The sequence below is a fragment of the Lissotriton helveticus genome, chromosome 1_1 (assembly GCF_964261635.1).
Source record: "Lissotriton helveticus chromosome 1_1, aLisHel1.1, whole genome shotgun sequence".
NCBI lineage: Eukaryota > Metazoa > Chordata > Amphibia > Caudata > Salamandridae > Lissotriton > Lissotriton helveticus.
The window spans coordinates 427,545,615-428,699,047 of NC_136057.1; the positions used below are offsets into that span (position 1 = coordinate 427,545,615).

Genomic DNA, 1,153,433 nt, shown 5'->3' on the forward strand with positions numbered 1-1,153,433 from the left:
AGCTCTCACAGCCCACACAGCTCTCACAGCCCACACAGCCCTCACAGCTCACACAACCCTCACAGCCCACACAGCTCGCACAGCCCACACAGCTCTCACAGCCCACACAGCTCACATCCCACACAGCTTTCACAGCCCATACAGCCCTCACAGCCCACACAGCTCTCACAGCCCACGCAGCTTTCACAACCCACACAGCTCTCACAGGCCTCACAGCCCTCACAGCCCACACTCCCACAGCCCACACAGCTCTCACAGCTCTACCAGCCAACACAGCCCACACTCCCACAGCCCACACAGCTCTCACAGCCCACACAGCTCTCACAGCTCACACAGCCCTCACGGCCCACACAGCTCACATCCCACACAGCTCTCACAGCTCTCACAGCCCATACTGCTCTCACAGCTCTCACAGCCCATACAGCTCTCACAGCCCACACAGCTGTCACAGCCCACACATCTCTCACAGCCCACACAGCTCTCACAGCCCACACAGCTCTCACAGCCCACACAGCTCTCACAGCTCTCACAGCTCTCACAGCCCACACAGCCCACACTCTCACAGCCCACACAGCTCTCACAGCCTGCACAGCTCTCACAGCCCACACAGCTCTCACAGCTCTCACAGCCCACACAGCTCACACAGCTCTCACAGCTCACACAGCCCTCACAGCCCACACAGCTCACATGCCACACAGCTCTCACAGCCCACACATCTCTCACAGCTCTCACAGCTCTCACAGCCCACACAGCTCTCACAGCCCACACAGCCCTCACAGCTCACACAGCCCTCATAGCCCACACAGCTCGCACAGCCCACACAGCTCTCACCGCCCACACAGCCCTCACAGCCCTCACAGCCCACACAGCTCACATCCTACACAGCTCTCACAGCCCATACAGCTCTCACAGCCCACACAGCTCTCACAGCCCACGCAGCTCTCACAGCCCACGCAGCTCTCACAGCCTACACAACCCACACTCCCACAGCCCACACAGCTCTAACAGCCCACACAGCTCTCACAGCTCACACAGCCCTCACAGCCAACACAGCTGACATCCCACACAGCTCTCACAGCCCATACAGCTCTCACAGCCCACACAGCTCTCACAGCCCACACAGCTCTCACAGCCCACACAGCTCTCACAGCCCACACAGCTCTCACAGCCCTCACAGCCCTCACAGCCTACACAGCCCTCACAGCCCTCACAGCCCTCACAGCCCACCCAGCTCTCACAGTCCACACAGCTCTCACAGCTCACACAGCCCACACAGCTCTCACAGCCCACACAGATCTCACAGCCCACACAGCTCTCACAGCTCTCACAGCCCACACAGCCCACACTCTCACAGCCCACACAGCTCTCACAGCCCACACAGCTCTCACAGCCCACACAGCTCTCACAACCCACACAGCCCTCACAGCTCACACAGCCCTCACAGCCCATGCAGCTCTCACAGCCCACACAGCTCTCGCAGGCCTCATAGCCCACACTCTCACAGCCCACACAGCTCTCACAGCTCTCGCAGCCAACACAGCCCACACTCCCACAGCCCACACAGCTCTCACAGACCACACAGCTCTCACAGCTCACACAGCCCACACAGCTCTCACAGCTCTCACAGCCCATACAGCTCTCACAGCTCTCACAGCTCTCACAGCCCATACAGCTCTCACAGCCCACACAGCTGTCACAGCCCACACAGCTCTCACAGCCCACACAGCTCTCACAGCCCATGCAGCTCTCACAGCCCACACAGCTCTCGCAGGCCTCACAGCCCTCACAGCCCACACTCTCACAGCCCACACATCTCTCACAGCTCTCACAGCCCACACAGCCCACACTCCCACAGCCCACACAGCTCTCACAGCTCACACAGCCCATGCAGCTCACATCCCACACAGCTCTCACAGCTCTCACAGCCCATACAGCTCTCACAGCTCTCACAGCCCATACAGCTCTCACAGCCCACACAGCTGTCACAGCCCACACAGCTCTCACAGCCCACACAGCTCTCACAGCCCACACAGCTCTCACAGCTCTCACAGCCCACACAGCCCACACTCTCACAGCCCACAAAGCTCTCACAGCCCGCACAGCTCTCACAGCCCACACAGCTCTCACAGCTCTCACAGCCCACACAGCCCACACAGCTCTCACAGGCCACACAGCTCTCACAGCTCACACAGCCCTCACAGCCCACACAGCTCACGTCCCAAACAGCTCTCACAGCCCACACAGCTCTCACAGCTCTCACAGCTATCACAGCCCACACAGCCCTCACAGCCCACACAGCTCTCACAGCTCACACAGCCCTCACTGCCCACACAGCTCTCACAGCCCACACAGCTCTCACAGCCCACACAGACCTCACAGCCCACACAGCTCTCACAGCCCACACAGCTCTCACAGCCCACACAGCCCACACAGCTCTGGCAAAGATAAAACCAGCAGCGAACAAGCACTGGCAAAGACAATAACGGCAGTAAACAAACACTGGCAAAGACAATAACGGCAGCAAAGAAACACTGCAAAGACAATAACGGCAGCAAAGAAACACAGGCAAAGGCAATACCAGCAGCGAACAAACACTGGCAAAGATAATACAATCAGGGGGGCAGGGGCACGAAAAACAGCACATTCAGGGGACAGAAGGCCAGACAAACGGCACAATCAGGGGGCAGAAGGCAAGAAAAAAACCGCACAATTAGTGGGCAGAAGGCAACAAATACGGCACAATCAGTGAGCAGAGGGCAAGAAATACGGCACAATCAGCGTTCAGAAGGCAAGAAATATGGCACAATAAGGGTGCAGAAGGCAAGAAATACGGTACAACCAGGGGGGCAGAAGCCAAGAAATATGGCACAATCAGGGGGGCAGAAGCAAGAAATACGGCACAATCAGGGGGGCAGAAGGCAAGAAATACGGCATAATCAGAGAGCATCTTGCTCCGGTCCAAAAATCGGATCCCTAGGGCTGCTTAGGTGGTCCCACAAGGATATTAACATATCTAAATGTTATCCGCTAATAGAATTAGCATTTTAAAAATCTTGCAAATTCACTGAAAAAAACATAGGTTTCAGGCCTTATTTAGTTAGGAATTAGCATTTAAAAAACCTTTGAAATTCAGTGAAAAAACCATAGGTTTCAGGCCTTATATAGTTAGGTATTAGCATTTAAAAAACCTTGCAAATTCACTGAAAAAAACATAGGTTTCAGGCCTTATATAGTTAGGAATTAGCATTTAAAAAACCTTTGAAATTCACTGAAAAAACCATAGGTTTCAGGCCTTATATAGTTAGGTATTAGCATTTAAAAAACCTTGCAAATTCACTGAAAAAAACATAGGTTTCAGGCCTTATATAGTTAGGAATTAGCATTTAAAAAACCTTTGAAATTCACTGAAAAAACCATAGGTTTCAGTCCTTATATAGTTAGGAATTAGCATTTAAAAAACCTTGCAAATTCACTGAAAAAACCATAGGTTTCAGGTCATATATAGTTAGGAATTAGCATTTAAAAAACCATACATAAGAGCCACTGATTGTGCGAGTGGCTGTATGGATCATTGTGTACTTGTATCAGTAATTGTATAACAAAGTAAGTATGTGTTAGTATATGTTTGAATAAGTAAGGTGTTGTGTGTATAACTGTATAGTTAAGGAAATGAAAGTGTGATTGATGCTTTGCATGACTGACTAGATGTGTGAGTAACTCCATGGATGAGTGGCAGAGTGTGAGTGTCTGTATAGGTGTTTGAGTGCAGATGATGGTGTTGTATTGATGAGTGACTGTATGTATGAGTGATTCTATGGGTAAATGATTGGGTGTGTGTATAGACCTAGCAATCAGTGTGTGCGTATGTAGTAACTGGTATTGGTGTGTCAATGGTTTCAAGAATGGTAGTCTGTGTTTAACACTGGGTGTATCAAAGGTTATATTAGAATGTGAAGAAGTGCATCGTATTATCACATGAATGATATCATCAGTGATGTGATCAGTGATGTCAATTGAGATGTCATCAGTGATGTCATTTGAGATGTCATCAGTGATGTCATCAGTGATGTCACTGACCATGTCATGAATGATGTAATATGTGACATCATCAGCAGTGGATTGCGGGTGCGCGAAATATAGTTAGTACAACTAAATATATAGGAGCAATTTCAATGGTTTTTTAAATGCTAATTCCTAACTATATATGACCTGAAACCTATGGTTTTTTCAGTGAATATATATATATAAATATATATATATATATATATATATATATATATATATATATATATATATATAATATATATATATGTATATATATATATATATATACACACACACATATATGAAGAATCCTTGCCTTCAACAGTTCCTTTCCACAGGAATAAACAAGAGTGGACCCAGGTTCAGCGCTATTTTTAAGTTTTATTCACCCCCAAAACAGCTCCGCCATGACACGTTTCGGCAGTTGCCTGCCTTGATCACATGACAACGTTGCTTGCTATGGATGCATTTTTAAAGTGACCGTGCACATTGACCAACACATAGACTTAGAAGAAATCTGTATGTTGAAATACAAATGTACAAAATACTGAATAAATGCGCAATATAAAAGGTCCAAATACACATTTGTAAGAAAGCCACATTTCTATGTATATCTCTTTTTTATGTACAGTGTTGTAAATATTGCTATTTCATTCTAGATAAACCGGATCCAATGATCATAAAATTCTTGCTTAAAGGCATGCTACATCTATCCATTTTCCAATCTATGTCCTATTGGGCAATTAAAAACTTTCCTAAGTGCCGAAAAATACCTCCCCCTATGCTAAAAAAGTGCTATAAAGTGCAAGTCTAAAACCAACATATAAACTTGTTTATACTATATTGCCAGAAACCTCTAATTATGAACCAATATCTTATTCAATGATGTCATGACAATATAAAATAAAGTGCAAAAAAGCATGTGCAAAACGCGGCAAAAAACATTTTCTATATATACACAGTACAATGTTGACATTTCCAATCTATAAGCAGTTGATTCCCACAATTGTAATAATAGATATATACATATGCATATAAATAAATAAATACATATAAATATCAATAAATCCAATTCAATTGCCTAAAATTGGATTAAAAAATCTATCTAGAATACCAAGATTTTGGAATACTCCATTTTACCAACAGATGATGTGTTGTTTATTATTATTATTAAAGTGCATATTTGGTTTTAAAGACAGAATAAATGATCTAATAACCTATAATACACTAAAAATAATTAATGAAATTCAGATTTTCAGGTTAGAACTTAATTTATCATTGATTTTCTCAGAATGGATTATAAGAGAGAGTGCTTGAACCATAGGATTAAACTCAATAGCCAAATTATTTTCTAGTAAACCATTGTTCTTAAGTGGGATTTTTCACAAATGAATCACAAATAACTATGCAAATCCTCACTTGCATTGAGGCCCTGAGTGGGATTTGTATCGAGTTCGAGAATGTAGCGAGTCTCAAGGCGCCTCAATTTTGATTCCCGGTCACCCCCTCTCTTTTGCGGTGGGACAGCATCAATGACATAGTATTTCAAGTGTTTCGGACTGCTATCATGTTGCTCCTTAAAATGCCTTGCCACTGGGTAGCTAGGGTCATTGTTGTTAATTGCCCTTATGTGCTGTAAAATTCTTTTGTGAACTGCTAATTTGGTGCTACCTATGTATCCCAAATTGCAGCTACATTCCAGAACATAGATAGCATGGCCCGTTCGACATGTTAGATGTTGATTGATGGATTGTAACCTATCGCTGAAAGCAGTATGGTATGTAGTTCTATTTGAACCATGCTGACAAGCCTTACAACTAGAGCACTCGAAAAAGCCTTTTCTGGCTATGAACCATCCCCCTACATCTTGGTTATCTGGGCTACACTTCACTAATGAATTGGCCATTGATGCTCCTTTTCTGTATGTTATGGCCGGATGTTTAGGGAGTAAATCACCAATTATCGGGTCATCCAGAATAATGGGCCAATTGCGTCTTGTGATGCCTCGTATCTATTTTACCTGTCTGGAATATGTCATAATCAGTCTAGTAGGTTCCCTAGATGCATCCACACAGTTACTGAATGCACCCTGAGATCTTACGCTGTATTTCAAAAGTTCATCCCTATCTCGATTTCTAGATTTCATTATGGCAGTATCTACTGTTTGTGTTTTATAGCTACTCTCTAAAAATAGTTTTTTGCTTTCCATCTGTTTAATTTCCAAATCTTTTTCTTCACTGCAAATTCTTTGTATTCAAAGAATCTACCTATAGTGAATGCTTGGTATTAAATGAGGAGGATGCGCACTGGATGCATGTAACATTGGGCCCGATTCACAGAATGAACTTAAGACTCAATCCTAAACTTACTACTATTTTGGTATTCACAGAATGCACTTACTACTTTTGGCATTCACAGAATGAACTTACTACTTTTGGTATTCACAGAAGTTAGGATTTTGTCTTAAGTCTGTCTTAAGTAAGACAAACTTAAGACAAAATCCTAACTTCTGTGAATACCAAAAATCCATATTCCCAAGGATTTAATCTCCTTCTTGGGGGATGGTGGGTCACCAAGAGACCGGGGCCAACAGCTCGCAATGATGGAGGGACTGGAGTTACCCAGGAGCATCAGCTCGGTCTTACCTCCATTAAGCTTTAAAGCGGAGATGGACATCCAGCGATAAACATTGGCGAGGCAGTCATGTAATACCTCAGGGTGTGCCGCCAACTGCGTGAGGCCCACCACCAGCTGAGTATCATCAGCATAGCTGATGATCTTCACCCCTGAAGGGGCGACCACTCTTTCAAGTGGAGTCATATATGTATTCAATAAAGTAGGGCTCAGCGATGAGCCCTGCGGGACTCCACATTGAAGAGGGATTAGGGCCGATTGCTCTGACCCTTCCCAGACTTGGTAGAAACGGTCCGCAAGGAAAGAGCCCAGCCATTTCAAGGCCGTCCCCGAGACACCTGCCTCTGACAGCCGTTGGAGGAGCACCTGATGACTCACGGTGTCAAAGGCAGCACTCAAGTCCAGGAGGATCACTGCCACTGACCCCCCTGTATCTAGAGTGCTCCTTGCCTCCTCCACTACTGCCAGCAAGGCAGTGTCTGTTCCATGGCCGGGGCGGAAACCAGTCTGGGAATCTCCTAGCAGGTGGTTAGATTCAAGATGGTGAGAAAGCTGACGGTTGACCAGCTTCTCAGCAATTTTTGAAAAACCAGGAAGGAGTGAAATTGGCCTAAAGTTGGTCAAATCAGATGGATCCAATCCTGGTTTTTTCAATAAGGCTTTCACCACAGCCTTTTTCCATCTCTGTGGCACTATACCCTGAGCGACATCTACATGAGTTGGAGCAGGATGGCAGGGCCTCAGATGAAGTTCCAATTCGGGAAGCAAACAAAGGTGGCCCTTCTAGCGGAGGGCCGTCTGGATTAGAGGTGCGTGCGAAACCAGATACGCCCTTCAAAGAAAAATTTAAATGTACCCCTATCATGCCAAGGGATTCATTGGACATTTTCAATGAACAAGTGGTGGCACCGGTGAAAAAGTTAAATATCAACATTAACAAAAACAAAAGAAGAGTATCCAATCATGAAAGAAGAGTACATTTGGTCAACATGTCAATTAACATTTTGTTATGCTGTACAAACTTGAGTGGCCTGCTTGCCAAGAAATGCTCAACAGCCCTTAGCCCATCATGGTTTCTTATACAAGTGCACAATGAGGATACGTCGATAGGTTTTAAATAATCACCCTTTTGCCAATGTATATCCTTGATTTTCAAATGAAATCACTCGTATCCCGCACATAAGATTTAAGGTTGTGGACATGTTCTTGTAAAAAAAAGTCAATATATCTCGACATGTTCTCTAACAGTCCATCGCATGCCGCAATGGTGGGCCTTCCTGGTGGTCTGTTGATGTTTTTGTGCACCTTGGGAATAAAGTATATCGAGGGAATTGTTGGCTGTTGTTTCTTCAAATATTTGTATTCCTCAAGGCTTAAAAGATCCCTGCTTTTCCATGACAATAGTTTGGTAAAAATAGATCCTGTATGGCTTTGAATTTATGGAGGGAGCTTTTGCGGTAGCAATCAGTATTGTTCATTTGGGAATAAGCCTCATTCAAATAATCCTGTGAGGGCCACAGTACAATATTCCCCCCTATTCAGAATTCCTGATTACTACATTCTTCTCCTTTTTGAGTTTTGCAATTAATTGGCCATATTTTCTTTCATGATTGGATACTCTTCTTTTGTTTTTGTTAATGTTGATATTTAACTTTTTCACCGGTGCCACCACTTGTTCATTGAAAATGTCCAATGAATCCCTTCTTTGAAGGGCGTATCTGGTTTCGCACGCACCTCTAATCCAGACGGCCCTCCGCTAGAAGGGCCACCTTTGTTTGCTTCCCGAATTGGAACTTCATCTGAGGCCCTGCCATCCTGCTCCAACTCATGTAGATCCTTCAATAAACTATGGTCCGCTACTGTTAAATTTGAGGCGCCTGAGATGTCATTTACGGATATCTTGCTGCCCACTTGCCTCGGCTTGGACTGAAGCTGATGGAACTTCTTTAATTTAAGCTTTCTTATAAATTTGTAAATATCAGCCCTAGTCTGTGTGTAGGCAAAATTTGACTCTGGGCAATACGATAGTCCCAAAGAGAGCAGCTGCTGCTCTGCCGCGGTTTGATCAACTTTCGCCAAACTGATAATGGTATTTTCTTTAGTATGCACAATGGGGATCTGTGTTTGTGATGTTCCCACTACATGTTCTTCCAGGTCCCTGCCCTTGCCCGCAAGCAGGTTGCCTGTTGCTGGCGCTTTCTAGCAGCTTGTCTCCTTTGCCTTCTGATCTGGGTTCATAGTTTTTTTGCCGGTCGATATCTAGAGCATAATGTTTCCCTTCTACTGCCTCTCAGGTAATCCAGATCCTCACTCAAAGTTGGTTTGATGGCACTCTGTTTGGATCGATCTTTTTTACCCTCTGTATCCGATTCGCTTTCCATCGCAGAGCTGAGGTCTGACATTGACAGGACCTCCTCATTTTTGTCAGACTGATTGTGCCCCTGCATTCGTTTGTTTGCTGTTGCATTTCTAAATGTGTCAAATTTGCGGGCATAATCCTCTTTGTCCCTTCTGAATTTGTAGGTCTTTCTCTGTTTAATCTTGTCCTCCTCCTTGATCAATCTAGTCATCATCTCATTATGGAGTTTTGTTTTCTGTTGGAAATCACCTAGCGTCTTAATTTCTTCGTTTAGAGCATCTATTTTAATATGCAGGTCACCCGATCGTTCTCCGCATATTTGACTAGTATCAGGACTAGTCTACGTGAGGAATCCAAATTTACTTCAGCCCACTCAGCCATCTTCAGGCGATTCGGTGTATCGTAACTGGGGGCAATCATAATTCTTAAACCCCTTGGGAATTCTGTCCACATCGAGGTATCTCTGTAATGACTTTGATTCCCACCATTTAGATTGCTCTTGACGCATAAGTTTCTCTAGGATTCAGAATTTTTCTATTAGGCTTTGTGCCCCTTCACTTGCTTCCTCGCCGGCACCTTTACTAACGTCACGCTGCTCCAAAGGAGAGTCAGAAAACATCCCCTCCGCAGCTGACTCGCGATCCCGCAATGCTGCGGTGGACATTTTGGGCGTAGAAAGTGAAAACTAATATCTCTCACCGTGAGCCCACCAGGCTCTACTGATACCTATTGGTGGACTTCAAAGATGCACACCTCCCTACCTGCTGAAAAATTTCACAATGTCCTGCACCTTGTTTTTTGACGGTCGTTACGATGCAGCCCCCTCGCGTAGCTCAACTCCTCCGAGCAATTACCACCCAACGAGCTCTGCACCACATTCGCCGCCTTCCCTCAAATACGCATGCATTTGCAGCAGGTGGCTCTGTGTTTCCGTTGCAGGAGTGTTTCAAAATTGCTTCTGGGTTTTCCCAGCTGCCTCGAAGCCTCGAGAGCTGCCAGATCCGCCGGACGCTATGACTTTGCCAACCACTGAGCCAACTTCACGGGGAGGGGGGTCCACTGCATCGGAGAAAGTCGATCCGGTGAAAATATGAAGAATCCTTGCCTTCAACAGTTCCTTTCCATGGGAATTAAACAAGAGTGGACCCAGGTTCAGTGCTATTTTTGAATTTTATTCACGCCCAAAACAGCTCCGCCATGACGCGTTTCGGCAGTTGCCTGCCTTGATCACATGGCAACGTTGCATATTATGGATGCATTTTTATAGTGACCGTGCACATTGACCAATACATAGACATAGATGAAATCTGTGTTTTAAATTACAATCGTACAAAATACTTGCATAAATGCACAATTTAAAAGGGCCAAATACACATTTGTAAGAAACCCCCAGTTCTATGTATATACCTTTTTTATGTACAGTGTTGTAAATATTGCTATTTCATACTAGATAAACCGGATCCAATGATCATAAAATTCATATATATATGTATATATGTATGTATATATTTTGGAAAAACGACAGAATTTGAATTTATGTATGTATATATATATATATTAAAAAAACTCACATAACAGATTTATACTTGTCAAGTTTTTTTCTCTTTCTCTGACGTTTTGCCAATTCAAACTGTCAGGATAAACGTATTTAATTCCTACTTTCTTATAGGAAAAAACAGTCTGCCAAGTTTAACTAAATGCACATCTATTTCTCTGATGATTCCTAAACAAGGGTCTGTAAGGATCAACAAAACACATTTACTTGTCTCCTTCCTCTCGAAGAATCTAAACAAAGGTCTGCCAGGATTCACTAAATACACATCTACGTTTGTAACAGTTTTGGAACATTATACAAGGAATCGACAATCGCCCTTTTTCTTACCTTATCTGGCCACTGGAGACCTCACCCAAACCGGTACCCCTGCCGTCCAAAAAACAGATCTTTTGTCTCAACAGGCATCTGTCATCCTCCTCAAATTGTGCACAACTAAATTAGTTGTCCGAATGGGCCCCGGAATTGAACTTCCCCAGGGGCAAGTCCATTATTATAATACTATTTTTGGCAAACAGTCATTACTTAAATACAATATTAACAATAGAAAAAGCTCCCTGCTTTTCCCTTCTGTTCCAGCCAGACTGCACACATTTCCTCAAAGCGCAGCTTTCCAGTTTTCGTGACTCTAGCAGTCACACTACCTATACAAATCTAAGTTTGGAACATCCTCTGGTACTCTGAATTTCCTGCAAAATATTAAATTCACAAAAGTTCCCAGAAACATACAGTAGGAGAAAAAAACACTTACAAGTCAGACTGCATTTGGACTTTTTTTCAAAGCAGGCTGTAGATTAATACCAGATCAATGTGCAACTTATAAATGCATTTTAACCATTTAAACAGCCTCACACAAAATGTCCTTCTTTACACTATAACAATGCCTTGCAGTTTTTGGGTGAAATACAGGTAAAACAGAATAATGAACAGAATGATTAGTGCCTAATGCTAATTTGGGTTTTGATTCATTACATTTTTAAATGATGTACTCTTGATAATAAATGAATAGTGCAATTGTACCAAAGACTTTGATGCAAGGAATTTTCATTACTAAATATCAGAGTTACAGAGACATGGTCAAGTGCTCATTATGCAAAGCTTGATGCCCAATGCAGCAATGCGTTTTTTTAAGTATAATGGAAGGAGAATATTTCACAATCGTTATTTGATAAACCTGTGGGTCTAGAAACCTTGTGGCAATATCTGTTTATCCCTTACAGACCTGTTATATGTATGCCTTCCAAAGGAGAATATTCCACATTCATTGTTTGATAAGCCTGTGGGTCTACAAACCTAGTGGCAATATCTGTTTATCAATTACAGACCTGTTATACGCATGTCCACCAAATCAGAGCAGTAGCCATAACAGATCAGGGGCAGAGAACCATATACCTATCCATCAGCAGGCCAATCAGTGTAAGCGGTCTGTCCAGTCACCAAAGTCGCAGCCCAACACCTAAGTATAGATATTTCCTTCTATCACTTTCTCTTCCCAATCCCTCTTTCTCTTTTTTTTAAAAGAGTTTTATGTAGCACAAACGAGACCCGAGACATCGGGTATCAGAGCGCTGCATAGTAGCACCAGTTTCGTTACAGAAGGACACGTGGAGATTAAGTGATTTGCCCAGAATCACAAGATGTTGAGCGCCATTGCCGAGACTCAAACCCAGTTCCCCAGCTTCGAGGTTGACCGCTCTAGCCATAAGGCTACATCCTCTCCTCTACTGTTGGAGCAGATTACCCTATTACTGCTACCTGCTTTAAGACCTCAGAGTGTGTTGAGGGACTGTCATCGTCATCTCATCTGAATCACCAGGAGATTCAGGTGAGTGGCTGGCAACAGAAGGCTAAGCCTCAACACAGCGTTCCCTTTGGGCAACAACATGGACGACCTGATGACCTCAGATATCGAACAGCCAACCACTGTAACACAGACTCTCCACATGCAAATGCAGAAACTCAAGGAAGAACACTGAGACCTAAAGTGGGCATTAACACACGAAGCCACACTTCACACAGTGCAGAGACACCACACAAATCAGGCCTGTTCTTAGTACCCCAATGTTCAGGGGAAGTCACACTCAACCTGCCACACAGCCATCCACAACACAGTTTGATCAGAACCTGACCACTATAGTCATGACACCTAGCTACCGCTGGCTAATCCTGAATGGGGCACTAGGGACGGTGCACATTTTGCTCTCTTTATGAGCCAGTGGCAGTTACATTTTTTGTATAAACTGCAGATTTTCACATCAGACGTGCAAAAGTTGCTTTTGATATTTCTTATTTGGGAGGCTTGGAAGTAAATTGGTCCATTCCCCTTGTTAAGACTAACGATCCCATTTTGCATAATTTCCCAGCCTTTAAAGCAGCCATGACCTGCCGTTTTGCAAAACATGTCTTAATAGAAGCTAGTGTCAATGATATGTTAAATCTATTACAGGGTACTAAAGACCTTGTGACTTACATAACCATCTTTAATTGCCTTATAGCAGAAACCTACTGGCCAGAAGAAAAGTATACATCTGTATTATATAGGGCTTCAAAAGATGACCTCATGGATGCGTTATCACATAGAGTAGATTTACCTGAGGACTGTGCACAATTTATTGACATCATAGTTAAATTGGACCAACAGCTTGGTTAATGGAAAACAGAAAGAGCCCAGAGTTATACCAGGGTGGTTCTCAACGCCGAAAGGAAAGACACTGACAACAAGTCAGAACCAATGCAGATTGGAGGGATTAAGGGTCCCTTGTCTACTGAGGAGAAGGATAGGAGACGCAAGGTAAATTTATGTCTCTATTGCAGCACGTCAGGGCATTTTGCTCATTATTGTACAGTCAAGCACAAAAAGAAAAAGACCTTTGTGAATATGGAGGTTTCAGAGAACAAACAGCAAAACTGAAGCTCTCGGAGTGTAAGGAGATTGTTTCTTGGAGAGTACACAACTTTCAGATCGCCCAATATCTGACTAACATGCTAAATCACATTTCTAGGCACATGACCATTTGAGTGCCCATGATACTATCACCACAGAACTGACAACATCTTCCAGTGCTCATTGACTCAGGAGCCACGGGGAACATTTTTGATTTAACCCTAGTAAACAAATTAGGTGTCTCATGGGCGGCTAAGGCAGGACCCGGACTAGTGTGCACCGTTGATCGCTCTGCGCTGTCTTCTGGACTCATTCGATTTCATACTGACTCATTGACTCATCTGTGAAAACTGGGCACACAGAACAAGTAAACTTCAACCTAATCGATGTTCACACCTTTGGCATTATTCTGAGTTTTCCATGGCAGGAGTACCACAATCCCAAAATCAATTGGGGTTTGCAAACCATAAATTTGGACTCCCCAGTTTGTATGACCACTTGCTATCAAGAGACTCAACATCCTGTTACACCAGTACATTGTGCAGTAACACAACATTCACATTCTGAACCCCTACCTGAGGTATACCATGACTTTCAGGATGCATTTGACCCAGTTAAGGCAACCCAGCTACCCACCTTCCCACATAATCTATGACTGCCAAATTGATCTGATTCCTGGGGTAGCTCTACCCTGTAGCAGGATATACGCTCTAACAGAACCAGAGACACAGTTCCTACGTAAGTATCCTATTTGGGCTTTAATGGACATTCCAACTCACCACTATTGTCGCCCCTCTTCTTTGTCCAAAAGAAGAATGGGGACTTAAGAGCCAGCATCAACTACGGGGCAGCCAATAAGCCCACATTTAAAAATTGCCATCCTTTACCCCTAATTCTAGTTTTTCTAGTCCAGGTTTGAAGCTCCACCATTTACACCAAACTAGATTTACGCAGTGCTTAACACCTTATACGCGTAAAAGAAAGGGATGATTGGAGGATGGCATTTAGAATGCACGGTGAAGCCCTTTGGCCTCTGTAATGCTTTAGCGGCCTTTCAATACTTCATTAATGAAGTGCTTTATGATTTACTTGATGCCTGTGTTGTTGTCTACATAGATGATATCTTAGGTTATTCTAAAACTGAACAAGAGCACAAGCAACATGCACAAGCTTACTGCAGAGCTTACAGGAAAATGCATTATACAATGAATTGGAGAAATGTTACTTTCACACCAAGCCAGTGGAGTTTCTTGGCTACCACTTATCCCCTGAAGGAATTACCATGGACCTCAAAAAATGTGAAGCCATCCTAGATTGGCCTGCCCCAACTACAGTCAAGGAAGTTCAAAGAGCACTTCACTTCCCAAACTTTTATAGGCGATCTATACCACAAATCTCAGAAATACTTGTCTCCATTACTAATTTACTGAAGAAAGGACAGCCCTTTGTTTGGTCTGATGCAGCAGAACAGGTATTCCTCAGCTTGAAACTCAGGTTTTGAAATATCAGACCCAGCCTTTTTTTTTAGGGTTTTATATAGCGCGAACTAGACCGGAGAAATAGGAGCCTTGTATTATTATATGCTTGCACCTACACCTGCAAAGTAAAATGAATTAACAAACACTAACCTGATATACTCTGCTTCCTTTATTTCCAAACTGTCTATACAGGGTGGAAAGACACCTTAGACACAAAATCAGTCTCGGGAACAAAAGACTGGCAGATTCAGGGAACTGAGGCCTTATTTAGAGCATGCCTCATACCACATCATATAATTTCCCAGAAAAAAAACGGTGCATCACACTTCTTGTCTTGGGATAGCCAAAATGAAGGATTTAAATACACTGCATATTCCTGCATTCTCACGTTTTGAGAATTGGCAGCACTTACACACTTCAGTGAAAATACACGAAATACCATGACCCGTAATGGTTCTTTCAATTCATCAGACCCCCAACCGGGCATCGCTTATCTCGGACGGTTAATGCCATAGTGACTTGTTGCACAAAAGTCCTGTTTCCACCTGCCCACACAGTTAGGGAGACAGCACTATGGCCTTCGATAAATGTTTCCAACTTACACTTTGATTCTCTGAGCAAACTGAAAGCCATGCTTTTCCAGGAGGATGTGGCCTTAACTTCGGCCAAATACACGTTTGATCTCCAGGTTGCAAGTTCTTCGTCTGAATTACAGACTATACTCCACACTAACTTCCCTCTGCCATTTAGGGAGCTTGTCCACAGTATCTTTAACATGTCACATAGGAAGGGAATAGTGTACTTTTTTAAATGTATCAGCTCCTGTCTGATTAGCACCTTTTAGACAATTTTAGGAATTATACCATCTTTCATACAATCGGTGTTGGGAAGCTTTTTTGGAGGGCTCCGGCGTGTCCTACTGCTTGTGGCGGGAACCCAGATTCTAATTTTTCTGCTCCACAGAGGACATTCCTGTTCAAGCTGGAATGGAGACAGCACTGATTGTGCTGAATTGCCGTGAGTGCATGGTACACTACTTCAACACACCTCGGCTTCAAGAACTGAACGAGCACTGGTTGTTATCCTTCTGGCCTATCTGTCTTGACTGCATACAACCTGTCTTCAGTTGTCTGCTTTGCAGACATGAATACGTCCGGGATATATGTCTCAGTTCACAATTGGTTGCGCCACCAGACATTAAAGTACTGATGGACCCCTTAACGGCCCATGTCTATTGCTGTCCCCAGTGTATTCCATTGATCATGAATGCATTCTTAGAGCCATTCTGGGATGCTTCAGCTCCTAGTGATGTGAATAGCGGCTCTGCGGATCACTTATGGCTAACAACGCCTTAGCAGCTGCTGTGGGAATTGGATAGAATCACTTTTGCTCCATCAACCTGCCTCAAAATGCGCCTCTGGGAATATGGGCTGCAGTATGGTCCAAAGCAATGTTGCGTCTACCACTCAGAACACATAAACCATTGGCTTTTTCCGTGGGGAAACAATTTGGATGTTTTAAACAAATTAAACGAAAACAGCTTTTGATTTCTTTTTCTAGGCACCATGGCTTTCTGAGTGCTTAGTATTTCAAACAGTATATTAACTTTTTAAGGCTTTTATGAATTTTTTTGAAGGGAAGGTTGCTTTTAGATGAATTTTGAGGCTTTTTTTAGCTTTCATATTATCATAGCCTTCTGGCTTTTTTAGAATGGTTCTAGATAGCTTTTCATGTATCGACCCTTAGTATGAGAAATAGGTGTTATTTTTCCTGGTCAGGCTCAAGTAGCGAATCAACTTATTTCTAACATTGTCCTATTTTTTCACCAATGACCTAGTGCACGGATTTGAGTGCTCAACAATATTGGATTTGTTTCTCTGAAACAAAACTTGCTTACATGTCTGGCTTCGCACCTCATTATCACAATACCCTGAACATCATGAACAAGGTCTTTTCTCACACTTTGTTTGTTCAAATGCCATATCTATCTTCATCCTCGGGGCTACAGGGCTTTCTACATATACATAACATCACTTATCTATATGCACTTCGCAAGACTGTTTTTTATTATATAAGATGAGCATCCCGATAAATTAGGGGAGGCGGCATTTCAGCTGACACCCAAGGTCCTTGCATGCTGAGACTTTACCACGCCGTGGTCTGACATCTCATGAGGGGTGTCCAGTCCATTACCAAGATGGGGTCCTTCATTCTCTCTCGTCAGGTAATGAGGTTGGATCGTCCTTTGGGGGGGTTCTTGGCTACACATACTCTAGGTACACTGAGAGCAGGGTTCGCATAGTAGGAGTACACTCGATTACTGCCTTGTTTTATATGCCTGCATATATACCCTGTTTTAGCACCAAGGTAGAAATATATCTACTGTTCACGCTTTTGGTGCTTGTAATCACTTTTATCTGCTGCTGTCTATTAATCATTGCAGCACACATATTTTTTGAGAGAATGAAGTTGGTTCAATAAATATATTGAAAACGTCCCACTGTGTATTCTCTGTATACCTCTCTGAGAATAAGTGAGCACAAGTGGCTGAGCGGAAGGTTCTGTACTGTTTCCAAGATCCCTGAGGGGTCATGATTGTAATGGTCAATGGTTGTTAGAAATCATTTGCTCCCTTGTACCATTGGGGGGGCTGACGGTGGCACTGTGAGGTAGCTGGTCTCTAGGCCAACATATACTGAGGTAGCATCTGGAATCAGTCTAGACACCAAGCCATTAGTTTGTGTTATCCAACAAACGTGCATATCCTATGGATTAGTAGGAACTACACGACAAGGCGGCACTCCCACACTTCACAAGAAAGGAAGCAGAAGTCCTGAGTGGTCCGATCACACAATCTGAAATTAGGGGTGTTCTTAAGGAGCTGGCATATTTGTGAGGGGTGGGACATGGAAGATAAGGGTAGAGATGAGGAGAAATGATATGTGGCAACTTTGTGTCTGCTGGCTTGTTCTGGGGCATGACCAAATGCATGCCGATCAGTTATCCAGATTATGGGGTGATCAATTCCAGGGTGACGCTACGGCTGATTTGGAGGATGCAATCCCCTTCAAGAATCCCCGACCTCTGAACTGGTATTAAGGTTTTGAATGTTTTTCACGTTTGTTTTGCATGAGTTTGGCTGGCTGGCAATTGTCACTTTGGCCTGGGGAGCAGTAGTTGGGACTCAAAACTATTTTTATACAAAGCTTGCTAGACATGACTGGGGTTGATTCCTAGTCGGGGAGATGGGGAGTGGGAGCTCGGAATTAAAACTCCTAATCAGTGCAGGCGGGACCTGCATAGAATGGATGGGCGATGTTTGTAGGTCTTCATGACCACTCAGCATGATGTAGACCAGAAATACTAAGTACATCTTTCTCACCTGAAACATCAGCGTAATGGGCTCTATGGTTAAGCGTTACAAAATCTTTGACTACCTGAAACGCAGGTGCACTGACATCACACTCTCTCAAGAGACAACATGGCTCGGAATAACATAACAGCATTTTCCAGGGTAGCCAATCGTATGGGTGCACCCAGGGGTTCCATTTCTTGTCAACAATTCCAGGATTGGCAGAAAGGGATGAGACCTCCTTCTTGTCAGGGTGCTGGATGGGTTGCAGGTGGTGATCAGCAGCTCTGAATTCTGGCCAGCCGCACTTCCTCAAAATTCTGCCTCTGCTCACTCACAATGACTCAGCCCTATTGATTTTGAAAGGAAATGACAATTGTGTGGTGAAATACACCTCGACAGAACGGTGCCGCCCGACTGTCCGACTTACCATAGATTTCAGGACTTAGTTGGAAAATTGAAGGTTGAGTGACCCATGGAGGATACGGAACAAGGGACACCAGGTGTACTAATTTTACTTACCACTCCATGCCCAGCAGGTGAGGCTAAACACAATATTGTGCTCAAAAGAGGTAGTGGGCAAGTTGTACAGAAGGAATATCTGGGATGTAATTACACGGACCACAAATCTACTAAATTACTTAAACTTTGCTGTACGGGCTGTTTTTAACCTCATTGCCTAATTTTTATCTTGTTCTTATCTTTGAATACATAAAACTACATTTCATGTAATACATTTTAATCTGTCAAGTAATGAATCTGCCATGTAAATGAAATTGAAGTGGTTAGTGTAGGATTACATTGCTTAGCATTTTTAATTATATAAAGTTGATTGCTCACCTCTATCGCTCGCGCTACTTGTCTTTAGCCAGAACTCCGATCTCCTACCCCCCTCCTTCACTGAGAGGTTAGGCGCTTAGGGTGTTTTCTGGAAGTGCGGACATTTTTTCCTAAGTATCACGGTCTAGTTGCTGGCGAGGTACACTCTATTTAATGTGCCCATCACAGCGGAGGCGCAGTGGGCGCACCGCTGTTGCACCAAAGGCAAGCCTGTCTGCGCCCTTCCGCACCCAAATTGCGGCCAGCACCAAAAACGATGGCCAAATTGGCTCAGGTCTGTTTTATATAAGAGAAACTTTTCTTAAGCTGAATAACTTCCATCAAAAAAACTTTAATCATTTAGAGATGAATACATCGAGGGGCCCAGTCACTTGTAGAAGGGGGAAACATAAATGTATGTCCTCCCTTGATGAACTTAACAAAATTGACTACACTGTAAACCGACTATTAGGAGGGTTAATTAATGCTAGGTCCCTTTGTAAAAATGCGCAGAATATCTTTGATTTGATTAGCTACCGGAATCTGGATTGCGTCTTTGTTACTGAAACCTGGCTTAAAGAATGGTGCAATCCAGACATTGTCCAATCCCTTCTCCCAGGGTATCAAATATATAGAAAAGACAGACCCGCTCAAAGAGGTGGAGGTCTAGCTATAATATACAGTAACTACGTTCAAACAGGGTTTAAAGGTGCAGAAAGTCTTGGATTCTGCTTTCATATTGATAGCTCCATGACCATTTCTTTTTGTGGATCCTTGAGTTACAGCCCTCCAGGTATGGGTCTTAGCTTTCTAGACACCCTTGTTGCCATATTAAGTACCTTACTGATCAGATACTCTTATTTTACGCTACTTGGCGATTTTAATCTCCATTTAGATTCGCAGAATGTTCCAGGAGTCAACAACTTGTTAGAAATCCAAGAAACCCTTGGTCTTGACAAAAGAATAACTAGACACACTCATTTCACACTCTTTGCTCAAATCTTACCACCTTAAAAGTTGACTCCCCAGTTATGATAACTTGGTCTGACCACAAATTAATTCCTTTTGTTATTGGACGCCATTGCACTGATACCCATGAAGACCCCCTGCTGACCTATAAAAAATGTACTTAAATGGATTAACATGTTAGCTAATCCGAAATTCCATACAGAAGCAGCTGTCAGTAAACCCCTCCTGACAGGCGACCCTGTATTAGATACTCGACATTTCTATTCTTGGATGCCTTGCCTTTACAATATCTTCGCCCCGTCGGTCTCTTTAAAAAGTATTTCCCCCCACAAAGCTTCCGCCCCCTAGTGCTCTCAAAAGTTGAAAGAACAATGAAAACGTTGTAGGCAGCTTGAACGTAGACGGTTGAAAAGGTACGAACAAGAAGATTTTACCTCTTTTAAAACTGCTCTCAAATCTTATCACCAACAAATTAAATTGGAAAATAAATCTTACTTCACCGACTTACTTAGACTGGCGGACTCCGATGTAAAAACTGTTTTTAAAATTGTGAAATCTTTCACACATCCCAAAGTACTTAAACATTAGATTGTGCCTACACAAACTCTGTGTGACCAAATTGCAGATTATTTTTAAAAGAAAATTCAAATTATATAAGAAGACTTTATGACCACCTCCTCTGGATAAAGTGCAGCTCATAACCATACAGGAAACTTTGCAGTGGCGCATACCGAAGGGGTCAGAGTTGGGAAGCGTGTGGAGGAGCGGGGGCGGCCCACTACTCAAATAGGGACTCAACTTGGGAGCTGGCCCATGCACAACAGGATAAACATGCAGTGTTCGCACAGCATCACAAGACTCTTTATTGGGCACCCGCCACGACTTAGACAGAACTATAGAACCCATTCTTGTCCACGCTGCACTCCCACACCTCACAAGAAGTAACCAGAGGCCCTGGATAGTCCGATTACAAAACCTGAAAAAAGGGGTGTTCTTAAGGGGCTGGCGTGTGGCAAGACCCCGTGCACGAGTGGGCTGCCAGCTGAGTTCTACCAAATCGTATGCTTTCCTGCTGGTGCCTTGACTGGCGAAGATGTACACAGCGACGTTTGCCTGTGGGAGACTCACCACCAATTATGAAGGCCAGATAGTGTCCATTCCCAAGACTGCTGGCGATGCACTGGAGGTCACGTCGTATTGCTGTCTGTCCATGCTCAACTTGGATAATAAAATTTTTAGCAAGGTGTTGACTGCCCAACTACACCCTCATTTGCGCTCGCTGGGGCATGCTGACCAGAATGGGTTTATCCTGCATCTCAGCAATTCAGCTACCTGGGAGTGAGGATTCATCATATAGATATGTATCTCAGCAAAGGCAATCTAGGGACCCCACCTAGGGCCTGATGTATCAATATTGGATTTTGCCAATCCATAATAGTGAATTTTACCGATTCGCTATTATGGAATCGCAAAATGCAATGCATGTAGGTTTCACAATAATAATTGCGATTCCTACAAATTCCTCATTTGCGGCTCACAAATTGCAAGTCGCAAATAAGGAATGCCTTCCCATTCATTCCTATCGGCCTAACGGCCCATTGGAATGAATGGGACTTGCAGCGCAATTTGCGAGTACCCAATAGGTACTTGCAAATTGCGCATGCAATTTCAAGAGTGCAAGGGTGCCAAATGGACACCCTGTTGCACCCCTGGAATATGCATGCGTGTACATGTGGTGCACATACATGCCCTAAGGCACCTTGAAAAATGCAAAAAAGAGCATTTTTCATGGAATTCGCATCATACCACCAGTTGGTGGTAATGTGCGATTCCTTAAAGGCAGCTCGCAATTTTTTTGGGCTTCCTACATTTCATTTAAGGAATCTCAAATTGTGATTCCTTAAATGCATTCGCAAAATAGCGAATTACAATGTTTGCGATTCCCTATTTTGCAAATGCTTTTTGGGATGATAGATCCCAAAAGGCTATACCCATTCGCAAACGGGCCAGTTCTGCGAATCGGCACATTTGAGAATGGGAAAAACACTTGATACATCTGAGCCTGAGTGCCCTGAGAGGCAACATGATGTTTTGCCATTATTTGTAACTCCCCATAATGGCTAGGGTGGTGCTAATGGAAATGATCATTTTGCCCCAACTACTCCATTATTTTATTAACCTCCCAGTATGAGTTGCCTGGGTATGGCGCCACTCCCTCGATGCATTGCTACGCAATTGAATATGGGGCAGGAAATGCAAAAGCGTATCTCTGCAAAGCCTACAGAGTCCACCACTAGAGGGGGGATTGGGACTACCAGACTTTGAATTGTATTTTTTCTTTGCGCAGCTTTAGTGGATGTCCCGATGGCTTTCTGTGCTCAATGGGGTGGACTTGGGGGAATTCGGGAAAGAGCCCAGGGAGGGAGCCCTTATTGCATTGCTCCTAGGAGCAGAAGTATGCCTCAAGAGGAAACGGAGGCTGCTGGCTGTGGGATGTATGTCATGACAACGCGGGCGTTACCCCGCGCTGCCATTACGACACATCCATTACAACGCAAGTCATTACAACGACTTGCGCTGTAGGCGCTGGATTGTGGAATAGTTTAATTTTCTATTCCAACTCCAGCCCACGTAACAGTAGGGAATTTGTTGGAATAGAAAATAAAACTATTTCTTTACCAAGAGCGCCCTCCAGCGCAAGTCGTTGTAACGACTTGCATTGTGATGGCAGCGTCGTAATGGCAGCGCGGTGTAAAGCCCACATTGTCATGGCTGTCTTCCCCTGGCAGGGATGTATGTCATGACAACGCGAACTTTACACTGCACTGGCATTACGACGCTGCCATCACAACGCAAGTCGTTACAACGACTTGCGCTGGAGGGCGCTCTTGGTAAAGGAATAGTTTTATTTTCTATGACCCTCTGCATATGAAAGGGTGTTAATAAATGACTGCGAGCACTTCTGTTGTAAGCCCCGCGTTGTTATTGATGGGACTGCTTACTGTTAGAGCTGGTTTTCTCAGAGCACGCCAGATGGCAGGCTGGACAGAGGCTGAACTGACGACATTAGGGGATTGTTATGAAGTGGGTGCCCTGATCAGGTAGACGCCTTGGTGGAAGATTGCCATCTCTCTGGTGCATAGCTATTGGTGTATGGGATGCTTACCAAGACAATATGCTGGCTCTACAGGAACCCTGATCAGGCGTTCCCCGCATGAGTTTCTCCAGACAGTGCTGATTTTTGGCAGTCTCTGACACCTTGGTGCATATGTACAAGCCCCTATTGCCATGGGAATGTCACTTTTTGTGATCTTACAGTGGCGATAGGGGCCTTGCCTTATGTACAAGGCAGCGTTAAACCACTTAATGTGGCCTAATGCTGCCATGTACAAAAGGCACCCTTTCATGCTTTGGTTAGTGTGGAAGGGGCGTGCAGTGGGTGTTGTGGTGGGCGTTCCACAGCAACAGCTATTGCATTTGATGCTGCCCCCTATGTACAAGGGTGGCGTACATAGGAGTCAGCGCCAAAATTAAGACCAGGAAAAACTAGGAGAAATGCATTATTTCTCCTCGTTGTTGCTTTTTCCATGTGTGCTGCCTTGTACAGCACACATGGAAAAAGCAAAATGCCATGGTTTGTTTATGTACAGGAAGATGTCCCTTCCTGTACGTAAACAAACCTTTTAAAAAAATGCCATTTTTTTACTTTCATGTGTGCTGCATGAAGCACCACACATGAAAGTGACAGAATGGCATTTCTAGGATTGTTTATCTACAGGAAGGGACACCTTCCTACACATAACCAATCCTCCCCTGCACACAGACACCCTCGCGCTCTGGTGCAAGAGTGCCTGCGTTGGCGCTAAAATGTTACATTTAGCGCCATATTCTGGTAAATATGGTGCAGCTTTGCGTTTCCGAAGTGGCAGAGGGTGTCATTAAGCCCAGGAGGCTAACGACATGCTCCGCCACTTCATTGTGCATATCCCCCAAAGTGTCTTGGCTATACCGAAAGCTGATAGCAATGACGCTCGAGGGTTTCCCCGATGCATGGGCAGATGGGAGGCTATTGGAGGATGACAGTTGGTTGGTAAGGAGAAGGAGCATACTTTGGAGCTCACAATGATCACGAAAAGCACATGTTTTAAGTACACACAGTTTAAATATATCCTCACTACTTATCTTATGCCCCATTAACTGAATGTTATTATGTACCACATAAGCGATAGGGGATGCCCCAGGTGCGCCCATTAGGTCGCATATTTTGGTCAAATGGTTTGGAGCTGCTGGGCGATTGCACATTTCTGGAACCAGGTGGTGGTTGAGCTAGAGTGTTCGCTGGATCAGTAGTGCTTGAAAACCGCAGAGGTTTGCCTATTAGACCTCCAGGCTGGCAGACACCTGCAAAAATGAGACATAGATGCCTGGATTTAGCCCTTGGCAAAGCCCGCAGGCACACTGCCAGACATTGGAAATCCCCAGATGGCCCGCCGCATAGTCGATGGAAGACAGGTGCTGACCTGGGTGAGGGTGGAGGAAATGGTGCTGCGTTTAGAGGACTACAGCGGGCTCCGTAGGCACCCACTAGCAGACCTATGGCAGGAAGTGGTAGCCAGATTTGAGTGTAGATGGAGCAGTGTCATGAGTGCTCTGGGCCTTATGAGCCCGACAAGGTCACATGCCTGAGGCGGGACTGACACATGGTGGGTAGTGGTCTGGAGGTTCAGACATGGGTACCTTTGCCCCTCCCTCGCACAAAGCAGTCACTTCTACTCCCACTGCCCCATGCGAACCACTACCATGATTTGAATGACCTGTAATTTCAGTAACTCTGGAAAATCAGCTGTTACACTTGTTCCGTTTCAGTTGTAAGCAGAGAAGTTGCAAAAGTGGTCAACAGAGACGACTGTAATGTAATGATATATATAATGGCAGAACTCACTGCTGCCCAGAAATGTTGTTGAAATAAGAAAATTTATTAAAACCAATAATGAAAAGAAGCTTGTAGCTGTAACCTTGTATAGGAATATTGTTTTAGGAGGGGTATACTCCCAACCAAGGAATGTTACCCAAAACATGTATGATCAAAATATATGATCCTGTTCTGCCACCCTGGCTCTAACAACTAGACAGAAAAGATGTTGGACTCACTTCTCTTCCCATATAGCCTGCACCAGCAGAATAAGTGATCATTGTCATTCAGGCATGAGTTTCTGATTTATACTTTAACACAGCAGAGTAGCACTTTATTTCAATAACTGTAATTTAGCCAATGACCAATCCTGTGTGAATTGTTTTTACATGTAGGTTGTAGCACTGTGTATGGACAGACGTGTGTTAGTGTTAACTCTCAACTGACATTGACAACCTATCAGTCTGCTACTTGTCAGTCCTGTCCCATGTTAACACGTTTGAACCGCAGATAAAGGGTAAGCCATTTTAAAATGTACATAAAGGTTCCAGGATCTGTTCAGTAGGCATCTCTCCGTCGTAAAAGTCCTAATCCATGCACTCAAAAATAAATCTGAAGGTTCACCATAAATTGGTGAATTTCTTACAGCTATATTCTCAATTCTATTATTTAAATCAATGCATTATGGTTTGCGAATTATTCGTATTAATGGGACTCAAGCAAGGAACTGTATACTGAGGGTCCAATGCACCTAATTTCAGCTGAGGCACAGCGCAAATTTAGATATGCACTCCACAAAAAAGTGAATTTATATTCTTACATCAATTTACTCACACGTATTAAATCAGCATGGCATAATTTATGGGAGTAAATCTGCTGCCAGTGTTGGTGAGTGGGTATTGCATAGAGGGAAGGTCTTTCAAACTGAGGGTTCTGATTTAGATCTTGGAGATAAAGGTCCCACTGTCACTTTTTCAATGGACTCCCTGCTCGCCTACTTGGCGGTCCGCCCTCTCTATTTAGATGTTGGCACCTCCAAGGAGAAAGACCGCCAGAGTCCCGCCGACTCCGCCAGGAACTGTCACCTGCGTCAACGGCGTCATAGGCAGAAGTGGAGTCGGCAAAAGTCCAGCCAAGATGACCACTGAGCAAAGCACAATTTTCCTTTTCGTTGAGGCAACTGTGGCCGGAATACCTCCTATTTGGAGTTGGCGGGAATCAAAGGAAATAAGGTAACAACTTATCTATTTTTACTCTTTTCCACTTCCGTTTGTGTCTTGAACCCCATCTTCCAAGTCCTGTTCTTCACAGCTCCACCCCCACCATGACGCCAAATAGTTGCCAGGATCAAAGGTAAGTAACTTTTACAATTGTCTTATTATGAATCGTGTATTGACAATTGCTATAGCATGGTGTATTTTTCGATTGCTCTTACATACAAATTGTTTTTATGTGTAATGCAGTAGCTTTCATTTTCCAACTTGTCACAGTAAAATGAACCCAACTGTATTGATAGTTAAAGAAAATATTGTTTTTGTGGTGCTTGGTTGTGTGGTTGTGCTTGTGGGTGTGCATTCAATAGTGGGTGTATGTTTGTGTGGCATGCAATATATAACAAAAGGGGTCATAACACATTACCTACATATGTTTTTGAGGCAAACACAACATATATGTTAATTGACACGGAATTAAGTAGTACTTATCAGTCTCCCTTCCACCAGGGACTCACTCCATCAGCAAACCGCCACTAGGACAGCACCAGCACAATGGGGACATCAGAATAGGAAGGGTGCAATGGAGCTAACAGAGCCAGCACATATGTAAATACGGCAGGCAGGGCTCCATCAACTCAACAGAGTACCTGAAACCACCACGACTGAGGGACGGTGAAAGTATTGCCGAGATATAAAGCAGGCTCTATGTGAGCAAGCTTGTGAGCTTGTGGGTATTCACACATTTTTCCAGTGCCAATTCAGACCATAGATACAATCAGAAATTTACTCCAACAAGGGAATGGGGTAGAGCAGAGTGTTGTTATGTGGGGAGAAATGTTTCCACTGTGCAAAATTGTTTTCCCATGATATAAAAAAAGTCATCATGTGCAAATATTCTTGTTGAAAGCATTAGGAAAGGGGGGCCCGGCCCCCCATCACCGCCCTGATTGGTCCGTGGGTCCCGCCGTTGACCCGGAAGCGGTTTTACTCTTCCGGGTCAAGGGGGCGGGACCCGTAGCATAGGGGGGGTTTAAGAGCCTGGGAAGCGTCCTCTTTGTGCCCCGCGCTTCCCAGGCTCGCTCCTCGCCCTGCCGTGGGGCTTGTAATTTTCTCTCCATTTGTTTTTCAGATTCGTTGGGAGAGAGGTTTTCGTGAACAGGAGCGGCGGCCGGCGTGCGCAAATCAATCGACACAAACAGGATTGGCGATTGTCGACTGCAGCCGGCTTTTTCATTCTACGCGGTGCGGTGGTAACAGCGGGCACAGAGAGCGGGCCGCATCGGGTGATTCGGTTAGGATATCAGGTTGCAGCTTCAGAAGGTACGTTGCGGGTTTTGCGTCTACGGTCGCTGGAGGTTTGGCCCGACAGAGTGGCTGGGGGTCTGCGAGGCACACTCTCGAACGACACGACAGTGAGGGTGGATGCAAAGCAGGGTCGACCCAGGCAGCAAGCGGAGGGGAGACCGAAGCTGGTTTTGTTTAGGAACGAGGATCGTTTTTGCTGGGTATTTAGGCGGGACAGCCCGGATCATTGCTTAAAAAACTTTTAAAGGCGATTTTGAATCAAGAAAGGTGTGGGGAAAGTGTGAATCTGGGCAAATCACTTAAACTCACTGTGTTTAATAAATGCATGGTTTTCATTAGCATTGAAGTCAGATAGCTGACGCAAGTCGTGTGTACGTTATACACAACCCTTTATAAGGCTTGATTCCGGTCAAAAGACTAACAGCCTGATTCATGTACGATTCAGAAAAGGGGGTGGTGATGAACAGAGTGTCTGAATTAAGCAGACCACTCTTACCCAGTCCAAAGATCAGGGCTTGATCCATCACCGTTATTTATCTCACTGCCCCATCCCAGCTCAGAACCTGGCTATATGCAAATTAGTCTGTCCCTGGCCCAGTGCATCATGGGAACAGGGCAGACCAAACTACCAAGCCAATTCTTCACCAGAAAGGAGACAAGCTACCGGGGACCGGTTTCTGGCATTTCAGCCTCTTCGGCCCGGCTTGCTTGAATCCTGATGGAGCAGTGAGAAAGGGACTCATGTCTGAGTATACCCTGCCACACCTATAGTGGCCAAAAACGATTCAGAAAAGGGGGTGGTGATGAACAGAGTGTCTGAATTAAGCAGACCACTCTTACCCAGTCCAAAGATCAGGGCTTGATCCATCACCGTTATTTATCTCACTGCCCCATCCCAGCTCAGAACCTGGCTATATGCAAATTAGTCTGTCCCTGGCCCAGTGCATCATGGGAACAGGGCAGACCAAACTACCAAGCCAATTCTTCACCAGAAAGGAGACAAGCTACCGGGGACCGGTTTCTGGCATTTCAGCCTCTTCGGCCCGGCTTGCTTGAATCCTGATGGAGCAGTGAGAAAGGGACTCATGTCTGAGTATACCCTGCCACACCTATAGTGGCCAAAAACGATTCAGAAAAGGGGGTGGTGATGAACAGAGTGTCTGAATTAAGCAGACCACTCTTACCCAGTCCAAAGATCAGGGCTTGATCCATCACCGTTATTTATCTCACTGCCCCATCCCAGCTCAGAACCTGGCTATATGCAAATTAGTCTGTCCCTGGCCCAGTGCATCATGGGAACAGGGCAGACCAAACTACCAAGCCAATTCTTCACCAGAAAGGAGACAAGCTACCGGGGACCGGTTTCTGGCATTTCAGCCTCTTCGGCCCGGCTTGCTTGAATCCTGATGGAGCAGTGAGAAAGGGACTCATGTCTGAGTATACCCTGCCACACCTATAGTGGCCAAAAACGATTCAGAAAAGGGTGTGGTGATGAACAGAGTGTCTGAATTAAGCAGACCACTCTTACCCAGTCCAAAGATCAGGGCTTGATCCATCACCGTTATTTATCTCACTGCCCCATCCCAGCTCAGAACCTGGCTATATGCAAATTAGTCTGTCCCTGGCCCAGTGCATCATGGGAACAGGGCAGACCAAACTACCAAGCCAATTCTTCACCAGAAAGGAGACAAGCTACCGGGGACCGGTTTCTGGCATTTCAGCCTCTTCGGCCCGGCTTGCTTGAATCCTGATGGAGCAGTGAGAAAGGGACTCATGTCTGAGTATACCCTGCCACACCTATAGTGGCCAAAAACGATTCAGAAAAGGGGGTGGTGATGAACAGAGTGTCTGAATTAAGCAGACCACTCTTACCCAGTCCAAAGATCAGGGCTTGATCCATCACCGTTATTTATCTCACTGCCCCATCCCAGCTCAGAACCTGGCTATATGCAAATTAGTCAAATTTGTTGTAAATAATTTTGTCCACCCTAAGCGTGGAAGGGTATACTCAGATGTGAGTCCCTTGCTCATTGCACCATCAGGATTCAAGCAAGCCGGGCCGAAGACGCCTGAAATGGCAGAAACCGGTCCCCGGAAGCTTGTTTCCTTCCCAGTGTAAGAATTGGCTTTTGTAGTCTGGTCTGCCCTGTTCCCATGATGCACTGGGCCAGGGACAGACTAATTTGCATACAGCCAGGTTCTGAAACTGGGATGGTGCAATGAGCTAAAAAACGGTGTTGGATCTAGCCCTGATCTCTTGACTGGGTGAGAGTACTCTGCTTAATTCAGAGACTCTGTCCATCACCACCCCTTGTTGTAAATAATTTTGTCCACCCTAAGCGTGGAAGGGTATACTCAGATGTGAGTCCCTTGCTCATTGCACCATCAGGATTCAAGCAAGCCGGGCCGAAGACGCCTGAAATGGCAGAAACCGGTCCCCGGAAGCTTGTTTCCTTCCCAGTGTAAGAATTGGCTTTTGTAGTCTGGTCTGCCCTGTTCCCATGATGCACTGGGCCAGGGACAGACTAATTTGCATACAGCCAGGTTCTGAAACTGGGATGGTGCAATGAGCTAAAAAACGGTGTTGGATCTAGCCCTGATCTCTTGACTGGGTGAGAGTACTCTGCTTAATTCAGAGACTCTGTCCATCACCACCCCTTGTTGTAAATAATTTTGTCCACCCTAAGCGTGGAAGGGTATACTCAGATGTGAGTCCCTTGCTCATTGCACCATCAGGATTCAAGCAAGCCGGGCCGAAGACGCCTGAAATGGCAGAAACCGGTCCCCGGAAGCTTGTTTCCTTCCCAGTGTAAGAATTGGCTTTTGTAGTCTGGTCTGCCCTGTTCCCATGATGCACTGGGCCAGGGACAGACTAATTTGCATACAGCCAGGTTCTGAAACTGGGATGGTGCAATGAGCTAAAAAACGGTGTTGGATCTAGCCCTGATCTCTTGACTGGGTGAGAGTACTCTGCTTAATTCAGAGACTCTGTCCATCACCACCCCTTGTTGTAAATAATTTTGTCCACCCTAAGCGTGGAAGGGTATACTCAGATGTGAGTCCCTTGCTCATTGCACCATCAGGATTCAAGCAAGCCGGGCCGAAGACGCCTGAAATGGCAGAAACCGGTCCCCGGAAGCTTGTTTCCTTCCCAGTGTAAGAATTGGCTTTTGTAGTCTGGTCTGCCCTGTTCCCATGATGCACTGGGCCAGGGACAGACTAATTTGCATACAGCCAGGTTCTGAAACTGGGATGGTGCAATGAGCTAAAAAACGGTGTTGGATCTAGCCCTGATCTCTTGACTGGGTGAGAGTACTCTGCTTAATTCAGAGACTCTGTCCATCACCACCCCTTGTTGTAAATAATTTTGTCCACCCTAAGCGTGGAAGGGTATACTCAGATGTGAGTCCCTTGCTCATTGCACCATCAGGATTCAAGCAAGCCGGGCCGAAGACGCCTGAAATGGCAGAAACCGGTCCCCGGAAGCTTGTTTCCTTCCCAGTGTAAGAATTGGCTTTTGTAGTCTGGTCTGCCCTGTTCCCATGATGCACTGGGCCAGGGACAGACTAATTTGCATACAGCCAGGTTCTGAAACTGGGATGGTGCAATGAGCTAAAAAACGGTGTTGGATCTAGCCCTGATCTCTTGACTGGGTGAGAGTACTCTGCTTAATTCAGAGACTCTGTCCATCACCACCCCTTGTTGTAAATAATTTTGTCCACCCTAAGCGTGGAAGGGTATACTCAGATGTGAGTCCCTTGCTCATTGCACCATCAGGATTCAAGCAAGCCGGGCCGAAGACGCCTGAAATGGCAGAAACCGGTCCCCGGAAGCTTGTTTCCTTCCCAGTGTAAGAATTGGCTTTTGTAGTCTGGTCTGCCCTGTTCCCATGATGCACTGGGCCAGGGACAGACTAATTTGCATACAGCCAGGTTCTGAAACTGGGATGGTGCAATGAGCTAAAAAACGGTGTTGGATCTAGCCCTGATCTCTTGACTGGGTGAGAGTACTCTGCTTAATTCAGAGACTCTGTCCATCACCACCCCTTGTTGTAAATAATTTTGTCCACCCTAAGCGTGGAAGGGTATACTCAGATGTGAGTCCCTTGCTCATTGCACCATCAGGATTCAAGCAAGCCGGGCCGAAGACGCCTGAAATGGCAGAAACCGGTCCCCGGAAGCTTGTTTCCTTCCCAGTGTAAGAATTGGCTTTTGTAGTCTGGTCTGCCCTGTTCCCATGATGCACTGGGCCAGGGACAGACTAATTTGCATACAGCCAGGTTCTGAAACTGGGATGGTGCAATGAGCTAAAAAACGGTGTTGGATCTAGCCCTGATCTCTTGACTGGGTGAGAGTACTCTGCTTAATTCAGAGACTCTGTCCATCACCACCCCTTGTTGTAAATAATTTTGTCCACCCTAAGCGTGGAAGGGTATACTCAGATGTGAGTCCCTTGCTCATTGCACCATCAGGATTCAAGCAAGCCGGGCCGAAGACGCCTGAAATGGCAGAAACCGGTCCCCGGAAGCTTGTTTCCTTCCCAGTGTAAGAATTGGCTTTTGTAGTCTGGTCTGCCCTGTTCCCATGATGCACTGGGCCAGGGACAGACTAATTTGCATACAGCCAGGTTCTGAAACTGGGATGGTGCAATGAGCTAAAAAACGGTGTTGGATCTAGCCCTGATCTCTTGACTGGGTGAGAGTACTCTGCTTAATTCAGAGACTCTGTCCATCACCACCCCTTGTTGTAAATAATTTTGTCCACCCTAAGCGTGGAAGGGTATACTCAGATGTGAGTCCCTTGCTCATTGCACCATCAGGATTCAAGCAAGCCGGGCCGAAGACGCCTGAAATGGCAGAAACCGGTCACCGGAAGCTTGTTTCCTTCCCAGTGTAAGAATTGGCTTTTGTAGTCTGGTCTGCCCTGTTCCCATGATGCACTGGGCCAGGGACAGACTAATTTGCATACAGCCAGGTTCTGAAACTGGGATGGTGCAATGAGCTAAAAAACGGTGTTGGATCTAGCCCTGATCTCTTGACTGGGTGAGAGTACTCTGCTTAATTCAGAGACTCTGTCCATCACCACCCCTTGTTGTAAATAATTCATGTACGGGCTGTTTTGCGTGTCCCTAATAGCGATTCATAGCGACTCGCTATTGAGGAAACGCAAAACGGCATTCATGTACTTTTCGGGGAAAAAATAGCGACTCGCACGCGGGCGCTAAAACCGTTAGCGACCAACTAAAAACGCAGAAAAATCGCTATTCCCGGCTACCTGCGATCGGGATTGCGACTCGCAATCCCGTACGATCGGGATTGCGACTCGCAATCCCGTGCGATCAGGATTGCGACTCGCATTCTCGCGCGATCGGGAAAACGGGAAGACGCATTCCGAGCACCGTGATGACATCACATCCAGGAAGCAGGCAGTTCCCACCCCCAAACACCACAGTGACGCTATCCTACGAGTGAGCACGTCGGAAAGCAGACGCCTAACCAGCGATAGCGACTCCAGAAACGCCAGAAATAGCGACCGCCATGTCTGAGGAACCTGTCCCTGGCCCCAGCAACAGCGCAGGACGAAAGCGCAAGCTCAAGTTCTCCGAGCAGGAGCTCGAGAACCTAATTGAAGGGGTGGTGGCAAACCATGACCGGCTCTTTGGTACCAACTCCAGAAAGGTCCCAGAGCAGGACAAGCGGAGGATCTGGCTGGGTATAGCCGCCAGCGTCAACTCGGTGGGTGTGGCCGATAGGTCCTTGGAGGAGCTAAAGAAGCGCTGGTACGACCTCCGAGGTCGTGCCAAGGAGAGGGTGGCGGAGCGCCTTGGTGAGGCATCGGGCACTGGAGGTGGCGGACCGACAGTCCCACCCAACACACCCCTGGAGGACCAGGTTGAGGACACCTTGGAGAGGGAGGCGTGCGTTGGCGTGACCCCTCTGGACTCCTCCCGCCCCACCCAAGACACCCAAGGTAAGTGGCATGCGACTGCGACCCTGTCCCCTATGACCGTCCCTGACCAAATAGGCTCACTCATTGGCCCTTAGTCATGCCTATGTAGTGCATCAGGAAATGCCCTGAGGCATTGTGGGAGATGTAGTATGTCCACAATGTAGTAGTACCACAATGCAGCCAGAAAGGTTCCAAAGTACGCAAATCCACAGCCATCCAGGGAATGTCACCCAGCATGCATGTAACATCTGCACGTCTGACAGTCACATGCAACTAATGAGTATCCACTTACCCTCACAGGTGGCGCAGATAGCAGCGACAGCGAGAGGCTGCAGATTGATGAGGAGGCCCAGGAGGAGGACTCACAACCCGAAACACAGGCACCAGCCCCTGCCGCTGCACCAACACCAGCAGCCAGGCCCCCCACCATACCTGCTCCTGCATCTGCCGCTGCACCAACACCAGCAGCCAGGCCCCCCACCGTTGTGGCCCCTGCAACTAGCATCCCACCGGCAGCCAAGGCCAGGCCCCCCACCGTAGCTGCATCTGGATCTGCCGCACCACCCGCAGCCAAGTCCAGGCCCCCCACCGTACATGCTCCTGCATCTGCCGGCCCACCGGCAGCCAGAGCCAGGCACCCCACCAATGTGCCTCCAGTTCCTGCCGCACCAGCAACACCTGCTGCGACAACACCTGCAGCTCGTGCAACGAGAACTGGGCCTGCGACAGCGGCAACACAGCGGCCGAGCAGCAGGAGGGGCAATGGGCATCTCCATGCCTGTATGAGCGTCGAGCGGCGCATGCTCAGAATCCACCAGCGCCAGTCGCAGCAGCAAGGAGCCATCCAGCTCCAGCTGGACAAAATTGGCCGCAATGTGGCGGGAGTTGGAGACAAGATGGACCGCATGACGGCGGCCATGTGCCGCATGACTGCAGCCATGGAGGATAACACTGCGGCGCTCATCAAGCACCGCAGTGTAGCAAGCAGGCGCCACCACCAGCTAATGAGCCGGCTGTCGTCCTATAGTAGGTCGAATTATGTGGCAGCAAATGCCACCACCCAGTTGTCGCGGCGCTCTCTCACCCAGCAGCACCAACTGGTCCAGTGCTGCGAGGACATAACACGGGTCCTGGAGCACCTAACCACCGCCGTGACGGCACTTCACACACCTGTGCTACCGGCCACTGTAGGGGGAGATGATGCCAGTGAGGGTGCCTCCAGCGTGAGCAGCCAATCTGCCACGCAGGTCCCGCCACCTAGGCGCAGCACCAGGGCAACGCCTGGTACAGCTGCCCAGGATGAGGATGAGCCTCACAGGCGCCTGGGCATTACGCGCCGGAGGCGCCTTTGACACTGTCTGAGGGACACTGCCACAGGCTGACGCTAAGCCTGCCAAGAACCTTCTTCACACTGCAGTATGCAGGAATACTGTAATTTGTAAATAGTTGAAACCATAACCTTTTTCTTGTGAATGAAACAAATACATTTATTTTGCTGCACACATTAGCCTTGTGTAATCATTACATTTTGCATGCAATTGTGATATGTGGGTTGGGGGAAGAGGGTGGGCTAGAAATTGTTCGCTGTGATGTGGTTGCAACGTCTGTGGCCTTCAGCTGGGTTCTCCCCGCGTGCATGGTGCGCATGTGCTGGTGGCCGGTCGTCCCCCTCAGATTCACTGCCTGAGATGTCAACAGGTATCCGGCGCTTGGTTGCAATTTTATGAAGCATTGCACAGACAGCCACAATGCGGCAGCACGCTGCAGGACTGTAATACATCGCCCCACCTGTCTTGTGCAGAATACGGAACCTGCTCTTGAGCAGGCCGAATGTCCTTTCTATACAGTTCCTTGTCCGGATGTGCGCAACATTGTAGCGCCGTTGCTGAGGTGTGGCAGGGTTGAGGTAAGGGGTCAGGAGGTATTCCCGTAGGGCGTAGCCACTGTCACCTGAATGAGAGGAGCAGATGTTGATTGCCTGTGCAGCGCAGTTACTTCATAGCAATGTGACATTGTCGACAAAGTGTACTTACCAAGTAGGTGTCCTTCCCCAAACTCTCCCCTGAGCAGTCGTGTGTGGAGTCCGCTGTGCCTGAAGATAAAGGAGTCATGGGTACTCCCTGGGTACTGGGCCACAATGTCAGTGATGATGGTCTTGGCATTGCAGACCATCTGTATGTTGAGGGAGTGGTAGGACTTCCTGTTGCGGTACATATACTCCGTGGCAGCTGGTGGGCAGATGGCGACGTGGGTACAGTCTATGCAGCCGAGGACATGGGGAAAATGGGCGACATTGTAAAATTGTAGTTTTGTCAGGTCCAATTCCTGTTGGCTCGTGGGAAATGTGATGTGGCGGTGGAGCTGGCTGAGCATGGCGTCAACAAAAGTGTGGAGGCAGCGTGACATGGTGGGCTGGGATATCCCCCCAGCAGCGGCTACTATGCCCTGGAAACTGCCGGAGGCCAGGAGGTGCAGGCTGCACAATACCTGCACATGTGTGGGCACAGAATTGTTTCGCCTTGTTGGGTGCTGCATGATGGGGTCGAGTTCTTGTATCAGCCAGGTGATCATTTCCCCATTCAGCCTGTATTTAGCATAAATCTGTTCTCTGGTTTGGCCCAGCAAGGTGACCCGCTGCCGGTAAATCCTTTCCTGCCTCATGCGTCTCCTCCGTGCTGCTCGCTGTAGCCTTCGCCGCCTCACCACCATATACATCCCTGGCATTGTGGAACGCCTAATGCTGCTGCTGAATGTCCTTATGTGTGATTGGTCAGGCCTGGCGCTGTTGGTGATTGGCCAACAGTTTTTCAAATTTTACTTAATCATGGCTTTTATGGTTACCACCTGCTTTGAGTTGTCCTTAAATTGCGCCGCGCAAACGTGCGAATTAGCGCTTTTTCGCTATTGTATTTTTTTCATGAATGCCGATTGAGACAATATTGCGTTTCGCTATTCATTTCGCAGATTCCGTGGTTGGTCGCTATTTCCGTATCGCTAATGCTCGACTACCCGGAGTCTGCGACTATTATAGCGTAATCGCTATTTAAATCGCTATTCTGTGTTTGCGAATTCGCTATTTCGTACTTGAATGCCGATTCCGTGTTTTGCACCCGCAATTGCATTTTCGCAGCCATTGCGGGCGCTATTTCGCTTCATGAATCAGGCTGTTAATCTTACTGTATTTAACAAGGTGAACTGTGTTGGGGCCAAGGGTTAAGTGACTGAATAGCGGTTTTCAGGGCAATTTTGGTACTCTACAAAGCAGTTCAGAGGACAGTAGTAGTTTCTTTCTACAGCAGCTTGTTTTGCATTAATATACCCTCTGAGTCAACTCAAAGTTTGTACTATATTGTTTTCCAACAGCTTGCTGGGCATTAACATATTCCCATTTGTGAGTAGCCTGAATTCGGTTTTAACTATTTTTCTCATTTTAGGAGCAAAATACAAGGGCCGCTGCGGACTGGGTAGCTGAAGAGCTCACAGTGGACGGCGGTTTCAGAGGACACGGGCAGGCCTGCATTTCACTGCTTCTGGCGGGCCGCGGGGCTTGAGTTCGCTCGCCCAAACACTCCAGGCTAGCTGGTGTTTGCGGTCACAGTTGCGTGGTGCCTACGGCCAGCTCATGTGCCTCAGACTTGAACAGGTATAGGGCACAGTGTGCTGGAATCTCACAGAACGGATTGTGTAGTGTAGGTGTAAGACCAATATGTCTGCCAGACGGGGTCCAGGGAATTCGCGCATGGAATTAATGTTTCGGACAATGATGCGCAGAATGTCTGCAATGGACAAAAGATTGGGGAAGGTGGACAAGTTGGATAGGACTGTCGCTGAGCTGGATGCGAGGGTTGAGGCTCAGGCAGGATCAGCGGGAAGGCCTAAACGGACCATTGTACCGCCCAAACCAAGGGGTGAATTCCAGACACCGCCTAAACGTAGCAGAACTAGGAAGGGTAGTGGTCGCCCTCCCAAGCCCATTGTGGGTGGGGGGTCCCCGAGGCAGGTACCGAACAGAGCGCCCGTGGCACCCAGGTCACCCGCGCCCGCTCCGCCCATTCCAGCGAGTGGGCCAACAGCGCCAGTCATTCCACCCATCAACCCGGTCCCTGTCATTGTCCCGATGCCGGTCGCTCCACTGATTAACCCAGTTCCCGTTATTGCCCCGCCCGTACTTCCAACAAGCCCATCACCTGGGGCGGGTCAAGTGCCACCAGAATTAGCGGCACAGATAGCTGCAGTGCTACCATGGTTAGGGATTGGAGGAATGTTACCTACTGCAGCTGACCCTGGTGCAGAGGCACAGAGAATGGTTGCACAAATCATGTTGGCTAGGGGCGCCAGCAGCACACGGGGCGCACCGATTTCTCCCCAAACAGGTCCAGCAAACGGTGGGGGTGCAGTCAAGACCGTGGAAACAACGCAACCTGCTGAAAGTGGTAAGGAGGTTGCCCTGCCGGTACTGGGCGAAGGCGCAGTTCCCTCCAGGGGGGAGAGTTTGGCACAGCATGTATCTCAAAGTGTGAAGGAATTGATTTGGGCAGATAAATATATTAATATTTTCTCATTGCTAATTGACAACAGGGAATGGGAATATGCTAAATCACAGAAAGAGATGATGTTGCCTAGTGAATGGCGATCTCAGTTATACACATTTAGGGTAGAGGAGACGCTCATCAATTGGATCAGGGCTTTTTCTGTGTTTAGTGCAGTGACTGCTGAACGTTACCCCGGTATGCAAGCTGAGATGGCTTGCTATCAGAGCAGGTTCACAATGTTTAATGAGAATCATGGGGGGGATGCTTGGAAAGAGTATGACATAGCTTTCAGGAAATCGAAGGAATTTAATAGATCTTTAGCTTGGGACAAAGTTGACTCTATTTCCTGGCATTCTCAGTTTGAAAAGGGGCAATCTGCAGGTACTAGCACAAACTGGAACAAAGGCTACTCTCCCAAGCCCCACCAGCCCTTTCAACAGCCCTTTCGGGCAGCGCAAGGCGGGGAAATGGCCAATAAAGCAAAAGGTAATACGGGTGGGAAGGGAGTCTGCTGGGATTTCAATAGGCGAACCTGCAACAGGGCACCAGGCACTTGTAAATTCAGGCACGTGTGTTACATATGCGGCCACCCTTCCCACCCAGAAACGGCATGCCGGTCAAAAGGTAGTGCGGCAGGTAACAGAGGGAGGAGAAAACCTGAATAGTGAGGGACACCCCCTTTTTGCATATTCACCTATTATTGTGGCTGCTATGATACCGTGGCTGAATAGATACCCAAACCATACTGCTGCAAGGACGCTCCAAGAAGGTTTCACACACGGTTTCCGGATTCCAGCTGGGGATTATACCGGGACACCGCAGTGTAGGAACCAGTTGTCAGTTAAGAACAATCCAGGGGTGGTTGCAAACAAGATAGAGAAGGAACTGCGCTTAGGTAAAGTAGCGGGGCCTTTCCCCCACATACCTGTACAGGATTTTGTTTGCTCACCTTTAGGAGTGGTCCCGAAGAAAGAAAAGGGTGAGTATAGGCTCATACACAATCTGTCAGCACCTAAGGTCTTATCATTGAATGATGCGATTGATGAGTCCAATTGTAGTGTGAAGTATGCGTCTTTTGACCAGGCAGTTGAAATGTTGAGAGTTTTGCGCCCTGAGGCACTGATGGCGAAATCATATATTGAGTCAGCGTTTAGACTACTTCCTGTGCATCCAACAGACCAACACTTGCTAGGTTTTACATTTCAAGGCAAATACTACATGGATAGGTGTATGCCCAAGGGCTGCTCTATCTCATGTGCTTACTTTGAAACATTCAGCTCTTTCCTGGAGTGGGTCCTGAAACAATCTACGGGCCACCAGTATGTCATGCATTACCTAGATGATTTTCTTTTCCTGGGTCCGGCGGGCACACAGGAGTGCGCATGGGCATTGCAGGAATTTTGCGTGCTCATGCGTGCTTTTGGGGTCCCGCTCGCGCAGGGCAAAACTGTAGGGCCATTGACATGTCTGGAATTCTTGGGAATTGAATTGGATTCCAGGGAAGGCTGTTTTAGGTTACCCAAAGAAAAGATTGAGAGATTCAAGGCGACCCTTGAACTATGTTTGCTGAAAAAGAAAGTCACTTTACAGCAGTTGCAGTAGACAGTTGGCCAGTTAAATTTTGCCTTGAGGGTCATACCTACGGCACGCCCATTTTCCCGCTGCATTGTAAATGTAAATTGTAAATGTAAATGTAAATTGATACTTGTATAGCGCACTACTCACCCGCAAGGGTCTCAAGGCGCTTGTACGAATACCGCTGTGGAACCCATCCTGGCTTTCCCTGTGAGGTGTCCACTCCTGGGCACCCACAAGGTGGGGGCCAGGCATCCTTAGCGTTGTGGGGGCCGTTGTGGAGATTAAGCAAGCTATTGCCCAGAGTTGCAGAGTGGGACTCCATGATTGGAATAGGCACTGAGGTGAGAATTATCAGGTCCGAGGAATTTTTGAGCCCAAGACCCGCCGAGGCGGGGAATTGAACCCTGGTCCCGGGCTAGACCTCTGCATCAGGGTCTGCCGCTTTAACCATTGAGCCACACTTCTCCACTCCATTGCACAAGCCATGAAGGGCCTGCGGGACAAGCATCATCGCACACGACTGTCAGTCGACGTTCGCCAGGACATGCGGCTATGGATTGCATTCCTGGAGGATTTCAATGGCAGAGTACTGTGGGGTGCCCCCACGCTGACCTCAGCAGAGTTAGGACTATGGACTGACGCTGCCGGCAGTGTGGGGTTTGGCGCCATACTTGGCAATAAGTGGGTGGCCCAAAGATGGCCCAACTGGTGGGAAGAGAGCAGTTTGACAACAAACATTGGGTTCTTGGAACTATTCCCAATCTGGGTGGCGTTAAAGCTATGGCCCGAGCAATTGGCTAATCGATCGGTCATTTTCTGGTCAGATAACATGACCGTGGTGGAATGCATCAATCAGCAGGCAGCGCGGTGTAAGTTCATACTGCGCCTGGTAAAGGAGATTGTGCTGAGTTGCATGAAATTGAATGTACATTTCAGGGCCAAACATGTTCCAGGGGTCTTGAACAGTGCAGCTGACGCCCTTTCTCGCTTTAAGATGCAGGTATTCAGGGAACACCTACCGGCTGCAGAGGCCTCCCCAGCTCACTTCCCATCGACACTTTGGCAGATTGGTGCTCCCAGCTACATGACCTCGTGGCAGCCAGCCTAGCTCCCAGGACCAGGACAGCTTACGAAGGGGAGTTCAGGTCTTTCTGTGAATTTCTGGGACATGATTGGGAGGGCAGATGGGATCAGGAGGCTAGTTTTAATGGGTACATGGACACATTACACAAAGAGGAGCGCTCAGCGGCGACAGCCAGCAGACATAAGGCAGCAGTTTCCTTTTTCGTACATGCAAGGGGAGCCAGGGATCCTACGGACAGCTTCTTAATACAAAAGGCCTTGAAGGGATGGTGGCGCTTACAGGCAAACACCGCCGATAGCAGAAGACCGATTGGTCTAGAACGGTTGGCAGCAGTATTCCTCGCCCTGCCCAACACATGCAGTTCTTCGGGAGAGGTGATATTATTCAAGGCTGCCTTCTCTCTGGCCTTTTACGGGGCTTTCCGGGTAGGCGAACTAGTGGCTAGCAACAAACTCGACATGATAGGAGGCCTTCAGCTGAGAGATGCCAGTATACGGGGTGACACAATGCGGGTCACCATTCAGAAATCCAAGACTGATCAGGAGGGCAGGGGGGAGAGTTTAGTACTACATCGGGTACCAAATAACCCGTGCTGCCCGGTGTCACATGTAGAAGCATTAATCAAACACCGAGCAGGTGAGGCGAGAGGGGCATTGCTAATGCATGCGGATGGTACCCCGCTGACCAGGTTTCAGTTCCAGAGAGTCTTAACTATGTGTATTGCCAAGGCAGGTTTAAACCCAAAGGAGTTTGGGACACATTCTTTCCGGATAGGGGCAGCCACCGACGCCACTGCAAGGGGTTTGAATGTCAATAGTGTGAAAAGGATTGGGAGATGGTCCTCCAATGCCTATAAACGTTACGTGCGGCTGCATATGTTGTAAGGGTTAGTTGTCACCCCTGACGCCTGCTTTGTTTATGTTTATCTTCTAGTTTCTCGGGCCTGTGACGCAGGGCGGAAACTTCTTCAAGGCCATCTAAGCCAACCATCAACATCTCGGGACCAGCAAGAGGACAAAAGGAGGTCACATAAAGTATGGGTAGTCGGTCATTCCTATGTAAAACGTGCTAAACCAATTTTTCTTGCAGGAGAGGGTAGACGGAGGGCGGAGTGCGGGGGTCTCAATGTTTCCTTCCATGGCAGAGGGGGGCTCCGCCTCAATCAGTTTAGGGGTTACATGTCAGATTTACTCAGAAGACACACCTCACCACCCTCAGTGGTCATCCTGCACCTGGGGGGGAATGATTTAGTCGACTTGGGCAGAAGGGTCCTGTTGCAAGAAATTATCTCAGCAGCAGGTTGGCTGGCGAAACTGTTACCGGATTGTACTATAGTGTGGTCACAGTTAATCCCGAGGCTGCAATGGAGGGGGGGTGAATCAGTCAGGGCGTTGAATCACTCGGTAAAGAGGGTCAACAATAAGATAGACAAGCTTTTTCGAACTCCTCACCTATAGAGTATACCTCATGGGTGCATTTGGGGTGAACAGTTCTACTTGCGGGATGGGGTCCACTTGACAGAGTCAAGTAATGCCCTATTGATATGGAACATACTGGCATGGGTAGAAGGTTTTGCTAGGAGGGTATGACCTTTCAGTGTAGGCAGTTGGGGGGGGGGCCAGATAGTCGGTCAACTATGCTGGCCTGTGGCAGTAAGGTCATAATCGGTGAGCAGCAATTTAAGGTCCTTAGGGGGCGGCACCATTAACGCCCAGGGAGAGGGGCCAATGGTCTCTCCTAGAACTTCAGGGGCAGGATATCCGCTTGTTAGGAAGGGTGCGGGGGAGGGAGTCACGCTTTCCTCGGGCTGGTAGCCACCCCGCACATACACTATGACGTCAGCAAATGGCACGAGTGTAAGGGCCCTCCTTTTTGGTTAAATGGAGTTCACGGAGCGTACGAGGGCAACCAGGAGAGGGACGAACTCTCCCGGTAACCGGGCCCTTGTCGCGCATGCGCACTCAGACGTGAGGGCGTAGCTGGGTAAAGGATCTGACACCGGTTAACGACCTTGCCGTAGGACCAGAAATTATTAGAATGCAAAATTGATCTGTAGGATGTTAGATTCGGATAGAAAACACGCTGTATTAGACATTTGTTAAGGTTAGCCCATCATACCTGTCTAACTCGCTGTAAATCTAATGTCTGATTTTTGCATTTAATAATTATGTAAATAATGTTATTTTAATTTTGATTTGTTTTCATATTTTACTAAATATGGCCGGGGGGTCACGAGACCCCCTGCCTTCCAAAGAATTCTGTTGCTTGTCTGATAAGTGTTTACTATAGTTTGCATGACAGGGCGGGGGGTGGCCGGCAGTCCCAGACCATGAGGAACGGGAGGGCCGCTCGCCCCCACGCACACATGGCTGGGCCCGGCCCCCCATCATCGCCCTGATTGGTCCGTGGGTCCCGCCGTTGACCCAGAAGCGGTTTTACTCTTCCGGAACAAGGGGGCGGGACCAGTAGCATAAGGGTGGGTTTAAGAGCCTGGGGAGCGCGGGAAGCGTCCTCTTTGTGCCCCGCGCTTCCCAGACTCGCTCCTCGCCCCGCCGTGGGGCTTGTAATTTTCTCCACCCTTCATCCCTGTTAACAGAATTCAAGTTGAGGACATTGGTATGTATCCTCTAAAACGCTTTTCAACTCTGTAGGTATAGAATGTGTTTTCTCCTTAGACCTGTTTTCCCGTTTACAGGCGATGTTAATTAATCTGCTTAATTGGTTGTGTTGTTAATGATGCATTAATCGTTTTCTTTAGGCCTTTTTTTTCCATTTTAGAATTGTCGTATTTATTAAGTGGGTCAGGCGGTAAGGTCATAATCGGTGAGCAGCAATTTAAGGTCCTTAGGGGGCGGCACCATTAACGAATGGGGCTGCCCAGGGGGAGGGGCCAATGGTTTCTCCTAGAACTTCAGGGGCAGGATATCCACTTGCTTGTAAGGGTGCGGGGAGGGAGTCACGCTTTCCTCGGGCTGGTAGCCACCCCACACATACACTATGATGTCAGCAAATGGCGAGAGTGTAAGGGCCCTCCTTTTTGGTTAAATGGAGTTCACGGAGCGTACGAGGGCAGCCAGGAGAGGGACGAACTCTCCCAGTAACTGGGCCCTTGTCGCGCATGCGCACTCAGACGTGAGGGCGTAGCTGGGTAAAGGATCTGACACCGGTTAACGACCTTGCCGTAGGACCAGAAATTATTAGAATGCAAAATTGATATGTAGGATGTTAGATTCGGTTAGGAAACACACTGTATTAGACATTTGTTAAGGTTAGCCCATCATACCTGTCTAACTCGCTGCAAATCTAATGTCTGAATTTTGCATTTAATAATTATGTAAATAATGTTATTTTAATTTTGATTTGTTTTCGTATTTTAATAAATACGGCCGGGGGTAACGAGACCCCCTGCCTTCCAAAGAATTCTGTTGCTTGTCTGATAAGTGTTTACTATAGTTTGCATGACAGGGCGGGGGTGGCCGGCAGTCCCAGACCATGTATACATGCACTAATGTACATGATGAATGTGCAAATACTAGTAAATGCTTTCACAAGTAGCTCTCTTGGAAAGGTGGGTCTCTAACTTTCCCTGGGTTACTGCTGGAGTTTCTTCCTGATTCGAAAAATATTGTAAATCTACTGCAACTGTAGGTGTATAACTATGAAAGTATGTTAAAAGTTTTATGTGAGTCAGTCTGCCCATTCAACCATGAGCTGATAGATGTGTGTAGAGCATGACTCGATAGATGGACTAGAATCATGTGCTGCTAAGCGCCGGCATTGAGACTGCAGTGTACCACATGAAGCTCGACTTGGACTCCATCCATGCTCCTGACCCTGCATGTCTGCATAATCAAGTTCACACAGAGGCCAGGGCACCTGGCCAAAAAGGGTCAGCTTAATGGGCCAGTCCAATTCCACTTTCCACCCTGGCGTGTTACCACAGAGCAGCAGTTTAGAATCAGCCACGGCTAGCAACACAAGCGCGTTGTGTAACGGATCCTTCACACCTGTTGTATTGCAATGTTGAACCATCAACAGTCTGGATCATTGTGCAGTAGAGAAAATTGCAAACCTACAATGCGGCAATGTAGAGAGCCACAATGGTATTATCTGAATTCTACCTGAATTCTTGTAATTATACTGTGAAACCTCTTCACCATATTCGCAAAGTATCACTATACTCAGGAAGGTGCTGACAAATTAATGTGGTCAGAAGGGTTTTTTTCAAGATTTTTATGAAAGTTTGGAAGTGATACATTTTTTAGCTTTATAAGAAAGTATAATTTATCATACAAAACCTTCCCAAATACATCTCAAACTCTCCTTTTCAACACCAAGCTGGCGGTCGTTCTGCTACAAATGTGGCCTTCAACAGTCTCTGAACACTAGTCTTCAAAGTCGCACATAGATCAACGCCACGCTATCTTTCTGAGACTCAATCCAAAAAGTTCTCTACAGCAATTGAAGATCAACCAAGCAGCAGGAAAGCCTGCGCCTGCGCATTGTGCAGATCCCGGTCCTCATACCTTCTTGGACCCACTGCTGAGATGCCATCTCTCTGAACTTCATGTCCAGGCCAACTGCATAGGTTTTCAAAATCATACTAAAAAGCCATCTCTTTGACGCTTGACAGCAATGGAGGTGAATAAAAAAATATGAAATATTACTTCTGAGTGACAAAATATAAGATAATTTTCTGCCCACAATGCTGATGTGTTAGGGTTACTTTATGTTTTACAGACTGTTTATCTTTGCCCTTCACACAACAGCTTACATAACACATATAGCCGCAATGGCTTTTGTAATTTCACTCCATCTATCTATTAATTTGTAAAAGAGCAATTTCCATGGCCTAAAGTTTTGCTCAGATTCTCACTGCCTGAGCTATAGAAAGTCTGTGTGTCCAATACCAAGGATATGTAGTCCTGAATCCACCTCATGCCTCTTTAATCCAACACCAGACACTCCTTACCGCAGGGTTAGACCCCTGCTTCAGTTTCCTGGAGACACAGATCTGTCTCATCTCCTGAAAACTGAGAGCTGCATATCTTGAAGTGACCTGTGGAGGGTCAACACTGACCAGGGGAGTCTCAGTAGAATCTCCCTGGGTAGACATGCTTTTCTAGTGAGGTGTAAGTGGTGCACTTACCTACACTATATGTTTGCCTACTGATCCCTTGCTAGAGTTGTAGTTTAGGGTGTGCTAGGCCCTAGGAGCTACAACAGCTGGTTCAGTAGAACTCAGAGTATTCTAAGCTAAGTTATATGTACCTTTAGTACTCATGTGATCTTTCACAAGATATTCTTAGGGCATGTGTGGTAAAACAACAGCAAGCTCAAATCCCACCGCTGCCACCAATGTGAGAAGTTGGCCTGATGTGCAGTGTTCACTATTCTAGTGATCACTATATATCAGTCCAAACAAGCCTTATTGATGATTGGTTGTAAGTCAACCTTATAGACCAGCTATCCTAGTAGCATGGATACGAGCAGTCTAAGGCTAAGACTCTAGAGGGCGTGTTAAGCCAGCTGTTTTACCATCACATTACCCCTTGAACACCCAGTGAAAGGACACCACACAAGTGTTATGAAAATAAACAGTGTATTTATTAGAATCACAACAACCCTGTACTCTTTATGAGGACAGGGTGCTAGGCACACAACAAAACTCTTACGAAAATACTTAAGTTAGCACGTTATACACAAATGCCCGAGGGGCACGAAAAACCATATACTTTAAAAGTGGAATGCGAAATTACTAGCAGGTAAGTACAGTACTAATAGGCTTTGGAATCGCTAGGACTTGACTAGGGAATCGTTAGATTACTTCTAGGAGACCTAGGGGACTCGGGTGCAGAGTGTGCACTCTCACGCGGGATGCGGGACAAAGTCTATGGAAGCTAGTAAAGGCAAAGTTAGTGTTCACGGGCGAACCCGACCTGGTAGGAAGAAAACGACAGTGGATCCTGACCCTAGGATAGTGAGGCTATGCTGGGACACCGAAGTGCCGAAGTTACCTAGCCCAGGGGCTGCAGCTGCATAGGTCTGAAAAGACGTCGGGGATCTCTTTGCCGGACTAGGAGCCTGGAAGAAGGAAGTTGCTGGCAGGCGACCAGTGAAGGAAAGTTCGTCGGATCCAAGCCTGGATCAAGGAAGAAGAAACCTGAAAGCAGAGGGGACCAAGTTCTTGAATCACTAGCCAGTGATTAAGGGGGCACCAGGATGGCACCGGGCGAAGTCACCTCGACTAGGTGAGTGGGCGACGCTGGCTCTGCAGATCTCACGGACCAGGAGGCGTTGTCGGCGACCAGGATGGAGAGGCGAGCTGTCCCACGATGGATGAAGCTGTCGGCGTCGAAGTTACCCAGGATTGGGCAACAAGCCTTGGCTAATTCAAGCCCACGCGGTGGACTCAAAATGGGGTCTTGAGTGGACCAGGAGGGTCCGGGGGGGCTCCTCTTTTGGAAGGGAGCAAGGGCCAGCCTGGAGCAACCAGACCAGCAGCAGAAATGTCGTCGGGCGTCGTTCAGGAGGCCACAAGCCAGCGGGCTAGTAGCCAAACAACGCGGTGAGCAGCAAAAAGCAGAAGGGCCCCACGCAGATCGTGGAGATGCTGGGAGGCTGCACTTCGGTGCTGGAGCTGCTCAGGGTCGGGGCTTCTCGGACCCCAAAGCACTCACCAGGAAATTACTCGGCGGGCTTGCTGGAAAGAAGTCGTGCAGTCCTGAAGATGGCCGGTCCCTCGAGGTCTCGTCACACCCACGAATCTCAGCGTGACTGATGATGCAGGTAGAGGTCAGAGGTGCCAGGGAAGCCGGTTCTCGTCGAGCTGGGCAGTCTTGATCCGGAGGAGAGACTTGCAGCAGACCGCAGTGTTCTTAAGATGGTGCCTGCGGATGCAGGGTGACTACTCCTTAGTCACAAGGGAGAAATCTTAGGAAGAAGTCTTGAGTTCCTTTCGTGGAAAGTAGTTTCAGGATTCAAAGATGATCTGATCTGGAAGGGGGCCAGTTCCTACCTTTATCCTGTAAAAAGGGGCTGGCACGCGACTAAGTCCTGCCCTAGGGGTGGGACTAGGAGGGGGGTGGTTACACCCACTTCCTTGGCGGGCTTTTCCCCAGCACAGGGTCTGGAGTGACCCTGGAACTGGTTCCAGCCAGCCTATGCACAGTGAGCACCGGGGGGCCACGTGCAGTCACCTTCCTCTAAAGCCCTGCCTACCTACAATACACAAAACCCTGTCTGGGACGGTGCTGGCACCGCCCCTGGCAGGAAACCCTTTGTCCTTATCTCCTGCTCTGGGAGGACTCCCAGCAGCAGGAGGGCAGACTTGTGTCTCGGTGGCAGCATCCATTTTGTGGAGCTGAGGCTCTGTTTGACTTTAACCGGGGTTAGGGGTTACATACATGTCGTGTCCCTCTAGAAGGGTGGAATGCTAACCCCGTCGCCAGAATTGGCGAGGGGTTAGTATTCCAATTCGTATGACACCTTACTCGACATGTTTTGATAAAGCGATACCAGAGTTGGCATATAACCGCGAGGATTATAATGCACTTAAGAGTATATGGTATGCGATATCATGGAAACGGCTAAGGGATAGATCCCGAAAGCCGCAGACAGGCTCAGCTCATGCCAGAGCACCATCTCACACGATTCCAAGCACTCTGCCTTCAGGATTGTTAAGGCCTGCCATAGGAGTGACTGATAGGAGATCTGTGTGTCCATTTTAGGGTTAGATATAGGTATACTATATCTAAAGCAAAGGGTGAGTACACCACCTTGCCCCAGCTGTCGTGCAGCCAGTTGTGTCAGATTTGGATGGCCAGCCAGGGGTGGCATAATACATGCTGCAGCCCCTGGTAGGCCCTGGGTACACCTATGCCCTGGGTACCTAAGGTACACTGTACAGGGACTGATAAGGTGACTCAGTATCCAATTTAGATATGTACCTAAGGTACATGGAATCCATTTTACAGAGAGAGCAGTAGGCCTGGGGCCCTGAATAGCAGGGCCCCAGGTCAACTAAGTCAGAAAACCAGCAAAACACCAGGCAAAAAGTTGGGGGCAACCATAGTCAGGGATCTACCTTCCTACATAACCCCCCCCCCCCAAACGAAAGGAGATAAGGCTAGCCTTGCCAGGTAAGCCTATATTGCCTGAGTGGCCATATAAGGAAGTACCAGCACTGGCATGGTTACCCCCTATCTCATGGTCCACTAAGCAATCCCTCACCCTAAGGGTGTCTGAGGGTCTCCACCATAGGGAATCTCTACCTGTGGTGTGTTTTGTCAAAGAGAAAGGCTGGTGCTGAGATGGAGTACTGAAGTGAGGCTCCACTAATTTTGGGCTCAGCTTCCTCCAATCATCATCCACAAAAGAGGCCTTTCTTTCCAAGACTGAGTTGTTTTGGGCTCTCAGGGTCAACCTCTGGCTACCTACAGCTGGAGGTTGGGTCCCTCTGTTTGGCTTACTGGAGGGACAGGTCAGGTCTGGGGCCCTCAGGTCCCAAGTTTGGCTGTGCCCAGCAGTGTCCATCTGGGGGAGGTCCCTAACTAATTTTAAGGGGGATCCCTCAGGAGTGTGTTTTATTTTCACTTGGCTAGGATTACTAGCTTCAGTGACCTTAATCTGCTGATTGGGGAATTCTTTTGGACAGGGGGCCCTTTGGGGTCCAACACTGGCCTCCCTGACCTCTACAGCCCTGGGCTGACTGAGGTAGGGTAGAGAGGGGCAGGTTACCTGCTCCAGACTGGGTCCCACCTTGGAAGGGTCCACTGACATCAGGGGCTCTGCCAGGCTAGGCCTGACTACCTCTGTGGCAGTTTCTTCACAAGGGGTCAGATCAGTTCCCTGAGGAGGCTGATCCTTTCCTAAAGTCTGGTGGGAGGGAGATTTCTCTTCCTCCTCAATACTCTCTGTCTGAGTGGAGTGATCCATAGTTTCAGGCTTCACAACACTATCATCTGTCTGAGTTTGAGCTGTGGCCATCACAACTCTCCCAACCTTTTCAGGAGGGGGCTCAGTTTGGGTGTGGGCTGTGACCATCACAGCCTTGACAACCTGTTCTGGGAAGGAAGTTGTCTGAGATTGGGTTGTGACTGGCACAACCCTCCTGACCTGTTCAGGGAGGACATCTTGGACTGGGGCTGTGGCTACCACTGCCCCACTAACCTTACCATGGATGTTTACCATTCTAGAATGGGTTTCTTGCTCTACTTCAGCCCAGGCTGAGAGTTCTAAATCATTCCCCAGTAGGCAATCTACAGGCAAGTTTGGTGACACTGCCACTCTCTTGTGGCCAGTGACACCTCCCCAGCTGAGATTGACCACTGCCATGGGATGATCTCTCTGTACTCCATCAATATTGGTCACCTGGTATGTGGCACCAGGTAAAAGTTGCCTTGAGGGGACTAGACTCTCAGTCACCATAGTGATGCTAGCCCCTGTATCTCTATAGGCCTCAACTTTTATACCATTGATGAGGGGTTCCTGTCTGTACTTGCCCAAAGTGTTGGGACAAGTTGTGAAGTTGGCAAACCCCATGCCAGTCTCACAGACAAGAGTATCTAAGTTTGGGGACCTGGTTAGGCCAGAGTCCCCAGGAACTCCCAAAGTAAATGCACCCAAATTCTTGGGGGCACTCCCCCCACCTGGGGGATTACTACTAGTAGTAACAGGAGGTTTGGGAATGTTACTTGGGGGTATGTTTTCCTTATTGTTATTCTTTGGGCAACTGCTGTCAGTTTTTAAATGACCCACCTGTTTACAGGGATAACAATAAGGTTTCTTTTGGTTATTGGAAGGATTCTGGGACCCACCCCCCTCAGAGGATTTTTGGGGCCCTGATGTGGTTTGATCTGTAGATTTATTCCCACCCTTCTCTTGAGGCTTGGTTGATTCCTTTTTCTGGTCACCACCTTGGTTCTTGGGCCTAATCCTGGTTCTGACCCACTTGTCTGCCCTCTTACCCAATTCTTGTGGAGAGGTCAGATCAGAGTCTACCAGGTGCTGGTGTAATAACTGGTTCTGACAATTATTTAAGACTTGCTCTCTCATAATTAGATTATACAATCCCTTGAAATCAGTAACCTTACTACCCAGTAGCCAGCCTTCCAAAGCCTTAGTGGCACAATCAACAAAGTCTGACCAGTCCTGAGACTGAGTTTTCTGGGTGTCTCTGAACAGCAACCTGTACTGCTCAGTGGTTAAGCCAAACCCATCAACCAGTGCATTTTTCAGGACCTGGTAATTGTTAGCATCCTCCACTCTTGTAGTGAGGAGCTTATCTCTACCTTTACCATCAAAGGAGAGCCATAGTATAGCTGCCCACTGACTCTGGGGAATGCACTGCACAGTGCAGGCCCTCTCCAAAGCAGCCATCCATTTCTGGATGTCATCCCCTTGTTTAAAGGGGGGCACTATCTTAGTCAGGTGTTTAGTATCTAAACCCTTCTCTCTATCTCTGGGGAGATTGCTGCCACCAGTGGGAGCTAACCCACTCATCTTCTGCTCTCTAGCAAATGCAAGCTTTTCTTTGGCCAGGGCAAGTTCTTCCCTTTCAATCCTCAGTCTAGCTTGTCTCATCCTTGCTTCATGCTCTCTCCTCTGAGGGGAAGTCAATCTCCTCTGGGGAGAGTTCCTTCTCCCCTGAGAAGAGGCATTAGAGTGCAGAGATCTAATGGAGTCCCTAGAAAGAGATCTATCTCTCCTAACTCCAAGGTTAGGCCCACTTCGGGTTAGTACTGGGGGTCCCCCAGATCCTAGCCCAAGTAAGTCTAAGTTGGTCCTAGTTAGCCTTCTGACTACCTCAAGACCTTTGTCTACCTCATCCCCAGAGAGTTCCTCCTGATCCTCCTCCTCCTCAACTGCAGTAGCAGTGTTGGGGAGGTCTGGATCCCCAGAGGTTCCTTCCAAGGCTGGCATGTTCTCATGTAACTGAGAAAGCTTTCTGGCATCATATGTCTCTAAGAGACCTATCAGAAAGGGAATGGTGGGGTTAGACCCCTGCTTCAGTTTCCTGGAGACACAGATCTGTCTCATCTCCTGAAAACTGAGAGCTGCATATCTTGAAGTGACCTGTGGAGGGTCAACACTGACCAGGGGAGTCTCAGTAGAATCTCCCTGGGTAGACATGCTTTTCTAGTGAGGTGTAAGTGGTGCACTTACCTACACTATATGTTTGCCTACTGATCCCTTGCTAGAGTTGTAGTTTAGGGTGTGCTAGGCCCTAGGAGCTACAACAGCTGGTTCAGTAGAACTCAGAGTATTCTAAGCTAAGTTATATGTACCTTTAGTACTCATGTGATCTTTCACAAGATATTCTTAGGGCATGTGTGGTAAAACAACAGCAAGCTCAAATCCCACCGCTGCCACCAATGTGAGAAGTTGGCCTGATGTGCAGTGTTCACTATTCTAGTGATCACTATATATCAGTCCAAACAACCCTTATTGATGATTGGTTGTAAGTCAACCTTATAGACCAGCTATCCTAGTAGCATGGATACGAGCAGTCTAAGGCTAAGACTCTAGAGGGCGTGTTAAGCCAGCTGTTTTACCATCACATTACCCCTTGAACACCCAGTGAAAGGACACCACACAAGTGTTATGAAAATAAACAGTGTATTTATTAGAATCACAACAACCCTGTACTCTTTATGAGGACAGGGTGCTAGGCACACAACAAAACTCTTACGAAAATACTTAAGTTAGCACGTTATACACAAATGCCCGAGGGGCACGAAAAACCATATACTTTAAAAGTGGAATGCGAAATTACTAGCAGGTAAGTACAGTACTAATAGGCTTTGGAATCGCTAGGACTTGACTAGGGAATCGTTAGATTACTTCTAGGAGACCTAGGGGACTCGGGTGCAGAGTGTGCACTCTCACGCGGGATGCGGGACAAAGTCTATGGAAGCTAGTAAAGGCAAAGTTAGTGTTCACGGGCGAACCCGACCTGGTAGGAAGAAAACGACAGTGGATCCTGACCCTAGGATAGTGAGGCTATGCTGGGACACCGAAGTGCCGAAGTTACCTAGCCCAGGGCCTGGCAGGAAACCCTTTGTCCTTATCTCCTGCTCTGGGAGGACTCCCAGCAGCAGGAGGGCAGACTTGTGTCTCGGTGGCAGCATCCATTTTGTGGAGCTGAGGCTCTGTTTGACTTTAACCGGGGTTAGGGGTTACATACATGTCGTGTCCCTCTAGAAGGGTGGAATGCTAACCCCGTCGCCAGAATTGGCGAGGGGTTAGTATTCCAATTCGTATGACACCTTACTCGACATGTTTTGATAAAGCGATACCAGAGTTGGCATATAACCGCGAGGATTATAATGCACTTAAGAGTATATGGTATGCGATATCATGGAAACGGCTAAGGGATAGATCCCGAAAGCCGCAGACAGGCTCAGCTCATGCCAGAGCACCATCTCACACGATTCCAAGCACTCTGCCTTCAGGATTGTTAAGGCCTGCCATAGGAGTGACTGATAGGAGATCTGTGTGTCCATTTTAGGGTTAGATATAGGTATACTATATCTAAAGCAAAGGGTGAGTACACCACCTTGCCCCAGCTGTCGTGCAGCCAGTTGTGTCAGATTTGGATGGCCAGCCAGGGGTGGCATAATACATGCTGCAGCCCCTGGTAGGCCCTGGGTACACCTATGCCCTGGGTACCTAAGGTACACTGTACAGGGACTGATAAGGTGACTCAGTATCCAATTTAGATATGTACCTAAGGTACATGGAATCCATTTTACAGAGAGAGCAGTAGGCCTGGGGCCCTGAATAGCAGGGCCCCAGGTCAACTAAGTCAGAAAACCAGCAAAACACCAGGCAAAAAGTTGGGGGCAACCATAGTCAGGGATCTACCTTCCTACACATGCTGTCTCTTTTTGTCACAGTTTTTTCGTCTTTCTCTTATTTCCTCCTTTTGTGTTTTCTCTCTATTGCTCTGCATCAACGTTTGCTGAGTAAAAATAAGTGCTGATTCCCAAACATGAGTACCGCTGGGTCCCACCTGCAACCACCAGCTCAAATAAGGCACCTCCGACTATCAAAATCAGAAGTTGGCCAAATTTACAACACTTTTTTTAAACATGCAGCTGAATACTTGAAATAAATTAAGGAAGTAAAAAATATATCTTGATGGGATTAAAAACAAATGCCAAGGGAGGGTTTGTAGGTTCCCCACAAAGACATTCAGTAGTAAATGGAGCATTTTTAATTTCTGACGGGAATAACATTGGTCAAAACCATGTTGAAAACACTCTTGGTAGGGCTTGCCTACATCTTATGAGTAATGAGTAAGTTAACTTTCGGTCTGGAAACTCTCTCCACTCGCTGGAGTTACCTGTACAGTCTTCAACCGCAATTCTGAGGCCTGGGCAATTTGCCGTGGTTGCAACTCAGTGAGAAATAACACACAGGGATTAGTGTTTCCACGTGCATTTACCTATTTCCATACAGATATTCACCCAGACACTTTGCTCCCTTTGGGCATGGAAATTCTTGCATTGTTAAGCTCCTTGTGCCTGTACCAATGGTCAAAACCGTGCACAATTCAAAGAACAAATTGTAACACATTTTGGGGAGCTCCTGCAAGTAATTGCGTAATTATAGGTCTGCAAGTCAGTGACGTTACGAAGCCTTAGCCCCCCTTTGCAAACGTATGGTGAGGGGACCCCCAAATAATCACTCTGACACCTGCCATGTTTAAGTACCTTCAAAGCACACTTAAAGCACTTGTTAAAACCATTTGTTTTTGCATTGTTTATTTAGAAGCTCTGCCAGTAGGAAGGTGGCAAGCTGGTCACCAGCAGCAAAACCTGACCCCACAGCAGCCTGACCTGCCAGGACACCAAAATGCGCCATAGCCAATCCAGCCCTGGCTGCTAACAGATACAACCTACCTGTATTTAAACATCCCACACCCATTCAATTGTCCCATTTAAAAGAACATTTAATTTATCTTCACAGAGGTAAGAGACTTACATTTCTATGATTTTTTCAAACGCAAAGTAAAGCTGAACAGTATTTATTATATCTACCTTGTAGGGGCGGAACTCTTCTCAGCATTGTGGAGGGACTTGATGCACATGCTTAAAAGTGCTCATAAGGAGCAATCACTTGTGAAGGGGAGAGTCCCAGGACACAGACATGTTGAAAAATTGAATTGCAATGTACCAGTACATCCTATGACAAATTATCTATATTGCATTTATTTCTCGCTTCCATCTTTTCCATGCTTAGCTTTCATCTATACCTTTACCTCATATTATTTAACTACCATTTCCTCTCTCTCAATTAAACTAGTCTCTCATTCTTTCCCCTGCGCTACCTCTGTCCCCAACATCTGTGCTTAAGTCCCGGTCTCAACTTCATTGTGTGTCTCTTATTTCATTTGTTGCCTGTCTTTCTCTCACACAGATGTCTTTCTGTCATTCTCTTTCTATATTTACCATTGTTTATTCTTATTTTGTCCTTCTCTTCTCCCTCTCTGTTTCCCTCGAAATTTCATATATGTTCTCTTCCTAAATTTCGTCTCTTCTAGAAATCCATTCACGCTCAAATGTATGAATCTCGGTCAACTCTTTTAGCACATTCCCTCAAAAATCCACCTCTCCTTCTGCTGTGTAGTTCCTGTATATATCTATATTCAATTTGCGCATTTAGACAACATAAACTGTGGAATTTTATGGCAAGACCAGAGGCTCCTATTATGCATTCTTATCTTGCATTTATTATTACAGCAGCCAAGATAAGTGAAAACCACAGTTCCCAGAGGGCCAGGCGACAACTGGGCCATGGGAACGAGAAAAAACGATAATACAGTAGCCAATCACAACAATGAGCACAGATAAGAGACCACACTGACTGCGCAGCTTCCTCTTCTTTTGCTGCTCGCAGTCAGATAAGTGTTCTCTTATCTTTGCTCTCAGTTTGCACTATTGTATTTTAATATGTATTACTCGTGCTTGTTTTAACACAAATTGTACTTGCAGCGTTTTTCCCTGTATCGTGCTGTGGTGCGCTTTGCCGGTTTGCGCTTCACGCGCTGCTTTGTTTATTTGTCCTCGGCCGTGCACGGCCTCCCCTCTGCCCCCCCCCCTCTCTTCCCGGTCCGGTGGTTTCTCCCGGCGCTGCCTTCTCGCGCTGTGTTCGCCCCTCTTCCTACCTTCCTCTCAGGTTTCCTTTACGGTCTGCTTTTCACGGAGCTCCCGTCCCAGCCTGCCTTCGTGCTCCGCTCTTGCCTGCCTCTCGTCAGCATTCCTCTTGAGCTTGGCCCGCCCTGTACACGCCCCCAGTGCTCTCCTTGACTCTTCATTATCCCCTGCCTGCCAGTGTTCGTGTTTTCCCACTTCAAATATGGAACGTGATAGTTCCTCTGAGGAAGTCCCTTCAAAAGAGGACAATGGGTCATTTAAACAAGATTTGAACAGATTTATTGATAATTGTGTAGAGCATGCAGTAGAACTGTCATTGAAACGCATGTCTAAAACCATGGAAAATTCTATGCTCAGTCTGATGTCCAAGGCTCTGGCCCAATCTGCAGGGGATAGCAGAAAACGTAAGGTGGACCACTCTGCTTCTGTGCATGTTCCTAAAAAAGCGCACTTTTGATTGGCGAGTCTTTCTCGCATATGACTGAGGACTTGGTGCCTCCCAGGCCTCCTAATAAGGAGGGGTTTGTTGGTTCCGAGGGCAAGAAAAAGCAAAAAACAAAGCACGCAGAGTAACCAATTAAAAAATTGGTTATTTCCACCGTCTTGGGCACAGACGATGATATGGCTGACGCTGATGATTTGTTCGACATTTTTGATGTTGTTGACCCCCCTTCCCCCCCTCCCAAAATACCCAAGTCTGATTCCTTTACGTTTGAACCAGTTTATGATTCTGAGGGTCTCCCCATGTTCGACCCTTCCTCCATTCGTCACCCCAATTCCACCGAATGGATCCCCTCTCATCATGTTGGTGAGTATATTTCAGCCCGTTTGCGCCTTCCACTGGAGACCGCGGTGCGGTCTAGACTAAAATCTGAATGTCCTAAGCCCGCCTTGCCTGATAAAATCACCTAAGTCCCTTCCATTGATCAGCCCCTCCTCACTTTCTTTTCCAAATTTGGCAAGGACCCCCGTAGAGGGGTAGACAAGGCATGGTCCACGTGCCAGGACAAAGTGTTGGATATTGTGGGTCCGCTGGCCCGTATTTTTGACATGGCGGAATCCGCCCGCCTGGAAGGTTCCGAACTCTCTGCGGAGGAAATATCTATGTGGGCTCAACAGGCTTTCTGTCTCCTAGGTAACGCCAACTCGGCCATTACGCACGAAAGACGCAAGGGCCTCCTGATCAAGTTGGATCCCAAACTCGCTAATCTCGCTCCCATGGATCCCGTCTCCAAAGCTAATGGTCTCCTCTTTGGCGACAACCTGGTCCGTGACCTCAGCAGGTTCGTTTCTACCTTTGCCTCACTGGACAAGGCACAACAGTCCATCAAAAAGGTCTTTGCCCCTCGTGTTTTTGGACGGGCCGGACGAGGCAGGGGTCGCTCTTCCGGCCGTCCCTATAAGCAAGCCTCCAGTGGTTCCTACAATAACACACAGGACTACAAGCTCCAGTTCTACCCGCAACGAGGCCGTGGCTTCCGAGGTAGAGGACAGAAAAACTACCATAACTCTAACTCCAACCAGCAAGATAAGCCCTTCTTCTTCCCCTCCTGTAGGGGGCCGTCTAAAACTGTTTCTGGCAAAGTGGCACACCATAAGTTCAGACCCCTGGGTTCTAAACACTGTTCAGGGCTATCTTATAGAACTCTCTTCTCCGTCTCTCCAAACCTCTTTCCCTCCTCCTCTCGTCTTCTCCTCCCATATGGCCGCTCTAATCTCAAACGAGATCAATTCGTTACTTCTGAAACAGGCCATACGGATTTTTCCCTTCGACTCTTCCGGCTTTCTAAGCACCATTTTTCTGATCCAAAAGAAAAACAAGAAACTGCGTCCAGTTATCAACCTGAAGTGGTTCAACCAATTTGTGGTATACCATCACTTCAAAATGGAGACGATTCTTCATTTACGGGACACTCTTTGCCCAAAAGATTGGATGGTTCATTTGGACCTTCAGGACGCCTACCTTACAGTGCCTATTCACCAGTCCCATTGGAAGTTCCTTCAATTTCAGTGGTCAGGAGTGACCTACTGTTTCACCTCTCTTCCCTTTGGTCTCTCTTCCGCACCATAGTGCTTTACAAAACTTTTGAAGCCAGTGGTTGCCTTTCTTCGTTCTCTCGGGATCAGACTTATCATCTACTTGGACGACATTCTGATCCTGAATTCCGACAGACAATGTCTTCTGTCAGATTTACAGATGACTCAGTCTCTTCTCCTAGACCTGGGATTTCTCGTCAAAGTCGAGAAATTGTCTCTGACTCCGTCTCAGAACATGGAGTTCCTGGGTTTCCTTGTGGATTCAGTGGCCGCATCTCTCCGCCTGCCCCTTTCCAAAGTTTCCAGAATCAAAGCGGAGATTGCTTCAGTCCTTCAGCTGTCTCTTCTGTCCCTCAGGTCTCTGGTCAGGATCGTCGGCCTTCTTTCCTCCTCCATACAGGCCATATTCCCAGGTCCCCTCCACTATCGTGCTATTCAATGTCTAAAAATCAGGCACCTTCGCCAGGTCCTTGCCTACGCAGATCTCGTCGCCCTAGACCCCGAGTCCCGCACCGAGCTTCAATGATGGATAGACCATTTAGATGCGTGGAACGGACGCACTATCTTCGCCACAGCCCCATATCTTGTATTAGAATCCGATGCCAGCCTGTCGGGTTGGGGGCGCCTGTGGTTTAGATGTTTCTTCGCGTCAATTTTTCTCCTACAGGTGTGTTGTTCCAGATTCGCAGAAGAACAAAGACAAATTTAGTTTCTGTTTTTTATCCTTATTTTCCTGCCCAACCCCAACTGTGTGTGGGTCAGTGCTTGAAGGTGTATGAACAAAAGAACGCTGATCTCAGAGCGCCCTCTTGTTCCCAACTGCTTATCTCCTTCCGAAAACCCCACCTTCCTGTCTCTTCTCCTACCCTCGCCAGGTGGGTCCATTGGGTTATGTCTCTTGCCGGTATTGACGTCTCCGTTTTCGGAGCGCATTCGGCCAGGGGAGCCATGGCCTCTAAGGCCTTTTGGTCTGGCTCCCGCTTGGAGGACATCCTGAGATCAGCCGATTGGTCCAATAACAGTGTTTTCTGTATGTTCTATTGCAAGCCTATTCATACTGTTGCTTCTGATGTTATTGATATGCTTTGAACAAGCATAATAGGAGCCTCCGGTCTTGCCATAAAATGTAGATTTTCCTAGTTATTATGACGGAAAGTCTTAATTTTAATAAAGACACGGAGGCGAGTATTATCCCACCTCTACACTTCTAACATGTGTTCTCCCTCCCTGCAGCGAATCCAGCCTTGCCACCTGCTTCATCATAGGAGGTCATCTCTCCAGCGACTACGTTCTTCAACCTCATGGACTTCTCCTCCGGCTCTCCCGGCACCCTCTTCAGATGCTCACGTTGGACTTTCGCCTTGGCTCCCTGTGGTTCAAGATGTCTGCTCCTGGACTTTGGCGCTTTCTTTAGTTATGGCCATTTTTCCTTTGTTTTCAAATGTTATCTGACCAGCTCGTCAGCGAAAAGAGGAAGCTGCGCAGTCAGTGTGGTCTCTTATCTGTGTTCATTGTTGTGATTGGCTACTGTATTATCGTTTTTTCTCGTTCCCATGGCCCAGTTGTCGCCTGGCCCTCTGGGAACTGTGGTTTTCACTTATCTTGGCTGCTGTAATAATACATGCAAGATAAGAATGCATAATAGGAGCCTCCGTGTCTTTAATAAACTTAAGACTTTCCGTCATAATAACTAGAAAAATCTACATTGTTGTCCAGTCTGATTCCAGGTACACCCACTGATTTGTTTGCCTGTATACCAGATAGCTCACAGTGCCAAAGTAAACTCCTCTTACCAAGTAGAGAATAGTTCCTGGCAACTATCGAACATGACAACCCTGTCCCATCAGGGATAATAGAAACAGTACAGTACTTTTTACTCAGTCACTCGTGCTCACTTTGTCTCGGAGAGATAAACAGAATATACGCAGGGGACTTTTCAATAAGTATTTATTGAGCCTGTGTCATTCTAGTGCAAAATAGGTGTGCTGAAACAAACATAAGACAGAAACAGCTCAAAATGATTATAAGCACCAACAGAGTAAATGGATGGTAGATTTGTACCATATTGCAAAGACAATGAATACATGCAAGTATATACACACATGTAGGTAATAATGCGTACTCCTGCGATGCAACCCTAACTAGATGTACCTAAGTATACCTAGCATGTATGTATCCTAGGGTGTAGAATCCCCTCAGGATGAGGCCAACCCCATTACCTGGTGCGAGAGAATGAAGGACCCGTCTTGGTCCTGAAATGGACAACCCGCAAGGGATGTCAAACCACTGTGTGCTGGAGTGTCTGCATGCAAGCACCTAAGCGTCCCGAGTCAGTGTGTCAGCATAGAAGTTTTTCTCCTCTGCCTGCCCTGGCAAAGATATGGGGTATATACCCAAAAGGTACCCTCAGGTGATTCTGCCTGTGTCATGAAGGCCGAGGATGACAGAAGGGATAACCCTTACACATAGTTATTATGCAGAAGATGGTAATCCATCTGTGATTCTGAGAATCTCATGCATAATTAATGAGGCTAGTTTTCGGCTAAAGCCAAACGACATTTATGTAGCATTTAACTAGGTAAAAGGTGAATACCAAAACTCGTTATGTAGTGCAATGGTACGGTAAATGTAGGTGAAGGGTTAGGTGACTACTCAAGCCTATATCGGGGCACCTTACAAAACATAACACCCACTACTCATCCGACCTAACGACATACTAAGAAGGGAATGTCCTTCTAATCAAGCATTAAACATTGTTAAAAGGCGTTTCAAAAGTTCAAAATATTCATTAAAATCTCTGAAAAATAAACTCTAAAAGTCCTTTAAAATATGTTTATATATATATATATATATACATATATATATATATATATATATATATTTATGTTTTCATAAAACTTTATTCGACAGAATGTCATAAAAGCAACAAACATTACATCACAACACAAAACACGATAAATAGGACATGACAATACACATATTAAAAAGTTATTAAATTCCTTGGTTGCTGTCGTTACAAAGCAGGTTTTTTAACAAGCAATTAAAATCAGATAAAAAAATTCTTACAAAAAGTAGAACCATCTTTAGGAACATCATATATTTTGCTAGCTGGCATCATGTGGCTAGAAAAGTGCAAGTTTGAATAATCCAAGCCCACTTTAAAAATTTGGCTACGGCAACCGCTATACAGGGTGAACAATCTGACTCTATTATCCTTAAAGCTTCAATGTGCCTCCGGGTACCCAGATTAACACAGATGGGTTTTAGCCATTTACAGCGAGGGGCAACATAAAGGGGGCATACAAAAAATAAATGTGCTATTGTCTCGAACAAATTTGAACAATTACGGCATTTATCGTCCCTTGATGGTGCCCATTTATGGCTAAAAGCTTTTACCGGGATGGTCCCTATCCTGAATTGAAAATACAATTTGCGGTCTAGAGGACTCTCTATAGTATCCCAATACGCCTCGCAGAGAGGTCTTGATTTATGATCTAGAAAACGGCCAGTTAGGTTGGTATTAGTACTGCCTCTAAGAGATGTAACCCAGACCATTTCCCAAAATTTTTCTTTTAATTGTGTTTTAGATGGGAAAGTTAATGTGTCAGGTTCTTCCCATAGCTGGCTGAGTTCCATCTGTTTCAGAAGTATCCTTAGCTCTTTAAGCCACTTAATTACATGGAAGCGATCTGCCGTAATCACATCCTTCAATGCATGGGCGTAATGGGTTAATTCAGGAGTGGTCCAAATTTGTCTCCAGTACAACAATGGCCGTAGCCTCGCTATCCACCACATTTTTCCTACAAAGATCAAGTAGAAGCGGAGCTGTGGGTGTGCTTTGAGGAACGCCAACAAGACTACGTAAAAACTTTTTCTCCGATTTTGCTAGTTGGCTCAGGTTTGTAAATCCCCATAGCTCTGATCCATACAAGGTAGCACTTAATACTTTCATATTATAAATCTGCAAGGCAGGGGTTATTGACTTTGTGAGGGAGGATTTATGTTTAGAAGATAGGGCACCTGCAAGTTGGTGGAATTTTAAAATAGCCATGTCTGTGTGACCTTTCCAACCCATATTACTCTGGAGTAAGATTCCTAGATAGGTGAAGGCCTCCACTTGCTCTAAAGGTATCTCATTGAGGTAAATTTTACCTTTAAAAGTTTTTCGCTGATTTAAGGACATGAACTTGGTTTTTGAGGTGTTGATCTAAAGTCCACGCAGTTGGCAAAATTCCCCAAAGGCATTAACAGCCTTCTGCAGCCGACTTGGAGTCCGAGAGACAATCAGCGTGTCGTCCGCGAACATGAGTACGGGTACACGAGCCCCAGCCAGAACAGGAGCGTCTGTGGGGGAGTTACAAAGGTGGTCCACTATACCGTTTATATATAATGAGAAAAGCGTGGGGGCAAAGACACACCCCTGCAGAACACCTCGCTCGACGGGGAATGAATCGGTTACCTCACCCTGTGCCCTCCATCTAATTCTCGCAAAGTTGTTCTCATGTAAGCGGACGAGGAAGGTCAGTAGCTCTGGGGACATCCCCAATTCAGCAAGAACTTTCCAGAGCTTAGGACGGGGGACTAAATCGAAAGCCGATTTCAAGTCAACAAAGACTGCATAAAGTGTCCCTTTAGTTAAAACAACATTCCTCCAATAAAGTGCAATGAAATAAAAGACTTGATCAATCGAACTAGTGCAAGGACAAAAACCGGCTTGAAATGGGGATAAGATACTATGTTCCTCAACCCATGTTTGTATTTTATTTTGGACTAATCGACCTATAAGTTTTTGAGCTGAGTCTATAAGACTGATGGGTCTATAGTTACTTGGGAGGGATTTATCACCTTTTTAAAAAAACTGAATTATTTCATCTTCTTTCCATGAAGATGGAATCGGAGCACCCCTTGCCACCGAGTTAGCTAGTAATACAAAATATTGATACCAGGACGGTCTATCACTTAAAAAGACATCAGCAGGGATGCCATCCATCCCTGGAGCTCTGCCCCCTGTCACACAATCTAATGCTGTGCTAACATCTTTAATGGTGAAGAGCTCGCTTTGATAAAAAATGGTGGGGGGTAACGGGCACTCTTCATCTACCTGGCTACAAGCATATTGTGGTTTAAAAATATCCAGCCACTGTGATTTTGCAACATGATTTTGGGGTGGTTCTGCTAGTCCTCCCCTGCCCCATTTGATAACGCTCCAGAATTGCTTGGAGTCCTTTGCTTCACAAGCCAATTTCAAATCTCGCCACCTATCCTCGTCCCACTGTCTTTTGGCATCTCCCTGTGCGTGTCTATATAAATCCCTTACTTCTCTCACTCTAGACTGATTCTTTGATCTTAATTCCACACTCAGGTTCTGGCAGGCCAATTTACATGTATTATTATACCACCTAGTCATATGCAGCTTTTTACATCCTCTGTCCAAACTTATAGCCTTCGTAAAGAAGGATCTAAGTTTGGAAAAAAGATGGGCGTGTGACTCTAGCATGATTTGGGAGAAATCCGAACTACTGGTTTGCAAAATAAGGAGGGCCAATTCACTAACAACCTCAATTTTAAGCGCCTCCAATTTCTCAGGGTTCTTAATGAATTTACCCCATTTGACATGGCGCATATTATTGGTGGCGACAATGTCTAGTGTGTTCATCCCTCTTCCTGGGGTGTCATCCCTAACCCCCTCTTGTGCCTGAAATGTCAAACAAAGGGGATTATGGTCACTTTCCAGCCTAGGTTTGATGGCCATATCTACTAGACAGTGCCATAATCTTATATCCACCAACACGTAATCTATACGACTGCTATACCTGCCATTGTCGAATGTATTTTCTCCTTGCCGATTGGAGGAGGTTCTCCCGTTGGCTGCTCTAAGCCCTCTTTCTAGGCACATGGCCTTTAGTTGTATGGCTACAGCTGACCATCTCTTTACAGTGGGTACTTCAAGTTGGGGAATTCACCATCTATATTCCTGATCTGCAGTGAGTATCTGGTCCTCTTGGCCAAGTGGTTCAAAAGTTGCATTAAAATCACCACCCACTACAGAGGCTATCTGCTCAGGGAGAGCCTCTAACTGGGAGTCAAGAGCAGCTATAACCTCGGATGTGTTACCCCCTTGTGTCCCCCTGGCGTATACATTAAAAACAGCCACCCTATAGCCATTTGTCCATTCAAGTCTAACTGCCAAAATGTCATTCGTTGTGGAGCTAATTTGCTGCGCCTTGCATCGTAGGTTCTGGCGGACCCAGATTACCAGGCCATCTGTTGGCCGAACTTTTTTTTGATGCAGGGACATAAAAATTGAGAAACCCCAAACGAAAGACTGGAACTATTGACCAAGATTCCTGGAAAAGGTTAATATCTTACTGGTCGATGAACCTACACCATTCGGGAGATAATACCTTATTACCAATTCCCGCAAGATTCCATGTGAGGAGGGACAACCCTTCCTTATTTTGAGATGTAGTAGATGTATCCGAAGAATACTCTGCTCTTGGGGTGTTACACTCTATCTCTAGTGATTGCTCTATATTGGAGATCTTTGGTGATTGGATCTCTGTCACAGTACTACCTATTAAAGAAAAAACACTCTCCCTATTAGGGTTCATACCAAGTACTAGCGGGTAGTCATTGATATGGGCAGGCAGAACATTCACTTGCAATTTTTCCAATGGTTTTATCGGTGGTGTAGGATCTTGACTAGTAACTACCTTGCTCTGGTCCATAGGATCATACACTCTACTGTTCAATTGTATATTTCCCTGAGAGTTATTAATGATGCCCTGCAGTCAATCACATTCCTCCATGTCAGTCAGGGCCCCAAACCGATTCCTCAGGCTGATTCCACCCACCATAAGTGGGGTTGCCCTCACAAATGCTCTGGGTGTATACAGACGTTTTGGCCTAGATCTACTGGAATTCATTACACACCAACTCCTATCATAAAATAATTCTAGGGTTAGTGGGATTATTACAGAGTCCCTTAGTTGGGGAGGGAATAAATTGGCCAGGACATTCGTTAACACCTGAGGACTCAAAAAATTCATGGCTATGCAGTCGCCCTTACATTTTTTCTTGTGTTCACCAAGCCATGACACCCTTCTAGCCATTATAATTTCCCTGGCTAGTTGCTGTTTACCCCTGGGAGACATCCTCATATTATTGGTCAGCCAATACAAAGCTTTATCAATTAAGGAGGCCGTCGTTTCCACTTGGCCAGGACCCAAAAGGGGAACATTGGCCAAGACTAAAACCAGAGGTAAGGCCTCAGGTATGAATTGGAATGACTCTCTCTCTTGAGGGGATTCTATATGTATGTATGGGGAGACAGTCGGGCAAATGGGCACAGTGGTAGACGGGGTCCCTTTCTCCTGATTTATTGGTCCACTAAACAGTTTTACGGCAGCAGTTACAGGTTCTTCATCTTTATGGTTTAGCCCGGCTACAAGAGAAATACCCTGGGTTGAGGGAGGTAGGTGAACCCGTCCATTTGTAGTGGTTGATTGGTCATCAGGCACCTGGTGTATTATTATTCCTGCTTTAGGGGCATTTGGTTGGGGTATCAAACCACCATTTCGCTCTAAGACAATCATCCTATCTTCAATAGAGGATAACCTAGACATAATTGGGACAAAAGTAAGATCTAGTTTTTCTTTAAGGGTCATCCAAATAGTGTTTGTTAAGTCCTCTGCTGGAGGTTTGGAGGACGGAGGTGGTAATTTAGCTAATTTTGACTTTGCTTTTGTTTGCCTTGTCCCCTTCTGTTTTACCTTTCCAGGTAAGTTGGATGAAAAAGCCCCCAGTGGGCCCCGGCTTGAAATTATCATCATCATTAATTTTGGGCTTTTGTACTGCTGCGCTATCTCGCACTTTTGTAGAGCCATTGTTTGAACATTAAAATCACGACAGCTTTGTCGTGGAAGGCGCACCACCCAGCTAATTAGGAAGGAGCCGTCGGAGAAGGGGCCCACTGGGGGCTTTTTCATCGTAGTGAGGTCAAGATAAATCACTGCGACCTTTTCAAATCGGAAGCTACGCTGTGGAATCCACTGTGGGGAATCAATGAACACAAGTCCCACAATGCATGATACCGAGCAGGCATACGGAATGCCATAAAAACTTAGTGAGACTCGTGAATGGCTGCAGCAACTTTCAATCCCCTGAAGAAAAAGCATACAGCTTTGAAACGCATTGGGAAAGGGAAACAATTACGGACGAAATTTCACCATCATGCGAATGAATAAAGGTGTTGGAACCTACCTGCTGTGAGTGCCTCTTCAATTGTAGAGCCATTGTTTGAACATTAAAAGCACGACAGCTTTGTTGTAGAAGGCGCACCACCCAGCTAATTAGGAAGGAGCCGTCGGAGAAGGGGGCTGTCGGCACATGAGCTTTCAAGTGCGAGATAGCGCAGCAGTGCAAAAGCCCAAAATTAATGATGATGATAATTTCAAGCCGGGGTCCACTGGGGGCTTTTTCATCGTAGTGAGGTCAAGATAAATCACTTCGACCTTTTCAAATTGGAAGCTACGCTGTGGAATCCACTGTGGGAAATCAATGAACACAAGTCCCACAATGCATGATACCGAACAGGCATACGGAATGACATAAAAACTTAGTGAGACTCGTGAATGGCTTCAGCAACTTTCAATCCCCTGAAGAAAGAGCATACAGCTTTGAAACGCGTTGGGAAAGGGAAACAATTACGGACGAAATTTCACCATCAGGCGAATGAATAAAGGTGTTGGAACCTACCTGCTGTGAGTGCCTCTTCAATTGTAGAGCCATTGTTTGAACATCTATATATATATATATATATATATATTGACACACGCTTCCAAATCGTTCGGATGAGTAAAAAGGCGGCACTCCAAGTCAGCGTTTACACCATATATATATATACTAGCAGACCGTGCCGGCGTTGTCCGGGTATACACACGCCCACAACGGAGTCCTGTGAACGCTTGTTTTGCAGGATTTCCGCGCCCCCTTTTTGCCGAATGCCCGTTGAATGCTGTGCGGATTGCGGTATGGCCACGCCCCCACATGCCCACAACGGAGCCCTGTAAACGCTTGTTTTACCTGATTTTTGCCCCCAGACTTCCACCCCCAGCACAACGCACACGCTTGTTTTACCTGATTTCCGCCCCCAGCACAACGCACACGGCCACAAGGAAGTACTAACACGTAGCGTTGGCCACGCCCTCACATGCCCACAACGGATCCTTGCAAATGCTTGTTTTACCTGATTTCCGCCCCCAGCACAATGCACACGGCCACAAGGAAGTACTAACACATAGCGAATGCCGCGCCCATCGCTGTATGGCCACGCCCCCACCACAACGCACACGCACACGCCCCCAGCACAACGCCCCGAGCAGAACGCCCACGTCCACAAGGAACTGCTTTGCCCCTAAGGTTCTTTTACCCTTCGAATGTATTTGGTGGCCAGCTGTATAGCCTATGTCCATCTGCTGCAACTGTCCTTTCCAATGCTGTATTGGGTGTTGTGATTCGTGCTGTGGTTCCAGAGATTACCCGCCTCAAAGGTTTGGACTCTCTCTTTGTTATATTAGTATAGATACACACACACATTGTTAGAATTGGCTATTTCTGGTAGGCTAAGGCTGACGCCAAAGCCAGGCAGAAACCACCATTCTAGTCAGGGCAAGGGAGTCACACGCCAAGATAACCCCTGCTCACCCCCTTGGTAGCTTGGCACGAGCAGTGAGGCTAAACTCGGAGGCAATGTGTAAAGCATTTGCGACAGCACACAACAGCAACAACATCCTAGGCACACCACAAAAGGAACTCCACACAAGGTTATATAAAAATAACTTCTGTATTGTCAAAATCACATCAGATAGAAATCACACATGTACATTGTGCCAACTAGCACGGGCAATATTCACAAGGGATTATTTACAAGACAGGGCCACATGGGCCACTGTCCGAATCAACACTTTTAGAAATAGAAATACTGTCAGAAATGAGAATAAAAGGATGTAAAATCACTGTAGCACAAATTACCAAGTATAGCACACAACCAGTAACTACTGGTAACAGGTAAGTACCACCTACGCAACCCTAACCACCTTAGGAGAATGTCACGCAGGGGACCAGGACCTCACTAGGACCACCTGTACTGGAAAGAACAACCACCTAAGAATAAAATACATTTAGGGGTATCAGCAAGAACACATTACACATGATGCATCACAACATTCAGAGGTGTAGGGAAAAAGGTAAACACATGATGTATAAAAACACATTCAGCGGTGTAATAATAAGGCACATGATGCATCATAAACACATTCAGAGGTGCAGGGAAGGAAGACACATGATGCATAAAAACATTCAGAGGTGCCAGAACATAACTCAATAGCGCAAAAACACATGATGCTCAAAAACATTCAGAGGTGTAAGATCAAGGTGCGTAATCATATTAAAGCATTACATTTCCTAGCACCACATCACATTGCGCAAAACTCACATTAGGCAATTACCATCACATAGATAATCACATTGCGCCTAATTAAAATCACATACCAGCCCCCATCCAATAAAGGGACTAAAGAGCCCTGTGTCCAGAATGTCAGGGCGCGCTAGTCAGGGGTGCGCCACCGGCGCAAAACCTAAACGTTGCAGGTGCCCACTACTTGCTGGGCACCTGGGAACAATCCAAAACCTAAACGGTGCAGCTGCCCACTAATTGCTGGGCAGCTGGGAATCAAAAAAAGGCAGTTAATATTACTCACCTTTGTTGGACCACAACGACCAACATGCCTTCGGCATTCCTTGTGAGCCACGCCCACTGGGGGCGGTTCTTTCAATTAATAAAGAATGAAAAAATCACTGGGTAAGTTGTCAATGCCTTCGTGAGCAGCCCATGATTACGGGGCGTAGAAGCCTCGAAACGCGCCGGCCATGGCAGAATGAAATGGTGATCAGAACAGCGAGCATCCAGAGGCTTACAAACTGGATGGTGGGAATAGCTTGTGTGCCCTCTCGAAGCTCATGGGCATTTGTTGGACAATTACTATGCACGGCAGTCCTGGCCGTGGCAGAGGTGCACCATCTCCTGAAAGATGGGTAGGCTGGTTTTGGAGAGGCTTTGGAGGGAAACTGTTTCTCTCTGATAAGCATGATGTTTCGAAGGACAATATTGCTCGCAGCTCTGTTAACCTTTCCTACTAAAGGAATCAACTATGCATAAAATGGACACTGGGCTCTGAACCTACTTAAGGCAGTTAATATTACTCACCTTTGTTGGACCACAACGACCATCATGACATCACTTGAAAATTGGGTGAGTTTTAAAAATGTTGAAATGTTATATATAGATACACAAAGGTGTATTGAAGAATGAGTGGGTGTCTGTATGGATGATTTAGTAGGTGTGTGACTGACTCTATAAGTGAGTGATTAAATGTTTTTTATTGAATGCATGGGTGAGTGATTAATCTGTGTGAATGTCTGTATCAGTCTGTCAGTTGGTATGTAAGTGGCTGTATGGGTTGGTGAGTAACTACATGAGTGTCTATGTGGGTTAATAATTTGTTGTCTAAGTAGCTGTATGGGTGCCTGAGTATCTGTGTGGGTGGATGGGGGGCCGCAACTCCCTGCATGGATGTGTGAGTGAGTGATTCAGTAGATGTATGGGTTCATGTGTGCATCTGCGAGGGGCCGTATAGGTGAGTGAGTGTGAATATGGCTGTGTTGGAGAGTGAATGGATGTCTCAGTGATATATGTGTGAGTAACAACATATGTGAAAGGCAGTATATGTGAGTGTTGGAGTATATAACTGACTATATGTGAGTGTGAGTGATTGTGAGAGTGGCTGTATGTATGAGTGTATGCTTGTGTCAGTGATTGTATAAGAGAGTAAGTATGTGTTAGTGTCTGTTTGAATACTTGAGGTGGTGTGTGTATAACTGTGTTGGGGAGTAAATGGCACTGTGATTGAGTCTTTGGATGACTGACTAGGTGTGTGAGTATCTCTGTGAATGAGTCACAGTATGTGAGTGTCTGTATGGGTGTAGGAGTGCATATATCAGAGGCTGTATTGATAAGTGATTGCGTTTATGAGTGACTGTATCGGTTAGTATTTTAGACTGGGTGTATGAGACGTTATATTGGGGTGTGAGGAGGTGCATCAGATATTAAGTGGATGAAGTCATCAGTGATACCAATTGAGATGTCATCAGTGATGTCACTGACCATGTCATGAGTGATGTAATATGTGACACCATCAGCAGTACACTGCTGGTTCGCGAGTGATAGTTAGCTCAACTAACTATAACGGCTGAATTTCATTGCTTTTGTATGAGTGAAATGTCAGTCTAACTATAACGTCCCCAAAACCTGTGTTTTTTTCAGTGAATTATAACGACCCAGAAACCTAAAGTTTTTACAGTGAATTTCAAAGGTTTTTTAAATGCTAATTACTAACTATAACGACCCTAAAACCTATGTTTTTTTCTGTGAATTTCCAAGGTTTTTTAAATGCTAATTTATATCTATAATGTAGTAGTCGTGTTTGCAGAGTGGTGCAGAAAGGAGGCTGGGCCTCTGACCAGCGCTCAGGAATTCCACTGCGCAGGACTTATAGGAGGTACCAGGAGGGCATCTTAGCACCCAAAGTCCCTCAGGAGTAAAGTGGACGTCATCCCCCAACCCGTAGTGCGCCAGGAGGTGCGTTAGCAGAGTGGTGGAGAAAGGGGACGTGGCCTCTGAAGACCTATTCACAATACCACTATGTGGGACTTCCTGGAGTAAACAGGAGAGGTAGTTGGCCCCCAAGGACAACATTAGGGGCCACCTACCCCTGCTATTACCTCCAGTAAGTCCCACACAGCAAGGCCCGCCCTCTGTGCTCACCAGTCTGCAAACACGGTCACTGGCATGCTCTTAGATGGGGATTAAAGTCCCCTAGCCTCCTGAGGGTCCCTGGAGGCCAACTAGCCCTCCTGTTATCTCTGGTAACCTCACACAGCTGGATTGCTGACAGAGGTCCATGGCCATGCCCCCTTTTTACAACACTCTGCAAGCATGCCTCCTGGTGCACTGCTGCTGGGGGGATGAAGTCCACTTTAGTCCTGAGGTCCTCAGGACACAAAAGGACCTCATTGCCCCACCAGCAGTGCGCCAAGAGGCGCGTTTGCAGAATGGTGTAAAAAGGGGGGTGGCCTCGGATTACCTCTCAGCAATCCCACTGTGTTGGCTTACTGTAGGTAAGTGAGACGAAGGGGTCTGTGTGTATGTTACAGGCCGAGGTTCCCACAGACCCCAGATGCCTCCAACTCACCTCTGCTGCCTCGGATGCTCTACGATTGGTCCAGACCAGACTGTCTTTGTTTGGTTAACCCCACAACCCGTGCTGGAAAAAAGAACAAGCTAATTTCACATATCAGGATATGAATCTAGCCCTTGAGGCACCAAGTTTAAAGCCTCTGTTTATTTGTTCATCTTTCGGAGGCTGCAGCATCAGGAAGCAGGGGCTGCAGGGGACTCCGGGCTGGAGGTGGCCAGGCTGGTTGGGGGGCATCCTGTGTTTCCTGTAGATGCCAAGCTCACGAGGGGGGTGGTCAGTGTGTGAGGTCCACAGAGATGGACCCATGCAGCGACATTGTGCAAACCATACTTAACAGGTAACCGGAACCGAACATCCACAATCATGTAAACTACATATATCCCACCTCTGCATATTTAAAATGGATTATGTTGTTTTTTGTTGTTTCCCGTGACAAGTTTATATCTACAACATTTTCCCTCTTGAAATATCACCCACGTGTTTCAGTGCAAGGCACAAACTCCCACTCTGTTAAAAGTTAGGCTGAAAACCGTCAACATTATCGGCGCCCTCTTGCTCTCCTTAAACCTTTTGTGCGCGTAAAACAGCCGCCATTTTGGACACCATGGCTTCCCTGCTCTCGCCGAGAGCCAGCGCGTCTCTCTCTCTCTCTCCTAACTTCGCTGGCAACCCCCCCCTGCTTGCACCTGCCTTGAGTCATAAACCCCTCTTCGGCGCTGCTCTGCCCCAGGCCCTCATCCTGTTCCCAGCGCGACACCTCCCTGCTTCCCCGTCATGACCTCCGGCCCTTTTGATGCAAACCCCTTTTCCCCGTGTGCCCGTTTGTCTTCCCCGTTCCCAGGCCGACACCTAGCTCTGCCGATACCAATCTCTTGCCCCTCCCCATACAATAGGAAGCTTCCCTCCTCAAAGGACCCCCGAGATGATCAAAGCCCCCCCATCCCACGAGATCCGATCGAAACCCGCACACTCCGTGAATCGGCGGAATACCCAGCTGCGCGATGATCATCACCTGTTGTGAACGGGGCGGGGACTTCCACTGTAGCCTTGCATGGGAACGGGCTGGGAAGGGGGGATTCTGAGGATGTCTTTCCGTACATCAAAGTATCAACGAGAATGTGTTACATGTAATAAAGAGATAAACTTGTGTATAAGAGGCCAGGCCTCAGGGATGCAGTTAGAGCACCTCAGAACGATACCTTCTGTCCGTTTCGTTGTGTTCTCCTCCGGAGAGAATAAAAAACCTTGTTTCCTGCCTTCCAGTCTCCAGCGCCTGCCTCTCCAATAGTTTAACTTCTTTGTGGGTTCAAGAGGCGACATCGCCGGGCAATAATTAAGGATCTTATATTCTGGTTGGTAGTGCCCCCCAGTTTGTATTTTTCCACAATTGGCGTCCCAAGCGTGGGGCCCATCAGCGACCCATGGATCCAGTGGGAGAGGTCCTGACGACAAAGTGAACGACTGCAACGATCGGGAACGCGTCTGTCCGATAGACCCTCGTCTGACAGCCGATCATCCGAACTTCACTGGTTCCGAACAGACCTCTCTCGAGTGATCTACGGTCCTGACTGGGAACCATCAGGAGTGCCACGAGGATAACGAAGAAGAGAGGACGATCGGGCGCTGGATTCGGAAGTCAGGAAACTGTCCATGCGGTCCGGGTAAGGTCGTGTTACCACGACAAATTGCGAAAAAATTGCTTGATTGCTTGTTTGTTAAATACTAGTATTGCTCTTTTTGTTTATTTGGAGATTCACTGTCTGCAAACGGAGAAACAACAGGCTCTCTCTTTGCAAGCAGTGGAGGATAGGTAGGGCAGACAACCGTGCTTATTTTTCTCCCCCACTCAATAATCACCTGAAACTGAGCTGTTGTTCACAAACTATTGTTTCCTGGAGATTCCCTGTCTGCAAACAGGGAAGAGACCACCCTTTTTGCAGATAGTGAAAAGGGTAGGTAACGCAGATCTTTGCGGACCTACTCATTCTCCCCATTGTTATTTATCGGTCTTTTGTTATCTTGATCTATGAGGGATTCACTGTCTGCAAACGGAGAAACAAAGGTCTCTCTCTTTACAAGCAGTGGAGGATAGGTAGGGTAGCAGCCGTGCTTATTTTTTCTCCCCCACCCTATAATTGCTTGAAACTGAACTGTTGTTCGCAAAATTATTGTTTCCTGGAGATTCCCTGTCTGCAAACAGGGAAGAGACCACCCTTTTTGCAGATAGTGAAAAAGGTAGGTAACGCAGATCTTTGCGGACCTACTCATTCTCCCCATTGTTATTTATTGGTCTTTGGTTATTGTGATCCATGAGGTATTCACTGCCTGCAAACAACGTAGAATAGAAATATTCTGTCTAGTCTTTGCACCTAGTGATAAGATAGGCAGTGCTGACTTTTTAGTCCCTCGTTACGAGCCGTCATGTCTGTCTTCTCCCCACTGATTAGTAGCCTGTTTAGCCCGGACCGCTTATTAGAGATGGACCATCCAGCCCCACTGGAAGGCACCCCTAATAAGGACATGTTCATGAAGCATGGATTGACCGCTATTGCCTATAGTAAACTATGGCATAAATATACAAAACAGGGTCAAGAAAGTCAATGGCCCCTGATAGGATCCTTCGAGGATGATAAAATAAAAACGCTAGAAACTGCCCTAGGTAAAAACAAGACAACACCTACTATGCTTGATAGCTTCGGCATGTGGCGAAAAGAAACTGAACAGCGTAAAAAGAAAACTGAGAGTAGGTTGGAAAAAGAGCTGCAAAAAGCAGCCCACCTAGCTGCTCAGAAACTAAAAAAGGAGATAGAGGAAAGAGAGAAAGCTAAACAGAAACTAGAAAGGGAAACGCCAAGCCAGTGTCCGGTTAGAACCCCCTCCATGCTCTACCCTGAGTTACCCTCGAAACGACAAGCCAATGAGGACCTGCTGTTAGGTCCTCCTATCATCTACATGCCCCCTCCATACGCCCCTTCTCGACCCTTGGCGCAGCACGCGCCACCCCCAGGTACAAACGAAGGTACCGCCGCAGCGTCGGCCCCAATGGCCTCTGTGCCAGCCGAACCCCTTGTATTAAAACCCGCATCAACGACAACGTTAGACGAGCATGAGACTCGAGGGGCTGGCCTTGCAAGAACAAACAGGCTAGACAAAGATGAGCGAGCGGGGATCGACAAAATAGCAAGGACACTGGTAGAAAGGAAGGATGATGAAGAGTACATCGCAGATATGTTCAGCTCGTATACAGGGAGTCACAGACGACATTTTACCGTACGACTGTGTTATCATGTCTTGAATGCATACTAGGACCGATATCGAGACAAAGGTCCCGAGAGCCTAAGGACTCTGTACCGGAAGGTCGATATCGGGGATGAGGGCGAGTGTGATGTGTCGGACCTCCTTACGCGTACGCTTGAGGTTTTCCGCCACCTCACTGAACGAAAGCCGGGAGCTAAATCCGCGGCCCCCGTAGTGACCGAACCACCAACCGAGCAATCTAACACCATGATGCCGATACGTGAGGCTGCCCCTTACTGGGTTCCCCCTCGAGGTACAGGGACTCACGATGATGCAAACAACCAAGATGCAAAGGGAAGGGTAGTATACAACTGGGTCTACCAGCCATGGGACCGGCAAGAGATACTGACATTCCGGAAATCTCTACCCGACCTACGTAAAAACCCCACTGCCTTCTATACTGAATTGGGTACAGCCCTGGGTTCAACTATCATGACCCTGGCTGACATCGACTTGTTCTTCGGGTTATGTCTACCAGCTGATGTGTGGAAGCAAATCCGGAAAGTCGACCACCTTGAGCTGTTCGGACATACCTGGCCACAACTCGATGACTTGGACAAACAACGGGGACCAGGACAAAAGCCGTTGAAATCCATTCTAGACCTCCCAGATAAAATTGTAGAGAAATTAAAAACCCCAATCCCAGAAAAGAAAGTGGACTGGTCGATAGTAACAGCCTGTCGCCAAAAACCCCAGGAGGATGTATCGGAATACTTCTCCCGGTTTGAAACGGTGTTCTCCGATTACAGCGGCCAGGACATGACCACTGCAACCGGACACCATCTGTTTGTCCAGAATTATGTTAAGGGCCTATCATTGGACATCTCCCAGAAACTACAGGCCAGCGAGAGTAGTTGGGCAGCCTCCAAACCTACAGCGATTCTCCAAATGGCCCAATATTATGAGCATCAGAAAAATGAAAACGATAGGGCGACAGAGAAAAAGAAGAAAGACTTAAAAGAGAGGGTGATGATTGCCAAACTGCAAGGGGTGACTATAGGACGAGACCAATACCGGGGAAACTACCAGACAAACGTCCCTAAGACTGCATTTCCCCAGGACCGCACTCTGACTCCCTACAGTGGACGCACAGACCTTAGAGATGACCAGTGCGCTTTCTGCAAAGGGACTGGCCATTGGAAATCCCAGTGCCCAGTTCTCCTGGAAATGATCAGGAACAGAGACCCCAGGGATGTAGCAAACGGACCGAGACCTAAGGGACCACAACGAGGGCCCCCACATGACGCGACTAATGACAGATCAAGCAGACCGAATACGTTCGATCGACCCAGACAGAACCAATATCAACAATCTGACTACGACGACACTCACACCTTTGCATAGGACAGCCAAGGGCGAGGGAGGGATCCAGTCGAGCTCTATGTTGACCAGCAGGGCCCTTATGTCACTGCTAAGGTCCTGGGTACCAAGTCTCCATTTCTGGTAGACACTGGCGCAACACGTAGTGCGTTATCTAAACGACTGATTCCAAGGGCACCCTTGTCTGGCTCACTCATAACATCGACAGGTTTCGATGGAACGCCCTCCACCAACCCTTTGTCTGCCCCGATTCTCTTTGACGTAGAAAACAACACCGCCGCACCACGTTCTTGCTTTCCTCCAATAGCCCTGACGCCATTATGGGACTTGACTTACTGAAACACTTCCGAGCGACGATCAGGTGTTCTCAAGATGGAGTTCGAGTGTTTCTTTACGACAACCCCGTTCTGCTTAAACATTGTTCCCCCCGACACATGTTTTCCATCACCGACGTCGACGCGTCCCTGCTTGACACCCTACCTCCGTATCTGTGGGCCAAAGCGGATTCGGACGTAGGGCGTATGTTAATTGACCCAGTGCACATTACTGTCCGACCAGACGCAACGCTCCCAAAACTCCCACAATATCGGATATCGCCAGAGGGCGAGAAGGCATTGGTAATGATTATCCAGTCACTGATAGACGCAGGAGTGGTAGAGGAAGTGGTTAGCAACGTTTGCAACAGCCCTATCTTGCCCATTATCAAGAAGCAGGGAGAGGGAGATGAGAAAGCATACCGTTTCATCATCGACCTCCGAGAGATCAACAAAGTGGTGGTACCCCAGTACCCTGTGGTCTCAGACATCACCACCATCCTGACCTTGATTCCATCCACTGCCACCACCTTTTCCGTCATCGACCTCAAGAACGCATTCTTCTCCATCCCCATCCACCCAGACAGCCGATATCTCTTCGGCTTTACCCTAAAATCCCGCTCATATAGGTTTTGCCGAGCCCCTCAAGGCTACACGGAGAGCCCTAGCATCTACAGCCAGGCCCTCAAAAGGCAACTAGACCAAGTCCGGTTACCCGACGGGGTGGTGTTGGTACAATATGTCGATGACATCCTCTTGGCAGCCGACACCACCCCTCTAGCGGTTACCGCCACCATTCAACTCTTGCACTTCCTTGCGGAAAATGGCCACAAGGTCTCCAAGAAGAAGTTGCAATTCTGCCTACCCCAGGTCACTTACCTAGGCCACCTTCTGTCCAAAGATGGAAGGAAACTCACCCCTGATCGAATCCAGACCATTCTAGACACCCCTGTCCCTAAAACCCAGAAGCAGGTTCGCTCCCTATTAGGCCTCACCTCCTTCTGCCGACAATGGTTGCCAAACTTCAGCCTCGTTGTAAAACCACTGCTCTCTCTCCTAAACAAAGACGTCCCTTTCCCACTCCCTTGGACTCCTGAGTGTCAAACCTCCTTCACAGAACTACGAGATGCCCTTTGCTCCGCCCCTGTCCTGGGTACCCCTGATTACAGAAAGCCCTTCTCCCTTTACACTCACGAAAGGGAGGGGTGCGCTTTATCTGTCCTAACCCAGGCCATCGGTCCTAAGCAACGACCGTGCGCTTACTTCTCTGCCACTCTTGACCCTGTCGCCAGAGCCTTGCCTGCCTGCCTTCGAGCTGTAGCTGCTGCTGCAGTCTCTATCCGACAGAGTGAGGGGATTGTACTCTCGAATTCCCTCACGGTACTGGTACCCCATGCAGTCGACACCCTCCTGAACCAAACCAAGACGCAACATCTGACGAGTGCACGACTGACTGGATACGAACTAACCTTGCTTGCCCCCCATATCACTCTGAAAAGATGCACCACACTGAACCCAGCAACTCTGTTACCCTTGCCAGAGAACGATCCCAATGTGCACCCCGTACATGACTGCGTGACTCTCACGGACGAACAGACCAGGAGTAGGGTCGATCTCAGAGACACAGCTTTCCCTGACCCCGACGGGGAGTTGTGGGTGGACGGTTCTTGCATCAAACTCTCCGATGGTACCACTTCCGCTGCCTATGCAGTCACCACGGCTCGAACTGTAGTAGAAACAGCCCGCATCACCCAGCGATCTGCCCAGGCAGCGGAACTGATTGCTTTGACGAGAGCCTGCATCCTGGCAACAGGAACCACGACGAACATTTACACCGACAGCCAGTATGCCTTCGGGGTGGTTCACCATTTTGGGCTCCTCTGGAGGGAGAGAGGATACTTGACCTCACACGGCACACCCATTTTGCACGGGGATTTAGTCTCCGCCTTAATCGAAGCTGTCCTCCTCCCCAACAAACTTGCCGTTATCAAATGCCAGGCACACAAGAAGGTGACAGACATTATTGGACAGGGAAATGCACTAGCCGACATCACCGCCCGAACGACAGCTGAAAATAGAACGACAACACGTATGTACGTGACCAGGTCACAAGCAGAAAACTGGACTGACGCCAAGGACACAATTAGAGACATACAAACGGCTAGCACACAACACGAATTGACTGAATGGGCACGGGTGGGATTGAAAGACGATGAAGGCTGCTGGCGGACAAAAGACACGAACAGATGGTTGCTACCTGATTCATACTTGATTCCCATATTAACCATGGCACACTCCCCTGCCCACATAGGATCAGCCCCCATGATCGAACTTGTCTCCAGGGTTTGGCACAATGACAAGATCCCAGATTCCGCCAAACGCCTGGTCCAACAATGCCTAATATGCCTGCAACACAACCCCGGGAAGGGAACTGTAGTACCCCGGGGGGGATTTGGGGTCCCAAACCACCCATTTGAAGTCCTGCAGATGGACTACATCCAGCTAGACAGATGCCAAGGCCTGAAATATGTACTTGTCGTGGTGTGCGCATTTAGAAAATGGGTGGAAGCATATCCAACCCGTGACAACACCGCTATGGCCACTGCAAAGGTCCTGTTAAAGGAGTTTTTCCCCCGTTATGGCCTCTGTCGTGTTTTATGGAGTGATAATGGCCCCCACTTTGTAGCCAACGTTATCCAGCTCATCCTAAATGGGCTGGGTATCAAACAGAAATTCCACGCAGTCTTCCACCCTCAATCTGCTGGGCTTGTCGAACGACACAACGCCACACTAAAGCTTAAACTGGCCAAAATAGTGGCTACGACGGGCCTGAAATGGCCAGACGCCCTCCCATTGGCATTGCTATCGATGCGCTCTACCCCCACCCGACATCACTTAACCCCTTATGAAGTTGTCTTCGGTCGACCCATGAGCGTCTGGTCTGCCCCGAAACCAACGTCCATTCATGACGTTCCAGATGTCCTAATGTCTGATTATCTGTACAAATTGACTGAAACTTTGTCTGTCCTTCATCAGCAGGTGCAGCAGGCCATCCCCGATGCTTCCAGGGGTCCGGGTCACGCCATCCAGCCGAGGGACTTCGTGCTGATCCGAAACTTTCAGCGATCAAAGAGTTTGGAACCCCGGTGGACGGGCCCCTGGCAAGTGCTGATCACCACTCGGACCGCACTTCGAGTGGAGGGGAAGAAACACTGGCTGCACGCTCATCACTGCAAAAAGGTCTCTCCAGCCCTGGCCACGACAGACACCGTCAACACCCAAGAAGAGCTCCTGAACCAGGACCGACCATCGTTGAACTGCTACCCTGATACAGAGACACTTGAACTTTCAAAACATCCTGACCCCACTGTGCCATCTCGAGAAGGGTATTTCCTGCGTCGAAAGGAGGGAGCTTCGGCTAAGTAGGCCACGGACTAGGTTAAAGGATCTCAGAACGGTGACCCAAACTACCAAGGGTTACCTGGAGAGAGGCTGAAACTAAGTCTGTGGTCCTGCCCACTACCGAGCACCTTGAAGACGAAGATGATGGAAGCGCCAGATAAGAAGATGATGGAAGCGCCAAACAAGAAGCCGACTGAGACAACAGGAAATACCCACTACAGAAATCCGAGAACAGACAGACTCCATAGCTCAAAGACAATTGCACTCTTCATCGTAATCCTCCTCTGTTTTCTCCTCATGACTACGCTCTGGATTATGGAAGAACACGCACCTGCTCACGAAACATTCCTAACCACTGCTCAGCCTACCACCATGAAGGAACATTATCTAATTTCGCTCTCTCCTCAACTAAGAGAGAGGCGAAAGGAGTTTTGGAACAACTCTTTCGTGCAGCTACTTCACCAGCACAATCTTGCCACCAACGCCACCAACTGCTGGATCTGTGGGTTGCTACCCCATGCCACTGGACATTCAATACCATTCATCCCTTCACCCTTCTCCGTCCACGGCTCCTGCCTTGCCTGGCTGATCCTCCTGCAAGAGAGCTATACGGGAAATGCCACCTCCAGCAGAGCTGCAGCACATTCTTCTCATGGGGCCGGGCGAAACAAGACAAAGACACACTTCTGCCCGCTGACCCCCAGCGACTCAATCCAAATGGACATTCCGGCCAAAGAACGAATCGAAATGCAGGTGTTCAACAATCCAACCAGACCCACCTTCTCCTATCTGCGGAAACGAACGGCTGCCACTCTGACTGTGGCCCTGACGGTCATCAACGTCACAGGCCACATGTGTGTAGAAGGACTTGGGACACAGCTGGTGGGTCACAGCGCTTGCCGCTTTACCAGAACTTTGGACTCCACGGATCCACCTTCCTTTGTGTCATCCCCAAACATGTATTTCATCTGTGGCACGAAGGCCTACACCTGGCTCCCCAAAGGCTGGGGGGGTACTTGCTACATCTCCTTCGTCCTTCCTCCAACTTATGTGGCCCCAGCGAATCACCACAGACAAAAACGAGCCAAAGACGTTGAGCAAGCCGACTCAACAGGGGCACAGTTCCTCGATGCTATGAAAGGACTCGTCCCCCTCTGGGGCCCGATGGCAAACAGCCGTGCCATCCGACATTTGACTCAGGCAGTCGAGACAACCATGAACATCACAGCGGGCATCTTTGCCAACAACACTGCCGAGCTCCAAGCGGTCCGTTTGGTGGCTCTTCAGAACCGCCTCGTTCTAGATGTGGTTCTGGCGGACCGTGGAGGAGCATGCCGCATTATTGGGGCCAGCTGTTGTACATACATACCGGACAACTCACCCTCAGTGTACAAAGCCATCGAACATCTTCACAGACTCTCTTCGGAAGTTCACCAAGAGCAAGAAGAATGGTCGCTTGGTGGTTGGTTCTGGGACACCGTCAAAAGCTGGGGCTGGAGACTGCTCACCATTATCCTGATTCCCGTAGTTGTAATATGTGGCCTATGCTTAGGAATTCAATGTTTGCCACCTATGTGTTCTTTATGTGCGAGTTGTATTTTTCCCAAAACTGTGGACATTGGAAGCGAACATATGAGGGCATTATATGATACCGAAGTTAGGAATTTGATGAAAATTGACATTGAGTAAGCAAGTTGGCTAGATATGTTGAAAAGGGAGGACTGTTAAAAGTTAGGCTGAAAACCGTCAACATTATCGGCGCCCTCTTGCTCTCCTTAAACCTTTTGTGCGCGTAAAACAGCCGCCATTTTGGACACCATGGCTTCCCTGCTCTCGCCGAGAGCCAGCGCGTCTCTCTCTCTCTCTCCTAACTTCGCTGGCAACCCCCCCCTGCTTGCACCTGCCTTGAGTCATAAACCCCTCTTCGGCGCTGCTCTGCCCCAGGCCCTCATCCTGTTCCCAGCGCGACACCTCCCTGCTTCCCCGTCATGACCTCCGGCCCTTTTGATGCAAACCCCTTTTCCCCGTGTGCCCGTTTGTCTTCCCCGTTCCCAGGCCGACACCTAGCTCTGCCGATACCAATCTCTTGCCCCTCCCCATACAATAGGAAGCTTCCCTCCTCAAAGGACCCCCGAGATGATCAAAGCCCCCCCATCCCACGAGATCCGATCGAAACCCGCACACTCCGTGAATCGGCGGAATACCCAGCTGCGCGATGATCATCACCTGTTGTGAACGGGGCGGGGACTTCCACTGTAGCCTTGCATGGGAACGGGCTGGGAAGGGGGGATTCTGAGGATGTCTTTCCGTACATCAAAGTATCAACGAGAACGTGTTACATGTAATAAAGAGATAAACTTGTGTATAAGAGGCCAGGCCTCAGGGATGCAGTTAGAGCACCTCAGAACGATACCTTCTGTCCGTTTCGTTGTGTTCTCCTCCGGAGAGAATAAAAAACCTTGTTTCCTGCCTTCCAGTCTCCAGCGCCTGCCTCTCCAATAGTTTAACTTCTTTGTGGGTTCAAGAGGCGACATCGCCGGGCAATAATTAAGGATCTTATATTCTGGTTGGTAGTGCCCCCCAGTTTGTATTTTTCCACAACTCTCCCCACCTCTGTTCTGATAAATCTCCAGAGTGATATATCAAAAAGTTGGTATCGAGGGCCTGATGGAAAAGAATAGCCTTTTGGAAGTCAAATTTGGCATTTACAGTCCACTTATATCATTCATTGCTGCCCCATCAGGCGATGTATCCAGTGTGTTGATGTAGTACTACAGAGTGACTGTCAACTGAGCATGCGTCTAATTTCCAATAATGTGTCCATGAAAGGAGAAAACGCACTTTAAACACGGGCCTTAATCTCAAAATGCCAGTCGTGTTTCAAGGGGATGAACAAGATAACATGTATCAAAAAAAAAGAGACGCCTGTGCGACTCGAGGGGGCTTCAGGGAATAACAGATATTAAACACAAAAGTAGGTGGTTGATGGAAATTTCACGTAAACTGTGCAAATTAGTTGTTTTTTTTTTTATGTTTCAAACACCTTTATTTATGTTCGCAAATAGAGACACAGCCATGAACCTACAACCCTGGGGCCGGCAGCATACAACAGAAAATCGACTTATCTCTTCAGGGATAACACAGCCCTTTAGCCGACAACCCTGGGGTCCGGCGGCAAAGCAGGTATAGATTAATTCAAGTCAGTCAACAAATGCACAAGATGAATAATTAGCGTGCTTAAGCAAATATGCAAAATACATCAACGCATTTGTGAGTAGTCCTCATCCCACCCTGGCTGAACACCCCAACATTGAGGAAAAATGATTCCTAGAGATTATGAAACATGCGATTATTATGAACAACAACCCCCCTCCCAATTACACACACACAGTACCATAGGCGGGATACACAGTATCTAAGTCTCTTCTGGAGTCCAAGTTCAGCCAGTCATCTGACTACCCCGTGCAGGAAGGCGTCGAGCATCCAATACCTGTCTCTACAAGCTAGCTAACCGACCCACAAAGAACGTTTGGACCCTGTCATTCGAATGTCGTTATATTAGTAATCTGCCCACACTCCCCTCCAGACTCACTCCTATCCCCTCATCAACCCGTGGGGAACTTGGTTCGGATGCGTAATAGTCCCCCCAGAGCGCTACCCAACTTTCACCTTCATTGGCTCGTCAGTGTTTCCTTCTCTGTGACGTCTGAAGTGCCTAAGAGAGGCTCTCCGCCGTCGCACACCTCGCCAGAGTCACCCACCTGATTGGTGCCATTTAAGTGTGTTTGATACAGACCCCAGAAGTTTTGGGGCGTCTTGTAGGAGGCAGCAATTCGCTATAGTGTTCAGTTTGCGTGCAGCAGTAAAGCATATCATGCGCCCAGCGTTTAGTAGTAGGTTGAGGCCCTCTCATCCAGCACAGTGCCACCACCCGTCGAGCTAGAAACATCCCCATGTCTGTGAGCCTCCGAACCGCAACCGGGAGTCCCCTAGAATGGCCTATGAGCGCCAGCGCAGGATCAGGCATCAGCTCAATCTCCAGTATCTTGTTCATTTCGGTAAAGATACTGTCTCAATAGGCCTGTATACCCGGGCAACGCCACGCCAGGCGTAGAAAGTCAGCTACCGGCTAGTGGCATCTCTCACATGCCGCTGACTGACGAAGACCATATCTATGGAGCCTCTCAGGGGTATAATATACATCTTTGGAGAAACTTAAAATGTATCAGTCTATGCTTCCCGTTCAAGGATATCCTCCTAGTGTTCACACAGCAGTAGCGCCACATATCGTCATCTATTGTGATCTGTAAATCTCTTTGCCATGCCACTCTAGCCTTCATTAGCTGGTTATCCCTGTGGGACATGGCGAGTTTGTACAAATTAGTCAGTAATTTGCAGGGGGTCTCCGATTTTATAATATATGTAAGTTCCGGGACCCCCGGTGGTTCCGCCATGTCCGTCCCTAGCAGGTCTAGAAGGGCGCTGCACACTCTATGGAACTGGAAGCGGAGCAATAAGGATATATCCCTGCTATTACCTATCACCTGATCCCAGGTTTTAACTGTACCCTCCTAGCAAAGGTCTCCCGCCAGTAGGATGCCAAGCTTGTGTAAAGCTTGGACTAATCCTTTCTCTCCAATGGGGGACAGCCATAGTGCCCAGTCTACAGGCATATTAGGCGAGTAGAGTAACGCACCTCCCTGTGCCTGCAGCAGAGAGTGCCACGCATGGTATGTTGCTGTAATAGAGTGCAGGATCCCAGTCCTGTGGTCCATTGGCTTGAACACCGTGTCCGGGAGTTGAAGTGGCTCGAAGAACATCCTTTCCATGCGTACATGTGGGATGTGTGCGTCTCCGTGTATCCAAGTGTGTAGATGTGATGCCTGCGCTACCCTATAGTATAGTTATAGATCCAGAGCTCCGAGGCCTCACTTGCTGTATGGCAGTGTGAGGAGCATCCATTTAGCGCTAGGTTGCTTGCCAGCCCAAGCTAGTTTGATCATAAGCTGGGTTAGTCTCTGGAAAAAAGCCTTTGACAGCACAATCGGGATAGCGTTGAACAGAAACAGGCGTATAGGCAATACCACCATTTTCATTATGGCGATACGTCCCAAGAGGGAAAGCGGGAGCTTGCTCCAGATCTTTTCATCGTCCTCCAATCTACTGAACGCCACTCCGTAATTTTTGCTGAGCAGGAGTTCAGAGTCGGTGTGGAGACGTACCCCTTAATATCTAATCGGGTCTACGGACCATTGAAGCGGAAACTCCATGTCAAACCTCCGGGTAGCCGGGGTGAGGGGGAAGGCCAGCGATTTCCCCCAGTTTACTCTCAAACCCAAGAGGGCACTGAAACGGACAACCTCCCTGAGCATCGATGACAAATTATTTTCTGGGTCACGAACATACAACAGGGTGTCATTCACATACATTGAGACAACTATCTTATATGTTGGGAAGCATAGACCCTCGTTGCCGTGGTATTCCCGCAGTGGGCAAGCCAATGGCTCCGCTACCAAGGCGTATAGCAGTGGGGAGAGCGGGCAGCCCTGTCGGGTTCCTCTGCCAATAGGAAAAGAGTCCGTAACTAGGTTGCCGATTCGCAACCTGGCAGAGGGCTTGTTATAGAGAGCCCCTATCATTTGGAGAAAAGGTATGCCCAGTCCCATCCTCTGTAGCACCTGCCGCATGAACGGCCATTCCACCGAGTCAAAGGCCTTTTCCATGTCAAGGAACACCGCGATGGCCTTCGTGACCTGTTTGACATGTTGCATTGTACCAAGGACCGTGCGAATATTATAGGTTAAATTTCTACTGGAGATAAAGCCCGCCTGCTCCAGCGCTACCAGCTTGGGCGCTAGGAGAGCCAGACGGGTCGCTAGCACTTTAGCGTAGAGTTTGGTGTCAACATTCAGCAGGGAAAGCGGCCTGTACGAGCTGCACTCGTCATGCGCCTTTCCAGGTTTAAGAATTGTAACTAAAAGTGCTTCCCTCATGGATTGTGGCATGCTACCCTCCACACAAATGTCATCAAACAACGTGGATAGATGGGGGATCAGTTGATCTTGGAAGGCTTTATAGAATCCCACTGTGAGACCATCCGCTCCCGGTGCCCCACCCGAACGCATAGCCGCTAGAGCCTCAATTATTTCGTCCTTTCCTATGGGGAGCAAAAGGAATTCCCTCTGTGTATTGGTGAGCATGGGCAGATCTATGTGCTCCAAGTATTCCATTATCTCGTCAGAGAGATCTCCGCTCTTAGAGGAATACAAGTCAGAGTAAAAGCTTCTGAACGTTTTTGCTATGTCTGTTTCGTCTGTGAAAACCTGGCCCCTTGGAGTTTTTAACTCTGTAACCTGCGATTTCCCTCTACTGCCCTTCAGAATTCTAGCTAGGACTGAGCTAGGCCTCTCTCCCTCTCCGTAGCTCTGCGCTGTCATGTATTTTCCCAAGTGTTTAACCTCCCTGTCTGCCTCGTCATGGTATTCAGTTTGAAGGGACTTTATCTCCTCGGTTACTGTGATGTCTGGGTGACTCAGTTGTCATTCCTCCAAGCTCGCAAGCTGTCGCTCCAACTCGGACAGCCTCTGTCTGATGGATTTAAGAACGCTCGAGTGTTTGGACATAGCTATGCCCCGTATGTAGACCATAAAGGCCTCCCACACAGTTTGGAAGTTTTCCACCGAGCCTACATTGGTTTCTAAAAAGACATCTATCGCTTCTGCTAGCTCCTCTCTGAACAGTGGGTCAAGTAGCAAGTACGGGGGAAAACGCCATGTGAACGGGGAATCGCCTTTGCTGGGGTATCGAGCACTAGTAGGAGTGGTAAATGGTCCGACAAAGTGCGCGGTAGGATCTTGCAGTCTGTAATTTAACTTGTCATTGAAGAGGTTGCTAGCCAATAATCGATTCTGGTGTGAATGTCATAGTAGGCCGAGTAGTGGGTATACCCCCCCGGTGCTGCATGTCTGTATCTCCACACATCCTCCAAATCCAAACTGGTGAGCAAACTATTTAACATCTGCGCCGCAGCCGAAGGCTTACGCGGTGGACCAGCGGATCTGTCCAGTACCGGGTTAAGTACCAAATTGAAGTCCCCTCCCCACAGGACCTGCGCAGTGTTGTAATTACGGGCTATATTCGCTAGTGAGCGATAGAAATCAGGGGGGTCGTAATTTGGACCATAGACATTAACGACTACAAATTCAATCCCCAGGCCTTTACAGCTTGCTATCGTAAAACGGCCCTCGGGATCCACCCTTAGAGGTGTCAGAGTATGTTTCGATTTGTGATTCATCCAGGTCAGCACCCCCCTGGCATGAGTCGTAAAGCCTGCAGCTTAATATTACCTTCCAGACCCTTACTGTGTAAAATCCTGCTAGTGAGTGGCAGATGAGTCTCTTGGAGGAGCGCTACATCCACTTGTTGCCGCTGGAGGTAGCTAAGCACTTTCCTCAGCTTGCGGTAGTCGTTCAGCCCTCTAACATTCCATGTGAGGGCGCGAATCATGGCGGGAGAGCCACGGCCCTCCAAGTCAGTTATACTCGGCATTGCTCTTAAGACTGTGTCGTGTGTGTGCACGGGTTCTATATGAGCCAGTTCTGACCTGTGTGGGCAAACCGTAGAAATAACATCCCCCCTTCCCCTAACTGTCGACTCAAACAAAAGAACATTACCTCCCCCCACCCACAGCAGACCACCCCCAAATGGGCCTTGCAGAGTACATTACCATCCCTCCGCCCCGTCCCTTACCCCAAACTTGATGATCTCCGTAGAGTCAAATAGGTGCATTGCTTGCAGGGGCCGAGGTTGCCTAGCCACCAGCAAGGAGTGCGAACGCGCACTACTCTGGAGACCCTCTGGCCGCCACCCGCTGCAACTTGTAATGTGCATCAGTAAGTTATTGGGTACGTAAAAACATTTAACAATACTAGCGATCTGAAAAGCAATCTTCATATGTAGCTGTACCTCCCCTCCTTGGACCAACTTAACAACACACTCATCCCAATCATTATTTATATCCCCGAAGCTGTTGCATGAGTCTAGCGGCTGGGCGGCTCGGAGAACAGATCTATCTTGTGACTTAGTTCGAGATTTCCCGGCCGGGCAGCCTGGTACGCCCTATCCACCTCGCTCAATGTGCCCCAGCAGACAAAGAACATCTCGGTATTCCAGTGTATTAGTCCTCTCTGCTTACCGCAGCATCGCTACCTTACCGCCATATGCAGCTAACAGGAAGCAGTCGGTCACTCCTGCTCATCCATCTGACTGCTTCCCTACGCTCCGGACGTCGGCAGATTAGCCTCTCTGCGGTGTTCTCTCGACCAGTTTTTTAAGGCTTGCTGCAGGGCTCTAGGGTCCGTGAACAGGTGTGACTGTCCCTGCCGGTGAACTCGCAGTTTTGCAGGGTACAACATGGCGTAGTCTAGACCGAGATCCCTAAGTTGCCGTTTGAACGGGGCAAAGTGTTTGCGGGCTTCCTGCACTCTGGCGGTGAAATCTGGGTAGAGCGAGATCTCCGAGCCCTCGTATTGTAACAATTTCTTGTCTCTAGCCTGTTGCAGGGCTGCCTCTCTGTCCCTGTAATTGAGCAACCTTGGCTATGATAGGACGCAGAGGAGCCCCAGGGCGTGGGCATGGGCCCAGTGAGCGATGAGCACGCTCCACAACAAACATCGGGGAAAAAGTCTCTTCTCCGAGGAGGGTGGTTAACAGTTTTTTGATAAATTACTCCATGTTGCCCGTCTGGGTCGTTTCCCGAAGACCCGTTATTCAAAGGTTGCAGCGATGGGAACGGGCTTCAAGTCTTCTGTCTTGTCCTGCAGAGCTTGTATCAGTTTTTCCATCCTTTTATGGTCAGTGTCGAGTTCCGTCTGTGCCTCCTCAACCTCTGTTAGTCTCCTCTCGGACATGTCAAGCCGTTCTGCGTGTCTATCCGCTCCGCCATTCTGTCCATTCTGTAGGTTAGAGCGTCTAGCTTCGATCTCAATGATGTCATGCTGTTCTGGAGGCCCTTTACCATTGCTAGAAGCATGCTTTTAATGTCTGCGCCCCCTGCAGCATCGTCGTCATCCTGCAAGGCACCCTTGTCCGTGCCCGTAGCGTCCTGTGACTTTGAGCGCCTTTGTTCGAAGGAAAGTTTGCTCTGTGTCTTATCGCCCCTGCCCATCTTGTCGTGCCACGTTAGGTGTCTCAGGTGTCACAGCACACTGGGTATAATTATCTCCTGCAGACCCAGGACGGTTACATCCGCCAGAGCACGCTTCGGGGTTTAGGTGCACCCTTTACGATGCCCTAGTGATGGCAGTTCTGTTCCTAAGACTCAGGGCTAACCAGGCGCGTTGCCGTCTATCCAGAACCTCCCCGAGTCACACTCGTTATGTCCACTGCCGCACCCTAGTGCGTCCCCCGACACCTCGCAGGCCAGGGGGTTCGTCTGTGGTGGGTTTTTCAGGGTGTGTCTGAGCCTGCTCCGCTGATACAGGGAATCGGGCAGCTGGAGGCAATCTCAGGGCCAGGAGGTTGCTACGTCCCCAAAGATGACCACTCTCGCCCTTCTCATGTGAGCCTGTAAGTCGCAGGAGGTCAACCACGTGGGTGCCCCAGCGGGAGGTTTTGCTGCTCTGCCTTCTGTCCACTCTAAGGGTTTCACCCTATTTGTAGAGCGTGTAGGCCTCAAACACGCTTCCCGCTCCGGGGCTGCACACCAGCTTCCTCTGCCGACCCCCTGTCTCAGTTGTCGCCGTTTCTCCACCTGAGCCGCCGAGGTGGGTCTATCCGGCGCCTTGTAACTGACTGGGACGGCCATTCGCTAGTGTCTCCCTGGCTGTTTGCTCGCTGGGGCTGAGGGCGCAACTTTTCCGTGCCTTACTCGTGGTTCCTAGCGCAGGCACCGCTAATAACTCCCTTTGGTCACTTCTCCGCAAAGTAATCCCGTGCAGCGGCCCCCAGTGTGTTCCCCTGCTCCGAGTTCTTGGCGTCCCGAGTCCGTTCGCGAAAGCGTAGCGCCTTCGCGCCGCTCGCAGGGACAGTGGGCGCTGTGTGTAGGCCAAGTCACTCAGGCACGCTCTTCAATCTGCGATGGGAGCGTATCGCTCTGATCTCCGCCTTGCAGGGCGAGGGAGATGGAGGGGGCAGCGACGATCTCAACCCCCCCCCCCGAGCGGGGGGTCGGGGGGAGCTCATATCTGTCCAGGCCTTCCGGAGCGCCCCAGAGTGTACGCCGCACTCTAGCCGCACGCACTATGATGCAGCGTGGGCAGGCTCAGTACTGCAGGACGCGGCTGGAGGGCCTTCCGATCCGCTGTGTTGCCGCTTCTGGGATCTTACGATTTCCGGCACCAAATTTCAGCCGCGAAACCACCACAGGATGCTCCGGTCGTCTTCCGCTGCAGGGGGTACTACAATTAACGCCTTTTAACTCACTAATGCAGGATAATTCAGGATATTGTTAGCCACGGGATGGAGCTCCGGGTTTAAGCGGCCATCTTGGTCGCTGGCAAGCTCCGCCCCGTGCAAAATATTATTAGTATTTAGAATAGAGCAATGTGTATTACATTGTTTAACTAGGTTTAAAAGGATTCGCCAGGATTTAAAACATTATTGTTTAACTTATCACACACAAAATGTTCCATTTTTTTAACAACAAATACAGTTTGACAGGAATAGTCATTTTCTAAGATCTACATTTTTGATAAATTAGGGAAAGTAGGCAGTATGTAATTATGTTATTTGCTCAGGGTGTCACATGTTTAGCTAAATGAGGAACCGGGATCAGAAATTGGGGTCTCCTGCTCTGCAGCCACAATTTTAACGCATCCACTCTCTGTAACACACCAGGCTACCATAAAGAAGTTAATTGTCCGTTTCTTGTAAAAGCCCATTTTTACACGACACTTGGTGTAGTGTAGTGCGTGTGAGTAGTAATTTGAAAGTTCAGCAGTTTTCCGGATGAAGAAACAGGGGTACTGAGATTATGAAAGGGTGTCCATAGAACCACACTATTGATCAAATGAGAAGCTGGGTCTACTTGTTTGTGAACACCTCGCAGGCATGTGGAACTCCGATGCTAGTGGGTGCAAACAGGTCTGCTTTTCACCATGGGCAGAATCGAAGTTTTTAAAATAATTTAATATCCGTTTAAAATCAATACATACAAATGTACATGAGGGCAGGTCACACTGTAAAGAAACAATCTTTGCAGAGTACTGAACTTCGTCTAAATTTCCTATTTACAGCCGGATTTTTCCCCCGTGACCTGGCCCACCCGGGGGCCTGTTAAAACAAAGCGTGGGACACTGTGTTTTTTTTTTCTTTGGTGGAATTCGCGCACCGTACAAGAATCCTGCAGATTTGTTTTTTGTTAAATGCTTTTTTTGGGCCCTGGGGTTCTCTGGGGGACACCCTGAGCAGGCCTAGGGGATAAGGGTGTTTCTACCATGTCATCTTTTCGTAATTTCTAACCTTTTTTCTTGTGACTCAACCGAGTCACAAGTTGGCTGCCAACACTTTTTGGTTTGGAGTTTTGGCCGCCAATCAGAGACAAGGTTGTGATTGGGAAAGTTGACGGATCCACCTCAGTCACCAGATATATAATTTTCTTTATTTTTGAATTTCTACTACTTACACTATTTAAAGCAAAGAGTGCAAAAAGTGCACTCTGAACCAAGAGCTACCTCTCTGCCAAATGTGGAGTAATTCCGTTCAGCAGTTCGGGCTGTAGCTGCGACAAATGTTTCTTTTGGAAATGAGCATGGAGAAAACATGTTTTGGGATCCCCCTTTTTTCTCAGCCCCTGCTTGATGAATCACTCTAAAACTTTAAAGACAGAAGCTGACCGGACCGCCCCATTAGTTTTGAACATTTTGCAAAGACTCGTCAAACGGCGCCAAAGATATTGGCAAATCAAAAAACGCTTTTCCTATGGAAACTAGGTCCTAACTATAACTACCTCTTGGGGACCGCCAGTAGGTAATATATATATGACCATACTGGAGGGTAGTAGCTAATTTGCTAGGACAGCTCCAGGGCATTTAGCTCCCTTCCCACCCCCTTTTAACCAAGGCAATCTACCACAAGAATAAAATAGGTTGTGGACGATTAACCTTTTTTAACTTTACCATTCACTTCATGACCACACTCCCCCACCCTCTCACACGCATGCACCATATGGCCGGGACAAAAGATCTCCGATAAAGAGCCCCGGTTTCGGGAGCCCGTCGGACATTGCAGCGCCAGTCCGACGAGGAGCAGAACCCATATGATGAAGCATGACACCTAGCTTGCTGGGTGTGTGAGGGTTCTAGTCCCAACTAGGGGATTCCCCCCACTTCCTAGCACACACACCTCTACTCCTACACTCTTCCCGGGGAACCTTGTACTCTCTTTGCATTTTGAATATATATATGGTCTGAGCAACTGAGTACGTCTGAAAGCCATGGTGCTCAGTAAGAGTAAATAAGAGAGGAAAAAAATGTTGTTTTAAATTTTAATTTCGGTTATTTTAGAAAAAAGGCTGAATTCTTCCCAGTACACGGAGAGCCAAATGTTTATGTGCCCTGTGTGGGAGATGCAACATCACTGCTTCTTGCATTCGCAGATGACGGTCCCTGTAACAACTCACAGATCAGGTCCCCCAGCAGATGCTGAAGGAGCAGTTGAAATATCCAAAGCCTTTGTGGCTGTAGTAGAGCCGGTATCCATTCCAGCTGAAGCATCCCGTGGTGGCTACAAGAATGCTGACATCAATATGGGAATACGCTGAGGACACTACAGTACGTGGGCCGTTAACAGGTCCAGCAATGCATCCATGTCCGGTGGCGCAACCGATGGAAATGTTAGACCGAGGTCCAACATGCATTCGTATCCACAGAACAAGCAGCGGAGAATAGGTAAAACACAGTCAACCCAGACTGGTTAAAATGACAGGAACCAAGACTCGCTTGGCTCCCGGAGGCGAGATGTGCCAAGATGCGGTACCATGCAATCATGGAAATGTTGCTCCAAGAGCGTTTTTTTCCATTTCCTTGGTAACTGAGACGTCCATTGCGTAGCAGAAAAATAAAAATCACGATACCCACTATCAGTAGCAGGATCAGCAGAAGCCTTACAAAAATACTTCCAAATAGTATGAAGGCTGGATTTACTCCGAGGACGGTCTGAAAGACGAAATTTTCGAATTCGCGGTCTGCAAATTTGCGCGAAATCGAATTCGCGATCCGCATTATCCGCGAATTTGTGCGAATTTGCGGATTTTTATTGTGTGTTCACGGGGTTTTTCACGTATTCGCGGACCGTTTGCAGCACACCGACCGCGAAGTTGCCCATGCGGTCGTACATGGGCATGGCCATCTTGTGCGCGTTGCGTATTTCCGTTTCCGAGCGCTATTGGCAATCTCGCGTTGTGTGTGGCGCTCTATTACGAGTTCGCGCATGTTTTTGCATGCTCACGGGGGAAATATTGCGCGAACTTACCCACGTGGTCCTCAATGGGCACGACCATCTTGGTATTCATTCATTGCTATGGTTCTGGGCCTGGCTTTTCTATCCTCTTTTAATCTTTGTAATCCTTTGTTTCTTTGATCTTTTTTTTTGCTCTTTTTTGCTCATTATCTATCTCTCTATTTGTCTAGATCTATATTTTGTGTTTTTTTCAACTTTTTGTTACTTTAATAACTACTTTTTTTGTTTAGCTCTCTCTTTTATTTTATTTATTTTTTTCCCCCTATTCTTTTCTTCTTTCGGCCAAGGCAAAGGGAGCCGGCAAGTCAAAGGGGAAGGGTCCCGCACCCCATAGCCGGCTCCCTTGCGGCCGATTGAGGGGAGTGGATGTAGTGGCCAGGGAGGTTTTTACCACTGTGGAGGTGTCCACCCTGATATTTTTTGTTCAGTGCCACCTCCCTAAGACCGTGGCAGCAGGGGGCAGGCCCGGTCAAGAGTATGGCCTCCGGGAGCGTCAGCAGCAGTGGGATAAGGTATGCCGGGCCATGCGGAGGGAGTGGGGGTCCGGCGCACCTACGACCAAGCGACGCACCAGTGGGCCGACGTCCTCGACCGGGAGCAGGACCTGCTCCACCTGCTAGATGTGGAGATCCCTGGCCTTGGTGAGTAGATATTTAATAACTACTTTGTATTCTTCTGCTCTGTGTTATATTGCTAATGTATGTTTTTCCCGAAGAGTAAGAATGCTGCCTATTCGATTACATTGCAGGTAAAATAGTGTTTAAATTGTAACCGAGTATGGCCAGTGGCAGTGCCACCCCTATAGAAAAGTAAGAGCTTCCTATCCCCACCTGCATGTACTGCTTAAAGTACTGCGAGTCTGTGTCATCATGGCTTGTGTCTGTTTTTCTTGGGTGCAAGCTGAGTGAGCTGCCATGCCGGCTACCACAAGTTCATGTACCAGTAATTTCTTTTGCAAAACAAGAGAAAAAAGCAGAAGACTTTTTTTAGTACTCTCTGACTATGTATGTAGTAGTGAGTCCATCCATAGTCCTGCTAGTGGAATTCCTGAAACTCCCAGTAATGTCACAGGCCTACATAGACGGCGGAAAGATACATGCCAAAATGTTATAATGTGTTTGCCACTTGCTGGTGTTACTGAGAGTCAACTTTACGTTGAATTATTTTGAATTTATGTTAAAGACTATTGGCTACAGTACTTTTCTTTCTTTCTTCATATAGATGCTACTCCAAAAAAGTTCACCAGAAAGGAGATGGCTGTCCGGGCCAGGGCCCATAAGCTGGAGGCTATTTGTGCCGAGTATCGGCAGCTGTGGGCTCGGGAGCCGGAGAAGGAGACAGCAACCACTGCATCCTCCTCCAGTGCCCCCGGGTCCACCAGCCAGAAGCCTCCAGCCAAACGGTGCCGTGGTCCGACAGCCTCCCGCCGCTGCCGCACAGCAGCAACACAATCAGCTGCCTCCCCCAGATCCTGGATGGTACGTCAGCGCCGCCTCCGTAAAAGAGTGGACTACCTGGAGCGATTGGTCGAAAAACATCAGCAACAGCTCCGGGACCTCCGCAAAGAGCTGCCGGAGGTGCGGGACCAGCTGTCCACAGGAGGACACCACCGGAGGAAGTGACTGTCCCTTGCCCCTTTTTTAAAGACTTTTGGGGGGTGGGAATTGGGTATTTGGGAAAGGGGACTTTTGGACATTGGTTGGGGTTAGGCGGGGGGGTGAGTTGGGTTAATTTATTTTATTTTTTTGACTACATCAATATATTTATTAATAATTATTTTTCATACCAAAACATAGTATACGCGTTCATATTATTTTGTGTGGGGGTGGGCGGTGGTTACTGGACGTTTGGTTTCTTCCAACTTACCAGCATGAATGAAACATCTATTCCTGAAATGTACCAAAGTGCCAGTAACCGAGTTAGTTAATTCAGTAGCCCTACTAGTACTTTACTAGTAGTAATGGCAGTCTCTGCTCTCCTCCCAGTCCTAGCCCATTATTCTAAACCCTCAGCACACATGGGAAGCCAACAGCAGCCATGTACTCATCACTAATTGCCCAAATTGTAGTGAAAGCATCCCCACAAGACATTGAAGAGTAAGGAGGTTTAATGTAATGAGACATACATCCTCTACAGCAGAGGCTCAGAGTCAACTGTCAATTGTAGAATGTCAGGAGTAGCTTCATCAACATTCTGTTGAGATCATATCATTCCAAGCTCTGATATGGCATGCGACGTATTCAACACACACCAGTACCCCTTCAGGTCATCATACGTGCACCTGCATTTCTCATCTAGGGACTGAAGAAATATGATCATATCATCCCCATCCTGATGGAAATCCACTGTGAACCCTTTGCAACCTGCACTATATTCAATACTAGATGTATCATTCACAAACCCGTCATGACAAGCAGCCCCACATATCTGGCTGAGAAGCTTGCCATCTCTAATGTCTCTTAGGTCACCCACTACCAGGACACCATCAGGCAAGAATCAAAGAGTCCAACAAAAGAAAAGAAAAATCAAGGCAGCAGGCCTTTGCTGTCTATGCACCTAGGATCTGGAACAACAGATACGTTTGTTAGATCGGCTCCCCAACCCTGCTCAAATTTAGGAAAAAGTTGAAGGCAAACCTTTTTAAAGAACACTACAAATTGATGCAATAATAACACACTTCTTCTCTCAGATATCACCCACTTCTCCAATCATTTGTTGACAGTATCTTTGGTGTTGACCCTGCACAGCAGTCTCCAGCCTTTTGCTGGGGTTTGTGTTATACAAAGAACACATAAATGCACACTAAACACATACACATACACTAAAGCGCCTACTTGAAACTCACTGCCCTTATGATCAGATACTTTTATTTCCAATAAACAGTTTCAACAAGTCGAAACTTGACTCAACAACATGACCCTGGAGAGCTTCAACTACCAACTATCAACCAATGCAAAGTCTCTCAGAATCACCATAGATACCAACCACTGCCTCGAGGAACAACGTCGTCAAAAAGACTAAGAAGTGATGGCATCAACTCTTGAAAAAAGAAAACTGCTGTTCCTGAAAGTGATTTTAGAAACTACTATCCAAGCCCTAATACTATTGCAAGTCGATAGAGGTAACGTCCTGCTCCACTGATTCTCAGACACCACACTGGCCCCACCAAGAAAGGCATTCTACACACTATGGCCTTGGATTGAACACATTTTTAAACATCATCCCTGCCCTCAGGGTACACTAAGTCCAACATCTTTAAGATCAGCTGCATCACCTTCAAGGCCTCCTTGGTTGGCACCAATATTTTCCTGGCTGAAAAACTATTGATATTCAGCAAATCTCAACACACCCGCAGCTACAACATCACCAGACTGGAAAGTGAGAAAGCTAAGAAAGAAAAAACCTTTTCCAACATTGCCGCAAGATATGGAACAACATCCATTTAATGGGGGTGGGGTCGCACACTACTCACACACCGGCGGTGTCGCCCCTAAGGACTCTGGTCAATGTAGTAAAGTGTTCGCGATGCATCATCTTTCGATCTTCTGCTATCTTCGCTGTCTTCGCCACTCAGGCGCGTAGGTGCGGGATCCCAGGCTCGTCAGCCCGCTGCTCAAGGGAGCCATCGGCAACCCCAGTACACGGCCTATCCCTGCTGATGAGGGGTAATACCCCGAAACACGTGTCCAGAGTCCTTAGGGGCGACACCGCCGGTGTGTGAGTAGTGTGCGACCCCACCCCCATTTGTAACTTTAAAGCTCCCTTGAGCAGCGGGCTGACGAGCCTGGGATCCCGCACCTACGCGCCTGAGTGGTACTATACCTGGCAGATATTGGCAGCCATCGGCAACCCCAGTACACGGCCTATCCCTGCTGATGAGGGGTAACACCCCGAAACACGTGTCCAGGGATGGCGAAGACAGCGAAGATAGCAGAAGATCGAAAGATGATGCATCGCGAACACTTTACTACATTGACCAGAGTCCTTAGGGGCGACACCGCCGGTGTGTGAGTAGTGTGCGACCCCACCCCCATTTGTAACATCCATTTAATGATCAGCTCTGTCCTAGACCTTCTCTGATTCAGGCAAGAGCTGAAGACCCACTTTTTCAAAAATACCCTAGTATAATCAGTGGTCTGAGTGCATTAAAAACAGTAACGGAACTGTGATGCTATGCGCAAGAGGGATGGGGTAAGTAAGTGTTTGGGCATGGCTAAAAACGAATTAATTTTAACTTTTTTCAGTCTTTCACCTCCTGCTAAATACATATAAAATAACACAGCTTAAATGAAAATTAAATAAAATGTATGTTAGTTAATCAGTGGGAAATGCACTATCATCCATTATGAAACCTCTAGTTAATGCACTACACAGAGAGCCACAGAACTGAATCCTGGTTGGTGCAGTGGAGAATAGTTACTTGTGTATGTTTAGTGCTACAAGGTCCCAGTTTGTGATGTAAACCACTGTGAATATGTAAGTCATCATTTTAAACTTGTATTACACACAGTATATGATGGGCCACTTCAGAATGCGCAGAAAAGCTTTAAGATAAAAAGCATTTCCAAAATATGGATTTTTTTGCAGGCTATACATAGTGCAGTTTTTTTTATAGCTGTCTTTTAAAAGTACACGCTCCACAGCTTGGCTATTAGCTCCCTTACAATACCCTCAAAAAGAATAAATGTGTGTCATCGGGAAGCGTTTCTTTTTTTAACTATGTTTTAAAAGCACACACTTCACATCTTAGCTAGTAGGTCCCTTACAATACCTCTCAAAAAGAATAAATGTATGTCATCAGGAAGCTTCAAGTGATTCCATCAATTAAATCAATACCGCCCTCCCGGCACCGTAGAGATTTGCACATTACCCAGTTGCGCACATTTACATTTCTTTCAGGCAGGCAGACACCCTGGCAAGAAGGCTTGTTTACTTGTCTGCCCCTCCCTTGGTTTCACAGCACATGAGACTTCTTCCTCACACTTGAGTTGAAACATTTCAATCTTCGGAATTAACCGTCCTAGGACATTGTCTTTTGACAAAAAGTAAAGGAACTGTTTTTCTAGCATTAACCCCTTGGCCGCTGCGGTAATTCCGCCGCGGCGCTAGGGGGGCCCTCGGCGCCGCCATGCTCGTGACGGAACCACTCAGTCACGAGCCACGGTGGTGCTGTGCTTGTGACGGAACCATTCCGTCACCAGCACAGCATCACCGTGGATCGTGACGGAATGGTTCCGTCACGAGCATGCAAGGGGTTAAAAAAAGCATGGGCATGTTGTGCCCCTCAGGCCCCCCTCCCCACACACTTCGACCACTGACTACAATACCTTAGAAATTAGCTTTTTATTTCATGACTACAGTTGTCTCCCTGCTCTCCACTCTGTAAACGATAGTGCATCATCACTTTATCTACTGCCCTTGTACATCACTCTATTGTGCTTGACTTGGTTATCACCGGCATACTTGCACATATGGTCGCAAATCAATGACCATTTCATACTGGTTGGGCTGACAACAGCTAGGATGGAAAATTTGGCGTGGGGTGATCCATGAGAGATATATTGCATTTGGTGGATTACTTGTTTCTTGACATTGAAATGGTTGGTGTTAGGATGTATGCACATGTCTTCAGTAACTGTTGCCTTTATGTTTCATCTCATGATATGGCAAGTTATGTCACAAAATTGCTGTATAGAACCAAGCTTCCCAAACTTTTGAAAACCCCAACCTAATTTTAAGAATGACAATCTTTTTCAACCCACTTTGTTTTAATGGACATGACACGAGTGATTGTTTTTTTTAATGCAACTGAAGCATTGTGTTGTAGTACACTGTCATTTACAGACAGCATATTTGCATTGACATTTTCACTAAATGTGCACATAGTTTTATTGATAAAACTATACTGCACACAAATGATAATATGTGAAAATCCGGTTTCAGTGAACATTTATCATTTGTTCATCACTGTGTAAAGTGTGTTGATTTGTTTTGATCCTAGTAAAATCTTTGTGCCATCACAATTCACAGTTAGAATTACAAAATAAATGTGCTTTGTTTTTGCTTTTTTAACTGCTGAATGTGTACAGTTAATTTACAGATATTTAAATTTAGGTGTGTGTTACAAAAAAAGTACATCTCGCAGCCTTTCCTTTCACATTCCCTGTTCCCCAGCAAGATTGTCACACATATAACTTTATATTTCTCAGACTGCAAAGTGAGAGGAGTTTGTAAATACCAATTCCCATGTTAAAAAACATAAGCAAAAATGTGTCAGAGGACAGAGCAAGATGTGTGATCTCTGTCTTTAAAGTGCAGCAAAGGTGACAGGATAAATAGAAAATTTAAAGGCATCTATATTTATTGCTTGAACTTTCATGACCCACGGTTTGGGAAGCACTGATTAGAACACTACCCACTGTTTCAAAGAGTCCTTTGGTGCTTTTTGGATGTTAGTATGTGGAGAATTAGGTTGAGTGATCTTCAACATCAGCCTGTTTCTGTGTTTTTGTATCCATAATTAAGTGTGTGCTGATTCTGTGTAGGTCTTTCATTGTGAATTACATAATTATTGCACCTTTTCCCTGTTCATTTTAATGTTGGTCTCTCATATTGGGAGATCAACGTGGCAATCTCTCTTTGTTTACTTCAAAAGATTAAAGAACCCAATACATCATTTGCCCATGTCATTCAGAAATAATCCTCTGAATATTAGGATTATAGCATTTTAGGGAGTCACGCCTACAGTTTATCAGTTCAGATATGTCCATCCTTTTGTTTGGTTGTGAACCCACTTTAAAGCAGCCCTTTTCTAAATGTTTAACTCCAAAGCAATATTCGAAATGTGGCTCTGGCAGTGAGGTCTGTGCCATTCCTTGTCCATGTAAATTGTTATTCATTGTGTAAATTGTGGGTACAATAATACAGGAAGTCTGAATACAAATCACAAAGCATCGGTCTTGCCTAATATGGCAATCTCCAAATACCCTTATTGAACAGCAGTTTTGTGAACAGTTGTTCAGTCAACACCTTCTGTGGACAATTATTGAAGCTTTTTAACCCACGTCCCCAGCGGGTAGCCTTGAAACAAATCACCAGTTGGGGGGTTGGGATCCCATAGGCGCAATATGATAACCAATTGACGCAAAGTGAATACAGAGAACTACTTATTACAGCTTAATCATCAGGACTCGTGATAAACCTTGTAGAATTTCTCTTCTTAATTGCATCGCAACATCCTGGTCAGTCATCAGTTACTGGGCAGCTGGCCTTGTGGATGCTTGCAACACCATTAATTTCTGTATATGGGTAAGGGAATGACTTCTGGAGACCATGAGATTTTTTTTTATCTGTTTTCCCTTTGAGTTATTCCTGATTCTAGGCGACTTTTTTTGTTTGCACTTGGTTACTCTTCTCACTTGACTTTGGCAGCTATTCCCAAATCAGCACTGTGTTGATATTTCTGTGAAGTATTAGGGCAGGTAACTTAGCCTCTGAAAAAAACATTTAGATGTGTAAAATGATTAAAACTTCTTTTGTTCCTGCACCGTGCTTACATAGCGTCAGCTGGTGCTAGACTATTCTTTGAGACCTAGATGTGTGAATTTGTAGGTATATCCCATGCTGAGACGCAATCCTGTGTTAAACCTGTGGTATTCTCATACTGATTCTGATCATGGCTCATTAGGCCCTGATTTTCTGGTGTAAATAGACAATTGTATTTTTTATCCTCCCACCAAATGTTGGTCCTGACGCAGGCCGCAGTGACCGAAACAGGGTCTAAACAGGTGTGCACAAATCAGTGAGGATGAGAGACACAATGAGAACTAGGGTACCTAAACCTTGTTATGTTCTGGGCCCATGATCCGCCCCTGGCGTAAGGGGCGTGCAGTGTTGAAGTCATGTGACCGTCTATAATAAAGAAAGGCTCCGCACGCACGTACGCTATTCTGAGACGGGCGCACGGAGAGCCAGCAAGTTATTTCCCGTGTCTGATTCCTTTATTCCTAGGGCCACGTGTTAGGCCTAGTGCCGATTAGCTGAGTTGGTCCAACCCTTCTGAAGGACACAACAATTGGCGACGAGGGTGGCTGCTGAATCCTCGCTGGGTGAGGGTACTTGCCTCCTGCCCCGTGTGGCGGCCGCGAGCCTGTTCCTCGGCTCGTGGTGCTCGTGCCGTGCGGCGTACCCCACCCCCGCGCAGACCGCCGGGAGGAGCGGCCTGGTGCATGGACATCGAGTAGGTGACTCCGACCCTACTGCCGCACAGCTCACATCTGCACGGTGCTCCGGGCGGTGCCCCGTTTCAGCCCACGCATCAGGTGGTCGTGCGAAGTGCCTGATCCGGCGCGACTGGGAGGATGGCGACCATTCCGCCCATTGAACCCTTTGTGGTGGAGGGTGCGCCCTCAGCGCTCGCTCCCAAATGGAAGGAGTGGGTGGATAGACTCCTAGTATTCTTCGAAGCTACGAAGACGCACAAGGAACAGAAACGGGCCATGGTGTTACATCTCGGCGGCAAGGACATCCATTCCATTGCTCGGACCCTCCCGGAGGCGACCCCCAGAACTCATCACACGCTGATTAATGCCCTCAATGCCCATTTTGAGCCCATGGCCAATCAAGACTATGAACGATTTGTGTTCAGACAAGCGCGCCAGTTGCCCGAGGAGTCGCTGGACACATATCACACCAGGCTCAAAAGGTTGGCGCTCACGTGTGGGTTTCAAGATACCACCGAGGAAATTCGGGGACAAATTATACAGGGATGTGCGTCGGCCAAACTGAGGGAACGGATTCTAGAGGAGTCTGGCAAGCCGCTGATGGACATCCTAACTCTTGGCCGCACGAAAGAACTCTCCAAAGCTAGGGCTGCGCACATGGAAGCTGCTTTGCAGGCATCGGTCAAAGTGGAACCGGTTAACAAAATACAGACGCACACGCCCACTAAGTGGCCCAAGAGACCGCCCACTCAGGGTGGAGCGTCGGGACAGTCATGTGGTTATTGTGGAGGCCCGCGACACCAGATGGCAGAATGCCCAGCACGGGGCAAGCGGTGCTCGGGATGTGGCAGGCAGAATCACTTTGAGAAGGTGTGCCGGTCGAAGAAATTCCGTAAACCACGCCCCGCTGTGCAGGCCATAATGGAGGGGGAACAGAGTCACAGTGATATGGATGACGATGAGGAGGAGGAACGATCGGTGCACAAGGTACACATGATCGGTACCGCTGCCCGCCGTACCAGGCCACTGCCTCAATGCGCCATACAGGTAGCGGACCAAGATCTAATAGCAGTGGTGGATACGGGCGCGTCCATAAACCTCATGAGTGTTTCCCTCTACAGGACCATGACCACGCCTCCGGCGCTGCGTCCCACCCCCATCACCGTCTTCGCGTATGGGCAAGACACCCCTCTCGAGATTCGAGGGAAATTCAAAGCGGTGATCCGCCATGGGAACAAGACAATCAAAACTAACGTCTTTGTGTCAGAAGAAGGCCAAGGTATGCTGCTGAGTTGCAGAGCGGCTGAAGACCTGGGTGTGGTGACATTTGCCTTTGGGGTCCATGAGGAATCCGTTCAACATCTCCTCATGGAATACCCGGATCTCTTTGAGGGCATTGGCAAGTTCAAAGGCCGAGAAATTCATCTGCACATAGATCCAACGGTACAGCCGGTGGCTCTGCGACACCGCCGCATTGCGTTCCATCTACGGCCGCTGGTGGAAGAGGAACTCCACAAACTGGAAGCGGCGGGCATAATCGAGAAGGTTTCGGGTCCCACCCCATGGGTCTCGCCCATCGTGGTCACCCGGAAACCGAAGCAACCCGGAGCGGTCAGGATCTGCGTGGACATGCGCCTCCCGAATGCTGCCATAAGACGGGAGCGCCACATCACGCCCACTATAGATGACCTCATCGGAGAGATGGCAGGTGCCCGGTGGTTCTCCAAGCTGGACTTGCGATCAGGGTATCACCAGTTGGTGTTGGATATGGAGTCGCGCAACATCACTACTTTCTCCACCCACATCGGCCTTCGACGATACACTCGCCTCAGTTTCGGAATTTCCAGCGCCGCGGAGGTATTCCAGAATGTCATCCAGGAGCTGATCGCTGGTATACCGGGAGTGATCAATGTCAGTGATGACATAATGATACATGCCCGCACCATCCCGGAGCACAATCAAAGGCTGGCCCAAGTATTTCGAAGACTCAAAGACGCAGGACTGACGCTCCATCGAGAAAAGTGTGAATTCCTGCGGGACCGGATAGGGTTTTTTGGATACGTCTTCTCGGCTGAGGGTGTCAACCCGGATCCGGATAAAGTAAAAGACATTAAAGATGCGCCACCCCCGCAGACCGTCACTGAAGTCCGGAGCTTCCTGGGCATGGTCAACTATTGTGGCCGGTTCATCAGAGACTTGGCTAATCTCACGCTCCCCTTGCGGGACCTCACCAAAGACTCCACTCCCTGGCACTGGGGACCTGAGCAAGAAAAAGCTTTCCGAGACATCAAAGAGTCTCTGTCCAACAACACCACTCTCGCCTTCTTTGACCCACGCAACTTCACGCTCATTGCTGTGGATGCGGGGCCTGCTGGACTGGGAGCGGTTCTCATGCAAAGGAAGAGAGACAACATCGATTGGACGCCTGTTGCTTTTGCGAGCAGATCTCTCACGGACACGGAACAAAGGTACTCGCAGATTGAGAAAGAAGCAATTGCCATTCATTGGGGGTGCCGACACTTTCACCTCTACATCTATGGCAAACCATTCACTGTGGTGACTGATCACAAGCCTTTGCTGTCTTTGTTTGCGGGAACCTCATCTAAACCCCCGCCTCGCATAGAGAAGTGGCTGCTTCAACTGCAGGAGTACAACTGTACAATCGAGTATCAGCCCGGAGCTAAGAACCCGGCAGACTATCTGTCACGTCATCCCAGACCAGCCACGGCCGAGGAGATGGAGGAAGCTGAAGAAACGGAGGCCTATGTCAGGTGGGTGGTGGCGCGATCTTGCCCTCGTCCCATCTCTCTCAGTGACATTGTGAGTGCCACAGCACAGGACGCCTGCCTTCAGAGGGCCAAAGAACTTGTTCACACGACTAACTGGAATCGGGCCAAGGAGGGGTGGAAGGTGCTCACATCCGAAGCCCAGAAAATAATGGAAAGCCTGTATCATGTCCGGGAGGAGCTCAATGAAGATGAGGCCGGATGCCTGCTGCGGGGGCATCGCTTGGTAATACCTTCAGCCCTCACTGATCAAGTAATACAGTTAGCGCATGTAGGTCACCAAGGGATAGTCAAAACCAAGGCACGCTTACGGACAAAGGTGTGGTTTCCCCTGATGGATGACATGGTGGAGCAGGTGGTAAGGACATGTGCTGCGTGTCAGGTGACTGGGGAAGCTCCTCGTGAAGCCCCGATTGCCGTGGAACCTCGTCCCCAACAGCCATGGGAGAAGGTCAGCATGGACTTTGGCAGTCTTCCGGATGGAAAGTACACGCTGGTCATGATTGATGACCATTCCAAGTATCCGGAAGTAGAAATAATAGCCAGCACTAGTGCCGAGTGTGTAATCCCGAAAGTAGAGAAGATTATTGCCACACATGGGGCTATGTGTGAAATCCGCACAGACAATGGACCTCCATTTCAAGGACAGGAATTGGCCACCTATCTATCATCTCTGGGCATTCGGCATCGACGCATCACTCCCCGATGGCCACAAGCTAATGGAGAGGCGGAACGTTTCATGAGGACTCTCAATAAAGTGATTCGCATTGCTCATGACAAAGGGCAGTCCGTGGAAATGGCCATTTTCACTTTTCTCCGCAGCTACCGACAAACCCCACATTCAACCACAGGGATAGCTCCGGCGCATCTTTTGATGGGACGGATTATACCTGATTCCATTCCTCACCATCCCCAATGGGCCCCAGCACCCGCGAATGAAGAAACAATTGCCCGCAAAAGAAAGACTGCTTTTGCTAAAATTAGTCAAAAGAGAAGAGCCATGGTGACACCATTCAGCAGAGGAGATGTGGTACTTCTCCGTAACAGAGTGACCAGTGGAAAATTCCGTTTGAACTATGAAAGAAGACCTTGGCGAGTGGTTGGTGTGAAAGGAACCCGCATCACTGTGGTCCGAGGAAGAGAGACTGTAACCAGGAATGTGTCGCACTTTAAACATTTTCATGGGGGTTTGAGAGCATCGGATTCACCACCTCCGACAACAGAAACCGAAACTGCACAGGACTTGCCAGGAAGGGAGCCGACGCCTAGTCTCGAGGTCACCCAGAGTAACACTCCGAGGGCGGTGATCAAGGAGACGGAAGGCAGCGCGGAGGCCCAGGAGGGGGTGTCAGATCCGGAGGAGCCCGACATGGAGGCGCCTGAGACCAGCTCCGCCCCAGAGACAGACTGTTCAAGCCAGAGGGGCGTGGATCAAAGGCTGAGACGAAACCCGACGCCTTCCTGTCGACTACGCGATTACCTCACGTAAGACTGTTCTATGCATCAGTGTTGAATACAATGTCCAGTAATGTGTCATACTTGTTGTTAGTGATTTTGGAAAGTGAATTCGAAGTCTATGAAGATTAATACAATAGACTATCCATCGAGACTGCAGGGTTGCAGCTGTGTTTGAATTTAGTTTTGAGTTTTTCTTGTTTTAGGAGGAATGTTATGTTCTGGGCCCATGATCCGCCCCTGGCGTAAGGGGCGTGCGGTGTTGAAGTCATGTGACCGTCTATAATAAAGAAAGGCTCCGCACGCACGTACGCTATTCTGAGACGGGCGCACGGAGAGCCAGCAAGTTATTTCCCGTGTCTGATTCCTTTATTCCTAGGGCCACGTGTTAGGCCTAGTGCTGATTAGCTGAGTTGGTCCAACCCTTCTGAAGGACACAACAAACCTGTGTGTTAGTATGAGCAGTGGAAGAGTTTTCTCAAACATCCCACTCAGACCTTCATCTTTCTGAGATCAATAAGTTCGATACCATTGTAAAATGTGTTAGTGCTATCGAAAAAACTAATTACTCATCTATTTTTTTAAGTTGTTGTTTTTCTCGCTATCCACAGCTCCTCACAACAAGCATCCAATTTCAAAGCCTTTCTGATGATCAGCTGTGCCACAAGCCTGAAGATGCGTGCCTTTTTTTTTTTACAAGGAATACGTGCATCCCTAGGAGAGAAGACAGTGCTAGCCAAATATTCTTTTTTCGTCTGAATGTTTTTGATTATTGCATTCATGGTGCATTTTCTTAACTGTATCATCAGGACCAGATATCTCCTACTTTCTGGGAAGCAGTGTATTTTAGCGCGAGGGCTGGAGGATGCGCTAGTGAGCAGCGAGGGGCAGGGATGTGCCCCCCTGTGTTGCACTGCAGCATTATGAAACCCCCAGTGGTTTGTGTGTTTTAGTGTCCCCGCGAGGGCTGCCTCCGCCGCTCTCGGCCGCCAGCGTGGGGTTTGTTTGGGACCGGGGCTGAAGCATGCGCCTTCCTGACGGGAGGGATGTTGTGGTTGTCCGTCCTCTGGCAGACTGCAGCATCACCCGGGCTGCAGCAGGGGGAGAGAGAGCAGGTGGAGGCTGCACACACTGCAGTGACGCTGCCCTGGAGATGGCGAATTCCTCCTGCCTTTGAATGAGCCGGGGATGAAGGGGCCCTCCCAGCCCTGCCGAGTGATGCCCTGAGCCGACCAGCCGCGCAGGGAGACCGGGAGGCAATGGCAGCCTACCGGCCCCATCTTTAGCCCCACCCCAGCCCGTTTCCGCGCCGCGTCTGTCTGTGCCGGCATCTTCCGTTCGCTGCGAGGGGGCGCGGGGCAGCATCCAAGCTGGGAAGGCACCCGGCCGCCACCCACCCATCCTCTCATCTCTCCATCCACCCGAGGGGGGCCATGGCCGCCGACGAGGTCCCGCAGACGGCCGAGCACTACCAGGCGGAGATCGAGCGGCTGAGCCGGGAGCTGACGGAAACCACCCAGGAGAAGATCCAGGCGGCCGAGTACGGGCTGGTGGTGCTGGAGGAGAAGCTGGCCCTGAAGCAGCAGTATGACGAGCTGGAGGCCGAGTATGACGGCCTCAAGCACGAGCTGGAGCAGCTGAAGGAGGTGGGTGCGCTGCTGCCCGGGCCTGGCCTCTGCGGGGGCACTGCCCGCTGCCGCACAGCGCCTCGAAGCAGGGTCGGCTCAGCGCTAGGGAGCGCCCTGGCATTGCAGTGAAATACGTGGGGCATGTGCACAGTACCAGGAAGAGATGCGGCTAGCCGGGGAGGGGGCGCTGACAGGAAGTTCCCAAACCATCCTCCCATTGCCAGGACAATACCTGGGGGCCGGGGCGGAGGGCTTGGCCCTGCTCCCTTATTATCTTTGTCAGGTTCAAGCGGTTCTTTGCAGGGGGCGGCAGGTGTATTTATAATGGGCATCTGACATTCTTGTGCTGCGCTTTGCCACCAGGGTTGCTGTTTTAGGATGTCATGTGCTGTCAAAAATGAAAAAAAATAATCTTATTTAGCAGGCTCAGCGTTCAAGAAAATAATTGGACAGGAATATTTATTCTATAGGTTGGGTTGTGCTGAAACAATTGTGCTCACATTGTTCTTGAGAAGCAAATATCACGTTGACAATCGCAAAGTGTGTTTCTTTTATTTGTTAAGTCCAGATAGGGGAATATTTCTTTACTAATGTATGTTTTATAGTATATTTGCAGACGTGAGTACGTTTGTGACTTACGATATTGATTTTAAGGCTTAGCAATAAAGGAACCTGCAACACGATGTACATGCAACTGATTGCCCTCCTTGCCACGTCTGTACCGTAGCGAGCACCTGTGATGTAGGGTGTGATCTCTGGTGTCCAGGGATGCACCGTGGAGTGGACACTGGCGCGGCTGAGTGTGGCAAGCGAGAGCCCATTGTGGGGGGAGTCAGCCCGTAGCCAGCGTGACTAACACTTTCTAAATATAGAAACAGACATTCATGGTGGACAAGGCCTCACTCCGCCGGCCCATCACCCGGGCTGCACTCCACATCAGACCTTGTGGTCTCCACTTTTACACTCCTACACTTGGTACTGTTGCTTCAGTATGCCTGATCCATAACTTTTATTGTATTTTATTTTTCATTTCTGCCTGCACTCATTCTGCTGGCAGGATGCTCAGTCCATTCAGTGCACTGGATGGAGCCTTCCTAGTTAAGTTTCATGTAGGTTCCACAAACCCACAGAATACTCTCGCTTAAAGGATGTTTGTTTCTTAAACTGTCCATTCCCGTTGGGAATGTGAATATCTCCTTCAAATCCTGCGCCTTGACCCCCAGTCTGCACATATTTACATTTTCAGCCGCCTCATCCTCTACAGCATGCATCATCCTGCCACGCCTTCAATGGACCATTTCCAATCTCTCTGTATTTGTCTCGAGATGAGGCGCCCCAAGCCAGCTGTACACATAGAGAGGACTCACCAGGGTTTTGTTTAGTTTCTCATTCCTTATCAGGTTGGACGTTCTAAAATCACCATTAATTAAAAAAGATAGATGAAAGAACACATTTGAAAAAATGTGCAGGTACCAAGTGAATGTATGCATTCGGCGGGACCGCTGCAGGCCGACTGGGCGTGAACCACCTACGGGGCAGGTGTGTCCTCAATGGTTCACCTTGCACGCCGCTATTTCAAGCTCTTGACATCAGTAAACTCGTACATGTATGCTGTGTCAGGGGAATTACCTCCACACACCAGGATTGCTGTACGTATAAACCCTGGGTACTAACCAGAGTAGGGTAACAGGGTTGCTTGACTGGGACGGATAGGAGTCCTGAAGAAGACCGGCGTGACCAGTTAGTGTGGGCACATCAAACTCTGTCGAAACATGTTGACTTTGGCAGTCTTGGGAGGGTTGATGTGAGTTCCTAATATTCTCACAAATAAACCCATCCTTTCCAATTTTAATCCTGTCCGTGGGACTCTGGAATAAGAAAATCGATAGAGTACCCACGAGGCAGTTTTAGGTTCACTTTTCACTGCATTTATTTCTATCACTGTTCACAGTCAGGGTTGGTAGCACTTTATACTCACCCATTTATGTTTGTTGTTTATGTTGTTTGTTTACCCTTCCCTATGCTCCATCCTATGTGCGTGGCTACGCCAGGGTGTTTTGTAGGCAGACCCGATGCTGAAGCATGTCACACACAGACTTGTATGTGAGTGTGGGCAGTTTTACTAACACTGTTTGTGCCCCCGTATGCGTTGTTCAGTCTCTTTTTCCTCTTTACCCCCCTTGGTGTGTTTATAATGTATGCAAGAATGACATGGTAAGGAATGATGTAAGAGTATTCTTCACTCATTCTCAACTTCTGAGAATTGCTCATTGTAGCATTCTATTCCATTGCATTTTGCTAGTCTGTTTCTTTACAAAAAGGGGGTCAAACGTATTCAAATGAGTCTTGGCATCATCTAGAATAACTAATTGCAATATATGAGCCATGGCTCTTTTTCTAACAAATATATTTCGAGTTTTGTGTCCTTTCCAATGGACAGTTTTGCAAATGATTTTGCAATATAGTTACAGACTACATAACAAAGCAAGTAGATGGCAATTGTCATTTTGTAGGACATATTGAAACAGTGCTGTTGTGTCTGGAAATAATGTTTATGTATCTTCTACATACTGTGTTAGCTACTTGTTGTCAAAAGATCTATTGTGGAAAACATCAAAACTGACAGTGGGCTTTAGGTGAGACACTTCCTTATTTTTTTTGGTTTTCCTGTAAATTTAATTTGCTTGCTTCTTATTCAGTCGTTTTCATTCCTCTCATGTGCTCCCCTGTAGCATGGCTTATTTCCAGACCTTTTGACTGAATGGCATATATCCATACATTGTTCACATTCAAGGAACCATTTTCTCTTTTGCTTTTAGCACTCCCTGAAAGTGCATGTGTTTTATTTCCCCATGTGCTGCTTTCCCCCCTCACGTCCCTGCCCTTGATCCCTAAGGATTGTTCCAACCACCTCTTATGTTGTTGCTCTTCCCCGTCCCATTCAACTATCATCTTTTTTTAAAACATAAGCCCCAACACCTCCTTTGTTGCCCCCCCCCCCACCTAGTTCCCCGTTGCTCTAGGTGCTCGGCAGTGTTTACTTTTCCCTTCAGCCTTCACTCCTCCACAGTTGCTCCCTGTCGTCCCTTTTTCACATCTTTTTTATAGTTTGTTTTCTATTTTGGAGGGACTGGCAACCGCAATTTGCCACAGGGATGCTCCTTTCTGAAAAGGCTTTTTCGCACACAATTTTTTTCTTTCTTATTTACCACTCCAAGATTGGGGTCTGCCATCTTTGAAATATATATAAAAAATAAAACAACAACAGCAGTATTACAACATATGCTCAATCAAGCCTGTGTGACAATGCATGCATGAGAATACGTCATTATGCGAGGCTGCCGTAACTTCATGAAACTGATGTGCACATGCATGATGAGGCATTTGCTCTTACACATCATGTTTGTTTGTGCCAACACTGGTCAGTATTGTAACTATTTGTTCTTCTTTTTCGTGATGCTGAACTTTGTCAGCAAAAAGAATGACCAAGTCTGCAATGGCAAAGCCAAAAGGCGAGACGTATTGTATTTGTCAATGCTTGTTTGCAAAGGGTGTCTCCAGGAGTATTCTGAATAACATGATCATTGATGGAGTTCATGTTTTTTTCAATATGACTCTAGTCCTAGCCTTGGTACATTGATGGGGAGCAATGCAGAAAGATTGTCAAGCATCACATAATTTTGGTTATGCCACGTAACAATGATTAGAACCCATGGTCTTCGTCTCTACCTTTCCTGCAGCGCCAGATGCTGGTGTTCTCAAATATCCGGTTGTAGTGAGTAGGTCTAGTTCTCAGCTAGGTTTGGTTGAGTTTCACACTAAGGTCTTGATTGTGAGTGTTTTAGTAATCCCCATGGGAGCATTAACCATTGTCACTGAAGGGAACCCGAGAGTCCCACTTGTAATATTGTTAACTCTGCACTTGTAGTTCCTCTTGAGGGCCAGATTTCCACTGCTGCACAGGGCCACTGATGGTGCCTCTCATTGTTTTAAACCACATGAAGCAAGCACACCTTGAGCAGATTCCCACAGTTTATAAAATACAGGATGATGCACGTATTTGGACAACTCTGCACAACCCTACATCAGATCACTATATTTATTGCGACCAATGCCATGAAAAATAACCGCTGCGTCTCTAACCCATATCTGAACATTATTGTACTGTTTGCTGGTATACCTCATCAGATGGTGCCTTATTTTCACCATACAACCGTAGCATGCCCATCCCAGTTTTCACAATGCTCTTGTCCCCCCATATTAATCAGTTTCATTAGTGCCACCATCGTTACTGCACGTTACCCGTGTCTGCAATGCACAATATGCAGACATTGCACCTTTCTAGAGTGTTTCAATAGCCTTAGATACATGTTTTAAGGATATCTCAGGTTGTTCACATCGCAATCTTCCATAATGGTCAAGTTATGACGCTCTGAACTTGTCAGGAACACAGAGGGACCACATGCAAGTTTCAGTGCCATCCCCCATTAGCACATAAAATCACATTTCCATTATGTCTCATGGTAAACATATTGCAATATCCCATAATGTCCAGTGTGTATACCACATGTTACCATTCGTTGCGCGTTTCCATAATGTCCATGCTGGAATGCAGCATACATTTACAAAATACCCCACCTAGCTTAGTTTATAAGACTAGAAACACAGTTTACATACAATATATGACCGTCACCCTGCAAAAGAGGCCTCAGGAGGGCTTGCGACAGACTGCAGTGTGGGCACTGCCCGGATCCTGGTTTGCTCGTGCAGGCAGTCATCTTCGAGTGGAGTTTGCTGACCCTGCCCCTCTGGTGCTGCATGGCTGTGACCTTCCACTGGTGCCAGTCTGTCCTGCTGTCAGGAATCAGCTTGCTGGGCCCTTCGCCTACTGGGGCACCACCTGCTGTGAAACCAGGCCCTAGGGGTTTCAGGCACAGGAGATGAAAATACCCCGCTAAACCTGGTTGGGCAGCTAACTTTATGCCCCACAAACTTTCCACGAACGTCAACCAGTGATTGCAGGATGTGTCGCCCCACACGTAGGGGGCGACACATCCTGCAACCCTTTGCCAGTGCAGCCTCCTTCGTCTTTGCTACATGATTTCTCCTGCTTTCGAAGGCCAATGCAGCTGTGACAGAAATGCGAGCCAGGAATGTCTCAGTTCCTTAATTTAAGGGAATACTGAAGGGGGCAAGTTACTGCCAGTGGACATGATCTCTTGGTGCCCGGCAGCGACCTGTGCCACCCATCCCAAGCTTCTCAGCTTGTTTACCAGCCTTCTGCACTGGACACTATCAACAGATTTTTATTTTGTTGTGGGGATATTGATTTAAAACATAATTTTAAAGAAAATATCGCTTTTTATTGTCATTTCTCACGTTACCTACGCGGTGTGAATGAAACCTCAGCAGTGCCCATGCTTTAAAAGCTGTACCAGTTGCACTAAAGCCCTCGAACAAAAGCAGAGACTAACGCAGATGAGTGCCCCCCTGTGTGAGCGCCGAGCACCATGCCAGAGACACTGTGTGGTCATGATTACCTCATTCTCTCTCTGCATTGAAATAGAAGATGCACACGGGGTTTCAAGGACAGACTGTATCAGTGAGGTGATTCCATATATTAAACTTGTGCATTAACAGAAGTTGCAATCTTGCAAAAATCAATTGATCATCAACACAGTGTACCAGATTCTCAAAGGTTTTTCCAGTGACCAATCAGAGTTGCATGTGGAAGTTTTGTTTTTCCTGGGGTTAATATAGATAATCCACAAATATATAAATTCGTGCGTTGCTGTGCAAAGGAGTGAGTAGGGAAAGACGATGTTCAAGAGTTGAACACCCACAAAGTTGTAACCCCCTTGAAACGTTAAAATATTATGCAGTGTTGTTTGCACCCTTAACAGCACAGCACAGTCACTGATGCACTTTCCAAGTGTGAGCAGTGCAAAAAGTGTGGGAAAGGGCACGATCTTCTGCCATTTGAAGAGAATCTGTGCAGGCGAGGGAGACCTTATATAGAAACAAAGGATTATTGAAATAAAGTATTTGTGCTAAGATAATAGACCTCAATATACCAAACCCCAATTGTGGGTATTTTATGTTAGAAGTAGAGTATCCACACAGAAAGATAAGGAAACGTGTACACGTTATGTTATGTTATGTTATGTTATTGTAATTTTTATAGCGCACAGCTGCCCCAGCAAAGGGGCGTCCCGGCGCTTTAGCTGGCAACAGAAAATACCAAATACATAACTGAACAAAGCACATCTGCACTCCTTGTGCATACTATGCAGCAATACCTGTTCACTAGAGAATGCTGAATTGTCGCATGCATAACTCGCATGGTAAGCAAAGCATGAGTAAATTACAGCCCTGCATACCAGTGTTTGGTAAGGTGTGCTTTTGATTGAATTTGAGCAATATACCGGTTGTTCACCTTTTATTTACTTTAAAGTGATAATTAGTGTTTGATACATAAATGACTATTCACCAAACGCTACTTCCATTTCAGTACACAAGCGCACAACAAAGTTGTACACACACAACTATTTGCTAGTCCTAAATATGTAATAATATCCTTCCCAAACGAATGTGAGCATCTAACTTATGTAGGAAAGGGCCAGGAGTATATAGCGCCGAACGTGATTCATAAGTCTAGTTTTTTATAGGGTGCATGCAGGAAAAATATTTACAGTGCAGGGAAAAGAAAAGAAAGATGTTAGCAGAATTCTACAGTTTTCTTAAAGTTGACCATGTGTGATATTTGCATTATGGGCCTGATTTACAAACTTTTTTCTGCATCTGAATTATGCAAAAAAATAATCTAGTTGTAGATGAGCCCGAGATGCTAACGCAAAGAATAAGGCTTCTCCAGACAATTACTCTTGCAGATGGAACTTATTACAAATAACAGTCCTCCTTCAGAAGAAAGGAGAAAGTTACAGGGCGATGGGTGGCCATGCCAAATAGAGAAGGGTGGGGGTGCATTAACATATATTTTCCTGGTGCGGAAAAAAAGAATAAATATGATTTGGAGCTGACAGAAATAGCTGCACTTTCTAGATTTTAATGAATATTCTTTTGGATTTTTGTTAATATGAAAACTCTGAAATTAGGCCCGGGAATGCAATTCTGCTCTGCCCAAAGAATTTGTGGAGTTTTACCCACTCCACGCGCGACATAGCACATGGAGTTCTGAAAAACTTAGCTCCGTGTAGCGTTGCAGAGTTTTTTCCTTACTCGCCAACATTAAATTGGCGAGCGAGGAAAATCTTACTGCAGATCACCTCCCGGTGTGATTTCTCACATTGAGAAACCTTCCGTTCACGTTGAGGAAGATGCCGCTTGAGTAGAAAATCTACTTGAGTGGCAGAAAGAAGCAGTGCCCTCTTGCGCTGCGCATGGTGCCGTTCGTGCTGATTATCCAGTGTGGGGCAAACACCTGGGGCTAAAAATCAGTGTGAAGGGCACAACCCAACGCACTCCACTGCTTGTGTAACTCCTTATAGCGCGGCTGAGTTTTTCAGTCACTTCGTGGAGTCCCGCTATGAACTCCACCCAGGCCTATCAGAAATGAACACAGGGGGAGGAGCCAAGCTCGCGTCCGAGATGGCCGCGTTTTAGCTCGGCTCCGTTCACTCTCCTGTCTGCAACAACTATCCTGTACTTTATCCTGCCCCGGGAAGTATTCTACGATGTGCAGTGGAACGACGATACCTTATAGGCGCTTACCGTTTGCTCCGGTGGTTCCTGGGTGTCACGGATCCTGAGTTACGCCCCTGTCTGCTGCGGGGCCTCCGGAGCGGCCGGGCCTGGCACTCCCTGGCGGCGCCCGGGCTGGACGGGGTGCGGTGGCCGGCCCTTGGTGGTGGTGTGGAGTCGGTCGGAGAGGCCGATGTGCTAATAGACCGATTGCGGCCCCCCGGGCCTGGTCCGGCGGTCCTGCGGCCTGGTGTTGGGGCGCTGCCTTCCATGGACGGGGTTAACCGTACATCTGGCTCGTCTCCCCTTTGTTCTCCGTCCCGGCCATTTTGAGTTCCTCCGCCCGGGCTCGGAGAACGGTGCCGGCGGCGTGTGGGGTGCCGGCGCACCGCCTTCTTCTGGTGGCTCCTCTTCCTGCCCTGGTGGCACCTCCGCCGGTGGCTGCCGGTATCTTATTTGGCCCCGTTGGTATCCGGGCGGGGGTTGGTGTTTGCAGCGGCCCCGCCGGGCTTCTAAGATGGCGGCCGGCCCCATGACTCTCGGCCTTGCTGGGACCGGCGATGCGGATCCGCCGCACGGCACGTTTTCTGAATACTGCAAAGGTGAGCCTACACTTGGCGACATCCTCGCCGCCCTGCGCTCCTGGGGGGCGGCCATGACCGCACCTATCGCTATCCTGGAGAGAGGTCCCATGGCCGGGCCTGCCGGGCCCCCTTCGGTTTGTGCGGCTTCATCTCTGTTGTGTGCTGCTGGAACTTTCCTTGGGGTCGTGGACCTGGAGGCTGCTGTTGGTGTGGATATACGGAAGTCCGCTGCCCTTCTTCGTCCTGTGCCTCCTTCTGCTCCGGAGGTTCGCCAGCCGGATCCCGTCTGGACCGCCCTTGATGGGTCTCCTTTTCCTCTTTTGCCTCACATGACCGAACGAAGATCCTGTGACTGTGCCGCTGGACCGGCTTTCTCCGTGTTCTCTTCGGAACTGTGCCTGCTTTGCCTGAGGTGGTTATTGTACTTTCTGGATCATCCGTGTCGCGATCGCTATGACTTTAGTGTATTTGTGATTCGACTCCCTGTTATTCACCTCCGTTTCCATGTGATCTGGTTCCTGCTTCGTTGGACGGCTACAGTTTGCGAAAAACGAGGACAGGGTTGAGATGATCTTGCCTCTGTGGACTGTTAATTTTTGGTATGGTTGGGTGATCCGTTCAAAATTGTACGAATCTGTTTGATACTTCTTAACGTTCCTGGGGCTTATCCGTGTCTATACCAACTTCCCGTGGGCTCTGAATATTATCGGGCGGGGGGGTGGGAGCCAAAGGGGTTTTGATTCTGTGGCTCCTCTCCCGCTGTTTTTCCCTGTTTTCCCTTCCCCCCCCCTTTTTTTATCTACGTGATTCTTTCTTTCTATATTTCTTCTATATTTCGGGTTCTAATTAGGGCGACAGGCACGCTGCTGGGGGGTAGGCCATAGCCTTCTGCAGGGGTGCAGGGTGGGCTGTGCGGGGTGGTGGGGGGGTTTGTTTTATTGTATCTTCCTTTGTTCCTCGTTTGGTTCTATGGCTCTTATGTATCCCCTAATTTCGTGACGCGGTGTCGGCGCGTCGCCCCCCGGGGTGTTTGTGCTGGCATGGCCCTTTTGGTATGTCTGCTCTCACGGTTTATTATGCATCCGTTTCTCCTGTTGCCACTAGTTCCTTGTGCCGAAATTAGTATTGGGTGCTTTGTTAGCCGTGGGGGGAGTGCACTGACGCTGCGCCCTCACTTTCCCCCTCCTTTTTTCTGATGTCCTTTTCCTCCCTTATTTTCCCTTTCCCCCCCCCCTCATTTTTCTTTTCCTTTCCTGGGTTGCTGTAACGGAGGGCTTTTAGTTTTGTAAGCGTACTTTTCACTGTTTTACATTATGTGCCATGGTGGTGGTGGGAGGGCGTTGAGCAGCGGTTGTGATTGTTATTGATGTGGGACTCACGTTCTGCCTTTGCCAAAATGTGATTGTTCTTTTGGTCTTTGCCTGTATTCGAAGCTTCGGCTTGCTCACGGCCCACCGCGGCCCTCTGGACTCTACAGATTGTCATTATCCTGCGAAACCCCCTTTCTCTATAATAAAATTAACCTACTCTTATCCTGTCCGTGATGGCGGCTCGAAGACTTGTTACCTTTGCCTTCATATGAGCTATTTAGAAATCCTGTTGTTATTCCTGGATTGCCTAGTATGTCATTTTCTTGTGGTGGCCGGCCCGGTGGGTTGTAGGCCCGTATCTGTGAGCGCCTTCTGTACAATAAAGGTTTAAAAAAGAAAAAAAAAAGAAATGAACACAAATAGTGTACACAATTTTCGGATGCCGCAGCGCCTGACTTTTACATAACGTTTTGTGTACTGGTCCTAGGTAAGTCAGGAAAAATAGGTAAGACTTCTATGTACATGAATTCCATACACGTTCATTTACAGCAGAGATGTATGATTTCAATTGAAATCATGTGAATGCTCAAACAATAATAACTTACTCACAAGTGTATGTGTACATTATGCTGGAGTAGTTTATGCATTTAAGAACTTACCTTTGGAAATAAACCCCATGGTGTTCAACTAAATATTAGAGAAAGAAAATAAGAATTAATTTTTACTTCATGACCGAAGTATATCTGAAAAGTGCAAATTCAATAAACAATTGCCCAAAGCACATAGTGACTCAATCCTTGTCCGCACATTGTTTTGTACTAGAGCTCACAACTGATATAAACAGAGATTGCACTGGAATTTGCATAAGCACATACTTGAAAGCATTCATTGTGCCTTTGTTGCACAACACATTATTGTGCAGTCCCCTTTAGTTTGTTTGCCATCTTGTAGAGTCTTTGCTAATCAGTCCATTTGGAGTGTTAGCATGCACAATATAATTTGTGCAAGATGAATATGTACAGGCATTTTTCACCACCTTAAACAGGAACCAATTGTGAGAGCCCTGATAAATTCTGATATGTGTGGAATGCCTCAACCTCTCAAAGTACGCGTAAGCAGGTCATAGGGCAAATTCAGGACCAAATTGTGGGTGTTTTTCATTTTGTTCTGTGTGGACCATGTGCACCGGGAGATGTTGTTGCTGAATCCGTATTGGGTAAAGGAATGCAGTCTCATAACTGGTGCCCTCCAATCCACACTCAGGGCCGGACTGGGAACCAAAACCGGCCCTGGCAAAGTGCTCGGCCGGCCCCCTCACCTCCCCCCGGGGGAGGGGAGGGCGGCCGCGCTCTTTGCCAGGGCCGGTTTTCGGCCGATTTTGTTACAGGGCCGTTTATGCTGCAAAAACGTCCCTGTAACAAAAACGGCCCCCAGGAGCCCCAAACCGGCCCCCACCCATGCGGCCGACCGGGGGATTGCCCGGTGCCCACAACGGCCAGTCCGGGCCTGTCCACACTCACAAAACGTGCGCTCATTTATATGAGGCAGGTTCTAACAGTTCTCCTGTCCAGCTTGCTCGCAGTCCACTACCCTCTGCTGCCTGTCTAGCTGCTGCCCTCTGTTTATGCCTCATCTGCTCTGTTTTGCCTTTTCTGCTTTCTTTTTTCGCCCTCTGTTTGGTCTCTTCCTGCCTTTGCTGCTAGTTTTTCTGCCCAATGTTTTGCCTTTCTGCTCGTTTCTCTTCCCTCCGTTTTGCTTTTGCTGCTCGTTTTTCTGCCCTCTTTTGCCTTTTCTGCTGTTTTTTTGCCCTGTTTTGCTCTCTTGTGCTCTGTTTTGACTTTCAGCTCATTTTTCTGCCCTCTGTTTTGCCTTTCTGCTTGTTTTTCTGCCTTCTGCTTTACCCTTCTACTCGTTTTTCTGCCCTTCATTTTGTCTTTTCTGTCACGACGAAGACCTTGCACCCCAGCGCCCTGATACACCCATGGGTGACAGTGCAGCACTCTAAAAATTCTGATTGAGTCCGGCAGCACAATTTTCCTGTTTGAGCACATTCATTAGGACTTTTTGCCTAGCATAATATGCGCTGACACATTTTCATGGTACTGCACATATACATAATACTTTTAAAAATAGAGGCCAGACTTCTGGGACACAACCTAAAAATATTTTGTAACTTTTTTCCATTAAAAATAGGTTCAACTGCTTTCTTGGAAAGCCACGCCTAGCACAGGTTTCCAAGTACTATTGGACTTTTTATGTGACTTTTATTAGGCTGCCTTTTTGTACAATTCCTCACAGTGGGAAAGGCAGCTGATTTTGAAAAATCACATTTCTTTTTCTACTTTTTTCCCCTGTAGGAAAAACATTTTTTCTTACTGGAAATGTTTCCCCTACATCTACACCATATCTATCTAGGGGTGATCTGCTCCTCTTCCCATCCTGGAAGGATCCTGCACACATTCCAATCATTCCAGTGTGGGGGAGGATCAGATGTCAGTATGCGAATATCCACAAATATCACACACCTAAAGGTTGATGAATGGGAACTAAAAAAAAAATCCTACACTCTAAGGAATCCCTTATTGTGGGATAAGAATGCCCTCACCCACTATTCGTGGCATTCTTCATCATCGGGCTGTTACTGCACTCCCTGAATTGCCTTTAACAGTGATGGAGTAAAATCATTTTGGGGTTACAGATAGTATAGGGTGGGATACAATGTTTGTAGTAATGTATGGTTAAAACTCCCTAAGGGATAATCAATTGAAACCGACCCTTTTATTGTGGGTTTCCCAGACAGGTTTAAAAAACAATGTCGATGATCTCTGAGCTTTAGCACCCTACCATGTCTCAAATTGATATCATCTACATGTTTCAGCCAAACATCTTACACCAGTAAGTGTCGATGACCTTCATCAGGACTTTAGGATCCCTGTTCCCAAATCACGGTCAAGGTCAGTCTGTTAGCCTTTTCAGTAAAAAAAGCAAACGACGAAAGGTCTGGCGCAGTGAGTAGAGGTGCAGTGGGCTCTTGACGGATGTGTGACTACAGGGCAACGCTCCCGCTCACACCCGGGTTAGGGGTTACTAACCAGACGACTGAAGAAAAACTACTTTCACCAAAACACTCATGTGAAGAATAAGGTATTTGCATGGTGCAATATTTAACACTTTGCTTTTTTGGCATAAGATGTTTGACCAAAACATGAAGATGACTTCAATTTAAGATATAATGTGGTGATAAAGACCAGAGATCATCTACATAATTTCTTTAATGCTGTCTGGGGAGCACGCAATAAAAGGATCAGAGCTGATTGGGTACCACTAAGGCAGTTTTAACCATACATTGCTACAAACAATTGATCCTGCCAGATACTATCAGTATCCCAAAAAATGATTTTGCTCCACCCCTGTTCATGGCAACACAGGGAGTGCAATAGCAACCCCGTGATGAAGCATCCCACGAGTAGTGGGTGAGGACATTCATAGTCCACAATAAGGGATTCCTTAGGAGGTAGCTGTTTTTAGTTCCCCTTCATCAATATTTAGGTGTGGGATATTTAAAATTGCGAGAATGCTTGGTGAATGATTACCCCTCACTTTTTTGTGTTATTGGAGAAAATACCTACACATATACATGTTTATGGACGTTAAAAAATTACAAGACTGTACATATCTTGTTCCAGACACTTCTGACACTTTTGATGAGATTTACCACTGCAGATTTCTCTACTTTTGTGGCAGAGAAATACACAGAAATGCACAATAGTAAAAACATTTATGCCTGGCAGGAATCATTGTTGTGTATCCCTGGTGGGTGTAAATTACACTTGCCCATTGCAAAGAGGTTGGTCGTACAGATTTGCAGAAATCCAATTACATCAATATTTATGAGGCATACTTCCTTCGAGAATCTGACAACCAGCTGCAAATGCCGACCGAGGTGGAAGGGCTCAGAACACCTCCATGTCTTTATTCATATGTGCAGGTATAGCAGCCAGGCAACAATTTATGAACTAGGGTAGCATTGGTAAAATAGTAGCACATTGTAGGGATCATGCAGCTGGCCAGGGGATTACTGTCTGCCCTCTGCATGCCCACTGCTGTCATTCATATAGTGGCAGCTGCCTCCTGTGGGCAGCTTCTGCTGAGCGAATGCTAACCAACTGCCAAGTGCAAGCCATTTCCTTGCAAATCTCAAGGAAGGTGAAATGCACGGTCGGACTGGCCTATAGGGCAGTCAGGCAGTGCCCGAAGGCCTGGTCTTACAGATTGTGTGTGGGCCGGTTTTTTAGCAGTTAGTTGGCCTGTTCAATGGTCTTCTGGGTCGGTTTTTACTGTTCATTTCTCTGATATTACGACAGACATTGCCTGCAGCAAACACAAATGCATGCAATCTCCCATACCTTAGAAAATACTAATAAAGTGTGCCTTTAAGAGTTCAAATCTGGCCTGATTTGCAACGGTGGGCCACTTTTTTTTAGCTAATTGGCTTGCTTACTATCTTGCTAACTGGGGCAACTTTTATTTTGGTGCCCGTGCATATTTCTTGTCCCAGTCCGACCCCTGTGAAATGCCCTGTTGCTGCCCCATTTTTGTGCGATTCCAAAGCAACTGGCAATTGCGGTGTTGCTAATTTGAGTTAAAAAGATGTATGTGACATACAATGCCACTTTCATAAATATATTTTTTGTTTTTCACCTTTGCAAAGTCTGCCATTTTAGTTGCGGCAGGCTTTGCAAAGGTGAAAATCTGTTGATACAGAGTAGCAGATGACTGCACTTCCAGTGCAGAGTGAAAGCCTAATAAAACAGCTGTCTGTAATGCAGTTAAATATATGGGGCCCATTTTTGTAAAGAATTAAGCATGCTTTCGTAGATATTAACTTATTTAAGTTCAGCACAGATGTTTGATATTCCCAGAACCAGCTCATAAACCATTAATGTCTTAATGTTAATATATTGTACATGTTTGACACGTTTTACCTCGCCAGCAGTATTAGAACACATTTAACTGCTTGTTAGCTAGAAATAGAATTGTTGTGTTAATTATTTGCATCCTTGGGCTGGACTGCACCAGGTGTACATGATTAGTGGGATGAGAACGGAAAACCTGGGCTGGTGGTCAATTGCTTCAGATGACTTTCAAGTATGTGGAAGAAAGGTGACTTATTAGCTGAATTTTGCTATACTGGATTGATACAGAAATATTAATGATTTTTTTTTTACCTTTGGAACAACCTTGCTCTAGTACTCCTAATGAAGGGCAAGTAAAATGGGATTCAACCCCTAAGTGGCTGTTCCTAATAGATCCTTTGTTTGTTAAAAATGAACAATCATGGTTTATGTTTTATTTGATATATTGCATATCAATTTGCTTATGGCAAACTGTTGCATATCATATAACATATCACAAACTCATTTGTACTTTCTGTTACAAACACTTTTGGATATTTTGGGATCGGTTTCTACCGAATGCGCATTCACATGTTTGCAAGCAGGGTCCTTGCTTAAGTTCGGCTCCCCAGCCGCTAGTGACCATAATATCTAGACGACCGGCCTGACAGTTTCTAAATGGCCCTCAGCAGAATCCCTTTCATCTATTGTCATGGCCTGTCACATTTTTACAAATATTCAGGAGTATCAAGGGACCATTCTGGTCGAATTGGCACTCAGAGGTCCAAATCAGGGTGCGAGTGCTGAAATCTCCCTTAGTGGTTGACCTACCAGTCCGATGCCTCAAATCCCGTGGAAAGATCCGAGACCAGTTAAAGCAGTGGGGTTGGTTGTACTATGCTGCAGAGATGTGAGCGGGGGAGTTTTATATTTATGACTTTCAATGGCTACATTGATTAATGAGTCACATGTAATGCTAATAGTAGTTTTATAAAGTTAAACATAGAATCCAGGCTTTTCATTCGTTGTTTGTTATGTATGGAATTGTCTGTTTTGTAATTTACATTTTGTTGATCTTAAGGTTCTTTTTCAAAAGTTTTATTTAACTGCCTATGTCATTTGTTAATGCACTGGGAAACCAGTCTTGGAATGCTATCCCGAGCAAGGGGTTAGACTCATGGCAAGCATTCCTCCCATCACCTTTTGTGTGTTTGGTGGGATGTAATCTAACTGCTTTATGCTTAGTTCAGTACACACAGTGAAGTTTCTAAAATGAATTTGCTAAAACAAATGTAGTGATTTGAACTGGATTAATGTGGGTCTCGTACTGTACTGCATGATGCAGCTGGTGTTTTTCGGGTTATGGTTTACATTGTTTGATATTCAATGAAAACGAAAGAAAGTATGGTTAATCAAGAACCCCAAAACCATCTACTTTCCTGTGTGTGTTAGATAAAGCAACAGCCTAGATCGTATTGTGTCTGCTGTGCTTCCATTGCCCCAAGATGGAGAAAGTAATCCTCGAGCACTGAGCACTTACCTTCAAGAGGGAGTGACACAGAGGCAAGAGGAAGGAAGGGAACTCCCAAATATGTAACTCAACACCTAAGGTTTTAACCAGATCAGCCAAATGTAATCAACCAATCAGTGGGGAATTACTGATGTCGCAACCAGATTCACTCACATCCAGGGCGGCTCTAGGCTCATGGCAGCCCTGTGCAGGGAGCGTAGGTAGGAGACCCCGGAAGAGAGGGTCTGGGCGGAACGGAGCGCGGAGGCCAGTGAAGAGGAAGGGGGGTCAGAGTGTTTGGAAGTGGAACAGAGCCGGAGGCCGCCAAATCCCTGCCAGGGGCTGCCACGCAAATATGTATCCATTCTCAGAGGATTATTATATTAAGTGATATTTGTGTTCTAATTGCGAACGAGGGCGTGGAATTGAGGAGGCCGCACCCAGGTGACATTCTTCTTCAAGGGTTTATTTAAGTCAGCTATACATCCCAACCAGCTCGGCACAAACTACCTTCCCTCCATTCAGCTCTCCAACTGGCACCAGTTCAACTACTACATTCTGAGACACCCCACCCCACACGTGCCTAGCAACAAGCTAGGCACACGCATGCCCAAGGCTGAGGTTCCATGATGTCATCCCTAGATACCACAGAGGGCCTATGGGGAGCCTCGTTAAATAAAACAGTTACTCTGCATTCAGGGAGCTCATATCTCCACAGGTAGCACATTAATGCACTGTGTGAAAGAACAAAAGCTAGCGCTCGAGAACCCGAATGAGCGCTAGTCAAGCGACAGAATACAAAGAAAATGCTTAATTTGCGAGAATATCATAATTACTGTGCAGTAATTCAAATTTCAAATCATGGTATTAACGTGCCCTGTCCACCTTACCTTGAATGGGGGTTTGAGTGTATTGGCAGAGGAGATCATTGCTTAAGTACATTTTTAGGCCTCGAAGGGCCATATCATTGTGTGCGCTGCACGTTTGTCAGTTCCTGTCTCGTTGCCCAGTATGTCAATGGCACATAGTTTGAACATGGGATAGTCCTGCGGTTCCAGAGAGACAAACTACTGCTGTTGGTCCAAGAGGCATCGAAATATTTGGAGTAAGCAGATTGCAGCAAGAATCTGACAGCTCCTAGAAGACCTGCCCAACCGCAGGCGTCGGTGTTACACGTTTCCAATGAGTTGATGGAGTTGCTGCAGTTGGTTTGTAAAGACAGAGTCCTTGACACCGTTCCTCAGCCAGTAGACTCGTGCATAATTTATCTGCATTACAGGATACTGGAAGGAGAGCTAAGTCCCATGACAGTCCGCCAGGACTGAGGCTACTGTCTGTAATGCATTATGTTAAATATTTATGGTATGATTTGAAGCATGTCACCGCTCAAACGTATGGCAGCAGTAATGTGTGATGGTTTCTGTGCTCTCTACACATTCAGATTGCTGCAGGACACAAATCATTCATTGCACAGTAGCCTGGGTGACGCCTGCAGTTCTTGTGAGGGGGAGCAAATGGACTTCTAGATGTAAAGGAAACAATTGGAAATTCTTGGAGCTAGCTTTCTAAATTCAAATGTAAGGTTGTCACTTAGCGCCTTTCAATGATCGCTGTTGCTAAGATGACGTTTCATTTTCCCACGTAACTGTTTCTCAGATCATCTACTCTAATACCATTATCCTTGTTAATCACTACCATACAATTTTTACATTTCTCCTTACCCCACATTGTGGTATTGACTGCTTTATGGTGGAACATCAGGGACACATCGCGCCATTGACTGCCCCACAGGGAAGCACTGGGAAAACATAATGGGAGTGTCTTGCCCATGCGAGGACTTGCTATGAGGGTGCCTGGGTACACTGCAGCATTGACTAACTTGTGGGGGAACATCTGAGACACACCAGGCCATTGACCACCCGACAGGGAAGTGCTGAGAACGCTTGATGGCATTGACAGGCCTATATGAGGACCCCTAGGGCTCATCATGACAATGACTGGTTACAGACCGCACCAGAGACACATTGTGGCATTGACTGTCCTGTGGGGTGGATGCCTGAGGAACATATTAGCATTGCCCCTCCTATGGGGTGGTTGTGCAGGGCACAATAGGGCATTGTCCGCCTACGAGTGAGTGTGGAGCATATATCATGCCAGTGATTGGCCTATGGCGAGATGTCTGTGGATTATCAGGATACTGACCTCAGTATTAGGGGATGCTGACTACACGCCATGGCATGGACTGCCCTATGGGAGTTACACTGGGGCAGAGCCTGACAACATGCGGGGTACAGATAGCACCAGGGGCACACTGTTCAATTAATAACCATAGGGGGATGTCCCAGGCCCATCCTCAGTCACGTGCATTGGCCTATGATGGAACCCCTGCTACAATTCATGTTATGTTATGTTACAAGGTTCGTAGAGAGCATTGCTTCCCCAACAATGGGGCTTCACAGGTCTAAACAGAGGATGGCTATGAGTGTTTCTGATAGAGAGGGGAAGAGCATTCCAGAGAGAGGGGGTCACTGCACAAAAAAGAGCGTCCTCTCGGGGAATTAAAGCCAAGTTCTAGTTGACTGAATGCAGGGAGCACGTGGGATGGTAGGATGAAATAATCTGGCTCAGAACAGGGGGACAGGACATTAAACATTCTATGGAGGGCAAGTGGAGCTAATTCACTCTCCAAAATTGATCATGAAAATTCCCTCCATCCCACATCTATCCATCCATTGGCATCCAATGGGTAACCCTAGCGCAAAGGGTAAAAACAGATCGGGTTAGTTGAAGCATTGCCCTTAAAGAAGAAATCAGTATTTTTGTAAATAATTACCCTTTGAAGTACAGAAGGTCACAGCTTGTTCATAAGATCCAGTAAAAGCAAATGATGCCTTCATAAATGCATTTAACAGTAGTTTCAAACTGAATGCTCTGCATTAAAAAGCAGAGTCTACACCTTGTGTGCCAAACGTTTGTGATGTTTCACTCCCTGCATGAAATACATCTATTAGTGGACTTAATGCATTTTTCGTTATATTTTATTACTACACTACCTCCTGAAGCTGCACTACGGGTGTCACAGGGTCTCTGTCCAAATGAAGAATCCACTACAATAATGAGAGAATTCAACAAGATAGAAAAAAGGATGATAAAAAGGACCGGATGGTATTTGGGAAAGTTGCTCTACAAACGTTAAAGGGCAGAATCATCAAAGGAAGATTGCCATAAAAAGTATTCATTGCCACTACTTATGCATAATTTATACATGAGGAAAAGAAAACAGAAGTGTAATATATATTCCTCAGGCCCCAATCATCTGTCCTGATAAATTCTGATTTCTCTTGCTACCGCACATTTCAGAATTAAGATCGCACAGGTCGTGATCGCTCACCTGCTTTTTTCTTAAGGTACATTTTCAAGGATAAACACAGCAGGCAAAATGAAACTGGGTATATGGTTGAGGGGGGGTGAACGTGTTCTGAAGCAGCAACCGTAATCCTTGTCAACGTGACGTCACACGCAAACCCCAAATTGCCGTGCTTTCAACCCTCTGGTAGCTTAGCACAGGGCAGTCAAGGCATCAGTCAAGGCAATGTGTAAAGTATTTATATAGCACTTCAAACAGTAATAAAGTAAAAACACAACGCAAGAAAAATCCCACACCAATCCAGAAAAATAGAGTATATTTTAATAAATAAACCAAAAGGCAGAAATCAAATAATTAGAACTGGAGCTAGCTAGTGATAAAGATCTAGGTGAAAATAATGCCAAAAAGTGCAAAGCGCCAACCAAGGGTATCTGGTCTCTCTAGAACGGGAACAAAGTCACAAGTTCAGGCCGACCATGATGGAGTGTGGAGTAGCTACAGGGCCCCACTTAGGCCTGCAGAGCGAGAGGACCTTAAATCCTGGTTGCGAAGAGATGCGGAGTCCTGTGTCGAGGATTCGTCACACATCAGAGGCGAAGCAAGGTCCGGGCGGGGAGATGCGCTGTGCAGCGGTGGTTCCACTGAGCTTCAAAGTGCAAGACAATGTCCATGTGTGGAGATACATCACATAGTAGTGGTTCTGACGGGCTGCATTGGGCGAGATGATATCATGACGTGGAGATGTGTCATGCAGCGTTGGTTCCTATTGGCAGCTGTAGGCTATGCAAAGTCCGTGCGTCAGGTAATGTCCGTGCAGCAGATCCGATGTCTCAGTTTCAAATACAATCCCTCAAACAGCAGATGCGATGTACCTGTTCTGTGGGAGATGCACCCCGTAGCGGAGGAGGTGCATTGGTTCTGCTGGATCCACAGATGGGCAGTAGAGCACCTTCAGGCCCACTTCCAAGGATCCAGGACTGGGATAGCACCACTTGAGATGGCAGGACTCACAGATGGCAGAGTCCAGGTGCTGGGTTCAACGTCCTGATGAGAACCTTCAAGTAGCTTTGGGTTCGAAATGCATTGACCCTGTGCTGAAGCAAGAATATGGGCACTACAGGGACTGACTCATATGATTTATATCCCCCTGTTAATTTGACCCTCTTTGATTGATGGTCTTCAGCACAGTAAACAAGCAGGCTGTGTTTGAATGTTGGTGGACCTCTTGTTTATGTATATTTCACAAAAGGACTGGTGCCCTCTGAACTAAATAGTTGGAGGCATTTCATTTTGTATATGGTGTCTTAGTCTAAATGCAGATGTTGAGTCATTTATTGTAATATTATGTTTTTCCTGTTGAACTGTAAATATTTTTCTAATAATTGTGTCAAAATTGTTATAGCAGTGTTGTATTTTGGATATGATGAAATGTTATGAAATATGAAAAAGTAAAAATAATGAAATGAAAATTGTGCCCACTTAGAATTTGTTTGCTAGGTGTGCGGTTAGATTGTAGAAATAATCTATCTGGTCATTTGTTTGTTTTACAACTTTCTAAAAGTGGCATTTTCAGAATTGTGATTAAAAATCTTACTTTGCCATTAAAGTGGGATTTTAATTACAATTCTTTAGACACCAAACTTGACCTGCCTACCTGCTCCCAATTGAAAGTTACACTGTATTAAATGTAATAAGGTAACTCTTATGGGAGAGGTAGGCCTTGCAGTCGTGAAAAAACTAATGTAGGTGTTTTTCACTATCAGGACATTTAATACTTAAAAGTACATGTCCAAAAGTACACTGCACACTGCCCTCTGGGTTGTGTAGAGCCTACCATAGGAGCAACTTATATGTATTAAATAGGATGCTTTGGTAAGGCAAGAGGTTTCTCTTGCCAGGTTGAAATGGCAGTTTAAAAACTGCACCAACAGGCTGCAATGGCAGGACTGAGACATGTTTAAAGGGCTACTGAAGTGGGCGTCACAAACAGTGCCGCAGGCCCACCAGTAGCATTTAATTTTTAGGCCATGAACACAGGTAGTACCACTTTACTAGGGACTTACAAGTAAATTAACTAGGGCAATTGGGTGTACTTCTATGGTTATTTTTACCTGTATAATAACCAAATAAAGTTATTTGAATTGAATTGAATTGAATTGGGTGTAAGCCAGTTCTACCATGCTTAACAGAGAAAGCACAAGCACTTTAGCACCGGTTAGCAGTGGTAAAGAGTGCAAAGTGCTAAAGCCAGCTAAAAAAAAGGCAGTAAAACAGGGTTGTTAAATGCAAAAGGGTAGGGGAGAAACAAGCCAAGGGTGCCAAGGCTATCACCAATGCACGCAGAATTTGGTGCTAAAAGCACCATTTCTATGCGTAAATTCCAACTATTCTTGGTGAAATTTGAAATAGGAAGTGTTTGCTGGACACAGTAACTATTATGTCTGGTGATTACCTCAGCCCGATCTGGAGCACCTGTAAGTGGGATCTATGTGCGAGATTGTTAGTATATTTCAGAAGCTAGCAAATGAAGGGAAAGTGGGAATATCTGTAGGAGCAGCCAAAGATTGTCAAAGGGATGCATCGTAATAAATAGTTCCTGCATTGTACACCTGGGTCATTGTTGGCTTGTAGTACAGTCTGTACCCAAAAATGCCAACCAAAAATATTTGCAGAAACAATTTAGTGACTTGTAAATTATGCATACAGCTAAAAATAATTTATGCAAATTTGCCGAACTGAATAAATCACTCCTAAAAGTAGGTCTGTGTCTGACATGACAAATATCCAAAGTCCTTTGTGAATTGGCTCCAATGAGTACGATTCGTGTCGAGGGAACTTCACTGAAAGATGGAGTCAACACGTAAAGTAAGATGATGATGCTGTATGTTTATGGTAAGATGACCAGGTGACTTCTTGCCCTCGTGTCACCAAGGTCATGGTTCTTCCATCTGGCATATTCGTTTCACAGCCCAATGCACTCTTGGAGTTGCAGTCCTGGTTCACTCCAGTTTATCCCATTAAAGTAACACATCTGAAAATGAGTAATAAAATACGAAAAACAGGACTGCATTGTTGCACCCTTGGCGACAGGGATTCGTCTGGTAACCTTAATTTACGGAATGATTTGAAAGCGAGCAGATTAATTTCGGCATTCATGAAGTGTGTGTATCCCTTTAATAGATTTAGCACATTAACTTGTCTGACTTGTACTTTCGTGTATTCTTATCACAAGCTTTGAACACCACTATTAATATGTGCCAGTTGTTCAAGATTCTCTGAAGGGCCACATAGCAACAAGACCTCGTATGCCCTGCTTATTAATTCACATCAAACAATTCATAATAAAGTGAATAGTCCCCCCTCCTGCAGAAAAAAACCTATAATTACATCAATAAATAAGTAAATTGTGCCTGTGATTTACCTGGAGCTGCATTATCCAAAATGGAAATGATGATAATGAGGACAACTTCAAGGGAAGATGTGTAACCAAGGTCAAAAAGAGCAAATTGACTTTTGCACCATCTTTAGCTTACCTAAAATAATTTTTTTATACCCCGCTGTAAGAATTTGGGTTACAGGTTGAGGCTGGAGACACCCTACTCAAGTAGCCACAATCCTTGTCAGCGTGAAGTCACAAGCAAACCCTAAATTAACCTGTGCTCAACCCTCTGGTAGCTTTGCACAGAGTGGTCAGGCTTAACTTAGAGGCAACGTGTAAAGTACATGTGCAAAACTTCAAATAGTAATAAAGTTAAAGCACAACACCAGATTAGAGCCATAGAGTAGAGTTTAATAAATAAAACAAGACCAAAATGACTGACATCCAATCAGTAGCACCAGAGATATGCTACTTTAAATGTTTAAGCGAGAGTAACACCAAAAAGCACAAAGCACCAACTGTAGTTATCTTGTTGCTCTGGCAAGTAAGTTCAGGCCGATAGTGTTGGATTGCAGGTCAACTACAGGGACCCACTAAACCCTCTGAACAAGAGTACCTTACATCCTGGTTGCAGAGGGTTGTGAGGTCCCATGTCAAGGATGCATCGCACAACCGAGACCCAGGTCGGAGATGCATCGCACAGTGTCAGTTCCGGGAAGCTGCAAAACTGCGATGCGAGGTCCCGCGTCATCATCGAGGAGGCCGTCGATGAGGGGGATTATCATGTGAAGTCCTGGGTCAAGGCTACATCGTGCACCGGCTATTTTATTTTATTTTAAAGGTTTTATATAGCGCTGGCTAGACCTGAAGGTATCAGAGCACTTTACATGAGCATCAGATCATAGTAACAGGTTACATTGTTACAAAGGTTACACAGTTCTTAGAGCATGGCAACATAGTTACTTTTAAGGTCGAGATGGGAAATATCCATAACAACGCGGGCATTACCCCGCACTGCTATTACAACGCTGCTATTACAACGCAAGTCGTTACAACGACTTGCGCTTGAGGGCGCTGTAGGATAGGGAATAGTTTACTTTTCTATCTAACACCTTCCCTACTGTCAACGTGTGCTGGAGTTGGAATAGAAAATTAAACTATTCCACTATCCAGCGCACCCCAACACAAGTCGTTGTAACAACTTGCGTTGTAAAAACAGCGTTGTAATGGCATGCGGGGTAAAAGCCCACGTTGTAATGCCGCACAACCGTCGAGATAAACAATAAGCACAAATATGTAAGGGGAAAAGCAAGGTGAGAAATTCAGAGGAGGGGGTTGTAGTAGGGGAAGTAGACAGATAATGAAGGCGGGAAAGAGAAGGGGAGGGTGAGAGACATAGCATGGAAAGAGGAGGGGGAGGGTGACGGGGACACAAACCGGTAGACTAGTCAAAGCAACGTCCAAAGTCCAGTAAGCTGTGATCCCATGGGAAGTGGTATCACTTCCCTATCTCTGTTGCAAGAGGCTCCCTTTACGCAGTGTACTCTCTCATAGGGGTCTCTGAGACTCCAAGGCCTACATACTGGATCCTTCCCCAAAGAGGGGAGAGGGAGTGCTTTGGCAAGGGGTGCCGTACCATACCTCAAGTGTGAGTGGTTCCCTTGACGCAGTTGACTCTCTCAGCGGGTTTGCTGAGACTCCAGAGTATATATATTGGATTTTTCCCCAACAATGGGAGAAGGAGTGCTTAGTCAAAGGGCACAAAGGACAGGGGTCTAGGCAGAGTAGCAGGCAAGGGGAGACATTCAGGGGAGAGGGGATAGGGTGAAGGGGTAGGAGGAAGATAGTACGTAGAGACAAGGGGAAAATCTGCCCAAGGTCCGGCTGGGTAGATGATGGCAGGGGGGGAAGGTCCACAACTAATCTCCTCTTGTAGCTATATGGCAGCCCTACCGGGCATCAGCCAAATCGCTTAGTCTCCACAGTCTGGGGTAAGTTCCGCAGGTTCAAGTCCTGATATGTAAGCAGGTTAGGGGATAGGTTCAAGGTCTGGTCAATGTCCAATTAGTGTCCTAGGGAAGTAAAACAATGTGGAGGGGACCACTATGGCAGTCATCTTGGGGTCAGGCAGGGAACTGCCTTCTTGCACAGCTCAGGCCTTCGCCTCGCGCGTCTTTTTCACCTACAGTTTTCTCGGCGGCAGAGATATAACCTGCAGTTGTTATCTTTACCGAATGTAGCTGAGGGGTTCCGGTGCACTGGGCTGTGTTTACTTTACATCACAGCCTCCGCATGATGGCGTTGCAGTCGGATTTTGTCCCCGACCAGCGGAGCAGCTTTAGAAGAATTCTGAAAGGGTTAAGATTTGTTGTGATGATTCTTCTCAGTCCAACTAGAATATATTTGTGTGTTTTATTTATTATATACAGCCTTCTGTAGCACTTTGGTACCTGGAAGTATTATGGAAGTGTCCCTAGAGCTCAACATTTCACATTACTTTTAGGAGCTGCTTTAACATTTCCAAGAAGTACTGTTTCTGTGTGAGATATGTTTTGACTCTGGTGGGCTCAATTTCCAGAGTTTCAGTTTGGAAGCCTTTTAGTTCTGTGGACATGTGAGGCAGTCCAGAAAGAGAAAGAGGACTGATGCTCCCTAACTTTGTGCATGAATGTAAAAAGGTCCAGATAGCTGACAGGTTTATAGATACAGAAGCAGAATCCAGGATTTGAACCCAAAACATCTGAGAGCATGAACAGTGTGGGAGCCTTCGTAGGCATGAGTTACAACAGTCTAATCAACAAAGGTAGATGGTGAAATAGCTTTTTGTCTAAAGCAAGGCAGAACAGGGCAAAATAATTATGAAGTCCAGGAGTTCAATTCTTCAGATTACATAAGTGTGTGAATAGGCTCAGACATTATAGAAAACGAGAAATAGATGCTGAATGATTAAAAAATCATCTAGCGCCATATATTTCACATGGGGTATTATTGTAATAATATAGAGATATCCACAGTGCCTCTTATAAGTGTGTTTGAAGGCAAGTTTCCTCTTCCCTTTGTGCAGTGCAGCTGCTGAGGCGAGGAACTCAGTGAAGATGTGGAAATCTTGAAAGGAAAATACTTGCCCTCACTGATAGTCTGCCACTTAAAGACGTTGGTTGAAGAATTAAGATCTAATTTCAGTTGGATAGCCTGACTTTATCTGAAACTTTAATGCACTGTATGTTTAGGAAGGAGTCCGGCAAGTTCCACGCTGAAGTGGCTGCATTGCACTGAGTGACAGCTCTGGTTATCAACTTCTCAACGGCTAATCGTAATTTGTCATCCTCTCTTGATTTGACAAATTTATTTGAGCACAACTGCCACATTAAAAACTTCATCATGCAACAGTTTTAAATCTAATTAAATATTAGTGCTATTTGTACCATTGAGTACAACTAATTTACCAGTCTTATGCGTGGTATTGTTAGACGGGCACTTGAGAATAGTTAGCTGGCCAAATGGAAGGCACATATTTCCTTGCCTCTGATTTGGTCAAATTCAAGTATTCCAGGGAGTTGTGCTCAAAGCTTGCTGGAAGACAGAGGGTGTGGGTGTGGGTGTGGAAGGGACTGTATGAAGACAAAACCCCATATCTATACATTTTTTGCTGAAAAGACTGCAACACATGATACTTTTGTTGAAGTCTTAGTTATAGGCTAAACCTTTAAGTTATTACAATGTGTTTGTTTGGTTTTTTGATCATTTTAATGGAGGGATTCACCTTAAGACTGTATATTTTTTAAATACATTTGAGTCAGTAATAAATTTAAATTCAACTGCTAAAGAAATCAAATGTAATTAATCTGGTCTTAGGCTAGACCTGAATTTGAATAGAGTCTAATCTAATTCTGAATCATGGAAACACTGCAAAATCAGTCAAACTACTGCTACACTTAATGCACTTAATGACACAGGAGGTTATGATTAGTGATTGAAAGATGGTAATTCCTAACACAACCATTAATTAACACGTCATATTATTATGGGTAGTTTGCTTCAATACGCTGTTCATTTATCTATCTCTCAATGGTGCATTAGGAGGACTTTTAATTTGCTGAATGTGTTATTATGTGCTATACAAGTAAGATACATATTTCTCCTAAAATCCCTGGGATTTACTTCTCTGCTTACAGGTGCATTCTGATCTCAAAACTCACTTATTTATTACAAACAAGTAGTAACATCACTGCATCACCTACCCCACACCTGCTGTGTCTGAGGGTAACTCTCCTCCCCTTCCAAAACCTCTTGCGCTGAAGGAGGAAGCAGTTTTAGTTGACAGCTAAAGAGAGTGAAAGCTGTGTCCTTTCCGAGTGTTCCCTCTCCTGCTGCCTCTCCCTTTGAACGCGTCAATACTCAACCCATCTTCAAACTTACCTGCATAGATCTCTGTAGTAGTGGGGTTGTATTCTTGTAATATCCCTTAAGTTTTTTTCTTTAATTGAATTAAGATTGTAGAATTGTATGATGCAGCATGTATATATTTAGTGACGTCATGGAATGTAGAAGGGGACGCAGCAGGTTAATGTTGGGAGGCTGTGAATATCCTTGTATGTTCGGAGCAAGTACAATAAATATTATCCCCCATGGTGCCCCCGTGTGCTGAGATACTACAATCTTCATGGTGTGATCCTAGCACCTGCCTCCTACATGCCTCCTACATGCCTGACCCTGTCTGCAACTTCCGAGTCAGGCATGACCGGAAGGGGAAGGGAGGAGCGAGATGAATGGGCGCCAGTGGAAGAAAAGAGGTATGAGAATAAAGACACATAAATATACGATCGTGTCCGTGCATTATTTACAGCGTGAGACATGAAACCTGGCGACGAGGATGGAATTTATTTATTTATAGCATTTGTAAAGCGCTCTGTAACCCTACGGGCATCCTGGCGCTAAAGTACATATAGCTAAGAACTCTGTGGGGACAGGAGAGTGGACATGGTGCTGATCAGAATAGATTTATTTATTTAGGTGCATTTTTGGGGGATTTTTGGGGAAAAAGCCAAGTTTTCACCTTTTTACGAAAGGTCATAAATTCGTTGGTTTTTCTGATGTCGATAGGGAGGTTGTTCCATAGGTGGGCTGCAGCTATACTGAAGGCTCGTCCCCCACAGGTGGCTTTCTTGATCCTAGGAATACTAATGAAGTTTAAAGATGAGGATCGAAGAGACCGGGTGGGCTCATACCAATTGAATTTGTTCTGAAGTGGTCGGGGGCCTAGTCCATGAGCTGCCCTGAAGACAATACATAGGGATTTAAAGCAGATCCTCTGATGTATGGGCAGCCAGTGTAGGTCAGCCAGGGCAAGAGTGGTAGAAGATCTTCGCTCACGAGAGAGTGCCAATTTGGCTGCTGCCGCCTGGACACTTTGAAGTCTGGAAATAAGATAGGCAGGGGATTCCAGCAGAAGGGCATTGCAGTAGTCCAGGCGGCTGAGGATAGTACTCCTGACTATGTCAGCTCTGGTCTGTGGGGGCAGGAGAGGTAGCAGCCTTCGGAGTCCTCTCAGTAGAGCGAAACAGCAGCTGACCTGCTTGTTGACGTTGGTCTCTAGGCTCCGTTTGTTGTTAATAGTGACTCCAAGATTTTTTTACTGAGTTCACTGAGGTGGGCGAATCCCCTAACAGCTGAGGCCAAAAGTCTAATGGTAAACTTTTGGGGATTTTTCCTACTGTGCAGTGCAGTATTTCAGTTTTCTCACTATTAAATTGTAGTGAGTTCTGGTTGAGCCAGAGTGACATTTCCAGCATACAGGTGTGGAAAGTTTCCAGTGAGTTTGCTTGAGCTCCATCAAGCGAGATTATCAGCTGAGTATCATCTGCGTAATTTGTCACGCTGATACCATGGCTTTTGATGATCCGCATCAGGGGTTGCATATAAATGTTAAAAAGTATGGGGCTGATAGCAGACCCCTGTGGGACCCAATGCGGGACTTTGATGAACTCTGATTGGTATGGAGGGATAGCTACTGCCTGCCATCTGTCCGTCAAGTAAGAGCGGAACCAGTCGAGCGCGACACCTCCGACTCCGATGTTCTTTAATCTTTCTATCAGGATGCCGTGGTTCACCGTATCGAAAGCGGCGGACAGGTCAAGCAGAATCAGGATTGCTGATTCTCCCCTGTCCGCCCTCATTCGCAGGTCATCCATGACTGTCAGCAGAGCTGACTCCGTTCCATGAACTGGTCTGAATCCAAACTGCTCCTCTTCCAGAATGTTGTTGGTTTCTAGGAAGAGGGCTAGGGATCTGCTGACCCATCTCTCTATGATCTTTATTGGATATGGTAAAAGGGATATAGGTCGGTAGTTCTTTTGGCAGTTTGGGTCCAGATTTGGTTTTTTTAATAGCGGGGTGACAATCGCCAGTTTCCAGTTTTTTGGTACGGAGCCTGTGCAAAGAGACTGATTACATAGTTGATGCAGAGCTGGGAGAATGCCATCCTCGAATTTCTTGGCTATTCTATGGGGAAGAGGGTCTAGAGGGGAGCCTGATGACGTATCCAAAGACACTCCCCCTCGAGCAGCACTGGAAGGAAATGCTAATCGAATGCTGCCGTGACTGCCAAGCAGAGCGCGTCATCGTCGATGTGAACGCGGTGAGCGGTTCGGCTCATATCCTACTTGCAACGAGAGTGTCCTGGGAACTGAAAACCCCCAAGCTCCAACCGAGTGAACTTGCCAGGAATTTGGGGTAAGATCACCGATTCCACCACCATCATCAGAGCTGGCATGCAGAGGTCGCACTCGGCGGCTATTTTGAAGTCAGGCAAAGAGCAGAAGGCACCCCTGGTCCCGCCAAAAACACAATTTGAAACCTCATAGGCGCAGCTGCGGCTTGCCAGAGCAGGAAGTGAAGCCAACGGTGCCTCTTGATGACCACTTAACCTGATTCTTCACAAAATGCACCACCCGGCCCAACCCAAGCTATGCCACCCGGACCCATGATAATGGGGGTATCGTTCCTGCGTCCCCCAAACTACTGATGCTGACCTCCAGAAACAGCATGGATCCCAAGTGGAAGAGCTGTATTGAAGATTTTGAAGATTTCATGAAGAGTTCACAAGTCAGCGACCCTGAACATCAACTCATAGCGTTACCGAACCGGGTGGGTAAAGACATTGGACAGATTGTCAAAGAACTAACTCCAGCAAATGCTGCGCCGTACACAGACATGGGAGAAGCCTTGAACAGTAAATTCCTTCGCAAGCGCAACTTGGATTACAAACGCTACATATTCAACCTCGCATCTCAATAACGAGACGAATCCATGGGCGACTCTATTTCTTGACTAAAGCGTCTAGCACAATTCAGCAAATTTGATAATTTTAACACCGAAGATGCGCTTCGTCTACGAATCATTGAAGGGTGTCAATTCAGAGTCACTACGACGTCGACGACATCGAGGAGCTCACACGAATAAACGATCAAGCTGAAAAGCACGCAAAAAAGATGGAAGCCAGCAAGACAGAGAAATGAAAACAAGCTTTCCGAATACAATCACAAACAGAAGCAAGACGTTGGCCGGATCATCGGAGACCTGGAAAGTCCACAAGTTTGTCCTGTGGTGGGACCAGAAGCAACAACACCTAGAAACAACCGCCGTAATGCTATCGCTGTGGCCTGGTTTACCCTCACACAGACCCCTGCCCAGCAATGGGACAACAAGTCACTGATGCGGAAGGGACAATCATTTTGAAGCAATGTGCCATACCCGTCTTAAAGAAGCTGGACCGACCAAGCGAAGTACTGGACCACGTCACCATGTGAGAGCAGGGCAAGGAAGAAGGGACAGCTCGACGAGCTCGTCCAGATCCAGCACTCAGTCACAAACTTCATATCGATCCCGACGATCAACGTTAAGCAAATCGTCTGCCCTCACTTCTATATCACAAGACAGTGATGAATATGTGTGCATGGTGGCAGACCCAGACCGGTTAAAGAAATACTCCAGGTAACATATTCAAATGGGAAATCATTCCGCCAAATTTGTTCTAGACATGGGAGCATCGCTCAACTATATCTGCACAACTGAATACGAGAGGATTTGCCTGAAGCCGAAGATAGAACCGGCTGCAGTGCGCGTTTACACGTGGATGTCCAAAGAACCGCTGCCGTGTTTAGGACGATTCCCTACATCATTGACCTACAAAGACAGAACAATTCATGCTCAAATTCACATAATAGAAGGCCCTGCTTACCTACAGCAGAACTTCTGAAGCTTGTAGAGATTCTATTCAAATTTGATGACTCGCCCGACATAAATAAAAAAAATAAAAAAAAAAATAAACAAGTTCCCGAAACTATTCTCCGGCCTAGGAAAACTAGCCCATGTCAAAGTCAAACTACACATCAACTAACAAGTAACGCCCGTGGCAAGGCATCATAGGAAAGTACCATTCCATCTACAACAAGCAGTTGATGATGAACTCCAAGATCTGCTGAGAGCGGACATCATAGGAAGGTCATACTACTCTATGAGTGTCTCCAGTAGTAGTTGTACCCAAATGAGGACATAAGAATAAAGTGCACCTGTGTGTGGACATGCGAGCCCTGAACACAGCCCTCGAACGAGAGAGGCATCCAGGACCTCACATCAGTGACATGATCACTCGTCTGAATGGAGCGACAGTTTTCACGAAACTGGACCTCAATAAAGGGGATCACCAGCTCGAACTCCATGAAAAATCTAGGTACATATCACCACGTTTACCGCACACCAAGCGCTCTTCACGGAGATCTTCCAAGAGACAGTCCGGCGAGTGATCCATCACATCCCAAACTCATTCAACTATAGTGATGACATCCTTGTATTTGGCACAACACGCGAGGACCACAACAAAGCCCTGGACCGCGTGTGTCATGCCTTCTCAATGCCAACCTCACACTCAACCGAGATAAATGTGGATTCCTTAAGTCAACTCTCAAGTTCTATGGTCACATCTTCTCTGAAGACGGCATGAGACCTGATCCTGAAAAAGTCTCAGCATTGGCCGACACTCCGCAACCCCATGACGTCTGCAGCATTCAATCTTTCCTGGGCATGGGCAGTTATTGCGCCCTATATGTCAAGGACTATGCGACCATCAGCTACCGGCTGCGAGAACTCACCAGACAAGGCCAAAGCTTCCACTGGTCCAATGTTTGTGAGCAAGCTTTCAATAAAAACAAAAAGGCTGTGAGCTCTGCGGTCCACCTGGCATACTTTAACCCTAGGAGAAAGACCGAGATTACAGTCGACGCCAGTCGGGCTTGGCGCTATTCTAGATCAGTATGATGACCAGAGAAATTAGCGTTACATTGTGGCCTATGCAAGTCGCAGCCTCACTGACACAAAGAAAGCATACTCACAGCCTGAAAAGGAAAGCCTGGCGGTTGTGTGGGCATGTGAGCACTTCTATCTGTTCGTATATGGGAAACACTTCACGCTCATTACCGATCATCAGGCCCTAATCACAATATTCGGCAACCCTCGAGCTTAGATGCCTCTACAGATTGGGAGATGGGGGATCCACTTGCAAGACTATACGTACACCATCATTCACAAACCGGAGAAGGCTGAGAACCCGGCGGATAACATTTTGCGCCATCCCCAAGCGCTGACGCAGACACGCGACTCGCTAGCCGAAGAATACCTTCATTTTGTCATTGATCAAGCACGTCCACCTGCTGTCCCACTGTATGTCATCATAGAGGCCACTGCTAAGGATGCCACACTTCAAGAAGTCATGTAACGTATCCGCACAGATTCCTGGAGACATTTGGAGGATCCGCACATCAATGTTGCCATCAATATGCAAGAACTCTCATCTTTCAGACATGTTAAGGATGATCCCACAATCAGTGCAGACTGGTTACTGTTGAGAGACAGGAGGATTGTCATTCCTCACCAACTAAGACAAGGGACTGTCAATCTAGCACATGAAAGTCACAGAGGCGTAGTGGCCAGGAAGAAAGCACTGCGAGAGAGAGTCTAGTTCCCGTTCCTCGACCAGATGGTAGAAGCCACACTTTAAGACTGCACTCAATATCAACTAATAGGGCAAGAAGAACCGCACGCCCACGTCAGATGTCTGACCTCCCAGACAGTGTGTGGCAGCAAGTAGCTGTCGATTTTTTCGGCCCGCTGAAATCCGGAAAATATGTCATTGTCAACATGGATGAATATTCCCGATTTCCTATTGCACACCAAATTTCATCCACAAAAGCATCCGCCATCATACCTGTCATCGACGAAGCATTTGCAGCATGGGGAATCCCCAAGGTGGTGAAGACAGACAATGGGCCACCCTTCAACGGGCATGAGTTCACAGAATTTGGAAACCACCTGAATTTCAAACACCGAAAAATCACTCCCTTGTGGCCCCAAGGCAATGGGATGGTTGATCGTTTCATGGCCACCCTAAAGAAAATGATACAACAAGTTGAACTGACTCAATGTGACATCCAACCAGCACTTAATGAAGTTTTGCGAGCATACAGGACCACACCACACAGCACCATCAACAGATGTCCTGCCACCCTGATGCTCGGAAGAACCCCACGCACCAGGATACCTACTTCAGATGCAGTCACGCAATTCAAACTACCAACCTCGGACCACGAGACACTGGTGACTCTCGACAAGACCAAGAAAGCAAAAATGAAGAAATATGCTGACAACCATCGACATGCCAAGGTGTCTGACATCCGAGAAGGAGACAGGGTTCTGGTGAGGCAACAGCGGAAAACCAAAGTTGACAGTTACTATTATGCCCACCCGCTCCAAGTCATGAAGAAAAGAGGGACTATGATCACATCTGGAACCAGGAAGACCACAAGAAATGTGTTGCACTTCAAGAAGTGCAATCCAGGAGCATACGCTCGAGAAGATGAAGCTGACTGGGACACAGACATATCGAGCCCAGAAACGGATAATCAAGAAGAACATCGTTGTGTGACTGACATGAAAGAAGTGAGAGAGAGGCGTCTCTCTCGCCGGCCACAGAGAATCATCCAGAGACCAGCTCGACTCATTGAGGAACTATGAGAAGGACCATGGGACAGTTGACAAACCAAAAAAGGGGGAGATGTTGTGTCGCCATGCCTGACCCTGTCTGCAACTTCCGAGTCAGGCAGGGCCGGAAGGGGAAGGGAGGAGCAAGGTAAACGGGTCCCAGTTGAAGAAAAGAGGTATGAGAATAAAGACACGTAAATATACGCTTGTGTCTGTGCCTTATTTACAGCGCGAGACATAAAACTACTATTTCAACAGCAGATAGATCTGAACCAGCTAATGCAAAAACTGCTCTACCTCCACCAACACCTTGCCTTTCCTTGGGGAAAGGAAACATTGCAGAAGTTTTGACTACCATTTCCATCTCCCCCATTCCGCCCCGAAAGCTCTTGAAGCAGGTTAGGTAAGGCAGGTCTCCTTTAACTGCTGCAACCTGGACATCTCGGCCATACCTGGCAGAAAAACATTCTAGCAGCGCTCTCATTGTGTCCCAGGTCAGGCATGAACTGTGCACTCAAGAATGACCACATCGTCTTTCCCCTTGCTTACCTTCATTACAAAATGACGCCATCCTGCCTCACCAGACATCGATTACCACGTTAATTTAAAATAAAAGACCCTTCGTTCCCTCCTCCTATTTTTTTCTGCCTCATGCATTGCCCCCTCTCTTGTTTTTTCCTGTCTAACGGATTACCGCATTAACTGTGTGCGGTGCTGCAGCTGCTTCAATACTTTGGCTTATGCTATGCGATTGGGGGAATTGAGAGCTTTATTTTCAAAGCATCCTTTTGCTGAATATTTGGGGAAAGAGTTATTTAAAAATCCCTTCTTTGCTTTGTTGGCAAGTTAATACTCTTTTTAACACAGGGATCGGGGGTTAATTCTACCTTCAATTTTTAACTCACCTACTTTTGAGGAGGAGGAGGTTAAACTAAATCATCCGGATGTTAGGAGAGCACTTTTGGTTTATCTCGATAGGGTAGCTGCTTTTAGGCTTTCTGATTCATTTTTTGTTAATTTTGGACCAATTAGAAAGGGTTTAAAGCCATCTACGTCTTTTTTGAGTCGGCGGGTTCAGTCTTTTATCTCCCTGGCTTATGAGGCTGCAGGACAGGTTTTACCTTTTCGCATACAAGGCAGGTCTACTAGGTCTATGTCAACTTCATGTGCTGAGCTTCAAGGCTCTCACTATAGAATTGTGCAAGGAGTAGAACTCTTTGATGTTTCTGGTTATAGATTTTTGTCCACTATGAAGGAATAGTGGTGCTCTTTTTCTTTCGTTGTCTTTTGATTTAATAAATTGCAAAGGTAATTTTTTTGTATCAAATATCTGGTTGCCCTATATCTGATTTTGTAATGAAGGGAAGGACGATGAGGTAATGCCCAAATTATTTGCAGGTAATTGCATTACTCTGAGTCCTCTCTCTTCGCTTCTATTCATTACATCCCTTTCCGCCCTCCCAATTATTCCAGGCCAACCAACCAAAGTTAGGTTGAACGTAGTTTGTTAAACTATCAGGAGGAGGGAATAAAGGGAGGGTCTATTATTTCTAATTAGCATGGTAATCAATATGTGGTGTTGCAGAATGGCCTTATTTTCTAACAAATGGATGGAACAGCAGTGGCAGCTCCTCCGCTATGTCAGAGGAGCGTTGAGGAGCGTTGCGCCACTGCTTTTAGGCAGTGTAAATAAAGGAAACATAAAATGATAATAACTCAAAGTGCTGCTTTGTGGGCGGGCGGGCTGTTGTGCTCTCGGAGCAGGGCAGGGGAGGAGTGGTTTGCCCACTCCAAGTGTGCAATGACTTTTTGACCAGCCCTGTGGGGCAAGCCAAGCAGTCATGCATTGCAGTGTTGTGATTGGTCAGGGGAGACTGTGTGCTTCCTGGGTCCTGTTCGGTCAAGTCCTGATGTGGAGGGAAGACGCAGCGTCGATAAGGTAAATTATCATTATTTTTTATTTTTTTACATCCTAGCTCCGTCACCCCTGCTCCATTGCCCCTGCCCCCACCCTGCCACCCCCGATCGGTGCCGGTACCGTTAAGTATTTGGGGAGTTATTTTTCCTTTGCATTCTGGGACATGCACTTATGCTTTTGTACAGAAAAACAACACAACAACACCCAAAATGCAAATAAAAATATCATGGACACATTACCTATTAATCACTCACCTAGGATATCTTCAATGCTCTCTTCTTGCCTCAGGATAATTTCCGCAATACCCACCAGCAAGTCTATCTTAAAAAACTCACTTCATAAATCACGTTTGCACCCAATCCGTCGTAAATTGCATGACTCTAAAAATCCCCTCTCCAGTTCTAGACTAAGGCAATCGAATATTATTATACAAGTAAAATGTCTCTCTTCAGCGTTTCATTCTCCCATACAGTTGTTAGACTTCAAAAGCACACCAGACGCCTTGGGATTCTAGCGTCAGTGTTACTGCTGCACCTTTTCACAATTTTGAGGTTGCCACTGGTGTGCAGTCTCCTCGAACTCTCCAAAGATTGTTCTTTCCCTCCAAATAGTTTCCTTTGCATTCTAGAGAGTCCTGGTCCATGGTAATGCCCTTTCACCTCTTTTCTAAGCTCACTTAAACAAGTGTCCTCATGGCAGTGATAATGAGGGCATACCAGACCCTTGGCCACTACCACACTCAGTAAAAGGCGGCAGACATCTTGTACAGGAACGTTAGAATAACTCAAAACCACCCTGAATGACATGCAAAAGACTCTGGCAGCACTTTACAGCCCACCAAACAACAGATCCTGATAACCTATACAAAATTAATGTGCTTTTGTGGAATAAAATGCGTTTGACCCTTTAACAATATTCTTAATGTCAGTGCCCGTTGGATGACTTGTGATTTTTGAATGTTTGAATGCTCTAAGTCCCACGTCTCCTAATTTTTCATGACAGTTCCTAAGCGATGCGTCTACTATTATGTTATGAAAGATCTCAAACGATGGCTAAATGTTTATATATTCACAATTCTATTTTCAGTCTGGGCATGTTGCAAGTTCATGCTGATGGCATCATTGCTATAAAATTGCAGATAAAATGGTATTGTTATATAGGAATGGTTTATGTTAGAGTGAGCAAAATAAGGCGTTGAGACAACCATCTCTGCATGCTACATTATTTTGGTAAATTACTAACCTCCTCAAACATGGGACTGTAGGTGCATAACGAGTAATTCTTTGCTACAGATTGAAGTGGGGCCACAAGGCCCCTTCTGTAATATTAATTTCGCGGATGCTGTTTGAGCACCAGCACATTTTGCCTGAAACATATTCGTAGGTACATGGGGCATTATTAGTCACCTCTGAACATATTGCCAATGTCAAAGGGAGGAGTGGGCCACACTGCTGGCATACCAGCACATAATTAGCCCAGATGCATTGTGGTAAATGCAGTGCATGATAATACTCACTACAGTTGACAATATTTAATATTCACCATTCTTGGTGCAGCCAGTGCTGTGTATCTCTCTACACATTTTTCAAGATTGTTGTCCTACTTCAGTAGAGAGTAATATGTGAAATTTGGGGTTGCTGCTAGTGCTCCGAAATGTAGGATGTAATGAGAAGCAGCACCCACGATTCTCTGTGTGGTATTGCCCCTTTTTGTAGGGGAGTCTGAATACACCCATTAGTTCCCTTCAAAGCTGCAGTTGAGACCATTACTCTGTTATTTGTGTGTATGGTGTAACAGAGCTGCCTGGGCCACGGCGTACACAGCATGGCTTCTAGGAAAGCTGTACAGTGGGCGTAAAGGGACATTGATGTGCCTACTGCGCAATAGCAGCATATACATATGCACGGGAAAAAGAGACTATATTTTCAGATATAGGTGGTGGCAGTTATCTCACCCTTTGGACCAACTTCACTTAATGGGTATCATCCTTTCCCTTAGTCCACAATATTACTTTGCACTTGAGGAGTAGTGGTCCTTATTTACTCAAATAAACTATGATGGCTTGTGGGAAGGTTGCAAATGTGTGTGTGTATGCAATAAATCAAGCGATAAATCTGGATTTATAACACTTGGCTAATCACCCAATAGGCTATCCAGGCACATGCAGGCCCTGGAAGCTTATTCGAACCACCAGGTCTTGAGAGCCATTTGTAGAGGTAGGTGGGGAGGCTGTTCCAGGTCTTTGCTGCAATGTGGGAGAAGGAGTGTCCTCCACTTCTGCTTTAGTAGATGTGGGGAGTATGGGCAAGTGAAATGGAGGTGGAGCGTAGTCTTCTCTATGGTTGGTAGAAGTTCAGGCAGTTGTTAATGTAGGCAGGTCCTTGGTTTTGTAGAGCCTTGTGTGCATGGGTCAGCAATTTGAATAGGTATCTCTTCTGTACGGGGAGGCAGTGAAGTTTCCTGAGGTGGGGTTTGATATTTGTTCGTCTGGAAAGGCCCAGGATGAGACTGGCTGTAGTATTCTGTATGGTCAGAAGTCTCCATAGAAGGTGTGTGATGATTTCTACAAAGAAGGCATTGCCATAGTCAAGTCGGCTAGTGATGAGTGCCGTTGTCACGGTGCGTCTCATGAGTTGGGGTATCCACTTGAATATCCTACGTAGCATGTGCAGAGTGAAGAAGCAGGCAGAGGAGATGGTGTTTTTCTGTGATTTGATGGTCAGCTGGTTGTCATTGATGATTCCGAGTTTCTGGCATGGTCGAGGGAGTGGGTGTGGGTCCTAAGTCTGATGGACAGCAGGAGTCGTTCCATGTGTTGTTGCTGTTGCTCAAGATCAGACATTCCATCTTGTCTTTGTTCAGCTGCCGGTAGTTCTTCATCCAGTTGGTGACGTTTGTCATGCATCTGTGGAAGTTGGTTCTGGTAGTGGGGAGGTTGTTGTTGAATGAGAGGATTAGTTGGGTGTCATCTGCGTAGGAAATTATGTTGAGACTGTGGGATCTGACAGTATTGGCCAGCGGGTCATATATGCGTTGAAGAGCGTGAGGCTGAGTGATGAGCTCTGGTGTACACCACAGGTAATCTCCTTGGGTTCAAAGTAGAAAGGTGGGAGGTGGATCCTCTGGGTTCTTCTGGTGATCCGTCTGAGCATGTCCCCGTGCATGCCAAAAAGGCAGAGTCTTTCAATCAGTGTGTGGTGGGATACGGTGTCAAAGGCTGCAGAGAGGTCAAGGGGGATCTAAGCTGCTGTTTCTACTCAGACGAGGAGAGTTCGGATGTCATTGGTGGCTGCGAACAGGGAGAATTCAGTGCTGTGATTGCTGCACAGGCCGGATTGGGAGGCGTTGAGCAGCTGGTTCCGCAATCTCCTCTCCAACTGTTTGCTCTCTTGTTTTGCTGTTTTGAGTTCTTGAGTGTACCAGCTTGACTTTTTAGAGGATTTTCTCTGGATGTTGCTCCTGATGGGGACGATGCTTTAATGAAAGGTCCATGTGAGTTCTGTTACATGGCTATGACGCAGTTGCTAGAGGTGAAAATTGGGTCCAGCATGTGTCCTGCGGTGTCTGTAGGGTTGTGGATGATCTGGGTCAATCTGAGGCTGCTTATACTGTTGAGGAGGTGTGCAGTGTTTCAGGTTGCTGAGGAAGATGTGGTCTTTGTAGTCTTAGGCTAGCGGCGCAATCAAGTCTGCCTTGGTGTTGCAGAAGCTGGAGCCTGGGCCTAGAGGTCGATATGCGAGGACACTTCTGATGGTTGTCTTGTCATCCGCGTGGAGCTTGAAGTTGAGATGTTCCATGGGGGGGTGGCGTTGTCAGTGGTAGTGGTACACTGTATGGTCTATTTGTGGATGATGTTTGTTCCGCCTCCTGGCTTGTTGGTGCAGTCCTGGTGAGTTTTTTCTAACCGTAAGGGATCGCTGTGGCAATGTCTGGTGCGCATGTGGGGTTGAGCCAGGACTCAGTAAGGAAGACTATGTCTCGTGCGAGGGTGGCGATGAGGTCCCATAATTCAGTGGAATGCTTGCATAGCGAGCGTGTGTTGAGAAGAGCACATGCCAGTTGGTATTTTGTTCAGGTGGTGTCTGTGGTATGCTCGGGGTGAGGCTGGTCGGTGGATTGGTGTGTGTGCAGTGGCAGGTGAAGTGGCAGTGGGTGCAGGTGAAAGGTCCTACCATGGGGCGTGGGTCGGCAGGGTGGCAGTGTTTGTTGCCGCGTCTGGGGTTGAGGGAGTAATGCTCGGCGATGGTGTATCTTTGGGGGGGTGGGAGGGCCAGTGGTTTAGTCACTGGGTGAAGTCCAAGCGTGGATGGGCAGAGCCGTGCTTGTCTTTCCCAGGTTAGTGGTGCGCTTGCTGCTCGCGTCCACTGTGTGGTCGCGCTGCAGCCTGAATTAAGTAGGTTCTGGGGTGGGGCTTCTGTTGGCACGAAGAACAGTGAGTAGGAAAACCCATTCTGGAAAACCCCAACAGGAAACCCCAGGCAGCTGTGTTGTCAAAGGTTTAGTCTGGAACAAGCAGGAACTGGAGGCCACAGGCAAGTGGCAAGCTAGGTGCCCAGGTGTATGTGTCTTTACATCAACACTGTGAACATATAAAGGTGTGCTTTTTACATATTTGCTCATCATGTTGTACCAATACATCATTTCAAGCAAGGAAATTGGAAAGAGCGAATGCACAAAAAAATGGATTTTGAATGAACGTAATCATGGTACGATAGTACAGGGCGCTGCTATATGATCTTCCTTTGACTGGTGCATATAAGCTGTGAGTGCCAAGTGGCATCAAGCAAAATAGAAAAAATATAATGAAATTTAATCAACGTTAATTTTCCGAAAATGAGGAACTCCAGGAAGGCTAAGCAAGCTTTCAACACATTATAATTTATGCTAGCTATTCACATTTGAATTTACATTGTCTGAATTGAGGTTAAAATGATGCTAGCAGCGACTGAAGGCTTCCATCTAGCCACAAAATTGTAACTCTGAACAGATCAAGATTTCCTCACTCTTCCTAGATACGTTTTATATTTTTTGTTTCTGCAATCATTACCTGCAAGGGTCCAAAACATCACTTAGCAGGTTATTCAGTCTCACATGTACATTGCACAACTTAACCTGGCTTGCACATCATTTAGATCAATGCATTGTTGTGTTGTGCTGTGTTATGTGATATTATGTTATGTTACTGGGTATTTGTACAGTGCAGTGTTTGCTAATTTTTAGGCCTCTTGGTAAGTATACAGACTCTGATTTGTAGTTGTGATTCACTCAGATGAGGTTTCCTACTGGGGGAAGTCACTTTTGGCATTTGTCAGTGGCGTAACTAAACTAGAGCCCCCGCCCTGTAAAGTACATAGAGGGCCCACCCCTTCAAGCCCTGCACCGTGGTCACCTGGAGCTCTAGATCCCCACTTCACAGGGGCGGTGCGGCTAATGTTACACCACTGGCGTTCTTCTGTGTTTGGAGGGTGAGAGTTATCCCCATCGCAGTGTTCCATATGAGGAAGGGTGGATCTTGCAACCTTCCACCCTGACTCATGTGTGTGTGGTGTGTCATGTAGTGGTTCTGTCTTTCAGCCTTTCAGCCCTGAGTGGTGTCTGATTATGAGCGCCTGTGTATAGCTGAAGTTGGCAGTTGTACTGTGGTAGTTTAATTGGCTGATCTAGATAGGGAAGGAAGTGCTGACGAGAGATTAGCATCTAGCCTTTTTAGCTTGTGTCCATTATGCTAGGTTGAAAGATAGGTCTGCAGTGGTGGCCAGCAGCAATCGGGAGTGGCAGGGCGGGGGCAGGGGTGAGGGGGGATGTAAAAAAAGAAATAAGTAAATAACTTACCTTATCGCCGCAGTGCCTCTCCTCCACCTCAGGACACAGCCAAACAGGAACCAGAAAGCACCCAGGCTCCCCTGACCAATCACAGCGCTGTAATGCAGCCTGTATGAAGAACATGCAAAGTGTGCATGACTGTCGGACCAGCTCCAGAGGGCCAGCTAAACAGCCATTTCTCACTTGGAATGGGCAAACCACTCCTCCCCTGCCCTGCTCTGAGAGGAGAACAGCCCCACCAGCCCACCAGCCCGCCCGCCCACCTACAAATCAGCATGGAAACTTTATTTACACTGCTTAAAAGCAACGGGGCTATGCTTCTCCGCATTAGCGGAGGAGCCGCCACTGTAGGTCTAGGCTATCCCTTGATGACTGAGTGCCTGATGTTATTCATACAAGGATAAATCATACTATTCCTTGTCCCAGATTCCCAAAATTATATATTTACCATATGCCAGATTGCCATGTATCCCATGCAGTGCAACATGGTCACAGTGGCAACAACACACCGTACAAATCAAATCCAATACCATAGAGTGGAATGAACTACAATATAACAATTAATTAGGTTTGGTGGATTTGAAACCTATTTAGGTCTGTTTTCAGAGTACTACTGAGAGTAGGGCTATGGCTCCACCCAAATGTTGCTTCCCCTAAGTACAGGATTTGATTGGGCTGAAGTTGTGTGCTTCCACTGAAAAGAGTGCTTGTATTACACTTTTTGGCTTGTGGCAAAGCCCATACTCCATACAGCAGGACTAATTAGATTATAGTTGTGTGACAGTAATCATGACTGTCCGCTTGATCTGCCTATTATGAAATGTTATAATTAACGCAGTAGACCTGTTGTGTTTATTAAGAAATGCAAGAATTAACATAAATCAGTGTTAAGTCTTTTTATTACTCTGTATAAAAGCCTACAGAGAAGGACTTTTTAGCAGTTAGGGGTCTGGGTCTTGGTTATCCCCTTTGACAAACCATAGATATAGAGATTTGTTCTGAGAGAATCCTTGTTAGGCTCTATCAGGGGAGATAGTATTTTGCTTAGCCAACTGTATTTTGTATACCTTTGTAATGTTATGACTGTGTTCCTGATGACTGCATTGTGGGAAAGCTTACGCTCAAAACAGTAGGTTTGAGTTGCCTATGGTGATAAGCTATCGGCCTGATTGGTACACTGGGAAAAATTATGTTTGATGCAATAGTTCTGATATACTTAGTATGAATAGTTATAACACATGCAGCTAGCCTAGCTTAATTTATGTGAAAAGCAGTTATTAAAGCCAGTAGGCCTTAAACAGTTGTTGTTATCATGTTTTGTTACAGTCTAAAGACAGATGTTTTGTGACGTATTCTGACAGATTACTGTGGAAGGCAACAGTTTTGGTGCTGGTCACCCACTCCAACAAACTCTGGGATTTTTCAATGTAATGGTTCTTGTTAGGCTCCATTAAGGGGTGTGTATATAATTTTTCAAACTGTATTTTTCTTCATATCTGTAATTTTATAACCATATACATGATGGTGAACAGTTTATATGCGGTTGAATAAGCCTTTGCTGGTTATTTTGTCAACCCAAAGGTAAACGTTATAGGCCTTTTCATTTCATTAGGATAAGCAATGACAAATTCCATAGTTTTGCAATTATTATTATGATTATGAAGCATTATGGCACACCAGTAGGCCTGACTTATTGTGAAAATGATGTTTTTTTTTAATTAAGTTTGAAAAGCTTTATTGAATAAATAAAGACAATGTAAAACATCAGTACAACTGCAAAAAGATAAAATACAGTAGCAGGAGAAACAAAAGTAAACCTTGCGTGTATAAATAAAAAACCTCAGAGAGGTAAAGAATATACCAAGGGAAAATGCTTTTATAACTTTTAGAATTTTGGGGAGGGAAAAGAAAGAAGAAGAAGGAAAAGAGAGAGAGGGAAAGGATGAGAGGGGGGGAAAGAAACATCAATAACAGGGCAATAATAAAGCTAATACATAATATAATTATATTAATAATATGTAAAAAAAAAAGGAAAACATCAGATAGCAAACAAATGAATATGAAGCTAAATGGCACATCTGGATAGGTAATCTGTTAAAGGGGACCATAATAAATCACGTTTAATCAGAAGGGAGGTAGAAGAGGCACATGCACGATCTAATCTATGATGATGACAAATTAAATTCCACCATGCAGCATATTCGACATTCTTGGTATCTTTCCAATTGGTAGTAATGATTTGAAAAGCAATAGCAATACATAGGTCAATGAATTTGCGAGTAAAAGGTGGAACATCCCAGACAGGAGCCAACCCACCCAGAAAAACCAAAGAATATCAAAGGGTATATTTTTAGATAAAATTTTGTTCAGGGAAGACCAAATTCGTGACCATAACAGTTGTACCTTAGGGCATAAAAAAAACATATGTTTAAAATCACTTGTAATACAGGAGCAGGACCAACAGTTTTTGGAATTGATTAGTTTAAATTTAAAAAGATCACAAGGAGTGTAAAACAATCTATTGTAAAAATAGTATAGGGTCTGCGTGGTACTAGCAGAGCGGGAAGTTGAATGAAGTTTAGACCAAATTGAATCCCAGGTGGACACGAGGAAGGTTTGGCCAAGGTCAGATTCCCAAGAAAGTTCAAGTTTCGTTTTGGGCCTCACTAAAGGTGAAGGAGAAAGTAATTTATAAATGGCTGAGGCTTTGAAGGGAATGTGAAAATTAGGAGGAGGGGATAAGAGAGGAGGAGTGCAGGAGGTGGGTGCATCCTGTATGATAGTGGAGTGTAAAGAAGGAATAAGTGTAAGAAACTGTGAAGAGAATTTATTGGAGATACCAAAAGAATCACAAAGTACCTGAAAAGGCGTTAGAGAATTATTAAGAAGAAGATGACTATAAGTAAGGATTCCTTTATCAATCCATTCCTTCCAAAAAAGGGCACGGTTACGAAATTTAAGAGATTTATTGTACCACAATGGGGTATTCAAATGAAGAGTAGAGGACGAGGAAAAGGAGCGGAAAAGAGCAAGTACAAGGGCTTTCGAATGTTTGTAAATAGGCGAAGAAAATCTTGAAGGTGGCTGAGTAAGGTTAGAAGCGGTGAGAAGAGAGAAAGGGGAAATTTGTGCAGATTCTAAAGAGCTCCAGGACGTAATAAGCGGCGAAGAGGAGTCAGGTAAAAAAGACCAGATTTGCTTGAGGGAAAAAGCAGAATGAAAGCGTGAAATGTTCGGAAAGTTGACACCACCGAGATGTTTGGGCTGTTGAAGACGGGATAAAGCAACTCTGGCTTTACGATTGTTCCATAAAAATTTAGAGAAGAGACTGTTGATGGACTTAAAGAAGAAATGAGGAAGGGGAATAGGAAGCATAGAGAGATAGAAATTCACAATGGGGAGGAGCATCATTTTAATAGTAGAGAGACGACCCCACCAAGAGAGAAAAAGAGGAGACCAGCGATCAATAAGTGAAGAGAGTTTTTTAAGAATATCAGAATGATTGATTCTAACAGTCTCTCTAGTGGAGTTAGCATAAAGAACTCCAAGACACTTGATATGGCTAGAGGTCCATTGGAAACCAGAGCCATGAAACATATGCGGGAGACAAAATTTATTGAGAGGGAGAACTTCTGTTTTGTCGATGTTCAATTTATAACCAGAAACAGAGGAATATTCGTGTAGCAAAGAAAAAAAAGCGAGAAGGGAGACCGAAGGGTTAGAAATGTAAAGCAAAATGTCATCTGCATAGGCGGTGAACTTAATTTCCACATCCTTAAAAATGAAACCAGAATAAGAAGAGGATTGACGAATCTTCACGAGGAAGGGTTCCAACGCCAAAATGAAAAGAAGAGGGGAAAGAGGACAACCCTGTCTAGTACCTCTATAAAGGGGAAAGTATTTGGACTGCATACCATTGATCCAGATAGAGGTAGATGGAGCGGAATAGAGGAGTTGGATATATTTAAGGAAAGTGGGGCTAAAGCCATGCCAACGCAAAGCACCAAACATGAAGTCCCAATTAACCCGATCAAAAGCCTTCTCAGCATCAAGAGTAATTGCAGCAAGTGGAGTATTCATTTTAGCGGAGAGGTGAATAATGTTGAGAAAAGTTCTAGAATTATCGGTGATGGACCTACCTTTAACGAAACCGGATTGATGGATATTAACCAGATCAGGAATAATGGAATTTATGCGAAGAGCCAAGAGTTTCGCAAAGATCTTACAATCAGTATTGATTAATGAAATAGGCCGATAATTCTTGCAGAGGGAAGGATCTTTATCTTTTTTGGGTAAAAGGACAAGCATAGCCTGTGTGAAAGAACCTTTGGACTCACCGGTGATGAAAAAGTGATTGAGCAACTGGAGTAAATAGGGAAGTAAAACAGATTTGAAATGAAAAAAAAAATGAACTGTAAAACCATCGGGACCAGGAGTTTTATCTTTGGGTAAGAGGGAGAGGGCAGCAAGAATTTCCTTTTCTGAAAGTGGAGCGTCAAGAGAGGAAAAGTCAATCAGCGGAGTGGAGGGTTTGGGAATTGACTGAAAAAAAGCATCTAATTGATCAGTAGAGGGAGTGGATTCAGGGGTGTAAAGAGAGGAATAAAATTGTACAAAACAATCAAGGATGTTAGCATCAGAGGAATGAATAGAACCTTGCGGGTCTTTGATGGAAACTATTTTAGATTTTTGTTTTTTAATTTTAAGATAATTCGCAAGAGCTCTACCGGCTTTATTACGACCGCCATACATTTTTGCATTAAATTTGAGAAGTTGATTAGAAGCAGAGTCCCAGGTGTGTTTATTAAACTGCATTTTAGCGGAAATGAGAGAAGATAAAGAATCGGGGGAATTGGAGGTGTAATAGAGATGTTCAAGCTCTTTAATGCGTGCAAGAAAGGAAGAAGCTTGGGAAAGTGCTGTCTTCTTTTTGCGGGACACATAGTCGATAATGCAGCCACGAGCAGTGGCTTTAAAAGCATCCCAAAGGAAGTGAAAATCAGAGGAAGTGTGAGAATTATTAGTAAATAACTCATCCATAAATTGAGTGAAATGTGTTGTAAAGGCAGGATCCAATAAAAGGGAATTATTGAAACGCCATCGGGAAGACTGAGGTATAGGGGAAGGGTAGTCCATATCCAGAATAACGGGGGCATGGTCAGAAATGAGGATGGAGCCTATTTGGGAATTAGTCATGAATTGGAAAGCGTGGTGTGTTAGAAAAATATAATCAATACGGGAAAGGGAAGTATGCACAGGAGAAAAAAAAGAAAATTCCAAGGAATCAGGATGAGAGATTCTCCAAGAATCTATGAGACCTCTGGAGGAGATGGATTTATGGAAGGATTTCTGCATTTTATTAGGAACATAACGCGTTTGTGATTTACGATCCAAAAATGGGTCCATCAATTGATTGCAATCCCCCCCAACAATCATATCCTCACTAGCATTGGAGGAGAGGAGGGAGGAGAAATCGTGCCAAAAGGAGGGATCAATACCATTCGGACCATAAACATTACAGAGGGAGAGATGAACATTATTTACAGTACAGTCTAGGAACAACCATCTACCATCAGCATCAACAAGTTCTTTATGTATTTGAACAGATAAAGTCTTACGAAAGAGTATAACCACACCGTTTTTATGATTAACAGCAGGAGAACAGAAAACTTCGCCAACCCATTGTCGACGTAACATTGACAAATCTGATGTAGAGAGATGTGTCTCCTGAAGAAAGGCAATTTGACATTGCAACCGGGCAAGGTGTGATAAAACACGCTGTTTCTTAATAGGGTTCCGAAGACCCTTAACATTCCAAGAAATGAGTCGGAAACCTTTCATGAGGAGAGAGTAAAAGAGAAATAGGGAACGGAAACAAGACAAGTAAAAGAAGAAAATAGGCAAAGGAAGAATTGGAAGAAGTGAGTATCAGACAAAGTAGGAAGGAAGACTAAATAGGTAAGAGAGCAAGCAAAACGGAAATAGGAAGACCAAGGAAAACAAAGCAGGAGTATCAGACAAACGTGCAAAACGAGGAAATATATACGAACGAGAAAAAGAGTGGAGAATGTAATGCCATAGTCCCAGAGCGAAAAGAGGGAAGAAGACAAGAAAAATCCTAAAAGAGAAAAAATAGGCCAAAATGAAGAGCAGTGGAAACAAGAAAAGAAGAGAACAAGGGAAAGAGAGATAGAGGGAGGAGGGAAAGAAGAGAGGGAAAAAGAATGGAGGAAAAGGGAGGAGAAACCTCCCGAGAAAAAAGATAGAAAAGAGAAGATGGCCAAAAGGAGGAGAACTTTAGCCATAGATTGTGCACAACGAGAACAGAACGAACAATAGAGTGAGAGCGGGAGCAGCAAAGAGAGACAGCCGCATAAAATGAGTATAATGCGGGAATCTGGACTCAAAGAAAAGCTAGAAGTGAGAGAATAACAGAAAATAGGGAGAGAGACCAGGCCCGACAATTTATTACAAATGAAGGAGACTTTACCAAACAACCATGAAGGAGGACGGCATACTGGGGTAGAACAGAGACAGTCAAATAGCGACACAACAAAACGGAGGGAGGGAGAAGCCAAGAAACCAGGACCGGAACACCCAACCTAAAAAACAAGAAGGGAGCAAAACATCACGTTATAAGAAGAAAAGGAGACGGGCCACAACAAAAATAGAATCAACAAAACAAAAACAAGAGAAGCATTAAGAGCCACTGTGTTCCATGTTGTCCACCCTATGGGTATCGATGAACTTGCGAAGGTCTGCAGGATCATCGAAGCTGTAGGATCTTTCCTTGTATGTAACCTTAAAGAAGCAAGGGTGAATGAGTCCATATCTGGCATTCATAGCACGAAGTGTGGGTCTTAAGTCTAAAAATTCCTTGCGACGGTCAGCTGTCGGCTTTGAAACATCCTGGGTGAAAAAAAGTTTATTACCAGACCACACTAGCTGCTTATGTTGTTAAGCAGAATGAAGGACTTCCATGAGGTCAGAGTAAAGAAGAAAGTACGCAATTATGCCCCTGGGCTTCGAGGAAGCAGAAGAATGTTTAGGACCGAGGCGGTGTGCTCTCTGTTGTGATGTATTCCTATAGGTTCTGTATCGATCCCCCTATTCCTGACCCTATTCTGGTTAACAAGTTAACTAGCAGCCATCCCATGATGCAGAAACCGTTATCTGATTACGCCAGACCACGGCACAGGAGCGCGTTATCTGATTAGGTCATAACGCTTGCCATCTAATTAGGCAAAGCAATATTCCTCCAGCCCCTGATAAGGCATACGGAGTTCTCAAAACAAATCAAACCTATGACAACCTGGGAAAAACCCTGCGGCCATTGTTTTGATTTCACCGAGAACTTCAGTAAAAGAATGTGCTAACGACCAGCTCGAATGACATCCTTATTGACGTATCTATGTCCATCCTTACGTCAATCTCGGCACCTTACAGGTATAAATATTACCGATATCGCCTTAAGCAAACACACGCGGTGGTGACGAGATCGGAGCAGCGAGACTTGCCGAAGCCCACTGACGCTGCCCCGCCTTCCTGACGCGCTGAGAACGAGACGCTGCCTTTCTCCTGCCGAGAAATCCAGCTCCGGCGCTTCCGAGCAGCCCTTGCAGGCAGCCTGGAATATCGAGACCAAAGATGAGAGATACCATCCCTCAATCATCCTAGATTCAAGGTACGGAACTGAATAACCCCTTGCAGAGAATTCTTGAATCAGTCACTTGGCAAAACAAACTTAACTTAGACTGCTACTTTCTATCCCCGCCCACGTATTAGGCTTAGGTCAGGTACACTGGGGTAGGCGTAGTTAGAAGCACCAGTTGAGTACGATTAGTCAAATGTTTATATGTATGTATCTATTTTATCCATTTTAAACCACCATATGGCTTAGAAACCATATAAATGTTTTTACAGTATTATTTTATACTTCTGCTTTTATTGTATGCACTTTACTTAACCATAAGTATTGCAATAATATCGATTCATTTCTCTTGTACGAGAAAAGAGACTGATCAATAAATAACATATTTTATTGAACACGCCCGTCTCTTCCTTTTCTCTACAATCTGGTGAAACTAAGAATGCACGTACTGACTGAGTAAAATAAGTTGTCTTTTGTTTTCACACGACTCTAGAGATACACTCTTGATTAGGGGAGAGCAAAGTTGTCATGTTCTATGGTTGTCAGAAACTAAATCCCTTCTTGTCTATCCAGGGAGGTTCAACTCCTCCTTGCCTAATCGAGAAAGTTTCTAGTGAACTCTGAGCTAGCTGGCAAACCCAAAACTTTAAGTCTAATATCGACAGTAGAAGACCTAGTTAACGTCTGGTCTAGGTCTATACTATTGGAGGTATTATTCCAATGCGCAGAGCCTATTGGGATAATAGGAACTACACTACATGGCGCCCAACGTGTTTGGATAGGCGATAAAACTAACGCAAGACTTTAGAGTAACTCAGTCGTGCTCTTTCACTCAGACCCCTTTTTCCCCATAATACTCCAAAGACGTCTGGAGTGGGTGAGAGGTGAAATCCGCCAAACCTCGCAGGAGGGAACTCCTATGTATGGTTCTTGGTTCAATCAACGTTGAAGGATACACTGTTCCAAAATATTGTGCATCTAATCTTTGTTTCCATAAGAAACCTGATCTGCAAACAAACAGAATAACCTTCCTGACAGTAAAATGCCAGAAAGTGATGATGAAAGAGAGAGAGCTAGATTAGCAGCTGAAGTAATAGAAGCTGATAATACTATGCAAGAAGCGGACCCGGATATAAAACTCATCCCGGTCAACATAAGAAGATCTATAACGTTAAAACTTATAGACAATGGACTGACACCAAGAGGTGGTACAGTCATATTCGTAATTGAGGCACACGAATATCGGCAGACAGAGGTATTCTATTCATGGATAAACTTTCCAGCAGCAAATGCTGTAACAAAGGAGTTCCACTGTTATAAAATAGAGGAACCACCGGATACCTACACTCCTTTCGAGGAAGTGGAAGTACCACTTAAATTCCAAGAGCACCTGCTCTTGTTTAATGGCGCCCTAAAACATAATAATCACATCACCAGGCTCGGTCCACTAGGTAGACCAGGAGCAACATGGCCGGTCCTAGCCGGATACACACCACATCCAGACATCGAAAGAATGTCTGCAGCAGATGTTTTAGTACAACTAAAACAACTAATTAAAATATATAGACAACTAGTCCAATATGTAATGCGGACTTCAACCATCCAACCTGTAGTTAAAATTCCACAGCTGACCCCACATCAGGGGAACACAAATAAAATTACACCACAGAACATACAGTCCTGCCTAGGTAAAGTACCAGCTAAACGGGAACAAATACCATTCTGGTTAGCACAAAAAATCACCCAAATAGAGGCGGTGTTTCCAGACACCACCCCTGTGGATAAACACAGGATTCTGACTATCTGTCTTCCAATGGGAATCGCACCACACGTGGAGGACTGTGACACTTGGGGTACAGTCTTTGCTTCCATTTACACAAAAACACATGGAGTTCCATCCATGTCAGTAATACCAGATGTGCTAAAACAAATTCAAGACGAATACGGTCCAGAACCCGCTTTAACTCTTGGTATGAAATTACTAAAAGACTTCAAGCAGGTCTCGGCAATATTACTAGCCAACATAAAAGGAGAAGCAGCGAATGTGGCGATCCGCCAGAGGTTAAAAGAGACAGATATAGCAGACCAACCAGCTGAAATTGCCAGAATTATAGAAAAATCCTATGAAGAACTAGGTAGAGATAGTTTGGGTGGAATACCAGTAAAGCCCCATCTAATTGAAAGTCCTGAAAAAATATTTATTAAAAATAATCTAAACAGTCAAAAGAAGAACTGGGATGGAAACAAACAATCCAATCCAAAAGAAAAGAGATTCCAGTCCAGAGGAAGGTCTCCTCGGCGGAGAGAAAGATCTCCGGACCAAGGACCCAAGTCTCCCCAAAGGGAGCCCTCTGTGAAAAAATACAACCTTAGAAATAGGGATAACATAAAGAAACCGGATAGATATCAAGATTTTGATACACGTCCCTCTCAATCTTTTCAGACTTCCTCGCAGAAATCGGAAAGAAGAGGAAGATCGGAACCCAGGGAAGGGCACGTCAAGTCCAAAGACAAGGAACCTGCTCATCCAAATAAAAAATTACAGTTTCCAAAGAAGAAGGTAGCCAGCATTAAAGTATTCAACAATGCCGAGAATACTGAGGACACAGCTGAAAAACGGAGAGTGGGCTCAGACAATGCTAGACAGCGCAGCAGAAGTGAGCATAGCACGCAAAGTCCTTATGAATCATCTGGAGACAGTGGACACGAATGAATACATTCAGGTGGAAACTGCAGACACCAGAGTTAGCAAACCTCACAAAATATATGAAATAACTTTACGTATAGAAGGGGATAAGACTAGGAAAATAAGGGGCCTTTTTTGGGATAATCTCTCCAAGGGCTATGACATCCTTCTAGCTGAAAAAGATTGGCCACCAGAGTTCATCAGGGAGTGCCCACATGGCGAAGAAATAATTATGCCTGCCTTCTCAAATCATATTCCAATTCATAAAAAATATACACTTGCAAGAAAGTGGGCAGTATCTCAAGCTCCTGCTTTATATAATAATCATGTAGGATGGGATGAGGACTCTCCTCCTCACAAAATCCAGTTAAAATCACAACCTACTGCACAAAGGCAGTATCCAATCAAGCAAGAAGCTAAAAAACAGGTAAAAGAAATTCTAGATCAACTAGAATACCAGGGGGTGATTGAAACTTGCACCTCACAAATGAACAACCCTTTGTTTCCTGTCTCCAAACCAGACAATTCATATCGTCTAGTTTTGGATTACAGACACCTTTACTCATGTTGCAAAACTTTTGCAGTACAAAACTCGCATAGTGCTGCACTAATGAATAACATAGTGCGCAAAAAATATAAAACAACATTAGACATCTCTAATGGATTCTTTTGTCAAAATATAGCACCAGAGAGCAGATACTTGTCAGCGTTCTCAATAAATGGCGCTCAAAAAGAATTCTGTCGGTTACCCCAGGGGTACAAGAACAGCCCAGGATTATTCTCAGCGAGAGTAACAGAGTTACTACAAACATATGATGACGAAGCATTATCTTATGTCGACGACATATACCTAACAGACCATGACTTGGATACTCACTTGAAGAGAGTGAACACCATAATACTTGGGTTCGCGGCAGAGGGTTACAAATTCAACTTTAAAAAATCTAGAATTGCCCATCTAACAGTCCTGTTCTTAGGATATGAATTATCAAGTGAAGGCAAAAGCCTGGCTGACAATTTCCTAGAGAAATGTGCCATACTCCAAGCACCTAGAACACTAAAAAACCTACAGTCAATTCTAGGCTTCCTAAATTTCGGAAGAACATACATTGCAAATTACGCAGAAAGGGTCAAACCCCTTTATGATCTAATAAAACCAGATTTTAAAAAAAACAATTGGACTCAAAAACACACAGATATTCTGAGATCCTTACAAACAGATATGTTAATTAAAACAAAATTAGAAACACGTGATAACACACGCAATCTTGTGATTCGAGTCATCCCAGGAAGATGCGGATTCACATACCTGACCTCTAATGAGGGAGAAAAGGTACCAATTGCATTCAAATCACACTTGTACACGAAAGCTGAAATGAAATTTAGCCCAACGGAAAAAATTCTTACTGCAACACAGACAGCTATAGCAAAAGAACGAGCCCTTTCACAAGGTAAACGAATAATAATCGTTACACCGATACCAGCCCTAGAGGCTGTAACAAAAGCAAGCATACCGAATGCTAAAGCGCTCCATCCGAGATGGATACAATGGGCTAATTCTCTTGCTGCAACAGACGTGGCATACAAATTTGATCCTAACTTAAAAACACAAGAGTTTCTCCAATACGAATTCGAATGTCCGCCGCCGACCGAAATTCTGCCTCTAGAACGTTACGGCTGTATAATATATACAGACGGATCAGCACAACCCGCAGTAGGAGGTAAACAAGCTTACAGTGCTGCGTGTGTGATTGTAAAAGGTCGCTGGCACGATGGGAAATTCAAACCAGCGGTCACTAAAACACAATCTCTAGGAGATTGTACAGCTCAGCGAGCAGAACTACTAGCATTCAAGATGGCGCTTGAAAATACCGATCGAGAATTCCCCACACTCATAGTGTGTGATTCGTATTATTGCGTTCAGTCTTACAATGAATACTTACAGATCTGGCTTCAGAATGGTTTTAAGGATGCAAAAGGAGGCACAATCAAGCAAAAACTGCTTTGGGAACAAATAGTTCTGTTAAAAAAAGAACTACCAAAGACTCACGTGATACACTCACTGAGTCATCAGCGTGATGGCGTTCACGTTGCAGGGAATTCATTGGCTGAGAAAGCCACAGCGGTAGCAACTAAATCGGCTTCCGTAGCTAGAAAAAAGCGTGCAGTAAAATACATTGACGGTGAAACAATGCTGGCGGTGAAAACGTCATCAAAAAGCGACTGCTCAGCTTTACCGATCAGTTACCCACTCAAATATACATACATAATCGATGCGAACTCCGTTCCTTTTGCTCGAATCCCTGGAGTGGGGGATAGAGTAATTCCAAACAAGGACAGGAGAACTTTGTTAATAGCAGACGCACATATGGGCGAGGGTCTCAGACACCTCAAAATAAAAGATTCTCTGGAAGAACTACAATCAGTGTACTGGTGGCCAGGCATGAGCCTGCATCATCACATCTTTGTAAAAAAATGCCTGGGCTGCAACAGAGATCGCAGCGGCGAGAGGAACGGGGTAATACCATGGCGTTTCACTCAATAAGGGCTAAACAATATTCAGTGAAACAAGTGTAAATAATGCGTCCCATTAACAAATAAAGACTAGTTTCCACTTATAATGTAGACCCCAGCACTCGGCTGACGTCGGGACTGTTATACAAAGATTTGCGAGTCTAAATGGCATATACGCTAGGAGCATGCTACGTTTGACCAATGTTTTCACTTTAGCCCTCAAGCTTGTGGGGAAGCACGGCCAAATGAGCATAGCAAAGCGGGATTCTTCTCACTTCCTTCCTGAGGGATACGGGATGGTGTAAAGAAAAAACCAAGGCATAAAGCTGTCTATAACAGAAAGGATATTAGGTTCGGGAGCTGGGTGGGTCAAACATCTAATAAGTGTCCAACGTAGTCTAAACAACTTGCCAAGAAATTCTCTGAAGGGATTCAGTCCGTACGAATTGTTGTTTGGAACTAGGATGTTAGTCTTAGATCTTGACAGTCAGACTTCAGTGGTGAAAGAAAAAGGCTTTGATATCAAAGACCGTTTGGCTATTTTGCAGGACTTAAACGAAACAAGAAAAGACCTGAGCAACATAAAGTTGAAACAGCAGCCAACAACCACTGAAGAACCACCACCTGTCCCAGCAAGACCTGTCTGGATTCCAAAAGTCGGGGATGTAGTCAGAGAAAAGATTGCGGTAAAGAAGGAATTTGGGCCTTCTTACAGAAAAGCAGTTCCTGTCTTGTCCATCAACGGGACAAGATCAGTTGTACTACCGCCGCTTGCTGGTAAAAAGGAGAACCGAGTTGTATCCATCGACCTGGTAAAACCACAATCATGTGGCCGATAACAAACAGTAGGCCAAGTGGACTCCCGATAAGTAGTAGAACACCGAGGTTTGCTACAAGTACAGAGGTGCTAACTAAAAGGCTAATCACATTCGAAACGCCTACAGAACAACAACAAGGACTATGCAACAATGCAATGGAACTCACACCTCTGAAAACCCAAATAAAAACATTTAGTAGAGACACACCAACCTACAATGAAGTAACAAATGAATATGCTGAAGTTGCAAGAAACAGTAATCCTGAAGCAATTGGAACAATAGACAGAACGGCATCCGGCTACTTCATCAACTTTGAAGATTCTTCTGAAGATCTAAGTGAATCAAAGACACAGCCATCAACAAAAACTTTTAAAGATAAAGCTAAGGAACTTTTGAAACAGCTGAAAGAAACCTATCTGATTTCTCCATGGATTGAATTTTGGGTGTCCTTTGGTGTATTTATCCTGATACTTTGGCTCATCATGATACTATGTTTGGGACGCTTCATTGAGGGAAAATATGCAAAAATGGACACAGCAAGCCAGAAAATCAACTTGATCCTCAAGCCACACACGTCTTCACACGTCGAGAAAAGAGAACTTTCTTCAGTCAATTTCACAGCCAATCCTATACCGGGTGGGGTAGCATGGGACAATACTGACTATGAAATTTATGGTCCGGTTGAAATCCTCAAATATCCACACCAAATCAAGATCTCGTTGAGTGACTTTGTAAAACCAAACTCATTTGCTGATGATTGGGACTTTGAAAGTATTAATGATATGATGTCTGACCTAGTGATGTCTGCTAAATTTACCAAACATGATTATTTGCAGGGTTCGTCTAATTATGATAGTATGTACTGCTACAACCACTATGGTAACCATTTTTTACATAAATCAGCACAACCTAGAAATGTTTTAAATTATAATCAATGGGAACATTGTGCAACCCCTCCAAAAGGAAGCTCAAGAACCGTTTCTGACAAATATTCATACTTTTCAGGGTTCAACACAAGTAATGCTGAAACATTTTATTTTAAATTGTCGAATAAGACAGGAACAAAAACCATGCTTACAAACACGAAATTGATATATTCTGACTCATTTTTTGAACAAATGAATACATTTGGTTTTGATTATTGGGACAAAAATGTTGAAGTAAAAAGTGTTTGGGGTACAAAAGAATGGCAAGTACAAGGTATAGAATCATTGTTTAGAGCCTGCATGATCCCAGAACAAATTATATTCTTGAATGAAACTATTCAACAAACTACCTGTCTTGGATTAGCCAAAATCAAAGACTTAAATAAACCGTCTATTCCAAAACCAACAATGAACAGCAATAACTCTGCAGATGAAGAGATAGACGTAAACTATGTATTAAACCAAAACAGAACAAATCCTGATTGGAAACAATGGTTAATCTGGCCCACAGATACTAATAACTGTCAAGACAGATTCCTGAACAAAACACAGGGGTTCACATTGACCAGGCCAGACCCTAGATATTCCCAAAGACAACACCCAGGGATAATCACCACCTACAGTGTGGGCAAACTCTGCCTTCAATGGCTAAAAACTTCCACACTGACAGAAATTAAGCAACACCTAACTTTACTTACTGATGGTGCTGACTTGCGTGATTTCATTATGGGACCACGCAAACAGCGTCAAAAACGCTTCATAGCAGCCTCTATATATGCAGCTTACAACGAGGCCTGGAAGATAACTCAAATTGAGACAGCAGAAAGTATACGGGAAATTGACCGTATTAATTTGGAAAAATCGCTTTCTGTAGTGGACAATGGGTTAATGACTCTGTCCTCCAGAATCTTTTCATTGGACAGCATTGTGTCATCAGCAATCGACATAATATCGCAAGACTTACTGTTGTTACAACACGGTCAGTCTCAATTGCGTTCTATTGTACAGCTTGGCTGGACGTTACAAAACCTGCGTTCAGGCTATGTGCCTTGGCGTTTAATCAACACAACGTCACTATTCAATATCTTTAACCTTACTGATAAATCAGTATGGCACAAAAGGGTGCTGATTATACAATCCTGAGCATTGAGAAACTCGAGAGATTACCATTGACAATGTCAGAACGACCTGTCATTGAATGGATAATACATGGGATAATTAATATTCCGATATCTATTTTCAGGTTTCAATACTGCCAAAAATATATACAGGCTGGCATGTACGAAAAATTGGGAAAAGGGTACATTAAGACAACATGGAACTTGCCCTATTCACATGCATGTGTCAGTAATAAAGGACAGAAAGTGTTTCTTAGTGGCAATAATTGTGCGATGTCACTAAGCGGTACACTTCTGTGTAATGGAATTAGTTTGCATGGAGCCTGTGAAGGGAACTCAAATAACCTTTCATGTCACCAGCTAGGCACACCTGCAACAGAGATAGAACCATTCTTTAAAAGACTCTATAACGGGAGTTACATTCTAATTGTGGATCGCAGATGTTGTAGTCTACTGCCCGGGGTTCCTTATCTCGTTAGTACGACTGCGAAGGTCATGTGCTGTGGACGCTTATTGTTCCCCAGCTCCTTTCCAGACAGGGAGGCAAGGGCATGGCCTAACTTGAAAATTACTTCTATTCGAGTTGATACTTTAAGCAGAATGAAAACAGTGCTTCTTCAGACGCCGACCAGGCTCACGTCATCAAATGAAACGTATGATCTCCTAGTCGCAAGGACGACTGCAGAGATTCACTCATTGTTATCAACTAATTCCCCCATACATTTCGCAGAAATCCTGAATGAAATCTTAAATATTTCTGATACCAGTGGAGTCTCAAATGTATTTAAGACAGTATTTTCGATGGCATTAACACCATTCAAAGCCATACTGGGTATTTTGCCAGACTTCGTCCATTCGATTTTTGGAGGAGTTCCCCTCATTTTGGGACTAATTGCAGGAATCCTATTCTTAGTCCTTATATTTCGTTATGGCAAACCATGTCACAGACAAAACACCTGCGACAAGGGAAGAAACAATCCGAGCCATTGGATACCGGGACCGGATATCAAAAATCCTGGGACTAACCCGGCTTAGAGACCTAATCATGACTTGGTTTCTTTCATTTCGGCCGATATGGCAAAGATGTGTTTTACCTGTATTAAGGTGCATGCTGTACGGAGAAGAATGCGTGTTGGACACCTGTCTGACGCTACAATCGGATGCGCCAATGGATGCAGAAACATTGTTGGGTCCGGTAACGGCTCATGCATTGTGCTGCCCTCAACGGCTGCCAATCCTGATGACGGCATTCATGGAAACTTCACCACTACGATTAAGGGGTAGTGAAGATCAAGATGAAAGCAGCATCGATCAGGTACGACCTTCTGTCAGCAATACTACTCAAAACGTCAATGGAGACAATCATGCACATGAATGCATGGTTACATCTTTTTCCGAGTTAGTGGAACTCTCACAGGAAGCTGTTGACAGCTTTTTCAGCAGTCTCAATGATATGATGTTCTCACCAGAGCAGAAATAATGACTCTTGAACAAGCTAGCACACGGCGTTCCCGACACCTTGAATGTGGCCTTCAACTTTAATAATAAAGTAGCAAGATCAACTTTTCCTCCAGTCCACGGACAGCAATTTTTTTAGCAGCCCCAAAATATTTTTTTTAATTTTACGGGACACTTTTCTTCTGCTTAAAGTAGGAACTATTCTTAGAGAACTAATTTCTGTTTTTAGCAAATTCATAGACATTAGCTGCCCGCTGGTATGCTCATAAATATTTTTGAACTGTGATGAAGTGGTCTCGAACTTTTCTTCTGTATTAAGAGCCATTTCATGTGTAATTCTCATATTCAATTACTAATAATGTATACATGCGTGATTAATTTAGCATTAGTCTACTGCTTGAATGCATATAGTACATGTGACTATTTTTTTCCCGTATATTACATAATATCGAAATGCATTATGTGTATTTTGGGGTGGTAAGGTATACACGATACTCTACAGTATGGAGAAGTGTGGCTCAGGGGTTAGAGGCAGCAGACCTGGAAGCTGAGATCGGTCCTGGACCAGGGTTCAATTCCCCGCCTCGGCGGGTCTTGGGCTAAAAATTCCACGGACTCGATAATTCTCGCCCCGTGCCTCCTCGACTCACGGGTTCACACTCTGCAACTCTGGGCAATAGCTTGCTTAATCTCCACAACGGCCCCTCGCGGCGGGATGCCTGACTTTCACCTTGTGGATACCCTGCTATCTCACAGGGGAATACCAGGAAGGGTTCCCTAAGCAAGCGCCGGGAAACCCACTGCGGGTAGCTGTGCGCTATATAAGCTCAACTACATTTACATTTACATTTATGTTTTACTATGCCTAGATTCGTAAATATGGCCCTAGTTAGCGTGGAGTGGGTGTGATGTATTCTTATAGGTTCTGTATCGATCCCCCTATTCCTGACCCTATTCTGGTTAACAAGTTAACTAGCAGCCATCCCATGATGCAGAAACCGTTATCTGATTACGCCAGACCACGGCACAGGAGCGCGTTATCTGATTAGGTCATAACGCTTGCCATCTAATTAGGCAAAGCAATATTCCTCCAGCCCCTGATAAGGCATACGGAGTTCTCAAAACAAATCAAACCTATGACAACCTGGGAAAAACCCTGCGGCCATTGTTTTGATTTCACCGAGAACTTCAGTAAAAGAATGTGCTAACGACCAGCTCGTATGACATCCTTATTGACGTATCTATGTCCATCCTTACGTCAATCTCGGCACCTTACAGGTATAAATATTACCGATATTGCCTTAAGCAAACACACGCGGTGGTGACGAGATCGGAGCAGCGAGACTTGCCGAAGCCCACTGACGCTGCCCCGCCTTCCTGACGCGCTGAGAACGAGACGCTGCCTTTCTCCTGCCGAGAAATCCAGCTCCGGCGCTTCCGAGCAGCCCTTGCAGGCAGCCTGGAATATCGAGACCAAAGATGAGAGATACCATCCCTCAATCATCCTAGATTCAAGGTACGGAACTGAATAACCCCTTGCAGAGAATTCTTGAATCAGTCACTTGGCAAAACAAACTTAACTTAGACTGCTACTTTCTATCCCCGCCCACGTATTAGGCTTAGGTCAGGTACACTGGGGTAGGCGTAGTTAGAAGCACCAGTTGAGTACGATTAGTCAAATGTTTATATGTATGTATCTATTTTATCCATTTTAAACCACCATATGGCTTAGAAACCATATCAATGTTTTTACAGTATTATTTTATACTTCTGCTTTTATTGTATGCACTTTACTTAACCATAAGTATTGCAATAATATCGATTCATTTCTCTTGTACGAGAAAAGAGACTGATCAATAAATAACATCTTTTATTGAACACGCCCGTCTCTTCCTTTTCTCTACAATCTGGTGAAACTAAGAATGCACGTACTGACTGAGTAAAATAAGTTGTCTTTTGTTTTCACACGACTCTAGAGATACACTCTTGATTAGGGGAGAGCAAAGTTGTCATGTTCTATGGTTGTCAGAAACTAAATCCCTTCTTGTCTATCCAGGGAGGTTCAACTCCTCCTTGCCTATTCGAGAAAGTTTCTAGTGAACTCTGAGCTAGCTGGCAAACCCAAAACTTTAAGTCTAATATCGACAGTAGAAGACCTAGTTAACGTCTGGTCTAGGTCTATACTATTGGAGGTATTATTCCAATGCGCAGAGCCTATTGGGATAATAGGAACTACACTACACTGCATGTTAACGTCCAGATGTTTAGGGATACCTGTGATTGGCAAAACTTGAGATTTCAGAAAGGCGATGATGTCAGAGCCCTCTAAATTTTCTGGAACACCATAAACGCGTAGGTTGTTGCGCCTATTTCTATTTTCCAAATCCTCAGTGGCTTTTTTAAGTAGGACAACTTCCTTAGTAAGACTTTCGACCTTAGCAGCAACATCTTGGACATCACTAATCTGTTGTTCAACATCAGTCACTCTTTTGTCTAAGGAAGACCATTTTTCGTCGATTCTCTGTAATGTTGTGGTAGTGTCCGCCATAAAAGGCCTAATAAGGCGAAGTTCCTCCATAATATCCTCAAGCGTTATGGGGGGAGGAGACTTGGAAGGCGAAGGAGGATTGTTCTTAACACGTTTACTGGTATTAGCAGAGTCTTTGCGAGACACAGGAGTCCCAGATAAGGCCTTAGAACTCTGCGCGTGCTCCATTGTGAAAAAGGCAGATGGTTTTTTTTCTGTTTTTTGAAAAACGACACAGAAATGCGCTTTTGCTTAAAGCGACAAAAAAGCCACTGAAAGAAGAGTAAATTGAAAGCAGATAGAAATAGGCATGTAGGCAAAGAAGACAGGCAGCACCTAAATGAGGTCCAGTGACGGGATTGCTCTAATCCATAAGCTCAATAAACAAGAGCAGCAAAGTCAGCAGACGCAATACCCAAAACAGACGAAGGAGCAGATAAATATGGCATGCAGAGACCGTGGAACAATACTAAGTGAAGGAAATGAGAGCGTGGCCACATAAGTGAGAGAAAAGAAACTGCGATGGCATGCAGCAGCAAACAAAAATCAAGTTAATGTACAAAATGGCGGCCATTATACTGACTGGCAGATCCTCACAGGGAAAGCAGAGGTGAAGGTCCAAAAACTGAAGAGGCAAACATATCCAGGGGAAGTATGGTGCTCCACATGACAAGTCCACCAGTTGAAGAGTAGAAAAACGTGCCAGAATAAGCTAATTAGCTTAAAACCAAATTCGGGGCCAGAAAAAAACGATATGAAAAAAATATCAAAATGGCGGCCGGAATTCGATTAGGCACAGAAAAGCATTTTTACCACAGAAAAACGAAGCGTGGAAGTCAGCATGCATACCCTCATAGTCAGGGAGACTTCCGACGCTGGAATCGGCGTCCAAATTGCAGTTTCGCCGTTTCTGCGAGATCCTTCGTGCGCGAAGCGCCGCAGCTGTTGCGGAGCTCACGGAGGAGCGGCCATCTTGGCTGCCGCGTCGCGCGCTCTCTGTGAAAATGATGTTTTAAAGGAAACAATCTTTTAAGGATGGATTGTTCTTACAGTGTGCTAAGCCTGAGGTAGGCATTTTGTTGCATGGAATGTCACAGACTACCATAGTTGACAAGGGTTTTGGTGTTGGCTACTCCCCCAAACAAACCATGCGGACAGATAATGTGCATGCGATAATTCCTATTAGGATCTCTTTGGAGTGATTTTTTTTTTGTTTTGACAACTGTAAATTTGAACATATTTGTAGTTTTATTATTGTATACTTGATGGTTGCCTTGTGGAAAAGTTAACCCCTTGCGTGCTTCTGTCGGCTAACAGCCGTCGCGCGCACTACCTTCGTAGTGCCGCGCACGTCCATTGGCCGCCGCGGCGCCGCGCACTGCGCTAAACTGCTACAGCGCAGCGGAATTGCAGCCACGGTTAAGCGGTTAATGCCCAACACAGTAGGTTTGAGTAGGTTATCATGACAATCCAATGATGAAGGTTGTAGCATGATTGTTTATTATGAAAACATACTATAAAGGCAGAAGGACTGATGCATTGATGGTGAAAAGCATATTTAAAATTTGATAGTCATTCACGGGTGGATTGTTATTTCTCCATATCAAGGCCTACAGAAAGGTATTTTGTTACATGGAATCTCACAGATTACCACAGTGGGAAAGGGTTTTCATGTTGTTACTCCCAAGGACACACCATGATCATAGAAGATTTGCACTGTGAAAAGCCATATCCAATAATATTCCTCGCTGTAAACCAAAAACTACTCATGTATATATGTAAAGATATTTGCATTGCATAAACACACCTAGCTAGAAATGGAAGCTAATCTATAGCTGGAGCCAAAGGGAACAGTTCAAGGTCAATTACAGAGAGGCGGATAGCAGGTGCCTTCATATTGTGTGACGCCTGATAGTATTTGAATGAAGCATATCTTAGTAGGCTTTTCTGATTCTTTTTTTCATCTTCTGCATGACATTACAACCAACATATTACCGGAATCCGTATAAAGCTGTGTTTTACTGATACCCCTAGTTAGTTATAGTAGAAACTCTATCGTACAAGTAAAATAAATTTCAATAAATTACCGTTAATAATATTTTGTTTAAATATCGTATTAATGCAAACAGAGAGGATGGCTCTGTTTTCCTCAATGTATTCTCTAATATTCTTTGCAAAAGGACCAAAGTGCCTCCAGACCTTGCAGCTGGCCTAAAAAGATGTATTTCATTGTTGAGCTTTATCTCCTGTGGCAGCTTGCCAGTCTAGATAAAAATTGAGCAAGTTCTGTCAGATGATTGTTGTACTTAAACGAATTTCATCTGACATTAGTTGCAAGAAAACATGCCCTTATCAGACCTTGTTTTCTGGCTAAGACAACCCAATATCAATATTTTATATTGTATGCTGTGTTTCTTTTGCAAATATTCTACATACATTTTCTTTTGTGTGGTTGGCTGGATGAGAGAATATAGAATTATGAGATCATTCCTACATTATATATTAAGAACATGAACATTTGGACTTAAAATGCGCTAAAAAAAAGTTAAGAAACTAAATTCAATTTGGACTGAGTTATTCTGAGGGCTATTTTGTTAAAGCATAGTTAAATTGTTAGGTTTTTTTAAAAGGCTTTTTCAAACTCGATTCTAATAAAGATTTTCTGAGCTTGTGTTTTTTATCATTTTCTTGCCTATGAACTTAGAGACAGACTCCAAAAGTATTGTATACTATGTGAAAATGAAATCTTTAAAACATATTCAGCTAGAATCATCATTGTCCCGTTTTGCGAGTCCTTAATAGCGATTATTAAGGAATCGCTATTAAGCACTTGCAAAACGGTATTCATGTAGAAATCGCAATTTTAATTGCGATTTCTACAGCTTCCTTATAAGGAATGACTCCCCATTCATTCCTATGGGCCTTTGGGCCCATAGGAATGAATGGGGAGTCATTCCTTATTTGCGATTAGCAGTTTGCTAATCGCAAATAAGGATGCGATTTCAAGGGTGCCAGGGGTATCCAAAGGACACCGTGTAGCACCCCTGAAATGGAAATGTAGCCAGATGTTGCGCACGCACATGTCCAAAGGACATGTGTGTGTGTAACATACCACTTAGAAAAATGCACTAAAGTGCATTTTTCTAAGTTTTCGCTATTTACCACAAAGACAGACTTCGTGGTAAATAGCGGCCAGAAATAGCGAATTTGCAAATGAAAAATGGTTAATGAATTGCATTTAAGGAATCTCAAATAGAGATTCCTTAAATTCAATTCCTCACAATTATGCGATTTCGCAATTAGCGATTTTTGCATTTGGGACGATGAATCGCAAATGCAAAAATTGCACTCGCAAAGGGCCAGATTCTCAGAATCTGGCCCTTTGCGAGCCGATTTAACAATGGTGAATCTAGCTGATTGTGCGTAATAAATTGATGACCTGGTGAAAAGTTCTTAATGCTGTTACATATATGTTAAATCTTCCAAGTCCTTTAATGAGGTTCTCTCAGCCTTTGTTTTTTTCAGTCTTCCCATTCTCTGACGATTCTTTTTCATCTTTAATAATAACAGCTAGCTATTTCCACATCAAATGTTGAGGCATATCCTTCACTTTAGGAGTTGAGCACCTAAGTAAAAAGCAGGAAGAAACCGGTTTTAAGGTAAGTCAATGAAAATCACAGTTAGTAAAGGGTATATATATTTGCAGTGGTTTATATTGACTCACAGCTACTTCTATCGAAAGAGAATGATGTCCTCTCACTGAATGATGTCTTCTCACTGACTCACTGTTTGCTGACAAACTGCTTCCCTTTCATTGTCTTCTCATGTGCCTTAACTTATGTTTTCATTACATATGGACATGATCAGCAGCGGCTCCGCCGTTAAGGCAGAAGTGCATCACCCTACTGCTCTCTGAGCAGTGCAGAAAGGAAAAATGAAATGATATTAACACAATGTTATTATAATAAAAATTTTCAGTACTAAGTTTCTATTTGACTTAAGGAGAGCGTCTTCCTTTGTGGTATGGGCCGGTCTAGGGAGGGGCAGGGCTGAGCTGTCAAGATGTGATGAGCAGAGAGGAGGGGTGGTGTGCGGCCAAACCATCATGCACACTTAGCTTTTCTCCACCCGGCTACAGCTGGGTGGAGAACAGTCTCAGGCTCTCAGTCACTATCTGAGCAGCGAACCAGGTCGCTCAGACTAATCACGACGTTGCTGTTATGCTGGTAATACTATTGTCAGCATGACAGCAACATTGTCATTGGCTTAGGGGAGTCTGGGAGCATGTGTGCTGCCGGGAGGCAGAAGAGGACGCAATAGAGGCGGCAGCTGGCAGGTAAGTAATTTTTTCTTTTTGAATTTCTTCCCGCTCAACCTCCCCCTCCCCTGCTGCCCCACCACCTCTGTATCGCAGCAGCCTCCCTGGACATGATGGGTGATTCCCTTCGGACTTACCTTGCTAATTTTGTATACTGTTTGAGGATCTCGCAGGCTATTCTATTTGGCAAGTTCAATCTGTGGCTGGAGAATTTATGGCTTTCTATCTTCCACCACTTTACTAACTTTATTCAAGGTTATTATTCCAGGAATAGCATCAGCAGTCGCAGTTTCTATACATTAGTCTAGCCTCAATAGTATTCACACCTGCCCATTTCACTGTAACTCACTTCTACTCATTTGGTCTGATCATTTTGTTTTTCCTTTGATTATCTAGCACCTTTCTGGCTGACTCTTCACTGGGTTGCCCTGCCCACTAGAAACTCTGGCAAAACTAGCTCCTTTGTCTTAATTGTAAACTGCACACTTGCTCTTTTGTTGTCCCCCACCAATTTTAATCTAATGTTCAATCACTTTTCCTGTTGGATAGTTACCGCTCTTGTCTCGGTGTCCCAATTCAGTGGTGTTTAAACAATATTCACAGTGGAGGTGCAGCTATCAGTGTTACATCACATCACTAAGATCCTAAGGATTGTGAAAATCCAAGGGTCACAACTAGAACAAGTGTTGCAAATGAGCCACACCCACTAAGCTGGAGAGTAGTAGGTGTGTAATATGTGTCCGGTGATACATTTCAAATCAGGTGTTTGTTAAGCGCAACTACTCACCCGTAAGGGTCTCAAGTCGCTGTGGTTCTGGGGGGGTTCGCAGGTTCCAGTCCATCAAGAAGGGGGTCTGTCGAAGAGCCAGGTTTTGAGGCTTCTTGCGCAGATGGGGAGCGATGTTATCTGTCTGAGGTGGAGCGGAAGATCATTCCAGGAACTGGCCGCGCGGAAGGAGAAGGAGCAGCTTCCCGATCTGGTCTTTCTGGTGCTGGGGACCATGGCGTAGGAGAGCTGGGCTGCTCGTAGGGTCCTATGGGGTGCATGGAACATGAGTTTGCCGTTCATGTATGCTGGTCCGGTGTCGTGGAGGGCCCTATTCGCATGGGTTAGCATCTTGAAGGTGACTCTAGTTTCGATGGGGAGCCAGTGGAGTGTGCGCAGGTGCTGGGAGATGCGGCAGTGGCTTGGCAGGTTGAGGACCAGTTGCGGTGGTGTTTTGGATGTTCTGTAGCTTGCAGGTGAGGTTTTTGTTTATTCCGGCATAGAGTGTGTTGCCGTACTCGAGCCTGCTGGTGACCAGGGCGTGAGTGACGGACTCTCTGTGTTCGAGGGGGATCCATTTGAAGGTCTTACGTAGGAGGCGTAGGGTGTGGAAGCAGGAGGACGAGACAGAGTTGATCTGGCGGTCCATTTTGAGCTCTGAGTCCAGGATGATTCCCAGATTGCGTGAGTGGTCCGTGGGCGGGGGGGCTTCTAGGGCGGGGGGCCACCAGGTGTTATTCCAGGCGTCTGGGTTTGAGTCCATGATGAGTACTTCCATTTGTTTGTGTTTAGTTGTAGGCAGCTGTTTTTCATCCATTTGGTGACGGCTTCCATGCCTTCTCGAAAGTTGTGTCTGGAGGGGTTAGATTTGTTGGATAGGGAGAGGATGAGTTGGGTGTTGTCTGCGTATTACACAATGTTGAGTCCGTAGGTTCTGACGATGGGGGCGAACGGAGCCATGTAGACGTTGAAGAGCGTGGGGTCTGAGAGGAAAGGGGGGAGTCTGACCCGCTGTGTTCTCAGGAAGGAGCGGGTCCAGTCGAGGGCCTTGTCTTGGATCCCTGCTTCATGGAGTCTGCGTGTTAGGGTGAGGTGAGAGACTGTGTCGAACGCCGCTGAGAGGTCGAGGAGGATGAGGGCTGCTGTTGCTCCTTTGTCCAGTAAGGTACGGATGTTGTCTGTTGCAGCAAGGAGGGCGGTTTCCATACTGTGTTTTTTCTAAAGCCGGATTGGGAGGAGTCTAGGATGTTGTGCTCTTCGATGAATGTGGCGAGTTGGCTGTTGATGGCTTTCTTGATGCCTTTCGCTGGGAACGGGAGCAGGGAGATGGGTCTGTAGTTTTTGAGATCGGTGGGGTCCGCCAAGGGTTTCTTCAGGAGGGGGTTGTTCTCAGCGTGTTTCCAATCATCAGGGAAAGAGGCGGTTGCCAGGGAGCGGTTGATGGTGTGGCAGAGCTTGGGTGTGATGATGTTGGCGGCTCTGTTGAAAATGTGGTGAATGCAGGGTCCGTGGGGGCCCCGGAGTGGATTGACATCATCGTCTTCAGTGTGTCTAGGGTGGTGAGAGCTGACCAGTTGTTGATCGCTGGCTTCAGGGTGTCGGGGGTGGTTGGCGAGAGTTCAGTGTGTTAGTTGTCTCCGTCGAAGTTGTCGTAGATGCTCTTGATTTTGTGGTGGAAAAAGGTGCTGAGTTTGTCGCAGAGGTCTTGTGAGGGAGGGATGTTGGTGGACTCGCTGTTGGGTTGGGCGAACTCCTTGATGATGTTGAAGAGTTCTGTGCTGTTGTGTGCATGAGTGGAGATTCTGTCTTCAATCGCTTTTTTCCTCATTTTTCTGATGAGTTGGTGGTTGGTGTTGGAGGCGGCTCTGAAGTTGTTGTGGGCTTCTGTGGATTTGGTGTGCCACCAGGCCTTTTCGAGGTGGCGGCAAGTGCGTCTGGACTCTCGAAGTTCGGTGGTGAACCATCTAGCTTTCTTGGCGTGGGTGTTGTTGTTTTTCTTGAGGGGGGCTATGGTGTTGGCGCTGTCGGAGATCCATCTGGGCAGGGTTCGGGCTGCGGTGTGGGTGTCGTCTTTTTCCCCGATGGTTGGGGTGGAGTTGCTGAGTGATGAGATTAGCAGATGAGTTGGTAGATGAGGGTTCCACGGACGGTGGAGCTAGGGCTGGCCAGTATCTTGAAGTGAAGGTGTTCCATCAGGTCTGTGGGCTCGTCGGGGAGTGTGCTCAGGCGGAGGGTGGATTAGTGGACGATGGCGATTGCTCCTCCCGGGGGGGTGGGGTGGTCTTTCCTGGAGATCTTGTATCGTTGGGGAATGGCGATGACAATGTCCGGTCCCGAGGTAGTGTTGGGCCAGGTTTCGGTAAAGAATGCTATGTCCGGGGTAATGCTGTCGAGGAGGTCCCAGATTTCGGTGTCGTGTTTGTGGAGGGATCAGACTTTGAGGAGGATGCATTGCAGGGTCTTCGATTTGGTTGTGTTCTTGCAAACGAATTGCACTGGGTCAGTGGTCTTGGCGGTGCTGCAGGTGTGCCGGCAGCAGTGACAGCTGAAGGGTCTGTGGGTGTCGGCTGGTGATGCTAGCTTGCAGTTGTTGTTGCGGCCTGGCCATTTTGGAGTATATTATGGTGTAGTAGTGCACTGTCATTTACAGACAGCACATTACCCTTTGTAATGGCTACTAAATTTGCACAGACATGTAGTTTTACTGTTAGCTCTATATAGGACACAAAAGATAGATGATGTGTGGGGTTTCAGTGAATATTTATCATTTATGCATCTCTAAGTGTCTTGATGTGTTTAAATCGTATTAAAATCTTTGTTTCCATAACACTTCAGAATTTTAAACAATAGGCTCCGTCTGTGCTTTCCTATTTGCTGCTACATTTCAAAATATTTGTAGAGTTCATTTACAGAGATGAACATGTTGTTGAGTTAGAAAGAATTGACATCCTATCCTTTCTCACTCATTGTACACCAGCAAGACTGTCACACAGTTCACTTTATAAAATCCTCTAACTTTCCAGTCAGAGAAAGAAAATTAAACGCCAATCTCCATGTTAAAAGAATAAGCAGAAATGTGTTTGAAGACTTAGCCTGACATTTGCCCTCTATGTTTTACTTCCCAGCAAATGTGGCAAGATCAAATCCAAATGTAAAGACATATTTATTGCTCATTCACCTTCTGAACTATAGCATGATTATCTTTGGGGCATTGCAACATCACCTGCACCTCTATTTCCAGAGCCTATGCCCCAATTAGACGTACACTAAGGCCTGCTAGAGCTCAACTGGCTCCCTGGTTTTCAGCTTGCTCATCATTAAAACGCCTGTGCATAAAAGGCAGAACATGCCTGGCACTTGAACAACAGTGAGGCTGTCCGGCAAACTTTCATAAATATATACAAGGACTAAATCAAAAATCAAAAAAAGTCTTTATTTCGATTGAAATTTTTACAATCATAAAAAGTACATATTAAAAAACACATCAACATCTAAGAGAGAGATTATCATGCACAAAATTTCTTGCAAAACAATTAAAACATTTCAGTTTAAGAAGCCAATTAATGTCTACTAGCAAAAATCGAGGAAAGTCTCTGGGGTGGAACTATATTGTTAGTGAGCGGATTTTCAAACACAGTTTTAAAAAACAGGCTATGCTTTTTGCAGCAAATTGGGAATCTAGAGACTGTAACGCCAGAAGCGCAGGTCTACATCTTCTCAAGCCCATTTGTCGGAGGAGGGGGATAATCCAACGTTTGCGGGGAATCACATAATAATTGCAAAACAATGTTACATGCAAAGTTGACTGGTGTGCGATTCCATCACAGGGACATTTAATCAGTTCGCGAGACCAATTTGAGACCTCAGGAAAAGAAACCAGACGGAAAAAGGAATCAAAATGAAACCTAGTTAACACATACTTTTCATAATTAGACAAAAAGAAAGACAAATACAACTGAATGCCAGGAGAGGTTTGTACCATCAGTAGGTGAGTATTTGTTCGTTTGCCTACCTCTGTGCATAAACGCAGATCTCTAAGATGGGCTACACACAGGTTTTTCAAAGCCTTCCTGGAGATATCAAAGAGTGATGGGGGGTCTGTGAAGAATACTAAACAGTTTAAGTCTTTCAAAAAGTTGAAAACATACAATAACCATGGAATCTTTTTCCAGTAAGCCAAGGATAAGCAATCGGTAATTAATGAGCGAGTAAGATGACATTGCTGTTTGGTCCAAATACGGTGCCATAAGAGAATCGGCTGGTAGCTGATGGTATCCGATAAGTAATCAATGCCTAGCTCAATATGGCAACCGTAAATTGGGGCGCTTTGGGGGAGGGCAAGAATGTATTTTAGTCTAAAAAAGGCACCCTTGTTTTGACCAGACACACTTCTTATTCCTCACAAATCACAGCATCCTCTCGTAAGTAGAATAATACATTTTAATTGATTGAAAAACTATCTTCGTAGTCTGCTTCTTCTGCATTGTTTATACAATCTGTCACTCCCTGCTGACCTTCCACGGTGGTAATTATTTACAAAGATATTCACACATTTCAGCCATCGTTCAGGTTGTCTCCATGACAGGAAATGGGTCGTTCTTCCACAGAGATTAAGCTTATTTTTCAGAATCATTTAAATGGATTTTTCGTTAAACCAAATGAAGTTCTCCTACTGAGACCAGTGGCCAAACAGAAAGCCATCTCTACAATTGTCTCTTTTCTTTGTCATTGGACATCAACTCCCTACTGTCAGAAACTCTTCCTGTGCAGCTGAATTCAGCTGTGGTCACACCATTACTGGCACCTCCCAAGTTGTCGCACTCTTTTTGCATTTCCTTTGGAGAAAATATCCTGTGAGGTGCCCAGGGCTCCTCCTTTTTACGCGTGCCTGCCTATGTGTCGTCTGCTTGTCAAAGAGCTTTTGTGGGCTTATCACAATATTACAGTGGACTTGCAGCCCACCCATTGCTTATCATTATTTGGATTAAGTGTTGCTCTTGTGTGCTTTTTATTTGATGGTTTGCTTTCATCTTCTCATATCTGTCCCTTCCCTGAAGTAAAGCCTCTTTACTATTCTTTTCATTGGCTGACTTGTATCATTCCATTGCTCACTTCTAGGGAACTACTTTTTTCTTAATGGTTAAGTTCTCCGTGTGAGCCCATGTATTTTCCAGCTCTCTCCCTTGTGTGCTTTTCCATCTGTCTACTGTGTGTGTGCCAAATACCCACCCCATATTATCTGTTGCACGCTCTTGTGTACTGCACTCTCTCTTGTGTGCTTAATACCGCAACCAAACTCGGTGTCTTCTGATCCACCGCTCCCTGTGTTGCTCTCTCCCCCGTGTGCTGCTTTTCACCTCCTTCACTCACCAGGTGTTTATCCTCCCACTCGCTCCCCATTGCTCTCCCTTCTGTTCCCTCCACCCACTCTTCTGGCCCACTCCCAAGCCCCGGAAGTCGTAAATGTTTTTTTAAATATCGTAACTTTATTTTAAAGAAAAGTTATATTGCGCTAGTGAAATATATTTTTTTAAATCTACTTGCCACCTTGTATGAGTAAATAAAAATAAAAAAGGCACCAGTGTTATTTCGTAGGAGCGTGCAGGTGTGGTGATGCATGAGCACGCTTCGCTGATGACACGCATGTGCTTAATGACGCAGCCAATGGTAGCATCATCATGCCTTTTTTAGCAAAACAAAATGGCTCCTGGTCGCATTAGCATAATGCTTTGACAGTGTTTGGTTAAGAATATTTATATGCAGCCCCTGGTTTTCCTGATACGATCCCAATGGGTTAATTTTCTCTATTTATGCTCCCACACCCACATGAGCCTCAGGAGGGTGGATGATCTGAGTGCCACCGCTGGCCTGTTTAGTGCCGTATTATTGATTTATGGGAAGCCTGAACTGGTTGAAAGTCAACTTGAGTAAAACTTTTCAAGGATGGTAGAACTGCTCTCTGGTCTTTGTTTATGGGTGCTTGCCCATCTCCGGAATCAATGTACAACTGAGGCTTAGATTCAAAGCTGTCTTTCTCCCCAGTGCAGCATTGTTAACATCTTACTGTATTGTTCAGATTCTAGTTTTGTATAAAATTCTTAATGTGCTCACTAGAGAAGGTTGACTTCCTGGCATTGCTGTCCTGGTGGTCCTGGTTATGGGAGTGTTGTCTATTCTGGCTAGGCCAGCTATATTCTCAAGAAGGTATAAGAATATGGCTGCTGCAGCAATACATGATCTCAGGAAACTGATTACCTTTCTCAACATCTCTGTGACCTTCACTGGCTTCGCATGCACATTGCATTACCTTCACAGTCCTTTGAATAATGGTTTGTGCAGTTAAAGCGATGCCCTTTATTTTCTTCATAGCCTTCTTCATCTGTTGTTTCTCATTATATTAGGGCCAATCATGCGGATCTACAACAATATTACATCCATTACATCGCCTACCTCTACAGCGCAGGTTATGTATATATTCACTATTATTACCTCCATATCTACTTACCAAGAGGTTGAGTACTTGGGTCAAAGTAGGGGGGCAACATTTTTGTCCGGTGATAAAATGCATGCTCTAGTAGGGGAGCACAACATCTACCCTATAACTATGTTTGTGGCGTGCACGCCACAACAAGCATATGAGGTGCTCTCTATATTGCAATGCAGAGAATCATTGTAGAGTAATCCGGTGGGCCAGATTATTTGGACATTGAGGTGGCTCAGTCAGTGCTCATTTAAAAAAGGATGCCTAACTCCCAGTGCTTAACTTGTAAAAGGATAAGTGCCGGTGTCCAGGACTCTGCTTAGAAGCCCAGGGCTGGTGCAAGTAAATATCGGCAGGCCAAACTACATGGCTGCATACCGGGGGCAGCTCCTTCACTAAGGCGGAGAAGCATGGTCCCACTTCTGTTTAAACAGTTCGAAAAGGAAAAATAAAATGATAACGCAAAATTATTATCATTATTTTTTTCTGTCCTTGTTCCGCTGGGGTGGGGCTGGCTGTCACAGAAGAAGCGAGGGGCACTCTCTTAAGTGCGCATGACGGTTTGGATGGCTGTCTGGGGCTGGCCAAACATTGATGCTCACTTAGCATGTTCTTCTCTGGGCTGTATTGCACAGACTGGGTGGAGAACATGCAGAGGCTCCCAGAGTGCCGAACCACGCCGCTCAGACCAATAACGATGCTGCTGTGGTGATTGGCAATAGGAGCCTGGGAGCTTCCTGCCTCCTGCTTCCTGCGCTGAGGATCGAGAGGCGGCAGCCGGCCTGAAGGTCGGTGGTTTTCTTTTTCTACCCCCACCCCACCACCCCTGTTAAGCATAAGCTGCCACTGCTGCCCCTTTAATCTACTACCAGACACTTCCTGCCCTTTTATCTCAGTCTTCCAGGTTCTTTCTTTTTCTGTCATTCTCTTCCTCCATTTTCCCGTTTTGTCTATTTTTCTCTCTCTTGCTTTCGTAAATGTTGGTGCGGAAAAATAAGTGTCGGTCCTGAAAAAAGAGTGCCGGTGGCTCCCACTGGCAACCACCGGCTCAAAACAAATTAAATTCTATTCGAACATGCCAGGTCAATTCAAACCGGGTTTGGCCCATCGCAGTGGTCTATTCACCCCCATTATCCGAAATGCTGTTCCTTTCGCCCTGCATGTCGGGCTGCCCTGCCTTACTCCCACAAAGAAAGTAAAAGCGCACCATTTGAATGAAGCCTCTAGTTATCTTGCCTACCACATTTTCTACAGTTTTTTGCACTTCATAAAAACCCACATAAAACATTCTTTACAACCATGAAGCAAACTATCAACCTGGCCTGATGTCTTCCCAATAGCAGCCTCTGATTGGTTTGAATTGATTTAAGGTTTGTGGTTTGCAGGTTACCACGCAACAGACACATTCCTTTTTCCACCGAGAAGGAGCTGTTGCCTTGGCGAGGCAGAAACTCAAGGTCGAGAGAAGCAATCTTTAACTAGCGTGACCTCAATCACAGCCACACAAATGTATGAGCCAGGCAGTTAGCACTGCTGGGTGATTTTTGATGGACGTCTGGGCATTGGTGCTACGGCCCTGACTTACAATAGGAAGCAGATAGGACGCTATTAGTAGCAGCAGAATTAAATAACTGAAAGATGATCAGTTAACCTTTGCCAAGGGTCTCCCGCTGCCCACAAACACATTGTATCAGTTGAAGTAACTTTTGATCAGTGTGAGCTAGAAACACGTTTTTTTGGTTAAAATCTGTAGACTATGCAGCAGATGTTAAATTATGTGACAAATGCGGCAAACTCAAAATTCTGGGGGGAAAAGACAGCAGAATTACATTATTTCAGTGGCACTGTATATGGGCTACTGTTGTGAAAGGGGAGAAAGAGGAGAGTGTGCTTCATACTTCCACCGTCCTATCAAGGGTTGTATGTCAATATATTGCGGTTAACAATATCAACCTACACACGACTTCAGAATATGGACTGCCAACATATTTCAAATGTTGTCGAACTAAGCAAATAGGGAATTATAAATGTACTAGTTTTATATTACTTTAATACTTAATACCCACGCAAAACATTACTTACAAAACCCTGACGAGAAGAGCATACTGTGAGGAAGCAAACTTGTTTATCCTTCGAACAGCCATTGCCATGTTTTAATGAGAGGGATTAAAGAACAGCTCTTTCAGTAAAATAAATAATAAACTTCTGAATCACTAAGCGTTGTCACCGTACTACGCAAAAAGCCCAGTTGTGCTGACCTTGCAGCGAGTTTTGTCAGTGTGTAGAAGTGCTTGTGCTTACGGCACTTTCAATAGGATGTTTTCTGCTTAGAGTAATCGCAATGTCTGCAATTTCCATCAGGGGGGTCACACAAGTCCCTGCACCTCCTGCAGTGCGAATATGACTCATTACAACGCAAGTCATTACATCACGTGCCAACACAACGCGGTTGTTACAACGACCACGTTGTTACCATGCAACGCCATTACTACGCAAATATTGTCATCGACTTGCAGTAGATGGCGCACTAACATTAGAAATATATAATTTACTATTCCAACTCCAGCCTACGTAACAGTACGAAAGGTGTTGGAATTTGCGTGGTAACAACGCGGTCGTTATAATGACCGAGTTGTAATGGCATCGCGGTGTGATGACCATGACGTACAGGTTGTCTCCCCTGCGGTGCAGGCCCCTCCCACTGACCTTTCAGGGGCAACTCATTCATTGAGAGGGGCTTTCTTTCAGCCAAAGGCTAAAAAATAGCTGTGAGAAATGGTAGACTCAGGGTCCCCCCTGTACAGGGGGGTTCAAATGAGTTTTTGTTACGCCACTAGTTCCCACAGAATCCTGGTTACTGGAAACTTGAGCTGTAACTGATGGTGACCCATATTTCCCTTGGGTTGGCATTCATTTACAAATTTAATTTCTAAGATGACGACCCTCTCACTCTAGTAAATGGATCAGCAAGCCGATGACCAGGCATCCCGTCACTGACTTGGTGCATTTAAGAAAAGCTCACCACCTCCTGTTTTTAAGTGCATGGTAAAGCCATGATAATCAATGGTTCCTACCTGGTCATCCATACATGACCGTAGTTGAACTTTGCTTCCGACCGTGTATTTGATTGGGGTGGCACTTGTGGAAGGTCTTTTAAGCTGTGAATTGGCCTCATATTCAAGATATCTAAAAAGAGTAAATCTAAATTTAATATAGAAAATATAAATATATATTTGCTGGTTTTATAGTTAACTGCATTTGTTGAATCCGTGGAGTGTCAACAATGCAAACCGTGGACTGGCAGGTACCTCTTGGGTTAACAACAAGGTTTACCTCTTTGACCAAACCGCCACCCTTCCTTAACACCAGTGGGTTTAACAACCCAACCTTTTGCATTGAAAAGTTTAAGGAAAAACACAGGAACATGCCCTCTGGGTGTGGATGGAATCACAATGGCTGAAGCATTTGAACAGGGCTTTGTTCTAAACAACAATTGTAAAAAGGAAAGGCTCCGTGTAGAGTGAGGCAGCTAGAGCGCTACAGAAAACATGGGACCTAAATATCAGTAAACTTTCATTTGGACAAGGACTACTTCCTGGTCTGGGGTCACAACAGATAGAGCTGGGGAGGAGGGGGGTATTTAGAACTGGAAGATGCAGGGTTGGATGGTCTCATGGTAGGTCATCTCCTAATATCATTCATTCTTCTCTACGACCCCAGCTGTTGTGTAATTAGCATTAACACATCCACAAGCCTATGCCAGCAATCTTGGTTACTGACTCCTGGTTCTCCCTACAGATGTCGCACCTGCACATGTCTCTGTCCAGAGTCCCCCGCGGTTAAGCCATCTATGAGAATTCCCTGCTTCTAGTCTTCCTGGTGCTGTGGGCGTTGAGGAGAGTGGTCTAGCTTTCACTACCATCGGGGTAGCTTAGTCATTGAGATTTCAAGGGGGGTGGGGGAGGGAGGGGATGAAATGCTAACATTTTCCAACTAATAAAGCAGTGGGCCACAGGGTGAATGTGTGAGGTTAATATTTGGGTGGACTTTTCCTATGAGGAGAAGGGTCAGTACTGATTTGCAGTAGGTGGCTTTGGGGCTGATTTAGAGTTTGGCGGACAAGATCTCTGTTGCAAAGGCGGAAGCATTGCATGTTTCAATCACACAGCACAGGAAGTGTCGCAGGAGGAACGGTAGAGGAAGGTGCACATTCTGGATGAAGGGTTAATTCGGAAAAAATCACAATCAAGACGGACACATGTAACTGATGCAGTATGAACTGAGAACTGTACTTTTGTATTGTTCATTTTATATTCTCTAGTATTAAAGTGATATTTTCACAACACTTATTAAGATGAAGCCTGCACCTTCGCTCATCCCATTTGCATGCTGATTTTTAACTCACCCCTTCCTCTTCCTAGGACAAGGAAGCTATGAACCTAGACACTTTGCCTTTGGGTTTCACTGGGCGCCATTGACCTGCCATTGGTAGCTCAATACCAGGCTTCCCTATAACGATGTGGCTGCTGCGCCCGGTCATGCCCAGAAGAATAGTTTGCCAGAGGTCTTCGGGGGTGCCTCTCAGCAGTCATCAATGCCCCCTTCATATCCCAGCGTCAGGGTCTGTCATCAGCCAACATACACAGCTCCACTCCACAACTGTGCCACATCTCAGTGGCACAAGTGACAAGGACACAACAGTATTGAGTGCTGTGGCACATAGGTCATTGGGGATCAGAGGCAGCAATAGAAGTCATCCGACAGCAGTACCGTCTGTTCAAAGGTACTGAAGCATCAGTACATGCTGCTGTCGATTGTAGGCTTCAGTTTACATAATTAGAGTCACTGTACCTTGAGATCAGCCGACATCACTGAGAACACGGCAAAAGCAGCATTCTTTAGCAAGAAGCACAAAACAAAGGTGGAGGTATACAAACATCAACTTACCTCTCTGTGTAAGGCCCTTCTTTATATGATCACACTGGTTAGTACCACCTAGTCACTTCAGAATTGGCCTGCAAAACAGCGGCAGCCTGTGCAGGTAGAGCGGTGGTGTGGTAAGGGGGGATTTCGATAGACGACAAATCAAGGAAAATTTATTATTTATTTTATTTTCCCTCATCATCGTCCGTCGAAATCCCACCTCAACTGACCCCACCACTCTTGCCTGCATGGGCCGCTGCTGCTCTTAAATGTAACAAGCAATGGCAAGCCCAGGGGGCCCGGACTTCTAACCGTGAATGTTTTCTTTTGAAATAAAATAAGAAAAGTCGCAATATATTTAACTTCTGGCCACACTAAGAAAGGACTGATTTTGGTGAATAAAGAGGCATTTATATTTCTTTAAAGCCATCTATACTGAACAGATGCATGGTAGTAGTTTATTTAGCTCTAATGAGAAAAGTTGGGAAATGGAGGTCCTTCTCGGGACTGTATAAAACATTCCAGTTCCTTCTAGGATGGGTGAATAGCTGCTGATTGCAGCTTTATATTTTCCCCTTTAGATTATTAATACGTGTTTAAAAACCACAGAGAACCGGAAGTATGATGGCTGCTGAGTGCGGGGAATCCCGCCCAGTCTTCCTCGATTGCGCTTTTGTGATTGGGAGCCCTTACTGCATCATCTCCGTTTACATCTAGAGATGGGAATTAGGAGTGCCCTGGTGGGAATGATTCTTAGGCACTTTGAGGTGCACCGAGGCAGCATCAATTGCTTCAGTCAAATTAATGTTCAAAGAATGAGAGCACATTAATCTCCAGGAGAGTTAATATGAAGCTGTTCCACTTCTCTGGCACCCATTTGCAGAAGAGTTTCTGCAACAACTTGGAAGACTACAGTCAGTGTTTCAACAACTCTCTCTTTTAATTGAACTGGTTCCTTGTTGTTTGCTTTTTCTGAAAAATGTTATTGTGGAAAAAAGACCGGATATCTAAAAGAGGATTTCAAGAATGTAGTGCTGAAATATGCAGCTAGGAAAGGTTGTCTAGGTTTTGGAGAGCTCCTACCAGGGTTTACCACATTTTCTCTGATAAGAGGTTCTTGTGTTCAATAAAAATCATCTTGAGCTGCTAGTATTATTAATCTTGCAATAGTGACCACATCAGACAAGAATTCATGACTTATCACTTAAATAGCAGCTTAAAATATATTTTGAAAATTTAGAAATTCATCCATTTTTGACCAAACGTGAGCTCATGGGTTCTAAAAATATACACATTTTCATCTCGAATACATGTTTCAATTTTGGTGTAGCTACATTAATGCAACCAATCAAAAGCTAATTTATTAGGCTAGGCTGCACACAGGAGAGCTTCTTACAGGTATCCAGACAGCTACCAGTAGCTCATGAGCTACTGAGCTACCCATTGGAGAAGCCAGGCGTATACAAACCACAAAGCAAACACTGCTCCCCCCACATCACAAAGATAGCAGTAATGGGAAATTTAATGTTGTGCTAGCAGTTTAAAACGCAAGGAAGTGCCTTATTCCACAAAGCGCTGCACTAAATGTTATAGTAGCACAATCGTGTCATGATCCAAACGAATCAGTTCTCTAATTATTACTGTTGAAAAGATTTGAAAACATTCACTTTGTTTTCTAGTGTCTTTTGATGATTCTGCCATTTCTGTTTTCAAGCTCTTGGACATAACAGTTCATATGGATTTAGGCATATATTCTGTGAGGCTCATTGTACATCAAGTGTCCCGATTTTTAGATCATGGACATCTAGGAGAGTGCCAGCTGTCCTGTGTCTCCCTATGGTGCTGGGCTTCTGGGTAATAGGGACACGGGGGCTTTCGATGCGTGGCACCGATAGGCTCGATGAACGCTGGTACCCATCTTGCTCGTAACGTAAGCTACATGTGAGTCCCAAGAGAGCGAATTTTGTGCGCAGCGGCTGTACTCTGTATAGTTTTCACTACTACCACTTGTGCTGGTCTTATGCTCCCTCTCCCACGTTGGTGAATCTTGGCACATCATTTTCACAAAAGAAAAGTAAAAACTATGTTTTTGGGGCCTGGTCGAATTTTATTTGTGCCGTACCATCATTTGTTAGCGAGGGCCTCTCGACATGGCATTGAGGGCCTCTTGGCATGCATTGAGGGCCTCTCGGCATGGTTAGACGTTTTTAAAACTGAGACTCGCACTTCCCAGCATACTGCTGCCTTTTCTGTCGTATGAGCGCCAACACTTGTGTGCGGCGCTGAAGTGAAACTTCTGGACACTAAAATCCTACTTATTGTGGTAGGGATTTTATAGTAAGGCCTTTGTACTTTCAAGGCTGCTGTGCTAGCGTGTTTTTGGGGTGTTGTGCTATTATCTTGGCTCCTATATTTCTAATGTGTATAGCGCCGCTCTGGGCAGGTCTTTGTTTATTTGTACAGTTGTATAAAACGAGGACTCGGCCCAAGGGCATCGCGCGCTTTACACGAGCATTAGTTAGATTATACAAGATCGGGTTATTTTATTTTAAAGCACAGCGAGATTGAGTGAGTTGTCCAGAATCACAGGTTGCAGAGCTGACGCCGGGACTCAAACGTAGTTTCCCAGTTCCAAAATCGCCTGTTCTGGCAGTAACGCCACATCCTCTCATATTGGTACTCGCCACTGCCAGACCCTTTGGCGTAGGTTGCTGTCCTGTTTGGCACCGACTGGCCAGCTTCCAGCTGCAGTCCATTCAGGTGATGTTTACAGTTTGCATTGCATGGGGAGTTTGTCACTCACAGCAGATACACTGAGCTGCACGCGGTACATATCCCCTAACCCGCCGTGACTGTTTATGCTCTGAGATGTAATTCTCCATGTGTTTTAGATCTCTACGCTTCCTTATCTGAAACCCGAGACTGCCCAGTGAAAACCTCCACTTTCAAGATGGCAGCCGCTGCCGGCCACTGGATCCACGCTGAGAGGAGGCAAACAGCGTGCGCGCAGAGAGGGAGCGAGGGGCCGAGCCATAATAATTCAAGGCGCGGTGGTGGGAGACGCCATGCGCAGCATGCAATGTGCGCGCTGCGCCTCCGGTTTCTCTGCCGAAAGGAGACAGGAGGTGGCACGCGCGGACAGGAGATGTGCACTCTGTACGCGTGCACATATCCTGTCCGCGCGTGCCACCTCCTGTCTCCCTTCGCTAAGGAAAGCGACGACTAGAGAGTCTCGCTAGCGAAGCAGCTGCGCTGCATTCGCACGCGAGACCTAAAAACATCTGGTAATCAAGTTTCCAGACTCTGTCCTCTCCAGAGCATGCTGACATTTCTGGTAAATGCAGGGACTGAAATAGAAATTCCCAGAGTGGTTCTGGTATAGCTGCTCACCTTACAGAAATGATCAGAGGTGAGTTAAATAGACTTTTAGGGGCTCATTAGGATGACGGACGGACTTGCGTCCGTCCGCCACCCTAGAGGAGGAGGGACCGTCCGCAGGGGCCGTGGCGGTCCCTCCAGTGCAATTAGGATGTGACCGCCAGGGTGGCAGTCACATCCTCTATCTTTAACATTGCGGCGGGTGCAGCTTCAAGCTGCACCCGCCGCAATGTTAAAAATGCATGCAATTTGCGTGCACAAAGCGGCAGGCACCGCGCGGTGCCTGCTGCTTTGTTCACGCAAATGCAGGGGGGTACCATAGGTACCCCCCATGTGCACCCCCAACCCCCCCTTCACCCAGGGGGCCCGCAACGGGCCCCCGAAGTGAAGGTCCGTATGCTTTTCCACGGCGGAAAAGCCGCCGCGGAAAAGCATACATTTGACACCATCCTAATATGGCTGGCGGTGTCTGATAGACACCGCCAGCCATGTTAGAGCTTTTCCGCCGTGGTTGTAAGCCAACCGCGGCGGAAAAGCGGCAGACTGAAACCAGGACCTACCAGCCATCCTAATTTGGCGGTGGGTCTTTGGTGGGTCCGCAGAGGATTTTCCGCATCCGCCGGGCCAGCGGTGGCTTCCGCCGGCCCGGAGGATGCGGAAAATCCTCCATCCTAATGAGCCCCTTAATGTGGAAGAAGTTGCACCGATATAAACACCAGACACAACGCAGGTGCCAGTTAGTTCCCAACGTTCTGGAAAAATATCAAATATTACTGTAATGTGATGACAGTATTACTAGTACCCAGCTAGATCTTTCTGACATATTTTCTGGCATTGGCGTGTGTTTTAATTTTTAATAATTCATTCAATTAATGATTGGCAGACCGTATTCAGGATGCCAGATGTCTTATTTTGGGCAGGTTTTACTGAATTTAAAATATGATACACAAAGTCTCAAGGATATACGATTTTAGGATAGCAGCAGAGAAGGGTTATGATAGTTTCAGAAGGGTCAAAAACATTCCAGCTTCAGCTCAAATTTAGCAAAAAGGAATCCAGCTGCAAGTGAGAAGAAATTACATAGGCATAGTTTATATTCTTGACTTGTCTAATGAGATAATAGATGAAGACTGATAAGAATGCGGGATATCTATCACATCCTGCCACCTATAAACCTATGTTTTTTAGAGAAACATAAGATACTTTAACCCATTGAGGTTTGTAAAGGAAAATATCGTGCTCGAGTCGTCCATCCTTGAAAATCTTCCTCTTTGCTTATCTACTTACCGGTCGACTACCGGTTCTGAATAATTCTTCTGCCCATGGTTCTGTGTGACTTGAGATATTTATATCAAATTACCCAATATAAATAAAAACAATAAAGTACATCGTCTTGGTTTGTAGGCGCTTTTCTCATAATACTGGTGTGTGATGCAGCTGACTGCATGATTCCTACATATTTGGCTCATTTTTCTATTATATGGTAAACACCCCTGGCTGCACAGATTGCATTTAGACATGCAAGTAAAGTAACATGCCTGGCCGGTAGCACTGTCACTCAGAGTACCCACTTCATACACACTTTCACCAGGACTCAGGCTACTAGGACTTTTCTCATGGCTATCAGCTCGCGCTAGGGCACCTATTTTGCCATATGAGAGCTATATAAAAATACTTAACATAACAAAATCACTTAAAAAAATTTCACAGTTGCAGCAGTTAGAGGTCATTTCCCACTCCCCGGGCGAGTAAATAGTACCTACACATCTAGGGCCTGATTCACAAAGGGCCTCCGCACTCGTTGCGGAGGCCCCGCAGTCATGGGGGACCTCCGCACTCAGGCAGAATCTCCACAATGAGAATTATCATAACGGAGATTCTGCCCTGAGTGCGGAGACTCCTCCACGACTGCGGGGCCTTCGCAACGAGTGTGGAGGCCCTTTGTGAATCAGGCCCTTAGTTGGTAAAGGTGAGGTCATACCATCTCTGGTCATTTATTCTATATGGCCCAATGCATTTCAATCTGACCATGGTCATTTTGGGCACGATTCAGGTTCCCTCCATTTTCTAGTTCCGGTACACCATCCCTTGGTCTTCGTATCTTCAGGGGAACATCCTTCCATTATTTCTTCATATTACTTGGGTCATTCTCTTCCCTTGTATTCCAGATATAACATATATTCATTTCCCTCTCTCTATCTCATATTGTTGGGTGTATTGCACTCCTTGATTTCTGTGCAATATGCTTTTTTGCCAGTATAAAGCCTAAGTTGATCAGGAGTTTCTAGTGCCATGTTAAATCTGAATTCCCCTATGTTCCCAGCAGCACTAGAGTTGCTGGCCTGTCTATATGTGTGCCTGCTGCTTCTTCTCATCTGTTTCTTACCCCCTCCCAAAATGTTTGGAGTTTTTTTAGCATTTTTATAAATGTATATGAGAAAGAGCACTTTTAATCACAGGTACGTAGGAATATATCGCCTCTAGCCCTACCGATTTTATGTAAGGGTACCCTGGTGTAATACATCCTGGGTGATTTTTTTAGTTGGATTACGCAAAAACGAGCTCATATTGCTACTTCTCATAGAAATTGCAACACGCCTCCCTCATGTCATGCTCTAATATAGCTGTGTGCCACTGTAACTGCAATTTGTCTAGTGCACTCTGTGGGTTTCTACTCCATGTATTATATATGATGGAGATTGCCTTTGTGGTCATATGGCTATCCAATAGTCTTTCCAGGCGAGAGTCATCTTTGGTTTCCTTTACCAGTTGTAGGAAGGTGGATACCTGACTATGGTTACCCCAGATTTCTTGCCTTGTGTTTAGCTGGTTTTTGACCTAGTTGGCCTGGGATCCTGCTAATCAGGGCCCCAGGCTATCTACTCTCTCTATAAAATGGACTCCATGTACCTTAGGTACATACCTAATTGGATCACTTTTGTGAGTCCCTGTATAGTGTACCATAGGTACCCAGGGCATAGGAGCACCCAAGGCCTACCAGGGGCTGCAGCATATCTTTTGTCACCCCTGGCTGGCTATCCAAACTGACACAACTGTCTGATCACTCCACTGGGGCAGGGTCGTATAATCACCCCTTGCTTAGGTATAGTATTCCTATACCTACCATTATATATAGACACATATGCACCTATAAGTCACTCCTATGGCAGGCCTTAACAATCCTGAAGGCAGAGTGCTTGGTTTTATGTGAAATGGTGCTCTAGCATGAGCTGAGCCTGTCTGCAGCTTTCGGAACCATGTCCTTATAGCTGTTCTATGATATTGCCATACCATATACTCTTAAGTGCATTATAATCCTCGCGGTTGAATGCTAACTTTGGTTTGGCTTTATCAAAACATGTCGTGTAAGGTGTCATACACTTTGGAATACTACCCCCTCGCCAGTTCTGGCGACGGGGGTAGCATTCCACCCTTCTAGAGGGAGAAGACATCTTGTTCCTACTAATCCCGGTTAAAGTTAACCAGAGCCTCAGCATCACAAAATGGATGCTGCTGCCACAGACACAAGTCTGACCTCCTGCTGCTGGGAGTCCTTCCAGCGAGGGAGGCTTGGACAATAGGTTTCCTGTCTTGGGAGGTGCTAGCACCACCCCAGACAGGCCATAGTGTATTGGGGCAGGGAGGGCTGAATGAAATGAGACACTGCCTGGGGCACACAAGGTGTCCCATGTATAGTCTGGTTCAAACCGGTGCTGGGGCACTCCAGCCCCAGCTCTGGCGCGAAACTGGACAAAGGGAAAGGGGTGTAACCACCCCCTTCCCTGGTCCCACCCATAGGAGGGACCTAGCAGGTAATCCAGCCCCTAAATTTGGTATATAGGTAGGAGCTGAGTCCCAAGACTTTAGATTTATCCTGACTGAAACTTGAAATGAAACTCTGGACCTTCGACGTTCTACTTGAAGATAGAAGACTGAAGAATATCCCTTGTGGTCAAGGAGTGACCACCCTGTGCAAGCAGGCACCATCAAGCGATCAACGGTTTGCTTTGTCGGCGCTCCCGCCGGAGCCTGAGCAGAGAGCCTGACAAAACCTGGACTTCCAGACTTCCAACAGCCCGATCCACAGTCACAGCAGAGCTGAGACCCGTGGAGGCGACGAGAGACGTGGGAACGGCCATCTCGGAAAGCCAGCGAATTGCTTTCCGTGCAACTTCCAAGGCACCCTCGAAATTGTGCATTGGGGATTGAGAAGCCCTAGCCCCGAGCACCAACGGCACCGAAGATCAGCCCTCCACACTCCACGAGTTCTGCGTGGGGCCCTTCTGCATTTTCCTGCTCGACGCGTCTGTCTGGTCACTTGCCCGTTGGCTAGTGGCCTCTGTGACAAAGAACCTTTTGATTTACACTGCTGGTCTAGTTGCTCCAGACGGGCCCTTGCTTCCCTGAAAAGGAGAAGTCCATCAGACCCTGCTGGTCTGATCCGTAAGCCATCTTTGATTCCTGTGTGGGTTGCCTTTGCCAAGGCTTGTTGACTCCAATCCGGAAGCCGACACCGCCAACAGCGAGTGCCTTTGTAGGACAGTCGGTATCCATCTCCTGGTTGTCGTCGACACCTCCTGGTCCACGTGGCTGCAGAGACAAGCTTCCCAAAATCACCTGATTGCTTCGCGACATTGCCTGGTTCCTTCCTGGTCACTGGCTAGTGACCCAGACTCTTTAACCTCTGCTTTCAGGTACTCTTCATCCTCGATCCGCCCTTGGATCCACCCGGACACTTCCCTCCTGGTCGCCTGCAGCATCTTTCTTCAAGGCTCCATAGGATTCAGCGACGAAACCCGACACACTTTGACACCTATGCACCCGCTTCCTGTGGGTGAGGTAACGCGAGTACTTCGGTGCTCCTGTGGGGATTTACTATCCTAGTGTCTAACTTTCAAGTATCTTTCTCCTTGTCCATCCGGAAGTGACCTAAAAGAACTAGTTTCCAATTCTTTTGTTCCCATTCTAACTCTATGGTAACTTGCGTGTGTGTAAAGACACTGCACGCGCATCCCATGGGCCTCCTGCTCCCTATCCTTTGGTAGTACAGTGGAGCCAAAGCAATTCTCCAGGCCCTAGGCCTATCCTTTGTTCGTGACGTGGTTCTTATACCACTCTGTTAGTATATGGTTCGAAGTGCCCCTAGGGCATTACTGTATTTTGTGCAATTTATTGTATTATAATTGAGTATCTTGTTATGTGCTTGTGCCTCTGACCTCATAAAGAGTTCAGCTGATTGTGTTAGAAATAAATACATATATATTTTGATATACAACCTGTGTGGTGTCCTTTCACTTGGTATTAAAGGGGTTACATATGGTAAAACAGCTGGCTTCACATGCCCTCTTGAGTTTAGCCTAAGACTGTGTTGTCCATGCTACCACTAGGATAGCTGGTCTATAAGGTTGACTTTACAACCATCACCATAAGGGTTGTTTGGACTGGTGCAAGGTGCTCACTAGAATAGTGAACATCATATACCAGGCCAACTTCTCACACCAGTGATATCCTTGCTTGCAACATGTGGCTTGGTTGTAGGTACTGAAATTGTTATGTGTGTGCCATGTCATAATTAACCCTAACATGTTTGAATTGTACTTTAGCGTTTGCATAATGTAAGGCAATGTAATGTAATGTAAGGTGTATTTGTAGAGCACTGCTTGACACCCGTGAGGGTATCCAGGTTTGTTCCACACATCCTCCGCTGTGGAGAGGCCAATCGTATCCCACTTTCTGAAACCTGGTAATTTTGCAACTGGACCCATTTTTGTACCTCGTCATAGGGGGATCTTTGGTGTTTATCTCTTCTCCCATGCAAAACAATAAAAAGCTTGTGAGAGCCATATTACAAAGACTGTGGGATCACAGTTTGTTAAATTAGAGAAAAGTGAATTCCATGAAATCACAGTTTGCTTTTTAGGCTATGTCTTGTCGGCACAAGGGATTAGCATTGATCCACAGAAGGTAATGGCAATCAACAGTTGAAGTCCCCTCAGACAGTCTAAGAAGTATAGGCATTTCTGGTGTTCGCTAGTTTCTACCGCAAATTTATCAATCACTTTTTCACCTTAGCCTCCCCATTGCCAGGTTATTGGGCAAACGTATGAAGTTTCTGTGGACAGAAGAAGCAGAGAAAGCATTCCAACAACTAAAGATGGCTTTTACTTGTGCCCCCATTTTACAGCATCAAGATCCCACCCAACCATTCATTGTTGAAACAGACCTCTCAAGGCGTGATGGGTTGAGTTCTGTCCAAAGGGAAACAGGGACACTGCATCCGGTAGCATACTATACCCAAAAATTGAGGCCCGCTGAAACCAATTACACAGTGGGTAATAAAGAGTTGTTGGACATTAAAAGAGCCTTTGATGAATGGCAACATTATTTGGTGGGTTCCTTTCAAACTTTCATGGTCCTACAAGTTCACAGAAACCTGAAGGTTTTTTAACTCAGCGTGTGCCCTGTCCATGCGGCAATTGCGCTGGACTACGTTTTTTAACAATTTCGATTTTACCATCCAGTTTCAATCAGGCTGACAGCATGGTACGGCCATTGCCCTTTCTCGCTTGGAGTACGAGGTACACAGACCCACAACAAAATATCCTCACATTATACCGGTTAACAACTTTTAGGGTTGTGTATTTTGAAAAGCAGTTCATTCAGGAAGTGTCAACGGCACAGAACACCAAAGAAGCAGAGGCTGTTGCTCATACACATAATGGCCAAAAGGTAATCAATCTAGTTTATGTCCAAGGGGGCTTATATATTCCCACTGTCTCCTTTCAACAACAGGCCTTTGAGTGGTGCCATACACATATTCTACTTGGGCATCCAGATGAAAGGAAAACTTAAAACTTCTTAAGAGACACTTTTTTCTATTTTCTGCTCTAGGGTCTTCTTAGTGTCTTTTATGGCTGCCAGATTTATTACTGTATGTGCCTCCAGGTCTTGGTGAGTTGCTGTTGCCATCTGTGGGATCCCCCACCCCCATCTGCCTGGATGTGTCCTCTATTTGGAGCAGTTTGGCTGTTTTGGGGTAAGACGTCTGTATTGTTGCTGCTTAAGCTCATTCTTCCCACCACTTCCGTTTCCAGGCGTGGGATTCACTATTTTCCAGTGGTGCCCAGATTTGATAAAGTGGTTTGTACTGGATTCTAAGGGCCACTACTGGCGGGTGCTTCATCGTTTACTCTGAGTTGGGTGTTTCTCCGGTCTCTCTAATTATTGATCCCCCCAGGTGACCAGCCCAGTCGAGCTCTGCACCCATCTGAGATGATTCCTGTTGCGGCACCATGGACACGTGAACATACTCCACTGTCTCTCCTCTCTTTCGGGCCTGTTGTCCCTGGTCTTTCACTGTCTCCTCTGCACTTGAGGCGTCCCTATTTCAGGCCTCGGTAGCTATCCTACTAGAGTGTCCGCTTCTCATATTATGTAGGGACTTTTTACTATTGTGCCCTCCGTTGCTGCTCCCCCATTTTTAAACTCCAGGTCTGCAGGTCTCGCCACTGTGATCCCCTTGGGTGTTATGAGCTGGAAACCAGTGCTTAACTTGTAAAATATGAAGTCCAGATGCTCAAATGTTTGTCAGAGGCCACACCCACTTCTGCCAGCTCCACCAACTCACTCTATTGGCCCCAGTAGAAACCCATCTGCTCCTTGGCAGCCCTCAGGCCCTTTCCAGGATTCTAGGTGATTTGCCAGTGCCTCTGTAATTCTCTCTGGGGCCTGGCTCAATGCAGATGCAGAGCAACCGCTCCCTTATGTCCTCCCACTGTGCAGTGTTCTGCCCTTTACCCCTATCATTGCGCTTGTGCTGTGGGCTGAAGGCCGGAACTCTTCCTGCTATCACTGGTCCTCCAATAGGGCTTTTTGTGACTCAGGGGTGCCTCCATGCAGCTCACCATGGTCTGTTTGAATAGGTGGACAGTGCAGATTCTGCCATCTTGGGCGGCGCCATTGATCGGGTGCCGTTTCTTGATATGTTTATCTCCCTCCAGTGGGTACCACAGCTGCGCTAGTATCTTCAGGGTCCCTGAGCCTTGTACCGATTTTCTGCTGCTCGCAAAGTCAAAGACAGGGTGGAGGGAGAGGGAGGACAAGGGACGGACAAAAAAAAAATCTTACCTGTTCGATACTCCAACAGTCCTCCCTGGCTCCCTGTTATGTTATGTTATGTTAGCAGTTTGTGTAAGCGCGACAGCTGCCCCAGCAAAGAGGCGTCACGGCGCTGAAGATCAACAGGTGCAATACAGATGGAGGTGGAAGAAGCTGGGACATGCAACCCTAAGGAGGGGGAAACAGATAGGTCTTGACGGCTTTCCGGAAGGCAGACAAGTTCTCCATAGAGCAGATGTTCATTGGCAAGGAGTTCCAAAGCTTGGCTCCCAACACCCGGAAGGAGTGACCGCCAATGCGACAAAGTTTGGTGCGAGGTACGATCACTAGGTGTTGTCCTAATGAGCGCAAACTACGTTGGGGAACATATGGCATCAAAAGCGGGCACAGGAGATCTGGGTACCTGGATTTAAGGATCTTGAATGCCAGACAGAGAGTTTTGAACTGGATTCCGGATTTAATTGGAAGCCAGTGCAGCTTTCTGATCGTGGCTCTGGCAGAGCATCTACGGGGAAGACCCACCAGAGTTCTTGCTGCCGAGTTCTGAACTCTCTGCAGCCGTGCTATCTCGGCTTTATTTGCGCCCAGAAACAGCACACTGGCATAGTCCAGGCGAGAAAGAATAGCAGCTTGTACAATAAGCTGCCGAACTTTAGAGTCAAAAAACTTCAGTATAGGATTGAGTTTTCTCAGCAGGCCCACACAGGTAGCTGCCACTCTTTTGGTGTGGGTCTGGAAGCTGAGCGAGGAGTCCATCCAGACTCCCAAGTTTTTGACTAATGATTTGGGTGCTGGGATGGTGCCCAGAGAAGATGGCCACCAGTGCTCATTCCAGTGGGTGGTATTCTTCCCAACAAGCAACACCTCCGTCTTGCCTGCATTAAGCTGCAGGCAGTTGTCCGTCATCCACTGGGCTACTGCGGCCAACCCGTCCCTGAATCTCAAGGCCGATGTAGATGGCCCTTCAGTAAGAGTGATGACCAGCTGAGTATCATCTGCATATGATACCAGCGTAAGGTCCCACTCTTTAGCCACTACCGCAAGTGGCTGCACATAGAGATTAAAAAGGGACGGGCTGAGTGCGGAGCCCTGAGGGACTCCCTGGCCGATGTGATGGGACTGAGAGAGATACGGGGGTGCTGACACCCGGAAGGATCTGTCCTTTAAGAATGAACGAAACCATTCCAGGGCGAGACCAGTAATCACCGCTGTCTCCAGACGATATAACAAGATGTCATGCGATACTGTGTCAAAGGCCGCGCTGAGATCTAACAAAATCAGCGCAGCACTCTGACCGGCATCAAGAATCATCCGGAGATGTTCGGTCGTGGCCAGTAGGGCAGACTCAGTGCTGTTGGCAGGCCTGAACCCATTTTGCGATGGGTCCAGAATGCCATTTTGGTGCATATATTGGGACAGCACATTGTTAACGTGGGCCTCCGCAAGCTTAGACACCCATAGGAGGGAAATTGGCCTGAAGTTTTCTGGTTTGGAAGGATCCAGGGTAGGCTTCTTAATGATAGGGGAGACCCATGCCTGTTTCCAGGCAGTAGGGACACTGGCCATAGAAAAGGATAGATTGAGTATAGAGGCCAGAGGCTGCTGGAAGAGCGCCAGAGACTCAATGAATTGTGCCGGCCTCATGGGATCTGCCGGAGAGCCGGACTTGACTTTCCTGCTTGGTCAGGTCATCATACGTAATTTCTGGTATGAGCGTCAAGGCGGCGCCGCCAGTGTTGGTATTAGTGCGGATGTGTAGATCCAAAGAGTGCTGCGGGAATGACCTGTATATTTTTTGCACTTTTCTACAAAGAAAATGGCAAGATCCTCACACTGCTGCGCGGAGGTAATGCTGGAAGCAGGGGTTCTACTACTCTTGGAGTTCTTGCACCAGTTTAAAAATACATTTGGTGGGGTTAGAACTAGATTTAATTTCTTCCTCATAGAAAGAGGCACGCGTGGAGCAAATTGCTTTGTGATAAAGTTTTTGTTTAGCCAGGTACAATACTTTATCCCCATCTTTACAGTCCCTTCTCCAAGTTCGCTCTGCCTTCTTACAATCTTTCCTCATGGATCTCAGGGTGTCATTATACCAAGGGTTGGAGGGGGATCTGTGCCCCGTAGTCCATTTGGCTGGGATGAGGGCATCAAGTCCCCTTATAATCCAGTCATGGAAGGTGGTATATGCTGTGTCGGCGTCCGCATTGTCCCCAAAGAGAAACATCCCTAAGGTGGTATGGAGGTCCTTAGGTTTAAGTTTATGCCAAGGTCTCTTGAAGACCCGGATCGGCCCATCCTTATTGAATGGTTTCATGACCTTCATGGTGGCTTTGATTAGATAGTGATCCGTCCATCCCATAGGTTTGGGCGCACCCGTCCTGACCTCCGGGATGTTGGTAAACAAAGGATCTAGTACATGCCCTGCCGAGTGCGTAGCGGTCTGCATTAAGAAATCTAATTGTAAGGCCGCTAGATCCGCCAGGAGATTTTTGATAGTAGGATCATGAGTCTGGTCAAAATGGAGATTTAAATCTCCTAGAATCGTGAAGTTGGCCGAGCCCACTACCAAGGAACTGGCCACCTCTAGAGGAGATTCAATAAACTTAGAAGCAGGTCCAGGGGGTCGATAAATGTAAAGCCCTGACAATGCAAAACGTGGGCCTATAACAACCTTAAAGCGAGCGCCTTCACAGCCCCAAATATCTTTCTTGATGAAGGAGCAAGCATATTGATCTTTATGAATTACTGCTATACCGCCGCCCCTAGCATCCCTGTTTATAGTCCTGATCAGATAGCCTTCTGGCAGCGTAAGATTCGGTAAACTAGCCATGTCATCGCGAAGCCACGTTTCACACAAAAAGAGAACATCAGGGGATTCATCTAGGATGAGTGTCTGTACCTCTAAATAATGTTTAGCGAGGGATCTAACATTCAATTGGAGGACGGTAAGAAGAGCTCGCTTGGGCGAACCCAGCCCATGTCCAGGCAGACGGGGCCTAGGTGCGGCAAAATCACAGGACTTACATTGTAAGCATGTCTGTCCTAGAAGACCCAGTAGCTCATCACAGGTCTGGCCAGGGTTCAGTGCAAGTAATGTCTCTTTATCGTATTGTCGGACTTCCCGCGGACCTTGACCAGGGGGACGGGCGAGAGGCGATGTCCTGGCGATGAGGGGCGCAGACGGGTTGCCTTTGGTGCGCCTTCAGCGCGCCGTCGGCGCGCCCGCTGCGCCGTCGGGGATTGGTGTTCATTTAAGGAGGAGAGGAGGGTGGGAGGCAGCCGCAACTAGAGCGCTACCCCTGCCTACACCCAAAATGGCGTCCACCCCGTGCTCGCACCAGCACCTGATCGGCTGTGCGGGGAGTGAGAAAGGGGTAGGAGCATTGCACTGTGCACTGCAGGCACAGGCTCCCAGAATCCCCATGGTTAATCCTGATGCTGCTTTAAAGCAGCGCCGTGGACTTGTGCTTTCAGGTAGACTGGGTGCCTGTGCCTGCTGTCTCCAACACAGCAACGCAGCTGGGGTTGTAGAGCACTTCAGTGCACATGGCGGTTTGGTCGGCCAAACCATCATGCATACTGACAACCAGTGCAACTATCACTCCCCCTCTGTCAGTCATCCCTATGGCCCGCCCTCTAGACTGTGCTACGGAGAAAAATAAAACAACAATAGACAGAGGTTTTTTATCGTTGTATTTTTCATTTTTTTGGCTGCAATGAGGGCGGCCATCCTGCTCCGTCATAGCAGAGGAGCCGCTGCTGTTCACACAGCTGTCTCGATTCATCCATGGCCACGTCCCGTAGGTGTCATTCTTGATAACTTCTGCTCATTGTACTACTAGCGATGATGAGCTAACGTCATGAAATTGCCTTCCTGTGCTGTATTTAGTTTTTTAAATAAGCCTTGTGTACGGCCCTGAAGCAAATCTACCCAAAATGAAAACAAGGTCTACTCAATGTTACTAGTTTCAACTTAGCGTCTTCAATGAAAACTATTTATGAACTGCCATCATATTTTCTTAACATGGAGGATAAAGCCCAGATCAATCTCCGGTCTTTCGGCAAAGGACCATGAACATTCTTTCCATATCTTTTATTATTAAAAAACCCTTTCCCACTTCTCAAATGACAAACATACTGTGCCTAATTTGAGCCAGTGGTTTCCGGTGCTCAGCACCGGCACTTATTTCTCAACACCAGTGCTTGAAACAGTATGCCTCAAGGTGGCGCTGTCTTGATAATTTGGAATGATCAGAACAACAGGTAATTATCAATTAAATTTACATAAAAAATTACAATTCCCTGCCACCCAAGACATTCTTGTAGCTTTGGGGGCCTGAAATAGTCTTGATTGTCACACTTGTAGGAGTTTGATGGTTAGTAGTTGTGTTGTTACTATCATTGGCAGCATGGCAGGGGCAATGTGTGGTGCAAGCTGCAGTGGCCTGCTGACGAGAGCCCTGGCACTTATTGTTTTACAAATTAATCACTGCAAATGTAGTGTTGTTTGAGAAGAAAGATAATGCAGATGAGAACTGGCAGAGCAACAGAGTGAAGGGCAATCAATACCTTTCAGAAGCAAAGTGATGAAGAGATATTCAAATAACCTTGCTCTTAATATGCTGAGGGAACTGTGGAGGAAATTAGAGCACAGGAATACATTTTCAGACTTATGATATGAAGGTGGCAGATCTGATTTAATATGCTAGTTATTGGTAGATTTGTTGGGTGATTTAAGAGATTGACATGGAGACACTTCCTTTGCCTTACACTGATTTATTGACATCCTAGGGTACTCCCGCAGGGCGAACTTGTCTTCTGGAAGGGTTCCCCTACACATTTCCTGCTCTCATTCGCATAACTCCTGCCCAGCTCGTCTACATGAAATTGGATTTAGCCTCCAGAATCTGGGATGGGGTAGGTTCCTGTACCCTAGTGTCCTAGTGTCTTTATCATGACAACACAACTCAGCTTAATGCCCCTGATTGTAACTACTGCAGACGGGGAACATCCTTTACAACGTGGATTTTACTCCGCAAGGCTTTCACAACGCGTCCGTTACAACGCAAGTCGTAACCACACGCCTAATTTCAGCCATTATGAGGTATATTCCCTGAACCTGGGAATAATTGATCAAACTCTGCAAGTTTTCCCTGAATATAATGTCTGTTCCACTGATACTTTCCACCTGCCCTAAGGAAGTAGTTATTGCCAAAAAAAATCAGGCCCAGCGCTACCAGTTACCAGACCCACTAATCGCGGGTGGACGGGCACAGGCCCCCTGTGGTGAGCTGAAACTCTGGCCAACTTGTAAGGAGAACCGTCGTGTTTATTTTTCCCTGTTACACATTTAAATGTTGGAAAAAAGGGGGTAAGGCCCTACAGACTGTGTTGTGCTCTCCAAAGACCTGATTCTAGAACAAGCTATTCATTTGGTGGTAAGTCACTCCGAATTAAAGGACTGGGCCTGCTATTCCTAAAAATAAAGCAAGAATGGGTTTCCAGCGTGCTTATCCCTCATAAGTGTTGGACTTAATTCCATCTATCCATCAAAGGATAATGTGCAGAAGTTCCTTATTTCCTTTTGCCATTATTTGTGTTATACATACAAAGGTAGATTAATCTCAAAATGAGTCGTTTAAATAGGAAATCCACACCCAGCAACTTCATCCTAGTGGAAAAAACTGAAAAAGTAAGCAGATTGTCGCTGGCTTATTTCTTCCTTTTTATTGTTCTTTTTCCTTGATGCTTCATCCTTATAACATACACAACGAAAAACAGCCAAAATGTGTTTCGCCCGGCTACGGCACACAGGCCGGGGCTTTTACAAGGCTCAGGAGCTCATAAATAGTCCATATCATGGTCTTAAGAGATTTTGCCGAGGTTTTTGGTCGAATTTATAGTCAGATAATGAGTAGTCTCGGGCCTAATGGTCCAAAAAGAAAACCTTAATAATGTGTATCCTAATAATCATGATCTGGGACTACCGACCACCCCCTCCCTATCATGCAAACATCACATACAATCCCCGTAGTAATTTAGCCAGGCGAGGGATTTCTTTGGAAGGCAGGGGTCTCGCGACCCCCCGGCCGTATTTATTAAAATATGAAAACAAATAAAAATTGGAAAAATAAACATTATTTACATAATTATTAAATGCAAAATTCTGACATTAGATTTACAGCAAGGTAGACAGGTATGAAGGGCTAACCTTAACAAATGTCTAATACAGTGTGTTCCTAACCAAATCTAACATCCTACTTATCAATTTTGCATTCAAAAATTCTGAGGCCTACGGCAAGGTCGCTAACCGGTGTCAGATCTTTTTTCCAGCTGCGCACTCACGTACGAGTGCACATGCGCAACAAGGGGCCGGTTACCGGGAGAGTACGTACCTCTCCTGGTTACCCTCGTATGCACCGTGAACTCCATTTAACCATAACAGGAGGGCCCTTACACTCGCGCCATTTGATGACGTCATAGTGTATGTGCGGGGTGACTACCAGCCTGAGGAAAGCGTGACTCCCTCCCCCGCACCCTTCCAAGCAAGCGGATATCCTGCCCCTGAAGTTCTAGGAGAGACCAATGCCCCCCCCCTGGGCGACCCCATTCGATAATGGTGCCGCCCCCTAAGGACCTTAAATTGCTGTTCAACGATTATGACCTTACCGCCTGACCAGTATAATAAATATGACAAATAAGAAACCTATGAAGGGAAAAAAGGCCTAAGGAGAAAAACAAGTAATTACACATCCACATAACCAATTGTGCACATTCCACTAATATTGCCTGTAAAAGGGGAGAAAGGCCTAAGGAAGAAAATTACACACATATCAACAGCGTTCAATACCATCACCGATGATACCTACCAACGTCCAAACTGAAATTCTGCTAACAGGGATGGTGGGTGGGGAAAATTTAGCGGCCCCTGCAGCAGGGGCGAGGAGCGAGCCTGGGGAGCACGGGTACAAGAGGCCGCTTCCCGCGCCCTCCAGGCCTTTTCTACCCTCCTGGTCCCTCCCCTTGACCCGAAAGCACTCACACTGCTTCCGGGTCAACGGTGGGACCCATAACCAACCAGGAGTGGAAGGGGGGGCCGGGCCCAGCCATGCGTGCGTGGGGGCCGAGCGGCCCCCCTTTCCTCATGGTCTGGGCCTACCAACTACCCCCTCCCTATCATGCAAACATCACATACAATCCCCGTAGTAATTTAGCCAGACAAGGGATTTCTTTGGAAGGCAGGGGGTCTCGCGACCCCCCGGCCATATTTATTAAAATATGAAAACAAATAAAAATTGGAAAAATAAACATTATTTACATAATTATTAAATGCAAAATTCTGACATTAGATTTACAGCAAGGTAGACAGGTATGAAAGGCTAACCTTAACAAATGTCTAATACAGCGTGTTCCTAACCAAATCTAACATCCTACTTATCAATTTTGCATTCAAAAATTATGAGGCCTACGGCAAGGTCGCTAACCGATGTCAGATCCTTTTTCCAGCTGCGCATTCACGTACGAGTGCGCATGCACAACAAGGGCCCGGTTACCGGGAGAGTACGTACCTCTCCTGTTACCCTCGTACGCACCGTGAACTCCATTTAACCATAACAGGAGGGCCCTTACACTCGCGCTATTTGATGACGTCATAGTGTATGTCCGGGGTGGCTACCAGCCTGAGGAAAGCGTGACTCCCTCCCCCGCGCCCTTCCAAGCAAGCGGATATCCTGCCCCTGAAGTTCTAGGAGAGACCAATGACCCCTCCCCCTGGGCAACCCCATTCGATAATAGGCCGCCCCCTAAGGACCTTAAATTGCTGTTCACCGATTATGACCTTTCCGCCACAGGCTATTGCACAAAATTAGCTATTGTAAAGGAAAGCCTATCGAAGTGGTATTACCCTCCATCTTAATTATCTGCTTTTAGCCAGCTGTATGCCCTAATTCTATCATGACAAGGGCCGCATTAATGTCTACCGTACTGTAACTGTCAGGTAATATCAACGAAAACATTTTTTAAGGAGCCATACAATTCTATTAGAGCCTGCACAAAATTCTTAAACAGCAGAAAAGCACATTTATATAAATATAACTAGCGAGGCCACGGATTGAACCCGGGGCCATCCATATGAGAAGCACGCGCTCTACCACTGAGCTGCATCCCTGATCGTCGATTATATCTAGAAACGTCCTCCGGAATGGTGAGGAAGGGCAATGCGGCATTTACTGTGATATTTCTACTACTTTTGGCAGCATTCGAAAACCGCCCTTTACTGATGGTTGAACCTATCAGGCAGCAGTGCTTAGGGTTCGATCTACCAGTCTCCTGAGGCGAGACTGGCCCACCAGGGGGCATCGGCAACTGTTAGCAGCGTGCCCTCCAACCCTCCAAAACATGTTCATGCCCACATCCCTTGCTCTACTTCACCAGCGTGCTTGCACCCACTTTAAAAGGCATTCTGATGTTCTGTTCGTGCGGTCTCAATCGCACTACCCACCTACCTATGTGACTGACGAGTGTTCCCACTCACGTTCCTCCGCCTGGCTCAGCAGCTTCTTAGCGTATAGGTCTCCTCTTTGTACTCCCCCCCCCCCCGACGAGGACCCTCGCAGCCTCCGAGCACCACCGGGACTTGAAGCTGCCTCTACTGCATACGAGCATCTCCGAGCCCCATGACGACCTGCCCCCAGTCGGAGCTCCTAGTTCGTCCATCGCTGCACCACCTGCAACAGGAAAAAAGGAGAACATTTAGCGGCCCCTGCAGCAGGGGCGAGGAGCGAGCCTGGGGAGCGCGGGTACAAGAGGCCGCTTCCCGTGCCCCCCAGGCCTTTTCTACCCTCCTGGTCCCTCCCCTTGACCTGGAAGCACTCACACTGCTTCCGGGTCAACGGTGGGACCCATAACCAACCAGGAGTGGAAGGGGGGGCACCCCCTTTCCTATCTATTCACTCTTCTCCGTTCTTGCAATCTCTGCAGTCTTCGGTCTATTGTCTTTGATATCTGGATATGAATTGTCAAAACATTTCCATACCTTTCTGGAGCAGGGATTATATTTAAAGTTTCCTTCACAGTCAAAATACACCATTTCTGAACTGGCTTGTGCAACGTTTTGTGGGTAATGTAAACAACTTGTTGTAGTATAGGGAGCATCACCAGCCAATGGCAAAGTGAGGTGACAACCAAAACAATGTCCTTCGACTAAGTAGACTTGCTATCCTGGTTGCTAAGAAAAAGGTATTCAGTCACAAGGCGTGCAAGAGATATTTGTGAAAGTGGAAAATAGCGTTTAGGCAAAATGGTTTCAGCGTTTAGTTCTTTTTTTTGCCGTAATGTCAAATTAGTCACGGAGAAAGGGAGGTCTGGTTTCATCCTATGAGGATCAAAACACAGCTGAATCTGGGACGCCTGCTTTGAGAAAAGTTTCTAGTGCATCTTCTTTGCACAGTGATGGTGTGAGACCCAGAAGAGATGGCATGACCTACAAAGATTTATGGTAATGCAGTGCAGAGTGTCCGCATTTTGAGTCTGTCATGGTGAACAGAACAATGTTTGGCTGACTGAAACTTGTGCACGATTATATTATCTTTAAATTCCAATTATGGTGTTAGACCAACATGGTTTGAGGTGGTGAAAAGTCTGTGAGGGCATGTGTTATGGCTAGTTTAGGTCACGAGTTATAGTTATTTTAGATAACTATAACTTGTGAATTTCAGTGGTTTTGTTAGTTTAAAACTTTGTTTTAACCGACATTTTCACCTATCACGTTTCTTTTAACCTTCGGGTTTTTTTCTGTGAACTTCTAAGGTTTTTTAAATGTAGCATAAGATATTATTACCAGTCCTAACTATAATGCGACTTTAACCTTTGTTTTGTTGAGTGAATGTCTCTTTTCTTTAAAAACTTAAAGTAAGATGTCCATCTCCTAGCGTGGCGTGGGCTCGGTCGCAGGGCCTGAAGATAGTGTTCCTAATGCTCTGGAGTGGAGTGGCCACCTTGGCATCACCATGTTTACATGGCAGTCATCTTAGTTAAATTGAGCCCCATTGTGACCCAGTGATAAGTGGCATAGTTTACTGTCATTCGTTATGCTGGGAGAGTGTAGGCTGGAGCGGCTGCAGAAGAACATCTTTGTTCATGGTCACCTATATCAATTGTAACAGCAAAAAAAAACGCATACTTTGTGAAAATGCCAAGTGGCGATCAAAAATATGAATCACATTAACACAAGGTCTGATGGGGGCAGCATACTGCTTCATCTCCTCTCAAGAAGGCCAACCTGCATCCCGAGTATTTGGGTGTCTTAAGATAGATGGCTTTGTAAAAATAAGCAGTAAGTTTTGTATCTACATCTAAATTCAAATAGCCAGTTTAGTATAAAAAACAGGCCAGAGTAATTTGATTGTGTTTGGGGGTGCCATAGATCACCCTTTGAGCAGCAGGCAGGGAGCTGCTGGGATTGCTGGCCTGGTGAATGGGAGATCAGTGAGTCAGGATCTTCCTTAGACCAGGCGTGGACTGCCGCTTTGAAATCATGCTCAGGGTAGTTCATGCTCCTGGGCGGCCAGAGCTGAAATGGTGCTCTTCTGTGTATGTATTAATATGCAGGCCATAACTTGCATTGGAGGAAATGTACCTTTCACTTGATTCATTCAGTTTCCTCAGAAGGCTGCCAGCTGTTCTGCTCCTTACTTTACCGATTTAATGTATACAAGTGTAATAAAGCAGTATCCGTCTCATACATAACAATCTGAAGGACAGTTGGTAGAAAATGAAAAAAAAATAATGAAAACAACATATATATTTAAATTATTTAGATTATTTGGAAGTTCGCAGTGTATCCTTATCATCGGATGAATAAGTGATTATGAACGTATATTTGATAGGGGGTGTAGCCAGAGCTGTATTTCATAGCATAGAACAAAAAGCAAGGTTTGACAAAGCCAATAGGTCTCGCTAGTATATTTTTTGACAGAGCGCGCTCACCGCCAGCACAGTTCGCTACAGCTCCTTGTGGTGAAGTGGTCTCAGGACACCAGCACTAAAATGTGTTAGTCTAACCCTTGCTGGGTGGTACTCGGTAGGAATGGTTGTGTCATTCAACATGAGTAAATTGTGCTTATGTGTGCTCTCTTCTGTGCGTGTGCACTTTAGAGAGTGCAGAAGTAAAACATAGAGCAACAGTGCAAACAACTGCATCACCTCTCTGTGTTCCACTGCAGGCGGAACAAGGTCTACCTTTAAAGAGAGACGTGTAACATGAAGTCACCGGCTTCACCCTTGTGTGGAGGTGTCCTTGTGACACTTCTTGTACTCTCCCAAACGCAACCCTCTGAGTGCATCCCCATAGGTCATATATAGCCTTAGGGCCAGGCTGTAATGCGGCAAAAGCAAAACCATTTACTCATTTGCAGGTAGCCATGTAACAGGGAGAATCCAACCTTCACATTGTACAAGCGTTAAATGTGTACCCGTGCAATGTGTATTTCGTAAGGGGCTGCACAAGCATTTGCGGCCCATTCTGTGTTGTGGATGACCCCCAGAGCGCAAATGCATGTTGCATTTCTGGGCCACTTGCACAATTTGGCTCTATTAACATAATACACTAATAAAGGATAATCTGTCTTGGCTTTGCTTTCAAAATCGAAATTTTGGGATGGAATAGTGAGTTAGTTTAGTGTTAAGGTCATTTATAGTCAACGAAAGCACACTACTTCCCTACTGTATCGGGTCGGACTGGCATACAGGGCGATCTAGCAGTGACCGAATGTCTAAGCAGCACGTCATTGAGCTGGCTGGTGTTTGGCTCTTTTTGGGCCTGTTGGGCCTATTTCTTTCTGTGGTAATACCACAAATAATGCCGGCTGCAAGCTCAATTCCATGCTGCCGCCGGCATCTTGCATAACATATATACAGACTAGCTTTACAAGTTCAAACTGCCCTCCTTTGCAAACATGGACCACTTTTCTAGCTATCTTATTCACTAATGGGGGCTACATTTATTTTGGGGCCCAGGACTGCTTTTAGTCCCCGTCTGACTATGGTGAGGGCCAACAGCAGTCGGGGGACCCACACTCTGCCACCTTCCTGAGTTCAAGACAGATGTGTGCGGGCCATGGGTTCCCCAGGGTTATCTTCCCTTATTTACAAATGTGGGCCATTTTCCTGCTATCTAATTTGCTAATGGTAGCCACTTTTATTTTGATGCCCGGGTCTATTTTCTGTCCCAGGATGACCCTGCTACTCTACATCTAAATGTTCCAGACGATTATTAATTCACATGGTTTACATTTTATAAAGGAGAGTTCAGTGGAATCCTGTGACCAAACCGGATACATGGAATTTAAGTAACATTCTTGCAAACCATTTGACCTTGAAACTACTGCAAAGTAATAGGGTGGAGTACTGGGCCAAATGATGACTAACCATGCTGTTAGAGCTACTATCATATGTCTTTATCAAAGTCTAATGCTGCTGCCAACAGAGTGATGTCAATGATTAGGCATGGCAAAGCAAGTAGAAAAATGATGGAGTATACCAGTCTAGCATATTTATTTATTTATTTTGAAAGTTTTATATAGCGCGGACAAGATCTTTGCAGATATCAGAGCGCTTTACACAGAAAGGGTACATGAGGGAACATATTCAAAACAAATAAATCAGAGGAGCATACAGTACAAATAAGTGAGGGCAAAACCAATCATGTAAATCAGTAAATCAATCATACAAGTATTAAAAATATGCAACAGGGTCAAACAAGTAATACAGATCGGTGCCTATTCTTAAGGAGACCTAAGTAACAGTTCAGGTGTATTTTGCCATAAGGATGGCTTTTACTTCTTTCTTAAAGAGTGTAGTGGAAGAGATGAGCCTAGTTTCGGGGGGGAGTGAGTTCCAGATTCTGGGTGCCATTCCTGAGAAGGAGCGTTTATATGTTTTTTCCTTCCGGAATCTACGTGGTTTCAGCAGAAGATTGTTTGTGCCTCTCGTGTTTCTAGCGCCGCCAGAGATTGTCAACTTCTGAGTGAGGTAGCCGGGAGAGTTCAGGTGGACCGCCTTGTGAGTCATGCAGGCGATTTTCAGATGGATTCTGGCTTCAAAAGGCAGCCAGTTCAGGGATTTCAAGTCAGGGGAAATATGAGAGTGTTTTTTTGACCCAGTAATGAGCCTCGCTGCAGCGTTTAGAGAAGCTCTTAGGGGTGCGGTAGTAGTTAGCGGGAGTCCGCAGAGGGCGACGCTGCCATATTCTATTCGAGGGATGACTAGTGCTTGTACTGCCGTTTGGAAGTCATTGGCTGGGAGGAATGGTTTGAGTTTCCTAGGGTATTGATTTGGAAATTCGCTCCCTTAGTTGCCTTGTTGATGTGTTGCTGCATGTTGAGATTGGTGTCGAGGGTTATGCCTAGAGATTTTGCTGAATCCACGATGGTGGGTTGGACATTGAGTGCAGTTAGGTGTTTGAGCCAACTTTGAGTGGTGGAGATCTTCGCTGGAGGTGAGATCAGAAGGAACTCTGTTTTCAGAGCATTGAGTTTGAGATGATTATCGGCCAGCCAAGATTGGGTGCTTCTGATCGTTGAGTTCAGGAGCAAGATGTCTTTGGGGGATTGTAATTTGAGGTAAAGTTGGGTGTCATCGGCATACATGTGAAAGTGTAAGTTAGCTGCCTGTAGCAAGGTGGTGAGAGGTTCCATCACTAGGTTGAACAGAGTTGGGGATAGTGAGGATCCTTGGGGGATGCCCAGCGTTACAGGTATTGGAGAGGACATCAGGTTGTTGCTCTTGAATTTCTGCGACCTGTTGTGAAGAAAGGAAGTGAACCACTTGAGAACAGTTCCAGATAATCCCATTCTAGTGCTTAGTAGTTCGAGTAAGTTCTCATGTTTAACGGTGTCGAATGCTGAAGAGAGATCAAGAAGGATGAGAAGGCAGGTGTTGTTTTGGTCTAGCATTTGAAGTGCGTCGTCAAGTATGTGGGTCATAGCAGTTTCTGTACTATGTCCTGCTCGGAAGCCTGATTGATGAGGATTGAGGAGATCAAATTGTTCAATGTGTTTAGTCAATTGTAGTTGTACGCATTTTTCCAGAAGTTTGGCGAGAGTGGGGATATTAGTGATGGGACGGTAATTGTTCAGATCAGAGGGGTCGGCTGTAGGTTTCTTTAGTAAGGGAGTGACTTGTCCAACTTTGAGGGAGTCAGGTATGGTTCCTTGTTGAAGAGAGCCGTTGATAATTCTAGTCCAGAGTGGGAGAAGCAAAGGGGCAAAGTCTTTAACAGCGTTAGCAGGAAGGGGATCTGTGAGGTGATTGGATGGTTTCAAGGTGCTGAGCAGTTTGCCAATTTCCTCTTCAGAGTATGTGCCAAAGGATGACCATGTAGCATTGTTTTTTGGTTCAATGGGTGCAATGCATTGAGGTTTGGAGTAGAGGCTTGCGTCCGCGAGGAGATCGCTCTTTATGTTGTCAGTTTTTTGGATAAAGAAAGCGGAGAAGTCTTCACAGGAGGGAGCTTCGCGCACAGTGCTGAGCTGTTGGGGTTGTTCCTTGGATTGAGTTTTGATTAGCTCAAACAATTTTCTTGGACGGTTTTTTGCTTGGTCGAGCTGGAGGCTGAAGAAGTCTAGTTTTGAACGTTTTATTTTCCTGAAATAGGCGTTTCTCTTTTTCTTCAGAGTTTTTAGGTGCAGTGCAGAGGGAGCTGATCTCCAGGTGCGTTCTGCCATTCGCATGTCTCGTCTATCCTCATTGAGACTTCCGTCATACCATGGGTTGGACATTTTAGTTGAGACTCTTTTTAACTGCATAGGTGCCGCCTCATTTATTATTGAGGTCATAGCATTGAGGTCGTGGTCAGTCAGTGATTGAACATCCTTAACGCCGGGCGGTGGTAGTAGGAGATTGCAGCTGTTAGGAGGCAAAGAGCTTGGGTTGAGTTTTTTCAGGTCTCTTTTCCAGACTTTGGGCTTGGAGGATTGAGCCGGGTTGCATTTAACTTTTACATTGATGAAGAATGTGACAATATGGTGATTTGACCAGTCACAAGGTTGGATAGACTCGAGTTGGATAGAGTCCTCTTTGGAGATGATAAGGTCGAGGATAGAGCCTTTTTCGTGGGTCGGGCTGTTGCATATTTGGGTGAGGTCAAGGGCATTGAGGAAACTTTTAAGACTATTTACCACCGCGTCATTGCGATCGTTCCAGTGGAGGTTGAAGTCGCCAAGGTATATTTGTGTGAGCTGCCGTCCGGAGTTGGTTGAGATCATATCCATGATTTGTTGAGAAAAGGTGAGGTTGTCTCTGGGTGGGTGGTAAATGCAATGTAGAGAGCATATCGGTTTGTCCTCACTGATAATGTCGAGGCAGATATATTCACAGGATGTTGGGGATGATATGGAGGTGGACTTGCCTTTCAGAACGGAGAGGTTGTTCCTGTGGATGCATGCGATTCCACCACCTATTTTGCCTGGCTTGTCAAGTCTAATTATGTGGTAATTAGGTGGAACCAGAATGTCCATTATAGGTGATGAGGCTTCAGTTAGCCATGTTTCAGTCAGAATGATTAGGTCAAGGTCCAGCGATAAGAGGAGATCAGCGATGGCGGCGGAATGTTTCGAGGCCGATCTGCAGTTAAGGAGAGTGCATTTGAGCTGGGGTGTGTTGAGGGCGGTAGAGGGTTCAAGAGAGAGAGGGACATTCCTAAGGTTATTGGGGTTGGATATTCTGCTGTTCAGTGTGGGGGGTCTAAGGGCATTTGAGTGTATCGTGGGAATGGTGAGGTGTGTGGTGGATGTGTCATTTTGGGGGGTTGGGTCATACTCACGGAGGAGAGTTAGTCTGTCGAGGTCCGAAAGAGGGTTGCAGGGGCGACGAGGGCGGCTGTTGCGATTGCTAGCGGGGGTTGAGGTCCAGTGTGGGGAGTGTCGAGTGAGAGAGTTAACCGAGGAGGTGGGGGACACGTTGGGAGGGGAGGAGGAGGTGGGTGATGTGTTGCAGGGGCGACGGGGGCGGTTGTTGCTATTACGAACAGGCAGTGATGTCCGGTGTGTGGAGTGCTGAGTACGAGTGTCAACCGATGGGGTAGGGGGCATGTTTGGGGTGGAGGTGGAGGTGAGTGAGGGGTGTATAGGGTATGTGAAGAGTCGTTCCTTGATGCTGTGTATGTCTCCTTTGATCTGAGTGAGGGTGGCCATAATCAAGTCCAATGTGGGGGGAGTGATGGAGGTGGGGGTGGAGGTCGAGGGTGGATGACTGACCAGGGAGATGTCGTGCAGGCGGGATAGTGGACTGGTGTTGGTGCAGGACTCCGTTGTGTTAGTGTGCGAGATGGTATTGGTAATGGGAGAGTGTTTGGGCGTGTTGGGTGTGGATGAGGTGGGGAGGAGATTGGTGGTATGAGTGTGGGCGTGAGTGTGAGTGTGAGCGTTGTTGGTAGGCGGTGAGATCAAAGTGGAGGATGGGTGTATGTTGGTTGAGCTGGGGATGCAGGAAGGGTAATGGGGGCTGAGAGTGGGTGGGGAAATGGGATTGGGGATGGTCCTGTTGTGGGGGGGGGAGTTAGATTAGGAGAAGAGGTGTGTTCTGCGTAGTACGTTAGAGGGGGGTGGGGACTGAGCATGGGGGGAGGGATTTGTCTTTGTGCGTGTCGTTTTGGTGCGGGACTAGGTTAGCTGTGTTAGTGTTGGTTGTGATGTTCTGGGAGAGAGGAGTGATAATAGTGGTATGTGTGGAGGTCTTAGGTCCGGAAGGAGGGGTGGGGGTGCGATTGTTGTGAGAGGGGGAGGGATCTGTGTCTGTGTTAGAGGCGTGAGTGGTTGTTACCTGGCGCTGAACTGGGAGAGAGGGGTTGTAGGTGGGGGCTGAGTAGTTTGGGGTGGTGGTAGGTGTGTCACTGAATGCTGAGTGTGTAGCAGCTACCTGGTGCTGTGCTAGGTTAGAAGTGTTGTGTGTGTTGGGAGCTATGACGTCAGGGGTGGTGGGACTGAGGGAGATGTGAGTGTCTGACCGCGTATTGGAGAGGTGATCTTTGAAAGTGGGGAACAGGTTGTCTAGTAGTTCCAAGTTCCTGTCTGTGGCTTGGGATAGGATCATCCTATTATTGTAAATAGTAATGGTGGCTCTGCCTTGGAAGAGTTGTGATGGTGTGATGGAGAGAGTTAGGCCATGAGCGGATTTCCTGGTGGTGGAGACTGTGAGTAAGGTGTGGAATAGTAAGGCATAGGCTGCACATTTCAGAGAAATAAAAATCTCTAAGGAGGGAGGGGAAGTTTTTGCACTTTAGACATCTTGATGTTTTGTTTGTCTTCTGCAGGTTTGTTCAATATCTTTAGGCATGGTCGAATCAATTTTAGCAACTACCTTTGATGGCTTTACCCTGGTCAATTTTGAGGTCAAAACATGATTAGGTCATTTTTTCTTTTTTTTTTGTAAACATATTTAATTGGTATTTTGTTAACAAAGTGCAGATCATGCCATCATTCTTCAAATCAATGCCCAGATTGTTACGTTACAACATGTTTAGGTCCTGTATAAATTATGGATCAATGTGTCCATAAACACAAACAAATTCAACCAAAACGTTTGCAAAACTTCTCTAATTAATGAAATCTCCACTCATTTTCTGCGATCCTGAGAGAAAGGATATTTGTTTCAAAATCTTATATCAAGCATTCCATTATCTAGAGTGGACTGAGTGCAAACACATAACAGTACTTATTTTTTAATCTGTTTATTGAATTTTGCCACTAACAGGCAAATAACAAAACTGTAATATAGGCGCATCATACTCCCCCTCACCTCTGCCACCACTTTATCAAATTGTGACTGAGCCCTTCATATGTTCACATTCCCATGAGGGATCCTAGTGGGGTTTGTTCCTGGCATAGGCCCCTAGTTCCTCACTTGTGTTGAGGGTTGCCACACTCCTTGCCTTTTATAACAGTAGGTATCTAACTTGATTTGCCTTTGCTGAAAGGAAGGCAATGACTTGTTGCCGAGTTATGCATTTGTCATGATGATCTGGGCTTGCACATTTAGTATTTAAAATGTTAGGAGCAACATTTCTCTTTTTGCACCACTTCCCTAAGGTAACAAAGTTTTAAGTAACATTTGTATGAAAATCTGACTATTGCAGCATTTTATATCACAATAGATACATTTGCAGGAAACAAAATGTGCACACATTTTGCTTTCTGCATGGAAAAAAACTTTGCATACGGCAGAAACGGCAGACGAAAAAGTCTGCAAATGTATTTTTATCTTGGTTTGGAGTGATTAGAATGGAATTTTTCTTGCAATGCAGGAGCAGCCTTTGACCTTTGGTCGTGTGCACCACTCTCCCGCTCCTGCCTTGCTCCTCGCCTACTGTGACTGCGTTCGAGTCCCCACAGCCACCAGTTCTGCCCGCTACCAGGAGGTCCTCCTGGCTGGGCTTCAGATTCTTTCACCTGTGGATATTTAATTTATTTATTTAACTCATCCCTGCTTACCGGTTTTAATTTTGCTGGGTTTTAATTTTGTTCGGGCTTACTTGCCATTAACCCCCTTCCTAGGTTTATTTTAGAGTGTTTCATTCTCGCTTGCTCTCCCACCCATTCCGATTGTTTTTCCCACCCCCTTCGCTGTTCTTGCTCCTCACCCTCCCGCCATCATCCACTTTACCATTTCCGAGGCCAAGCATACCATCACGAAGCACCACAGCTTCACCCACCGCAGTCGGGGAAGGTAACCTAGACTCAACGGACACATGCCCTCAACACCACACAACCCTAAACTTCAGCAGACTTTGAGCAGGCTGTCCAGGACCTCTCCGCCTGGATCACCAAGTGTGCCTACAGAGTCGCCCTGCTGAAACCAGCAAAAGTCAACAAAACCTCAAAACAAGCCAGCTGGTTCACCCCAGACCTCAGAGCCACCAAGGGAAATTGCAACCGGCTGAAGAAGCGATGGCACATCACCAAGGACCCCTCTGACAGAACCGCCCACAAAGCAGCCCTCAGCAGCTACCACCTACGCATCAAGGTAGCCAAGAGATCAGCCATCACTGGCCAACCACACAAAGGAACTCTTCAAAATAGCCAAAATAGTCAAGGAATTCTCCAACTTGACAGCCACAGAGAACACCATCCACCCCTCACAAAAACTCTGTGAAAGCCTCTTAGAACACTTCTGCAGTAAGATTGCCACCATCTACAACAACTTAGACCCCAAACCACTACCCACAACTTTAACCAATGAGCGAACACCAGCCAAATAATCATCACCTGGTCTCCTCTCACCACCCAGGGCACCTCTGCTATCATGTCATCCATCCACTCTGGGGTACCCACGAACCCTTGCCCCCACTATCTCTTTAACCTCTGTATCAAGACAATCAGCATGGAACTCACCAGCATCCTCAACACCTCCATCTCCACAGCAACATTCCTGGATAGATGGAAACATGCAGAGGCCTGACCCCTCCCAAAGAAATCCTCTGCCAACCACAGTGACCTCAAAAATTACCCACAGATCGCCCTGCTCTTCTACCCTTCCAAAGTACTCGAGAAGACAAACAGCTCACCGAATACCTGGTGAATACCTGGTGAAACCACCTACTCGACCAGGATTCCAGGCCAACCACAGCACTGAGACCGCACTAATTGCCACCACAGACAACATCAGAACCCTCCTCGACTGAGGAGAAACTGTGGTCCTGATCCTCCTCGACCTCTCTGCTGTTTACGACACCGTCTCCCACCACAACCTGATCGACAGACTCTACAACATCAGCATTTGTCCCACTTCCAGAGACCTGGAGATATTATTTTTCAGTTGCGTTCTCCCAAAAACAACACTTACTCACATAAAGGCAACTGGGCCAAGAAAGAAAGAAATGGAACCAAAGCTCAACTGTTTTACCAGGATATCCAAAGATGTTGGAGTAGATGCCTCACTCACTTATCATGACATGCTTCATCATAGGCGCCTATCCACATGAACCCCCTCGCAGACGACATCAGATTCCACGGAATCAACATAATCTCCTATGCAGACAACGCCCAACTCATCCTCTCACAGAGAACCCTGCCAATGCCAAGACCAACTTCTGCAATGCCTTGACCTACGTAGCCCATCGGAATAGACACAACTGCCTCAAACTCAACTTTGACAAAACAGAAGTATTGATCTTCTGGAGGAACACCTTTGTAAGGGACTACGAGTGGTGGCCAAAAAGAGCTCAGACCAACACCAACACCGACAGACCATGCACGCAACCTGGGCATCATCCTCAACAGCCAACTGACCATGAAATGACAAGTAAACGCAGCCTCATCCTCCTGCTTCTACACACTTCGTATGCTCCTCTGAATTTTCAGATGGATCCCTATCAACACCAGAAAGACCGTCACGCAGGTCCTTGTCATCAGCCGCCTCAACTATGGCCAGAATTCCCACCCAACACCTCAGAAAACTCCAGACCATACAGAACACTGAAGCCAGACTCATCCTGGACCTCTCGAAACGGACCCACATCTCCCCCACCTCAGAAACCTCCACTGGCACCCCATCCAGAATAGATGCCAGTTCAATATCCTCACACATGCATACAAAGCCCACACAATCAAGGACCACCATACATCAACCAGCAACTGAACTTCCACCTGCCTGCAAAACACCTGTGCTCTCCCTCACTCGCTCTTGTGCACACCCCCGCATCCTCCGTAGCCTCAGTGGGGGCTGCTCCTTTTCCTACATCACAGCCAAGTCCTGGAATGACCAGCCCCTCCACCTCTGAACAGCACCCTCCCTGGCGGATTTCAGAAAGAAACTCAAGATTTGGCTTCTCAATGGAGACACATCACCCCCAGTGTCCAGATACCACTAGGGGTGACAATGTTGTGCTATACAAATGTTGATTGTTTTATTGAAAAGTTTTGTAAAGGCAAAGTTGAACAGGAAAAATATAAAAACTTTGGTTAGGGTGAAAATTGGAAACCTCACAAGCATAAAAAAAAGTTGCTTACTCCGCACTCTGAAATTTATTTTTGATACATGTTTGCATTTATTTGTGTATAATCCATATTTGAAGGCTATGTCAGTAAACAAGACAATGGCTATTATTTTCATGAGAAAATTTTGGAATTGCAATTTCATTGGAAAGAGTTCTACAAAAATACACGCTCACCTGGGTTGAACAGCAAATGCTGTCTATTTATACTTACTGAATTCCCCTTGGACTGCCCTCTGTTCAAAAATCACCTAGAGGCAGCTGAATTCCTTATAGAAGGTGACTACCATGCTTATTTAGATCTACCTTCTCCAGTCCTAAAGAATACACCTTTGTTTTGTAATAAGACAACTTGTGAATCTCGTAATATTGGCACAGTCGACTGAAGAGGTTGGCAGGATGGGCGTACTGATCTTGAGTCTATGCTCCTAGGCTACAAGCAATATCTTAATTAAATGTATTACCTCTAAAATGTAGCTGGTCATATTGCATTTTGTCTTCTAACAAAATGATAGAACTTGACAGAGTTTCTCCAACTGGACATGCAGTGTCTGGACTTATTCAATCAAGGTCCATAAGAGATTTTTAGTGATCTTGTCAGTGTGTTATGAGTGTACTGCAGCAAGTCCTATTTATAGATACAGTAATAGAAAATGTCATCAGGCTGAGAGAAAAATAAAATGAAGTGTTCTGGGTATTTTGTTTTGCTTATTTGAATCATCAAATGAAAGTGGCTATAGGCTATTGGTCCTATTCTGCTCCAGTTTAATAGTATACATTAAACTGTCCCATAGCCTACCACAAATTTGCACTTTGTATTGTTTTCCCTGCTGTGACCTACGGGTATGTATCTTGAAGATGCTTATTTATAAAGAGGTTTCCATCCAACTTTTGAAACACTCTTGAGCAGTTCGTGTTATGATGCAGTACACTGTAAAAGCATAGTTAGTGAGTAGTAACAAGGCTGGTCTAAGGCACAAGACATGGACTCATTGACCAGTACTGTTGCAGGTCGCCATTCGAAGTTCAGGGGTACAGCCTAGTTTTCAAGAGTTTTGTAAATGTAAAGGAATTTATATAGCGCAAATCACCAAGCGGTTTCTAAGGGAACCCGTCCTGGTATTCCCCTGTGAGATAACCGAGGGCAGAGTATCCGCAAGGTGAAAGCCAGGCATCCCGCTGCGAGGGGTCGTTGTGGAGATTAAGCAAGCTATTGCCCAGAGTCGCAGAGTGTGAACCCGTGAATCGAGTAGGCACCGGAGCAAGAATTGTCGAGTCCATGGACATTTTAGGTCTCAAGACCCCGCCGAGCCGGGAATTGAACCCTGGTCCCGGGCTGACCTCTGCTTCCAGATCTGCCTCCTCTAACCAGTGAGCCACACTTCTCCACATAGGTAGTTTTACACAAGGTAAGTAGTTGACCTTGATACCCTTGGTTCCGATGGTATTACTTTAATGTTGAACGCAGAAATATTGTCATATAAAAGTATTGTGGACAAAATATCGCAAGACCAAAATAAGTCCATATAGAGGAAGTATAGATTTACGATTACTAACTCCACATCTACATACTTTGAAGGTGTATCATCAAGGTATATATAAATTGAGATAGATATAGAAAATCTGTATTTACCTTTAGATATTTCAGTTTTAATATATTGACCTCGATATTTCCATAGCACAGTATTCTGTTTCCGATATTCAGGGGACACACCCTTGGTTCCAGGAATGGGCTCAGAAGATTCCAGAATGTGCCCCTGAACCTCCGCTTACTGAAGAGGGTCTCAAGGTTGTCTCTTTAGGGTTGGATGATTGTCTTGAAGATCTTTCGTTGAAGATCTCATTGGCTCTGTCAACTAACAGGGTGGGACTGAGGTCCTGTCATACAGCCTGTACCAGATGCTGTATGGAATGGTAGGGCCAGGTAAGAGCTTCTAATAGTTATATGAGGGTTTTTTGGGGATGCCTTATCGTCATCTGAGGACCACCATCAGAAGTATTTTGTGTAACTGAAAGCCTATCATGATGGGAACATTTTCGTCTGACTGTGTTCTATTTTTGGTGAGACATTGGGCTACCTAAGTGCAACAGGTTACTGCGTTTTCTGGAATATTTTTAAGCATTTACCAGATGTTTTTTTTGAAGGGCAGTAGACGCAGAGTGCATTTATATATTCGGATTAGATTATGCATGGTTGAGAGTTCGGAATTCAATACATCTGAGCTATGGGTTACTCTTTCATTGACTCTGGAGCTGCTTGGCTGAGGTGTATTAATTCTGTAAGTTACATGTGCTAGATTGGAATTCAAATGGAACAAATGTTGTTAATTTCAAAACAAAATATAGAACCAATTGCCAATGTAGCTTCAAATGATTAGAGGAAGAAAAGCTCTCTAGATATAAATAATTTTTAGGTAATGGAAGACGGACACAGCACACCCAAAGAGTTATTGAATAGACTAAAGATGCAGTAATGTATAAAAAAAAAGTCAATGGTAGCCATAGAGTAGATTGTAGAAGATGGTTTAAAGATTCAGTTACAAGTTATCAAGATGGTAAGTTTCAGGTAAGTAATTAAGTAAATAGTCGATACGAAGTTTAGCCCCACCAGGAGCAGCCTCCCTGCTGCTAAGCCTGCCAAACTCTAACTGACACTCAGCACCTTACTAGACATGTGGGAGAGGTGTGGCGCCGCGGCCAGGGCGACTGACGCTGGAATCTGGGGATCAGGGTTTGATCCCCGGCTCCGGCGGCAGGTTAGCCCAGCACCATGCGACTCTGGGCAATAGCTTTCTTAATCTTCCCGACGGCCCCCCCCAGCGCCTAGAGACCCTAACGGGTGATTGTGCGCTATACAAATGTGGATTATTATTATTATTAGACATCCAGGCATTCCATGACATCACCAAGCTTGCAGCATTCCACTACATCACCAAGCACTCCAGCACGAATCCTGGCTTAGCAGTAGGGAAGGTGTAACTAAGGAAAGGGTTTATGGCAACAATAAAGTCACAACATATCTCCTTTCCTTACAGACTTTTTTTGACAAAATGAATACAAAAAGCAAAAGGAAGACATATGAACCTAAATAAAGAAAATAAGAGAAGGAAATACAGGCTGATCCATCGAAAACCTAATTAAAAAAACTAAAGACGAGAAGGATAGAACATTCATAAAGCATTAAATACACACCCATCCCCTTTCCTTAGGGAACTTAAGGACACGAGAAAACCATAACCAGAAAGTATGTGGAGTCTCAGGCAACCCACACAGTATCAGCTTCACACAAGAAAAAGGGGCAGGAGGATATGACCTTACTTCGACCTCCTAGGGGTAAACCTCATCACACATGTAGAAGTATGGCCTTTAAAGTCGCAGTTTTTATGAAAAAATAGGTAAAGTACAAAGTTTAGCAAAGTACAATGCTTTGAAAAACCATCCCTCACCCACACCGAATTTTGGTTTGCTTCAACATTGGGTTTGCCGCGACACCTCTGTGCAGACCAACGCTAGAGGTGGAGCAATAGGGTGGGGACGACAATACAAACACAGAGAAAAGGAAAAGGATCCAAAAATTAATATGTGCAGATCTTAAGTCTAAAACTAACTGAAGGATATCCTCATAATAGTTTTATTCCTGGATTCCCTTGTTAGGGTTAAAAGGTATCTCCCTACCAAAGGATGGCGGTGAGGTGAGTGTATTAGGCACCCATCACCCCTCCAATCTGCATAAAGGTCGACCTGTTCTGACGGATTGTGTGTCTCTCCCGTCCTTCATAAGGACTGTCGGATCCCTGTACTAAATCCCTTTATATTATTATACAAGTTTTATATCTGATTACTCCACATTTTAATCATGAAATATGCTAGTTCCTGTAATTACCCTCATAATAGGATCGAGTTTCACTTAGTGTATCGTTAGAAATGGCACGAGGGACTTTAGGATATGTAAGACATAGATGGCCATTTTTAAGCAAGCATATTCTGTCACAAATTCTTGCAAAGTCTTTTAAATCGGAATTTCAACGGCAAGAGGGGTCATGGCCTAATGAACAGAGCCTCTGACCTTGGAACTGTGAAACCAGGTTCGAGTCTTAGGCTCAACATCCTATGAATGGTGGGCAAACCACTTATTCTCTGTGCCTGAATGAAAAAACAAGCATTTGCAATGCAATAGGTCTCGCCTTCGAAAAAGTTAGAGCTATTGGCATTGTAAATGACAAACTTTTTATTTATGGGTTGGTTTTGAAAACAGATAAATAAATGGCATTGTCATTTACAATGCCAATAGCTTAATCTCTCGCAAATGCGAGACCTATTGCATTTGCACACACACACACACACACACAGAGAGCCACATACACAAACACAGAGCCACACACACACAAAGCCACACACACAGACACACACACACGCACACACACACAAGACACACACACACACACACACAGAGCCACACACACACAGTCTGATTATTTCAATGGGAGCAAATCGGGACTACAACACCCAGAATGCTTTAGTGCTGGATATGAAAGGTAACATTGCCTGCGAAGACCTGAAGTGAGGTTAAGATATCTTCAGATTCCCGGTTTTGTGTTTTCATTTTTGTTTGTACAAAGAATGATAGACTAAGCACCTTATTGGACAATATTCGTGAAGTTGACGAGTTGAAGGAGCCTCGTCAAAACTCAGTGACTCACGCGGACACACACACACATACACTAGTGTCAATGTCACTGCTGCTGCCAGGCCCAGCTCTGAAAGCCCTGAGCCAAGCATGTCCCACATAAGCACTGCAATGCAGCAGCTGCCTTCCCAGCCGCCAGCTAGAGCCCCACTCTCAGCCCGGGGCTCACCTTCACGTCAGTACCCATAACGCCCGTCTCTCACCCCCTGCCTCGCTGCCCCCACCCCAGGCTCCTACCTTCTCCGGCAATCGGCACGAAACTTCAGCATCCTGGGCAGAGTACCCGGCCCACGGCCGAGGCAGGCAGGCGGGCGGGCACAGGTAAGTGTGCGGAAACGCCATAGTTTGGTGCCGTCGCTAGCGAGACTGAGCATGTGCGCAGTCTTACGCTAGGCTTCGACCTAAAAACAAATGACATTTGCAGTTTCCAAGACAGAAAAAAGAAAGATGCACTGGCTGTGCGTGAGAATGAGAAAGGATGGTGCAGGGGGCTAGTCAGTCCCCTTCCCAAATCTCTACCTAAAACGCGATGAAAGGTAAGAGAGTAAAAGCAACAAATCGAGGATATTCCAGGCAATGGTCTTGAAGGAAAACCATCACCTCGAAAACCATTGGGTACAAAGCCCCTGTAATGACCAATGGAGTTTCTGGTATTTGGGTTCAGAGAGCTGTATCTAGGCAGGCAGGTATAATTTGGAGGCGCTTGGTGGCAAACGGGCAACTCTGGAAAAGTGCTTTGAGACTGTTGCAACTACTACACCAATTACAGAAACATATTTCCCCCGTAGATATTTTCTAATTAGTTTCAAGGATATTTTGCTATTATGAACACATTTCATTAAAATAATTACTCCTCACACTATATGCATTTTTGAACAGTAGGGTCAAGCAGACAGTCTGCTGTTGTGTGGTCTATTTTTTTCCCTGTTAGAAGCCGTGGTGCCCATCGACATTATCCCCGACGGACCTGGCAGTCCCGCACCCTCGCCCAGTCCCACAGAGCGGCTCCACAGCCCCCACCCTTTCTCCAGCCCTCCTCCACCCACTAGCATACAATAGCGACTCACATTGGGGCCCCAGGGAGGGCTGCATTGTCCGGCTCGAATGAGTGGGGGAGTGTGCTCTCCATGCTGGGTAGTCCGTGGCTCCTGCGGTGTCACTGGGAATTGGGATACAGAGTGCGTAGAAGCAGTGGGTGAAGAGCAGCGCTCCAGGTTTTTGCCATGGCCTTACTGAGGCTGACACTGATTGGCAGTGCCGGTGCCTTGCTACGCCCTGAGGAGGCAGAGAATCAGATACCCACCCAGTTATTAATGTACCCATGCCGTGATTCCACCCCACGCTCTCAGCCCGGCAGCCCAGCATGCTCACCCACATTTGAGTTGAGGCGAAAGGATATATGGCACGCACCTAACACATTTGTTATTCATGCCACTGGGACCACTTTTTATGCCTGATGCAGAGGTTTCTAGCAACAAGGACTAAATTAATTCTGATGTTTGACGTGCTCTATATAAACCCACGCACAGGGTTGGATTGAAATAAAAAAATAGGCCTGGGCACGCTAAAAACAAATGCTCGCTAGACAGAGACTTTTCTCTTTGTCGGACGGCCCACTTGGACGGGCTCGTCCGACTTACTTCTACTGTAAAAGGTTTCTAATCTTTATGAGGCTGTGGCCCCATAAAGATTAGAAAACTTTTTCAGCAGAAGTAAGTCGGACGAGCCCCTCCAAGTGGGCCGACCGACAAAGAGATAAATGTACGTCACGAACACCTCTTTCCCAATGGCTGGCCACCGTTTAGCATGAACGGTGAAGCTGGCCAATGGGAAAGAGGGGCGGGGCTTAAAACCCGCTAGTGAAATCTCACTGATAACACTTAATCTCGCCAGCGAGACTGCGAATGTGCGCAGTCTTACGCTAGGCTTCGACCTAAAAATTAATCTGGCCTTGTGTATAGGCACTCTAATGCCCTTGCACCAATTTCATGCTATATGCAACTACAAAAAATATGTTAGTTTCATTAAAGGACACTTCATATTTGAGTTCCTGGATGGTCATATTGCACATCTCTGAGAATAAGAGAGGTGCTTGACGATTACCATCTAATCATGGAACATGTGATCATGAGCTTTAAAATGGTTGGATGACGCTGAATAATGGCTATTGTTTTGTACTACATACCGCAGTATTAGACAACTGTGTGTGGTTGCAATCAATGTCTATTTACACTTACAGCTGTTTGTGCCCAAATGCAGAGTGCGGGTCGACCGCAAATTGCACAATGACCTGGGTTTTTTCACTGAAAGAATGACGGGGGAAGGGACAAAACCCGTCAAAAAGCAGGAAAAATTTGCTTTCAACATTTGATAAAGGCGCCCAAGGATATTCCATCATCAAGCATTAACATGATGACCCCCGGCAGTGTCACCTCCTCAGAAGTCGAACTACTCATCTATTTTGTAATAGGTGGATAGTTAAGGGAATTTTACAGATGTAATGCATATCAATGCTATGTGTTTAGCAAGTTCTGCTGTTAACCCCATGGATTCCTATCACTTGAAAAAAGCTGAGGAAATTTGAGCCGTTGTTTACTTCACATATGCAGTCCTGACTGAAGCGAAGGAAAGAAAGAAATATATATTTTTTTAATATGGGTGGCTTTTTCCAGTAACACGGTAATACAGAAAACATGTAACTGTTCCTCAAAGACAAATCAATATATGTCCTCACAGCTGTATCTCCGAGATGCGCAGGGATGGAATTTAATGCATGCTAAGCATTTTTCACATTGATTTTTTTTCAGCTGTTGTACATTTGGGGTTGAGTTTCACCGATCTAATGGTGGATAACGATTATTGATATTTTTATATATTTATTTCTTAAGTGCTGGATAGAAACCGAACTGCAGATCTGCTCCTGCAGCAGAGATTGCTTCTGGCAGACTGACTCAGAGCTCTGTGCCTGAGCTGGAGTGGAATAAGAGTGTGTGTAATGGACTGTGCTCCCTTCGTTGTGCACATCCGGTTATTACTATTTGTAATCTGTCTGTTACTTTATGCGAAAGAGTTCATAGCACGAAAACCACAGCATTTGATAGCTTTCTTCCTGAGTGTTAGACCTGGCATCATTGGCATGAGTCTCTCCTCCATTTTTTCTGTTTGCCTCCTCTGTTTACGATGTTTTGCTGGTATATTGCTTTGGGCACTGTGCCACTGCTGATCAGTGCCACAGTGCAAGTGCTCCCTATGTGAAATTGCTGTATTGATTGAATTCCATGTTTGGCTTATTTGGTTTACTGTCAGTCCCTAGTAGAGTGCACCAGGAGTGCCAGGGCTTGTAAATACAAATGCTGCTAGTGGGCCTGCAGCACGTGTTGTGCCACCCACAAGAGCGGCCTAGTAAAAGTATGTCTGAAGGTCTACCATTGCTAGACCACGTGCAGTCTGGTACTGTCACGCAGACTGCGCAAGTACACCTACTTGCCAGTCCCTAAACCTTCCCTTAACTTCATGTTAGTCACCCCTATGGTAGGCCCACGGGCAGGGTGCATTGTAAGCATAAGGTAGGACAAGCCTGACAAGGTTGGCATGTCCTAATAGTGAATTACAGCCATATTCGTTTTTCACTATTGTAAGGTAACCTGCTCTCCATCAGTTAGAATGGGCTGCCAGGGTTATTAATGCTATAATCCTAGCGGGCTCGGGGAGCATGGTGCAATGTCGAGTTTGGTATCCCTGAACTCAGGGTTTAATAACGCATCCTTTTGTGTGGATGGTTTTTGGACTCTGTGTTTGAAAATAGCACTTTTAGAAAGTAGCTATTTTCTTGTCTAACTGTCTACCGGTCTCTGCTGGTTCTGGTGTGTGTGTGACAGGAGCTGGGTGGCTCCAGAGGTCTGAATGAGTCAGTGTGGGATGAGTGGGGCATTTGCATTGAGAGTAGTGGAAGAGTAGCTCCTGATAGCCTGCCCTGCCTGATACAATGCTGGCTCCGCCCCCCTGCCGGGCGGCTGATGACTCTGTGTCTGCCTGGGACTTTCCTGGCCCACCTCCTGCCGGGCACTTGATGGCCCTGCCCCTGCCAGTGACAATGCTGGCTCCGCTCCTGCTGGGCGGCTGAAGACTCTGCCCTGCACAGTGAATAGGCCAGGTGCTTCGGCCTGGCAACACCCACAACAAACCCAAGATGGGGGGAAATTCCCCTGCATGGACAAAGGGATCAAAGCCAAAAAGAGGTATAAGAGAAGGACCCCTGAACCAAGAATTTAGATCACTTCTGACAAGGAAACCTGAACCAAGGACAAGAAGCCTGCTGATCTAAGGACTGCCTACCCCTTCTGCCAGAGTGCTGTTTGTTGGGGGAATCCTGCATTGCTTCTTTATTTTTGCCAAGGAACCAGGAGAGAGGAACTGTGTGTGTACTCTCAATCTTTGCTAAGAAAATCTCCAAGGGCTGGAAGAGTGCCAGTCTCCTGTTGAAGTCACAGGGCTAAAGGACTTCATCTGCTTAAAGTGCTGTTTGCTGGAACTTGTGAATCCAGCACCTTTGAAAGAATCCAGCAATCTCGACGCCGACGGACGCCGCCGAATCCAGCTCGACATCGTGAGTAACGGCTCCAGTGTCCCGCTTCCTCGACGCCGGCCGCCGGGCCCGATCGACGCCAGCAACAACGCCAGTGAGTAGTGAGTTCGGCTCCAGCTCCAAGTGACCTGGTGTCTGCACCGCTGCTGATCGCATCGACTTCGAGCCCCCTCGACGCCGTGAGCGCTGCTCACTCTTGCAACATCGACAATGACGACGCCGTATCCTGCTTCACCCCGTGAGCGCTGCTCCTGCCTGACTTCGGTCGACGCCGCTGCAGATCGCCCCGACTCCGAGGCCCGATCGACGCCGAAGACGCGACGCCGGACATCTCGACGCCGCTGATCATCGAGTGCTTCACATTTCTAAGGTACTGTGTTGTGGGGGTCTGTGCGACTCCGGGCTCGACGTAGCGCTCCTCGCGGTCGACGCCGAACCTTTGGATTAACTTTGCCTCGACGTCGTGTGACTCCCGTGTGGGTTACATTGTTGCCAAGAACTGTGTTTTAAAGAAGAAGAGTTGCTTTTGATACTAAAGACTTTGTGCTAAGAAGAAACTACGCTTGAACTATTATTTTTCCTTCCAAGAGTATTTATTAAGATTGTGGTATATTTTTGTCGTTATTTGGTCTTGTGCTAAGCCTTATATAAAAATCCTTATTTTTATAATACTACTGTGTTGTGTCCATTTGTAGTGTATTCACTTTATTACTGTATGTGGTCATAAATGCTTAACGCACTGCCTCTGAGATAAGCCTGTCTGCTTTGCCAAGCTACCAAGGGGGTGAGCAGGGGTTATCTAAGTGTGTGATCCCCTTGCCCTGACTAGAAAAGGTGTGTCCCTATTTGTCAGAAGTGTATACCTCTGCCAACTAGAGACAGCCGCTTCTAACACTGAGCCACTTCAATCTTAATTCACACGATGCTTCAAAGGTACAGAGTAATAGTGCATGTCCTATCACTCGCCGCCTTGGTCTGGCAAGCATGGCCCTGTCTCCTCATCCTTGTTTTATGGTCTGATATACTAATGCAAGCTGTGAGACTTCATGCTGACCTATCAAGACTTGAGGCTGCAAGTGTCTGTGCTCCTTCACCTAAACCCCAACGAGGTTAAGATTGATTTTATGATGCTGTCTGTTTACTACTTACTCGCTCAAGTTTTTTTTATACTCTTTCATTTCCCTCTCCTTCTCGCCCCTTCTACTTCCTGTCCCCTTGTCGAGTTAGAAACCCTGAATATGGTGACTCGAACGTTCTACCTTGAGTCACTTACAATTGGATGACAGTGTCACAGGGGCTAGGTGGTGCTTCTGAAATAGTAAAATACTATAATAAACTATGGGGCAGATTTACAAGCCCCTTACGCCACATTTGCGCCGCCGTTGCGACACTTTTGTGCATGATTGGTCTAAAATGAGCCTTATGTATGTAGATCTTCCTATGCTATACATATATATGAAAAACCACACTCCTGATTCACCTGTTGTGCGGCGAAGAAAACAGATACGGACCACAGCGTATTCGTTGCAGTGGATGACAGTTCTTTATTGCAGTAGAATCAATTCAGCAACACCATAGTGCAAAAGACAAGTGTCCAGCCTTTTTATATATATGTATATATATATATATTACCTACTGGTGGTTGCCAGTAGGTAGTTCTAGTTAGAATGTATTTTCCATAGGAAAAGCTTTTTTTAATTGGCCGTTTGACGAATCTTCGCGAAATTTTCAAAATGAATGGAGCGCTCCAGTCAGCTCCTGTCTTGAAAGTTTCGGGGTGATTCGGTAAGCGGGGGCCGAGAAGAAAGGGGGGTCTCAAAACACGTTTTCTCCATGTTAATTTCCATAGGAATTTAGAAACAGGTTACAGTCCGAACTGCTGAACAGAATTACACCAAATTTGGCATAAAGGTAGCTCTTCGTTCGGAAAGCTACCTTTAAAAAAAATTATATATATATATATATATATATATATATACACATATATATGTATATATATATATATATGTATATATATATATATATATATATATATATATATATATATATATATATATATATATATATATATATATATATACATATATATATATACATATATATATACATATCCACAACAATCACCAGTTCTCCTTCAAAAACCGGACACCAACACCGCAGACTCAGTTAAAGATTATGGCATTTATTTTATACTTGGTTGCTGTTATGCGTTTCGACACGATCCTCTGCCTTGCTCACACACTGAGCTCCATTGCTCTCCTCTCTTTGGGGCTCATTACAATGGCAGTCGGATATCGTTGCAGTGCTGGGACCGCTCGTCAGATGTGCAGCGGTCCCACCACATATATTAGGATGCACCGCCATACTGGCGGGCTCATCCAGGGCCTTCAACATTGCAGCACCGTTCGTAATGTGAAAACAGCATGCACTGCGTGGCAGAGCAGAGAGATGGTACCCCCCCAGTGCAGCAACACCCCACCCAAAAATGGGGGCCCGCACCGGGCACCCAAACCCAATCCCGCCAGCCTTTCCATGGCGGCATAGCCGCCATAGAAAGGCCTTTGTTTACCCACATCCTAATTTGGTGGACGGTGCACCGCCACAATTTTAGGCGAACTGCACCCTCTGCCAGGCAATCGGGATAATTGCCTTTGGTGGTGAAGGCACGGATGGACTTTGCGTCCGCCGCTGTACCCACCGCCATCCTAATTGGGCGGTGGATAAAATGCTTAGTAATGGTGAAGGACTGCTGAAAGGATCGCCATCGCCGGCCCGGCGGTGGCGATCCTTCTGCCATCCTACTGACCCCCTTTGTTTAGAGCAGTCAGTAATACAGTATTACTGATATAAACAACATACTACCAAGCTGCATTCAATGTAATTTCGTACAGATAACACCAGAATACATCTCTAATTGAAAATCAATTTCAAGTTACATGATTTCTTTACACTTTCATTCTTTCATTGATAAACAGATCATTATTTTCTTTTTCTAAATTTTTTCTCTTTGTTTATAAAAACGCTTTTCCTTTAAACTTATCTGTGCATGTAGTTTTTGTGCATATCATTTTTGCAGTGTGTCAAAGTGTAAATTAATATAAAATAACTCTATGCCCAATACTCACATAAATTAGCTTGTGTCTTGGAACCCACTGAGGCATTTGTCTTGTTATTTCACTAGTGCGAATTTTTAGCATAACATTGATGCCATTAACAAATCTATGATCCATCTGACCACATAATTGCTCCTGGGGAGACTTCATGTTATTATCTATCTTATGCAGCCCCTATGTTGTAAATATCAAATATCTTGTTAACTCTACATATCTTGTTCCCTGAGTGCAATTTTGCAAATTAAAGTGCAAATGCTTGTGTGCAATATACTTTGAACTTCTTGCCCTACCCTTTGGCTCTAGTTCATAACAATAAAGTGCTTGTGTTGGCTCACAGTTCAAAGTGCTAATGCTCTTGCATATCTTGACATCGGTTTTTTACTCAGGGGATATTGATTATATTCCACTCCAATGAGCGTGGCTCTTATGGATAATTCCTTAACCCAATATGTAGCTATTACAACAAAAGTAGTAATGTTTATGTCTAGAAAGGTGCAAGTGCTATTGTAAAAAGTTCTGTCTTATTTAAATATCCAATTATCTAGATGTAAACTGCAAGTTCCTAATCCATCACTATTCCTCACTATTGAAATAACTTTTTCATATCAACTCCCTATTCTGGCTGGGCTTTATTTATTGCAAATGATCATGACTCTTGCACTATATGTAGTTATGTCTTTCTATGCATATTTCAGAGAGTACCCGTGCTATATGTATATATATTCACTGATAAAAGCAAAGGTTACAGGGACGTTATAGTTAGGCTCAGATTTCGTTCATACACAACCACTGAAATTCAGCAGTTATAGAGACCTGAGCTAACAATAACTTAAAACCCTGCAATTCACTGCTTATGACCTCACAGATTACATCACTCATAACATGGTCAGATAAAGCACTAATGACATCACTGATGACATCTCAAATGACATTACTGATGACATCATCCAGTGAGTGTAAGTATTTCATAAACATTTCTGAAACTTAAAGATATATACTAAGCTACTGCATAAGTTAAATTACTATTCTTTCTGTAGTAATAAATGTATCTCACTTTGTAATGAATGGGACAAGGACACAGGACCAGAATTAATGAAGATTATCAGTAAGTAGTAGGGCATTAATGCAGTCATAGTATCTGGAGTCCACTGTGTACATGTCTCTGATGCACGCTGGAACTGCAGAACAACCTCTCTAGCACTGGTGTCTAGAATTAAGTGAAATCACTTTGTGGAGCGCTCGGTTATGGTTGGAAGTGTAAATCTCTGTGTCTGGAGATCTCTGGTCGTAGTTTTGTGAATTGTGTTTGTAAGTAAGGATTGCAATGCTACTAGATTTCTGTTTTACAATACATACTACATAATCTAAAATGTCTTTGTGAATAGGAGGACAAGTCCCAGAGTTTGCAAGGATGGTTGTCATAGGTGAGTGGCAGGTAACTAACTATGAGTGATGATGCAGACAATCCATTAAATGGTCCCAGTCCTGTAGACTATTTACTGTAATACCTGCTCCTCAGCTGAGTGCTGGGCACCGCGTGTGACCCTTGCCTCCCATAAAATGCATCAGTCCATTTTAATGAACCTATTCCCCCAAGGCTATTAAATATCTCACTCTGCCTGATTTGTGCTAATAAATGCATGGTTGAATTTCACTAGGTTTGGAAGTGAACCTTCTCCCTTTATCAACACGCTAAGAAAGCAAGAGGGAAGCCCTAAGCAGACATTTTAGAATCCAGATGATGTAAACCTGGAATCAGGTGATGGTGCACCAGTGCTGGTTGCATATGTACCGAGGATCAGTGACAAACCACGAATTTCAGGTGCAGAAATGTCAGTTCATGTTCATAAAGTGGTGCAAATGCCGGTCCAAGAGTGGTGCAAAAAATGCCTTAGCAGTAAATAATTGAGCAGTTCTGGTGAAATGAATGTGATCTAGTCCCATCACTAATGGACACCTATTGCTCTTTCTGCCTGCAGAAGCAGACCTCAATTCCATTGGCAGTTTAATCATCACAGCGCACAAAATGTGGAGCCAAGTAATGCTGGAAAATAGATCCCTACCTGCCCTGTTAATATTTGGAAAAGCCATCAAGACTCCACTAGTCACAGGATAATTCTGAGCGTTTCTTGTCTGATGAGCTGTGGCTACATCTAGCGATGACCACCATGAGCCTGATTACAGTAACCATGCAGGGTAGTCATCATTTTCTTCCATAACAAAATGTTGTAGAGGTTTTATTTTGACTCCTCCATTGTACTGTACTGTATTGTATTGGCTTTTCTACCCCTTGTAAGGCCCAATGATCTTTCGCTTTTGATGAGCAGTGCATCATCTATAGAGCTCTTCATAGTGCTGATGAGCCCATGGAGGATCATGGGCGTCCTTTGGGATTGTGGTTCAAAGGATGTTGGTCGACTTTGGCCTAAATGGGAACAGATGGGTGAAGGGCGTGAGGTTGGAAGGTGTGGTAGTGTGTAATGCTTTGAACTCCACTGCACATACGCATAGGATGTTGCACTATGTGTTAGAACAGCCTCAGCCACATACTTACCATATTTGCATGGTCAGTGATACAAATAGAAGTAGCTATAGTGGGCGTGGGGAACCCCACAATTTTGACACCCCAAAACTTCATCTCAACAGGAGAACACCCACAACACGATGATTCTGAGAAGGTGTTAAGAGGCAATGTGTCCCCAAGGTAAGGCACCTCCCACCACATCAAATTATCAGAAAAGCAGTCAGTTAAGTAACAACTGATTACTAGATCATCAGAATAGTTTAAAGAATGTATTTCAAACCTTTAAAAGGAATGTGGTACAGAGTCAATGCAATGAACGCTGTGAGCACATAGGACATTACAGAGAAGTGCAAAAGCAAACCAATTATAAGTCCCAAGTGGGCAGCAAAATCAAAAGGAACACAGACAGCATACCTATAAGCACAGGAAAGTTATTTGGAAAGCATTCTGTCTCACCCCCAAAATCGAGGGTTTTTATACATATGAAACTACTAAAACTGCAAACTCCTTTTTGCTCGATCAAAAGTTTATATTCTCAGCAAATTAAAGCACAGTTTTATTCAGTGTCATATTGCTTTAGCACCTAAGTACTATCCCACTACATAAATATTGATTCTGCTCACTCTATCCTAATGCCGTCTGGAGATGATGGATTAAACTAGGTACATGAACAACGGCAGGCTATTTTGAATGAATAGGGTACAGTGAGCTAGTGGAAGTCCCTCAAAGTAAAGTTACAGTTGTTTGTGTTTTGTCACTAGCCCGGGGTAGATTTATTGAGAGCAACATGAAAAATGACAATGGTAATAAACAAACATGATTCTACTTGACTGTGGGTTGCAGAAATAACAAACAGTGAAATGTGCAGGGGGAAGACAGAGAAGACATCTATTTTGTAAAACATGGCTGCTAAACCTAAATTGAGGTCTAGTTAACAAAGGTCAGGAAAACACACTTCGGGTAAGGGCGAAGGTGTGGTCCACATAGTGAATACTGTGTGGGCTGCACGAAGTGGTGAAGCGAGCACTGGCAAAGCCAATAGGTCTTGCTTTACCAGTGTGTTTTGGCCATGTTGTACACCAGCGTGGCTACTGGTCAACATGGCTAAAAGATAATGGCATAGAGAAGAGGTGAGTGGAGTGTTGTAGAGTGGAGTGGGCATAGAGTGGAGTAAAGTGTATGGAGTAAAGAGTAGGGATGTATGATGAAACCATACTTGGCATTACTAAGCATGCCTTTACCATGTGTCCATTACCATGCATATGCCTTTACCACGCAACCTTTTACCATGCATATGCTTTTACCACACATTCCTTTACAATACAAATATAAGTATTTTACAGATAAGTATATATCCATTGTGTGTGTGTACATATATCTGTGTGTGTGTGTGTGTGTATATATATATATATATATATATATATATATATATATATATATCCTTATCGACCCCCAAATCTTAAGCTCAACCAGCCCTAAACCCAAAATATACCCTTACCACCAAATACCCCACCCACCGTAAATCCTAAAAGCACCCTTGCCAACCAAATACCCTTGCCTAACCTAAACCCTAAAAATACCCTTGCCACCCAAATACCCTTACCCACACTAAACCCTAAAAATAACATTATCACTCAAATATCCTCACCCACCCTAAACCCTAAAAATACCCTTGCCACTAAAATAACCCCTACCCACCCTAAAAGCACCCTTGCCTGCCAAATACCCCGACCCACCCTAATACACCCTCACCCCCCAAATACCCTCACCTACCCTAAGCCCTAATAATACCCTTACCACCCAAATACTTTTACCCACCCTAAACCTTAAAAACACCTTTACCACCCAAATGCACTGACTCACCAAAAAACACTAAAAATACCCTTGTCATGGAGTGGCATAGAGGAAGTTGCATAGAGTAAAGTGGTGTAGAATGGAGTACAGTATGGCAAAGTGAAGTGGCATACGGCGGATTCAAGTGTCATCGAGTGGAGAGGCGTAGAGTATAGTAGAGTGTCGTAGAGTGGAGTGACATAGAGTGGATTAGAGTGCTGTAGAGTGTCATAGCATGGAGTAGAGTGTCATGGCGTGGAGTAAAGTTGCATAGCGTGGTGTAGAGTGGAGTCCAGCAGTGTGGAGTAGAGTGGTCTAGAGTTAAGTGACATAGAGTGTCGTACAGTGGAGGGGCTTCGATTGTCGTAGAGTGGAGTGACATACAGTGGAGAAGAATGTAATTGAGTAGAGTGTCGTACAGTGGAGTGTTGTAGAGTGTCATCATGTGGAGTGGCGTGTAGTGGAGTAGAGTGGTATTGAGTAGAGTGTCATAGAGTGGATTATCCTGGATTGAAGTGTTGTAGAGTGGACTGGCATAGAATAAAGTGGCGAGGGGTGGAGTGGTGTGCTCTGCAGTGGCGTAGAGTGAAGTTGAGTAGAGTGGCAAAGAGTGAAGTAAAATGTGGTGGTGTGGCTTGGAGTGTCGTCGAGTGGCGTGACATAGTGTCTTGGAGTATTGTAGAGTGTCAGAAAATGGACAACACCTTTTAAATTGTATTGCACAGAAATACAGTTTTACAGATAAAATTATACAGCACAGAAACAATGATGCTGCTATAAAATACAACACATTTGTAATTGAAATGGCCATTACATTTGCATAGAAATACAGTTCTACTGATAAAATGTAAAGCGCACAAACAATAATGTGTGGAAATGGCATTACCTAGTGTATTGATTTGTTTTGATTGTATTATAATATTTGTTTCCCGCAAACTTCAGAAATACAAAAACATGTGCTTCATTTATGCTTTCCTAATTCTGATATGTTCGGAAATATTTGCAAAGTTTATTAACAGACATTTAAATGTTGTTGTGTGTTAGAAAAAAAACTTTCCTTTCACACCCTTGAAGTCAGAGAAAGAAAAGTTAACACCAATCTCCCTCAGAAAACAGAGCCTTACATTTGACCTCTGTCTTTGAATCCATAGCAAATGTGACAAGATAAGAACAAGATGCAAAGCCCTGTTTGCAGAGAGTGAGCACTTGTGGAAGAAGACAGTAAACAGGCTCTGCTCCACAGGAGGGACAAAGGCATGCTGGACAGCCTAAAGCACGTAAAGCCAGCAAAATAGTAAGCATATATCAGTTACAAACCACAAAGCCAGTGGGCAGAATGTACGCTTAGGTCAGCTATCAGAATGTTTCCAAGAGGTCTTTAGCAACCAGAAAAGCTGTGCTGTCTGGTAGGCTTTGACCTAAAATATTAGGGCGCTCCATTAATATTGGGTTACACACTGCAGTGACAGGTGGCCTACTCCATCGTAATGCTGAATCCATCAGTAGCTTTTACAGGGCAGAATGTATGTTGCTAGTTAGTGCTGCGGGAGAAAGCACCTTTTAAAAGTTGTAATTTCTTTATGAATTAAACACTGAAAAAGTCCTATTAAATCATTAAAACATGTTTTATTTAATTTAAAATGCAAAAAACACTTTACAGAAATGAGAAAATCTCCCATGAAAATACTATACACAACACTGGTATCTAAAACTTCCTTCACAGTAATTCCCTGCATCATGAAAAACAACAGCGAAACATACAGTCATAACACTTAAGAAATCAGAGTACTCTGGGCCTAATAACTTTGGTAGTACTGTATGTGCTGGTTCCGTGCTCTCACAATCAGGCCGGGGAAAGCACCAGGGGCGGTTCCCCCTTTAGGGAGAAGGAGCATCTCCCCCCCGCCCCCCCATACCTCTCCCCTCCACGGTTGCTGTGATGTTAATCCGCTCTAAAGGAGGAACGAGTACTTTACCATTATATAAAAGGCCTCCATCTAATTTCCAGGATATGCTTGCTATCAGCGAGTGTGAGGGCGGGGTGATTCCTGCTGATTGACAGCAGCAGGGATGACACGACAAGTGTGGAGTGTGCATGTCGGATTGCCCAGCTGTCTTGGGACGACCAACCCGAAGTGCACACTTCTGCAGCACCAATCCAGCAGCTGCGTAACAGCTGTGAGATTGAAGACACAGTCCCCCAGTCACAAAAGAAGCACTGGGTTAGCCTGCTCTGTCCAATCCTGGTGCTGCTCTCATGTCAAAAACAGAATGAGAGCAGCTCCAGGATTGGTTATAGGTGCACTGGGACAGGAGCTGCTGTGCCTCGGCGGATTCCTTTCTGAGAGCTGAGGGGCTTCTCGATGACGGTGCCTGGAGGATTCCAGTTTGGAGAGCTGCAGGACTGTGTCTCAGAAGATTCTGGATTGTGGCTGGGGCTCTGCGTTGGTTTCAGAAAAGTTTGTGGGGAGCGAAGGAGCTATTCCTGAGTCCCCGGGCGGCCATGGCACCAAATGTTGAAGTCTCAGCTCTCGAGGCTCAGACTCCTCCGAGGACAGGTAGACTGCCTAGCTCTGATTTTGAACACTCAGCCCCTGATTCTGAACTCTTCGTTCGCTACCGAGGAGAAGGAAGAAGGGGCAAACTTTGTTGCGGAGGTCAAGAACATGACCGGGAAGCGTACATGGTTAGTTCAAAATGGAGAGAAGAGTCACCTGTGATCAAGGCTCCCAAGAGAGCTGAAACGCGTAAGGTTGGAAGTCAACTGCTGCATATCTCCAGAGACAAATAAAGAGCCTGAAACCCTATATAACTGAATGTCGGTGTCTTCTTGTAAAGAGAAGTATGAACAGGCGAAGCACTAGAATAGTGCGCGCCGGCCTTATGGCGGTCGAGCCTGTCCCTGGGAGAAGGGAGGAGGGGGGTACTACCCCCCTCTCCCATTTGCCTACAGTGGGCGGCTACTGCGGGGTGAACCGGAAGCACTTTAGTGCTTCTGGTTCACACGGGCGCACAACGTCATGGACGGACCAGTTGAGACTGGCCAGTGCCCCCCCCCCTGTTAAAAGGTGATGTGGGGAGTGGAACGTTCTCTCGTTCCTACGCTCCCCACGGATGCCACACCCGGGCCCCCAGCGGCCCGTAATTTCCGGTAGGTAGGCTGTCGGGGTGCGGGGGCCGGGGGAGTCTTTCTTCCCAGTGGGCCTGGGGCCACCCCCGCACGCGCATGCGCATATGGGCGCAAGTATGCAGAGTTTCTGCAGCCCCCGTTATGGAGTTTAAGGCACTGGGCACAGGGGGGCCTGGTGGAAAATATCTGTCCGATAAGCTGTACCCCCTGCGCAAGCCATGCAGAGTTTCTGCAGCCCCCGTTATGGAGTTTAAGGCACAGGGCGTAGGGGGGGCCCGGTGGAAAAAGATCTGTCCGATAAGCTGTACCCCCTGCGCAAGCCAACTCCGGCATAGTAATTTCTCGTAGTTTGCGGGGATCCGGAGGCTGCCAGTCATTGACCTTGCCGTAGGCTCTAGAGGGGACACGCAGAAAGTGTATATACGCATTGTTAGATTTACAGTAGGAGTGTCATGTGTATTAGAGTTGAGGTTAGCCATGTGACATCATCGGCCTAACAATGTATCTGACCTTTCTGCGTAATTGTAAACCATGTTAATAAATAATGTTTTAATTTTGTAATAAATACGGCCGGGAGGGTTACTCCCCCCTACTCCAAAAATTTCCAAATCGATGTGGTCTCGATACTTGACTTGAAAGAGGGAGGGAGACTTCATCCGGGCAAGGGAGGGCCGTAGGTGAAACAAGTACAAAGAGGGGACTTGGGGGAGTACCAGGCCATATGTTTGGCGTAAATAGATTGGATGTCCATTACACCGAAGCCACCTGCTAGGGTCTGGGGCTGCAACTCACGGAGAAAAAGGGATTATATATATATATATATATATATATATATGCATTATACTTAACTGCAAAATACTTACATTTGCGTTGTAAAGGCATGCGTGGTAATGGCATATGTGTGGTAAAAGGTTGCATTGTAAAGGCATGTGTGGTAAAGGCATATGCATGGTAATGGACACATGGGAAAGCATGAATACCAGAAGCAGCTGCTGGAAGAGAAGTAAGTTTCGACATGCTGGTGTCGTGCTTGTTGGTGTTTATTTATTGTGCGGTTTTATAAAACACTTCAAGTCTGAACAGATTGTGGTTGAATCCAAGCTACTGGTCTGATGTACCATTCTTGGGTACTGGGCACGGTGTTTGTCCACTGACCTATTCTAGTTACCAGACTAAGTACTAAGTATGAGTGCTTGCCGTCTGTAGTGATGCTAGTTCTGGGTAGCGAGTTGATTCTTGTTCTAGATCTTGGCGCTAGCTCTTACCATTATTACGGTTTAGTGGTTCGAGGCAGTCATATTGGCTTCCAAGAACTCACTCTGGGCAAAGGCTCTTCGTATTAGTTGATGGTACTGTGCCCGGCTAATAATAATAGATAATGGCCATGATTATTAGTTCTGGGCACTGGTCCTGGTCCCAAGTTTCGACCACAGGTCTAGAATACTGGCTATGGTAACTGGTTCTTAACATGTTTGCTGGATAATGGTAATAGTTATTATGCCTAGGTACTGGCCTTTGGTACTGACCATGGCCCTAGTTTCAAATTCTGCATACTGAAACTGGTTCTTAATTCGAATTTGAGTGAGTACTTCTAAATTCTTGCAACTAGTCCTGGTTCTAGATATACGTTTGGGGTACTGCTAACCAGAACTGGCCCTGAGTACCCATTCTGAGCACTAGTGGGTACTAGCCTCTGTTGTCCTTTTGGAAAGCAGTCAGTGGCGCGGTGCCTAGTTGTGCCCGGCATGGACTCTGTGTTTCAGAGGCCGCACCTGTGGAAGGAGGGCGCCCCATACCTCAGGAGAGGCCAGCTCCGGGCATGGGGGCCCTGGATGGGATGGGGATAGGCAGAGAGTGCTTCAGCACGAAGCAGAACGAGGCATTTTCTGGTGGTGAGGGGAAGGGCATGCAGAGAGGGAGTGTGGGATCCAAGGGAGGAAGGGATTGATGGGGGCCGGGATGAAGGGGAGGAAGGCAAACGGGAGAGAGGGAAGGGGAGTGGAGGGATGGACCAGAATGAATGAAGTAAGGAAGGAAGACAGAGGAAGGAGGGACTTAAGGCAAGGTAGGAAGGTGGAGGGAGCTACAAGGCATGCTGTATGAGAGACGCACTGAAGCCGGTGGAAATGGAAGGCCGGCAGGAACGAGGAAGAGTGTGATAGATGGCGGAGAGGAGAACGGATTGTTTTGTTTCTAAGGGACATCATTTTTGGCATTGTTTGGAATGGGTCCGTGATTCTGCCAAACACCCGTGAATACTGGCGTTGCACTCTCGGGGACCAAGGACTGTACACACGATGCACTTTACGCCACGTTGAACTTGCACTTCGTAGTGTAGAAGCACGTTGCCCTGATGTGGCCCTTGTCCCTGTCAGGATCGCTCACTTACACATGGCTTGATTGGGTTCACGTGCACTACGGTACATCACGGGCGGCCTCGCGTCGCGAGGGTGCTTCAGCCTCTGATGGTGGTAAACAAATGCGCCTTGCGGTTTAATGACAGCATGTGGTTGATTTTATTTCAGTTATTTGCTTTTTTGATCTGTCTAGTTTAATCGCTGCAAGGGTGAACTGCTTTTCGCTAAATATATTACCTGTTTCCTTTATGCTCCCGCCACAGAGTTGCTTAGTTAACATAACTATAACTACCTCATGCAGTTACCCATTTTCTTTTTTTTTTTAAGTTTGAAGTTTATTGAAATATAAAGAAACAAAGACAGAAAATGAAGAAACAATCAAAGGTTATGAGAAAATGAGAGTAATCCTACATATGAACGCAGTACATTTTGGAAACTGAAGCATAAAATATGAATAAATAAGCAATGAGAATGAGGAACATAGGAGGGTGAGGAGACATCTTTAAAAATATGAAAATAGATTAAAAATATGATAAAACATTTGCTGTAAATAACAATATGATAATCGAATAAATTAAGGTAATGCATTTATGGAGGTTTGCAAACTTCAACCGTACGTATTGGAAGTGGAGGAGGAGGTTTAGCAACTGAGGATAGATAGTCAGTGAGGGGAAGCCATAAGAGATCACGTTTGATTGCTAAGGAGATAGGAGAGACAAAATTAGTGTCAAGTCGGTGATTAAAGCACACTGCATTCCACCATGCAGTAAAAGAAACATCCCTAGCTTGTTTCCAATGCGATGTAATATGGTGGAAAGCAATGGCTATGCATAAGTCAAGTAATTTGTGGTTGGAGTTGGACTCAACAAAGGTGGGGGATAGGGAACCTAAGAAAATGTGTGAAATGGAGAATGAAACCGTAAATTTAAAAATTTTTTGTAGCTGGGACCAAACTAAGTGCCAGAAACGTAATATAGGGGGACATTCAAATAGCATGTGTTTCAAATCAGCTGAAATGGACGTGCAGGACCAACAAGTAGATGGAGTGTCTGGGGAAAAGGAAGACAGGAGCAACGGGGTGAATAATAAACGATTATAAATAAAGAATAAGGTTTGTGTGGTATTTGCAGCCCTGGATGTACTGTGAATCTTGGACCAAATTTTGTCCCATAAAATGGTGGACCACGTGTGAGAGAAATCTTCTTCCCAAGCCAACTCAACCTTAGATTTTGAACGATCAACAGAGGATTGTAGAGATTTATAAATAAATGATGCAGAAAGAGATTGATCAATAGCATTAGAAATCGATAGATAAGTGGTAGGGATAGAGTTAGAGGTTGGGAGAGAAGAAAGATATTGAGTAAGGGATGGGAGTATCGATAAATATTGTTTACGGGATGAGGCAGGTAACGAGAATTGAGTTTGAAGATCTTGGAAAGAAAGAGGCTGATTATCTGAGAGAAGTTGTGAGATCCATTTTAGACCAAGGGAATGCCAGGATTTCCAATATAAGGAACGGTTGCGAATTTTGAGGAATTTATTATGCCAGATAGGTTGAGCGTGGGTGGAGGAGGCAGATGGGTAGGTGGATACTAAGTATGGACGAAGAAGAGAGCAAGAGTGAGAAATGATGGGGGAACATAAGGATGACACCTTAGAGGTAAAGGATAGGACTTCTCGAAAATCGTAAGGATGCAGAAGAGAAGATTCTAATGTGAGCCAAAGGGGAGGAATGCGAGGAAGATCTGAAGAGAGCCATCTCATAGATTGTTTTAATGAAAATGCGTTATGATATGACTTAAAGTGGGGGAACTTGACACCACCAAGGGATTTGTCTTTTTTCAGGGAAGAGAGTGCAATCCGAGATTTTTTGCCTTTCCATAAAAATTTTAATAGAAGGGAGTCTATCGATTTGAAGTAATGATCTGGAATACGGATGGGAATCATGGAAACAGAATAGAGGACTAGGGGTGCTAACATCATTTTGATGGAATCTAGCCGGCCCCACCAAGAAAGGAACAGAGGATTCCAACGTGTTATTGATGTATTGATTTTGTGAGAAAGAGATTCGAAATTAAATTTAATAGTGTCTGGAATACGGGGGGCAAACCAGATACCCAAGTATTTAATCTTTGTGGGTTGCCATGAAAAACCAGAAGAATCAAAGAGATGTTTTTGGCAAAGGGGGTTTAAAGGCAAAATTTCACATTTATCAATGTTAAGACGATATCCTGATACTGTAGAGAAAGAAGAAACTTGGCCAAGGAAGGAAGGTAGAGTTGTTTGAGGATTTGAGCAGTAAAATAAAATGTCGTCAGCGTATACAGACAGTTTAGCTTGTTGTTGAGTACCATATTGGAAACCAGTAATCGTGTCATCAAGTCTAATCTTAGTTAGAAAGGGTTCTAGGGCTATAATAAATAATAAAGGAGACAGTGGACATCCTTGACGAACCCCTCTTTGGAGAGGAAAGTAATCGGAAATCATACCATTTGCGAAGATTGAAGCATGGGGGCTGGAGTATAGTAGAGAAATTAGAGAAATAAATTTAGGGGGGAAGCCAAACCAATGGAGAGCTTGGAACATAAAGTCCCATCCAATTCTATCGAATGCTTTTTCAGCGTCAAGGGAGATAGCCGCAAGGGGGGAGGAAAGGGATGGAGCTTTACTCAGGATATTAAAAAAGACACGAGAATTATCTGATGATAGGCGACCCTTGACGAAGCCGGATTGTTCAGGACCTATAAGATCAGGTAATAAGGGGTCAAGTCGGAGAGCCATAATTTTGGCGAAAATTTTATAATCAGTGTTTACTAGTGATATGGGGCGGTAATTCTTACAAAGGGTATGATCTTTATCTGGTTTAGGTATTAAACAAATCAATGCTTCTTGGAAAGTTCCTTGAGAGGATCCGGAGGCCGCAAAGGATTGGAATAGGGAATGCAATTTTGGGAGAAGAAGAGAGGAGAAATGGTTATAAAATTCAATGGTAAAACCATCGGGCCCTGGGGCTTTACCTCGACGGAGAATAGAAATTGCATGAGAAATTTCCGATTTGGTGATGTCCAGGTCCAATGAGTGAAAGTCAAGATGGGAAGATTCTGGAGGAGGGATGTTTTGAAAATACGAAGTAAGATCTTGAGGGTCAGGAATAGATTCTGGGGTATATAGATTCTGGTAAAAGGAAACAAATTGAGCAAGTATGTCTTTATCTTTGAAGAAAGATACTCCATTTGGGTTTTGCAAGGATTCAATTTTTGTACGTTCTTTACGTATTTTAAGGTAGTTAGCTAGAAGTTTGCCCATCTTGTTTTGTCCGCCGTAGTAGCGGGAATTGCATTTTAGAAGAGAGTTAGAGGCGGCGTTGGTGGTGAATTTATTGAATTCAAATTTGGCTGCGATTAATTCACGTAAAGAAGCTTCAGAGTTTGAGTTATAGTATGCATACTCCAATTTCTTAATTTTATCCAAGAGTTGAGTTGACTTAGAGATTGATTGTTTTTTCTTTTGGGAAACGAAATTAATAATAAAACCTCGTGCAGCTGCTTTGTACGAGTCCCAAATCATGACAAAGGGGGAATCAGGAAGATGGTTATGTGTAAAAAATTCAGTGGAAAATTGTTTAAATTGGGTGCAAAACTTAGAATCAAGAAGTAGGGAATTATTAAATCTCCAACGGCCTGAATGAGGGGAGTAGGGAAGAAGATCAATGTCTACAAAAACGGGGGCATGGTCGGAAATTAGGATGGAGCCTATATCTGAATGAAGGGCGAGTTGGGCCAGTGGTTTGCTAAGAAAAAGATAATCAATACGCGATTGGGAGTGATGTGTGGGGGAATAAAAAGAATATTCTCTGAGGTCAGGGTTACAAAGCCTCCAAATGTCAACTAATGCATTATTCTGTATAGATGAGATAAACTGGGTGTGCATCTTGGAAGGAACAAATTTAACTTTTGAATTTCTATCAATAAAGGGGTCAAAAACTTGGTTACAGTCACCACCAAGAATAACGTATTGGTCATTGAGGGTAACAAGTTTGTCCGAAATAGCAGGCCAGAACATTTTATCAACACCAGTTGGGGCATAAACATTGAAAATAACTAGAGGTATTTTATCTATAAGAAGATTAACAATTACCCAACGACCATCATCGTCACACTCTTGAGATACAATTGAAACATTTAACTTTTTGTGACAGAGTATAACAGTACCATTTTTCTTACCTACAGCAGGTGAATAGAGAACATGACCCACCCAACATCTTTTAAGTTTAGTAGCCTCTGAATCTGTGAGGTGGGACTCTTGAAGAAGGGCTACATCTGTTTTAAGTCTGGTTAAATGCGTTAAAACTCGTTGACGTTTAATGGGGTTATTTAACCCCTTAACATTCCAGGTGACTACGCGGAATGTAGATTAGCATGAGAATGATATAAAGGAAAAGATAAGGTAGGATAAAAAGGTAGATGAGAAGTGTTGAGGAAAATAGTAAGATTACAAGAACAGATGTACGAGAGAGATAGAGAGAAAAGGTGAGAGTAAGAAAAATATGAGAGATAGAAAAGAGTATAAAAGAAGAGAAGAGAGCAAGGCAAGAGAAGAGACATTACAACAAATACAAATGAGAACTGGGGTGTGACGACGCCAGAAGAGGACGACATCAACAACAGAAACTCACGTCATCGAACACCGGAGGAACCAGCTTAGGATCAATTGAAGGAAGCAGAAAACTACACCGGGATGGGGAACAAAAGGAGAAAATCTGTGATGAGACAAAAAATGGAGGAGAGACGTTAGGAATACATAAGCACGCTAACTGTAGGGACTACGCAACATTATAACATAATAAACAAGGAAAATATGTGAACAATAGGATATGGGAAGTCGATACTAGGCACAGTAGGGAAATAAAAGGATAAATACTCAATCAATCAAGAAGACTCATGAATTATTAAACTGGTCTGGCAGTGTCCATGTTGATGGTTTCATGATGACGAAGGAATTCTTCAAGGACTTGTGGATCTTCAAAAGTCGTCGTCTTTTCTTTATACGTAACCTTGAAGAGGCAAGGATGTAGGAGACCGAATCTGGCACCAAGGTCGCGCAGTCGTGGTCGCAGATCAAGAAATTGTTTCCTTCGGTCAGCTGTCACTTTGGCTACATCTTGAGATAAATACAGACGATGACCTTCCCAAATAATCTGTTTCTTTGCCTTGGCTGCCGAAAGAACTTGAAGTAAATCGGTATATTGTAGGAAGAGCATGATGACTCCACGTGGTTTGGAGGAAACTCTCGGACCCAGTCTATGTGCACGTTGAATATTAAGAGTGACAGAAGATGGAAGGTCTAGAATTTTCGGTAAAAAGGTTTGGAAGAAGGAGGTTGGATTAGACCCTTCGGTGAGCTCTGGAAGATTGTAAAGGCGTAGGTTATTGCGACGATTTCTATTTTCCAACTCTTCTGTCTGTCGCCTTAAGAGAGAGACATCCTTCTCCAAAGTAGAAATTCTAGAACAAGAAGATTGAAGAGCCTCCGTTGATTGTTCCACTAACAGGACTCTGGATTCGAGAGTGGACCATTTATCGTGAAGAAATTGCAATGTTTTGGTTGTTTCAGCCATAAAGGGTTTAAGAGCTCGGAGTTCTTCCAGAATGAGATCCATGGATGCGGAAGATGGGTCAGAACCTGGAGATGGAGGATCTTTCTTGTGACGCTTCGTGGAGCCAGGTTGTGGAAGTTTACTGGTGACAGTAGCCTTAGGTATTGCCCCACGAGTGATATCCGTTTTAGAAGGAATAGTGTCCTCCATGACGGGTGACGCTGAGTCAGAGTCAGAGGAAAGAGGCAATTTGGTTTTGGAAGCCGTGGGCTTGAGAGTGCGCAGTTTCCCCATAAATGATATGGGAAATAAATAATAATGTGCCTGTGGACTGCGTAGAAATAGGTTATGTGAAGACGGCGCTCTTAAACTGAGAAAATAGCAGTGTTTGGAAGGTAGAGCTCAAAGACAGTGATGTCAGGGCCGTGTACACATGTGAAGAAAAATGCGTCACACAAGGACATCAATAAAATAACACAGCTGGAATTACACTGCATATGGTGCATAATACAGGGGAAACCGTTTGCATCATGTAGAAGAGTTGATAGAAATTATTGGGGGTAGCCAGAAACAAACGGTGTCCTGTTTAATGACTGTCATTGAAGAGCGGCGTCCAAATGAGGAAAAAAGCTCGAAAATAGCATTAGTGTGGAGAAATCCTGAAGAAAAGAATGTATCAAAGGCTGAAAAGCGCCAACATGAAGAATTAGCCACTGAGGAGCAGGAACAGCATAAATTTCATCATTGCTGTTTTGAGCGCGGTTCACCTGTAGAGCGTCGCACTTTGGCGCTGGTTTTCCGCTGACAGAATCAAAGACGTGGCAGAGTCGATAGAAAATGGCGGCCGCTGGGAAGCGCGCCGCGTTATTCACGCAGAAATTGCATTTAAGCGGAGCAGAGGGTCGCAGGCGGTATCAGTCTGCTCACCTCATGCTCCGACGTGTGGAAATGCAGTCGGCGTCCAGAATGGTGCAGCAGGAGAGGAGAGAGCCGCTGGTGTCGGCGCTCGACGTCCGGAGCTCCGCAGTTAAGCCGCCATCTTGTGCGGCGCTCAAGCCACGCCCCAGTTACCCATTTTCTGACTAATAGTACGTACACAGGCAACACTTTCAGCCGCAGGATCTTACCAAGGGGACACTTGTATGTGATGCACCTTAATGCGAGGTGGCACCGAGTTATTCAGAGCTTATGTACTAGGGCTGACGAAAAAAAAAGACATTTCCTACAAAGTCCCTGTATCTGTAGATGATATATGTATATGTCGCGGAAAGTATGTTTGATAACTCAGTTGTTGATGCTTGCTTTTGTAATCTGGCCACTCTCTAGCAATAACGAGAGAAAGGGCGGTAACACTTCTCAGCTACTGAGTGATATGAGTATGAGTGATATGAGAGTGGGAGAGTAGGCCCCTTCTTCTGACTGCTGTTAGTAGTGTCAGAGAAGAGAAGCAGATGAAGAGGGCTGAAGCATATTAATTTTTTTTAAAAAACTATTTCATGTGTGTTCATTTTACAGCACTCAGTGTCTTCAAGCAATATTTTAAATGACAATGAGCCTGAATAGTTTGCCATGAACACACCTCTAGTTTTCTGCCGCAGAAGGTTGGAATCACCTTATCAGTCATCAAATCGAAAATAAGCTTTATTCGATATCACAATGTGAATCATAAAATCATACATAAGAAATAGATACAATATTCAAGTTAAAAACTAAAAGGAGGAAAGATAAAAACAAGTACAATTTAGATGAAACAGACAAATACATATTCCGTCTATCAATAATATGTCTACAACAGCTTCCGGCTAATAACAGCCTATAAAAACTGGGACAAAACAACACATGTATACAAATTTGGTAGGGATTGCAAATATGAATAGGCTCGTCGGCATTGCGCAACTCTTAAAGGCTTTAACAATGCTTAATAAGACAGTTCCTCAAATCTGAATAAAACTTACAGAAGAAAACAATGTGCATGGCGCTCTGCCTAGATGCTTTGTCACAGCAGCATTTCACTAATTCATGTGACCAGTTATTAATAGAGGGAAAGCTGGTTAGGCGATGAAATATGTCCAGCTGAAAGCATGTCAGTGCAAATCCGTGCTTTATATTTAATACATTTTCTAAATACGGTTGCATACCAAATGTAGTCAGAATCAGTTGATTCTTGAGTACGGAAGGTTTCGTTAGCTCAGTAGACAACCTCAATTCCTCTAGCAATGATAAGCACTCCAACTTCAATGATTTCCTAGAGATACTATTCAGAGTATCTGGGTGGATGAAGTAGTCAGACAAAAAATGTTGGACGTACTTTAGCCAGGGAATTTTTAAGGTGGACACAGATCTAAGGCAGTCCTTCACAATTACTCGGTTGAACTCCATATGCTCAGATGACCAGATCTTATGACAGAGCAGGACAAGCTGGATCTTACTTAAATCTGCTAGGTAGTGAACGCCAGTTCAGAAGGGCAAACAATGGTGGAGCAACTTTTCGGAAGGGGAAAGAGATTCCTTAAGTAAGTATTTTCTACAATTGTAATGAGTCAACGTTAACATAGCCCCACAACTCTGACCCAAACATTGCAGTGCTCCTACACTTGGCCTTATATATGGCCATCATCTCTCGTGGATGCTTACACTCAGCTTCCTAGAGAAATTAAGCAGAGCAGCAATGGGATTAACAAATTGAAGCCTTCTGGAGTTCACCACAATTCTCCAGGTCCCCTCTTCTTTAAATAAAATCCCTAAATAAGAGAAGGATGATGTATGCGTTATTTTAGTGCTCACAATGAATATATCACAACATTTTATAGCTTTTTTTACCTAATTTCATTTAAAAGGTTTTGCTTATATTGATTTTCAAACCCAGGTTTGGCATATACTGAACAAATTTGGTGAGTACTCACTGTAAGCCCAAAGGGTTGCGGGCCATAAGCACTGCATCGTCTGCATAGAGGAGGGCTGGAATTGGTTGATGCCCAACTTGGGGAAGATCGGAAAAATGGCTTGATAAGGGACTACCCAAGCTGTTAATATACAAGTTAAACAAAGAGGGAGCAAGCACACATACTTGCCGAACCCCTCTCAAGTACACAGCCTAGGCCATAGTGTACTCTAGCCCTACTTGACAAGTACAGATGTCTAAGGAAGTTGACTATTGTAGTGTCTACACCCATAGTGAGCATAATAGACCATCATTTATCATGTATTACACAACCAAAAGCAGAAGATAAATGAACAAATACTAAAAACAAATTACCTAGTTTGATGTGCACCTTTATACCAATTGATAAATTCAAGTTGATGGCCTGCTCAATAGTTCCTATTCCTGAGTGGAATCTGTGCTGTTAATCCAAAATGATGTTGTTAGAATCAGCCCAGTTCTGTAATCTACATAAAAGAATACTGCCGGCCACCTTAACCAGAGAGTACAGTAAGGAAATGGGTCTGTATTGCGCCAGGCTACTGCGATCGTCTTTCTTAGATATGGGCACTGTAGGGATTCTGGCCAGGTGTTTAAGAATCCTTATCAGTCATGTGCATGATTAATGTGCATCAGAAACGCAACTGCTTGTTTCTATTGCTGTAGCTTGGAGTGCTGCATTTCAAGTGACCAAATCTAATTGCCCATGAGGAAACCGTTCCTGGCAAGCTAACCGTGTGGACTAGAAAAGCCCATGAGCATTGTACCTGTGAGAAAAATGGAGCATTCAATTCTGTAAAATTGAGTGACAGAGTAACAGAAACATAAGAGGTAGCCATAAAATATATGGGACAGAGTACATCTTCCTTATTGACACACCATTCATCTCGATGAGGCTTTAATGTTTATTTTTGGTAATGTTATATTTTGTTTTTCAATTTCAATGTGTGCCGCATCCAATTACATTATTGTCTAAGTATGAGAAAAAAATATACAGTAGCGTGGTGACTAAAATGATGGCTCAGTGAGCTGATGGTTGGAAGACAGGAAAAACGTTTCAACAGTTATAAAGTCATAGCTGTCCTGGTGTGTTTCGATAATAGTTACAGTTACATGGGTTTTGTATTCTGCCTTACTGTAGGGCCATGGACGCTCTCACAATACAGGGGTGTTTTCATTAAAAGACTAACAGAGCCTCCATAACATGCAAAATAGTATCAGCCTGTGTCACGTATTACAGGTTTGAATTTTTTACACCTTAATGATGTCATAACTACAAGTGCTTTATTAATCTTCTTGTTTTCTCAAATTTGCTTGAAAATGCACCATCTGCCCACTCTTTTTAAAAAAAACATTTCTGAGGGAGAATCCTCCTTATAGCAGTCGGGCTTGCTCACTAAGCTGGCCCGCTACAGGACACTCATTCCAAACTTTTACGCCCGCCACTTTCAAATGTCATCAGCCAACACTGGAAAGTGCACCTGACTACTGGGTGTTGGTGGCACACATTATGCCCAGGCCCTCCATTGACATACTAACATCCCTTGACAAGAGATTTGGAACAAACTAGGCCATCCCCAACCTGAAATAAAAGGGCAGAGTAGCACAAATTGCCTTCTTATCATGGGAAGAGGGACACAAAAACAGAAACCATCAGCTTGAACAACGCCCTACTGTATGCTGCCATGTTACTTCCCAGGTCGAGTGCCCCAACTGAATCATGAGATAAAGCTTCCTTACTGCAAGAAACTGAATGTCAGAAATGTAGCAGCAAATCTGCGTCGAGTCTCAACTGTAAATAAGCTATTGCATGCCAACTGATGGCTGCATTTACATTTTTCCCCCTGGGCTTCATATGCCTTTGTCAGCTTTCCATGATCCCACCTCTAGTGGGTAGCCCTCTATTAAAGTGACCGCAAAGATAGATCCCATAAGAGTTGAAACCAAGTGGCAACAACAAAGGAACCTGAACTGAAGAGGCCTAACCCACTGTGAAACTGAAGTACTTGGTAGTTCTAGGTTGCATCGATTTTCCCATGGTCATGCAGTAAGGCAGAGTTTCATACAAACACCATGACACAAGCATGTAGAATTACATTTTTAATGTAGACCGTCTTTGGACTTAACCACAGCCTAAGACAAAAACACAGTAATACCCATAGGCATCGCTCCCGATTCTGATTTTAGAGATATGATTAAGTTTGAAAAGACTCCCTTTTGTTACTGAGCTGAATAGCTTGTGTTGATGCACTTGTGCCCAATGAGTGGTTGAGCTCAGACCTGAGAAGACTTAGGGCAACATTTCCAGCACCCCTCTTGTTGCTCTCTACTGATGAAGAAATGAATCCAGAAACACATGTCTAGAGGTACACAGCACAGGCTGCGCCAACGAGCGTGAAAAATAAAAGACTACTGCTGAAGTAAGTGTTATCTTGCACTGCATTTACCATGATGCACCGGGGCAGATTGAATGCTGAAATGTGAGGCAGTGTGCTCCAACCCTCCTTCTGTTTAAAAAGGTCTAGGGAGGTACTCCAACATAACAATTGTTTCCACCACAATGGGGCTTTTGCCTCCACACCCTCAGACCTCAGCTTCATGAGAGCCTGCCTCCACTGCCCATAGCTGGTAGACATGGCATGCTTCTCAAATCACTGACTCTCAAACCTTCCTATCCCAAAGTAATGCAAGAATTGCTCCAGTCTCTCTCTAAGCCAATGTCTTCCTCTATTTACCGTATCTGTCTTTCTGTTGGTTTCCTACCATATCTCCTTCCCTAGTCCCTTCACTGTAATCTCTCTCACTATTGGCGTCCCTCTCACTGTCTCTTGTTCTCTTTCCCTCTTGCGTATTGCCTCTTTCTATCTCTCCCTCTCTATTTGTCTGTCTCTTCTTCTCCCGCTTTCCCTGTCATTGTCTCTTTCTACCCTACTGTTGTCTCTCTCACTATTTCTCTTGCTTTCTCTGGCTCCTTCCCGAACCATTGTCCAAAGAGTGATTCCTCTCACAATTAATATTGAAAGTAAAACTGAAGGGATGTGATGTAAGTCCAGTAGTATAACGCAAAACGGTGCCCCCCCCCCTGAAAATATGAAGAGATGTTCTGAGTCTTCCATAGCTCACTGATCTATTGGCGTTGGGCTGAATGGGGGCCCCTTTGATTGGTTGGGGGCCCTCCTTTGCCGCAGGGGAATCAGTGGCCTGTGTTACGCCCCTGTGTATGTCATCTAAGTTTTCAGAAGTGACTATGGTGATTCAAAGTGAGTTTGCGCTATATGACATTATAGTTCTATGTGGATAAAACTGGTTTCGGTCTGTTCGAAACAAGAGCAGTAGATCCTTAAATTGTAATAAATCCTGATTATTGAGTAGTACTAATGATTGATGGTCCTAGAGGGAGTGAGTGGTATCCCAGGTATCCATCATGAATAAATAATATTATGTTACCACCCACTTCTGTAGTCAGGATTGCTTATGACTTCACTGCTTGCTTAGCTTGGCCTGATGCTATTGGCTCCACCCTGTATGGGGCGGGCCTTATAGTGAACACTGTTAGCGGTTTCCACCTTCCTGCTGTTGCTTCCAGGAGGGGTTAAACCAGGTGCTGTCCTGAATCACCCTTAAATAATGATAGCAATTTCTTTATAAACTCTGCTTCTGCTGGAGATGGGGCTTCATGTGCAGGAATGCATTAGTCGTTATCGACATAGTTCGAAGGCCGATGCTGTTCCCTTAAATATCATCCCACTTCCTTGTGGATCCAGGAATCACATAGATGGAAATTGGATTTTAAATTGACTATCAAGTCAAAAGGAATTTACTTATAACATCCCTCCCAAGTGAATTAAGATAAACAGAGCTGCACTGCCAATACATGGGATGGAAACTAAATAACTGAATGGATTTATCTTTATCATGTCTCCAAGGGATCTGAATGTGCACTGTATGAATTTGAATTTGAATGCAGATTTGTAAAGCACATAGCTACCCTGGGGCGTCCCAGCCCTGACGATCAACCTGAGCTTTTAGCTGGGGGATGCCATGTTTTTAGTTGCCTGCGAAAGGCTAGTAAGTTGTGTTCTCGTCGGATTGAGAGTGGGAGGGAGTTCTACAGTTATGGAGCATTATATGAAAAGAGTCGCGCCCCAGAGCGGGCCTTTCTTATTCTGGGGACGCTGGCCAAGGACAGGGAGTCTGATCTGAGATGTCTGTTCGAGTGATGAGGTTTGACAAGAGATCTCAGAATCGGTGGACTCCTGCCTTGTAAAATTTTGTGTGAGATGCAGAGGGTCTTAAAGGTGATCCTTTCCCTGATCGGGAGCCAGTGTAATGATCTTAGGGCTGGTTTGGCCGAGCATCTAGGTTTAGTCCCGGTCAGGAGTCTGGCGGCGGCGTTTTGGGCGCATTGCAGTCTGTTAATGACCGAAGCGGGAGCCCTTAAATAGAGGGCGTTTCCGTAGTCCAGTCTGGAGTTAACTAACCCCTGGTCATCGGCCACTTTGCTAATGGCCGGGAGGAGAGAGATTGGTCTAAAATTAGACAAATCAGTGGGATCGAGGTGTGGTTTTTTGAGAAGTGCCCGGACTGGGGCTTTTTTCCAGTTGATTGGCACGGTGCCCAGTGTGAAAGACGCATTAATGAGGTTGGTGAAGGGGGGGTTACAGTGGAGGCGACCAATTTTAGTTTGCTCATGGGAGCTGGATCTGAGGGAGCCCCACTTTTCCATGACTGAAAGGTGGTCAGAAATAGTTCTGTGGTCACCTGGGAGAATGCTTCAAGGCATGGGGCTTCTGGGCCGGAGGAAGGGGGCTAGTATTTTCCCCTCGAAAAAGGTTGCCTGGGTGTTTTTTATACACAATTTGTAGTGCTTCAAGGCAGACCTATATTCGTTTTTGCTTTCGCTAGCCCAGTCCTTTCTCCAGAGGCGCTCGAGTTTTTTGCACTTTTTTTTGAGTTCGCGTAATTCCTGGGTGAACCATGGGGATTTGAAAGTTCCCTTTTTACTGGGGAGGGGTTTGACGGGAAGGACGGCGTCGAGGGATTGTTCAATCCAGGAACGGAGTTGGATGTCCGCTCTGGAGGGGTCTGGATCAAGCACGGGAGTAGTGGAGGCTAGTGCTTGGGTCCAAGAAGCCATGTCCAATTTTTGCCATGGACGAGATGGTGCTTGGGGGGGAGATCTCTCCGGTGCTTCGCACAATAGTTGAAGCTGAAAGGGGATTAAGAAGTGATCTGACCAAGGGATAGGGAGGGGTTTATTAACTACTAAGCTCGGGAGGTTGGTGAATATGGGGTCCAGCAGGTGGCCCTTAGAATGGGTGGGCTGATTGCCTTTTAAATGAATATTGAGGGAAGCTAGATCTTCCTTAAGATCGTCAGCTATTTTGTTTGTTGAATCGTCGAAGTGGAGATTTAAATCTCCTAGGACCGTAAAGTTGGGAGACAGACAAGCAAGAGAGGAGATGGATTCCACTAGAGATTTACAGAAAGGACCTGGCTGTCCAGGGGGACGGTAAACGAGGATCCCTGAGAGAGTTGTGGATGGGGATAAGTGAATAGAGAACTTGACATTTTCACAGTCCTGGATTGGACTGTCCTTGAAGTGGCAGGACAAGTTGCTTTGGTAGATGATCGCGATTCCGCCCCCTATCCCGGAGGGTCGGTCATGATGCTTAATTAAGTATCCGGGGGGAGAGATTGGACTATGTCAGGGTCAGAATTGGAATTGATCCAAGTTTCGGTGAGAAAGAGAATCTCAATCTCAGAATCTTGCAGAAGCATATTGATCTCTGCTTGGTGTTTCGGGAGGGATCTACAATTGAGTAGAGCCATCTTGATCCAGTGTGGTTTCAGAGGGAGTCGCGGTGTGAGCCTGTATGGACAGCTAGGGCAGCAGGATTGTCCTTCCTCTAAGGATATAGCGTTACAACATAGGGAGGAAGAAGAGTCCCTGATTTTGAGGAGGGTTTCTTGGGTGTGCCTCCGTGGTAGAGGTGTGGGAGGTGCAGGGGTCCTGGGCTCAGGGCTCGGTCTGGCGCGGACAGGCGCAGACGGGCTTGCCCTAGGCGCGCCCGCTGCGCTCGTCCACTGTGCGTCCGAAAAATGCACATGATTTATAGGAAGGGAGGGGGACGGGGGGGGCGTGGCCTCCAGAAGGGCGTGGAGATGGCGGCAAGAGTTTGTTGTGATGCTTCCGCGTCAGCGCTGAAATCCGCTGCGCGGCCTGGTCAGGAGCGAGTAACTGCCCTGAAATGGTGCCAGGAGGGGAAGAGGGGTGAGTTAAAAAAACACAGAATAAGTGACTCTCAAATTTGTTAAAAGTTAGCAGGTCGCTCTCCCGGCTTCCGCCTCAGGAGATCAGTGTTTGTGAAAGGCGCTTGTAATCAACGTCTTATGTATGGACTTGGCGGGGGGCGTGGCCTCAGAAAGGGGCGTGGCCTCAGCGAACGCCGGAGATGGCGGCAAGAGTTTATTGTGATGCTTCCGCGTCAGCGCTGAAATCCGCTGCGCGGCCTGGTCAGGAGCGAGTAACTGCCCTGAAATGGTGCCAGGAGGGGAAGAGGGGTGAGTTAAAAAAACACACACTAAGTGACTCTCAAATTTGTTAAAAGTTATCAGGTCGTGCTCCCGGCTTCCGCCTCAGGAGATCAGTGTTTGTGAAAGGCGCTTGTAATCAACGTCTTTGGTATGGGCTCGGCGGGGGGCGTGGCCTCGGAAAGGGGCGTGGCCTCAGCGAACGCCGGAGATGGCGGCAAGAGTTTGTTGTGATGCTTCCGCGTCAGCGCTGAAATCCGCTGCGCGGCCTGGTCAGGAGCGAGTAACTGCCCTGAAATGGTGCCAGGAGGGGAAGAGGGGTGAGTTAAAAAAACACACAATAAGTGACTCTCAAATTTGTTAAAAGTTAGCAGGTCGCGCTCCCGGCTTCCGCCTCAGGAGATCAGTGTTTGTGAAAGGCGCTTGTAATCAACGTCTTTTGTATGGGCTCGGCGGGGGCGTGGCCTCGGAAAGGGGCGTGGCCTCAGCGAACGCCAGAGATGGCGGCAAGAGTTTGTTGTGATGCTTCCGCGTCAGCGCTGAAATCCACTGCGCGGCCTGGTCAGGAGCGAGTAACTGCCCTGAAATGGTGCCAGGAGGGGAAGAGGGGTGAGTTAAAAAAAACACACAATAAGTGACTCTCAAATTTGTTAAAAGTTAGCAGGTCGCGCTCCCGGCTTCCGCCTCAGGAGATCAGTGTTTGTACAACAAAAAGTAAAAATCAACCATATTCATCAAAAAGATTCAAATTCAATCGAGGAGGCAGGAAAGGAGGATAAATATTTATTTATTTATTTATTTATTTATAGTATTTATAGAGCGCGAGCGAAGGCCCTTGGGCATCTTGGCGCTGAAATCTCTGCCATATTCAGCCAAGGAGGGAAAGAGGGAATCACTGATTAAAGAGCCAGGTCTTGAGTTGCTTTCGGAAAGACCAGAGAGACGGGCTAGTTTTGATAGCATGTGGCAGTGTATTCCAGAGTCTAGGTGCTGACACAAGGAATCTTCTGTCACCCCAAGACACCAGCTTGGTACGAGGTACCACTAACTCGTGTAGATTGGAAGATCGAAGGGGTCTGAGGGGACGATGGAGAGTGAGATTTTGGATCAGAAAAGCTGGTCCTTGGTTATGCAAGGCCTTCTAGACAATGCAGAGGGATTTAAATTTAATTCTATTTCTGATGGGAAGCCAGTGGAGTTCCCTGATGGTTCCTGACACTGAGTGGAATTTGGGGACACCTTCCAGAAGCCTGGCAGCCGCATTTTGGATGGCTTGCATTTTATTGAGAACTCTTTCTTGAGTGTTCAGAAATAGAGCATTGCAATAATCCAGAGTGGACAGTACCAAGGATGTTATCAAGGTTTTACCCGCTGTGGCCGGGAGAAAAGGAAGAATTTTTATAAGTCGTAGCTTATGGAAAGCAGAGGAGGTGATCTGATTAGCATGGGGGAGAAAGGTAAGGCGGTCATCGAACATAACTCCCAGGTTCCTCACCCTGCTCACAGGGGTGGGAGGGGGACCCAATGACAGTGGCCACCAGCGGGAAGACCATTCCGGCATCAGATTTCCGAAAATAACAACTTCGGACTTGTCAGAATTCAATTTAAGGCAATTGGAAGCCATCCAATTCCCTATTGCTTCCATGCCCAGATTGAATTTGTCTGATATTTTTTGGCCATTATTCCTGATGGCAAGGACCAACTGGGTGTCATCAGCATAGGATGTAAGGCTCATCCCATGGGCTCGGATGACACTGGCCAGGTCCGACACGTATATATTGAAGAGTGTCGGACTCAGGGATGAGCCTTGGGGTACTCCACATGGCAACGAAAGGGTGGAGGACTGAAAAGATCCTATGGTGACCACCTGTGTCCTTTGTTCCAGGAAGGAGGCCAGGAGAGTCTTAGCCCTTTGCTGAACACCCATGCTTTCGACACGGTCGATCAAGATGGTGTGATCGACCGTGTCGAAGGCCGCCGACAGGTCCAGCAATATAAGGACCGCTGTTCCCCCGGCATCCCGAATAGTTCTAATGTCCTCCGTGGCCTTAATCAGTGCCGTCTCCGTCCCATGATATTGACGAAAGCCAAACTGGGAATCGTCCAGCAAGTGGTGTTCCTCTATAAAGGCTGAAAGTTGGAGATTCAGGGCCTTTTCGACGATTTTGGCCACGGCTGGGAGGCTGGCAATGGGCCGATAGCTCTTAAGTTCGTCCATGTCAAGATTCGGTTTTTTGAGCAGTGGTCTTATTAGGGTTTTTTTTAGCGTGAGTGGGTAGACACCTGAAGTGATCATGGTATTACAAATGAAGGTGATAACAGGTAGTACCACTTCAATCACCGGGGTAAGTACTTTAAGGGGACATGGGTCAAGAGCAGAACCCGTCTTAATGGAAGACATAATGTCCCTAATCTGGGCTGTAGAGACCTCTGCAAACTGAAGGAATAAGGGGGTAGTTCTAATGTTGCAAGCCAGATCAGAGGTGGTTTTAGGGATGATTTTAACACCATTGGCAAAGGCTGCATAGATGTCATTGACTTTGCTAAAAAAGAAATTAGCCAATGCATCACAAAGCGGCTGGGAAGGGGGAGGATGTAAATTGGGCGAGTAGCCTGCTAGCTGTTTGGTGGTTTCATACAGGGCCTTGTTGGAGTTTTTAGATAGTTCTATTCTCTCACAGTAGAACTTATTCTTGGCCTCAGTGATCATGATTTTATATTTAGCCACCATTTCTTTATATTTAATTTTGGCCTCTTCAGAATAATCTCTACGCCAGTGCCTTTCTTTCTTCCTACACAGTTGTTTCTGTGTCCTTAAGAGGTCAGAGTACCAGGGGGCTGATGGGACTGATCTGTTGCGGGAGCATTGTTTCACCTGAACCAGTGCTGAGGTCGCGGAACCCACCCACTCATTATATTGGGTAATGGCAACATTTGGGTCGTGTGAAAGGGAAGGATTGGAGGTGATCAGGAGTGATTCTAGACTGGCACCGTCGATGTCATTCCAGGCCAGATACGACTGGCAAGGATTAGGGCTTGCCAGGGGAACTCCAGTATCATAGGTGGTCAGTGAAGCCACTATGACATGGTGATCTGACCAAATGAGGGGAAGGATGTGGGTTACATGTAAGTCCTCCAGGTTGGTAAAGATGCCATCAAGAATATGGCCCCCTTCATGAGTAGGGGATTTAACCCGCAAGGAGAGACCGTAAGTTGTCATATCCGCTAGGAAGATGGCTGTGTCATTATCTTCTGATTTATCAAAGTGAAAATTAAAATCACCTAAAATGGTGAAGGAGCTATCCAGGGCAGTAACTTCCAAGACAGAGCTAATGTCGGAGACAAAGCCAGACCTATTACCTGGTGGTCGGTAAAGGAGAATGCCTTTAAAATTGACTGGGGAGGAGCTTAGCCGGCAACCATGATGGCCGCTTAAACCCTCGGCTCCGCCGACCCTCTCGCTTTCCTCCCGCATTGCAATCTATCCTGTAATTTATCCTGCATGTGAGCCGAGTTTTCGAGACGGGGAAGTGACTCCGATCTCAATGGTGTGTTCCCCGGCGTGCTTCCAGCGGCGGAGGTGGTGAATTGTCCTCGCTTCTTCCCCGGCTCCTAATGGCGGTGAGACCGGGTCTTTGTGCGTGAGGGACGGCCGGCCCCGACCACAGCGGCGGCGGCCATCGCAGGCGGGAGGAGTCGGACGACTGGAGAGGGGCTGCCGCACTGCGCTTCCCGCTGCAGAGATCTCCGCTGTTCCGTGAGGCGGCACGCTTGGAAGGTATTGCTGCTGCACGGGATACATTGTATCATCTCCCCAGCCCGTGGAGGACCCGGACAGTTCTTATCTCTCCCTACGCCGTGGTGGGAGCCATTTTGTATGTCGCACACTCGGCACTTGTGTTTGATGACCCTGGGCACTATTGAAGGTCCAGGTAATTGCCGGCATTGATCAGCGCTGTGTGTGGTGACGGAATGGAGTCTGCTGTTCCTACGCCTCTGGCCCGGATGTGCTCTGAAAGGCGTCGGCGGGGTGACCGGCTGATCGCAGGAGGTGCTGACGATCGGCTTCGAGGGCCATTACATGCCGGTGAGCCACGGGCGGAGTCGAATGCTGCATCCTTTCTTCCTGGGGCGCCGCTGGTGATCAGCGATATCCTGGGCGCTCTGGGTGCTTTGCGGGATGCCCTGCACGATAATGCCCGGAACCTGGGAGACCGGCTGGATGCTATTCTACGAGATGTGCCCTCGACTGGTTGTGCTTGTTCTCGAGTGCGGGGCACTGCGCCACACCCTGTGTCCGCGTGCAGTGGACTACCTATCCGGGTATTTATGGAGGCGTCGGAGGAGAGGGGTCTTGATACAGCCGCGGTGTTGACCGCAATGGTAATGCAGAGGTCTGGTGTATGTGGATCCGTGCAGTGGCTGGGGACTCGTCTCCGGACACCATGTCCGGCAACTCCTTTGTGGTATTATGGCGTGCCTCCCCGCCCTTTCCTGGAGCTGCTGCTGCTGTTCTGGCCAGCCGGCCTTGGGGGATTGCTGCTGTGCGTTGCTTCTTACTGTACTGTTCCTGGATGTACAGTGTTGGTTTGGATAAACTTTGTTGGACAGCACCCCGTTCTTTTGTGGCCTTCCCGTACGCCTAACTCATCTAAGATGGCGTCTGCGCGGCTGGACTTCGTCGACGCACCGGATCGAAGGGGGCAAGGATGAGGACGATTCCTTGAGTACTGTTGCTTGCACTGCTGGGATTGTGACGGATGGGCGATACATGGACTGAGATGAACGTTGGTATTACATCGGGTCGGGGGTCCGGGGTTGGGCGGCTGAGAATACATGTGTTGGTTGTCCTCCTCCTCCATCCTTTCTTCTCTTTTTACCTCTTCTTTAACTATATTTCACATTATATTTTTCCCTACTGTGGGGCAGTTCCAGGGCGACAGGCACACTGTTAGTGGGTTTGGCCGTAGCCATTACAGGGGTGCAGGGTGGTGGGTGCGGGGAGGGGGGGGGTTTGTTATTTTAGTTTGTTTTGTTCTATGGTCCCTATTGCTCTTTTCCGGCTTTGGGAGGGTTCTTTCCTCTTCAAGGGGTTGGCTGTCTCTGGGTCTTGCACCTTTTCTCTTCCTGTGTTCCAACAAATCTTTGTATCCTGTTCCTAGGGATGGGCTCTCTGGGACTACGCTTGGAATTGTTGTTTTTCGTAATGCTGCTTGTTATCCGGTCTTATTGTCGCGGTTGCTTAGCATATATAGTTGCTGTATTTTTAGCCTAACTCCGATTGTAAATGGGATACGCCCCTCTTGCTGCGTTTCCTTTGTGTCCCTTTATGTGAGATGTGCAGTCCTTTCTGTTGCAGCCCCCTCGCTTCATCTAAACTTAAAAATGAAAACCCCCTATCCTGTGTTGCGCACCCCGTTCTCACTTCTGGCGTACTTTGCAATATCCTGATCGTAAATTGACCTATTGTTCTCCTGTTTTTTCTCATCTGTCTTTGCAGCCGGCCGTGATGGTTGTGGGCTTGCGCATGTATCTCCTAATTTTGTCTCAATAAAGGTTTTCAAAAAAAAATAAAAAATAAAATAAAATTGACTGAAGGCGTCAGTTTGATTGAGAATTGAAGAGCTTCGCAAGAGAGGAGCGGGACCGCATTGGTTCTAACCGCGTATAAGTCGCGGGCAATATTTGCTATCCCGCCACCTCTCTTGCGCTGTCTGTCCAGTCTATAAATAGAAAAACCTTTGGGAACAGCTATTACTAGGTCAGGATCAGATGAATTGTCCATCCAGGTTTCTGTCAAGAATAATAGATCTAGCTTTCTATCCTCTATCAGCTCAGATATTTCCTGTCGGTGTTTGCCGAGTGAACGGACATTAATAAGGGCAATTGAGTGTGATCGTGAAGTTTTATTCTGGTTACGTAAAGGTTGTTCCATGTATAAAGGTATCGAAACAGAGCAGCTCTGGCAACAGCGAGGAGAGTTTCCAGTAAGGAGCCGCGGATCAAGTGTTTTGCATGTATGGTCTTGGGAGGGACGCCAGTGTCGAAGCTGATTGGATGTGTAAAAGCCTCCGGGGGGCAAGGGATGAGAACCAGGGGGGGTGGCCCTGGGCCTGGTCCGGGCGCAGACGGGCTTGCCTTTGGCGCGGACGGGCAAGTCGGTTGTTTATATGCATCTGAAAGGGTAGGAGGAGGGCGGAAGGGGCGGAGATCTCGATCGCGAGCCTTCCCCAGGCCAAGATGGCGGCTGAAGATTCTCGGGAAGTGCCTAGCGCCTGACAACAGTGGCGCTGTGTGATGCGGGAGAGAGACCTGGGGCGATGTGACTCTCGATCCAGGTAGGGGCTGATATAAAAAAGCTCCCTCTAAAATATTTACAAGTTTTAAAAAAAGAGATGTTATTAGTGGTCAATAACACCCACAATCAGCAATATAATAACAGCGCGCAAGGGAGCGCAGAGTACCCCCGGCTTCCGCCTCAAGGGTGGCACATATATACATAAAGGAAATATTTTAGAGCTAAACCTAGAATGGAAAAAAATGTTGACGTGACCCTGAGTAGCTCTTACAGACTTGTGTCAGAGCTAAACATTTTAAAACTAGATATTAATATACACAGTCATGTTTAAAACTGAAAAACTAATAAATGATAGAGATATATGGAAAACAGATGAGTGTAAGAATATACAAATTGGGCAAATACACCAAATCTATAGAAAACGGTCCAAAAACGTGATAAAAGAAGCTGCAGCAGTAAATTCACCCAGACAGCCACTCAAAAGTAAGCATGAGCATGTGCACACCATGTACTTTGGTAAAACGTTGTGCATGTGGGCGTAGGAAAAACCTGCCGGACTGGGCATCCATTGGGAGCCCTGCCGCTGACAGCAAACGGACATGTTGTCTGAGGATGTATAAGGCACCATTGGAATGGATGCGTGAGGTGCGATGCTAGACGTGATCTTCCTTCCTCTCCGCCTTGTAACGTGCATGCAACCTAATCATGACATGGATTTTTTTTCTGGATTGTTGCAAATGAGGAAACCATGGGCATAAAGAATTAACTCTGCATAGTGAGGAAAAATAATTTACAAAAATGCTTGTAGCCATGCTGACATAGAGCCTAGGAGCACACATGCAGTCTATGTACGTTATACAGTACGGATTATGCCTGTTAGCTCACTCTCTATTCTAGGCACTATGTTGCTGTGAGGTGTAATCCAGCCTGCATGACTTAATCCTCCATGTTTTGACTTAAATATATACCTTGGCACTGTGATCCCCTCGTTTTACAGTCTTTTTACTCTGAACTCGGTCTGCAGATTCAAATTACTACGGGTGTTACTGTATGAGTTCATAGTAATCCCATCACTGATTACTGCCAGCAAAAGGTTGGTGGTAAGGAATTTAGAAAACACACAGCTGTTACCTTGTTAGCACAAGTTACCCCATATTTTATTCGGCTGAACTCCACAATCAAGTGGTAATGTTACATAGCATCTTAATTTCTACTTCTTGATTTAACATAATATTTATCTTTAATAAAGAATTACGAAACAAAAATGAACATTATATTTAAAAGTGAGTATTTATGCCTTTAATGAAAAATCCACGAAAAGGAAAAAAAATGTTATTTCTGCCAAACCAAGCTCTAATGTGCACTCATGTTTCAAAATGCAGTTGTATGCCTACACGTTTAGATATGTTTTTGAAATGACACATCTGGAAAGTTCTACAAAAACCTGTCATCAATGTCATGAAACCAAATTTCTGATTCTGTGGATATTTCCTTGCAGAATATAAGGTTAATCGGCATATTGTTCCACGCTTGGCAACATCCTGTGTCTACCAGACATGTTGAATTGATCTTTAAAAAATACAATTTATGTAATTGCAATGATGAGATTTTTAATGTAAAAGAGTTTTGACAGTATATGTTTGAGGTGAATATTTCCCTGTCTGTCAAGGAGTATTCAGTTCTCTTTTGGCCAATGTCACATTCTGTGTATTCTGACATATTTTTTGTCAATTTGGTGGTAGACCAGAGTAGACTCGGTGGCCTCTCATTTAAAGACTACTGTAGGGTGTTATGGCTGCAATCACATAATCTCCTCCTCTAAGTGATTGCTGAACTGCAGGTTTGGAGATGTAGTGTACAAAAAAGAGCTTCCTCCCTCAGAGAGGTCAAACGATTGTTCAATCGTGAATGTCAGAAGCATTATTATGAATGGTTCTTGCTCCTACAAAAACAATCAGAGCTACCTTTGGCTGGAAGCTTAGGGGGAACTCTATTCAGTAAGACACTTCTAAGATGATCTCGAGAGTGTCTCGAGAGTATCCCAGGAGTGGCCGCAAATATTAGCAAAAATAAAAGGCCGCCACAGAGCCCACATTATTGGGGCCCAAGTATACAATCGATACTGCATGCACTGTGCAATTAAATCTTAAATATAATAGAAACACTATGAAGCAACTATGCTCTTACATTAAACGTCAGTTTAATCTATCACTTAAGTCTGAGTTTGGCATCAAAATGTATTAAAAAACAGATCATGATATTCACTTACTCTAAGCATGGCTTAAGCCTGTTGTAGCTTGCATACAAAACAGTGAGGATTAGAGGCGAAGGTGGGGGACTTAAATGGCTGGGATACACCACACATACAGCACATTGAAATGGAAGAATTTGGGGCAGACGAGGGAAAATACTTCACTGGCTTACAACCTCAAGCTGCACCAGACAGACATGTACTTCTTTTAAACATGTTGCCCCTTTCCACTGCCAGTTCACAACCAGATTATTGTACCTTTGGAAAATGCTCCTTTATTGCCACGTTTGTTATGGTAAATGCCTGCTTTGCTGGGAGTAGTAAAAAAGTATGACCTCACTGCTGATAAATACCATGAGCTAATTTCCAGTATGTAGACCTGGTCGGAGGATAGACAAAGATTGGATTGCGCTATCAGAATAAAGGTGTCCCAAGAGCATGATCTCATCTAAACCACAGGCATATTATTTAACAAGGATTTTAACTATGTAGTATACGTGCCCTCTGGGAATTATTCTTCAGAACAGCGCCAGTAAAAATCCAAGCAAGTGTCAACAGTGCAGTGTTCTGTTTTTAAACTAAAGTTAAATCAGGTCAAATAAATTGGCTAAGCCATTTACAAAATTGTCTCTATGATTACTTTTTTGTTCATCTGTGTTATGATTTATTTCAGATTTGCTTCTTGCTCATTGGCTTTGCTCATTTCTACTCTTTCTAAATCAAAATGTGGTATAGCAGTGATCTTGTTACATCCCATTATTCATCTTACACTGGCATTGTAGTGTTTTGTATTGGTATTTGTATTTTCTTTTCCTGTACTTTAGAGGAGTGCTTTAGAGGAGTCCTTTAGACGAATGATCGGAGGTATTTCCTTCTTTTGTTGCTAATGATTGAATTACTACATATCAACTACCCTAGAAGTGCATCCTGATGCAAACTTTTATCTCCAGGCAGCATTTTCCAAAGAGAGTTTCACTACAGTTCACTAGATCACCAGTAGGGTGATTAGAATGTCCTCATGTCTGGATCCAGGTCTCCCTTTGTTCGTCATATGGTCCTTTGTGCTCAGTAGCAGTAAAACGGCTGTATATCACAATACCGAGGCCAATAACATTGACCTGTCAATATATTCTGGCCAAAATATTGAATGCAACTATTTCGGAAAAGCAACTATACATTGGTGAATATGGATTTACTATTCTTAACTTCACATCCACACACTTCTTCATCAATATGAAATCCTGGCTATTTTGTTGAAAACCAAGTACAACTGGCTAGCTGATGCTTTTTCTGAAGGTATCATCAGCCATCCCGGAAAGCGGCTCTGAAAGGCCCACACTGTTGAAGTCAAAGCTGAAAGTGGACTAGTTTTGTGGCTAAAACCCAATTAGAATGGCTCTGGATGGCAGATAAGTTTTAACTTCCAGTGTTTGCCTTTGTCTTGTGGGACTTCTCAGATGGCTATTATATCACCTTGTATTGAAGGAACTGCTTTAAAATGGTTTACCCTCTTTTCTTCCTCAATGATAGGGAAAATCAGCCGGTTATTATGTCCTGAACTACTCAAACAGTGAAAAGATGGGCATTGAGGTTGGGCAGGATATGTCGATTCTTACCCACCTTGCTGTTTCCTAACTCAGTTTGTGTTGGGGGAATGACTATCTATCTGATGGTGGAGCCTCTGCTGCTTCTGGTTGTTGGAAATAATCTTCGGGCTGCACGTCTACCATTGAGTTTTTTAGTTTCTCAATTAAAATAATGTTTGGGAGTTTGCAATTTCAACAAAACAATTCCATGTCATGGCGCCCCAATCAGAATTGATATGGTTTGGTGAAAATTCACCATCAGAGAGGTGGGAAACGCGGCCACCCTAGTCAATTGGTGTCCCATCCACCAAACTGTAAATGAGCACCATTTCTTAATGATAATTGATTTCCTTTTTGCACTATTGTGTGACCATAATTAAAGACAAATATATATTGGTACAGTAACAAACGCCTTACAGTTTCCTTCACATTTTTTTCACCCAAGTACAAAAAATGAACGCAAGATGACCAAAGTAAAGAGTTTGTGCCTGAAAAGGATTACCCCGGGAGGGATTGTCCCAATTAAGTGACATATAGATGTCCGTTCCTATTAGTTTTCCATCTCAATTACCAGTTCTGCCCAATACATACTGTTGGAGAGGTGGACAATGCCATTTTGCGCCACATTAAATGATTGTATTGTTTACAGTGGCACCATATTAATATGTGTCTTACTTGTAGAATGAGAGGTGGTCTACTCCGCATGTGGAATAAGCTCAATGGCCCAGGCCCACAAGTGTTGCACTCAAAGAGGTTGACATTAAGTTGATCTGGGGAACGAAGGCTTTTAGTAACCAAGCATTAAGCCTCCCTTTTGTAGCTGTGGATGAGTCCTATTTGCTCATCTAGTTTCCAGTGTATTTAAATGGTGTCCGAGAGCTCAAAACAAATTCCTGCCAATGGTGGCAAACGCAGGAAAATCATGGATCGACTTTTGATTTCAACAATCCCTATCTATCTGTGACAGCCAGACTTAAGGAAATCAAACTATGGTTGTATTTTTGGAAGCATGATTAAATTGAGTGGGCATGACTAGTAAAGGCTATGCATGGTACAAGAAAGGGTCTATTTACTTGCACATATGTCATGCTGAGCCGTTAACACAACTATTGCTATTATTTCTGCAAGCTGACAAAGTATTAAGTCTGTGCAAGGTACAGCACAAATCCACTGTGACAGAGATCACCCTAATATCACATGAAAAAAACAAAAGTGGTGTTCTCCAAGTCACTGACATGGTTTTGGTACCAGTCCCTCTCAAGAATACATTAAACTCATCACTTTCACTTGACAAAATAAACTAAAGGCTTGGTCTTACATACACTTTTATACACCAGCCTGGCAAAGCTTAAACTGACATATTTATTAGTTTATAGGTACCTTTATTTGCAGGAATCCAATATTGACATCTCCTCTGACCTCTAGCTTCCAGCACCAACTGTGCATCCTAGAATCACCCCACACGGTGTCTATGCTGGAACCAAACCCAACATTGCATTTACCAGGTAAACTCCTCAAAATTGTATGCACCAGATAAACCCCTTCACCAGGCCTTGTTACATGGTTGGCCCTTCTTGCAGGAAGGAGCTACACAGAAAGCCAACACTGGTGCGTTCTTTTCTGGTTGGTAGTAGACAAGCATAAGCAAGAGTAAATGATGGGAAAGGTAGAGTCAAATCGTGCATATGTATGCACATTAGAACAGCAATAAAGTGCATTTGTAAGCTCATTAACGCCGTAACATCAGAATATAATGTGGTAGCATTAGTGTGCGAAAATGCACTCACTTGAAACAAATTGATTTCTACGCTATTAGCATTAATTAAAGGATACCCCCCCGCCCCCACTCTATTAAATCCATCTGAGACGATAAACAATCTTTTAGAAGTAGTCAATCAATCTAACCTTGCTTTATGGTAGAATGCAAAAATAGGTAGCAAATAGCTAACTCTTCCCAGTATTTCATGAAAACGATAGGGTGTGTGCACATTTTTAGTATTTATGCAACACAGCTCACATGTGGAGCTTGGAATCCATGTTCATTAAAGACATCCCTTAGAGTTACCAACTTAAGCTGGATAAGGGATTTGTCAAAGTGACCTTCTTAGGATAATTACAAGAACTATTCTGATCTCCTTTGGGTGGTGACAACTTGTAACCACGGTAACCCGTCCTTTAAAGAAAACTCTTTTCACCTTGATATCAAATTACTGAATGTTCAGAGGCACAGAATTCTCTTTGAACGAACTGGACACAACATACTTAGATGCCTTCTGTATCATGTTGTGTTTGTGCACACGCATGATCTGTGTCCCTTCTGACATTCAACAAGATTCACTGAACTGAATAATATTGACACCTGCTTCCACTTATCATCATTGCATTTTTCAATAGTTAAATCACAACCTGAAACTTGCCATATATCTGCATATACAGTTTACCCAGTCATTAGATATTTCAAATGGGACTCACCTTCATGGAGACAAGCTTCCAACAAATCTGTTCGACCGATAATCGATATTCTAGTGCTTCCCAACTATAACTCACCAGGCTTGATAGATTGGGTGGGCTAGGAGGAGGCATTGCATGCTTTCATCCTATCTATTTATCAGTTAGACAACTTCACTTTAATTCCCTGGCATCGTGTGAATACATGTGTGTGGAGTTCTGGTCTTCAATAAATCCAGAACAAGCAGGTAAGACATGAAGTAAGGTTTATTCCAACCATAAGAAACTTCAGACACTAACCAGGAGAGCACCCAGTAAACTGTTGTTCTCCATTAACATTTCAACATTGTACATTCTACATAGAATTCTCGGCAGTAGCAGAAAATTCCATGGACATAGACAAAGGAAAGCAAGGTGCAGCTATATACAGAAAGTAAGGGGAAAACTACATTGCAGGATATTACACTATGCTGCTCTGTTTCGATCCCTTTATACATGGTCTAATGCAACAGTTGAGGTTCTTTGATTTATGACTTCGTTCCGTATTCAGCCGCCATTTTGTGCCCTGTCGCAATTTTGTATTGCCTTCACTCAGGCAGCACGGCGACCGGAGTGTTTTTGCCGTTTCCAGCTGCTATGTGTCTCTTCTGTTAAAAAGTAACCTCCCTTGCTTACGAAACCGATGTCAGGGTCTGGCCGAGTCCACTAATCCATGTCTGGACTGATTGATCCCTGTCTCGACTGACTATTTGGCTTTCTCTATTCTTTCCTTATTCTATCTTATCCGACTGGCCTTCGCTATTCTTCTCTTGTATTCTCTTGTTACCTAACTATCCTTTGAGGCACACAAATATGTCCTGCCACCTGCAAATTAGATTACAGGCACTAGTACTGATTAACTTATGGGGAGGGTTGACACACGGGGTCTGAAAGAAGGGCGTATTTGGGACATTTGATAGCTTGTTTTCCAACTTTTACTATTGGCTAGCCTTGTATGTATTGGGAGTATACGTTGTAAATATGTGTGCTATAAAAGATTGTGCACCACGGAGTTGAAGTGGCAGTCTCCTAAGAACCTACTTTGTACTTCTGGGACAACTGTGCTTAGCTGCAGCTAATAAACCTGATTTTCTACGCCGAACAGAGTGTCTTGTGTCTCTGTCCGACAAGGCAGGTGAACTCGGAGATTTAAGGCGTGCCCTGCGCCGCCAGGCCCATAATTTATTTATTTATTAGATTTATATAGCGCGTTATAACCCGGGGGTCTCTAAGCACTTTGTCAAGATCCACACATACGAGTACAAAAGAGCAGCTAGTCATAAGTTACAAACAACCCCACGCTTGCTGAAAAAGCACTGTTTTTAGTTTCTTTCGGAAGGACATCAGATTGGTTTCCTTCCGTAGTTCCATTGGCAGTTTATTCCAAGAAGCAGGAAGAGTAGAGGAAAAGGCGCGACCACCAACGGTAGCCAGTCTGCAGCGTGGTTGAGTGAGGAGGGTAGCTTCTGCAGATCGTAACGCCCTCCCTGGCCTGTAAGGAGTTAGGCGAGGTTTCAAATAGCTCGGCGCCCTGCCATAGAGGGCTTTGTGCACAATGCACAACCCTTTAAACATCACCCTCTGCTTGACTGGTAGCCAGTGCAGTTCTTGCATGAGGGGGGAAGCATGCGTGTTCCTCGGTTTCTTAAAAATAAGTCTTGCCGCGTCATTCATAACAACTTGCATCTTATTCAAAAGTTTTTGCGGCAGCCATATTTACAGCGAATTGCCGTAGTCTAGCCTGGCTAAAATTGTGGCAGAAACCGCACGCCTCAAAGTGGAAAAGGACAACAGCGAGGAAACTTTCCTCAGTTGTCGGAGAAGGCCGACACAAGTACCCACTACAGCCACAACTTGTTTCTCCATGGACAGCTTCCCATCCACATGAATGCCCAGGCTCTTAACAACGGCCGCCGGTTCCGGGGGTGACCCTAGTTCCCTTGGCCAAAATTGATCGTTCCATGGGTTGCCAGCGATGGTGATTGGCAACACCTCGGTTTTGTCAGGGTTGATTTTTAAAGAGTTCAAGGACATCCAATTGGCTGTGTGCTTCAAGATGTTTTGCAATCTTCCGAAAGCATCCCGACCGTCATCCAGTTGGATGATGATCTGGGTGTCATCCGCGTAGTTGTACACCTGGCAGCCAGCGCACCCAAACCCACGGACCACGCTCGCAACCTGGGCTTCATCCTGGACTCCTCCCTCTCCATGACCAGACAAGTCAACGCCGTCTCCTCGTCGTGCTTCAACATCCTGCGCATGCGACGTAAGATCTTCCGATGGATCCCCACCGAGACCAGGAAGACGGTCACCCAGGCCCTCGTCACCAGCCGTCTGGACTACGGCAACTCCCTCTACGCCGGAACCACCGCCAAACTCCAGAAGAGACTCCAGCGGATCCAGAACACCTCAGCACGACTCATCCTGGACATCCCCCGCCGCAGCCACATCTCCGGACACCTGAGAGACCTACACTGGCTCCCGGTCAACAAGAGAATCACCTTCCGGCTCCTCACCCACGCACACAAAGCCCTACACAACCAAGGCCCAGGATACCTCAACAGCCGCCTCAACTTCTACGCTCCCAAACGCCAGCTTCGATCGACCAGCCACGCCCTCGCCGCCGTCCCCCGCATCCGTAGAGCTACCACAGGAGGAAGGTCCTTCTCCTACCTGGCCGCCAAGACTTGGAACTCCCTACCGACCCACCTCCGCATGACCCAGGACCACCTCGCCTTCAGGAAGCAGCTCAAGACCTGGCTGTTCGAGCAGTAGCGGACCCCCTCCCCCCAGCGCCTTGAGACCCTCCGGGTGAGTAGTGCGCTATATAAATGCTTGATTGATTGATTGATTGATTGGCAGTCCATTTGATTTAGCAGCCGAATCAAAGGCTGTAGATAGATATTAAATAGAAGGGGTGACAGAGCAGACCCTTGCGGCACTCCACAGGTGATCAATGTTGTGGTGGAAAGCAGGTCACCAAGCTGCACTCTCTGTGTCCTCCCTTGAAGAAAAGAGGAGAGCCAGACATGTGCTGTGCCCTGAATACCGAAGTCCCTCAACCGCGACAATAGTTGTATGTGACAAACAGTGTCAAATGCCGCGGAGAGGTCCAACAGCACCAGGGCACCAGGAGTTTTCTTATCTGCTCTGTTCCGCAATTCGTCAAAAATGGACAGCATAACGAGCTCCGTGCTGTGATTCGCACGGAACCCAGCCTGATTCGGCTCAAGCAGGGCATTTCTTTCCAGGCGCTCTGACAAAATGGTGAGTACGTGTTGCTCCACCACCTTCGCTAGGAACGGTAGCTGAGAAATCGGCCTAAAATTCTTCAGACATTTCACGTCCGCCCCCGATTTTTTTAACAGGGGGATCAACCGAGCCTCCTTAAAGGAGGACGGGACTTGTCCTGTCTGTAGAGATAAATTCAGAAGGCTCAACACGTCCTCTTCTAAACCAGGTAGTGCCAGTTTAAACACTTCTGGTGGGCACAGATCTGCCTGAGAGCCCGATTTGACCCTCCCCATAAGCGATATCAGCCTCTCCTTCATAATCAAGGGTAGGGCCGTTAATGGGTTAGTCACTGGTGTCTTAGAAGGCATAGCCTGTGATGAGCAGTCAATCTTGGGGGTCACAGCAATTTCATAGATAAGATCCTTAATCTTGTTCGTAAAGAAATCATTACATTTTTGGCAGTCCTCCTGCATGAACTCCGTGGTCTGCTCCTTGTTTTTTCTGAGTTCATTGAGGACTCTAAAGATTTCTTTCTGGGGGTTTGTGGCCGTTGCAATCCTCTCCTCGAAGAACTCGGCTTTCCTAGCTATAAGCGCCTTCTTGTAGCTAGTAAGTGCCTGTGTATACCGGCTCCGGGAGTTGGAATTGTAATCCTTCCGCCAGGCTCTTTCCAGTTTCCGCAACTCCCGTTTCTTCTCCCTGAGTGATTCATTATACCATGGGGCCCCGGAACCTCTGTCCACTAGGGTCATCCTACGGATTGGTGCCACACAATCCGTGGCCTTCCTAAGTTTATCCAATAATTCCTTGCAAAGGACATCTGGATTCTCTTTCCGGTTGTCAGATAGTGGATGGGACCGAAGATAATCCACCATTTTATCTCCATCAATATTTCTCCACTTTCTAACCGCCTTCCACCCTGCCATGGACTGCCTTTTTTGTTCATCCAGCAGAATCGCGCCCCTCACCAGATGATGATCAGACCACGCACAAGGCTGGGCAACTACCGAACCTTGAGCTGGAACTGTCATCCAGACTAGGTCAAGGGTGTGACCCTTGACATGTGTCGGGCCCCTCACTTGTTGGACAAAGTCCAGTGCTGTCAATGCCTCAACAATTTGGAAGGCTTGTCCTTCTTTCGGTACTTTTTCCCAATGATAGTTAAAGTCACCCATAATGACCACTTTATCATATCTTGAGCGTGTGTCCTGGACTAGTCTCAGAAACAAGTCCGCGAAGTCCGGCGATGCCCCCGGAGGGCGATAAACTAAAAGAATGATCATGCAATCTGTCCCCAACTTCAACTTCACCCCCAACACCTCAGCACCCCCTATGCTTTCGGCCAAAAGTCTTTCGCCCCGTAAGCGAGAGCTATAGAGAAGGGCCACCCCTCCACCTCTCCTAGTATCCGCTCTGTTATAGCACAGCGCCGAGAAGTGGGCTGGCAAAGAAGCTACGAGATCAGGCATCGAGGAGTCCTCCAGCCACGTTTCCGTTACTCCAAGTAGATCGAATTCCCCGTCTTCCAATAGCGTAAAGACCTCCAGATGATGTCGCTGAAGGGAGCGCGTGTTAAGAAGACCATAGTGCAGGCCACGGGCCTTGTATCCGACTTCCCAACCAGAATCTAATCTAGGAACTTTCGAAAGTCCTTCCTGGTGGAGTATGGCAGCACAACCTTGACTAAGAAGCGTATTTCCTAGATTAGCTTCCCACAGCTCACCTCTGTTATACGTAAGACGAGGACCAGGGGTCGTGGCCCCGGGTCCCGTTTGGTCACGGATGGGCACAGATGGGCTCGCCTCTGGCGAGCCTCCGGCGTGGCCATGGCGCGCCCGCTGCGCGCGCCCGCTGCACGCGCCCGCTGCGCGCTTGCATAATGTACGTTTAAGTAACGCCCGACCGTGCGAGTGCGTCAGGCAGCAACTAGCCTGCATCCAAAAGATGGCGTCCAGACCCGGCACTTCCTCCCCCAAGATGGCTCCCACCCCAAGGTACCAGCTAACGTCCCGCTAAACAGCGGTGCAATTAAATTTTTTAAATGCGGGTATGTCCTAACACAAGCCCCATAGGCGCCGGTCACAAGAGACAGTATTAGAGGCCCTACATAAAAACGAAATTTATCGCGTTAAAAAGCGCAGCACTCGCGCTAGTTCCCCAGCGTTATTGAAATAGTCTAGCAGCCTTCAGTAATCGCGGCGCTTACCTGACAGGAAGAGCCCTGAGTGAGAGTGTCTTAAATAGCGCCCGACCGTGCGAGTGCGTCAGGCAGCAACTAGCCTGCATCCAAAAGATGGCGTCCAGACCCGGCACCTCCTCCCCCAAGATGGCTCCCACCCCAAGGTACCAGCTAACGTCCCGCTAAACAGCGGTGCAATTAAATTTTTTTAATGCGGGTATGTCCTAACACAAGCCCCATAGGCGCCGGTCACAAGAGACAGTATTAGAGGCCCTAAATAAAAACGAAATTTATCGCGTTAAAAAGCGCAGCACTCGCGCTAGTTCCCCAGCGTTATTAAAATAGTCTAGCAGCCTTCAGTAATCGCGGCGCTTACCTGACCATAAGGCCCGGTTCTTCACAGCAAGCAGGCCTACAAATTCCACGCACTTTACTAATCTCCAAAGACAATTCCCCTTTTGTAAAACAGGTCATGGAAATCATTGCAACGAATGTGGACTGTCCCGGCACCCAGATCTTCCTGGAGGACTTTAACCTGCATTGAATGACCTAATGACTATTTAGTCAATAGCCTCAAATCCTTCATTTCAGACCTCAACCTCACTCAAATATGTGATAGCCCTATGCACAAAGGAGCTACCTTAGATCTGGTCATTGGCAAGAGCAGCTCCACTTAACTTGAATATATCCTACCGTGTGATGGACGGACCACCACTGCATCTCCTTCCTCATTTCAGAACCGGTGAGAACTATTAAATCTCAGAGGAAGAAATCTAGAATCTGGCAAAAAAATATGAGAAATATTAACCTACATGACCTGTCCTCCCACACAGACAGCGTCCTTCCTCCTCCCTCGGACATGTTTGCTGTCGATGACCTCACCAATCACTACAATCACTCGGTGTCCAACATACTAGTCAGTATGGCACTACTACAACTGAAAAGAATACCCTCCAAAATCTCCCAACAAGAACCTAAATACTGAGAGAAGAAATCTAAGACTAGTAGAACAAATCTGGAGAACCTTGCCCTCCGTGGACCATCTTACTCAGCTGAGATCTCTCAGAAACTTATATAACAAACGCATCAGAAGCTCGAAAGATAGCTACATCAAGTAACAACGAGACAAAGCAAGAAATCATCCAAACAAGCTGTGTGAACTCATCAAGCTTCAATCTGACAACCCACCTATTCCGCCCTCTGCAGGACCATGTCAGCAGCCAAACTGTGAGGCGTTTGCTTCCTTCTTCCGTGATAAGTCAACAAAGATTGAACGGGAACTACGAGCAGCCGTGAGAATCTACCTGCCACCTTTATTTCCTCTGGACTGATTGTGCCCCCTCAACGTCTGGTTCTCCTGCCCAAAATCAATGCCTCTTGGAGCCTATTCCAAACCGTTGATAAGAGCACCATCGAAAAACTCAATCTACTCTGAAACCTTCCAACCATTTCAGTGACCCGTACCTCTGAACTTCTTCAAGAAGATCAGATCAGCCATATTCCCTCTCTGGACGAAGATAGTTAATGCCTCTCTGCTTCAAGGGTCAATTACGGACTTCCTAAAGACTGGGCAGGTCGCCTCATCCTAAAACAAACAACGGGCATACCAGACTAATCTTCCCAATTTTTGGCCAATCTTACACTGGCAAAACTCCAAGAGAAACGCGTTCACACCCAACCATGCTGACATATTGAACAATTCCACCTTCTTGACAAGTTCCAGTCCGGCTTCAGGCAAGATCATAGCATGGAATCTGCTCTTATTCACATTGAAGATGATGCACTACGTATGCTGGACCAAAATGAGTTATGCCTTTTGATTCTACTTGACCTATCATCTGCGTTTGGCACAGTCAAACATGATACCCTCATCAGTCTACTGGAGCACAGGATGGGGTTATCAGGGACTGTGCTTAACTGGTTTTCATCTTTTCTACACAATAAATCCCAAAGGCTGAAGGTTAATCATTCCCTGTCCAACCCCTCTCCGTTCACTCTGGGGGCACCGCAAGGGTCCACCCTCTCATCCACTCTCTTCAACCTGTTCATGGAACCTCCAATAGAAATCCTGAAAGTGTCCAACATCCATTATCACATGTATGCCAATGACACACAACTGTACCTGAAAATCTCCTCATTGGAGGATATCAGATCTCGCAACTCAGTTCTTCAGGAAATGCAAAGTTGTCTGACACTCATTTAAATTGAATGCTCTCAAAACTTAATTCCTCCTCATCGCCCCTGACAAACAATCCCCAGTCATTGCAAAATAGGTGCACCAAATGACAGCCCTCACTGCACTCTAAACATCATTGACTCTACGAGCTCACTCAGAATAATACTTGACAGATATCTGAACATGCAAAATCAGTGCTCTCACCAGAAGAGCAAACTTCCATTTAAGCATCCTAAGTAAAGTAAAATCGTTCCAACCCCACAGCGACCTCGAAACCGCGGTGCAAGCATTAGTGATCCCTAAGCTGAATTATGGTACTGCAACCCTTAGTGGACTTCCAAGAGCGAAGATGGTTCCACTTAAGGCCTCTCTCAATTCCACTGTAAGGCTCATCACAGGCTCTAAACGTTATCATCACATCTCCCCTGAGCTAAAAGCTCTTAATTGGCTCCCGTATGAAGCACGGATATATCTAATAATTGCCTACAAGACCCACATAGCTCTACACTTCAACACCCCACTATATCTTGAACAGAAACCTGAGCTCTCAGGAGGCTCCAGATCCTCTAGGGGGTCCAGCACCTTACTACTTAAATTGCATAAATTCCATAAATAGAAAACTTACAATCGAACATTCTTAGGTATTGCACCTAGAATTTGGAACACCTTACCACCATAAATAAGACTGAATAATTCCACAGCTTCCTTCAAAAGGGAAGTGAAACAGATTCTGATGAAGAATTTTTTAGGTTAGTCCCTCAGCAGATCTGAGAATGCACAGCATTACCCTTGTCTCGAGTAAACTGCAATGATTGTTATTGTCATTTAGTTTTGCCCTGTCCTGTTCGGCTGTAATATTAACTTTTGCTCCCTTATTAACCCCTTCCACGCTGATGACGAGCTGGGCTCGTCATGAGGTAGCCTCCTCGCACGCTGATGACGAGCCCAGCTCGTCACGTAAAGTGCGCTTTTAAAAATCTCAGCGTACGAGCGGAATTCCGCCCGCACGCATGCGGTTAAGAAAGTCAAAGGGTTTCTGCTGAAAGAATCTTTGGTCAGTCCTTCAGTCTCACCCTAGGGTTCCCTCTCTTACTCTTCCCTCCTTTTGAAATGTTTAAATGTTGTGACCGCTGTTGTCCTTTTCAGGTCCTTCCTGTGCTAATCTCGTTTATTTCTTGTACCCCTGTAGCTACTTTTCTGTAAAGTGCTCTGATACCCCCTGTGGTCTTGTATGCGCTATATAAAACTCTTTAAATAAATAAAAATAAACATGGTTAAACACATTAAGGCTTTAGGCATCTCTGCATGTGTCAGTTGTTGAAATTGTGGGTTGTGATGATTTTGCAAAATAAAGAAAATGTTCCTCAAGAAATATTCTAAAATCCTTAACAGCCCCGTGAAGGAAATAGTAACTACTCAATCAACAACATTGGGAAGAGATACTCTGAGTCCTAGGGAAGAGACAATGAGTTCCATAAAATAAAGGGAAACTGCACACATATGAATGATGTCTAGGAGTGACTATTGAACATTACTTGGAAAGAAAGCGGTCTCTGGGATCCCAATAATGTATGTTAATAAAATGCAAAAATTTGTTGTACATTTTTTATATTAATTAATTAAAAAAGGTAAAGCAATTAGTGAGTCTCAAACAACAAACTGTCTTTCCTCTCCAGATGATCATTGCTTCCATCTATGCACCTTCCAATAGAAATCATTGAGTCCTCGTCAGGTCTTCCCTTAGTGTTTTCCAAGACATTACTTTTGCTTTGCACTTTCAGCATTATAACACTCTAAAATTTGCTCATGCATCATAACTCAACCAAAGCTTTCTCACATTGACTAGTGTGCTTCTTTATTCATGCTTCTTCCTGATGGTTTATATTCCCTTTGGTCAATATTCAGTTCTCTGATTTGCATATTCTTTGATCTACGCATACCTCAACATATTTCCCCATGACTGTGATATCTTACCATTGGCTTTTCATTTTTGTCTCCTTTTCAGTTGCCTTGCCTTTAGAAGCATCCATGGTTTAGCACCCTTTTAAGGTCCCGCCCGCTTGGTGACAATCTATGTTTCCTTAAAAAATTAAAAAATAAGTGGTTTTTAGCTCGCCCATTACTTATCATTGGTTGACTTATGATCACTCTCATTTTCTTGATCCTCATTGGTCTGCATCAGTGACCCCTGACCCTCTGGGCCGGTCACCCCACGCACTGCGCACACTCCCCGTGAGTGAGCCCAGGCTGCCCCCGATCCCGCTGAGTGCCGCCGCTGCCCGTAGCTGTGCTCCTGATCGTTTGTATTTCTGTCACTGCCTCTGTTGCGTGTTTTTCGTTTTTGCCTCTGTTGCGTGTTATCGTTTTTGCCTCTGTTGCGTGTCTAATATTTACCACTGTAGAGTTTTGCTTTGTATTTTGCCTTTGCTTCTCGTCGTTGCCTCTGTTCAGCCCCCTGCCGCGTTCCCGCCCTCTCCCCGCTCCCCGCCGCTGCTCCCCTGCGGCCCCGCCCTTTTCTTTTCTGTATCCCTCCCATTGGCCGCCCCGCTCCTACCTCCCAGCTGCTCCTCCCTCCCACTTCGCCATTTATGGCGGAGTGCACGCGTACGCGAAGCGGGCGTGCCGATTGTGCGCCGAAGGCGCGCCAAAGGCAAGCCCGTCTGCGCCCGTCCGCGCCTGGACCGCGCCCAGCGCCAGGACCCCTGGGTCCCGAGGATGCCAGCCCACGCGACGGACTTACGACTCCACCACCCCCCACGCACTCAACGGTGGCCGAAACCCCGCCTGCTACCGAGCCACCCCGAGACGCACCCACGGACCCTTCACCTGCCAAGCCTGCAAGCTCTCCTGCCTCCGGACCTGCACCGCTCCCGCCAAACCGAGCCCCAGCAACAACCACCTGAAGTGCATCCTGCTCAACACCCGCTCCGTCCACAGGCACGCCATCGAACTCTGGAACCTGCTCGACACAACAGCACCAGACGTCGCCTTCCTCACGGAAACCTGGATGAACGCCTCCTCTGCGCCTGACATCGCCATTGCCATCCCGGACGGATACAAGATCACCCGGAGGGACCGCGTCAACCAGACGGGAGGAGGCATCGCCATCGTACACAAGAACACCATCCGCATCTCGACCAACTCCGACAACACCTTCACCGCCGCCGAACACCTCCACTTCCAGATACACACCGACCCCAAGACGACCCTCAGAGGCACTCTCATCTACAGACCCCGGGGACCTCGCACGCAATTCAGCGAAGACATATCAGACTTCATCAGCCCGCACGCCCTCCCCTCCGCCGACTACATCCTCCTAGGGAACCTCAACTTACACCTGGAGAACAACAATGACAGCAACACCACCACCCTGCTGGACAACCTCGCCAACCTCGGACTCAAGCAACTGGTGAACACCCCCACCCACTACGCCGGCCACACGCTTGACCCCGTCTTCTCCTCCAGCAAGCACATCTCCTTCAGCCACTCCACCGGACTTCATTGGACTGACCACAGCTGCGTCCACTTCAGCTTCAGAAGAACCACGACCCACCACCACCCGCAACAGGTTCCTCACCGGAGCTGGAACAAGATCACCGCCGAGCAGCTCACCGCCTCCCTCAACCAGAACCCTCCCACCAGCACAACGGACCCCAACAAAGCAGACAGCAACCTCACTCAGTGGCTGACCGCCTGCGCCGATGACCTCGCACCACTGAAGAACCCTCCCAGCAGACCCGGCAGCAAGAAAATCCCCTGGTTCACCGACGAACTCAAGGACTCCAAGAAGAACTGCCGCACCCTCGAGAAAGCCTGGCGCCACAACCAGGCCACAGACAACAGGACCGCCCTCAAGCACGCCACCCGCAAGCACCACCAGCTGATCCGCGCCACCAAGAAGACAGCACTCAGAGAACGACTAGACAACAACGCCCACGACAGCAAGGAACTCTTCACCATCGTCAAAGAGTTCTCCAACCCCAGCGCTGGTTACAACGACATCACCCCCTCGCAAGACCTCTGCGACTCACTCAACTCCTTCTTCCACCGCAAGATCGCCGACATACACAACAGCTTCGACGCCAGACCACGCACCCAACCACCGAACCAACGCCCGCCACCACCACCCTCTGCAACTGGACACCGGTCAGCACCGAAGACACCACCCGCACGATGAACACCATCCACTCCGGATCCCCTACCGACCCCTGCCCCCACCACGTCTTCAACAAGGCCGACGCCATCATCGCACCCCATCTCCGGGACATCATCAACGCCTCCTTCCACACCGCCACCTTCCCGGAGAGCTGGAAGCACCCCGAGCTCAGAGACCTCCTGAAGAAACCAACAGCTGACCCCACCGACCTCAAGAACTTCCGCCCCATCTCGCTCCTCCCTTTTCCTGCCAAGGTCATCGAGAAGGCCGTCAACAGACAGCTCGCCGCCTCCCTCGAGACGAACGGATCCCTGGACCTCTCACAGTCCGGCTTCCGAGCCAACCACAGCACCGAGACTGCCCTGATCGCAGCCACCGATGACATCAGATCCCTGCTCGACAACGGGGAAACAGCGGCCCTCATCCTCCTGGACCTCTCCGCAGCGTTCGACACCGTCTGCCACCGCACCCTAGTGCAACGCCTCAGCAACATCGGAATCCAAGGGAAGGCACTGGAGTGGATCATCTCGTTCCTCGCCGGAAGAACCCAGAGAGTCCGCCTCCCCCGTTCAGATCCGAAGCCACCGAAGTCATCTGCGGCGTACCACAAGGATCATCACTCAGCCCAACCCTCTTCAACGTCTAAATGAGCCCCCTCGCTGCCATCGCACGCCAACACAACCTCAACATCATCTCCTACGCCGACGACACCCAGCTGATCCTCTCCCTCACCAACGACCCCGCCACCGCCAGAGCCAGTCTACGCGAGGGGATGAAAGACGTCACCGAGTGGATGAAGAACAGCAGCCTGAAACTGAACTCAGACAAGACGGAAGTCCTCATCCTGGGATCATCGCCCTCCGCCTGGGACGACTCCTGGTGGCCCCCTGCCCTGGGCACCGCTCCCACACCAACGGACCATGCACACAACCTCGGCTTCATCCTGGACTCCTCCCTCTCGATGACCAGACAAGTCAACGCCGTCTCCTCATCATGCTTCAACACCCTGAGCATGCTCCGCAAGATCTTCTGATGGATCCCCACCGAAACCAGGAAGACCGTCACCCAGGCACTCGTCACCAGCCGACTGGACTACGGGAACACCCTCTACGCCGGAACCACAGCCAAACTTCAAAAAAGACTCCAACGCATCCAGAACGCCTCCGCACGACTCATCCTGGACATCCCACGACACAACCACATCTCCGGCCACCTGAAAGACCTGCACTGGCTCCCCATCAGCAAGAGAATCACGTTCAGGCTCCTCACCCACGCACACAAGGCTCTCCACGACCTGGGCCCAAAGTACCTCAACGACCGCCTGACCTTCTACACGCCCACCCGCCAGCTACGATCGACCAGCCATGCCCTCGCCTCCGTACCACGCATCCGCCGAGCCACCGCTGGAGGAAGATCCTTCTCCTACCTGGCAGCCAAGACTTGGAACTCCCTCCCCATCCACCTTCGGCTGACCCAGGACCACCTCTCCTTCAGGAAGCAGCTCAAGACCTGGCTGTTCGAGCAGTGACGTACCCCTCTCCCCCAGCGCCTTGAGACCCTCCTGGGTGAGTAGCGCGCTATACAAATTCCTTGATTGATTGATTGATTGATTGCATATGCAGGTGCCACTTACTCTTTGTGTGTTTGTCCCTTCGATGGAAATTGGACGAAGTACTGATTAATTTCTTTTTTGATGTCCTTTCTTTGCTTGTGCTTGGATTGAGGTACTTTTTTTCTCCGTTCTTTCCCATGTCGTTGATGCTTCCCAATGCCAGTTTGCCTCGTTGTTGCTTTTTCGCTCCTGTAGCAGAGTCACCCCTACAGCAGGCCTTATAGCCCTAAGGCAGGGTGCACTATACCCCATGTGTGGACATAACTGCATGAGTGGACGTGTCCCTGTGATACCTAATTCAATTCTTAGATTTCAGAAGTGCACAGTGAAGCCATAATGAGTACATGGGCTGGACACTCATGTTACAAGTTCCCCAGCTACATCATGGCTTCACTGTATCCCCAGATGCTTGGTACCAAACATCTCATCTTAATAAACCCATTCTGATGCCACTGTTGGATTTATTAATAAATGCACCCAGAGGGCACCTTGGAGGTGTCCCCTCAAAACCTTCTGACTACTAGTGTGTTGACTGACTGGTATTGACCAGCTAGCCACCACAGATGAGCGTCTGACCCCCTGAGATGAGAGCCTTCGCTCTTGGAGGTCAGGAACAAAGCCTGCTCTGGGCAGAGGTGTTTACACCTCCTCCACTCAGGAACTGCATTTCAGGGCACGAAGCTTCAAATGCCTCACTGCCTATTTTATGTGACCCTGGCCTCTCCAAGATTGTGGAGAAGTCTGTCCCCCTTTCTAGACCCCACTTTTTGGCAGCAGGACAGGTGGGAAAATTAGTAAGATTAGGAGTTATGTCCCACATTGGCTGGAACCAACCCTAAGGTGGACAAGCTGATGTGGACACCACCATTTCAGATTCCTCGATCTTGTATTCAGATGGAATTAGCCTGTTATGATCAGGGTTATGCCCTCTTCCTACAGGAGGTGGTCAAATAGAGGGAGTAGACACCCCAAAGGTAGTCAGCCCATTGACGACTACCTGTCACTCCCCTTAACACCCCAAAATTGAGTATTTAGGTGGGACCACTGAATCCAAAAACTCAGATTCAATGGTACAACAGAAGAAGGACGAAGAAGAGTCAAGGCCTGGTGAGAACTGCAGAAGAAGTTGTGAACTGTTGGTGCAAAACCCTGCCTGTCCACAACTCTTTCAGCTTTCACGACAGAGTGCCTGGGGTAGCCTGCCAGCACTTCGAAAATCACCTGTTACTTCCCTGCAGTGTGCAGGCAAAGACAAACAGAGGCCGGTCCACCGCCTTACAAATCACACGCCCAGCCGACACTGCAGACGGCCAGGAAAAAGTCTTGTTTGGCCTAGTCAAAAACCTTGCAGGGTCTCTCACCACTGCCAAAGCTCCCCCCTTGTCGAGCCGAAGATGTGACGACATTGCCCAGTTTTTCATAAATAAGGTGGACAAGATCCACCAGGACATCTCCACCTGTAAGCTGGGACATAATCCTACGGTTCAATCGACTCTCCACAAGGAGGTCATTCGTCACACGGCCCCTATCCTCTGCCCGTTATTGACTTGGCCTGATCTAGAGCCTGATTGCCTCCTCAATATTCTTAGCAAAATAAAATCAGGTTCCCCTTTGGATCCTCTACCAATCGCCGTACTTAGGTCCCTCGACCCCCTGCAACTGTCAGCAATCTGCTCCACACTGAACCTATCGCTCAAGACGGCCACAGTCCTGGCCATTTGGAAGCACGCCATGGTCACGTTACTCCTGAAGAAGCCTTCTGCTGACCCCGAACTTCTTTCGAACTACCGCCCTATTTCACTGTTACCTGTTTTTTCTAAGGTGCTTGAACGTCCCATTCATCGTCACCTTACCCAGTTTGTTACCTCTAACAACTTACTCCACCCCACGCAGTCAGGTTTCCAGTCTGGTTTCTCTACAGAAACAACGCTCCTAGGTGTTACAGAGAAACTCCGTTCTCTGCTTGACAGAGCGGAGACGGCCGCGCTGATACTACTCGATCTCAGCGTGGCGTTTGACACCATTTCCCACAAAATCCTCCTGGACGCCTTAGCCACCATGGGCGTGGAAGGATCGGCCCTGGGCTGGTTGGCCTCTTTTCTTGCTGATCGCACTTTTCAAATCTTTTCCCAATCCTCTACTTCCAATGTCTATCCCCAACCTCACAGTGTCCCTCAGGGTTCTATTCTTAGCCCCCTTCTTTTCAATCTGTATGTCACCCCTTTAGCCCACATAGCAGATAGCGTTGGTCTCACCCTATTTACGTACACCGACGATTCGCAGATAGTCTTTTCGCTCACTAAATCTGACAAAGCCTCCACCTCTCTCCTTTCAGTTGGGCTTGGTGAAATTGCCAAGTGGATGGACCATAACCTCCTCAAGTTGAATGGGGGTAAGACCGAGGTCCTTGTCCTGGGGCATAAACCCGACCTATGGACCTCGAGGCATTGGCCTATTGAACTCGGCCCCCTTCCAGCACCTGTGGAACAGGTTCGTAATCTCGGTGTTGTTATTAATAGGGATCTGACAATGCAGGGCCAAGTAAACAAGGTATCATCCACATGTTTCACCATTATACGTTGGTTGAGAAAGATCTTGTGGATGTTACCTGTGGATACCCGGCGATCGGTCGTGAGTGCCTTGGTCACCTCCCGGTTGGACTATGGAAACATACTCTACCGGGGGGTGGCCAAGGCTGTCACGCGCCGCCTTCAGCTGGTACAAAATGCCGCAGCGCGCCTGCTTAGCGGCTGCCATAAAACCGACCATGTATCCAGCCATCTTCGTGAGCTTCATTGGCTGAAGGTGGAAAACCGTGCGAAGTTCAAGGCGCTTACCTACATGCACAAGATCAGACATAAGGTGGCCCCTAGTTATCTTCAGACCCTGGTGAAACTGTATTCTCCTACCCGTTCCCTACGATCCTCCTCCCAAATCCTCTTCTCTGTGCCGAGGGTCAAACTTTCCAGAATGGGTGGCCGTTCCTTTGCCTATCTGGGGCCTACGTTATGGAACTCTCTTCCCCTGATCATTCGGTCGGAGGATAGTCACACTCGCTTCCGTAAAGCCGTTAAGACCTGGCTCTTTGACCAGTAAGTGCATCTGCCTCTACCTGACTCATTAGCTGCTCAATTTTAGCGCCAGGAAACCCTTAGGGGTAGCTGTCGCGCTCTACAAACCCAAATAATAAATAAATAAATGAATAAATAAAATCTGTCTCCCCACCGAGCGTGAAGACACCAGGACCCACATGAGCCATGCAGCACTAATCCCCTGGGTACCAGACGTCCTGCACCAAACACCTAGTCAGATTCCAACTGCACTATGACTGAGCAGCCATCAAGGGATGTCAGCATCACTGACAATCACTTTGTGAGTGGCCCAGCTGTTCTGATTTCTCCCCTGCCAACTGTTTGTCCCTAACTGCAAAGACCAATTTGCGCACCCGACCGAGCTGACCTAACCACTCTGCATCAGAGCCACCCGGCCTTGGTACCAAACAACCGGCTGTGCCCTCTTGCTCCAAGACCCCATGTAACCCAAGTCCCCATTTAGGAGGTCTTGGACTTGCCCCCAAGTCATCCTGTGCAATCTGTTTCCAGGTGACCCCTTCTCCGTAGCACGCACAGCTAACAACCTCACCAACACCCTGCTTCTGGCTAAACACGGGTTGTTCCAGATGAACTGCTGGTAGTACTTTGGACCTTGGCCCACTACACTCAGAAACCCAGAAAGTGAACCTTTGAAATGGACTGTACTTAACATTATGCATATATATCTTTTCCTTCCTTAGGATTGCATTGTGCTTAAAGGCGCACACGTTTGAAATGTTTCCTTACCTGTTAAAAGTGATAACAAAAACAGTACTTACTTTTGAATTAAGTTCTTTGAGTGTGTGTCCCATTTATTGCCTCTGTGAGTGCAATACATGCTTAGCACTACCCTCTGATAAGCCTTGCTGCTCGATCACACTACCACAAAAGAGAGCTTTACAGTTATCTACTTTAGCCCTGTAACCCAATTGGGGATAAACTAGACTCTGAACATTGTGTACCTCTTTTTAGTGCACTATAGAGAGATCCAACTTCCTACACTCCTCTTCTGTGTATGTCTCTCTATCGGTTTGTTTTAGGATTGTGATGGCCCTGCACACGCTGGCACTGCTCTCAGACTACCTTCCCAGAGTATGTCCGTCTGTGTCAGTCTGTCCTATATAATATGTACCCAGAATGCATGCCATAGTACTCCCAGGACCACATCTCCTTCCTGTCTGTGAATTACAGCTAGTGACTCGCTCTTCTATGGATCATGCCTTGTACCATCTAATCGTACTGCCTCTTTTTGGCCTCTTTTCTTACACTGCCCTGAGGAGACTGTGCAAGAAAGTCTGAGATTAGCGCACCCAGTCTGTCTGCAAACCAACTCTTTCTGCTGGCACCGTGCCATGTGAGCTGCCCTTCCTGCCCTGTGCTTCACTCTCCTTTACCGAAAATACAGATAGTTGGATGAGTGGTGGTGGGGTCAAGGGAGAGAGGTGAGGAGACACCAGTGAAAGTGGCGTCTCTCTTTTTCTCTCATACTATTCCACTCATTCCTTTCCTCTCACCTACCCTCCACACTCTTCTTACTTGCCTCTGTCTGTCAATCTGCCTAGTCCTGGCTCTTCCCCAGGGTATCCAGCCACAGGCCACTCTCAAAGCCCTGCTGAGCCCTGGGATGATCCTTGCCCTGACCCCACTGAGTGCCCTATGTGCTGTGTCCTGCTCCTACTTTCCTCCAGCAACAGCAGCAGCACAGCACCGTTTCCTACCAAAATAGCGTTTTCCTGTATGTTCGGCATTAGCACAGGGGTGTAGCTAGCATTGGTGCCGAAGGTGCAGTGGCACCCAGTCCCAGAGCCCTGGGGAGTCCATTGGACCCTGATAACAGCAACAGTCAAAGGGGACATTCCCTGGCTTTTACCAGGGTCCATGGCTACCTTATTTTGCTACTGCATTAACATCGGGTAACAGAGTAGTGTCGGTATGAGCCATATTTGCCAATGAATTATAACCTTTGACAAAATCAGAACGTGGTCTAAATATTAACTCTGTCTTGTAGTCGCTCTGTTATTGCATTTGACCTAGACATGGGGGTCTAGTATAAAACCGCCGATATCCATCCTAAGGTGTGTTTGTTACTCAGTAGTATGAATGTGCCTTCTTCCCCCTGGGGATCTATTTCTCTTTATTAGGAGGCTCCATTTACCTATTAGTGTCAGATTGTATCTAATAATTTGTAAAATATGAAGTCCAGGTGCTCAAATGTTTTTAGGAGGCCACACCTACTTCCCCCCTAATCCACCCACTTCCTCCATTGGCTCCACACACATCCTCAACTGGCACTGCTAAAAGCTAGATGTAATATCATCGTACAGATAGGTGCATTTAGTGCTCCACTGCAGTAAGTAGCACTTCACAATACTTGAAACACACTTTTACCAAGTTGGAACCTACATCACAAGGGGGACCATTTATCCACATGAACTGTTAACACATGGAAGGAACCATGCATCACACGTGACATTTTTATTTCATGGTACTTGACCTTTTAACACACAATTGTGATGCAGGCCCATCTTAACTCAGTGACTTACAGTACCACACAGACATTTGGCACACATCAGGCTCTTTTCCACACGGATGGAACTTAATCCTTCCACTGGGAACTTTATCACACTGGCATTTGTCAGCTTTTCACACACGTGTTTCCTAAACAAGACCTTTACTCGAGGGAAATAATCACGTGGCTATTGGCCCTGCGGGACTTTGATCATACACACCATGTAGGATCCATAAAGTTTTTTGGGGGAGTGAAACCAGACTTCACATATTCAAAACAGGAAAGGGTCAGAGAGATTATTTACAATAATATTTGCCAGCTGCTGTATTACAATATTGAAAACATACCTCACTATCCCTGAATATTAGATGAAACCACATTTAGAATTTGGACGAGTGTGCTTGGGCCCCATCTGTAACTTGGATGAGGAGGGCATGAAAGAGCTGAAACTGGATCATAAAATCCAAACCTGTTCTGAACAGGGTCCCACAAAATTAGTTTGGCCCAGGGACGGCAAAACCCTTATAATGTTCCTGATCTGTCCTTCTCCCATCATTTGTATAAGTATTAAGTGTGAGTGTCAAGTTGAATGCAGCTGGGAGGCTCAGTGTTTTGTTCAACTCGTTCAAACACTCACTTTTGTCATTTAGGTAACCTGGACATCATAAAACCGCAGCTCCTTGCAACCATGGACCTGCGCTAAAATTCACGTCTGTTAAACTGATTAAATAGATAAAATGCTTATGAATGTAACGTCACAAATGAATACAGTTTCGACATTAAAATGCACAAGTCATTAAAAAGAAATATGTACTGCCTTTTACAAATCAGCGGTAGGTCAGGCCACATACAGATTAAATACAAGAAAGAATTATGGCAATCGGAGAATTCTTAACAAGTATGCGAACGGTAAAAACGTTCACAATGGGTGTATGTTGTTGGAAGAAGTGCCATTCTCGTTTTAGCTTAATTGGTGTGATAATATCTTCAATTTTAGGTACGCCTGGGTTGATAGCAATATCAGCTGAGGAGGGGATGGGGCCTAACCGCCAGCGCTGCCGTCCTATGTGCTGGGGAACCAGGTGCGAGTCTTTGTGTCAGCTCAATATCCTGTGTTTCAGGGCAAATCACTTAATCTCCCCATCCCTACCAAAAAAATATTGCGTACTTATGTAAACGTAACTTTCGGGTCGAGTTTGCGCTATAGAAATCTGCAAAACAAAACAAAAAACGATATCCTCCTACCCTTTCTCCTGTGCTGATGACGGCTGCAGTAGAACATGAAAGGAAATTTTGATGAAAAGCATGACCGTTTTTTGCACAGATTGCTGTGTTCACGTTGGTACAGAAGGACGCTGTGCTGCAAGACTTCAGAAAGCCCTGAACTCCAGGATTCACAGAGCGAAAGTGAAATTTCTCGAAGTTCTGCGCAAACATCTTTCTACTGCAGGCATGGACGATATTGCCCACTACATATCTCCGGCCGTTACAGAGCGTAGCCACACAGTGACACAAAACAATCCCTGGCGGGGTGGCCGATCTCTCCACGTGTGACAGTGACGGCCACTTGGTAGTATCCTACTGCACAACGCACATGCAGACTGCGCATGACACAATCCAGTCTCACACCCTAGATTGTGCCTGGACCTGGGTGGTACACTCTCTGGAACTACCAGGCAGATATGCAATCGAACCAGGACAGGTAGGTACATTTATTTTTATTAATTACTGGGCCCATCGTACAAGGGGGCAAAATGTAATAGTCCCTGGCCTGTTAAATAAGTTCCGGTGCTTAGCACCGGCACAAACTAAGCACTGGTTTTGATGTCTTTCAAGTCATAAAAGTCTTGCACTTCATGTAACTGTACTTGAGCAACAGGTATCTAGTGTGTAGTGTTCTCATGGAGTGTGTAGTTTTCAGCGCTGGCCCTTTTTAGGCCTCGCCTGTCACCACGAGGGGTATTCTTTACTGTAAGGGGCTTGGAGCATGCCCACTGCTTACCATTCATTGACTTCAACTTCTTTATCACTCTTACTTTCTGCCTTTTAATCGGTCAGCACTTCCTGATGTCACTTCATGTTCAACTGTTTGGAGCAGTGACCATGTTCTGACATTTACTTTCATTAGTGTCCTTAAGCTGTCAATCTGCTGGTCACTGGACTTCAAATATTGAATTTATTTTCCTCTCCCATTTTTTCTCCCCCTCCTTGGTTCTTTCCTTCCCACTCCGACTCGTTGTGTTGCTTCTTCCCCTCTCATCCCCAACATTGTCCGTGTTTCTTCATCACTTTCAAATGCATCCTCACGTTGTCTGTGTTGCTTACCCCTCACCCTCCATAAAAAAAAGCTATATGACGTGCCAGCATAAGCTACCCTTTTCAAATTTGTCTTGATTAGCCATCCCCACGGTCTGTTTTCTGCTTTCTATGTTTCTCTATATTTGCTCCCAAGTACTGGCTTCAACTTCCACCACTTCCATCTGTTTTATGATCTTCCCTGCACTATCTATTTCCATGTCTTCTTCAAAAAAATATTTCTACCAGGAGCCTTCCCTTGACAAATTTCGCCAGTTTAAATCATTGTTCTACTTGGCGATCATATCAATTTATGTTTACATTTTTATATGTTTATACTTTTTGTTATGCCATTTTAGGAAGGGTTGCATATTGCTTTGCTAACTGTAATACTGTACACATTTATCATTTTATGACTGTATACCAATAGTTTTCTTTTGTAAAGATTATGCAGAATACTGTAGACCTGAGCTGGTATGGCAACAAGCCAGTGATAAAGGCTATTGACTTGCTGGGTTCATTGGAAAAAATTGTGTCGGAGTACTTTGGTCCAACCTTTTTCCTATAAAAATTTGCAATAAAGGCAGTAGGTCTGACTTATTTACTGTATAATTATGTGTAAAAGACAAGAGGGTCTTTAAGGGCGAATCATCATTAAACTGCATTAAATGCTGTAGATGGGTACTGCATTACACGTAGTCACACAGATTACTGTAGTAAGCACGGGTATTGGTGCTGGTTTCATCCTTTGATATCCCCCTATCACAAACTTTGAGGGTAGAAAATGTGCTCTTTGATCATCCTTGTTAATCCTTTTAGGAGGGGTTAAATGTTGTTTTGTCAACTGTAATTGTGGGTAAGTATATAATTTTCTGAATCAGTTCCTGAGGGTTGCCTTGTGGGAATGCTTATGCAGTCAGTTTAAGTTGGTTATGGTAACAAGCCTGTGATAACAACTATACACCTGATTGGTCCTTTGGGAAAGTTTATGTCAGATACCATAGGTTTTATATTTATATCATGAAACGTTGCGACAATGCACTGTGTTAAAGGCTGTAGACAGATATTTTCCTACATGAAAAGGCTGTAGGCATACATTATTTTGCATGGAATTTCACAGATTATCGTAGTAGGCAAGGGTTTTGTTTTTATGTAGATTACCCTCTCTGGCAAACACTTGGTGTTGAAGATTTGCAATGTGATCATCATTATTAGCCCTGTTTAGAGGGCGTGAGTATTGTTTAACAAATTGTATATTTTGCATAGATTTGTCATGTTATGACTGGTGCCTGATGTTTGCCAGTTAACATGTAATACAGCCAGCCTCAGCTGGTATGATGATAAGCAAATGATGAGAGCTATAGGATTGATGGTTTTACTGGGAAAGGTATGTCAGATGCCACTGCTCTGATATTTTAACTATGAAAAGTAACAACAGAGGCAGTCGTCGAGAACTTACTAGGTGTGAAATACATTTATTGAAGTAAAGCAGTATGGCTGACTAATTTATTGTGGAAATCATATGCTAAAACCACTACGCATCACAGGGTGGATTATGAGTACTCTGTAGTAAAGCTTGTAGAACAGGTGAGTTATTACAGGGAATCTCACATTTTACCATAGTAGGCAAGGGGTTTGGTGTTGATCTCCCACTCTGATTTCCCCTTCAGACAAACCCTCAAGGTAAAAGATTTGTACTTTGATAGTCCTTGTTAGCCCTCCTAGAAAGGGTTGAATATTGTTTTGTCAACTGTGATTTTGTTAGTATTTATATTTGTTATGTATTCCTGAGGACTTGCTTGTGGGAAGGTTATGCAGAACTCAGTAGGCCTGAGTTGGTTATGGTCACAAACCAATTATAACGACTATAGGCCTGATCGGTTCTTTGGGAAAGTGTATGTTAGCTGGCATTTTCGGATATGTTTAAAATGAAAAGTTATGATTAAGACAGTAAGCCAGTTGTTAAGTGTTTGTTAAAGCCAATAGGCCTTTACAGTGTATTAAAGATTGTAGAAAGATGTTTTATAATATGGAGCCTATAACAAACATATGGGGGTCGATTCCGATCCCGGAAAAAAACGTCCGTACGATTCGTATCCGGAGCCCTCTCCGTACAAATCGTAAACATGCCCTATGACCCGACGAGTACGATCCGGACCGGGGTATGAGGGCGCGATTCGTACGGTCCACGTCAGGTAAGGCCGATTCGTACGGAAAAGCACACAATAACATACACACTTTACAGTCCGTACACCCCATGATCGGAGGGGTACGGTGCGTACCCCTGCGATCATGGGGTGTACGCACCGTACCCCGCGATCGCAGGGTGTACGCACCGTATACCCAGCGAACATGGGGTACGGTGCGTACACCCCATGATCGTGGGGTACGGTGCGTACACCCCATGATCGCACCGTACCTGGGGGGGGGCATTCCTTACCTGTTTCGAGGCGAAGTCTGCTTCTCTGGACGTTTTTGGCTCCCATAAAAAAAGCGTCATACGGTGCGTACCCGAGACGACTCGTACTTCCTGGGTCGGAGAAACCAGCCGCGAACCATACGGATGTCGCGTACAGCGGGTTCTGAGGGAGATTCGTACGGGGGTTTGATTCGTACGGTCTCTGTACGATTCGTACGGAGTCCAACTCCTGGTACGAATCGTACTTCGTCGTACGTACGGGGGACGTTGCAGGGTACAATTCATATGGGAAAAACGCTCCGTACGGCTATTCGGAGCAGTTTTTCCCGAATCGGAATAGACCCCATGGTGTTTTGTTATTTGGAATCTCGCAGATTGCCATAGTAGGCAAGAGGTTTGGTGTTAATGGGAAACTTTGTCAGATTACATATCTCTGTTGTGTTTATTATGAAAAGTTACAAGAAATACAGTCATTCTGACTTACTTTTTGTGAAATATATTTACTAAAGCCAATTAGCATTAAAGGAGAGTTGTTATTATTTTGCTGTATTGAAGGCTATAGACTCAATTTGTTACTTGGAATCTCAGCGATTAATGTAGTTAGAAAGGGTTACCATGTTGGTTACCCTCTCGGATAAACCCTTGCAGTAGAAGATTTGTACTTTGATAGTCCTTGTTAAGAGGATTTCTTAAGAAGGTTGTATATTGTTTTACTAGTTTACATTTTATACGTTTTTGTAATTTGCTGACTGTTTGCCTGATTGCTGCTTTGTGAGAAAATGTATACTCACTTTCATGGTCCTGAAATGCTGATGATGACAAGCCAACATAAGCCTCATTTGGGAACGTTATGACAGATGACTGATCTGTTTATTATAAAATCATATGTTAAACCCAAAAGGAATTAGAGGGAGGATTGTCATTAGACTGCGTTAATGCCTGTAGATGGGCATTATGCCCCTTAGAATTTCACAGGTTGCTATAGCAAGCAGTGTGGGGAAGAGGATTTTCACTGTGATAACCCTTGCTAGAACCTCTTGAGAGGGTTTTGCAGGTGTAGTTGCCTGCTAGGCCATTGTAATAAAAAAAAGTTAAAAAGAAACTCTACATAGACATACATACATAAAGGGTCTTTGGATCAGCCCCTTTCTGTAATTAAAGTTCTGCTTCTCCTTATGACAGCGTACTGCATGGGGCAATGGGGCCCATTTCTGCCATTGGCTCTATTTCCCTGTTAATAACAGCATTTTGCCTGATTACATTTTGCACATCTGTCTGAAAATGAGTGTGCTTCAGTGTCTGGGGCAATGGCCTCTTCTGTAGTTTATCATTTGTTCTTTTTAAATGTCTCTGTTAATTTCTTACCTTCCTTTTTTTAAAAAATGTCTCCTAAAACTTCCCTGATAGTCCTACTGGACCACTCTCTCACCACTCATTTCGGCAGTGTGCTGAATTTGCAGTGTAAACTGGGTGGAACGGTATTGTCAAAAGTAAAGAATTGTTTTACGCTCTAAGCTAGCCACAATGGCTAAAATAATTATGTTGGACTCCCTGGATCAGTACAATAATGAAAAAAACTGTAAACTGTAACATTTGAAGATAGTTGCCAAGTGTGATGTGAGTGGCCATCTTGAAATTATATTGTGCATAGTTTATTATTGTTTTTACCACTCCAAGATGGCCAACACATCACTTCTAAATGCAGCAGCAATGCTGGAATTTTAAAATAACAATAAAATATGTACAATACCATTGCTACAAGACTGCTCACTGCTATGTTTAATTTTATTTTTGTATCAAAAACATATGATCTACAAGTTTAGGTGACGACGGCATGTTTTCTTTTGCCTACTTTTATTCTTTTAATTTATCGTCCATATGCTTGATATGTTTGTGTGTCTGTTATATTGTAGAATTAGGCTGTAGGTGAATAATTTGATCTATGAGTTCATGGATGAGGGTCATAGTGCATGTATAATGATTTATTGAGTGCCTATGCTCATCAATGTCTGTAGAAGAAGACCTTCAGTTATAAGGCAAACATATTGCCTTTGCCAAAGTCTGTTTGCTAATATTACTGATGCCAGGGGGTGTGAAGCAGATGGCATGCAGGGTACAGCTGCCTAAGAAAGAAAGAAAGACTCTTTGTAGCTTATATGCACAAGCATCAAACTGTTCACTAGCACTACACAGTACAGTGTCTGTTCCACTGAACTCTGACGACTGTAATATGCTTTGTGGCTGGCTGCTTCAAAGCGGCTCATTAAGCCAATTAAAGGCGGCAAGTATGCCTATTAATTACTTCCCATGTCTGCAGGGATATTTTAGGTCTCATGATAATAAAAAAACATACCGACTGCAAAATCAAGAATACTCCAACGAGACACATTGCAAATCTCCTGGCCATCAACAAGGTGCACCCTTTGGGAACCATGAAGCACTTTTCTTGACCATCTTCCCCGTGCTGCCATCCCTCTCCACACGATTTCAGTAATGGTTCAGTAACTGCACATTTAGATTACATTTTGGGGCATTTCAATTCGTGTTATGTGGGACTGCAATACGAGCATATTGGCAAATAAAGTTTATATGAGTCTAATAAAAAATTCCAGCTCCTGTACAGAGGACCATGAGGTGGTAAATTTGGTACACATACATTTTTTGGTAGCATCATAGAGTGGTACACAGTGCATGAAAAGAAGTAACGAAAGGACATCATGGAAGCGGTTAACCATTAGCCCATGCCGCTGTCTGCAGTTTTACAACACTGACCTTTAAGAAGAGTAATGTTACCTCAATAACCAAATATGGCCAACGCCATGTGGTCGAGATACTGTTGAGAAGTGTGTCTTCTGACCTCTCCTATTCTCTTCTTAGATCTTTCAGCCTTCAGTCTTCTCACTTCTCCTTAATTATATTCTAATGTTTCCACCTTTGAATTCTTATCATTTCTCCCATTGCCTTTCCAGACATTTCAACTTTATCACCTTTTCCATTCCAGTAACGATCTTAATTAATCTGGAATGGTCAGTATCCAAACTTTCATAAAAAACATCAAATTGAAAGGGGATGCCCTTTGCTGCCGATGGAGGCCAACACATCATAATGTATATGTAATTAAATGAGATAAATATTTCGGTTGTATGTCGGGATATCAATAAATAAAGTATTGCCTTACATAAATATTGTGGCATAAATATTATTTCCAAAAATATTTCTCCGTTGGGTGTAACTTTTCTAATATGAACTATAATGAAGCGATATTTTTGTAAAGGATATTTAGGACGCTAAACTTTTTACAGGCAACTTTTGGGTCAAGAAATTCTGGTACCACGCGAACAATTTCAGAGTATAGATACACCTTGGATGACAGCCATTGTGCCCTAACTGTGAAGTGTGTAAGGTTTGTGAAAACGATTCTGCTGCGACCGCCTGTAAGCGGTGGCATGAATTAAGGTTTCCTGTGAGATGCACTTGGAGTTTGAGGGCAGCATTCTGAATAGCGGGAGGCCGTGACCCAGTAAGCGCTCAGCACAGAGGGCGCTTTGCCAGTGGCCGCTGCTACAGACATCAAGTCCCTCGCAACGAATTCCAAGAATTGGCTATTTTTGGCAAAGGTCCTACATTTTTAATCAGTGTCATTGAGCGCATTGGAAAAAACACCTTTTCAAAAACAGGGTTTTTTTAAAAAAGGGATGCGTCATCAGCGCCACTGAGTGACTGAAAACTGAATACACAGATGCTAATTTATGCGCGAGCTCTGTGCATTATAGTAAGTTTGTTGTTTAATATTATGTGACAAATGAAAAAAAAAATACTGACTATTGTCAGCTGTGGCGCGATGCACCGTTAAGTAATTTGCCGTTCCAGGTGTGGCCACAACTACCGGGACTCTTCATGAAGGAGGCAGTGATGTTGCATGTCGGAAGAGACCCGTCCTGCAACACTGGCTCATTCAAACGAAGGCTTGGACAACGAAACATTGAGGTCAAGGACATAGAGGTCAAAGTGTGCAGATATTGAGGGCAGCCAAGTTCAGATACATTGTGGCACCTCTCAGTCAGAAGGTATCCTAGGTTTGTTGCTTCATACGACCCTTAAAGTTACAATAGACGCAGTCCTTACAATTTTCATTTATTTATTAGCTGAAAAATATTTAACCATTTTCCGTGAAGGATCTTCTGTCTTTAAACAGATTTTAAAGTTACATATTCAATAGGTAATCACCCACCATGGTGAAGATTTCTTTTATTAAAGATCTTTCAATGAGGTAATCTTGTTTAGTGCTGCAGAATGTGAATGCCCATAAACATTAAACTGTAAAGTACTGTGTCCCCTGTTCCAGTTAGGGAGCAAGCCCCAGTTGCAGACCGGTGTCTCTGGATGCTCCCCCTCCCCTCGATGCCTTGCTGGAACAGGCCGTTGGGTGCTTTACCACTTGAATTGCACTGCATCATTCACAGTCAGCACCACTGAACAAGGGTAAACTCCTCTAAAGAGCTTTAAGACAATGAAATATTAGTATATGAGGCAATAAAGCTAAGAAAAAAATATGAGTCTCAATTTTAAAATCGTGGTGCTTTAATATGCTGTATTTTTAGGATTTATCATACATTTTTATTTTGGTTTTTATCCCTTCTATGAATGTGAAGATTGTATTTATTGTTGTGCTTTTATGGTCTTTTATTTGGCCGAATAAAGATATTTTGGTTGATTCATGTAGTCATAGTCATAGGATTTTATTAAGCGCACATATCACCCGTGGGTCTCAGAGCGCTGGCATAGAACCCTGAATACAGGAAGAAGAGACGACATCTTACCTGAAAAGGAGAGATCAGAACAGCCAGGTTTTTAGATTTCTCCGAAACTGTCTGTGATCAGTTTCCATACGTAGCTGCAGTGGAAGTGAATTCCACAAAGTTGGGGCAAGGTGAGAGAAGGATCTTCCGCCATTCCTGGCTGTGCAAATCTTAAAAGGGGTAGGAGGTGTTTGGTTGAGGACCTAAGGGTTCTGGTGGGTTGGTACCAGATACGTTTTTTGGCATGATAGCATGCCCCGTTCCCATGAATGGTTTTATCGACAAGACAGTTTATCTTAAAACATATGTGTTTCCTGATGGGAAGCCAGTGGAGAGCTCTCAGAATTGATGCTGACCGAGAGCGTGAAGGTAGATTTAATAGTCTGGCGGCAGTGTTCTGTAGCACTTGCAGTTTGGTAAGAAGCTCTTCATTAATGGAAGCCATCAGGGCATTTCCGTAGTCTAGCCAACTGATAATTAGGCCTTTGACCAGCAGCATCGTAGATGTAACTGGGATCCATTGGAAGATATTGTGAAGGCTTCGCATTAGACCATAGCAGATGCCTGTCACATGATTAACATGGTCTTTCATGGACAAGTTGTTGTCGATCTTCACTCTGAGATTTCGGACCACCAGTTTTGGGGAAGAAAGGGCCGAGATTGAGAGGCCACAAGTTGCTGGACCATAAAGTTTGGGATTTCCCAAAGAGGTTGATCTCCATCTTACTGGAATTAAGTTGCAAAATGATTGGTTAGCATCCAGTGATTAATGTCGGTCATGCACTTTATGAATCAAAGTTTGGTGTCAGTCAAAAATTGGGCCGAGAGTGATCAGTAGTTGCGTGTCGTCTGCGTACGACACAGTATCGAACCCATGAGATCCGATCACTCTTGCTAGGGGTGCCACGTATAAATTGAAGAGCGTAATTCTTAAGATGGAACCCTGGGGGACACCCTTATCTATCAGTTGGCTACCAGAGATGAGGGTACCAATGTGTCCTGTCGATGAATGGTCGTTTAGGTAACTCCTGAGCCAGTTTAAGGCAGTTGCCCTGACTCCCAACTCCTAACAGTCGATTTACTAGATTCCTGTGGAATCTGGTGTTAAAGGCAAAGGTAGGACCAGCATGGGTGACTGTCCGGTGTCCAGGGTGAGTCTTGTTCGGCGCTACCCGTAGACGCCTTGCCATTGGAGGAACTGCCGTGCTGGTTTCAGTCCCTATGAATTTCGAGGAAGTTTGTCTATCGTGGCTATTCCTGGAGCGGCCATCTTTTGAGGCTTCATTGCTGTGTTGTTGCTAGAATTAGGTATTAGCATAGAAGAATATTGGCTCACCCTGACGCCAGAGGGGCGTATTTAACTTTGCGCCCTATAGCCAGGACTCTGTTGTGAATAGTGTCTTCGTCCAGGACATATTGAGGGCCCCTGAGTCCCTAGAATCTTGGCTCATTCGCACCGTATTGACCAAGATCATTGCCCAGGCATTCTTTCCTTCTAGGATATTTGGAGAATATACTTATGTGTATTGGACTATCTCAAGATTGAGCCCCCTTTTGTTATAACATGAATTGTTGTTTCACTGTTGAATTTTGAAGACAGCATCGCTTCACAAGAATTGTATTCACTGCGCCCTGACGAAGGAACTATGGACACTGGTCCTTTCTGAAACGAACGTCGGCGCCTCTTTCTTTTTTCCTTGTTGTGTGTTTGTAATTATTGTATTATTTGTTCTCCCTTTGCAATGTTTTGTATAATTTTTTGACCGTGGTGTAATTGTGTATGGTTGTTCGGTTGTATGTGTGGATGGTCGGTTGCTGTAGGTTGTTTGGTGGCGGTTGTGTATTTATAAGATGTTAATTTCTACTGTGTATATATACATTTTCTTCATGATTATAAATAAATAAGAAATATGTTTTTCAAATAAATTGTTGTGGGACAATGTTGATATATACAAATGAATGGATACATTACCTATGTACTAAATGTGTTATCTAGGAGAGGTTTTGTTCTCGCTCCACTTTGCTTCCTGCCTCCCTCTCCTAGTATTTCTGAATTCAGGGACCTTCGTCTGTCATTGAAGCCACCAGTCGCTGGACCATAAAGTTTGGGCTTTCCCAAAGAGGTTGATCTCCGTCTTACTGGCATTGAGTTGCAAAATGATTGGTTAGCATCCAGTCATTAATGTCAGTCATACACTTTATGAATGAGTTTGGTGTCAGTCAAAACTGGGCCGAGAGTGATCAATAGTTGCGTGTCGTCTGCGTAGGACACAGTATCGAACCCATGAGATCTGATCACTCTTGCTAGGGGTGCCACGTATAAATTGAAGAGCGTAGGACTTAAGATGGAACCCTGGGGGGCACCCTTATCTATCAGTTGGCTACTAGAGATGAGGGTACCAATGTGTCCTGTCGATGAATGGTCGTTTAGGTAACTCCTGAGCCAGTTTAAGGCAGTTGCCCTGACTCCCAACTCCCACAGTCGATTTACTAGATTCCTGTGGAAGATGGTGTGAAAGGCAAAGGTAGGACAAGCATGGGTGACTGTCCGGTGTCCAGGGTGAGTCTAATGTTATCGACTACCTCCATCAGCAAAGTTTCCATGCTGTGGGCTACCCACAACCCCGATTGGGAGGAGTCCAGCAATTTGTTACTCTCTAGAAATGTCGAGAGTTGCTTTTTGATTGGGGACTCGAGGAGTTTCCCAAAAAAGGGAGAAGAGAAATGGGCCGATAGTTATTGGGTTACTTAGGGTCTGAGGTGTTTTTAAAAAAAATAGGCTTGACCATAGCTGCTTTCCATTTAGTGGGAGCCGTTGCGTGACTTAAAGATGAATTGAAGAGGTCAGTGAGGCTTTAGAGAAAAGCTGGTCCGATAATGTACAAAATGTGAGGTGAGACTGGATCGGTTGGGGAGCCTGATTTGACCTTATTGAGGGAAGTGCTAGCATCCTCTTGTGAGAATATGGTGAATTAATTTAGAGAAATTGGGGTGGATGTGTGATCGTAATCAGACTGGTGGTGATAATGTTCCCATATCTGGTTAGGAAAGAGGCTGTGGATAGTGTTAATCTTTTCCTCAAAGAAGGTGGAGAGTGTACCCATCCAATCCTGTGAAGCAGGGTATTCAGACTGACAAGAGGCAGGACTGATAAATTCCTTTAATATTTTATAAAGTTCTTTGTGTGAGTTGACGGCCTTACTTATTTTGTCACCTATGTGATTTTCTCTGGCTGTTTTAATATGAACTAGGTAGTGCCTATGTACAGATTTATATGCCTGCTTGTCCTCAGTGCTTTTCGAGTTCCTCCATTTTCGTTCGACCTTCCTACTTGCCAGTTTGTCAGATTTTAAGGCTTCGGCGAACCAAGGTGACATTTTATGCTTGTGTTTGACTACGGTCAGGGGGGTGATAATGTCGAGGGACTGGGAGATTGCCTTCTAAAAAGGTTTCAATTGCAAGATTTATGTTGTCGGTGTTAGTAAATGGTGGGTGCTGAAGTGGGAAGAAATGGTAGCTAGGCAAACTTTCTTCCTGAGTCTGCTCCATTTCTGTTCTCCGTAGGCATTGCTATGAGTGGAGACATACTGGAGCAAGAATTTTAATAAGTGATGGTCTGACCAGAGGAAGGATAGGGGGCTCCACTTTGATATGAGGGGTGTTGGTAAACAGGAGGCCAAGAGTCTGACCTGCTGAATGGGTGGGCCCGGTTACCAGTTGACAAAGACCCAGAGTATTGAGACTGGACATCAATAGGCAGGTGTTTGTGTCAGTTAGAAGTTCAGCATGAAAGTTTAAATCACCGATTAGAAGGAAATTGTCAGCCGCTACTACGTGAGTTGCAATAGTCTAAAGTGGTTGGTGAAGTTGGTTTTGGTGCCGGGGGGGGGGGGTCGGTAGACTAAGGCACCTCTCCAGGTTCCCTTGTTAGAGTTCTCTATTCTGAAAATACAGAGTTCACCCCATTCCAAGAGAAAGGTTTCCAGTATAGTGATCTTAGAGAGGGCCCTAATTGCAAATGCTAAGCCACCTCCCCTCTTATTGTTCCTGTCAAGTCTAATCAGCTGAAGTCAGGGGGAATACAATTACAATATCGTGAAGGGCGGCCTCATGGAGCCAGGTTTCAATAACGAAGAATAAGTGAGGCTTTTCAGAGTCTAACAGGCTTCATATTTCATGAGAATGTCTTGGAATTGAATGGGCATTCCAATATAACCCCGTTAATTGTTTAAATTGGTTCGCCAAATTACAGCCTGCAAGGTTAGTTGGGCATGGTTTGGGATGAGGGAGCGGTTCAATTTGAGTGTTTCCCACCTCTTCTTTGGAAGAACATACTGGCGGGGAGGTTATTGTGACCTAGGAGGAGGCCTGACCATGTTTAGTGCCCTGAGTTTTTCGCTCATGAAGTGTTGGGTTGCCATTGGTATGGGCCAGAATAAGGGTAAACAGGTGGAGAGGGGAGGGGATATCAGGTGATTAGCCATTGACCATGTTACTAGACAAATGTGTGACTGACTGAAGTGTACGGAGGCTTCCAACAATATAGGCTGAAGGTATGGATGCACAGTGTTAATTGTGGAGCTCAGGCACATTCTCACTGACTGGGGGACTTCTGCACAATACCCTGGTAGGAGAAAGAGGGTCTTATGGATGGCAGTCCAGTCTGCTAGATTACACTTCCTGCTGAAGAATACCCTGGCACGGTGCAGTTCTGGCTGGAAAATGAAGGTTCCTCTGTACTCGGCTGGTATGGGGTTGGTTTCTTCACAATTTTAACCCTACAGGACTGATTTTCAAACATTCTGGGGGAAATCTATTCATCAAAAACGAAGCATTTTACACAGACCTGGGACCAATCTAAATTACTAACATGCCCATTCCATTAGAACTCTCTGCCCCTATAAGATGCATGAAACCCTGTACACAACTTTAAAAAAGTATTCGAAGCATATTTACTGCCTAATTATACTCTCAGTTAAACATGCCTTGGAGTCTCTTTTATGAAAAAGTTGAGGGCGTGAGGAGCACTCCGATGCTTTGTCAAATGTTTTTTTAGTTTTTCCAATGGTGCTACGATTGATCAGGGTAGTCACTCCTGGTGTGTCTAAAACGGATTTATGGTGGGTTGTTGGACCCGCCCAATCGTGCACTGTTCACGTAGTGCTATGCACCTTCATCACTCATTACTCTTTTGCTTTTGAAATAATCATTTTATTTCTCTTATTTCTTTCAAGTATCGTGATTTGTTTGTCAATGTATGTGCTCATATGTTATTTTCAAATTTCATAACACAAGCATATGATTTGTTCCTTCATCACATAAACATTGATATTTTATACATTAGTAGCATGTACATAATTTTGGCATTATTTCAATACTTTCACATAAATTTACATCAATTTACAACAGAGCCCAATGCATTTCGGCACCCATAATGTGCCTTCGTCAGGGGTGATTCTGCAATAAAAAACATATAAGAACGTGTAAGAATCATTTCTGAGGTAATTCATGGGGGTTTGTTAGTGGAAAGTGAATGTTGATCCTACCTTGTGTCTATTGCAGCTATGCGTGTGTGATCGTCGCTTTTCTTTACTCGAAAATAAATGCTGTAAATGCTGTAAATAATGGTACATTACCATTATAACATAAGCTCTAGACTCCTAACGTTTACAAAGTTAACTGTGAAAAACTAAGCCTACATACCTGATGAACGGTATTTGAGACTCTCTGTGGTAAAAAAGAGGAAAAAACCTATCAGCGCTTCCAGTACTCCACTCAAAAAATACGTTTACTTTCACTAAGGATCTAGTGGTCCTTACCTTGTCTTCACCAGCAATAATAGTCTGTTGGTGTAAAAAAAGGATATGCTTATTCTATCTCTTAGAGGAGCTCTCTGTTGGCCGAAAAATTAGAGCTTTGTGCTATATATCGCGTACCTGTAATGCCAAAGGATTTCTCCGTGTGTCTTTTCCTGCTCTGCTCGCTATCACCGGATCACCCCGCTCTGTTAGTAAACGCCATTAAAACTCCGCAAACTCCGCTGGGGAGTGGAGTCAAGAACATAGAAAACAGACTGACTGTCGAAACTCAGCCCAAAATGCTGGTTACTCAAAGCACCATATCAGTATGTCTAATATGGTTATTTATGTTAGAACCCAAATGGTCATAATGATCCCGTATTTTATGAGCTGGTTATATCAAACAATGAAACCGCTCGATATACCTAATATATAAATTTCCATTTGAATAGTCATGACGGTTAGTATTGTGTGTAGAGTCAAATCTAGAAATGTTGCTTTATCATGAGGTGCATGTTAGAAAGTGGCAAGAGTAAAGGACACGATCTGTTCCAAAAATAAGAATGCGCTCATGGAAACCGCTAAATAATTACCAGTCCTAATCTATTGAGTCATAAGCTCCATGAGACTTAATATGAGTGAGGAAAATAATAAAAAGATAATAAAAAGAAAAATCCTAGGTTACAATGTGTATAAAGTCAGTGGTGGAGTAAATATGAGATGTTCAGACGTTCAACATTTTTAGAAATAGTAAATATTACTAATCATAACACTTGTTGTCCATCGGTTATGCTAACAGGAATTATTAACTTCTTAATCATTATATAATGACGAGTTACACAGCTTATAACAACCCATGTGATAATCTCATATTATGATGTGTAATCTGAAGGCTGACTGAGTTATGAGAATTGTTGTGTCTCTCAATGTAATGTTTTTGAAGTCTAGATTTAAGAGTCATTTATAGGTAACACGAAAGATCATATTTATCATTAAGCCCTGTTGGAGCTAGTGTTCTGAGATGCCTGATCCAGTAAAGTTCCCTTTGCATTAGTTTCTTTTGATTGTCAATCCCTTGGTTTACTGGTACTTTTTCAATGATAAAAAATCTCAATTGTGAGATTGAATGTTTCTCGTTTCTCCAGTGGAGTACTAACGGAGAGGTCAAGTTCAAATTACGGATCCGGCTCTTATGTTCCGTTATGCGTGTCTTTACCTTGCGTTCCGTTTTGCCTATATACATTTTCCCACAGGGACATTTGATGGCGTACACCACATTACTAGCATTGCAATCACTGGTATGTTTTAACTGAATGAGTTTCCCGGTGGTTGGATGTCTGCACGTGTTTCCTGTGATGACGTTATTACAATTTATGCAATTCGAACATCTTGTGGTGCCTTTGTATATCGCTGGATTCTCCCGTGGTGGTTTGTGTTTAAGCCTTGACCGCAAATTTAATCCTCTGGTGTATGCATGTACTGGAGGTTCTTTAAATATACCATGAAAGTCTGGTTCCACTGATAGAAGTTCCCATCTTTTGTTGATTATACCTCTGATCTTTGTAGATAATGTTGTGTATTTGGTCACAAATACCATTTTGTCATGCTTTTTCTTCACACTTGGTTTTAACAGATCCAGTCTATTCATAAGTTGTACTCTGTTTAGTTGAGATTCCAGTACTTCTGGTGGATAGCCTCGTTCAGTATATTTTTGAACCTGTCGTTCCAATGTATTTTGACATTCTTGAGGATCTGAGCATATCCGTTTGATCCTAATAAATTGGGATACAGGTAAATTTTTGACGAGACTCCTAGGATGAAAACTCGTATAGGCTAGTGCACTGTTACGGTCGGTTGGTTTCGAATATAATGCTGTTGAAAAACCATGTTGTGTTTTTGTGATTCTGACATCCAGGTAATCAATTGTTGATTGACTGATCTTGTAAGTGAATTGGATCCTACTATCCACTTGGTTAAGAGACTTTATCAAATGTTCAAGATTTTCTTGTGTGTCATCCCAAATCAAAAACACGTCGTCTATAAATCGACTATACATTTTAACATGTGACCACTCTCTTCCTGACATCAAATTGTTCGCCTCATACTGTGCCATAAAGGTATTCGCATACGCAGGCGCCCCTGCAAAGCCCATAGATGTCCCGTTTAGTTGTGCAAAATACTCGTTCTTCCAAGTAAAATAGCTGTTGTGCAAACAAAATTTTAATAACTGCAACAAAAAAAGTTTTTGATCCATTGTAAGATTTTCCATTTTGAGTAATGCCCATTCGATGGCCTCGAGTCCAGCATGGTGTGGTATGGAGGTATATAGTGCCACCACATCTATGGTGCACATTATCCAATGTTGTTGCAATCCCTCTTCAATCCACTTTAGTTTGTTTAAAAAGTCTGTCGTGTCCCGTATGTATGAACCCCAACCTTGCACAAACTGCTGTAAATGATGATCAATGTAGCGGCCAAGGGGGTCAAAAATAGACCCACACCCTGACACTATCGGTCTGAACGGGGGGTTAGTAGCATGTTTATGTATCTTTGGAATCATATAAAGATTCGGACGTTTAGGATTCTTCTGCGTGAGGTATGCTGCAGTTTGCTCATCAATCCATTCATTGTCTATTGCGGATTTTAATATATCACTTAACATGTGTTGTAATGTCTCAGTAGGATCAGATGGTAATTTGAGATATGTATTAGGATCTGCCACATGTTCATTGACCTTGAGATCATAAAATTCCGTGTCCATTAGTACTAGTGCTCCTCCCTTATCTGCTGGTTGTATAGTTAAGGATGCGTCTTTAGCCAAATTGTTTATGATATGTTGTTCCTGTTTCGTTAGATTGTTTTGTCGTATTCTTTTGTAATCCAACATCTGTAGATCTTTTCTGACCATAATTTCGAATGTGTCGAGCATCTTATGTGATACTGGGGCCTGAAATGTACTTTTAGGTCTAAATTCCTTGATGTTATCAACTCCTCTTTTTTCTGTGGGTTCTACCACATTTTCAAAGTAATGTCTCAGTTTCAAAGATCTCATGAATCTAAAAAATGCCCCCTCTGTTTCCATCTCATTGGTGGTAACTGTAGGAACAAATGATAAACCTTTATTTAGCGTTGATGTTTGTTGTTTAGTCAATGTCATAGAAGATATATTGATAATCAAATCACTGTCCGTCCGCTTCTCAGTGCTTTTCCGCCCGCTTCCTCGCCTTGTTTTCCGCTTATTACTACTCTCTCTGTTGTTACCGTTGGTGGTTGCCCTGATTCCTGTGCCTGTGACAAAAAAGACGAAGATATTTCTCTGCTCGTGGTTGCCTGATTGGTGTTGTCGGTAAGGATGTTAACCCCTTCTTGGTTCATATTGACTGGACCTCTACGTATTGATATCTCCTTGTCTGTAACAAGACTTTCCTCAGAAGAACGTGCTGATGTGGTTGTTTTTTTTGGGATATATTGACGTCTGGCATAAATGTCTGCCCAAGTATAAACTTCGTTGAGCTTATAATCGATGGTGTCTCTTTTATACTTTCTTAATTTGCCTTCCTGCAGTTCTTTCTCATATTTGTCCAATTTGATTTGAATTCCTTCCAGGTTGATTTTCCAAGTGTCTGTCTCCAATCTGGATTCAAGTTCTGATTTGAGTACATAGATTTCTTCTTCCAATTCCCTTATTGTCTTCGCTAGTTCCTCTATTATCAAAAGTATAAGGTCCAAAGAGCATTTATTTAAAATACTATACCATTTGTCCATAAATTTTGAGTTGAGGTTGAACCGGAATAACATCGGTTTTATGGACAGACGTAGCCCTCTTGGAATGCGCTTTGCTTTGTGATATTGAATGAGGGTTGAGGCATGCATTCTTTGGTTTAATTGGCGACGAGTAAGATATTCTAGTTGTTTCATCTGTTGACTTACTGATCCCCCATGAACATCCATATTTTTTACTTCTTTGATTAAAGAGTATGTCTAATATGGTTATTTATGTTAGAACCCAAATGGTCATAATGATCCCGTATTTTATGAGCTGGTTATATCAAACAATGAAACCGCTCGATATACCTAATATATAAATTTCCATTTGAATAGTCATGACGGTTAGTATTGTGTGTAGAGTCAAATCTAGAAATGTTGCTTTATCATGAGGTGCATGTTAGAAATACGATACTTGAAAGAAATAAGAGAAATAAAATGATTATTTCAAAAGCAAAAGAGTAATGAGTGATGAAGGTGCATAGCACTACGTGAACAGTGCACGATTGGGCGGGTCCAACAACCCACCATAAATCCGTTTTAGACACACCAGGAGTGACTACCCTGATCAATCGTAGCACCATTGGAAAAACTAAAAAAACATTTGACAAAGCATCGGAGTGCTCCTCACGCCCTCAACTTTTTCATATCAATTCAACAGTCGCCCAGTGAGGAGGCACCCACCAATTCATAATGCAGTTCGAAACAATAACAGGAATGACGGACAATAGAGCAAACACAATGGCATATACCAATGACCAGGCAGATCAAATTTACTCTTTAATCAAAGAAGTAAAAAATATGGATGTTCATGGGGGATCAGTAAGTCAACAGATGAAACAACTAGAATATCTTACTCGTCGCCAATTAAACCAAAGAATGCATGCCTCAACCCTCATTCAATATCACAAAGCAAAGCGCATTCCAAGAGGGCTACGTCTGTCCATAAAACCGATGTTATTCCGGTTCAACCTCAACTCAAAATTTATGGACAAATGGTATAGTATTTTAAATAAATGCTCTTTGGACCTTATACTTTTGATAATAGAGGAACTAGCGAAGACAATAAGGGAATTGGAAGAAGAAATCTATGTACTCAAATCAGAACTTGAATCCAGATTGGAGACAGACACTTGGAAAATCAACCTGGAAGGAATTCAAATCAAATTGGACAAATATGAGAAAGAACTGCAGGAAGGCAAATTAAGAAAGTATAAAAGAGACACCATCGATTATAAGCTCAACGAAGTTTATACTTGGGCAGACATTTATGCCAGACGTCAATATATCCCAAAAAAAACAACCACATCAGCACGTTCTTCTGAGGAAAGTCTTGTTACAGACAAGGAGATATCAATACGTAGAGGTCCAGTCAATATGAACCAAGAAGGGGTTAACATCCTTACCGACAACACCAATCAGGCAACCACGAGCAGAGAAATATCTTCGTCTTTTTTGTCACAGGCACAGGAATCAGGGCAACCACCAACGGTAACAACAGAGAGAGTAGTAATAAGCGGAAAACAAGGCGAGGAAGCGGGCGGAAAAGCACTGAGAAGCGGACGGACAGTGATTTGATTATCAATATATCTTCTATGACATTGACTAAACAACAAACATCAACGCTAAATAAAGGTTTATCATTTGTTCCTACAGTTACCACCAATGAGATGGAAACAGAGGGGGCATTTTTTAGATTCATGAGATCTTTGAAACTGAGACATTACTTTGAAAATGTGGTAGAACCCACAGAAAAAAGAGGAGTTGATAACATCAAGGAATTTAGACCTAAAAGTACATTTCAGGCCCCAGTATCACATAAGATGCTCGACACATTCGAAATTATGGTCAGAAAAGATCTACAGATGTTGGATTACAAAAGAATACGACAAAACAATCTAACGAAACAGGAACAACATATCATAAACAATTTGGCTAAAGACGCATCCTTAACTATACAACCAGCAGATAAGGGAGGAGCACTAGTACTAATGGACACGGAATTTTATGATCTCAAGGTCAATGAACATGTGGCAGATCCTAATACATATCTCAAATAACCATCTGATCCTACAGAGACATTACAACACATGTTAAGTGATATATCAAAATCCGCAATAGACAATGAATGGATTGATGAGCAAACTGCAGCATACCTCACGCAGAAGAATCCTAAACGTCCGAATCTTTATATGATTCCAAAGATACATAAACATGCTACTAACCCCCCGTTCAGACCGATAGTGTCAGGGTGTGGGTCTATTTTTGACCCCCTTGGCCGCTACATTGATCATCATTTACAGCAGTTTGTGCAAGGTTGGGGTTCATACATACGGGACACGACAGACTTTTTAAACAAACTAAAGTGGATTGAAGAGGGATTGCAACAACATTGGATAATGTGCACCATAGATGTGGTGGCACTATATACCTCCATACCACACCATGCTGGACTCGAGGCCATCGAATGGGCATTACTCAAAATGGAAAATCTTACAATGGATCAAAAACTTTTTTTGTTGCAGTTATTAAAATTTTGTTTGCACAACAGCTATTTTACATGGAAGAACGAGTATTTTGCACAACTAAACGGGACATCTATGGGCTTTGCAGGGGCGCCTGCGTATGCGAATACCTTTATGGCACAGTATGAGGCGAACAATTTGATGTCAGGAAGAGAGTGGTCACATGTTAAAATGTATAGTCGATTTATAGACGACGTGTTTTTGATTTGGGATGACACACAAGAAAATCTTGAACATTTGATAAAGTCTCTTAACCAAGTGGATAGTAGGATCCAATTCACTTACAAGATCAGTCAATCAACAATTGATTACCTGGATGTCAGAATCACAAAAACACAACATGGTTTTTCAACAGCATTATATTCGAAACCAACCGACCGTAACAGTGCACTAGCCTATACGAGTTTTCATCCTAGGAGTCTCGTCAAAAATTTACCTGTATCCCAATTTATTAGGATCAAACGGATATGCTCAGATCCTCAAGAATGTCAAAATACATTGGAACGACAGGTTCAAAAATATACTGAACGAGGCTATCCACCAGAAGTACTGGAATCTCAACTAAACAGAGTACAACTTATGAATAGACTGGATCTGTTAAAACCAAGTGTGAAGAAAAAGCATGACAAAATGGTATTTGTGACCAAATACACAACATTATCTACAAAGATCAGAGGTATAATCAACAAAAGATGGGAACTTCTATCAGTGGAACCAGACTTTCATGGTATATTTAAAGAACCTCCAGTACATGCATACACCAGAGGATTAAATTTGCGGTCAAGGCTTAAACACAAACCACCACGGGAGAATCCAGCGATATACAAAGGCACCACAAGATGTTCGAATTGCATAAATTGTAATAACGTCATCACAGGAAACACGTGCAGACATCCAACCACCGGGAAACTCATTCAGTTAAAACATACCAGTGATTGCAATGCTAGTAATGTGGTGTACGCCATCAAATGTCCCTGTGGGAAAATGTATATAGGCAAAACGGAACGCAAGGTAAAGACACGCATAACGGAACATAAGAGCCGGATCCGTAATTTGAACTTGACCTCTCCGTTAGTACTCCACTGGAGAAACGAGAAACATTCAATCTCACAATTGAGATTTTTTATCATTGAAAAAGTACCAGTAAACCAAGGGATTGACAATCAAAAGAAACTAATGCAAAGGGAACTTTACTGGATCAGGCATCTCAGAACACTAGCTCCAACAGGGCTTAATGATAAATATGATCTTTCGTGTTACCTATAAATGACTCTTAAATCTAGACTTCAAAATCATTACATTGAGAGACACAACAATTCTCATAACTCAGTCAGCCTTCAGATTACACATCATAATATGAGATTATCACATGGGTTGTTATAAGCTGTGTAACTCGTCATTATATAATGATTAAGAAGTTAATAATTCCTGTTAGCATAACCGATGGACAACAAGTGTTATGATTAGTAATATTTACTATTTCTAAAAATGTTGAACGTCTGAACATCTCATATTTACTCCACCACTGACTTTATACACATTGTAACCTAGGATTTTTCTTTTTATTATCTTTTTATTATTTTCCTCACTCATATTAAGTCTCATGGAGCTTATGACTCAATAGATTAGGACTGGTAATTATTTAGCGGTTTCCATGAGCGCATTCTTATTTTTGGAACAGATCGTGTCCTTTACTCTTGCCACTTTCTAACATGCACCTCATGATAAAGCAACATTTCTAGATTTGACTCTACACACAATACTAACCGTCATGACTATTCAAATGGAAATTTATATATTAGGTATATCGAGCGGTTTCATTGTTTGATATAACCAGCTCATAAAATACGGGATCATTATGACCATTTGGGTTCTAACATAAATAACCATATTAGACATACTGATATGGTGCTTTGAGTAACCAGCATTTTGGGCTGAGTTTCGACAGTCAGTCTGTTTTCTATGTTCTTGACTCCACTCCCCAGCGGAGTTTGCGGAGTTTTAATGGCGTTTACTAACAGAGCGGGGTGATCCGGTGATAGCGAGCAGAGCAGGAAAAGACACACGGAGAAATCCTTTGGCATTACAGGTACGCGATATATAGCACAAAGCTCTAATTTTTCGGCCAACAGAGAGCTCCTCTAAGAGATAGAATAAGCATATCCTTTTTTTACACCAACAGACTATTATTGCTGGTGAAGACAAGGTAAGGACCACTAGATCCTTAGTGAAAGTAAACGTATTTTTTGAGTGGAGTACTGGAAGCGCTGATAGGTTTTTTCCTCTTTTTTACCACAGAGAGTCTCAAATACCGTTCATCAGGTATGTAGGCTTAGTTTTTCACAGTTAACTTTGTAAACGTTTGGAGTCTAGAGCTTATGTTATAATGGTAATGTACCATTATTTACAGCATTTACAGCATTTATTTTCGAGTAAAGAAAAGCGACGATCACACACGCATAGCTGCAATAGACACAAGGTAGGATCAACATTCACTTTCCACTAACAAACCCCCATGAATTACCTCAGAAATGATTCTTACACGTTCTTATATGTTTTTTATTGCAGAATCGCCCCTGACGAAGGCACATTATGGGTGCCGAAATGCATTGGGCTCTGTTGTAAATTGATGTAAATTTATGTGAAAGTATTGAAATAATGCCAAAATTATGTACATGCTACTAATGTATAAAATATCAATGTTTATGTGATGAAGGAACAAATCATATGCTTGTGTTATGAAATTTGAAAATAACATATGAGCACATACATTGACAAACAAATCACGATACTTGAAAGAAATAAGAGAAATAAAATGATTATTTCAAAAGCAAAAGAGTAATGAGTGATGAAGGTGCATAGCACTACGTGAACAGTGCACGATTGGGCGGGTCCAACAACCCACCATAAATCCGTTGGAGTCTCTTTTGCCACTTTTCATTTTCTGATGCGGCTCCCTGTAGGCTTCCAAATGGGGCAAACTGCAAAGATCAAGGTCGGACTAGTCCGTTTGGAGAACTAGGCAGTTGTCAAGGTAAGAGTGGCACAACATTTGAGGCCAAAAGTAAATAAACAAGCATTTACAATGCAACGGTTTCGCCTTTGCAAAAGTTAGAGCTATTGGCATTGTAAATGACAACATTTTTATTTATGTGTTGGTTTTGAAAACAGATAAATAAATGGCATTGTCATTTACATTGCCAACAGCTTAATCTCTCGCAAATGTAAGACCTATTGTACCCTACTGGACGAGCTCATCAGACAGCAATTACTACCACACACACACACCCAGAGCCAGCCACACACACACACCCAGAGCCACACACACACACACACACACACACACACCCAGAGCCACACACACACCCACACACCCAGAGCCACACACACACCCACACACCCAGAGCCACACACACACACACACACCCAGAGCCAAACCCACCCACACACCCAGAGCCACACACACACACCCACACACCCAGAGACACACACACACACCCACACACCCAGAGCCACACACACACCCACACACCCAGAGCCACACACACACCCACACACCCAGAGCCACACACACACACCCACAGCCACACACACACCCACACACCCACAGCCACACACCCAGAGCCACCCACAGCCACACACACCCACAGCCACACACAGCCACACACACCACCCACAGCCACACACACCACCCACAGCCACACACACACCCAGAGCCACACACACACCCACCCAGAGCCACACACACACACACACACCCAGAGCCACACACACACACACACACACACACACACACACACACCCAGAGCCACACACACACACACACCCAGAGCCACACACACACACACCTTGGAGAGCAAGCACAGCGAGGGGGCAGGGAAGCAAGCACAGCGAGGGGGCAGGGAAGCAAGCACAGCGAGGGGGCAGGGAAGCAAGCACAGCGAGGGGGCAGGGAAGCAAGCACAGCGAGGGGGCAGGGAAGCAAGCGCAGTGAGGGGGCAGGGAAGCAAGCGCAGCGAGGGGGCGGGAAGCAAGCGCAGCGAGGGGGCAGGGAATCAAGCGCAGCGAGGGGGCAAAGAAGCAAGCGCAGCGAGGGGGCAGGGAAGCAAGCGCAGCGAGGGGGCAGGGAAGCAAGCGCATGAAGTGGGTGCGTAGAATTACACCATCCGGACTCCTCTTACTGGAGAAATGTCTGCTTCTGTGGGGGCCTACAGAGTGCCGCTCTTTTGGAGAATAGAGTTGGAACCTGGCTCGGAGGAGGGAATGTCTCTAACAGTACTTGCAGATGGGAGCATTTTGGGAAAGCTCTGGGAGAAGGGAGCGTGTGTGCAGATACCTCACTGCCTTCTCGGTCACTGGGGACACTGTCACTAAATAATGAGAGAGTCTCTGCATTGTAGTTTTCCAACTAAATTCTGTGCTGGACTGTCAAAGACATAGACTAAAAATACCCTATTCAGCAAACTGGGGAGAGGGGTTGGCCTAACGGCTAAGGCGCTCGACCTCGGACCTCGGACCTGGGGATCTGGGTTCGAGTCTCGGTAACTACGCCAAAAAACCCCTGTGATTCTGGGCAAATCACTTAATCTACCCGTGCCTAAAATGAATGTGTGTCCTCATGTAACGTAACTGGTGCTATGTAAAGCGCTCTGATAACTGATTCGGTTCGGTTCTAGTTCGCGCTATATAAAATTCTGCAAAAAAAAAAGGGTGAATATGGATACATCCTTCATCAACGCCAAGGCTTTACTTGGGCGGGGGGTTCTTACAGATTTGATAGGTGGAGATGATGTTTGGAGTCTTATGGGAAGGGGACCCTTATGGGACTGATCACTAGCCAATAGTGGTCAATCGACCATTTCTAGGCAGTCGAATCTATTGGCGACTGATGGTCCTCTCCAGTTTATAGAGGGGGCTGTGTCTCTAACATCATAACCTGACCAATTAACCCAGTCTCTTCGCCTATCCCGGCTACCTACGTGGGTCCAGTTCCAGGATAAGCTGTCATTATAGCGTGGTTTTGGAGGGTAAAAATAAGCGAGTCTTTTTGTGTCGACCCCGTCATTATCGACTTGCATACCCCAGGAGCAAATTTGCTCAGCTGTGAAAGGGTCGTCAAAATTAACTATGACGCAGTCGCCGGAAATTCTTTCAGGCTCATTGCCTATCCACGGGACCCTACGGACCGTAGAAACCCTGGTTGTAGAGTACGGTGGTAGAGGTCTATTCGTGGATAACCAGTGCAGCACCTTGTTTTTTAAAGACCATTCTGGTTCCTCCGTGGTGGCACTCAGCTCGGGAACCCCGGTCATATTTACCACAAAGGGACTTGATTCTGGTGACAAATGTACTGGATACCCACCCCTCCCCCTTTGTCTGTTGTTAGTAATTTTACCTCCTGAAGGCTTAGTTTGATTGTGTTTCAAAATGGTGTTGGGGACTGGAGATTTGGGAACCTCGGGAATTTTTGTTGTCACTAATGGTTTTAATATCACTGGGTTTTTTTTGTCATTGGGATTTTCTTAGCCCCTACTGGTGGTGGTTTTGATTTAGCAGTTGTTACATCAGCGGGGGGTTTTGGGGCTTTTGTGGCTTGTACCCCAACCTTGGAGGTTTTAGTACACGCTAATAGACCCCCTATTTGAGCCGTTCCCTCCCCCTTGTGGGCAATTGAGGTTTTGGTCAGGGTGGCTATCTGCTTTTCAAGCTTAATAAGGGACTGTTCGATGGGTTGCAAGTACGTTTTAACTAAATCGCCTAATCTGACTAAGAGTTGGTTGTTTATTGCACACACTTTGCACCCTCCTTCCGTGGTGCAGTTTGGACTAAGATTTGCAGTGTTCGAGGAGAGGTTAATAGTTTCAGTGGGTATAGTGTTTAGCTCTCTTAAAGTTGGACTAGCTTGACCTACTGAGTGAATTATAGGTTGCTTTTTATGCTTTGGGTGTATCTTAGGGTGTTTTACTTTATACGATTTATTTTTGTTTTTTTGCTTGGGAATAGCACCCTCCCTCAAACCCCTACTAGGAGCTAAACTAGGGTCCTCCCGGGTCGGACTTGCAAATAGAGCGGGGGTGTTTTCTAGCAGCAAAGATGATTCAGTGTCCGTTAACTCGAGTGAGGCAGACAGTTCGACCATTCTTGGCATTGTGTGTGCTTCTGCGTGAAATTCAGCTTGCCCTTCCAACAAGGGCCGACTTCCTGATGCTGTGTGGGAGTGTTAGCTACAGCTATAGAACCTAACGAGGAGCGCTTGGCCTGGGCCAAATCCATCGATATCCTGCGTTCGAGTAGGATTATGCCCTGGTCAATGGCCTCGTTCGCCCTAGTTATATAAAGGTCAATTGGGCCGGTTTTAAGTGCGTTCCCCTGTGCCGTTTTACTCCTGCTACCTCTAGTAGACATAGTTGGTGGTCGGAGGTATCAGTGTTATAGCAATAGGGGAGAAGCAGAGGATAATTTCCAACCAACAACGTTCAGAGTAAGTAATGTCAAGCAAACAAATGTAAAGGGGGTGGCCCAGTCCAGTCTTTCCCGGTCTTTAACGGGCTTAAACGGGCCCGCCCTTGGCCCGGGTTTCGCCCGGCGCTCCCGCGCGCTCTCGCGCAGCGAGCAACTGGCGCGGTTATATTGGGATTCACAGGCGACCAGGGGGCAGGGCTAACAGGGGGCGCAGACCAGCTGACAGAGGTCAGGCAGGGACTCCTGGGAGAGCGAGTCCCTGCAGCGCTACACTCCTGTGCTGGTGATGAAGCCTCTCCGCCCAAGCACACTCCAGAACCCAGGGCAGAATCTCCAGACGGTGTTTCAAACCGCGCGGCGCGGCCAGTTGTAGCGGCAAAGCACAGGTAGATAACAACGTCCCACGAAGGTCTCCTTGGCAATTTACAAAGACTCCCGCTTACACCAGGGAAGGAAGACGGTTTTGTAGATATGTGCCGTCCAGGGGGCGGGGCTAACAGGGGGCGCAGACCAGCTGACAGAGGTCAGGCAGGGACTCCTGGGAGAGCGAGTCCCTGCAGCGCTACACTCCTGTGCTGATGATGAAGCCTCTCCGTCCAAGCACACTCCAGAACCCAGGGCAGAATCTCCAGACGGTGTTTCAAACCGTGCAGCGGCACCCGCGAAGCGGGTGCGGCCAGTCGTAGTGGCGAAGCACAGGTAGATAACAACGTCCCACGAAGGTCTCCTTGACAATTTACAAAGACTCCATATGCAAATGTGGGCCACTTTTTTTAGTGTGACCGGGCCGATTTTTAATCTCAATCCAACCCTGACAATGCACAATGCCCACAGGGGTACCTTCGGCCAACCCCAGGGGTGACTCACTTGTAATAAAAGGAAAGGTTATGGGCTTGCAAGTGGGTGCACTTTCCAGGCCGGCATGGCAGTAGAGACTGTGAGCAGGCAGTGGCAAGTCTGAGAATTTTTTGAAAGGCTACTTGTGTGGGTGACACAATCAGTGCTGCAGGCCCACTAGCAGCATTTGATTAACAGGCCCTGGCGCACTTTACTAGGGAATTACCAGTAAATCAAATAAGGCAATCATGAAAACACCAATCTATTATATAAATTACATGGAGAGCATATGCACTTTAGCACTGATTAGCAGTGGTAAAGTGCCTAGAGTCCTAAAACCAACAAACATATGGCCAAACAGAGGAGGCCAAATAGCAAAAAGTCTGGGTAACCCCTTTGTAAAAGCCAAGCCTAACATCCGCAATAAGAACTACAGTAAAACAGGAGAGTGGAAACAATATCAAAACAGTATTTAAAACCCAGTGCCTTAAACTGGTCGTTAATTGAAAAAACATATTATTATTTTTTTAATGATCATCAACATCTTCTATAATATTCTTTAAAAAAAAAGGCGGCAAACCAGTCGGACGTCCACCTGCAGTTATTTGCATGTTTGGAATGTCGGAGTGAATGGGCGGTAGTGGGGCGCGCGGGCGGGACGCGGAAACCTTTGTGTCTGTTGCCAGGAGACGCTCACAGGCAGTGAGGGAAGCAGAGAGCAGGCACGTCTCACCGGCGCTGCGAATGACAACACTTGAGGAAACTCCGCTCACGTCGAATGTGTTGCTAAATTTCAGCTGAGTTCATACACTTTGGGTTTGTCCCGCGAAAACCGGACTCTCCTCCAAAATATATAAAAGTATTCGGTCTGAAGGTGAGCAACAGTGCGTCTGAACAAAAGCTACGCCTGCTTTCCCATCACAAGCTTGAAGGTGTTTGCTTTCTGTTGGCATCTGAACATGAAGCTATTGGGAGTGGTGTCAACGGGCGCGTAGTAATCTAAAGGGCTTTAAGTGGGTTGAAAAAACTGTGTGTGTGTGTGGGGGGGGGCGGGTGGGGTCTCTCAAAGGTGTGTAACCGATGTAATTAAGGGCGTACCTTTAAACACATCTGTGCTTAGCTCAGTGTGCCGCCCGACTGGTATTTTGCTCCTTCTATCATTGAATCCAGATATATAATACAACAAGCAACATTACACTTACAACAAGCCAGAACGATTGGCTTTGTCGGTGCTTGTTAGTTACATAAGATGAATAAGCAACAACTATGGTTTCGTTGTATTTAATATTGAAAATTCTTCAGTTCTGAAATGGTGAGAGCTTAAATAAAGTACTATAACGATCTCTTTAAAGTTACATCAAAGGCGGTGAAGGGTGGCAGTGCTGTAGAGTTACGTTTTTTAATTTTTTTATTTCTGAGGGTGAGGGCAAAACTGGAGAGACCTATAGGGACCCATCACGGCACTTGCTATTTATAACGGCCGGCGCTGAGTACCGGCAAGACCCGGCCCACTTAAAGCCCTCGTTATCTATCAATGGTCTATGGGTGGCATAGTGGCCCAGAGACCCGCTGGCCCAACTGAGCTCTAGTTATTGCTGTGTTTTACTAACTAACAGTTTGGGCAGGTAAGCTTTTCCTTTCTTGCACTATTGCCAGTGAACACTTGCGACACCACGTGAAAGTGTAAAAGGTGCTTTGTAAAATGAAATAAACCTCTAGCTTGAATTTCACCATCTGTCATACAACGTGTTTTACTTTTCCTTGCAGTCATATAAGCGATCCATCTCCAAAGCTAAATAAAACCATGCTGTTGCGGAGGTGAAAGAAACCATCGAGGAGAGGGGGGTGTCCAACAAGTGCACCGAAAGAGCAAGCGGATTATTGGGAAAGTGAAAACAGCATGAGCACGCCCCACCTTTCCCTCCAATCCGAAAGTGGAGCCAGTCTAAACAAGCACCTACGAGGACACAGGGGGCGGGAGAGGACACGGACGGCGGGAGGGGGCGGGAGTGGACATGGACGGCGAGAGGGGGCGGGAGTGGACACGGACGGCGGGAGGGGGCGGGAGGGGGCGGGAGAGGACGCGGGAGGGGGCGGGAGACGTGAAAGTGTAAAAAGTGCTTTGTAAAATGAAATAAACCTCTAGCTTGAATTTCACCATCTGTCATACAACGTGTTTTACTTTTCCTTGCAGTCATATAAGCGATCCATCTCCAAAGCTAAATAAAACCATGCTGTTGCGGAGGTGAAACAAACCATCGAGGAGAGGGGGGTGTCCAACAAGTGCACCGAAAGAGCAAGCGGATTATTGGGAAAGTGAAAACAGCATGAGCACGCCCCACCTTTCCCTCCAATCCGAAAGTGGAGCCAGTCTAAACAAGCACCTACGAGGACACAGGGGGCGGGAGTGGACACGGGGGGGCGGGAGGGGGCGGGAGTGGACACGGACGGCGGGAGGGGGCGGGAGTGGACACGGACGGCGGGAGGGGGCGGGAGAGGACACGGACGGCGGGAAACAGCAACAATTTACTGTGATTGTATTGAAGAGGGTGTGACACTGACTGCAGCCCTCATTTACTGAAGTTAGTCTTCTGGCCAGCGCCATCTGAGAGGACACGGACGGCGGGAGGGGGCGGGAGAGGACGCGGGAGGGGGCGGGAGGGGGCGGGAGAGGACACGGACGGCGGGAGGGGGCGGGAGAGGACACGGACGGCGGGAGGGGGCGGGAGAGGACACGGACGGCGGGAAACGTGCACAGGACAGCGAGGGGGGGGGCGGAAAGGCACACGGAGGGGGCGGGAATGGACAGACTTTCAGTGAAAGGGGAGGGAACGGGAAAAAACGTAACTCCGCCCTGGGAAAAAATCTCGGGAACGCCCCCGAATCTGGTCCGGCCTTGACGGACAGATCTCTGTTCCAATGGCTAGCCTCCATTTATGGAGCTAGCCAATGGGACAGGGGGGCGTATTCCAGAGTCCTTACTGAAATCAAGAGATTTCTCTGGAGGCGGAGCTAAGAGCTCCGCCCTCCAGCGAAACCTAAAAAGGGAAAGGAAAGGTGGTGGTAGCGCCTCATTCACCTAGAGTGCAGTTTCTGGCATAGACAAGCGCATATTTGGCAGGTATTTTTTAAACTCGCACAAGTGCATGATATACAAGCATTTATTAAAGTTAGAGTTATTGGCATTGTAAATGACAGTGTCTTTTATTTATGTGCTTTGGTTTGGAGTGTAGTAGATAAATGAACAGAGACACAGCTGCAGCACTGCCTAGAGGATTTAGAATGAGGACTTTTCGTTGAGACCAGAGAAGCAGCTAGAGGTCTAAGAATGAGGAATTAGCACTGGGACCAGACTAGCAGCTAGCATCACTGTCTAGAGGACTTAGCACGAGGAATTACCAATGGGACCAGAGAAGCAGCTAGCAGCACTGGCTAGTGGACTAAGAATGAGGAATTTCCACTGAGACCAGAGAAGCAGCTAGCAACACTGACTAGAGGACTAAGAATGTGGAATTACCACTGGGAACAGAAACGCAGCTGCAGCACTGCCTAGAGGACTAAGAATAGGGAATTATCAATAGAAACAAAGACCATGCTGCCACACTTGTGGCCAGATCAAAAACAACATTTACAGCCCTGTTTACAGAAATGGAGAATCGGAGATCCGAGCGAGTGAAATATAATTAATGCTAAAAACAAAAGATTATGTGAAAGGAAGCTAGCGAGTAAAGTCAAATTTCTAACATTCTAAGTTTGTGGCTGTTCAACTCAATCTATAGTGACTCAGACTCTGTAGATCATAATTAACAGGAAAGGTGCAAAGGGACAAACAAACGAGGAAACGCTGGGTTGCAGGGGAAAGCAGTAACACTGGTCAGCTGCTTGCGTTTGCAACATTTCCAGAACACAAGGCAAGCAATCGGAAAAAATTGTGCTAGAAACTAAGTGAAATGGACAGAAGCTAAAAGAGCCCTATCAATCAATACATTTGTAAAGCGCGCTACATACCCGTGAGGGTCTCAAGGTGCTGGGGGGAGGGCGCTGCTACTGATCGAAGAGCCAGGTCTTGAGGAGTCTTCTGAAGGCCAGTAGGTCTTGGGTCTGCCATAGGTTGGTGGGGAGGGTGTTCCAGGTCTTGGAGGCAAGGTGGGAGAAGGATCTGCCACCGGCGGTCGTTCTTCGTATGTGGGGGACTGTGGCAAGGGCGAGGCCGGTGGAGCGGAGCTGGCGGGTGGGGGTGTAGAAGGTGAGTCGTCTGTTGAGGTATGCTGGGCCGGTGTTGTGGAGAGCTTTGTGTGCGTGGACGAGGAGCTTGAAGGTTATCCTCTTGTTGATGGGGAGCCAGTGCAGGTCTCTCAGGTGGGGTGAGATGTGGCTGCGCTGGGTGATGTCGAGGATCAGGCGTGCCAAGGCGTTCTGGATGCGTTGCAATCATCTCAGGAACTTGGCTGAAGTTCCTGCGAAGAGGGCATTTCCATAGTCCAGCTTGCTGGTGACAGAGGGCTTGGGTCACTGTTCTTCTAGTTTCGGTGGGGATCCACTTGAAAATCCTGTGGATCATTCGGAGGGTGTTGAAACAGGATGAGGAGACAGCGTTGACCTGTTTAGTCATGGAGAGAGTGGAGTCGAGGATGACCCCCAGGTTGCGTGTGTGGTCGGTGGGTGTCGGGGCTGTTCCTAGTGTTGTCGGCCATCAGGAGTCGTCCCAGGCTGAAGGAGTGGAGCAGAGGATGAGGACCTCCGTCTTGTCCGAGTTCAGCTTCAGTCGGCTGTTCCTCATCCATTCGGGGACAGCCTTCATTCCTTCATGGAGGATAGTTTTGGCGGTGTGAGGGTCGGCTGGGTGTCGTCGGCGTAGGAGATGATGTTGAGGTTGTGCTGTCGGGTGACGCGGGCGAGGGGTGCCATGTAGATGTTGAACAGCATCGGGCTGAGGGAAGTGCCCTGGGATATGCCACAGATGATCTCGGTGGCTTCGGATTGGAGTGGGGGGAGGCGGACGCTCTGAGTTCTGCTGGAGAGGAAGGATGTGGTTCAGTCCAGGGCTTTCTCTTGGATCCCGGCGTTGTGTAGGCATGTTTGTAGTCTGTGGTGGCAGATCATGTCGAAGGCGGCTGACAGGTCCAGGAGGATGAGGGCCACTGTTTCTCCATTGTCAAGCAGGGTCATGATGTCATCGGTGGCGGCAATGAGGGCAGTTTCGGTGCTGTGGTTGCTGCGGAACCCGGACTGGGACGGGTCCAGGATACTGTTTTCCTCGAGGTAGCGGGTCAGTTGTTTGTTGATGATTTTCTCGGTGACCTTCGCCGGGAACGGGAGCAGTGAGATGGGTCGGTAGTTCTTGAGGTCCTTGGGGTCCGCCTTGGGTTTCTTGAGTAAGGCGTAGATCTCGGCGTGCTTCCAGCTTTCCGGGAAGGTTATTGTCGCGAAGGAGATGTTGATTACTTTCCGGAGATGGGGTGCGATGGTTGTGCAGGCTTTGTTGAAGATGTGGTGAGGGCATGGGTCTAATGGTGTTCCGGAGTGGATAGTGTTCATGATCTCGCTGGTGTCCTGGTTGTTGATGTTGGTCCAGGAGAGCAGGCAGTTGGTGCAGGTGGTGGTCGTGGGGGCGGTGGTTGTCGGGGTGGTCATGGCGTTGAAGCTGTCGTGGATGTCGGTGATCTTGCGGTGGAAGAAGGTGGCCAGTGAGTCACACAGATCTTGCGAGGGAGGGATGTCGTTGGTGTTAGAGCTGGGGTTGGAGAGTTCCTTCACGATGTTGAAGAGCTCTTTGCTGTTGTGTGCGTTGTTATCTAGGCAGTCTTTGAATGAGGCCCTCTTGGCGGCTCTGATGAGTTGATGGTGTCTGCGGGGCGTTCTTGTGGGCTGCGTAGCTGTCCGGTGTTCGTTCGCGGAGCCAGTTCTTCTCCAGTTTTCGGCATGTCCGTTTGGAGGCCTGGAGGTCTTCAGTGAACCATGTGGCTTTCTTGCTGGTGTGGCTGTTGGAGGGTGTCTTGAGTGGGGCAAGGGTTTTGGCACAGTTGTCGATCCATTGTCTGAAGTTGCGGGCAGCGGTGTCGGGGTCGGTGGAGTCAGCGGGTGGGCTCTGGGTGAGGGTGGTAGTTAGCTGGTCTTCGGTGACTTTGCTCCAGCAGCGTTGAGGCATCTGTTCGGTACAGTGGTGCGTTGTGGGCTTCCTGAAGGTGAAGTGGATGCAGTGATGGTCGGTCCAGTGAGGTTAGGTGGTGTGGTTGAAGGAGACATGGGGGCTTGCGGTGAAGATGGGGTCGAACGTGTGACCGACGGCATGGGTGGGTGTTGTCATGAGCTGTCTGAGTCCGAGGTTGGCGAGGTTGGCGATCAGGGTGGGGGAGTTTGTGTCATTGTTGTTCTCGAGGTGGAAATTCAGGTCCCCGAGGAGGATGTAGTCCGTGGAGGCGAGGGCATGTGTGCTGATGAAGTCGGCGATGGAGTCGCTGAATGATGGTCGGGTGGTCTGTGGATGCGGGTTCCTCTGAGGGTGGTGGTGGGATCGGTGTGGATCTGGAAGTGCAGGTGTTCGGCGGTGCTGAGGGTGTCATCGGTGTTGGTCGAGACTCTGAGGGTGTTCCTGTGGAGGATGGCGATTCTTCCTCCTATGCCGTTGGTACGGTCCCTACTGGTGATTTTGTAGCCTTCCGGGATGGCTATGACGATGTCGGGAGCTGAGGTGGGTTCGGCCAGGTCTCCATCAGGAAGGCAACGTCTGGGGCGTGGGTGTCAAGTAGGTACCAGAGTTCGATGGTGTGTTTTCGGGTGGAGCGGGTGTTGAGGAGGATGCATCTGAGGTAGTTGGTTTCTTTGGATGGTGGTTTGGCGGGACAGGTGCTGGTGAAGCTGCAGTTCCAGCAGGTGAAGGGCCATTGGGTGCGCTTCGGGGTGGCCCGGTAGCAGGTGTGTTCTCGTCCGGAGTTGAGTACGAGGAGGGTGTTGGCGTTGTAGCGGAGTTGGGTGTTGTGGTGTTCGCGGGGGGCAGTGGTTCTGGCGCTGGGCACCCCAGCGGCACGCCCGCTGCAGCGGCCGCCATATATGGGGAGGTGGGAGGGAGGTGCAGCTGGGAGGCGGGAGCGGGGAGGCCTATGGGTGGCGAAGGGGCGGGGCCACAGGGGACGCAGCGGCGGGAACCAGGAATGGGCAGGAGCGTCGAGGGGAAAAATAGAAGGCAAAAAGGGGGAAGCAGTGGGGGGACAAAAGAAGAACGCTACAAACGTAGATCAACAAAAAACAGAGGCAAAACACAGCACAATTATCACAGCCTAAAAACGAGCAGAGCCCTGGTCACAGCGGCAGCAGCTGGGCTGGGGGCACTGGCGCAGACAGGTTTAGCAGCGCGGTGTGGGGAGAGACCTGCCTGGAGGCAGGGTTAAAGGTTGCTCCCTATAACAGGGCCAGCCACTATGGAAGGAAATGACAGGTCAAAAGGAGCGACAAATGGGTACGGTTTAATATACAAAGGTAAGGAATTTAGAAAGGTACCCGGAACAACTAATGACAAGCGACTGGCTGGTTTGAAGCCTATGTACTAAATACACCATGCCTCACAGATCATTGAGTGTGAGCCGCTAGTCCCGACCCTAAAATGAACTTACGGTTGTGAACTATTCTAAAGATGTTTGGTAGCTGATGGTAGCTCACGATCGACTGGTTGGAGACACCTGGGGGCTTATTTACAAGTGCCCCATAAAGTAAGCAAAAGCATCTGTTGCACCCCTTTGCCATTTTAGCAATATGGCCCCTGGAACTATGCCTTCAAGAGAGCGGCTTTTTGTGAGCGCTCCTGTGCAAAAGATCCCCTCTCTTATTGCAGCTCCGGAGCTTAGCCTTTGAATGTGTGACTGTTTTGGCTGTTTGTAAGGGTTTCAAGATTGAGTACACAATATTAAAATATAATTATAGCGGGAGATAGCTTGATCAGATCACATAACTAACTAACTGAAGCCAGGTGCATTCAATTAGACTAGTAAATCAGTTTCTGTGATTGGAGGCCTCGTCAGTTCTGATCGTAACATATACTGTTAGTGTGGCATACTATGTTGTTAATTAGCATTTGGACAGCCAATGCGTGCTCTCATTGAGCCAACATGGCATCCAAACCGGGAATTTATCGTTATGAAAGTCATAATCCAGGCATCAGCAGAGACGGCACATTACACCCTGCTCTAGATGCCAGGCACCGCTTTGAATGTCGCCTCACTTGAAATGCATGTTTTCCACTAAGGCTGTAGACACACCATAGAACTGTAGAATAAAACTGATCTCCACCCTACAAAGTGCATCATCCAAATAGAAGCGTTTCGTCTTTTCAAAAGTGGCCCACCTACAAATTACAACAGCGTGAATTACAATGTACTTGGGATTTCTATTTTGTCATTTCTATTTTGTTTTGCAAAGGTAAAAGGTGTCTTAGGTCACAGATATGCTTGCAGCTCCATATTGGTGCTTCGAGAAGTAATGGAAATCTTTTTAGAATGCTTTTAAAAAAAAAAAAAATCAGCATTAGCTTATGAGCTTCCACGGTATGCTCATCCTCTGAAATATTTTTTTATGGACCCTACAAACATCTCCCAGCTGTGATAATGTCTTCATCTGAAAGGGAGGAGCGCAGAAAAAGTCTTAATGGAGGAGAAGAATTTTACAACGCATACACTGGTGCCCAAAAAGACAATCTATAACAAAATCACAGTTGAAAAATATGGCCACATATGGTATTGCACCCTGCGATATGGCTAGGCAAAGGATATGGTTTAGTGGTGAGAGCTGCCAACTGGTGAGCTGGGATTCTCGGTTCGAGTCTGCTGTTAGCCTCAACATCCTGTGATATGGGCTGATTGTTTAAATTCCCGGAGCCCATAGTTAGGTGTGCTATATAAATAAAAGTGTTTGTAAAGTAATGCAAAACAGCAATGACTTCCGAGGGGTGGTGGGGGCCTGCCAACAGTGTTATGGGAGGGAGAGACACAGGAGACTAAGGGATATGAAGAAACCAAAGGGTAACAAAAAACACAAGCAAAACAGCAATCGCCTCGGAGGTGTGGTGGGGGCCTGCCAGCAGTGCAATAGGAAGGGTGAGGGGGAGGCACAGTCCAAGCACTGTTGTGGGTGGGGTGTGGCACGGAGAGATAAAGGGACGACAAGACGGAGAGATAAAGGGACGGCAAGCAAATGATGCAACAGAAGTTTCACTGCACAAAAAGTTAAGGAGCAAAGAGGTAGGCAAACTTAAAAAAAGTTGTCTCTAAGTATAAATAACATGAACAGTAAGAACACATGTAAGAGGGACAATCCTCATGGGAGGATACAAAATTACAAAAGGAGGGGCTACTGCGTGTATTCACCAATGAAAAGCCAGCATTTCTAATGGACAGCAAAAGGAACCAATGAAAAAGATGGGCGTTTTTTCAAGCCCAAATCCTAGATACTGAATGTCTTGAAGAGACAGCACAAGCGCTGCCTAGGTGAGACCTAAAAAAGAGAAGGCACCTCTAGTCCTCACTTCCCCGTCATGAAATCCTTGTCTCAGAAGGGATATCTTTGACACCTTTGGACCCAGCAATCATACTTGAGAGTAATAGAATACATGCAATTAAGGGTTCAGTAAAAACACCCACCCTAGATTTCCAATGTGCCACCGGCTGAGCACTAACCGGAGCCCATAGCATGTTGAAAGATCAAGCCGTTTCTAAACATAGTCCTACCGCTCCACAGCGCTGTACCTGACCTTTCATGGCAGAATGTGCTGATAGTCTCACAGCTAACTTCATTCATTATGTGACATCCTTTTGTGACTAAACTAATTAGAGCGTAGCTGAAGTTATTCAAAGAGAGTGCAGGATTGAGTCGAAGATCACACGGTACAATACTGCAGTGATAGGCGAGTAGATACATTTGTTTAGTTGTAGTATCAGAATTTGAGTACTCCTGTTGACATGCACTTGATTGAAGGTTCCATTAAAAAGCTGCCACATTCTCATACAGCTGTAAGTACATATGATCCCGTATGCCAGCATCTCTGATCAGCCAGTTGAAGATTATATGGTACATTTAAAATAAGGAGGGACAGCTCAGTGAGTTGAACGTTCGATACTGAAGCAATTTATGATCCAGAGGTTATGAGTTTGCATCCCAGCGAATACGGTTTAGCTTCGCCTGCTTGTGGTTTAAGGGTCCTAAAGCTTCCAGTCTCCGAACCGCTAGTATGCAATAGAAATTAAATAGATTGTATAGGGTGCAGTCGCAAAGATGAGTAAACCCACTGCTTCGTGTTAAGTAAAATGTTAATATTCAACCATGACTGTACACACCAAAGTTACTGGTAAAGTCCCCACAGGTTTTCTAGAAAAAATAGCAAAAAGTACAATCTACGTTGTTATAAGGATTATCTTCTGCAAAGAATGCATGTTGGAGAAAAATGACACAATATAACAACATTTGATCATTGTGAACTTTTCCACATGTAAATTGTTTTTGCATGTATTTCAAAAAAACACTTTCTATGGGGAGGTGATATAACAACCAGATGATAGGTGCCATGACAAGAGGTGTATATATTCCTCTGGGCTGATCCAAGATGTGATTGGCCGACACTTAAAGCAATGGCTGAAGAGAGCTGGCACAATTAGGCCAATGGCAGTAAGGACTGAAGTAAAGTCCACTTTCTGTATACTGTAAACAATAAGTGACAGGAGACTGTGCTCTCAAGCCAGAATTAAAAATAATGCTACCAAAAAGCTGTATAGAATAGAACATTGAGCATTACTGATTGCATGCTTTTTTTCACCCAATGAGTTCCTCCAATGGTGACTATCTGGGCAGGAGATATGGTCTTGTTGCGCGGAGGCCGATTCACAAAATCCCAAGGCTGGAAGCCAGAAATGTTCTTCTGTAGGTTTACATCTACATTTTGAGTGACTTTCTAGCTTTTCTCGAACTCTCGAAGATTTTTAGACATACTGCCGGGAGTGGTAGATAATTCCAGTTGAATTCTTATGTTGCACACTGAAAACAGAATTTCTCCTGCCCTTGGAAGTAGTAAGTCTCTTACAGTTTTCGGGTTGGGGAACCAACAGCTAAAATGTGTCAGACTCCCTTCTGTATTTCAGTTTGTGGGTGTCAACAAAACATTTTTGGAGGATCCACAAACACTCCTAGGTGAGCAGATGATTCCAGCGCATTTGGGAAAATTCCTTATGGATTTTGCATTTAAATATGTACGTATATCCACACCTACATTTTATTTAGGTGTCCAGATTTTTTAGAAAAGCGGAACATTGCCTGCTTATCTTGCAACCAAAGGACCTTAGTTTTAATCTCTGCTTCAACACTTATTCTTGGGAAATCATTTTATCCCTTTGTGACTCAAACTGTAAAAATGTATGGTGCTGAAAATGCACACTGCGGTGCCTAGTACTTCCCCTATTATATGTTTCAACCAGTGCTCCATTTTTAGCTGGTGGTTTCCGGTGCTCAGCACCAGCACTTAATCATCATCACTGGCACTTTTCATGAGCACCAGTTAAGGACCCAATAATTTACGGGGAGATGAAGTGTTTGCTCAGAATCACAGAATGTTGAGCCGACACCAAGACTCAAACCTGATTCCCCAGCTCCAAATTCGGCAGTTCTGGCCATTACGCCACATCCTCTCCCCAATTTCATGGTTTGTAATTGGTTCTGTTTTAGGCGGCCCTAAAATGAGAAATGGGTTGGTGCAAGCTGCCTCCTGATGAGAGCCCCAGCACTTATTTTTGTTGTTATAAATGAACCACTGGTTTCAACTCCTTCCGACCATAACCTTGTTTAACCTTGTATTAACCAGACCCCACACATCATGCTGTTCTAGTTTTGCACCTCATGCCTGCTGTACTACTGCAATGGAAATTGTGTCTTTGAAGCTCTGTGTTGCATCGTGATATTAGACTTGTACAAGTTTTTAAGTTTGCCTGGCAGTCCCCTACCACCAAGTCCTTTATCCATGTGTGTGGGCCTTGGATGTTGCATGTGTGAACTTGCCTAAATAAGAGGAAGAGGCATGTGTGTGGTCCATGTGGCAATGGCCACAGTGTCTTGCACTTTGTACATTACACTCTCCAAGTGGTACCGAAGATGGACCGTCATAGAGAGCCCAGGCAGCTCATTTGAATTGGAGGACTCTTATGATTTCCAAAGGATCTTTCTAATGGGCCAAGGAGAGGAGAGGAAAGGAAAGGAGGCAGTGGATCTCTTTGAAGCTAGGGAGTTTCCTCTTGCCCATACCTGTATCTTTGGTCTCTTGGAGGACTACTCCCCACAGGTTAACAAGTAGCTTGTTGTGGGGTACTCCTGCCATGTGACTGTCACCTCCACCACATTTTCCCAAACACGTTTCGCAAAAGGCCATGGCTGTAACAGTCTGCATAGATATAGAAAAAGTGCAAAACCAAACAGACCTGGCCGCAGAACTGAACTGCTGGACTAAGCAAAGTTTACTGCAATTTTAGTATAAAGGTGGGTAAACACTTCCCATCAGTGTGCCAAGATTTCCTGCCTCGAAGCCTGGGATTCCACACCAATGGAGACTGTAAGAGTCCTTATGTCGCCATGGTTGTGGTGACTAACACTATCTCCCTTTCCAGGTCAACTGAGGAAAGTCAATGAGTCTGCCTATAGGGGCTGCCTGAACCCTACTTAAAGGATGGGGCTGACCAACTGCTTAGTAGGGACTTTGGAGGCGCCCTTTCACTAGGTAGATGCTGCTGGGTAGGTAAGGGATTTTGAAGGACCTTAGGTGAAACGACTAGCATTGCTATGCCATGGACAGGCTTGGGGTCACAAAAGCGGCTGCACCAACACCATAACTAGAAGGTGCTGGAGAGAACTCGACAAAGTGAGTTCTGAAGCCCAATGTCTAGTGCCAAGAAGTATCCAGGCACTTGAGGAAGCTGACAGCCATCACAGTTGAAGTGCAAGTGCTTTGAATATACTTCACAGTATAAGTACATCACCTCTGCAACCCAATAGCATATATTGGTGGTGGGTTGTGACTGGGCTTAAAGAAGAGCCGAAGCTGTAAGACTGCAGGAACCATGAGCACTGCAACTCCAACACAGTCTCCTCTTCACTAGTGCTGCGGCTACTGACCTCATTGGCAGGCACCTGCACTCTGAATGCAAAAACATGAACACGTTGGCGGGACCAGGGCAGAGATGGTATCATCTCCACTCGGTGTGCTGTGCCATTTGCACACCATTGGGTAGGTGATACCCCACTGACAGTGCCACTACAGATGTGCCTTGCTCACAAAGAACTACTCCAACATGGCCCAGATGAGTGGGAGAAAGAGTAATCTACTGAGACTATCTAGTGACTGTGGCCATAGACAGGCCACTTCATAGCCCAATAACCTATGCATTTTACCTCCATAGGCTGCCATAAAAGCCCACCTTGGGTACTGTTCCAATTAGTATACACAAGAAATGACTTCTGCTGATTATGCTCAGTATTTCTAATTTTGTAAATAGTTATGACGTATGTTTCTTTTTATAAACTGAAGTATTGGCTGGACAGTGATATTTTGATGGCTGCTTGGATGGTGTGTCATTAAACACCACACCACCTACCCGAGTAAGCCTTAGACTGCTAGATTTTTTACATTGAGAGTCAAGACCCGAACAGTTTTGGGTCCAATAGCTGGTTTAAGCCCTGGACACCAAAGATAAATGGCTCTGATTCACATGACCTGAGCCCAGTATCCTCTGATTGCCCCAGAGGTCCTAAAAGAATTCCCACAGGTAATTTTGGGTGAACCCATTGTTGTTCATAAATAAAATCTATCATCCTTTTCCCAGGTCAGGGGGTTTGTCTCTAAACTTTAGTCGCATCTTCACGTTTGCATGCTGGGGCACAGAATGTGGTAGAATCCCTATGTGGGCTTGACAAGAAAGAATCATGGGCACTTTTGTGAAGTGTTGAGAGGGTCTGGTACCACACCTCAAAACCAAAATATTTTCTGATAGGAATACTGTATCCTGAACATAGTTAACAAAAATCAAGCCCCACTGGAGTTGATAATAGGAAATCTACACCCAGTGGACAATATGTTTGTACACAGTATTTAGGACTTAATTTTTCTGCCTGAACATATTTGTGTAACGATATTCTGACATGCAGCTGTTGAGAGCGCTCAAGTAGAGCCACTCACTTCAAGAAAGCCACTAGTGCTTTGGTAAGCAAAGGGAAGTAAAATCCTAACAATTAATGGAAACATGCCATGTATGAAACAGTATACTAAGCCTAACAGCTGGTGGTGGTGGTGGATGGAAATAGTAAAGTTGTAGGTTAAGTATTTGTTTTTGGTTATTTGAACATACCGATTAAGAGTGTCATGCATTACATTAGGTAATAGTTGGGGCTCTATCTTAGTAGTGATCTAGTCCAGTGAAGGTTAGTTTATTGAGGATAGTTGATTGGTTGTCGATGGTTCCCATCAGTGGACCATCTGAAGTTATAATTCTGTTCTGGCTGGAAGGTAGCAGTGGGTTTTGAGAAAGGGGTCTAAAGTACGTGTGGCATTTAGTTTATAGGAAAAATTGCTTGTGTAAGAAATTGGCCTACTGATTGATGGGGTAAAACCCTACTCAAGCAGAAACCACAATCCTTGTCAGGCTGACATCGCAAGCTAACCTCAAATTAACCTGTACTCAAATCTCTGGTAGCTTGGCACAGAGCAGTCAAGATTAAATTAAAGGCAATGTGCAAAGTATTTGTGTGACACTTCAAACAATAATGAAGTGGAAAGAAAAATCCCACACCAGGTTAGCAAAATAGAGTACATTTTCATAAGTAACACAAAACCAAAATGACAAAGTAGCCCCAGTGATATGCAATTTTAAAGATTTCAGTGAAAATATTGCCAAAAAGCACAAAGTGCCAGCAGTGGTTATCTGGTCACACCAGAGTGGTACAAAGTCACAAGTTCAGGCTGACAGTGATGGAGCGCGCCCCTGCTATAGGGACCCTTTTAGGCCCACTGAACAATAGTACCTTAAATCCTGGTTGTCGAGCCTTGTGAGGCCCCGCTTTGGAGATGCGTCGTGCAGCGTCGGTTCTGGGGAGCAGCAAGGCTGTTATGCAAGGTCCTGCATTGTCATCGAGGAGGCTGTTGATGAGGGGTTCTTGTGATGTGAGGGCCTGCATTGAGGATACGTCATGCAGCAGTGGTACGGATGAGGCTGCGTGCTGCGAGGGCGATTCTAAGTTCCTGCCCTGGGAGACTTCTCCCTGCAGAGATGTTGTGTTGGTTCTGATCAGGGTTGCACCGTGCAGCAGAGGAGATGATGGACCCACAGATGGGCTGGCAGTCACCTTCGGGCATACTTCCAAGGGTTCAGGACTGTAATGGGACCACTTGGCAGGGTAGGATTCACAGTTGCTGATTACAGTTGCTGGTTACAAGAGACCAGTCCGTGGAATCACTCTGGCGATCTTGAGTATAGGCTGCAGATCCAGTCTTTCTCACCCAGGCAAGAGGGCAGCAGGGCAGCAGATCAGCACATCAGTACATCAGGGCAGCAGTCCTTCAGGGCAGCGGCCCAGCAGAGGGGCAGTCCTTTCAGAAGCACAGCCGTCCTTCTTCCTGGCAGAGTCTTCCACAGGTCAGATCCAGAAGTGTACTGAAGAGTTGGTATTTGAGGGACAAAATGTATACCTAGCAACTTCTTTGAAGTGGAAGAAGCTTCTAGAAATTCCCTTTCAAGTGCTCAGATTTCCTGCCTCCTCTGCCCTGGCTCCAGATTAATTACAGGGGGTATGCAATCCTTTGTGTGAAGGCAGGACACTGCCTATTCAGGTGTAACTGGGGCTGTGTCTAGCTCCGCCCTCCCATCCTGCCAGTGATGGCCCATCTAGCCACACCTAAGCTCTCTATTGTGTGTTGGTGTCTAGGAGGAATGCACAAAAACCAAATGCCAACTACACCTAGTCATATGGTATAAAGCAGGAATATCGACGGGAGAATATCGACTAGCATAAATATCGAGGTAAGAATATCGAATTTAAAAAATATCGTTGAAGTAAATATCGTTGTTGTAAATATCGATTTTGTATAATGACAAAAATATCGTCAAAATAAAATATCGTTGTATAGAATATCGTTTAGAGAAATATCGTTGAATATAATATCGACAAAATAATTGAATGTGTTATATAAGTGTAGAAAAATGTGTTTTATGTTTAAATATTATTAATTAAATATCTATTTTTATTATTATAGGGATCAAAATGTAAAAAAAAATTAAATGTTTGTAAATATTTTAGGAGCGGGTTATTGGTATTATAGGGGATAAGGGCGGGTAGTAATTTAAAAAAGTAGTGTAAATAATATGTATAGAATGGTAAAAAATTCGAAAATTTTAATTTATTTTTTATTTTGAATTGCGAAATTTGAAATTTAATTTAAATAACAGAATTATTTATTTAATGGGTTTTCAAAAAGATTTAGTAGCGGGTTGTTGGTGATATAGGGGATAAGGATGGGTAGTATATTAAAATATGTTTCATAAAATTTAAATTTAATTAAAAAAAATTATAAATTGAAATACGAAAAAATATTATATTTAATTGAAATTGAATGTATTATATAATAATGTTGTTATTAAGTGTGGGTTTTATTTATATAGTGTTTAATAAAAAATTCAATTGCTATAAAAAATACGAAATTTGAAATTTCAATATTTAAATTTGAAATTTGAAATTAGAAATTTGATTTTTAAATTATATTAAAATAAGTCAAGTGTGTAATATTTTAGTGTATTTGTTATAATATATGCTAAGAATGATTAGAAAAACACAAAAACAACCTTTTGGTTAAAAATTATAAAATTGTGAAAATTATGTAAAAATTAAAAAAAAAATCGAAATTTGAAATTTCAATATTTAATTTTGAAATTTTAAATTTGAAATTAGAAAATTAATTTTTTAATTATATTAAATTAAGTGAAGTGTGTAATATTTTATGTTTGTGTATTTCTTATAATACATGCTAAGAATTATTTGAAAAAATTAAAAACAAAGTTTGGGTTAAAAATTATAAAATTGTGAAAATTATGTAAAAATTTATAAAAAATTCGAAATTTAAATTTTGGTGAAAAACATTTGTTATTGTTATGTTCAAAAAAACATATTTTGTGATTGTAATTTAATAGTCTATTTTGTAGTATAATTGATAAGAGTTGTTATTAATATATATAAAGTGATGTTTATGTGTTATAATATCACAAATATTATGGTTTACTGTCCAGCAGTTTCCCTGACTTATGTAGGATTGGAGTTAGAATTGTTATTTATTATGGTTTCCTGTCCAGCACTTTATCTGACTTATGTATGATTGGAGTTAAAATAGTTATTTATTGTTGCTTACTGTTAAGTATTTTCTATGAGTTATGTTTTATATTTTTTTATTTATAAAAAAAATAATTTAAATATTTTTTTTTAATTTTTAGAAATATTATTATATATAATGTTGTAATATTATTTTTAAAAATAAAAAATATGAATATTTTCGACATTTTTACATACATATCACAAGTGTCAACATTTATTAAGTACAAGAGTAATATAGTTTTGTACACATTTTTTTTTATTCATACATTCATTTGTTGATGCAAACATTTACATAATTTTCATACACCTTTTTCAATTATTTGTTTACATTTTACATTGCAATTTTAGTCATATATACATTGTTATATTACATTAATTAGTATATTAAATTTTAATTTTTCTTTTTTTAAATTTAATATGTTAATTAATTGACATGTAATTGTATTTTTCTAAAGTATGTACATAAAATAGTGCTCAGTTTTATACATATAAAAAATATTTTTTAACAATCAAATACATATTTTTAATATACAATAATTAATTAATATATAAATATATTATATTTATTATTGTATATTTTACATTAATCATATGTTTATTTACAAACAATAAGTAAATTATTACAAAACATGGAAAATAAATTGCTATTCATCTCTATTGTTTATTTTTAATAATGTGGATTTAGTCCTATTTTTATTTTTATTGTGCTGCCATTTTGTTTTTTGAACTTCACTTTTTAGTCTACCTACATCGTTGTTTGGGTCATTTCAGAAAACGGAACCTCGCGGTTGGGAGCTGCTTCGTGTTGGTGAAGGTAAGTTTATTTTACATTAATTTTAACTACATTTTAATACATTATAGAGCTAGTTGTAGTGTGTACGTGTTGCTATGTGTTGTACTTTACAGTTTAGGTGAAAAATACGTGTTATTTAAGGTCGTTATTGATAACGTACTTTCTTAGATATTTCCTATGAAATTAAGGTTTATGTATTGTGTAAATGAATTAGTTCAGGTGTTTTCCTATGTTTTATATGTTATGTTTAGGCTTTCTGGCTTTCGTATTTATTGTGTGTGGGTTTTGTTTGTATTTATTTACAGGTGTTCGTTTTGGTGAGCAGATGGATTTTATCTCGTATTTTTTGTAAAATACAAGTAAATGTTTCACTACATTTCTTGATTTTTCGGGATTTTGGAGAGTTTTTCTCGTGATTATTTTTCGGGTTTTTTATGGTTCCGTTCTCCAGAGTCTTGCTACTGGGACCCTTATAAAACAGTTGTATATTTGGCATTTTGTGGGGATTTTTTGTAAAACATGTGGATTGATTTTGGTTCTAATCGTTTTGAAACCATGTTCTTGGAACACATTCTACAGCTGCAGAACAGTAAAGTTATTATTATATTTTTGTTTGGGGTGGATTGTGCTATATTGTGCAATTTCTTTAAATGTCGTTTTATTATGTCTTGTAATAATAGATTACATTTATTTTTACATGACATAATTTAACTCCATTAAAAAAAAATTGTTTTATTTATTGTTTGAAATGTTTTTATGTGTTGCTTGTTAAAGGATAGATTTGGCTATTAGTTCTAAGTATTCAAGACCTTCGATACTTGGGTACATTCTTATTTTTTGCTGTAGGTATTCGTACATATTTAATGTTTTTTTACTTAGGTTAGGGCCGATTTTAGATAGAGATTGCTCTATTCTTAGTTCTTGGTAGCTTTGCTCTTTTTTGATGCTTTGGATTAGTTTATGAAGTGTGGGTTGTGTTCTTCCTATTGTGGCTTGGAAGGCATTATGCCATCCTTCGACCGCGTTGTTAGTTTTGGCTTTCTGTGCCATAGTACTAGCATACACATTCCACCATGGAATTTGGAATTTAGGTGGTCTGCGGTGACCAGAACGATGTAATCTTCCCACCCAGGTATCTTCAAAATAGTCTAAGAAGGGAGTTAATTTTTTTTCATTGGTGCGGTAGAAAGGGCTGTCAAGTAGTAAATTGTAATAGTTAGCAACTTCTGTTGTTGGTACAAATGCCAATGCTATTAACTTTTTAATCTGATAAGCAAAGTTACTGTTTGTTGAATATTCAATGCTTAAAGTAGATTTTTGTAAGTGCCTCCATATACTTTGGTTGTAGTGATAATAACACCCTTGTATAGATGTGTGAGGATATATTTTAAGTGTAGCTTGAATCATGGCTATTTCAAAGTCTATTATTATTCTTTGTGGATAGTAATTATCAGTAAAATCTTTGATAGTTGTTAAAATTTCTACGTAGGTAGCATTTGTTTTATTTGGCAGCAGTGTATAAATTAAAGGGATATTTGTTTCTTGGTATTCACCATGGATGGTGTAAAGTTGATAGAAAGGTTTGGGACATACTTTAAAAGTTCCGTCCATCATCCAGGTTTCACACGATTTTTGTTTTTGCAAATTGCTATTTGTTGCAAAAAGTAAAATTCTTTTATCATGACTGTGGTTATCATACATTAAGAATTTATCTTCATTGTGTGTAATAGTATATTCAGGATATATTTTAATGTCTTGAAAAGTTTCAGGTGCTGGTGGAGTTGGATCAGAATCTCGTTTTGTTTTAGCAATTAATCTTTTCAAGTTGGGTATTGAAGGTAACTGTCCTGTGACATGTTCTGGCACCTTGCTGAAAACATTTTTCAAAATAGTGGTGCTTGTTTCTTGTGAGCCTGTACTAGCTTCTCTCAATGTCTCTAGTGCTTCTCTTACTTCGACTTCTGTTACATTGGGTGGGTGGTTATGCTCATGTACATTTACAACATTGTTATCAACAGTCTGTGCTCTACCATAGCATGCAGTTGAGTAATATTTACTACATTTCCAGTAAGTTTTATTCCCTTTTATTCTTTCTTGGGTGTAGGTGTAACCCATGTAGCTCAGCATTATTTTCCCTTTTTGAGAAGTAATAAAAGTAGCTCCTGTTTCCATGTCTAAGGTAGATCTGTGAAGACATATATATTTTTTTTAGTAAAAGTGAAAAACATTTCTTGAGATGTGTACGTTAAAAGGAAAAAGTGCAAAAACATACTTACAATGTTGTTTTCCTGCTAATTTTATGTTTTCTGTTCTTATATGTAGATTTTCACTCTTTAATGTTCTGTAGTTGTGGTAAAGAATAGTACAAAAAAATGATTTAGTTTTATAGTTGTTTATTTTGTCTTTCTCATTATTAATAGACACAGTGGGTATACTTACTTAATGTAGTAGAAGATGTTGTTAGTTTAGTTGTAGATTGGTAGATGAAGTTTGTATATTCTGTAAAAGAAAGTTAATTTGTGTTATTTATTGTATTAGGATATATTAGTAGGTAATAACATATCAAGTCTTTTGCAACTTTACTTTGCAACTTTTTAAAATTATTTAAAAGTTTTCTAAGTAGACATGGATAAGGCAGTTCATAATTTCATTTAATTATTATCTTGTGGTGGTTGTTGATAGGATGTTGTAGTTATATTTAAACAAATATAAAGACCATGTTTTTAGTTTAGGGAGTTTAGCTACATTTCGACAGGTTTGTATGATAAATGAAATGGGACTTGACTTACTTGAGTTGTAGTATGCTGTGTTGTAGTCGTTGTAGTAGGTGTGTATTCTCTTCTTTTCAGCAAGATAACCGTTTCCCTCCAAGTTTGGCAAAAAATGGTAATTTAAGTTAAGTTTGTAATTGTATTTATAGTAGTGAGTTAATTAATGGTTATATTTGATTGGTTAAATTAAATATAATTTAAATTCATTGGCTGACAACATTAGTTTGAATTTGAAAGCCGTTATTTTGTAAAGAGTTAGTAGCATCAATAATAGTTTTTGATATTTATTACCAAATGTATTATAAGTGTTTTATTTTAATGGTAAATATTTATTACAATGTTAAAATTAGTGAAATGTGATTTAAAGTAATCCGATAAGAGTGTATGATAGTGTTTGGTAATGTTTATATTGGTATACAACCTTTACAACGCAACTTTTACAACTTACTACCATTACAACCAAACTTTTACAATGCAAAAACCATTACAATGCATGTATTTACAAGGCATGTTTTTACAACGTAGGTACCTTTACAACGCATATCATTACAACGTAAGTATTGGTAAGTATATAATTATATTTAAAATGTAATATGTTTGGGGTTTTTTAAGGGATATTTTTAGGGTTCAGGGTCAGTTTTGGCTTTTAGGGTAAAGGGGTATTTTTAGGGTTCAGGGTCAGTTTTGTGTTTTTGGGAAAAGGGGTATTTTTAGGGTTCAGGGTCCGTTTTCAGTTTTTGGGTAAAGGGGTATTTTTAGGGTCCAGGGTCAGTTTTCAGTTTTTGGTTAAAGGGGAATTTTTAGAGTTCAGGGTCAGTTTTCAGTTTTTGGGTAAAGGGGTATTTTTAGGGTTCAGAGTCAGTTTTCAGTTTTTGGGTAAAGGGGTATTTTTAGGGTTCAGGGTCAGTTTTCAGTTTTTGGGTAAAGGGGTATTTTTAGGGTTCAGGGTGAGTTTTATGTTTTTGGGTAAAGGGGTATTTTTAGGGTTCAGGATCAGTTTTCAGTTTTTGGGTAAAGGGGTATTTTTAGAGTTCAGGGTCAGTTTTCAGTTTTTGGGTAAAGGGGAATTTTTAGAGTTCAGGGTCAGTTTTCAGTTTTTGGGTAAAGGGGTATTTTTAGGATCAGGGTCAGTTTTCAGTTTTTGGGTAAAGGGGTATTTTTAGGGTTCAGGGTCAGTTTTCAGTTTTTAGGTAAAGGGGTATTTTTAGGGTTCAGGGTCAGTTTTCAGTTTTTGGGTAAAGGGGTATTTTTAGGGTTCAGGGTCAGTTTTCAGTTTTTGGTTAGAGGGGTATTTTTAGGGTTCAGGGTCAGTTTTGTGTTTTTGGGGAAAGGGGTATTGTTAGGGTTCAGGGTCCGTTTTCAGTTTTTGGGTAAAGGGGAATTTTTAGGGTTCAGGGTCAGTTTTTGGGTAAAGGGGTATTTTTAGGGTTCAGGGTCAGTTTTAATTTTTGGGTAAAGGGGTATTTTAAGGGGTCAGGGTTAGTTTTTAGTTTTTGGGTAAAGGGGTATTTTTATTGTTCAAGCTCAGTTTTGTGTTTTTGGGGTACAGGGGTACAGGGTAAAAAAATATTTAATATATTAATTAAATAAATTAAATGAAATTACATTAAATGTAATTAAAATCTATTCATTTTAATTAATTTATATATAAAAAATTATTATATATTTACTAATACTTACGTTGTAATAGTATGTGTTGTAAAGGTACCTGTGTTGTAAAAATATGCGTTGTAAATACATGCGTTGTAATGGTTTTTGCGTTGTAAAAATTACGTTGTAAAGGTATGCGTTGTAAAAGTATGTGTTGTAACGTCATACATAGTTTATATTACTAATTTATTTTTTCTTATTATATATAAATAAATAATACATATTGTATATACATATATGTTAGAAAAGCTTTTTTTGAATTTAAATAACTATGAAAAAGTGAATAACAGAAAGGTAATGTGTATATAAGGTTATAAAGAAAATGATGATATTTTATTCATATTAATATGAGTAGAAAGGTAGTCGATATTAGTGTTGTCGATATTAGTGTAGAAGGTAATGTTATTTTAAATATTGTCGATAATGTAGTAGTCGATATTTATGTAGTCGATATAATTGTTAACGATATTAGAGTAGTCGATAAAAAAATATCGATATTTGTGTAAATCCTTGTTTAAGTATATGGTTATGATATTTTTGTAGACGATGTATTTGTGGCAATATTTTTGTAGGTCGATGTTTTAGTAATCGATATTTCATCATGGAACCTAGTCATATGACCTAGAGACAGGCTGCAAGCACTAAATGGCTAATGCTCAAAAGTAGAATTTCATTTACAGGCTCTGTGTACATGTAGTACCCCTTTACTGGGGAGTAATTAAACATGCCATTTGGGGATAAGCCAATATCACTATGTTTTAAGGAGTGAAAACACTTTAGCACTGGTTAGCAGTGATAAAGTGCACAGAGTCCTAAGGCCAACAAAAATAACATCAGAAAACTATGGAGGGGTAAGGCAAAAAGATTGGGTAAAGACCACCCTTACACCTATACGTCTAACAGCCTGAAATAGTGGTTGGTGGCAGCTGAGCATCATCTATTTCTTAGAGGAAATGAAAAGGAAATGCTAATCCAGTGGGCAGTACACCAGTGGTATTTTTTCCACCTTAGGAATGGTAAGGTGAAGCAAACGCAGCTGGTGGATTTAGCCCTTTCTCAAAAAAATTAGATTTTACATTAAGGTGGATTTAGCCCTTTCTCAAAAAAATTAGATTTTAAATTAACGTCCAACATTAAACCAGGCCCAGAGCATGCATGGCATGAGGTATGGAGTTCGCTTTCTGGTTCAGTAGTTTGTGTACTTCATATACATACTCTTCACAAATATAAACTGTCTCATTTTGCAAAAAAGTTCTGCTGATGGCCTTCAGTATACTGAAATGAACTATTGATCTAATTTTGACTTAGACGGATTATAACACTCATGTTCTCTTTCTAAACTACTATAACATTAATTTAGCTACCTTCACAGTGTTTGTCTCTAGAGAGAGAGACTGTCAAGTTTGAAGGGCAATCGCTGTTTCTAAAATACAATGCCACATTATTTTGACAAAAATGGACTGAATTAACATTCAATTACTCTGGGCCCCCAGGCAACAATACTGAAAACACATTTAGTTGATTATTGCAACATTGCATCTTGTAAATAGGTTGCAGAAATGGCCTCCATGGTAATGACAAAGCATGAACTCGAAGTGAATACAGATGTGAAGCGGTTGTGGATATAATTTATAAGAGCTCGTGCACCGAATAGAAAGGATGTTATGGATCATGGTTAGATGTTGCATTTGTAGGTTTGGACTAGTGACAGATTGAGCTGTATCGCCAGCCTCATGTATTCAAAACATGGGTAACTAAAATGTACATACATATATAGATAGATGGAGGGACTCTGGTCAGCGTTCTTCTCCCATTGTCTTTTAAATTCACATTTTACTTCCACCCTCCACTGCATAGAGCACGGGGCAGTGGTTCAGCCCACCCACTTCCACCACTGGCTCTCTTGCACACTCAGTGACTACATTTTCCCCTGATCACCAGTGCATTTCCGTTTAGAAAATAGTGCACTTCAGTGCCAAGGCTAGTAGGAAAAACTCTCCTTCCATTTATTTCCTATTATTTTGACTTTTTAACTTTTACATTTAATGCATACGCTTGCACAAATATGTATATATATATATTTTAATTGCATGCTTTCCAAAGCCAAACTTGCCAATGCTTGTTTTCAGATTTTATTACATTAGAGAAAACTGCTGCTTCAAGGTATCAATACAGAACAGTGCTTCTCAAAATTTCAGCATTTCAACCTCCTTTGCTTTAGGTTGGACAATTTTCTGACCCTCTAATTATAGAACCCGCACAAAAACTATTATATGGAAATCCCCATTTGGAGCTAATTGTAAATAGGTAAATAGAGGAGGAACATTTAGCTTCATCAAAGGGGATTTAGGGCCCAATTATACTGTTATAAAGTCTGAAGGGTGCGGCATAGAAATCACGAGTGAACCAAGCATGCTGAATGATGGTTTTCACTATAGTTAAGAGTGACCTTTCACTACACAGGGGAGTACAGGCTTAGGGAATTCCAATGAGGCTTGCATCACTGAAATGTTTGTGGTTTGTGGAGACAGGCTTAACCCGATGACCTCATGTTTGACCATATAAGTATCAATCACATTCCAAATCACCATTGTCATCTGGGTTTACGTGCCTTCGCTACACTATGCCTAGATATTTTATTTCTTCATACTATTGTCTCACGTACAACAGTCATCATATTTTCTATTTCTAATGACCTTCGCAGCCCACCTTTATAGACAATGTCTTTGGTCTCGCTGCTCCTTTATTGACGGGTTCTATCTATGCAGAAGTTACCTGGACGAGTATGCCATCTCCTATGCTAAGGTAGGGAGGAGATGTCTTGCATATGCAGTGGGACAGTTTGATTACATCTTTCCTTGATTAGTAGTGATATCTTGTGGTCATGGACACAAAATATTGTGTACCGACTTCTTAGTACGAGGAATAGGGCTCTGTTGGGCGGCTGGATGGTGTAGGCCTCGTGCGCTCATTCACTCTGAATCGGAATAGAATTTCTTTGGATTCAAGGGGACTGCGGAGGGGTAGTAGAGGGACAGAAGTTTTGCGTTTATGTAGCGCACGTACGGTCTGTTTTAACACGAGGGCCATCAGAGACCTGATTGAACGGCAACTCTTGGTACATTTGGTGCTACACGGCTTTTTCGGTAGAGCGATGCAGAGTTGCACTTTGCGCCTCCGTTTCAGTGAAAGATATTGAATTCGGGGCCCAGGTTCCTGTTCTTGCATTTTGTGTTGTACTCCTAAGCTATGAAAGGTATACATACTTTTCTTTACAGTTTACATATTGCTGATCTTTTCTATGCAAAGGTGCATTACGGAGTACCACGCGGATATCTTCTGTAGGACCATTGTATTAGGATGGAACAAGGATGCGAGCGCATAGAGTTTATGACGGTGACATTTTTCACAGTTGAAGGCCTGGAGTGAACAACCTAACATAATATCTGCAGGTGCACTTGTGAATACGGCACGCAAAATTAACGTTTCAATGGGCCGCGGGCATTTCAAGTCGCGCGGGATGAGGGGTACATCCTTTGCAGTGGGCTTTTTCCTGGCGGACAGGCTCTGGGGGTGACGCACTGTGTGGAGGACTTCTTTCTGGGTGCCAGAGAGGAAGCACGGTCCCATGTCGGTGTGGTCATCCTACGTGGTGAGCTCGACTCCGTGGCCAGGGAGCACGCCCGCCGGAGGACAGGGGGGTCGCAGCGCGCAGTGGGGTCTGACGCCGAAGGGGGCCGCTGCCATGTCGGGGGCTGCGGGGTATGGTAGGTGACGGGGGGGTTGGGGGCACTGCGGCAGGGGTTTCTTCCTGGCAGACGGGCGCAGGTGTGGGACACGCATCCGGAGGGCTTCTCTCTGGTGGGACGGCCGGCTCGGCGGGCTGCCTGCAGGCGCTGAGCGGCTTCTCAGGCCTGGTGTTGACAGGGGAGGGCCCTGGGCGCCAGAGAGGGGACACGGCCCCGTGTTAGTGCGGCATACCTGTTGGGAGCTCGATTCCGCGGCCAGGAAGCACGCCCCGGGGGTGACGTCGACTGAGGGCATGGCCCTATACAGTTAGTGACGGAGGGCATGGCCCTATGCATGGGTGACGGAGGGCATGGCCCTACGCAGTGGAGACGGAGGGCATGGCCCTATACATTGGTGACGGAGGGCATGGCCCGATACGTTGGTGACGGAGGGCATGGCCCTGGATCTTGGTGACGGAGGGCATGGCCCTATACATTGGTGACGGAGGGCATGGCCCTATACATTGGTGACGGAGGGCATGGCCCTATACGTTGGTGACGGAGGGCATGGCCCTATACGTGGTGACGGAGGGCATGGCCCTATACGTGGTGACGGAGGGCATGGCCCTATACATTGGGACGGAGGGCATGGCCCTGTGGTTAGGGGGGAGGACCTGCCGGCGGTTTGAACGCATGGCCCGGACAGCACGGGGTTTGAGGGGGGTCCGCGGCAGCCATATAGTTAGGGGGTGGTCCTGCCGAATGGGGCAGGTGGCGCGTCCCGGGTTCAGGGAGGGGGAGTCCTAGGGGGGGGTCGAGGACCGTTAGCACGTCCCTCGAGTGGCGGTTCTTCCTAATATATGGGGGAAGAGTAGGAGAACTGTTTGGAGTATCGGGGGGTAGGTCAAGCACAATAAAGTATTTAGCCAGGTGGAGAGGCAAATTGACGTTATGCTAGTTGTTACTGTTTGTGGATTGTGGGAATCAGTTAGGGGAGGGGGTGGGGGTGAGGCAGGAAATTACATATTTATGAGGTTTAGATTGTGCGGCGCAGGCCGAGGATGTTATTGTGTAGGATGCACCTGCTTCCAATAAAGCGGCCTTTGTCACACTTACATTGAGTCTCGGTTCGGTGCTTTCTCCGCCGACCGAAGGGAGGCCTGCCCCGCCCGGGGGAATTTGGGGCCGGGGAAAGGGGGGGGGTAGAGATGGCGCCGCACGGGGACCGGTTTTGGGTGTTTTGGTAGGTTTTGGGCTGGGGGCGGGGCTTGGTTGGGCTTCCTTTTGGGCTGGGCTGTAGTATCCGTCCGGCCACGCGGCAGAGACACCATTTTAAGTGAGGTGTCTCGGCCGCCGGGCGGGGGGCGGCGGGTGGACAAAAATTTTTTCCCTCCCTCCCTGGGCCATGATTCGGGGGGGGGGTGCCCACGGGCAGGCACCACTCTTTACGGGGGAGTTTCCTTTGCGGGGGAGTTTGGGGGCAATGGGGATTTTGGGCATTGTTTGGTTGGAGGCTGGTGCAAGAAGGGGTTTGAACGGGGTGATGAGTTTGTTGGACGTTACATATTGGTGTCCTTAGGCTCAATCCTGTTTTGTATGAATAGAAGCAGAAGAGTTCGTGCTTTGTGGATAATTGCTCTTTATTTGTATAGATAAAAACGTAGACAGCCGACACGTGCTTCGCCTCTGTGGCGAATTGCGCCAGGGTTTTTGCAAGGCTATTTACAATGTTTTGTATTCTGTGCAAAAAGGGTTTTTTTGGATTGGGTGGGGGGTTTTCGCATGTCGCTGGAGCAGGTGTGGGGTGCATTCTGTATGTAGGGGCGGTTCTTCCTAATATATGGGGGAAGAGTAGGAGAACTGTTTGGAGTATCGGGGGGTAGGTCAAGCACAATAAAGTATTTAGCCAGGTGGAGAGGCAAATTGACGTTATGCTAATTGTTACTGTTTGTGGATTGTGGGAATCAGTTAGGGGAGGGGGTGGGGGTGAGGCAGGAAATTACATATTATTGAGGTTTAGATTGTGCGGCGCAGGCCGAGGATGTTATTGTGTAGGATGCACCTGCTTCCAATAAAGCGGCCTTTGTCACACTTACATTGAGTCTCGGTTCGGTGCTTTCTCCCCCCCCCCCCTTTCTCCAATGGGCCCTAAAAACTTCACGGCATCCTTCACTGTCACGCGGAGGCAGCTCGCAGTCCAATTAGCCCGACTCAGGAGTGCCTGCTTCTAATTACAACCAGCTTTTTCAATAAAGTGCAAGCTGTCCTAGATAATTCAGACCCCACCTTCGCAATGAGCCCGCATCGCGGCCCATGCACACAGGACATACAGTAGCCGTCATCTGTCACAAAGTGCTTCTTAAGCAATACTGTGGGAGTGGGTGATTTATGGAGTCCGGCTGCGGGGACGTCTGCTGTGGACCAGGCTCCTTTTAGGGCTTGGGGTTGATTTACAGCCCCTTTAATTGTTCTGGGAATCGCCCCAGCACGAGCTCTATTTACGTCCACTCCCACTGCAGCGCTTCTCTACTTCTTCGTGGAAATTACAACAGCCTCCCTTAGACCAAACACGCAGAATTACATGTCACAAATAAACAGGCCCATCACAAGCAGAGTGCCTATTTCAAGACAAGCAGAAACGCATTAGACTGACTTGTTATAAGTTTTAAGTGTATCTGTCACTATAGCACTAAGGTCTATTTAATGAAACTAATAAAAAATTAATTAAACTTACCATTGACATTTTGTTACCTCCTGATTTTCTTCTTTTCTTATTGGTCGAACTTATATAGTGCTTACTATTTTGAAGTACTCTCACAGAGAGTGGTAAGTATCCTAATTAAAAAAACACCACATTTATGAAAAACAAATGTAAACATATTCAGAATTATTAAATTATGGGTTTAAATCATTCACATTAAATATAACACATTATGAAGTTACAAATTCATTTGATTGTGAATGTCTTACAATTTCACGATCAAATCTGCTGACACGTGTACCCTCACCACCACCTCCTTGCTCATCCATGTCACACCTTCCCGTTGATAAATTAGAACCAACCAAGTCACCATCCACACTTCTTTGAATTTCTTGTTCATCCATCAACCACATAATTTCCCCTAACTCCTTAATCCCTTTCCTACATCTCTTTTCCTCATAACATCAAACATATAAGTACAAACTGACAGTCTACTGAAGTGACACACCATGCCATTGCTAAATTTGGCAGCACTGGTGTAAACCTCCACGACTTCTAGCAGATCTGAAAACACATTCTCTCCCTCCCAAACCTTACCTGTTTTTTTGCTCTAACCCAGTGACCTTTTTTTTCAAACATAGGGGCATATCATCAAGGGCATTATCGCTGCTTTAGCGGCACTTTTTGGCGCTAAAGCAGCGATAATCTTAACGCCCTATCAGCAAGGTCACGCTATTGCGTGAATCCTTGCCTTAGCTCCCTTTCCCTCAACGCCCAGCTTTGCATCTCTAATTAGATGCAAAGTGGGCATTCCATCCCAAAATAACATGAGAAATGTCGCTTAGCGACATTTTTCCTATTTACAAGCTGCATGCTAAAGAGCTTAGCGATAAGAAAAGTAGCGCTAACCTCGGTTATCGCTTCTTTCCTTACGCCTGCTTTTAGTCTGACTTAGCCATTATATCCAATGGAAGGTGGCTATAATGACTAAGTAGACCCTGCCCTATCAGCAAGGTAGTGCATGTCGTTGTGCGATTATTGCTGGATTTCCAGCGATAATCGCACATTTTGTAGCTATCGCTGGTATTTTTATCGCTTTTGAGATAAGCGTCGCTGATAGCGCGCTATCTCAGCGATAATATACAGCGATAGCTGGTGATAATTATCCTAGCGCTAAGTGCGCTTAGCGATTATTATCACCGGTTGTTGATGATATGCCCCATAGTCCCTTACTCCATTCCTTTCATCAAATCTCTTCTACTCAATTTTTACCTTCAAGATATTATCCCTCACAAATTCAGGAGACCCAGGGCTGGACTGGGCATACCGGGCATCAGGTGTTTCCCTGGGAGGCTGGAAGGGTGGAGGCATTTTTGTTACTGGGCACCGGTTATGTAGCAGTGAGGCAGTTTTAAAAGAACTGCATAGTTCCTTGTATAGCCAAAAGTTTCTGGCAACAATAAAAGTGCCAAAATAGCTCTGATGATTAATGTACCTGCTGGAGAGAGATCGAAGTTTTGTCTATTGGCAGTTTTGAAATAAAATGAAATCCAGTATTTGTAAAGCACACAATTACCCAAGGGTGTCAAGGCGCTGGGAACCGTCAGGAAAATTAAGCAAACTATTGCCCAGAGTCACATGGTGATGGGCTAACCTGCCGCCGGCACCGGGGATCGAACTATGAACCCTGTGGTCCAGAGTAGGGTGCCCTGGCTGCTGCGCCACACCTCTTCCCTAAGGTAGCACAGAAGGTCAATATGCCTGCTGCAAAGTGCATATACCATGCAGATCACACAGCAGTATTTTATGTGCATAGATCAGTGGCTTACTACTTCTGTAACAGAGAGCCTTTTGTTACTGTACAGTTCATAAATTACAATCGTAATCAGGTTAGAAAGTTATGTTTTTTTGTCCCAGTCTTTCATTGTCCTAACAGGCCCGTGCAGGTAAGAGCGGTGGGCAGGGTGGGGAAGGAATTGACAGCAGACGACATGAAAATAATTTACCCTCGTCCTCTGTCGAGTCTCCCCCCCACCCCCACCTCACCACTCTTACCTGCACGGGCTGCTCCTGTGTCCTAATTTTGCTAAAAGGTGTTTGGGGAGAATTAAATTCTTATTATAAAGTCAACTCTAACCACTGTGTTATGATCTGAATCCTGAGTGTGTGCTTCCCCCGACCAGACACTCTTAGAAAATGCCTACCAGAATGGATGACGTGAATCCTACACATTATAGTTCCCCTTTGCCTTATGTAACATTTTATATACACTGATTTACACACATATGATTAATTGTCTCTGTGTTTGTTTGTGATGTAAAGTGCTCCAACACCCTTCACTTCTATGAGAGGTGCTATAAAAAAAATTAGATTCATGTGATTGAGGTGCTATGGAGAGAGGTGAGACACCATCAGAGAGTGATAGTGAGGGAATTATTGTAGAGCACCTATAATGGCTGCCGTATCCTCGTGCACTGTAAGGTCACCATTTACTATGCTTTAAAAACAAATTCAATTGAATACAAAGAAAAATGTTTTGTAGAATGCACCATTTTTGGCATTTTTTCCAAACTTTTCTTGGGGGGAGATCCACAGCCCCCTTGAAGTGGTCAGACTCCCTCGCTGCGCTTGATCGATACGCACTGTATGGGGGCTGGTCTGACAACATTTTCCAGGGCTGCTGTGGGCTCCTAGTCAAGCCCTGAGGAGACCATTCCACCAACTTGCTCTTCAACATTTAATATCCTTGGTAAAAGGCATTCTGCCACACATAATAATGAAAGGTCTATATCCATTTGAGGTAGATCCAGCTAAGGTAGGAAGGATATGATAAAACTTATCCATTTTCTCTTCTCTCTTCCAAATAAACACATGTTTCCTGGCCAATTGCAATGTCTCTTTAATGACTTTATTGAATCTCTCAACTTCTTCATTACCCTCCGGGTGATATACCGAAGTATGTTTATTAGAAACACAATTCCTATCCAAAATTCCCTCAAATTCAACTGAGATAAACGGAGCACCACTATCAGAGACGATTCTTCTAACAAGATCCACTGCGGAAAAGCTCATTAAAAATTTCACAACTGTAGAGGAATCAGCCAATTCCACAGACTTTACTTCCGAACACTTTGAAAATGTATCCTCAAATGTAATCAAAAGTATATTTCATCCATCAAGTTCCCCCACCGGTCCCATAATATCAATTCCAACCATCTCCCAAACCATACTAGGACACTCTACAGGATGAAGCGGTGGTCTCAAAGTAACCTGCTACTTCACACTACACACAAGATCTTACGAAGACCGCTATTTCTCTGTCCTATCCCAGCCACAATAATACTCTTTTGCCCTTCTTTTACTTCTGACAATCCCAACATGACCTTCATGGCATAATTCCAGGATCCTTTTTCTCTCTAACAAGATTGCCATCTTCCCCTGATAATTCATTGTAAAGTTACCAAAAAGACATAATTTTACAGTCCAGTTTTACAATTGGAAGGCCACCCTTCATCACATAATCACACTGAAAAGCTCATCCCCATCTCTAACTTCAATCAATTCCTCCTTTGAAATGCTCTTCCATGCCTGATCATATAACCATACCACACTAAAATATTCTGTATTTGTCTGAGAAACCTCCTCTAATGGTAAAGGTAGTCTATGTAATCAATCAACAACTCTGTTGTTTACTCCTGGAAGATACTGCACACTATAATCGTAATCCAGCAATGTCACAGAAAATTTGGTAATCCTAGAGGCGGCATTCAGTAATCCTTTAGTAGTTAAAACATTGACCAAATGTTTGTTGTTACATCTTACAACAACATGTGATTCCAAACAAATGGACGAAAGTATTCTACACCCCATAATATAGCCACGGACTCTTTTTCAATTACTGAATGCCATGTCTCAGCTGGAGACAAGGCTCCAGAGGCAAATGCAACAGTCGTGTTCATCATGAATATCCTTGTTTTCTCCCCTGATCAATATCCAAGGCCTCAATGGGTTCTATAAAATTATCATTCAAAAGTTTTTCTATTTCATTATTCACCTAATCTCTCACAGTCATAGGCAAAGCCCCTGCTTTATGCACTCAATGTGTTGCATTGTCCTTCTTTTTTATTCCATGAGTGAAAACCTTGAGAACATCATATCCACCAGAAAAATCCACCAGAAAACTCCTTGAGAAATTGTTGGTATTATGCCTCCTCCTCTCCTACCACCATAATGATATGCAGAACTCATTAGTCAATCCATCCAAAGACTAATGGTCCCTCCTCAGTTACATATAATTTTCCAATAACCTTTCTGTTTTTCAACTTAAAAGAAACTGCGTGATTAGGAATCATAGGTATAGGGTCCCCATTAAAACTTTCCAGCCTCACATCTGACAGTAGTACTTGTTCAGCCAGTATCTTGACAAATTTGTCTTTCAATTTATTTTTGTCAATAATGGTGTATGCAGAACCAGAATCTGCCATAATCAGCATTGCCACTGCACCCAACTAAATGCTGCATACAGGTTTATTGCACAGTTTTGTATTAAGCAATCAGTCTTTTCTCAGCACTATTATCCATGCCAATACTCAAAATACAGTCATTGCTACCATCAGATTTGGTGATGTCACTCTTTGGGGCCAATTCCGATCTTGGTTGGTAGTGCACCGATTCGGGTTCGGCATTAGCGGGTCCGATTCGGAGGCTGAATTTCAGTTTGAGTCGTACACGGGTCCAGATGTCGAAGTACGATGTGAACAAGTGCGAAATCTCCGTCCTAATCGTTTCCAGGTCCGAACCGCCCCGTAGGACTCGGTCACAAGCAAACTGTGGTGCGCAATGGAGACGTTTCACGACCGAGCTAGTACGATGCTCGATTTGGAAAGCCGGATCAAGTCGGAGCGTCCGGCTCGCAATAGCTCCCGGAGTTAGATTTCGGGGTTCCGCGTCGGACCCCCCTTCACCCGCAGCCTTATGACTCAGACACAGGGGGGAGACCCATGGTCTCCCCAAAACAGGCATGTACGGTGCGGATGGCACCGACTCATACCCACTGCATGGGGTGCCCTTGTACGGAACATACCCATTCATTCAATGGGAACCCATGTATGCGTCGTACGACCAGCTCCCATTGACTCCTATGGGAGTCGACCGAACCGAGACCGACAGCATACTGCCGCATCGTACTCATTCGGTTGGACTGCACGAGTCAGGATCGGTCGGAAAACACCCCGGATCCGGCTCGGTTAGAGTGCTTTCCGATGCAGATCAGAATCGGTCCCTTAGAGTTAGACTTCTTACAATTTTCACCTTATCTTGATTAATGCAAACTCTTGAAAAGTGACCCTTAATGCCACAAAAGGAACATTTCCGTTTCACAGTTGGACATGATTTGCAATAGGCTGAATGCTTCTTATTCCCACATCTATAACACCTCCTTCCATCCCTTCCTCTACTAACATCCTTCATTTTTATAAATATCTACAGCATTAGCAGTGCCTTTACCTTTACTTGTCCCTGCCTTATATTTTCTTTTCCAGAACGTACCTTACTAACATAATCCTTACTATCTTTGCTCTTATCAGTAATTTGCCACCTTAGCACATTTGTTTGAAATTTCTACTTTTTGCACAAGAGCCGCCGCCTCCTTTAATTCTGAATCACCAAGTACCCATAACCTCTCTTGAATTAATTCATTATTTACTTACATTATAATTTGGTCCTGAACCAATTCATCATGTAGGTACCATATTTACAGGTACATGCTAGTTTTTAAAGGGCAGATACATAGTCTTTAATGCTTTCATCTAGTTCTTGTTTCCTCTGAAAAAATGTATGCTAATCAATAGCATTACAAATACTAGGGGCAAAATAGTCATCTAAGTCTAATAGAGCTTGGGTATAAACATCTCCATCTGTTCATGTGTTTTCTATGTTATGGTAAGTTCTTAAGCCCAGGAATGCAGTACAATCTTCTTTTTTCTCTGGAAAAATGTCATCCTCATCAGTTATTTCAATTTAATTCATAAAGTACTCAGACTGTATAAGAGGTGGCTCACCCTTCACTGCCATACATGGAAAAGGAGTATTTCTTGGTTTGTGATGACCAGTACAACAGTGCTGGTAAAAACAAGTTCCCCCCCTTAAGAAAACATAAGTCCAACTTTATCAACACAAAAGAATAAACCAGCCAATGGGCACAATAAAAAAAATACCTTGTTCCATCGATACAGTTCAATCACTGTGCATAAATTGCCAATTCCGATTGTTTCTGTTTAAATCCGTCCATAAATGGCTGAAAACTGCACAAAAATGGCCAATTGCAATCATTCCTGGTTAAAAATGGTACAACTGCTGATTCCGACACCCAATGCCCTAACTGTTATTGGCTGCCGGAGTGACCATTCCCACATTCTTCTTCAAAAACGCCATGCCCAATCCAAGATGGATGCTATAGAGACTATTCCGAACTTCCAATGTGCCGCCACTCGATTCAAGATGGCTCCTCAGATCCTTAAGCCAACATGAGAATCATTTCCTGACAACAGCATATGCAGGCCACCTGATCCAAGATGGGCACTTAGATGTCCATGGCAACAAGAGATCCCTCACTGATGACACTACATGCAGGCTCCACTTTGCATACTGCTAACAGTACAGCTCGCGTGAATGTGCCACCAAGTGGAGAGTTATTTCTAACTAATTTGTGCCAGCACTTATAAATAGCAGTTAGCGGAACATTCGACCACCAGCATCACCTCCCATAATGCCAGAAAATCAATATTGAGCCTGAAAAACTGTCCAACAAAGGATCAAGGAATCTTCACAAATGGGTTCCAAGGTGTACCGAGGCTTCTCCAGCTCATCATCAACTTTGTTGTGAAGGAATCTCACATGGACCAGTAAGTAAAAAGTACGTTTATTGCAGCTTTGGTGCTGAACGCCCCCACTCAGCCCAGAGGTAGTTGCAACTGACCCTTTCAAATACAAACATTCTACAGGACAAATATACGTCAAACAAAACGCAGAGAAAAGTGCGTACCTAGTCACACTCTCAACATTCTAACTGAAATTGTCTTCCTAACACTTACATGGCCAGAGTGGCAGCAGAGCACTTCATAATAACTGTGATAACTATAGATGCAGTTAACAAGAAGTAATGTCTGAGTGATATTAAAGATAAGATGTCATAGTAGACACCAGGAGTTGGGGGACGGATTGCTAGTGTTAGAGGAAGAGTCTCTGGTGGGTTGTAAATTCTTCAGAATACCAGGGGTTTGGTTCAGCCAGTGTTTCAGCATCGTGATCCACCAAGCAGCAGAGCTAGTTTTATTGACTAAGGATATCTCTGGTATTAAGCTAGTCTTACTCCTAGTTGATCTCCGTCCTCCCGCGGTTTATATACTGGATAAGAGTTCAGTATAAAATCCATCAGTGGAATTTCCTCCATCGTACGGATGTATGAAGATGAGATTTCACCAGTAGATTCTCCTACAAATACAACACCACTTTTTAGTAGGATTATCAGTTGTCCAGAAGAAACCTCAGATGTTCTGACACTAGCAAAGGGTAAGATATGTAACGTAACCTCACCTCTGACCTTAATTTGCCCTTTAAGTTGACATCGATGTCACTGAATACTAGAACTTCGGTTTTATGCACTTGAGCGCTGGCCAGTTATAACTCCACTGGTGTTTTTTTTAAGTGAGACAAAGTAAAAGAATAGAGGTGGTGATTTACTACTTGTATGAAATCTTAGCATACTATTTGTGTCCACAATCCATAGGTGTGATAGAGCTGGGAATTTTGTTATGGAATTTCTTACATATGCGCCTGTTTGTCAAAGTTAGAAATAGTGATGATCAAAATTGTGAAAATGCATTACTTAATACAAATAAAACAGTAAGGCCAATAGCATTTGATTAGGCAAATTTCTCCAACCACAGATAACCTCAAATTCAGCAAAGCAACCTGATGGTGTCATTTTGTCCGAAAGGTTAGATTACAACTGGTGTTGCTAGTTTTGAACACTCTGAGCTAAAAAAACTCAAATAAATCCCTGCAAACATTGTTTGTGAGCCTCGCCTTCAGCTTTTCTTCCTTCTGGTGTCACCCCCAGTTTGTATTCATTTTAGGTTTGTTGAATATCATATCCAGTATAAGACAACCATGAGTATTATCTTATATACTACGGCCCAGATTTACTCAAATTTCATGCAGCCCAATAGGAACATGCTGTTCTGCTTTGAATGAAAGAGGGAGAGCAGAAACGCATCATATCTACTAAGGTATGGTGCACTTCTGCTCTCTTCGAGCACTGGCGCACTTGTGGCAGCCTAGCGCTAATGCAGGTATCCTTGCACCATGGCACAAGAGTACCTGTGTTGCCATCAAAATAGTTTTTTGCAGCAAGGACAACCTTCCTGCCCAAAAAAATATTCTTAAGGCTTATTCCTCTTTGCAAGTGTGCTGCAGAATGCAGTAGACTTGCACAGAGGAAGTAACAAGGCGAAATCAAGACATTTCTCCTCGTTACGCCAGCCTCGAGGTTTGGCACCATTTGAAGCAAACCCAGGTCTACAGACTCTAGTGAATCTGAGTTTTAAATACAATACATGGGTGGATGCCCAGGAACACCCATGCTCCTCTCATGTCACGGACGCCTCCCAATACAAGGTATAACCATGCGCTGCGTTGCTGTACTTTACAATGCAAAATGTATTTAGGGATTTTGAAAAGCCTTGCTAAGCTACCCAAAGTGGCCTTTGCATGGCTTTTTAAAATCCTGAAATTCTTTCTGTGTCATGGCTGCACCAAAAAAGTGGTGCACCCATGATGCAAAATGTTTGCAAATCTGGGCCTAAATATATTATATAAATGATATAATACTTTTTAGGAGGGGATTGCCTAACTTTCATAATGCTGTATGGCTCTTGTACTATGTATAGCGTTGCCATTTGTCTGTTAAACACTTTAGTTCCATATTTAATAAAAAAAGTGTATGAAAAATATAACTTTGGACCATTTGTGGTACAATAATACCCTGAGCATTCAACACAGCCTGAAGGCGCCTTTGGCTGTGCTTGTCACATCTCCCTCGAGCAATGACATCCTTCATGCTTGTGTCTGGCTCTGGAGCAGGACTAACCATTGCCAGATGTGTGGTGTGTGTACCTGAGTGGGTCTGTGAGCAGCACAATTCAACAGACTCAGCACAATGTTAGAGGGGTTCTATTTATAATGTGCCCTTGCTCGTCTGAATGAAGGTTTCTCTAATAAAACTCTATTCTTCTGTCTCTTGCTGCCACGCATAGCCTCATATCTATAAATAGGAAAAGAAAGTGAAACTCATCTCTCCAGGGGCCCGTGGGTTTTTGTTCTGTCCAACCAATTAACACAATCTGAAAAGCAGCAAGCAAAGATGGCGTTGTGCTGATGGGGCAAAAAGAGCTTTTCTTGCTGATGTGGTACGTCTTCTCGTAAGAAGTACGCAGAAGAGCAAAATATCCAGAAGGCCATTTCAGCTCTTCATTTATTTATTCACTGCCACACATGCCTTGTGACCACCTTTGCACTTAATCAAAATATTGGTCAAGAGAACACCAGGGCCGATAGATGCCTTCTGGTTTTGGTTTTAATGTTTATTCTAATATTTGTCAGTCGCTCTTCTGGAAGCCTCGAGTGAAGGCGAACTTGTAACTCTCTATATTGGTGGCCACCAGAAGCGTAAAGTGGTCGGCTTGGCCTCAGGCATTATTTCAGGATGTGGGTCCTTAGACTCCTAGATATCTGCCCCAATCCTCCCATTTTTAAGGCTGTCCACACCTGCCTGGGCAGAGTTGATGCTCAGTCCCAACATAGTATGCTTTCCAATGGAACATATTGCATTGGCCTTTCATGATGTTAGCTGCGCAATTGGTTCTCCAAGTGAATATGTACTTAAGTGTCATCGGTTTACCTATAGCAGCACCCCATCCTGGGTTGGTCGACTCACAGCGGTGAAGAGAGGGTGAGTCCTGATGAGTAGCAGCCCTTGAACCAAAGAAGATTCTTCGTATGGATATATCAGATCTTTCAATGCGATTGTGTGTGCCTGGGAGGGGCAGTGCTCTTGTACTGATTATAACTTTCCCCTTAAGGTTGCTTGTACTTTAGGGTCATAATTTGTGTGTGTGCGTCTGTGTAATCAGTAAAGCAGATCTATTCTGCCCTCATATGTTGGTTGCAACAGTCAAAAAGGGGCAAGCATGTTGCTCCATTCACTGCTGGTAATAGATTTCTCTCCAGTCCATCTTGTCTATTCATCTTTTTCATTTTGGAAATTCTTCAGATGCGGCATCCGCACGTTCTTTTAATTCACATGTTTATCTCAATGGCCAGTTCACTGTGAGTATTCTATCCTTGGTGCAGATGTGATATTTTAAACCGAAAGAAAAGGACATTTTAGTCAAGTTAACAGAATATATCCATGAGTCTACTGGTATCCACAGGTAGCAGGTAACAACGTCTACCCTTGACAACAGGTTTACCAAAAATAATTTCCTGTCCTTAAAAAATCATGACGTGTTTCAGTAATGTTCCTTAATCAAAACACATGGCTAGGAAAAGTAAATCGAAACACAGTCTGCACACAGAGGAGTCGACACTCAATGCACAAGATTCCACTTAAAAGCAAAAGGTTGGGAGTCGAGAGCATCTTTAAATGTTGTTATCACCTCAGAGCTGGAGACCCACATCTGACACGGAGATCCAGAGCATCAGCCTGGGAGGAAGGCGTAGAGGCGAGGAGAGAGGTGCAATCAACAGGACTGTCAGCAGGAACCTGCTTCCTCCTCCACTCAATGAGTGGTCCTGGTGTTGTGAGCTCCAGATATGTCCAGCACAACGAGATGGAGGCGACCTCTGCATCACGCCCAAAACAATGCACTCCGAGGAGGCAGCAGGTCGACGCGAAGCTGAGAGGACTGTAGAGCCAGGAGGCAGCAGCACTCTGGTTATCTCCTGGATCTCCACCGGGAACAGACAGGAGCACAACACGTCTCTCCTGCTTCACCTGAGAGTGCGGCAGAGTGAGCAGACTGCAAAGCTCTACAGATCCCCTGTATGATCTCACATGCACCGCACAGTCTGAAGACTGAATCGCATTGCTTGTCCCCTGCTTCACCGGGGAGTGCTGCAGCGTGAGGAGACTGCAACTCTGCTTATCCCCTGCATATCCTAGGTGCACTGCACCCAGAGCAGACAGGAGCACAATACTTGTCTCCCTCTTCACCTCAAGTGCTGCAGAGTGAGCAGACTACAAGGCTCTACTTATTCCCGCATTATCTCAAATGCACCGCACAGTCTGCAGACTGGAGCGCAGTGCTTGTCTATTACTTCAGCAGAGAGAGTGCAGAGAGAGGAGTCTGTAAGGCTTTGCTGATCCCCTGTATTTTCTCACATGCACTGCACAGTCTGCAGACAGGAGCGTGTTGCTTGTCCCCTGCTTCACCTGAGAGTGCTGTAGAGTGGGAGACTGCAACACTGCGTATCCCCTGCATATTCCAGCTGCACTGCACCCAGAGCAAAGAGGAAAGTAGTGCTTGTCTCCTGCTTCACCTGAGAGTGCTGTAGAGTGAGGAGACTGCAACACTGCGTATCCCCTGCATATTCCAGCTGCACTGCACCCAGAGCAAAGAGGAAAGTAGTGCTTGTCTCCTGCTTCACCTGAGAGTGCTGTAGAGTGAGGAGACTGCAACACTGCTTATCCCCTGCATATTCCAGCTGCACTGCACCCAGAGCAAAGAGGAAAGTAGTGCTTGTCTCCTGCTTCACCTGAGAGTGCTGTAGAGTGAGGAGACAGCAACACTGCTTATCCCCTGCATATTCCAGCTGCACTGCACCCAGAGCAAAGAGGAAAGTAGTACTTGTCCTCTGCTTCACCTGAGAGTGCTGTAGAGTGAGGAGACTGCAACACTGCTTATCCCCTGCATATTCCAGCTGCACTGCACCCAGAGCAAAGAGGAAAGTAGTGCTTGTCTCCTGCTTCACCTGAGAGTGCTGTAGAGTGAGGAGACTGCAACGCTGCTTATCCCCTGCATATTACAGCAGCACTGCACCCAGAGCAGAGAGGAAAGTAGTGCTTGTCTCCTGCTTCACCTGAGAGTGCTGTAGAGTGAGGAGACTGCAACGCTGCTTATCCCCTGCATATTACAGCAGCACTGTACCCAGAGCTGAGAGGAAAGTAGTGCGTGTCCCCTGCTTCACCTGAGAGTGCTGTAGAGTGGGAGATTGCAAGACCCTACTTATCCCTTGTATTTTCTCACATGCACTCCACAGTGTGCAGACTGGAGCGCATTGCTTGTCCATTGCTTCACTCGAGAGTGCATCGGAATGAGGAGACTGCAAGACTGCTTACTCTCTTCATCTTCCCAGGTGCACTGCATCGAGAGCAGACAGGAAAGTAGTGCTTGTTCCATGCTTCACCTGAGAGCGCTGCACACTGAGGAAGCAGTTGCTTGCATTGCTTCCGCTTCAGCCCATGTGCACTGCACAACAAGGAACAAACAGCTTTTTCTTTGTCACTAGCCTACCCCAAGTTGCACTACATAGTGGGGCAGCACAGTGTCCTGTTTAGCGTAAACGGATTGGGCCTCACATTAAGTTCAGAATACATTTTCCCTGAATAACCTGAACTACCAATTTCAGTTCCCCTTAGGTCATTTGATGGATCTTGTTCTTTGCTGAAGGGAACTAGAATATTTAGGGGATGAACTATTATTATATGAGGACCTGAAATGAGATAATAGTTAGCATTTATTCATTACCAAATGGAACTGTTCAGACAGAACCTGCTCTGGTCAATTGAATTTGGGAAACAGATAAACTTACCACAACAAATAAAGGAAACAGAATCAGCACAATAGTTATCTCAGTTGGTTACTTTATCATATTTAAAGACCTTTTCATGCCAAATTGATTTATGATTTATAGAATTTGAATTAGCATTAATAAAATCTGTAAGAATCAAGTTTAGATGGAAATTCTTCCTCCGATGATGGAGATTGCATCATGCGAAATAAGTGTTTAAGCATATAACACTCATACAAACCCTATAAATGCAAGTTCAGAAATCGCCAAAATGACCAGTTCCAGTCCATGAACAGGTTTGCCTGCCCCTGTCCGCATTGAAGCATCAAATGCCACAGCTGTTGTCTGGAAACCTTCCAGCCGGAAAGGTTCCACTTACACAAGCATACAAGCCGGCAGTAAACATAGTAATATGTCTCAGTTTGCGTTAGTTTCTGGAAGTCCAAATCATCGGTCTCTGTACCACAAGGTGAGTTGAGAAGGTGGGCAAGATAGGAACCTTCCCTGTCTGTACTTTAGGCAATTATACTCCATCGATTTCTGGCTGACACCCCTTGATGTCACCAATTTGATCAGACCATTCCGTCCCATTGGTCAGCATCGATAGGATGAGGTGATGTAATAGGTAGAATATGCAAATCCAGAAGATTAAGTAATCCCTTACTTTGCATTTTCCATAAAACCACCAATTTGTATTCATCCAATTGGTTATAACATCTACGAAGTAGGCGAGTCCATGATCTCATCCTTTGTCAGTTTGTTCCCAGGCATGTATTCTAGAAAGTAACACATTTGTTGAAAGTCCAGTCAAGTAAGCTACAAGCTTGAAAGGAATTATTGAGTGTTAGAGCACACATAGAAACATTATGAAAAATCTCTCATAGCCTTCAGACTTATCAGTTCAATAATTCATGCTAGAAAGGAAAATACGCTTTGAGGCCTATATGAAATGCAGCTTTTGCACGCTGAGTTTGTGCTAAAATATGAATTTCACATACAATCTATTAACCCTTCATTCATGTCTATTATTAATTGCATCTGCATTATCTAAGTATGTAATACCAAAAACAAATAATTATAAAACCATATAGTCAATTTGCATATTGGTTTTTGGGGACACTTTCCACGCACCTTGCTGTTGAAGGAGGAGCGCGTTACACCAGCTGCCCAGCGGACCTGCCTTTAACCCCACGACTCGCCGGACCCGCTCCGCGGGTCCCGCAGCGCATCGTCCACCAAAGGATTGACCAGAAGGAGCCAAGGAGGAGTGCGGGGGTAGGTAAGAGAACCAGCGGGGCTGCGAGCTAGCAGGGGACTCCAGCGACCAGGAGCCCCTGCACGCCCAATTAGCAACACCTGGGCTGCTCTCCCCGCTGGCCACGCCCCCCCCGCCTATCACATAGCTACAACACCTAAAGGTGGGCCGAACCCCCGCTGCGCGGGAGCGCGCGGGAGCGTCCGGGAGAAGCCCGGGACAAGGGCGGGACCGTCTGTGGCCGTCCGGGGCCGGAGGAGGCCGGGCTGGGCCTGCTCTCTTTCGCTTGCAGTCCGGAGGACATTGTTCATCATATAATGGATAAGGCAACAGAGGAAGAAACCCCGGGGAAAAAATCAAGGTTACGCAATGGATCCCTGGAGAACTATTTTCCCAAGAGGAGCGAGGGAGAAAAGGACTCCACCCTAGCGGAGCGTAGGGCAGAGCGGCGTCGCTCTGTTGAAAATATGAAACACAGACCCCTCACTGATAGCCTACTTGAACTAAATCGTGAAGGTGATATGACTGGCCTAAGTGAAGATAATGTAAGTCAAGATGGAGTCCCACTATTGTTTCGTGACTTTGTAGCTACTCCTTGTCTGCCTGCAGATAATAATAATGTTATAACTGTTTCACCCACCCCTAGTGGTAGTTGTATGGCCGATAAAGCCAAAGCTAGGAAGCAGGAAGTTAATATTTTTCCTGCAGCCCAGATCCACCGCCCGCCCCCAAGTAAAAAAAGAAGGAAACAAAGGGTGGTAGCAGGTAAAGCAAAAACATCGCACACTGATTTTGGTAAAGGGATAATAATCCCGGTTACAACTGAGACTCCTATAGTAATAGGCCAGGAACATACTCCACAGGTAGTTGATTCAGCGGGTCATAGTCCATCTTCAGTAACCATACAAGTTGAGGCTCTCGATAAGAACACTAGAGTCGCCCCACCTATCACTTCACCTGCACTTCCTTCTTCAGTATCAGGGAATCTGGAATTCTTGCTAAGATCTCTCCTTCTACCCATTAATGAGTCAATTAAAAAGGTGGAAATTAGACTAATCATATTGGAAGCCGCCATAACTAGTATGTCTACTCATACCAAAAATAAAGGAAGTGTGGCGGTACATCCCAAACCCCCTTCTACCGGACTTCAAAGTAAATCTAGAATGCCTCCTGTCCCTGTTCCGGCTAAGCAAAATTGCCAGCTGCCGGGGGGAGCTGTGCCCCCAACCCATAATACACCGCAGCCTAAACAACCTAAAGCCCCAGCTACAGGGTTGGGAGCGGACCCCTCCAACCCATCTCTAAAGGCCCCGACGAGTAGTAATCAGAGTGCACAGGGGGATGATGGGAAAAGCAGAATGCCTCAGAAAAGGGTTCCACCAATAGAGATCCCCCCTGAAGCTGTGCCCTATGTGGCGATCCTAACTGGGGTCCCGCAGCTAACTGAAAATAAGAAGGAGGGATTTGTCGACCTTAAAAATAAAATTATCCATTGGTTGCGGTTGCACAGGCCGATAGCACCTAACATAGATGGGGACATAGTTCATGTTAGACGGACCAATTGGCTGGGGAGTAGAACTAAAGATATTGAGGGGGACCTAGTGGTGGTCAACTTTAGAGACCCTCGGGCAGTTGATTACATCCTAAACTGGCCACCTGGGAGGGGGGAAACCTGTGTTATCCCACGGGCTTTAACATACTTTTACCCCAGGGCAAAAATTACCAACTCTAAATATTTAAACAGACCACAACTTTATAGGCCTCCCTTTATTCCGCCCTATATTAATAATCAACCTCAGTATGGTCATCAGCTGACTAGGGTGCCTGATCTACACTCCGCCTGGTCCATAGTCCCTCATGGACATAGGCAGAACCAAGGTCCCAGCATGAACCATTTGATGCCCTTTACCCCATTGGACACCTATAATCGGTTTTCACAGCTGTCAGGGCTGGAAGATTGCGATTGAAGGTGGGGCCATGGGGGGGGGGAAACTGACAACGAATCTCTAGGGGTGGAGGATCTTCGTCCAATCAGGGGTAGCACTGTTACTGAAGTAGCTATTCTACCTACAGACCATATGGTGACCACCACTGTCATTAATGAGGATTTTAGGCCAACTGGGCCCGTGATGAGTACAGGTGACTGTTCTGCAGCCGTGACTTCATTGGCCCAGGAGGGGGGGTGCCCTTTGATTAGGGTTGTTAATGAGAGGTTGCCAATGGGGGATTATACTTCCATGCCCAGAGGAAGGAGGGTAATAAACCTCCTCTCTTGGAATATTGCTGGGCTAAAGAGGAAGTTAGATATTCCAGAGTGGCATATACAAATTGAGCAGTTTGATGTCTGCCTGTTCCAGGAGACATGGAGTTTAGTTCCATTACATAAATCGGGGTATACCACCCACTGTGTGCCCGCAGTAAGTAAGGGCAAGGGCAGACCATCGGGCGGGCTCATTATCTGGATAAAAATAGATTTGAATTGGGTGGTTACAAGACATATCGTGGAGTGTAATGATATACTCCACCTCTCGGCAAAAGGAGGGGAGGTTGTTGAAAGGTTTGACCTTTTTAATGTTTATGCAAGAGGGACACAGGGTGACTCCCCCTCTTTGACCCTAACATCCCTGGACTTGGCCTTAGCCAATTGCCCCAGCTTAGCTAAAATTCTGGTGGGGGGTGATTTTAATTGTACCTTTGAACCCCTTCTCGGAGACGACCCCTTAGGAATCGAAGAGGAGGACTCAAAATGGTCTATTCCAACTCTTTCCTTGTCCCCTGTTAGGAAGTGGTCGTCTAGGGCCATACAAATTAATGCACTGACAAGGGACCATAAACTAAGAGCCCTTAATGGCAGGACCTTATCAGATCAGTCAGGGGCTTGGACCTTTAATAGACTTTCCGGTCCGTCCCGAATCGATTACATCCTAATGGATGTTGGATTCTGGCCGGACCTAATTGATATGGAGGTCGTCCCAAGCCAGGATAGTGACCACAACCCCTTGTGTTGTAAATTCCATTGGGGCATTCGGAATGACAGGTGTGCAATGGTCACCCTAAAAACAACAAAAGAAGTTATCCCATTTAATAACAACCGTAGATTGAAATGGGATAAGGCTAAGCTTAATGAGGGCGACATAGGGAGCATCAAAGAAATGGTTGAGGGTTTGTCTTCCACCTTAGAAATATGGGCTGGTGAAAATAGGACCGTTGGTTCCCAATACCCCTCCCTTGACTCTGCCTATAAATCCACAATAGACCAAGTTGGGAAATTTTTTATCTCGAAGGGGAAAAGTAATAGGGCTCCTGCTATACCCTCTACTCTTAGCAAAGTTTGGTATAATGAACTTTGTAAAAGCAAAAGGAAAAAATTGACAGAAGCTCTACTTTCAGGGGACCCTCCACTGGTTAGAGCGGCCAGGAAGGATTACCTGAAAGAACTGTCATTGGCCAAACGGGAGTGGGAGGAACAGCATTGGCAGGATCTTTCCAATGCAGTGAGTGGTAGGAATCCAAACCTCTTTTGGGAACTAGTTAATAGATCAAGGCAGAGAAAATCGCAACCATTGTCTGATCATATAACTTGCCAGCAATGGTTTACACACTTCTCATCCCTATATGGAGACTCGGAAGAAACAACTAGTCCTGGGGTGAATAGCCTGGGTGAAGGGGCCCCCGTGGATGATACCGAGCTTCTGTTTTCAACGGGAGAGGTAGTATTGGCTATTAGACACCTAACCCCCAAAAAAGCCGCTGGGCAGGATGGGATCCCAGGGGATCTATTGTTGGTGGAGCCTGAGGCCTGGGCTAAACTAATCGCGATTATAATGAACCTGATTATGAGGGGACACCAGGTTCCAGACTCCTGGAAAGGGGCCGAGGTAGTTACCGTGTACAAGAAGGGGGCTAGAGATGACCCTGCAAATTACAGACCCATCAGTCTGATAGACATAATCCAGAAAGTGGTCGGCAGGGTCATCACTTCAAGAGTAGGCGATTGGATAGAGGAGGTTAGTATTCTCTCCCATTTACAAGCGGGGTTCAGAAGGAAGGTAGGTACGATGGACCAGGTCTTTCGACTATATGCCATCTATTGGAAGGCGGTTACTATCATGAAGGGTAGTTTGTATATGGCCTTCATTGATCTTAAAACCGCCTTCGACCTGGTCCCTCGTACTAAACTTTGGGGAATTCTAGGAGAGATGGGTATTCCCAGTGGTCTTCTGAGCCTAATCGTCAAGCTGCACGAAGGGAATTATGCGAGGGTGAGATGGGGATCCCAGGGTCAACTTACTGATAGGATCCCTGTGCGAAGAGGAGTGCGTCAGGGCTGTGTCATGGCTCCGACCCTCTTCTCCCTATTCGTAAATGGAGTGGTTGACCATTTGATGGGGGAGGAGTCGGATGCCCCATCCCTGGCGGGGGAGAAAATCCCCACACTTCTCTTCGCTGACGACACCCTATTAATTTCTAAATCCCCGGTGGGCTTGCAGAAACTCTTAAATCGATTTAGCTCCTTTTGTACCAATCGAGGTCTAACTATCAATACATCGAAAACCAAACTGATGGCTTTTGCACCCTCAAGAAGATTTAGAAATAATTTTGTGCTTAATAGCGCCCCCCTTGAGCTGGTCGAGTCTTTTGACTATCTTGGTGTCCGAATTAACAGTCATATGACTTGGAAGGATCATTTGTCTAAGATGCTATTAAACCATCATAGAGTATCCGGGGTGACGTTGAAGGAGATTCGGGAGTCAACCAGCAAACCGGTCTCCCCAGCTATGACCATCTACGAGGGCCAGATCCTTCCTGCAGCACTCTATGGCTCTGAATTGTGGGGATTTGAAGGGGTTTCTGCCTTGATGAGAGCGGAAAACAATTTTTTTAGGAATGTGGTAGCTCTCCCCACTTCCACCCCTATGATCCCTCTTAGATTAGATCTGGGCAGGAAAACAGTAAAGGATTTAGTGAGGCTTCGCCCATTGTTATTCTGGTCCCGACTGAGAAGAACTGAGGAGCTCGCAAAGTACGCAGAAGGGCTGGATGAACTGCTACTATTGGATACCTGTAAAAAAATAAGATGGTTAAACAAATTGAAAGAATTGGTTTTTAGCTTGGGTCTTAGAGAGGCATGGGAGTCGCAGTCACCACCACCAAAAGATGTTTTAAAAAAACTGTACTGGGATTGGGTACAGAATAATACTATGAGGTCTATGAATTTGGGTTCACTCACTGACCAGTTTTTGTCTATTAAGTCTGTGCGTAAACTGGAACCCTTTTTAGACTTAATAACCAAACCATTGGACCGAGCGCTGTACCTTAAACTGCGATATGGGACGCTCCCGGTGAATGAGTTTACGGTGAGATGGCTGAATACAGATGTTTGCTCCCATGGTTGCCCGGGCTGTGCGGCCCCTAAGGAATCGGTGGCTCACTTGTTTTTTGCCTGCCCAGCTTACAAAGGGGCACGGAAATTTTGGTTGAAACCTGTCTGCAGGGAAATGGGGCTGAGGTGCCACAGCCAGGCACTACGTGTCCTTTCTACAGATTCCTCATCTGCCAGTATGATCTGTGGGGTGGCTAAGTTTTTAGGAAGTGCGTGGTTGACACGTTCCCGGTTATTGAAACTACAAACTGAAGATATTACTAGCTGAGGATGATTTTTACTGATTGCCATATGATGAATGATGTGTCCATGTTTTTACTGTATTTTATAATCTTTTATCGGTATGAAATGTTTATGTATGTGCATTCTTTTATGGTGGAAAAATTGCCGAATAAAGATATTCATATAATATTGGTTTTTCAATACTCTTTTCATGTTACAAGCTTATTACATCATTCTGTAATTAAAAGCATAGCTGAAAGAAATATTTATGAAGCACAAATCATTATAGCATTTGTTTTCTCATCAATATCAGAGCTCATGTTGCACATTCTAATGTTAATGTCCATGTTCTTAAGTCCTAACACAACTTTATTCATACACATATAAGAAATGTTGTGTTATTTGTTTGGTTGTTACTGTTCATTTAAGCATAAAGAAAACATATATCAATAGCTTTATTAACTTCTCATTAGTTCATCTGTGGTTAGGTATCATTACAAATCTACGTCTAACTTTCTGCATGCTTTTACGATGCAGTATAGAAATCAAACTTAATTTTCGGGCATGTTCTTAAAGCATAATAACTCAATACACATTTGTCATATCCTTAAATTATTGTCATACATCATTTTTCCAGGGAGAATACATAGAGATCAGATGAATGATAACATCCAGGCTCTATCAGTCCCTTGAGTGCACAGAGTGAGGAACAGTGCCGGCTGCACTCTACTGGTACCTAGCATTTTCCCAGAGTTCACTGCAAAGCAAAAAGGTAATGGACCTTTGCTTTTACCCTGTTTCACCCCAGGTGGAGCCAGGGGCAGTGCTCTGTGAGAGGACAGCACTAACATTTTATCTCCTCTGTCACCCCCAGTGCACTGCATAACACAGAGGCCGCGTCCCTGGCATTATATCTTCTAATATAAGCCAACCAAGTCACAGCATGCTAAGGCAGGCAGCCCAGCACTCGTCTCTAGCCTGCACGCATTCTCTGACCCTTTTGGCTCTACTTTCTATACAGTCGGTGCACATGTGCATAATCCACATAGAAAAACAGTTTCTGGAGATGCCCCCTAAATGCTACCCTTTCTTTCTAACCACTCACACACACTTCACCACCAAAATGCATCCGTGACCATCAAGATCGAGACAGGGATCCCTTGGCCTCTGGATTCCTTCCTCTGAGTTGGCAGAAGAAAGTCCATTCTGTGGGCTGATGAGGGCTGGAGATGATCCCCATTCAGCCAGTGTGTGGTGAGTCTGAGGAGCCCCTCGCCCCCGGATCATAGCCATGAGCAACCCTCAACCTAATCTTACTCTCCCGGTCTTTCCTCTGGGCCCCTGGCCATCGCCCCACCAGGCAGAAACACCTGGTTTTGGCAGTGCCTCTGTAAACTGCCAGTAAACAAGCATCTCTCTGAGAAAAAAGCAGAGGACAAAGCAGCAAATGAGAAGGGATGCACGTTGGGGGAATATAGCTTTCAGTAGCTGCTTTAGTAAATGAAAAACAAAAACTGGATCATCATGTTACAGAAGTATTCTCCCATCTGTGCTTCTGCTCTTCCAGCATCAGGGGCAACCGCTGTCTGCGCCCACACCTTAATCTAAGTCTGTGTGTTCTTCTTCTGCTCCCCTCCTCAGTTCATTTACTCGCCATGTCCCTCTCATGCCTCTCATCCTGTGTCCCCAGGATGTCCTGTGTTCTCCTAGAGACACTGATCCATGGGAGGTTGTGTAGGACATGCAACCAGCCCCTTCTTCATGTACTCTCGAGCCTGGAGGGGCGGGTTACCTCAAGTTGCATTATTTATAGAGAGTCCCAGTCTTCACCAGTAAGGGCAAATGTTGATCACTGGACGCCTTGACCCAAACTACGTACAATGTACGCTGGTGTCACTTCCTGGGAAAACAAATATGCAGCAAGGGTTAAAACAGTGCAGGTCTGATTTAGGGAGCTTTGTTTGGGTAGGAATCAAAGACCTGCAGAAGGCATCATCTGTAGCCACATGATTGTGGTAACCAAAGCATTTACATCGGTGCACCTCAGGCCCAATAGCCAGTGTCAAAATTGTACTTCTGCTGATGAATGCTGTTTCATTGAGGAGTAGGTTACGCAGAAAAAAAAATACTTTTGCTAAATGATACACGGACAACCAGAGAATGTGGCGAGACTGTGTCCTGCTGGCACTTTAACCTCACTCTCAGCAGAATGTCATCTATCCACCAAATCACGTCACATGACACACAAACTAAGGCACCCACCACCTGGGTGAAGGTGGCCCTTCACACCCTAGAGCATCAGTGGCCCTTCACCTGCTGCACCAATGTTAGCTATGCCCCAGAACTTACACTTTCACGGTGTTGACACAAAATGCCATATTATGGGATGGGCAATAAGGACAGCACCTGTGCAACATGCTCAAAACAAAATGAGAATATTCCTCCTGGCAGCGAGATCCAACTGTCAATTTGTTATCCGAGGTTAAAATACCCCTGGAGGTAAATGCCACCAACTGTCAATATTATGCCAAAGGTATTACCCATTAGAAGAACCACTACTGCCCCAGAACAAAGTCATTCAACGCACAAAACTGAAACTGAAATTATTCTTTTCTCCCCAAAAAACAACCAGCTCCCCATTCAAAATTGGATCACAGACCTTAATGCCCTCAACTGCCCCTTGTCCCTTGCCACCTCAGTCAAATCCTTGGGCATCTCCCTTGACAACCGCCTATCTCACAACGTACACATCAAAAACTTTGCCAAAGGAGCCCTCTTTACCCTCCGTAACCTTAAGAGAATTAAGCCCTTCATCCCAATTGATGATTTTAAACTAACAGTTCAATCTCTTGTTCTTTCGCGCATTGATTACTGCACAACCCATTTTTCCCACACAACGGAGGGTATTAACATGCAGATGAAGATGGTGGAACTAGATATAAACTTTGCTAACAAATTAAAATCCCCTATAACCGAATTCAGTCCAACATTTCATGGGCGGGGCCTCAAAAGCCTGATAGACTATGTCTTAGTGTCAACAAGCAAAGCCTCTAACATCAAGACCTTTGAAGTACTTAATAACGTGCTTAGTGATCATTCCCCAATCACTATGACACTTAAGGAACATAATCCACAGAAAAGAGGCGATGCGGCTCATCATAGTCTTCTATACCAACAAACCTTAACACTGGACAGGCTAAATGGCTTCACAATAAAGTGGGGGAAATTAGATCAGGAAGCCACAATTGCAAAAATAATAAAATCAAACAGAAAAGAGATAGAAAGATGCCTGGACCCATCCACAACCTCAATAGAGATCCTGGCAAATTACGGTGAGATTGTGGAAAATATCAGGAAAGTACTAACCAGAGACAGTAAAAAGAATAACAGGGGCAGTGAAAAGGGATGGTTTAGCACAGATTGCACGAAAGCTTATACTAAATTAAAGAAGGCACTAACCAAAGTAGAAAGAGACAGAGAGGAGATCACCAAACTAAGGAAGGCCTACGCATCCGCAATTCGGACTAGGAAAAAAGAATTGCAATCAAATCTATGGGTTCAACTACAGAGAAGTAGTATTCTAAAAGATAGCACAGCCTTTTGGCAGATAGTGAAGACACCCTTCCTATCAGATAAAGTAGACATCCCATCTCTAGACGTCGCAATAGACGCAGATGTATGGGTAAAACACTTCTCCGTGGTTTTTAGCTGGAAAGAAGTCCTTGAACCAGAATATTTGGATCCCCTGACATCTGTAAAATATCCATTAGATTTACATTTCACATTAAGCGAGATGGAAAATGCAATAAAAACTGCCAAATCGGGTAAGGCACCAGGACCAGATTCAGTCCCTGTGGACTTGTTTAAAAACAATACAGATCTGTGGTCCCCGCTACTTACCAAAGTTTTGAATGCGGCCAAAGATATTGGCTTGGTCGACTCATGGTCGTCCTCGATACTGATTCCCATCTTTAAAAAGGGAGATAGAGACAGTCCTGCCTGTTATCGACCCATTTCACTCCTGGATTCGCTCGGGAAGATGGCAGGGCGAATTCTTCTCGATCGACTCCAGGAGTGGACGATTGATCATGATTCAATCTCGGACCTGCAATACGGGTTCAGGGCAGGACTGAGTACGGTGGATCAGGCCCTGAATTTGACGCTGCTGGCAGGAAAATATGTAGATGCAAAAAATTCCAGTTTGCATATTGTATATGTTGACCTAACAGCAGCGTTCGACTGCGTTGTACATTCAAGACTATGGTCTATTATGCTACAAATGGGAATTGACCCCCCAATAGTTGACTTCTTACGAGAACTATATTCACGGGCTTCGGGCAGAGTGAGATATGGGACCAGAGGCCAGCTAACCGATAGTTTTTCTATTGAGAAGGGGGTCAGACAGGGGTGTGTGTTGGCCCCCTTCCTATTTACCCTGTATACCAACGAGTTAGAGGCCAGAATGCTAGATGGTGCAGAAGATCTCCCAGCAGCCGGTCGTCGGCAGATACCAGCTTTATTATACGCCGACGACGCGGTAATTCTATCTAGAACCGCAGTCCAGCTCCAAAGGGTTCTGAACAAGTATTGATCGTTCATGGCCAGTTTGAACCTCAAAGTGAATATAAAAAAGACCTATGTGATGCACGCGGGCACAAAGCATAAAAAACCCAAGCAAATCTACGTGGACAACTCACCAATTGAAAGAACAGAAACCTATCCATACTTAGGGATCCTAATAGATGAGGCTTTTAAATGGAAACAAGCTGTAAACTCCCGCACATTGGCGTTCTCAAGGGCCGTTGGTGCACTAAAGGCCTTTTCACTTTGTCTAGGGAAGAGACCGCCGACAGTACTGATCAAAATATGTAACGCAAAATGTCTCAGCATCGCGACCTATGGCGCGGGAGTTTGGGGCGAGGTCAATGTAGAACAACTCCAAAAAATTGAAAACTCTTTTTTAAGGTTTCTGCTGGCAGTCCCAAAAAGCACCACAACATATGGTTGCCACCTTGAACTTGGATTGGACTATATTTCGGACATAATTAAAATCCAACCGGTTATGTTGTGGCGAAGGATATGGGTAACGGAACAATGCCATCTTACGAGAACAATCGTCCAAGATTGTATGAAACTAGACAATATGGGAAAAATAAGATGGCTAGTATACGTTAAAACTTTCCTTACCGACATTGGTTTACCAAGATTTTTTGAGGATCCTCCATCAGTAGCAGAACTTTCAAAAACAGATTTAAAAAACGCATGCTTGTCGCACCTGTCCCAGAAGCGCTTGTTAATTGAAAAAAGGAAAACAACTGTCCAGCATTGTTTACTTGTACAAGTTGCTCCTACTATCCAACCATATTTACAGCTTAATTTAAACCATTATGCTACATTCTTGTTGACCCGTTTTAGGTTTAATATACTCCATCGTATGATTACCTTTCCATCCCAAAATGACTGGTCTGTAAAACTTCCCCCTTGTCCCTGTGATTCTATTTCTTTACAATCAACTATCCATGTTCTTTTTTTTTGTAAATTTTATGTTATCCCACGCAGGCGTTGGATAGTACCAATTTTAAAGGCTTTGAAGTTGCGTCAGTGCCGTCCGGCCTATTTGGCCTTACAGTTTCTGGATAATGAACTCATAACAAGGTCCATAGTTCACTTTTTAAGATTTTGTGTCAGGCATCGTACCAATTTATGATAAGGGCATAAAATTCTTTTTAATACAAACGAATTCTGGAAAAGTAAAACATTTGTAGTTTTAATACATGAAGCTCAAACTCATGAATTTTTTAAATGTAATTAATATGTTTTTATACGAAAATGTAATTGACCTATTTTTATGAACTTTTATGGTTTTTCACAATAACGGAAACCGAATAAAGATGATTGAATTGAATTGATTACGGCAATGAAATCCTCACCGGAATTCCCAAAACACACCTGGCACCTCTAAAATCAGTGCTCAACCTCGCGGCCAGGTTTATCACAGACTGCAAACGATTTGACCACATCTCTCCCGCCCTCAAATGGCTCCCCATTGAAGGCAGATCCACTTATAAAACCGCCTGAATTACGCACAAAATCCTCCTCCAAAACACACCGACATACCTGGCTATCAAATTGACCAAAACAAGCTGCACGCGATCCCTGAGAAGCTCTAGCACCCTTCTACTTATCCCCCCCTTCAGAAAAAGAATTCCACTCAGTCACGCTCCTTTTCAGGCAATGCCCCTCTTATTTGGAATGCCCTCCCACCAGACCTCCGTTGTAACCCGTCCTACCCCAGCTTCAAAAAAGAACTCAAACTTCTTCTCCTTAATAAATACGGGGGCTTCTAATTACCTCCCGAGTGGCCTCGCCTTCCTCAGCATCCCCCCACCCAGCTGCTCCGCCTACGGCTAGTGAACCCCCTCTTCTTCCCTTCCCCTTCAATCTTATCTCCTTCCCTCCCCTCCTTGCCTCTCCTTTACCTCCCGTTTCTTACTACACCTTATGAGCTTCAGTTTTTCTTTCACATTTTTTGTCCTTCTTGCTCCTAGGTATATTTTATCGAACCTTCCCCCCAAAATGCGACCTCTATATTGTATATCTTATTGTGTTTAGCAATTGTTTTTTACTTTTTCATCTAGTGTAACCTTTATCCTATGTGGACTGCTTATTTTTGAATCAACTTTCTGTACTTATACACACTGTACCTGTATTTAAACACCTTTCTGTTACAATTGTAAAGCGCTCTGATACCTCTGGGTCCAGCCAGCGCTATATAAAACCTCTAAAATAAAATAAATAAACAAAATAAAATCATCTCTGACGTACTCATAAAATGGTTAAAATCCAGAGCACTTCTTCAACTCACCTTCGATGAAAGTAAATATTTTTGTCCAGTTGTATTTTTTGGGGCTTGGCAGCAAATATTGCTGCTCGGTGGTAAATTTCACTGCACAACCTCCTCCGTTTTAACTGTTTATGTGCTAAATGAATGAAGTTGTGCGCTACAGCAAGCCCTGCGGCTCTAAACACTGTGGTCATTATTCTCTCAGGCACTGACCCTTGGAGATAACTAACACTGCAACAGTAATGGGGGGTTGAAGTACCACCACGATTACTACAGAAAAGCTGCCGTTTATCCCCAGTGGAGGTTTGCATTCGTCATGCTTTCTGAAAGACTGCTATTCTAATAGAAACACAGGCTCTTTCTGATGTCCCAAGTAAATCTGACGGGCTGGTGAGTGATGCTATTGGCTGCATACGGATGACAATATGTGCACGAACACCAAGGGTTAGGTCAGCAAGCTGGCTGATAATAGGGAAAATCAGGCAGGAATCGGTGAGAAAAATGCATTCCCACACATCCCTCACTCTAATCAACTGTAATCCATTCCTCCTCTGATTGCAGATGTCCACAATATCAATACTTCTGGAAAAGGGGGCACAGAGTCAAAACTCCAACCAACTAGCACACTTTGCATCACAAGTCAGTGGCTGAGTCTGAATTACAAGTAGTGCAGATTTACTGCACTCCTGAGTTGATTATCCCATGCACATTTCACTTGGGAAACCCCTTGTGAAACTTGCACGGGACAAACAGATTGAAACAAGCTTTGGTAATGCTTTGGTTTCGCCTACGTAAGGAATGAAGAAGGAAGCATCAGGACGGGACGAGGCCATTGCTGTTGAGTGGCAGCAAGGAGCTTTGTGCTCTCGAGTTTAAAATGCAAATGTGTAGCCAGGCATGCACATTTTATACCTCTCTAACCCAAGTGTTTTAAGACAGCTGAGTTAGAGAAAGCAAAGGCCTCCAGTGCTGTTGTGAGCGCTGATAGAGGCCACTTCCACCAATCCTAGTGCGGTTCTCATGCTGCATGAGAACAGCGCCAGTATTGGCTTGGGATTCGGGAGCCTGCCTGCCTAGAGGAGAGAAGGATCCAGGAGCACATCACGCTCTTAGAAAGAGCAAATGCCTTTTATTTTTTATTTTTATGTGCTCCCCCCGCCACACCACTCTGGGGAAATGCCATCCGCCACTGGTTAACTTACTTTTGAAGAATAATAGCTCTATGACAACATTTTCTGCATATAATTTGCCCACTAATACCAGACAGACCACAGAAGGTACCTGTGAAAGGGGCAAGCTCTTTTTGTGATGTAATGCTCAACAACAAACCTGTCCTACACTCTAGCATGAAGTATAGTAAATAAGTAGCAGCAGGTGAGGAGGCAGGAGGAGTATCAGACGAGATAAGCATTCTTTGTTTCCCACTCCCGTTCACTCAAAATCCGAGGCAGACTATACACTGCTTTCTCTTGAGTGTGCTCCACCAGGAAGGGAGCACCACTCTCTAGAGACACATTATCTGCAGTGCTAGGTCCTTTGATGCACTTCTTCAATCAGCAGATAATTACATCCAGTCTGAACCTTGTCAAGCGAAGGTATGAATTCCATTAAAGCTCCCATGCTGGAAATAGGAAACTGAGCTCCAGAATAGAGCTTAGCACATTCCTTTTGACTGTCAGCTGTGGGCTGATGGCTTCCTTCACTCACCGGATACCACTGATAGGCTGCGGTGTGATATTAGGAACTGAACAGCCATATAGGATGGAAGATGGAGGAATAGCCAGTGCATGCACCTAGCCACATCTTGCTGTCACAGGGCCTTACCAACAACTAACAATCATGAATGTAAATGAAGTATCCCCATTATAGACTCAACACAACAGGGATGATACACACATATGGACCTAGCAATACGATAAGACACAGCGCCTCAATGCTACCTTTGTTACTTGTTGCATAGTAACATGCATGCTGTGTGACTATAATAGTGTTTTTTTGATGCAGTATGTCTTTTACAATAAGACTTTTTTGCCACTGTAAATTATCACTCCATACTCACTGTGGTAGTACTTAGTGCTTTTTAGGTACTTACAGACTTATAATACATGGAATTCTGCAATCCCATTATTAAAAATCCATCTCTAATTTCTTTATAATCGGCGACTTGAGACACACCCATTCTCGATTATAAAGATATGACGTTGATACTGAACTTTAATAAGTAATTAAAGTTGAGTCCTGACATCACAATGTCTGCTACCAGAGTGAGCAGCAAGGGTAATGGCAGCTCAGATCAGAGAGCATATTTAAAGCAGCTGTTTAAAGAACAAAAACAAAACATTTCCCTTCTTTTATCTGCTCTCTTTTTCTATCTGTACAATGACAAGAAACAAATATCTAACAGCTTTTTTGATGTGTTTACTTTTGCACTAGAGATTCAATTTGTATTCTTCATGTTTGTCAACATGATTTCTCTTTCAAATGACTGAGCTATGCTCCGAGGATTTAAGTGGTTTTGGGACAGGTGATGATGTGATCATGAATTATAAGAAATGAAGTACCACCAGCCGTACACAGTAGGGATATTGCAAATTATCTTGGAGTTCGAAAACCATATAAAGGTTCTGGCCTCATTCTTCAATATGGTCATGGAACTCCTCTGTGATTTGCAACATCCTTATAATGTAAGGCAAGGGGTACTATATCCCATGTATGATTTCCCTGTTTCATCTAAAGACCTGCTGTTTGAAAACCTTCCTGTTTGTCAGAGATAATCTGCGATTTTTTGTTTTTGGAGTACATCGTAGTGCTTATAACATATGTATCTGATGGGGTTCTACTCATTGATCACATAGACACGTCCACATTTTTGCGGCTGTCATAAAACAACGGAGGATGCCCAAGTGATTGCAATATGACACCGCCATTATTTATCTCACGCATTTATCATAATTCAGAAGTCAGCAGTCTTGTACATAAAGCATCTTCGATTTTAACTCATGTCTGTGGTTTAAAATGGTCAGATCAGCTTCTGCTCAAGAGGTTTGAAGCAGACTTCCTCTATGTGTACTAAAAAGGCATAATCCAAGTGCAAGGTAGGGCAATTTACATATCAGCATTTGCAGCTAAGGATTTTCTAGATTATCTAAAAGCATCACACAATTTGAGGTCAGTTGGCACTGTGGGTGAACAGTCTGGGATTTTGTAATGAACTCTAAACATGCAGATTGTAAGAGATAGTTAGTAACGCATTAATCAATATGAATCGCTGAAGAATCTGGGTACATTCGATTCCGTCTTTTATAAACCCATATGTGCCACTAAGGAGCGCGACGAATCATACAGCATTTTAGCAAACATAATTGTTCATAAACAAAGGAGCCCAATGCAGTATTCGCTGGCCGTTTCATTTCCAAAAACATTTTTAGCATTACTTATGAAACCTAGATTGGTTTAAATTCCCATTTACTTATACGATTACAAAAAATCCTTAAATGCAAAATATTTACAATACTCTAGTCCATGACAGACTTTGGAAGAACCCGAACACTCTTTTAGTTGATTATTTCTGTCCTCTCTACCTTCCAAAATAATTGAGCTTGTTGTTGGGGTTATTCTTTGTAGGGTGGGAGAAGCTGTGATGTTATCTACTTTCCAATTCATATTTTTAGCAAACCTCTTTTTTGGTTTGCTAATAACTTTGGCCCCATTTGATGATTCTTCACAAAACTTTCCAAAAACAAAGTTTATCCACCTCAGCTCTTTTGGTGGTGATTCGTCAGCAGGGGCTGAGAAAAAGGGGGGTCGCAAATGCAAAATCCCCATGTATTTTCCATAGACCTCTTTAGACAAGACTACAGCAAATACTGCTGAACGTAATTACATCACATTTGGCAGGAAACTAGATCTTGGCCTGTAGATTGTGCTATTTGTGATTTGGTGTAAATCCGTTCACAAGTTTTTTAGAAATTAAGCAACCAAAATAACTGCATATCTGGACGATTGAGTCCCAGAGAGTCTTGAGAGACTCTTGTGGGAGTGCCAATTTAAAAATAGAGCATTCTGATTGGCCCAGGGAGCTGTATTACCCTTGTGCCATGTCGCTCCTGGAGGATTCAGACTGACTGGCTGCCAGCAACATGAGAAAAATGCTGCTGGCAGCCATTACAGGACTTGGGGACTGAGTCTGCTGTCCAAAGTTTAAATATGCAAATAATATAAGGTGGCCGGGTAGGTGTACCCTGACACCTTAGGCCCCATGGGGAGGAGGGCCCGAGGTACCTCCCCCCGGGCCAAAAAGAACATTTGTTTTGCAAAAAATGCTACAATCCTTGGTGACTTTTGTGGGATCGAAAAAAGAAAAGGTTGCTGGGCCGCATTTATTAACTATAAGCCCTGGGGCTGTGTTCATAAAGGGGGGAGGGCTTTGTGGCCCCGCTCCACAAGCCTGCAGAGGGCCCAGTGAGCCCACCCCCAGGACTCACATTTGTTTTTATGGGAAAGGGGGCCACGCTACGCCTCTTACCGAGCCTGCAGAGGCCCAGTGGAGCCCACCTCTGGGGTTGAAATGTTTTTATATGGGAAGGAGAGGACGAACAGCCCCCACCTGAGCTTCTAAAGACCCCATAGAGCCCGCCCCCCCCTGGGACTGAAATTTAACAAAAGGGGGAAGAGGGCCACGTGGCACCAGATTAAAATATTGCTACTGCCCACAGGGAGCAACATGAGGAGCTGTATGCTTGGAGACAGCTGGGGAACCAGTGGCCTTGGGGCTCCCCCGGTGGCCCACAACCACAGTATGGTGGGTGTCCTGGGTGGGCATCAAATCACTTACATTTTATTGTGCAGGGCCTCGTGGGATGGGATCATGGGGCCTAAATTGGCCCGGGGAGGAGTGCCCAATACCGCTCTCCCTTTAAGAATGACACCGGGCCCGAGTGATAGGGTCCCTGGGGCCAAAGTCAGCACGGGAAGGGGGGGCCATGTGCCCTCTACCCCATGCAAATGGGCCATGCTACGGGGAATGGTATCCCCAGGGCTGAAGTCAGTACAGGGAGGGGGGGTTTGCGTGCCGCCTCCCCATGAAAGTTGTGTGAGTTCCCGGGAAGTTGGAGTTGCATTTACGAATGGTAATTAAATATTACTTAACATTTTTTTTAAAACTAGAAATTCACTAAAAAAAACTAAGGTTAAAGTAATAATATAGTTAGGTGTGATAAAAAAGATCTTTTTATTTAAAGACTTAGAAAGTCACTGAAAAAAACAAAGGTTAAAGTAATGGTATAGTTAGGTGAATTTGTCAGTGACAACATTAACCTTTTGAACTACAAAGAAAAACGGAAATTCACCAGTTATAATTTGTGCCCCAGCCATGGACTGCTTATGACCTCACATATGACATCCCTCATGACATGTTCTATTAAATAATTTTTGATATCACTGTTGACATCTCAAATGAATATTGATGACAGGTCACATGTGAGGTCATAAGCAGTGCATGGCAGGGGGGCAGGTTATAGTTAGCCCTGCTAACTAAAGTTGGTGAATTTCTTTTTTTCGTTGTTTTTTTTATTAGTTCAAAATGTTAATGTTGTTACTGACAAATTCACCAACAGCCACTGGCACTTATGTTTGGGGGACCAACACCTATTTTACCCCATCAGACAATTACTAATGTAAATGTAGGTGTACTTATATAGCGCAAACCGGTCACCCAGAGGGCATCCTGGCGCTTGCTTAGGGAACCCGTCCTGGTATTCCCCTGTGAGAACCCCGGTGTCCACAAGGTGAAAGCCAGGCATCCCGCCGCGAGGGGCCGTAGTGGAGATTAAGCAAGCTATTGCCCAGAGTTGCAGAGTGTGACCCCATGATTCAAATAGGCACCGGAATTGTCGAGTCTGTGGAATTATTGAGCCCGAGACCCGCCGAGGCGGGGAATCGAACCCTGGTCCACGGTTGATCTCAGCTTCCGGGTCTGCCGCCTCTAACCACTGAGCCACGCTTCTCCGCTAATAGCAAGAGAGGGAAAAAAAACACATAAAGCTGAAAGACGAGGGATGAGAAAGACTGAAAAACCAACACAAATGGTGAAAATAGAAACCTGCAAGAGTGAGGATGTCAGTTGGTAAACATTTGTTTGAAGTCTGTACTATATATTGCAGCCTGCCTGAACAATACCATATAATGCCCTGTCTCCTCATTCTGATGCATGCAGTGTCATCCACTGATATATTAGACTGGCTCTATGTGACATCTGGGCATTGATAACTCTACAACATATATCTCATTTGTTTCATTTTGTGATTATTAGTCAATGGAAGATTAATCTATATTTTCTGTAAGTCGACTTCCATTTAAAGCAATTTGCTGTAAGATCAAAAGAAGAAAATTCTGGAAATGTTCTCTGGTGTACCTCCACCTCCCTCCCCCGTGATATTTAGTGAAATATACAATCTCAATACCCATGAATCCTAATAATTGTTTTCTGTGCGTCACACAAAGTATGATTTCAATTTTCCTCTCCCCAGGAGCATTTCCTTCTTTGTGTTTTGCTGCATAAAGAAAACATATGCTCCACAAATACTAATTTAACACCCACGCTTCAGACTTAAATATGCATCTAGTTTAACAGGATTTGTGCTACATGCCACCTTCTCTGCCATCTTGTTCTTATTTTAGTGCTCCTCGTTGGCATTACATCATACCTTGTACAATGTTATGATACTAATTAAAATAAACAAAGGTCAAGCTATAAGACTACTAAAAAATGATTGTTTCTTGTTTTCCATGAGATCGTCAAAAGCATCTGGATTATTTAGTATTTCTTTTTTTTAAATATTTAATAAGTTTTACAGAGCATAACAGAATGCAACAACAACAGAATAGTTGGTCTCGAAATAAAAAAAAAAGGTTGTACATTATAACCCGCGGTGGGTCAGATATCAGGTTATGTTATCATTTCGCTTTGTTGTACATTATAAATGTATTTGTGGTGCAACATTAAAGTATAGAATGAAGAGAGCATGATATCCATGGTACAGAGCATATAGTTGTGAGAACAGTAAAGTACCCATTTGCAAGGAGGGGGTGTCCAATGTCGGGAGATGCGGTTCCCCTTCACGCAGAGGCTATGTATGTGGGGATAGAGAGGGGGAGGGGAGAGGGAAGGAGGCCGAGCATTGTGTGCAAGTCAACTGGGGTCAAATATGCGCGCTGGTTTCGCTTAGCGATGTGCATTAGTCCAGGGAGTGGTTTCCATTTTCCAATGGAAACAACTGTAAGTATGATCTCAGTGGTTGCCAAATGTGTTAGGTCTAGATGAGGCGGATGGAGAGAGGCATGGAAATAACTTGTATTATCGCAGTTTGCTAAGTCTTGCATCCAGCGTTTAGCTGCGGGGTGGGCTGTGGCACCCCAATGCATTGATACTTGGCGCTTGGCTAATATTAGCGCAATGGCGGTGTATCGCCGAATTGCCTTCGGTAGTGGTTGGACGTATCCCAAGAGAGCTGTAAGCTGAGTGGGTTCCACCTCGGCCTCCACCATCCGTGACAAGACATGAAACACCACCTCCCTGTATGCTAGTATAGGTGCACAGTTCCACGATAAGTTGATGAAGTCAGCATGCTCTGGGGCAGTTATAGGGTGTGGCAGGGTCAGATTTGGACATTAAGTGGTATATGAGTGATGTAAGTATTTAAAATCAAAACGTTTGTTTCGATGATTATATGAGGCTAATCTGGTTTGTTCGCACCAGTAGAACCACGTCTTGTCCGGTAAGTGGTACCCAAGTCTCTCTCCCAGGCACTTTTGGCTGCTCTGTCAGTAACTGGTTTCATATTGGATGCTGTGTGGTAAAGTCTGGATGCTAAATGTGTTCCATCAGGAATCGTGATTACCAATGATAGTAGATGGCATTTAGGCAGTTCTAGAGGAGCATTGCGAATTTTGGCTCGTGTCATGCTGTGTAAACTATGTAGTGTAAATCTATCCCTCTGCGTAACATCGAAGCCTTCTGCAAGGGATGTGACCGAGCGTAATCCTGCCTCGTCAAACATGTCTCTGGATGATTTAGAATTCCAATATTTAATAAGTTTAATTTTATTTTGTAAATTATTAGTTGGGAAGAAGATGTGGCCCCTGGTATCTGAAGCTGGACTACAGTTTCAGCATATTTGAAAGAATTGCCAATGTTTAAGTTTAACATTGAGATACTGATACAGGAATTAATTTCATCCATGACATTATTAAGCAACCTTAGCAAATAGATTACCCAGGCAGGGTTGAAAATTTGGGTCTAAGCATCGATAGACATTATTGGAGAAATGGAGTCCTTTGGCCAATATTTGGTAAAGCATCTCTAGTTAGTGAACACTGCATCATAGACAATAGCCTAAGTCCTCTTTTTATTAACTTGTGATCAAAGTCTAATCTAATCCGTATCTGCAATTCCTTATTTCGTACCATAGCTCAATTGTACTTTAGATTGCTCTTTGTTTATTTAAAATCCATCATTCTTAGTAAACCCAGTTTGAAGCACCCCAGGGTTGTAAGTTTACCTTACTTAGCCTAATAACTCGATTGCTGTATATTCCATTAAAAGAAGCCTGACTACGGAGAGAGTGAAAAGTGCTTATGTTATTAAGAGCTAATGTGTTTAATAAGATCTAATAGGTTTTTCTAAAATGTATCATGAAACGCCAGCCTTGCGCTCTGTGCACTGCTACAAAATAAGATTAAACATGGCAGATTAAATGGTTGATACCAGCAAACTGAAATCCTTTCAGAATTCAATCTCAATGTACACAAATGTAATTGGTAAAAAAAAGATGATGCAACTAATTCTGTTTAGTTTGAAGTTGCATTTTGTGTGCCATTGAAAAAAGGAGATATGTGATAGAACAGTATGCATAGTACGGTGCCTTGAAATGCATTGTGTTATGCATGATCTGACCTTTTTCTTTCTATTTTTATTTGCTTAGCAGTAATCTTTGAGGGCATATTTTATTTTGGAGTTTTGTAAAGAGCTCTACATGTAGGTTGTGTGCCTACTATAGTGCACGGAAGAAGGTGAGAAGTGTAATGGAGGAGGCACAGTCCAACTAAATGTGAGGTGAAACATCCCTAACTGGCAGAACTCAAATGCTCCCCATGCCAACGTACAAGATCAGATCAATGCCAGTCAAAAAGAAAAGCATTCTTCCGAAGTTTCAAGAGACAGTTGGGCCATGCTCCCATGCTGTGGTCTTCGAATTCCTGAGTTTGGGACTTAGGACACCCAGGGTCATGCCTGTGTGATTTTGTCATTTGAAGGTTCGTTATGGGATACTGTGTGTATTGGTTGGTGTATGTTTCCTATCTGGAATGTAATACGATGTAATGCAATGTGACTACACTCTGAAATCAGCTGGATTCTTTGTTCCAGTTGCCTTGGCTCTTGCATCTTTCTGCTCACCACAATGTCCTAGTTTCATTATACGTGATGCCATCTTTATTGAGCAGGGAACTAAATTAAAGCTAGTCTTCTGGTACAGACCAGGAATATTTTATTTAACTGGGGTGGTGCTGTAGTAAAATGGATTGCGTTCCCTGTGTAGTTATTGCATTTTCTTGAGCACTATATGTTTTGCTATTGAATAACCCACCACTCTCTTTAGGTCAATATTTAAACACTCCTAAATGTTGGCGCATTACACAATTTTGTCCATAGAGAGCATTGATTATGTGTTAAGGGGGCATACATGGCCAGCAGGAAACATGCTTCGGCATCATATTAGGACTGAAGTATTGCTGCTTGAATATCCATAAGCCCTAATATTACAGAATCCCTGCTACTCATCTGTGCAGTTTTAATATTTGTATATAGACATATAATGTGTCTTATTACATGACTGAGGGTATATTTTACATCATAAAACTACGATGTACCATCATTTAATGAATAGTGGCCAAAAACTCAAGCAGAGATCTAAAGCTTTTAAGCCAGACCTAAAAAGCATTGCACCATCACATGTTTTTACTGGTTGATGGTATTTTAGTTACAAGTAGTGCTGTGTGTTCTGAAGTCAGGAAAGGGTATTTAGAAGTATTGCAGTAAAGTCTAGGTAGATACTTTTATCGTGATATAACATTTGCAGTATCAGAGCTCCTATCACGATATGGTGTTTATTTGCGTGCACAGTATGTTATGGTAATGACAAACATTAAAAAAAAAAAAAATCATTTTGAGTTTATTAGACCATGTGTGTCACCATTAATGATGCTTATCCAGCAGCATTTGCTTCCTGTCCTCATGTATTGACTGGTTACATTTGCAGGCCTTTGGACAGTCGTTCTCCATCCATCGCAAAGTTGCTGCAGATGGTGAGACCAGGGAGGAGACTCTTCTGCAGGAAAATGCGTCGAAAGAAGCCTACTACCTGGGGAGGATTCTGGACATACAGAACGAGGTGAAGCAAAGCCGGGTGGTGGTGGCCAACGTCCAGGGCGAGAATGACAGACTCACATCAGTTGTCCGGGACCTGAAGGAGGTAAATGAGTGACACCCAATTTTTCCTCCTTAAACCCACTGTGTCAGCAGTTGTACAAGTCCTAGCTGTTCCTCTTGCCTTGATAAAGCATTGTGTTCATGGTCCCTGAGGCTGGTTTTCCTTCGATCCGGGGACAGAAGCACAAAACAACTCTTAGGACTTAAAGAATCTAGCAATAGACACAACGTAAAATAAAGTTATTTGCCAGTTTTGATACCTTGCCTGTACGTTAGCGAATACACTGTTGAATGTTCTGCACTTAGGATCCGCAACTTGGTTTTATCTATACATCGGAGCATGGATGGAGCCGTCATGATTGAAACAGATTTACAGAAATATTCGAAACGTAGTGAATGATTCAGGTGGGCAACCTGGTAAAATATAGTTCTTGTTTAATTTTCTCACAAATATGAACATACCTGTTTGATTGAGTCTATTAGATGGCTATCCACATCCAGGGTGAGAAAGTATCATTTATGTACTGCTACAAGCTCGATGGTAGTAAACTTCATAGGTCGGCGAGGAATTTGCTGAAGACAACTTTTCACTACCATGTATTTCGGCAAATGGCCAGATAACTGTGCAAGAGGCTGGCTTCACCCAAGAGATCCCAGCCTTTTATTCCACATAGTGATGACCTACACCAGAAAAGAGTGGAAAACAATAGGTCTATTGAAATATCTCTGTAGCATGTGCCATATCCAATGGAGTTCTGCAGGTTTATAAAGCTTGTAGTTGGCAGCTTCCTATCATGGAGAGAGGATGTAGCATTACGGCTAGAGCGGTCGACTTCGAAGTAAGTAAACATAAAAATAAATAAAACGAATTTCGTTGCGCGCACTGAATCGCATTTTTTGATGCAGTACGCGCAACAAAATTAGTTTTATTTATTTTTATGTTTACTTACCTGTTAAAGTCCGTAATCCATACATTACTACCCACCACCCTGCCCCTCCACCTCCCCACGTCACCGCCCGGCCGGTACTCCCACTACCGGCCGCGGCTGCCTATGATCCACGTGTGTCCATATCGTCATTCTCCCTTTTCCTCTCACCTGTCCCATTTGCTGAATTTCCACAGTTAGGTTCAATGCATAACCTTCTCTCGCGAGCCCTTGGAGGGACTAAAAAGTTTATTTGCAGTTAGTTTGGGATAATAGTAATGCAGATCATGAGTTCCACAAGCCCTACAGGGGCCTCCAAAAACGAAAATGACTGAGTTACCTAATGGTATGTTGTGCTGCAGGCTAGAGGAAGGTTTCAGAGCATCACCCATCATTGCCCTCATGGACCCATTCTAGTCACAGCCTATTTGAGTGTGGGACGTGTTAGAACACATTTGTAAGGGTTAGTTTTAATTTCCTGTCCAGTCCTGGCCGTACCACGGTACCCCCTATGCACCCTGAATTGCATGTTACTGTAATGTCTACAGCATGAAACTAAACTACCCTACAACTCATTATCCCAATAGCCTAAAGAGCAATAAACTCTGTGGGCTATACGTTACAAGGAAGGAAGAGCAGTTTGCTATTTCAGTTTTCAAAAAGCAGTTTTTTTCCAACATCCATGACACACATATGCTTCATCGACTAAGATGTACCCCAGTTTAATGCGTTATTATGCAGCCCAGTTCTATCACCAACAGTGTGCCTCCGTTAAATTAGCCACTATATGGGCTAGCACAATTGTCCATTATTTATGCAGTTTCATCAGCATGACATTCTCTAGTCCTATCAATCATGTTATGTCCTCTTCCTGTAAACTATGACAAACCTCAAGCAGATTAGATGCAGCGTGCTTCCGTCCCATGAATATGCACATGCCTCAGCTCCATCATTTATGGCATCCACACACCTACCATCTGCTTGGATATGTCAAAATCTCACCAGCCATGACATTCCAAATCCCTTCAACCATGACTTGCCCGGTTCCCAACACCTTAATATGCCCTAGTCGCTGCATGTCACATTCTCCCAGCCATGCCATGCTATTTCATATTTCCATTATCTATAACATGTCCTCATGTCACCATATATAATATGACTTAATATGTGGAGGAGTGTGGCTCAATGGTTAGAGCGGCAGACCCTGATGCAGAGTTCTGGCCAGGGACCAGAGTTCGATTCCCGTCTTGGGCTCAATTTCCTTGGACCTGTTAATTCTCGCCTCGGTGCCTATTCTAATCATGGGCCCCATGCTGCAACTCTGGACAATAGCTTGCTTAGCCTCCACACCGGCCCCAACAGCACCAAGGATGCCTGGCTTCACCCTGGGGGTGCCCAGGAGTGGACACTTCACAGGGAAAGCCAGGAGGGGTTCCACAGCGGTATGAGTATCAGTGCCAGGAAGCCGAATAGGCGACACCACAAGGTGACCGTCTGGTGACAGTGCACTCTATAAGTACCATGACATTTACATATCACCGGCCATGTCATTCACTAATACAATCACCCATGATATGCCACAGTCCCATCATTTATGCCATGACCATGATCATCCTTTCCAGCCAATTATCAGCCATTACACAATCCATTCCTGTCAGCCATAAAATACACTTTAAATCCATTGGTCGTCACATATCCATACCAGCTCTACCCTCGCCACTTTTAGCCCTTATATTTTTGGGGGAGTAGGCCGGGTGGGCAGCCAGGCTGTTGGAGGCCATCACCTTCACTTTTCAAGCTGAAGACCAGCCTCCTCCAAAGACCGCCTACCATACATAGTGATCCCCCAAAGACCACCCACGATACTTAGTGATACTCCAAAGAACGCCCATCATACTTAGCGATCACCACCAACATGGCATTGGTCATTTTGGCAAAGTGCATTCACTGGAGTAGCAGAAGTCCTATTGTAAACATAAAATGTGTGGCTGGCTGCCATGCATGGTGAACAGTCAGCATTTATATTTAGCAGAAACAAACACCCAAGGTATAAGTTTATGTTTGCAAACCCAAAAATAAGTGCCTTAAACGCACCCGGAGTTTTCTCACAATTTAGGGTGTTTCTTCTGTTGAACTTGGTTGACAATCCCGACTTTCTTTGGTGGTACTGAACAGCAAAGCTGTACAGTGGAAAATGTGCTCTAGAAGGCTTAATCTTTAAACTGCAATGCTTAATACTATAGGTCTCTGGAACACTGGAGTTGAGAAGGAGGTAGCAAAGAAGATGCACTAGCTTTTCAGCTCAGCGAAAGCGGCCTAGGGCATCTATTTCATTGTATGTAAGTAGTTCAGGTTGATAAGAAGGCCAATTAATATTCCCCGCCGCCTCACTTCGGATTTTGGTCCTGAGAAACGGAGGGGATGATGTTGCCCACAGATCGTAGATATCCTTCTCAAAGGCACCCTCAGATGTTCTTGCTAAAAGCCTTGAACCTACTCAGGTTTCTTTTCTGGCTCTCGCATGGAACACCTCGACAGTCTGACAACCACTCTCCATTGCCCATCTGTACTTTCAACGCTGCATCACAGCTCCTTTCGTCCAGGTTTAAACCATGTTTACAGCACGTGTGGCCTTTAGTCACTGGTATTAATTTTACAAATGAATCATCTCATCTGATCCCCAGCCAGAAAATGAACGAATGCCAGTAGGCACTTAGCAAATGAAATCAGATTAGATTGGATGCTAAAGCAGTGAAATGGGCTGTATTTCTACACAATGAGCATTCGCCAGATATAAAAAGATTAGAGCCACTCTTCCAGCAGTTAGCAGTAGCATTAGGACTACTAACAGAGCTAAAGTATCAATTTAAAGTGAGAAGAATCAATGCAGCTGTTCTACTCTGAGCTTACACAGAAGAATGGGATATAACGTACTGACAAGACAGCAGACCTTTATTGAAAATATATCTGATTTGACGTTCCAGGGCCCCATGCCATGTAGACAGGGCTTGAAAGCAAAAGGCTAACCTTTATTAGTAGAACTATGAGGAGTTGCTGTTTTCTGCACAGCTCTTTTTAAAGGCAAAGTGATTGCAAGCTGAGGGGCTGCAGCAGCCATCTTGAATTATATAAGGAAACAACATGCTTGTGAATCTGTAATACTGTTGTGCTGTGAATATCTTTAAAGTACAGTATGAGACAATTGATTCAAGAAAAATATTTTAAGTGGCATTTAAAGAAGATGAGTGTGGCCATTACATGTAACCACCTTTCATTACAAAGCCTCGTTAGCTGCACGTGCGCTACACAAAACGTCTCAATACAACAAGGGCATAATATTGGAAAGTGATTGCTCATAAACAGACTACAATCGTCAACATTACTTTAATACCAGCATTCGAATATTTGAATAGTTGTGTTTTGTTTTTCTCTTCACAGCTTCACCCATTAGGTGTTGGTGTACTTTTGGGCAAATATTTACTATCATCATCACCCTGCACCGTGTGCTCGCTTTCTTTGCACTGAGCACTTTATTAATTTTCATGATTCGTGTAATATTGTCATTTTTAAGCAATCATTTTTCTTGAATGAACTGGTTTAAATCTCTTTTTACATGCATGATTGTCTTTATTTGTTCGTTGTTCGGTGAGTTCTAATATGGTTTAGTGGCTATACCATATGAATTAAAAACATATTCTCTGAAATGATACCTCTTGGAGACACACTTGCAGTGGCAGCTCCTCCGCTTATTTTATTTTCTCCTACTTCTGCGATGGGGGCAGGGGAGGAGTGGTAGCCCCTTCCCAACTGCTCAATGACTTCTTGGCCGGCCCTCTTGGGCTGCCCAAAACAATCTTGCGCACTTCGCATGTTCCCCATGCAGGCTGCATTACAGCCTGCATGGAGAACATGCCCAGGCTCTCAGTCAGCATTGTGATTGGCTGACTGGGAGCCTAGGTTTGCTTCCTGTTGAGGTCGAGCGAGGGAGGACTATGGAGGAGAGACGCAACGATGAAGCAGCGAAAAGGTACGTTTTTATTTTTTTAGACCCATTTCCACTCCGCGTTCCTTCCCCCCACCCACTACCTCCAATCCGTGACGGCCATCGCTGCACTCTAGTCATATACAAAAGTTCAACCTGTTCCCACAGGGGGCCAATGGGGCAGCTCCTGTAGTTTTTTTTACTAGCCTGCAACTGAAAGGACACTGCTAGTTTGCTAAGTAAATACTTAACAAACTAGTGGAGGGGGAGGAGCCAAGCTCGCATCCGAGATGGCCGCGCTTTAGCTCGGCTCCGTCTACTTTCCTGTTCGAAACATAAATCCTGCCTTTATCCTGCCCCGGGAAGACAATTTCTGCTACGCTGTGGATCTGCGGCGATCTCTAGGCACTTGCCGTCTGTTCCGGTTGTCTCTGGGTGCCGTGGTTCCGGAGCTGTGCCTTCGCTCGCTTCGGGGCCTTTGGAGCGGACTGGCCTGGGTCTCCTCGGCGGCGCCCGGACGGGGCGCTGCGCTGTGGCCGGCCTTTGATGGCGCAGTGGGTTCGGCCGACGAGGCGGTTGTGCAGATAGGCCGGTTGCGGCTTTCTGGCCTGATCAGGCGGTCCCGCGGCCTGGGGTGGAGGCGCTGCCTTCCGTTGACGGGGCTGACCGTAGATGTGGCTTGTCCCCCCCCTTTGTTCTCCAGTCCGGCCATTTTGAGTGCCTCCGCCCGGACTCGGAGAACGGGGCCGGTGGCATTGGGGGGGCCTGCGATCCTCCTTCTTCTGGTGGCCCCCCTTCTTGCTCTGGAAGTGCCTCTGCTGGTGGTTGGCTGGGTTCTGTTTGCCCTGCTGCGGCCCGGGCCGGGGTCGAGGATTGCTGCGACCCCGCCGGGCTTCCAAAATGGCGGCCGACCCTGTATATCTCAGCCGGGCCGAGATGGGCGGCGGTGGTCCACGATGTGGCACAGAAGCCGGATACTGTAAAGGTGTTCCTACACTTGCCGACATCCTCGCCGCCCTGCGCTCCTGGGGTGCTCCGGTGGCCGCACCCGCTGATAACCTGGAGGAGGCTCGTTTCGCTGGGCCATTTGAGCCCCCCCTGGCGTGTGCGGCTACGTCGCTACTGGGTGCGGCTGGAACTATCCTGGAAATTGTGGACCCGGTGGCTGCCGTTTCTGCGGATATGCGGAGTTCCGCTGCCCTCCATCGTGATGTGTCCTCTCCTGGGCTGTGGGTCGGTAGGCCGGGTCCTGTCCGGACCGGACTCGATGGTTCTTCCTGTGCTTCATCTCCTCGAATGGCCGACCGTAGATCCTGTGCTGACTCCGCTGGGTCGGCTTTCCTCAGATCATCTTCGGAACTGAGCCTGCATTATGTACAATGGTTTCTGACTGTTCCGGATCATCCAAGTGGTACACGAAACATCTTCTGCGGATTGAAGTTTGACCTCCCTGTTCTCTGCCTCCTGTTCCTCATGGTCTGGTTCTTCGTGAGGCGGACTGCCACAGATTTGGACAAACAAGGACAGGGATGAGACGATCTTGCCTTTGTGGACTGGTGTTTTGTAATGGTTGGATGAGCGGCTGGTAACGGTATGACCTTGTCGGATTCTTGTCGTATTCCTGTAATGTGTCCTTAGAATCTTTGTCTTCCCGTGGGCACTGCTGTTTCGGACGGGAGGGTGGGAGCCTCTGATTCTGTTTTATGGCCCTCTCCCGTGTTCTTTCCTCCCTTGTTCCTCCTTTTCCCCTTTTTTTGTCTTTATGGTTCAATCTTTCTTTAGTTCTTCTATATTTCGGGTTCTGATTAGGGCGACAGGCACGCTGCTGGGGGGTAGGCCATAGCCTTCTGCAGGGGTGCAGGGTGGGCTTGTGGGGTGGGGGGGGGGTCTGTTATTTCTTTGGGGTTTTTCTCCCCTTATTTTCTTATTCTTTGGTTCTATGGCTCTTGTGTGTCCTCTTTTTCGGGGCGCGGTCTCAGCATATGTCCCCCTGGGTGGGTTATTTTTGTTGCCCTAACCGTTTGGTCTTACTGTGACTTGGGCTCACTACGTAATTTTGCTCCGGTTACTACTGGTTCTGTATATTGATTTGTGGTTCCCGATCTCGTTTGCCATGGGGCGCGTGCTTGAGGTGGCGTTCTTCCTTTCCCCTTTTGTCCCCTTCTCCCTCTTTTTCTTTCTTTCCTCCCCCCTCTCGTGGGTTTTTTTTTTTCTTTATTCTTTGGGTTGTGTGACGGAGGGTTTATTGATAAGCTTTTTTTGATTCTGTTTGATATGATATGTTCTTGTTGTGGTGGGTGGGCGCTGCACGGCGGTTGCCACTGTTTTTCTGGCGGGACTCCTATTCTGCCTTTATCGAAATGTGTTTGTCATTATTGCGTTATCCTGTATCTTCCAACGCGGCTTGTTCGCGGCCCACCCCGGCCCTCCGAGACTTCCTACCTGTTATTATTCTGTCATTCCCGTTTCTATATTAGAAAATCAACCTTCATGTATCCTGCCTCTGCTGGTTGCTATATGGCTTTTAGCCCTTATTTCCTGTATGCTTTGTTGTGATATTCTGTATGCGTTTCGGTGCTGTTGACTCTGTTTCTTATTTGTGGTGGCCGGCCCGCTGGGTTGTAGGCCCGTATTTGTGAGCCTTCTCTGTACAATAAAGGTTTTAAAAAAAAAAAAACTAGTGGAGTGCTTTTTTGATGGTCATATAATGGGCAGACACCAAACCAGCAAAGCCAAGCAGTACTGCATCATTGTTCATCACTTTAAGAGGAGGAAGGACCTGATACAAAGATAAATCTTTGAAACTTCCTTTACAGTTTGGAGCAGTGAGAGGTGCTCCAGAGTGTAACTCAAGTATAAAGACATACTGACCGAGGAATAGGAAATTACAGAAGGATGTGAGATGACCACTGGGCAGACCGGGCAACAGTCCTCACTAAACTGAGCATGGTGACGCAAAGAGATTCCAGCTGGACCTGGGGCCGTATTATAGAAAGTGCCCCGGGGGTGCAATGAGCATGTACGCCTGCTTTGCGTGCCCCCGGGGCACTTTGGTGTTACAGAAAGGACACAGACGCTTGTGTGGACCTTTCTGTAATACATATAGCGTTGGCACAAATATAGCGCCAGCGCTGTCACCAGAGGGTGTTCCCTCATTTGCATGGGGTGCGACCTCATGTAAAGGAGGGATTCACTTTGCCTTTGCATCAGCGCCATATTATAGACATGGGCGCAGAGGCAAAGAAGCTGTCAGGAGTCGCACTGACAGTGAGCCACCCAGAGGGGAAAAAGAGGGTCATCTGGACCCACCCAGACATCCCGTTGTCGGCAGGTGCAGTCGCTCACTACACCTGCCTGCAAGGGGATCTCTCTCTCTCCTCATAAAAGTGCAGGCGGGTTGCCGCCTGCACAGTGAAACACGGGACGGCTGCTTTTAAGCTGTTCTTCACTTGATGCAGTGCCCCAGGGCACCACGACTTCACTGCTGCCCTGAGGGCAGTGCAGTCAATGTAATAGGGTGCACCATTGAATCCTAATTGCAGCACCTCCTCCTTATCTTCCTCAAAAATTATGCCGAAGCTCCTGTTTCACTTAGACAGAACCCTTCTGCCCCCAGGCAGCCCTGTCTTCAACTCACTAGCCGATCCCCTATCTAGATAAGATAACGCCCTTTTCGACCCTATAGAGTCTAAACTGGTACTCTCCTCTCACTGTGACTGGAGCCTTGATGTCTTGGAGGGTCCTGCGAAGAAGTAGGATATGTCCACTGTCATGCCATCTGTTCTTGTCCACTCTCATACAGCCAGACCTACTAAGTGGTCAGCCATTAATTCCTCTCTTCCTGGGCACAAATGTTAATGTTAATGTGAACTACTATTTCTATACTGCATAATCACCAGCAGGTCTCTTAGCGCTTTGAGAGAGAGGTCCGAAACCCATTGCAGTCCCCAGGAACACGCGTTGCAGATGGTTAGATTGTGTCCAAAGCCTCCCTGAACAGGAGAATTTTCCTCCCTGGAATACCATGTTAAACCGTGGAATCGCCAGCAGGCAGCTCTCGGAGGACCGGATTTTCCAGCCCAGCACATAGTTTCCAAGGGGCTCTTTAATGTAGGGCCTGGCCTGGCCGTAGATGGCTTTGTGGACAATTCAGAGGCCCTTGAATTTTGCCCTCTGCTTGATGGGAAGCCAGTGAAGCTTGCGCAGCAGAGGGGTCACGTGCGTCTGTCTGGAAAACCTGAAGATCAGCCTTGTTGAATCGTTCATGGTCACCTGCAGTTTGTTGGAGAGCTTTTCCGGTAGACCGATGTATAGGGCGTCCCAGTAGTCCAGTCTGGACAAGATGATTGCTAATACTATCATCTGTAGCGCTGCAGTTAAACAGGAGGGGGCCAAGTCTCCGCATCTGTCTCAGCAAGCCTGTGCAGGTACCAGTCACAGTCGCGATTTGATTGGCATCTTGATGCCCAAGCTTTTTACGACCGTAATCAGCATGGGGGTGGTGCCGAGTTCTTGGGGCTAGAACCGGTCACACCAGGGGTTAGTCTTCAAGGGGATGACCAGGGCCTCTGTTTTGTCAGGATTGCCTTTTAGAGAGATGTAGATGCAGATGTAGGCCATTGTCTTCTGATCCAGGGGTGTTAATTCTCCTAGTCAACAATATATTCCAGGTTAAGATTGGTGATGAGCGGCAGCACTGTTTTGAAGCGAGTTATGGCTCAAACAGCCTAATGTATGTTTGTCTACAGTATCTTCACACTGAAGTTATCATCATCATCATCAGATTCCACCATAAAATCAGATATAGAAAATGAAGTAAGGAGTAACTCTGAAGGACGTTCCTAGCACTGTCCTAGGTGGAGATATAGAATTCAATATTTTAACCCCACCTAGTCCAGTTTTATGGAAAATGTGGCTGAACCTACACAGTTCAACTATACCTTTAAGAATTTCATTCACTGTGAGGGCACACTTTTTAAATATGGCTTGTACTATTTTATATATTGAGTACCTTACTTCATGGACTTACAAGTTACATATTAATATATACGAAGTGGGTTTCCCCACATTTTCAAGGCCTGTTTGCTTGCCATATGTTACAACAGCTCTTTAAAATACAGACCACCCAGAGTACAGTTGTGCTCCTGGTAGACATATAAATCTGTCATATATTTGGGAGGTGTAAATAATCATTGGAACCTATGTATGACATTTAACCTTCATGTCATTTATGAGCTTTAAACACTGTCTACAATGGCCTTGTGGGGAAAGTAAATAGGTCAAACTGTCCTAATTGCATGTTTTAACAGGAATCACAAACACTTTTTGACTGTTTAGAAGTGCTAAAGTTCAAGAGACAGCAAAATAAGACAGGAAAAATAGGTGATCTCAATAAAAATGTATTAATTATCTTCACACAAGCATATCTTATTCCCGTGCAGCTTCTCAGAAGTTGGAGATTTTCCCTGATGAAGGGCTAACTTTAAGCCCGAAATGCATTGGGATCATTGCTAAATTTCGTTTGCAACATTAAAAGGATGGCATTTCAATGTTGAAAGAAATTCACATAACTTTATTGTTTTTTTCGATACTGGCATCAGAATCTGAATATAGCTCACGCGATTCAAGTGCTGCAGCACCCAGAGGGACGTTCCCTAAGTGTAGAGAAAGCATGATATCCAATTGTGATTCAATCACTCCAAGGATCAGAGAGTGCTACCTCCGAGGAACACCAAAACCTTTTTAACACACAAGCAACCAGCTAGTGGGTGTTCAATTACTTTAAGACATATAAATCTGTCATATATTTGGGAGGTGTAAATACTCTTTGGAACCCATGCATGACATTTAACCTTCCTGTCATTTGTGAGCTTTAAACACTGTCTACAATGGCCTTGCGGGGAAAGTAAATAGGTCAAACTGTCCTAATTGCATGTTTTAAGAGGAAGCGGAGACACTTTTTGACTGATTAGAAGTGCTAAAGTACTAGAGACAGCAAAATAAGTCTGGAAAAATAGGTGATCTCAATAAAAATGTATTAATTATCTTCACACAAGCGCTAATTACTGCATTGTCCGTTCATTTACAGCCAAATGTGTTCTGGAGTCAATAATAAATTGTGTTTACACCACAAACCACAGCACATCCTCCATTTCTGAGCACAGTAAATAACAAACATTATTATCTAATATGTGGTGCTCAATCTATCTGCCTTGGAAGGCTAGAAGACTAAGTCTGCCTTACTGGTATTTGAATTCATGACCTCCAAAACATTGCGAGTGTCATTGACAAGTAATCAGCGTACCGTGTCATCCTCCGAGTACAGTGGTCTTTCCACGCTTCCACTGAAACAACTGAACTAGCTTACCTGATAACTATAATTTGTAACAAAAAAGGCCAGGACTAGTTTTCCTGCTGACATCACGTCAGTCTGCAACCCTGGGGAAAAATAGCACCTTCACTGTGGAGGATCACAAACTTGTTAACCATATTGTTATATGTATTGGATCCCTTTTGACCACGGGGTGCGATCTGCAGTAAAACCTGGAATGACTCAAGTTGGTCAGCGTGCAGTATCAGCACACAAAGTCAATCAAAGGAGCTCCAGTGGAAGCTACTTTTTTTGCAGTTCTAGGTCCATGAATGACTATTCAACTTCATCACTTCTCTCAGATTCTATACCTCACCCACAGAGGCATTGGTCCTCTGATGGACCTTTCTTCATCGCAGTCAGGGTGAGAAAACAGGGTGTCTAACTGTTGCCCACCCAATGAGGACCAATAATTAGTAGCCAATATACAAATTAGTGATCACGTTTAAGTACACTATTACCAGACTATAACACTCTCTGTCATGCATTAGAAATCAGATAATTGTAAGCACAGTTTCTATGGAAACAACATTAAGACAAAATAAGAGACTCAAGGCAAATTTAGATTATTTGGTTACTGTATTAGATCTAAAATCGATGCAATAAGTAACATTTTAAGCATTTCAGTCATGAGCCTTACAGTTCTTAGTATTAAACCACACATTTAGTCAAAGCAAATCTATCTATACTACTATAATAAAGTAAGAACTTTCAGGCTTTGAGGCGGGTAAACTCGGGGACCGCGGCGCCAATCTACACACCCGATACACCGTTGAAATCGTCAGGGTGTGTAGATGGTTATAGGCTATATAAATATAAAAAATAAACGTCATTTACAAAATTTATATTAAAAAAAAGTAGTCCCTCCAAAGTAGCGCCGGCCGCGACGTGCGTGCTCACGTCAGGAGCATGGGGAGGAGCGGCGTCCGAGGAGCGGCGGACATGGCGCGGGGAGGAGCGGTGACGTAAGGAGCAGCGGACAGACCAGCGGCGGTGCGAGCAGCGGAGAGGCGGACATGGCACGGGGGAGGAGCGGCGGCTGACAGGCGGTGAGGAGCAGAGTGGCGAGGAGCGGTGAACTGAGGAGCGGCGGCTCGGGTAAGGCTCCGGGGACAATGTCGGGGCAGGCGGGTGTCGGGCCAGGCGGGGGACGGGGAGTTACAACAGAACAGATCGGCTGAGGAAAGGCAATGTCGGGGCAGGCAGGGGTCGGGGCAGGCAGGGGACGGGGACTAACAAGGTAACGGGTGGAACATTTTGCACGTACTACTGTCCACGGGGAGTTACAACCGAACAGATCGGCTGAGGAAAGGCAATGTCGGGGCAGGCGGGGGTCGGGGCAGGCAGGGGACGGGGACTAACAAGGTGACGGGTGGAACGTTTTGTCCGACCTCCATTGACTCAGGACAGGCGGGGGTCAGGCCAGGCGGGAAAACAGATCGGCTGAGGAAAGGCAATGTCGGGGCAGGCGGGGGTCGGGGCAGGCGGGGGACGGGGCAGGCGGGGTCACGAGCTGCTGGGCAATGTCGGGGGAGGCAGGGGTAAGGGAAGCCTGAATGCTCCCGTACAAGGTCGGGACGGGCTGCTAGTTGTTAAATAAAGGAATCCATAAAGAGGATGGTTCAGGTTAGTGTTTCCTATCACCAACAAGGGCAGGAGCGACCTCTGACCCTGCCTTCAGGTTAGGTCGCCCCCAGGCCGCTGCCGCCTGCTCACCCCGGTCTCCTGCTGCCAGCTTGCTGGTCTGCCCGTTTGCTGCCTCCGCCTGCACCCGGTCTCAGCTGCTGCTGAGCCGGGCACCTTCGCCGCACTTTTCCCGCCACTGCCTCCCTGCGGCCCCGCCCCCCTGACACCCCATTCGCCGCCCTGCTCCCGCCACCCAGCTGCTCCTCCCTCCCGTTAACACTCTTATGCAGACCACAAAGCGACCGCGCAGCGGACGCGCCGCTGGCGCGCCAAAGGCAAGCTCGTCTGCGCCCGTCTGTGCCCGTCCACGCCTGGACCGCGCCAGCGCCAGGACCCATGGTCCCCGACGATGTCAGCCCACACGACGGACTTACGACGCCGCCACCCTCCACGCACTCAACGCCGTCCGGAACCCCGCCTGCCACCGAGCCATCCCGAAACGCGCCCACGGACCCTTCACCTGCCAAGCCTGCAAATTCACCTGCCTCCAAACCTGCACAGCTCCCGCCAAGCCAGGCACCAGCAACACTCACCTCAGGTGCATCCTGCTCAACACCCGCTCCGTCCACAGACACGCCGTCGAGCTCTTGAACCTCCTCGACACAACATCACCAGACATCGCCTTCCTCACAGAAACCTGGATGAACGCCTCCTCAGCCCCCGACATCGCCATAGCCATCCCGGATGGCTACAAGATCACCCGGAGGGACCGCGTCACCCAAACCAGAGGAGGCATCGCCATCGTCCACAGAAACACCATCCGAATCACGACCAACTCCAACGACACCCTCACCGCCGCCGCCGAGCACCTTCACTTCCAGATACACACCGACCCAAGACCACCCTCAGAGGCACTCTCATCTACAGACCCCCGGGACCACACATACAATTCAGCGAAGCCATCGCAGACTTCGTCAGCCAGCACGCCCTAACCTCCTCCGACTACATCCTCCTAGGGGACCTCAACTTCTACCTGGAGAACAACAATGAAAGCAACACCGCCGCCCTGCTGGACAACCTCGCCAACCTCGGACTCAAGCAACTGGTGAACACCCCCACCCACAACGCCGGCCACACGCTAGACCCCATCTTCTCAAGCAAGCACATCTCCTTCAGCCACTCCACCGGACTACACTGGACTGCGTCCACTTCAACTTCAGGAGAACCAAGACCCACCACCACCCGCAACAGGTTCCCCGCAGAAGCTGGAGCAAGATCACCGCCGACCAACTCACCACCTCCCTCAGCCAGAACCCTCCTACCAACACGAGGGACCCCAACGAAGCAGCCCGCAACCTCACACAGTGGCTCACCAACTACGCCGATGACCTTGCGCCAATGAAGAACCCTCCCAGCAGACCCGGCAGCAAGAAAGCCTCGTGGTTCACCAACAACCTCAAAAACTCCAAGAAAACCTGCCGCACCTTTGAGAAAGCCTGGCACCACGACCAGACAACCGAAAACACGACAGCCCTCAAGTACACCACCCGTACACCACCCGCAAACACCACCAGCTGATCCGCACCACCAAAAGGACAACATTCAAAGAACGTCTGGACAACAACGCCCACAACAGCAAGGAACTCTTCAGCATCGTTAAAGAGCTCTCAAACCCCAGCGCCTGCAACAACGACATCACACCCTCGCAAGACCTCTGCGACTCACTCGCCTCGTCCTTCCACCGCAAGATTGCCGACATACACAACAGCTTTGGCGCACAGACCACGCACCCAACCACCACCCTCTGCACCTGGATCCCGGTCAGCACCGAAGACACCACCCGCACGATGAACACCATCCACTCCGGCTCCCCAACCGACCCCTGTCCCCACCACATCTTCAACAAAGCCGACTCCATCATCGCACCCCAACTCCGGGACATCATTAACAGCTCCTTCGCATCCGCCACCTTCCAGGAGAGCTGGAAACATGCCGAGCTCAGCGCCCTCTTGAAGAAACCCACCGCGGACCCCACGGACCTCAAGAACTTCCGCCCCATCTCGCTCCTTTCTTTTCCTGCCAAAGTCATCGAGAAGACCATCAACAAACAACTCTCCGCCTTCCTCGAGACAAACGGATCCCTCGCAGTCCGGTTTCCGAGCAAACCACAGCACCGGGACCGCCCTCATCGCAGCTACTGATGACATCAGGTCCCTGCTCGACAACGGGGAAACAGCTGCCCTCATCCTCCTGGACCTCTCAGCAGCCTTTGACATCGTATGTCACCGCACCCTGATACAGCGCCTCAGCAACAACGGAATCCAAGGAACGGCCTTGGAGTGGATCATCTCGTTCCTTGCCGGAAGAACCCAGAGAGTCCGCCTCCCCCCGTTCCGATCCGCTGCGACCGAAGTCATCTGCGGCGTTATGCTGGGATCCTCGCTCAGCCCCACCCTCTTCAACGTCTACATGAGCCCCCTTGCAGCCATCGCACGCCAACACAACCTAAACATCATCTCATACGCCGACGACACCCAGCTGATCCTCTCCCTCTCCAACGACCCCGCCACCACCAGAGCCAGCCTCCAGGAAGGAATGAAAGACGTTGCGAAATGGATGAAGCTCAGCCGTCTGAAACTGAACTCGAGACAAGACGGAAGTCCTCATCCTGGGACCATCCCCCTCTACCTGGGACGACTCCTGGTGGCCCCCCACCCTGGGCACCGCCCCCAAGCCAAAGGACCATGCACGCAACCTGGGATTCATCCTGGACTCCTCCCTCACGATGACCAAGCAAGTCAACGCCGTCTCGTCATCCTGTTTCAACACCCTGCGTATGCTACGAAAGATCTTCCAGTGGATCCCCATCGAAACCAGGAAGATGGTCACCCAGGCCCTCGTCACCAGCCGACTGGACTACGGGAACACACTCTACACTGGAACCACAGCCAAACTCCGGAAAAGACTCCAGCGCTTACAGAACGCTTCTGCACGACTCATCCTGGACATCCCCTTTCACGGCCATATCTCTGCCCATCTGAGAGACCTGCACTGGCTCCCCGTCAGCAAGAGGATCACGTTCAGACTCCTCACCCATGCACACAAGGCTCTCCAGGGCATGGGCCCCAAATACCTCAACAGCCACCTCACATTCTACACACCCACCCGCCAGCTCCGATCTGCCAGCCCCGCCCTCGCCACCGTCCCACAAATTCGCAGAACCACCGCCGGAGGAAGATCCTTCTCCTACCTGGCGGCCAAGACATGGAACTCCCTCCCCAAGACCATCTCTCCTTCAGGAAACAACTCAAGACCTGGATGTTCGAGCAGTAGCGACTCCCCCTCCCACCCAGCGACTCCCCCCCCCCCCCAGCTCCCACTAGAGGGTGAGTAGCGCGCTATACAAATTTGCTGATTGATTGATTGCTTAATGGTGCAAAAGAGTTCTGTTAGCATGGACGAAGTGATCAAGTTAGAGTCCACTGAGGAAAAGTCCATGGGCATGGGTAAGGGGAATGGAGCAATGGCTAGGAAAGTGCAAGCCTGTTCTCTCACCAGCCAGCTCCAAATATCCCAGCGGGCAAGTTCTTTAGCAAAGGGAAAAAGGCAAAGGGCATTTAAAGATAGTCTGTCTGGCAGTCGACAATGGAGAATGTAGAGAAATGGAGGCAAAGTTGCTCCCTCCTCCTTGGAACGTCACTTTTTATACTCCAAATCTTCCATTTGTGGCATCAGTTGGTTTGACCCTCATGTGCCCATTCTTCCGTTCACCAGGTACAAAATTGATACTTCAATATATTTTCCCATGTTGCTCGTGAGAAACAACTGTTCATTCTCTCCTCTTAGGTTAGTTGACAAAGAGCTTATTTGCTTTGTTGCTCTTCGTGGATTAAGTGGAGAGGTCAAGTTCCCATAAATTGGCACACAATAAAGTACTGGAAAAAGTGTCTTATTGATTTAAGAATGATGCAAAAACAGAACTGATAAAGTAACATTTGAGGAAACATAACAAAAGTCCATTACACTAGGCTATGTAATACTGCAGTCCAGGGAAATAGAAATTTAATGCATTTTAAAGTTAGCATTTCTTTTTTAGTAAAATGAACTCCTAATTAAGTTCAAGCATAATAAAATAAATAAATCATATCTTATACTACATTAAAATGTTCAACTCTAATAATGGCCTACTACCAGAATTTTAAAAGTACCTACATGGGGGGCGTATCCAACATGGCGGTGTGAGCGGACGTGGGTCTCCGGAGCTCCCTGCCTGACCCCGCCTGACCACCACGATATTAGCCCGTATATCCCCCTGCCACCACGGGAGAATAGCGGGAGAGGGGCCGTCCGGCGGAGGTGACCGGACATCGGGCCTCGGCTGAGCCGCTCGCCCGCAAGCTGCACTTCTGCGCCGCCGCTCCTCCCACGCTCCATAATGGCGGCCATGCTGCGGCCCTGAGGGGCTGTGCGCCTTCACACGGACGCCTCTGGGAGCACCCCCGTGGAGAGGATAGTGAGGGGGAGGCGCGGCCGCAGAATAAGCTGAGCGGTGCCTCCGCCTGGGTCCGGACCTTGCTGCGACCCGCTGCCGGAGCCGCCCAGCTGCTGAGAGAGACGCCGACCCGGGGGTCGCAAAATCCAGGCCCCGGCTTCGGGCCTGTGCACCGGCCCTCCTGCAGCAATAAGGCGGCGGGCCTGGGGGTAGCGCCGGACCTGCCCGGCGGCCCCCTGCTCTGAGCGGCGCCTCCACCTGGGTCCGGACCTTGCTGTGACCCGCTGCCGGAGCCGCCCAGCTGCTGAGAGAGACGCTGACCCGGGGTCGCGAAATCCAGGCCCCGGCTTCGGGCCTGTGCACCGGCCCTCCTGCAGCACTAAGGCGGCGGGCCTGGAGGTGGCACCAGACCTGCCCGGCGGGCCCCCTGCTGAGGCCTCATCTAGCGAACTCCAGAACGGGCGAGTGGGACACCTGGAGGAGAGACCACCGCCGCCTCACGGACCCCGGCCCCCTCTCTCTGCAGCCCGGTGAGAAGAAACACCGCCATAAGATTGTCCTGGCCTGGCGGCCTTCAGGTGAGGAGACGGGTGCTGGGTGCTGCGGCAGGCTCGAGGGGCACAATCGAGCTCCTGGAGGGGGGACATCGGCGGGGACCGATCTCAGGCTCCCTGGGCCTGACAGACTCTTCCCCATAAACAAGCCGACCCTCGCTCGGCGGACACGAGGTTGGGTCTCCCAGTCTTGAGCACACCGCCGATCCTCACTGCACCGCGACCTGGGCCTTGGGGGGCACCGGCCGCCTTTGCCTCTAGACCCCATAGCCCCTGGAGGGGAGACAGCATCCGGGGTTGACCTCGAGCTCCCGGGGCCTGACAGACTTTCCCCACGGGCGGACACGAGGTTGGAGCTTCTGGACCTGGGTCCATACGCCGGCTCGCGCTGCACTGGGATCTGGGCCTTGGGGGGTGCCAACTGCCTCGAACCTAGGCCCCACCGCCACTGCGCGAAGCGAGACTGGAAGGCGGCGGCCCCCGCGGGAATCTGCAATCGTCCCCGAAGCCACGCCAAAGTGAGGGAGACGACAACTGGCTTCGAGGGGTGAACCCGGGTAGAGCCCCCCAGAGACACTAATATTGCAATGGCCTATACTCGCGAATTGAGGCTGGACATGAGTGCTTGACCGGGACTGCCCAGCGGCGCCCATCGCTGGCCTTCCTTTGTACCCCGGACGCCTTTGCATCCATAGACCTCATTGTGGGCCCCTACAGCTTACTCTCAAGTCCCTGCACAACATGGCGGGCCAGAAGGGCAAGAGAGGACACCAGACGCTCCCGGAGCTAATGGCCAAAACCCAGCCTAAACCTGCCAAGGACCCACCCTCCCCGATAGTCGCTAAATCGCCCCCGCCACCTGCAGAAGACCAAACCCCCATCACTAGATCCTTTTTGGAGACGCTGTTCAACTCCCTACGTGATGACTTCAAATCCCTGAAACAAGAGGTAGCGGGTGAGGTTCGGGAACTCAGACGCGAGGTAGATGGCCTCGGGGAACGAGTGGCTGCAGTGGAGGAGGCAGACCAAACTAAGAGTACTGAAATTGAGCAACTCCAACAAGAAATCCTGCGACTCACAGACCAACAGCTGGATCTACAGGCCCATGCGGAGGACCTTGAAAATCGCTCTCGCAGGAATAACATACGGGTCCGGGGTGTTCCTCAGAAAGACGAAGGGTCTGACGTCGCTGAATATCTAAGAGCCCTCTTCAGAACCATCTTGGGAGAGCCCACGGATTTCCCCATTCGCATTGATAGGGCGCATAGAGTTGGATTGCCGCGACGAGACTCAGCCCCTCCCCCGGACATACTGGCCTTTTTGCCCGATTTCCCGCTAAAGGAACGGATCCTCCGGGAGGCCCGTCGGGCTCAGCCCCTTCACTATAAAGATCGTCCCATAGCTCTCTATCAGGACCTCTCCGCCACCACCCTGCAGAAACGCAAGGAATTCAAGGTAGCGACGGACTTCTTACGGCAGCACGAAACTCCCTATTCCTGGGGTCATCCGTTTAGACTCATATTCAAATGGAACGGTCGGCTGCACCAAATGAGGTCGCTCAAAGACACCTGCTCGCTGTTGGGACTGGATCAAGATGCTGAAGCACCGACGCCCCGAAATTCCCAACGGTCACCCAGGAGTGAATGGCACACGGTGAGCTACAAACGACCGCCGTCGCGCCGGCTGAAGCCAGATGCATCGACCATCCTGCAGGAACGCGCCACTGCAGTGGCGGAGGTAGCCAAAGAAACCTCTCCCCCGGATGATTAGGCACTCCCGTGGCCGGGGAGATCAACTATGGCACAGCCCTTTGCACCAGCGGTGGGGGGTCGGGCGGGGAGCCGGAGAAGCCGCCACTGGAGATGACCCACATGAGAACTGTTACCACGGCCCTGTGCGGAGTCACAGGACTGGGACTATTTTTCCTTCTCTTCTTTTTTGGGTTGTTACGGGATGGGGAGGGGGGGAGGGACTGTTATTCTGTCTTTGACTATTGGATGTTGCTCGGTTATACACGGTTTGATGGGGTTGTTGCTGGGGGGGGACTGGGGGAGGGATCCAGGGTGGGAACCAGTGTGCCGCGATTGCGTTCTTGCTGTTCTACTGCTCGAATTTTCAGCAATACACCTGGGCTTCATGTTTGGGGTTGGATTCATGGAGAGCGGGGGGCCCCACGGTGTCCCCTTAGAGGTCGCTATCCAGGTGTTACTGCGATGACACGCTATAGACGACCCACAGTGTCTCCGCGCTATTTGTCAAGGTTTCCCAGTCATGTGTGACACGAAGGTGAAGGTAATCACACTTAATGTAAAGGGGCTGAATAATCCTATTAAGAGGAGGGCGATCCTTTCCTATTTTGAAAACTCTGGGGCCGATATCTGCCTGCTACAAGAAACTCACCTATTGCAGAAAGATTGGCATAGAATGCGCTCACATGCTTTCCCACAACAATTTTTCTCCTCCCTACCCACGAAACACGCCGGGGTGGCTATTCTCCTCTCTAAACAGTTCGGGGGGCGGGTGGGGATCAAGGTGGGGGAAATAAAGGGCCGGATGTTGGCATACACTTTCCACATAGGGAACACACGCCTCACGGTTGGCACGCTCTATGCCCCGAATACTGGACAGGAGACTTTTCTGAAGAACGCAACGTCTGATGCTCTAGGTTCCTCTGACTCCCTTCTACTCCTGGGGGGGGGACTTCAACCTTGTTATGGACACACACGCCGACAGGTCGGGACACAGATATGGAGATGCAGGCGCAGTTTCGGCAACTGGACTTGAATGGCTGCGGGAAAGGGGACTTGTAGACCTATGGAGGTCTTCACACCCAACTGAGTCACGATTCACCTTTTACTCCCATGTTCACCACACGTACGCTAGGATCGATCACTTCCTGGGCTCTGCGGAGCTGCTCGGGTCCCTCCGGGGAGTTGACATAACTCCTGCCGCTGTCTCAGATCATGATGCGGTGGAGGTGTCGCTCCTGTTTCACGCGCCTCCTCGCCCCCGGGGTTCCTGGCGCCTGCGGGAGACTCTACTACAGCGCCCAGTGGTCATCACACGTCTTCAGAAGTGCATCACTGATTACTTAACCATTAATGATACACCAGAGATCTCTATGACGGCTCTCTGGGGGGCCTTAAAATCTGTCGTCCGGGGCGAACTGATAGCCATCGCGGCTGCGGAGGCCAAGGACCGGAAGGCCAAACGTGAGGACCTTACGGCAAAGGTGGCGGAATTAGAGAGAGCCCATAGTCGCACCTGCGCTCCACGCATCTGGAGGCAACTGAAAGCAGCTAGAGCCCAACTCGCTAGTCTGGACGTGGACAGGGCCGAATTTGCGGCGCTCCGCCTTCGGCATACTTACTACATCGGCGGCAACAAGACTGGCCGCTTATTGGCCAGCGCCCTTAGAGCTAAGACACAACGCGCCAAGATCTCTGGCCTCACTGACGACACTGGAACGGTCCTCACTGATGACACGCAAGTGGCAGAGGCGTTCAGGTCTTACTATGCCTCATTATACGGAGTAGAGGCTACGTCCCCTGAGATGATCGACACATATTTAGATTCCGTGGCTGTCACCGCGCTCTCTACAGCCAATGCGGACGCTCTGGATGCCCCCATTCGCCTGGATGAGGTGCTGGCCGCCATAACCCGTTTGCGTCCGCTCAAATCCCCGGGGCCAGACGGCTTTTCGGCGGGATTCTATAAGACCTTCAGCCATCTGCTGGCCCCGGTACTCACTAGGCTCTTTAATTCCTTTGAGGGTGCTGGTGCCATCCCCCCAGACATGCTGGCCGCCGAGGTTGTGGTCCTCCCTAAACCGGGTAAGAAACCCACGCATTGCTCGGCTTTCCGCCCTATTTCCCTATTAAACCTAGATCTCAAACTCTTCACGGGCATTTTGGCTGCACGTCTTGGCCCCTGTCTTCCTGGGATATTGGAGCCCGACCAATCGGGCTTTGTGCCCAACAGACAATGTAGTGACAACACCAAACGGATACTACACTTGATTGACAAATCCCACTTTCAGGACTCGGACTCCGCACTGTTGGCCATCGACGCCGAGAAAGCGTTTGACCGCGTCGACTGGACCTACCTACAACGGGTTCTGCGGCGCTTTGGAATGGGGGACCGCTTCCTGACGTGGATCTCCTGTTGTTATCACCGTCCGCATGCCAGGGTCCGATTGGGCAGCTTGCGCTCGGACTCGTTCGAAATTCAACGCGGCACGAGACAGGGTTGTCCCCTCTCCCCCCTCCTGTTCGCCTTATATATAGAACCCCTAGCACAGAAAGTCCGAGATAACCCTGCAATCAAGGGTATCACCTTTGGGCACGAACCCCACACAATTAGTCTGTATGCGGACGATGTCATAGTGGCCCTTGATTGCACGGCTCGCTCCATCCCCGCCTTCATGGAGGAGCTTGACTCCTTCGGGGCGGTGTCGGGATTTCGTATTAACAAAGGCAAATCTCTGGTGTTGCCGTTGGGCAAGAATGCGCACCCGCAAACTCCTAATTTGGCACAGGAGAGCGGCCTCCAGATTGCCCCCTCAATCCCTTACTTAGGCATCTCCCTCGCTTCCTCCACTACGTTGACGGTTCAGACCAACTATGAATCCCTTACCACTGCAATCCGGAAAGACACCACTCGTTGGTCCAAACAACCCCTCTCGCTTTTGGGGAGGGTGGCGGCGGTAAAAATGTCTATATTACCTCGCATTCTATATTTATTCCAAACACTTCCTGCCATGCCCCCACCTGGAGCTTTGAACGAGCTGCAGGACATCCTCCACCGATTTATCTGGAACGGGAAACGCGCACGCCTCCGGAAATCACTGTCGTACAGGAGCATGGATGACGGAGGCCTGGGCGTCCCTAATTTATCACAATACTTTCAAGCGGCTCAACTTCGCTATCTGGTAGAATGGCACAGGCCAGAGTCGGAAAAAAGATGGCTCTTCCAAGACAGAGCAATGGCTCAGACGCCACTGTGGAGAGTCCCGTTTCTTGCTAGGCAACACCGCACGCCATATCTCCGTAAATCACCTATCACTCGCACTGTCCTGCAAGTCTGGGACAAGGTCGCTCTTCATAGGGGCTTGACGACATTCCCTTCTCCATTCACTCCCATTTTGGACAACCCGGACTTTCCTCCGGGCAATGACCCAAACGCGTTTTCACAATGGCGCTCTTCTGGGTGCCGCTCGGCTGGCCATCTTTTTGATACACAAGGCTTTCTTTCTCTATCAGACATTACACAGGGATATGATCTGAGGAACCCCCACCTTTTCCAATACTTCCAACTCAGGCATTGGCTCACGGACCCAGCTATTGTTGACAAGGTGGGTCGCCCAATGACGCCCTTTGAGAAATGGCTACTCACCAAGGAATCTGACAAACACCTCATTTCAGACATTTACAAACTGCTGACGCCGACACCCGGCCCGGATGAGACCCCGAGCCAGAGACGTTGGGAGACCGAGATAGGCAGGACGCTCACATCAAGGGAATGGCAGGATATCTACTACAGGGCCTCACATACCACACGCAACACGGCAGCGAGAGAGTCCGCAGTGAAGTTAGCAATGTATTGGCACCTCACCCCCGTTCGACTTCATGTGGGTAACCCATCACGTAGCGAACAATGTTGGAGACACTGTGGGGAACGTGGCACCTTAACTCATCTCCTTTGGGAATGTCGAGAGGTCCGCGGGTACTGGGAGGCGGTACTAGATGACATTGACTCCTCCTTTGACACCGAGGTCCCGCGTTTCCCAGCTTATACCATCCTGGGGCTTCCCAATGCACTCACATTCCCCTTGAAATCATTAAGGGGCCGTCAAATGGGAATTGCTATGCAGGCGGCCACGCAACATATCCTGTCCCTATGGGGCTCGGCGACTACACCCACTCACACAGGGTGGTTACATAAACTTTGGTTCACTCTTGGGATGGAACGCATGCATGCTACACTTACACACTCCACAGCCACCTTTCAGACAACGTGGAAGCCACTGCTGTCCCTGTTGTCCAAGGAATTTAATGAGATCACATGTCCTAAATACCTCAGAGTTCTGCGCCTCACAGATCCCACACCTAATCCCGGGTGATCCCTGGCACATGGAAGTTAACCTCTCTAAGCCGAAGTACAGACTCTTTTCTGACGCATGGCACACTGGTTGGGATGGTTGGGGAGGGGGGGGGGGGGGGGGTTCGGGATGTTCAAGGGTTGTTGGCTGCTCCTTATCTTGCTCTGCCTTTTTACATCGAATAATATCTGCCTTCATGATACTGTTTACCATAGTTGGCGTATGTGCTTCGCTCTTTATATCTCACTTAGGGAAGACTTGCTAGTCTGTCCCGTTAGCATCACATACCGCCAGTCTTTGCAAGATGCCAAAATGTCTGTTATTTCCTGTGTTGAAAAAACCAATAAAATACATTTAAAACTAAAAGTACCTACATGCAAACTGTTCTTAAAAATCATTACGGTTAAATTGTTTTAGCAAATCTAAGGCTCCAATAATGTCAAGCATTTATGCTGAAAGTTTCATTCATATACAACAAAGCATGAATGCATAGCACCAACATTTCAGTTGTTATGGCGCATTACAATGAAAGCAATAGAGATGCTAAGTCTCATTTTTCATATTTGCACAATTGTATGTAAGACTCATTTTTACATAGATATACTGCTTCATAGTGATAGTTTGTGTTATTTTGCAACATAGGAAGCATTTTTCAATAGTTATCCTACATATCGGCTTTGTTAAAAATATAAGGTAATCAGTTAATAAACATGTTAAATTCATTATTCTATTATTCTATTAATCCTGCTATTTCTACAAATCCAAGCACACTTCTATGGTACTGGTACTTCTGCTTTCCTTATTTTCAGTGTTGTTTTCCTAGATGTGTGCAACGTGCACATTAGAGTTTCTGTGTCATAATCGTTTTTTGTGTTGTATAAAGAATGATCAGCTTTTACGCTGTAACAAATGTCAAACAGTGCTGTCACTCGTGTATTGTGTTCAACAAATCCTAGCTTAAGCCAGCAGACTGGGAGAAATACACTTGTGTTGCAGATGCTTTTTTCATTCAGGATTGCTGATTTACTGGCTGCAACATACCCGAGGTAGAAATGTACGGAATTTCACAATATGTCCCAGTTTTGGTAAAAATTTGTAAACCAAACCTTTTATGTGGCAGGACTAAAGTTCAGTGATGCATTCCATTTGGGTAAATGAGCACTCATTGCCTTTACAATTCTTACTTGCTTCCATTAAATGTAAAATACATTTACATACCCAGATGATAGTCAGCCAGCAAATCTAACTCCTGTGCTTTTCTAGGGCCCTCAGTGTCTAAAACAGGCTACCAAAGATGCGTTGTTTAAAAAAATCAGCCTGCTGGCTGAAGTATTTAGCCTGAAATGGGAACATTCCCATGGTGATGGTGGGTGGCCTAAGCTTGTCAGAAAGAGAAACTGGATTACACCCTTCAAATCATTGTTTAATTTGAACAGTTGTTTGCAGGGGCTCAACACTTGCCCTTAATTCCCAACACCAACCGTTATTACTGGCTACCACATGGTGGTGCTGTTTATCTAATTTTGAGGTTAGCACCTCAGAAATGTTTAACAATTGAATATACATTAAACATGAATTATACCAAGGCATACAGGCCATTTTGACAGACTGGGGTAACCTGGTATAGTCAAAATTATTGACTTATAGGAGGGTGCTTATTAGTAGTTGTGTTGGTACTGGCATTTGGCAGCACTGGCAGGGGCAGTTGGCAGTGAAAGTTGCAAAGGGGTCCGGAAAAATATATTTTGTCCTTGCACTTACTTTTTTTCTTTTTACAAATTAAAGACTGCTTTAAATGTTGCCTAAAGACATATTCCAGAACAAGGGAGCACACTCTGTCAGTTTGAATTTTTAGAATTCACAGCTCCTCTGCGCTTGAGTCGGCATCCTATCACATGCAAGCAGATCTACTGCCAGTTTAGCTTCTCTGCTTTTCCCTGGATCTCATTACTGTTTTTCTCTAGCCTTATACCGACCCATCACTGTTGAAACTAATCCCGCGAGGGGATATTGGAGCTTACATCAGCGTTTAGTAATCGCAAAGGCATTGATTTTGCTTCCTTTTCCAACCCTCTCCTAAAGCCACCGTACAGTGATTGAAAATGATGAAAACGAAAAAGAAATCAAGGAAGACTGCCTAAGACTGTCGCTTTCTGGGACAGACACTCTCTGGTCTTGATTATGCATGGGCTGGGAGTCGGTGGGCCGCATATGGTAAATACCAACACTATTCCAAGATGTACACCCGAAAATGTGGAATTACATGTCTAATTTGGTATTTACTCAAAATATGTCACACGCATTGGAGCTTTCCATTTGCTTTCTAGACTGGCAGGGTTTGGCAGATTCAACTTGCCAAAATCCACCAAAGGAAGCTGGGGGGAGGGGAATTACTGCAGTACTAGTAATTCAGATCAATGAGCAAACAGGGGTTTATCAATGGATAGGGATGTATTGCATCACCTCGAATGGACGGGAAACATACTTTACGACGCAACTTTCACTACGCAGTACCTTTACAACGAAAGTCATTACAACGAATTGCACTGGAGAAAGCTGCAGGATAGGGAATAGTTTAATTTACTACCCAAACCTTCCCTACTATCCACGGGGACTTGAGTTGGAACAGTAAATTAAACTATTCCACTATTCCCCCCAACGCAAGACATTGTAACGACTTGCGTTGTAAAACCTGCGTTGTAAAGGCATGCGTAGTAAAAGAATGCGTTATGATGACATACATCCGAATGGACCCACCTCAGATCAACGTTTTGACAGTATCCTGCATTTGTTTGCAGGATTTGAGTGAAAGGCATTGCCCTCTTTTTTGGTTTACCAGATAATGAGACAATGGAATGGTCTACCAGGCTGCAGTGCTGAAGTAGCAATTTCTTTTTCTTTAACCTCGGAGATTTGAGGTGTGCTCATTGTTGCTCGATAATTGCTTTTTTTCAAACTGAGAAACCTCATCAAGAGATCCATATGCTGTGAATTTGCAGCCTAAGTGTTTTATTTTTTTATTTTACCGGTTTGAGCCGTGTTCACTGATGCCTGTCTCTGTTCTGTAGATGATAGGTCATCAGAGAGATGGATACAGATAGGGAGCTAGAGAGAGAAAGAGATGAGATGAAGGAGTCACTCTAATCTCATGTGAGAAATGAAAGACAGAGGCAGAACCAAAGTCAGGGGGAGAGCAACATCATGACTTTTTTGTGACCGCACACATTTGAATTCTGCTTAGAATGCAAATATTTGCTTACTCACTTATGAGTATCAAAAAAGTCTGTGTAAGTAAGTCTTATTGAAGTCATACAGTGGGATGAATGCAGCATTAAATATGATATATGTGTATTCGCAGAGTGTAGTATATTACCATTTATGAGTCTGGGAATGGTAGTGACTCATGAGAGGTGAATCCTCGGTATATCATGATGCATCTTCCCTCCCTTCAATCAACAATGGTATTATTCATATTATACTCAAAAAATGTGCACAGATGGGTTATGGTATGGGATTTTTTAAGTGTCTTTTTTTATTTTAACAAAATGTGTTTAACCACAACGAAAAAGCAAGGGGTAAAATGTGTGCAACAAGCTAAAATACATTGAAGATCCTTCCTGGCTAATGGGATAGCGGTTTCCCTGCATAAAGTAATTGTTACATATAGTCTGTGAGGTGATAAACAGTGTTTTTCTCTTATCAGTTTTACTCTGCCGTGGAAATGAGCTCGAATTTGACCTTTTGCACTATAGTATTAAATGTGTGTTTCTTTCTAGAGTTACTCTAAATAACCTGTTATTGGGCCACCATTGTTTTCCCTGCCATAGCATACACATGTTATAGTGTTGATAATGAAGAGTCGGTGCAATTGATCTTCAATTATAGCAGGCTATGAACATTGTTAAAGAACAGTTATATGGGAGTTCCAAGAATAATTCTGTTTGTGGTTACAATTTCTACAAGTTCAAGCAGCAGAACATGTTACGATCTCCGGCCAGAATGCGGACATACAGAAAGTACTTGTAAATGCCCTTTCTGAATTCCCAAACTCATAAACTTAAACATTTGGTCTAAGTTTAGAGCAAATATCTAAGTTTACCTTTGTAAATTGGGCCCAATGTGTCACATAATGCTTGGCAGTGCAAATGAAAGTCTCTGGTAACACAGATGACATTTGCAGCACTGACAGCAGCTCCCACCAATCCTTGTGCTGGATGGCCCCTTTCAACCTGTGAGAGGAGCTCAGCTACTGTCTGTGGGTGATATCCAAACCCTAGTAGTCAAGTCATCCAGTGGTCATGCCTCATCTGTCAGTAGGGGACCGAGTAGAAAATAGCAATACGGCGGTAGCAGCTACATTCAACTATGGTTTTGGACAGCTCTTCTTACATATTACAAAACTCTGCTACACAAAGATAACTAATGCATCTCAAGCCTACTTACTTGCTCTAAACCTAATTTGAAAATGCTCAAACTGCATGCCGCTATTGTATCATGGCAGCTACAGCTACAGTCACTACATGGCATCTCCGCTCTTGCAAGTGGCACCCAGCTCTGGCAATCGTTTCACCTCTTTGCAACTGTGCATGCAAACTGACAAAGCAGTTAACGGAAGAGTATTTGTTTGGAGAGATTAATAATCTCCTCCCCCTTTACAACATTGATTGATAATTTGAACGTGCATACAGTGAGGAAAGCACCGCACACCACTGGGCGTAAGCTCGGCACATGCAGCTTTCTACATACACCACAATAGTGCAATGCCAAGCTGAGGTCCAGAGATAGGCCAAACTGAAAGTCTGATTGAGTAAACAGAAATATCATAAAAGATGTTCAAGAACTCCCCTCCAATGGCTTGAGGTCCTCATTAATATTGCTAACTCTCAAATGTGGAGTCACAGGTACATCTTTGTTTTCTTTAAGTTCAGAAGTTTATTAGGACAAAAGAATTACAACAATGTGCAGAATATAAAAACAATGAAGGCAGTAGGTTCATATACAATGTATCAAGTGGGTTTAGAAAATAAACAGAATATGAACATACAAATAAGAAATGCAAATACAGTCAAACATAATGATAACATAAGTTATATTGTACAAAAGAAGGTATGAATAGAAATATAAATTAACACAAAGGAAGTCAAGGAGGTTTAGTAACTTCTTGCTGCAGAGGTCTAGGGGTAGGAGAGCATTTAGCACTAGCGTTAATGAATAAAATGACTGGAGCCCATAAATCAGAATGCTTGGATGCCAAATGTGATGGATATACAAATGTAGTGTCTAGCCTATGATTATAACAGACCGCATACCACCATGCTTGATATGAAAGCTTAGTGAAATCCTTCCAGTTTCTCGTTATTTGCTGGAAGGCTACTGCTATTAGGAGGTCAATTATTTTGACGTTAAAATCAGAATGTTCCCAGATGGAAGATAAGCTACCTAAAACAATATGCAATGTAGAAAAGGGATGAGTGGACTGAAAAATCAAGTTTAGTTGAGTCCACACCTTTTCCCAAAAAAGGGCGAACAAATTTACAATTAAAGAGTAAATTAAATAAATCAGCATGTTGGGCCGAGAAGGACCAACATTCATGTGAAACATCAGAGTGGAATGAGTGAGGGTAAGAGGGGAGAATAGAAGTCTATTATAAATAAAGAAGAGCGTTTGCGTCGTGTTTGCAAACCTGGAGGATTTCCTAAGTTTAAGTCAAATTTTATCACAGACGTCAACATTCCAGAAGGTGTCAAAGTCCTTTTTACATAATAATTTTGTCTGAGTTTTGTCTCCTGGTGTGAATGAGGTATGTAAAAAACTGTAAATGGTAGAAGCTTTAGAATGAGCAAACAACAGAGAATGCAGTTTAGCAGTATGAGTAGAATTGATAGAACTGTTTTAAGGAGGTGGTCCAAAAGTCAGGGAAGCATATTGGATAGCTTGTGTTAGGATGGAGTATTTAGAGCAAAAAGGTAAATCAAAAACAACACGACCTTGTGCAAAAGACAGAATTAAATCTCGATTATATAATTGATTGACCCAAATCAGTCCACATTGCCTCCAAGTTTTCCAATAGAAAGGTTTATTGTTAATTAGGATGTGTAAATTGTGCCATATGGGAGAATTAAGAAAAGATGATGAAGCTATAAATGGGATAAGTTTAGAAGTAAGTTTAAGTATAGGAGTAGAAACGGAATGTGGTTTGCGTGTAAAAGATAGGTATTCCTGAAAGGAGAAATGAAAGACCGTTCTAATTTAGTCCAAAGAGGGCAAGGTGCAGAAGGGTCAGAGAGCCATTGTGACGAATGAGTTAGCATGAAATATTTATGATAAAGAGAAAAATCTGGGAAGTTCATCCGATTTTGGATAAATTGATTTACGAATAGACATGCGGGACTTCTTATGTCCCCATAAAAAAGAGGATAAGAGAGTTAATTTTCCTAAAATGCTTGAGAGGGATAGACAATGGAATATTTGAAATTGTATATAAGACTATGGGAGAGAGCATCGTGTTTATGGTATCCAAACAACCCCACCAGGATAAGTAAAGTGGATGCCACTTTGATGTTAAAGAAGATAATCGTTCTACACAATTATCCATGCAACGCGATACTGTCCCCGCTATGGTTGAGGTAAAATGCAGACCTAGATATTTGATAAATTGTGGACTCCATGAAAAGCATGAAATAGCAAAATCAGCGCTAAAAGTATATTTTGTGAAGGGCAAAGCCAAATTGATGGCTGCTAGAGGATGAGACGTGTGAGGCTTTGGATAAAATATCAAAGAATAGGTGTAATAGGAAGAATAGGAATAAGAAGCCCTCCTTTAATTAAAACAGATTGCTCAGTGCCCAGCAAATCAGGCATGAGAGATTATAATCACAATGCTAGAGCTTTCGAAATTTTTTTATAATCAATGTTAACTAGGGATATGGGCCGATAATTCTTACAATATTGGGGATCTTTACCATCTTTAGGGATAAGGCAAATAATAGCGTCAGAACAAAAACCAGCAGATTCACCAGACTGCAAAAAAGAAAGTATAAAGGTATGCAATTTGGGGATCAATAAGGATGCAAAGTGAGAAAAGAATTCTATAGTGAGACCGTCTGGACCAGGAGCTTTATCCATTTTGAGGATTTTTAGGGCAGCGTGAAGTTCCTTTTGTGTAATATCCAATTCTAAACAGGAAAGATCTGGACGTGCTTCAGGTGGATAATGAATTTTGGATAAGAACTGGGATGTAGAGTGATCAGAAGAAAGGGTTTCAGATGTGTATAGTGTTTTATAAAATTGAAGGAATTCTTTTAAGATCTCATCATCCTTGAACTTTAATGAGTTGTCAGTACCAAAAATAGACTCTATGTTAAGCTTGTTTTGTTTAACTTTTAAATAATTAGCTAAAAATGTCCAGCTTTATTTTGGCCACCGTAAAATTTTGCACTAGATTTAAGTAGATAATTTGAAGCATTGTTAGTGGTTCTTTATTAAATTGAAAATTAATCTTTAGGAACTCGGATAAGCAATCTTTAGATTTTGAATAGTAATAGGAGTGCTCCAATTTTTTGATCTTGGCTAATAAAGCATTTGTGACCTGCTGAGCTTTCTTATGTGTGTTGGAGACAAAACGAATATAAAGTCCCTAGCTGAAGCTTTGAAAGCATCCCAGATTACCTGAAAGGACATTTCGTCTGTTTGCTTAATGGCAAAATATTCACGAAAAAAAGAAGTAAAAGATGATGTGAATATGGGGTCCAGAAGAAGGGCATTATTGAAACGCCATTTGCGAGGTAGATTGGGCTTGTGTGTAAAATATCAAGGTGTATGATTACAGGGGTATGATCAGAGATCAATATAAAACCAATATCCGCCTTTATCAATGACTGAGAAATATTGTGAGAGACAAAGATGTAATCTAAGCGGGATTGAGTATGATGTACAGGTGAGTAAAAGGAGTATTCTCGTAGGGTAGGGTTGCAGAGTCTCCAAGCATCTATGAGTTTGTGTTGTTTAATGGTATGTATGAATGATTTGTGAGATTTATGAGGTGTGAAAGGAGCTGGAGAATTTCGATCCAAAAAAGGGTCCAGGATTTCATTACAATCACCAGCAAGGATAAAATTGTCATCATAACTTTGTATAATTTGCTGAGCTAATGAAGTCCAAAAAGAAGGGTCACCAATTGTGGGTGAATATATATTCAATAAGGAGACCGGGACATTATCAATTAGGAATTCAACAAAAACCCACCTGCCCGCCTGATCAGTACAGTGAGATAGGATCTTAATGGAAAGGGACTTGCGGAAAAGAATGATAACTCCATTATGTTTGCCATCACTTGGAGAAAAAAGAACATCACCTACCCATGCCCTTTTGAGTTTCGCAGACTCATCGTTAGACAAATTAGATTCTTGTAAGAAAGCAACATCTGCTCCCAGTTTAGTCAAATGTGTCAGTACCCTCTGACGCTTAATAGGTGAATGTAAACCTCTGACATTCCAAGAAATACGTTTTAAAGGCATAAATTAAAGTTGTAGAAGTACAAAAAATTCCAATAAGAATGACATGTGAAATCAATAAAAATACAAGCAATACATCGTTGTCTTCTTGACAGACTAAAATCAGCCCAACTGATTGAGAAGTCTCCAGTAATACACAACCTTCAAGTGAATCAAAGTCACCACAAAGGAACAATCCCTGGTTTTTACAACAGACTCATTACAGGACTCTTTTCTACACCTAATTCAAAATGTTTCCACAATGCATGGCTAGGAACTTTGTTGATCAAAATCAAGACAGAAAATTTGAATATGCTCTTATGATAGCATGATAAAAGAGTCGGAGAAGCCAGTTTGAATCTTAGCTTCTTTAAGAGTTTACATACCTAGCACTGGACCCTGCTAAGCCTGTTCATTTCAGCATTGAACCAGACACGAAATGCAGAAGCTAGCAACCTGATTATTATATTCCTTTTTATTAAGTTTAGTTGTTATTATTTTATTGCGAATACAACAACATACATAGTCATGTAAAGAGAGGAGCAACAATCCTACCAATCAGAAGTCACACAAGTAGACCAGTGAATACAATCACAGGCACAAAGTTACATTAGCATAGGCACAGAGCAATGCAAATTTAGAAACTGCCTGCCTAGTAGGACAGCATCATCAATGAAGGCACATAAGGACTGGGTACACCCTAAAACCATGTAAGGGAACTATTGAGCAAGGCAATTAATAGGAGGCCCCTGGTCATCTGACATGCTACGCAGGAGATAAGACCGATAAGGTCCCCATATGTCTGGTGGCCGAGATGTAGATGACTGCAGCAAGCGATATAATTCTACAGAGTCAACACAAACCACCAGGTTGTGCAGCCAATCGCTACGTCACACAGCCAATCAGCGCCAGTGGTGTCTCTAACCTGCCCACAACTAAAAGCCACTCAGGCCCAGATTAGAGCCATTGAGGTGAGATGCCGAACCCCAGATGGAACATTTTTAATGTAGCCTAGTAGAGTTATCCATGGGTCCGTTTCTATTGTGTTTTGAGTCATGTTAGCTATGAAAAGAAGGACTTCCCACCAGTAATTAAAAATAGGGGGACATTCCTATGCATGGTGAAGGAAACCAGCATCATCCTGTCTGCCACAATGACAACTATGGGGAAGGGATCAATTCAAGCCAAGTCAGTCCTTCTTGCTGGAATTGAAATATGGAGCTATAAAACTTGAAGACCCGTCAGGTAGTATCTGCCAAATTTATAAGCTGTGTTAATGGGAGGAAATCAGTCAATTCAATTCAATTCAGTTAGTCTTTATTCGATTATAAACAATCATAAGAGACACATGTACAGAGGTACAGTAAAAAACCAGGAATGACTTACTAAAACATATAAAATATCACAAGCTAAAACTTGATAAAATCGAATAAAACATATCTAAATTCATATACCTATGGCGGAACTTCTATCATTAAAAATAAAAACAATCATGACGGAAAGGTAGAACCATAATTACATGTAACAGCAGTTCACAGTTATATAGGCATATAGACATATTTCATTTAGAGAATGCTAAAACACCAAAGCTCATTAACATCTAATGCTTGATGAGAAGTGAGGTATTTAAATAATTGCATAATTACATAGTGCCCTGCATCCTGTTCCTTCTTATGGCCCACGCCCAGCTCCAAAATCTAGCAATAGCAACAACTATGACTTCGCTGGTATCAGATTTTAGAATACGCAGAGCCGTTTGGCAGGATTTTGTTCCTATTTTGGCACAAACTGGCTTAAGCCATTTATGGCGAGGCGCCTTATATGCAGGGCAAACAAAAAAGGATATGCGGCAGGGTCTCTTCCTCACATGGGCAGGAATGGCAGTATAAATCTAGCTCAGTCCCCCAGTTTTTTTGTACGATTTTATAAGGAGGCTTCCCACTCTGAATTGGTGGTAGAGCTTCCTATCACCAAAGCTGGTAATGGTGTCCCAATAGGCCTCCACTCTGTACTCAACTTTATGACCCAGAAAGAGGCCTGTTAAGCAATCACATTCACCTGAGAGAAGGACTTTTGCCAGACCATCTCCCTGTGTAAGGCTTTAAATTCTACTTTAGAGGGAAAAGAATTCCCTTCAAGGTCCAGCCACAAGTGGTTGAGGCCCATATCCAATAAAGTAGCCTTAATCCTATGTAACCATGACATTTTGTTGGATTTGTCAGCTTTTCTAATGTGCTTAAGTGCTTGCGCGTTAGGAGCTAGCTCCGGGGTAGTCCAAAGCCATCGCCAATAGGCAAGAGGTCTACAACCTGCTGCCTCCTCAAAGGAAATACACCCAAGGTCCATCAATAACGGTCTAAGTGGTGTACACAGCGGGAGACCAGTCAATGCCCTCAAAAACTTATTCTGTGCTTGGATTAAAGGAAGTAACTTTTCGAATCCCCAGAGTTCAGCTCCATAAATTATTGAGGCTTTAACCGTTCCTTGATAAATAGCCTAAAGAGCCACCGGTTTGGTTTGGGATAGACGTATTCTTTTAGGAGGGCCCCCGCTAGTTGTTATGCTTTAAAACCAGCAACTACATCTGTGGCTTCCAAATCAATCTTTTGACCATTGTAAACCCTAAATAAGTAAATGAATCAGTTTGTTCAAGGGGCACATTATTCATTTTATACTCTGGCTTTCACTGTTTTATTTTTTTTGTGCAAGACCATGAACTTGGTCTTGTCAACGTTGACTACATGGTCATGGTCATTACAAAAAAGGCTAAATCGGTCGAGGGCTCTTTGCAGACCAACTTGTGTTTTAGACAAAATTAGGGTATCGTCTGCAAACATTAATAAAGGAACCCTCGAACCAGCGAGAGTCGGAACATCCGTGGGATAGTCGGAGTAATATGAGGCAACATTGTTGATGAACAAAGAGAAGAGGGTAGGGGTTAGCACACACCCCTGCCACGCGCCCTTGTTCACCAAAACATGTTCTGTTGTCTCCCCCTGCTGTCCCCATCTAACTTGGGCATAAGTAGAATCCTATAGTTAAATGATGAATGATAGGATCTCGGTGGGCATCCCGGCTTTGTTAAGAGTGTCCCAAAGTTTATTATGGGGCACTAGATCAAATGCAGACTTAAGATCTATGAATGCTGCATAAAGGCTGCCCCCAGCTAAGACCATGGTATTCCAATATAACATCGTAAGTCTAAAAACTTGATCAATAGTGCTAAGATGAGAGCGAAAACCTACTTGATAGGTGGATAGTATCTCATTATAATCAATCCACCTATTTACCCTAGATAGCACTAATCTAGCCACCAACTTTTGCATAGTGTCTATAAGACTGATGGGCCGGTAATTGGTTGGGCAGGCTCGATTCCCCCTTTTTATATATGGGGATAATTTCCGCCCAGTGCCAGGATTCCGGAATGGGGGCTCCTCTAGCTAGACCATTGGCAAGGATAAGAATATATTTCAACCAATTCTCTGTTTCAGATTTAAATATATCCGCCGGGATGCCATCCGGTCCCGGAGCTCTGCCTGCAGCCACCCCGTCAAAAGCACATTCTATTTCTAGTGGGGTAAAAGTTAGTATTGCCTCTGGAACTGCACATTGATACTGTCCTGAGTCACTTGTGTTAGAAGAAAATTGGGTCTGAAAATATGTAACCCAGGTTTTTGGGGTAACATTATTAGCAGGTACCGGACCAGCATGGTCACCTCCCCTCTTGATTAAATGCCAAATCTGCACCAGTTTTTCCCATTGCATGCAACCATTAGGTCCTTCCGTCTATTTCTATCATGGGCCTTTTTTGCCCGTAATTGGATAACCTTATATTCAGATTTCCTACTCCTTATCTCCTGGACAGAACCTGTCCTTATTGCATTGGACAGAGCCCTATAAGCATTCCTACATGCCCCATCATACCACTTAGCTTCCTTATACCCTAGGCACCTGTTGCTTTGTACTTTGGGTTTTACAAAATAAGATCTCAGCTTGGCAAACAGGGCCTCATGATGCACTGTGAGAGCTGATAAGGTATCCTCATTAGGATCAAATTGAGAGAGAGCATCAAGAGAGTCAGTAAGTGTCAGCTTGATTTGAGTTACAGTAGCCTCATCCACGGACACCTGTGCCCATTTTAACCTGCGGGAATCATTAGACATAATCACATCTGATTTTACGATGTCCGGGCTGCCACTCCAATTCTGGGTGTAATTCACATCTATTGTCAAAAAAAGAGGTTCATGGTCGCTCTCTGGTCTATTCAAGACCTCCATGTCCCTCACTCTTTGCCAGAATTCTAAATTAATAAAAAAGTAGTCAATCCTACTTTTCCTTGGCCCACTGCTAAAAGTAAAATTGCCTTCGATGTCTGATTTAGATCTTCCATTAACTGCACAGAGCCCCCTCTCCATTGTTAGACATTTAAGCTGAAGCACGGCTTCAGTCCATTTCTTAATTGAGGCGAGCAATAATGAGGGGACGCCCCAAACAGCATCTTCATCGCTGGTGAGATTCCCGTCTTCTAAACCAAGAGGCTCGAACATGCAATTAAAATCCCCCGCAATGATCTTATTACAAGGCCCATTTAGGGATTTCAGAAAAGTGTCCAAACAAGAAATGGTCGGTGAAGGCTTTCCACCAGCCTGCGCACTGGCATAGACGTTTAAAAATATACACTCAGGTTCATGTTTGGAGATTATTCTAATGGCCTGAATGTTTGGGTTATCGATCGCTATGTCTTCAACCTCGAAACCCGCCAGTTGTCTAAACCATATTGTTAGACCACCAGATGGACGCCCTTTAATACTAGAAGTTGCAGGCTTGCCGAATGACAGATAACCTGGCCTAAAGATTGTATTCAGAGCCCAGGTTTCTTGAAACGCAACCATGTCGCAAAATCATTGGGAGTCTTTTCCATCCCGGGTGGATCAGCAGGTGACAGTCAATCGCAGCCATCTAGGCCAGACAATGGGGAAAATCTGTTTGCTACATTCAATTTAAATGGGTGCACCATAACTCCATGGTGAGTGCTGCGGTAGTCACTCCCGACCCTTCCTCCTGATAGGGTGTTGTGATGAGGTCTATAGAAAAACCCTAAGGGAAGCACAGATAATTTGGCATGACAAAGCCCTTCATTCCTACTCCCTAAACATTCAAGTATGAGCCTGACTACACGTGCATTGTTGAAGTTAACAACCACGCAATCACCCCCTTTATCCTTCGTAGAATAACCAACCCAAGATGAACGTCTAGCCATTATAAGATGGTTACAAATATCCCAGCCCCATACACCCGCGTCTTTCAATTGTACGTTTAGCCAGTACATTGTTTTTGCCATTAACTGTTTGGTAGATTCTACCTGGCCTTCCTGTAAGGTGGGTACATTCCTCAGGACCACAACCAGTGGTGCTGCAGCAGGGGTTAGATTTACTACCCTAGGATCATGTCTAGATAAGCTGTTTCCCTGCCCGAGATGTGCTTCATGGAAAACGTATCCAGTACCCCCAGGGGCAGTGATTGGTTGGTTATCTAAACCAAACAAAAGGTTATTGCCTACTTTGCTGCTAGTGTTCTTGGCGTTGGGTCCATCTCCCTCCACCCTAGTCGAGCTCGGGATGAGCTGGGTAAATTCACCAGACATATTCCCTTCCTCACTCCGCCGCCTTCCTGAACCATTGTGCCAGCATCGGAAGCAGTTACCACCCCCCTATTTCTAATTCGTGCGATATGTTATGTTATGTTATGTTATGTTACAATGGTTTTTGTAGAGCGCACGGCTACTCAAAAAGAGTGTCCCGGCGCTTTTAATTGAAGAAGGCTGCAGTAAACTAACATAACACATTAAAAGAGAAAAGACACAGAAAAGGGAAAAACAGAAAACCAAAAATGCCTACTGGGTAAACAGCCAGGTCTTAAGGTCCTTTCTAAAAGCCAATAGGCCAGTGGCTCCCCGAAGGGAGAGGGGCAAAGAATTCCATAATTGGGGCGCCAGTAATCCAAAGGAGCGACCTCCCAAACGCGCTCTCTTCACTCGTGGAACAGTAGCCAGAAATAAAGATTCTGACCTCAGAGAGCGAGCTGGTTGGTAAAAAGTAAGTCTCCTCTGGAGATACTTAGCTCCCGTCGCATGAAGGGCCTTGTATGTCAGAGTCAGAGCCTTAAAGGCGATCCGCTTACGGATTGGGAGCCAGTGCAAAGTCTGGAGCAAGCCCGCAGCACTGGTACGTCTGTTCACTCCGTAGATCGCTCTTGCCGCGGCATTCTGCACAACTTGTAGCCGCTGTAACAGGTACTCTGGCAGGCCCAGGTATAGAACGCTGGAATAATCCAGCCTGGAGCCTATCAGGGCCTGTACAGTCAGCTTCCTGTGCTCCTCCGATAACAGGGGAAGAAACCTCCGAAGCATCCTGAGGAGGCCGAAACACATGCCCGACACCCCCAGAATCTGGGCCTTCATTGTCAGCCCCGTGTCCATCTTAACACCCAAGTTCTTAGCCATTTGGGATGAACACGTTGGGGGGAACATGTCGACAGGCCACCAGGCCTGCCAGTCTGGCTCCATGTCGCACCCAAAGAAGAGTATCTCGGACTTGTCGGAATTGCACTTGAGGCTGTGCAGTTGGAACCATTGAAACACAGCCACAAGGCAATCCCGGATACTCTCCCCCTCAAAATCTCCTCCTCTCTTACACGAGAAGAGGAGCTGGGTATCGTCGGCATAGGATAAGATCCGGGCCCCAAACTACTCCGCCAACGCCGCCAAAGGGGTCATGAAGATATTAAAAAGGGTCGGGCTCAAAATAGAGCCCTGAGGGACCCCGACTCCCAAAGGCGGCATCACGGCGGAGTCTGGCGAGGCCCAGACCGTTTGCCGGCGGCCAGCTAGAAAGGAAGAAAACCAGCTGAACACCGTTCCCCGAAGTCCTATCTCATGGAGTCTTGTGAGAAGACCATCATGGGGAACGGTGTCGAAGGCCGCCGACAAATCCAACATCACCTGCATGGCTTTGCCCCCTGAATCCAATATCTCCTTGATTGTTTCGGAGACCTCGAGGAGCGCAGTCTCAGTGCTAAGATTGGGGCGAAAACCTGACTGGGTGGCATGCAGAATCTCGTTCGCCTCTAGAAAATTGGAGAGCACCGTCTGCACGTGCTTTTCAACAATTTTCGTAAGAGCCGGCAGCAGAGAGATAGGCCGATAGTTAACAAGGGCCTTAGGGTCCAAGCCAGGCTTCTTAAGCAGCGGGATGACCATTGCCTGCTTCCAAGCCTGCGGGACCTCTCCCTGGCTCAGTGAAAGATTCAGCAGCGGATTAACCAATGGATTAATCACCTCAGCCAGTTTTGCCAGAATTTTAGCTGGACAAGGGTCCAGGGGCGAGCCAGATTTCAGGTTACCCATGAGTGCCAAAGAGGCGGGCGCCGATATAGGTGGAAAAACGCCCAGTGTCAGCCCTGGCGCAGCCCGGGGCGATCGGTCAACCTCAATGTCAGTCCGCTCCGCAGATGTAACCGACGGGAAGGAGGCCTGAATAAGTTGGATCTTGCTCGTAAAAAAACCGGCAAGATCCGCCGCCCAGGAATCAGAGGGCCTCTCCTCAGCGATGTTTATCCGTGGAGATGTAAATTTCCTGACTATAGAAAAAATCTCCTTACAGGAGTTGGAGGCAGCTTCTATCCTCCCTCCCTGATAGATAGTGGATTAGTTGTTGGTGGGATATCAGGTAACGGATTTGACATTATGGGGTTACTTATCACATTTGATATCAGATGTAAATGTAAAGGAATTTATATAGCGAAAATCACCAAGCGGTTTCTAAGCGCTTGCTTAGGGAACCCGTCCTGGTATTCCCATGTGAGATAACCCCGGCAGGGTATCCGCAAGGTGAAAGCCAGGCATCCCGCTGCGAGGGGCCATTGTGGAGATTAAGCAAGCTATTGCCCAGAGTCGCAGAGTGTGAACCCATGAATCGAGTAGGCACCGGAACAAGAATTGTCTAGTCCATGGACATTTTAGGACTCAAGACCCCGCCGAGCCGGGAATTGAACCCTGGTCCCGGGCTGACCTCTGCTTCCAGGTCTGCCTCCTCTAACCAGTGAGCCACACTTCTCCACATCAGAGGGCCGATTGTTTCCCTCCAATAAAACCATGGCAGAAGCATGATTAGACACAACTGGAAGTTCAAGATTGGTTACTTTATCCTCTACTACATTCAGTCTATCTAGGATTGGAGAGAAAGATGCCAATAGAAGGGCCCCCATTCTAGCCCATAGTCTTTCTTCGTTTTCAAGCAGCCGATTTCCAGTTATAACCATGTTCTGAGTACCAGCTTTAATGATGGTGGGCTGTGGCTCAGATGATGTTGATGATGATAATAGCGCTGACCCACCAGTTTTAGTCACTTTAGGCATTTTTGCATTTTTTTGCCTCTGGGGGCCACCTCCCCGCTTCCTCTTTGAGGCCGGCTCTGGTAAGCTTTCCAGTACTTGTGTTTTTGATTCGGGCACAGACCTAGTAGTGACTCGTTTTAATGTGGGGATTGATGAGTTCAATTGTACCAAATCCTGTGGGGTGGAACTAGTTGATGGCTCCGTTGTTATTGGATTATCCAGCGATAATGGTAGAGTTTGGCTGCAACCTCCTGCAGAATTCAGTAAGTCAGAGCCTATAGTCAGGCAACGTTCTGGCGAGCGTGTAAGCATTAGTCCACCCAAAGATGACCATTTGTTTTGCTGAGGATCAAGAGATAACCGCCGTTCAGTCATGGAAATTTCATGTGCTAGTACCGAGGTGGCTCTTACAATGAATTGGTACAGAGTCCCAACATTACTTCTGCCCGTGAGGGCGTTCCGCCCCCTCCCCTCCTGCGAAATTCATCGTTGGCAAAGCATAGTAACCAGTAACTTGTGTAAAATCAGCTCAATTGACACTCCACGTAATAAAGACTGACCTTACGGACCTCGACAACTAAGAGGGGGGGCCAGCCGGACTCATCCGGTCTCGAACGGGCTCAAACGGGCGAACCGGGAGAGGCAAGGCGTTGATGTAGGGCTTGGCAGCAGCGGCCAAGTGTGACTTTGAGTCCTTCCAAAGTACTGCTTCAGCCTCCTCTGTCCGACGCGGCTCCCGTGAAGTGGGAGCGACGAGGCGTTGATGTAGGGCTTGGGCTTGGCACCAGCGGCCAGGTGCGGGTAATTGACAGCAGCAGCCCCCTGTGACTTTGAGTCCTTCCAAAGTACTCCTTCAGCTTCCTCCATCCGACGCGGCTCTGTTTCTTCAAACGGACTGTTGCTCTTATTTACCAGTTTTGTCAATCTGCTACTACTATGTAATTAATTTAAGCTATTAGGCAAGATTTAAAGGGGCTGAAATATCAATATCACCAGGAGTGGTCATGTACCTCTGTTGATTCGACCTGCACGTCCTTGTCTTAAGGTGTGCACTACTTTGCCCCAAGGGAATCCTCTTACTGTTTGTATTAAATCCTTTGATTTCTTTTCCGTCCTCCTTCACAGTCCTGTGATTGCAGTTTCAGTGCTTTGAATGCTTTTAACGTTTTTAAAATTGTCCCGGGGCAGTATTTATCGCATTCACGAGTCGCGATGACACACTGTCCCTCACAGCACTGTAACCCCTAGAGCCGCGCTCTATTTCGGCTCCTCGGCAGCCTCAGCAGTAATGGCGGTAATGGCGGTAGCAACAATGGGAGAACAACAATGGACTCTCCTTTCTCTCCCCACTCAGTGCGCACCTCACATGGTGCGCTGCTCCTCGACAATCGCGATGTAATGGGCGATCAGTAATGGGCTCGGCGCTCTTGGCTCCTTACTCGGAGCACGGCTCCACACAGCTTCACAGATATCAAGATGACAAGGAGCTTCTGCAGAGAGTTTCCGGATTACGGGATTACAGAGTGTTTGCAGGGGTTGCGGGGGTTGCAGGGGTTTGATAGAGAGCCCTGCCCCCGTGCTGGAGTAGGCCCTCTTCTCCTTATGCATTCGCTTCAGCCTCGCTTTTCGGCCACCAGCTACTCCGCTCCTCCTCCTCGGCTCCTCTCTCTCGCCGCCGCCACTCTGCTCTCCTGCTTTCCTGTCCCCCCAGTCAGGGCACAAGTCCTAAAAAAAGAAGTGGGGGGACGTTGTCACCGGAAGTGACGTCACAACAGGAAGTGACGTCACAAAAGGTGTTTTGCAAAGTTGAGCTAATTGCCTCCCCGTGTGTTTCCAAACCCGATAGAACCACCCCCTCCCCACACCGCCCCACCTCACGCCAATGAGCGCAGCCATGCTGTGCCAGTGATTGCATGAACATAGGGAGGCGAGATGTCACATCCCTAACTTAATTGCCCTCCCCCCCTTCCCCAGAACACCTTCGCAGCTTCCTCGCACTGAATAGAACGGGACTCTGCCATTCCCCAGTCTTCTGTTTCTGTCTCCACTAACCCTAGTTTCCCCCCGTATTTCTCCACCCCCACCTCCCCCCCTCCGCTTCTCTCTATTCTTCTAACTTCTCCGGTCCTGTATCTGTTGCTCAGCCGGCGGCTTCTTGCGTCCAACGTCCGCACATCTCCCCCCCCCCCCCCGATTGTCCACAATGTGCAGTTCTTACACACCGCCCCACCTCCTTCAAATGCCCATCTGCTCGTGGAATGTGCCCGCCTTACCGCTGCGTCCTCTCTGGGACGAGATCGGAGCTCACAGTGAGCTCCGATCTCGTCCCAGAGAGAGACCAAACAGTGAAGTCCAGCTGTTTAGCAGGGGGGACGACGTCCACCCGGTAAGACCCCTTAAAATAAGTGGGGGACGCCGTCCACCCGCGTGGTACCCCGACTCGAGCCCTGCCCCCAGTCCAATACAGCATTGTATGCCTCAAGAGGTTTCTATTCACAGCAATAGATGCCAGCCATAGCAAGAGGAAGCAAGCACCTTGCATCAGAACCTTGCCTTGGCATCCGCAGACTGCTGTAGAGATGGGAATAACATGGCTGCAATTTCTGCCGGTTTGATCAGTCTGTTCCTTCAGAAACTTTAGTAGAGCCATTTTTACAGTATTATGCAGGTGGGAATATATAAAGATGTCTAGTGTGGTGGCATCTCCCCAAGAGCGGAATAGGTCCATCGATATATAAATGACCCATCTCAAGTATAGCCATCTTCAACAAAGTATTCTGCACTGTGCATTCGGTTGACAGTGGAAGGAGAGGATTAGAAAACAGTTTAATAGCTGTGGAATATAAAAAAGGCCCACCGGTTTTAAGACACATGAATCTCCAGGCACAGCAGGTGGTGGCAAAAGTTATAATTTCCTTCTGTGAGTTGGGAAGATCAAGTGGTAGGAGAGAAGCCAGTGGGGTCTCATTGCGATGATCATGCTCCGGAATGAGATGGGGATACAGGCATCAGGGTTATTCCAAAATTTGACAAAGTGACATTGCGCTACCAAGTAATACATTTCATAGTACTGTATCTCAAACCCCCCCTCGCGCATATGGAAAAACCAATAGGTCCCACATGATCCAAGACAATTTATTCGCCCAGATCAGTCTGATTAGGCAGGATGAGAGTGTAGCAAAAAATGCTCACTAAGAGGAATAGGGACATATGTAAAGAGAAATAATAATTTAGGAAGGATTATCTTTTCAAATAAGGATACTCTGGCTGCTAAAGACAGTGGGAGTAGAAGCCACAAGTCTATGAGTGACGATAACATATTGATTCCTGGGCCTTCATTAAGCTGGACCACTTGTTCCTGGCTGCATGTGTAGGAAGACACCAAGCTATTTAACGGAGTCATTCACCCAGCCAACACGGTATTCCGGTGTGACTGGTGTAGTACTATCGGTGATCGGGAAGAGGTCCGATTTAGACCAATTAATGAAGATCCCAGAATAGGTACTGAATCTAATAATTTTATGGATCAGCAGAACCAGATTAGCCTCTGGGTTATTGACAAACAATAGCATATCATCAGCATACATGGAGAGCAAGAGGTGCTCATGATAAAACGTAAGGCTTCTATGCATTTGTTTTCCTGAAGAAGCCTTGCTAAAGAATGCATGGCCATTATAAATAGTAGAGGCGATGTAGGGCAACCCTGCCACGTACCCCATGCCACAGAAAATGTATCCAACATGACAGAAATGCGAGCAACTAAGTATGTATGTAATATCCGAAGCAAAGCTAAAAGGGCCGTAAGTATACGATATCAATGGGGTCTTAAAAAAAAGGACCATTCAAGAGAGTTACAGGCCTTCATGGCATCAAGCAGCACAACAGCAGCCTTGACCTCAGGGTTGATCTGGTTAAGCACCACAGAGAACGCATGTGGATATATGCGGCACACATTGTACAGGGGCAATTATATGCTCAGGTAGCAGGGAGTGCCTGGAAACAAGTATTTTGTCTAGGATATTATTGGAATTTATTAATGAAAGGGGTTGATAGGAGGCACATTTATTGGGATTTTTCCCTGGTTTGGGAAGCAGATAAATGAGTGCCTTGGGTATTAAGGAGGGTAAATCCCCATCTTAAAGTGTCTCCACGTTTACCTAAATGAGATGAGGGGTAAGAATATGTTTATATGCTTTATAAAAGTCGACAGTGACCACATCTATAGCTGGTGCTTTTGATCGGGTTAGAGAATCAATGGCAGTAATGACCTTCTCAAAAGAGATCGATTGTCCACAGGAACTGCCAATAACCATCCTCAAGCCACACCAAAAGAAAATCATCTAAAAAATCAAACCAAATATTCCCAATTCCACCATACATATTGACACTTTTCGGTCTCCTCATTGTTGAGCCCGGTTTTCAAAGGTTAGCTTTGTGCTGCAGTTATAGAATATTTTCAGATCGATGCCAGATCAGTTCCAGTTCACTACACTCTGGTGAAGCATTTAACCCGTTTACCGCGGCGAACATTCCGCCGCGGTACGGGCGTTCTACACAGTGGGCGGGGCTGCGTCAGCCATTGGTCACACGCAGCACCCGGAAGGCAGTGCTCGCGTCGGCCAACTGCCAACACGAGCACGGAACGGGTTAAAGCCTAATTACGTAGACAAGTTATTTCAAAACATGCAGGGGTTCTGAGGAACATTTGTAGACAACTAGCTTGTTTAGAGTCATCTTTGCAGATTCTTGAGGCCAATATTGATCATGAAGGTGCACAACAGCTAAATCCCCACACCCTCCCCCTCCCACACTGAAACCCCCAACATTCAGTGCTAGATCCCCAATATCAAACACCCATATAGAAGACAAAAGCAAAGAATGGGTGATACACACCATGAGGCGTAACTTTGCTCCTAGGTGGGACTAAAGGAAAGGATAATGTGATAAAGCAAAAGGGCAGGCTGCATACTGCATCTAAAACAATCTTGTGGAGCACAAAGCCACCAGAAGAAAGCATCATAATCAGTGCTTAATTTGTAAATTATTAAGTGCCAGGGCTCTGACCAGGAGGCCACTGCATCTTGCACCACCCATCGCCCCTGTCATTGGTGCCAAAACAACTACTAACCATCTCTCTTGCATGTAAATGCGACAGTTCAGATTATTCCAGGTCCCCAAAGTTAAAAGAGTGGCTGGGGAGGCAGGTATTAGTCATTTATTAATGTATATTGTTTTCCTAAACAACTGTTCTCCTGCTCATCTCTAAATTACATTAGCAGCGCCACCTCGTGGCAGACTGCTCTAACTGTGGTGTTGACAATTAGGTGCCGGTGCCGAGCACCGGAAACCAATTACGTGCCGGTGCTCAGCACCGTAAATCTCCAGCTCAAAATAAGCACCAAATAATCAGTCCCACAAAAACAAAGGGCAGTAGTAGGACAGACAGTATGCTTAGAAAAAGATGGAGCAAAAAAAGGGGAACCAGTTCAACCCGACAGTTCAGTCTTCATGAACATCAGTCCAGTCTCGACCATCAGAACAACTACTCCTTCAGAAGGCTATCTGGAGATGAAGGTGCGGACCCAGGAGCTGGCAGCTAAGGAACAAAATCTTAGGGTGGCAGTGGCCTGTTGAAAAATACTAACCTTGCCATTGAATTCCACACTTAGGGCCCGATTCACAGAACTAACTTAAGACAAAATCCTTAACTTACTACCATTTTGGTATTCACAGAAGGCACTTACTCATTTTGGTATTCACAGAAGGCACTTACTCGTTTCGGTATTCACAGAAGTTAGGAGTCCTAACTTTAGGACTCCTAAATGCCTTCTGTGAATACCGAAAGTCTTAAAATTTGGATTTTTCTCAATTTAGTAGTAGTAAAGTTAGGAGTACTAACTTTACTACTCCTAAACTGAGAAAAATCCTAACTTTAAGACTTTTGGTATTCACAGAAGGCATTTAGGAGTCCTAAAGTTAGGACTCCTAACTTCTGTGAATACCAAAATGAGCAAGTGCCTTCTGTGAATACGAAAATGGTAGTAAGTTTAGGATTTTGTCTTGAGTTAGTTCTGTGAATCGGGCCCTTAGTTTTGCTGAGTATAGCACTGCGCTGAGTATTCCACTCAGCATGCATCACACCTCAGTAAATTTGAATGCCCTCTTGAACTGCTACTGTAAAATCTGGGAAAATGGAAATTACAGATCCGTGATGTTGAAGCGGTACCTTCTTATGAGCCAGCCGTAAGACAGTAGTGTGGTTTGCATTCCCTGAGAGTCCTTGCCAATCAGAGCTCCGCACTAGGCCGCCATCTTGGTTGCCTGTGTGGCTACGCCCACTGATTGATATATTCTACCTGTGTCCTGGTCTAGCTATAGACTGATAGTGACTGTGAACAAGATTTGCAGGCATGCTAAATATTCGTTTTTTAGGTATGCTGGGAGTTACCAATCACTCATCAATTTTGGAGAAAGTTATATATGTGGTCATCTGCAAAATACTGATTTACATTGACTGGCTTAGAGAAATAATAAAAATGGCAAAGGATGAGAAAAAAGGGTATATGTTTATGGTGCAAGGCATGGTTTTGAAAGGCTTTGGGGAGAATAGGATCATTAACAAACTACAACTAATTTGTGATCCACAGATGTCTGGGCTTTCACACCATTTATCCCTAAACTTCCTCATAAAGAATTACAGATGGGTATCAGTGAATTACGGGGACATTTTTCACTGAGTGGTTTTGAGTGACATGAAATAGACAATAGTGAAGCTTGAGTTGTCTATGATGTCACTCAGAACCCCAAGGTGAAAACATCTCGGAAATTCACTTTTTATTCATCTTTCATTTTTTGTTACATATGCCTCCCAAATCATTCACCACTGTTTTCAACAGATACACAGGGTGAGATGAGTAATGGGGTTCCCAAATGTAACCTGGCCTCTCCTCCCTGTCCCAAATTTTAAAAAAATACCTAACCTCCTGTCACCCACCCCAGCACTATGTGCCTTCCCTTGCCTCTCATTTAGCAGGTGTGCTCCCTGCAATCCACTGTTGCTCTCGCAGGCTCTCAAAGAGAGCCAGACAAACTGAGCAGGCTGGAATTCCCTTATGACATAGCAACAGTGAGTTATGAGATCTTTAACCCATCATTGCGACATCCCAGCAGTAAATTTAGAATTTGACACTCACACTAATGGTTCTCAGTGAGAGTCACAAATAACAATAGAAGAAACCCCGAAAACTTTCCTTTAATGGCACCTGTACTTTGCTGAGATGTGTCTCGAGGGATATATATATCCTGATTAGTTACTTTGTCTTCTTTCTGTTCTCACCTTCAAAATTACACACCCAACTTGGGGCCTGATTCCGATCCCGTTAGGAAAGCCCTCCGAAAGACTCAGTACTGGAGAGCTTTCCAGGCAAATCTCGCTCCGGTAATCCGTGCAGCCGATTCCAATGCATCCATATAGTGACGGACTCAGTTCTCTCTGATTCCAATTGAACAACATGGGAGCCTGTGTACCGAACGTGTACACAGGCTCCCATTGCAAAAAGGGGTGGGTGGGGAAAAGCGTGCACCCTGTGGCGGGCACCCCACATGGTGCCCACCAAAATGTGCATGCATGGGAATGGGGGATCCATGGGTACCCCCACGGGATGAATTTGAATGGCCCCAAGGGAAGGGGGTCTTGCTACAGCGCCCCAAAGTCTGAATCCCTCAGCTATTTCATCTCAGCAAAACAGAGTTGATATGGCTTTCAGAATCGTGCATCGTACTCGCTCGTTCGGAAGCCAGCTCCATTGCACGGCATGATTCGGCTGCGACCGACTTGGACTGCCAGGATCGGGTTCGGAAACGATTCAGTTGACGCAGATGAGATCTTCGCATCGTACTTGGTTGTTCAGTTCGGAGGACAATTCAGTCAGAAACATAGGCTTCGTATCGGATTTGCTCATTCCGGAACCCGTCTAGAGGCCTTCCTAACGGGATCGGAATTGAGTCCTTAGCCTTTTTCCCTTATACATCCCACCCCCTGGGTTTTCCCCTGTCTCCCAGGGAACCATCTCTTTTCTTGCTTCTTTGCCTGTACGTGTATGCATGCGTGCAGTATTTATTCAGACATTATATGAACCAGGATTTCTCCACACTAGTTATTTCTTTTGTTTCAAATCCTTGATACTGGAGTATGTGAATATTGTCTGGTGCATATACCAAAGAAATAATTTTAAAAAAAGCAAATCAATGAACTGGCACATAACATCTGATTAAATATAAACACGTCAAATAATAAATGCAGTTACAATCCTCCAACCTGGTAAAATTCCATGCTAGAAAATTGACTGAAGTCTGCCACTTAGTCCATTGTTTTCTTTGGAGCACTATTTACAAATACCTAAACAAAGCTTCAAGCCTTTCTAGCATGCCCGTCTCCTCATATTCTGCCATAGTATTGAAGCTGAAATATCGACTTACACTTATAATAACTAAACAATATAGAATGCCAATGTATTTTCAGGGTAATAGAATGTGGAATTAAGAATGGTAAATCTGTACTTCCCTATGTATGCTTACCTCAATGATAAATTGGTAGTCGATGTTATGGAGTTGTTTTAGCGGGAAGATATTCGTCACCTTTATATTTTGAAATACAACCAGGTTTCCTAATGGCCCTAGACATGACTAATAGGAATATAAATAATAAATACAGATTTTTAATCCATAGTATTAGGTCACTATTGTGAAGACTATTGATATCCGTAATACTAGCCGGTGAACACTGACTCATTGACAGTAGGTACTGCTTGATGTGGAAGGATTAGGAACATTTGAGACAAGACCTGCCCACTGGTTATTGTTTCAGCATATTGTTATTAGAAATATCATCTGACATAAATACAGTGGCCTAAATATCACTTATAGAGGGTAGATTTTCCATTATTAACGCCACTGGAGCACAATTGTTGTAAATGATATTTGGGACTCAATATTTTGTCAAACAATATTTAGTAAGGGTGTTCTAATATCATACTCCACCTGCATGCAGTGGCGGCTCCTATGCTAAGGCGAAGGAGCATCGCCCCACTGCTTTTTAGCAGTGAAATAAAGGGAAAATAAAATGATAATAACTTGCATTAATATCATTGTATTTTCTCCTACTTCAGAGGGGGCCGGGGAGGAGTGGTAGCACCCTCCTAAGTGTGCAATGACTGCTTGGCCAGTCCTCTCAGGCTGGGCAAACAGTCTTGCGCACTTTGCATGTTCTCAATGCAGGCTGCCAGAATCTGAGTGCCGAAATACAGCACTCAGACCAATCACAATGCTGCTAAGGCAGCGTTGTGATTGGCTACCTGGGAGACTGGGTGTGTTTCCTGTTCAGGCCAGCGAGGGAGGCCTACAGAGGAGAGACATGGTGAGGAAGCGGTGAGAAGGTACATTTTTTATTACATTTTCAACACCCGTTTCCCCCCCATCCAGCCACCCCCACCCCTGCCACTCTACCTCCGGTCCATACTGCCCGCCGCTGCCTGCATGTATTGTGAGTTCCGCCACAATTTGATTTGTCTATTTCAGGGTCCCTAGTGGGAAGAAGGTTCTGTCAAACTATAGATTCTAAATGGTAACTTGGCCGAACTATTTATAACTTCATTCATCTTTAACTGTACAGGTAATAGGAGTAGTAAGTAAAGTGATCATGCAAAGGGTGTGGACAGGAACATCACACTAAGGGTTATTTGAAACATGCTATTAAATTGGCCAGTAATTCTGTTTCCATGACTCATTACCACTATAGTTAAAGGCTGCCCAGTAAAAATGGGGGATAATTTGTGATAAAATTGGTTACTGCTTATTGTGCCTGTATCTGGCTGGGAAACATTATCAATAAGTGCCGTGCTGATTCATGATAATTACTGGCACTGTAAATGCAACAGAATAATAATGTGTCTGGTAACCCCATTCCAGGGCATTTTTTTACTACTCATAAATGTTTTGAATGTGCCCTAGGGATTACAGAAGAAACAGTAAGAGCACAGCTCTGTTTATTTGCTCAGGATCAGGCTTCTTGGAAACATATCAAGTTCAGACCTAAACGGCAAACACTTGTGGGAGTGGCATGTCTATGCAAAGTGATATTTTATGCACTTTCTCTATGAGATGCTTTCAAATTTGATGTTTGCAGGGAAATCTCATTTTCCCGGCCAGAGAAATCTCCACAGATGCCTAGTATTAGCTTGACACAGAACTGGTCCAGTCTTTACCATAACTGTTTATATTATCGAATGTTTTGTATCATCATTCTTATCTGGACAATAAGCCGATAGGCCAGGAAAATGCTCATGTAGCTTCAAAACAGGGGGACATATTTTTGCAGACCTGACTCCCAAGACCAACCTCTCCTCAGTAAGGTCGATTGCAAGTGAAATTCTACTGGTGAGGCATTGGCTTAATTTTCTTTTACCCTGTTCTAAATAGTGTTGATGCCAAGGAATAAGGAGGAATGTTTTCCTGATCATACATAGGCCTGCATTGAAAAGACTGATTATGACAGTCAGGGCATGTGTAGACCTAATGTCAGAGCACCCTTTAATTCAGGATATAGTGAAAAGGCTTTTAGAGTGACAATGAGATTACCAAAGGATCAAGGAGTACCCGCCAGATGATTTATCAAGGAGACAAATCCTTTAGGCCAAGGGTTTCCAACCTTTTCTATAATGAGAGCTACTTCGGATCAATGAAAATAGTCCTGAGCTACTCAAAGTAACAATCATTGCTATATTAGTGACCACATCATATACAACCGAATAGTGACCACACCTTGCAGGGTTATGGTAGTGACTATCCAGATGTATGTAGCGATATCGACTGACAAAAGGCTGTTATCTAAACATCCAAAATTCTGCATCGAGAGTACTGATTTAATATATTGAAATTACCAAGACATGGCCAATGATACACTAGTCATTGCTTCATTTCTCCACACCTTGAAGATATATATATATATATGTATATATATATATATATATATATATATATATATATATATATATATATATATATATATATATATATATATATATATATATATATATATATATATTACCTACTGGCAGTCACCAGTAGGTAGATATAGTTAGGACCTAGTTTCCATAGGAAATGCGAAACATTCTATTTGGAATAACTTTGGCGCCGGTTGACGAATCTTCGCAAAGTTCTCCAAGAAGATGGCCCGCTCCGCTCCCATCCTGAAAGTTTCGGGGTGATTGGTCAAGCGGGGGCTGAGAAAAAAGGGGGGGTCGCAAAACGTGTTTTCCCCATGCAATTTTCGATAGGGTCCTTTAGCCGCGGCCACAGCCTGAGCTGCTGAACGGAATTTACCAAATTTGGCAAAAAGGTAGAGTTTGGTTCGCAGATCACGCTTTTTGTTAAATGGTGTACATCCGTGCAGTAGTTCCTGAGAAAATCAAAAGTAAAATCATAGATATCTATGGACAAAGTAGGGTACGCGTATCCTCCAAGGATCATACGCGTACCCTTACGAGCACGAGCTGCATGCTAATTGGCTGTCAACTGTCTGTCAACACTCCAAACCAGGAAGTGTTGGCAGCCATCTTGTATCTCGGTAGAACTGAGGCACAAGAAAACTGAAAAACAAGTGTGAAAAAGATGCAAAGGGGGCAGGGTAGAAACACCCTGACCCCCTAGGCCCCCCAAAAAATTCTTTAAAAAAAAGAAAAAAAATCTTTAAAAAAAAATAAATCGCGGGATGCGCTTAGGATACGCGTATCACGTGAAAAAAAAACTGAAGCTTGCTTTAATGCTAATTAGCCCCCAGGGCAATGTAAAAATAAAGTGTGGGGGGCCCAATCCCCCCCACACTGCCCTGGGGACCGCCACCCCCGGGGCAAAGTATGTGTAATAGCGGGGGGCACACGGCCCCCCGAACCCCCTGGGCATAAAAGTGTAATGATGGGGTCCTCTAAGGCCCCCCGAGCCCCGGGGTCCGCCACCCCCAGAGGCTCTACTAAATTGAAATTGCAGGGGGGCACACTGCCCCCCAGCAGCCCTGGGGACCGCTAACCCCGGGGTTTCTTTTTTTTTTAAGAAAAAAAAACCTGTGTGGGGGGGGCTCAAGCACCCCCACATGCCCCGGAGTCCGCCACCTCCCCGGGGCACTACATTTTTAAATTGGGTGTGGTGCTCCTCACTCACCCAAACAACTGTTATAACATGTGGTTTTAACTTCATATACCTACTGAATCAACTATTCACACATCTTTAGGCAGTCACACACCCCCACTGAACCACACACACATTTACTCTCCCATACAAATACTGATTTAACTAATCAATAACTAATATAAACTTTCAAATAACTAGTAACCAACTAGAGAAGCAGTTTACACAACTGACAAAGTGATACAGATGTTCACACAGTTTAGTCACTATCCAATATATTTAGTGAGACACTTTAAATTAGTCAAGTAAACAGTAAATCACACTGCTACTTAATCCTCCATCCAGATATTTATATTTATATATCCACTCACTCTTCAATGCAAATTGCTATATATAATATACATATTTAAATAACGAAGCAAACCACATTCACTGGATGATGTCATCAGCGATATCATCAGTGATGTCATTTGAGATGTCATCAGTGATGTCACTGACCATGTCATGAATGATGTAATATGTGACATCATCAGCAGTGGATTGCGGGCGCGCGAGATATAGTTAGTACAACTAACTATATCGGAGGGATTTCAATGGTTTTGTACGAGTGAAATGTCCAGCTAACTATAACACCCCTAAAACCTACAGTTTTTTCAGTGAATTTCTAAGGTTTTTTAAATGCTAATTCCTAACTATATCAGGCCTGAAACCTATGGTTTTTTCAGTGAATTTATATATATAGATATATCTATATCTATCTATCTATATACACATATATATATATATTGTTTCAATATGTGGAGTTAAGAATGTACATGTAACTATACTCACCTATACATATACTCACTTTTGTGATGTTTTGATTGTCAATATTCTGGATAGATTATTTTGGCAGGACGGTATGATAGAACACTCACTACCCCAACGCAAAAGTAAGGGATATCAACAGCAAAGTCAGAAAAGCTTTATACATATAAAATTACTGTGCATGGTTAATGAAACAGCAGCCGAAGCATCAAGTGGCCATTGGTATTAAGCAAATACTAACACCGATAATCCTCCCAAACACACCACAAATCATCATTCAAAGACAAGCTTTAAAAAATGTTTTGGATTTTCAATCATTTTGTTTTCAAATCTCACCATATCACTTTTTCAAAATACACAATTTTCCATCAAGGATGCTCTTTTAGTTTGAAGGTAAAAACACTCCAAGAACATCTTATCTTTTTCACTGTATGCCTGATAGAGTGGGTCTTGCAAAGTGACAAATCTCCATGTGACTTTGCAGGCTGTCACAGTGTGTGTTTGTGTTTGTGTTTGGCCCTCCCATTGGTTAGGCGGGCTGCCACTATTAGTGTCCGGAGATGTGTAGTGCTTCCTTATTCAATGTGACTAGACCCTCTGAATTACATACTGTGCTGGACTGCACTTCTGAGAGCTACTTCTATGGTACCGGCGAGCTACCAGTAGCTCCCAAACAACTCAGTACAGGCACCTGCTTTAGGCTATTCACTATCCCTCGTAGGATTTCATTAGCCAAGATGAGAGCGACTTTCCCCCTTGAGCAATAATACATGAGAGGCGATCTTCATGTACTTTGGAGGGAGGTTGTTATATTGACGTTATTTAGGGACACCCTGCACTTAAAACAAGTTTGAACACAACAGAACAGGGCACACACATCGTAAGCCAGCAAATCATTTACAGGTGCAGTTTATATAGATAAAAAAAATAGTCCTTTCTTTGTATTGCTTTGGATTATGAGCCTTTTGTTATGTTTTGTCATGTGTATTACAGTTAAATGTGTATTACAGTTAATTTTTCACAGCTTCATTATAGCCAGTCTTATGGCTTAGTAGCCATTGACAGTGGACTATGGTCACAGTAATACACACGCACACAAACACAAATATACATATAATTAAATAAAGAATTCAGATGAGCACTTATCAGCAATGTGCAACAGATCTAGTCCAGGACGACTGGTGCACCTATATTAAATTGAGACACTCTCATGATGAAAGTGTGAATGTGCCTGGGTGCACTGCTGACTAGTTATCCTTGCATGTTAACTTGCAATACTCTGTTGGACTCTTTCCTTTCTGTAATTATCTAGAAATTATATGGAAAGCACCAACTCCATGAACACTCTCTCCATGCCACATTATTTGTACAAAGAAGATACCTAGACATCTTCATCTTTTAAGAGGATGCACAAGGGAATACACACTTCCCCCCCAAATGTTTGTTTATGTTCACTGTATGCTGGAAGAACACTCTCATTACCAGAGATTGAGAAAAGTCAGGTTTTGATTTTGCCATCCAGGATCAAGCCACCTTCAATTGACTTTTCTTCCATAGAGTTTGGGAAGTACCAATGCCCCTACAGGGCAATCATTTATCCAGGTGATAGGGTAGGGCCAATGTACATGTATCGTTTTTGCTACTTTCACTCACATTGCTATACATTGCTCGACCTAAATAAGCTTTTTTTGTGTCGTATTAGTTATTAAGAAATTAAAGATATATAAATAAATACATATAGTGCAACATAATAGACCCACATTGGTCTAAAAGAATTACACATAAAATGTAATATAGAGAAATAAAAATAATCATATAAGAAAGGAAAGGGGGGTAGGGAAGGGGTGAGGTAAATGACATAAAGCTAATAATAAGAAAGTACACAACACTACACAATGCGGTAGAGTCACCTATTTAGAGCACTTAGCGAGATCAAAAGCTTCTAGTGTATCAACTTAATCCTACTTATTTAGACACTCAACTTGGAGTAGTCCACCGCCCAGACCACTGTAACAATAATAACAACAAAAAACCAAGGAGTATCTCAAATTTTAGAACAACATATTATCCAATGTCATATGTCGACAACTGTTCATGTTCAAAAACACTCTTGATAGCAGGTTTGGCTTCTTCTTTTTTTTATTTTTCTCTTTGCTTCAGTTTTTTCGCAATAAGTTTTTTCACAGATATGGTAGCCACATGTATTTCAATACAGCCTTTCCAAAACAGCCTACGCGTTTCGTCCTCACAGGGACATCATCAGGGCTGTAAAAAACAAAAAAGAATTTCTATGACTATAAATTGCTACATCAATTATATTCTTGATTCCAAATACAAATGACTAAGTGTCATGGGTCATTGTAATGGCGTATTCTTCATGCTGCCTATTTGACAAACTAAATAAGTTTTATGTGAAAAAACCTGCCTATATAACACGCTGTTTAGCAATACCACATTCTTGTGAGAGAATATGCCAGAACTCCTACTCATAGGTGGTGAAAGAATAACTCTTTAACATGATCATACTTCTAGATTGCCAGAAAGGAAAGATTTTGGTGCTTCACCAATTAGGTCTTACCACAGAATTTAATCACCACATGCAATCCTATTTGCAAAAGTAAGTAACAATGCTCACCAAAATAGTAGAAACAGAAAGTCTTCCAATAAGGTTCAAATTTGACCAGCGGATGCGAACATGTAAGTCCTTAGCATTACTAGCTGATGTTTTCTGAAGTCCAATATTCTAAATCAAAAGCAAGGGAAATATATGTATCTGCCTCATTATTACTAGTGAACAGAAAATGTTCAACAATGTTCATATAACCCCAATATAACTGTGATGTCTATTTCAAAACAAAATAACCAATTTGTTCCACGGTACATAAATGAACTATTCCTACCATTTAGGCATCAGCCATTGTTGTAAATTTAGTCTCCCTTTGGTCACATAATCGTCCTTGTTCCCCGATAAGAATTTAATTTGGATATTTCTAAAAAAAGGGAAAAGTAAAACACTTCTGACTATAGAATCCTCTACACTGCCAATTGAAACTACACAGTCTTATTATTTCCTTGGCCACAAACAGTTCTAATGTGTGCATACCTCGGTATAGAATGAGTCCGTTTCACTCGCATCCGTCCGCTCTGCCGACTCTCCTGATAAACAGTCAACAAAATCGTGACACGGGCCTGTTGTATTTAAACTAGTGAATGACCAATCAGGGCCTGTAAAATTCACGCGAAAGATAAGTATTCTTAATTGAAGTGTATCCTTTTCCTACAAGGTCCGCATGTTTCCATGTCTGTACAACCTGGCCTGTACCGGAACCTGTCGAAAAATATCCGGTTAAGAAATACTAATAAGTGATAGGCTCTCAGGTCCAAGTATTGTTGGCCAATCATGAACACCGAGTCAGCGCACTGCTTCTAGCGGAAAACGGCAAAGTATTTCCGGTTTAGTTGTGATAGGCTGATTTTTCCCCAAGTGGTGAGCCACTCGAAACTTGTCCCGTTTGCAAGATGATTTTAGGCTGCGCTCGCATACCGATCATAGAAAGATATAAAAGGAATCGGCCTACTTATTGGGTTTCGAACAAATTGACCTATTTACAAATGCGCATGTAGCAGTGCCAGGCTAATGGTCCTACAAAGCTCATGCCATGGCACATGCGCATTTGTAAATAGGTCAATTTGTTCGAAACCCAATAAGTAGGCTGATTCCTTTTATATCTTTCTATGATCGGTATGCGACCGCAACCTAAAATCATCTTGCAAACGGGACAAGTTTCGAGTGGCTCACCACTTGGGGAAAAATCAGCCTATCACAACTAAACCGGAAATACTTTGCCGTTTTCTGCTAGAAGCAGTGCGCTGACTTGGTGTTCATGATTGGCCAACAATACTTGGACCTGAGAGCCTATCACTTATTAGTATTTCGTAACCGGATATTTTTCGACAGGTTCCGGTACAGGCCAGGTTGTACAGACATGGAAACATGCGGACCTTGTAGGAAAAGGATACACTTCAATTAAGAATACTTATCTTTTGCGCAAATTTTACAGGCCCTGATTGGTCATTCACTAGTTTAAATACAACAGGCCCGTGTCACGATTTTGTCGACTGTTTATCAGGAGAGTCGGCAGAGCGGACGGATGCGAGTGAAACGGACTCATTCTATACCGAGGTATGCACACATTAGAACTGTTTGTGGCCAAGGAAATAATAAGACTGTGTAGTTTCAATTGGCAGTGTAGAGGATTCTATAGTCAGAAGTGTTTTACTTTTCCCTTTTTTTAGAAATATCCAAATTAAATTCTTATCGGGGAACAAGGACGATTATGTGACCAAAGGGAGACTAAATTTACAACAATGGCTGATGCCTAAATGGTAGGAATAGTTCATTTATGTACCGTGGAACAAATTGGTTATTTTGTTTTGAAATAGACATCACAGTTATATTGGGGTTATATGAACATTGTTGAACATTTTCTGTTCACTAGTAATAATGAGGCAGATACATATATTTCCCTTGCTTTTGATTTAGAATATTGGACTTCAGAAAACATCAGCTAGTAATGCTAAGGACTTACATGTTCGCATCCGCTGGTCAAATTTGAACCTTATTGGAAGACTTTCTGTTTCTACTATTTTGGTGAGCATTGTTACTTACTTTTGCAAATAGGATTGCATGTGGTGATTAAATTCTGTGGTAAGACCTAATTGGTGAAGCACCAAAATCTTTCCTTTCTGGCAATCTAGAAGTATGATCATGTTAAAGAGTTATTCTTTCACCACCTATGAGTAGGAGTTCTGGCATATTCTCTCACAAGAATGTGGTATTGCTAAACAGCGTGTTATATAGGCAGGTTTTTTCACATAAAACTTATTTAGATTGTCAAATAGGCAGCATGAAGAATACGCCATTACAATGACCCATGACACTTAGTCATTTGTATTTGGAATCAAGAATATAATTGATGTAGCAATTTATAGTCATAGAAATTCTTTTTTGTTTTTTACAGCCCTGATGATGTCCCTGTGAGGACGAAACGCGTAGGCTGTTTTGGAAAGGCTGTATTGAAATACATGTGGCTACCATATCTGTGAAAAAACTTATTGCGAAAAAACTGAAGCAAAGAGAAAAATAAAAAAAAGAAGAAGCCAAACCTGCTATCAAGAGTGTTTTTGAACATGAACAGTAGTCGACATATGACATTGGATAATATGTTGTTCTAAAATTTGAGATACTCCTTGGTTTTGTGTTGGTAATAATAAGAATGAAGGATATTAATCATAAATTAAAGTATCTTAAAAGATGCTAACTGTGGTTTATTATAATCAAAGAGTAAGTTAGACAGAATGAGTTGTGATGTGGCATATGTATTTAGAGCCACTGAATTATTATATGTATAAAATATGTTGTGTGATATATATTAAGAGTGATGAAAGATCATAAGGGTTAATAATTAAGTCAATAAATAGATAAATAAATCAAAAGATAGTTGGAAAATTGATGATATAGATGAAGAAAGATTTGATTGAATAAATGGAGAAGTAACTAAGTAGGGCAGTGAAAAGAGAAGAAATGAAAGTAAAAGTCATGGTCAAAGCCACCTTTCTACCCGGTAAGGAAAGATAAAAAGTAAAAAGGACAGAAGGGAAAGAATATGAAGGGAGAAGAGGCTATTGGAAGGTAATAGACAATATGATAAGAGGAAAATATTTAAGAATCTCGAAGAAAAGAAGCCCATACTTGTTGAAATATTTCTTCTTGATCCTGAAGCTTGTATATTATACGCTCGTGTGATGCGGTTTGAATTATCACAACCATCCAATCCTCCACAGAGGGAGGGCTAGGTGATTGCCATAATCGTAAGATACAAAGTTTGGCTGTGGATAGTGCAGTATGTAAAAGGCAGCACTGATGACGCAAGATGACAGGTAGATTTCCAAGATCATGCAATAGAATAATAGAAGAGATAAGGAAGTGGAAGAGGAATAGTCTCTTTAAGTGTATTTCCTATTTGTGTCCAAAAATATTGAATAGAAGGGCATTCACAAAGTATATGGAGACATTTGTAGTTAGTACCAGAGTACCTCCAACATTTAGAGTGTAATAGTAATCCTGCTCTGTAGTTTCGATGGTGTCCAGTACCAGTTATGTAAAGTCTTAAAAAGTCAAAATTTCAGACAGGCTGCACGAGTATTTTTCATCTAAGGCTTCTAATATGTCCGGCGGGGCATCTTTGTCTATGGTAATATGTAGACATGATTGCCAATGTTCGTGAAGAGCTTTAAGAAGTGGCTGTGAATATAGGCGATTAATTAAAGTAGAGTAGAGTCCAGACATTACCCTTTAGGTCGACCCCAAGTATGATGAGGAGTAGTGTTCATATGATGGTAAGCCTACACCTCCATGGGAACGATGAGCAATTAATTTAGTAGTGGTTAAACTAGGACGCATATTTCCCCAAACAAAGGCCCGTATTTTCAAATCTATACTATGAAGTGTGGTCAGAGGTATTTCTATTGGAAACATTCCGAGTGTGTAAGTAAAGCGTGGTATAGTGACCATTCTTACCATTTGTATTCTTCCCCACATGGAAAAGCCTAGGAGTGACCATTTTGCAAAGTCCGTTTCCATTTGAACTATAAGAGGCAAAAGATTATCCGAAACCATCCTCACTAGACCGCGGTTAATAACAATTACTTTTTAAATTTTAATTGGGATGATTAGCCAGCAAATGGGAAATCCATCAATTGAGGCTTTTGTTGTACCTGGAGAGAGAGGGAGGGCTTCACTTTTGTCCCAATTTATCGTATACCCAGAAAGGCCTGAGAACTCATTAATAATCTCAAGTTGAATGGGTAAAGAATGAGAAAGATCTTTAAGAGTAAGAAGAATATCATCAGCATATAAGTATATTTTTGACATTCCTCCAATTATGGGTATACCCTGAATCTGTGATGATTGACGAATGAATGAAGCAAAGCGTTCCATCGCTAAAAGGGATAAAAGGGGAGATATGGGGCACCCTTGGTGAGTACCTCTCCTAACTGGAAAGGGGTCTGAGAGAAAACATCCACAATTGACCTGAGCTATGGGATTATCATATAGTAATCGGACCATGGGAATACACAGATCACCTAAGCCAAAGCGTTTTGTGGATGCAAAAAGATAAACCTAATCAATGCAGTCAAATGCCTTCTCCGCATCTAACGTGAGATCGGTCTGTCAGTTCGTTAGCAGACCATAAAGTAGTGTTCGAAGGTGATTTCTAGAGGAACGACCTGGGAAAAATCCAACCTGTGGATAGTGTATTAGGGAAGGGATAACTTTACTGAGTAGTGACGCAAGAATGCATGCCAGGATTTGAATATCACTGTTTATTAAAGAAATGGGACGATAGCTACCACAAACGAGTGGATCTCTACCCGGTTTAGGGATAACTACAATTAGTGCTCTATTGGAAAGGGTTCCAAGAGAGGATGTTTGGACACCTTCATTGAGAGCAGAATGAAGAGCATCAACCGTTTCTTCTCCAGACCACTTATATTAAATATGGGAATACAGTTGGGTTTTACCTCTTGGTGAACGTTATCTTTGAATGTTCCAATGCCACAGCTTTCTCCTTGGAGAAGATATGCCTACTTCCATAGTAAGTAGAACTGGAGAATGGTCAGAAATGTCTGCTTCTAAGATAAGGGATTCATTAGTAATTGCAACTACTGAATGGGAGATAAGAAAATAATCTATCCTAGATTTTGTACCACGAACAGAGGAAAGAGAGATATATTCTTGATCTGATGGATGACAAAGGTGCCAATCATCTACCAGGCCATGGTCCGATGTTATATCGCCAAATAGTGCTCTTTCACCATTGTTGCATTTGTCTGAGGGGCCTGTTCTATCTAGAATTGCGTCCTGTGTTAGGTTCCTGTCACCAACAATGACATACTTGGATGCTCAAATCTCTACAAGAAGGCAGTTTAAATTGAGAAAGTAAGAGCGTTTAGCACCTGTTGGTGCATATATTGAACCAACGCAAAAAAAAAGATCTACCCTCTGGTTGATAGTTGTAATGGGTAGAGATGTATGTAGGAGGACAGCCACACCACACCTCCGTGGCTGATTCTTCTCAGATAAGGTTTGGACAGTCAAGCCACAATGGATACCTTTTCCCACCTTTTCTCGTTGTAGTTTAGATGACTCCAAAGCATCTAAATGAGTCTCCTCCTTTTTCCGTTATGAGTAAGAGAGCACTGTTTTACGTTTTATAAAGTGTGTAAAACCTTGAACATTCCATGAAATTATACATAATGGATGAGAGGACGAAAATGTGTTAGTAGACATTTATGCTTTGGAAATGTAAAGGAAAAAGGGGTGTTACGCTGGGAAGATGATATAAATAAAGAAGGGAATGGAATATCGAAAATGTAGAAAGAGGAAACAAACCAGTATCAGAAAAGTATAAAGGGAAGAAGTTGAAGAGAGGAGAAAGAGAACAAAGAAGAGGAAAGAGAGAGAGGAAAAGGGTAAATAGTTTGTTAGAAATGTCAGAAAGATTAAAGGATTATAGAGGGATCACTTATATGCTATATGAAGAAGTAATAAAAAGGAAGCATAGCACGTTTCAAGAAAAACTAATGAAAATACAAAGGAAAGAGTGGTAAATATGGTGTGAGAAGAAAGCACAGCACAAGGGGAAAGAAATTGTTCACTACGGGTCTGAACTTTTGGGATATTCGTGTCCGAGGAGCCCCATCTGGCGACAGAGTAAATGGTGAAGAATGCATCTGCGTAAAAATAATAACAGTTTTCGAACAGTAAAATAGAATTTAAAGTTATAGCTAAAGGAATAGAGAAATAAAAGAATACAGGAATAAAGGAATGAAGAAGTAAAGGATTATAAACATAAAGGAGTGTAGAAGAGAAATTTATATCTTGAGGGTATCGTGAAAGAGGGTATGAGGGAAAAGAAAGAGAGAAGGAAAGGAGAGGGAAAATATAAATAAGAAGAGGGAGAACAATATATTATGAAATTGTCAAACATATAGTACAATCAAGGAAGCTAATGTTAACATTGTAATAATAGTAATTAAATATTAAATATCAAATAATTGCATATATAATTATTGTCACATTTAAATATGGTCTCATCATAAAAATAACGTCATGTAAAGGACAATAATATCATAATTAAATAATAAAAATAAGGCAACTAAATAATAAATAACATATATAAATAATCATGTATTAGTAATATCATATATAGTATTTAAGTAGAGGAGGAAGGGAGGAAGGGAAAGATATGTAGAAAGAGTTGATAAAGGAGGGGCATAGTGATACCAATAATTTGCAATGAATTCATGTCTAATTCAAAACAAGAGGCGATCAATCAACTATTTAGTCAATAAATCTAATGTGTATATAATAATGTTTTAACAATGTCTAATGAGAGGGTGAATATTAGCAAACAGGTTATTGATATATCATACTTATAATAGAACAGACTTTACACAAAAGAGGAAGGAGAGTAAATAACGGTAAATGTTTTCTAATTTGCTATTATAACAATTGAATGTTATCATACCTAAGAACCAATATAATATGAATACATATCACTATAGTTAAATATCAAAACAATTATTTATTACATATTAAAATCAATTAATGTATTGTTATACATGTTGGATATTTAAGAAGAAGAGAAAGATGTATGAAAAGTGTATTAAGAAATAAAGACTATAGTAGTACTTGTAGTGTATGAGAAACGTATTATAAGTTTATAACAGATAAACAAGAATTTATATATATAATAAAATATTATAAGATATGTTAGCTCTTTATCATATGAGATTTAACAGTGCATAGTAAAAAAAGAAGAAACTTCTGAACAAAGATAAATATCAACATGCTTATAAATTGAGGGGTGGTAGGAGGAAGAATAGGATAAAAGAAGAGAATAATAACTGGGTGTTATCATTGGTACACGTTTAAAAGAAAAGTAGAGGGGAGAATAAGGATGAACAAATCAAATAATTATAAATAATATATAACAAATACATATGACAGATAAAATGATGTTCAAGTACTCATCCGATCATCTTATCCAGCAAACATCAACGGGACAAACTCCCATCTGTTGGTTAATGTAGAAAGTCATTTGAACAGTCATAGTTGAAAATATTTCTTATTCACATGAAACAGATTTAAGAGGAGAGCTTGATTTATCCCTGTCTCTTTCCTGTGTAAGGGCAGCTACTGCCAGAAGGGCCTGTTCTTGATCTCCCAGGGAGCGTTTGAGTCGATCTAGGTCTCGTCCTCTACTCTGGGACCGGCTTAAATTACGTTGAGTTTCACCCGGAGATGTCATAGATTTCAATGATAGAGGTTGAGGTTCAACTTCAGGTAAGGATTCTGTATATTCCAGGTTTTGAGGAAAGAAGCCTTTGGAGGTCCCATCTTTGGAGATTCGTGCATGCAGGCTCAAGGAGTCCATATTTGACATCAAGTTGATGAAGACAGGGTCGAAGAGAAAGAAAAGCTTTACGTCGTTCATTAGTTTCTTTTGAAAAGTCCGGGCCATTCTGATTTCATGACCCTGGAATATATACGGACCTTGAGTATGAGCCATTACGATCCGTTGACGAGCTTCTTCATGACGCAGGAAGCAGTAGATGAGCGTACACGGTCGTATATTTTTGCTATTATGTTGTGGTCCAAGACGATGGGCTCTCTGTATCTCTAATGGTGGATCAAAAGTAAGACCTGTAAGGATTTGGCATCTAAATTGCTCAAGATGACCCCGCACACTTAAACAGTAAATATTACAATATCAGTAATGTTGTACAAATTATTCCATTGTCTTTCCAGTCATTCTCCCAAGAATTCCAAAGTCAGGTTTCTTCAGTGGACAAATTCTTTATTCACAAGAAACTTTTAAAATCAATAGCCAACGCGTTTCGTCCGTGACCGGACTTCTTCAGGGCTACATTAAAAAATACAAAAACATAAAAATATTTACATGTGCCAGGAAGATTACTGAAGAACAACAGATAGCAATTTGTTTTGGGATTTATAAAGTAGACTCAAGTCCAAACTTCTATAAAACTTTATATATTTAAGCATTTCTTGTGCTGATATGCTTGTTACATAGGGTCAATATGTGCCTGCTAGTATTATTTGGGTGGAAAGTACATAAGATAGAAAGTGCTATAATAACTGCTAGTTTCAGTGTAATATAGATTCAATATATATCTGCCATAAAACAGAGTTAATCTCAGAGGATCAGCCAATTCTCCTTCAGCTTTTATATTCAGTAATGCAAGGGCACTACTGTGTATGCTTGTTTTCCCTCTTTTCTTTCCTTTCTTTATAGATGTTGCACCATAGTTCAAACAAGTATCATTACATATCAATACACATTTGCAATCTTAAAGAGGTCTTCTCCTATTCCTCAGTATGGCAGAATAATATTTGAAGTATATTGATAATTATACAATAATGTAATAATATAGGCGCATTATTACATTAGTAAAGTAGCAAAAGTAGCAAAGATTCAGGCCAGGGCATTGCTCCAGTGTAGTGTGCCCTGTTCGCAACAATATAGCCGGTAGTGTTATAAATCTCCACAGAATTAACAGTGAATAAAGCTCAGAACAGAACTGCCTTTAGTGAAGAGTGCAGGCAATAAAAGCACAACGTCTCATTATTGAACAAGGCAGAAATCCTTCTCAGAGTTGCCAAAATATATCAAGACTGACGAGGGCCTCTTAAACTTCAAAGTACCACGACACGAAGGGGAGTATGGGGGGACAGCGCCCTAGTACCACCCAGCTGGCGAGCGCAGCCAGCAGCGCGCCCTCGTTACCGCCCCCCCCGGACAACAGCCAATAGGGAGGGCTCATTGTGGACGGGGGAGGGCGTTTCGCAAGTATATCCTGGCCAGCAGCGTGGCTCGGCCTTCTCTCCCGCGTGGCTGCTCTGCGCTGGCTGCTCTGCGCTGTATCTGCGCTGATCCTATTTCACCCGCGGCTCTGCGCTGTTTGCCTGCCTGCTGCACGTCTTCGCTCGGTTAGGGGTCGTCGTCTGATTAGGTGAGTGCCATGCTCTCTCCTCCCCCCCCGCCCCGTCCCTGGGTCAAGCTCAGGTTGCACAGGGGCCTGTGGCTGTGATACCACGGGGGAGGGAGACGTGGCCAAATTGCGGCCTGACCGCATGGGCAGGCGGGTGGAGGAGCCGTGGGGCATTGTGCGAGGGCCGTGGAGCTGCACGTGCACGCTGTCCACTCACCGGGAGCACATGCAGGTAGAAGAGTAGAGGGTGGGCTGACTACCCGCGCATCCCTCCGTTCGGCACATTAGAGGAGGGCGTTCGAGCGCGCAGCACTTAGTCCGGTGCGCAGAATTAGAGGCAAGTAACCCCGGTTCACAGTCTATCGAAGTGGTTGCGGTGTTGTCTTTAATATACAGATATCGCCGCGATTTGAAAGCAACAGGTCGCACCTAATTTAATTTACCACTGAGGTAGCCGCGGTTCGGGTGGCGCCAAATTCTGGGCCGCCGCCATCACCAGTCCTTTGTCATAGGCCCCTCGGATACCCGGCCCGGGGCTCGGTTCTGGCTGATCCAGTGCGGGGTCGCGGGTGCTCTTGCAGTCCTCGTCCCCGCTTTTCCCGCTTGCAACGGGATGCGCCTCGAGGAGCTCTTATTGTTCACCTGGCCTGTGAGGGGTCATCTGGGGTGGGGGTGGGCGCCGCTCGTGCTCCGCGCACTGGACGGGTGTCGTTGCCGGGACATGGCTTCACCTAGTGGACCAAAATACCCTGGACTACATGACCCACATGTTGTCGCACAGCCTAGTTTGCAGCCGCCCCCTCCGGTTAACACAGGGGTGAGACAAACGGCGTGGCTGGAAGGGATTGCTCTGCCGCATTGCGTATAGCACCCCCCACGCCCCCCCCCCCTTGCATCGATGGTAGCACAGGAATTCTCCACGGAGTCGGTCATAGTAAGGCTCGCAAGCTAGTACGGCAAGAATAGGGACAAATAGGAACCGCGCGAGCAGAGACATGATAGATTAAACCTTCCTCGCATGTCGGGCCGTCCAATCTCTTGATTTATGCTCCCTACTTTTCTCTCTTAGAAAGCGTTCAATGTACGTCTATGATGCCAGACTCCCATTGTCCAGGACGGGCTCTACAGACAGACGTCTTGTTTACTTCTGCGGCGCTCATTGTCCATCCGAAGGCCCATAGCTCGAAGTGACCCCAAAGAATGGGTCAAAGAGGCGCCGGGATACCCTTCTGGGTGATTAGCGGCGCTTTGTGAATCCTGATTAAAAGAGAGGCCCAGAGATTAGGGAGAAAGATTAACCTCTTCCGATTCATCGTGCACAGCGCTTGCCACCCTGGGGGTCCCGGTGAACCCCTGTGTCACAATGGGGTCTCAGCAGAAACCTGATCGCACTTTACTCCATTTGTGCAGCCCTCCCCTCTGTGTCCTGTTATGTCATTGGGTGAAATATACATGACCAGTCCTTAATACTGTTTAGCTGTATCAGACTTCTCCCCATTTGGTGCGATTCGTTAAGGTAACTCGGACTCTATGGGAGGTGGAGCTGGTAATGTGCTCAGGGTTACACAGTTGGTTCAGCGGGAAGCGGAGAGTATACCGCGGGCCTCGTGGGTGTGGTTAATAGCAGAACCCGTCTGCAGCTCGCTCCGGTGAAGGTCAGGCACAGGCAGTGTTTGAACCCGCCCGGCTGCCCCTGAGGGGCAGGTACAAACTAGCCACGCCCAGGCTGCAGTTCATGCCTAGGACATATGACAAATTATTAGGAATTCGACATATATTCATCAAACGTTAATAATGATGATATATCCAAACATGTGACACACAACGTAAATCACAGTATCTGGCAACAGTATCTCAGTTGAAAAAGTAGCCTTATTAATTTTTTTTCTTTCAAAAATGATTCATTAGAATAGTGATTGATAGTTGCCATTCAAAGTAGCCAAAGCTTTTCTTCAAGCCCGGACTTCTTCAGGGCTCCGCTACGTATATTAGGAACTTGTGCCATGCAATGGCAAATGAATTCCATTAGTCTTTCTATGTCAAATACCGCTATGTGAGGGTAACATTTGAGTATGTGTACTCAAATCTCAGTAAGCGACTCTGGCATGTTCACAGATCATCTTGAGATCTTAACGCGAGGCATGGCTTCATGTCTGTTATGTATGAAATGCTCACACAGGGAGTAATCAGTGGTCTTGTGCTTGACAATGTTTAAACGTAGCCTCGTATCCGCGTATTTAACCAGGAGGGGTACTTAAGTCCGTCATCATTGCCATCCAGGCCGTGATGTCATATTTTACCTATCGTCTTTGCTGACCTGCTTCATCTTTAATTTATCTGCCGTGGCCCTTTCGCATAATTTCGTTATCCACATTTCACACATCGGGGGTGTATTGATTCAACCATGCATTCGCAATGCTCCGTTTTGCTAATATTAAAGCTAATAGTAAAAATGTCCGGCTCCGTATCCTTTCTTGGCGTGGGCAGTAGTCCTAATAATGCTGTACGCATCTCAACAGGGATCTCCCACCCCGTGGCTGCGTGTAAGTTTCTGTAGGACTTCCGACTAGAATGGGACTGCAAGGTAGCACGTACCACTTCCTTGCTGTGGTCTCCCATATCCCGGCTACATGCCAAGATAATGTAAGGACATTCTCTAGGGACACCTGTTCACCACATCAGTAATTCCGGCAAAGAATTTCCCTCATGTGTCCCTGTTAACAATCTCTTTTCCCAATTATCCGATCGTCTAGGAGTTGAAACGTATTTCATGGCTCAGTGGCAACGACAGTTCAATTAAGACTATCAGTTATCTCTTTTTATGATCGCCACATTGAGCAGAACATTGCACAATCACGCAGCCGAGAGCTATGGCTGAAACTGTGGTCAGGAGGTTACGACGGTGCGCAGAACACATGAGACATAACCCTGTGCACACAAAGAAACACAGGGCAGCGATACCATGTAATTGTATAAATATGCTCGCAGCAGCATCTAACGGTACGTAACAACACGCTACCACACAACCCAGCCCACCACACGGCACACATCACTGTGCTGCTGCTTAGGATGGCATCTGTATAGCTAGAAGGGTCTCGCCCATACCATCACCACTTAGCATTAAACAACAATGTATGATTATAAATAAGAAATACCCATCCAGCACAAGCTAGGTAAGCCAGCATAAAGATTTCAGGGCTCGGCCGCAGCACAGAATAATAAGGTAGTTTAGTTGGGAATAAATGTGTTTCAAGATGCGCTAGTTGAAGAAACAAGCTTTCTACATTGTAACTAGTGATTCCGGGATTATCATTGCCCAATTCAGGCACTAGATGGCGTCTCTGTATCTCCCCTTTTACAGTAACAGGTTTTTCATGGTGTTCCATTCTTTGAAGAGCTACATCCGTACACTTTGTTAAACAGATACCCATTTTACACGTTAAAATAAAGAATACGAAGTTCTGCTCCTATGCACTAGAGGGCAGTTTATTTGCTGAAAGTACAGAGTAATCTGCTTATGAAGGAGCACGGAGAAACCCCACACTTCAAGGGTGCAAGTGCTACTGAAAGGACGGGGGTGTTTGAATTAACGCACTGAAGGGTGCTTAGAATGGAACACATCGGCCCGTCACTTCAAGGAGCCGTGCACGACCCCGGATAGCGGGAACGTCATGGCGGGCCCGCGCCGCCTTCATTCCCCCAGGGAGTGGTGGCTCAGTGAGTCTCCATGCCTCGTGGTTTTGCGTCGGGTTGTTACTTCAACGGGTCTGCGGTGAGTCCTGGTATTATTGGGCCCGCTTGCGGGTTGTTAGGGGTTTGAGGACACGCTGTAGCTGTTGTTCCCGTCTGGCGTCTCCATGCCTCGTGGTCTTGCGTCGGGTTGTTACTTCAACGGGTCTGCGGTGAGTCCTGGTATTATTGGGCCCGCTTGCGGGTTGTTAGGGGTTTGAGGACACGGAGCGGGAAGAAGCATTGATCGGGGGCTTTGGTCGTTTGTTGTCCCGTCGCAGAGCAGCGGTTTGGGGGGGCCGAGGGAGAGCGTGGGTATCACTGTTCAAGCAAGTCGCGTTGATACCGCGAGTTTGGTATGTTTTTCACCCGTCATGGGTTTCCCCATCAAATGTTTAAACTCGGTCAGAAGCCGAGGGATGTTGGGAACGGCAGCAGCGGCGCTATTAGTGCGTGTCCCTTCTTTGCGCCTATTCTAGCCGGGGCGTCTCAGCATTGTTGCTTGCATCGGCCGCGCACTTTTGAGAGACCCCCGCCGGGTTATGTTCCACCACGAGCTGCAGCTTGTCTGCTCGCACCTTTCTAGAGTTTGGAAATGGATGTTGGTATTGTTTATGTGGGCCAGTGCTGGCAAGCTGAGCCGCGGGAGCGAGCACAGTGAAATAAATTTCGAACGTCCTTTATCACCAAACAAAGATATATTGGCGAACTCATAAAATACAAACACTTGAATAAAAGTATGGCATTACGGTAGCGTGTGAACTTTCCCCAGCAGCTTTGCGAACAGCTTGTTTCCTTGTGTAATGCGACCCGCTTGCCTTGTTTATATGTTCGGCCTTCAAGATCCCGCTAAAATAATTCGTGCAGGATGTTTTGCATTGGCTGCCCGAGCGCCTTTTCCTGTTGTACAGTACCCTGCAGTCCGTGAGAAGTCACCTTAATTCATAGCGCGGTTGGTAGAGCATCAGGCTTGTGATCTGAGGGCCCAGGGTTCAAGTCCCCGTTCGGGCCGTTCGTTTATCCCCCCCCCCCCCTTTTTGGTATGGAGAAGTGCATTGTGGGAAATGGAGGGAAACAGTGTAGCGCCATAATGTTGTTAACGGGAGGTGCGCGGCATCTTTGAGGCGTCGCTTTTTCGGACGAGTCTCCTTCTAATACGTAGCATTGTTTTGTGTACTTTTCACAAGAAATGACCGGTGATATTGTACAAAAGCAGACGAAGTTATATGAGGTAAAGCGATGGTGAGGCAAACAAAATACATGAGGTAGCAAACAGTGATACAGAAGGGACAAGTGATAAGTGCGCAGATTACAAGAGCGTCAGGATGCAATGGGTGGTGAAATACTGCAATATGTGCTAGACACACAGGCCTAGAACAAACGTAAGATAGGCGATGGTGGCTCTGCCAGTCTTTGTCTGTCCGGTACTACCCGAATAACAATTTAAATAAGTGCAGGCACCATAAGAATGCCAGTCGTCTTTATCTGTCCCGGTACTTACCCAAATAACAATTTAAATAGCACTATTTTATGCTTAACAGCAACACGCATCCCCATGCAGGATGGCAGAGCACGGTTGGGTAACATGCGCGTCATACAGGGACAATACATTGTGGAGTGGTGAAGGAAACAGATCATATGTATCACATGAGACAGCGAGGGTTACAGGTACAAGAGTCCCACATCCTTCTGAGTCCACAGTGCGATATTAGAAAGGATTCCAGTTTGGTGTGCCGCATAAGTGGGTATGACAGCGGTAGACATGGTGTTTCAGGGGACGGAGAGGGTCACAAGGTACAGGAGTCCCATATCCTTCACAGTCCACGGTGGGGCGTTAGAAGGTTTCTAGTTATGAGCTGCAAGTAAAAAGCTACAACAATTACTGATCAGTTTTCTACATGATGATGAGGGCTTTTCACTGCAGGCATTAACGTTATACCTGCCATACCCATCCCTTTGGTTCCTGGGACCAATATCACCGGTCTTCCAGTAGCATCCATGAAACATTGCAAATAACATGCAGAATGCAACAGAGAAGCGGGGCTAAGCAAGGATGTGCGGCTCCTCTTGTAGATATTGGCAGGTAAACAGCCTAATGAAAAGACAACAGGATTCACAAGAGGTGGAGGGCCCGGGGCCAGGTACACTAGTAAGAGGGCAGGGCGCCCCGAGCAGTGAATTATGGGTTATTCAGGTCCCAAGGTGGCAAGACCAATGTAGTGGTAACCAGTCCTGCGAGAGTGAGACCTGGCTGAAGAACAGTATCTACGCAACGACCCATTAGAGGCGCGGGTTGTATGGCTAAGGGCGTGTCTACGCAGTCCTCATTCGAGGTGCGGGGTATGTAACTAAGGGCGTGGCTAAGAACGGTATCTAAGGAATCCCCATATTTAAGACCTAGGGGAATACAAAATAGCACTTATTGAACTGATACAAGCACCTTATCCTGTGTTGTCCTTCAACAATCTGCTGTTGCGATTGTGTTTAGTTACAGAATAGATACGAGATATTTGCCGAAGACCACGGCTGGTATCCGGTTGTAATTTCACGCACATATGCCGTCAACACAAATGCGATATTAAAAGTACCTACAGCAAGACCCAGCAGTTGATGCCCCTATTAGCTACATGCTGAAACATTGGCATGAAAGGAATTGCCAACTGCAAGCATGTCCCCACTTAAAGAACTGTCGGCTGCAGGGTGTCGGTAGCTGGGTAGGTGGGGGGGCTCTGTCATCGACGGGGGCCTCTTTCAGAGCTGTGGCGGATTACAGGGCGATCTGGAAGCAGATGGACAGTAGGGGTACCTCTGCGGCAGAAGGATACAGTCTAAATACCTCTGCCCGGCACAGTAGGGTGCCCGAGCCAAGAACCTGGAGCCGAGGGGGTTCCAGCAGCGTCGGCGCCCCGTTAGTCCTTCGGGCGGTCGGGGGGCCTGAACCGACCGGGGGTGTGCCTCATCTTCCGCCCTGACAGGGGGGGCGGGAGTCTAACAAAATAAAGTGAATGTACTGCACCGTCTGAGCATCGACTCGCCGTGCAAGATGGCTCCTTGGGCATGCGGGTCAGCGAGAGGCTGCCGCTTTGGATCGCCTGTAAGATGACCCACCTACCAGTACCTGTGTTGTACGAAATAAACCTGCACCACTGCTTTCCCACAAATATGTCTCATGGTTTTCTTGGTATGTAAGTTATGCATGCAGGGCGAAGTAAGCCTGATGGTGTGGGCACTATGCCGCTGGCACCACGACACGAAGGGGAGTATGGGGGGACAGCGCCCTAGTACCACCCAGCTGGCGAGCGCAGCCAGCAGCGCGCCCTCGTTACCGCCCCCCCCGGACAACAGCCAATAGGGAGGGCTCATTGTGGACGGGGGAGGGCGTTTCGCAAGTATATCCTGGCCAGCAGCGTGGCTCGGCCTTCTCTCCCGCGTGGCTGCTCTGCGCTGTACCCACCCTGAACCCTGACCCAGCTGCAGAGCGGTTGGCACTGTTGGATATTTTAATGATCATGTTTTATGTTGCAGGCGGAGTCACAGGGCGATCTGGAAGCAGATGGACAGTAGGGGTACCTCTGCGGCAGAAGGATACAGTCTAAATACCTCTGCCCGGCACAGTAGGGTGCCCGAGCCAAGAACCTGGAGCCGAGGGGGTTCCAGCAGCGTCGGCGCCCCGTTAGTCCTTCGGGCGGTCGGGGGGCCTGAACCGACCGGGGGTGTGCCTCATCTTCCGCCCTGACAGGGGGGGCGGGAGTCTAACAAAATAAAGTGAATGTACTGCACCGTCTGAGCATCGACTCGCCGTGCAAGATGGCTCCTTGGGCATGCGGGTCAGCGAGAGGCTGCCGCTTTGGATCGCCTGTAAGATGACCCACCTACCAGTACCTGTGTTGTACGAAATAAACCTGCACCACTGCTTTCCCACAAATATGTCTCATGGTTTTCTTGGTATGTAAGTTATGCATGCAGGGCGAAGTAAGCCTGATGGTGTGGGCACTAAGGCCAGGGCATTGCTCCAGTGTAGTGTGCCCTGTTCGCAACAATATAGCCGGTAGTGTTATAAATCTCCACAGAATTAACAGTGAATAAAGCTCAGAACAGAACTGCCTTTAGTGAAGAGTGCAGGCAATAAAAGCACAACGTCTCATTATTGAACAAGGCAGAAATCCTTCTCAGAGTTGCCAAAATATATCAAGACTGACGAGGGCCTCTTAAACTTCAAAGTACCTCAGGAGCGCTGTTCTCGCCTCGGCTCTTACTGTCAGACAAGCTCCCTCAGTTGCATGAAGAGAAAATATGTGACGGGCATCATTCTTCTCACCAGAAAATGTCACAGTCCAAGCCCCAGACTTTCTGCGATGCCAGCAAGCAGCTTTCTGCTACCACAGAGCTCAGGAGCGCCTTTTTCATTTTCACAGTTGCTTCTCTTTCTGTCAGAAAAGGCATCCTCCTCTAAATATGCAGAAAACGCATGACGTGGACTGCTCTTCCCCACAAGAAACGTAGTGTCTCAAACCTTGGGCTTTCCGTAATGTAAACAGACCGTTTTCAGCCGTTACAAAGCTTGCAGAAAGCACTTGCAGCCGTCCGGGGCTCCTCATAACACGGAGCTCCGGGCTCAAGCGGCCATCTTGTCGCACGGCCAGACCACGCCCCCAACCTAAATAAGCTTTAAGGTGGCAGTAGACAGAAGGATACTAAATGAGCTGCATTTGTTTTTTTTTAAAGTTTTTATAGAGCATCTCACCTCCCTTTTTAGTTGCTTTGTTTCATTGTCATCAAAAACAGAGACAGTTGGTAGGAGGACATGGGGAGAGTTAGAGTGCAATGGGTGAGTGCAATGGATGGGCCCATTCCAATAGGAATTTTTTCAATCTCCAGGTATGAAGGTTTAGTTAAAGATGACCCAGAACACATCTGTTTTGAGGATCATGTAGGTGGGCTCTGGCCTCAGGCGAGAGTGAGTGTGTTCCACATTGTAGGACCTCAAATTCTTATGGATCTGCCTCTAAATTTTATTTGGGTAACTAGGTGAGCAGATGTAGAATGTAGAGTCCTCTAAGGCTTGTAGTGGGTTGTAAGACTATGTATTTTGCCTCAGGAAATGATGTAAACTTTTTCAAGAACTTTAAACCGTATTCTAGTATCTACTAGGCCGGCAAAGTGCATTCCAGGCTGCCTTAATATGGTATTGCCTCTTCAAAACAATGCCAATAGCTCTAACGCTTGTAAATGCGAGACCTATTTAATTTCAAAGAAGCAGCCACCATAGACCCAGGCTGCTTGGAAAGTGAAACTGTGCATGTCGCGCTGAGTGTTTTAGGAATGCATGTCTTGCCTGCAGTAAGAGAAACGCATTAAAGAAAAAAGTGCTTTCAGACTAAATAAGAAATACCATGTAGCAACAGAAGTAAAAGGGCCAATCCTCATGGGAGGTTACAAATGAAGACAAGGTGGTACTAAGGAGGGACTAACAAGCCTATTAATGAATCAGAAGCCAGCATTTACAAAGTTCAATGAAACAAGCCAATAAAAAATATGGGCAGAGAGTGGGCGGAGCTTCAAGTCCATACTTGAATACAGCATGCCTCGTAGAGCTGCGCATGCGCTGCCCAGGCTCAACCGAAAAAATAAGTGTAGGAGTCTAAAGTTGTTTAGAACTATACCACATTGTTGCTAAATAAACAATTCTACTTACTGTTGAAACTACCTCATGCGTCTTTCTTCCACCACTCAGCACTTCCTGCCACTTCATCTCACACTTGCAGGTTTTTTTCATCTGTGCGTTATCCCTCTGGCAGGGTCTTACTTTCTCTCGGTTCTCCCGTGTTTTCTCACTTTCTTTAGGGAGGACAGTTTGATGACGAAAAATAAGTTATGGTCCCAGATCAAGCAACCACTCGCACATATTGATCACTGACTAAACCAAGTAAAGGACAGCCCCGCGACGTGCAGAGTTAAACTTATCTATCCATTGTAGGATGGGATGGAAGATGAGACAGGATTGAGCAGTGCAAACGCAGTCTCTTCTCAGGACACATCTCAGGCAGCAGTCCTTCATATGCATCATTGCTGTGTCTTGCCAGTAGGGACCCAGAGGCCTAAACTGCTCAGTAAAGTGGCAAATTCCCAAAATGATTATCTTTGATTAGATCCCTTGCATATTGCTGAGGGGGACGGTGCTCAGGTGGTTTCGTTCCTTTCTGGCCAACCGGCGACAAACGGTCTGGGCCTCCCCTGGATCTGCCGAAATGTCGCCTTTGGGAGTTGGAGTTCCTCAGGGCTCAGTACTGAGCCCTACTCTATTTAACATCTTTATGACCCCTCTGACGGCATTGGTGGAGTCCTATGGGGCCCAGATCGTTTCCTATGCTGATGACACCCAGCTTCTCTTTACCTGCCGGAAGAGCGAAGAATTCGATGGTGAAAGTATCCGTGAGTGCCTTGGGGCTGTTTTTAACTGGTTCCAACTAAATAGCTTCAAGTGCAACTTGGATAAATCCGAGATACTTTTCTTTGGATGCCCATCGGAACCGGACTGGCATGGTTGGTGGCCTGCCGACATGTTCCCTCCAGCTCATTCCTCGGAGTCGGCTAAGAACCTGGGAATTAAAATTGATAACGGGCTTACGCTCAAATCCCAGGTGCTGACCCTCACAGGAACATGCTTTGGTATCCTCAGAATGCTCCGAAAGTTTTTTCCGTTGCTCTCTGAGGAACATCGAAGAATAACGGTTGAGGCCCTCATTGGATCCAGACTGGATTACGCTAATATCCTGTATCTGGGTCTTCCGGAGTACCTCTTACAACGTATGCAGGTGGCTCAGAATGCAGCTGCACGAGCCATTTTTGGCCTGCATCGTCGAACCAGTGCTTCGAATTTGCTGCAAATCTTACACTGGCTCCCCATCCGGAAGAGGATAATATTTAAAGCCATGACACTAGCTCATAAAGCCTTACATGCTACGGGGGCTCAATACCTACAAAAGAGGCTGGCTTTTTACCTCCCGGCACGATCTTTAAGATCAGAGTCACTGGCACTCGCAGTAGTCCCCCGTATAAAGAAAGTCCGTATTGGAGGACGGTCTTTCAGGCTGCTGGCCCCCCCAGTTGTGGAATTCTCTACCTCTGTCTTTGCGGTCCACATCCAACTTACTCGCTTTTAGGAAGGGTTTAAAGACCTGGCTCTTTACTGGCTAGAGTTTCTTTTTAATTGTATCCTTCTGTTCTGCTCTCTCTTCTGTTGTTGTTATGTTTTACCTGTCTCCTCCCTGGGTCTGGAGTATAAAGCGCCGGGACACTCCTTTGGAGTAGCCGTGCGCTATAGAAGACCCATAATAACATAACATAACATAACATAATTGTGCATCACAAATTTCAAGCGGGACATAAACAATACCAGGATATTAGAGTTTGCCAAGGCCTTATCAGTCAATCAATCAAATTGTACTTATAAATCGCGGCTTATCCCCCCTGGATACCCTTAGGGGCGATAAGCCGTGCTTTATCAGTACTATTTAATTGATTGATAAGGCCATGGCAAACTCTAATATCCTGCTATTGTTTATAGCTCGCTTGAAATTTGTGATACACAATTAACAATATGCAAGGGATCTGATCAAAGATAATCATTTGGGGAGTTTGCCACTTTAGTGAGCAATAGAACTTAGTGCACTAATGCATCTATTGAATTAATCTGCGTGTAACATAAAGACTGTAGGTGTAAATCCTGGTGGGGGTCACCTAATCCGTCATCCTTCTGAGACTGATAAAATGCACATCATTGAGTTTAACACAAATAATAATAATTTATATTATTAGTAGCTGTAGTATTAATATTATTGCAGCTAATAAGTATGATAAATAATGCATGCAATGCTGCCAAACCTCCCATGCTGGAAATTCTGCTCATAAATTTCCTGCTGAAGTCCTCTCTCAGTGACACTACGACAACCGCCCAACCCAATCTATGCACTTAGCCTAGGCTTCCTGCAACTCTCCTCCTCAGGTTGTTTAGTCATATGCAAGGATGAAGGCAGAGTGAACCCCTAGCTCGTGCATATTGTCAATTAAAATGATAAATATTTTATATTTAGCATATGCTACTTCAGGGTTCCCAGTTTGTCACGCTTTACATTGCAGGTATTACTATAACTCTTGTAGGGGCACCGAGAAGCATTTACCTGAAACACGGACGCGCCGTGTGCAAGACCGTTAAATGCATAGATAGTGCTGACTGTGCATGACGTTCAGTCGCAGCCATCATCAATCTGCATTACTTCTCTGATAACCTGCATTACTCTGCTGCGGTTGGTCCTCACATTTAACAATGATTGATGGTTGAACACTGGAAAACCAATACAAGGTGTTAGCGTCGAAAGCATTCTGATAACGTTCTGCTCCATTGCCATCTTATTTCTGATTTCACGAAATGCGGAATCCATTGGCCTAGAGTGTGCCACGTCAATAATGCATTACCCCTGTAAATGGGTAATTTACTGTAATAAAGAATTCCATGGGGTGACCTATCTTTCCTTTCATACTGCTGCAGAATTTAACGTGTGAAAAATATCCTTGTACAAGACAATGGTCAAAAATATCTTGTAGGCACATAAAAGTACATAAAATGAAATATGTCTAAGGAAAGATCTCCAAGAAACAAAAAGAAAAACTATTGAATAAAATGTACCAGCTGGATATGTGCTCCCTTAAGTTCTTTACTCTCTTTGAAAGAGCTCTGTCGAGCAGTCCTATGATACCATACTTGTGAATACTTATAGCACGGTATTGCTCACCTTTTGCTGTCTGCACCTGGAACCCCGAGATAATGCAGCAATACTATATACTTTCAAGGCAGTGTGCTCTATTTTCCCAATGCAAATTCTGCCAGATTGCAGCTGTCCAAAATTGTGCTGGGAAATGTCTGCTAGTTGCAGCACTTTTCTCAAAACTGGGTACCCCGATTCCTGGACAAATTCTTGTTTAAGATCCCCATATCACGTATAAGGACAGCCTAGGCCAGCAGCTGCGGCCCAAATCGATACATCTCCTTTGGTCCTCACATCAAATAATTCCGCCAGACTATCCATTGACCAGGTGTATGTCCCGGTTCTCTGGGTTGACCACCTAAGTTTTCTACAAGTCATAATTTCAGACATTTGTCCGGGGACCTATTAAAACCTGTCCTCCACCCCACAGAGACACCCTTTCCCCTCCATTCCACAGTTCCTCAAGAGGAGCCGATCTGGACAGCAGCATCCAGACACTTATAGCTGCAATTCCATGAACACAGTCAGGACACTGAGACATTCTATACCTTCACATGCAATATGTCATGCTCAGTGTCGTCTTAAGGATTTTTGGGGCCCAGTTTAAGACATATTTTGGGCCCTCCTGTTCAGACCAACTTTGAATTTTATTACCTAATTTCTAATAATTTCAGCCTGCATTATTGCAAACAACGTTATATTGTGCTAACACTTTCACATAAAACTCCTGGCAGGAAAAGAGAGGGAGAAAGGTTCTGAAAGAAATCAATGAAAGTGAGAGAAACTGATAAAAATCATTTTACAAGGGGGCCCCTTAGAAGGAGGAGGCCCTGGGCAATTACTCAATTTCGCCATGCCTTAAAAAGCCTCTTGTTATTCTCCATGCCTAGGCCATAGCTACGTTTCTTGACTAGCTCAATTTTCCAAATACTTTATTCGGTTTTTCATGTTAAAAACCATAAAAGCAATGTTACAATATAAACATAAAACTTTGTTAAAAATAGATGTCTTAAACATAACCCCCATAGATTTTATACAATCCATTTCCTATACAGAAATATAAAATACGATATTAAAATACAGCTAAAAAGGATCAACACTCTTCTCGCCTGTTTCTGGATTTTAGAGCTGATTTAAGAAATCCAACCAGATATAAAGTGCTTTCAGGCTTTACCATTTGTAAGTAGCACAGAGCCGGGCGGACCTGTTTAAAGTTTAATCTTTTTAATATAGGCTTCAGAAAGAACCTGCGGGGAACGTCATAGAAAGGGCAGATAAATAAAAAGTGTACCACGTCCTGCGGAGACAAATTGTCGCAGTCGCAGGAGGGTAACACTTGACCTCTATGAGACCCCCTAGGAACCGCTAATAGTAAATGATAGTAATCCAGCCGGAACCTTGTTGGTAAGAACCGCTCGTGACTTGTAATAGGCCACGATAGATATGGCTCCATTAAAGGGGTAGTTTTAAGTATAGCAAATTTGCATATGCTTGGTTTTATCAAATCTGCCTCTTCTCGTTCCAGTTTTTTTCTTAAAGAAAAACTTCTTTTAACAAGCTCTACATCAGCCTTTACAATCGTACTTGGGTTAAAAAACAGGTCCGGGCGCCCCAGCTCAGTAAAGCATCTTTTTAGATATTTAAACCATGGAACATTAAGCGCATGATCTTGAGAAAGCACTTCCCTTAGCAGCTGGTGGTTGAGGACCAGGTCTTTATTCAGCCAGCACTTGAGCCAAAACAATAAAGGCCTTAATGCTATGGTGTCGCCAATAAAAGGTGTTCCAGTTTCCTCATTAACTATTAGGTTAGCTGTTCCCTTTGGTACTCCCATTAGTTGCTTCAGGAAGTTATTCTCGGCCACCTCGATACTTTTAATTGGAACATAGCCCCATAGTTCACTCCCGTAGCTGCTCAGTGCCACACTCTTTGCCAGGTACATCTTCAATAGTGCGGCTACCGGGCGTTTGCCCATTTTAGACACAAAATTGAATATAGCTGCATTTTCCCGTATTAGTTCTCCTCTTTTCCGCTGTACCAACGCGGCCCAGTTAAACTGGTCATCAAACAAGACACCCAGATAAGAGAAGGACGTGGATAGGGGTAACTTCTCATCATTGACCTTGAATAGGTACTGTTTCTTCGGGCGCACTCCTATCTGCATAATAAATGATTTGGTGTTATTAATGGCGAGGGCTCGATCAGCCATAAAACCCTGAAAGGCATTCAATAGGGTCTGCAGGCCCTTCGGGTTCTTGCCAAAAGGACAGCATTGTCTGCGTATAGCAGGACGGGCAAGCCCCTGCGCCCAACAGAAGGATAATCAGCGCCAGTTTTTTACTAGAAACGTATCCAACTCGTTAATATATAAATTAAAAAGAAAAGGGGCCAGAATGCAGACCTGCCGCACACCTCTCGCAACAGGGAAATCTCTTGATACCCTAAGATCTTGTGAGTATCTAATGTTTGCCCTGGTATCCCTATGGAGGTCCCTTAAGAACGTAACCAACGCAGGCTACACCCCCATGGCGCCCATTAGATCCCATAATTTCCCCCGGTTTACTCAGTCGAACGCGGAGGAGAGATCCATGAATGCTATGTAGATGGTCCCCTGTCGCGCCATGGTGTACTTCCCCAGTATCATGTATAAATTTAAACATTGTGCTAATGTGGAATGGTCTGGGCGGAACCCATATTGAATAGCTGAAGTAATCCCATTCTCCTCAGCCCATGATGACAATCTATACAGGGCTACTCCTCCCACAACCTTAACTATCGAGTCAATCAGGGAGATCGGCCTATAACAGGTGGTACTGTTACGATCTCCCTTCTTGAACATTGGGACGATCGTGGAGATACCCCATGACCTGGGACAACCCAGAGATGCTGCTGCATTTAGTACCGCTGTAAGAACCGGCGCCCATAGTGCCATGTTTGATTTAAAAAGATCTGGGGGAGGGGCGTGGCCAAGATGGCGAGCTGAGCGGACGCACTCTCCGCGGCTCTTCCGACCTTGGGCCCTACTGACCGTGCTTTAACGCAGATCTCCCCCCGGACTGCGCCGCAGCTGTAGCGGCGAGGCACCGGCATCGTGTTCTGCCGAGACACGTTCTCTCAGCCGGCGTCCGACGACCCTGGAGCCCCGAACCCGGCGGCCTAGAGACGGCGGCCTGTGTGAGGCTCCGCACGAAGAGGCGCCAGGGACGTGTGCATCGACGGCTTCGGTGCCGGAAGGACGTTGAAGAGGACGGTGAGCTGCAGGGTGCGCTGCGACGGGCGCCGCTGGTTGCCCGGCCGGACCTGGGAATCGGGTGGCGTCCGGGGACGGCTGGCGGCGGCGACCGCCCAAAAGGCCACAGCACCGGAAATCCACAAGCGAGGCCGGGGTCGCGGCCTACTACCGGCGCGCCCCGGCTCTCTGTCCCGGCCCACGCGGGCACGGACAGACCGCTTTCGCTCCGACTCCGGGGGAGAGACGTGCAGCGCACCCGAACCCGGAGGACTCAGCGGGGATAGCCCGGCCCGAACCCAGAGGACTCAACGGAGATAGCCTGGCCGCGCCATAGACGGAGAGAGCGGGCCCGACCAGCAGATAGAGCGGAGCCCCTTAGGGGGGTTCCGGATCCGGCGCGGCACGGATTGCACTGCGGCGGGGCCTCCGCCCCTCGGTCCAGGACCCGGGGCTTGTAGGGTACAGCGGGCAGCAGACCCCAAGCCTCAGGTGCCCCTGTGAGGAACCGCCCTGAACATGACCCTCAAGGAGGGGGGCGCACATGTGGCCGGAGACGCGGACTGCGGCCGACGATCGGGAGGCTGTCCCTCCTACCCTGCACTGAAGAGAGAACCTACGGCCGCCTAACCCCCGCGCAGCCAGCGGGTCCAGACCCCCTTGGGGGGGTACTGCATACGGGAACGTCGTCGCACTGAGCCCACTGAATTGGCCTGCCCAACGGTGGCGCGGAGAGCAGACAGCGTGGTCTGGTGTCCGGTTGGGGCGCTGGCGGCGATGGCCTGGTGAGCAAAGCGCCTGAGAGCCCAGCGACCATTGTGCGGGCAGTGAGGACGGAGGGGGGCTCCTCTTGTGGCTCCACTGGGGCCTGCCCGGCGCCAAGACTGGGGGCCAGACGCAGTGCCCGGCCTGGAAGTGACGGTGAGCGGGACGCTGTGCACGCGGCTGAGGGGCGGCACGACCCGGAGAGCGGCGTAGGCCGGCCTGAGGTTCCTCAGGGGTGGGGTGTGCAACTGCGACTGACCGGCAACATCACATATAGCCCAGGAGTACGTCACCCCGTGCGGAATGGCCGGCAATAAAGGGACTAAGAAGGGGGAGCAAACTCTACCGGACATGTTGAGCAAAAGCAATGCGAGACAGGATAGAGGGCAGCAATCCTCGAGCCCACTGGATGGCTCCCAGGGAGCGAGTGGAGGGGAGCCTCCGGTCACCAGATCTTTCCTGGAATCCCTTTTCAGCTCCCTGAGGGAAGACTTTCAGACATTGAAGCAGGAAGTGGCTGGAGAGGTGCGAGAGGTGCGGAGGGAGGTCGACGGCCTGGGTGAGAGGGTGGCCACTATAGAGGAGGCCGGACATGCCCGGGACGAAGAGATCTCGCAGCTGCAGCAGGAGGTGGTACGGTTGCGGGACCAGCAAATCGATCTTCAGGCGCATGCCGAGGACCTTGAGGACCGGTCCCGGAGAAACAACTTTCGGGTCCGGGAGTTCCTTCGGGAGCGGAGGAGGAGGACGTGGCTGGATACCTGGGAGACTTATTCAGAGAGGTCCTAGGGGAACCGGCCGACTTCCCCATCCGGATAGATAGGGCGCATAGAGTGGGCGTGCGACGCCGGTCTTCGGCACCTCCTCCTGATATCCTAGCCTTTCTGCCGAACTATCCTCTGAAGGAACGGATCCTCCGTGAAGCGCGATCGAAGCCATCCTTGGAATTCCGTGGTCACCGGGTAGCCTTATTCCAGGATCTGTCGGCAGTCACGTTGCAGAAACGCAGAGCCTTCAAAATCGCAACGGACTTCCTGCGAGAGCATGACACCCGGTACTCGTGGGGCCACCCTTTCCGCATCATCTTTCGTTGGAACGGGACACTGCATCAGCTGCGCTCTCTCCAGGAAACTTGCGGAGTGCTGGGAATCACCGCGACGGACAAAGAAGCACCCACTCCATGCAGACGGCGCGTCACCAGGGACGGCTGGCAATCGGTCCCGGGTCGACGCTCCTCTACCTCTTCGGTGCGGCCGGATTCACCCACTGTCCGAGCTGAGATGGACAGTGCGGTGAGGGGAGTGGCCAGGGACACGGCGTCCGACGATGTTGCGCTGACAGCTTGAGAAGACCTCCGGGGGGAGATCGACATCGCTTCCACTGTAATGCAGGTTTGAGGGCCCGGGGGGGAGGGTCGGGTTGGGGTGTAGTGGCTGGACGTCCACTTTTGTACCTTTCCACAGACTTGTCCGCTGAGGACCGGACTGGGACAATGGGATCTTGGGAACAGTTGGGGATGTTGGGGTACCTGGGGGGGAGGGTGGATGGGGCGGTTCTGGTTGCGGGTCGGGGTCGGGGGTGGTTGGGGAGTTGGGATGGGGGAAGGGATGAGGGTGCTGGGAGGGAGGGGGTGGGTCGTCCAATGCACGGTATGGTTGTTGGATATTCTAGAGATGGTCGTACACCTTGGTTTGCCTAGTCCGGGAAGCTGCGCGCACACATACACTTCCTTCCTTGCCTTGCTGCTTCTGGTAACGCTATGGGCGCCATTGCACCCCGCCTTATACGGGCGGGTCTCTCACGCATTCTTCCAAGTCCTCTTCCATGCCCCCTGACACTTTTAAAGTGGTTACCCTGAATGTCCGGGGTTTGAACAATCCTGTCAAGCGGCGGGCGGTGCCCTCTCTCCTTGAGAATACGCACGCGGACATATGCCTACTTCAAGAGACACACTTACTGCCGCAGGACACACATAGGCTACGTTCCCGTAAGTTCCCTTCACAGTTCTTCTCCTCATGCACCACTAAGACGGCGGGGGTAGCAATACTGGTGGCCAGTCGCTTCAGGGGGGAGGTCCTCCACAAGCTCGCCGAACAGAAGGGCAGACTGTTGGAGTATCGGTTTAGGATTGGGGGTCTTATTTTTACAATTGGGTCTCTGTATAGCCCTAATGACCGCCAGGAATGTTTCCTGCGATCGGCGGTTGAGGACATTACTGCCTCGCAAGACCGACATATTATTATCGGAGGGGACTTTAACATGGTTTTTGACTCAGCTGTGGATAGGCCGGCGCAGCGCTTCCCGCAGGTCGGGGCAATTTCGGCCGACTGTAAAGAGTGGTTGGTGGAGGTGGGCCTCCTTGATCTTTGGCGTCACCTGCATCCTACGGACAGAGACTACTCGTACTACTCCCACGCACACAAGACGTATGCGAGGCTGGACCACTTGCTGGTCTCATCCCCGGTGCAGGCGCTGGTCTCCGGATCAGACATGGGAGTGCTGTCCTTGTCGGATCATGCCCCGGTCGATGCCACGTTGAGTCTGCCTCCGTCGGCTCCCCCCTCCCCCCCCCCCCAGGCACGGAGGCACTTTCCTGTTCCTCCGTGACACACTGCTGCACAGGAAAGTGGTGGTGGACCGTATTGAGGACACGATCAGGGAATATCAGTCTCACAACGACAACTCTGACACTGCCCGAGCCACACAGTGGGCAGCCCTGAAGGCAGTCCTCAGAGGGGAATTCTTAGCAATCTCCTCTGCCAAAAATAAGGAAAGGCAGGCTAAAAAGGAAGAACTTACTGATAAGGTCGGCGAGCTCGAACAGATCCATCGCAGGACAGGGGCCCCTGGAATATGGCGCAGGTTAAGGGGGCGAGAAAGGTCCTGGCGGCCCTGGACTTGGACCTTGCGGAATATGCCGCACTCCGGCTCCGCCACGCCTTCAACACAGGGGGGGACCGTTGTGGCAAATTGCTGGCCAATAGACTCCGAGTGGCGCGCCAGAGTCAGCTAGTGAAAGAGATCTCTAGCCCTACGGGGACGGTGGAGACGGATGATGCTCATATTGCAGCCGTCTTCCGCGAGTTTTATGCGGATCTCTACACTGGGGAGCCGTCGGATGCACCGGCCATGGCCGCATACTTAGACTCGGTCACCCTGCCCTCCCTGGACACCCTGCAGACGGAACACTTGAAGCGGGATATCAGGATAGAGGAAGTGATCTCTGCCATAGCCAGGCTTAAACATGGCAAAGCGCCAGGCCCGGATGGATACACCACACTCTTCTACAAAACGTTTTGCGCGTCGTTGGCCCCTATCCTTACTCGTCTTTTCAACTCGTTTGCTGAACCGGGGGCCATCCCACCTGATCTCCTACGGGCTTCCATTACAGTAATCCCCAAACCTGGGAAGGACCCGAAGCTTTGCGAATCTTATAGACCGATATCTCTTCTGAATGTTGATCTAAAACTATACACGGGGATCCGAGCCGCCCGCTTGGCCCCTCACTTATCCGGTCTTATAGATCCTGATCAGGCTGGTTTTGTCCCAGGGAGGAAGTCGGTTGACAACACAAAACGGATCGTCCACCTGCTCGAGAAAGCGTCCCGGATCCCGGGGGAACGAATGATGTTGGCGGTGGATGCGGAGAAGGCGTTCGATCGAGTGCACTGGCCTTACCTGGAACATGTGCTGGTGAAGGCGGGCATAGGGGATAAATTCCGCTCCATGATCCTTAACTGCTACAGACGGCCGACTGCTGTGGTCCGCGTTAATGGGTATACCTCTCGGGACTTTAACATCGAACGGGGTACTAGGCAGGGATGTCCGCTTTCGCCCCTGCTCTTCGCTCTTTATATGGAGCCGCTCGCCCAACGGGTGCGGAGCAACCCGGCGGTGGCGGGGATACGGATGGGAGGTTTCAGACATGCTATAAGCCTCTACGCAGACGATGTCATCCTGTCGCTTGACGAACCCCGGACAGCCTTACCGGCCTGCATTGAGGAGCTGGCCTCCTTTGGCGCGGTCGCGGGGTTCAAACTGAATATGGGAAAGTCGGTGGCCCTAGATGTCTCCCTTGAACCGGCCACTAGGACCTACCTACAGGGCCGATTTCCCATGATTTGGTCGTCAGCGGCGGTACCCTATCTGGGGATCGAGATAGCTCCCACCTTACCGGCCATGGTATCGGCCAACTACACGGCGTTAGGTGCGAAAATCAGGGAGGAACTGGGCCGTTGGAATCGCGGCACCATCTCCTGGCTTGGCAGGATAGCCGCCATTAAAATGACGGTTCTGCCGCAGGTGCTTTACTTGTTCCGGGCCTTACCACTCCAACCGCCGGTCGGGTGGATCCCGCAACTGCAGGCGGATGTCTCGCGCTTTATTTGGCAGGGGAAAAAAACAAGAATGCGTAGAGCCCTCTCCCTATTGGCTCCTGAGGCGGGAGGGTTGGGGATACCTGACTTTCGTAGGTATTTCCGGGCGGCGCAGCTCCGTTACCTGGTGGAATGGAGTAGGTGGGAGTCCGACAAGCACTGGCTCTTCCGGGATCAAGCAGTGGCGGGTAGGCCCTTGCAGGAAATCCCATTTCTGCGCCGGATTCACCGGCCCAAGAATTTGTACGCCTCCTTGGTTACGAGAGTGTCACTGCGGGTCTGGGATGCCACTGCCATTCCGTGCGACCTCACCACTTTCCCGTCGCCACTCACACCGTTGGTGGACAATCCAGACTTCATTCGGGAATGGAACGGGGAGCCTTCACACACTGGGGGCGGGCTGGATGTAGAGCCCTGTGTCATATGTACGACCCGAAGGGGGTTGTTCCCTTCACGCAGTTTCGCCAAGAGTTTTCATTCCCTGAGTCTGAAAGGCACCGCTATATGCAAGCTCGCCACTGGGCTCTTCAACCGCAGGTGAGAGAGACGGCAGATAGGCGCTTCCTTCCATATGAACAGTGGCTGCTGACGCGTACGTCGGACTCAAAGCTGATTACGGATCTCTATAAGTTGCTACAACCGCCCGCTTCACACCTCTGTAACCCGGGGAGGGAATGTTGGGAAAGGGAGTTGGGGAGGACACTGAGCCCTAAAGAGTGAGAGCACATAGCCTATAGAGCACGGTATTCGGCGTACCACATGGGTCTCACTGACACACTGACTAAGGTCTCCACCTACTGGTACTACACGCCTGAACGGGTTCACGAACTTGATCGTAGTAAGGAGGACACATGTTGGAGAGGGTGCGGGCACCGAGGCACACTCACACGCATTCTATGGGATTGCCCACTCCTGGAGACTTACTGGAGGGAGGTGCTGGATGAAATTGACACCCATTTTGGCATTGAACTACCACGCTTCCCTGCATACACATTGCTGGGGCTCCCGAATAGATTGATGTACCCACTTAGATTCCGTAGGGGTAGGCAGATTGCCATTGCGCTAGGTTCAGCGGTTCAAAATATCCTGATACACTGGCGCACTGCCACGACGCCCTCTGTCACGGTTTGGCTCTATAGATTGTGGCACGTGTTAGGCATGGAGAAGTTGTCGCTCACAGTGGCGGGGGATATAACGCAATTTACTGAACTTTGGCAGCCGTTTCATTCCTTGCTGCTGACGGAATTTAAGGAACTTACCTGTCCCAAGTACCTCCGTCTCATGCGGCTCACGAGCCCGGCAGCGCAGGCCCTGTGACTTGCAGGGAGACTCACTTCCCTGTAGGAGGTGGCTTTGCTGTACAATTTTGATAGAGTCAGTGCACTGGACGTAGGGTGGGGAGGGGGGAGGGAGGGGGCGGGGATCCGGGAGCTGGGAGGTTGGGGGTTGTTGGGGGGGCGTTGGCAATGGCAATGTTATCTCATACTATGACAATGCATACCACGTACGGCTATGATGGACTGGTGACACGCACCGCACTTGGTAGTTCTAGTTGGGGATGGGGCTCCATCTGCCTTAACAAGTTGCCCTGTGATGCTGTATGTTTGTCCTTGTCTGTTATGCTGAATAAAATACTTTAAACCTAAAAAGATCTGGGGGTATGGCATAAGGGCCTGGAGCTTTTTTACTCGTCAGTCCTGCGATTCCTCTCTCAATTTCACCTAAAGTGAAGTGTGGTAATAATACATCCAGCCCTTCCTGGTGCAGGTCTGTCTGTGGTGTGTTGGCCCTAAATATGGAACTAAAATGCTGTACCCAATCGTTCTCTGTGATGTTAGTTCCTAATTCAGGATCCCTCCCTGTATCAAACAATGGTCTATTAACAATGCCCCAGAATTTCTCACTATTGGATAAGGTACTGGGTCCAAGAGATCCTTCCAGATCATTTCTTTCAGTTCGCCCTTACGCTTTGCTAAAGCTTTCTTATATGTTAAGCGTGATGAACGGATCAATAGTCGGTCTCTTGGTGTGTTTTTCAAGGCTGCCTATAACTCCCTGGCAGCATGAGAACATGAGTGATCGAACCATCTTGGGTCCCTAGGCTTAACGGCCGTTGATGAAGTGGTCAGCAGCGTCCCCACTTTGCTAGTAGTTATTTCAAATGACCTAAGAATATCAAAAGGGGCAGAAACAGGGCAAACACACGATTCGATTTCTGGGGCACATGTTTTATGTATACTAACATAAAGGGAGTCCGCGTTCACCTTTGACCACTTAAGGCGGCGCCTTCCGTCCATGGGTTTCAGCACCCCATCTATAGGCGACCTATCCCGCAAGGCCAGTAAGTTCCCAGATAACTGGATACAAACAGGGTTATGGTCGCTATAAATACAGTCTAAAATCTCAAAACCCAATAAACGTGACCGAAGAGCCTCCGTGATTAAGATATGGTCAATGAAAGTCCCCCCTGTATGCCCCTTAAATGTTGGCACAACCTGCTTACTGCCAACATCCACCACAGACATAGAGCTAACCAGATCATATTCATTTATTAAGTGGTTAAGGGCCTCACCGCGGTAAGAGTGTTCAAAATGTATCCCACCCATTCTGTCACAGTCCAGATCCGCCATAGCGGTTGTTGTTGGATTACCACATGGATGGGTGTTAAAGTCCCTTACAAGCAGCATACAATGTGAGGCATCTCTGCAGTGTTGGTTAACAAAGCCACTCAGTTGAGTAATCTGACAGGGCCCTGAGATAGTCACTGCTTTATAGAAATTAATCAGGAGCAGCTTTACGTTCCCGTGTTTCAAAATTACTGCCTAAAAGTTACTATTAGTGCTGGATATAGGAGTTATTATACATTTCAGGGCTAAAGAGATGTATATTACCAGGCCTCCCTTGGCTCTGCCACTAGATGAATATTTGGCCGGAACAAAGAAGGTCTTATAACCCTCTAAAAAAAAGGAGGCACAGTCCACTAGCCAGGTCTCCTGTAGACAGATCACAGGAAAAAACCTAATGAACTCAGTCCACTTAGGATCTCGAAATTTCCCTGCCAGTCCGGCAATGTTTCATGAAATTATATTATAGGCGGCATAGTTGCCTAAGGCTATAGCTTGGGTGGATAGTAAGCTATTGACCTGGGCGACGATGGGATCTCCCCCCTGCGGATCCCTTGAACAAACCTCACTTAGGCACTGAGATTCATGAGGCACTCCAGGATCGATACGCACTGCAGGTCTGTTTAGTCAATCACAGTCCTCTAAGGAGGAAAGGGCAGCGAATCTGTTGCCTAAACTGGGTAATAAGTCAGAATGCCCTTGGGGATCTTGGCTAGCTACCTGAGGAATGTGAGGAATAGTCTTTAAAGCTGTTGTCTTACCACATTACTGCCAGTTAGTATGTGAGGTTCGGGTGTTACTGGTTGGTGGCTCTGGTTGATAGAAAAAGCCCAGTGGAAGGATCTGAATTCCAGTACCAGTGTTGAGTATGCCTGATCTAACTTCTCTAAATAACCTTTCAACAAGCATACGATCGTTAAAATTTCGCCGATACAGTCCCCCGTGCCAGATCTCCTGGACTTTCCTACCCAACCCACACGGCGGGCCATTATGATATTACGGCCTAATGCGGGTTTACTGACAGGTTGTTGCATAGCCAGTGGATGACCTTGTTCTTAAGTTGGGGATAATCTTCGGTAGAGCCAAGAGAAAGTGGCGGCACATTCCCCAGAATTACCACCAAAGGTGTAGATTGAGGTGGTAAGTCTAGTACAATGGAACTTGGGGCGTTGGTAAACGTTTCGCCCTTGCTTCTACTACCACAATTCCTAGGACCCAAAAGTATATTGTCTGGAATTGAATATAGCAGAGGCCTGGAAGTTGTTGAACCCTCAGTAGTGTCTCCCGACTGTTCTACCAGTATGACCTCTGCCAGCTCACCCCCCTTGGATACCATAGTGGCATGTGGGTTTTTAAATAGGTGTTTCTCTATTGTGCCCAACCTCTCTTCAATTGCCTCCAACTTGGCCATCACAGGGCTAATTATTCTAGATAACCTCTCATCCAATTGCTTTAAGATGTCTAATGTCCCCTGGTGGCAATTGGACCCCAGTGCACCCACTAATAAATTAGTGCCGTTGCCAACCCCCTTGAAGCTATCTGAAACTGAAGGCGTAACTACAGACTCTCCCATCTCATGCCTGTCAATCTTCTTCTTAGCCTGCTTTGCGATCTATTGGCTTGATTTGGGTGCGCTACGGGCTTTTCTCTTTTTTGTCTGATCTTTGCCCTTGGGCGCTGGCATGGTCTTCAATTGCCTACTACGAGTAGATGGAGGGGAAGGTGATGATGTAGAACGTGAGGAGTTGACCGGTATCAATGGTTCGGATGGGCCCTGAAGCTGAATAGATAGAGTACTCTGTGGTGCTGTTTGGGGGTTAACTACAATAATACTAGGTTCTAACGGGGGGCTTGTGGTGGAAATAGATTAGGTGGGTCTAAAGATAACCTCCGCTCCGTGAGTTGGATCTCATGAATTAAAATAGACTCGGCCCTGGAGAGGAAAGCGTCCAGAGTACCTACAACCCCCGCCCCATTTCCCCCTTTACGTGAGGGCTTAGTCATGTTTCAAAGTGACAATTTTTCTGAGTTGAAATTAGTAAAACTAAAATGAGGCACTATACAGCACAGCTAAGGCCAAAACTAGTTGCCCAACAGTTCACCAAACAGTTATCTCTACGATGCTGCAGGCTATTAGTTGTTACCAATAGTCCCCTTGAGAGTCCAAAGCAGTATCAGGAATTTGCTTACTTCAGATCCTGGTGATAAAGTTCAGGGGTGGCCCAGCCCAGCCTCTGTCTGCCGCTGTCGGGCACGGACGGGCCCGCCCTTGGCCCGTGCTTGGCCCGGGCGCGTCCTGCGCTGCGGGAGGGCCGGGCTGGTTTTAAGGGCCTCAGGCGCCCTCCGACAGCGTCACTTCCCCTGCGACCTGCAGGGACTTCTGGGGCTTGTAGTCCTTGGCGAGCCCACCAACACGCTGCGCCGTTCCCCTCACGGCAGTGGTGGCGACTCCGGCTCCTAGCATCTCCGGACTCCCGCTTCAGGCAAGGTGAGTTAAAAAACGGCGCTCTAAAGGAATTAAGGTCCCGCACTGTGGGAGGGCCGGGCCGGCTTTGAGGGCCTCAGGCGCCCTACGACAGCGTCACTTCCCCTGCGACCTGCAGAGACTTCTGGGGCTTGTAGTCCTTGGCGAGCCCACCAGCATGCCGCGCTGTTCCCCTCACGGCAGTGGTGGCGACTCCGGCTCCTAGCGTCTCCGGGTTCCCGCTTCAGGCAAGGTGAGTTAAAAAACGGCACTCTAAAGGAATTAAGTTCTTGACTAGCTGCTTTCTCATATTATCTACAAAAAGGGACATGAGTTTCCAAACTCAGATCAAGCCTAACTGTTCCAGTTCCCCCACTAAGATAAGTAAGAAGATGACCATACTCAACCCCATTCCGGTGAACCCTGCCTACCACATGATATGCCAGTGTCCTGCGGGTGATAAACCCGTGCCTAATGTACCCCCCTACTACTTTTGTCATGGATACGTTTAATTTATTCCCAGCCCTCTCCAGCGCCGCATGTTCTCATGCTTCCTCCATTAATGCCGGGCTATAACCTCAGACCATATTAGGTCCGCTGGGTGGACTAGCCTTGTGACTGCCGACAAGTCGGAAGTCATCGACCCCAGCAAATCCTTTCTCCCAAGGTTTGACAGATCATTTTCCCCTAGTTCAACTAGAACTCGCTGCAGGCATAATCGAGAGGATATGTCAACCCTTCCTGACCCTTTCGATGGACAGAGGACCTTGTCAACTGGGTAATCCATGGGATAAAGCCAAAGGGGATCCCCTGAATTTGGTGATCACCCAGCATCACTGTACCCATCTGAGATAGTGAGTTTTGCATCTTAACCTTCAAAAAGACCCACCTCAGAGGCCACGAGTTTCCTAAGGCTAGACTTGTGACCATATATGTTATTCTGCTATCATGCCATTGTTAGCCCTGCTTTGCCCAGGCTTCTTTGTAATACTATCTGTGCCATGTTTCAATACTGTCATCGTCAACTGAGGGGGTGCTCAGTTGACCATTTCGAACAGATCTGGTGGTGTGCGCTGACTCCTTTTGCCATTGTTGGGGAGACACAGGTTATATATACTATCGGTTATGTGGCACGTACGGTAACACCCAAATGATATGGCAACTTGCTCCACCACTGAATCACCGAACTGTCGTGACCTCAGTTACAGCCCCCCTGCATGCAATCCCTCCTATGCGACCCATTGGGATTATTGTGCCTCTATCCTTAATATAAACCTATGATGATAGCAGGGGTTGCTGACAGTGGATGCTCTAGTTAATTCCATTCTTGGGGTATTATCTGTGACGTAGCTCTGTGACTGCCCTGCCACTGACAGTACCAGCACCACTGTACACCATCACACTCCTCCAAGTGTGACAATTAAGACCATTCAACCCCCCCGCCTTAAGAATGGCTTGGAGGGCTGGTAATAGCCCTTTATTGTATAGTGGATTAATGAACAACTGTTGCATTATTCTCTCCACTAGGCAGCAGAGCCACCTTGTAGCAGGCTGTTGCAAGTGCCGGTGTAATCTAAGTGCGGGTGCCATGCCACATGACCACCAGCTCAAGCTAAGCCCTGCACATACTGCTTCTGGCATATGCCCATTCTACCGCTCCTTAACTCCTTGACTTAGGGTGCCACTCACTTCCTGATACCACTCTAGGTCAGATCATTCAGTGCCCAAATAAATTTTGTTTGGGCATGTGAAAGTTAGCTGATTTGGCCAGGCTCATAGGGGCTTGAGCCAGGGTGGGACTCAAACCCGACTCCTCTGGAGCCAAGGCCGGCAGCGATGGGCATTTTGCATCATAACCTCCAAATCACTGCCCTTGCTAGACTTGAACGCTCAGCTCACTGAGCCCTCCTCTCAACGAATCCTGGGCTGCCCCCTTAGGCGCCACAGTTTTTGCCTCCAGGGGCCTCAGGGAAGCCTGCCTCTCTAGCCACGTTGTACTCATCGATGTCCCAAGGTGCCCGGTGCCCTCTCCTAGCATTGCCGTCCTGGCTGCAGTTGCCGGTAAGGCGGGCCAGTGTACTCTTCCCTAGAGATGGTGCTACTGGTCGTGGGCTCCTCGATGCTTCCTCCAGCTGCCTCCTGCTCACCGCAGCTGGATTTTCCTGATGGCTTAACCTTGTAGCCGACAGTCCACCATGATCCTTCAGCTGATGGCCACGCAGCGCGATCCGAAGACGACAATCCAACTTGGAGTGGTCAAGTTATGCCCATGGTGTTTCACCCTGCTCTTTTAACCTTCTTTTCCCGCACATGCCACTTCCTTCTGATTGGGAGGTTTGAACAGTGCCGCCCAATTGCCTGCATCCAATTTCACTGGCTTACTGCCTTCCGTGTTCTGGGGGTCCCGCCCTCTGAAGGCATTCATCCCGCCACATGTCACGCCCCCAGTGGTCAGTAGCCCTGACATCTCTGGAGCCTGCCTCATAACTGCTGTACCTGCCCTATAGACACCCAGAGCTAAATTTACTATTGAACATTTAAGCGCTAAGAATGACATGATTCTGCTGTCAGTCAACGTTTTGGGGGATTTCAGCACAAAACCCCATACATACAAAAAAGGGCCACAAATACAGCATTCTGCATTTGTAGCATTCTGTCTCATTTTGCAGGTATGGCTGTAAGCTAACACCCTCCTTGTGGGGAAATAAGAGTGCTGAGAAGCAAATCCAGGTGCATCTGTTGTGACTCATTATTTTCTAGATCAATAATAACAGTTGTTTTTGTAGTGCTTGCTCACACAGTAATTGTGCTTCATAGCAGTGTAGATAAATCTTTGTACTTTTACAACGTTCAAGATATTGCCCTTGGATAGGTGCAAGGCTAAGGGGTTCACAGACTGATTTCATACTTTCCACCAGAAACTTGCACACTGAGCTCTGCAGCAGTTGCATTAAAACATTGGTCTCTGACGTCTAGACTGAGTGATAATAAATGCTATTATATATTAACTACTTCCATAGCGTGCGCCTCAAGATGAACTGTTTCACTTCTGCGTTCAATTTGGTTAATAATATTTAAAAAGTCAATGTTACACATTTTACTGCCACTTAAATTCGAAAGAAGCAATCACGCACTTCGAGCCACAGCCACAAACTAATATCTGGCAGCAGGGCACTAGCACACTAAATGTCTCATCCCATTCACAGTTAAATACTGCTGCTCGAGTCTCATGACTGCCTGCGCGGTGAAACAGGTGCATTCATTGTGGGCAGTTTATTCTGCATAGCTGCCGAGGTTTCAGCTTGCTTTGGGTGACATTTTCATAATTTCAGTGTAATTATGAGTGACATTTCAACGACTATGAGTGACACTTTCTTGCTAGCAAAATCAAGTCACACTCCAACATGATCAAGTCCGGGCGAAGTTTAAATGTTATCCATATAGGAAATCTGGTTTCCTGTAAGTGGTATGTACATGGGCCTCTCGGCTCCTTGGGAGTGAACAACATAATCTAAGGGCAGCCAGCAGCGTCAGTGAAAGACAGTCATTATGCTGTCTGGGGGGAGGGGGCTCAGGAGCATGAAAGCCATGTGAAAGAGACACTCTCGCCTAACTTCCCTGAGGTGCCAGCCGCAACAAAGACAAAATCATCCAGATCCTGCACGGAGCCCACTTTGCTACCCACTGACAGTGGGGCAGGTGCCGTGCATTGGCCACTGATGGGCATACAAGGGGCCCCACTCACCTATGCCAGTGATAAAGGTTAACCAGTCATCTGCCACTCGTATGTCGCAGAGGCAGCGCCCAACGGGGGCCTAGGAGGCCGGCGCCATAACCAACGCCAAGCCCCGTATACAGAACAGGTTTTCTTTGGCGCCAACAGCGCCCCCAGAGCGGGAAGACACCCGCCCCCCCCTCCAGAGCCGACAGAGCGGCTCCAACCCCCCCCGGCCAAGGGGGCCCCCACGCCGTATAAATGACCCAATGGGGAGATAACCGCTGGCCAGGGCGAAGGACCCCGGAGGGGGATACAAACCTGCACCCCCAGGTATGCTCCTATCTTCAGGAGCGGGGGAGCAGCACAGTGCCGGGTAGTGAACTTTTGAGGAAAAAGATTGTGGAAGAGGGGGAGCGGGGGGAACCCCTTACCACAATCGCCGGCGGACGCCGTGCTGCGAATCCGACGAGGCCCGGGGCAAGAGCGCGGCTGAACCACGGAGCGCAGGACGCAACCGAGCCCAGGCACCAAAGGCCAACCGGGCCACGCAAAAGGCACCCCCGGGACGCCCGGAGCAGAAGTGAGAGCGGATCAGTGCCAGAAGCGCAACGGAGCCAGCCGTTTTTAACCCGCACCATTGAGAGGCTGGGATTGCCCTCAACAGCCCCCCAACCGAATGCGCGGTAACTGGCGGCAGCGGGTTAACACCGGAACTGCAGGCGCTACATCCTGACCAGCAGGCGAGTGTTGCTGGGACCGCCCGGGCAACTTTTGCACCCCGGTAGCTTCAGGAGCGGGGCACCGCAGCACGCCTTGCCGCGAGCCAGCCATTTTCCCCGCAGCAGCGAGAGGCGGGGATAGCCCGCAACAGCCCCTCCCAACCGAAGCTTACCTCGTACAGAGAGTGAAGGAGGTGGGGGAGATCATGGCTGCCGGTTTCCCGCAACGGGCGAGTGTTGTTGGCGCCGCCCGGTCATTTCCTTGCACCCCGGTAGCCTCAGGAGCGGGGCGCAACAGCTCGCCTTGCCGCAAGCCGTATCGAGCGCCCGAGGCACGACAATAAGCCCAGGCCCGGGTACGGCGGGAGAGTGGGACCGCGCCCGGGAGACGTTGGAGGAAAGGGCGGGGCGGAAACAGCGGAGCAACAGGTGAGGCGGTGGGTTGCCTAGCAGCCCAGACCACGAGTCCTTGGAGCAGGGACAGAGGAGCTTCCAGCAACGCGGCTGGCCAACGGTTAACACTTTTTGGTGCAGGAGGAACGGTGGCAGCACCCCACCCAGGGTCTAACTAGCGGCGCCTAAAAATAAAAAATAAAAAGAACTGTGAAGTTGCCAAGGTGTGTGGGGGGCATAACAAAGCAATAAGACCCAAGTGAGAACAAACATGGACAAAGACAACTCGGCTTTGGTGCATACAAAGAGCGGCAGCACCCCGCACTGTCCAACTGATAGGGGCACACGGACTGTGGAATCCCCCGCATTTTGGGGCCACTTCAAAGAACAAAGGCAATGCAGAGGCAGGAAGCCCCAGCACGAGGACTTGGGAGAACTACTCAAGAGGATCAGGGCGGCGTCACGGGAGCAACTGGATGGATAACTACCAGCCAGACAGCGATAGCGATGACGGGCCAAGCAACTAGCAGCGAAGGGGTACCAGACCACCGGCGGCCAAACAGCTAAGGAAGGCTCTGGCCAAGCTGGCTGAGGCGGCACTGCCAAAGAAGACCACACGGAGGAAATTCCAGCCACCTGGAGCCAGCACGGCGGCAGCAGGACCACGCACAGGGACCGAGGACACACCCACGACCGGTAAGCATATTAGTGCTATAGTGCAAGAGTGCATTAAATCTATGACACCATTGTTGTTACAAAGCTTAGGTGCAGGGGCAGCTGGAGCACAGGCACAAGGTAGGCAAAGGGCAGCGACACCAGGGGCAGCAGCAGCGGAGGTGGAACCATCGGGGCTACCATGGCACCTCACAGACCAAGGGCAGGCTAGGGCTCAAGCCTTGGAGGGACAGACCACATCAGGGCCAAGGGCGGACAACGGGGCTCCACTAAGAGCCTGGGGGGATGCGGGCAGGCTAGGCGGCGCCCCTACAGCACCCCCCAACGTAGAGCCATACACCCAGCCGTTGCCTGGCCCCGCATCAATGATCACCAGGGCAACAGTTTTGGCAAGCCTCTTACCACCAGCAGTAAAGGAGAGAATATAGAGGAAAGAGTTTATCGATATTTTTTCACTACTAGAAATACAGCTAGAGGGGCTTAACTTAACAACATGTGATAAGAAGGACGACGAGAGACGGGAAAGGCGAAGGGAGCGTAAAGAAAGGAGTTTTGATAATTGGTTGGATGCCTTCCGCATTATGGCGTGCATCATAGTGGAGAAATTCCCACGATGCGATGCCGATTTGTGGCTCTACGAATCTAACATACACAGAGCACAGAGGCAATTTCCAGGTAATGCACGAATAGAATATGATAAGGGCTTTAGGCTAAAAATGCAGACGCACCCCGAAATGGAATTGAACGAGGAGCACGTGTCAGGCTTCATACACAAGATGATGGTAGCCAAAGAGGCCAATGCTTGGGTGGGGAGGAGCGAGCAGCCCTTTCGGACCCCTTTCCACAAGGGAAGAGGGAGGACTTTTCAAAGAACCAGGCAGACAGGGACATGGAAAACGCCCCACACCAACGGTCCCCCAGCCATATGCTGAAAGTTCGAGGCAAATGAGTGCACTTACGAGGCAGCATGCAAGTTCCAACACACATGCTCATCCTGTGGGGGGGGCACCCGGCGGCAGCATGCAGGCATAAGAAGGATCACAAAGGAGATGGGAAGGGTGCAAAGAAACAATGAGGAACAGACAAGGGTGACAAGGGGACGGGTGGGGTGGGTGTCCCTCGGGCTAGTATGGTCACTAGTCAACACACACCATGTATGCAAATTGGCAAACAGATACCATAACAAAAAAGACGCAGAGATGCTAGTACAGGGTTTTGAAGAAGGCTTTCCCATCCCGTTCTCAGGTCCCTACCCACCAGGCAGCACTAGGAACCTAAAATCAGCATTACTACACCCAGGGGTGGTGGCTAAGAAGCTGGAGAAGGAGAAACAACTAGGTAGGATTGAGGGCCACCTCACCCCTGAAAGGTCCAAGGGTGTGGTGATCTCAACACTAGGGGTAGTTCCCAAGAAGGAGCAGGGGCAGTACCGTTTGATACACCACCTATCTTTTCCCGATGGCGCGTCGGTAAACGATGGGATAAACACAGAAGTGTGTTCGGTCAATTACTCTTCAATAGACTATGCCATCGACCTAGTTAGGGCAACGGGAAGAGGGACCCTCATGGCAAAGGGGGACATCGAGTCTGCATTTCGCCTACTCCCGGTTCACCCTGATAGCTTCCACTTACTAGGCTTCCAGTGGGAGAGAGAGGTGTACGTGGACAAAGAAATGCCAATGGGTTGCTCAGTTTCATGTGCATACTTCGAAGTATTCAGCACCTTCATAGAGTGGGCTCTAGATGACAAACATCCAGCAGGGGGGAAGCTCTATTACCTGGAAGACTTTCTATTCACAGGCCCGGCTGGGTCTGCAGAATTCAGGGACACATTGGCAGCATTTATGGAACTGACAGATAAGCTGGACATCCCCCTGTCCACGGACAAAACAGCGGGTCCGGCAACAACGATGACCTTCCTGGGTATAGGGATAGACTCACTGGCCGGGACTTCAAGTATCCCTCCAGAAAAAGTAGAGGACTTCAGGGCAGATGTTAGGGGCCTGTGCGAATGGGAGAAAGCCACACTGAGGGAAGTGCAGAGGCTCATAGGCAAGCTAAACTTCGCAGCCAGAGTCATCCCAGCAGGCAGGGCATTTGCTAGGTGACTGACACAACTAACATGCGGTATGCCCCAGAAGCACCATCATATAAGACTGGGGGCGGCGGTCAAAAAGGATCTACTAATGTGGGATACCTTTTAAAAGACTTTAATGGCATCCTGATATGGAGGGCAGGCTGGGTAACTAACAAACAAATAGCTCTGTTCACCGATGGGGTTCGGGGCAATACTAGGCAATAGATGGTGTGCAGGACAATGGCCTAGCGAGTGGCATGATGAAGGCGTGACCAGCAACATCACCTTCTTAGAGCTTTTCCCAATCATAGTCGCACTCACAGCATGGCGGCAGGAGCTTAAAGACATGAAACTGACGCTATGGTCAGATAACAAAGGAGTGGTACAGGCAATTAATAAAGGGACAGCTAGGTGCCCAGATACTCTACGACTAATGCCCCCACTGATTAAATTGCAGTTGGAGGGCAATATAGACCTGAAAGCACGCCATGTACCAGGAATAGAGATCAAGGTGGCGGACACCTTGTCCAGAGCAAGAATGGCGAAGTTCAGGGAACTTGCACCCAGCGCAGACCAGAACATGACACCCTTCCCGGAACAGCTGTGGGACCTGGGGGGGTTGACTTGTCAGAGCTGATTAGCCACGCTCTCACGCCTGAGGCAGCCAGGAGATATAGAAAGTATGCCTCCCAGGTGATGCAAATAGTCCCTGGGCGACACAGGGGCAACAAGCAGGGCGATCGAGGCATTCATACATTGGGCCTTCAACGCCAACAAGTCCAGGTCATGGGCACAAGCGCACCTGTCCGCACTGTCACACTAGAGTAAGATAGCAACAGGGCACGATCCGGCAGCATCACACTACATCAAAACAGTAATTAAGGGCTGGAGACGCGAAGAGGGCACAAAAAAGGACAACAGGCGCTCAATAGACTATACTTAGCTCAGCGTACTGCTAAGAGCTCCGAACGGTGCCACAACAGACAGGTTTGAACTCATACTCTGCAGGGCAGCATTCACGACCGCCTTCTTTGGTACCTTCCGCATTAGCGAGCTGGTAGCACCAGCAAAAACAGGAACAGCAAAACACTGCTTGCAGGCAGGGGACGTAGCACCCAAGGCGGGTGAAGTGGAAATCTGGCTGAGAAGGTTAAAGACAGATCAGGCCAGGAAGGGGGCATTGGGGACATTGAGATGCATCGAGGACCAGTACTGTTGCACAGTGTGTTGCTTGATATCTTTTATGGAAGTGCGCCCGGCCGGCGAAGGTCCCTTGTTCAAACACAAAGATGGCACGCACCTGAGCAAGTTCCAGTTCATGGCAATTCTGCGCAGCACGCTCAGCATAGCGGGACTCCCCCCGGCGGGTTTCGGGACTCACTCATTCAGGATAGGAGCACCCACAACTGCCGCGCAGCAAGGTATGAGCGAGGCATGCATACAAGCTGTGGGGAGGTGGCGGTCGAGGGTATAACGCACCTACATGTGGCCACAATTGCTATGAGAGTCACGGCCAGCTGGGGAGACGGCGGGGCACCCCCCAGCAGACCGGCAGTCAGGTGACAATATTCTTTGCTGTCCTTTCACTGACAGGACAAAGACCGCACTTGGTATGGGTAGTGGGCCACTCATTCGTAAACAGGATGCACACCTGGTGGCGAGAAGGGGGCCACAAGCGGGAGGGGCGGCTAGTGAACACCTGCGTGCGGTGGTACGGCCGGCCAGGAATGAGATGGGACCAGCTGCCAGCAACCTTGGCGGACCTGCAGGCGGAGGCTGCCGGACACCCAGACATATTGATCATACATCTGGGGGGGGAACGATATGGCCAAACTAGGGAGGAGGACACTCCTCCACAACATACAGAGGGATCTCACCGAGACAGCCAAGGCCTTCAGGAGCGCCATCATCGTTTGGTCAGAACTGATCAGCAGGAGGGAATGGCGGGGCAGAATCCCAAAAAGCAGTGGAGAACTCTAGGAAGAAACTGAACCTCACCGTTAGCAAATTCTGCAGAACAAATGGGCTAGAGTCAATCAGACACGGGCTCATCCACACGGGTCATCCCGAGTTCTACGCACCGGATGGGATGCACCTGTCAGAAGCAGGAATGAGCATGTTCTGGAGCAACCTGTGGGGCGCTATGGTCATTGCAGGATGCAAGTGAAGCAGGCCACAGGGGCGAGGGGGGAGCCGCAGGAAGACGAGAGCCTCCCTGGCGGCGTGGCGGAGAATGACGGGGAGAATGGTTGGTACAGAGGCACACCGGAGGGCGGTGTGCCAGGACAAGAACACTTACCTTGGATTGCCTCACGGCTGGGAAAGGGAGACCGAAGGATGACGGGTAGGATCACTCACCTTACGATGCCTCACGGCTGGGTGAGCCGGCCTACCAAGAGGGGGTAGCAAACGGAGACGGTGCTCGCAGCCCAGCCCCCGCCCGTTGGCCGGGCACAAAAGGAGTCCGACAGGTAGCGAGTTGGGCCTAACTCCGGGACGGCGGCTACACCCCCAGCCTCATGCGGAACGAAAAGAAAAACCAACAGAACAAACTGACCAGACGACTTGCAGCAACAAGTAATCTTACAAAATGATGTGTAATAAGATACTGAATAGAGATGCATGTATTCCTAAATAAAACTGCGGCCAACAAATGATCACCACAAGAAGTGTGTACGTTGGCTTTATTACGAAGGGGCTACAACGTGATACATGCAATTGGGGGGAGTGGAGCTGAGTGCGTGGGTTATGTCATTTGTGAACACAGTATTGTGCTTTCTGGTAATTATGTGTGTAAACTGAGCACCATACTTTGCTTTTAAAGGCATGTGGGCTGTTAAGACACATGTAGATGTTCTGCCCATCTCCTATCAGTGGTGTGCCTGTTCCCAGGGTCTCAGTACACCCTCATGCATGGCATGTGTGTACATGTATCTCGTGTGTAAGGGGCTGCATCCCCTGAAAGACGACTGCTCCCAGTCACATGGGCACTGTCCCAGCAGCTCCCAGACTGGTTGGTTGCAGCAGCTATCCCCCGCAGACCACGTCCCTTCTCCCGTCGTACTTTGTACTTGTCGAACCCAGCCACAGTGTTGCCAGATTGGGCTATTTCCCTCACAAATGAGCGACATTTTCCTATTTGTGCGGGGAAAAACCCATGCCTGGCGGGTGGCTACTTTTGGGTGGATATAAGCCCACTGTGCGCAAAATACTGGAGTGTCCCCTCACACATCAGGTTAACTGCACCTTCTGGACTGACGGCAGCTGCCACCTTACAGCTTCCTGTTGATCTTGCTTTTCTGGCTGATCCACTTCTTTCTTTTTACACTTAGACCATTTAAGTATTCCATTGCCAAAGCTAAAACCATGAATTAAATAGATGCGGACATTCCACTCTTGTCTTCAACCCAAATCTCCTTTGTATAAAGGCTACAGATCAGGTGTCCTCGAAGCAGCGTAGAGTGCGTTCATCTGTCTGTCCATCCCTTTGTCGTCCTTCCTTAAGAAAGGCCATTGATGGAAGCCGGCTCGTGTGCTGTCTGAAGTGTATGTTTGTTGTACAGGTCCGCTCGTGTGTTTGTGGCTTGTGTGTGTGAGTAAGGAACACTTCCCTCCCTGTGTTGGTCTGTGTGAGGCCTGTATGTTTGTGTTAAACTGTTTTCACGATTGGCTGCATGTCTGATGGCCTGTATGCATGGGTTCCTTTATGACTGTATTCATGGATGCATTTGTGTCTGTCGTCTGTATGTATGCCTGTGTCTGGACATGTGTTGATCCATGTGTGCACATATGTCTCTTGGGCACTCAGCACCACCCGCTACAATCGCAGAAAGGCATGCAGTGCACTTCCATGCGCAGAATGGCAGGCACCGCACGGTGCCTGCCATGCTGTGCATGGAACTGCTGGGGGGTACCATAGGTATCCCCCGTCTGCACCCCCCACTCCACGGGAGTCCATGGGGGCCCGCATTATGCAGACTCCGTATGCCTTTTCCGTGGCGGCATTGCCACCACGGTAAGACATTTTTTAAAAAAAACATCCTAACATGGCTGGCGATGTCTGACAGACACCGCCTCCATAGACACCCTTTTCCGCCCCGGTTGCAAGGCGACGGGGCAGAAAAGCGGCGGACGGTCTTTCCGTTTGCCGCGGACCCCCCACCCATACTAATATGGCGAGGGGTCATTCGGGGGCAGATAGCGGGCGGTTCGCATCCGCCAGGCCGGCGGTGGCTACCGCCGGCCTGGCGGGGGCAAACTGCCCCCCATCCTAGAGGGCCCCATAGTGTTCACCCTTCCAGAGACTTCCGCCTTCTTTCCAATTTCATGCAGACTGCTTTCCCACTCCCTTTCTGACTTTCGTCCCCTTCAGAACTTTTGCAGATTCCTTGCAGACACCTTCCCTGATTCCCTACTACCTGAATGGACTTTATGAGGTTTCAACCTCAATGCTTTTCCTCAAATCTTCCCTAAGTATGGCTTAGGTTAACACTTGTTCCTGATCCATAGCAGGCTCTTGACTAAGCTTCTGAGATGCTGATGTTTCTTTTGTCCTGTTCAAATTTTCTTCATGGAACTTCCCTGCTTGCGAGTTCTCTCAGTGCCTAACCATCCTTTGGCCTTGGAAGATTTGGATTACTAATGTATAGGTGTGAGAGTCTGAGACTATTGTATGAGCACCAGATATAAAATGCTGTTATTTTGCATCGCAATAACTGAACTGCTTGTTTGTTTGAATCTGGTCTACCTCGCTTTCTCCAAGAGGCTTGGACTCCCAGTTGTTATTCTGTACCTTTGCAGCATGGTCTTGAGGGTAGTGTATTTGAACTTTATTATTAATTTGTAATAAACCTTTTTGAACTTAGCTACCAATTGCTTGTCTTCATTGTGCAGCCAAGAGAGCCGTCCTGTTAATTGACAGTTTGTATGTAAATTAGCATCAGCTGTGCCCCCAACCTGGTGTACTGTAGTCTGCGGACACCAAAACCGTTCTGCCCATTTTTTGAACATCACATATCTTGGCCCTTTTTTCTTAGAGCATTATAGAGGTTGTCATGGGGGGAGACAAGATATAAACAGGGGCTTAGTAAAGCCAAGGTGGAGTAGCCGTGTCAGAGAAAAGGGGCACGTAGAAGACTGACCAAAGGTAAAACAGTATGAGAGAAGTTACCGCTATATTTCATTTAGCTATCAGAGGTCAATGAAGCACCATTCCCATGGACTGTAAAGTGCATCTGTACAGGGGTGGGGAAGTTTTATTGTAATGTTTATTATTTGTAATATTTATTTGAATTGTAATTATTTGTAATATTAAACTGTAGAGATATGCTCTCCATTTCCACCCTGCGAGTGCAGTCTTTCGTCCCACGAAATATAATGTTGTATTTTCAGCAGGGGTCACTCTGATATAGGGCATAACAATTTAAACACTGGGGTGGTGCTTCTAGAAGATGAGGTAACATAGCAGCTTTAGGGTGCCACCTAGTGGTGGTGCCAAGTTACTGATAAAAGTTGTTACTTAATCCTTCATAACTCATAATGCCTAACCAGCCACAGAAGAGAAATCTGATTTATTGACCCTCCTTCTCCCATATGCCGCCTAAAACAGAAATAGATGGGCTGAAATGGAGAATTTTAGAGTTTGGAGTAAACATTACAGGGAAAAACTACGCCTATTACTGACTTTTGCTTCAAATATTTGATTTTAACATATCACAGTTTTTTTATTGTTTTTACTAATGAATTGGTATTGTTATATTTGTATTGCCGCTGTTTCTAACTGAAAAGGTTTAACATTGTAATGATTTTAAGTTATCATGCAATAAATAAATTAATGTAATCTACTGGTAAAAGGCCTTTAAAAGAAGGTGGTGCCATCCTCTTAAACATCACCAAAATACATCACTAGCTGCTGCATCACTAGACGCCAAAACGTAATATCAAGACTGACCAGCTGATCCAACTTGCATTTTAATGCAAAACATTGCAGAATGTAGATCTTGACATTTCACTCTGCGCTTACACGATCTAAAGGAAGCAATGAGACATACTATGAAACCAATACTAGCAGTAATAAACAGAGCAAATTAGGCAATGGTCACAGTTTAATGCAGATGGAATGGTGACAATGCGGCTGCACAACTAGTGCTGCAAAGAAGCCGGGTGCATTTTCCGCAGAATCACATTGTAAGCCAATCATGCTAATATAACAGTGGACCACATTCTACATTCTTTTTTTCCATTTCTGCTCCTTTGGTGCCTGCTGGTAATAGGTACATTTGCATTGTAGGAATTTCACGCTTCTCTTGAACTGAAAGAAGCATGAACAAGTTGTCCACTTAGCTGCCGCAGTAGTAGAAGTAATTGCTTATTCTCCGTGTTGAAATTGCATTTCCTTATTTATAATTTATGAATGCGCTGCTATCGTATGATACAATACCACTCGACGTCTATGGACTCAAGTGCATTGGATCTTATTATTATTTATTCCACATACTACCCCCTGTTTTTTTTAAAGGAATTATGAAGAATATTCAGTTTCTAAAAAGAAAATCTATATTCTATTAGTTTAATGGCGTTTCCTGTGTATTCATCATTTGTGCTATAATATATTGCCCAATAGCAATGGGAATTCAGTAATTGGGGAGCAAATTGTACACTCGTTTGCGAAAGTGAGAGCTGGGCAAATTAGCAGGACTGCAAATGCACAGTGGCGCCTTTCAACACTTAAGCATGTGTTGTGACATCAAGATGCATGCACATGCATTCACAGTCATTTTGGAATGCCTTTTATTTTAGAAAACTTGTTTCATAATGGCTTGCCATGAGCGTACATGCATAATGATGCACCGAGAGCCATTTTAAAAGGGTTTTTCTTATAAAGACAGAACATTACAAGATGGCTGCTTGTGTGACCCATGCGTCACACCACTAGCCATTTGGAATTTGTTTTCTATATTTTCTACTGTGCTTTACAAACAATCTTTGGGAAAGACAATCACTCATCCCTCACATTTTAAAGGTGAGATCTGCTGGTGCTGCCAATGATTTCTATTTGGATCATCCTCTGTTGCCACAATATCAAGTTATTTTGACTCTTGCATCCAATCATATTAGGAACATGCTACCCCAGTCCTATCAGTAACCATCCTGACTCCACATAGGACTGTCTACCAGCTACCACTGTATACATTTATTTCCTATTCTACACACCCTTCAACATCTACTGAGCTCCTATCTTCAACCTTTCTGTACTCATCTCTGGACCACCTTTTCACAATCAGGCAACCCACTGATTCAGCTACCATCTCTCCAATTAGTACCAAAACTACTCAAACTACTCAAGGATTCCTATAATGCCGACCTTACAAAGGTTCACTTCATTCTCTATTCTAGATGTGTTTTCTCTTCAACCTTTCTATACACATCTCTGGACCACTTTTGTTTAAAAAAGCTAAAAGAAAAAACATTTCAAACTACTAGAGGAAAAGCAAACATATACTATGGTATCTCATAACTGTACATTTGATTCAATGTTCTCAATCTTTTTAAATGGCATGGTTTATTTTTCAAACACTTTTCACTTGGATAACATAGAACAGAATTTTCCTGATGAACTTTTTTTTCCAAGTCATGAAGATCAAATTTGTAAAGAAAGATGATACCACCTGCCACCTCCAATTCCTGCACCATCTGGGCTTTGTGTACATATATCACACTCCTGGTAAGAACTGTGGTCAGGAAGAGCTAAACCCAGTATAATAAATAAATTGAGACGCTGCCGCAAGAGCGTGCGCGCCTAAGGCAAGCCCCTCTGCGCCCATTGGTGCTCGAGCCGTGTGCAGCGCCAGACCCCGTGGTAGTTTGTTGCCAGGTAAGCCCCTCATGCATGCATACTCCAAAAATAACCTGTTGGAACTGTATATGTTTTTTGTTTGACTTAATGCCGTTATGCACATTGGCGCTCCCCCAGGGGCCTGTCCTAATTGTAATACAACCCTTCTCATTATCAGATGTCAGCCCATTAGGTCCATTGATGATAAAAGAACAGTTGTAGCTGGGCATGGTACTCAGGTCTTAAAATGTATCCTGGTGAATGCCAGGTCCTTGGTTAAACATAGTTGGAGTGTGCAAGGCTCATTGAGAAAGACGAAATAAAGATGACTTTCATTACAAAAGCATGAACAGATGAGGCTTCGGGTCCACCCTTAGTGGAATCTACCCGATCTGGGTTTCTCTGACATGCATTAAATAGGCCGGTTAGGAAAGGGGGTGGATTGGCAGTAATTTAGCATAGCTCTATTAAAGCTGTATTCCTGCTCATCTCAACTACAGTTAGTGAGGCTTTGTCTTTTAATTTCAGCCTATCCGACCATCTTACCTGCAAAGGTATTTTACTGTACAGGCCACCAGGAGCTAGAAACACGTTTTCTGTTCCTCTTTGTAATTTGATGGAAGAGAGTCTTTGTTGTAACACTTATACTATTTTGGGAGATTTTAACTTTTATTTAGAGCTCTCCACTGACCCTGACACAGCAATGCTGACGGACATGATGGATAGTACCAATCTTAAGCAACATGTTAGGGGACCAACACATGTAGCAGGACGTACTCTGGATGGTATTTTTTCTAACCATCCAGGTCTGTCGTTTACAGGCATATTACCACTTGTGTGGTCTGACCACGCTGCTGTTCAATTCGAACTAACTGTTGCGGCACAGCATGTGAGGAGCAGTTATCCCAAAGGTCAGGTAGAGACTAGAGCCTGGAATAGAGTTGATGGGACTGTTTCACAGGAGCTTCTTACTACCACGGCAGGTCATTTACCGCAGGGTATAGAGGAGGCGACCTCCATCTACACCAACTGGCTCGCACACACGTGTGATAAAATAGCTCCACTAAAAACAGTATTCCCCAAAAGATCACATCCCTCTGCTCCATGGTTTACAGATGAGGTGAGAAATCTAAAACGCATCTGTAAATGCCTTGAACGTAATTGGAGGAAAGGCTACAATGAAGTAGAGAAAAATTGTATAAATCTAGCCTTCATATTTATAAACAAGCTATTGTCTCTGCCAAGCAAACATTCTACTCGACCCAAATTGATTTGGCGAAGAACTCAGCCAAAGAGTTGTTTAGAACTGTCTTCTGCCTGGTTTCCCTGAGCCCAGTTAGAGTTCAGTCTAGTCACAAACTATGTGGGGGATTGCCAAATTCTTCCTTAATTAAGTGGACATCATATTCTCTGTCTTCAGAGGACCCAATGATGCTGGGCTGAACTTGGCAAAGGAGGTTTCTAAGATGAAGAGGATTCCCCCCTTGCCTTGGACAAATTTGCGCCACTGACCCTAAACGATACTCTTGAGCTCCTAATGGGAGCCAAATCGGGCTCAGCTTTTGATTCATGCCTGGTGACAGTTGCAATACTGGCCCCCCGGTCCGATCGCTCTTTCTCTCGCATCCATTTTTAATGGCATGTTTCAAACAGGACAGTTCCCCAAGCTTTGGAAGGTAGCCTCAATATTACCCCTTCTGAAAAAGCCAAGACTGCATACTAAGGATCCGAACAACTTCCGCCTGATTTCTCTAGTTCCTCTCCCTGCAAAAATGTTTGAAAAAATTATGAATCGCCAACTCAGTACTTTTTTGGGGGAAGTACAAGCACTGGATCCCTCCCAATACGGTTTTAGAGAGGGACACAGCACTGAGTCGGCGCTCATTAAGGCCACGGAGGAGACCAGGGAAGCAGTGGATCGAGGAGGCAGGGCATCTGTCCGCGGCATTTGATTTGGTTCATCATGATATTCTGATGGACTGTCTCAAGGACTGTGGAGTCCAGGGTAAAGCTTGGGATCTTCTTAAATCTCTTCTATCAGACAGAGCACAGATTGTATCCCTAGGTAAATTTCAGTCCAAACCCTTTGCACTGCCATGTGGTGTACCGCAGGGGTCCTCACTGAGCCCCACACTCTTTAATGTGTATGTCCCGTCATTGGCTCCCTTTATCAGAGCATTCGGGTTTGGGATTATGTCCTACGCTGATGACACACACATTTTTACCAGGCCAAGAGTTGGGAATAGATAAACGTTTTCAAGTCTGCATGGAATCGTTAGGGAGATGGATGGCAGACAATTGCCTTCAAGTAAAACTGAAGTAATGCTGTTTGGGAACGATCTAAATTTCTGGACTCCTAATTGTGGCCTGCCTCCATGGGGTCACTTCCTACACCCACTAAAAAGGTGAAAAATTTGGGAATAATACTAGATGAGAAACTCTCCTTTGGGGCCCAAGTAAATGCAGTAACCTCAACAACAGTGCATATCCTGAGAACTGTTAAGAAGGTATTGCGACTTTTACCTTTGGGGAGCTGGCAAACAGTGGTTACAGCATTGGTCACGTCGAGGCTGGATTACTGTAAGAGCCTCTACCTAAATATACAACAAAAACTTCTGTATAAACTCCAGCTGCTAAAAAATTCAGCGGCCAGATTACTTACGGGCATATCCAAGTGCTCCCCAATTTCCAAAAAGATTTTAAAAATTGCGATGGCTCCCGGTGAGGAACTGGATGCATTTTAAATCTTTTTGTATGGTCTTTAAAGCACTTCAAGGCCTGGGACCAGATCATTTAAGAAGCCAGTTTCAATGGTATAGACCGACAAGAACTCTTGAATCTCTGGGAGCCAAACTGCTCGTAGTCCCACCAACTAAAAAAGCTCAGTGGGGCAGCAGAAGTTTCTCTTCATGCGCAACAAAAGCCTGGAACGACTTGCCATTCCATTTGAGAAATGGCACCAATTTTCTAGCTTTTAGGAAAGGGTTGAAGACCTGGCTTTTTGATAAATAAACCCTCTGTTTTCTAGCTCTGTATAAAGGGGAAGTAACTAGCGCCAGGAAACCTCCGGGTAATCGTGCACTCTAAAAGTTTCCATAACATAATAGATTAATGGTAGTGAAGGTCTCTGATAGTGTTTTGGCTGCCAGAAGTCCGAGTGATAGGTGTGTCGATCATGGTCTGTGAATGGACTGATCATAAGGCATGGAGGTCCTTTGCCGGAGACTGTCATCTATTGTGTGTTTCGGTTGTTGAAATCTCATGTGGTGGCACCACTACATTGTACTTGGAGGATGATGCAAGGGCTTCGGTGGTTGGTGAAAGTGTTGGTGAGTTCCAGGCGTAGGCGGGTGCATATGACAGATGCATTTTCGCGCAGCGTTCACGCGCAGCGGTCGCGCCGAAGGTGCGCCAAAGGTAAGCCCGTCTGCGCCCGTCCACGCCTGGACCGCGCCCAGCGCCAGACCCTCTGGCCCCCGAAAACAGCACTCCTCCCGCATTACTTATGACGCTGCCACCCTCCTAGCCCTTAACCCCGGACGCACACCACAATGCTACGAAGCTGCCCCAGGGCGCACCCACGGTCCCTTCGCCTGCCACTCCTGCAAGTTCGCCTGCATCCGAAACCCACACCAATTCCACGACCTCGAAAAACAGCTCCGACTCTAACCACCTGAAATGCATCCTGCTAAACACCCGCTCGATCCACAAACACGCCACAGAACTCTGGGACCTACTCGACACTGCGTCACCGGACATCGCCTTCCTTACCGAAACCTGGATGAACGCATCATCAGCACCCGACGTCGCCATCGCCATTCCGGACGCGTACAAGATCATCCGAAAAGACCGTACCAACCAAACAGGAGGCGGCATCGCCATCGTCCATAAGAACACCATCAGAATCACGACCAGCTGCGACGACTACCTCGCAACCGCCGAACACCTCCACTTCCAGATCCACACCGACCCCAGAACCACACTTAGAGGCACCCTCATCTACAGACCACCAGGAACCCGTAAACAATTCAGCGAAGACATCACTGACTTAATCAGCCCACAAGCCCTCCCCTCCGAAAACTACATTCTACTGGGGGACTAAAAATTTCCACCTAGAAAAGAAAAACGACAGCAACACCACCACCCTTCTGGACAACCTGGCCAATCTCGGACTCAAACAACTTGTTGACACCCCCACCCACTTAGCCGGACACACGCTCGACCCTATCTTCACCTCCAGCAAACATATCTCCTTCAATCATACCACAGCTCTCCATTGGACGGACCACAGCTGTGTTCACTTCAGCTACAAAACTACCAAGACTCACAACCCCCCACAAGCTATTCCTCGAAGAAACTGGAACAAAATCACCACCGACCAACTCCTCACATCGCTCAACCAAAACCCTCCCACCCTCTCTTCGGATCCAAACCAAGCTGCCACCAAACTCAAACAATGGATCACTCTCAGCGCTGACGAATTAGCACCCCTAAAAAACCAGCAGATCAAACAAGGTAGCAAAAAGGCCCCCTGGTTCAACGATGACCTTTAAAAATTCCAAGAAACTATGCCGCACTCTGGAAAAAACATGGAGAAAAAACCCAACCACTGACAACCTGACCACCCTCAAGGCAGCCACCCGCAAACACCACCAATTGATCCGATCCAACAAGAAATCAGCTTTCAAGGATCGACTCGACAACAACGCCCACAACAGCAAGGAACTATTCAACATCGTCAAGGAATTTACCAACCCCACTGTAAAAGGGTCAACCCATATCGCACCAGATGCCCCGGCTGCTGGTGCTGGGCGACTCTTCATTCTCATCTTGAATAATTACCAAATAAAGAGACGGGCGCTGGAAGTAGGAAAACAAGAACAAGGTTTATTTCTCATGAGGAGAGCCTGTCCTTTGGGACACTCGCATAGTGTCTTCGGGAGGTGCTCTAACAAGTTTCTCTGATGCTTCGTCCTTTATACACAGGTTGGTGGCACACAGGCATCCTTTATTACAATCAACACTTTGTATAGTATGGAGGTATTCCAACACGTGGCTATAATAGGGCCCTTATCCTCCATGCAATAGGAGGGGCTGTCATGCGGCTGAATGTTCTGCTGATTCCATTGGAATGTGTGTGTCTGATCGAATCTCGGGGGGTGGGGTGGTCATGATCAATAGTGGCTTCTTTCAAGAGAGGCGAATACATACTGTAGTGGACAATGAACTGTATCCTCAGGCTAAGGGATGACCAGCGGTCTGTGCAGACATTCGGGCTCAGAGGAAGAGGTCATCAAAGGAGGGGTATTCATGAAGGGGCAGGAGGTGTTGGTCAGGCGCGGGGTGCGATTCCCTGGGACAGAGTCATGGGAGGGGAGGGCTCATGACTTGTGCATGAGAGAGCGGGGGCAGTCAGGGCGCATGGGGGAATGCTTGCAGGGTCAGGGAAGTGGCGTTGATGAGCGATCGTGAACAGGGAGACCATGAAACCTAAAATGGCTGTCGTGTACGTGTGTGCATGGGTCTATGCTAGTGGGACAACACAGTCAGAGTTTTAGCGATATCCATTCTGTTTACACCAAGAGGTACCGTGAACATAAATGAACGCCGCTTATGTACATACATATTGCTATTTTTAACAGTCCCCACTTTTTACATAAGCACGTTCAATTTCTACACAGTCGACGTGATAGGCAGAATACAATGCATGTCACTTTACATCTGTTGGGCTCTTTATACAAGCCTAGAAATCGGCATAATATTCAGTCGGTGTAGAATCAAAAATGCTTCTATACATAAAAATCAAGTTCACATTTCTCTCTCTAGTGACATCATATACAGAAAGAATGCTCTGATACCTTCCGGCTTGTCAGTACTATAGGGGATCTTTGGAAAACTAACCACATGAGTGACCGATGAAACATTTCTTAAAAGGCAATACAAAATGGTTGAGGGAGGTGTTCAATTCGATACAAGTAATTTTAGTCAAGGGGCGAATAGAAAGTTCTGGAAAGGGGGAGGGTCTTTGTCGCAATGTCTTTTAACGGAGTCCGTCTTCTTTTGTTGGCGCTGCTGAGCGCCGGCCGTGGAGCTATAGGTCCAGCTCGGATTCGTCCTTACACGTTGCAGGGTGCGATCAGTCCTCTGCTGTTAGATCACAGTCCTGTTTCCTAACTCATTTTCTTAGGGGTGCCTTATGCTGGGCACCTGCGTGTCTTTCTTTTTCCGTGACAAAATCCCAGTCCATAGTCATATTTTATACGCAAGAGTTTGTTGAATAATCGAGGGAGGAGAGGGCGGAGTGGGGCCAGATCTTCGAACACACCAAGGGACCAAGGGAGCAAAGGACAATGAGCAGGCAGGCCCATCAGTCGGACTTAAAAAGGGACGGGGACTTCAGGCACGAGTGGGTCAGCAAGTCGAGGGCTTCAAGGCAGCCCTTTATTTCTTCATCAGCTGAACTTGGAGGTTGTGCCTCGTCCCACGTCATGTTGCTCTACGGCTCCACCTTTGGTCGTCACACGTGCTCCATGATCTGTGGCCAGGCTGTGCGTCACGTCCAGCTCCTCTCCTTTGGTTATTGTATCTTTGAATGGGTGAAAAACAAGTTTTAGAAAAACTGGTCGAGAGAATGGATATACATCTCAATCCATCCCCATGCCTGAGTAGGTGGGGAATACATTCATCGATCACAGTCAAAAGGTCGTCACTTATGGGGTCTGGAGAAGGGCATGGCATATCGAATTTATAGGCTGGCTTGGCATTCATTCGCGACATATGATAAGAGAAATTCGGCTTTCGTACACAATGTATTACGTTACAAAAATCGAGTCCTTATGTGGTGACTCGTTCTTCCCTTTAACCCAAGTATCAACGATCTTACATCTCCCTTCGGGGTCGGCTAATTTTTGAAAGCAGGGGTATTATCATCATGACGAAGGGGGAAGGGGTAGATATAAAACGTGGCTTTCCTGGGGGATGACCGTTAATCAAGATCATTAATTTCGTTTCGCGGGTAGCTGACATGAGGCCAGGGCTGATCGGGCGTGTTAGTGTTTTTGGACAGGGAGCTGGGGTCGATCGGGAGAAGTGGGGTACTCTGGACATCCGCACTTAGGTGCAAGGGGGTGGGGCAATCGGGACATTTGGGGATCGCATTTTTAACGAACTGAGAAACAGAAGGCCATTGACGTTATAGTTCCCTTATAAAAGGCCAGATTAGGGGACATCCGTCGTCTTACCCGTCCTTTCCTTCATTACCAACTCGGGTTCTATCGTTTGCAGAAAGGAGAGGTAGTAATATGGCAAGTCACAATCGTTTTGGTTTTGGTCGATTTTGCTGAACACCTTTGCGTTCGAAGAAATCCAATTATGTTTGTGTCGGAGGGACACAACGTTCTTGCACAAAGGAGGAGGGAGCAGGGGGACCTTCAGAGAGAGAGAGAGAGAGAGAGAGAGAGAGAGAGAGAGAGAGAGAGAGAGAGAGAGAGAGAGAGAGAGAGACATGTACAATAATGGACCGTTCAGTGCGCGTGCAACACAGAACAACAGAAGTTAAGTAACACGGAAACACAGGCAGAGGGATGACGTATATTCATGCATCACGTACACACAAACTCAGACGGGGAGACAGTACAAGTATTATATACAAAGACCCAAGATAAACATAAAACAGTTATTGGCCATAATTATCTTTTTCTGTATGCTGCGCATACTTATTGTTCTGAGTTCTTTTTCTCTGTTTCTTATCTTTTTATTCGTTGGCTGCCTTTTTCTGGTGGCTTTGATTGTACGCACTTACGCCTTTGGCAACTGGTCATGAACTAACCTAGTCGGGCTAATGTTCACAGAGGTTTTTTTTTCTTTTTTCGAGCCACTTTAGCAAGTACGTTTCCAGGCTGAGACAAACCTTTGGTGTCAATTGGAGAGCAATGGGGCAGCTTTTAGTTATATGCCTATAAGGATGCGGAAAAAGGAGGTAGTAGGGTTTCAAACATTGGCAATATCCCTAGTCCTCTCGGCGGAGGATACTTGTGTAACCCCTACCTCGAAATACCCTAAACTTTTCCCTACTTAGTTAAACGTAAGAATGCTTGATCACGTGTGTACATTATTCTTTTTGCTTTATTCGGGGTTTGTCGCGGTTAGGTACTATAATCAGACCCCTTTTCCCGTCTCTTCATCTGTTGGATCACTATTTTCGTCGGCATTCCGAGGTGACCTGCAGAGAGAGGGAAAAGAAGGGAAGGGAGGGCAGGCTACATTGATACGCACTCGCGCGCATAAACCCAGAAAGGCTTTTACTTACTGCGTACTCGGCCTATTTCCACAGGATGCAGTCACTGCCAACTGGGGCGTTTAAGCCCAGGTGGACCGTTAGTGTGATTTTTCTTATACAGGTAGCATATAAAGTATGAGCTAAATACCTGGATCTTCAGCCGTTGCTTTTGGCTGTATAAAAAGGAAAAATATACAACTAAAATTCGGCCCTTCATATTTGCAGTATTTCTACGTGCTATACCATTTCAACCCTTTCATCTAATCGAGCTTAGTCATTCCACCTATATTGCAGTTATATCGAAAAATAGTCATTTTTCATTCAAGACTTTATCAATTTACACGGACAACTATAGTTGTTTTCTCGAGAAATCTTTAATAAGAATGTCGGTGCATAAATACGGGCCTACAATCCTGTGGACCAGCCACGGAGCAGGCTGAAACTGTAGATGCGAGGATACTTTATTAGTAGAAAACTTTTAATGGAGTCGGTGGTCGTTTATTTCATACATAAACATCGAAATTTCGAACTTTCGATAATCATGATGCGCCAAACTCAACAACAATTCATTGTCCGAATGTTCAATCGGTACCCATCTTACGCAAATTCATTGTCCTTCGTTGTCCGAACACCCAATCAGTACCCATCTCATATCATTTCATTGTTCGAGCTGACGGTATACATCCTATATCAATCCATTGTTCGAACTCACAATCAGTACACATCCTATATCAATCTAAAATGTTTAAAAACTTCATACATATCCTATGACACCAAGGCTGAGCAATCGGAGTACAATAAAGAGTTGAGGGTTTCATTTGCTTCGGCGCCATTTTGGGTGCAGTCAGGCAGACCCTAGGCATAGTCTAAATGTCTACTAACTCGTGGTTGGCCCAGAGCTTCCTTTGGTAGTCCAAAGTTCCATTAAAGGGCAAAAGAAAGGATCGGAGGTTTGAACCATCAGTCAAAAAGGGGAGGGAGGCAACAATGTTCCTACCGGGTCATACTGTGCTTTCACCGGAACTGATCCGAACCGTGGTCTGCAGGATTCTAGTCATTCAAACTGAGGCTGGCGTCAGCATGGAAGCGCCGATGTCCTGCGGCTACATTTCCATCGTTCTGTGGGCAATCATGGCAGTCACTCCCCATCGGGGGTATTTGCGGGAGTCGGGGACTCCCGCGGCTCCTCTAGAATCTTCAAGGTTGTGGAGAACTATGATGGTGGAGTCAACAAGTGACCAGGCCATACCTGCATGCTGGGCCCACTCTTGCCGGGTCGACCGCCATCTTGGGAGTTCGGCAGCCGCCAGCAATCGCGGGGTCAAACGAGCGGACGGGCTCCCACATGCCGGGCGAAGCGTTGCAGCATTGCCACAGTGGAAGAACCCTTTTCCCGGGTGCCTGGAGCGTTGGGGGTGCAGCTGGGAAGCCTCCACCTGGGGAGGCGGGAGAGGCCTGTTCGCACCGTCTCTCCCTCCCAGTGCACCCCACGGCGCCAGCTTGACATTTGTTATGGCCGGTGGCGATGAGGACGAGGGGGGGGTCGGAGGTATGTACAAGACACCCCCCGCCCCCCAGAGTTGTCGCAGCCATTATTCAAGAAAGAAGTGGCGCCTGGCGTGTTGCTGCTGCCATTACGGAGGAGAAAAGAAAGAAGTGGCGCCTGGCGTGTTGTCGCTGCCATTACGAAGGAGAAAAGGAAAAAATGTCCCGTCCGTCTCTGGGCCGGGCTTCCGGTGGATGTCGGCCGGACGCCCCTTGCTCTGGCCCCATGAACGGGTTCCTTGGCTCATCGGCTGCAGCCGGATCCAGTTGGCCCCAGTCCCCGGCCATTGGTGGCCGGACCGGGAGAGCATGTGGCGGGACTATCTGCAACTCTCACGTGCCACCGCGGCCGGACTGGGAATGAGAGGGGAGGGTCGAGGACATAGACATTCCCCCCCCTACAACTCTCCAGTGTTGTCAAGGCAATCCCCTGTCCGGGTCCCGCTGGCCTCGGCCTCTCCTCCGGCTGCACCCTACGTTAGGATCTCCTGGCCGACTGTTGGCAGCAGGACCCGCCTTATATGGGTTGCTTCCGGATGGGCGTAGCCGCAACCCTGCTTGTCTCTGGAAATTTCCAGAGTGGGGGCGGATGTTCTGCAGACATGCATTTTCCCCAGTTCATTGTTTTTATTTTCAGGTTTCTTATTACGGGTTACTAAATAGGTTTTGCCATTAAGTATTGTTATTGTTTTTCTTGCTCGTTATTTAATAAAAAGTTCATGTTCATCAGTGGCCTACTGATTTCGTTTTCCTATCCCTTTCTTTCCAGGTTGTTTCATGCTAAAGTTTTCTGTTAACAGGTTACAGTGATCACTTCGTTATTATTGTATATGTCCTTTTCACTAGGGGTGTTCTCTAGTCGGGCCGGATGACCTATCCCCAGTAAATGGTCCGGGTGAGACTGGCGTATCAGTCAGTGGGGAGTAGATAGGCATGACAGATTACCACGGGGGACAAAGGTCCGCATTACCTACCCTTCACTACTTGCAAAGACTAGAGTGTGGCGACTTCTGTGCTCGTTTGCAAAATAGAGAATACCTCCAAAAAGAGAACCAATTCCCAAACAGTCAATGTTCGGGCAAACAATCAATCAATGAGGAACGAAATAGGAACGACGTGTTAAAGGTTTGCGTTACCTACCCTTCACTCTCTGCAAAGGGAGAGAGAATATTCCTATTCTTCCCCGTTTGCAGGTAGAGAAGATCCCTAAGAGAACCAACTTCGAACAATTCAATGCTCGATTCAATCAATCAATCAATGGGGAGAAAAAAAGAATAAGCACGACGTGTTAAAGTTTTGCGTTGCCTACTCTCCACTATCTGCAAAGACTAAACAGAGTATGGCGATTCTGCGTTTGTTTGCAAATAGAGAATTTCTCAGAGACGGTCAATAAGTAATACTAGTATTATCAAACAATCAATCAATCAATTTCGCAATTTGTCGTGTGTCACGACCTTACTCGGACCGGACCATATGGGTAGTTCTTCGCCTTCCTTTTCCAGCGCCCACTCGTTCTCTTTCTCTATGTTTTTGCTCCGGCATTCCTGTGGGTTTCCAGTCAGGACAACAGGTCACTTGAGAGAGAGAGGTCCGTTCGGAATCGGTGAAGTTCATTCAATCGGCAGCCGGACGAGGGCCCTCTCAAGGCAGGTATACTCCAATCATTTAGATGTTCACCCCATCGTCTGGACCTCTCTTACCGGACCTTATGTCGCTGATGGGCCCCGCGTTTAGGGCGCCAATTGTAAAAGGGTCAACCCATATCGCACCCGATGCCCCGGCTGCTGGTGCTGGGCGACTCTTCATTCTCATCTTGAATAATTACCAAATAAAGAGACGGGCGCTGGAAGTAGGAAAACAAGAACAGGGTTTATTTCTCATGAGGAGAGCCTGTCCTTTGGGACACTCGCATAGTGTCTTCGGGAGGTGCTCTAACAAGTTTCTCTGATGCTTCGTCCTTTATACACAGGTTGGTGGCACACAGGCATCCTTTATTACAATCAACACTTTGTATAGTATGGAGGTATTCCAACACGTGGCTATAATAGGGCCCTTATCCTCCATGCAATAGGAGGGGCTGTCATGCGGCTGAATGTTCTGCTGATTCCATTGGAATGTGTGTGTCTGATCGAATCTCGGGGGGTGGGGTGGTCATGATCAATAGTGGCTTCTTTCAAGAGAGGCGAATACATACTGTAGTGGACAATGAACTGTATCCTCAGGCTAAGGGATGACCAGCGGTCTGTGCAGACATTCGGGCTCAGAGGAAGAGGTCATCAAAGGAGGGGTATTCATGAAGGGGCAGGAGGTGTTGGTCAGGCGCGGGGTGCGATTCCCTGGGACAGAGTCATGGGAGGGGAGGGCTCATGACTTGTGCATGAGAGAGCGGGGGCAGTCAGGGCGCATGGGGGAATGCTTGCAGGGTCAGGGAAGTGGCGTTGATGAGCGATCGTGAACAGGGAGACCATGAAACCTAAAATGGCTGTCGTGTACGTGTGTGCATGGGTCTATGCTAGTGGGACAACACAGTCAGAGTTTTAGCGATATCCATTCTGTTTACACCAAGAGGTACCGTGAACATAAATGAACGCCGCTTATGTACATACATATTGCTATTTTTAACACCACCGCCAGCACCAACGACATCACTCCCTCCCAAGACCTCTGCGACTCGTTATCCTCTTTCTTCTACAACAAAATCGCTGCCATACATAACAGCTTTAAGAACATTTCGAAAAAACAGCCCACCCCACACACCTCCAAACCTGAACCGCTCCCTAACAACCTTAACGCCTGGAACCCAATCACCACTGAAGACACCATCCGCCTAATGAAATCCATCCATTCAGGCTCACCAACCGATCCCTGTCCCCACCACATCTTCAACAAAGCAGACTCCACCATCGCACCCCATCTCCGTGATGTCATCAACTGCTCCTTCAACTCTGCTACCTTCCCAGAAAGCTGGAAACACGCCGCACTCACTGCCCTCCTGAAGAAACCCACAGCTGACCCATCTGAACTTAAGAACTACCGCCCCATTTCCCTCCTCCCTTTCCCTGCCAAAGTCATTGAGAAAGCCGTCAATAGCCAGCTCGCCGCCTTCCTTGAATCCAACAACTCCCTCGACCCCTCACAGTCCGGCTTTCAAGCCAAACACAGCACCGAAACCGCCCTCATTGCAGCGACTGATGACATCCGAACGCTACTGGACAACGGAGAAACAGCTGCCCTCATCCTACTCGACCTCTCCGCCGCCTTCGACACAGTCTGTCATAGAACCCTCATACAACGCCTCAACAACGTCGGAGTACAAGGAAAAGCCTTGGACTGGATCAACTTGTTCCTCGCCGGGAGAACCCAGAGAGTCCGACTCCCCCCGTTCAAATCAGAGGCCACAGAAGTCATCTGCGGAGTCCCACAAGGATCATCACTCAGCCCCACCCTCTTCAACGCTTACATGAGTCCCCTCGCATCCATCGCGCGACAACACAATCTTAACATCATCTCCTACGCTGACGACACTCAGCTGATCCTTTCCCTCACCAAAGACCCTAACACCGCCAAAACCAATCTTCATGAAGGCATGAAAGAAGTAGCCGAATGGATGAAAAACAGCCGCCTAAAACTTAACTCAGACAAAACGGAAGTTCTCATCCTAGGATCTGCACCCTCTGCCTGGGACGACTCTTGGTGGCCATCGGTCCTGGGCACAGCACCCATACCCACAGACCACGCACGCAACCTGGGCTTCATCCTAGACTCCTCCCTCTCGATGACCAGACAAGTTAACGCAGTTTCATCTTCTTGCTTCAATGTACTCCGTATGCTCAAAAAAATCTTCCGCTGGATCCCCACCGAAACAAGAAAGACGGTCACCCACGCACTGGTCACTAGCCGACTGGACTATGGAAATACCCTCTACGCCGGAACAACAGCCAAATTACAGAAAAAACTCCAACGCATCCAAAATGCATCGGCCAGACTCATATTGGACATCCCTCGCCAAGCTCACATTAGCGGCCACCTGAAAGACCTCCACTGGCTTCCCGTCAACAAGAGAATAACATTCCGTCTCCTCACCCACGCTCACAAGGCCCTCTACAAACTAGGACCCGAATGCCTCAACACACGACTGTCCTTCTACACACCAACCCGCCAACTAAGATCCTCCAACCAAGCACTTGCCGCAGTTCCGCGCATCCACAGATCCACCATGGAAGGAAGATCCTTCTCTTACCTGGCGGCCAAGACCTGGAACTCTCTCCCCTCTCACCTCCGCCTCACACAGAACCACATTTCCTTCAGAAAGGAACTTAAAACATGGCTATTCGATATATAATGCACCCCCTCCCACAAGCGCCTTGAGACCCTATGGGTGAGTAGTGCGCTATACAAATTTCTGAACTTGAACTTGAACTTGAACTTGAACTCCTGCGCACATTTCTGCTTGGACCTATCAATCTATCAGGATTTATAAAGCACGGCTAATCACCCGATAGGGTATCTAAGCGCTTGCAGGTCCGTGAGGCTTATTTGAACAACCAGGTCTTGAGGGTCATTCGGAAGTGAGGTGATGGTCCAGAGGTGCATGGGGTGGTCGTTCTAGGTCTTTGCTGCGATGTGGGAGAAGGAGCGTACTACACTTCTGCTTTGGTAGATGCCGGGAGTATTGGCAAGTGAGAGGGAGGTGGAGCGTAGTCTTCTTTTTTTTCGATTTATATAGCGCGTTATAACCCAGGGGTCTCTAAGCGCTTTATCGAGATCAGGGTCCAAACATCGAGTACTGTGGTGAACAACTGTTCATAAAAAAGAAAATTATAAAACACCCCATGCTTGCTGGAAAAGCACTGTTTTTAGTTTTTTTCGGAAGGCCAACAAATTAGTCTCCTTCCGTAATTCAGCTGGCAGCTTATTCCTGGCTGTTGGGAGCAGACATGAAAAGGCACGTCCACCTACTGTGGCCAATCTACAACGTGGTTGAATAAGAAGAGAGGCGTCAGCAGATCGAAGTGTTCGTGCGGGGCAATAGGGGATAAGGCGAGATTTCATGTACATTGGAGCCTCACCGTACAGGGCTTTGTGAACAATGCACAATCCCTTGAACATCACCCTTTGCTTAACCGGCAGCCAGTGTAGTTCTTGCATAAGGGGAGATGCATGAGCATTCCTTGTTTTTTTTTAAAATAAGCCTAGCAGCGTCGTTCATGACAACCTGCAGCTTATACAAGAGTTTTTGTGGCAGTCCTATATATAGCGAGTTGCCATAATCTAGCCTAGCCAGGATTGTGGCGGAGACTGCTCGCCTTAGAGTGGAAAAGGACAACAAAGGTGAAACTTTTCTAAGTTGTCGGAGGAGGCCAACGCAAGTCCCTACCACCGTCCTCACTTGTTTTTGCATAGACAGCCTGCCGTCCACCTGGATGCCTAGACTCTTGACCACAGCAACTGGTTCCGGAGGTGACCCTAATTCTCTAGGCCAGAAATCCTCAATCCATGGGTTCCCTGCGATGGTGATTGGCAGTACCTCGGTCTTATCCGGGTTGATATTTAATGAATTTCTGGACATCCAGTTGGCTGTATGCTTCAAGATGTTCTGCAGTCTTACGAGGCCACCCGGACCCTGGTCGAGTTGGATCACTATTTGGGTGTCATCCGCATAGTTATATACATGGCAGTCCATCTGGTTGATTCTGGTCTTCTTGAATGGCCTGCTGACCAAAGCAGGCCTTTCACAGCCAGCTATTGAGTGTGCCCTGGCCCACCCTGCAGCTGGTTTGTAGTTTCACTGTGTCCATAGGTCAATGGGACGGCACTGATGTTTACATATACACTTTTTACAAAAAGTTATAGAAAGTGTCAATGGAGAGAGAATGTTGACCGAAAATATGCATGCCCAGCCTTGGTTCTCAGATTGTATGCAAGTTCACATCTTATTTTTATGAATTAACAGAATGTCACATCGCAAAGCATTGCACAGCATTTCAGGATGCCACAACTCAATACATGGTGCAACCAAAATAACACATTAAGACAAAGCACTGAGAAACAAACAGAATGTCACAACACCATATAGTATGGAATGCTGTGCACCAGCGCAAAGTATATCATTGTGAACAAGGATGTTTGTTGCCTTTTGTGTTCCGGTAAAATCTTCCGACGGTTGCAGAGAGGGGAATGCATGGAACCAGTCCTTCTATGCCCTTCAAATTTTCCTTCTTGCAGAAATGAAACTTCTCGGACATCACTGTGTAATGTAGTTCCTACTAATCCATAGGATCTGCAGATTTGTTGGACAACATAAACTAGGGGCTTGGTGCCTAGACTGATTCCGCACACCCCTGCAGGATATGTTGGCCTATAGACCAGCTAGCTCACCATGCCACTGTAAGCTCCCCTAACCTTATCAGGGAGCGAAAGGTTTCTGGCAACCACTGAACATGACAACCCTGAACCCTCAGGGATCGTGGAAACAGTACAGAACCTTTTGCTCAGTCACTCATGCTTAGTTGTGCTCAGCGAAGTATTCAGAATACATAGTGGGATGTTTCGAATATATTTATTAAACCAACGTTATTCTTGTATGGAATACATGTGCTGCGATAATCAGTAGACAGAAGCAGATAAAGGTGATTACAAGCACCAAAAGCCTAAATAGTCGATACAGTTACCTACCATGGTGCTAAAACAGTAAATATATGCAGGCATATAAAGAAGGCAGTAATCTGACATACTCCTACTATGTGAAACCCTACTATAAGTGTACCTAGAGAATGTGTTAATGTAAAGCCAAGAATCCCCCCTAGGGACGAGCCAGTCCCATTGCCTGGTGAGAGAGAGAATGTAGGAGCCCGTCTTGGTCACAAACTGGACACCCCTCACAGAAATGTCAGACCGCTGCATGGTGAAGTCTCAGCATGCCCGGACCCCAGTATCTGCTGAAGTGCCTCCTCCACTAATCTATCGGGATGCTCATTATTTATAATAGAAGGCAGCCTTGTGATCGATATGTTGATTAGCAATGTTATGGATATGTAGATAGCTCTGTCACCTCATAGACGAAGATAGAGGGACTTTTGTACCTAGTGCATAAATAGGCCTTGTACATGATGTTCGAGGCAACGTGATAATGTTGTGCGAAAAAAGATGTGTAAAAATAAAAGCAGTTTCAGAGAAACTAATCCAACATTGCTGTACATGCAAATTTGTGCAAAGGTTCTCAGCTGAAGAATAGGACAATGTAAGAAATAAGCTGCTTCGCTACATGGGCCTAACCCAGAAATATAACAACTGAAGCCCTGGTTCTCTTATACCTTGATAGCAGCAAGACCCTCCTTTCACCCTACTTGCACCTTTGTACCTCATTAGGTGGTCAGGGCAAGTCAGTTCCAATACAATAGCAATACAATAGCATCCACGTTGAGTGGCCTACATGGGCTACTCCCATAAAATTGCTCATTCAAGAATTGCTACATCAACAGCAAAGCCATGACTGCAACGTAATTCACATAAGTGGCTACGCTGGTGAGCAACTTTAAATACAAAATCAACACGGAAATTGACTACCAAAACTGCAGTGAAGAAACCCAGAAACATCCCATGCTGTGAAGTCTCTCTTACTATTCCAAAAGTAATGCAACCCCCATTCTTAAAGCACCGTTTCTACGTTCACCCATTAAACAACATTCTCCCTAGTATCAGTTCATTGTCCTACTCCACTGGCGTCTCAGTGACTCCCACACCAAAACAGCACACTCTCCCATTTTCATGATTGGATGCCAGGCCCGCCCATCCTTCAACAGCTTGTCCTTCACTAGCCCCCAATAGGGCCCTTTGCTCGTCCAACTGGTCACCATTCCTGTGTTAAAGGAGCCAGAAAGGTAGGGTGCTCCTTTCATTTCAATGTTACTAACCTCGGGAACTCTCTCCCCATGGCCATTAGGTGTATGGACAATGAGCTACATTTTCGCAAAGCCATTAAAAGCTTGCTTTTTCCACAGCGACCTCATAGGATTGACTACACCCGATCTCAGTCGGGCAGTGCTTCCTCTCTCTCTTAGTGCTAGGATGCTTCTGGGTCAACAGGTGCTCTACAAATCTCATAGCATATGCGACCTCTGAAACTTTCCATTACACTCTCCACTCTCGCACCTCAATCAAACCCACTTGTCCACACTCCGCTGTTGCTGTAGTTACCTGCACTTCATATAAATACCATGAACAATCTTACACCTGTTAACAATAGTATATGTTGACAGAAGTGCAACAGCCAACATCTGTTTCACGTCCCTAGTAATCCTGACAAAGGTAAGGCACTCAACCTCTTTATTATTAAGGTATTCTTTATATGGATATACAAAGAGTGCAGGAACTCAGATCTAAATAAAAACCCACAGAGGCAGGATAGATCACCCTCCTTCTCCCCTCAGAAGAGACTGCTGCTTCATACATGTGAAGAACATCAACAGAAGAGCTTTGGCAGCACTACCATGACCACTACCATGACCATCTCTATCTTACGCACTCTCATCTGTCGTCCTGGACCCTCAATAACCTTTACCAGCCAACAAATGCCTTTATCGATGCTCCACATCAATACATGGGTATGATCCTTGATAACATTGAGTGAGAAACTGGTGAGTTCAGTGACCTAACGTTTGCTTTTGTGTAATTTGTTCTCATGTATCATTACTGTTCCTATTGTGAAGCGCTCTGACATCTTCGGGTAAAGTCAGCGCTATATAAAAACGCATAAAATAAAAAAAATAAAAAATAAAACCTCATTGATTGATTGACCCGTACAAGCATTGTGATAAGCGGAAGCACTATAGTGATTTTACACCTATCTCGTTCAAGGTATTTTTTTAATAGTAGTTTCTAGATAAGAAAAATGCTTTGCCATGCTTTCACCCTAATAAACATATATAATGTGTATATAAATTAAATTGTATGTATACTTAATACACAAAAGGCAATTAGGTTAACAACATTTATCAGCACTGTTCCAAAAGTGGTGCAATCTCATATTTGGCCCAGTTTGTTCTCAGTCCCGCTTTTTCATGCAACTCAACCAAAAAGCAGAGGAGGTGCAGGACCACCCTCATGGGGTGGTATAAGTACATAAGCATGTCTTCAGTATAGAACAAGACCATGTGTTCTGTGTCACCTGCCTGGAATCATTAATCTCCCATCTTTGAGTGTAGAAAACAAGGCAGCAGGTCCTCCACCACGGCAAAAAAAGCAGCGAGTGAGGGCAACCGTATCTGGTACCATATTTCAGCTCCCTGCTGCCAGAGTTCACATTTTTAGTTCCAATTCTAGCTCGGACGAGTGCATACATCACCCAATCCATCTCAGTAGGTTTGGGCCAAAGCCGTAATCCATCAGTGTCTCAAATAGAAATGGACGTCTTTTTTGTATCGAGGGATGCCCCTACAACATAGCCATCATAGTTTTTCAACACTATTTGACAGTGGCCAGTGTCTGCAGGTTTGCAGCCCTGCTTCTGCCCCAGACAAAGCACGATTGGTCCCGGTGGACCAGTTTGGTTGCCACTCTCACAAGTCTACCTGCAGTGTCTTTACTGATGACTTTAATATCAGTAGGAATGGCCTTTATGGTTTATAGTCCAAAGGGATGAGGTATCACCATTATGGTCACCACTAGCATTAAGTCAGGAAGTCATCCACACAGCAATGCCACCTCCAGTAGTAGCTGTGAGATACATTTGTCAAATTTAGCCTGGACCTGAGGCCATTTGGCCCTGGTGTCTGTGCTCCCTCAATTTCCTTCAGCATGGCCCTTAATTCCACCCAGTCAATGCTACATCTAGTAATTCGCCCTCAGTGGGTGTGAGTCTTTGAGAGACAAATTATTTGAATACAATCCTGAATTCAGATTTGGCATACAGTTTGTTACTTATTAGAAAGTTCCCGAAGATAACACTAAGCCACTCCGTTAACATCTTTCTGAGTGGTGCAGTTTACGCCTGAATCATTGACTGTTCTCACTATCGAGTTTGTAGAGTTGTTTCTGCACAGCAACCAGGCCAACTTGTATGGGCCTCCAATAATGTGCGTTTTCGCTCAGTGAAGGTTTGTTATGTTCCTTGGTAGACCCTATTCTCCTGGAGCAATTGCACTCTCTATAACCCATAAATTGTGCAGTTGTTCCATACACTTTACTCAGACACAATCCATGGAGCACCACCTTCATCGCGTCTCATTTGATAGAGACGAGGCAGACTAGGTAGGCCAGTATTTACAAATGCTGCACTGCTCTGAAGTCTGTGTCCTGGAGGGTCTCAGCCCTCAATCTCTCTGTTTAAATACCTAGTCTAATGCAGGACTGTGAGTATGTCAAGTACAGCAGGGAATGGTTGGACAGGGCCCAACTCAGGTATTTATGGTGTTCCCTTCAAATGTCCACAATATTACGCCTGTCTGTCAGCCTGGTCCACTGTAATGTGAGCTTGTGCTCCGGGCCTACTCCAATGGCCCTGACATTGCACAGTTAAAGTCCTGCACCCACAGCACTGTGATTCTTGACATGGTCTTTAAGTCCCCTGTTATTCCAAGAAACCAAAGTATAGGTGCGGCCCACCCTGGAGTGTACGCTCCGTGGGTTGGGTCAAAGTCCGTGGGCTCAGTTCTGCCTCCTCCATAATCAAATTGCACTCTACTTCTTGCCCACAACAGTTCACTTCACCAGGAACTAGGTTCCTATCTCAACCGCATAACAAAACCCATAAAACTCCTTCTCCAGAAGTGCATTACCTAGCCCACTTATTGTTGAGAGACAACAATTCCTGCGCCTTCAAACTTGATCAGTCAAAGGCAAGGAAGAAGACCATTCGACCAGGCCGCAGGCCACCCACCTCAACATAAATCATCACTGTAGAACACACATAGGGGCATATTAGCAAGAACCTCGTTAAAATTATCTACGTTTTAGCGGCAGGAAACTGCCGCTAAAACGGCGATAATGGGCTTGCTAATATGCGTTGTAGAATTCCAATAGAAGCCCAGGTTAGATGTGCAGGACATCTAACCTGGGCTTCTATTGGAATTCTATAACGGATATTAGCAAGCCCATTACATTATCGCCGTTTTAGCGGCAGTTTCCTGCCGCTAAAACTGCGATAATTTTAACGAGGTTCTTGCTAATATGCCCCTAAGTTCCATACAGGGTCCTAAATGATCCTCTCTGGATCCATTGTCTAATATAATAGACCTCAACAGCACGAGATGTTTCCCAGTGTGCATTTTTGTCTCATGTCTTAGTGTCTTAGTGTGCATCATTGTCTTCCTGGCGCTGTGTATTCTTTTCTCCTATCCCCGTGCCCTGTTGTCCTGTTCCTGTGTCTCCCTGTCAAAGTATGGTTAAGGTTCTCCCTTCTCCAGTGAGGGTATTGGTGCTTCCTTGTGCCATTGCCTGTCACTGTCCCTCTGTCTCCGCGTGCATTTCAGTGCCACCTGCCTCAGTGTACGTCTGTGTCTCCATGGTATTGGCATGCCCTGTGGCAGAAAGAACGGAGTCTCGGTCCCAAAGTGCGTCGGTGTTTAACAGTCACCGAGCATGTCTCCTCTCCAATTGAGCATGTTAGTACTTCCCATTACCGTGCGCTGTCACTGTGCCCCTGTTCCATCCTCCTTGTGCATATATCAGGGTGTCTTTGCGTCTGCCAGAGCATGTCGGTATATCAACACGAGTGTCCGTTAGCGTCTCCGGTCTCTGAATGAGCCTATCTCTTCCTGCCCCAGTACAATTTCAGTGTTGCCTGTTAATACTTTGTCACACTGTTCTGTGCTCGTGCCTGTTAAACGCCCTGTGACAGTGTCTCCTTCAGACAGTGCTGTCCTTGATACCCGTAATTGCACTGTCAGTGTCTCATTGCCGAGTTTCAGCTCGTTAGGACAAAAAGCATGAAATAGTCACAACAGGGTCTCCCTATAGTGTGCTGTCTCCCTATAGTGTGCTGTCTCCCTTTACTGTACTGTCTCCCTATAGTGTGCTGTCTCCCTTTACTGTACTGTCTCCCTATAGTGGTCTGTCTCCTCTCCTAGAGTGTAGTCTGTCTTCCGTGCCCAAGTGTAAGTGAATGTCGGCCACTTGACTCAATGCCTTGCCATCCTAATGCACATAAGTGTCTCCCTAATTGAACATGTCAGTGTCTCATCTCCATTCTGTCCGTTTCCAATGTCCCAGTGTACTGCATGCGACTCCTGTCCTAGCGGTCACCGTCTCTTGTTCCAGTGTACAATGGCGTCTTATTCTCCAATGCTCGCATAAGCAACAGCTAACCATTCACAAACAATGTTTATATACCAATTGCAAATTAAAGAAAAAAATTAATGGAAAGCATTGTCATTTACAATGCCAGTAACTCAAACTTTAATGCTGCGAGACCTATTGCATTGCAAATGCTTGCTTATCCTCCTTACAGGAAGGAAACAGGGACCGCGCCAATGGTACTGTATGCTTCTACGGTAGAAAGTCATTTTAAAGTACAGGCTCGGTAACGTGTGGGCAAAGTGGTCAGATGCGCATAGCAAGTAGATGTTTTCCAGTATGAGAATTAGGCAGTTCTCAACTCTCGCGCTCTCAGACAGATGTAGACATTGAATTAAAAAATAATCTTTTGAGTGTCACTTTCTCCTTATTTCATCACAACCTAGTATCTTTGGGATGTATGACGTTACAACGCATACTTTTACAACGACTACCATTACAACGAATTTTTTACAACGCAAAAACTTTTACAACGCATACCATTACAACGCAGGATTTTACAACGCAAGTACCTTTACAACGCATACCATTACAACGTAAATATTGGTAAGTATATCATATTTTTTTTAATATAAATTATTGTAAATTATTAAAATATAATTACATTTTATTTAATTTTATTTAATTAATTTAATTTAAATATAAATTTAATTTATTTTTACAAATTAACCCTGTACCCCAAAAACCCAAAACTGACCCTGAACCCTAAAAATAATTTTTTTAATTTAAATTATTAAAATATAATTAATTTGTATTTTATTATATTTAATTAATTTAATTTAAATATAATTTTATTTTATTTTTACAAATTAACCCTGTACCCCAAAAACCCAAAACTGTCCCTGAACCCTAAAAATACCCCTTTACCCAAAAACCCAAAACTAACCCTGAACCCTAAAAATACCCCTTTACCCAAAAACCCAAAACTAACCCTGAACCCTAAAAATACCCCTTTACCCAAAAACTAAAAACTGACCCTGAACCCTAAAAATACCCCTTTACCCAAAAACTGAAAACTGACCCTGAACCCTAAAAATACCCCTTTACCCAAAAACTGAAAACTGACCCTGAACCCTAAAAATACCCCTTTACCCAAAAACTGAAAACTGACCCTGAACCCTAAAAATACCCCTTTACCCAAAAACTGAAAACTGACCCTGAACCCTAAAAATACCCCTTTACCCAAAAACTGAAAACTGACCCTGAACCCTAAAAATACCCCTTTACCCAAAAACTGAAAACTGACCTTGAACCCTAAAAATACCCCTTTACCCAAAAACCCAAACATATAATATTTTAAAAATAATTATATACTTACCAATACTTACGTTGTAATGGTATGCGTTGTAAAGGTACTTGCGTTGTAAAATCCAGCGTTGTAATGGTATGCATTGTAAAAGTTTTTGCGTTGTAAAAGTTTCGTTGTAATGGTAGTTCGTTGTAAAAGTTGCGTTGTAATGGTTGTTTCCCGTATCTTTACATTCTCTGCTTTTCTTTCTCTACGTCTTTCTATGCCTGCCCCCTCTCTGTTCACCTCTCTCTCACACCTGCAGCTTCAGCCTTCACCTAATTTTGGTGCCCGCAGTTCTGAAGGTTTCATGTGGAATTTACACTATTTCTGTCACATGGTCAGATAATGGGTAATAAATTCAAACTTCTTGTAAAGTGTGTCTTGCCCAGGGCCTCTGAATTCCCGAAGATGGCGCCGACGGGCAGAATATGCTGTGTACACAACTTCATCGTATGTAAGATTGTAATTGTGCTGTGGGCTGTCGTGGGGCTCCATTACCAACAGGTAGGAAGAACAGTCAATAGTTTTGTTGGGCCATTTCAGACACGTCGTAAATATGAGCGACGCCCACACGAAAAGGCCTGCAATATTCCGATCAATGCGCGTGCCCGTTTCCACCTGGTAAGATCTGAGATGATTCTCGAACTTGCAACGTGCAGGTGCGCGCAGTGACGACCCCGAGCACGCCCTGATAAATATTGGATGATATTTCTGATGTTTTCACATAATAGGCCGAGGATTTCCTACTGCGCATTAGGACCAATGCATTTTATTCAAGGGCCATTTTGTTGTTGACTTTCACACCGCACAATAGCTTCACGCCCTCCACAGGGCTCTTAACACGCTGTTTCATCGTGGCACTACAATGCGCACGGATACAAGGGTCGTGGACTGCGCACGGATACAAGGCTCGTGAACTGCGCAAGGATACATGGCCTGTGGACATGAACACTTCGTTAACATACTGGAGGAGCCGAACGGAAGGCTATCCAAATATGCAGTGCCAAACCCATGCATGACTATTGTTATTCATGTTTCCTATGTTATATTCTACTTTTTAAGTAAAGCGCTTTAACACCTCCGGGTAATGCCTGCTAAATTGAAAAACGCATACATAAACCTGTTGTTAGGGCAGTGGACATTCTTGTCTATATTCTGGGGATACTTGACGGAGACAAGTCCTGGTCTAATCTTCCAAAGATCAAGAAAAGGATGAACCCAACCATTATTAGTAACAGAGTCAACATTATAAATTCAATTCAAATGACCCTGAACTCTTCTGGCTCCACCTCCTCAGTGTCACACTCACATTTCGCCTATATTGTAATCTGGCTTCAGCCTGAGAGTGACATTTACACATTACTCTTTTTCATTATTGATTTTTGTGGATCAATGCCTGGAATGATTGTGTTTTAAGTGGTTTCTTGGAGGTTGAATAAACTGGTTATTTTTCTTATTGCTTGTAATGAGAAAAAGTTGTGTTGTCAACAAAATTACTAGCTTTTTTATAGAGCACTTTATACCTTAATTGAAAGCAGGGCGCTATTACCAATGTAATGTTTCGCAATTTGCCAACTTTAAAAGCCTCGAAAACTGAGTCGACATTGCGACTCCGAACTCATGACCTACAGATCACCTTGGACCTCGGAATGAGAGTTTAACCCACTGAGCCATCCTGCTGGCTCAGTATAGTGCTCCTTTTAATGTAGTCTTTGTACGACTTGTTTTCTACTTTAATAACACAAATAACTATTTATGTAGTCTTTGGGGGAGCTCTGACTCGGAGTTCTAGACGTGCAACGTGCAGTTGTCTCTCCCAGGTCTTCTCCGTCCACGAAGGCGAAGGGAGGAGTGTGCTTTGTGCCGAGGCACTTCTCACCCATCCATGGTGTCAGCAGAGGGAGACGGAGACACCGCTGTACTGCCTCCCAAGATTGTCTCCGTCAGGATGGAGGAGGAGATGGTTAGTCAAGTAGGCCCTGTGGCGGAGGAGAAGGTAATGGAGCCAGGTTGGCCGTAAGAGTGTCAACCCTGGAGACGCAAGGTAGGAAAAGTCTCTAAGTGAGGCGGGAATGTTGAGGTGGTCCCAGCCGTGGGACACATCCAGCTTTTCCCACTGTACCCCAATTGAGTGCGGTCTTGGTTCAGAGGAATGGGGTCGGGCCTCGGCTCAAGTCAACATCATCCCGTTATGACCAGCTCCATCAAACAGGCCTACCTGTGCCCAGGCGGGCGTCTCACAGCAGCCTCAGGGTGGCATCCTCCACCATCCTCTCAGGGTGGGTGATAGCTGGCACAGCACCAGTCCTCGTCAGGGTCAGCCGCTTGCCCCCAGTCTCCAGGAGCTGGGCCCGCGTCTGCGGCCCTGTTCAGGCTCCTGTTGCAGAGCCTCAGAGCCACCTGGTCAGTGAAACCCCAGCACAGTGCCGTGAAGGCAAACAACAGCGGTCAGTTTACACACCCTCAGAAGTGGGTCTGCCAGTTGGACAAGGGCTCACTCCCCTTCGAGTCTAGGGGAGGTTAGGGGTGTGACAGATGGTGATGGATTCAGCGGGTTCAAGGTGGAGCTTGGGATCACCCGTCTGTCATCTTCATAGGTTGGGATTCTTGGGTGAGATTAACAGAAACTCGTTTTTTGAGGGGTTGGGTTTTAAGAGATGGCCCAATACCCAGGGTGCTCTAAAATGGGGGTGGTAAACTTCTTAAAGAGGTGTGGCCAATCCAATTAGGGGCATGGCCTAGATCATGAGAACTAGCCTTGTGTGCTGCCTCATTGTAATGGGTGCGATTGTTAACGCACAGTTTGGCTAGCCCTAGAGGGTACGGTTCCCCTTCCTCAAGACTGTATTGTTTACAGCATGGTAACATAAGGACTTTTTTTCATTTCTGCATCGACTACAACCAACTGAAATAACGGAAAATCAAATAGGCTAAAATATGTCACTGACATTAATAAACAACGCACACAGTAGGGTTGCGGAGTTTAACAGTGTTTACTCAGTCTGACAAATGCACATTGAAAAAAATGTCTCCACTCAGTCATATTACAATAATTCAATTTGTGAACTACTACTGGAACTGGGAGCTTCCAACAATACCAGTAGGGCTAAGCGGCAATGTGCACAATCATCCTTTCCTCTACAGCTTATCACTAATGTGGTGAAATCACTTAATGTTTTTAACAATTGCATACATCTCCAAACCAAGAATGAACAGTGAACGCTATACATTGATTTTATCACAGTACACACGCCTCCACGGTTCACGAACAGCAGCTCACCATCCATGGAGTCAGGGGTAATGGACAATCACGGGTCCAACAATGACCCCCTAGTTCCAGGCCTGCCTGATGTCTGAATGACAGCAGCTCTGGGAATGACTAACCATTAAAAACAGCAAATGCTATTCACTTCTGACCGCAGAGAACGTGCTACAGTTGATTGACGATTCGCACCCGATTCCATCACGTAATGCCCACTTTTGTTCAAGAGTAGGGGGCCATCGCTTCAGATAATTTATTTATCTGCAATAGATTTTTAACAAAATCATTTGCAAATATAAAATCTTAATCGCTCAAGATTGCTAGCTACAACATTTAACATTTCCTGTCCGTACCAACCCTGTAAAGCATAAAGGGGATATGAGGACAGCTCACCACGCACCCCACTGTAATGTTTTGACTTCACGTGATAAACATGAAAAAGAACTCTACTCTACCGTTCAAAGTTAATCTTTTGTAGGTGTGCATTCATGCATGTGGCTTGCATTGCCACATTAACATTTGGGGCTATAAGAGCAAGTGAGTGGTGGGTGCTCTGTGGAACAGGCAGCTTTGTGGGAGGTGAAGTGAGAGAGGAATGAAGGTGTCATGATTCAGATAAAATGTATCCATTGGTTTCTGCTCCTGCTTTGCAAAAAGAGAAAGGAAATCCAGAGAGGAAATGACTCTCTTTAAAGGATTTTCCTTCCCTTACAATGCTCATATGGCATGACATCGATGTGCATGCTGTCACTGGAGTCTGGGACAAAACAGCCCACCTGTATCAGGGCATAAAACAGAGCCCGATAGGGACTCGTTTCGAGGCCCTATTTTAAAAACTGCTGGCGCTGAGTGCCAGCAGGACCCAGCCCACTTAAAGCCCTGCCGATACCCATCTTTTTTTCAATCTATCCTTGAATGATTTTGAGAGTTTTCCAGAGCAGTGAAATGTAATTCAGAACAAGATCTTCATATAGATCGGATTACTTTCAGCATATTGATAGTACGGTATCCCAGAGTTTCTAAGAATAGTCCCAAGTTTACAAAGATAGAGGATGGAGCCTGGAGGCACTACTTGTTGCACACTGCCAAACAACTAACTGGTAAACAAATTACCTATACGGTGCAGAATGCACAACTGTCACATAAATGCATGCAATACAATGAATGTGAATGAGCTATTATGCTTCATTCAATATTGAAAATATGGAAACATGAATATAAAAATACCAAAAGGTGTTTCCTAAGTGATAAGAGAGCTTACATTTTAATGCATTAGGTAACCTGGAGGAGACATAGGACCTGATTACGAGTTTGGCGGTGCGGTAGCCATGCCGGTGGGCCGCTCCTGCACTGCCAAACCTGTGTATGACCTGACCACCAGATTGCGAGTTTCCCAGTGTCTGGAGGTCTTGTTCTTGGCGTTACCATGGCAATGCTTTTGAAATTGGGCCCCACAGTAAGGAACGTTAAAAAACAGTTCCTGCGTGCGGGTCACAGCACAGAGACAGCCCTTCTCTCTATGGTCGAGCACTTGCGTTCCGTGCTGGACTCGGGTCGAACGGCGGCACTACTGTTATTAGATCTTAGTGCCGCCTTCGACACGGTCTCGCACGGGATTCTGCTTCGGCGATTGGAGGAGGTGGGCGTCTCTGGCCTCGCCTTGCGCTGGTTTCGATCCTTTCTTATGGATAGGTCATTCCAGGTGGCGATCCCGCCCCGCAAGTCGTCATCTTACCCAATAGACCAGGGGGTCCCTCAGGGGCCATCGCTGAGTCCCACCCTTTTCAATCTTTACGTGAGACCGCTGGCTGCGGTCGTCAAGCGGTGGGGCCTGACCATGGTCTCTTACGCTGATGACACGCAGCTGGCGGTCACACTGAGCGGGGACTCAGGTCTGGAGGCTCCCAGGTTCTGTGATGGTCTGCGGGAAGTGGCTAACTGGATGAATTCCAACTGTCTCCAGTTAAACTCCAAGAAGACGGAGATTATGGTGGTTGGTAAACAGGTGGCTTTGTGGGGTGACAAGTGGTGGCCTTCGGACTTGGGTGTGACCCCCCTCCCAGCGTCAGAGTTAAAAAATCTGGGGGTGTGGCTTGACCCCTCTCTGAATTTCATCTGCCATACCAAGAAGGTGGCAGCTTCTTGCTATGGCATCATTAGAGGACTTCGACCCATCCTCAAATTCTTTGACGCACCCACAAGACAACTGGTGGTCCAAGCATCTGTGCTGTCCAGGTTGGACTATGCCAGCTCATTACTGGCGGGAGTTAATCAGTTAGAACTCTCCCGATTGCAGCGGGTTCAAAACGCAGCGGCCCGACTGGTGACAGGTTTGCCTAGGCGGTGCCCGGTGTCCAATACCCTGCGCTCTCTTCACTGGCTCCCTGTGCAGCAGAGGATTAGATTCAAGGTTCTTTGCCTGGCATTTAAGATCCTCAAGGGCATATCCCCACAAATTTTGGAAAATCTGTTGATCCCTTACGTCCCCTCCCGTACTCTCAGATCACTCGGCCAGAACTTAGCTGTGGTCCCGCGTTTTAAGCACAGCAGAGTGGGTGGACGCTCCTTCCGAGTTCTGGTGGCGAGCTGGTGGAATTCGCTGCCTCCGCAAATCCGGGCCATTGATGAGCTCCTTCAGTTCAGACGGGCCATTAAGACCTTTCTATTTATCTAGTCCCTTGCGGTGCCTTTTTTCCCTTTTATCTGCTCTCAATGCTGTGTTATGTCTACCTTTGCAAAGCGCCAGGACGCCCCTTTGCTGGGGCAGCTGTGCGCGGTACAAATAAAAATAACATAACATAACATAACATAACATAACGAGGCATGGAATGAAAAGTCCATGCCGTGCAGGAACTGGGGTGCATGTACGGGAGCATTTGTGCCCCCCTCCATGCACCCCATGGACTTGAGGCAGCAGGGAGTTTCCTTTCTGCCACAGTTTTCATGGAGGAGGAACCGCCATGAAAACCGCGGCGGAGAGGAAACTCGTAATATTCTTGGTTGAGCATAATGCTGCCTCAAGACTGCCGCGCCACTGCCAGGGAATGGAAGTTCCCTGGCGGCTGTGGTGGTGAAATGGTGATCCAACCGCCGAGGTTGTAATTCAGCGGTCAGACCTCTGGTGCTATGGTGGCTGGACTGCCACCGCAGCGCCCCCGCAAGTCTGGCAGTCCTCGGACCTCCAGACTCGTAATCAGCCTCATAGTACACAGGCTGTTGGGAGCTCCTCCAGACATCCATTGTTACTTAGATATGCCTCAAATGTTCTCTATCACCTATTGCACGTTTGATTCACATTAGCAATGTGATGCCACTCTGATTATGTTTGTAGCACATATTAGTATTTATTTAATTAGTTTTACTTTGGGAAAAACTACAGCAACTTTGTAAATATGCATACTGCATTCACCAGAATGCAATGGGGAGAACTATGCTGAGATGAGAGGCAGTGTGCTCCCTACCCCTTGTGTTTAAAAGGCTCCCTTGAGCCAATGAGCTGACACCTGTGTGCCTATAGAGTGGTACAGTGACCTGTGAAGGCTTGGGCACCATTTCAGCAACTTCTGATGACTTTTGTCTGCTCTCTACTACTTTTGCTCCCTACTGATGAAGGGCTAAACACAGAAACACGTCTAGAGATAACAGTACTACCTGCACCAACTTGGGTGAAAAACTACAGCAACTTTGGAAGTAAGCGTACTGCATTTACCAGAATGCAATGGGGAGAACTGTGCTGGGATGAGAGGCAGCGTGCACCGTCCCTCCATGCACTTCAACCTTTAGTCTGTTCAAATTTTTTGCCACCCAGTACAAGATGTAAGCATGGGGCAATGGGTAACTTCAGCTATTGGCTCACTTCTCTGTGAGTGAAATCATTCTACCCTTTCACAAGGAGCGCATCGACACACAACGTAGTTCAAATCAGTGCCAGAGACTACTGTGGCACTGTTTTTTTTTTGTTGCAAAAAATTATTTTGCTTTGAGCTAATTTTGTCTTTGTTTATATTGATGAGGGTCCTGCAGCTTCCCCAACAATAAAGTTTTTCAGAAACTATGATAAAATATACAAACATTGATAAAGCCTAAAGGACAGATTGGCGAACGTTACACCACAATACATTTACATTGCGGTCATTACAACGCAAGTCGTTACAATGCTGGATGGTGCTCTACACTAAGGAATAGTATGATTTACTATTCCAACACCTTCCCTACTGTTACACACACTGGAGTTGGAATAGTAAATCATACTATTTCTAAATCCAGCGCCTCTAGAACAAGTCGTTGTAACGACTTGCGTTGTAATAACCACGATCTAAATGATCGCGTTGTAACGTCACATTTTTGGGCAGATTCCATGGCAGACTTGTTTCCTTTGCAGTGTTCTCTTACACTTTTTATTATTAAATGGAGGAGCTTTGTACTCACGGAAAGCTATTCCAATTGTTAGTCATTGCTCTCCCCGTATCATTCAGGTAATGTGCTCATGTTCATGAATATGGCGCCATTGATAACATGAGATTTGTATTATGTTTTTACAAAGTCAGCTAGAGGTCGCAGGATAAAAGCAGCATTAGTAATGCTGGCGGTGTGCAGGAATATTAGGTGATTTCACAGCACCTTGGCAAATACATGAGGCAGAATCTGGTGGCTAGAGGGGATAGTTTGGAACATCTGCTCGTGAAACGTAAAGTTTCACAAGGGATTTCTGTCTGTAAAGGCCAGACATTAGTCCAGAATTACATTTGTTTCAGAATTTATTTTGGAATATTTACATCCGTTATTCTGTAGCAAAATTGTAATTCTAAGCACAATATCAGCAGCTGTCGCATTACAGAGTGTAAACAGATTAGAGTTGTATTGCATGTGTACAGAGAATAATATTCTGTTGTAACTAAAATCTCATCAACCTGCCTCCTTTCCTTGCTGTGAGCTTCGCTTGTCTGGTAGCAAACATCTGCTCCTCACGAAGAAAGTCAATGCGCTAAATCCGGATCTTAGCTAATAACAAAAAAGGGGCGGCTCTTCTGTTAAGGCGATGGGGCTTTGCCCCACCTGCTGCGAGCACAGCAGGCACACACAGAATATTAAAATGGTCATTACCATACCATTTTCCTGTTCTGTGTGCTACCAGCCCATTAGCTCAAGTGTATTGGATGGGGCGGGGCAGATAGATTCCTGTGTATTGCAAGATGACTGCGTCTAGTGTCCATGACAGATTGGCCACCTGTCTACAGCTGACCACTCTGTCATGCGCACTTTACAGCCTTCCAATGCTGCACAACAGCTGAGGCATTGCAGACACAGGCCCCCTGTCTCAAAATGAGCACTGGGTCAGCCTGCTCCAACCAATCCTGGAGCTGCTGAACAGCTCCAGGATTGGCTGGATTCGGAAGCAGGAAGTAAACTACCCACCTTTCCTGCTCATCATCGTCGGGAAGGGCAACAGGCAACATATCTGTAAGTTTTACGGTGGCACGCCGCTCCCCAGTAATTTTTAAAGTTGCTAGCCACCCCTGTAACAAAGCCACTCCTTTGCCATCACTACTTCTCACATTTGGAATTTTCTCACAACCAAAATACTCACTGTTTACAACTACGGCTCCTTCTGACATGCTTTGAAAACTTATCTCTGGAAATAACATCTTCTATTTGTGAAATCACTGCTTTCTACGTTGTAGTCTACTTTACGATGCTCCAAATTTGCTAACTCCAAACAGTACTAATTAAGGTGCAGACCTCATTTACCTCACCTTAAAAATTAGGTATTTGTTTCTTCAGTGTGAAATTGTTTTAGATTTAAAAAAAAGTATTTTTTATATAGTTCCGATCCTTTGGTTTGGGATCAGTCGTTGAATACAAAAAATAATTATACCTAAAGGAATATTGAAGTAGCCTTTATTCTAGAAGCTAACATTAGGCAGCATGCTGCTGCAATTTTGTCATTTGGATTGCTCTGACCAAATTTTCATCAGTAGAAAAGAACTGCAGCATGTCCTGAAATGCAAATAGGAATGCACATGTTAGCTCATTTATGTACTTTATTAGTTATCAATTGCACATTTTCTGAGCAAATTGAAGATCGTGTGTCTACGATGGGAAACTAACTATGCTGCATTTCCTTTCTCTCACAGAACAATGAAATATTGGAGCTCCAAAGGATACGGATGAAAGATGAAGTCCGGGAATACAAATTTCGTGAGGCGCGACTCCTCCAGGACTACACCGAGCTAGAAGAGGAGAATATCAGCTTACAAAAACTGGTATCCACCCTGAAGCAAAATCAGGTGAGCACCGAGCAAAACTCTGTCAATGGGTGGGAAGGACGTAAGATTTTCAGCAAACAAGTTCTTTGCTGTTTTCGTTTGAGCTCTTGGCTCTTGAATGCCTGTTGGCCAACTTGAGGATCGCCTGTTCTGCCGCAGTGGAAAGAACCAATAGCTCATGTAGGTCAGGGCTGGGGCCCATATTTCTTTCAGAACACATTTAAAAATCTTGCTGCTTCTCCTCCACCTCTTTTTCTTGTAGTCCATAAAGACTTAAATAACTTTAAAATAAATACCACAACGTAGTAGAAAATAAGATGAATTCTCCTGGTGTGCACAGAGTGGGAGTTGGCTGTGGCTATAGCAGAACCTGTATATCTTTTTAATGAACAAGCAGCATCGCCCACTCACCCATGCCCTCACTCACTTGCTTTCTTGCGAGTGGCTGGCAGATTGGTACAAAGTAAAATGAGGAGATGAGCTATGACTGGACGTTGGCGGGGTTTGACGGTGACCATGAAGAATTCCAGGAAAATGAATGACTGGAGAGATAAGAATAGGACCCAGTCTAATCTGATGATTGCCACTGATGCTATAGGGATCTGGTGTAGAAAGCAGAGTAGAGTGGTCTACCATGTCTGACACTACCAAAGCACGCATTACGATTAGCCCATGGAGGATCTCATAATTCTTGCACCTTTTAAAATTCGATACAGTGAAGATCAGAATTTAAAATATGTTATAATTAATCCCTATTACAACTTTTACCCTTTAAAATGGGGCGTAGCATGTGGATTTTGTTGCTTTGCAGTTATCCAAATTTATTCTGGAATATTTTGTGTAATATGGAAACTTGTGGTTCTATCTTGTAATTTTTGCGAACTGCTCGTAGTGAGGGCATAAGAGGTATGGGGCAATAGAAGTCAAGGGCAACAAGAAATATTTGGTTGGGTGAGGGCAGGTTCTGCAGAGTAAAATTGACAAACGGGAATTTAAATCGACTGAGTAGACTGAAAGAGAGCAAATAAAGAGCTAGTAGGCTAAACATACTGACTAATTAAATGAAGAGCAGCAGACAACTCTTAAATGCCTAACAGCTGCAGATTAGAACCATTTCTGGTCGGTACCTGAGAGAAGGAAATGGAAAATGGGGAGGATAGGGGCAAGGCAGATATGTGGTGTAAAAGAGAATGCAGGAGTTATCAACTGAAGAATAAAAGGGCTAGGTAGGATGTGGAAACAGCAAATACTACAACCGCCGAACAACGCATTGCCTTTGCAATGCGGGCAGAACAATAAATACGTGTGAACCACGTGTTCCATTTACAGCGCAAGTTATTACAACAACATGTGTTAGGTAAAGCGGAGTTGGACTTTAAAGTCCAACGCTTTCCCTACTTTTGTGGGGTCTGGACTTGGAATAGTAAATTGAACTATTCCAAGTCCAGCATCTCCCTAAGGCAAGTCGTTGTAACTACGTGTGTTGTAAATGGAATGTGTGGTTCAGACGTATTTGTTGTTCCACCCGCGTTGTTAAGGAACACGTGGGAAAGGAAAGCGTGGTTGAGTCATACAACGGTGGGATGGGTTGGCTTAGAGGAGAACAGAGATTAATTAAAATTGTTAAATTAGTGGCACTACATTTGTATATGTTGAAAGGTAAAGAGCATAATACCTTTATGTCAAACTTGTATCTATTAAAAATAAGACCCACTGCAGAGAGTTGTATGGTGGCAATTCAAAAAAGCCAGAGAAAATAGAGAACAAACATACAAAAACAGGCTTTTGATATAAAATATTTATTAAACTGACTGCTCATTAAATTTGTGCAGGAAGTTGTATTTCACTTTTCGAAGTTAAAAAAATATTGAAAAATATTATGAGAAGGCATTTTCTGCTTTGACGAGCATGTTCCTGATTTACCTATCCATGCATATTGGATGGCAAACATAACTCTGTGGTGTCTGAATCAAATTATGATAGCAAACATCCTTTAATCCATATAGCAAAGCAACTGCATTTGGTGTGCATTTTTATGGCGCCTGTACAGCTGTAACATTCCATATTTTCATCAAAACTAAATACATTCCTGGGCGATGGTAAGTAATGAAAAATAAAAAGTTCCAAAAAACGTCTAATTTTGTGTTAAATTAATTACACTTTTCAACCCTGAAAAATGTATTAATTCTGGCAAAAATAGTTTCACGGTTGCCGAACACCTTTCATGAAGTACTTTATTTTCATGTATTTCTTATATTGTTTTCTAACATATGTACGTGACTAGTGGATGTTGCAAGGAAATGGGGGAGGAGTTACTCCCTATAACTTGGGAAAGTTTTCTAAGACCAAGTGCTTGTTGGTAGAGATGGGTCTCCACTGTTTAGGAAATGTTCTGATGTTAGGCTAATGGCAAAGGTAGAATGAAACAGAGTCCCAGGCTGAGGAGTCCTGATGATGCAAACATCTGCTCTGACACCATTAATATGTCTGTGGGAACATTGTGAGACCTTGAGGAGGCCCGTCTTAGCTGTCTGGTTAAGTGGTAAAGTGGAAATAATTCAGCAAAGTAATCAGGGGCCTTGTGGTACAAAGAGTTCTGTAGCATGCAAAATGTTTTGAATTCAATGTTTTATTAAGTTAGCAGCCTATTGGAGAAATTTTAAAGTGAGTCATGTGATCAGTATTTTCAAGCTGAAGAATAGTCAAGTGGTAAGGTTTTGATCTCTTTGCTCTTTAATTATGTATTTAACGTTGAAGTATACATATACTCCATAGCAGTAATCAATGCACGACAGTGCCACCACTAGGATGAGTATTGTTCATTCCTGAGTTATAGAATTACTAGTATCGAATGAGGTATATGGGTCAGCTTCAGGATTGGAGACATCAGGAAATTAAGAAAAAAATGTATGACCTGGCTCTTCGTATTTTTATTTTGCAGAACTCCATTTCTCCTTGCAACCCTTATAACACCGGGACACACTTTTGAGTAGCCACACACTCAATAAATCCCCTACTGATACTCATACTCAGTAAGAGCAGCTTTCAGGGCTGTGACTCTGTGGAAATGAGGGTAGGTCACCAAGGAGAAACGTGAGGGGTTATGAAGTGGATTGCTGAACTGTGGCAAGGAATGGGAAAATTTAGAGGTGAGAAGGGAGGTTTCATATCATTGATGGGGCAGCAGACCAGCAGATAAGTTTCCATTTCCTCTTATTCTAGCTTTGGAAATTACTAGGATCAGATGACTTGTGCTTAGAGTGGTGTGATTATGCCATGAGAAAGAAAGAGAGAGAGAAAGACACAGTACAACAAAGAGAGACAGAGCAGAAGGAATGTGTTGTTCGAGAGTCAAGTGAGTTGATGTTACATTCATCTATGTGAACATGAATGAGTGGTTGAATGGTAGAGCCGCAGGTGTGTGCAGAGAGGATTTCTTTTGTCTACATGGGCTGCTGATCTTATACCAGGTGAGATGAGATTTCCGTATTGCACCTTTTTAAAAGAGCAACAAGAGTCAATTTGGAAGACTAAAGATTTTGCCCTGATGGCAAGGGCGAGAGAGAAACCTTTGAGCTCCATAGCATCATCGGCTAGATCTCGGTTTGGTTGAAATTGACCTCCCTTGATAAACATGAGCTCAGTTCTCATGACGTTTGGTTTTTGACATTGAGGTTTAAATAGCAGGCCCTCAGGACCTGGATGTTGATGATACCTCTAGATGTAACTTTCTTTTTTTAAAGTTTGATTTATTGAAGAAAATAAAGAGGGAGGAGAGGAGGGAGGAAATGGGGAGTAAGAGTTGCAGTAAGCAGATATATAAAATAAGCAATACAACAACAATTCTCATGTAAAGTAAGCATAACAAGCATGAGGAATTATGAACAATGTATGTAGATATAAATGAAAGGTAAAAACAATATATCGAAAATTAATAGGTACAGCAATCAGGTATCTGTACATCAGTGGATTGTGGTGTCTTGAGTAGCTATTGCAAGGGGTTATACATAGAGGTTGGCTAACAAAAGTGCAAGGTTGGAAGTCTCCGGGATCTTGTGTTTGACTGGGAGATGAGGGGATTTTGAGGAATGTATGTGTATATTGCTGGATGTTTGTCAGAAACAAGGTGAACCACTTAATGTCAGAGTTAAAGATGCTCGTGAGGGAATATAGGGTGTTAAATAGAATTTGGTGCTCAATGGAGGGAGATAGGTTAGGAGGGGTCACCTTGATTAGCAATCTAAAGGGAATCTTCTGATACATTGCAAGGGGCTGTAGCGACCAATCACCTTTGGAGTTGGAAGGCTACTCCACTTTTTAGACCCTTGCAAAAAAAGGGGTGCGTTAGGAACAGTAGCTGGCTAAATCCTCTAGATCATCCAGATTAAAATGCATTTTTAGCATACTATTGAAAGGAGAACCAGAAGAGACATGATAGAGGATGTGGGGAGTGGGAGCATGTGCCTTTCCCTGTATTGGGTAGGTCAGTGTTGTAAATAGTATCAGTTTTGTTGCGGAGGAGATTTTTGATGTTTAGCCTAATGCAGTATTTGCCAATGTGAATAGAGATGTTACCTTCGTTTTCAGCTCCTGTAATTATGCTGGTGTGCTGGTCTGATCTGAGGATTTGAATTGTGTGTTTACTAGTGGAGCTTATATTTATGGAGAAACAAGGCCAAGTCCTCAGAACACTCAGAAATAAACCAGAGCATGTGCAGCTTCCTAATGGCTGGCTAGTAGAATTTAGATCTTAGAAGAAGCAAACAGGCATTGAATTTGACTTTCATGAGATAAAGGGTACTTGGGAATCAATAAGTGACATGAGTACAGTATTGGATGCGTTAAGAAGGCAGTTCACATTAAACCTGGTTGCTTTTGAAGGTACATGGAGTGTTCATTGAAGAAGGCTGGGGTTTGCTACAAGCATGATCCACCCCCTGTAGTGGATCTGGCGAACAAGTGGATCTGCAGGTTGGTTTGGATTGTGGAGTGTATATTTAGTCTGGATTGGTGGAAATCCCAGAAAGAAACATTTGGGAGTTTCTAAAATGGAAACAAAGACCTGGAAGGACAGTTTTTATGTGTTGCCCTAGGGAACAGCTATGCAATCTGCATACATGTTAATGCTAGCCCCTCCCTCTTTAAGCAATATATTTACCAGTGCAATAGTAGGAGCCATCAACATGGCATGGCTCTGGCAAGGCCATGCCTTATTACTACAGCGTGTATCAATGTTTTGTGCTTTTCTTGTTTCAGGTCGAGTATGAAGGGCTAAAACATGAGATCAAGCGTTTTGAAGAGGATACAGTCTTGCTAAACAGCCAGCTGGAAGATGCCATTCGGTTAAAGGAGATTGCGGAGCATCAGCTCGAGGAAGCTCTGGAAACCTTGAAGAATGAGAGGGAGCAGAAGAACAACTTGAGGAAAGAGCTGTGCCAGTACATCAACTTGAATGACAGCATGTACAACAACCACATCAGCATCTCAGTGGATGGGCTAAAGTTTGCAGAGGATGGGAATGACCGTGAGCCGAACAATGATGACAAGATGAATGGACACATCCATGGGCCTCATGTGAAATTAAATGGGGACTATCGGACTCCGGCAGTAAGGAAGGGAGAGTCTGGTCTGCACCCGGTCTCTGACCTCTTCAGTGAACTTAACCTTTCAGAAATGCAGAAACTGAAGCAGCAGCTCATGCAGGTAAGACCTGCTTGCGGGCTCTGTCCCATTTACGTGCTTGCCTTGACTAATTTTTTCTTTGTATCTTAAAAACTCACATTTGTATTGTGATTTTATTTGACTTATGTACCTAGTAACAAGGTGGCACCTCGTCTTTGGATCTCTCATAAGTCAGGGCGGAAATGTGGTTAGCTTTCAAGTTATTGGTTAGTGAGTGTACCTGCAAGGATCCTAGCACAACCCATAAGCTAAATCATGGTGTTAGGGAGTGAGAAAATGTGTATAGCACCGACTTCATACCTAAGAGTGTCTTGGCACTAATCACCTGCCTCTCTACCCAAAGATAATAGGATAGTTAACAAAAGATGTTTTTCAGAGCTTTCAGTTTTTGTTAGATGGTTAATCTCACTGCACAGAGCCCTAGTAAGATAATTTAGAGTTGAGGTCCTCATACAGAAGAGCCTGCCTCCAAACACTTTATTTGTTACGAACAGAATGGACAACATTTTGAAGAGCATATAGAACTGGCAAAAGGACACCAGGTGATCTTCTGAGAGAGGTAGATGCATTAATTGGCCAGGAGAGCTTTGTAGTGTATCAAACAAATTGGAGGTTCCCCTGTGCTTTATGGCAGGGAGGGGGATCTTAACAGCAGAAAAAGTTAAACGTCCCTGACTCTTAGAGTAGCAGATTGGAAATAGCTAAATTAATATTTGTAAACCTGGTCTAGCTTCGGGCAGGTAATTCCCTATATCATCATACAAAGGACTAAAATACCCACTAGGCAAAGTGAACTGCTGAACCACAACTTAATTAAATTAGACACACAGATGAATATAACAATCAAGCGATTTTTGTCATGTTAAAAATGATCATGGAATTTATTGTTTACCTCCCAATTGGGTTACAATCTAAAAGAATAACACACATATAGTTAAAAAACCACCTAACGTGGTCATACAATGAAAATGCCATAAACAAGTCAAAGTTACAAAAACAGTCGACGCAGCGTTTCGGTGCTTTTTTTATTTTTTTGACACCTACTTCAGGACCTTAAAACATTTGACTCCAATTTCTCTGTATTTTGAAATTGATTCGTTTCAAATGGTTGCTACACGTACTATGAGCTGCTCAGGTATTTCATGTATCCTTCAGCTCTCACTATAGAGATATACTCTTCTAACTGCACGGAGGAGCCACCGTTGGTAATAAAAGAAACTTCTTATAGTCTTTAAGCCTGTTTTAGATTTTGGCCACTTCTTTAATAGACACTATTCATGTTGGTTTATATACTTCTTGCCCTTTGTCCAAATGTTCTCCTTGTTTGGATGAAAAACCGGGATCTATCAATCTTGTATTCGGATTTCGGCCTCCCTGCTCCTCCGTGTTAACGTCTTCCTGGAAATTTGAAGAGGAAGACGTTAACACGGAGGAGCAGGGAGGCCGAAATCCGAATACAAGATTGATAGATCCCGGTTTTTCATCCAAACAAGGAGAACATTTGGACAAAGGGCAAGAAGTATATAAACCAACATGAATAGTGTCTATTAAAGAAGTGGCCAAAATCTAAAACAGGCTTAAAGACTATAAGAAGTTTCTTTTATTACCAACGGTGGCTCCTCAGTGCAGTTAGAAGAGTATATCTCTATAGTGAGAGGTCAAGGATACATGAAATACCTGAGCAGCTCATTGTACGTGTAGCAACCATTTGAAACGAATCAATTTCAAAATACAGAGAAATTGGAGTCAAATGTTTTAAGGTCCTGAAGAAGGTGTCAAAAAAAGAAAAAAAGCACCGAAACGCTGCGTCGACTGTTTTTGTAACTTTGACTTGTTTATGGCATTTTCATTGTATGACCACGTTAGGTGTTTTTTTAACTATATGTGTGTTATTCTTTTAGATTGTAACCCAATTGGGAGGTAAACAATAAATTCCATTATCATTTTTAACATGACAAAAATCGCTTGATTGTTATATTCATCTGTGTGTCTAATTTAATTAAGTTGTGGTTCAGCAGTTCACTTTGCCTAGTGGGTATTTTAGTCCTTTGTATGATGATATAGGGAATTACCTGCCCGAAGCTAGACCAGGTCTACAAATATTAATTTAGCTATTTCCAATCTGCTACTCTAAGAGTCAGGGACGTTTAACTTTTTCTGCAGGAGAGCTTTGTAAACATGGCACAAATCCTCACATTTCTACTTTGGTCGCCACCTCATCTGGTTTTGAGACAGAACTAAGGATGGTAAGGGCTTCCCTGGTAGTCCCTCATATGAATAATGTGTTAATTTGAAATCATTTGGAGTTGCTAATAGACATCCAAGATTTTACGTCTTGAATTGATCAGGTGAGCCGGACAGACGGATCGAAGGCCTGAGTTGTAATAGAGTGGCTTGTCACTGAATTTGTGGCTTACTTGTCTGCATAGCAATCACGCTGTGACAAATCAGGCCTGCAAATACTGACAGTAACTCAGCTTTACCCAAGCATTCACTCCTGGAACGGTTCCAGGCCTGATCTTCAGCATCAAAGAGCAAGCATCTCACATGATCTTTCCCCACCATAAGCAATCATGCACCCTATCTGACATAAACAGTCTATGTTACTCCAAATTCCACACAGCAAAATAAATAGAGGACTCAATCTTTATATTTGGGCTTTGAATAGAACACGCTTCCACTCTCTTCAGCTTTTCCAGTCAAAAGTGAAAAAACATAATTTTCAGGAAAGTGCTGTGCCCCTCAACAACCTCCCACACCAGCAAAAATCCTCATGAGTAGCAATTACATTCCCAGAAACAGCTTACACTCCTTAGCTTCCCTGTCGAGATAAATCAGAGAAACCATAATTTCAATGTATTAAAATTGAAAATCTGCTGTTACTGCGCAGATAGTTTAAGCTTATTGCTGCTACCAAGAAAAGAGAAAAATAGATTTGAAAACATATCAGATAATTTAAAAACCTGAAAACGTACTTAAAACCACAATAACCATGAACGAGATCAGCAAGTGACATCCCACTGGTGGACAACCTCAGGGTATGAAGTAAGTAGGGAGAGGACAAGGTCATGCTTGGAGATGGGCAGACTGTCCCGGATTACCATAAAGTACATTTGGAAAAGTGGGCCACTCATTGTAGGGATAGTCTCGACCAGAACTGCTTCTGGGGGGAACCTGTTAGATGACAAAGTCTCAGAAATACAGTCTATGCTATCCGTTGCTATATATACACATTTTGAACTGGGGTGGCTTGCACTAGATCGTGAACAAAAAAGTCTCATTGTGATGGGGTGACTCAAGAAATCCAGGGAGAATCAAGGAATCCAGAAGGTGCAGCCGAATATGGTTGCTAGTCTCCAGAGCCCTCCTGTGATGATTTCTGCATTAGTTCAACCACCTAGCCTCCACCAAGGGAGTCTAGGGTATTATTATTCTCTTCGCAAAGCTTTGCATCAGACAGATCTTACTCTTGCTTTGCATGCTTCATTGAGGTAGGCAACCACACTTGCAGTAACTTCTAGCTTTTAGTCTCCCAAAAGAAACAACACCATTTTTGTCTGTCATGCGGATCCCAGTTTCTGTTACTGTTTAGCCGCCTCTTTAAGCGACTCCTTGACTCTCATTGCAAAGGAACAAGACTCACCTACTTTCGTTTTAGTGTCTTCAACGGCCAGTTATTATTTATTGCTTCTACAAAGAGTCTCCTTACTTCCTTAGAGAATCAAGAGAACATGTATGGTTGGGCCCACCTCTCCAGCTAACAGATGTTCTCCATGGAATGCCACCAATGTGGCTTTCTTCCTTCTGGATTTGCAGATTCCTTTTGGCTTGATTAGGTACCTGTTCCCCATTGGCTTACACATTTCCTGGATTTCCTCAGTTCCTACCATCTGGAACATAAGTTTCTTCCTTGTAAACATGCTCTTGGCAACGGTTTGGGTTTTGGTTTGGGCTCTGTATCCCTTTGTTAGAACTGATTATTGATAATATTGTCCCAGAAACGCCTTGGCCAATGTACAAATGCCTTGATTGATGGGCAACTCAATCAAGGCATTTGTACATTGGCCAAGGCGTTTCTGACTGTGTCCCACAAAACTGTAGTTCTGGTTCCTAGATAGGGTTTGTTTCATACTCTACCAATAACACAGTGATAATAAATAAATTAATTAATAAATAGATATAAGTGCTCAGAAACCTTTGAATCTAGTTAGTCAAATACAACACTGTTGGAAAACGGGGCAGTATCTGTGATGTCTGCACATTTGTCCTTCACTGGGAACCAAACACCCTAGTGTAGCGCCTGACTCTCAGAGGGTAGTGTTGCAGAGCAGTCTAAGGCTTACTCAAGGGAGATGGTGTGGGCTAATAATCGCCATTACAGGTGCGCAGAAATAACACTCAATAATTGATTGTCCAGTCTGTACTTTGCTTTATAAAAGTAAGAGTACATTTATTAGACACACACACTACTCAATACTATACACCAATTTACAAATATACATAAGCTGTTGGAATTACTTTGTGAAATTGCAGAACGTCCCCACCCCTCCTAACGAGGTGTGGGGTCTAGTACCACCTCTCCAATGTATGCACTTCATCTTGCCTCCCAATGCAGTGGGTTGACACAACCTGGAGCGAGGGCCTTGCCCACTGGCACCATCCCAGTGGCGACCCACCCCATCATCTCAACAAGCATTACAAATAGGTACACTTGCCCTGGAGACACATAACCCTGACTGAGCATTGTATACTGACCATACAGTATGCACCTCTACATCTTAGTAGCTAACAGTCTGGGTTGTTCCTTCCCTAACGCAATAGTAAGAATACATGTTTGGGCATCACTTTAAATTGGGTACTTATCATAGCTGATAACAGTTGTAATGCATTGCAATCACATCCTCTAAAAGGCATCACAGGTAAAATCACAGGATTAAGCATTTATAGCCAGGCACCTTAGCAGGAATGTCTGGCAACATAACCCCACTTTGCTTATGACATCACCTTTCACAGGTACTTCACATAACACATGTGACTTCCAGTCCCTCTAAAATAAATAACCTTAGTAAATGCATTTCTGGTGCAATTACACCCCTTCACCTCTAGGGGATGCCATGCTCCAGACATCCCCAACTCAGACCTTCATGTCATGGTGCAGTCCTTTAGGCATCCCCCCAGCTGTAGAACAAAAGTTCCAGCCTGAGGATGCTTTGAGTGCTGGCTGAGCCCTTGAGGGGTTATTCCTTCGGTGTTCCCAGAGACTCAGGTAGAGACTTTTCATCTTTGTGCTGGGGTAGACTGCATTGCTCCTGCAGCTCCCCCTACACCTTTCCAAAAATGGGATTGACCCCCTCCTCTGGGGACCACAAGACATCAAAAACAGTAGATTTTCCCATACCTTGCAAGGCATTATGGGGCTCTCTGTGTTCCTGCCAGTGCATATTATAGCAGTGGCTCCCTCACTGCTCTGGGGAGAGCCGTGCTGCCCCCGGCAGCCTCACGCTGCGTCTTGGCTTTGTTGGAGGGTCCGGTCCCATCCGGACCCCCAGGTGAGTACTGCAGCTTGGGAAGCCCACCCCCGGCTGCTCTAGTTGTTTTTATGGGCACGGTCCCACCCGGGCCCCTCGCTCCTCACCCTTTTCTTTGGGGGGCCCCGGTCCCACCCGGGCACCCCCTCTCTCCTCCGTGTCGGAGAGCCACCTGGGGAGCACACCCCCGGTGGCTCCCACCGGCTCCCATGCCCAGCCCACACACTCTGGTGCAGCCGAGGGAACCAGAGAGTCAGTTTCAGTCTGCCCGATCCGGCGGGTACGACCTCCGGGGAGTGCGGCAGCACTCCCCCGTCCTCCTCATCATGTTGGGGCCCGGGGATGGTGTCCCGGGTCCCCAGGGGCCATGCTTCACGGGGAGGACTGGTTTTTCTGCGTCGGGCCTGGAGTTGGGGTCCCGGGCCCCTCAAGAGCCTTCAAGGGGAGCGACGGCACGCCCCCTCATCTTCAGCTGCACCACTGGGGCCGGGAGTTGTGGTCCCGGGCCCCCACACCTTATTTGAGGGGGGTGCTGCAGCGCACCCCTCTCCACATGACACCGGGGCCAGGGTGGGCCCATGGCACCCCTCATGGGCAGATTCACGGGGAGTGCTTCTCCTGGGGGCAGCCCCCGGGGCATATCCTGGACTGGTGGTGGAGCCCCATGCACTTCGGTTGGCCAGAAGTCAAAGGTTGCCTCCCATCTGGGGGGGTATATCTCCGCCCCCAATGGGCCAATCTTCATAGTTTTGGCCTCTTCTTGCTCCTTGCCGCACACCCCAGCCACTGGGTGCACTTTCCTTTGCCTGCCTGGTTTCAAGGTGGGTAAATTCAGCAGGGAGCTGTCTTCACTGGCTCCCTGCATCAGCCTTTCACCTGGCTCTCCTCCTGGGCCTCTCTTCTCCGTGTGTAGAGGACCAGGCTTCTGCTCAATGGTCCTGGTCTCCCCTCCTGGAGCAAATCAGGGTCCTGAGCCAGTTTGGAGGTTCTTCCTTCCAGCTCCAGCACCAGTCGTCCTCAGTGGACCACACCCCAGGGAGAGCCCACGGCAGCCTCACGCCGCGTCTTGGCTGTGTTGGAGGGTCCGGTCCCACCCAGACCCCCAGGTGAGTAATGCAGCTCAAGGAGCCCACCCGCGGCTGCTCCAGCTGTTTTTACGGGCACGGTCCCACCCGGGCATCCCCTCCCTCCTCCGTGTCGGAGAGCCACTTGGGAAGCCCACCCCTGGTGGCTCCCGCCGGCTCCCCGCCCGGCCCACACCCTCTGGTGCGGCCGCGGGAATCGTAGAGTCAGTTTCGGTCTGCCCGATCAGGCGGCAGGACCTCCAGGTAGTGCGGCGGCACTCCCCCCTCCTCCTCATCACGTCGGGGGCCGGGGATGGTGTCCCAGGCCCCCAGGGGCCATGCTTCACGAGGAGGACTGGTTTTCTGCATCAGACCTGGAGTTGGTGTCCCGGGCCCCTCAAGAGCCTTCAAGGGGAGCGACAGCACTCCCCGGCTGTACTTTGCGTGCGAGGGGGATTGCGCAACAGCGCGCCCCCTCCTTTTCAGCTGCATAACTGGGGACGGAAGTTGGGGTCCCGGGCCCCCAAACCTTATTCGAGGGGGGGCGTGCGGCGGCGCACCCCTCTCTGCATGACACCGGGGGCCAGGGTGGGCTTCTGGCACCCTGCATGGGCAGATTCACGGAGAGTGCTTCTCCTGGGGGCAGCCCCCGGGACCTGACCCACCCCGGGGCATATCCTGGACTGGCGGGGGAGCCCCATGCGCTTCATCGTCGGTTGGCCAGAGGTCAAAGGTCACCTCCCTTCTGGGGGGCATATCTCAGCCCCCAAGGGACCGATCTTCATGATTTTGGCCTCTCCTTGCTCCTTGCGGCGCGCCCCAGCCACTGGTAGCACTTTCCTTTGCCTGCCTGGTGTCAAGGTGGGTAGATTCAGCAGGGAGCTGTCTTCACTGGCTCCCTGCACCAGCCTTTTGCCTGGCTCTCCTCCTGGGCCTCTCTTCTCCGTTCGCAGAGGACCAGGCTTCTGCTCACTGGTCCTGGTCCCCCCTCCTGGCACAAGTCAGGGTCCTGGGCCAGTTTGGAGGTTCTTCCTTCCAGCTGCCCATGGTGCCAGGCTCTAGTACCAGTGCAGACTCTTTTTAAAGCATGGGGAGGCAGCTAACAGGAAGTCTCTGTTTGCACTATCACACAGTGACACATCACCTCTCTGCCCCGGCTCCCTCCTTCCTGCCCAGGCCTCTGGGTTTATTCAAAATGGCATCGTCCACATGGTCTCTGAGAGCCCCTTCCCCCCTCACTGCCTTCTCTCCAGAGCAGCCTGGCACCAGGTGTCAGTTGCTGATGGATGAACCTGTGGCTCCACCCATATTCTCTTCTTGGAGTGGAGGCCTTCGCCCTTGGAATGCTTGTTGTGCAGGGCTGGGCCTCTCAAGCTACAGCTTGGGACGGAAGGTCATTAATTCAGCGTGGCAGTGTCAGCCCCAGCCAGGCCCTGGTTATGAGCTGATTTAGAGAAATATGACATTTCTGGATGAGCCAAAAGCAGTACAAATATGACTTTGGACTCTGCAGACTACTTCTTCTGCAAGTTACAGTGGATTTTGGTACATGTCTGGAATTTGTAGGCCCTAGGAAAGTAAAACAACCCCTTGTGCTCCTCATCCTCATAGGAGAATAATGGAACAAAAAATGTAAAGCACACTGACTTTCCCTCAAATGTTTCTACCCACTGTAGAAAGCCTATTCCATGTCACCACCCTGTTCTGCATAAGTCTTGCCACACCATTCAATTTGTAGCTGCTCCTGGGCTGTGCACGCTAGGAATTTCCCCTGCACAGCCCTTAAACTTGTGCACACGCATGTACACACGTGTCTGCATGTAACCAGACCGGTGCCCTTTGCTCTGGCTGCGGCGCAGTGGCCTAATTCCGCCAAGAGGACACCGGTAAAATACATATGCAGTCCCTATCATCATGAGTTCACTGTGGGTGAGTCCCAACTTATGAGGCTTTCCCACAGTAAAAGCTCAACAAATAGGTGTTCAAAAAGCAAAAAAATCCGGGCGGCTCAGATGGTCAAAGTCACCTTCTAACAAACACAGATACTAGACCTCAGAGAACTGTGAGTTTGAAAATGTCTACAAAAGGTTTGTGGAGTCCTCTTGCTTAGAATTTGAGTTTGTGTCAGATTTCCATAATTTTTTGAGTTGTAGCTCTTTATTTAATTCTAAAGGCCACACCTTCCCGTAAACTTGATCCTTATTTTAATGAAAGTTTATACAGCAGACCATTTACCCCATTATTTACCACACCAAGTGTATCAATGGTAATGAAGTTTGCCAAGTAATAGAATACAGCCACTGTGGTTCAATGTATGGTCTTCTATTGATAGGATAATACGTAAACACCCTCCTCTATGGAAAAGCTGTTAAGAGTTAATCAGCGATGTGCTTCAGCATAAGAGTCGATTAAGGATGAGGGAACAATGCTGGGAACCTAAATACATTGATAAAACCAGGTATGTCACGTGTGTGAGTTCTGGGTTGAAAACTCTCATCTTTTTGAGGTTGGTGAAATAAATTATACTGAATTGGGGTGATAACGTGTTAAAGTGCTTCAAAGCCTGCAGCAGTAAGGACTGTATACACATTTGTTCTTACTACAGGATTTGTGGCAAGATACTTTATTGTAAGAAGAAGAAAAAAAGGGGCTGGTCTACAGAATTTCTGAATTGAAAAATAAGCAGAAATAGCAGAAATGTGCATCAAAACACAAGAATATCTCTTTGATGCAACATAGATTGACATTGTTTGCTGAGAAATCTCACAACAGCAAGGAATACCACTTTGTAGGTCTGTGCTAGGCAGGGCATGCACTGTCTTGAAGAGACATGTTGGGTTCTATCTGTAAAGTAAAAAGTCCACATTTGTAAAGCGCACAATCACCCGTAAGGGTCTCTAGGCGCTGGGGGCCGTCGGGAAGATTAAGCGAGCTATTGCCCAGAGTCACATGGTGCTGGGCTAACCTGCCGCCGGAGCCGGGGATCGAACCGTGGTCCCCAGATTCCAGCGTCAATCGCCCTGGCCGCGGCGCCACACTTCTCCCTTATAGGACACCCATTTCCTACCATTGGTAAACTTCTGGTTCATTCGTATTTTCTTTGATTTCATTCGTCGTGGCATGAAGAAGTCATGCCCTCTTCTTATGTTTGGACCTCCCATAGTGCATGAACTAAGTACATGCCTCCTTACACTGCTCCTGGTTTGAGGGGCAATGTTTTTCTTTGTTTTCAAGCACTCCATAGGAGTACTTGTGTTTCCAGTTCCTCTCTCTTGCACACACACACACACACATACCTTTAAAATGCCCGCATGTGTACATAAACAATGCATTTCTTAAAAAGTTGTTAAAACACGAAGAGCATTTGTATGTTTTCTTTGCACAATCCTATGCACTGAATCGCTCGCTTCGTCATCCTTCTTACCATAGCGCGAACACAAGCCGATGAGTTTGGAGCACTTTAAGTGCTCAGCAGTTAATTACACAATGACACATTCAATTTTGTCACTGATCCTGCATCAATGAAGGTTTTTTTCCCATCATTGCTTACCCATCTCCACATCCCCTCCTGCTTCCCTGTTTGACCCATCCCCCCACTACCTCCCTTGACCCTGTTTTTTTCTGCACGATCTGATGGTTATGGAGCACTTGTCCTGTCCTCTATCTTTCCATAGTGCTAACACCAGCAGATAGTTTTGGAGGGCTTTAAGTACTCACCAGTTATATTACACAATGACACATTCATTTTTGTAGGCAGGGGGAAGCGTAAGCGATTCGCCCAGCCCCTGAGATTAGAACCTTGTTCCCCAGTTCCCCTCTCGGTAGCACTGCCTGTTACGCCACATCCTTGCTTCACTTCAAAGCTCCTCAGCTGTTTCTCATCATCACTTCCACATTAGTTCAGCAAGACCCCGTCAACACCAAACAAGTATTGGCAAAGCCAATAGAGCTCAGCAATGGTCAAGCTACTGGCCTTTTCAATGTGAATGTCTTTTGGCAATGTTCTCTAGCAGCACATCTGTTGTCAAGCATGGCTGAAAGTCACTGTAAAAAGCTCCATGATACAGCCAGCGCAGATGCGTCATAGTGTTTTTCTGTGTCAGGAGGAGGAGGACAATAAACTCAACATGGGGGAGAAGATACTCAGCATGGGCACAGCATCCTCTGATTCTGGGTTTTCAGTAACTTTGAGCCATTCTGACCAGCAGATGTGCTACTAGACAACAAGCATAAAAGACATTCACAATGATTCCAGTACTGTGCACCCAAGACCTCTGGGGGCTCAGAACCAAATTACTTCCCTACACCCATTGTTTAATCAAGCACTTTAGACCTGTGTGTGCGCTCTGGGCTAATTCTTTTACATGAACCCATTATCTAATCAGGCCACAATCTGATTGAATGTTAAGGACAACAAGGGGCCCCAAGTGAATTAGCATCGGACCTCGGGGAGCATATTTTGTGAAACAACAACGGTCCATACAAAAGAATTATATGCAAAGCAATGAATATAGACTGAATCAGTTCTATATTTGGGGCGACATGTCCAGCCAGACAGAGGTCTTCAATTTTTTACTCAATTGAAATATTTCATACACAGGAATACCTTCAACAAATCACCAGTGTGGGGCACAAGCCTGTACCCAAACACAGTCAGATCAGTACAAAAGGTAAACAGAGGAAAAGAGCAGAAATCGCTGCTTTTGCCTTGAAAAGCCCTGCTCTTTTCCTCTGTTTACCTTTTGTACTGATCTGACTGTGTTTGGGTACAGGCTTGTGCCCCACACTGGTGATTTGTTGAAGGTATTCCTGTGTATGAAATATTTCAATTGAGTAAAAAAATTGAAGACCTCTGTCCGGTTGGACATGTCGCCCCAAATATAGAACTGATTCAGTCTATATTCATTGCTTTGCATATAATTCTTTTGCATGGACCGTTGTTGTTTCACAAAACACGATCTGATTGAAGGCATGGGGTACGTGCCGATGTTGTAAATAATTTCAAGTCTGTCAGAAATGAGTTGGCCTTTGACAGAAAACCCTTTTAAGTTTCCTATTCCATTACATCCTTAAAGAAACTTTTCACCTTGCCAGTGTCAATGTGAGATTACGGCCTAAACTAGTTTTTAACCACTAACAGCTGTGTCGTTTCTGCTTGGGTTTGTTGTTGCGCTATATTCTCGTTTTTCATATTATTTTGTTACTGCATGTTCATTTTTCATGTACACATCGAATACTGAGCATACCGAGCACAAGCAGGAGTGGTCCTCCATCTTTATCATGTCAAGTACTGCCCTCCCACTGCTGATAAAACTAACCAGTACCTGTCAGCCATACCCTGTTTTAGGTAACAAGTAAAATATTGAGGGAAAGGGTCATTTGTGATGTGCTCCAGTTATCAGCAGCAATTCATTGCAACCAGTAGTTACTGCTCTTGGACCAATTGATCACTGAGACCCTGACCATAGCTTTGATAAAATAGGGCACACATGATCCATCTATCAATGTCAACAGATATCATTCGTAGGTACAGATTTTTGAAACTGTCACCCAATGCAGTGTCAAACCCAAAGTTGCTGTGTTGTTTTGCATGACAGGGAGAGATCAGAAAAGTCTCATATCTATTAAGATATAGCACTATCCTGCTCTCCCTTATGCTGGTGATCACCACACACGCATGCACGCACGTCTAGCATAAGTTTTGTACTGGAAAGGTACCCTTCTAGTGTTCAAAATACCATGCTTAGCCTAATTGTAAACATTTTCCCACTTTGGATGTGTGCTATACAGTGCAGCTCACATGCAAAGTGAGAAAAGTTAGGAGAACTAAAAGCAGATCTCCTTTTTAACATCTGCATTCAAATGACTTTATTTATTGATGCAAACCATGTCCACTATTGTTAGTAGATAGGGTTTTGCATCAAAAAGCATGGGTGATGGTGCAGGATTGTATATCTACACCCATTCAACACTTCCTTGATGAAGCATATGCAAGACTGCGCTGGAAGGTAAATTAAAAAAACACATTTTGTGCAGGTTTGCATCACTTTTGTGAGGGAAACTCAGCACAAAATGTTTGTAAATCTGGTCCGCACTAAGGATGATGTTAGCCCATCTACTGAAAGTGCACTGCATCCAAATGGTTTGCTCTTGTGAAAGAGAGGGCACTAATCAACACAACAGTCCTATTTTGTAACTAAAACTGCCAGGTTTTCCACTTATCTCACAAACACAAATAGTTGCAAGTCAACTTCCTGAGACCAGAGACATGTACAGATGAAGATCATCCTCCCTTCATTTACCTCTAAAATCAAAGGACAACAAAAGGCGAGACAAGGTGGAATAAAGTTGGTTCAGGTGGGTCAAATCAAGGAGTCTGATAACAGATTCATGTTGACTGGTTTATTTTCAAAACTAAACTGAATGAGGAATAAGGAAACCGCTCACAGAAGTTAGGGATTATTCTCCTGCTCATGAAGGTATTGAATAAAGCCCCACAACACATCAAGATATCCTTGCACTCACAAGATTATGCTGTACTTCACCAGTAAAGAATAGCCATGGTGAATTTGTTTTCTTGAAAACCCCCTCCCCCATACATGACAAAACTGGCATACAGTGTGGCGCGACTCAGTTTATCAGGAAAAAGGACAGGATGGCTCAAGAAAACCCCCCATTTAAAGCATGACATTGTTGGCCTGTGGAGCAAGAAAAGTAGAAAAGGTTTCACACAATGCACAACCCAGACTAAAGGGCAGGCCACAAACAGCAACATTTAAGATGTTCGAAGAAAGAAGTAACCTAAGAACTATAAAAATGGATCATCAATGTAAGTGCTGTAAAATCTAAAGTGCTCACCACATATTAACCCCTTCCATGCTCATGACGGAACCGTTCCGTCATGAGCCCATAGGCTCATTAGAACCTTCAGCACAGCGCGAAAATTCGCGCAGCGCTGAAGGGGTTAAACTGTCTCCTGGCCCTGTCCAATGTGACACCAGAAGTGTAACCAAGGGTTATGGTCTTATAAGGAAATACAGTAAGAGGATACAACAGGGAGGTAACTAAACCTCAGGTCTAATATTATCAGGAAGGAAATTCCAGATAAGTGCAGAAGAGTATTAGATCCACAAGTGTAAAGCTTATAAAATGAGAAAGAGATGGTTGGCTGACAAAAACATTTAGTCCAAATGAGAAGATAGGGTATTTTCAGCTGCAGCTAGGGTGTCTGCTTCTGAAGCCTGTTGGTGTAGACAAAGAGTCATAAATGTTGTACAAGAGGCAGCAGGGAGTTAGAGAAAGGGTTCACATGAAGAAAAGACATGGTATCCTCCCAGTGATTAGCGAGACAGTGGAAAGCCTCATTCTGCTCTCACCGCTGGAGCAAAAGAAATGACATGTGAGCATGTTTAATACTGCTAAGAGTGGATGTGGCATCTCTATACCAGTGGTGGCTCCTTCGCTAAGGCAGAGGAGCGTCGTCCCACTGCTCAATGAGCAGTGGAAAATAAAAATAAAATGATAATACCTAAAAGTTAATATCTTTTTCTTTGCAGGACTCCAGCCAGGTCGGGCAGGGTGGGTTGGGCTCTCGACCATCAGAGTGAGCAGGAGTAGTTTGCACTCCCTCCCTAAGTGCGCATGACAGCTTGGTCATCCCTCTGGGGCCGACTAAACAGTTATGCACACTTCGCATGTTCCCCACTGGCCTGTGATGCACAGCCCAGTGGAGAACATGCCCAGCCTGCCAGGTACTGCCTGAGTGGTCAAACAGGCCACTCAGATAAATCACAACGCTGCTCCTGCACTGTCGTGATTGGCTGGGAGTGCCCGGGAGCCTGGGGGCTTCTGGTGCTGGTAAGGACGGAGGAGAGACCTTGTTTCCTTAGCCAAAATGATACATCATACAGACATTCATCACTTTTCATTACTAATAGATCAGACCATATGAGCAGGAAATATACTATTGCTAGATTCTGTAAACCAATCTGTGTAAAGTAACCTTTGAGTTCATAGCTAAATTAATATAGAAGAGTTAGCTGCAGCATCTGCATTATAGAAAACATATCTTAATATCTTGATAAGCAATAAGTAAATACCTACTTTACTAAATAAACTCCTATAAAATCCAGATTGTCTGTTTTCTGCATCCATTATTAGCATAATGTTACTTAGTACGAACCAGTTACAAATATCTTTCCAAGAATATATTATACAAAAATGTTTCCACTTTCTCTTTTCTCTGTACATTTACACGTGGAATCCATGAAGAAGGACAAGCAAGCATCATCCTAATGTAATTAGCAATATTATTATGTCACATTTTCTGTGTGATAGATACTTAAACTGTTTTCTGCTATAGAGGACTCATGGGAAGGTCAAACATCAGCACACCATCAACCTTACATCAGCCTGCATGAGGACACACAGTTCTAATGTGAATAATTCTAGAGGGAATATTCCAGTGCACAGTCAGGACTTCGGTTACATGTCCATGCTGGTAAAAAGCAATCACTCAGCAGTTCTCAGGTTACTATTTTTGTTGTGTCCTTGAGTAATTTCACATACTGAGGCACATATCAGGATACAGGGTCACGTGCCTTTTCACCGCGCACTTGGTACACAGCAGATGAAAAAAAAAATTCCAAAGGACATCAACTGAAGAACCTTGAGATGGTGGATGGCACATCTTGCATGTTATGCCACTTTTTGCACTCAATTTGTATAGAACAGGTCCATTAGTGGCTATTTGAGAATGCTTGATACAGAGATACAATCAGGGTAATTGCTAACACAACTAAATGAGATCATGAAAAAAAGAAACCGAGATGGTGAGGCAACTCGTTCAATATCTGTAACTTGAGATACCTCTAGTTAAGAAAATGTATAAGCATGAGTATATTGAACATATGTCTCTCTAACATTTTGATGCAGCTTCGAATCATAATACATAATTTTAGAGGAGTTGTTTTTCTGTTAATTTAGTCTCACGCTATTTTTATTCAAGTGCTAATGCATCTGCCGGGGAGTAATTTACAGGTATAACATCTTAGGAATAACAAAGAAGGAAAACTGTGTGAGATCACAATTAAAAATGGTTAATAAACCCAAAGCTCCCTCTCATTCAGAAATATTTTATCAACGGGCTGCAGTATAATAAACATCTGTTCATTGACAGAAGTCTCTGAATGTTCAAAAGCATGACCTATCTTGAAGATACTCTTTTGATAAAGTATTAAACAAATGGTCATCTAGACTAACATATGTTTTGGAGGTGGGAAGGCAGAGTGCTACCATGATGATACAGGATTGCATAATGCCATGATAAATTGCTACCACAGTACAATCAGTATACACAGCATTCCAGGACAGATCATAGACTTTAATTAAGAAGCCCTTTTTTGAGCAGTCAGTGTGGCACAGGAATCCTCAGCCACATGCAGATGCTGCCCAAAGTATTCACATACAGAATCTGCCTGGAGCCCGAGATGATGTATCTGATTCTGGACGCCTGTTTACCTTAGAGGTAATAATGCTTCTTGAAAATGCCTCATTTTTTCTAAATATGTTTTAAAACTGGAAACCATTGGCACTAGCCACAGACAACCTAAAACAAGAATGAAGGTCATTTGGACATTTCAAAGAAACTACAAGCAGTAATAGTGTATTCAGACACTTTCTTTGACTGTATGAATGTCTCTGTCGTATACCGTATCATTAAGATGATATAACAACCCATCAAAATGCCTAGAGGGCATGGGAATTAGGAATGATATTTAACAATGGTGCATCAGTATTCATTTTCAAATTCAAATATGCAATTAAAAAACATACCTTTCAATGGCAAACATTCATTGCAGAATGTAATGGGTACAAAGATGGCACCGCAATCTGTTCATTATGGCTGTCTTCGAGGACCGGTTTCTGGCTATCAGCCATCTTCAGCCAGGATAGCTTGACTCCAGTGGCTTAGTGAGCACGGGACCCACGTCTGGGCATACCCAGGGTGAACAGCAAAACACACAAGATGATGGACGGAATGTTGCACAATGGCAAAACATTCACCGATCTGGGTTTAATCCTTCGTTATTTTGCTCACCAAGCCACCCCAGTTCCGACGTGGCCATATGCAAATCAGTCTTGACCCTGTGCCTCATGGGAACAGTCCAACCCGAACTGCCAAGCAATGTCTTTCCTGGACCAGAATCAAGCATCCTAGGACCGGTTTCTGGCTATCACCCATCTTCAGCCAGGATAGCTTGACTCCAGTGGCTTAGTGAGCACGGGGCCCACGTCTGGGCATACCCTTCCCACATAGGGTGAACAGCAAAACACACAAGATGATGGACGGAATGTTGCACAATGGCAAAACATTCACCCCCAGTCACAGATCTGGATTTAATCCATCGTTATTTTGCTCACTAAGCCACCCCAGTTCCGACATGGCCATATGCAAATCAGTCTTGACCCTGTGCCTCATGGACCTCTATCCAAAACTAGTAACTCCCCTCCATTATATTATTGACATATTTCTGATGTGGACAGATGGGGGTCTGCCACTCAAATGATTTATTGAAGATTTCAGTACTGTCCACCCTGCATACAAGCTTGGCCTCTCTACTAGAAATACCGAAAAGACCTGCTTCCGCTGTTGGGGCGTAAGGTTTCTTTATAGCCCTACTAAAATACTCAAAAATTCTATGCCAAAATATCTCAAGTTTGGGGCAGGTGAAAAAAATATGCCTCCATCCTCCTTCAGGTGGGGAGAGGCAGCGAAAACACCTGTCTTCGACCTGAGGGTAAAATTTATTTAGGGCCTTTGGAGAATAATAAGCCATCCAATGTGGAAGAAATGCCATTCTCTTAAAGTTAGCAGCTCTAAGGATTTTATAACCAGAAACTGAAATATTACGCCATTCTAATCTAGAAAAGGAACATGAAGTTTCCAAAGCAACCTTCTCCCAAAAAATTGCAACCAATGAAGATTGATTTTGAGGGATGTATGACGTTACAACGCATACTTTTACAACGCCTACCTTTACAACGCGGTTTTTACCACGCATACCATTACAACGCATAGCGCTTTGGGGTGCTGGATAGTGAATAGTTTAATTTACTATTCCAACTCCAGTCCCCGTGGATAGTAGGGAAGGTTATTGGATAGTAAATTAACCTATTCCCTATTCTAGAGCGCCCCCCAGAGCAATGCGTAATAGTTTGCGTTGTAAAAGTTGCGTTGTAATGGTAGGTCGTTGTAAAAGTTTTGTTGTAAAGGTTGTATACCATTTTGAGATCTCAATAATCTGTACCAGTTTCCTACCCCTCTCATAATTACAGAGAAAAGAGAAGTAGCAGCCTTAGAAGGAGAACCACTCAATATTAACTTATATTTATTTAAAAAAAGAAACAATTTGAAGATATTCGAAGAATAAGGGTTTGTTTCGATCGTAACATCTAGACTGAACTTCTTCCTATGTAATAATCCTGTCCTGGATAAAAAACTGATTAACTATACCCAGCCAAGAGTCCTGCCAGGTTCTAAGATGAGAAGAATGTATATAGAGACCCAAATCTCTACATTCATTTAACTTTAATGCGTAGAATCCAAAGAACCCGCTCTGTTTAAAAAATACCTTCTGTCTAGATATAAAATCGATAAGCGTTTTGTACCTGTTTTTTTGTGGGCATTTCGAGCTTTTTAGGAAAATGGGAGTTTGAGTTCCCGCTTCTGCAATCAAATTATTAATAAAAAAATTATCTCTAGATTTAGTATTGGATAGTAGACAGGCAGTGAAATCAAGAAAAGCGGAATCATAATATGAATGTATATGCGGTAAGGCTAAACCACCTGATTCTGATAACCTAAAGTTGAACTCTGGAAGCCTTTTTATTCCAAATATTCCAAGTTCTAATCATCGAATCTAGTCCTTTAAAATAACTAGCATTTACCTTGATGATAATATTAGAAAAAATAAAAATTAATAAGGGTAGTATCGACATTTTAATAAGCTCCACTTGACATAGCAGGGTTAACGGAAGACTTGCCCATCTTGCCAAAAGTTTCTGCATTTTAATACTAGTAGCCTCATAATTCATTTTAGCTAACTGACTAACTTGAAGCTGAAGCTGAAGCTGAAAGTATTTGTAAAGCGCTCTGTGACCAAGCGGTTTCCTGGCTCTGGAGGGATAAGAGTGACTGATGGTAGAGGCGGCCAGGAAATTAGGGGTTAGTAAAGGCTTGGGCGCATAGATGAGTTTTGAGCGCCCTACGGAATTGCAGATAGTTAGTAATGGACCTAATGGTGGGGGGAAGACTGTTCCAGAAGCGGGGGGCAAGAATGGAAAATCTGGTGCCACCGATTCTGGATTTGCGGAAGCGGGGAATGCAGAGGAGGGCCTGAGTGGAGGAACGAAGGTTACGGCGAGGATGATAGTGGGTGATCAAGGAGTTGATGAAAGCGGGGGCAGTGCAGTCCCGGGCCTTGAAGACTAGGCATCCCATCTTAAAGAGAGATCTCTGTAGGATGGGAAGCCAGTGAAAAGATTTGAGGAGAGGGGTGGTGTGGTGGGACTTGGGGAGCCGATGGATAAGGCGGGCAGCCTGGTTCTGGATGGTATGAAGGCCCCGGAGCTCGTAGGCAGGGATGCCCACGTAAAGGCAATTCCCATAGTCCAACCGTGAGAGAATCATGGCCATGACAATTATTTTAGGGGCGTCAGTAGAGAAGAAACAGGAGATCTTGCGAATGATCCTAAGGGAAAGAAAGCAGGATGAAACAACAGAGCTAACCTGGGGACGCATGGAGAGGTCCTGACTGATTTTGATGCCCAGAGTTCTGACTGTCCCTGAAGGAGCTGGAGGGGGGCCGAAGGCCAAAAGGCAGACATCCATGGGCTGTTGGCACCACCATTCAGGACCAGCTTCGTTTTGTCCGGGTTGAGCTTAAGGGAGTTTTGATTCATCCAATCAGAAATAAAAATGAGGACAGATTGGAATTTGAGAAGAGAATCAGGGGCTCGGGCAAGATTGAAAACAAGCTGGAGGTCATCTGCGTAATTATACACAGAGACCTCCATGTTGAGTAGAGAAATAATGAGGGGATAGATATAGAGATTAAAAAGAAGAGGGGACAGGGACGAGCCTTGGGGAGGGCAAGGCACAGACCGGGAGGGAGCAGAGAAACCGGAAAGACGGACGGCCTGCGTTCTGCCCTGGAGGAATGAGGAGAGCCAGGAGAGGGCAGTGCCCTGGATGCCCGCTGCCCTGACACGGTCGAGAAGGATAGAATGGTCGACCGCGTCGAAGGCAGCGGAGAGATCGAATAGCACCAGCGCCTGGGGAGTATTGTAGTCCGCCTTGCTCTTCAACTCATCGAGGACGGAAATGACCCAGTTAATGACCCAGAACTTGCCCAGTTACTAAGATGCAGCGGTACCGTATAGGATCAATTTTACGAGCCTGCCGCACAAGATTATCCGGGAGAAAATCAAATCCGGTATTTAATATCATAAACTCTGTTTTAGTTCCTTAGTTCCTGTATCCCCTATTAATTCGGATTGAATAAGCTCGGTCATTATCCGATCTATATTTAACCTTACAGGACATAAGTACAAAATGGCATCATCAGCGAATAGCTTCAGCTTAGCCATACCTGGTGTCACAGCTTGAATATTCCTATTACTCCTTATTTTAATCGCTAAAGGTTCTATAAAAAAAGTAAACAATAAAGGTGATATGGGGCAACCTTGCCTGGTTCCCCTGTTAATATCCACTGAACCTATTTGTTTACCATTTATTACTATCTGCGCCTGAGCCGCCTGATAGATATTTTGTAGCATAGAAATAATTTGAGGCGGAAAATTAAAACTGTCAAGCCCAAAAAATAAAGCGTCCCAATTAACTAAATCAAAAGCTTTTTCTGCATCTACCATAATAATGCAAGCGGGTATCTTATTAACATTAAAATAATCCAATGCTTGAATCAAATACCCAGTATTAGATGTCATGGTCCGCCCTGCCACGAAGCCCGTTTGATCCTCATGGATTACCTGTTGAGCCAGTGGGGTAAAGCGCTGTGCCCAGATCTTTATCATGATCTTATAGTCAGCGTTTAAAAGGGTAATAGGTCTATATGGGTTCACATTATTGGGTTCCTTACCCCTTTTGACAAAGCTTACTACGATAGCACTCTTAAACTCAACCGGAACAGCACCACTGGTCTTAACAAAGTTGAAAAAGTTTCTTAAGACATGGAGTCAACTCTTTTGGAAAAGTTTTATAAAATTCAATGCGTAATCCATCATCCCTAGAAGCTTTTGCCCCAGCCATTGAATTTATAACTTCCAGAACCTCAGATATGACTATTTCACTTTGAAGTTGTTTTACAGAGTTTAAAGATAACCTGGGAAGTTCTACTCCTGCAAAATATTCCTGAATTAGCTTTAGGCCTTATAGTATATTTTGTGGTATAAAGTAATGTTCCGAAAACACCCGGGCAATCTCTAGTCTATACGAAACTACTAAATTTGTCTATTATTTCTGGAACACAAGCAGACTCCTGATGAGCTTTAGATGCCCAGGCTAACATTTTCCCCTTCATTTGACTTTCTTCATAATCTTTTGCATATAAAATTGAGAGTTATTAATTTCCTCGAGAGTAAAAAAATCTCTCAAATTCTTCCTGGCTTCCTCCCACTGACCCTGTGCTGGAGAGTTATGAAATCTAGAAGCGCTTTGGAGAGAAAGCTGAAGTTCTGCAATCATTTGGACCCTAGCCGCTGCTTTAAAACCACCCCAGTCCGAAAAAATTTCGGCTGTACATACATTCCGATTAAAATAATCCATAATCCAAACCCTAAAGCTTCCCAGCCAATGAGGATCTTGGAGAGGAGGCGGTCCATCTGCCACCTGGACCTCCACCTCCTTTCATACCCAAGCTCGAGATCCAATTGAACAAGGGAATGATCAGAAAAAGCATTAAACCAATTTCCGCAACAGCAAGTAGCATAGATTGTGAAATCAGAAAAAAATTGATGCGTGAGACAGTACGAACATGACGAGAATAACAAGTGATTTCCCGAATAGTCTGATTAACCGAGCGCCAAGCATCAATCAAATACAAGTCCTGCATCAGACCTTCAAAAGCTTTCTTTGTCTGGGGTTTTAACTGTTTTTTATTCTTATTTGAGGTATCTATTGTCAGGTTTTGTATATAGTTAAAATCACCCCCTAGAATAATTTGCCCTGCCACAACAATAAGAAATGTGTGTATTGACGATAATATTAATGCATCATCTGAAATAGGCCCATAGTAGTTAATGAAACTTATAATATTACCATCAGTTTTAGCTTTAATCCAAATCCATCGACCTTGACCATCACGATTTACTTGCAGAATTTCCCAATCAATATCTCTAGAAAAATAAATTAAGACCCATCCCATGGCGACCCCAGTTGGCGCAAAAAAAGGCACATGAAAACCATCCCGGAATAAACAATTTTGGTAAATTAGTTTTCAAGTGGGTTTCCTGCAAAAAAAGGACCTGGGGTTTTAATGTAACCAACCACCTAATCAATCCGCCATATTTTTGCCTGTTTAGAATACCATTAACATTGAGCGATATTGTGGGACATCTACTGTTTGGATTCATAATCCCAATAACAAAAAATCCTGCCATTCCATTTCGAGTTCTGTACTTCTCTATACTGATTACTCCTGCTAATTTTTTTGTTTAAAGCCCCCTTTCTCCTTCCCCCACCCCAGAGGTGCCCACCCAGAAAGCTAACCTACCCCCAAGAAATGTGACCTTCCTCGCTAACCACACTTCGACCCCCTTCTAGACTACTGGTGCTGCCCCATGGGTGGCCTACCCCCCTCCTAAAGTGAAACAAACCATTAAACAGAAAAATAACATTATTCCTGTAAATACAAAGAGCAGCTAAATCAGATTAGTGCCCTGCTGAAATTGCCTTAAGCAACTCCTGGGCCTCTTCAATTCGGGTAAACAAATGAAACTTTCCCTGCGCAAGAACTTTAAGTTTCAATTGTTGCGCAATAGAAGCCTGCACCCCTTGAGCTTTAAAAAGGTGCAAGAGCTTTACGAACTCTTCACGCCTTCTTGCAGCCGCTACAGACATATCAGAGAAAATTCTACATTTAGCTCCATCATTAATATCGAATTGTCTCATCTGAATTGCCGTTGACAAGATTTTTTCCTTTATTTGATAGTCCGCAAAGCTGTCTAGTATAGTGCGGGGGAACTTAATATTAGGTGGAAGATGGGCTGGAACCCGATGAGCCCTAGTCAGTGTTAAATCGCCAGAGAATTCAGGAATCACCATTTTCTTGGGGAAAGACTCCACCCATTGAAGTGTATTCGCTCCTTCAGACCTCTCGGGGACCCCCCACTATCCGCAGATTTGAACAGTGTGACCATTTTTCGAGTTCTTCAATTTTGTTTTCCATAGCTTTTTTATCCCGAGACACTGAATTCACTTGTTGGAGGATGTCATTCATTTGATCCTCTACTTGAGAAATTCTCGCTTCGGCCTCTTGACTTCGAATAGGGAAACTTGCAACTGCCTCTTCTATTTTTCCGAATCGATGATGTAGAGCCGCTGTTTCAATTTGTTGTAATTTCTTCATATCCCGAATTTCTTTGAGTATTAAATTCAACATCATTTTAATATAAATCTGGTGCATAGTGGCCATCTCATATAGGAGAGTGAGGAAGCGGGGTTGCCATCGCCACGGCCAAAGCAGCTGTTTGAGGATGATCAGGACAAGGCTGTTCTGACCGCAACTCATCTACTTGCACCGCCAGAGCTGAAAGTTCTAGGAGGAGAGGGGGTGCTGATACAAGAGGTGAAGCTACCACGGAAGATAAAGATTGCATGGCAGAAAGCGCAGTCACATCTCCTACTGACACGAAAGTAGATTGTCCCACAAAGTCTTGTTTAGGTTTTTCAAGCACAGAGGTGGTGAAAGTTCTTCTTAACGAAAAAGGAAAATCTCTGGAACCCTTCAGCTCTTGATTTTTCCGAGCTACCAGAGCTCCTGGTGATGTAGCCAGGATTTTATTTTTCCCCTTGAGTTCCGTGGCCTCCATCAAATTTGCCTCGTTCAATAACGGATCATCAATCTCCGAACTTTGAGAAAGACTCAACTTAATTCGTTTTACTGACAGCTCTCGCTGAGGTCTGATTCAGTTTAGCTTTGGCTGAGCGTTTTTTGGATTTTGCTGTACTTGCGTCGTCCGTTTTAGCGGGAGCTGCTGCAAGCTTTAACTGTCTCCTCATCTTGTAGATTTCCCTCTGTTTTACAAACTGAGGCCGAAATTAGCTGGCGCTATACAAACAAGCCCAAGTCTCTACGAACGAAAAATCACTGTAATACTTCTTTCAATACTTCTTTCAACCACTCCACTATTACGTCTTTGCCACTGCACCCAGTTAGCTCTCACCTCCTTGGACTCCCCCCACCCCTCCTCTCACCCCTCCTCTCACCTCATTTTCTTCCTGAAAATAGTCTTGCAACTTTTTTTTAATTTGTCCGGTAGTGAAGCATTGCCGATCTCAATCTACTCAGCTCTACACAGCTCCTTGTTCCAGCTCGGCTATTTGAACAGGATCCCACAGCCTTGACCTCGAGCAATAGGCAGTAATCCGAGGCATCGGCCAAGGCGGCAAAGTCGAGCACCAGCAAGCTGGCTAAAAGCAGTGACCGCAACCACCACGCATATCAAAAACCGGCCGGCTGAATTTCCATGGTCGCATTCATTCATCCACTTGCTAGACTAAAACCAGATCACCACCATGCTGAAAAGCGGACGAGAAAACACATGAGTTTCAGACGCAGTTCTCCTCCGGTCCGCTCCACTGTCCACGGTCACCACGCCAACTCGGACTCCATCAGAGGGAGGAAGGGCATGACCTGCGGCTACGCGTCGCCAGTCATTGTCATGTATTGACTTTATTACAACATGTAATCTCTGCTTCTTATACTTTAAAACTTTGACAGGTTAAAGACCATCACAATTGCACATTTACTGGTGGAAAGCATGGACTGCCACAGTGTTTAATTATATCAACAATGGAGCAATGGTATATTAACAGACACTATCATGACACCACATAAGGTATTGCTATTTTAACAGGGACTACCATGACAATGTATGGAATGATGGAGTCCTTGAAATGGGCATAAAAACATATATAAGGTTAAAACAAATATCTATAATGGGCCAACATTCATTCTCATGATTAGTGAGAGCCTCTGTATGCTATGTCTTCAGTGAGGACCTTCTAGATTAATTCATTTATTATGCACATTACAAATACCTGGAAAAAAGTTCAAACACAAAAATAACAAAACAATGCAACAGCATAGTGACACAACTGCCTGTAATTTACAGTTACTCGATCTTCCAAGACCCAAATTAAAAAAATATGGGCCAGATGTGCTGAGAAACCGTTTTACCATTCCCTAATAGTGAATCCTTGCGTTTCACAAATAGGAAATTGCAAAAAGGCATGTACAGAAGTGTTTTGAACACTTTCTGCGATTCCTAGTGGGTCGCAAATGACCTACCTAATAAATATTAAAGAAGTAGGTTGCAATTTGCAACCCATTAGGAATCGCCAAACTCACAGGGATCGTGGCCTGCTGTTGTCAGCAGACCACCATGTCTGTGATTGCTTTTAAATAAAGCAATGTTTTATTTTTTTGTAAAGTAGCCCGTTTTCCTTAAAGGAAGACGGGATGCTTTACAAAAAGAAAAATTAAAAGTTTTCTTTTCATTTTTTAGACTCAGGCAGTGGTCCGTGGGAACACTGCCTGCTCCTAAATTTATTTGTTGCATATATTCACGAACATAAATGCAAATGGGTTACTACCAACTTGAAATTGGTGGTTACTGCGAATGTTTTGCGACTGCATTCCCAGTCACTAAACATTCCTACATATCAGTGCGACTCGGTATTAGGAAGAGACGCCCTATAACACACCCCTTCCTAATAGTGACTCGCAAACCCTACACAATGTTTATTTGATGTATTTCAGTGCTTTCTTCTAACACACATCTCCAATTAATGACATTCTCTCCCCAACACTGGACACTTCCACTGTGTGATTCAGGTGTCTGTGTTTTATGTTATTGATCAGACCCAGTTTGTTCTTTCCATTCACTATTCATTCAATTGTAAAGGAGGTTATTATTTTTAGTGATTTTGATTGCCATACTATTTCCAAATAAGTATATTTCCATTTAAAGTTTTGAAATTATTTGAGCTTGCCCCTCATCGGCACTACTCATATCCTGCACGTAATGTGTGCCAGTGATTGCTGGTGGGCACCATTAGCACTTATTTCTGAGCAACAGGTCTCATTTGTGCCTGTAGTGCTCAACCACAGGACTTTATTTTGAACTTTCCGCAGTACACAGTGTGCAGAGAACATAAAGGAGGTGCTCCATCAGCCTCACTCTGGTAGTACCTGTACCTTCCCTAAAAAGAGAAGGCAGTGATAGACAGCTATCTAAATGTGGCATTGATGCTGCTTTTAGAGATGATCCTACTGATGTTTATACAATGCCAGCCCTTTATCTATGCATTCAGGAGAATCTTAACGTCACATCTGTAGCCTACCTGCACTGTAATAGCCCTCCTTTTACTACTATATGGTCCATGACAACAAATGAAGAATTGCATTACACATTCCTTTTTTTCAATGCAATGGTAGTCCTTTGTCTATTTCCATTAAGGGATATTTGTGACTCTCTGTTTGCTTGTTTTTCACAGTGGAGAAATGTGTTAATCTTGCTTTTCTCTATGATTCCATGTGGGCCGTGGGTCAGCTTACAAGTTGTGATGTGAGATGAAATATTGCAGGTGTCATTGACTGAGAGACATAGCAGTTGGGCCTGGAGAAGAGGGATGTATGCAGTTCTGAGAGGGGCATATTTTTTAGGTATGGCTTAACAGTGCAGCTGTTGACCTTATGTGATAAACCTAAAAAGAGCTTTCAGGATTAGAATAGAGAGCGACTTTGGCCCCACCCACATGCTGGTGGACAGAAGCACATGTTTTTATGTTTGGCCAGAAGCTGTGTGCTTCCACGGAAAAAAGTGCTTCCCTTCCACACAGCTGTGATAATTGTGTTTGTTTAACCAACTGCCTGAGCCCAGAGAGAACTCAATGACACTGGGGCACACACATGGCACTGTAATGCTGTTAAAGTGTCGTAGAAAAGTAAATAATTTACTGTGTTTGTTTTTCTCTGGGCACAGCACAGACCCCCTTCTGTTTCTTTCATCAACTTTGGACTTCAGAATGGAGCTGCATGTTGGAGAGCAATATGGAATGCCTGGGTTTCACTAATCAACATGCATTTTTAGATCTATCTTGACAGCAAAGATACCTATGACCTTATGTGATCAACAAAGAAAAGGTTTCAGGGTACTACTGAGAGAGTGGGCTAGGCTCCACCCACATTTAGGTTACGCTGAGTAGAGAATTTGATTGGACCGAAGTTGTGTGCTTCCACTAAAAAAGAATGCTTGTATTGCTGCACTTTTTGGCTTGCCAGAACTGAGTTTGCTATAGAAACAAGCCAATGCTCATGGCTATAGGCCTGGTGTTTTTTTTAAATAAAATATTATGATAAAGGCAGTAGGCCTTATGTATTTATTGTGAAAAGCAAGTGTTAAAATCAATAGGCATTTAAGGATAGATTGTTAGTACTCCTTATATAAGCCTACAGATATGTATTTTGTTACATGAAATCTCACAGATTACCATGTTAAGCAAAGATTTTGGTGTTGCCCCCCACAAACCCCACTACCTGCGGGTATAGGAGATTTGGGCTATGAGAATCCATGTTAGGCCGTTTTAGGAGAGATAGCCTTTTGTTTATCCGACTGTAATTTTGCATCCCTTTCTAAAGTAATGACTGTGTGTCTTGTGGAAAAGCCTATGCTCACAAAGTAGGACAGATTTGGTTATGTTGACAGGGTATTTTAGTATATGTGATTTCACATAATATAGAAGCAAGGGTTTTGGCATGGGCCACCCACTGTGACAAACCCTGGGGGGTTTCATTGTGATGATTCTTAGTCGGCCCTTTTGAGTTTTGCAAACTGTATTTTCCTACATAGCTGTAATTTTATAGCAATGCTGATGATTGCCAGTTTATGTGCTCTTGAATAGGCCTGAATAGGTTATGGTGACAATCCAACAATACCAGCTATAGACCAGGGGCTGTATTATGGAAAGTGTCCCAGGGGCACAACCGGTATGTGTGTCCGTTTTGAATGCCCCAGTGGCACTTTGGTATTCCAGTATTGGCAGCAGATGCTTGTGCATCTCCTACTGTAATACAGATAGTGCTGTCACACATATAGCACCAGTGCTATCACCAGAGGGTGACTCCTCATTTGTATTTGGGCGTGGAACCCAGAAAATGAGGGAATCCCTTTGCCTCTGCGCCCGCGCCGTATTATAGATGCCGGTCCACAGGCAAATAAGCTGTCAGGAGGCACACTGACAGTGCACCACCTAAAAGGTGGAGCATTGTCAGCGTGCCCCCTGATAGCATGGACCCCCCAGACATCCCCATGCAGATGGGTGCGCTCACTCACTGCACACCTCTGCAAGGGATCTCTAATGCCCCTCAAAAGTGCTGGCAGGTGCCACCAGCACAGTGAAACACAGAGGGACTGCTTCAAAACCGCTCCGTTTTCCTTTTAAGTGCATTGCCCCCAGGGCAGCACAAGTTTGCGGCTTCCCGGGGGGTAGCGCATTAAATGTATTAGGGTGCACTTTCCTTGTTTGCGCCCGGCACACCTGTTTTAAGGTGCGCCGGGTGCAAACAGGGAAAGTGTGCCCTATGTATAATAGGGCCCCAGATTGGTGTGCTGGGAAAGGTTATGCCAGAAGTCATAGATCTGGGGATCTTATCTCGGCTGCATATTGGTGCAACCATAGAGCTAAACCTCCTTGTTGACATACAGGATATGCTCGCAGAAACATGAATCTAGAATTCAAGGAGCATGCCAAAGTCAGGTGACTGTGTAGTGCAGTGTAGTGATGAGTGAGTTAAAATTGGTTACCAGAGAAAAAATATGTTTAATTGATATCCTGTGGTACCAAAGGATAAAAACGTGCAGAGGGCGCCTTCAAAGGATATGCAGGCGCACTACAAAAGTGGTCGACATGTTTCAGCCATGTATAGCGGCTTTCTTCAGGACCTAGATCGAACTACTGCACATGCGAGTGATACAATAAAATTCTTTAAATACTTTAAACAATACAACCTTGTACCTGTGTACTACAAGGTATGGCACCAGGACACTAAGGTCACACTCCTGTTGAAAAAAGGACATAGTGTGAATCTGAACATCGGTCAAAACCAAACAAGTTATATCAAACAACACATCAACTGTGTGTTACAGCTAAGCCCTGTGCAAAAAAGATGGGTTTAGCAAATGTAAAAAAGAATCCTTACCCCTGTCGTATCGGGAGGGTACTCACCGCTCCTGGCAACCGCTCAGGGCGTGAGGCAACGCTCTGTAGAAAAACGGAATGGTTTACTAGAAATGTGATGACATTAGTAATGTACAACAAATGTTACCATTATAGATATCAAATAGTAAAGAAAAAAGACTAAAAATAAAAAAAACTGCGTAGTTTGTTTTGCTTAACATAATTGCAAGTTGACGTGCTAATCGCAACATCATGCTGTCTAAAGAAGGTGCCCCTGATTAAATAGGAGAAAAACTCACATCCAACGGGGCCTATGGTCCCAAGTGAAGATGCATCCTGCAACAATTATCATTGCTGCACGGAGGCGCCTATTTAAACGGTGTGGCAAAGAGTAGTGTGATAGCCACACTACATCCTAATGGATTAAATGAGCCAAACACTGGCGCGCTTACGCTGCTGATGATATCACGCACGCAGCATGTGTCAATTGTTTGTTTTGGTACAGCAGTCTGTGTGACGCTGTGGATTTCTACTCTCGCAACCATTGGCGCACATGTTTTCCCTTGTTTGCTGATTGGGCGTCCGCCGTATGTGCCGACGCGACTACCGTCCTAGACTACTATTCCCATGAGCCATAGCGCCGTATGCAGGTTCCTAGTTTTTTAGCACTTCCGATTGGGCGTCCGCTATGTGTGACGCGTTGACACGGTTGCCTGTACAGCTGTTCCATATCCCTCTATTAACTATGGGATATTTAAACCGCTACCCCGGGCAGGAAGTCGCCGCCGGTGACTCTCAGGTTCCGGCCCGGGGTAGCGACGGATCAGGTAGGACGCTGACCATATTGGTGTATAGCAGACATTTGACTAATCATGACTAGTCTGGTAGGATGCTGTGTTGTTTGTTTGTGGATGGCAATAGGGTCCCTGCTAGTTTCGAGCATTAGCAGCTTCTACCACGTTTCTGTCTCGCGCCAGTGTTTAGCTGATTTGATCCATTAGGATGTAGTGTGGCTATCACACTACTCTTTGCCACACCGTTTAAATAGGCGCCTCCGGTGCCTGAGATATTTATACCCAGTTGTGCCTTTGACGTTGGGGAAAAGCTTCTAGAGGTTTTCCTTTGAAATGTTCTTAACATCCTGCCTCCCTGCTCTGGTTCCAGACTAACTACAGGGAGCATGCAGCCCTCTGTGTGGAGGCAGGACACAGCCTAATCCGGTGCAAGTGGGGTTTTGTCCAGTTACGCCCTACTATTCTGCCAGTGATGGCCCATTCAGGCATACCTAATCTCCATGTTGTATGTGGCTGTATAGGAGGAATACGCAAAGCTCAACTGTCAGCTACACCCAGTCATGTGACCAGAGACAGGCTACAGGCACTAAATAGCTTAGGCAAGAAAATGCTTACTTTCTAAAAGTGCAAAAAGAACAATTGATGGACAGAATGCAGAACAATGTCATATATTCACCCCAGTACAGAGATCTGGGCCTAAATCCATTGTTGTTTTGCTCACCATGCCTTTACAGTTTGGACCCAGCCATATGCAAATCAGTCTTGAGCCTTGGCCCAATGGGAACAGTCCAGCCCGAACTGCCAGGCCAGGTCCTCCCTGGACTGGAAACAAGCATCCTAGGACCGGTTTCGGGCTTTCAGCCGTCATCAGCCGGGATAGCTTGACTCCAGTGGCATGGAGAGCATGGGACTCATGTCTGAGCATACCTGTCCCACTCGGGAGGACAAATGCAAAAAGAACAATTGATGGACAGAATGCAGAACCATGTCATACATTCACCCCAGTACAGAGATCTGGGCCTAAATCCATCGTTTTTTTGCTCACCATGCCATTCCAGTTTGGACCCCATCTATGATTTCAAAAAGACACGGTGCCAGAGGACATAAATAACCCTCTGTCCGATTGAAGATAAGATACAGATCAGGGCGGCAGCCATTCGGCTCAACACAGTGTCAGAAACGGGGCATATATAACCCCAGGCAGCGTGAATATCTCTGTCCGCCCGTCTACATTCATCCCCCCTGATCCTGCAGTAAGAGCGCCTCAGTGTAGACCGGCTCATGAGCCGGTCTACACAGAGGCGCTCTTACTGAGGGTTATTTATGTTCTCAGGCACCGTGTCTTTTTGAAATCATAGATCTTCAATTTTATATGGTCGAAACCTGCACTGAGTCTGGGGACATCGGGTTGCCTTATATGCTGTTGCCTGTATTCCTTCAATATTTATGATCTAAGAACGTGATCTAGACACACAGTGGACGCTTCCTATATCTATCACCTGACTGCCGTAAGTGATTGTAAAAGAGACCACGAAGCCCTAATGAAGTTCCGAAAGGAACGAAATGCGTTGGCTGAGGCCTTTTAAAGTTTGAATAAATAAAGGATTTATTTCTCACAATATTACGAAGTTTTGGACTTTTATCTTTGGTTCACCATCCTTGTCTCCAAGATTGGAGATCTGTCTCTATAGTGGAGCGTCTGTGTGGCAAGCTCTGGATGTCTTGTGCACAAAACCAATACTAATTAGTCTACTTTGAAACTGATGTGCTTAACCGTGGTCAGCCACACGTTCTGTTTTTTACAATTAGTCCCTTGTGGGCAGTCGATGCTGCTGTGTGAAGAGACAGGCTGTTGGTGGCTCATGCTGATTTTGGTGCGAGCAGTGTGGTCTTAGTGCAAACAAGCCCATTCGCGGTCACAAAGAGTCCAAAAGCTTGATGTAGGAGCCTGTGAGCCACACCAAAGGTCCAGGACCTGAGAAGCACCACTTGGAACTCAGGAGCTCACTGCAACTGGGTCCAGGAATTGGTTTGGTAGCCTTTTTAAGTCACTGAGGGTCAGATCAGGAGGTCAGCACACTAGCCCTAGTAGTCACTCTGGGTCCTGGGTTCAAGATGAAGTTGTCGGTCCAGTTCTTCCCCAGGCAAGCGGTCTGAAGGCAGCAGGTCAGCAGGGCAGCAGTTCATTTACAGCTGCAGTCCCACAAAGTGTCAGTCGTTGTAGCACTGCCTTCCATGCCCTGCCCTGCCCCCAGACTAACTGCAGGGAATATGCAATGTTTTCTGTGGAGGCAGGACACAGTTCATTGAGGTGCAAATGGGGCTGTGTCCAGCTCCTCCCTCCGATACTGCCAGTGTTGGCCCATCCAGGCACACCTAAGCTCCCTAGTGTGGCTATCTAGGAGAAATACACAAAGATCAACTGTCAGTTATATCCAGTCATGTGACCAGAGACAGTCACTAAATGGCTAAGGTAAGAAAATGCCAACTTTCTAAAAGATTAACAGGTAAGTATGAAAATGCACTCCTTCCTTTAATTATTTTCATCATTTTGTCCATAAGATATTGTCATTATAGTGCGTGCGAACAGTGGCTGTGAACCGTCCCAAATCACAGCTATTGTAAAATCAACCAAAGGGTGCATCACTCGTGCACCCAACTGTCGCCCTGCCGAAGGGGGAATAATTCCTCAGGGTAAACCATACTCAGTGATTTATTTTTTTCACTGCATTCAAATTTATCTGTTTTCATTCCTTATATCAGCAATATTCCTGCATCTTAAATCATTACGGAGACAGTGGCATTTTCATAATTACAATTTAAAATACAACTTCACCATGAGTTACGATTTTAAATTGTGATTCCAGAGGCGCCAAACATGAACTGGTTATCTACTCCCATTTGGAAATTACACTCATAAAATGTAATAAGGAAACTCTAAAGTTATCCTATGGGAGAGATAGGACCTGCAGTAGTAAAAACAAATTTAAGAGTTTTTCACTGGCATGACATCTAAAACCTAAATGTAAATGTCCTACTTTTTAAATGCATTTTACCCTGCCCTCTGGACTGTTCATGGCCCACTTGAGGGGTGGCTTATATGTACTAAAAAGGAAGGTTTGGGCCTAGCAAAAGGTTTATTTTGCCAGGTCAAAATAACAACTTAATACTACACGCGGATGCTCTACAATGTCAGGCCTGAGACATGTTTAAAGGGTGCTTAAGTGGGTAGCACAATCAATGCTATAGGCCCTGGGCACATGCAGTGCCACTTTACTAGGGACTTATAAGTAAATTAATTATGCCAATTGGGTATAAGCCAATGCTACCCAGTTTTAGAGGAGAGAGAACAAGCACTTTAGCACTGGGTAGCAGTGGTAAAGTGCACAGAGACCTAAGTCCAGCAAAGAATAAAGTCAGGAAAAATGGATGAGGATGGCAAAACGTGTGTGAGAAGCCCTCCTTAAGGCTGAGAGGTCTAGCAACCCTTTATCTTTAATCCTACCTTTACACCTATATCTACACATATATTTACCTCGACACCCAGGTCTACATCTACTGTATCAGATACCTCTACCTTAAACAGTGGATCAACATTTAGCTCTTCTTTCTTCCAGCAGAACCTTCATCTTCAAATGTAGTCATCCTAGGTCCAGGAATATTCTGAAGACAGGCAGATAAGGTGCTGCTTTTATCCTGTGCACTAGACAGTGGCTGGAGGATTATTTCCATCCAATCCAGTTAACTTTCTCACTACATGCCCCTTCTTTGCAGCACCTCTTCTTTACTGTAAATACCAGATGACATACATTCAAAATCGCTAACTCATACTTCCATGAGAATTAGCTCTGGCTCTCCCTAAACCACTGCTTCGTTTAGAGGAGGTCCCTTCTTCTTTCAGGGCCAAGAACTTTTTTCTGCCCTTTGCTTGGACTGAAACAAGAGAGTTTAGGAGGGCTAATGAATGGGATCAAACTGTAACAGACCAATTTACCATCTCCAAGTCAACAGAGGTAGTGTGAAAAAGCTGTCCATTCTGCCCATGTTCTGCCAGCTGTCCCTGTACCCATCCCAGATGATTAATCCTTCTTAAGTGGCCGGTTGTTGACAACATCACCGCCTTGCCTTCCTAGGCCCAGAGGGCAGGATCATTCACATCAGACAGGAAAGTGACAAAGTACATTTTTATACAGTTTCGTTTCCACTATTGCTAACAAAAGTCTAATTCCCCATTAAATTACATTTTGAAAGCTGATTGGAAAATAACTTTCATTGTTTTTGTGACATATTCCCAGGTGACGATGTGAATTAAAGATTCGAATACCTAGGCCTGTAAAGGAGAACAGAGCTGAACTTAAACAGGGGAGACAGCTTTTAGACATTTAGTCACTGTGAGGGCACCCTGTTCCAAATATGTAGCTTGCAAAGTGATGTCACTTCAACAAATACATTTATGAGCCTGTTGAACCACAATATCACTATTATTTAGCCGTGGTTCAAGGCAGGAGACATGAAATAACAGTGTATACACTGTGTGTATACACAGGTATAACAGTATAACAGTGTATACACGTTTACACATGGACTAACATAATAGCATGATAGAGAACCTAGATTTCAGGATTAGAGCAAACCATGTGAAAAAGTATACATGTAAGGATGCATGCAGGTGAGTGTCTAACTCTGGGTTGCATTACAAGAGCAGGACACCGGGAAAGAACGTGAGGCTGATTCATAAGGGTTTGGAAAAAATATATAAAGCACACGCAGTATGCACATACATGTGAATGTATGATTTATGCTCAAGTCACAGAGAGGTCTTTCTGAATCATGTTTAAAGTATGCATATCTTAATTTAGGCATTTATGTATAAAATATGCGCTTATAACAGTGATTTTTGCCAATCTCCTAATCCTACATGAGTGCAATGTATACGTGTACATAACACATGCAGAATGTTAGGAAAAGTCTGCTTCTTTCAAACCATCAATGCCTCCCCAATTCACCCTCCATATCTACTCTCTTATTGTCTTGCTTGTGGGAGGCTAGTGGCTATTAAAAGTGGTGGGGTGTAATCCTTGGTTTAAACTCCAGTGAGCAAGGTTGACTTCTCCTCGAAGGGTTTAGAGGGTTTGCTCACCTGCTTGCACTCAATATTACTCTCATTCATTCTCACCGACTCACACTTTCTCACTCATTCTCACCCACTCAATTTCACTCATTCGCATTTACTCTCCCTCAGTCCCACTCATTCTCACTCCTGATTCACTCAATCTCATTATTACTCATTCTGACTCACTCAATCTAACCGTCACTCACTCATTCTCACTCTTATTCTTTTAGGCTCATTACTCACTCATTCCCACTAAGTCTCACTTAATCTCAACTAGTCCTCCTCATTCTAGGTTATGTTATGTTATGTTATGTTATGTTATTTACATAGGAGTGCTCTACTCCTTCAATGTTTACTGAACCACTGGTTCAGCGAGCTGGCATGGAATCTTGTGGGTTTTGTCTTGACGCCAGAGAGAATGGTCAGTTGTATTTTCTTCAGTGCTATGAGGGTGTTTGGTTGATTCCTTTGGAGGTGGACGGACCTAAGGCCTGAATGGGCATTCTGCCACGCTGGCTTTGTCCTGGTGGGCTGTAGCAACGGGGCTGCTTTTAGCACCGGAAGACTGGCCATGAATCACCCTGAAAGCTCCCCCAACTTCACCATTCTTGTTGCAGCCTCCTGAAGCCTGGGGAGAAAACTGCCCTCTCAAAAATGTATTTGTGTTGTCTGATAATCTGAAGTTTTAATAACCTTGTGCTAGAGCCCGCCTCTGCCCACAAGTGCCTCTCTACCCTGGCATGTTTTTGACTGGAGAAGAGGCTGGAGAGTCATGCTAACATTCCTTTGCGATATGTTCCAATCTGTTTCAAAATAATAAATTGTCTGGAACATGTTGGAGCTTTCCAGTGTTGCTGCAGCCTGCTGGAGAGGGTGGAGAATAGGGAAGGGAGTTGATAGTAGAGATCAAAGCAGAGTTTTGCACTTTGGCGCCCAGAAGGTCCACGTAATTTGTTTTTCAGTCAGTGTGCTGCTCTGGTGATCTTGCTGGGTGAGGTAATGTCAGATCACAGTCTTGAATCTCACCAAGAATGGAATCCAGTATTGCTTTATTGGCTGCAATTAAAATTGTACTCCTCTGGGACTTGAAAAACGCTCATGCACAATGTGAATGCAGCCGGATATGGAGTTCTCAGGGTTTGTTATGTTGAGTCACAAGCCCACCCTACGACGAGATGTGGTAAAGGAAGCTGAGTGATGCAAAAGGAACATGAAGGGGATGAGAAAAGCTCAGCATTCTGTGTAAACAAAGGCTGATGCTGTAGATGCTTGGGTTTGCATCAAAATGTCACGCTGCTTCATGTCAATAGAGGGTGGTCTCTGAGGACCCCCAAGAATTGGATGCCAGGACTGGCGCCAAGTCCGTAGGCTGCAGTGTCTTTGGAACCAGCGTTATTTTTTAATAATTGCGGGGGAAACTTGGGGCATTTTTAAAACGTAGTTATTTTTTTGATCCTTACTTTTAGCTGAAACTTGTTTCCTACCTGACTGCCTTATGCTTTCTCTCTCCCCGCTCCGGTCCACCGCGGCATTTTGCCAATTGTTGTGGAGGGCGGCACTTTAATTGCTTTGTCACCCTCCTGGTGACGCATTTCTGGGGGAGAAGGGGGCGGAACTGATCACTTTGCCAGCATTTAGGCATGAGCAGACCGCGGACGCGCAGCAGACATGCGCATCGGGCTTGCCTCTGGCGCGCCAAAGGCAAGCCCGTCTGCACCTGTCCGCGCCTTGATGTCGCCAGACGCCAGCAATGCTGCCGGTTTTGGGGAAAAAATGCTTTCTTACTCTTGGGAAGAACTTATATCCATCAAGACAGCGAGTAAATCTTGCTGTCCTTCCCTGTGCAGTCTTCCCATGGGTCCATTTTGTTGTAGAAGCAGGGCTGTTTCTAGGTGTGTTGCCACCCTAGGCGAGAAAGGAAAAATGCCGCCCCCTCCCTTTTACTACCATCACTCATCAGCTACAAGTTCATAATCCTTGCTAAGCACATTCGGTCTTCCATCCTACCTAGGTAGGTAAATAGAGCAATCGTGACACCTGTTATTTGCAGCCTTTGGAAACTGTATACGCATCGAGTGAAGCGCTATATGAAAATAACTGTATTATTTTTGTTGTGGGGTGGCAAAAGGATGGGGTGGGGGTTGGGTGGGTGGGAGTCGCAGCCTTCTGTGACATCACATGATATAGTCCTTGCTCGATCAAGTAACCAGAAAGAAGAGCATCAGTCAGTGCGCTAGTGCATGGGAAGCCAGGTTGCAGAGCCCCGGGCGCTTTTTGCCTGAACTTGGGTTTCATGAGGCGCTTTCTAAAGGTCTATCTGTTTGAGTTATGAATTCACCAACTGTCAGATGCAATGGGTAAATAGATTGATGCTGTAAAATAAAATGTCAATATTCAACTTGGGAAGGAGAAATGTATTCAAGGTGAGCATGAATAATTCATTAATATTATTATTAATAATTCAGGCTGTGTATGCATCAGTGAATATTATATTTATTTGCACACGATGCCTACTATCAGGTATCAGACAGAGAATATCTTCTGCTCCTTTTAATGAAAGTGGAGTTTCACTTTGTTGTGGCTCTTACAAAAATCCTGCCTTCCCATTTTCTTTTCGCCTGTTATGCCAATAAAAGTATTACTCAACTTTGTCATTGGTTTTGTGTTAAAGTTACTACAATCGAATGCACTTTCACCTCATAATAAAATACTTTAATATATTTGTTAGAAAATAATTTACAATAAAAATATTAAATTTTCCTTTTTTTACACATTTTTACAATAAAAGTAATAGTTTACTTAGTACTCGGGATGCGATAAACATATTTCGATAAAGTGTTATTACACTGTTTTTTATATGAATTAACAAAGCGTGTTGGTACACTTTTTGCATTCCTTTGTAATTAATATTATCATAAAAGTATCATAACACGTTATTATTTCATAATTGTTATAGCAATTACCATGTTTTTACGTGTATAAACATTGCTTCTTATCACTCTGAAGGTGCCTTTATATTGTTGCTCCATCACATTATACGTGGAAATTGCACAGTTGGTAATTTTGTGTGCTACCTAGAACAACACTATAAAAGTTACTTTACTTTAATCATAGCACAAACAATCTCCACCTAATACAAAAACTACAATACTTGGCCCAAATTTGAATAAGCACTTACTTGCTAAAACCATTTGGGAATTAGTAGCATGTTTAACATTATTAACAGCGCCACGAAACCAGAAAACACCAGTAGCAAGCGCCTGGCTCCTCACTCCTGATCCACTGGTTTAATCTTCTTGGCACACTGAATGTCTGGCGCCGCGCAGCTCGACGCAGAGCTCTTTAATTCCCGTCCGTCCCGAGCCTGATATATGGCACCTCTCCCGGCCACCACCGACCCACTTTTGCAGCCGGAAACAGACTCATTTGTTTCCAGCGCCTTTTAATAATGAATGCGAATTACTGAGACAAAAGAGGGACCCCGAGCTGAGCACGTGTGTGAGGAGCACGGCCGGAAGAAGACCTCTGCCAAGCACTTTGCCGCCCTGGCCGGTCTGAGGGTCCCTGCACTCTGATAGTGGCGTAATTGGTGAGCCCCTTACCGCGCCTCACATGTACACTCCCTTGGCAGTGCTCGGGATCCCTGCACCTTGAGAGAGGGGCTTAACGACCCCTGCCCTGTTCTGCACCTCACGCAGGGCCGTTTCTAGGTTATTTTGCCGCCCTCCCCTTTTGCCGCCCTAGGCGGGAGCCTAGTCCTAATTAATGGTAGAAATGGCCCTGTGTAAAAGCTATAGCTTCAACACATGGACGCCCACGTCGTCGTCTCCTACCTTTTCATCTGATCACGGCATGGACATCAAACTACTTAGTCTCAATTGCTGGTCTTTAGTCAAACACTATCTAGATGTATATGACCTGCTGTCTAACAAAGCTCCTGATGTTCTTTTTTTGACAAAGACATGGTTGTCTTCTGACATGGTGGCAGAACCAGGGTTGGCACTGCCCCCCAGGGTATAACATCATTGCCCTTAACTGGGAGACAAGAGGCGGCGGTGTGGCAGTTGTGTTTAAATCATGCTATACCTGCACATTTGCAAGGAAGATGTACCAGGTTGTGAATGTGGCCGGTTCGGGATCTCTTTTAACTCTAATTATACCATGTCCGGCCTATTGGTGTATCGCCCTCCAGGCCCCTCGAAGGAGTGTAGGGCTGCACTGGTTGACACAGTGGGTTTACTGGTTGTAAGATGTGCTAACTTCTCTGTCATTGGTGACTTAAACATGCATCTCGACAACCCCCACGACCTAGAAGCAGCTCATTTTTTAGCTGACCTAGCAGCCTGCCAGTTACAGCAACTGGTACACGGCCCTACCCATTCTGCTGGACACCTTCTTGACCCTGTCTTCTCCAAACTCCTATGCCTTTCTGTCTCAAATCCAATCCCGATATGCTGGTTGGATCACTATCTGATCCCTATGTCACTGTCGTGCCCTCTCGAAAATCATCCCAGAAGTTCTTGCTCCGGCGCCCCTGGCATAAGCTAAATTTTTATCACTTAAGCTCTATCCTTTCTTCGAGTATGCCCAGCTGCCACGAAGACCCAGACGCCGCCAGTGAAGCATTGCTAGATTGGCTACAATGTCCTCTGGATGACTTAATCCCTGCCAAACAATTGAGATGTAGGAGTACTAAAACGAGCCCATGGTATAATACCAACCTCTTCAAGATGCGTAAAGCATGCAAGCGAATGGAGAGGGCGTGCAGGTGAGATTTTGATCCCTTATTGAAGAACTGCTATCAGTCAGCCATTAAGAAATATCATAGGGCTGTTCAGAAGGCAAGGGCAGCATATTATGCTGAGGACATCAAAAACAGTCACAACCCTTCTAAAAGGATCTTTTCTATTCTTAAAAACCTTAACAATGCTGGGGCACCGGTGACATCAGCCATCAAGTCCGATAAACATTGTGAGGACCTCGCCGCCCTCATTATATACAAGGTGGATAACATCTACAAAACATTCCCTCAGGCCAGTACGGGCCCGACCCTGGGGCTGTACCCCCTGCCGCTCATACTTTGACCACCTTTCTGCCACTCTCTCAGGATGTGCTACGTGCACTCTGCTGTAAGATTAAATCTGGCTCCCCGGCTGACCCTATGAAGCCTGACCAGTTGATAAGATTGCTCCCTGTGCTATTAATACCTCTGAGCAAGGTCATCAACATGCCCTTGTCAATGGCCAAGGTTCCTAGGTCATGGAAGCAGGCCAGGGTAATGGCACTTTTAAAGAAGTCCACCCTTGATCCTACAAAACCTGAGAATTTTTGCCCTAACTCCCTACTTCCTTGGTCCACTAATATCTCAGAAGCCTATGTAAACTCTACCTTGTCAGGCTACTTGGAGGACAATAACATACTGGATTCCTCCCAGTGCAGGTTTCGCCCGGATCTGAGCACAGAGTCTGCCCTCCTAGCTGCAACTGAACAACTAAGAGCAGCACTGGATGAGGGACACCCTACGACACTAATTCTATTAGATCTTAGTGCCGCATTTGATACTGTCTCCCATCAGATTTTGATACAGAGGTTGAAGGAAGCTGGCATAATGGGTCGCGCCCTGGACTGGTTTATCTCCTTTCTTTTGGAGAGGACCTTTCTGGTGTCGGCCCCTCCCTTCGCCTCCAGACCCCATTCTATCAAACAAGGAGTGCCGCAGGGCTTGGCGTTGAGTCCAACGCTTTTCAACCTGTATGTTCAGCCCCTAGCTGAGGTAGCCAAGAGGAGAGGGCTGACTATAGTGTCATATGCCGATGACACTCAACTAGTTGTCACCTTCTCCGATGACTGTCTGAACTACGCTGCTAAATTCCAGAGTGGTTTAGCGGACGTTGCAAGGTGGATGACGGCCAACTGTCTCCCGCTCAATGCCAGCAAGTCTGAGGTTTTGCTTGTTGGGAAAGACCAGGAGCTGTGGAGTGAACAGTGGTGGCCCCCCACCCTGGGCCTCGTATCCACCCCTAAATAGGTGGCGAAGAACCTTGGGATCTGGGTGGACTCAGCCATGAGTTTTCAAACCCAGACTAAGAAGGTAGCAACATGTTTTGGCATTCTGCGTGGACTGAAACCCCTGCTGGGTTTCTTGACCCTTCCATCCGACAGATGTTTGTCCAGGCATCCGTGCTGTCAAGATTGAACTATGCCAGCTCGTTATATCTGGGGGCCAATAAGACAGAGATTGTGAGATTGCAGAGAGTCCAGAATGTGGCCGCCAGAACTCCTCTGGGCCTGCCTCGCCGCTCCACCTCCATTGCCATTTGTCAGCTTCATTGGCTGCCAGTGGCAAAAGTCTCTCTGTTTTGTGTTTAGGATCTTGAATTCCCCAGCTCCTGGCATTCTGGCTGACTTCCCGTCATCTTCGTTCAGCAGGTCTACACCTTGCAGTTGTACCTCGGGTTAAGAGGTCCTGCGCCGGTGGTCGCTCTTTTCGCATTTTAGCAGCTAAGCTGTGGAATGCCCTGCCTGTCTACATCCGGAGTATTGACAACTACGTGACATTCCGGAGGGCCCTGAAAACTTATCTTTTCCCAGCCCTCTAGGGGTGGTCATCTCTCAGGCTTTTCTTCTGCTTGTTTTTTTTTTAGGGGATGGGGGGGGAATCTTTGTTGTTAGTTGCCTCTCTGCTCTAGCGCCGGGACGCCCCTTTGCTGGGACAGCTGTTGCGCTTTTTAAATCAGCCTAACCTGACCTAACCTAACCATGTGCCATGTAGCGAGCATCACATCAAGCAGGCCACTGCACTACTTTAGAAAAGATATGTGGATAGTAATTGCTTTTTGCAATTACCATCCTCATGACTTGTAAAATTGGGAGGGCGGAGCCCCTCCACAAGCATCTGGAACCGCCTCTGGCCTTTACACAAGTACGCTTGCCTCTAGCTTTAGCTAAGTACTGCAACCCCTGCTTATACCTAGTACATCTTCCTACACCCTAATACCTATATGTATTCCCTAGTACCTCTACCACTACCTGTACTCCAGTACAGCTACCTCTAATTTTACCAAAGTATATTTACCCATACTTTTAGTTTAGTAGCACTACCACTGCTTCTACTTATAAGCTAGTACATCTTGTTCTACTTACACCCTAGTACCTCTATCCCTACCAATACTCCGATACTGCAACCTGTACTTTGTCCAATTATATCTACCCCTAATTTTGGTGATACTACTGATTATACCCTACTATCTCTCCCTATAACCTGCTACCTATACTTATACCCTAGTACATCTACCTGTAATGTACCCCAGTAACTATATTGCCTATACTCAGGTACTGCTATGTCTACCTATAACCAAGTACATCTACCACTACTTTTAGGTTTATACTGCTACCCCTTTTAAAAACGATTACATCTTCCTATAGCATACAACCTATATGTGTATTTATGCCCTAGTACATCTATTTCTAAATATAGTAATACAAATAGTAACTCTATCCCAGCCTATACACAAGTACTACTACTTCTACCTTTTCCCAAGTATATGTACTCCTACTTTTATTTTGCTAACTATACCACTGCTTATGACTAGTACCCTACACCTAAGCCCTAGTACATATACGTATAATTATATGCTAGTACATATACCTCTCCTTACACCCAGCTATCTCTGCTCTTGCCTACACTAAATTAACTATGCCCCACTCAATACCTTATTGCCTCTGCACCTACTATAACTTTACCCCTGGCTACACTAAACTTACCCATACAGTAGCACCTCTACCCCTGGCTATAGCTCTGTACATTCTATCACTACTTGTACGACACTTCTACTTCTGATGTTACACTAGTGCCTCTACCCTTATCTGTTCCCTATTTCCACTACCCTTACCTATTCCATTTATCCTTTCATATTCCATAAACATTCTACCCCAACCTATATACTAGTACGTCTGTCACCTGCCTATACCATACTACCTCTTAACTTCCTTGTCCTTCTTTTCTCCTGCCCCTTTCTACTTACATATTGTCTTCTGCCCATATTGGTTCAAAAACTGTGTTTTAGGGCACATCTAAAGATATTGTCCTACGTTAAGTTAGGCCACTCCAGGCCTGTGAGTCAGAAATGTAGTATGGTTACTTCTAACGGCTCACCACACAGCAAGCCTCATTCATGCTTGGACTGGCCTAAGGGACAATCAGCCAGTGCTGATGAGTGGTCTGACAGGTCACTGTGTGGGATGTTTTTTTATCTACCTGTCTGCCTGTTTTCTGGTTTGTTGGGCTAATGTTTACTATGATGTCCCTGAGATTAAAACAAGCATTGCCTGCATCAAGCTCTAATCCATACACTGTACCATACCTTTTCAAAATACTTATATATCTTGTCTTTACAGTTCAAAACTACCCTGATTGGAAAAATGGGCTACTTTTTTAGCTATCTAATTTGTTAATGGTGACACTTTTATCTTGGTGCCCTGGCCCAGTGCTTAATTCGAGACAGTGGTTTCCGGTGCTGGCACCAGCACTTAATTGTGAACACCAGTGCTTAGGACCGTTTGCTCATGGGGGCGGTTTTTGTATACTATAGAGATGAGCACAGCAACATTTGGTTATTAATTCAATATGACTTAAAATGGCTACCACTTGACTTCCAAGCCATTTCTACAGATTTGGGGGCCTGGAATAGTCTGAATTGTCACACTTGTAGGGTTTCATAGGTAGTAGTTGTGTTGGTTCTGTCATTGGCTGTTCTGACAAGAGCAATGGGCTTGTGCCAGCTGCAGTGGCCTCCTGATAGGCCCTGGCACTTATTTTTTCACACATTATGCGCTGTCTTGGCCTATTTCTGTCCTTGTCCAACACTGACCTCATTCAACCCTTACGATCTGTACAACTCAAAATCCACAAAAGTGAATTATTTATTTTTGTAAATTCTCTTTTCGTACTATGTAAATAAATGATGTGTCTTTTCTTGTGAATCTTTGAGCAGAAAATGCAACGGGCTAGAATTTTTTTACTGACGTTCACCTTTCTCGTCGTCTCGAGTGATTGGTTTTGTCGCTGTAGAAAGCAATTGCAGTGCTTCGCTCTTGAGATACCCTGAGGGCTACACGTCTGCAAGACTTTAAATGAAATCCAGGTTCTCTCGGGTGCCTTCTGTCAGCAGAGGAACTGGAGCAAAAACTGCATTTCATGCAAAGTTCTAATTCATCAGCACCAGCTACAAAGAGCATTAAATACTGGTTGCAGTCCTCACATACATAATAAGTACCCATAAACAGTGCTTAATTTGTAAATTAATAAGTGCCGGTGCCCAAGGTTTTCCTCAGAAGCCTGTGGATAATACTGATGTAGGTCGGGTTGCTGAATACTACGGCAGTCTAGTCTTCCCTTCTTTCTCCCTTTTCTGCCTTTCTCTCTCTTGTTCTGGGCGAAACGTCTGATGAATAAAAAATAAGTCTAGGTCCCCAAAAATGAGTGCTGATTATCAAATCTGCAACCAGCGACTTTAATTAGGCACTGCACCGCATACTCTTGGGATGCAAGAACAAATTTTGTCCCATTGTGAAGATATCTATCCCTGGGGGGGCCAGAAACTTGGCAGGAATTACAGTTCTGATTGCGAGTGCAATATCTGGATGACGTTCTAAAACCAGGAAACCATAATCCTAAATTAAATTTATGTTGGAATAAAATTTAGGACCATCGATAGATACATATGGTCCTACAGCCTTGTTCTTTAGGAGGACTGCAGCCAATAATCACAGCGGGCGTTCTACTCCTGCAGTTTTGGAGTACTGACTGCGCATGGAGTTCCATTGAGTGCTTTGGAATCTTTGTCTACATTGTTTACAAAGAGAAATTTAGGGACCGATGTGTGTTCTAGAGAAAGCAAAGCAGTGTTGCTCTTGAATGAGTAGGCCTCTACATAATTAGGGTTCTAGGCCATGCTCTATGTAAAAGCTCCCATAGATAGCCTTATTGAAATGGTCTTGCACCTTATCATTGCACTATATCAATCACCAAAATGATGAAATTCAAATGATAATGAATATTCAAACATAGGGGTCGATTAGGATGGCGGACGGACAAAGTCCGTCAGCCATCCTGTCTGGGGCAGGTACCGTCCGCCCCAAGGGCGGCGGAACCGTGACCCCAATTAGAATGCACCCGCCACAGTGGCGGCTGCATCCTGCATTTTTAACATTGCGGTGGACTGTGCATAAAGCACCGGCTGCCGCAATGTGAAAAATGCATGTTGTGCGTTTCACAGCACAACATGACAGGCACCGCGCAGTGCCAGCCATGTTGTGCTGTGAAACGCAGGGTCGTACCATTGGTACCCCTCATGTGCACCTCCCAACCCCCCCTTCACCCTGGGGACCCGCAACGGGCCCCCAAAGTAGGAATTGTTAAATTAAAATTCGACAAGGCAGATCTTCATTTAGGCATTCAGCATTTTTCAGGTAGCCGCCTACCATACAATGCGTCTGTCTGGCTATTTTAAAGACCTCTTGGGTTGCTATTGGCTTGTGAATTGTGACTCACGTTTTCTGACTTTCTATTAAAACTGGCTTTATTTGCTTTAGGCTGTGCATATTGAGTTCGTACCTCCCCATGATAAAGCCATGTTTACAGTATTCTTCCACAAACTCGTTTTCTGTAATACACAGACCTTTAAATCTTGTTCTTTTCTCGATGTCAAATGCCAAGCTGTGTTTTTGTGGGAGACTGTTGTTTATTTTCCTTGTGACTGACTACAAAGTGAGAGCCTTAGAGGAAAGAGGAATGCAGCATACTTTCTCAACGGAGCCTGCTTGTGCCCTTTTATTTGAATTTTATTTTAAACATAGCCATCACAAAAGGTATCTCGTTCTTCACCTGCACAAAACATTTGCACGTTTTTTGCAAAATTCCTCTTCTTTGGTGAGTCCATTTAATTTGTGAAACTGCCTGTTTGGTACAAAGTGCAAAACTGCATTTCAGTCTCAGCGTCAGCCTAACATATGGTGATCTTGGGCAATTTACGCTGTTTATGGCCCATTCACTGTCAAGTACAGGTTATGATCTTTTCATAGGAAAGAGCCAGCCACATTGTAACACAATTCAACAATGCCTGAATGCCTGGTGTTCACGTTAATGTATAAAGCATATCTTTATTTAAGACATCTATTGTCTGAACTGAACACCAATTATTGTAATTGTAATTATATTTATATAGTGCTTACTACGCCTGATGAGGCATCAGATCACTTTTTGGCGAACAGCATGCTATTCTGGAAGCCAAAGGATTAGTGGTGAATTAGTATGGGAAAATATGAATAAATTTGAGCGGTGGACACGTGAGTCTGTTAGTTGGATAGCAAAGGATAATGGAGGGATGGAAGAGGGGAGAGTCTAGAAAGTGTTTATAGGGAGATCATAGTAGTAGGAGGAGGTTTGGGATGAATAAATGAGAGATGGCGGAGGGAATAGTCTCCAGAAATGAATTTGGGTGATCATAGTAGTAAAATGAGGTCTCGGATGAGTCTAAGGAGGGATGAATGAGGGAAGAATTTAGAAAGGGTTGTTTGGGAGATCTTAGATGTGAAATGAGGTTTGGGGTGATGCAAGGCGGATAGAGGAGGGAAGAGTCTAGAAAGGGTTATTTTGGAGATCATAGTAGTAGTATGAGGTTTGAGATGACTCAGAGAATGGAGATAGAGGATATATTGAGAGAGGTATAGAGTGAAGCATAGGGTAATGTATTGGAAAGGCTCTATAAAAAATAAAATCTTTTACAGTAGGAGTAAAGTAATAAATATATAGATACCATCATCAGCATCATCATACATTTATTATCGATCACAAAGATCTTAAAAAGTGCATCAGAAAAAATACATACATACGTTCCCGGCACAATGATGATTGTAAAATCCCCAAAATATATAATTTTATAAAAAAGAAATACTTAATATCCCATGTCAGAATAAAAACCATATAGGATCATATCATTAGTATAAAAATATAAATTATTAAATACTATAAACTAATTATAGTGTACAGAACACTTTGAGGGTCTAATCCATAAAGCCAACAAGAATTATTCGGCTAACCGAATATCACAACTCTACTAGTATCTGTGCTAAGTATTTTAAACACCTATAAATAATGGGCAGGTTGAATAAGCCTTCACAAGGGGATGATCCTCTTAGCCCTCAAATTCTCATATTGAAGAAAAAAAATAACAGATTGACTAAGGATTCAAGGCTTCCTTTACAAATGGACATGTAACATCAGAAAGAGCATGACTAGGCCACTTGCTACAAAACAGTTTGGTGGGGAGAGTCTTGTGTCTAAATTGAAGGAACAATATGCATGCTAATGGAGCAACAACTTCATCAATGGTATCCTCAAAAAGGAGGAAGTGTTTAAAATCTATAAACTCTCAAGTGAGTAAGCCCTGGGGTTTGAGTCATTCTTCACCAAAGCAAAATCCCAATAAATATCCTTGACCTTACTTTTCGAAATCAAGCACCTCTCCTCCGGGTTAGTCCAATAATCCTCCAACCCCAGATTCCTCAATTATTCCCTAAGGAAACAAAACTCGGGAATTTTATTTACCCTGGGCAGTGCCATAAGATCCCTAATTCTCACTCAGTAAGGGGCAAACTCGTCAGTCGTCCATAGGCAATGCCAAAGCAATAAGTGCTTATATTCCAGCTTATGAACAATTTGTCTTTGAGCCAAATCAAGTTAAATAGGAGCCAGGGGGGTACTAGCTGATATATTAAGCAGTGACCTTATAAAACGATGTTTAATCACAGAAAGGCAATCAATGTTCCCACTTCCCCACAGTTCTGCTCCATACATAACTGATCCTAAGGCTTTTGTGTTATACATTTCTAATGTTGGAGCCACTTTCTTAGACATTGTTCTTCCGTTGATCTTAGTAATAAGGGCGGTCTGCTGGATTAAAAGACAGATGCGCTTTCTCTAAATGAGGGGTCCAGCACAGATTTGGGGTTGAGCGAATACCCAAGTAATCAAAAGTAGAAGCCAATTCTATACTGCGTTCCCCTACATAGATACATCTCGTGGGTGTCTTCGAAATACCCTTAGAAAATACCATATATTTAGTTTTTAAATCATATAGCTCCAGACCGCACTCATCACAAAAATGTTTAAAATCATTTAGTAACTGTTGGAGCCCTTGAGGAGACTTAGATATCAATAGCGTATCATCGGCAAAGACAAGGGCAGGAGCCCTACTCTCTCCAATTTTTAGGGCGTTACACCCATCCCTTTCAAGCAACTCTACTACCCCATTGATAAAGAGCAAAAACAAGGTGGGTGCTAAAGCACACCCCTGTCTAACTCCAAGTTTAGTCATAAACGGCTCTGTTAGTTGCCCCGTCTAACTTGCTCCTTATTTGCTGAGTGTAGCCATATCAATATATCCAATACATTTGATGGGAGCCCCATCTCTGCCACCAACTTCCAAAGATTACATCGAGGGACCAGGTCAAAAGCCGTACGCAGGTCCACGAATGCTACATACAACTCCCCCTTATTTAACAAAATCTTCTTTCCTAAAAAGGAAGCAAAAAACCTGGTCCAAAGTGCTAACATCATCATGGAAATCCGCCTGGAAGTCAGAAAAAATATTTTCTTCTAAAATCCAATCCTGAATACAACCCAATATCTGCTTGCAGAAAATATTCGGTACACAATCTAATAGACTAATGGGTCTATAACTACCCGAATTAGCCCTATCCCCTTTCTTAAAGATTGGTATGATCTCAGCTGACTTCCAGGGGTGGGGGGGGGTGGGGGAGGGGGGGGTGGTAATTTCCATCCCGAAAAAGGATGGCATTCGATAACAAATTAATATAGGTGCCCCATACTTCTAGATCTTCTCAATACAAATCATTAGGGATTCTATCGAGCCGGGAGCTCTAGTTGGGATCCAGGGACTGATTGCTGCATGGGTTTCATGAAGTTAAATTTCAAGAACTTTGACAATACCAAATGGAAGAATCTCTTGAAAACCTACATCCTTCTCATCCTCCTTACTGCCATGAGCATACAGGCCCCCAAAATGGGATGGCCACTCTTCTGGCTGTACAGTAAACTCTAGGGCAGTTCTGGGTCTGCTCAAAAACAGATGCGCTTTCTTTCAAAAGGACTTATTGTCCTTGGCTACCCGGGCACTATGTTAGGAAGACCATAGTGAACATTCCCATTGTTTCTTAGCATAATCAAGTGCCTGTCTATATCTAGCTCTTCATCCCACCATGTCAGGGCGAGATTTAGATTTCACTGCCTGTAGGAATTCACCTTTGGCCTTCCTACATTCCTGGTTATACCACTCTGCACAGTAACCCGTTTTTTCCCTCCTACTTTGACTTTACTTTTCTGCACTTTTTTCAATTGGCCCTGAAGTTCCCTTATCTGTATATAGAGTACCTCATGCAGATTGCTGAACTTCTCTTTTCTATCTGCTCCAGGGAGGTTAGATAGGACTGCCACCTCCTCAGATACTTTGGACTTAACAGCTTCTAGGGCCCATGGATTTCGCTCCACCCATTCCCATCTGTTTATTCTCAAATTATTAGTATGGGATAACTTTCCCAGGTTGCTGGGACTGCTAACAGTGAGTTCTCGCTCCCCAGGGTTAGATAAAAACAGACTCAAAGCATAGTGGTCACAATCAGATCTTTCAACCACTTTCATATCAGACACAATCGGCCCCAGACGGAGGTCAACCAAATAGAAATCAATTCTGCTTGCATAGCCAGGTCTATGAAAAGTCATTCCACAATTGGAATCAGATTTGGTCCTACTGTTTGTGGCCCTCAAATCATGCTGGAGCTTTAGGGCCAACACGTGTCCTCCTCTTTTGGTCCATCTAACAGATGGTAGCTCTAACTGAGGGATTTTCCAAAATGTCCCCCACTCCTCTGTCAAATCTGGTGGAGTGGAAGCAAAGGCATCAAAGGTGCAATTAAAATCCCCAGCTACCAATAATGGGGTGTTGCCTGTATATTCAATAAGGGTGTGGTCATCAAAGATACTTATAATATTGGTTTCCTCTATGCCAGTGCCCACTCTGTTGTATACATTAAAAACTCAAATTTTCAGCCCTGAGGACAAAGCGAGATCAATTTCCAGGATATCCAGAGAATCAACAAGGACTATTTTAACTTTGAACCGAAGTGCAATGTTGACCCAAATCACTAGACTACTCGAGGGCCTCACTTTCTCTTTGTTTGTTGCATTTATATCATAGGAAGAATACCCACACTCCACGTTTCTTAGAATAACACCACGTCATGAGGATCCACAAAATTACCCTCTTCTTGCTCAAGCATTCTAGCTATCCCCGCGACATTCTATACCAAGATGAATAGCTTCTCCTCGGGTACGACAATGGAATTCAGTTCCAAATTCTGATCCATGAGTACGTCCATGTCAGTCTCAAGAATGTCAATACTACCAGTGTTAGCCCCACACTTCGGGGTTCGCCTTCTACTACCAAATTCACCCACTTAGTCGGGGAGTTTACGACTCATACAGCCTGATGTTTAACAGAAGTCCACCTCCTTTTTGCCTATATGATTTTGTATGATAGTTTGATAGCCTAGAGCAGTGGTTCCCAAACTTTTGACTCCTGAGGACCCTCATTGAGTCACAACTGGAACCCGGGGACCCCCAAACAATTTGTAGGATTTAAATTTCAAACATTAAAACAGTAATTTGTAAAACAATTAACACACATGTGCACACAAAACAAATACTCGAACTACTAATGATTTTAGGGGCATATTTACAAGCCCCTATCACCTTGGGAACATCACATTTTGAGACGTTCCCGTGCGATAGGGGCTTTGCCTTATTTACAAGGCAACGTTAAGCCACTTAACGTGGCTTAACGGTTCCTGGTAAATAAGACCCCCTTTCACACAATGCTTAGCGTGAAAGGGGTGGGCAGTGGGTGTTGCGGTGGGCGTTTCCCCTGCAATGCCCTTTGATTTTGAGGCTGCCCCCTATTTACAAGAGCAGCGTAAATGGGAAGCCGCACCAAAATTAAGACCAGGGAAAACCTGGTCTTAACTTGGCGAAACAAGGAGAAATGCTTCATTTCTCCTCGTTTTTGAAAATCGCCTTGGATTGTTTATGTTCTGGAAGGCGACCCTTCCTGCACATCAACAATCTTTAAAAAATATGACATTTTGTAACTTCCATGTGTGCTGCATTAAGCAGCACACATAGAAGTGACAAAATGACATTTCAAGATTGTTTACGTGCAGGAAGGGAGACCTTCCTGTACATAAACAATCTTCCCCTGTTAAGTATAGCGCCAGTGCAGGGGAAACGCGGGGCTGCACCATATTCTTGTAAATATGGTGCAGCCCTGCGTTTCTGAAGTAGTGGAGCGAGTTGTTAAGCCAAGGAGGCTGGTCTGGAGAAGCACAAACTCAAGGAGTGCTGGTCTGGAGAAGCACAAACTCAGGATTCAGAACATAACACAGTGGTTAGCATTGACTTTAACAATAAAAATGTATTTCCACCCAAATAAACCTTTTTTAGAAGCATCAGGATACTGAAAGACTGAGAAAAAACATGTCACTAACTTGTACCTTGCAGTTTGCAAGCAGCTGTTTGATGGCAGTTTTTTGGTCACTGTGCTAGATTACGATTGTCACTTATGAACTGCACTGTAACAAAAGAATCTCTCTGACAAAAGCAGTAACCCACTGACCTAGAGGAACGACTTCATGCAACACTGGAGCCATGTCATCTCCTAAACAGTGGCAGCCGGTACGGTACGAGGGTGGCTGGTGGCGGGGACGGAGTGTGCTGGGAAGAGAGGTTTAAAAACAAATTAAAATTCACTTTCCTGATTGCTGCGCCTCTCTTCCGTCTCTCCCACGTTGTCCCTGCTCACAGAAAGAGGAAGCATCTGGGCTCCCTTGAGAAAATCACAACGCTGTAATGCAGCATTATTATTGGTCTGAGCGATGCAGTTCGGTGCTCAAATGGGGAATGGGAGCCTGGGCATGTTCTCTACCCAGGATGTCATGGTGCCTGGGTAGAGAAAATGCAAAGTGCGCATGGCGGTTTGGCCAGTCCAAGACGGCCGGCCAAAGCATCATGCGCAATTTAAAGTGCAGCAACCACTCCTCTTCCCTCATCACAGGGGCCCAGCCCTGCCTTAATCTGGCAGATAATAAAAAGAAAATGATAATAACATTTGTTATTCTCATTTTATATTTTATTTTACACTGCTCCGCAAGCAGTGGGACGGAGCCACCACTGCTCCTAACCATGATTCATTTAGGAAAAGTAAGTTAGATTTTGTGTCAGTGAGTATGTCGTAGATGTGGTGCTTGTTTTTAGAGAGTGATCGAGCATTTATTAGTAGGCAGTTTAGCTATTGTATTTTAGTGGTGTTGTGACTTTGTTCTGTAGAAGTGTGAGCAGTTTTTTTGAACTCGTAGCACGTGTGTCAATAGTGCTGTTATTAGTTGTGTGAGGGTAGCAATTGTGCTGTTTTTCTATATCGTATTCGTCTTCCAGCAAGCTTAGAAGGCATTTTCATGGGTCTGTGTGTGTGGGTGGTGGAGATGGTGGTTGAGAGTGAGTTGGTGGGCTGTGTTGTTTCTTGTACTGTAGCCTTGTTGTATAATAGACATGAAGATGCAAAGTTGTAAAAAGCGGCATGTTGTTTATTTTGTTTGCCTCTATTTAGGGTGGAAGGTGTATGAATTAGGGGTGCTGGTGCAGCATATGTGTCATGTTGTAAGACTGAATTTTGCAATGGATGAGAGGCGGTTGAATGAGGGTTGTTGAGTTGGTGTATTTGTGTTAGGTGTGGGGGGAAGATAGAAAACTTGGAGCCATATTATCAAGAACAGGCGATAAAATTATTGCCGCTTTATCGGCAGGAAACTGCAGCTAAAGCGGCGATAATAGGCTTGATAATATGTCCTTGTGAATTCCCATAGCAGCCGAGGTTCTGGTGTTAACCTGGGCCTTAAAGATGGTTTAGGATGTGTATTATTTGTGTAGTCAGGAGGGTGGGAGTGGGTGTAGGTTTCTACTGTGTGATGGAATGTAATTTTAAATAGTGTGAGTGTGTGATTTTGTTGTACTGGTGTGTGTCTTACCACTGAACACCGATTATTGTTATATTTTACAACTAAACTAGCAGTCACAAGTACAGTTACCATTCAGGCACTAGGATCATGATTTGAATGGTGCAGCAGATGCAGTGGCACAGCGGCCAAAAGCTCTAGGAAACCCACTGAACACCGATTATTGCTATATTTTACTACTAAACAAGCAGTCACAAGAGCAGTTACCTTGCAGGCACCAGGGTCATGATTTGAATGGTTTCAGCCAGTGCAGTGGCACACAGGCCAAAATCTCTAGAAAACCCACTGACAACTGATTATTGCTATATTTTACTACTAAACAAGAAGTCAAGTGCAATTACCTTGGGGGGACTAGGGCCATGATTTGAATGGTACCGCAGGTGTAGTGGCACAAGGGCCAAAAGCTCTAGGAAACCCACTGAACATCGATTATTACTATATTTTACAACTTAACAAGCAGTCCGGAGTGCTCTTTTTATTCTTTTTTAATCATTGCACCCAAATTAACACATAGCCTAAAGCATCACTGTAATAAAAGATGTAACCTATTGGACTTTTCTGTTAACCTTCAACTTATATTACAATTAGCGTATTTATATGGCACATTTTCAAATTTTTTGTATGGTCCTAAAATGCTTCTGAATCTGGACACACTAACCCTTTGGCAACAGCATTCTCGATTCTATAACATTAGCTCTTCTCCTGTTGTAAACACTATATAAATACTTATAACTTATGATTTGGTATTCCATACCAAGCATTGGCAAAGCCAATATATCTTGCCTATGCGAGATCTATTGGCTTTGTCAATGCTTTTTAGCCATATTATATAGCCGTGCTAGCTTCAGTTCAGCATAATTGAAGAAAAAAAAGAAATATAATGCGGGCAACTCTGGCTGTGTCATAACGCTTTTTTCACATCACTTTCAGCCATTTGTAACATTTGCTAAAAACAAATAGCAAATCCAACAAATCTCACATAGGCAAGACATAAAGACCTATTGGCTTTGCCAATGTTTGTTCTATGTTGGGCGTCTAAGCAGCTTCTTACAGCACTCATATCTGTCTTAGCAGAAGTTCTGTCACCCCATAGTACAAACAGTGTACCCTGGTTTTTCATTTTCTGTGCACTTTTTTCCTATCTATTTAGAATCAAAAGTAAAAATAGTTTTGCTGACTGGAGTAAAATGCAAAGGGGGCTTCCAAACTAATTATACTTGAATAACACATAATGGATTCTGTCTGAAGCACTGCACAACAGAGTCAGGCATTTCTAAAGGAATATTTATAATAGCACATGCACTTCTCCAAAGTTAAACAGAACCATATAATTATGTACAGATTTTCAATTGTTTCCACCATCTCTAATTGAAGTGGTTCCTGACATGTATGCCTTCAGTGGAATTGACAGGAAAAAGGTTTGTGAAATATAGCTTTCCATCCTAAAATGTATAATGTATATTAAATTAATCTGTGTAGGTGCTTGCCTAACTTCTGTTAAAGCGATAACACCACAATGTGCTTCTTCGCCCATACACTCTACGGTTTGAGACAATGCTAATGGATTTCGGGAACACCCTCTATTTCATGATCAACAAACAACTGATCAGTAAGCTACAGATCAGTCAGAATTCAGTAGTCAGATTCACTCACAACCTCCTGTGCCGCAAACACACCTCACTTCACCTCAAGGAGCTGCAAGGATATGTTGGCCGATAGACCTGCTACCTCACAGAGCTACTGTAAGTACCCAAATCATGGCAAGGTAACAAATGGTTTGGGCAACCTCAGAACATGACAACCCTGATTCCCCAAGAAATCGTGGTAACAAAGGTAGAACTTTTTCGCTCAGTTACTCCTGCTCACTCAGAAAGTTACACAAGAAATACACAAAGGGACGTTTTCAATATTTATTGAACCATTAAGATTCTTGTCTAAAATATATGTGCTGCATTGATCAATATAATGTAAACAGAAGGGCCCCCTACAAATGGGTAAGAGTTCCTTTAGACAGGAAAAAATTGAAATGTAAACACCTAGGGCAACTCAAATATTTTCTAAATTAACATAATATAGCTTCACATCAACTTACAGGGACAAAAGACCATACTATAAACAAATACAACATTTTTTTTTCAACAATAGAGTATAAGTATTAAATCGATTTATCCACTACCATACTTCAGTCATAACTGCATTCACTCAAAATCCTTCAGCACAATAGGAACAAGGTACACAGACACGACAATATCAACAGAAATAGGATAAACTGATGATATTGTGTAGTTCCTAGAATATCATGAGCTTTTCATCAAGATCGAAAAGACACAGTCTATAAATACAAAAGATTTATATGATCAGGTGACAGTCAGTGGCTGGAAACACGTGTTCCAGCACAAAAGTGCCTTCGTCAGGAAACCAAATGGTAGACTCCATATTCAATAGTACATGCACTGCACCGTGACCTTCTAGATGACATAGAAAAGTTTTTATACGCTCAAAGTACCGAGACCTATTGAGTGACATAATGGAAAAAGTTTAAATTTGTACCCCGATGTAGGCTCCAGAACCATTGTATCAGTTGATGGTCTAAGAATGATGCTTAAAATGTATCTGGAAGTGATATTTATACTTGATTGTTTAAATAAAATACATTTTGTATTTGTTTATAGTGTGGTCTGTTGTCCCTATAAGTTGATGTAATGCTACATTATGTTAATTTAGAACATATTTGAGTTGCCCTAGGTGTTTACACTGCAATGATTAATAGACAGAAGCAGATAAAAGTTATTAGCAATATAGGAACAGTGAAAAAGATAAGCAATTTCACCATCGTTCTAAAACAGTGTGTATAAGTACTGGGTATAGTGTACTAGGGACGGTGTTCTGCCAAGAATCTCCTGTTGGACGATCTAACTCCCCATTACCTGAAGATAAGGTATGTAAGCCCCTCTCTTGGTCACAAGTTGGACATCCCTCCTCTCAATGGGTAAACAGGAATCAGCCAAGCTGAGACTCTGACACAGCAACAACCTCGCATCGACAGCAGGCAGAGTGCTATAATTTGAGAATGGAAAAGCGTGTATATTTATAATAACATCATTGATGCTTCCTTTTCCAGGCTTCAGCTGGGCCGACATTATTTACTGTGTTTTGATAGCCATATCGCCTAATGAGCAATGCTACAGCATATGTTAATTTAAAAGATGCTAAAATTATTAAAAAGGCAATCACACAGTTTTAAAACCAAAGCATACAGGAAGCCAGTATTCAAAATGTAAAAGCAAATAAAAAACACATTTAAAATGACTTTAAGTTGTTAAAACAGGCTGAATCAAAAGTTCTCACCAAACAGAATAGCCAATTTGTTATGTGTTCCGAGAGGTGGACAAAACATTTGTTCCAAACCACCGCAGACGATGATCCCAGAGACACACCTCCGAGCAGGTTTGTAAAGCAAATGGGTTCCCATCCTACCCCCACAGCAGCTGATAAAGGGGTGAGCATAGCCAGTGGAACATCCACAGAAGCAGAACCAAGATCCAACTCCCCAGGAGCAGAAGGCTCCTAGAATGTATTCGGATGCAATGGTAAACGCGAAGGACAGTAATACAAATGTACCTTTAAGGGGCCCATCCAGTATACCTCAACAATCAGATCTGCTTTCACAAATCTTCCAGATACCTTTGGTAGCTCAGATACACACATCCCATGCATTCAGAAATCCAGCTCTCGTGGTCGAGCTTTCTCCTGCATTGCTCCTAATGTGTGAATGACCTGCAGTTAAACATCACAGCAAAACATTCAATCCTCCTCCTTACTTCTTGAATTCTGTAAGAAGCTAATGACCTGGCTTTTTTACTCATCACTCTTAGCCCTAGGGTGCCAAGACCCACATCTGCTCAGCACCAAGGTATTCTCTTGAGGGATAGTGCACTTTCCACATCACCATAAGATAAAATAAAATAACTTAACATAACATCAACACCTCACAACTATGTACCTTCCCAGGTATGCAGGGACCTTGTGACACATAGCAGAGTGTCTGCCTTGCCTAATCTATATATTGAGACCTGCTAACAAGGTGTTGTATCACTCAGTGTGCCCTTAAGTTTTATTTGTCACTTGCTGCTTAGGGTTGAGGCATTTTCCACTCTCCTCCCAGCTCTGCCATTGAGGTGCTATGGAGAGACTTTATGTATTGAGTCATTTCCCATCATGATCCTCCAAAGATGAAGAAGCAGACCAACAATACCAGCCAGATCTCTTTTTTCCCAATGATCAGAAATACGTGTGAACATAGCACCATACAAAGAAATAATCATGCACAAATGCGCATGTACATAAGCAACATACTATACTCTTTACTGTTAAACTCAGGATGTGAAGGCAGAATAGCTTTTGAGGCTCTGACTTATCTGCTCCACGTTATGTAATTTCTAATATAAATAGAAAATTGTGCTGAGCATCCGCCTGGTGAGTTGCTGACCGAAAGTGAGAAGGTAAGTAGGTATCTTTTAGGTGAAATGTTGCACAGCCTAAATTCTCAACAACCCAGGGAGCAGCAAACCCTACTGAAATGAGCAGTCACCACCAATACGGATGCATAAAAAAACGCCCATTGAGTTGAGAGGCAGCCAGTTGTAGATCCAGATATCAAAGTTCTCCTCGTAAGGCGCTGCATTCCACCAGGCCAGAAGTTCATAGTATATTGTTTCTAGCATATTCCCCTGTCTTTACCAATATGACGTTGAAATGTGCAAGATGTGTGCTGTACCACCTGTGGACCAACCGTACTTATTTATTCATGCCTCTGCTATCTGATTCAGTGTGGTGGGCACTCAAGAAAACTATCAAGTAAAGAAAGCAATCATTTATCTAATTGCCACTTTTACAGCATCACAAATTTCGAATCCATGTCGAGTCTGTTCTGTTTGTCATTACATTAATGTGTTTTGTGATTAGCATCGTCTCTGTAAATCTGCTAGGACTTTACTTGAGGGTGTTCAAACTGTTTGTCTTATATACATGTGTTTCACAATGATTGTAAACACTGTAAGAACAGGGCTTGTGGACAAAACAACTGAAATCATTCAGAATTTTTCCTGTATTTTGATACACAACTTTTCTTTGTTTTGCAGGTTGAGCGGGAAAATGCCATTCTTCTGACCAACCTGCAGGAGTCGCAGACTCAGCTGGAGCACACACAGGGGGCGCTAACGGAGCAGCACGAGCAGGTGCACCGGCTGACGGAGCATGTCAACGCCATGCGGAGGCTGCAGAGCAACAAGGACTTCAAGGGGGACATGGACTGCGGCAGGGCCACAGACTCAGGGGAGGGCACTCATGACTATGACGTGGATATCAACGGCTTGGAGATTCTAGAGTGCAAGTACAAGTTGGCTGTCACAGAAGTGATTGAGCTGAAAGCTGAACTCAAAACCTTAAAGGAAAAGTATAATAAACATGTAGAAAATTATACAGAGGAAAAAGCAAAGTTTGTGAGTAGAGTTCAAATGTTTGATGAGCAGGTATCGCGAATGGATAAAGAAAGAAAAGAAAGTCATGAGAAGCTCATGAACATGGAGCAAGAGCTGCACTTGATGACAAGTGTCGCAAACGAAAACCATAATACCCTCAACACAGCCCAGGATGAGCTGGTCACTTTCAGCGAGGAGCTGGCGCAGCTCTATCATCACGTGTGTCTTTGCAACAATGAAACTCCAAACAGGGTCATGTTGGACTATTACAGGCAAAGCAGAGGGAACCGCAGCGGAAGCCTTAAGGGTCCTGATGACCCCAAAGGTCTCTTGTCCCCGCGACTCACCCGAAGAGGCATGGCATCGCCGGTAGAGGCAAAGAACCTATCTGACCTGGTCCCAAAAGAAAGCACAGAGACCAGTAAAGAACAAAGCTCACCAAAAATGCCTATCATTTCTCCGGTCATCACCGCACCGCCATCTTCCCCAGTCTCCGATGCTAGCGACATTCGTAAGGAGCCCATGAATATATATAACCTCAATGCTATCATAAGAGACCAGATCAAACATTTGCAGAAGGCGGTGGACAGGTCCTTGCAGCTCTCCCGACAACGCGCAGCAGCAAGGGAACTGGTGCCCATGATTGACAAGGACAAGGAATCCTTATTGGAGGAGATTCTGAAACTGAAGTCTCTGTTGAGTACTAAGCGAGAACAAATTGCAACCCTAAGAGCAGTTTTAAAAGCCAACAAACAGGTACCCAGCTATTTTGGTGCTAACATGTCTGTATTAATCTTGGCATTAATGCTTTTGCAGCAAAGAGCACTCTTCCCAGTCACTGACATCAGATTTCACTTTCATTGGTGTAATCCTCTCATTTTCGTATTGCAATTGTGAGGTAAGAGTGAAGGTGAGGGACAGCAGGATCCCGACAATTTTCCAATAACTAAATGCTATACTTAATTATCACTCCCTTCTATTTGTTTTTTCTCTAGAAGCTGGTAACATTTATTGTTTTTCTTACTCACTGGTACTCATTTTATCAACCTTGGAATGTTAAAAGGCTAAGTGGAGAAAGCAGGTTTCAAATCTGTGCCCTTCAGGTTACACTCAGATCTCTACAATGGATGCATCAGTTCCTTCTCTATGTGTGTTGCTGTACAGGGGGGTGGTTCAGGGCTGCCATGACTCAGCACTGAAAATATCCCTGGGCATATTCTATACATAACTCTCTACTAGTACCTGCATCCAATTGAGCATTCCACTTACTCCTCTCACTTAAATCACCTCCCATTTACTGGTAGCGTGCTCCATCTAGCTTGAAAAACAAGCGACCCATTATAGGAAGGCAGAAGGACCCAGGATTTGGGGTAGGTAGCATGTTATTTAACACGTAGGGAGAAGCAAGAGGCTGGGAAGGGCCCACGCCCGCCTCTAAAGTGACTGCAAAACACAACTATTGGTGTGGAGTCCATATGGTAAAAGCATCTGGGGTAAACTACCAGTTGCTACTCTAATGATCCTATTAGGATAAAGCTGGTGTGTCTTCTACTGAATCTGGCAATTCCAAGAATCGGAAGAGGTGGACTCACTCACGTATTGTGACATGCTTCATCATAGGCTACCTCGTCCCACCCTGGTGAGATGGTACTATCAAAGAGAACTCGACCTCTGACTGGACTATCCAGAGAGAGTTCATAGATATTAATCTTGTTTCTGGACAACGTGGGTCATGATTTTTTGCGAAAAATACCTCGGGTATAACAAAGAAGTATCCTTTTATTAAGGTGGTACCCTTGGCATAATTAAAAAAGTACTGTAAGGTATTGACTAGGTATTTAGGTGGATGCTACGATCCTTGCATACCAATAGATTGAACCAACATGTTTCTACCCTTTTAAAAGCCTAAGTGGTCTTGGGCATTCATTAGGGTTACTGTCTTGGGCCCTGACCTTTATTTAAAGAGAGGGTAAGGAATTTTGTTAGTAAATCCAGAGGAGACCTACCTCTCTGAAGGTAAGCACTTGGATGTTATATCTAGTGCCTGCAGGTGTATTGCCTCATGGTCTGTTGTAGGGGGCATTTCCTATAGTCACACATACATCAAGGAGACATGCCCACTTTGATCCTACCCATCCCATATCAACAGCCATCCTGTAGACGTCTGGCTCTCTTTTTACTAACTAATTTCCTCACCCTGTGTGCCACATTAATTTTTACGGCCTGAGACTTTCCACATAGTGATAAATTGCTGAATCTTAGCAAGTAGGGGGTTCAGGTTGTCTTCTATAACATTTAGACCAGCGTTCAGAAGAATTCTTAACTATTTGAGATTATTTGGTTTCACTGAAAAACTGTGTGGTCCTAGCACAAATATAGTAGAAGCAAGAGTCAAGGGCATAGCATCTCATTTCCCCCAGTTAATGCGGTAGCCTGAAAAGGTAGAATGTTTAAATATCAGGGTCGTAAGATGTGCAAAGGATGTTGCAGGTTTGGAGAGAGTCAATAATATGTCATCAGTTTAAACTAATCAATGTATATTTCAGGACCCCCTGCTACTACTAACAATTGCCAGGGCAGAGAAAACACAATTGTACAGACAAATCCCTAAGCAAATTACTTTTTACTTCATAATGTTTGATACATTAATGTGAAGCCCAATCATACACAAGAAGGAAAAAATAAACATCCTTTGTTTTTACAAAATATCTCTAAAAACTATGCAATTCAGTGTCTGTAACATTACTGATTCAAAACAGAATAAATCATTTCAGGCATTTCTCTCATACAAACATGCATTCAATAATCAAAACAAGATCTTGATTACCTGAATACAGAATTGATGTATGATGTTGCTTGATAGCCTTAGTTCGAATTATACAATTATACAATTTATGACATATCTTTCTCATAAGATCAAATCTAATATCTGAGAGTAATCATTATTTTCAAGTCGTAATTAAATAGGTCATAGGATATAACAATAAGTATATTCAGCTTGAGAGGGAATGTAGTGGCTTTGATTATCGATGAATCTTCATGGAATCAAGTCTAAGCGCATTTCGGTAACCCAAGCGCCTTCATCAGGAAAGGCTCAAGTAAAACATACTTCAAAATATATAGTAAGTACAGACAGCCTTCTCAGTTTGTTATAAAAAAATATATTGTTAAAAAAGAGAATAGAAAAGGTGAAAAGAAAGTGGATGCTCCAGTGAAAAAGGCCTTCACCAAATTAGAGCGTCTAATTGAATCTTATCATCAAAAGATAAAAGAACAAGCAAAAAAGAAAAGAATGAGGGCCCAGTAAGGCTCTCAGATTCAACAGGGTGTTTGCAACTCAGACGTGCAAAAAATAAGGATGAATCCTTACCAATGCTGGTAGTACAGAAAACTGATTCAACTGGGAAATCCTAAAATTGCTGAGAGAAAAAAATATACAGGGACAAATAGTTTGCACAAACAACAGTTGATGGACAGAATGCAGGGCAATGTTATACATTCACCCCAGTACAGAGATCTGGGACATTTTTTTGCTCACCACACCACCCCAGTTCAGACATGCAAATCAGCCTTGACCCTTTGCCTCATGGGAACAGTCCAGCCCGAACTGCCAAGCCATGTCTTCCCTGTACCTGAATCAAGCAGCCTAGGACCGGTTACTGGCTATCAGCCGTCATCAGCCAGGATAGCTTGACTCCAGTGGCGTGGAGAGCACGGGACTCACGTCTGAGCATACCCGTCCCACTCGGGGTGACAAATGCAAAAACAACAGTTGATGGACAGAATGCAGAACAATGTCATACATTCACCCCAGTACAGAGATCTGGGCCTAAATCCATAGTTTTTTTGCTCACCACACCACCCCAGTTCAGACATGGCCATATGCAAATCAGACTTGACCCTGTGCCTCATGGGAACAGTCAAGCCTGAACTGCCAAGCCATGTCTTCCCTGGACCGGAATCACGCATCCTAGGACCGGTTTCTGGCTATCAGCCGTCATCAGCCAGGATAGCTTGACTCCAGTGGCGTGGAGAGCACAGGACTCACGTCTGAGCATACCCCTCCCACTCGGGGTGACAAATGCAAAAACAACAGTTGATGGACAGAATGCAGAACAATGTCGTACATTCACCCCAGTACAGAGATCTTGGCCTAAATCCATCGTTTTTTTGCTCATCACACCACCCCAGTTCAGACATGGCCATATGAAAATCAGCCTTGACCCTGTGCCTCATGGGAACAGTCAAGCCCGAACTGCCAAGCCATGTCTTCCCTGGACTGGTATCACGCATCCTAGGACCGGTTTCTGGCTATCAGCCGTCATCAGCCAGGATAGCTTGACTCCAGTGGCGTGGAGAGCACGGGACTCACGTCTGAGCATACCCCTCCCACTCGGGGTGACAAATGCAAAAACATCAGTTGATGGACAGAATGCAGAACAATGTCATACATTCACCCCAGTACAGAGATCTTGGCCTAAATCCATTGTTTTTATTTCTCACCACACCACCCTAGTTCAGACATGGCCATATGCAAATCAGCCTTGACCCTGCGCCTCATGGGAACAGTTGAGCCCGAACTGCCAAGCCATGTCTTCCCTGGACCGGAATCAAGCATCCTAGGACCGGTTTCTGGCTATCAGCCGTCATCAGCCAGGATAGCTTGACTCCAGTGGCGTGGAGAGCACAGGACTCACGTCTGAGCATACCCGTCCCACTCGGGGTGACAAATTTGCTCACCACACCACCCCAGTTCAGACATGGCCATAAGCAAATCAGCCTTGACCCTGTGCCTCATGGGAACAGTCCAGCCCGAACTGCCAAGCCATGTCTTCCCTGGACCGAAATCAAGCATCCTAGGACCGGTTTCTGGCTATCAGCCGTCATCAGCCAGGATAGCTTGACTCCAGTGGCGTGGAGAGTACGGGACTCACGTCTGAGCATATCCGTCCCACTCGGGGTGACAAATGCAAAAACAACAGTTGATGGACAGAATGCAGAACAATGTCATACATTCACCCCAGTACAGAGATCTGGGGCTAAATCCATAGTTTTTTTGCTCACCACACCACCCCAGTTCAGACGTGGCCATATGCAAATCAGCCTTGACCCTGTGCCTCATTCATGGGAACAGTCCAGCCCGAACTGCCAAGCCAATAGCCAATAGTTTGAACAGACCACTGTAAGGACAAATAAGAAAAATATTTTAGGGCCTTTGAATTTCAAATTCATCAAGAAATCATCTAGTGTGCACATAATGGAGAATCCTCTATAATGATGCCTTAAAAGATCTTTAAAATGCATATTGTACCTTGTTCAGTTCCCATCGGGTGCCCGGCAAAATAGTGGAAGAAGTAATTTCTAGTACGATGTAGTAAGTATCAATATTGATAAAAGAAATTAAATAAGATATCCATCTAAATGAATCTAAATGCAGGGCATAAGGAAGAATGAATCACTAGAAAAGATTGAATGAAGGAAAATTCCTGTCAGTCCCATTTAAAATTGCCACAGAGGTAACCATCTTAACTGTCGGTATAGCCATGATGGATCTTATCAATAAGTATTTACCCTAAAATGTAGGTTCTTCTCCTCATGGTCATTTCCACAAATCGAGAAAAAGGGGTATTGAAGATACAGCTTAGCTCGTTTGTGGATACCTATGTATCAAGAGACATCACTCAAATGTGGAAAAGTAAATTTTGCCATGTTCTGTGTCCCTACGTGTCATCCATCATATGTTATGTGTGCATGATAACTATGCATATGTTATTCCCCACGTTTGATTAAAGACGCAATTACAGTTGTGTCCATCTCTAGTATGCTAGTTTCCAGTCCTCGTGAATACTACGAATATTAGGCCTATGTAAAGCTACGTTGCCACGTTTCTCAGTGTGCACGTTGTTCCATTGTAAAGTCCCCGTTTCTAGGCCTCAAAAGGGCCCGGACACCAGATTCAGCTCCTGTCTCCTGAAGCCTCGCTGAGGAGCGATACAGCCCCCACCTGTATCCTCGACCCTTCACTTACTTCCTGCCTCTCAGTGCCCGGTGCAGCCTGGCTCTGCCTCTGAGTCTGCCAAGAGTATGTTATGAGTCCAGTTATCAGTTCAGCCCTCCTTTTCTGCATTCCTAAGCTACTGAATCGCATCAATAGTTTCCGTCATTGTCTAGCCTTCATGTCTCCACGTTAGAGAAATACTGCATTTAATGGTCATTTCATATTCTTCATCACGCACTACATGTAGAATAATGCATGGTCCAGTCTCAGAATCAAGTTAGCCTTTCCCCTCCTAACTTCTAGTTCATATCAACATGTTCCCTAAACATCAGATACTAGATAGGGTTTAGGTACATGTCGCTCCGACTCTCCAGACTTCAGTCTCTGCTCCTAGCACAGAGTTCATAGCCCCCAGCTTCTCCTAGTGATACGTCATTGCTAGTTTGCGCGCACCATCAGGTTAGAGGTCCCGGCTCCTCAGGTAGCCCCCTCCATGGTTTCCGCCCCATTCATGACATATTCTGTTACGTTTGCATCACATGTCTATGTATACGCCCCGTTACACCTACTTTCGCCCTTATCTTTCGCGACTGCTACGCGTCACACCTTTTGCTCCACCCACTGCTACGCCTACTGCAATGTAATGCTATGTGTTTGCGTTATGTATATATGCTCATGTATTGTTATTAAAAGCCAGCGCGCTCATCCCAGATCCAGCCCCAGCAGCTGCTGGGCCCTGTCATCCTATTCCTATGCAGGTTGTCCTGTTCCTGTCCCTATGCTGTATTAAACCTGCAAAACTCCTACTACCTCGAATCTTGACTCTTATTTATTGAGCTATCTGTTATTCATTTATACATTCAAAAAAATAGGGTATTATTTATTTATTTACCACATAATGGCGCCCGAACAGGGACTTGCCCTTTCCCCACGCGTCGGTGAAGCCACGCCGACCCCCTGACCCTCTGCAGTCGTGACGGAACTCTTCTGCGCAGTGGCAGATATTTCTGCTCAAGTATCCCTCAGGCCCACGGAGGAGACGGAGGAGGCGGTCCAGCATCCAGACGAGACGGTGGAGGAACGCGGCGAGTCCCGACCAGAGCCCAAGCCAAGAGTCCAAGGTCCGAGGTATCCGGAGGTCCACCCGTAACTGAAGTCCGAAGTCCGAAGTTCGTCGTCCGTCGTCGTAGCAGTCCAGTCCAGTCTGAGGCCTTCCGTTCTTGCTGCCCGGTGAGTACCGTTACTGGGGTGGTATCTAGACAGGGTCAATTTAATTGACTCTGGTCTGTGGGTTGGTGGTACACAGTCCCACAAACGAAGTGCCCACTTCGGTGGATACGGGTCCTGACGTGTCTCTTTATGAGACCGGTAAGTTTCGTACTGTTTCAGCAGTGCATCTAGTTTCTGTTCTAGTCAGTTTCTGTTCTCGAGAAAATTTATGTGTTCTGTTCTCAGTATTTCCAGGTAGTATTCTGTTCGAACTGTTATTTTAAATGTTTTTCATGTATTTCAATGTCGTGGTATGAATGGGGAATAAGTATCGTGTTCATTGTGTATTGTATTGTGTCTAGATTACAGTTCAGTCATGCCCATATTTTCCAAGTTACGTCAGTTAAAAACTAGAAAGGGTCTGCTGGAAGCAGCAGTTCCCGTCCCGCCCAGGGACAGTCCAGGTCACTTTATGTATCATATTGTATCTAGATTTATGGGTAGAGTATACCAAACAGTTAGAAGAAAAGTATAGATGGCCCGTATCGGGTACATGGGATGCCGAATGCATCATGCGAGTAGAAGAGGCATTATGGAAAAAGAAAGCCAGACAGTCACAGAAAGATGCCATTGAGTTATGGCGCAAAGAAGCTCATAAAAGAACCGAAAAGGAAATCAGAAAGTCAGAATTAAGTAGAGAATCCTTAGAACGAGCACAAGAAAAAGAATTAATCGAGATAGGTGAACAAGTCAAAACTGAACAGAGAGACAGACAGAGGAATGCCCTTATAAAGGGTATGTATCCTCTTCTTGCCGAGGGCTTGCCAAAAGCGACCCCAGAGGCATCCAGTAATTTCCCGCCACCATTAGTTCCGACCAAGCTACGTCACAAACAGACCGCAGCTGATATTTTTATTTCGTCCTATTTGGACGACACAGTCCCAGAATATGCAAATCCTGTTCGCGCTCCGCCAGTCCCTGTAAATCAGGCACTTCCCGCTCCTCCAGACTCCGGAGTACCTGTTACGGTACCCCCGGTCCAGCCAGCATTTCAATTTCCCGCTCCGCCACGAAGAATATCAGTCGACGATTCTAGTCTAGGGGCCGCAGGAGGAGGTCCTCCTCAAACCCCGCCGCCACGCAAGCGTTTATCAGCACTCGAATTACATGCTCAAGCATCACAGCGTACTCCCAAGAGTAATAAGTCTGTTGCAGAAATCAGGCAAGCCCTTGGCGAATGTGCCTATGACCCAGTCCCAGGCGAGAATAATATGGTTTTATATTCAGTACGCGTAAGGAGGGTGACCGAGTATCTAGTCACCCTACCCAATATGAAAGAAGATCTAGACAGAATATATCGTTTCATCCGTACAGGGGATGATCCAGAAAGTATTAGTGATGCCATGTCTCAAAGGAAAGCTGAGATCCAGCGTATGATATTAAAGTTTTTAATTAACTGTCTAATAAGAGAACAAGATTACCCGTCTAAAGATCAGGCCGAAATGAAAATCCTGACAAAGTGGAGTGATAATATAGCCGAGGGTAAGCACAATACCATTAGTGCCATGGAGAGTATGTACAAGAAAATCCGTAGAGAAATAATAAAGATACACGAACAACGTAAAGCAGCACAAGTAAGCGAGAAAGAAAGTATTTCTGATACTGAAGAGGTAGAGGACGAGAATACCGCCAGAATAGCGTATGTAGGAAAATCTAGATTTCCAGATCGCCATTTACGCCTAGAACACAAGTCAATTTTCCATCATTCAGCACCAGAACAAGGTTCCTTAGAACAAGTGTTCCAAGCTACCGATCACATTCTAAAATCACGAATCGGTTACAGTGAGTTAAGTACCATGCATGAACAGGAACTAGCCCGATCAGCAGTCCGATGGATTACTGATTCTACCACTTTTCCAGACGAAATAGTGGCACAGATGTTTCTGAAATTGCCCCCAGCCGAGCAGCGACTGGTGGGTATGTATATGATCCAGCACCTCATTACTTTGTATGAGGGTCAGCACTCTGATCCAGGTCCGTTACACGATATCCTGAACGAGTTACTCCAGTATAGATGGAGAGGTCTAGGTACCGATTTAATTAGTGTAATTCTAGAACAGCGCCACAAATATAGAACGTTTCTGAACCCGCATTTTGTTCATGTCTCACCCCCAGAAAGTAAACCATTTTACATGGAAAGACAGAACCCGTTACGAGAAGTGCATCCAGTTAAGACAGAGGACGGTGAAATGCAACGAGTGTTTGTGTACACCCCGATTACAAAGATGGAACTCCTCGAAATGAAGAAATTAATTCCCTGTCATGACAAAGATCCAGCAGGGTTCCATAGAGAATTAAAAGACATGCTCCGTATGGGAGAATACACTTACCCAGATATCATTAAAATGTTAAAGGTCCTGTTGCCCGCAGGGGTGTATGAAAAGCTAAAGGAAAAAGAATGGGAGGTGGGAGAGAAAAAGATAGATTGGGCAGTTCTAGAAGCTGAAGATAAGTCACGTGTACCAGGTACCGGTCTAGGAGAGAAATGTAAAGAATTACCAGAATTATTGATACAAGTTTTACCCAGATTATTGACAACTAGAAAAGAAGACTGGGATGCAATCTCAGCCTGTAAACAAAAGCAAGATGAGGATATTAGTGATTTTTATTCTAGATTTGAAAAATGTTTCAGTATCAACAGTGGCCTCAAGACGAGTAGTGAGTCATACCCTCATCTTTTTGTTACTAAATTAGTCGAGAATTCAAGCCCACAAGTTAAAAATCGAGTTCTGAAAGTCGAAAGTACCTGGCAAGCTAATACCCCGTCCCAGATGTTGCAGATGCTTCAGTACCACCAGAATAGAATCAGGGAAGAGCAAGAACACGAGAGAAAACGTATGAAAGACACGAAAATGAAAGTACTAGTTGCACAATCTGTTCCTCAAGACAGTCAGAAGAGGGGTCCGAATCAAGCCAGTCATCTTGCAGCTCCCGTTAAAGGGAACTGCAATTATTGTAAACAGCCAGGTCATTTTATAAATGAGTGTGCAGTTCTGAAACACAACATAGCTACTGGTAAGACTAAAGAAAGACCACGTCCGCCTAGACAAGAGCAAGTTTCACAGACTCCTCAGCCACAGAATGCACAACAGACAGTTACAGCACCGCAGCCTATTGCTGCAACACAGCATGTTACATCACAGATGTACCAGTATGCACAGTCTGAGTATCCAGAGTACCAGCAGTATTCATGAAACAGCCTAGAGAGGGAGGTAGGCTTGCCTCTCATCGAGATACCTGTAGATCAAGAGGGTCCCTATGTTCATAGTCAAGTATTAGGGAAAGACAGAAAGTTTTTGATTGATACAGGGGCAAGTAGGACCACAATTAGTCACGCCGAAGTTCCAGGGGCTCCGCTCTCAGGCTCAAGAAATGTTTCCCTTGGATTTTCAGGAAAACCTATCGTAAATGAGATTTCAAAGCCAGTTACTCTAGAAGTAGGTCCATTGTCCCGCACTACTGATCTGTTACTTACTAAGTCATGTCCAGAAAATCTATTAGGCATTAAAACACTGAAAGAGCTAGGTGCAGTTATATGTTGTTCCCCAGAGGGAATACGATTGTTCCTACGTGACTTTAAGGGTCACTATGTATTACGAGATTTTGATCCAAGATTGTCTAATGTTCCGCAGCATTTATGGGCGCAAGGTCCAACTGATGTAGGTTACATGCAAATCACACCCTATCGTGTGACTCTCAAGCCAGGTGTAGTGTTACCACGAATCAGACAGTACAGATTGCCACCTGAGGCTGTAGCAGCCTTATCCAAAATTATTGACGAGCTCATGGCTCAAGGAGTAGTTGTAGAAACTGACTCCAACGTATGCAATTCTCCGATCATTCCAGTCATGAAACGTACTGATCCAAATGCACCCCCAGTATATCGATTAGTGATTGACCTACGAGAGCTTAATAAATGTATTATTCCTCAGTACCCAGTTGTCCCAGACATCTCTTCTCTATTGACAGCCATTGATTCCGAAGCCACGTTCTTCACTGTCATAGACCTCAAGAACGCATTTTTTAGTGTTCCAATTCATCCAGACAGCCAGTTTCTTTTCGGATTCTGTTTAAATGGAAGGAGCTATATGTTCACACGCGCTCCTCAAGGTTTCACAGAAAGTCCTAGTATTTACAGTCAAGCACTTAAGAGACAACTAGACAACATTCACATGCCAACTGACACTGCCCTGCTCCAGTATGTCGATGATCTACTGATCACAGCCCGTTCTGAACGTGATTGCGAGCGAGCGTCACTAACGGTTCTGTATTTCCTGGCCGAGATGGGGCACAAGGTGTCCCCTTCGAAGCTTCAATTCTGTGTCCAGCAAGTGGTATACTTAGGACACTTACTGTCCAAGAGGGGTAGGCAGTTGACACCTGACCGTATCCAGTTAATAGCGAGTCTTCCTCAGCCCAAGACCCAGAAGGAGGTACGTGCCTTTATCGGCCTTACTTCTTATTGTAGACAATGGATTCCTCAGTATGCATTTCTAGCCAAGCCACTGATACAGTTAACGACACAGGAGGCAGCCGCATCGACTGTTCTCCCTTGGACATCCGAACATACACTTAGTTTCAACGAGTTAAAGAAAGCTTTATGCCAAGCTCCAGTTCTAGCCACACCGAACTACAGTAAGCCTTTTACACTTTTCGTCACAGAACGTGAAGGTACAGCATTATCTGTTCTCACACAAGATCAAGCAGGACAATACAAGCCCTGTGCTTATTTTTCGAGCACATTAGATCCTGTAGCCCAGGCTCTGCCTACGTGCCTCAAGTCAGTTGCAGCCACAGCCCTAGCTATCAGACAAAGTGATTCCATAGTTTTAGGACACTCTCTGACAGTACAAGTTCCACATTCTGTGGAAGTTCTTCTGAATCGAACACAAACTCAGCACTTGACAATTGCACGTTTAACAGGTTATGAATTGACACTGTTCCAGCCACACATAGAAATCAGACGCTGCAACATCCTGAATCCTGCTACATTATTACCATCAGTTACTTCGAATCCAGCCACACATGATTGTGTGGAAGTAGTTAACATTACGACAAAGCCAAGACAAGATCTGACAGATACTCCGTTACCAGACCCCGACCTGACACTTTATGTGGATGGTTCATGTATGAGAACTAGTACAGGAGAACTAGTAGCCGCGTATGCAGTGACTACTGACACCAAAGTTATTGAGACACACCGTATTGACACTCTGTCCGCTCAAGCAGCAGAGCTAGTTGCTCTGACACAAGCCTGCATACACGCCAAGAACTTGAAAGTTAATGTTTATACAGATTCACGCTACGCATTTGGAGTTGTACACGACTTCGGAGTGCTCTGGCAGGAGAGAGGTTTCATGACCTCTCATGGAACCAAGATTCAGCATGGTCTCCTTATTCAAGCTCTGTTAGATGCCATACATTTACCGACATCCATTGCCATCATGAAATGCAAAGCACATACGAAAGTCACTGACATTATTTCCCAGGGTAACGATCTAGCAGATCGCACAGCCAAGCTTACAGCACAGACTCCAGACATTCAAGTTAATCCGACACAGACACATACTCCAGATCCGACTACATGTATGACAGTTAAGGACCCTACACAAGATGTCATAGATATCCAGTTACATGCTACTCCCGATGAAATCAAGAAATGGTCCGAACAAGGAGGGGTCCAGACAGACCAAGGATGGTTAACAAAGGGTAGAGCCACATGGTTTCTCCCCGACTCTATGGTTCAAGTCATTATTAATACCGCACATAGTCCAGCACACTTAGGAGAAAAAGCTATGTTAGACAGTATCCAGAACATTTGGTTCAACAAGCATTTACGAGCTGCAGCCAAGCAGAAAGTCCGTACCTGTATGATATGTTGTCAGTTTAATCCAGGTAAAAGTGTCCCGGTGGAACAAGGTGGTTTCCAGCCCCCTGACCACCCTTTTGAAGTCCTCCAGATGGATTATATTCAGATGGAGCGATGTCGAGGTTTCAAGTATGTCCTTGTAGTTGTATGCGCTTTGTCCAGGTGGACAGAAGCATATCCCGTCCCAGATTACACAGCCGCGACCACTGCCAAGCAGTTGGTTCGTGAGTTCTTCCCTCGTTATGGACTCCCTAGAGTCATATATTCTGACAACGGCCAGCCATTCTCATCCGAACTCATGAAGCATGTTTCCCTTTTGCTAGGGTACCAGTGGAAGTTCCATTGTGTACGCCATCCTGAAGCAGCCGGTCTCGTTGAGAGACATAATCAGACTCTGAAAATCCGAGTCGCCAAAATATGTAAAGAAAAGGGTGTGGACTGGCTAGTAGCTCTACCAGTCGCTTTATTTTATATGCGCATGGTCGCACATTCCAGATCAGGTCTGTCCCCGTATGAGGTCGTTTTCGGCCGCCCCCCAAATATGTGGGGTACTCCTAGACCCCGAAGTATTACCGATGTTTCAAGTAATATGCTGACAGATTACCTAGCTTCCTTGATGTCTGCCCTCAACTCATGTCGTTCACAGGTTGCCGCCGCATTCCCAGACAATACCGAGGTGGCACCGCATGAAATCGTTCCAGGATCCATGGTGATGGTCCGCAACTTTGACAGATCAAGTCCGCTGGAGCCTCGTTGGAAAGAGCCCCGACAGGTCCTCCTCACTACCCGTACAGCCGTGAAGTTGGAAGGACGCAAAGGCTGGGTACACCTTTCTCATATTAAACTTTTTAATGGACTGAAACCCGCCTTAAAGAACATTTCCCAGGATTCAAAGGATTGCCAAGGCATTGTTCTCAAGGACTGTCCCGCAAAAGACATTGCTACAACCCCTCCCCTGTTAGAGAAAACTCCGCAACAGGAGTACAAGCTAAAACTACGGTCTAGTAAAATAAGTCAGTCAGTTTGATTGTCTAAGTCCTCCCCTAGGTGAAACGGTTAGACTGTTTCTGACATGTATAAAATAGACCCCCATAGTGAGAGAGTCAGTCAAAACTCAATCCGATGTATCGTTTTTCTATGTTTTATATTGTTTTCCAGCCTTATGATTTCCTGCACCAGTTATGCATTTTACCTATGTTTCCCAGTTTCACATGTAAATAAGTCTTCCAATGTTACAGCAGAGCACACGTTTAGTGATCTGCCTCCTCACGAACTGTCCTACCGCCTCGCCATGCGAAATAACTCATTTATCCGCATGTTACATTACTCACACCAGACCAGCAATGCCACTAATTGTTGGGTATGTGGTCGACTCCCCCCTTTCCAGACCCCGAAGGGAGTTCTGCCACTTTTTCCTTATCCATTCTCACATAATGGTTCGTGTGGAGCATGGTCCACGTTAACGTCATCCTCAACAGATATGTCTTTTCTTAACAGTACATGTTTCCCAGACAAGCAAGGTCCCCCTCACCGAACAGGTTTAGATCTAGAAAATGAAGTGTATAATTTAGGTAATTATTCGTCGAATTTTATGGTCCTGAATGTTCAGTCTGATACTACTCCAGACTTACCTGCTATTTCAGTACTACCAGTCAAAGGCGAATTATGTGTCCGAAATAATGGTTCCGTACATGTAGGACATAGTGATTGTACTACTATTGTCAAGTATAGTGACAGTGGGAAATCTATTTTCAAAGCTTCACGTCATTCATATTTTATTTGTGGTCAAACTGCATATGTTCGTCTGCCCCTCGATTGGGAGGGAACCTGTTACATTGCCTTCCTACTGCCACCCGTTTTCCTAGCCCCACCTGATTACCATAGAAACACACATCTAGTACACATTAGACATAGAAGGGAGTCCCCAATTGTCGATTATACTGAAACTGCTCTAGAACAGTATACAGATTTCAATAGAGGTTTCTTTTTCTTTATAGGACCTATCCAGAATAGTAAGCTAATCCGTAGGTTAACCAGAACCCTCGAAGCTGTAGTAAATGAGACTGCCTCTGCTCTAGGTAACTTAACCGAAGAGCAATCTGCTATGAGATTTGTCGTTTTACAGAATCGTCTCGTCCTTGACGTCATATGGCCGATAGGGGCGGGGCCTGTAGAGTCATCGGATCTAGTTGCTGCATTTTCATTCCAAATAACGCGCCGTCTGTTTATTCAGCTATAACCAGACTCCATAAAATTGCCCATCTGATACACCAAGATCCAGGCACCTGGACATGGTCCGGTTGGTTCTGGAATATAATTTCCGCATGGGGATGGAAAATATTGTCCTTTCTAGGTATTGCAGTAGCGATCATATTCAGCTGCTGCCTCTGTATACAATGTGGCCCTGCGATTTGCGGCATTTGTGCTACCTCTTGTATTCCTAGTCCCAAGCTCCGTTCTAAATCCCGTTCCAGGATAATTCGAGACGAGCAAATGATACTGTATGAAATGATAGATGGTATCATGAATATTGATGTTTCCTGATGGAAACGTAGTGACAAGGAGGGAATGTGGAAAAGTAAATTTTGCCATGTTCTGTGTCCCTACGTGTCATCCATCATATGTTATGTGTGCATGATAACTATGCATATGTTATTCCCCACGTTTGATTAAAGACGCAATTACAGTTGTGTCCATCTCTAGTATGCTAGTTTCCAGTCCTCGTGAATACTACGAATATTAGGCCTATGTAAAGCTACGTTGCCACGTTTCTCAGTGTGCACGTTGTTCCATTGTAAAGTCCCCGTTTCTAGGCCTCAAAAGGGCCCGGACACCAGATTCAGCTCCTGTCTCCTGAAGCCTCGCTGAGGAGCGATACAGCCCCCACCTGTATCCTCGACCCTTCACTTACTTCCTGCCTCTCAGTGCCCGGTGCAGCCTGGCTCTGCCTCTGAGTCTGCCAAGAGTATGTTATGAGTCCAGTTATCAGTTCAGCCCTCCTTTTCTGCATTCCTAAGCTACTGAATCGCATCAATAGTTTCCGTCATTGTCTAGCCTTCATGTCTCCACGTTAGAGAAATACTGCATTTAATGGTCATTTCATATTCTTCATCACGCACTACATGTAGAATAATGCATGGTCCAGTCTCAGAATCAAGTTAGCCTTTCCCCTCCTAACTTCTAGTTCATATCAACATGTTCCCTAAACATCAGATACTAGATAGGGTTTAGGTACATGTCGCTCCGACTCTCCAGACTTCAGTCTCTGCTCCTAGCACAGAGTTCATAGCCCCCAGCTTCTCCTAGTGATACGTCATTGCTAGTTTGCGCGCACCATCAGGTTAGAGGTCCCGGCTCCTCAGGTAGCCCCCTCCATGGTTTCCGCCCCATTCATGACATATTCTGTTACGTTTGCATCACATGTCTATGTATACGCCCCGTTACACCTACTTTCGCCCTTATCTTTCGCGACTGCTACGCGTCACACCTTTTGCTCCACCCACTGCTACGCCTACTGCAATGTAATGCTATGTGTTTGCGTTATGTATATATGCTCATGTATTGTTATTAAAAGCCAGCGCGCTCATCCCAGATCCAGCCCCAGCAGCTGCTGGGCCCTGTCATCCTATTCCTATGCAGGTTGTCCTGTTCCTGTCCCTATGCTGTATTAAACCTGCAAAACTCCTACTACCTCGAATCTTGACTCTTATTTATTGAGCTATCTGTTATTCATTTATACATTCAAAAAAATAGGGTATTATTTATTTATTTACCACACAATGGATATCTAGGTTAAAAGGAGAAGTATAACTGAATGGAGAAGATGGTGTTTCATAAAGCCTTCATAAATGATGTGATATGCTGGAATCAAAACTAAAAGGACTAACATGTTCATGGAAATATAAAAAGTACTGGAACCCAATCACAAGAAAAAGGTCCTCAGAAAGTGAACATGTCAATACCATTGATTCGCCAACCTATATGCGATGCGGTGTGCGTGGGGGCAATTACTAAGGTGGTGAACATGAAAACATGTTCTTAATGGGACAAATTAATATCAGTTTGTCTTTATAAGACTCCGTAAACTGGGGCTGGTGTTCATACAATGAGTATAAAATAATGACTTAATCTCGCCAACTGGAGTGAGGATGCCTCGCATATCTGGATGATTTCTGATGCCTATCTCTAGCGCTCAAGGGCAAGAATCAAGGGCAGCAGCGTATTCCTCTATTAATCCTAAAGGGTTGTGTGCTATGTCCTTTGAAGGAGACCACTGCAGTGGGGTTAGTGTAGAGCCACTTCACTTTGGACAAAAATTGTTGGCCAACACTCATAGAATCCAGCACTCTGAATAGGTATCCCCACTCCATACAATCAAAAGCTTTCTCGGTATCAAGCGAAACTACCAGCTTCAGCAAGTGGGCCAGTGATCTTAAGTTTGATGCCGATGAGCATCGTGGTATGAATCCCGCTTGGTCAGCATGTCTCAGTAATACTAATCGGCCCTTTAGCTAATTTACTAAAACCTTTACTAGAATCTTAAGATCAGCAATTGATGAAAGAGGTTGGCTTGTGACTTGCACAGTCGTAGGGGTCTTTGTCAGGTTTAAGCATGATTTCTATTCTCATTTTATTAGTGTCTGTAAGTGGAGAAGAGCCTTCTTAGATTTCATTTGTATGTTCATTTTGCAGTATTGGGCAAAGCAGTTGACTACAACCGGGGTTTTGGAAGAGCTAGTAATCTGACCTATTTAATCTTCAGTGATGTCTCCCTCTAATTAAGCATTCATCTCAGGGGATAGCCTGGGTATCAGTATGTTGGTGAGTAACGCTGCCTTACCGCAGGTGGGCTCAAAGCATTCTTCCATATACAGTGTTTAATAGCAAGTGCAAAATGTAAACAAGATATCAGTCTGATGAGTGAGCATCTCCCCTCTACCATTCTAAATGGCTGTAATCATGAGGGAAGCTTCCTACTGACATAAATTGAAAATCAGAAAGCATCCTGCCTTTCCCCATTCATAGTGTCCCTGTTTTAAACTCAAAGTAAATTTTCCTTCTTGAGAAGAGTATAGCACTTTAAGTTCAGGTTTCTTCTGCAGAAATTCCTGTGTGTCTTGTGAGTGTGATGCATTGTAATGTTTAGGAAGGTGGGCTACCTTTCCTTGCTGGCAGTTCTTCATCATAAGTGATTCAGAATGGTAACACGCATCCCTATCCTACCAGGTTTGCATGCAGCCATAGAGAAATGCTATGTATTGAAGCAGCTATGGGCACCAAAGCTCAATTAGCACCCACTGAAATACGAGCAGGAAACAAAGGGAAACAAGTATTTTCAATGCAATAGGTCTCGCATTTAGGAGAGTTTGAGCTATTTGCATTGTAAATGACTATGCCAATAGCTTAACTTCTCACAAATGGGAGACCTATTGCATTGTGAATACAGGGGGATGTAAGAGGGGTTGGGGTTAAATAGGATACAAGGCAATGAGGAGCGTGAAGTGGGTGAGACGAAAGGGGGGGCGAGTGGGGCTTGAGGAAGAAGAGAACAGACGGGGCAGATGAGCGAAGAATGCAGTAGAGTGACAAGGGAGGAAGTGCAACGGGAGTAGAGAAGGGAAGCTGGGGAGTAAAGGAGCAGTGGATGTGAAGGGGAAGGGGGCAGTGGGTGAGAAGCTTTGGGGGTGGGGTGAAGAGTGACAGGAGAAAGAGACTGCGGGGAACGTAGAAGGGGCTGGCATAGAAAGATAGGTGGGGTGAAGACCTAGCTTGCTCGAAGCTAGCTCTTGGGATGCCCTGTGCCCGCTGGTCCCACGGTGCCACCTACTGAGCTGCAGGGCGCTGTCCGACAGGAGATGGTGGCGGTGGCAGCCCATGAGCCTCAGCCCAGAGCCAGGGCCGGGCACTGTGGTCTGGGGTCGCTCATGCATGGGTGGTTAGTTTGTGGTGGTGCGGATATGTTCCCGTGGTCTATAAGCCGCTCCGGGCCTTGCAGAGCAGTGCACACTGCGAAAATGGCAGCGGCTCCTGTTTTGTCCTCAGCATCAGTGTGCCGAACAGCTCCCGTCCTACGCTGGAGAGCAGGCAGGGGAAGCCCAAGAGATCAGCAGAGCAGCGACCGCAGTGCCTACGACTAGTGCGAGGGGAAGCCAGTGTGTACATGCGGGGTGTTGGAAACACGGTCCGTGGGAAATAGTTTGAGTGTTTGTGCTTGTGGCTGCCTAGCTATAGTGCGTATGCACAGCAATCCTGTGGGCGTCAGCATTATGGAACATGTACAGTGGCCATGTTGGGGACATCTACCAAAGAGAGTAAAGTGCAACAAGTCTAACAGCGTACCATAGAGCTGCGTGTTCTGTATAGCCCGCTTTAGGAGGGGTGCGGCCATGTTAAGACTATAGCGAGAATGAGCTGCAAAGGAAAACCACGTACGGCGCAACATGGCTGCTGTGTAAAAGTAGAGTGGGCTGAAGTGGTACTAGGACATAATCCTTTTAGCAGGCACTGACGAGGAGGCAATGTACATGACATGGAAATGAGGGAAGTACCAAAGAGTTATGACTAGGAGCGCCGTGAAGGGAAGAGGCAACTGCCGGATTAGGGGGGAGCCCATTGCACCAGAAGAAGCGGGAGCGTTTAGTGCAAGCAAGTTCGGAAGACGGGACAGTACAACGCAGAGAAAAGGGTCGGCGCTGCATGCTCGGGGTGCAAAAAAGAAAAGAAAGCATCAAAGAAAGAAAGAAATATACTTTGGAGGGTGTGACCAGTGAGCTGAACCAAGCGCATCTGTCGGCGACTTGGCGTGAGGCATTCAGTTTAATGAAGAAAGTGGGTACCCACAGTAATAAAACTCATCTGTATATCGCCGCGAGTACATGTATCGATGACTATATCTCTCGCAGAGCGTGCAGCGCTAGGCGAGACATAAAAAAAAAGCCAGGCTTACGCGACCGCCATCTGTTTCCTATTAAGGTGACCGCGAGACACGGGCGCGATAATTGGAAACAGATGGCGCTGATGCTCGCTCTCGCAAGCCGTAGACCTTGGGCGGATACAAAGGTGGGACATGCACCCGCCTTTGTCCAATTGAGTGATGTCTTTTTAAAAAGCCGTACGCAAAGCCCAATAGCGTGTGAGGACCACACGCACAAGCTTCAAGAAAAGCTGAGAAAAGCTGTAGTGAGACCCTTTCCTAGAGCAACCCATGCGCACTGCCCTAGGCGAGACCTAAAAATAGTCACCTAATTAACCAAAGCGTAAAAGTACAGTACTTGGTCCCTGCACTGTGGGAGGAACGAAAGACAAAAAGGAGGGACAAAGAGGCAGCACTGACAACTAACAAGCCAGGATTTTTAAAGGACACTAAAACAAACAAATAAAAAACAGCGGGATGGCTTTAAGCCCACTAGAAGTATATACTAAAGTATATACAAGAGGTCTTGAATACATTGGGAATAGGTTGTCTGGTTGGTGTTGGTGTAGGAGCAGTGAGGTGGCCAGCCTGCCTATCTATGAATGAGGGCCTTAATCTATGATTTTAAAAAAAGTTGCCATTGTGTGTACTTATGTATTTTTACTTTAAATACATCATGTTGTAAGGTCTTCAAATGTCACCATTCTGCACCTTCGAAGTATTTTGCTTAATCTTCTACTTCCAACACAATGAATCAATTGACACAGAATTACCTAATTTTCATTAATTAAAGTTTACTTTTAATCAAATCAGTTCAAAAACTTCACAGGTCGTCTCAATGGATCCGTGTTAATTGACTTTCTGTTCTTCTTTCCTACTCTGCACTTCGTTTTTTTCCCTATGGCATTTTCTGCCTTAAACATTAGTCTTTTCTCTCTCACCCCTCCAATCCCTTCCTTCTCTCACGCCCCTGCTCTCCCTCAATCCTGGGTATTGTCTCGTGGCAAGACCCTCCGAAATCATCACTGATTAGAACTCTAACTTCCCTTCCTCGAGAGTAAGCCCAGGCAGCTAGGTAAAAGACAGAGAGATTAAGGGAATCTTCCTGTTTGACTGTAAGGGCTTGAATGCTAGAGCCAGAAATCCTGTCCAGCTTTCCCCCCTCACATTCCTCAGTAAATCGTATCCCCTGCCTCCCCCTCTTATTCAGAAAACCAAAATAATTCCTTTCACAGAATCTGTGTTTGACTGACCATTCCTGATGTCTTTCTGATGTCCTCAAGTTGCACCATCACCACTCCTGGGTGGAAGATTTAGATCCTTGTGCATGTGTTGTATGATCATCTCTTTGGTTGCTCCTCTGGCACCTCTGGGAATACTTTTCAAAGCACATATTATGCCTACCACGTTTCTTTGGGGTCTTCTGTGCTGCTCCTATGTATACACTTCGATCAAGTGCAGTGGAGGTTCATAAAGCGCATTCCATTGGTTGTTCTCTGCGCTCCTAAGTGGACTCCTCAGATCATATATCATGGGCTGGTGCATAATATTCAACACCTCAATGACTCCTTGTAGAATATACCATAGTGCCTGCTTAAGGATCACTCCTTCGCTGCACTCAGACAGACTCCGCTGAGCAAATGTTATAGCCTGGTGTTTAATTTCAATTAGTATGGATTGCTCCCTTCCACATATGTGTGTACTACTTAGGTATACACTCTGCCTGTATAATGCCTATCACTGTGAGTTCCTTCAGTCAGGAATCGGTGAAGTCCTCATTGATATTTTAAGGTTTGGCGAATTGTGGGGGAAGCTCTGGCACTTTTGACCATCGCGACGTATCCTGTGCTTGTTGAACAATGTCCATACCTATGGGTTACTTTCTCCTGCTCCAATGTGGGCTCTGGAGCACATACTATACTTGATGAAAGTTTGTCGTAACTCTCAAGGGTATCACCAATATCAATATAAGTCAACTGCATGAAACAGACCATACCAAAGATCCATGAGATCCACCTGCGCAACCATATACGTCATCACCCTTTTCACCTACACTCATGCATCGGTGGAAGTACGAATTTTTCAGAGTCTCTGCTATAGATGCATGACTTCAAAACGCAGGCCATACTACTATCATGTACTTTCTATCCATACATGTGTGGCATCTAAGGAATTTTTCGTCTATACTTGACCCCTTTTCGTTTCAGATCTGGGCATAGCAGCAGCAGAGATATTCAATAAGAGCACAACGCAGATTTTCATGTAGTTTATCAAAATAAGACTTATGTAGGCCACACGACAGACACAACCTGTCATCCACAGCACTGCCACAGGGTACCGGGGTGCCCATCTCTCGGATCCTCTGTAGGGGTCTATCATGAACACAACCACAATACATTAATAAGCAAAACTGTGTTTTATGGTCAAATTTTGCTTCAAGAACGTGCTACTTCCTAAAATGTAGCTTGATCAGCAACTGTTCTTGTCCTGTGTTGATAATTTCTGACTTGTCACAGGAAAGCACCGCTTTTAGCAGTGGGTTTATGCTCACGGTCCCAATGTAGGTGAGGTATACCAGATCTATTTGAAAATACAGAAAGCACTGAATGTGTCGAATGTTGAATCTCATGGGAAATCGCCATCCTTCGTTTAGTCCTGCCCCATGGACTGTCGTCTCTTGCTTCAATGCGTTTGAAGCTAAGGATTTGTTTCAGAGACATGAGGTGGAGCCACCCTACTGCCCCATTGTCCTTTCCACACACAGTCGATATTCTAGTCTGGGTTATGCAATCCATGTCGCTAAATTACATAGGCATGGGTAACCTCCGAAAGAGGGTGCCCCAGAGTGAATGTAACATGCCCAGAAGGTGCCCCAGAGGGAGTGTTACATCCCAAGAGGGTGTCCCAAAGGAAATGTTCCATCCCCAGAGGGAATGTTACATTACCAGAGGGAATGTTACATCCCCAGAGGGTGTGACAGAGGGAATTTTACATCCCCAGAGGGCGACCCAGAGGGAATGTTACATCCCCAGAGGGTGTCCCAGAGGGAATGTTACATCCCCAGAGGGTGCCCTAGAGGGAATGTCACATCCCCAGAGGGAATGTTACATCCCCAGAGGGTGTCCCAGAGTGAATGTTACATCCCCAGAGGGTGTCCCAGAGGGAATGTTACATCCCCAGAGGGTGTCCCAGAGTGAATGTTACATCCCCAGAGGGTGTCCCAGAGGGAATGTTACATCCCCAGAGGGTGCCCTAGAGGGAATGTCACATCCCCAGAGGGAATGTTACATCCCCAGAGGGTGTCCCAGAGTGAATGTTACATCCCCAGAGGGTGTCCCAGAGGGAATGTTACATCCCCAGAGGGCGCCCCAGAGTGAAAGTTACATCCTAGAGGGTGTCCCAGAGGGAGTGTTACATTCCCAGAGGGAGTTCCAGAGTGAATGTTACATCCCCAGAGGGTATCCCAGAGTGAATATTACATCCCCAGTGGGTGTCTCAGAGTGAATATTACATCCCCATAGGGTGTCCCAGAGTGAATGTTACATCCCTACAAAGGGTGAACGAGTGACAAGTTGTAGAATTCCTTCAGAAGGTCAGTAAAATAGAAAGAGTTTCTCTAGTGATAAGACAGAATACTCGGAGATTCTTCATATTCAAAGGAAGTCAGTGATTGGGGACACATGGTCCATTGCAGTTTGAGGGCTAACAACGAAAGTGAACATGAGTTAGATCAGACCTTCTGTATTCACCATGCGGTTTAGGCCGACTTGTACCCTTAAACATCTTTGAGTTAGACAAGGCTAATCTTCCACACTCGCTCACTTGACCCAGTTGTGCCTCATTTATCGCAAGGATAGATGACTAGTCTCTGCAAGACCCGACGTTTGTTGTTTGTATTTTTCTGTGAGTTATGGTGATGGAGACTATTCATAAGTTTCTGGGACATTACCACCTTGCCTGCCTTCATTGCCACAGTCCTAACATGTGAGATGTACCAACCAGTAATATTGCGCTACCAGCGAGGACACCCTTACATAACGTATTGTGTATGGCACATAGAATGCAAAGGCTTTATTTATATCTATCTATACATATATATTCAATTGAGGATCATGAATGTGGATTATACCTGGGCAACCTTTATACCCATCATATAAGATGGCCATGCTGGATCATTCTGAAGCTCCTTAGAAGTTCACAGCAACAACTTTTAATTAAATGCTATACTGCCCGCTTTAGCATTTGGGACATCTAATCTGGAGTCCTGTAATTAAACTCGGAAGCACTGAATCCACAGAATGACGTATTTGTTTTCTATCAAAGTTTTAAACTAAATGATGCATACAGAGCAACAATAAACAATTCTATACGTTGGACATGTCACTGAGGTAGGCTACTTAATCAGCAAGTGTGCATTTCTGAAGGTAGAATACATTTACAGAATCATTAATAAATTCATTGTACCGTGATGATCAAATGGATGGAGTTCCACAATTTAATTATGAACCACGTAAATATAAATGTAAAATACATTCATTGGCGTGTGACTCTAAAATGTGTATAACACATTCCATTTTACCTGAGGGGAAGAATTTGCAATGCATCATCAGTTTTACTAGAGTGCTTTAGAGTGTATGTTATTCATTTCATTTAAGCTAATGGCCTGAAGGTAGATTTATTTCCACTTTTAACAAGAGGCTTTAACATTTTTGCTGTACATTTAATATAACCCGAGGCTCTAACATAACTCTCAAATAACTTTGGTCTTGGGAATACACAGCTTGCAGTGATTTTATATAATGGGATTGCAAGCCTTTGAAAGGATGCATGCTATAGTTTTCTATTAAGAAGTTGTACATCCACTGGGCGTGAAAACCTGGGAGGCCACCTATTGTAACTTTGAGAAATTGTTAATGTTAATCCTTGCATTAAACATTGATAACTAAGAAACAGAAAAGAAGCAGATTGCACACTATTACTAGGGAAACTACCGTTTTCAATAGAGGATTTTGATGTTTTAAATACTTTTTTTATTGTGTTTTACAATTAACTAATGCTGTTAAACACTGTAAGTCAAGTCACTAATCATCACTCCAGAGTAAACAAACTACGATAGGCAAACATGTAAATAAAATAAAGTTGCATTCACTTGATATCGAAAGTTTACTTCAATAGGCAAACATATTCATAAGACTAAAGTTCCATTCTTTGTAAATCACTCGAACTATGTCACACTTTAGGCAAGTCTAAAATTATAGAAGCCCTTGATAACAGGCCAGAGGAGCACAGTATACTGTTTAGCAAAGCTGTGCTCTAGAAAGTCTTCAATAACTGCAGAACCTTAAAACGCATGGAATTCAAATGTTACGGTACACTTTTACTCTAATCTTTCATCACCCACATATTCTTTTACCCTTTCCTCTCACCTATATTAAATAGTGTTTAGAACCTGAAATTAATTTTTTGCTGTGTACGTGGAAAATATCAGAATATCGTCTATTCCGTTCAAAGTTTATTTTGTTCACATTATTATCGTCCCATTGAATATCGGTTTTCTATTAGTAACTTCAATTGGCCGATAATTTTATTAACAATACCTAGGGCACAAAACTCATGTCCAACAATATTCTGAGATCGATTTTCTGGTTATTCACCCTTCTTGACCATGGATGGGGAATAATTCCCTACCCCGCCGTGCTCAAGCGCAGGAGGAACATGTTTTCACGTGCCTTGGCAAGGGTGGCTGTATTGTGTAGCCACCCTGCCTTGTCCAAAGAAGGGTTATTTAATTCTCCAACTCCTCTCTCTATAGCCAGAGGTGTCCATTTGTTTCACACCCTGCCTCGACCAAGGATGGAATGGGCTGGATCCTTCACATTGCCCAAAGCAAGTGACTTTATATTTCCCTCCACCTTGTCAGAGAATGTGGCTATGTTGTGGCTCACCCCTGTATTATCCAGGGATGCATGGAGGTATGTATATTTCACATACTTTACCTAAGGTTGGAATGGTGTTGATCCAGTGCTACACTTTATTAGGGATCGGTACTCATTAACATTTCATACAAATGGCCCAAACACATTCACCCAACTCATGAAATCCCTGTTGCCCTGGGGGTCAAGTTTTAATGACGTGAACATTTGTTTCCTTCACAGATTCATGTCTAACATTTCTAACTACATAACTAGGCCTGTATATCAACTCGTTCCTCTGGTCGATGGAACAATTAGTTGAGTAGATTGATGGTAATAATAGTACTATCTAAATTAGCTAAATAATCACAGACTCTCTGTATGATTAATAAAGTTTATCTCAAATCAATGTGAATAATTAAAGCTCATTTCATACAGGTTACAATGCAAACAATGAAAATCTCACAATGAGGGAGAGAAAAACATCAGCAAATGCAAACAGTGTCATACTCATCATCAAATTAACGGTATGCATATGAGGAGTGGATAGATGAAGAGACATATGTTTCAGCAAAAATATTGTGAAATAATATACATATGACGGAGTGGATAGATGAAGAGACGTAAGTTTCAGAGACAAAAATACATCTGCAAATGATTATGCAAAGTACAAGTCAGAAAGATAATACAAACCCAATAGATCAGTGAAATACTCTGGCCAAGGAGGTAGTGGGGGTCCCCTGAAATAGAGACAGGGAACAAAGATTTCAGGACTCAGAAACAGAACAGGGACAGGAACAGCTAGGCCTCTCTGCAAACCGACAGGCAGCTACAAATAACCCCCCTCTCCTCTCCATCTGACCTAAGCTCAGCTAAGAACCACACCCCAGTTATACCGCAAAACCTACATGTCCAACCCACATTAGTTGAAACAATTCATAAACTCCGACTCCCTGTTGGATGGTTTGGGAGGTGGTCCATCACACCACCATGTTTACATTAAAAATTTCTACAGTCTTTTGTTTATTCGTCTTTCGCATATCGTAATATACGACTAGCGAATGCAAATGCATTTACATGTAACATTTTATCATTTTAACATGAGTCTTTCAGCTACGTCCGTGGAAGAAGTCTTGCGTCCCACGGCCAGTCTCATCTTTTGACAGACAAACAATGTTCTCTTCAGCCAATCAACCTTGGACTTTTGCTCTTCATCTGCAGCGCTCAGCGTTTCTGTCTATTTGTCGGTTATTCGTGCTTGCTTCAGCCCCTCATCTATCATGTCAATTTTAGGAAAATGTAGGCCCGTTTCAGCTCACTATTGACGAATAAAGAATAGGTATTTAATAATTACACGGAAATGCACGTTTCACTGTTTACCACCCACCTTTGCACTATCCTACGTTAATACTTTCTTAGCAAAGCTTTAAGAAAAAGCGGCATTATTTATTATTATTTTTAAAGCAAGATGCAAATTGCAGCCTAGTCATGCATTAACTTTTGTTTCTTTCGAAATGCAATGGAAAATGCGGCTTATTTCTTTCATGCATTAGTTCACATTAGTGCACACATGCGCAAAGGGGTTTCCCATGTATTTCGTGAGATTTGCATAATAGTTTTCACTGCACACTGTTAGTAGGTATTATGGGAGTGTCAATTCGAGCAGGTTTCTCTTTGCGAAACCCTGCTCCATTAGTATAACCTCCTCCACTTGCAAAAAGGCGAGTGTGGTATGGTTTCCCATGCCTACTCTAAAGACAGAGGGTAAATATTTGTCTTGCACAAGGGTGGTCTTAATGTGGGTAAACAGACATAATATTGACTACAAAATATCGAATGGACATAATATCGAGTACAAAATATAGGCTGGACAAAATATCGAATGGACAGAATATAGACATCAAAAATATCGTTTTGAAGGTAAGTAATGTAATATCGAATGTTAAAAATATAGAAAGTTAAAATATCGAAGTATATAATATAGGTTATTAAAATTATCGAATTTTTAATAATATCGAATTTTTTATAGTGTTTATGTTATTATATGTGTGAAAAGTGTGTATTTATGTTATAATTAATTTTAATTAATGAATTTTGTTTTTTTTATTTTTGCGTAATTTAATTCTGTAGCGGGTTGTGGGTTTATAGGGGAATAGGGTGGGAAGTAATTTAATTATAATTAATTAAATATGTAAATGTATATATTGGTATTCATTTTTAATTAATTGTTAATTAATTTATATTTGGTAATTAGTAAAATTTTAATTGGCAATTAATTTTAATTAATTGCTAATTATGTTAATTTTACTAATTTATTTTCTGTAGCGGGTTGTGGGTTTATAGGGGAATTGGATGGGAAGTAATTTATTTATAATTAATTAAATATGTAAAAATATTTATTGGTATTTTTTTCGAATTAATTGTTAATTAATTTTTTATGGGTAATTAATTAAATTTAAATTGCCAATTAATTTATTTTAATTGATTAATTGCTAATTATGTTAATTTTACTAATTTATTTTCTGTAGCAGGTTGTGAGTTTATAGGGGAATAGGGTGGGAAGTAATTTATTGATAATTAATTAAATAATTCAATGTATTTAATTGTTATTAATTTGAATTAATTGTTAATTAATTTTTAATTGTTAATTAAATAATTGTTAATTTGTAATTAATTTTAATAGGTAACTAATAGTACAAATTAATTGTAATTTGTAATTTTAATCAATTAATTATTATATTATATTAAATTGGTAATTACTTTTAATTAATTTTTTATAGATATCAATTTATACTGTTTTTAAATAATATAAGAAGTATTTACTTTCTCTACTGTTGCACTCACTGGAGTGGGAATAGTAATTTTGACCCCTACGCTATCCAACGCTTTCCCTACTGTTGCACTCTTTGGAGTGGGAATAGTAATTTTTACCCCTACGCTATCCAACGCTTTCCCTACTGTTGCTCTCACTGGAGTGGGAATAGTAATTTTTACCCCTACGCTATCCAACGCTTTCTCTACTGTTGCACTCACTGGAGTGGGAATAGTAATTTTAACCCCTACGCTATCCAACGTTTTCCATACTGTTGCACTCTCTGGAGTGGGAATAGTAATTTTTACCCCTACGCTATCCAACTCTTTCCCTACTGTTGCGCCCACTGGAGTGGGAATAGTAATTTTTACCCCTACGCTATCCAACGCTTTCCCTACTGTTGCACCCACTGGAGTGGGAATAGTAATTTTCACCCCTACGCTATCCAACGCTTTCCCTACTGTTCCACTCTTTGGAGTGGGAATAGTAATTTTAACCCCTACACTATCCAACACTTTCCCTACTGTTGCACTCTTTGGAGTGGGAATAGTAATTTTTACCCCTACGCTATCCAACGCTTTCCCTACTGTTGCACTCTTTGGAGTGAGAATAGTAATTTTTACCCCTACGCTATCCAATGCTTTCCCTACTGTTGCCCCCACAGGAGTGGGAATAGTAATTTTGACCCCTACGCTATCCAACGCTTTCCCTACTGTTGCACTCTTTGGAGTGGGATTAGTAATTTTTATCCCTACGCTATCCAACGATTTCCCTACTGTTGCACTCTTTGGAGTTGGAATAGTAATTTTCCCCCCTACGCTATCCAACGCTTTCCCTACTGTTGCACCCACTGGAGTGGGAATAGTAATTTTTACCCCTACGCTATCCAACGCTTTCTCTACTGTTGCACTCACTGGAGTGGGAATAGTAATTTTTACCCCTACGCTATCCAATGCTTTCCCTACTGTTGCACTCTCTGGAATGGGAATAGTAATTTTTACCCCTACGCTATCCAACGCTTTCCCTACTGTTGCACCCACTGGAGTGGGAATAGTAATTTTTACCTCTACGCTATCCAACGTTTTCCCTACTGTTGCACTCTTTGGAGTGGGAATAGTAATTTTTACCCCTACGCTATCCAACGCTTTCCCTACTGTTGCACCCACTGGAGTGGGAATAGTAATTTGTACCCCTACGCTATCCAACGCTTTCCCTACTGTTGCACTCTCTGGAGTAGGAATAGTCATTTTTACACTTCCGCTATCCTACGGTAATAATATTGGATATTATTTAATTATATTATGTTACTATATATATATGTTTTAACAAATATGATTGTAAACATTTTTTTTATAACTTTCATTAATTATTTTTTTATTATAAGGTAATTTAAGTATTTTTAAGTATATTTTAGTAATTAATTTTTAATATTAATTTAATTTAACATTGTTTTTAATAAAGTCGATATTTTTATAAACTATATTTTTGTAAAATATATTTTTTACTCGATATTTTTGTACTTACCTGTTTGTAGATACAAAGTCGATATTCTGTCTGTCGATATTTTGTCGCCGATATTTTTGATAGTCGATATTATGTGCCTCGATATTATGTCAGTGATCCCTTAATGTGTACACCCCTCCCCATCACTTTGCCCAAAGGCAAGGGGAAGTCTTTTTCACAATTCTGCTTTGCCCACAGGTGGGTTGATAAGCATCACTTCACCTTGCATAAGGGCAAGCAGGGTATAGTTGCTCCTGTCTTGCCCTAGGGCCAATGGGGGTATATTTCTCACCCTGGTATACTAAGTGTTGGGGAAATACATATTTCCACATCCCCGTCTTGGCCAAGGATGTTTCCTGCCCATCTATAGTGAAGAACAAAAAGTGCAGTTTTCGATCAAATTGCAGTTTCGTCGTAAAACTGACCATTTCACTTAAATTTGGTTTAAAGTGCTTTCCTATTACCACCTTTCCTCAATGTCTAGGTGCATATCAGTATATCAGTTGGGATCCCCTTTCTTCAGATTGGGCAATGGTCTTTGGGGTACAAATTTGAGAATATCAAGGGTTGTAAAAATATATGCTGCCCAAAGGGGTTTGGAATGTTATTTATCTGGACTGTGGCAGTTTTATGGGGGTATTAAAGGCCTTTATCATATGCCTTACCCAAGGACGTGGTGCGTTTTCTCAGACCAGATTTTGCGGTTCACTCATCCATGGCCCACAGCAGCACAGAGGTGTGGGCAGCTGAGACATCTGTAAGCTGCCACTTTTCTATATGGCCTGCATAATGCTGCTGAGAATGGAGTTGCTGCACACAACTGCGCCTGTGCCCTACTTAATGCCCCGCTTCTTGGTGACCCACAGCATTTGACAGGACATAGAGGGGCTGACAGCTAACATTTGACTAAAATCACAAATGTTTTCCTTCAAACTTACAAATGATGAGGCTTCCACTTATGATGCATATCTACAAAAGTGAACTAAACTTCAATAACGAAATGGCCGATGAATACCAGCTTTCATTTTAGAACAGGATCCAAGGACAGTCAGTAATCCTGATGGGCTATTGGTATATTTCTTTGATCCTTTCAAAGGGCTCCATTAGAAGTTCCCGGTTAAGTCCATTGAGAGGTACCTGTACTGAAAGTATCTTCCCATGAATTAATGAGGATTATGAGTTAAACTTCCCAGAATGGGGAATAACCATCAGAACCCAACATTATTTGGCCCTTTAGCACCAGTTATGCCCAATTCCGGAGACTTTCACTCTCCCATTTACCACCTTTTCTGAGCAGGTGGGAGTGGGGCCTACAGTAAGCTGTTGTCTGGGGGCCAATGGCATAGGGAGGGTGGCATGTGGGAGGGTAGGCTTTTGGGTGTTTGACAAACACTCTCCCTGCTGATCACTATGGAGGTGAGGTGGGGACCTGCCTCAGCCCCTAATCTCTGCTGGCCCAAGTAGAATCTTTCCAGGAGCGGATCTGCATCTGTTAATCTCGGGTGCAAGAATTCTGAGTCATTGAGAAGATGCCAAAATTATACCACCTCCCTTCCCTATTGCTCCAGCATGACAAAGTACAATCTCTTCTACAGAATAAATGTCTAGGCAGTACTGAATTTAATCTGAATCCATTAAGAGTTCCAATGAGTCAGCTTACCCTTCAGGAAAACCTCTGATATGTCTTCCCATAAATCTACAGTAAACCACCCAGAATCTCCTGTGTTGGACAACCAAGCAATATCTCTCAACATCTCACGCCATTGATTACTTTTGTCTCCTTCATCATAGTGATAGCAAGCAATCATTAACATCTATGAGATTTTAATCTCTGGTCAAATTCCACCTCAGACCATGCAACAAAGAACTCACAGTCCCATAACTATACAAGCTGGTAGAAGCTGCAATACACACAATCTTAGGCATATCTTTAACCTCTTCTTTCAAGCAACACCCACAATAACAAGACAAGATCTGTAAATAAACCGCTGTCCGATTCTTACAAACCACCATTGACATTAAAATCTCTGCATTGCTGTGCAACATTTGACATTTACACTCTCTCAACAATGACATATAGAACTGGTTCTAAAGTTTTTAACATTGGCTCTTGGTAGGGGCAAGTATTTGGTAAATCTCTTGAAGGTGGCCCACAGAATATACGGAGACAAGGCTTCTGAATACTTGAAATCCAAGGTCAAGAAATATACACCCATCCTTTCTCTGTCATCTGCATCCAAAGCCCTATTACCAATACCAATATTTTGCAAATGTTAGATTAATAGGTGCACACTGTTAGCTATGGAAGTTGAAGCATCGAATGGTTCCTAGCTTATCTATCAGCGATTCAGGAATATTACTGAACTATACTGTACAATCTACTGTCATTAGCAATGTAGGTGCCTGTGATATTGCAACATGAAAACTTATGAAAAGATCATTCTAAACAGAGTGATCCTATGTACCTGTCTCAGGTCTTATGAAAGTGTGATATTCATTAGTTTTGCTACCTTGGCTGCAGTGACTATTCTGAAGATCGAGGGGCTGTTCACAAAGGTAAACTTACACATGAGTTAATTTATATGTGTAGTTCACTCTTGCACTTTTGCGTAACTTGACTATGTTTGACTATACACCATTAACAAGTGCAAAGTTACTCAAAGTGCACTTACATCTCTTCACACCTGAGCCCAATTAATTTATTGAGATTTCCAAACAGTTACAGTGGTGGAACAAACAGTACATCAATGGCACAAGGAAGCCAAATGGCACAGTACATCCATATTATAAGCATATATTACCTCCTAGAAACGGGAGGACGGATCTTCTCACCCTAATGGTCTGCACAGCTCCTCTATGTGAATAGCAACACAGTTCCCTTGTCTCTCAAGAAACAAATGGAGGCTGAAATTGGCCAAGCCTTGATATGGAAGAAACCCCCCCCCCGGCCATGAAAAACTAAGCAGCATTTATTGTTTGTTTCTTTATTTGGTCCATCATTTGTGTCTGTATACAGTCACATGCCCACAAACAGCCCCCAGGGAAGTGCAGATAGGGCCTAACCCCTTCGAGACATTCTCACTCTAGCCCTCATCATCTGGAACAGAACCCACTGCAGTGGTCATGGCCCAACCTAGCTGGGCTGTGGCTGTGCCTCCCCTGTCATACCAGCACCCCCATTATCAGGTGTGTATCGGGCTGTGTTTCAGTCTAGGTATGCACCAAGTCAGGGTCCCTGGCACTCGGCTGAGAATCAACTCCCAGTAGGTCAGCATACCCCAAGCGCTCCACCATGTCACCCCATATCTCCAAGACTCGTTCTGTATGCTCGACTGTGTGAACCAACTTCGAACACCGTTCCTCCACCGTTCCTGAACATTTCCCAACCATTTGTTTACCCTTTGCAACCAAGGCTGTGCATGGTGTATAGCAAGGTGCCTTTTCACAAGTGCCAGCCCCAAGAGTACAAATCTATGTCACATTTTGGTCCCTCACCTAGACGGGGTGAGAGCACTCCCAATAGACAGTGCTTAACCTAGCGGTCCAAGTGTAACTGTGTAGCAATATCGAGCACTCTCAACACCCCCTCCCAGTACTCCAATAACCTGCTGCACTCCTATGTCATGTGTATAAATGTCCCGTCGTAGCCGGGCTGATTCTGTGTAACCTCTGCGGCGTAAGATAGGTGCGATGCAGATAATGAAATTGCATGAGCTGAAAACGTGCCTTACTGGCTACTTCCATGACCTGAGCACAGGCCCTCTTCCATTCAGTGCCTGTAAGTGGTATGAGCAATGCTAAGTAATATGGGCAGATCCGTGGTCCACCTATCGCTAACCCTCTCCATGTCAGTGTTCTTAATCTTCCTTCAGTGCCCGATATATGTGTGAGAATAGATCTCTGGTAGAACCCGTGTCCAAGAGCAGAAACAGTGTCTGCAACTTCGCAGGCTTCTCAGGAAACTCTGTCCAGATCTCTCAGGCCTCATATGAGAGCTTGGTATACTGTAGGAACTGTCTGAGTTGTACTCCAAACAACTCCTGCGTCTTATCCATGGTCACAAAAGCACCATTATTGTAAAGTTCCTGGCCATGGTACATCCCCTCCAGTCCATTGGGCAAAGAATGTCAATACCAGCATCTGCTGAAGTGGCTGGAGACACTGGAGAGGAAACAGCCTGGTGTAAGGTGCTCTACGCAGCACCCAGATGATTGTCCATTTCCAGGCCTCTGCTGACTGTCAGACAATAAAGGGGCTGTCACCTTGGACATGAACACCCCGCATTAAGTTCATTGCGAGATCTACACCATCCCTCCAACCTGCCAGCAATTTCTTCTCTCCATTCATACCATCAGCACATAACTGCACTAACTATTGCAGCAAGCCTGTGATGTAGTACATTTTCAAGTACAGGAGGCCCAACCCACATTGTTCCGGGTCCAGTTTTAGCACCTCAAATTTGACTCTGCTTCACCTGCCTACTCAAACCAGGGACACTTGGAGACTATTTAGGTTGGGGAATGTGACCCTCAAGATATTACATAGTGAATTTTGCTTGACATACATGTATCTGGGGAGCAGCACCTTCTTGCTCAGTGCCACCCTACCCATCACTGACAGGGTCAGTAGATTCCAGAACCGCATGGAGTTCCTCACATTTTCAACTAATCTGCCCATGTTCAGATGGTAACGCTGTCCCGGGGAATGCACAATCTGAATCCCCAGGCAACAGAAGTGGCTCCATTCACATTAGAGCCCCACCCTCAGGAGTTCTGCGGGGGCCAAACTTCCTCGGCCCACTTTATGGGAAGATAACTGTTTTTTGTTTGTCACCAAATTCACCCATAATCTCCAAGCGTTCTGGGTCTGTAGTGTATTTCAGTGCATGGTCCGCATAAAGCGAGACAATATGGGTGTCCTCTGTTACCCGAATGCCCAATGCAGCCATATCCCTCTGCAACCTGATCTCCAAGGGCTCTGTAGCCAGGGCAAATAGGAGCGGCAACAGGGGGCAACTCTGTTTCTTGCCCCTCTTGACCTCCAGGCAGTCCGGGACTACCGACCCAGTGCGAACCCCTCTCTACAGAGCGTGTGTACAGCAGTCACACCCAAGATAAAAATAGAGGCCCCACTCCCATCCACACCAACACCTCCCAGAGCTGTTTCCAGTTCACTGTGTCGAAAGCCTTTTCAACATCTAATGCAACTAGGACTGCCTCCATTGTTCGCCATAGAATGCAGCACATGTGATAACCACCTGAGATTCATGTGGGACCTAAGGGCTGGCATGAAGCCACACTGGTCTTCTTGTCTGAGGAGCGTTACCACCCTACTCAGTCTGGTAGCGAGCGCTTTGGACTATATCTTAGTGTCCACTCCTAGCATCAACAGTGGCCTGGCGATCTGGGATTTCTTTATCGACTTTGGGAGAATTTCCTGTTGCCACGCTTCCTAGAGGGTCTCCAGCAGGTGTGTAATCAACAGGTCAGCGTACATCTGGTAGTGCTCCACCGGGAGTCCGTCCAGACCCTGGGCACGACATCGCTACATATCTCGTAGTGCTTCCTTTAACTTCTCCACCTGGAGTACCTCCTCCAGGACCCTACTCCAGTCTAAAACAGGGAAGCATGATTCGGTCCAAGTACCCCCATTAGCAGCTAAATGCTCAATGCAATGGCTCGTCCTATGCCACCTGTATATGTAATCGCAGCAAGGGATTTATAACCGCCTGTGTCCCCACCATAGACTCATCCTGCTGATGAAGCAACATGATCAGTGGAAGAGGGCGCTCCCTCTTTTGCAGTCAAGCCAGGAGTTGCCCCGTCTTGTCTCCATCCCTGTGGACACAGTGTATGTACTCCCTCTTGCAATGACAGTCCAGTCTGTCCCATAATTCCCCTACCCTTCTCTGTGCTGGCAGCAATGCAGTCCTCCCTGCCACACCTATGTGTGCATCACATTGGAATCTAGCCAGCTCCCATTCCCTTCTTCCAGTTCTACCTCCAGATGCCACCTTGTACCACTGACTTTGGAAAGGCTATGACCTGTATTGCTACTTTCAGCATATTGCATTCTCTGTGACATTGAGTTCCAATTTGTGGCAAAGTAACCAACTAATACATCTCGAAGTTCCTGCATCAACTGGGCGTCCCCCAGTGTCTCTGGGTGTAGGCGCCACAGGGGCACTCTCAGTCTGTACCCCCGTTCTACACTCCAACAGTACATGGTCTGAGAGGAACCTCGCCAATAGCTAAACATCCTGTACATTGGCAGCCAAGTAACTTCTGCATCTCACCCTCCCTCAAGTGTGTCTCTTGCAACATTGCAATATGTTTTCCCTGAACAGCCATAAGTCTGAACTCTGTAATGTTTGACGTAGGAGTTAATGCCATGCACATTCCATGCTATAAATCTAGTACAATCAGGCATGGTAACTGTGACTGTGTCCCATCCCACCCAGCTGTCTATCCTCCCTGTCCTGGGACTCCGTCCCCCCTGACAGAGGGCCTGCAATTCCACCACCATAGTAGGGACCTCAATGCTGCTGCTGCACTTGATACAAATGCCCCTCCTTCCCCCTGGCTAAACACATGAAACAAACAACTTGTGTCTCCCCAGGCATCTCTGCCAGTATCCCCCCACCAAATGCCTACACTCTTGCTTGCAGAAGTGCCAGTATAAACAGAAAACTCCTAGATCCGGTACTTCGTGTAGTATCATGGGGGCAGCATCACCCTGTGCCAGCCACAGCCATAGCCGACTCTGAGTTCTGCTTGTCCCAGTTCTGCATCGACCCACACACTCCACACACTATTCAATCCACCATTAACACGCTTCCGAAGAAGGGAAAGAGGTAGGAAGAAGAGGGAGGAATAGAGGGAAGCGAAATAGAGCAGATCACAAACACACTCATTCAACACATCACACTCAAAAAACAGAACTCAGCCTAATCCCCATCTACTCGGGCCTTGCTGTCCCGCCAAGCAGGATAATTGGATGGACGCTTGTGGAAACATCAGGAAGGGGTCAGGTGGATACCTGATACACATGCCTCAGCCAGGCTGATGGCTCCCTCGGTGCACTTGAGAATTACAGTTCCACTGTCCTTCACCCCTACAAAGGAATAAACGTTATGAGCAAACATATCACTTTCCCCTTAAGTCTGGGATGCCCTCCACGATCTCCGAGCTACTGTCGGCAGAGTTAGTGACTATCACAACTGTAATGGTGGTATTTAGTTGAGGGCATTAGGACCTCCTCGGCTGAGGAGGTAGGAGGAAGGGGAGACACAGGAAGAGGAGGGGTGGGAACAGGAAGGGAGGGAGCAGTATTAGTAAGGCAGTGGAAGGAATAAGACGCTGGTAATAAAGAACACCAACCAACCTGATCCCGAGTCCGTGTCTTTTGTAGCTAAGACACTACAACTGGCGATGAGGGTCTTCACGGCCTATGCGGCGTGGGTCTTCTGCCCTGTGGAGTAGTAATGGCGCTGTGCTAGTGCGGGCAGAGTCTGTCGAGGGTCGGCGTGTCGCGGCTCAAGAGCTCGCCCCAACCGCATCCACAGCTGTGCATCGCGATCTGAGTGCCCACCCCAGTCGGGTCTGGATCGCCAAGGAGGACGGGGTTGTGAGAACCCCCCCGGTGCTGAAGCGGCGCGAGAAAGCGTGCGGGGCACCTGTGACTCCCACTGCGGCGTCGAACCATCGCGGAGGTCCCGCGGTGCTGTGTCTGAAGAAGCGATCTCGGAGCCCACACCAGTCGCGTGTTGCCCAGCCTAAATCCCTGGGTGAGTGTCTCCTCTCTGCGCTCGACTGAATGGGAGAGTCCGGTGGCTGGAGGAGCAGCTGGTGGTGCTGAATGAGCCAAATCTCGCGGAGCATGAGAGTTCGTGGCGGCCATCTTTGAGTCAGGCGCCTGCACCAATCCCCTGCAAGGAAGTCCCGGCGGCCATTTTAAAGTCAGGCGGAGTATCTAGAAAGCATCAAACACTGGTAAATGCATCAGAAAAACTCAAAAAGTTCAACAAGCACTGGCAAATCCAACTGAATAAATCAAAAAAATCATCAAGCATTGGCAAACTCAATGGAAAATATATAAAAATCATTAAGCATTGTTAAAAGTCAACCAAAAAGTTGTTAATATTGTCAGACGTCAGTAAGTCAAATTCACATACGTCCAGTGAGGATCTTGTGTGTGTTGTGTCTGCAGCAATAGAGGGAGCTGTTGTCTCCGTCAGTGGTCAAACTTAGGAGAAGTTTGTCTCGTCATTATGTCTAACTCGCCTCAGCGTCAAGCGGGTCCAGCGCAAGCCAATGCTGGACAGATGGGGGTGTTTGGAGTGTCGTTTCTGCGTCCACCTGAACCACTGGTTCTCGAAACAGGAGGAGGTATGGGTCTTCACTGGAAGGAGTGGCTTGAAGATTTTGAAGACTTCATGTGACGGACGCCGGTCAACAGTTGATTGCGCTAAGGAATCTAATAGGAAAGGACGTTAGCCAAATTATAAAGGAACTACCCGCAGCCGACGTAACATCTTATGCCAACGTGTGTGCAGCGTTGAACCAAAAATTCTTGCACAAAAGAAATATTGACTATGAGAGATACACTTTTAACCTCGCTACTCAAGAAAAAGAGGAGCCTATGTGCGTTTTCCTCACACGTCTCAGACGACTGGCACGGTACTGCGAGTTTGACTCGTTCTCGACGAAAGATGCTCTTCGTTTGAGGGTGATCGAAGGCTGTCAGCCCGAATCACTGAGGCGGAAGCTGCTAAAGAAAAGCTACTCACTGGACGAAATTGAGGAGATGACTCGAGTGCATGATCAGGCCGAAGAACATGCCAAAAAGATGGAAGCCTGGAGAAGTGAAAAGCGTGACCAAGCTTTCAAGATTCAATCTCGCAACACACGCAGGTATTCTCCGGTGAAATCGAGATCATCTCGGTCCAAGATGCAACAGCAACCTGTAAACCGACGATGTTGCAGCTCCAGTCGAAACAACGTGAACGACAGCTCAAATGTTACCGCTGTGGCTATGACTTTCCTGACACAGATGGATGGATGCCCCGCCATGAGTCAAAACTGCAGGAAGTGTGGTGGGGAGAACCACTTTGAGAACGTGTGTGGAACCTACAGGAAGGACAAACCGAGGTATCATGAAAGGTCTTCTCGACCATCGAGCACGCGTCATCATGCTAAAGCAGTACGTGATCACAGAGATTCATCAACAGGATCGTCCCGCTCTAGCTGTCAGTCTCGCCGGAGCTACCGATCCCGTCGCACATCTTCCCCAGAATCAAGGTCACTGTCTCCCATCTCGCAGGACAGTGATGAAAACATATGTTTGGTTGCTGATCCTGACCAACTAAAAAAGTATCCTAGACTCAGCATTCAAATTGGCATGCACTGGACGAAATTTGTGGCTCATGTGAGAGTCTACACGTGGATGTCAAAAAAAACATTACCTTGTTTGGGAAAGTTTTCAACGCACCTCAAATATTAGGGTTGCACCATTCCTGCATACATTCATGTCATTAAAGGACCTGAGGCAGACTGTCTTCTGAGTCTCCCCACTGCGGAACGGCTGAGACTAGTGGACATTCTGTACAAGGTGGATGACGAACTGGATGTGGTTCAGAAATTTCCAAAATTATTTGCGGGCTTGGGAAAGATGGCCCGTTGTCAAGTTAGATTACACATCAATGAGCAAATAAACCCAGTGGCCCAACACCATAGGCGGATTCCTTTTCATTTACAACAAGCAGTCGAACAGGAAATACAAGATCTGCTCCAAGCTGACATTATTGAACGGACAGATGGACCTACACCCTGGGTCTCTCCGGTAGTAGTTGTGCCGAAGAAGGTGAACCCGACAAAGTCCGCCTATGTGTTGACATGAGGGCACCCAACACTGCCATTGAGAGGGAAAGACACCCCGGACCGCACATCAGTGATATGATTGCCTCACTCAACGGAGCGAAAATATTCTCTAAATTGGATCTTAACAAGGGCTACCACCAACTAGAATTACACGAGCAGTCCCGTTACATTACGACTTTTTCAACGCATGTTAGTCTCTTCAGGTACAAGCGACTCAGTTTTGGCGTGTCATCCGCTGCTGAAATTTTCCAAGAAGCCATTCGAAAAATGATCCATCACATCCCTAATGCCCTGAATTATAGCGATGACATCCTGGTGTATGGGTCCACGACACAAGAGCATGACACCGCCCTCGAACGGGTCTGTCATGCACTAATGGAAGCCAACCTCACACTAAAAAAAGCAAAGTGTGAATTCCATAAGTCCACGCTGAAGTTCTTTGGTCATATCTTCTCACAGGTAGGGATGAGACCGTATCCAGACAAAGTGCCTGCCTTGAACAACAGTCCCAGCCCTCCTGATGCAGGAGATGTTCGCTCTTTTCTAGGGATGGCCAGCTACTGTGCCTGGTATATCCAGGACTATGCAACTATCAGCCATCCCCTGAGACAACTAACAAAGCAAGGTCACCCGTTCCAAGGGTCGGAGAGCTGTGAACAAGCATTCAACGACATAAAAGCGGCGGTGGTGTCAGCTGACAACATGGCGTATTTTGATCCTAAGAAGAAAACAGAGATCACCGTTGATGCCAGTCCAGTAGGGCTAGGAGCTATTTTAGCTCAGTATGACTCTGAAAGCGACCAGCGATATATAATTGCCTATGCCAGCAGAAGCCTGACTGAGACGGAGAAAGCATACTCGCAGCCCGAGAAGGAAAGTTTGGCTGTTGTGTGAGCCTGTGAGCACTTCCACATTTTCATATATGGAAAACATTTCACACTGAGCGCCGATCATCAGGCCCTCATTACTATCTTCGGCAACCCCAGAGCTAAAATGCCACCGAGAATAGAACGCTGGGGTCTTCGTCTCCAAGAATACACTTATACTATTGTGCACAAGCCCGGAAAAGCAGAAAATCCTGCCGACTACATGTCCAGACACCCCAAAGAGACAACCAAGTGCAGACCGTCCGTGGCAGAGGAATATATATGTTTTGTGGTAGATCAAGCCCGGCCACCAGCTGTCCCGCTAGAAGCCATCCTGGACGCCACCACTAAAGATGCCACTCTGCAAGATGTGAAACTCTGTGTATGCCACAATGACTGGAGGCATTTGGATGTCAACCCTCACCACAGTTCAACTGACAGACAGGAACTTGCAGCTTTCAAGCACGTTAAGGAGGAACTGTCGGTTGCCACCAATGGCTTGCTCTTACGAGACAATCGAATAGTTATTCCAAAACTCTTGCGGCAAGGCATCATTAATTTGGCACATGAAGGCCACCGAGGCATCGTAGCGACCAAAAGAGCCCTCAGGGAGAGGGTCTGGTTCCCAGTACTAGACCAAATGGTAGAGCTCACATTAAAAGACTGTCCACAATGTCAACTGGTTAGTCGACCTGATCCTCCCGCACCCCTACAAATGTCCCCTCTGCCGGAGGGTGTGTGGCAGCAAGTTGCGGTAGACTTCGTTGGGCCAATCAAATCTGGACAGTACATCCTGGTCATCATGGATGAGTATTCTCGTTTTCCCATTGCCCATCTCATCGCATCTACAAAAGCATCCAGCACAATACCTGTTTTGAATGAAGTGTTTGCCACCTGGGGCATTCTCAAAATAGTGAAGACAGACAATGGGCCTCCATTCAACAGGCAAGATTTCATAGACTTTGCCAAACATCTCAACTTCAAGCATCGCAAAATTACACCTCTGTGGCCTCAAGCAAATGGAATGGTAGAAAGATTTATGTCGACCTTAAAGAAAGCCATTCAACAGGCTGAGCTGTCGCGGAAAGACACTCAAATTGCTTTAAATGAAGTTCTGCGAGCCTACAGGAACACGCCCCATTCCACTACTGGCAAGTGCCCTGCGACCCTAATGTTGGGCCGGCCAGTGCGTACTAGAATACCCATTGTTGACTGGCATGAAAGAGCGGTGTCTCAAGACTCCGATCTAGAGGACATAGCTGTTACTGACCGACTCAAAAAGGAAAAAATGAAGACCTATGCAGATCGCCGTCGGCGAGCGGCAATCTCCCTGATTCAAGAAGGTGACTGGGTACTAGCAAAGCAAGCACAACAAAAGAAAACAGACTGTCTCTATCACAAAACTCCACTAGTAGTCACCAAACAAAAAGGAACTATGATCACTGCTGAATCAGATGAGAAGAGAATCACCCGGAATGTGGCGCACTTTCAAAAATGCAGTCCTTAAGGCAAAGAACTGCTCACTGGTCCTGTTAATGATGAAACAAGATCCAGTGGGACTGAAATCAGTGACCGAATGTCGAGAGTGACCTCTGATGGAAGAGAGTCTGATGGTCCGGATGTTCCTACCCGTCCCCGCCGAATCATCAAGAGACCGAGCCGTCTAATTGAGGAACTGTAACTAATTGATATCTTCTTGGTTATAAGACAAAATAAGTACTGATTAATTCATTTGTTAAGAAAGGGGGAGATGTAATGGTGGTATTTAGTTGAGGGCATTAGGACCTCCTCGGCTGAGGAGGTAGGAGGAAGGGGAGACACAGGAAGAGGAGGGGCGGGAACAGGAAGGGAGGGAGCAGTATTAGTGAGGCAGTGGAAGGAATAAGACGCTGGTAATAAAGAACACCAACCAACCTGATCCCGAGTCCGTGTCTTTTGTAGCTAAGACACTACAACAACCTCCAACAGGGCCTTGCCTCAGCCAGCTCCACACGTCAGAACTCCATGTTCGATGCGCCATCCTGACATACCACAATGTGGACAGCTGAATCTGATATTGTCCTTCCCCGGTTCCTGCATCTTGCGGCCGATCCAGACCAGCGTGTGGTCTGAGTCCAGTTTGAAGACCCTCTGGACCTTGGCACCTGGATGCGGCTGTCTCCTTGTATCTCCAGTCTGTCGAACACGGGGTCCGGTGTGGTGAAGAACTGTGCCCGGACATTATGGAGGACTGTCATCTTGGCTGGGTAAAGCAGCATGTATCTTAGTCCCATGGCCTTGAATTTCTGTCTAGTGCCAAATGAAATCATGAACAAAGAACGAGCAAGCTGAATATTACACGATATTTGAATATGCAATATTCAGTTTGCACAAAATTACACATTTATGCAGATTACCCTCGGATGATTGTGGAAATGTGTGTGGAATGTTTACAGGATGGTGTGTCCTGTGTGCAAATCTCCCAAAAGACACTACTTGTCCCCCTTTATGCCATTGCGCCTTAGTTCTGAGCTAAGACAGAATTCTTACTGGAAGCATAGCCAATTGACATTATCAGTGTGTAACTATTAGTAAAAGCGGTGCTCTACAATGTTCTCCTATACGTGTACCTGTGCTGTGTAAATTCACACAATTTAAATGCAACTTCATACCCTGGGAAGGAAGAGGAAAGGAAAGGAATAACTCAGAACATACAATGTATAGGAATGAAAACAAAAACTGTGCCAACACTTTAGTTTAGTAGATTCATTTTTTATGTATAAGTTTATTCAAGGTTAAATGCAAACGTGAATCCTTTGGTAAAGATTCTACCACATCAATACAAATAGAGGGTTGCTCAAGAAAGGGGAAGGGAGGGCTTGTGTTGGGAAAAGAGAAGTGAAAGTCACTGGGTTCGGAATTTATAAACTGTTCATTGTTTCAACAGAAAACTGGTTAAGCAGACCAGTACAGTGTGGCCTGTCCGCAACAAATTATTTACAGCATGTGATTCATTATTTCATGGGTGCATGAATGCAACATCAGATGGTAGGGATTAGACGTAGTACAGGCCCTTTGTGGGTGGGGGGGCGTCGACATTTTGACCCGACTAGTGCATAGAGGGTGACTTAAAACCTCAGCTTGCGAGTCTTCTTCAGGACAGGAAGGAGCAACTTAATCCTGGTGCCAGGAAGGCATCCCGGGTAACCAATAGAATAAATCCTGGTGGCGGTGAGGGGATCCAGGAACCTATTTCCAGTCGGTAAATAGTCCTCAGGAGTGAGGTGTAACACGCTGATGAGGACCAACACCTTGTGAAGTCCTCACCGGTATTTAAAGCCGTAATTATTGGGCATAAGACATCGAAAATGTGAATGAGTCCTTTACCGTAATTCTTAGACAAAAGGCATAGGAAATAGAATTAATCCACAATTCCTGCTAGGAAACGAGCGCCACACGCCTCGAGGGAGTTGCTCTATCAAGGTCAAATGATCAATTCATTTATTACTTTCCTTTCCCCTTCCTTCCCAGGGTATGAAGTTGCATTTAAATTGTATTGATTACTAGTGGTTGACCGGTATGGCAACACATATATGACAAATTCTTCTTTGGTTTTCTAAAGGTAGTCACGGACCATATTTCTTTATATCGTACTGTACCCAGGTCTTGTGGCGATTATTGGGTTACCCCATTATTTTGTAATGTGTAAGTTCACAAAGCGCTGTGCCACTCAATTTTTTGTAACTTAGAGCTGAGGCTACCAGTCCCCATCTGAGTGCTGAACCATGGTGCTCAGACCAATCACAACGCTGCATTGCAGCGTTGTGATTGGCTTAGGGGAGCCTTGGTGCTTACTCTTCTGGCCAGACACAGAGAAACGACAGAGGAGAGATGGGGCAAGGATGTATGTTCATTTTTCATTACCCCATCTCCCCCTGCCCTCGGCCCAGTGGTGTAACGAAACTTGAGGGGGCCCCCTGCAAAGTGCATGGAGGGGGCCCCTACTCTCCGGATCCAGTCAGGAGCTCTCAGGCGGGGACCTGCTATCCATGCACAGTGCTGGAAGGAGCTCCCTGGAGGTCCACGCAACCCCACACCGCAGGACTGCCTGGGCTATTGCTACGCCACTGACGTACCTATATACAGCATGGGTGCCTTCATAATCAATACATTTCTAATACTGAATATGAACAAAACGTGCTATAACATACATTTCCTTCCAAAAGCCAAAATATTCAGCTTGCTACCTCCTAAGTAAACTTAAGTCAAATTCCCTCCTATAAAACTCAATGGTGAGTACTGCAGTGGGTCTGCCCCAATAAGCACCCCCTTACTAGATAACTAGATCACTCTTGAATCTCCCCAGACACCCACCTACCTCACAGTGCCTCTACCAGCTGGTTGTCACCTACAAACAGGGTCCCATCATAGTATTCACATCCATACATAACTCCTCGCCAAACCACCTCTCTGTAATCCTGAGTCGGTAGATGCCGACTCGCAACCAACACTTAAACAGAATCTTCCGAGCTACAGCCAGACCTGCTAGTGAAGCATCTGGGTCCCATTCCTTTCAGTTACCGAGGACACTAAACAGGAACTCTGTTCCAGATGAAACTTGCTCGATCACTCTGCTCGCAATAGTTAACACTGCTCTCAAAGAGCACCTCACCTTAAAAGAATTGTCTTAAATATCACATCTGCACTCCAACCTTTCAGTGTAATTGTGTATGTAGAGAGCAGCAGCTGGTAACTTTTTTATAAATATTTGCTCTGTGCTTCTTTCCTTTTCATGCACAACACAACAAAGCGATGCAGCATTGCGCTTAAAAATAAAAAATCTGTCCCTAAGGTTTTTTTCGTGCTGAAAAACACTTTTGCAGCTGCAAATTGTACAATCACAGACAAGAAATAGCATAACTTTCACCAGTTAGTAGACCCAATTACACAGGAATAAAGAATAGCTTAAATAACAAATGATTATTCCTCATTCCTGCACATTCAGGCAACACGTGCACAACTTGCTCCTGCTATTTACATTAGTTAGTTTCTGTCACAAATTCTGGGTTTAGACTCTCACAAACTGAGGCTAAACCGTAATCTTGTTTTATGCACAAACGTGTTTGCACACAAAATAGAATTTAGTGGCTCTTGGAAACTGCGCATAGATCCCAACACAACAATCGTGACAACCTCTAGCTGAAACAGTTACAATGCATCATCCTAGCTCGTATCACATAAACACTTTATACATTTCATGTTTCGAAAATTTGAAATAACTGAAAAGAAAGTTACAGGAATGTATCTTATAACTTCCATGTAATGCTGCTTCATCGTATGGTGCATCAAAGAGGTAATTTAGAGAAGTCTTAGGGCTTGATGCACAAAACTGGCTTCTTGCAGCACATTTATTCCACCGAACAGCGACAAGACTCCCCTTTGCAGAAGGAGCCCCGTGCACCACAGAGGGCATTTTTCCATGCAAAAGCGCATGTCTCCCAACTCACTAATATTGAGGCAGGAATCAGATTGTGACTCTGTGCGGCCCGGGGGAGACAGCAGACCTCTGTCCCCGCATTCCAATTCACAGAGTGTCTGAATGGCAACCTCAAACCCCTAAGAAGACAGAGGTCGCCATGCAAGGATGTGGCTTTCGGTGACTGGGACCTCGAAGACTGCATGCAGTGGGTCTGTGGTACAGCTGTGTGCCACCATCTCAGAAAGTCTTCCGACAACACATGCAATTTTGACACCTTACGCTTTGTCAACTTTGCCTGCAGGTACGTGCATTATGTCATACTTTGCACCTAAAAACTCGCCACAAATAACGTGTGCATTACATTAAGGATCACAAGGAGGGAGGGGGACAAAGTGCTGTCCCAGATGCCCCTCCTCCTGGACATCCTGGACAGCAGTCTGAGGTGAGCCCCCCACCGCTGACCGCACCCACAATCTCAAAGGCCTGGGATGGAGGAATGCTTCATATGCATCTCAGAAGTGGCATAACACAAAATGATGCCCTCTCTCCTGCAGAATGTCAAAAGGGCCCCAGGCGTCTCACAGATCCCACAGATTTCATTAGTCGCTGGCTCAATGGGGCCCCCGTGAAGGGTCCCCCCTCCCTACGCCCCAGGGGCCTGCATTAGGACGTGGCCTGGACATGAGGACATAAGTTACCATTTACTGGGCCTTTGTCTCCCAGCAATGTTACATGAACAGTGTTGCTTTCCGCAAAACATGCGAGCATGGATCAGGAGCAAAATGGTGAAGTGATATGCTGAAGCCTAACATATTGCTTCGTCTTTTAGAAATAAAACCACATTTTGAGAAGCCCTAATCTTCCCATTAAAATGTAAATGTTTATTTTTGTCTATTTTTTGTTTCTGAATTAAATTATATATTTCAAAATGTGTGTATGTGTTTGTATAGTAGTTTCTGTATTATCGTGTTTGCAATTGAGGATCAAATGGTAAAAGTTCCTTAGAACCACTTCTTAGAGGCTTTCACATACTGTGCATGAGTGGATCATGTTTAGCACTTCTGTTACCCCAATGTCACAGGTTAGCCGATCAGTACCAAAGTATATTTTACCTGAAATGTTAGCTCCTACCTGCCCTCAATATTTAACCTGCTCTCCAACTGAAACCACATTGTGTCACTGTTTCATAGACAGCGGAAGTGGCTCTGGCGAACTTGAAGAATAAGTATGAGAATGAGAAGACCATGGTGACGGAGACGATGACGAAACTGAGGAATGAGCTGAAGGCTTTGAAAGAAGATGCGGCCACATTCTCATCCCTGAGAGCAATGTTTGCGACCAGGTAACAAAAAAACATTGACCTTACCGATAATATGAGTATTATACGTACGGCTGTGCTTCAGTTTGCTTTCTGATGTCACCTTAACCAAGGCAAGATATTCTCCAGTTCATCAATTGACCAGCTGCACTTTTACAGCTCACTTTGCTGTCACAGGTAGTTTGTGGGCACTAAAAACACCTGTTGCTAAGGCTGCTGCTAGTATGTCATGACTATGCACTTGAAGGGCATCAGGTTAGATGCCCCACTCTAAATTGTCTTCCTGCTTGGAGAAGCTTCCCACTCTTCAGACTGAAGGCATAATACAGCGGAGACTGTAAAATGCTATTTATTACCACTGTAGAAAGAGGGGAGGGGTCATGATGAGTAAGAAACAAGGCCTCAAGTCAGCCATAATGCCCCAGCTCTCCCTCATTAATGGCATTAAATAGCTTTGTAATCTCTGTACATCTGCATGTATCAATTATGCCTTGCTCCAATAGTTATAAACACAGGTGCTTAACAGTCGCTGCCGGTGCAGGTAAGCTCTGTGGGGCAAGGGGAAAGTCGACTGACGGCGGAATAGGATTTATTTATTTATTTAATTGTCTCCATTTCGTCGTCTATCCTATTCCCATACACTGCGCTTACCTGCACCGGTCGCGACAGGTGCTAAACCGAAACAGGCTAGAAGGGGCTAAACACACGCATTGACATAAAATAACACTGATTAGGCCGTGATGATTAGCATTTAAGTAAACATGAAATCTATGAGACAATATGCAGTGTTTTGACTTGTCTACTATACTGTTCTATTATTATGAAATGAAATGAGGCCTTTGGCTCTAAAAATAAATCTGTTGATGTGTATTTTTTAGTACACTTGCTCCAAATAATGTATCATTAGGTCACATTTATTTTCACTGGCATGCAGTGTGGAGACTATCTGTATCCACTGAAAGAAATAAAGTTAAACTTCATGTAGTGTAACCCTGTAACATTCACTGAAAAACCACAGTTAGATTGATGCTATGGTTCCAAAGGTAAGCCTGAACACCCACCGACCCTGCTACACAAACCAAAACTTGTGGGTACAGTATATTTTTTTATACAATCTGTATTATTATTGTAAATGGTGTGCTGTAAAGTCAAGTTAATTATTAGTTAAAACATTATGAGTTGGGGAACAGCCCATTTGGGTGCGAGTTTTGTTATCATTGCAGTGGCATGAGTCATGGATTGTGTAGCAGAAGCTAACTGGTAAATTTTATGGGTTACAGTGTATGCACTATTAAAATCATAACTTTATTTGACTGTGTTTTTCAATGTATCTTTGAGTTTTTATTTTTATTTTTTGTTAAAGGAACAGTAATGGAGCAGGAACAGGTGAAATATTAGTTTGCTGTTACAAAGAACCGTATCTTGTATCAGGGGGGTCAAGTAGGTGCAAGATGATATCACAAATGAAGTGTTTCATCACCAGAAAGTCTTCCAGAAATGGGGGATTGAGTTGAGGAGGGTAGAGCCACCAAGATACCCAAGCCCTTTGCTGCCTTGAAATCCGCCTCCCACCAACTCAAGTTAAAGATTGCTTAGATCAACAAGTCAATTAAAAAGATATGATGTACTAAGGGGAGCTTTGGGGCAGAGTTTTCACCTACTGACCTGCCAAAACTAACAATAGTGAAATAGAGGGAGAAAGGGCCCTCAAAGCACCGCACAATTGAGAAAACTCCAGAATGGTCCTTGTTCCCACAAGTCTTAGGCCCACATGCATCAACAATGCCATTTGCGATTCCTTATTAGCGAAAAATAAGGATTCGCTAATAAGGAATAGCAAAAGGCTATGCATGAAGAAATCGCAAAAAAAATTGTGATTTCTAAATATTCCTTAATTGCGACACGCAAATTGCGAGTCGCAATTAAGGAATACCTCCCCATACATTCCTATGGGCATAGAGGACCGTAGGAATGAATGGGAAAGACATTCTCAATTTGCCATTCGCAATTAGCGAATCGCAAATTGAGAATACAATTTCAAGGGTGCAGGGGGTCCAAAGGACACCCTGTTGCACCCCACAAATTGATCTGTGCACATATGTTGAGCACACACATGCCCTTAGGGCATGTGTGTGCGCAACATAAAACTTTGAAAAATGCACAAAAGTGCATTTTTCAAAGATTTTTACAAATTACTATGAAGTTGAACTTCATGGTAATTTGCTCCCCCTATTTGCGAAATCGCAGATTTTTAAACTTTCATGCATTGCATTTAAGGAATTGCTAAATGCGATTCCTTAAATGCAATCGCAATTTGAGAAATTCTCAAATTGCGAGGGCCTTGACCCTTGATGCATCGCAAAAGCAATTTTTGCGATCGCAAATGACCGATTTTTGCGAATCGCACCGTTTGCAATCGCAAAAGGCTGTGATGCATGTGCCCCTTAGACCCTTGTCAATCCTGATGAACACCAAATCTCAGCTTAACCAGACCTCATTAAAATCTGTTTTTGGAATGTACATGGATTTGGTAAAATCTCTCTGTAGTGGAATACAATGGATTGCCTTTAAAATGTTGATATCATATTACTTCTGGAAACATGGTACCTAAAACCAACTCCTGTAACTGGGGTCCATGGAACATGACATCCCCGCAGTGAAGGACTCAAGTTAAGCTGTACTGTGTTTTTTAAAGCAAGATGTTCTATGTAGCAAGGGGTCTTTTCGTCTATTATTGACTTTAAATTTAATACTTTCTTATCATGATTTTAAATTGTAAAGTATTTATTATCTTATATGCAAAATGCTATTTTTATGTATATGTGAATGCCTTTTATGATGTAAATCGAATAAAGACCTCTTGACTGACTGACTGACTCAAGTTAAGGGGCTCGTGTTACGGGGAAAGAGAGCTCTCTACCTTCATTTAAATGAAATAGAAAGGATCTCAGGAAGACATAGACCTGGGGGCCGAGTGACTACAGGGTACCAAAGTAGAAATAAAAGGTCATCACGAAGATTGGAAAGTCCTTTTCCTTTTAAATGTATAGTACCATCCATGCAAAGAAAGCTGAGAGAACCTCCACTTTGGTCGCACTAATAAGGACTTTAACATCAGACTTCTTCAAAAGCCATCCATTTTAATTAATTTCCCTCACTAAAAAGTAAGCTACCAAGCTGCAATGACTTAATAATTAATGTACGTCAAAAACTAGAAAGCTAAGGCTTAACGAATTTGAACAGTAACTTTAAAGAGAATAAGTGTGGTATCCTGTTGCTTAGCCAGAATTAATGCGTGAGAGAATGTTGGCCTGTGTCAATTGGTGATGGGCTGAGCAGCAGGGAGGCTGCTCCTGGTGGGGCTCTTTTCCTTGTAACCTGCTAATCAATAAATCTACATGAAAACTTCTTGGATTTCGACTACCTTCATTATATCACAATAAGCCAGCAGCCATGACCTTTTTGAATGGTCTTATCCACTCAATCATCAATTACACTTTCCTGTGTTAAATCTTTCCAAATCGACCCATGTCCTGAAAGAGATCATTTTACCCAGGAATTCAAAATAGAATTTGCAACCTTTCCCCTGATGGTAACAACATGTTTATGCTCACTTCCTAATTATTATAACTTTAAGAGACTTAAATGGCATGCTCCGGATACAGAGCAATTATGGCTCTGGTTCACATTCTCGCTGATAACATCCAGGGCAAACACAAAAATGCAGGATACCATACGTGGGAGGATGTAGTAAGGCACCTACTCACTGCATTTCCAACCTGCACAACTGTGGATTACAACCAGCAAGAAAAATCGGCCTTCCTAATCCCCAAACACAGTATTGCTATACGAAAGAGCTGCAAAAAACAAAAGCTCATTAAACAGAGAGGTAAGAAGGCTCTCTCAGAATACAACATTAGGCAAGGTGTCCATTAGAACACCACTTTAGCATCTGGGAAAACCTATAACAAGGAATGATGGCAAGCAGAAAAAAATCACCAGGAAGGTATATAGAACAATCTCCTACAATCTAGTAAGCAATTCAACAGTAATTCTTTTTGGGGTGAGATAAACAGGCTGGTCTCGGTTAAGGCTGGGCGGAGCTGGCGCAGTGCCTCTACGCGTAGTTACACGTAGTTTGAAAAAAACTCAGTGGAACTCTGCTCCGCTCCCTCCCCATCTCCAAATTAATAAAAAAATTAAAAAAGAAGGCCCTTACCTGCGTGGTTGACTCCTCCACTATGGATGGGAGTTTTGCCTAAACTCCGTATTCACAATGGAGAGCGTAGTAGGCAAAAATCTGCAATATCCGCTGGTGGAGCGGAGTTAGCATCCCGGGATTAGCCTTGGGTTAGGATTGTCACCAAACGCAGGAATCCCCTAGGATACCTGGGTGTTTCACATTTGTGCCATGTAATCATCCCCAGCTAGCGTCATTACTAGCAGGAATAGCTCAAATAAAATAAAAACAGGAATATTAGAGCCCAACTTTGCAGGGGTGCAGCAAGATTACAGACAGAGCCCAGCAGACTCCAACAATCACTCTTAACACATAGAAGACTCAAATATTGATGCCTCCCGCCTAATTCTATCGACTATACAAAACCTTAGCATTCATACTGACCCAGATGTGAAGCGCCTGGAGAGAATATTAAATAAACTGAATTCTCAGAGTGGTCTGTAACGCACTCTTTAAGAAAGATGTAATTTTCTGGACAAATTATCTAGCACCTTTTTTCAATAGAATTTACAGATCTAACACCATTTCGCACTCATGGAGAGACAGCATGCTTAACCCAATATGTAAGGGTGGAAGTCAAACATATCATCTGAATTATAGACCAATAGCCTTAACAGATGTCGTAGCCTCATGCATACTTCAAGAACTCCAAGACTGGGAAAATAAGAAGCAAATAAGAAGCACTTAATCCCAAAAATGCAAACAGGATTCAGGTCGGGTATGGGAACAATAACAAACCCTTCAGTACTTACTATCCTGGCAGAAAAGGCAATACAACAAAGTAGCCATCTATTTGCATGCTTTGTCAACCTCAAATCTGCTTTTGACAAAGTTCCTTGCGCACAACTCTAGGCAAAACAGGCAGATGGAGGCCTCCCTAAAAAACTGTTAAATTCAATCATCACCTTGCACAGTGACACTTGGGTCCAGGTCAGAATCGGCAATGGCAGTAGAGTCACATCTAAGAGCCAAACGAAAAACGGCTTGAAGCAGGGGTGTGTCCTAGCTCTTTGACTATCCAATCTTTATTTGGCTGGCCACAAGGCACGCCAAAGGGAAGCCCGTCTGAGCCCGTCCATGTCTGGACCGCGACCAGCACCAGCCATGCTGCACCTTTTTCCCACACAGCCAGAATTGTATGGTACAGGGAGCAGCTCCTAGTTATGAACAATGCAGCTGGGTCAGGATTATCTAGTGTGGATCCCGCCATGTTAAAACAGCAATTGCACTGCAATGTTTGTTCCTTCTCCTTAGGGAAGGAAGATGCGAGGGTTGGCTCCAACACTATAGCTAGTCGACCAGATCCTTCACACCACAAGGCCAATAGCTACAACATCGATCTCTTCTTAAACACGCGGATGATGTATGGCTCACACTAATGTCTCATAAATATGACCTTATGTTCTTAACAGAAACCTGATTAAAAGCAAGCATCAATCCAGACATAATGTCGGCAATTCACATTGTTACGGTTAACCAGGCTGGTAACAAGATACGTGGCGGGCTTGCGGTTATCCTACGTGATGATTGGGACATTTCATACAAGAGATTGGCGAGTACGGGGATGATTGAGACGATGTTTTTCTGTATTACCATCTTCCCTACATCATCTATTGCAGGTGTGTTAGCCTATCGACCGCCGGACACTTCGCCTAGCCAGCTGCTGGAGCTATGCAATAGTATCCCTGAGCTATCTCTGAGGCACGCCAATTTCATAGTCTTTGGAGACTTTAATGTTCACATGAACAATGATAATTGTACCTTGGCTACTCAGATGGCTGGCACACTCAAGGGCCTAAATCTGGATTTAAAAGGTGTGCACACCTACCCATATTGCTGGCCATAAGTAGGATCTCATTTTCTCGAATGATCCCACCGTGAAAGTTGCGACTCCTATACCTCTTACCTGGTCAGACCACTGGCTAATTCCTTTTAGCCTCGATGGCACTCTCTTAAATAACTCAGTGAAACCAATTTATGAGGAAAGGAGAATTTGGCGAAAGGTCTCCGCTGAGTCTCTGAGCCCCGTACTACTAGTTGCCCCGTGGGAATCAAGTGGGGACCCTAATAGGGATGTTATTACCTTCAATAACTGGGTCTCCTCAGCCCTGGATAGAGTTGCTCCTCTCAAACCTGTGAAATGAGCCAGGTTAAAACCCTCGGCCCCTTGGTTCGTAGCAAAACTGCGCCTGGAGATAAGTAAATGTAAAAAGCTAGAACTTGTCTGGCTTAAGACCTACAATCCTGAGGCCAAACTAACGTACAGAGCTGCTCTAAAAAAAAAATCATGTGCTAAAACGCAATGCCATAAGGGACCATTTTGCTAAACAAATTCAGTCCTCAGACAATTCAGTAAAAGAAGTTTTTAAGATTGTCCAAGACTTCATGAAGCCGAAGGCTTTGGAGGCATGATTGCTCCCTCAGGTACGCTCTGTGAGGACCTATCTGTCTTCTTTCAGGAAAAAATACAATCCATCTATTTTTCTTTCTCCTCAAAAGCACTGTCAAAGTTACCAAACTCTTCACTACGCCTTCCAGGCGTTTGGTCAGAGTTATGTCTGTTTTGCCCAGATGCATCGTCCTAGAATTGTTTAAATGTAAATTGGGCTCACCCGGTGATCCATACCCAGCTAAGTTTATAAAATTACTATCCCTCTGCTCAAAAGGCCGCTGAACACTATCTCGAACTCCTCACTGACAACGGGCACCTACCCTGTCTCCTGTAAAAGAGCTTATGTCTTGCCGATCCTAAGGAAAGCAGACGCCGACCCAGCAGAGCTCAAGAATTTTAGACCTATGTCCCTTCTGCCTGCTTCTGCAAAAATTCTTGAGAAGGAGGTCCAGAAGCAACTCTCCAACTTTGTGGAGATAAACAACTGTCTTCATGACTCTCAATCTGGCTTTAGATCTGGCTATAGTACAGACAGAATCCTGTTGGAGGTAGCAGAAATGGTGCATGATACCCTAGACCTAGGCCACTCCGCTATGCTTGTGCTGCTAGATTTATCCAAAGCATTCGACACGGTGTCACATCGCATTCTGCTAGAAAGACTTGAACGTCTCAGAGTAACAGGAAATATGCTGGCCTGGATCAGCTCGTTTTTAGAGGGCCAATCTCAGCCAATAATTCTCCGCCCATATGTCTCCACACCTAAGCCCCTTACGTGTGGAGTCCCCCATGGTTCAGCCGAGCCCGACTCTTTTTGACATATATCTGACCCCCCTTGCATCGCTACTCAAACAAAGGGAGTGAAATCAGTTTTCTATTCTGACGATACTCAGCTGGTGTTCTCCTTTAGAGAACATAGTAAGGCAGCTTGCAATGACAGATAGCTGCCTTAGATTGAATGCCGATAAAACAGAGGTAATATTTTTCAATCAAGCCTCTCCTCTGCATCCCGATCTCTGGTGGCTTGCGGAGCTAAAACCTCCTCCGTTCCCAGTTGACTCAGCTAGGAACCTTGGGTTTAAGTTCGACACACGCCTCTCTTGCAAGGCCCAGATTTGCCAAGTCTCATCATTTTGCTTCTGGAAACTAAAAACCTTATGGAGATTTCTGCATCTCATGCCCATGGACTGCAGAAAGACTGTGGTTCATGCACAGGTCACATCACAAGTAGACTATGCTAACAGACTCCCTCTATATAGGTCTCCCAGCTTATTTGATTTGTAGAATACAAATCATCCAAAACGCTGCTGCTAGACTTATTAGTAGGGGTGGGCGTAGTGTGCATAGTGGGGCTCCGTGAAGCTCCGCGAAGTGGGGAGGAAGCTACGCCCACCCACACACTTCGCATAGCCCCACTGCGCGCCACCCGCCTCCCTCCCGCCCTCTTGTAAATGCCCTGGCAACGATTCCTAGTTTCTCGCCATGTCTTCCTGACAAATGCGCAGGCGCGGGCGCCCGGGCATTTGTCAGGAAGACGTGGCGAGAAACTAGGAAGAGGGAGCCCCGGTACACCGCATGTGAGGTAAGTCGTTTTAATTTATTTAACATTGTTTTAAATTGTAACCAGGGCATTTACAAGAGGGCGGGAGGGAGGCGGGTGGCAGGCTACTTCGCTCCACCATGGCGTGTGCGTAGTGTTGCCTACTTCGCCTACTTTGCGAATGGCGAAGTAGGCAACACTAGGAACACTCCGTGGACAAAGCAAAGCCCTAAGCCCGCCCTTACTTATCAGGAATGTGCTACTTTGCTACCACATCTCTCCCCACTTGCGGAGCCTCCCCTGGCTACCGGTCCAAAGAAGAATCGAGTTCAAGGCACTGTCCTTGGCTTTTAGAGCCACCAGGGACAGAGGCCCGGTATACCTTAGACAAAGACTCCAGAAATATCGCCAGACCAGGGACTTGAGATCGAACCATCAAGAACTACTTAGGACCCCCCGCTTTTCTAAAGCCAGGCTGGGTGGCTGTGCTTTTTCAGTGAAAACCCCTTCTCTTTGGAACTCTATGCCTGTACACCTTCGTAAGGCAGAGAAAGAACCAGCAATCAGGAAGGTCCTGAAAACCTGGCTCTTTAGCCACCCTTAAAGACCCCCTCTCTCACTGCTTTGTCCGCTCCTAGTGCCGGGACACCTCCGTTGGAGGTAGCAGTGCGCTGCATAAATGTCCCATTCATTCATTCATTCATTCATTCATTCACTCACAGTCAACATCTGTCACAAATTGAGGATCTTCCTCCAATACTGGCAACTGATAAAATTGGTCACCTGAAATATGCTGACAGCATATACATTTTAAGCCAGACACCTGTTGAGCTACAGAGGTCAATAAATGCGCTGGTTGTATACATTGAGCAGCAAAGTCTTGAGCTCAACCTAATTAAAAAACAGGTGGTTCGCCTGGTTGAGTCAAAGAAAAAGGATAATCATGTACAAGTTGTCACTTCTTAAAAGTATCTTTGAATTCTAATTGAACGCCAGCTGACTCTCAATCAACATTTTGGCATGATATGGGCTAAAGCATGTTCATTAACTTGTGCATGTAATCAGATTCAAAAGAAGCTCAGCTGCCCATCATATCAGCACCTGCTTTCAGGTATGTCGGCACAGCTCCTACTGACGGGAGCATATGGCTTATAAGTATCCATTGAAAAGAGGTGGCCCTGCTAAACTTGTTACAAGCAATTGTTCATAAATCCACATTCCATTTGCCTAGGTCGAGCTCTCAAACTCAAGTATGGCTGGAAATTGGCATTATGAACCAGGAGCTGCAATGTTATGTTATGTTAAAAAAAATTGTAGAGCGCGCGTACACTGGTCGATTTCTTGGTTGGTGCTATTTATAGGAGTTGTCTGAGTCCTGGTGAGTTATTCATATTCCCGAATGAACAGCTATGTCTTAAAGAGTCTCCTGAATCTCAGATGGTCTGTTCAGGATCTGATGTCAAGGGTTAAGGCATTCCAGAAGCGGGGGGCAAACATTGCAAATCTGCTGCCGCCTAGTCACTTTGATTTATAGACGGTGTGACCAGGAGGTTTATGTGGGCTGAGCGCAAATTGCGGGTAGGTTTGTGTCTCTGAATAAGATTGGAGACAAATTTCAGGCAGGTGCCACGTAAAGATTTTAAAATGAGGCACCCGATTTTGAAGGCACAGCATTATGATATGGGGAGCCAATGTAGCTTCCTCATAAGAAGGGAAGCATGTTGTCATCTGGGCTGATGGAACTGATGTGAAATCATTCTTGTGGCCCGATTCTGCACAAGTTGCAGTCTTTTGACTAGATATAGTGGCAGACCAAAGTAAAGTGAGTTAGCCAAGTCTATGTGGGAAATGACCAGGGCTAGAACAGCCTGCACCAGTGCTTCCCTAGTGAGGAGTCTGTTGATTTTGCTTATCTTCAGCAACAGGTAGAAACTACAGTTTCAATCGGGGACTTCTTGGACAGGTTGCAGTTAATTGTAATCCCAAAGCTCTTAGCTGAGGTGGATGGGGTTGGAGGAGAACCCAGCTCAGCTGGCTAGAAATGTGAGCTCCAAGAGTTTCGAGCACCACCTATCAGGATCAACTGTTTTATCAAGGTTTAACTTTAGATGGTTGCTGTTCATCCAGTTGCGGATGTGCAGCATGATGGCTTGAAATTCAGTATGGAATCAGGTGTGTTGTCGATGGTGAATATTAGTTGGATGTCATCTGCATAATTGAATGTGCTCACATTTCTTTCTCTCAAGGACAGAATCAGAAGGAGTAGATACAGATTGAACAGGTGCGGGGATAATGAAGATCCCTGTGGCACTCGTAAGTTGACTTCATATTAGGCGCAGTAAAGTGGCAGAAGCAAACAGACTGGTAGGGGTCCTCCACGAAGGATGTAATCCTGCTGAGAGCCTAACCCTGAAGTCCTGTGGCCCAAACACGGTCCACTTAAAAGCCATGTGAGTTGGACAGCTATCAGAAGGGGATCCAGATTTGACTTTGGTCAGTAGTTCCAAAAGGGCTTCTCTACTGCACCGTTGGTAATACTGCATAAGCACGGCTGGCAGGAATTTTAGCTTTAATCGAAGTGATTTTATCAATGAAAAAAGTATTCAAGGAGTTGCAGAGCGACTGGGAAGGGATAGATTTTATTGTGACTATCAGGATTGGACAGCTCATTGACAATTGCAAATATTTCCTTCGATTTTTTGGTGGAGTTCAGGATCTTTGAAGAGAAATAAGTGGCCTTAGAAGTAAATGTCGTTTTTATCAGGGGAGTAGTTCTGTTTCCACATCCTTTCAGTTTGGCGTAGGGCTAGTTTTTGAGTCTTTAAATCTTCTGAGAACCATCTCTGGGTCTCATGATGCCTGGCTGTTTTTATTATCCTGATAGGGGCATGTTCATTACTAGCTGCTGTTAACGAGGCAGTGATGTTTTCCTCGCTTAAGTTAACGAATGACTGATTAGTGGGAACAGTGTTTGCCAGTGAACTACAGAAGGCATTAATGTTAATGCTGTTCAATTTCCTTGCCATGAGACCTCCTTTAACTGGGGGTTTGCCTGTAGTAATATTGTTAAGCACAAACTTTATTAGAGAGTGATCAGACAAAGTGCAGGCGGACACTGTCCATGCGGACACTCTAAGGTTAGATGTCCAAAATTGAATTAGTGTGTGTCCTTTGATGTGTGTGGGGGATGTCACGTGTTGAGTACAGTTCAACCCACTAAGTAGAAAGGTCAATTCTGCAAAGTGTGGTCCACCTGTCGCATCATTGACCCAATAATTAAAGTAGCTGATCAGTAAAGTTTTAGCATGGTTGATTATTAGATGGGCCATCTGCTCACCTAATGTTTGGGGGAACCAGAGACGATTCCAGTTTAATAACTAGATTGTCTACTGAGGTAATGTCTAGCAGAGTAGTGTGGTGAATGTCAGTTCCTGTGGAATTCTCCCAGCTGGTCGGTTAGCCTGAAGGATGTAGTAGTTGCTGGGGTGGGCGGCCAGAATATCAGGGGCGGACTCCTGTGAGAGACAGATTTTGGTTCATAAAAGAATGTCTGGTTTAGTTGAGTCCAGTAGGTGAGATAAATTTAGTTTTTGCCTTGCCAGGGAGTGAGGGTTATGTGCTATGCTGGACCCTTTACGCCTCTGAAAGATGCTCCCAGAACAATTTGTGTTAGCGGGAAATAAGCTCTCAGGCAAATAAAAATCGAAACAAATCAGGGGGAGCATAATTGTTGTCATCAATAGATGCACTAACTATAAAGTAAGCCTGGGTATCCCAGTGGAAAGAGATTCCTTCTTCCAGCTAAGCAAAGCTTTGGCTAAAGTCCAGTCACAACTGCAAGGCAAGAAAACGTTTGCAATGAAACACCGTGCTTGGACAGTTATCACTTCATATCAGCACTTAAAGCTACTGGCATATCTGGCAACCCATTTCTCATTTGCTTTAACACTAGTGGTGGGCTAAAATTCATCTCCACAGATGGAGTTCGCAGAGAGTTGCCCACTCAACGTTCCCATTGGAACGCGGAGTTCCAGAGTTTTGTCTCTCACGTGGCTCATCAACACTAAGTTGGCGAGCAAATATGTGTGCCCCGTTTGCAATTTTCGGGTGCTAGAACTCTTCCCGGTGAGATTTCTCAATGTGGGTGGTCGCAGCAGGTTACAACCGTTCGCGTTGAGAACGCTGCCGCTTGAGCAGAAAATCTGCTCGAGCCGCAGAAAGAAGCAGTGCCCTCTGGTGTGCCACATGGTGCCATTTACACTGATTTTACAGCATGGAACAAGCTCCCAGCACTAAAACTCAGCACGAGCAGTGCGATGTGCCCAATGACGCCAGCTCATGGAACTCCATGGAATGTCACAGAGGTTTTATGTAACTCCGTGGAATCAGTCATTGTGGAAGTTCATCTTGGTGTTGTCTTCGGAGAGGGAGAGGATGAGCTGTATTTCGTCAGAGTAGGATATCATGTTGCATTTGTGGGTTTTGGCGATGCTACCAGAAGTGTCATATAAGTGTTGAAGAGGGTGGGGCTGAGCAAGGACCTATGGGATACTACACAGATTATTCACAGTGTGTCCTGTGGGCTCCAGTGGCTGCCGTGATCCGTGGGTTTGGGTCTGGCGCCGGTCCCGGGATCATTGATTTGAATTTACCACACAGTGGTGCGAGCTGTGCCATTTCCACAGCCTGCCACACACTAGCGCTGCAGGCAGCAGCCGGACATGACGTCCTGGGCCTATTAAAGTCACTCTGTCAAACCTGACTCAGCTGATCATGATGCTTCGTAGGTAGCATTGGAAACTGCCTCTCCTGACATTGCTCATTCCGAATCAGGAAATGCCTGCAGCAGCCCTATGGATAACATTGTAGCCAGTTAGTAGCTGACTCAGTCAGCTGGAAGCCCCAAGCTTGCAGGGAGCAGTGCGATCACACGGTGCCATGGCATTAGCTTCAGCGATAGGCTTGAGAGCCGAAGCAGGCACTATGCCGATTATGCGTGACTTTGCATTTCAGTGCGGTGATGCGGACCACCACAATGAAATACATTCGTCTAACGTGTGATGCGTGGTATTTGGCAGGGCTGAATAAGGTAAAAACACTACGCCACTGCTGCCTTGTTTCAGGGATGCTCAGCCACTGCAGAATAATGACAGTCTGAAAAAGAGAGCATAGTAAAACCTCAAATTACTACTTGAAAAGTATTTTTTCAACTGTATTGGTGGTTTGCATTTTGAAGTAGTACTGCTTGTGGCAAATAAAGTATTTAACCTCTTGTGTGCACGTGACGGCCGGGAGCCATCACTCGTCACGGTGGGCCTGTGCAGAGGACGGTCCCCGGCCGTTCGAACCCCGCCCACCCATTAAAACCCCAGCACTGCGGCAGAATTTGCGCAGTGGTCAATGGGTTAAATCATCAGCAAATCCTTTTGCCCTTTGAGTCCTCAAAGAATCATGTAAGCCAGCAAGACCTTGCTATGTTTATTGAAGTGGTTGTACGTTAGCATATTGCAGAACACTACATAGCCAACCGCTATGTAACCAGCATTATATATGGTTCCCAGAATTTTTATATACCTGCTCTATAGTTGACCAGAATATAACAAGCAACTGCAATGCCCTTTTACATAATTTCTTTACATTTTTAACTATCTAAATGTCCTTTTAATTTATTTAATTCAGTAACCTATATCTAATAATTTAATAATGTTATAATTAGTTGAACAACCTAAACCTAACCTTTAATTATATTGTATTTAAAATGTATTTTAGTTTGTTTATTAACCTATTCCTTACGTTCATTTCTTTCTCTTTTATTGCGACTTTTTCAAAGTATACAGCTTTTCATTGTTTTAACTTATATTAAATAGCCCTACAATCTTCTCTTTTTATTACATATGTTTTGATGGCTTGGAGGAGATCCTTGCAGTCATTGGGCTTTGCAGCAGCAAAATATGTAGTGTCTGTGACCATTGCAACTGGAAATGTGGCAATGTGTATTATGGCATTTACTATCCTGACCCACTATGTTGTGCACACAAGAAAACTTGAATCACAGGAGTCTGCATCCTCTCATCACCTGTGGCAATAGCCTCCCTGTCATCTTTAAAACAGTGGCTCTGTAGAACATCATTTGGAAATTAATTGATCCATGAAATCTTATGATAGAACCTCCATTTAATGGTTAAAGACATTATGTAGTTCCTCTACATCAAACTAGTAGAAGACTGGATTGTTTTAATTCTGTATTTCAAAAAATATCCCTGCTCCTGAATAGACCAGTGTATATTGTTTTCTTAAATCCTTGCTGTTGTTCAGAACTTGACTGTAAACTGAATGTTTCAAGTCCATGGAAGTGTTCTTCGACAATGGTCTGTGTATCCCTGCATTATGTACTCATGTTTGTATGACGTCAGTAGAAATAAGAGAAAGTTACGTTCCTGTGTTTTGTCGTGATTGAAGACTACTTTGTCACTAGATTTCTACTTTGTTGTTTTGCTTGAGCAGATGTGATGAATATGTGACTCAGCTGGATGAAATGCAGAGGCAGTTAGCGGCAGCGGAAGACGAAAAGAAGACCTTGAACTCTTTGCTGAGGATGGCGATCCAGCAGAAGCTTGCCCTCACCCAGCGACTGGAGGACTTGGAGTTCGATCACGAGCAGTCCCGGCGTACAAAAGGCAAGCTTGGAAAGACCAAGATCGGCAGCCCTAAAGTAAGTGAGGAGGGGCCAACCAGGGCTCCAACCATTGACATTACCCCATGGCATAGTCAGCGCACCAAAATCTCACGCAGTAGCGGCACTCAGAGGCAAAGACATGCTTCTTGCAGTGAAGTTTATGAGCTAAATCAGTGGCCAGACTTCAACGAGTGCCACTCACCAAATGGTGATGGGAAGAGAACAAAAGACACTTTTACACAATTCACTAGTATCTCAAAATAAAATCCATCTAAGCTTTACTCCTAAGATCCTAGAGGGTGAAGATGGGTTGCAAGACCCACATTTACAAAATGTGGGCCCACTATTTGTACTCATACGTCTTCAAGATTTCCCAAATGGCAGCTCACGTCAGGAAATTTAGGAGAAGTGTCCACTCTCTTGCCCATTTAGAAAAAGTACACTATTGAAAGTGTCAACTCTCACTAGTTGACTTGGATGTGCAAAGAAATCTTTGTGTCTCAAATAAAACTTTGACATCATTCAAAATAATTCAATCAGTTTTGATTCATTGATACGTTAAAGACCTCCATGATATTAACAGTAGGTGCATCGTTAAAGGAGCAATCATTAACCTTACTCATTGCAAAGGGTTTTGTCCATGAACATTCAAACTGCTTCTTAATATTTTATACTATTTGTGTAATTTCCATACCCTCAATCACTTTTGTCACCCCTGAGTATCTACGTAATGATGTACTTACCAGATAGAATATCAACAATCGATTTGAGCACTGCAGAAACCCAAATAAAAACAAGATCATCAAAGCAAAAATACAATTTCACAGATTTGCTCAAATGTAAATATATTCCCTAGACTGTGGAACAAAATGAAATAGGTGGTCTGCTACGACTAAAGTCACAATAGTTCACAGTCAGAACGGATGCCTGTGGTTGGACATTGAAGATACAAGCGCCCCATAGAAGCAAGCATATTGTTGCACAAACATACTTGAGGAAATGCAGCCCTGAAGCATCTCATGTTTACAGAAAGACTACACGCAATACTGTGTAATGCACAGATTTAATTGAAGGAAGATTATAATAATACACATCGTCGCTCATTTGCTCATGAACAGGGTATTTTGTTTCAGAGCACTTCGTTACTTCCGCAAAAACAGATTTTATTTCTGTTTAAATTAAATAGCTGTTGTTTAATACTGGTTCATATATCCCAAACCTATTAGCCATTTCTTGATTCTGTTACCTTCTTCAAGGCTAACTTAGTGTAACAGAAACCTTTCATTTCCAGTCCATGTCTCAACGCCCAGAAATAAAAACACCAGTGTGTACTAAGCCACTGGTTGAATATCTGTGCTATGAAACAATGACAAGAGGACACAAAGTATGAGCATTCCAGCTTCCTGTGAATTAGCTAAGTCTCAAAGAATAGAAGTATGTTTTTTCGTAGTGTGGACTTTGCTCACAGTAAGGTCGAGCAAAAAAAGTCATCCACATAGGAATTGGCCTTAAACTCGGCACTTCCAGAATTAATCTGGAATGCATTTAATCTCCCAAGTGTCAGCTGTTAATAGCAGAAAAGTTATTGTGTGCACTTGGGCTCTTTCACAAGTAGTGTCATTAAAAAGGTGAACTAATCTAGAAAATTGCCCTTACTCTAAAATATACAGTCCCACAGATCTTGACATGTAAGTGTGTTGTTCTTAACAAAAGTTCACAGATTTTGTTTTAGCATTGACAGATTAGGGTTCTACATTGCCCAAGCTTGGCAAATTAATTTGTTTGTTTTTTATTTTGTTTGTTTCAGAAGCGAACGACCCATAAAAAAACGTAAGAAAATTACAATTAGAAAATCACAAAAAAGCAGTGCATATCAAAACATCTAATTAAACTACAGAGCATGTAATTCGATTTAAAAGAACAAAATAGGGTGAAGATAATGTGAGTTCGACACAGATATGTCCATTTTGAAAAAGCTTGACGCAAAAAATAGAACTTCCGAAGTATTGAAATTTAGGTTTAAAAAATGATGAACGGGGCATTTACAAGCTAGAGAAAGAAAACCCTGAATATATAAAAGGTAAGAAAAAAGGAATAGAAAGGTGCAGCACAAACCCAGGTTCACACCAACAGTACTGCACAGTGTTTTTTTGTCATAATTTTCAGATACTTAAATCTTACTGGCCAGCTATACATTAAGTATCTTTAAATGGCAGATGCTACTGGGTATCAACTTATGATCAACGCGTGCACCCAGAAACACAAATTTAAAAAAGGTCTGATTGTATCCCTAATATATGTATATGGATTGTTAAGACCTGTATTAGCATTAATATGATTCACAACAGAAAAACTACCAATCATGAGAACTGATATCTGATTCTATTAGAATTAACAGAAGAACTGTAGTTCACTTTGACATGAGTGGTATAATATAGTCTATTTCTGTTCCACGCTGGAGTGCTTGTATCTGCAGCCAAACAGAAGCACATTCAAACATAGGTCAAAAAATCAATATTGAGTATGAAATCTATGTGATATTGTAGAAGCCCTACTTCCAGAGCACTTACCATGCATTGAAGTAAATGTGCTGCCCACCACATGTGTGAAGGCCATCTTTTAAATAATACTTTCTGCTCGCAGATGTGGAGGAAACTGTCCAGGAAGTGGAGGCGATCACGCAGGAGATCGCCCAGAAGATCTCTTGCATTGTCAGAGCCTACATTGTTCTACTAAACCATCTCCACATGGCGTATTCAAAAACTAAAGAAAATAGACCATTGTGTGAGATCTGTTAACTAATAACAGGATTCAAGAGGTCGATTAGGGATAAAAATATACTTGCTTCTAAAACTTTACTCACATATTTTGGCTGGCTCTGTGTACTTTAACCCTAACTCAAACCATCAACTTCATCAATCCTATCATGTTATCACTGCAGTCTTGTAAGAACCCAGGGGCAGACCGCCTCTCATCTGCACACGCATTCAGTCCTGGAACAGTGTCTCATCATCTAACTGCATCATCTAACCCTAAGGGTGAAGGGATAATCTGTGAATCAGATTCAGCACTATCAGTACGATACCTCATTCCGACAATCATGTTCCACACAGTCCGTAATTATAAGGTGGCCTGAAAATGTATCATATTGAACTCACCCTCTCATTACAGTTCCATAATGTAGTTATCAGATCAATATATAGATCAAACATGATGTGTCCAATTTGAGATTCAATCAATATTCTACTGTATACTCGAGATAATTTTGACCACAACTCACTTTACATATTATGGGCCCGATTCAAGAAGATAATTGCAAAAGTATAGACATAGTTTTTCACAATTCTAGAACTATTTAGTAATCCATGTCAGGAATAGGTTTGCAGGTTGACAATTACACCTTTGTGCAACGTTTTTAAGACTACCTATCCCCAAGTGTGGAATTGTAATGCCCATTTTCCACACTTTGAATGAAATTTACTATTGCCAATTTCTTCACAATCATGGCAAATGAATCTGCAATAGTAATAGCATTTACCCCTGCCAGGAATGCTTTTGTGATTTGTGGATCAGGCCCAATGTATATGTGTCACGTTGAACCAGCTCAGTTTATAGAGTGCTGTATTATGAGTGTCACATTCACCACAGCCAGTAGGCATGGTGTCGCGTGTGCTGGGTCCCTCCTGCTGGGGATCGCCAGGCTAGTGACTTCCTGAAGTAGACGGTTCGAGTCCCCAGGGCCAAAGATGGTGTCTAATAAAGATATATCATATTCAATACAGAAATGGTATCGTTATCAAATACAAGAGATTCAAACATCATTAAGATAATGAACCACCATAGATAGATTATTATGACCAAATTCATTATGGTAGGGTCAGTTATTAATATTTGATGATTACCAGAACAAGTCATGATACAGCTGTGTCATTTAACATGTCAGCCTACCACTTCTTTCAAACTGAATAAGCCACGCGTGCCCCAAACACACATGCCTACAACTGCATGCCACAAAGAAAGCTTGAGGAAACAAAATCAACACAATTAACCCCTTGGCTGCTGCCGTTGGCCAACGGTCGTCACGTGCACTACATTGGTAGTGCTGCGAACGTCCGTTGGCCGACGGTGTCCCACCCGTTTTTCGAACATTCAGCACTGGAGCTGAACGTTCGGCGCAGCCAAGGTATTAATACATCTAAGATAAACCGTGTGGAAAACTTAGCTTCCTTGATAACAGTTAATGATCTGCAGTGGGGAGGGTGCCTATTATTTCCTACGGCTCCATTTTTGAGACATTGAACATTTTGGCTTGTGCTTGACCCAAAGATATAGACAATAGATGACACAACTGCCTTATATCAGTCATCTCATCCATGGCCGGCTGGCTACCGTACTATTGAAGATCACTCCCTCGCTGACAATGTAGTGTGCCAGACATTGGCAAAGACGCCCCATGTTATGACACAGCATTTAATTGGAAACATTGATTGTCATAGTTGTTTCTCAGATTGAAATGCAATCCACCATTGGATTTCAGATGTTTCAAATGTTTTGGTAGGAACTCGCTCTCATAATAGAATGCGATGCACACCTGCCGGCTCCACAAAGTGCTACAGAATACACATGGATCCATCAGATGTCCATCAGATGTCAGACTCTTATATTTTATAGATACTAATTTGCCATCTCCACTGCTTTGACTAAACATCAACTTGCAACACACAGGGCTCTGAAATTCCCAGAAGTGAAATAACTTTATAAGCAGCTGGAACCAGGCAAGAGAGAGAGCAGTGAAATCAGGCCATGTTTGGGGGATGCCTCAGCCTGTGCAAGACAGCTTATTTATGGGGATAGCATACTTAGGGAAATTGTCTTAGGTTGTATTGTGCCTTCTGACACCTGCTGGTATTTTAGCCACATAGAGATTGATCCAAGAAACAGAACATTTCGACAGGAAAGTGCAACAAATAGGAACGCTGGTGGGTCCACCTTCAGGGTATGTCTTTTTGGACACAAGACAGTATATGAAAAACTAGGATCGCACATAAACATCCCAAGTGAAATCAGTGTACAGCATTAGATATTTGAGCGCAGTTCTAAAACAGAAGTGATATATGCTGGCATGGTTCTCTGCACATAGTGCCTAAGATCACACATTGCCCCAGTGCATACGACCTGTCACAGTTACTGCAGTGATACAGTTAGCACAGTGCACTTGCATAAAGTCTGCACATTATCATTACTATATCTTCCTGTCCGTCTATCCTCATCTCTCCCCTTGCTCATAGTATGGACAACTTTAGCGATAGCCATGATGAGTCAGTGTCCCTTTGCTGCAAAGACGCCGTGTTGTTATCCTTCCAAGAGTGTCAGCCTCCTGCATGGAGATATGGTGGGGAATGATGGCTGTCCAGCACAAGTCTGTCACCTGGGGTCCTTACTCTTGTCATAGATGCACACTTGGTGGGAGCCAGTAAAAGCCAACAAATGTTGTATCCATGACCAGGTGAGAAATGCCTTATTCTGAATCAGGCACAGAGGCTTGCACAGAAGGCTGCATCCACCCCCTCCCCCACCCTCTCCCAGGATATGACAAAGATAATGCTAATGCTCGCTTAACAAGGGCTATGGAACATACAACATAGCTCGCCGTTTTCTGCAGTGCTTTAAGAAGCAAAATATGCCAGAAAATTGTAACAGAACTGCAGATCCTCAGAAAGAACCTTTACATCACAAACCGATGAACGTACCAGAGCAGGTGACCCATGTCACTAAATATCAGTGATCCTGGGACAGCTCAGCAGATCACTATTTACAGACTACATCTTGGTCACAGGATGCAATACTGCTTTTACCTGAGCATGTACTGTTCACATCTGAAGATGGGGTTTTCAATCTCCCAATAAATGGGCAATCCATCTATTCTGAAGATGTAAACTTTCCTCATTCCTAATCATTTTGGATATCCTGAGAATCTGACTGAATTTTACTGTTCTGTTGATAAATGGTACCAAGACTATACGGAAGACAGGGAAAAGCACAGTGTGCGCAGCATATACAGAAATACCTATTTTAGATCAAAGGAAACTCCCACCATTATCAGTGTAGCAAAGGTTACTTCATCCTACTGAGGGAAACAAAAATTGTATTAAATGTTTGAATATTATATTTTCTAGATAGTAAAGACCAACTTATGGCCACAGTATTGAAATCCTAATAAGACAGACATTCTGCAGTTTGGGGCATCAACTTCCTTAAGGTGGGTGCACTGTTGGCCAGCTTCCTTGTCCCCTCCTCCACACCCAGACATGGTAACTAGAAATTATGAAGTCAAATTAGGTTGCAATTTTTCATTCCAACCTCAGATCTTGGGATCTTGTTTTGCTACACTCAGGTTCTTGAATAAATTCCTGTTCCTCCTCCTGCTGCACTCCAGGAAATCGGTGGTTCATGCCCTGATTACGTTGAGACTGGACTATTGAAACATGCTCTACTTAGGTTTACCTGCATTTCGTATTAACCGTGTGCAGATGGAACAAAATGCAGCCGCATGTTTGCTGTTAATAATTCCTCGAGATGATCATATTTCCAAGCTTCTCTCTGCTCTGCATTGCCTGCCAATTGATAAAAGGATTTTGTTCAAGACTTTGGTATTTGTACACTGGGCCTGGGTCCGCAGTACCTCACAGAAAGACTTATACAGAACCATCTCATAGATGGCCTTGCTCTCCTCTCATTGGTTATTTGTTGTGACCCCCAGGATCAAACGGACTAGGAAAAGCGGCGTTTCCTTCTCCTATGTGGTGACACAACCTGGAACTGCCTCCAGGATAAGGTGCGCAGCTTAGAAGATGAACTCGGCTACCGAAGATATCTTTAGACTTGGTTTTTTAGGTTGGGATGTGGTTGCTCTTAGTCTGCAGTTGTTTTGATTCTCACGCCTTGACACTCCTAGGAAAAGCTATGTATGTTACAAAACCTATCATTCATTCATTCATTTATTTAGGCTAAAACTATAGTAAACAATATAGGATATTTGTTAAATGGGGTTTTTAAGTTGCCACTATTAGCAGGAATTGTTGGTACCATTTTAAAATAAAGTGAGTGAGAATTCTAAAACAGCACCTGAGTCGCATGGTTAAATTCCCATCAGAGTCATTACAGGAGAGCTGCTCGATACCGTATTGATTGTTTTAGTGTCAGGCGGAAAATCAAAGCTCACCTTCACACTTGAGAAATAGTGCAGGTATTAAGTTTCACCGAGCTTCGTCAACATGGATTGAAACAGTATCTCAATCAGCACGAATAGACTTTGTAAAAGTACCTTACATGCACTGGTAATATTTAAGCATTGCAGGACATGGACAGTAGTTGTTTGGTTTGCCATTTAGTCTAAATATTGATGATATGAACTTTCTGGTTATAAATCAAAGTTTTGATGTGGATAAAATTTTCAACAACCTTGTGAATAAAAAGACAAACGTTATGGTAAGTTTTCGAGGCAGCCCCTCAAGCCTCAAAAAAAGAAATATGGGTTAAACATTAGCAGTAGTAAGTAAAGATATTTTCCATTTGCTATGCATGATTGTGCCTGGCAGCCATTTATTGCTTTGTTGTTTGTCCAAGGTGTACGTCTTGTCTTTTCTTCTGGTGTAATGGGCAATAATAATGGTCTATGATGGAGCAGTACTTTTGGGGTCCCATAAGTATCCCTGTTTGCTGGTTGGAATTTAGTTTGCTTTACTTTTGGCATGGAGTTTGGCACATAAAAGCACTTGGACTAAACCAACAACAGTAGTCAACAATAGGCATTAATGACTTTTGTTGACTAAATGCCACACCACCACAGCATGCTTGATGAAGGACGGGCCAGTAATTTCATGGCGAAAGACACATTTGCAGACCTCAATCCATCATGAACAGTCCAAAATTCAATGTGATAAATAAGTGGAAGTGCCTGCAATCACAACAAAAATGGATGACTACTGCCACCAGCAGCAGAAACGGTTTACTTAGGCCAACAAAGAAGATTGAGCTCAGTACTCAGGAGACCATGTTTATAATCCACAACTGATGAAGCACACCACATAAATGACCAGTTTATCAAAAATGTGCAAACAGATTGACAGTATCAAGCAGTTTAAGGAATTCAGGTTTGTCATTTCAGGCAAGGGCTGTGATGTAGCTAATAGAATGAAAGACAGCATGTATCTGGGTGGTTAAATCTAAATTATAGTCCCAATGTTTTTGTTATCCATTCTAGAGCTATATTAATTTGCTTTTAATCTCTTAGTGTCTGTGGTTTATCACTGGTCATGTTCTTTTTATATTATGTCTTTGTATGTTGTGTCTTCCATTTTGCTAGTTTTTTAATTTATTTATATGGCTTTGCACTTTTCTGAAATGTGTCCATGGCCAGCTAAATCTTCATGGGGTAGTTTACAAATCAAGTTGGCTGCATGGAAAATTTCTATTGATTTGTGATTTAATTTTCACACCTTAATAGCACTGCATGTTTGTTAAGACATTTCTCTCAATCTCTAAGCCAATGGACCTTGCGTTTAATTTGCCAGCATAATTTATGGATGATAGTAGGAAAAGCATCCTGCAGGCATTGTTTGAATTGTAGTTTGGCTGATACACTTTTTCTCTCTGTCCGAGATGCTGTGTTGTATCTTTAGACCATTCTGGACAACCAGTCTTCATTTATAGAAAACAACCAGTGTACCTAAGAATCCACCTTGATTAAATATCTTCTATTGTCTGATAAACACAATGGGCCTGATTCACAAAGGTTAAGTTTGACGAAAGTATAACATTATGACTTTTGGTATTCACAAAAGGCTTTTACTACTCGTAAATGCCCTTTGTGAATACTGAAAGTCGTAAAGTTTGACCTTCGGAATTCACAAAAGGCATTTACGAGTAGTTAATGCCCTTTGTGAATACCGAAAGTCATATAGTTAGACATTTGTCTAACTTTACCTTTGTGAATCGGGCCGAATGTGTTCAGGAAAGTTCAATGCTGGCCTCCAACCTAATGCTTTTATTTGTTTTTATTAAATGTTTGCTATTCCATAAATCAAGTATAAGCAATTTAACAACAGAGAAATATGGAGTTGGCTTCATGTGGACGCATCGTTTATATTATTTGAACAGAGTGACTGCAAGATTATACATTATTAATTAGCACTGGAAAGCATATTAGAACAATGGAATGTTGAAGACAATGGAGTGCTCCGGGCTACTAATGATTGGCAGTAGCCTTGCGCAGCAACATTTCAATGTTTATTCACAGCTGATGCTAAGAACAAAGGCCTCACAGAGCCTATCAGGAGGGGAGATTTCAACTCCCTCGGGCTCCATGAGGTCTTTGTTTTGCACATTAGAACATTCTTCCATCTAGAGGCAGAATGTTCTAATAGCCTTAGAGCCCTCCGTAGCAATCTCCACCGGCCATTAAAGGCCCTTTCCCCTTGTTAATTCTGAAGCTGACCTTTAATGGCCGGTAGAACCCGCTACAGTGGGCTTTAAGGCTATAAGAGAAACCTCATGGGGAGGGCTACCAGGGTCAGGCGCAGCAAGTTTCTTCTTCATATCAAGGCAGGGTCTCTAGATGGATGGCTGTTTTAATTCATTTGCAGAGGGTAGTGCCTCTACCCTCAGCAAAGCTTTCAATTTGGTTAATTGAAGTGGATGCTACTACAGAAGAAGCGGGTTTGTTTGAGTAATTTGCTAATTAAGGAAGTCTCTGTAGATGATATGGCATGCTCAGGCATGGGTGGTGACCCAACCACACATCTGGCTGAACCTGATTCACTGAAACTGCTTTTGTTCCCATTTAGTGAAGTTGTAGCTTAGCAGTTTGGGCTAATCAATAGCCACAAAGTAGTTGCCTGGGGCGGATATGCCAGGGAGTTACCTGGAATTTGGAGAGGAATGTGAACAATTTGTTTACGGAGTCCATTCTTGAGGGGATGTGAGGTTGCAGCAGAAGTCAGTTGAGAAAGTGAGGTAGAATTGGTTCGGCTTTTAAAGAAAGATATAGAAGAGTTTTGAATCCATAATAAAACATACAATTGTGTTTGAGGCATAGGAGGAGGTCGGTCAGGATGTTGTGTTTTTTAGGGCCAGTTTGAATAATTTGGGAAGGGATGGTTGCAATTTGTATAGTAGCTCAACAATAATCCTCAATTGACAGAGAACATGAGGAAAAGACGCTCATTGAAGTTTAGAGGCACAACTTAATGTCAAAAAGTAACTGCCTCCATCCAGCAAGACCTTCAGCAGTAAACTACTATAGCTAGAACATTCCACACACCCTATTAGTGAAGTTTGGTAGTTGCCTGGGAACAAAGAACACGACAGGGCATAAGTCATCTCCCTTTACCAATAAACAAACTCTAATTTTGTCCCAGAATCAAAGTCCGCAGTTGAAATAAAACATGAGCAAGGCAACTTACCAAGAATCAACTCACCTTATGAAATCCTTATTTTTCTTTGACCGTTCCCTTTACTCGTGCACTTGCCCTCAACTTCTTTCCTACTACACACCTATTTTTCTATTGTTTAACTTACACATTTTAAAGGTCACCACTACCAGCCACCACGGTACTAATTCAAATCTCAGCAATAACCTGCAAACTTAGACACATTCTTTGTGGTCTTCTTATCTAACTTGATCTGAGCAATCTGCTATTTTTGAAATCCCTGCATACCATTACCCAACCAGATATTTCTACATCTCTTGTCCTGTGCTTTTTCTGACCTACTTTCATTTTCCCTGCCATACTTTCCCAGTCACAGACCTTCTTTCCAAACTTGCCCATCCATGTTGAACACAACTATGATCTCGGAATCCTTTCTCTCATCAAAAACAAAAAGGTGATTTTCCTGTGGCTGAACGATGTGTGGTTCTATACCTCCACATCATCTTCCTTTCATGCTAAACCTTTCTATATAGCCATTCGTGCACATTGTTTCACCACACAGTTGAACCACTCCAATAATTGAATGATTCGATTTTCTCCTCAGGTACCCACTCATTTCTTGTGGCATACACTGAGCTCTATAATCCATAATCACCATTTCAACATATCCATCTTCAAGCACACTTTCTTTAAAAAACGAATCATATGAAGAGATACACACATTTAAGCTGTGCCCATTCCGAAACATAGTCCACCATCACTGACACAACTTTGAATCAATAGACAGACGACAACTGTATGGGCCAGTTCTAGTGATGCCCAATCTCTTCCATGTTTTCTAGTTATATTAATATGATACAAATAATGTCTCTCTCACCACATGATACATATTGCTCATAGCACAAGCCATACACTTCCTAAAAAGCCTACCAGTTCTCCTTACTTTTGAACATCATCAAGCACTGATGATCCTCATGCAGCATCCCTATTATTTATGATCTGAGAGACACACACGTGTCCTTTTTAGGCACTGTTTCAACTCTCACGACATGATATTGTCCATGTGAAGCACACTATTCCTTTTGGGCACTTTGGGCCATCCACTTGCAATGAATTTCTTATTTCCAACTATTCATCATTTTCATCTATACCATTGAACTTCTGTGGTTTTGCACCAGTGCAACACATCATCACAATAACTACAAAACAATCTTATCTGTCGATTCTTCCTTACCTTTCACTGGCAAACACAATAAACAATTAGCTTTCACATTTCACTATCAAATCTCTCTGCATTGTGTTCAAAGCAGTACATGGTCTGGGTCCAAGGTCCATGTAGGAGATACTCACCTGGTACAAACCTGGGAGAAATCTCCGCTCCTCCAGGGCTAGTCTGGTAACTACTGCCAGATTTAAGAAGACCAGGCTGGGTGGTAGAGCATTTGGGATAGCAGCCTCTCGAATTTGGAACACTGTTCCCCTGCACATCAGGCAGACTAAATCACTGCTCCCTTTCAGAAAGAGCTTAAAGACATGGCTCTTCCCCAGGGATGAGCTGCCCAAATCAGCGTTTAGTATATATGTTCTGCCTAGTGACAACTTGGCAAATCGCAGTGCCAGGATACCCGCAGGGTGACAGTTTTAGCGCTATACAAATTCACGATACAATACAATGGAAAGAACATTGTGTCAAATATGTACTCTTGCATCTAGTACAGCCACTTCACAATACTTCCCCTGTGGACTCTGCCTTTATACTAAAGCAGCAAAGTACTCTACTATTTGTAGCCTAATCCTACAATACCATCTGGATTTGGGTCTGACTTCTTCAACTCCACATCCTTAAATATTTCGAACGCTACCATGTCTAAGGTGAACATCAGTCTGCCTGCACGTTTATCTCTATACCATGTATCTTGACTACACAACTTGATGGTTTGCGGGGCGCACTGCAAACTATACACCCTCTTTAACATAGATTTTATTGCTCCTCCCAATGACCCCAACCCTTAATCATCATTATCACTACTCCGTTTGTCACCATCCTGTAAATCGTGCACCAATGTGTTGTCATTATTTACTGAATCCTTCTAAGCTTGTGAGAAATGCCCTACCTTCTTACACTTATAACATTTCGCTTTAACTGTAGGACTGTTTGCAGACACAAACAGTTGTCTAACCTTGCCACAAAAATAACTAGCATTCTCTCCATCATGTCTGTTATTTTCTAATACTCTTCATTTCACCTTTTCCCCTTTTATTCACATTCACAACAACATTTACTCTACTTATTCCCATTTTCCCCTTAATTTTGATGTATTTTGCCATGTTTATAACTTTATGTAGCATGGGTTTCTTCACACACAACGATTTCTCTTGTATTTGCAAGTTACTGTTCCAATTGGTAATTGATTTCATGTTGCTTGTTTGTACAAGACATTAAACTTGCAAGTCATTGCTACATTCTGCTACATACTGTTCTCCACTTTCTCTATGTATCAGTGCTCTGGACAAAAACCTATGCTTTTCCAACTATTCTCCTCTTTTTACTGCCATCATTCTCTCCAAGGCATTCAGAGCCTTCTCATGCTCATCATCTTGTTCAATATCCACATCATCATCCCTTTCACATTCTCTCCAAGGCATTTCAAGAACCTTTAATATAGCGCTCACTTCAACTCTTATATTTGTGTGCCTCAGATTTCTGCTGTTGATTTTTATGGCTTTCCTCTCAATTCTTGTGATAGTCCCCTCAATGATCATTTCACCTTGTTTTGATTGGATAAGCGGCATCCTTTGATTGTTCACAGCTTGTATTGCAGTGCTTGAGGGACTTTCCCCCTGTTCTTTCCCCCTTTCTGTCTCTCCTAATACTCCCTGCTTGGTTCCAATTTCTTCCCCCTCTTCCTTTAATTAAAAAGTAGCCCCCAGTGCCTGCTTGACCCATGACACTTCACTTCATCCTCTGTCCACCTCTGTATTGGTGGATGGACATCTTGGAATGTTTCTCGCACCATTCAAAGCTGGCTGACCATGCATGTGCACACATTCTTCAGCCATCTTGCACAACAGCCACAGAGAACACCACCCCATTCATGGAACACCTGCACTTCAAGTAGCAAATCTCTGAAAACTTCACCCAGAAGGGAACCCTCGCCTACCGACCACCTGGACAACGAGCCACCTTTACTAACATCATCACCAACGTCATCGCTTCGCTCATCATCGACTCCAGAGCCTACATTCTCTTTGGTGACCTTAACTTTCACCGGGAAGTTCGTAACAACCCCTGTTCCACAGCACTCCTCGAAAGCTTGAGCAACATTGGGCTAACCCAGCTCATCTAAGTGCCAACACACACTACAGCACATACACGGGCCCTATCTTCACCACAAGTGCCAGCATCAAATGCAGGTCCACCACATCACTCACATGGACTGACCACTCCATCATACACTTCCAAATCAATACACCTCAAGCCAACACCCAGTCCATGTTCAGTTTTACAAGATGCAGCTGGGGCAAAATCAAAGAAGCAGGCTGGTTCAGAGCCCTCAGCTTGGATCAACCTAGCCCCATAGACAACCTCGACAAGGACATCAACAACTTCAACAACTGGATCAAGAACTGCGCAGACTCCCCCGCACCCATCAAACTCAACAAGCAGGCTAGCTGGCACACAGAAGACCTCAGAGACACCAAACAATATTGTAAAAGGGTAGAATTGAAATGAAGAACCAGCCACAACACCACAGTCAGAGCTACTAACAAGGCTGTACTAAGACGCTATTACCCCCAAATATGAGAGATCAAGAAAAAAGAACTAGTGGACCGTATCAAAGGAAGCTCCAACAGCTGCAAGGAGATTTTCTTCATTGTTAAGGATTCCATATCACCCTTAGCAACTGTCAACAACTTACCTACCTCCCAATGACTCTAGGATAACCTATCCAACTTCTTCCACAGCAAAATCACATACATCTACAGCAACTTTGCACACTAACCCAAGCCCAGAGAACTCATTGCTAACCTACCCACCACCAACCAAGACTGCCACCTGACCAAATGTACAGCCCGCACCAGATACGATACAGTGCAACATTTACAACCTGGGAACATCACCCATGGACACCACCCCGGCCCCTATCATCAACACCTCTATTACGTCTGCCAGTTTTCCGGATAAATGGAAACTTGCATAAATCAACGGCATCTTCAAGAAACCAACAGTCAACCCGAATCAACTAACCAACGTAGGACACATCTCCCCTATAAAGCCACTGTGATTGAGAAGGCCATCAACAAGCAACTCACAACCCATCTTGAACTTCACTATCTTCTAGACAACTCTCAATCAGGATTCAGAAAGAACAACAGCAGCAAAACAACACTTATGGTGGCCACTGACAACAATCAAATCATCCTGGACTGAGGAGAAACAGCAGCATTCATCCTGCTTGACCGCTCCATGACCTTCAACCCTGTCTCCCATAACACCCACATCAGAATATTCCTCAAGTTTGGCATACAAGGATCTGTTCTCAAATGGATCTGTTCCTTTCTCGTGGGAAAAACCCAAAGGATCAGGGTGTCACCCTTCACATAAGAAACCAAGCGATTGATATGCGGAGTCCCACAGGGATAGTCCCTCAGCCCCACCCTTTTCAACATATACATGACACCACTCGCCAACATCATCCAATCACAATACATCACTGTCATCTCTGACATCGATAACACCCAGCTCTTCCTTTCCCTGATGGACAAGACAACCTTCACCAGAACCAACTTCACCAACTGCATGACCATGGTGGCAGACTGGATGTGGACCAGCTGCGTGCAGCGCAACCCCGACAAGACAGAAGTACTAATCTTTGGCAACAATATCTTCCCATGGGACTCCACCTGGTGGCCGTCAAAGCTAGGACCAACACCCAGAGACCGCTCAAGAAATCTAGGGATCATCTTAGACGACGATCAATATGACAGCTCAAGTCAACACAGTGTGCATCTCCTGCTTCCACATCCCTCACATGTATGAAAGATCTTCAACTTGTTGCCTCAGAACACCAAAACAACCGACACACAAGCACTCATCACCAGCAGACTGGACTAGGGCAACACCATCTACACAGGAATATCTAAACAACTCCTACACAGACTCCAGGCCATCCAGAACACCGATGCAAGATTAATACTTGTCCCCCAACGCCGCATCCGCATCACACTGCAATTCATGAAGTTTCACTGACTCTCCATTCACAAGCAGAGCCAATTCAAGCTTCTCAGGCGCACATACAAGGCCCTACACAACACAGTACCAGAGTATCTGAACAGCCACAAACACTTTCACCAGCCCACCTGACACCTTCTCTTACTCGCACACATTCCCGCATCTGCAAAAGCGAAACTGGAGGTCACTCATTATCCTACATCGTACCCAAAACATGAAACAACCTCCCTCAACACGTCAGACTCTCCTCACTTTTTGAGTTCTGCACGCATATGAAGCTCTGGCTCCTTGTGTAAGCAGTTTGGGGACCTCAAACCTACACAGCTGCCTAAACGCCTGAATAACCTCTTGAGTACTTAGTGCACTTTACAAATCAATATAACATAAAATCTTGGAATGGTTTTATTTCAATTAAAAACACATCCTACATATGGCCCCTGTATATGCACACACATGCATGGGAAAATGGTGGACTTGGAAAGCTTTTAAAAAGAAAAAACATTACTAGATGGCTACCATGTTTGCATACTCCTCTCTGTCATCTTGGAATGGTTTTATGCTTTTCAAGATAGCCATCTTGGAATGAATTTGAAAAGAAAAGGCATTGCAAGATGACCGCCATCAGAGGGCCATCTTGTAATGCTTTTCCTAAGCTTTTCCTCTATATCACAAGGGAAATCTTTTGGCTTTGTTAATTCTTGTTATGAACAAAGTTTATTCTGACAATCTGAGCTAAAGACTGGCGTGTCTCATGTCCTAGATGCACACATTTTAAGTACAATTCAGAAAGCTAACCGGGACATGACTTACATTTTTTTAATGTTTGCATACCACACAAATATTCATTGTCAGCCCATGAAAAATTCCCTATATCTTAAGGGTAGAAAGAGATGCCATTACAATTAACTTGCCATTACAATTAACTTGTGAATTCAAGACAATGTTTCTTTGTATGAACAAAGGGTTGAACAAAGAATATTTACCAACTGTCCATTTAGTTTTTCAATTGAGTTTACAACATACATTCACTTTTTTACTGGCTTATGTTTTACTTTAACAGGAGTTGCAGTTGACCAACAATTTCTTTGGAACAATTTTAGCTAATTACACAATATACACTTTACTTGAAAGCCAATATCCTGCAGGATATCATACATATATTTTATCATTTATGTAGGTATAGTAAACGTTGATGTGATTTTTTTTTTCTTTGAGCAGGTTAGAGCTTTCATATGAGGAAGTTTCTTTGTATGTTACAGTCTAGCAATTTTACTTTAAGCTTGCTTAATTATTGCAGCACTTGTGCTTTTTAAATTTATTTTTATTATTTGATCAGAAGAAACAGCGCTGTAGGGTGGGGAAGAGGTCATGATGGGGTGTGGCTGTGGGGGGCAGCTGCGATGCATCTCCAGGAGCCCACCCACTGCACCTTGGACCAATGCCAATGGTTTCCCTCTGGCACAACAGGGCCCTTATGCGGCTTGCAAAGTTTACAAAACTAGGTAAAGTCAGACGATCAGCACCTTCCCACACTCCTAACTGCAACCTCATTCATAATTTGTGCAACCCAAAATTAGCATAATAGTATTTGCAATAAATTGAGGTGTATTCTGAGCACCACTGGTTTGGAGAAAGAAAAAATTGTAATACACTAGATAGATAGATCACTCTGATACTTCTCACAAGTTATTATGCCTTCTGGTAGAGCCTCCTCACCGTTTTAAATTCTTCCAATTCGGGTTCACCATGTCATTTAAACTAAGCTACACTTCATTTCCATTGCACAGTCTCAAAGGAGTATATCCAACAGAGATGGCTCCAGGCTGAAACACCTGAGTGACAGTGATAGAAAGGCCAAAGTTTGATGGTATTGAAACCACATTAGGCACGTTCATTTTTTTTGCATTGAAAGGGAATCCAGTGGGTATGATATGAAAAGTATGTTGTATACTATTGTCTCTCATTTATCAAATATAGTAGAGAATACTTAAGAAAGTTAGTTTTTTTAGAAACATATTTTATTGCGTCAAGTGTCAGATATAATACAGAGCTCTGTACCCCAGAAGCCATCTGTTACAGTATAAAGTATAAAAGATTAACATTGACATTTTGAGTATATACTTTTCTTTTCTTTTTTTAAATGAACCAAAATACAATTAAATGTACCCAACATAAACCCCCAGCCCCCATTGCACTGTCTCAATACAGCATCTTACTGGAGAGTGATGTCTATTTAAGCACTGTCTCATGTACCGAACGCTTGCGCTAACATTTCTGGACTGAATGGGCTCCAGGTACAGGCCTCTATAATCCGCCCATCGTTTCCAAATCTTCGGATAATTTTGCGGGCAACCCTGTACTAAAACAGTTAGTTTTGGTCAGTGTTTACTTAGCAGCTCTAAATCATTCTTTGCAATTTCGTTTTAACTCAGACATAACATATTTTCAAATCTATCTATTATACTTGGATCTCAAACTTTATCAAAAGGCAGCCAAAATATATTTTTCTAACAAATATCTTTAGAAAAAATGTTTAAACAATAAAACTTGGGTGTATTGCCACTGTAATCATACATCCATCTAACATCCATTTTCCATGTCATAAACCTATATGATAGGCGTCATAATTTCCACATAACCCATATCTCATCAGCCCACTGCCAGCCACGCAAAATTGTATTTTCTGTACTAGAACGTTCACTGTAATGTAGGATTCTGCACATTTAAAATGTATCCACACTATAATATTGGACATTAAATCAGTGATAGCAGAACGCACATGTAAAAAATTGTTCACAAGACAATATGAACAAGTAGTTATGTACAGTGGGCACACCCGTGTCATTCACTTCCCATTGCTGATGGTACAAGGTTAAACAAGAATGTATACCTATCACTTGATCTTCAAATCAAGCCAACTATATGTAGCCCTTTCAGACACAGTAGTTTTTTGTGCGATAGATGAATGCAATTTCTTAAACACAAAATGGGATGTAAAACCTATAATATAGGAGGAAGGAATAATAAGGAAAGGATTGAAAGAAAACAAACATTATTGTGAAATAAATATGTTTCTATTTCCTCATAGTCTGTAAAATACCATTTCCATAGTGAACAACGATACAGGAGTTTTTGGACTATTGTGGAATGTAAGCAATTCCTGTCTCACATGTGTCCCTTTATCCTACTAAAACCTTACTCCGAACAGCTGGCCAAAGTTCTTTAAGTGAGGTTTTGGTCCAATTTCTGATAAAGATATTTTGTTTGTCACTGACTACAGCCCTTGCATGGTGATCTTCTTGTATAAGAATGTTACTTTTTATTGGGCGAGCGTTTGTGGCATTTAATAGGCTGTTCTGTAACTCCAAACCTTCTACATTTGTCTGTACATAACATGATATCGCCTGAGGTTTCTATTCTGGTACTGTTTTGAGTATGGTAACTGTCTCTTCTCTTCTGAAAGTGCATAGTAGGTGTATTGATGTTCCATTGGAAATTTGGCTGGGAGCTCTCCTGATCATTTTGATTTAGCACTTTTCAGTTTTGATAATTGGATAGGGATTTTCTGGTACATAAATGTGGCACCCTCTCCTACCAGTCAGTGGGTGCCCTTTCCCTCATTATATTACATCTAATAGTTCACTACAGATTATAAAAAGTCGCTCATTTGGGTTTCCGCCAAGCTTATAACATCTCCATGCATTAGTGTACCTAGGTTTATATTGTTACAATAATTATCAGTTGGGGTATCCCTTGAAATTAAGGCTAGAGCATCTCCTTGAGACTGGGCTTCTCTGCCTAGTCATTTTCTGACTCTTAGGCTGAGGAAGGTTTTTGAGAGGGTTGCTCTTAGGTATATTTCAGGCCCATCTTTTAGCTTTGATGGGGTGCAGCTATAATGCAGTTGCTGAACCTCCTCATCAAATTCATCTGTTTGTACCAAGGGGACCCCTTCTCTTTAGCAATTGTGCTACAAGCACAGCTTGGGAGTTGGTAACTTTTCAATGTTTTCTGATCTCGGCTGCAAAAAATTGATAAATATCATACCAAAACTCTACTTAGATGAGATGCCCTAAATGCCCCTACCAAAGAGCCAAAACTCATCTTGCGATTCTGTAACCAGTTACTGAATTGCAAAATGGGTTTAGTATGTTACAAAAAAGTCATTTTGATGGTGCACACTCTGGGATTTTGTGAATAGTCGGCTTTGTGATCGGAAAATAGCTTTGTACACAAGGCCCTTAGTTAAATTCCCATTGTAAAGCCATTTTACCTTGGATCCTTCAATCCACCCTTTTTCAGGTTTTTTCTCGAATTTGAGAATCAATGCAAGGCAATTCTACATGTTTTTCGGTAATGTAATGCAATTCTACTCCTGTCAAAACTAAGAGATCTTCTCACCCGCTTCCTCATTCCATAGGCATGCCTACAACAGCTTCTTCCTTTTTTGTCATAGTTTTTTTCGTTTTCTCGTTTGTGCATTATTCTTCTGTCTGGCTTCACTGTTTCTCGCTGCCTTGCCATATAAAGATCTTTGTTTGTAGGCTTATGCAATTCATAATTGTTTCACAATACTGAACTTTTTGCTTTGCCATTTCTGCCACTTACCTTGAGTGAGATTTGTTTGTACTTTCTTGCTAACTGAATACCAATCTTTAAAGCTTCCACAACCACTACGTTCCAAGGGAACAACCAGGTTTAAGAAGTGTGATGTCTTGAAATCTAATGGGCCTATTTACAAGCATACTGCACAATGCTTTTCGCAAACCTACCCACATAGTTTCAGCCTCCATCTCTCCTATCTTTTTCAGTGAGGCAATATTCGCCCAGACTGCAGACTCTCCACACAAATAGGTATACATTTTAACAGTAAAGGTGGGAAGGACGGAGGGGAGTAGGCTGGAAAATGGGAAATACTTACAACTAGAAGGGAAAGTAATTAGAGTGGAATAATGAAGGTTTTAGGGCGGTTTAGGGAGAAGTTTTGGGAGAGACGTCCACCCACCAACAAAAGAGCAAACACAATGCTAGCACTTCTAAAGTTACTACAGGCTTTTTTAGGAAAAGTCCTAAAACAGTAGTAAATTACTCCAGCTCAGAGCTGAAGTAGGTCCAGAAAGCACCACTCACGGTCAACCACTGGTACAGCAACACCCTAATGGCATTAGGTACTTAAATTTAAACCCCATGAGAAATAATACTGAATTAAATAAAAATATTTAAATTAGTAAAAAATAAAAATATTTAAAATTAATGTAAAAAAATTAAAATAGTACATATATTATTTGGTTATAAAATAGTGTAATAATCATTGTTTTTATTTTAAAATTAACGTACCAATACATTTTATTAAAATATTTGTTTAATTAATTCTATATATCACTTTTAATAACTAAAACATTTTAAATAACATTTTCATTTTTTTTAAATGAATGAAAATTAGATTTAAGTAAATATCTTTTTTTAAATGCCCTTCAAAAAAATAAGTTTAATGTTATGATATTTATATTACATATTCAGCATTAAAGATATCATTCGAAATTATTTTAACAATGCTGTAGCATTGTTTTTTGGTTCTCTATTTAAAATAAATATATATGGCTTACTTACATAAATAACTTCCATAAAAATATTTTTACAAACTTTTTTCCAAGTTTTTCATTGGGTGGATACATGTAAGTCTACACTTTTAAATAACTTTACATTTGGATTTGGTGAATAGCTAAAAGTAGTAAAGTTAGTCATAAGTTTAATAGAAAATGAAATGTGTAAATTAGTCAAAAGTGTAATTTATCTTTGTGAGTAGCCCCTCAGTATTTACAATTACCATAGACACTCCTCCCTGCCCCTAATTTAAAACACACTGTTCAGTGGCCTCAGTCCATAAGCGTTCTTTTACGTGATAATCTGTTGCTTTGCCTCAGTTTTAAGAATTAGGTGAAAACATTCTCACTATGATTGGGCTCTGGGGTCAGTTACATGAAGGGTACCATTTGCCAGTAATAAATCATATGGCCGTCCTAAATGTTGAAGCAACTGAGTTAGCTCATTATACAACAGGCAAATCGAGCTTCACACTTAACTGCAGCTCTTCTTTACATGGTCTATTATGAAGAACCCCCTACTCAATCTTTTTCCTGTTGCCTCATTCATAAAGGTAGCTTGTACTTTAAAGGAATATGAGTGATATTTTTTTTGTATGCTCTTAAACAATATAGTGTCTGTCTTTTCTAATTCCTCTTGTGCATTTCTCAGTAAAACATCAGACCCATCTCTTCCATCAAGACATGCAAAGTCAGAAGTGTATTGCTATGATTATGAGCATGAACAACTTTCTTTAAGTATTTTTTTCTTCTCCAAGCCTCTGTTGTCTCTCCAATGCTTTTCACTCTCAATCGGTGCAGATCCTGAGTATTGCAAAATCTGTCATATACGTTGGTGTCAGGAAGGTTCATGTGTAAGCACTAATCAACAGACACCTTAATATTTACTCTTGATGAAGAATGTCCATGAATCATATATTTAACAAGTTATATCAGGCAATATGTAATACTGAGTGATGTGCTAGCTACTGACATCACTTTACAGAGCTAAATCAAATTATTGTCCTTATGTGTTATTGGGCTTAGGAGGAATCACTCCATAAAGTCAAGAAGTAATGTTAGATTACAGATCAGGGAGATAGAGTACAGGTACAGAGAAGACAATGACATATACCAGGAAAACACAGGCACAATAAGGATAGCGTCAGAATCGGACACAGAAGGTAAGGCAAACCTAATGTGTACAAACAGCAAAAGATACAAAACACTGGAAAACGCACTGGGTTACGACAATTGTTATACACAGGTAGGGCTCAGAATTTCCCACAGAAATAGGGAAACTCAACATCTCTGAGCGTTTTTCACTTACAGATACTCTCTTCAAACCTCACAGGAAAGGGGTTTAAGAAGTAATTGTGTATCTGTACCCTATGGCAAAGATGAGGATTGTACTTACATACTTATGATAAGCCCCTTTGGGTCCAAATAGATATACAGTGGAGATTCTTAAACACATAGCCATATCACACTGTCACAATTAAGGCACTAGAGGCTATATGTACTTGGAGACAAAGAATTTTAGCAGTTATTACCTCCTGGAATCAAGTAGCTTTTGCTGCCTCTATAACTTTGGCGCAATAAAATTGCAAACTCCCAGTTTTAGCATGTAACTAACCAAATAAGGTCTATTTGACTTAGGCTGTATCTATATACCTTTTGTACTTGTGCGAGAGGTGTGAAAACATTTAGAATATAATGAAATGGAATAGTGTGTCATTACTGCCCACTTGAGTGTGCTTTTTCAATATAGCAAGATTAATGTGTACAAATAATATACCTGTTAGACCTGTCAGCCTTAGGGTGGCCTTCCCCCAAAGTGTTTGCCTGCTTGCCTCCAATTTCACTGAATTCTTTTTGTTGAATTTCGGACTCTGAGCACTTTACCACTGCCAACCAGGCTAAAGTGCATGTACTCTCTCCCCTAAACATTGTTTGATTGACTCATCCACAATTGGCATACTTAATTTAACCATAAGGCCCTAGAAGAGTGTGCTACTGTCTTCAATTGGCTCCCCATCAACATCAGGAAAACTGTGACACAGGCGCTCATCGCTAGCAGGTTGGACTAAGGCTACATACTCTATGCAGGCACCATACCCGAATTTATGAGAAGACTCAAGACAATCCAGAAAGAAGCAGCCAGACTGGTCCTCAACCTGCCTAAGATGACCCGCTCTACTTCCAGGAAAGATGCCAATTGAAGCTCCTGGCCCATGCCGACAAAATCTCATCACAACCAAGGACCTACCTATGTGAACCACCGCCTCAATTTTCACCTACCTTCCAGGAACCTGCACTCCGCGTACTTCATCCTAGCATGGATACCATGCATCCGCCGCTGCCGCACCTGAGGACACTTCTCCTATCTCGCCACCAAGTCCTAGAACATCCTTCCCCTTCACCTCCATACTGCACTCTCACTGACCCACTTCAGGAAGGGACTCAAGACCTGGCTGTTCAACTGAGACCACAGCACCTGGATACCCTCGCGGGTGATAATCAGCGCTATACAAGTACTGCCTGATTGACTACATGTGCCCAGGGCCTGTAAATTAAATGCTACTAGTGGGCCTGACGCACTGATTGTGCCACCCACACAAGTAGCACTTTTAACATATCTCAGGCCTGCCATTGCCGAGATTGTGTGTGCAGTTTACACTGCTATGTCAACTTGACATTTAAAACCCCTTGCCAAGCCTTAAACGCCGCATTTATTACATATAAGTCACCACTAAGGTAGGCCCTAGATAGCCCAAGAGGCAGGGTGCTATGTAATCAAAACATAGGACATGCACTGCATGTCCCGGTAGTGAAAACCACCCAAATTCTTTTTTACTACTGTGAGGCTTACCCCTCTCACTGGTTAACATTGGGAATTCCTTATTACACTTTTAAGCTGTAATTCCTGATTGAGAAGGAGTGGAGATCTCATATTTGATATTATTGGGATGTAATAATAACCTGTCTTTACTGGTAAAGTTGAATTTATCATTACCCTTTTAAAATTGCCACTTTTATAAAGATGGCATTTTTCTGCTCTTAGCCCTGTGTGCCTGCAGCCTGCCTCCAACACACGGCTGGGGTGGGTGACAGCTTGACTTGTGCATTCCCTCTAGACAGCCACACACAAAGGGAGCTCAGGTGTGACTGAGTGGCCATCCAAATTCTGGTCCTCCGTCCATATCGTGACCCGGGGCAGGATGAGAGGGAGGAGCTGACGCACCTGAATAGACTGTGTCCTGTCCCTACACAAAGGGCTGCATACCCCCATGCTCTGAATCTGGAGCCAGAGCTGAGAGGGCGGACCTCTGTGCACTTCAAAGCAGTTCTTTGAAGTCACTCCCACTTCAAATGTACCACTTGGTATAAGAACTGGACTTCTGACCCTCTCATTTCAGGGCACTACTGGGCCTATGAAGTACTCTGCCAGGAGGAAGACCTGCAGTGTTGCTACAATGACTGCCCCTATGCTGGACTGCTGCTCTGGAAGAACTGCTTTTCTGCTGTGTTGCCCTTCTGTCTGCTACCCTCTGTCCTGTCTGAGGAAAGACCAGACCCATATCGTCTGAACCCAGAGTGACTCCAAGGGCATACTGGCTTGCCCCTCTTCTAAGTCTCAGTGTTATCAAAGACTTCAGATCATCTTGCAACAACACTTGGACTTTGCTTCCTGCATGGCTTGCCTTTCTAAGTGGGGCCAATCCACTCCTGGGTCCATGGAAGTGGGTATAAAGTGCTGCTACACCCAAAACCCACTCGTCAAAGCTGTTGCGCCAATCAGAATGGCACATACTTTCGACGCCAGCGCCCGTCGCTGCTGCGAGGAAAGTGGATACCGTATCGCCGACTACATGGCGCATCGTCTGCAGTTCCCAATGTATCTCTGACTTAGCGTGGCTCACCGTCGACGCATCACCTTCAAACCTATGCTTCCTTGCAACTCGGCTCCGTCGACAACGCATTTAAGATAATGTTCAGTGGGCCAACCCTGGTCACTGTATCTGACCCACGCTGTATCGTGGTCGGCCCGAACTTTTGAATTTACCCCCGATCTAGTGCGACCAGATAGCCCCGGTTGGCGCTTTAAGCATCTAAGCACTTCAGTTTTGTTAAATCATGAAAAAATCATAACCCCAGTTATACTTGTTGGATTTTTATTGTTTTGGTCCTGTTTTGTTCTTAAAAATCGAAGCTATTATTCTAAACGGTGTGGAGTCTTTTGATGGTGTTTTTATTGTGTTACTGTTTTAAGCGTTGCACAAATACTTTAGACATTGCCTCTTAAGTTAAGCCTGCCTGCTCTGTGCCAAGCTACCAGAGGGTGAGAACAGGTTAATTCATGGTGTGTATCTAACTTACCCTGACTAGGATTGTGGGTCCTGCTTGAGCAGGTTGCATACCTCTACCAACCCAAAACCCAATTTCTAACAACATTACTGTATAAGTGTATTGAACCAATTATTGTTTTTAATATTTTTATTATACTGTTTGAAGATTTGTATACTGAAAATAAACAAATTGAATGAAAGGGGGATTGGAATAGCATTGCACTTTCATGTATATAGGTCAGTAAACATATTTATTCTATAAACCCAAAAATAGCCTAGCACTGTTAGGGAACATAATTTATTCAAAGTAACAAATGTTCCTCTATCCATTGCTCCTGAAAGGGGACCACCTTTGACCTCCATGCTCAAAGTATCAGTTACTTAACAATTAAATATCTGTGTTGAAACCACAGCATTACGGGGACCAGGTGGCAGAGCATTACGTAAGGAAGTTTGAAAATAATATGCACCGCACACACACATGATCAATATTTCCAGTGTTGGAGGCAATATCAATTCATGATTGAACTACATAATGGACAGACTCCCAGAATTATTTTCTGGATAAAATAGATTCTTTATTCATGACTTTTTCTTTTACAACATTTCTTTTCTTATCTGATTTTGCCATAGCCAATGCATTTCGTCCAAAAGGACTTCTTCAGGGTTAAAATTCCTTTTAGACAAAACGCGTTGGCAACGGCAACATTAGAGAAGAAAAGAAATGTTTTAAATGAAAACTATCATGAATAAAGAATCCATTTTATCAAGAAAAAGATTCTCGGTTTCTGTGCATTATCTAATTTAATTGTGAATGTATACTCTTTCCAATACTGGAAATATTGATCTTGTGTGGGTTCTTCTATACTCAAGCACCACTGTGTTCGGAATAACATTTTACCTACAAATGTGTTGTGTATTTGTATCCCAAACACTCTTTTGTAAAACAATTACTTAAGGAAAGTATGAAGTTAATTCTGTGACAGAAACTGAACTACAATTTGTTGACTCTATCACATGTCCATATTATGTCATTGTCAGGAGGTGGTTTATTAATTTGAGAGGGGTGAATTACTAATTTGATAAAGCAACATTGTATTAGCTTACAGCACAGTTCACTGAAAAACTCTTTTCAGTCTCTAATAACTATGGCAAAATCGGTAGCCATTTTTCTGGACAAATGCAGTATTAATCAACATTTCAGTTAAGAACACAAGACAGTACATTTCCCAAAAGAATTTGAATGAACAAGAAAAACACAAAATAGTTAATAATGGATTAAGAAAATTGTGACTTGGGACTGGGACATTGCTATATTTTTTCTTAGTTTTTCTAATGAGGCAAAGAAGGATACAGTAAAAGTCCTGCACAGCCAGATACCCTGTTATTGAACTCCTGCTGAAGGCTTAAATTCTGGTGCAGAAAGCTCTGATTGGGACAAAGCATAATTTTGTAGCTGTCTAGTGTGCTTCCTGCCGAGATGTATTTGTAACCTCAAGCCTTCTTTAAGTCCGAGCTTCAGAATTAGTCTTTTTTTCTGGTCCTCAGTTTTCTCCAGCGGGGCAAGGCAGGAGACTTGAACCCATATGGGCTTACTTGTTTTGGATACTATCTTGCAGCAGACCCCACAGTAACTAGAAATCGAATAGTAAAAAGCTCAAAACAATCCAAACCAATGATCATTAACTGGTGAGGACACACCTTTCCTTTTTGGTGCTTATTTCCCAAAGGTCAGAAAATGTAGTTGATTAGTGATGTTGGAAAGGCACGCCTGGTGTCCCCTTACGTTTCCACGTCCTCAGCGAATGCTTCTAGAATATATGTATTTCTGCAGTGAGGGCTCCCTTTGGGTCAAGTGCAGATGATTCTCAACACAACAGCAGGTTCTTCCACACTTGATAGAGCTCTTCTTCAGACTTTGTGAACCTGAAGCAGTCAGAGAAGGGCATCTAGCTGACCTTTGAAATGCAGTTACAGTCCCTGGATTTTCAAGTGGAGAAGAAGTTTGGGCTTTTTCATAGCCAGATCAGATAGAACCATATATTTTCTAAAGTTTTCATCAAGGTCCACACATGTTTCAATGAGTTGATGGTGAAGGACATTTTTTAACAGTGAATTGTCCATCTATTAGTTAGTACTGCTAAGTGTTCAAGCAGCTCAACATTTATTTTTACAAGTGTCCTTTATACTTTAGATAGATCGGGTCTACATATACCACTGAAGTGTGGTTACTTAAATAAAGCAGTGAAAAGGAATTGTAATCAACTTCATAACATTATTCTTGGTAGGAATTGTAAAAATAGATTTTGTATTCACATTCAGGCCTCTCTATAGGAAAGTGCCATTTTATCTGTAGCATACCAATCAGCTGTTTGATAGCTATTCATTTCAGGGACATAATGTTCTTCAATATTTAGCATGTCTCAGTTTTATTAATTATTTTCCAAATCCTTTGGTCTTACAGGGTACACTTTAGGATGACTTAGCTAATGCGTTAAAGCAACTTTCCCTACATGGCAGAACACTTTTCTCTGACTTGTGTTATAAGAGTGCTTTAAAATGCAGACATGCCCCAATGGTGTCTTTGTATGTATATGTATTAGTAATACATGTGAGTGGAGTAAGTATACACTGTAGCCCAAATGTGACATTAACCTGTGCCATTTTGCCATGACTTTAGAGGAACATGTAGTAAGATGTATTGGTGGAACCAATTGTAACTGATATTTTAGGAGTCCTGCACATGCACTCTGAGACTTAATAGCAGTTTGACAGTGTTCAGATTGTGAATACTTGTAAATATAAGTACATGTAAAATATGTAACGGCTGCTCAGAAAATATGATATTGTTATTGTAGTTCAAAGTACTTGTAGCTCTATTAGATGTCAATCATTTATCAAGTAAATATAAAACCAATTTCCTCATTCTCACTGGGGTACACTATAATTGAAATATATTTTTTTCTGGATGTATTTTAAATACAAATGTAGCTTTGTTGTAGCAATACATTTCCATGTGGTTGATCATTTGGCACAATGAATAGCAATATTCAGGTTTACTTTTCTAGAAACTTTGCAAGAAATTCATCATTAGAACTAGAGCTGTGTGAATCTATTATTTTTACAGCTGGTGGCCTCATGTGTTACAGGCATGTAGAGCCATTCAGGCATGTCAACTTCAATTCTATCTTCTTCCAACCAATATTTGTTTAGATCAAAGACCTTGTTGTGTTTAATAATTGGAAGAAATATTAACTCTCCAAGATTTATACCAAACTCAAGGAGAGTCTGCCGAATTATTGCTTTCTTTCATTCACCACAAAAGATTACAAGTGCTTTCAGAAACAATAAGTGGACTGGAAGAGGAATATTTTGAAACAGATATATTATTTTAGGTGACACAATCATCTTAATAAGTTTTTTGCCCCATGTTTTAAGGTGCAATTTGACTCTATAGCTACTGCTGCACTATCTTGACTTTTTGTAAGCAGATTCTTGGTTTCTTTTTGCAAATAAATATTAAGTAATATTATTCCTTCACCAATTAATTGTGCAACCTTGATATGGGATGGCAAATAATTCAAGAATACTGGGAAGAGTTCTGATTTAGCTCAATTGATTTGTTGGCCTGACAAATTACCATGCTTTTTTATTACATCTATCAGGTCAGAGACAGAAATGTCCAGTTAAGTAAGCAAATGCATGTAATTTGCTTGTTTTTAAATTTTTACTTAATTTCAAGCATGCCAGGGCACTGTCAGATATTAGCTGCAATAGAGTTTTTTTCCAGGGTCAAAACAAGCACAAGGCTTTCACATAAACTCTTTTCAACACAAACTATTTGATATCATACTGTTGATGCTCATCCTTCCATGCTCTAAATAATTTAAGAAACTTAGATTGAAAGAGAAATTAGGCCAGAGTGAATTCCATATTCTTCCTTTTTTAAATTTTTTAAATTTTCTTTATTGAGATGTTTCGATGAATCGAGGTATAAAACGAAAATCAGCATATATATCATATAATTCCACAATCAGAATAAATACATTAACAACAATAAATAACAAGTACAAAAAGACAGATGATGTAAAAGATTTCATATCGGGACGAATCAATCAATAAATACATGGGGACAGCCCATCAACGTGCGCACTACCCCTTGTGTTTTCAGCGTCTAGATTCCCTCCATTTCCTGACGGGGGCCCAGATGTTTCTACCCATTTCGCGTGTTTTCTTTCCCTTAAAATCATACAGGCACTCCTCAATATTATGCATTCCTAAAAGCCTAGTAAGCCACTGCTGGAATGTAGGTGCTGTGGTATCCTTCCAGCCAGCGGAGATTAGTATGCGCAATACAGCTACTGAAATAAAAACAAGGGCTTCAGCCCCCCTTCTGACTTCAGCTTGCCGTCAGTACCTAATAAAGCCACTGTAGGGGATAGAACAATGTTTTGTTCTAGCAGCCCCTCCAAAAATATCTGTATCTCCATAATGACTGGGGTCAAATTCGGGCAGTGATAAAACATATGAAGTAAATCAGCTGGACTCATATTGCACCTGGGGCACCTGTCGTTATCTCTTACGCCCCAAGCAAACAATTTAGAGGGAGTAAAATACAAATTAAAAAGAGTCTTGTAGTGCTGAGCCCTCAGGTTTGAGGATCGAAAGAGCTTTTTATTCAGAACTTGGGCCAAATCTAAGTCCACATCAGGATTACCAATTTTCTGAGCCAGGGTAGTTTCTGTTTTTTCCATATCATCCTCAAGCTCTTGTTGTAGATATTTATACCCTATTCTGATTTTCCTGCCCCCCATTCTCAGGTTTTCAACTATTGGATTGCTCAGAGAAGGAGAGATCCTAGGCCTAATTGAGCGAAATGTTTGAGCGATTTGTCCATATAATAACCACTGACTTGCTGGAATACCAAATTTCTGCTGCAATATACTAAAACCAAGGATATCATTGCCTGCCATAACTACCCCAAGCAACTAACACCCAACTCCCTCCAGAGTCGACTATTTCTATTTTTACCTAAATGGGAAAAGATATTAGAATTCCAGAGGTCAATATTGTCATTACTTTTTGGGATGCTCAAAAATTTCATTACAGGCTTCCAGGTCCCCCATGCCCCTATCAAAATCTTGTATCTGGCTCTCTTGTAGTACCTGCGATCACCTTCACACATTAGTAACCCCACAGCCTTCCTTCCTACTAAGAGATTAAAAAGGGAGGGGAGTACATAATTGCCAGGCTGGGATTCTAATACTTCAGTATCATATTGAAACAGTATATTCATTTGTACCAATAGACACGTCCAGTGATACAACCTAAGATTAGGCATCGCCAGGCCACCCCTTGACAGTGGTAAAGACATACGGGCAATTGATCGTCTAGTTTTCCCATACTGCCAGATAAAACGAGTGAATACTGCTTCTATTTTCCTGATCATCCCCTCTTCCAATAACAGAGGAATAGCACGGAACAGATAGAGGAGCTTGGGAAACATAGTCATTTTCAATACGTTTACCCTACCAATCAATGATAGATGTAAAACATCAATCCTTTTCAGCTCCTTTTCAATTGAATCTATCAGGGGTAGATAGTTATCTACAATAATCTTATTTACATTCGCATTCACCCTTACCCCCAAGTACAGCGCTGACTCCACATATCTTTGATCCAACTTAGTGATGTTACTCGTACAGATTATCTGTGTTTTTTCCTCATTCAAGCGGTAACCTGACTGTCCACCGAAGACCTTAGCCAGTTGACATAGCTTAACCACAGCTTGTTGGGGGTCCGTTGTTATAATTGCCAGGTCGTCAGCATAAGCCAGCAGTTTGGTGGTATGGCCAATGAGTATCACTGGGGTGATCTGTTCGGAAGCTAAAATTTTCTGTTTGAGAGGATCGATATACAGTGAGAACAAGATCGGGGAGCAAGGGCATCCTTGCATAGTACCCCTTCTGATTATTATTTCATCCGATCTTTGGCCCATGACCGTAACCCTCACAACCGGGTCTCTGTACATCGCCTTGATAGCTCTCATACTCTTATTCCCAAAACCTCTTCCGGCTAGAATGCTCCACAAAAAATCCCAGACCACGCGGTCGAATGCTTTCTCCGCATCGAGGAGGATCATGGCCATTTCTCCACCCGTGGCAGCATGGGCATCAAATAAATCAATAGCACGTCTTGTGTGGTCCGTAGTGCCTCGACCTGGCACAAACCCGTGCTGCCATTGGGAGACAAGACGGCCAATGACCCCCCCCAATCTATTCGCCCAGACCTTGGAATATAATTTCGTATCCGCGTTGATAAGCGAAATTGGGCGATATGAGCCTGGGTTAGTTTTGGGTTTGCCCTTTTTATGGAATATGACAATATTTGTCTCCTTCCAGGAGTCTGGAATTAGGCCTGTGCATACTATGCCATTAAATAAATCCAAAAGAATTGGGGCAATTTCCTCCTCTAAACATTTGTATACTTCAAGGGGAATCTCGTCAGGGCCCGCAGCCTTACCAGCTGCTAATCGCCGCAGCGCCATCCTTACCTCGGTCAGGGTCAGGTCACGTTCCAACAACTCCCTACTACATTCATCTAGTGCTGGACCATCATCTTCAGATTCTGGGCTTTGAGCAGACATCCCACCCTCCTCATCATACAGTTTTTGATAGAAAGTCTGGAAAACTCTTAGTATATCCTTTGACTCCGTATGTTCGATACCATCTTCCTGTATACTGGAGATCGAGTTTTTAGACCTCTCCTGCCTGATCCGAAGTGCCAGTGCCCTTCCTGCCTGTTCACCCGTCTCGTAGCGCTTTGCCATAGAGGACTGATACTCTCTGGTCTCCTTCTGTGTCACTACTCCCTGTAGATCTGCTTTGATAGTGGCCATTCTGTTTAAACTTGCCTGACCATCAGCCCCCTGCCCTATTTCCTTGATATGCTGTTCTTCTGCTATTACCAGCTCCCTGATCAGAGTCTCAACCTTTCCCTTATCCTCCTTCCTCAATCTAGCTGAGCAGCTTATTGTTTCACCCCCTCAGAGAAGCCTTGAAGGCTTCCCAAACTCCGTTACGGGAGGTGCTGTAGCGATTTATCTCATAAAACTCCTTTGCCCATTGTGTTAGATGTCCCACAAACCTGTCATCCGAAAGAAGCTTTCTCTCAAATGACCAGTTTGTTTGTCTCCTCTCGACATTATCTACTTCACAAGTTAAGATCAACGGGTTATGGTCTGAAATGGATTTGGGTAGCTTTGTGATATTAACTTTGCCAAGCTTCTCTGAAGAGAGCAGGAAGTAGTCCAGCTTGGAATATTTCTGATGTGGGAAAGAAAAGTATGTAAAGCCTGGGTCGATAGGTTCCTTAACATTCCAGACATCCTTCAACCCATGTGATCTCATGAGTGAGGTCAAGGCCCGAAACACTCTTGGTTTACATCCTGAATAGCTACCTGCTCTATTCCAGTCAACCGAGATATTCAGGTCACCACACATTATAATCGGTGTTGGCCAATCTGCGAGCTCTCCCTCTAAAATATCAAACACTTCCGGATCATCGTGGTTTGAACCGTACACTATGCACTTCGTATATCCAAGAGTCAGCTCGACTATTACCCATATCCCTGAGCTATCAACGTCAGATCTCTTGACCCCACCTAGAGTTTGTTTAGCAAGAATGGCAACCCCCCTAACCGTCGAGGTTTGCGAAGAGCAGGCTAGTAGCTCATACCCCCTTATGTACAGTAGATTTCTTTTAGACCAAGGAAGGTGGGTCTCTGGCAAACACAGAAAATCAAGATTATTATATTTAACAAAATGACCCAATCTTTGGCGCTTTCTCCAGTCATTTAGCCCACCAATGTTGATCGTACAAATTTTAATGTGTGGCATAATCTTGAATTAAGTTTCCCTGATAGAAGAGAGAAAACATCCAGGGCTTGTCCGTTGTTGTCAATGAAATCCTCTGATAGAAACCAAAAACCTCGTTACACCAAAACATCTAATTTTTTACTTTTTCCTCCTTTCCCCCCAGACCCCTCCCCCCTCTTCCCACCCCTCACCCTCCCCCCCAGCCTTCCCTCCCCACCCGGCTCCCCCGCCCCCACCCACACACCCACTCATGTGAGGCGCTCAGACCTGGTCTGTGCACGTGATGAGAAGCAATTGAAGCAGTGGGAGTGAAATTAAACAACACCATATATATAATCCACACCCTGAGTATAAATAAACTACCGTTGAATACCTAAGCGCCACAAGTGCGCCACTCACCCTGCACACAAATTTGAAATACTAAAAATATTCCAGTTGGAATTCCATATTCTTCCAACTGACCCTATTAAATTATTTCTCTGAGTCCGCAGACATTATGGCCATTGGTGCATTTCTGCCTGTATGAAGCACATTCAAATATAGTACAACTCCATACTATCACTACTGTGTCACCCTTTTCTAAAAAAGTTTGAGAACCGTCAGTTTATTTCTGTATAACATTTGATCAGCAATTAGGAATGGTAGATAGCAACTAATCTTTCATTAACAATTATTAATGAGTAGCAGGTAAACATTTTTCACTTGGATACATGTTTATTGGGCTTGAGAATGAATATAGGTAGAGCTTCATGCCTATAGTTAGACAGTTCTGTCTCACAAATACAAAAATTAAAACATTTACATGACAAACATAGCAAACCTGGAGCAAGCAATATACAATATCCTTCTGTAAATCTGCTCAACTTGGTAGTGTCTTCGTTCTATAGCAGGTAATCATTCTTCAATTAAACATTCTGCTTCGAATGTAGCAGAATTGTCAGCAATAAATGTAGGAAGTTGTATACTTAACAATTTTACGATTCAATAGATGGACATATTCATCTACATTCTACAATTATTCATAATGATTGTTACATCTTCTATGGTAGAGGTTATAATGTTACTATCCTGACTTTTTGCACAGAAGATGTGCTTGTCTGTTGATCCTTTTTGCAACTTATTGGTCTACGTAAGCCCAAAATATCAATGTTCTCCCGCTGTACCTCGCACGTAAAGAAAGTTGTCACTCCACCTTCAGCACTAGCATAACATTGAATTCATTTCTAGGTTTTCAAAAAACTTTTATAAAGAGCATGTATTCATCTGGGATCAAAGATTGTATTCTGTCAGTGCCTGGTGTAGACTACAATAATAATGGTTTTGTTTGGGTATGTAAAGTCATTTTGTGGCTGGGGAGTGCAGTCATTAACAGAAGGTTGCTCATGTGATCTTGGGGAGCTTTCAGTCATATCACATTTGCTCCAATGCATTTGATCCAGAGCAAACACTATGTGGTTGCAAATCTGAAATACTAATTTGCTGTAGCTAAAATATGTATTTGATTTCCTTAATCCCTAATGTTTTGATTTGAACTATACTGTGTAGATCATGGGTGTGTTCCCAATGTAGTTCAAGCTGGGCCTGATCCTTGCTAGTATTTTAGGATAATGATTGGTAATGTAAATGAGTTCCATGTCAACTCTTTGCATGTAAATTTATCTTATGTCGATAGCCTAAAACTTGAGCATGAATCAGCCTCCCTCGGACCCTCTTTCCTCATCCCTTTAAGAATGGGTCTATTGTTTTTAATTGAAAGTGAACTTAAAATGACCAACATGGACAAGAACTCCTGTAGAGTGGTAAAGTCAATTAATGAATTTGAGACCATGGACCCTAAGGATTGTGTAGAAGCTTGGAATGTTCAAATATAACTTCTTATGCTTGATGCTTGTTAAAAGTTGGAGACAGTCGTTGCTCTGCTCTTTTTTTATTGGTGAGCACTTCTGGTCTTGTTATATTGTCCACAACATCCATGCTTAACCAGCCTCAAGAGCTTAATGAGCGTATCCATGTTATAGACATTGTAGGGTCAGATACTCACTCTTCTTGTGCAATAAAGAGATCACCAAGATATAGGTGTAGTCCCTTGCCCCACAATTCTGATGTACATAATCTGAAATTATCCAGCTACAGGCCAGATTCTGGTGATGTGAAATGGCAAACTCACCAAGGACCGGTAAGAACTATTACATTTTGTGGGAATATAGTATTTTGCTATTCGTGTTTAAGTAAGCTATTTTGTGTCATTGCAACAGGTTGGAAAATCTAATCCACTTTAGCATTCAGGCGGTTATAGCCATAAATCTCATCATGCAATTACCTAGGTTTTTGTTTATGTAAACTTCAGTAATGTGTTTTTAGCAACCATGAAATCAGTATTTTCTTGCAGATAACCAGGATAGAGACCTGTCAGTCTTTAAGTGGTTATTTATATGATCTTCAGTTCCAAGTTTTTCAAAAATGCAATACAAATCTGCTGAAGTTGGTGCATATCTTCCTAACTGTATAATAAGGGGCGATTACAATGTCATTAGGAAAGCATTCCCACTGAATTGGGTTAGGAATGCTTTCCGAACAATTCATATTCGTGGAGTCCTACTGACCAATTACGATGTGTCCAGATGCTTACGGACTCGGTTCGAATGGACTTCCATTGACTTCCATGGAAACCTGTGTGCTAAACAAGAACACAGTCTCCTTTGAAAAAGGGGTGGTTGGGGAAAACCTTGCACCCTGTGGAGGGCACCCCATGGTGCCTGCCAGACTGTGCTTGGTTGGGAAGGGGGGTCCCTTCGGTACACCCCTGGGCCCCATCCGTAGGCCTATGGGTAAAGGGGGGCCTGCTATGAGCCCCCAAAGACTGATCACCACAGCCGTTTTGCCATGGTCAAAACGATTTGGAGTGGCAGTCCGAATCGGTCACCATACTCGCTCGTTCGGAAACCGTCTCCATTGGGCTGTAGGATTCGGCTCCGAACGGCTGCCTGAAACCCATTCGGAGCCGATTCAGACAGACCGGGCAGCTTACTTGCATCTTACTCGGTCATCCGGAAAAGTGACCGATTTGGTAAGATACAAGGGTTCCGAATCGGATTCGACAATACCGAATCCCATCCGGAGCCCTTCCTAACGACATATTAATCGGCCCCTTCATGGCCACTTTGCAATGAGCTGGAATTTCCCCATAGATTGACTTACCAATACCGAGGGTACCAGTTACTCCAGAGATCAGAATATACAGTCCACTATTAGTTGGACTCAAAACGTCCACTGAGAAATGAGGAATTACCAGAAATTGGTAGTTCCTCATTTTTACCCAGACTTTCACCCCAAGATTATGGCTGCTTTTAGATACCAATTGTTCTGAGTGAAAGTGTTTCCATGGATTTCATAATTCTGATGCAGCTGGTAACTGCTGTTACTGCCCCATTGGAATTAAGTGACCACTTGAACTGAGGGCCTTAGTTTCTAAGAAGGTATTCTCCACCAAAGATGTGCTTTATATTACAGATAAAGCATTGAGAACTTTATAATATTTGTGAAGGTGAGGGCATGAGGTTCTGATGAACACCCATGCACTTCTCCTGAAGAGGAGACTGTTTTATTGTTGCTTGAGAATTCAGCAATGTGTTCAGTTTTCAGAAATACTTTTAAGGACAGTTAACTGAACACCAATCTGTAGATGCCATACATTTAACAACCAACAACACATTATGTCTGCTATGGGAAAGCAAACCCTCTGCAAAGCCTCTGTCTTTGCCATCTTTTTCTAGCAACGTTTTATGCAGATAAAGAAGATGGTGGACATAGAAAATGTTGCCCACAATATGGACCTGAAGGCACACCCAGACTGGAGCATGACAACTAAAGAGTAAGAAAGGACATGAAGTTCAAAGTAATATACAAAGGTAGAACAATTCATGTGAATGGTAACAGGATGAGGAAATCTCAGGATTCATATTGGATATCTCACCAATGTTTACCATATTAATTAAATGCAGGAAAGAAGTCAAGTCCCCATCTACAAGGACTTTTCATATCTTTTGTGTGGAAGAGTCGATCTGAAGTTTCAACCCAACTGGATCCTACCAGGCGATGCAAAGGAAATCAGACAAAGAAGACTATGGCCTTTATAGAAGGCATAATATGCCAAATGCCAGGCATCAGACCAATCTATATCATAGTAATTAAATGCAAGAAAGGAGCCAAGCCACCATCTACAAGAACATCTCTGTTGTGCGGAAAAGTCCTTCGGAACTTCCAATACAGCTTAATGGTATCAGATCCTACCAGGAGATTCAAACAGCCAAAAGAAGGTCTTAGACTTAGGCTAGTATCTGTGGCATTCATGGGAGCATTAGCAGGAGCCATCACATGCCAAAGGTCAAGCATCAGACCAGTGTTCCATATTGCCATTCATGCTGGATCACAGGTAGAACTCAGATGAACTTACCTTTGATTCAACAAAGGGCATTTTAAGTAGAATGCCTTAAAAGATCTGCCCATCTACATTTGAGACCTGAATTATTGTCCATTTCAGCTGTGTAACTGTAGTCTATGTATGTTTCATTTATAAATGTATTCTGTTCTTAGTTACAATCATTCTGACTTTTGTTAGTAGTATTCCAAACAAATGTATGCACTTATTTGTTTCAAATTTGTTCTAATGAGGCAAAATACACATCCCTTAACAGGCACCAGGAGATGTAGTTGTCAGTGCCACCTGACTGACCACCCGTCCCAGAAGGCACACTCTTAGTTTATTTTAAATGTCATGATAGTCTCTATTTTAGAAACACTGTGAGAACTTTAATCTTTGTCACGCCATGGCCATTCAGCAACCCAACATCTTTATGCTTTTGCAAATGTTCCACCAAGCACTCTTCTTATTAAACACAGTCCACAAATTGTATTTTCTGTTTTTCTTCAATTTCCTTTTCTTTATTCTTTGTCCTTCTTCTTCTAAAATACCACAATATATACAATATACAATGGTCGACTATTGTAATTACTTACAGCTCTGAAGAAGTCTATCTGTCAAAGACTGACTAAGACGAAACACGTGTTGGCTGTTTTGCAAGTGGTATTTTGGAAGAAGAAGGACAAAGAATAAAGAGAAGGAAATTGAACAAAAACAGAAAATACAATTTGTGGACTGTGTTTAACAAGAAGAGTGTTTGGTGGAACATTTGCAATTGTGGTTGAACCACCCTGGTGGTTCCTTTGGAGTCGGCTCTGATCTACCTCGAGCACCAATCAAACTGTATAGACTTACCTTTCCTAAACTTGCTTAGCGCTCCTTTGAACTGTTGCCATTGTGGAATCTTTATGCTTTTCTTACAGCACGCAAGTGGATATCCTTTGCAGGGTCTAAGTGCACGTACAGAGCACACTTTATGCTGTTGCATCTCAAGCCCAGTTGCCTTTCTAAAGAAACCCAAGAGACACTTGGGTTTCAAAGTTTCATTGAAGTAGAAATGAATGTCTCTTTATGTGCCTATGTGAAGATTTCAGTAAATACTGTGCTAAAGCAGGTAAACATAGCCTTTTCCAAAACTGACTCTTACACTAGGGAGTGTGTTTAAAGTGCATTGAGATGATGTCATGTGTCAAATAGCTATTAAAAAGAGGACCCTGACACATTAGTAGGCCATTAGCACAGAAAAAGTACTTCAGTGTATTGAGGAAGTGCAGAACAGCTTCCATGTCCCATCCAATACAGCAAAACATTTTGTTGAGAATGGCTTACGGTAGTTGCAGAAGCCTTCTTACAGACATATTATTGTACCCACTTTAGAAGGTCCAAAAGGCAAGTCTACTATCACAACGTTTCTCTTTTTGAGGCTTTTTCAAGAAAATGTGGTTACTTTCTGTTTCCATCTAATGTTAAAAAAAGCATTTTCCATAGCCAATTACATTTAACGTATAATTTATCAATCTAATTTATACCACAAAATGCATTCCTCTTTTCCTCTAAACAATATAAAATGTGTTTAGATCAATCCTCTAGAGCACATGTAATGTATGCAACTAGTGGATAGGCTGTTCAGCAGGGAAAATGGAGGATTGTGTTTTTTTACTAATCCTCAGTTCCCAACAACCCACATTTTGTGATACTGGAAAACGCTTTACATCTGGTGTCTTCATTTCCTTTACCTGGAAAAAGTGTTTTGCTTGTCAAAGATCCCAATGTGCTCTCTCCCACATCCCCCACCCAACATGAAGAGCTGTAGAAAAAAACTGTAAACTGGTATGTTAAAAATTAGAATATTAAATAGGAAAGCTTAATTGGAAATACATTAATAGTTCCAAGAGCAAGAAGATGAAACACTGTTTGAAAACTCTTGCATTTCTGGCAAATAAAAATTTACTATTTGTAAAAATATTCACAAAAGATTCAAAATGTTATTGATTTCCCATGTTTCCTTCATGGAAACCGCAAAATAGTAGTGGCTGAAAGGTGCTAAACCAAGAAAGAAAAGTGCCTAATATCGTGCTCTCGTAAAGATTTTCAGTGTCTTAGAAACTGTTTGGTCGAGCTTTTTGTGAACCAAAATCCTTAAAGAAAAGTCCTAAAAAACCTTTGGCAACTGAAATCCAAGGTTATCTAAGCCTTAGAACTGACCTACATGTTGCACACAATCCTTTCAATGGTTAATTGAGAGACCAGTTGGTCGTTTAGAAACGAGCAAACATATGCAGTATAGATGCATTTCCTTCCTGTTAGTCTTCAGAAAGGACATGAGAGTTCCACAGACTTCTTTGCATGTGTGAAGCTGCCAGCAATGTAGCTGGTCTTTGTAGAAGTTTCCACAGCCACCCACCATGTATTAGCTATACACTACATTATTTCCTAAACCAAGACAGCAAGCCACAATCTCCAAGTTATTTCAGATAATGTCAACTTCATGCCTCAGATAACAAATATACTCTGACAGCAAGAACTTCCTTCCACTGCAGATGCCAGGTAACCCATTTGCTGTCTTTGCAGCAGTTCCCAGCTCCAGTTCCACGGACACCACTTCCATCCTATTCCAGCAGCAGCAGCAACAGCAGCCACCCGTTCCAAGCAGCACAAGACACCATTCTTCTCAGGACGGCAGCAGCAGCATCACCATCATCATCGCCCCACTCCAGCCCCCAGAGGACACCTTCTTCGTTTCAATCACACCAGTATGCAATGACAAGCAGTATAGGACTGCATAAACCCTCTTGCAGCAGCTCGCCGCTTCACTCGTCAACAGAGCAAAGCTACTCACAGACTGCCGCAGCAGCTAGATACAGATCACAGAAAACCATCTTCAATTTTCCTTCAAGAGCTCCTCCCAGCAGCAGAGACCCTGGTTCTCTTTCTGCAGCAGCACTCTGCTCCAGGCAAAAAGGTAACAGTTACTATATTGCTGCAGAAGCACCCAGATTCTTGCTGCAACATCCGCAGCGACCCAGTTACAGCCTAAACTCAACACCTCCAAGATCCATATACCAGGTACAATCTGCATTTTCTCCACACACTTATGCTCTTCCAAAGTTGATAAACCCCTCGCATGTTACTTCAGATGCTTCCCATACTGAAAATCCAAGTAAATAATTCAATATTTTTGTAATTGAAACCATTTATCAGAACATAGTGACCAGTAATTGATCTGGCTCCATTAAGTTCGTGTACATTCCTGGAGTTTACAGCGGGTATCCCAACACTAGTAGACCCCACACCCTTCTATGCAGAAATATAGGGTTCTGTGATTGGAACCTGCACAAACGGGTTGGGGTTCATCATGGTGCTACTTTAAAGTATTGGCAGGCAGAAATGCAAGGGACCAAGAGGACAAAGATGCTGCAGCTTTTCTAATTCGAAAATTTATAAGTATTTCAATTTTACAATATGAACATATTGATGGTCTTTAAAAATACCTAAGTCAGAATGTTTTGTTATAAAGTGTAATTCTTTAATATTTTATAATCAATAAAAGAATAATACTTATAAATGCCAAGTGTAATTACTGTTTGTAATATTGTCAAGTAAATTAATAATGCTATTTGCTGTGAGGGGCCTTATTCCTGGCACTGCAAAAAGCATGCACACACAGTTTGTTTATTTATTATTAAGACATATTGCATATTAATCCAACTATCTATGCATATTAATCCAATTAACTAAGTATCATAATATGTGAATTAATATTTGTACATGTCCAGTGAGTATGATATGTACAATTTCACAATAGCATGCCTATTAATCAGTCTATGTGTAGCACCACATACAATTGTGAAGAACGTCAACACAATTTCCATATATATAATGACGTTGTAACACCAACAGCTATATTGTGCTTGCAAAACAGGTTATGAAGGTTGCAAGGTAATGAATCATTGAATGTTTGACAAAGTTCTACCGTTATGTCAGGGAGATGGTGGTGATGTCACTCTGCCGATTATTGCATAGACCAGGGGAATTCAGGGGACACACGTCCATATGGGCCAATGTGTAGAACACCGGCAGAACATTCTTATGGTGTTTTATTTAACTAACCTTCCCACAATCTTAAAAAATTAACGTTAACAACATATTGTTTCCTAAAAAAAAAATTGTGAAAAAGAATGTGTATTTGATACTTTTGCCACAGTGTAAGAGTACAATAAAGTTAGGCTGTTAATAATTTTCTATGTGCCAATTGCCCATAAAAAGGGTACAGGGACAGTGAGAGCTATGTAAATGCAATTACTGCACTATGCAAGACAATATACAGACAAGAGGGAGTAGGTAGCACATGCCCGCACGAACAGAATAGTGAATGACATGTTTCGGACACTCTACAATAGTGGAGACTTTTTTACTTTTTGCGGATAGCATAGCTAAAATCCATCCAACGGGTGAGCATACCAATGGTTCCAATTACTTCTGATGCTGGCAAGGCATGAAAGCCATAGGTAGAGAAAAATACGCGAGCAGCAGTGAGGTTAAGCAATATATATGATGTTTTATCATTTCTGTTGCATGCTCAGAATTTAAGGCAGGGTCCTCCAGAGTCGGTCTAGGAGGGCCGGATTGATGCCAGTTTTTTAAGATAACTACAATTATCTAAAAATCTGGCATGAATCGAGCCCCCCAGTACTGACTTTGGGGAACCCTGATTTAAGTATGTGTATGAGTCCAGATGTTTACAGTCCTGTGCAATGTTGTGTAAAGCCTTCGGTACACATGGGCCTTCAATAGCCTTCGAAATGTACAGGTCAGTAGAGTCTAGTGCTAGGAAACGTTTTCCACAGTCACATTCCCAGTGTGTCATGCATGTGGTCTGTGAGGTTCCACATTTTCCTTCCCACAGTGTATGTGCTGTGATTGGCAGATGACATCAGTCTGAGCCTCAGCTACCACAAATGAGCAAGACATGAATCGCAAGGGTAGTGCTGGGTCAAGAAGGGAAGACACAAAGGCACTGATCCCAAGTTCCCTGGTTAAATGCGGTATATGTGGTAATTTGTGTTAATTTCTGAGACTTGTAATTGGAGTAATTTATTGCATCCGATAAGTAATCTCCACAGTATTCGTATTTATTGGCTGCGATAAATAGCGATCCATTGCCATGGCACTCATCATCAGGCCCACTTGCCAATTAGATGGAAGCCAGCTAGAAGTAGAATGTAGATACTTCTAACTAGAACGGATTACACACTGAAAATATTGCCACACTAGAGGATGAATTCCACGTATCATAGTTTCAAGTGCTGGCACACCACCAATGGCATTTCGTATATTATAGTAGAAAAGGTTGTCAAGCTAGCGGTGGAATTTTTTATATCATAGTAGCTAATGCTAGCACAGAGGTGTAATGTTATATTCCATAGTAGCCAGCGTCGTCAAACTAGAAGTGTAACTTTATATGACATAGCTGGCTTCTTAATTTACAAAGAGTAATTGACGATACTTACACGCACAAAACTGCTCTGTTGGAACTAAGCACACTAATATACATAATATAGTTTAAAATTACAAAGTATAGAAGTTTCACCTTTATTCCTTTAATCAATCCCAGTTGGTGGTGAGATACAAATTGTTTTGGTACAGCCAGATTTAGGGCCTTATTACGAATTTGGTGGTCCTTAGGACTCCCAAACACATGGTGGCGGTCTGACCACTGCCACATTCCGGGACCGCACGCAGTATTGTGACTGCGGCGGTCGGACTGCCATGAGACCACCGGCACCGCTGGAATCAAGGATCCCGCTGGGCCGGGGGTCTTTCACCAAGCAGGAATATGCTGGCGGTGCCAATGCCGGCACTGCCAAGCATATTCCGAGTTCCCATTTCACCACCTTTTTCATGGCTTTGAACCCGCCTTGAAAAAGGTGGAGTAATGGCAATACAGTGGGCCCTACCATGGCCCCCTGCCGCATTTGGGCCTAGGGGTGCATGCGAGGGGGCACGTGTAGTGCCCCCCTCATTTGCACCCCCTTCCTGCCTGGTGTGGCATCATTGTCACATTGTGCAGGAAGGTGCAGTCAGCGCTCTGACGGCGGCAGTCTGCATGATAGGTTCTTCTATGACCCTAGAAGACCGCTGCCGTAAAACCATCACAGGACCACCCACCAGACCCGGATTTAACTCCTAATCTGACGGACGGTCACACCACGGTTTTGGCGTATCTACAGCGGATGACGTGTTGCACTGTCAACTGTAGGGCCGTCAAAGCCATCAGCTCACTCTGTATTTCACGAGTCAGGTACTTGAGCCTCGAAAGTGGCAAAAATAGGGCTAGGCACAATTTCAACCTAAACAAGTTAATTTAAGGGAAAAGTACTCCATGCTTAAGGTTGGCAATGACCTTTGGTGTCTGGAATCAATGAGATCTGACCAATTTTGAAAAAGAGTTGTTGAAATGAGAAAAATGAAATGGGAAAGCAGGTTCGAATCCGGCCTCGACTCAACAGCGTATAATGTCAAACAAATCACTTAATCTTCCAGTACCTAAAAAAACATGTAACATGTTCTGGTGATCATGTAAAGCACTCTAACGCCCTCGAGACAGTTTTGTGCTATATAAAACTGCAAAGAAAGTCTTATGGCCTGATTTAAATCTTAACGGAGGGCAATACTCTGCAAAAATGTGACAGATATCCCGTTCGCCCTATTACGATCCCATTCTATCCTATGGAGATCATAATACAGTAGGTCTAAATCATGCCTTTAGCACTTGGCCATGCTTTATAGATAAGACACACCTGGAAGCAATGTAATATAACATGTTATGGATGTAAAGAAGTGTAATAATGGAGCACAAATAATAATTAGCTCATTGGTTATATATACTTATATACTCTCCTCGAGACCAATTTTACTTTGGGGATATTTACCATCTTAAGAAAATGGCAAGTTCTGAAACTGTTTGGCCCAGAGAAAAACACCACCCCTGAAAATGTACAAATCAGGACGAATACTATGACCAAGTGTTCTAGTAATGAGAAAATATACAAGGACAGAGAAAAATGCTACAGAGACTTTCGTTTCAGCTTGCATTATTAGCCTAGTTCCCTGACTGTCCACTCCTAAAAAGGGATAGGGCTCAATCTGTGTCCATGACATTACTCATCCAGTCATTCTAAACCTATTCGTTTTTAAGTCTGGCTACTCTCTGCAAGCACTCTTCTCATCAACAGACAGGCGGGGACTTTGGGTCAGCCCCCTTCATCTATTGCTTCTTTAAAATGTCATTGACAGGTTGCATAAGTCTACAGCAGCACTGAGATGCGAAGCTTGAATACCAGGGGCTAGATGTAGGTAATTCTATTTTACCACTTCTTAAATACCGAATTTTACCGATTCGGTATTTAAGAAGTGGTAAAATAGAGGGGGAGGATGTAGGTATTTTTGAATCGGTAAATACCGAATCGTTAAGATTCGGTATTTACCCATTCTGTAAATACCGATTCGGTAATGCCCATTGATTCCTATGGGCATTGAAGCCCATAGGAATCAATGGGCAATACCGAATCGGTATTTACCGATTCGGTAAATACCGATTCCAGCAAGGGTGCAGGGGGTGTCACTTTGACACCCTCTAGCACCCCAAATACAGGCATGTGCGCCATGTGGCACACAGACATGCCCTAAGGGCATGTCTGTCTGTCACATGGCATAGGTGTGCATGCACAGATGTGCATGCACACCTGAATTCGGTATTTTACCACACAATAGGATTGTGTGGTAAAATACCGAATTCTGAAGGCCTGTAGCACTGTAAACATTGCTACCTACATCTTGGATTTACCGAATCGGTAAAATTACCGATTCGGTATTTTACAGATTCGGTAAAGTTACCGATTCGGTAAATTTACCGAATCTGTAAAATGATGCCCCTACATCACAAATACCCATTTACCGGTCGGTAAATGGCCTCCTACATCTGGCCCTAAGGCCCTTATTTATGGGTATTTGGTGCAGGGCAGAGCATCAAGTCAGCTTGCTGCGCTGACCTATGCCAAAGTGAAAGGGCAGGAATGCACTGTATTTATGCAATACAGTGCATTCCTGTTCTTCCCCCCTGTGCTGGTGCTGTTTCGGCAGCCTAGCGCCAACGCAGGCACCCTTGCACCACGGTGCAAAGGTGCCTGTATTGTCGGCAGGATTGCTTTGAGGCAGGAAGGGGTACATTCCTGCACAGAAACAGTCCTAAGAAGCATTTTCCTATTTCTGTGGGTGCTGCAGAATGCAGCATACATAGACAGAGGAAAAAACGGGAGAAATAAAGTTATTTCTCCAAGTTCCGCTCGGGAGACGTAAGTGTTAAAATCCATAGGTGTTGTGTTGGAAAACCCACCACAATTTTGAAAAAGAGTTGTTGAAATGAGAAAAATGAAATGGGAAAGCAGGTTCGAATCCGGCCTCGACTCAACAGCGTATAATGTCAAACAAATCACTTAATCTTCCAGTACCTAAAAAAACATGTAACATGTTCTGGTGATCATGTAAAGCACTCTAACGCCCTCGAGACAGTTTTGTGCTATATAAAACTGCAAAGAAAGTCTTATGGCCTGATTTAAATCTTAACGGAGGGCAATACTCTGCAAAAATGTGACAGATATCCCGTTCGCCCTATTACGATCCCATTCTATCCTATGGAGATCATAATACAGTAGGTCTAAATCATGCCTTTAGCACTTGGCCATGCTTTATAGATAAGACACACCTGGAAGCAATGTAATATAACATGTTATGGATGTAAAGAAGTGTAATAATGGAGCACAAATAATAATTAGCTCATTGGTTATATATACTTATATACTCTCCTCGAGACCAATTTTACTTTGGGGATATTTACCATCTTAAGAAAATGGCAAGTTCTGAAACTGTTTGGCCCAGAGAAAAACACCACCCCTGAAAATGTACAAATCAGGACGAATACTATGACCAAGTGTTCTAGTAATGAGAAAATATACAAGGACAGAGAAAAATGCTACAGAGACTTTCGTTTCAGCTTGCATTATTAGCCTAGTTCCCTGACTGTCCACTCCTAAAAAGGGATAGGGCTCAATCTGTGTCCATGACATTACTCATCCAGTCATTCTAAACCTATTCGTTTTTAAGTCTGGCTACTCTCTGCAAGCACTCTTCTCATCAACAGACAGGCGGGGACTTTGGGTCAGCCCCCTTCATCTATTGCTTCTTTAAAATGTCATTGACAGGTTGCATAAGTCTACAGCAGCACTGAGATGCGAAGCTTGAATACCAGGGGCTAGATGTAGGTAATTCTATTTTACCACTTCTTAAATACCGAATTTTACCGATTCGGTATTTAAGAAGTGGTAAAATAGAGGGGGGGGATGTAGGTATTTTTGAATCGGTAAATACCGAATCGTTAAGATTCGGTATTTACCCATTCTGTAAATACCGATTCGGTAATGCCCATTGATTCCTATGGGCATTGAAGCCCATAGGAATCAATGGGCAATACCGAATCGGTATTTACCGATTCGGTAAATACCGATTCCAGCAAGGGTGCAGGGGGTGTCACTTTGACACCCTCTAGCACCCCAAATACAGGCATGTGCGCCATGTGGCACACAGACATGCCCTAAGGGCATGTCTGTCTGTCACATGGCATAGGTGTGCATGCACAGATGTGCATGCACACCTGAATTCGGTATTTTACCACACAATAGGATTGTGTGGTAAAATACCGAATTCTGAAGGCCTGTAGCACTGTAAACATTGCTACCTACATCTTGGATTTACCGAATCGGTAAAATTACCGATTCGGTATTTTACAGATTCGGTAAAGTTACCGATTCGGTAAATTTACCGAATCTGTAAAATGATGCCCCTACATCACAAATACCCATTTACCGGTCGGTAAATGGCCTCCTACATCTGGCCCTAAGGCCCTTATTTATGGGTATTTGGTGCAGGGCAGAGCATCAAGTCAGCTTGCTGCGCTGACCTATGCCAAAGTGAAAGGGCAGGAATGCACTGTATTTATGCAATACAGTGCATTCCTGTTCTTCCCCCCTGTGCTGGTGCTGTTTCGGCAGCCTAGCGCCAACGCAGGCACCCTTGCACCACGGTGCAAAGGTGCCTGTATTGTCGGCAGGATTGCTTTGAGGCAGGAAGGGGTACATTCCTGCACAGAAACAGTCCTAAGAAGCATTTTCCTATTTCTGTGGGTGCTGCAGAATGCAGCATACATAGACAGAGGAAAAAACGGGAGAAATAAAGTTATTTCTCCAAGTTCCGCTCGGGAGACGTAAGTGTTAAAATCCATAGGTGTTGTGTTGGAAAACCCACCACAACGCAAATGGAATGCCTCCCGAGCTCAGATTAAAGCAACGCAGGGATTTGCGCTGCCTGGCCTTACTGCCACGCATAGTGACTTTGCGTGGCCTCATAGATATGATTCAGTGATTTGTGCTGCCAGCTCGTCACAAAAAGTGACACTCAGGCGGCTCAAGAGACTCTAAGTCTCTGACTAGCATGCCACATACAGTGCAAAGTGAAACAAGGTAACATTGGATAATGCAGTTATAAATCTCGTTCAGCAAAATATTTCAAAGAAAAGATGGCAATAAAGCTGAGGTTTTACTGCTCACATATTTTAATACATTATTTGTGAGGTTAAGTGGCAATTGAACCCAAGGAATAATACCAGTGTGTAATCCAGCGGAAGGCATCACGGGTAAACTCATACATCTTGACTTGGCTGCTTTAATTTTCTTGAGAGGTGCTTCTTTCTCGTCCTTTGCAATTTACAGTAAAGTAAAACCAGAGTGCCAAAAAGAAATATTATTTCTATGTTATGTTTTTATTTATTTTTTTAGTAAACTGCTTTTTTCCTTTCATTGCTAAATGTGTTTCAACGTTCCTGTTTAAGTTGTAGCATCATGATTTTGCACCTGAAAGTAATTTTGCACCTCACTGTAACTTTTGGACGCACAAGATTTTCAAGACCCCTGTTGATGCTGCAACAAAGGTGATTGTGAACAAAAATGTGGTTTTCTTCCTAAAAGTTATTTTGTACCTAAAGGTGATTTTTCAACTAAGCTTGATTTTGCACAAGAGTTGTGTTCTTAAAGGTTTCCACACTCATGCTGATGTTATGTCAAGGATAATTTTGCACCTCAATGGATTGTCAATCAAATATGATCTTTTACACTTAATGTAGCATCTCACTACCACATTTCCTCTCTATACTGAGGGATTTTCCAACTGAAGGTGATACCACACTCTTGCTGACTCTGCACTAAGGGTGATGTTGCACCTACATGTGATTTTGCACCTAAAAATGAATTTGCCCCTAAATGTGTTTTGCACCTACATGTATTTTGTCATAAAAGTTATTTCACCTGTGGACAGGGTGATTTTCCACTTAAATGTGGTTTTCCTACGAAATGTAGTATGCACTCCTGAAAGGGTGTACACACTCTTGATGATGTTAAACAAAGGATGACATTGCACCTACATGTGATTTTCCACATAAATGTGATTTTGTTTCTAAATTTGATACGACAGTCCTGCTGATTTTGCACACTATGTGGCTTGATTTACTAAATATTTTAAACACTCATGCTGATGGTGCATCAATGTTGATTTTGCACCACAATGTGGTCTCCAACACATAAAATGACCTACTGATACCCACGTTGTATGCCTCATGTAACATTTTACCAACACATTTTGTCTCTCATATTATTGATTTTGCACATTAATGACAGATCACACAACTGCTGACTTTGAACCTAAATGTTTTATGCACCTACTTGTGATTCGATCCACTCCATGTGCATTAGCACATGCCTGTTGATCTTGCACCAGGGGTGACTTTGCACCTAAATGTGTGTTTGCACCTGTGTGTAATTCTTGCTTTTACAAGTGTTTCCATTCCTCAGTTGGTGTTTTCCTAAGGTGCTTATGAATCGAAATGTGGATACCACCTCTTGCTTACTTATAGCAAAAGTGATTTTGCACTGATCAGCAATTTTTGCACCTAAAAGTGCAGATGTTGTCTACATTCATGTTGATATCTCTCCAAGGAGAGGTTTGAAATGTCAGTGTGCTTTCAACCATATGCTGTGATAATAATGCACGCATTTTACCCCTAATGTGCCATTTACAACTGCATTTTCTCCCTCTGCGCCAACCTTTACCACCTGGCTATGTATTGAGGCTGTCCCATACTTAATCTGCTTCTCAAAATCAATAGCCTACATTTCCAACAAACATGAATCAAATAGAGCTTCATATCAAATCAGACTGCACAATGCAGTTTGCAACATTTCATGGAACCTATTTACCCCTAGCCTTACCACCAAACATAAACCACAAAGAACTTCATGTCAAATCAGACTGCATAATGATGCTTTCAGCAAATCAGCCTGCATAATGATGGTTTACTTTCAACATCTCAGAGATCCTTGTCACCCTTGACTTATTCACAACTAACTCCAAATACCACAATTATACAGCATCACAACAATTGAGATCGTGCACACACATTCACCAGCACCACTTTATGCATGCACCACCACCTTTGTATACAAATACACCAGCCTGTTTCTTTCACAGTAGGAACTTACCTGAGATGGCAAGTAAGTGTGCACTCTGCAGACTGTGTGTCCTTTCTCCCTATAGCTCGTAGATGTGCTCCATGACTTGTTTGGAGGGGAAGAGCAGAGGTTGGAGAGCAGAGATATTTGCATTGGAGAGAGATGTCAGCCTTGAGATTGTTCTTTCTATACCCAGTTCAATGTCACATGTTAGAAGAATGGGGCATGGCCAACCCTTATGAATGACCCTTTCCAAGCTGGTGGTCGGCCTAGAAATTACTGCCTGAAGATCCCAATTCAACATGAAGTTTAGTGTTTCTTGTGATGTCAGTTCCTAATTGTACCATATACATAGAGGCATTTATATAGTTGTGGATGTGTAACAATACATTTGTTCCCTTATTTTTCATCACATGCATTTCCCACTTGCTTCTATTTTTGTCCCCGTTGTTTGCTGCTTTTAGCTGAAGTCTCATCGGATTTCGTCTGGACGGTCTTGCATTTCTCTGCCCTGTTGTTAAATGAGTGTTTGGTGATCTGCTTATCTGCTTATGCATTTACCATCATCTTCTCTTAAGTTCTCAATATTCCCTTTATGGCTTTTTACTATTAACTTGGAGCCTCTTACAGAGAAATATGACACTTTTCACGCGTACTATGAAGAAGGAAAATTGACAGACCTTCAGAACATCCAGTTCATGATGAAATCATTATGCACCCAAACATCCACCATTTAATGCTTAAGTGTCACAAAACATTATCATTTCATCATATGCTCTTTAAAGGACACACATCTCATCACAAGCATAATCAAGCAGGGTTGGAAGTTAAGTTTGAGTTAGCGTGGAGGGGATGGGACATGTGGCGAAAGTAGCACCTTAACTTGGGAATTTCTGTTTATTTTTTTGTCAAACGACTATAAACATATTTGTTAATCATAGCTCCCATTCCACTTTAGTTTTTAGAGAATTTCTTTTATTTGTTTTTAAAAGAAATTTCAGAAAAGAAAAATAAGTTCACCTTACATCACAACCCACTTTACTATGGCAACCTCTATTGCTATAATTGTTCTTACCTTCAAAAGCTTAAAATTAAATGTGACATTGCGGAGAAATTATAAATGCTAGTCAGGAATAGATGATGGTATATTATCATATCATGAGTGGATGTGAGTGTATGATGTTTTAAGCATGTGTCTACAGTGCTACGGTGGCGTGTGGTTGGATATATGATGGAGGTGTGTTGGTATGTGATAGTAGCTGTGGGGCAGTATGTTGGTAGCTTTGTGGGCATTTGAAGTCTGGTATATGTATAGATGTTGGTGGTGTGGGCATTTGAACGTGACTGGGTGGTTGTATGATAGAGGGTGTGTGGGTATATACTGTTAGTTGCACTGACATTTGGTGTGTGTGTATTGGTATTGGTATTGGTTGTGGTGAGTATGTAGATTTGATGGAGGTTGTATGACAGTATGTTGATGGGATTTATTTTAAAGTGGCTGTGTGTTTGAGTATAAGTCTAACTGATTACTGTTTTTAAAAAAAAAAAAAAAAAATTTTATTGACAACACGACAATGGAGAGAAACAAGACAGCTCAGGAAGGATTAATAAACTTAACAACAGTGTGGCAGAATAAATAAATAAATAATCACTTCAGCATATCAAAAAAAGAAAAAAGAAAAAAGGAAAAAAAGGAATATCAACAAGAAGAACCCAGGAAAGCAGGGGCAGCAATACTAAAGTAACACAGTAATATAATCAGCTGATACGGTTGTATAATGAGATTGAATTGAATTCAGACAGTACGGGGGATTTATCCAATAAGAAAAGAAACAGAGGAAAAATTACAAATACATTACATTTAAATGAAATTTGCCCAGATTTTTTCAAATTTCGTTAAGGACCGGACACCTCTAAGCTTGGTGAGAGCAGCCTCTATAGAATATATTTCGTTAACCAATGACCACCACTCCATGATATGAGGGGGTAGCGAGGAGATCCAGGCACGAGCAATGGTTAATTTGGCACACGATAATAATATTGTGACTAAAGCCTGCTGGGGGAGAGTGACAGAATGTATATCTAGTAGGACTGTTAAAGCCGACAGAAGGGGTGGCTTACCCAGTTTCAATTTCATGACCTTGTCCAAGGCAGACCAAAACTCCTTTAACACAGGGCAAGAAAACAGCATATGTTCTAGGTCGGCACCGGCTAGATCACATTTAGGGCACTTGGTGCGGTTACTAAATGAGGCGTTTGTCGACCACTTAGAGATTACTTCGGGTGTATAATATAGCAAACAGGTGTTTTTAAATTGCTGTGACCTTAAGCTCGAGGATTGAACGAGGTTATTCAAATTGGAAAGAGAGTAAGCAATCTGCTTAGATGTTATATTGAGTCCAATCTTCGAGCTCCATTTCTTGGCTAATTTGGAACAATCACCTGTCTTGTAACTAATAAGGCACTTATATCCTTCACTTATTAAAGATTTCGTCCTCAATGAGTAGAAACAGTCCCAAATATCAGAATCTAACCTTTCTAAAATTTTCATCTTACGTATCAAAAAATCATGAATTTGGATGTACTTAAACCTCATTGAATCAGTCAGTTTAAATAACTTTTTAAGTGCCACAAAGTCTAAGAAGCCTTGAGAGCCATAGAGATCCCCCAATGTTGTGATTCCATGAACGGACCATGTATTTACCCAACCATCATTAAAAATCCCGGGAAGACCCGGGTTTCCCCAGAGCCGCAATTTGGGATAAAAAAATGAGGTGTTACAAAAAGTCATAATATTAAACCAAATCTTGGCGGAGTCTCTAGCGGTCTTAAATTTGACCCTTTTGTAATAATTCGGGTCATTTAATCTTAACAAAAACATTCTAGAATCTGAGTTTAACATAATATTATGGAAAAGAGTTGAGTATCAGAATTCAGCAAAGAACGTAAGCGGCCTATAAAGGTGGCCCAGTAGTATAATTTAAAGTCCGGGAAATTAAGTCCCCCTGTATCTAAAGAACCCTTGAGTAACGACAAGGATCTGCGCACCTTCCTGTATCCCCAGATGAAACTGCTAAATAACCCATCAAGTTTCTTAAAGAAGGAATTATTGAGCGCTAAAGGTATAGAACAAAATAAATAAAGAAATTTAGGAAGCACTTTCATTTTAATCAGGTTGATTCTAATGATATTTAAAGAGCTGTTGATTTTAATAAGGCGTCATAATTTATTGTGATGACATCACTAATTTTAGATGAGATTTTGACCCCTAAATAATTGGCGACCCTACAAATTCCGGTAATAGTAGCCGGTGGTTTATAATTAACTACTATTTGTGTTTTATTAATGTTTAATTTATATCCTGAAACAGCTCCAAATCTGCTGGCCTCTGTTGTGATACCGTCTAGTGCCTCTACAACATCCGTAGAGTAGATAGCGATGTCATCCGAATAAGCGGTGATTTTCAAAGAGTGAGGGCCAGATCTAATCGGTACAATTCAAGACTGAAGCTGGAGAGCAGAAAGAAAAGGTTCCATTGATAGAGCAAACAGCAGGGGTGATAACGGACACGCCTGCCGAGTGCCCCAGGAAATGGCAAAGATAGAAGAGGTCAGCCCAGCATAGCTGATACTCGCTGTAGGTCTTTCGTATAGGGCTCGTATCCAGCTGACAAAATGACCCCTAAATCCAATGAAGGACAAGACAGGCCAGAGACTGATTACTGTTTCTATATAATGGTATGGGGACACAAATATGAAGTGAGTGTGTTGGCGTATGATGATGTGTGTGTTGACATATGAGGTTGCTTGGTGGATATATGAAGATTGATGTGTTGCCACATAATGAAGGTCATGATTATGGATGTCATTTAGGGGTCCCCAGGGTGGCAGCAGTTACCTCTGGCTCTGCTTATGCGACCCCTGGCCTCAGAGGTGGCAAAATGAGTTCTAAGGTCCCAGGGGTAGCTCAGTTGTACTGTCTTTGGGGATCCATTCTCTTTGTATTCTGCACAATTTTTTAATTACATTAATAGTGAATAATACTATGTTATTCACTAGCGCATTCTTGTGGGGGAGAGTTTGTGACTGAGATAGTGTGTATGTGTGTTAGTGTGTGTGTGAGAATGAATGAGAGTGGGTGAGAATCAATGGCAACTAGTGACAAATAATGAGTGAGATTAAATATCAGTGAGTATGAGGGAGTCAAAGGTGAGTGAGAGTACATTTGACTGCAATTGAGTGAAAGAAGATGAATGGGAAATAATGAGTAAGGTTCAGTGTGAGAGATTGAAGAATGTGAGTGAAGGCGTGCGACAAAGAGTGAGTGTAACTGAGTAAATATGAGTCTAAGTCAGTAAGATTGAAGAGAGTTAATACAAGTGAGGGTGAGTAAGAAAGTATAAGTGAGTCAACTGTCAATGAGTGTGATTGAAAAAGGGAGATTGAGTCAGAGTGAATCAGAATGCCGGAGTGAGAGAATGACTGAATGTAAGGGAGCAAGAAAGTATGAGTGAGTGAGTGAGAGAAAAAATGAGTGAGTGAAAGTATGAGTGAGTGCAAGAGAGTGAACGAGAATGAATGAGTGTAGTGAGTGTAAATGAATGTGAGTGAGTGAGAATGAGTGTGAGTGAGTGAATGTAAGTGAGCCTGAGTAGGAATGTGGTGTTATGTGTGCAAGTCTGCCATTGGCCCTGACATACTGATGGTCGTTCTTGAGTAATGGAGGCTACCATGGCAGAATACTGGCATTGTCATATTGGAGGCAATTCCTAGCATTACATGCTCCTGCAACAAAATACTGACATTGGCATAGTAGGCACACTTGGCATAATAGACATCCATGGTAAAATACAGGTACTGGAATACTAGAGATAATTCTTACAATATGAACCACCTGCAGAAAAGGGCTGGTGTTGGCACATTGGAAGTCATTCATGTCATAAGGGATGTCAACTATGGTGTTTGGGAGGGGGAAACTATGATAAAATAAAATGCTGACAATCACATACTGGAGTTAGTTTTCGACATAAGGTACACCCATGGTATATAGAGGGCATTAATGGCAAAATCCGGGCATGGGCATATAGTATGTACTTTTTGGTATAAGGGTCATCCATGGCGAATCAAAGCTACCAATGACAATCTCATGTGAAACCTGTGCTTTAAAATGTGGTATATGAACCAATTTTTTCTAAATGTTCTCAGGGGGGTAAGTTCCTTGAGACCTCTAAAAGAGGCCAGACTCACCCGCGTCACTCGCTCATTACAAATCAGGGCAAGTATTATGCCCCACCACTTCCCAAGATAATATCACTGCCCTAACATAGGTGGTATCTAAAACACACATTTGTCTGTGTTATATTGTTATATATATATGTTATATATACTGGATCCATAATAGAGCCTTGTCATCTGGTGATGACGTCAGTTCCCTTTTTTCCGCCCCGTCGACGCCAACGGTTTTTGGGACTCTCCTTAGTTTGTTACTTTGTAATTTCCAGATTGTATCTTGTTCTATCTCTTACTTCTTTCGAGGATGTCGTCGAGAAAATCAGGTTTCAAGCCTTGCAGGGAGTGCGGAGGACACATGTCCATAACAGATCCTCACGACGATTGCGTATGGTGTCTTTCATCGGACCATGACGTCGAGGAATGTTCTTCCTGCAGGAAAATGAACCCGAAGGCTCTGAAAGAAAGGGAAGCCAAGCTGTTTATGGTGAAGATGCGTAAAGAAAAGAGAGGTCGAAGGAGATCGAAGACCAGGTCGAGATCGGGCTCGAAGTCGATGTTGGGTCATGCTTCTAAATCTAAGAAGCCTAAGAAAAAGAAGAGGCATGGTTCTCGACGCCGTTCGAATAAAGAGGAAGCTCAGTCATCGGCTTCGAAAGCTCATCGACTTCGGAAGGACTTTGTCTCTCCTTCTCCTTTCCCGGTTATAGTATCTTCTCCTATAGCTTCACCGGCGTAGTCAACGGCGCCGAATCCTTCTCCATCTCCGGAGCATTCTCCGGTTCCGGTAGAAGAGATACCAGTACCTGAAAGGCCATCGACTCTGGTGGATCCACCGTTGGCGCCGGCAGGCCAGAGTCAGGTGATGACCATGCCTGAGAGCATTCCAGTGGAGTACCCTCCTTTTCCTGGTCTAAGACAAGACCCGACACATTATCTTAATGCGATGTACGGCAATGCACCCCTCTGGTACACCTTCGGGTCCCATGGCTCCCATGGCATTCAAGCATATGCTCCAGCTCCCTTCATGCCATTTATGCCTACGGCTCCATCTTGGCATTTCCCGGCGCCGAGAACTTCGACGCCAGCACCTACGCCGACGTCGATTCCGCCATCTCCGGCGCCGTGAGCTCGACCTCGGTCGGCTTCGAATGTTCCCCTGGATCCGGGTTCGATGCCGGTTCCGACTCCGTTGGATCCATGTACGACTCCATTGGCCCCGAAGATAAGATCCAGACGGGAGGCCCAAAGATTGCTGGAGGAGCAGCATTATAGGGAGAATGAGATGGAAGAAGGAGAACTTCATGAGTCAGAGGACTTTTTTGAAGACCTAAGAGAGGCAAGTGGTTTGGAACATTCACCAGAATGGCAACTCTCTCCTGCTTCAGAGGTTCCCTCCAAAGATGTGGTTCCTTACCACACTGTTATTCGTAAGGCGGCTGATCTTATGGATTTGCAACTCCTGACTACAGTATTTAAATCTAATATTCTGACAGAAGTGCTTCATTCTCCTTCTGCAGTGGTTGAACCTTTACTTCCATTTAATGAAGCCATCACTGAGTCAATTATGGAAGTAAGGCAACAACCCTTTTCGGCTCCTGCAGTTTCGAGGTCAGTTGCCAGAAGATATAGGACGGCTCCAGGAGATCCGGAGTTTTTATCCTCTCATCCGGCACCTGAGAGTTTGGTTATTCAAGCAGCTTGCTCAAAGAAGTCAACTGGATCAGTCTGCAAAGAAGGTATTTTCATCTGCTTCCAGTCCACCAATGCTACTTGCCTCTTGGGCAGGTACATTCATGCCTTAATGGATTCTGCTAAGCAGCTGGCTCCAAAGTTATCAGAGGAGGACAGAAAGAACTTTGATGAGGTGTTGTCTGACACGCAGGCGGCTGCAAGACAGGTGATCCAGAGTGGCCTTGATACAGCGGACTCCGTAGCTAGGATAATGGGATCTTCTGTTGCATCTAGGAGGAGTGCCTGGCTTAAATCTTCTGAATTTTCTCAAGATGTCCAAGCAACTCTTTTGGACCTCCCCTTTGATGGTTCAGGATTCTTTATGAAGAAGGCAGATGCAGCTTTGGAGAGATTTAAAGAGAGCAAGGCTATAGCTAAGTCCCTGGGTCTGCAGTCACAGTCTAGAGGTTCTTCTTATAGGAAGTTCAGGGGCTTTGGAAGGTCGTCCTTTCGGACCTACAAACAGCCTCATCAGCAGCAGCAGAACACCCTACATAAGTTCTATAGGGGCAGGAACAGAGGTCGCCCACGAGGTCATCAGCCCCCCTCCTCCTCTATCTCTCCCCCTCTTACCACAGCAAAGCAGCCCTAGATCCACCATTCTGGATCATGCTGGTCCTGTCGGGGGTCAGCTTACTCATTTTCTGCAAGATTGGGAATCGGTCACTACAGACCTTTGTGTTCTCAATCTTGTGGAGAATGGGTATGCCCTTCCCTTTCAGGAATTCCCTCCAAATTACCCTCCTTGCCAAGGGTTTTGCTCGGAGGACTATCTTCTTCTCCTGCAGGAGGAAGTCCTAACTTTTTTGAAAAAAGGTGCGATAGAGGTGGTTTCAGAGCAGGAAAGGGGTCACGGATGCTACTCCCGGTATTTCCTGATACCCAAGAAGGATGGCAGGTTATGTCCAATCCTGGATCTCAGGATCTTGAATTTTTTTCTGAAGCAAGAAAAGTTCAAGATGCTCACCCTAGCGGAGGTTCTTTAAGCGCTGCAGCAAGAGGACTGGATGGTGTCGATCGACTTGCAGGACGCGTATTTTCATATCCCGATCCTGAAGTTGCACAGGAAGTATCTCCGTTTCACAGTGGGGTCGCAACATTATCAGTTTGCGGTCCTCCCTTTTGGACTTACTACTGCACCTCGAGTCTTCACCAAGGTGATGGCAGTGGTGGCAGCTCATCTCAAAAGATAGGGGATTCCAGTTTTCCCCTATCTGGATGACTGACTGACCAAAGCAGAGTCGTCAGAGAAGGTTTGTCATCATCTGCAAGTGACAACCCAGCTGTTGTACAAATTGGGTTTTTCGATAAACGTGCCTAAGTCTCACCTGGTGCCTTCTCAGCGCAACCTGTTTATAGGGGCGGTACTGAACACTACTGTCTGCTGAGCATTCCCTCCATCTCAAAGGATTTTCGACATTCAGGAAATGATTCCTTTATTTTACAATGGAGCGGTCGTTCCAGTCCTGAAGGTCCTACGCCTGCTCGGTTTGTTTACTTCCTGCATTCTGTTGGTCAACCATGCACGCTGGCACATGAGGGCGCTCCAGTGGTGCCTTTGCAGGCAGTGGTATCAGCACAAGGGAGATCTCAGGGAGTCTGTGAGGATCTCCAGAGAAGCTTCAGTGGATCTGTCTTGGTGGAGCGTGGAAGGCAATCTATCTCAAGGAAAGCCCTTCCATCTGCCTCCATCGGTTGCCACAGGGATAACGGGTCATCCACCTTAGGGTGGGGTGCTCATCTGGGTGATCTGGAGATCAAGGGTCTTTGGTCTCCAGAAGAAAGGTTGCTACATATCAACCTTCTAGAATTGCGGGTGATACATTTGGCGCTCAAGGCATTCCTCCCTTCCCTTCGCGGGCAGTTGGTTTAAGTCCTGACAGACAACACTACCGCAATGTGGTATGTCAACCAGCGGGGAGGAGTGGGGTCGCATTGTCTCTGCAGAGAGGCTCTGCATCTCTGGTCCTGGGTTCAGGACAATCAGATTTGTCTGATGGTAAATCATCTGGCCGGGATTCTGAACATATGTGCGGACAGTCTCAGTCGGCAGTTCTCAACCCACCACGAGTGGAGGCTTCATACGGAGGTGGTTCGTCACGTCTTCCGGATGCGGGGAACTCCTCGGGTGGACCTGTTTGCCACTCACGAGAATGCTCACTGCCTGTCATTCTGCAGTCTCCAGTATCCGATGCAGGGAGCGTTGGGTGATGCGTTTCAGTTGAGTTGGGACTCGCAACTCCTTTACGCGTTTCCTCCCATTTCCTTGATTCCTCAGGTTCTGAGGAAGATTTGGCAAGACCGGGCCCAAGTCATATTGATCCCCTCGGATTGGCCAAGAAGGGTGTGGTACACGGATCTTCTCCACCTCTCCTCGTGCCCTCTGCTCCGTCTCCCTCTCAGGGCAGACCTCCTCGCGCAGTAGCAGGGGTAGGTTCTACACCCCCACCTCCAGAGCTCACACCTTCATGCCTGGAGATTGAACAGGGCAACCTGAATTCTTTTTCTCTCCCGCCTGACGTGGTGGATGTTATTCTTTCGGCCAGGCGGCATTCCACCAAGTCAATTTATTCTTATAGGTGGTCCAAATTTGTTTCATGGTGTGGAGAGAAGTCTATTGACCCCTTAAGGGCCCGTTCATCCAACATCCTTCAGTTTGCTCTTTCTTTAGCACAGCAGGGCTTTGCAGTGGCTACTGTGAAGGGCTATTTGTCGGCTTTGTCGGCATTCCTTTGTTTGCCGGATCAGCCGTCTTTGTTTAAATCACCTATTGTGTTACGTTTTATTAAGGGCCTTACCAACAAATTTCCGCCCACTCCATTTATTGTGCCTCAATGGGACTTAAATCTTGTCTTAACCTACTTGATGGGGTCTCCCTTTGAGCCCTTGCACAAGTGTCCCTTGAGACTGTTGTCTTTTAAAACGGTCTTCCTAGTTGCTATTACCACAGCAAGGAGGGTAAGTGAGCTTTAAGCTCTGAGTTCGAAACCCCCATTCTTGACCATTCATGCTGAAAGAATGGTTCTCAGGACCAGGGCTGCTTTTCTGCCTAAGGTGGTAACTCCCTTCCATCTGGGGCAGTCCATTACCATTCCTACCTTCTATCCTCCCCTCACCCTTCCAAGGAGGAGGAGCGGCTTCACCGCTTGGACCCAAAGAGGGCGATGAACTTCTACCTTGACAGAACTAAAGAGTATCGTGTAGATGACCAGCTCTTCGTGGGTTATGCTGGCTGCAGAAAAGGCAGAGTGGTGCACAAGCGCACACTTTCCAGATGGATTGTCTTGTGCATCAAAATTTGTTACTCTTTCGCCGGTAAGGAACCTCCAGAAGGTTTAAGAGCTCATTCTACCAGGGCAAAGTCTTCTACATCTGCCTTGTCTAGAGGTGTTCCCGTCGAGGACATTTGTAGAGCGGCAACTTGGTCCTCCCTCCACACGTTCGCGAAGCATTACTGCTTAGATTCCGAGGTGAGGAGGGATGGCCATTTTGCGCGTTCTGTCCTTCAGGATTTCTTGGTGTAGAGGAGTGGACACCCTCCTCCGGGAGTGGGGACTGCTGTGGGATTCTATTCACAAGGTGAGGAATCTGCTGGCAGATGTATCCATCAGAAGAAAAAGTTACTTACCTTCAGTAACACTTTTTCTGGTGGATACAGTATCTGCTTGTGGATTCCTCACTGACCCACCCGCCTCCCCGTTGTCCACTCTTCTATACCTGCAATCTTTTTATTTTATGATTATTTCTTTCAATGGAAATGTTTAATTGTTCTTGCTTTTTGCATTGATTTCACACTATGTGTGTTGGTTTGAATACTGTGTACTGTGTATACTGTACCTATTTATGTCAGTCCGTTCGTGTGCCTCGGGCGCACGAAAAAAAGTTCGGAACTGACATCATCACGCTGACGAGGCTCTATTATGGATCCAGTGACGTCAGTGAGGTCGCGAGCGGGGTCGTGCCTTTGTGACGTCATCTACGTCCTCGTCGGCGTGGAGAGCTACAAAAGTTTCTGAATGTTGCTGGCGCAGGGGATATTCACAAGGTGAGGAATCCACAGGCAGATACTGTATCCACCAGAAAAAGCGTTACCGAAGGTAAGTAACTTGTTCATCAGCGCATACATGACCGAGTACACTTTTAGAAACTCAGGTACACAGACAGAGAACAATATAGCACAAAACAACTAAAAAGCAAAATTTCATTTGATAAACACAGGGTGCTAAAGCAAATGTATAAATTGCGTATGAGCTAAATCACCTAAAAGAACTATGTACACAGGAAGTAGCCACCTAGAGCAAATATTTGCCTTTGACTAACTGGGCATCCGTTTAACATCTAACCTAAATTGAGCTCCCCATATTGAAAAAGTCCAATTGACTGCCCATATAGGTAAAATTCAGCAACACACAGTGTCCAGGAAAGTGACCTCAGCACCGGAAATCTATAACAGCAAAGCATTGGATGGGGGAGGGGGTGGTTTATGGGGCTGAACTGTGGGGTATTGGGAACACAAATTCTCTCACTCCGATAGAAAACCTCTTTTTAAGATCACTTTTAAATCTTCGCAATAGCACCCCCTTGGCTCCTATGTTTTTGGATTTGTGCCAAAAGCAACTGGCTCATAAGTTGGACTACAACCTGCTAATGTTCTGGCATCATTTGAGGTCTGTTAAAGAGCTCGCCCCTTACCGAGAGGTGACAAGTGATCTCCTGAAACGACCTCAGGTAAATTCCATTCCATGGTTTAGCTCCCTGAAAAATCGTCTTAGGAGAATTTGGATGGGGGAGTACTGGTTCACTCCTGAAGGACTGTCCCTTAGACCAAAGAGTAGGGTTAAAAAGATATACTGGGAAACCATAATGGAGAAGGAGATGGCTAAACCGGTGGGTACACTGACCCAGGATTTTATGAGCTTTAAAATTGTTCCATTTTGAGAGGAAACCATCGATGAAATTGTTCCACCCATGGCACGTAAATTATTTTTACAATTTCGATATCAAAATCTCACTAAACTGTTTTATAAAAAGTGGTGTAGCAAGGCTCCCTCTGATGATCAGTGTCCAGCATGCAAGGCTAGTTCTGAATAAATAGTCCACTTGTTATTCTTTTGCCCTCATTATAAAAGCTTGAGGGTCAAGTGGATTGTTCCGCTGTGTAAACTAATCGGACCTGGCCATTACCCTGAGGTAATGAGAATTGTAGCCACTGACACCCGCAGGGTGGTAGTCTTTGGTTTGGCCAGATTTTTGTACGCACTATGGATCAAACGTTTTAAAAGTATTATATGAATTGTCTTGTATCTCTTTTAAATCGTATTCATGAAATTTTTGTCCACTTTTGAACAATGAGCTTTATCCTTACACTGTTTTAATAAGTTTTATGCTATTTACTTGTAAATTGCTTTTTTACTTTTATATTGTCTTAGCTTGCACTGTATCACACACTTTGTAAGATCTCTGTGATCAAAAAGAAAGTTATTTAATTTGATGATGATAAAATTTAACATCGCATAACATATTTCTTGGGACCCTAACGACTGCAGGAATAAGAGCCTATTCTTGTAGTGTCTCAGTTTTGACTCGTGCAATAACGGAGTTAAGAAAGAGTTTTGCGGCCTTGAGAGCAGAGTGTAAAACAAGGTAAGGTAGCTAGTGCCTTGAGATGTTGTCACACCCGCAGGATGGTAAGTCCTGCTTCTAAACCCCAGGCATAGGGAAGCAAGTTTAAAGTGCAATGGGCGTAGCCTAACTTGTATGAGCCAGGGGCGATAACAAGGGTTTGTTATCCACTGTATGTACAGCTACATACCAAATGTTGTTGATTCTTGGACATAATTTACAATTGCTTCTTTTCCCTGGGCCAGTTTAGGCGCGTGTTCATGCAGTGCTCCATGATTCGTTCTTTGAATCAAGATTTAGAATCTGGCCTGATTGAAAGAGAATTTTTATATAGGTCCCAGAGTACCAAGCTATAAAACAAGTACTTCAGGTATAAGAGCCAAGGGATTTGATCAGCCCCATCAAATGACAGGCAGTCGGAGATGCATGTTCTGGATAAGCCAGCTTTGGGTGTACCCCAGACTCTGATCCAAAGTAATCTAGCCCAATCAGATCTTCCAGATATGGCATTCCAAGTTCCTCATGACAAATTAGGGCAGCCGTACCACCAGGGGCTGGCAGAAGTCTATGCATAAAGTGATGGTCTGCTCATTGGAGTATGCCCACGTTGTTTTATCCCCAAAGGCCTCCGCCGTAAGCTCCCACTGTTACACTGTTGCACTTACTCTTGTTCAGGCACAACATGTCTGTGATTAGTTTATTTCTCAACTTATGAGCAAATCTAAATATAGCCTCAGTATTCCTGCATAAAGTCTGAAGTCTGAGCATTAAAAGAGAAGTCCAGCTTAGATTGTAATTGAAAAGTATTACTTGATAGTTAAAACTCTTCACCTTTGCTAGGTTTGAATCCCCCATATTAAACAGTGTTGTCTTGGTGCTTGGATGGCTGCATTTCATAATGTAAGTTGTGTATCATGATTTTTAGGGTGTGGACATATGATGTAGCTTGTGTTGACTTATAATGGTGGGTGTTTTTGCAAATAATGTTGGCTTTGTAGACTTTTGATGGTGGATGTGATGGTGTATGGTTTGTGTAGATGTATGATCGTACGTGTGGCGATGACGGTTGTATTGGAGTATGATAGTGTATGTGTACCTAGCCTTCTGACCTTTGACTACCTATACCCCGTCTGTATGTCCCTGCATCAACCCTTCAGCCCTTCAGTGTACTCCCTACACCAAATAGCTCCTCTATTTGCCCCAGAGCATCTTTGTGTGCCCCTGACCTCCCACGTTTGTGCCTTCAGTATTCTGTAGTCCCTGTGCACCCCTGCTCCATGCTGTTCTGTGTGCTACCCAGTCCCTTCAGGTCCTCTCTGTGCCTCACTGCCCCTTTGCAACCCATCTCTGTTTTCCCTAACTCCCAGTAAACCCCGATGTGTTCCTATGCCCACCTGCAGACTCTTGCCCCAAGCACCTCCTGTGAGCTGCTGTGCAAATGAAAGCCCTTTATGTGGCCCCTACTGCCTCTTGTACTCATTTGTATTTCACACTTTTTCACTCCTGCAACCCACCTCTCAGTGCCCCTGCCACTTGCTATTCTTCTCTGCCCCCTTCATTCTGCAATATGTATGTACCACTCAGCCTGCTTGTTGTAGACACACATATGGGGAGGAGAAGACCCATCACTCGTGAAGCCCCCGTGTGCCTTTCTGCCTTTTCCTTAGGTGCCTCTGTGTGTCCATCCACCACCCTGAAGCACCTCTGAATGTTCTGCTGCCTACCTTGGAGCCACTGTGGACCACACTTGTCCAGCCCCTCTGGCTGCCACCTTGCTTCATCTCTGCTTGTGAACCCTGCCCCTTGCAGCCCCTGTGAGCCACCTGCCTCCCCATTTGTACCCCTAGCTCTCTTTTACCACTCTGTGTACCTCGCCCCACCTCAGCACCTGTGTGTTGCCTTGCCTCTATAGGTGGTCTGTGTTCACCTCCACCCCCTACCTCTAATATGCTTCACCCAGAGTAGTCAGTCAGCTGGCACCAGTTTCTGAACCCTGTTTCTCATTGTTCACAGGGGTGCAGGTATGGGTAGTAGCTGGGCTGCTCTTTTGTGACCTGCATAATGCTGCAGGTCATAAAGGAGTAGGGGCCATATGTAGGTAATTTGTGTTTTGCGATTCTCAAATAGCGATTTTTAGGGATTCGCAATTAGAGAATCGCAAAACGCAATGTAGGTAGGATTAGCAACATTTTTTGTGAATCCCACTTATTCCTTATTTGCGAATCACAACTTGTGATTCGCAAATAAGGAATACCTTCTCATTCATTCCTATGGGCTAGAAGGCCCATAGGAATGAATGGGAGGACATTCTCAATTTGTGATTCTCAATTAGAGAATCGCAAATTGAGAATGCAATTTCAGGGTTGTAAGGGTGTCAATAGGACACCCTTTTGTACCCCTGAAATTAACATGTGTGCATATGTGGCCCACATACATGCCCTAAGGGCATGTATGTGACCCACATGGCACTTTGAAAAAAGCCAAAAAGTGAATTTTTCAAAGAAATCACAAAATATCACCAACCTGAAGTTGGGGGTATTCTGCGATTCCTTAAGCCAAAATTTGCACGACTTGGGTGCTTCCTACATTGCATTTAGGAATCGCAATTTGCAATTCCTTAAATGCAATAGCAAAATAAGGAATCGCTAATTTTGCGATTCCTTATTTTGCATATGTGTTTTTGGGTGCTACATAGCACACTGCCCTAATTGCGATCGCAAATGCTGAATTCTGCGAATTTCAGCATTTGCAAACACAATTAGGCTTCCTACATATGGCCCTAGGTCAGCTAGCACCTGCTCTGGCTCAGGAGTAGATGCTATGCTGGCACTTGCTCCGGCTTTTGTCCACCAATGGATAATGCAACATGAGTGCAATTTCCTTCAACAATGTGCAAGCAGAGGGTGATTGAGTTCTATTCCCACTCAACTGCACCTCTTTATGTATAATACACAGTAGTGACTGCCACTATATAATTATAGTTATGTCAGACATTCCAAAGCTAAATCATTATTTCTTTCTTTAATAACTTTCCTGCAATTTGATGAATCTGCACGAAACTTTAAAAAAAAATCAATTCACTTTGGCTCCTTCATGTCAAGTTTTATACAGATCCATAAAACAGGGGCCGAGAACATTGTGTGAGTCTCCAAAATTGCAATTTCCCATGTACTTTCCCATAGGAAAGTCTTCCTTCCTATCCAGAAAGAAATTGCTGTACGCATGTCCACAAAATTTGGCAAAAAGTTAGAACTTTAATTAGAAAGTGTGCATTTTGTTATTTGGTGTAAATCTATTTAGCTGTTTTTGAGACATTAGTGTTTAAAGTGGTGTGGGCTTGAAAGGTGCTAATACTTGTACAAATTCAGAAGGAAGGGGGGATAGATTTGCTCTGATTAGCCTATTCAAAGTAGATGGGTAGATCCTGATTGGCTTGCAACAACATAGAGAATATATTGTGGAAGCCATTACAGGACTTGGTGAACCGATCTCGTGTTCAGAAATAAAATATCAAAGGCCGCTTAAAGACACCGGAGGGCACACCCTGACCCACTTATGTCAAAATAAAAATAAAAATTGTTGTGGGTACCACAGTACCAGCAGACATCCTCTATGGTACTCTGGTACAGGTAGCAGTGCTGATTCTGTTATACCAAAATACATTTTGACCACACCCCGCCACCAACCTCCACTGTTTATGCCATAGTCCTTGGGCAGTGGGAGTTGGGCACCTGCAATTGGTTGGGTGCAGGGTCAACCCACGCTGCACCGCTGCACATGAATAAAGGCAGTGCACCCGGGGAAGTGGGTTGGGGGTTGGGCCTGGCCAAAAGCCAGGCCCTTAGGCCAACCTACCACTGTGCATGGCTGAAGGCCGTGTGCAGGGGAAGGGTTCGGTACAGGTTGCCTGAGAGGGTTGGATGTTTGCTCAACTTTGAATATGATCAATAAACACATACAATTCACAGAAAAATACCAACGTTTAAAGTGATGTTATAGTCAGGAATGGTAATAAGAACTTACGTGGCATTTAAAAATAAAAACTGAAATTCACTGAAAACCAAGGGATAAAGTGACACTATAACTAGGTCCTAAAATGAGCTAAGTACTCATGTTCAAAAATTGAAAATCCTCAAAAATTTGCCAGTTATAGTTTAAAGAACTGACTACAACTTGTACCCCGTAATGCATTGCTTATGACCTCATATATTACATCACTCATGACATGTTACATGACTTGATTGATAACATCACTGATGACTTCTCAAATGATATCATACTGATAGTCCTGTTCACATTCCCACATAAACAAACATATCATTTAAAAAAAGACAGTTGTTAGAAAATAGCTTATTGTCATATACAGCATTGAGTTATAGTGTGTACACATGTGAGTGCATAGAGTGGAAATAGCATAAGCTAAGGAGGCAAGTGTGGTTGTGCATGTGAAAAGTAATATGGTGCAAACAAATTTAAATCAGTAAAGTTTGGGGTGGAAGTAGCACTCAATGTTAAACAAGGTAAAGGCTGAGCCCGCCTGATGTGGTTGCATAGGCATGTTTTAAAGTAGGTTGTGACTTAAAGACAAGACTTGTTGCTAAAAACCTAAAGGCCAAAGCTTCTGTTGACCACATATTATCCACCTGTAGAAATCTGGGCACATGCTCATATTAAATAGTTGTAATACATTGCTATAGACACATTCTATGTAAAAAAGGACATGTATAAGGTGTGGGTGTTTATTTCCAGCACTTCTATGTAGATTTTGTGTCACCGCAAATTGTTGAACAACGTGGAATGTAGACGTGACTCTCTTAGAGGTGGTTTAACTCATACTGGGTAGTAAGCATGGATCTAAGGTTGTATGTAATTGTGCTCATTTCAGGAGTGTGTATTGTGCATTTTACTAAACTAAGGAAGGTCGATCCATAAGGTCTGGCTGAAGGTGTCATATCAGTTGCAAATGCATACCTGTTAATGTCTTGACTTATAATTGTGGATCATATAAAGTTTTAAGAGAGTGCTCCTAGTAAGGTGAATATGGTATGAACTCTTTTTTGAAGGTTGTTTAAGTTTTCAAGTAGGGGTGACCTCATTAAATTCCACGGAGGCATTTTGTTTCTTAGATGGGTGAATGCCAGTAAAAAGAGGGTAACATCCATCAATTCTGCGTTTCCAGCAAGGGGTCAAAGTTATGTCCATTTTCAGTTGATTGGTGATAGAAGACTAGAGACAGGTGTAGCTTGTTGAATTCCTTTAAGTCAGCAAATCCTATAAAATCTGTCACAGTGACTGCATGATGTTATTAGTAATGTCATCAATTATGTCATTTGAGATGCCATCAGTGGTGTATCAATGATACCATTTAACATGTCATGAGTGATTTAATATGTGCAGTCATAAGCAGCGCATAATGAAGGTGCAAGCTATAGTTACTTCACTAAACTATAACTGGCAAATGTCAATGGTGTTTCTGTCTTCAAACATTATTTCTAATTTCATTTCAACACTATTAGACCTGTCAGCCTTACGGTGGTCTTCCCCCAAATGTTTTACCTTCGCTCCTTATGCTTTCCTGAAATTTGTTTTTGTTGGCTTTAGGACTCTGTGCACTTTACTAATGCTAGCCAGTGCTAAAGTGCTTATGCTCACTTTGTCTAACATTGTACCATTGGCCTAAATCCAATTGCCAAATTTAATTAATGTATAAGTCCCTAGTAAAGTGCTACAACATGTACCAAGGGCCTGTAAACTATATGTTACTAGTGGCCCTGAAGCACTTATTGTGTCACCCGATTAAGTAGCTCTTTAAACATGTCTCGGGTCTGCCACTATAGACTCTAGTGCAGTTTTAAACTGCCAATTTGACCTGACAAGTAAACCTTGTGTCAGGTCTAAACCTCCCTTTTTAGGTCTCGCCTAGGCAGCGCGCATGTGTTGCTCTAGGAGGGCCTTTAGCCAACGGTCTTCACCTCAAAAGCACTGCACTCGTGCTTGTGGTGGCATCCACCTTGCGGGATCGAGCAGCGGCGCACTGCAAGCATGAGTGCAGTGCTTAAAAAGTGAAGACTGATTGCTTTTTTATGTGGTGGATTTCCCTTTGACTCACTGCCATCTAGTGGTCACTGCCATGAATAGATGGTGAAGACCGCTTGTTGTTTGTTTCCAGTCGTCTTATTTTTCTCCATGGCTCGTGGATATTTTTTCCCTGCGAGATTTGCAGTCCCAAGTTTCAGAGCCTGGATTTATTAAACACACTAAAAATAGCAACCCTGCCCCATGGGGATAAAATTCAACACGGGCAGCAGTGTTCACATGGCATCCCCAGAAGGCCAGCTGAAAATAAACAGCTTCACCTGCTCAGCCCTGTGTTTATCTGAACTATATGAGGGAAGGAGACAGCGGATATTCATCTCTGGGCTTCGGCTCATGCAGATCGTCTCCGGCCCGCTAGCCCACCCCAGACAGCCCGATACATTACCGCTCAAATGATAACAATGCAGGCGAACTGGCCAGAGACCTTACGTCTCTCCAATTGTCCCAAAAAATCGGACATTCCACCCATGTCAAAGGACACCTTCACGACTCGGTGTTCTCCAGTTTAGATGACCTTAAAGGGACTTACCCCATCCCACTTCCCTGGTCGGACCATTTTCTTGTGCCCCTTTCCTGGTCACCACAGGCCATCAGACTTGTTACTCAATCTACCTGGGCCCTTGGCCGCTCCTGGAACAAGCTCCCCCTGGAGAAATGGTCCCTGGAACTGAAAAGGACTATACCAAACCTGAACCCGTGCCCAGTCAAAGCCAATGAGGATTTCATTAGTTGGATAGAAGAGTCACTTCTCTCTGTCCTTCCGAAGACCAGAATAAAAAAGAATGTTGGGCCTCGCAATTCCCCTTGGTTTTCTGCTGAACTTCGCACCTTAAAGCAGCACTGCAAGGTCATGGAAAGACAGTGGAGGAAAGGCTTTCTACCCTCCAAGAAAATGGATTACAGGGCAGCCATCCATGCCTATAAAGCAGAATTAAGAAGAGCCCAGGCCTCCTATTTTGAGGCTAGGATTCTATCAGCTGCTAACTCGCCAAAAGAAACCTTTACTATTATTAAAAAATTACTCAAAGCCCCCGCCCCACGTATAGCTCCCGACACCTCTGGTCAACTTTGCAACCAACTAGCTGAATATTTCACCACTAAGGTTCAGCATATCTTGGAATCTCTGTCATGTAAGGATGACAATGGCAAGTCCACAGACGGATTTCTACTCCAGTCTCCCTGAACACATTCTTGAAGTCTTTCCTCCTCTGTCACAGGAAACTCTTCTCACCTTGTTGTCCTCAGTAAAGAGTGGCTTCCCTACTGATCCGACGCCACTTAACATTCTGAAACAGGTCACCTCAATTATAGCCCCCAACATGACAAATCTGATCAATGCCTCACTAGCCACTGGGATAGTTCCCACAAACTGGAAAGGGGCTATGGTAAAATCCCTGTTTAAAAAACCCAATCTTGACCCGACAGATCTGGGCAACTACCGCCCCATATCCCTTTTGCCTGGAATAGGCAAGGTAGCAGAGAAACACGTTAACCAGACCCTCTCCAGAGTCCTTGAAACTCACAACCTGCTCCACTCCTCCCAAAAAGGGTTTTGACCGCGTCAGAATACTGAAACAGCGCTGCTAGCAGTAGTTGAGGAAAGCAGGAAGATTCTCGACTCAGGAGGGTCGGCAGTCATACTGCTCCTTGACCTGAGCGCTGCATCTGATCCGGCGTCTCAGGAGCATAGGAGTAGATGGCACGGTGCTTCAATGGCTGTCTTCTTTCCTGGAGGGCAGAACCTTTCAGGTATTCGAGGAGAATATTACATCTAATCCCTCCTCCCTGCTGAGTGGAGTGCCACAGGGCTCTTCACTCAACCCTACCCTTTTTAATGTTTATATGGCCCCTTTGGCAGCCATTGTAGCCCCCTTTTGTATCAAGATGATCACCTACACCGAAGACACGTAACTGGTGGCTGGGCTAAACCAAGCAGACCAAAAAACCCATGCCCTCTACTCCTGTTTAGAGCATATTTCAAACTGGATGGATGCGTCCCAGCTCAAGCTCAATGGTGGTAAAACCGAGATTATGATACTGGGAAACCACCTTAGTTTCAACCCCAGCTCCTTGTGGCCTTCTAGCATGGGTCCAGCCACGGTCCGAAAGTCAGAAATTAAGAGCCTGGGTGTATGGTTGGACCAGGAGCTGAGCTTTAGGACGCAGGCCAGTAAGACAGCAGCACTCTGCTATGGCCTACTCTGAATGGCCCCTAAAAAGTTCTGCCCCTCCTTCCCCCACAAGCAAAAAAAGTACTCGTCCAATCTCTCATAGTCTCTAGATTGGACTATGCGAATGTGCTGCATTTGGGCGCCCCCACTTCAGTAGTCGCTAAACTCCAGTCGGTTCAAAACAGCGCCGCCTGACTTCTCACTGGAACCGCCAACAGGCAATCAGTAAAACTTGCTATACGCTCCCTCCACTGGCTTCCAGTGCAGGATCGTATCAGATTCAAGGCCTTATGCCTGGCACATAAATCAATGCAGGGGACCGGTCCACCCATTAATTTAGACATGATACGCCCTTATAAAGCAAATAGGAAAATCTGTTCAGACGACCTGTATTTAGCAGAGATCCCTAGGATCAAGAGGTCCAGTAGCGGCAGCCGGTTGTTTTCCTATAACAACTCTAAGCTCTTGAACGCTCTACCTCTACATCTTTGCAAAGCCCCCAATCATCTGGCCTTTCGCAAGCAATTGAAGACCGCTCTGTTTCTCTAGTATTCTGTGCCCTCTGTGTCAGTTCTTACCGCTTGGACCCTTCCGGGTAGCCATGCGCTCTACAAATGTCTATCAATTCAATTCAATTCAATTCAATTCAATTCAATTGGCTGATGGTCTTTTCGTCTGTCATACTTTAGCTACTCTTGCATCTGTTCCTAGCTAACAGAGTGAGTCTGCATTTTTTGAGGCATAAACTAAGAGCCTTCCATGCCCTAAGTAAGTCATTGCTGTCAACATATGTTATTTGAGGAGATTTTCATGAACGTTCATCATATATACGGATATAGTGTGCGAGTGTAAAGTTCACCAGATATTACCCGTTTTTTCTAACACCACCCAACAATAATAAAAACAACCTTTATTATATAACTAACAATAATGATGATGAATAATTTCACATATATTGGTATATTAAAACCAACTACTATCATAACTGTAAAAATTAAGAATTTGGGGTGTTTTTTTTTTACTTAGGTGACCACCAGTGTCTACATGGACTGGTTCCCATAAATGTATGTAATCTACTTACCTGTAGAGATTGTTGTTGGAATGTATTTTGCAGGCATACAATGTACTGGGCTTTTCGATGGTTTGTTTTATGTTTTTGAGTGTCCAACAAGAATATGGACAGTCCATTTGTCAATTCTGACAAGCACATGCTGCCCTCTGCTATTCATGGCCCTTGGATCAGCCTAGAATATGAACATGTAGCGTGCCACCAAGAACCACGCGGAGCACACAGCATCAATGATCGCTAGCAGCAGCAGCCACCACTTCATCTATGTAATGCATTTATGTAGTGTGAGGCACTTAAATCAATATGATGTGAATGCATCTGGAGAGGCACGTATGCACCGACATGTTTTCTACATTGAAATAATCTGAAAATATATGGCGATACACAGAACTGTTTATGAACCCTGCAAATGAAACAGCAGCACAAAAACGCATCAGTTAGTGATGGGAATTTGGGAATAAGGCACATACCATACGTAGTTTACGGCTGTGATTTGCATTTAACTCAAAGTAGAACAGCGGGGTAATAATTCTAAAGTACTGAAGGTTGACTCTGGTTTCTGAAAGCCATGCAGGGAGTGTGGACTCAACCAACTAACAAAGGATTCGTTAGATAGTTAATTTAGCAAGGCAGATAGGAAGGCTGGTATTGTCTACACTATGACAATCATTTTGAGGTTAGACAAGATTTTTTTTTTTTTCTTAATTTTGATGATATCTTAATAGGGAATATGATATTACTCTTAAAATTAAATGATTGTAATCAGTACACACCGTGAGAGCTGCTTTAGGGTGTTTTAGCCATATCCTGGTAGGGATATTGTTGGGCTGCTTTAATACATTTAATAAGTGCTAACTGTTGATTGGGAGCTAGTAGAAATGTCCTGTTTGGGCTCAAATTAATTGTAGTTTTAAATCTTCTTTAAAATTTAAAGTCGGGTTTTAGATTACAATTTTGAAAATACCACTTATAAAAAGTCAGTATTTTCATGCCCTAAACTGTGTTAGGCCTTCTAGTGGTTTCCAGCTGCCTGGGCCTGTTATTAGCTCCCTCATCAGGAATATGCATTAGGCCCAATAGGAACTGTGTGCAGCTGGGAGAGAGCCAACCTGTTAGAATCAGAGGGACAGAGCTGTTCCCTGCCCCACTTACATTTCAAATGATAGCTTCAGGACACTCACATAGAATTTGATACTAGGCTCTTTTCCAGTGCTTAATTTGTAAAATATGAAGTGCCGGGGCTCTCGTCAAGAGGCCACCGCAGCTTCCACCACAAATTGTCCTGCTATGCTGCAAATGACAGTAACAACAAAACTACTAACCATCACACTCTTACAAGTGTGACAATTCTGACTATTTGATGCCCCCAAAGCTAGAAGAATGGCTTGGGCGGCAGGAAGTAGTAATTTTGAATGAATAGAGCATTAATAATTAACTGTTGTTATGGTTATCTCTAAATTAGCTAGACCGAGCCACCTTGTGGCAGGCTGTCACAAGCAGCATTGCTGCAATTAAGTGCTGGTGCCGAGTACCGGAAAACGCCGGCTCAAATTAGGTACTGTAACCTACACAGTGCAGTACCAAGGCACAACTCCCCCCAGGGCAGATCCAAGGAAGCAAGCCACCCAGGGCAGAACCAATGCCACAACCCACCCAGGTGCAGAACCAAGGAAGCAACCCACCCAGGGCAGAACCAAGGCAACAACCCACCCAGGGTAGAACCAAGGAAGCAACCTACCCAGGTCAGCACCATGAAAGCAACACACCGTTGGGGCAGAACCAAGGAAGCAACCCACCAGTGGCCGAACCAAGGAAGCAACCAACCTGTGGTAGAACCAAGGAAGCAACCCACCCAGGGGAGTACCAAGGAAGCAACCCACCCAGGGGAGCACCAGGGCTGCAAACCACCCAGTAAAGAACCAACGAAGCAACCCACCCAGGACAGCACCAAGGAAGCAACCCACCCAGGACAGCACCAAGGAAGCAACCCACCCAGGACAGCACTAAGGAAGCAAGCCACACAGGTTAGCACCAATGAAGCAACCCAGCCAGGGCAGCACCAAGGCAGCAAAGAACACATAAAAACACTATGAAGGCAACACAGGGAAACAACATCCACCAAAATAGTACCAAGGACGCAACCTACCCGCACCAGCACCGAAGAAGCAATCTCAAGTGTGAAATATTTTAGCAGTGTGGGTGCAGAAGACGGATGCCCCTCACTTTACCTCTTCCATCCCTTCCCTTCCTCCGCCCTGGCCCCCTCATGAATCTCACCGACACCTCATTTCTAACCAGCATAAGCGCTCTCTCTTGTCGGCGCTGACAGGCCCTGTCTCCCCGGACCGCACCCCCACACAATGAATAGAGGGGCCGCCCTCACCTCGGAGCGTCGATGCACTTCTCAACCCCCCCTGCCTGGCGTGGGCTCAGGCATGACGCAGCTTCAAAGGTGGGCATCTAGGGCCAAGACCAGGGGCTGGTGCACCGCCAGCTCAGATGTGCAGCGCGCATGCCAGCTGTACAAGCTAGTGAATGATAATGGTGAACGTTCATACCATCCCCAGTTCCCCACCGCAAACTGAGTGATCTCACACTTCACATGAGGTGTTATTGTTCCGGAATAAAGTAAAACAGACACCGAGCTTTGCAGGTGAATCACTGCTTCCTGCTGTAGCTTCGGGTATTGCTTCAGTAAAATCTGAACTGGGCATTTTGTCACTCTGGCACTGCCCTGGTGTAGAGTGACAAGATTTAACAACAAAAAACTGCGACTTTCTCCAAAATAGAAGAAGGGCTACAATTTTACATTATCCAAGTGCCACAGGATGACAAGGCTCATCTGGAGCCTAATTAGATCGTGGCTGCACGCCATGTTTAGACAAGTCAGCCAGCCAGGGACTGGGCGGGCAGGGCCTTGGCTTTTAAAACTTACTAAGGGCCAGATGTAGGTCGCCAAATACCGGTCGGTAACGGCCGAATTCGGCCGTTACCGACCGGTATTTGGCTTTTGAGATGTAGGTGGGTCTGAATTTACAGAATCGGTATATTTACCGATTCGGTAAATTTACCACTTCGGTATTTTACCGAATCGGTAAATATACCGATTCTGTAAATCCATATGTAGGTGACACTCCTAAGAGTGCCACAGGCCCTTCAGAATCGGTATTTTACCACCTAATCCTATGTAAATGTAAATGTATTTGACTTATATAGCGCACGTATCACCCGAAGGTCTCAAGGCGCTTGCTTAGGGAACCCATCCTGGTATTCCCCTGTGAGATACCCCGGCAGGGTATCCACAAGGTGAAAGCCAGGCATCCCGCCGCGAGGGGCCGTAGTGGAGATTAAGCAAGCTATTGCCCAGAGTCACAGAGTGTGACCTCGTGAGTCGAGTAGGCACCGTAGCGAGAATTGTCGAGTCCGTGGAATTTTTTGAGCCCGAGACCCGCCAAGGCGGGGAATTGAACCCTGGTCCACGGCCGATCTCAGCTTCCGGGTCTGCCGCCTCTAACCACTGAGCCACGCTTCTCCACATCGGATCTCACATCTCCACTATTGGGTGGTAAAATACCGAATTCAGGTGTGCATGCACATCTGTGCATGCACACCTGTGCCATGTGACACACAGACATGCCATAGGGCATGTATGTGTGCCACATGGCACACATGCCTGTACTTGGGGTGCTAGAGGGTATCAAAGTGACACCCCCTGCACCCTTGCAGGATTCGGTATTTACCGAATCTGTAAATACCGATTCGATATTTCACATTGATTCCTATGGGCTTCAAGGCCCATAGGAATCCATGTGAAATACCGAATCGGTATTTACAGATTCGGTAAATACCGACTCTAACAGAATTGGTAATTTTTTACCTACATCTGCCTCCTTCCTATTTTCCGACTCTTAAATACCGATTCGGTATGAGTTGGTATTTAAGAGTCAGTAAATAGGAATTACCTACATCTGGCCCTAACTGTCTTGGCGCCGGCAGGCCCTATCGAGATAATCATACGTTAAAGTGTATCCTACAACCGGCGGGCACGGCGGCTACTAGTCAGTGAATCTGAATCAATTATAATAATCAAATCTTGTGGAGCGCAGGATTGGTTGTCGCATGGCAATGATGGCATAATGTTGGCATTGCTAGTTGGCTTAGCTACTACTAAGTAAGTTAGTACTTAACTTACCGTTACTCATGGGTGGGCCGGCCGACAGGGACACACACTGGCTGCACTGCCTTTAATAATTGATTCGGCATGGTGCTGCTTGCTGCCAGGCAGTGCTGGCTGACGGATACCTGCCCAGGCTGCCCTCAACGTCGTTGTCGGGTCGGCTTGACTCATGGTGAGCTGCGGTGTTTATGCTGGGGCGTGGCAATGTGAAAAAAAACTGCGCGCGCTGTCGCACAGCCCCCACCCTCTCAGAACCAAAAACCAGCCCAAACCAGTGTCCTACAGCCGGCCCACCGGCAAGTGGCAACACTGACTGGACCGCCATTAACATATTATATTTAATTTATATGAATGAATCTCCTCTTGGGCTCAAGACAGCCTAAGTGACTGTGGGCCAGATGTAGGTCGGCAAATACCGGTCGGTAACGGACGATTTCAGCTGTTACCGACCGGTATTTGCAAATGGAGATGTAGGGGGCATTTTATTTACAGAATCGGTATATTTACCGATTCGGTAAATTTACAGAATCGGTAAAATACTGAATCGGTAAATTTACTGATTCTGTAAATCAATATGTAGGTGGCACTGTAATCAGTGCCACAGGCCCTTACCAAATCGTTATTTACCATGGAATAATATTCCATGGTAAATAACGAATTCCAGTGTACATGCACATCTGTGGTGCCTCCCAAGTCCTGGACCCTTTGCACCAACTGAGCTCCTTCTGTGATGAGTTTTCATCGTCCTCAATCAAAAACCCAATTTCTCACAAACACCTAAGTAGATGTGGCCGTATAATACTTTTTTTTTGCCCAGTGTACTAATGAACACGCACTTGCAGTGCAAAGATATTATCGCCACAACAGATCGTAACTGGGTTAAAAAAAACATTGATTAATGGCTTATAGATTCCATGCTAGAATCACTGCCCTCCCCTTCCCCCACTCCTTCTTGGAATCCATAAAGATACCTATTTTTTCCTTCAACTCGCAGGTGCACTGGCTGCAGAGGAGAATGGACAGAACCTGGCAGATGAAAATGTTTGTCAGCAAAGAATTCATCACTGACGATTGAGCGATATTAGGGCGCCATCTACTGGAGCCATAAAGTTCTGTTCTAAATAGTTCAAACTAAACAATAGCGCCTTTATTTAGTACTTCATCAGTCCTGGCGGACATTTATGTACAAACTCGGTTGCAAGGAGCCCACAAGGAGGATGTTCTACCGTTGTGAACGCAGATCTTGTTTTTGTTTTTTTAATTAACATGAGTGGTAAAAAGATGCTGTGCACTGTATTGCAAAAACATTCATTTAAGTATTCATTTGTTCAGATCTGGCTGACCCTGTAGGAGTGATTAGTCAATAATTTAAAGCCGTTCTCTTTTTAAATTCCGAAACGCGCTGAAAATAGTATTGACTTCGTATCAGTTCTAACCAAGGATTGTCGAAGCCCCAGGTAAAATGACTTTTGGCAAAGACAATCCATCTAACTACCAACAAGGTCATTTTCGAGGCCTTTTGCTGCAACCTGTATCCTTATGTGGCGCTCTGCATTGATGCGATGTAAGAAAGCTGAAGAAAGCTGTCTGTAGTGACTTCAATATATATTTCTAAACACAGTTAACAAGCATTTGCAGTGCAATAGGTCTCGCATTTACGCGAGTTTAAGTTATTGGCATTGTAAAGGATAATGCGTTTTATTTATGTTTTAAAAAACAAAACATAAATAAGATGCATTGTCATTTACAATGCCAATAGCTCAAACTCGGGTGAATGCGAGACCTATTGCATTGCAAATGCTTGTTTTTGATAAGTGGTTGATGGACGACAGATGGCCACTAATGTCTATTACTGCTGTGTGGTACTATTGTTTATCCTCTCCCCAGCAGACACTGCTTTCCATTTGTAACAGTGTTTTTTTTGTAAAGGAAGAAACTCCCCTCCTCCCCTCCCTCCCCACCCCCCCACTCCCCCCAACTATTGTACTCCAGTGTCCTTGCTATATGTTTATCCTTGGCTTATCATAGCGCCCCCTCACTTGGATTTTTTTTACCAAGGATGTGACCATATCTATGTTCTTGCCATCAATATTTTCAATAAAAATATACAAAAAAAAAAAAAAATCACTCAGTGTTTTTGCCTGTAAAGTTTAGGACATGCCTATAGTCTCCGCTTCAATGCCAATTTTAAATTATTCCGGGTCTGAGACCCAGACAGACTCAGCTAACTTAAAGCCCTGACGATTGATATTAGGTAGGTTCAGACACCTTTAGGTATAAACTGTGAAAATAAACTTGGGATTCTGTGGGCGAACAATGTCTAGTGATGAATATGTAGTATCAAGTTTTACAAATTCGCTATGACACGATTTTTACATGTAAATTTATGTGTGGGGAATTTTTTTTCATTAGATGGATTTTCATGTAACATTTGTATTGTGCTGTTTTGTGGAAACATGAATCACGTAACTATATATATATATATATATATATATATATATATATATATATATATATATATATATGTATATATATATATATATATATATATATATATATATAAATCAACACTGAGTCACCTCATGAGGAAGAGCCACTTCAGGTAGGTTTAAAACTTGCTTCTTTATTGCACACGAAGGCTGCATACAGGAAAGCAGAGATGTCATCAAAATATAAAACTGCACTTGCCAGACGCGTTTCGAGTCAAAAGACACTTCCTCAATGGCAGCAGTTGGAAAGCTTCACAAAACCGGTGTTTGTGCAACCACTTAATTTAAACATTCACCGCCCCAGTGGGCGTGGCCACTTCAACAGGCCTTCTGATCTTTGTAGTTGCGCTATTCCTCAAGTGAGTCCGTTAGTAGTGAAGCATGCTTACTTCTTGTTACACCACAGTGGGGGGATGCGCACCTTCTGATTGTCCTGCTGCATACTCGCCCTTCCATATAGAAGTTCTACCTGCCTCGCTGGCGACGTCAGATAACTTCACCGAGGAACGCTGCACTTTACAGCTGGGCTCTTCCGCGACCGAGGCAGGCCGCTTCAATATAAATCAACACTGAGTCACCTCATGAGGAAGAGCCACTTCAGGTAGGTTTAAAACTTGCTTCTTTATTGCACACGAAGGCTGCATACAGGAAAGCAGAGATGTCATCAAAATATAAAACTGCACTTGCCAGACGCGTTTCGAGTCAAAAGACACTTCCTCAATGGCAGCAGTTGGAAAGCTTCACAAAACCGGTGTTTGTGCAACCACTTAATTTAAACATTCACCGCCCCAGTGGGCGTGGCCACTTCAACAGGCCTTCTGGTCTTTGTAGTTGCGCTATTCCTCAAGTGAGTCCGTTAGTAGTGAAGCATGCTTACTTCTTGTTACACCACAGTGGGGGGATGCGCACCTTCTGATTGTCCTGCTGCATACTCGCCCCTCCGTATTGAAGTTCTACCTGCCTCGCTGGCGACGTCAGATAACTTCACCGAGGAACGCTGCACTTTACAGCTGGGCTCTTCCGCGACCGAGGCAGGCCGCTTCAATATAAATCAACACTGAGTCACCTCATGAGGAAGAGCCACTTCAGGTAGGTTTAAAACTTGCTTCTTTATTGCACACGAAGGCTGCATACAGGAAAGCAGAGATGTCATCAAAATATAAAACTGTACTTGCCAGACGCGTTTCGAGTCAAAAGACACTTCCTCAATGGCAGCAGTTGGAAAGCTTCACAAAACCGGTGTTTGTGCAACCACTTAATTTAAACATTCACCGCCCCAGTGGGCGTGGCCACTTCAACAGGCCTTCTGGTCTTTGTAGTTGCGCTATTCCTCAAGTGAGTCCGTTAGTAGTGAAGCATGCTTACTTCTTGTTACACCACAGTGGGGGGATGCGCACCTTCTGATTGTCCTGCTGCATACTCGCCCCTCCGTATGGAAGTTCTACCTGCCTCGCTGGCGACGTCAGATAACTTCACCGAGGAACGCTGCACTTTACAGCTGGGCTCTTCCGCGACCGAGGCAGGCCGCTTCAATATAAATCAACACTGAGTCACCTCATGAGGAAGAGCCACTTCAGGTAGGTTTAAAACTTGCTTCTTTATTGCACACGAAGGCTGCATACAGGAAAGCAGAGATGTCATCAAAATATAAAACTGCACTTGCCAGACGCGTTTCGAGTCAAAAGACACTTCCTCAATGGCAGCAGTTGGAAAGCTTCACAAAACCGGTGTTTGTGCAACCACTTAATTTAAACATCCACCGCCCCAGTGGGCGTGGCCACTTCAACAGGCCTTCTGGTCTTTGTAGTTGTGCTATTCCTCAAGTGAGTCCGTTAGTAGTGAAGCATGCTTACTTCTTGTTACACCACAGTGGGGGGATGCGCACCTTCTGATTGTCCTGCTGCATACTCGCCCCTCCGTATGGAAGTTCTACCTGCCTCGCTGGCGACGTCAGATAACTTCACCGAGGAACGCTGCACTTTACAGCTGGGCTCTTCCGCGACCGAGGCAGGCCGCTTCAATATAAATCAACGCTGAGTCACCTCATGAGGAAGAGCCACTTCAGGTAGGTTTAAAACTTGCTTCTTTATTGCACACGAAGGCTGCATACAGGAAAGCAGAGATGTCATCAAAATATAAAACTGCACTTGCCAGACGCGTTTCGAGTCAAAAGACACTTCCTCAATGGCAGCAGTTGGAAAGCTTCACAAAACCGGTGTTTGTGCAACCACTTAATTTAAACATTCACCGCCCCAGTGGGCGTGGCCACTTCAACAGGCCTTCTGGTCTTTGTAGTTGCGCTATTCCTCAAGTGAGTCAGTTAGTAGTGAAGCATGCTTACTTCTTGTTACACCACAGTGGGGGGATGCGCACCTTCTGATTGTCCTGCTGCATACTCGCCCCTCCGTATGGAAGTTCTACCTGCCTCGCTGGCGACGTCAGATAACTTCACCGAGGAACGCTGCACTTTACAGCTGGGCTCTTCCGCGACCGAGGCAGGCCGCTTCAATATAAATCAACACTGAGTCACCTCATGAGGAAGAGCCACTTCAGGTAGGTTTAAAACTTGCTTCTTTATTGCACACGAAGGCTGCATACAGGAAAGCAGAGATGTCATCAAAATATAAAACTGCACTTGCCAGACGCGTTTCGAGTCAAAAGACACTTCCTCAATGGCAGCAGTTGGAAAGCTTCACAAAACCGGTGTTTGTGCAACCACTTAATTTAAACATTCACCGCCCCAGTGGGCGTGGCCACTTCAACAGGCCTTCTGGTCTTTGTAGTTGCGCTATTCCTCAAGTGAGTCCGTTAGTAGTGAAGCATGCTTACTTCTTGTTACACCACAGTGGGGGGATGCGCACCTTCTGATTGTCCTGCTGCATACTCGCCCCTCCGTATGGAAGTTCTACCTGCCTCGCCGGCGACGTCAGATAACTTCACCGAGGAACGCTTCACTTTACAGCTGGGCTCTTCCGCGACCGAGGCAGGCCGCTTCAATATAAATCAACACTGAGTCACCTCATGAGGAAGAACCACTTCAGGTAGGTTTAAAACTTGCTTCTTTATTGCACACGAAGGCTGCATACAGGAAAGCAGAGATGTCATCAAAATATAAAACTGCACATGCCAGATGCGTTTCGAGTCAAAAGACACTTCCTCAATGGCAGCAGTTGGAAAGATTCACAAAACCGGTGTTTGTGCAACCACTTAATTTAAACATTCACCGCCCCAGTGGGCGTGGCCACTTCAACAGGCCTTCTGGTCTTTGTAGTTGCGCTATTCCTCAAGTGAGTCCGTTAGTAGTGAAGCATGCTTACTTCTTGTTACACCACAGTGGGGGGATGCGCACCTTCTGATTGTCCTGCTGCATACTCGCCCCTCCGTATGGAAGTTCTACCTGCCTCGCTGGCGACGTCAGATAACTTCACCGAGGAACGCTGCACTTTACAGCTGGGCTCTTCCGCGACCGAGGCAGGCCGCTTCAATATAAATCAACACTGAGTCACCTCATGAGGAAGAGCCACTTCAGGTAGGTTTAAAACTTGCGGAAGAGCCCAGCTGTAAAGTGCAGCGTTCCTCGGTGAAGTTATCTGACGTCGCCAGCGATGCAGGTAGAACTTCCATACGGAGGGGCGAGTATGCAGCAGGACAATCAGAAGGTGCGCATCCCCCCACTGTGGTGTAACAAGAAGTAAGCATGCTTCACTACTAACGGACTCACTTGAGGAATAGCGCAACTACAAAGACCAGAAGGCCTGTTGAAGTGGCCACGCCCACTGGGGCGGTGAATGTTTAAATTAAGTGGTTGCACAAACACCGGTTTTGTGAAGCTTTCCAACTGCTGCCATTGAGGAAGTGTCTTTTGACTCGAAACGCGTCTGGCAAGTGCAGTTTTATATTTTGATGACATCTCTGCTTTCCTGTATGCAGCCTTCGTGTGCAATAAAGAAGCAAGTTTTAAACCTACCTGAAGTGGCTCTTCCTCATGAGGTGACTCAGTGTTGATTTATATTGAAGCGGCCTGCCTCGGTCGCGGAAGAGCCCAGCTGTAAAGTGCAGCGTTCCTCGGTGAAGTTATCTGACGTCGCCAGCGAGGCAGGTAGAACTTTCATACGGAGGGGCGAGTATGCAGCAGGACAATCAGAAGGTGCGCATCCCCCCACTGTGGTGTAACAAGAAGTAAGCATGCTTCACTACTAACGGACTCACTTGAGGAATAGCGCAACTACAAAGACCAGAAGGCCTGTTGAAGTGGCCACGCCCACTGGGGCGGTGAATGTTTAAATTAAGTGGTTGCACAAACACCGGTTTTGTGAAGCTTTCCAACTGCTGCCATTGAGGAAGTGTCTTTTGACTCGAAACGCGTCTGGCAAGTGCAGTTTTATATTTTGATGACATCTCTGCTTTCCTGTATGCAGCCTTCGTGTGCAATAAAGAAGCAAGTTTTAAACCTACCTGAAGTGGCTCTTCCTCATGAGGTGACTCAGTGTTGATTTATATTGAAGCGGCCTGCCTCGGTCGCGGAAGAGCCCAGCTGTAAAGTGCAGCGTTCCTCGGTGAAGTTATCTGACGTCGCCAGCGAGGCAGGTAGAACTTCTATACGGAGGGGCGAGTATGCAGCAGGACAATCAGAAGGTGCGCATCCCCCCACTGTGGTGTAACAAGAAGTAAGCATGCTTCACTACTAACGGACTCACTTGAGTAATAGCGCAACTACAAAGACCAGAAGGCCTGTTGAAGTGGCCACGCCCACTGGGGCGGTGAATGTTTAAATTAAGTGGTTGCACAAACACCGGTTTTGTGAAGCTTTCCAACTGCTGCCATTGAGGAAGTGTCTTTTGACTCGAAACGCGTCTGGCAAGTGCAGTTTTATATTTTGATGACATCTCTGCTTTCCTGTATGCAGCCTTCGTGTGCAATAAAGAAGCACGTTTTAAACCTACCTGAAGTGGCTCTTCCTCATGAGGTGACTCAGTGTTGATTTATATATATATATATTCACTGAAAAAACCATAGGTTATAGACCATATATAGTTAGGAATTAGCATTTACAAAACCTTGAAAATTCACTGAAAAAACCATAGGTTATAGACCATATATAGTTAGGAATTAGCATTTACAAAACCTTATTTTACTCACACAAAACCATTGAAATTCCATATATAGTTAGTTGCACTAACTATATATCGTGCACCCGCAATCCACTGCTGATGATGTCACATATTACATCATTCATGACATGGTCAGTGACATCACTGATGACATCACTGAACACATGAACATAGGGAGTTTTCAATCTCGCCACAAATACCAACCTTGGGAGCAGATTTCAACGGCATGGCAAGAATAAGAGCTCTTTTGTCTCAGAGAGAGGTGGCCTTGAGTTCGGCCCGTGAAACTTTCGTGCTTCACATAGCGAACACCCGTACAGAGGTGCAGACCCTTTTCAATACAGATTTGCCTTTCCATTTCAGCAAGATGGTTCGGACTATCTTTAACACGTCCTCCACAAAGGCCCTGGCGCACTTTTTTAAAGTTGTTACCAGTGGTCTCGTGACTTCATTTGAGAAAATCTTTGGAGTCATCCCTGCTTTCTTTCATTCTATTTTTTCCACTCTGCTTCGTGGATTCCCATTTTTACTTGCATTACCAGCGGACGCTCTTGTGCTTTTTTACATTTTTAAATATGGATGTCCCTCCTGTGCAAGCTCCCGCCCTGCAGCTGCTGACACTGTTCGGCAATCGCATGCTAGAATATTATGGCACAATGCCGTTGGCGATATTAAGCACGGCATATGGATTATCTTTTCGATTCTCCTACTTCACCTGTGTCCAGCCTGTATTTCACTGCCTGACCTGTGATTTCGATTGGGCCATTGATTTGTGTCTCTGCGGACCGGTTTCTCCTGACGTCGACTTTAATCAGCTGATGACTCCTATCATTACTCACGAGTTGGTTTGTCCTGGCGAAAGGATTATGGCTGTGGCATTGATGCATGGACTAATTGGTCCCTGGAATTTACTGGCGGCAACACAGTCTTTCTTGGAACAGAGCTTTCTTGAAAACCCACCGAGCTGTCCTCTGATGGTGATAGAGGATCCGGTGCTGGGAGAGCACATATGTTCTTTTCCGATTTTAAATTGGATGGCTGAACTCTTTTCGGATGAAGACGGTGACTTCCTATTGGAGGCTGTTGCAGCTTATTTTGCATACACAGTTATGTCATAGACCTTTTTCATGTTTGATATGCTGAGTACTAGCATTTCATTGACAATTCATTGACTTATTTGTCAAGTTTTTATTATTTAGCTTGCCTATTGGCTTAAGACTCGATAAAGTACTTGGCTGTTTTATTTTTCTTTAGCATTAAATTGTCCTAGTTTTTAATGCTTTACCTTGCGGACCGTCCACATATAAACTTGCAATCTGCTCTCATGAGATGGCACTTCTATTATCTTATTCAGTTCGTTTCCGGATCATGGGGAGGTGTCATCTAGGTCCTGGATATCTTTACACCGTGTTAAGTTAGCATGGGCTCATTACCGGTTTAAACGCCATTTTTCCTTTTTTGCAACTTCTGCACACGACACTTAGTTGTTGCTTTAGCTTTCAACCTAGTAGTTCATCGTGGTTTACATGAGAATAATATGTTCTTGCTCTACTATCTGCTTTGCTTGTTAAACTATATCTGTACAGCGAGTGCTGAAGTTTCAAGAACAACACGATACAGAATTGTTATGAGGTCTGATCTCCACGACTTCATACTCATAACATAAGTGCAACTTCTGCCAATTCTGGGCATGAGGCGGGTTTTATATTGCTTTGCCGAACACACATACACAACAGTTGATGCGGTTCACATGAAGAGAGAGCTGGTGTATGCTGATGTGATTCCTTCAAATCTAAGACACTAAAGTATGGGCACGCCCTAAACCAACACAAAGAGACCTTCTTAGCAAATAATATAATATGTGTATTAGGGAGGGTGAGATATAAGCAGCCGCGGGCCGTGGAGGGAGTTACGGTGGGGCAGGGAGGCGGGGAGGGGGAGGGGCAGGGTGGAGCCCTCTCCACCCTGCCCCTCCCCCTCCCCGCCTCCCTGCCCCACCGTAACTCCCTCCACGGCCCGCGGCTGCTTATAAGTGTTGCTAACTCTTATTCATTTACAGCATGTTAACATACTGTCACCATTCGCTTTTTATGTACTAGTAACTATGCTGGTAATTTTGCTACTGATAATATGTGTACTTGTATTATCTAAGATACTACGCCTGAGAAGACGGCATTAGTAAATAAACATTTCAAATACACATGTGTTCTTCTTAACTCCATGTTCTGGTTTCTAAGAAATATATAACGACCGACTGTTCATGAGTTCCACGTATCCTGAGGTACTATAAGTTCATATTCTGGATTGTCTAAACATTGAGAGTTTGTTATATCCAATGTGACACTGTACCTAGCTTGCTAAGGGGTTTTGATTACTAAGGTGAGTTTTGGGACACCCTAATTCGCCGAGGTTCCAATCCTCTGTCCACAGTTCTGTGTGAGAACAGAAACCCTGCGACAGGGGCACCCCTGAGCCTTGCTGGAGCTTCATCACAATTGCGATACAACTCCAGCAATGCGCCACCTTTATGGCACAGATACGTCACGCATCTGTGCTGTTTTTGCCCCATGATGCGCCACATTGTAAATGCAGCACACCATAGGTGTTAGGAGAAGGGCCAACTTCCACGGGAGCAAAGACAAATCCCCACACCTCCAAGACACAGCAGCAGGAATGCGCTAACAAGGTAGACCACACTCCTATCTGTTGTATCCTAAAAGTATGAGGGAATTTACCCAAGGAGTGTCCACCACTCTCCTCATACGTGGGGTAACAGAATAGTAGAAAAGGCGTCTCCGGGGGGGGGGGTGGTCCAGGCTAGGAAACAAAGATCAAGTTAGGAATAGACACAATCCCTATGCTTACATGAAACAACATAAAACATTGACAAGTGTGATCACTCATGGATCTTACCCCAAGTGTAGATCGGGCCGGCGTCAACGATGAGTCCAGGTAATCAGGGAGGGGTCCAAACAGGACTCACGAAGGACTCAACACACCTCTGACGCAAAGCAAATGGTAAGGGTAGGTGAGGTGAACTGGCCGGCTGACTAAAGAGGACCAGGCCAGCGGAGCAGTAACACCAAAACACCAGACAAAACACACACAAAACAGAAAAGGAGTGAGGGGCACCGACTGGCTGCACAGGGGGCGAATTCAGCGGAGCAGCACCCACTCAGGAGGTGAGACACCCGGCCCCTAGGAGGATAGGGCGGAGCGCTCACTCTCAAGAGGAAAAAACCACTAAAGCAAAGGGGCAAACCAAAGAGGTAACAGTGGTAGCAAAACCAGTATAAAACAGAGAGTGAACCGATTACGCCCGCAAAATGCGTGAGGAATAGCAGGGCGTCGCGTTCACGGAAAAACGAAGCGGCAAAGAATACCGCTTTAACAACCAGACACCACACGCACACTCACAGGGCAGAAAAGCGAGTAGCAGAGGGTCAGGAGAATCAGGTATCAGGCGACTAGAAGACAGAGCCCAGCAGAGCTCTAGACGGCAGCAAAGCAACTCGAACAGGAACCAGGAAGTGGGAAGGGGGCGTGGTCACAGCAAGTAAGCCAAGCAATGATGGGAGGGCCCAGCTCCTCCTTATCCCACTTAGGGAGCGTCAGGAAAGTACGGATTTTGACGCTAAGGGTTCAACTGAAAATGCACGAACCAGAATGAAGCACACTTGCCAATGTTAATTCCTAACAATAGGTGACGGAACAGCGGCACAGAATGACTAACACATCCCTGGTGATGCGCCAGTCATCATAAATCTATCCCTATGCTTCTTATCTTGTTAGAGATGAACCGCCATATGTATCATCAAAGTTTTTTGCATTTCCTAAATAGCGAACTTTAAGGAATAAATAGCGATTCTTTACCATTCCTAGTTTGCGATGACCTATTTGCTAATTACAAATTACCCATTCATTTCCATGCAGCAGGAGGCCCATAGGAATGAAGGTGCAATTTGCGATTAGCAATTACCTCATCGCAAATTACGAATTTTTCCGAGGGTGCAGGGGTGTCTCAAGAACACCCTGCTGCACCCCCGAAAAAGAAATTTGGGGGCATATGGCGCACATAAATTTTGAAAACATTCCTTTACCTCAAAAACGATTTTCTTTTTTTTTATATATTCATACTTTGAGTTTCAAAACAGTCTCAGAAACACACCAATTTGTCTTCAGCAGAGCAAAAGGTATGCACTCCAGAGTCTGCAGCTATCAAAAGCACAGAAATGCTGTAATTCCTCACACATATCTCTCATGTCACACCAATCAAAACTCTTCCCTCACTTTTTTTCAAAGCAAAACCCTGCCCCCTCTCTGCTTTTTCTGCATAGCAACCACCTCTTGCAAGACCTCTGGTGTTTCCAAGTTCACACAACAATGTTGCAATTGAACTCTGAACTCTCAGTGCACCTGCATATCCAGAGCATTCTTTCATTTAATGATTTTTTCTTCGCCACTCAAAATACATCTTTCAACGAACTCATCCATGCACACTAACTTTCTGTTTTCAGCAATCAAAATCCACCAATCACTCTTACTGCTTCATTAACACAGAAACTCCTCAGTTTTTTTCATTTTACACTCTCATTTTTTCAACTGCCATTTCATTGCCACACTTCATCTGACTGCAGGAGAACCTTCTCTCGCCATGTTTTCTGTCTGGATTGTTGGACATAGTTATATCTATTGGGCTCAAAGGTACGCTGAAAACAGGAATTTACCTAACCTCAATTTACAAGATGTGGAAATTAAGTGGTTTGGCCACAGAGGATTAAAATGTCACCAATTGAGACCATTTGTGAAAACCTTTATGCATTTGCCAAAACCTGACCTGTTAATTGTGCACTGTGGAGGTAATGATTTGGGCACTTTGACTGAGGTAGGTCTGGAAATGCTTTTAAAGGACACCTTTGAGCAATTGATGGCACTTTTTCCTCAGACTGCCTTGGTATATTCAAATATATGCCAAAGACAAAAATGGAGGTGGTCGAACCAATTTTGTCCACAAATTGAGAAATCGAGGAAGCATGTAAACAAATCTGTTTCAGCTTACATGAGAGACCATGGAATGGGCTCCCTGTACAACAATAACTTGCGTTACTACATGCAAGATATCTACAGAGGAGATGGAGTTCACTTCTCAGATGAGGGCAACAGAATTTTCACTCTGAATTTAAGACTGTGCATTGGTACCTACTTCTAAGTACCTAAATGTACCATAAACCCAAAAGCTCTTCTCAGAGCTACCCTACATCTGATCACTCACAATTATTATTTTACTCTAACTTTTTTCACTAATTTTCAAGAAAGTACGCTCCCCAGAACGCTTCCCGGTTCGCGAACCGGGCGCACTCCACTCAAAAAAACAAAAAAAATGGTATATATTTTTTTTGCCCTGCGAGACCCTTTCAAAGCCTCCACATCAAACCTAGGGGGTCAGGGACGATCTACTATGCCCCCTTATGGTCATTTGCCCCTTCGTTTTGGCCTCCTCTTGTCTCTCGATCCTACCGAGAGACAAGATGGCGGCCGCTACGGACTGTTTGGAATGTTTACAGACGCCGAAGAACCAATCAGCTTCGCAAACCTCCGTAACGCGAAAAGTACACGAAGCGGAGCGCTGTTACAGATATATATCTTTTTTTGAACGTTAATTTCTCAAAATCCACTGGAGCACATATATTGAGACCTAGCAAAGGCACATCGGGCTACCAGTCCCTAATATTTTACCAAGTTTCGTGCAAATCCATTCAGCCGTTCGATTATTATTATTATTTTTTTTTTTGCCCCGCGGGGCCCTTTTAAAACCTCCACATCAAACCTAGGGGGTCAGCGAGGATCTACTATGCCCCCTTATGGTCATTTGCCCCTTCGCTTTGGCCTCCTCTTCTCTCTCGATCCTACCGAGAGACAAGATGGCGGCCGCTACGGACTGTTTGGAATGTTTACAGACGCCGGAGAACCAATCAGCTTCGCTTCACAAAGCTCCGTTGCGCGAAAAGTACGCGTACTGGAGCGCTGCCCGGTCCGCTGTTACAGATATATATCTTTTTTTAAACGTTAATTTCTCAAAATCCACTGTAGCACATATATTGAGACCTACAAAAGGCACATCGGGCTACCAGTCCCTACAATTTTGCCAAGTTTCGTGCAAATCCATTCAGCCGTTCGGGCTAAAAGTGAGGCCAACCGTCCTATGGAAAACTCAATGTTAAAAACACGTTTTGGGACCCCCCTTTTTTCTCGGCCCCCCCTTGACAAACCCCCCCCCATATTTTCAAGGGCTGCTCAGAAACAAAATGTGCCATTTTCCTGAAAATTTCAGCCAATTCCGTCCACAAACGCCAAAGTTATTAGACATAGAATTTTCAAAAATCCCATAGAGAAAAAATCCTAACTATATATACCTACTGGCGACCGCCAGTAGGTAATGTATATATATATATATGTATAGTTACGTATATATATATATATCGTGGAAACAGTCCCTCCCGACAAGAGAGACTCAGAGGCCGAAGGGGTTTTCTGAGAAGCCAGCTCGTATTTATTCTTCTTCTGGCAGCGGTGGCGAATGCATTTCGGCTTTGACAGCCTTCCTCAGCGCCCAACGCAGAACACACCCATCAATCCCCACCTGTGTAAAATACTGTCCAGCGCTCGCTGCTCCTCCCCTAATGAAGTTGTCACACCCATAGCAGTTTGTTGCGGATGAATAAACTACAGATCCCAGCAGGCACTGTAACGTCCAGCCTGGGTGGGTGGTGTGGCGGAGTGAGGCAAAACAATGGGTTCGCGCTGATTACAGGTAGGTTGTGTGCACATCCAAGTTGAGGAACATCCACGGCCGGCTTCCTTGGTCCCCTTACTCCGCAACTTCCAGCTCCACAGGAACACATGCGGGGCAGGGGCAGTCAATGCGGACTTTGCACCAATCGGTAAAATACCTATGTCTCCCCGGAATTCCTGTGGCTGCTGGCGGTCCAAAGGAACTGTCGATACCTCGACGTATTGCAGCTGCAAGCAGTCTGATGCCAGTATTTGTCCTTTGACCTTTGGTGTCGCGGGGCCTTCCGTAATGCGTCCCTGGCAGGCGCAGCAAAATCTCGTGGAAACAGTCCCTCCCGACAAGAGAGACTCAGAGGCCGAAGGGGTTTTCTGAGAAGCCAGCTCGTATTTATTCTTCTTCTGGCAGCGGTGGCGAATGCATTTCGGCTTTGACAGCCTTCCTCAGCGCCCAACGCAGAACACACCCATCAATCCCCACCTGTGTAAAATACTGTCCAGCGCTCGCTGCTCCTCCCCTAATGAAGTTGTCACACCCATAGCAGTTTGTTGCGGATGAATAAACTACAGATCCCAGCAGGCACTGTAACGTCCAGCCTGGGTGGGTGGTGTGGCGGAGTGAGGCAAAACAATGGGTTCGCGCTGATTACAGGTAGGTTGTGTGCACATCCAAGTTGAGGAACATCCACGGCCGGCTTCCTTGGTCCCCTTACTCCGCAACTTCCAGCTCCACAGGAACACATGCGGGGCAGGGGCAGTCAATGCGGACTTTGCACCAATCGGTAAAATACCTATGTCTCCCCGGAATTCCTGTGGCTGCTGGCGGTCCAAAGGAACTGTCGATACCTCGACGTATTGCAGCTGCAAGCAGTCTGATGCCAGTATTTGTCCTTTGACCTTTGGTGTCGCGGGGCCTTCCGTAATGCGTCCCTGGCAGGCGCAGCAAAATCTCGTGGAAACAGTCCCTCCCGACAAGAGAGACTCAGAGGCCGAAGGGGTTTTCTGAGAAGCCAGCTCGTATTTATTCTTCTTCTGGCAGCGGTGGCGAATGCATTTCGGCTTTGACAGCCTTCCTCAGCGCCCAACGCAGAACACACCCATATATATATATATGTATATGTATATATATGTATATATATATATATATATATGTATAGTATATGTATAGTTACGTGATTCATGTTGTCTATATATATAACATATATAACATATATATATATTACCTACTGGCGGTCGCCAGTAGGTAGTTATAGTTAGGACCTAGTTTCCATAGGAAATCCTCAACATTCTATTTGGATTAACTTTGGCTCTGGTGGATGAATCTTTGCGAATTTCTCAAAGAAGATGGCTCGGTCCGCTGCGCTCCTTCCCGGAAAGTTTGGGGGGGATTGGTGAAGCGGGGGCTGAGATAAAAGGGGGGTCCCAAAACGTGTTTTCTCCATGTTATTTTCCATAGAACGTTTAGACACGGCTACAGGTCGAACGGCTGAATGGGTTTATAAGAATTTTGGCAAAACTGTAGAGTCCGGCTCGCAGATTACGCTTTTTTTGGAATGGTGTAAATCCGTTCAGTAGTTGCTGAGAAAATTAAAGTTAAAGTCAATTATATATCTGTAAGCGCGCACGGGTGCGCGCACTGAAGCGGCTGCGCGCGAGCGGATTTTTTTTTTTGCTGCGTGACGTGTGTTAACGTTCGATTCGAAGGAAATCAGGAAGTGTTGACCGCCATTTTGTCACTGCGAGTAAATATATTGTTCATTTGAAAGCGTTGGAACATGGAAAGGGGAGAAGGTAGAGATTGTTTTGCTGCGTAGGTTTTCTCAGGGTGTGCAGTAAGGTCCTTAAAGGCGAAAATATATATATATTTTTTTTTTTAAAGTTGCGGGGTGCGTGCACTCGGGCGCGCACACTTATTTAGAAGAGTGTGGAAATGGAGATAAATCAGAAGTTTAAGTGCTTTGATATAAGGTGGCTCTGAAAAGAGCCCTTGTGTTAATTGAGTTTTTTCTGCATTTATAAGTAAGTAGCGATGCAGAGCCGGATGTTGCAGAGGAAGATTCTGTTTCTGTCTTCCTTCTTACTTAGTTATGGTTTTTTCACTCTCACTCCAGGCTTTTAGTCTGTGGATGGAAATCCATGAACCTAGACTCACCTATGAAAATCATACTATTGATGCTTGACTGAGGCCAAGGAGATCAGAGTGCATGTGTGTGTAAGGTGATGTACCTTTGGGGAGATGATGTTACGTTTAAACGTAGCCTCTGAGTGCTTAGTTCGGTTCTGTTCTCTCACTGTTGTTGATTTAGAGCCCCAAATACAAAGGCTTGTTGTTGCTTGTGAATCCCCAAGTGTATATTTGCTCATACTGATCCATAACGCCCCGGCGTATCCATGTCGTAGGCTGCACGAGTGGGCGAAACTCAGCTGGCCGAGCAAGACTTGGGGAGGGGGCAGGAGTCAAGAGGAAACAAGGAGGGGTTTTCATCATTTGGGACAAAAAATATTTCTAAACCAATGAAAAGTTTTATTAACAAGTCACATGACCTGTTATGCTTACGTTACGCGCTCCGCGCCGCGCCCCGGATTGCTTCCGGGAAGCTGCACTTCGCGCCTCGCGCACCGGAGCACTTCCGGGTGCGCTAACGCAGCGTGTCATATGACGCATTATGCAACAACGCGATACGTCGTTGGGGCTCCACCGGAACTGATTGAATTGGTAGTCTACAGTGTTTCTGGAAGTTTCAGACTGAAGCTGGCGTCAGCATGAGAGCACCCCGTGGCTACGTCGTGGCCATTCTGCGAGCAATCATGGCAGAAGCTCCCCACCGGAACTCTGCGGGAGTCGGGGCCCCGGTGACTCTTGTAGAATCTTCAAGGCTGATGGGACGCTTTTGGGAATGGGGCCCATGCCGTAGCAGCCAAGCGTCCGAGTTCCAGGGTTGTCTAGAGCCATCCTTGCAGGCCAGGCCCAAGTCTGTGGAGCCGACCGCCATTTCCTGAGCTCCGTGGCAGCCGCCTGTCGCTGTACCGGAAGAGTGGGTGCAATTCAGCCGGATGGCGGGTGAGACGCTGTAATAGCAAGAGCAGGCGTAATTCAGCTGGCCGAGCGAGGCAATGTGCCGCAGGAGCGGGCGCAACTCAGCTTGTCGAGTGAAGCGCTGGGGTGTAGCTGAGAAACCTTCACCTGGGGAGGTGGGGGAGGCTCGTTCGCGCCGCCTCTCCCTTCCAGTGCACCCCACGCCGTCTCCTGGCGCAGGTATATGTGATGGTTGGACCAGGGCACCGCAGGACGTGTCTTCAGGTCAAACGGATTGTGGGACAAGGCCCAGAATGGAAGAGTCACCAAAAGGCTAAAAGTTCCGCCGGACCCCGGGAGACGGCCGCCTATGTCGAGTGAAGTGCTGGGGTGCAGCTGAGAAACCTCCACCTGGGGAGGTGGGGGAGGCTCGTTCGCGCCGCCTCTCCCTTCCAGTGCACCCCACGCCGTCTCCTAGCGCAGGTATATGTGATGGTTGGACCAAGACACCGCAGGACGTGTCTTTAGGGGTGTAGCTGAGAAACCTCCACCTGGGGAGGTGGGGGAGGCTCGTTCGCGCCGCCTCTCCCTTCCAGTGCACCCCACGCCGTCTCCTGGCGCAGGTATATGTGATGGTTGGACCAGGGCACCGCAGGACGTGTCTTTAGGTCAAACCCTCAACTATGGCACCCAACATCCAGGACTTATGACATTTGTGGAAGGCAGTGACATCAAAGCATCTCAGGGACCAAGCATATGCAGAGTCCTTCCTACAGCCTCTGCGTTCCTTCTTACCTAGTTATGGTTTTTTCACTGCCACTCCAGGCTTTTAGTCTGTGGATGGCAAACTATGAACCTACACTCACCTATGAAAATCTTACTATTGATGCTTGACTGAGGACAAGGAGATCAGTGAAGCGCTGGGGTGTAGCTGAGAAACCTCCACCTGGGGAGGTGGGGGAGGCTCGTTCGCGCCGCCTCTCCCTTCCAGTGCACCCCACGCCGTCTGCTGGCGGAGATGTTGCAGCAGGCTGCCATGTAAATAGTTATTTAATTAAACGTTTTACCCTGTTACTTTGTTGGTGTGTTGTATATATTTATAATATTTGCATAGGGTTTCTCGTTATTTTGGGCGGGGTGGGCGGCGGAGGAATTTCACTGAAAAAACCATGCATTTGGATCGATGTTGCAGCAGGCTGCCATGTAAATAGTTATTTAATTAAACGTTTTACCCTGTTACTTTGTTGGTGTGTTGTATATATTTATAATATTTGCATAGGGTTTCTCGTTATTTTGGGCGGGGTGGGCGGCGGAGCAAATTCACTGAAAAAACCATAGGTTATAGACCATATATAGTTAAATATCTCAAGTCCATCTCTGCACTCGATGGAGATACAGGTCGTCGATCAAAAAATGTGCTGGCCACCTCTAATGGTAATAGCGTGGCCAGGGCTTTTGTCAATCCCTCTGCAAATTGCACAGGGTGCTCTTGTTTGACATGCCGCACCATGGTATGTATGGAAAAGGAATATTTTTTTGTTGGATTTCCTCTTGAGAGAAACGAGTCACATATCGTGCAGGTTACTTTTGGTGCATTTACTTTCTTTTGATCTTCAGGATAAGTGAAAAATTGCCAGATGAAAGATTCTTTTTTTCTTCTTAAAGGTATTCGATCATTTTGTTCAGATTCGGAAGATGAATGAGATATGGTAGCCATTTCACCAAAGTCTTCCGAAAATGTAGGACGTTGTTCTCTCTTGAGAGTAGAAAAGATAGTGAGAGAAGTGGGGGGAGTGCTGTAAATTCCAGAATAGAAACTAGTAAGAACCAATTGGAAGTGTTGTTTTCATGTTGCAGCAGGCTGCCATGTAAATAGTTATTTAATAAAACGTTTTACACTGTTACTTTGCTGGTGTGTTGTATTTATTTATAATATTTGTATAGGGTTTGTCGTTATTTTGGGCGGGGTGGGCGGCGGAGCCGAGCTATCTTGCAGCCATCATGGCGTCGAGCTCGGTTTCTCTCACTAGTTTCATATTTCTCATGAGGGGTTGTTCCTAATGTTTCTATTTTAGCGAGGTGAAAAAGAGATCCTATCAGTGGCCTACTGATTTTGCTCGATTCCTTTTGTTTTTTCTAGCGATTTTTAAGTTAAAGTTTGCTAGCACGATACAGCGGCTAGTCCGCATTTTATATATGTCTTTTTTATTAGGGGTCTCCTCCGGTGGAGTCGGACGATCTACCTCTAATAACCGGTAAGTGTTCCTCTGAGGGAATGCGTCTTGAAAGTGGCTGACTGTAATGTATGATATTTCACTCAGTGACTTTCAGGCCCATGCTGTTTCAAAACTGTGCATGTGCTTGAAGCAGGCGTAGGTATTGACGCAGCATTGTGAATATAGTGCATTGGTGAGCCTTGCTGGAGCTGCATCACAGTTGCGATGCAACTCTAGCAATGTATTAGTTTTTGAGCACAGATGTGTTACGCATGTATGGTGTTTTTGTACCATGGTGCGCCACATTTCAAATGTGGCACACCATGGGTAATGGAGCACTACCATACTGTGGTGCACATTAACTGGTGCATATCTGGGTATGAAGTAGTTAACATAAATCTGCCCCATAGGTTACAAATCCGCGTTTAGTAGACTGTTTGGCCTTTGTAGTTTTATGTTTTTTCTGTTATTCTATGTAGGTATGTAATATTGCAAGATTTTTGTCACGAAAAAGAAGCCATGAGTATTGGGTTTGTGAAAGATTGCAAGATTTTTAAAATTAAAAAGGAAAAATCATGGCATTGTTTAATATAGTATTGTAAATACTTATCTTTAACAATGATGAGAGAGTAAAAAAAGGTTAACCTGATGTTCGAAAGTTATTCACAGGCTTCTTTAGAGGAAGTATTCTATATGATTGTAGCGTGGGTGTTTCACTTTTTTATAGGTAATAGAATGCATTCTGCAAGCATGTAGTACTCCTCCTGCTACAGCATAAATATTCTTCAGTGCTTTTCATTTCGTAAGCGGTATTGAGACCGACACAGAACTTCAATGGATCGGAGGGGCTGTTCCTGTGCATCTGGAGGACTGCCAAGCAGTTGCAGCAGTGGGAGTGAGGCCTCTCACGACAGAGAACTTCAATGGATCGGAGGGGCTGTTCCTGTGCATCTGGAGGACTGCCAAGCCGTTGCAGCAGTGGGAGTGAGGCCTCTTACAGGGGCGTAGCGCAGCTCCTTTTGATGTTCACAATTGCAGATAACAGGGTAGAGATGTGAGAGAAGTGGGTGGAGTGCTTCGTGTAAATTGCAGAATAGAAACTACTAAGAACCAATTGGAAGTGTTGTTGTGAAGTCACATGACTTCACATGCGCGTCTCAGGACGTGTACGCGGTGATAGTATCTGGTCACGTACGCCATTTGGGAGTAGCGGTCTAATTCAGCGAAGTTTCAAAACGTGAAAAGGAGTAAATCCAAATATATCCGGATTTAATATATCTTCTGAGCTGGAATCAAGCATACAATTGTTAAAGTATAAAACCTTTTATATATTTTTTTAAAATACCAAGGTGTGTACATTCGGTCACACACGAAAGTTTAAAAAGACATTCGGCTCCATTTAATGAAAATTTTCATAATAATAAAAAAGAAGCCTAGGTTTACTGTCTTTGACGTAGTATAAGTTCTTTGATGGGTCTATGAAGAAATTTAATAAGTTGCAATCGCGAAGTTTTCCCGAAATATATAGGCGGGTGCGCGCACACGGTCGCGCACGAACTAAAGCCAAAAAAGGGGAGATAAACCCCCTTTATAATATGCTCCTGGAGCTGTTTTTGGTACAATGAGTTAGTTCTGAAAAGAACTTTTTTTTTTTTTTTTTTTTTTTAAACAAGTGTTATGTTGTTTTTGATTTTTTAAACTTGCAACAACATTTTCATGTGTGACACAGGATCAAAATGAAATGAAGATATTTATCTTTTCTCGGGGCGTTTATGACTCTCAATTTTTAGTTTAGTAAGAATGAGGCTCTGCTCTCCGTACAGAAGAATTTCTCCACACTCGTTGCATTTCATGTGCACCTTTGCAAGATATGGTCTCAAGTCCATCACAGCACTCGATGGTGATACAGGTCGTCCACCAGAAGATGTGCTGGCCACCTCTGATGGTAATAGCGTGGCCAGGGCTCTTGTCGATGCCTTTGCAAATTCCACAGGGTGCACTTGTTTGACATGCCGCACCATGGTATGTATGGAAAAGGAATATTTTTTTCTTGGATTTCCTCTTGAGAGAACCGAATTGCATATCGTGCAGGTAACTTTTGGCGCATTCACTTTCTTTTGTTCTTCAGGATAAGTGAAAAATTGCCAAATAAAAGATTCCTTTTTTCTTTTTAAAGGTAGTCGCTCATTTCCTTCAGATTCGGAAGATGAATGCGGGGCGGCAGCCATTTCAGCAAAGTCTTCCGAAGGGTGTTGAACGTTGTTCTCTTTTGAGAGTAGAAAAGATAGTGAGGGAAGTGGGTGGAGTCCTCCGTGTAAATTGCAGAATAGAAACTACTAAGAACCAATTGGAAGTGTTGTTTTCAAGTCACATGACTTCACATGCGCGTCTCAGGACGTGTACGCGGTGATAGTATCTGGTCACGTACGCCATTTGGAAGTAGCGGTCTAATTCAGCAAAGTTTCAAAACGTGAAAAGGAGTAAATCCAAACATATCCGGATTTAATATATCTTCTGAGCTCGATTCAAGCATACAATTGTTAAAGTATAAAACCTTTTATATTTTTTTTAAAAATACCAAGGTGTGTACATTCGGTCACACACGAAAGTTTAAAAAGACATTCGGCTCCATTTAATGAAAATTTTCATAATATTAAAAAAGAAGCCTAGGTTTAGTCTCTTTGACGTAGTATAAGTTCTTTGATGGGTCTATGAAGAAATTCAATAAGTTCAGATTGCAAAGTTTTCACGAAATATATAGGCGGGTGCGCGCAGTCGGTCGCGCACGAAAGCCTGGAAATGCGCTATCCATTTTATTGAGAACTGTTGCCGAGAGTGCGCACACCGGGTCGTGCACGAAAGTTTAGAAAGGCTATTTTTATTTACAGGCAAATTTTAATGCGTTGAAAAAAAGGTAAGGTACAGACTTTCTAATTCTGTATCGCTTTACAAGGAGTCTGTATGCAACTTGAACAGTGAAGAAAACGGCTTGTTTCTGAAAAAAATATTGCCAGAACTTTATTGACAAAAGTATAGGTTGTATACACGAGATATTTCTGAATTAGCATTTTAAAAACCAATGAAATTCACTGAAAAAACCATAGGTTTTACACACGTTATAGTTAGGAAGTAGCATTTACAAAACCTATGAAATTCACTGAAAAAACCATAGGTTTGACACCAGTTATAGTTAGCTGGAAATTTTACTGATATAAAACCAATGAAATTCCACGTTATAGTTAGTTGGACTCACTATAACTTGCGCGTGTAATGCACTGCTGATGACGTCACATATTACATCACTCATGACATCACTGATGACACCATCCAGTGAATGTGTGTCTTTCTGAAAAATAAATATGTGTTATATATGTATATATTATTGAATATCTTAGTGAATACATATATTAGTGAGTAATGCTTAAATATTTAAATATATGTATTAGTGTTTCACTTTGTGTATAAGTGGCTGCATGGGTTGATGAGTAGGTACATGTGTATGTATATAGGTGATTAGATGTTTTTCTTAGTATCAGTATGAGTGTTTGCATGCTTTGGTGGGAGTATTACTTAGTACATAGATGCAAGAATGACTGAGTCTCTGTTTGTATGTGTTTTGAAGACAGCATATGTGCAGGACTGTATGGGTGGATGAGTGTGTATATGTCTGTGTTAGTGAGTGAATGACTGTCTTATTAGTGTCTTTATCAGTAACTACATATGTTTTAATCTAGTATATGTGAATATTGATGTATATAAGTGAGTATATGTGAGAGTGAGGGATTGTAAGAGTTCCTGTTTAAATTAGTATGCGTTTCTATAAGTGATTTTTTAAGAGAGTAAGTATCTGTAAGTTTCCTTAGAAGTAAAGTGGTAGTGTGTGTATAGCTGTTTATGCAAATAAATGGATGTTCAATAGTTTATTTGCATGTGTGAGTATGTGTGTGAATAACTTTTGGATGACTGTCGGTGTGTAACAGGATGTGTAGGTGTATCACTACATATGATTAGTGAATATATGTATGAGTGACTATATAGAACTGTTGGTGAATTAGTGCATGTGTATATAGATGGTGGAATTATTGAATTGGTTGTTGTAACTGGTATGGGTATCTCCATTTTTTTGAAAATTTTTGTTTCTATTTTTGAATATGTGTTTCAAGGGTTAGATTACAGTGAAAGGAGGTCTGTCACTGTGTCACAAGGATGGTGTCATCAGTGATGTCATGAGTGATGTAATATGTGACGTCATCAGCAGTGCATTACACGCGCAAGTTATAGTGAGTCCAACTAACTATAACGTGGAATTTCATTGGTTTTATATCAGTAAAATTTCCAGCTAACTATAACTGGTGTCAAACCTATGGTTTTTTCAGTGAATTTCATAGGTTTTGTAAATGCTACTTCCTAACTATAACGTGTGTAAAACCTATGGTTTTTTCAGTGAATATATATATGTATATATATATATATTATTTTTTTTAAAAAATTTTGGGAGACTAAATAAACTTGAAATATCTGACACCGGAGTGCTGGCCGTTTTGTTCTGACGGAAATTGGTTGGACTGTGTGTTTGCCTATATATATATATATATATATATATATATATAAATATATATATATATATATATATATATATATATATATATATATATATATATATATATATATATATATATATATATATAATTATATATATCCCACTCGGCTCCAAAAACAGTTTGCTTTTCGAAGAACCGCACTCGTAGACCCAAGTTAGTGCTCACACCATCATTGTTTTATTTATCAAAGACCACGTATATTTTTTTTTTCTAACATTTATTTGTAGGTTGAACCAAATGCATTGTATCCATAACTTCATTAAAATTAATTAGAAAGGTACATTGTATTTTATTGCATCAGTACTTAAGTATTAGATACATTTAGGAAGTAAAGTTTTTTGCGTGGTTAAGGTTTTTACAAACCAGCACAATACAAATGTTACAAGAAAATCCATCTAAGAAAAAAATATATTTATATTATTTGTATTTATTTAAAGGTTGAACCAAATGCACTGTATCCATAACTTCACACACTTATAAATATGCACACACACACCTGTACACAGTCTCTCACATACATTCACACCTGCACACAGACATCTGTAAACACACACACACATGAACACGCCTGCATGCGCACAGGACTCACCATGTGCCCGATGCCAATCGCAGCGCTGCATAACTTTGTCATGGGAGACAGCTAATAATTGCGCAACGAAGACATCGCTTTGGGCCAAGCAGAGGGCAGGGAAGCGCTACACAAACGGAAATGCAATGATGTTTACACACGGTTGGTGCTTCACCAGCGTGCAGACATTGTATTCTATACTGTGCTCTAACCACGGGAGCAGCGACAACGGGTGCAGCAACAGGGCACCGCGGGAGCAGCGACAGGGGGCACGGAGCCAAGGAGGGGCCCCAACGAGTGGCATTCACTGACGGGTGGTACCGTCACCTCTTCTCCCTACCAGAGAGGCCCAGAGGCGGATGAGTACAGAGACCACCGCTCCACTCACCCCTTCAACAGACACCGGCTTTGTACACAGTGGCAGGAAGGGGTGGGTGCACAAGGGGTCAGGGGCACGCAGGGGCATCCGGGGGGCAGGGTCATACGGGTCAGTGGCACCAGGGGGCAGGGTCGTATGGGGTAGGTGGCACATGGGGAGAGGGGCACACGGGGTCAGGGGCACACAGGGGCAGGGGCTTCTTATCTAGAGATGAGAACTTGAGCCAGAAACTCATCGTGGACATGGTGGGAGCCCCCGCGCCCTGGCAACTTGGCACGATGACCCAAGCACAGCGGAGAAGCAGTACTGCTAAGCTGGCAAGGATCCTTCACCATGGCAGCAATCCAATCCATGAGCATGAGAAGAAGTTTGGGTCCCAAGGACAAGGCCACGATCAGGGCCCCCGAAGCATAGTCACGAGCCGCTATGACATGACAATCGCGAGCATGGAGAGCAGGGCAGCCCCGCACAGGAGAGGGCAGGGCCCCCACCGGAGAGGCCCGGGGGCGCAGATGTCAAGCAGGCCCAAGCAGGACAGACCAGGAGACACAGGGGCAGAGCACCGGGCAGGCAGGGGCTCCGCTTGTTCTCGGCACTGCCCCGATCCAGCGCAGCCTGCACCCGGACAGCACTGACCCCGGACAGCCTGTCTGAGAGGGACCCAGCACAGTCTGTCCTCCATCCGACAGGGACCCTGCACTCCCTGTGATCGCTGACTGACTGGGCCCCAGCGCTCACTGGACCCAGCACAGCCCGGGAGAACGCATGCATATATTTTAGCAGAGCGCGTGCATATGTTTTGTCCTGCGTGCGGAGAGATGGAGCAGAGCATGTGCATATGTTTTGTCCTGTGTGCGGAGAGAGGGAGCAGAGTGCATGCATATGCTTTGTCCTGGGTACGGTGAGAGGGAGCAGAGCAGGTGCATATGTTTTTGCAGAGCACGTGCATATATTTTGTCCTGCGTGCGGGTAGAGGGAACAGAGCGAATGCATATGGTATGTTCTGCCGTCGGAGAGAGGGAGCAGAGTGCGTGCCTATGTTTTAGCAGAGCACGTGTATATGTTTTGTCCTGCGTGTGGAGAGAGGGAGCAGTACATGTGCATATGTTTTGTCCTGCATGCGGAGAGAGGAAGCCACCGAGCAGAGCCATACGCGTGCACATCTTGTTTAAGCCGTACACGCTCATCTGCTTGTCTTCAGCTGAGCTGTTAGACAGACGTACCTGTGCACATGTCCTGTCTTGAAAGCGTGCACCTTTCCAGTCCCCCTTCGCCCACCAAACCGACGACTATAGGTCTCACTAAGGCGACAGCGCGTGCGCTGCATCGCTAGGCGAAACCTAAAACTGCGTTTTGGTTTTGGCTTAATTGTATAAAACCGTTGAAATTCACCAGTTATGGTACACGGCACACACAACGTATGTCATAATTAATGCGGCTCACCATGTTTTTCTCTTAATGTAAACTACCTCATGTTTTTCCTGTGCGAATGCCATAGCGGGTGGGGCAAGTTATGTACTGTGTTGTTTGCATTGCTAACAATTAGTGAAAAAAATCCATATTTCACCAGAATCGTGACATATTTTCCATATCTCACTGTTGTGGTTGAAATATAATGTATATTCACTTAAAACGTAAAGTATATTTAGAAGCCACTGAAATGTACGGTTAACTGTCATGGCATGCACAACTGCTGCGCAAATCATAACACCAAATGTAATCCTCATGGCCTCACCCTTGGTGTGATTTATGCAAATACAAATGTAGTAAATAATTTTACAGATGAGATTACATAACATAGTACCCATAACACTATGAGAGACGAATAAGAATATAGGATTTAGTGATTTGAGTATGTGATGTGTTTTAATTTGATTATGTAGTGCTTTTAGGTGGTGTTATTTTATTACTATAAATACTGTGGTGTCACAAACATTGCATTTGGTGTGTGAGTTATGTTTGCGTGGCATGGAGAGGTGCAGGCTGGGAGAGATGTGGACAGGGAGAGGGACAAGTAGAGAGAAGTGTGAAGCGCAAGAGGTGCCAGGAGAAAGAAGCACAGGCAGGGGAAGTGGAGTTAAAGGTACTGTCTGAGAAATGTACAGGCAGGGGAAGTGGAGCTAAAGGTGCTGTCTGTGAGAAGTACAGGCAGGGGAAGTGGAGTTAAAGGTACTGTCAGGGCCGGACTGGGAACCAAAACTGGCCCTGGCAAAGTGCTCGGCCGGCCCCCCGCCCTCCGGGGGGTTGTGGGTGCCGCCGAGCTCTTTGCCAGGGCTGGTTATTGGCCGATTTTGTTAACGACCCTGTAACAAAAACGGCCCCCAGGGACCCCAAACGGGCCCTCCACCCATGCGGCGCACCGGGGGATTGCCCGGTGCCCGCTAGGGCCAGTCCAGCCCTGGGTACTGTCTGAGAGATGTACAGGCAGGGGAAGTGGAGTTAAAGGTACTCTCTGTGAGATGTACAGGCCGGCAAAGATGCATCCTTAAGGAGGTGTGAGCTAGCACAAGTGCAGGTAGGGAAAGTTGTCGCTCGGAGAGATATGAGATGGGAAAGGTGAAAGCTGTGTGCAGGATGTGAGAGGTGCAGGCATGGATGGGTAGGGGCAGGGAGAGGTACAGGTAAAAAGAGGCAACACACTGGAAAAAGTGACGGCTGTTCGATGCGCAGGCTGTTAGAGGTACAGGCAGCAGGGTTACGGACAGGGAGAGGTGCAGGTGTGCGGAATGAAAGGTGTAGAATGAGAGATAAACGGACTGACTGATGCTGACTTAAAAAGGTGAAATGTGGGAAAGGAACTGATAGAGGTAGGTGCCAGGTAGGTGCAAGCACACAGATGTGCGGTCAACACCATGTAAGGAAAGTGTGAAAAGTCAACCGTCCTCTCTAGTTGCAAGAACTGTACATAACTATTGCATAAATATTACAATTTTATCCCTATTTTAATTGTTTTGAGGCAAAATCACAAAGGTATGTAGGAGTATGTAAAAGAGTACTGAAGGTGTACCATTTTCTGTGCTCAGAATTGTCTTTGTGCATCGGTACTGAGTCATAACTAAAGAAAATTAACCACTTCGGTGCTGATAACGAGCTCAGCTCGTCATCAGTTGCGCCGCTCGCAGGCTGATGACGAGCTGAGCTCGTCATGTAACATGCGTTTTTAAAAAACGCCGCATACAGCGGGAAAAGCCGCCGCGCGCATGCGGTTAATACAGTTAGCTGAGCCTGAGCCGAACCAGGGGTCTGGCTTTGCTCTAAGAGTCTGTGCATGAGTCAAGTCAAGCCATGAAATCTGATAAAAGTGATAGCTTTTAAACATGAACTTATAGATGTACTGGAAAACTTAAGACCCATTTCTCTGCTCCCCTATTTAGCGAAGGTGGCGGAGAAAGTGGCAAATGGTCAATTAATGGCGCACTTAGAAAAAACTAAATCCCTGCACCCCTCGCCATCTGGTTTCTGGGCGGGCTTCTCCACGGAGACAGCTCTCCTGAGAGCGACTGAGTTCCTCAGACAGGGTGCGGATGCCGGTAACACCATGGCCCTGGTGATGCTTGACCTCAGTGCGGCATTCGACACTGTAGCTCATTCCATCTTACTGCAGTGTCTAGGTAAAGCAGGTGTCATCAGCTCCGCTCTGGGGTGGCTGAAGTCCTTCCTTACAGGCAGAAGTTTTATGGTGCAACGAGGCTCTTGTAGATCAGCAGAGATGACCTTGGAGCAGGGGGTCCCCCAGGGCTCGGCCCTGAGTCCCACGCTTTTTAATCTGTATATGACCCCCTTGGCCGAAGTGGTGCAGGCGTATGGAGTAGAATTGGTTTCCTACGCAGACGACACCCAACTGCTGATCTCGCTGTCCCAAGCACCAGAAAAGGCAGCATCTAATTTTAAGGCCTGCATGCAAGCACTAGCTGAATGGATGGATGCACATTGCCTAAAACTTAATGGATCTAAAACAGAGGTAATGGTGGTGGGTGGTAACAACCTGAGCTGTTCTCCAGATTGGTGGCCGACTTGTTTGGGCCCCACACCTGTCCCCTGTAAAGAAGTCAAAAACCTGGGCATTTGGATGGACCACACCTTATCCTACGAAGGCCACATCCGTCGCCTCGTAGGAAAATGCTTTGGGGTCCTGAAAACATTAAACTGCACCCTAGATCTACTCCCGTTGGAAGCCAGACGCACTCTGACCCAGGCGCTGGTGACCTCCCGGATGGATTATGGGAATGTCTTGTTCCTGGGTGCTACTGAACACGGTTTAAAGCGCCTGCAAGTCCTCCAAAATACAGCAGCTCATACCGTACTTCGACTTCCCAGAAGAGCAGCATCTAAACCAGCTTTAGATGTGCTACACTGGTTATCGGTCAAAAAGAGAGTGATGTTCAAGGCCCTCTTAATGTGCCACAGGATACTCCAACTTAAAGCCCCTCCCTATCTGTTGGACCTAGCACTCAGGTACCATCCAACCAGAGCCCTCAGATCAGAGGGGTTGGGGCTGTTGACGATTCCCCACGTGAAAAGAGCAAAATTAGGGGGTCGCTCTTTTAGATATATAGCAGCCAGAAACTGGAATGAGCTCCCCGCACCCCTTAGGCTGAAAGAATCGGAAACAAAATTCAGAGCAATGCTAAAAACACATCTATATAAACTGTAAGCAGGGGTTTGGAGGGGGGGATGTGGGAAGGCTGTTTTGTCTCTGTTAACCTGCTTTCTTCAGCGCGGGGACACGCCGGGATGGCGTCGGCAGGCGCTTTATAAACTACCTTATTATTATTATTATTATTATGATAAACAATATTCATTCGCTCCACCAACAACAATGCCATTAGCAGACTGAGGCAGTAGCCATGTAAATCCTAAATGTGGCTGTTGGACTTGGCCCTTCTGGCAGGTTCACCCCTAAACTTTTTGCCTTGAATTGTGATCTGGTGTTGGTGATTTTTGACTTCTGCGCACTTTACCACTGTGTCCCAGGGTAAAGTGCGTGCGTGTGGTGAGATTGGCCTGCCCTCCCATAGGAATGCATGGGGAATGTATGTGTCCATGTTAGTTCCTGATATGTGGGGAGGGCAGGGTCGAGTTTGGTATGTGCGGACTCGTGTGATTAAATGCTGAACGATGATGTGTGCGGCTTTAATGTGTCTAGTGTGGAAGTGCCACTTCTAGAAGTTGGCCTGCCTGTGCCGTAAATGTGAATTGACTGGCTGGCTTGTGATTGCCTAGAGCTGGCTGGTGTGCCTGGCTCCAGAAGTCAGGATGGGTCTGCCCCAGTGGCGAATGGGGAGATCTGCATGTTGATGGCAGGGAGAGGCTGCACCTGGGACCTGAAAAGGGCTAGGCTTTCCCTACACAATGCTGGCTCCGCCTCCTGTGGTGCGACTGATGATCCTAGCCTGTCCTGTGTTTCGGGAGAGGGGCTGAGCAAAACAAACAGCTGCGTCTGGTTTTCCCCCCACCCTGCACCCTAGAGACAAAGGGATTTGGTGTATAAAAAGTGGCTGTGACCTCATGTTAAATGTTCTGATTTCCTGACTTGAATCTACCAGGGGCTTGCTGCTGCTGGGGCCCAGGGGAAGGCTTGCCTCCCTGGGCCCTGCCCAGCCCCTGGATTGCTGGAGGACTTCTCCCTGGGACCCTCCTGCCCTCTCACCTATGAGGACTTTGTGGCTGGACCCCTTTTTGGCTGTACCTTTCTTCCCAGCACCTCTGGCAGCCTGGAAGCACTTTATTTTTAAAATACTCTGTCCTTAAGGGAGCCTACCCCTTCTTGCTGCAAAATATTATTGGCACGCGATGCTGCCCTTTTTCCTGAGGAGATTCCCCTGGTGTGGGGATCTCCCAAAATGGCTCCCCGGCGGGTGCCCACCCCGCTTATTTAATTATATTTATTTTGTGGGTCCCACCCCTTTTTAAATGCGCCTTAACGGGTGCCCACCCCATTTCTATTTTTATTTTGTATGGCGAGGAAGCCTACCCCTCTAATTCTGCCCCCGAAAATAGCCGCCGCTGACGCCCACGGCCCGCCTGACTGTGGGCGGGGCCGTAGGACGGACGTCTCGAGTGCGGCCGGAAGTGATGTCACCAGCGAGGAGGTCGGGAGCCCACCCCGCCTCCTCGACCCCAGAGAAAGAAGGCGGGAAGTCCGCCCGCGGCCCGGGGCTCCCGTGAGCTGTGGAGAGCCCCGCGGCCGCCAGCCTGAAGAGAGAAGCGCTGTTGCCGGCAGGCGGGGCTCCCGAGTGGAAAGGAGAGCCCCGCAGGCCAAGAGTCACCGCGGAACGGAGCAGAGGAGCCCAGCGAGGACGTCGCCTCCCAGCCGACCTTGAGTGCGGGCGTCTCCGTGGGTCTCCAGTCCGAGGTTAGAGCAGCCCCGATTGGCAGCGGGCCGCTCCCCCATTGCTCTACCGCATTTGGCCACATAATTTCCGAGTCCCCAGAGGGGGGACTCTAATGTCGGGGGCATTCATGCTTTAGAGCCCACGAGGGTTCCAGGGGCCATGGTCCTTCCGAGTCCCCAGAGAGGGGACTCCAACGATCCCGGGGGCATTTCACAGGGTAGAGCGGCCCGGTTGGCAGCGGGCCGCACCCCCCCCCCCAGTTGGCAGAATTTGTTCAAGAGCCACGAGGCTCCTGGGGGCAGTCTTTGGCAATTCCGAGCCCCGTGACTCCAACGTTGATTTGTGGGCCCAGTTGTGTTATTCAGAGCCTAGAGGGCTCCCACAATGCACGTTATTTGTTCTAGAGCCCAGATGGCTCCAACCTGTGCCGCAGTCTTTATTCCTAGAGCCTAGGAGGCTCCAAAATGCGCATTCTTTATTCCAGAGCCAGATGGCTCCCACAATTGGTGCAGTTTTATGCCAGAGGGCTAGTGAAAGCCCCAGTCGCAGTTTTGAGTTCCCAGCTGCCCAGCAAGTAGTGGGCAGCTGCTACGTTTAGGTTTTACCTTCTAGGGACATGTACTTTGCATCCAGGAGTGAGTCGCACTCCTTCATCCCTACCTTGGCCTTCCCCAGCTGCGCAGCACTTAGTGCCAGCTGCAGCGTTTAGGCCCTGTTCTTGTCCCTCAGCTGCCCAGCAAGTAGTAGGCAGCTGCTACGTTTAGATTTTGGCGCAGTGGCGCAGCCTGGACCCGAATGTGATTTATGTGCTGTTATGATTCATGTGCTATTGCTTTTTATGCTTTAGAGCCCACGAGGACTCCAGGGGCTATGGTCCTTCCGAGTCCCCAGAGAGGGGACTCCAACGATCCTGGGGGCATTTCACGGGGTAGAGCGGCCCCGGTTGGCAGCGGGCCACTCCTCCCCCAGTTGGCAGCCTTTGTTCAAGAGCCACGAGGCTTCCGGGGGCAGTCTTTGGCAATTCCAGCCCCTTGGCTCCAACGTTGATTTGCGGGCCCAGTTGTGTTATTCAGAGCCTAGAGGGCTCCCACAATGCACGTTATTTGTTCTAGAGCCCAGATGGCTCCAACCTGTGCCACAATCTTTATTCCTAGAGCCTAGGAGGCTCCAAAATATGCATTCTTTATCCTAGAGCCAGATGGCTCCCACAGTTGGCACAGTTTTATGCCAGAGGGCTAGTGAAAGCCCCAGTCGCAGTTTTGAGTTCCCAGCTGCCCAGCAAGTAGTTGGCAGCTGCTACGTTTAGGTTTTTCCTTCTAGGGACTTGTACTTTGCATCCAGGAGTGAGTCGCACTTCTTCATCCCTACCATGGCCTTCCCCAGCTGCGCAGCACTTAGTGCCAGCTGCAGCGTTTAGGCCCTGTTCTTGTCCCTCAGCTGCCCAGCAAGTAGTGGGCAGCTGCTACGTTTAGATTTTGGTGCAGTGGTGCAACTTGGACCCGAATGTGATTTATGTGCTGTTATGGTTCATGTGCTATTGCTTTTTGGGTGTTAGGAAATGTACTGTGTGTAGTATGTGTGGCGCACCCTGTGTTCTGATACTTCTAGACATCTGTTTATGCTTAGGAGGTTGTTTTATCTAGTATGGGTTATACTAGTGTGTTCATGGTTCCCTGCGTGATATATGCCTAAAGTGGCTAGGATTGCGTAGGAGGTACTTACCTGTTACCAGTGGTTACTGGTTGTGTGCCACATTTGCTATTTTATGCTACAATTGTTCTATGTTCTAAGTGCTAGTTCTAAAAGTGCTTATCCCTGACAGTGGCCCACGTGGCCCTGTCCCATGTACATAATCCCCTGTAAATTCTGCCCGTGCCTATGGCACATTGTAAAGTGTGGGTTTATTACCTAATGTGTTTGGTATAATACAAAGGCTATTATTATATATAACCTTGTGTGGAGTTCCTTTTGTGGGGGGCCTGGGATGTTGTTGCTAGTGGGTGCGTGCGCAAATACTTAACCTACATTGCCTCCGGGATTAGCCTTACTGCTCATGTCACGTTACCTAGAGGGTGAGCAGGGGTTATCTTTGGCGTGTAACTCCCTTGCCCTGACTAGAGTGGTGGTTTCCGCCTGGCTTTGGCGCAAGCCTTAGCCAACTGGAAATCCCATTTCTAACAGTGGCCTAGATTCCCATTGTAGATGGACCATCATTATAGTTAATTAAATCAATGTATTAAATCATTATATCATTATCATTTATTATAGGTTATTAAATCAAACATAAGCGGTGCTCGTACAGAGCACATTCTGAACTCAAGTATTTAAATGTGCTGTCATAGGTGGTAATAAAGAAAACAGAGGCTTTGTGAAATTAATTGTTTGCCCAAGATCACACAATTTGGACTAGCGGGGAAGCCTCTATTAATTCCAGGTTATCCATGTAAACATTTTCAGATTCAGCCACCACAGGTATATCTCTGCCTCTGTCCTTTTTTCATCAACGGTCACAGTTTTATCTTTAATTCTTGGTGCACAATGAGAAAATCCAACATAGACATAGCAGACCCCACTCAGGGCCCCCAGACACATCAACAAACCTAAGAAAGCATTCATTTGGGGGGGGCGTCACACTTCAAACACACACCCCGCCATGTAACTATACCCCTGCATATCTGAAAGACACCACATACTAATTTGCATAGATCCTTTAAATAATTGGGGCCTGCACACATCTCTCCCCCTCTAGGAGAAGACAAAATGCCACAACTGTTTACCAAAGTGGCCTTCTATTTGGTGTCAGAGACCCCCAGTCATTTTAATTGTTCTATTATCAAAACAAAGAGACATCTGAACGTATTGCTATTCTAAATATTGTATTTATCAGCCATTTGAGGCTGTCCCGTTTTACTCTGTTAAATACAAACCCTAATAATTCAGCCAATCCACTCTTGATTCCATCAGGTAAAATGTAGATCTTATACAAGGTTTTTGCTCCTGAGATTATCGTGAATGTAAGAGGTTCTATGTAATAAGAGTGCTTGATATTATATGGTGTTTCATGCTGCATTTTGTGTTTTTTCAATGGGCTGTAAATAGATGTTGCTACTATTTCCCAGTTAAATAGTATTTCAATATGGACCTCTGAAGGATGAAAGGCTATATTGGCTTTGTCAGGATTTGAACTTGTGATGTACAGGTCACATCAGCTGCAACAACATAATCCCTGCAGCCTCAGGGTTTGGAGTTTTTCATGCAATAATTGACGAGTAGAATATAAGTACAAAAGGCCAACTCTTCATTTATTTTATTTTTTTGCTTTTTGTGGGTTCTTTTTCTATTTTTACTTTTTACATTGATGGTTTAAGATGAGACTTTGATGTTGACGCTTCATCCTAGGTAGAACAACAACACAGGGTCTTGACTCATAACCAGCAAGGCTAAGTCAAATCAATATAAACAACAACACAAATGCCAGTACTGGACTGCAATCAACACTTTTATGTCCGGCAATGGTACGAATAAAACATACCAAACCAATTTTACTTACGTCAGTAGTTTATTTTAGTCAATTTTTGTCACTAATTGAATTATTTTTATTCTTTTTCACAAGAAAATATTTTTTGTGCATATATTATATACAAAGACACACAATATTTTTACAATTACACAAAGTTATTACAAATCTACAAATTTACAATATGTCAACAAACATACATATTCCTTTCACTCTTCAGACATTCAACTTTCATACCCAAACAACAAAAACTCAAAACCTTTGGATATGGGGCCCTTTGTCACTGCCTTATTCAATCATATGCACTCATGAGTGTTGTTTTATCCAGTCAAAACAAATTAAATGATTTGAAGACAAAGTTGGACAGGGTTTTAGTCCTATCGAATCCGGACAGTATTTTGAACCTTTACTCAATAACAAAGAGCCAGAAGTGGTCGACGCGTTTCGAATCCCCTATTGCGGGATTCTCCTCAGGACCAAAAGTTTCTAAAACGAAAAAATATATATATACCAGTCACCTACATTGGATAATCAAACATATAGTCTACCAAGAGATAAAGCTAACCTCCAGTTCACAGATGCCCACCTTATGAATCCTGTAGCATTAATGTCTCATGTGGGAAGTGTGGTGATAATTTCAATAGTTCTGCAATTGCAAACACAGTAACGAAACACATATTACAAACACAGTACAACCAGTTTGTCCACAGACTCAAGAATGCCACATCGAGGTGAAATTACACTGACCTGGTCACCGTTGTGGCTGAAGTAAGGATTACTTAAAATAGGACTATGATGCATCAGTCAAGTACTGTTCGGGATATTTAAAAGCACAAGAGCGATGTAATATAATTTGCTGTTGCATCTTACCCGGTTTAATCATATGTGTGCCTCAGCCCGAGGCTCAATAGGAATTGTGCTGCGATATAACACGGTCAGATTTCTTGCTAGTTCCTCTTGTGAAATTCTGTAAGGACGAAAGGAAATACCGGACAGCTTTAGGATTATGTTGATTGACTCCGAGCTCCTGCTGGTAAACATACGAACATTGAGGAGGCTTACATTCGGGACGGCGTATCCGCTCATTCTCTCCCGCATTGCATTGTTTGCAAAAAGCCCGTCCTCACTTTCAGATCGCCAATCCGGTCACGTGATCGCGATGTTGCTCAAAAGTTTAAAGGGGACCGCATTGTGTCAAGCACTTCTGAGCCTTTCAACAAACTTTATCTCGCCGTCACGGACAATATTTGACACCGTTATGGAGACTGGAGACAGGCTTGTACACATTCTTCCAATGTACTAAGCAGACATTTAATTCGCCCATTCCCTGTCTCCTGTTGCAATCGGTGAACGATTTGCTGTGTAATATAATAAGAGAATTAAACATTTCTCTCAATTGTAAATGGTGCAGAAAATTATGTCCCGTTTTAGGTAGGGGTACCCCTAAAAATTTCAGAAATCTCATTAAGGCCCGTCATGGCTGTGTCAAATTTCATTATCAGTAGGGCTTCGCGTTGCGCCAATCTGGCCTCCAAATTGCCTCCCCGTGGGTCCTGTTCAATTTTTTAGATTACGGTCCATCGTAGTTCGCTCTCTTTATGTTGATGTGTCTGCCAGTGCAGGACTAATGGTGCATTAGGTACTTGCCTTCTTATCCTGGATTTGTGTTGCATAATTCTTTGCCTGGCTTCCTGTGTAGTTTTGCCGACATATAGTTTGGGACAGGGGCACCAAATTCCATAGATCACATTTTTAGATTGACAGTTCGTGAAAGTATCGTGCTTCCAATAAATTCTGTTAAAAGAGAAGACTGACCCTTCCTCGGTTGTCTCACAACAAGCACAATCACCACATTTGTGGTGCCCAACCACCGGCGGTAGGTTCATCATTCCTCTTAGTGTTTTTTTTGGTTCAGGGGGCAATGCTGCTCTGATGATGTAATTTGCCACACGTTTCTCCTTTTTATATGCAAACAAGGGTGGTTCCCATAGGTCTTCATGTAGGTCTTTTACCAAGTGCCAGTTTTGCATGACTATTTTCCGTAATTGATTTGTATTGGGGCCAAAAGTGGTAACACACACTATCCTTTTTTGGTCTTGTCTATTTCTCCTTTGTAGTAGTGTTTCTCTGGGGACCCACCATGCTCTCCTTAGAGAATGTTTTAAGAGCTTCTTAGGGTATCCTCTCTCCAGAAGTCTTTCCATTAGGCCATTTGCATGAACAAAATATTCCTCCTTATTCGAACAATTCCTTCGGATCCTTAAAAACTGTCCAAATGGCAAGTTTTGTTTAAGGCTCCTGGGATGATGACTTGTGTAGTGCAGGGCTTTATTTCTATCTGTTGGTTTGCGGAAAAGCGTTGTTCCCAGTGTCCCTTGCGTCGAACAGTACTTGACTGATGCATCATATTCCTATTTTTAGGAATCCTTACTTCAGCCACAACGGTGACCAGGTCAGTGAAATTTCACCTCGATGTGGCATTCTTGAGTCTGTGGACAAACTGGTTGTACTGTGTTTGTAATATGTGTTTCGTTACTGTGTTTGCAATTGCAGAACTATTGAAATTATCACCACACTTCCCACATGAGACATTAATACTACAGGATTCATAAGGTAGGCATCTGTGAACTGGAGGTTAGCTTTATCTCTTGGTAGACTATATGTTTGGTTATCCAATGTAGGTGACTGGTATATATATATTTTTTCGTTTTAGAAACTTTTGGTCCTGAGCAGAATCCCGCAATAGGGGATTCGAAACGCGTCGACCACTTCTGGCTCTTTGTTATTGAGTAAAGGTTCAAAATACTGTCTGGATTAGATAGGACTAAAACCCTGTCCAACTTTGTCTTCAAATCATTTAATTTGTTTTGACTGGATAAAACAACACTCATGACTGCATATGATTGAATAAGGCAGTGACAAAGGGCCCCATTTCCAAAGGTTTTGAGTTTTTGTTGTTTGGGTATGAAAGTTGAACGTCTGAAGAGTGAAAGGAATATGTATGTTTGTTGACATATTGTAAATTTGTAGATTTGTAATAACTTTGTGTAATTGTAAAAATATTGTGTGTCTTTGTATATAATATATGCACAAAAAATCTTTTCTTGTGAAAAAGAATAAAAATAATTCAATTAGTGACAAAAATTGACTAAAATAAACTACTGACGTAAGTAAAATTGGTTTGGTATGTTTTATTCGTACCATTGCCGGACATAAAAGTGTTGATTGCAGTCCAGTACTGGCATTTGTGTTGTTGTTTATATCATCCTAGGTAGAGGCACGTGTCATATTGGGTGCTGGCAGACGGTCTGGGGTGACCTTGGCATTTCATGCTAGTGACTCACGGAGACCAGGGACATCTTAAGGATTTTGGGGACACTGGACCAAATGTATTTCGGGGGCCCTGGTTGGGAACAGCTTTGAATGTATGCAGCGGCGGCTCTTCATTAGGGCGGGGAAGTGCCGCCACCGCCAACAGCTGCAAATAAAACGATAATAAAATGGGTTTCTAACCTATTTTATTATAGTTTTATTATAATCCCCCTGGAGCCACCACCAGGATTCTGACAAGTCTTGGGGGCGGGTCAAGGGGATGACACTGTGGTGGGGGAGTGCTCGTGCACTCCCTGGTCCCTTCCCTGCGCATGAAGTTTTTGGCCAGCCGTTTCAGGCTCGCCAAACACTTCATGCTCAGTAAAGCTTTCTTCAGCCCCAGCTGCATTGCTGGAGCTGGAGAAAGCAGGCACAGGCTCCCAGTCTGCCTGGGAGCGCAAAGTTGTAGCTCTCAAGCCAATCCTGATGCTGCTTTCCTGCACCGTCATGATTGGCCGCTGTGCAGTCTGGGAGCCTGTCCCAGAAGCAGGAAAAGCAGGATGGAGCGGACAGCGGAGGCGGGGGTGATCAGCAGTGCTTAATTTGTGCCGGTGCTTTCCGGTGCTTAGCACAGGGCCAGGTCTACAAACATTGCTGCACATCATTGATTTTTGTTTTTGATATTATTATTTACCTCACTACTGGACTGGTTTAAGTTGAACAACACTCAGTACTGTGGAGGAGAAGTTGGCAGTGGCACAATCTGAGTAACTTGGTACTCGTGAGGCGGACGAGCAGACAGTCCCACTCCTAGCGAAGCTGTGATGCTGTTCTTCGCCTGCATTCACTCCCACCTGGGGCCAGCCCCCTCTCCCTGCACGCCGGCGCAGACCCCCCCTGGGCCCCAAGCCCCAGGGGACTGGTTCCAGTCACAGCACGCTTGCAGCCGCCAAGGGAGGGGTTTTTACGTCTTGCATGAGGCAAAGGGACGGGCAGTGAGATAGGCAAGATGTGCACGCAGAGAAAGTCACAAAGGGAAGAGGTGGCATGGACAGGCAGTCATAAAAAGATAGACAGAGGGACGGGCAGTGAGACAGACAGACAGAAAGGGAAGAGCAGAGACAGTCATAGAAAGATAAAGACAAAGGGACGGGCAGTGACACAGACAGAAAGGGACAAGACGTGCATGCAGAGATATTCACAAAGGGAAGACAGTCATAAAAATATAGACACAGAGGGACAGACAGTAAGACAAACAGAAAGCGAAGAGGTACGGCGAGCAGAGACAGTCATAGAAAGATAAACAGATAGGCACAGAGGGGCAGTGAAAGACAGACAGAAAGGAACAAGAGGTGCACGCAGAGACAGTCTGAAATGGAAGAGGTTGCAAGGACAGACAGTCATAAAAAGATAGACAGAGAAGAATAGACAATGAGACAGACAGAAAGGGAAGATGTCCCATGGGCTGAGACCGTCACGGAAAGATAAAGAGATAGGCACAGAGGGATAGTGAGACGGTCAGAAATGGATGAGACGTGCATGCAGAGACAGCCAAAGAGAGAAGAGATCGAAAGTCATGTCATCCAGTCTTTTTTGCGATTTTGCCTTGGCTTTTGAGCTCCTTGGAAAGGATATCTTGCTAAAATCAACATATATCAAGTCAACCATCATATTATCAAGGTAGGAATTCAGATAGGGTGTTAAACGTGGCTTTCAGCCGTGCAAGTTGAGGTCAGGATGTGGCTGGAGCCAATAGAGTAAGTGAGTGGAGCCAGTGAAGGAAGTGGGTCGAGCCAGGGGGAGTAGGTGCGTCCTCCGACAAAAATTTGAGCACCTGGAATTCCTATTTTGCAAATTAAGCACTGATGTTCAGGTAAGTTTATTTATTCATTTTTATTTGTCCCCCTATTACCTCCCCAGTTTCCTTCTCCGTCCTTCCCCGCCACTTTAACAGGGGAAGGGCCGCAACTGAATTTATGATCCTGTTTCATACCCTCTGACAGTGCACATGCAAACTCGTCCATATTTAAAATGTGTTTACGTCTAACATTTTGGGATAGTGACGTATTTTCTATATTGTAGCACAGCAGCAGCTCACTAATATTATTACAAATAATCTCTGTGACTCCCCCCTTTTCTCATATGGTGAGGTTATGTTTTAATCCAAAACAAACTTTTTTATGGATATTGCATGAAAATATAAACACAACATTTCTCTGCAAAATGTCTGTAACAGACTCCCACCCACGTTAAAAAGAAATGAAAGGAAAACAATATTTAAAACAATATTTGTAAGAAGTATTCAAGGTCAATAGCTCCAGATTCTCTGCAGAACAGCCCCCCTTCCTTAAAGGATGGGGCCCTGGGCCAGTGCCCACTTTGCCCATGCCTTAAAACTTTTCCGAAGAGACACTTAATGGATCGTGTCTGTCTTTGTCTCCTGTGGCACGTTGTAGTTTCATGACCTTACTCAATGAATATATGGATCTATTTTGCTTGGCATGAAACATAGATGCAGAATTTCAATATTGGGCCACCGTGGGCTTCAGCCGCTCTAGTAGTTATTCCATCCGGTGGCAAATGACTCTCCGAGGAAAGATCAGATCTGGCCACACCAGCAGCATGATTTACGAATCTATGATGTTCATTGTCTATTCGCGGCTTTTTAATCATGCAATCGATGATGCACAAGGCTATCAGTAAGGTGCTTGCAGACTGTTAGCCCGCCCCTAGGCCCTTGTTCAAGCATCTCCATTAATGACTCCGACTGACAGCAGCCTGCAAATGAAATTATGTCATTACTCTTATTTAATTGTAACAAGCATTGGCAAGTCCAAGAGTTCTCACTTTTCAACCTACTGGCTCTCCTGCTGCCTTTTGTTCATAATGCACAGCATCAGCAAAAATGCCCCGGCTGTACAGTATGGACCAAAGGGAAGCATTAACCACCACCTGAAGAGTGTAGACTCTCAGTTAATTTCTAAGCTCTATGTGTGACGCACACACAGCGGCACGCAGCTGGAAAGAAGAGCCATCTCTTTGTTTGCAATTGCTTGTACTGAACAAAAATGCAATAAAAACTGTTTTCATGATGTTGCCACAATCAACTTACTTTAGGATCTGGTCTACTTTATAAAAATGTTATGTTAACAATGTGACATGGAGGATCTGGGGAGCCGTGTAGTATTGGGGCAGTGAAGAGCAATCAACACAAGAGTGGGCAGCAGCCAGGGAGGGGAGAGGGTGGAACAGCAATATTGGAGCTTGGGGTTCAAACACAGATAAGGCTTCATGGAAAGAGTGGGAGAAGCAACATGCAAAAAGTACTTTTGTAACCAATTAGATCACCAGGCACATAAGCATCAGTCTGCTCTCCAGTGCCTTATTTGCCACTTTATAGCACATTTGTGGAAATAATGTGTGTTTGCTTTCATTATGAATTTCATTTTTAGATTTCACCTGCACAGTGCTTGCGCTGTACTTGTGAAATCCATTGTATTTAATGGAAATCTTAAAAGGGGCTCACATCTCGCCCCCTTGCTTTCCTTGCTTTTCATTGGTTCCTGTGCTTGCCACTTACTTTACCTCTGTTTCTATTGGCTGTAGCATACTGTTTCCTTTTGTTCCTAGTTCTTTCCTCATGTGCTTCTCATATCACTTTCACGGGGAACAAGTACTGTTTGCATCCGCTTCTGTGGAGCTATTTTTTGAGATTTTGCAAGCACAACACTTGTTTTTAAAGTGTTATCTTATAGCTTTATGAAGCTGACGCTTTTACTTATTATGTTGGTGTTCATGTTCAGGAGACATTAATTTGCACGTGTGAGCCCCACTAATGGTGCTCACTCAGATTGTCAATCAAAGAAGGGGGACTGAGGGCTCTTATGAGGTCCAGCATACATGCCAGCTTACGTGCCCAAGATCCAAGAAAACAAGGGTACACAGTTCCTAAAAGCGGAGAATGAGAGAGGGATCCCAGAAAGACCATAGGTTGTCCTCTAAAAAAAATTGTCCAATTTATCTTTAAACATACGGTCTAGTCTTTTTTCACTATATGACTATGAGATGCAATTGGATATGGTTGCCTAAAATACGCCGCACGGTGCAGAGTCAGCCTCTACAGACCTCCATTGTGAAAAAGATAACAGAAATCATGCTGGGGAGTTCTATTGTCAACTGTGAACTTAACACAATATCTGCAGCATAATGATTAATGTAGAGCTCTTGAGACATGCTCGTACTCTGCACAAGTTTGTTTGGGTCGCTTGATATGGTGTATGACTTTTGAGTTCAACGTCTGTGAGTGCTCGTTTAGATATGTAATCCATTTGGGTATTAGCCTTAGACTTTGTTTCTACTCTGCACGAGCGTGCCACTAATGGCCATTGCTCAGATTGTTCAACTTAACTTTAGGCACATGTTCTAGTCTTTTTTCATCATAGTACATGTGACCAGATAAGGTTGTTAAAATGAGCTGTGCGGTGCAAACTCGACGTCTACAGACTCCAGTGACGAGAAATAAGGCGATTATCATGCCCCTAAGTTTTTGTTGCGAACTGGCGTTACACACAATATATGCAGGAAAATGATTAATGTGTAACTCTGAGACATGTGCTTGAATCCTGTGTAAGTTTGTTTGGACCACTTGGTCATACCCAGAGTACAACAAGCTAGAGCTGCAATGGCATGCCAGTGGAAGATTACTCGCTATACAAAAGCAAAATAAGAACAATTTATGTTTTGTTAATCTTGGATAAAACCACACATGTCTGGGTTCAGTATGACAGTGTCATTTAATCCTGTTTTTCCTTCTTCATAGATGTTTATTAAAATATATATTTCTTGTTGGATTTAATTGTATGCAATCCAATTTTCTGACATTTCTATAGAACGTCCTATTTCTTACTTAGCTCAGAGTTAAAGACATATGCCGATGCAAAATTTATAAGCTTTGTCAATGTTTTCTTACACGTTGCACAGCAGTTGAGCTTCTGTGGAACATGGCTTAAAGTAAATGAAAAGTGCTATGAAATGGTCATAGTTGGCCAGGTCATAGCATTGTTGTTGCTTTAAGCCTTGTTGCGCAGCAGGTCAACTGCGGACCACCATGTAAGAAAGCATTGACAAGGAGAATCCATTTTGCATAGGTGAAACCGATTGGCTTTGCCAATGCTTGTTCTGAAAGCATGCCAGCTGCAGCCCAGGAGTCCATTGATACAAAAAACAGCAAAAGTCAAATGATGTGGCACCCTGCAGATAACTCTAAACGCTCAGCCGTTGGTCTCTCTTCATGCTTTTTATAAGCTTATGGTGGGGTGGCCAAGCTGTACTATTACCCTGGGCTGCCTGTAGCAGGGCAGCTACCCTAAGGAGGCACGAGCTGTTCATCGGGCACCAACAAAGAAGGTGAAAGAAAATAAAGATTGCAGAAGCCAGACTCAATGCAAGAATTCTGGTCTATAAATTAACCACATCGACGCTGATGACGAGCTCAGCTCGTCATGAGGTACACCTCTCGTACGCTCATGACGAGCTGAGCTCGTCATGAACCGTGGGTTTTTAAAAACTTTAGCGCACAGCGGGAAAATGCGCCGCAGCGATGCGGTTAATAAGCTCCTTTCATTTGTGGGGTCACACAGGCACTCATTTTCGACCACAGGTGACAAAAAATATAAAACAACATTGTAAAGTATGGTCATAGGAGCAAGTGCATTCAAAAATAAATAAGAGCACACGTAAAATTGTTCTAGAGATGAAGTTAACCCCACCTAGCGTACAGCTTGAAAGCAACAGGGAGAGTGGAGGGGGAAAGGATAGCACACTAGGGTTACAACTTGAAAACACGTGCACTCTTGTAAAGTGTCTGATACAAAAGAAAAGGGTAATTCCCTAAAAGTAAGCAGTGGCTGGACACAAGTAAAGAGGCTATGCTCTAGAAGCAGACAAGATGGACGAGGTAAGCCATCGAATAAGAGGCAAGCAAATGAGAGTGACGGTAAAGATAACCAATGGTAAGCAATGGGTTAGCTTCAAGCCCCTCTGTCTTCTTGGTAAGTCCCCAATATGTCTTTGGCATTCAGGCTAGTAGACTCGACCTAAAAAAAGTGTGTGTGGAGAATGCAGTAACAAAGTGTTCAGCTAAGCAAAATTATAAGTAGAGTATTGAAATGTGTTTCCAGTTATTTTTGCCACATTTTAATGTTTCAGGCAAATCTCTCAAACTTAAAGTACAAAAGTGACGCAATGGCAGCGCAAATCTGGCATAAGGGGCTTGTAAATGTGCCCCTTTGTGTGCTATTAAGAAGCAAAATTCTGAACAGTAGCAGAGTTGGTTCAGAGTGGCAAACTAGGGTGCAGGATAAACAAAACAAGAGATTTGGTGAGGAAAACATTACTAATTCTATACAATTTCGATTCCAAACAGGTATTACACGCTAAATGAAAAGGAAGTAACCATGAAGTTATTTAGTGCAAAAACTTTGAAATCTGATGCAACACCCTTGTCCTTGATTTTCTTCACCGTGCCAACATGATCAAACTCTTTTAAACCGACCTAGCTAAATTCCAATTATACCTACTACAGCCTTGAAACAAACTTACTGAATTGTGGAATCCCCCCATGTGCTACATATCTAGACCTTGATCGATTGTTATTACGCCTCTAGAGTAGCACAGCATTCCAACTCTCTCACCACTAACATTAATATGTGTGCAGTGCAGTGCTGGTGCCTCCTGTCATGGCAGCCACTAATTAGAGAGAGAAAAAGAGAGAGGGTGTGTGTGTGTGTGTGTGTGTGCGTGCGTGCATGTGTGTGTGTGTGTGTGCGTGTGTGTGTGCGTATGTGCGTATAAAACCCGATATTTCACAGGGAACTATGAATCATGGAAAATATTTAACAGTTTCATGTGAAATGTAGGTTTCATCATCATCATTATAACCGCCCAAAACTCACATTGTAGAGCTTTACTATTGTGAGGGCTACTAGGATTATGCAGCAAGGTTATCTAAATTATATGGCAAAACATTTCAACTTATGTAGCATATTTATGGCAGTATCATTTTCATCCATTGGAGCTAGAAACAGCACATTTTGTGAAATATGCAAATTAGGTGACAAATTCGGAAAATCCATAATTATACAGTAGAAGTGGCAGTCCAGGAAGCACATAGATGCGTTGCCCCTCACCACTGTCCATTGTTTAATCAACAATTTATTCATGAAAGGTAAACAAAAAGTAAGTATTCTACTTCCTACCAGTGTCCATTGTTAGCTGCACTTTGAAGGAAACAGCATTTTCAAGCAAAATCTTCCTAACCAAATGTGTAGTATAAAAACATAATGGGTAACATGTAATATGGTCCATATTGCCATCTGATGACATTCAGAAACTACTCATTGTTTATGAAGATACCAGAACATCTCAATGGCAATATTGGACCATATTACACAGTTAACCATAATACATTTTCTGTATGTATGTATGTGTTTGTGTGTATATCCATTATACATTTTCTGTATGTATGTATGTATGCATGTATGTATGTGTTTGTGTGTGTGTATATATATATATGTATATATATATTACGCTCGAAAAACTTCTCCGTGAAAAAGAAGAGGGCAGCACTCAGGAGAGTTACTAACAGCGTGCAGTTTATTCAGCACAGACAAACGTTTCGGCAAAGAGCCTTCGTCGGTGTCACAACCCGTAATTCAAAAAACACACCTTAAATCCAATCAAGTGGTTAGTCATGAACATCAACAAGGGACTCAACCCTCGGCGATACCAAAGGCGCCATCTTAGAGTGGTTTTCTAAAAGTCAAAAAACCATACAGATCTAAACCATGAATTGGTTAAATCAAATACGCAGAGGGCACAATTCAATAATGCGTTCCAACAATTACACAAAAGAAATAAAGCCGTGGATCGGCAAAGGTCCCTTGGATGAGAAAAATGAATAAACAAATTCATAACCACATTCAATCAGGTGCTGGAATTATACATAAAAATGTGCAAAAAGGAAGTGGCCTACTTCATATGAGCAGTCAAAGTGGACAGTGTTAAATACTATGATTCAACTATAGTTAAGAAATATTGAAAAAAGTTGTTAAATGATCAGTCCTGCACCACAGTAAAACAGATACCCCACGTCCATCCGGCGGGAGATAAGCAAAAGGCTATATACAACATGATCATAACTACGCAATAATGAGTTGACGAATTAATAAGTTCATTAAATCAAAATTTGATAAGTGTAGAAAAATGATCTAGGTCAAATTGCAAACACAAACATACAGATACTAGCACAGTCTAAGAGGAGTGAGATTCGATGCGAGATATATATGATGATGATATGATAATATATGTACACACATTATGCTATTGGGTATGGAAAAGTATATACAAATATATACATATATATATATATATATATATGCACACCCCCATGTGCATATAATTGTGCACACAATACTTTACAAAGACTGGTAATCAGCCTGAGTATATAATATACCATATAATCAAGGCACACTATGTACATATATACATACATTTACATTTAAACATCATCACATTTTCATAAGTTGGCCATACTTTCGGATAAATATGCAAGATGTTATAGCACATAGATGGTATAAAGGCATAGCAGAATGACAGAATGACTCCACACTTATTTCCTGCTCAATTATTTCCCCAAATGGACCACCATGTCCTCACCACTATTCATGCCCTTGGGGAACTTAGTAGACAGGTCGATTATATATCTAGACTCAAGACGCCTGAGCCTTCTTAACCTGTCTCCGCCCCGGGGATTGGATGGGACATGATCCAAACCAAAGTAGCGCAGTTTCGTTCTGTCCTTTTGATGGTACTCGGCAAAATGCCTCGCTACTGGGTAAGTGGGGTCCACTTTGTCGATAGCCCTCTGATGTTCAAGCACTCTCAGTTTAAGTTGGTTGATGGTACTACCAATATATCTGAGACCGCATGGGCATATCAGACAGTACACAGCATAGGTGGTACTGCAGGTAATAAACTTATTGATTTTCTTAGTTATTCCTGCATCAGGGATATCATATTGCAGGACCCTACGGCTGTTGCTACACGCTTTACATTTCCCGCATGGGAAAAAACCACTCATGGTTTTTAAAGTGTTGGTATTACTTTGAGTGGGTAGGGGTTCTAAATGGCTGTGTACTAGCACGTCTCCCAGAGACCTCGCCTTGCTAAAGGTCACCTGGGGATGTGCAGGCATATCCTCTCTGAGTACCTCGTCTGTGAGCAAGATGTGCCAATTCTTGCGCATCAAGCTCCTCAGTCTATTAGCACCTGCAGAGTAGGGGGTAATCATTCTAAAGACATTCCCACTGTTCTTATCTGTCGGCCTTGCTTTTTCAGCTAGCAACTGAGCTCTCGAAATCGTTCTCACTTTTTTCAATGCATTGGACAAAAGTGGCTCATCATACCCTCTAGATCGAAAACGAGAGAGACATTCCGAGGCAGCCACCTCGAAATCCTTATCTTGAGTGCTGTTCCTTTTAATTCTCAAGAGTTCTCCATAAGGGATACTCTTGACAAGACTCGGTGGGTGGGCACTACTTGCAAACAGGATAGAGTTTCCTGCCGTCTCTTTTCGATAAAGAGACGTTTGGACTCGACCTCCTTCAATGTGAACCCGTAGGTCCAAATAGTGAGCTGCCACCCCACTAATGGTCCCTGACAGGTGCACATTGTAGACATTGTTATTAAGGACATCAATGTATTTTTTGGCCGATTCCTCTGTACCCTGCCACACGATGAACAAGTCATCAATGTAGCGGTACCAGTGTACCACTTCTCCACTCTCACCATCTTTGTCATAGCTCCTGGGCACATGCTCCTCCCACCAGCCAACGAACAAGTTCGCATAGCTGGGGGCAAAGCATGTGCCCATCGCTGTCCCAGAGGTTTGTCGATATAGGCTGTCTTCGAACAAAAAGATATTATTCTCCAAACAAAATTGCACAAATTCCTTTAGCATCACATTATGTTGCGCAAATCGGATGGGACGTTTGTTCAGATAATGTTCGACAGCAGATAGTCCATGTCTATGCTCAATGATGGTATACAAACTAGTGATATCCATCACTAAGAAAAGGTAGTCATCTTGCCAGTCCATAGTGTCCACTCTCTTTAGAAAGTCCTTTGTATCTTGGACATAAGATTCAAGACCCAAAACCAGAGGGAAGATATAGTTGTCCACAAATTTGGACATATTCTCCGTTAGCCCACCGATAGATGCCACAATCGGTCGGCCAGGAGGAGTGACATTGTTTTTATGCAATTTCGGCAAATGATAAAAAGTAGGTATCATTGGATTGCTACTTCTTAGAAAGATGTGTTCATCTTTATCCAGCATGGAGAGGTTATACCACTTGAAGATCAGGTTATCATATTCCCTAATACTAGTGTCATACAGATCTTTCGTCGTGATGGCATAGTATTTTCTATCAGAAAGTTGGCGCATTGCTTCTTGGTGATAGTACTCCCTTGTCATTAAGACGACATTACCTCCTTTATCCGAGGGTTTTATAATTGTTTGTTTGTCGCTTAACAATTCCTGCAAGGCTTTTTTCTGTGATTGAGTGATGTTACTGGGAATAGAATGGGGAACCTTTCTTCCCTTGACCAACTCCATCATCACTGCTTCAGAGAAGGCGTCGATAGCATCCCAAGGGGACTGAGGAATGAACGTTGAGAGAGGTTTGAACTGACTCCCATCTCTTTCTTGTTCAATACCTTGGGCCACTGCCCTCTCTGCCATATTCATTGCCGAAATATCCATATCAACATTTTCACTGCTTTCACTGCTTTCACTCCTCAGAGCTTCCATGGCTTCGATACAGGGCATGTCCCGACCAATCAGGGTGTCAGTAGCTGTTATCCTGAGCCCAGGTTTTGACACACCCTTAATATGTGGTCTTAATTTAAAATGTTTGTGTAGCTTCAATTTCCTCGTAAACTTGAAAAGATCGATCTTGGTTTGAGTGAATTCGAGATCTGTGTTCGGGCAAAAGGAAAGTCCAAGGCTGAGTAGCTCTCTTTGCTCATCGGTCAGGAGTTTCTTTGTAAGATTCACCACTGTGAGGTTACTCCCCTGATCGCGCTGTTCCTCACCAGTTCTCACTTCTTTGTTTTGCGATATGACCGTGTTTGGGGTCTTGTTTTGCCCTTGCCTCTTCCTTTTCCCGCCTCCTCCGCCTCTTCTGGTCCTCCTTCTTCTGGTCGTTCCGGAGGCTTGTTCTTGCCACCTCTGAGCCAATTCTGTCGGATCAGCTGGAACTCTGCGTGAAAAGGAGCAGGGATTCTCCTTCTTTCACTCCTTTGTTCTCGTTGGTCATCTCCTGATTCGTCTGCTGTTACCTCTGACTCTGAGGTTGGCGCACTGGAGCCTGGTGTTGACGTGGTGCCTTGGATCATGGCCTTCCTGGGTGCGTCATATTTTTTCGCGAACGTCAGGATACGCCCCTGCCGGTAATCGTTTTCGTCACGTTCAAATTTCTCTTGTTTTCGTGACATTATTTTCTGCTGATACCGGACCAGACGTTTTTTCAGGGCTTCCTTAAGTTCGTGCACCTTTGGAGAGTCACCTTCCCCATCTATGAGGGTTTCCAATGCTTGTATTTCGGCTAGAGCCTTGTCCCTGTCGCTCCATGCGTACTTTACCAACAGTTTCAAAATACCCTCACAGTATGCCTGGGTGTGTTCTTGCCAGTCCGTTAGCAGTTGGGGATCAGGGTGTTCGTACGCCGGTACTGTGTACACTCTTAATCCTCTAGGCACCATCTTTTCATCGATGTAACTACTGAGGCTGGTGGCCTCCCACCATTTACGGATCTCCCACTCATGTAATTTCTCAAGTTTAAAAAATAGTTCATTTAACTTATTACTCCCATCTCCGGAGGACGGGGCAGCCGCTGTAGCTGTGGGCGGTCTGTCACGTTTTTTAAACATATCCTGCGCCATAGCACGGCGCTCCTGCTCGCCAAACATTTCCATGGTTGCACTAACTCGGGTTGCATTCACTCCATTCAGTGCTTTTTACTTCTAACCACCCTGGTTAGAGGCACGCTGTGGTTCACTCGCCTTGACGCTCTGCCGCTACATGCAAAATGCTCCAAACTTTGATAGAAAGGAGCCAGGCTTACCGGTCAGACGCGCAGTCTTTCTCGCCTCGGACGGAGGCAGGCAGAGGAATTTTCTCACGGCGCTGGTTTTTTTCAAAAGCCGGAGCCTCACCGGTGTCCGTAATTGCTTCGGCGGTGCCAAAGGGATACCTTTTCTCCACGCTCGAATTTCCACGAACCCTCAGGCACTCTGGAGCGGGTGCTGCTCGGCAGGTCGTAGAACCCTGCAATATATTACGCTCGAAAAACTTCTCCGTGAAAAAGAAGAGGGCAGCACTCAGGAGAGTTACTAACAGCGTGCAGTTTATTCAGCACAGACAAACGTTTCGGCAAAGAGCCTTCGTCGGTGTCACAACCCGTAATTCAAAAAACACACCTTAAATCCAATCAAGTGGTTAGTCATGAACATCAACAAGGGACTCAACCCTCGGCGATACCAAAGGCGCCATCTTAGAGTGGTTTTCTAAAAGTCAAAAAACCATACAGATCTAAACCATGAATTGGTTAAATCAAATACGCAGAGGGCACAATTCAATAATGCGTTCCAACAATTACACAAAAGAAATATATATATATATACATATGATAGAGCGCGCGAGGTCACCCAACCAATAATTTCGCCGCTTCCGGCTTCGGGCCCATATATTTCAATTCACCATATACATTGACCGGGTGACTTCACGGGCTGCTACCAATTTGTGTGAATTCCCTACTGTTATTACTCAGCGTACCCGACTTACCATCCACCGACACGGGTACCTATGACCACAATGGATCAGGGAGCTAGCTGTAAAAGGAAAGGCAGCAAAATACAACTCAAATGACATTCAATACCTTTGTAAAATGACCACGGACAACTGGAAGTTTTAAAATCTTTATCTAAAGTTCGTTTTCTGAAAGCATGAGATTTACAAGAATAAGGCAATCGATAATCAAGATAATGAAAAGTACATAACTATAGAGAAATAAAGTCAGGGTAACCATGGAAATACTAAATATGGGATGCAACGGGAAACGCTATGCATTTAGGGCAAAAGTTCTTTAGACAGTTTAAGTAAGGACGTTCTAGACCATATCAGAAAATGACAAACTGCAATGCAAAATATGATTTCTAACAGATAGGATAACATGGGAACAAGTTATGAAAATATGCAAATGACTTTACGATTCAATAGTTGCGGCAAAGCATGGAAAAATCAACATGTGCAAAGGTGTGTCTTTATTGAAGCAAAAGACAGAAAAATAGAAAGGTGCAAGTTCAAAGAATTTAGAGCAATATTTACCTAGACTGGTGTGAAAACCAAACCCTGGCCACGGGTCAGTTTAAGGACAGGAAACCCTCAAGGAAGGATACCCCTCAATGGACAGCAGGTGCAGAATGGACACCCAGGAAAGGACAGGAAACCCTCAGATTAGAAATCAGGACAGGACCTCAGGACAGGACAGGAAACCCTCAGGACAGGACCGCTCAGGACAGGACCTCACCCGCAGTTTGGAAGCAACGCCTGCGCTCCACCCTCTCTGCAGCTATCGATCAAGACCCCGATTGGGTCAGCGAACTCCCAGCAAAGTGCTCCGCCAGCACTTTAAGGTTTAGTAAAACCTTAGTCTATGGTCAATTTCGGTCAGAGTAGTCCGCAGTGCTCTGTATCTTCAGTCACCTATTGAGTGCGATGGGTCAGTGACAGGTCAGCTAAACCAGACAAGTCGGACAATTTCCCTAGGTGAACCCAGGGTAGATATACAGTTTGGGGACGGTGTACCACCCCCCAATGTTGCAAAGTGTCAGAATCCCTCAATTTGGATTGGTCCTAAGATAGGATTTGGGTAACACACCAATCAGAACAGACTATTTGGAGGCCTTATTTACATCTCTGGGCACCGCCTAGCAAGATTGGGGTTTCCCATGAGAAAATCGCGCAGAATACAGTGAAAGAATACATTTTAGCAACATAAAGGAACAATATCGTGATGCTGCGGGGCGAAGGTACAGCTTCCCAGGGTGGCTTCTGGTATCAACCTTCTTTGGCAGCAATTCAATGCCATGATGGCTTCTGGCGAGTCTGCGCACAAGTAACCTCCAAGATGGACTCCCCAGCCCAGCACCCCTCTGAGTCGAGGATACATGGAAAGTAAGCGAAAACAAATTAATACATAGAAATAACGATATGAAAACACATCATTGGGTTTGTACTTTCAACTTATCACTAAAATGTATACTTATGCAGTCTAAATGTTAGCTACATATACACAGGCACAAGAGCAATGGCACGAGCAGTACCACGTTATTGCCAAAGCTATGTATTACGCATGCGCAACTATTTCCCTCCAAACCTGCAAACACGTCAGGACACGTGAGTGTGACTGACGCATGCGCAGGAGCTATTTCAAAGCAGCGGCCATTTTTAGGACTCAAATTAATTGTATTAGAAATACATATAGGCAAGCTTCATTGATTTCGTTTCAAACATGAAATAAACGTTAGTAAGACGAACAATTTATTATTTGGTTATACATGGACGAGGTTCATGACAAAAGCAAGTCGCAAACGCGAAGCTTTGCTTCATCAATCCCCTCTTTGATGATATTTACTATCATCACAAAATAAATGGAACCAGATGCCAACTTATCACACCTTATACAGCTCTATCTCTTCCAGCAAGCTATTCAGTTTTTTTCTCTCATTTTTGGTAGGGTGAGAATTCTTCACCCTTTTGTATATCTGATTATTCATTTCCTCTAATTCAAGCTCATCCACACTTCGTTTCACTCCTCTGGCATTCACTTGATGCTTTCCGGTGTGTTTACGACACTTGCAACAGACAAATATGAAAAATAGGATAAGACCTATAATTCCAATTGGCATCAGTACCTTAAACAATAAGCTTTTACCTAAGCTAGCAAACCAATGACCTACATTTGAGAGACCATCTACCAGTCTCTTCCAGGCACTGTCAACCTCGAGTGGTTTGAGTTCCCTTTCCAAATTAGTAATGTTTTTCACGTATCTTTTGAGCTGCACACTTTTGTCCGGAATATAAGTGCAACAATGTTGCGCCTTCAACATCCGGCAGACTCCGCCCTCTTTTGCTAATAAGGTATCAAGAGCAAGTCTGTTCTGCAAAACCATTGATCTGATCGCAACCATTTCGGTATTGACCAGCAGAAATCCATGAGCTGTGTCAGTAGACAACACATCCACTATAGTGGACAATTTACAAATTCTGTGAGTGTTCAGAACCACTCCCACTCCAGGTATCAGTGCACTGAAAATACTACCCATTATTTCACCTATGCTTTCTCTTTTACTACGCACTAAGCCATTAGTATTTTCACTGCTTCCAGCAACTTTGTTCACATGGTATATTTTCGGGAAGACAATGCCAAAATAGCAGCTTCCATACCAGTGATCCGGCAATTTGAAATAAGCCTTGTCCCCACATATATAATAAATTCCAGGAAACACAGGCTCTGACCCATTTTTGAAACCCCAACCTCCAATTACCTTGTAATTATGTTCGCATTCACTGGAACCAATGAAAATGTTATTATAATAGCTAGTCTTCTCGCGGTGAAGACATAGCTTTCCTTTCTTTTCAAAATCCAGCAACAGAGCAGGACCCGCTCCACCATTTGAGGTGCCTTCCATGTTCTCAGCCCATTTTGGCCTTTTCTGTGTTTCGTCATCTGCCTTTCTTTTTATTTTTATTCTCCTTTTCTCTGCCATGTTCAGGAACATCTTTTCCTGCTCACGCAAAGAACAGGTCAAGTTATCTCTGTGTGCGTCACCTAGGTCTATATTACCTATAGTCAAAAAGTATTCGCCCATATAGCGGGTAACGTCACTTTTGGTATGTACAGGATTCAAGTTCCCACGTATAGGAAGTTCAGAAAAGATCACGTCACTGTTTGAGTAATAGTACTGTAACGGTCCTCTTTTGTAAAATAAACTAGCTAAAATGCTACAGGAAATTCCATATGTCAGAGGCAAGTGATGGTATGTCACGCCTTCAGCTACCGAGGTAGGTAGCTTCATGCAGACATAGCAATCTTCAATTTCCATAGTCTCTACATAGTGTATTAACAAGTTTGCGAAAACATTTAAATGCGTTCTATTCTTTACTCCATGATAATGTAGTCCTTCCTCATCTGATGCCTCTAAGTCTCGATTTGTTTGTCTAAGTGCTCTCTCATGTCTTGCTACACTCTGTGTTGTCAGCTCCTCACTGTCAGTATTTACAATTTCAGTAGGGACAATATTAGTATTTTTGCTCACCGCAAAAGGAATGAAAACTGTTAGTCCTATCCAGAGCAATATCAGTATAACTATACTACATACACATACCTTGCAGCATGTTTTGCAACGACTACAACTAGGTCTACCATTCACGTTTGAATCAGACATTTTGGCTCAGAAGAAGTTTCTCGACCCCTCTTTGTGTCTTTACACCAGTAGCTTACTTTGTGCAAATTCACGGTGGCTCGTCTTCTTCTTCAGCAGAGTACTCAGGGACAGGTTCTCCGTCGCTTTCGTCAGTTATATCAAGATCTTCAAATTCTTCCAAAACAAGCGTCCATTCAGGAGACTTGTACTTTTTGTTTTGTCTCTTTATTCGATCACTCCTTCTTTTGGAGGTATCTTCTGGTTGTTCTGCTATGCGAGCACTTCTTCTTTCTTCTGCACGTTTTTCTTCTACTGTTTTTATTCTCAGTCTCAATTTCTTTATGTATCCAGGTTCAATATGCTTTCTTTTCTTAAGTCTTTTTGTTGGTAATGAGACCTCGTTCTCTTCTCTTGCCCTCTTGTTTTCATTAGTTTGTGGCAATTCTGTTTCAGCTTCTTCCTCTTCTATCTGACTATTTCCAGGGCTAGCATCTATTTCTTCTGCCTGGTTACTAATCTGGCCTTGTTCAGGAGAATTTTGTTTTTGCTTTTCAAATGTCCCTGTTTCTGTTCCCTGAACACTTTCTCCTAATCCTATCTGATCCTGTTCAAGCACTTCGATCTCTTGATTTTCTTCTGCTCGAACTATTACACTGTGTCTAGTCTGTCCCTTCTCGACATCAGGAGTCAATGGAGGAGTTTCAATCACTTGTTCTGTCCCTGTCTGACCTTCTCCTTCCTCAGTTTTGATGTGAATCTCAAGATCCTGAGGTTCTTCGCCTGTGCCTTGCTTTTCCTCTCTAGTCCACTCTCTACCTTCCCAAATTCGTTCGCTTGTTCTGATGGGGTCTTCGGTGAGATCAATCAATGGTATCCACTCCTCTGGCCATATGCCTGGCAGCTCGTCTTCAGCTACTTCTGACTCAGCTTCTCGGACCCCTTCAGCAGGCTGGGCTCTTGGTAGTTTGTTATCAACTATTCCTGGGCCAACGTCTGCTGATCCCACGGCTTGACTGGTACTGGGCTGTACGTCGTCAGCTACTTCTGGTCTGGCTCCTGCAGAGTCCTCTGCTGGACGCCCTTCTTCTTCAGGCCCTTCGTCTGGTAATACCTTCTGGGTGTAGCTGGCGTGTATCCAATGTGGAACCCCTGCACACTTTACTGCTGTGGTTGTTACCAGGATCACCTGACGCTTCTCTCCCCACCTTGGCTCCAGGCAGCTCTTCCGAGTATGCTTCTTTATTTTTACCCAGTCTCCGGGAACCAGTTTGTGGAGAGGAGTCGTTGGATTGAGGATGGCGTCTTCTCCGATCTGGCGAGAGATAGAACACACTTGGTCACCTAATCTCTTGCAGTATTCAAGCACCAAATCATCAGTAATACTCAACAGTTTGCTTCCTGGTACCCATGCTTGTCTCATCACTCTTCCCATCAAGATTTCATGGGGACTTAGGCCTGTCTTGCGGTCAGGAACACTTCGGAGTCCCATCAGGACCAAGGGCAGGGCCTTCACCCAAGTCATGCCAGATGCATCACACAGTTTTGCTAATCTGTTTTTGATAGTTCCGTTTACTTGTTCCACTATTCCAGAAGCCTCTGGACGGTACGCACAGTGAAGCTTTTGTGTGATTCCGAAGGCCTTACAGAGTTCGTCGATCACCTCGTTCTGAAAATGTCGGCCTCTATCTGATTCAATAGTGACTGGAACCCCGAACCTAGGTATCAGTTCTTTTAGTAAACACTTAGCTACTATCATTGCGTCATTTTGGGGAGTAGGGAAAGCTTCCACCCACTTTGAAAATAGGCAGACCATGACAAGGACATATCGCTTCCCTTCACAACGTGGCATGGTGATGAAATCAACTTGTATTCTCACAAAGGGACCCCCTGACCTCCCAATTTTCCCCAGTTCCACCGAAGTTCTTTTGCCAGCGTTCATCCTTTGACATGGCGGGCACCTCTGGCAGAGGGACTCTGCTACCTTCCTGAACTTTTTACTGTACCAAGTCTGTTGGAACACTAGAATCATGGCGTCCCTACCAATGTGTGATCCTTCATGTATCAATCTCGCCATTGTGCTAAGTAAGTGTCTAGGTAACACAGGCATACCAGTTGGGCCCAAGATGACACCATCCACACGTCTTGGTCTACACCCATCTTCCTTCCACTTCTCTCTCTCTTGCCAAGGTGCCGCCTGCTGCCACTCTTTCACTTCATCCCATGTAGGCACTTCTTCAAACACTTGAAGTTGGCAGCTGGTTCCTGGCCCCCCTCGTTTTGGATTTATGATATACCGATCTCTGGCGCACCATTGGGCCACTCGATCAGCAAAATCATTTCCCAGTGATACAGTGTCCATGTCTTTTTTATGAGCGACACACTTTACCACTGCCAGTTCCTTTGGTAACTGGATTGCCTCTAAAAGGTCTTGAACCACTTTTCCATTTCGTATGGGGGTACCTGATGAAGTCAGGAACTCCCTCTGTAGCCACAACTGGCCAAAGTCATGCACAACCCCATAACAGTACTGACTGTCAGTATACACTGTTATGCGTAGGTTTTTCCCAATTTTGCAAGCTTTTATCATAGCTATCAATTCGGCTACTTGTGCAGACTTTACGTCAAATAGATAACCTGCTTCTTCAATTTTTGTTAAGGAGACTACCGCATAGGCAGCACTCAGGCCTCCTTGTTCATGTCTTAGACATGAACCATCCACAAATAATTCCTTGTCATGCTCAGGCAATGGAGTTTCTTTAATGTCTGGGCGTGGTTTGGTGTTGAATTCTATTAAATCAATGCAATCATGCTCATCATCCACCCCACCTTCCATATCCATTGGGTCGGGGAGCAAAGTGGCGGGGTTCAGAATACTGCACCTAACAATGTTTACATTTGCAGCACCCACAAGAATCCTTTCGTATTTAGTCAGCCGACTAGGGGTGAGGTACTGAGTTTTCGTTCTGGTCAGTAAAATTACCACTCCATGTGGAACATACACAGTTACGGGATGTCCCATGACAATGGACTCACTCTGCTCTAAACTTGCGCAAGTAGCAGCTACTGCTTTCAGACATCCTGGTAATCCAGCAGCCACTGGATCCAGGGTGGCAGAGAAATATGCCACAGGCCTTCTGGTCCTGCCATGTTCTTGTGTCAGGACTGACAACGCGCAATTATCGCAAGTGTCACAGAATAGGGCAAATTCCTTGGAATAGTCTGGCATTCCCAACGCAGGGGCTGTACACAGACAATCTCGCAATTTTGTGAAGGCTGTTAAGCTTTCATCATCCCATTCTACAATATCTGGTGTTCCTCTCTTGGTCATTTTTATCAAAGGCCTAGCTAGGACTGCAAATCCCAGAATCCATTGCCTGCAGTATCCTATCACTCCCAGGAACATTCTAATCTCTTTCTGAGTACGGGGTAACTGCATCTTTTGAATTATTCTCACCCTTTCTGACGTTACTTTCCTGACACCTTTCTCTATCTGGTGCCCCAGATATTTCACTGATTTTGCACAGAACTGTAATTTGTCAGGGGCCACTTTATGTCCCTTCTCGCTCAGGTGATTCAGTAGGGCAATGGTGTCAATCACACAATCCCTATGACTTTTAGACGCCACCAAGAGGTCGTCTATGTATTGCACTAGGACAGAGTTCCCAGGTAAGACCAAAGTTTCCAAACATTTTTTCAAGATCTGATTAAAGATAGAGGGGCTCTCTGTGTACCCTTGGGGGACCCTGTTCCAGACATACACGTGACCATTGAAGGCAAATGAGAAAAGAAATTTGCTATCTGGATGCAAGGGAATGGAAAAGAATGCATGACATAGGTCTATCACAGTGAACCACTCAGCATCCCAGGGAATCTGATACAGAATCACTGCGGGGTTCGGGACAATAGGGCAGCAGGGGACCACTATCTTGTTGACTTTTCGTAGGTCCTGCACTACTCTGTACTTGCCACTAGGCTTCTTGATGCCCATAATCGGCGAGTTACATGGGCTACTCAATACTTCCTGTATGATGTTTCCTTCTAGCAATTTCTGTATTTCCAGGGTAACACCTGCTCTCACTTCTGCATTCATTCTGTAGGGTTTAGTATTGGGGTATACAGCATTGTCCTTTATTGCTATCTGTATGGGGTCTACGTTTTTCATTAACCCTACATCTTTCCCAGTAAAGTCCCATACTTCTGGCTTCACTGCTTCTTGGAGTTCTTTGGGCAAATCCTGCATAGTCATTCGTTTAATTTCTGAGTCAGGTCTGATTAACATTAATTTATAGATGCCATCTTCATCTGGGGTCTGAATTTCAACACCCTTTGGAGTGCAAAAAATGGTACAGTTCATTTTGCACAGCAAATCACGTCCCAGTAAGTTCACTGGACTGGTGTCACAAACGACAAATCTATGCATTTCCTTAAAGTTTCCAATTGAGATCTCCATGGGTTTGGTAACAGGAGTACTAATCAATTGATTAGATACACCTACTACTTGGATGGCTTCTCCCGAGAGGGGTAGGTTTGGAACGTCCCCTGTTCTCACAGTAGAACGGGTAGCACCAGTGTCCAACAGAAAAGTGACATCATTTCCGTCAACCTTTCCTTCAATGTATGGTCCGGACTGGTCTACCGGCAAGGAGGCGCCAAGTACGCACTCCTCGTCCTCCCCTCTCAGGCCCCGTCAGTACTGGTCATCACAAAGGAAGGTATCGTTTAACAAATACTGCGAAGTTGCTGCATTTCTGTTCTCATTGCTTTCCCAGACTTCTATCTCATCACCCTCTGTGACTCTTCCCTTATGTGCTTGCTTTGGAGCTCGGGGCACCTGAATCGTTTTTACCTGTGGTTGAGTCTTTCTTGGTCTTTCTTTCTGCGTCTGTGGAGTTAAATCAGGTGTTTTGGGGTTATCGTCAGGCAAATAAGGACACTCGTTTCGCCAGTGTCCAATTTCTCCGCACTGGTGACAGGGAAATTTCTTCATAGCCTCTTCTCTGCTCATTTTGGGCCGGGGCTTACCTCCTCCCCCACCCCCAGGACCTTGGTTCTGAGTGTTTTTGGCCATATTACTCAACTGTTGTTCTGCGAGCTTTACTTGAGCCCACATAACCTTCTCTTTGAGGGCCTTTTTCTTTTCTGCCATCTCGTCCTCGCAGTACTTCGCGTACCGCAGGACCTCGTCTACCTTTTTGGTATGCCAACAGATTTTATTATCCTTTATCCACTGACAAATTTCGGGTCTTAAACCGTTTACAAACCTGTAAATGAAATGCGTCATATCCTTCATCTCGATGTTATCTATACCACTGTATGTTTTAAACACCTGCAACAGCCTTTCATAATAGGAGTGCACTGTCTCGTCTCTTTCCTGCGTTGTTCTATCTATCCTGGTCCAATCAGTTTCCTTTGCGGGCACCTTATTTTTCAAATGCTGAATTACTTGTTCGTATTTTTTCATCACTTCAATCGACGGCTCCCCTGTGTTAGAGTCCCTCGGGTACTCCTCACTAGGCCAGGCTATGGCTATTTTACACTCGGTCCATAGATCTACCGGGACCACAATATCGAAAAATCCATCCAGGTCTTTCCACAGGCATTTCTGCACCTTTACGAACCTTTCCACCTGCCGGTACCAGTCAACTGTTTTTTCGCGCAATTTCGGGAAATCGTTAGTAAAGGACACAATATCCTGTCTGGACCATGGAACGTGCACATACCTCCCACCTGGTACTTCGCGCATGGGGCATAACTGTTCGGGCTTGTCTACTTCTCTCAGAGCGAACTCAGGGGTCGTTTGTCTGGATCGAGCCTCATCTTTCTTTCGTGCCCACCAGCTTTTCCATTTTTCACGTCTCCCCATTTTTGCAAAATTGCTAGCAGCTCTTTAATCTGCAACTTTTTCCCTGACACATTAAAGTTCTCTATATCTTTGTCTGAGAATTCAGCTCTGTAAGGTTTTTGCAAGGGCTTGGATCTTGAAATATCTACCCCCATACTAGCTGCAGTGTCTGTCAGCTTTTCGTGGAGCACTCTGGTACTTCTGGTAAGGCTTTTACACATAAACAGCAACTCTTCTTCAGAGTAGGTATTTAATCTGTCCAATCCCACATTACCTGCCATTAATTCCTCTATTTCTACCCTCAGTTTGTAGAGGTCTAAAGGTTTCGTTTGCGGAGTCTGTTTTTCTAATTCACGACTCCAATTTTCAATTTCTTCCGGAGTTACCAGAGAGACACTCCTAGTACCTGACGTTGATTCTAGTTTAATTTCTTTCGTATTAAAAGGATTTTGCCTCTTCTGCACTCCCTTCCTGGTCTGTTTGTTTGGCAGGTCCAAGAATACAACCTCGGACTCGCACTCACTGGACTGATCGTCTATCAGTAGGGGTTCCTGCCTTGGTGGGGCCATGATTGGGTTAATAACTGGAGGGTTTGGACTTCCCTGATTATTCCCATACAATGGAACCACTGGTCCAATTGTTACCGGAATAGTCAAAGCCTCAGGACTGTTATTTAACTGGGATATTTTCTGAATTATTTCTGTTCTCTGTCTAGCTAGGGCCTCTTGCTCCCTTTCATCTAGTACTCTTCCTAATGTCCGGTCAGGTATCATCTGTGGGGTCAGGTGAGGGGTAAGACTCGGGGCAGTAGGATGCGTTTCACTTGGTCCTCCCCCATAATTTGGTTTTGGGAACAAAGTTCCTGTGCCAAATGACCTGCGCTCTTCCCCATAGGGAGGCTGTAAAAAGGGCATTCCTGAACTTAATGGTTTCTCTTCGTTTTCATAAAGAGGTCTGGGGAAAAAGGCTCTTTCACGGGAATATTTTTCCTCCGGGCTCACGGGCACTCTAGGATATATATCTCGTACCTCCGCGGGTCCGGGATTCTCAAAATAGGGCAGTACCTGACCACCTCCCCCCCTACTTAGGGATCTGTCCTCTTCCTTAATAGCTGGACGCTGGGGATTCCCTCCGGTACTGGAAAGTCGGGCTCCCTCATTATAAGGGGGCGGACTTCTCGTAAAGATGTCATCTAATAATTCATCGTCTGACTCCCCAAGAGCTCCCCAATGCTTACACTTTTCTGTCTTTTTCTCTTCCCCCGAAGGGGTACATGCTGGCATCATGGGAAACAGACCCTCAACAATCATGCTCTGTCTCCACTGTTTCATCTTCTTATCCCTGGTCTCTTGTTTCAGCCTTGGGTACCACTTGGTCAGACCTTTGTCCATTCGGGGTTTCTCTCTTTCGAAAGCCTCAATCTCCCATTCCTCTAATGCCTCATACTGCGTTAGTCTCGGTCTGGGATGCAATTCATTCATTCGGGTTCTCAAATTAAATAAAATCCTACCATTGAAGGTACCGTCTAACGGAAAGGCCAATATTCCGTCATCTTTTGTGTACTTTACCCAATTTTCCAACCACACACAGGTATTGTACCCTCGATCAAACATCATGAAAGAGGCGGGAGTATTGGGTGGTGGGACAATAACGCCCTCTCTGGATTTAATCGGTTTGTCCGTTTTGAAGTAATTCTTTACCCTATTTACAAGGGACATTTTTCTCTTAGTTCCGTACATAATATCGTATCTATTGGCTTTCCACTGATCCCTTTCAAACCCTTGGCTTCTTGGATCGGGTCTAGTCTCTGGACAATATGAGTGCCACATACAATTTCTGCGCTTAACTTTGTTTACAAAGTTACCTCCAATCCGAATGCGCCTTACAATTCCGTGCGACCAATGGGGTGCACGCGTTCAAATAGTTTCGACCAATGGGTGCGCGGCCCCTTCGTGAGACAGTTCTCACTCTTCGGCGCTTCACCCCTCCTTTACAATTCCGCCCCGCTACCCGCCCGCTGTTTCTACCAATCCCAGCGCGGCACGGAGTGACGTCAGAGACGCTTCGCGGCTGACTCCCTCCCTTCACAAGGTAACGGAAACTTTCTTTCTTTTTAAAGTGCTAGTGCTTGGTTATTTAACAACGAATACACATTCGCCACAGTGCTCAAGTGTCTAGACAGAGAAAGAGTTATTTTACTGCAAGTAAACTACTTCCATTTACTTTTCACACGCTGCGGGTAAATCTCTTCCGCCTACCCTTCACTCTAGCATCGGTGAACCTGTTATTCCCCTAAACTCATCAACTTCTCCGGGATATATCTGAGTCTAAGGTTTCCCAGCGGACCCCTCTGCTTTCACCCAAGCTCCGATGGACCTGCTACTCTTCCGATGTGACCCTTACTAGGTTACGCCACTATGGGAATTTTGCCAATGAACCTCGTTACTGACATTTATTCACACATGTATTCAGAAAAAAACCCTAGTTAGTGCTTCCCGGTTATCCTAACCTGCACCTAACTTTCCTTGAGCCTGCGACCTCAAGGCAATGGATTCTATTCACCACTTGCCTTTTCAATTCCCCGGGGAGTTCGGACAACACTGAACGAGACGGTTTACAAATGCATGGATTAATACATATAACAATATAAGAACAAGAATAACAATGATAAAACAATTCATGAATTTCAAAGCAGCGTATTCTCAAGAGAATGATCAGGTCTCTCGGAACGACCGCTCTTGTAGCAGCATTAATATACTAGCAGCTACCGACTTGACTAGGCTAACTAGTCCTACCTAACCTTTAACTAGTCCCTAACCATACCTCTGCTACCAGAAAAACTGATAGAGCGCGCAAGGTCACCCAACCAATAATTTCGCCGCTTCCGGCTTGGGGCCCATATATTTCAATTCACCATATACATTGACCGGGTGACTTCACGGGCTGCTACCAATTTGTGTGAATTCCCTACTGTTATTACTCAGCGTACCCGACTTACCATCCACCGACACGGGTACCTATGACCACAATGGATCAGGGAGCTAGCTGTAAAAGGAAAGGCAGCAAAATACAACTCAAATGACATTCAATACCTTTGTAAAATGACCACGGACAACTGGAAGTTTTAAAATCTTTATCTAAAGTTCGTTTTCTGAAAGCATGAGATTTACAAGAATAAGGCAATCGATAATCAAGATAATGAAAAGTACATAACTATAGAGAAATAAAGTCAGGGTAACCATGGAAATACTAAATATGGGATGCAACGGGAAACGCTATGCATTTAGGGCAAAAGTTCTTTAGACAGTTTAAGTAAGGACGTTCTAGACCATATCAGAAAATGACAAACTGCAATGCAAAATATGATTTCTAACAGATAGGATAACATGGGAACAAGTTATGAAAATATGCAAATGACTTTACGATTCAATAGTTGCGGCAAAGCATGGAAAAATCAACATGTGCAAAGGTGTGTCTTTATTGAAGCAAAAGACAGAAAAATAGAAAGGTGCAAGTTCAAAGAATTTAGAGCAATATTTACCTAGACTGGTGTGAAAACCAAACCCTGGCCACGAGTCAGTTTAAGGACAGGAAACCCTCAAGGAAGGATACTCCTCAATGGACAGCAGGTGCAGAATGGACACCCAGGAAAGGACAGGAAACCCTCAGATTAGAAATCAGGACAGGACCTCAGGACAGGACAGGAAACCCTCACCCGCAGTTTGGAAGCAACGCCTGCGCTCCACCCTCTCTGCAGCTATCGATCAAGACCCCGATTGGGTCAGCGAACTCCCAGCAAAGTGCTCCGCCAGCACTTTAAGGTTTAGTAAAACCTTAGTCTATGGTCAATTTCGGTCAGAGTACTCCGCAGTGCTCTGTATCTTCAGTCACCTATTGAGTGCGATGGGTCAGTGACAGGTCAGCTAAACCAGACAAGTCGGACAATTTCCCTAGGTGAACCCAGGGTAGATATACAGTTTGGGGACGGTGTACCACCCCCCAATGTTGCAAAGTGTCAGAATCCCTCAATTTGGATTGGTCCTAAGATAGGATTTGGGTAACACACCAATCAGAACAGACTATTTGGAGGCCTTATTTACATCTCTGGGCACCGCCTAGCAAGATTGGGGTTTCCCATGAGAAAATCGCGCAGAATACAGTGAAAGAATACATTTTAGCAACATAAAGGAACAATATCGTGATGCTGCGGGGCGAAGGTACAGCTTCCCAGGGTGGCTTCTGGTATCAACCTTCTTTGGCAGCAATTCAATGCCATGATGGCTTCTGGCGAGTCTGCGCACAACTACCCTCCAAGATGCACTCCCCAGCCCAGCACCCCTCCGAGTCGAGGATACATGGAAAGTAAGCGAAAACAAATTAATACATAGAAATAACGATATGAAAACACATCATTGGGTTTGTACTTTCAACTTATCACTAAAATGTATACTTATGCAGTCTAAATGTTAGCTACATATACACAGGCACAAGAGCAATGGCACGAGCAGTACCACGTTATTGCCAAAGCTATGTATTACGCATGCGCAACTATTTCCCTCCAAACCTGCAAACACGTCAGGACACGTGAGTGTGACTGACGCATGCGCAGGAGCTATTTCAAAGCAGCGGCCATTTTTAGGACTCAAATTAATTGTATTAGAAATACACATAGGCAAGCTTCATTGATTTTGTTTCAAACATGAAATAAACGTTAGTAAGACGAACAATTTATTATTTGGTTATACATGGACGAGGTTCATGACAAAAGCAAGTCGCAAACGCGAAGCTTTGCTTCATCAATTATATACACATATACATTTGTGTGTGAATATACATATGTATAGATATTACCCAGTGGCATTCGTAAATATAGTTAGGTTCGCGTTTCCATAAGAAATGCATTTATTGGGTTGCTAATAACGTTGGTGTTGTTTCACGAATCTCCACAATTTTTTTTTTAAAGTGCAACTTTTTTACTTATTTGCACATGGAAAGTTTTGGCGTGATCTGTCAAGCAGGAGCCGAGAAAACACGGGGGTTCCAAAACGTGTTTTCTCCATCCATTTTTCTATAGGAACTTTAGGCACAGCTACAGCCTAAACCGCTGAACATATTTACACCAAATTGGCAGAAAGCAAGATGTTTGTCAATAAAGAATTAACCCCGGGCGTAGTGGGCATAGCGGGGCTACATGGAGGGCCACGGAGTTGAGAACAAACTTTGTGGAACTCTGATGAATTTCTCGCGAGAAATACATACGCGCGGGCGCATGTGCTGTTTTCCCAGAGACTGCGATGAAGAGGAGAGGGGCAGCCCGGGGATGCTGCAGCCAAGGTAAGTGGTTTTTATTTACTTTAAAGTCATTTTATTTAAGTTTTAAGCAATTTTTAATGGGGGGTGGGAGGCGGGGGCTGGCCAACTCCGCTCCGCCGTGGACAGTGCAGAGCGGAGGTCTCCGCCCAGGCTTAGAAAGAATGATTTTCAAGATTTGGTGTAAATCTGTTAAGTCGTTTTTGAGCAAATAATGCTAAAAAAATTGTATATGTAGAGACTTGGAACCTCCACGGATGCCGACAGATCACCTGCCTAGATCTGATTGGCTGCCACCACCTCAGCCAGGAAGTGGTGGCAGCCATCTCAGTCCTAGAAAAGTTTTTTTTTAAAAGACACAAGGGGACATGGTAAGGATACCCAGACCCCTTAGGCGTGGGGCCAAAAATTTTTATTTTTCATTTTGCCATGAATTCGCAGAGGATCAGCAGCAAAAAAGTGTTTTAAACTGAAACACGGGTTACCACACTTGTTTATTCAAAAGCCCCTGGGGTGGGCCAGGGTCTGGGGATGGCACGTTTATTGTTTTGGGAGAGGGTTCCGCGTGCGGGCAATATCCCCAGATCTTTTTCGGGCCAGGAACTCCATCCATGGGACCCACATTATGTCCGAGCTACTTGCGGCTCTGGGGCCCCATCCCCCAGGCTCCGATGTCTTTTCTAGGGGGATGGGGAAACACACCTCCTGTCCCAGGACATATTTGGTCCCAGAAATCTAATCCTATTGGTGCCACTAAATGTTTGACGAGGGACCCCTCCTTGAGCCATGAATGGCCCCGTGGCTGGTTCACTAGCTATGTCCCATGAAGCCCACCCCTAGGACATGGCATTTTCCATGCTCGCACCTGCGCGGGCAGGGAAACCTGTGTTTGCTTAGTTGAATCTCCCACCACACAGGAGAAAGTACAAAGTCTGGTCCCCTCCGACGAGAGCTTTAAAAATGCTTGCACTGCCTGGGAGCAGACTTTTGATCTGTTTTACTGCCAGCACTGATGTGGGCTGGGAAACTATTCAAAATATTGCTCCTGCCCAAAGAGAGCAGCATTAGTAGCTGCTCTCAGTCGGCTGGAGCAATGCTGGCTCCTAGTGCATGCGGGGAGCTTCTAGGGCCAAGGGAGACCTGGGACTCCCCTGCGGCCCCCAACAAATGTATGGCGGGTGCCCTGGAGATGGGGTCCTCGGGGTGACATTGGCTCAGGGAAGTAGGACACATGGCCCTACTCCGCTTTAATTAAAATAAACAGCCCTGGCATTCCCAGGGCCTAAGAAGGCTCTGGAAGGGGAACCACAAAGCTGCCTTTGCCTTAAATTTAAAAGAAACAACCCTTAGGGGATGGTGTCCCCAGAGCCTAAAAGGGCAGCGCAGTCCCCCTCCCCTTTATTTTGAGTATTGGCCCTGGTGGATAGGTTCCCCAGGACCCAATAGGGCTCAGGGATGGGGGGGCCATTCTGCCCCTTTCCCCATTAATAAAAAAATGACCTTGGGAGATGGATTCCCCAGTGCTTAATGAGGCATGGGTAGGGGGTGGCACACAACCTCTCTCCTCTTTAAAATATATATGGCGATGAAGGTGGGATCCCGAGGGCCATTTTAGGTTTGGAAGGTGTGCATGCAGCCCCCCTTCCCTTTAAAAAAGGCCCTGGCCAAGCCCCACCGTGCACTACTGTGTGCACGGTGGGATTGGCTGCACAGGGGTTGGCCACGTGGACTGGCCACAGACCCAGTATCCAACTCCCTGCCGTGCATGACCGAAGGCCCTGCACATTGTGGGTTTGGCTGCCTCTATGTGGGTTGGCCACAGTCCAGGCCCTGTAGCCAGCCCCCACCCTTCCCCACTGTGCACGGTCAAAGGCCTTGCACAGCGTGTGGTTGGCTGCATGGAGGGTTGACCTCAGGGTGCAGCTAACCCCCTACCGTTCACCATCGACAGCCCTATGCAGCGTGGGGTTGGCTGCCTTTATGGGGGTTGGCCACAGGGCCTGCCACTTGGGCTCTAAGTTAAGTATAACTCATGCCCTTGCCAAGCACTGCTATTACCCACTTATTAAATCACTCATGACATCTGTTATGACATCATTGATAATATAACTGTAACATTTGCAATTAAGTTATTGATGAGAAAACTGTGCATGATAAGGGTGCTCATTATAGTTACCTTAGGGCATGAGTTATATTTAGTAAATAAAACTATAACTGATGAATTTCAGTGGTTTTAAAAGTTTAAAATGTTACATTGTTACTAAACATTTCACCTCATTATCACATTACTTTTACCTTTGGCTTTTCAATGAATTTCTAGTTTTTTTTTTAAACGTTAAGCAATATTTAATTACCATATATAAATCCAACCCTCAGCTGAAGGCCAACCCACCCACATGCATCCAACCCCACACTGTGCACAGCCTGCGGTGGGGGGTTGTATCTGGGTAATCAGTTAACAAGTGTCTAGGAGATTGGCAGCACATATGATATGTAATCAATGTCTGCTGCCAACATACAAAAAGAGGCAGTACCTGGGGCCCCGTCCTCTGGGTATAGTGAATGTCTGTGATATAACTTGTAGCAATGGAAAGCCTTCATAAAAAGCCTTGTTTTCAGATTTATTTTTAAAGATGTCACATTTGTTTGCTTTCTTGTGCCTGTTTTTGTAACAGATTCCATAGATAAGTATATAGGTTTCTTGTTGTTCAACCTCCTTGAAACTTTCCAGTGAATCTGGTTTCAGCAACCAGATTTCATTTGCTAGATCTGAGATTCAGATGGGCATGTAGGATGGGTTAGCTTGGTGAAGTTCTTTTTTGCATGTAGGTCTGGCAAAATGTCCCTCCTCTCATTTTGAAGGAGTTAACCATGATCAGTTGGTCCACTAGCAGAGTTATATTAGAGCTGAAGTGATGTGGTCAGACATCTTCACACAGAGACATATTCTAGCCATTTGGTTTTGAATTGTCTGAATTTTGAGGATTTCATTCTTGTGCGCTCCTGTGTAGACAATATCCTAAAAGTGGAGTCTGGATAGTGCCAGGCCCTACAGCATTGATCCAATGAGTCTATTGGTGAAAAGAGGTAATCCTCTTAAGCATCATAGTTGGTGCTTTTGATGACTGTTGCAATATTGTGCATCAAAGAGTGTTCTTTGACAATCCAACTCCCAAGATTTGTCACTGGTTGAACAGGAGCTACGGTGTTGCGTATCTCCTAAGGCCACTCGTGCAGTGGACTGCTTCTCATGTTCTTTCTTGTAATAAGAATTTTGATTTTTGTTCCATTTAGGTAGAGGTAGAATTTCAGCCAACGGTAGGTGTGTTTCAGACATGTTACAATAGTTCTGCACTTGTCTGAGGGTTTGTCAAGTGTTGCAGTGGATTTCAATATTTGCAGTTGTATTTGGTAGAGAGAGGTGATTTACACCATGGATCTCATCTAGCTGTTGAGGAAAAACATGCAATGGTCTTTTGCTCTGCATATTATCATCCTTCTATTTACCATACATAAATAAGCAGCTATGTAAAGATTAACATCCTCTAACATAACCTGGAATGTCCACCGTGATATATTTAGGCTCCAGCTCAGCTTTTCACTTACTATATGATTTGAAGCTGTGATGGATAGTTTCTGGTGACTGACAAGACCTGCACCTCAGTTACTGTTCTTCCGGTATTACCAGATAACCAGATATTTGTTGGACATTAGTGCCTAGACTGTATTTAGCCTTCATTATTCACATCAGAAGAGTACATATTAGAGTGCACAAAGGACATATATTGTGACAGTATATAGGAGGGGATAGGTAAGATGATAAAGATAATGTATTTTAATATAGCACTTTCAGCCACCTATAAATCTTTGAACTTGATGACGTTGATTGTTATACATATTTCATTTGTTTTTTACCCCCAACATAATTAGAAAAGATAGTTTAAAACATCAGTCTTAAAACAGACTTGTCTAGTTTTAATAAACAGACAGGTCCAACTCACACTGTTAAAATCATAGAGAAAGACATTCACAATAATCCAGGTTACATGTATATCTTGTTCCTTTTACTTTATAACATAACGTGTAATGATCATAAAGAATCCTAGCACATTGCCATGCCTTTTCCATGTATCATACCGGGATACCTATTTTTTTTAACAATACATTTGGGGTTCTCTTTCACTTACCCTGATGTCCTTGATTTCCTTAAACATGACAGCCTGTTGGGCTATTCCACACCTCAACAAATTGCATGTTTATTTATATAATAATTTCCCAACTTTCAGCCTCACTGACTGGTATCAGTGTACTTTACATAAAACAGTAAGGAAAAGAGGAATAGAGTAAAAACAAGAACAACCTAAGAGGGTAGAGTAAAGATAAAACAAACTAAGTCAATAAGGGGAACTCAGCAGTAAGATACTGTGGCAGCATAATGTTCCAAGTTTATTGGCATATTTTATCTGATAATATTTCATTAAATTACGGGTGTCCACCATTAGTCGACGGGGACCAGAGCCGAGTCAGATCTTTAGGATAACCACTCACTACACCAATGATATCTATGTGAATTTGTTGCATGGAAATTTGTTTCATGAGGTGATCCTGATTATTAAACATGATCTATTTTATAGCATGCTGGAGCAGTCTTGGATGCTCCTGCTTTAAATGATCCATGAACACTGCTTGCATTTCATTTTTGTTCATCGGCTGCCAATCAATTCCTTGCCTCCTAGTCCAGAACGGGGTTTGTCATTGGTCTTGATCAAGTAAAGTTCCTCTCAAAGTCACTCATTCAGGAATCTCATTTCAGCTACCTGTGTCCTGGATCTGTTCTCCAGAGCGTAAATGAGGACAAGCCTATAGACCATTGTGAAGAGAAGTGATGTACACTGGCAGACCTGTCTGCGTCAATCCATAAACCTCTCCATTGTTGGCTTAACCTTCTATGATCTTTTAATACCTGAGCTTTCATAAACTGTAGAACAGGTACCTCCTCTGAGCAACTAGATCTATGTACTGTTAACTTCTGGAGAGAACATTCTTTAAGTACGATATGCTCCAGGCTGGTCCTCGGAGTTTCATCAGACAAGTAGGGTGATCATATGAATCCCTGGTATTTCAGCACAAATGTCATGCTATTTTCCTTGAACAACGAGGTCACACTTGAGGAAAATACTCTACACCTCAGTGTTGCTACAGGCTAAATATATGATGGATACACACTTACAGTTGGGCAAATGAATCACTTGAGACACCAGATAAGATCAGCTAAAAACTCCCAATACACCCCATTTCAGCAGCATCAGTTGAGACTTGGAGAGCACACACACCAGGTAGAATTTTGAATCTACAGAAGATGTAACATAATGAAAGCATTACTGGAAGCTGAAGATTGGGAAAGCAGGCCTGGCACCTTCAGAAACCTGGGAACCCCCTTCAGTAAGGACTGTGGCATATTCTGAGGATTTAAAGTCTCCCATGGAGGCAACATTTTCTTTTATTTGTAAACTGCAATCCCCATTGGAAAGAATGAGCTGAAGCAGGCAGCTTGTAGAACTACTTTAATTGAATTAATAAACTAATCACCGGAATCAGCAGTAAACACTTTGCAACTGATGGCAACCTTTTGTGGGCTTCAAACCCTTGCCTTAAAGTACATTGAAAAAATTATTTTCAATTCATTCGTAAATATGTGACCCAAATCTTCATCTTATATGTTGATCTTAGTGGGAGAGGTGTGGCGCCGCGGCCAGGGCGACTGACGCTGGAATCTGGGGATCAGGGTTCGATCCCCGGCTCCGGCGGCAGGTTAGCCCAACACCATGCGACTCTGGGCAATAGCTTGCTTAATCTTCCCGACGGCCCCCAGCGCCTAGAGACCCTAACGGGTGATTGTGCGCTATACAAATGTGGATTATTATTATCATTCACCATGCCTTTTGGCACTGTTATTTGCATACATGTTTTTGTATTTATCAATGTGTATTTTCTAGTGCTGCTTAAATGTTTTTGTGGTTTTGCATTTTTTCTTATTTACATTTTCATCCGCTGTATTCCTTTTCTCTTATTTTGAGCAGATGGGATGTAGTAAATTTGAAAATAAAAATATGAAACAATATTGAAGAAAATGTTTGATCAGTACACAATGTTTATGTGATTTGCAACTAGAATTACGGTCTCAAATCATTAATATATCAACTGTACTAATTTGCAACTTGGAAGGAACGCCCTAAACATGCCCCTTTCAAATTTTGAATTATAGAAATTTAGATTTAGAAATCCATTTTGTTAAATTGGATAACTTTTCAGACTTGAAAAATGGGTTTAGTAAATCAGGAAATATAGTTTAGCAGTAGCAACTCAGGGTAAGCAAGTTAAATCACTTAGAACATCTGACCAATAGTTGTGTAGCAATCATGTTATAGGAAAATACTGTGGCATGGCCCAAATGGTGCCTTTTCTGGCTGAATTTATTTTTAGACCAAATTACTTGGGTATGTAAGACAAATCTTACATTATACAATGTAAGAATAGTTTTTTTCTTTCATGTGCTCCTAAACAATGAAACAAAAATACTTTACCACTCGGTCAAGATGCGCTGGTTGTTTCTCGAATCCCCAATCTTGCTGATTGAGAAGAACTCCTGGTGTCCCATGCACACATACCTCATTAATGCCTTGATATGGGAATCTCAGCTGAACCATATGACTACATCCATGTTTCTCGTATCCCATCAACTCCATAGTTTGTTTTTATCACTTCTCCCTAGTGCAGCTCTCACCTTCTGATTCAGAAATGAATGTAGTATCCATAGTAAAATCATGGCGACAGACCCCCGCCCCTCAAGGCAATCATACCGCAAATAACACACACCACACAAGTATTGACTTGGGAAAGCTGCTGCAGGTTTTATTACATACAACATTATGTAATCAACATGGGTTAGCTTACGGGCGATCCAAGGGCAGGCATCCTTCTAGCCACCTGCCCGCCTGAGGAGCCAGGCAGCACCGTGGTGAGCCACATTTGTGCTGCCCCTTCTGGTAATCCTTCCCGGATCACCTGACCATTGGTCCATAAGCCTCACACCCCTTTCGGGGCGGAGCGTAGCTAGGCAAGTCCCCGGTTGCTCAGGCCCACAACCGCCCGAAGGACTACTGGGGCGCCGACATAGGATCCAGGAACCTCCCATGAGGCCCCTGGTGTTAGGCTCTGGCACCCCTATGTGCCGTGCTGAGGTAACCTTCTGTACCCATCTGTATCCAGATCGCCCTGTAACTCCGCCTGCAACGATAAAAAGAATGTTAAAAGGTTCTTGCCATCACCCTGGCCCCACACGCAGGGTAAGCGGTTGGGAGGGAGATTGCGTGTCCTGCGCGAGACGACACCGGGCACGTCCGGATGCACAAAGAGGCCGGGGGGGAGGCGCCACGGGCTTAAGAACCCCAGACCTGCCTCCCCGAGGCACCGGACGTGACGTCCAGCCCTGTGGCCTCATGCTTGGCTCCTCCTTTCCCCCACCCTGTAGGGGACAGAGATGGGGGGGATAAGCTGGGCGGGGGAGCCCGATGTTCCTAGAGGGCCGCCCTCCTGAGTGGCCACCTACGGTGGCCTCGGGCGTCCGCATAGTAACGTCATGGCGACAGACCCCCCGCCCCTCATGGCATGCATCCCACAAATAACACACACCACACAAGTAGTGACTTGAGAAAAGCTGCTGCAGGTTTTATTACATAGAACATTATGTAGTCAACGTGGGTTAGCTTACGGGCGATCGAAGGGCAGGCAACCTTCTAGCCACCTGCCCGTCTGAGGAGCCAGGCAGCACCGTGGTGAGCTACATTTGTGCTGCCCCTTCAGGTAATCCTTCCCGGATCACCTGACCATTGGTCCATAAGCCTCACACCCCTTTCGGGGCGGAGCATAGCTAGGCCAGCCCCTGGTTGCTCAGGCCCACAACTGCCTGAAGGACTACTGGGGCGCCGACATAGGATCCAGGAACCTCCCATGAGGCCCCTGGTGTTAGGCTCTGGCACCCCTATGTGCCGTGATGAGGTAACCTTCTGTACCCATCTGCATCCAGATCGCTCTGTAACTCCGCCACAGACCTGGCAGCGCCCCCGTCGCTGACAGGGCCCCCAAGACCTCCTGCCATCTTTCGCTATCTACACCCTCTAAGCTCTAACGCTTCCTTCAGGTCTAACAGGAATAAGTCCATCCCTACTGGTGATAAATGGACCCTGTCCACTTCATAGTACCCTTTTACCCTTTCCTGGATCATCTCATGTCTGATGAAACCCAACCCCCTCTGTTCAGTAAACTTACGCATGGAGCAGTTAACTCTTCTCCTGGATCGCTTCACAGCCTGCACTGATTTAGCACCGCGCCACACCCTACGTTGCAGGATCTCAGACCACAATACCTCACACTGCCTCATGCGCTTGCTAACCTCCCCCAGGTCGCACTTCATCATGTGAAGTAGTGAGGTCCGTCCGGAGGTGGTCAAGTCATTGCCCCCCAGGTGAATCACCAGACAGCTGGGATGGGTTCCTAACGTTGATAGTGCGTGCTCGAGTCTGTTCCTGACGCTGTTCCACCGCATCCCTGGGTACCCCAATCACTCAAACTTAGTCTGTGAAAATCCCTTTGTCCAGTTCCTGATTGTCGCCCAGCGGGCTAACCTCAAAATGGCCAATGACCCACACCGTGGACCCTGACGAAACAAAGGACACGTTTCAGCTTGGTGTTGTTTATTGTCATCTACATCACACATAAAACGTGTTGTTTATTGTCATCTACCTCACACATGAAAACTTGTTGTTTATTGTCATCTACATCACACGTAAAACACAGCAAACACTGCAAACGGTAATAACTTCTGCATGCCCTTTTGCCCGAAGGGGGCCATTCAAGGGCGGTTATAACATTTATAGCACTGAGACTCCCAGCGACCCACCTTCTTGACCTCTGCAGGTCCCATGCCTCCTGTAAAAGCGGCAATGGCAGCACCAATCCTGAAGGAGTGGCTGGAATACTTTCTGCCTGCTCGAAGGATCCCCGCCCTGGACAGGCATGCCCCCCTGATGCGCTCAAATTGGTACTTAGTTAGTGGACTCTTGTCTTCGTGGATCAATAAATGGCCAGGTGCGACTGGGCGAAGGGTCAGGTACTCCCTGACCCTGGCTACTGGGCAGTATCTCAAGTCGCCCAAAGCGCTTAGTACTATGTCCACTCCCTTACCCACCTGGTCTGTCTTTGATTTTCTGAGATGGACAGTTAATCTGTGGTCTATGCTGATGTCGGCTAAACCCAAGGCATCCCCGGATGAGTCAGCTTTCGAGCGTACAACCAACTCGCTGATGCGGAAGGCCCCGAAGAATGCTAAGCAGAATTCTGCCCCGAATAGGGAGGCCTCGAAGGGCGAGTGGGTGACCACTCTCAGCACTCCCACCATTGCCTGAAGGATGGGGAAGTCTATGGGGGACCTGCCGTCGGGGACCCTAGGTTCTTCCCTGGCCCACCCCTTCAATGCCGCCTTGATGGCAAATGACTTGCCTGGATCTTGGCCTCCCTTCAACCTCGCATCATGGGAGACAGCCGCTAGATGCCCAAAGACCCAGGAGTGGGATTTTCTTTGTCTCTTGGCCCTTACTACAAAAGCCTGTACCTTGCCCTCCAGGGGGATAACAGCTAAGCCCAGTGTGTCCACCACTTTGTTAAAGGAATTCAGCTGGCACCCGTAACGTTTCCTGGTGCTTGGGGCCAAAGCTCTCTCGCCCATGGCTCTTAGCCATAGGGTTGCTGGGAAGGGGGTCATCTCCGCTTCCGCCTGGGGCCAGGCCTCCCGAAACCGGTGCCGCTGGAAATGAGAGAGAGCATCAGCTGCCACATTCTTGACCCCTTCTATGTGCCTGGCCTTACACTCTATGTTATAGCGCAAGCTCCCCCTAGCCAACTCTCTCAGCAAGCAGAGGACAAGCGGACATTTCGCTGACTGACCGTTGATCGCCTGGACCACTGCCATGTTGTCAGACCAGTGTCTCCGGCCATAGGTGCAGTGCAATTACAATGGGAAAGAGCTCAAGAACGGTGATGATTGAGAGGATACCCCGCTTGCGCCAAGCGTTTGGCCATTCCTGGGCACACCATCGGTCCCCCAGTATGGCCCCAAAGCCCTCCCTCCCTGACGCTTCCGTGAACATTCTAAGCTCCGGACTGTCCACCCATGGGGTTCTCCAGATGACCGTCCCATTGAACTGGGATAGGAACTCGCCCCACATCGCCAAGTCAGATTTCAGGCCTGCGGAAAGCTTGACGAAGTGGTGTTTCTTTGCCACATTGCCGGTTGCTCTGGCCAGCCTTCTAGCGAAAACTCTCCCCACAGGGATGACTCTAGCCGCGAAGTTGAGCTTGCCCAGGAGGCTCTGGACCACACCGAGGGGCCCTTGTCTTTCCCCAGCTATGACCGAATCTCCCGTTGCAGTTCCTGCACCTTCCCAGCAGGGAGTCTCGACACGCCCTTGACCGTGTCCAACTCAATGCCCAAGAACGTGAGGAGCTGTGCCGGGCCTTCTGTGTTGCCGGGGGCCAATGGCACCCTTAGGTATTGGGCCAGATCCTGGAAGACTTGTAGGCCCTGGCAGCACTCTGGCGTGCCCTCCCTCCCAATAAACAGGAAGTCATCTCAGTAGTGGGTGACATTTTCCACCTCGTATCTCCAGGAGAGGGCCCACTGGAGGAATGAGCTGAATGCTTCGAAGAAGGCACAGGATACCGCACAGCCCATGGGCATGAACCTATCGAAGAAAAACTCCCCTTGCCACTTGAAGCCAAGGAGGTGCTGACTGTCCGGGTGCACGGGCAGGAGTCTAAACACCGACTTGATGGCTGCTTTGGCCAGCCAAGCTCCCCTCCCTGCCCTTCGCACCATATCTATTGCCTTGTCAAATGAACAGTAGGAGACCGTGCAGGAACCCTCTTCGAGCCAAAAGTTCACTGAATCCCCTTCCGGGTATGATAGGTGTTGTATCAACCTGAACGCCCCTGGTTCCTTCTTGGGGACCACTCCTAAGAGGGAGACCACGAAGTTCTGGAGGGGGGGTTGCTGGAAGGGGCCTGCCACCCTCCCAAGAGCTATCTCCTTCCTGATTTTAGCAGCCCCAACCACCTCGGGGTGGTCCCTGGTTGACCTAAGGTTTCCGGCATCCCTGGTCACAAGAGGCCCCCGGTACGGGATTCTGAAACCTTCCAAGAACCCTTCAGCTATCACCTTCCTGTCTTTAGCGTTGGGGTATTCCTGAAGGAGAGGTAACAGGTTCGGGAGGTCAATGGGTGATGGACCTTTGGTCAGGCGATCTCCCACTGTGGCGCAGGTGGAGGGCGGGCAAGCTGCAGGCGCTCCTTGGGTGGTTGCTTGGACTGGGAGGGGGTGGTGTGAAGGCGTGGGGGTTCTACAATGCTTGGCCGGCTGCCGGCTCACTTGTCCTGTCTAGCAGGCCCTGAGGGGGGTTCGCGCTTGTTGCATGCTGTCGCAGGATGGAAACCACCGCATTTGCTGCATGCGTGTGAAAAACGGCATGCTTTCCCCCAAGTGCATGTCCCCCCATTGTAAAGCCTGCAAGTTCCAGTGAACGGCCTTCTGGCTCCTTGTTTCTGCCCCCAGCCGCGTCCACCCCAAAAGGACTGCCTAAACTGTCCCTTCCTGTCCTGCTTTTGTCCTTTGTTCCACTTCCCTTTTTTAAGGCTGCTGGACGCCTTCTCACTGGACTCAGCCCTCCCTTTGCCCATGTGCTGCATCCAAAGCCTCACCTCCAACTTGTCCCATCCCAGCTCAGGGCAAATGGCCATCTTCTTTCTGAACTCGCAATCGTATTTGTACCAGCCCATGCCCCCATTAGCTTCGGCCTCATTGGTAATGGTGCTGGCGTATTGGAACAGTCCTGGGCCCTGCTCTGGGAAGCGCTCCATTATTACCGCAGCCAGGATAGCAAATGCATGTGCCCATGTTTTGATAGATTTGTCTGGCCATGCCTGAAAGCGCACTTTCTGCTCATCCTCCTTCCCGCCCACTCTCCTAGTATCCACCACCTCGGCACCTTGCATTAGGAGGGAGAAGATGTCGAGGAACTCCCTACGCCATATACCTTCCTTAGCAGCGTTGGGTACTTGCCATGCCAAGGAGCACCGACACGACAGCAAGGGGGCCAACGTGACTAGCGGCCCTAACACCTCAGGGGCCACCTGTGTTTCTGCCGGGGGCAGGGTGCTGGCAGCTGCGAGAGGCGGATTGAGGCTGGGCGTGGCCATGGCGCCGGGCCGTGGTGGGGCAGCCGTTGCTGTGGGATGTGCGGCCAACTCTGTCCTGTGCTGGCCGGGTGAAACTGTGGTGGTGGCCCTTGTCCCCTCTGTCCCTACACTGTCAAATCGTGAACTCGGGACCGCATGCGCTACCGCCGGTGGATCCCCCCTACACCAAACTTGTGAGATGCTTGTGCTCAGCTGTGCCGTGTTAGGTGGGGCAATGGTGGCCGGCCCCGGGCCAATGTTTGTGCCACCCATCCCCAAGTGTTGATGGCTGCCCGCAGGCCAGCCCTCACTTCAGACATAAAGTCTGCTAACGTGTTTGTGAGCTTACCCAGGTCCTCACATGTAGCAAAGTTCGACTGCGGTGCGGCAAGTGCAGCCGGTGCCAGTGGTCTAGTAGCGGGGGGTGATGTGGGCGGAGCCGGCACGGCAGCTGGCCTAGCCTGTTCAGTGTTCCGGCTCTTTGCTGGCAGCGGTTTTGCCGGGAAGTCTCTGACCGTGGGCCTGCGAGGCCTCTTGGACCTGGTGGGCCCTGCCTCTTCTGCCGATTCTTGCTCTGGTGGTGGATTGTCTGACGGGACGATTCCAGAGTCAACCGGACTGTTTCCTCTCAATAGCTAGCTGGCCCATTCCACGCCTTTAACCCTGATCATATCCATCACGGCTGCCAGCTGTGCGTCCTGGGAGGTTCCTGGCAAAGAATCGTCAACCTGGGACATCTAAGAGAAAAGCGGGAGGGATCCCTGGCTATTCATGTTGCTGCTTCCTGAAGGATTATCCTGCAAAAGAAACAGAACTGTAAGCCAATGTCTTCTAGAAGGTTTAGTCCGACCTTCTCGCCCCCCCACTCCGTGTTCTCCTCCCTCAGTTCCTCGCTTTATTTACTTTGCTACATGTTTACTGCTGTGTCCCGCTGCCCCTTCCCGATGCTCCGAATGGGTGGGTTGTGTGGAGGAAAAGAGGGGGGGAGGGGGGGTGCCGTTATTAATTAGTTACGATGATCTCCTGCGAGGGATGAGAATAAAATTATTGGCCATTTGACAAATCACCATTGACCGGCCCATCCCCACTCTGGCCAAGCGAGGCATGCCCTCCCCCTTGGCCGGCTTGCCGAACGTTATTGGTGAGCTCAGCCGTATCGACCCGCCTGTACCCCGCGCACCGTATGATACCTTGGCAAACTGATTCCCTGATGTATGCTGGGCGGGGCCCTAGCTGCGATGCATGTCCTGGGTTGATTACGGGCCTGGAAAGCAAATTGCACACGTGAGTGGAGCTACTTGTCCTAGCTGAGGGATCCGTCGGAAGGGGCTTGTCCCCTTGCCATTCGCAGCAATACTGTCCCCCCCTCCAATGAAGCCTCGCGATACCCCGCCAGCTCCCCCAAGGGCAGCGCCCCCCAAGCCATTTACCTGCACCATGAGTGATAAAGCCGGGGTCCGCACTGAAATGATCTCCTCCGACCTGCACAGAAGAATAAAATGATGAGTGCACACATACACTCCCCCACACCCATGCTCCCTTGCTCGAGATGGCAGGCAATTAACTCCTTTCCCCTTTCAAGTGGAGCAATTGTTCGCCATTTTAAAGCATAGCCGAGGCCCGAGAGGGGCTCTAATGCCCGCGGCAACTTCACTGGTGACCCAGCCTGATCTAGGCGTTCCCGCCAGGCTTGCCCGTCCCCGTTGGTGCCCCCCCCCCAGTGCAGGTGGGTTCCCCCCCCTCCTGTGGGGCGACCTTTGACTCAACGCCCCTGCCTGTTGTCCCAAGTGGAGCCCCTGACTGCACATCCTAAACCTGGTTTGCATGCTAGCCTGTACCCTGACACTGACTCCTGTGCCGGGTGCTGCGCCATGTCCTGTCTAACTAAGTGAACAAATTAGTTGGGGCCGCATGTTCTCCCTCCATCTTGGAAGGGAAACGACCCTTGCGCAGCGCGGGGTAGGCTGGGGACGGGGGGAGGGTGGTTTGCATCAACCTCCTTGTCTACACCGCCAGCTTTGCGCCTCCCTGTGCACGCCCGGCGTCTCATGCCCTCTGCCTACCTACTGCTTGCGGGGCGCTGGCTACATCCGGTGCTCGTGGCTACCCCGTGCTCCCCCCTGGTTCCCCCTGCCCGGCCGGGTCCTCCAAGTACCGCCGCGTTGTGTCCTGGTCTTGTGTGTTCACAGGGGTGGGGGGTGGTAACTGTGGGGCGCGGGGGGCGTGCGGGTTATGAGCGGCATTAAAACGCCCCTAGCATGCAACCCCCCCCTTGCCTGAGCACACCTCGACATCGCAGAGCTACCCCCTCAAGAGCGGGGCTGGGGGGGAAAGGGGGGTTTGTAACCGACCCTCGTGATGGGGCTTGCGTGGTTCGCTGCTAACAGTATGAAAGAGAACTTGGCGAGTCTCATTGTAAATGGCCAGAGGGCCTGTAGCAGCATATTCCAAAAGTGCACATAAATCCCGGACAGCAGCTGCGAACCGCTTGCTAATATAGGCTGCCACGGCACCTGGCAGCCTTTCTTTGTTCCCTACCAGCCGAATTTCGAAGCAAGAGGGGAGGGGGTGACAGGGGTTGAAGGTTGGAGGCGCGCGGAGGACACGGAGGCCAAAGCGGCACTCCAACCGATTCCCGTCTGTGCGATTTCGCATGTACCCCCCAGGCCAAAAGCAGCCCCACCCTGCCCTTGGCCTTACCCCCGGGACCCCCTGCTACCTGGCCTACTGCTCTCTTCATATGTGGCCTTCCCCGGTCAATTCATGAGGGAGGTGGCCCCAGGCATGAGGTGGTCGGCCGGCGAAGGAGCTGGCCTAACCTCACACCCACCCACCTACCCTGTAGCACCTTTCACGCGCGTTTTTCCCCTAAATAACCCACCAGCGGCCTGCCCCTAAGCAGGCCACCGAGCCCAGCTTCTACCCCCAGAGGGGGGGAGTGAGCGGTGGTGAGGGGCGGCAAACAACACTCAGTCACCGAGAAGCAGCCACACACAAACCCCACGTGGCCGCCACGACCGCGGGACCGAGCTAGCCGTGGCTACTACGGGCCCCACCTGTAAGAGCCAGGTAAACCCCCCACCAGCTGCCCGCAACTAAGCAGGCCACCGAGCCCAGCTTCTACCCCCAAAGGGGGGGGGAGCGAGCAGTGGGGGCGGCAAACGAGGGATAAACTCACCGAGTCAGCTCCCTCGTGGGAAGATTGCGTGTCCTGCGCGAGACGACACCGGGCACGTCCGGATGCACAAAGAGGCCGGGGGGGAGGCGCCGCGGGCTTAAGAACCCCAGCCCTGCCTCCCCGAGGCACCGGACGTGACGCACAGCCCTGTGGCCTAGTGCTTGGCTCCTCCTTTCCCCCACCCTGTAGGGGAGAGAGATGGGGGGGATAAACTGGGCGGGGGAGCCCGATGTAACTAGAGGGCCGTTCTCCTGAGTGGCCACCTACGGTGGCCTCGGGCGGCCGCAAACTATTCAGTATAAGTGATAGTGATGCTGTGCCTGATAGAAGCATGGTTTGTGATAGAATTCTCACATGGAGACACGTTATTGGAAAGATACAATGGCTTATTAACTGGTCCAACATTAGAAGTATTCATTTGTGAAACTTCTCCAAAATATTACTTATTTACAAGCCCGTTGCGCCACTTTTCCGTCACTTTTACCATGGCAAAAATGGCGAAAAAGTGGCGTAAGGGGATTGTAAATCTACCCCAACGTGTTTACATAAAGTCAATAATGCGCAAAACCATTGATAAACCATTGATAAAGAAATACATAACCACCTTCAGGCCTAGTGCCTCCACTCCTCTTTGGACGGCAAGGAAGCCATCACGCCTGAGATTGGTGCCAGAAAGGCCACCTTTCTGGTTAAATACATCAGGGAACCATAGAAGGGTACTGACCGCTCCTGGATGTGACAAGGTCACTGACCGAAATATTAGACATGGAGGAGAATGTTAAGGCATCGGGACACTCATTTCCCCAGAACTCCTTTCTTCCTGGGCCCAGTGTGCCATTATTTTGCTGGGCAACCCAACTGCACCACCTCCACCAAGAGGCGCAGATGACTCCTTCCCAAACTAGGGGAACAGGTGACTTCGTAAGCCAGACAAGTGGCACGGGGCGGGCTCTTCTGCAAACCATTCATCAAAGAGCTTGGGAAATTTGTCTCAATTTTCAATTCCGAGGACAAAGCCCAATCACCTCTCAGTGTGTATTCAACCATCGGATTTCACCAATAGAGACCAACCTTCTAGGCATGATAAATGACAAGACTCCTCCCACCTTGGGGATGTTCTCCCTGACTAGAGTATATCCTCGACATAGAGGATTTCGAACCGGTTGCCGAGATGGAGGCCCTGACACCAACGCACACAGTAAGTCTAACCCTAATTTTCCGAAAACTTTTGAGGGATTGTTTAGCACATTTCATAGATAATTGGCAACATCTCACATCCGACGCCTGAGTGGTCTAAACCATTCAAGATTTTCCCATTGTTTTTTAGGCCTCTCTTCCAACCTGTACCTGTCCATTCTTGCCCCCTCCTCATCTTGGAACAGGAGATCATATTTATCCAGGTAGAAATCCAGGAACTCCTCTCCAATGGGGGGGCATTCTCCCATCCACTATTCACCATTCAGGTTTCCTCAGCAATCTGTTTCTGGTGGGGAAACGGGATGGGGGCCAGCACCTGGTATTCAATTTCTGGGAATTAAACGAATGGCTGGTTTTTTGGCACTTCAAAATGGATGGTATTCATCTTCTTCACGATCTCCTGAGTCCCAATAACTGGCTAGTACGATATCAAGGATGCTTACCGGATGATTCCAATCTACCCACCATATCGATGGTTCCTCTAATTCCAATGGAAAGGCCAGACCTTTCCGATTAACTCTCTTCTCATTGGACTCTCCTCAGCCCACTGGTGTTTCGCCTAAGGGTGTTCGGGATATGCATGATAGTGTGCCTGCACGACATGCTCCTCAATGGCCAATGCCCTTGCTTGCTTTCTATGCATCTGGAAAAAACAATGGATCTTCTCCAGTCCCTGGGGTTGATTATCAACCATGAGAAATCCTTCTCAAAATCTTACCTTCCTGGGTTTTGTAATCAACTCGATGGGGACTACTCTGAGTCTGCCATCCAGGAAGATGGCCAAAAATGGCACAAGGTGCACAGGACCTTCTCCAAATCAGCTACCGCCATCCATCAATTTGCCAGAGTGGTCGGTCTCCTTTCATCCTCCATTCAGGCCACCTTCCTGGGATATCTGCATTTCTGTGTCCTACAATGTTTGATGGCAACTCACTTGTGCCGCGGCCTCACATACTGCCAATACATTCCTTGCACAGAAGAGGTCAAGGGCAAACTGCGATGGTGGCTCATGGACATGGAGGCATGGAATGAGCATGCCATTTTTAGTTCCCAAGCAGATCTCGTGATCGAATCCAGTGCCAAGGGCAGTGGTTGGAGCACACTTTTGGGAGTTTACCAGTGGAGGCTACTGATTGGCCTCAGAACAGTCCCTGCATATCAATTGTCTAGACCTGATGACAGATTCCTTTGCTGGAAGTGCTGGACCAAAGACCAAGCGCAGTGTTGCGTTCTCTTGAAAATAGACAATGTAGCAGCAGTCCGTTACATCAATCATCTGAGGGGGGCACTCGGTTCAGGGCCCTCTGAGATCTGGCCAAGAGCTTTTGGGAGAATTGCCTCGAACACCAGAATTCGGTGAAGGTACAACACCTTCCAGGGACAGCCAACCAAGTCCCGGATTAGCAATCACGACATCACAGAGATACAAGCCTGTGGAAATTGGTTCTGGCCATGTTCCAAGCCCTCTTGGAACAATGGGGTCCATTTACAATAGACTTTTTTACATCCTGTCTGGACCACCAACTTCACCAGGACTTCAGTTGGAGACCAAATTCCGGCATGGTGGTGACCTTTGCTTTCCTTCAGGACTGGTCAGTGGAGAGAGGGTATGTCTTTCCCTTCCTTTGCCATGATGATGAAACTGGTGGTAGTGACTCAAATGTGGAAGTCGCAAGACTATTCTGATGGAACTTTCATGGGATTTTCCAATCCGTCTACCCCTACATCCAGCTTTCATCAGAGACCTCCCAGGGAATCGCACCATCTGATGATAAACGGAACCCTCCAAATCATGGCGTGAAGGATTACAGGTCTCGATTACAAGTCCTGGGACTTTCAAAAAGCGCTGTGGACCTCCTTTCTAGTGCCTGGGTGGATAGTCTGGTTAAACAATACCAATGAGCCTGGTTGCGATGATTGGGTTGGTGCCAGCAATGGAATCTGAATTGTGTGGGGATAGATGTTGTCAATATCTTGAATTTTTGGCTTCATTGGCTCCAGATGGGATGGCCTATAGATCGGTCAATACCGTTAGTTTAGCAATTCTGGCGGACCATGCCCATGTAGGAGGCCGCCCAGTTGGGGAACCTCCACTGGTCCAACAACTGCTCAGATGTATCCATTTGCCTTTTCCTCTGGAGTTGAGGTCTTTGGCGCTCATTATGATGATGGGCGGTCCTACTGGTCCAATTAAGATGCGCCCGCCATACTGGCGGGTGCATACTGGCCTTTTACCACTGCATACGGTGCTGCTGGTTACAGCACCATCCACAATGGTAAAAGGGCATGCACAGAACTACAGGGGGGTTCCATGGGTACCTCCCAAGTGCACCTCCCCCACACCCCCCAGGGGCCCTCAACGAGCCCCCAAAGCCAATCCCCGCCAGCCTTTTGCCACCATGGAAAGGCCTTTAACTGCCCACATCCTAATATGGCTGCCGGTGCCTGCTAGGCACTGCCACCATATTACTGGCCTGGCTCCGCCCGGCCGGCAATCGTGATGATTGCCAACCGCCGGAAAAGGGGCGCACGGACTTTGCGTCCGCTCTGATACCCACCGCCATCATGATATGGCGGGGGTATTTCACAGTAGAATGGCGTAACGATTGCCACTGCCGGCCCGGCGGTGGCAATCGTTATGCCATCCTAATGAGCCCCTTGGCTCTTTGGGATGTCAAGATGGTCTTGAACCTTTTCCTCTCATAGCCTAGTAGCAACTACCTTTCTCACAAACAGCTGTCAGCCAGGTTGGCCACTATGTTGTGTCTGGTCTCCTACAGGGGAGTGTCCAATGTTCGGCCCTTTGATATTACAGGGAGGACATCTATCCTAGATGGGGGTCACCTTCCATGTCTGTAGGCAGACAAAGTGTAACTCGTGCCTGATTTCACACCAGGCTATTGCGGGTTCCCCAAAACTGTGTGTGGTTCACTGTATTAGGGCATATGAAGCTGTAACTGTGGAACTCCCCATGAGAAACAATAGTTGCTCATTGCTCTTAGGAAACCACATAAGGCGGTCTGTTCCCTGACCATCGCACAAAGGACTGTGAATCTATTTAATTGGTGCGAGTAATATTTTTGCTGTCATGGGGTTAAAAATGTTTAAGGCATATTTTATTGCTGGGGACCATAAGTCTTTTTTCAAATGCATTGTACTGATGTCACTTGTATTGTTTCCTTTGGTGTTACATGAGGCGTAATATTGATGCTTTGCTTATTGAAAGATCAGAGCATTCCAAACAGGAGTAAGATCTTCCACTACCTGCATTTGTTGCAGGAAGAAAGGAGGAAAGAGATAGGGACAAGAGTGGATGAAGGCAGATCCTGGCGTCCCATTGGCTGATTAACATTTCACTTCATTTTTCCTGGGTTTATGGGAAATGAAGTTTATTATTGTGTTTTGACATGGCTGCTGTTTGTAATAAATAAAGAAAGAAAAGCATAATCTGTATCTCTGTGTCCTTAATAGAATTGAAACTTTCCATTATGTTAGCTAGGAAATGGTTCATTCTCTCTGCCACTACATAGAATACTGTTGCAAAAATCTTTGAGCTTATATTTACAAGACTACATAAATCAATGCCATTCCTAAACATATGATTGTGGCTTGGAGATTCTGACATTTGTAGTTTTGGAAGATGGTTCTGTCAGAGATAAGCCTCCATGGGTGAATAGGTTTACAAGGAAGTTTGATAAAAGAGGTTTGAGACCCAGCACCAAATAGGTAGGGTGTTGTAGAGAAGCTGGTGTGGCTTGCGGATTACAGCCAGAGCGAGTTGCTGTTAACCTGCAGTGATACAGGGGTGATTGCCTCTTGAAGAATTGTCATCCAGAAAGTTACAGAGGGTTACAAGAGAGCATTTTTGGGGGGGAACCAAGGAATAAGAGCTGTAGGCTGTATTTGCTCATTCAGCTAACTGACAGTTGTGGCGATTGGCACCTGTCACCCAGAGAGTAACCTTCCCTGTTTCTTACCTTGGAATTCTCCACATCAGACTACTTTGGCCTAATACAAGGTGTATGTCATCTGGGTGGGTATGAAAAGCTCCGCATGAGGTCGTAAAGTTTCTTGACCTGACCTGACAATCTGGTAGCCAATGGACTTCTGTGACAAGCTAACTGTTGGGGTTACATCAAGCCAATTATTGTCATCTGCTCTTGTCTTGCTTTTCATTTCTATCCTACTCTTGTATTTACCTTATTTATGAAAAAAGATGAGCAGTATAATAAGTTAAGCGTTTTCCCTACAATTTACCTAGAAAGGAAGAGGGCAGTAGGCAAACAGTGACAAGTGTGTTACATTCTAATTTTATAGTCTTTATGTACTGCAGCAGTGTTTTTAGCGCCTCTACAAAGGCCGCATTTGTGGTTGATAGAACTAAGTCTAACTTTTGGATGCCTTCACAAAAGTTTTACAACAATGTCAACGAACAAACTAAGAACTCTACGCTAAACATGTGGACTGAAAAGAATACCGGGTTTGGTGGAATAGAGGACTGACTTTATATGACACAGAAGGGGCATATCTCCCATTGTTTGCTCATTTAATCCACAACGTCTTTTCGCTTTTCATCACCCAGTATTTGGACCTCTACTCAAGGTGAGTCTCACTACCTGAATCTCACTCATGGGAAATTCACAGCAATTGGACTGAGCATGTTTGCCACCAGTGTCTGCCTTTTGAGATAAGGCTGCTGTGGTTCAGCTAGAGTAAGGGGCACTAGGCTGGTTACACATGTGTATAAGCATGTGTGCAGTGTATGTGTGTGATACTACCATAGTGCACAATCTGCAAGGATATGTGATCACCTGAGGTAGGTCTTATAATATTAGTCGGCATTCAAATATAGGTTTGTAGTGCTTTACTGTATTATACATATAAGTGAAATCTGCCTTGAAGCACTGTTGTGCTCCACTTAGGCCTACACAGTCCAGGAATTAATCAAAATGAGGTAAAACATTTTTGAATATACAGTTCTCAACACATAAGATATACATCTAATGAGCATCAAGAATTATCATATTTCTCTGGCTCAGCTCATACTCAGATTCCCGACCTTTGTCCCACTGGCTGGGCCAAGCTAATTACTCTGCTACCTAGCAGAGGGAAGAAAAGCCTCTCAACACAAAAGGAGCCATTATCAATGATTGACCTAGTTCCAGGGAGAGAAAAGTGTGTGTGGGGGAATCGTCATCTGATAATTAACTTGTCATACTGCACTGGGGTGAGACACCCCAGGCCCACTGGACAAAGAAAAAAGCACAGAAATGTGGAGTCAACACAGTAGGGGCTCACTTTTGAAGATTTGGTGGGAATTGATCTGGCAGTGATGTCAGTTAGGGATGGCGCTGAGGCCCTTAGAGGAGCTCTTTACGGAGAACTTGGCAGCACCATTTTGGATTGTCCCATAATGCTGTGCAGGAGGGCTGGGAGAGTGGTGGAAGTAAGATGTGGTATTCTGGATTGGCCAGGTTTGCTTGTCATCTAGGTGTTTCCACCCCCACGTAAACTTGAAAACTCCTGAACAAGGGAGTAACAGAAAAGAAGATGCTGGAAACAGGGAGCAACAACAGTGGAAGAATGGCTAGGTGGAAAGAGAAGCCACCTGATGCCCTGCAAAGTTGGACTAAGGGCTTTGTCTCCAGCTGACCCCAGGACTAGATGAGTGTCTCCAGGGCCAGTGACGCTGGTCCCCTTATGCCAATTAAGGACCAGTTGTAGGGAATATCTGGATTACAATGGCCCTGAGTGTCCTCCCATGCAGCCAGGAGGCTCTCAGGCCTGGGCAATGTGGGCAGGCTAGTTGTAGAGGGGCCACACAATATACCCCCACCAGCAGTCAGAGGAGAAGGCTGACGTAGGGAGCTGTAAAACCCTGCTCCCTATAAAGTGCACCTGTTAGAGCCCAGCAGGCTCGCCATCAGGATCAACATAATCTAAAGATCCTTTAAATCGGCGCATGCTCCTTTGAAGATATGACCATTTTAACATGCCTTAAAACAAGAAACTGAGCACATGGGGCTTTGCTGCTAAAATTCTAAATATTACCCCGAGGTCAGCCAAAGCCCAGGACGTGAGTCCCTTGCTCACTTTGCCACTGGATTCAAGCAAGCCGGGCTGAAGATGGCTGGAATGCCAGAAACCGGTCCTCGGAAGCTTGTTTCCGGTCCAGGGAAGGCATGGCTTGGCAGTTCGGGCTGGATTGATTTGATAATAATTTATAATGCGCAAAACAATAACCCGAAGGTGTCAAGGCGCCTAACAATACCATCAAAAGTTTAAAACATACATCCTTACATATAGGCTTGCAGGAAGAGGCGAGTTTTAAGGGCACATCGGAATTTCTGTAGGGAAGGCAGGGACCTAAGATCGAGGGGAAGATCATTCCACCATTTGGGGGCTAGGGTAGAAAAAGCCCTGCCACCCCACTTAGCTTTTCGAGTGCGGGGGACTGTCAAGAGCGATTTCCCGGAGGAGCGTAAGCTCCTTCCGGGAGTGTAGAGGGAGATGATGGAACCAACTCCCAAATCGCTGTTTTTCGCTATGGCTCTGTAAGTCATGCATAGAGCCTTAAACCGGACTCGGTATTCTACCGGTAGCCAGTGCAGAGTTTTCCTGGCCAGCGTGGCCGACGAACGTTTGGGAACATCCAGGACAAATCTGGCTATAGCGTTCTGGACCACCTGTAAGCGCTGCAGAAGGCTCCTGCTTAGCCCCACATACAGCGCATTACAGTAGTCCAGACGTGAGCCAATAAGTGCAACAGCAATTTGTTTTCTGGACTGTAAGGAGAGGTATTTCCTGATCCTTCGCAGGGTGTGAATCAATCCCCAGCAGGTGGAGATGGTTCTACTCACCTGCCTGCCCATATCCAGGGCGGGGTCTATAATCACCCCAAGGTTCTTAGCGGATGTTGTGGGGGAAGGACAATCTCCTAACGAATCAGGCCACCAGTTGGCTGACCAGATATTCTCTTTCCCTCCGAACACCATTACCTCTGTCTTCTCCCCATTCAGTTTGAGAGAGTTCTGGACCATCCAGTACCCAACCGCCTCCATGCAAGATCTAAACCTGGAGGCCGTTTGTACATCTGAATGGGAGAGAGAGACGAGGATTTGGGTGTCGTCTGCGTAAGAAACCACCTCCATCCCGAAAGATCTTATCAGTCTGGCCAGTGGGGTCACGTAGATGTTGAATAGGGTCGGACTGAGAGCCGACCCTTGTGGGACCCCACATAGCACTGGTCGGGATGGAGATATAAACTCCCCCAGCTTGACTCTTTGTACTCTACCATCAAGGAAGGAAGTCAGCAGATCTAAAGCAGAGTCCTTCACCCCCACATCCCTCAGACGGGAAGCAAGAACTGAGGGGGAGAGGGTATCGAAGGCCGCAGTCAGATCTAACAGGACCAGGAGGGAGGTCTGGCCCCCATCCACAGTTGTGCGGATCTTGTCAAGCACGATGGTGAGGGCCGACTCGGTGCTGTGTTCCCTCCTGAATCCGTGCTGGGAGGAGTCCAGGCAACCCGAGCTTTCCACAAAAGCAGCGAGGTGCTTGTTTAGATGTACCTCAAGCATCTTCGCTGGGGCTGGGAGCAGCGAAATCGGACGGAAATTTTTTAAGACCTCAGGATCAAGGGAGGCCTTCTTCAACAGCGGTTTCACTACGGCACTTTTCCACTCTAAGGGGAAGATACCTTTCTTAATGGCTAGATTCATTATATCTAGCAACGGAGGCAGAAAGGTCTCCCTACATTGCTTGATAATTTTTAGTGGACATACATCCAGGGGAGAGCCTGACTTAGTCTTATCAAGCAAAGACTCAAGATCCTGCAGAACTAGCGGGGGAAAGGAATCCAGAGTGCAGGATGGGGAGATGTTAATGGTGGTCTTATTCATCTCAACCCAAACAGAGGGCCCAGTAGTACATGCTCTTTGCTCCTCAAGAGCCAGATGAATGTCCAGTATTTTGGTGTGAAAGAAGGTGGCAATTCTATCACATAGGTCTTGCGATGGTACTACCGGATCAGGGGCTTGTAGGTTGATTAAAGAATCAACGATCTTAAAGAGCTCCTTTGGCGAGGAGAGCGAAGTAGTTAGGGCCACAAAATGGTCTTGTTTGGCCTGCACAATATTAGCCTTATATTTCTTGACAAGGAGTTTATGGGCTTCCTTGTTCTTAAGGTCCCAGCTAGAGTGCCAGAGCCTCTCCTTCCTCCTCACTTCTTGCCTGAGGAGTCTGAGGGAATCGGAGAACCATGGGGCAGAAGGTCTCTTTCTGGCTCGACGACGGGTCTGTACTGGGGCCACCCCAGTTCAGACATGGGCTGGACTGTTCCCATGAGGCACAGGGTCAGACTGATTTGCATATAGTCATGTCTGAACTGGGGTGGCGAGTGGGCTAAAGAACGGTGTTGGATCAAACCCAGATCTTTTGACTGGGTGTGAGTGTTTGATTGGTTCAGATGCTCCGTCCATCACCACCCCCTTTTGTACCGCTTTTGGCCGCCATAAGTGTGGCAGGGTATGCTCAGACGTGAGTCCCTTGCTCACTTTGCCACTGGATTCAAGCAAGCCGGGCTCAAGACGGCTGGAATGCCAGAAACCGGTCCTCGGAAGCTTGTTTCCGGTCCAGGGAAGGCATGGCTTGGCAGTTCGGGCTGGACTGTTCCCATGAGGCACAGGGTCAGACTGATTTGCATATAGCCATGTCTGAACTGGGGTGGCGAGTGGGCTAAAGAACGGTGATGGATCAAACCCAGATCTTTTGACTGGGTGTGAGTGTTTGATTGGTTCAGATGATCCGTCCATCACCACCCCCTTTTGTACCGCTTAGAGCCCAGGACACAGCATATAATTATTTATTTATTTGTTGAGGGAGAGGGCATGCATGCTTCAGACTGCCCCATGACTCCCATGTCCCCAGGGGCTGACGCAACAAAGAAACATTCTGGTGAAAGAATTTAGGTCCGGGGGTGGGGACACAAGTCCGCAATTGTGAAAAAGAAAAGTGGCTTTTGCAGCTCATTGTTTATGATCGAAACTGGATGAGACGTGCCCATAATGCAGGGAGTGCAGCATGGGCCTTCCCTAGATTTGGTGCAACAAAAGTCCCCATATTAAATTCAGGACCTTAGGGAAGGATGTTGATATTTTCATGCGCTCTCTGAACTAATGCTTTGGTTTTTGGGCTCTGGATTGCAGGAACACCTTGAGGTTGGTTCTATGGCTGCATTATGTGGCCTTCAAAGAGTTAAAGAAAGACTCTGACACATATTTTTGTGTAGCTTTGCAAAGAAATGCTTTATTGACAACCTTATTGATAAACAGTTAGATGGATATACTTTCAGTGGAAGAATTAGAGTATGACTATTGCTTTTTATGGTTGTAATGGTTGAATTCTTACATGTGCATGTTATTATAATGATGTGATGACCCCTTGACAAAGCCAATAGGCCTGCCTTATTTAAATGATCCTTCATTACTTGATAATGTTGTATCAGACATTGGTGAGGGGGGATTTTGGGGTTCAGGAGCCCCTAGGGGTAACTTGTAAAATAAGGGTGTCACCAAAGGTATTCTATCTACCTGATGTATATATGTGATGTGTAGTGTTTAGTAGTGTGTGTGTGTGTGTGTGTAATAAACATACTTTTCATTTTAAAAGAAAAATCACTTGCTGGAGAATAATTTATTGAGTGGTGTTGTTTGTGCCAGCAAATTGGGATTGCTAACCCACACTCCTTCCCTGAGTAGGCCTTGGACTGCTCTGCTTCACTACCATGAGAGAGTCAAGTACTACAATGATTTCCAGCTTCAAGTTTAGTTTTTTTATTTGCATGGTTACTGAAAATCATTGCAACATTTTAAGTAGCCAATGACAATGGAGTTGTCCCCCGTTAAAACCAATGATGAACATACTAACATGCTGTACGTTATGTGCCTGACTGTGAATAAAATAGACAGTGAAGCCATTAGAGTGGGTCAGGGATTCACACAGTAAAGTCCAGTGCAGTCATTAAAGTGCAGAACAGTCTTTAAAATGCATTACTAAAACCAATGTTGTTCATACAAATATGCTGTACCTTCTGTGACTGACTGTGAATAAAATAGACCATGAATCTGTTCGAGTGCGTCAGAGATTCGCATAATAAAGTGCAGTGCAGGCAATAAAGTGCAGAGCAGTCGTTAAAATGCATTACTAACCAGAAATGTGCGTAGTAAGGTGCTGTGCAGTGCATACATGTTTGAAATGACACCTGATAAAAAGGGCACCAGCTAAGATTACATACATTAAAAAAAGGTGTTTTTATCTTCTTTCGGCAAAGAAATGCAGCGACCAGCGAATTACCTCGTAAAAATAGTTCTGTACTACCTGAAAGCAGAATACAATCCTAGGAATACTTCAAGTGCAAATAAAACTAGTTTACTATTGGGATGGGTTGATCAAGACTGTGCTAATCAAGGAAAAAAGTTAAATAGGTTGTGTCGCAACCTAACAAATCATGCAAGCGATGCTGTTAGGTGTGATTTTAATTTTATGAGAAAAAAAAAATCACACATTGCTGGTGCAAAAGAAAGAAAGGTTTTATAAATTTAACTGGTGAACTATTGACTCTTGATTGAAGAGTACATTTTAAATACCTCAAAGGTTTGAATATAAATAGACTTTTGACTATAACTTGGCTATATGCAAATTAGTCTGTTCCTGTTCCTGTCCCAGTGCATGATGGGAACAGGGCAAACCAAACTACCAAGCCAATTCTTATACTGGGAAGGAAACAAGCTTCCGGGGACCGGTTTCTGCCCCCTTTTCTGAATCATTTTGTCCACCATAAGCGTGGAAGGGTATACTCAGACATGAGTCCCTTGCTCACTGCTCCATCAGGATTCAAGCAAGCCGGGCCGACGCCGCCTGAAATGGCAGAAACCGGTCCCCGGAAGCTTGTCTCCTTTCTGGTGAAGAATTGGCTTGGTAGTTTGGTCTGCCCTGTTCCCATGATGCACTGGGCCAGGGACAGACTAATTTGCATATAGCCAGGTTCTGAGCTGGGATGGGGCAGTGAGCTAAATAACGGTGATGGATCAAGCCCTGATCTTTGGACTGGGTAAGAGTGGTCTGCTTAATTCAGACACTCTGTTCATCACCACCCCCTTTTCTGAATCAATACAGACTTAGGCACTAAGGGAAGAGCTTCGACAAGGAAAGTGTACATGCACAAAATGCCTAAACTGCCAAGTGGGAAGATAGAAGTAAAGGACGTGTTGACCAATAAAGTAACTCACCGGTTACGTCGTGTTCGCACATGCTGCTTTATAGTTTACTTCAACATTGAATCAGTATCTCGACATGTGGTGCCAGGAGCCAATTTTGACTATGTCACAATTTTACCAATGTCACAGACCATGGGCGACAATTTAATAGCCTGGGAAGTCAGATCGGTTGGCATGGCCCCTTCTGACATCAAGTTGAAGCTTAACCCTCCCAGATTGGGGCAATGTTATGTCAACAAGCTACTACCATTCCCCCGACAACTTCCTCAAACTCCCTCGGAATAATGGATGGTTGTGTCAAGGAATGCAGCTGGTCTTAAATCAAAACTTGCTGACCTTGACTGGGGGATTTTTGTAGGCTCTTTCGATATATGTATTTTCCAAAAAACATGGTGTGTTGACACTGTATCAAGGGGTCGATTAGGATGGCGGACGGAAACGTGTACCGTCCGCCGCGGAAGGTGGCAAGCTACTCCGGACCTGTCCGCGGAAAATCCGCAACAGCAATTAGGATAAAACATACAAAAAACGCCGACCGCGGCGTACGGAGCACTCCAATCCCCGTCCGCGGCGGTCGGAGTACACCTGAGTCCGCGGCAGGCGGACGGAACAGTAAAAACACCGACCGCCGCGTACGCACATGACCGCGAATACATCCACCACCCCCGCTATACCTGCGCAATGTCCGTGTCCGCAATTAGGATAACTCCGCAAGTACCCCGGTAGTCACCGCCATCCACGTCCGCAGCGGAACCAATGCACCGAGAATCCGTGCACCACAGCGGAACGACAACACAAACAACATCCCTACTGTCAAACCAATGCCATACATTGGCACGGAAGTTTATCACCAAACACACGAAAAAAAACGCCCACCCACCGAAAATATCCAAACCAATCACAACACACAATGATCCACCGCCAAGCACCACACAATCCACACCTGCCAACACTCCCACCTAGCACCTGACTGCCAATAACCATTCAGACACGGTCTAGACACACACCATAAAAGAACTCCCACCCACTCCACAACTCCTCTGCATCACAGCATAGCTGCTAGCAGGACACACCACTGAACTGAGCCCAAAGAGAAATAGCATTCACACAACCCACACCCAAACACACCCACCACACAAACACCCACCACACCATTCTTACACACCACACACCTGCACCACCCCATCCACGCAAACCCACACCCCGAGCACCACACACCATGGCACCAAAAAAAACCCCCAAATTCACTGACACCGAGTTGAAGGTTATGGTCGATGAGATCATCCGTGTGGAACCCCACTTATTCGGGGCCCTAGTGCAGCAGACCAGCATAGCCAGGAGAAACAGCATGTGGGACCGGATAGTCACCAGGGTGAATGCCTCCAAGAGCGTCCCGAGGACGAAGCAGGACATCCAGAGGCGGTGGCACGATCTAAAGACCCGAGTCAAAGCCATACGAGCCAAGAACTATCTCCGGGCTAATCATACAGGCGGTGGAACCCCTCCGGAGCCCTTACCCTACACCGAGTGGGAGGAGAAGGTGATGACCATCATCCACCCTGAGAGCCTTGATGGACTTCCTGAGGGAGAAGAGGCTGGTAAGTACAAACCAAGCACCACGAGCACTACTACATGGTGTGCCTCACACAACTGTGAAGACACATCTCCCAGAGCCCAACCCATGCATGCAGTCCACATACTCACCAACGTCGAAATCACTCCAACAGGCCCCCATGTCCATAGGGATGGCGGTGGCGGTGGGTGTGAGGGGATGGAACTACAACTCCCAACAGGCCCCCATGTCCATAGGGATGGCGGTGGCGGTGGTGGTGGGTGTGAGGGGATGGAACCACAACTCCCAACAGGCCCCCATGTCCATAGGGATGGCGGTGGTGGTGGGTGTGAGGGGATGGAACCACAACTCCCAACAGGCCCCCATGTCCATAGGGATGGCGGTGGCGGTGGTGGTGGGTGTGAGGGGATGGAACCACAACTCCCAACAGGCCCCCATGTCCATAGGGATGGCGGTGGTGGTGGGTGTGAGGGGATGGAACCACAACTCCCAACAGGCCCCCATGTCCATAGGGATGGCGGTGGTGGTGGGTGTGAGGGGATGGAACCACAACTCCCAACAGGCCCCCATGTCCATAGGGATGGCGGTGGTGGTGGGTGTGAGGGGATGGAACCACAACTCCCAACAGGCCCCCATGTCCATAGGGATGGCGGTGGCGGTGGGTGGTGGTGGGTGTGAGGGGATGGAACCACAACTCCCAACAGGCCCCCATGTCCATAGGGATGGCGGTGGTGGTGGGTGTGAGGGGATGGAACCACAACTCCCAACAGGCCCCCATGTCCATAGGGATGGCGGTGGCGGTGGTGGTGGGTGGTGGTGGGTGTGAGGGGATGGAACCACAACTCCCAACAGGCCCCCATGTCCATAGGGATGGCGGTGGCGGTGGTGGTGGGTGTGAGGGGATGGAACCACAACTCCCAACAGGCCCCCATGTCCATAGGGATGGCGGTGGTGGTGGGTGTGAGGGGATGGAACCACAACTCCCAACAGGCCCCCATGTCCATAGGGATGGCGGTGGCGGTGGTGGTGGGTGTGAGGGGATGGAACCACAACTCCCAACAGGCCCCCATGTCCATAGGGATGGCGGTGGTGGTGGGTGTGAGGGGATGGAACCACAACTCCCAACAGGCCCCCATGTCCATAGGGATGGCGGTGGCGGTGGTGGTGGGTGTGAGGGGATGGAACCACAACTCCCAACAGGCCCCCATGTCCATAGGGATGGCGGTGGCGGTGGTGGTGGGTGGTGGTGGGTGTGAGGGGATGGAACTACAACTCCCAACAGGCCCCCATGTCCATAGGGATGGCGGTGGTGGTGGGTGGGGTGAGTACCAGTGCAGACAGAATCGGCCAAAAAAGTGAAAACAACCTGTCAAGTCCACATTACTCATCATCACATTTTGGTTTTGCAGGTCATCCTCATCTGACAGCTGGAAGCAACACCCGCCCTCCAGACTCGCCAATCACAGACGTCTCAGGGGACGATTGGCCAGCCACCTCCGGGGCAGAGGATGATCCCGGCACAAGCAGCCAGCCAGGGCCATCTGGCTCCCAGGTCACCCCTGCACCAACAACTACGGCCTCTGCCATTGTGACAACACCGGCCACTGTGACCTGCACAGCCACCACCAGCACCACCTCCACCACCACCACCACTGCTACCACCACTCCTGCCACCCTGCCCAACCCAACGGCCAACGCCGTGCCAGCGCCATCCCAGCCACGCAGGGAGAGTGTGAGGCAAGGCAGAGATGCAAGGCCAGATCCGGCAGGCAGGAGCATACGTCAAAGAACACGGGAGGATACCAACACACCCAATCCAGTGCAACAGTCATTGGAGGCACTGGGCAGGGTGGAGGTGAGCTACCAACGTGGTCAGGCACAGGCAGACCGGGCCCACCAGGACTTTGTAGATAACACTGCAATGTTGGGGGCCATTGAGAGGCGGCTTGGCCAACTAGTGGACATCTTCACCAGGACAATCAGGCCACCGCCACCGCCACCGCCACCGCCACCGCCACCGCCACCTGCGGCGGATGTGGTACCCGATGCCCCTGCGCAACCAGATGACACCGTACCGGCAGTAAGACGGAGGGGCCGACCGAGGCTGGAAGTGGGCGACAGCAGTGTGGAAGCACCTGCCACACGCTCCAAGAGGAACAGAAAATGACTGTCCCAGTACCTGCGCATGCCATTCACCCTGCCAACTATCCGGTCCCACCTGCCACAGGCCTGCTGTACTAGGCAGACACCACCCTATGTGGTGTCCGCACGGACATTTCATCTGCCATAACCTTCAACTCTCACTCCCCCACCCCTTCACTCATTTGTAAATATGCACCTACACCCATGCACATTTTGTAAATAAAAGCCACTTACTCACTCAATCATGTGTTGTCTCCATGTTTATTCACATGAATGCATCAGAAACAGATGTTACTAGGTACAGGTATCCAACTGGTACAGAATCATGGCGCTGCGGGAGTGACCTAGGGAAAATAGAAACCGCAAAGACACGTCAGGAAACAAGATCACACACATCAGAACACACTGCAGTGCAACATTTAACTACCCACACGCATCACAACAGTAATGGATGAGACGACACACATCATGGAGACGTGCATTGGCCACAATTTAGCACACACACACACATGCATGCATCACATAGCAGAACACAGAGATGAAGCACACCACTATGCCACAACACCAGCACACATTCACAGGGCATACCCAAGCAGCACAAGAGGAGCACACTCACAATCAAGGGAAGTAGCGATCAATGATCTGGCGCCTCTGGTCCACACCTTCCTCCTCACCACTATCCTCATCAGTTGACATGGCTGGGTCGGGAGGGCGAGGAACTTGCAGTTCATCAGGGTCCAAGAGCAGTTCAATGTTATAGCGCACAGCCAGGTTGTGAAGCATGCAGCACGCTATCACGATCTTGCATACTTTGCCTGGTGAGTAAGGCAGGGCCCCTCCAGTCTTATCCAGGCACCGAAACCTTGACTTGAGCAGGCCAAATGTCCGTTCTACCACTCGACGTGTCCTACCATGGGCATCATTGTATCTCATTTCTCCTGGTGTAGTGGGATTGCGTAAGGGACTGAGCAGCCAAGGCCTGTTTGGGTAAGCCGAGTCGCCTGTGTTGGTGGAAGAGAGAGAGAGAGAAACATCACAACCTGCATTGTGGGGCACACCATGCCACACAGATATCACTCCTGTCACCACAGCATACTCACCAACAAGCCACGCTTGTGCTGGACGAAGATTAGCCATCAGTTGGGGGACCATGCTGCTCCGCATGATGTGGGCGTCATGTGCAGAGCCAGGGAATCTTGCACACACATGTGAGATGATGTTGTCGGCCTGGCACACCACCTGCACGTTCAGGGAATGGAAGTGTTTCCGATTCCTATACACCTGCTCACGTGCCCGTGGTGCAATGATCGCGATATGCGTGCCATCAATGGAACCCACAACGTGTGGTATACGACCCAGGGCATAGAAGCCAGCTTTGACCGCTGGCAAGTCCGCCGCCTGAGGTAAATGTATATAGTCATGCTTGTACAGCATCATGGCTGTCAGTACATCCCGGAGTACCGTGCTGAACATGGCCTGTGACATTCCCCCGGCATCTCCAACTGTGTACTGGAATGTGCCTGTTGCGAAGAAATGGAGTGCCGCCATCACCTTTTGCGTGGGTGTCATGGAACCTGGATAGGTTCTTCGCGGCTGCAGATGAGGAGACAATAGGGTCACAAGTTGCAACAATCGACGGCGATCCAGCCTGAATTTCCGGATCACCTCCTCGTCCACCATATCCTCCAGCACAGTGTATGGGCGAAGGACATTTGGAGCCCTCCTGTGTGGGAGTAGATGGAATGGAAGTCAATTAACATACAACGCACGTGTGTGCACCTCAATCACATGTCAACGCCCTCTACCAACATGTAGTATCCAGTGTATGCTTGTCATATGTGTGACTCCTCTGATTGTCAGGACAACATGGACCGACGTAGCTACAATGTGCATCCACTAGCAACATGATGTTTAGCAACATGTGCAATGCACAGTGTCTCACCTCAACATCACTGCCAACCAGACATGTGACATGACCCACATGTGTAGGCCCAACATCACATGCACACATGCAAGTACATGCACACATACTAAATTAAACACCCCTCCACCCCCCCATATCATGATGCCCCAATGGCAACACCAGGAATGGTGGGCATACGGACATCACATGCATGGGGACACAATAGGCAACACACATGTACAGTACACAACAGAACCCCCACCATAGTCATCATCTGACACATACCACTCACTCACAACTGATTCACAGGTGCCCATTCATACGGGATCTACTGTGTACATGTGAGGTACGACTGAATTGTGTAGGGTACTACCCGATGTGGACATGCACACGTGATGGACACTTGTGGCTCACCGATGGCCATGGTATGGACACACATGGGATGGAGCATGACATGTGTAGCCACGCAATCACGCACACAACCGTGAGCAGGCAGCTGCAGACAATGGTACAAGGTGCATCATCGGCTAAGATGCTAACATTGATCACGCCATGGCGGTGCACTGCATCCGCTGTTTACGTCTGGGCATACGCGGGCCGCCTTCGACATTCACACTGTCTGCACGTGCACAGACCGTCACGCCCACACACCGGCAAGTGCATGTGTAAGGTTCCGGGACGGATGGTCGATTTGCAACAATGTTGTATCACTGGCGCCTCCATGGCGGTGCACGTACACAGCGGGGGAGGTGCAGGCCTATACACCCTGTAGATGTACTCAATGGACATGCCAGTTCATGACCCCCCTTACAGTCACCTTGCATCATCCACCGTACACCGGCCGGAGCGGCCGGCCCATGAACAACCGCCGTGCCAGGCCCTGCCCAGGACCGCCGTGCCGGCCATGGCAACAACCGCCATTGCACGGACCGCCAGGGAACGGCGGTAGTGGAAGGGCCGTGCAATGGCGGTTGTTGCCATGGCCGGCACGGCGGTCCTGGGCAGGGCCTGGCACGGCGGTAGTGGAAGGGCCGTGCAATGGCGGTTGTTGCCATGGCCGGCACGGCGGTCCTGGGCAGGGCCTGGCACGGCGGTAGTGGAAGGGCCGTGCAATGGCGGTTGTTGCCATGGCCGGCACGGCGGTCCTGGGCAGGGCCTGGCACGGCGGTTGTTCATGGGCCGGCCGCTCCGGCCGGTGTACGGTGGATGATGCAAGGTGACTGTAAGGGGGGTCATGAACTGGCATGTCCATTGAGTACATCTACAGGGTGTATAGGCCTGCACCTCCCCCGCTGTGTACGTGCACCGCCATGGAGGCGCCAGTGATACAACATTGTTGCAACTGAAGCTTCCTTCCGTGAGGCTTGCACGTGCGGTTGCCGATGTGTGCCCGTGACGGTCCCTGCACATGCAGCCAATGGGAAGAGGGACGCTGGCCGCATACGGCCAATCGCAAGTAGAGGAAGCTGTGCACCGCAACAACAGGGCCAGTCATTGGGCCATTTCACGATCACGCTTCCAGGGCTGACCAATTGCTGGCGACGTATGCCACTGACACGTGCTGAGGGCCCTATATATGTGTGTTGGCCAAAATGAAACTTTCTACCCTGGGGACCATTGCTGCCTGTGACCATCACCTCGACCTGCTGCTGCTGCTGAGCTGACCACCGACTGCTGCCTGTGACCATCACCTCGACCTGCTGCTGCTGCTGAGCTGACCACCGACTGCTGCCTGTGACCATCACCTCGACCTGCTGCTGCTGCTGAGCTGACCACCGACTGCTGCTCTAGTGCCATACTCCGTGATCTTGCCATGTCGTCAGGCAAAGAGATCCGGTCTCGACCCTTCACCGCCGCGGAGCTTGATGTCCTCGTGGACGGTGTACTCCGCAACTATGGACGCCTCTACGGCGCACCGGGACGGGTGGTAAGTGCAGTGTGGGACATGTTGGTGTGCATGAGGGGGCCGAATGATCAGGCCTATTTCTATCTTAGCTGTGTAGTGTGGGCTAGACATATGTTCCTGATTGTGCATGGCTGCTGACAGTAACGTCTTGCCCCTATGTGTGTGACAGGCCACCTGTCCACTGACTTACACCCTTTTGTCTCCCATCATGGTAGGTCAAGCTGCACCTTCGCAAGGACCTGTGGAGGAGCATAGCAAGGGAAGTACGGGCATTGGGGGTGTGCAACAGACGACATACACACTGCCACAAACGCTGGGACGACATTTCCAGGCTGAGCAAGAATGTAGCGGAAGTAACACTGGGCCTGATTCCAAGGACGCCCCGTCTGGCCCGACGCTCCATGACCCCTCTCATGCAACGTATCATTGCAGTGACGCATCCTGAACTGGCCGAACGTCTGAGTGCCGATCGACAGCAAACTAGCGGTGAGCATACTGTCTGTGTAGGAAACCTGTGAGTGCTATGCATGTATTGGTGCACAGACACACTATTGAGTTCCGTGTTGCGTATGTATGCCTGTGATGCCTTTTTGGTCCCATTGGGCGGTACTCATTTGACATCCAGGTCCGCCATGTTGACACGCCACTTGCTTAGTAGTTGAGTGTAAAAGCACATCCCCTAGTGGTCCATGGCCCCATGGCAGAAAATGTGAGGATGACTGGTAGGGGTGGGCCATGTGCAGGATGAGGGCTCCTAAACCTTTGTCTGCTATGTGATTTGGCTATCCTGTTCCTTCTGTACGTGAGTGTGCCCATGACTCACACATCTTTTCTGTGCATTTCAGCTTTGACAGAGGACACTCAGCCACAGACGGTGGAGAGTAGCCGAGGAAATGAGTCCGGCTCAGACTTCGCACACACGCAGACTGACACGGAGGAGGCCAGCGCCGGAGAGGGGGACAGGACCGTCCCTGAGGACTCGCATGTGGAGACGCCATCGTCCTCCTCGTCGGACACTCTGGGTGAGCCTGCACTGTTGTCACAGACTGGGAGTGGGCACTCACCACCTTCTGTCGTAAGACAGCACACAGGGCCCACACTTCCGCCAACTGCACCATGTACTGTTCGTGGCCGGAGGAGTAGGGGGAGCAGAGTGGCGTTCGGTGCAGGCACCGCTGCCCCTGCCACGGTGAGCCAAAATGCACTGTGTGCTGAGGCCGTTGATCTGCTCAGACAGCTGTGTGTGGGGCAGACCAATATGACAAATGCTTTCCAGGACCATGATAGGAAGTTGGGGCAGGTGGTGGCATTCATGGAAGGGATGCATGGCGATCTTGCAGGTCTACACAGGACAGTGCAGTCATTGGCAAGCAGTGTGTCGTCTGCAATAGTACAGTCGAACGAACAGGGTGCTACTTGTGTTTCACCATCTACACCGCTGGATGTCTCAGGGGGTAGTGATTATTCTGAGCAGGACTCAAATACAGCTTATTGCACTAGAAGCAGCGTCAGACAGCACGTCAGGGCACGCAGGGCACAGACCCCATCCCCTAGATCAGCTAAATCTGTTCACGTAGACGACGTCAGATGCACTGGAGTACACACACAGGATCCACAAGTGTTGTTGGGGGACATGCCTTCCGGAGCTACACAGCCATTCAACACGAAAGGTACTCCCAAGGCAAGGGATAGTCACATGTCCATGGACTGTTCCTTGGACAAGGCCAGTCAGAAGACAAAGGCACCTACTAAGAGCAGGGAGACTCCCAAGAGCAGGCCCACAGCAGAGGTAAGGGACACTCCCAAGGACAGTGAGAAGACTAAGGCACCTACTAAGAGCAGGGAGACTCCCAAGAGCAGGCCCACAGCAGAGGTAAGGGACACTCCCAAGGACAGTGAGAAGACTAAGGCACCTACTAAGAGCAGGGAGACTCCCAAGAGCAGGCCCACAGCAGAGGTAAGGGACTCTCCCAAGGACAGTGAGAAGACTAAGGCACCTACTAAGAGCAGGGAGACTCCCAAGAGCAGGCCCACAGCAGAGGTAAGGGACTCTCCCAAGGACAGTGAGAAGACTAAGGCACCTACTAAGAGCAGGGAGACTCCCAAGAGCAGGCCCACAGCAGAGGTAAGGGACTCTCCCAAGGACAGTGAGAAGACTAAGGCACCTACTAAGAGCAGGGAGACTCCCAAGAGCAGGCCCACAGCAGAGGTAAGGGACTCTCCCAAGGACAGTGAGAAGACTAAGGCACCTACTAAGAGCAGGGAGACTCCCAAGAGCAGGCCCACAGCAGAGGTAAGGGACTCTCCCAAGGACAGGGACACACACAGACAGCAGGTGTCTGCTGGAGACAGGTGCACCACAGACGACAAGTCTGCTGGCAGGAACAGGGCGGCGAGCAGGGCACAGGCTACATCCAGAGACAACACTCCACCTAAGGATAAGGCACATCCTACGGACAAGGCATCTGGCATGGACAATGGCGCTATCAAGGACAGGCATACTTCACCCCTGGCTGCACTGAGGCTGATGTTTTCTACTAAACGTAACACTGATGTCTCCGCGGCGGAGTCCCCCCATACCTCCACTCCCATCCAGGCCAGTCAGAAGCAGAGGAGGGTGTCCCCTGTTGTTGCATCCCCCATTACACATCATTCCGAGTCCAGGCGGCAGGCACAGAGCAAACGACAAGCAGGCTCCAGCACGTCCCCCGAAACCAGATCCCCCGCAGCAGTTGCGCCACCTATGCTGGGTGGTGATTCTTTGGAGTCCCCACCACTTGGCAGTCCTGTCCTGTCCAGGGTGCACTCACACCACCCTAAGAAACGCAGACACACACCATTGACACCTGCCAACCCCGATTTGGCTCTAGGTGAGCTATCCCCAGCTCCCAGGCCCACCCTGCCTCCTGGCCCATACAGCCCTGTGGCTCATCATTTCAGTTGTCCCAGTGGCGCTGGTGCAGTTGACTCTCGTGTATCAGATGGTGGCACAGTGTCAGTTGTGCCCTCTCCTGTTGCAGATCCTGGCAGGGTATGTGGGTCTATGGCTCACGTGTCAGTTAGGAGATCTGTGGCTGTGTTGCACACTCCTGTTTCTGGTGCTGGCAGTCTGTCTGGGTCAGTGGCTCACGTGTCAGTGACTACATCTGTGGCTGTGTCTCACACTCCTGTTGCTGGTGCTGCCAGTGTGTCTGGGTCCGTGGCCCATGTGTGTGTCACTCGGGCTGTGGCTGTGTCTCACACTCCTGTTGCTGGTGCTGCCAGTGTGTCTGGGTCCGTGGCCCATGTGTGTGTCACTCGGGCTGTGGCTGTATCTCACACTCCTGTTGCTGGTGCTGCCAGTGTGTCTGGGTCCGTGGCCCATGTGTGTGTCACTCGGGCTGTGTCTGTGTCTCACACTCCTGTTGCTGGTGCTGCCAGTGTGTCCGAGGCAGGTAGTTCACGCAGTCCCCCTGATTCTGTGATGTGAGGTGCTGTACACTTCACTCAAATGTTAGTTCACATGGTGTGTCCATTGAGAACTGCGTGGCACTCTTGTGGTCCCTGTGACGGTTTGGTAGGGACACGTAGTTGTGCTGCCTCTGATGTACCTGTTCTGTACTGCACATTGCCCTGTTGATGCTCTGATACTGCATTCTGCCCTCTCGTTTACTGCCTCTGATGTACCTGTTCTGTACTGCACATTGCCCTGTTGATGCTCTGATACTGCATTCTGCCCTCTCGTTTACTGCCTCTGATGTACCTGTTCTGTACTGCACATTGCCCTGTTGATGCTCTGATACTGCATTCTGCCCTCTCGTTTACTGCCTCTGATGTACCTGTTCTGTACTGCACATTGCCCTGTTGATGCTCTGATACTGCATTCTGCCCTCTCGTTTACTGCCTCTGATGGACCTGTTCTGTGCAATGGACTGTTGATGCACTTAGCCCCTCTCATGTGCTGCCTGTGATGGACCTGTTCTGTGCAATGGACTGTTGATGCACTTAGCCCCTCTCATGTGCTGCCTGTGATGGACCTGTTCTGTGCAATGGACTGTTGATGCACTTAGCCCCTCTCATGTGCTGCCTGTGATGGACCTGTTCTGTGCAATGGACTGTTGATGCACTTAGCCCCTCTCATGTGCTGCCTGTGATGGACCTGTTCTGTGCAATGGACTGTTGATGCACTTTGCCCCTCTCATGTGCTGCCTGTGATGGACCTGTTCTGTGCAATGGACTGTTGATGCACTTTGCCCCTCTCATGTGCTGCCTGTGATGGACCTGTTCTGTGCAATGGACTGTTGATGCACTTAGCCCCTCTCATGTGCTGCCTCTGGACCTGTTCTGTGCAATGGACTGTTGATGCACTTAGCCCCTCTCATGTGCTGCCAATGATGTACCTGCTCTGTACAGCACAATGCCCTGTTGATGCTCTGATACTGCATTCTGCCCTCTCATGTGCTGCCAATGATGTACCTGCTCTGTACTGCACAATGCCCTGTTGATGCTCTGATACTGCATTCTGCCCTCTCATGTGCTGCCAATGATGTACCTGCTCTGTACTGCACAATGCCCTGTTGATGCTCTGATACTGCATTCTGCCCTCTCGTTGACTGCCAATGATGTACCTGCTCTGTACTGCACAATGCCCTGTTGATGCTCTGATACTGCATTCTGCCCTCTCGTTGACTGCCTCTGATGTAGCTGCTCTGTACTGCACAATGCCCTGTTGATGCTCTGATACTGCATTCTGCCCTCTCGTTTACTGCCTCTGATGTACCTGTTCTGTACTGCACAATGCCCTGTTGATGCTCTGATACTGCATTCTGCCCTCTCGTTGACTGCCAATGATGTACCTGCTCTGTACTGCACAATGCCCTGTTGATGCTCTGATACTGTATTCTGCCCTCTCGTTGACTGCCTCTGATGTAGCTGCTCTGTACTGCACAATGCCCTGTTGATGCTCTGATACTGCATTCTGCCCTCTCGTTGACTGCCAATGATGTAGCTGCTGTGGTGCCCACTTTGCCCATGCTCACGCATACACTGTGATTTTACCCCTATTTTGTACAATAAAGGTTGTCTATCAGGTCTCGTGGTCTGTCGTTGTCATTCCTGCTTGCGTACTACAAATGTGTATTTGTATATGCTTCTCATCAGTGGTTTCGGTAACATGACACTCCCCCTCCCTACGTCACGTCCCTTACTGGTATTCCCCTGCAGACAGCCAATGGTTTGTGCCTTACCTGCGTCGTCGTCCGTGGTGGGCCATGACTAGGACGTGGTGGATCGCGAAGAGCATCGGGAAAGCGTGTAGCGCTGGGTCCATGGTGTTGGTCAGCTTGCGGTGGGTATCTCTGCTATGTCACCTGTCTTCGCAGTGGGGATTCCGCCGTGTTCAGACAGGTTGTTTTTCCGCTGCGGTTTTATGTGTATTTTCCGCCATCTTGATTTGGAGGACGGTCTTCGACGTCAGTCCGTACGGCGTGGCCTCCGGATGTGTTCCGTCCGCCACGCTCTCGTGTGTAGTTCGGCGGCGGAGCGTGCTTTCCCGTCGCGGACGGGAATTTGACACGTTTTCCTATCCTGATATGGCGGACGGAGTATCCGCGGCAGGCGGACACGGAAAAGGCTTTTTCCGCCTACTACAGGGCCGCGGTGGCTCTTCCGTCCGCCATCCTAATGAGCCCCATAGTTTGGGGTTACACATTTTTATTGTGAGGCTTCTTCCATTGGAAAGGGGTGCCCCTCAGGTGCCCTTACAATTTAGGTTAAAACCTTGCTTAATTGTAATTTGGAAAGGCTTCCATTGAACTCACTTGATATCCTTGGTCTGCAGTTCTTAGCTCCTGATGGGGAACCCTTATATACTTTCAATGTGTGTAATAGACCAGATGGTTACAATGAAAAATCATGTATTCTTTCTAGTTTGGAGGATTTTGTTAATGGTATCCTGCCAGGGGGCTCTGTTGTAATTGCTGGGGACTTTAAAGTTATGTAGGAACCTTATGACAACTCTGAGGTTGGTATTTCTGAGGAAGAAGATAAGGCCTTGGGCATTCCGCATCTAGACCAGCTCCATTAAGAAGGCGTTTTGTCCTAGCAACCCAACTTTAAGGGCTTACTCTTTCTCTAGGCCTTTGAGCCTGCAATGGTAAAACCCCTCTGGACCTGGGTGGCGGGCATACGTTCAAGCGGAGTCATCAATCTAGTGGAAATGACTATATCCTTCTTTCCCTAGACATATGGACCCATATGGTGGGTATGTGTCGTGCCCTGTAGTTGGTTGCCTCGGAAACACCACGGAGTTGAAGCTCTGTCCACAACTCCCCCACACCGGTTCACTCTACACCATGGATATATATACTGGTGAAAAGAGATGATGCCAATGTAGGGAAAGCAGGGAAACAAAACAAGGAAAGGTAGGGGAGACACAGGAATCGGTAATCCAGGAGACGAAGAGAACTGGTCAGCACTCACTAGGGTCTTCAGGTTCTTCTCCTTAAATATAATGATATTGATTAATAGAAATATGTAGTATACCTGTATATGTGTATGTGAGGAACAAGAATACTCGGTACCTGGTCAATGTGTGCGGATCGTCTACCTGGACTTGACCTTACTTCTGTTAACTTCACAGGAAAGTAGGTAGTGAGGTGTAAAGAAAAAGCACTCCTATATGTAAGAGATATAGATTAACTCTAAATGCGTGCCTTGGACTTATTTGTATATAAGGGGTGATATGTATATAAGTACCCAAAAATATGGCGTGCCGTAAGAAGAATGTCTCCCTGATTCTCCACAAGAAGTCAGCTGGTCTTCCTTTAGTGATTCTCTATAACATATAAGAGATAATTAGTCTCTCTGTAGTAAGACTTGTGTAACCAGTAACCCTTTAAGGAAATGGTCGTACCTGTCTTGTGTCAGTAACAAAAGCTCAGAATTCTTCTAGGCACTCGATAGCAATTCTGAGAGGATCCTGAAAACTCCTTAAATTACTCCTGCCTGAATAACTCAAATGCACCTCCGTTCTGAGGTTCAACAATGATACAAATCAAAACCCCAGCGCCAAGCCGGCTCTGGTTGGCACCTATTGCCAGAATACAACAACACAAAATAACACCCGTACTTAGCTCAGTAAAACGAGTGCTCAATCTCGAGAGGACGATGAGGAACCGCAGAGAAGATTCCCGACGATGTCCGGACGCCAACACCGTAACCCGGAAGCTATGCGCATAACCCGAATGGAATGCAAAGCGTCATACCAGAAGAAAGAAAGGACTATATAGTATAACCACGCATGCGCTAGTCCTTGCGCATGCGCTCATCAGCACCTAGCGGCACTCGCCAACCAAGTCTTTGCCAACCACGGCATTACCGAATCGGCAGGCATGACAGTATGATAGTCATTCCCTGAAGTGATAGTTACCATAATGCTCTCCAACTAATAATGAAGGTGTTCTCATCCAGTAATGGTGAGTTCTTCTACTCTAGGCACAAGGGGGATATTACTCTGGCCAACAACAAGCAATTTTTAAAATGGTCTTCTGTTTCCAGTCATCCCAATATTATGGCCCAGCTATCTGGGAAAGTAGCTGGCTCTATTGGGTCGATGGTAAGCCTGGAAACTGAAGTGAATTGTATAGAGCGATGCATTAAATATCATGACAATCTGTTTTCCCAACTAGGCACTTTTAAAAACAAAAACTGCAGTAGGCCATCAAAAGCTAGAACTAAACATCTGAGGTTTAACAAGCGCTGTAGATCTGCCAAGGCAGTACTAATGAAGACAATCAAAGAGAATAAAAGGAACCAAATTGCACTAGCCAGGAGGGAATATAAGAAGCAGCTCAGGCACGCTAAATCTTCATGGGAGACAGATGCGTGGGAAGGTTTGGTTAAGGCAGTGAGTTCAGGAGACACCAAATATTTCTGGAATATAGTCGGCCACAGAAGCAAATCTACAATATGGATTACTTTTGTCATCCGCAAACGTGGGTTGTTCACTTTGAGGGGCTCTTTTCTGATGCAGATACAATGCTTAGTGATGTTTCCCACCCTGATTTATCTAAGGGCAATGTATTGTCACACTCCCTTGAAGTAACAAAGGCCTTGAGGCCTTGATAGCTATTGTCCACCAGCAAAGTTGCAGGCCCTGACAATATTCCATGTGATTTTTTTCTGCTGAATCTTTAGTTTGGAGTCCCTATTTAAATCTACTCACCAATTAAATTCTAAAGTGTGGGCCTATACCGAAGTCTTGACACCGCGCAGAAATTGTACCTATTTACAAAAAGAGGCAACCGTGATGATCCCCGCAACTAGAGGCCCATTAGTCTGCTTGATGGGATGCAAGAACTTTTTTGATACCAAATGTTGGACAAACTGGCCGAGTGGATCCAAGAGAACAATTTACTTTCTGATTTTCAAGCTGGATTTCACCAGAAGATGAGTACTATGGATCAGATTTTCCACTTATCCACGAGTTATTGGAAATCGTTCTTCGTAGAGAACGGTCACTTATATGTGGTCTTTGTGGACCTGAAATCGGCCTTTGATTCTATCCCCAGACACAAGTTATGGACTGCTCTAGGGCATATGGGAGTACTTGATGGGATCCTATCTATCATCATAAGACTACATGAACTAAACTGTGCTTGGGATAGGTGTGGCAGAAATGACAAAGTGACAAACAGCATCTGAATTCAGAACGGATGCATACTAACCCCCACTCTCTTCTCTCTATGTATAAATGACTTAGTTGGTTATCTAGATGTTCCTGGCAATGACACACCAACAATTGAGGAAAACAAAGTCCTGGCATTATTTTTTCGTGGACGACACTTTGCTAATTTCTAAAAACCTCTCATGCTTGTAAGTGCTGGTAGATCGTGTTTTATGTTTATGTGCTGAAAGCGCTTTAGAATTGAATATTCAAAAGACAAAATGCATTTCCTTCACTCCCTACCCCTCCAGGAGGTGCAGTATTCGGGCTCAAAACTATCTGTTCGATCAAGTGAATAACTTTGATTACTTGCAGGTTAGACTTACCAATAAGCTAGCTAGGCATATGCAGCTAGAGGAGAGCACAGTTAAGCTCCAGCAAGAATCTATGGCAATCCTTACAATGGAAAAAAAGACCAAGATAAGATCACTTTCCCCTACAGTGAAAATAAACACTGCTAAGGCCACGGGGTATGCTCTCTATGGTGTGGAGCTTTGGGGTCATGATAAGGTAAAGAATCGGACATTAGCAGAAAATACATTTATTGAGGCATTGCTGAATTTACTTCAATGTACTCCACACCCACCAAAGTATATAAACGTTGGCGGTTTTCCAATAGCTCTAGTTTGCAAAACACGTCCTCTGCTATATTGGCTCAGAATAAGGTCTAGGGAAGAGCTGGCTCCTTAGAGGTTTATTCTCGCAGAACTAATGCACCCAAATATTTTTCGGAAAAGTCCTTGGCTAAGGTTTATTGAGGAAATAATTGTTAAGCTTGATCTAGCTATTTTATGGAATTCCCCTAATGATGCTGCCTCTATTTCAAGATCCACTCTTAAAGATAAACTAAAACTCATTTTATGAGATCAGGAATTAAGAAAATGCAACCATGGCAGCGGCACAGACAGCTTTCTAGATATCAAAGCAGTCCCATTTTGTAGCCTTTTTTTTTAGAGGAGATCACTTGCCCTATATGCAAGCAGCTGTTTATGCGTTTTAGATATCGAAAGCTACCCATTAACAGTTTCAGCATACGCTGGGGATCAAACTATTGCCCCAGCACTTTATTGCCCACCTGCAGTTTAGAGGAGGAAACTTACATCATTTCATCTTCTTCTGTCAAACCTATGTTTCTTCGCAGGAAGTGGATTAAACCTATGTGCATTTTGCAACGCAGTAAGAGAATGGAACATGCATTCACAAAACAAATCGTTAAGGCGAAAAATTCCAGTAAACAACTTTACAAGATCACCAATCAGTTGGCTGGAAAGGTTCCGGAGTTAGTACCACCACCCTCCCAATTACTCTGTGATGCGTTGGCAAACTTTTTCTTTACGAAAGTAAATGAAATATACCAAGCCTTCTCCTCCGGAAATGATGCCAACCTAAACCCCAGTTGTAATCCTCCTCCACATTCGTTTCTCACGCAGTTCACTGACCTCACCGACGACCACATTTTGGAAATCACTAGTTCCATCAAATCCAGGTCAGCCCTGGACCCCTGCCCTTTTAAAGTATTGCCCCCAGTGATGGATTCGATTGCCACCCTTATAACACAGGTCTGTAATACCATGTTTAGATCTGGCATTTACCCTGAAATATTGAAAAAGACTCTATTAAAACCCCTTTTAAAAAACCCACCTTTGGACAAGGAAGACCTAAAAAACTATCGCCCTATAGCGAGCCTCCCATTTTTAGCAAAAGTAGCTGAAAAAGCCATGAATCAACAGCTTTCTGACTTTATCGAGAAACATCATCAGCAGGACAGCACCCAATTTGGATTTCGCAGATTCCATGGTACCGAAACAGCGCTAATAAAAGCATCCGATGACATTAGAGTCATCCGGGATCAAGGAGGGACAGCGGTCCTGGTGATGCTTGACTTATCCGCTGCCTTCGACACGGTCGATCATAAGATCCTGATCGACTGTGTCGGAAAAATGGGTATCCAAGGGTTGGCCAAAGACCTGTTGGCATCTTTCTTGGCAGGGCGTACGCAGGCGGTTACACTGGGCTCCTTCCAATCTCCCAGCTATCTCTGCCGTGCGGGGTTCCTCAAGGCTCATCCCTAAGTCCACTGTTTAATATCTACGTGTCGGACCTGGCCAAACTCATCTTGGCCCATGGGATGAGCCTAACCTCCTACGCAGATGATACGCAACTGGTTTTAGCCATAAATAGTGATGGAGATAGGGTGGCAGAACGTTTTCAAGGAGGTATGTTAGCAATTGGAGAGTGGATGGCTTCCAATTGTTTAAAACTTAACACCGACAAAACGGAGGTGGTCATTTTTGGACCACTCTCGCCAGCATGGTCATCAGTTTGGTGGCCTCCATCCTTCGGCGCGCTCCCCAAACCAGTTCCCAGGGTAAGAAATTTGGGAGTGGTCTTCGATGAGGGCCTTAATTTTATGGCCCATGCCAATAAAACGGCAACCACAGCTTGCCACAAATTAAAACTGGTTAGTAAAATCCACCCTTTTCTACCTGACACAGCTGGAAAAACTCTTGTAAGCTCCTTAGTCTTATCCTCCTTGGATTACTGTAACAGTCTTTTTTCCAATGCTCAGCTCCGTGTCACTAATAAAATGCAAACTATACAGAATGCGGCAGCCAGAGTGCTTTCGAGAACTCCTAAATTTAAATCAGTTTCACACATAATAAGGAACTATCACTTGCTGACGATCCGCAATCGGATTAAGTTTAGGACTCTATGTATAGTCTACAAAGCACTCCACAACGAGGGACCCCAGTTTCTTAAGAATAAATTGATTCCCTATACCCCCTTAGACTACTTCGATCCACCACTCTGAATCAATTAGTGGTCCCCCGCACAAAAACAGTCTCATGGGGTGATCGACGCTTTTTGGTATCCGCCCCTAAGCTATGGAACACACTACCTCAACCAATTAGGACAACCCCAACTCTCCGGCTCTTTCGTAAACAATTGAAGACATGGCTTTTTAACCAATAATTTTCAGCAGCTTCTCCTTGAGACCTGTTATCAATCGTTAGCGCCGAGACGTCCATGGGTATTCGTTCGCGCTTAATAAATAACAATAATAAATAATAAATAAATAAATAAAATTGAGAATAATGATAATGGACACTGATGAGAAGATCTCCTTCAGTGTCGCTAAGTTCTTATCCTCTGCATGGATCATCCGCAGTATGGTCCTTGCGCTAAGGCTGACCCATGTCATAGTATTATCATATTGGACATTTATAAAACTCTATACTGAAGTGCTGTTATATCCTAATATCCTAATTTTTTTTAAATGGTAAAGGCACGCTCTATTTGTTGGTGTTATTATTAGGTTGCTGCTAAAGACTTGCATTTATGACTTACTGCATACTAATCAAATGGTAATTAATTTTAAGATTAGTAATGAACTGTTACATTGAAATATATATTACGTATTGTATAATGCTATTTTAATATTTTTCATTGCTTTTTATGCTTATTTTTGATATGAGGATGTGTTTTTGTACTATGCATGTGGTTTCAAGGACCTTTGAATCCGAAATACATTTTTGTTGTATTCAAAATACTTTTAGTGAATGGGTCATGTGCAGTAGTCATTCAAAAACAGACACTATTTGTCTATAAGGACAACTGTGATGCATTCTGTAGAAAATTTAGGAGATTAAGGGATTTTCTTGGATCTCTTTCAAGTTCCTAATAATACTACAAATTCGTATTGGGAATGATCTGGTTTGTCGAATACCTAATCATAGAGATATATTTGAAATGAATAATGAGTATTGAATATTTGACTTTGAAGTTAAATACAGTACAGTCCATGTTCTCTTAGACTATTTGCTTTTTCTGGAATAGAGGGAAAAACTCTTCCCCCTGTCTTCAGGAATGCACTAATCACTTTATTTTCTATTAAATATTTTGATATTGTAATTGCCGTGGCAAGAAATACTGCGCTAATTCCAGGAAAGAAACTTTGTTACGTTGACTGTATACCAAAATGCCCTGAGCACTCTATGTGTGTGAATTTTCCTAGATATACGGCACATTGAACAATTACATTGTTTGATTTTATGTTGATTTGGTTCTGAAGAAAATTGTATGTGTGAATTATCCTAGATTTATGGCACAATGAATCATTGTATTATTTATTGTATGGTGAGTTGAAGTTGAAAGAAATTGATTTAGAAATTTCATAACATTTAGTGCTTTTTATTTCTGCAAAATAATTTCTTGGAAATAAACTATTTACAAAAAAAATAAAATAATTACCAGCAAAGATAGAAAGACCTCAATAATATACTCAAGAACTCGTCACCAGATGCTGAATTTAGATGCCAGTTAATAAAATAATACCCTGATTTACTGTGAATATATGGGTAAACTCTTGTGATGAATCCACACTATTGGAGAGTTAAAAGTGATTAGACAACAACACATTCCTAGTAAAAAGGGTTAATGTTAATGCAAATGCAATGCAAATCCAGTTGGACAACTTCACCAAAACACTACATTAAAGAAAACCTTTTTCATTGTTCAAAGCTATCTACTCATCAACACATCCTTTCATACATGCCTTCATCTATGTCTGCAGGTTAATCTCACTCCCGCTCTGTTTAACAGACTGCTTGCCTTTGCGCATGTGACCTGTTATTTCATTGCCCATCAACAATCTTTCTCTCTGGGTGGTTGGTGGGCTGTCTGGTTGTCTGACTGACTGTCTGGTTGGGGTGTTTGTCTCCTTACAATACAACTGGCTCACTCACAGACATGTTGCTTGTTCATCTGACAGGTTGATACGCTCGCTCTGGCTGCCTGTCTGTTTTTCTGGCTGATGTACTACCCAGGGCTCTTTGTGCATGTCTCTTTTAGTGCCTGTTTCTGTTCTTCTGTCTTCATGTTCCTTAGTACAGCAATGCCCGGAACTCAGCTTCATTTAGTTTCCTTGTGAAACATGGTTTGAGGTAAAAAAAATAAAAAAGATTGAAGAACAGGGAGCAGTCTCAGTCAAACTATTTCACTCTGTTCATCTATCCTCCTCACAGTAGGGAAAGTATTTATATATTCGTTGTCTCAAAATGTGACATCAGTACAGTTTCTGCAGATTGAATAGGAAATTAAAGGTTAAATATGAAGTGTACTTGAAAAATCAAAGCTCAAAAATAGTTAAATATGATTGCACTGAGATGGGTTTAAACATTGCGAAAATTGGTGAGGGAGATATAGGGCCTCATCTACAAAGCAATTTTATGGTCACAGAGGTCAATTTAGAGCCTTTGTGACTGCGAAATAGGTATTTTTAAATATATAAAAACCCAAACTGTGGTTCAGTAACATGTCACCGAATCGTAAATAGCCGAACCAGTATTTGGAAGAGACATGTAAAGAGCATCTGTTCCAAATACCAATTTATTAAGTTACATATTAATGTTTTGTGACAGAAATTTGGTATATATTTTACAAGCTCGTCAAAGGAGGTGGTAAGGTATTTCCAAACAGGAAGGGATCCCCAAGGGACTACTTCTATTTATCAATATGGACAAAAATGTTTTTTAGGAGCAGACAGTGTCCCTGTGCCCTTTCCGGAAAAGGAGCTGCATGTAATAAAATAAGAATGCTTTACTTAAAAGCAATCAGAGACAGCAGCGGCCCATGGAGGGAGTTGCGGTGGGGCAGAAAGGCGGGGTGGGGGAGGGGCAGGTTGGGGGGGTGCTAAAAACCGGAATATGGATAATTGGAGGTAAGTAAACAATTTAATAAAATGAACTTCGTAGCGCACCCTGCATCGCAAAATAGTCGAACCAAAATTACTCCTCAACCGCCACCTCTATGCTTCCGGACAATGACTTTGTTACTCTTGGTACCCAATATCCTCGTGATTCTCACTGTACTTTATTGCTTATGTTTTCACTTTCATGTATGCTGTAAAGCGCTCTGATACCCCCGGGTCTTGTAAGCGCTATATAAAACTCCAAATAAATAAATAAGAGACATATAAAGAGCTTCTGTTCCAAATACCAAATTTCTTAAGTTACATATTAATGTTTTGTGACTGAAATTTGGTATATATTTTGGTGAGTGCGGGGCAAGATGGCGGCTGCGTGAGCTGTGTGATGTTTGCTCCCTGACCGGCTTACTTTTTGAATTTGTTTCTGCGGGGCTAAGCTGCTGTGAATCCCAAACCTTTGGAGCCCGAACCTCTGGAGCCCGAGAGGAAGCTGTTCCTGGCTCCCGGGTCTGAATGTTTTTGTCTCCCGGACTCTCTCGTATCTGGCACCGCTCGACGGAACTACGCAAAATGCGATGCAGCACACGCTATGAAATTCGTTTTATTAATTAAATTGTTTACTTACCTCCAATTATCCATATTCTGGTTTTTAGCACCCCCCCATCCTGCCCCTCCTCCGCCCCACCTTTATGCCCCACTACAACTCCCTCCACGGGCCGCGGCTGATCAGAGACATGGTGGTCTGCTGACCCTAGCTGGCCACCATTCCTTTGACTTTACAGCCAATTGCAGTGGGCAGCAATTCTCAAAATGCCAATGCGCTCTGTAGAAGTCACTGTGCAATTTGCGGCCACTTCTGCCGAATATGTTCCAAATTGCAAATTACGAATTGTTATTATTCGCAATTTTCAATTTCTTATTAGGAACATTAGTAGATGAGGCCCCATATTCCTTAAAAGGATTGCATATGATGAGGACTACTACTTTCTTATCCTGTAGACTTTTTACCCTTCAGCCAGAGATGAATGTAATTTATTGCCCTACTGGTGCTTGCCCTGTGTCATGCTTCTGTATGTGAGGGTTGTTATTCTTGCTTTGCCACACCAGGTGCTTTTTTCATGCTTTGCCCTGTATGGTTCCTGTCACATCCCTTTGCTTCCGAGCACTCTGTTGTTTTCTTGTATAGCAATGTGGAAGTGCGCCCAATTTCCCTGCTCTAAATGGAACAATGGCATCATGAGTCACACAACTGCTGGCCATTTCAATATTTTGGCAAGATTGTAACCTTTTGAGAACAAAAACAGACAGTGGTAATTGAGTGTTGTCTAAATTGTGTGGGCTAAATGTCTCTTTCATTATAACTTCTTTTCTAATGAATGCTTGAGAGACATTTTGACAGAATGAAAAATTATCTTAGAACACCATTAGTTTTTTTCAGCTGCTGGAGCAGGAGTATTTATGTCATGTTTAATGCCTGTGGAGGCCATCTAAAAAATAGTAACTGAATGCCAAATGCAAACATGAATTAGTATACCAACAATTCAATAAATTCACTAAATCCTACGAAATAATGCATTATGATTGGTTGATAGCTTGAGTTGTCCTGTGGAGTAAAACGTAAATGAAATCATCCATAAGCACTCCATTTGTTCAAGCAGAGGGCAGCAGGGAGTTTCCAACAGCCTAGTGCGTTAACACATGAATGATGTGAGATTTATTCTGAACTGTGAGAAGGTTTGAGATAGATTTAATTGGACAGACACACAATTCTACAGCTGAGGGTGCATGACAGAGCAGAAGCCATAGTTTTGATATGAGCTGCGGCTGATATCTCACCACACCAAAAGATGATCAAACAAAGATAAATACTTTTCAGGTAGTTTGACGTGTGCAGGAAAGTTGACAGTTATATGAGGATTGTTTTTAACACACGAACCAAACATCAAAACGAAATCGAATATAAAGAACCTAAAAGTGCATTCTACATTTAAGTAAGAAGAGGAAAATTATAATAAAACTAAAATAAGACTGAAGAATATCCAGGTGCTGACATTTTATGTATTAAAAAGGTAAACATCCAATTGAAAAGAAATGTAAAAAGTTTTCCTTTAATGAAATTGGAAAATGGAAAAGAAGCCACATTTGTCCAAAGATCAGAAATGAGCACCTAAAGGGTATCAAAGGTATGACTGACATTAGTGGTTGGTGCCTCAGTCAAGATTTTGATCTATTTTTGGAGCAAGAGTTAGCCAAGTGGGGTTGACCTGAACAATTATTCTGAGCAGGATACCCACCTAGCTTGATAAGAAAAGTGGGAGGACTTTGTGAACAATATGATGTGTATACCTATTTCTGTCGCCATTTCAAAAATCCCAATATAATTTATATTTTTCCTTATGAGACATGGGTCCTACAGCAGGACTGTTAGACTTTCTAAGGTGCATGATATTCAGTTTGAATTGTGTAGAAATATATTCGGCTCTGCCACATTTCCATAGCTGCAGCAGATGCAACAGACAGAGTTGCCTGTTATTTTACTGATTCCTTCTTACAATTACTGGTTGTTAATATTTCATTATTGTGCAGTGCTAGCCTGAAATCCTAATAACCACCCATGGCAGTCAGACAGGAGCAAGAGCTGCAATGGGAGAACAAGGGGGCTCTGTTTTAGCAAAGCACATGTAGCTGATGCCTGTTTAACAAGCCCGAGTCCACAGCATGAGCCCTCATTCCAGTGGATCAGAAAGAAAGAGCAGGGGACTCACACTATGCAGGAAGCATTTCCTTTCACTTTGACTTCACCAAATAGTGCTTGTGCATGAAGTATAAGACCACGCTTGATAGCAGACTAAGGGGCCAATTATGATCTCGTCCGGAAAGCATTCTGAACGATTTGGTTCTAGAATGCTTTCTGAACGACTCGGATCCTGGGAGTCTGAACGAGCGATTTGATGAATCCAGATGCTTCCAGATACGAGTCAGTCAAACTCCCATTGACTTCAATAGGACCCTGTGTTCCTAACGAGAACACAGCCTCCCATTGACTAAAGGTGTGGTTGAGGAAAACCTTGCACCCTTTGGCGGGCACATCATGGTGCCTGCCATACTGTGCATGCATGGGTAGGGGGGACACATGGGTACCCCCACAGCCCAGATTCGGGGACCCTGGGTGAAAGGGGGGCCTGCTACGGGCCCCCAAAGTCAGATACCAACAGCCGTTTTGTTTAAGAACAACCGATTCCGAAAGGCTGTCCGAATCTGACATCCTAACCGCTCGGCTGGAAACGCCCTCTGTAGACCGCTAGAAATCGGCTTTGACTTGGTTACTCACAATGCCTTTTGGAACGAAGTCAGACAGTTCTAATGCTTTCCAGCCATTATAATATCTCATTCTCATTGGTAAACGTGTCCGAGTCGGTCCGAACGGCGAGTCCTGGCTCGAATTTGGATGAATCAAATGCCATTTGGAGCCTTTCCGGACGACATAGAGTAAACAATCTTAAAGATACGAGTAGCTTAATGACAAGCTCCAGTGTTATGTTTGTAGCATCTGCATCTACAACTTGCAGGATTAAAAAGAATTTGGGTGATGCACATTTGGAAACTGGCTACGTTTAATTTGCTAATATATTGTGTGTATTGTAGGGTTTTACTGGCTTCCTATCAACAAGCAAATCCAATTTAAGGCACTAACCTTGGGCTACAGGGCAGTCACTCACAAAGGTCATGATTCAGGCCTTCTCTCCATTCTAGATCGATCAGATCTAATAATCTCAAATTGCTTCAATTTCCGCACATACACAAAGCCAGAAGAGATGGTGCATCCTTTACCTACCTTGCCTCTAAACTGTGGAACTCATTGCCACTCAGCATGTGGTGCTGTCTCTCGGAATACATTTTCAGATATAGCCTCAAAACCCTGCTTTTGACACCTGTCTAGCTGGGATCTAGATAGGCAGCTTCTTCCTCCACTCCTTCAGAGTTCTCCGCTAGCGCCGGGATGCCTCCTTGGAAGCAGCTGTACACTTTACAAATGCCATGAATTGAACTCAATTTTCTAACTTGTCTCCTTTATCTGTGAACAAATGAATGATTTGTAATTATCAATAATGCACTGACAATACAGTACAGTCCCCTGTATAGAAATCTGACATGAGAAAATGGCCAGACATAAGTAATTAGTTTCTTGTAATGTGAAGCTACTCAGTATGAATGGGAGCATGCATTCATTTTGATGTAATAAAGTGACACAACTAGGTTCACATATGTATTGAACAACAATAGCTCAGTGACACATCCCACAATTTACTACAAGTGGGGTTGTGCCAGGCAATGAATCAACTTTGGAGTCAGACCGGACGAACGTCTTGGCGGTTCACAACATGCAGGCTTTATTATGCCTATTACTCCAAGGGCTTCCAGCGCAATACACTGGTGAACATTCTTAATGGAACATTCTTAATGGGACAGTTCATTTTGGGATATCATTTGATGACCCTATAAGCCCTAATGAAGTTCCACATTGAGGGAATGAAACGTGTTGGCTGAGCGTTGCTTATCCATATGAAAGAACAAAATTTGAAATAAAGGGTTTTTTATACTACTTACAGTCTACTGGACTTCACTGCCTGGTGCAACCCCACTTGTAGTAATCTGTTTGGATCTGGAGCACAGAGGCATCAACCAATGGCTGGTGCTGGGCAGTATTGCGCAGGACCAGGATTTGATGGAACTAGTGTGAGGTGCAGAGCTAGGAGCCCGCCGTTAAAATTGTGGACACATTTCACAATGTATTTCCTTTCATTGAATAAGTAAGTAATTTACACATATGTGTTTGTTCTCCCAGGGCCTATATGGAATTTGGCTGAGTCAACAAATACAAGCGTGTCCATTTCTTTGTATACTCATGAAGGAGTTCCATAGCTCAGTGGAAGTAGTATTTGAACTATACAACCTACTTACCTGTATGAGTTTGTTCCCCAAATGAAGAGCATTGACAGGGCTTCCTACTGTGAAAGGATAAACTGTGTCAGTGTAGCCTCTGTGAACTTATTAGCTTTTGCTCACTGCGTCCCCCAGTGATCTGTTGTGTCTGCTTATGACTGACTGCTTTCTCTGTCATCACTCTGTATACCGTATATGTCTAATGTATCAGTCTCTCGTAGATTGTCAGCAGCCTGCTGCCTCCGTACCGCCACACTTCTCACAACTAGCCCAGTGGCCAGACTTCCCGGCCATCAGGTAATGTTCAGTTGACTCTTCTTTTTACTCTTTCCTGCATGATAGCTCTGTGACCCTGCCATCAGCACCCACCCATCCCCTTCTACATGCCAGCTCCATGGTCCTCCAACCAGCTCCCACCCATCTCCTTCTGCATGCCAGAACTCCTTATGACAGCTACCTCTACACAAAGACTGCAGGAGAACGGAAGGCTCATGACATCCTGTCTTGGGGTAGGTTACAATGTGTTCAGATGTCAGCAGGTTATGCCACTTCAAATACTTCCAATGATACATTGATTGATTGGACAATACATAAGCCTTAATATAAATGAGCATATCTTATCTTATCTCTGCTAGATTTATTTTAAAAACACATGTTCAAATAAGAGGTGGTCATTTTTGAAGACTAAGGGCCACGTTACAATGTTGGGGGGAAGGCCATCTGACAGCTCGTCGTGGCAGTCCACCCTACATCTGAGGCATCAATCCGACTGACATATTATGATACTGGTGGTCCGACCGATGGCTGCAGGGGAAAATAGAGGTGGTGCCTGCTCAGACACCGCCATGGGGATTAAGATGCACGTTTCAGACAGCCACGCTGTCTGAAACAGAGTTTGGATGCCCCTAGCAAGGCTCCTATGTCCCTGCAGCATCCTCTGTGAAGCTGGGGGGGCACCTGCGGTGCATGCCACATGTTGCATAGAAGTGTAATTTTCCTATTTCGGCTTGTGTGGCAGCCCGCAGCACAAGTTGCAATAGGAAATATACACTTTCGGACTGCCGTGAAGACGGTTGCATCCTAAGTTGGGAAGCGGGCCTGACTTGTCAGGTAGTCCCCTTTCCGACACAATGCCTGTCAGACGTTCCTCCACATGGCATTGTAATGGGGTCCTAAGACACAGATAATTGGGTGCTCATAATTCTCGTCACCATGTTAAAAGTAGCCTGTTGCCATTGAGTTTAATGCCTTAATAACAAAGTCAGCTTTTAATTAACTACACCAGCTCCAAAAAATACAAATGGATCTTCATTTTCTTTATGTTACTTTATTTTTATAGATATCACTCATGACTTTTTTTTAAATAGAATTATGTTTTCTAAAGTTAATTGTACCATTTTTGACAGACAGGATATTCCCATAACAATTTCCTGGTTTGGTGTCTCTTAGGGAACTTAACCTCCTGACACAACATATTCACATCAATGGAAAAGTCCTACTACCTTTTTTCTACTTTTAATATCTTTTTTAAAAAAAAGCAAATCCGACATACGAAAACCCAACACTGCCATTATAAAATGTACATTGCCATCTAATGAACAACCAAAGAAGCAGGTTGAAGTAGCTACATCAACAGTTTTCACCTCTGCACCTTGTCATTCCACACAATCTGCTCATCATACTCTTGCACTTCCATCCTGAATTCTGCCCCTCCTCTTTCTTCGCTTTCCATTCACCTTTCCATTTACTCCTGCTTGCCTTCCCCCTTGTTGACCTGCCTGACACCAGGTTGATTTATATTTATGTATTTATGTCCTTCTATAACATAAACGAGTTCTAATTTCTAACAATCAAATTATTTGTTGTTATATGAAAACAAATGTTTTGTTTAGTGTAGGGAGCAGATCAACATTGTGATGGAAAATCTATGCATATAGAAAATCAAAACTGAAATGACCTCAGTTGATAATTGTGCAAGGAAACTATTTAATGCTTAATACCAATAAAAATATGTGTACGCTTCCTTATTGTAAAACATCATGGGGCATATTATCAAGCAGGGCGTTAAAACTTATCGCCTTTTTAGCGGCAGAAAACGGGATAATGGGCTTGATAATATGGCCTTGTGAATTCCAATAGAAACCCATGTTCTGGTGTGAACATGGACTTCTATTGGAATTCTCCACGGCATATTATCAAGCCCATTATTGCTGCTTTAGCTGCATTTTTCTGCCGCTAAAACGGTGATAATTTCAACGCCCTGCTTGATAATATGCCCTGATGTGATTGAATCAATATGGTAGGCCTTGAACGCAGGTGTGAAGTGACATGTTCATGGACTTTATAAACTCCCTTGTGTCCCAATCTCTTTCACCTCTGCTTTTACATTACAGACCTCTACCAACAGGTCCTACTTGTTTCTGGGTCTCTGAGGGTGATTATGTTTTTATTCAATAGAGCATTAGACAGGGGTTTATCTTCGTTTGAATTATGGCAGGGTTGACCTTCAGATTTTTTAATAATCACGCTGGCTATCTAGTTAAAAGACATTATATGGCCTGCATTAATGATGGGGGCTTAGGAGGCAGTGGAGAGGTAGAGAAGTGTGGATTGTGGGGGTGGAGAGAGAGAGAGAGAGTTTTTGTCTGTGAGTGTATTTTAAAATTCAGGTGAAAACTCACAAAGACCTCACCGTAACCGACTGAGAGAAATTGTACCCAATGATTTACCACAGAATGCATTTTTTACAGGATATAACACCACAAAGACCCCCCTTAAAGCAACATTTCTGATGCCATTAGAAGTGTAGAGTTATTGGGAGTGTTCATATGTCAGTCATTACTGGATGATTGCCACTTGATTGAACTCTCTCACATTTTCAACAAAGTAATTCTTTTTATCAACAGTTCATAAGCTACCATACATAGAAAGTGGGAGGAGAGCCATGTAGGTCAATCACATCACTATTTGTACAGTACCCCAAAGCACAACCCTTTTCATTCCATCTCTCAATATGTATATGTACATATATTCCCTGAAAATACAACACCCTTTCAGGCACAGAGTGCTGCATATATATGCAAAAAAGAAGAAGAGAACTCTGGATAGTTCCCAATCTTATGTAGGAAATTGAATTAAAAAAACTAAGAAATTAATTGAAAACCCCTGAGGTTACAGTTACATTATAGTTAGGAAATAGAATTTAAAAAAGCTTAAAATGTCACTGAAAAAAACTCAAAGGTTATAGGAAGTTATGGTTAGGATCACATTTCACTTGTATAAAACAATTGAAATTTAGCAGTTATAGTTACCTGAGCTAACTATGACTTCCGCCTGCTTAGGACCTCACATATTATATCACTCGTGACAGGGTCAGTGACATCACTGATGACATCACTGATGACATTATCCAGTGCATGTAAGTGTTTGGTAAATATTTCTGGCACTAAAAAAATATATAGTAGCCAACTACTGTAAAAGTTAAATCACTATTCTTTCTGTACTACTAATGAGAGATACTATTTCTAACATATGACATCTGGGCACCTGTGAGACTGTCTGAATCTGTGTGTGAGTGACTATATGGATGTGTGACTAGGTGTGTGAGTGTGTGCATGGGTGAAAAAGTGGTTGTGTGAGTTTCTGTATAGGTGAGGGGGTGGGTGTGTGTGTGGCTGTATGGGTGAGTGAGTGGGTGTGTGAGAGGCTGTATGAGTGGATGAGTGGCTATGTAAGTGGTTGATTGGGTGGGTGAGTGGGTGTGTGAGTGGCTGAATCATTAAGTGAGTGGCTGTGTGAGAGGCTGTATGAGAGTGTCTATATGGGTGGGTGAGTGGCACTATGATTGGCTGTATAGGTGTTTGGCTGTTTGAGAGTCAGTGTCTGTGTTAATGTTTGTATAGGTGAGTTTGCTGGTGTGTACATGGTTGTATAGATGTGTGAATGTGTATGTAAGTAGTTGTATGGGAGTGTGAGTGGGTGTATGAGTAGTTGTATGGGTGAGTGTATGGCTGTTTTCAGAGGTTCAAATAATGAGTGAATGACTGTGAGTGATTTTATAGTTGAAGTGGGTGCATGAGTATCTGAATGAGTGAGTGTGTGGCTTTATGAGTTGTTGTATGGGTGAGTGACTGGTTGTGTTAGTAGCATTATGGGTGAGCGAGTGGCTATGTCAGTGCCACTATAAGTGAGTGAGTGGGTGTATGAGCGGCTCTATGGTTGAGTGAGTAGGTGTGTGAATGGTTGTATGGTCTGTCAATTGGTATGTAAGTGTGGTGCAGCGCGGCTCCAAAAGTTCTTCATAAACCCTCACCTTTGAAGCCACGGTACTACTTACTAATTCTTACAACTGGGCCCATCATTCTAACCTTCCATTCATACACACATTTATTCTGTTCCGAGGATTCGGTATGGGTTCAAAAAGGGAGTCACGGTGCTATAGTGGAGTGCCTGAACTCAACTTTATACATTATTTACAACTGCAGTTTTATTTCTGAAATACCATGGTTTTCATTAATATAAGGAAAATAGTATCACTCCACTATTCATAAATAATTTCAGATCTGCTAGTAAAAGTTAACTAAAAGGAATATCAAGTCCAGCTTTATTCTCCATTTATTTAATTTTTATTTTAGAAATTTCAATCTCCTAGCTTCACTACGTTTAATAAACTAGAAATAATTCAGTTATGCAATAAATCCTGAAAGAAAAATTAAATTTCAATAACATTCATTTATTAGCATGACAGTTTGAAAGAAATAAGACAGTGACATATTACCCAAATGTAGAAGCGAAGACATCAGTATAGAATGTAATAATCCCAAAACAAGAACCTCTCTGCCTCTCTCTCTCCCTCTCTGGACTTTGCACTCATTCAAAAAAATGTCAAAGTCCCTGCGCCTCAAGGAAAAATTGCGCAGACCGACAGCATCTCTGGGTGCAAAGATCAAATCAAAAGGCAAGCTTTTTTAAATGTCCCAAATGTCCTCTTTTATACCCTTTTTCACTAACTTATCTATCTAAATTCGTAACTCTTAATTTCTAAAATGTCCGTGATTGGTCAATTTGGAGTCGGATGAGCATCATCTCATCATCTTTTATTATAATTTTTGCACAGTCACCATCACGTTGCCGCAACTGGCGTGCTATTGTCTAAATGTTGTACTTCCTTCGAAGTGTCCTTTAAATTGTTAGTTGTCATTTTTTTCCCACGGGCAAACTATTGGCTTCGCTTTCTTTTGGCTTAGGCCCCACAAAATGGCCACGCTGTCCTTGACCCATACTGCTCAGTCACAGGCAGCTTGCATCTCCGATCTGGCGCCTGCGCACTTCTGCCGCCATCCCGGAATTTCAATCAGCCTCCATTTTCTTTTGCTCGCATGGGCCTCAATTTAGGAACTACCACGGAAGCAAACACCATTAGGTGTAAATTTACGAAATGAAGCCGTTTCTGTTTACCTCCCCCTCTCTAATAATAACCCGGTTAGTATTTACTTAGCTTTAAGCGACATATATGCGTAATTTGACTTACCAATCTTCATGATTTATGGCACAAGTAAACAGACAAAAGCACATTCATGCATTTCTTTTTTAGACTATAACATATCCGTACGCTTTATGACACAATATACAACAAATGAGTAAATTATGCTTGTGCAAAACCATGCAAATTAGTATCCCACGTATATTTGTGTATGCACTTTTTTCTATGTTGGTTAATTTCAAAATCACACATTTAGTACTTATTACTGTTATGGAGAGTTAATTTTACTAGGGTTTTTTTGTTTTTTTATTTCCACCTTGCTCCATCAACTTCCGCCTTTGGTGATTTTATCACCAAACACCTCTCAAAATTTAGAACATTTTTAACTCAACATGTTTCAAATTCTTCTAATTAGTACTTATTATAATTCTGTTTCTTCTAGTTTCTTTGTATCTTGATAAATCCTCTCTTTATATTGCTCCATCTCAATATCACCCTTTTCTCTTTCCCTGTTTTGGTTTTCTTCAATCTTTTTCTTCAAAGTTCTTTTAATGTTTCTTCTCTGTCAACATTGACAACTTAGTCTTAAAACTAAAATCACTACTATGATCATGGTCACTGGTATTAGTATCTTACCTATTATAGATCTACTTATCTCATAAAACCAATTTCTAACTGCGGATAAACTTCTACCAAGGTTTTCTAGCACACCTTCTACTTCTAGCGGTTCTATTTCTTTATGCAATTGGGTAATATTCGTAATATATTTCTCAATGTTCTGACTCTTGCCTGGGATATAGGTGCAACAGTGTTGGACCTTTAAAATTTCGCAGACTCCTCCCTCTTTTGCCAGTATTATATCTAAAGCAAGTCAATTTTGCATCACCATACTTCTCATAGCAAACATTTCTGTATTAACCATCAAAAATCCTCCAGCTGTGTCAGTTGGCAATTTATCTACAATTGTTGACAATTTTCTTATTCGATTTGCATTAAATGATATGCCTACTGCTGGTATGAATTCTCCAAAAACATCACCTATTATTTCAATTACACTTTCTCTTTTACGACGACTTAAAGGTTTACCTATTTTATGAATTCCATTCGTACCTCTGTCAACATGAAATTTTTGGGGGAAAGACCAATCCAATATAACACCAGTGGTCAGGTAATCTATAGTAAGCTTTGTTCCCACACAGAAAATATATACCTGGAAAAACTGGGTCATTTCCACCTTAAAATCCCCATCCCCCTTTGATAATATATGTATCTTCACATTGACTTGCTCCCGCAAAATAGTTGTTATACACAGTATTATCTCTTTGGATACATAATTTCCATAACATTGGTGTATCAAAACTTATAGCAACATTTACATTATGTCCTTCAATATTATCATCTGAAAATACCCATTTGGTAGACTTAGTTTGTTTCACTTTTTCTTGTCTCTTATATTGTTGTCTCCTTTCTTCCACCATATTCAAAAAAGCTTTTTCCTCATTTCTCAGTTGACAAGTCAAATTATGTCTAAAAGCATAATCGTGAGTCCTTTCTTGGGTTTCCAAAAAATATTCACCAAAAATCTTTGCAGGCTTAATTTTGTTTAGTCTGCTACAATTTTCAATTTTGCAAGTACATCATCCGAATCAGAATAATAATATTCTAATTTCCCAGATCTATCAATTAGACTTGTTATAACACTACAGGTCACACAATATGTCAATGGTAAATGGTGGTAGGTTACACCCTTTGACACAGATGCAGGCAATTTTACACAGAAGTAACAATCGCTGACATCCATTGTTCCCACATATTCAGACTACAATCTTGAGAAAGTATTCCTAGAGAAGTCACTTACAGAATTATCTTGATGGATTTCAGGCCTATGTACATGTAATTTCTCATTTTTCAATTCATTATTTTTATCTTTCAGACTCTCATTTGCTTTCAGTTTTTCAATGTCAGGAGTAAAATGAATAAAAATAGCAAGAATTGACCATATCAAGATTAATATTCCAGTACAAATTAACCACATTCTACACCATTTTCTAAAAATTTAACATTTTGACTTAGTTATTTCATTAGTAGCCATTTTTTTTTACACAGCAAATATTACAAGCTTTGTGCCTTCAATTGTCTTTTTACAACCTTATTTCACTTACAATGTTCTTTCAAATTCAATTACAACTTTCGTTTGGATATATATATATATATATATATATATATATATATATATATATATATATATATATATATATATATATATATATATATCCCTTTCTTTTCACTCTGACATTTAGAAATTTCTTTGCACTTTCTTTATGATACTGCGTACTCACTTTCTTTTTCAACACCGTGGCTATACAAGTTTTCTTGGCTGCTGTTTACTTCCCTTATTGGAGGTAATACCATGTAGGTCCACTCAGGTGATTTGTATTTTTGTATTTGGGCTTCTTACTCTTTTTGGCCTTTGTACAACTTCTATTTTCTTTCCCAACAATTCCTTTTGACAGGTTATTTCATTTACTTGATCCTCTTGGACCTTTGCTTTGTTAACCAGTTACATTTTTAGTCCATCAATTTCTTTAGGCCAATTATCTCCTTTTCTTACTCTCTTTATTTCAGGTTCAATAGTGTTTTGTTCTACTCTCCAAGTTCATTTTCTTGAACTTCTCATTAATTCAGTTTCATTCAGTTTCATCATCACTGTCATCAGTCTCTGTCTCAGACCTTTCTATAGTTTCATTTATAATGAATTTCACAGGATCTGATTCTTTTCCGGAATTTTGATTGTCTTTGTGTGATTGTTTTTTTCACTCTGTTAGGAACTTCTCCATAGCTGGTACCTGGAAGCTCATCCTCATCGTAAGTTATTTCCTTTTAACCAGTTTCGAGGTTTCGGGTTCCTGCTTTCAGAGCTTTTAAACTGTCCTTCAGTATCTCTCAAATTACCAGCTTCCTTTTCAGCTCAGTGTCCTTGCTGGTATTAGTTTCTACTAAATCTCGACTTACCGGTCGATCTTCAATATTTGGTACTTCAACAATTTCATTTTCTCCTTCTGATGCAGAGCTAGTATCTGATATCTCCAGATGTCGACAAACAGGTCAAGCTTCAGTATCTGGATCTTGTTCTGGTTCACCTTGAATATCTGAATCAGTGGTGCTTTCACTCTCCTCTTGTATATTTTCAGGCTCTGGCACACGAATAGTGTGACTAGCATGCACCCATCTTTTGAGTCCAACACACTTAACTGCAGTGGTACTAACAAGAATGACTTGTTGTGGTTTCTGCCATCGAGGCACCAAACAATTTCTTCTCCTGTGAACTTTTATCCGTACCCAATCTCCCGATACTAGATCATGAGCTGGATGTTTTTCTTTTGTTTGTGACTCAGTTCCCACCTGATGGAACACAGAAGTTACTACGTCAGACAGATTTTTGCAGTAAACCAGTATGATATCATAATTTATGCTCAACAGTTTATCAACTGGTACAAATGCTTGTCTCATTACTCTTCCCATCAAAATCTCATGTGGGCTTAATCCTGTCCTCTTGTCGAGAGTACTCCTCAGGGTCGTTAGAACAAATGGAAAGGCATCGGGCCATTTCAGTCCTGTGGCCAGACACATTTTGGCAATTCTGTTTTTTATTGTTCCATTTACTTGTTCAACCACCCCTGAGGCTTCTGGTCTGTAAGCACAGTGCACTTTTTAAGTAATGTCCAGTGCTTCACAAATCATTTGCATTAATTCATTGTGGAAGTGGCTTCCACGATCTGTTTCAATAGTTACTGGGAAACCGTAGCGTGGTATTATCTCTCGTAACAGGAGTTTGGCGACAGTTACTCCATTGTTTCTCCTAGTGGTGAATGCTTCAACCCATCATGAGAATAGACAAATAATTACGAGCACTTACCCAAGTCTGTTACATGGAGAAAGCTTGATGAAATCCAATTGCATTCTAGTGACTGTTCCCCCCTTCTGTCCTATGGTTCCCAAACTCACAACAGTTTTTCTTCTTGGATTCAGTTGTTGACATACAAGGCATCTCTGGTAAAGGCTCTCAGCAATCATCCTAAACTTTGGATTGTACCATGTCTGTCTAAACAGCCTGATCATTGCGTCTCTTCCTATATGGGCTTGACCATGATACATTCGGGCCATATTTGAAATCATGTTATCTGGCATTTCTGGTCTCTTATCTTTGTATACCCAGATTTCATCCTCTTCTCTTTGTCTACATCCTGCCTTTAACCAGTTATCCTTTTCTTCTTCACTAGCTTCTGCCTGCATTTGTTTTACCTCCTGCCACGTCTCTACTACAGTTGTTAACATCAAAGGACTTGAAACATGTTCCATTTGTCTATCCCGATTAATGGATGCTTGATTTTTAGCACAGTATTTTGCAATTGAATCAACATATTTGTTGCCTCTCGTAATGTAATAATCTCCCTTCTTATGGACAGCACATTTTACTACTGCTAATTTATCAGGCCATTGTATGGCATCAATCAACATTTTCACAAATTCAGCATTTCTGATGGGGGATCCTGCCGCAGTCATATAACCTCTTTGGGACCACAGTTGACCATAATCATGGACAACCCCAAATCCATACTGACTGTCAGTCACTATGGTGATCCTGATTTCTTTTCACATGCTCGAATCAAAGCAATTAATTCAGCAATTTGAGCTGCACGAATTCCTTTCAGACAAGATGCTTCCAAGACATCTGCTACTGTACAAACAGCATATGCAGCACTCAATACACCCTCATCTGTTCTCAGACATGATCCATCCACAAACATCACGTAGTCGGATTCAGGTAAAGGTACATCTTTGATATCAGACCTTGGTTTTGTGCAATATTCTAGTACATCCAGACATTTATGATCCACTTCATCTCTAACTTCCACATTCATGGCATCAGGTAATAATGTAGATGGATTTATATTTACGCATATTGAAATTGTAACATTGTCGTCTGTACCTAGAATTGTCTTCTCGTATTTTGTCATTCTGTTATTGGTAAGATACTGCGTCTTACTTCTTGTGAGGAGAATCTCCACCGAGTGAGGTACATATACTCTCAACGGAAATCCCATCACTATACCTTCACTTTGTTCGATACTCATGCTTGTAGCAGCCACTGCTTTTAAACATCCCGGCAAGGCCCTTTCAACGGGATCCAAAACAGAAGAAATGTATGCAATTGGTTTTCTCAGTTTTCCATGTCTCTGTATTAAAACTGACAAAGCACATCCTTCCCTTTCACTGCAATATAACTCAAACTCTTTTTCATAATCTGGCATTCCCAAAGCTGGTGCTTCACATAGACTTGTTTTTAACTGCTCGAATGCTTCCAGTTCTGCCTTATTCAGAGTTATTGTGTCTTTTACATCTGCTTTTGTCAATCTCTGTAAAGGTTTTGGTATTAGTGAAAACCCACTAATCCATTGTCGACAATATCCGACCATTCCAAGAAACATTCTCACCTGTCTCTGTGTTTTTGGAGGTTTCATTCCCTGTATCGTTTTGATCCTTTCCAAAGTAACCCGTCTGATTACCTTTGCAATCTTGTGTCCCAAATATTGTACTTCCTTTTGACAAAACTGTAATTTTGACGGTGACACTTTGTCCTTCATTTGCCAGATGATTTAACAGGGTAACAGTGCCTGTAACACATGCTTCTTTTGTTTTTTATGCCAACAACAGGTCGTCCATATACTGGACTAGAATTGATTCTCCAGGTAGACTTATATATTCTAATGATTTCTTTAATATTTGATTAAAGATTGAGGGACTTTCAGTGTACTCCTGAGGAATTCGACACCATGCTAAAATACGATTCTTGAATTGGAACGCAATAAGTGGCTGGCTTTCAGGATGTAATGGAACAGTGAAGAACGCATTACATAGATCAATGACTGTATACCATTCTGCATCATGTGGAATTTGGTTCAAAATTACTGCTGGGTTTGGCACAATCGGACAACATGGAACAACTATTTTGTTTACCTTTCTCAGGTCCTGCACTATTCTGAACGTTCCATTTGGCTTTTTCAATCCCATTATCGATGAATTACAAGGACTGCTTTCTATTTCTCTCAAAATCCTTTGCTCAATCATTTTCTCTATCAATGGCGTTATTCCTTCAATTATCTCAGCTGTCATTTTGTATTGAGGAATATTTGGATAACTTACTCCTTGTTTTGCAGAAACTTTTACAGGATCTACATTTTTCATCAAACCAATATCTTCTCCTGTAAAATCCACACGTGATCTATGACTACCTCTTTCAATTCTTCTGGTATTCTTTGTCGTTCAAACACAGGGAACATTTCATTATTTTCTGCCTCAATTAGAGTCATTGTCATTTTATACAGACTATCCTCATCTGGAGTTTGAAGCTCTATGCCATCTGGTGAACAATGAATGGCACAGTTCATTTTACACAGTGGGGTCGATTCCGATCCGGTAAAATCCCCGTCCGTACGATTCGTATCCGGAGCCGTTTCCGTACGACTCGTACGGACGCCGTACGACCGGACGATTCCGATCCCGATCGTCCGACCTGGGCGCGATTCGTACGGTACACGTCGATTCGTACGGAAAAGTGCACGATCACCTACACACCGTACGGCGCGTACCCCCCATGATCGCAGGGGTACGCGCCGTACCCCTGTGATCATGCGGGGTACGTGCCGTACACCCAGCGTACATGGGGTACGTGCCGTACACCCACCGTACATGGGGTACGGTGCGTACCCCATGTACGCTGGGTGTACGGCACGTACCCCGCATGATCACAGGGGTACGTCGCGTACCCCTGTGATCATGGGGGGTACGTGCCGTATCCGGGGGGGCGTTCCGTACCTGTTTCGGCGCGAACTCTGCGTTTACGACTGTTTTCGGCTCCCGTAGGAAAAGGGTCGTACGGTGCGTACCCGACACGAATCGTACTTGCTGGGTCGGAAAAACCAGCCGCGAACAGTAGTGATGTCGTGTACAGCGGGTTCCGAGTGAGACTCGTACGGAGATTTGAGTCGTACGGAGTCCTGTACGACTCGTACGGAGTTCGGCTCCTGGTACGGATCGTACTTCGTCGTACGTACGGGACGTTTAGGGGTACAATTCGTACGGGGAAAAAACGCTCCGTACGACCATTCGGAGCGCATTTTACCGGATCGGAATCGACCCCAGTATGTCTGTTCCAATGAGATTTACAAGACTACTGTGACACACAACAAATTGATGCATGTCTTTGAAATTTCCAATTTCAATCTCAATTGGTTTTGTTAAAGACGTTTTAATCTGCTGATTTGCTACACCTACCACTTGTATATGTTCACCAGAGAGAGGAAGATTTTGAATCTCCACTGATCTAACAGTAGAACGGGTAGCACCTGTGTCTACTAGGAAAGTTATATCTACATCATTCACTTTTCCATTCACATATGGACCAGACTGATCTACCTCCAGAGTAGCGCCAAGCACGCACTCTTCTCCCTCTCTCAGGCACCGTCAGAAACTATCATCCGATTCGCTTCCGTCCTCTTTCAGCCAATATTGCGGACTTACATGCACTCAGTTATTTCTTGTTACCTTGTCTCCTGCGCAGAATCCTGTCTCTGTACTGTATCTCTGTAGATTTACATTGTGAGGAAGTGGAGGTTGTGGCACCTGACACTGTGGATTAACTACCTGCTGCTATGGCCATGGTTGCTGAATTATCTCACTCTGCACCTGTGGATTCAATGATGTACTTTTGGTGGATACTTACACTCTTTCTTCCAATGCCCCAACCTGCCGCAATTATGACATGGATATTTCTTTTTTAATTCTTCTATATTTCCCGTTAACTTTGGTTTGCTAGGATTCCCTTTCACTTTATTTTGATGACCTTCTGCCTTCTTATTTTCTAACTGAGCTGCTTGTTCGGCAACCTTTACCTGTGTCCACATTGTTTTCCCTTTGAGTTTTCTCTGTTTAACTTCAATTTCATCACTACAATATTTTGCATGTCTCAGGACTTCGTCCACTAAACATGACTGCCATCCCATCAAATTATGCTTAATCATGTCCCCTATTTCTGGTCTCAGTCCAAACACAAAACGACATACAAAGTGACTCATATCCTTTTCGCTTAATTCCTCGTAACCACTGTACTGTTTAAATACCAATAACAGTCTTTCATAGAAGGCATGAACTGACTCTTTAGCCTCTTGTATTGTCCTGTCTATTTTTACCCAATCTGTCTCCTTTGGTGGAAGTTTATTTTTCAAAAACACTATTACTTGATCTTTTGCATTACTTCAGGTCCAGGAGCACCTGTCACTTTATCTCGTGGATATTTTTCTTTTGGCCAATCCACTTTATCTCGTGGATATTTTTCTTTTGGCCAATCCACTGTAGTCTTACATTTTGTCCATAAATCTGCCGGTACTACTATGTCAAATAACCCATCTAAATCTTCCCATAAGACTTTTGAAACCTTTACAAATCGATCTACTTGTCTATACCATTCAACTGGTTTCTCTCTCAGTCGGAGAAAATCGTTTGTGAATGATAAAATATCTTATCTGCTCCAAGGTACATGTACATATCCTCCTCCCGGTATCTCTCTCATAGGAAATTCTTTCACCACTTCTTCCTTTTCTCTTACTGGGAATGCTAATGTGGATTTATTACTGTTTTCCTCTCTTTTCTTTGAACAAATAATTTTCCATTTATCCATGTCTCCCCATTTTCTCAATAACACAATTAATTCTTTTATCTGAGTAATTCTTCCTGCTGTATTCATGTTTTCTATAGCTTTGTCAGTAAAATCCACTCTATGCGGTTTCTGGAAAATGTTGTATTTTGTGAAATCCACATCCATTTCACTTGCTAAACTTTCAAACCTTTCATGCATGCTTTTTGTTTTCCATGTAATACTTTTACACATGAATATAATCTTGTCATCCTGATAATTTTTCAATCTATCTGTACCAATTGTTCCAATTATTAGTTGTTCCATATCAACCTTTAATCTGGCTACATCTGGCAATTTTGACTCAGTCTCTTTTAATTGTAAGGTCTTTATCCAATCACTTAGTTCTTGGTCAGTTGGTCCTACTGGAGTTTTAGTTAAATTGATTTTCTCTACACTTTTCTCGGGAGTTACAGAACCTGATTCTGCTCCTGATGGGTATTTATATGGAAGACTCTGATTAAAAGTAAAATCTGGCAGTGTCCTTTGGTTAGTACGTTTAATTCCTGAAAAATCTGGATAAACTTTTTCTTTTACTTTTTGTAAAGTCTGATTTAAAGGAATAGTTAAAGATGGCTCTTTTATTTTCTGGTTTTCGAACACTGGAATTACTGGACCTATTGTTACCGGAACAGTTACAGCTTCTATATTTTTAGTAAGCTCCTGTATCTTTTCTGTTAATTCATTCGTCGAACGTATATACTCAGCAGTAATCTGTTGTGCTTCAATTTGTTGCTTTACTCTATTTCCCATACTCTCCATTTCACGTCCCTGTTTAGGTGTCCCTGTATATCTTGTCCCAATTAATGGAGCATCCGGTTCATATCTCATTTCTACTCTCTCTGGGAGATCTCTGAAATTTGAAAATCGTTTTGGAGTTTCCGATAATCTATCCTCTAGCTCTGGTGCACTTGGAGTTGTACCCATAGAGTTTGCTTGGTAGGGCGGTGGTCTCCTATTTAGGATTTCTTCCGATACTGCATCCTTGGATCCTCAATCCTCATAACTCCTTTTTCCCGTTTCTATATTATTTCTTTTTTCTGTACATTTCCGCCCCTTCTCCTCATCTTACAACCTAACTGTATACATTCCATCACACATGTTTGCATCTCTCCATCTTCACATTCTAGTTTCAAGTTTTTCTCTCCAAAATCTACGACCTCCATTTCTTGGCACTAAGTAATCTTCGAACCTTTCTTGCTCTAAATCATGCATTTCATCTTCCCACTCAGCAAAAGCTTCAAACTGTGTTGGTCTAGGTCTCGGTTCAAGCTTCGTCATTTTGTCTCTCAGATTTCTTAATACCGCAAGACTAAAAGATCCTTCTTCTGGGAAAGCTAACGCAGCATCATTTTTGGTATATCTTGCCCAATTTTCTAACCATATACCTGTATGGTAGCCATATTTTGTCATCATATATGATGCTGGCGTTCTTGGCGGAGGAATTACTTTTCCCTCTCTAGTTTCAATTACTTTGTCTTTTTTTAATACATTTTTAAATTTTTTAAACCATGAAGGTTTCTCTTTCTCCATTCCGTAATAGAATCCCATTTTGTTATTACTCTCCTAATTTTCAAAAGTTTGCATACTCTCCCTTAAACTGCTTCGTAACACCAGCCTATCACAGTGCGGTTCACACTAACGCACCAAAATTAGAACAAGATACGTTTCATTAGTGCTCAACCAATTATTTTGCTGCTTTTTGCTGATGCACCAATCAGCCCTTCCTCCGTCTTGGTCACGTGGACCAATCCCTGTGGGACACTTTTGACATCAGCCCTGCTCCGGCTTCTGCAGCTTCAACTGACCCCTCCTTTACAAAATTTGTCTGTACACGGTATTGAGACCTTTATACAGTAAAATCAGTTAGTAACTACATAAAACAACTCCATTGGTCTGTTTCGCTAAAACCAAAGTGATAGTTCTTCAATCACACAAGAATTATGTATTTCCAGTAGACAGCGCTTACCTCTTCTCTACCACAGAATTTTTACTTTTGCCGATAAAGTAACACTTCCCTCTACCTTACCCTTCTCTCAAGCTTAGGTTGAACTTTATTACTCTCTCCGGGTAGAGTTTTATGCAGGTTTCTTAACAATCCCTGTGCTCAGACCCAAGATTTCACAGGTTGCTCTTGCTACACATTCACCACTATTACACATAGAGGTCCCTAAATTTGTAACATACGATGATGTCATCACTTTGAAACAGGCTACGCGATGTGTGACTTCACTTGCCACACTTCCTCTGCCTGCAGACAGAGTAACCAGCTTCCCACACGTTCCGGAACTCTTTTCAAGACTACATATACCGTAATACGAACTCAACAAATGTTAGTCCAAAAATTATGTACATCAAAATTCTATATATACTATTCTATACATCATATATCCTAGTCAACCTGTAGCTACCAATGCTCTGCTACCAAGTATTACTGGTGCAGCGCGGCTCCATAAATTCTTCATAAACCATCACCGTTAAAGCCACGGAACTACTTACTAATTCTTACAACTGGGCCCATCATTCTAACCTTCCATTCATACACACATTTATTCTGTTCCGAGGATTCAGTATGGGTTCAAAAAGGGAGTCGCGATGATATAGTGGAGTGCCTGAACTAAACTTTAAACATTATTTACAACTGCAGTTGTATTTCTGAAATACCATGGGTGTCATTAAAATAAGGAAAATAGTATCACCCCACTATTCATAAATAATTTCGGATCTGCTAGTAAAAGTTGACTAAAAGGAATATCAAGTCCAGCTTTATTCTCCATTTATTTAATTTTTATTTTAGAAATGTCAATCTCCTACCATGATTACTACGTTTAATAAACTAGAAATAAATCAGTTATGCAATAAATCCTGAAAGAAAAGTTAAAATTCAATAATATTTATTTATTAGCATGACGGTTTGAAAGAAATAAGACTGTGACATATTACCCAAATGTAGAAGCGAAGACATCAGTATAGAATGTAATAATCCCAAAACGAGAACCACTCTGCCTCTCTCTCTCCCTTTCTGGACTTCGCACCCATTCAAAAGTTAAAGTCGAGAAAAATGTCAAAGTCCCTGCGCCTCAAGGAAATATTGCGCAGACCGACAGCATCTCGGGTTGCAAAGATCAAATCAAAAGGCAAGCTTTTTTAAATGTCCCAAATGTCCTCTTTTATACCCTTTTTCACTAACTTATCTATCTAAATTCGTAACTCTTAAGTTCTAAGATGTCCGTGATTGGTCAATTTGGAGTCGGATGAGCATCATCTCATCATCTTTTATTATAATTTTTGCACAGTCACCATCACGTCGCCGCAACTGGGGTGCTATTGTCTAAATGTTCTACTTCCTTCGAAGTGTCCTTTAAATTGTTAGTTGTCATTTCTTTCCCACCGGCAAACTATTGGCTTCGCTTTCTTTTGGCTTAGGCCCCACAAAATGGCCACACTGTCCTTGACCCATACTGCTCAGTCAGAGGCAGCTTTCATCTCCGATCTGGAGCCATCTCGGAATTTCAGTCAGCCTCCATTTTCATTTGCTCGCATAGGCCTCAATTTAGGAACTATCACGGAAACGAACACAAATAGGTGTAAATTTAGGAAATGAAGCCCTTTCTGTTTACCTCCCCCTTTCTACTAATAACCCGGTTAGTATTTACCTAGCTTTAAGCGACATATATGCGTAATTTGACTTACCAATCTTCATGATTTATGCCACAAGTAAACAGACAAAAGCACATTCTTGCATTTCGTTTTTAGACTATAACATATGCGTACGCTTTATGACACAATATACGACAAATTTGTAAATTATGCTTTTGCAAAACCATGCAAATTAGTATCCACGTGTATTTGTGTATGCACTTTATCCTATGTTGGTTAATTTCAAAATCATACATTTAGTACTTATTACTGTTATGGAGAGTTAATTTTACAAGGGATATACAAAAACGTTTTGTTTTCCACGTCGCTCCATCAAGTGGTTGTGTGGGGGTGAGTGGGTATATGAGAGGTTTAATATGGGTATGAGTAGGTGTGTTAGTGGTTCTGTGGATGATGTCATCAGTGATGTTACGTACCCTGTCATGAGTGATGTAATATGTGAGGTCATAAGCAGTGCATTGCTGTGACTTAAGTTATAGTTAGCTCAGGTAAATATACCTGCTGAATTTCAATGGTTTTGTATGAGTGAAATGTGAGACTGTCTATAACAGCCCTGTAACCTTTGTTTTTTCGGTGAATTTCAAAGGTTTTTTTAAATTCTATTTCCTAACTATAATGTCACTGTAACCTTAGGTTTTTTTAGTGAATTTCTAAGAAGCGTCATATTCCTCTTTTTTTTTTGCTTCAAGTGACTACATAATGTTTGTTGAAAAGAGTGAAGACAGTTTCTTCTTTGCATTTCTCCTTCCTTGTCCTTTTTACGACTGCCTTGTTCAATTTTGTTTAAAAAAAGGGGGAAAAGGTAAAAAAATCTGTTAAAAAATTGTCCCTGTTAGAACCACCATCTCCTCAAATAAAGTGTTAACTCTGTGTATTTAATGTGTCGGTGTCTGTATCAGTGTGAGAGTGGGTGTGTTAGTGTATGCATTAAAGAGTGCCAGTGTATGCATGAGTTTGTGCCTGGGTGTGTTAGAATATGCATCCGTGTGAGCCTGGGTATGTCAGAGTATGCATCAGTGTGTGCCTGAGTGCATTGTTGGATGCATTACCGTTTGGCAGTGTGTGTCAGTGTCTGCATTGCTGTATGCTTGGGTGTGTCAGTGTCTGCATTGGTAAGTCCCTGGGTGTGTCAGTGTGTCCCTAGGTGAGTTATTCAATGCATTACTGGACATGTCAATGTCTGGATCAGTGTGTCCTTGGGTGTGTTAGTGTCTGTACTGGTAAGTCCCTGGGTGTGTCAGGTGGGCATCACTATGTGCCTGGGCGTGTTGTTGGATGCATTAGTGTTTGCCTGGGTGTGTCAGTGTCTGCATTACTGTATGTCTGGGAGTGTCAGTGTCTGCATTGGTGAGTCCATGGGTGTGTTAGTGTGTACATCAGTGTGTGCTCAGGTGTCTTGTTTGATGCATTGGTGTTTGGCTGGGTGTCTCGGTGCCTGAATTGCTGTATGCCTGGGTTTGCCAGTGTATGCATTGGTAAGTCCTTGGATGTGTCAGTGTGTGCATGAGTGTGTGACTGGGTGTGTCATTTGATGTATTAGTGTTTGGCTGGGTGTGTAATTGTCTGCATTGCTCTATGCCTGGGTGTGTCAGTGTCTGTGAGACAATGTGTGCCTGGGTGTGTTTTTGGATGCATTAGTGTTTGGCTGGCTGTATCAGTGTCTGCATTGCTGTATGGCTGGGTGTGTCAATGTCTGCATTGGTAAGTCTATGGGTGCATCAGTGTGTGTCTGTGAATTTTATTGGTTGCATTGGTTTAGATAGCTGTGTCAGTGTCTACATTGTTCCATACCTGAGTGTGTCATTGTCTGCATTGGTAAGTCTGTGGGTGTGTGAGTGTGTGAATCAGTGTGTGTCTGGGTGATTTATTGGATGCATTAATGTTTGGCTGGGTGTGTCAGTGTCTGCACTGCTGTATGCCCAGGTGTGACAGTGCCTGCATTGGTGAGTCCCTAGATGTGTCACTGTTTGTGTTAGTGTGTGCCTCGCTGTGTTATTGGATGTGTTAGTATTTGGCTAGGTGTCTCAGTGTCTGCACTGCTGGATGCCTGGGTGTGCCATAGTCTGCACTGTTATGTTACATCTCTGGGTGTGTCAATGTGTGTATCAGTGTGTGCCTGGGTGGGTTATTGGATGCATTAGTGTTTGGCTGGGTGTGTCAGTGTCTGCATTCCTATATGCCTGGATGTGTCATTGTATGCATTGTATGTATCTAGGTGTGTCAGTGTTTGCATTAGTGTGTGTCTGGGTGTGTTAGTTTATGCATCAGTATGTGCCTGGGTGTGTTACCATAAGCATCAATTTAAGCCTGGGTTTGTCAGTGTATGTGTCAGTGTGTGCCTGGGTGTGTTATTGTATGGACTACTATCTGGATGGGTGTGTCTATATCTGCAAAGCTGTATGCCTGGGCGTTTCAATGTCTGTTTTGGTATGTCCCTGGGTGTGTCAGTGTATGCATCTGTGTCGGCCTGGGTGTTTTAGTGTGTGCAAGAATGTGTGCCTGAGTGTGTTAGGCTATACATGAGTCTATACCTGGGTATGTTAGTGTATGCATCATTATGTGCCTGAGTGTGTTAGCATATACATCAGTGTGAGCATGGGTACGAGACTGAAGGGCCTTAGTCTCCCTAGACTTTGAGAAGGCCTTCAACTCCGTTAGATGGGTGTTCATGTTTCGAGTGCTGGAACGAATAAACTTTAGCCCCCACTTCCGGCGCTGCATAGTGACATTATATTCTAAGCAATGGGTGCAAGTACCAATGAAGTGCTGTCTTCATCATTCCCCCTCCTGTTCGTTCTGATCATAGAACAGCTGGCTGAATGGATCAGACGCTATTCTCAGCTGCACGAATTCCGTTAGACTGAGGGTATAGAGGATAGTAGTAGTAGACAAGCTTTATTCGATTTCTACAAACAAGAATCATAAAAGCACATAAAGTACATTGTTATTTATAATTTAACAGTTAAAATCTCATTACCCATAAAAATAACAGTTATAGGGATGATACTCAATCACATTATTATTGATTTCCTACATTTTATCACACTTTTCAGGAAATTTGTCAAGCAGCATATCACAAATTTATTGTTTAAAAGTTGCAGAGCTAGAAACGCCGGTCGGCACCTTTTAAAAGCAAATTTCTTTAAAATCGGTAAGATAGAGGAGGATAAAACTTTTCTCTATGCCGCCTGGTGCATATGCTCCAGATGTACGGAGATGCATCAGGGCTCACTGTTAACTGGTTCAAATTCATGTACATATCTTTAAATGGGGCCCCAGACGATATACGCCAAGCACCACCCTCCAATGGGCGGACCAAATTTCCAATACCTTGGTATGCACATAACTCTTACCAGCCAGGCTGCATGGGAAATGAATGGCGCACTCCTGATTACCCTCGTGAAGTAGGATATGGATACCCTGTGAACGTCTGCTCCTTAATGTGGTGGGAAGGGGTGGCTTATTCATGATGATTTCCCTACCCCAAATGCTCTACATTTTATAAAATTATCTATATGCTCTACGCCCTACTTTCATCCCAAACTTACAGGAAGCAATAGTGAAATTCTTGTGAAGAGGGGATAACCACAAACTGATTTCCACAAATGCGCGCTGGGACCTTAGGACGGTGGGTTAGGTTTGGCAAATGTGCAATTATACTACTGGACCAGCCGACTGGCTGCTTGCAGAACATGTGGACCCAGCCATGGCTGTGGAACTCCTGCACTTTGAGCAGTATAATGTGTTGAGCCTTGTATATGAATCCTATAACTGCACTGACCTTCCTCCTGCGACAGAGACATCCATAGCCTGCTGGCATCGGGCTCTGAGGTGGATTGAGTGGCATGGGGTGTTGGCTGGGGAAATGCCTCCGTCGTCTTGCACATTGCTAAAATAGAGAGCTACCTTGGAAGGATTATGGACCTGGGATTACATTTGACTCTGCAAACTCTGTGACATATGGGAGGGCAACTCAATTAGCACATTTCAGTACCTCAACAACATGTACAAAATGCTTAGGTCACAATTTTACCGCTACCTGCAAGAACGATATGACCTCGAACAACACCGTGACAACCTATATGCACTCCCAGACTACAATCCTATAGAGGCCTGTGTCATGATGTCCCCCCAGGACAAAAAGGGATCTCGAAGATATGCAAAATGTATTTGAACAACACCCAATCCCGTAACAAAATTAGGAGATGGTTGGGGGGAGGAAGTGGGCACTTGGGAGGAGTCAGAGTGGGGGGAGACTGTGACTATTTCTGCTGAAATACTACAGCCCATCACGACTCAGTGAAATGGAACTGGTCCTTGATCCACATTTCCTCAGGTGCAGGCCATCACTGGTGACCTTTTTCCATACTGCCTGGGAATGTCAGGTGATACAGAGATATTGGTTCAAAATATGCAATATACTACCAATGGTGGTGGAACATCCACTCAAACCAGAGTCTAAAATCATACAACGGGGGGGGGCCTGATGGACGATTGGGGGAGTGGAAGATGCACTGGGCTACTCGTGGCCCCTGGCCTCTTGCTCACCAAGAGACTTGCACGGCATTGGAGGGCTGAGCTGATGCCTTCTGCGAGGTTAAGGACCAATGGCATGGACTACTGCGCCAAGGTAGAAGAATACATGTATAAATCGAAAGGCTGCCCTGAGAAACATGGCATCGTTTGTGGGGGCGTTGATACCCCATTCCTCGGACTTTGATACATGAAAATCTAATACATATTACGGTGAGTGTGAGATGGGTTGCGCCAAGAATGACATGTTTAGTATGTTATATGCAAACTGTTTCTAAAAAGAGTTGAAAAAAATAATTCACACCACTTGCTTCTCCTGACCAATCCAAATTCACTGGGTGCAATTGATGGCACTTCACACATTTCCTTCAGGTCAATAGAATTATTCAGTGGCTATGTCCATTTACCATCATTGTGCCACCTAAATGAACAGCCAGACCTCTCCTTTCATCCTATTTGCAGTAATCCCATCCTGTGAGTACCACCCATCAGTAAATCAGTTTTAAGCTGTCCTCTACTCCACAGGTTGTGCTTTCTATCCACATGTGGACAACTTCAAGATTTTCTGAACCTAGGTCTTGTTGTTGTGTGCCATCTAAGCACAGTTCTAGAGCACCTCTCTCTGCTCTGCCACCCTACTAAGAACATCTCTGGTCATCAATCACTAAAGCCCTCGTATGTACCTTAACCAGACATGCTCTCTGATCCCTTGGTGCAAGTTTACATCGCTATTCTAAAGTGAGCTGAGTAGCTGCCAGCATTTGGATAGGCAGGAGGGTTCTTCTTCATTATTCCATTATTAGGCTGTCAAGCCGGTCATTTCAGTGTCCCCAGAGTCATCACAGTTTCTGGTACCACATTCTACTGCTGTTCCATCACAGAACGGCATGCAATAGACTATCAGTGTCCAAAATGGTTGCCCTCCACCGATCGCAACGAGCGGCACCTTATTTTTGTAACACAGTCCCTTCGACTTAAGGTGTCTATGTAAGCAATCCAACCTCTTGCATTCCAGCTTTTTTTTAACCAATTAACCCCCTGCTGTCAATAGGTGTTAGGTGTATTTTATGTGACGTTAATCTACCATATTTCATAATTACTCACTAAGGTCCTGATTACTATGCTGGTCGGACAACATTCCGTGGCCCTGTCGGATGCAGTGGGACCGCCAAAGGTCTCGTTGGAAGCGGTCGGTCCAACCACCGGATTACGATGCATCCAGAATGTACTCTGACCGACAGCTGACAAACAGCAGACTCCCACATACTTCCTCTGACCATTGAGTTGGCAGTACCGGGAGATCTGACCACAGTCCAGATTATGATGTAGGTTTTCAACAACTCAACCGTGGCGGTCCGACCATTTGCCGCGAGCCGTTGGAAGAGAAGGAAAAGGGGTGAATGCTCAGCCGATTCCTCTTTTGCCTGGCAGACTCCAGCGTGGATCTCTTCCTCCAGGTCCCCCCACACCTCAGCAGCTGCAGCCTAAAGTGGATGGTCCTGTGGAGAGTGGAATCCAGTAAAGTCCTCATGTGCATGTATTACCATTGACTGGACTGTGCACATCTCACCACACTCATGCAATGGGCTACATGTTGTGCAAGGCATATCCCAACATGTGTCATGCATGTATGTACAACTGCATATGTTTCCCTTATCCCACCAAATGCAACTTAAAGATGCCATGGACCAAAGAGTTGCATGAACTGATTTTCTAGCATGTGACTGCACCATGCATTCCCCATTGGTGACCTTAAAGCAGAGGTCTTCAAATTGGGGGGCGGGCCCCCCTAGGGGGGCCTCAAGTGATCCCAGGGGGGGCGCCAGGCTCTGGCAGAAGAAACATTATGCTTTGTTTTCAGTCTAGAAGAGAAGCAGTAAGCACGTCTGTAATGGGCCATCATTAACATCCTTTGTAATTTAAATCCTAGCTGGGAGAAGGTGTCAAAAGGGTAGGGACTTCACATTTTCTCCAAGACCCAAGCTACCATTTCGAATAACCACACTGTGGATCCTTTGCACATTGCAAGGCCTGCCTCACCGTAGTAGTAGGTTTGGAAATCATGTATTTTTTTGCATTTTTAAAACAGTGGCAGAACTTAGCGGCAATGTTTAAATAAGTCTAGACATATTTAAATATTGCCATTTAAATAGAATAATTGTGAAATATTTTTAGGGGGGCCCGGCCAATTGTTTTTCTACACTGGAGGGGCACGGAATCAAAAAGTTTGAAGACCACTGCCTTAGAATCTACTCACAGCTAGGACATGAACCTCAATCTGTCTAATCTTATAGCAAGCTCAGAGTGAGCTACTCTAAGATTATGATATCTATTATGAGTTATAGTTACTTGAGATAACTGTAACTATAACTGGTGAATTTCTGTGCAGTTTAAAACGTTACGTTGTCACTGAACATTTCATTCCACCTAACTAAAATGTTACTTCAACCTTTGCTTTTTTCCAATGAATATATATATAATATATATATTATATATGTGTGTGTGTGTGTGTGTGTGTGTATATTACAAAGTGGCGATTGTCCTGTGTAAATATAGTTAGGACATAGTTACCGTAGGACAGGGCCGTAACAATGGCCCCCGCAGCCCCAGTGTTGCTGGGGGCCCAAAGCTCGAGGGGCCTCCTCAGCACAGAGTAGTTGCTGCATTGGTTTGACTTTACTCAAACTGCATTAGTTAAATAAAACAACGTTTTTTTAAACTTAAACTCGAAATCAAGCAGTAGATTGTACCACCAGTAGTCATTAAGAGCAGGGAAGTAGACGTAGTTTAAATGTTACGCCGCCACGCCCTTCAGTCCAATCAAATAAATCAAATGCTGCGCAGCACGCAGCTTCATAGTCTTCAGTCTCAGGGTGGGGCAGAGTTATTCTGGAATGATCATGCGCAGTGTAAACTGCAGATGAGCCTGCGCCAGGCGGCACTGAGACAATGAGTGAGGCCATAATTAAAATTGCATTCCTATTTGCAATCGAATACTGCTTTTTATACGTTATGTGTGTGGTACGTCAGCTTCACTATTGTGTCCTTTCATAACGACTACACACAAGTTAAAAATTGGCGCGCATTGATAATTGCTATCATCGCAGTGCATTGTTCACTTCGGAATCAGGACACATGGTGCTAAGCCCAGCTTCACCACGTTCACACGCTGTGTGGTCTTAGTCCAATCTTTATTATTGCTTGCGCCTTTATGACTGACAAATCTTTGCAACAATTGCGAGGAAAACCTCTTCCTCGTAGCATTTCCTAATGATAGCCCTGTGTGAGAAGTGGGAAGCAGTGTGCAGTACAGCATGTATTTATTTACTGCAGTATAAAGCACCCCATGGTTCCTTCCTGCTGCTTCAAATCGCTTAATGAGCACAATGAACTGCACATCCCTGTTGTGTATTCCGCTGCACTGTTAATTGCTTAACATATAATGCGTGCTCCGTGGGCCGCTGCAATAAAGCACATGACCCAAGGTGAGTATGTCTGCTAATGACTTCCCAGACTCCTCTAGTATTCTTTCTCTTAGCTTAGCTGACACACATCCCTGAATGATCTGGCCACTTATTTCCTCTGTCTCATGTCCAAAATCACATGTCCCTGCCAGTTCTTTGAGACGTGCGTGAACCATGTCCAGGGACTCTTCCGGCTTCTGCCTCGCCTGCCAGAATATAAATATTTCATAATCCCTGTTTGCCATTGGCTCAAAGTGGGCATTGAGGGCCGCAATTAGTGTGAGGTGGGTCTTCGGCGCTGCTTCCACTCGCGTGTTTGCTATTCTCTGCACATCTTTCACTCCAAGATGAGCAGCATGGCGCGTTTCCGGACGTTATCCACTTTAGTCGCCTCAAAGAAAACAATCACGCGCTCCACCCACTTCTTCCATCTAGCGGCTTGCGCCGATGGTGCTCTTTCTCTACAAAGTGCTCCACTGCTTGTATATGGGCCATATTGCCTGCATGAGATCTGAAAGTAGGGGGTGCCTTCCTCCGTGGATAGCCTTAGCCAGGTTATGATACGCCACTCACTGTGCGTGGGGCCCACCAGGGCCACTGGTCCAACCTTTGTCCTGGCGCTCAGATGATGGGACTCACAGCTCCCTGATGCCTCTCCAGATGCCCTCAGGAGCGATGGTGATGATCACTTCTCCCTGCTGCCTCCTCAGATGCCCTCTCCAGCGCTTGCAAAGTTCCCCACGAGGGCACACGCCACGCCCACATGTAGAAGAGGGAGGACGAACACCGCGCACAAAGAAACATGTGAGCGACCGCTTTCCTAGAGCCACAGTGGTCCAACCACCCTCGTCGCCAATTTGTTGTGCAGTATGTTAATTAGCAGATGCAGCGCTTAACATATGATGCGCACTCCGTAGGCCACTGCAATAAAGCACATGACACACGTGTGGGGTATTTCGGTAGCAGCGAATGGTCGGCTCTGATGCCGGTCACGCATCCGTACCTGCATTTATTGGCGCTCTAACGCAGCGCAGGACAAACCATTAAAGTCTACGTCCCCGGGTAGATATCACCACATACAACCAACAAACTTAGGGATCTACACTAGAGATCCCGTTGTGATCTCTTCCAAACTATCCTAATGTCTCAATAGATACAAAAGGAAATAGTAGACAAATTAAACTAAGAGATCAAATCACCAAAATATGGGACACCCGGGATTGTCAATCCACCTCATTGAGGATTCCCGTCAATGTCTTGTATAGATCAATATTCTCATCTGGTAGTCCCGCCAGGGTATTGTGTAGATGCAGGCTGCATGACTGCACCACAGCCTCCAGGCCCAGGTGGGCACCAATTGTCCTTGTGCTGCAATCTGTCCCATCCCAGGTGAGCCCCTCATGGCACAGAGGGCATCCACCAGCAGCCCACAGGGCCGGACTGGCCGTAGTGGGCACTGGGTATTTCCCCGGCGGGCCGCCAGGGTGGGGGACGGTTTTGGGCCCCTGGGGGGGGCGTTTTTGTTAGAGGGCTGTTTTTGCAGCATACCTGCAATATACGCCCCTTTAACAAAATCGGCAGAAACTGGCCCCAGCAAACAGCTCGGCCGCACCCCTAACCCCCCGAACCGGCTGGCCAAGCACTTTGCCAGGACCGGTTTTGTTCCCAGTCCGGCCCTGGCAGCCCACAAATGTAGGGTTGTCTGCAGCAGGCCACACGTCACGTCACTGGGGGCAGCACACTCTGCCTGGTTGTATCCCACACTGCCGGCCATGCCAGGGCCCGTGAGGCCTCCAATCAGTTTAGCGCCACTCTTAATTATGAGGTAGAACGGGGGAATTTTTGACTTGTTTTAATTGGCATTTGCAACATTAACAGTACAACAACAGTATTGGAAATAAGCGGTAGGCGGAGAAAAGCAGTAGTAGGGCAAGATGGCGGTCTAGCGTTGTGATGTATTCCTATAGGTTCTGTATCGATCCCCCTATTCCTGACCCTGTTCTGGTTAACAAGTTAACTAGCAGCCATCCCATGATGCAGAAACCGTTATCTGATGAGGCCGAACTACGGCACAGGAACGTGTTATCTGATTAGGTCATAACGCTTGCCATCTAATTAGACAAGCGATATTCCTCCAGCCCCTGATAAGGCATACGGAGTTCTCAAAACAAATCAAACCTATGACAACCTGGGAAAAACCCTGCGGCCATTGTTTTGATTTCACCGAGAACTTCAGCAAAAGAATGTGCTAACGACCAAGTCGTATGACATCCTTATTGACGTATCTATGTCCATCCTTACGTCAATCTCGGCACCTTACAGGTATAAATATTACCGGTATTGCCTTAAGCAAACACACGCGGTGGTGACGAGATCGGAGCAGCCAGACTTGCCGAAGCCCAGAGCAGAGCAGACCCCGCTGGCGCTGCCCCGCCTTCCTGACGCGCTGAAAACGAGACGCTGCCTTTCTCCTGCCGAGAAATCCAGCTCCGGCGCTTCCGAGCAGCCCTCGCAGGCAGCTTGGAATATCGAGACCAGAGACGAGAGATACCATCCCTCATTCATCCTAGATTCCAGGTACAGAACTGAATAACCCCTTGCAGAGAATTCTTGAGTCAGTCACTTGGCAAAACAAACTTAACTTAAACTGCTACTTTCTATTCCCGCCCACGTATTAGGCTTAGGTCAGGTACACTGGGGTAGGCGTAGTTAGAAACACCAGTTGAGTACGATTAGTCAAATGTATATATGTATGTATCTATTTTATTCATTTTAAACCACCTTATGGCTTAGAAACCATATAAATGTTTTTACAGTATTATTTTATACTTCTGCTTTTATTGTATGCACTTTACTTAACCATAAGTATTGCGATAATATCGATCCATTTCTCTTGTATGAGAAAAGAGACTGATCAATAAATACCATCTTTTATTGAACACGCCCGTCTCTTCCTTTTCTCTACAATCTGGTGAGACTAAGAATGCACGTACTGACTGAGTAAAATAAGTTGTCTTTTGTTTTCACACGACTCTAGAGATACACTCTTGATTAGGGGAGAGCAAAGTTGTCATGTTCTATGGTTGTCAGAAACTAAATCCCTTCTTGTCTATCCAGGGAGGTTCAACTCCTCCTTGCTTATTCGAGAAAGTTTCTAGTGAACTCTGAGCTAGCTGGCAAACCCAAAACTTTAAGTCTAATATCGACAGTAGAAGACCTAGTTAACGTCTGGTCTAGGCCTATACTATTGAAGGTATTATTCCAATGCGCAGAGCCTATTGGGATAATAGGAACTACACTACATGGCGCCCAAAGCGTTTGGCAAAGGCGATAAAAATAACGTAAGACATTAGAGTAACTCAGTCGTGCTATTTCACTCAGACCCCTTTTTTCCCATAATACTCCAAAGACGTCTGGAGTGGGTGAAAGGTCATATCCGCCAAACCTCGCAGGAGGAAACTCCTATGTATGGTTCTTGGTTTAGTCAACGTTGAAGGATACACTGTTCCAAAATACTGTGCATCTAATCTTTGTTTCCATAAGAAACCTGATCTGCAAACAAACGGAATAACCTTCTGGACAGTACAATGTCAGACAATGAAGGAGATAGAGAGGCAGCTAGAATAAGAGCTGAACTCATAGCAGCTGATAATGCACTGCAAGAAGCAGACCCGGGTATAATAATCATCCCGGCCAACACAAGGAAATCTATAACTTTAAAACTTATAGAAAATGGACTGACACCTAGAGGTGGTACAGTCATATTCGTAATTGAGGCACACGAATATCGGCAGACAGAGGTATTCTATACATGGATAAACTTTCCAGCAGCAAATGCTGTAACAAAGGTCTTCCACTATTACAAAACAGAGGAACCTCCTGAAGAGTATACTCCTTTCGAGGAGGTGGAAGTACCACTTAAATTTCAAGAGCACCTGCTCTTATTTAATGGCGCCCTAAAACATAATAATCACCACACCAGGCTCGGTCCGTTAGGTAGACCAGGAGCAACGTGGCCGGTCCTAGCCGGATACACACCACATCCAGACATCGACGGGATGTCTGCAGCTAATCTTTTAATACAACTAAAATAATTAATAAAATTGCATAGACAATTAGTCCAATATGTAATGCGGACTTCAACAATCCAACCAGCAATTAAAATTCCACAGCTGACCCCTCATCAGGGGAACACAAATAAAATTACACCACAGAACATACAATCCTGCCTGGGTAAAGTACCAGCTAAACGGGAACAAATACCATTCTGGTTAGCACAAAAAATCACCCAAATAGAGGCGGTGTTTCCAGACACCAGCCCGTTGGAAAAACACAAGATTCTGACTATCTGTCTTCCAATGGGAATCGCTCCACACGTGGAGGACTGTGACACTTGGGGTACAGTCTTTGCTTCCATTTACACAAAAACGCATGGTGTTCCATCAATCTCGGTAATACCAGATGTGCTAAAACAAATTCAAGATGAATACGGTCCAGAACCCGCTTTAACTCTTGGTATGAAATTACTAAAAGACTTCAAGCAGGTCTCGGCTATACTATTAGCCAACATAAAGGGAGAAGCAGCAAACGTGGCGATCCGCCAAAGGTTAAAAGAAACAGATATAGCAGACCAACCAGCTGAAATTGCCAGAATTATAGAAAAATCCTATGAGGAACTAGGTAGAGATAGTTTAGGTGGAATACTAGTAAAACCTCGACTGATTGAAAGTCCTGAAAAAGTATTTTTTAATAATAATTTAACATCACAAAAAAGAGCTGGGATGGAAACAAACAATCCAATCCTAAAGAAAAGAAATTCCAGTCCAGAGGAAGGTCTCCTCGGCGAAGAGAAAAATCTTCGAACCAAAGACATAGGTCTCAACAAAGTGATCCCTCTGGGAAGAGATATAACCTTAGAAATAGGGATAATATAAAGAAGCCTGATAGATATCAAGATTTTGATACACGCCCCTCTCAATCTTTTCAGACTTCCTCGCAGAAATCGGAAAGAAGAGGACGATCAGAACAAAGAGAAGAGCACGCCAAGTCCAAAGACAAGGAACCTGCTCATCTAAAAAAGAAATTACAATTTCCAAAAAAGAAGGTAGCCAGTATTAAAGTAGTTAACAATGCCGAGAATACTGAGGACACAACTGAAAAACAGAGAATGGGCTCAGACAATGCTAGACAGCGCAGCAGAAGTGAGCATAGCTCGCAAAGTCCTTAAGAATCTTCTGGAGACAGTGGACACGAATGAATATCTTCAAGTGGAAACTGCAGACACCAGAGTTAGCAAACCTCACAAAATATATGAAATAACTTTACGTATAGAAGGGGATAAGACTAGAAAAATAAGGGGACTCTTTTGGGATAATCTCTCCAAGGGCTATGACATCCTTCTAGCTGAAAAAGACTGGCCACCAGAGTTTGTCAGGGACTGCCCTCATGGCGAAGAAATAATTATGCCTGCGTTCTCAAATCATATCCCAATTCATAAAAAATACACACTTGCTAGAAAGTGGGCAGTAGCTCAAGCTCCTGCTTTATATAAAAATCACGTAGGATGGGATGAGGACTCTCCTCCTGACAAAATCCAGTTAAAATCACAACCTACTGCACAAAGACAGTACCAAATTAAGCAAGAAGCTAAAAAACAGGTAAAAGAAATCCTAGATCAATTAGAATACCAGGGGGTGATTGAAACTTGCACCTCACAAATGAACAACCCTTTGTTTCCGGTCTCCAAACCAGACAATTCATATCGTCTTGTTTTGGATTACAGACACCTTAACTCGTGTTGCAAAACTTTTGCAGTACAAAACTCGCATAGTGCTGCACTAATGAATAACATAGTGCGCAAAAAATACAAAACAACATTAGACATTTCTAATGGATTCTTTTGTCAAAATATAGCACCAGAGAGCAGATATTTGTCTGCGTTCTCAATAAATGGCACTCAAAAACAATTCTGTCGGTTAGCCCAGGGATACAAGAACAGCCCTGGAGTATTCTCAGCGAGAGTAACAGAATTACTACAAACATACGATGACGAGGCATTATCATATGTCGACGACATTTACCTAACAGATGATGACTTGGATACTCACTTGAAGAGAGTGAACACCATAATACTTGGGTTCGCAGCAGAGGGTTACAAATTCAACTTTAAAAAATCCAGAATTGCCCATCTAACAGTCCTGTTCTTAGGATATGAATTATCAAGTGAAGGCAAAAGCCTGGCTGACAATTTCCTAGAGAAATGTGCCGTACTCCAAGCACCTAGAACACTAAAAAACCTACAGTCAATTCTAGGCTTCCTAAATTTCGGAAGAACATACATTGCAAATTACGCAGAAAGGGTCAAACCCCTTTATGATCTAATAAAACCAGATTTTAAAAGAACCAATTGGACTCAAATACACACAGAAATTCTGAGATCCTTACAAACAGACATGTTAATTAAAACAAAATTAGAAACACGTGATAACACACGCAATCTTGTGATTCGAGTCATCCCAGGAAGATGCGGATTCACATACCTGACCTCTAATGAGGGAGAAAAGGTACCAATTGCTTTCAAATCACACTTGTACACAGAAGCTGAAAAGAAGTTCAGCATTAAAGAAAACATTATTCATGCAGTTCAAACCGCAATAGCTAGAGAAAAAGATAAAGCTGACGGTAGACGTATCACAGTCAGAACAGCAGAATCAGCCTTTGAGGCATTAACAACACCGTGTAATTTACCAACAACAACATTGAATCCGGAATGGATACAATGGGTGAATTCAATTACAACGGACAAAGTATACTACTACTTTGATCCAGAACTAGAGGAACTAAAAAATCTAGAATATGAAAGAACATTCCCTCTGCCAATCGACATTCTGCCCTTACGACAATACGCATGTGTAATCTATACAGACGGACAGGCTCAACCCTCCGTTTGGGGAGAACAAGCATACAACCCCACATGTGAGATTACAAAAGAAGTGTGGCGCGGAGGTAAACTAAGACCTCTATTAACAAAAACACACTCAGTAGAAACTAATTCAGAACAACAGACTGAAATAATAGCATTGAAAATGGCGCTAGATAATGCAGATCGCGAATTCCCGACACTAATAGTGTCCGATTCATATTACTGCGTCAAATCATATAACAACGATTTGCAGACATGGATTCAAAACGGTTACAAAGATGACACAGGTGCAACAATAAAGCAAAAACTGCTTTGGGAACAAATAGCTCTTTTACAAAAAGAACTACCAAAGACTCACGTGACACACTCACTGAGTCATCAGCGTGATGGCGTTCACGTTGCAGGGAATTCATTGGCTGGGACAGCCACAGCGGTAGCAACTAAATCGGCTTCCGTAGCTCGGAAAAAGCGTACAGTGAAGTACATTGACGGTAAAACAGTGCTGGCGGTGAAAACGTCATCAAAAGGCGACTGCTCAGCGCTACCGATCAACTATCCACTCAATTATACATACATAATCGATGCAAACTCCGTCCCTTTTGCTCGAATCCCTGGAGTGGGGGACAGAGTAATTCCAAACATGGACAGGAGAACCTTGTTAATTGCAGACGCACATATGGTTGAGGGTCTCGGACACCTCAAACTAAAAGATTCTCTGGAAGAATTACAATCAAGGTACTGGTGGCCAGGCATGAGCCTGCATCATACCATTTTTGTAAAAAACTGCCCAAACTGTAACAGAAATCGCAGTGGTAAGAGAAACGGTATAATACCGTGGCGTTTCACTCCAGGAAGGATCAACAGTAAAAAGCAAAGCGTCCGATTAACATATACAGGCTAGTTTCCACTTATAATGTAGATCCCCAGCACTCGGCTGACGTCTGGACTGTTATACAAAGATAGGCGAGTCTAAATGGCATATACGCTAGGAGCATGCTACGTTTGACCATTGTTTTCACTTTAGCCTTAAGCCTGAGGGGAAACATGGCCAAATGAGCATAGCATCACTTCCTTCCTGAGTGATACGGGATGGTGTAAAGAAAAAACCAAGGCATAAAGCTATCTATAACAGAAAGGATATTAGGTTCGGGAGCTGGGTGGGTCAAACATCTAATAAGTGTCCAACGTAGTCTAAATAACCTGCCAAGAAATTCTCTGAGGGGATTCAGTCCGTACGAATTATTATTTGGAACTAGGATGTTAGTCTTAGGCCTCGACAGTCAGACTTCAGTGGTGAAGGAAAAAAGCTTTGATATCAAAGATCGTTTGGCTATTTTGCAGGACTTAAACGAAACAAGAAAAGACCTGAGCAACATAAAGTTGAAACAACAGCCAGCAACCACTGAAGAACCACCACCTGTCCCAGCAAGACCTGTCTGGATTCCAAAAGTCGGGGATCTAGTCAGAGAAAAGAACGCGGTAAAGAAGGAATTTGGGCCTTCTTACAGAAAAGCAGTTCCTGTCTTGTCTATCAACGGGACAAGATCAGTTGTACTACCGCCGCTTGCTGGTAAAAAGGAGAACCGAGTTGTATCCATCGACCTGGTAAAACCACAATCATGTGGCCGATAACAAACAGTAGGCCAAGTGGACTCCCGATAAGTAGTAGAACACCAAGGTTTGCTACAAATACAGAGGTCCAAACTAAGAGGCTAATCACATTCGAAACGCCTACAGAACAACAACAAGGACTATGCAACAATGCATTTGAACTCAGACCTCTAAAAACCCAAATAAAAACATTTAGTAGAGACACACCAACCTACAATGAAGTAACAAACGAATATGCAAGAAACAATAATCCTGAAGCAATTGGAACAATTGACAGAACTGCATCCGGCTACTTCATAAACTTCGATGATTCCTCTGAAGACCTCAGTGAATCAAAAACACAGCCATCAACAAAAACCTTTAAAGACAAAGCTAAAGAACTTTTGAAACAACTGAAAGAAACATATCTGATTTCTCCATGGATTGAATTTTGGGTGGGTTTTGGTGCATTTATCCTCATACTTTGGCTCATCATGGTACTAACTTTGGGACGCTTCATTGAGGGAAAATATGCAAAAATGGACACAGCAAGTCAGAAAATCAACTTGATCCTCAAACCACACACATCTTCACACGTCGAGAAAAGAGAACTTTCTTCAGTCAACTTCACAGCCAATCCTATACCGGGTGGGGTAGCTTGGGACAACACTGACTACGAAATTTATGGTCCGGTCGAAATCCTGAAATATCCACACCAAATTAAGATCTCATTGAGTGACTTTGTAAAACCAAGCTCATTTGCTGATGATTGGGACTTTGAAAGTATAAATAATATGATGTCTGACCTAGTGATGTCTGCTAAATTTACCAAACATGATTATTTGCAGGGTTCAACAAATTATGATAGTATGTACTGTTACAACCACTATGGTAACCATTTTCTACATAAATCTGCACACCTAGAAATGTTTTAAATTATAATCAATGGGAACATTGTGCAACCCCTCCAAAAGGAAGCTCAAGAACCTTTTATGACAAATATTCATACTTTTCAGGTTTCAACACAAGTAATGCTGAAACATTTTATTTCGAATTGTCAAATAAGACAGGGACAAAGACCATGCTAACGAACACAAAGTTTAAATATTCAGACTCATTTTTTTAACAAATGAATACTTTTGGTTTCGAATATTGGGACAAAAATGTTGAAGTAAAAAGTGTTTGGGGTACAAAAGAATGGCAAGTACAAGGTATAGAATCATTGTTTAGAGCCTGCATGATCCCAGAACAAATTATATTTTTAAATGACACTGTTCAACAAACCACCTGTCTTGGCTTAGCCAAAATCAAAGACTTAAATAAACCGTCTATTCTAAAGCCAACTATGAACAACAACAGCTCTACAGATGAAGAGATAGACGTAAATTATGTATTAAACCAAAACAGAACACATCCTGATTGGAAACAGTGGTTGATCTGGCCCACAGATACTAATAACTGTCAAGACAGATTCCTGAACAAAATACAGGGGTTCAAATTGACCAGGCCAGACCCTAGATATTCCCAAAGACAACACCCAGGGATAATAACCACCTACAGTGTGGGCAAACTTTGCCTTCAATGGCTGCAAACTTCCACACTGGCAGAAATTAAGCAACACCTAACTTTACTTACTGATGGTGCTGACTTGCGTGATTTCATTATGGGACCACGCAAACAGCGTCAAAAACGCTTCATTGCAGCCTCTGTATATGCAGCTGATAACGAGGCCTGGAAGGTTACTCAAATTGAGACAGCAGAAAGTATACGGGAAATTGACCGTATTAATTTGGAAAAATCACTTTCTGTAGTGGACAATGGGTTAATGACTCTGTCCTCCAGAATTTTTTCTTTGGACAGCATTGTGTCTTCAGCAATCGACATAATATCGCAAGACTTACTGTTGTTACAACACGGTCAGTCTCAATTGCGTTCTATTGTACAGCTTGGCTGGACGTTACAAAATCTGCGTTCAGGCTATGTGCCTTGGCGTTTAATCAACACAACGTCACTTTTCAATATCTTTAACCTTACTGATAAACAAATCAGTATGGCACAAAAGGGTGCTGATTATACAATCCTGAGCATTGAGAAACTTGAGAGATTACCAGTGACAATGTCAGAACGACCTGTCAGTGAATGGATAATACATGGGATAATTAATATTCCAATATCAACCTTCAGTTTCAATACTGCCAAAAATATATACATGCTGGCATGTACGAAAAATTGGGAAAAGGGTACATTAAGACAACATGGAACTTGCCCTATTCACATGCATGTGTCAGTAATAAAGGACAGAAAGTGTTTCTTAGTGGCAATAATTGTGCGATGTCACTAAGCGGTACACTTCTGTGTAACGGAATTAGTTTGCATGGAGCCTGTGAAGGGAACTCAAATAACCTTTCATGTCACCAGCTAGGCGCACCTGCAACAGAGATAGAAGCATTCTTTCAAAGACTCTATAATGGGAGTTACATTCTAATTGTGAATCGCAGATGTTGTAGTCTTATGCCCGGGACTCCTTATCTCGTAACTACGACTGCGAAGGTCATGTGCTGTGGACACTCATTGTTCCCCAGCTCCTTTCCAGACAGGGAGGCAAGGGCATGGCCCAATTTGAAAATTACTTCTATTCGAATAGATACTTTAAGCAGAATGAAAACAGTGCTTCTTCAGACGCCGACCAGGCTCACGTCATCAAAAGAAACGTATGATCTCCTAGTCGCAAGGACGACTGCAGAGATTCACTCATTGTTATCAACTAATTCCCCCATACATTTAGCAGAAATCCTGAAAGAAATCTTAAATATTTCTGATACCAGTGGAGTCTCAAAAGTATTTAAGACAGTATTTTCGATGGCATTAACACCATTCAAAGCCATACTGGGTATTTTTCCAGATTTCGTCCATTCGATTTTTGGCGGACTTCCCCTCATTTTGGGACTAATTGCAGGAATCCTATTCTTGGTCCTGATATTTCGTTATGGCAAACCGTGTCACAGACAAAACACCTGCGACAAGGGAAGAAACAATCCGAGCCATTGGATACCGGGACCGGATATCAAAAATCCTGGGACTTTCCCGGCTTAGAGACCTGAACATGACTTGGTTTCTTTCATTTCGACCAATGTGGCATTGATGTGTTTTACCTGTATTAAGGTGCCTGCTGTGCGGAGAAGAATGCGTGTTGGACACCTGTCTGACGCTACAATCAGATGCACCAATGGATGCAGAAACATTGTTGAGTCCGATAAAGGTCCATGCTTTGTGCTGCCCTCAACGGCTACCAATCCTGATGACGGCATTCGTGGAAACTTCACCACTACGATTAAGAGGTAGTGAAGTTCAAGATGTCAGCAATACTAATCAAAACGTCAATGGAGACAATCATGCGCACGAATACATGGTTACACCTTTTTCCGAGTTAGTGGAACTCTCCCAGGAAGCTGTTGACAGCTTTTTCGACAGTCTAAATCATATGATGTTCTCACCAGAGCAGAAATAGAGACTTTTGAGCAAGCTAGCACACGGCGTTCCCAACACCCTGAATTTGGCCTTCAACTTTAATAATAAAGTAGCATGAACAATTTCCCCTCCAGTTCACGGACAGCAATTTTTTCAGCAGCCCCAAAATATTTTTACGATTTTTCGGGACACTAATCATCTGCTTAAAGTAAGAACTATTCTTAGAGAACTAAAATTTCTATTTTTAGATACTTTATAGACATTAGCTGCCCGCTGGTATGTTCATAATTATTTTATTCTGTGATGGAATGGTCTCGAACTTTTTTTCTGTATTAAGAGCCATTTCATGTGTAAATTCTCATATACCAATTAGCAATAATGTATACATATGCGTGATTACTTTAGCATTATACTACAGCTTGAGTGCATATAATACATGTGACTGTTTTTACGTATATTAGATAATTTCAAAATGCATTTTATGTATTTTGGGGTGGTAAGGTATACACGATACTCTACAGTATGTTTTACTATGCCTAGATTAATAAACATGGCCATAGTTAGCGTGGAGTGGGTGTGATGTATTCCTATAGGTTCTGTATCGATCCCCTATTCCTGACCCTGTTCTGGTTAACAAGTTAACTAGCAGCCATCCCATGATGCAGAAACCGTTATCTGATGAGGCCGAACTACGGCACAGGAACGTGTTATCTGATTAGGTCATAACGCTTGCCATCTAATTAGACAAGCGATATTCCTCCAGCCCCTGATAAGGCATACGGAGTTCTCAAAACAAATCAAACCTATGACAACCTGGGAAAAACCCTGCGGCCATTGTTTTGATTTCACCGAAAACTTCAGCAAAAGAATGTGCTAACGACCAAGTCGTATGACATCCTTATTGACGTATCTATGTCCATCCTTACGTCAATCTCGGCACCTTACAGGTATAAATATTACCGGTATTGCCTTAAGCAAACACACGCGGTGGTGACGAGATCTGAGCAGCCAGACTTGCCGAAGCCCAGAGCAGAGCAGACCCCGCTGGCGCAGCCCCGCCTTCCTGACGTGCTGAAAACGAGACGCTGCCTTTCTCCTGCCGAGAAATCCAGCTCCGGCGCTTCCGAGCAGCCCTCGCAGGCAGCTTGGAATATCGAGACCAGAGACGAGAGATACCATCCCTCATTCATCCTAGATTCCAGGTACAGAACTGAATAACCCCTTGCAGAGAATTCTTGAGTCAGTCACTTGGCAAAACAAACTTAACTTAAACTGCTACTTTCTATTCCCGCCCACGTATTAGGCTTAGGTCAGGTACACTGGGGTAGGCGTAGTTAGAAACACCAGTTGAGTACGATTAGTCAAATGTATATATGTATGTATCTATTTTATTCATTTTAAACCACCTTATGGCTTAGAAACCATATAAATGTTTTTACAGAATTATTTTATACTTCTGCTTTTATTGTATGCACTTTACTTAACCATAAGTATTGCGATAATATCGATCCATTTCTCTTGTATGAGAAAAGAGACTGATCAATAAATACCATCTTTTATTGAACACGCCCGTCTCTTCCTTTTCTCTACAATCTGGTGAGACTAAGAATGCACGTACTGACTGAGTAAAATAAGTTGTCTTTTGTTTTCACACGACTCTAGAGATACACTCTTGATTAGGGGAGAGCAAAGTTGTCATGTTCTATGGTTGTCAGAAACTAAATCCCTTCTTGTCTATCCAGGGAGGTTCAACTCCTCCTTGCCTATTCGAGAAAGTTTCTAGTGAACTCTGAGCTAGCTGGCAAACCCAAACCTTTAAGTCTAATATCGACAGTAGAAGACCTAGTTAACGTCTGGTCTAGGCCTATACTATTGAAGGTATTATTCCAATGCGCAGAGCCTATTGGGATAATAGGAACTACACTACAGCGTTAGACCGGTTAGCAGCACTTAGCTGAGCTCCGCTTCACCGCAGCGATTGAGGATGACCCGACCCGCCACCAATTGCCTTCTGCTTTATCGGATTTAAGAAACAGCTTTGGATTTCTTGGATAGTTGGGCGGCTAAAGCAAAGAAAACAGATGACTGTTTGCTGATTATCGACGGAATATACTGAAGTGTGAGAATCGAAAGAAAACTCTGTTTTAAACCCCGAGTTAATACCTTAATTAACACTCTCGCTTCCCTTTCATGCTACTTTACAATCGGGCGGTATGCTACAAAAGGTATTACAACGTAACAAAATTAAGAGAAGTTCGGATGCGCATACAAACTTAACTGGAGTGACTCAGAGGCTCGTGGTTCCTTCGTGCGAGGGCTGGGGCGAACTCCGACTACGTACAGTGACTACTGCGTTGCTGCGGTGGGCAGGCCAAGCAATCCATCCTCCGCTGCAGAGGGGCTTCAAGGTTGTGTTGTTGGCGTGTGATTTCTCCTCCCGGGTGCGGCCGTGCTCGGGGAGCGGGACGCCGAGAGCAACGAAAAGACCAAGAATGCCGCCGAAAAGTGCTTCAGTCGCCGCAACTAGAGCGCGGGTGGCGAAAGCAGCCAGGACACTCCGCAAAGAAATTGAAAGGCAACAACGAGAGGGCTCATTGGCCGGGGAAGATTCTGACTGTGCTCCAACTAAAACAGTGAGATCAAAGTCAAATTCAAAGAAACAACAAACTGCAGTGGCTACCCTCATCACTCCAAGACAGGAAGCCCTCGCCTCACGGAGAAAGCTAAGTACTAATGGGGGGAAGACAGTACTTGATTTATTGTTAAAGAAACGCTCAGTTCTGGCTAGCCCTCAGGCTGAGGGTGGGCCACTATTATCTCTACCTCTGAATGATGAACCAAACTATATGCAGAATGAGGACCCCCCAGACCTCCCCATGTCTCCGACAAATGACCCTTTGGGTTTAAATAATGGAGTTACTGAACCCCTAAGTACGCCCGTTGTCCTTCAGCCTGTAGAGGTGGATATAGTGAATAAATTGGCTATTTCAGAATCTAACAATGAATCAGCTAAGACTTCTCAACCCATACAAACCAGTGGGATGGCTGAGGGGCCAGAAACCAGTAAGAATCAAGCTGAGGAAGGGCGTACAATGTAATTCAAAGGACCAGGTGGAAACATCTTAGGGGTACAGAGTGAGCTGCCTGAATTGACTGGGGAGACAGATATAAACCAGGTCATATTTACAACACCTACCTTGCGGTTGGGTACTTCTGAAGAACTGTTGTCCGAAACTCAATTTCCTGAGCAAACTGCGCTAAATGTAGCAAATGAAGACATTTATGAGGTATCAACGAATGCAAATCTACTTCAAACTGCTCAGATCCTAGATGCTGAAAAGGATCTTAGCGAGTTTTACTCTTTTTCTGATTAAACTGGAGAGATCGGAGCGGCAGCTGTAGGCGAATGGTCAGAGAGTTATGTGTCTACGGAAGAAGGAGAGGAGGATGATGAATTGGAACATCCTTATTCCTCAGAAGATAGCTACGTCGATGGAAGACAGAATGTTAACACGGTTAAAACGAAATCTAAAGCCTGTACCAGAGTTCCGCAAAATATTCTAGATAAAGAACCTTCTAATATCAATCTTGGTGACAGCTCCGTCACCTCAGAGATACCTCATATGGCGGTTGAGACTATTCTACAAGCGATAGCAGCTCACAGGGAAGAGACCGCGTTAGACAGCAAAAGATCTCGGGCAGCCTTACGCAAAATGCAGGGGGTTGTCAAGAAGCTTACTAAAACTTGTAATCACATAGGAGAAAGAGTTACAGAAATGGAAGTAAGGGTATTGACGGTAGAAAAAGATTCTTCTGAGAATTCGGAGAAAATTAAGCTACAGGAGGCAGAACTAATGGATATTAAATGGAAACTTGAAGATTTTGAAAATAGGCAGCGCCGCAACAATTTACGCATTTTAGGCTTGCCGGAGAAAATGGAGGGGGAGAATATACGAGCTTTTGTTATTAAACTTTTTAGTGAATCTATGCCCGAAGCTCAAAATTGGAACTGGGATTTGGAAATACAGAGGGCCCACCGAGTCCCTTTCAATCCACCACCCAAGCCAGGGGTGTACCCCCAGTGCCATCTTAGTATATTTTGGAAATTTTTTGTTGCAGCAAATGGTGGCTGAAAAGGCGAGACCTGATCACAAGCTATTCTTCGATGAATTTTCATTCTTTACAAGGCCTGATTTCTGCCACGCGACCGTGGAAAGACGGTGGCGGCTGCGAATACTAATTAAACCTTTTCAAGAAAAAGGTGCCTTGGCATATCTGAATAATCCTGCCAGACTTAAAATTATCCATGGTGGCGAGACAAAGTTTTTTCAATCTGAAATTAAGGCAAAAGCCTATCTTGATGAAATATCCTAGACAGACCTGGAAATAACTGATATAGTAGGGACAACATCCACTCATGAACGACTGTATTATGTAATGTGATGTTGCTACCTTTGTATTATCTAACTGACATGAGCGGAGAATTTCATTAATGTTTGACTAGATATAGGGCTTTTATAGTCAAGGGCATGTTATACAAAGATTTGTGAATAGTTTCCTTTTTCTTATTGTCTTTCTTTCATGCATTACTAGGATCTTTTCTTTTTTCTTTTTTTTCATATATATAGCGGGAAGCGGTAGTTCAGCAAAAGTGCAGCATGGCATCACACAGACTCTGGTCGAGTCTGAATGCCTACGTACAGGGGAGAGGGGTAAACGGGGAGGGGGTAGGGGGGTTGCTGGGGGTGCGGAGCTGGGAAGGGGGGGAGGGGGCTAGGGGAGCAAAAAACAAAAAATGAACCAGGTTTTGTAGCAGGAGCAATGTTCATTTTGGAATTAAAGAGAAAGGAGATACAGCAGAACAAAGGATTCTATAAGAATAAGAATACCATGCAATCTTTTCACATTAACAATGGGTAAACTTAGTGTGCAATCATGGAATGTAGGAGGGCTTTTAAGCAGAGACAAACGTCTTAGACTGGGAGAACTAATAAAACTAAATCCTGTAGATATTTTGTGTATTCAGGAGACACATAGTCCCTGGAGTAAAAGAGCCTTATTAAATCTTAAGGGGTACAACTTGTTGATAACAACATCCCAATCTTCAAATATCAGGGGAGTAGCAATTTTTGCAAAATCCTGCTTTGGTCAGGGGATTCGTTTCTTATCGGATGCACATGGAAGGTGGGCAATCGTTAAACTAGCCAATGGTATTACTATATGCTCCGTTTACGGCTCAAATCAGGATAATCCAGCAATTTTTGAAATCCTGGAAACAGAATTAGCTACGTGGCAAGGCCCGCTAATTTTCTGTGGAGATTTTAATATTTCACTTCTCCCAATATTATCAACTCAAATGCTAAATCACAAATATATGGGCCGAAAACCAAGAGTATATCGGGCGGTTAAAAGATTAATGTATAGTTTGGGGTTGACTGATATATGGATGCTAAATAATCCAAATGACCCTGGTTATACGTATTTCTCCCACCCTCACCAAAAACATGTCCGGATAGACTATATGTTTACTTCGAGAGAACTGGCATCACACTCTAACATAATCAAACCACCCAAAATAATCTCGGATCATAATCCTCTAGTATTGCTAACCACCTTTGATAATAACCCTACCCAAAAATGTTCTTGGTCCTTCGATAGGAAATTATTAGTTGATAATGAATATATTAATCACATTAAAACCTGGACGGACGAATTTTTTAATATGAATCGCTTTAGCTCGTCAAGAAACATTGTCTGGGATTCCTATAAAGTTGCATTAAGGGGTGAAAGCATTAGCTTCCAAAATAAAACCCGAAAAATCTTGAAAGAAAAATATGATCTGAAAATTGCAGCCTTAGCTAAAGCTGAGGAGGAACATACCGCTAAAATAATACAAAAGCAGGAAGCCGGGCACTTGATGATGCAGGTAGCAATATTGAAATCCGAATTAAACACTAGACTCAGCCAGAGAGCTGCCCAAACATATCAAACACATAGGAGACAAGTATATGAAAGCGGGGAGAAAGTGGGTAGATATTTGGCTCTTTGTACACGCCAGAAAAATACCAGGAATAACATCTCTTCAATAGTAGAAAATGGACAAACTTTTACACATGTGACAGATATTAATTACCAATTTCAAAGATATTACCAGAATCTTTATTCAGAAGAAACTTCAGCTATGGAAAAAGACATAATAGACTATTTGGATAATTTTCTTACTAATCCAGAGGCTACCAAGTTATTAGATGAGGGCATGAAGGGAGAACTCGAAAAAGAAATTACTTCAGTAGAGGTGGGGGCTGCTTTATCATTATTGTCATCTGGTAAGGCAGCAGGCCCTGACAAAATACAGATTGATTTATATAAGATACTTAGCCAACAATTATGTCCTATTTTATATGATTTATTTCTTGGTATTCAATGTAACGGTGTACCACCAGCCTCTTGGGATGAGGCTAATATAATCGTTTTACCAAAGAAAGGGAAATCCCCCGAACTACTAACCTCATATCGTCCTATATCCCTGATCAATTCGGACTCCAAATTATATGCCAAGGTATTGGCGCTCAGACTCAGTAGGGTTGTTGAACAGCTTGTCTCCCCGTGGCAACATGGCTTTATCCCTGGTAAAGGAACTACAGAACACACTTGTCGGGCAATCACCCTATTTGATGCCATGGTTGCCACGGGGGGACAAATGTCGATGATCCTACTTGACGCTGAGAAAGCCTTTGACCGCGTCTCATGGGACTTCCTTTGGGAAGTTATGAAACGTAATAATTTCGGCCCTAAATTTATTAAATCTATTAAGTCAATGTACCTCCACCCCAAAGCAAAAATTCTAGCAGCAGGGTTATTATCTGAAAATATTAATATTGCATGGGGCACTAGGCAGGGATGTCCTTGCTCACCCCTGCTGTTTGCTTTATATATTAATCCCCTTATTTTGAAATTAATTGAAAACAACATTATTAAGCCGATTATTAGTCACCACTTTGAAACTAAAGTATTGGCCTATGCCGATGACATCGCGGTTACTACACCAGACCCGATCGAGGCTATTAGTGAGATAGAGAAAGTGACTACTGAATTTGGACATTACTCGGGTTATTCTCTTAACAAGGGAAAAACGATTATATTGTGTACAGATAATACCATCTGTCTGGATCAACGAAGAGCTGAAAAGGCTATGTATTTAGGAGTTGTTCTTTGTGCAAATACCAAGTTGATATCAAAAGCTAATTTTGACCCACTATTGGTCAAGATTAAGAATGATTTTGAAAGAGTAATAGCCTACATCTTTCTATCATAGGAAGAGCTAACTATGTAAAAATGAACACGTTACCTAGATGTATGTATTTATTCCAGGCAATACCACTAGCTATTGAACAGGAAGCGCTAGAGTTGATTAATTCACTTATATCACAATTCATGTGGCAAAATGGCAAGATTCGGAGATCACTTGCATTATTATCACTTCCCTTTGATAGAGGTGGTCTCAGTATACCAAATATATCTCTATACTACTGGGCAGCATTTTTAAAACAACTTACTCCAATGATTAATGGCTATAATGTAGGGAGCCCAGAAGGAGGTGAAGAAATACCCACAATCTACGAGCTTCTCATAGGTCAGGAGGCTAAGGGCTTACTCTTACGAAAAACCGAGGCAAGAAACTATAAGGCTTTTAAGGGAGAAGTTATAGCTAGCGCTTGGAAAATTTGGAATAAAGTGACAAAATATATGCATATCGGGAAGATTAACCGATATACACCGCTTTGGCGCTCTAATATCTTTGAATGCCAGGATTTCAATTCCGTTGTAAAGAAATGGGAAAAGTTGGGAATAAGAACAGTTGGTGAGTTTCTAATAAATGACTTCGACTCCACCTTCTTTGATTTAAAGGTAAAATATAATATAACAAATGGAGACTTTTTAAATTTTGCACAGATATTTGCTAAATTAAAGGCCAAAGAGTCTCTAATCTGTCTTTCTAAAATCGAAATTTTAGATGCAATCCCTAGAATAAACACCAGGATCGGAACCCTTTATAACATTCTTTTGACTCAAAAACATGACGATCTTGATAAAATTGAAAATAAATGGGTCACAAAATTAAACAATTCCAATGTAGATATAGACAGAGTGATAGAAATGAGTCAGAAGTTATTGATGGCAAGTAACCTTAAAGCGCAACTTTATAAAACCATATTCGATCTTTATTTTACTCCGGCTAAATTGTTCTCGTGGGGTAAACGTGAGAATGATTTGTGCCCTAGATGCAATCAAGGTCCGGCAACCCTTACTCATATGTTTTATAATTGTCCTGACTTGATGTTGATTAAAAGCATGATATTATCCTTTTGGGAAGAAATATTTGGTCACAATATATTAGAATCAGAAACTTTATTTTTATTAGGCCATGACTATTCCTTAAATTTGACTAAACCTGAAGAAAGACTAACCTTTATAGGTACAGCAGTATTAAGGCTAATTTTGTCCGCTCACTGGAAAGAATCAGATCCGCCAAGCTTTCAGATGTGGTTAGCGCGTTTCCTAGCGGTCTATAGATATGAAACTGCTATATTTGAAACAAGAGGAGCCAAATCTAGGGCACGCGGTGAAGCACTTTGGCAACCAATTACAAGATGGAAAGCTGGCATCATTCCTAGCGGGATTGGCTGATTCTAAAATCTTTTGTTTTATTTCATCTGTTCTAAGTACTTACCGTTGTGCCTATGTTGATTCTGGTCAAATTAATGCATTACTTCTGCTTTTGTTTAATTGTCTATTTTGTTTCATCTGCTGTATTGTGTATATAATTATGTTATGCTACTCTTTTTATTTTGGCTGTAAAGAGATTCCTGCATTTCCTGGTTAAAAAAAAAAAATAAAAAATGAAATAAGCGGTAGGGGAGGGCATGGGTCTGGGAGGACAACGGTTACATAATCATAATCAAAAAAAGCATGGGCATTAGGCCACTCATAATGTCCAAGAAAAGCATTTCAGGTGGCACAGGCCTGGGTTATATATGTGAGAAAGATAAGGCAAAAAATAGGGATGGGGTATTTGGAATGCAGAGAAAGACCCTGAAAACAAGGCATTAATGGTTGACAAGTGGCACATTGCAATGCAACAGACAATACATTGAGGCAATCGACAGTCCGACAACCCCATAAGATTGCACTTCACCTTTGGCTGGAACCACCACAGGGGAATTGTAGTCCCTGGATCAGGAGCGCAGACTCATGAATTCCCAGAAGCTAGACAGTTCTTCCTGGCAGTATGCCACAACATTCAACTATGCTTTGGAAGAGGTACGGGCTTCCTGCCTCAGTGTATGGGGACCCCTGCACTTAGCCACCTAAAGAAGCATAGCAGTGAGGGGGCAATAAGAGCTGAGTGTGTCATTGACAGAACCCAAGAGGCCTGCCAAAGCGGTGAAGGAAGGTGAGTTTCCAGTAGTCGTCTGGATGACCTGCAAAGACCTCTATCCAGAAGCTCACTACCCCGGGACACTGCTAGACAAGCCAGATAAAGGAACCAGTGGGAATATTGTATTCAGCATCGATCGGAAGCCAGGCCCATTTTGAAAAGCTTTGTACGAATTTAGAGTGGATGAGTTGGAGTCTATAGTTCGAGGCAAACATCTCCTTTTAACCAAAGCAGAATCACACTGCGTGTCCAACAGATCCAGAGAAATGTCTTTCTCCCAAGCCATGCAACCGGAGTGAGTATGTGCTCTTGAGCTGGAAGGGGCGGTGGCGGGGAACAGCAGGTATCATGCAGGGTATGACAGGTGGCTCGCAGTTGGTAATACAAAAGGGTATCAAGGAAGGTAAGGGGTGGAGATTATACAGCATTAAACAATGGGATGAACTGGTCCGCAGGTTACGGATCAGCAAATAGTCTGATGTTGCATTTGTGCACTCGAGCTATAACAACCTTGTTGAGAATGAAGGAAGCATGGGGTTGTTGGCCAGTGGGATGGAGGGAGCATATAGAAGCGACACCCCTGCTCTCTCCTGCAAACCCTCTCTTTCCCAAACCCTCCCAAGCCCAGCGCACGCATTCAACAGTACTGGTCCTCAGGGCAAGGATCTGAAAATAGTCTGATGTCGCATTTGTGCGCACGAGCTATAGTGCCCTTGTTGAGAGTGGAGGAATCATGGGGTTGTTGGCCAGTGGGATGGAGGGAGCATATAGAAGTGACATCCCTCCTCTATTCTGCAAACGCTCCTAAGCCCAGCGCATGCATTCAACAGTATACACACTTTTTCTCCAGTGGATCTGCCTAGCACCCTCAAAATCTTGAAGGGTCTGAAATCGGGGTCGTCCGCTGACCCCTGTGCAGCCAGACTATTAGCTGCAGTCGCGGAGATCATTAACCCCAAAGTGAACATCATTATAAACTCTTCCTTTCTTGAGGCTTGGGTGCCGGAGTCCTGGAAGCAGGCTTAAATCCTTTGTGAGTGTTTAGATGCCGGTGGGAGAGCAGCTTTAGTATTGTTCGACCTATCGGCAGCGTTTGACACAGTTCCACACTCACTGCTGTTTGCCTTGCTTACTGAGGATGGCGTCTCGGGCTCTGCTCGGGGCTGGCTTTGGTCCTTCCTGGAAGAGCAAGTGCAGCATGTCTGGCTTCCGCCGGCCACGTCAGCCCCACAGCCTATTGCCACAGGGGTCCCGCAGGGGTCTTCCGTTATCCCCCTTCTCTTTAACATCTAAGTCTCTCCTCTGGTCTACTTGGCCGAGGACTTGGTGCCTAAAGTGTTAGCTTACGCAGATGACACCCAGCTCCTCTTTACCTGGAAACAGGACGCGGACTCTGTATCCTCTGTCCAGCACTGCTTGTCTTCGGTTTTCAGTGGCTTGCTGCCGCACAACGCAAATGTAACGAAGACAAGTCGGAGATTCTCCTTTATGGCAATTTCCCCCCCTGGTTTCAGGGATTCGATCTGGCCTTCTTGGTTTCTTCTACCGACTTCTAATGGGAAATCCGCTAAGAATCTGGGAGTGTGGTTCGAGGACAATTTATTCTTTTCCACCCAGGTTAAGAAGCTCTCAGGCAGCTGTTTTGGCCTCCTTAAAACCTTAAGGAGAGTGCTCCCTCTTCTTCCTAGGCCTGCTAAAGAGACGGTCATCCGCGCTTTGATTCTCTCTAGCTTGGATTACGCCAACGCTTTGTATGTTGGTATCCCGGATTACGCATTGATTAAACTTCAGGTGGCCCAAAATGCGGCTGCCAGGCTTCTCCTTCGAATTTCCAACAGGTGTAGCATGCTCGAACATCTACGCTCACTGCACTGGTTTCCCGTTGCCGAATGGGTCACATTTAAATCCCTTGTCATTGCCCATCGTGCCCTCCATGGTTATGGCCCACCTACTTACGGAAGCGGTTTTCCTTCTATGTCCCGCTGAGACAATTACGCTCATCAGCACTTCTTTTAGCTAAAGTGCCCCGCTTCATTTGTCACAGGCTGGGCGGCTGTTCCCTTGCCGTGAAAGCCGCCCAGGCTTGGAATGCCCTTCCTTATTCACTCTGCGATACCCAAGACCCTTTGGCCTTCAAGAAACATCTAAAAACCTACCTTTTCGCCAAGTGTTAGCTTGGTGACTCCTCCTGGTTTCATGCCAGGACACTCCTCGGAGTAGCTGTACGTGTTATAAAACTATATAACATAACATAACATATTGATTTCAGCCTTAGACTCTTTGTATGGTAAATACAATAAGGTCTGTAAGGGCCATGGAGCTCCTCAATCCCCTTCAACTACCATATGGGGCAGAAACAAGGTAGGGTAAAGCCAGTAGTGGAGGAACTGGGCTTGGGTGTATTAAGCAAATAGCGTCATATCTGGCACCCCAGTCTGCCCTGCTCAAACAGTGGGGTGGGAGCAGCTGTCTACCTGCCTATGTCAAAGTCACCAAGTTGGATTGTAAGAGCTTGAGGGACAGTGACGTGAGAGGGAGGGGGACATTTAGAAATAGCTAGAGGAATTTACGAAGGATGACCATCTTTGCAATTGCAATACAGCCAGTTAATGAAAGCAGTTATTTCAACCACATGGGTATTCTGTGACTGTCCACAAGCACGGCCATAGCACAACCATAGTTTATGCGCCATAGTTCTTCTGGATCATGGCACAGCCATATACCCAGGTTTCGCACTGGTTAATCTGTTCACTTCAGGGGGGTATTCAGTGGGCAATGGACGTGTTGTTGTCTGTAAGAGGAAAAAGTATGGATATGGCCCAGTTCACTTGGATACCAGCATAGCCACCAAACAGCACAACCTCATGTGTCAATTGGCCCAGATTGTCGCCTGGATTACATGCATATAGGAGGATGCTGTCTACGTTCATCAAGACCTCCAGGCCTCATGTAGTGAAGCCAATAATCCTGTCTAATTGAAATTGTAGAAGTCTTGCCCCCAGGAGTTCCATAGTGATGGCAAAGTGTAATGGTAATAGCGAGCACCCCTGCCATCTAACTGGGAAAGGATCGGATGTGAGCCCATTAAGGTGCACTCAAGTGGTGGAAGGCATGTATGGGAGGTTTATAAGTTTGATGAAACGTGGGCTCAAGACAAGCCGCACCAAAAGTTGAAAGCAATATGCCTATTCCAGATAGTCGAACGTTTTTGTGGGTTCAAGTAGAGTGGCCACAGCAGATACCTGGGATCAAGGTGGTGCATAACCGCGAAAATGTAATGGGGGTTATGCAACAGAGTGGCCAGGAATAAAGCCTGATTGATCAGGTCTCACAATCATTGGCAAGAGGGGTAATTGTCAATTGGGCAGTACCTTAGCAAATATTTTATTGTCCTCATTGATGAGGGAAAGAGGTCTGTATGAATCACAATTGTCAGCAGGTTTGTCCAGTTTGAGAATTGTGATTATGACTGCTCCCTGCAACGAGGGTGGCAGCGAGCCCGTATACAAGGAGTTTTGAAACATTACTGGTAAGTGTGGGGCCAGCAGAGAGAAAACCCCCTTGTAAAAGGTGGTGGTGAGCCCATCAATGCATGATGCGTTGTCTCCCGGAAGGACGCTGATAGCCTGCTCTATTTCCTCCTTAGTGATTGGCGAGTCAAGATGCGCATGGTGGGCACGGTCCAGCCTTAGGAGTTGTATAGTATTGAAGTACTCATGCAGCTCGGTCGAGCAGTGAATCAAAGTGGCAGTATAAAACTGGGCATTGAAGGAAGACATCAATTGCAGAGTTAGAATCGGAGTCAAAGAGTTTGGCTATATAGCTGGATGCACGTAGGTTGGAGACCCGTAAGGGTTCTGCCTGGCCTGTCACCCTCCCCGTACCATTGGGGCTCGGCGTCACAATGCAGGAAGCGAGTCTCGCAGAGGGCTTCTTAAACTCCGATATCTTGTCTCCGAAATAGGTATAGCAAGGCAGTGTCCTTGTATTGGAAATATTGATGCTCTTTAGCCCTGATATCCTGCTGAAGCTGTGTTAGGGGATCCCTGGATAGTCTTAAAGACCCCTAATTGCTTTGCGATGCAAGCAGCTCATATTATGACTTTAGAAGCCTTGCACAGCACATAAGGCAATTCAACCAAATCTACATTCTATGCAAAGTATTCTACGATTTGTTTTTGGATATCCTCTCGAAATACTACATCTTGCAGCACTCCTGTCTGTAAGCGCCACGTGAAGGCGCGGGGAGTCACCTGGTGGATTTGAAGCATCAGTAGGACCAGGGCATGGACCGAGAGCGTGCACGGCAGGTGGGATACCTTGGACGCCCAGGTCTGGACATCCTTTGAGATCATTCAAAAATCCATCCTAGACCAAGCATTGTAAAATGCAGCTATACAGGTGTCTTCCCGAAAGTGGGGTGTGAAAGGTGTCATACATCCTGGAGGCAATAGTTGTGTTCTATTGTGTTAAGCATTGTGGTAGCCTGAGGGTGTAAGCATCTAGAAGTGCCAGAGCAGTCCTGCCCGTCACCTAACACAGCATTAAAGTCTCACCTGCATAGGATGGCAAGAGCCCCCAGTCCATAAGTTGTCACTATTACGGCCGTAAACGGCTGCCAATGTCACTAGCTGCCGGTGCAAGAAACCCACATGTATGAGATACCGTCCATCTGGGTCGATAAGTGAGTGTGACAATTGCCATGGGAGTCCCCTGTGCAGCAGAATTGACACACCTCTGGCATAATTGGAGTAGACATCCCACACCACTGGGTCCACAAAGCAGGGGGTCAAAGGATTTTGTATGTGGGCCTCTTGTAGGAAACAAATGTCAATGTTGTATCGGGTGAGAAAGGTGTGATACCTCGATTTTACCAGATAAAGCAATTCAAGGTGACTGTGTCATCTTCATGGGAGGGGAGGTGAACATGCAGGGTGTTTGCAGTGCGATGTAGAATGAGCAGGCATGGGCAAAGACAAGTAGAGTCCATAGCAGTACCTAATGGAATAGATCTGAGGGAAAAGAGAGTAACAAGGCAACAGCCCAGACCAACCCCTCCCACTCCAACCCTGAAACTAGCTTTAGAAACCTAGTCCCACCTCCAACCCGACAATTTTTTCCCAATAACAAAACAAAGCGGGAATCATCCCATGGGCCAGGAAAACACCAAACGGGCAGCCCTACAATGGTGGGAAGAGTCGCCGAACAAAGAGTCAAACGGGCAAACGATAAAGTTGTAGGAGTGTGATCGCTCGTAAGTGTAAGAAAACATATACAGCAAAGGGATCAGTTCTGAGGCTCACTGCATGTTACAGACAAGTGATAGCTATGAAAAACAAACCCCCCAAAACTTGTGAGTGGTGTCGAAGACGACAGTGGGTCAAGGCAGCAACAGAGCAGTCATTTCACCAAGGTGAGTTTCCTCTGAGTCATTGGGCAATCCCCTAGGGGACTGATGGTCCTTGACCGCATGTTTGGCAAATTTGAGAGCAGATTTTGCGTACGTAAAGAAGTGAGTCTTGCTTTCGAAGGAGACCTCCAGCCTGGCCAGGTATAGGAGGGCGTAGGGTATGTCCGCCTTGTGAAGAGGTTTCTTAACAGGCAGTAGCTGCAAGCCAGCTGTACAGAAAATGTAAAGTCGGGGGAAAAGCAGAGATTGTTGCCTTGGTATTGGATCACACCATGCTCTCTTGCCAGTCATTGGACTGCATCGCAGTCTCTGTAGTTGAGCAGACGGGCAACTATTGGGGAGCAGTCACTTCCCAGGGGTGGTTAAGGGCCAAGAGAACGATGGGCATGCTCAGCTATGAAGACCATGGACAATCCTTCCCCAAACAGGTAGTGCAACAAGGTCTCAATAAAGTCTTCCATTTTGGAGATTGCAATGGATTCAGGAATCCCAGTGATTCCGAGGTTGTTGCGACTTGATCTTGTCTCCAAATCCTCATTTTTGGTTTTAATGAGGTCAAGAACCTTGTCCATGTGCCCCTGATGTTCCTTGTAGTCTGCTTGAAAGTCATCTGCATCAGAGATGCAGTTTTCCAGTAGATCGAGCCTGGTTTCATGTTTTTCAACACACTGTTTGATGTTATTCAAACGGCTGATGAGCATTTCAAGTTAAGCATCTATTGTTTTCAGACTGGACGTTACGTCCATGAGTAGTTCTCTGAGGTCAAGATCCAGAGGGCTATTGTCCTCCCGATGGTCTCCAGTGAGCTTAAGCATTACCTTGCTCTGCCTGCCGGGTAAGATGTCTTCTTTCGAATTAAGGGTTATATTGCTTGGCCACATGTTTCCCCATGGTGATGGCTGCATCGCAAATGAGGAAGACAACCAAGGAGCAGGATCTCAGCTGTGGGATGAATACGTTGTGCACTAAGCCACCAGCAAGGGTGTCCAGAGTGAGCAGCCGTTGTCTGCCAGAGATGAACGGCCAAGGGTGTAATGTGCTGCCAAATATGGAGATCAGCAGAGCCCCACCATGTAGTGTGCCAGGGGGCACAATCAGACTCAGCCACAGGGCTCTGGCCCAGTCAAGGAGGGCCCAGCAGGCAACTGATGAGGGCAAGTCATTGCATGCCCAGCAAAGAGATTACTTAGGACTCACAACTAACAGCCGCCTAGGTATGATAATCCAGTGCACCCCTGTCACACAGGACTGCAGAGTGACCGAGTGGGGGCAGCAGAGGAGTGGGATAGCTCAGGACTGGCAAAGGCTACATGCAGTAACAGTCAGAAATCAGAGGGAGCCGGCAATCCACCAAGGCCCACTGGCCCACCTGACGAATCCCAAAGGGCTGGTCGGCTTCTTCTCCAGCTGAAAGGTAAGATCAGTGTGACAGCAGCTAAGGGAAGTCAGTCTCTGCAGAGGGAGTATCACACTGAAGGACGCCACATGTTGAGTATAAGGACCACAAGCAGATAGCACCCACAAGGCACGACACACAGCATCAAGCATGCTGCTCATTTAGGGCCCAGGAGCTAAAATAACAAGGTCTAGCTGCACACGAGGCAAAGGCCGGTGGGAGAGCAGGACAGGGTCACAGAATGTACGCAGGCAATGGATGGCGTTGGAAGAATACAGGGCAGGGGCCCAATTCACTAGCACAAGGGTATGGGACATCTGGCACCCTCGGTCTGGGGAGCCGATGTAAGACACATGGCTGCTTTCGCGCCGACCCCGTATGGTGCTGCCCAGACCTGTCAACAGGTGACAGCATTGTCCAAGAACCGGTGAGGTGGTAACACTTGTGCATGAGCCCCGCAGGCAACCCTGCGATGCAGCACAAAATGCCCCATCACACAGGTCTCAGTAGATGTGAGCCCATGCCTGCACCAGAGCCTCGACACCCAGTCGGGCAACAATTGCCCTTATATGGCAATCTGTCCAATCCCGGGCGAGCCGCCCAAAGCATGGAGGGCTGCCACCAGCAGCTCAAAAGTGTAGGGTTGCCTGCTGCAGGCTATACGCCCGTCACTGGGGGCATCATATTCTGCCTGGCTCTATCCCACGCTGCCGGCCACACCACTCTCACTTAGGAGGCAGAACGAGGGGATTCAGGCAGCACAGGCAGGGTCAAGGGTGTAAGGCACGGGTACTCATAGTACGGCCCGCGGGCCAACTGCGGCCCGGCAAGCCTTCCCTGGCGGCCCGCGGACCGTGCAGACATGGTACCCGTGTTTAATTTTTTTTTTTTTTTTTAAAGTGTGTCAACAATCACCCCTGCAGCAGCGCGAGCCGGGCGATTCCCAGCATAGCCAGTGTGGGGCTGCAGGGGCCTAAGAGGTGAACAAAGCCTCATTAACATGCGAATGGTCTTTTAAAGACCTGTTAAGTGCTCGAGTGCGGCTGTGTGTGCCCGGAAGCTGTCTCAGCCCGGGCACACACAGGCAGGGTACACACATGGGGCCTTTTGTATTTCTACGTCATTAAAAAAATCCTGCACTTGTGTAAGGTAGCTGTTGCTCGTGTAAAGCGCTCCAATTAGGGTCGAGTTCGCGCTATATAAAAAGCTAAAAAATGGCTTGGAAAATGTGGTAGAACAAGCAGTGCTGTGGCTGCAATGGCGGGTACATTCCACGGTGCCCGTGAAACAATGGGCACTGGCTGCTCCCTGCTCTGTTGACATTGACTTGGCAGCGGGGCAGGGATCTTTCCGCACAGTTTGCAATAGACACACTGATCATCCCACACAACTTACTTTTGTTCCCTTGTGCTGTTTATGGTAGATATGCTCAGCTCACCTTTCTCCGGTTTTTGATTGGACCACTAATCACAGTCATGGTTGTCATGCCAAGAAAAAGGAGACATTTATGCTACTTGGAAGCCCGGCATCCTGGCGACTTCCGCTTTAACTAAATCCGCAATTCAAATGTGAAAGTGAAGTAAATCTAATCTGTAGCACTGACCCAAACTGGTCTATTTCTTCAAATGTTGCCAAAAATGTGAGACAAATACAAAATCCATGAAAATGTATAGCTGTCACTTTCAGATGCTCACCCACTTCAACTCCGTGAATGATGGCATCTTTTTTTACTTTAAAAGTTCATTTAAATGGGAAGATCATGAACTGCAGGATAATAAGTAAACCCATATATTAGTAATAGAATGGTAAAACTATAAATTATAGGACAATGAATAAACAAATATATTAATAGTATTTAGTAAAATTAGTATGTATAATGCAGTTAATAATATATGTAATCTGTTAATGAATATCGGATATGCACATTCAAAATGACATCCCAAAACATAACTACTTTACTTGAGAGTGAAAATTCGAAACTATATCTTGTTAACTAAAGAAATATATAAGCAAATATTGTCAGGAATAAAATTAGGTCCATATTATTTATCAACTAATAAATGAATGCTTCACATCTGAGAATATTCTTTGTGCAGTTTCAGGTTCTCATCGTTCCTGCAGTGCAATAAAACCAGTAAATATTTGAAGTGACCCATTATAAATGCGGCACACACTGTTTCGACATTGAACTATGCATGGCCATCAGAAAATCAAGAGTTCAACAGGTAGAATGGAACTGATAAAAATGATTTAACACCAATAGCTAAACAGAGATGTAGGTTTTTGGTTTGGACACCCTCAACATGGAATGTTTATTGCCAGGGCAGGCGGGCTTCCAGTAAAGTGTCCTATCAGGGTTGTCACAATCCTTTCAGAGGGCAACCGGGCAAGCAGGGGTTACTGGGCCAAACCATGGTGTTTGAGGGGTTTTACTCGTGATGTCCCAGGGCGCCCATCCTAAAATGGATTCTGAGCAACTGGGCAAAAAATCCCTTCAGCACTTGGCTCTCAGCAATAGCGTGGTCCGAGCAACTCAAGGGTCCTCCCAGGGCTCGAGTCGGGGTACCACGCGGGTGGACGGCATCCCCACACTCATTTTACTGGGAGCTCCAGAACTTGAGCAAATGGAGCCACACATTCACTCTTTGGCCTCTCTGGGGCGAGATCGGAGCACATTCAGAACGCTGCTCACACGCTGGCTTCTCTGATGCAATCGCATCTAAGGGGTGAGCGAGGGGAGGCAATGAGTCTGATAGTTCAAGCCACCTTTCGTGACGTCACTTACTGTCGTGACGTCAGCGTTCCCCCACTTCTATTTTTCGGACTTGTACCCTGGGTCCTCCGGAGGGGCATGTGAATATGGGGAGTGAACACAGACTCACAACTCAAAATAGGTGCAGCAGCAACAATATATTATTGTCTAGCCAATTTAAAGGTTATTCCGAATTAAGCTCACATGAGCAGAAATATGTAAAATCATGCACATCTGTAGCCAATATCAAACTGCCAGTATTAAAGTTTGATTAAAACTTTGCTTTACAAATTACCTATTTGTTTTTAGAATTGCCAAAACTAGATCTTCAAGTGAAAAAGAGGATCGTTTGAACATTTAACACCAGCTATTTCTATACAGGAACTACCCTGTCTAGGGCTCTTAAGTGTTTAAAAACAAACAATAAAATGCAGAGGGTGACAGAGGTAGAGGGAGGGAGGGAGAGGGAGGGAGGTAGAGGGAGAGTGAGGGAGAGCGAGGGAGAGCGAGGGAGAGCGAGGGAGGGAGACAGAGGGAGAGCAAGTGAGAGCGAGAGAGGGAGACAGAGGCAAGCAGAGGGAAAGTGAGGGAGAGCGAGGGAGGGAGACAGAGGCAGACAGAGGGAGGGCGAGGGAGGGAGAGAGAGGCAGACAGAAGGAGAGCGAGGAGAGAGAGGCCGAGGGAGGGAGGCAGACAGAGGCAGAGCGAGGGAGAGCGGGAGGGAGACAGAGGCAGACAGAGGGAGAGGGAGGGAGACTTGCAGACAGAGGGAAAGCGAGGGAGACAGAGGGAGAGCGAGGGAGAGCGAGGCAGAGAGACGGAGGCAGACAGAGGAAGAGCGAGGGAGGGAAACAGAGGCAGAGCGAGGGAGAGCGGGGGAGGGAGGGAGACAGAGGGAGAGTGAGGGAGAGCAAGGGAGACAGAGGGAGAGCGAGGGAGAGAGACGGAGGCAGACAGAGGAAGAGCGAGGGAGGGAGGGAGACAGGGGCAGAGCGAGGGAGAGCAAGGGAGGGAGGGAGACAGAGGGAGAGCAAGGGAGAGCGAGTGAGAGAGACGGAGGCAGACAGAGGAAGAGCGAGGGAGGGAGCGAGACGGAGGCAGAGCGAGGGAGAGGGAGGGAGACAGAGGGAGAGCGAGGGAGAGCAAGGGAGACAGAGGGAGAGCGAAGGAGAGCGAGGGAGAGCAAGGGAGAGCGAGGGAGAGGGAGGGAGACAGAGGCAGAGCGAGGGAGACAGCAAGAGGGAGGGAGACAGAGCGAGGGAGGGAGACAGAGGGAGAGCAAGGGAGAGTGAGGGAGGGAGACAGAGGGAGAGTGAGGGAGAGCGAGGGAGAGCGAGGGAGAGCGAGGGAGGGAGACAGAGGGAGAGCAAGTGAGAGCGAGAGAGGGAGACAGAGGCAAGCAGAGGGAAAGTGAGGGAGAGCGAGGGAGGGAGACAGAGGCAGACAGAGGGAGGGCGAGGGAGGGAGAGAGAGGCAGACAGAAGGAGAGCGAGGAGAGAGAGGCCGAGGGAGGGAGGCAGACAGAGGCAGAGCGAGGGAGAGCGGGAGGGAGACAGAGGCAGACAGAGGGAGAGGGAGGGAGACTTGCAGACAGAGGGAAAGCGAGGGAGACAGAGGGAGAGCGAGGGAGAGCGAGGCAGAGAGACGGAGGCAGACAGAGGAAGAGCGAGGGAGGGAAACAGAGGCAGAGCGAGGGAGGGAGACAGAGGGAGAGTGAGGGAGAGCAAGGGAGACAGAGGGAGAGCGAGGGAGAGAGACGGAGGCAGACAGAGGAAGAGCGAGGAAGAGCGAGGGAGGGAGGGAGACAGGGGCAGAGCGAGGGAGAGCAAGGGAGGGAGGGAGACAGAGGGAGAGCAAGGGAGAGCGAGTGAGAGAGACGGAGGCAGACAGAGGAAGAGCGAGGGAGGGAGCGAGACAGAGGCAGAGCGAGGGAGAGGGAGGGAGACAGAGGGAGAGCGAGGGAGAGCAAGGGAGACAGAGGGAGAGCGAAGGAGAGCGAGGGAGAGCAAGGGAGACAGAGGGAGAGTGAGGGAGAGCGAGGGAGAGCGAGGGAGAGCGAGGGAGAGCGAGGGAGAGGGAGGGAGACAGAGGCAGAGCGAGGGAGACAGCAAGAGGGAGGGAGACAGAGCGAGGGAGGGAGACAGAGCGAGGGAGGGAGACAGAGTGAGGGAGGGAGAGACGGAGAGAGGGAGACAGAGAGAGAGAGGGAGACGGAGAGAAAGGGAGATGGAGAGAAAGGGAGACGGAGAGAAAGGGAGATGGAGAGAAAGGGAGACGGAGAGAAAGGGAGACGGAGAGAAAAGGAGACGGAGAGAAAGGGAGACGGAGAGAAAGGGAGACAGAGGGAAGGAGGGAGAGGGAAGGAGAGAGAGGGAGACAGAGGGAAGAAGGGAGAGGGAAAGGGAGAGGGAAACTGAGAGAGGGAGAGGGAAACAGAGAGAGGGAGAGGGAAACAGAGAGAGGGAGAGGGAAACAAAGAGAGGGAGAGGGAAACAGAGAGAGGGAGACAGTCAGAGTGAGTGAGATAGTCAGAGTGAGTGAGACAGTCAGTGAGTGAGACAGTCAGTGAGTAAGACAGAGGGACAGAGTGAGTGAGACAGTCAGAGTGAGTGAGACAGAGGGAGAGAGAGAGACAGAGGGAGATAGAGGTAGAGAGAGGGAGGGAGACTGATAGAGAGAGAGAGACAGAGAAAGAACGAGAGAGATGTGTGTATGCCAGGTCTGGTGGCTCAGTGGACGAAGGCGTCCGCTGCAGGCGCCTGTGTTCAACCTCATAGTAACAGTTTTTTTGTTGCTCTAGCCCCGCCCCCTCCCCCACTGACCCCGCTCCAACTGGTGCGGCCCTCGGACACAAACCACACTGTAAATTTGGCCCCCGAGAGAAAGTTTGTGAGTACCCATGGTGTAAGGGATCCTGTGTAGGCGATAGCTGGCATGGGTAACCCCAAATAACTGATGGATTATAAGTCTGGACGGTAGAGTCCTCTAAAGAGCGGCTATCTTGCTGCCTTGCGAAACCACACACCCAACTTTCCTCCCAAAAAATGTCATTCACCTCAGCTCTTTCCTGGAAAGTTTTGGGTGATCAGTCAACAAAAGGCCGATAAACACAATTTCCCCATGCAGTTTTTCATAGGAAAATTGAACAACAATGCAGTTAAAACTGCTGAACACTAAATTTGGCAGAAATCTAGATCTATCAGGACAGTTTGGTTCATGGGAAGCTTGCAAGAGTCCTGTGATCATGCAACTTCATATATCAGAGCAGTCTGATTGGCCAAGGAGGCTTTTTTCTCACCGGTCACCTCATTCCTGCAAACTCCTCGGGAGCTCATGTTCTGATTGGTTAGCCGCAAAATGGCCATAAATGCTGCTGCTGCCATTTCAAGACACAGGGACACAGGCCCTGAGTCCTGAATATTTTTTTTTTTAAAGCTATAAGGGGACAAGATAGGGGTACCATTTTCCCCTGAACCTTCTGGTGGGTCTCAGAGGGTCCCATCCTAGGGCCAAATTGAAAGAATATATTTGTTTTGAGTTTCCCTGGTTCTGGTGGTGTCACGTGGTAGCCAGCGCAGTCCCTTGGACTTCTGGGGAAACCCCACGGGACAGCAGGGGGCAACGCTGGCTCCCACGGGACAGCCACAGTATCAGATGTGTTTGTTTTTTAAAAGGGGTCGGGCCTGAGTGTACTGTGTTTGCCACGAAAATGCAAAGGTCATGTGCAGAGGGGGATTGGCTGCCTGCGGGGGTTGGACGCAGGGCATGGTCGCAGCGGTTCACAGTGTAGGGTTGGCCCTTCTGTTTGGTAATAAAATATTACTCTACATTAAAAGTCCCCTAGAAATATACTGAAAAAAATGAAGGTTAAAGCAGGGTTAAAGTTATGTATGATAATAATATCTTACTTTGCTCCAAAAAAACTTCAAAAAGTAACTAAAAAAACAAATATTAAAGTGTTGTTATAGTTAAGCAGAGATATCGGTTTAAACATATCATTTTAAACAAACAAAATCTGAAATCCGAAAGTTACAGTTATTTCAAGTAAATATAACTTGCGCCCTCATCATACACTGCTAAGGACCCCACATATTACAACACTCATGGCATGTTCTGTGACATTATTATTAACATTACTGATTACAACTGAACTGACATAATTACAGCAACAATGTAGATGGTGGGAAAGCAAGTTATATTTACTTGAAATAACTATAACTGTTCAGTGTTTTATTTTTATTTTAAATGTTACATCTAAACTGACATTTTCATCTAACTATAACGTCACTTTAGCCCTTGTTTAAAAACAAATATATACATGTACGCATATATATAAAAGAATATATATATATATGTATATATATGTATATATATATATATACATATATATACATATATATTTATATATATATATTCAAGTTTGCAAATGTTAGCAGAAGATATGTGTGATTAATACATCTGGCATACAACTTGTCATAAGGAACAGGGATAAAGAGATTCTGGATTAATATTGGATCTCACAGTGACATCATCAGATTGAAGATTACCCTGCTGATGTTTTAAAGTGTGAGATATTTTCATCGGACAGAGAAATATTGGAAAGCATTTTATCTTGTGAAACGTAAATTCATGCAGGGACATTATATGTATATGGACTGGATTGAAACTGGATCTGACAGTGACATTGTCACATGGATGATATTATCTTAGTGATGTTATCAGGTGTGTTTATTCTATCAAGATGTTATCAAGAGAAGCCTTGGAAAGTATTTCTTGCTAAAACAGTTTAAACATTTTAATGTACATTTAAATGTGCATCATTTGAGTTAAAGTTATGGTGTCATTAATGGTCTGAAGAAGCAAACTATTTGCCCACAAAAGATTGCACATAAATGATTGAGCTGTCCATTTGTAGCATTTGGACAAAAGTGACTTATTTGTGTATATATGGACAAAATCGTAAGGGAGACTTTTCGAAAAATGCACATGCAAACAGATGTTTTAATAATTGCCGATCCCAAAAAATGGAACTTAAATAAAAACAGCATTATGCCCTGTGTAGTTAATGGACCTTTGCTATACAATTTTCCACTTGCACCAAGACAATATCCATGTGTGCACAGCTCAGTTTGTAATGCACGTGCTTCAGTGAGTCATGCGTATATATTTTTTATAGTGTTTTTCTTCCTTTTTCTCTGTTTTTCAGTCCTAATGTAGCTCTGCAGGAAGAGATGCCACATTCCAGCTCTCCGTGTGCCCCTCTCAACTGTCTCTCCAACACTCCTCCTTGTCCATAACCTTCTGGTGACATGTGAAAGAACTGACAAAGTGGCAACTGGCAACAGTTCACAACACCGAGGTGCTATATGGTCTGGCAATAAGGGCTCTAGGCCTGGGCACTCCTTCACCAAGGTTCCAATGGGGAGTTGGAGATTGACGCAACAGCATGTCTGGCAACCACGGAGAGAAGGTTGAGATGAAGTACACAAAGCACAGAGCCAAAGTATCAAGGAGATTCTTTTTACAGTTTTCCTACAAACTTTGTGGTTACAGATACACTACAAAGATGGACAAAAACAAATGTCTGGGCAGTGGCTAAACTTCAGCTCTGACACACCAGACATTACACCAGACATTTGCCAACATATCTGTTATGAACAATTTTTTTCCATGTTTCCGAGGTCAGCGATACAAATTTATTTCAACTGTATATTTTTGTTTCTGTTTTATTGAAGCATGATAGTTATTTATTATTTTATTTTTTACTACTATTTGCATTATTTTAAATGCAGTTTGTTTATTTCATAACAGTTAAGTTGAATGTATTTATCAATTTATAGACATTCTGACAGAGCTTAGTGAACAATAGTTTTCAGCCTATTTTAGCGTTCACTACAAAGCTTACAAAGATGACTGGGTTATCGCCATTTCTATTGCACAAAATGTTGAAAGTAAGATGAACTGGAAATATAACAAATGCCTTTGTATTCCAGTGTTGCTGCACTGATATAATTATGCACTTATCTGTCATTAACAGTATTGCAGCTGCTGCTTTTGTTGCAGTTCTACAACGATGCTCTTTACTAAATGTAAAGATATTAAACAATTAGTAAAATGCATACATTTGCATTTGATTTTTTTAGTCGCCGCTAGATGCTTCTTTTATTTACTATAATTTTGCAGAAGTTGGAACTTTGGATTAGGGATTACACCCATCTCAAGACGTTAATCACACCTGCTTCCAATTTAGAAATATGCTATTGCCAATCAGTGGTAGCTTTTAAAGTCAATAACGTGTTATTTATGACTACTGGTAAAGAGATCCATTATGTATTGTTGGGGATGGCACAATGACAGAGAATTTACTTCTACTTTCCATTGTGTCCTTCTGGTTGTTTGAACTGCACTTCTAGTTTGGAGGTACATTATAAGCTGAGAATGACCATTTGTTAGGTCAGTAATTCTTGAACATAGAAAGAAAAGATTAAACAGTATTGGCCAAATTGCTCCATAAAGACACGTGGATATTGAAGTATCAATCTATATATGTTCGAATTTACCTGTTTGCTTATTTCTTGGCAATAAAATCTTCATGCCTTGGCTTTATATGCTTGGTGCAAAATCTAGACCGTGCTGATGTGGTAACTCCCAAAGTTCTTAAAAGGCAATGTTCCTCTATGTCTTTGGTGGAAAAGAGATGTTAAAACTTAGTGTGAGATATTTGTGGTATTGTGAAATCAAACAAGTTTCTGTGTTCATCTCTTAAATCTAGTACACTAGTTTAAGGCCTTACTTGTGGACAGTTAGTCTGTGTTGTTTCAACGACGACTAAACACAAGTGTGTGCTGGAAGTGCTCATTAAAACTCTTGAGAGGTGAGACTTAAAATTGTATTGTCAATGACATTATGCACCATGTGTCTCTGTCAACCTAATACTATGTACTCAGGATACTTTTAAGTACCTAAACTCCATCCATAGCACCAGAGGAAATGTTTAACTATGCTGTGCTGAATTTACTAGGATTTTCCTAACCAAGGAATAGATGGTTGATTAACTTTGAGATAATCTTGCATTTGGAATTATGGTAAATATATCAGATAACTTTTGTTGTCAGTCATCAAGTGGGAAGAAATGTGAATACCTTCTCTTGCTTGTCAAGATTTCACTTTTTTTCATGAATATGCCTAAAATATTTTTCAATGGTATTTCTGACATTACAATAAAATGTGCCTTGATAATGTCTTAATAGGCGTATTACAGCCTCCATGGTGCAGACAGTGAACACTTAGTTACTTGCTCAGAGAAAAGCATAGAAAGTGCAATGTTTCATGCATGGTGTAAACCCAATTCACCCACACCTCAGAAGAATAATATGCAATTAAAAAAATGGTACAGTCACTCTATGTCATTAACCCCTTCCATGCTGGGCCGATTCCGCCACTGTGCGGTAAACAAAAGAAAAGAGCGGGGCCGTGACGAACCCCAGCCGTCATCAGCACACGAGCACCTTGGAGCGTGACGGCTGGGGTTCGTCATCAGCATGGAAGGGGTTAATACAGAGATGGGACAGAAAGATATTGATTTGCCTTGGGTTTCTTGAGCATTCAAACTGATTTTATGTTATCCACTTGCTATGTTCCCTAAATCAAGGACCCTGTTGCAGAAATAACTAGTCTAGAAGATGTTGCCTCAAACGTAAACCAGACACATGGGTTACAATTAAAACACAAATAACATACATATTGAAAATGTGTTTACAAATGACAATCACCATTGACTTTTTGATAGAAAAGTGTGAACAATTCTTTAACAGTGTATGATAGTGTAAGGAAAGGAAAAGTCAAACATTATAAACATAAACCATATAGCAAACTTGCCCTAGTTCCAGGTGAACCCCTATTTATAAACAAAGGGGACCTAAGAATTAAATGTAAGTACTTTCCTACAAGCAATGGTGCCTCACTTTCAGACCAGAAGTGGAAAGTGTTGGAAATACGTTTCATACAGTTCTATATCTACCAGTTTTATTAAAATTCATTTTCATGATGTAAACACCCATGATTGGCCATCATATCTTATGGCAATCATTTTGAACAGTGATTGTTAAATTAATTTTCTTGATATTATTAGCTATTATCAAAACTGTTTCTTTGAAATTCAGTAGAGTGAGTGACTTGGCCCACCAAGCACAGATAACCTACTTAATTGCAATGGAGAACTTGAAGTGTTTCACAATTTGTGGCTGGTTTAATTTGAGTTTTATGAGCAGACAAAATTGCTACAGAAAATCTGTCAAATAATAACAGGAACACATCTACTGACAAATTTATTAAGTCGTAGAATTACGAGTTTTGCATGAAGTTTTTTATTACGGTCAACAGACACTTGGGCAGAAGTATGACAAGTCATTGATATGATTTTGTTTCGTAATAACAGATGGAAAGCTATGTTAAACTAAAATGGTCACTGAATAAGTATAATTAGCCTTCATGACAAATAAATTATTGTCCCAAAAATAGAGTTATTGAAAGAGATTACCCAATCTACCAAAAGAATGGTTACATTTGGGTCTTGTTCTAGAAAAGTACAATATAAAAAAATATACATAATGAAAAAAACATTTTTTTGCTATTTGTTCCCAAGCTTTAGTGCAAATCTCAGTGAAAATGCCCTAGCACAGGTATATTATGTTTTCTGACCTGACCTCTTTTAAGATCAGGCACAATAATTATTGAGCAATGCGGTATGCAATACACTTTTGTTTTATTTGTAGATTATTTTATTCCTTTATAATCGAAAAGGCATCCCAAATCAATACACAATATGCATATGAGTATCACCGCATATGATGTGTAAATGCTCAAACCTGCCGGGCCAAGCACTGGATGCTGATTGGACTTTCATGCCTCTCAATACAAATTTAATTATGTACCTTTTACAGTGTATAATTTTCATTTGTGATTTCTAAAACAAATGTAGGAAATCTGACCTATTGCACTGATATAAGCTGTTCACCCAGACATACATTCTTTAGCAATCTTTCATAATGTACAATCAATTAAAAAACAATATTATGTAACACAGAAATAAATGTGTTTTCAAATGGTTTCTGGATCATTTCATTGCTTTGAAGGATCGCGAATGTTTTCAAGTCTGAGAACTTATATTCCAATAATTTACAAATAAAAACAGTGGGCATGACATAGATTGAAGATAGGAATTTCATTATTACATGTGTGTCACATTGCACACAATGTATTTGAAAGTGATTTAAAAAGTGTAAGAACACCTTTCAGGGGGCCACGGGGCAAGCAGGAGTTACTGGGACCAGCCAATGAGGCTGAAGTAATTTACTCCTGATTTCCCGGGGCCAGCCCTTACTAAGGATCCAGAGCAACTGACCAAGTTCCCCTTTAGTACTTTACACTGAGGATAGCGTGGGAGGTAGATGCAAGTGGTGAATACAGGCTCACAACTCAAAATATAGGCAGAAGCAGCAGTAATAAATTGTCATCCAGCCAAATACAAATTTTTAAGAAAAAAGAGAAGTATTTCATTTTACCCCTATTAATACAAAGTAACTACAACATTCACAAACAACTGGACAGTCCCCCTGAGGTTGGGGCTCTAGTGTTTTATAGGCAGTTCTTGTGCCCCTCCTCTCTCTAGCGATAGTGGTTATTCCCCTTTCACTAGGGTAAGCCCCGCTAGTTGTCCAAGTCTCAATAGTCCACTGCCACTCTACATTAAAGTCAAAAGTGTCCCAACGCCGAAGAGCTATCCAGCAAACAAGATACCCCAGGGCCGACTGACCCAAAATCAGTCATACATCAGATCATGCAGGTGAATTCACTGCATGCTGCCCAGACTGGCTGTGCTGGGTGGTCCTTGAGTTCATCACATGCTGTAGTGCATCCGCAGCCACCAGAGGTTATTCACGGCTACTTCTGGCAGGGTAGGTCATTTGTTTCTTTCCACACTCCTTGCTGGTACAGGTGATCCCCTTTGGCATTTGGGCTCACCGTATCTCTACTGCACACAGGCTTCAACCCGACTGGTAGAGTAAATTCTATTACAGCTGTCCTTCCTGGCATACGGGGTCGGCGGCACTTCACCATGCATAGGCTACAGTCCACTCTGCATGGCAATCTGTTCACTGTGGCTTCTCCTGGCATATAGGATCACCTGAAACCTCACTACACAGAGCTTCAGCCCCATCGGTACAGCGGCGTACCCCAGGGATTCTCCCTCAGCCCGACGCTGTTCAAAATTTACATGGCCCCGCTCGCACACGTAGCCCGACAGCACGACCTCAACATAATCTCCTAGGCAGACGACACTCAGCTGATCCTCTTCCTCACCAAGGACCCCATCACCACCAAAGCCAACCTCCACGAAGGAATGAAGGCCGTCGCCGAATGGATGAAGACCAGCCGTCTGAAGCTGAACTCGGACAAGACGGAGGTCCTCATCCTCGGCTCCAACCCTTCAGCCTGGGACGACTCCTGGTGGCCGACGGCACTGGGGGCAGCCCCGACACCGACCGACCACGCACACGACCTGGGAATCATCCTCGACTCAATGCTCTCAATGACCAAGCAAGTCAACGCCGTCTCCTTCTCCTGCTTCAACACCCTCCGCATGCTCCGCAAGATCTACAGATGGATCCCGACAGATACAAGAAAGACAGTCACCCAGGCCCTCATCAGCAGCAGACTGTACTACGGAAACGCCCTCTACACGGGAGCCCCGGTCAAGCTCATCAAACGACTACAACGCATTCAAAACGCCTCGGCACGACTGATCTTCCACGTACCATGCCACAGCCACATCACCCCCCACCTGAGAAACCTGCACTGGCTCCCCGTCAACAAGAGGATCTCCTTGAAACTCCTCACCCACGCACACAAGGCACTCCACAAGACTGGCCCAGCCTACCTCAACAGACGGCTCGCCTTCTACATCCCCAACTGCCAGCTACGCTCCGCCGACCTCTCACTCGCCACCGTCCCGCGCATCCGAAGAACGACCACAGGTGGGAGATCCTTCTCCCACCTCGCCGCCAAGACATGGAACACCCTCCCACTGAGCCTACGAAAGACCCAAGACCTGCTGACCTTCAGGAGGCTACTCAAGACCTGGCTGTTGGATCAGTAGCGCCCCCCCCCCCAGCACCTTGAAACCCTCGCGGGTATGTAGTGCGCTTTACAAATGATTGATTGGCACACATCACAGTGGCCCTCCTCTGGCATACGAAGGTTGCTGACTTTTTCCTGTACATAGTCAACAACTCAATTGGTGCAGCAACTGTCTCCTCACACATGCAATGGGAGTCTGCTCAACACGATTACCCACTGGACCACAATCCCTGGACCTCTATCCCTACAATGCTTTCTTCTTCCTCACAGGGCGCACTGGTCTTGGTAATTAGGCAGGCGCTGGTGCTGCAGCCTCCAGGGCGGGTGGTCTTTGATTCTCTGGGTGATGTTCCCTGATGGAGCTCGGAGTCTAACAGGCCTTGACTCCCAGTCCTAGTCACAGGTAGGAGTCTTAAGGAACTTCACCTCCTCGCACAGCCCAACTGACTGCTTGACAGATGTCAATTTTTGGGGTTACAAGCTCTCTTGGTATAGTCCATTTCCAGACACCAAATGTGATTAAGAGTTAGAGTCTTTGAAGTTTAAGTTGGGGGTCTGCTTCCTTTGAATAATGCCCACTCTTCTTCCCTCTCTTCCTCTAGAGAGCAGTCTATCACAGTATGAGAGTTTCCAAAGCTGATATCCCCACAATACAGACTATGGGCGTGATTAGATTCCACACCTTAGCCACACTGATATGTGTATCAAAAGGGTAGCCCAGGGCCTCAGCCCTGCTCTTTAGGATACTCTTATCAGCACCCATATCCTTCCAGAGATGTGCCCAGGCCCCTTTCTTGTGACCTCTCTCTGAATCAAAGAGCACCGTTTGAACTGTACTGGGGGAAGTTAGCTCTCCCTTCTCTAGTGTGTTCCACCCACCTTCCAGGAATGCAGTAATACATAATTCTATCCGGGGGATTAGTCAGGTCTGTCAGGAAAGACTCTGATGCTCCTCAGGAATGGCACAATGTTAACAAGCATTAGAAATGCAATCGGGCTCGGATTTATTTGAGTTTGAGCTAATGGCATTGTAAATGCCAATGTATTGTTGCTATGTGTTATGGAGTGTGTTCATGTGGTGTGTACTGCCAGTAATCTCCTTGTGAGTGTGAGAATATTGCACCGTTACTGCCTGTGATGTCCTTCTTGTGAGTGTGAGAAGCTTGCACCTCTGCTGCCTGTGGTCTCCTTGTGAGTGTAAGAAGCTTGCACTGCTGCTGCCTGTGATGTCATTCTTGTGAGTGGGAGAAGATTGCACCTCAGCTGCCTGTGGTCTCCTTGTGAGTGTAAGAAGCTTGCACAGCTGCTGCCTGTGATGTCCTACTCACTACTCTACTCTACTCACTACTCTACTCACTACTCTGCACTCACTACTCACTACTCTACTCACTACTCACTACTCTACTCATTACTCACTACGTTGCACTCACTACTCACTAATCTGCACTCACTACTCTACTCACTACTCTACTCACTACTCTACTCACTACTCTGCACTCACTACTCACTACTCTACTCACTACTCTGCACTCACTACTCACTACTCTGCACTCACTACTCTGCACTCACTACTCACTACTCTGTACTCACTACTCACTACTCTGCACACTCACTCTGCACTCACTACTCACTACTCTGCACACTCACTCTGCACTCACTACTCACTACTCTGCACTCACTCTGCACTCACTACTCACTACTCTACTCACTACTCTGCACTCACTAACTACTCTACTCACTACTCTACTCACTACTCACTACTCTGCACTCACTACTCACTACTCTACTCACTACTCACTACTCTACTCACTACTCTGCACTCACTACTCACTACTCTGCACTCACTACTCACTACTCTGCACTCACTACTCACTACTCTGCACACTCACTCTGCACTCACTACTCACTACTCTGCACTCACTGTGCACTCACTACTCACTAATCTGCACTCACTACTCTACTCACTACTCTACTCACTACTCTGCACTCACTACTCACTACTCTACTCACTACTCTGCACTCACTACTCACTACTCTGCACTCACTACTCTGCACTCACTACTCACTACTCTGCACTCACTACTCTGCACTCACTACTCACTACTCTGTACTCACTACTCACTACTCTGCACACTCACTCTGCACTCACTACTCACTACTCTGCACACTCACTCTGCACTCACTACTCACTACTCTGCACTCACTCTGCACTCACTACTCACTACTCTACTCACTACTCTGCACTCACTACTCACTACTCTACTCACTACTCTACTCACTACTCACTACTCTGCACTCACTACTCACTACTCTACTCACTACTCACTACTCTACTCACTACTCTGCACTCACTACTCACTACTCTGCACTCACTACTCACTACTCTGCACTCACTACTCACTACTCTGCACACTCACTCTGCACTCACTACTCACTACTCTGCACTCACTCTGCACTCACTACTCACTACTCTGCACTCACTACTCACTACTCTACTCACTACTCTACTCACTACTCTACTCACTACTCTTCTCACTACTCACTACTCTACTCACTACTCTACTCACTCCTCTGCACTCACTACTCACTACTCTACTCACTACTCTACTCACTACTAACTACTCTACTCACTACTCACTACTCTGCACTCACTACTCACTACTCACTACTCACTACTCTACTCACTACTCTACTCACTACTCTACTCACTACTCTACTACCACTACCACCACCACCAGTACTACCACTACCAGTACCACCACTACCACCAGTAATACCAGTACTACCACCATCAATACTACCAGTACTACCACCACCAGTACTACCACTACTACAGCCACCAGTACTACCACTACTACAGCCACCAGTACTACCACCACCACTAGTACTACCAGTACCACCACCACCAGTACTACCACTACCAGTACTACCACTACCAGTACTAGCAGTACCAAAACCACCACCACTACTACCAGTACTACCACCATCAGTACTACCAGTACCACCACCACCAGTACTACCACTACCAGTACTACCACTACCAGTACTAGCAGTACCAAAACCACCACCACTACTACCAGTACTACCACCATCAGTACTACCAGTACCACCACCACCAGTACTACCACTACTACAGCCACCAGTACTACCACTACTGCAGCCACCAGTACTACCACCACTACCACCACCACCATCACTACCACCACCACTAGTACTACCAGTACCACCACCACCAGTACTACCACTACCAGTACTACCACTACCAGTACTAACAGTACCACTACCACCACCACCAGTACCACCACCACCAGTACTACCAACACCAGTACTACCAGTACCACCACCACCACCAGTACTGCCACTACCAGTACCACCACCACCACCAGTACTACCAGTACTGTGAGTAGTGAGTAGTGAGTAGTGAGTTGTGAGTAGTGAGTAGTGAGTAGAGTAGTGAGTAGTGAGTGCAGAGTAGTGAGTAGTGAGTGCAGAGTAGTGAGTAGTGAGTGTAGAGTAGTGAGTAGAGTAGTGAGTAGAGTAGTGAGTAGAGTAGTGAGAGCAGAGTAGTGAGTGCAGAGTAGTGAGTTGAGTAGAGTAGTGAGTAGAGTAGTGAGTAGAGTAGTGAGTAGTGAGTAGTGAGTGCAGAGTAGTGAGTAGTGAGTAGAGTAGTGAATAGAGTAGTGAGTAGAGTAGTGAGTAGAGTAGTGAGTAGTGAGTGCAGAGTAGTGAGTAGAGTAGTGAGTAGTGAGTGCAGAGTAGTGAGTAGTGAGTGCAGAGTGAGTGTGCAGAGTAGTGAGTAGTGAGTGCAGAGTAGTGAGTAGTGAGTGCAGAGTAGTGAGTGCAGAGTAGTGAGTAGTGAGTGCAGAGTAGTGAGTAGTGAGCGCAGAGTAGTGAGTAGAGTAGTGAGTAGTGAATAGAGTAGTGAGTAGTGAGTGCAGAGTAGTGAGTAGTGAGTAGAGTAGTGAGTAGAGTAGTGAGTAGTGAGTGCAGAGTAGTGAGTAGTGAGTGCAGAGTGAGTGCAGAGTAGTGAGTAGTGAGTGCAGAGTGAGTGTGCAGAGTAGTGAGTAGTGAGTGCAGAGTGAGTGTGCAAAGTAGTGAGTAGTGAGTGCAGAGTAGTGAGTGCAGAGTAGTGAGTAGTGAGTGCAGAGTAGTGAGTGCAGAGTAGTGAGTGCAGAGTAGTGAGTAGTGAGTGCAGAGTAGTGAGTAGAGTAGTGAGTAGTGAGTGCAGAGTAGTGAGTAGTGAGTAGAGTAGTGAGTAGATTAGTGAGTAGAGTAGTGAGTGCCGATTAGTGAGTAGTGAGTGCAGAGTAGTGAGTAATGAGTAGAGTAGTGAGTAGTGAGTAGAGTAGTGAGTAGTGAGTGCAGAGTAGTGAGTAGAGTAGTGAGTAGAGTAGAGTAGAGAGTAGGACATCACAGGCAGCAGCTGTGCAAGCTTCTTACACTCACAAGGAGACCACAGGCAGCTGAGGTGCAATCTTCTCCCACTCACAAGAACGACATCACAGGCAGCAGCAGTGCAAGCTTCTTACACTCACAAGGAGACCACAGGCAGCAGAGGTGCAAGCTTCTCACACTCACAAGAAGGACATCACAGGCAGTAACGGTGCAATATTCTCACACTCACAAGGAGATCACTGGCAGTACACACCACATGAACACACTCCATAACACATAGCAACAATACATTGGCATTTACAATGCCATTAGCTCAAACTCAAATAAATCCGAGCCCGATTGCATTTCTAATGCTTGTTTTACCAGTCAGAGAGAGTTTTCCAACTCGTATAATGGCGTGTTTGTGGTCACAAGGCATGTGAGTTCGCGAATCGCAGGGTGTGAGATCGCAAGTGTGCTTCATACATGAGGCGCTTGGCTCCCTGTGCTGGTCGAGCAGAGTTTGGGCACAGTTTCATGTGCCAGCCAGCTGTGTCCATTCTGCTGCGCAGGCATTAACGGGTCGCGCTGTTTCACGAACCTCCGTTTTGTTGGACTGTGAAAGAGTCACTAGAGCTGTGAGGATGTGACTCGTCGGTGCACGAGGCAGTGAAATGTGTTACTGAGGGAGAACGACCAGTGTGCATGGTGGCCCAGCCCACAGCCACGCTGCAGAGCGAGCATTGTGTAACGGCCGCGTGAGATGGTTCTAGGGTGAGGAAGCAGCACCATCGCAGTGAAAAGGGCTCGCGCTCTGCAGCTCCGCCCATGCCGCGTGCCTTCGGCCTGTTTACAGTGCCAGAGACAGGCAAATACTTTAGCTTTCCCGCCAGTTCTAAATGGTCAGCATTCTGCAAATGACTGCCTGCCAGGCATTCGACCTTTACCCCCCTACAGAGCCCTGGGGCCAAACGTTACCTTAACTCACTCGCGTAATGAGCTAAAATTAACAAAGGCCTAGTGCCTTTATTAAATGTAAGGGCTGTGGGGATTGGCCCTGTGTTACCATAGCTTTCATTATTCAGTACTTTAGCAAGGCTGCCATGAGCCTTAATGCAAGAAAGCAAAACATTTGCCTCCCATCACTTTATATGAACACTGGGGACAGGTAGCCTCTTTCTGAGATCACTTTATTTGTGATATGCTGAAGCACAGATCAGCAGCATTAACCTTGAGGGGTCCATATATTCTCTGGCCTGTCGTCTTTCAAGCTGTCCCTATACCAAGATAGGAATGATCAACCAAGCACACGGGTTACTTTATCCGAGCCTGAAACTAAGAATTCATTTTAAAGCAAGACAGTCTGCTTTCCCTTAATACAAAAAAAGGTAAATGCTTCATATGTTACTGATATCTGTGTGTTATCCACTGTGCACCCTACCTTCTGTACCGCTACTCAAACGTGACATTACTAGATATGATTGTTAATTTTAATATGCGCACCTGACTTAGTAGGTATTAAAACATAAAAAAAAGTATTTGCAAACAGGAATGGTGTGATACGCGCGTTAAGGGGTGTTGGTTTCACTTATATGTTTTTCAAAAAGTGTCTGAGTTTTCCGACCGTGCTGATCTATGCCACCTACAATACGTGTATCTCAGCAGGGCACGACAGGCTGACTGCCCAGAAAATGGGTGACTTTCAGTAAGTCTTACGAGGTCTGCATTTCCATTACGATCAGTCTGGACAGAATTAAAACCCCTGAAGCCGGTGCAGATACCCAGAGCCTGGGCGGCCGCCTTCTGCAACACAACGAGAACAGTTCAATATGTTTTGGGCGTTTACCTACCAGCTTTGCAGGAGCAGCTCGAGAGCAGGACAGCGATGGGCCTTTCCTTCCCCTGCATGTTTATTTGTCACGGCTCCAAGTTTCCTTCTCCTGGAAGCATGCCTCGGCACAGAGTGCAACGTTGCGTGCACGCATGGCTGGGTCGCGAGGAGCTGTGGTGTGCCAGGCGGGGAATCGAACCCGTCGCACAAAAACACGCTCCTGTGAAAGCCTCCTGCTGAGACGGCCCGGGGTGCACCTCTCGCGCCCGTCTCGCGCTCAGTGTTTCTCATGTTCGCGGATCTACCCTGCTCCTAGTCTGGAAGCACTTGCACCGCTCAGACCATCTGGATTGCATTACACGGGCACTCTGACAGCTCCTAATTAAGATTAATAGTCTGCCGTGCGTGCGCGTAACCGCACAGAAAATGCTAACATGGCCGCCTAACATTACATATGCCCTATGGCATCAAGACTACTACAAAAACAGCATCGCGATGACCAATCACCATTCAGATAACAAAAAAAATCGCGCACTAAGGAATGTGTCTTTCCCGAGCCCTAAGAAACTTTTTTTTTTTTCTTTAATAATAGGATCTCGGAGCTCCGCCCCGAGCCCTAAAAATGGGCCCACCTCCAGGCACCACTGGCTTACTATATTAAAATAACACAGGGCCCCTTAGACGCCAGGTGAGGGGAAGGAGGAGGGAAAGGGACTGCTGGGAAGCAGGTCTGAAATAACAAATGTAAGAAAGATTAGTATAGTATGTGTATGTCTGAAATTCAATAATCATCTAAAATGTATATGCTTGTAATAACACTGCTACCTTCGATAAACGCCTTGAATTAGGCTTTCCAGACTAAGATCCTTATTTATCTTTCTATCTGTTTAAAAAACCCAATAAAAAGATTTAAAAACAAAACAAAAAAAACGTAGAGAGAAGAACGCCTTGATACAATTGTTCTTTTACAACAATGTTTCTCTCATAAGGGAAAAATATGCATATCTTGAACCTTCTAGCTATCGTTGTGTGATTATTTTAAAGCTTTGCTCAGAGTTATCAAATAGTTATTCCTTAACTTCTTTTCAGAACTGAGCTTACGTCAGCGCTTGACTTCAGTGTGTCTTTGAAACTCCAAACAACTGCACTTTTCCTCAGCGCTTAATGCTTCATTAATGCTGTTAACGTTCACCTGGGTTGTGCTTTCCTCCGTGTTTGTTAAGTGGACCTTACGTTCTGCCATACTCATGCCAGATGGAGATAAAATCACCTCCAGAAACTCAACTTCCGTGACATGGAACTCGCATTTAACTAGCTTACAATACAATTTGTTTTCTCAGGGCACCCAGGACAGCTTCTACATGTTGAACATGGTTGTTTTCATTTGGTGAATATATCAGGATGTCATAATCTACAACAAAATTATCTAAGAATTCCCTGAACACATCGTTGATAAAAATATTGGAATGCTGCTGGGGAGTTACATAACCCAAACAGCATTATCAGGCCCTCAGATAAACTAAATCAGGATTAGAAAGTGGTCTTCCATTCATCTCCTTTGCGGAACCATACTAAATTATAAGCCCCTCTCAAATCTAGTTTAGTGTAAATGTGGGCTCCTTTAATTAATCTCCTAAAACTGGGATAAGTGGCAGAAGATATTTATTCTTTACAGATATGTTGTTCGAAGTATGTACACAGTGCAACACAAATGCTCACATCAATTTCACCCCCCCCCCCCAGCTAACGCACTTAAACTGGAAGAGCACCCAAATTGCTGCACCAACCTAACAGTCTGCTATACAAGTAACCTTATCTTATTGCCAAACGCATATCGGTCTGTTCTCAAGACAGAAAAAGAAGGATGTGATGGAAGAGAGATGGGGTATTAAGCGCAAACCATGGGGGTTGTGGTAGTGGAAAACAGCATCTGTCTCAGAGACAGGGCCACCTCAAGTTTTTATGGCTGTGACCAGTAGTACTGATGAAGGGGTAATGTACAGGGCCGGATTGGGAACCCAAACCAGCCCTGGCAATTGTGTCGGAACAGCCCTCGGAGTGGTGAGGAGGGGGGTGGTTGCACGTTTAAAGCACTGCTGTTTTTCTTACAGGGGGCCGATAATGCAGCATCGCTGCAAAACCGGCCCCCCATTAACAAAACCAGCCATCACCGCTGTAAAAACTGCCCCCCCCCACCCTTCCAGCCTCCCGGGATAATGCCCAATGCCGCTACAACCCGTCCGGCCCTGGTAATGTACCCCAGATGTAGTCACCTGACTTAATTGGATCTTGTCACCAAGAAGGATCCTCAGTTATCAATTTAAAGGATCTAGAACATTAACAACAGCGGCAGAGGTATATCCTGTTGCAATAGTTTCTGCCAGGTTAAACTATGATTACCACAAATTAATGCTCTGCTAACATGGAAGAAAGCTTAGTACAAAAGCTCTTCCCTTGTATAATCTGAATGCCTAACAGGAATTAGAATACAGATGTTTTATACTGGAATACTAGAATGTGCCACAGTCCTGTCTGAAATGTTATTCTTTTTTTTGTAAGCTAAAGCTAAACACTCATAGAATTTTTGCAAATATTTTGCTAACCGCATCCAAAATTGCGAGCATTTATAAGCCAAAAGATTAGTAGCATTTCATTTTCTGAATACAGGAATCAGAATATTGGCGTAACCTGGAATTTGCATGTCCACCCATTCACAAATTACGTTAATACATGTATAACAGAAGAAGACCAAGCAATATGAATATGTTTTTACAAATAATGTTTTGCTTATGCATATTACTATTCTATATGGAATACTTATCCATTTCAAAGGTATAGTTTCAAGAGCGCCACCTGTACCTAAACAAAACATTATGAAATGAAGTCACTAATTAACAACGTCTTGAACTCTATTAACTATGCTTAAGAATGTTCAAAATGCTGTGTAATTAAAACTGCCTTAAACATTGGAATAATTGCAATAGCAATACTGAATTAATTCTGTGACAATTATAGAAAGATAAAAACACATAAATTGCACATAACATCATGGTTTCCAATGTACAATTGCCAGAAAACATATATAACAATCCAGATGAAGGAAAGACACCTACACAAGAACTGAAGTAGTCCTACTAAACGAGGCAAGGAGGTTTCCTGAAGCATTGGTCTATTAGCAGTAGCAAAAACAAGAACAAATATGCAAACAAATCTGGCCAGATTTGCGAAGCATTTTAACAGTGGCAAACAATCTGAGTCAGTGTCCGCTAAAATGCATTTGTGAATGTACTAATCCCATTTCAGGATCAGTATTCTTTTACCAGCTCTAAAAATGGAATTACTACCCATTATTAAATCATTATTTGTAAGGGAGGTGTTCCAAATACAGAATCTGTATGGTGTGTGTCAATGTTCTGGGACTGAAATCGCATTGCAATACATTGAAAAATGACTGTCTCTGGAGCTGTGATGACATTTGCAAAAGAGAAGTGACCACTCCCCTTTGTGAATTTAAAGAAAATGTTTGCTGGGGAGTAGACAGTGAACGAGCTCTCAAATAAACTGTTCAAACAAAGTAAACTTTTGCTTTTAAACAAAATCTCATTTTCTTTATGGAAAACGGGCTGCAGTTAGAAAAAACGTTTATTAAAACGAAATCACAGGCCCCCATCTATGTAATGGCCTCAAATCATAGTGAATCACAATTTACCCCATTAATATTCATGAGGTAGGTCAGATTACAATCCACCACAATTCGGAATTTTACAAACAGACTTACTAATACATACTCTTTACTGGTGGCAAAAATACTAGTTGTAATTTGTGACCACTTTTTTGTACATCTGACCCTACATTCCTAATCAATTTGCCACATGACAGGGATACCTTTGAAGGAAAAGTGTCCCAACAGTGATAAGTCAGGTAAATGTATAAGCAAGTCTAATTAATTCTCAGATGATTGGTAGTACTCCGAAGAGGGTAAGTAGTCCATCATAAAGGGTGAATAATTCTAATAATCCTTCTTTGGATTCGCAAGGTCTTTTTGCCAGCTCTGATTTTCATGAATTAACAGCAATCCCACTTAACAGAACTAAAGTTTCACAGCTCTTTTATTAATCTGACAAAGGAGGGTCATGATCTGCACCTGCCCTGAAATGTATATATCAGGCAGGCATAGAGATGTGCTACAAGGAACGTCTTAGTTGCTCAAATCTTCTGTTGCAGAAGAGGACAGTGGTGCATGCAAAGTGTGGGTGATGCTTGGTGTGAGGCGTCACATCGGCCACATTGCCACTACACGAAATGCACGAGTGGTTCAACACATACTACATGTCAGAGAGCACCACAGGACTCTCACAAGACTTGCAATGGTAGTAGAGTATACATTCCTCATGTTTTAGAGCGTTCCTTGTTAAGCAATTAGGATACCTAGTTGCTGCATCCAGACACTTGTTGCCAGAGATTGAAATTGAGCATGCTCTTCCATGGATTTAGCAAGACTTGCTGGATTCAGAGAAGTATTCCGGGATAATACTTGAGTATTTGAGATTGTTACATCTTGGTATTGGTGTAAAAAAAACTCTTGTCAGACCTATATTTCTTAATATACGGCCTCCTATGGGCTCAAGCTTTAGACAGGACCCCAACCCATGTATCAGACATAACAAATTATTCATAAAATATACATTTTATTTATAATTTTTTATACGTACAAAATATTTTTCTCTTTTTTTTGATTTGCAATAATTTTCTGTGATTTTTGTATTGTATAAATTCATTTATGGCAAATTATAACACATATTGTACAATTCATATGTGGAGAAACAATTAACCACTAATATAACATAAATACAGAAAACATCAATTGATAAATATCATATATTACATGACAAACTTGACATACAAAAGTCATTGATTTAATATAGTAAAAATCAACAGTAACCCCAGGAACAACCATCTCACAGTTATTCTCTCATCAAACAAACAGTCACACATACCCAAGCACATACCCACTCATACACAAAACAATGCCATTGCACCTGGAAATCCTATTATTTGTATAGACGTACACTTATTGTATAATTTGTGATTTGATTGAATCTAGACTTATTCCACTGGCATGTTGTCTTGAAAGGGATTTCCCATGTGAACAACTGTGGTAAACACATGTTTCGGTGGGAAGGTTTTGCAATCACCTTCATCAGGACCAAATTGTTTAAGAAGGTGAATCTCAAATAGTGAGCCTGGGTTATGTCAGAAGTAAAAGAAGTCCTGTATACTTCTCTGTTTCTTTCCCAAATTTTTCGCGAGGACAGCCAAACTTTAACTCATTGCAGGTGATCACGCTTCCTTCCCTTATGGAGGATTCTGTGGTATGGACTCCTATTTATCAGCAGTTGATAGATAGTCAATCATCTGTCTTCCACTCTCTAGTGTCCCACTATCTATCTGGATACAGCAATTGGTTTGCAAGAGAAGCCCATAAGCGTGTATTGAGCTGAATCATATTATCTCCTTTCCTTTAGCCAAATTCACAGCCATTCAACTCACGTAGCAACGGAGCCTGATAAACTCTACCAACTGCTGATAAATAGGAGTCCAATTTTCAATCCAGTGAAGGTAGCGATTACAGTGCTTGCAAGGGAGTAAATGTAAAAGCAGGAGTAATGCTGGCACTATAATGATATAACAGTGCTAGTTAGCCTTATTAGCTGGATTGCAAGTTTTGATTTTTTTCCGAATAAGGGTTGCATGTCTCAGAGTTTACTTATTCTTTTTGTATATGTATCTGCATGACAGATGGTCTGTCTCAGCACTGTTGTGCAGAAAGTTCTGGGGTAAGTCAGTGATGAAGCATCTGTGAGGTGCCAAAAATCCACCACTGGCTGAACTGTTCGCTGAAATGTGTCCGCCTTAAAGGGCTCCAAATTTCTCCCAACCAAAGACTACAGCCTGCATGGTGGACGTGGCATGGCCCGGGAAAGTGCAGGGACATGAGGGGCAATGGGCTCCTCAGCTGACAAAATTACTAACAGCAACCCGGGAGATCCAACAGCTGCCTGTCATCTGCCCAGCCAAGGGGGAGAGTGCTTCTGTGGATCCCTCCAACAAGAGTGCTGAGGCTGCTCTGGGACCTTGAGGGGATTTAGCCCCTTGCGGCTGCCATCTCAATGGGCAGTGCAGAGTGACAACCTAGGCTTGCGGGACTTCCTGATGCCCCAGAGAAGACACGCTCAGCCTGTGAAGCCATAGGGCTGTTGAGGGCGCCCTGATCATTGGCCCTGACTGGGAGCTTCCCGGGCAGCTGCACAGAGAGGTGCAGAAGAGCAACTGCCTTTCGGCCTGTGGTGCTCCCAGCTTCACCGGAAAAGACGTGCCCTGCGGAGACTGGTGCTCCTGTGGAGAGGGTCCTGACCATCACCCCTGATTGGGGGCTGTCTCTGCTGCTGCACTGAGCGGCATGGAGTGACTGCCAGCTGGCCTGTGGAGCTTCTAGTCACACTGGCGATATTGTGCCTCACCAGGAAACCAGTGAGGCTGTTAAAGAGGCATTGACGTGTGGCCCTGTGTCAGGTCTGCCCCTGTCGTATAGCTGAAGCAGCTGGTGTTACGTGCCCTCCAAGGGACCAACCGGGGCACACCTTTCCCGCAGGGACCTTGGACCCCGCTGGAGTGCTGGGTGTCCACCACCTGGCCCCACACCAAGGGTGCAGAAGCAGCGGAGGCCCCAGATCACCTTCGGCCTTGGCCTGGCCTTTTGATGGTGGAGTGAGCACCCATTGCCTGGAAGTTGCCAGCCCGCAGCTGGGTCTTGGCTGCGGGTCCCCACACACTGCATGTCCACCTCCACTGATCCAGGGGACCACACGAGGGGAATCGTGGTGAGTACCCACGCTATATAGCTATGTACAACTTTGTGGTGGCCTGGGGATAACCTGGGGGCACGTGGCTGCTGCCTGGAGTGTGAGGAGGAGATCAACCCGAAGGTGCAGCCATGCAGCGGATGTTCTGGTGGAGGCCAAGCCTGGATGGGGGAAGGTGAGATGTGACAACCCCACCCCCTGCCACAGGCAATAGAAGTCAGAGCACACCATTCCAGCTCAGAACATGGGAAAAGATGAACACACTGGCCAGGGCTGTATCGACAAGTTCACAAAACCTACCCAGAGAACCAAGGGAGACCTAATCGCCCTGTCACTATCCCCTGTAGACCAACCAATGGAATCAGCAGCAATGATATTGCGCTCGATGGGAGGGGGAACATCATTAAGCTCAGTGTTGATCTATCGCTCATTCTTCAGAATTTGAAAAACGCAGAGGACAGAGTCACCAAGGCTGAAAGCCGTATTTCTGAAACAGAGGACACTGTCCGTACGCTTCGGGACAATGTCACGCAACTCCATAAACACTGGAGAGCAGTGTGGAGGACATGGAGGGCTGCTCCACAAGCAATACGATCTGCCTGGTGGTAACCCCACACACTTTATTACACAGTGTCTGAAATCCTGGGTCCGGCAGAAGGCTTTTCCAATGTTTCCTGGTTGAGCAAGCCCACATGTCCCTGGTACCCCAGCTTCCACTGGGGGCCCCACCATGTCCCATAATTGCACACATCTTCAACTCTTCAGACAGAGATGCAGTTCTCCGGGCCTCCTGTGAGAATGTCTTTCTCAAAACTCCCTGATTACACACTGTAGGCGCAGCAACAGCATCGCTCCTTCCTTAGCGTCAAGCAGAAACTAAGACCCTTGCAAATGCACTAGAAGTTGCTCTTCCCAAACAAACATAAAGTTCTATATGTGGAGAGACCTCTATACTTTGACTCCCAAAAGAGTGTGTGGCAGAAGTGGGTCTTTGAGGGGGGAACCTGTATCTGGCAAAACCCTTGAGTCTGGTTACAGACACTACATAGAAGCAAAATAAAAAACACAAAAATACTGTTCGGCAGAGGGGCCAAAGGGTGAGCCTGGATACAGACTACCATCCCCTGGTGCCAAAGATCATGCAGCCATCATTTCTGATGACCAATAGGCCACAGGCTCTTCACCACACTTTCTCCCTGAGCTTGTGAACTGTGTCACTGCTTTGTTTGCCTTCTCAGTGGGATCCATTCGCCCAGACTGACTATTGTTTTGTTGATGTGGTTTTTTCAGGGACTGTTAGAGCATTGGAGGGTAGGGACGGGTACGTTGTTCAACTTTTGGGCAGTTGTCCCTATCATTTTGTGTGTAGGAATGTAGGATCCTTCTGCATGTGTACCCCCACTTTTTCCCTGGTGCCAAGCTGGTTTTTGACAAGTCTGATGGGGAACCTGTTAATCAGGACCCCAGTCTACTTGCTTTCTCCCTAAACTGTTATGTTATGTACTTAGGTACACTCCAGATTGGATACTGGAGTACCCTTGTCAGCCCCTAGTATATGGTGCAAATGAACCCAGGGCATAGGTACACCAGAGACCTCCCAAGGGCTGAAGCATGTATTATGCCACCCATGAGAGGCCATGCAAAATGTACTACAGGTCTGTCATTGCAGCCTGTGTAAGTTGGTGCATGCGCCACTTACTTAAGATATATGTTTACTATATCTAAGGGTCACTGTACTTACAACCTATGTCACCCCTATAGCAGGGCTTTACAATCCTGAGGGCAGGGGGCTTGGTTCTAAATGAGAGGGTGCCCCTGCATGAGCAGAACACCCCTGAAGCCTACAGAGTCCATTCTCCTAGGTTGTCGGTGAAGCAGCCATATACCATATATAGAGGGGCATTACGCGACCACATGATGATCAACTCTAAAACGACTGAAACAAACCCTATTGGGTTTGGTGTCAAACATGTTGGAATCATACTCCCACACCGGTAACCAGTGTGGGAGGTATGATTCCACCCCTCAGAAGCAAGCTTTTTGGGGTCCCTGGTGTTCCCTGTACCAGCCTTCTAGCTCCAGACAGCACAAAATGTTTGCTGCCAACCAGAAACATATTTCTGCCCTCCTGATGCTGAGCCAAGCTCGAGCAGGGGAAGGCAGAACAATAGGCATCCTGTCACAGGGAGGTATGACCACCTCTAAGACACGATTAGTGTATATGGGCGGGGTGGGTGCGCTTGCAAATGACTGAAAGTCTGCATGAGGGGCACATTTGGTGTCCCTGTGCATAGTCCAGTCCAGTTCGCACCAGAGCTGCTGGTTTCCCCTCTGGTGTGAAACTGGACAAAGAATAGGGGAACAACCTCCCCATTGTCCAGACCCTCCAGCCGGGAGGGTCCCCTGAATCTGTCCAACCCTCTCCAGTGGATACTTAAGGACTAACCTGGCTGTAGGACCCTGTATTCCATGTGAACAAGATTCTGAACAAGAAACCACTGAACTTCAACCGTCTGAACACAATGGACTTTGCTGGTCTTCGATTGGGCCCTACTTTGTCTCCCACTCAGTCTGCTGCATTGTTTGTAGGGGTGGGCGGAATTTACATAATCGCGTTATGCAAATCTCCGCAAAACGGTAAAAAATCTCTGCGAACACACGGAATTGCTTGTGCGTGATGCTTTTTTCCTGTTCGCAATTGCTGTTTGCGTACGCGAGCGGAACGGAATTTACCACCCAGGCCTAATTGTCTGTGCCCATGCACCATACAGGATCCGTGCAGGGCCTGTGGAGCATCAAGGACAACCAAATACATCTCCTTTGGAGTAAAGGGGCCACTCCCCTGCATCTGCAGGCACCATAACACTGCTGTCTGGTCTGCTGACCCTGAGCTCCTACAAACTCCGAAGGCTTCAGTAACACATGATGTGGATTTCTACATCCCTCGAGGTCCGAGCTGCACTCTCACCAAGTTTGAGGTCAGAATCCCTCATGGGGGCTGCAATACCTGAACCCCTATGCCTGCATAAATTTTTTAAGTCCATATGCTTGTTAGGATTTCCTGAACCAGTGCATTGGGCTCTGAGTAGCCATAACTTCTGGTACCATTTCATACCAAGTTCTTTGATCTCCTCGCACTGAGTGCTCCGTGGCATGTTGTTTGGGGAAATCACTTGAGGTCCTCTTGCGACTCTTGTGCCTCCGCACTGAGGGTCCAATTGAGGGTCAACTTTGCTTTACTTGGACTACCCTGGTTGCTCCAGGCTTGCCCTGGCTCCCTTGTGTTTGGTGCTGCTCCTGGACTTGCTGGTCCGAACCGTACACTATCTTGACCTTCTGCGTGGATTGCCGTTACCAAGGCTTGTTGGTACTACCGCCGGACACTGACCCCTTAGTACTCGTTATCCGTTGTGGGACAGCTCACATCCAGCTCATGGTCATCCTCGACATCTCCTGATCCTCCCATCTGGAGAGTCAATTACTCCATCTACCAACCTGAAGCATCCAACATCAGTGGGCATTTGTCTAGCTAACCCCTGGCCACTCCCAAGTGACCCAAACTCTGTTCCCTCTGCTTACAGGTACTCTTCAACAAGAATCCATGTTTGGATTCCAACTGACACTTTTCTACTTTCCAGCAGCAGCTCTTCGTTAAAGTCCTCCATTGAGTTCGACAGCGGTTTCCAACGCCACTTCAGACCTATGCACCTGGCTTCCCTTGGATAGGTAACTTGGGTACCCCTGCATCCATGGGTGGGGTGGCTCTCCAACCTTCTGTCATCCATTGGGTTTCTTCAAAGTCTACTGGGAAGGTCCTGAAACTCTATGGGGCACATGCATCAAGCCCGCATTTTGAGATATCTAAATAGCGAACCTTACCAATTTGCTATTTAGAAATCGCAAAATGCAATGCATGAAGGATTCGCAAAAAAAAATGTGATTCCTTAATTGCGACTCTCAAATTGCGATTCGTAATTAAAGAATGCCTTCCATTCATTCCTATGGCCCATTAGAATGAATGGGAAGCCATTCACAACTTGCGAGTACCAAATAGGAACTCTAAAATTGCAAGTGCAATTTGAAGGCTGCTAGGGAGCTTTAAAGGCCACCCTGTGTCACCCCCAAATTTAGCATGTATGCTCATGTGGCGCACACATATGCCCAAAATGGCATATGTGTGTTGAACATTGCACTTTTGTGCATTTTTCAAAGTTTTTGCAAATTACCATCAACTTGCAGTTGATGGTAATTAGCATTTCCTAAATGCGAAGTCGCATTTAGGAAAGGCTTTGATGCATCCCAATTTGCGATTCCCTAAAAGCATTGGCAATTTAAGTAATCGCAAAATTTGCGAATACCTATATTGCGAATGGGTTTTAGGTTGATGCATCCCAATTGCCTAAATACCGGTCGCAAAGGGGCCGATTCTGCGAATCGGTCTGTTTGCGGTCGGTATTTAGGTTGATGCATGTGCCCCTAAAACTTCAATAGTGACTTTCCATAGAATTCTATGGAGCACACAGTCGTGTTTCCATACTGCACCCGTCCTCCTTGGGGTCCCTACTTACTCACCTCAGGTGGTTCCTTGGGGTTCCAGCGATTCTAGGTCCTCTAGACACTGTCTTGACTCGAATCGTGCCACTTTCTTAGTGTATGGTTTGGTCCCCCCTGGGGCCCACTGTGTATTAGTGCTATTACTGTTATATATATATGCTTAAGTATTGTGTGCTTTGTGATTATATCCGTGTAGGAGATACTGTGACATACTAGATAGTGGTATATTAATAAATACCTATTTTTATAACTTCTGTGTGGTTCTCCTTTCATTTAAACAATACTATAAGGTTGCATTCTGGTAAAACAAGCTGCTTAACATTCCTTCAAGACTGAGCCTGAAGGCTGCTCTCCACAGGTACCACTTGGATAGCTTTCTAAAGTTACCTTTGACCTCTTAAATCACCATAAGGGTTGTTTGGACTGGTGCAAGGTGCCCACTTTAATTAGTAGACAGCATATACTAGGCCACAATGCACTACAGATACTTCTAGTTTTTAAAGTATTGTGGGTGAAGGGGGCATTTCTACGCAGTGTCCAGCAACTTTCCACTACCTAGACACAGTCCTCAAAGGTTTCCAAACATGACTACATCAGTCCCTGAGGCTCAACCAGTGACTACTCAACGTTCATGAGATCCCCCTTGACCACCGCAGTTGACCTGTCCGATGATCGGGCCAGCTTAGGCTCCTCACTTGGAATGTCAACAACTTCCTGGACAAAGTTAGGAGAGGGGTAGTCCTTAAAGTCACATAATATTTTGGTCCTGACATGCTTATGCTTCAAGAGACTATCCTAGCAGGCGATTGCTGTCCCTTCCTGACACAATTTGGCTTTTCGCAAGTCTTTCACGCAGGCTTCCCCTGCAGTTCCCATGGGGTAACCATATTATTCTGCAACACCATCCCCTTTCAGAAATCAAGGGTCTGGCGAGACAGGTGAGGAAGATACATGGCTGCTTCTGGTCAGCTACAGGGAATACACATTTCCTTCCTCAGTGCCTACACTCCCAAACCGTTGTCTGTAGAATTTCTCCAGGTCCTAGTGGCGGTCCTCCTACACCTTTCTTGGGGTCTTAACAGCAGATCTTAACAGGGTGGGAGATCTAGTGATAGACAGGTTCTCAGAAGTGAAAACAACTCAAACCCCCCCCCCCCCCCCACCCCCCCGACACACCTCAACACCTTCCTAGACAACAGGAAACTGACAAACGCAAGGCAACTCCACTACCCCTACATATGAGGTTATACCTTTTTTGGGAGCACATAAGGCAATCGTCCACACTGACTAATTCCTACTCCCCTCCTCTGAGGCCGCCAGGGAAGTGGAATTGTGTATCCTGGCCCGGAGTCTGTACTATCACTCCCCAGTTGAAGTCACCTTGCGGCTCAGTTCACGACTGTCCTCGCCTGGAAGGTGCCTCAGTGCTTAGTTGCCGAAAAATCCACATGCTAGAGGCCACTTCGGAACAGAAATAGACCACTACTTTTCAATAATAGGGTACCATCACCTCACCTGGGGTTTTAAGGAAGAAGCTCAAGGTCACATTGAGATGGGTAATTGTAACCTATCAAACCAGGGTGAAATGGAAAAATCGATAAGAGGTTGCAGACTGGGAAACACCTTTGCTTGAAATTGAGCAAAACTACCTGGTATCTCCAGACCCAGAAATCCATTGCAACATAACACACACCGAGTCCCTGTTGAGTCTGGCCCTGCTGGACGAGACATGACTAGCAAGGCATTAGGGCAAAAAGGCAATAATCACTAGGGAGAGAATACAAGCAAAATTCTCCACCGTCTCTGCTCCCTTACTGTCATACGGATACATATAGACCTATTAGTAGATGACGCGGGTACCAATATCATTAATGGCAACTTTATTTACTGCCTACTATGTCAAGCTTTAGTTTTGGGCAGATGGACCCACAGATCCCAAAATGTCCTTCTTTATGGCAGACCTACCCATCCGCAAACTTAACTCTGTGGACAGGGTCTCCCTCGGGGGAGCGATCACAGTAGTGAATCTGGGGAAGCCCTCTACCATCTTCAGTACGGCTAGATTTCAGGCCCCAACAGTTTCCGGTGGAGTTCATAAAGGCATGCTGAACACTTCTAGGTCCGGTGATGGTAGAGGTCTTCAAGGAGGCCCTAGAAAGCAGTTAGTAGCCACCTGACCTGCAACTGACAGACATAACAGTCATTTTCAAAAAGGGTTCGCCTCCAGCCTGCTGCTCCTCCTACCACCCGATTGCCCTCCTAAATGTGGAAGTGAAAATTTGGGTGAAAGCCTTTTCCAACCAGTTGCTAAAGGTGGTGGAATCTTTGGTCTATCCTGACCAGGCAATATTTATGCCTAGCCGAGCTACAACATATAACATCCAGCAGGTTCAAAATGCCCTGGCATTGGCACAAAGAATACTAGGGGAAATGTTGCTTTTCCTGGTCAACTTCCACAAGAGAATTGACTCAGGTGAGTGGGCCTACCTCTTTGTCCTTCTTATCAAAATGAAATTTGGCCCCTGTTATATCGTCTTTGTTAAACTACTTTACACAGACCTCATGGCCTGGGCCTGCATAGGAGGAATGATCTCCCTTACATTCCCAATTCAACAGGGTATGCAGCAGGGGTGTCCCTTGAACCTCCTTGCTCTTCACCCTGGCATTGAGCCATTGGCAGAGAAGGTGCAGATAGATGCGTTGACCTAGGGATTTGAGTGGAGACTGGAGTTTCAAAATAGTTTCAAATATGGACGATGTCTTTATCTTTCTGTCAGACCGCAATGGTCAGGCCTGTGAGCTCCTCATATCTTACGCCATCTAACCAGACTACATAGGGACTTTGACTTTTGGTCCACATTTCTGGTCTCCCTTATGGCTAGATCGTCAATCTATAAGATGATTGAGCTCCTCCACCTACTGTATCAAATGCAAAATGTCCCTTACCTTATACCCCGGACCATCTTTACCCGTCTGAATGCCGCTCCGCCACATGTCCTCTGGAGTGCAGGACCACTCAGAATCACACTTTAAGATCACCTATGATGATGGTTTGGTCACTTCTGACATCCTTTCATATTACAGAGCTATGCACAAAGTTGTTCATAACGAATGGTGGCTTGGGGGCTCAGATACCTCAGTGTACTCCTCTGAGAAATGGGCCATGCAGGGCACCCCTCCTGCACATGCCCGGTCGGGTGGTGCACTGAATATGGTGCTCCCTCCAATGACAAGGGTGATGTTCCAAGGTTGATGTGATGTCCTTCAGGCGGTTGGTTGAAAGAAACACCTAACAAGGGAGACCAAACTGTTGACCGAGTGATGACTCCCAAAGCTGATTGAACTGGAGGACTTCAGCATTTGGGATCTCATCCGGATCTCAGCTCTGGGAGACATTATGAAAGGGAACACTATTATGTCATTCACTGACCTACAGACAAAATGAAAACTCCATTAAACACAATTTTATTGATCCCATGTAGATCAGACACACGCTCCGAAACCTATGTCTTGTATCTGGAGGATTTCCCAGAGTTTAGTCGCTTGGAGCTATATTTAGTACCTTGGAGGTGCAGGTGACATAAGTTATCATTTATATAAATAAGTCACTGATTATACACAGACTTATCTCCTTTTGGGTCCTCAGGCCAACAAAGGTTCCCAGAGAGAGAAGGCCATCAGTGCTCAATATTGTCTGATACAGCATAAATACCTACACAGTCTACCTCACACACTTCAGGCTATGGTACATGGGTGTGATTGCCTCCCCGAAGTGCCTGTGTTGCTCTGTTAATCACAGAGACTTCCTTCACACAGTATGGGGATGCTTAGTCCTTGCCCCGTTCAGGGCTGGGGTCTTGACCAGCCTGGGGGAGATTTAGGGTTGATCCGTTCACATCTCTGATAGAGTTGAAGGCAGCAGATATGAAAAAGCTTCATTGTGGATCTGGCTAGTGGTGGGAAAGTGGGACATAGCCAGACATTGAACGGGGTTGCCCTACCCCTGGCGGAGTGGAAAAAAGGCCTAGACAGATGCATGAATTAGGAGAGACCAACGTATGCCACCAGATACTGCCTGCAGAAACATGGGACAGTTTAGGGTGACTGGGCTTGTTACAGGGGACCACACACCACTCTGTCAGGCCCCTGAAAGATGAGATGCGAACCAACAGGACTTGGTGAAGAGGATTACTATGCATTCTAATACTGGAGAGCAGGACCTGGGTGTATCTCAATTCATCTGGGGGCTGGTGTAGCGTTGTACAACAGTCATTCTCTTTCTTCTTTGTGATCAAAGTGGCAATCTGGAATGTTACTGTATGGATTCATGATTACTTTGCGGAACAGTGTACTATCAATGCCGGTATCATTGAAATGGCAATAAAATATGTGTTAAAAAATCTATTGGGGTCACACTTTGTACATTTACTATGGAAAGGAAACTATTATATTTTGGGGAAAAACATTGTCTGGTATCATTCACCACTATATAAGAGCTATGTCTGTTAGGTTAGGATAATTTTAGCAACCTCTAAGTTACAGGTTTTACTCTCTATACAAAAGCTCAAGATATTGAGTACCGTATGCCTAGAATTCCCACAGCTGTGTACCCAACATAGAGATGGTTATTTGGACATATTAGGAGATGAGGATGTTATTCTGCTACAACAGTCTATACAATCTTGTTATGTGCACAATGGGATGATATCTTTTCTGGATTTCTGTCCAGAACATAGCCTAGGATAAGGCTTTCTGGACCCAAAGACATATGGACTGCAACAATCCTGCAACACACCGAGCATTACCCATTAGTTAGTGAAATCCAAAACCTCTTTCATCATGGAAAGGCACACTCAAGAACACTAGGAAACCAGCAATACATTTGCAATATTTATTTAAAACCCTATCCTAGTGCGTACAATATGAATAGCAACTATTATAAAAACAAGTGCAGTAGTGGCAATGGCACTTATCAGTAGGGTGAACAATCAAATATATTGTATCGTGGTTATATATTCAGGTTTTTATTATTGATATTTCCCACCACACCTTAGTTTCAGGTAACTAAGTTAAACTTAGCACCAAAAGTAGCCTACTTCAAGTTTCAGAGATGGTTCACACCGTATAAATTTGATATACTTGTTTGCATCTACAGGTATCAATACAATAAAGGCCTGGATATTAAAGAGAGTAAATAATGTTTCAATTTCAGGAAAGGCTTCTGACTTGGGGATATCTACGTTCAGCCAATGTCTGGCAACATGTCCAGTTTAATCCAATCCTAGAACACCCAATTTAAATGTCTTAAAAATGAACTGCAGCCAGTAATCCACAAATATATATTCTACCCCACAACATGGGAGTGAAGAACACACACAAAATAAGTGAAAGAGTAAGTGGGCACCTCACGTACGCAACACCAGGGAGGCTACCGGCAGGTTCTCACCAGTATGCCCACGTATATCATCATCGGTTGCCCACTCACTGAAAAAAAGAATTGTTTTCAGTAAAAAGACAAAAAAGAGCAGAAAGAAAGAATTAACTGCCCCAAAACAAAGAACCCTGTGATTTACAAAGGACCATGTGTTCCATACAATTAAAATTGAGATAAGACTCACAGTTGGATTGCCCTCTTTATTCACAGTCGTGAGCTTACTCAGGTTAAAAGCACTGCATGTTGCTAACCTTTTCAAAGTAGGCCAACATGTTTCATTGAGATTGCTTATGTCGTGGCAAATTCGTCAGAGCGCAAGGTTCATTTATTTGCCTCACTGGACAATACATTTTGTGATGTGGATTGGCTGATAAAACAAGCAGAACAGCAGTTCTTCATTAAAAACTGACCAAACTAGATACAATACCAATCAAAGCGCTTGCAGACATAATGTACATCGCACAGCCATGAACTTATTTATTATGTGTTTACCAGGTGTGGGCTAAGGTCATTCGTACCAGCCTCCACCGTACCACAAGGGGTTGTGTTCATCACAATTACCCCTATTAGAAAAGCTCTTCTGTTACTTATTGTTATACCTGTGGAGAAAATATTTCCTCGTTACATATATGCTTCATGCAATATGCAACCATCATCTAACTGGAGTGCGTAATTTCTATGTCGGCCTGGTTTGTTTTTCCCTCTAAAGCTCCTTGTTGTGAAGAGTTTGTGAACGGCGGCTCAGCCGTGAGAGCTTTTTAAAAGAATTTTGTAATATACTGTACCAACCAGATAGGTGTTCTTATATAGCCAGCAGTACGTCCTGTTCCACTTGCGTTTGCCTGTGGAGTATTCTTACAATAGACTTTGGAAATAAGGGATGGACAAGAATTGTTTGGTGTTTTCTGATGATCAGATCGCTACAATTCTAGCGGGTCCATCATTGTTCCCGGATTCCTCTCTGACTAATACAAACTCGGCGAGAGAGAATTGGGAGAGATTAAGTAATATCAAAAAGCAACAGGTAAGGGTGGCTCTGCATGGAGCTTTGATGAGAGAGTATCTCCGTGCTGGAGCCACCCCAGCTAGCCTGTTAGTGAGGATTGAACCACGCATCTTTTTAGAAGATACAAAATTCAGGCTAGATTGGAGCTATTTTGCCAATAAATGCACAAGAGGCTGCCTAATTCTAATTATAAATATGGCGAAGAGGTTGAGTGATGATTTACTGGCAGAAAGTTTTAGAATTAAAGGAAACCCTGAAAAAGGATACAACCATCACTGACAAGAAAGAGCAATTGCTGCGGATCCAAGAGGATCTGGCAGATTTTTAAAAACTACATGGTGAATCAGAAAATAGAGGGCCTAAAAAGAAATCTTGAAAGATACACTCATGAATGGGCTTTTCCCTATGTAGTTGATAAACATTATCAACAGGGAAATGAGCAAGCACCTCAATTGAGTTATCAGAGGGGTGGTAGACAACAGCAGAGAAGAACACCTCAAAGTTGGACTTTTGATAACACCTCAAGTAAGGAGGAAGAAGCCGCACAGTCATCCAATCCGGGCAATGTGAGGTTTTATCCTCAGTCAAAGTCCAACGAAGATCTAGGTGCTTTGTTGCGCTCTTTTTTACGGCACAATCAGAAGGGCAACAGAGGGGGTGGACAGAGGGACACAGGCCGTGCTCGACAGAGTCAGGGATAGTAATGGCCAATGTTCTCCCAACACATAACACGCACTCAGGGCAGGACCCCGCTGTAAATAATATAGTCATGAATTTATCAGACTATGAATTGACATCCAATGAAATAAGAGTCCTTAATAAAGGATTGGGGTACGTCCCCACCCCATGACATGATGCCTTTAAATGTAGAACTGAGTTCCACAAAATAATGAGAAAGATCAAACTTTACAGACAATTTGCCAATAAAGATTCCGAGCCACCAACTAATCTGCGCAGTTCTTCCCAGTTCTGTCCACTCAGTTACTCTGTAGGAGCAGAGGTTCTGGTGTTTGAACAGAAGGTCTTGAAGGAGATTTCTAAATTGGAACAACTAGACCAACTGGGCATGTTTAACAACATGAGTCATGACGATTGGGAGGCGGTGCAGGCATTAAAACTGATTCTATAACTATTAAGTCTTTTTTTTTTAAGTTCTGTTTATTAGTTTCAGATATATAAAGATACAAAAACAACATCAGGATTTATGTTACAGTAAGTAGTACTGTAGTGGGTCTCTCACATCCAGGGTTTACATGGCATTAGGTCTCCTCTTATATCTTAGCAGCGCAAGCATTGAATTTATATGGCGGCAGTAGTCAGCTAGGCACCTTTCGACACATTCTGGAATAGTCATACAATCAATTTACATTTGCAACCCTTTCTTCATCACAAAGAAAAACTACGCCCGTATTTGCAATAATGTTGATCCCAGTCACTTCGGACAGAAATAAGTCATGGCATCTAGTCTTCCTCACCATTGTGTACAGTTTCCGTTCCACCCATCAGTAATGCATTCTCTTGCTTCTCAGATGCATTGGTACAGTCAAACCAATCTATGGGGGGCTTTGTGGGTGCGAAAGTAGGTAACATGTCAACGGGGCTCATACATCCCTGGGCCTGGAGGCTATAAGTTGTCGATCCAGCTCTTAAACTTGGGTGCCCGACCCCTGCCCCAGCGACAGGCCACTCTGCTCTTAGTCATGAGCAGCGCGATGGCTACAAATTTGCGGTGCTCTGCTCGTAAGGGCTTAACATAACCTTGTAGGGCCATCAGTGGGATAGGTCCCACGTGCGTGTTTATCATCAATGTCAAAGCCTGGAAGAACCGTTCCCAGAAGTCATACACCCCCGGGCACTCCCTTGCCAGGTGCAGAAAGTCTGCACCATCGGCGTGACACCTGTCACACCTGTCCGATTCTCTTAATCCAAATCTGTGCATCCTGGCTGGGGTGTAATACAGTCTGTGCAGGAACTTATAATGAATTATGAGGAGCATACTGCTGGCGGAGACCCGTTTAGCCTGCAAAAAACAAAATTCCCAATGATCATCAGTAAGGGCAGACCCCATCCCCTCCCCCCATCGTGTGCAGGACATCGTGGCCGATATATCAGGGAAACTAGGCCCTAAGCTGTCGCGCACTGCAGTGTCAGCTGTAATGGTGCCAATGCTTGTGGTTCAGCTGGGAAATCCGGGGTCAGAGAACGTATCCCCTGTCTGAGTTGGATATACAGAAAGGTATCCATTGGAGTCTGCTGTGCGTCCTGGAATATCTGCTCAATGGTACGAAATTGGCCATTATGGTATAAGTCTCCCCAGGTGCGAATATGCGTACGCTTTTTAAAGTTGTGGAAAATGGCTTCCTGGAGAAAAGGCAGGCTCGGGTGGTAAGTGAGAGGCAGCAACGGAGAGTAGAGCATGGGGGTGTCCAACATCCGTCCTATGTGCTGCCATGCTGAAATCTTGAATGTAAGGGTTGTCGGCATCTTGTCCCTAGCTCCCACAGTCTCATATATGACGCCATCTATAGGTATGGGGTGTGCAAGCCAGTGTTCCACCGCGACTTGCGGCATATATCGTGGTTGTGCCACCCAAAACCAGGCATAATGGGATTGCGTGCTCATGTAGTATAATTCAAAATTTGGTATCCCAAACCCTCCCTGTGAATAGGACCTAATCAGCAAGTTCCATTGCAGCCTCTGCTGTTTACCTCCCCACACAAGGCGTATCTGTTCCGTCCTCACTGTTTTAAAGAAAAAAGCCCCTGGATAGTACGGAATATTTAGAAAGATATAAAGCAGTTGGAGGAGTACCACCATTTTATTTAAGGATGCTCGGCCCGCTATGGAAAGAGGCAGCGCTATCTAACGGGTGACACAGTCTGCTAAACGGGTCATGGCTGTACCATAATTCAGTCTCATGAGTTCTTCCCTGTCCCTAGTAACTCGTATCCCCAAATATTTCAGTTCCTCATCACATCATTCTAGGGGATAGTCCTGCGGGAAGCGAACTGTCGCTGTCGTTAGGGAGAAAATACTTGACTTTCCCCAGTTAATTTGGATCCCCGATAGCTGCCAAAACACTATAAATTCTCTAAGTATCGGATTCAGATTTTGCTGTGGGTCCCGGATGTAAAGGGTGATGTTGTCTGCATAAAGAGATATAAGTATTTGGCGCATATTACACCTCAAGGCCCTATCATTATGGTGTTGTCGCAGCTTCGCTGCTAACGGCTCCACTGTGATAGCAAAAAACAACGGGGAAAGCGGGCACCCCTGATGGGTATCTCTAGTTATTTGAAACGTTTGCGAGGAATGCCGGTTAATCAGTACCTTAGCTACTAACAAATGGTATAATAGTTTGATCCACGAGAGGAAGAGGGGTGGACAGCCCATTCGCAGCATCACATCAAAAATGTAGTCCCACTCAATGGACTCGAAGGCCTTTGTGTTGTCTAAAAAAACTGCTGCCAGAGGTAGATCCGGCGAGACATTATTTAAGATGTCAAAGAGCGTTCTCAGATTATGGGAGGTGGCTCTCCCGGGCACAAATCCCGACTGGTCAGGGTTGCTATTATTTTCACCAATATTTTTGCATCACAATTAAGGAGGGAGAGCGGCCTGTAGGAGTCACATTGTTTGGGCGGTTTTCCCGGCTTCAACAGAGAAATTATAAGAGCTTCCCTCATAGAGGCAGGGAAGCTATCAACCTCTAGCGACTCCTCATACACCTCACGAAGAACGGGGGCCATTAGATCTATAAACATTTTATAGAATTCTATTGGAATTCCGTCAGTTCCCGTGGCCTTCCCTGATTGAATACTCATGATGGCCTCCCTAACCTCATCCAACTCAAAAGGGGCACATAAGAAAGTTCTCTGTGCATCACTCAGCCAGCCCAGCGCCACATCCCCCAAAAAACCATCCAGATTCAAGTCGTCCATCCTATTCGTGGTGTAGAGGCGGTTGTAATGGCGCATGAAGGTGTTAAGTATATTGGCTGTGTCCCTATAGACCTTCCCATCTAGGTCCTCAATTTCCAAGACATAATTAGCGCAGTGAGGTTTTCTAACTATTTGTACTAGAGCCTTACCCGGCCTTTCACCCTCTCCATAACTTCTGGCCCCAGTATTTGCCCCGAAATCGCGTTTCCCTTTGTGCTACGTCCATGTACTCTGTGAGCGTATCTCCAAATTTAGCTTGGGCAGCTCCGTTCGGGCCCGCCGCAAGCTCCTCCTTCAGTGCTTTCAGCTCTTTTTCCAACTTCCGTATGGAGTTGAGTATATTTTTAAGGACCCCAGGTCCCTTTCATATGCAGTACCCATGGATCGTGAATTTAAATGCCTACCAAATGGTTTCAACACTGTTTACCGAGTCTTTGTTACGCGCAAAAAATCCTGTATTTCCTCTCGTAGCTCTTCCTGAAAAACAGCGTCTAGTAGGATAGGAGCGTGTAGCGCCACCCACTGCGTGGTGTGTCAAAATCTTGGGCAGAAAGCGTGAGCACCACTGGTGCATGATCCGAGTACGTTCTGGCTAAATGCCGCACTTGTGTTATTACAGGGGCCAACCCACGGGAAACCAACCAATAATCTAGCCTTGCCCATGACGCTGCTTGCGCCGTATAATGTGTGCCTTCTTGTGTGTTTGGGTGAATGTGCCTCCAAGCATCAATCAGCTAATAAGTGTTTAAGGTGTCATTTAAGATTGTGCACGCTTTGGTTTAATGGTGCGGGGCAGAATGTGATCTGTCCAAACTAGGGTTATATGTAACATTGCAATCACCCCCCCAAATAATATGGGTAGAGCCCACTTCAAAGATCCTGGCCCACAGCGAGGTATAAAAGCTTGGGTCATCTGTATTTGGCCCGTAACAGCAGGCCAGTGTGATGGACTCGGACCCCAGTAGCCCCCATACTAGGTAATAGCGGCCTTGTGAGTCCCATGTAGCACCCGCCAAGTGGAATGGAACCTATTTCTTTATAAGGATCGCTGTACCCCTCGCGTATAAGGAGTAAGAGGAGAAGATTCTGTGCTCCGCCCATTTACCTGTGATAGAGCAAGATTTCGCATCGCGACTTGCTCGATTCATGAACCTCAACTTGTCATAACCTCATAACAAACGTACGTTATTATTAATATCTGTATTTTAGATACACGTGAAAGGTAGCGAAGCTTGCATATGTGTTCTACTAATACGATTAATCCGTGTCCCTAAAAATGGCCGCTGCTTGTCTTTTCGCTTTTGCGCATGCGTTAGTCACACTCACGTGACTCTACGTAGATGTAGTTCTGGAGGGAAAGGGTGCGCATGCGTAATACGCAGCTTTCGTGATAACGTGGTGATGCTCGTGCAGTTGCTCTCGTGTCCATGTATATGTTACTAATGTCTAATTGCATAGTATATTTTTCTGATGATGAATCTGAAGTACAAAGTCATGACATGTAATACAAGCATTTATTTCTATGTTTTAATTTGTTTTCGCTTACTTTTCATGTATCACGGGAAATGGGGGTCCAATTGGGTCATGAGCCATTTTTGAAGGTCCTTTCTACGCATGCTCCAGATGCAAGGCCAGAGGCAAACTTGGACCGTGGAACTCAGCCAGCTGGCAGCCACAGTCAAGAGGCTCCTGGGAGCGCTACCTCTGACCCAGGAGGATGGAGAAAATTTTCCTATGTTGTAACAAATGTATAAGTTTTCATTGTATTCCGTGCGACTTCTCGTGGGAACCCCAATCTTGCTAGGCGGCACCCTAGGATGCTAAGTAGGGCTTGTAATAGTCTGTTCTGATTGGTGTGTTAACCAAATCCTACCTTAGGACCAATCGAAATTTGGGGATTCTGACACTTTGCAACATTTGGGGGGTGGTACCCTGTCCCAAAACAGTATATCTACCCTGGGTTCACCTACGGAAATTGTCCGACTTGTCTGAATAGCTGACCTGTCACTGACCCAACGCACTCAATAGGTGACTTGATACAGAGGAGCTGCGGAGCTCTCTGTCCGAAATTTGACCATAGACTCTGAAGGTTTTACTGAACCTTAAGTGCTGGCGAAGCACTTTGCTGGGGAATTCGCTGACCCAATCGGGGTCCTGATCGATAGCTGCAGAGAGGGTGGAGCGCAGGCGTTGCTTCCGAACTGCGGGTGCTGGTCGTATCCTGGTGGTCCTATCCTGATCCTAATCTGAGGGTTTCCTGTCCTGTCTTGGGGGTCCATTTCTGCACCTGCAGTCCATTGAGGGGTATCCTTCCTTGAGGGTTTCCTGTCCTTAACTGACCCGTGGCCAGGGTTTGGTTTTTCACACCAGTCTAGCTAAATATTGCTCTAAATCTCTTGAAAACTGCACCTTTCTATTTTTCTGTCTTTGCTTCAATAAAGACATACCTTTGCACGTGAATTAATTTTCCATGCTTTCTCCTGCAACCATTGTATTTCATAAAGTCATTTGCAATTGATTTCATAGCGTGTTCCTATGTTACCCTACCTTTTAGAAATCATTTTCTGTATTGCAGTTTGCAATTTCCTGATATGGTCTTGGTTTTTCTCTCGTAAACTGGCTAAAGTAACTCAGATTTATAGCGTGTTCACTTTGCCCCTTATCTTAGTTTCCCCCTCCCTTAGTGGGTTCCCTGTCGCTCGAGCACTCTTCTGATAAAACTGTATGACTGCCCTTTATTTGAATTTAAGATAAACTTTCAAAACTTCCAGTTGTCCGTGGTCATTTTATGAAAAGTAAAGTTGTATGATATTTGCTGCCTTTCCTTTTACAGCTAGCTCCCTGACCCATCGTGGTCATAGGTCCCCATAACGGTGGATGATAAGTTGGGTACACTGGAAATAAATCGAAAGGGAACTCACAATTATTGGTAGTAGATTGTGTGGGCACCTGATCAATGTATATGATAAAGTAAAGTATATGGGCCCGAAGCCGGAAGTGGCGAAATTATTGGTCGGGTGACCCGCGATCTCTAGCAGTAATTTTCTGGTAGCATCGAGGATGGTTAGGGAATAGTTAAAGGTTAGGCAGGACTAGTTAGTCTAGCTAAGTCGGAAGCTGCTAGTATATTGATGCTGCTACAAGAGTAGGCACTTCGGGAGGACTGATCACCCACTTGAAATGTTTGCTTTGAAAAATTATGAAATGTTTTAAACTGTTTTTCTTATTGTTATATTGATATATGTATTAACCCATTCGTTCGTGATTGTTATACGTTGTTTGGAAATCCCCGGGGAATTGAATAGCAAGTGGTGAATAGAATCCATTTGCTTAGAGGGCGCTGGCCCAAGGAAAGTTGGTGTAGGTTAGGGAGAACTGGAAGCACTAACTAGGGACTTTTCTGAATGTATGATTGAATAAATGTTAGTAACGAGGTTCATTGGCAAAATTCCTACTGTGGCATAACCTAGTGAGGGTCGCATCGGAAGAGTAGCAGGTTCATCGGAGCTTGGGTGAAAGCAAAGGGGCTCGCTGGGGAAACCTTAGTCTCGGATATATCCCGGTAAAGTGGATGAGTCTAGGGGAGTAACAGGTTCTCCGATGCTAGAGTGAAGGGTAGACAGAGAAGATCTATCCGTAGTGAGTGAAAAGTGAATGGAAGTAGTTTACTTGCAGTAAAACAAACCTTTCCTGTCTAGACACTTGAGCACTGTGGCGAATGCGTATTCGTTGTTAAATAACCAAGCACTGAGCACTTTAGAAAGTAAGAAAGTTTCCGTTACCTTGTGAAGGAGGGAGTCAGTCGCGAAGCCGCTCTGACGTCACTCCGTGCCGCGCTGGGATTGGTGGACGCAGCGGGCTGGTAGTGGAGCTGGAATTGTAAGGGAGGGGTGAGCGCCGGAGCGAGGGAACTGTCTCACGAAGGGGCCGCGCACCCATTGGTCGAAAATATTTGAACTCGTGCAATTTATTGGCTGCACGAAAATAAAAGACGCATTCGGATTGGGAGTGACTTGTAAACAAAGCCGCTTGCAGGAATCGTATGTGGCACTCGTATACTCCAGAGACTAGACCCGATCCCAGATCTCTAGGGTTTGGAAGAGATCAGTGGAAGACTAATAGATACGACATTATGTATGGAAATAAGAGAAAATTGTCCCTTGTAAATAAAGTAAAGAATTATTTCAAGAAAGATAAGCAGATTAAAACTAGAGAAGGTGTTGTAATTCCACCACCAAATACTCCCGCATCTTTTATGATGTTCGATAAAGGGTACAATACCTGTGTATGGTTGGAAAATTGGGCGGAATACACGAAAGATGACGGAGTATTGGCTTTTCAGTTAGACGGAACATTTAACAGCAGAATTCTATTCAATTTGCGAACCCGAATGAATGATTTACATCCCAGACCTAGATTAACGCAGTACGAAGCCCTAGAGGAATGGGAAATCGAGGCTTTCGAGAGGGACAAGCCCCGAATGGATAAAGGATTAAATAAGTTTTACCCAAAATTAAAGCAGGAAGCCCGAGCCAAAAAGATGAAACAGTGGAGACGGAATATGATTGTTGAGGGACTGTTTCCCATGATGTCAGCAGAGGATCCTCCTGGGGTGGGAAAAGGATAGAGAAATCCAAACACTGGGGGCCCCTCGGAGGATCAGATGACGAATTATTAGATGACATATGCATGAGAAGTCCGCCTCCTTATAATGAAGGACACCGACCTTCAAGTGCAGGGGATATTCCCCGGAGACCTTTACAAAGGGAAGAGGTCAGGTCCGCAAGTGTAGGAGGGGATTACCCAATTCCTCCTTATACTGAGAATCTAGGACCCATAGAAACCAGAAGTATTTACCCAAGGAGACCAATTGGTGGGGAGATGGGATATTCACGTGAAGGAGATTTTTGCTCTCGTGCCCCCTACGGAGGTGAGGTGAGGTCCTTAGGTTCAGGAATGCCGTTATTTAAGCCACAGGATGAGGAAGAGCCGAGGATTCTAGGCACAGGAAGTTTGTTCCCAAGACCTAATTATGGTGGAGGACCGAGTGAGACACATCCCACTGCCCGAGTTATGCTCTCACTCTAACCCCTCAGGTGTTACATGACAAATCTTTGGACAGGTTATTAGAAGAGAAAGAGCGAGAAGCGCTAGCAAAGCAGAGAGCTGAGATAATACAGAAAATGTCACAGCTAAATACAAGTCCTGAAGCCTTAACGATCCCAGTAACTATCGGACCAGTGGTTCCGCTGTACGGGGACCGTCAAGGGACTCCAAACCCTCCAGTCATTACTCCCGTTATAGCACAGCCCAGGCCAGAACCCTTAATTGTAGATGACCAGACAAGTGAGTGCGAGTCGGAGGTCTCGCTGCTAGATCTGCCCATTAGGAATACCGGGAAAAGGATACAGAAAAGACATAATCCTTTTAATGCAAGGGAAATTCAAATGGAATCGACCTCAGGTACTAAGAGTGTCACATTGGTGACTCCTGAAGAAATCGAAAGATGGAGTCAAGAATCTGAAAAACAAGCGTCCCCAACGAGACCTTTAGATCTCTACAAGCTGAGAATAGAAATAGAGGAATTGATGGCAGGAAACGTAGGATTAGACAGATTAAATACCTACTCCGAAGACGAAATGCTGTTTATCTGCAAGAGTCTCACCCGGAATACCCGAGTACTTCATGAAAAACTGACAGACACTGCTGCTAGCATGGGAATAGATATTTCAAAATCGAAACCTCTGCAGAAACCCTACAGAGCAGATTTCTCAGACAAGGATTTGGAAAACTTGAATGTTTCAGGGAAGAAAGCACAGGTCAAAGAACTATTGACAGTATTACAAAAATGGGGAGATGTGGAAAGATGGAAAGCCAGATGGGTCAAGAAAAAGGATGAGGCCAGGTCTAGGCAGGCAACTCCCAAATTTGTTCTAAAGGAAGCTGACAAACCAGAACAGTTATGCCCTATGAGTGAAGTACCAGGTGGAAAATATGTACACGTTCCATGGTCCAGACAGGATATTGTATCCTTTACTAATGATTTCCCGAAATTACGAGAAAAGCCCGTGGATTGGTATAGGCAGGTAGAAAGATTTGTAAAAGTGCAAAAATGCCTGTGGAAGGACCTGGATGGGTTCTTCGACATAGTGGTCCCTGTAGATCTGTGGACAGAGTGTAAAATAGCCATAGCTTGGCCTAGTGAGGAATACCCGAGAGATGAAAGAACAGGGGAACCATCGAAGGAAGTAATGAGAAAATATGATCAGGTAATTCAACATCTGAAAGCAAAGGTGCCAGCAAAGGAAACTGATTGGACCAAGATAGATAGAACCACGCAAGAAAGGGACGAGACAGTGCATTCCTTTTATGAAAGGCTGTTGCAGGTGTTCAAAACATACAGCGGTATAGATAACATCGAGATGAAGGATATGACACATTTTATTTACAGGTTTGTAAACGGTTTAAGACCCGAAATTTGTCAGTGGATAAAGGATAATAAAATCTGTTGGCATACCAAAAAGATAGATGAGGTCCTACGGTACGCAAAGTACTGTGAGGACGAGATGGCAGAAAAGAAAAAGGCTCTCAAGGAAAAGGTTATGTGGGCTCAAGTAAAGCTCGCAGAACAGCAGGAAAAACAGTTAAACAAAATGAACAAAACTACCCCGAACCAAGGCCCTGGGGGTGGGGGTGGAGGAAAACCCCGTCCTAAAATGAGTAGAGAAGAAGCGAAGAAGAAATTTCCCTGCCACCAGTGCGGAGAAATTGGACATTGGCGAGACGAGTGTCCCTATTTACAAGATGATAATGCCCAAACACCTGATTTAATTCCACAGACGCAGAATGAAAAACAAAGAAAGACCCAACAGCAGGTAAAAACGATCCAAGTGCCCAGAGCGCCAAAACCTATTTTTAAGGGAAAATCACCACAGGGTGATGACGTAGAAATCTGGGGAGGGAATGAAAATAGAAATGCAGCAACTTCGCAGTATTTGTTGAGCGACACGTTCTTCTGTGACGACCAGTACTGACGGGGCCTGAGAGGGGAGGACGAGGAGTGCGTACTTGGCGCTTCCTTGCCGGTAGACCAGTCGGGACCATACATTGAAGGAAAGGTTGATGGAAATGATGTCACCTTCCTGTTGGACACTGGTGCTACCCGTTCTACTGTAAGAACAGTGGACGTTCCAAACCTACCCCTCTCGGGAGAAGCCATCCAAGTAGTGGGTGTATCTAATCAATTGATTAGTACACCTGTTACCGAGCCCATGGAAATCTCAATTGGAAATTTCAAACAAATGCACAGATTTGTTGTCTGTGATACCAGTCCGGTAAACTTACTGGGACGTGATTTGCTGTGCAAAATGAATTGTACCATCTTTTGCACACCAAAGGGCGTCGAAATTCAAACTCCAGACGAAGACGGTATCTACAAGCTTATGTTAATTAGACCTGACTCAGAAATAAAACGACTGACCATACAGGACTTACCTGAAGAACTCCAGCAGACAGTGAAGCCAGAAGTATGGGACTTTACAGGAAAGGATGTGGGATTAATGAAAAACGTAGACCCCATACAAATAGCCATGAGAGAAAATGCAGTGTACCCCAATACCAAGCCTTACAGAATAAGTGCAGAAGTGAGAGCAGGTGTTGCCATTGAAATACAGAAATTGCTAGAAGCAAACATAATACAGGAAGTGATGAGTAGCCCGTGTAACTCACCCATTATGGGCATCAAAAAGCCTAATGGCAAGTACAGAGTAGTTCAGGACCTAAGAAAGGTAAACCAGATAGTGGTTCCTTGCTGCCCTATTGTCCCGAACCCAGCAGTGATCCTGTATCAGATTCCCTGGGATGCTGAATGGTTCACTGTGATAGACCTATGTCATGCATTCTTTTCGATTCCATTGCATCCAGACAGCAAATTTCTTTTCTCATTTGCTTTCAACAGTCACGTGTATGTCTGGAATAGGGTCCCCCAGGGGTATACAGAGAGCCCCTCTATCTTCAATCAGATCTTGAAAAAATGTCTTGAAACCTTAGTCTTACCTGGAAAGTCCGTTTTGGTCCAGTACAATGACGACCTATTGGTGGCGTCCAAGAGTCATAGGGACTGCGTGGTTGAAACCATTGCCCTACTGAATCACCTGAGTGAAAAGGGACATAAAGTGGCCCCTGAGAAATTACAGTTCTGTTCGAAATCATTGAAGTATCTGGGACACCAGATAGAAAAAGGCATCAGAAAAGTTACCTCAGAGAGAGTCAGAATAATTCAAAATATGCAGTTACCCCGTACTCAGAAAGAAATCAGAATGTTCCTCGGAGTTGTAGGTTACTGCAGGCAATGGATTGTGGGATTCGCAGTCCTTGCAAAGCCCTTGATTCAGATGACAAAGAGAGGAGCGAAAGACCCAGTTGAATGGAATGACGAGAGCTTAACAGCTTTCACAAAATTACGAAATTGCCTGTGTACAGCCCCTGCTCTAGGGATGCCTGACTACTCCAAGGAGTTTGGCCTATTTTGTGACACTCGTGACAATTGTGCATTGTCAGTCCTGACTCAGGAACCTGGCACGACCAGAAGGCCTGTGGCATATTTCTCTGCCACATTGGATCCAGTGGCTGCTGGATTACCCGGATGTCTGAAAGCAGTAGCTGCAACATGCACCAGTTTAGAACAGAGTGAGTCCATTATCATGGGACATCCTGTAACTGTGTATGTTCCACATGCAGTTGTGATTCTATTGACCCGAACCAAAACTCAGTATCTCACCCCTAGTCGGCTGACTAAATATGAGAGGATTCTCATGGGTGCTGCAAACATTGTCATCACCAGATGCAATATTTTAAACCCTGCCACTCTACTCCCTGAATCAATGGTAATGGAAGGTAAGGGAGATGATGAGCATGACTGTATTGATCTGACAGAGTTCAGTACTAAACCTCGCCCAGACATTAAAGAAACTCCTTTGCCTGTGCATGATGAGGAATGGTTTGTGGATGGTTCGTGCCTGAGGCATGAACTAGGGGGCCTAAGTGCTGCCTATGCTGTGGTATCGTTAACAAAAATTGAAGAAGCGTCCTATTTATTTGGAGTAAAGTCTGCACAAGTAGCCGAATTGATCCCTCTGATTAGAGCATGCAAATTGGGAAAAGACAAAAGAATAACAGTGTATACTGACAGCCAGTACTGTTATGGGGTGGTGCATGACTTTGGCCAGTTATGGCTACAAAGAGAATTCCTGACTTCATCAGGTACTCCCATTCGAAATGGAAAAGTGGTTCAAGACCTTTTAGAGGCAATTCAATTTCCAAAAGAATTGGCAGTGGTCAAGTGTATTGCTCATGAGAAGGGCCTTGACCCTGTATCAATGGGAAACGATTTTGCTGATCGGGTGGCAAAACAATGCGCCATGGAGCAGATGCGAATAAATCCAAAGCGGGGTGGGACTGGAAACAGCTGCCAACTTAGGATGTTTGAAGAAGTGCCTACCTGGGATGAAGTGAGAGAATGGCAGCATGTGGCGCCCTGGGAGGAGAAAGAAAAGTGGAAGGAAGAAGGTTGTAAACCAAGACGTGAGGATGGTGTCATTGTGGGCCCGAATGGTATGGCTGTGTTACCCAGACAACTACTTGCCCCAAAGGCCAGACTGATACATGAAGGATCACACATCGGTAGGGATGCCATGGTTCTGGTATTTCAGCAGACTTGGTACAACAAGAAGTTCAGGAAGGTAGCAGAGTCCCTTTGCCAGAGGTGCCTGCCATGTCAACAGTTCAACGCTGGCAAGAGAACAGAGGTTGAACTGATGAAAATTGGGAGATCAGGGGGTCCCTTTGTGAGAATACAAATAGATTTCATTACCATGCCCCGTTGTGAGGGAAAGAGATATGTCCTTGTCATTGTCTGCCTATTTTCAAAGTGGGTGGAAGCTTACCCTGCCAAACAATGCGACGCCCTAACAGTAGCCAAATTATTGCTGAGAGAGCTAGTACCGAGGTTCGGGGTTCCAGTCTTTATTGACTCAGATAGAGGCACCCATTTTCAGAATGAAGTTTTGGCCCAGCTTTGCCAAGCATTCGGGATCACACAAAAGCTGCACTGTGCATATCATCCAGAGGCTTCTGGAGTGGTAGAACAAATAAATGGCACCATCAAGAATAGATTGGCAAAAATATGTGATTCTACTGGCCTAAACCGGATAGCTGCCTTACCTCTTGTTCTGATGGGACTCAGAAGCATTCCAGATCGGAGAACAGGCCTGAGCCCCCATGAGATTTTGATGGGAAGAGTGATGAGACAAGCATGGGTACCAGGATACAAACTGTTAAGCATTTCTGATGATTTGGTACTTGAATACTGCAAGCAACTGGGTGACCAAGTGCGTTCTATCTCTCGCCAGATTGGGGCAGACGCCGTCGCCAACCCGACAACACCAGTTCACAAATTGGTTCCTGGTGACTGGGTTAAAATAAAGAAGCACACTCGTTCAAGTTGCCTAGCACCAAGGTGGGGAAAAAAGCAGCAAGTAATCCTGGTAACGACGACTGCTGTAAAGTGCGCCGGCGTTCCCAAGTGGATCCATGCCAGCCATACCCAGAAGGTGATACCTGACGAGGAGCCTGGAGCAGAAGGTCGTCCAGCTGAGGGGTCTGCAGACGTTGGTCCTGAAGTAGCTGACGAAAGGCGATCGAGCACCAGCCCAGTGGAGGGTCCTGTAAACGCTGGTCCAGAAGTAGCTGAAGACGAGCTGCCGGAAATCTGGCCAGAGGATTGGATACCAATAGTCGATCTCTCTGGAGATCCACTCAGGACAAGAGAGCGAATAAGAGAAGACAGAGAGCGGAATAGTGAGGTCAAGCAAGGCACAGGCAAAGACCCTCAGATCATTGAGATTCACATCAAGTCTGAGGACGAAGAAGAAGGTCAGACAGGGACAGATCAGGTGATTGACACACCTCCACAAACTCCTGAAATTGAAAAGGAACAGACTAGAAAAAGTGTAATAGTTCGAGCAGAAGAAAATCAAGGGATCGAAGTGCTTGAACAGGATCAGTTAGAATTAGAAGAACGTGTTCAGGACAAAGAAACAGAGACATTTGAAAGCCAAACGCAAATTCAACCTGAACAAGGCCAGCTTAGTAACCAGGCAGAAGAAGTAGATACAAGACCTGGGACTAGTCAGACAGGTAGGGAAGAAACAGAAACAGAAGCGCCACCGACCAGCAAAAATAAGAGAGCATTAGTAGAAAGCCAAATCACAGTGCCAGCTAAAAGACTAAAGAAAAAGAAGCACATTGAGCCAAGGTATGTTAAGAGACTGAAATTAAGAATAAAAACAGTCCAAGAGAAACTTTCAGATCTAAGAAGAAGTCCCCGAATTGCAGAAATACCCGAAGATAGCTCCAAGAGAAGAAGTGAGCGAATAAAAAGACAAAACGAAAAATATCAGGATCCGTGGTGGACCTACTTAATCTTGGAAAATTTTGAGGAACTTGATATCACTGACGAAAGTGACGGAGAACAGATTGCTGAGTACTCTGAAGAAGAGGAAGACAAGCTCACCTGAGGTTGCACAGAGTAAGCTATCTGTGTAAACTTACAAAGAGGGGTTGGGAAACTTCTTCTGAGTCAAAATGTCTGAGTCAAGAACGAATGGAAGGCCTAGTTGCAGTTGTTGCAAAACGTGCTGCAAAGTATGTATATGTAGTATAGTTATAGTTGTATTAGTTTGGATAGGACTAACAGTTTTCATTCCCTTTATGGTTAGTAAAAATACTAATATTTCCCCAACACAGATCACTGACACGGAAGAACTGACAACACGAAGTGTAGAAAGACGTGAGAAAGCACTCAAACAGACAAAACGAGACTTAGATGCATCAGATGAGGAAGGACTACATTACCACGGAGTTAGGAATCAGACACACTCAAATGTTTTCGCAAACTTGTTAGTGCATTATGTAGAGACTATGGAAATAGAGGATTGCTATGTCTGCATGAAGCTACCTACTTCTGTGGCTGAAGGAGTGACATACCATCACTTGCCCCTGACATATGGAATTTCCTGTAGTATTTTAGCAAGCTTATTTTACAAAAGAGGACCGTTACAGTACTATTACTCTAACAATGACGTGATCTTTTCGGAACTTCCCATTCGTGGAAATCTGAATCCTGTACATACCAAAAGTGACGTAATACGTTATATGGGAGACTACTTTCTGACTATAGGCAATATAGACATAGCTGAAGCACATAGAGATAACTTGACCTGTTCATTGCATGAACAAGAGAAAATATTTTTAAACATGGCAGAGAAGAGAAGGGAGAGTTTCCAAAGAAAGGCAAATGACAAAGGGCAGAAAACGCCTAAATGGGCTGAGAACATGCAAAGCACCTCCACTGGTGGGGCGGGACCTGCTCTGTTGCTGGATTTCGAGAAGAAAGGGAAACTCTGTCTTCACCGCGAGAAGACTGATTATTATAATAACATTTTAATTGGTTCCAGTCAATGTGAGCACAATTACAAGGTAATTGGAGGTTGGGGATTCAAAAATGGGTCAGAGCCTGTGTTTCCTGGAATTTATTATATATGTGGAGACAAAGCTTATTTCAAATTGCCGGATCACTGGTATGGAAGCTGCTACTTCGCATTGTTTTCCCGAAAATATACCATGTGAATGAAATTGCTGGAAGCAATGAAAACACTAATGGCTTAGTGCGTAGTAAAAGAGAAAGCGTAGGTGAAATAATGGGTAGTATTTTTAGTGCACTGATACCTGGAGTGGGAGTGGTTCTGAACACTCACAGAATTTGCAAATTGTCCACAGTAGTGGATGTGCTGTCTACTGATACAGCTCATGGATTTCTGCTGGTCAATACCGAAATGGTTGCGATCAGGGCAATGGTTTTACAGGACAGACTTGCTCTTGACACCTTATTAGCGAAAGAGGGCGGAGTCTGCCGGATGTTGAAGGCGCAACATTGTTGCACTTACATTCCGGACAAAAGCGTGCAGCTCAAAAGATATGTGAAAAACATTACTAATTTGGAAAAGGAACTCAAACCACTCGAGGTTGACAGTGCTTGGAAGAGACTAGTTGATGGTCTCTCAAATGTAGGTCACTGGTTTGCTAACTTAGGTAGAAGCTTATTGTTCAAAGTACTGATGCCAATTGGAATTATAGGTCTTATCCTATTTTTCATATTCGTCTGTTGCAAATGCCGAAGACATACTAAGAAGTATCAGGTGACTGCAAGAGGAGTGAAACGGAGTGCGGATGAACTTGAATTGGAAGAAATTAATAATCAGATTTACAAAAGGGTGAAGAATTCTCACCCTACCAAAAATGAAAAGGAAAAACTGAATCGTATGTTGGAAGAGATAGAGTTGTACAAAGTGTGAAAGAAAGTTGGCATCTGGTTCCATTTATGTGTGATGATAGTAAATATCATCAAAGAGGGGATTGATAGAGCAAGATTTTGCATCGCGACTTGCTCGATTCATGAACCTCAACTTGTCATAACCTCATAACAAACGTATGTTATTATTAATATCTGTATTTTAGATACACGTGAAAGGTAGCGAAGCTTGCATATGTGTTCTACTAATACGATTAATCCGTGTCCCTAAAAATGGACGCTGCTTGTCTTTTCGCTTTTGCGCATGCGTTAGTCACACTCACGTGACTCTACGTAGATGTAGTCCTGGAGGGAAAGGGTGCGCATGCGTAATACGCAGCTTTCGTGATAACGTGGTGATGCTCGTGCAGTTGCTCTCGTGTCCATGTATATGTTACTAATGTCTAATTGCATAGTATATTTTTCTGATGATGAATCTGAAGTACAAAGTCTTGACATGTAATACAAGCATTTATTTCTATGTTTTAATTTGTTTTCGCTTACTTTTCATGTATCACGGGAAATGGGGGTCCAATTGGGTCATGAGCCATTTTTGAAGGTCCTTTCTACGCATGCTCCAGATGCAAGGCCAGAGGCAAACTTGGACCGTGGAACTCAGCCAGGTGGCAGCCACAGTCGAGAGGCTCCTGGGAGCGGTACCTCTGACCCAGGAGGATGGAGAAAATGTTCCTATGTTGTAACAAATGTATAAGTTTTCATTGTATTCCGTGCGACTTCTCGTGGGAACCCCAATCTTGCTAGGCGGCACCCTAGGATGCTAAGTAGGGCTTGTAATAGTCTGTTCTGATTGGTGTGTTAACCAAATCCTACCTTAGGACCAATCGAAATTTGGGGATTCTGACACTTTGCAACATTTGGGGGGTGCTACCCTGTCCCAAAACAGTATATCTACCCTGGGTTCACCTAGGGAAATTGTCCGACTTGTCTGAATAGCTGACCTGTCACTGACCCAATGCACTCAATAGGTGACTTGATACAGAGGAGCTGCGGAGCTCTCTGTCCGAAATTTGACCATAGACTCTGAAGGTTTTACTGAACCTTAAGTGCTGGCGAAGCACTTTGCTGGGGAATTTGCTGACCCAATCGGGGTCCTGATCGATAGCTGCAGAGAGGGTGGAGCGCAGGCGTTGCTTCCGAACTGCGGGTGCTGGTCGTATCCTGGTGGTCCTATCCTGATCCTAATCTGAGGGTTTCCTGTCCTGTCTTGGGGGTCCATTTCTGCACCTGCTGTCCATTGAGGGATATCCTTCCTTGAGGGTTTCCTGTCCTTAACTGACCCGTGGCCAGGGTTTGGTTTTTCACACCAGTCTAGCTAAATATTGCTCTAAATCTCTTGAAAACTGCACCTTTCTATTTTTCTGTCTTTGCTTCAATAAAGACATACCTTTGCAGGTGAATTAATTTTCCATGCTTTCTCCTGCAACCATTGTATTGCATAAAGTCATTTGCAATTGATTTCATAGCGTGTTCCTATGTTACCCTACCTTTTAGAAATCATTTTCTTTATTGCAGTTTGCAATTTCCTGATATGGTCTTGGTTTTTCTCTCGTAAACTGGCTAAAGTAACTCAGATTTATAGCGTGTTCACTTTGCCCCTTATCTTACTTTCCCTCTCCCTTAGTGGGTTCCCTGTCGTCGAGCACTCTTCTGATAAAACTGTATGACTGCCCTTTATTTGAATTTAAGATAAACTTTCAAAACTTCCAGTTGTCCGTGGTCATTTTATGAAAAGTAAAGTTGTATGATATTTGCTGCCTTTCCTTGTACAGCTAGCTCCCTGACCCATCGTGGTCATAGGTACCCATAACGGTGGATGGTAAGTTGGGTACACTGGAAATAAATCGAAAGGGAACTCACAATTATTGGTAGTAGATTGTGTGGGCACCTGATCAATGTATATGATAAAGTAAAGTATATGGGCCCGAAGCCGGAAGTGGCGAAATTATTGGTCGGGTGACCCGCGATCTCTAGCACCTGCGAAGTTGTTAGGTCTCTGTGGTGCAAAATGCATTTCCTGTATCAAAGCTATGTGCACTTGGTGTCTATCCAAATATGCCAATATATGTATTTTCTGCCGTGGATCACCCAGGCCCACAACATTCCACGTAATAACATTCAGCGCTTCAGAGCTTGCATTAGCCATACTCCTGGAAATCTCGCAATGATCTGCACAGTATCCATTGAATGCAACTCAATCTGCCTGTACTAAAATAGAACATCACTGTAAGACGCTCTTGACGCTTACTAATTACCTCAACTGTTAACTTTCCGCCTCTCTGAAGATCAACATTCTGATGTATACACGTAATACAACAACCCAACCAATCCCTACCCTCTGCTGCCCACACCCCCTGTCGTAATACCAAACATAAACCACCTTCACCTCCCCCCACCCACTGAAGCAGCCCCAACTTGCCAGCATCATTCTCCCACCCAGCCCCCAGTCCCCAACCCAAGCAACAACAAAAATAGCTCTACAGTCCCTACTTGTGTCATGCAGTAGACAATTCTGTGGGTATACCCATTGGGGGTCATTTCAAGGTGGCAACACAGAAACCCCTCTCCCACAGAGCCCACAGTGGGTGGAACAACCGGCCCCCATTGAAGACTGGGGTGCCCAGTGTGTAGTAGGTGTAGCTCACTGAACCCATCATCTCACATAGCATATGATCTTTGGCTTCTAACCCACCTCCCAACCATTTGTACTTCCAATGCAATACTGTAATCGTGTCTTGGCAGCGAGCTCGAGCTTCACTGTGAGTCATCCCCAGCTCCTGTTGATACAGACTGTTGTGTTACAGTCATGGCACCATCAGTTCGGTTTGTATGTTTCACATGCTTGAGGAATTCCTCAACTTGTTGCGGTGTAGTAAAGAATCTTTGCTTGCCCTGATGTGTAACCCTGAGTCATACCGGGTACAATAGCACATAATCGATCTGTTCCTTCCTCACTTTATTTTTAACATCCAAAAACTTGCGTCTCTCTTCTTGCACCATGGGCATAAAGTCCAGGTAAATGGAGAATGTATTCCCGTCATATAACAGAGTCTGCTTACTCCATGCTGCACACAGGGCCACATCGCCGTCTCTATAATTCAAAAGTCTCGCTATTATGGGTCGTGGATTGGTACCTGGTGGCGGGCGTGGCCCAAGTGATCTATGGGCCCGTTCTACAATAAACTGGCTCAAAGAGGATTCAGCTCCTATTGCCGTCAGTAGCATTTTCTCCTCATACTCCTCCATTTTTCCCGTATTTGTGGATTCTGTGATTCCAAACACGCGGATGTTATTGCGCCTACTGCGCACTTCCAATTCTTCATTCTTGGTAGTGATAACTTGTAATGGTTGATCCATGTGGGCAAGCTGCGTGGTGTGCCAAGACTCCACATAATGCGAGTCCGAAATGCGCAGCTCCGTTTTCTTTAGCCGATCTTCGTGCCCCTCCAGTTTGTGTGCTATGGCGTCCATGCTCGATGACATAGATCAACTTTGCCCACGATGGTGGCAAATCCTTCCCTGACCTCTTGCAAAATGCTCTGCACGTCTGCGGCCTGCGTCGTGGCGCCACCCTGCGCCTCTCCCCCTCCATCCTGGTCCCGATCAGCCTGCACGGTACATGCAGTACATTTCGCGGCTTTAAAATTACATTTTGGTTGTCGTGTGTCCGGCTTCCCCATGCTGGCACCGGGGTGGGGAATACAGCCAAGCAGATTCCTTCACTCGCTCTCCCCAACTCCGAGCTGTCTCGTACAGTCTGGCCCTTGGCAGTCAACCACCGCAACAATGCCTCCGCCAGGGTCAGCCTACATATACGGCCGATAGTGCCCAGATGTAGCGACTGCTAACAGACTCACAGACCGTGATGTGCAGTTGTAAAAAAATGGGGGGGTTGGAAGTCACCAGCTCCAGTCATTGGCCACCGATCCTATATTCTCCCAGTATCTCTATCTTGCAGCAAGGCCATCCAGAATGGGGCGGTAGACACCCAGAATGGCTTTTTGGTCAGCAAAGTCTCTGTACTGCCCACTGCGACCAGGGAGGGGCATCAAATGCTGGGAATCCACGCTTCAGTGGGGCATCCTGAGAGTGCACTGTCGCTGGCAAGGGAACATTCCTCTGGTCACCAAGGTAAGGAAGCTCTCTGGGCCGCCAGGCGGTCTTCCCGCCTCCACCGCTCTACGATACCTACAGTAGAAAATGGCGCCAAGACATGTATACTGCCTGCCCCTAGCTGCACAGCGAGGTGGGGGGGGCACACCTCCCAATATCTGCACCCCCTCCTCACCTTGGTCAGGATCACAGCCGGCTGCCACTCTCCACTTCGGCGCTTCAGGATATATGCGGGTCGCGGGATGGGGAAGGCGGCTGCAGCGATCGCAGCCCTGTCGGTTCATGCGGCCGCTTCACCCTCACGCAGGTCATGGCGCCTTGCCTTTCCCCCAGCGGCCCACCGATGCTGGACCGGATTTTCAGCGTGCCCCGTAGTGTCAGCTCCGCACGCACAAGGAGACGCAGCTCTCTCTCCCCCTTTGCCGCAGGCCGCCGGGGCCGCCGCTGCACACTCCTCATCTCACCGCATGCTGTCTGCACCACCGTACCTCTCCGGTAGCGGTGTCTGGCACTCGCCGCCTGGGCAGAGTGGGCTAAAGAACGGTGATAGATTAAACCCAGATCTTTTGACTGGGTGTGAGTGTTTGATTGATTCAGATGCTCCGTCCATCACCACCCCCTTTTGTACCGCTAACAACCACTGGCCAGTCTCATCTCTTGTATAGGATCCAGGGGCACAGCTCCTGCCATCTCCGCGCTCATCTCGTCAGTGGGCCTGAACGTCCTCGGCGCATCCATGGCCTCTGTTAGCCACCACGTCCCCACCTGCTCCCCTGAAACGCTCGTGCAGCTCCTCGGTCAAAACTTCAGCAAGTCAGATCTCGAGCGGGGTGAGTTCAATCTCTTCAATATTTGCAGCGGGTCTGCGTGGGGTGTAGTGCTTCCAGCTGGCAACTTTTTTAGACGCTGTGCGGGTCAATAAGCAGGATGTATAGTAGGATTATTACACTGGGCTGCAGGAGCCTCACATCAGTGCGGCCATCTTGCTTGCGCGCCACCTAGCGCCCCCCTGATTCCATAACTATTAAGTCTGTCGATAAAGGGGGTGCTGTCGTAGTTATGAATACCACCGACTATGACACTGATGTTTTGAGATTGTTGGGTGAACGCAAGAACTATCACCCTCTTCCTAGAGATGCCCAGAATGAATTTCAAGATCTGATCACAAAGATGGTGGCGAAGGCCAAAAGTATGAAATCGATTACAAGTAAGGACGCCGATTTCTTAGTCAACACCAAGCTTAGAACTCCGGCTTTCTATATATTGCCAGATGTGCACAAAGCACAACGGCCCCCTCTGGGGTGCCCGATAGTATCGGGGATTTTATCTATCCTTGAACCGTTGTCCCAATTTGCGGACTTCTTTTTGATGGAGTCGGTTCTTAAGCAACCATCATATGTGCAGGATACCACGGATATCCTTAACATTCTGAATGATTTAGAATTTGACTCTACCCAACATTGCTAGTTACAATAGACATTGAGTCATTGTATACTAGTATTGCCCTGGGTGAGCAAGAATGTTTTTACGATACCCCCCAATCTTTCGTGCTCCAATGCATCGAACTTGCTCTGACATGCAATTATTTTTGTTATAAAATTATTTGTACTTACAAGTCTCTGGTACATCGGTGGGCGCAACTTTTGCACCCAGTCTGGCCTGCATTTATGTGGGCCAGTTTGAGGAGCACTTTTTGTACCATCTGTCAAACCCCTACCAGAGACACATTAGTCTCTGGAAGAGGTATATTGATGATGTAATGTGAATATGGACTGGAGAAGAGAGCGTTCTTCTGGAATTTTTGAAATGGTTAAACAGTATTGATACCTGTTTGAGATTTACCTGGACAAAAAGTAACGAACATGCAGTCTACCTGGATTTGGACATCACAGTACAGGAGAACAAACTGTGTACCGAGGTCCACCAGAAAGGGACGGATAGGAACTTGTTACTACACTACCAGTCGTTTCCTCCTAGAGCCCTGCGGAATAATTTGCCCGTAGGTCAGTTTTTAAGATATTGGCGAAACTGTTCCACCGTAGGGACCTTTTCTCAGCAATCTGAAGATCTTGCAAACAAATTGATACAAAGAGCCTATCCTAAAAAGACAGCTAACAGAGCATTTAAAAGAGCTCGCAATACACCTTGTGAGGCCCTCTTAGAAAGGAGTGTTAGGGAAGCAGGTGACTGCTTGCCAGTTGTCGTGACTTTTGACCCCTTAGCTTCAAAGATATGACAAGCAGTGAGGAAACATTGGCCATTGCTGTCCACTGCTGATTTTAAAATGCCACAACTCAGATTCGCATTTAGACATGCGAGTAATTTAAAAGACAAATTGGTGCACACACGACCTTTGCAGAAATTAACAAGCATTTGCAATGCAATAGGTCTCGCATTAGGAAAGTTTGAGCTATTGATATTGTAAATGACAAATTTTTTATTTATGTGTTGGTTTTGAAAATAGCGAAATTAATAGCTTTGTCATTTACAATGCCAATAGTTTAAATTTTGCAAATGTGAAACCTAAAGCATTTGTAATGCAATATGTGTTGTATTTACGTGACTTAGATGTATTGATATTACAAATAACAATGGTGTTTAAATTTTTTAATAATTAATACTTAAATAAAAGTTATTGTAATTTATAATGGCAATAGCTTAAACTTTTGTAAATAATTTTTGTGAAGATTTTGTTATTTGTATTTTATTGTGACGAAAATCCAAGCACTGAAGTGAAATAACATATTTTTGTGACATTTGTAATAAAGCTTGAAACATTGAGAGAACATATTTGAACCAGTTGTTGATTGGTTGCACAGATTGATGCTGTGGTGGTGCTGAGTGATGTGGCGGCGACGAGTGATGCTGTGGCGTTCAGTGATGCTGTGGTAGCGCCTAGTAATGTTGTATTTCCCCTGAGTGATGCTGTGGTGGTGCTGAGTGATGCTGTGGTGAAGCGATAGATAGAGTGAGTGCGATAGATAGACAGAGAGAGGGCTATAGATAGATAGAGTGAGGGCGATAGATAGAGTGAGGGCGATAGATAGATAGAGTGAGGGCGATAGATAGAGTCAGGGCGATAGATAGAGTGGGTGAGGGCGATAGATAGATAGAGTGAGTATGGGCGATAGATAGATAGAGTGAGTATGGGCGATAGATAGATAGAGTGAGTATGGGCGATAGATAGAGGGAGGGCGATAGATAGAGGGAGGGCGATAGATAGAGGGAGGGCAATAGATAGAGGGAGGGCGATAGAGGAAGGGCGATAGAGGGAGGGCGATTGATAGATAGAGGGAGGGCGATAGATGGATCGAGGGAGGGCGATAGATAGATCGAGGGAGGGCGATAGATAGATCGAGGGAGGGCGATAGATAGATCGAGGGAGGGCGATAGATAGATCGAGGGAGGGCGATAGATAGAGGGAGGGAGGGCGATAGATAGAGGGACGGCGATAGGTAGAGTGAGGGCCTATAGATCGATAGATAGAGTGAGTGAGGGCAAAAGATAGATAGATAGAGTGAGAGCGATAGATAGATAGATAGATAGATAGATAGATAGATAGATAGATAGATAGATAGATAGATAGATAGATAGATAGATAGATAGATAGATAGATAGATAGATAGATAGATAGATAGATAGATAGATAGATAGATAGATAGATAGATAGATAGATAGATAGATAGATAGAGTGATGGCGCTAGATAGAGAGTAAGGGTGATAGATATATAGACAGATCGAGTGTATTTATGTTGCATTGAGCAGTGTAAGTATGAGGTGTGTATTTATATGGCACTGAGTGGTATTATGTGGAGTGTATTTACGTTGCATTGAGAAGCATGGAATTATATGGCGTGTAATTATGTGGCACTGAGTGGTATTGTGTGGAGTGTATGTTGTATTCAGTAGAGTGTAATTGTGTGGCGTGTAATTATGTGGCACTGAGTGGTATTGTTTGGAGTGTATGTTGCATTGAGTGCAGTGTAATTATGTAGCATATAATTAAGTGGCACTGAGTGATATTGTGTTGCATTCAGTAGAGTGTAATTATGTGGTGTGTAATTATGTGGCACTGAGCGGTATTTGGAGTGTATGTTGCATTGAGTGCAGTGTAATTATGTTGCATATAACTATGTGGCACTGAGTGGTATTTGGATTGTATGTTGCATTGAGTGCAGTGTAATTATGTGGCATGTAATTATGTGGCGTGTAATTATGTAGCACAGAGTGGTATTTGGAGTGCATGTTGCAATGAGTGCACTGTAATTATGTGGCGTGTAATTATGTGGCACCGAGTGGTATTGTTTGGAGTGTATGTTGCATTGAGTGTAGTGTAATTATGTAACATAATGATGTGGCACTGAGTGGTATTGTGTCTTGCATTCAGTAGAGTGTAATTATGTGGCACTGAGTGGTATTAGGAGTGTATGTTGCATTCAGTGCAGTGTAATTATGTGGCATGTAATTATGTGGCACTGAGTGGTATTGTGTGGAGTGTGTTGCATTCAGTAGAGTGTAATTATGTGCTGTGTAATTATGTGGCACTGAGTGGTATTTGGAGAGTATGTTGCATTGAGTGCAGTGTAATTATGTAGCATATAATTATGTGGCACGGAGTGGTATTGTGTTTTGCTATGCTATGCTTTGTTATGCTATGTTTTGTTATGCTATGCAAAGTTTTGTTGTGTTTTATTATTCTATGCTTTGTTTTGCTATGCTATGTTTTGTTATGCTATGTTTTGTTATGCTATGCTATGTTATGATATGTTTTGTTATGCTATGCTAAGCTTTGTTTTGTTATGCTATGCTGTGTTTTGTTAAGCTATGCTATGTTTTGTTGTGTTTTGCTATGTTTTGTAATGCTATGTGTTGTTGTGTTTTGTTATGGTATGTTTTGTTATGTTATGTTATGTTATGCTATGGTTTGTTTTGCTATCCTATGCTTTTTTTGTAATGCTATGCTATGTTTAGTTTTGCTATCCTATGCTTTGTTTTATTATGCTATGCTATGTTTTGTTATGCTATGTTTTGTTGTGTTTTGCTATGCTATGCTTTGTTATGCTATGCTATGTTTTGTTATGCTATGCAATGTTTTGTTGTGTTTTAATATGCTATGCTTTGTTTTTCTATGCTATGTTTTGTTATGCTATGTTTTGTTATGCTATGTTTTGTTATGCTATGCTATGCTACATTTTGATATGCTATGCTAAGCTTTGTTGTGTTATGCTATGCTATGTTGTCTTTTTTATGCTATGTTTTTTGTGTTTTGTTATGCTAAGTTATGTTATGTTTTGATATGCTTTGTTATGCTATGTTTTGTTATGTTTTGATATGCTTTGTTATGCTATGTTTTGTTATGTATGCTGTGTTTTGTTATACTATGCTTTGTGTTTTGCTATGTTTTGCTATGCAATGCTTTGTTTTGTTATGCTATGTTTTATCTTATGATATGCTTTGTTATGTTTTGTTATGCTATGTTTTGTTGTGTTTTGTTATGCTATGCTATGCTTTGTTGTGTTTTGCTATGCTATTTTTTGTTTTGTTATGCTAGGTTTGGTTGTGCTACCCTATGCTTTGTTTTGTTATGCTATGCTATGCTTTGCTATGCTATGCTAGGTTTTGTTATGCTATGCTGGTGAGGGTGTGTGAGGGTGAATGAGGGTGTGTGAGGGTTAGGGGGTGTGAGGGTGAGGGTGTTTGAGGGTGAGAGGGTCGTGAGGGTGGGTGAGGGTGTGAGGGTGAGGGTGTGAGGGTGAGGGGGTGTGAGGGTGAGGGGTGTGAGGGTGAGGGGTGTGAGGGTGAGGGGTGTGAGGGTGAGGGGTGTGAGGGTGAGGGGGTGTGAGGGTCAGGGGGTGAGGGTGGGTGAGGGTGAGTGAGGGGGTGTGAGGGTGAGTGAGGGGGTGTGAGGGTGAGTGAGGGTGTGTGAGGGTGAGTGAGGGTGAGTGAGGGTGAGGGGGAGTGAGGGTGAGTGAGGGTGTGAGGGTGAGGGGGTGTGAGGTTGAGGGGTGCGAGGTTGAGGGGTGTGAGGGTGAGGGGTGTGAGGGTGAAGGGTGTGAGGGTGAGGGGTGTGAGGGTGAGGGGTGTGAGGGTGAGGGGTGTGAGGGCGGGGTGTGAGGGCGAGGGGGTGTGAGGGTGAGGGGGTGTGAGGGTGAGGGGGTGTGAGGGTGAGGGGGTGTGAGGGTGAGTGGGTGTGTGAGGGGGTGTGAAGGTGTGTGCGGGTGGGTGAGGGTGAGTGATGGTGAGTGAGGGTGTGTGAGGGTGTGTGAGGGTGTGTGAGGGTGTGTGAGGGCGAGGGGGGGAGGGTGAGGGGGTGAGGGTGAGGGGGGAGGGGGTGTGAGGGTGAGAGGGTGACTGAGGGTGAGGGTGTGAGGGTGCGGGGGTGTGAGGGTGAGGGTGGATGAGGGTGAGAGGGTTGTGAGGGGGGTGAGGGGGTGTGAGGATGAGGGGGTGAGAGTGAGTGAGGATGTGAGGGAATGTGATGGTGAGGAGGAGTGAGGGTGAGGGGGGGGGTGAGGGTGAGGGGGTGTGAGAGTGAGGGGGTGTGAGGGGTGTGAGGGGTGTGAGGGGGAGGGGGTGTGAGGGTGAGAGTTGGTGAGGGTGAGAGGGTTGTGAGGGGGGTGAGGGTGTGTGAGGATGAGGGGGTGAGGGTGTGAGGGTGAGGGGTGTGAGGGTGAGGGGGTGTGAGGGTGAGGGGTGTGAGGGTGGGTGAGGGTGTGAGGGTGGGTGAGGGTGTGTGAGGGTGAGAGGATGTGAGGGAATGTGATGGTGAGGAGGTGTGAGGTTGAGGGTGAGGGGGTGTGAGGGTGAGGGGGTGTGAGGGGTGTGAGGGTGAGGGGGTGTGAGGGTGGGTGAGGGTGAGAGGGTTGTGAGGGGGGTGAGGGTGTGTGAGGATGAGGGGGTGAGGGTGAGTGAGGATGTGAGGGTGAGGAGGTGTGAGGGTGTGAGGGTGAGGGGGTGTGAGGGTGAGGGGTGTGAGGGTGGGTGAGGGTGTGAGGGTGGGTGAGGGTGAGTGAGGGTGTGTGACGGTGAGAGGATGTGAGGGTATGTGATGGTGAGGAGGTGTGAGGGTGAGGTTGGGTGAGGGTGAGGGGGTGTGAGGGTGAGGGGTGTGAGGGGTGTGAGGGTGAGGGGGTGTGAGGGTGAGGGGTGTGAGGGTGGGTGAGGGTGTGAGTATGAGGGTGAGTGGATGTGAGGGTGTGTGATGGTGAGGATGGGTGACCAGAAACAGACAGAGGCCACTGGAGACAGTCAGAGAGCAGCCTAGACAGGGGAGAGAGAGCGGAGAGAGGGAAGAGAGAGCGGAGAGTGAGAGGGAAGAGAGAGTGGAGAGTGAGAGGGGAGAGAGAGTGGAGAGTGGGAGGGGAGAGAGAGCGGAGAGTGAGAGGGGAGAGTGAGAGGGAGAGAGAGCGGAGAGTGAGAGGGGAGAGAGAGGGGAAGAGAGAGTGGAGAGTGAGAGGGGAGAGAGAGTGGAGAGTGATGGGGAGAGAGAGTGGAGAGTGAGAGGGGAGTGAGAGTGGAGAGTGAGAGGGGAGAGAGAGCGGAGAGAGGGAAGAGAGAGTGAGAGGGAAGAGAGAGTGGAGAGTGAGAGGAGAGAGCGGAGAGTGAGAGTGAAGAGAGAGCGGAGAGTGAGAGGGGGGAGAGTTCTGACAGTGAGATGAGAGCGGAGAGTAAGGGGGAGGTCTGACACACACTGAGACGAGAGTGAGAGAGGTCTGACACTGAGACGAGAGTAAGATAGGTCTGACACTGAGAGGACAGCGCAGGGACGGTGACAGCAGAGTGCGCTCTGACACAGAGGTGACAGCGGGTGAGTGCGCCGGAGGTCGAGTCTCCGGCGATGGTCGGGATCCGAGATGAGACACAGGCCGGGACTCAGCAGTGCTGCGCTCTACCTGTTGCCATCTTCATATGAAAATGCCAATAAAGCGATTTAAACTGTAACATCAAATCCAAAGTATTACTAAGAAAGGCTGAGGATGATCACATTTTTTCCCCAAGTAAAGGCAGCAAGAATCATTATCAGTCTTATCAGTCTGGTTATATAGTTGTGGCAAGAAGACATTGGGCTCATGTAGTTATTATGATGCCATGATTAATTACAAAAGCACTGACTTTCACTAGCGGTTGATGTGGGGGAGAGAGATCAAAGCAAGCCTCGATCTCGTTTTTAGGTCTCGTGACCTATCAATGCGCATGCGCATTGAGAGAAGCGAGACTATAGGGCTTTAAACAAAGTTTGCCTAACTGTGGCGATTTGGTGCTGTGCCCGTGGCTTTTAGGTCAATGCGCAAGCGCATTGACCTAAAATGCGCGTGCACATCACCAAATCGCCGTCTGTTCCCTCAGCCGCACTCCTCCCACACCTTGGAAGTGAAGCTTAGCTTCACTTCAAAGGCCCCGGCTGCTTCACACCCTCATGCCGCTCTCCCCGCTCCGCCCCCTCCCCTGCCCGCCGTGTGCATTTCTCCTCCCCCCCCTCCCCACAGCAATGCCCTCCGTCTTGTTTCCTTTCTTGTTTTTCTTTCAGGTGAGATATCTTTTCCATCATTTGCGATAATACAGTTCTCATATGCATTTTTTAATTATTAGCAGCATATACACAGCCGCCCCTTCGGCGGTTTTGCTCTCAACCCTACTATCCTGTCAGCCGCATCTCTATAAGTTACTCGAAGCATGGCCTGACATGTGCACAGCTTATTCCGGCACCACCATCCTGCCAGACGCTTCTGCTTTGTTCTCCCACCGCATGGCCCTATTTGTGCACATTTTACTTTCGTGCATACCCTTACCCGCAGCCTCTCCTTCCCCACTTCTGCCTTTTCGGGTCTCGCGCTCACCGCAGACCCCTTCACATGGCTCACACCCACCTTTTTTTCAGGTTACCATGCCATTCCCCACCTATCCCCCAGTCATTTCCGGGTAGGACGCGTGCACCCAGTGGACTCTGGGCCTTGGCCCGCTTATTCTGCCAGCCGCTTCTGCTTTGGTCGCCCACCGCATGGCCCCATTTGTGCACATTCACTTTCGTGCACACCCTTACCCGCAGCCTCTCCTTCCCGACTTCTGCCTTTTCGGGTCTCACACTCACCGCAGACCCCTTCACATGGCTCACACCCACATTTTTTTCAGGTTACCATGCCAGGTTACCTCACTCACCCTCAACCCCTCACCCTCACTCACCCTCAACCTCTCACCCTCACCCTCACTCACCCTCACTCACCCTCAACCCCTCACCCTCAACCCCTCACCCATATTCACCCTCACTCACCCTCAACCCCTCACCCTCACTCACCCTCGACCCCTCACCCTCACTCACCCTCAACACCCTCACCCTCACTCACCCTCAACCCCTCACCCTCACTCACCGTCACTCAACCTCACTCACCCTCACTCACCCTCACCCTCACTCTCACTCACCCTCACACTCACTCACCCTCACCCTCACTCACCCTCACTCACCCTCACCCTCACTCACCCTCACTCACCCTCAACCCCTCACCCTCACTCACCCTCACCCTCACTCACCCTCACCCTCACTCACCCTCAACCCCTCACCCTCACTCACCCTCACTCACCCTCAACCCCTCGCCCTCACTCACCCTCAACCCCTCACCCTCAACCCCTCACTCACCCTCACTCTCACTCACCCTCACTCACCCTCAACCCCTCACCCTCACCCTCACTCACCCTCAACCCCTCACCCTCCCTCAACCCCTCACCCTCAACCCCTCACCCTCACTCACCCTCACCCTCACTCTCCCTCACCCTCACTCACCCTCACTCACCCTCACCCTCACTCACCCTCACCCCCTCACCCTCACTCACCCTCAACCCCTCACCCTCACCCTCACTCACCCTCAACCCCTCACCCTCACTCACCCTCAACCCCTCACCCTCACCCTCACTCACCCTCACCCTCACTCACCCTCAATCCCTCACCCTCACTCACCCTCAACCCCTCACCCACCCTCACCCTCACTCACCCTCAACCCCTCACCCTCACTCACCCTCAACCCCTCACCCTCACTCAACCTCAACCCCTCACCCACCCTCAACCCCTCACCCTCACTCACCCTCAACCCCTCACCCTCACTCACCCTCACTCACCCTCACTCAACCTCACTCACCCTCACCCTCACTCACCCTCACTCACCCTCACCCTCACTCACCCTCACTCACCCTCACCCTCACTCACCCTCAACCCCTCACCCTCACTCACCCTCACTCACCCTCAACCCCTCACTCACCCTCACACACCCTCACCCTCACTCACCCTCAACCCCTCACCCTCACTCACCCTCAACCCCTCACCCTCACTCACCCTCAACCCCTCACCCTCAACCCCTCACTCACCCTCACTCACCCTCAACCCCTCACTCACCCTCACCCACCCTCACCCTCACTCACCCTCAACCCCTCACCCTCACTCACCCTCAACCCCTCACCCTCACTCACCCTCAACCCCTCACCCTCAACCCCTCACTCACCCTCACTCTCACTCACCCTCCCTCAACCCCTCACCCCTCACCCTCACTCACCCTCACTCACCCTCACTCACCCTCACCCTCACTCACCCTCACTCACCCTCACTCACCCTCACTCACCCTCACTCACACTCACCCTCACTCACCCTCACTCACCCTCACCCCCTCACCCTCACTCACCCTCACTCACCCTCAACCCCTCACCCTCACCCTCACTCACCCTTAACCCCTCACCCTCACTCACCCTCAACCCCTCACCCTCACCCTCACTCACCCTCACTCACCCTCAACCCCTCACCCTCACTCACCCTCACTCACCCTCAACCCCTCACCCACCCTCACCCTCACTCACCCTCAACCCCTCACCCTCACTCACCCTCAACCCCTCACCCTCACTCACCCTCAACCCCTCACCCACCCTCAACCCCTCACCCTCACTCACCCTCAACCCCTCACCCTCACTCACCCTCACTCACCCTCACCCTCACTCACTCACCCTCACTCACCCTCACTCACCCTCACTCACCCTCACTCACCCTCACTCACCCTCACTCACCCTCACTCACCCTCAACCCCTCACCCTCACTCACCCTCACTCACCCTCAACCCCTCACCCTCACTCACCCTCACCCACCCTCACCCTCACTCACCCTCAACCCCTCACCCTCACTCACCCTCAACCCCTCACTCACCCTCAACCCCTCACTCACCCTCACTCTCACTCACCCTCACTCACCCTCAACCCCTCACCCTCACTCACCCTCACCCTCACCCTCACTCACCCTCAACCCCTCACCCTCCCTCACTCACCCTCAACCCCTCACCCTCACTCACCCTCAACCCCTCACCCTCACTCACCCTCAACCCCTCACCCTCACTCACCCTCACCCACCCTCAACCCCTCACCCTCAACCCCTCACCCTCACTCACCCTCAACCCCTCACCCTCACTCACCCTCAATGTGGAAAAGTAAATTTTGCCATGTTCTGTGTCCCTACGTGTCCTCCATCCTATGTTATATGTGCATGATTAATATGCATATGTATTCCCCATGTTCGATTAAAGACGCAATTACAGTTGTGTCCATCTCTAGTATGCCTGTTTCCAGTTCTCGTGAATACTACGAATATCAGGCCTATGTAAAGTTACGTTGCCACGTTTCTCAGTGTGCACGTTATTTCATTGTAAAGTCCCCGTTTCTAGGCCTCAAAAGGGCCTGGACACCAGATTCAGCTTCTGTCTCCTGAGCCCTCGCTGAGGAGCGATACAGCCCCCACCTGTATTCCTGACCCTTCACTTACTTCCTGCCTCACAGTGCCCGGTTCAGCCTGGCTCTGCCTCTGAGTCTGCCAAGGGTATGTTATGATTCTAGTTATCAGTCCAGCCCTCCTTCTCTGCATTCCTAAGCTACTGAACCGCATCAATAGTTTCCGTCATTGTCTAGCCTTTACGTCTCCATGCAAGAGAAATACTGTATTTATGGTCATTTAATATTCTTCATCACGCACTACATGTAGAATAATGCATGCTCCAGTCTTAGAGTCTGTTAGCCTTTACCCCGATAACTTTTGGATTCTATCAACGTGTTCTCTAAACATCAGATACTAGATACTGTTTAGGTACATGTCGCCCTGACTCTCCAGACTTCAGTCTCTGCTCCTAGCACAGAGTTCATAGCCCCCAGATTCTCTTAGTAACACGTCATTGTCAGTTTGTGCGCACCATTAGGTTAGAGGTCCCGGCTCCTTAGGTAGCCCCCTCCATGTTTCCGCCCCATTTATGACATATTCTGTTACGTTTACATCACATGTCTATGTATACGCCTCTTGTTACACCCACTTTCACCCTTATCTTTCGCGACTGCTATTGACCACACCCACTGCTCCGCCTATTGTATTCACTGTAATGCAACTGTTTTAGTATATATGCTTGTGTACTGTTATTAAATGTTAGCGCGCTCATTCCCTGTCCCCCCTGCAGGGCCCTGCTATCCTATTCCTGTGCAGGTTGTCCTGTTCCTGTCCTTTATGCTGTATTAAACCTGCAAACTCCTACTACCTCGAATCTTGACTCTTATTTATTGAGCTATCTGTTATTACTATGTCCAGTAAAACCTAGATCCGGTATTATTTATTTATATACCACATAATGGCGCCCGAATAGGGACTTGCCCTTTCCCCACGCGCCGGAGAAGCCACGCAGGCCCCCTGATCCTCTGCAGCCGTGACGGAACCATACCGGCCACGTGCAGATATTTCTGCTTCAAGTATCCCTCAGGCCCACGGAGGAGACGGAGGTTGCGGTCCAGCATCCAGACGAGGCGGTGGAGGAACGCGGCGAGTTCCGACCAGAGCCCAAGCCGAGAGTCCAAGGTCCGAGGTATCCGGAGGCCCACCCGTAACAGAAGTCCGAAGTTCGTCCGTCCGGCGTCGAAGCAGTCCAGTCCAGTCCGAGGCCTTCCGTTCTTGCTGCCCGGTGAGTACCGTTGCTGGGGTAGTATCTAGACAGGGTCAATCTAATTGTCTCTGGTCCGTGGGGTTTGGTGGTACACGGATTCCCAAAAAAAAAAACGAAGTGTCCACTTCGGTGGATGCGGGTCCTGACGTGTCTCTTTATGAGACCGGTGAGTTTCGTACTGTTTTAGCAGTGCATCTAGTTTCTGTTCTAGTCAGTTCTGTTCTCGAGAAAATTCATGTATTCTGTTTTCCGTATTCCAGGTAGTATTCTGTTCGAACTGTTATTCTAAATGTTCTTCATGTATTTTAATGTCGTGGTATGAATGTGGAGTAATTATCGTGTTTATTGTGTATTGTAATTACGTATTGTGTCTAGGTTACAGTTCAGTCATGCCCTTATTTTCTAAACTACGTCAGTTAAAAACCAGAAAAGGTCTGCTAGAAGCAGCAGTTCCTGTCCCGCCTAGGGATAGTCCAGGTCATTTTATGTATCAAAAGCATGGCATAAGCGCCATATTGTATCTAGATTTATGGGTAGAGTATACCAAACAGTTAGAAGAAAAGTATAGATGGCCCGTATCAGGTACGTGGGATGCCGAGTGCATCATGCGAGTAGAAGAGGCATTATGGAAAAAGAAAGCCAGACAGTCACAGAAAGATGCCATCGAGTTATGGCGCAAAGAATCTCATAAAAGAACCGAAAAAGAAATCAGAAAGTCAGAATTAAGTAGAGAATCCATAGAACGAGCCCAAGAAAGGGAATTAATCGAGATAGGTGAACGAGTTAAAACCGAACAGTCAGACAGACAGAGGAACGCCCTCATTAAGGGTATGTATCCTCTTCTTGCCGAGGGCTTGCCAAAAGCAACCCCGGAGGCATCCAGTAATTTTCCGCCACCATTAGTTCCGACCAAGCTACGTCACAAACCGACCGCAGCTGATATTTTCATCTCGTCCTATTTGGACGACACAGTCCCAGAATATGCAAATCCTGTTCTGCCAGTCCCTGTAAATCAGGCAATTCCTGCTCCTCCAGACACCGGAGTACCTGTTACGGTACCCCCGGTCCAGCCTACGTTTCAATTTCCCGCCGCGCCAGTACGAAGAGTATCAGTCGACGATTCCAGTTTAGGGGCCGCAGGAGGAGGTCCTCCTGGTACCCCGCCGCCACACCAACGTAGAACGTTGGCCGAGTTACATGAATGTGCGTTACAGCGTACGCCCAAATATAAGTCCGTTGCAGATATCCGACGAGTCCTTACTGAATGCCGCTATGATCCAGTCGCAGGTGATGATAGTACGGTTCTATATTCCATCCGTGTAAGACGGGTGCTCGGGTTTTTAGACACCCTACCAGATATGAAAGAAGATCTAGACAGAATATATCGTTTCATCCGTACAGGGGATGATCCACAAAGTATTAGCGAAGCCATGTCTCAAAGAAAAGCTGAGATCCAGCTCATGTTATTAAAGTTTCTGATTAATTGTTTAATAAGGGAACAAGATTATCCGACTAAAGATCCGGCCGAAATGAGAATCCTGACAAGGTGGAGTGATAATATAGCCGAGGGTAAGCACAGAACTATCAATAGTATAGAGAGTATGTACAAGAAAATTCGTAAGGAAATAATAAGGTTACACGACCAACGTAAAGCATCACAGGTAAGCGAGAAAGAGAATGACTCTCCTACAGAAGAGGTAGAGGACGAGAATCCCGACAGAATAGCGTATGTAGGAAAATCTAGGTTTCCAGACCGTCATTCTCGCCTAGAACACAAGTCAGTTTTTCATCATCCAGCACTAGAACTAGAACAAGGTTCTCTAGAACAAGTATTTCAAGCTACCGATCACATCCTGAAATCACGAATCGGTTATAACGAGTTAAGTACTATGCATGAACAAGAACTAGTCCGATCAGCAGTCCGATGGATTACTGATTCTACCACTTTTCCAGACGAAATAGTGGCACAAATGTTTCTGAAATTGCCCCCAGCCGAGCAGCGACTGGTGGGTATGTATATGATCCAGCACCTCATTACATTGTATGAGGGTCAACATTCTGATCCAGGTCCGTTACACGATGTCCTGAACGAGTTACTCCAGTATAGATGGAAAGGTTTAGGTACCGATTTAATTAGTGTCATTCTAGAACAGCGCACAAATATAGAACGTTTTTGAACCCGCATTTTGTTCATGTCTCACCCCCAGAGAGTAAACCCTTTTACATAGACAGACAGAATCCGTTACGAGAAGTACACCCAGTTAGGACAACAGCTGGTGAAATGCAACGAGTGTTTGTTTACACCCCGATTACAAAGATGGAACTCTTAGAGATGAAGAAATTAATTCCCTGTCATGACAAAGATCCAGCAGGGTTCCACCGAGAATTAAAAGACATGCTCCGTATGGGAGAATACACGTATCCAGACGTTATTAAAATGCTAAAAGTCCTATTGCCCGCAGGGGTATATGAGAAACTCAAGGAAAAAGATTGGGAGGTGGGAGAGAAAAAGATCGATTGGGCAGTTCTAGAAGCTGAAGATAAGATACGAGTACCAGGTACCGGTCTTGGAGATAAATGTAAAGAATTACCAGAACTGTTAATACAAGTTTTGCCCAGATTATTAGCAACTAGAAAGGAAGACTGGGATGCAATCTCAGCCTGTAAACAAAAACAAGACGAAGACACTAGTGATTTTTATTCTAGATTTGAGAAATGTTTTATTATAAACAGTGGCTTGAAGACAAGTAGCGAGTCATACCCTCATCTTTTTCTTACTAAATTAGTCGAGAATTCAAGTCCACAAGTTAAGAATCGAGTTTTGAAAGTCGAAAGTACGTGGCAAGCTAGTACTCCGTCCCAGATGTTACAGATGCTCCAGTACCACCAGAATAGAATCAGAGAAGAGCAAGAACACGAGAGAAAACGTATGAAAGACACGAAAATGAAAGTACTAGTTGCACAATCTGTGCCTCAAGACAGTCAGAAGAGGGGTCCGAATCAAGCCAGTCATCCTGCAGCTCCCGTTAAAGGAAACTGCAATTATTGTAAACAGCCAGGTCATTTTATAAACGAGTGTGCAGTTCTGAAACACAATATAGCTACCGGTAAGACTAAAGAAAGACCACGTCCGCCTAGACAAGAACAAGTTACACAGACTCCTCAGCCACAGAATGCTCAACAGACAGTTACAGTACCGCAGCCTATTGCTGCAACACAGCATGTTACACAGCAGATGTACCAGTATGCTCAGTCCGAGTATCCAGAGTATCAGCCATATTCATGAAACAGCCTAGAGAGGGAGGTAGGCTTGCCTCTCATCGAGATACCTGTAGATCAAGAAGGTCCCTATGTTCATAGTCAAGTACTAGGGAAAGACAGAAAGTTTCTGATTGATACAGGGGCAAGTAGGACCACCATCAGTCACGCCGAAGTTCCAGGGGCTCCGCTCTCAGGCTCTAGAAATGTTTCCCTTGGATTTTCAGGAAAGCCTATTGTAAACGAGATATCTCAGCCAGTTACTCTAGAAGTAGGTCCATTGTCCCGCACTACTGATCTGTTACTTACAAAGTCATGCCCAGAAAATTTGTTAGGAATTAAAACACTGAAAGAATTAGGTGCAGTTATTTTCTGCTCCCCAGAGGGAATACGATTGTTCCTACGTGACTTCAAGGGTCACTATGTGTTATGAGATTTTGATCCGAGATTGTCTAATGTTCCGCAGCATCTATGGGCGCAAGGTCCAACTGATGTTGGTTATATGCAAATCACACCCCATCGTGTGACTCTCAAGCCAGGTGTAGTCCTGCCACGAATCAGACAGTACAGACTGCCACCTGAGGCTGTAGCAGCCTTATCCAAAATTATTGACGAGCTCATGGCTCAAGGAGTAGTTGTAGAAACTGACTCCAATGTATGTCATTCTCCGATCATTCCTGTCATGAAACGTACTGATCCAAATGCACCCCCAGTATATCGATTAGTAATTGACCTACGAGAACTCAATAAATGTATTATTCCCCAGTACCCAGTTGTCCCAGATATTTCTTCCCTATTGACAGCCATTGATTCAGAAGCATCATTTTTCACAGTCATAGACCTCAAGAACGCGTTTTTCAGTGTCCCCATTCATCCAGACAGCCAGTTTCTTTTCGGATTTTGTTTAAATGGAAGGAGCTATATGTTCACACGCGCTCCTCAAGGTTTCCCAGAGAGTCCTAGTATTTACAGTCAAGCACTCAAGAGACAACTAGACAACATTCACATGCCAACTGACACTGCCCTGCTCCAATATGTCGATGATCTACTGATCACAGCCCGTTCTGAACGTGCTTGCGAGCGAGCATCACTTACAGTCTTGTATTTCCTTGCCGAGATGGGGCACAAGGTGTCCCCTTCGAAGCTTCAATTCTGTGTCCAGCAAGTGGTCTACTTAGGCCACTTACTGTCCAAGTGGGGTAGGCAGTTGACACCAGACCGTATCCAGTTAATAGCGAGTCTTCCTCAGCCCAAGACACAGAAGGAGGTACGTGCTTTTATCGGCCTTACTTCTTATTGTAGACAATGGATTCCTCAGTATGCATTTCTAGCTAAGCCACTGATACAGTTAACGACACAGGGGGCAGCCGTATCGACTGTCCTCCCTTGGACACCTGAACATACACTTAGTTTCAATGAGTTAAAGAAAGCTTTATGCCAAGCTCCAGTTCTAGCTACACCGAACTACAGTAAGCCTTTTACACTTTTCGTCACAGAACGCGAAGGTACAGCATTATCTGTTCTTACACAAGATCAAGCAGGACAATACAAGCCTTGTGCTTATTTTTCGAGCACATTAGATCCTGTAGCCCAGGCTCTGCCTGCGTGCCTCAAGTCAGTTGCAGCCACAGCACTAGCTATCAGACAAAGTGATTCCATAGTGTTAGGACACTCCCTGACAGTACAAGTTCCACACTCCGTGGAAGTTCTTTTAAACCGAACACAAACTCAGCACTTGACAATTGCACGTTTAACAGGTTATGAATTGACACTGTTCCAGCCACACATAGAAATCAGACGCTGCAACGTTTTAAATCCTGCTACACTGTTACCGTCAGTTAATTCGAATCCTGCCACACACGACTGTGTGGAAGTAGTCAACATTATGACTAAGCCAAGACAAGATCTGACAGATATCCCATTACCAGATCCCGACCTGACACTTTATGTGGATGGTTCATGTATGAGAACAAGTACAGGAGAACTAGTAGCCGCGTATGCAGTGACTACTGACACTGAAGTAATTGAAACACACCGTATTGACACCCTGTCTGCTCAAGCCGCAGAGCTAGTTGCTCTGACTCAAGCCTGCATACACGCCAAGGACTTGAAAGTTAATGTTTACACAGATTCACGCTACGCATTTGGAGTTGTACACGACTTCGGAGTGCTCTGGCAGGAGAGAGGTTTCATGACTTCTCATGGAACCAAGATTCAGCATGGTCTCCTTATTCAAGCTCTGTTAGATGCCATACATTTACCGACATCTATTGCTATCATGAAGTGCAAAGCACATACGAAAGTTACTGACATTATTTCTCAAGGTAATGATTTATCAGATCGCACAGCCAAGCTTACAGCACAGACTCCAGACATTTCAGTTAATCCGACACAGACACATACTCCAGATCCGACTACCTGTATGACAGTTAAGGACCCTACTCAAGATGTCATAGATATCCAGTTACATGCTACTCCTGATGAAATCAAGAAATGGTCCGAACAAGGAGGGGTCCAGACAGATCAGGGATGGGTAACGAAGGGTAGAGCCACATGGTTTCTCCCCGACTCTATGGTTCAAGTCATTATCAATACCGCACATAGTCCAGCACATTTAGGAGAAAAAGCTATGTTAGACAGTATCCAGAACATTTGGTTCAACAAGCATTTACGAGCTGCAGCCAAGCAGAAAGTCCGTACCTGTATGATATGTTGCCAGTTTAATCCAGGTAAAAGTGTCCCGGTGGAACAAGGTGGATTCCAGCCCCCTGACCACCCTTTTGAAGTCCTCCAGATGGATTACATTCAGATGGAGCGATGTCGAGGTTTCAAGTATGTTCTTGTAGTTGTATGCGCTTTGTCCAGGTGGACAGAGGCATATCCAGTCCCAGATTACACAGCCACGACTACTGCTAAGCAGTTGGTTCGTGAGTTCTTCCCCCGTTATGGACTCCCTAGAGTCGTATATTCTGATAACGGCCAGCCATTCTCATCTGAGTTGATGAAACATGTTTCCCTGTTGTTAGGGTACCAGTGGAAGTTCCATTGCGTACGCCATCCAGAAGCAGCCGGTCTCGTAGAGAGACATAATCAGACTTTGAAAATCCGCATTGCAAAGGTATGTAAAGAGAAAGGTGTAGACTGGATAGTAGCTCTGCCAGTTGCCTTGTTCTATATGCGCATGGTCGCACATTCCAGATCAGGTCTGTCCCCGTACGAGGTCGTATTCGGCCGCCCCCCTAACATGTGGGGTACACCTAGACCCCGAAGTATTACCGATGTTTCAAGTAATATGCTGACAGATTACCTAGCTTCCTTGATGTCTGCCTTCAACTCTTGTCGTTCACAGGTTGCCGCCGCATTTCCAGACAATACCGAGGTGGCACCGCATGAAATCGTTCCCGGATGCATGGTTCTCGTGAGGAACTTTGATCGTTCAAGTCCGCTGGAGCCTCGCTGGAAGGAACCCCGACAGGTCCTCCTGGCCACCCGTACTGCCGTCAAGCTGGAAGGCAGGAAGGGCTGGGTCCACCTGTCACATGTGAAGAAATTTTATGGATTGAAGCCTGTTTCTAAGAACATTTCCGAGGATGTAAAGGACTGCCAAAGTACTATTCTTAAGGACTGTCCCGCAAAAGACAATGATACTGAACCCCCCCTGTTAGAGAAAACTCCGCAACAGGAGTATAAGCACAAACTAAGGTCTAGTAAAATAAGTCAGCCAGTTTGATTGTCTAAGTCCTCCCCTAGGTGAAACGGTTAGACCGGTTTCTGACATGTATAAAATAGACCCCCATAGTGAGAGAGTTAGTCAAAACTCAATCCGATGTATCGTTTTTCTAAGTTTCATATTGTTTCTCAGCCTTATGTTTACCTGCACCAGTTATGCATTTTATTTGTATTCTCCAGTTCCTCATGCAAATACGTCTTCTAATGTTACAGTAGAGCACACGTTTAGTGATCTGCCTCCTCATGAACTCTCTTATCGCCTCGCTATGCGTAATAATTCTTTTATCCGTATGTTACATTATTCACACCAGACCAGCAATGCCACTAATTGTTGGGTGTGTGGTCGACTCCCCCCTTTCCAGACACCGAAGGGAGTTCTGCCACTCTTTCCTTATCCATTTTCACATAATGGTTCGTGTGGAGCATGGTCCACGTTAACGTCATCCTCAACAGATATGTCTTTTTTTAACAGTACATGTTTTCCAGACAAGCAAGGTCTTCCCCACAGAACAGGGTTAGATCTAGAGAATGAAGTTTATAATTTAGGTAATTATTCTTCGAATTTCATGGTCCTGAATGTTCAGTCTGATCCTACTCCAGACTTACCTGCTATTTCAGTATTACCAGTCAAAGGCGAATTATGTGTCAGAAAGAATGGTTCCGTACATGTAGGCCATAGTGATTGTACTACTATTGTCAAGTATAGTGACAGTAGGAAATCTATTTTCAAAGCTTCACGTCATTCTTATTTTGTTTGTGGTCAGACCGCATATGTTCGTTTGCCCCTCGATTGGGAGGGAACCTGTTACATTGCCTTCCTACTGCCACCAGTTTTCCTAGCCCCATCTGATTATCACAGAAACACACATCTAGTACACTTTAGACATAGAAGGGAGATCGAGTCCCCAATTGTCGATTATACTGAAACTGCTCTAGAACAGTACACAGATTTCAATAGAGGTTTCTTCTTCTTTATAGGCCCTATCCAGAATAGTAAGCTAATCCGTAGGTTAACCAGAACTCTTGAAGCCGTAGTGAATGAGACTGCCTCTGCTCTAGGTAACTTAACCGAAGAGCAATCTGCTATGAGATTTGTCGTGCTCCAGAATCGTCTCGTCCTTGACGTCAAACTGGCCGATAGGGGCGGGGCTTGTAGAGTCATCGGATCTAGTTGCTGCATTTTCATTCCTAATAACGCGCCGTCTGTTTATTCAGCTATAACCAGACTCCATAAAATTGCCCATCAGTTACACCAAGATCCAGGCACCTGGACATGGTCCGGTTGGTTCTGGAATATAATTTCCGCCTGGGGATGGAAAGTCTTGTCCTTTCTAGGTATTGCAGTAGCGATCATATTCAGTTGCTGCCTCTGTATACAATGTGGCCCTGCGATTTGTGGCATTTGTGCTACCTCTTGTATTCCTAGTCCCAAGTCTCGTTCTAGATCCCGTTCCAAGAAAATTCGAGACGAGCAAATGATACTGTATGAAATGATAGATGGTATCATGAATATTGATGTTTCCTGATGGAAACGTAGTGACAAGGAGGGAATGTGGAAAAGTAAATTTTGCCATGTTCTGTGTCCCTACGTGTCCTCCATCCTATGTTATATGTGCATGATTAATATGCATATGTATTCCCCATGTTCGATTAAAGACGCAATTACAGTTGTGTCCATCTCTAGTATGCCTGTTTCCAGTTCTCGTGAATACTACGAATATCAGGCCTATGTAAAGTTACGTTGCCACGTTTCTCAGTGTGCACGTTATTTCATTGTAAAGTCCCCGTTTCTAGGCCTCAAAAGGGCCTGGACACCAGATTCAGCTTCTGTCTCCTGAGCCCTCGCTGAGGAGCGATACAGCCCCCACCTGTATTCCTGACCCTTCACTTACTTCCTGCCTCACAGTGCCCGGTTCAGCCTGGCTCTGCCTCTGAGTCTGCCAAGGGTATGTTATGATTCTAGTTATCAGTCCAGCCCTCCTTCTCTGCATTCCTAAGCTACTGAACCGCATCAATAGTTTCCGTCATTGTCTAGCCTTTACGTCTCCATGCAAGAGAAATACTGTATTTATGGTCATTTAATATTCTTCATCACGCACTACATGTAGAATAATGCATGCTCCAGTCTTAGAGTCTGTTAGCCTTTACCCCAATAACTTTTGGATTCTATCAACGTGTTCTCTAAACATCAGATACTAGATACTGTTTAGGTACATGTCGCCCTGACTCTCCAGACTTCAGTCTCTGCTCCTAGCACAGAGTTCATAGCCCCCAGATTCTCTTAGTAACACGTCATTGTCAGTTTGTGCGCACCATTAGGTTAGAGGTCCCGGCTCCTTAGGTAGCCCCCTCCATGTTTCCGCCCCATTTATGACATATTCTGTTACGTTTACATCACATGTCTATGTATACGCCTCTTGTTACACCCACTTTCACCCTTATCTTTCGCGACTGCTATTGACCACACCCACTGCTCCGCCTATTGTATTCACTGTAATGCAACTGTTTTAGTATATATGCTTGTGTACTGTTATTAAATGTTAGCGCGCTCATTCCCTGTCCCCCCTGCAGGGCCCTGCTATCCTATTCCTGTGCAGGTTGTCCTGTTCCTGTCCTTTATGCTGTATTAAACCTGCAAACTCCTACTACCTCGAATCTTGACTCTTATTTATTGAGCTATCTGTTATTACTATGTCCAGTAAAACCTAGATCCGGTATTATTTATTTATATACCACATCACCCTCACTCACCCTCACCCTCACTCACCCTCACCCTCACTCACCCTCACCCTCACTCACCCTCACTCACCCTCACCCTCACTCACCCTCACTCACCCTCACCCTCACTCACCCTCACTCACCCTCACCCTCACTCACCCTCAACCCCTCACCCTCACTCACCCTCACCCACCCTCCTCAACCCCTCACCCTCAACCCCTCACCCTCAACCCCTCACCCTCAACCCCTCACCCTCACTCACCCTCAACCCCTCACCCTTACTCACCCTCAACCCCTCACCCTCACTCACCCTCACTCACCCTCACTCACCCTCAACCCCTCACCCTCACTCACCCTCACCCACCCTCACTCACCCTCACCCTCACTCACCCTCACCCTCACTCACCCTCACTCACCCTCACCCTCACTCACCCTCACTCACCCTCACTCACCCTCAACCCCTCACCCTCACTCACCCTCACCCTCACTCACCCTCAACCCCTCACCCTCACTCACCCTCAACCCCTCACCCTCACTCACCCTCAACCCCTCACCCTCAACCCCTCACTCACCCTCACTCTCACTCACCCTCACTCACCCTCAAGCCCTCACCCTCACTCACCCTCACTCACCCTCAACCTCACTCACCCTCACCCTCACTCACCCTCAACCCCTCACCCTCCCTCAACCCCTCACCCTCCCTCACCCTCCCTCACCCTCACCCTCACTCACCCTCACTCACCCTCAACCCCTCACCCTCACTCACCCTCACTCACCCTCACCCACCCTCACCCTCACTCGCCCTCAACCCCTCACCCTCACTCACCCTCACCCTCACTCACCCTCAACCCCTCACCCTCAACCCCTCACTCACCCTCACTCTCATTCACCCTCACTCACCCTCAACCCCTCACCCTCACCCTCACTCACCCTCACCCTCACTCACCCTCACCCTCACTCACCCTCACCCACCCTCACCCCCTCACCCTCACCCTCACTCACCCTCAACCCCTCACCCTCACTCACCCTCACCCTCACTCACCCTCAACCCCTCACCCTCACCCTCACTCACCCTCACCCTCACTCACCCTCAACCCCTCACCCTCACTCATCCTCACCCTCACTCACCCTCACCCTCACTCACCCTCACCCTCACTCACCCTCACCCTCACTCACCCTCACTCACCCTCACCCTCACTCACCCTCACTCACCCTCACCCTCACTCACCCTCACCCTCACTCACCCTCACTCACCCTCACCCTCACTCACCCTCAACCCCTCACCCTCACTCACCCTCACCCACCCTCCTCAACCCCTCACCCTCAACCCCTCACCCTCAACCCCTCACCCTCAACCCCTCACCCTCACTCACCCTCAACCCCTCACCCTCACTCACCCTCAACCCCTCACCCTCACTCACCCTCACTCACCCTCACTCACCCTCACCCTCACTCACCCTCAACCCCTCACCCTCACTCACCCTCACCCACCCTCACTCACCCTCACCCTCACTCACCCTCACCCTCACTCACCCTCACTCACCCTCACTCACCCTCACTCACCCTCACTCACCCTCAACCCCTCACCCTCACTCACCCTCACCCTCACTCACCCTCAACCCCTCACCCTCACTCACCCTCAACCCCTCACCCTCACTCACCCTCAACCCCTCACCCTCAACCCCTCACTCACCCTCACTCTCACTCACCCTCACTCACCCTCAAGCCCTCACCCTCACTCACCCTCACTCACCCTCAACCTCACTCACCCTCACCCTCACTCACCCTCAACCCCTCACCCTCCCTCAACCCCTCACCCTCCCTCACCCTCCCTCACCCTCCCTCACCCTCCCTCACCCTCACCCTCACTCACCCTCAACCCCTCACCCTCACTCACCCTCACTCACCCTCACCCACCCTCACCCTCACTCGCCCTCAACCCCTCACCCTCACTCACCATCACCCTCACTCACCCTCAACCCCTCACCCTCAACCCCTCACTCACCCTCACTCTCACTCACCCTCACTCACCCTCAACCCCTCACCCTCACCCTCACTCACCCTCACCCTCACTCACCCTCACCCTCACTCACCCTCACCCACCCTCACCCTCACCCTCACTCACCCTCAACCCCTCACCCTCACTCACCCTCACCCTCACTCACCCTCAACCCCTCACCCTCACCCTCACTCACCCTCACCCTCACTCACCCTCAACCCCTCACCCTCACTCATCCTCACCCTCACCCTCACTCACCCTCACCCTCACTCACCCTCACCCTCACTCACCCTCGCTCACCCTCACCCTCACTCACCCTCAACCCCTCACTCACCCTCACTCACCCTCACCCACCCTCACCCACCCTCACCCTCACTCACCCTCACCCTCACTGACCCTCACCCTCACTCACCCTCACCCTCACTCACCCTCAACCCCTCACCCTCACCCTCACTCACCCTCACTCACCCTCAACCCCTCACCCTCACTCACCCTCACTCACCCTCAACCCCTCACCCTCAACCCCTCACTCACCCTCACTCTCACTCACCCTCACTCACCCTCAACCCCTCACCCACCCTGACTCACCCTCACTCTCACTCACCCTCAACCCCTCACCCTCACTCACCCTCACCCTCAACCCCTCACTCACCCTCACCCTCACTCACCCTCACCCTCACTCACCCTCACTCACCCTCAACCCCTCACCCTCACCCTCACTCACCCTCAACCCCTCACCCTCACTCACCCTCAACCCCTCACCCTCACTCACCCTCACCCTCACTCACCCTCAACCCCTCACCCTCAACCCCTCACCCTCACTCACCCTCACCCTCACTCACCCTCAACCCCTCACCCTCACTCACCCTCACAACACATATTGTGTTACAATAGGTGTCACATTTGCGAAAGATAAAACTATTGGCATTGTAAATAACAAAGCTATTAATTTCGCTATTTTCAAAACAAGCACATAAATAAAAAATGTGTCCTTTACAATACCAATAGCTCAAACTTTCCTAATGCGAGACCTATTGCATTGCTGTGCTTCTCTCCCCTGCTGCACTCTCCTGCTCTCTAGAGATGTGGCCTAACGACCAGAGCTGCCATCTAAGTGACGTAAATACAAAACATGTTGCATTCCAAATGCTATAGGTGTCACATTCGCGAAAGTTATAACTATTGGCATTGTAAATGACAAAGCCATCAATTTAGCAATTTTAAAAACCAACAAATAAATACAATATGTCATTTACAAGACCAATAACTCCAACTTTTCTAATGCGAGACCTATTGCATTTCCAATGCTTGTTTTTCTGGGAGGGAGCATGAGCAGTATGGCTGCTTCATATGAAATGGACTATGCAGGAACACATGACTACTGCTATTATGACTGAGATGAATCTGTATGGTATCCTCTGTCAATGGCCACATTCCTTAACAGTTTAATAGTCCTGAAGGCAAGCCACTGAATCGAAGAACATAATTAGAAAAAGCATCAAAGCAGCTCTTCTAACAGACGGTCCTAGAAAACTATGTGCTGGTAAAAATCACATGGGAAATGTATTTCTAGTAAAACCTACATCACTAACCAGGGGCAGAAGTGTCAAGTGTTCTTCCTAAGTGAGTGGGGGGGGGGGGGGGGGGGTAGAGAACGCAAGCTGCTTCACTGCACGATGGGAGTGAGCAACGTGCGGAGTTCTTAAGTGGCAGGGTCGAAGTTCATTGTTCTAGCAAAAAGTACTGAAACACCACACCACGTTTCCTTCTTTCTTTTACAATCCAGTTCTCAAAGGGGCGTTTTCAGTAACATGTATCCCAGAACGACTCATCTGGTAGACTGGATTCTGCATAATAAAGGATGAAATGAAACCATGCATATTTAAAAATGTTTTCCGTGAGAACACGCATGGCAGGAAACACTACCATTTATGAATTCAGATACAATTCCACTATGCCAAACGAAACCTGCTGGCTTTACATCTCTCTGAGCAGGAATCGCTGGCCAACATGTATCTAAACAGACAGCTCGCAGGTGTGAACAAGCATTTACAATGCAGGGGAGGTGCTGGAGCTGGGGAACAGATGGCTGGGCAGAAATGCAAGTCACATGGAGAACGCGAGGGGAGGTAATAGCGACAAATGATTGGCACCAATTAGTTACTGAAGTGATACTTAGAGCTGAGTAATGGGCGCAGCAGGCTTCATGGTAGCTACAGCCAGAGAGAGCAAAGTCCTAACCCAGCAGGTAGCCAGGAAGGAGGCCGTGTCAGCGCAGCCGCTGCAGCACTTATGGAGCCTGCCAGGGTGAGTCTCCTGCGCTACCAATGCTGTCCTACCACCAGAGAAGTGGGACCCTCAGCATAGACTGTGTCAGGGGCTACCCACTGCCCTGTAAACACACACACACTCCGTAACTGTAAAAAAAAAAAACATACAAATTCCTTTTAAAAAGAAGGCTTGCACACGCTCTGCTGAGGAAAAGTAGAGGAAGCGGAGGTAGAGGAAGAAGTGGAGTCATGACAGAGAAGGGGCGCCAAGCTAAAAAACACGAACAGAGCATAAAGCATGCCACTGAATTGTTAGTTAGAGGTTAGTGATGGGCACGGCAGGCTCGATGGTAGCACCCAGCAGATAAGTGGGCGCTGTGTTGATTAAAAAAAATACGGCACAAGCCTGCTGAAGCGGCCAGCATGTTACACGGCATTTCTTCCCCGCAACCTCTTAGGAGGTGCTGTGAAATACAGGCAGCGGGAAGGAGAAATGGAGAATGTGGGTGGAAAACAAGGAGAAAATATTAGCTATGGAGGAAAGCACCATAAGGGAGAATTAGAGGAGGAAGGAAAAGGGGGGAAATGAAAATGTCAAAGTGAGCAGGAAGAGGAAAGATAAGAGAAGAGTGCAGGAAGCAAGAAAACAAGAGAAACCATCGAAGAACACGAAAAGGAACAGGGAGGGGGGGAAAGAGGGCAGAAGTTAAGGAGCCAAAGAGGACGTTCGGGGGGGGGGAGCCTGTGGGAGGCTGATGCCTTTGACCAGGGGGGAGTAGAGATGCGAGTCACGGCCTTCGGCCGTGAATTGTGAAGCAGTGGGCAGGGAGGCAGGAGCAAATGGTAAGGGGAGCCTTTGAAGAGCAGGGGGATAGAAGCGCGGTCACGAGCACGTGCACTTCTACAAATCCGGATCGTAAAAGTCAGCTTTGTGGATGGGTGGCATTAGGTCTCTCTGCGAGACCTAAAAAGTTAACAACTCAACTGTATTTGTCACAGTACTGCAAAATACATGATACTAAATACAGCAAGTAACGTGTTCTGGCTGAATTTTTTGCACTTAATGGCCAAAAACTGTTCCGGTTGAAAGAGCTTGTTAATAAATCACTTCAATACATAATATAATACATACCTTTCATCCTCTTATTTTTAACTCAATGATGTGCTTCCAACCTGAATTGGTTGCATCCCCTTGTGCACAATTTAAGGTTCCTATAAACAAGGACTCCACAACATTTTGCACTTTTTAGCAATCTTTAATGTTTCATAATCTTCATGTCATTTAAATGTGTTTTAAAAATTCTTCTCATTTCATTCTACATATTTCCAGAAAATCTAACAGTTGAATCTCCGCATGAGCTTAGATGGCTCCTTTGCATTTCGGGCCGACTGCCCTTCTTCAGGGAGCATCTCTAAAACATGAAATTATAGCACATATCTTTGTCATGATAGTAAATTAAAATAAAAACAACAATCTTACATATCAATGCTTCTTATGTGCACCTCCTTACGACCCCTAGTACTGTATGAAAGTTCAAACAATGTGTGAGTTTAAGAAGTGTGTGAGTTTAAGATTGTGGCAAGTGGTGACTTTGTGAGATAAAACGTGATGGAAAAAATGCGATGAAACACTTACAGTGAACTCGTTGCTTGAGTTCTGTTTGCATCTGCAGCGAAAAAATAATACAAACATGCTGGCTGAGTGAAAAAACGAAGGTAACGTCTAAGGTATGAGAGGAGTCGCCTCTCGGCAAACTTACTTAGAGTTCCTGCATATGGCGTTATGCTCAATCATAGCGGTGCTCACTCGGTCGTTGTGGTACCGGGCTGAGCCGATACTTCCGTATTATTCTTGTGCACGGATTCGTATTAGCTGGGGAACGTCATGTGACGCGGTTTCATCGGCAATATCGAAAACTGACTAAAAACGTAGTCTGTTGTAGATGATATCGGAGAAAAGGTAGTGCGAACCGATAATTATCATGAAGTTAAAAAGACATGTAGCAGGTAAACTACAAATATTCAAAATGAAGTTAAAAAATCTGAAAAATAAAAATCTGAGATACACGGAAAAAGTGACCCCGAATAAAGGCAAGGGTACTGTGACTGTGGTAAACCTTAGCTGGTTGTGTGAATGTACTAGTGGGTGAATTGAACACATAAATAACAAGGAAGCCTGGGGCTGCCGTTTGTGTGTGTATGCAGTGTGTGTATGTGCGCATGCGTGAGTGAGTGTATGCAGTGTGTGTATGTGCGCATGCGTGAGTGAGTGTTTGCGCAAGGGAATGTGGACAGGAGAGGGGCACGGCACCGTGCGCGCTCACGAGGTGAAAACTGAGCAGTTCTGCGCTCGTCCACCCTCTCCTGTCTACATTCCCGAAAACGGGCGACATAAGGTCTTTCGCTGACGCGAGACCTAAAAATAACAGCGATGCCGGCCTGACACTACCCTTGTGGTTGTTGTTCTGTATGTGAGCTGACTGAGAAAACTAACAGTGTTCAGTTGAGGATTGGCAAAACATGGCATTTAAATAGGTTCTCTAACTGTAACACAGTTAACGTAATATACAGACTCACATGTCAGTGCGGGCTCCATTATTTCGGTTTAATGACCCGTGAAATCAAGGTTCGGATTCAAGAACACTTGAGCACTATTAAAACAGGCAAACTGACCACACGCTTGGTGCAGCATTTCTGTGAACAAACACATGATTTCCGTGCACTGAAATGGGTTGTCTTTGAAAGGGTAATAGCTGGCAGTGACTGTGTAGATAGAGTATTGGCAGTAAAAGAAGCTCGCTGGATTTTCTCTGAGAAAGTGGACCAAGCAGGATTAAATGACCACATAGAGTGGAATAAAGTCAGCAGACAGTAGGCATCGATAAATGACCTCAGTATTAAATTGGGTCCAGACTTGTGGATATGAGTTTGGAATGAAATGAACAGGATATTATTAAGTTAATCACTCTGCAAGAAACTCTTTACATGATGGGATATGACATTCCATGAACGGACATTTAGTAATAACGATGTAGTGAGCGACATACATTTCAGGGTATAAATTATCAGTGTGAGGAATAAGGTTAAAATATGTCTAATGTTTAATTTAAAAAAATTACTTCCTTTTACAATATTTGATTAATATAAACGAAAGAATACATGCATGAATAGGTTACTAGCAGAAATAATACAGCGTAGCTAGTAATGCAGCCAATGAAGTACATTAACTCATATAAGGACTTGCACAGTTTGATGATTGGGAGTAATCGTCCTGTCCACAAAAAACAAGAGAATCACGTGGGCTATTCGCGGTGTGCACGTGCACTCCACTTTGGTTGAAAAACCCCCAAATGTCGGCGTACTCTGAAGCGGGGATGAGACGGTGCTCCTAACCGACGAGATTGAGAGGGATGAATGTAGAGGATATTTAACATCTAGTATGAAAGTGGTGGTAGAAATTATGCACTCCAGTTAGATGATGGTTACATATTGCATGAAGCATATATGTAACGATGAAATGTTTTCTCCACAGAGCAAAGGAAGTGCTTTTCTAATATGGGTAATTGTGATGAACACAACCCCTTGTGGTATGGTGGAGGCTGGTACGAATCCCCCTAACCCACACCTGGTAAATTCATACTAAATATGTTCATGGCTGTGCGATGTACATTATGTCTGCAAGCGCTTTGATGGGTATTGTAGCTGGTTGGTCAGTTTTTAATAAAGAACTGCTGTTCTGCTTGTTTTATCAGCCAATCCACATCGCAAAGTTTATTATCCAGTGAGGCAAATAAATGAACCTTGCGCTCTGACGAATTTGCCACGACATAAGCAACGGCAATGAAACATGTTGGCCTACTTTGAAAAGGTTAGCAACATACAGTGCTTTTAACCTGAGTAAGCTCATGACTGTGAATAAAGAGGGCAATCTAACTGAGAGTCTTATCTCAATTTAAATTGTATGAAACACATGGTCCTTTGTAAATCACGGGGTTCTTTGTTATGGGACAGTTCATTGTTTCTTTCTGCTCTTTTTTGTCTTTTTACTGGACACAATTCTGTTTTTTCAGTGAGTGGGCAACCAATGATGATATATGTGGGCATACTGGTGAGAACCTGCCGGTAGCCTCCCTGGTGTTGCGTACGTGAGCTGCCCACTTACACTTTCACTTTTTTTGTGTAAATATTCTTCACTCCCATGTTGTGGGGTAGTATATATATTTTCGGATTAACTGACTGCAGTTCATTTTTAGGACATTTGAATTGGGAGTTCTAGGATTGGATTAAACTGGACATGTTGCCAGAAATTGGCTGGAGGTAAATATCCCCACCTCAGAAGCCTTTCCTGAGACTGAGAAATTATTTACTCTCTTTAATATATTGTATTGATGATTGATGAGTGGATGGCGGCCTGGTTTGTTTTCCCTCTAAAGCTCCATGTTGTGAAGTGCATCTACAGGCAGACAGCTAAGCCTCCTCCCTACCCCCTCTACACCTCTCCCCCAAGTAAAGGCTAGACGGGCCTCCCTGTAGCATCAGCAATGGAAAATGATTACAGCTCATTATGGCAATTCTATCTCAAGCCTCTGGTACCAAGATCCTCCCAAGCCTGTTAGATTTTTCTCTTGGTCTATATAGTGTATTTGAGCATTGCTGCACATTTTCATAATAAACAATTAGCAGCAAGTTCTTTCCTTTACTTATATTCTGTGAAATCTTGCCTATTTTGTAAAACAATCACTGGAAAACAGAATTGGATCCTTACAGAAAAAACATGAATATATTCAAACAGATTTAATTATCATGTTGCAACAAATAACAACATGAATAAATGTGTAGTTATATGTGACACTTATCCCTAAATACACAATATAACTCAAGAAGGTCTATATCTAAAAAAGAAACTCGAGGATATTTATGACAAGGTAATCATGTTATCAGCTCTAGTGCAAACTATCTGTCCATGCAGTCTGATGATATCCTTGACTTTAATTAGAGTTGACCCTTAACTATTTGATGAGGGAGTCCCTTCATAGAAAAAGTGCTGTCTGTTCTTCTAGAACCTCCTAACACTTCATATCCACCTACAAAGAAAGTACCCATGATGTCATTAAAGAGTACTAAACATAGAGTTGTTATCAGCTAAATAACCTAAATAACATGGTCCTAAAATGCCATCCAGGGTTCTGATGACATTTATAGACCACTTGGTGTTCGGCCTCATGGTTTCTAATGTCACCAGGACACCTCAATGGTGACATAATTAACTCTTCCAATGGCAATTACTATATCATATTTTTTTCTCATGCTCACTTGTAAGATTGAGTGTGCCAGGTTTTCAGTGCAGCCCTAATAGGTACAAGCCACCTATCCATACATTAAAAAAAACACAGAGAGTAAGGAGGCCCGCACTTTCAGTTATTCTCAACAAAACAAGGAATAACACACAGGAGAACAGAAGATCGAGCAGTCAAGAGATGCCAGCAGCCAAACTAGGCCTAATAATTTGCCAAACAATTAAGAGAGAAGCTCTATGCTTGCGTGATAGGTGTGGTTGACTCCAGGAGCAAGGGATGGCAGAGGTAATGAGATAGGAGTGTTGTGATGGAAGAGCAGAGTGAGAAGGAAGCTGAGATTCATATATTGTCTTGAGGAGGAAGCGGGTGCCTAAGGTGCCCCTGGAAAGACTTTACTATGATCTCATAAGGTAATTCAAGGCGCCCAATATTTAATATTTTGAACATAGAGACACCACATAATTATAAAACTGGGTCTACTTGAGGGGGACACTTGATAAGATACCTTGCATACAGGTGGAGAGGGATGATGCTACACCCGATGCCACTGTAGCATATGGAGTGACAGTATGCAAACTTTTCAGACAGAAGGCAGTAGAACCAGGGAGAGATTTGGTAACAGGGCACCATAGATGAACATATTGATTTCAAATCGACACCACCCTTTTGACATAACCTGAGCCATCGCCCTAGTCTAGGTGTGTTTAAATAGGCCTGGTTGGTATAATGTGACAAGGTAAACACTTTGGAGGGGAACAAATAAAAGGTCAGACTGCTTCTAGAACATAGGGGTGACTATAAATCCCCTCCCAAAAATGAGGGGGCCTCCAGGTGAGGAAAACAGATATGGAAAGACAGCAGCATGATTTTCGATCCTACTGGGTATTTGGTTCTACACCTAAATGGGACAGCAGTGAAAAAGGCAATCCACAACTGTTACCAGATTACAAGATTGCTTCAAAAAATCAGAACCGGTCTCACTAACAAAGCAAGACGTTTAGCACTTGTTTAGTTTACGTTGTCATTTTGACCCCCAAAGAAATTGGGGTCTTCCTCAGGATTATATACACAATATTTAACAGCCTCAGACATGTACTGTTTGGCCCATGGGAGAGCCATTGATGTAAGAGGACTGTGGAAGTGGCCGCATCCTACATTGGTAAATGGATGAAATAGAGGACTGTGGAAGTGACCACATCCTACATTGGTAAATGGATGAAATCATTCCGTCCAAGTACCGTTTCAAAAGAGAGCCAATTAACTGGTTCCTTTGTGCCAAATTCGCATCACATCACAGTCAAAGTGGGGCCACCTGGTGTGAAATATCACCAGAGACGGTATCCAAAACCAGACAAACAGCGATTGGTTACATTGGATGTAGCTCCCCTCTACACCAGTATCCCACAGAAAGAAGCCTTGGAGGTGGTTTGTGAGGCCCTTGAGTGTAGGGAGAGGCCTCATTGGGTCCCCACTGAATTCATAGTGAGTCTTCTTGAGATAGCAATGACTAAAAATGTCTTTGTATTCAAGAAAGACTTTCCCTATCAGACAAAAGGTGTGGCCATGGGAGCGGATTTTGCTCCAGATATAGCTAATTTATTCATGGACACCTACGAGGACAGACATATATATAGTGTTGAGAATCCCTTTTCTGATAATATCACTTTTTGGAAGCAATATATTGACGTTGTCCTAATGATTTGGACAGGCGAACAGGGCAGGCTACAAGAATTTTTCATATGGTTGAATAACAGATCAACAGACTTACAGTTTACTGGGACACACAGTCAGGATGAGATTGACTTTGGGATTTGAGGATTAAGTTAATGGGGAACACATTATATACCACACTCTTCAGGAAGCCCATGGAGCGCAACACACTACTCTGGTACTCTAGTTATCACCCTAAAAACCAACAAGACAACTTACCTTACAGTCAGTTATTGAGGTTCCACAGAAACTATACACAAAGGTCATACTTCTTAAAGGAAACTGACCTCCTTATCACACGACTCAGGGATCGTGGATACCCTAGCAGCCTACTTAAGAGAACTAGGAACAGGACCTGTTACTGCCACAGAGAGACATTATTGGAGGTTACAAGTGACCACAAAAGGACGAATTACAGAGTTGTATGTGTATCCACTTTTGGAAATAGAAGCAACGAGATCAAAAAGATTATTAACCAACATTGGTCCCTTGTCTCGGATGAGATAGGTACCACAGAACAACCCCTTCTTGCCTACAAGAGGGGGCGTAATGTCAGTGACTTTGTGGTTAGCTCATACCTTAGTACTACACCTATTCCAGACCTTAGAGCACAACTACTACTACCACCCTTAGAGGGCCATTTCAAATTAATTTTTTTATTTATTTAAGAAGTTTTATATAGCGCTAGCCTGACCGGAAGGTATTGGAGCGCTTAACAGCAAATACAGAGCTGTGCAAAAGAAAGCAAAAATAATACAGTAAAGCAAGACATTCAGGATACGAATCGTAGTAAAGAGGATGATGACGAGTTCCATTACAGGGTCTTGGCAATCTGCATCGGAGAGAGGAGCAATGTCACTTTAAACACTCCGAGCTGCTCCCATCTGTTAGATAGAAAGTGGTCGAGGAAAAGTACTTTTAGCTGGCTTTTGAATTTAGGGAAGGAAGGAATAGTTCTGATGTGGGGGGGGGATAGAGTTCCATATTTTGGGCGCATTCCGGCAAAGGACCTGTCCGCGGATTTTTGTTTTTGAGCTTTTAACGGGATAAGAAGTAGGGTATTAGAGCTTCTGAGGTTCCTGTTCTGACCTGCTTTTCTGAGTTTGGACGCCAGATATTCGGGTTTGCCTGTGTGAAGGGCTTTGTGGGTGAGGCAGGCTATTCTAAAGTTTGCCTGCATTTCTATTGGTAGCCACTTCAGTTCTTTTAGTGCCAGAGAGATGTGGTCAAATTTCTTTATTCCAGTGACCATTCTGGCAGCCGCGTTGAGGGTTGTTTTCAGAGGAGCATATGAGTTTTGGCTATTCCCGCGAGGATTACGTTTCCATAGTCCAGTCTTGACAGCACCAATGCTTGGGTGGCTTGTTTGAGATCTTTGGATGGAATGAAAGGTTTTATTTTGTTTAGTAGCTTTAAGTTAAGGAAAGCGCTCTTCGCCGAGATCTTAATGTGTTTGGTCAGGTCTATTTTGGAGTCTAGCGTGATGCCTAATGATTTAACGGAGTCAGCCAGGGTGAGGTTCCCATTGAGTGCATCGATATATTTTAACCACTCGACCATTTGTGGGTTCTCTTCTTTGTTCGAGATGAGGAGTAGTTCGGTTTTGTCCGGGTTCAGCTTTTAGTGGTTGCTTGACAGCCAACTTTGCACTTCCTTTAGTGTTTCATTGAGTCTATGAATGTCTTTAGAAGAGGAGATTTCCAGGTAGAGTTGGGTATCAAGAGCGTAGAGGTGGAAGGGGATGTTAGCTTTTCTGAGTAGGGTGGTGAGGGGTTCCATGTAAATGTTGAAGAGTTGAGGGGAGAGCACTGATCCTTGGGGCACTCCCCTCTTGACTGGGTGAAGGTCGGATTCAAAGCTTCTGATTTTGATTTTTTGGGAGCGGTTGTGCAAGATTGAGGAGAACCAGTTGAGGACCACGTCGTCTAGTTCGGCCCTTTCTTCGAGAGCTTTGTGTCGAATGCTGCCGATAGGTCTAGGAGAATGAGGAGGCAACATTGGTCTGAGTCCAGTGATTTGTGTATGTCATCAATTACATTGAGGATTGCGGCTTCTGTGCTGCACCCTTTCCTGAATCCCGACTGATGTGAGTCGAGGAGGTTGGTATTGTCCAAGTGCTGAGTTAGTTGGTGGAGTACACATATTTCTAGGATTTTGGAAAGAAGAGGAAGGTAAGAGACGGGTCTGAAGTTGTTTAAGTCATTTTTTATCCAGGCCTGGTTTTTCTTAGCATTGGGGTGGCTTGTCCCACTTTCAGACAGTTTGGGACGATTCCGGTTTTTAGGGAGCTGTTAATAATCCTGCACCACACTGGGGCTAGGGAGAGTTTGAGTTTTTTGGTGAGTTGAGCAGGACGGGGGTCAAGGGTGTGAGATGAAGGTTTAGAGGTGGAGATAAGTTTGACTATCTCTTCTTTTAGAATGGGCTGGAAGAGTGACCAGGGTTTAGTAGTGGGAGGGGGAGTGCTACCAAGCACCCCACCCTGGCTGCTATGGGGAGTTAAAGAGTTGTTGGTAACCAGAGAGCGCTCGATCTTGGAGATCTTATCATTGAAGAAGTTGCTAAAATTGTCGCATCGTTCTTTGGAGGCCTGCCCCAGGAAGGCATCCGGTTTGGAGGTTTGCTGTCTAATAATACTGAAGAGCTCCTTTGGTCTGTTTTTTGTGCTATTCAAAGCAGAGCGGAAATACATAGATTTTTTGTTCTTGATGTGATTGTTGTATTTCTTCCGGATAGTTCTGAGTTTGTCGCGATTGCAGGTAGTGAGCAAGCTCCTCCAGCGTCTTTCTGCGGCTCTTAGTTGTCTCCTTTCTTCATTGGTGTCAAAGTCAAACCAAGATCTGGACGGAATGGCTCGACTTTTTCTTAGTTTCAAGGGTGCTAGTTGGTCAAGAAGGATTACCATATTCGTGTTATAGAGCGAGGTGAGGTCAGTTGTGGAGAGATCTTTGTCGCTGGGTAGGAGCAACTTTAGTCTATCTTCCATGACGTCCAGGGGGATCTGGGTGAGATTTCTGGACCATTTGGGGGGGGTCTTAAACAAGAAGCAGGGATAGGACTCTTTGCTTGATGTGGAATAAGATCATGTGATGATCCGACCAGTCCACTGGGAGAATGTTGTCGACCGTAATTGCGTCTTGGCGGGCAAAGATGGCATTCAAGGTCGCTCCTTTGTTGTGAGTTTCTTCAGAACAGTGTTGGGAAAAGTTATTCTCACAAAGGAGAGTATCGAGAGATTGAATTAGTGTGTTGTTGGCCTCGTTCCAGCGTGAGTTGAGATCACCCAGGATTCTTTAGTTAGTGTCTTTGAGTGCGCAGTGGGCAATCAAGTCGGATAGGTGTTCACCAAAAGTAGGGGAGTTGCCCGGTGGGTGATAGAGAAGGTGACCAACTAAAGGGCTGTTATCCTTAGTCTTGATGGTGACAGAAAGGAGCTATATTTGCATGAGTCCATTACAGCGATGTTAATGTCATCTTTATGGATGATGGCTACACCTCCCCGCATTGATCTTTTCTATCTTTGTTGATGATGGTGAAACCTGGGGGGGAGGGGCACCAGTATATCTAAACAAGGTGGGGAGATCTCATTTAACCATATCTCCATGATGAACGCAATGTCTAAGTCCTGAGAGAGGATGGCTTCAGCTAATTCCGTTGCATGCTTGGGGGCTGATCTGCAGTTAATGAGCATGCAGTTAGTAGATAGATTATTTTTGTTCAGATGCTTTCCTGATGGGGCCCTCGGTATGGAGGTGAGGGAGGGTGGGGATCTTGTGGTTTTCACGGGAGGGAAGTCTCTTCCGAAGCCTGTGATCACTTGAATATTATAGTTAGTGGAAGTTGGGAGAGGGGAGTCATAAGTGGAGGCTAGGTCCATAGCTTCTTGAGCGGGCATTCCAGCTTTCGTTCAGGATGGTCTTTGTGTTTGGATCTCCACATCTTTACTAGTGTGGCTCTGAGCTCCAGACGCGGGGGCTTTGATTCTTGTGAGAGATTGTAGTGGGATCACAGCGTCGGTTCTAGGGGGTCCCAGCAGCCGGTTCTCAAGTGCGGGTGAGGTCCCGAATTGGGGTTTTAGAGGGGTAGAGCCAGCGGATAGGAAGCCATGAGTTGGGAATGTTGGGGCTTTTGAGCATTGTCTAGGTTAGAAAGGATTTTATCAAGGCCGCTGAATATAAATTCTAACTGACTTTTGTGGTAAATGGTTTCTATGTCTTTTCCCTCAGTACTTCTCCATCAGAATGTCCTGTGACATCATAGAATGTTGAGTGCCTTTCTGTGACTGGATTGTCAGTTAGCCATCTCAGGCTGAGCAGCTGGTAGCTCGCTCCTGGTGGGGTTTTCTTCTTGTATCTTGCCACCTATCTACCTGCTAATAAAGAGGGATCTACTACTACACCTGGACTACGCATCATCATTTATGTACCACAGTTTGGCGACGTTTTTTGGACTAACCTATGCTGCAAAGAAGGAATACTGAAACTCAGCTATAAGGAAACCAAGGATTGTTCTAGGATCCAGTTAAAGTAACTACAGGAGTAAGCTAATGTTTTGATAGAACTGGAGAAACGCCCGGTAAGCCCCACCAGTGTCTTTTTCAATTTAGACAGCCTGCACCCTGGCCGTTTGTGTTGTGACAGAGCCAACTGCTACCTCGCTGTCATCTGGAGACTGTCTCTCTCCAGCTACAGGAGCCACTGTCTCAGCGGGCCTGATCACCCTGCTGCGCCTTCTGGCTGCCTTTTTGTGCCTTGACAGTTCGCCCTCAACATAACCACTGTGGAACAAGTGTCTTTTACCACAGTGTGTGCACTTCTCCTCCTGTGAGCCTTTGTTGTGTTTGCTCTCCTGGGGGTGCCCTGGCGCTAGCAGTATTCTCTCCATCACAACAGCCTCCATCTGTCAAGTCACGTCTCGCCCCTACTTCTACGTTGGTGAGTGTCTTTTCAACTTCGTTTATGTGAAGTGTTCCCTGAGTGTTTCTACGGTCGTTGGGTCTCACTTATTCGATGTGTCATTAGAACATGTATGGCCTTTGAGTTAAGAGCATGAGTGGCCGCCCCTCCATCACCGTTAAACCGACATGTTTCAATTTTAAAATCCACACAAGGCACGCGCATCTCACCGCTGCACTGGCAGCACCTGGTCTTGACTCTATGACGTCTGTCTTCGTTCGTATTGCCTCCGCTGCCTTGACAAGTTTTGGTGCAGCAGCGTGCCTTGAGCCACTCGGTGAGCGTCAGGCGGAGCGTCATGCGGTCACACCGCCATCTTGGATTTGCAATACCTATGTCAGTCTGCGGCATCTTCGAGTGCAGTGGTCCTCACACAGTCGTTGCCAACAACAGTTTTGGTTCAATGAAGTTTCAACCTTCGAGCAGCGTGGTCGTATTACCTCGCGGACGTCTATGACTTTTGCCGCTTTGCCTCGTAAATGGTTCAATTTTCCTTTTTGCTGATGCCTGTGCAGTGACTGTGGATCTTGTTCTCGACTCACAACGAACCCCTGCAGCAGTCTTCTGGTCTTGGTTGGAGGTTTCGTTTTCTAAGCAGAGAATCCCGTGGCCTACTTTTTGGAACTCGCCTGCACGTCACGCCACTTAGTTTTCTGGAACTCACTCTGGAACTTATGCACAATCCTGGCCAAGACCTCGGGTGAGAGACCGCTCACCGGAGCTCAAGCTTCTATTTTGTTTCTGCTCCTTATTACTAGTCCATGTTTTGCTGTCTGCATATCTTGGTGTTTCTTGTCACTTCCTGGAGCAGTCTTCGAGGATCTCGGGTGAGAAATCGCTCCCCGGAGCTAATGGTTTTTTTTTTGTTTATTTATTGGGTTATGCTTGAAATTATTAATTTCTCAGTACGTGTGGTGGGTGGGCGTCTGTTCGTATATACTCTCTGGTTCTGGCCGCTCTATCTTTGGGAGGTTCTTCGAGTGTTTTTCTCGTTGTGTATTTTGCGTATAGTGTCTTCTGCTGTGGTGGTTGCATTGACCTACATCTAGAGTCATACAGAACTCTCTCTAGGTGGTCTAGTACTTTATGTTGTACCCTTTTGTGGGGAGTTTGGTTTCCTAGGGCAACATCTTAATCCTACGGTGTACCCTCATTTGGGGAGGTTGTGGGGCCAGCAAAGGCCCGATTTTGGTTTCAAGGGTGATGTTGTTCCCTATGGTGTACCCTGTATAGGGGATGTTGTTCGCTTGGTTTTACAGGGTGTGAATCCTGTGTTGTGTTGTACCCTACTTTGGTAGCTAGGGTATCTTCTAAGGTGTACCCTTTTGTTAGGGCAGGTTATTAGCTTGTGTCTACTCTGTTGTGTTATACTATTCTTGCGTTGTGTTGCAAGGTGTACCCTTTTGTTAGGGGAGGTCGTCAGTGATGCTCAAAAAGTTGCATTACTCTATTCTTGTGTTGTTCCGCCAGTAGGTGAAATTGCGTTGAACAATTTTTACATTGTTCCGTTGTGTACCCTTTTGTTAGGGGAGGTTGTCAGTGATTGTCTAAGTTGCATCACTCTATTTGGGTAGGCGGGGTGCGTTGTCAGCGCTACCTCTTGGTGTAGTTGCGTCGCAGTTGTCAGTGTGTGGCTACTGTGTTCTTTGTTCCAGGGGCGGTAGTGTTCTCTGGTGTACCCTTTCCTGGGGAGTTGTTTTGTTCCACAGTTTAAAGGTTGCCTTTCTTGGTGTACCCTTGGAGGGGAGGTTGTTAGTGCACTTCATGCACTAGTCTTTATTGCAAGGCATCCCCTTTTTCTGTGTAGGTTGCTTGTTCTTCTTTTTGTGCTTCCTTCCATCTGCACACATTTTGTCTCTTGGTTGTTATGATCCAGCGGGCTTTTGGAAATATGTCATAAGTAACGCTACCCAACTCTACTATATACACCATCAATCAATAAACTCTCATAAGGCCCATAAATCTAACATGACATATTATAACCAACTGGATCATGTGACCTAATTAACCTATTCACAAATTATATACATTTATATACAACCATGGTAAATGAATTCATTGTACTATATAAACTTACAAGCTAATTAAGCCACTGTGGCGATAAGATCTAACTATGACTAACCTATACATATGAAAATAACAAGACCAGCTTGATTTCAAAGTAAGATTTTTATTAGCTACTCATTTGGAAAATGTATTAGAGATTTTATTAAAGCATTTTTATTTGAATCATTGCAAATAGTTATGACAATTTTATTATGAATCAAGATTATTATTGCAAATGAAATTTATCAGCTTGGCATTTTTCAAAACCTAAGTCCCTAACTAAAGCTAGCTATAAGGAAAATTAAGAGTAAAGTCTTTGAGGGCTCTTACGTGCTCCAAGAGAAGTCCAACAGCATAACGCCCTCATCAAAAGGTCTACAAGGAGAAGCATAACTCTTCCACGGGTGAGAGTTTTTATACCTTTCTACGCTAAGCTAATCTAAAATTGTATATTTTTCTCTGCTGAAATGAAGTCCCATTGGCTCAAAAGTGACAAGCGACATGTCACCAGATTTCAGAATTACAGTTCCGTCATCATTCTTAGAGACCATTGTCTCCGGTTTTCGAAAAACGCAGTTTCCTCCAGTTCGATACATTGGCAACAAAATAAAGTTTTCAGCTTCCTCGGATGCATGAAAATTATAAGCTTTTCGCCGGTTCCTGGCCTTGGCCTTGTTCGACAAAGAGAATGTCATCTCATCGCAACAAACTTTTCAGACGGAGAAAACTGAAGCCATCACAGACTTATTCTGGCTCCAAGCAGATTTTTGCAAGCACGGAAAGTTTTCACTAGGCCCAAAGCCTCTTTATTAACTAATGTATAAACAAACACAAGAAAATAATTAATGCGAGAAAAATAATTTGTTCTGTTGCCACCCTTTATTACTAATAATTAACCCATTAGTCTGAGTTACCTAGCAGAAGCAAACAAATAAAGCAGCATTTTATATCTACCATTCTTATTATTATCCAGCAATGTCCTTAATGCACCTATAGAGAATAGAGTGACACCACATAGACAGGGAAGCAAAAATAAGCACATGCTATTTATTCTAAACAGCTGCAGTTAATTTTTGACATGACAATAGACACGATTAATGTATTATTTTCACAAACAAGGAAATGCAACATAATGCACGTTTATGAGCACAGATGTTAGTATCCCGCGTTTGTCAGGTGTAGATGCAACTTAAACTAGATTAAATTAATACATACACAATACAACTGGTAATTTTATTATTTTATTATGGAAGTGTGACTTCACGAGTTGAAATGAAAAACATTTCTGAATCTCGCTCCATCAACTCCCTCATCTGGTGATTAACCAATCACCACACCACACCCAAAAATTTGGTAAATTTTTATCTTAAAAGAAAATGGTTCGATTTCATTCTGTTAGTATTTTCTAAAGATTAGTTTCAGCAAAATCTTTACAACTCTCATATTGAGCTCTGCGCAACTCCTCAAGTTCTATCTCTTTCTCTTGCTCCTTTTTGATTTTATAAATTCTTCTCTTTTCCCTCATGTGCTTCTTTCTCTTGTGTAACATACAACTGATCTTTGTCAAAACTATCACGAAAATTATTACAAACAAAGGTGTTATAATTGTGGTTCTGAAAAATATGGATCCGTAACGGTACCGGACTCGAGAATAAAAACTTCGTCGAAATAGGACGAATTTGGTATCAAAAGACCGGAAATGACGAGTACATCAAGTACATGTATTTTCAGTATATTCGAGTGACAATTTCACCTCGAAATCGTCATTTACCTTCTGAACCCTTAGTTGCATGTTGCCCTCTACATAGGCCTTAATCCAGTCGAATTTGATTCCACAAGGACACGTACTCCTTAATCGACTTCTTCCTGACCCCAGTACAAGTTAGAACCATTGCCCCAGGCCGAGCTCGTTAGGTCAGTTCCCTCCCAGTGGCCAAGCAAGATAGTATCTAGGCCCAACCGGCCATAAAGCCATTTCAGCACGCACACCTGCCATATCTCGCTCACATCTTTCTTCACTCCTTTCTCCTCACTTATTTTATGGTGGGGAGGTGACCATTTTTATTAGGGGTCCAGCGATATCTGATGAAATGTTGGGCCTTGCCGGATGATTTGTTATGGGCATCACGACGTGAAATATGTACATGTCATCATGACTCTGCTTTCTTTTGTAATCAGTAACCATAAATGAAATACCGCGCACCCAAGGAATGTTTCGCCAAAGGGCAAATGTTATGTATAAGAAGAGAAGCCTAACTTTGTGAAAGTGTGCAGTCTCCTGAATATACCTGTGTCGTACTTCTAGGACCCTGTCACCTTGGTTGCAGCCAATAAAACGAATCTTTGACTTCACCTAGAAGACTCTGAAGTTTCTGTGGGTCTGACTCAGGAGAACCCGAGGTCTTTGGTGTGTTGATCCCCTGGCACCGCTGGGTTACCGGTTCGGTACCGGTTCCTAAAAACCCAGTACCTCATTTGGCGCCCAGCGTTGGAGCGATTCCAGTGGTACCAATCAGCCTGAAGATCGTGAGGAGCTTCGTGTGAAAATTCCGGAGGAGGGCCCACCACCTCATCGACCCCTGCATGTCGACGTGGTCCGAAGGTCTTTACTACGAGGTTCCCCGCTTCCCGACGGCTACAAGGACTGCTGCCCTGGCTATCGCACTGATGTTGGACCCTTGACATTTTCGGTAGAGCGAAACGCTGAGACGAGTCTTCTGGTGAAGCCATCGATAAATTTTCAGTTAAGTATAAGTGGAGCGTCTCCTAGTCCTTAGTTGGACTTACTTTGTGATATCTTAGAGATACATAAAGGTTTTTATTGGTTCTTGCAAGTACCATAACCGAAGGACTCGTGTTTTCACGAGCAATATCGTAATCGATAACTCCTTTGAAGTTTTGGAACTAGACTAGAGAGAAAGGATGCCTAGTCTTAGACTCGGGAATTTGTTTTGTCTTGGTAATAATAATAGGGACTCCCGATTGGAGGACTCATGTCCGGTTCCTCCAGTTGGAACTCCGACTTACGAGCTATACGCTAAACATGGGGTAGGCCCCATCGTTTACAACGAGGTATGGATTAAATACACTAGGAAAGACGGTGTTTTAAAATGGCCCCATTATGGTAGCTTTGATTCCGAAATCTTAGACAACCTTGAAGTTAAACTCTTCAAAAAGAAAGCCCGGCCGGCGATGTTTGACTCTTTCCGCATATGGCGCAAAGAAGCCAAACAAAAAGAAATTAAATTAGCTAAGAAAAATAAGAGAGAAGAGGGACTTTCAGTAATGCAAGCTGCCGTGCAGTTTAAAGATAATGAGGAAGAGCAGATAAATGAACAATTGCACAGGCAACGTAAAATGGCAATAGATAAGTGTTATCCAGTTTTGCCGTCTCTTCAGCAAGGGAAAGCAAAAGAGCGTGAAAAAGACCAATTAATGTCGCAATTGTTAACCTCGCCACCGCCCTATGCGCAGAATGCTACCGCACCCCCGCAACCTTTAGTTGCACAAGCTGCGCCTCTGGCTTTTCCACAGCACCCACCAGCTGTTCTTCAACTGGCTCCTACTTCTTCGGTGCAGCCTCCTCTAGGCCCACCGACCAATTCTGTTGCTCCTGTGTTTTCTACGATCTTGCCTACTGTACTTTCTACAAATGCCCCTTCTATGATTTTGCCTAGTACCACATCTATTATTCCTCATACCTCTTCTGTCATCTCTGCATCCGCTTTACCTCACCCCGTTCTTTCATCTGTTTGTTCTTCCGTTTCACCTTCCCTTCGGCAGAAAATGGCCAGTACTGTTACTAATCTTCTTTTACCACTTTTCGGGTCGCCTGCTACGACCCCTAACATAGGAAAAAGACAGTTGCGAAGTCAACTGCCCGATTATCAAGAGAGAGATTCCCTGAATAATTTAGCTCGGAAATGGGTCATGGACACTGCAAAATATGATTTACAGTCTGTCATGGAAGTTTTCCATCAATGGGAAACAGCGACACAGAGATATGTGTTCGAACAGATGTGTGTTTTTCTTTGCGAAGATTTAGAAGACAATGATCAGGATTGCCTCCCACAAGAGATGTGTCGTATAAGGTTTCATTTTAGTCTGGGTATGATTGTAGGTCCCGATGTGGAAGAAGCAGTTGAAATACTATTATCACATCGAAGTAAGGGAAGTAGTTCTGGGTCACCATCAGAATATAGTGCATCTAGTAGGAAAAAGGCACGACAATACCCTATGAGAGAAGTTCCCCCACAGTGGAGAGAGGGTGACGCGACAGCTGTCCCACCTGTCCTGCCCCACTTTCACCGAGTATGGGTACATGTTCCATGGAAGCGAGCTGAAGTTTTAGCACTCAAACAAACACTACCAGATCCGCGTAAAAATCCTGCAGGGTACTATAAAGAATTGTCGCAAACTGCTGGATCATGTATTATGAATTTAGCTGATATCGATATGTTATTCGGGAACGTCGTTCCACAGCCTTTATGGGGAAAAATTCGTCATGAAGATCATGACCGGGAATTAGGTGACACGTGGGCTAATATTACTGTTGCAGATGCACGACAAGTTGGTGGTGCAAAACCTGAGCCCCTGATAGCGGAACTACCTGGTAGAATAGTAGATTACATGAAGACAATAATGCCTGCGATACGTGTAAATTGGGATAAGTTATCTGCATGCAAGCAAAAGAAAGAAGAAACTGTGTCAGATTTCTTCACCAGATTTGAAGAAACATTCATTGACCACAGCGGTCAAGATATGACCACAGAAGGTGGTCAGAGATTGTTCGTCGATAAATTTGTGCACAATCTGCTTCCAGACTTGTGTAGAAAATTGAAAGATTCAGAAAGCTCTTGGGCAGTCTCATCTTCAGCCCAGATATTAGCTACCGCACAATACTATGAGAATAGAGACAAGGACGAGAAAGATAAAGTAGAGAAGAAAACTAGAGAACTCAAAACGAAGGTTTTGCTACAGCAAGCATATCCTCCACGTGGTGGTGGTAATAAAAATAATAATGGTCCGAATCACTACCGGAACACTTTTCAGCAGCCGCAGAGAAACTTGCAGAGATTCGATTACAATCAAAACCGCGTAGGTCCCAATCAGTGTTTATACTGCAAACAAGAAGGTCATTACAAATATGACTGTCCTGCCCTGCCACAACGTACGAACGAGTTTTCTGGTGTACGAGGCCGTGGTAGTCAGCAAGCGCCTAGAGGTAGAGGGCGTGGAAACACCCCTCAGGACGCACGTCCCCCTCCACCACAAAACTCTATGAACAGGTTTGACCAGCAAAATAACGTATCTGACAGGACAGCTCAATACTACGTCGATGAGTATTACACAGAAAATGAGCAGTGGGAGAATAACGATTGCTAGGACAGCCTTAGACGAAGAGAGGGAGTTGTTTCAGTTCCAGTAGATCAGAGTGGACCTTACGTTGAGGTGATTACATCGGGTGTGTCAGAACCTTTTCTGTTGGATACTGGTGCTACAAAGAGTTCTATTATGCACTCCAAACTCCCTGGCGCACCTTTGTCTGGCGAAATGAACGTTTCCGTAGGTTTTTCTGGCGCCCCGGTTAGAAATCCGATTTCTGACCCTTTATCTCTTTCTGTTGGTCCTTGTGAATTCGAAGCACCCCCTATTTTGACAACAGGTTGTGGTGAAAATTTGCTAGGATTAGATTTGCTAAAAAGATTGTATGCGACTTTGTACTGTTCTCCCTCAGGAGTACAACTGATTTTAGGTAAGAAAGTGGTTTCTCCCATGTATTTGTCGAGAAATACGCTTCCAACAGAATTGACACTTCTACCAGATATTCTTTGGGCTACTGGTCCGAATGATGTAGGTCTTTTAGAAATTCCACCATATGTTGTAACATTGAAGTCGAATGTCAAAATGCCACGAATTCCCCAATACCGAATATCGAATGAGGGCGAAAAAGCTTTGCTAGCGATTGTTTACGAGTTGATTGAGAAAGACGTAATAGAGGAAACACGAGGAAATGTTTGCAATAGTCCTGTTCTGCCTGTTTTAAAACGAACTGACCCTTCTCAGCCACCTGTGTATAGATTTGTGATTGATCTTAGGGAAGTAAATAAGATAGTGGTGCCACAATTCCCAGTTGTCCCCGACATTACAACATTATTGACTATGATTCCAGCATCCGCATCATGGTTTTCGGTGATTGACCTGAAGAATGCTTTCTTCAGTATCCCGATCGCGGAGGAGAGCAGGGATATTTTTTCCTTTAGTTTAGGTGGTCGCAGTTTCCGCTTTAAACGCGCTCCTCAAGGCTACTGTGAGAGCCCCTCAATATACAGTCAAGCTCTGAAAAGTCAGCTTGACGCAATGGTTTTGCCCATAGGTTCCACTCTCGTACAGTATGTGGACGATTTGCTCATAGCCGCGGATACTGAGAAAATATGTAAAATGGCCACATTGGCCCTACTGCGTCATCTATGTGATCTACATCACAAGGTGTCACTTTCCAAGCTCCAATATTGCCGACAAGAAGTGACCTACTTAGGTCATCTCTTATCGAAGGAGGGAAGGAAACTGACCCCAGAAAGAATTCAGGCAATAGCTAAATTGAATGTGCCAAGAACACAGAGAGAAGTACGCGCTTTCTTGGGCATTACATCGTACTGTAGACAGTGGATTCCAAATTTTTCGTTATTAGCCAAACCCTTATTGGCACTAACGTGTACAAATACACCCAATCCCATTCCTTGGTCCGATGAGTGTCAGAAAAGCTTTCTCGAATTACGCACAGCATTATGTTCGGCCCCTGTGTTAGGTAACCCCAACTACAGTAAGCCTTTCACATTATATGTCCACGAGAAGGAGGGCTGTGCATTGTCTGTGCTGACTCAGTTATACGGAGATAGACAACGGCCATGCGCCTATTTTTCGTCAACTTTGGATCCGGTAGCACGAGCATTGCCAAGTTGTCTAAGGGCCACAGCAGCAGCAGCTGTTTCTATTCGACAGTCTGCAGGCCTAGTAATGAATAATACACTAATCGTGATGGTCCCGCATGCAGTAGACACATTGTTAAATAGGACCAAGACACAGCACTTAACTAGTGCTCGACTGTCCAGTTACGAATTGACGCTACTAGCAAGCCATGTGCACATCAAAAGATGCAGTACCCTGAACATAGCCACATTGTTACCAATTGCTGAGGAATCGGATGCTTCAGAAAAGCACGATTGTTTCCTCAGGACGGAGGAAGAGACCAAAGGGAGAGTTGATCTATCCGATACTCCTCTCGCCGAATGTGATGGTACATTATGGGTGGATGGTTCATGCTTTAAACTCCCAAACGGTAACGTGACTACAGCGTATGCTGTCACAACTCTGCACACAATCATTGAAACTGCGCGAATACCACATGGTTCGGCTCAAGCCGCCGAACTCGTGGCACTTACAAGAGCATGTGTGTTATCAAAAGGAATGAAAGTGACTGTCTATACCGACAGTCAGTATGCTTTTGGAGTGGCTCACAGTTTTGGACGATTGTGGAGAGAACGTGGGTTCCTGACTTCGCATGGAGCTAAGATTCAGCACGGTCAGTTGGTGAATGAGCTTCTTGAATCACTGACGTTGCCCCTGAAAGTAGCAGTTGTGAAATGTAGTGCACACAAGAAAGTGATCGATGATGTTGGTCGTGGAAATGCATTTGCTGATGAAACTGCTAAAGAAACGGCAAAGAATGTGATGAGCCGAATGTATGTTGCGAGCCCAGAAAGATGGACTGGTGATGTTGGAATATGTGAAGACACAATAGAAAGTGTGAAGTCCATCCAAGCTGAGGCCACGGAGAAAGAGTTAAGCATGTGGCCAGAAAGTACAGGGAGAATGGATGTAAATGGTTGTTGGATTGAATCGACAGAGCAACAAAGATGGTTGTTACCCGATGCGTATGTGCCTGCAGTGGTTACAATGGCTCATGGGATGGCCCATATCAGCGCGAAAGGGATTTGCGAGTTATTGGCCCCAGTGTGGAAGAATTCAGGGATTCCCAAGTGTGCAGAGAATGTTGTCAAGAATTGCATGGTATGTCTGAAACACAATCCTGGTAGGGGAACCCCAACTCCAGCTGGTCATTTCGCACCTCCTACGTATCCGTTCGAGGTTTTGCAGCTAGATTTCATACACATGGAGAGGTGCAACAACTTAAAATATGTGCTCGTGGTTGTTTGCGCCTTCTCAAGATGGGTAGAAGCCTATCCCCTAAGGGACAATACTGCCTTGTCCACAGCGAAAGCCCTTGTGAAAGAGTTCTTCCCCAGGTTCGGAATGCCTAGAATGGTCTGGTCGGACAACGGAAGTGAATTTGTGGGTTGTGTGATGAAACGAGTGTGTGAAGGGCTAGGCATTAGTCAGAAGTTCCACGCTGCAAATCACCCCCAATCAGCTGGATTAGTGGAATGTTACAATGGCACGCTTAAACTTAAATTGGCCAAAATCCAAGCGAGCACGGGTCTTACATGGCCCGACGCTCTACCCTTAGCACTCCTATCCACCAGAATGACTGTGCATTCGCGAATGAAACTCAGCCCCTATGAAATAGTCTTTGGTCGGCCAGCCAACATATGGGGAGTGCCTAGGCCCACGAAGTTTAGCGAGCTGCAACACCCAATTTTGCTCGACTATCTGTATGAATTGACGGCTAAATTGCGTGTTTTATATCAACAGGTCCACAACACCTTGCCTCCGGTTTCCGAGACACCGGGTCACTCCATTGACCCTGGCTCCTGGGTTCTGGTCAAGAATTTCCAGAGAACAAGAAACGACCAGCCCAGATGGACCGGACCTCACCTCGTCCTCCTGTCTACAAGGTCAACTGTTAAGGTGGTGGGGAAGGCCAATTGGGTCCACGGGATCCATTGTAAGAAAATACCTTTCCCTCTGCCACATGACCAATGGGTCCGGACAGGAGGCACTGACTCAAAGCGCACAATTGATGAACGCGTAAAAGAAGCTAAACGTGATTGTGACAGTAAGAACATTTTTCAAGAAACTACGCCGCCATCAGAACAATTGAACTCTGTGGAACCTGAGCTACTATTTCCGGACCAGACAGCACCCGGGAAAAGACGCTATAATTTCCGACCGAGAAAAACAGACTAAAGTAAAAGTGATTTATTTTTGATCCGAGAGAAAAACCTGTGGACTAATAAAATAATGAGTTTGTTCCTTCCAAAATGCTATTTTGAAAATGCAGATTCTCCCATCTAGGTAACTTGCTTATTTTTGTTTTTTTTTGAACCGCCATCCGGGTTCCGCTGCTAGGGTCGCGGTTGACTAAAGACTTTTGGGTGCAGCTGACAACAATAGGTTGCTGGTTCCAGTTGGTCGAAGGGAGCCACCCTAGACTGACGGAAGCATCCTTTAGCAGAAACAACCTACCGCCGCGGGCAGCACCTTAGAGAGGATGGAGTTTCCTGATGTGGAGAGAACTGCCAGACAAATGAGCTTTAAGCAGAGACTTTTGAAAACAATGAGAAAGAAATTTTTTATAATGATGTGTATTTTTATGATATTTAGCGTAATGGTGTTTTTGATAAGCTATGTTTTATTCTCTTCTCATATGACATTCACGCCTACTACATCACCCATACCTCCCCCCTACTGTTTCCTCTCATTCTTTCCACTCTTTGCCTGACCACGAATCAAATAGGAGATTAGAGTTCATTAATACCTCCTTCGTTCAGCTATTACACCAACACCAACTTGTAATGAACACAACCAACTGTTGGGTGTGTGGTCTCATGCCCCACACCACGGATAGAGGTATCCCCTATTTGGTCCTGCCATTTAGTCACAATGGGTCAGTATGGGCATATAGGACAATGTTCATATATGCACGAGAAATCCAACCCCTACGTTCTGTAAAAGACAACCTCAAGACTAGCGCCCTAGTGAAGGGTATAGTTGACATGATCAAGGAAGTGACTTCTTACGAAGATACCCCAGACGATGAGATACTTGCATATGTAGGTTGGAATGTGACCGGATATGGCACTACACTAAGTGAGAAACGGCAAGCTAAGAGATCGTCCCCTATCTGGATCGTGCCCCATCAAGGTCACCTGTGTCTGCAAGGTATTGGTAGGAATCCCAGAGCTCAGCTAGGGAAGAGTGTCTGCACAGAAACGTATGTTTTTGGATCTCAGACTTCCCCCGCCTTTTTAGCCGCAAAGGGTACTTATTTCATCTGCCACGATAGAGCCTATACATGGTTGCCCCCTGACTTCTCGGGCTCATGTTTTGTTTCATTCCTGTTACCTCCCACCTACACAGCAGCGGCGGATTACCATCGGACAAGGATAGTCCGAGGTGTTTTGAGTAAAGAAGACACTGCGGGTCAAGAATTTGGTGACTTTGCAATGGGTATTCTGCCGTTCTGGGGAGCCATGGTTAACAGCAGAAACATAAGGCAATTGACAAGGGTAGTCGAATCCACCGTGATTGAGACTGCCGGTGCCCTTAGTAACCTGACTGCTGAGCTCCAGTCGGATCGACTGATGACCCTTCAGAACCGGGTCGCTTTGGATGTAATACTTGCGGACCGGGGTGGAGTATGCAAATTGATCCAGTCCAGTTGTTGCATTTTCATTCCAGATAATGCTCCAACAGTGTACGGGGCCATCTCCAAACTACATAAGATTTCCGAATCTATTCATGTGGATAAAGGAGATTGGTCATTAATGGGATGGTTCTGGGAACTGATATCTGCCTGGGGATGGAAAATTCTGATGGTCATTGGGATGGTCTTAGCCATTCTTTTCCTGTTCTGTCTATGCATACAGTGTGCTCCTGCAATATGTGGCCTCTGTGCTACATCATGTGTAAGGAAGCCTGTGTCAAGACACGAACTCAGCACTAGAATGATGTTGCAGCAACACCTCAATGACTTTAGGAATATAGATCTGGACTCAGATTAACATGAGGATAGATTAATTGCCTATGTAAGGGCAAAAGGAGGGTCTGTGGTTCTGACAAATATGGATCCGTAACGGTACCGGACTCGAGAATAAAAACTTCGTCGAAATAGGACGAATTTGGTATCAAAAGACCGGAAATGACGAGTACATCAAGTACATGTATTTTCAGTATATTCGAGTGACAATTTCACCTCGAAATCGTCATTTACCTTCTGAACCCTTAGTTGCATGTTGCCCTCTACATAGGCCTTAATCCAGTCGAATTTGATTCCACAAGGACACGTACTCCTTAATCGACTTCTTCCTGACCCCAGTACAAGTTAGAACCATTGCCCCAGGCCGAGCTCGTTAGGTCAGTTCCCTCCCAGTGGCCAAGCAAGATAGTATCTAGGCCCAACCGGCCATAAAGCCATTTCAGCACGCACACCTGCCATATCTCGCTCACATCTTTCTTCACTCCTTTCTCCTCACTTATTTTATGGTGGGGAGGTGACCATTTTTATTAGGGGTCCAGCGATATCTGATGAAATGTTGGGCCTTGCCGGATGATTTGTTATGGGCATCACGACGTGAAATATGTACATGTCATCATGACTCTGCTTTCTTTTGTAATCAGTAACCATAAATGAAATACCGCGCACCCAAGGAATGTTTCGCCAAAGGGCAAATGTTATGTATAAGAAGAGAAGCCTAACTTTGTGAAAGTGTGCAGTCTCCTGAATATACCTGTGTCGTACTTCTAGGACCCTGTCACCTTGGTTGCAGCCAATAAAACGAATCTTTGACTTCACCTAGAAGACTCTGAAGTTTCTGTGGGTCTGACTCAGGAGAACCCGAGGTCTTTGGTGTGTTGATCCCCTGGCACCGCTGGGTTACCGGTTCGGTACCGGTTCCTAAAAACCCAGTACCTCAGAATCTTGCCAAGAACTGATCCACCAATCTCTTGAAACCAGGTTTTGATTGCTTGGAATCTTTTTGAAAGTCGTTCCGAAAAATCATCTTCTTCTAAGGGGACTATTTCTGAATGCATCTCTGTGATGTTTCTAATGTACATTTCAATATTCTTACTCTCATCTGGAATATAGGTACAGCAATGCTGTACATGTAAAATGCCACAGACTCCTCCCTCTTTTGCCAGGAGTATGTCTAAAGCAAGGCGATTTTGCATCGCCATTGATCTGACCGCAATAACCTCCACATCCACTAACTGAAAACCACCTGCTGTGTCAGTGGACAATCTGTCAACAATTGTGGACAATTTTCTGATTCTTCCTGCATTCAGGGTTATACCTACTAAGGGTAACACTGCCTCAAAGATGTCTCCCAAAATTTCTGAGAAACTTTCTCTTCTATATCTGTTTGCATGGCCACTGATTTCAAAAGAACCTTCTGCATTTCTGTCAACATGAAAAATCTTGGGGAACACAAGACCAACAAAACATGTCCCATACCAATGGTCTGGGAGATTATAATAAGCTTTATCTCCACAAACAAAATAGATCCCAGGGAAAATTGGATCTCTGCCACCTTTGAATCCCCAACCCCCCATAATTTGGTAAGTGTCCTCACAAATGGTAGCTCCTACAAAATAATTATCAAACAATGTATTGTCTCTCCTAATGCAAAGCTTGCCACTAATTGGTTTGTCTATGTGAATTGCAACATTATCAAAAGATTTGCCATTAAGTTTAGCATCCTCCTTCTGCCAAAACTTCGATTTGGTCTGTTTGACCATCTCGTTTCTTTTATAAATTGCTCTTCTCTCCTCAACAAGATTCAGGAAAGACTTTTCCTCAGCTCTCAATTTGCAAGTTAAATTGTTTCTATAAGCATATTCGTAAGTCAGTTCATTAGTTACTAAAAAGAAATCCCTCATCTGTTTAGCTTGTTTATGTTTATTTAAAGCATTCTCTATTTTCAGGTTAGCAAAGATCTCATCATAGTTGGAATAATAATACTCCAACCGACCAGTCTGGTAAAATAAGCTAGCTATCACACTGCATGTTATGCCATAAGTAAGAGGAAGCATATTGTATGTCACTCCCTCAGAAACAGAAGCAGGCAACTTCACACAGATATAACAATCTTTGACACCCATGACCTTAACGTACTCTCCCAAAAGCCTTGAAAAAGTATTGCTAGAAAAATCACCAACAGACCTGTCCTGATGAACATCTGGTCTGTGATCAATAACCTTGTTAGCTTTCTGTGTTGCACTATGTTTGTCTTGACTAACTGGAGCTTTGCTTGTCATATTGACCTTGTACCTCTCCTTATCGATCCCCAAAGGAAAGATGACAGCTAAAACTAACCAGAGCAGAATTAATATGAGCACACACACCAGAGTCATCTTACAGCATTTCTTAAAAATGGAACATTTTGAAGTACTACGCGCCATTACATAAGGCATCTCTTTTTTTTTTTATAAACTTATATACAAAAAGAGAAAACAAAAATGTTCAAAATTTTCTAAAACCTCACACCCCCCTTTTAAAAAATCTTTTTTTTTAACCCTCTTACAATTTTTCTTCGACCTTGCGTCACAAGTTATTCTCCAACTAAATACAATTTCTTCGACCTTGTGTCACCTAACACAATTTCTTCAGCCTTACGCCAAAAACAGAAACCTAAACTTAATTCTAAATTCTAACAGGTTAGTACTTCAATCATTGTCACTAATTTCTTCCACTTCTTCTTCCTGACTACTGCTATGTATTTCAATTACAGGTGGTATTATTATATAAGCCCATTCAGGAGACTTATATTTCTGATTCGGTCTCAAAACTCTCTTTGTCTTTCTAGAAATCACTTCTATTTTCTTTCCTTTTTCCTTTCTCAGCTTTCTTTTCAGGATCCCCCTGACTAGTTATCTCATTCACCTGCTTCTTTGATCTTGACTCATTAGATTCTGTTTTCCATGATCTTTTCTTCACTCCTCCTTTTTGACATTCTTCATCACTTTCTCCAGAGTCACTGTCAGAAATTTCAATCGTTTTCCCAGGATCTTCTCTAATTGGCAGCCTTACTCTGTAAGGAACAGCACTCCTTCTCCCATCACTGGTACTCGGTAATTCGTCTTCGTCCAATTCTTCAATCACCTTTAACTTCCCAGATCCGGGATTCTTGTTCCTGCTTTCAGAGCTCGTTATCTGCCTTTCGATACCCTCCTGGTCTTTCTTCTGAACTTGATCAGACTCTTCTGTTGTTTCTTTTTCTTTTCTCGATTCTTTATCAGGTTCTCTCCCTTCACCTGTTTCCTTTTCTGTTACTTCTGTTGATTCTTTATCTAACAGATTATTTTCATCTCCAGAATCTATTTCAATAATCTTCAATTCTTTTCCAATCAAATCTCCATTCACAGATGGTTTCTCCAGATGTCGACCACTCTGTCGATCTTCAATATCTGGATTTCTTTCTACTTCTTCTTCAGAGTCTGAATCATCTGTCGTATCACTCTCCTCATCAGAGTTTTCAGGTGCAGGTATTGGAATAGTGTGACTTGGAGGTATCCACCTTTTCAATCCTCTACACTTCACTGCATTCGTTGTAACAAGGATCACCTGCCTCGGTTTCTGCCACCTTGGGATCAAACAGTTCCTTCTTCGGTGAACTTTCGTTCTGACCCAATCTCCAGGTCTCAGATCATGTGTCTGCACTTTGTCTTTTGATTGTGCTTCAGTTCCCACCTGATTAGACACAGAAGTCACTACGTCAGACAGACGCTTGCAATACTCCAAAATCATTAATGCTTAACAGTTTCCGTACAGGTACATAAGCTTGCCTCATCACTCTCCCCATAAGGATCTCATGAGGACTCAGACCTGTCTTTATATCTGGTGTACTTTTCAAAGTCATCAGAACAAGTGGAAGAGCATCTGTCCACTTTACACCTGTATCAAGACACATTTTCCCAATTCTATTTTTTATTGTTCCATTAATCTGCTCTACTACTCCAGATGCCTCTGGTCTGTATGCACAATGTATTTTCTGCTCAATGTGTAATGCTTCACAGATCAATTTCATCCTGCCTGGACATCCCACAGCAGGAGAGAGGCAAGATGGCGGCGGCTCCCTAGACCGCTGTGAGACACCCTCTGTCCAGTGTCTCGAAAAGTCAAAGGGCTATGTTCTGTCTTTCTGGAGAATGATATTTATCCGTATTGGGGATAGGAAGCTATAATCTATAATCTAGAACCACTACACGCTGGTGGAAATGAAGTAATATGCGTGGTGCTTACCCGGCAGTTGGTCCTCCATCAATAACAGAACGGCCCCGTCCACCTCTGCATCTGGTGGCCTCGGTTCTCGGCTATGCAGTGCTGAGACTTCTTTCCTGGCACCGCCTTCCAAATGCTCCGAGCGCTCTGAGCGAAGGCAGCAGGGTACAGAAGAACTTTCCCACCGGACTGGGGGCGGACGTCGCCTGTCTTCCTGCAAAGATGGCACCAAAAAATGCTGCATCGGTTACTGCCGCTTCCAAAGCCCGAGCGGCCAAACAGGCTATTCGTGAACAAAAGCTTGCGGCAAGGCGCGCTGGCGCTGGCGGATCTGACCAGCAACCACACAAGAGAGAGCGAGGACACTCAAAGTTGGTAAAGACCCCTGTAACACCGGGGCCCGGTCCGGGGCCATCCGTGGTAGATCTGCTGCGGAAAATACCCGGCGGAGTGGCTGTCTCTTCCTCCCCCGTTCACCACACAACAAGCGGAGCGGTGATTGCTGCCGCTCACGCTGCTCCCGCGGCCCTCGCCGGTCCTGATTCGCTGCTCTCTCCTTCGGCGGAGTCAGCCCTGGAGCCCGGAGCAGTTGTTCCCATAGAAGTCCCTGAGGCTCCACAATGTGCAAAAGCGACTGAGGCAACAGAGGCTAGAAAAACGGCTGATCCGACCCCCATTGAAGCGACTGAAGCTAGAGAAGCAGCTGATTCCACCACATAGCTACAGTGTGCTACGCAGGTCCAAACGGATGGGGGGTCACCTGGGGCGCCTGGCATAGAGGTAATAGCCGCAAAACCTACAATACAATCAGCACCTACATCGGCGGGGCTGGGATTACCACAGCAAGGTTTGGCACCGATCCAAAAGGAGGTAAGGCCTGCGTCTGCACCCACACCAGTATCTCAACCAGTACAGGCTACGCACACCCTCCATAGTGATGTATCTTCTGTCAAACCCAACACTCTAGAATCAGCTCCAATGCATCCCCAGGCATATACAATTCCCCCCGAGACTGTTACTTCCAGCTTGGTTAAGGAGATTGCCATCGCTCGGCAGCATCTAAACGATGAACAGGGTTCAGAAACTCCTACAACTCCTACAACAGATTTCAAAATGGGAACGGGCTTAGCGTCAGACACAGACAAGGAACCATCAGAGTTTTTTACCATCTCTGAAGGTGCTGAGGATCCTATATTGCTTCAAGACCAAGACATTGATTCAGACTCCTATTCTCTTTCCTATTGCCAATCTGACTCAGATATTCGTACAGACTCTGATGCGAGCTCACAAGAAAGTGATCCTGACGCAGTCATGGGCAGACACAGGAGGCACACAGTGCTAAGAAAGAAAAAAGGCCACCAGGGTGCAAGTGGTCACTCTAGGGTCCAATCTCCACCTACCAACGCGCAGGACCCTCCCTCCAGAGCCCAGATCGATAGTTCCCCTTTTTTTGAACAGCAAAATGCCACCTTGATATCTGTCATGGACACAGTGCTTCAGGCGATAGCCTCCCATAGGGAACAGACCTCAAAAGATGGGCGCAGGGCGCAACAAGCACTTCACAAAGTCCAGGGCGTAGTACGCAAACTTTCTAAATCAGTAGCTGCATCAAATGCAAGAATGACCGATATGGAGGACCGCATAGTAGTAAATGAAGCTGAAGCCACTGCCGTAAAAGAACAAGTAGACGCTCATGATGCAGAACTAAAAGACGTCAGGTGGAAACTCGAGGAAATGGAAAAACGCATGCGACGCAACAACCTCAGAATACTTGGTGTTCCGGAGAAAATTGAGGGTGAAAATGTGCGCACGTTCGTAATCCAGCTCCTCAAGGATACGCTCCCCGAACTTTCCACCTGGAACTGGGAGCTAGAGGTTCAACGCGTCCACAGAACCCCATTTACTTTAAGGGCCACAAAGGAGCAGGCTAAATATCCAAGGGCTATTTTAGTATACTTTGGCAATTTCCTCCTCCGTCAAGCTATTGCCGAGAAAGCAAGACCAGATGCTCATCGGACAAGAGGTGAAATTTCCTATTTTGTAAGACCCGACTTTTGCCACACCACGGTGGAGCGGAGGTGGCGTCTCCGCCAACTGATTAAGCCTTTCCTTGAGAAAAAGGCCCAGGTGTACTTGAATAACCCGGCAACCCTGAAAGTCATCTATAAGGGCCACGCTAAGTTTTTCACCTCAGAAATTAAAGCAAAAGACTTCCTTGACAGCATGAACTAGAGATGTATTTTTTCACTATGACATTAGGTCTTATTGCTTTAAATGCGGGGGAACTAGAGGGAAACTGTATACCTAGTTAAGGTTCTGAATTAGATAGCGATTTTTGGGAGATAGCTACTAATTATCCTTAAAAAACTTCAACAATCTGATATTCCCAGTGAACCAGCTTAGGGGCTATATAGCTCTCCTAACCCAAAGATAACCAATATACATATAGAATTGATGTATGCTGATCTTCCCAGACAGGGTCTCTTAGCTTTCTATATAAAGCTCTATAATGGGTCACACTCTTAGTTCTTTTAGTTCTATTTTCCTCACTGTTGTTTTCTTTTTTTTTTCCCTTTTTTTTCTCCTCTACTCTCACCCTGTATTTTCTCCTATTTTAAGCCCATCAAAAGGACATTATAAGACATAAGGTTATAGGTGTGGCACTGGATAGGGATGTCTCTCCATCACAACGGACTCTAGCTAGAGTCTAAATGCCTCATTGGGTGGGTGGCGGGGGGGATGGGGGAGGGCAGGAAAGGGGTGGGAGGGGGAGGGGGAAAGGGGGCTGGGAAAAATGTAAAAAAATGTACAAATTCATTCGTAAAGTAAAGTATATGCAAATATTATATGTGGATTACAACAAATATGGCAGAGAAACAAGAGACATTATAAATTATAATGCTAGTTTCTACTCATTTGATCGATATATTAAAACCAGGTTGAACGTATATTTTGTGAAATGGGGAGAGTGAGCCTATGTACATGGAATGTGGCAGGCTTAAACGATAAAAGTAAAAGGGCCCAACTATTTCAACTAACACGTCAGAATCCAGTAGACATACTTTGCCTGCAAGAAACTCACATTGTAACTGCTGATAGAGAACTACTTAAATTACCGGGATATAACCTGTTGGTAGCCACAACCCAATCTTCCAAAACTAGAGGGATAGCTATTTTAGCTAAACCTATTATAGGTCCCCCGACTCGTAGATCAGCGGATAAAAATGGCAGATGGGCCATAGTTCAACTAAAATGCGGTCTTACAATATGTGCAATCTATGGCTCAAACATGGATGATCCTACTATTTTCCAAGAGTTAGAGATAGAGCTGGCCTCCTGGACAGGCTCACTAATTTTTTGTGGAGATTTCAACATTGATATAGGAGTACTTATCAACAACGGTTTTTCTATGAATTATAAAGGACGCAAACCAAAAGTATTTAGCGCACTTAGGCAATTAATGGAAAGTCATAACTTACTGGATATGTGGGTTCTGTCAGGCAAAAAGACAGACGGTTATACATTCTTTTCTCACCCTCACAATAAATATTCTCGAATCGACTATGTCATGTCATCCTTAGAGGGATTGGTAATGATTGATATGATTAAGTCCCCTAAAACGATTTCGGACCACAATGCGCTTACCTTTGTCTTCGATATCCCCGAACTGGTTAAACCAAAGTTTAACTGGACCTTTGACAGGAGACTCTTGGTCAATCAGGAATACATAATACATATGAAAAATTGGGCACAGGGCTTTTTTGATTGTAATCGTTTTAGTGCGTCACGAGTAATGGTTTGGGACTGTTTTAAAGCCGCAATAAGGGGAGAAACTATCTCATTTGTAGCCAATAAAAAGAAGAGGGAGGACAATATTAATACACAGCTCATGCAAGAACTTTCTGATCTTGAGACACACCATGCCACTCAGATAGGCCAGGGTGTTGCAACATCAGAAACCCTTAAAAAAATACTGATATTAAAAAATGAAATTAATAACAGCTTGATCCAAAAAGCAGCCGAGACCTATCAAGCTAACAAAACTAAGTTATACGAATCAGGGGAGAATGTTGGTAAGCACCTAGCATTACGAACACGCCAAAAACAATCACAAGGTAGTATAAAGATGATTGAATTTGAAGCCAAGGAATACACATCCAAGCAGGATATCCTAAACATATTCCAAAAATATTATAAGAAACTGTATCACAGTGATTTGACAAATTCTGATGTGAACATCACATCATTTCTGAATAACTGGCTCCCAGATCAAGACGTAAATACTAGGATAGATGACAGGATTAAAATAATTCTGGATAAAGAAATCACTTATACTGAGGTAGAGATTGCCTTATCTGAACTATCCAATGGTAAGGCGGCAGGCCCCGACAAAATCCCCCTAGATCTTTATAAAATCCTAGGTAAACAAATAATTCCGCTATTGTTAGATCTGTTTCTCGGAGTGCAGTATCACTCGGCCCCACCGGACTCCTGGAAACAGACGAATATTATAATTTTCCACAAGAAAGGTAAACCACCTCAGCTTCCCTCATCATACAGACCGATATCCCTGATAAACTCTGACTCAAAGCTCTACTCCAAAATACTAGCCAACCGATTGAGTGGGGTTATCAAACATCTCGTATCCCCCTGGCAACATGGCTTTATACCCGGAAAGGGCACTACAGATCATACCCGGAGAGCCACTACCCTTTTTGATATCATGGGTACCACGGGGGGTGAGATGGCGATGATTCTCCTTGATGCCGAAAAGGCTTTTGATCGAGTAGCATGGCAGTTTCTATGGAACATTCTGGAACGAAAGAATTTTGGAAACAACTTCATCAGAGCCATTAAAGCCCTATATATCGATCCTAGTGCAAAAATCTCTATATGTGGCAATGAGTCAGAGCCTATTGAGGTGCATAGAGGTACAAGACAGGGATGCCCATGCTCCCCGATCCTATTCGCATTATACATAGATCCCCTTATTCAGAAACTCCTCTCGACACCTCTAATACAGCCAATCAAAGTAGGGCCATATGTCACCAAAGTCATGGCATATGCGGATGATATTGCCGTTGTAACTACCAATCCTACGGATGCAATCCTGGAAATCGAATCAATTACCCAGGCCTTTGGTACATATTCAGGATACTCTTTAAATAGGGAGAAAACCATGGTGTTAGCTACTGATAATATCCAATATGAAAGTGCTCTGAAAGTTAAAGAAGCTACATACTTAGGTATTCGCCTTACTACCAAAGTGGAAGAAATTATCCATTTGAACTACACTCCCCTCATTGATAAAATCAAAATAGACCTTAAAAGAATAGATAACTTACATCTATCTATAATTGGAAGGGCTAACTATATTAAAATGAATATTTTTCCAAGGGTTCTCTACCTTTTTAGAGCGATCCCGTTGTTAGCGGGAGATAACTTCATTAAGACCATTGAGTCTGCTATATCTAAATTTATATGGAGCTACGGAAAGATAAGAAGATCCTTCCGCTTAATGTCGCTTCCACAGGATAGAGGAGGACTAGCTATCCCTAATCTAAAATTATATCTTTGGGCAACACTGATACAATCTATGGATCCCCTGCTTACTGATAAAAAAATTAATACCCATACGCCCCTAGATCTATATATTCCTTCGATCTACGAACTTAGTCTTGGTGATAAGTGTAAAGGGCTTTTCTTAAGACAGGTAGAGCCTTCGTATTATAAAAAAATCAAATTGAAGACAGTTTTAGACGCATGGGTGGGGTGGAAAGCAATCTCTAAATACCTATCTATTCCCACTTTTACAAGATATACTCCTCTGTGGCATAGTAAGATCATCCCCTCATCTCTTATTGATACTACCTCGCAGAGGTGGGAACATCTAGGTATCAATACAGTTGGTGACATACTAGGACATAATACCCCTATATCTTTTGAATATTTTCAAGAAAAATACTGTGTTCCTACGCAGAATTTTCTTAAATATTTTCAAATTCTGTCGTGTATCCGCAATGCTTTACCAATAATAATACGAGACAAACTCCCACTTCTGGAAGCTATTGGTAAGAAAACGACAAGAATAGGGGCTCTGTATCAGATATTAATGGGTAATTTTCCTGATGATATCGAACGAACAGAACAATCTTGGGCTGTAAAATTGGCAAATCCTAATGTCGATATTGATCTTTCACTAGCACTATCTGCAAAATACTTTATAGCCTCCAATTTAAGAGCACAATATTATAGAATAGTATACAATCTATACTATACACCTGCAAAATTATTTGCTTGGGGTCTTCGGGCCGACGACAACTGCCCAAGATGCAAACAACCACTTGCCAATCTGCTACATATGTTCTCAGAATGCTCGGAACTGATGAGGTTAAAGACCATGATATTGGAGTTTTGGGCCCAGGTCTTTGGACGTCAGATAAGAGATTCACTAACTCTGTATATACTAGGCCATGATGAATCACTGGGTCATAATAAAGAGGAACAAGCGGTAGTCTTCCTGGGGTATGCCGTACTTCGTATCATTTTGGCAGCTCGCTGGAAAGACCCAGACCCCCCTACTTTTCATATGTGGCTAAGTCGTTTTCTTGCAATCTATAAACAAGAAATTGCAATATATGCTACTAGGGGTAGAAAAATGAAAGTAATAGGAGCACAGATTTGGGATCCCATTACAAGATGGTACACAAATGAGGTGCGCCAATTAGATTCTGCCAATGATTAATGTACATTTTTCTCAGATTCTGGATTGTTTAATCTGCCTATAACTATGATTTTTTTTTTTAGCTTGGTGTAATTATGCCACCTGACACTGTATAAATTGTTTTGTTAATTAAGCTACGCGATCAACTGCTATACTTAATCGTGTTTCTTTTTGAATTTATGTATTAACTATGAATTTGTCAATAAAAAATAAATAAAAAAAAAGATCAATTTCATCAGTTTGTTATCAAAATGTCCCCCTCCATCACTCTCAAGAGTGACTGGGAAACCGTACCTCGGTATTATCTCTCTAAGAAGCAACTTTGCCACTGTAATCGAATCACAATGACATGTTGGAAATGCTTCCACCCATCTTGAAAACAAGCTCACAATCACCAAAACATATTTCAAACAGTTGTGTATTGGCATTTCAATGAAATCCATTTGTAATCTGGTAAAAGGACCACCCTCCCGACCTATGACTCCCGTTCCCACAACTGATTTCCTGTTTGGGTTCATTTGTTGGCAAGTCAAACACCTCTGACAAAGAGACTCTACAATTGTCCTAAACTTGGTATTAAACCATGTCTCTTTGAAAAGCCTGATCATAGAGTCTCTTCCAATATGACCAGGACCATGATACATTCTGGCCATGTCAGCAATCATGCAATTTGGTAAAACTACTCTGCCATCTTTGTAGGTCCAAACACCATCCTCATCTCGTGGCCTACATTCTGCTCTCAACCATGAGTTCTTCTCATCATCGTCAGCTTCATTATGTAAGTCCCTAATTTCTTCCCATGTCTCAACAACAGATGTTAGCATTACTGAAATTTAACCAAAGTCTTTGTTTTTTCCCCTATTAAGTCCAAATTCATTTTTTGCACAGAATTTTGCCATTTCGTCTGCAAAATTATTGCCTTTGGTGATAAAATCTTCACCTTTTTGATGTGCTGCGCATTTCACTACAGCAATCTCCTTTGGCAATTGAATGCCATCAATCAATCTCTTAATAAATACTGCATTTTTGATTGGCGAACCTGCTGATGTCATGTAGCCTCTCTGAGACCAGAGCTGTCCATAATCATGCACAACTCCGAACCCATACTGACTATCTGTTATTATAGTAACTCTCAAATCTTTTGCTATTTCACAAGCACGAATCAAAGCAATTAATTCAGCCACCTGTGCTGAACAAATTCCTTCTAGACATGATGCTTCTTCAACATCTGCAACTGTGCAGACTGAGTATGCTGCTTTTAAAACACCTCCTTCCACAAAGAAAACAAGATCTGATTCAGGCAATGGTACATCTTTAATGTCCTGCCTTGGCTTGGTACAGTATTCCATGACATCCAAGCATTCATGCTCCACTTCATTTTCGTTAATATTTTCAATGTCAGGCAACAGTGTGGAAGGATTTAAATTCACACACCTTGCAATTGACACATTATCAGATCCCAGAATAATTTTCTCATATTTGTTCAGTCTGCTGCTTGTCATGTGCTGCGTTTTACTCCTTGTAAGGAGAATTTCCACTGAGTGAGGAACAAAAACTTTTACAGGAAATCCCATTATTATTCCCTCACTTTGTTCCAGGCTAACACTTGTTGCTGCAACTGCTTTTAAGCAACCTGGCAATGCCTTCGCAACCGGATCAAGAACTGCTGAGAAGTAAGCAATAGGCTTTCTCATGTTACCATGTCTCTGAATTAACACAGACAAAGCACATCCTTCTCTTTCACTGCAGTATAGTTCAAACCCTTTTTCATAATCTGGCATGCCCAGAGCTGGAGCTTCACATAAGCTTCTTTTTAGTTTCTCAAAAGCTTCTAATTCAATATCAGTAAGAACAATTGGATCTTTCACATCTGATTTTGTTAATCTCTGTAGTGGCTTCGCAATTACAGAAAATCCACTTATCCATTGCCGACAGTAACCAACCATTCCCAGGAACATTCTCACCTGTCTTTGTGTTTTTGTGTTGTGTTGTCTCATTCCTTTTGAAATTCTATGACCAAGGTATTTTACTTCTTGTTTACAAAACTGCAACTTTGCAGGAGACACTTTGTGTCCCTCATCTGCCAAATGATTCAAAATTGTAATCGTGTCTGTCACACAATTATCTCTCGTCTTTGCTGCGATCAACAGATCGTCAATATACTGCACTAATGTCGATCTGCCTGGCAAACTCAAATCTTCCAAAGATCTCTTTAACAGTTCATTAAAAATAGAAGGACTTTCTGTATATCCTTGAGGGATTCTGCACCATGCGAGGGTCCTACTCTGGAATCGAAAAGCGAAGATTTCCTGGCTTTCTGGGTGCAATGGGACAGTAAAGAACGCATTGCAAAGATCAATGACAGTATACCATTCTGCATCATGCGGAATCTGGTAAAGAATGACAGCAGAGTTTGGAACAACTGGGCAACAAGGAACGACAATCTGATTAATTTTTCTCAAATCCTGAACTATTCTGTACGTTCCATTTGGCTTTTTGATCCCCATAATCGGTGAGTTACAAGGACTGCTCTCAATTTCTTTCAAAACACCTTGTTTAATGAATTTTTCAATTACAGGAATAACACCCTCAATCGTTTCTGCCTTCATTTTATATTGAGGAATGTTTGGAAAGTCTATTCCCTGTTTCACTGTGATTTTGACTGGATCGACATGTTTCATCAGACCCATCTCATTTCCAGTCAAATCCCAAATCTCAGAATTTACTGTCTCTTTTAATTCCTCTGGTAAATTTTCTTTATCAAAGGTAGGAAACAATTTGTCTTCTTCCGCCTCAATCATTAGCATAGTTAGTCTGTACAACCCATCTTCCTCCATGGTTTGTAACTCAATTCCACCAGGTGAGCAATATATCCTGCAATTCATTTTGCACAATATATCTCTACCTAATAAATTCACTGGACTACTATTACAAACTACAAATCTGTGTTTGTCTTTGAAATTGCCTATTTCCACATTCACAGGATCAGTAAGATTAGTCTTCAGTTGTTGATTGCTGACTCCGACTACTTGAATGGTATCCCCAGAGAGAGGTAGGTTTTCAATTTCCACTGATCTAACAGTAGAACGGGTCGCACCAGTGTCCACAAGAAAAGTGATCTCTACATCGTTCACCTTTCCATTTACAAATGGACCAGACTGGTCAACCTCAAGAGTGGCTCCAATTACACACTCTTCCCCCTCTCCCGGGCACCGTCAGAAGCAGTCATCAGAATCACTTTCTTTGTTTCTTTTTAACAAAAAAAGTCCTGATGCACTTTGCAAATTTGGTCTTTGATTTCTTATTACCTGATCACATCCGCTGAACCCAATTTCTGGATTGAATTTTTGACTTCCCCCACAATTTGGGAAAGGGGGCAACGGGATCTGACTCTGCTGCTGGTTTAACTGCTGTTGTAGCTGTCGCTGAAGATTCAGTTCACTCATTTGACGCTGTAGCTGCAACTGTTGCTGCAAATCAACATCATTCTGCATCTGTGGGTTAAATGATGCATTTTTAAACTTTCTGGGTGGGTTTTTACACTCGTTTCTCCAATGTCCAATTTCCCCGCAGTTAAAGCAAGGCATCGTTTGTTTTAATTTTTCAAATTCTGGATTAAACTTTGGCTTAATAGGATTATTAAAATTACTTTTACACTTTCCTTGACCCTGATTCTGATTTTGCACGAAATTTCCATGTTTCATAAAATTCCCATTTTTATTTTCAAGGCTTGCTATCTGTTGTTCAGCTACCTTTACCTGTGCCCACATTGCTTTCTCCTTTAGTTTCTTTTGTTTGGCCTCTAACTCATCACTACAGTATTTTGCTTTCCTCAAAATATCATCAACCGAATTTGATTGCCATCCGACAATATTATTCCTGATCATTTCCCCGATTTCTGGTCTAAGACCATATACGAACCTGTAAATAAAATGGCTCATATCTTTCTCATCTAATTTTTCATAACCACTGTATTGTTTGAAAACCAATAATAATCTTTCATAGAATGAATGAACTGATTCTTTCGACTCCTGGTTTGTTCTGTCAATTTTAACCCAATCTACTTCTTTTGGGGCGATTTTTTGTTTTAACCAGTAAATCACTTTTTCATAGAATTCCATAACCTCGGGTGCTGGAGCACCTGTCTCTTTAACTCGATCTGGTTCAGCTTTTGGCCAACTTATAGCAATTTTGCATTCTGTCCATAGATCTGATGGGACAACTATGTCGAAAAAGCCATCCAGATCAATCCACAGAACTTTTGAAACTTTAATAAACCTGTCTACTTGTCGGTACCATTCCACAGGTTTTTCTCTCAGCCGAGGAAAATCATTAGTGAAAAGCAAAATGTCCTGTCTTGACCAGGGAACATGTACATACCGTCCACCTGCGATTTCTCTCATTGGAAACTGTTTAGACAGATTATCCAAACTATCCAATCTTTCGTCTTCCTTCTTTTTAGTCCATTTCACTCTCCATTTACTCAAGTCACCTAATTTCTTGATATAAACAATCAACTCTTTTATGTGCATAATTCTTCCTCCTGTATTGAAATTTTCAATGTCTTTTTCTGTAAAATTTAATCTGTAATGTTTTCCTAGGTTTTTCTGTTTGTTGAAATCAATTTCTAATTCTTCTGCCAGTTCTTCCAGCTGATCATATTTATTCTTTATTTTCCAATGCATGCTTTTGCTGATGAACAGGAGTTCATCATCTCTGTAAAATTTTAAACTGTCAGGACCAATTGTGCCAATTATTAATTCTTCTAAATCTGCTTTTAATTTAGCAACATCAAGCTTTGAATTCGATTCTCTTTTCTCAGGTGACTCAGCATCTGACTCTGCACCCATTGGTGTCTGGTTAAAAGAACCTTGATTAAAAGTCAAGTCAGGCATCCTTGATTTTTCACGATTAATTTCAGATAAATCTGAATAAAAATTTTCAGCTACTTTTTGAATTTCTGCATTTAATGGAATTGTTAAACCTGGCTGTTTAATTTCCTTTTGCTCAAAAACAGGCTGAACAGGACCAATCGTTACTGGAACTGTCACTGCTTCCATGCTCTTGGTTATTTGTTGAATTAAATTTTCTTTCGATCGCAGGTATTCTGAAGTATTTACAACTTCCTCAATCCTGTCAGTTCTCATTAGATTTCTAGGGGCTTCCCTTTCCATTGGAAAACTTCTGTTTTCATTATAAACACTAGAATTAGTTCTTGTCTCAAATTGTTCTGGAGTTCCAAAAGATTCGCAATTATTTGGGTACAATTTTGGAGAGTCATTTACTGGGGGTGCACTAGGAGTGGTTCCAGCAGAAACCGTTGGAGTGGACCATGAACGAGGCTGTCTCAAAGGGGCATTTTTATTATTCGTTGTATAAATTTCTTCTAAGACTGGATCCTCTGTTTCATTATCTATAACCATATTATTTTTCTTTTCAGTTCTTTTTTCACCTGGAGACCCTAGAACCATTTCCCTAATTAAATAGAGACCATCACACATATCTCCCTGTCTCCACATACGCATTCTATCTTCATGCGTTTCTCGTCTGTAACTCGGTGTTTTTGGAGGTCTCTTAATCCCATTTGCTTCTCTCTGAAGTTGAAACATCTCATCCTCCCATTCAACTAAAGCTTCAAATTGTGTCGGTCTAGGCCGTGCTACTAGAGCTGACATTTTCTCTCTCAGATTTCTCAAAACCTTAACATTAAATGAACCATCATTCGGCCAAGCCAATACGCCGTCGTCCTTTGTGTAATTTTTCCAAACATCAAACCACAGGACAGTATGGTAACCATATTCACCTTCCATATACGCTGCAGGTGTCTTGTACTTATGAAGTAATTTACCACCTCGCGTTTCAATTTTCTTGTCTGGTGAAAATAAATTCTTACATTTTTGAAGTATCGAAGTCTTTTTCTCGACATGTTTAAAGTAATAAGTCATTTTTAAATCAAATCCGCTTAATCAGAAATGATCGTAATGTTTTCCTGGTTGTTCCGTAACACCAGCCAATCCGTGCGCGAAACACACCAACAAGCCAATCAGGTTCGAGCTACGTCACCACCTTGCTCAACCAGTAAAATTAGAGCTTTCCACTAAAGCCAATCAGCGTTCAGCTCAACAAAGTCACGTGAGCCAATCAGAGTATAGCCTATGACGTACCGTACCCAATCCCTGCATGGACCCTGTGACGTACACAACCGCTGCGGTTTCTCGCGCCTCACTCTCAGCGCTCACCCCTCCTTCACAAAAACTTTTCACAGCGCCATTTTAAAGACGCTTTTCTTAATGAAATTCGATTAATTGACAACACAAAGAACAAACCATTTGTCTGTTTCTCTAAATAAGATGATAGTTTTACAGACACGCGAGAAATTCTTTGCATGGAATAGACGACGCTATTCTCACAGAATATGCATTTGCCGATAAAGTAAACCTTTACTCTACCCTTCACACATGTAATAACGAACTCGCTTCCCTCTGAATGCACATAAAGTAGCAATTCAAAGTTTGACTCAAACAGAATTACAAAATCATTTACGCACTTTCAAACGGAAAGTATCCCTAACCATACACACATGAAATCTTGGCGGGACTCTAACCCCCCACTGATAACATGAATCGTCAGTAAAATAAGCGACGTTATCCTACCCTTCATTCAAGTGGAATAAATTCTATTACTTTCCCCACAGAGAGGTTTACAATGGACACAATGTCCTTATACTCAAAGTTTCGATTTCTTAGAAAATCCTCACTATTCATGCATTCTATCTTACACACCTATATCCCTATCACGTGCTGCGCGACGACAACACTTGTGATACACGACGATATCACAACTCTGAAACAGATCAAATGCACTGTGTGACTTGTGACTTTACACGCTGGCCACACTACTCTGTACCGGTACAACTAGGATTTTCCACGTCAGAAAAACCCTTTCGACTACACATAACACAATTTAACAAACTCAACATATGTTAATCATCTATCCTATGCAACTACCATATAACATATCGGTTACCATAGTAACCATCCAAATCTGCTACCAGAAAAATTGATCCAGCAGGCTTTTGGAAATATGTCATAAGTAACGCTACCCAACTCTACTATATACACCATCAATCAATAAACTCTCATAAGGCCCATAAATCTAACATGACATATTATAACCAACTGGATCATGTGACCTAATTAACCTATTCACAAATTATATACATTTATATACAACCATGGTAAATGAATTCATTGTACTATACAAACTTACAAGCTAATTAAGCCACTGTGGCGATAAGATCTAACTATGAATAACCTATACATATGAAAATAACAAGACCAGCTTGATTTCCAAAGTAAGATTTTTATTAGCTACTCATTTGGAAAATGTATTAGAGATTTTATTAAAGCATTTTTATTTGAATCATTGCAAATAGTTATGACAATTTTATTATGAATCAAAATTATTATTGCAAATGAAATTTATCAGCTTGGCATTTTTCAAAACCTAAGTCCCTAACTAAAGCTAGCTATAAGGAAAATTAAGAGTAAAGTCTTTGAGGGCTCTTTTGTGCTCCAAGAGAAGTCCAACAGCATAACGCCCTCATCAAAAGGTCTGCAAGGAGAAGCATAACTCTTCCACGGGGTAAGAGTTTTTATACCTTTCTACGCTAAGCTAATCTAAAATTGTATATTTTTCTCTGCTGAAAGGAAGTCCCATTGGCTCAAAAGTGACAAGCGACATGTCACCAGATTTCAGAATTACAGTTCCGTCATCATTCTTAGAGACCATTGTCTCCGGTTTTCGAAAAACGCAGTTTCCTCCAGTTCGATACATTGGCAACAAAATAAAGTTTTCAGCTTCCTCGGATGCATGAAAATTATAAGCTTTTCGCCGGTTCCTGGCCTTGGCCTTGTTCGACAAAGAGAATGTCATCTCATCGTAACACACTTTTCAGACGGAGAAAACTGAAGCCATCACAGACTTATTCTGGCTCCAAGCAGATTTTTGCAAGCATGGAAAGTTTTCACTAGGCCCAAAGCCTCTTTATTAACTAATGTATAAAGAAACACAAGAAAATAATTAATGCGAGAAAAATAGTTTGTTCTGTTGCCACCCTTTATTACTAATAATTAACCCATTAGTCTGAGTTACCTAGCAGAAGCAAACAAATAAAGCAGCATTTTATATCTACCATTCTTCTTATTATCCAGCAATGTCCTTAATGCACCTATAGAGAATAGAGTGACACCACATAGACAGGGAAGCAAAAATAAGCACATGCTATTTATTCTAAACAGCTGCAGTTAATTTTTGACATGACAATAGACACGATTAATTTATTCTTTTCACAAACAAGGAAATGCAACATAATGCACGTTTATGAGCACAGATGTTAGTATCCCGCGTTTGTCAGGTGTAGATGCAACTTAAACTAGATTAAATTAATACATACACAATACAACTGTTAATTTTATTATTTTATTATGGAAGTGTGACTTCACGAGTTGAAATGAAAAACATTCCTGAATCTCGCTCCATCAGTTACACCCTACTTGGTTTACCAGGATCGCTACCTTGTTTTATTAAGGAGGGTGGATGGGCATGTAATGTAATTTGCATTCTTGTGTTTTGTCCAACCATGACCATTTGTGCATCTTGTGAATATCTTTCTACATGCCTCTTTTAATTTTCTTTGTTTCTGCTTCCACGCTTAAGTTTCCTGCTTTTCAAATTATCTCTTTGACTTGCTCTTGTGGCTACAGTTGCCTCTGAATCCTTCTGCTTCGTCTTTACTTCTTATTTGCTGTTGTTCGCTAACGGAAGAGGATGTGTGGTAAATGGTTTCTATGTCTTTTCCCTCAGTACTTCTCCATCAGAATGTCCTGTGACATCATAGAATGTTGAGTGCCTTTCTGTGACTGGATTGTCAGTTAGCCATCTCAGGCTGAGCAGCTGGTAGCTCGCTCCTGGTGGGGTTTTCTCCTTGTATCTTCCTACCTTATAACTTGTCACCTATCTACCTGCTAATAAAGAGGGATTTACTACTACACCTGGACTACGCATCATCATTTATGTACCACAACTTTCTAGTAGGGCCAGCCAGTGCGCCATATTTTCAGTGCAGTTTTGGGTTGGGACATCTCGTGGAGTGGGGTCAGGGTAGAATTGTGAGGTCTAATGCTGAGTAGGTCAGCCCGGCTGTCTCTGTTAGTGACCCTTGGTAGGGGGTTTAGTTCAGAGCTCTTCCTCAATGATTCTGCAGGAGTGATGAGGGGGTCAATAGACCGAGCCCGAGGGATGATGATGTGCTGTTGAGGAAGATAAGATTGCGGGGCGATGGGGATTGATCTTCTTCAGAAGATTGAAGGGGGTCAGTAAAACGAGCCTGTGGGATGATGGAGTTGATCGGGGAGGGGGCTGAGGTGGAGCGGGACGAAGAGAGTGCAGATGTGCGGAGCAAAGAGTAGGGAAGAGGGAGTCAGAGGCCTTTAAGTTCTCGTTGTTGGCCTATATCAAAACTGTGCCATTTGAGTAAATGGTCACTGATGTTTTCCCTTTTTCTAGTTGCCTGGTTGGGGAGAGAGGTCGTCAGTTGACAGCTATGTGAAGTGGTTGTCATTTTAGATATGTGAAGTTGCATTCTTAATGTAGTGTTCCAGCTCTCAGGTCTATCTGTGTGGAAGATGAGATCCATCCTTAACTGCCCTTTGGAGGAGCAGTGGTACGTGTCTACAAATAGCGTTTCTGGGTGTTGTCTGATCAGATTATGTTTGTGGTTTCTTCTCGCTTTTGGAGAGAGGTTAGGGTGAAGCTCATAGCGAAGGCATTCGCGCCGTGCGGTTTCATGTGGATCGACATGAATGGTTCGACGGAAAATGGCGTGCCTGATGACATTATTGCGTATTATGTAGGAGGGACGGGACTCCCTTGTTCTGGTAGTATTGACTGTGGGAGACTGCCCACGACGAATGTTTGGTGGGCACTTAAGGTTCCACCCTACTATGGGAGCCATGATTGAGGGGGCATAGAGTAGACTAAGGTATAAGAGTGGTTGCTGCAGGGGGGAGAAAGCGTCATGGAGCAGGTAGTGGGGGGCACAGAGTAGAATAAGGTATAAATAAGAGTGGTTGCTGCAGGGAGGTGAAAGCGGCATGGAGCAGGTCTGGTACCTTAGAGTGGGCCAGGAGTCGCTAGCGTCGTTGGAGCAGGCAGAGGGTAGTCCTTATTGGTCGCCATCGTAGGGTCAAGCAATCTCTAGGCTTCGCGAGGCTGGCCTGATTCCTCATCAAAATGGGAAATGTGAAGATCAGGTCGCACTTGGTTTAGCGTCCTGGGTATGCCCTTAAACTGCATGGGCATTTAGCTTGGCGTCCTGGGTATAGTCTTAAACCTGGCGGCGAGTTAAATGACACTCTATGATTGCCGAGGTGGATTGGCGACGGCCATTTTCAATCAGGCATCGGGCCGTACCCGTCCGAGGCGTAAACAAGCTCATTTTTATGCTTTCTATTGGGCAGTTCTCAAGGGGGAGCTTTCATCTGCTTGAGGACCCAATGAGCGGGGGTCGCGCCTTCGATTTAATAAGTGAATCAAAAGGGGGCAGGGACAGCTTCAAGTGATCTCCAATGATCACTCAAGGTCCCAAGCGGCGGCCATCTTAGGGCCAGGCATCACCATCCGAGCTGATCCTGAGAGGGATTCCAGCTCTTTACAAAGCTTCTTTCAGGGTCGAGCAAGGGACTTACTGTGAAGGGCAAGGGAGGTGGAGCTGCGCTCCAGCTTAAGCAGGAACAGACTAGTGTGCTCATTCGATCATTCAAGGTCCCAGGCGGCGACCATCTTGGGGCCAGGCATCGCCATTCGAGGAGATCCCGGCTCCCCTAAATACTCCCATCTGTGCAGAGCAGGGTCCCACCGTGTAGACCAGGGGGGGAGTCGCGCCCCAGCCCGTTGCACGCTCCGGTGTGAGGAGGCAGTAGAGCCGAGCCTCCCATCACCAGCGACGAGCCTGATCTCGCCGCTCCATGTGCCCGCCAAGTTGAGGTATCGGTGTCGTAGCGGTGAGGTGCCGGTGTTCTGAGAAGCATTGTACCCCCATGTGGCTATGTCCCCCCTACGTCACGGGGTGCAGAAAATCTCAGCACCGAGCTATTCGCCGTCGCTCCCCCATGGCGCTCTGTACCCCCTACGTCATGGGGGAGGAGCGGTTCGCGTGCTTCAGTGTAGCAAATCTCAACACCGAGGTATTCGCCGTTGCTCCCCTATGGCGCTTTGTACCCCCTACGCCATGGGGGAGGAGCGGTTCTCGTGCTTCAGTGTAATAGAAGAATTGCCGAAATTTCTTGCGGACGCCATTTGCTTTTTTAGGTTATTTTGGGCGGAGCGGCCCCCGCGCGGTGTACTCCGCAGAGTTTTGCCTACATTGACAGAGCGGCCCCTTTGACTAGGTTTAACTCCCCCGATGGCATGGTACTTTTTCCCGGTTATTTGAAGCTTCGAGTTTTATATCAGTGCGGTCCCTCCGGCCAGGTTTGCCTTCCCTCGATGGCCACGGTGGAGTTCTCCGGGGAAATAAATTAAAAAAATACAATAATAAGAAGCGGCGTACTGGTGGTGTTGCGCCTTTTTCAGCTGCAGTCTGTGGCTGGCTCGGCGCACGAGGCTTCATGGCGCAGTGAGACAAAAGGGCAGGCGCGCATCTCTTTGATTCAAGCAAGCTTTAATAGCTCAGTTGGTAGAGCGTTCGACTGCAGAGCTAGAGGACCCTGGTTCAATCCCGGGTTTCGGCATAGTTGCAACTTGTACTTTTTAAAAAAAATTATTTATGTATTTATTTATTTATGAGTTTTTATATAGCGCGGACTTTACCCGAAGGTGTCAGAGTGCTTCACAAGAGGACCGTTAATGATACAAGAGGAAACAATTGCAAATGAGCAAATTTAAAAAAAAAACCTTAACTTACATGATCAAAACTGACAATAGTGAGCAACCAAAATACATGAGGTACCAATCGGTACATTTCAGGAGAATAAAGTGATATGTGTGCAGGTTACAAAAGCATACAATGTACAAGTAGAGGTATAATACTGCAATAAATCGCAGACACTCCAGCACAACAACAAACGTTACGTAGGCAATGGTGGCACTGGTGCAAGTATCTAAAGCAAACAAAATGTGAGAGGTAGCAAACAGTGTGTTACAAGAGAAAAGTGAAATGTGCAAGTTACAAAAGGCTACCATCACAGGTACAAGGATAATACTGGAAAAAATGGTAAACATTCAAACTACCAGAACACACTCGGAAGGAACTTCCATAGTCCTGGACAATAGACTTTTCAATAATGGGAGGACTTCCTTCCGATCATAGCGAGGGTGTGAATTAGATTTGGAGGTGTCTTTGGAGGAGGAGTCAGTCTTAAGTCAAAATCAAATTAAGATCAAAATACGCAACGCTGGTGGCCTTATTAGACTTACTTTTTATACTGTTTTCTCCTGTACCCGGTAACTCAAAAAAGAGCTTATACAGACCTGTTCTAGTTTGCCATTGTGCCTTGACTAGGGTTTTGCTGGCGTTGATGGGTAGCAGGAAGTATTTAAGCTCCCTGTGGTTTTGAGTACTACCTAAATCAAAAGGCACTTTATACATGTCTGTTCAAGTTGTTTGTTGTGCCTTGGCTAGGGCTCGGCTGGGGTTGATGCAGAGCAGGTAGGATTTCTGCTCCTCGTGGTGCTTTCTGTACCCCATAACTCCAAAGGGAGCTTATATAGGCCTGTTCAAGTTGTTTGTTGTGCCTTGGCTAGGGCTCGGCTGGGGTTGATGCGGAGCACGTAGGATTTCTGCTCCCCGTGGTGCTTTATGTACCCCCTAACTCCAAAGGAGCTTATACAGGCCTGTTCAAGTTGTTTGTTGTGCCTTGACTAGGGCTCGGCTGGGGTTGTTGGGGAGCAGGTAGGATTTCTGCTCCTCGTGGTGCTTTCTGTACCCCATAACTCCAAAGGGAGCTTATACAGGCCTGTTCAAGTTGTTTGTTGTGCCTTGGCTAGGGCTCGGCTGGGGTTGATGCGGAGCAGGTAGGATTTCAGCTCCCCGTGGTGCTTTATGTACCCCCTAAATCCAAAGGGAGCTTATACAGGCCTGTTCAAGTTGTTTGCTGTGCCTTGGCTAGGGCTCGGCTGGGGTTGATGCAGAGCAGGTAGGATTTCTGCTCCCCGTGGTGCTTTATGTACCCCCTAACTCCAAAGGGAGCTTATACAGGCCTGTTCAAGTTGTTTGTTGTGCCTTGGCTAGGGCTCGGCTGGGGTTGATGCGGAGCACGTAGGATTTCTGCTCCCCGTGGAGCTTTATGTACCCCCTAACTCCAAAGGAGCTTATACAGGCCTGTTCAAGTTGTTTGTTGTGCCTTGGCTAGGGCTCGGCTGGGGTTGATGCGGAGCACGTAGGATTTCTGCTCCCCGTGGTGCTTTATGTACCCCCTAACTCCAAAGGGAGCTTATATAGGCCTGTTCAAGTTGTTTGTTGTGCCTTGGCTAGGGCTTGGCTGGGGTTGATGCGGAGCACGTAGGATTTCTGCTCCCCGTGGTGCTTTATGTACCCCCTAACTCCAAAGGGAGCTTATACAGGCCTGTTCAAGTTGTTTGTTGTGCCTTGGCTAGGGCTTGGCTGGGGTTGATGCGGAGCACGTAGGATTTCTGCTCCCCGTGGTGCTTTATGTACCCCCTAACTCCAAAGGGAGCTTATATAGGCCTGTTCAAGTTGTTTGTTGTGCCTTGGCTAGGGCTCGGCTGGGGTTGTTGGGGAGCAGGTAGGATTTCTGCTCCCCGTGGTGCTTTATGTACCCCCTAACTCCAAAGGGAGCTTATACAGGCCTGTTCAAGTTGTTTGTTGTGCCTTGGCTAGGGCTCGGCTGGGGTTGTTGGGGAGCAGGTAGGATTTCTGCTCCCCGTGGTGCTTTCTGTACCCCCTAACTCCAAAGGGAGCTTATACAGGCCTGTTCAAGTTGTTTGTTGTGCCTTGGCTAGGGCTCGGCTGGGGTTGATGCGGAGCACGTAGGATTTCTGCTCCCCGTGGTGCTTTATGTACCCCCTAACTCCAAAGGGAGCTTATACAGGCCTGTTCAAGTTGTTTGCTGTGCCTTGGCTAGGGCTTGGCTGGGGTTGATGCGGAGCACGTAGGATTTCTGCTCCCCGTGGTGCTTTATGTACCCCCTAACTCCAAAGGGAGCTTATATAGGCCTGTTCAAGTTGTTTGTTGTGCCTTGGCTAGGGCTCGGCTGGGGTTGATGCGGAGCACGTAGGATTTCTGCTCCCCGTGGTGCTTTATGTACCCCCTAACTCCAAAGGGAGCTTATACAGGCCTGTTCAAGTTGTTTGTTGTGCCTTGGCTAGGGCTCGGCTGGGGTTGTTGGGGAGCAGGTAGGATTTCTGCTCCCCGTGGTGCTTTCTGTACCCCCTAACTCCAAAGGGAGCTTATACAGGCCTGTTCAAGTTGTTTGTTGTGCCTTGGCTAGGGCTCGGCTGGGGTTGATGCGGAGCACGTAGGATTTCTGCTCCCCGTGGTGCTTTATGTACCCCCTAACTCCAAAGGGAGCTTATACAGGCCTGTTCAAGTTGTTTGCTGTGCCTTGGCTAGGGCTCGGCTGGGGTTGATGCAGAGCAGGTAGGATTTCTGCTCCCCGTGGTGCTTTGTGTACCCCCTAACTCCAAAGGGAGCTTATATAGGCCTGTTCAAGTTGTTTGTTGTGCCTTGGCTAGGGCTCGGCTGGGGTTGATGCGGAGCACGTAGGATTTCTGCTCCCTGTGGTGCTTTATGTACCCCCTAACTCCAAAGGGAGCTTATACAGGCCTGTTCAAGTTGTTTGTTGTGCCTTGGCTAGGGCTCGGCTGGGGTTGTTGGGGAGCAGGTAGGATTTCTGCTCCCCGTGGTGCTTTCTGTACCCCCTAACTCCAAAGGGAGCTTATACAGGCCTGTTCAAGTTGTTTGCTGTGCCTTGGCTAGGGCTCGGCTGGGGTTGAAGCAGAGCAGGTAGGATTTCTGCTCCCCGTGGTGCTTTATGTACCCCCTAACTCCAAAGGGAGCTTATACAGGCCTGTTCAAGTTGTTTGTTGTGCCTTGGCTAGGGCTTGGCTGGGGTTGATGCGGAGCACGTAGGATTTCTGCTCCCCGTGGTGCTTTATGTACCCCCTAACTCCAAAGGGAGCTTATACAGGCCTGTTCAAGTTGTTTGTTGTGCCTTGGCTAGGGCTCGGCTGGGGTTGTTGGGGAGCAGGTAGGATTTCTGCTCCCCGTGGTGCTTTATGTACCCCCTAACTCCAAAGGGAGCTTATACAGGCCTGTTCAAGTTGTTTGTTGTGCCTTGGCTAGGGCTCGGCTGGGGTTGTTGGGGAGCAGGTAGGATTTCTGCTCCCCGTGGTGCTTTATGTACCCCCTAACTCCAAAGGGAGCTTATACAGGCCTGTTCAAGTTGTTTGTTGTGCCTTGGCTAGGGCTCGGCTGGGGTTGATGCAGAGCAGGTAGGATTTCTGCTCCCCGTGGTGCTTGTGGTTTATGTTGAGTTGATTGTTTTTTTGTTCTCTGCAGTTCTCTGTACCTTTAAACTTAAATTGGAGCTCATACAGGCTGTTTATATTTTGGGATTGTCCGTTGATAGTGTTGCTGCCCAACCTCTGCTGCTCCTAAAACATTCCGACTTATAGTTTGTGCACTTACATTTACTTGTAGTACTACATTGTTATCACCCACTGTGCTTGGCTTTTATGACATTCTACCGTTGTTTATTTGGGAACACCGCATTGTCATAGATCTTTCGCACGTGCCATTGCAATTTGTTTATTTTGTGCCAGTTGTACTTTAGTATACCTCTTCATCCGATTTTTCACATTCTGTAGAAGATCGTCTTACCTATTTAAGCACTTTGGCTCTTTATTGTGTTTCATGTAGGACATAGGCTCTTCCATGCTGTACCCCTAGTTCCGAACACACCAGGACATATGGGTTAATATGCTTTACCCATTTACATCCATTTCCCAACAACCTACAAAATGTTTGTGTAACATACAGTGACAGTGTCTGGTTGCTTTTGTGTGACATTTTCCACATAGTAGGTAGGATACAGATTAATTGACTGACTCTTCACCACCCAAGAATCTTTTTTTTAAAAAAATGTATGCATTTATTTGTTATTTGTAATGACAGTTTTGTAGTAGGCTTATGTCTGTTATAATTGTAATCTAATGAATATTCTTGCCTATTTGTATGGAGCCCTTGCGTAATCTAAATTACTCTGGCTAGTGTTTTAATTGCAGTTATTGTTCATGCTGTGACTATAACAGAGATACCCTTAGTACAGAACGTTAATGACAACTAAGAAAGTACTCCATTGAATTTCTAGACTTAACGTCTTACTTGTCCAGTGTTTTCTCCTCACAGTCCAAATTTGTATAATTCTTTTGTCGTTGCCCTCTCAGTGTATGTTGCATCCACCACTTCATAATCATTAGTAGACAACAACTTGTGCGTACCCATTATTATAATGCCTCCAATGGCCATTCTTCTTGTTTTTCTTTCGTTTATCGTGCAAATTGTACTTTCTACACCTCAATCACCATTCTTGATAAAAAACAAGAAGGATGTGATGATGCTTCATTTGCTATCTCTGCATGCCATATTAATCACAAAATTATTAAAGTAGTTTCTTTTCACCTTTCTGCAATGTTCTTTATTTGCAGTTTGCTTGTACGTTTCACAACAATTGAATGCACCATCTCCATGCATATTGCGTACCAAAAAGATCATAAAGTCAAAATATTTATTTTTAATTATTCTTTATTTCCTTTCTTTTAATAATTTCCACATGTACCAATTACATTCATTTATTAATAGCATAATAAATAATAATTTTACATCATACATCACAAACACAAACATTACAGTAAAGAATTGTTTAGAATGTATCAAGTCACAAGCCATTCAAAATGTGCAATTCCAACAGTAAAATTTAAAAATCCAATTCTGTACTTCACAACAAAATTTGTGGGCCCACAAATAAGTAATACTATTTTTAACAATTCGAAAAACCTCTGTTTACTTTTAATTTGAGAATATGAGGTCTCCAAACACTGAAAAAACAGAACAGGTAAAAATACTTTCAATGTTTAACATTGGTTAATTACTGTCATCTTTTCTTAGTACTGCTATATGTTACATATGTTACATATGTTAAACAGTCACTTACACAGTAAGTATCTCTTTTGCATGTTCGGCTGTACATTACCATGGTCGCTGTGTCAAGATATTTTTTCAAGGGTATACTTTCTTTTCTTTGCAATCAATTTAGAGATGGTTGTAATTGAATTATGAACACTTTAATATTCTTCGATGTATATGTTAGTGAATGAAACTTGGACACTTTGTAAGTGTAACAATAAAAAAAATTCTCATTTGCTAAGGCCTAAATCACACGTAAGGGCCGCTGGGGGCATTCTGTAAAAAAAAAGCATGGGTTAATACAAAAATAAAAAGCACTTTCACTTCCAAATTGCATTCGAGGTACTGGAGTCTACAGCGGTAGCCATGGCCGTTGCAAATGTGTTATGCAGTTTCTTACTGTTAGCTACCTCTCTCAATTTGATAGTTCAATACGTTTAGTCCTTATGACTCAAGCATTAAAGGTAATCTAGTCAAGTGTACCTATTAATTTAAATCAAAAGTAAATAATGTTTTTAAGATCCACCTTCCTATAATATACATGCACCTTACTTGAAATTTGAAACTATTCTTTCTCTAAAGAATACTCGCGTTCATTGAATCAAAGTACCCAATTTTAAAATTTGTCGCTTACCATAAATCCTTTTTATGGTTAAAGGCACACATCACTAGCATTACATTCGTATTAGTGGAGATCTGTGTATTTATATTCTAATTACCACGGAGCAATTAAAAATAATGACATTGTCTGTCTTCTCTGCCTTTCTACATTGTCACTTTCAATGACATTAAAGACCTACATTGCCGTCTATAACAAGTTGTATACAACCATAATGACTGAATGTGCAAGTAAAATATATTTTTTTAAATGCATGTCATAAATATAGTGTAGTGTTGCATATTGGATACTTCAAGCAGAAGGTGAATATCTGACAGGTCGACTGACAAGGATCACCAACCCATCCGCCTAGAATTCTTAATGAACCTCTATTGAAAGAACATTATTATGTAATGTTATGGACAGGTCAGTAGTTGTGAGGTGTGCATAAAGTGTCTAATGATTTTAATTACTGATAGTGTAAAGATAGTTCCAACTAACCATACAGTCAGAGCATGTTCATATGAACACTCGGCAACAAGTACTCTCATTTTGCAAATCATATAAATCTTTTTCATTAAAAAATATATTACAGTTGATGTACATGCTGGATACTATCAGTTTAAAGTCAATCCGTTTGTGCTTCAAAACTACATCACGAGTGTTTACAAACTCAACACCATTTATAACAGCACATCTTGGGAGAAAACATATTAGACATTAGACAACACTACAAGAATTTCGGAGCAAAACGGGAGTAAGCAGGTCTCTACATTTTTCAAGGTGAACAAAAAAAAGCATAGTTTTAAGAAGACAATAAGATAATCGCCAAGGTCAAGCATCTAGTGGCCTAAAAGGCCCACCCCTCACTCCAAAAAGCCCTTATCATCTAACCACGGTTGATGTTAGAGAAGAATTTTGACATTGAAAAGATTGATGTTTAGTTTTTTAAATTGGAAGAGATCGACGCAAATTAAAGATTATTATACATCAAGGAGACAGTACATGTTGAAAGTTGACCGTCATCATGTTCACACACACCAATATTTAAATGTCTTGTGACCGTACAAGCCATAAAAGAACAGTGACTCGTTGCGGCATATCAATTTAGCATCACCACATAGAGTACTGACACCATTTGGGTGGAAAAATGTATATAATGGGTCAGATCAACCTACTACAAAGTTAAGTTGTTTTGGGCTGAATAGCAAACTAAGACTAAATACTTGCACAAAACTTATTGTAGTGTTGGGTCCCTGTCATGGGATCGTTTGTCTGTACTCGTTTTGTCATGGATTTCCATCATTGAGGAATTTCTGGACCTGTCCCGATCCCGTTGACACACAACTATATTGATACGTCTTATGAACAATACAAGTACAGGCCCAGGAGGGGCCCGTACTTAGGAAATCAGACCAGAACAGTACAGGCCCAGGAGGGGCCCGTACTTAGGAAAGCAGACAAGTACAGGCCCAGGAGGGGCCCGTACTTTGGAAATCATACAAGAAAAGTACAGGCCCAGGAGGGGCCCGTACTTTGGAAATCACAAGAAAAGTACAGGACCAGAAGGGGCCCGTACTTAGGAGAGCAGACCATAAAAGTACAGGCCTAGAAGGGACCCGTACTTAGGAAATCAGACAAGAACCCATACTATTCAAATGCTGGCCTCAAGTTGTCCAAAATGATCATGATTTTTGTGACTGCCTTAGCTGTGCTTGGCATGTGAAAACAAGCCGGTGAACAATTGGTTATCAGCACAACGAGTACTGACACCAGTAAAAAAGAATGAAGACATAATGTGTTCTGTTTGGTTTGTAACCTCACTACACAGATATGTTGCTTTTGAGCAAGCAAAATCCAAGCAAGACTAAATACTTCCATTAAACGGATAGTAGTGTTGAGTATCGACAGGAAAAACACTTCACAAAAGGATCTTGAGTTTGAATTGAAAGAATTGAATGAATAGACAAACACATCTCTGACTGAGTTGGAAGACTAAAAATCTTTTCTTCTATCCTGTTTTCCAAAAATTGATAGAACGCTAGTCTCAAGTTGTCCAAAATGATCATGAATTTTGTGACAGCCTCAGCTGTGCTTGGCAATGGAGTTGCAAAGCTGTGCTCTGTCAGACAAGAAAAGTACAGGCACAGGAGGGGCCCGTACTTTGGAAATCAGGCAAGAAAAGTACAGGCCCAGAAGGGGCCCGTACTTAGGAAATCAGACAAGTACAGGCCCAGGAGGGGCCCGTACTTTGGAAATCACACAAGAAAAGTACAGGCCCAGGAGGGGCCCGTACTCTTGAAATCAGACAACACAAGTACAGGCCCAGGAGGGGCTCGTACTTTGGAAGATAGCATGTATCGATTTATGGGAATCAGATTACTAATTGCCCATTTTAAATACTATGGAACTGCAGAAGAACATCAATGTAGAGCTTGTACTTTTGAATCCAGACAAGACAAGTACAGGCCCAGGATGGGCCCGTACTCTTGAAATCAGACAACGCAAGTACAGGCCCAGGAGGGGCCCGTACTCTTGAATTCAGACAACACAAGTACAGGCCCAGGAGGGGCCCGTACTTTGGAAGATAGCATGTATCGATTTATGGGAATCAGATTACTAATTGCCCATTTTAAATACTATGGAACTGCAGAAGAACATCAATGTACAGCATTTACTTTTGAATTCAGACAAGACAAGTACAGGCCCAGGATGGGCCCGTACTCTTGAAATCAGACAACGCAAGTACAGGCCCAGGAGGGGCCCGTACTCTTGAAATCAGACAACGCAAGTACAGGCCCAGGAGGGGCCCGTACTTTGGAAGATAGCATGTATCGATTTATGGGAATCAGATTACTAATTGCCCATTTTAAATACTATGGAACTGCAGAAGAACATCAATGTACACCATTTACTTTTGAATTCAGACAAGACAAGTACAGGCCCAGGAGGGGCCCGTACTTAGGAAATCAGACCAGAAAAGTACAGGCCCAGGAGGGGCCCGTACTTAGGAAAGCAGACAAGTACAGGCCCAGGAGGGGCCCGTACTTTGGAAATCACACAAGAAAAGTACAGGCCCAGGAGGGGCCCGTACTTTGGAAATCACAAGAAAAGTACAGGCCCAGAAGGGGCCCGTACTTAGGAAAGCAGACCAGAATCTTTTCTTCTATCCTGTTTTCCAAAAATTGATAAAATAAAAAAAAGAAAACGCTAGTCTCAAGTTGTCCAAAATGATCATGATTTTTGTGACTGCCTTAGCTGTGCTTGGCATGTGAAAACAAGCCGGTGAACAATTGGTTATCAGCACAACGAGTACTGACACCAGTAAAAAAGAATGAAAACATAATGTGTCCTGTTTGGTTTGTAACCTCACTACACAGATATGTTGCTTTTGAGCAAGCAAAATCCAAGCAATACTAAATACTTCCACCAAACGGATAGTAGTGTTGAGTATCGACAGGAAAAACACTTTTCACAAAAGGATCTTGACTTTGAATTGAAAGAATTGAATGAATAGACAAACACATCTCTGACTGAGTTGGAAGACTAAAAATCTTTTCTTCTATCCTGTTTTCCCAAAATTGATAAAACGCTAGTCTCAAGTTGTCCAAAATGATCATGAATTTTGTGACAGCCTCAGCTGTGCTTGGCAATGGAGTTGCAAAGCTGTGCTCTGTCAGACAAGAAAAGTACAGGCCCAGAAGGGGCCCGTACTTAGGAAATCAGACAAGTACAGGCCCAGGAGGGGCCCGTACTTTGGAAATCACACAAGAAAAGTACAGGCCCAGGAGGGGCCCGTACTCTTGAATTCAGACAACACAAGTACAGGCCCAGGAGGGGCCCGTACTTTGGAAGATAGCATGTATCGATTTATGGGAATCAGATTACTAATTGCCCATTTTAAATACTATGGAACTGCAGAAGAACATCAATGTAGAGCTTGTACTTTTGAATCCAGACAAGACAAGTACAGGCCCAGGAGGGGCCCGTACTTAGGAAATCAGACCAGAAAAGTACAGGGCCAGGAGGGGCCCGTACTTAGGAAATCAGACAAGTACAGGCCCAGGAGGGGCCCGTACTTTGGAAATCATACAAGAAAAGTACAGGCCCAGGAGGGGCCCGTACTTTGGAAATCACAAGAAAAGTACAGGCCCAGAAGGGGCCCGTACTTAGGAAAGCAGACCAGAATCTTTTCTTCTATCCTGTTTTCCAAAAATTAATAAAATAAAAAAAATAAAACGCTAGTCTCAATTTGTCCAAAATGATCATGAAGTTTGTGACAGCCTCAGCTGTGCTTGGCAATGGAGTTGCAAAGCTGTGCTATGTCAGACAAGAAAAGTACAGGCCCAGGAGGGGCCCGTACTTAGGAAATCAGACCAGAAAAGTACAGGCCCAGGAGGGGCCCGTACTTAGGAAATCAGACAAGTACAGGCCCAGGAGGGGCCCGTACTTTGGAAGATAGCATGTATCAATTTATGGGAATCAGATTACTAATTGCCCATTTTAAATACTATGGAACTGCAGAAGAACATCAATGTACAGCATTTACTTTTGAATTCAGACAAGACAAGTACAGGCCCAGGAGGGGCCCGTACTCTTGAAATCAGACAACGCAAGTACAGGCCCAGGAGGGGCCCGTACTCTTAAAATCAGACAACGCAAGTACAGGCCCAGGAGGGGCCCGTACTTTGGAAGATAGCATGTATCGATTTATGGGAATCAGATTACCTATTGCCCATTTTAAATACTATGGAACTGCAGAAGAACATCAATGTACACCATTTACTTTTGAATTCAGACAAGACAAGTACAGGCCCAGGAGGGGCCCGTACTTAGGAAATCAGACCAGAAAAGTACAGGCCCAGGAGGGGCCCGTACTTAGGAAAGCAGACAAGTATTGTTTTGTGTATCGTTTGAATTCACACGAACTCCCATGGATTTGCCTCATACAGCCATTAATTGATACGTGAACTGTGGCATAAACACATTCACAATAAAACTTTAAGAAAGAGCTTGAAGGCAAGAAGACGGCCAAGACTCCAGGCAACCAATTGGCTTCAGTTGATTTAATAGAGTTTAAACAATAAATGCAAAGGAGTAACATCCAACGGAACCAGATAGCCAGATGCGGGTGCCTGGAGTGCAAGCGCACAGCATTTGACAAAGGCCAATTAAAAGGACCGGTAACAGCTCAGATAGGGGCTGTACTTTGAATTGAAGTCGACAGGAAAAACACTTATCAGAAAAGGGTCTTGAGTTCGAACTGAATGAATTGAATGAATAGACAAACACATCTCTGACTGAGTTGGAAGACTAATAATCTTTTCTTCTATCCTGTTTTCCAGCAAAGGATGAAACGCTAGCCTCAAGTTGTCCAAAATGATCATGAATTTTGTGACAGCCTCAGCTGTGCTTGGCAATGGAGTTGCAAAGCTGTGCTCTGTAAATTGAACACTAGAATACTAAATGGACCGTAAGAAAACAATAAAGGCCATTGGAACATCTTGCAAAATAGGCCCCTGTCATGGAACAGAAAAATGGATCCTGTGCAGGGGAACGGGACACAGCTTAACGGAGATCCAGTCTACAGTCACCCCCTTAGCACACCGAGGTTGAAGCGTCTTCTGAATGTAGAAAGCCAAGAAACAACAGTGACTCTTGGCGGCAGAATAAGTAGAAAAAAAAAACAATTTTCAAGTCAAGAAGCAATGGAGCAGAACGATGGTGAGTCTGCAGATATGAAGGAGTATGGACAGGTCAGTACTTGTGAGGAGCTTTGGGAAAGACAAAAAAAAGTTAGAAAACTGCGAACACTCACGAAGGCCATATTGGCTTAACTAAATAGGTAGGTACATAGAAGGCACAAACCTCGTGAGTATAGCGATACAACCCACTCTGAATGACCATAAATGTTTGAATAGAAGTGAACAGATGTAATGTACATGTATTGAATGGAATGAAACATGTGAAATTGGCTTTGGATTAAACACCTTACAAAGAGACTCTCGCCGGGGTCAAGAAGAGACAAATAGTACGGGAGGGGCCCGTACTTAGAAAATAATAGTAAAAAATAAAAATAGTTTTTCAAACAGCAACAGAGCTCCATACATGCCAACATTTCAGGAGAGCAAAGAGCCGAAGAACATCAATAAGGTGCATGTATTTTGGAAATCACACAAGAAAAGTACAGGCCCAGGAGGGGCCCGTACTCTTGAAATCAGACAACGCAAGTACAGGCCCAGGAGGGGCCCGTACTCTTGAAATCAGACAACACAAGTACAGGCCCAGGAGGGGCCCGTACTTTGGAAGATAGCATGTATCGATTTATGGGAATCAGATTACTAATTGCCCATTTTAAATACTATGGAACTGCAGAAGAACATCAATGTACAGCATTTACTTTTGAATTCAGACAAGACAAGTACAGGCACAGGAGGGGCCCGTACTTTGGAAATCAGGCCAGAAAAGTACAGGCCCAGGAGGGGCCCGTACTTAGGAAATCAGACAAGTACAGGCCCAGGAGGGGCCCGTACTTTGGAAATCACACAAGAAAAGTACAGGCCCAGGAGGGGCCCGTACTCTTGAATTCAGACAACACAAGTACAGGCCCAGGAGGGGCCCGTACTTTGGAAGATAGCATGTATCGATATATGGGAATCAGATTACTAATTGCCCATTTTAAATACTATGGAACTGCAGAAGAACATCAATGTAGAGCTTGTACTTTTGAATCCAGACAAGACAAGTACAGGCCCAGGAGGGGCCCGTACTTAGGAAATCAGACCAGAAAAGTACAGGCCCAGGAGGGGCCCGTACTTAGGAAATCAGACAAGTACAGGCCCAGGAGGGGCCCGTACTTTGGAAATCATACAAGAAAAGTACAGGCCCAGGAGGGGCCCGTACTTTGGAAATCACAAGAAAAGTACAGGCCCAGAAGGGGCCCGTACTTAGGAAAGCAGACCAGAATCTTTTCTTCTATCCTGTTTTCCAAAAATTAATAAAATAAAAAAAATAAAACGCTAGTCTCAATTTGTCCAAAATGATCATGAAGTTTGTGACAGCCTCAGCTGTGCTTGGCAATGGAGTTGCAAAGCTGTGCTATGTCAGACAAGAAAAGTACAGGCCCAGAAGGGGCCCGTACTTAGGAAATCAGACAAGTACAGGCCCAGGAGGGGCCCGTACTCTTGAATTCAGACAACACAAGTACAGGCCCAGGAGGGGCCCGTACTATGGAAGATAGCATGTATCGATTCATGGGAATCAGATTACTAATTGCCCATTTTAAATACTATGGAACTGCAGAAGAACATCAATGTACAGCATTTACTTTTGAATTCAGACAAGACAAGTACAGGCCCAGGAGGGGCCCGTACTTAGGAAATCAGACCAGAAAAGTACAGGCCCAGGAGGGGCCCGTACTTAGGAAATCAGACAAGTACAGGCCCAGGAGGGGCCCGTACTTTGGAAATCATACAAGAAAAGTACAGGCCCAGGAGGGGCCCGTACTTAGGAAAACAGACCAGAAAAGTACAGGCCCAGAAGGGACCCGTACTTAGGAAAGCAGACCAGAAAAGTACAGGCCCAGAAGGGACCCGTACTTAGGAAATCAGACAAGAACCCATACTATTCAAATGCTGGCCTCAAGTTGTCCAAAATGATCATGATTTTTGTGACTGCCTTAGCTGTGCTTGGTAATGGAAAACAAGCCGGTGAACAATTGGTTATCAGCACAACGAGTACTGACACCAGTAAAAAAGAATGACAACATAATGTTTCCTGTTTGGTTTGTAACCTCACTACACAGATATGTGGCTTTTGAGCAAGCAAAATCCAAGCAAGACTAAATACTTCCAAACGGATAGTAGTGTTGAGTATCGACAGGAAAAACACTTTTCACAAAAGGATCTTGAGTTTGAATTGAAAGAATTGAATGAATAGACAAACACATCTCTGACTGAGTTGGAAGACTAAAAATCTTTTCTTCTATCCTGTTTTCCTAAAATTGATAAAACGCTAGTCTCAAGTTGTCCAAAATGATCATGAATTTTGTGACAGCCTCAGCTGTGCTTGGCAATGGAGTTGCAAAGCTGTGCTCTGTCAGACAAGAAAAGTACAGGCCCAGGAGGGGCCCGTACTTAGGAAATCAGACAAGTACAGGCCCAGGAGGGGCCCGTACTCTTGAATTTAAACAACACAAGTACAGGCCCAGGAGGGGCCCGTACTTAGGAAATCAGACAAGTACAGGCCCAGGAGGGGCCCGTACTCTTGAATTCAGACAACACAAGTACAGGCTCAGGAGGGGCCCGTACTTAGGAAATCAGACAAGTACAGGCCCAGGAGGGGCCGTACTTTGGAAATCACACAAGAAAAGTACAGGCCCAGGAGGGGCCCGTACTTCGGAAATCACAAGAAAAGTACAGGCCCAGAAGGGGCCCGTACTTAGGAAAGCAGACCAGAATCTTTTCTTCTATCCTGTTTTCCAAAAATTAATAAAATAAAAAAAATAAAACGCTAGTCTCAATTTGTCCAAAATGATCATGAAGTTTGTGACAGCCTCAGCTGTGCTTGGCAATGGAGTTGCAAAGCTGTGCTATGTCAGACAAGAAAAGTACAGGCCCAGAAGGGGCCCGTACTTAGGAAAGCAGACCAGAAAAGTACAGGCCCAGAAGGGGCCCGTACTTAGGAAATCAGACAAGAACCCATACTATTCAAATGCTGGTCTCAAGTTGTCCAAAATGATCATGATTTTTGTGACTGCCTCAGCTGTGCTTGGCATGTGAAAACAAGCCGGTGAACAATTGGTTATCAACACAACGAGTACTGACACCAGTAAAAAAGAATGAAGACATAATGTGTCCTGTTTGGTTTGTAACCTCACTACACAGATATGTTGCTTTTGAGCAAGCAAAATCCAAGTAAGACTAAATACTTCCGCCAAACGGATAGTATTGTTTTGTGTATCGTTTGAATTCACACGAACTCCCATGGATTTGCCTCATACAGCCATTAATTGATAAGTGAACTGTGGCATAAACACATTCACAATAAAACTTTAAGAAAGAGCTTGAAGGCAAAAAGGCGGCCAAGACTCCAGGCAACCAATTGGCTTCAGTTGATTTAATAGAGTTTAAACAATAAATGCAAAGGAGTAACATCCAACGGAACCAGATAGCCAGATGCGGGTGCCTGGAGTGCAAGCGCACAGCATTTGACAATGGCCAATTAAAAGGACCGGAAACAGCTCAGAAAGGGGCTGTACTTTGAATTGAAGTCGACAGGAACAACACTTATCAGAAAAGGGTCTTGAGTTCGAACTGAATGAATTGTAATGAATAGACAAACACATCTCTGACTGAGTTGGAAGACTAATAATCTTTTCTTCTATCCTGTTTTCCAGCAAAGGATGAAACGCTAGCCTCAAGTTGTCCAAAATGATCATGAATTTTGTGACAGTCTCAGCTGTGCTTGGCAATGGAGTTGCCAATCTGTGCTCTGTAATTTGAACACTAGAATACTAAATGGACCGTAAGCAAACAATAAAGGCCATTGGAACATCTTGCAAAATAGGCCCCTTTGTCATGGAACAGAAAAATGGATCCTGTGCAGGGGAACGGGACACAGCTCAACGGAGATCCAGTCTACAGTCGCCCCCTTAGCACACCGAGGTTGAAGCGTCTTCTGAATGTAGAAAGCCAAGAAACAACAGTGACTCTTGGCGGCAGAATAAGTAGAAAAAAAAAAGCAATTTTCAAGTCAAGAAGCAATGGAGCAGAACGATGGTGAGTCTGCAGATATGAAGGAGTATGGACAGGTCAGTACTTGTGAGGAGCTTTGGGAAAGACAAAAAAAGTTAGAAAACTGCGAAGACTCACGAAGGCCATATTTGCTTAACTAAATAGGTAGGTACATAGAAGGCACAAACCTCGTGAGTATAGCGATACAACCCACTCTGAATGACCATAAATGTTTGAATAGAAGTGAACAGATTTAATGTACATGTATTGAATGGAATGAAACATGTGAAATTGGCTTTGGATTAAACACCTTACAAAGAGACTCTCGCCGGGGTCAAGAAGAGACAAATAGTACGGGAGGGGCCCGTACTTAGAAAATAATAGTAAAAAATAAAAATAGTAAAAAATAGTTTTTCAAACAGCAACAGAGCTCCATACATGCCAACATTTCAGGAGAGCAAAGAGCCGAAGAACATCAATAAGGTGCATGTATTTTGGAAATCACACAAGAAAAGTACAGGCCCAGGAGGGGCCCGTACTTAGGAAATAACACAAATCTTCAACCCACCATCGTGGACACAACTAAATCCTGTTTTAAACACAATGGTACAGCCGAAGAAAATCAATAAGGTGCATGTACTTTTGAAATCAGACAATCAAAGTACAGGCCCAGGAGGGGCCCGTACTCTTGAAATCAGACAACGCAAGTACAGGCCCAGGAGGGGCCCGTACTCTTGAATTCAGACAACGCAAGTACAGGCCCAGGAGGGGCCCGTACTCTTGAAATCAGACAACACAAGTACAGGCCCAGGAGGGGCCCGTACTTAGGGACATGGCATGTATCGCTTTATGGGAATCATGTGACAGCTTGCCCAATTGAAACGCAATGGAAGTTCCGAAGAAAATCAATAAGGTGCATGTACTTTTGAAATCAGACAATAAAAGTACAGGCCCAGGAGGGGCCCATACTCTTGAAATCAGACAACGCAAGTACAGGCCCAGGAGGGGCCCGTACTTTGGAAGATAGCATGTATCGATTTATGGGAATCAGATTACTAATTGCCCATTTTAAATACTATGGAACTGCAGAAGAACATCAATATAGAGCTTGTACTTTTGAATTCAGACAAGACAAGTACAGGCCCAGGAGGGGCCCGTACTTTGGAAATCACAAGAAAAGTACAGGCCCAGAAGGGGCCCGTACTTAGGAAAACAGACTATACAAGTACAGGCCCAGAAGGGGCCCGTACTTAGGTAATCAGACTCTACAAGTACTTGTACAGAAGGGGCGAGACGTGCTACAGACGGGGCTAGCGGTGCTGGAGAAGGGGCGAGCCGCATTGGAGACGATGAAATGTGAATTGGAGTACAAACATTTTGCGCTTCTGGGAAAGGTGATGGTGACAGTCGGAGAGCTGCAGGACATGATTGAAGCACAGAAGACCAACTATTACTGTTCATTATAGCAAATAAAAACATAACATTTGCTCTGAATAGTCAATTAGTATGGTTTTTTAAGGAGCATGAGGAGCGTGTTCAGAACAAGTCTGTTCATGTCACTTCAAAAGTGAAATTAGAAAAGCTGCTGATAAAAACACCATGAATATTAGGTAAGGAATGTACTAGAACCAAAAACTACCTGGTTTGTTTACATTGTAAGGCCTTAACATGTCCAAATTAAAAGTTCTACTTAATACTTTTTTTTAGCATTCATTATCTATACACGCATCCCTTGTAGTTATGAAACAGTGTAGGGTCCTGAAAATCTGTGCTCCAAAACGCCACCTTTTCTGGTGGAACGCCTAGTATTTTGCAATACCACTAACTCTCTTTCTTGGAAGATGTATGGCTGATATTTCTAGCAAACTTTATTTTACATTTTGTAAATTAGTGAAGTCTTTCACAACCTCAGTTGGACTTGGCAATGAACATTAATAAAAATACGGGCAAAATTCAGGAACCTTACTTGTGAAATCAAACCAAGAAAGTGCAGGGCCAAAAGGTGCCCGTCCTTAGGAAATCACACTATACAAGTACAGGCCCAGAGGGGGCCCGTACTTAGGAAATTGGACCATACAAGTACAGGCCCTGGAGCGGGCCGTATTTTGGAAATCAGATTATACAAGTATAGCCCCAGAAGGGGCCCGTACTTAGGAACATGGCATGTATCGATTTATGGGAATCATGTGACAGCTTGCCCAATTGAAACACAATGGAACTTCCGAATAAAATCAATAAGGTGCATGTACTTTTGAAATCAGACAACACAAGTACAGGCCCAGGAGGGGCCCGTACTTTGGAAGATAGCATGGATCGATCTACGGCCCATCACCAAGATCACCAAAGTGGTACAAAAATGTGTCCAACTACAACTAACTAAACACATTGACCAATTTGACCTCCTCAACCCTCATCAATCAGGCTTCCGAACGGAACATATGACGGAAACAGCTATGACACACATAATTGATGACGCCCTCCAAATCCTTGATCGCAATGAGTCCTGCCTCCTCATCCTTCTTGACCTCTCGTCAGCATTTGACACGGTCAAACATGAGAACTTGCTGGAGCTGCTAAGCACTAGAATGGGTCTATCGGGCACTGTTCTCAAATGGTTTTCGTCCTTCCTTCACAATCGATCACAGAAGTTCAAGATTGACAATGTGCTATCCACACCTGTGCCTGCAGATCTAGGCGTCCCACAAGGATCCTCCCTCTCCCCCACACTGTTCAACCTCGCCATGGAACCGCTCGCCACCTTGCTCCAAGCTTCCAATGTCCAATTCAATATGTACGCCGACAACACACAACTCTACCTAAAGCTACAATCTCTGGTAGATATCAAGCATCTGAACTCCATGCGTATTAACACTCAATCTTGGCTGGCAGATAATAACCTCAAAGTAAATGCTCTGAAAACCGAGTTCCTACTCATCTCACCCCCAACGAAAACTTCCACCACCCAAACATGGCTCAATAATCTAACAGCACTCAATGTCCAACCTACCATCGTGGACTCGGCTAATTCCAAACTGCTGTACAAGCTTAAAGTCATCCCTGTAGTGGGATCAATGACTTATACCGTCTTATATTACTTGTTTACCTGATTGTATTGTGATATGTTTCATGTATGTTACCTTTTCCCCACCATGTAAGTGACTACTACATTGCTCACATTGTCTCTGTTCACTCCTACTGCCCCTACCCTGTCTTTGTGAAGCGCTCTGATATCTGTAAGGATCTTGTTCGCGCTGTATAAAACTCTGAACAACTAAATAAATGGGAATCATGTGACCACATCAAAATATGCAACATCACAACACACGGCAAAGGCTCCATACTTGTTGACATCATCACAAAGACCGAACCCAAATAGGGGAAATCAAACCCTGTGATTGGTCAGACCGCCACATTATCACCCTCTACATATTTGAAAAAGGTTAAAACAATCGCGGCACAACCCACACAAGTTAACATCACATAAAAAAAGACACCAATCGCATCCTTCCCAATCCTGTGACCTCAGATGTTTAATCACTGACTGATCACTACACCGAGTCTATTAAGTCAATACTCACTGAAGCCGCCCCACTGATGCTTCGCTGTGTCTTATTAATACCAGAATGACCACCAAATGTCGAAGAATGAAATTCATGACATATATTTCTGGCAGCTTCAGCACCAACAACAACTTTTCTCTTCACATCGTTCAAGGTATGGAGCAAATGTCCATCTATCAACGATAATAAATAAGAAAGAAAGATTTACAAGGTTGTTTTTTTGGCCCGATATGTCAACTCATATCAAAGAATGGGTGAGTGTTATTGTATCCTGTTAGTTCAATTTCTTATGTTGAATGTAAATCTTCTTTACTTTTTCCTTTTTTTTGTACTATGATCTGCTCTAATGTGAGCGTTTCTTTATAATCAGACATGTTTAACTGAGCATCGCAATTATGTATTTGCAGATTAAAGTTTGTGATGCATGTCAAAAGGAACAGCCATCTGTCATGAAGTGCCCCGAGTTAGAACCCATGGTAGAATGGCAGCCTCAATGAAGACAAGCATGCTATGCAAATGACATAAGGCAGATGGACATCTGACCCCTCATCACAGCATCCCAAGATACTGAAGACCAAACGAAATGCATACTTTAAGAACATAAAAGGCGCTATATGTGAGTTCAGCCTACAGCGGGTCCAAGCAAAAAAAGCAGTTCAAAGTAGTCGACAGTCAAACAAAGAAGCAACTCTTACTATCCAAAGACAGAAGAAACGACATCCCACACTGTGAACACTTTTCTGCTTCAATCTTAATGAAAGTACCTATAGATTGAACAGAATTGACCTGAGGAAACACACCTCGATTTCAGAAACTCCAAAAAAAGCCTATGGATTGCACACATGAGTTAAAAACAAAATGACACAATTATCAAAAAAGATATATGAACATATAATGCAACAAGAGGTAGGAACATATGAGGAGCAGAACTCGTTAGTATACTGGTAGACCCCACTCACAATTACCTTCTATCTTAATGAAAGTACCTATAGATTGAACAGAATTGACATGAGGAAACACACCTCGATTTCAGAAACTCCAAAAAAAGCCTATGGATTGCACACATGAGTTAAAAACAGAATGACCCAATTATCAAAAAAGATATATGAACATATAATGCAACAAGAGGTAGGAACATAGGAGGAGCAGAACTCGTTAGTATACTGGTAGAGCCCACTCACAATTATGTTTAATGTTTAAAAAAGTAAATGTAGATTTAACAGAATTGATCTGAAGAAATGCACATGGATTTAAGAGACTGAAAAATGGGCAATTGGATTAAGCACATGACATTCAGACAGAATGACCCCAGTAGCCAACAAGAGGCAGGAACATATGAGGAGCAGAACTCGTTAGTATACTGGTAGACCCCACTCACAATTACCTTCTATCTTAATGAAAGTACCTATAGATTGAACAGAATTGACATGAGGAAACACACCTCGATTTCAGAAACTCCCAAAAAAGCCTATGGATTGCACACATGAGTTAAAAACAAAATGACACAATTATCAAAAAAGATATATGAACATATAATGCAACAAGAGGTAGGAACATATGAGGAGCAGAACTCGTTAGTATACTGGTAGACCCCACTCACAATTACCTTCTATCTTAATGAAAGTACCGATAGATTGAACAGAATTGACATGAGGAAACACACCTCGATTTCAGAAACTCCAAAAAAAGCCTATGGATTGCACACATGAGTTAAAAACAAAATGACACAATTATCAAAAAAGATATATGAACATATAATGCAACAAGAGGTAGGAACATATGAGGAGCAGAACTCGTTAGTATACTGGTAGACCCCACTCACAATTACCTTCTATCTTAATGAAAGTACCTATAGATTGAACAGAATTGACATGAGGAAACACACCTCGATTTCAGAAACTCCAAAAAAAGCCTATGGATTGCACACATGAGTTAAAAACAAAATGACACAATTATCAAAAAAGATATATGAACATATAATGCAACAAGAGGTAGGAACATATGAGGAGCAGAACTCGTTAGTATACTGGTAGACCCCACTCACAATTACCTTCTATCTTAATGAAAGTACCGATAGATTGAACAGAATTGACATGAGGAAACACACCTCGATTTCAGAAACTCCAAAAAAAGCCTATGGATTGCACACATGAGTTAAAAACAAAATGACACAATTATCAAAAAAGATATATGAACATATAATGCAACAAGAGGTAGGAACATATGAGGAGCAGAACTCGTTAGTATACTGGTAGACCCCACTCACAATTACCTTCTATCTTAATGAAAGTACCTATAGATTGAACAGAATTGACATGAGGAAACACACCTCGATTTCAGAAACTCCAAAAAAAGCCTATGGATTGCACACATGAGTTAAAAACAAAATGACACAATTATCAAAATAGATATATGAACATATAATGCAACAAGAGGTAGGAACATATGAGGAGCAGAACTCGTTAGTATACTGGTAGACCCCACTCACAATTACCTTCTATCTTAATGAAAGTACCGATAGATTGAAGAGAATTGACATGAGGAAACACACCTCGATTTCAGAAACTCCAAAAAAAGCCTATGGATTGCACACATGAGTTAAAAACAGAATGACCCAATTATCAAAAAAGATATATGAACATATAATGCAACAAGAGGTAGGAACATATGAGGAGCAGAACTCGTTAGTATACTGGTAGACCCCACTCACAATTACCTTCTGTCTTAATGAAAGTACCTATAGATTGAACAGAATTGACATGAGGAAACACACCTCGATTTCAGAAACTCCCAAAAAAGCCTAAGGATTGCACACATGAGTTAAAAACAGAATGACACAATTATCAAAAAAGATATATGAACATATAATGAAACAAGAGGTAGGAACATAGGAGGAGCAGAACTCGTTAGTATACTGGTAGACCCCACTCACAATTACCTTCTATCTTAATGAAAGTACCTATAGATTGAACAGAATTGACATGAGGAAACACACCTCGATTTCAGAAACTCCCAAAAAAGCCTATGGATTGCACACATGAGTTAAAAACAAAATGACACAATTATCAAAAAAGATATATGAACATATAATGAAACAAGAGGTAGGAACATAGGAGGAGCAGAACTCGTTAGTATACTGGTAGACCCCACTCACAATTACCTTCTATCTTAATGAAAGTACCTATAGATTGAACAGAATTGACATGAGGAAACACACCTCGATTTCAGAAACTCCAAAAAAAGCCTATGGATTGCACACATGAGTTAAAAACAAAATGACACAATTATCAAAAAAGATATATGAACATATAATGCAACAAGAGGTAGGAACATATGAGGAGCAGAACTCGTTAGTATACTGGTAGACCCCACTCACAATTACCTTCTATCTTAATGAAAGTACCTATAGATTGAACAGAATTGACATGAGGAAACACACCTCGATTTCAGAAACTCCAAAAAAAGCCTATGGATTGCACACATGAGTTAAAAACAAAATGACACAATTATCAAAAAAGATATATGAACATATAATGCAACAAGAGGTAGGAACATATGAGGAGCAGAACTCGTTAGTATACTGGTAGACCCCACTCACAATTACCTTCTATCTTAATGAAAGTACCGATAGATTGAACAGAATTGACATGAGGAAACACACCTCGATTTCAGAAACTCCAAAAAAAGCCTATGGATTGCACACATGAGTTAAAAACAGAATGACCCAATTATCAAAAAAGATATATGAACATATAATGCAACAAGAGGTAGGAACATATGAGGAGCAGAACTCGTTAGTATACTGGTAGACCCCACTCACAATTACCTTCTGTCTTAATGAAAGTACCTATAGATTGAACAGAATTGACATGAGGAAACACACCTCGATTTCAGAAACTCCCAAAAAAGCCTAAGGATTGCACACATGAGTTAAAAACAGAATGACACAATTATCAAAAAAGATATATGAACATATAATGAAACAAGAGGTAGGAACATATGAGGAGCAGAACTCGTTAGTATACTGGTAGACCCCACTCACAATTACCTTCTATCTTAATGAAAGTACCTATAGATTGAACAGAATTGACATGAGGAAACACACCTCGATTTCAGAAACTCCCAAAAAAGCCTATGGATTGCACACATGAGTTAAAAACAAAATGACACAATTATCAAAAAAGATATATGAACATATAATGCAACAAGAGGTAGGAACATATGAGGAGCAGAACTCGTTAGTATACTGGTAGACCCCACTCACAATTACCTTCTATCTTAATGAAAGTACCTATAGATTGAACAGAATTGACATGAGGAAACACACCTCGATTTCAGAAACTCCAAAAAAAGCCTATGGATTGCACACATGAGTTAAAAACAGAATGACCCAATTATCAAAAAAGATATATGAACATATAATGCAACAAGAGGTAGGAACATAGGAGGAGCAGAACTCGTTAGTATACTGGTAGAGCCCACTCACAATTATGTTTAATGTTTAAAAAAGTAAATGTAGATTTAACAGAATTGATCTGAAGAAATGCACATGGATTTAAGAGACTGAAAAATGGGCAATTGGATTAAGCACATGACATTCAGACAGAATGACCCCAGTAGCCAACAAGAGGCAGGAACATATGAGGAGCAGAACTCGTTAGTATACTGGTAGACCCCACTCACAATTACCTTCTATCTTAATGAAAGTACCTATAGATTGAACAGAATTGACATGAGGAAACACACCTCGATTTCAGAAACTCCCAAAAAAGCCTATGGATTGCACACATGAGTTAAAAACAAAATGACACAATTATCAAAAAAGATATATGAACATATAATGCAACAAGAGGTAGGAACATATGAGGAGCAGAACTCGTTAGTATACTGGTAGACCCCACTCACAATTACCTTCTATCTTAATGAAAGTACCGATAGATTGAACAGAATTGACATGAGGAAACACACCTCGATTTCAGAAACTCCAAAAAAAGCCTATGGATTGCACACATGAGTTAAAAACAGAATGACCCAATTATCAAAAAAGATATATGAACATATAATGCAACAAGAGGTAGGAACATATGAGGAGCAGAACTCGTTAGTATACTGGTAGACCCCACTCACAATTACCTTCTGTCTTAATGAAAGTACCTATAGATTGAACAGAATTGACATGAGGAAACACACCTCGATTTCAGAAACTCCCAAAAAAGCCTAAGGATTGCACACATGAGTTAAAAACAGAATGACACAATTATCAAAAAAGATATATGAACATATAATGAAACAAGAGGTAGGAACATAGGAGGAGCAGAACTCGTTAGTATACTGGTAGACCCCACTCACAATTACCTTCTATCTTAATGAAAGTACCTATAGATTGAACAGAATTGACATGAGGAAACACACCTCGATTTCAGAAACTCCCAAAAAAGCCTATGGATTGCACACATGAGTTAAAAACAAAATGACACAATTATCAAAAAAGATATATGAACATATAATGAAACAAGAGGTAGGAACATAGGAGGAGCAGAACTCGTTAGTATACTGGTAGACCCCACTCACAATTACCTTCTATCTTAATGAAAGTACCTATAGATTGAACAGAATTGACATGAGGAAACACACCTCGATTTCAGAAACTCCAAAAAAAGCCTATGGATTGCACACATGAGTTAAAAACAAAATGACACAATTATCAAAAAAGATATATGAACATATAATGCAACAAGAGGTAGGAACATATGAGGAGCAGAACTCGTTAGTATACTGGTAGACCCCACTCACAATTACCTTCTATCTTAATGAAAGTACCTATAGATTGAACAGAATTGACATGAGGAAACACACCTCGATTTCAGAAACTCCAAAAAAAGCCTATGGATTGCACACATGAGTTAAAAACAAAATGACACAATTATCAAAAAAGATATATGAACATATAATGCAACAAGAGGTAGGAACATATGAGGAGCAGAACTCGTTAGTATACTGGTAGACCCCACTCACAATTACCTTCTATCTTAATGAAAGTACCGATAGATTGAACAGAATTGACATGAGGAAACACACCTCGATTTCAGAAACTCCAAAAAAAGCCTATGGATTGCACACATGAGTTAAAAACAGAATGACCCAATTATCAAAAAAGATATATGAACATATAATGCAACAAGAGGTAGGAACATATGAGGAGCAGAACTCGTTAGTATACTGGTAGACCCCACTCACAATTACCTTCTGTCTTAATGAAAGTACCTATAGATTGAACAGAATTGACATGAGGAAACACACCTCGATTTCAGAAACTCCAAAAAAAGCCTAAGGATTGCACACATGAGTTAAAAACAGAATGACACAATTATCAAAAAAGATATATGAACATATAATGAAACAAGAGGTAGGAACATATGAGGAGCAGAACTCGTTAGTATACTGGTAGACCCCACTCACAATTACCTTCTATCTTAATGAAAGTACCTATAGATTGAACAGAATTGACATGAGGAAACACACCTCGATTTCAGAAACTCCCAAAAAAGCCTATGGATTGCACACATGAGTTAAAAACAAAATGACACAATTATCAAAAAAGATATATGAACATATAATGCAACAAGAGGTAGGAACATATGAGGAGCAGAACTCGTTAGTATACTGGTAGACCCCACTCACAATTACCTTCTATCTTAATGAAAGTACCTATAGATTGAACAGAATTGACATGAGGAAACACACCTCGATTTCAGAAACTCCAAAAAAAGCCTATGGATTGCACACATGAGTTAAAAACAGAATGACCCAATTATCAAAAAAGATATATGAACATATAATGCAACAAGAGGTAGGAACATAGGAGGAGCAGAACTCGTTAGTATACTGGTAGAGCCCACTCACAATTATGTTTAATGTTTAAAAAAGTAAATGTAGATTTAACAGAATTGATCTGAAGAAATGCACATGGATTTAAGAGACTGAAAAATGGGCAATTGGATTAAGCACATGACATTCAGACAGAATGACCCCAGTAGCCAACAAGAGGCAGGAACATATGAGGAGCAGAACTCGTTAGTATACTGGTAGACCCCACTCACAATTACCTTCTATCTTAATGAAAGTACCTATAGATTGAACAGAATTGACATGAGGAAACACACCTCGATTTCAGAAACTCCCAAAAAAGCCTATGGATTGCACACATGAGTTAAAAACAAAATGACACAATTATCAAAAAAGATATATGAACATATAATGCAACAAGAGGTAGGAACATATGAGGAGCAGAACTCGTTAGTATACTGGTAGACCCCACTCACAATTACCTTCTATCTTAATGAAAGTACCGATAGATTGAACAGAATTGACATGAGGAAACACACCTCGATTTCAGAAACTCCAAAAAAAGCCTATGGATTGCACACATGAGTTAAAAACAGAATGACACAATTCATTCTAAATTGTTACTTGCTTTATGTAGGGGAAGTTGAAGTAGTCCTCGTTCATGACCAGAACATGAGACTGAAGCGAAAGAGTGACGCCAGGAAAGTTGTGATGCAAGAAGATGTTCCCGCGTCTGAATTGGCTGGGCTGGTTTGTGATACAGCAGACAGGGTTTCTGCATACACTGGCTCTGAAGACTGTAGTGTGCGCTCTAGTCTATGAGCGTGTACGCGATGACGCGTCACGCTATAGACTGGAGCGTGGGGCGCGCGCATGAGCAAGAGGACATTGCGGGAAGGCGCGAACAGCGAGAGAGAGGTCGGCGACCGGAGCGAGAGCAGTGCAGACGCTCGGCGCCCTAATACTCACATTTGCTTTATGATAAGTTGAATAAAGAAGTTATACAACGCACAGAGGCTCAGTGCATAGTGTGGGGGCAAGGAGATAACATTACAGTGGCGACGAGGCTGGCACCACGAACACCATTCAGCACAGTGGTCAGGAACATGCACCTTCCAACAGCCCCACACCAACCAGAAGGACAGAACAGCAACAAGGATGAGCAGAGGGCGTGGCAGAAGCGCAACAGCACGAGAATAAAGGACAATACAGCTCAAACACCCAGGTCAGTGCTGTGCGAGGGAACGGAGCTTACAGCTAGCACCCTGGCAGCCAAAGGCGTCACCCCCAAGACAGAGGAAGGGGCGCAGACTGACAATCCCACGCAGGCTATAAGGGACAACACCCCAGGCAGTCCCAGAGGGCAAAGTGACACGACAGGGAGTGCAGGAGCATCCGGTGTACCCGTCCAACACAGTGCCCAGGCAGTAGATCCCAGAGGCGAGGCCAAGATGGCGAATCAAGCGTCAGCCCTGATGGCCCCCGTCCCATTCCTGCCCAGACCAGGGGAACCGCAGTTAAAATGGGAGGATTGGAAGGAATACTTTCAAAACTACATTGAGGCACTTGAAGATGAGAACGAGGGGGCATTCACCGCGGAAAGAAAGAAGAGACTGTTACTCCACAACCTGGGCCCGGAAGGGGTGAGAGTGTTCAAAAACCTGGTGCCCAAGGATAGGGAGGCCGGCGAATCGATTGATGACTATGTGGCAGCACTCCGACGGCTGGCCATCACGTGCCAGTACGGTGGTCTGCAGGAGGAGTACATCAAAGACCAGATCGTCATGCATACCACCTGCAGGGCTGTTCAGGACAAACTATGGGCGCAGAACGAGACATCACTCAAAGAAGTTGTGGCGATGGTCAAAAAGGCAGAAATGTCAAAACGCGGCGCTGATGCAGCCAGGCGAGAGGGCGCACCGAGACAGATGGTTAACAAGATCGACGAGGCGCCCCAGCCCAATAAACACAGAGGGACGTACGGAGACCAGAGGAAGGACTCGAGATGGACAGGGAAACAGGCGGTCCGCCCCGGCTCAGACAACAAGTTTGCGTGCTACAGATGCGGCAGCACGGCGCATTCAGCCCAGGATAAACGCTGTCCCGCGTTCTGCGCCAGATGCACGTTTTGTGGCCTGGTCGGCCATTTTGAAAAGGTATGTCGCAGGAAGGGGAAGAAGTCCATGGTCAAATGTGTCGATCCAGCCACAGCGGACATCAGCGAGGAAGATGACCAGGAAGATGGTGATTTGGTGCTGTGCATCGAGGACCAGGTGCTGGAAGTGGCGGGTAAGCGAAGAGATAAGCCTCGCACGGACATGCTGATAGGGGGAGTGAAGGTACATGTGGCTGTCGACTCAGGTTCTCCCTGGACCATCGTGCAAAGATCCATATGGGAAGAAGACTTCGTGCCAGTAGTGGGGCAAGACCTATGGCCGCCGGACATCAGACCCATCTCGTATACCGTGAACGCCATTCCACTGGTGGGATGCTGAGACTTTACATTCAAATTCAGAGGAAGGTCAGCCACATGCACCCTGTATGTGGCGGAGAAGGGCCCATCAGTGTTGGGATGGAGAGACGCAGGGGATCTAGGAATCATACTCAACCCAGGCGGGAAAGAGCAGATTCTGTTGACGGACGAGTGGCCCCTCACGAGAGATGAGGACTGGAAATCTGCTTACCACAAGGTTTTTGATGGCTCGGTCGGGAAACTGGACAAGTTCGTCCACAGAATGGTCCTCAAGGAGGGAGCTGTACCGGTGGTACACAAAGTCAGGAACATACCCATTTCCACTAGTGGAGTGGTGCAACAAGAACTTCTGAGGCTGGAGGAGCAAGGCATCATAGAGCGGGTGGACAGTGCGGAGTGGCTATCCCCCCTGGTGGTGGTCAAGAAACCCAATGGACAGGTTCATCTCTGTGTTGACCTCCGCGAGCTCAACAAAAACCTCATAGTGGAGAGATTTCCCCTGCCCAGAATCGAGGAGATGCTCGCCAGGACAAAAGGGGTAACACACTTCTCCACCATAGATCTCACGTCGGCGTACTATCAGATTGAGCTGCATCCTTCGAGACTCTAAATCCTAATAAATGTTAAATTGTGTGAAAAACAACATAGTCATACTGTGACAATGTAAAGTCTGATAAAATGGAGTTGGTGGGTTTATTTGAGGTACAGTAAATGGAAAGTGTTTGATATAAAATGTTGCTTGCAAATAATTTGCTGGCCGAATAAGATTATAACTTCAACCTGTGAATAAGGTGTGAGCGGGACTGGGCCGCACGTGTCAGCATAGTTTTCCATCGCCGTGTTCGTTTGTTGTGACCTACTGGAGCGTGACAAGAAATAGTGCGCACGCGCACTGCATACGTGAAAAGGCGATGGCGCATTCGACAGCTGTTACAGCCCCCCTCAAGTGTCTGCAAGAGCAGGGAGACGCGGAGTGTGAGGTATCGTGGCTGCTCCAGAAGAAGGCGCTGGTTCGCCGAAACGCGCGTAGAGATTAATTTAGCCACATTTTTCTCTTAAAAATTGTGTTCATTTTATGGAACTTTCATCTCGTTGAATTATTTGCTTCTTTTTAACAGTGTTGTTGTGTATTCTCAATTCATTGAGTTACATGTGTTTAATGTAAATTGTAAATGTGTATTATTATTTCAATATGTTTTAATAATTTGTGAATAAAACTGAATTCCCCTTTTTTACAAAAAACCAATGTTTTAGCTCAGTTCATTTCGACCTCTCGTTACGCTCTGTTGCCTAGATTGATACATACCAAATTATTTGCTTTTCCCTGGTCTAGGAACTTTATTTCCATGCACTCAGGGGGTCCTTGATAAATATTGACGCAGTGTGTCAGGCTATGCCAGTCCCACAGGAGAGAATGTCGAAATAAGACCAAGTTCATCAACAAAGCATTCCGAGGTTCAAGGAAGCTGTGACGCTGCGGGGCAGCCCGTCTTTTGTGATAGGTATCAGGTAGAGCAGAGAACAGGAACCCCAGTGGAAATGAAAAAGGAAAAGTCCCTTCACAGTGGCTCACAGAGTTTCACAAAAGCACTGCTGGATGGTTCCTCATCTTCTGCACACATAGGTGTCAAAGACAGCTCATGGGCTACAGGCAACAAAACCAGTGTGGTACAGAATTTTGAGCTGAACAGCAAAGGTTCTATAAAAACAGAGATTGACACTCTTTCTCAAGGGGCCAGTAAAACACTGGATAGCATCAAGACCAGCGTAGGATTTTGGAACGCAAGTGAGGAAGTCCTTCAGCAGGGGCAGAAATGTTCACCTATTGCAGACAACGACCCATGGCATCAGCCTCCAAGGCTTACAGGCTATTTATCAGATTCTCTTGCAGATATGCTGGAGGAAGGCATTTCCAGCTAATCACAGCGCGGCCCAGGAAAGACGTCACAGGGGTGTCCCGGGCCGGCAGCCAATCGCAGCGCAGCTTAGGACAAAGGGGCGGGGCTTAAAATAAAAATAAAAAGGAGAATGGGTGCGAGTAAAGTTGGCAACGCTGCAAAAGAAAGGAGACAGAAAGTATAGCAAGCCTATGCAGGTCAAGGAAGTGATGGGCAGAGCAGCTCTGCTAAGTGACGGAAACGTGTGGTCACTGGACCGCATGGCAAGATGCAACAAAGTACTACGTTGGGACCAGGTTGGAGCAGACCTGGAAGACAAGGAGGAAGGAGCTGCAGAGCAAGAACATTCTGAGATGCATCCGGATGAGAAGAGCCAAGAGCAGCAGGAAGAGAGACCCGGTGATGCCAACCAAGCTTTGGCGAGTGAAGGTAACGTGAATAGAAGAGAAAATAGTGAGGCTGCATTTGGAAGTGGAAGGAGCGATGAAAGGACTCAGGAAGGAGATACCCCATCCACCCCGGTGAGACTGAGCCGGAGGGGAGAGCGGTGGTCAAAACAGCCTGGTTTCAGAGACTTTGACATGAACGGTGGACTGTGAGTTAACAGTTTCTATATTGGGAAAAAGGGCGAGATATGTTGTGGCGCAGTCTAGTGTATGCACGTCATGTACCGACGTGACATGCAGGCGGTCATGTTCTGGCTGCGCGCACACAGGCGCCAGGATTAGCGCGAAAGCCGAGAGCGGTGCACCACCGGCTCGGCGCTCTTTAGAGGTTATAAATTAAATAAACCTGACGCAAACCCTCTACACTTGCAGTGTCTTCATTTATGGAACGAGTTGAATGGAACATGTGGAATTGGATTAAGCACTTTACATGGAGACTCTCGCCGGGGTCAAGAAGAGCCATCCGGCTTTTGAAATAGATTATTCCAGAGGTATAACCCCTCGTTAATATAGTGGGAGATCCCACTTACAATTATTTGGATTGTTGAATGGAACAAGTTTAGTCTTCATGGAACGAGTTGAATGGAACATGAGGAATTGGATTAAGCACATTACATGGAGACTCTCGCCGGGGTCAAGAAGAGCCATCCGGCTTTGGAAATAGATTATTCCAGAGGTAGAACCCCTCGTTAATATAGTGGGAGATCCCACTTACAATTATTTGGATTGTTCAATGGAACAAGTTTAGTCTTCATGGAACGAGTTGAATGGAACATGTGGAATTGGATTAAGCACTTTACATGGAGACTCTCGCCGGGGTCAAGAAGAGCCATCCGGCTTTGGAAATAGATTATTCCAGAGGTAGAACCCCTCGTTAATATAGTGGGAGATCCCACTTACAATTATTTGGATTGTTCAATGGAACAAGTTTAGTCTTCATGGAACGAGTTGAATGGAACATGTGGAATTGGATTAAGCACTTTACATGGAGACTCTCGCCGGGGTCAAGAAGAGCCATCCGGCTTTGGAAATAGATTATTCCAGAGGTAGAACCCCTCGTTAATATAGTGGGAGATCCCACTTACAATTATTTGGATTGTTCAATGGAACAAGTTTAGTCTTCATGGAACGAGTTGAATGGAACATGTGGAATTGGATTAAGCACTTTACATGGAGACTCTCGCCGGGGTCAAGAAGAGCCATCCGGCTTTGGAAATAGATTATTCCAGAGGTAGAACCCCTCGTTAATATAGTGGGAGATCCCACTTACAATTATTTGGATTGTTCAATGGAACAAGTTTAGTCTTCATGGAACGAGTTGAATGGAACATGAGGAATTGGATTAAGCACATTACATGGAGACTCTCGCCGGGGTCAAGAAGAGCCATCCGGCTTTGGAAATAGATTATTCCAGAGGTAGAACCCCTCGTTAATATAGTGGGAGATCCCACTTACAATTATTTGGATTGTTGAATGGAACAAGTTTAGTCTTCATGGAACGAGTTGAATGGAACATGAGGAATTGGATTAAGCACATTACATGGAGACTCTCGCCGGGGTCAAGAAGAGCCATCCGGCTTTGGAAATAGATTATTCCAGAGGTAGAACCCCTCGTTAATATAGTGGGAGATCCCACTTACAATTATTTGGATTGTTCAATGGAACAAGTTTAGTCTTCATGGAACGAGTTGAATGGAACATGTGGAATTGGATTAAGCACTTTACATGGAGACTCTCGCCGGGGTCAAGAAGAGCCATCCGGCTTTTGAAATAGATTATTCCAGAGGTAGAACCCCTCGTTAATATAGTGGGAGATCCCACTTACAATTATTTGGATTGTTGAATGGAACAAGTTTAGTCTTCATGGAACAAGTTGAATGGAACATGAGGAATTGGATTAAGCACATTACATGGAGACTCTCGCCGGGGTCAAGAAGAGCCATCCGGCTTTGGAAATAGATTATTCCAGAGGTAGAACCCCTCGTTAATATAGTGGGAGATCCCACTTACAATTATTTGGATTGTTCAATGGAACAAGTTTAGTCTTCATGGAACGAGTTGAATGGAACATGAGGAATTGGATTAAGCACATTACATGGAGACTCTCGCCGGGGTCAAGAAGAGCCATCCGGCTTTGGAAATAGATTATTCCAGAGGTAGAACCCCTCGTTAATATAGTGGGAGATCCCACTTACAATTATTTGGATTGTTGAATGGAACAAGTTTAGTCTTCATGGAACGAGTTGAATGGAACATGTGGAATTGGATTAAGCACTTTACATGGAGACTCTCGCCGGGGTCAAGAAGAGCCATCCGGCTTTTGAAATAGATTATTCCAGAGGTAGAACCCCTCGTTAATATAGTGGGAGATCCCACTTACAATTATTTGGATTGTTCAATGGAACAAGTTTAGTCTTCATGGAACGAGTTGAATGGAACATGAGGAATTGGATTAAGCACATATCATGGAGACTCTCGCCGGGGTCAAGAAGAGCCATCCGGCTTTGGAAATAGATTATTCCAGAGGTAGAACCCCTCGTTAATATAGTGGGAGATCCCACTTACAATTATTTGGATTGTTCAATGGAACAAGTTTAGTCTTCATGGAACGAGTTGAATGGAACATGTGGAATTGGATTAAGCACTTACATGGAGACTCTCGCCGGGGTCAAGAAGAGCCATCCGGCTTTGGAAATAGATTATTCCAGAGGTAGAACCCCTCGTTAATATAGTGGGAGATCCCACTTACAATTATTTGGATTGTTCAATGGAACAAGTTTAGTCTTCATGGAACGAGTTGAATGGAACATGAGGAATTGGATTAAGCACATATCATGGAGACTCTCGCCGGGGTCAAGAAGAGCCATCCGGCTTTGGAAATAGATTATTCCAGAGGTAGAACCCCTCGTTAATATAGTGGGAGATCCCACTTACAATTATTTGGATTGTTCAATGGAACAAGTTTAGTCTTCATGGAACGAGTTGAATGGAACATGTGGAATTGGATTAAGCACTTTACATGGAGACTCTCGCCGGGGTCAAGAAGAGCCATCCGGCTTTGGAAATAGATTATTCCAGAGGTAGAACCCCTCGTTAATATAGTGGGAGATCCCACTTACAATTATTTGGATTGTTCAATGGAACAAGTTTAGTCTTCATGGAACGAGTTGAATGGAACATGTGGAATTGGATTAAGCACTTTACATGGAGACTCTCGCCGGGGTCAAGAAGAGCCATCCGGCTTTGGAAATAGATTATTCCAGAGGTAGAACCCCTCGTTAATATAGTGGGAGATCCCACTTACAATTATTTGGATTGTTCAATGGAACAAGTTTAGTCTTCATGGAACGAGTTGAATGGAACATGTGGAATTGGATTAAGCACTTTACATGGAGACTCTCGCCGGGGTCAAGAAGAGCCATCCGGCTTTGGAAATAGATTATTCCAGAGGTAGAACCCCTCGTTAATATAGTGGGAGATCCCACTTACAATTATTTGAATTGTTGAATGGAACAAGTTTAGTCTTCATGGAACGAGTTGAATGGAACATGAGGAATTGGATTAAGCACATTACATGGAGACTCTCGCCGGGGTCAAGAAGAGCCATCCGGCTTTGGAAATAGATTATTCCAGAGGTAGAACCCCTCGTTAATATAGTGGGAGATCCCACTTACAATTATTTGGATTGTTCAATGGAACAAGTTTAGTCTTCATGGAACGAGTTGAATGGAACATGTGGAATTGGATTAAGCACTTTACATGGAGACTCTCGCCGGGGTCAAGAAGAGACCCTAGTATCATTAGTACATCAGGGTAGAGAAGTATACTCACTATACTTCCTAATCCCCAAAAATGAAGTCAATAACATCACTATAAGACCTCATAACCCTAAAAAGGTCACTGAAAAACGCATAGTGCCCCTGCTGTGACAAGGATCTCAGACACTTACTTACACACTCACTGCACACAGGCAATATCTCAGATTTACCATACAAGGACAACACGATCATTACATAATGCATCCATTGGTTGCCAAACAGTGTCTACCCTTATTTATAGAGTTCCCCATGTTTACGGGTATGATGGGTGCATTATAACATTCATCAATAGTATATTAAAATTGCCCTAAAATCAATGTAAGATATAAGAAGTATATACACAAATGTACTGTTTGATTGGAAACCATAACTTGAAAGGTTCCAAAAAAAACAATGTATGTGTAATATCTGTGCTGTTACACACATTATTTTGAGCAACAAACTGTATCATTATCCCTATTTTTTTTAAATTATAGCATTGCATATCAACTACATTTCATAACAAGATTAACATTAAATGTGGCATTTCTCTACCAAGTGGACGTTGGCTGACATTAAATATATCTAAATTTAGAAAAGAGGTCATATTTGTGGTTTTAATATGGTATACGTAGCATTTACAAACGATACACATTTTTAAATGTAACCGAACTATAACTTCAAGTTTGTTTAGTTTTTGTCCCAGACTTTGTGTAAAAATTTTTTAATTAAACAATATATGATCTTTTGTCATATTTATGTTGTGAATTAACAACAGAAAATAAAAGCTGGGGAAAATGACCAATTTCAACGTCAACATTTTCAACCAGGATGCCTATTCAAGAATCTTATTGCTTAAGAGTTTTAAATAAATTTTTGAGATATTTGCTTGGCGTGCTGTCATTGACATAAAAAGATGTCTACTGTTGACAAGAACTCTTTGCACACAGCTTAACATGACTGGTTTGTGAACTGTAAATAGAGGGACTGATCACAATGAAAGTGATGCGGTATATTTGAAGTAGTAGCAGAATATGTATTAGAATTTATGGTTAAAAAAAATCTTAGTATTTCAGTGGGATACAAAGATTGTATTCTTTGAGAGGTGATTCGTAGTATAAATTTTGCAGTACCAAAATGATAAGTAGAAACTAAAATTGCAAAGCATAGACATTGTATGGAAGGAGCACAGGCATAGATCTTTCGGTATCACCCAAATAGTTGTAGAAAATTTTGGGCGACAACCAAATAGAGTGACTTCTCAGGGTAGATTTTCAGGGTTAGATAAGTTGAAAATCAGTAAACAGTAAGGAACTGCATAACACATGAAAAACACACGACTATCTGATTTGTTCCAGTGTTGCAACCACACAGACAACTAAAAATTCAAATCATTATTATTTTGTGGTAACATGCTGCTAATAAGTCGTGGTGATTTTTGGAAAATCAGATAGCCACAGTGCTATTAAGAGATAGGATCGAACATAAGGCAAGCACCGTATGAGTGATGGAAATAGGTTGCTTTAAATACCTAAAAGCACATAGTAACAAGTGTGGATAATGGCGGTTGGTTTCAAGTTAGGAAATGTGCATTTCAATGTACTTAAAGGGTGAGGTACAACCAATTTTATATTTCAACATTCACTCACCATTTTTCACTCATGGATATAGAAGCAAAATATCGCTGATGCCAAACAGTAAAGAAGTTAACTTCCTTCATACCAAGAAGAGCACAGGACGACACTTCAGACCATGGTGATATACAGCCGATTTGCAAAAACAAGATAAGTAACATAGTTACCATGCTTTTTCAAACACATTTGATACAAACAAAACCTCGATCAAAAGACATCGAAGACATGTCAACTTGGATGCATTTCAAATGAATCCATCGGCGGCACTCATTGCATAGGACGGTGTCCAAACCAGACGAGGTAAAATTACATGCACCACAGAGATCTAAGACAGAATCTAAAATTAAATAAAGAGAAACAATGCATCATGAAACGGGGGTACTGTTAAATGAACATATTGAAAGAAGTGATAAACAATCTACAGTTGGGAGACATTTAAAACAATAATAAGTCTTCGATTCATTGCAAACAGCCAAAAACACCTAATACATAAAAAGTGTACAGTTCATAATCCAAAAAAACAGCGGTTTTATTTCAAAATAGAATATTCTTGAATAATTCCCTCTAACCTGAGAACTCCATGAGCTTCATTGCAATAAAGAGTCTGTAATCCTCCAGAAAAGCAGCATTTATTATCTCTTGATGCGGAACAGGATAACCACTTAGGTACGATTCTGCAAACTAAACAAACATCACCGGAAATGAAATTTGGAAAAGTAAGGGAATGTAACCTAGTAAATCTGTAAAAACAATTTACTGTTTTACATTGGGGAAAAATCCATCAAAGCTCACAAAATAGCGACATTCAGATCGTGAAAATAATCTTAAAAAACTTAGTCAAAAACAGACCAACATACACTTGCATTATCACCAAAGTAAGTTCCACAGTTGGAACTTAATAAGCATAGCTTAACATAAAACCACAGAAGGTAACATAAATAGATGATAACAGTATAGCAAAATTACCAGCATGCAAAAAACACCACAATTGTAGCTGTCCTGTTGCTTGACGTTACTTTCTACCAGTAACTCCCATTGGTCATGATCTTTACAACCGATTGCCTGTAGGAAAGCACTTTACAAACATATCAAAGAGTTATTTTTCATATTTCTTCTATCAACAAAAAAATACAAGATGTAACTACAATGAACAATTACTATCTTAAAAACATAACTCCCCAGTGTAACAAGACTTCAAGATTTACACAGATTTCAAAAACAAGTTAAGTATACTCTTACCTCCAATTTAATAAATGATGATGGTAGCTTGCAACATCAGCAACGATGGAGTCGTACAGAAATAAAAATTTGGACAAAGGTTTCACTATCTGGAAAGAAAAATAGAATGGAAAACAAGTATTGAAATTCAAGTCTTTTTACATCCATTTCAGATTTCAAAAATTGTGGAAGGAAAATGCTAGCAGAGGGATTAATGAATTAACAAACATCAGGCAAAACATCTATTACATGAAGAACACTTGTAGATAAAATCATTACATTTCACACTCACAATTAGTATCCAATGCATTCCCGTATTGGTGGGACACAGGACAGTCTCATTTTCAAAAATAGGAAGCTATGAAATAAAGAACATAATAAATATATTCAATATTCTCACAAAATTGAATAACACAATTATCAGATAAAACAAATCAGATGCAAGAAAGACATAACAGGATTTACCCGGCAAGAAGATGATGGATAATTGCCACTGAATACAGAGGAAGCCACTGTGCAAGACATCAATAAGCACTAAATATTAAAGAAATATAATGACGTGAGAATACTGTCTGAAAATGTACTTTAAAAATGAGTAAAAATAATAAGTTATCTGATGACTTTTTGTTTCAAAGAAAAGTACCTTTTCTCTTCGCATACATAGTCTTGAAAGATAAGCATCTATCACCTTCAAAAGTATAAGAAGAAAAACTGTCCATTAAGACTTGCACTAAAATGACAAGCATACAAAGGTACAGTACGTACACTAAAAATTTTTATAAAGTAAACATACCTCGTCACATATCCATTCATTAGGTTTCAAAGTAGCAAACGAAGAATCATATAGTTTATAACTTGAAACTATTGCTTCCAACCTTCCAGTGATAGGTTTATTCCACACATCGAGAACTTGCTTCTTCAAAACACACTCAAATGATAGAGGAGATGGAGGCCATGATGGAGAGATTGTAAGCTGTGCTGTAGACGCAGAAGTGTGTGGTGGAGTTGCTGAGAAAATTGATGGAGATGGTGCAAGCACTGCTGGAGACATTGCGAACCGTGCTGGAGACGGGGCGAGCCGTGATGGAGACGGGGCGAGCCGTGATGGAGACGGGGCGAGCCGTGATGGAGACGGGGCGAGCCCTGGAGGCGATGATGAAAGGTTGCTTGGAGGAGAGACATTTTGCAATTCTTGGGAACTTGATGGTGACAGTCGGAGAGGTGCAGAACATGATGGAAGCTGAGAAGACCAACTATCACTGTTCATTGTGCCTGCAGAAACATTTTTTATAATACATTACTAACAAGTTCATTCAATAAACACAGTACTATATCGTGTACTTATAACAAATAAAAACATAAAAATTGTTCAGGATACTGAATTCGTCTGTTCTTTACAGTATCGTGTCAAAAACAAATCTGTCCATATCACTTTAAGACGAACATAAAAAAACTGCACCATGATTAGTAGGTGAAGAATGAAAGAAGTGTACTACAGCAAGAAATTACCTGGATTGCTTACATTGTAAGGCCTCAACATGTCCAAATTAAAAGTTCTACTTAATACTGTGTTTTTAGCATTCATTAGCTTTACACGCTTTCCTTTTACTTCAGAAACAGTGTAGGGTCCTGAAAATCTCTGCTCCAAAACGCCGCCTTTTCTGGTGGAACGCCTAGTATTTTGCAATAACACTAACTGTCCTTTTTGAAAGATGTATGGCTGATATTTCTTGCAAAGTCTATTTTTAAATTTGACTTTCTGCCTTTCCTGGCCAACCTCTATATTCTGTTTTGCCTGTTCATCAAGTCTGCTGTTCTAATTTTCATTTCTGCAACAATGGAGGAATATTCGCTTTCTGATGGTAGTACATACTCTTGCTAATAAAGGAAACATAAAAATTAATAAATGATATTTAATTGCATAGAACTAAAAGTTGACTTCATAAACACAATGACTTCATAAACACAATCTATTAACAAATAAGTAATACTTAGTGTGGAAAGAAAACTAAAAAACTACATAGCAAGTTTTGCACACATACCAATTAACAAGTACCAATATTATTTCTACTCTTGGAAATCTCATACCTGCTCATCATCAAGCTCACAAGGGAATTTTGGTTCACGACCCAAGTACAGTAGAAAGGGGGAAAATTTCGTGGTGGAATGCGGCTTCGATCGTAATGAAAACAAAACATGGTCCAAATAACGATCCCAATCAGTCTGGTGCTCATTCACGTACTTGGTCAATGTGCTGTACAAAGAAACACGATGTTGCTTATGTGTTTTTTAAAAATAAAAATTCATTATTGGACATTCTTTTCAACAAACATATGTGATTATTACAGACTTAACATACAAAAAAACGTTAATGACGTTTAAAAGAGACACAATATCGAAACGATACAGCAAAGTATGCACAAGTGACAAAAATAAACACCTTGTTTGTGTGATTTTGAGCACATGTCATAAATCATCCGTAGAGCCAGAGTACACATAAAATCGATTGCAGCTCCATATGAATTTTCGAAATCTCATTTTACGGCTTACCTGATTGAGGTATTTTTGGGATACACCACTGCTAACCTATTAAGCCTCTCATTAACACACCCTATCCATTATGAAGTGTAGTAACCTCCCTGTTGCCCCTATCCCTCTCTCTGTAAAGCGATCAGATAACTATAAGATCTTTTGCTCGCTATATAACAATTTAAATAAATGAAGCTACAATTACCTTTTTATGTTGGCATTTGTACGCTCATCTAAACCATTTGTCTGGGGATGATAGGGTGCACTTACAGACCGTTTGATGTTCAACAGCTTACACATGTTAGCATTAACCTGAAAATAAAAGTTCAGAACTTTCTAAAACAATTGTGCAATACAAGTTAACAATCACAAGGATTACAAAACGACAAACTAGATAATTCACAAATCAGATAAACTATGAGAATACATGAAAACAGGACAACAATGTCAGAAAAAGATACTTTGCTTACCTCGTTGACAAACTCCCGGCCTTGATCTGAGAGGATCCTTTCAGGACTACCATGGCGCAGAAAGATTTCCATAAGTTTCAAAGCAACTTCAGATGCAGTCTTTGTTTTTAAAGGGAATGCCTCAACCCATTTCGATAAATAATCGGTTGCAGTTAAAATATATCTGTATCCTGCAGGAGTTGTTGGTAAGGGGCCCATCAAATCCACTCCTAGAAGCTCCCATACACGAGTCACCTACAAATAAAACAATTGCAAAAGTATGGAATAAGAAATAGCAAAACATGATTCTGCGGATAGACCTTCAAATATAAAGTATGACTTTTCTTAACATACTTTTATCGTTTTTAACTCGGGGCACTTCATGAGAGATGGCTGTTCCTTTTGACATGCATCACAAAGTTTAATCTGCAAATACATAATTGCGATGCCCAGTTAAACATGATGTCTGATTATAAAAAAACGCTCACATTACAGCAGATCATAGTACCAAAAAAAAGGAAAAAATAAAGAAGATTTACATTCAACATTAGAAATTGAAATTACAGGATACAATAACACTCACCCATTCTTTGATATGAGTTGACATATCTGGCCAAAAAAAACGGGCACTGATGCTTCGCTGTGTCTTATTAATACCGGAATGACCACCAAATGTCGAAGAATGAAATTCATGAAATATATTTCGAGCAGCTTCAGCACCAACAACAACTTTTCTCTTCACATCCTTCAATTTATGGAACAAATGTCCATCTAACGACAAGGAATAAGAAACAAAAACCAAGATTGACCAAACAAGCACTATAGAAATGCAAAGTCAACAAGCAATACAGCACATATTATACACACTTTCGAGCATTGAGAATTAACATTACAAAATAAGATACCTTCACATACGAAGTTTTTGGACATTCGACGCAATGCATGCTTATCAACCTTGGTGAAATCAACTGGATACACATTACGGCTCAAATATGCCAAAACCTGATTGAACTTTAAGGGATCCATTTCAATTACCACTAAAAAGACAAAAAAATGTATTTCCATTATGCATAAACAGCATGGGGACGACATTAAAATAAAATGAAACCATCAAAACATCGAGCATGTACAAATGATAACATCAATAGATGCCATACACTGTGAACTTTAAAAAAATACAAAGCCATTAAGGAGATGATAAAGGGAAAATGGCATCATAAAAGATGTCTGACTTTACAGTACAAGAAAATATGATCAACAGAAAGAGATATCTTCGAATTTTTAAAAAGGAATATGAATGTCAAACACTTTCTACGACATTAAACGGCTAATAACACAACATCATTTTATCTCAAAGCTAAAAAATAGAGGCAAATTAGAAGGAATGCTACAAAAAGAAGGTTTCAGTATCATTACAGTGTGCTAAGGAAACGTTACTTTCACTATGGCTATGGAAATGACTTCTAATCATAAGACAGCATACTGCTTCAATACGGAGTACATTAATAAGGATGATGATAGCAATAATGACATTCAGAGAGAATCAAATTAGAGCTCACGAAATGAGGTTTCAATAGATTTGTTCTAAAACAAATTCATTTTCGAACATTTTGCTGACACCAGGACATAATTTACATTGACAGCTCATTAAACCACTTAAGTCAATAGATGAAACTTCGAAGAATACTCCGAAAAAAAAAATTTATGGGCTTAAATATCAGGGTGAGATTACAATGTAAAATGCACTCACCAACTACAAGGTACACAAGAGCCGTTTGCCGTGCTCAGAGAAAGCTTATTGAAAACAAGGAAGAGATAGAATACACACTGAAGTGGAACAGACGCCAAACAAGGTTTGGACAGCAGACTGTAAGCAGGGCGGTGACTGTTATACTGTCAGCAGGGCTGCGAGTGTGACCTAGGCAACAGAAAAAAATCACAATTATTAATGTTGTCTCACATATTACAAACGTTGCACAATGAAGGTGTGATCAACAACTAATACTTGATAAAACACTTCCATAAACATCATTAATCACAGACCAGACACATGAGGTGGTTAACAGAAAAAGTCGTTTGAGAAGGAATGGTCAGACGCCATTTTCAAAAATACCTAGATGCGTCACCGTTTTTAAATAATTCACACATTGGTGGGGTAAATAGAATTAAAGTTGAACAAATGCAATGCAAGCAGACGCAAAGCACAATATTATTTGATATTTTTTGATGGCTGCATTTTCAAACAAGCAGTGGTAATGCAATAGGTCTCGCATTAGAAAATATGGACCTATTGGTCTTGTGAATGACAAATAATTCAATTATGTCTTGCTTTTTAAAAAAGCTACATGGATAGCTTTGATATTTGCAAAGCCAATTGTTTTAAATTTTGAGAATGTGACACTTGTAGCATTTGGAATGCAACTAGTTTTTTAGTTACGTGACTTTGATGCCAGCTCTGGGCGTTAGGCCACATATCTAGAGAGTACGACAGTGCAGCAGAGAAAAGACACAGCACGCACACGCCCACCACAATTAGGCCTAGAGCACGCCTTGGAAGAGACTCTGGAGGACACTAGCGTTTACAGTCAAGGCTAAAATCGTGCACCGTTCTCTACCACTGGTTAGGCATTCGCTGATACCAAAAAGGCGCCATTCCGAAGAGTAACTCAATGCGTCACAGTTTAAGAAAAAAATATGGGTGGGGTCCATAGAATTCCATAAGCAGATAGGAAATGCAAGCACATGCACAACATTTATTTCCAATTTGTGAGGAATAGAACTTAAACACAGTAAAGTTTGGAGTTTTACAGCAAAAACTATTACAAGTAACAAAGGGGAACATGGCGGACCTACATGCAGAAATCTACTATTATGCTGGCTGCCATCGAAAAACGTCGAAAAATAATTCTACATTTCGGTATGTGGCGCATTAGTAAAAGTGAAATGGGTTTTAGCCGCCGACAAGAAAACACAGACGTGTGGCGCATTAGTAAAAGGAACATTTCGGTATGTGGCGCATTAGTAAAAGGAGCATGGCTTTTAGACGCCGACAAGAAAACACAGACGTCGATCAATAATTCAATATGCGCACTACTAAAAGGAACATTTAATAACTAAAAACCGTGATGGGGCCACATAAACGATAGAGCACGCACACGCCCACCACAATTAGGCCTAGAGCACGCCTTGGAAGAGACTCTGGAGGACACCAGCGTTTACAGTCAAGGCGCCATTCCGAAGAGTAACTCGATGCGTCACAGTTTAAAAAAAAATTTGGGGTGGGGTCCATAGAATTCCATAAGCAGATAGGAAATGCAAGCACATGCACGACATTTATTTTCAATTTGTGAGGAATATAACTTAAACTCAGTAAAGTTTGGAGTTTTACAGCAAAAACTATTACAAGTAACAAAGGGGAACATGGCGGACCTACATGCAGAAATCTACTATTATGCTAGCTGCCATCGAAAAACGTCGAAAAATAATTCTACATTTCGGTATGTGGCGCATTAGTAAAAGTAAAATGGGTTTTAGCAGCCGACAAGAAAACACAGACGTGTGGCGCATTAGTAAAAGGAACATTTCGGTATGTGGCGCATTAGTAAAAGGAACATGGCTTTTAGACGCCGACAAGAAAACACAGACGTCGATCAATAATTCAATATGCACACTACTAAAAGGAACATTTAATAACTAAAAACCGTGATGGGGCCACATAAACGATAGAGCACGCACACGCCCACCACAATTAGGCCTAGAGCACGCCTTGGAAGAGACTCTGGAGGACACCAGCGTTTACAGTCAAGGCGCCATTCCGAAGAGTAACTCGATGCGTCACAGTTTAAAAAAAAAATTTGGGGTGGGGTCCATAGAATTCCATAAGCAGATAGGAAATGCAAGCACATGCACGACATTTATTTCCAATTTGTGAGGAATATAACTTAAACACAGTAAAGTTTGGAGTTTTACAGCAAAAACTATTACAAGTAACAAAGGGGAACATGGCGGACCTACATGCAGAAATCTACTATTATGCTGGCTGCCATCGAAAAACGTCGAAAAATAATTCTACATTTCGGTATGTGGCGCATTAGTAAAAGTGAAATGGGTTTTAGCCGCCGACAAGAAAACACAGACGTGTGGCGCATTAGTAAAAGGAACATTTCGGTATGTGGCGCATTAGTAAAAGGAACATGGCTTTTAGACGCCGACAAGAAAACACAGACGTCGATCAATAATTCAATATGCGCACTACTAAAAGGAACATTTAATAACTAAAAACCGTGATGGGGCCACATAAACGATAGAGCACGCACACGCCCACCACAATTAGGCCTAGAGCACGCCTTGGAAGAGACTCTGGAGGACACCAGCGTTTACAGTCAAGGCGCCATTCCGAAGAGTAACTCGATGCGTCACAGTTTAAAAAAAAAAATTGGGGTGGGGTCCATAGAATTCCGTAAGCAGATAGGAAATGCAAGCACATGCACGACATTTATTTCCAATTTGTGAGGAATATAACTTAAACACAGTAAAGTTTGGAGTTTTACAGCAAAAACTATTACAAGTAACAAAGGGGAACATGGCGGACCTACATGCAGAAATCTACTATTATGCTGGCTGCCATCGAAAAACGTCGAAAAATAATTCTACATTTCGGTATGTGGCGCATTAGTAAAAGTGAAATGGGTTTTAGCCGCCGACAAGAAAACACAGACGTGTGGCGCATTAGTAAAAGGAACATTTCGGTATGTGGCGCATTAGTAAAAGGAACATGGCTTTTAGACGCCGACAAGAAAACACAGACGTCGATCAATAATTCAATATGCGCACTACTAAAAGGAACATTTAATAACTAAAAACCGTGATGGGGCCACATAAACGATAGAGCACGCACACGCCCACCACAATTAGGCCTAGAGCACGCCTTGGAAGAGACTCTGGAGGACACCAGCGTTTACAGTCAAGGCGCCATTCCGAAGAGTAACTCGATGCGTCACAGTTTAAAAAAAACATTTGGGGTGGGGTCCATAGAATTCCGTAAGCAGATAGGAAATGCAAGCACATGCACGACATTTATTTCCAATTTGTGAGGAATATAACTTAAACACAGTAAAGTTTGGAGTTTTACAGCAAAAACTATTACAAGTAACAAAGGGGAACATGGCGGACCTACATGCAGAAATCTACTATTATGCTGGCTGCCATCGAAAAACGTCGAAAAATAATTCTACATTTCGGTATGTGGCGCATTAGTAAAAGTAAAATGGGTTTTAGCCGCCGACAAGAAAACACAGACGTGTGGCGCATTAGTAAAAGGAACATTTCGGTATGTGGCGCATTAGTAAAAGGAACATGGCTTTTAGACGCCGACAAGAAAACACAGACGTCGATCAATAACTCAATATGCACACTACTAAAAGGAACATTTACTAACTAAAAATTTACTATAAGAATCACTAGAGCAATGACAACATTTTAAAAAAAGAAGGAGCAATTGCTAAAAGGAACATTTAATACAGAACAACCACAATACCAAGAACAAATATAAAGCAGCAAAACACAAGAGCAGAGGAAAGACTCACCGCTGAACAGCTTAAAAAGAATTTCACGAACAACGTCGTGGGATTATATACACAACAGAATTAGATGATTGGTTACATAGAAGTGCAAGTAAACGTAAGCCTGCGATATGATTGGATGGACCGTGATTCTGAAATGTGATTGGCCTGCGACGAATGTGCGCAGATAAGGGGGTACAATGAATTATAACATACGTAGTGAAACGTCATGGAAACGTCACTGCGCATGCGCAAGGTCTGTACGCATGCGCACAAACAGGGGGGGGACGCTCAGCCACGGGGGACGTTGGAACATGGAACACCGGGAGTCTCTGCTGCATCTCCGGTCTCCCGCGGGGCAGCTCCGGTCTCCCGCGGGGCATCTCCAAGCTCCCGCGGGGCAGATCAGCCAGGAGGCAGGGGACGTCCTCCTAGAGCCACCAGACGCCCAGATCGGTAAGTCCTGGGAGAGAGAGTGATGGTTGTGGCGGAGTGAACGGGGTGAACGGGTGAACGGGCTGGGTGGGATTTACACTTAGTTAGTGATCCCAAGCCCGAGTACCCGTTTTCCCGATCCTACCTCCGCGGCCATCTTCCTTAGAGGCACTGTAAGGCATGTGACTTAACAGTTGAGAAAAAGGACTTTTGCCACTCCGTACAACGTTATACATGGAAGCATCACACGAACTGTAATACGAAAGATGCTGTCTAAATCAACACGTGTTAATAAACAAAAGAGGGAGTGAAGAGGTAAAGAAAGTGGATTCATCCTCCTCAATATGTCATAGAAACAACAAAAATAATCCACCTTGGACAAAGTAAAATGAAAATATCCTTCCAAAGTATTTTTTCACTATTTATGAAATGCGTGTACCCTACTGATGTGTAGGGGAACACAGTGTGTTGTTAAATTAACCCTCACCCACCGAAAGGTCCCTTAGTAGCATGCTTCATCATTGGGTTCTTCCCGCCCCGCTGCGGGACAGGGCTTGCTATAACCAACAAAGACGCAGGAGCACTTAAAAGTGAATATACTATGTGTGATGCAAGAGTGAGAGTGGAAGGGTCAAACGTGAAAATAGTAAAGTTTATTAAAAAATACCTGGCTATGTGGAAAGCTACATTTTAATACTCCTCCTAGCTGGTACCATTAAAAATGGGGAATGGAGGTAATGTGCCTCAATGGGCTACCACCTCCCTAGTCGACATGTTTTGAAGCCATCCCCTTGGCTTCTCATCAAGACCAAAGAAGATCCCTCCACACTCTTATGATGGAACAACAATGTGTCTGCTATATCAATCTAGCAGGAATAGAGTGCGTAAAAAATAACATGCACTTAATACTATACCCTGGTAGGTATGGTTTCTTAAATAAATCTGGAAAGATAGAAAAACATCAGTAAATTACAGTACTGAGACAATTATTGGACCACATCACCCTATTAGTGGAAGATTGTAAGAGAAGTGATATATTTTTCACTCAGTGCCCTGCAATTTCTATGTTAAGGGGGCTCCCTGAGAAGGACATACAAAACAATTCTAGACATCACAACATAAAACATGAAACATAAAGCACACATTCTATTGCAATCAATTATGTCTTTTTGATTTGTCACCTTGAGGGTGGGAGGTATTGCCATGATCATGTCTTGCTCGTGTGATATATCATGATGCCCCTGCAAGTGAAAGTATATAAACGCCTACATTTGAGAATAGTGTTGTAATTAACTGATGAACATAAACTATAGTATAAAACTGTGTGCATTTTATAAACCACTACGTTGATTGTTTTAAGTGTACCATCTTTTGGGTAAATATTCAAGTCTAAAAAGACTAGCTCCATGTTGGAGATGGTGCTTGTTAATTTCAGGTAGTCATTTTGGCAATTACGCCAGGTCATAAATCTGTTGGCAGTTACTTTGTCTCCTTTCCATATGACCAATACTGCACATATGTAACGTTTCCATATTTTGATGTGTGTCCGGAAAGGTTTACTAGTATGTAGAATTTTATGTTTTTCATGGTGGTAGACGTACAGGCCAGCTATACTAGGGGTAAAGGTGGTCCCCATGCTGGTCCCGTGTTTCTGGAGGCAAAACGTTTCTTTGTATTCAAAGAAGTTCTTCGTTAGTGCCAAGTTACAGCAATCCATGACAATGTTGTGGGGTGTTTGATAATCCCAGTCTAATCCAAATAGGACGTCTTCTATGATGGTAAGGGTTTCGTCATGTGGGGGGTCTTGTAAAGGCTTTCCACGTCTAGTCCCATCAGTAGTTCCTTAGTTGGATCAAATTCTACTTTGTGCAGAAGCCGCAGGATGTCTTTAGTGTCTTTTAGGTACGTGTCGGTCTTCTGTACTAGTGGGTGAAGCATCTGCAAATTTGGACAGGGGTTCTAGTATGGATCCTATGCCCGATACTATTGGGCGACCCAGTGGTTTTGCCAGACTTTTATGAATCTTGGGGATAGTGTAGAAGTATGGAGTCTTTGGTGAGTTATTGGTGAGAAATTCCCCTTCCTTTTTCGAGATCCAGTCATGCATGAGGGCTTCATCCACCATGTTGGCTATCTGGATTGTTAGTGATTCTGTTGGGTCCTCTTGTAAGATCTCATAATTTCTTTGGTCCTGTAAAAGACGTCGACACTTGTGGTCGTATGCTCCTGTTTTCTGGATCACAATTGCTCCTCCTTTGTCTGCTGGTTTTATCGTTAAGTTGGTGTTAGCAGCAAGGTCTTTGCTAGCCTGTTTCTCTTCTCTTGTTGTGTTGTGAAAAACCCGGTTGGTGTCAGGGTTAATGTCCTCGATTTCTTTCATCACAGCTTTTTCGAAAGTGAATAGTTCGATAGGGAGCATGGTATCTGGTGGTGTGAAAGTTGATTTAACCTTCAGACCTGTGTCTCCCGCTTGTCTGTAGGGTTGTTCTTTCTCACTGTAAAAAATTCTAAGTTTGAGTATTCTCATAAATTCTTTAATTTCTTTACAGAGTTTGAATTTTTCGAGGTTCTCTGTCGGTACAAACCCAAACCCTTCTCCAAGATGCTCATTTTTGCTTCTGTTAGTATCTGATATGTCAGATTCACCACTAGGTGGTCTTTTTGCTGGTTGGTGGTGGGTTGCTCAGAGCTCCTGTCATGCTCCTGGTTGAGACTCCCGCTGTTTCGTCTTCTCTCATTGCCCAATGAACTTGGTTCCTTCTCCTGGTTCTTTCCCTTCGTGGACCAGGGCGTGACCCTAAAAAAGGGGGTTGTTCATAGTAGGCAAAATCCTGTTGTGGGATGTTCAATGATGGTAGGGTCCTGGTAGGGGCTGAGTTGATGGTGGACCACATGGGTATGGTGGGCACACTGGTGGTCCTTGGAAATAACCCCATCCTTGTTGCCCTCTATAATTGGTTTGTCTGCCTTGGCCTCTCCTCCCTTATTATCTAGGACCGCTGTTCCGGCTGGAGCCCGAGCTGTTGGAACCTGTGTCTGATGAGTCTCCATCTGTGTTTAAATCCTGGTGAGTTGATGTTGATACGTCATGTGCCCATGTAGCAAGGTAAATGTAGGACAGACTAGGCGGAAAATCAAGACTCGGAATCTACAATACTGCTCAAGGATAGGTTGTAAGGTCCTTGGCGCATCCTTAGTTGAACACTTCAGCCACATGTGACACCCGATAGACAGCTTAAAGTGGTGGGTGCTTGAAAAAGTCAAACAGAACCCAAGGGGAGGGGATTTAACATCTATATTATATCTTCGTGAGTGCAAATGGATACACTCTCTGAACTCAGTCAGCAGTGGGTTAAATGAATTGAAGGAGATTTCAAGACAGGTCTCTTTATTATGCATGGGTTAAACTCTGTGAGATCTGTATGTTCTGGTCATATACATATGTATGTATGAATGTATTTTACACTTATACTGATTTAGATAATGTCAGCATTCATGTTACGCAAGTGTATTACAAGAGAAGTTCTGGATTTTGGGGTATCGGATATCTGAATAATTTCACGTACCATTGCTATGAATATAATGTGTTATGCCGTTGTAACAAATGATTATGAGCAAAACTCTTAAACACAGCAAGTAAACCACATTATACATGATACGTATTTCAGTCATGTATTTTGAACCAACCATAGATAGAGATACCTTTGTTTCTGTACAACCTTTCAAGTATGTGTTCTTGAATGTAATATTGATTTGTATATGTTTCATTAATGCCAATAACTAGTATGCAGGGTTTGTCATCTCACTACATTTTGCACGAATCTAACCTTTACCCAGTCAATGCTAGCGTGGTTGTGCCATTGGTTACAGTATCTGGCGAAATACGCCTTTCACTGTCATTTGTGCAGGCTTAATTTACGAGTATCCCTATTGGGCGCGCCTAACACACTGTCCATCATACACCTACTTACAGCTGGACACTGATATATTTATGACTAAGCCTCACTTTTGTATGGGCTTCTTACCATAGACATCATTTAGGCAACGAGAGGTTGGTACTTACGTTAGTAGCAAGATTAATAATCTACTTCTATTTTTATCATGGATTCGGGCATCTGCACATTGCCCCACAGCGCCATCTGATTGAACGACTGTTGCCGTGCTGAACACCAGGCGAGTCCCAAATGGCTGTTTTTTCAGGTGCTGCCTTGATCTGACAGCCCGATTGCGGACATGCACACTGCCGTAGCTACTGACTGTTAGTTTTTATTTTCCCGATGTGGCGCGTCTTCCTTCATTGTTGACGGGACGCGCTACCCAGCAGACTGATAAATTCAGCGCGCCAGAGGTAAGTGAGACATAAGTTGAAGGCATGATCCTGGCACAGACTCTGGCCTGGCCATTGTTTTTATGTTGCTCCTACTGACACTGAGAGTATTGTTTCCGAACATGGTCTCACAAGATTATTCGCTAAGTAAATCCTGCATTATTTTTTGTTTTCGTTTTTATTGATACATTAAAGCCAGGGAATATTTGCACCTGGTTTTGGATGCCATTGCTGGTGATATTTCCCACGAGGTGGCCCAACTTTGACTGTGCTACGATGTGAATTTGGCCCAAAGGAAGCACTTAAACAGCTCCCTTCTGACACAGGCCTTGGACGGAATGATTACATCCATTTACCAAGGTAGGATGTGGTCGCTTCTGCCGTCCTCTCACATCAATGGCTCTCTCTTGGGCCAAACAGTACATGTCTGAGTTTGTTAGTTGTTGTTTTAAAACGCTCACTATTTGTTATGATGCAGGCATCAATTGATTAGAGACGAGAGTGTTTGATCCCTATTATCCGACTTCACAGAGATAAAACTATCATTAACAGGTGAGATTAATGTTTGAGTTTCCACCTGGCAAGATGATCTTAGACTCCTCGATACACTGACACTCAGTATATTTCTTTACTATACAGGCCATCCACTATCATGTATATAGTCCTGAAGAAGACCCCATGGTGATGGTATTCAACTACACTAGTTTCTTTGGAGGTCGAAACGTCGACATAAATTGAACAAGTGTTTCATGCTCAATTAGACATATCATGGCAGAATGAAAAATATCTGTCTGTCTAGGGATCATTAGTGTTTTTGGATGCTCAAACTACCTTTGTTTATATGCTATTTCTGTTAAGTGTCTACATATTCCATTGTGTTAGCTTTATGTAATGTATTGGGGAAATTTAAAAGGAAATTTAAAAATGTAATGTTAATTTAATGTTAATTACTTTAAATAAAAATGTAAAGGAATCTAGCAGGAGCTGTAACCTAATGCCACTACGCGACAAGATCACAGCATCATCATCATAGAGGAGTACGGGCATGGGCCGATCTACTACCCTAGGTAAAATCTTTCCCTTACGTAGAAGGGTAAGCTTTAGGGAATCGATATAGAATAGAAAGAGGAAGGGCACTCCTTATTGGTGCCAAATCACACCTGAGCTAAAGTATCCCAATGAAGGAGCTTGAGTAGCTCAATCAGGCATGTATCGACCTCTGTTTGGTGCATCAGTTCCCACAACCTGCCCTGTCCACGAGGTTGAACGCACTAGACAGGTCCATGAAGGCAAGGTGAGCTTCCCTTGGTCTTGGCGTACTTCCCCGTGATCAGGAGTGTTAAAATCTGGTATGCGATGTCAACATTATCGGCGCCATCTTGTCCCCTTTCAGACTCACGCACACTTGCAGCAGCAGCCATTTTTTTGAAAACCATGGTCTCTCTGCCCACTGCCAATAGCCAGCGCGTCTCTCCCCCTCACCCCCCGGCCTCGCAAGCATCCCCCGCGCCCCGACAGCCCCCGGTCTCTCCTGCCTGGGCCATAAACGCACCTCCAGCGCGACCCTGCCTCCGAGCCACATCCCGTGCTGAACCCCCTCACTCTTTCATCTCATTCATAGAACAGGCCCTTTTGATAATCTCTTCCTCCCTGCCCGATTGTCCGGCCTGATCCCACGCCATCACCTAACCGAACAGATGCAGTTTATTGCCCCCTACAGTAGGACCTCGCCTCACATCAAAGGAGCGGGGATTAATCAATGCCTTCACACCCCTAGATCCGACCGATCGCCCGCATTCCTGTTCCCAGTGGAATGTCCAGCTGCGCGATAGCCATCATGCTGAGATTTGGGTGGGGACCCCTACTGTAGATATGTGTGAGAACGGGCCTGAACCGGGGATTCCAAAGATGCCTTTTTCGTACTTCAAAGCAATACCACGGATGTCATAAATGTAATAAAGCCATAAACTTGTGTATAAGAGGCCAGGCCTCAGAGATGCGGTTAGAGCACCTCGAGAAGATACCCTGTTGTCTGATTTGACGTGTTGTGCTCCGTCGAAATAAACTCCTGTTTCTTGCCTTCCAGTCTCCAGCGCCTGCCTCTTCATTTGGTAACCTTGAGTTGGGTGAGAGGCGGCTATTGCCGGGCAAACCTTGAAAAGGGGTAATCGATCTGACCTGCTTGCCCTTTTTCCACAATTGGCGACCCAAACGTGGGGCCCATCAGCGACACGTGGATCCAGTGGGAGAGGTCCCAACGACAGTGTGAACGACTGCAACGATCGGGAAAGAGCTCCTGCCCGATAGACCCTCGTCTGGCAGCCGATCATCCGAACTTCATCGGTTCCGAGCAGACCTCTCTCTCGAGTGATCTACGGTCCTGACTGGGAACCATCAGGAGTGCCACAGCAATTACGGAGAATAGAGGACGATCAGGCGGTGTAAGCGGAAGACGAGAAACTGTCCATGCGGTCCGGGTAAGGTCGTGTACCACGACGAATTGCAAATTGATTGTTTGATTGTCTTGGAAAATACTAGTATTACGCATTTGATTGTTTGGTTCTGAGAGATTCTCTGTCTACAAACGGGGAAGGATAGGAGTATTCTCCCTTTGCAGATAGTGAAGGGTAGGTAGCGCAGGCTTTTGCCCCCGTTGTAACCCGTCGCGCCTACTTCCCTCTCCATTGATTGATTGTTTGTTCGAGCATTAACTGTTCGAAATTTGTTCTCTGAAAGAATCTTCTCTGCCTACAAATGGGGAGGAACAGGAATTTCCCTCTCTCTTTGCAGATAGTGAAGGGTAGGTAGCGCAGGCTTTTGCCCCCGTTGTAACCCGTCGCGCCTATTTTATTCCTCATTTGATTGATTGATTGTTTGTCCGAACATTGACTGTTTGGAATTAGTTCTCTCTTTGGGTATTCCCTATTTGCGAATACTGTAGAATAGAAATATTCTGCCTAGTCTTCGCAAAGTAGTGAAGGATAGGTAGTGCAGACTTTTGTCCCCACTGTAACCCGTCATGCCTATCTTCTCCCCATTGTTCAGTAGTTGGTTCAGCCCGGACCGCTTATTAGAGGTGGATCATCCGGCTCCTCTGGAAGGCACCCCTAATAAGGATATGTTTTTAAAGTATGGACTAGTCGCCGTAGCTTATAGTAAGTTATGGCATAAATATACTAAAAAGGATCAGGAAAGTCAGTGGCCACTGATAGGATCCTTCGATGATACTAAAATAAGCGTGCTGGAAACAGCCCTTCGTAACCATAAAACAACACCCACTATGCTTGATAGTTTTGGCATGTGGCGCAAAGAAACAGAACAGCGAAAGAAAAGAAATGAAGTCAGACTAGAAAAAGAATTACGAAAAGCAGCTCATTTAGCCGCGAACAAGTTGAAAGAGGAAATAAAAGAAAGAGAGGAAGCTAAACTAAAACAAGAATCTGAAACATCAAGCCAATGTCCCGTTAGAACGCCCGCCACGCTTTACCCTGAGCTACCTTCGAAGCAGCGAGCGAACGATGATCTACTGCTAGGTCCCCCGATCATCTACACGCCCCCTCCATATGCCCCTTCCCAACCCCTAGTGCAACGCACGCAACCCCCAAGCACAGATGAGAGCGGTACCAGAGCCTCGGTCCTCACGGCCTCCGCGCCGGCCGAGCCCCTTGTACTCAGCGCAGCGTAAGCAGCAACAGTAGATGACCCCGACACTGAGAAGAAAGACTCCGCTAGATTAAATCGATTGAGTAAGAATGAACGAGCAGGGATTGATAAAATCGTAAAGACGCTAGTGGAACGGAAAGAAAGCGAAGATTACGTAACAGATATATGCAATTCGTATGCCAATAACCACAAACGACACTTTGTTACACGTTTCTGTTACCACACCCTTAATGCTTATGAAGATCGGTACCAAGCCAAAGGTCCTGAAAGCCTAACGACTCTGTATAGAAAAGTCGACATTGGAGACGAAGGTGAGTGTGATGTAACGGACCTCTTCATGCGCACGCTTGAAGTCTCCCGCCACCTCACTGAACAAAGATTAGAAGCTAGCACCACGACCCCTGTAGCGACTGTACCTCAAACCGAGGGAACTAACACCATGATGCCGATAAGAGAAGCAGCTCCTTATTGGGTCCCCTCACGAGGACAGGGAACACACGACGATATTAACCACCAAGATGCGAGGGGGAGGGTAATGTACAACTGGGTCTACCAACCCTGGGATCGGCAAGACATCCTGACTTTTCGAAAGTCCTTGCCTGATCTACGAAAGAACCCCACTGCCTTCTACACAGAATTAGGTACCGCCTTGGGGTCGACGATTATGACCCTAGCGGACATCGACTTGTTTTTCGGGCTATGTCTACCAGCTGATGTGTGGAAGCTAATCCGGAAAGCCGACCACCTTGAGCTGTTCTGACATACCTGGTTACAACTCGATGGCATAGACAAGCAACGAGAGCCCGGACAGAAACCTTTGAAATCAATTCTAGACCTGCCAGACAAAATCGTACAAAAACTCAAAACCATAGTCCCAGAAAAGAAGGTGGACTGGTCGATAGTAACGGCCTGCTGCCAGAAACCCCAGGAAGACGTATCAGAATACTTTTCCAGGTTTGAAACGGTGTTCTCCGATTACAGCGGCCAGGACATGACCTCTGCAACCGGACATCACTTATTCGTCCAGAATTACGTAAAGGGCCTGACTCCAGAAGTCTCGTAGAAACTGCAGACTAGTGAAAGTAGTTGGGCTGCCTCCAAACCCGCGGCTATCCTTCAGATGGCTCAATACTACGAACGACAAAAGAATGAGAACGACAAAGCGACTGAGAGAAAGAAAAAGGACTTGAAAGAACGAGTAATGATCGCTCAATTGCAAGGAGCGACGATAGGTAGGGAACCGTACAAAGGACACTACCAGTCGACTGCCCCTAGAAATCCACCCCCTAAAGACCGTACCCCCGCGCCCTATGCTGGACGGACAGACATTGACGACAACCAGTGTGCGTTCTGCAAGGGATTTGGGCATTGGAAGTCCCAGTGTCCGGTCCTGTTAGAAATGTACAAAAATAAAGACACAAAAGACGTAGCGGATGGGCCGAAAAATAGAGGACAGGGACGAGGGCACACAAACGACGCTAGCAATGACAGACCAGGCAGACCGAACACTTTTGACCGCCCCCGGCAGAACCAATGCCAGCAGGCTGACTGTGACGATGCCCGCGACTTCGCATAGGACTGCCAAGGGCAAGGGAGGGATCCAGTCGAGCTCTATGTTGACCAGCAAGGTCCTTATGTCACCGCTAAGGTCCTAGGTACGAAGTCTCCATTTCTGGTAGACACTGGCGCGACACGTAGTGCGTTATCTAAACGACTGATTCCAAGGGCACCCTTGTCTGGCTCACACATAACATCAATAGGTTTTGATGGAACGCCCTCCACTAATCCCTTGTCCGCGCCGATCTCCTTCGACTTGGACAGTAACCCCACTGACAAGACGTTTCTGCTTTCCTCCAACACCCCCGATGCCATTATGGGACTTGACTTACTGAAGCTTTTCCGAGCTACTATTAGGTGTTCACAGGACGGAGTTCGAGTCATTCTGTACGATAACCCGACTCTGCTCAGACCTTATCCCTTACGACACATGTTCTCCATCTCTGACGCTGACTCATCCTTACTCGACTCTCTACCTCTGTATCTGTGGGCCAAAACTGACGCTGACGTAGGACGCATGATGATTGACCCTGTGCACATAACTGTTCGCCAAGATGCGATACTCCCAAAACTCCCACAGTATCGGATATCGCCCGAGGGTGAGAAGGCATTGGTAAAGATAATTCAGTCCTTGGTAGAGGCAGGAGTGGTAGAGGAAGTAGTCAGCAATATTTGCAACAGCCCTATCCTACCCATTGTAAAGAAGCAGGGTGAGGGAGAAGAGAAAGCGTACCGCTTCATCATCGACCTTCGAGAGGTCAACAAAGTGGTTGTACCTCAGTACCCCGTAGTCTCGGATATCACCACCATTCTGACCCTGATTCCTTCCACAGCCACCACCTTCACTGTAATCGATCTCAAGAATGCATTCTTCTCCATCCCCATCCACCCAGACAGCCGCTACCTTTTCGGCTTCACGTTAAAATCCCGCTCATGTATAGCCAGGCCCTCAAGAGACAGCTGGACGCCGTTCAGCTGCCGGATGGAGTGGTGTTGATACAATACGTCGATGATATCCTTTTGGCGGCCGACACCACTCCACTTGCAGTCACTACCACTGTCCAACTCCTGCACTTCCTTGCGGAAAATGGCCACAAGGTCTCCAAGAAGAAGTTGCAATTCTGCCAACCCCAGGTCACCTACCTAGGCCACCTCTTGTCCAAAGACGGGAGAAAGCTTACACCCGATCGAATTCAGGCCATTCTCGAAACCCCTGTCCCAAAGACCCAGAAACAAGTCCGCTCCCTGGTAGGCCTCACCTCCTTCTGCCGGCAGTGGTTGCCAAACTTCAGCCTCATTGTAAAGCCACTGCTTTCTCTACTAGCTAAAGATGTCCCCTTCCCGCTCCCTTGGACCCCCGAATGCCAATCCTCCTTCAAAGAACTTCGAGACGCCCTTTGTTCTGCACCAGTCCTAGGAACCCCCGATTATACCAAACCCTTCTCGCTCTACACTCACGAAAAGGAGGGATGCGCTTTGTCTGTCCTGACTCAAACCATCGGCCCCAAGCAACGACCATGTGCCTATTTCTCTGCCACTCTTGACCCCGTAGCGAGAGCCTTGCCTGCCTGCCTTCGAGCCGTAGCTGCCGCTGCTGTCTCTATCCGACATAGTGAGGGGATCGTACTCTCGAATTCCCTCACGGTATTAGTGCCCCATGCTGTTGACACCCTCCTGAACCAGACTAAGACGCAACACCTGACTAGCACACGACTGACTGGATACGAACTGACTCTGCTTGCACCCCACATCACGCTGAAAAGATGCACCACGCTGAACCCAGCCACCTTGTTGCCTCTGCCCGAAAATGACCCAAATGTCCCCCCTATACATGACTGTGTGACCCTCACGGACGAACAGACTAGGAGTAGAGTTGACCTCCGAGATACTGCCTTCCCAAACCCTGACGGAGAGCTATGGGTAGACGGCTCTTGCATTAAACTCCCCGACGGCACCACCTCAGCTGCCTATGCAGTTACCACAGCCCGAACTGTAGTTGAAACCGCCCGCATCACGCAACGATCCGCACAGGCGGCAGAACTGATTGCCCTCACACGAGCATGTATCCTAGCAAAGGGGACGACAGCAAACATTTACACGGACTGCCAGTATGCCTTCGGGGTGGTTCATCATTTTGGGCTCTTATGGAAGGAGAGGGGATTTCTGACATCTCATGGCACACCCATCCTGCACGGAGATCTAGTCTCCGCTCTGACTGAAGCGGTTCTCCTCCCCAAACGACTTGCCGTAATCAAATGCCAAGCACACAAAAAGGTGACAGACATCATTGGACAGGGAAATGCACTGGCCGACATCACTGCCCGAACCACAGCTGAGAATAGGACGACGACTCACATGTACGTGACTAGGTCACAAGCACAAAAATGGACGGACGCTAGGGAAACTATTAGGGACATCCAAATGGCCAGCTCACCACACAAATTGACTGAATGGGCACGGGTGGGATTAAAAGACGATGAAGGCTGCTGGCGGACAAAAGACACGAACAAATGGTTGCTACCCAACTCGTATCTGATCCCCATACTGACTATGGCTCATTCCCCTGCACACATAGGATCTGCCCCTATAACCGAACTTGTCTCCCGAGTTTGGCATAACGATAGAATTGCAGACTCAGCCAAACGATTAGTCCAGCAATGTCTAGTCTGCCTGCAACACAACCCTGGGAAAGGAACTGTCGTACCCCGGGGAGGGTTTGGGGTCCCCAACCATCCATTTGAAGTCCTACAGATGGACTATATCCAGTTAGAGAGATGTCAAGGACTGAAGTATGTACTTGTTGTTGTATGCGCTTTTAGCAAATGGGTGGAAGCCTACCCGACGCGTGACAACACTGCCATTGCCACTGCAAAAGTACTACTGAAAGAGTTCTTCCCTCGCTACGGCCTTTGTCGTATTTTATGGAGTGACAATGGCCCCCATTTCGTAGCCGAGGTTATCCAGCTTATCCTGAAGGGGCTGGGGGTACGACAGAAATTCCACGCAGTTTTTCACCCCCGATCTGCTGGACTGGTCGAGCGACACAACGCCACATTGAAACTAAAACTGGCAAAAATAGTGGCTACCACAGGACTAAAATGGCCAGACGCTCTTCCCCTGGCATTGCTGTCAATGCGTTCCACCCCCACCAAATACCACTTGACCCCTTACGAGGTCGTTTTTGGCCGACCCATGAGTATCTGGTCTGCACCCAAACCGACATCTATTCACGACGTCCCGAACGTCCTAATGTCTGACTATCTGTATAACCTAACTAAAACGCTGTCTGTTATTCATCATCAGGTGCTGCAGGCCATCCCCGATGCTTCCAGGGGCCCCGGACATACCATCCAGCCTGGAGATTTCGTCCTAATTCGGAACTTCCAGCGGGAGAAGAGTCTGGAACCCCGCTGGACGGGCCCCTGGCAAGTTTTGATCACCACCCGAACAGCTCTTCGAGTGGAGGGAAAGCGCAATTGGCTGCACGCACACCACTGCAAGAAGATCTCGTCGAATCTGACAACAACCGAAGGCGTGACCACGCAAGAAGAGCTCCTGAACAAAGATCGACCATCCCTGAGCTGCTACCCGGAAACAGACACGCTTGAACTGGCAACATATCCCGACCCCACTGTGCCATCCAGAGAAGGGTACAACCTGCGACGAAAGGAGGGAGCTTCGGCTAAATAGACCACTGACTAAGTTTATACTCTCAGAGCGGTGGCCTAACGCTACTAAGGTCGCCAGGAGAGAAGTCAAACGAAGTTTGTGGTTCTGCCCACTACCGAGCCCCCTTGAAGATGATGGAAGCACCTGACTTGAAGATGGTGGAAGCGACCGGATATCCAAAGACCCACTACAGAAACCCAAAGACTGACAAAATGCACAGTTCAAAGACTATTGCCTTCTTTGTTACCCTTCTCTTCTGCCTCCTCCTCATGACCACCCTCTGGATCTTGGAAGAAAGCTCACCAGCACATGAGACACTTCTAGCCACTGTACTACCTGTCACCGTGAAGGAACACCACCTGATCTCTCTCTCACCTCAACTCCGAGAAAGACGTAAGGAGTTCTGGAATAACTCCTTCGTACAACTTTTGCACCAGCACAACCTTGCCGCGAATTTGCCACCAACTGCTGGATCTGCGGGTTGCTTCCGCAAGCCACTGGACATTCCATCCCTTTCATCCCCTCACCATTCTCTGTTCATGGCTCCTGCCTCGCCCGGTTGATTCTCCTGCAAGAGAGCTACAGAGATAAGACAATCTCCAGCGAAACCATATCACACTTTTATCAAGGGGTCTGGCTGAACGAAACAAAAAAAGCGGCTGCACCCTTTTGCCCACTGACGTCCAACACCTCTGTTCACTTGGACATCCCAGCCAAAGAGCATGTCGAAATGCAGGTGTTCAACAACCCGGCCAGACCTACCTTCTCCTACCTCCGGAAACGAACAGCAGCCACCCTGACTGTGGCCCTATCTGTTGTCAATGTCTCGGGCCTTGTATGCATCGAAGGCCTCGGGACACAATTTGTAGGTCACAGTGCCTGCAACATCACCAGAACCTTGGACACAACTGACCCACCCTCTTTTGTCACTTCTCCAAACATGTACTTTGTCTGCGGTACGAAAGCCTACACCTGGTTCCCAAAAGGCTGGGGAGGTACCTGCTACATTGCCTTCATCCTTCCTCCGACCTATGTGGCATCTGCAAACCACCACCGACAAAAACGAGAGAGAGACATTGAACAAGCCGACTCTGCCGGAGCACAGTGCCTGGATGCAATGAAGGGACTTGTTCCACTCTGGGGTCCAATGGCAAACAGCCGTGCCATCCGACATTTGACCCAGGCAGTTGAAACAACCATGAACATTACAGCTGGCATCCTCACAAATAACACGGCCGAGCTTCAAGCGGTCCGCTTGGTGGCCCTTCAGAACCGCCTTGTTCTAGATGTGGTTCTAGCAGATCGTGGAGGGGCATGCCGCATCATTGGGTCCAGCTGCTGCACCTATATACCGGACAATTCACCCTCAGTGTACAAAGCCATTGAACATCTCCACAGACTTTCCTCAGAAGTCCAACAGGAACAAGAAGAATGGTCGCTTGGCGGATGGTTCTGGAGTACTGTAAAGAACTGGGGGTGGAGATTGTTTACAATTATACTGATACCCATTGTTGTGTTATGTGGGTTCTGCCTAGGAATTCAATGCCTGCCGCCTTTGTGCTCACTATGTGCAAACTGTATCTGCCCAAAGACTCTGGACTTTGAAAAGGAACGCATGAGAGCATTGTACGATGTCGAGGTTAAGGATTTAATGAAGATCGATATCGACTAGACAAAATGGCTAGATATGTTGAAAAGGGAGGACTGTTAAAATCTGGTTTGCGATGTCAACATTATCGGCGCCATCTTGTCCCCTTTCAGACTCACGCACACTTGCAGCAGCAGCCATTTTTTTGAAAACCATGGTCTCTCTGCCCACTGCCAATAGCCAGCGCGTCTCTCCCCCTCACCCCCCGGCCTCGCAAGCATCCCCCGCGCCCGACAGCCCCCGGTCTCTCCTGCCTGGGCCATAAACGCACCTCCAGCGCGACCCTGCCTCCGAGCCACATCCCGTGCTGAACCCCCTCACTCTTTCATCTCATTCATAGAACAGGCCCTTTTGATAACCTCTTCCTCCCTGCCCGATTGTTCGGCCTGATCCCAGGCCATCACCTAGCCCAACAGATGCAGTTTATTGCCCCCTACAGTAGGACCTCGCCTCACATCAAAGGAGCGGGGATTAATCAATGCCTTCACACCCCTAGATCCGACCGATCGCCCGCATTCCTGTTCCCAGCGGAATGTCCAGCTGCGCGATAGCCATCATGCTGAGATTTGGGTGGGGACCCCTACTGTAGATATGTGTGAGAACGGGCCTGAACCGGGGATTCCAAAGATGCCTTTTTCGTACTTCAAAGCAATACCACGGATGTCATAAATGTAATAAAGCCATAAACTTGTGTATAAGAGGCCAGGCCTCAGAGATGCGGTTAGAGCACCTCGAGAAGATACCCTGTTGTCTGATTTGACGTGTTGTGCTCCGTCGAAATAAACTCCTGTTTCTTGCCTTCCAGTCTCCAGCGCCTGCCTCTTCATTTGGTAACCTTGAGTTGGGTGAGAGGCGGCTATTGCCGGGCAAACCTTGAAAAGGGGTAATCGATCTGACCTGCTTGCCCTTTTTCCACAGGAGCAGGTTGAGGGCCTGCTCTACCGTGCCCATGCTGGGTCGGAAGCCATACTGGACTTTGGAGAGGAAACCACTGTCTTCCGCCCAAGCCTTCTGCTTCTCGAGGATCACTCTACCCCATATTTTGAAAGAGGAGTCCAATAGCGAAATAGGTCACTAGCATGAAGTATTTCCTCTCTCACCCTTTTTAAAAATCGAGACAACAGAGATTTTATCCCAGGAACTCAGGATTTCTGCATGAAAGAGGGTGCGAAAAACGTTTGTCAACAGCGGGTCCCAATAGAATTTATTATATCTGAAGATGTATATAGGAACCCCGTCCAGGCCGGTGACCTTGCCAGGGGTACTCTTTAAAATGACAGAAGACACATTGCTCATGTCTATGGTGACTGAAAGGGGGGTTCTAGCTGTCTCTGTAACTGCAAGACTATGCAGCACAATTGATTAATCCATCACAAAAGGGAAGAGATGAGAAGATAAAATCAAATCAATGATTGAACCACCACCTCTGCCAGTAAAAGTGGGATGTGACAGCAACCTGTCCTTATCGAGATCTACATTGAAGAGTAAATTAGACCTAAGAATGATTTGAATCCAAACTTCCCCATAAGGAATATCATAAAGTGAGATAGATCTCAGCCATATACTTTATCCCCCTGGTAGAGAGCATTGTGAGATATTAAAGACACCTAACCAAATAATGAAGACCCTTTATGAGTACCTCGCAAGGAAGCCTGAAATGAGACTACCCATATTTCAAGAGGGTGGGTTGAGAAGAAATAAATTGTAAAATAGAAGAATTAAAAGAGCCGGGAAGGCTCAATCACAAAATCTGGTTCTAAGAGGTGGACTGTAGTGTGACAATGTTTGTGGATCTTAACTTTAGATAGCTAATCACCCCTAACCCACCCTGAGGGTGGCCTGACAAAGAGGAAGTAGCAGAAACAGAAAGATTGATAATGATTTACATGGAAGTTGTTTAACACCCAGGTCTCTTGGCAAGACAGCACATCAAAATGTTTATTGATTTCCAACCAGCCCATATTATCCAGTTTCTTGATGATGCCAGCAACATTCCAGGAGAGAAAGCATGCCCCACCTGGCCTGGACCCCTTAACGGGGGTAGGTCAAATAGTGTCATTGGAAATAGGCTCAACGAAGGGGGCAGTGTCGATTGATAAAATGCTATGACCTTGCAGGGATGTTGAACATGCAAGTCAAGCATTATCTGAGAGTGTGAACAGTGTAGTGAATCGATTCTCGTTGGCAGAAGAAAGGGTGGGGTTGCTGAGAAGTGTGCACACACGGCCAATCATCCTTCTGCCATCCCAAGGTAAAAGGGGTGGGTGATAAAAGTAGCAAAACAGAGGAGCAAGGATAATGGCATGTCCAGAAATTGAAAGATCCAAATACTGCAGTAAGGCACCTGACAGCCATGGGTGTCTAAAATTAACAAGTAAACATTCTCCATGGAATGTCTATGGGGTGTAGCCAACCCAACCGACCCTGTGTACCATGATAATGTCCATCAAGTCTGAACCCCATCCGAATTTGTTCTGCGAACCAGTGGGCTGCTCTACAATGAAGACAAATCTTCTGACCTATCGTTGCACAATGGTGACACGCCAATGAGAACAATGACATAGGGTGTTATTAAATCGCAGAATCGACGTAGTTTTGAAGTTAGTTTATTCTCACAAGGAACCACCAACTAGTCAGCTTGACAGACAGTAATGGGATGGATGATCTCTGACATTACCATGGAGATCATGACATTCTAGGCTCGAGCTGGCATTCTTTAAAGACATACTTTCCAAACACATTGGTAAGGTAGATTACAAAAGGCGTGTATTCGGGAGGCAGTTGAAGACGGTCATAATGTCAAGGAACAATAGGTTCAGGCCCCCCAGAGCTCTTACGCAGTGATTTTCCAATCGCACTAGGACCCTGGGAAATATTGGCTTCGTTTAAAGGAGCGATTGGTTGGATTGGGTGGGCCAGCACAGAACGAGTATGCAGTCTAACTGGCAATGTAGTGTTAGGTGTAGAAATAGTGGGGGTGTCAGGATTTGGATTGTATTAGCTTGGAAGGTGGGAGGGTAGGGCTGATGAGACTTTCAATGGTTATTGCATAGATCTTGCCCTTTGTCATTAAGACAATTCAAGTGCAGCAAAATTAAGTGCTGAAATTCTTTCAGCAAAGATTCCACCTTGTCAAAGAAGGGTTTGCAAACACTATGATTGATAGTAATGATATTGTGATCAAATGTGCTCTTTGAACTTGATAGAGAGGATGGACCAGCGCGCTTGTAACTGCTGTCGTTTTTACTGTGTTGCTATTTTTAATATTACTAGCGCCGCTGGCATCACGCTACTGAGCCACTAAAGGGCTCAATTAACTCTGCTGCTAAGTTCTATCGTTTTAGGGGCGCAATCTTAGGCCGGGGAATCAGCTCAGGCTTACCTGCATTTAAAAGGTATTTTCACCCGCACTTGGCGGGATACAGCTAGGCTAGCGTGTCCGACCGCCATCTTGGATTGGGGTGAAGGCGAGGAGCACTCGGGGTGCCAACTTGCTGAAGGCAAGGGACGCCGGAGGCGGACTTCCGCACTTGGTAAGCTTTTTAAAGCCTGCCTGACCACTGCGCAGGTTAGATCTTGCACCAGCGCGCTTGTAACTGATGTCGTTTTTACGGTGTTGCTATTTTTAATATTACTAGCGCCGCTGGCATCACGCTACTGAGCCACTAAAGGGCTCAATTAACTCTGCTGCTAATTTCTATCGTTTTAGGGGCGCAATCTTAGGCCGGGGAATCAGCTCAGGCTTACCCGCATTTAAAAGGTATTTTCACCCGCTCTTGGCGGGATACAGCTAGGCTAGCGGGTCCGACCGCCATCTTGGGTTGGGGTGAAGGCGAGGAGCACTCCGGGCGCCATCTTGCTGAAGGCAAGGGACGCCGGAGGCGGACTTCCGCACTTGGTAAGCTTTTTAAAGGCTGCCTGACCACTGCGCGGGTTAGATCTTGCACCAGCGCGCTTGTAACTGCTGTCGTTTTTACTGTGTTGCTATTTTTAATATTACTAGCGCCGCTGGCATCACGCTACTGAGCCACTAAAGGGCTCAATTAACTCTGCTGCTAAGTTCTATCGTTTTAGGGGCGCAATCTTAGGCCGGGGAATCAGCTCAGGCTTACCCGCATTTAAAAGGTATTTTCACCCGCACTTGGCGGGATACAGCTAGGCTAGCGGGTCCGACCGCCATCTTGGGTTGGGGTGAAGGCGAGGAGCACTCCGGGCACCATCTTGCTGAAGGCAAGGGACGCCGGAGGCGGACTTCCGCTCGGTTGAATACCTCATAAGGATGGCAGACCAAGCGCGCAGCGGGCCCGACGTAGGCGCGCCGGAGGTGCGCCAGAGGTAAGCCCGTTTGCGCCCATTCGCGCAACGGGCGCGCATAGGGCCGCTACCTCTGGCCATCCGCACTCTCCTCGCTTGGTCTACTCCCGGACGGATCTGCTGGAATTAAGACCGTCCCAGGCTCCCGTGACACAGAGGGCCATTGATCCATCTCCGCTCCAATCTCTGTTGTGTGGGCTGCTCAACGTTCGGTCGCTTTGCAAGCACCACACTGAGATTGCTTTCCTGATCGACTCTTCTGGGTTGGATGTGCTGTTTCTAACCGAAACGTGGACTCGGGAGGACTGCCTAGTTGAATTGGGTTTGGCCTGTCCCCCAGGTTTTAAAATCATCCACACCCCTCGGCCGAAGAATCGCGGGGGCGGAATCGGTATCATTTATCGCGAAAAGCAAGGTTTTTCCCAGCTTAAAATCAGCGAGGTACCGGGCTTCGAGTTGATGGGATTCTCCCTCAGAAACCTGGAGAGAACACTGATCTCGGGGGTGCTGTGTTATCGGCCGCCGGGCTCGGCTTCCTCTCTCTCAGAGTTCCTTGATTTAGTGTATGACCTATCTAATACCCATTCGAAGTTGTTAGTCCTGGGTGACTTCAACTTATGGCAGGGGGGTCCTTCAGACGGAGCGTTTACATCACTCTGCCAAGCTCTTGCTGACATCCAACTGCAGCAACTGGTCTGCTCGGCGACTCATAGGGGCGGTCATGTTTTGGACTTGATCTTCGCTGGCGCTCACTCGGCAGTGATTAATGACATCTTAGCCCAATGCTGGACCGATCATGCGCTTGTGGCTTTCTCCCTATGTTTAGGGGACCACTCCTCTGAAGCCGCCGGGGTGGGACTTTCGAAATTGGGCAGACCTTGGTCCCGACTACTCAGCTCATCTCCTTTGCCCTCCTTAATACCTGCTAACTTCTGCTTGAGTAATTCAGTGGAAGAAAGTTATTCCTCTTTGTGCCGGTCTATTACTGACACGCTTGACAAGATGGTGCCCCTCCGTAGATCTAGAGGGAGAGTGAACCGGGCTTTTCCCTGGTACACGGAGGAGCTACGACAACTGAAGTTGAGCTGTAAACGGGCGGAGAGAGTATGGAGGAGGGAGTACTCCACCTCGGCTAAAGCCTTGTTTAGGCTCGCACTGAGAGGCTACAAGGTACAGATCAAGCGGGCAAAGGCGGCTTTCTTAGAAGCTTCCCTGACTCAGGCGCCTAATAAATCCCAAGCCCTGTTCAAAATTGTCAAGGACCTGTCACACCCTGCTTGTGCGGCTAATACGGTTCGTGCATCGCAGGCTCTCTGTGACTCGTTGGCACATGCTTTCGAGGAGAAGACTGCTAAGATCCTTGAGGGTTTAACGCACCCCTTACCTGCTGCTTCCGGCCCGGTTGGCTCGCTCAGTCGACCCCAGCCAACTGCTCTCAGCACTGAGTTGGGAGCTCCGACCGAGTTATCCAGTCGACCCCGGTCGACCGCTCCTGCCCTTTTTTTAGGAGCACGTGGCATGGGAGCTCCGGTTGACCTGCCCAGTCGACCCCAGACAAGTGCAGCTGTCCTCGGTCTGGGAGCTCCGGGCAGCTCACCCAGTCGACTCCAGCCGATCGGTGCGGGAGCTCTGGCGGAACTGCCCAGTCGACCCCAGACGGGTACTGTCGCCCTTGGTCTGGGAGCTCCGGGCAGCTCACCCAGTCGACCCCAGCTGAATGCCCTTGACCCCTGTTTGGGAGTTCCGGATATCCCCTCCGTTCGACCCCAACTGAGGTTTTTCCCTTCTCCCTCCTTTGAGGAATTTTGTAAGGTGGCACATTCGGTGTCCTCAGGGTCTCCGCTTGATCCGCTGCCCCCCAAATTCTGGAAGGCTTTCCATGCAGAACTCTTCTTGCCTTTGTTCTCGATCTGCCTCCAATCCTTGGAGTCGGCATCGGTGCCAGAGTGCTGGAAGTTAGCAGTAGTGTCACCTCTGCTAAAAAAGCCAACTTTGGACCCGGCCTGTCTCTCCAATTATAGGCCGATCTCCTTGCTCCCTTTCCCGATTAAGATCCTGGAGAAATGGGTGACCCGCTCACTCTCAGGCTTCCTGGAGAACATCGGGTGGTTCGATGAGGCCCAGTTTGGCTTCCGCCCCGGACACGGGACGGAGTCCGCGCTGGTGACTGTGTTGGACAATCTTCGCTCGCGTGTCGACAGTGGTCGGGCAGCCTTTTTAGTGCTGCTCGACATGTCGGCTGCGTTCGACACGGTCTGCCATCGGACCCTGGTCAGGAGACTGGAGGAGTGTGGGGTCACTGAGGGGGCTAAAGACTGGCTGATATCCTATCTTGGTGGCAGGCAACAGTTGGTCTCACTTCCGCCATTTAGCTCTGAGCCAAGGAGTGTAGGACAGGGGGTTCCACAGGGCTCGGCCATCAGCCCTATATTGTTCAACCTGTACCTTCGCCCTTTAGTCCAGCTAATAAAATCTTTCGGTGTCTCGGCATTTAATTATGCCGACGACACCCAGCTGGTCTTTTCTCTGGAAGGGAGCAATGCGGTCTCGCTGGATACTTTCCATCGCTGCATGGCAGCTACAGCGGACTGGTTACGAGCTAACTCCCTTCAATTTAATAGCTCCAAGACGGAGGTGCTCCATTGTTCCATTGACCGGATTCTGCGGGCACTCCCAGAGAACTTTTGGCCCAGTACCTTCCTTGAGCCAGTGTTGGCAGCCCGCAACCTGGGGGTGATTTTTGGCCCTAACCTACAACTTGACATACACGTCAACAAAACCACTGCTACGTGTATGATGCTGCTATGCATGCTTCGCAAAGTTCTGCCCCTTCTCCCCGCTCAAGCCAGGCCGGAAGTAGTCCGTGGGACCATACTAAGTCGTCTTGACTATTGCAACGGGCTTCTTCTGGAGGCTCCAAAAAATCTGACGGGGAAGCTACAGCGGGTGCAGAACATGGCCGCCAAGCTGGCCCTCTCCCGCCCTAGGTACAGCTCTTCCACTCTTGCTCTACGAGACCTACACTGGCTCCCGGTAGGTTTGCGGATACAGTTCAAAGCTGCATGTTTGGTGTTTAAAGCTGTACACCGTCAGGGCCCCATTCCTCTGCAAAACATGTTTACATGGTACTCTGCTCCACGGCCTCTCCGCTCTTCATCGGCTCATCTTCTGTGGTTCCGAGGTTTCATAGAGTGAGGATGGGTGGCCGCTCTTTTAGCGTGGCAGTGGCCAAATTTTGGAACTCCCTGCCACTCTCTTTGAGGAGTCACAAGGACTATCTTCCATTTAGGAAAGCGTTAAAAACTCACCTATTTCCAAAAACTCTGCCAACCACAGCGTGGAAGAGCTTTTATTTTGCACACAGCTCACCAAAATATTGGTGAAAAAATGGCTTGCTGGTTCTGCAACAAAGCAACAAAGTTCCTGCTGAGGGCACTACTTACTGCCACAAATAAGTCCGTTTTGACCTCCAATCATTTACCCAAGGCCGCCAGTCATTGTTCCAAGGACTGGATTGAGGGATTGATGGTTCCTAGCTGCTTTATTTCATCACTGGTGTGAGATGAAGAAAGCTGTTCTTTTTTGTCCCTCAGCATCATCACACCAGCAATGTCTGTTAAGGAGGAATCAATTCCATTGAGCAAGAATTAGTCTCTTAATGTCCCTTCTAGCCCCTCATTGGGGATGAGACATCTATATACTCCTTCAAGAATGTCCACTAAAGTCTCCATCCCCAATTTGACAGTTTCTGAGATAAGCTGCTGAACATCTCCTACTCCCTCAAAACATGACTTGGTGGCAGTCTGGTGAACAGGTGGTTGATACACAGTCTGAATTTGTTCATTTGGAGACCCAACAACATATTCTTCCCATGCTAAGATCGTAGGTGAATTGTGTATAGTGTCTAGGAGTTGGTTGAAGGTGTCTTCATCCATGAGGTACTGGGTAGATTCAAGGTCAGGTTAATCTTCATCGAACGGCTGCTGTACAGGAGAGGTTGTCATTTCCTCTGTAATATAATAAGATATATTTTAGCATTCTTCATAGACTTATTAACATTTCAAAAGAACATACATTAATTATGCAAGGCTTTTTTAACACTTTCTCCTAGACAGAGCATTTTAATTAAATACTTTACAGCATGTCAAAATGTCCATATTGTGGTGTATGAAATACACTTCAGTAAGCCCATGTCGGCTGTCTTCACACCAACATTTTATTACTTTTTGCATTGTTGATGTGTTGGGATAACAACAGAAGATGATGACACACACATGAGGTATGCCTACACTTCAGTACATGGATGTAAGTTACCTATTTTGAATACATATCTATACAAAACAATGTTAATTTTTGGTCAAAAATAAGGACTGATTTAAACTTTTGTTGTGTTTTGAAACTATGTAAACTGTACTTAATTATACAGTATGTTCAATGCAGTATACATTTTTTGATCAGTGACAATGATGGTACATATGTATTAAATGCATGATCATCATTTGTCTCTTATTCACAACATACTAACATCTCCAATGTTTTATGGTGCATTATGTTTTGTACGACACTAACACATATAAATATACTAGTGTGTCATTTACCATGGTGATCGAAATATATAGAATCCAGATAAATGTTGTCACTTCTTACACACAAAGTGAGCATTTACAAAAGAAATACAACAAGTTTCAGACTTCACCACACAGGATTAATTTTCCTGGATACATGTATAGTTAATGTATATTCAGTATGATTTGAGAGTGCATATACACACACTTAAATACATTACATTAATGGTTGTAAATTGCATTCATAGACGAGTTGTAAGATGTCATCAAACGTCCAAATTTACAGCACGCTGATATTAATTTTCAAATGATTTATATCTGTCCTATATCTCAAGTATCATTTCATTTGTTAAAATTAGACGCCATGTTCCCATCTATGTAAAATACATCTCAATATGTACATAAATGTAGCAAGCTGTATGTGTGCTTCTACAGGCCCACCAATACTTGTGCAATTATGTACAAGTCACACATATGTAGCTAGATAATTGTTATGTGACATGATTATGGGTAAGTGAAGACATTCCTTGGTTGTTATACTAATGGCATCTGTCTATGTTAAATACATGTGAGATTTGAGGAGGGGTACACAAAACCTACACAAGCATGCATGGCAAGGACCCTTGTATATTTGATATAAATGGGTATGAAGTGTGGTGATTTGGTTAGAATCTATATTTTACTGAGCCATTAATACTCTAGATGGACTTTCTGGCCTATTTCACAGGTGCATTTGTTAGTTAGGCCTTAGGTTAGTGTGAAGGCACACTTGTATGCCTTACAGATTACCTGATGGAATGTACACATGTGGCACAGAAACCCACTAGTCTGCCTTGTGTGTTCACACACACCCATACACACACAGAGTTCTTCATTGTGGATGGTATTTCTACAGTTTATTATAAGATAATCTGCATGATATGCTTTTTATGTTTAGGTAGACAGTTTATTTAACTTGCTAAGTTGGTCCATGTCTCTTAAGATATAATGTTTATTTTACTATGTCACATTTTTATGGAGACTTTGCACTGTCCTTGCATGACCCAAAAGTAGTCAAGAACAACACAAAGCCTTATGTAATATTTACAAAACCATGCAAGGTTTGAGTTGCATTATTGTGGGTATGTAAATGTTTACATATTATCGAGCCACCTGATCGTACTGCATGATAATAACTTTTCAATGGCAATGTGTCCCATTACCTGTTCGAAACCATGCACCCATGAATTCTGAACGTTTTGCAGGTTTTAACATATTTATACACATTGTATTGCATTAAGTTGCTTTTGCTTACCTAATCAACACTATATTGTCTTACTTACACATATTCAGCATTATGCTACACAGTTAGACAAAAGGAAATGCCTGTCCATGTACAGTTGTGAGTAGGAAGGTTTACCTTCTAAACAAACACTGTAACCTGCCTGTAAAGAAATCCCCCTTGCACTATATTGTACAAGGAACTGTGTTGCCCCTAGCCTTCACCCACTGCTAACGCACACAAATGAGTGCATTTATGATCACATACTACTAGACATGTAGAATTTGCTCTCTTTCACTTTCATGTAAGACAGTAACAAATTGTAAATAAGTTTCTTGTGCTGCGCGAAAGTTTAGTCCTCGTAGCCCTATATTTGTCAAAAGGTTTATTGGTAATTAGTGACATTTTACCTGCAATATGATAAGACTCACTCTGTACTTTTTGTTGGTCCTCTTTGTCAGCACTAATCTCAACCTCGACTCAAACAACCAGCTCAGTTGAAATGTGGGATGCCACCTGCTCCTCCAATGGGTTCAACTCCTCCTGGAACATCCAGTCCTCCTCTGGTTCTCATTGCAGCCTTTAGGTTCATGGCCAGCTTTTCTTATGTCTTGTATTTGTGGTCATGCCAGCAAGTTTTGCACTCCACAACATCTTTCTTGTTGGTGCCACACAGTTGATCTTGTTCGTTATTGTTTGCCATAAAGCATCCTAGTGGTCATTTTGAGGTGATAAATAATTAATGCGCATTTTTTGTCACATCATATGAGTATTTTGGTTTCCTCTTCTTTAAAATTTGACATCCTCTTCCTTTTGCCAAGGAATTCCGGTAAATTTGGGCTGGTGACTGACTGACTGACTGACTGACTGAAATATTTGTAGAGCGCACGAATGCCGCGGTGTCTTGGCGCTAAGATACAGAAAGAGGGAGATACGGAGAGATCAGGGTACAGCACAGTTTAGTGAAAAAGCCAAGTCTTTAAGTCCTTTCTGAAAATCGTTTTAGATTTTTGGGCACGGAGTGTTGGGGGTAACGAGTTCCAAATTTTTGCCGCCTGGTAGGAAAAGGACTTTCCCCCCATCGAGCTCTTTTTATTCTGGGTTGGCATACTAGGTCAAGGGTGGCTGACCTCAATGTGCGCGAAGGTGCATAACGGGGGAGCAGATTGTTGAAGTCGTCAGGTTGCTTGCCGTGTAACGATCTGTGAACCAGGCAGAGGGCTTTGAATTGGATGCGACGTCTAATCGGGAGCCAGTGCAGCTCCCTTATGGCTTTAGATGTAGGGTGACGTCTGGGAAGGCTAAGAAGTACTCTGGCTGCCGCATTTTGAATTGCCTGAAGTTTGGACAATTGTTTTTCCCCTGCTCCTAGATAGAGGGAGTTGCAGTAGTCTATCCGGGACAATACAAGGGCTCCCATCACCATTTTCCTTAGTGTGACCGGGATGTAGGGTAGAATTTTCCTGAGCAGTTTGATGCTGTGGAAGCAGGTGGAAGTCACCTGGTTCACCTGGGCTTTGCACTTTGGTGGGCTCTTGGCTTCCGGTTGCTCCTTCCACGGTGCAAAATATGGGAAATGCTACAGAGATTTGCTTTGAGCACTGTATGTTTTTTACCTTTCTCACAACTCATTGCAGTTCTGCGTAATACAATGAGGGCTTCTGGGGGTAGCATTCACAGAATGTCCACCCCCGGGCAGCTTCAGGCAATGGCACAGTCCAGGACAAGGTAGGCAGTCCTGGCGCGAGCTGCTGGTAGCGCAAATTCAAGTGCGCAATCACTTGAGGAGTGTTGTTAAAGTAGGTGTCTCTCTTTTGATGGGAATTGTTTTCAGCCTAATTTAATTGTTTAGCGCGTTGGTGCTATGGCTAAGGCAGCGGCTTCTATTAAAAAAACATTACGTGTATTATGTGCAGCCGGGAGGGAGGATTTAATCCTTCCCGGCGTTTTGTCTCAAGCGTGGGTGGGCCTTGAAAGGCAAAAACGAAAAGCAGCCGGCGGTGTGAAAGCTGCTGTTGCTGCTTGCATTTCAAGAAAGGACTCACCTTGTGCCTCACAGAAGAAAGCTGTGCCAATGCTGAATGAGAGCTGGCAGACCCTACGTGACTCTACTTCCTCACTAAAAATGTTCTAATCAAAGAGAGGGGCAGAACTCGCACACGCGCAGTGAAGAGCTCTGCTCTTTACAGAAAAAGGCTTATTAAAAAGGCCAAACAGTTAAAGGAGATGGCTTTGAATATATTAATAGCTCAACTTCTCCATCTAGTGGCAGGTATGGAGCAAAGAAAATATTTATTTAGCTGCCAAGCCAAAGACTTCAACAGAAAGGAGCTTGTCCCCAATGGTGTCCAGTAAGGCTGGTGACAGAATATTGCAGACAGGACTTATTTCAAATAAAATTGTGAATTCTAATAAAATAGTTAAACAAAGTGCCTCCATGCCAGTTAAGAGCCCTGGGCCAGGTGATTTAGATATAGACAATGAATTTTTAGTTAGGAAATACAAAAATAGAATAGCAGTAGTAACCGTTAATACTGAGAGTGAGTCAGAATCAGAAGGGAATTGGATTTGGGTCCCAAAAGAAGGGAACAATGAATGAAGACTAGCTAGTTTGAAGAGCAGAAGAATTCCTGAGGCTGCAGCTTCAAATGTTGCGCAGTCCACCGGGGGAGGGATACTGCCAAGCAAAATAAAGGGCAGTAAAGAAGTTTTCAACAGTTCTCTAGCATCCTGCAACAAAACTAACGAGGATGAGGAGAATTTTCAAGTGAATTTTCCCACACCGTTGGATTCAAAGAGAGCTGCTTGCTACACTAAAGCCAGAAACTGGAAAGTACTTGATGGAGGGGTTGGAGATGGGGAACGTCCAGGTGGAAGTGGAGCAGTGTAAAAGGGGATGGGTAAGGGGGTGGTAGGTGAAGTTTGGGGTGATGATGATTTTGAGTCTTTGGAAGAAGGAGAAATTGAGGATGATGGGGAACATTTTAAGACAATACGAGATTTGTCTTGGGTTCAAGGGGGAATACTAAAAATGTCTCGAGAGAATATTTTTCACATCAAAAGGAAAATGAAGGGTTGCATGGCAAAATACTCGCAAGGCATCAAAATTGGGAGAAGAAGAAAAGACAGTCATTCGATGTGGACACTTCTACGGAAACAGGTGAGGTTCAGAGGGGGTTTACTTATAAAATGTTATGTGTTGATAAAAATGTGGGAACCGAACAAAGAAATGTAAATGAACATTCTTCTAAGACCACAGCTAAACAGGTGGTTAACGAAGGTGAGTTTAATGATGCTAAAGATATTGTTGAACAAAACCAAGAAAAGGTCAACAGAATTGAAAGTGAAAAAACTGGTTCATTAAGTTTAAAACGTTTACCAAACATTGGGTTATCAATGCCTTTAGGTTCGCATTTAAATAAGGCTACTAACAAACAATTTTCGAAGGGAGAATTTGTAGATGTTTTCAAACTCCTTCATAGAGAAATAAGGTTCAAGGGAAGAGGCATGGGAATTGGCAAAGAGGCCAAGGGTACCAACTAATATTGATTCATGGACATCGTCTTTCATCATTTTTCCCCAACAGATCAGTGGCTATATTTAAATATTTAGACACAATAAGGAATTTGGAGGGTATGCTTGGCTCCACTACGATGAGGAGTTCAGAGCTAGATTAGTTTTAATTCCTGAAAAACCATGGGGGGAGGTGGATGTAACCTCAGAGGCCTCCACCTTCTAAGCACACCGCAAGTGGCTTGGTAGTTCCTAATCAGCCTTTTCAGAGCAGACCCACCTCAGGGTCTCAAACATTTGTGTCTGGCGCCTGCTGGAACTTTAACAGGGGCTACTGTCAGAAAAACCCTTGTAAATATAAACATGAGTGCTCCAGGTGCAGTGGGAAGCATGCCGTTATGCAATGCTTTAGAGACAGTCCAGTTGGGGAGGTTTTAACCAGAACAGAGGGAGAGGCTATGCATTTCAACCTGGGAACAAAGGCTTCTACACCAATTAATGGGAAGCTTTATGCCAATGGTTAAAATTTAATCCTGAGACAAACAAAGCAACAACGTTGGAATGGGGTTTCAGAGAGGGGTTTAGGTTAGGTTATCAAGGGCCGAGATGCTACAGATTTGCTAAAAATCTTACATCTGTAAATGATTTCCCTTAACTGGTGAGGAAAAAGCTTTTGACAGAGGTGAAAGAAGGGAGGATGGCAGGTCCCTTTGATTCATGGCCATTAACAAACCTTATTGTTTCTCCATTGGGTGTAATTCCCAAGAACACCGAAGGGGAATTTAGAATGATACAACATTCATCATCGCCTTAAGGCCTCTCTGTCAATTATTTTATCGCCAAAGAGGATTCCATGGTCAAATTTGCTTCCATTGACACAGCTTTGGGCATGATAAGAAAAATGAGTGCCAACAAGGAGCTTGCAAAATGTGACTTCAAATCTGTTTTTCGGCCATTACCAGTGCATCCATCAGACTTCTTTCTGCTAAGTATCTATTTTGAAGGTACATTTTTCGTGGATAAAGCGCTATCCATGGGCTGTGCAATTTCTTGCAAATTACTCAAGACTTTTAGCACTTTTTTACAGTGGGCTTTTCATTCTGAACTGGACACACAGATGTGACACATTACTTAGATTACGTTTTATTCATGGGCACTGCGGGCTCCCAACAGTGTGAAAAGTGCGGGTGGGCGTAGTTCGCGAAGTAGCGCTACGCTTAGCTACGCAAAGTGCACTTCGCACTACGCGAGCAACGCATAGCACTACGCGAACTTCGTAGTTGCATGTTCGCACTGTGAAAGATGTTGTTTTCAATGATTGCACAGTACGGACAAGCATCCAGCACTGTGCAATCATTGAAAACGGCATCTTGCACAGTGCGAGCTGTACCTTTCTGCCGCTCGAGTCGATTTTTACTCGAGCTGCAGCTTTCTCAACACGTACTGGTAGTTTCTCATCACGAGCGGTCGAGAGCATGCGCGACCACTCGCAATGAGAAACCTGACCTCCCCTTGTTGAGAATCTCGGAAGTTTATTTTCCATGCTCGCGATCGGCAACTTGATGTTGCTGATCGCGGACAAGGAAAAAGTCTTGCGAGGATGTCATTTTGCTTGCTCGCGGTCGCCAACTTGACGTTGAGTACCGCGAGCAAGCAAAAAATGGCCGCTGCACTACGCTACCCTACGCATGTTTGCACTGTGCTACGTGCAGTTCGCGTACTGCGAAGTTGCGCAAACTTCGCAAACTACACGAGCGTAGCGTGGTGCTTTGTCCAGGGTTAGTGAAAAGGCATTAAAAGAATTTGAATTGGTGGCAAAAGAATTGGGGGTGTCACAAGCAGAAGAAAAAAATGAAGATCCTAATTGTTGTTTAACATATCTGGGCATTGAGATAGATACCATAAAAATGGAAGCTAGACTTACAAACAAGAAAATAATTGAGATCACAAATATGGTAGCGCATGGAAGGAAGTCTCATAAGTTGACCCTGAATGAGGTACAATGCTTATTGGGCCACCTAAATTTCGCTTGCCGAGTAGTGAGAGCAGGTAGAACCTTTCATAGACGTCTTGGTTTTTCCATGTCATGTGTTAAGCTGCCACATCACAGAATATCATGAGGGCCGACTTCGAAATGTGGCTAATGTTCTTACGAGCATTTAATGGCGTCACAATCTGATCACTAGAAGCCGATTTTGTCTAGCAGATGCAACTTATTTCTGGCGCGTCTGACGCAAATGGATTTGGTTTGTTTTGGGATGGAAAATATTGCGCAGAACATTGACCAGATAAATGGGTTTCCGGAAAGAAAAGCATTGTATTCCTTGGATTTTTTCCATTAATAGATGCATTGGCATTATGGGGATAAAATCTAGCGAACAGGACAGAGTTGTTTCATGTAGATAACAAAACTGTTGTGGATTTAGTAAATGGTCAAAGGGCCAAAGACAAACAACTATTGAAGCTTTTACAAAGATTCATGTTGGGCTGCTTAATGTTTAACATAGTAGTTAAGGTAAAACACATACCTGGAGTTCACAACAACATTGCAGATGCGCTATCTCATTTGCAGTGGCAATGATTCTGTGGTTTGGCGCCCGGAGCGAATCTGTAGAAGACACAGGTGCCCAACGAGGTATGGGATTTAGCAAACTGAAAGCTCAGCAACTTATTGAAAACTCTGGCAAAAAGCACCAAATTTGCCTACAGGAGAGCATGGTTAGAGTTCCTAGTTACAGGTGCCTCTTATAGAGCTAATAACATTGAAGGGAGAAAGAAACGTAGGGATGATATAATTAAATTGATTATGCAAAACTTAGAAAAGAATATTTCTTCAACAGCAGGAGCAGGGAAATTAGCAGGCGTGTCCTTTTACGGTAAGTTCTTTTGGGGATACGAACCATCAGCGGGGAAAATGGGCAGGAGAATACTTCAAGGTTGGGCAAAAAATAAAAGAGAGATGAAGTTAAGTGAAAGCCAATCTCTCTGAAACTTTTATATAACATAACAAAGGGTTTGAGGTTGATCTGTTTCTCTTATTTTGAATATCGGTTGTGGAAGTTATGTATGATCTGGCTTTTTTTTAGCGCTTTCTCAATATCCAAATTATTAGGAAAAGCAAAAAAAGAAGACCTCAAAGTTAGAAATGTTTCTTTTGTTAAAATTCTATAGGTATGTTTCTCATAAGTTCAACAACGGATCAAGTTGGTAAGGGATCCAAAATATTTTTGCAAAGAATAAAAGGACCATTATGTCCTATTAAAGCTTGGTTGGAATTTCTAGAGGAGGGAGGCACTGCTTTTCAATTTGTATTAAGGCATCAAGCTGGTTCCCCTCTCAAGGCTCATCAGATGCTGTCAATTCTGAGAAAGACTTTAGGTGAAAACCCGTTCAACTTTGGTACACATTTATTCAGAATTGGTGCGGCTTCAGAAGCCGCTAGGTGGGGGGTTTCACTCAGCGATATAAAGAAGCTGGGGCGTTGGTCCTCAGACTGTTGCCTAAGGTACATTAGAGATTTAGATACTGAAGTTCTAAATGTTATTTCTTTTCAGATTTGGTGCCTGGTTTCACATTGTTGCAAAAGCACGTATGGATAGTTGGACATTCATTCGTTAAGTGGGCTGCAAAGCAAGCAGAGAAGAGACACTTTGGATAAAATGTGGGTTTGCGTTCAGATGAAGTGTATGTTGTTTGGTTGGGGAAAAGTGGCATGAAATGGGGTCAATTAATTCCGTTGATGAGTGAAATGTTTTTTAATAATAAACCTGAAATTACATTGATTTACCTGGGGCAAATGATTTGGTGCAACTATTGGGGTTGGTGTTGCTCATAGAAATGAAAGCTGATCTGGAATTGTTAGCAAAAATATGGGCAAACTCAAAAATTATCTTGACAGCGCTGATGCCACGCAGAGTCTGGAGGGGGGTGGAGAGATTTACTGCAGTAGAAAGGGCAAGGAGAAAAGTGAACAGGGAATTACACTGCTTTTGTTCAATTAATGGCTTTTCTTGGTTAGCCCATAGTGATATTACAAAGGAGGACTATCATGATGGGGTGCATCTTACCATGTGGGATCTATATGAAGAAGGCTCAGTGATTCCATATGAAGTATTGCAAGTATGAACTGGCTCGGAGAGATTACTTATTACACCTAGCGCTCGTAACGGCCATCCAGGCACACTGGAGAATGGGACTCAGGGAACCGCCCACCTCCATGGTTTGTCAGTATGTAGTCCTAGCTGCTGGCACTGTGAAGGCAGTTACTTGTTTGTATTACCGAATGACAACTGAACGACTGACCCCACTAGTAACGCTCCGGCGGTGATGGGAAGTAGGGGATAAAATTCCTGAGACGGCATGGGTGGGACTGGTGGAACGTGCATGGAAAAGCACTTTGAATGCACGATTCCAGCTGGTACATTTCTTTATTCTTCATCAAGCATAACTTACACCTGACAAAAATTAATAAATATTTTATTGTGACATCTGCAATGTGTTGCAGTACGGTAGGAGCGGATTACTGTCACATGCTGTGGAATTGCTCGCAACTTGGCACGTTCTGTGAAGAGGGGGTTGCTCTCTTGCATGCTGGTACGGACAGGGACAGAGAACCCACCTTAGGCCTCTGTTTGCTGCACCGGTACCCCCATGCCTCTGGGAATAAGATAACAAGTACATTTATAGACTTGATTTGATTGATTTTGATTTGATTTATAGATTTATAGAGTGCACGAATGCCCAGGGGCATCTTGGCGCTGAGTTAAGTGCATTAGGTCCGGAGCTGCCCGGGATGGACATTAAGCTATGCTGAAACGAGCCAAGTATTTCCGGCCTTTCTGAATACTAGCAGCCAGGGACTATTTTTGTATTGAGAGTGGTAGTTGGATCCAAGTCTTAGCTGTTTGCAATAAAAAGCTTCTCCCCCATCTCAGTTGCTTGAATCTAGGAGTCTCAATCAGCATAGCATCGCTTGATCTAAGTTTCCTTGGAGGTGCATACTGTTTTAAGTTGGTTTTCAGAAATTGAGAGCCTACCCCCCGAAAAGCCTTATTTGCTAGGCAAGCTGTCTTGAACCGTATGCTTTTCAGCACTGGTAGCCAGTGTAGGCTTTTTAATCTGTGGGCCACTGGCTCGGACTTGGGGATATCCAGACCCAACCTAGCTGCAGCGTTTTGTAGGTGCTGAAGTTTTGACAGGAGTTGAGTTTGTAACCCAGCATACAGAGCATTCCCGTAGTCCAGCCTAGACAAAGCCAGTGCGGTTACCAGTGTTTTACAGCTTTCTACGGGTACGAACGGCAGGAGTCTTTTTATCAGCTTCAAGATATAACAAACAGAGGAAGATAGTTTGTTAATCTGTGCTTGGAACCTTAGTTTGGTGTCAAATACAAAGCCCAAGTTCCTGACTTTGTCCACCGGGGTCGGGCGTTTGCCCAAACTATCAGGCCACTATTTATGTGACCAGATGTTGGGCTCCGTCCTGATTATCAAAACCTCGTTTCATCACCGTTTAGTTTTAGACAGTTTAGTTGCATCCACTGGTTGACTTGTTCAATGCAGTTACTAAACCTGTCCGCTGTTTCCTCTACGTTGTTAGAGATTGACACCATTATTTGTGTGTCATCTGTGTATGAAACGGGGAGAAACCCACAGTTTCTGATGATGGGCGCTAATGGGGCAACATATAAATTAAAGAGGGTGGGGCTCAGGGAGGAACCCTGTGGCACCCCGAGGGAGACTTAAACGCTCCATATGTGTGATCTCCTGATTTGACTGTAAAGGTTCTCTCCCCTAAAAACTATAAAAGTAAAGCAAGTGCTGAGTCATGCATTCCCTCCTTTGCTAGACGCGTCACGAGTATATCATGACTAATGGTGTCGAAGGCTGCCGATAGATCTAAAAGAATCAAGGGAGCCTTCCCACCTGCATCCAGTACACTCCTGTGTTCCTCCCTGAACCCATACTGGGGGATCACTGACATAATATCAAATACAAAAATATCGAATTACCAAAATATCAACGAAAAAATATAGAATGTAAAAATATCTATTTCCTATCTACACCCAGGTAAGTACAAAAATATCGAAGTGAAAATATTGTTGTAAAAAATATAGTTAGTCAAAATATCGTTTTTTTTTTAATATCTTAAAAGTAATTTAAAATTAATGAAATAATAAATATAATTAACTAAAACAGACTTAAACATACTTAAATAACCTTAGAATTATTAAATAATTAATTTAACTTATACAAAAAAAAAATTGTATTTTTTAATACATATACAATATTTTTACCGTAGGATATCGGTAGGGTAAAATGTACTATTACCACTCCAGTGAGTGCAACAGTAGGGAAAACGTTGGATAGCGTAGGTGTTAAAATTACTATTCCCACTCCAATCAGTGCAACAGTAGGGAAAGCGTGGATAGCGTAGGGGTAAAAACTAATATTCCCACTTCAGTGAGTGCAACAGTAGGGAGAGCGTTGGAGAGCGGGAGTGTAAAAATTACTATTCCCACTCCAGTGAGTGGAACAGTAGGGAAAGCGTTGGATAGCGTAGGGGTAAAAATTACTATTCCCACTCCAGTGAGTGCAACAGTAGGGAAAGCGTTGGATAGTGGGAGGGTAAAAATTACTATTCCCACTCCAGTGAGTGCAACAGAAGGGAACACGTTGGATAGCGGGAGGGTAAAAATTACTATTCCCACTCCAGAGAGTGCCACAGTAAGGAACGCATCGTATAGTAGGAGGGTAAAAATTACTATTCCCACTCCAGAGAGTGCAACAGTAGGGAAAGCGTTGGATAGCATAGGGGTAAAAATTATTATTCCCACTACAGAGAGTGCAACAGTAGGGAAAGCGTTGGATAGCGTAGGGGTAAAAATTACTATTCCCACTCTAGTGAGTTTAACAGTAGGGAAAGTATATTAATAAAAATAAATTAAATATCAATACCAATAAAAAATTAATTACAATTAATTAACAATGTAATACTATGTAATAATTAACCAATTATAAATACAAATAAATAGTAATTATTAAAAGTAATTATCTATTCATAATGAATTAACAACGAATTAATTTTCAATAACAAAAACTAATTAATAATAAAAATTAATACCAATTAATAATTAATTAACAGTAAATTAATTATCAATACACAAAAAGTATTTTTAATATGTAACTAATTACAATTAAATTACTTCCCACCCTATTCCCCTATAAACCCACAATCCGCTACAGAAAATAAATTAATACAATTATCGTAATTATCAATTAATGAACTAATACAAATAAATTACCAATTAATAATAATGAATTACCAATTAACAATTAATTAACAATAAATTAAAAATGAATACCAATAAATAAATAAAAATATTTAATTAATTACAATTAACTTACTTCCCACCCTATTCACCTATAAACCCACAACCCGCTACAGAACTAAAACACAAAATTAAATTAAAAATAATTAGTAATTTCTAAAAAATTAATATTTAATTTATTATAGTTAAACTACTTCCCACCCTATTCCCCTATAAACCCACTACCCGCTACAGAATTAAATTACGCAAAAATTAAATAACGTAAAATTCATTACTTAAAATAAATTACAAAAATAATATACACTTTTCACACATATTCTAACATACAAAACACTTGAAAAAAGTTGATATTATTAAAAATTTGATATATTTTAATACCTATATTATATAATTAGATATTTTGACTTTCTATATTTTAAAAAATCGATATTATATTACATACCTTCAATTCGATATTTTTCACCACTATATTATGTCCATTTGATATTTTGTTCCTTGAATTTTTCATACAACGTACCGGAACAGCAATGGGTTTTCCCGGAGCCCCATCGTACGCCAACACCTATATGGCTTATTTCGAGGAACAATATATACTTTCTAATGAGATGTGGAAACAACATGCAGCAGTTTTCTTGAGGTATATAGATGACATTCTGGTTATTTGGACAGGTACCAGAGACGAATTGGAAGAGAGTATTTGCAAACTGAACGATTGTAACCCCCGTATTCAATTCACACACAACATTGAAAAAGAGAAGATCCATTTTTTGGATATTGAATTGAGTAAAACACCCACAGGCTTATCGACGTCTGTATACAGGAAGCCAACTGACGTGAATAATGCACTGCTTTTCTCGAGTGCTCACCCATATAGCCTGAAAAAACATCTTCCGATTTCGCAGATGATGCGAATCAAGAGAATAACATCAGATGATTCACGGACTCAGGAAGAAATCACAAAACAGATACAACAATATAAAGAGCGGGGTTACCCAGAAAAAATACTTAGTCAAGCTGCACAGGTCACCTCAACGAAAACACGCGATGAACTTTTAATGCCTAAAGAAAAAATTCCTATGCAACGTGAGGTATTTGTTCTCAAGAATTCTACACAAGCAACACAAATCAAAACTGTAATCAGGAACCGGTGGGAACTGATTGAAAATGAACCTGACTTTAAAACAGTTTTCCATGGCAGCCCCCTTTTTGCACACACTAGAACTAAGAATTTAAGGGAACTCTTGAAACCTCCAAAAAAAACCACCCGACAAAGAGAGAGGGGCATGATGAAATGTTATAACTGCGGACAATGTGGTAACGTCATCACAGGAGATCAATTTCCCCACCCGCATACAGGGGTGAGCATCAAGTTAAGACACAATGCAGACTGCAACACAGAAGGAGTTGTATACGCGATTAAGTGTCCCTGCGGATTAGTGTACGTAGGACGCACAAGTCGTAAAGTAAAGACCCGTATGGTTGAGCATAAAAGCAGAATCAGGAATCGCACCACAACTTCCCCACTGGCCAGACATTGGGTAGAAGCAAGTCACACAATTCCTCAATTAAGGTACACAGTTCTAGAACGCATAGAGCGCTCCCCAGGATTGGATTTGCACACACTTCTAGCCAGAAGGGAAACACATTGGATAAAATTTTTGGGAACAATTCATCCGAATGGTTTAAATGACCATTATGAACTAGTGTGTTTTCTTTAAACAACTAAATAGTACGTACGTTAGATTGTAAGAAGGAACACTGAGTCTTCAAATTTAAATTTATCTTATGTTCCCTCACTTTTTCTACTTTTCTCTAATTTCCATCTTTGGTTGCACATGAAATGGAAGAGCCTGTAACAGTGAGGCGTCTCACTACTTATGAAATTTGAGCTTTTACGCTCCACATTTCACAATAATTCCATATATACGTTTTTTTACACAGTGGTTTCCCTCATATTCACCTTTTGCGCACAGTGCGACTTTTCGGAAATTAGGTGAGAGTTTTCACTCTTCATACCACAGCGGTTTAATTAATTTAAGAATGAGGAAATAACTTATCAATAAGAATTGTGGTTCAACAATAGCGCAGTAACCGTCTACAGTATGTAGTAGCCAGTAAGTTATGGTTCGCCATTTCAAATGAGGAGTATCCCAGTCGGGTGGAGGTAGTCCCTCCTTTGTGTTTGTTTAGGTAATAAACAACAGGCGAGTTCCGCACCATGTGACATGCAGGGCGGACTCGCGAAGAGAAACCACTCAGGACGCCGACGTTGGAGGCGCCAGGTTAGAGCGAGAATGGCGAAATGAGATTTTTAGCAGGCGAGGCAGCCGCGTAGCACCTCACTCACCAACAGTTTCTCTTTAAATAGAACGCAGCAGGGCGACTTTCCTTGAACGTCGAGTGGACCCGCATCTACAAGTGGCGGTAAGACTCGTTACACAGTTCGAATGTAACTAGGGTGCATAGGAGTTCGTAAGGAAGAGGTTTTTGATTGGTATTTGTTTACCGTTCAGGTGTTGGATCAAAGAGGGAGTGTTCTGTTGGAGTCGCAATATGAGCATAGCAGTTGTTCATAAGTCCGTACGTAATTTTTGAATTGCTAGTACATTTGTTTGGAGTGAGGGTCCACTGTTGAGCACAATAATTTACTAGGTTCGATTGACACTAACACGTTGTTTTAGGATGGTATGACAGGGAGCTTTCTTCTTTTTTCTTCTATTTTCTGTTTACCCTAGAGAATGCACATATTTCTTCTTTTTTTAATTCTCAGTGTAAAGGGCTGGCTTTCACTGTTTTCCTATTTCCAGGATTGCACTTAAACAGCACGGGTGCATTATGGTGGTGTGGACTATATGTTGTTTTCCCTCAGTGTTCACTTCAGTAAGCTTTTTTGCGACATGATATTTTGTACATATGTAATTATTTATTACAATTCGGTATGTTGTTGTATTCTAGATCCTGTTGAATCAGCAATCTGAGAGAATTAAGGCACTTATGGACCTTTGAAAGCCGATTTTTGAATTCTGTTTGGACACGTTTGATCCCCTGAAGAAGGGAGCTAGATGCACCCGAAATGCATTGGGTTTTTGTTTGTGAATTTGAATTGCACTAATTGATGAATCGCTATTACTACTTTATCTGTATTGAAAATATGATGTGATAATATTTTCAAACGCTACATGTTTTGAATATGAAAAGTTTGAAATAACATGAATGTACATAATTATTTTTGAAATATACTGTTTATGAGTAAAAATATTACATTATTTTTTGAAAAAATAAATGTTAACTTGAGCATTTGAATACATGTGTTAAAATTTCGTTGAAACTGCAAAGGCGTTCTGCCCATTAGCTGTGCAACTAGCAGCCCCGGGTTACCCAGGGCTCATACTTACATTTGATATTTTGTCCATTCTATCTTTTGACTTCGATATTATTTATGTCTATTCTATATTTTGAATTCGATATTATGTCTAGTTACCCAAACTGGGATTGGTCTAATGCAGTAGTTCCCAAACCTTCGACTCCTGAGGACCCCCACTGAATCACTACTGTAAGCAAGGGACTCCCAAGCAATTGGTACAATTTAAGGGGCCGATTATGATGGCGGACGGATGCATGACCGCTGTTCTGGAGGCGGCGGAAAATGCACCTCAACGTCCGCCAGCAGCGGGCCTTCTGTCCGCCATATTAGGAAGGGGAACTGGGCTCATTTACCGTCCGCCGCGTAAAAACGTGAACTGCCGCAGGAACACACCAGACACCATGGCGGACGGAGCCAATCCAGGCTCCCCGCCGTGCGGTATGACGTCCCGACCGTCCGCAATATTACGTAGTCGCAAACAAACCAGGACACCGTAGCAGAAACATCTCCATCTCATAGACGGCGGAAGCACCACAACGGAGAGGGAAAGCAGTGCCACGAGACCCACCACACGGACCCGACTGCCATGGACCCAGCCCTACACGCCTTCCCGACCCTGTTCGTACTTCACCACCAGCAAGTCATGCACCGCCGTGGACGCCGCCGCAGGTACGCAAGCATGCAATACACACATACCACGTCACAGCATGCATGAACACTGGTACCTGTCCACACAAGCAGCATCGGATTGGCAACGAGGGCACTAGGGCAATGTCCGAGGGGCCGGTGTCCAGTACCAGCTGAGGGCTGCCTGTTTGGGCAGCCTTGGTGGACCGAATGGGCGGTCACTGCATTTGTAAACGACTGCCAGCGGCCCAGCCTCTGTCACCCAGACAAGACAAATTCTATAGCCTGTTAGGGCTGACAACAAATACAGACCATTGGTCATGTGAAATTAGTAGACAGGGCATGTTGTAAATCACAAGAAATCCACAATGCAAGTACACAACAAGAACGGACACTGACAAAGTACACAACATGAGTAACTGACTTTATTAAACATCACAAAGATAGCACTCTGATATACCCAGGAGCCAGCCCAGTGGCCAGTACACATTGCAGAGCATGTCCTTGAGAAGCTGCACAACCAAGGGGCAAGAAGCAGCACAGTTCCAAGCAGGGCAATGAGAGAGTACAGAGCATGTCCATGAGAAGCTGCACAACCAAGGGGCAAGAAGCAGCACAGTTCAAAGCAGGGCAATGAGAGAGTGCAGAGCATGTCCATGAGAAGCTGCACAACCAAGGGGCAAGAAGCAGCACAGTTCCAAGCAGGGCAATGAGAGAGTGCAGAGCATGTCCATGAGAAGCTGCACAACCAAGGGGCAAGAAGCAGCACAGTACCCACAGAGCCAGCGGCCAGAACAGAAGCAGGTACATCTGAGGCAGCACAAGTGAGGGGCACATTGCATCATAACTCAAACAGGGCCAGTGGCCAGAACAGAAGCAGGTACATCTGAGGCAGCACAAGTGAGGGGCACATTGCATCATAACTCAAACAGGGCCAGTGGCCAGAACAGAAGCAGGTACATCTGAGGCAGCACAAGTCAGTGGCACATTGCATCATAACTCAAACGGGGGCAGTGGCCAGAACAGAAGCAGGTACATCTGAGGCAGCACAGGGAAATGTGGTGCATATACACTGCCATGGACAACAACACAGCCAGGGTGCCTACAATGGACAGTCCAGCCAGCAATGTGAAAGAGATGTGTGTGAGGGTGACTTAAAAACTCACACCATAGAATCAGGTGGACTGTGTACCATTGGAGGTGCAGACACACTGGCAGCACCTGACATAGGAGACTGAACAACAGACACAGCGCTAGCATCTGATACATGAAAGATAGCTCCATACACAGTGGCAGTACCTGATACAGGAGAGTGAACAACAGACACCATTCTAGTATCTTCTACATTAGAGTGAACCACAGATACAGTGGCAGTACCTGATACAGGAGAGCGAACAACAGACCCAGTGCTAGTATATTCTACATGAGAGTGAACCACAGATACAGTGGCAGTACCTGATACAGGAGAGCGAACAACAGTCACAGTGCTAGTATCTGACACTTGAGAGTGGACAACAGACACAGTGCCAGTATCTGACACCTGAGAGTGGACAACAGACACAGTGCCAGTATCTGACACATGAGAGTGAACTGCAGCTGAGGTAGTGACATCACTGTACTGATGACCCACTGGGCTGTATGGTCAAGGAGGCTGGGTGGTTCTGGGAGCTGGAGACAGCTGTACAGGAGAGACAGTATGAGGCTCAGTTGTTTGCGGTGTGTGTCTACGCTTTTTGAGGATCTGTGAGGTCGGTCTGGACTTGATAGGATTGGGAAGTTGTGCTGGCTCCACAGACACACTTCCCATCAAAGGTGGATCATGTGCTCGTGGTGGTCTGCTCTCTGGGGACGTGCTGGACCCTGCTGAATGCTTGCTCTGGCCCTGCCTTCTGCCCTCAAACACCTGTGTAACAGGGGACCCCACAACACTGTACTCCTTCCTCTGCTTCACAGGGGTGGTGTTGGGAGTCGAGGTATGGGGTGAATCGACCTCTGGGACATGTATCTTACAATCCCTCACCAACACCAGCTTCAGGGGGAGGCATGGCTGATGGCTGTATGTCCTCGGGGGATGTCTTGTCCTTGGGAGGTGCCTTGTCCCTGGGAGGTGCCTTGTCCTTGGGAGGTGCCTTGTCCCTGGGAGGTGGCCTTGTCCTTGGGAGGTGCCTTGTCCTTGTGAGATGCCTTATCCCTGGGAGATGCCTTTTCCCTGGGAGATGCCTTGATCTTGGGAGATGCCTTGTCCTTGGGAGGTGCCTTGTCCTTGGGTGGTGCCTTGTCCCTGGGAGGTGCCTTGTCCCTGGGAGGTGCCTTGTCCCTGGGAGGTGCCTTTTCCTTGGGAGATGCCTTGTCCCTGGGAGATGCCTTTCCCCTCGGAGATTCCTTGTCCTTGGGAGATGCCTTGTCCCTGGGAGTGGACATGGATGGGGACGCCTTAGTGCCCTGTGTCTCATCTGAGGGGCAGCTTACGTCGTGCCCTGCGCTGCCTCTAGCTTTCCCAGAGGATGATGTTTGTGGCCTGTGTTGCTTTGCCTACTGCTTGTGTTGGCTCTGTGTGCCATATCCAGAGTGTGAGGCAGGATCGGTGAGGTCACTCTCCTCTGTTACAGCCTGTGGTGAGGACGCAGGGACAGAAGCAGAACTTTGGCCATGTGACAGCTGAATGGCTGCCGTCACTTTCGAGGAAAAGTACTGGACAGTCCTGTGTATACCAGCCACATCCCCATGCATCCCCCTCCATGAAAGCTACTACCTGGCCCAACTTCCTGTCGTGGTCCAGGAATGCATTTAGCATGCTAGTCTGACCCACACACAGCTGGCGCAGCAGGTCAACTGCCTCAGCACTGAGGGCAGTTTGGCACACAGGGTCAGGTGCAGCGGTGCCTGGACCAGAGGACACTCTGCGTCTCCGACTCTGGCGAGCACGGGCAGTACTTGTTGCAGTTTGCGGGAGGGTGGGCCCTGTACGCTGTGTGCCTGTTGAGGGGGTCGATTTCCCACTCCCTGTGTGACCTCACAATGAAGACTCACCCCCGCTGTCAGATGACGAGGATGTTGGTGTCTCATTACGTGAGTCCTCATGGACACCACTGCCACCCTCAACATCTCACATCTGTCTCAGTCGTATCCTGTGTTACATCAGAGCACAATGCATTATCACCAACTGCCTCTGTTGTCTGTCTGACACTGCCCTCGTCCAATGCTGAAAGAGAGAGATGTGGGAGTCACAAACTTCATAGGCAAGTTGCAGACAGACCTGGAAGTCCAAACAACATGTCGTACCCAGCCTGTGCATCCCCAACCTCCATCACCTATCCCCATTAGCACAAATTGCCTGTACATGTGAAACATGTGCGTCAAACATCCATTGCACGTCAATGCGGACAAATATGCAGATGATGCCATGAGGCCACAGATCTGATTGCCAAGTACAGGGCCAGACACAGGAATGCACCATGTATGTCTTGCTGCTGGAAAACCATGACAACTGCACACAACACCGAGTCCACTCACAAGCAATTGAAGCACACTGCCAACATCACAGAGGCAAGTACTGGCTCTGACCTGCAACCTATGTGGGCACTCATTAAGAAAATGAGCCCATACTGTAGACTTACCCCCAGATTCCCTCTGTTCCTCCCTCAATCGTGCAGCCAGATCAGGATGTGTCACTGCTAGGATGCGTGCCATCAATGGGGTCATGGAACGGTGTGCCAACCTGCCAGCACGTGGAATCACCCCCAGTGTCATCCCCGCCACGTTCCTACTGAGCCTGGAGATGTCGTCCCACTGCTTGTGGCAGTGTGTATGTCGCCTGTTGCACACCTCCACGGCATGCGCATCGCATGCTATGGCCCTCCATATGGCCTTACGCTGGTGAAGTTTGAGCTACGGATTTGGGAGGCAAGAGGAAGACATGTCAGTGTACATTAGTCAGTCAACACAGGCACACTGTACATGTGAATCACATAAACATAGCAGGGGAACAGCAGATATGTCTGGTAGGTACATATGCCATGAGACTTAGAGAAAAGGCATGGGAGGCACACACAAACTAGATAGCTGGGATGGGGAGTGGAACAGCACATGTACCAGCATACATATATCTTATTGGTGCCCATGGGTGAATCAGATGTCATATCGTTGTAGCAAATCAGCCTGTGAGTGAACCAGACAAACCCCACAATGTCCAGGCAGGGCTGGAGCACACCCACATTGCCCTAAAATGCACACCACCGAACGGCATGGCCCTGGTGAAAAGGGATCTGTGCCATGGCCCCAACATGGAGGGACATGGACATGCAATTCCCACACCGCCCACACGGATTGTCACATGCACACAACAGACCTGAGTCAGCCCACTAATAACTAGCCTTCATTTGGCATGTGCTCTGAGACACTGCGTGCCACACCCATCTCAAAGTGCAGACTGCGAACCATGAGGAACTGGGCAGACATCACATCACCATGCACACAGCATGCCCAACTGTGTCCCACACAGCCCCCGAGCATGCCCATACAGCACATGCACAGAGTAAGTGGTGCACCCCATGCCCCCTCATTTACATCACACTACACTTACCAGCACTCCAGGGGCACCGTATTGCCTCCCATACTGGTTGAGCACCCCATCCACGAGGACATCCAGCTCCTCAGTGGTGAAGGGACGGGACCGGATCTGCACAACCCTCGACATCACGGTGTCCAGGACACTGGCACAGCAGCACCTGATTCTGTAGGGAGCAGGCAGCGGCAGGTAGTGGTGATGGGTGCAGGCAGCACTGGCTGGAGACTGGATCTGCAGCAACAGCAGTGGGTGTTGTAGGGAGCAGACAGCAGCAGGTAGAGGTGATGGGTGCAGGCAGCACTGGCTGGAGACTGGATCTGCAGCAACAGCAGTGGGTGTTGTAGGGAGCAGGCAGCAGCAGGTAGAGGTGATGGGTGCAGGCAGCAGTGGCTGGAAGCAGTGGAGATGTGGTGCTCACTCCCACACATATATAGGGCCCAGAGGTAATATCAGTGGTACAGGGCAGCTGCAATTGGTGTCCCAGGTCTGCCTTATTCAAAACTCTCCAAAGACTGGCCCCGCAGTGGCAGTGCACGCTTTCCTCGATTTTCAAACTTGCATTTAGCAACCCCGATGGCGGTTCCCGTTGGCTGTTGAATAGGGTGCATGGCGGGGACACACCGGCGCGGTCATGCGTGCGCTGCCGCTAGGGTGCATCTTTCAAATGCATCCAGTGTCCGGCACCGCGATAGAGGTTCACGCATACCGCGGGGGCGGGGCACGCTTTCCGCAACATTTGAATCAACATTGTGAAATGGCAGTTGCTATGTCCCTCCATGGAGATAGTGGTACCCACCACCGTTCCCCGGCGGTGAGTGACCGCCCATCCCCATTGAGTCAATGGGCATGGGTGGTCACTCACCGCCGTTCCCCGGTGGTGGGTACCGCTAGGTGCCTGGGGGGCCCCTAGACTCAAAGGGCATGGGCGGTCATTCACCGCAGTTCCCCGGCGGTGGGTACCGCTATGTGCCTGGCGGGCCCCTAGACTCAATGGGCATGGGCGGTCACTCACCGCCGGGGAACGGCGGTGGGTACGGCTATGCACCTGGCGGCCCCCTAGACTCAATGGGCATGGGTGGTCACTCACCGCCGTTTCCCGGCGGTGGGTACCGCTAACTGCATGGAGGGACATACCAACTGCTATTTCACAATGTAGATTCAAATGTTGCGGAAAGCGTGCCCCGCCCCCGCGGTATGCGTGAACCTCCATCGCGGTGCCGGACACTGGATGCATTTGAAAGATGCACCCTAGCGGCAGCGCACGCATGACCGCGCCGGTATGTCCCCGCCATGGCACCCTATTCAACAGCCAACGGGAACCGCCTTCGTGGAGGCTAAATGCAAGTTTGGAATTTGCGGCAGGCGTGCACTGCCAGCATTAGACCAATAACTGCCTGGTCAGGCACACATTCCGTGTTGGCAAGGGGATATGGGTGGCAGAGCAGGTACATGGTACCTGCCAACACATCATGCAGTGGCGAAGGGCGCTGTTCGAGGGTGTCCATTGGCCACCATGATCATGCAACAGGGCAGTGCAAACATTGCAAGTTACCCACCTAGACCAGTGCTGTGTGCACATGCCAGGCCAGTGCACATTAGTGACAATGTTGTGATGTGGTGGCTCACATGTGACATGGTTTGTCGGTTAACATTTACACAGTTCAGTGTTATCATGGACCTGCAGATTGTGCTCAATGCGTGTCTGTGCTTGGTCTGTGCAACGACATGTGATGATGTGATGGATGCACTTTGATTTTGTTGCTGTGTGATGTATGCTTGGTGGATTGCCCTCTCATGTGTCCATGTCCAGCCTATGCAAGTCTAGTCAGAGGTGCCTGACCTCATGTAATGTGTATTTATGTATTGGCATGGTGCAGCACCAAGATTGGGGCCTGTGGGGATGCAGTTCCACACATGAGGTGTATGTTGCACAATCAGGGCTGTCTGTGCTACATGTGGAAACGTGCCTTTGTGCGTACACATGGCCGTGATGTCATTGTGGGGATGTCAATGTGTGGCAAGTCTACAGGTGTGCCATTGTTGTGTGCCAGGGCCAACCCACATGTAGTCTGTGGTACCACCACTGATGATGTGAGTCATTGTTGTTGCTGTGTCTGTCATGATCACAAATGTGGTACAGCTGTGTTGTGTTTACAATTATTGACATGTGCTCCCATCGTAGGAGGGCTCCGAATGTGCACCATCCATACACTGTGCTGGAGGACATGGTGGCCGACGAGGTGATACACAGATTCCCCTTGGACCATCCAACATTGCAGATCCTGGTTGCCCAACTGGAGCCCCACCTGCAGCCACGCAGGGCATATCCCGGTACAATAACACCAACGGCCAAGGTGATAGAGCACTTCACTTCTTCGCTACTGGCACATTCCAGCACACGATTGGTACAGCAGGGGGGATGTCCCAACCCATGTTTAGTGTGGTACTGCGTGATGTCCTGGCAGCCATGATGCTGTTTAAGGATGAATATATCCATTTTCCACGGGCAGCTGAATTGCCAGCTGTGAAGGCTGATTTCTACGCTCTGGGTCGGATTCCACGTGTGGTGGGTGCCATTGATGGCACACATATTGGTCTGGTTCCGCCACAGGCACGTGAACACATTTATCGTAATCGGAAGCATTACCACTCCATCAATGTGCGAGTGGTGTGCCAGGCCGATCAGATCATCTTGCATGTGTGTGCCAGATTTCCAGGTTCTGCACATGACTCCAGCATCCTGCGGAGCAGCATTGTGCCCCAACTGATGTCGAATCTGCCTCCAGAACGTGCCTGGCTTGTTGTAAGGGTCAACCACTGTGTTGTATGTGTGCCCTGCTGACTCCCACCACAGTGGTAATGTTGGGTGTGCCTGTCCACCTCTCCCATAGGTGACTCTGCGTATCCAAACCGCCCATGGTTGTTGAGCCCAGTATAGAATCCCACTACCCCAGGCAAACAGCGATATAATGTGGCACATGGCAAGACACGTCGTGTGGTGGAGCGCACATTCGGGCTGCTGAAGTCAAGGTTCCGCTGCTTGGACAAGACCGGAGGGGCCCTGCCTTACTCACCCGCAAAGGTCTGCAAAATCGTGGTCGCCTGCTGCACGCTCCACAACCTGGCCCTGCGCAAGGGGATCCCCCTGATCCGGGACTCTGCAGACCAACAAGTGGCTCCGCATGCTATTCCGACCGTGTCCAGTGATGATGATAGTGGAGAGGAGGAAGATGTGGACCAGAGACGTCAGCTCATTGAGCGCTACTTCCCTTAAAGGTGGGTGTCAACGTACGGTGTAGACATGGTATGCGGGAGGGGTGGTTGGTGTTGATGTCTGGATGTCGGATGTGAGTGCTGCCTGTAGTTGGCTCCGTGCTGGATGCCAATGTGTGTGGGACATGGTAGTCAGGCACGGCTCAAGAATGGGTATGTTGTGACTGGTACAAATTGTGGAATAGGTAGATAGCACGGCCGTGAAGTGCGGTGTGGTGTGATGGCTGTGATGCAGTCTCCTGACATGTGTATGTTGTTCTCTTGTTCTCCCTAGGTCGCATCATATTCACCATGAGTACAGACAGGCATTGCTCCTTGGACGTGGTAACGTTTACATCATTGTACACCCTGTGATTAAAACATGGAGTACACACGGACATGAGTGTTTCAAGGTTGTTTATTTACAATGGTGGCAGTGTTGGGGGAGTGCATATTTAGAAGATGGGGGGTGGGAATCAGCAAGTTGAAAGTCATGATGGATGAGAACATCGTGTAGAACCCACATTGTTGTGGGAACCCAGTACAACAGATGTAAGCCATGGCCTGGCGGTGTGGGGGAGGTTAGTCAGCAGAGTGAATCACAGGCTCAGGGTATGGTGAAGTCAGCGCTGGTTCCTCGTCTGGCGGCTGGCTGGTGCTTTGCCACTGGTTTCACCTGGCTGTTTCCTTGGACGTCCCCTCTGTATTTTGGCCAGAGGGGGGGCTGCTGTGGGGGCAGCTTGCTCGGGGGACACATCCCTCTCTGTGTCCTCAGGGGATGTTTGTGGAATTAAATCCTGCAGGCCACTGGGGGGAGGGAGAGGTGGTATATGGCCTTCAGGCTGGTCCCTCCGAGCCGCTGCTTGCTGCCCCATGAAGTCCACCAGTTGTGCCATCCTGTTGTCGATGGACCTCAACAGCTGCCAGTGCTCCAGTGCGTCTTGGCGTGCCTGTGCATGATCATATACCTCTGCGACCCTATTGATGGCATCCAGGGCCTCGGCACCACGATTGCATGGGTCTTGCTGGCCACATACCCTTGCACCTGCCCTCCTGTCCGGGACCTGTTGCCTCACCTGGGTCCTAGCCCGGACACTAGTTCGGGTGTTTCATTGTCCAATGGGTCTGGGAGATTGGCACAGGGAAGACTTGTTGCAGTGGTGGTGGTGGTGGTAGTGGCAGTACAGGTCCCGACGGGAGGGGCCACTGTTGGTGTTGTGGTCAAGGTGGTGGTGACAGCAATGTCCTGGGACCATGAACGCACTGGCGACACTGGTGTACCGGCTTCATCCACAGCATCCGAGGCGTCAAGGTCATCTGCACCGGAGAGTCCATGGTCTGAGGGGGGTGCCTGGTGTTGCAGGTTGCTGACATTTCCTGCCAGTTCACGATCACCTGTTGTACAAAGGATGGAGAGTCATTGATGTGTACTGCACAGGTTGGTTGTTGTGACGATTGGGATGTCATGTCATGCAGCACAAGATTGACAAACAACTCATCACATTGTTGTGGTACACAGTACTGGGCATTATGAGGGGGTAGTGTGGCATACACCACTTGGCTAGGTGTTATACTGTGGTGCTTCACTATGGGACACCTAGGTATTGTTTGATTACGTGGTCATGTCCTCATTGTTGATATGGCAATACAACGTGAACATGGCCATGTGTACAAACGGTTCGGAATACCCTGGCTTACTGTTGTACATGGGGGAGTCGTTGTCATCTGATGCATGTCTGGCTTATTTCATGTTGTTGGCCTCCATGGAGTTATGTGCCATGCTTCAACGGCACATACTGGGGCCTGGTATCCGTGCACACATGGCCATTGATGGTCGCTGTATGTCCTGTTAGACATGGTGCACTGACCTTCTACTACGTGTGTTCAGTTTGCTGCCAGTATATCCCAGATGGCATTTCCATGTACAAGGATGTGTGCAGAGGTGACATGGCTAGTGGATGTGTCACACATTTAAATTGTGGTGGCACCTTATGTGGTCCAATGGTTCTTGGTTGTACACAGAAATTTGCGGTCTGCAGGGACTGTGTACTTACCTGTTTACGGGTTATTTTCTGGTTTTGATCCTGACACTTCTAGGATCGTGTGTGGTACTACTTGCTACAGTGTTGCAGGTCAAGGGGGCCTGTTGGGAGTTGTAGTGCTGGCCCCTCAATCAGGTACACCCCTCCCTGTGAAGATGGCTACCTACCTGTAAGTTTGGTGAGGGGCGTTGCTTTGCTAGCACATAGCGGAGTGACTCCATCTTGCTCAGCTGTGGGCGAAGGGGGCCTGTTGCGATTTGTAGTGTTGGCCCCTCAATCAGGTACATCCCTCCCTGTGAAGATGGCTACCTACCTAAAAGTTTGGTGAGGGGGGTTGCTTTGCTAGCACATGGTGGAGGGACACTTGTTTAGCTGTGGGTGAAGGGGGCCTTTTGGGAGTTGTAGTACTGGCCCCTCAATCAGGTACGCCCCTCCTGTGAAGATGGCTGCCTACCTGTAGGTTTGGTGAGGGGGGTTGCTTTGCTAGCACATGGTGGAGGGACTCCATCTTGCTCAGCTGTGGGTGAAGGGTGCCTGTTGGGATTTGTAGTGCTGCCCCCTCAATCAGGTACACCCCTCCCTGTGAAGATGGCTACCTACCTGTATGTTTGGTGAGGGGGGTTGCTTTGCTAGCACATGGTGGAGGGACTCCATATTGCTCAGCTGTGGGTGAAGGGGGCCTTTTGTGAGTTGTAGTGCTGGCCCCTTAACCAGGTACACCCCTCCTTGTGAAGATGGCTACCTACCTGAAGGTTTGGTGAGGGGGGTTGCTTTGCTAGCACATGGTGGAGGGACTCCATCTTGCTCAGCTGTGGGTGAAGGGGGCCTGTTGGGAGTTGTAGTGCTGGCCCATCAACCAGCTACACCCCTCCCTGTGAAGATGGCTACATACCTGTAAGTTTGGTGAGGGGGGTTGCTTTGCTAGCACATGGGGGAGGGATCTCCATCTTGCTCAGCTGTGGGTGAAGGGGGCCTGTTGGGAGTTGTAGTGCTGGCCCCTCAACCAGGTACACCCCTCCCTGTGAAGATGGCTACCTACCTGTAAGTTTGGTGAGGGGGCGGCTTTGCTAGCACGTGGTGGAGGGACTCCATCTTGCTCAGCTGTTGGTGAAGGGGGCCTGTTGGGAGTTGTAGTGCTGGCTCCTCAACCAGGTAGACCCCTCCCTGTGAAGATGGCTACCTACTTGTAAGTTTGGTGAGGGGGGTTGCTTTGCTAGCACATGGTGGAGGGACTCCATCTTGCTCAGCTGTGGGTGAACGGGGCCTGTTGGGACTTGTAGTGCACGGTGTGGGGCCTAGGTGGAGTATCTTAGCAGTTGTGCGAGGCAGTACATGGCATTGTGATTGTGGTCATTAGGTTGTACTTACCAGCCTCCAATCCCTCAGCTATTCCTTCCAGGCTCTCCGGGTGAAGGATTTCAAGCACCTTCCCCTCCCATTCACTGTAGGGTATTGGCTGGATGGGAGTGCCGGCGCCAGTACGCTCGGCCCGCTCGCAGTTCTTGGCTCTTATTGACTTCACCTTTGCCTTGAGGTCGTGCCACCGCCTCTGGATGTCTCTTTTGGTGCGTGGCGCGGTCCCTGATGCGTTCACTCTGGTGACTATCCTTTCCCACATTCTGGTTTTGTTGGCCAGTGTGGTCTGTTGTACAAGGGTTACAAACAGGTTGGGTTCTACACGTATAATCTCATCCACCATGACTTTCCGCTCCCTCTCTGTGAATTTAGGCTGTTTCTTGTGGGCCATGGTGTGTGCTGTGCAGGGTGTTGGGGTTCAGGTGTGTGGTTTATTTTGAGGTGGTGTTGTGGTGGATGGTGAGGTGTGTGTGTTGATGTGCAGGTTGTTGTGTGGCTATTGGTGTATGTGGTGCTGTGCTCTGCTGTGTGCCTCTTCCTCTCAGTTCTGCTGTGATGCAAAGGATTGTGGGGATGGGAGGTGCTCCTTTTATTTTCTTCTTTGTGGCTGTGTCCCAATGGTATCTTGCAGTCAGGTATGTTGTGGGTGTGGACCCTTGCCTGTCAGGTTTTCCACCATGGGGGTGTGTTTTGATGTGGATTATTGGGGGAAGGGTGTGTTCATGGTAGGTTTGGGTCCTGAATTGCTGGACTGCATGGTACCTTGCTGCCGCCATTTTTTTTGCGGTCTGACCGCCGCGGTGGATTGGCTTCGGACCTTCCGCTGATACTTACAATTGTCGATGTTATTTTCCGCTACGGTCGTGGAGGGTGATTCTTTACGTTGCCCTGGCGGTGTTATCCTAATCGTGCGGCCGGTCACTCTGCTGCACTGTCGGCGGTTGGGTCTGTTACCGCGGCCACTCCGTCCGCGGCGGTAGGGTTTTCTATGGTTCCGTCGGCGGTCTTTGGAGACATCCGTCCGCCGCGGTCGGGTTTTCTATGGTTCCGTCCGCGGTCGGCGGTCTTTGGATACATCCGTCCGCCGCGGTCGGTTTTTGCTGGAGGGGAATCCTAATTGCACCGCCGGTTTCCCCAAGGTGCGATCGGACGGTCATTTCCCGCGAGACTGGCGGTTCCGACGCTTTCCGTCCGCCATCCTAATGGACCCCTACATTTCTTTTTAAAAACGCCTTTTGAAGCAGAGGCATATTCAAGAGGGAGAAAGCCTGAATTGGGTCTATTGGCATGGACATGTATGCATACAGCAGTGTATTATTTAGTGGTACCCAAGGGCTTGTGGAAAGTGAGCAATCAGACAGCAGCACGAAAATCCTACTGCTGGTCCTGGCTGCATCTATTTTTACCTGCCTGCCAAGTAACGGTAACCTATACACATGTGCCTTTCAACGTTTTATTGCGTTTATTGTATTGCCTGTATTTTTATTGTTGTGTCTGTGACTGCTGTTGTCTGTCTTCCCCAACTGCCTGTATGTGGTCCGTGCCCCTTTTTCTTCCCTCTGTTCCCCTCGCTGTCCCCGTGCTCTCTCTGCCCTGTCTTTCCTTCTGTACCCCTCGCTGCCTCGTTTCTCTGCCCGATTTTCCCTTCCGTTCCCCTCGCTGCCACCGTGCCTCTCTGCCCGTTCTGCCTTCTGTTCTTAGCTGCCCCAATATTTCTGTATTCTGTATTTTGCCTTTGTGCCATTCGTTTTTTGTGCCCGTCTGCCCTCTGTGCCACTCGTTTTTCCCTCGTTTTTGTGCCCCTTTTGCCTTCTGTTCCACTCGTTTTTCCCTCGTTTTTTGTGCCTTTCTGCCCTCTGTTCCACTCATTTTTTGTGCCTTTCTGCCCTCTGTTCCACTCGTTTTTCCCTTGTTTTTTGTGCGTTTCTGCCCTGTTCCACTCGTTTTTTGTGCCTTTCTGCCCTCTGTTCAACTCGTTTTCCCCTAGTTTTTTGTGCCCTTCTGCCCTCTGTTCCAATCTTTTTTTGTGCCTTTCTGCCCTATGTTCCACTAATTTTTCCCTCATTTTTTGTGCCTTTCTGCCCTCTGTGCCACTCATTTTTCCCTCGTTTTTTGTGCCTTTCTGCCCTTTGTTCCACTCGTTTTTTGTGCCTGTCTGCCCTCTGTTCCAATCGTTTTTTGTGCCTTTCTGCCCTCTGTTCCACTAGTTTTTCCCTTGTTCTTTGTGCCCTTCTGCCTTTTGTTCCACTCGTTTCTTGTGCCTTTCTGCCCTCTGTTCCACTTCGTTTTCCCCTCGTTTTTTGTGCCCTTCTGCCCTCTGTTCCACTCGTTTTGTGTGCCTTTCTGCCCTGTTCCACTCGTTTTCCCCTTGTTTTTTGTGTCCTTCTGCCCTCTGTTCCACTCGTTTTTTTGTGCCCTTCTGCATCACAGCTCTTGTGTGCTGTGAGGACGCATGGGCATTTAATTTTTCACTACGACAGGCACTTGAGTCCTGCGGACCCCCTGGGAATGTCTCACAGACCCCTGGGGGTCCGCGGACCACAGTTTAGGAAACGCTGGTCTAAGGCATCGGTAGATGCGAGAAAGTCAGACAGCTGTTTATTCAGAAGCTTTTCCAGCACTTTGGCCGGAAAGGGTATTCTTGAAATCGGCCTGTAACTCGCCGGATCATGCGGATCCAGATTGGTCTTTTTCAGCAAAGGCAAGACTGATGCAATTTTCCAAGCATCAGGGAAGTAGCTCGACTGTATTATCTTAGTAAAAAGCAAATGCAGTTGCTTACTAAGTAGCTCTGAGAACAGATGAAACACCTTAGGTGGACAGGGGTCCGTAAGGCCTCCTGACTTAGTTGTCATTATTATTTGACGTATCTGTTCTCCCAATGGAGTCACAAACCGGAACCCTAAGTTGCCATTTTCGGTACGCCTGCTAGGGTTGGGGTATGCCTTTGATTGTGGAAAGTTAGGATTGCTAGACGTCTTCACGGGTGCATACACTGTAGTAGTAGAAAAGCTTTATTCGATTTTTGTAAATTTAAAAATCATAAAGGCAACATTCATCAGAAATCGATACATAATGTACACAGAATATAACATTATATTTCAGTAAAAGCAAAATAACTGTGAATACAATGGATTTATGGGCACATTAAACTTTTCCTTTTCCTAAAAACACTCTTTAAAAAACCAACCATGGTAGCCACACATAGTTATTCATGCAACAGCTGGAAATACAATAAGGCTTTATAAATTGGATACTATCGTGTCATTTAAGCTAGTACTCATGGGTGGCCTCTTTGTAGTAGGTTCTCAGAAAATACGATTTTTAAACAGTGGTTCAAATCTGTTAGAGGCTAGAAGGTTAGTGGTGCTAGGTGCACAAGATCCCCTTCCCCAGGAGTTGTATTTCTTTGCTGTTGATCTTAGTAACGGGATGTGTAGGAAGCTCGGATAGAAGTCGTACAAGTCCCAAATGCAGATGGGGCCATCTCCTTCTTTGTGCTGACAAAATCGTAAGTAGGGGGCGATATTCCTATTCTTAAATTTAATTATCACCAGGTCCCCAGAGGTGTCTTTGGGCAGCGTACCTAACCACCCCACCCTCCTGACGCTCAGGATTCCACCATCTAGGTCAGGTGGCAAAGGTCTGTTGTCCTGTAGCCAAAAAATAACCTTATTTAACAGGTCCTGATGTGTTTCATGTTTTCCCTGACTAAGTGCAGGGACCCCAGAGAGGACAGTCACATATGGGGCGGCTACAGGAGGTAAATTAATACGTGGCATTCTTTCTGGATCGGCTCTGGCCACTGTGTGATTTATTAACGCGGGTTTTAATGCTACTTTAGGGCCTGATGCGATAAGTGTGTTAGGTGGTAGTGATTGAGTTTGGACATTCTTATGTGAAATTGACTTAAACTTTTCGGGGGTAATGGGAAGATTAGGGCAAATGGGTATTGCCATCTTATTGGTAGGTGGAAAATTCCTTTTGATTATTTTCTCAATGCTAGTCAGCCTGTCCCCCAGATAATTAATTTTTATAACCAGAGGCGATATGGCAGATAGTAACAGTTGCTCGAACTGAGCCAGTAAAGTTGGTTGGGAGGACGACACAGAATCATTTATTTTATCCGCAGCCAAATCCATCATTGGTGTAATTGGGTTAGAGGGGGATGATGTAGGGCTGGTGCACAATTTTAGGATTTTAGGTTGGTTCTCATTAGCATTTGTCCCGTCATGCTTCCTTTTTATATTGAGGCCCCGAGGCAGTGCATTGGCTTGAGTTTTGTCTTTATTTGAGGGTAGAGGTAGGTCCCGCGGAGTGCCGTTTGAATTGTCTAAATTACTGCCCAAAATAGGGGGGGTTGATGCATCCGGAACATACTTGGTGCCACACAGGGCATTGAGCTCCTCCCAGATGGACATATTTTGTATACAATACGCCAAAAAGCGGCAATAGCAGTACAGTGCAAGTCAATAAATAAAGTGCATCTCTATACCTCCTCCTATGGAAAAGTCTGGTGGGGTGGCCCGTCCCGTCCTCTTCTGGCCTCTGAGGGCCGTAGAGGGCCCGCCCTTTGCCCGGGCTTCCCCCGCGCGCGCGTCCCGCGGGGCGGAAGTGAGTGCTGTCTGAAATAGGCTCCGGTAGCAAGTGGGTGTGGCCGCCGCCTCCCGAGTCCTCCCGCAGCCTCCAGTTATGTCCGTGCACTTCACTGTGCACACGCTGCGCCTCCCGCGAAGCGGGAGACGCGAGGTCTGATTTGAATCGCCCGGTAGCAAGGGGGTGTGGCCGCCGCCTCCCGAGTCCTCCCACAGCCTCCAGGTATGTCCGTGCACTTCTCTGTGCACACGCTGCGCCTCCCGCGAAGCGGGAGACGCGAGGTCTGATTTGAATCCCCCGGTAGCAAGGGGGTGTGGCCGCCGCCTCCCGAGTCCTCCCGCAGCCTCCAGGTATGTCCGTGCACTTCACTGTGCACACGCTGCACCTCCCGCGAAGCGGGAGACGCGAGGTCTGATTTGAATCCCCCGGTAGCAAGGGGGTGTGGCCGCCGCCTCCCGAGTCCTCCCGCAGCCTCCAGGTATGTCCGTGCAGTTCACTGTGCACACGCTGCGCCTCCCGCGAAGTGGGAGACGCGAGGTCTGATTTGAATCCCCCGGTAGCAAGGGGGTGTGGCCGCCGCCTCCCGAGTCCTCCCGCAGCCTCCAGGTATGTCCGTGCACTTCACTGTGCACACGCTGCGCCTCCCGCGAATCGAGAGACGCGAGGTCTGACTTGAATCCCCCAGTAGCAAGGGGGTGTGGCCGCCGCCTCCCGAGTCCTCCCGCAGCCTCCAGGTATGTCCGTGCACTTCACTGTGCACACGCTGCGCCTCCCACAAAGCGGGAGACGCTAGGTCTGATTTGAATCCCCCGGTAGCAAGGGGGTGTGGCCGCCGCCTCCCGAGTCCTCCCGCAGCCTCCAGGTATGTCCGTGCACTTCACTGTGCACACGCTGCGCCTCCCCATGCATACGCTGATTTAACTTTGTCCACAAAAAATTGGCCCAATGTATTACATAGTCCGGTGCTACCTTCTATTTGTTTATTAGAGGCGAGATTAGTTAGCTTCTTAACTGTGGTAAAAACTTATTTGGCCGAGTTTTTGGCTTCATTTCTTTTCCTTGTAAAGTATACACTTTTTTCTTCTCTTATTAGTATTTCTATAAGTTGCCAGGGTACTACAATAAGTTTCTTTGACCTCTGCCTCATAATTAGCCCACCATTTTCTTTCAGCCCTCCTACATATCTGCTTTGTTACCTCAGCCTCTCCAAGAACCAAGGTTCTGAAATATTTTTCCTCCTCAAGGTTATCTTTTTTATGGGGGCAACAGTTAAAACCGCGGATTTAATCCAGGTGGTTACTTGATCGGTGGCTATATTACTATCTAAGCCTAGTTCCGGTATGGTCATGGAGGGTTGCTCCTGTAGTTTAGGTATGTCAATTTCTGCCCATTCCTGGTAGGCAGTATGCCTTGCCTGCGTAGTCCTAGTTATTTTTCTCTGTTCCATCGTTAAGGAAAATGTTATAACTTTGTGGTCCGACCATGGAACCAATATTATTTCCCCAATTTCTATATTGGTGTTGAAGGTAAAAATCCCATCCAGTGTATGACCAGTTGTATGTGTATCCTGCTGGACCATTTGTGTCAGGGAACAGCTGCCCATTGTCTCAGTAATTAATCGCACACTTTTCTCCGTGTCTTTTTCCAGATGTAGGTTAAAATCCCCCAATATAGTAAAATCTACACCCTTTATTCTGGATTCAATGAAAGGACTAAGTGATTGTGTCAAGGGGATTTAAAAGTATAGATTTTGGTGGTGGTAATCTGGAATGATAAGATTTCGCAGTCTGGGCTGCTACCTGAAGCCGGTCCACTGGCCTGCAGATCTTCTTTGCAGAGGATGGCTAGCCCTCCCCCCGTTTTCCTTTCCTATCTGGTCGAATTATCGTGTAACCCCCGGGAAGTGCAAATGTCAGATCTACATCTGAGGCTTCGTCTGCCCATGTCTCTGTGATGTACAACAGGTCCAGGTCATGGGTTTCAATTAAGTTAGCAACTTCGATATTGTGCTTCACTAAAGACCGTGGTTTGAGTAGGGCTGCTTTGACAACTTTATTTACCTTCTAACTGGAGTGCTGGCAGTGCTGAGTTAGTGCTTCAATCATTGTGTAGTTGAAAGGAAGCTTACAGTTCATGCAATGTTTAATTTCATACAACGGGTTTAGTATATGGCAGTGTGCGTTAATCCTAAGTTTAAACATGTCTTTACTACTAAATCCTATCCTTACAAGATTTACCTTACTTTGAGTAGGGGTCCTGGCCCTAGGCCCGGACAAGGCGCGGGCGCAGACGGGCTTGCCTTTGGCGCGCCAGTGGCGTGCCCGATGCGCACATTCGCTGGGCGTCCGTTCTGTGATTGGTTCATGAAGGGTGTGAGTCGTGGGCGACTAGCCCGCTCACCACCCGGAATCGGCTACCTCCCGGAAGTGAGTATTGAGAGCGCCCCCCGCACCGTCCGTACAAGCGGCACTTGCTGTGACGGACCGGGGTGCACTGGCGCAAGCAACCTCATGTACGTTGACGCATTTTACCAAACCAAATAGCCTCCAATAACTAATTCCGCTTCACAGAACTTCACAAAATATTAAAATACAGACTAAAAATTCGAATAAGTACAGATTCAATCAGCAAAGGTTTTAAAAGTTAAAAACTTGGGACTTTTATTAGCGAAAAAGGGAAATAACAACTCCCTGGAAAGCCACGAAGGGCCCTAGTTTTCAGAGATGGAAAAAGTGATTAGGCGATGGAGCTGGCGAGGGCCTGGGAGGCGCTAGTACACTTACTGAAAATACCTCACACCGACACTGATGAGAATTCGAATACAGGGGTGGAGACTCCTCCTCGAGGGATTACTCCTCCTTAAGGGGACAGCTTCAATGCTTGCTCTCCTGCTGCTACCTACAATACAGACTAGCTTTCTGAATTACTGTGGTGAGCACAACTGCTATTGACACACCTATAACTTGCCTTTATAAATTGTTTACAATCATTGTTACGCCATTAGGGTGGGGGGAGGGATAAGTGGGAGGGTACAGGATTGCATTTCGTGTTATTTGTTACATTGAAAAATGGGTAACTGCAACCATGTGGCACTGACGGAGACGTTATTTGCAGGACCCTTGATTAATGTTATGATGCTTTAAGTATTGACAGTATGCTTTGGACAGTATTTTCCATAGCTTCTAAGACATAATTAGAAGTAGGAGAATATCTCCGGGCAGTGTTGTACTTCCATACCATGATGTTGAATGTACATTTATATCTGATATAAAGCGCACTTGTTTTGTTTGTCTGAAAAACAATTAAAATATATATTTAAATGATGGGGTGCATCTTTCTTTTATTGGCAATGAGATTTATATTCTGAATATAGAAGAAATGATTACAAAAATCTTGCAATTAAAAGTCTGGTGTTAACGATAAGCTGTTAGACAACAGCTTATATGGTAGTGAAGTTCTATTATTATATGGTAGTAAAGTTCTATTATCTTCCACTGTCCTCCCCCACTCCTTTTGTCCATTCTCTCATTGACTCCCCCCACCCCCTCCTCCATGACTCCAAACTACGCAAGCAAAATTTGTCTTTTTTCCAATTTCTTTATCTGGCAATTGCCTTATTAGGCAAAAGTTGTGAATAATTTATCTATCTAAATTTAATGAAGTATTTTACCTGTTTGGCGAAAGCGTGTTTTTTTTTTCTTAACAAAACTTGTCAGTAAAAAGAAAGCTCTGGTTTTCAAGCATAAGGGGGGTACATGAAAAACTCCTCGGTCAGGGTTTTTCCTCGTGGCAGAATTGGAGGAGATCAAGAGAGGCAGGAAGGGTTGGGGGCATTCTGAATAGCGTCTGACAGAGGGAAACTGGGGAGAAAGAAATGAGGCAAGAGGTTGGCAGGAGACGTAGATAGGGGTTGGGGAGGAGGATTAGTCAGAACAAGGTTGGGGAAGTTTGTTTCGGGGAACTGTTTACGGGTAGTGGGTGATAGAACTGAACATGTATTAGTGAGGCCTGATTTGCATATATGTATTTCATGAAACTGCTTACCTGTCCAATAAAGCAGCCTTTTATCCCATTTTTAGCCTAAGGATGTGATTATTGCCCGATGCTGACCTGCAGCACGTAAAGGTGTTTTACGGCACGCAATTCAGCATTGTGTCACGTAGGTTGTAGATGCATTATGGTGTGTTCTGCCAAAACAAAAACTATCCATTACACTGTGGAATACATCTATGAGCACTGTATCATGGTGCGCCGTATGGTAAATATGGTGCATACATGACGCAGGAACGACTTCTCATGTAATGCTGCACAAAGATTTTAAAGCCAGTGGCCGTGCATTGAGTGGGGCTTTTGTTGCTTTAAATAGTTTAAAATACTTTTTGCTATCTGTAGAGTGGTATTCACTCGTTTTGGCCAGGCCGCACAAATAAAGAGATGGACTGGACTACACTACAAAATAATACCACGGTTGAGAAGATGGTCTGTGCCAAACTGAGGTAGTTTTCAGTGTGGAATTTCGAGACTTGCTTACTGTGTGTAAGAGCGATATACTTGTTGTGCATGGTGTATCCCAGTTTTGAAATACAATATTGTAGAAAGGCTTAGCTTCACGTTGTTGACTGTTCATTGTGTGAGGATAAGTTAGGGCAAGTTTTCCGATTCTTAAAACATCTTTTCCTTCACTTCTCATGCGTTACTGTGTTGATTGTTTCAGATCTGCAAAGATTTTTTGTTTTAATTCACCAGAACAATATTGGTTGTTTTTCTTTGATTAATTACTTAGCTGCAAACCACATCTGGGAATTGTGCCCACACAGATGAGACACTGACTCACATGCTGCAGGGTTCTTTTATCCCCTCCCATGACTTGTCCTTTCAAGTCAACTATGCTCATTTTTGGAAACAGCTAGATGGTAATTAAGTATGAAGACAGAAATATTTATCAACTTGCCTGTAAAAATAGACCTGATGACTATGTGAGCTCCACTTTTCATAAGCTTTTAAAACCACACTTCTCTTCCATTTCATTGTGATTTGATTACTAAAAAGTTCTATAAATGTGCATGCTTCTCTTATAGCACCAGGGTGTCTCAATAAAATATCAATCAAATCTTGAAACAAAATTGATTTTATGTAGATAACCTATCTACCATTTGTCTGGTTTCGAGGATGCTCATCACAGGAGATGTGCAAAAAAAAAATGGTACAACATTTATCAACCTCGGAAGGATGAAAGGCTAAGCAAACTAACAAGGAATCTAATCTGTGACCATCAGGTTACACATAGACCTCTACAATGTACGCAATAGGCTACTAACCTGTCATATTAGGTTATGGAAAACAAGCGATCAGCCACATCCTCACGTGGTATCTAAGCACAACCAAGCATCACAAATAAAGACAGTGAAAAGACAATAATTGACAAACTCTATATAAAATAACTTTTATATTGTACAGTGCGTGTTCACCCCTAAGGGTATGTTGACTCTCAATAAGATATTTATTGTTTCCCAATGTAATGGTTCTCATTGGGTGGATTCGCAGAGATGAGGATCCGTGAGCAGGGGCTTAACCACAGATCACTGCAGCAGATGCATCAGTCCATTGAGCCTTCAGACCAGGCTATTCATTCAAAGACCAAAGCAACCTGCTGTCGGCTGCTCCACTGGGACCACACATCTGTCTTCGTCTATGGGCCACCGTGATGCGAAGGCGCGCCAAAGGTAAGCCCGTCTGCGCCCGTCCGCGACCGGATCGCGACCAGCGCCAGGACCCCTGGCCCACGAAGACCCCGACCGACCCGCCTGACGTACTCCAGCGCCATCCTCACCGCTCTCAACACCGGCCGACTCCCAGAATGCCATCAAGCCACTCCACGACGCACCCACGGTCCTTTCAGCTGCCACGCCTGCAAGTTCTCCTGCATCCGGACCTGCCTCGCACCAGCACCCGCCAAGTCGAACACCAGCAGCACCCACCTCAAGTGCATCCTGCTCAACACCCGCTCCGTCCATAGACACGCCATCGAACTCTGGAACCTCCTAGACGCCACAGCCCCTGACGTTGCCTTCCTCACGGAGACCTGGATGAACGCCTCTTCAGCTCCCGACATCGCCATCGCTATCCCAGAGGGCTACAAGATCGTCCGGAGGGACCGCAACGCCAACCAGATGGGAGGAGGCATCGCCATCATCCACAGGAACACCATCCGTCTCACGACCAGCACCAACAACACCCTGACCAGCGCAGAACACCTGCATTTCCAGATCCACACCAACCCGAACACCACCCTCAGAGGCACCCTGATCTACCGACCCCCTGGACCACGCACACAATTCAGCGAGGACATCGCCGACTTCGTCAGCCCGCATGCCCTCCCCTCCGCTGACTACATACTCCTGGGAGACCTCAACTTCCATCTGGAAAACAACAACGACCGCAACACCAGCACCCTGCTCGACAACCTCGCCAACCTGGGACTCAAGCAACTGGTGTCCACCCCCACCCACCTCGCCGGACACACACTCGACGCAGTCTTCTCTTCCAGCACAGACATCGGCTTCAGCCACGCCACAGAGCTTCAATGGACGGACCACAGCTGCGTCCACTTCACCTTCAAGAGAACGACGACCCACCAACACCAGCAACAGGCCGCCCGCAGAAGCTGGAACAAGACCACAGCAGACCAGCTCGCCACCTCCCTGAGCCAGCACCCGCCTACCAGCTCAGCGGACCCCAGCCAGGCCGCCGACAACCTCACAAAGTGGATCAGCAACTGCGCGGACGAACTCGCCCCTCTGAGGACCCCGCCCAGCAGACCCGGCAGCAAGAAAGCCCCATGGTTCACCGACGAACTCAAGAGCTCCAAGAAGAACTGCCGAGCCCTCGAGAAAGTCTGGAAAAGGGAACCGACACCGGACAACAGGACCTCCTTCAAACTTGCCACCCGGAAACACCACCAGCTGATCCGCGCCGCCAAGAAAACAGCATTCAAGGACCGGCTGGACAACAACGCACACAACTGCAAGGAACTCTTCAACATCGTGAAAGAGCTTTCCAACCCCAGCGCAGGAAACAACGACATCACCCCATCGCAAGACCTCTGCAACTCCCTCGCTTCATACTTCCACAACAAGATCGCGGACATACACAACAGCTTCAACAACCAACCAACGCACACCATGACCGAACAACCACCCCCCACCACCACCCTCCACGCCTGGACCCCGATCAGCACCGAAGACACCATCCGCACGATGAACTCCATCCACTCCGGATCACCGACCGACCCCTGCCCTCACCACGTCTTCAACAAGGCCGACGCTGTCATCGCACCCCACCTGCGAGACATCATCAACACATCCTTCGACACCACCATCTTCCCTGAGAGCTGGAAACACGCCGAACTCAGCGCTCTACTCAAGAAACCAACAGCGGACCCCACCGACCTCAAGAATTACCGCCCCATCTTGCTCCTCCCGTTTCCAGCCAAAGTCATCGAGAAGACCGTCAACAAGCAGATGGCCGCCTTCCTCGAGACGAACGGATCCCTCGACCCCTCACAGTCCGGCTTCCGAGCCAATCACAGCACCGAGACCGCCCTCATCGCCGCCACCGATGACATCCGAGCCCTGATGGACAATGGAGAAACAGCGGCCCTCATCCTCCTAGACCTCTCCGCGGCTTTCGACACGGTCTGCCACCGCACCCTAGTGCAGCGCCTCAACAACGCCGGAATCCAGGGGAAGGCACTGGAATGGATCATCTCCTTCCTCGACGGAAGAACACAGAGAGTCCGCCTACCACCGTACAAGTCAGAGGCCACCGAAGTCATCTGCGGCGTCCCCCAAGGATCCTCTCTGAGCCCCACCCTCTTCAACGTCTACATGAGCCCCCTCGCGGCCATCGTACGCAAACACAACCTCAGCATAATCTCCTACGCCGACGACACCCAGCTGATCCTCTCCCTGACCAACGACCCCGCCGCCGCCAGAGCCAACCTGCACGAAGGGATGAAAGAGGTAGCCGAGTGGATGACGACCAGCCGCCTGAAACTGAACTCGGACAAGACGGAGGTCCTCATCCTGGGCTCCTCACCCTCCGCCTGGGACGACTCCTGGTGGCCTCCCGCCCTGGGCACCGCACCCAAACCGACAGACCATGCACGCAACCTGGGCGTCATCCTGGACTCCTCCCTCTCCATGACCAGGCAAGTCAACAACGTCTCCTCGGCGTGCTTCAACATCCTACGCATGCTACGGAAGATCTTCTGGTGGATCCCCACCGAGACCAGGAAGACCGTCACCCAGGCCCTCGTCACCAGCCGACTGGACTACGGCAACGCCCTCTACGCCGGTACCACCGCCAAGCTCCAGAAGAGACTCCAGCGGATCCAGAACGCCTCAGCCAGACTCATCCTCGACATCCCACGAACCAGCCACATCTCCGGACATCTGAGAGACCTTCACTGGCTCCCCGTCAACAAAAGAATCACCTTCCGCCTCCTCACCCACGCACACAAAGCCCTACACGACCAAGGCCCGAGCTACCTCAACAGCCGAGTCAACTTCTACGCTCCCAAACGCCACCTCCGATCAGCCAACCACGCCCTCGCCGCCGTCCCCCGCATCCGAAGAACGACTACAGGAGGAAGGTCCTTCTCCTACCTGGCCGCCAAGACCTGGAACTCCCGACCGACCGACCTGCGCCTGACCCAAGACCACCTCTCCTTCAGGAAGAAGCTGAAGACCTGGCTGTTCGAGCAGTAGCGGCACCCCCGCCCCCTCCCGCCCCCCCAGCGCCTTGAGACCCTACGGGTATGTAGCGCGCTTTATAAGTGTCACTGATTGATTGATTGAAGCTAGGTGCTGAAAGGCAGGATTTAAGTGCCGAGTGGTGTGGGTACAATAGTGCAGGGTCACTTACTGGTACAAACCAGGAATTAAATGCATTAATAGAACTTCGTGCTCATCCCAATTCTGAAACTGACCAGGACTAAGGTATGTGCGGTCTCTGGCCTGGTAACCAAGGATGTTGTAGGTTGGAATTTAGTGGTGGGGGAGGAAGGTTTAATAAAGAGTAGAGGTGCATGGAAGAGAACGAGGCTCATGGCAGAACAAGAGGAAAATGGACAACGGGCAAGAAAAACTGCAGAGCTGTAGGGAAGAGGCCTGGGTGCATAGAAGTTAAAGCACAGGGGAGATGTAAGTGGTACATAGGGCAAAGGAAGTAAGAGCTGAAGGATAATATAATACCTTAAGACATTGTAACGCTCCCTGGAGATGAAGAGTTGAGTAAGCCCCTCCAAATATTTTACTCAAATAAGAGTGACAGCCCTAATGTCATTTTTTGTAACAAGGAGATCCGGAGAGGGGTAGCTGGGCGTGGAGCCCGGGAACATTAACTCCGGATAACATCTGCACATACCCTAAGCCACATTCATGTCTCTGATGTCTAGAAGTATCTGAACTGAGGAAACACCTTGGCTTTCTTTTGGTTTATAGTTTGTGTTTGTTTACACCGCAGTTCTGTGTGTGCGCATATGTCTTTTGTTGACCTCTCTTGTTCCTTCTGTAAGTAAATGCCCAGCAGAGGTCTCTTGGCGCTATGTGTACGCAAACAACATTGACCAATAAAGAAATTAAGAAATTGCCTAACTTCAAGGAAGGATGGGTAAGTAGCCCTAGAATGACCAGCCCAGCCTGTTCCTGGTAACTACTACCATTTTGCAAAGGGAGAATTTAATTACAATATAGTGCAACACCAAGGAGCAAGATGAGGGATAAAGCCCAAGTGGGCACCTTCCACTATGCAAACCTGCAACACACTAAGGGGCCGATTAGGATGGCGGACGGACTTGCGTCCGTCCGCCATCCCAGAGGTGGAGGGACCGTCCGCATGGACTGCGGAGGTCCCTCCATGCAAATCAGGATGTGACCGCCACCATTGCGGTCACATCCTGGATATTTAACATTGCGGCGGGTGCTGCTTCAAGCAGCACCCGCCGCAATGTTAAAAGTGCATGTGTAACATTTACATGCACAAAGCAGCAGGCACCGTGCGGTGCCTGCTGCTTTGTGCATGTAAATGCTGGGGGGTACCATAGGTACCCCCCATCCATGTGCACCCCCCACCCGCCTACGCCCTGGGGGCCCGCTACGGGCCCCCAAAAGCAAAAGTACACATGCTTTTCCACGGCGGAAAAACCGCGGAACGGCGGAAGAATGTGGCCGAACGGAAAAGCAAAAAATAAACTAATGCTACCCGCTCTGATCTTACCCGATGGTTTTGGGAGTGACAACTGATTATTGTTGTTGGGTCTGGTAATCCAGGATGTGCTGAGTCGTACAGCGCGAACCTAAATAAATCAAGCATTTGCTTACTCGCGGTTATAGAAAGAGTCCTAGCTATAACCGCGAGTAAGCAAATGCTTGATTTATATCAGCACATCCTGGATTACCAGACCCAACAACAATAATCAGTTGTCACTCCCAAAACCATCGGGTAAGATCAGAGCGGGTAGCATTAGTTTATTTTTTGCTTTTCCGTTCGGCCACATTCTAAAATCTGTATTTTACTTATCCTATTTTCAGATCATTAGTTTTATGTTGAAAGTTCGAACCAGTCCGTGGAGGCGCTGTAATTTACAAACTCCGTTTAAAGGTAAGGAGCTCACAAAGGAGTACCTAGGTCCGATAAGTCCTTTCTGCACAGATATAATAAGGCATCTTTTCACTTACAGGAAGTTCAAGTATCTGAGCAATATAAGCCGAAGAGCCATAGTGCGGAGGCCTTTTGCGTATTTGTGTATTATCATACAAATGGCAAATTCAACAGTTTAGGTTAGTGATATTGTCTATGATCCTCACAAATAACTGCTGATATGATAAAATGAGTGTTAGCAATGAGATGTGGGACTAACAAAAATTATTTTGTTGTGATTGATTATAGAATTGTGTACGAATCCACGCAGCAATTCTAATTTAAACCACTATATGGATCCCCATAGTGAGAAGTGTTAACCACTGTGGAGCGAATCGTAGTGTCATTTCACTTAGTTAGGTAAGTGGACCTATTTGCTTAGATATCTATCCCTACAAAATAAAAACGATCCTATATATTCAATAAAATAATTATCAGTCTCCGCACATCCGGCACTAGCATAAAAGTTCCCTATTAGCTTGGAATGGCTATTAGAAAAGCGCACACACATGAAGTAGGGAAGCAATAGATTCTCCGCTGTCTATCTCATTTTATTCTTTATTTCCTTGCTTATCAGTCTACTCTCCTTGAACCTATACGGTATAGATACATTTCTCTGGGAGAAAATACTGTATTCATTGTTGATGATAGGCCTAGATTAATATGGGAATCATAAACGGACAGATTATCAATAATCTAATGACCAAGTGATTTAGTAATTCCTGCACTAGAAACAACTATCTACCTTCTATGGCTGATATAATCAATTATTGGCATGAGAATATGAGTGGTTGGAATATTCGTGATAGTTTCGCTGTTTATATATCTAGAGACCTAGGTCGATAAGTGCTAAATCCATACATTGGCATTGTTATGTAAAGAATTCATTGGTCAATAGCGGCCATTAGAATATTGATGTATGGATAGCCACACATTGTATCCATCAAACGATTCATGTCTGAAAGTTATTTTGACATTAAGTAATGCTTTTAGTACAAGAAAGCCACATAGAGGTTACATCATGAGCATGTTCCTTATGCTAATTATGTTTTATCATCAGCTCTGTTCTCATTATATTAATGTAGGACCCGGTTGGCGGAACCTTGTTTCTAGGTTAGAAATTGAATTATGTATACACGTGTCTTTTTAATATGCTTGTATTGTGTATTTAAAATTATAATGTATTTTTTTATAGTGATTATTGTTTTTTATTTTCAGGTAGTTGTTAACTGTCTTGAGAAAGGCGCTGGTCGCCGAAACGCGTCGACATACAACTCATCTATTTTCTGTTTATGTATTTTTTATGTATATATACTTTCGAAGGAAGGTATAGTTTTAACAATTCATGCTAGATAACATGTAAAAATTGTTTTTAATGTGATTGTAATAAACATTGTTATTACTTAGAAACTGTTCTGCAGCCAGTGTTGGTCCTTATAATATTGTCTGATGTATCAAAATACTGCCTAGGTATTGTTTTCCTCAGATTTACTCCCTGACCTAGGGGTTGAATGCTAATTGTTCTAACAGGGAACCCTTGTTGATTACAAGTATTGTCATTTACAATGCCAATAGCTTAAACTTGCGTAAATGCGAGACCTATTGAATTGCAAATGTTTGTTTCCGCTGCAGTCATTGGATGTGTTTAGTTATGGGTCCATTATTTGGTTATATTGTTGCAGATATCCTTTAAGCTTCTGAACAGGCAGATGGTAAATAATTGAAGTTTGACAATTTTAAGGGTGGCAGCTCCAGGCCTAGCAACAAGCTCTAGTTTCCAGTCAGAGGGCCCAGAGGACCCTCTGACAATTCATATTTATTAGACTAATGCATGCTGTTAAATATTGATAGAATGGACAACTTTAATCTAGCAACATATAATTATATTTTTTAAAGAACATTGTATAGTACTTGTGAGATGTTTCTAACCATACTTACAAGCAGAAGCACTATCAACTGAAGCAAGATAAGCCAAGGCAGTTTAAGTATGGAAATTTAATAAGCGCCAAGACAAAACTTGTAAAAATGAATAATAATAAAATTGAAGGTGAAAGCAGCATACATTATAAGCTAAAACAACGTTAACAATTAAATCATAAGGAAGTCAATAAATGGTGGGAGGAAATATTTCTCTAGAATTATATTGACAATAATATTATCCAGAGGGGATTGTGTTTATTAATGTTTGTGAAATATAGGAGAATGATCTAAAGGAGTCCACGGCACACATTGTAAGGAATTTGGTGAAGCATTCCAATATTGATGCAGCAAAATTGACCAAACCTGTTCAACAGTTACAGACATCTTCAGATTCAGTGCCACATATCAAGGAAATCACAAGATTGCAACGAAGTACAACATTTTTTTAAGGGAAATACAAGTCAGACTGGCAGAGATGATTAACAACAAAAACTTAGAGAAATGGGAGAAATCGACAAAGAAGCAAGAGAACTAGTCAAAATACTTCAAGCACACCCTAATGAACCACAAGAATGTTAATTCTAAGTGTAATACCAAGAAGTAAAAGTTAGAGATGAGAATGATTTTGATACAAATGTCACTAATTTTCCTGATAAAGTTCTAATCAATAGAAATTGAGGTTCTAACAAAGTATTAGATATGCATTTTCCTCTTGCTGAGTATAGTATAGAGCAAGGGATAACAGAAAGTGATCTTACGTTGATTCTATTTTCTTCCCACAAGTGGAAGATAGTCTCATTTTGGCATTTGGCCAATCTGTCTGTTATGACTGTGTCACCACATTCACAGATTCCTATTTAGCCAGATCAAAGATGACATCTCTTAAGATATTGAATGACTCAATCAGGATAAAACTCTCAAATAATCATAATGCATAGAGCCTTAAATTCATGCACGCCATGCCCTATGACAGTAATGATTTTCCAGATCTACAAATCACGGTCATTAATCAGAGTCTTTCTATGTCTTTTTTCAATATTAAGGGAAGATAGTTGCCATGCACACAGTACCATCAATGCCATCCCATATAAAGAATTCATTATTGCTAAGAGAAATTATACTTATGAATCAACATATAAAGCAACAACCGATGATATGATAAAAAGAATTAAAGATTGTGGGCAATCAGTAGACAAAATTTATGAGAGTCCGGAAAAAGGCAGATATGAAAAAATTAGTCTGAGTTATTTGCTGATAGAAATAGGAAGGGAGTGTACACATGAAATTCAGATATGGAAGCTACACTTCTCAAATGATATTCTCACCAAAGGCCGAAATTGATGGAGTTCTTTAATAGTATTCACTGTAGGCCGACAATGTAATGAAGAATTGCTCTTCGCATGACCCAATATGACCATTTTGAGAGAAGAGAATTTCGAAGACAAATTAACCAGCAGTCCCTTTATACCCAATATTTAAAAAACTGGTCGACCTGTACAGGTTCCTTTAAATGCAAGGATTGCAGTATCTATGAACTGTCATTTAAAAGATGCAATGAGAAATCACTGGGAATATTGGTAAAGATATTTCTATTAGACCCTTCATCATCTGTAAAAGCATATATGTCATTTATGCATTTAATTGCTCTGGTGGTATGTTTTCACAGGTAGCACGATAAAACAAATTATGGAATATATTTGAGCCATGAGGAGGAATGATAAGTATCCTCCTGCATTTAATTTTCAGGAACATCATGAATTGAACTACAAACAGATAAAGTTTGTTAATATTTACACCAGAAAAGAAACCTCTGAGGGGAACCAATAGAGAATTAAAAGAGGTGAGCTAATAGAGAATTCAAATGAAGGTAGATGGAATCCCGACTAATATTTTCCCTTTTCTCATTGAAACCTAATGGCTTTACCTCCGTTTAGGGTCTACAGTAGTCTCTCATACACTGAAACACTTGGTCTATCTGAAATGTTTTGAGAACTGTAGGAACGTTATTGATTTTGGAAAAATGTACGTACATGCATGACGTGTGGGACATAATTAGTACATTTCTGAAGTGAATTGCTTGTTTATACATTGTATGTATTGGTATGCTGAAATCTCGTAGCTGCAGGGAATAAATGATTCATAACTGGGTATTTAAATACTTGCTTTATTGTACATTATAATGGAAGTATTTAGATGTGAAACTGGCAATGAACTATATATTTAATAGGGTTACATGTATTATTTTCATATAAACATATTAATTTTTGTAATACAATGTAGATTACATTGAAGACCTCTCTATTATTATTACGAGTTTTTTAAGCTTTTCAAATCCATATCCACAATGACATAAAAATTTGACCAATGGATGGCTTCATTACCCATAATGCACCTTGTTGAATGGCTCTCCAAATGTACTCTACCTATGTTTTTTAATTGATTGCACCAGCTAGGCTATTTTGGTTTTAAATGGGCCATTGAACATGTGCAGTGTAACCTTAAAAAGGTCTAAATTTATTTTTTTGCACCCTATGTGGGCTGCTTATTATTTTCACCTTATTGGTGATTAGAATTGTGACATGGCGAGGACTACCTTAATGACTTTAACGTAGTGGTGTACTTGTTTGTTTTGTTGAAGTATTATGTTAATTATATTTAATGCAACAGTTTTTATTATATTAACAGCTATGATATTTAATTATATTTAGGTATGTACATTATATATATCTATATCTATATCTATATCTATATATATATATATATATCTATATATATATAGATATATATATATATATAGATATATATATAGATATAGATATATATATATATATAGTATTTGTATTATTTAATGGGGTTCATTTGGGATCTCAATTTAAAAATTGTTCAGTGAGGCTGTGTCCAATTGATGATGGAGCTGTGCATTTTAATGATACATTCGTTTTCTGGGCCTGAAGCCAGGAGGGACAAATACAAATCACTTGCTTGTCTAATGCTTACTTTCACAAGAAAGTGGTGAAGTTGGAGGTAAAATGAAATGGCTAGAATATTCAATGGTGTAATTGACTATTGTTCCCAAATGGCTAGAGTGCTCAATGGTGTAACTCACTCTTCTGAAATAATGGTCATTAAAAGATGCCAGTGTGATCATCTTTGTGAGTTAAGAAGACAGCAGTGAAGACCCAATCAAAGGAGCCCCAGGAATTTGGGTCAATTACTCAGTAAGGGACACTAACGATGAAGACAGGGAAGAAAGGAGGATCTCTGAAAGAGAAAGGCAACACCTGTAATCAAAAACAATGGCTGAGCCTTGATTCTTCGAGCACTGCCATCACAAACCAGAACAATCCTGGAGTATGCAGGAGGAACGATGGTGAACAATCTCCTTGAAGTCCCCTCAACACAACCACAGGGAAGACAAGAAACAGCTACAGCCTATCTCCAGGTTACTCAGAGTGTTAGATTTGCTGAGAAAAATGTACCATTGATTTAGGCCCACAGCATGGTGTGGTACAAAAAAGTGTTGGACATTGTGAAAGCTCCAAAGATGTTCCCAACTTTCTAGTAGCTGCCACCCCCAGTTTATAGAAGCTGATCCATACCGGTGAAGTCATAGCCCGCAAATATAAGAGTAGAAGTCCAGTTATCTGATTGTCATTAAGGTGGTTAGCATGCTGACGGTTAATTGCTGGGAATTTTTTCATTTTTCTACGAGTAGCCTGATTATATTATTAATTTAAAAAAGATAATAATAACAATAATAATAATGAAAAGAATAATAATTGTTAGTTATAAAGTGCTTATAAAGTGCTTGCGATCACTCTTCTGCCATTTTTAAGTGTTGCAAAAATAAATACTTCCATTATCCGTTTGATGGTACGTCATTTACCAATCTCATAGAGCCGTACACCTGGCTGTTAAAGGTGTGAGTAGACTGTGGATATAGTTAATTATAGGCATAGGGCAAAGGAATGAACACTCTTTTATGCTGTACGTGACCATCTAGTCCTCTGCCACCACTGACAGAGCATCTTATAACCCCACCTTGCAAAGTGGCTACCGTCGTCTGCTTTAATATTCAGTTTAGTGTTGTGCCTTTTGTAATGCCCAGCACAAGTCAGCATTCTAGTGCTGAGCCTGTAACTACACTGAACACCCACCCACCACTGATGTCACAGGTCATGTGACACAGTACCAATAAAAGAGGCCGAGCGCACGTGCTCTGGGCCAGTTGCACCATGCATCCAGTGTGTCCTGTGTCAGCGTGATTGCGAGCATGAGGGCCTAGGGCCCACAAGACTCTACACCTTTAAAAAGAATTGTAGCATTTATATCACGTAAGCACTGAGTTTGCAACATTTCAGGAAATCCACAGAAAATCACACTGTGAACAATTTATGATTACTAATTCCAAAATACGTGTAAACTGATCACTTCTGTCTCGAAATTAACTCCAATCTACATGCTGTGGAAAGTGCTGTCAAAAACATTATTCCTAGACATTCACAAATTCTAGATGACCTATGGAAAGTAATTTTGAAAAAGATGCAAATGTAACCCAGAGACAAACGGTGACACACTGAACGGAAAGGCAACTTTTGGCCAGTTGGAGAAAACTGGGCTTAGAACCAGAAAAGCATAGAGAGCGGGGCCAA

At 44.9% G+C, this 1,153,433-nt stretch overlaps 2 protein-coding genes across 3 annotated transcripts; both read left to right on the forward strand.

Annotated features, from left to right (window-relative positions):
• The first annotated feature begins 106,767 nt into the window (after positions 1–106,767).
• On the forward strand, positions 106,768–908,227 carry BICD1 (BICD cargo adaptor 1). 2 transcript variants are annotated; one of them, XM_078673795.1, is made up of 9 exons: positions 106,768–107,078; positions 380,897–381,109; positions 521,238–521,390; positions 526,626–527,072; positions 585,316–586,410; positions 633,323–633,474; positions 648,124–648,331; positions 845,960–846,045; positions 907,823–908,227. In XM_078673795.1, the coding sequence occupies exons 1-9, from the start codon at positions 106,866–106,868 to the stop codon at positions 907,911–907,913; spliced, it is 2,658 nt and encodes an 885-aa protein (XP_078529921.1). In that variant the 5' UTR covers positions 106,768–106,865; the 3' UTR covers positions 907,914–908,227. The 2 variants fall into 2 exon arrangements, with proteins under 2 accessions (XP_078529921.1, XP_078529920.1); XM_078673794.1 differs by lacking the exons at positions 845,960–846,045; positions 907,823–908,227 and adding an exon at positions 688,758–689,680.
• LOC144829737 (uncharacterized) lies at positions 826,474–836,250 on the forward strand. Its single transcript, XM_078688896.1, has 4 exons — positions 826,474–826,879; positions 827,239–828,182; positions 835,413–835,607; positions 836,239–836,250. Exons 1-4 carry the CDS (start codon positions 826,795–826,797, stop codon positions 836,248–836,250), a joined length of 1,236 nt encoding a protein of 411 aa, XP_078545022.1. The 5' UTR covers positions 826,474–826,794.
• Positions 908,228–1,153,433: the final 245,206 nt, after the last annotated feature.

Bases quoted from the DNA above. Each gene is read 5' to 3' on its own strand.
- LOC144829737 (XM_078688896.1), top strand. From the start codon at position 826,795: ATGACCCCTCTCATGCAACGTATCATTGCAGTGACGCATCCTGAACTG. The intron at 826,880-827,238 runs GTGAGCATACTG...TGTGCATTTCAG, and splicing joins CGATCGACAGCAAACTAGCG to CTTTGACAGAGGACACTCAG. The intron at 828,183-835,412 runs GTAAGGGACACT...GATTACTTGCAG, and splicing joins AGAGCAGGCCCACAGCAGAG to GTTAGACTTACCAATAAGCT.
- BICD1 (XM_078673794.1), top strand. From the start codon at position 106,866: ATGGCCGCCGACGAGGTCCCGCAGACGGCCGAGCACTACCAGGCGGAG. The intron at 527,073-585,315 runs GTAAGACCTGCT...TTTGTTTTGCAG, and splicing joins TGAAGCAGCAGCTCATGCAG to GTTGAGCGGGAAAATGCCAT. The intron at 633,475-648,123 runs GTAACAAAAAAA...TTGCTTGAGCAG, and splicing joins AGAGCAATGTTTGCGACCAG to ATGTGATGAATATGTGACTC.